The sequence below is a fragment of the Felis catus genome, chromosome D2, assembly GCF_018350175.1.
Source record: "Felis catus isolate Fca126 chromosome D2, F.catus_Fca126_mat1.0, whole genome shotgun sequence".
Classification (NCBI taxonomy): domain Eukaryota; kingdom Metazoa; phylum Chordata; class Mammalia; order Carnivora; family Felidae; genus Felis; species Felis catus.
In genome coordinates this window covers 71,641,849-72,709,802 of record NC_058378.1, presented here as the reverse complement: position 1 = coordinate 72,709,802, position 1,067,954 = coordinate 71,641,849, and the positions used below count along the sequence as shown (strand labels likewise).

The 1,067,954-nt window shown below is 37.6% G+C and overlaps 2 protein-coding genes, 2 long non-coding RNA genes and 1 pseudogene across 11 annotated transcripts; 1 reads left to right on the top strand and 4 right to left on the bottom strand.

Annotated features, from left to right (window-relative positions):
* Positions 1-103,670: 103,670 nt before the first annotated feature.
* ATRNL1 (attractin like 1) lies at positions 103,671-878,524 on the bottom strand. Of its 4 annotated transcripts, none has more exons than XM_023240973.2 (29): positions 878,069-878,524; positions 848,847-848,930; positions 847,317-847,430; positions 841,354-841,482; positions 839,501-839,709; positions 821,405-821,579; positions 816,943-817,030; positions 810,836-811,091; positions 779,135-779,318; positions 751,582-751,736; positions 729,173-729,257; positions 727,642-727,850; positions 725,439-725,557; positions 720,888-721,020; positions 716,307-716,488; positions 710,897-711,110; positions 708,448-708,636; positions 696,849-697,067; positions 667,741-667,878; positions 638,873-638,966; positions 615,752-615,804; positions 589,251-589,345; positions 573,656-573,734; positions 571,192-571,349; positions 526,587-526,648; positions 504,686-504,764; positions 354,594-354,701; positions 215,463-215,577; positions 103,671-108,054 (listed from the first exon to the last, which is right to left on the bottom strand). In XM_023240973.2, the coding sequence occupies exons 1-29, from the start codon at positions 878,377-878,379 to the stop codon at positions 107,930-107,932; spliced, it is 4,161 nt and encodes a 1,386-aa protein (XP_023096741.2). In that variant the 5' UTR covers positions 878,380-878,524; the 3' UTR covers positions 103,671-107,929. The 4 variants fall into 4 exon arrangements, with proteins under 4 accessions (XP_023096741.2, XP_023096742.2, XP_044896659.1 ...); XM_045040724.1 differs by lacking the exon at positions 103,671-108,054 and adding an exon at positions 156,939-157,166; XM_023240974.2 differs by lacking the exon at positions 215,463-215,577.
* Positions 244,967-354,122, bottom strand: LOC102900330 (annotated as a pseudogene).
* On the top strand, positions 522,392-523,261 carry LOC109492711. The gene is made up of 2 exons (XR_002146670.2): positions 522,392-522,860; positions 523,143-523,261. It is a non-coding gene; the product is annotated as an uncharacterized LOC109492711 (long non-coding RNA).
* A 42,561-nt stretch (positions 878,525-921,085) lies between the features above and the next one.
* Positions 921,086-939,727, bottom strand: LOC111556961. 5 transcript variants are annotated; one of them, XR_006587345.1, is made up of 6 exons: positions 939,323-939,486; positions 933,185-933,392; positions 932,397-932,485; positions 927,773-927,916; positions 924,902-925,031; positions 921,086-922,575 (listed from the first exon to the last, which is right to left on the bottom strand). It is a non-coding gene; the product is annotated as an uncharacterized LOC111556961 (long non-coding RNA). The 5 variants fall into 5 exon arrangements; XR_006587344.1 differs by lacking the exon at positions 921,086-922,575 and having other exon boundaries at positions 924,901-925,031; positions 939,323-939,481; XR_006587343.1 differs by lacking the exons at positions 921,086-922,575; positions 924,902-925,031; positions 939,323-939,486 and adding exons at positions 926,564-927,014; positions 939,518-939,727.
* Positions 939,728-971,247: 31,520 nt separating this feature from the next.
* TRUB1 (TruB pseudouridine synthase family member 1) lies at positions 971,248-1,009,068 on the bottom strand. Its single transcript, XM_003994437.6, has 8 exons — positions 1,008,736-1,009,068; positions 1,005,503-1,005,601; positions 997,841-997,896; positions 989,063-989,144; positions 978,255-978,327; positions 976,757-976,896; positions 974,633-974,689; positions 971,248-973,874 (listed from the first exon to the last, which is right to left on the bottom strand). The coding sequence occupies exons 1-8, from the start codon at positions 1,009,016-1,009,018 to the stop codon at positions 973,615-973,617; spliced, it is 1,050 nt and encodes a 349-aa protein (XP_003994486.1). The 5' UTR covers positions 1,009,019-1,009,068; the 3' UTR covers positions 971,248-973,614.
* Between the last annotated feature and the right edge of the window lie 58,886 nt (positions 1,009,069-1,067,954).

Sequence of the window (1,067,954 nt, the reverse complement as noted above, 5' to 3'; positions counted from 1 at the left end):
CTCTTGTTACTATTTACAAAATCGTGGCTTTGGAGGAGCCGTCATTTGGAAAGTACGTTTTCATTCATGTGGTCAGACACGCATGACTTCTCGGAGTCAATAAACTGTAGACCAGAAAAGGGCTGCTTAAGTGAGTTCACATTTTCTGATTCTCTTTCAACACTGTTCTTGATCTCCTGGATTCATACCCCTGTGATCTTTGTTGCTTCTGCTCTTTGATAAAGCAAATGAGACCATGTGAGACCTATCTTTTCAAGAAAGACCAAAAAGCAATGGCAACAGATGGGCGGGAATTACCAACGGCGTGGGCACAGAGATGACAGAAGGCGCGTTTGCCCTGAACTCAGGGAGTTTGGAGAGAGAAAGTACAACGAAGGTGCAACACGAGGCCGAGTGCCATGGGTGAATGGATCACGCGGTCCGCTGGGCTTCCTTACTGGTCCACATAGGAACCTTGTCCTAACAAAATAGCCAGAGTCCCTTGAATTAGACGGCAGCGCCTTTGTGAAAGCAAGCTGGAGCTAATATCTGGATGACATAGAAGTTTCTTTTTAGAAATTCTAAAAATACAAAACAGCTGAGGATTCAGTTTTAAACCCTTAGAAGCTACGTGTTTCTCTTATCCCTAAGATAGGCATCTCATGTATGTATCTGACCCTTCTTGACTTTGACACAGCTCTTCATTCCAAGTGACCGTTTGTTCTAAGCCTGTTGTCGAGAATTTTTCGGGAGGACTATACATATGAACACATTCTCACTGCAGAGGCTTTAGGTCTGTGGGTTTTGCCACTGGCTTCATCCTGGGATGTATTTAGTGGGACATTTCTTTCGTTTCACAAGGAAGGTTGTCTGAAGACCTGGGCTGATTGTGTTCTCTTCCAAGTTGATAACTGATGCCCAGCCCCTCTGTTCTTTATCACTTAAGTATTTAACAGGGTCCCTTCCCATCGATTTTTCATCCTAATCACTCTAAAATTAATCCTACCCAGATTAACTCTTGTTCTGCCAGACTCCCATTTTACATATAACCCTGGCTTTTTAAAGACAGAGGAGCCTCTCTCAGGAGTCAGGTGATCTGATGGTGATGTTAATCCCCAAGTAGGAAGTTCATCCATGCAAGAAGCTCCCTCTTCTTAGCCTTCGGATGTCTCGTCTGCTCATCCTCGCCAGGCATCTCTTTGTTGCTCCAGGGGCTCTCTGATGAGCTTTTCCTCCCCCCCCCCCCCCCCCCGAGGTAGCCTGGGGTCTTTCAGTGAGATGTGCCACCTGCACTTCTGATTGTTCTGGGATCCAGCCTGGGGGGTGGGTGGGAAGACACACAAACCCCATTTCAATAAACTGCCTGCGGAGAACCACAGCCTGCTAACAGTCATTGAGGTCCTAGCCCCCTCAGGTCTCCAGGCTCATTTGACCAGCACAGCTGCGACTTCGGCTGGCTCCCTCTGGCAGGTGCCAACATCAGCGTCTTGTCCCACTGCCACTGGGAGCTTATTTTTGCTCAAGGGCAGCTGCCAAGCCCAGCACCAGCATCAATAAAAGGTTTTCTCTGATTTTCTTCTCTTCATCCGTTCAGGGTTTTCTTACCCATCCCCATTTTCCTTTTGTAGAAAGTGCCAAGAGACTGGCCAGAGACCATCCTCTTCTTCTCTCATTTTAACATCTCTTCCCGCTCGCCTAGCCTTTCCTAACAGAAAGCATGACTCACAGTAGGTACTTAAACAACGCTGCGTGAATGAAAATCTTTGGGGGCATTGAAGGGCTTCATTTTGTAATATGGCAGCAAGAACCAGTCTATCTGCACCGTCTTGCTGTCACTGAGCTGTTGTGCACCAACAGTTAAGGTGTCCTGAGGTTATTGAGGGTGACCTGGAAAGGAAGGGTCCAACAAAGCATTAGAATCAAAGCAGCTTTAGATCTGCCTACTGTGTTTCTTGCTGAGCGATGAAAAATCAGCATTTTTCCCCGGAGGAGCTGAGCTTGACCAGTCAGTCCCAGAAAGGACAGGACCCCTAAATGAGGCGCACTGCGTTCATGGGAAATTAGCTACTGAGTCTGCTGATGTTTTAATCTGTCTCAAGTGCAGGATGGTGGCCAGAAAGGTGGACCATGCCACCAGTCCCAGACCAAGCCCAGGCTCGTGCCAGCATCCTGAGAAGGCAAACGTGAGTGGTCTTCAATTCGCATTTACTGAACCTCTGGTCTAGTTGAGCGAGCCATCGTTCAAGACTGAGCCTCCTCCGTGAGTAGTAACTTGAAAATACAAGGCCCTCTGACTGCAGCTTAGGGAAACACCCATCTTTCCTGGATGGCAGAACCCTTCACTTCGGCATCCTTTGGAGAATCTAAATTGTCTTTATTAATAGTCCAAGAAGCCGTTTTCCAGACTCAGGCTTTAAGAGGTCGTAAGTCCCAGTCAATATGCACACACCAGCCTGCCCAGCCCAAGCAACATGGAGAAGGCAGACACACGTATCCTCACCCCTGATGGGCCGCCACCCAGAACCAGGTGGGGTCATCCCCTGAGGTCTCGGAGGGCTGGGAGCAAGGCCGGGTCACCATGCCAGTGGAAGCATCCCAGCTGTTAGGTACCAGGTACGGTGCAGGCGGGAATAGGAGACACCAGAGCCGCTTTAGCCAAGGAAAGCAGGCGGCCAGCAGTGTTCGCTCGAAAGAGCAAAACTTTGAAAAGACACAAAGACCCTCGATGCCGGCGAGTGTAACACGGATTATAAAACTAAAGTAGGATAAAGAATTGGAGGACCCCGGGGACGTCCTGGGTAGAGACACGCAAAGATGTTTTGAGTGGGTGAAGGTGTGTCACCCGTCACCGGGGCCAGGCAGGACATCTGTCGCAGGTACAGGTGAAGGTCCTCTGGGCCTTCTCAGCACCTAAGGCTCCATCGCTACAGCTCTGCGCCTCTCTGTGTCACAACTCCTACAGGGCTGTGTGATCTAGCATCACCTCTCCTCCTGGTCTGCCAAGCAGGCTTGATCTGGAATCTGGCTTTTTATTCTTTAGTTTGAGCTGAAAGCATTTCTGAAATGTGGGAAAAAGAATGGGAACCGTAGCACCAAATTACAGACTGCCCTGCCTTATTTGGCTGCAGCCTTATAGTGATCAGACTTTTCTGGATTCAGAAACAGTTGATTGTCCTCAGAGGGTTGAGGACATGGTTTCAGAAACCCGAAATCCAGGGACTTCTATTTCTTCTAATTACCTATCTTTTTTCATCTCTCTCTTTCTCCCCTAGGGGAGGAGGGGGAACACTTTTCACCACGGAGTGTTCTTTAAAGAGTTCTCTCATCTCCTGTGCATTATCCCTTAGATATTGAAATTATTTTCTCTTGTTTAATCCGCCTCCTGCTGAGAAGCTGTGTGAGATTCAGGATGTGGGGCTTTGGGATTGTATTCTTTTAGAGGGTGTTTCATTTCTACTCTTAACCCGAGGGTATGTCTCCGCTTCTGCTCCTTCTGTTTCGTGGAGGTTAACAATACAGGTGGAATGGTTTTTTAGGATGGTTTTAGATTTCTGTCCTGGGAGAGGGGGTCGGACACCCAGCCTCGTCAGAGCTGGGGTAAGGGAGATGGTGAGCTTCATTGAAGCCTCCAGTTAGGAGATTTTACGCTGTGTGTTTCCTGAGTTTCCTATTTGTACAAGACAATACATGTATCTCATCGTCTTGTGTATCTGCTTTCCTGCGGAGCCTGTATGTTCTCCAGGGTTATCCCCACACGGCTTCCTCACACAGCTGTTGGCAGTGTGCTTTATCGCCGACACCCATGGAAGAACATCTCCATATAGAAGTACACGTTTTGCTCTTGGGACTTTGGAAGTGGTTTTGTGATGTTTGAATTTTCTGTTGACACACTGCTCAAGCACTACAGAATGTACGTACGTCGTCTGTTCAGCCACCCCCCCACCCCAGAATGTCCTAATAAACATTGTTTTCTTTAAAAAAAAAACAAAACAAAAAAAACATGATTGTGGTGTCTTATTCTTTTCTCTTAACTCAGTGGAAAGTGATCTTGAAATCTGCAAACGCAGAGAGAGCCCCAGTATCAAGATAGGGGGGTTTCTGACAGCGGAGGAGATGAGATTCCTGAGGACTGAATGGGATTGACACAGATGCTTCTAGATTATTCTTTGTTGTGGGGGTAGAAGGGGGTGGTGGCTGGTCTTGTCCGCTGTAGGGTGTTTAGCAGCATCCCTGGCCTTTTCCCACTGGATGGTGGTAGCAACCACCCCCGAGGACATTGTCAAACCCCTTTGAGGGGGCAGCAGGCTCACCCTGATTGAAAGCCACTGTTGGAAACTCACCCTAATAGCTCACATATGCATGCCAGGCGGAATCAGGCTCTGCATAGGGCCATGCCTCATTCTTATTTTACGTCTTCCATATACAATTTCGTATTTGAAGGATAGGATTGGTGGATTCTGTAGATACTATCCTAGGTGTATTGAATGATTTGTGTCAACTTGGAAACAGTAAGTATTTTGATAAAAAGTAAAGACCAGAGTAGGTTCTTTTCTCTATTTCCAGCATCTAGCTCAGTACCTGGCAAGGAAAATTGCCTTTTCACTGCAGGAGGCTGGGTTTTATCCTTGGGCATTATAACATTGTGATCGTGGTTGCTCCCAATAACACTCCCCGGTGTCCCTGGGGACGTTATAATCTCTGGCACCTTATCAGCACCAGGACTTTTTTCATTTTAATTTTTTAACGTTTATTTATTTTTGAGAGACAGAGACAGAGCACAAGCAGGGGTAGGGGGGCAGACAGAGAGGGAGACACAGAATCCAAAGCAGGCTCCAGGCTCTGAGCTGTCAGCACAGAGCCCAACACGGGGCTCGAACCCATGAACCTGACACTGTGACCTGAGCTGAAGTTGGACGCTTAAGAAGCACCCAGACACCCTGTCGCTACCAGGGCTTTTTAAGGCAAGATATTCAAGCACAAAACACAGTAATTAACTTCAACAGGGTGATTTGCTTCGGTCCAACTTGCAGTCCACTGAAGAGCAAGAAAACCTTGCTGCTTAGAGGATAGAAGCCCGGGTTTTGCTGGAGACTCTGCAATTTTGTGATTTTTCATTCAACTGGCTTTTCCTACTCCCTTGTCTCCTGGGCCTACTTTCAGATGACCAGGTTTAGAAGGTTTCCAGCAGGCTCCACAGTTTGGATACAAAGTTTATGAGCATTTGGAGGTGGGCCTGGTGTTTTAGAGGTATGACAAAACCCCAGATTCCAACATTCCCCCTGGCTTTGGCTTTCTCAAGCGCCGAGCAGAAACCCATAGGTTCATTCACAGGGAAAGGAACCTGGCTGGGGCGGGCCTCTGGGGAAGGACAGGACTCAGAGGACCCCTGAATCATAGCAGAAATGGAGAGGGAAATGTGCTCTGGGGACATCAGGTTTCCTTCCCCAGCCGGTTAGTATTCTAATCACCTTCTCAATACAACCAGGTCCCCAGGATGCAGGTGATAGAAATTTTAGGAGCTGGAACAAGAAATGACTAATAAAACCCTGAGAGAAATGCCACGAAAGTGAATAAAAACTGTGACAGGAACAAGATACAAAGCTGCTTGCATTTGGCGATATAAATAAAGCATAAACAAAAACACAGTGATGTGAAAGATACGAGCAGGAGTATCCATAAAAGTCACATAAACTGGCACTGCTGGCTGCTCTGATGGCTTTTATCCCCGTGAAGATTCCCCCATCCAGGCTGCTATGCAAAGAATTCACCATGTTTAAAAGATAAGGGGAGCGTTTGGCCTGAGAACACCTTGGATGGGTATATAAATAGGGGTGATCTTTTTTAGAAAACCATTTGACAACGTGTATCATAATTTAAAATCCATATCCCCTTGGAGCCAACAATTCCACTGAAAGGGATTTGCCCTGCATCCTTACACAACATGCCAAGGTCTATGCAAAAGGATTTCTGTCGCAGAGTAATTTGGAGAGGCAAAATCCTTGAAACAACCTGAACGTCGATCAACAGCGAGCTGGTTAAAGAACTTATGGTGCATCCAGACAAGGGAATATTGAGCAACTGTTTGTAAAAAGTAGATGTACATCCACTGAAATTGGAAGTGGTTTATGGTATATTAAGTGAAAAGGCAAGGAACACAACAAAGAAAAATATGGCACTACTCGTATCCATTTTGGAAATGTAGATTAGATAGATGATAGATAGATAATAGATGAAAGATGATAGATAGATAGATAATTGATAGATGATAGATAGCTAAACACAATAGAAAGATGGGTGAATAGATGGATAAATAGGTGATGGATGGATGGATGGATGGACAGATGGATGAATTCTACCTAGATATAGGTTTTACCATGTTTGTGTACTATTTTTACCGGTTGTTTTTTAAAGAATAAAATATAAAGGAAAGATGAACTGTGTAGCTGTTTGGAACCCCATTCAGGGTTTGGCCCCCGCTCTTTGGAGGAAAGGGGCAGGTGCATCCCTGATTCGGAGCACCCCCAGCACCAGAATTTCTCCCTTCATCCAGCGAAGCCCCACACAGCTTAAGAGGCAGTGAGTGACTGCCCCACAGAACCTCTTCCCAGACGGATTGCTGCAGTTTGGGGAAGAAGTACCTTATAGGCACTGTGCATACCATGTGTGCGGGAGGGTTTTTAATAATTCCTCACTTTGTGTTTAGCGATATGAGGTGAGTTATCTCTGTGTAGACGGGGATAACCCAGCCCAAAGGGAGGCTGGGTCAGCTCTTTTGGTGACAGGAGCGTCAAGGCTTAGCTCGTGGGCAGGTGCCCACGGAAGGCTCGTGGTAACAATGGCCCAGTAATAAACACCACTGGTTACTGAGCGTCCACCATGCACCCCTTCCCCCAGCACCGGGACGGATGGACCCTGTGCACGTGATCTCATTCAGGCCTCACAACCACTCCAAGATGGAATTAATCTAGTTTTGCAACTGAAGAGACTGAAAAGACGGAGACTTGGAGAGAGCGAGTGACTAATGCAAAGTCACATCGCCAAGGGAGGCAGAGTGGGACTCGGGTTCAGTTTCAGGATGCCAGTGTCGCTTGAAGCTGTTCTCTGCCCTCAAGCTTTGTAAGGGGACCATCTTCTGGTCTCTGGGCAGGAAAGCTCACAGGTACTCCCCACATCCCCATTTCATTTCCCTCCAGCCACACTTGGGGCCATGTCATGAGAGCAGCCCAAGCTGACACATTGCGGCAGGAGCTTGTCTTCCAAAGATAATTAGATTACCTCCCTCACCTTAAGGAAAAGAACAGAAGATTAAAGAAGAAATATGACAAGCCATCTGAGCACCCGGACTGCTCCCCCGAGAATCACACTTCCATTTCAGTCCCTCATTCTAGACACGAAACCAATTAAAGTAGTTGTAAGGTACACAGTTAACACCAAGTGACAAAAGCCTGCCTAAATGTTTGAAAGATCTAATTTGCCCACGGACTGTGCCCAGAAAAATATAGCTGGCCTCTTCTTGTCCAACTTTGGAAGTGCCTGGCCCAGTTCCAACTTCAGGGACGCCCAGTCACCCTACTTGGATTCCCCGCCGTGACTTGCTGGGCATCTTCTGTCTTTGGAATGATGACAGCAGATAATGGGAGCTCTGGCCACTGGGGAGGTGGCGGGGGACAAGGGCCAGATCCCTGGCAGGGTGGCTGGCTCAGGGAAATCATTTAGTCCCCGCCTTGCCCTAAATTTTGAACCTTTCCTGCTTCTGCCCAGGCCTAAAAAACATGGAGACATGGGAAGGAGAGCATATGGCCAAGGCAGCCCTCATTTCAGGGTCTCACACCACTGCAAGCAGTTGTGGTCTTATCTCAGACTGGGGCACCTGCTTTTCAGGGAACACAGGCTCCATTCCTTAATTTGCAAGGCTTTCATTCCAGCTTCAGGAACGGATCTTCAGAAAATAGTACCCAAATGGAACAGAAGTGTACAACAGGCAATAAGAAAAAGGTGGTTCCTACCAGACACTTTCTCATCCAAGTTTGGTTCCCTTCTCAGCCCATTAAAAAGGAATCCCTGACACCATCTGTCGTCCGTAAGAACCCAGTATCCGAATAGGAAGGCAACTGCAATTTGATCTAAAGCTTATCCGTTTCTGTTCTTCCAAAATGTTTCTGTCCCTGAAGGATCCGTCCAGTACTCAGCTAACATCTCCTTAACTTAGAAGGTTTCTCAGCTTGCAGGGCACCTACTCCTTTGATGCTGCCCCTGGTGGGTGGAGACCTCGTTGATTATCCCCATTTTGTGGATGCAGCAGGGCAGGCTTGGAAAGAGACCTTTATCCGGTCAGGTCAGCAGCCTGGGAGACGGTACAGCCCTCACTCCAGCTCCCCCAGTGCACCCCCCCCATCACGTGACTTTCTCCCCCAGCTTCCTTTCGGCCTCTTCTGGCATCTCCACTCACTGAGGAATTGCAAACTATTTTAATTGACTATCAGCTTTTGCTGAGTACATCTGTTGACTCGATTCTTCTATTCCACTGAGTTTCTCAAGGCATTTTTTACAGGGTATTAAGTGTTCTTTGAATAACCCCTTCTGTGTTTAGGGGATAGCCAACTTCAGATACTCATCCCTAAGCTGCCGACCGATCTTGCTACATGCAGTTCACTTGCCCATAAGCCTCAGTGTGGGGGATGAACAATGGAGCGCAGAGATGGGATGATGGGAAAATGCTTCCGGGTTGCAAACCAAGGTATGGGGGCAGGGGCAACAAAGGAGGTGTCAGCACTGCCCTCTGGTGGACCAGGTGGCCTCTAGGTGCCTGGTGAGCTGGCCTTGCCTGCCCCGCAGGGAGCCTCACATTCAGCTCGCCTTGCCCATGGGACTCAGAACCCGTAAAGCCCAGCTCACCCAGTCACCATCTGGGGCCTCCAGACCTTCCCAGCCCCCCTCCATTGAGTGTGTTCCTAATGTGGTCCCTGCTTGCTCCTTGCCTTTTCTCATTTCCAGTAGAAAATCTATGCTTCCCCTGGGCCCCTCATTCCTCTGTGTAACACGGAGCATCACTTTCAATCTTCACAGCAGACCAGGAGGCAGGTGCTACTCTCCCAGTTTGGCCAATGAGAAAAGAGACTCACAGGTTAAGTAACTTGGAAAAGCCGCACAGATCAGAGGGGCCCCCAGAATCGGAACCCGGGCAGCCTGACTGGAGGGTGTGCCCTGTCACCTCAGTGTTACCCGGTAACCACATGGTTCCAGAAGGGGCTTCCTGCAAATCACACCCTTTTTCAAAGCCACAGAGGGATTAGATCTTTAAGGAAACCTGAGGTTTTAAATTGGTAATCCTCTTGTAATGCGAAGAACTAAAGTAGGTGTCTGGATTTTTTTTTTTTTTTTCTTAATTTGGGATTTACTGGCAGTGAAACAGAATTGTCCTTGAGGCAATCATCGTTGGCGACATTTTAATGAGTTCTGGTGGCAGATTTTGCCTGTGTGTGTCGCGCATAGGTCCCCGCCCAGGAAGGCTCATTGAGCTTACACAGGAGCCCTAGAGCATTTATGGAGGTAAACAAATAAAGTATGACGGTGACAAGTGCCCTCAGTTTCCTTGTCTGTAAAACAAGGGTGAGAAGGACATCGACCTCACCGGGTGATTCTGAGGGTGACGTCAGCTAATTCAGGTGAGGTGCTTACAGTGCGGGCACACAGCAGAGCCCTAAAGAAATATATGGTGACATTACTCTGGAGTAAATGGGGCGCCATGATGAACGGGACTGGGTTCACCCAGCTTTAATCTGGGTGACCGGAGGAAGTGTCTCCTAGGAGGCCTCCTCAGATATAAAGCCTACATGCTAAGAAGGCACCACCAGTGGGGAGAGAGAGCACTCCAGACAGGAACAGTGATGGGAAGGGGGATGGTGCATTGGAAAGAGAAAAATCGGCCCAGCAGACCAGCACGGAGGGACTGGGGAGAGAGACAGGAGCCTGGAGAGATGCTGGGACCCTGTGGATGCTGTCGGCAGGTGGGCACCATCTCGCATGTGGCAAGCAAAGAGGCAGAGAGAACGCAACCCATGCAAGGGGCAGTGGGGCAGGGTCTGGGGCATCAGACTGTGTGGAGACGAGTGGGAGGGTTGGGGAGGCAGAACCGATGGGGCTCGTTGGTGCCTAGAAGTGAAAGGTGCACAAGCAGGACCCCCAGGCTGGGCTTAAGTAGTCAGGTGAGCAATGACCCCTTTACAGGAGGGAGCAGAGTTTCCAAGGGGGTGGAGAGGAAAAGATCCAAAATTCTCTCCTTAAGCATAGGATGCACACAAACCCCGTCACCAGCCTCCACTCTTGCATTCACATTTCCTTGCCTGTATCCCACTAGCCAGCCGGGCTGTGCCTTCCCTTGTATCCACCTTTCCCCTCTGTTCCTGCTGCCTCCCACCATGGGCTGTCACCTGCCTCGAGCCTCCAGCCTCTTCCCCTTCAGTTCTCCTGAACTCCACTATCACCAGACTCTGCAAGCTACCTCCCAAATTTCTGTCCTACTTTCTCCCCACACGGAGAAGCAGCCCTATTCACTGCCTTCTCTCCACCCACCTCCCACGTTCACCCATTGCCATTGCTTACTCACCTGCAGCTACCCTCTGGGAACCCCTTCCAAGTCACCCCAGCTCACAGTGGGTTCTTTGTCTTTGGGCACGCACAGCTCTCTAGCTCACCTCACTCGCTCCCCTGTTCATACAGGGGAGCCTCCCTGACCTTGCACTGTCACTTTGCGCAAAAGCCTCCCTGACCCAGTAAGGATTTAAATGCCCCCCAAAAGGGAAGACAGTCTCCCCTTCAATCCCCAATGGATGGCAAAAGAAAGAAACTCCAGGGACAAAGTTTCCTGACCTCTCTAAGCCTCTGTTTCCCCAATTGTCAAAGGGTATAAATAATAGAACCTAGCTCAGGGGGTTGCTCTCAAGTTCCTATGTTGGCAACGGCCGCTGCCATTAAAAGAATGACCATACAAACTGATGGTGGCGCTGACTATGAAACTGAATATGGTGCTAGGACCCAGACTTGGTGCATAGTGGGGAACCGAGCCCACACAGCTTGTTTCTGAAAGACTGGATGAACTGAGTTTCCCCCAGGCTCCTTCCCTCCCCTCTAAATAAATTCACTGGAGGCCTGCCATGTGATGGACATGATATTTGGGGAAAAAAAGGAATATAACCCCTGTCCCATGGAAGCTTATGTACTTTTCTTGCTCCCCTCTGCCCAGGTCCTGAAGTTTGCAGACTTCACATGGGCAGGAGGTACCTCATTCACACAAGGGAGGCCAGTCCATTAGATCTGCATTTGGGACACAGAGCAGAGTCTATGGCATCCAAAGGGACACTTAGTTCTTATAAATAGGATTGGGGCGCCTGGGTGGCTCAATCGGTTAAGCATCCGACTTCCGCTCAGGTAATGATCTCACGGTTCCTGAGTTCAAGACCCTCATCAGGTCCTATCCTGACAGCTGGGAGCCTGGAGCCTGCTTCGGATTCTGTGTCTTCCTCTCTCCACCCCCTCCCCCTCTCATGTTCTGTCTCTCTCTCAAAAATAAATAAACATTAAAAAATTTTAAATAATAAAAAAATGAATAGGATTAAAATTCTTCTGGGTTACAATGCCTTCTAACCCCCCACACATGTATCCTTCTAGACCCCCACACGTGTATCTGGTTAGGAAAGAGTAAAGTCTTCAAGGACTTGCAGACTATCTCCCTACCACACACTAAATTGTTTGGAGACAGGCTGCTACCCTACTGACACGTCTGTCTGCCTGTTTACCCAGCCAGTTGGACAACATTCCTCCAGCGCTTGATAGAAAAGAGCCATTTCTGCATCGACTCACATTCTGTCACTTAATTGTCATTGTATAGGAGTTCATTAACGTTCCCTTAATTTGTTGTGAAGCGTTAAAAGGCTTTCAAATCTAGTCAAACTCAAAACTAGTTTATTTGCCTTTTATGATGGTTGAAATGATGTGCACTGTAAAAAACCTTATGTTCAACATTCAGTGATATTAATTTCACTTGACTTCATGACTTAAGGTCAAATGCGTTAATCAAGGCTGCCATCATTAGCACAGTTTCCTTTTCTATTAAGCGATTATGATCACTTACTATTAATGAGTCGTGAAGTTTTAATAAATTTTTGCTGGTGTGAAATTGCAAAACAGTAATTATGACACATACTGTATGGATGGCTTGTTCTACGACGTAAATTTGGCCCAATGTTGGTAAAAATACAAAAGAACATTAAGTAATTAATTAGTTGCCGCCATGGGACCAAAATAAGCCTTTACCATGAAGACAAATGGAGGAAAAATGAAGAGCCTTTGTTGTTCCTAGTGAATTGTTACACAGCAGGAGCAGGCACTCAAAAAGACCTGATCCCCCCAAAATGACATCTTCGCTTAAACCAGAGGACAAATAACTTTGCAAGAATTTTTTGCTTTGAAGTCAATATTTCTGGCGTGGGGCTGATTGCACAATAGCGTGGGGCAAAGGAGGTTTTCGAAATTGAATATTGTTGCAGACAGACTGATGGAAATGGAACCGAAGGATTACTATCTCCAGGTTGAGAGAGGTCCTGTGAGCTTAGGATAGACCTAGAGGCAAAGATTTAACACAGATATCTGGAATTCTCTGTGGGGCATGCATGGATGATCATGTTGAAATGCAGATGCCTGGGTCCTGCCCCCAGAGATGTTGGGTCAGTAGGTCTGAAGTGGGGTGCAGGCATCTGCATACATTCAAGATTATTCTGATAGATGTAGTCGCCAGCCCACACTCTGAGAAATAATGATCTAGAAGCCCCAGGCCACAGCTCTCAAAGCTACACAGGAGTCAAAATGCCAACTGAGCAAATATTCAAGTGTATGAGGCTCCATATTAAGCATTAGAGTGATGTTCTAGATTGTTTATAACCAGGTAAGAAAGGTATGGTATGTATATAGATAACAAATCTATCACCATCTAAGATTTTCTGAACCCTTGCTTATAATATGCCAGGCACAGAGCTGAGTATTTTACATGCACAATTGGATTTGACATCACGGCAACCCCATTTTATAGATATGTGTTGAGAGAAATCATTGAGGAGGCTTGTCGGCTGGTTGGCGTGTGAACTGGACCCGGCAAGTGGAGGGTTGCACCCACTCCCCCGTCTTTGGAATGGGCCTTCCCCTTGCCTTCCTCATTCCCAGAAGCTGCCCCAAGGATACAGCCTGGAAATAGTGGTGGAGTGTTGAGGCCATCTGGTCAGAACCCAGTTAAAACCTCCGTATAAACTTTTAAGAATTGGCAGGCAGGTGTGGAGATAAGTTGCCTTGCAGCTACCCAGAATAATCCTTGTAGGTATGCTGCCTACCCATCTGGAATAGCTTGCCTCTCCTTGGTCTCTCCTTCACCTCTGTGTATGGGGCCAGTTTGTGACACTGAGACACAGAGAGCAAGTAACTTGCCCACTGTCACATGGCCGGCAATGGGACATGGGCTGGGACATGGGCTCCGTTATGCAGGTAGCAGGTAGTGACTGAACACGTTTTGGCAGGGGAAGAACACAGCCAGGGGCAGGCAGCAGGGTTTGGGGGCAAAGCCAGGAGAGCCCTTTAGGAGGTAGTTTCAGTTGTCCAGGGCAGTGACCTTCAAACTGCTCCCTGGAGTGCTGGAGACTTTGGTGAGTTTGGGGTCAATGCCGAAGTAAAGGGATCGGCAGTTCCTTGTCCTGTCACCCTCCCCTCCACGCTCCCCATTCTCATGTACATATAGGCTACTGGAGAATGCTGTCATGTAATAAAATGTTTGAAAATCCCTGGTTGGGGGATGCAGGCAAAGGGGCAGAGGGTAGAAGTGTAGGCTCAGAGACACTCTGAGAAATGTGACCACGTGTTTAACCTGCTGGCAGAGAGTGTTGGTAGCAAAGTACATCTGGAGGTGGGAGATGTATTTGTTTGGAATCACCTGCGGCCAGTGATTCCTCTAGAAGGCAAGGCAGCCAACCAGTCCCCGAGTGTGGTTGAGAAGGACCTGAGGGTTTGCCATGCCAGGGATGGCAAACACCTGTCTCCAGCCCTGGGAGGTGCTCACTGTTGCCCTGCCCACTTCATGGAAGAGGTTCACTGAGTTCGAGTACCGCCACAAGGATCTCAGCTACCCTCATGCAGCACCTACCACACGCCAGATACTAGCCCAGTACTCTCGGTATCTACTCCTCAGGACAGCCCATGAAGAAGGCGTGATTATTTCCCTCATTTTACAGATGAGGCTAATTAATGCATCTTACTCTTAAGTGAGCATCTTGGGAAGTGAGATTCCAAAGCTCGCGTTCTTTCCTCTCTACCTGTGATGACATCGTTAAGACTCAAACCATCTTAGGAACTTAACAACAAAAGATAGGGCAGCATCAGTTACACAGTGTAAACTGGACAGATGGGACCTGCCAGTTATGCTAATTTACAACCCAGCTGGGCCATTCAGGCACTTCTCAAAGCCTGCCACTGCTTGGGGTCACCCCTCTTGCAAGGACAAGCAGGCTGTCTAAACACAAGAATGATGAAAAGGATCCGGAAAACTGAAGTCCAGGGAAGGGATACGGACTCTGGCAGAAAAGGCACAAGGCATTTTCTATTACCACCAAGTATCTTACCACACTGGGTCACTTGCCGAGGAAATGTTTCCTTCCCCTTTACCACTGCATATGCCATTGTGAAGCCATGAATCTTGCAAGAATTTTCTGCAGAGTTCTTCACTAACAAGTCTCAGACCTCACAACCAGGGCCACAGGATCCCTGCCCCTCAGATGCCCATCTGAAAGCTCGTCCAGATTTGCCAAGGACAGTGTGAGAACCAACCCCCAGCTGGCAAACGCTGCTGTCTGTGTTCCTTACAAATAAGGTCATTTCCCTTATTCTTGGCAAGACGGGTGTCATCCGGTCTTTACTTCATTAAGTTTTCTTCAATCTTTAACCCCACAGGAGGCAAAACTGAGAGATGACTTGCAGACAAAATGGTGCCAACATGGAAACAAAAATAATGAGGTTATAATCTACAAATAGCTCCAAGGAAACATATTTGCAAAGAGAGAGGGGCCGAGATGGCCCATTGCCTAAATTCCAGGGTAAGACCATGATGGGAGGGTTACCCCTCTCTGGCAGAGGTCACAGAAAAGCTTGGTTCAAGTGCATAAGAATTCACCACCTATGGGCTACGCTAGAATGGCCCCTGGCTTCACTTTAAATGGCAAAAACGACAGTTAAAAGCTAATTTTTATTGAGCACGAACTATGCACCAAGAACTCATCTAAGGGCTTCTGAAGACGTTTTCTCTAAATAAGAAGAAAACAAGAGGTTGATGTAGGTATCCCCACTTTACAGAATGGCCCAGAAAGGTCATTTCACCCTGTGGACACAAAACAGCAAATGACAGAGCCTGGATCCCAACACAGTCTGACTTCAGGAGCCAGCCTCTTCCTGCCCTGTCACCAGAGGGCTGCTACCAAGGATGTAACCTTTTCAGAAATGAGTGTCCTGACCAGGAAACATCTGAAGGAAGGGAAGGCGGGGAAGCAGCATGCAGGCAGAACAGTCTGCGGTGGAGGCCGAGGCGGGATGCATCTAGGCAGATCAAAATCTTTAGGCTTTGGAGCCCAGGTGACCAGTGAGGCCCAGGTAGATCCATCTTTCTCAGAACCAGACACTGTGCAACTCTCAACCGCATAGCCTCTGTTGGGTTGATCACTTCTGGAAGTCTCCAAGAGTGGCACAACATTAAATAACAATGGTTCTCTTTGGGTGGCAGGACTGTGGGCAATTTCTCTCTCCTTTAATATAAATTTTAAATGTTCAAAGTTGAGCAACTAGTTCATACAATTAAAAGAATATCAAACTCTACTTTAAAAATATATATCAACCTATTAACTTATCAGCTACGATAAAGACACCCTAGGAAGGTAAGACTTTGCTACCAACATGCATTACTGAACAACTTGTGAAAGAGAGTCCCTAGGTAGATCACCCCCACCCCAGCCTGGCACATACATTCAGGAATTTCTGAATTCTCTTTCGCCTACTTTCCTATCCTACTTCTCTACCTACTGTCTTTCTTCCTTCCTTATTTATTTACTTCATGCTTGCTTGGTTCTAAAAAGAACCAAGCTTACATACAATTTAGTCAGATAAAAATTTGAAAATAGTGAGAAAAAAAAGAGGCAACAGGAAACAAAGGTTGGGACAGGGCACTCATGCCATCCAAGTCCTGGCCATTCTCTCAACTGGTCTGTAACACTGACAATAGTAAAGAAAGGAACACTAATTACATGGTTAGCACTCATGAGGTCAAAAGAAACCCAGGAGCACAACCATTCCTGAAACTATGATACAAAAGCATTTGCTCCAGTGTCCCTCAGAAAGATGAGCCTCTGTGATGCCACAGTGATGGGTGTCCTCATCCACGCCACCATGATCCCTCAGCAGTATGGGGATTTCTCCAACAGACACAGTCCAAAGACAGCATCCCAACATGCTTTCTAGAAAATGCAATTCTAGTAGGTCTTGCAAGTAGGTCCAGGACCCCTCCTCACCAATGTCTGAGTTAATCCCAATTTTAGGGTATCATGAGCAGTGGTGGCCAGACCCCAAGGTCCTGAAGGTTGCCTCCAGGGTCTCACCAATGTTTATTTGAAATTTTACTTTTAACGTATTTTAAATATCGTAACTATGGAATCAAACCACCTATAAGCAAATGTGTTGTAAAACAAATTTTAACATTTTGGAAAACGACTGAATGGGTGAGCCATGCTGCTGAGTTGATGTGCTCTACTGCAGTCCTAACAATGAAGTCTTGCCATTCACATTTCATTGAAAAGTGTCCTGAGAAGGCCCGGTAAGCCACCGAAGACACAAATATTTCCAACTGTGCCCACTTATCCGCGTGATTCAAGACACTCTTAAACCCACATGAACACAAACTAATACAGGCACAAATTAGGTGGCGGGGGTAGACGAGTCTTCAACTCTCTCCCAGAACTGCTAATTTCAGTTTGGGATTCATGAAAACAACCTCACTGACTGGGAAGATGCTGTCCATGTGCAGTGTGGTACTCTGGATCATGGAGTAGAAAAAGGACGTTAGTGGAAAACCTGGAGAAATCTAAATCAAGTCTGCAGTTTAATTCGTTGTATTGTAAGAATATTAATTTAATAGTTTTGAAGAACTAACTGTAGTCACATAAGGTACTAACGGAGTAACTGGTTGATAAGCATACTTCTCTATATACTATCTTTGCGTCTCTTTCGCAAACCTAAAATGATGTCAAAATAAAGAGTTTAATTTTTTTTTAATAATCTAAATGTTTTCATGTGTTAACGTTATTAAAAAACATGTTGTACATTTAAGTTAAAATAATTGCATACATATATAAAAATGTCATGTGAATCCATTTTATATATTGATGGTCCATGCAAGATTTCATTTGAAGAAAGGAATCTGTTTATATTAGAGTTTAACATTCTTGTTCCTCTTCCCAAACAGTTTAGTCTAAAAGCTATTATATGGGACTGAACAAGGTGTGTGACCACACCAATGAGGGCGGGAGAGCCACAGTGGTCCAGGACGTGGGCAAGGTGCCAGAGGCCAACAGGAGTAAAGAGGACATCCATGCTGGGGAATGGCTTTGTGCGTGGTGTTGGATGGCCAACAGGGAAGAAAGGTCATGTAACACAGGTGTCAGCACCTGAGAAGAGTGAGCAAGGCTTCATGTGCAGAAGTGGCCCAGCATGGGAACCATTGCTCAAGAGAGGTGAGAAAGGCACAGAAACAAACCCTAATATAGGTGAGATAGGGGGGTGCAACCTGGCATGGGGAAGCAAAACCATGGGGAAGGCTTCAGCACAGGAGATAATTCTGTATTGGGGGTCAGACCCTAAGCAGGATGAGTAGGGCAACCCCACTGGAGGACTTTCCTATACAAGGGCACCACAGCACGGGTGCTGAAGCATCAGCGGGGTGAGGAGGGAGGCCATCTTGGGGGGTGCAGTGGCCAGCAGTGACAAGAGATGTTTATAGTTTACTGGTCAAATTGCTGTATTAAGGATAACATGAGTCACATTTCTCACTGTGAGAGTTACAAATAGAGAAAGGGGGAGATTAGAATGAACTTTGTGGCAGTGAATTGGAATTGGAAGTATTGGTGGGAGCCCATGGTTTTCAACATATAGATACTGAAATAAATATAGGTGTAAGTGGTGTATGTCTGCAAACATATAATCCCTTGATCTGCCCATAAGAAGGACTGGAAACAGTGACATCCCCAAAAGCACTGAACACAGATCCTCGCCAGATATTGGTTTTAAACACGATTCTCTACTAAAAGAAAGCAGCACCTGGGTGGCTCAGTTGGTTAAGTGTCTCACTTCGGCTCAGGTCCTGATCTCATGGTTTGTGGGTTTGAGCCCCTCGTTGGGCTCTGTGTTGACAGCTCAGAGACTGGAGCCTGCTTCGGATTCTGTGTCTCCCTCTCTCTGCTCATGGTCTGTCTCTTTCTGTCTCTCAACAATAAGTAAATGTTAAAAATTCAAAATAAATAAATAAATAAATAAATAAGTAAATAAAAGCAGTGCTCCTTGGATAAATAGCTGATTCTAGACTGTAGACAAGATAAGCCTGGAATAGCTTGTGTCAGAAAGCAAGGAGATACACAAAGAATGATGGAGACGTGTCAAATGAAGGGGAAATTATTGGTCACTCTGGGGAAATTTTTGAATATCGAAATATATAAACTAGAATAAAATAGGAAGCCACGGGTCAATATTGATACAACTGAAAGAACGAATTGAAATTCTGATGAGGAATGGGATGTTTGCATTGTCTCAAAGAACCTCCCATAAAGTACTTATTAATTTGAATGGGTGAAGATGTAACATTGCAGTGAAGAAGCTTGACAGATACAGCCTTAATCTAACGGTTAGAGTTAACATCATCAGAAATGGGATGAGTCAACATTGGAGTGCCACCTGCTAGGAGGGATGGGAAGAACCTGTGGCACTTCTGTGACATTCCTGCTGGAGATGCATAGCCTACAAATCATGAGGAAACATCAGATAAACCCCAATTAAGACATGTTCTACAAAATACCTGCCTTGTGCTTTTCAAAAATTTCATGGTCTTAAAAGTTTAGGAATGCCTAAGGAAAAAGACACCAACAGATAGCACAACAAAAATGCAACATGTGATCCTGAACTGGATCTTTTTGCTACAAGAGAATGATTCATGAAGTTTGAATCAAGTCTGAGGATTAGATGGTAGTGATATAGCAATGCTGACTTCCTGGTTTGGGGGTTGTGTTATAATAATGTGAAATAATACTTCCGATGTGTAGTAAATATACCAAAAAATTATCTAGGGGTGATGAGTATCACATCAGCCACTCACTTTCAAGTACATCTGGACAGAACAAGTTATTCTACAAATAAGTTTGTGCTGGTCAAACTTTTTGGTAGGTTTGAGATTGGTTCACAAATGTTTTGAAAATCACTGGTGTAACAGAATAGAGGGGCCAGATATCAAGGTTCCAGACGCAGAAGACGAGGTCACTTCATCCCCACTCAGAGCCAATCAAAGAGATACTTGCAGAGCCAAGATTTTCCGTGGAGCATACCCTGAAACATCTAGTACAGACAAATAGGGATTGATGCCTACAAGATTCACACCATACAGCATTACTGTATGATGTTATTTTAGAATGTTTTTGAAGAAGGAAAACCAAACACCTACCTCATCCATAAACATGAACCACTGAAAGATCCAGGGGATGCAATGCTAAGCCCCACCTATATGAGCTCGTTACCAAAATTAATGCCAAGATAAGTGAACAAGGTAAGCTGCTGAAGTGGTTTATTAGCTATACAAGAGTTCTTAATCAGTTTTGATTCTGGTGATAATTAAATAGCAGGGCCAGTTGTTCATGAGACTAATTAGATGACATCATCTGGATCGGTTATTCTAGGTAAGTCCCAAGTATGGTGAATGGCATAGAGTAAATACTACTGTTGTCATCCTCATGCTCGTTATGATCATTATTATTGTTGTTCTTGGCCACTCCCAGACCATAAAAGCAAACTACCTCCATAGTATAACTTTCTATTCCTCATTGCAGGCATACTCCAAGCTCATTCAAAAGTGGTATCCATCTAATCACTGAGGAACAACTTAAAAAGGATGTGGATGCCAGAAATTGTTTCACTGATGCTGGGAATTATTAACTGATCAGCTCAGCAACCATTTGTACAGAGACTGTGATTTGCTCAGTGGTATCCCAGTGCATGTTCTGGGCAAGCCTCAATAACCGGGGACTACATTAAGTTCACACATGTCGCTCTATAATTGGTTCCAGACAGAGAGTCAAAGGCAAAGCAAAGGCCTGTAAACAGCAATCTAATAGTGCTCCTGGTTTATTTCTCCATCTGCAACTCCTGCAAAACACTGTCCTAAAAAATTCAGGCTAGCTGCCTATTGTGGATAGAACAGATATAATTTTAAATGGCGTGCCCAATAAACTAATTGATCTGCTACTAGGGAAATAAAAAAAAAAGTTAACTCAATAATTATTGCCAGCAAAATAACAAACTAGGTACCTTGACCAATTTTCCCACTGATAATAGTTAAAGATGTTGGCAAAAATATTTTCTGAACACCTTTTTTTAAAAAAAAGATTTTTCTAATGTTTAGTTTTGAGAGAGTGCAGGTGCACACGAGTGGGGTGGGGCAGAGTGAGAGAGGGAGAGAGAGAATCTGAGGCAGGCTCTGTGCTGCCTGCACAAAGCCCCACTGGGGCTTGAACCCACTAACTGTGAGATCATGACCTAAACTGAAGTTGGACGCTCAACTAAGTGAGCCACCCAGGCACCCCTGTAAGTGCTTCTAAAGTGCACTGATGAACCTGCAGAAAATAAGGATCATGAAGGTAAAAACAAACGAACAAAACTAAAGGTGTAAAGGTATGAGTCAAGCTGCAAACTAAATAGCATTTACCCTGGGAGCATTTGCGAAATCAGCTATATTTCAGTGCTTCACAGGGCACCAAAGACAAATTGCAGGGTCCACCTGGGAGGAAGGGAATCGAACAGAGGACCATAACTAATAAAGCCAGATCCCATGAGTTGAACTTTAAGTGTAAAAGTGAATTAAAATAACTCCACTACTTCCTTACTACCAGTGGGACAACTGTAAATGTTATCTCTCTAGAACGTTGGAACAGAGGGAAAGAGGAAAATATCCCTGAGAATCGATACTCACAAGTTGGCCCTCACTCAGCTTTTCAGCCAGAATCCTTATGGCCTGGAGTCTGAAAATCCTCAAACCTACAATGTAAGTGATCCTAAATTAACAGCGATCCCAGGCATCCAGCAGAAACTAAATGAAATCCTCCCTGGAGAAAGTCACTTTCATCCCAGAGATAAAGAATTCCCACATAGAAAGTTCCAAGGAAATGAGCAACTCATTTGCTGAGCACACAAGGAAATGAGAGAACAAAAGTAAGAATTGGCAAAGACAAAATATCAGTAACAATGACTTCAGATACTGAAATGATCAGAGATGGAACATAAAATGATTATGATTATAGAAATTAAAAATAAGTTCAAATAGAGGCAGAGACATGGAAACTGTAAAAAATGACTAGGAAGATACAGCAGAAGAGAGAGGTAGTGAAGAAATTATTCAAATTACAGACCATAAATAACAAAGACCTCAAGAAATGTATGAACAAGACCTTAAGAAACTGGGAATACAGATTAAAAGGTTTAATATATGTTCAAACTGGTGGGTCTCAACCAGGGGAAGTTTTGACCTCCAGGGGACATTTGGTGACATCTGGAGATACTTTCTGTGGTCACAACTGGCAGAAGACAGAGTGTATGTGCCACTGTCATCTGGTGGGTAGAGGCCAGGGATGCTGCTAAACACCTGCACAACAAAGAATTGTGGTAATAGGACTGAGTTTGAGAAATCTGGGTCTTTGTGAGGTTCTAGAATTAGAATATAGAGGGAATGAGGCAAAAGTAATAAGAGGTAAAAGAAACCAATCCCAATGAATCATCCCCAAAAATGTATAAAAAGAAACGCACAGATATTAAACTTTAATACACCAAAGAGAAAGAGTAAATATTTTAAAAGCCAGAGTACATTAGGGTTCATTATACCATTTTGTATTCTTAGAAATTTTCCAAATTGTCTTAATTCATTTGGTTTGTTGGAACAAAATATCACACACTGGGTGGCTTATAACAACAATAGTTTATTTCTCACAGTTCTGAAGGCTGGAAATCTGAGATCATGGATGCCAGCCTGGTCATGTAAGGGTTCTCTTCCAGCTACAGAGTTTTCCTTGTGCCCTCACATGGTGGAAGGAGTAAGCAGGTTCTCTGGGGCCTCTTTCTAATGGTACTAATCGTGAGGGCTCCACCTTATGACCTAAGCACCTCCCATAGGCCCCGCCTCCTAACACCATCACACTGGGTACTGGGATTTCAACATAGGAGTTTTGAAGGGATGCAAGCATTCAGACCATAGAACATTAAAAAGTGATTTTTTAAAAAAGACAAGCCAGAGATGAGACAAGCCACCTTCAAAAAATTGATAGCTAATTTCTCAATAGAAACAAATGGAAACTAGAAGGCAATGATATGCCATCTTTAATGTGCTGAGAGAAAAATTAGTGTCAACCTAGAATTTTATACTTAGTGAATATATCTTTTAAGAGCAAGGGAAAGTCACTTTCAGATGAACAAAAATTGAGTTTTCTAAATATAGACCTTCAATAAAGGAAACTCTGAAGGATGTACTTGAGGCAGAACAAAAGGGGATTCACATGACACATTTGAGATTAAAGGAGGAATAATGGAAAGAGTGTGTTTGCATTGAAACATTGATTGACCAAGATGATAGTGATGATGATGATGACGATGATGATGAGAGGAGGAGGAGGAAGAGGAGGATTCCTAGAAGGTTAAATTCTAACCAGATGTCTACTGGACGAAAATTGGTATAGTCGTATTATTAGTTGATAAAATAGATTTTGAGACAAAAACATTACTTGGGACCAAGATCTTTAAAATGGTAAAAATAAAACACACAATAGTGATACTGGTTTTAAATTTACATGCGTCATATCCTCACAGTGTGATATAAATATTGGCAGATTACAAGGATAGGTAGATATATTTCTAACCATTTAGAATATTTTGACATATCTTTCAGCACCTGAGAGATTACACAGGCAAACATTCAGCAAGAATAAAGAGTATCTGAACATGATCAACAAATCTGGTCTAATGGCCATATATAGAACACTGCACCAGACCAATGCATAATACTTATTCCTTCCAAATACATATCGAACATTTAATAATGTCACCACGCACTCAGCCATAAATAGGGTGACGTACATTCTGGTTTCGAAGACAACACTCACATATACTTCTTGTCTTAATGTCTATCCAGTTTAGCATTTATCCTAAACAAAATTGTCCCTGTTTGTACATTGAAGTATATGGTCCAATGTATATGGCTAGAATTAGCTGTAAGTCAGGTACCAAACATTTCTAATAACTGTGATCATAGAAAGCATGTTTTTTCCATAAATACATTTAAATTGGAAGAAATCACAAGAGAAATTAGAAAACACTCTAAGATGAATGAAAAGGAAAACACAGCATACCAAAAGTCATGGAATGCAGCTAAAGCAGTGCTTCGAGGACTTTTACAGCTATAAATGTCTACAATTTAAAAAGGAGAACGACCTCAAATCAATAAGCTAATCTTCTACCTTCAGGCACCGAGTGAAGAAGAGCCAAATAAGCAGACAGCAAACACAAGGAAAAAAAATAATTAAGATTAGAGTGAAAATCAATGAAATGCTCTGGAGTTATTTACCTGTTGAAAATATTTCAGTGGCTTCTCAATGTTTTTAGGATGAAACCTGAATTTCTAGGTCATTCAAGCCTCTTCACATCTGACCTTTGCTGACCTCATCAACATCATCTCTTATCACTTTCCATCCTGAGACCCATCCTGACACCCAGTGACTCATAAGCAATTTCCTGATGATGTATGCCATAAGTGTAATAGTTAGGAATAATCTCTGGAGAGGCGTGCCTGGACGGTTCAGTCAGTGAAGCGACCAACTCTTGATTTCAGTTCACAATCATGAGACTGAGCCCCCTGTCGGGCTCCGCACTGAACACGGAGACTGCTTAAGATTCTCTCTTTCCCTGTCTCTCTGCCCCTCCCCCTCTTGTCGCATGCTCTCTCTCTCTCTCTCTCTCTCTCAAAATAAATAAACATTAAAGAAAAAGAATAATCTCTAGAGAAATGGGGAATGATTACCAATGAGTATAGCATTTCTTTTTGCGGTGAGAAAAATGTTCCATAAGTCATTGTGATGATTTTTGCACAACTTTGTTAATATGCTAAGAATCATTGAATTATATACACTATAAATGGGCGAATTGTATATGAGTTCTATCTCCATAAATCTGTCACAATTAAAATTAAATTTAAAAAATACTAAAAGACCCTATTCAGAGAGTAATAAAACAAGTCGCAGAATATTTACATCAAATATAACTGACAAAGAAATAGTGCACAGAATATGAAAAGGATTCCTGGGGCGCCTGGGTGGCACAGTCGGTTAAGCGTCCGACTTCAGCCAGGTCACGATCTCGCGGTCCGGGAGTTCGAGCCCCGCGTCGGGCTCTGGGCTGATGGCTCAGAGCCTGGAGCCTGTTTCTGATTCTGTGTCTCCCTCTCTCTCTGCCCCTCCCCCGTTCATGCTCTGTCTCTCTCTGTCCCAAAAATAAATAAATGTTGAAAAAAAATTAAAAAAAAAAAAAGAAAAGGATTCCTACAAATAGGTAACAAAAAGACAAGAAGTCCAATAGAAAAATATGGGGAAAAAAACCTTTTACAGCAGTAGCCCATAACCACACAAGAAGATGATTAAGTTCATTTGTAATCAGAGAACTTCACAGTAAAAGCCTGGGGAAATATCACTATAACCCACTGGACAGTCAAATATGTGGAAGTTTGACAATACTAAGCCTTGTTAAGGTTGGAGTCCATCAGGACAAAACATATCAGTGGAGACTATAAATATTTTGGAAAATATTTTGGCACGGTCTAATAAAATCAATCAATCTTCATGTTGGATTGACTTTTTTATATTATTCCTCTTATCACTAGTAGCATTTTTTTGTGTGTGGTTCAAAGTCACCTTTTTCTGATATTAGTATAGCAACCGAGGTTTTTTTATTGTTGCTATTTGCATGATATCTCTTTTCCATTTATTTTCAATCTCTTTATATCTTTGAATTTAAAATATATCTCTTACAGATAGCAAATAGTTGGATATATATATATATATATATATATATATACACACACATATATATACATATATACATATATATGTGTATACATATATATGTGTGTGTATATATATATATGTATATATCCATCCTAAGGAATTGCTGCTGTCCAAGTCAGAAGCCATAGGCCACTCATGTGACAGTTGAGCCATGACAGTGGTTGCTCTGAATTGAGACATGCTGTAATTGTGAATTATTCAACAGATTTCAAAGACAAAATATGGGGGAAAGATAACATGAAATATCTCATTAGGAGTGTTTAATTAGCTACATATTGAAATGATAATATTTTGGATATATTGGGTGAACCATTAAGATTAATTTTATCTTTTTGCCTTGTTAATATGGCTGTTAGAAAATTTAAAATTACAGATGTGATCTTATATTTCAATTGGATAGTGCTGCCCTTAGAGACTTTTTTTAAAAGATTTTTTAAAAAGTAATCTCTACACCCAACATAGGCCTTGAACTCACAATCCCAAGATCAAGAGTCACATGTTGTATCTACTGAGTCAGCTGGGTGCCCTTCTTAGAGAAACTCCTGTATATGTCTGTCAAGAGACACGTAAAAGAATATTCATAGTAGCATTATTCCCTCTAGAAAAACAAAGCCATAAAAGCTTGGAATAACCCAAAGACCCTTTGACAATGGAATGAATAAATAAGTTGTAGTATAGTTAAACAGAGGAAGAATATATAGGGGTGAAAATAAAAGATCTATAGCTATGTGCATGAATCTCAAAATCCATTCTAACTGAAAGTAGCAAGTCCCAGAATAATTTAGATCATATATCATATCATATCATATCATAACATATCATATCATATCTAATGATTTCTTTGACTTAAAGGTTCAAAATAAACATAGGTGATAAAACACCTATGCAAACAGGGAGAGACACACTAAGGCAAAGGGAAGTTTCTTAACCCAGGTGATAGCACTCAGGTGTTTTTCATTGTTATTGTTTATCTATTCAAGTTCACACCCTCTTATGAAAGTATAAACTATTTCACAATAAAAAGAAAAGCAGAAAAAACCATTCTCTTCTGTTAAAAAAGTAGTAAGAGCAGCAATATGGCGGACAATACCTGCGAAGTTGGTAAAAGGAAGTGAGAAAGATTTGGAGGGCTACAGACCTTGCTGAGCTCCAGGGCCTAGGAATCTTACCTGGGCATTCTTTTGAACAATTTGCACAATAAAAGGCACTATTACTGGGGGCACCTGGGTGGCTCAGTCAGTTAAGCATCCGACTTTGGCTCAGGTCCTGATCTCATGGGTTCATGCTTGCCTTTGATCCCCTCATCAGGCTCTGTGCTGACAGCTCAGAGCCTGGAGCCTGCTTCAGATTCTGTGTCTTCCTCTCTCTGCCCCTCCCTTGCTCATTCTCTCTCTCTCTCTCTCTCTCTCTCTCTCTCTCCCTCCCTCTCAAAAATAAATAAACATCAAAATTTTTTTAAAAAGGCTGTCACCAATTCTCAAGCAATAAGTGGACTTTGGTTTATAAAGTTACGAACAAGCCTCCCAGGTACCATTCAGGCTCTGGGTCAATACAACTCTGGCAATGGGTTCAAATCATCTGACTGTGCCCCAGAAAGCTCTCTCATGACCAGTTCTGACTGCCAAAGTCAGCCTTCCCGTGAGGGTTAATTTCACCTAAGTTCTTTGAGAGAATGAGAAATAATAAGCTTTGAAGCTTTTGATGAACTTTAAATTTCAATGAGATCCTGATAGCCACCTCTGATTTTTACCTCATTTGTCATAATGGAAACTTGTCACACTTGTTGTGTTTTGTTTCTTTGCTTGTTTTTGTTTTCTGGGCTACTTGAAAATCCTTGTGAAAGTAGATACAAATGAGGGGATGCAGTTTTTCTGGGAAACTTGGCAGAGAGAACTGGTTTTAGATCATCCACTGCCATTGCTACGTGATGACAGAGGCAATCTTTCAAATGTCAGAGATAGTTCTAGATGGTTCTGTACTAGAAACAGGGAAACCATCAAGGGTGAAGGTGCTTGATCGATTCCTTCTCTGTCTCTTATCCTCCTGGTATGCTCTGGTCCAGTTACAGCAAGGATTAAAATGAGAGAAAACAAGCATTTCCAATCCATCCTTTAAATTCCAAGATGGTAGACAGTAAAGGGGGTGTGGTTGACAATAATGTGGAGAGCTCTCCCCTAGAAATTGTCCTACTATAGTGCAAAGAAATGTCATTCATAGAGCACAAAGATATCTACAACAAAACTCATAACATTTTTTTTAAAAAAAGAAACTTGTTTCATAGGAAGCCCAGCAGTATCAGTAATAGAATGATCCACCTCCCCTTGTATTTTGGATATCCCAAGACAAAAGGAGCTGAAACTCCTATCCTCCCCATGTTGTCCAGGAGGAATTTAGACGATAGCTCTAGAAAAGTCTTTTTCTGTCCATGTGCAGTCCCATTAAAATTAAAGCCCAGCCAGGAAGGTGGCAACAATGATTCTAGCAAATGAAGCTATGGTTATTGTTTTTTGCACATTTTAGAAAAAAAAGGTTATACATCATTCCTGTGGAATAAGCCATGGAAACTTTGAAACCAAACAACTTTCAAGGTGCCTTGTTTCAAAAACAAGAGCTTTTCACTGCCCTAATGAAAAACATTCTAGATTATCCGTTTGTCCATTCACCCACGCATCCATCCATCGATCCATCTACCAATCTATCCATTCATCCATACACTCGTCTATCTACCTATATATCTACCCATCCTTCTACCCATCTACTCACCCCAAAAAATATTTATTGAGCACCTAGTGTGCCAATTGAGTTTTAGGTGTTGGGAATACAGTGATGAACAACACAGGTTTTTGACACCTTGGAACTAACATCCCAAAGGGGGAAAGAATGGGTAGGGACACAATCAGATACATGAGTAAACAAACAAAAAAGATAAATAAGACTATGATAAATACTATGTGGAATCTTAAAATAGGGTGTGGTGATAGAGAAATGAGGGGGCTACTTTAGCTCATATGCCTTCCCTGATGAGGTAATATTTAAACTGAGACCAGAGTGACAAGAAGTTCTGGAGGAAGGGTATTCTAGGCAAGCAAAACGACTTGTGCCAAGGTCCAAAGCTTGGCCGTGGTGTGCTCAAGAAACAGAAGGATGGCCAGTGCAGGTGGAGCTGAGTGGGTGGTGGGCTAAATAAAGTCCCAGCCTCCAATCCCTGATCTTTAGAATCTGCACCACGTTCAAGGACTAAAGGAAAGAACCTGCTTCACCTCCTTCTGAGATCCTTTGTGCTTGACCTGGGGCACATGGGGAAGACGGTGGCTGGGCCAGAGTAGAACCACATAGTCCACAGGGATGAGCCAGCAGCACCAGCTGGAGACCCCCAAAGTCTCCTTCTCCTGATCTCAGCAGAGGAGCTAGCCACACAGGGTGCATTTCGGGAAGCATCTGACTCTCCTTTAAGAGGAGGTCCCATTGGGCAGGTTTGGGTTTCCATTGGTGAATCTGTCACCATGGTCAGTTGAAATAATTACCACCATACAGCACAAGGTTAGATTTGAAGATTTCTGGGAAAACTGCCTCCTCTGCACAGCCCTTCCCTGATAACTGTCCTCCCAATGACTAACCATAACTCCCATTTGGGCATGTGCTATGTGCCCCGAACTGCCCTAAGCAACTTACAATATTAACTCATGTAATCCTCAAAACAACCCCAGGAGCTACACACTATTCCTATCCCCATCTACACGTGAGGAAACTGAGGCATGGAGAGGTGAAGTAGCGTGTCCACAGCTAAGGAGTGGTGAATATGACATCTAAACCCCAACACAGTGATATTTTACTATTTCATTTTGCGTTTTTAGATTGTTTTCCCTCGGGCGTTTTGTGTTTGTTTTGTTTTAAACTTAGAGATATTCTTAAAGACTAATATATTACCTTGGTACCTTTGGGGACTGTTGCTTTTTCCCACTCCAGCCAGGGCCGTATCAATCCAGGACGGCCAGGCTGAGTGTAGCAAGGGAGCCCTGGCGGGGTCAGTAGCATCTTGACCTGGACTGAGCCAGAGAATGAGTGTAAAATTCTGTGTTTGCGGGGCAGGCAGAGGCCGTAAGGGTTGTATCGGTTCTGAGCTTCGAAGGCTAAGGGCAGGCGCAGCCTGCGCATAGAGTTTGATGGGGTAGGTTGATTACAGCAATGGCCCCAATTTTCCACGCCTCCCTATACACATTCCCATTGGAAGAAGAGTTTGCAGTAACTCCCTCAAGAAATGCCATCTACTTCTCCACCCTGGAATCGGGACTGACCTTATGACATGCTTTGCCCACAACAGAACACAGGGGGAATGATCTGCCAGGGCGGCCAGTTCTGAGTCCAGGTTTCGGGAGGCCTCGAGCACTTCCCCACTGTCTCGGAACTATGCCACCGCCGTGTGCACAAACGCAACCAGCAGATGAGAGGTCATGTGAGCGGAGCCTCCTTGTCTCAGCTGAGGCCATCCCAGACAGCAAGCCTCAGCTGGTCTGGTAGCTCACTGCGTGCATGAACCAGCCAAGACCAGGAGAGCCATCCAGTTGAGACCAGCCCAAATTACCAACCCCTAGTATTGTGACCCATATAAATGGTGGCTGTTTTCAGCCACCGAGCACGGAGTGGGTCGTAACCCAGCAACAGCTATTTGATATGGTGGGTGAGAAGCAAAGCAGGGAAGTGGATAAACGCAGCAGCATGGCAGGAAGCTCGGGCCAGGCTGAGTGCAAGCAGAAAAGGCATGCGCTGAGGCCCTGGAGGAGACTGGGAAGCCGGACCCTGCTGCTGTGGGTACTGCCGAGGTGCAAGGAAAAACCCCAGGGTCTGGGAGCCACTTGTCTTAACTGGACGGATGGACTTCAGGGACCTGAGAGCCTCTCCGAGATGCACCAAACCAGCTCTTGTGCTGGTCAGTAGCCTTCAGGAAATAGAGCACTTAGGACTGCAAAGGAAGGAGGATATGGACAGGGTGCCCCGAGGGGGAGGTGGTCAGCCTCCCCAGATGTGCCTGTGCAGCTGGCTGAGACTCAACCCCCTGGCCACAGGCTCAGATCAGATCCAAACCCTGGGCAGACGGCCTGCGGAACGTCTCTGCTAAGTGGAGGCTGCAGAGAGCCAGGGACACCACCAGCCACTCATCTGGGGGCACTTTTCCTGCAATTAGTGGAATGAGAAAGTGCTCCTAACAATCAGAGGATCAAGAAAGAGGTTTGCACTTTGCAGGTGCTTTTCTGAAGTGCCATCTGTTGCCGCTGGTCTCCCCTATCAGGGGCTCAGTGTTCCAACCAAAAAGGATTACAAAAAAGAACTGGAATGGAATTGAACTGGTAACATATTTACCATCGAATGCAGGCAGCGGGCTGGGCCTGTCAGGAGCAACAGGAAGAGGCAGTGACCAGGGGTAGCGCTTAGGAGCAGGTGGAAAGACCGCCCTTTTGTTTTTTGGTCCCCGGTGAACAGTTGTCCCCAGTGAACAGTTGCCAGAGGGGTGAGGAGGGCGGGGTTTGCCAGCTTCCCCTGGGAACCAGCCTCAGCATCCCAGTCCTCCAGAATCCCCCGTGGGCAACTAGTCCTGTCGGGGTTCACCCCATCATAACACCACCTCCTCCCAGACATCAAAAACCCAAATCCATCCAGTTGGGGGCAGGGGGGGCAGCACAGAGGAAACTCACCCTGTGTAAGTGCAGCTGTCACTTTCAGCATCGGACCAGTCATGGGACATCTGCTGAGGGCGGTGCTCAGGGTGGGGGAGCATCAGGTGTGGTCCCTGCTTATGAAGGACTCACCTGAATGAAGGCAGGGCTTAGCAGCTGCTGCCCCTGCGATCCTCACTCTCAGAGAGCCCCAGGGAAGAGATGCCTCTACATCCCAGTCTGGCTGCCCCGACTCCAGGAGCAAAGACCAGGCAGAGCCCTCCCAGGGGACTTCTCTTTGTCTTTCTCCTTTACCCCCTCGTGGTCCATCCTCTCAAGATCTGAAAACTGGCACAAGGGTCATCACTTCTTATCAATAAAAAGGCCTGAGTACAACGTACTCATTTCCAGCAAATTACACTCCAGGGAAAGCTGGTCCGGTGACTTCTTCCCTTGGAGAAGCTTCCAGAAACATCCGGAAAACGCCGGGATAAGGCTCTCAGGGTGGACAGAGGCAATGGGTGACTCCAGAGGCCTGGGGAAGTCTGTTACAGTAGCTGCTTCTCAAACCAGGAACCACCTGGCATGCTTGTTAAAATGTAGACTCTGGGGGCGCCTGGGTGGCGCAGTCGGTTAAGCGTCCGACTTCAGCCAGGTCACGATCTCGCGGTCCATGAGTTCGAGCCCCGCGTCGGGCTCTGGGCTGACGGCTCAGAGCCTGGAGCCTGTTTCCGATTCTGTGTCTCCCTCTCTCTCTGCCCCTCCCCCGTTCATGCTCTGTCTCTCTCTGTCCCAAAAATAAATAAACGTTGAAAAAAAAATTAAAAAAAAAAATGTAGACTCTGATCCACTTGGTCTGAGGTGGGGCCTGAGAATCTGCGTCTCTGACAAGCTCTAGGGGAGGCCGGTGCTGCTGCTCTGTGGACCACATTAGGGCAAGTGCTTCTCAGATCTAGGCCACAGATTTGTCTGGGGAACTTCTTTTTTCTTTTTTTTACAAAACAGCTTTATTGAGATATAATTCATATTCTATACAATCCACCCATTGAAAGTGTACAACTCAGTGTTTTTTGGGTATATTCAGAGTTGTGCCACCCTCACGAAAATTAATTTCAGAACATTTTCATAGCTCCAAAAAGAAGCCCCATACCCATTAGCAGTCACGCCCCAGTCTCTCCCCAGTCCTAGGCCACTACTAATCTACCTTCTGTCTCTATAGATTTGCCTTTTCTGGGCATTTTACATAAAAGGAATCGTTCAATGTGAGCCCTTTGTGTCTGGCTTCTTGCATGTGACATGTGCTCAAAGGTCATCCATATGGTAACATGCATCAACGGCTTTCATTTTTATGGCCAGATAATAGTCCATTGTATGGATACACAACATTTTCCTTACCCATTTAGCAGTTTATGGGCATTTGTGTTGTTTCCATTGTTTGGTGATTGTGTGTGTATAATGCTGTTGTGAGCACTCATGTACGTACAAGGTTTTATGTGAATGTGTGTGGTTTTTTTTTTTTTCTTTTTTGAATTGTAACTTAGGACTAGAATTGCTAGAATATGATAATTTCGTGTTTAACATTTTAAGAACTTTCACACTGTTTTCCAAGGTAGCCGCTTATTTTTACATTCCCACCAGCAACAAATGACAATTCCAATTTCTCTACAGCTTTAGCAAAACTTATTATTAATATCTATCTTTTTGATTATAGCCATCCTCGTGGGTATGAGGTATCTCTTTGTTATTTTAACATACATTTCCCTGATGGCTACCTAGGGAGCTTTTAAAAAATACTTATTTATTATCTGGGACACCTGGATGGCTCAGTCGGTTCAGCGTCCGACTTTGGCTTAGGTCTTGATCTCACAGTTCATGTGTTCGAGCCCTGCATCAAATTCTGTGCTGACAGCTCAGAACCTGGAGCCTGTTTCAGATTCGCTCTCTCTCTCTCTCTCTCTCTCTCTCTCTGTCCCTCCCCCACTTGTGCACTCTCTCTGTCAAAAATAAAGAAATAAACATTAAGAAATGCTTATTTATTATTCGTATCCTGACCAATTGAATCAAAACATCTGGTTATGGGGCCCAAGGGAATCAGTATTTTTTTAAACTCCCTAGGTGTTCTCTTGTGGTTCATATTTGAAAATAAATTAGATCTTGGGTTAGGGTTATCCAGAGAAACATACCTAACAAGCTCTATAGAGATAGAAATAGAAATAGAAATAGCTCTATCTGGATGGATGGATACATAGACAGGCATAGAGAGAGATTTATTTTAAAGAATTGGCTCCCACGATTGCAGAGGGTAAATCGGGAAGGGAAGAGTTGAAAATCCAGTTCAAAGGCAGTCTGCTGACAGAATTCACTCTGCTTAGGGAAGATCAGTCTTTTTGTGTTAAGACTTTCAACTGATTGGATAAGGCCCCCCAACATTATGGAAAGTAATGTTTTACTCAAAGTCTACCAATATAAATGCTCATCTCATTCAAAAAAACCTTCACAGACACATCTAGCATCATATTTGGTCAAATATCTGAGCACTATGTCCTCGCCAAGTTGACATATGAAGTTAACCATCTCATTTCTTATTCTGCAATATTGACTAATGACCTCCTGTCAACTGCCCCAGGCCCTGGGGATCCTGAAGTGAAAACACGGTTTCTGCCCATAGGGAGGTCACAGTATAGAACAGGGACACACACACAGTGTCTACCTCATAGGAGGATCGTGAGGTACAAAGGACAAAATGGCACATATGGCCGCCAGCATCGTGTTGCTCAATGCGATAGGCACTGGTGCCCAGGTCAGCGTCTGCACATGAAGACTCAAAGAATAGCAGTACCAGGTGGCATTTTCCTAGGTGTTAGGAATAGTCTTATTTTCAGAGCAATTTCATACACTAAGCCACGGCCACAACCGCCCCCTGGTGCAGTGTAAGAAGCCCTCACCCAAGAGAGATTTACTGCCATAAAAATATTGCCCTGCTGGCCAGGAAAGCCACAGTGCCTGCTGCGCCCATCAGCGACCCGCTGCCCACAGCCACACACACCAATCTAAGCAGGATTATTAAAACATAAATCCCCATCTCTTGTCTCCCTCTCATTGGGCCGAAGCATCACCATGTTCATTAGTGGGAAATGTGAGGTTATATAATCTAATTTTTATAACTCTCCAAGGATAGTGTGGGTCATACATTAGGCTGAGATTTCAACCTTTAAAGATAAGGGGAATGTCATTTTTATTAAAAAGGACCACAAAGCATAATGAGAATGATTACCCCAAATAGGCAAAATAACCCAGAATCCACCGAAAGGAGTGTTTATAATTCTTTCTAATACTCCGGTCTCTGAAGCAGGAGCACAAATTAAGTAGCTCAAGGGCATTTTCCAGGACCGCCCAAACTACCCCCAGTCTGGACACACAGATCAGAGCGGGGCCTGGGGGTGGTCTGGAGCCTTGGATCCTGATGCCTGGCTGGTGGGGGGGGGGCGGCTCACTGCTATCTGCACTCCTTGCCTGGGCATGCATGCATGGCTCTGGAAGGAAGTGGGGCCAGGGAAGGGCAGACAAGCATGGCTGTCCCGACACCCCCGCCCCCACCAGGGAAGACAGGGGCGTGCACCATAGGACATTCAGCATGAGAAGCCTGTGTGATTCTCAAGAGGTGCCTGCTCCAGACCTCCAGGTAGAGGTACTAGCCATTCCCTCCTGCCCCCAGCTACCCCTCTGAGCCCCTATGAGGTGACGGGGCAAATGGCAGTGCTCCCAGGATGAAGGTGCCGTAGGGTCAGAAGTACCCCCATAGACATGGACTCTGAAGCACCAGCAAAAGTCATCAGCATCTGGTCAGTCCGCCCATATGTTTAAGGGATCCCAGAATAGGGTTAATGGCACATTAATTGTGTACAGAAGTGGTAAACCCATCAGTGGCGAGATGTTCTTAACCTACACGGTTCCAAGAGATTGAAGAAAGCACTTAAGAATCAAAAGCTTTTACCTGTGAACGGAATACAGATCACTGGTTTCCCTGGCAATCCCAGCCACGAGGGGCCTCAGGATGGAGTAAGCTCTCATACCTGGGCTGCTTCCCTCTTTGACTTTTCCTGTGCCCAGCCCTCACACCTGCAGGCATGGACTGGGAATTCATGAACTTGAGTCTGGCTATTCCTCCACCATCCCACCGCCCTACCTTCACCTCCGTCTCCTGCCTACCCATCTTTAAAGATGTCTTACCCTGCAGGTGAAGCCTTTTCCTGCATGGTCCTCTTTGCCTGCCCTTCCCCCTCTCTCACTTTCCCCCAGCTCTGCCTGTGGTGTGAGGGTGCTGGGTGCCCACGGCCAGCCTTCATGGCCAGATGCTATGCCACCGAGGGAAGCCACCCAGGCCCCCAGCACGGTGCCCAGCATCCCGGAGCAGGTCTCAGTCATGGTCTGTAGGTTGATTTTCCCAGAATCCATCTCACTTGCATGAAAGAGAAGCAAGGAAATGAGCTAAGCACCATAAAACTCAAGTTCTCGTGTGTCCAACCGTGCCGGAGACAGTAACAACCTGCCTGCTCTACATCTCAGGAAGAAGTTCAAGGCCCAAGGAGAAGGAGAAGCAATGGATGGCTGAGGACAAGTCGGTCTCAGGGTCTACCCCCAACTCCTCTCTCTCATACCCCAGGGTTGCTCAGGCAGGAAGTCCTGCCCCAGCTAATCAAAATCTTTCTTGTTGCAGTTTAAGCCAATTTCCTGGGCAGCGTGATGCACTTTTCATCAAGGACACATGGGTGGCAATTATCTTTGAGAGTGGCTATTACAGGCAGGCTTAGCAGATGACAGCCTTTTAAGTTTTCAGAAGTGTGTGTGTCTTTATTCCATGCCATATGGACTTCCTGCTCTCTTGTTCTGCATATTTAAAACCACATCTTGGAGAATATCTATTTGAAATCTAAGTAATCCATTGGAATGGTCAGGACATCAAGTAAAACCATGTATGCAACTTTGAACAGTGCCCCACCAAGGCTTAAGCAAAGGTGACCTATGCATCACACTCGGAGCAGACCTGACTGGGGCTTTCTCAAGAATGCTGCAGACCTTCACTTCACTTCTCAAATGCCATAAAGCCTAAACTCCAGAGGTTTCTCATGAAATACAGAAACAGAGGTTTATAACCAGGTTATTCTAATTTTGAAAGTATGTTTCCTTCAGCATTTGAATAATAAATCCTTTTTATTAAGTTTATTTATTTATTTTGAGAGAGAGAGAGAGAAATAGAGAGAGAGAGCAAGTGGGCAGAAGAGGGGCAGAGAGAGAGAGGGAGAGAGAATCCCAAGCAGGCTCCATGCAGTCAGCACAGAACCCGACACGGGGCTTGAACCCATGAACCATGAGACTATGACCTGAGCCGAAACCAAGAGTTGGCTTAATCAACTGAGGCACCCAGGGGCCCCTGAATGATAAACTCGAAGTACAATTTAAGAAGTCACCGAAGAGAATGTTGTAGAGGGGATTTTGGTAACTCTTTTTCCCAAGATAGCTCCGGGCCCTGAACCAAGACTCTGTGGAAATAAATATTAATGGAGATTCTGGTGTTAAGCAAAACCTCGTGTTATCTTTGCAAAATATCCACAGTGAAACCAAACATCCAAGAAAAAAAATTCTCAGTGCTTTAACACTGATCTGGATGGAGGACTGAAGCTTAAATTAGAAGTATTTCCTCCATCGCTCATTTGGGTAGGAGACATGTCTTCTGTCTGGGTGGTCTGCTTTAGGATGTCATTAATTTTTTTTTATAATATGTACTTACGGGAACTTCCTCTCTTCCTATCACCCTCCACTTCTCATTAGTGCTGGGTAAGAGTAAAATCCTCAAGTTTTAAGATACCCCTTTGAGGCAGGAGGGACAGAGAGCCCTGCTGATCTCTGTTTACAATTGAAAACAAGAAAGTGTTGACATCTGAAAATAAGTTTTGGGGGTTCACCAGTGCAGGCTTCCCAGGACAAGGTGGTCTCTTGCAAAAGCTGGAGCCCCGGCAGGGAAGATGGCATAGTTGTCACCCAGAGTAAGGGAAGGTCTCCTCAAGGTCAGAGAAAAATGACATGAATTGTCTTGGTGGGGGTGGGGAGTGGCTTTTGGACCTCAGTTCTGGGACTCATGAGTTCTGAATGTTTCCTGAATGAAGAACTGGAAACATCTAACTGCGCTTCCGTGAATGACTGACCTGTTTCCCCAATGGTTTCATGGAACAAAACGCCCATGGAACAGCAGCAGAAAGCAAACCGATCCTGGGCAGGAAACCATTGAGATTCTCAAAGGGGATGGGAGAAAGAACAGAAAGTGGTTATTTTTCTAATGGGGCAAGAAAGTATTTTCCATCCAGTTACGATTATTCAAACAAAACTCCTAATTGTTATTAAAAATCAAAGGAATCATTGATCTCTTGGGAGACACCATGGCCAATTCCAGATCTGAACAAATGGGTTTGGTCTTTGTCAGTTCAATAGATATGTGTTTAATTTTAGTGACAATTTTTTCTAAAAAAAAACTATGTATATTGTCTGGATTTTTCCTTTGAATTTTCAATAAAACTTTTCTCTCTTCTGGATGAGTGGCAAGTCCAGAAATATTAGAAGCAGGAATTCATTTCACACCCTGGACATGGAAAACAAGATATTTTACTTGTGTTCAGGTTTCTAATAGCGAACTCAGTCTGTTAGAACAAATAGAAAAATATTTAAATCAAAATCATTTTATACTAAACTATTCCATTATTCCCTCTCAGCCTCCACCCCCTTTCACTTTACTTTATTGTCTTTATTATAAGAAGCACAAGAAGAAATAAGACGCGGAGGCAAGAAATCCTGGCTCGAGAGAGACAATTGTACTTCCAAGCACAGGAGTTGATCATCCTTTCTTCCTATCATGCTGTTCAAACTCATATTGGTCTTTCTAATTTTAACAGCAAAAGTCAGTCTGGAAAGAATGATCTTCTGCATACTTTCACAATATGTTAACAATTCCAACAGTGAGGAGTCAACCGTTACGGCATACATCATAATCACGGAAACTGCATTAAGAGGAGATAATTATGAATGGAAAATATATATATTATTTGTGTCTATTAGCAGCTCTGGATGATGAGAATAAGGCCCTGCTCATGAGAACACATGTTCGGTAATTGAGATCTCATTTTGAAGATTAATTGTCCAGTGACAGCTGTCTGAGGCACACTCTCTTGTCACTGACAGAAAACGTCTCCTCTGCGTCTGTCCTTCCAGAGTCCTGGGTGATGGGCCAACAAACAGTAGAGCAAAACCTAAGGGCCCAGGATCACAGTTTTTCAGGAGGCTTTGGTCATGGTTCTTCCTCAAATAGAACATTGCTTCCTCAGAAACTTACTTTCCCACCAGGCTCTTAGGGCAGTGTCCCCCACGAAGGTGCCTTGTGATCCCAAGATGGCAGACAAGATCATTTTAAGTGAGACAAATGTGAATTTCATTGTAACATAATCACCATGTTGTTAGTTTCTTGCATATTACTAAAAATACAGTTAGCACATCCAAACGTAATTTCAGACGTAAGATAACTTAGAACAAAGCAAAGTAACAAAAGTCAGTCTATTTAGGTAAATTTGAAGGTCAACAATAAGTACATGATGGCACGGATATTACTGAGACAGAGCAGGAGACGTGAAAGTGGCTTGCCAATGACTAAGGTCTGGAAAAAATTGCTGTGAAATTTTGTTTCTCCCCAGATACACGAGACAGAAGCCCCGACTCCTTTCACTGGGAGAGAGGGCTGGGATGGGAGACGGTGTTTAGACTGCATGTGTCCAATACTCAGATCGAATTCAGATACGTCAGTGGTCTCTTGTGGGCTTAAGAGAACACCCCTTAGCATTTGCAGCATTGCAAACATGCAGCTCTCAGAATTACACCCAGACTTTGGTTTTGGCACAGAGATGAGATTAGGAGAAGCAAAACAATGAGTGGGTCTTTGAATTCTATGCCGTAAAAGTCCCCCGAAGCCCTGCTTCCAGGAATCCTGCTCTCCTGGATCCAGAGACTCGATCTATTATAAGTGCCACGATGTGCAACAACAGCAACAACTGAACTGTAGAGGGTCAAGCCCTGGTTTAAGCCTTTGACCCGGATCACCTCATTCTGACCTCCCTCACTCCTGAGAAGGCATCATTATTCCCACTTTGAAGCTGTAGAAACTGAGGCACAGAAAACTAACCACTTGCACATAGAAGAATCTAGATTTGAACTCAAGTACAAAGCCAGCCTTCTTACCCCTTACAATTGCTACATTGCCTCAAACATGTCTATCACTCAATGCTCGTCCATTGTCAGGTGTCCTGAAATGTGGAAACTCCCAGTGAGGCCCCTGACCAGTCAGCCTCGAACATAGAGGCTGCTGACATACCCCTCGACCGATTGTCCCATCTCCTGAAGGCTTTGTCCCTAGTCGATCAACCACTTTCCAGAAAGAAGTGAAAATACTGTCCAAAAGTGAGATGGTTACAGGCACGCATGGGTGGCTCACGCAGCTGGGCATCTGACTTTGGCTCAGGTCATGATCTCATGGCTCCTCAGTTTGAGTCGAGCTTGAGCCAAGTTCAAGCCCCTCATATGGGCTTCACTGCGGTCAGAGCCTGCTTCAGATCCTCTCTCCCCTTCTCTCTCTGCCCTTCCCCGCCTCAAAAATAAATAAAGGAAAAAAGAACAGCCATTCTCAAAAAAGTGAGATGTTGCAGAAAACAAATAGGTAATTGTTTTCTCTTTTTATTTAAATTTCTTGTAATAAATTTAATGTCGGATAATAGTATAATAAAACAATTCTGACCACTGTGTCTCATCTTGATCAGGGAAACGAAATAACTTTAGCCTTTCCTTTTGTTTTTGTTTTGTGTGTGTGTGTGTGTGTGTGTGTGTGTGTGTGTGTGTTTAAACTTGATCTTCTCCCCCAGGCTCCATCACTTCAAGATCAGATATGCCTTTTGAGAAAACATGATTGAAGAGAGTCTCCACATCATTTCTCAGCTTTCCTCGTCTTTTCCCAGAGAGAGTACCTGTTAGAATGCGCAGAGGTGATTTTTCAAATCTACTGTCAAATTGCCTATGAAAATGACGCTTCTTCTCAAGGTCAAATTAGTCTTTGAAGAATATTTGGGATCACTGAAGGAAAATGACGTTTAGGCATCCTAATGATAGGTGATAGAAAAAGAACTCAAATCCCTTCTTAGAGTTATGAGAATTAATCACATGCTAAACTTAGGTAATGAGAAAAATATGTACTGTGCAGAGAGAGCCACACGCTATCTGAGATGGGCTGGCAGCCGGGCCCTGAGCTGGTTCTGTGCTGGAACCAATGCTGGTTAATGCCAAGTTTATGACATGCACGTGCAGAAGCTGATCGACCAAAGGCCCTGTGTGTGTTTCCAGGTTCCAATAGACCGTGTTAAGGTAGATTGCAGGAAACACACATACACTTACCATGGGAACAAGACAGAAAGCTGTCACAATGAAACACTAGAAGCTCATATGTCCTTCCCCTGGTTTAAACAAAGGCATGAAAGGATCAAAATAAAATCATACTGTCTATGTGCTTCCAACAGCTAGGGAAAGAACTCACCAAAATTCATCTCAAATTTAGCTTGAAATTCATCTAGCTTTTGACATTGGCATTATCTCCCATTTTCTTCCTTGTTCTCTTCCATTCTCTGCATGCCAGATAATCACCAAACAATGGCAACCCCAGAATGACCCCAGTCACCTTGAAATCTGGGTTATGGGAAGCAACCACAAGGATGGGCCCCAGGGAAGGGCACAGCCAAGCTCACGGCTCTGATGCTTTTTATTAAGGCAACTGGCTAACACCCTATAGACCTGTCATTGAAGGCCCCATTCCCATTCAGGACAGTAACAATTGCTGACATCCATATTCTGGAAAATCCATGAACTAAGAATATTTGCAAAGCCTGAACTAACTTCTTATCAAACTGCCTTTCTAGTGGCTAATATGTAATGAGAGCCATCCCATCCACTTCAGTAATAACCTACGTTGACTGAGCATTTACTGTGTGCCCAGTACTGTGCTAAGAACTCTGCTATATTGTCTTATTTCTTCCTTGCAGTGGTAAAGACGTCCATTTCACGGATGAGGAGGTTGAGGGTGAGACTTGCTAGGAGACACGCAGGTGGATCAGGCCTAGGACTCTGCAGGGTAGCGACCTCAGAGCTCACGTTATCAATCCTGGCTAGTTCAAGTCCACCTGAAGCTGGGCCCTGGGGGTGGCCAGAGATAACTACCACTTGCTACATAAATCCTTTCGGAAGGGCCCACACTGAGGACAGATCTGCCCTGAAAAATGCACTTTCCTATTCAAGAGTTCCACAAACATATGAGCATCTCCCATGAACCAGACCCTGTTCCGGACACTCAAGATACAGCAGTGAACAAAAGAGGCAGACTCTATGATACCAAGGAGTTCTAGTGAAAGGCAACAGGCAGACAAATAAGCAAATAATATGTTCAGAGGTGAATGATAAAGAAGAATAAGGCCAAGTGAGGGGTAGTGTTAGTTCACAGAAAGTGGTCAGGGAAGTCCTTTCTGATGAGGTGACCCTAAGCGGGGACCTGAAGGGAGTGAGGGAGGAAAATGTGCAGATAACTGAAAGCAGAACATGCCAGACAATGGGAACAATGACTGTTCCCAATGAGCTTCCGAGAGCAGTGTGCTCGCAGGAACATCCGGGAAGGGAAGGATGCTGGGGCCAGGGAGGCAAGGCAGTGGGATTCTATGACCACTCGCTCACTTAAACGCATGCTGAACACCCACTGTGAGCTTCAGGGCCAGGAGAGAAACACAGACAGGCAATCCTGGCCTTCAAGAGGTCCCAAGCCCATTGGTGACTTAGGACGCAGAAAATTGAAAGAATTATTTTGGGAACAAGAGAGAACAAGTGCAAAATGAACTATAAAGGGAATTAAGAGGAATCAGGAGAGATCCTTGTGGCCCAGGAGCATCTGAGAAGGTCTGAAAAGAAGGGGAAATGTTCCTTGACCTTGACGGGTGGCAGGATTCAGATAGGTAGAGAAAAGGGGGACGTTTTATTCAGCACACAGCACAGTGCCAGGCACGTAGAAGACACTCGGTGACTATCAGTTGCACAGACTGAATAAATTAATGAACGAACAGGGAAGCGGTGAGAGATAAAACAGGAAGGCTAATTGGGGTCAGACTTTAAAGAGACTTGAATGCCACCCTGTGTTCTATAAAGAATTAGGGCATTTCTGTTCATTTCAACCTTAAAAACAATTATTAATACATTGTATAAATTGTAATCTTTTTTCTCATAGTCACCCGTGTCAGAACACATTGTATAGGCAGCTAGAGCTAAAAAGAAATCCAGCACATGAGTTTAAAATTTTTCTTTCAGTGACTTTGGCCCAACTGTCCTTGATAAGACTGGGCTATAAAAGCTTATGATCAGATTGCACTTTCCACAAAAGAAACGGGAGGCCACGCAGCACCCAGATCTTGTGAAAAAGAAACTCAAAAATTCATAGATAATTGCCTCGGTAACCCCAGATTCTTACTAATGTTAGGGATGCATGCCAATATAAATGTAAAGCACTGATAAGCCTGTTTCTTGGGATGCGTCTGCAGTATTTTTAACACAATCCCTTATTGCACCAGAGCACTTGAAGGAGACTAGTAAATTACATCACATTGGTTGGGGGAAAACAATCTTTTTTTTGTTGTGGACAAAGTCTCAGGGTAGGTGAGCTGTTCATTTTCCCCTCAAGAAGCAGGGCAGCACGCAAACTTCAGAAATGGACCATCCACATCCAACTGTCAGGAGAATCAGTTTTGATGTGAAATTGCAATTTGGACTGAAGACCAATATCTTGCATGCCATATTAAATAAAACATCACATAAAGCTTGGAAGCCGTAGGAGAGAGAGAAAAAAAAGTCTGAAAAAATTTAGCAGAGTCACAGATGCCAGTTAAACCTAAGACAGAAGATAACTTCCCAAGATACTGTATTATGGCCTCTTGCCTCTGAAACTGACTGCATAAACAACACAAGGCATTGAGCTACCCTAGAGTTAGGAACTGTTCTAGGAAAAAAAAGGATTTGTTTATTTGATCAACAGAACTCTCTAAAAGCATCGTCTGTGCTGCGAGAGGTAATTCACAATCAACATCCCTTGGCACCGTTGCTGAATTTATTTAAAATGAAAAAAAAAATCGACCACGTTTTGTCAGTTGTTCTGAGAAAACAAGGCCAAGTTCAGCATCTCAGGCTTGCAAGGTGGGGGTGACAATGACACCACGGCGAAAGAAAGGCCAAGTGCAGAACACTAGCTCTCAGCTTTCCCCGTACATGCATCACAGAGCAGTTGCCCCTCCTGCCCTTCCTATAAGTCGAAATGCACACACCACACTTCAACATGGACTTGGATGGGGGAGAGGTGAGAAGGTTTTCTAGCCTCATACCATGTGTACACATCCTTTCGCCTAAGCAGCCACCAAAGGGGTGGGCACCTCTTCCTCCTTGTTCTGCTTCTGCCTCCACCAATGGTAAGAGGTCACCTAGAAGTAAAGATCTCCCAGCTCACAGAAAGCTTGGCCTGCTTTTAGTAGATTCTTTTTTTTTTTTAAAAGTATGCAAAAGGCCAATAAATGAGTGCCTCCCTGAACCTCCTCAGGGCAATGACTCAAGCCCCAAACCTGAAGAGCCAAATTTGATGAATGTTCAGGAGATTAGCGCAGGGACTGCTGTGATCGATCCCCCAGAACCACGCGTCATTTGGGATGGAAATGGGCATGTTTCCTGTGCTCTGATGAGGACTTTATCTTCTCAGGTCCAGGAAGAGGAAGAAAAGCTCGACTGATCTCTCTGGTGACTGCATTATTAAAACTTTCTATCTCCCACCATTCCATTTCTTTCTCACTGTCTAGTGACCTTTTTTATTGGATGGTGACAAGAGAGCCTCGTTGCCTTGAACTTCTGATCCATTGCCTTGATTTAGTATTCTATTTACTCAAAAACATATCTATTGCTCAGAACCTCTGGCAATATGCTGGAAATACATATGGGGAAAATATGACTCTTATCAGCTTAAGTGCTTTGTTTAAAAAATAGCCCAAAGCATTATCTAGCAGAAAATATCAGACATCATACGCAATGTGTTGTATCCCGAGAGAAAAGGTCAAGAAAGTGGGAAGGTGGCCAGGTATGGGGCTGCTGTGTTTCCAAGAACACTGGAAAGCTTCAAATACTATGGGTTCCAGCTTGAAGACAAGGTTCTTGCCAGACATATGGGTAAAGGATATATGGGACGTAAGGATGTCCCAATTCTTCGTCTTTGATACAGCTGCCCCATTTATATATTCGCTTTGATGAATTATAATAATGGCTCTGAATGGTATAAGAGGGCTTGCAACATATATTTATAGCAAGCTAATTTATTCATCAGATGATCTCCAGGGAAGAGGGCTTGACTGATGGTGTATAAATCTGTGCATGTGAGCAAGCAGTTCCCCTCCACCCCCTCTAATGGCAAACAAACATGCCATTTCCATTGCTGATGTATGGAGTCAGAAGTTCCAGGTAGACAAATACATCTTGAAAAGTCCAGCTCTTCATAAGAATGTTTGCTGTGGAACCTAAAACTTGGAAGTGTGTGATTTTTCTAGGCAGTTCTGTTGAACTTCTGGTGACCTCAGAGAGAAAGGCAGTGGGTCAGGATCATCATAACATCTGGGGCTGAGGGAACTGTGATCTTCAGGGGCAGCCAATTAGGAAATGAAACCAAAGAATCAAAACTCCTGGATGTTGTCAAGCCTCTGTTTAACATCAGCTCTGACAAGCATGACTCAAGTCCTTAAATGCCTGTGGTAGGAGGTGCTATGAAAACAGAGCTTCGTGGCTTTTATCCCCGCCCTCTTGGTGATTATAGCGTTAGAGGAAAACCTACTGAGGTTTCCATTGGGGTTTTATTTTTCTCTGAATTAAGATTTGGCAAAGAGCTAGGGAAGGACTTTTTCCAAGATCTTTCTAATCCTAGAAAACCTAAATTTAGCACTTGAAAAATGTTTGCTGGTCAACTATAAAAATCATCTTAAAATTTAAGAAGCAAACACTAGTCAATAAAAAGAAGGACATTTCTGGCAAAAAAGAAAAAGAAAAAAAATAACAACTATTTCCGATTCAAGGCAAGTCCACAAGTCATATATAAGGTCAAAGAAGAAAGAAAGACATTCATTTCAAGCAGCAGGAGTTCTAAAACTGTTGGCATGAAAGCAACAACCACAAGTACAACAAGTAGTACTATGCAAACTGATCATGGTCCAGGGTTTATAGCAAATCTGTGCTCCGTTTAGAGTCCTGGATAACATCTGGGATGTTGACCTGGAATTCCCTGTCTAGGTTGGAAGCCATTGTTGAGGATGTTCCTCTGACAGGTAAGGGTCCCAGAGGAGACGGACCTGAGACCAGAGGTTCTCCTGGCCTTTCCACTGAAGTTGCAGCTAAATCTAAATCAGACAAGTCCTTTCTAGAAAAAGTACACCAGATATAAGGACCTCTTCATAAAGTAGGTGCATTCCAGGTTCTGCACTGAAAGGTAGAGTTCAGTTCCCCTATGCTGAATTCAGGTCCAGCAGAAGACCGTGGAAGTGACATTGGGCCATTTCTGAGCCTAGGCTTTAAGAGGACTGACAGCCCAGATTCTTTCCTCCTGGAATATGTGTTTGGGGGAGACTGAGCTACCAAGCACAGAGTATGGCTACCTTGCTGGAGAGAGCACACGGAGAGACTATTCAGAGAAAGACACTTTCAGACTACATGGAGAGGGAGAGACACTCAGCCATCCCAGCCTTCCAGTTGGCCTTCAGACAAATCCAGTCCCATTTTACGATCACCGTCTGAGAGACTCAAGTAATACCAGCAAAAACTTCCAGGTTGAAGCCACTCAACCCACTGAACTGTGAGATATAATAAAATGCTTGCGGTTTTAAACTGCTACGCTTTGGAGTAATTTGTTACATAACAATGGATAACTGAAACACAAGGGCATCTGAGTGTTGTTATTTTCACCCATTCATTGAACAAGTCATTTGTTTGTCCATTTGACAAATTTGCTGAGAATCTGCAACATAGTAGGCACTCTGCTGGTCGCTGGAGAATCAGCAGGAACATGACGCACCTATTTGCTGCTCCCTTGGAGCCCCCAGTGTAGCAGCAGAGATTTCCAGGGCCATCAAGCTAGCGACGGTCACCATGTTGGGTGCCTTACAGGGTAAAGGCTAGGATGCTGTGGAAGGAGACAAAATATCCAACACCAAATATAAGATCCACAATGTCTGGTATCTAGTCAAAAATTAAAAGCTAGGAAGGAACAACACCCAAAGAAGAGAAAAATCAGTAATAGAAACAAACTTAAGAAGGATACAAATGATAGAATTAATAGGCAAGAATATTAAAACATTTATAACTACATTCCATAACAAGGAGACACATGGAATATATGTTTAAAAAATTTTTTTTCCAATGTTTATTTATTTTTGGGACAGAGAGAGACAGAGCATGAACGGGGGAGGGGCAGAGAGAGAGAGGGAGACACAGAATCAGAAACAGGCTCCAGGCTCCGAGCCATCAGCCCAGGGCCTGACGCGGGGCTCGAACTCCCGGACCGCGAGATCGTGACCTGGCTGAAGTCGGACGCTTAACCGACTGCGCCACCCAGGCGCCCCTGGAATATATGTTTAAAAGAAGACTCGAATCAAGCTTGTAAGGTGTAAAATACAATGAGATGGAAAATACATTGGATGCTACTAATAGAAGGTAAGATAGGGCAAAGAAAAAACCGTAAACTTGAAGACAGAGAAAGAAAAACTAACCAAAATGAATCCGTGAGAGAGAAAAAAGACTAAAAGCAACAAAACAACAACAAAAAAACCACAATGATCCATGGGACAGCATCCAATCCTCTGCATGGGGAGGAGGTAGCAGATAAAATATTTGAAAATATAGCCAATGTTTTTCCAAATTTGATGAAAACTAGAAATCCATGCATCCAAGAAGTTCAAGGAAACTCAAGTACAAGAAATATAAATACTATATATGTGTATATGTATATATGCTTATATCTTATACATATTAATATATATTATATATAATACATTAATATGTATCAGGTTGCTTAAAGTAAGATTGAAACAAAATCTTAAAACGAAATAGAGAAAACCGTGTATGTTATGTATAGAGGAATAGACATAAGAAAGACAGCAAATTGCTTACCAGAAATAATGAAAGCTAGGAAACAGTGGATTGACATCAAGTCTTGGAGAATGGGGGACTGAGAATCTCAACCTAGAATTCTATAGCTAGCAAAAACATCTTTCAAAACCAAAGATAACAAGCTAAGTCAGGTTTTATCTCACAATTTCTGGTTTCAAAACTGTTTTTCTCTTACCAGAGTTGAAAGGAGCTGGAAAAGGCAACCTGTCAATTCTCCTCAAATCGGTCTATAGGTTTCACGCAATCCCATCCAATGAAAATCTCAACAACCTTGTGTTTTTTTGTCCAGAATTGACAGGGTGATTCTAAAATGTATATGGGAAAGCAAAGTACCTAGAAAAGCCAAAACAAATTTGAATAGGAAAAACAAAGTTGGAAGGCTCACACTAAATGATCTTAAGACTTACTTTAAGGCCACAGTGATCACAGCATATGGTGTTGGTGCAAGATAGACATGTAAGTCAATGTAATAGAAGGGTCCAGAAATAGACTTACTTAAGTCTTTTTGACTCTGACCAAGTTTCCAAGGTAATGCAGAAGGTATAATCCTTTAAACAAATGGTGCTAGGAGAGCTGGATTGTTAATAAATAAATAACTGAATAAAGCTAAAAGAGAAAACTTGATTGAAAAAAAAGACCTTAATTCTTACCTCATGCCATACCCCAAAATTAATTTAAAATGGATGAGAGACCACGGGGCACCTGGGTGGCGCAGTCGTTTAAGCCTCCGACTTCAGCCAGGTCACGATCTCACGGTCGGTGAGTTCGAGCCCCGCGTCAGGCTCTGGGCTGATGGCTCGGAGCCTGGAGCCTGTTTCCGATTCTGTGTCTCCCTCTCTCTCTGCCCCTCCCCCATTCATGCTCTCTCTCTGTCCCTAAAATAAATAAAAAACGTTGAAAAAAAAATTTTAAAAAAATGGATGAGAGACCTAAATGCAAATGTTTAAACTATAACAATTTTAGAAGAAAAATTAGAAACAAAACATGTAAGTCATCTTGGATTTTACAAAGATATAAAAATTTCTTTTATTTTTTATTTTAGAGAGAGTGCATGCAAGCAGGGGTGAGGGGCAGAGGGAGAGAGAGAGACTCTTAAGCAAGATCCATACTCAGCGTGGAGTCCAATGCAGGGCTCGATCCCATGACCCTGGAATCATGACCTGAACCGAAATCAAGAGTCAGACGCTCAACTGACTGAGCCACCCAGGCACCCCAAGATTTCTTAAACAGGACTCAAAAAGTACAAACTTGAAAGGAACAAAATAAATAAATTGGACTCCATCAAATCTAAAGTGTCTTTAAAGGACACTATTATGAAATCAAAAATGCAAGCTGCAGCATGGGAGAAAATATTTGTAAAACATATTCTAAACAGAACTTGTTGGTAAATTATATTAAAAACTCTTACAACTTAAAAGTAAGACCAAAACCAAGTTACCTCATCTGAGAATATCTACAGATGGCAAGTAAGCTCACGGAGAGATGCTCAACATCATTAGTCTTTAGGGAAATATAAATTAAAACCATGTCGATAGACCAATGTACAGCAACTGGAATTATTAGAATCACAAAGCCTAACCAAAGCAAGCTGTAGCCAGGATGTGGAGAAACTATAACTCTCACGCTGCCCTTAGGAATGGAAAATAAAATCACACAACCACGTCGGAGAAGAGTTTGGCAGTTTCTTTAAAATTTAAGTATATAGATACCATATAACCCAATCACTCCACTCTTAGGTATTTGCTCAAGAGAAATGGAAGTGTGTATTTCCATAAAGACCTATAAATTAACGTTTATAGCAGCTTTATTTGTAATAGCCAAAAACTAGAAATCAAGCAAACGTCCACCAAAGTTGGGTATATCTATGCAATAGAATAATACCGTTAATAAAGAGGAATGAACTACTGATATACACAAAAACATAGATGAATCTCAAAATAATTTTGCTGATCTAAAGACAAAAATATCAATTACAGGCTAGAGGATTCTACTCATGTAAAATTCTAGAAATGTGTACATTATACCACTACATTCAATCCATGCTGCCTCTTTGGAAAGCAACTTGGCAATACGTATAAAAATTCAAATGCACCTAGTCTTTAACCTGGCAACTCTACAGATAAAAATTTATATTAGAAATAGTATAAAAATATTAGTATACAAACAACCTAATTTAATTTTTTTATTATGTTTATTTACTTTTGGCAGAGAGAGAGACAGAGCATGAGCGAGGGAGGGGCAGAGAGAGCGGGAGACACAGAATCTAAAACAGGCTCCAGGCTCTGAGCTGTCAGCACAGACCCCGACGCGGGGCTCAGACTCACAGACCTCGAGATCATGACCTGAGCTGAAGTCGGACACTCAACCGACTGAGCCACCCAGGCTCCCCAAACAACCTAATTTAAAAATGAGCAAAGACCGGGATGCCTGGCTGGCTCAGTTGGTTGAGCATTTGACTTCAGCTCAGGTCATGATCTCGTGTTCCATGAGTTCAGTTCAAGCCCCATGTCAGGCTCTGTGCTGACAGCTCAGAGTCTGGAGCCTGTTTCAGATTCTGTGTCTCCCTCTCTCTCTCTGCACCTCCCCGCTTGTGCTCTGTCTCTAATATAAATAAACATTAAAAATAAATAAATAAAATAAAATAAAATAAAATAAAATAAAAATGAGCAAAGGCCAAGCTTGGGTAGATACTTATCCGAAGAAGATATACAGAAGGACAATTAGCATATGAAAGGATGCTCCACATCACTAATCATTAGGGAAATGCAAATGAAAACAGCAAGAAGATATGACTTCACTTCCATTAAGATGGCTATTATTAAAAAAAAAAACAAAAAAACTAAAATAGGGGGCACCTGGGTGGCTCAGTTGGTTGCACGTCCAACTCTTGGTTTTGGCTCAGGTCATGATCTTTCAGTTTCATGGGTTCAAGCCCCACATCAGGCTCCCTGACAGTGTGGAACCTGCCTGGGATTCTCTCTCTCTCCCTCTCTCTCTGCCCCTCCCTGCTAACATTGTCTATGTCTCTCTCAAATAAGTAAATAAACTTAAAATAAAATAAATTTTAAAAAATTTAAAAAAACTAAAATAAAACACCAAACAGAAAATAACAAGTATTGGCAAGGATATAGAGAAATTGTAAGCCATGTGCAATCGCTGTGGAAAGTAGCATGGTAGCTCCCCCAAAACAAAACAGAATCGCTAAATGAGTTACCAATTCCATTTCTGGGTATACACCCAAAAGAATGGCAAACAAGGACTCAGACAGATGTTTGTACAGCCGTGTTCAAGGCAGCATTATTCCCAGTAGCCAAAAGGTGGAAACAGCACAACTGTTCATCGATGGATGAATGGATAAACAAAATATGGTTTAAATACGCAATGGAATATTACTGAGCCTTAAAAAGGAAAGAAATGGGGACATATGGTACAACATGAATGAGCCTTGAGGACATTGTTTTAAGAGAAATAAACCAGTCATAGTAAGACAAATACCCTATGATTCCACTTATATGAGGTACCTAAAGTAGTTACATTCATGAAGCCAGAACATAGAGGCGGAAGCTGGAGTGGGGAAAGGGCAATGTTTAATGGGCACAGTGGTTCAGTTTTACAGCAAGAAAAAATTCTGGAGATGGTTGGGGATGATGTTCGCACGACCATGAGAACGTGCTAAATGCCACTGAACTGCACACTTAAAAATGGTTAAACAGTTCTTACACTATCAATATTATCACAATGAGAAAAGAAAAAAAAAATACTAGTGTAAGATATTCTTTGCAGTGTTACGTGTGATAACAAAAGACCAGAAATAACCGAAGTGCCTGTGCATTTGGGGCTGGTAAAAAAAATTATAGCACATTAAAGAAAATGCAGCTGTTAAAAATAATTAGATGGCTCTCTATGTATTGATGGAAAATGATCTCCAAACCTTATTTGTAACATGAAAACAGCAGCAACAACAACAACAGCAACAAGAGAACAGTGTGTGCTCTCAACTGTCTAAATAAAAAAGGGGGCTGGTGTTATAGATGCACACCCAGACACACGTAGTTGCATATGCAATTCTGTATTTCTAGAAGGCTGCATCAGGAACTGGCAGACAGTTGCCTCTGGGAAGGGTGGGGGAAAGACATCTTCATTGTCTGAGTTTTCACCATGCTCCGGCGTAGTTGTTTTTGCTTGTTTGTTTGTTTTGTTTTTTAATTTTTTTTCATAAGGGTTAGTTAAAGAGAAAATCACTTGCGCATTACGTCTCATCCTTGCGCAGATGCAGATCCTGGGAACTGCGCCCCCACACTTAGCTCCTCCCTCTAGTGATTTTCCCCACACGCTCTGCGCCCGCTTTTTCCAGTGCGCCCTCAGAAGACAATAGACCCTTTCCCACCCTCCACAGCTTCTGCTCAGATCTGCCTTCTTCAGAGATCACTTTTCTCTTCTTCCTCTGGCTGCTACACCTCCCGGTGGTGATGGCTGCGGTGTCCACACTTCCCCGCCTGCCAGTCGCTTCTCGGCTTTCAGAAGTCTGGCTTCTGCTCTCTCCATTTCCCCACTCTGTCATCCCTCCAAGCCCCTGGCCTCTGCCGCCTTCTTGCCAAACCCAAAGGCTTTACTCAGGACTCTTTTCCTCACCGACTTCTTGGCAACATACAGTAAAAACCACATCTCTGTTCGTGAAATTATCTTTTTCCCTCACTGGGCTGTATGCACCATGCGTCTGGGAGCTGTTTGGGTTTGGAGTATCTTCATCACCACCCTGTACCTTCAGCACCAGCTCGATGCTTTGCATACAGCAGGCACTCAACTAATACCCTAACACCCGCTGAAGGAACCAAGCCCTCCTCCCCTCTTCCCACTTCTCCACCTGCTCCTTTTCCTCTGGCAGAGCATCGCTAACTGTGGGTGTTCCTCAATGCCCAGGCTGTGCCTTTCTGCCCTTCGCTGTGTCAGCACATCCGCACCGCTTTCCGGTGCAGCCAATGCCATCCCGCCCCACGCGCTGCTCTCCGCCTCCACCTCCAGTGTTTGGTAGAAGCCCCTCCTTGGGTGTCTCCTCTTTGCAGGAATTTTTGATTGTTAATCCTCACTTACTCCTCTATCCGGATGGCTCTGCCTGTAAAAGTTGCTGGCGAGGGTGTCTGGATGGCTCAGTCCCTTAAACATTTAAATATAAATAAATTTATTATATTTAAATAAATTTTAAAAACTTAAAAAAAAAAAGTTGCTGCCTCTTCTTCACCCTCCTTGCCCCGCTCCTGCTTTCCCGAGACCGGCCTCAGCTGCTCAGATCCAGTGTCCTGCCCAGATCTCCAAGTGGCCCCCTCACATCCTTCACAGGGCCATCAGATTCATATTTTAAAACAGACCTCTTTCTCAACCACAGCTAGAAATTAAGCTACTCACTTTAAAATGGTTAGTTTTGGGGCGCCTGGGTGGCTCAGTCGGTTAAGCGTCCGACTTCGGCTCAGGTCATGATCTCACGGTCCGTGGGTTCGAGCCCCGTCGGGCTCTGTGCTGACAGCTCATAGCCTGGATCCTGCTTCAGATTCTGTGTCTCCTTCTCTCTCTGACCCTCCCCCATTCATGCTCTGTCTCTCTCTGTCTCAAAAATAAATAAACATTAAAAAAATTTAAAAAAAATAAAATGGTTAGTTTTACATTATGTCAATTTCACTTCGATTTTAAAAATTCCAATTACTGAACTGGTTGTAATATCTTCCTGGTTCCCTCATTAATTAATGAGTTAAATAAAATCTTCACCACACGTGTATTAAAAAAAAAATTAAGCTATTTTACCCTCGTGTAACCTGCTTAAATACCATAAATGGTTCCCCACAGCTGTCATGAAAAATGTCCATATGAGCTTGGCGTTCAACATCGTGAGATGTCCATTAGAGCTTTCTGCAGTGATGGGAATGCTCTATAACGGCACTGTCCAATACAGCAGCCACTAGACATGGGCGACAGTTGAGCATTGGCAATGTGGCTAGTGCAAGCAAGGAACTAAAATTTTAACTTACTTAGTTTAAATTACTCTGGACTTAAATTTATATGGCCACATATGGCTACTGACTACCACAGTGGACAGCACAGTCCTGGAATCTGGTGGGTGCTGGCCTTTCCATTTCTCCTACTTGCCCCCAGTGTGAAGCCCTTTTTCTAGACAGGTTGGCCTCTTTTGGGTGGGTTATATCACTGAAGATCTCCATTCTGTGTTTATCCCCTTCCTCAGACTGCCCTTCCTACTCTCCTCTATGTTTCAAAGCCTATCCATCACCCTGATCCACTCCTTACTCCACTTCTCTCAGGTTTACTGTCCAGTCAACAGCACTTTCCCTCTTCTTTTTAAAAGTTATTTATTTTGAGAGATAGAGAGAGAGCATGGATGTGCATGGACAGGGGAGGGGCAGAGAGAGAGCATCCCAGGCAGAGCCTGGGAACCTGCCAGCATAAAGCCCTATACAGGGCTTGATCTCATGAACCATAAGATCATGACCTGAGCCAAAATCAAGAGTTGGACACTTAACAGACTGAGCCACCCAGGTGCCTGACAGTCTTCATGTTTCCTTCCAATGAGATATTTTCCTTTTCATTTTAAAGCCCAAAATTTGTTTCACATGCCCCACTGATCATGGCATCGGGCAGGACGCACAAATGACAAACACAACCCAAGGTAAATTTGTGCATCAAGCCTGGAGAGTGAGAAGCCATGCTTGGGGTAATGAGAAATGCAAGCATTTGGGAGGAAAACACAGTCTTCTGTGCACTGGAATTGGTAAGTCTGTGCTTATATTTGAACAAGCTCAAAAGCAGAGACTGAAAGATGCATAGTACAATGAGGTAAAATCTGAGGTACAGGTGGAAAAACATAAGGACAGAGTGATACACACAGAGTCTGAGAATATGGACATGGCCTTGGAAAGCCATCAGACTTCGATCATGAAGTCTGTTCTCTTTTTAACCACTTATGTTGAAAATCTGCTAGTGTTTTAGTGATGAAGAGTTAGAAATTAACTAGGACTTCACTAAATATTACTACCACTACTGTTACCACTACTTACTATTTTTTTATTTTTAATTTACATCCAAGTTAATTAGCATATAGTGCAATAATGATTTCAGGAGTAGAATCCAGGATTCATCTCCTGTATATAAGACCCAGTACTCATCCCAACAAGTGTCCTCCTTTAATGCCCCTTGCCCATTTAGCCCATCTCCCCACCCAACACCCCACCAGCAACCCTCAGTTTGTTCTCTGTATTTGTCTCTTATGTGTTGTCCCCCTCCCTGTTTTTATATTATTTTTGCTCCCCTTCCCTTATGTTCATCTGTTTTGTATTTTAAATTCCACATATGAGTGAAGTCATATGATATTTGTCTTTGCCTGACTGACTTATTTCACTTATCATAGAATATTCTAGTTCCATCATTTGTTGCAAATGGCAAGATTTCATTCTTTTTGATCACTGAGTAATATTCATATTACATATATAATATATATATTCATACATATATATGAACATATATATGAACATATATATATGAACATATATATATTCATATATATTCATATATAATATTCATATATATAATATATATATAATATTCATATATATATATAAACCACATCTTCTTTATCCATTCATCTGTTGATGGACGTTTGGGCTCTTTCCATACTTTGGCTATTGTCGATAGTGCTGCTATAAACATCTGGGTGCATGTGCCCCCTGAAAACAGCACACCTGTATCCTTTGGATAAATACCTACTAGTGCAACTGGTGGGTCATTTGGTAGTTCTATTTTTAACTTTTTGAGCAACCTCCATACTGTTTTCCAAAGAGATTGCACCAGATTGCATTCCTGCCAGCAGTGCAAAAGGGTTTCCCTTTCTCCACATCCTCACCAACATCATTTGTTTCCTGAATTGTTAATTTTAGCTATTCTGTCAGGTGTGAAGTGGTATCTCAATGTAGTTTTGATTTGTATTTCTCTGATGTGTGATGTTGAGCATCTTTTCATGTGTCTGTTAGCGATCTGGATGTCTTCTTTGGAAAAGTGTCAGTTTGTGTCTTCTGCCCATTTCTTCACTGGCGTATTTGTTTTTTGGGTGTTGACTTTGATAAGTTCTTTATAGAGTTTGGATACTAACCCTTTAGCTGATATGTCATTTGCAAATATCTTCTCCTACTCTGTCAGTTGCCCTTTAGTTTTGTTGATTGTTTGCTTCCCTGTGCAGAAGCTTTTTATCTTGATGAGGTCCCAAGGGTTCATTTTTGCTTTTGTCTCCGGAAACATGTTGAGTAAAAAGTTGCTGTGGCCGAGGTCAAAGAGGTTTTTGCCTGCTTTATCCTCTGGAATTTTGATGGCTTCCTGTCTTATATTTAGCTCTTTCATCCATTTGGAGTTTATTTTTGTGGATGGTGTAAGAAAGTGGTCCAGGTTCATTCTTTTACATGTCGCTGTCTAGTTTTCCCGGCACCATTTGATGAAGAGACTGTCTTCATTCCATTGGATATTCTTTCCTGCTTTGTCAAAGATTAGTTGGCCATACGTTTGTGGGTCCATTTCTGGATTCTCTGTTCTGTTCCATTGATCTGAGGGTCTGTTTCTGTGCCAGTACTATATGTCTCGATGATTACAGCTTTGGAATACAGCTTGAAGTCCGGAATTATGATGCCTCCAGCTTTGGTTTTCTTTTTCAGGATCGCTTTAGCTGTCTGGGGTCTTTTCTGCTTCCATACAGAATTTAGGATTGTTTGTTCTAGCTCTGTGACCAATGTTGGTATAATTTTGATAGGGATTGCATTGAATATATGTGGATTTCTTTGGGTAGTATCGACATTTTAACAATATTCTTCCATGAGCATGGAATATTTTTCCATTTTTTTGTGTCTTCCATTTCTTTCATAAGCTTTCTATTGTTTTCAGTGCATACATTTTTCACCTCTTTGGTTAGGTTTATTCCAAGCTATTTTATGGTTTTGGTACAATTGTAAATGGGATCCATTCCTTGATTTCTCTTCCTTCTGCTTCATTATTGGTGTATAGAAATGCAACCGATTTCTGTGCACGGATTTTATATCCTGAGACTTTGCTGAATTCATGGATCAGTTCTAGCAATGTTTTGGTGGACTCTTTTGGGCTTTTCACATACAGTATCATGTCATCTGCAAAGAGTGAAAGTTTGGCTTCCTCCCTGCCAATTTGGATGCCTTTTATTTCTTTGTGTTGTCTGACTGGTGAGGCTAGGACTTTCAACACTATGCTGAGTAACAGTTGTTGCCACTCTACTGTTACTGCTAATAATAATGAGGACAAGGAACAGGAGGAGGAAATACACTGAGAATAGCAGTTGTAGTAAACATCCTAATTGACTATGGTACATGTAGAATTTTTCCTCCACAGTGTGGTCTCGGTTGTTCTCGGCTAATTTGTTGGCTGTCTTTATGAAGTCCCGAGTGAAAGAACATTTCGATGCGCTGTTACAGATAAGTATCTGAACTGAGCAGTCCCTGCCTGACTTTGCAGTCAAAGTTATAGTGCCTGGATCAGATAAAAGCATGAGAGCAGTCAATTCCCCCACAGAACTGTGTCTTAACAAAGCTTATTTCTCTCAGGATAAGTGTAACTCACAGGCTTAGAAGCAAGCGGCCCTGGAGGGTAACGGGTCAGTCTCCTAGTCAGAGATGGAGGAAAAGGGGAAGGGCATAACCGTTTCCACCTTGCACAACTATTATGAGGATTAGAGAAAATGCGTGTAACTGTGTGGCATGTGGTGAAAGCTTAACAAATGGTGGAGATAATGACAATGAAGATTATAGGGATTTGGCAATGGAGTGCTAAGGGCCTTTGTGGCCTGTGTCCCTGCAGAAGTGAGCTCTGGCTTTGAGGAATTTTGCCAAGCCTATCTCATGGACGCAGGGCCACAGTCCTGGGACCAGGGACCAAGCTAGAAAAAAGGAGCATTCAGAGGGAGAGGGGATCCATCCCAACCCTCTTCTCGCCCACGGGTTGCAAGTAGGTGCTGTTGCAGATGGAGACACGGAGGCCAGATCAGGCTTGCGATGCAATTAGAGGCCATACGGGTGAATGGAAAATTAATTCAAAGAAAAACAAAAGGAATGTAAGTACTGTGAAAAATATGACCCCTCAGGGTAGGCTCCTGTTTTAGGGACACACACAGACACACACAGAGTTACATACATATGCACACATATGTATATGTGTATGTTGATTATATCATAATGATTAATCTCAATACTCCTTCCTTCTTCCCCCAAAAAGGAAATTCATTTCTTCTAGCTTGGTTATTGAAGAGCGCAGAGTGACAAAGGGACTGCCTAATCAGAACTGAAGTGACCAGAAATATGGTATGGGTAGAAAATGCATGAGTCTGAAAGGAAGAAAGCTATGCCTCAGCTGAATGTAGCAGTTGGAGCTTTCTTTGCCAACAGCCAACAGGAAGCAGCAGAGCCCCATGTAACCTCCTCCTCCTTCTCTCCTGTCCTTCAGGTCTTGAGAATCATGACCCCTGAGCGGACGTACATCGCACCTGTTAGCACTGCCTGTAGCAGAAACTGATGCTAGACTCCTTTTACACTTCTGACCAACCCAGGAGAGCTACTGCATTGGGGTGCCAGGCTCCGTACCAGGGACTCCTGTCAACTGCCCTATGAGGTGGGTGTCACTGTTGTTTTCATCTTCAAGATGAGGCAGAGGTTCAACCATTGGCCCAAAGGCAGTAGCTGCTGAGTGACACAGCCAGGACAGCTGGCACGGAGGTCCGCACTTGTCCTGCTGTGCTGTGCTACATGAGAGGAGTGCCTCCGAGGGCTGTTGCCGTATGGACTAGGTCCTCTGCCTCACCTTAAATGGCCATACTACCCTCTGGCCGTGCATCCCTGGTCTGCTAGGAAGTTGGCTTAAGGAAGGGGATATGGGAGAGAGAAGGGGAGTGTCCTGCCTCAGTTTCTCTGCCTCTGGAGATGCCAATGCTTCCCAAGCAGTCTACGGGTTCCTCTGTCCTTAGTTACTCTGTGTAACACATTTTGTATCCTGTTGCCTCTGGGAAACTTTCTTAGCAATTCTAGTCCCCAACCACCATCACCCTATGAATCTCTTCCTAGTAATTCAGTACGGGGACGTGGTGTCTACTTCCCATGTTGACTCGGCACAGTCCTCCTTAAACCATCATGTGGCTGTTTCCGAAAAGCTACTGGATACTAAGCGACTAAAAAGCCTGCTGACTTAGACCTGCATCACCTAACATGGTGGCCACCAGAGAGAGATAGTTGGCTGTTGAGCACTTCAAATGTGGCCAGGCTGAATTGAAATGTGCCTTAAGTATCAAACATACTGGATGTCACAGCCTTAGTCCTAAAAAAAGAATATAAAGTTCCTTGTTAGTAATTTGTTTATATCTATTCCACGTGGAAATAATACTTTTAATATCTTGTGCCAAATGAAATACACGATTAAGTATAATTTCACTTATTTCTTTTTTACTGCTTTTCATGTAGCCGCTAAAACATTTATGCAGTTGATCTTTGGACAATACCTGTTTGAACTGCACCAATACAGTACTGTCAATGTATTTTCTCTTCCTTACGATTTTCTTAGTAACATTTTCTTTCCTCTAGCTACTTTACTGTAAGAATACAGCATACAATACACAAAACATACAAAATATGTGTTGATTGTGTGTGTTTTCAGTAAGGTTTCCAATCAGTAGTAGGCAATTAGTCGGTAAGTGCTTGGGGGAGTCAAAAATTACATATAAATTTCCGACCGTGTGAGGGTCGGTGCCCCTCACCCGTGCATTGGTCAAGGGTCAACTGCAATTTCATATGTGGCTTACATTACTTTTCAACTGGACAGCTCTGACTTTAGCCGTGGCATCTCCCGCAGCTCCTGTCGCTCCTATCCACGCCAGACAAGCATCTATCTGAAGACTTGATTCTGTTATCATTGGTGCCCCCCCCCCCCGAATCTTACCCCCAGGGCACAGCCTGCCCTAACCCAAAGCACCTTCCAGGGGCAGCTCCAGGTACACTTGGCTTAGCTGTTTCCCTCTCAGCATAGGAGACCAGAGGGGAGTCAGGAACAGGGTGGCATTGGGTTAAAAAACCCCAGAAGAATCCACAGAACTCTGGTACGAACTTTGCCTCCAAAGGAGTTTTGAATAATGAACAGGGGAAATAAAAACTCAATTTGCAAAAATAAAAAAAAAGGAGAGGGAGAAATTAAACTAAATTGAAAAAAATAACTTCCCGGGGCTGACAAACACCAGAGGAGAATTTTCGAAAACATATTATTTTAGTTTCAGGGGTTTACCAGATAGATTGATTTGGTGATAAGGGGCTCCGAAAGCTATTTTCTTGGCTTCAGCAGAAGTTAACCACCTCAGAATGCCTCAGTATTTAGCTCTGCAGCTGACAGCAAACATGTCGGGGAAAAGCAAGATAAATGAACGAACATACTGGATCAGAGCCCCCAGCAATCTGCACAGCTCTATCCCTCATGGCCCTGATTAACACCAAGGCCAGTTTAGAAATCTCACATTGTTTTTCTGGGAGCAGGACTGCAGCCAAAGTTCAGTGACATGGAACCTGTCGTCAATAGCCCCACAAATGGGCAGGAAAGTTTTAATTGGGTTTTTAGCCAGGCAGACAAAAAGGGAAGGAAGGGTTTGTTTTTTTTTTTTTTTCTTTTTTCTTTCTCTTTTTTTCCCCCCCTAATCTTTTCCTATAAGCTCCTTTCAGCCGCCAGGCCCCAACCCCCAAAACACACATGCTCACGGTTGTCACTCACTTTTGCTCTGGGTAGAAAGCAAAGCAAAATCGTTTATTTATGTTCCTTACCATGAGACCTAGCAAATGACACACTTATAAACATTTGTTCTTGCAGGGAAAAAGAGAAACCTAATTTCTTTTGTGACACTTGTACAACCCCACTGTGTTTGGGTATTTTTCTGAGACGAGCAATAAAAGCTCTGTCTTCAAAGGCGGCTTTGTTCTTGCCTTTTCTTGAAATAAAAGGTGCTCTCGAAAACATGTCTAGAAAATGCTCATGAATTCCAAATGGCACTTAGGTTCTGGCTCCCCTCCCCCTGCCCAGTCTGCCAGGGTAAATTGCTAATTTCCCGTCAGATCCCAAACCCCAGATATGTAATATTGCTTTTCTAGCCATTAGGGAGAGGGAAATGCCTTTTATTAAAGACTGGAAGATCGGAGTGACAGGTTGGAGGGTCTTGACGGGATTCACAAGTCTGAGTGTGTCCCTGGCCCTGGTTGTTTGGCTTGTGCAGTACAGTTATCATTCCGACCTCTGTCGTACTTTGAGAATATATCAGAACAAAATTCCCTCTGCTTACTTCTTCATCAATCAACAAGCCTGTATAGAGGGGGGCTGTGTGCCCTGCTTCTAGAAGAAGACACTGATTAAGCCAGCCAGTTCCTGAGGTGGGCAGGGCTATGGAAAGCTCCACGGCTGGGGCTCAGTGGTTGAACGTGAAAAGCAAGCCTCTGTGGATTCAAGGAACAATGACACTTGGGATAAGGGATGTTGCTGTGTGAAATACTTAAGCGCCATTAGCCCATGGGTGGGCTTTAATCTCTTGTTGAAAATCAAAATACACTCAGTGAGCCATAAATTTGGGAGACAGCAAAACGAAATGGTCACGTGTATAGTGTTTAGAGCCAGAAAGACCTGGGGTCAAATCCCAGCTCTTTCAATTACTGCCCACATGACCTTGAGTCATTTATTAACTTCTCTGTGCCCAACTGTCCTCCCCTGTAAAATGAAAATAATAGCACCTGTGATTATGGTGCTGTGGCATTGATATCCGACAGAAATATACTGAGAGCCCCAAGTTCAAGCCAGGTATGTAATTCAGAATTTTCCAGCAGTAACATACAAAACATAAAAAGGAAACAGGTAAAATTATTTCCTAACTTTAATTATGTCTTTTGTTTTGCTACCCTGAAGCTCAAATTGGTTCCTATGGTCTACCACAAGAATTCTTTATAATATCAGAATTCCTTTTCCAAACAGCTTCATGTAGAATCCCAGTATATGATAGAATCGGGCCCTGAAGCATCAGCCTTGTGCTGTTAGTAGGAACTTCCCCTTAGGTGCCGACCCTCTCCATATTTTTAGCCATAGGAGGGGGAAGAAGGGGGAAGCGGAGATACAGGATTAGGTGAACAACAAATACCAGGATACCCTCCATCATTTTCTCTGAAAGCAGCCCTACACTACTATATCATTGTCCCAGGGCCACCATAATAATGACCACAAACCAAGTGACTTCAACAATATGTTTATTGTCTCATTTCTGAGGCTCAAAGTCTGGAGATCGAGGGCCATCTTCCCCCAGAAAGCTTTAGAGAAGGATCCGCTCCAGTCCTCCCTCCTAGCTTCTGGTAGTTCCTTGGCTTTTGTGGACATAAGAGCCTCCACATGGCTTTCTCTATAAAGAGAGAGTCTATTTCTGTGTCCGTATTCCCCTTTTTTATGAGGACACCAATCACACTGGATTAGGGCCCACCCTACTAACCTCATCTTAACTTGTTTACCTTTTATCTCCAAATTAGGTCAATTCTGAATTCTATAGATTAGGAATCCTACATACCCTTTTTGGGAGACACAGTTTACCCAGAGTATGAACCCAGACGCATCTTTGCTGCGTCCCCCAGCCCCAGCTAACTCCCACCATCGCCAAATTCCTCTGTAGTTTGTAGCTTCATATGGCTCTGGCTTGAATCTCAAATGTTTCCATTGCAGAAGAGGGTCTTGTCTTTATATTTCCATAATTAAAGACCCCAGTTAGATGTTTTTCCCAAAGCAAAGAAGCCATTCACCCCAAAGGAATTTTGACATCACCATTTCTTTCCAGATTATCAGTCTGGGTTTTGAAAAGGCAGGCTGAGTGTTCTTGGTTGCTTCTTAGCTTCAGCCCAATAAGATTTCAAAGATGTTAGGGTCTTCTTTTCCGCTTAGGTAGTCTGCAACATTAATATAAATTTTATTTCATAAGTCCAAATGATTAAACATTTATGAATACAATGAAGTCAGTCAATGAGAATAATGAGGCTGTTTTGACGAACATAAAGATTTGAAATCGGGGTTTATGGAAGAAAATGGCAATCTTCTATCAGCCTCAGCATGTAATTTAGTTCTGTATTTGATTTAAGTTGCATAAAAGGGAGAAAATCTTGATTCATATCAGTAAAACTGACACCATTTGCAGCTTAGAGCACATGTCGCAATCTTAGACGAGTCTTCAATTAAACAGCTACAGTCAGACTTTTATTCAGACCCAGAATTGATTGGGTTAGCACATGTTAACCCACTGGAGGTCGGCAACGTGTGAAAATGTAGCGTAAACCAAATTTGTGTGTGCCGATGTAATTGTATTACCGTTTAGAATATGTAATTTGGAAAATTAAATTTAAATTATTTACAGAGCTCCTGGAGCACTTGTGTAGCACCCTGGGGCTCCTTGGAAGAACATAATTAGGAAATCTCTGACCTCCGTAGCCAGGTCTAAGCTCACTTGCGTTTCACTTTCTCCTCCAACCCTATCTGCCTTTGCTCCCCAAACCGACACTTCCAGCTTTGGGGGCTGATTCCTCGGGGCCCCTAGATAAGGGTTTTTCGGGTGCTCTGTTTAGGCTGCTCTCCTGCTGGAGTCTCAGCTCTCCCCTGACTCGAGTTCTGCCCATTCTTCAGGTTCAAGTCCATCCACTCACCTTGTACCCACCCACCGTTACTTGTTGGGGTCAGGCATCTGCTGGAAACTGCCGAGTACAGCGTGGCTGTAAAGATGAGCAGACCACAAGGCTGTCCACCCTGTGGTGTCCCCAGAAGCATGAGCAGGGAGATGGGAAGAGTAGGCATTGCAATGCAGTAAGGCTGCAGCTTAAGGAGGAAGATACAGGTCCCTGCAGGACCACAGAGGAGCAAGGATCTCGTTCAGAGGACTCCAGCGCCCCTCGATTCTATAGAATAAAACCTCAGGTTGCCTCCAGTTTTTCACTTTGCTGTTTATGAATTTGTTCAGGGTTTTAGCTTTATTTTATCCTCCTATCCCCTCCACCCTAATTTCTTCGGGGACAGAGCTTCAAACTCTTTTGCATGTACAAGGGTAGGCTCAAAAATGTTCAGAAAATACTTGTTGGCTGATGTTGCTGATCAATAGGATAAACAAGAAGATAAGCATGGGTAGGATCAGAGAAGGAGACTATTGTAGGCGAAAGGAATGGCCCTGGGGTGCCCAGAAGGCTCTATGGTATAGAACAGAAGGTCACATTGGCCCTCCCAGTGTGGCATCTTGTAGGGACACATCTGGTAGTGCTTGGAGCCCTGACTCCAGTGATGGTGTACCCTTATTCTGGTAGTTTTTATTCTCTCCCACTTCTTCCTTGAGTTCAAAAATAAGATTTTGTACCCTTATAACAGATGTGGCTGGCCAGCCCAGGGTCAGTGCTGTTCTGGTAGATGATTAACAGAAGCCTGATTTATAGCACTTGCCAATTTCTTTGGTGTAAATGCTCTCGTCGTAATTGGGTTTCCAGCTGCCACTGTGATGTCACTGGACAGGTTGTTGGGAAGAGATGCACACCATCAGCCCATGTGAGCTGGCCCAAGCACAGAACTCTTTGGAGTCAATGGACAGGCAAGGGCTTGCATTCAAGAAAGCTTCTGTAATCAGACAGGACATTCTGTCTTTGATTAATTTCAAGTGCAGTCAAAAATAGAATATGCAAGAGCTTATTCACAGTACAAGACAGAAAGATTGTGTAATGCCTCCCTTCCTTCTGTCTGTTTTGATGAGTAAATAATGACGGACTAGTTTACAGATGAGACAGATCAAAACCAAGAACAAGATGCTGTGCTTTGCAGGACTCTGTGAAGGTCCCGTCTCCCAAGGGTCTCATTACATTTGAATTCCAGAAGCAAAGGCCCTTTTAAGATCCTTTACAATGCAGACCAGCTTGTAGAGCGTGGAGCTTGCACAAGTACAGGTTTCAGCCCCATGCTTAGATCCCAATCCAACAGATCAGCAGTGAGGCCCATGAATGAGCACTAAACTTTAAACCAACGATTCTACAGAAAGACTTTGGGGAGAGGTGTGAGAATGTTCACGCAATAGCCAGCTACGGGCCAGTCTATGTTCTGAGTGTGAGGAAAGAGGGGCAAACAAATCAGATGCAGAATTTAAAATGTATTAGAGGGAAGGTATATTAAAACCTATGGGCTTCCACTTTCCTACTCACCACACACTCACCCCTATTCTAGCCCTATCCCACCCACTCTTATTAGGGGATCCTTCCTCCTCAGACGCCAGCTGAATCTGCCTTTCCAAGGACCAGAGGACTGGCCTTGGCACATGTAACTCATTGGAGTTAAGCCCCAGTCCAGGGATGTGCTCAGCCGATTGGCCCTGCCATCATCTTGCTGCGGGAGTCAGAGAAAACAGGGACCACACATTCCAGATTCCCAGTAGTTTTCAGAGACACACGCCTTGGAAAGGAGTAGGCTTTGTCAATATACAACCATCCATCAGGGAGGAAACTCTCATAGAAAGACACTGTCACATCAATGTCCCAATGTCCCACCTTTGACAAGGCCAGTGCAGCTCTTTTATTAGCCACATCGTTTTCCCTTTTCAAGGTCACCAGTTCCCCCTCACTGAGAGTAGCTTAATGGGGTGAAGAGAAATCAAAGGTGGAAGTCTCCGGTGTATAAAAGCTGCATGTCAATAACAGTTGTTGCTTTGACTGATGAGCCCGCCTCCAAACATAATGATTAAAAGTGACTTCCAGGAAATAGTTATTCAAACTTCTCTTTCAATCCCTGAGCCATTGTCTGCATTGATTTTGAAATGCAGATGGTGGACCGTATTGTTCTGTGTCCAAATATCCTCCTTGGAAAGACTTTCCTGCCATGGAGGAAGAACCAAGCCTCTGAAGTGCGTGCATTTAAAGCCCATCTGCTGGAGTCCTCCTCTGACAGGCACCACAGGCGTAGACACTCCTAATTTGTCTCTGTCTTCACCACCGCGTGCCCCCAAATCCATGAATGGGATTCTTTGCTTGCCTCCTGCAATTAATCTCCGCCTCGTTGGGAGAAAAACTCCAGCCAGCAACAATGCAGTTTGTGTATCTGCAGGTAGCAGACATCACACCTATTACAAGTGGAGGTGCCAATCCACTGTCCCATCACGAACCCCCTCGGGTTTCTAAAACAAGATCCCTGGCTGAGAAAACAACTGAGCCTGCGCCCTGCAACTGGGCCACCAGGGTTAGTGAGCAATGCACCTGGTGACTCTGGACAAAGCGTCGAGTGGCATCTCATGGCTTGTGGAATCTGTCGAAGCCGAACAGATGGGGCGTAGGTAGAGTGAGGGTGGGAACGAGAAGATGGCTTTTCAAAATATGGGTGTTCGTGGCCTGAGGCCAAACACGCACAAACTGGTTTTTGGAGGAAATTTAAAACAGAGCCTTTAGAGAAAGTGTTTACCTCTCTAAAACTCCTCTGGGCCTGCCGCTTTGGGTACCTATTCTACCTCTCTGGAAGCTCCTGCTCAGCCTTTATCTGAAGACTCTTCTATTACTGCTTCAGTAGGGCAGTCTCCTTTAAACCGGATGTACAAACAACGTTCTGTATTGAATTCAGAGTGGGGAAGTCTGTCACTTATGTTGGAGGCTTGCAAGCCCCATTAGCATCTTACACACTCTGGGAGGATCGGTTGACTTCCAGACGTTTATTCTGTGCCTCCAATTCCCTTCAGCCCCAGATGACCGGCTCAAGACAATTATGCTAATTCCGCCCCCCTCCCCTTGCTACTGACTGGTTCAGGAATAGGTTTGCAGCCTCACCCAAACCAACAAAATTTGAGGGAAAGAGAAACATTAGGAAGAAACAGCTTCCTCCATTCAGCAAAGGCATCCAAGCCCTCGCCCAAGTGAACCAAGTTAGCCCTGTTACAGAACCCATCCTCGAGTATGCATTTTCAGTTCTGGTATCTCTCCTGAGCTCCAGCCCCCCATTTCCAGCTGCTTGAGGGAATCCCAGCTTGGTGCCACAGAAAAGCCATGGCTGGCATTCAGGAGGACCATTGTCCCCAACCCTAAAATTGTTCCACAAGACTCATGGTTGGATTCCATTTTTGCCACCAAATTGGACTAACAACACTGAGCCTACAGCCCCTAAAACCGCTAGCTGCTCCTTCTGTCTGTCATCTCTGTTGGTCATTGTCATCACTATTCCTTCAGGAAGGTTCTATAAATCCTTCCAGGAAAAGTTTCCTTCTTTGCAGGCTAGAAACCCAGGGTTTGCTTTCCATTTTTGTTTTTTCCTTTATTCTCCCACATCCAACAAGTTATCCAACCGACACCCTCCCTCATAACCCAGTCATGCTTCTGCCCCTATCTGTGGGCTCTGCTTCCTTGAGAATAAGGAAGACAATTATAACAGCCCCAGATTTGGGGTGTTTGGGGCAATCTCTTTCCTCTGAAATTATTTACTATGTGGATACATTTTCTAAAAGCACTGATCTGACCCCCTCTGTCTGCCATGAAAAGGTAACTCACTGCCTTTGGAATAATTCCAAACTTTGTTCATGGACCTGCATTATCTAGCACTGAACTTAAATTCCAGCTAAGTAACTTGCTCTACTCCCATTTTCCTGATGCAGCCTCTACAGATGGATGCATCCACTCCTCTGGACCGGGTTGAATAGTATCCCTCCAGAATCCATTTTACCAAAAACCTCAGAACGTGACCTTATTTGGAAATAGGGTCTTTGTAGATGTAAGTAGTTAAGATGAAGTCATACTGGATAAGAACGGGCCCCAATCGAATGATCGGTGTCCTTATAAGGCGACGGGAGACACTGATATAGACCAAGGGAAGACAGTCATGTGAAGATGGAGACAGAAACCAGAGCCATGTTGCCACAAGCCACGAGATACCCAGGATTGCTGGTTACCACCAGAAGCTAGAATGAGCAAGGAAGGAGCTTCTCCTGGAGACTTCAGAGGGAGAAGGACCTTGCTGCTCCCTTGATATCAGATTTCTAGCTTCCCGAACTATGAGGCTAGTGTTCCAGGCTAAATTTCTAGTATAAGCCAGTTTGTGGCACTTTCTCACGGCAGCCCTTGGAAAGCAACAGAGAGCCTCTCCACAAACCACTTGGCGTTGTCACACCTGCATGCTTTGGTCCATGTCTCTGGAAAGCCCTTCTCTCCCCTCTTGTCCTTCGACATGTATACGTTTCTCAAGAATCAACTGAAGTATCACCACAAACAGTCATACATGGTCTAGAAGTTCTCTCCCCATTTCCTCATGTATGCCTTGCACAATGGCTTGCCAACTGTCTCCCCACAGACTGGGACCCAGTGCCTCCAACTGGGGGCTCTTCACCACCAGGTATGACAGGTGCATGGCCTGTGGCAGGATCTCAAATGTAAGAGAAAGACAAACAAATGAATGAGGGTCTAATATGCTCCTTGATAAACAGGTTGTGCTGAGCCTCTTTTTGTGGGAAAAGGTAGGAAGGTAGGAAGGGCTATGCCTATCTGGTCACTCATCCAGGTGAACTTTAAGATAATGTTTTCAAACACTTAAAAAAACATACAGGCAGACCTCACAAGAACCCAAGTCTTAACACTATTTGTTCAATTCTCTAAACAGCTTTATTGACGTATAATTGACATATAACAAATTGTGCATGTTTGACATATACAATTCGATGTTATGACATTTGTATACACCCATGACACTATCACCATAGTCAAGACAATGAACATGCATACCACCTCGAAAAGTTTCCTTGTGTCAGTTTTTTAAGTTCTGGTAAAATGCGCCTGACATCCAATTTACCATTTTAACCATTTTTAAGTTTACCGTTTAGTGGCATTAAGTACACTATCATATTGTTTTGCAAATATCATCTCGACGCACATCCAGAATTTTCTCATCTTGTAAAACCGAATCGCTGTATCTATTAAATAACTTCCCATTTTCCTCCTTTCCTAGATCCTGGCATCCACCATTCCACTATCTGTTTGAAACCTGTTCCCACTCTTGGGACCTCATGTCAGTGGAACCATACAGTATTTGTCTTTTGATGACTGGCTTATTACACTTAACATAATGTCCTCAAGGTTCATCCACTTTGTAACAGGTGTCAGGATTTCCTTCCTTCCAAGGCTGCATAATATTTTATTGGATGTATATAGCATCTCACATTGAATCTGTTTTTTAATTTGGGAATAATTGACATTTTAACAATATTGAATCTTCTTCTCTGTTAACAAAATATCTCTCTCCCTATATTTAGAATGTCTTTATTTTCTCTCAGCCATGTCTGGAGTTTCAGGAAAAAGCCTCGCACATCTTTTTGTTAGATTAATCCCTAACTTTCATCTTTTTGATGCTATCTATCATAAATTGCACTTTTGTTTCAATTCTCAATTGTTTCCTTCTAGTAATTAAAACTATAATTGACTTTCTTATATTGATCTTGCCTCTTGCAAACTTACTATACTCACTTATTAGCATAGGTTTTTCTTTTGGTAGATGCCTTATGCAGACAATCATGTTGACTATGAATAAAGAGGGTTCTGTTCATTTATTTTCAATCTGGATATATTTCATTCCTCTTTCTTGCATTATTGCACTGGCTAGGACCTTCCAGTATTGAATAGATGTGATGAGGGCAGATATCTTTGCGTTTGTCCAGATGTTAGAGGCAAATCAATCAGTCTGTCACCATTTAGTATGATGTTAACTGCATGTTTTCCATAGATGCCTTTATCTTCCCAGTTTGCCGACATCTTTTATGAGGAATGAATACTGGATTTTGTCAAATGCTTTTTATTACCTTTTGAGAGGATTATATAGCTGTGCTTTTTTTAGTTTGTTAATATGAATTAAACTGATTGCTTTTCAAATGTTAAACCAATCTTGTATTTCTGGTGTAAGCCCCACTTGTTACGATGCATGGTTCTTTTGATACATTGTTTGACTCTATACACTAAAATTTTGATGAGAATTTTTGCATATGTGTTCATGAGGGGTATTGGTCTGTAGTTCCACTGCAATGTCTTTGGCTAGTTTTAGTATCAAAGTAATGCTGGTCTAGAACGATTTGGGAAGTATTCCTTCCTTTTCCGTTATCTGGAAGTGTTTGGGTAGAATTGATATCATTTGTTCTTTCAATGTTTGGTTATAATTCACCAGTAAAGCCTGGGTCTGGAGTTTTTTGTTTGTTTGTTTGTTGTTTGTTTTTTAAGGAAACATTTAAAATTTATTTAAAATTTAAATAAACTCAATTTAGGGTTATTCAGGCTACCTATTTCTTCTTGAGTGAACTTAGTAATTTTCAACCTTCATGGAATTTGTTTGTTCATCCAAGGTGTTATATTTATTGGCATATGTTTGTTCATATTATACCCTTATTATTCTTGTGATATCTGTAGAATCACAGATATGTGGTAAAATCACATACCTCTCATTAATTAATTATTAATTTAACCAGAGGTTTATTGATTCTACTGATGTTCTCAAAGACCTGGATTTTGGTTTCATTGTCTTTATTATTTGTTTCCTGTGACATTGATTTACACTCTGATCTCTATTATTTCATTCATTTTGCTTATTTTTTGGTTTAATTTGCTTTCTTTCTCTTAATGTGGAAACAGAGGTCATTTAATTTAGGCTTTCTTCTTTTATGGCGTCTAATGCTAAAAATAACCCTATAATACTGTGGTAGCTGCATTCCACAAATTTTGGTGTGTTGTATTTTCTTTTTCATTCAGCTCAAAGCATTTTCTAATTTCCTTTTTGACCTTTTCTTTGACCATATGATATGCAGTAGTGTATTATTTAGTTTTCAAATAGTTGGGGATTTTCAAATATCTTTCTGTAATTGATTTCTAAGTTAATTCCACGGTGGTCAGAGAAATACTTCGTGTGACTTCAATCCTTTTGCATTTATTGAGACTATTTCATAACCAGAATATAATCAATCTTGGTAAATGTTCCATGCATACTTGCAAAGTATGTGCATTTTCTTTTTTTTTCTTTTTTAATTTTTTTTCAACGTTTATTTATTTTTGGGACAGGGAGAGACAGAGCATGAACGGGGGAGGGGCAGAGAGAGAGGGAGACACAGAATCGGAAACAGGCTCCAGGCTCCGAGCCATCAGCCAAGAGCCTGACGCGGGGCTCGAACTCACGGACCGCGAGATCGTGACCTGGCTGAAGTCGGACGCTCAACCGACTGCGCCACCCAGGCGCCCCAAGTATGTGCATTTTCCTGTTTGGGGGTAGAATGTTCTACAAATGCCAATTAAGTCAAGTTGGGTGATACTGTTCAAGTGTTTCATATCCTTATTGATTTTCCTTTCTTCTTCTTCTTTCAATTATTGAGAGAGAGGTCTGATGAAATCTCTGAACATAATTGTGGATGTATCTATTTCTCTCTGTAGTTCTTTGGGGGTATGGGTGTGTGGAGGTCACAAGGTTGAGTACTGCCCTGTCAAGAGTGGAGAATAAAAGACCATGGTTGACCATGGCAGGGAAGGGCAGCAGCTAGAGACACTGTGGGAGTGCAGGGTGCAAAGAGGAGCCACCTCCCAGTGTCAAAGATAGCAGTGATGTTTTAGGAAGAAAGATGCTCAGTTGAGCTAAACTCTGGGCTAAATGCTTTCCTATTCCTCTAACACATCGGTTCCCAGAGGAGGCTATACATCAGAATCGCCTGAGGGCTTATTAACACAGACTTCTGGGCCCCACTAACAGGGTTTCTCACTGTGTAGGCTTGCCGTGAGGCCCAAGAATTTGGATTTCTAACAAGTTCTTCGGTGATGCTCATGGTGCTGGCCCAGACCACAGTTTGGGAAGCACTGATCTAATGCAGCACGCTTTGCCTTCGCTTTGGGCCTTGCACCTGCTCTCCCTTTGCCTTGAGCCCTCCTTTCCCCCCACAGCCTTGCCACCCAGCCCTGGTTACCATTTCATCAGCTTCCCTGAATCTCCACATCCAGATTAGTTGCTTCCTCCAGATGCTCCTAAAACCTCTTGTACATCTCCACATCGCATTATGTAGTGATTGCCTGTAACCTCTCATCTTTTCCTTCCTCTGGACTGCTGGGCCCCTGGAACAAAGTCTCTGCCTGGCTTGTTCACCATTGTCCTTCTAGAGCAGAATGTACACTCAAACATTCACTGGGCAAGTAGTGTCTAATTCCTTGAAGTCTGAGTGGCCACAGTAGCCCCTCACCTGGGCTTTCCAGAAATTCTGTGAACTGAATAGCGATTACAGTGTTGACATTCAAGAGATCTGGAAATGGGACCAGAGTCTCCTGAGATCATTATTCCTTCTTTGGGTGTTGGATTTGGGCAAGGGGTCCATGGAACAAGCTTGGGATGTTGGGGGCAATAGTCTCAAACACACCTGCGCTCTTTGGAACTTCTTCCCTGAATGCACGCATCGCACATCACGGTACGCTGTGGGTCCCTCTCAGAGGAGCTGTTTTTGTCATTTCTTACCCCTCAGGGAAGTGTCTGCTTTGTGTTGGCACCACCTGCCAGTCTAAAGACGGATGATCAAGGTTCACCCTTGATGGATAGCTGCCCCCCGATGAATTGGCACATGATCTGCAGAGGGATCTTCTATAGGAAATGTGACAAATGGTGACAGACGAGAAAGGGGAGCTTCACTTCTGCTTCCAGAGACACCAGCTCTGATGAAACTTTCTGTAGCAGGTGAAAAATAGTCCACCACATGAGATCGAAAGGAAAGAAAATGCCCTGTGCAAATAGCAAAATTAATAACACTATGCACTTGGACGACTTTGCACTTCTCAAAGGTTGCTTCCATTTCCTTTTTATAATTACCAGTAAGATAGAATAGGTACTATCGTTCCCATTTCTCCCATGGGTAAACCAAGGCTAGAAGAGGTTAGATGTCACCCCCAAAATCACATGGTACATTAGGGCGGAGCCAGGGTTACAGCCTGTCTGTCATTTGTTTTCCCATCCTGTTCTCCTTCCGTCCACTAATGGGACAGTGGGGTGGGAAAAATGCAGTCATTTATTTTACTCTAAAGCAGACCAAGAAAAAGGCTGACTGGTAAGAAAGATTTGTTGGTACACATGCTTTAGTCTCAAGGCTGATTTATGGGAGAAAAACATCATGGGAAAGCGTTTGTTTGGCGCTGGGAATTAAAAGGAAGTGTGGTTTTTGTCATTTCAGGTGCACCGCTTGCCCCGTTACCCAGCGAGCCCGAGGTGAGCTGCGTGGTAGGCAGGTAGTCTCCACCGCGTGCCTTTGATGTGGCAAGCACCAAAGCTTTTCTCCTCATGCAAAGGGCCTTGCTGAAGCTGTTCACCCCCTCCCAGACTGCAATGCCACATGCAGCGCTTTAGGGGACAAAGCTGGGGTCCATGTACCAGCCTCAGGCCAATTAAGCCGAAAAGAAATTCTCAGGCTGCCAGAGCAGTGATTATACTTGAAGTGCCATGGGCCCCGACCTGCGGTGGAAAGCCTGCTGGACGCACCCCAGTAATTGGGCTGGTGCACTGGCTCTGTGTCCGAGGCTCTCCTAATGACCAGCGGTGCCGGCTGTTTGCTTGGGAGCATTTGAAACGTGAAAGCACTAGAAAATGCAGTCATTGAGCCCACAAGCCAGGCTCCCCTGGAGGCCGTTTGCTGGGCACACACTCTGGGTTTTTCAACTAGGTTCAGAGATGTAAAGGTCAAAGAAGCCAGAATTATTAAAGCCAGGCCTGAGAAGTCCTCAAATGTGAAGAGTAACTTTAGATTAGGCGGGAAAAAAATCATGGGTTTTTCATCAAGAAAACACAAGCTCAGCACAGAAGAGGAAGCAATTATTCATAAAACCCACAGGTTGCAAATGCATGACCTCTCACCCCACTGGAGAGAGGTTCCAAATGGCTAATAGCTTCAGGGTGATTAACTTGTGTTAGATTAACTTCGCGATAGAAATGGATCAAATCCACACAGTTTAAAGGTTACAGAATCATTCTTTCCCACCAACGTATTTTCATAAGCAGCAGAAGTAAGAAAATGCGACCTAAGAAGAGAACTTCATGTTTTGGATTCCATCAATGTTTCCTGAGTGCCTACTACGTGTTGATGAGGAATGTGCCCACTTCTGGGAAGAAGCAAGTTCCCAGGAGTTACCATCTCAGACCGGAGGTGCCCTGAGCAAGCGTCTTGATGCAGAGACCCTGACAGTCATTATTTTCACCAGTTGGCCTCAACCAAAGGACACGTTAAACTTTGCAGGCGGCTCCTCCCTCTGAGCCTATCAAGTCTGAGGTGGGGACCAGGCAAGTGTGGTGTTAAAAAGCTCCCAGCTGATTCTGCCAGACAACAATCTAGTCTCGTTCGTCCAGAGGTGCAAACTGAAGAAGCCTAGACTGGGGAGGGACATGACTAAACTAGTGCAGCACGGCTGGGGTGTAGATTTCATAGCACCCGGATCCCACACCAATACTCTTTCTCCTGCACCTTACGACCTTTAAACAATATAAGGCAGACTCTGATGCCCACAGAACTGAGCCCCGGTGATAGATGGGGAGAATTCCAGCGGGGCGACCTAGGAAAGTATCTTGGCGGAGGTCAGATCTGAGCTGGGCCTTGATGCATGGGCAGTGGTATTAACAAGGCTGTTACAACTAGCCACACCTGCCCCTCCAGCCCCTGGCGGTACTGTGTGCCTACCAACACTGACTCTGCCAGGCAGCTCCCTTCCCTCCTGCTCTGGTTACAGAGGGCATATCTTCTTAACATAACAGCAACTTCTGGAAGAGAAGGAACAACCATTCAACTGGAAAATGGGCAAAATACATAGCCAGACAGTTCACAGAAAAAGAAATACAAATGACCTGTATACCAATGAGAAGATGCTCAACCTCATGCATAAAAGAAAGAGAAATTAGAATCATGCCAGAGATACTATGTCTTCCCCGAGAGATCAGAAAAAATACAAAACCTTGATAATAGTTGAGAAACCCTGCAGCAAAATGGGCATTCTCAAAATGGGTAGTGCAAAATGGTGTGATCTCTGTGCAGGGCAATCTGGTAACATCTATCAAAATTATAAATGTAACTTTATCAACAATCCCACCTCTGCGTCCATAGCCTTCCTTTACTCCCACACAAAACCACAAAACCACAAAACCAAACTCACATAAATACAGTCAAGGTTGGTTTAGGAAGCATTATCTGTAGTCATAAAAGACTGGAAACGGCTACATAGAGAATAAATAAACAATGGTCCATTCACCCAATGGATCTATCACATGCTAACATAAAATCAAGAACCTGTACTCACATTGGGACATCTCCTCTCCAGGATATATTTTAAGACATCTCCAGGATATACTGTATGAAACAATGTATAAAGTACACTACCTTTTATGCAAAAAAAGGAGACAAATAGAATATTTGTATTTGATTGGATTTGTATGAAGAAAGAATGCATGAATTCTCAATAAATTAATACAAGTGAATGTGGATGTGGCCAGTGAGGTGTGACAGACAAGAATGGCTGTGAGCAAAATTTGCCTGTGTATCCCTCCCATCAGACTTGGGGCACCTGGGTGGCTCAGTTGGTTGAAAGTCCGAATATTTTGGCTCAGGTCATGATCCAAGGGTCGTGGGATGGAGTCCCACATTGGGCTCCATACTGAGCATGGAGACTACTTAAGATTTTCTCTCTCTCCCTCTGCCCTTCTTCCCCCACTCATGCATGCTCACTCTCTCTAAAATTAAAAAAAAATAATAATAATAAAATAAAATAATAACAAGATAAATTGTTTAAAAAAAGGCTTCCTTAGAGCTGTTTCAGGTTCACAGTGCAATTGAAAGGAAGCTATAAAGATATGCATGATACCCCCTGCCCTCACACACGCTTGGCCTCCCCATCATCAACATCCCCCACCAGAGTGGGACATTTGTTACAACTAATGAACCTACATGACACATCATCATCACTCAGAGTTCACAGTTTACCTCAAGGTTCATTCTATAGGTCTTGTGTGTTCTAGGAGTTTGGACAAATGTTATGACATGTATCCATCATTATAGTATTGCACGGAGTAGTTTCACTGCCCCCCAAATCCTCTGTGGTCTGCTTATTCAATCCCACCCCCCTCGCTGGCAATCACTGATCTTTTTACTGTCTTTACAATTTTGCCTTTTCCAGAATGTCTTAGAGTTGCAATCGTATTCTATTTAGCCTTTCCAGATTAGCTTCTTTCATCCAGTTATATGCATTTGAGTTTCCTTTATGTCTTTTCATGGTTTGATAGCTCATTTCTTTTTAGTGCATACTACTATCCCATTGTCTGGATGTGCCACAGTTTATCCATTCACCTACTAACGGATATCTTCATTGCTTCTAAGTTTTGGCAATTATGAACCAACTTGCTATAAATGTTCGTGCGCAGGTTTTTGTGTGGACTTATCTTTTCCTTTTGATTTTTGAATGTGAGTATATTATGGTCTTTAAAAAATGATTTTAAAATGTTTTTTTTTTCTCACATTCAGCCCAAATGTACACCTGTGCCCTGTGATTTCTGTACTTGCCCCAGCTCTGGGCCCAACCACCGCACAAAATTGGCCTTTGAAACCTTGGGGGCAGAGATTGGGAGGGTTGTTTAGATCCCTTTGGAAAGTCTTCACCCTCCCCAACTCAAGGGAAAAAAGCCCTTTCTTTGCCCACTGTGTGTGCTCAGGGGAACCTCAGTGTTCACATCCACTTGCCTTTATAATTCTGCCTTGGAACCCATACCTCGTACTGGTAATTAAAGTGTCACCCTGAAAAAATAAAACACATAAAATAAAATAAAATAAAATAAATATAAAGAAGCACCTTGAGAGCTAACATTTAGGGGCCACTCACAGCATATTATCTTTGCTGCAGTCCTGTGATGCAAGCATCACCCTATTTTAGAAGAGCAGATTGAAGCTGAGAGAGAGCCTTCATTCATCTGAGGATACATAGCCAACTCAGCCCGGACTCGGGGCTCTGGGATGCCGCCTCTCCTCTCACGCGGTAACTTACGGCCATCCTGCGTTGAAATGAACGATAGGAATAAAAAGGAAGAGCAGGCAGCGAGCAAGGGCTGCCATTGACCTTTGCGCTGACCAGCAACACATCTTACTTCATATATTCCTTAGGACAAACGTTAGCAGTAGGCATTGTCTTCTTTGAACAACGGGACACGCAGGATCAGAGAGGTTACGAAACATCCCTGGTGGTCACAGGCTAGTGAGACAGAACTGGAATTCCAGCCGGGGTCTGACTCCAACGCTGCCTGGGCACGAGACCCCGTCTGACCCAGTGCCTGCCATTCCGGGGTTTCTGGTTTCTAACTCCAGCTCACTGTTATGACAATGGGATTATGAACCTTTCTGGAAGCGGCATCCACAGCCCCTGCCTGTGCCACGGTCCCCGCACCTGGTGAATCCTCAGCCTCTGGTGGGCATTCCGGGGTCTTTACCCCTGCCTGCTGCCTCTCAGTTGCCACTTTTTTTCACTACCTCACTGTCAAAGAGGGAGTGAAGGGGGACACCACATCCAGCTATGTATCATGTCTGGGGCAAGGGAAGGCTGGGTTGCAGGTGCCGCTCGCATGTAAACTTCCTCTCCCCTGCATGTGGTAGCAGCAGTGGGACTGGCCCCTTGCCAGGGGAACCCTGGGACAGAACTGGGGGCTCTAGACACTGCAGATGGTCTGTGCCCCCACAGCTGTTGAATGCGACACAAGGTGTCCTTGTTTCATTGTATAAAGTATGCTCGACGTTAACGTGCCTCGTAATGAGAATGCCAGGGCCCCAGGCAGCGCTCATGCAGGCAGAGGGAGCGTTTCTTCTTTTCTCTTCCCATTTACCGCAGATGTTCTAAATCCCCCCGGACACACTAAGGCTGAAAACCAGAGGGGGATAATGCAAGTCTTCCCCCGGCTCAGGGACTGGCAAAGCCGGAGCTACAGAGCAGACTCCAGGCTCACGAGCACAGAAAGAACCTGAGGACAGAGTCAGCTTTAAGAAACCAAGCTCAAGAAAAAGCCCGAGTCGAGTAAAAACTGCATCTGTTAGGAGAATTCATGGGGAAAGAAAAAAACAGTCTTTACAGGAATAAACATGATTTTTTATTAAAACTCAAAACTTGCCGAGCGTGTGGAGCTTGCTGTCTGACTGTCGTCCGTGGGGAATTTGAAGTTCTAGGGGAAAATAACGCACCGAGGAAAAAGTGCTGGATCAGGGAAACGTGGCGCAGAAGCAGCGGAGGCCCAGGAGGCCGGTCATTACCGTTGCAGGAGATGGAAGGTGTCAGGGCTCAGAATATCCGGGGAAGCTCCAGGGGAAAACCTCAGACAGAGAGAAAGATAGCAGGGGATCCCTTCCTCTGCAAGCGCCTCTCCCCTCTGTCCTGCAGTGCTCTGTCTGTAGCTTAGTAGCCGAGTGGGCAAGGGTTCATTCCCCCAGTCAGCACTGTGTGTGATGAGGCCAGCCACGTCCAGGAGCTCACTGTCCCCAGGTGCCCTCGCAGCCGGGGTCAGACTCCATGCTGGACACTCAGTGATCCTGAGCGAGCCCCTGTTTCCTGGGCTCTTAAGATGCTTTGCAAGAAGTCTTTGCTGGGCAGATGAGAAGAGAAAACGTGAAGGCCTTGGGCTTAACACCTGCACATTCCGGAAATTCAGTCTCCATCAATTCACTTGTACATGCGTTCATTGTCAATAACTTAACTGTCTTTATTTCTCCTCTAGATAAAAACAAACAAACAAACAAACAAACAAACTTGGAGTATATCCTGTGCATAGCGTTGCTAAATGACAGAAGTTTAATGAAATAAATGGAACAAACGAAACAAACCGTATACAAAACTGTTCCCGCCAAAACACAACCAAAAGTCTTAGGCAACAGGTGGAGTTGCTCCAAACGTTGCGATTCTGCCCAATTCTTTTGCAATTTCAATCTGCCTTTGTGTGTCCGGTGCTGCCCAATGGGGTCCACACCCTGTGAGTCGCCCCTCTGGTTGTGATGGGGGAAATGCGAAGAGCCTGCTGCATCACCTACCGCTGGGGGAGTGGAGAGCCCAAATCCACAGCCCATTCCCCAGGGGAAAACCTCAGACAGAGAGACAGAGAGATTGCAGGGGCTCCTCTGAGCCTCAGGTCTCTTGGAGCTGTTATCTCATGGGACAAATCCAGGGTGGGGGGTAGGCTCTCCCTCCTTCCCCGTGGCACCTGCTTAACTCATTCTTACCAATCACATCCAGCAGCTGGGCTTTGAACACAGAGAGGGTGAAAGGGATCCCATTGCAAAAGGATCAGAGCCCTGTTAAGTAGCATCTTCAAATCTTTGTTTGCAGATCATTAAATACTTAATCTGGGGTGAAATGGGGGTGTTCTAAGCCACTGCTGATGAAGCAACCATCGGACTTTTTTTTTTTTTAAGAAAATAAATCTGATGCCGTAGTGACAAAATAAAAACCCCTCACAAAGGGAGATGTAGACATTGAAAGTTGTATTCTGTTGTTTGTTTTTATTTATTTTGTTTTTTGATTTAGGGTGGACACCTCTAGGGCCCCGGGGCCTCCCCATCGGGTTTCCTGGGGCTCAGACTCTGGCGAGACCATGGTTGAGCCCCCACTTCATCCCAGTCTAGGCCACCTGCTCTTTTGCTTCTGTGAGTCCAATTTCTGAAACTTGACTTCCAGAAGGTCCGTGAGCTGACGTGCACTCAGAGCCACTTCAGACCAAGGGTTTACAAATCCCTTTTCCCTGGGAGAAGATATCGTCTGAGGAGCTTTCCAAAATTGGCACCATTTGGGACAGTGTGATATTTAGTCTAACAGGCCTCCCTACTCATGAGGCAGTTTCTAAAAGTAGACGAGATTCTGGCTGCCTCTGAGAGTCTGCTCCTGCAGGCTTTCTTTTCCTAGGTTCCATGTTCTTCCACAACAAGCAAGACCCTTAGAAGAACTGCAAGCTGCCAAGCTTTCACCCTGCCCCTCCCGCCAGTTGGCCCAAATTCCCCGACCTTCTCTCTATGTGGGGGAGGAGGGGGTGGCTTAGATGGGGCAGGGGAGCAGGGAGCCAAGAAGGCAGGGAGACCTGAAGAGGAAGAAGGGTGGGTCCCCCTCCCCCAGCAGAGACCAGGAAACATGTCAGATCCCCAGGTCCGACTGCCAAGCACCTCCCTGGGCTGTAATTTCTGACTGACTAGAAGGAAATGGGCCACGGGCTCACACTGAGGGCTGCAGCTTGCTGTCGTTGGTCAACAAACATTTTTGGAGCATCTATTAGCATCGCCCCAGGTACTGGGAATCCACAGGGGCACAGAGACCCTGTCGTGATGGAAGGACACAGTGAATACACAAGCTGGGAAAAGAAAACAAAGACCACCAAGAGAGGCTATTTATTCAGAGTTTGTTACAACAACAAGTCAGCCATGTCACTTGTTTGGCAGGGCCTGGGAGGCCGGCAGAGTGGGACAGCTTTATAGTGGTCAAGGTGGGGGCTTCCTGTGGGCCCTGAATGGAGGCTGCTAGCCTGGAGAAGCTGGAGGCAGCTTACTAGAAGTGGGGCATCCTGTGCGATTGGTTAAGGGAGCATATTCGGCTTTCTTAGGTGGTCCTGAGTTGGGGGGGGGGTGCAGAAATCAGAGAGAACTGCATGCACTGAGCACGTCCAGACCTCATCGGACAGGCTGCTACAGAGGTGGTAGGTCAGAGTCCTACTGTCATATGTGTCTGGCCATTGCGTATGTTCAGTCTCACCAACCACCACGACCCTGTGCGTGGCTGGTGAAAATGTAGAATGGTACAACCTCTCTGGAAAAGGGTTTTCCAGATTCTTACAAAGTTTAAACATACACTTACCACATGACTCAGCAATCCCTCTCCTAGTTTTTTACCCCCACAATGAGAACTTACATGTATACGGACACTTGATCACGAGTGATTAAAGTAGCTGTAATCAATCACATTCACCCCAAACTAGAGAGCATCCAAATAGTCTCAATTGGGAATGGATAAACAAACCGTCATCTAGCCACACAATAGAATGGTAGGCAGCAATAAAAAGGAAATGAACTATGAGATCCGACACCATGAATGAATCTCACATACATTATGCAAAGGGAAAGAAGCCACATGCGACATGATTCTATTTATGCGACATTCTGGAAAAGGCAAGCCTATGAGGACAGAAAACAGAGGGGTGGTGGTGATGGAATTATTCTGTATCTTGATTGTGACTATAAGACTTCCTGTTTTTGTCAACACTCACAGATCTGTATCTGAAAAGGAGGGGGTCCCACTTTCTCTAGATTACATCAGAAAAACAGAAAAATGAGATGTTATCACTGCTATGAAGAAAAACAAAGCAGGGTAAGGGGAGAGAAAGAGGGAGATGTGGGGATACACTTTAGGTGGGCCATCAGGGATGTCAGAGGAGGTGACGTGTTTGGTTTTTTTTTTTTTTTTAATGTTTATTTATGTTTGAGAGAGAGAGAGAGAGAGAGAGAGACAGAGTGTGAGTGGGGGAGGGGCAGAGAAAGAAGGAGACACAGAATCTGAATCAGGCTCCAGGCTCTGAGCTGTCAGCACAGAGCCTGATGTGGGTCTGGAACCCATAAACCATGAGATCATGACCTGAGCCGAAGTTGGACGCTTAACCAGTTGAGCTACCCAGGGGCCCCAAACTTTAGGTTTTAAATAGCCTGGTGAGCATCAGATGGCTTTGAGCCAGACTCACATGATGTCACTTACACGTGCAAAGGTCTGTCCTGGGTATGTTGTGGAGACCAGGGGGCCACACCCAGGAGTGCGGCAGGAACAGCTAGGTGGCGGCAGGTGACAGTGGCTGGGACCAGGCTGGTGACAGTGGAGGGCCTGAGGATGGCTGGATTGGGGGCATCGGGGGCGGCAGAGGCAGGATTTGCTGATTGGTTCTCTGTGGTTTGTGAAGCAATGTGAGAGAAGGAGGGTGTGAGGTGAGGTAATTAAATGGCATGGGAGGGGGGTGGGGAGAGGGGCCTCGTGAGCCCTGATGCCTCAGGGACTTTGCCTGTGGATCTCAGGCTCTGGTGTCTCCAGCCTCAGTCCTTTCAAAGCCACAAAGGAAGCTTCCACCGCTGTCTCAAGGTCTCCACCTGCACCCGCCACCTACCACTCTCTCCCGAGACACGAGAGGGTCTCCCAGCCCTGGACTCGCAGACCACCCTCTGCCAAGTCCACGTCTCCTGTCTTGTCCCCTCAGGGCCGCCGCCCTGGCCTGTTGCTGTCTCCCTCTCCTTCATCCTTCCTGCCTGCATTCTTTCCATTTAAAATGTCCATCTCTCCTTAGGCCGTTCCCGATTCTACCTTGCAAGGTAGATTGCATGTGAAGGGCAGCCCACCCTTCCTCACCCCCCGAAAAGCTCTAGAGTAGCATGAAATTGAGCACCCGGGCACCTCTGGTTGAGAGTCTATCCCTTCCTGTTATTGTCACACCATTTCCTGGGCTCAGGCTCACACCGCTGACCCCCTGGTGCCAGGCTCCTGATGGGTCCTCCCTTCTTTCCTTCTCCACCCCCTCCCCCACTCTATCAGGATACTCTTTGCCACACTTTCACCTACAGTCAGAGCCTTCCTTATAAACCCTGCAGGCCCTTAGCACTTGCAGGATGAGAGGATTGATCTTTCTTTCTGGCCCCGGGGTGACTATGAGATTTATTGTCCAAAACAGGACACTTCTGAGCAGAGGGGATGCTTGGACAACACCAAACACTGGTATCCACAAGCACCTGATTCTGGCCTCATCTGCAGTCGTGTCTTCTCTCCACCCCAGTCACGATCCCCCCAGGGTGGAGGGCACTGGCATCGGACTGGCCAGACCCCAGACCAGTGTAGGGCCTGTGGGTCATGCTTCTTTGGTCTGAAAGGACCTTTCTCCTCCCCAGATAAACTTAACCTTGCTTCTCCTTCCAACCTGGCTGTCCCCTCACATATCTGGGAACGTTGGCTGGAGAGTTGCCGGGGTGCCCTCCAAAACCTACTCCCCCTGGTTCTGCACTAATGAAAGCTCTGGCCCTCGACTCCTGCCGGACAAGGCTGCAACCTTGGACAATTCCTTAAGATTTGACACGTCAGTTTTCACGCCCATAATATGGGTGTAACAATGCCTTCCACATCCGGGCTGTTGAGGGCATCAGATGACATAAGGCACATAGACTATGCAGAGCTGTGTGTAGTGAACAGAGCATGCAGATACTTGTCCTGATTATTTTCTCACAGCACTTTATCACACTGCACTGCAGACATTACATCATAAAAAGTTTAAAGCCTTGGTTTTTCCCTCTCTACAACTCTTGGTACAATCCTGACTCCTTAGTGGGTGCCCAGCAATCATTTGAACGACGGATGACACGGGACCAGGGCAACAGTGAAGACAGGGTTCCTTGCTGGCTGGTTCAGAAGCAGTCGAGTGTCAGGTGGGATAATTGGCTGTTCTTTCTCAAGGGGGTCAGGGAGGAACCAGAATCCCAGGAAGGTCCAAGAGAAGGGGTAGCTTATTAGAAGGAGTCCTGGATAATAACTCCATTTGTAGGGTGACCCCTTGAGCTTCTCTTACAACAGTTGCATTGGGTATGCTGTGAGCTCATTAATTGGACACTCATGTCACTGGTCTTTGATGATTGAATATTTCCCCCATCTTTTAGAGCATCTTCTTTATGTGTTTAAATCCCACCAAATGCCACACTTCACTGCTCTTCATCAGTCTTTTCCAGTAAGCCTGCTCTCGGCAGAAAACGTGCACTTTCCCACCAACCTGCTGCCCATCATCCCCCCCCCCCCCACACACACACACATCCTGTGTTCTAACAGGTTACAAGGGACTTAGTGGATGAGGGCAGAGTCCTCTCCTTACCCATCCCAAGTCTTCACGGACTGCGTGACCCCCTAATCCAAGGGAGGTGAGAAAGGGAGAACATGTAGGACTCTAAAATAGAAGCAAAAGCTGTTTGCTATTTTGCTAAAGCTGGAACAAGGGGGCCTCTTTTGTGGAGGATAAAAGACTAAAAATCAATGACAGGGTTGTCTGAAGATTCAAGTTTCATCTTATCTCAAGAGACAACAACAACAACAACAACAAAACCCACATAGGAAACAGTTATTCCAGTCTTTATCAGATTTAGTTCAAAGATGTCACTCACGTTGGTAGTTAAGTGGTATAGGCTATTTATTTGAAGGTTACTTGATAATCCATTTGTTTATTGATCGAGTTAAGCAAGTGTATATAAACCCTGTCTCCTTGGAAGTAAAAGAGGTCTTACATTATGTGATAGAGAAGCTCTGTATGGGTTAAAAAGAATTCTGTTGATATATAAAAAAGAGAGAAAGCTGAACAAAACCAAGCACTTCCTAAGCTCGCAATCAATTCAGGAGAATCCAGAAATTTATGTCAAAATGATGGTCTGCAAAAAGAGGAAGTCTTTCTCATGAAACGCAGAAGTGGAGAGAAATGAGCCAAAGAGCCTGGAAGCAGGGTGGAGGTGGGGGGAGCTCAAGAGAGATTTCCCCCCATTTTTCCTACTGGATGCCTACAGACATGAATTCCTGTGAGGAGCCTGAATAGCGTTGGAGGCTCCACCATAGAGCAGGCAAAGTAAATGTTATTCTGTGTGAAGGAGGAAGCATGCTGGAGACAAACCACTGGAGCCTTGTAAAGGGTCAGGCATTTTAGCCAACGGTGAATTTCTGGTTGCTTGAAAAACTTTTGGAAAACAAGCTACCCATGGACAAAGTTGTAAGTCGGTTCCTTTGAGACCTGACCAAAGAATCTTATACTCAAGTCTGTGTAACTTTTAATGGCTAGTCACACCACCAAAGGCAGCAGGCTGTCTCAGAAGACAACCATTCAAAAAGCTTTTCTCTAATGTTGCTTTATCTTCCACCACTGGCCATCTGGAGCTTTCTGAAATTTCCCGTTTGGCTCCAATGGTCATAGTAATAGTTACTGCAGCCACCATGCAAAGGAGCAGGGCTTGCACAAGGCATTAAAGCCCAGAAGTTCAACGAGGCAATACCATGGAATGCTTTTCTGGGCCCTCCTGACATGATACCTCTGCTGAGGTGACAAGACAATGCTGGGCTACCAATCACCAGCAAGATCACAGCTCTCTAAGGAGGGACCTTCAAAATATATGCAGACCTCCATCTTTCACCCCCCAGACTGTTCCACCCTGGTCCAAGCAACACCCATACCTCCCAGGCCATCCCCGAAGTCTTCTTCCAGGTTTCTTTGTGTCCACCCTTGCTGTCTTTGAGTCTGTACTTAACACAGCAAGCCGGAGCAATTCCCTTAAAACTTACTTCACAACTGAAACGGACAGTGTAAATCGATAAAGTATAAAACCTTTGAGATAATCATATAACATAAGATTTAAAAATAGTTATGAAGATAACGAAAAATGTAGCCGCTCGTATGCAATGGCTATAGACTATTTGGTGCAAATTTTGAGTGCTTTGAATCTGTATATGTGAAACAAGTAGTTTTTAAATTAAAACAGTTCAGGGTTGTAAAAGAACATTGGCACTGATAGTGTGAGCCAGGATGTCATGGGAAGTGACACAAAAAGAGGGCTGAAAGCTGCCATCAGAGCGGAAGAAGGGTAGAGATAGAAGCAGGGAAGGAAGTTTTCTTTTACAGAAACAACAGTTCCAGCCAAGGAGATGCCAAATAGGTGCTTGATCTGGTGGCCCCTTGCTAGGTGTGTCTCACTTGGTAGCCTTTATGTGAGCCTATCTGAGCTGGATTGGAGCTGAGGACCTGTGCAGAAGCCCCCCTGAGTTTTCCTGAAGTTACTTTAGGTCATTACTATACTAAGATCTCTTCCTATGGGCAAACTGTTCTCCATCTTTGAATATATATGTATGCATACATATGTATATGTATGTTGACATGCTAGCCATTTGCGATTGAACAAAAAGGGCGTATGCCAGCTCCCTGCTCCCACTCCCCTAATATTCAGAATAAAAGCACCCGTGGGAGAGAGTGCTTTGGGAACTATTTCTCCGTCTCCTTAGTTGTGACAAGTAATTAGTTCTTTGCTTTCAATACTTCCTTGGGTCATGTTCAGTTTGATGCACCTTAAATAGCAAATCCCTTGAGTATGGTGACAGTAACACAATTTCTGCATGATTATTTTTTGTATGTGTTTAGTCTTTTTATTCTACATGATCTTTTTCAATGTTTATTTATTCACTTTGAGAGAGAGCGCACATGCGTGCACATGTGTGCAAGTTGGGGAGGGACACAGAGAGAGAGAAAGAGAGAATCCCAATGCAGGGCTCCATCCCATGAACTGTGAGATCATGACCTGAGCTGGAATCAAGACCCGGACGCTTAACAGACTGAGCCACCCAGACGCACCTCTACATAATATTTTTAATGGCAGTTTTTGAGTCCAACTGTTTTACTAGAGTTGATAAATATCACTGATAGAGTGGAAAGCAAGTCATATGGAATCGCTGCTATGTTCAAGACCTTCCAAGGGTTCCGTGTCACTCAGAGTCAAGTCAAAGTGTCACTGGGCCCATTCAGCTTTGCCTGATGTGGCCTGTCTTACTCTCTTGACTATTCACTGTGTTCCACATGCACTGGCCTCCTCCATTAAGCCAGTCACACTTTTACCGTAGGGCCTTTAGGCTGGCTGCTCCTCTTCCTGGACGTTCTTCTTCCAGATTTAGGCAGGCCTTGCTTCCTTACTTTTTTTTGATTTCTGCGTAAATGCTACCTTCTCAGTGAGTCCCTTCTTGCCACCAGCCCTCTCCACTCCCCCATTTGTTTTTCTCTATAGCCCCTGTCACTATTATTACACTATATTAATTACTTATATTTATTGTCTGTCTCCTTCCACTAGAATATAAGCTCTACGAATGAAGAGATTTTTGTCTCTTCTGCTCACTACTATACCCTCAGTTCCTAGGAAAGGACTTGGCACATGGTAGACATTCAATGAACAAGCCTCGCAAGAATGGGTGAAGGGATTGACAGATATTCAGAACACCTTTGAATCCAATATGGCATGCAACAAAGTAGTCACTTGTGTGACATATTTGTCAACAAAACTGGGCTGTAGGAATTCCTCAAGCCAAGTTAGAAACAGATTGGAACTAAAGAAAGGGGGAAGATGTGTATTTCCCTGCATATACCTTGATCTCAGACTCCCAGAGTTCTTATTTTGGGTACCTTAGGTCCCTCCTTCATTCATACAAAACAATATTGGAGTCCCACTATGTGCAAGGCACTGTGATGGGTGCTGAATCCCAGCTAACTGAGCACCTGGATGAAAGACAGTCGCTGATGGATGACGATAATCATTATTAAGGCTTATATACTACTGGCATTATCTCATAACATCATCACAAAAACCATTGGAAAGGCCAGTACCTCCTGATTTTCTATCCTCATTTTACAAAGAGTTATAGAAGGTTAAGTGACCTGCCTACTGTCACATGGCTAGGAAATGGCAGAATAGGAGTTTGAGTCAACCAGCTGGACTCTGGCTTGTCCTTAACTATGACTCCCTGCTCTCTGTGGAGAAAGGTGGCTTCGGCTGAGTTCTGTAAGCCTCTCAAGGAGCTCTGGGGAAGACTGATGTGGACACAGCTGACTGTTGTAGAACAAGGTCAAATCCAATCATGTAGACACACAGACCCAAAAACCAAAGCCTTCGTCATGGAGATATGGTTGGAAGATGCATTGAGGAGGCTTTTGAGGGAACCTCAAAAGACCAACAGCATTTCAGCAGCAGGGCAGGGAAGTCAGGAGGGGTCGGTGCAGAATTAAGGAGGAAAGAGTTTAAGCTGGTAGGACACGTATGTGACAACCCCAGGTGAAAGCAACCCAAGGAGCTTTCCTGACATCAGCCCCCCCCCCCCCAGCATGAGTACAATAATAAAGGCTTTTCCAGAGACTGTGATATTGGTGTGAAAAGGGCCTGGAGCATAGTAGGTATTCAATAAATGTCAACTTTCCTTCTTGACATCCCTTGGGGATGCCCCAAGGTGGGGGAATCAGACAAAGGAAACAGGAATGGAATGTGGTATTTCTCCTAAGCAGTCCTGGCTGATGAATACTTTGGACTGACTGCTTTTATTCAAGGCAAGAGTCACAATTTCTCCTTGTTGAGTGCTATGGTCTGAATGTTCGTGTCCCCTCAAAATTTATATACTGATATCCTAACCCAAAAGATGATGGTGTTAGGAGGTGGGGCCTTTGGGAGGTGATTGGGTCATGAGGGTGAATCCCTTGTGATTGGGATTAGTGTCCTTGTAAAAGATAAGCAAGTTAGAGCAGATAGTGAGCTAGTCCCTCCCACCACATGAAGTCACACTAAAAAGATGACTATCTGGGAAGCCCACCCTCACCACATACTGAATCCACTGGTGCCAGGATCTCGGAATTACCAGCCTCCAGAACTATGAGAAATAAATTTCTGTCGTTTCTAAGATACCCAGTTTATCGTATTTTGTTACAGCAACCAGAACAGACTTTAGCGCAATTAGAGAATAACAGTGTGTAGGAACTAACACCGACCCCTGCTGTCCCCAGTACTCGCATCTTGCAGAGGAGAACATGGGAGGAGAGGTAACTGATCCCTAATCACACAGCTACTTGCTCACCAGAAGTAACTGATTCACAGTCACAGAACTCGCTGCTGGTGCACTGAGGAGCACAGCAAGGCTAGCTCACGGGTGTGAAAATCACGTCCAGCACGGTGAGGGCAAAGTCATTTGAGGAGATGATGAAAGGCAGTCCGGCACCAAAGGATATCTCTAGAGTCAATGCCTCCCCACCTCTTTACCGATGTGGGTTGGGCAGTCAGAGTCCCATGGGACACGTCTGGCCCTTTCACTTGAAAATGGCACTTCATGGGTTTCTAGGTTCTGTGTTGGAAGCTGTGGTTATACTAGATATTACTGTGCATCTCATCCTGGGGGTTTACGATTTTCCGTGTTTCCTCCATTTAGTCAGGCTGTTCGGTGTCCTAGAACGCAGTGTTTCGTGATTATGCCTCATTTCAAATTTATTTCTCAACCGTCATCTACCAGACTGAATCCCAGTCTCTGGAGAGGCAGTCCCGGGGGACGGTGGAGGGTGGGGGAGTGAGGTATATCCAATGTCCCAAGGGTGTCTAGTGTTTCACCTCCTTACATTCACTGTTGTGGGTGACTTTGTTAGCTTTTGCTGAAGCAACATCATGGGGATGGAGATGAGAAGAGCCTGGCTCAGGAGGGGCTTAAGTACCACCAAACAGAAGGAGGGCTTGTCCTGAGCAAAGAAGGTGGAAACGGCTGAGGGAGGAGAAGGCGGTGAAGTACTGAGTGGCTGAGGGCAGTGTCCCTGAAAGATAGGACAAAGAAAGCATTTTGAAAAAAAGATTTAAAAAACAAAGGATAAAGCAGGTGGAGTGGGGGCGGGGGGGACGGGGAGAAGGCCCAAGGCTTTGCCATCAGGCAGACCTGGGTGCGAATCCTGTTCCACTCATTAGCCATTGGCCTTTGAAGTAACTTAACGTGTCAGGGGTTTCATTTTCTTGTTCATACAAAGAAGCCAGTGAGAATGAGTGTCAGCAGAATGAGTGGGTGACCAGGGCCTGTCCGTAGTAGGATCTCCACTGGCTTGACTGCCCCCTCCCTTGTTCAAGTAAAGCGTACCATTTACCACGCTTGAGTCTATCAGGCTGGAAGTCAGATTGCCCAGAAAATGCTTCCGTTCTCTGAAGCCTGTTGAGTAATTATCTCACAGGCTATGTCAGAGCAAATGATTGTTGCCAGTCCCAATTTCCAAAGCTGTAAAACAAGGATGCATTAGAGGTCCCACTTGATGCAAGAAGCCTTCTTACCCTACTAGATATTATAGAATAACAAGTAAACTAGTTTGTGAGTTAGATTCTGAACCAGCTCCCTGGGGAAACTTCCCCAGCTGCTGAGCTGGTGAATCCTGTCAGCTGATCCCAAGACCACTTAATAATAACAGCCAATGCCTTCACAGCGCTAACCATGTGCCAGGCTCTGTCCTAAATACCTTATGCATATTACTCACTCACTCATCTGCAAAATGCCTTGAAGTAGATAGGGTTATTATTTCTGCCTTGCAGATGAAAACACTGAGGCACAGAGGGGTCAAATGATTTTCCCGGGACCAATCCAAGATATGGGTCCAGGCTACTAGGCTCCAGAGCCTATATGTTTAGCCTCTTTGCTATGCTACCTCACTATGCATCAAGAGCACAGGTCAGGTGAGCCAGATTGGATGCATCACCAAGGTCTGCACAGTGCTCCAGATTTCTGTGCCACCTGGGACTGCGAAGGATGCTCCCAATGCCAAGGAACAAGCCACCCAGACCCTCTTCTCTATTCCAGAGAGAATGGTAGTCTGAAACTGATTGCCATTTTCCCTGCTCCCTCCAGGGCCTCTTACCCCGCACCCGCTTCCTCCATAAGCTGTCCCCTTTGCCAAAGCATTTTTATGGCTGTGTTTCCAGAGAAGGAACCTGAGGCAGAGGGAAAATGGTTGGCAAGCCTTAAACTTGTTCTAAGTTGGCACTTCCTGCCTTCTAACTCAGGTCTTTTATGGATCCTATATTCAGTATACTTCTAAGTTTATTTGGCAAGGCAGTTGAGTACAAGCCACACATCCTTGGGTAGACTAGCAAAGCTCCACTTCCTCTTCTGTAAGCTGAGAATAATAGCAGCCACATCACGGGTAATTGGTGGGATTGAATGGAGGAAGGTACTATTCATCACATTTCTGGAACAATGGCATCATAACAAGTACTTAATAAATGTTAGTCCCCTTTGGGTGGCTATTTCCTTGTATCATGAATATTTTTAGGAACACATAAACCACATCCAGTGAGCTCACAGGGTGAATGAAACCACTCAGAGGAAGCCGTCATCTGTGCAGATCAGCTCCACTGGGGAGGACAGAGAAGGAAGTAAAAGCAGATGAAACGCATCCAACCAAATTCTCTCCCAACAGGGAGCTGAAATCTAGAGCTTAAGGTAACTTTTAAGTTCATTGTAGGTGAAATAAACTTACAATATTGGCTATATTACTTCCTAAACCACATCCCTAAATGTGTAAAATGGGTTAACTATTCTTTTCTAGTTCAACATATTTTTTCTCAAGCTTCCATTCCAACTGTGGTAGAATTTTAGGCAAGTTAAGAGAAGGCAGCTACTTGAATTTTCTGTTAGGGTTTCTAGTCATTTCAGTCCCTCATGCCATGTCCGCACTTTTGTGGGGTGGAGTGATGGGTGTGTCTTGTCCATGTGGAAGGTGCTCCCTGTCCCCCACCACCTCTGTATGTGCTGACATCTCTGGTGGTGGCCATCACCACCATAGATGCTTTGACCATCAGCATGTATCCCCACCAGTATCTGCTGAGATAGCTGGTCCTCCACTGGCCTTGGACTTGCATGACCCACAATCTGCTGCCAGTGGCCAAGACCTTCCACATGTGTGAACATGCGCTCCACACCATTTCTTTTAATCTAGAAGGGCAAGGGCTTCAACTCTATGTCTAGTTGTTTCTTCTATAGCTTCTCTCTGTCTTCCAGGTAGGCATCTATCATGGCTTCTCTCCACGGCTAGGGACGGCTAAGGGCAGGGGCCCATTGGCTAAATATTCTGTCAAACCTGTTGAGCACTAGACCCTGGGCCATAGGAGTCTCAAAATCCAGAACTGTATACTAATGTATTTTCTTTTTGCATTTCACTTGATTCTTCTTTCTTTGGGGGCCAAGAGCCAAGGTCTACTTTTCTTGATGATCTGTTTTATTTAGGAAGATGCACCACAAGATGATGCCAACAGAGGGATTTCAAGGACAAAGCCCAGAAAACAAAAACAAAAATGGAACCCCACCCAGTAAATGTCACATATGAGTCCTTTCTATTGATGAAAGTTTATACCATAAGGCTCAGCAATGGCTGCAAGGGGGCCAGCACTGAAAAGTAAGCTGTCTCTTTCCAAACAAAGGAGCCAGACCTGGGGAGAGAGGCTCTGTGCCCAGCAGAACATGCAGTGGACAAGATGGCTCCTGAGCACCACGACTTCCGGCAGTGGAATGGTGGCCAAGGTGGGCCCCGCATTATTAGCGACATTTAGCAGCACAGGGAGTTTGGAAGCAGACAGACTTCAGGGCTGAGAGCTCATTTCTGAGAAAATGCTGTGCTTGCAAGATTGTGACAGCCTCTTCCCCCTCCTTGCCAGCAGTAAAAACAGTGATTCCTCACATTAGTCTGCCTCACTTCAGACCTTCATCCGTCTCCATCCCAATGGCCTGAGATGAACACTGTCCAAAGAGCTTCTTTAAAAGCCTCCCGCAGCACAGACGTGCCAACGCCAGGAGAGGCTCCATCTCCCTGCTGGAGGTCAGGCCCCACCGTCTGCAGGATTGTGGCTGCCCCCACAGGCCTGTGGCCTCTGCCCATCGGGTCCCGGCTCTGCGTGAGACCTCCCTGTCCCTTCCAAGTCTTTTCCAGATCCATCTCATGCATCTGCACGGCTGCTAATGGCCACCCTTTATTCATTTCAGTGGCATGTTTAGTCTCCTCACAGCCTTAGCTTTTGACCTTTCTCAGTCTTTATTGTCCTGTCAAATGGTTTTGGTGGAGACGAGTGCAATTTACTGGGCTCACTATAGAATGGAATGGGCTTTTTTTCTACCCTATGAGCTGCCAAGATGTGTGTGTGTATTGAGGGTGTGGGGGAGAGGGGTGCGGCTAATCTTTGGCCCTCCTTCCCTCTCTTCCTTCCGCCTGCTGCTGGGGGCAAGAGGATGATGGTGACCAAGGACCTGAATCTATGATAGGCAGGTAATTTGCCTCTCTAGGCTTCCTAGAGTCTAATTTCTTATCCTCACCCAACCAGGATCTTATTTTAACAGTATGTGAGTGTGCTGTAAAAATTAATCTGTAATCCCATCTGTAAGCTACATTAAAATACTGAAAAGGTAACATGTCTGGATTTAAAGGGCATGACAGGGGCTGTGAGAGGAGTATCCACTTCCTGTGGCTGCTAGAACAAACTACCACAAACTAGTGGCCTAAAACGGCAGGAGTGTATTTTTTTTTTTACAGCTCTGGAGGCCAGAAGTCCAGAAATGAGTCTTCTAGGGTAAAGTCCAGTTGTTGGCAGTACAGCTTCTTCCCGGACGCTCTAGAGGGGGATCTGTTCCTTGCCTGTCCCTGCTCTGGTGTTTGCTGGTCGTTCTTAGTGAGTAGTGGCATCAGGTCACTCCTTGCTTCTGCTGCCAGGTCACCTTTCTCTGAAGTCAACCCTCCCTTTGCCTTCCTCTTATCAGGACACTTGTGATTACATTTAGGGTCCAGCTGGATAATCCAGATCACCTTCCCATCTCAAAATCCTTGCCTCCATCAAATCTGTAAAGTCTCTTTTGCCCAATAACACATACAGGTTTCAGGGATTAGCACTTGGATCCCTTTGGGAGTCATTATTCAGCCTACCTTGAGACCACTTTGAGCTTGGACCCTACTCAGGAAGTGATCCTTCCTGCCAAAGAGAAGTGGGATGACACATGTACCATTTGCCTGAGGACTCGAGGAGAATATTGACATGATCCAGAAGACAAGGAAGAGAGCTGCAGGGCCACTCCAGTGGACCAACCCATTTGCTGGGTTAGCATGTAACGTTATCAGACAGCATTTTGCAGAGCTTTTTGGAGACAAAGTGGTAGTCACCAAAAAAGTGATGACAATCCCAGTATAAGAGATGAAGGAGTACAAGATTGTGGTAGACATTAATGGTTGCCTACCCAAAAGCCATTCCCACCTTTCTTGCTAGCATAATCCTGATTTTCCTAAGTTGCAACGTACCCAGCTTCAGTGGGGTACCTAGCTTCAATGAATCATCATTGGTCTCAAGTTGGAGCATCTCACAATTCCACGTCCACCTGACCACCAGGGGGGCTCTTGTTAAATGCAGAGTCAGACTCAGGAGGTCTGGGGTGGGTCTGAGACTCTGCAATTCTAACTAGCTCCCCAAAGCTATGGATGTGCTTCCCTTTGGATCCACCTGGAGTAGAGAGGGTCTAAACCAATCACAGCAGTCACATTGTTCCTTGCCAAGGATTGGTTCAGAGTAATTATGTGACCCAATCTTAGCCAGAGAAAGCTAAGAGAAGATGTGCTGAAGGGCAGAGAGAGATAAGAGAATTGTAAAGAGAACACAAAATATTCTGCCTAAAATTGCCCCTTTTCTTCCCATTTCCTGCTGTGTGAAATGCCATATGCTGAGGTGAGGTCCTGAGCTGTAGCAGCTATCTTATGACCAAGAGGGATGCACTTGAAGGTAAAAGCGTATTCACTGAGGAGGGGGAGGAGAGGAACGTCTTTGGGCCATCAAAAGAGACTTGTACTGACAGATTTTCTTGCTACATGAGACATGAACTCCTTATGGTTTAATCCACTGGTATTCAAGTTGTCTATTATTTGTAGTTGAATACACCTGACTGATGTAAAACAAACACAGGATCCTCAGAAGGAACCAACACAACAGGGACAAAGCACAGAGAACTGGAGTCCAGATGCAACCACTAGAAGGAAACTAAGGATCCCCAGTTCTTCATAGTAAGGAGCAACTTTAAATAGCCATCTGAGCCCCACTGCAGGGCACCTTATTGCTGTGCATCTCCGTGCAGACTTCCTATATGGTAAATGTGCCTATTATTCTCAGTCCTGAGTTTGTAACACAGTCTCAAGAATCCTTTCACTATCTTATTTCATTATAAGTCACAAATTCAAAATTCTCTTTAAGTATAATGATACCTGAATTGGGTAAATCCTACCTGTAGCAATTAGGATTCTGATGCTGACACTGAACTGCTAAACCACTTAAGTCTCACTTCCTCCTTTTATCTGAAAGATCTAAAAGCCCTGTTTTAGATACTTCGTGCGTGTCCTTCTCGGTATGCTTAGTCTGGATAACACCACATCTCATGCACACACTTTGCACATCAGCCAGTGCCCCCTTGGCCCCATGCATCACAGCAATCAACCACAGGATTAATTAATCCTGAGTGTGACTTAAGCCACTTTAAAGAAAATCCCAGGCAAAAAGATATAAATACCTATTTTTCCTGTTGAATTGTTTCTATTCCCTCATCGATAGCAGACTTAATTATGCAATACCTTGGAAATACACAAACATCTGCAATTTTATTTCTAAGCGTATATGAAAGACAAAGATATTCATGTCCTGTGTGGTTTCAGGAACATGATGGCTTTTCTTGACTTTGGGGGGGGGGGTGGTGGTGAGAAGGGAGAAAGAATGAAGAAGGAAAAATTAACTCCTTTATTCAGATGATAATGGGACTTGAAATATGTCAAACAACTGAAGGAGAAGACCTGGGACGTTTCATCATGGCGTTTTTAAGTTCTATCCTGATTTTTCTTTTAAGAAACAAACCACCTCGTTCAGGATACGGGTAAAGTATGCCTGTAGCACTGATTAGCTACATAACTTTGAATCTAGAAGGTTACCAATTTGTCTGACAACCCCCCTCCCATCCAACACCGTCCTTCTATTTTCTGAGTCAGCACACTCACTCTTGGAGGAGCCTGCATCTTGCAGAGCTGTCGTTTCTATCAAACACAATGCCCTCAGGGTTTATGCTCATCATTAAAGAAAAGAAAAAAAAAAAACAAACTTGTTAGAGTATTAGCTGGGCCCAGTGCAGCGCCGTTAAATTAATTTTTAGAGATGTATCTAGGTCATACATCTGCATGTTGCATATAAACACTCCAGCTAGTTACCTAGTACTTGCTTCTTTCTAAACTGTTAGGGCCACGCTTGACGGAGAATTTCCATTTATTTTGGCCCTGAATAGAGAATGATAGTTCCCCTTCAATAGAACCATGGGATAATTGCCATGTTCTTTCTGAAAGTCGGCTGCCACAAAAATATTTCCAATGATCTTTTTAGGAGACTTAAAAAAACATTAACATTCCTGTTGCTGTTAACTAGCAGTTCTTTATATAGAACCTTTTGATGCCCAAATAATTTATTAATTCTCTACATTGCATTTTATCTTCTGAGTAGAAAGAATGTATTTCATAAGGTCCCCTTAGAGGCAACGAAGGTTCGACACACAGCTCAAACAGCAAAGTCACAATCCACTGTCCTTTGGGTAGAAATTAAGCTTCAAGGAAAAAATAAGAATTTAGTGTTCGGATGGTGGGGAATAAAGAATATTTGAAGAATGTACGGTTCAAAGGATCTCCATGAGAAAAGATTAAGAAAATGGGCAAGAAGGCTACTGTACCCATTTATCTCAATATGCTACCCTGAGAATTCAAGTGTAACCAAAGCAGTCCAGAATCATCGAATGAAAACTTTGACCCTACAGGGGTCAAATGCCTATGAAGATTTGTGTGCCATTTTAGGACATGTGTTTCTTGTGGAGCTGGGGTAACCTGATGGGTTCTAACCGCCTTTTTCGAGCTGATTTCTTAAAAATCTAAGGCAGAGCAACCCAGGTAAGCACAGTAGCATTGTCACCGGGTAAGAATCAGGGAGAACCAGCCAGCATGTCCTGAGATGGGTCTACACCAGACACATGAGAAACTGAGGCTGAGGAAAAGAGAAGGAACTTGACTAGTCCCATGAACATGCTCCAGTTAAAGAGTGCTGGGTGTCACTTTCTGTTATTGTGGAACCTGTGTGTAAAGAAATTGTGTAAAGAAAAGATTTCCCAACTTAGATTGTACTTATGGTAACAGCACTAGAGATCTAGGAAAGGATTGGAGTGCCCTGTCACGTGATTTGATCTGATGCAAATTGGGATCGCTCATCATAACCTGTGTTTTATTCTACTGGAGCTTAGAATCTCGAACACAGCTTGGTAAACGAGGGTGCAAGACAGAACATTGCACTTAAGATTGCTTCGTAAAAGGTATGGGGGAAGCGGGGGAGAGCGGTGTGCATGACACTGTCCAAATTAAGTAGTAACATGGACAAGACACTGCAAGGGCTCTGACCAACTTTCTGATGACTTTTTGCACTGGGCTTAGAGAAGCATTCCAACTTCAGTCTGGAGATTTATAAGTCCAAGCAAAGTGGGATACTGACAATATGATCACATCAAGATGTAACTTGTAATTGCAAAGTCACTTTCGATTAGATCACTAGCACTTTTGTGACCCAATGATATGACATGATTAGGTCTGAAGCCAGCCCATGAACACGCAGGACGATTGTGTGATTAACTAGGCTGACTCACGGGCACAACAGGTCACGGGCATCTGAAAGTCTGAGATCGCCTGAAGCAGGGTGGAGTAGAGCTCATTTTCTTTACATGGGAGAACCATGATAACTTGAAAAGATTAGATTGCTCATTAGAATAGGAGATATGTCCCTTCAGTTAGAAGTGTTTCTGTCATTAGATAGTATGGTAAGGGAATGATGGCCGGAGTTTCTGACTCCATTCTTCCTGCCATTGTCTTGTTGTGAGTTAGTCCCCCGGCAGGTTTGGGGGAGCAGCACACTGTGCTAGATTCTTTCCCAAATCTGCCACTTGAGCTTAGTCAGGTTGATGCTGTAAGCCTCAGTTTTCTCATCTGTAAAACAGGGATTCCAATATTCTGATTGCAGGAGAATTAAGTAACATGCATCGTGCCTGGTACATAGTAGGTGCTATTAACTATTGGAACTTTCAGAAGATGTATTTCAAAACAGGATCATCTTCAAGCATTAAATTCCATGACCACTAATTAATATAAAGGCAAATGTAAATACAATTAAATAACCATTTATACTTAAACATCAGAAGCTAGTTCCCTACCCCCAAACTGCCTTATGATATGGGGGTCAGAAAAAACCCACAGTATTGACAGAGTCAATGAAAATCGCAATTGAACTTATCACACTATGTCTGGTAATTATACGGCTGAGAGACACATGAGCTAATTCATTTGCCCACCGACACAATTATGGCCCATGTCAGAAACTGCTAAGCAAATGAGGTCAGCCTATGCAGTGGGTGTCCCAGACCGAGGCTTCATGAATGGGCTTCCCTCCAAAGTCTCTATAGACAATTTTAGTAGCACTATGAAAAATAGTTCTAAAGGAGAAGAATTGGGTCTCTAAGTAGAGTTCCCCCAAACTTGTCTGTTGAGTTAATTGGAGCCTTTATTAAAAACACAGATGCCAGACAGAACCCCAGATCACGCTTCTTATCGGCAGGGGTGGAAAACATGGCATCTTGGTCTTTTCACAAGCCGGGTTGGCTTCTGGCATTGCCCATTAGCACAGGTATACTAGATCGTTATTTCCATTCAAAAGTTTGTTTTCAAATGTTTGTAACTCCAGCAAAGCCCTCCAGGGGATTTCCATGAATTAAAATGAATGTCCGAATGTCATTCCCTTGACCAAGTCCAGCACTTAGTCCCTGCCCAACTGGTCTGGAAATTCACCCAGAGGCCACTTCACACACACACACACACACACGAGGCCTGCCTGCTTCCGGGCAGACAACTTGTGAAAAAATACAGGAGGAGTGCATCATTGCTCAGGGCTGCATTCAAACCATAGCCATCTCATTCTGTTTTATTTGTTTATAACCAGAGTTCTCAAAATGGGGTCACCAGCCTCCGCCTCAGCATCACCCAAGAACTTCTTAGAAATGAAAATTCTTGAGCCCCGTTCCAGACCTATTGTATCAGAAGTTCTAGGAGTGGGCCCCAGCAATCCATTTTAACAAGCCCTCCAGGTGATTCTGATTTATTCTAAAGTTTGAGAACCACTAGTTTCCAAAAAAAAAAAAGTTCATTTTCCCACTTATTTCAATACAGTGAACCAATAAGTATTTAACTAGAGAGGCCTCTCGAGCATTTCTTGCGATTTTTTCTATATTCAGTTAGAGGAAGGAGAAAAACCAAACCAACCTCATTTCCACATGATTGACATTCCTGCAAAGTAGCCTTGATTTAAAGACATCAGAATCAGATGATCGGAAACTGATCATTGGGGAAAAAAGTCAGGATTCTGACTTCACCCCTTTGAACATTTACTTTCATAAGAGACGGTCACCTGCTGAAGTCATCTTTTCCACAAACTGAGGTCTAATCATTACTGTAATGCCTTTTCAAGGTGCAACGGCTGCATAGATTATAAGTGTTTCATGTACATGATGCAATTTGATTCAGTAGCTCAGATTATGAATGGCCACTCAGGGTAGTTGTCCAAGAGGTGAAAGGAAAGTCTTAAGCCTGATGCTCATTCATAACATATCTTCCATTGCTCTTTTGGTATAGATATGTAAATATACTCTTACATATACGTAGTCTACATTTACAAGTATATATAATAAATATATATCCATTACACATGCACACACAAATACATATATATTTATAAGGAAAATAGTGACCTGTAATACAACAAACTCCATTTAATAATTCTCTCGCATTGGTTTATAGAATGTAAAAGAACATAGTTAAATGAACAGGAATTGAAAACGCATGATGGATATGTCCCTCATAGCATTTAAATCTCTTCCACTTGATTAAAAATTCCTAGTTCCTCTTCACTGAATTGTTTAGAGTTTTTGAGCAGCCTCTGCCCTGATTAAAACAAATTAGCATCAAAGATCCCCTGTTGAATGAGAAATCATTAATTGAGAAACATGCAATGCTCCTTAATTACCTTTAGAACAGCGAGAGAACAAATAATCTCAGGTTCCAGAGGGGCCTGCCCGCTCGGCGCTGCGGACTCATTTCGTGTAGCTGCTGGAATAAAACTCAAGTTGCAAACACTATTGGGGAATATCAATGCAAGCTTCAGTAAACACACTGTAGATTGTTTATCTAAAATAAAAATGTATAGATAACGACTAAGAGGAAGAGAGGAACATGTTTTAGTTTTTCATTTTGTCGAGAGCTTTAAAAGTGTTCTTACATAGGCCAATATTGATTGAGAAACGATGTGAGCTGTTCTTTCTGATATAAATTTTAATGCTTTGTGTAAAATATTTTATTTACATAATCACCTGATAAAATTTCAGATACTTCCTCTCTACAGATGAGTAGCTTTATCATTTAACACTGGAGCAGAAAGCACCAAAGTATTAAACTTCACAAAATCCAGCTACAAATGGAAATTCAAACCATGATATGGCAGCTTGTTCATTCATTCCTTTGTACACAGATACAACAATGACAATAGTTTCTTCAGGTCAGTGAAATATGATGTATACCTCCAATTTTGAAATCTAGAAACCATTGAGTAATAACCCATGGAAATAGCATTAGGAAATCAAGTGTTATCGTAATGTAGAGAATATTACCAAAGGCGTATACACAGGGCCATGTACACAGTCTTCTGATGTGACAGTGGTTTGTATGGGACTGGATCCAGGCTCTGAAAAGTTTCTCACAAGTGCCCTGGAAGGAAGGAAGCAGTGTCCTCATCTTCCTACATTGGGTAAATAAAGCATGTTGAGGCTTGGTCATTCAGCTAAGGATAGGGTGTTGCTTTTATTCTAGTTTTCCCAGGTCTCCACTTTAACCACTAGATCATATGTCCTCAACAGTCTTTGGAAAAAAAAAATGACAAAATGGATTCAGTTACTTCCATTTCCTTGGATATTTTTGGTTCATTTATAGTTTACACAGACTGGCTCATGTAACATAAAACACAAAACACCCAAACAGTGCTGCCATTTGAGATTGATATCAATGTGGGTAAGACCCAATTTGGGAAATTTGCACTTAATTTTTAGTGACATGAAGTGACTTGTTTTATGACTGAAATAAAACTTTATACCAACAGTCATAATAGGTCTCAAACTTAGTAGAAGTTATTAATCATTATTCTTTGTCCTATACATCAAGATCATAAACTTGACATTGCCATAATTTTTGCAAATATTATAAATAATCCCTTGGAGATTAAATTATAAGGGCAATTATCCAGACTACGTTAAGAATATGTATACAAAGTAATTTGCCTAAGAAGAGGAAGAAAAAAGAAAGAAGAAGAAGAAGAAGAAGAAGACAGCGGAGGAGGAAGGGGAGGAGGAGGAGGAGAGGGAGGAGGAGGAGGAGGAGGAGAGGAAGAAGAAGAAGACTATCATTAACTGTATTAATGCAGTATGGAAGCATATAAATATGGTTGTAACGTTTTGATAAAGTAGGAAAATTGTCATTGTTTTTCCTCAAGGGGTTTTGATGAAGGAATATTCTTTCTTTGGACATTGAACTTTAGGACAAATAGTTCATAATACACTAATGTGCAAAATGTAATTGGTTTATATATATTGCCAAAATAAGAATGACTAATAGAAAGTCTACCCCACACGATCCTCGATATGGTTTAGAAAAGGACAGTCTTGTCACTGAACATTGCACGTTATATGTAAAAACAAACAACACATCCCTATACGCCTTTACGAGTATCTAGTTTGTAGAGCTCATCGTAGGCATTGCCTTCAGAGAAGCAACCTGATGCTCCTGGGTAGCTTTCCTTTACAGGAAGGGAAACAAAGCCAACACTGACTGAATTTTTGCACAAGGTCAAATTGGAGCTGACACTTCAGAAATCAGCAAGGAGTGGACATCTCATACTCAGAATTTGTTCCCTCTTCCAAAGAGTTCATCTGCACGTAAATGTTGGGGAGATCATAATCTTTCATTCCCACAAGGCAACAAGCCTCAGATGGACCCAGGGTTCTGACAGGAGGAGGGAATAGTCTTGATGCGTAGAATATCCTGTTTGCCATTATCTATTTGTGTTGCGAGGCAGTCCATTTTGGGTTGAAATCAAATTGTTTTAAGCTGAGCTGGTCTTTTTATTGGTATCCTTCCAGCCGGCCTTCCTTTTAAGTGCCATCGTATTTCAAACAAGCTGATCTGAAGGAAAAGACGACGGCTGTCAGCGTGTGTCGTCACAAGGGAACAAAGATGCACAAGCTCTATTTTAGGTTATTTATTTATGTTTAAAGCATGGATACAGGTATGAGATGTTCGTTTACTTCTGGGGAAAAAGAGCTGACTAGTCAGTGAAGGGTCAGGAAAAATGTGTCATGGTGGGACAGAAAATCTAACACAATCTGTTAGTATTTGCTTTAGAATTACCATTTAAAGGTGAGGAGGGTAATATGTGAAATACATAGGAGACATTGTAAAAAAAAAGAAAAAAACAAACATCCTGACGCACAAATCTGAATCACCAGGTAACACATACCATACCATACCATCGGATTCTATTGCAATTTGGTTATTTGGGAGCTTTGGCACATATATGTAATTTAGTGTTACCAAAAAGACTGCAAAGGAAAATCATTGCTTGTGACTTTCCTGAATTTAACCTGAACCTTTTCATAGTAAAAGTTGAACACATTTAATTCTGATCTACTTCCATTTCAACATAAACCTATCACAATATCTAGCTGAGGTAGGTGAACAGTTTTATCCCAGTTGACTTCTAAATGGTTTAGACAACTGGCCCAAGGCGTTAAAAAAAAAGAGTAGTGATTTGAGGTTACATTAAAACTCGAATGTGTCCCCGCATGGGACTAAGATAACTCGTAACTGGGAAGCACAAAATTTAAGATATCTCTCAGCGACAGGGGCTATAGATGCACAAAGAACTGTTACAAGAATTTGCTCACTAATGCTATTTTCTAGGCGGATTTTCAGGAGCAGGATCTCCTATCTGACCATACACAGAGCCCGTTTAAAGAAGCTTATGCTTAAACAGCTATCTTGCCTGAGTGAAAATTTCACTTCTGCCAAAAATAAGACTGGTGAAACCGTTTGACGGTTAGTAGAAGACAGAGTCTCTGCAGTGATCTTTGAGAGGTTTGCATTCTTGTTCAGTTAGGACTGCTCTACAACGAATCCTAAAGGAGGCAGAATTATTTCCTCGAGGAAGGATGGGAGCCCCGGGAAGCACAGAGGTCTGAAGGCGACCGGAGTTGGGGGGGGGGTGGGGGCACGATGCAGTTTACAAAAGCTTATCCAAAATTATAACGTGGCCTCATATCTGGAAAGCAAAATAGTAACACTTGCTGTTTTCACTTGTAGGGCTGGACAAAGTCAAGTGCAACAAAAACTTGGCTGCCCTGGTTATGGCAGACACCATAATGCTAAACAAACAGAGAAGTCCATTGGATGTGGAGAGGGAGAAAGGGCTTGGGTTATTGCTGAAAGGGTGCCCGCCCCTTCACTTCAACCACTCACAGGCGACTTCTTACAGGAAACTTCTTCAGGGCAGAGAAAGATCAGTTGTGAGCTGAAATCTTCACGTCTCCTGATAGCCACTGACTTACCATCAAAAAAAAAAAAAAAAAAAAAAAAAAAAAGCTGAAGAAGACCATGCTCAAGGCTCAGCTGTTCAGAGAAGCTGCTACTTTTTGTTGTAAAAGAAAGAAGCTCCAGGGTCCACTCTGTTATACCCACTTTGGGCATATCTTCATCCGGGCCCATATCAAAGCTTCTCTCTTTTTTTCTAAAGCTTCTGGGAGATGCCAGCCAGGTTGGGCATGTTTCTCAGTCCTCTTCCTTGACCTGACTCCTGGGAGGTGTGATGGAGGGCTGCCTGTGAGGAGAACACCATTCCATCCTCTAGGGCACAAGAGGGGCCCGAGACCCTGAGCCCAAGAGGGGTCACAGACCCTGGGTCCAACTGTGGCTGCTGCAGAGAGAGATCCTTGTTGGCAGCCTCTTCTCAGTAACTCCGGACTGAGGTCCAGCAGGGGAGTGGCCCTAATGTAAAGTGAGGACCCAGATGGCAACATGGGGACGAAACCCAAAGCCTGCCAAAGAGCAAGCAGATTTCTTAGAACACTGCTGAGCTAGGCCACAGCTGTACCAGTTTCAGAACCAGGATGGTTACTGTAAGTAAGAACGATTTTTGTAAACACAGAGCACATGGCCGGGGCGGAGACCCACAGTCATAGCTGGAACTCTGGCCACTCGCTCTCACCCTCTTGTGGGTTTTGCTCCCGTTCTCAGCAACATTCAGAGTGTTCCGCATGCCATTCAAAGACGACGTGTAGGAAAGGTCAATGAAAATCAGGAGAAGAGGGGAAAGAGAGAAAAATGTATTTGGAATGGGGAATTCAATAACACAAATTTTATAGCCAAGTCTTAGATGACAGAGGGGCATTTTCAGGTGTTGAGAGCTTTTACCTGTTGTGATTTTGGAAGGGTAAAAATAAAAATAACAAAACCGTAGTTAGCAGTGGGGGTTGGAAGATCCAGTGTTTTTATTTCAGTAATTAAACTCTTGATTCATAATAGCACACTGCAGCATCAAATGTTGACTTTTTAAAGCAGGTTTGAACTTTTACACAATCTGTTTTAATATTGGCATGCACATGTGTATACATATATGCTGATATGGTTATAAGTCTTAATTTTAAAAATTTGATAAAACTACACTGTTAAATGTACACTATACTGAAAACACTGCTGTAACACCAACCAGATGGCTTGTATTCCCTGGAAAATTATTGAAAGCATTTTGAACTAGCGTGATAACTTCATTATTTAAAGAAATTCTTCTAACTGTAGATAAAGGCAACTCTTTGGCCCAGTGCAGTGTTTTCCTAATTCGCCTAATGGTAAGAATCACTGAGGTGCTTATTAAGCATATGAATCTCCAGGGTCTAATCCAGTCCTTCTGAGTCTTGATCTCTTGAGGCAAAAGTAGGAATCTGTATGAACCCGGGTAGTTCTTATGATCAAGTGAGTTCCAAAGTCACTCTAGTAACATGACAAATGGGCTTTGGAAGTGGATTTTTCCTTAAGTGTATGCGGGAGAATTAGTTCATCTGATCCGTTTTCATTTTTCCAAACCTTTTGTATAAAACACTCTTCAAATCATAGTTTTATGTTTAGTGATAAAAAGAGGTACAATGTATGCCAACCAAACGTAAGGATTGGTTTCTTCTTGCCTAATTTGAATGTGAAAGTGACAATGAATGTTCCTGTCTAAATGCTCTATTAAAGCTATATATATTTTGGAAGAGCCAAAGCCTCTAATGATTCAAATATCAAAGTAGTTTTTTTTGGAAATCTATATCCTCGAAATATAGGAACTTGCTCGAGATTTTTATGCAACTTTCACCTGCAAAACCCTACTTGACTTTCAGTTATGGTAAAAAGATGGATGAAAAATTAATAGATGGATTCATAAAACGGTTGAAAACCAGTGGCCTGGTGGCCCCGTGATGGTCCATCCCAGCTACTCAGCGTGGAGGGCCTGCTGTGGGAGTTTGATGCCTATTACCTTCTGGGCTCACAGTGGGTCAGCAAGGTGGGCACCACCTTCCCTCACAGATGGAATGTCTGAGGCTTCCGAAGAGCAAAACTTGCCCAGCACGACACAGCTCAAAGCTGATGCCAGCATCTGTTCTTGGGCCCGTCTGCCAGTCTATACTCTAAATGACTGCAACAGGACACCAGCTGTACAGTCACTTCTATATGACAGAACTTCCCTCCCCCCCCCCCCCAATGAGATATTGGGAAGTACAGCAAGTATTGATTCCACACTGAAATATGTCCTATTGGAAGTCTTCCTACTGAACATAACACAATAGTATGTGGCACACTCTTTCCTTCTCCGTGTATTACTAAAACAAATTTCCATTTAAAAGCAATTAGGAAAACCCAAACCTCTTAAAATTTATTACATCAATCTGTAAGCACATGCATCCCTTTAAACAAGAATTCTCTGGTTGTCCAAATATCGTCCCCAGGTCAATTTTAAAAATGCTGTTCTATTTAACAAAACCTTTTTCCTACTTGGAAGAATAAGAAATCCTAAAATCTAAAGGACCCTTCAAAGTTATTCTAACTGGAAAGGTACCAAATTCCATTAAGATAAAGTTTTGAAGAGAATCAGTTATTTAAGTATAAACTTCTAGAAGAGTATCTGCATATACTTGTGAATTGATTTTAAAAAGTTAAAAAAAAAAAGTAGCATCTAAATGTAAAGTGTTTGGGATGTGGGGACAAAAAAAATGTGACACAAATACAAAGTGATAATCCCTAAGGTCTTTTCAATCCACTTTACCTGAGGGTGAAGAATTTTGCTGCCGGTAAAAAGCTTTGATACGTTGAGAAGATATTGTAAAAGTAGTCACGGAGGTAGCAATATTTGGCCCAGAAAGATATAGTATGACTTTAACTTCACATTGCATTATGTCCCGTAACTCTCTAAAATTCAAATTTTCAAGTTTTAGGAACCCAGTGGGATTGGAGGTGGATACAGCTTGGCAATTCTTTCTTTGTAACACTGTTTGCTTGGCCTCTCTAAATGGACAGCTGAAATAGATTTTATATATGTTTTTGTGTTTTGTTACATAAGCTTTCTTTCATACAACTGTTAGAGAATTAAACAAATCGGGCATTTTATTGTTAAATGATTATATTTTTGTAGTCACCAGTTTTGTCAATTTATTTTTCCAGGAGAAAAAGCAACATTTAAAGGGTCCAAAAAGAAGCTAATAAAATTACTTGATCGTTTTTCTAGGAGACGTTTACAAACTTTCCTTGCCTTTTTTTTTTTTTGAGAGATAAAATATCACAGGGAGGCAAAAACAACCAGCTTCACTGCCACCCCCTCTCCCAAAAAAACCCACAGGCTATAGATAAAATTACTCTAAGAATTAGTCTTATTTTTAACGCATAGAAAATAGCAAAATTATCATGCCAACATAAAGAATATATACTATAATTCATAAGTGTCTAATTATCAAAACAGTGATAGGCATGGTTAGATGCAACCTAGCAATCTTATATACGATGCAACTACCTATTGTATGGTCATTCCTGTTATATATTACATTCGATCCTCATCAAATTAAGCTGACTATGTATAATGGTATTATGAAATAAACATTGAATATCACAATAGGGTCATATTCCGCTACTGTACAACCACAGCATGCAAGTAACTATGCATTAGCTGTAAACAGTAAAGTGTCATTACCTTCCAGAAATCCAAAGAACATGAAAAGTACATATATAGTACTAAACATCAATTATGTGTAAATGGCTTTCATATTGAACAAAACTATGTTGTATAAAGCAGCTTTGGGTCTCTCTGTCACTGCTTTCTACACATATCCTGTAGTCACCCTGACTACAGTTAAGAAACTGTTAATTCCAAACAAGGTCTGGTTAATGCTACTGAGTTCTAGTGAACTATAGTCAAAATTAGGACACAAATAAATCTATGTTCCAGTGTGAAGGCTGTTCTATACCATTTTTGCTTTCTGCCATAACTCACATGTTTGAATCATGAAGAATATGCTAAATGTGGGCATTGATGAACTTAGTTTTTAAACTAGAAACTCGCTCTCATGACACCAATGTGTTTATGTTAGAAATAAGAATACTGTAGATGCTTGCCAACAAATGCTTGTCCCTACTTGTAGTCTAAGTGAATAGTTGGCAAGAAGGACCCTGGATCATGTGAAAACTTTGGAGGGGTCACCTCTAAAATACTTCCATAATATTTGTAAAAGGTAGATAAAATCGAGCAGCTAGGAGAGGAAGGCCAACCAAAGCTGATCCATTCTTACAAAAATGCAGATGAATCATTTAGGTCTGATCCAATGACTCCTAAGCAATTAAAAAAAATTACCATACTAGAGCTGAAGCTTGCACACTGTAAAATAACTATTTCAGCTCTCTTCAGGTTTGGTATTACAGGGTTTTTGGCAGGAGGGAAAAAATTGATTGCTGGACAGGCTTTTCCATGCTCTATCAGCTCTGATAATGAGTGAGGCAGTTGGCGTGGATGACAGGAATGTCCTTTTCACTTGGAATTCTAATAAAACCTCCTGTGAAGTTGCATTTACCATCCATCCAAATGGTCTCATTTTGGTCTGTGTTCCAGTTAGGTGGGAAACTGTCCCATTCTCAAACTGAGTTCGGACATGATATGGTCATGTGGAATATTTAAATACATTACCTACATCCCGCTAAATCAAAATCTTGCTTTTACATTTACAGTGAGATAAAACAGCATTTAAAGCCATTGCGATTTGTTCATTTCCTGTTCATATAGAAGTGATTTAAGCTTGCTTATGAGGCAAAAATTGTACAATTCTCATCACTCAGGCATTATAAAATGTCTTTCTTTAAAGTCCTAGGATATAAACAGTTTGGTTTATAGGAATCACATATTTTCCATCTGCATTAAGAAACAATATACATCTTTTTCTGGAGTATTTAAATGTTATCTATGATAAGCCTAGGAGAGTCGTAAAAACTGACTTTGTCGCCCTTCAGTACTGTTACTTTCATAAAAGTCACGGACATTCTCTGGCCACTTGAGTCATCGCCCATTTGGAGGGAAGTGTACTTGAGCTCTGGAACTATACACAGGTTTGCCTCCATAAAAACTGAGGCCATAGACCAGCATGAATGGAAGTCATTTACAAAATCAAACATGTCGGAATATCCAGGAGTCGTTTCTGTTTCTCAGACACAAGTTCCTTGACGTGTTGAGAGGTGGTGTTTTCGATTTCGGACTCCTGAAGTCTTGTCTTTACTGTCGGAAGGCTTCTGTTGTGAAATATCTATTAGGGCACTGGCAATTGCGAGGCCTGGAAGAAAAGGTGAAAATCAGTCAACTACGTGGCTAGACCTTTCCGGGATAGTGACAGTGGTGTCTTAGCACCCTATTTTCATTGTTTTATATTTAGTCATCAAATATTTAGCTGTTTATTGGAAGTTATTACGTACCGTGCCCTTCACTTAAAATGTTCTTCAACTTAGACACATGAACTTCACACATGAAGAAGAACAAGGATCTAACAAAGTTAACTGACTTTGACTTTGGATAATTAAATTCAGTATGTGACAAAAATATCACAAGCAGCCATGGATGTAACTCCACACCTTAGTTCCTGTGTCTGAACACAAGTTTGTACTAGATGTACAAAGAATTTTCAGTGTTACTGTTGTTTTTGTGTGTGTAGAATAAAAACCATTGTGCTAAGATTTTTTTTTTAATTTTGAGCAGTTTTAGGTTTAAAGAAAAATTGAGCCAGTATTGATACATGACTATCAACCAGTCTATAGTTTACATTAGGATTCACTTTTTGTATTGTACATTCTATGGGGTTTGACAAATGCATAATGTCATGTATTCCCCATTTCAGTATCACACAGAATAATTCCACTACCCAAAAAATCCCCTGTGCTTTACCAGTTTATCTCTCTCTTTCCCCTGAGCCTCTGGTAATCACTAACCTTTTTTAAATGTCTCTATCGTTTTGCCTTTTCTGGGGTATCATACAGTTTCAATCATATCTTTTCTGGTTCAATGGCTCATTTTTTTTTTTATCACTGAATAATATTCATTCATCCATACATTGTATGGATGTACCACGGTTTGTTTACCCAAGATGAAGGACATCTTGACTGCTTCCGATTTTTGGCAAATATAAATAAAGCAGCCATAAATACCTATGTGCAATTTTTTTTTATGTAGAAGTAAGTTAACAATTCATAAATACCTAGGAGCATGATCATTGGATCACATGGTAAGTCTGGCTTGTAGCTTTGAAAGAAACTTCCTGTTTTCCAAAGTGGCTCTGCCATTTTGTATTCCCACCACCAATGAATGAGAGTTCTTATTGTACTACATCTCTGTCAGCATTTGGTGTTGTTGGTGTTTGGGATTTTGGCCATTCTAATAGGTGTAACTGTATCTCATGGTTGTTTTAATTTTCAATTCTGTAAAAACATATGCTGTTAAGCATTTTTTTCATATGTTTATTTGTCAGATGCATATTTTTTTGGTGAGGTATCTGTTCAGATCTTTTGCCCAGTTTTAATTGAGCTTTTTGTTTTCCTATTGTTGAGTTTTAAGATTTCATTTATATTTTAGATAGCAGCAATTCATCATATATGTGTTTTGCAAAGATTTTCTCCAGATCTGTGGCCTGTCGTTCATTCTCTTTTTTTTCAAGTGCTTTTAAGAAGAAAGCACCCAGGCAGAGTTATGTTATGCACAAGCAGACATGGAAGAGACAACTTGATATTTTGTACACATAAGAAAACAATCTTGAGTATGATCAGCAGACTATTAACACAAAAGTAAGTCTCTAGCTATCACAGGTAATTGAAAGAATTCTGTTTTGTGACATCATTTAGTCTCCTGATTGAGGAGAACATTTGGTAATATGTTGATGGATAGTAAATGCCTTCTAAACTTGTAAAAGCAATGGCTCCACCAGATACCCTGGTTTATCATAGCTACGCATGAATCATTTTAGTTTCTGTTGAGTCCCATATAATTCTTGAGTAAAACAAAATGTGCCAAGTCACCATACTAAACCAAGAGAACAGGCTGCTTGTTTTAAAGAGGTCACTAAAGGACTTTTGGTTCATTTTCCTGTCTCCAGGGTCTTGAAGACCTGACACTGAGTAGAGCTGAACCAAACCCTGAGCCCTCACGGACATCTCCTCTATGTGATGCTCTTAGAGAAAGGCCTCACTTTGGATCTTAAGCTATGTAAGATGTCACTGAATTGTTTTACTCCTTGTGGGTCAATCTATTCTAGGTAAGCCTCAACTCTGACCTGGCAAGGATAGAACTCCAGAGGCTTATGAATGGAAAGAAATGCCAAGGGGAACAGACACTGTAAGGGGAGGGTCCACTAGCCTAGGGCAGTATTGTAGAAGTCAAAGGAGGACAGGGTTCAAGGAGTCTGCAGAGGGACCAAATGGGCCAGCAGTGAGGCTGGATGTGGAGTCCATTCGATTTCCTCAAAGAAGATTTTGATGATCTTTGAGTCATGTCCATACCTAACTGAGGAAGGGAGTCCACAAGTTAAGCGGGGAATGGGGTGAGAGGAAATGTGGCAGTGCATGGAAGAGTCCCATGCTCAAGCCATTTGGCAATAAGGGAACTGGTGCACAGGGGAAGCAACAGGTCAGATGAAATCTGTGTGACTACATAGAATTATCTGAGTACATATATATTTTTAAATGTTTATTTATTTTGAGAGAGAGAGCATGCATGCAGGTGGGGGAGGAGAAGAGAGAGAGAGAGAGACAGAGGGAGGGAGGGAGAAAGAATCCCAAGCAGGCTCCACACTGTCAGCATGGAGCCTGATGTGGAGCTCGATCTCATGAACGGTGAGATCATGACCTGAGCCAAAATCAAGAGTCGGATGCTCAACTGACCGAGTCACCCAGGCGCCCCTGCATATATTTTTTAAAGGGAAGAAAGAGTTTTAGGTACTTTCGAAAACAGAAGAGAAGGTATTTGTAGAGAAGGAGAAATTAATGGTGCTGGGGAGGGAAGGGACTAAAAAGTTACAGTAATCACGGGCTAGGCTGACAATCTCAGATATTTAGTTTTTCAGGGTTGCTGTCAAAGAACCTGCTCTTTCAGGATAATAAACAATTACTCAAATTTCTTAGAGGTAATGCAAGTTCAAAGGTTCAAAGTTTAAATAAAAATCGCTTTCTTGACCTTGGAAGAGCACAGATGGACTTCTGAAGTGGCCAACAAAGCCGTTGTAACCACTTATTCTGCTGTAGGAAATAGTTATTTTGTTATTTCTTCAGGAGAGGAAGCTGAAGCACATGTTTTCTTTTTAAAAAAGAATCCCGGAGCAGGGTTGTGCTAACTGAAAGTTCGGTTCAGGCAGACCTGAAGTTTCTGCAGATCTCTTGGCACACTTCGGTCATAATTCACAACCTTCTGTTATTTCATTCCTGGCACCATTTTATCCAGAGACAGCCAAATTTGACAAAGAATGTATGTCTCCTTTAATGTAGACGGAGACCACTTACACTAATTTCAATGATCACAGCGTCTCAATACGAAATCGTGTTATTCATTAAACCACTGCATGGCCCAGTCCAAAAGAGCCCTGAAAAACAATACTTTTCCATTTACACGTGGCTGCAAATGTTGCTTCCTTACAGAAGATACATTCCAGGAGAGAAGTAAACAGTGTGAGTTGCCAAAACAGGAAATTCTATGCTAATCCGAAACTGTCACTGTACCTTTGTATTTCAGGGTATTTGCAGTCCAAAGCCTAATTAAAGTAGTGTCTCTCATAAATATCCTGGGTTTGCTAATGATTTGTAAGCTTGGAAACACATTCAGCTGGAAATAATAAATCATAAGCCATGTTTCAGTCCTTAAGTTACAAATAAAATTGCAAATCATGCTTATTTTTAATTTGACAAATTTTTGTTCTTTCCTATGAAAATGGAACAATCAACTGCATTTACAGATCCTGCATAAATGGCAATGTGCGTGCAAGAAACCTTGGACTCCTGGAGGCAGTGACGTTTGAGCGTCCACCACATGTGCTCACAGAGGACACTCTGAGGGCCACCGCCCAGCTCTCATCCTCCTGATGGGCCAAACGATGTTTTCGTTTAGATGTAAGCTTGAGTCCTTTACAGGACTACACAGCTGTGGCACACCATGAGTTATTTTTCTTTATAATACTGTAATTTAATTCTGAACAGCATAATAATCATAATAACTGCATGCATATATGTTTAAGTGTCGAATTATTGGGGATAGGTGTTTATTACTGATTTTGCATTTCTGCATATTTTAATATATGGAGAACTCTAAAATAACAACCACCACCCAGAAATTGCTATATCCTCAGTCAACCTACAAGAGGCCCTGGACACAAGAATAAACTGTTCCTGAGGTTTCTAGTGTGTGGAAGATGCTTTAAAAGAAGATAAAGTTCTATCATTGCCCTTCAATATACTTTATTGTAGGGAATTTTTTTTTAATGTTTATTTTTGAGAGAGAGAGGGAGACACAGAATCTGAAGCAGGCTCCAGGTTCTGAGCTATCAGCACAGAGTCTGATGCAGGGCTCGAACCCACGGACCGTGAGATCATGACCTGAGAAGTCCGACACTTAACCGGCTGAGCCACCCAGGCTCACCTGTAGGGCGTCTTAATTGATTACAAAAAAAAAAAAAAAAAAAGTTTTCAGTAGCTCTTTAAAAAAAACAAAAACAATATGACTCCTCCCCGCATGTAACATGTACGTGCTGGTGAGAGACTGAACATATAAATAGACAATGGCCAGACCGTAAGATAAAAACAGAACTCTGGCCCTCAAACTGCAGCAACCTACTCGTGCAAGCACACCCTTATCTGCAACAACCGGGCTAGGAAGCCAGCCTGCCGTGTGATGGCAAGTCAGACCCCTATGTCTAGTAACAATCTAGGAAGTCAAACAATTACCCTATAACAACGGGCCCCACCTACCCAACTTGATTAATAACTGACAACTTCCCTAATTTTTGTCCCTGCTTCCAAATAAGGACCAATCAGAAAAAGGCAACTAGGCACCTCTAACCAATCACATAGCACATCCGTTTCCAGTTAACTTGCCTCCGGCTTTCCGGTGCCCGTTGCTTCCCATCAGGGCGCACTTGAAGCCTTCTCTTTTTTCCACCATAAAAGGTTCCCATTTGCCTATTTTTAAGGGTCTGCCAAAATGCAAGCAAGCAATGGTGGATGACTGACTCCCTTCCTGTAGCGAGTTCTGAGTAAATAGCCTCACTTGCTATTTGGTTGGTCTTGGCTTGTTTTCACGCTGGTGATGAAGAGACAAAAAGGTAGCTTGAGATCTTTCCTGAATTTTTTTTTTTTTTTAACGAGCATCAATAAAACAACAACAACTTAAAAATAAGTTATCCATGTTGCCCTTCGAGGCAAACACTTTCTCCCGTTTAGATTCCCCTGGGAATTTTTTCCCCCCCAGGGAGAGGTTTTCTGGTGATGCCCTCTTGCTCCCGGTGCCATAGGAGGAAGCCCTTCCTGCAGTGGGATGCGATGCAGTGGCACAGGCTGCCTGCGGTTTGCGTTCCATTAAAATCAGGTCACTCCAGAAGATCATTTTTCAAAACGTCACACAAATCATCTGATGAAATCCACTTATTGTGTTCTCTAGACCTAGCACAGTTCCTTGTTATCAAAGCAATACAATTAACTGGGGGAACAATTCATTATTTTAGACTGGTGGTCTAAAGGAATTTCATTTACCATGTCAAGATGATGCACAGACACTGCAGGCTAGCAGAATTTACATCAAAATATGCCCATAGACTCAATAAAAATGCTGGGGTTTAAATATTTATTATAAACTTTACCTTTTTGCACTTTGAGTTCTTAAACACCAGACACTATGACATTTAGATTATTTAAATATGAATTATAAACCTCATAAGAAAGAAGGTACCATCTTCTGTTTCCTGTCCCGTTTGCTATGGCCTTGTGGTTTTTCAAACCAGCTCCTGCTAACGTGGAACATCACCCGTGGCTGCTCTGGATGACAGGGCAGGGCAAGCTATGAAGGAGGCAGAATCCTTTGGGGCCATGTAGATTTCCCTCAGAACAGGGGCACAAGTTAGTAGTTACTGATTTGGATGCCAAGAGCTACCACAGATATTTGGTAAATAAGCAGAAGATATACCCAAATCAGACCTTTCCTCGGACTCTCAGAGAAAAACAATAACAACGACCTTTTTTTTCTATAATTAAGAATTAAGGCTCTCAATAAACACGTGCAGACATGCCCTACAAAGAAAGCAATACAAATGACTAACAGCTAAATATTTAAATGGTAAATATATCTTTTCAAACCACTAAATTTGCAATGAAAACCACCAAGGAGAAACATCAGGCAGGAATCGAGTTGTCTTTAGTAAAACTCTAGTTTTTCCTAATGGAAGGGAAATGGTATTAGTAGACTCCAGCAGTAACAATCTAATCATAAAATTACTGATGTGTGTTTTTTTACAATTATGCAGAACAATTAATAAGTACAGTAATAAACTACTGCACATCAAGTGAAATTGCCTTGGAAAGAACATTCTCACTTTATACACAAACATAGCACTTCCATTTTACATTTGAACAAAGCCTCAGAAAAGTCATTCATTTTGAAATGTTCTCCTCCCAAGTCTGTGTAAAAGCAGGCACCACTATATATTTTAATTTTCCAGGAAAACAGCTTCATTAGGCGTGAAAGGTTAATTGCAGGTTTAAGTGGAGCTCAGGGAATGGTGCAAGGTCTGCAGTGAATTGCACAGTCTGCTTCGGGATGACCTAAATGAGTGCTGTAAACTGTTTGCCCTGCTGAAATGTTTTACTACCTCATTTACTATCTGTCTTCTTTTACGGCTTGTATTTGTAGTTCTTCTAAACCTTTAATGGCTACAGTTTTATTTCACTGTAATCAGATTTAAATGGAAATACCATGCTGGGATGTTTAAATGTTTTCCCTCTGATTGTATACAGCTACATGCTACTGATCAGAGTCTTGGCTATCCTTCACATGATTAAGAAAGTGACTTTGGGAAACTTTGATGTTGCATTGACGCTAGCTATTGTGCAGACTTCATTTAACATTCGGCGTGGCCACCCTTGCCAAGATGCAAGTGGGGCTGGATGCATAATTAGAAAATATGCATTTCCACTTTAATTGATCTGTTGGAAGGCCAGTGCAACTGAAGTCATTATTAGGCAAAACTCCAAAGGTTACACTGTTGAACCAAAATTGAAACACTTCAAGTACTGAAAACATTGGAATGACAAATGGACTAGTCATATTTGTCCGAAGAGTTTAAAGAAATGTTTCCCTTCACCTACTAAAAACCAATGGCAACTAGAGATGCCAATACTTAAAGGCAAATTGTTAACTACATTCTGGTTATACGATTTTGTTTGGCCTTTAGCACATCATAATGTTGTAAAATTTCACTTAAAGACACATGGTACAAGTTTTACGAAATGTAATCCTACTGCTAACACCACAGATGCCACCTTCTAGAACATTGCCAAGCATTCCCTAAATTGTTTATGGACTGTTTTCTGATTGGTAAGAGTATGCTGAGTAAATCATGGACGTTATTGTCTCAAGTCATTGTGTAATGCAAATCCTCATGCTTCTCAACAAGTAAAGCTTCTTTTAGATCTTATCAGTTCAAATTTTAATTACCTAGTAAAAATCTTATTAATTCATTTAAAATATTTTGTGATTTTTTTTTTTTAGAGGCACAAACATAAGCATCAGCCTTGCAGCTACCCTTCCACATTGTTAAGTGATGTTAAGTACTTTCCAACTGAGAATTCCCTCTTCTTAAGCCAACTGGGGAAATATTTTCTAGCAATTTCTTCCTTCAATTAAAAAAAATCTGATATATGATAATTCTTAATTTTAAGCCCCAATCATCTTCAAATTAATTAAAGTGCTTACTGATCACTGGAAAAATCAAACTATGGCAGTTTTGTAATAATGGTAATATTTTATTTTCCACTAGGGAGAGACATTGAATTTTAGTGTTTCTAGTAGTAAAATGTCATTGTTTGCTTTAAATTAAATGAGATTGTATGTGAAAATACTTTATAAAGTGTTATAAAAAGATAGTTAATAATTTCAATAGTAAATCAGCTACTACTACTACTAGTAAGAAATCACAATCAAATTGCAAATGTCCAAAAACTCCAAAGTATCAAGAAAGTGAAGAGCAAATCATTTCATTCAACTATAATTTCTTGAGTGCCTATTATATACCAGGCAAAGCTCTGAGTCTCTAAGAATTTAGCAATTGATGAGACAGAAAATACATAAAAGATTCTATATTCCATGGAGCTTCCATTATAGGGGATCAAACTCATGTATTTTTTTTGACTGAGTTATTGCAAAGATGAAATGTGAAGGGCTTAGGAAAGTGCCTGACACATAAGATCTCAAAAATGTCAAGCATCATCATCATCATCATCATCAAGTGAGAAGTTTGAAGTCAACTAGGAAGCAGTTGACAAAACACTGGGAACCCAAGACTTTGTTGGGGTGTCTGGGTGGCTCAGCCGGTTGGGCATTTGACTTGATTTGGACTCAGGTCATGATTTCATGGTTTGGGATGCTCTCTCTCCTTCTTTCTCTGCCCCTCCCTCATTCATGTTTGCTCTCTCTCAAAATAAATAAATAAATAAATATTAAAAAAAAAAAGGCTTTGCCTCTATCCATTAATAGCATTCACTCACTCATTCATTCATTCAACAACTAGTATGTTTACCGTGTGGAATGCCAAATAAAGAACAAAATTTGATGGAAAGGTGGACTCAAAGACTCACAGATACCATCAGTATAGAACAACATTGCCAGTGAGGTGGTACTATGTTTAGTCCTCAAACCAGAATTATTCTGATACCTTGGAAAATAAAATTGAGAATTTGCTCATAGATGTAGAGATGACTTATATCTGTGGCCCATTCATCAGAGAATATGATAACAATTGAAAATGATAATGGCAAAATAGAGGAATGACAACACTGAATAGTGAAAGCATTGTTTACATTAATATTGCTTGTATTATTGGACATACTACTAACAATGAACTTCTCCCTACTTTTTTAGAGTTAATAAATGCTTTTACATTGAGTATCTAGGTTGTTTCTCAAGACTATTCTGCTGAAGTGTGTCCAGAAGCTCTTTGTTTAAAAAAATGTTTATTTATTTTGAGAGAGAGAGAGAGAGCAAGTACATGAACCGAGGAGGGGCAGAGGGAAAGAGAAAGAGAGAGAATCCCAAGCAGGTTCTGCACTGTCAGTGTAGAGCCAGATCATGCCCTGGGCCAAAATCAAGAGTTGGATGCTTAGCCAACTGAGCCACCCAGATGTCCCAGAAACTTCTTTTTATCTATGCTTCCCCAATGGCCCAAATGAGGCACAGAGCGATGAAGTGACTAGTTCAGGCTCACACAGTTAGTGGTAGTAGTGGGACCTGAGACCAAGCCTCCCAATTCTTTGACTTGAATTCTACTCAGTTTATACCATTAGAAGGAAATTTCTACTTTAGTATAAATGAGTAATGGTTTTGAACCAAATGGGGGGAAAAAACCCAATTCAAAAATTGCTAGGGGTGTGAAATCAGTTAAGGTCAAAGGCTTTAATTAATGCTGATGGTAATAAAAATAATAATAAAAAAAACCCTATTCTGTTAACATTGACTGAATGCTTACTCTATGCCAGGCATTGCCCTCAGCACATGATGTGCATTGTTTTACCCATTTATGTAGATAGGAGTGGATGACAACACAGGTTAAATCAATAAACATGGGTTGAGGGTATATTACAGCTAGTGTGGTTGAGGGTGGTTGTTGTCAAAGAGTCATTATCAAACAGCATCAAGCTCCGCAACCATGCAAGAGCTCCCACGTTTGCTAATAATCACACCGAGACAAATTCTATGAAGTAGGCCCAAGGCACGAGGGGAAAAAAGTCAAGAGGAGACTTCCTGGGGGCGGGGTGGGGGGTGGAGATCAAAGATTCCCAGGGGAGGTGGTTTCTGAGCTGAGGTTTGAAAGACAAGAAAGAACTACTCACAAGAAGAGCACAGGCATGAGCAGTGTGGCGTATTCTGGCTGGAGGGAACTAGAACTTCACCAGCATGGAGAGCAAGGGCATTTGCAACTTCAGGACATTTGCTACGAGTGTACCGCAGGTTCAAAAGGGAGACTAGCGAGAAAGAAGGGAGTGGGAAGCATAAGGGGGTCCGTGAGACAGCCCTAGGTACCAAACTTGGAAACAGATGTTTAATCTGCAAGACATAAAAAGCCTTGAAATGATTTTAAGGCGTGGAGAGGCATAGCCAGATCGTTACTTCACAGAGACACCCCTCGCGGTAGCACAGACGGATGGGAGTTGGGGACAAGGCTATGATTATTGAAACCAGACAGGAAAATGGCAGTAGAGAGAGAGATAAAGAATGAACAGGACAGATGTTTTAGGAGAGACTAATATGGGAGATGAAAATAGGGAGGAATCTAGAACAACTCCCAGCTTTCTGGCTTGAGAGAGAGCGTGGCCAGTGCATACTTGAGTGGCCAAGTGCATACCAATTCTACTCACTGGTATATGAAGGAGGAACAGTATATCCAAGGAAGGTGGTGGCTAATTTGTTCAGTTCTAGACATACTGAGATTGGATGACCCGTGGGACACCATAGTGGAGATATCTAGCTAGAAATGCAGGTGGGAAGCTCAGGAATAAAGTCTAGCCCTGAGATACCCAGGGTTTTTACATGGATGGCATCTTAAGACTTTGTTAGTATAGGTAACAGCTGTTACAATAAAGCCTCAAATATCAGCGGGTGAACACGATAGTTCATTTCTCACTATGTAAAATCCAATCCTGAGGTGTCAGGACACATGTGGGGGAAGGAGGAGGTAGTGAATGCAGCATCTGCTCTATGTAGTTACTCAGGGACCAAGGCTGAGGGGATTCTGCCATCTTCAGTCAGGGGTTTCCATGGTTGCCTTGAGCATTGACATCTAGGTGGCAGGTGGGAGACAAGAGGGTAGGAAAGCTCATGACACTCTGCCTCAATGCCATTTGCAAGTACTATTCCCCAGGGAGGGAGATGCAGATCCCTGCCACCGGGGTGGATAAGTCTGCCCTTGGAAGAAAGAACGGGATAAGAAGGAGGGGGGACCGAGAGGAGAGCACTGGCAATGGAGGAGAGGAGCCCATGAGAAGGCAGTATATCCGGAGAGGTAAGAGGAAGGCAGGACAGAGACTGTCCACAGACTCTGTAAGAAAACTAGTCAGAGACTAGTTATAACCTGTGGATGCGGTTTCTGTTTGCAACAAATAGCCAAAAACTTCCATGACAACGATAAGCCAGCTGAGTTTGTGGCTTCCAAGCCTTTCTTGATCTGAAATTCAGAATGTCCCTTGAGAGGTTTCTCTTGGAAGGAAGTTGGAGTAGGTGGCTCCTAAGGTCACTCAGGCTCTACAAATTTATGACTGCAGCTGCCTTTCTTGAGTGGGCCAACATCAAGGACCCAGACACCACTGTGAGCCCCCTCTGTCGTACATGTTCTTGAGTGGCAGCAGAGTAGGATACCACGAGCATCACTGTGAAGTCAGGGGACTGGATGGGTCCAAGGACTTCCTTGCCGGAAACGTGCATCTGTTCTGGCTGGTTAAGGACCTGTGAGGGAGTGGACACACTTCTACCAGAGTGAGAACCACACCAGTACTGGCAGGTATGGTTTGTACTGACCAATGGGTGTGGCTTCTATGATGCCAATAACACTAATCAAGGAACTGGTTCTAAGTTTCATATCAGGGAGGTCAGGAGAATGGGCAGTGTCCAAGACCAGGTGGGATTAACCTGCCCAGAAATCTCTGGGCAACCGAACAGATTTCGTTTTAAATTTAGTTTTTTAACCCTTTATGTTATAATACAATTTTGTATTTTAACCCTGCCTACCTCCAAGACTGGGAGCACCTTAAATATAAGAGCTATGTTTTTACGCATCTTTATATCCCAATGCGTCTAAAATAGGTAATCAATAAATAGGACTTGAATGAGGATTAAAGGATGTCTCGCGGTGCTGTGTGCTGCTAAGGAAGTGAATTCTGATCAGAAGTCTCGGTGTTGTTTTACCTTAAAGGCAGTCAGAAGTATAGGCTGGCCTCTTTAGGTTTCTCCAATCCTTACGCTTAGTCGCAAAGAAGACAGTGAGTGGAGCATGGGTAAAATGCAGGGCAGGGAGGGACCACCGCGGCACCAGTGTAACTATAAATAATCTCTTGTCCGAGAAGGTGACCCAGCGGAGAGTGTCCCGCATGGTGCCACCTTGCTCCCCTTAAGGCCTGACGTGCTTATGCCCAAACAGTGAGAGCCACACCAGTGAGCATCTTGCTCAGTACCTTGGTCAATACTGTCTATAAACGGGCTTTAATATCTGTGGCTGTGGGTACAGTATTGATGAAAAATTGAAACAGCTACCACACTTGCTTGGCAGCAAAGCATCAGCAATTCCTTTCTCCCTGAATGCCTTTGGAGACACTGAGTATTTTTAAATCAACTCTGGAAGTCCTATCCAAAGCTTCTTTCAGGTCTTGAATGAACCACTTCCCAAAAGGAAAAAATCAGTTTACCTTTCATGTTCTGATCTCTCTCTCTCTGGAGATCCGTGCAAAGTCAGAGTCAACACAAAAACACAAATCTTTTTTTTTTTTTTTTTTTTGAGCTCAGATACCTATTTATAAGAAACTAGATTATAATTGTCAATCAAGGTTAAACAGTGTTGGGTGGTGTTGTGAATCACGCTGCTTTCCGTAGCATTTATATAAGAATACATGAGAGTACAGTAGATAGACTCAAATTTAAAATATCACATAACACATATATACCACAATGAGTATTAAAAGACAAGCTATCAACTAAAAACATATGAAGTTTAGTATTGTCCAAGGTGATGTTTCTACTCCTCTAAGTTCACAGCATCAATTTAATGCCTTCTATACAAAACTCTCAGATCATTGCAAAAATGGGAGGGAAAAAACTAGATAAAATTATGCTAATCTCCACTTCTAGCCATTTAGATAAAACGGAAGAGAAAAAATGCTATATAGAATCATGATTTTTCCATTAATATTATTATAAATTGCTCAGACCTTACCAAAAGTTATTACAGATAACTTAATGGCCAAAGGCATTTTAACAAAAACAGATGTGTCGCAGCCAAATTGATCCTTGATAAATCTCTTTTGCTGAAGGAAAAGGCAATGTAGTTGGACAGTGTACTTCCCCAAACAGACTCCAAACCACTCCTCTGGTGTTTGCCAAGTGATCCAAGACCCCAGATAGTGCACATTCTCTCCAGCAATTCAAAACAGGGACTTTGGGGAAGTAGTTTGTTTAAATGACCTCCTTTAATCTATCAGAAGTTAGTATAAAAGAAATCTTCATTCTCTGAAGCAATTTTGAGACTCTGACTGAGCATGTCCCATAAATGCTGACCCTTCTGAGTGAAAAAAAGTGTCATTTTGTCCCACTTTGCCTTTGGAAACAATCAAAGTGTCCTCTGAGCTACTGTAAATTGAGAAGTGTCACAAAGAGTCAGCACTAGTGGGAACCTTTCAAACTCTACAGGCAGGTAAATCATAGAGGGAGCTGACTTGAGAATGATCTGGAACTTTCTGATGATGTATCCAGGGGGATAAACATTTCCCTGCATTCATTCCGAGGTATCTGCAGACACGGAGAGAATTCCCATATATTGTTCCACAATCCCTGACTACAGTTTCCTAAGTGACTTGCCAAGTGTATTTGTGGAAGGGATATCTGCTAACCACAGGTTCTTCGCAGGGTGGCAGTGAAATGGGTTAAGAGATGGATGGAGACAGAAATTCTTACTCATACATGTCATTGAAGAAGGCCCACTAGCAACAGAATCGGAATGTCATTTGTGAGAAGAGATGGAAGGCTTTGCCTTCTTTATTAGGCATATTCACTTTGGATTATATCTCCCTACTTTCAGTAAGTGCCTTAGCTGGCAGGAAGATGAAGAAACTTGCTTTCAGGTCAATAAAGGAAATCTCTTATGATCAATGGTTGATTAGAGCAGGATCTTCTGAGCAGCAGACTCTGGGCTGCATTCTGTAAAGGATTTTCAAATTAGTCTTACTCTGAGGTCTGGGCAAGGGGCCAGTTCACCATCCAGCTGCCGCTGACTTTCAGCCCAGTGGTTGATGAGTTCCCATAATTAGAGGGAAAAAAAGATTTTTAATAAAGAAAAGAAACTTACATTTTAGGGGAATTAAATCTAAGAAAGTATTAAAGTATAGCAGAAGTATGGTACTATGAGGTTTTAAAAAGTATATCTATTTCAAGACACATAGATGAATGGAACAGGATAGAGAGCCCAGAAATAAACCCATGCATATATGGCCAATTAATCTATGACAAAGGAGGCAAGAATATACAATGGGAAAAGACAGTCTCTTTAATTAATGGTGCTGGGAAAACTGGATAGCTACATGTGAAAAATGAAAGTGGACCACTTTCTTACATCATACAAAAAAATAAACTAAAAATGGATTAGACATCTAAATGTTGAGACTTGAAACCATAAAAATCCTAAAAGAAAATATGGGCAGTAATCTCTTGGTCATTGGCCTTAGTAACATATTTATGGCTATGTTTCCTCAGGTAAGGGGAACAAAAGAAAAAAAATATTGGGACTACACCAAAATGAAAAGGTTTTGCCCAGCAAAGGAAACCATCAACAAAACAAAAAGGTAACCTACTGAATGAGAGATGTTTGCAAATGTTATATCTGATATGGGGTAATACCCAAAATACATAAAGAACTCACACAATTCAACACCAAACAAACAAACAAAAACCAACCAACCAAACAAAATCAAATGAAACAAAACAAAACAAAACAAAACAACAAAAACAAATAATCTGAATAAAAATGGGCAAAGGACACGAACAGGCATTTTTCCAAAGAAGATGGCCAACAGACACATGAAAAGACCCTCAATATCACTCATCATCAGGGAAATGCAAATCAAAACCACAATGAGATATCACCTCACACCAATCAGAGCGCTAATATCAAAAGGACAAGAAACAATAAATGTTGGTGAGGATGTGGAGAAAAGGGGATCCTTGTGCACTATTGGTAGGAATGTAAGTTGGTGCAGCTAGTATGGAAAACAGTATGGAGGTTCCTCAAAAAATTAAAAATAGAAATATCATATGCTCCAGCAATCACAATTCTGGGATTATTTACCCAAAGGAAAGTAAAACACTAATCTAAAAATATATATGCACCCCTATGTTTATTGCAGTGTTATTTACAATACTCAAGATATGGAAACAATGTAAGTATTCATTGATAAATAAATGGATAAAGATGATATGAATATATACACTGGACTATTGGAATATAGTGGAAAATTACTGAGCCATAGAAAAAGAATGAGATCTTGCCACTTGTGACAACATGGATGGACCTAGACAGTGGTAATACATTAAGTGAAATAAGTCAGACAGAGAAAGAAAAATACCATATGGTTTCACTTCATGTGGAATCTAAAAAACCAAAACAAACAAACAAACAAACAAACAATACCAGAAACAGACTCATAAAGACAGAGAACAAACCGGTGGTTTCCAGAGGGGGAGGGAATGGTGGGGAGAGGTAAAATAGATGAAGGGGATTAAGAGGTACAATTTTCCAGTTATAAAATAACTGGAAGACACAAGGATGAAAAATACAGCATAGAGAATGTAATAAACATTACTGTAACAATGTTGTACGGTGACAAATGGTAACCACACCTATTGTGGTGAGCACTAATATCTAGAATCATCAAATCACTATGTTGTACACATGAAACTAATACAACATTGTATGCCAACTATATTTTAATAATAAAAATTTTAAAGATATTCACACACACGTGCAGAATATATATATATATATATATATATATATATATATATATATACATACACACATGCATAATCAGATTTGGTTTTATATTCCTTACTCTGAACCCCCACTTATTAAAGTTGGAGAACGCAGGTTATAATTTTCATTTACAATGGTATTCATGACTTGTCCATAAACAATGTAAAGGAGATTTTGAAAGGCCAACTATACATGACTTATTTATAACTGATTAAGTACATTAAATCCCCCCTGCTTTTACAATTTTTATTATTTTTTTGTAGAAGACTATCTTTTAAAAATGTTTATTTATTTATTTTGAGAGAGAGCAAGAGAGCACACACAAGTGGGGGAGGGGCCTAGAGAGAGAGGGACAGAGAGAATCCCAAGCTGACTCAGCACAGGGCCAGATTCAGGGCTCCAGAGGAGTTCTAAGAACTAATCTGGGATGAAGTAGATTATTTAGTTATTTTAACTACTTTGGGAAAAGGCTGGTTTAGAAGAAGGAAATGGCACAGGATGCCACCTGAAGTTATTTATTTATTTATTTATTTATTTATTTATTTATTTATTTAGAGAGCATGCACGGGAGTAAGGGAGGAGGCAGAGGGAGAGAGAGGGAGAATCTGGTTTTTTAAAGCTTATTTATTTATTTTGAGAGAGAGAGAGAGAGAGAGAGAGAGAGAGAGAGAGGGAGAGAACAAGCTGGAGAGAGGCAGAGAGAGAGAAGGGAGAAGGGGACAGAGGATCTGAAGCAAGCTCTGTGCTGACAACAGAGAGCCCAAGACGGGGCTTGAACTCACAAGCCGTGAGATCGTGACCTGAGTCGAAATTGGATGCTAAACTGACTGAGCCACTCAGGAACCCTGAGAGAGAGAGAGAACCTTAAATGGGCTGCATACTCAGTGCAGAGGCTGAGTAGGGCTTGATCCCACGATCCTGAGATCATGACCGGAGCTGAAATCAAGAGTCAGACACTCAACTCACTGAGCCACCCAGGAGCCCTGGATTTGAAGATAATTTTAAAATATGGAGCACTGGTATGAAAGTGTGAAATGGACATAGTTAATTAACCACAGTCACATCCCCTGGATCCAGGTACATGAGGAGATATTTCCTTAACTTCTGAAAATGACCAATATTTTAATACGAAAGGCTCTATCCCATATTCTATGAAAGGATTTTAGAAAATACCACAAACTTCACAAGATACTCCTTTACAGGTTATTTAACCTTCCTCAAACATTTATATTAGACTGACATTTGAAAAGAGAAAAAATGTATTTTTATATACAAAAGCAGTCTGTTCAACTTTCCATCTTTAACATATTGACATGCGTTTTGTTCTCGTATTACTCAAAATTAGCTTTGAGATAAAAGTTCATATTAATTATCCCATAATGTAGTCTAATCACTGCTGACATTTTGAAAGATGTGAAGGCAGCCAAGATATACTTAAGAAGTGGGTGAAAATATTACATGTGTTCATCACAGGAAGCCGATGATGCTTCTCCATGAGTTCATTTCCTCTTAAAGTAAAACCCAATCATGACGGCTAGCGCAAGCTGGGTAAAACGGCGGATGGTCTGACCTACTCAGGCATGGGCTCCTTCCTACTTGGTACTTCTCTGGTTCCTAGATGAGGAGCCAGAAAGATTTTGGATGTATTTCAGCTTTAATCTCAGTGTTCTATCGATTCTTATCACTTCAGTGTGACATAAAAATAAGACAGAATGTGTCCAAGTTTTACGTTTCAGATTTCCCTTTCTCAATGTAAATGACTAGCCCTAGAATTAGTGAACATTAAGTCTAATCTGACACTGCCTTTTGAATTTAGTAAATGTCACAAGCTTTAATATAAAAAAAGGTACTTTGACTATTTCACACAAAATTCCTAAATCCCGGTACAAAATATATGTAATCAAACTTAGCATTAACAAAATTTTCCTTTTTAAAAATGTGAGTATGAATTAGCCCCTATAGTTTATTTAGTCAATTCAAAAGTTGAAATTTCTCCTTGTTGAAGTGAGTGAAAATCAAACACAAATGCAGTTATGATATAAATGCAAAGGAAAATACTGATTTTGATTCTCTCATGTTGTTCTGGTAAGTATTCTACCAAATGGGGCTCCCAGGATAGTTATGTTAAAGAAGAACACAATGATTTAGTAAGTTTGGTGATGCCTTTGCTTCTTAAAATCCTATTGAAGTGAATTTAGACATTGTTTATAATTATGAAAGAGTCAAGCTTACAGGCCATATTTCTAAAATCATTCTTAAAATCTGATCCTACCAGTACAGATGCTTTCCACACACACACACACAAACACAAACATATCTGTATGAAGTTATAGATTAAGTCCAAAGAACCAACAAATTGCAAAATATTGTACTAAATTTATACTGGTACTCTGTATTATCCATATGAACAGAAGCAAAATACTCCCTTATTCTAAAAACGAAAAACAAAACAAAACAAAACACACACACAACTTTTTTACTTCTGCTTTTGATGAGAAATTCAAACAAGGAAAAAGGTAAGACAGTGATCATCAGAAACTGAATTTGGGGCCCTTGGTTTGGGATAATTAACTAATCAATATACAATTCTCCTTCTGGAGGACACATAGGACCAGACATTTATTAAAGAACTTTTCAGAGTTTTATACAAGGTAATTAATACAGGCTTCAATATAGAAAATTACTTTTTAATGACTTTCTGTTCAAGTTACATGAATTTTATGTAAGGAAATCTTATGAAGTCTAAGATTTTCTTTCCACCCAAGTTATTAAAATTTGTATTTGAATATAGTCCCTTTCATTAACATTAAATCAGTTAGATTTAATTTATGAAAAAGGACTGCTAAGTTTCACAATAGTTGGTGAAGCTTTAATTTGCATTCATGAAAAAACACAATAAATTAATTTGCTACTTGGAAAGAATTTGACAAATGCATTAATCATGAAGAAACTGAATTCGGTTTTCTTTACTCTTTCTCACAAAGATAGATGTAAGATAAGAGACTACCGATTTAACCTTCTTTCGGCAAAATGAGATGTAATGATAAAACAGGGATAGTCATAGAACCAGAGAATTTCAGACCTGGAAGGAATCTTAGAAATCCCCTGGTTTAACAACTGGGGAAAGAACAATTCAGTATCCCCAACTATCTGTGGGGCGGAGTAGTGAGGAGGGATTATTTTTGTTTTTTCCATTGGAAACCACCAAAAAGTTCGAGTTATTCAAGGACTAATTTTGCCTTACTGTGGCTTCAGTTTCCCCTGAACCATGCCACTTCTTGTCCCTGTGGTTTTGAGACTGTAGTTTGAACTCAGAGATGATGCTGAATCATAACACGAAACACTTATTACAGAATTTAGATTTTTAAGCAATAGCATGAAAATAGCACTGAAACTATTCCTGACACCTACACGGTGCACTGATTCTTTTGACAAGTCAATGAAATACTGTCAAATACATTTACAAGTTTGTATCACTGTGAAAAGGTTTGTATAAAGAAGCATTCAACAGCAGTATATTGTATTGCAAATATTTCTCTAATTTGGCTATTTGTCTTTTTACTTGGTTGTATGTTTTCTCCTAGCGTCAAACTTGCTTTCATATGTAGTTCAAGTTATAGATCATCTTTATGACTCCTATGGTTTTCAAATGTTTATTTATTTATCTTGGGGGGGAGGCAGAAAGACGGGGAGAGAGAGAATCCCAAGCAGGCTCCGCTCTGTCAGTGCAGAGCCCAACATGTGCTCAGTCTCACAAACCTGGAGATCATGACTTGAGCTGAAATCAAAAGTTGTACGCTCAACTGACTGAGCCACCCAGGCGCCCCTATGACTCCTGTGTTTATGTGCTGCTTGCAAGAGGCTTCCCTACTTAGACCACAATAAGGTATTTCTATGTTGCCTTCTATTGCTTTTTAATTTAAATTTTGGTATTATTAAGAAAATACAAAAGAAGTTACTGAAGGCAACAGCAATCACAATATTCTTAGCAAATGTTGAAACCCCATTAGTCACTTTGAATGAAATGTAATTCTAATTTTTGATCTACTGCATACGTTTTATACATATGGATATATATATATATATATATATATCTGTGTGTATATATATATATATACACAGATATATATACAGATATATATACAGATATATATACAGATATATATGTATATCTGTGTGTGTGTGTATATATATATATATATATATATACAGATATATATATATATCTGTGTGTATACAGATACGTTAATTGCTGGGTTGCATGAAGATGTGCATATAATAATTTAAATAATTTAAATCATGGGACCACTTCACCATCATTAGAAGGATTTCAATCCTTAAGTAAAGGCTCTGAACAAAAAAGACTCCAAGTGCCTACAGAATGATCTTAACAAAATACTGAATAGCTCTTTGTAATTCACATGTTGCGTTGAATTATGGAAATTATTCACATTCTCCCTTTACTGCGGGGTAAAGAAACACAGATTATCTTAAAGATAGGAAGAAAATAACCCACGTGTCCACTTATTACACACGGCTTGTATTCCTTGTGCTAAAATCTCTAAATTAGTTTTACTCTGTTGAGTCTTTGTGTCTGTAGAAGTAAATCTAATTTCTTCTTCTCTTAACTTACAACTTTTTTCTAGATCTTATTCTTCACATGAAGGAGACTGCCTTACTTCTTATTTTCTTATTAATTCTTGAATTTTAAAATCTGTTCTTCATATATTGAAAAAAAAGAAAAAAAATAAATAACATTATATCAAAAGCATACTTTTAAACATCCAAAAATAAATAAAAAAATCTGTTCTTATACTACCACATACGCCAGTGTGGAGAAGAATATTTTTTGCTAGAGATAATCTTTACAGACTATTAAGAAAGAATATTATCTCACCCAGGCTCGTGAGACTGGGTTCGGAGAAGTTTCAGGCTCTCGTCCAGCACCAACTTGACCTACAGCCCTGCGTAGTGAAGTCTGGCGGTAGCTCAATCAGCTAAGCAAATCTGCACCCCTCTACTCTAGGTGAGTCAAAATCACTGGGGTAGGGAAGCCGTCTAGTGTTTAAGAAATACTTTTCATTCAGAAGTTTGAAACACAAAAAGTTTTGGTTAACCCTGAATTTCGACAATATTCATTTAACCTGTTTTTATTTTACAATATGTGAAAATGCAGAGTTATAGAAAGGTTATTACATTTAGGATAATTCCATTTCAAAATGAGGGGATTCGCCAATATATTATGCTGACACCACTTAGGAAATCAGACACTGCATGAAGATTATTCATGTTCTCTTTCTTCTGGTATCGCTACTCGGTACACGTAGGTGGCACTTGTCACTTGGGGCTTTTTAACCATAAGGGACAGCGTCGGCTAGGAGGTAAATGAGGGATGTCTTCTCAAACTGCAATTCAGGGAAACCTGGAAACCTGGTGGGAGGCATGAAAGAACTAAAGATCCTTAACTTAAAACATGTTGTCATTGGAGTCTCTTACCTCATCCTTTAACAAGAAAAGGTTGCTAGTTTCTAAAGTTTTCTTTTTTTATCTTTTAATACATATTAGTTTGCAGATAAACTGTTGAGAAAAAAATACCGCGCAGTTATGATACACACACATCTCCTTTCGGCTGTGTGTCATCATTTTTTCTCTTCTTTTTGTCATGTGCTCTTCTTTCTCTGCTTTTTAAAATAACGCCTTTCATTCCTGGCTTCCATTACCTTAAAAAGCAGGTGGTGTGATGGCTGGTGTTTGACATTCTTGATTAAATAATTGCATTATCTAAACCATCTTCTAAGTTTTCGGGGACCTCCTTTTGTGAAACCACAAAGATGTCTGCTAAAATTTCTCTAAAGCTATCTTATTGTGTGAGCAACTTCGACAGCCATATCATTATGTGATAGTGTGGAACACAGGGAATTTCAGATAGTTTCAATAACCATTTCTGTGATTGTGCTATTCTTCTAGTTTTCGTTCACAGGCAATTTATCTTTAAATATCCCCTGTATATACATCACTTATAGAAAGAAGTACTGATATTTTGATAACTCTTATCATACTCATTTTTTCTCTTAGAACTCTTTTCGGTTGCAATTTTAGTGACATATTCTATAAAATATTGAGTCTATATGACTTCTTTTTATGATATTGACTAAAAGACTTCCCTCTTTTATTAATGCTTTCTTCTAAGGTTACAAAGGTGGTTTTTTTAAAAAGCATAATGATTTTTTGAGGAACCTCCACACTGTTTTCCAGAGCGGCTGCACCAGCTTGCATTCCCACCAACAGTGCAAGAGGGTTCCCGTTTCTCCACATCCTCGCCAGCATCTGTAGTCTCCTGATTTGTTCATTTTAGCCACTCTGACTGGCATGAGGTGGTATCTCAGTGTGGTTTTGATTTGTATTTCCCTGATGAGGAGTGACGTTGAGCATCTTTTCATGTGCCTGGTGGCCATCTGGATGTCTTCTTTAGAGAAGTGTCTGTCCTGTCTTCTGCCCATTTCTTCACTGGATTATTTGTTTTTCGGGTGTGGAGTTTGGTGAGTTTTTATAGATTTTGGATACTAGCCCTTTGTCTGATATGTCATTTGCAAATATCTTTTCCCATTCCGTTGCCTTTTAGTTTTGTTGATTGTTTCCTTTGCAGTGCAGAAGGTTTTTATCTTGATGAGGTCCCAATAGTTCATTTTTGCTTTTAATTCCCTTGCCTTTGGAGATGTGTCAAGTAAGAAATTACTGCAGCTGAGGTCAGAGAGGTTTTTTTCCTGCTTTTTCCTCTGGGGTTTTGATGGTTTCCTGTCTCACATTCAGGTCCTTTATCCATTTTGAGTTTATTTTTGTGAATGGTGTAAGAAAGTGGTCTAGTTTCATTCTTCTGCATATTGCTGTCCAGTTCTCCCAGCACCATTTGTTAAAGAGACTGTTTTTTGTTTTTTTTTTCCATTGGATATTCTTTCCTGCTTGGTCAAAGATTAGTTGGCCATACTTTTGTGGGTCCAATTCTGGAGTCTCTATTCTATTCCACTGGTCTATGTGTTTGTTTTTGTGTCCATACCATGTTGTCTTGATGATTACAGCTTTGTAGTAGAGGCTGAAGTCTGGGATTGTGATGCCTCCCGCTTTGGTCTTCTTCAATATTACTTTGGCTATTCGGCATCTTTTGTGGTTCCATACAAATTTTAGGATTGCTTGTTCTAGCTTCGAGAAGAATGCTGGTGCAATTTTGATTGGGATTGCATTGAATGTGTAGATAGCTTTGGGTAGTATTGACATTTTAACAATATTTATTCTTCCAGTCCATGAGCATGGAATGTTTTCCCATTTCTTTATATCTTCTTCAATTTCCTTCATAAACTTTCTATAGTTTTCAGCATACAGATCTTTTACATCTTTAGTTGGATTTATTCCTAGGTATTTTAAGATTCTTGGTGCAATTGTGAATGGGATCAGTTTCTTTATTTGTCTTTCCGTTGCTTCATTATTAGTGTATAAGAATGCAACTGATTTCTGTACATTAATTTTGTATCCTGTGACTTTGCTGAATTCATGTATCAGTTCTGGCAGACTTTTGGTGGAGTCTGTCGGCTTTTCCATGTATAATATCATGTCATCTGCAAAAAGTGAAAGTTTGACTTCATCTTTGCCAATTTTGATGCCTTTTATTTCATCTTATTGTCTGACTGCTGATGGTAGGACTTCCAACACTATGTTAAACAACAGCGGTGAGAGTGAACATCCCTGTCGTGTTCCTGATCTCAGGGGGAAAGCTCTCAGTTTTTCCTCATTGAGGATGATATTAGCTGTGGGCTTTTCATAAATGGCTTTTATGATGTTTAAGTATGTTCCTTCTATCCCAACTTTCTCGAGGGTTTTTATTAAGAAAGAATGATGAATTTTGTCAAATGCTTTTTCTGCATCAATTGACAGGATCAGATCTACCCTATGACCCAGCAATAGCACTGCTAGGAATTTACCCAAGGGATACAGAAGTGCTGATACATAGGGGCACTTGTACCCCAATGTTTATAGCAGCACTTTCAACAATAGCCAAATTATGGAAAGAGCCTAAATGTCCATCAATTGATGAATGGATAAAGAAATTGTGGTTTATATACACAACAGAATACTACTTGGCAATGAGAAAGAATGAAATATGGCCTTTTGTAACAACGTGGATGGAACTGGAGAGTGTTATGCTAAGTGAAATAAGTCATACAGAGAAAGACAGATACCATATGTTTTCACTCTTATGTGGATCCTGAGAAACTTAACAGAAGACCATGGGGGAGGGGAGGAGGAAAAAAAAGTTAGAGAGGGAGGGAGACAAACCATAAGAGACTCTTAAATACTAAGAACAAACTGAGGGTTGATGGGGGATGGGAGGGAGGGGAGGGTGGGTGATGGGCACTGAGGAGGGCACCTGTTGGGATGAGCACCGGGTGTTGCATGGAAACCAATTTGACAACAAATTTCATATTTTAAAAAAAGCACAATTAAAATGAATCCAGATTTTGGTTAATAATGCGAGATCACTTTAAAGGATGGCTTAAATCCATTCCATGCACTTTGGGGCTGCTCTGTCTCCTTCTAAGGGTTCCCCTTGGGCATCTCTAGCAGATGAATCTCCTGCCAGACCTGGCTAGCTGGGTTCTTGTGTTCCTCTCAGACTCTGGGTGTCTGTAAGGCAGGTAAACAAATAGATGACTCCCCAGCAGGGAATAGCTGGGTGTCTCAGAATTACAGTCTTAATATTACCCCCTCTTGCTCACAGTCTGGTTCTTCCCATTTCTTTGGAGGTGCTTGGGATAACGTCAGCTTTTGCTGGCTTGAGTTCCATGGGCAGCAGCACTGACTGAGGTGAGGGCAGAACACATTTTGGCCCACTTCCACAAGTGTGCTAGAGTCAGAATGAGGCTCTACCCACTAATGAGCACAGAGGAGAGATCAGAAGACAGCATGCACCCACACACACCGACTCTCAACAACTGCAACCCAGTAGTTGTCTCTGCATGGAGAAGAGGGAGGTGGACGGTAGAGTCCATGATGCCTTGGCAAGAAAGTGCAAATCCCAAGGGGCACATGTACCCCAATGTTTCTAGCAGCACTTTCAACAATAGTCAAATTATGGTAAGAGCCTAAATGTCCATCAACTGATGAATGGATAAAGAAATTGTGGTTTATATACACAATGGAATACTACATGGCAATGAGAAAGAATGAAATCTGGCCATTTGAAGCAACGTGGATGGAACTGGAAGGTATTATGCTAAGTGAAATAAGTCAGTCAGAGAAAGACAGATACCACATGTCTTCACACTTATGTGGATCCTGAGAAACTTAGCAGAAGACCATGGGGGAGCGGAAAGGGGGAAAATTGTAGAGAGTGAAGGAGGCCTACCATAACAGACTCTTAAATACTGAGAACAAGCTGAAGGTTGACGGGGGGTGGGGGAGAGGGGAAAGTGGGTGATGAGCATTGAGGAGGGCACCTGTTGGGATGAGCACTGGGTGTTGTATGGAAACCAATTGGAAAATAAATTATACTTAATATATATAAAAAAAGAAAGTGCAAATCCCAGATTCAGGGTCTTTCATTGTAGCTATTTATAACCTGTTGTGGCATGAAGGACAGGTACTCTCCGCATCACAGGTGTAACTGAAAATGCTATTCCATACTGAAAAATCTGGAGATCCCTAAGCTTCCTAATAATTTTAACATACTACTTCCAAGTTCAGAACTGACTGAAGCTTTGTCTCTACTCTTAAGCTAAATGGTACCTTGTATCTCATTGGTTTCTCTGTTATTTTAAATCAGGACTATTGTTAGGTTTCAGAATCAAGCTGGCATCCTATCTCGCAGACCTGAGAGGAAGAAACACACTGATTTGCCTTTATTGAATGGATCAAAACATGCACTATCACCTACCATGACATGTGTCATTATCACACAACCACAATGGGCCAGGTACTATCCTGAACATTCTAAAGCATTAACTCTCACCCTTCCAAAAATCTTCAACACAGTTGTTATTACCTTATTATACAGATGGGAAAACAATCTTGAAAAGAGTAAGAGGCTACTAACTCACAGCAAATGGTAGAATCAGAATGAATCCAGGTCTGTCACCCTCCTCTGCCACACTGTCTCTTAATATGTCTGTAACGATCGAGAACAGTGGTTCTCCACGTGTGAGGCTTGCATATGGCTATGTTATGAGCAGTCAGATACTGTTACCTATTTGTAGAATCACCAAGCATTCTTCAGGTATAAATGTAGACTAATGTGAGTGTCTTATTGGTGACTTAATATATGAAGATCACTGTTGCCATGAGGTGGTTTTGAACACTCTAGAAAGCTTCTAAAGAAAAAAGTATAATCTATCAACTTACACAGTAGTTCTATTTCTGGGAAACTCAGTATATATTAAAAGCATTAAAAATGAGTTCAATGTGAAACAAGTTCTAAGTTCAGAAAGCAGCTTTTTTTCATAAATGACCAGCAAGGCACTCTATGGTGGTAAGGGGGATAGGATGATTCTTCACTGTGTGATACCGTCCCATGCTTCACAGGGCATCTAAAGCCACTGCTAGCTCCTTTAAAGCGGCCCCAATCATTATGAAAACCCAGAAGGTTCTACCGATTTCTGAAAAAAAATTTACAGGATAGTATTGCCCCCGCCGGAATCACTGTTGTTAAGTGCACCTTTGGCTCAGACATGGAAAACACTTGTGGTGGACCAAAGCTGATTCTCCCTTTTCAAGGCCTATCAAACAATGTGGAATTCTCACCTAATTCTTTGTAAGACTTTTTTTATGTCAGGCTAGTACATTACTCTGTTTAGTCATTGTATTAGATATCAATAATATAACAAATTACCCCCCAAAATTATGTTTAAAATAGCAAGCATTTATTCATCTCACAGTTTCTGTGAATCAAAAGTTGGGAGTAGCTTGGATGAGCTCAAAGCATCTCCTGTGGTTGCACCTCTGACGTTGGCCTCAGCGACAATCACCTGAAGGCCTGACTGGGAATTGTGGACCCACTCAAAACTCACGCACGTGGCTATCAGCAGGAGGCCCCAGTTCCTTCTTGGCTGCTGACCAGAGGCCTCTATTTCTCACCACACGGGCCTCCCTATGGCGAGTGTCCTCATGACTGGCAGCTGGCTTTTCTCACAGCAAGTGATCCAAGGCAAAGAATGAGGAGAAGCTGATGTGTCTTTTATACCAGTATGGGAAGCTGCACCCTGTCACTTCTGTTATTATTCTGTTTGTTAGAAGGGAGTCACTGAGTCCAGACCATGCCCAGGGGTAGGAGATTTAGGCTCCGCCTTTTGAAGGGAAGAGTGTCAGAAAGTTTGTGAACATACTTTAAAACCACCATGGTCATCAAAGCAAGGGACAAGCTGTCCCTGCTGGTAATACAAAAAACCTAGAGACTAACAGAATTCCTGGGAATCCAATCTAAGCTGGGCACGGGAGTGACAGGAAACAGTGTGAGAATGGCGGTCAGTGGGTCTAGGTTTGAGGTGACTTAGGAAGGATGGGGTGGCACTGAATGAGAACGGCCTACTGAGGGACACGGGCAGGTGAACAGACTCTTAGGGCAACTGTAAGTTTCATTTGTACATCGCTTCTGTCTCTGTATCTCTATCTCTCATCTATAGCCCAGAACTCCAATACCTGCATCACCATTTTATCTGAAGGAAAATAGACAAAATTCACTGGATCTTTAAGTGTTTGCACTTTTCGATGACAGACTTAGCAGACAATCATTAGACATGTGGAAAGGTTTCAGTATGCCTTCTGTACCTATCACTGGAGCACTTTGAGCTGAGCTCATAATGAGTAGAGCTGTATTAGAACATTCTCCATTCTGCTGCACTTCCTGCAGGCTGAGTGAACCCATCATTTCTTATCAAGTATGTTCTATTTAGCATTTCAGCCAGCTTTCCAATTTAGCTAACTTTCGGGTTCTCTTGTTTACTATTTACTTGTGTTCCCAAGTAGAATCTGAACATCTCATTTGCATAAATGCAATCTGTTGACCCCTTATCTTTCGAAGATCTGCCTGCAAAAACTCAGGGCAATGTTGAATGCCAACTGAAGGGTGGGAATATTTCCTCTTCCCAGGGAGTCACCTCTGTGAAGTTCTGCTGAGGAAGGGGCATTGTAGCCACTCACTGTCAGGTTCCTATGTTTGCTAATTATCAGGAAACATATCATACACTCAAACCGTGAAGGAATTTGCAGATTCCTACTGCAGATCAGAGATATAAAACCCGTAAGGAACATGTTTCCTCTGCCTATCCAAATTCAGTTCATCTATCCCTCAAGACCCAGCCTAAGACCAAGCTCTTCTGGTTTACCATCAACTTCACTAAAATGTCTCTCCTGAACTTCTTATTTCTTTACTTACTTACTTCTACATCTCTCCTGAACTTCTTGAGTACCTGAAGCCGGCATTACATAATTTGATCCCTGATGGTTATATTGTTTATTATTGTTTTATCAGCTAAGGCTGAAGTAGTTCCTGACCCCTAAACCCCATTACACCTCTATGATAGAAATACTCACGTGTTAATTTTTAAAAATCCAGTTATTTCTTAAAATTTATTGGGGGGTAATTGCCTTTACATTATTTAAACTTCTCCTAAGAATTTCATAACTGTATATTCTACAAGGAATGTAGCTAGCCCTACTTGTTGTTCTATAGAACACCTTAGAAGGCAAGAAAAAGACACTGGAAAAGAAATTGCTGTATGCTAGGACAGATGTCACTCAAATCTCAGATTCCGTATTTTATAGCAAGGCAAGAAACATTTTTAAAAAGATTTTAAAATGATAGTAATGATTATTTCTGGAACGTATTATTTACTACTTTAACAATTATTAGAAATAGGATTTCATATAAGAAAAGTCAATCAACCAAAGAATACCTGTTTGTAATAAATATAATAACAGTGATTTTTGTTGCCCCCACTTATTTTGTTGATACTTGTTTTCATGGAGAATACCAGGTGAGCAAACCTGAAATAATAGTCAAGCTCTGCAGAAAATTTTCATTTAAGCATTATTATGAACAGAATATGATTATCATAACTCTTTGGTGAGCTATTTCACAGGGTCTTTGTTCTGTATGAAATAGCACTGGAGAAAAATAAACAGGAGTTTTTTATTTAAAATATTAAACACATATGGACTCTTTACTCCACAGAAAATCTATAATACATTTCAATAACCCTTCTCATTGAAAACAAAACAAAACAAACAGAAAAACGAAAACCACTGTATACTGAGCTGGCTTTTTGCATACTTTATTATCATATCTACTCTACACACACTCTAGAAAGTGGGTATTATGGCCTCACCTTCCAGAAGAAGAAACTTAGCATCCCAGAGACTGCCCAAGGTCTCATAGCTCCTAAGCTTGAAGGCAGACTTAGAACGCATCCTACAATATTCCTTTACCATGCTGCAAGGTGACGGCTTTGCCACATATGGGGTACATATTATCTTCACTTGTGTCGCAGAAGTGCAAACTTGGGAGCTCAATTTCTGTTGCACACCTGGAGACAATTACTGATGGGGACCAGTCCTGACCTTGGTCCTACAAAGCATTATAAATACTTAACCAAAAGGAAAAAAAGGTATTGGAGCATGAAGGCAAGGTATCTTAAAGTGTGGAAGGAATACCTCTCTGGGTCAAAGAAAGAGCAAAGAGAAGATTCTGAGCTCCCAGGGCTATCCACTGTCCTGCATCAAGAAGTCTCTCAAAGACACAGGCTAGCTGGGGAGCTGGGATGTCTGGCAGTCCACATCACCTGGATCTCTCCCCCACAGGAATTTTCAAGTAAGACTTTCATGAGTTCTAATACAAATGGAATTATGGAATGGAGATTGTTAGGGAATAGGATTTGCTTTACAGAAATGTACAACGCAGCCAAATGCTGTACCACACAGTCCATAAGGTTAGGGAGAGCTGAAATCACAATGCTGTGCTCACCGTCTGTGCAAGTTCCGTTGCTTTGAATGTTATATTTGCAACCATTTTTCCTCTTGCACTATGCTGGTGCATGACCAATGGACTGAGACTATTTCAAACAAAAGGTCTCTGAGGGCAGAGGCTGTGCCGACTAACTTGCTGTATGCAGCACTGGTCAGAGCCCAATAGGCATTCTAGGAATTTATAATGTTATTTGGGGTTGGTAATTATGATTAGGCTATAGCTTGAATCTAAAACAATTCAGCAGTAAAATCGGGACTGAAATGTGAGGTCACTGCCTCCCAGCAGTCACATCAAATTACTGGTGCATGAGTTTGACACTGAGATTTTAGGGAAGGAGACCGCCCTTAAAAGGGTCCATTCAAACTGGAAAGCCTTCTGGACAAACGAGGGAGAAGGAACCGACTCACTAATATGCCTGCAAACATTTTAAGACTGTACTTTAAATGATGCTCTGCTTTGAACAGATAATTGGCCCAATTCTTCCCTTTCTCTGTGTCTGTAACTCCCATTGAAATCAATGAGAATTGCATATTCAAAAGGACGGGAGAACAAAGTTGCAGGTTGAATTAATGGGATAAAAGACTGCAGATCTCTTAAAGCTTGTGCAATTAAATTGTGGCCTCACACAATTCTCTAGGGTCACCAGCAATTTGCTGGCCTAGGAAAGCCAGCTGACTTGGTTTTCGGAGGTGTCACAAGTTATAGAATGTGTTTTCTTAGACATCAGCACGTGATCCTTCTCAGCCCAAAATCTACCTCCTCACTCTAATCTCTCTGTAGGACCTGATACCTGGACATGTGGGGTTTCACCCACAGGCCCTAATCACCAGCCAAGATCATCAGTCAATGGGCAAAATATCCAGTTAAAAGTCATGCAAACTAAGCACATGTGGATATCTTATTTTTCTATAAAAATATTTGTCTATGCATTATTTATATCCACGTTCATTATCTGTTGTCTTTCCCAACTAGAATGAAAGCACCAGCTGGCAAGACCTTTTTTCTTATTTATCATTATTTTCTTAGCACTTGACCTGGTTGTAATTGTCAAATATTTTTAATCATCCAAACACTTACAGGCGTATTTGATTAGATACTCATAAAGCCACAAGCACAATGTTTGTCTGTAAACACTGCAATTGTATGAAATGCGGTATTTGTATGTCAACATTTCTCCTTAAAGGGAAAGAAGGTATTTACTAACTGCCTACTCTATGCTAGTTTCTCCACAAATATTCTTTTTTTTTTTTCAATGAATTGTCACGACAGTGGGGCAGGACAGTGGGGCAGGATTTTTGTATTTATGGCATAAACACAGACATGGAAGCTCCGTGAAATTAAGTAATTTTCCAAAGGACACAGAACAAGGACGTGGCAGAGCTGAGGTCTGAATCCTCTTCTGACCCCTCACCTTAGAAGGGCCACACTTACCTCTCCATCTCACATTTTAACATTTGCAAAGTAAGGAAAGGAAAAGTATTTATAAAACGGAAAGGGTCTAAACCAGTCAACAGTAAGAATGGATGATGACCACGTGGCCGCCAGTGTGGAGAAGGACGAGCAGGTGTACAGATAAGCTGATGGAACAAAGGGACAGGGAGGAGAAGACCCAAGACTAGCTGTCCAGCAGAAACCCGTGCCACACCCAAGGCCGTGCCCCTCACTCGCTCGCTCGCTGATGGCATGACCACTCTGGTTGCGTACATGGGTGACACAAACAACATATTTCCATCTGCTTTGACTCATTTGTGGCCTATTTGCCACCATCCTCCCCCCCACCTCCAATCCCTGCTCTTTGGTCACACCACCTCAGAATTCCAGCCCTTCCACCTGTTTTATGGACCATATTTCTTCTTCTCCATCGCATAGCCTGGATCTCCTGACACACCATGAAGGGTTTTCAAATGTTAACCATTCCCAATTTGCCTCAGAACCTACTTCAGAGTATGGGTCCACGGTTTGGGGATCACAGTTTGGGGGTATCCATGAACAGTCTGGACATCCAGAAAGGTTTTGCACCAGTTCCGTAACATCATCTATGCTTTCTGCACAGGCTGACATCGTCCTGGGCTCTGCAGGCTGCTTCGACCCCCCCTTAACCAGGCCACGCTGGAGAGTGGAGCCCTGTTGTGTAAGTGGAAGATGAAAGCTGTCTAGGAGTTAGGGGGGGTAGTAATAATAAAACCGACCATTTACTGTTGATTCTGTGCCAAGTGTTACTTTGGCCAAGCCTGTGACCCGGACTTTTCATTTAATCTCCCCACCACCCCAGGGAGGCAGAGCTGCTGCCCCCATTTGGTGGCTGAGGGAACTGTGGCTTCATAGCAGCCCAGCACCTCGGCTAAGGTTTACAACTGGTATGTGACAAAGCTGGGATTTGAACCAGGTATCCTGACCCCAAGCTGGCGTCCTTCACCCCAGCACCGCCCTGCAAGGCCCTCAGTGAGGTTGCAGCCATCTCTGGGAGCTGGCACAGGAGAGGGTGATCAAAAGATTCAGGACTGTTTGCAGAGGGCATCGCATAATTAGGCAATTAGGATCGTGTTCAAGGTACTGACGACAACTGGGGAAAAAAAGGAAATTAGGAATCAGTTAAAATATCACTTATATGCATACTTCAACTTAGCCTGGAAAGTACTTTCAGTTTATTCTCTGTCCCACTAATAATTTTTTCTCTTGAGTGCCTGTGTTCTGTGCTAACAGGAGCCAGCTGCCTTCCCACCAGGCAGTTTTAATACGGACCGCCTCACAGTTCTCCTGCTGAGGTAGAAGCAGGGGCCGCTGGCAGGAATTGGGGGAGCTGGACAGCCGAGTGACGTTGCCCAGGTGGCATGGCTGAGTCAGTGGCAGCAGCCTGGGCAGCCGGCCCTCTGCCCAGGGTTCTTGCCCTGCAGAGCTCGCTCTCCCAGGTGTGGAGAAGGGCCCTTCACCGTTGCCAGAGTATGAGAACATTTACCTTCTTTCGAGATTTCAGGTGAACGAATTTTGACATTTGACAACCTGACATTTCTCCTGCCATTAAATATTCTTTGCATTATTATGATGTAACACATAGCTATATGATAATTTCTGTAAGTTTTTCTTACTGTTGCTTAAGTTCCTAATTTTCTACTATTATACATAATGTTGGGTTGCCCATCTCTGCTTTCGATTATGTGACCAAATTTCAGATTGCTTGTCTCAAGTAGATTCTTAAAAATGAAATTACTAAATGCAAGAATATGAACCATTTTCAAGCTCTTGGTACATAGTCCCAATTTATTTTATGGCAAGACTTAAACTGCACCTGTGTTTAAAATGTGCTTATTTCATCATATAAACTTACATATTTAATTTTTCACTAATTTGACAGGTGAGGACTGCCATTTTAATATCTTTTTATTAGCTACTAGCCTGTAGCCTTTTCATATATTTTTTTTGTTATTAGTCTCTTTATCAATTGCTTTTTTGTATATTTTGTCCCTTTTTGTATTGATGTTAGGTTTTCCTTATTTGTGTGAGCTTCCCTTATAATAACCAATGTTTTATCATATTTGTTGGTAATATTTCCTTAGGTTCCCCCTTGCTTAGCTGCCGCTTGATGTCTTTATTGACAATAAAAACATCAAGGACTGGGGTGTCACTCTCTCCCATGGTTCCTCTAACCAGGCTCCTTCTGTCACCCCACTGGATGAGAAGCTGTTTAAGTCAGAGACATGGGATTAAATCACGTGATAGTCTTATGGTAGCACATGAGGTGGGTGATAAGAAAAACAGTACATAAAGGAAGAATATCATACAGAAGGTGTTCAGACATAGGAAATGAATCACAGATTATGACTTTCCGGGCTTCAAATTTTCCAACCGAGCATGGAACAGTTGCTGAAATACAGGCAGCTCAACTAAGGAGTAAGGGGGAGAAACACAGGTGGTGTCGGGGGGAAAGCAAGTCAGCAGCGCCTGGAGGGGAACGGTTCCTCATCTACCTGTGTCTCCCGTGTGCTCTTCTTAGCGTTGGGCACCATCCGCTGTCTGCTAAGGGCTCCTTGGAGGGCGTGCAGGTGCATGACCACACCCTCCTCTCCAGACCACCAACCACTGGCTCTGCTACTTTGGACAAGTCCCTTGTCTTTGTTGAGCCTCCCTGTCACCATCTTTACAGTGGGTATTGCACTGGCTGTGGCCAAGATCCAGTGAAATAATTTAAATGAAACAACCTGTGAACTATACAGCAAAAAGGAGCTGTAATTCAGAATTTTCATGGAAGTTTTGTTGTTTTTCAGTATCTTAAAGGAAACATTCATTGACAAGCAATATAAGAAGCCATGTATTTTTTTCAGATGGTAGTTTTGGTTTCTTTTCATTCTTCCTGTCCCTCCTGCTCCCTGCCCCATGATATACGTTTAGATGTCCCTAAAACACAGGCACTAGAGTTACTTATCTTGATTTCTGTGGTTGCCAGCAGAACCCGCTGAACAAAAGGTTTCGCTGAAAAATCTGCAGGAAAATTCTGTCATACACACATGCATCCCATTTAATACACGAAAGGTGAGCATATAATATTAATTAATGACCTTTCTTTGCCGTGTGTGTTGGGGTGTGCTGGTCATTAGGAAGGGCTTCACAAATATGACGCTGACTATGGGCAATGTGCAGGAGCCGCCTGGTGTGCAAGCAGGGAAGGTAAAAGGGTGGTGTGACCAGAAGAGCATGTAGGACATTCTTGGGGTGCGAAAGGGCATGGCGTGGGTCCTGGATGGCTTCTCTGAGAGGCAGAGATGGCTGCTACGGAAAACGACCTGTCAAAAATTCAGCTACCCAGAACCATCAAATTGAGCACTCTTAACATGGCTCTTAAAAGTAAGAGTCTGTGTAAAGGGTATAAGGACAAAGAATGAAGCCGACAATGTAGTAACAACAACCTCTTTCCTCTGTTCGCAAGGTCCTGATCCCTCTGTAGAATATTCCTGCGGTTTAGGCATTCTTCCTCCATGTGAAAGTGACTTGTGGAGGATGAAAAGTCACCTTGGGTTGTCTTTGGCTGCTTTTCTTGCAGGTAAGTGGTGCTAAGGCATAAGGCGAATAAGAAAAAGTATCCTTCAGGAAAACCAAACCCTGCCCAGAGGCGACACCCCTCGCAGTCTCCATCCCCACCCCTCCCCAAATCAGGTTGCAACATCCCAAGAAGAAGCTGCCTTTCCATTTATTTACTTACTTCTAATGCCCAACTGGGTGAAGCAGGAACTCAGTTATTCTAGGTGGTACCATCTACTTGATTTAGGGCAGATAAGACTCAGCAATGCTTAAAACATCTCTCTGGCCAGGAATCACTGACCACCCCCCCCCCCCAGAGTTAGCTCTGATTAGCTGTGCATTCGAAACTGAAACGTACATTTTATCTGAATTTAAACACATTCATTACTCTTCTCTTTTTTCAAGGCGAGATTATCATTGTAATATCTTAGAAAATCCTTCTAACAATGATTGACACTTGCTCTCCCTGACCCCATCTCTTTTCCTATCTATCAAAGTGAAAGAGAGAGAGAGAGAGAGAGAGAGAGAGAGAGAGAACTTCAAGAACATCCTCTCTTTGGCATATTGGGGCATGACAAGCAGATGGGATTTGTGGGAGTGTCGTTGCAGTGGAAGCAATGGAAGTGGAAGCTGTAAAGTGAGGGTGGGATCAGAGTTTCAAGAACCTCTATGCTGAAGTGTTTGGCCTTTATCCTGTAGGCCTTTGTCTTAGGTAGCCTGGTGGCTGGTATAGAAATCAAATGTGTTTTAATCAAAGACCAAGATGAAACACTGGTTCCTGAGTGTGGTTTGAAATGAAAAGGCTGCTGTTCACACTTTATATCTAAGGAAACCGAGGCACAGAGATTAAGGCATTTGCTGAGGATATCACAGCTAGGAGGCAGATCTGACCCTGGCTGCATTGAGTTTTCCTCCCGTGATGCCTCCCATAGTCTGGCTGACAGAAAATCAGGAAAAAGAGGATGGGGGCCAGGGCAAGGAGAGGCAGAGAACAAGCTCACTATTAGTCACATGTACCATCCATTCATACGATGTCTTGAAAGGATTCCTCCCACGGGGCAATTTTCTAAACAACAACAAACATTTCTGAATATGGGAAAGGAAAAATATCAGTATGGATATGCACACGTCTTACACACGAATCTGCCAACACGGCTCCCCGCTGGCCCTTGGCAAGGGTCTGTCTCACCGGGTGGTATTACCAAGAGAATAAAAGGAAAAGAGTGACTCATACAACTTCCCTACCATTCGGTTTAAGGGGAAAGGGATGAGTAGGAAGAGAGGCAGCAGCAACTTTAGAGGTGGGATTAAGGTGCGTTAGGGGAACCATAGCAGGAAAATAGCAAGAGGAACCAGACTAGCCTCTGAGAGTCTCTCAAAGCAGAAAACTAAGTATTTGTTCAGGAAGCATCTACTCACTCAGTTTGCCAAGTGCTTGTGGGGTAGACAGAATAATGTTTCCTCACCCAAGATGCCCACGCCCATGTCTTAATCCCTGCAATCTATCTTACATAGCAAAGGGACTTTATAGATGTGACAAAATTTAGGACTTGGCAGTGGGGTGATAATCCTGGATTATCTGGGTGGCCCAGTATCATCACAAAGTTCCTTCAAAGGGGAAGAGGAAGGCAGAAGAGTTGACCTGAGTGGTGTAATGTGAGAAAGACTCCAGCAGACATTGCTGGCTTTGAAGATAGAGGCAGAAGGCCACACACTGAGGAATGCCAGCAACCTCTATAGAAACTAGAAAAGGCAAGGAAACCGATTCTCCGTCCTAGAATCTCCTGAAGGAATGCAGCCCTTCAGACCCATACTAGACTTCTGACTTCCAAAACTGTAAGATAATAAATCTGTGTCTTGTAGGCCACCTAGTCTGTGGCAGCATTAGGAGGCTAAAGAGTCTCCTACATGCTCAGGACTGTCCTAGGTGCAGGCAGGGAATCATGGGATAGCTAAAATAATGCAAATGAGGGGCGCCTGGGTGGCTCAGTTGGTTAAGCCTCCGACTTCAGCTCAGGTCATGAGCTTGCAGTCTGTGAGTTCAAGCCCCGCGTCGGGCCCTGTGCTGACAGCTCGGAGCCTGGAACTGCTTCGGATTCTGTGTCTCCCTCTCTCTCTCTGCCCCCCGCCCCCCCCTGCTCACACTCTGTCTCTCTTTCTCTCAAAAATAAATAATAAATATTAAAAAAAATTAAATAATGCAAATGGACTCAGGGCTCTGGGATATGGATTCACAGCCTCAGAGTTTTCTGGGCCCCAGATGTGCCATCATCCTCCAGGAGATTATGATCCATGGATGACAAGAGAGTTCGTCGGTCATTCCCAGCTCCCCATCTCCCAACTCAAGCACTTTCCTGTCTTCCAAATAATGCCATTCTCTGCTGTTTCTTTTCTTTAAAAAATTTTTAAAATATTTATTTATTTTTAAGAGAGAGAGAGAGAGAGAGAGAGAGAGAGAGAGAGAGAGAGCATGAGTGGGGAAGGGGGCAGAGAGAGAGGGAGACAGAATCTGAAGCAGGCTCCAGGCTCTGAGCTGTCCCAGGGTTCAAACCTATGAACCACAAGATCATGACCTGAGCTGAAGTCGGAGGCTTAACGGACTGAGCCACCCAGGCGCCCCTCTCTGCTACTTCTTACAGGAAATATTCTCAGAATTACAAATTCAGAAAATGGAAAAGGAGGAAAAATTCAAGCATTTGTACGGTAATAGGAAAAAATAACAATTTTTAAAAAATGGTTTCTTATGAAACTTACAAATAAGGCTGCATGCCTTCTTTGCCTCACTCACTGTGGCTACCTGTATACAGAGAAGCAGGCAGCTTGCTGGGTAGTTTGTCAAAACCTGAAATGAAGTGAGTCATAAAAGGACCACTTGAAAACCTTCATAGACCCTTCTACGGGTCTTATCAAACACAGTAAAATGTACTCACATGAAATATATATTTTTTTACAAAATATTTAAAAGTTTTGCATGATTTTTATTTTTAAAATATTTACTACAAGTACCTTATATAACATATGATTGGCTATGATTATTCAGGAATGATCCTGCTTAGGAATCCTAATGAAATGAGCAAATTAAACCTACAGGTTGTTTGCAAGTACATTGACATATTTATGAGTACTAAATTTAACAATTAATAAAGTTGACATTATACTTTCTTGATATTTCTTTTTTTTTAATTTTTTTAACGCTTATTCATTTTTGAGGGACAGAGAGAGACACAGCATGAGCGGGGAAGGGGCAGAGAGAGGAGACACAGAATCCGAAACAGGCTCCAGGCTCTGAGCTGTCAGCACAGAGCCCGACACGGGGCTCGAACTCACAAACTGAGACCCTGACTTGAGCTGAAGTCCGATGCTCAACTGACTGAGCCACCCAGGCGGCCCTCTTGATATTTCTTAATTTCAGTTTGTAGTTTTCTTGCTTTAGAATAAAATTTTTGTTTTGTTCCTTAAACATTTTCACAGGCCCAAGGCACTGTGCTCATAGCACTAATGGACAAAATGATCCTGAAGATTAACACCACACTTACAACTATAACTGCACCTTTTATTTTTTTAATTAATTTATTTAAATTCAAGTTAGTTAACATATAGTGTACTATTGATTTTGGGAGTAAACCCAATGATTCATCACTTATATAGAATACCCAGTGCACATCTGAACAAGTGCCCTCCTTAATGCCCATCACCTGTTTGGCCCATCCCCCAACCCACCTCCCCTCCGCGACCCTCAGTTTGTTCTCTGTATTTAAGTGTCTCTTATGGTTTGTCTCCCTTGGTTTTTATCTTATATTTCCTTCCCTTCCCCTATGTTCATCTGTTGTGTTTCTTAAATCCCACATACGAGTGAGACCATATGATATTTGTCTTTCTCTGATTTATTTTGCTTAGCATAATACACGCTAGTTCCATCCATGTTGCTGCAAATGGCAAGATTTCATTCGTTTTGATCTCTGAGTAATACTCCATTGTGATATACCACATCTTCCTTATCCATTCATCAGTCGAGGGATAATTCGGCTCTTTGCATAATTTGGATATTGTCGATAGTGCTGCTATAAACATTGGGGGGCATGTGTCCCTTCGACAGCACACCTGTATCCTTTGGATAAATACCTAGCGGTGCAATTTGTGGGTCATTGTGTAGTTCTACTTTTAATTTTTTGAGGAACCTCCATACTGTTTTCCTCAGTGGCTGCACCAGTTTGCATTCCCACCAACAATGTGTAAGGGTTCCATTTTCTCCTCATCCTTGTCAACATCTGTTGTTTCCTGAGTTCTTAATTTTAGCCATTCTGACAGATGTGAGGTGATATCTCGGTGTGATTTTGATTTGTATTTCCTTGACGATGAGTGATGTTGAGCATTTTTTCATACGTCTGTTAGCCATCTAGATGTCTTCTTTGGAAAAGTGTCTATTCATGTCTTCTGCCCATTTCTTCACTGGATTTTTTGGGGGGAGTAGGTTTTTTATAGAGTTTGGATACTAACCCTTTATCTGATATGTCATTTGCAAATATCTTCTCCCATTCTGTCAGTTGCCCTTTAGTTTTGTTGATTGTTTCCTTCACTGTGCAGTAGCTTTTTACCTTGATGAGGTCCCAGTAGTTCATTTTTGCTTTTGTTTCCCTTGCCTCCAGAGACATGTCTAGTAAGTAGCTGCTGTGGCTGAGGTCAAAGAGGTTGCTGCCTGTTTTCTTCTCTAGGATTTTGATGGGTTCACGCCTTATGTTTAGGTCTTTCATCCATTTTGAGTTTATTTTTGTGTATGGTGTGAGAAAGTGGTCCAGGTTCATTCTTCTGCATGTCACTGTCCAGTTCTCCCGGCACCATTTGCTGAAGAGACTGTCTTCATTCCATTGGATATTCTTTCCTGCTTTGTCGAAGGTTAGTTGGCCATACACTTGTGGGTCCATTTCTGGATTCTCTATTCTGTTCCATTGATCTGTGTGTCTGTTTTTGTGCCAGTACTATGTGTCTTGATGATTACAGCTTTGTAATATAGCTTGAAGTCCAGGATTGTGATGCCTCTAGCTTTGGTTTTCTTTTTCAGGATTGCTTTGGCTCTTTGGGGTCTTTTCTGGTTCCATACATATTTTAGGATTATTTGTTCTAGCTCTGTGAGGAGTGCTGGTGTTGTTTTGATAGGGATCGCATTGAATATGTAGATTGCTTTGGGTAGCATCAACAGTTTAACAATATTTGTTCTTCTAATCCAGGGGTGTGGAATGTTTTTCCATTTCTTTGTATCTTCCTCAATATCTGTCATAAGCTTTCTATAGTTTTCAGCATACGGATCTTTTACCTGTTTGGTTAGGTTTATTCCTAGGTATCTTAAGGTTTTTGGTGCAATGGAAATGGGATCGAGTCTTGATTTCTCTTTCTGCTGCTTCATTATTGGTGTATAGAAATGCAACCAATTTCTATACATTGACATTACATCCATGAATGTATCTTTTATAATGTACACACACCAAGCGGCAAGAATTAAGGTTACTATGGAAACTACAATACAAATTCTAGCACTAAATTATTACTAATTCAATCAGCCTACTACTGCAACTCCCTTTTCAGTGATAAGATTTTCATTTTCATTTAGTGGGGGCACCACACTGAAGGATCAAGAGAGTGGACTTTGAAGCCACTCCAGTTCTGGGCTCCAGTTCTGAGCTATCCTGCTTATTTAGCTGTGTGACTTCGGCCAAGTCGCTTAAGCCCGCTAAGCCTCAGATTCCCCATCTGTAAAATGGAGATGATAATAGCAGCTACCTCAGGAGATTCTGAGGATTAAGTGGGTTGATATTTATAAGGCATTTATAAAAAAGACTGGTACCTAATTTCCAAATATGCATTTTTTTCTGAGTTAAAAAAAGGTATTGGGGCACCTGAGTGGCTCAGTCAGTTGAGTGCGCAACTTCAGCTCAGGTCTTGATCTCACTGCTTGTGAGTTCGAGCCCTGTGCTGGCTCTGCGCTGACAGCTCAGAGCCTGGAGACTGTTTCAGATTCTGTGTCTCCGTCTCTCTCTGCTCCTCCCCCACTTGCGCTCTCTCTCTCTCTCTCTCTCTCTCTCTCTCTCTCTCTCAAAAATAAATACATATTTGGGGTGCCTGAGTGGCTCAGTCAGTTGGGCGTCTGACTTCGGGTCAGGTCATGATCTTGCACTCCGTGAGTTCAAGCCCCGCGTCGGGCTCTGCACTAAGCCTGGAGCCTACTTCAGATTCTGTCTCCCTCTCTCTCTGCCCCTCCCCTGCTTGCACTCTGTCTCTCTCTCTCTCAAAAATAAAATAAAAACATTAAAAAAATTTAAAAAAATATTAAAAAAATGTTTAAAAAGGTATTATTCAGAACTTACTCTGTTCAACTGTCCAGCCCCAGTGTGAAGATGAATACTAGGGCACAACCCCTATCCTTTCGGCATTCAATTATATAGTAGGAAGCATGTGCTGGAGAACAGGTATGAACAAAGGAATCTGAAAATTCATAGGAAAGTTGCTATTTTAATAATGAAAACTGTTTTACCCAGTCATAATTGAAATTATTTAAAACAATTTAAGGATCTCCAAATATTGAAGATAAGATTAATCACAACATAATAGTGCTGTCCTATGTAGTCCACTGTCGTTGCTTTGTGTAAAGGCATACAGACTGCCTGCTCTGGCCCAGGGGCTTTTAAGAGTTTCTTATTTAACTCTTTGAACCTCGCACCAAACTTTGAGATGTGTATAATCACTCTCGTTTTACAAAAGAATTACCAGAGTCTCAAATATGCTAAGGCAGAAAGGAATTTGAATCCAGATAAAACTCTCAGGCTCAAAGCCAATTTTACTATTGCTGAATCAGATTTCAAACTTTATTTGTATGAACCTGACTTTAAAAAACTGTACATTGTTGGGGTGCCTGGGTGGCTCAGTCCGACTTTGGCTCAGGTCGTGATATTGCCGGTTCGTGACTTCGGCCCGGTGTCGGACTCTGTGCTGACAGCTCAGAGCCTGGAGCCTGCTTGGGATTCTACCCCCTCTCTCTGCCTCTCCCCCACTCACACCTCCGTCTCTCTCTCTTAAAAGTAAATAAACATTTAAAAAAAATCGCACATTGTTAAATGCATTACTTTACTAGTATAAATTTAAGTTATGCTTATAACTTTTTTAACAGCTATGCTTATAACAGTAAACGTTTACTTGTCATAAAGTCAATCCGTGAAAATAATGTGGCTATCGTGATGAACATAAAAAACTTGAAACGAGAGGTTATGGATGATGGCCACAGTCATACTGGTCTCAGAGTCTGATTTATTTCTGTTTTTCTCTTTGTTGCATAGTTTTTAGAAAATCCTGCATCACATAGTTGTAAATTGGAACAGATTTTTAACAGGTCACCTTGTAACTAGGCTATTCTTCAACTAAGGCAATATAGAAGCTTGAATGACATGAGTGGGAATTAATTTCTATTAAATTCTGTTTTTATTACAATTATTTATCAAGCCCCTTCTATATGTCAGGCATGGTGCTGGATGCCAAGGATTCCATGGTGCACATGACAGACACAGTTCTTGGCCTCAGGATAAGTGCTTTGAATGGGTCAAGAACACTTATTGGAGTGGTACATTTACACAGATGGATTTTTCTCCATAAATATAAATAAATGTATAGGGTCTAATTAACCTCTCATGGAGAGATTTTTCCCAGTAGAATTTATACTGACAGGTCATGGATTCTGGGCATCAGACATGGACTGACTAGCCTCATTGGAGGAGTAAAACCAAGATTTTCTCCATCTACTTTCCTTCACTCACTTACCATTGAATCCCTGCTATGGTTTTGGTGACCCTGAGTATTGGGATAATTACTTTAGGGGCTGGGGACCAGCTCCTTTTCTAGTTTGGGTAGGTGTGAGGCCAGGGTTGTAATAATCTTGAGGTTCCTATGAACTTTTTTGGACTCTTTGAAAATTAGTCTGCAATTTATGAAATACTGAGAAAACTTCACCCACTCCAGTGATGGATGGTCCAGGATGAAGCTGCTAAGGAAACCCTAACTCCCCCTCGGTATCCAGAACACCACTGAGCAGCCACTGAGCAATATAAGAAATTGGAGAGGATAAGCTTTGGACTTAAAAACAAAAAATTAATTCTCTAAGACAAAGAGAACCTAAGATGGCAGACTTTATTTTCTTTGGACTTTAAGTAATTAAATACTCGGACTTAAAATTTTCTCCAGGAATTTCAAAATGGTAGTGGGTTTATATTCCAACTTCAGGCATCTTCATGCTGGCAGTCTATTGTCAAAGTATCTTAAATGTGTTTGATCTCGATGAACCTGTTAATGTGTTCTCTTGGAAACATGGCTATAGGTAATGGATTTTCAGCCTTGGCTACGGCATAGCCTTGGAGCTAGTTTAACTGATATATGGTTCTCATCAACTTCAGGGGGAAAAATCTACACTGTCCATCAGTGATCCCATAATAATTCCCGAAGGAGCAGTTGTTGGCATTGGGAGAATGGCCAGCAGGAACGGAACTGTCCTGATAGTTTGCTGATATCCTCCCCGGAGGGCAATGGCCACACTGCAAGTGAGAAAACCAATATCCGGGTGTGGTGGCCTAGAAAGGTGCTAGTCAGACCTCCTGTGCTGCCTGCCGGCTCCGGCTGCCACCGGCCCCGGGTCCAACACCATGTACATTGATGCCAGATTCTTCCCAGGTTGTTCCCAGCCGGTGCTGAGCACGGTGGGAGCACCAGTGCAGCCCCATTCCTGTCTGATGAGGGACTTCTCTAACAGGTGAAGGGCTTCAGCACTTTCCTGTTGGCCCATCCAAACTTTAGAACTCACACTTCCTCCGTGTATCCTTCACAGGCATTTCCCTCAAAAGAGACCTTGCACATCTAATCCCATCTGGGCGTCACCTCCTCAGAGGACTTGAAGGAACACACTGAGGAATGTTAGGAGATGGAAGGAATTTTTACAGTAAGGTTTATTCATTTATTTTTGAGAGAGAAAGAGCGAGAGAGAGCACCCATGAGTGGGGGAGGGGCAGAGAGCGAGGGAGAGAGAGAGAAAACCCCAAGCAGGTTCTGCGCAGCCAGAACCATGAGATCCCATGAATCGTGAGATCCCACGAACCATGAGATCATGACCTGAGCCGAAATCAAGAGTTGGCCGCTCAATCGACTGAGCCACCCAGGCGCCCCAGAATGAAAGCATTTTTAAAGTGTCACGAAACATCCAAAGAAAATGCTTAGGAGACCTCCCACTTGCCATCGTCACTTCCCCTTGTACCAGGTTCCACTGGATGCGTGACACAAACCGTGTCATGATACCCAGTAAGGAAAATACAGAAACCGTGTCATAATACCAAGAATGGGGAAAAACACGGTTTTGCTGTGAGAAGAAAATAAAGATGATTCTTCAGGGAATTCTGACCAGAGCAGATCAAGGTTGAACTGGATCCCAAGACAAAAGGAAGGACATTAAAGGTGATAAACAGGATGGGGATGCAGTCACATTTTAAGCTAAAAAGGGAGCTCCGGCTAAACAGTTGGATCTCTTGGCTCCAAAGAAAGTTGCAGGTAATGCTCTGCGGCAGGGAATTTGTCACAGTTAAGAAAGGACACAATTAAAGTAGGAAATATCTCAGAAGAATTTTCCAGGTCAGTATGAATAGTAACAATGTTCCGGAGATCGTGCAAGGCAGCCATGGGAAGGGACAGACTGGAGGCAGAAAATACACCGTTGAGCCTGGTTTGTGCAGTAAACGAAAGGCCAGGCCAAGGAAACCGAGGACAGACGGAGACACCAAGGAGGCGGCTGTTACTCAGCGGACTGTTTATATTTTTGAAGCACGTTTTCAAAGGTTAAAATCTAAGCTGCACTCCACATCCACCTGATAAAAAATGAATGCGTTTGTGTTTTTCAAGAAAAGATGTTAGCATGGGGAGCTGATCGCGCTTTAAATAATTTAACTCCTAAACAATTAATCAAAAAATGAAATGATAGAAAGGAAACATTCACAAATTGTGTCAGGTCATGTTAGTCTAATTTAAAACTTTCATAAGGTACGCGAGAGGCCCAAGGGGATCACAGATTCAGAGGCTTCGCTGAAGTCAGAATCAGTTCCCAGATTTTGATAGATTTCAGGCAAGATGTTTCAAAAGATAAGCTTGACACGGACAACCCGTTTCCCTTGAAAATCAAGCTTCTGTGTACAGAGTTCTTCAGGTAACCAATTTCTACTTTCACCTCTGCCTCCAGAAGCAGGTCTCACAGGACTCCACTTCAGCTAAAATCTGTCAAATCCCCCGACTGCTTTTCATTACTGAATTCCTTCTGCAGGTACTGCCATTTGTGTTAAAATAACAAATTCACATCTGATTGATTTGTGAAGGAAGGAACTGCCTCAGAATTATTCACTGATTTTCTTTAATATACAAACAAGCAGAAAGCGTAGGGGGAAAACCCATTTGTGAATTGAGCTGTTTGCTTTTGTAGCTTTTGTAGTGAAAAATATGGAGACGTTCCTTCCAGAGTCTGCTTTTTTTTTTCTCTTTCTAATAAGAGGAGGAGGACGGCAACCGGCCGACAAGCCACTCATCTCCATGCAAGTGTTTCCCTTCCATTAATGTTAATGGAAGTCACTCTTGTGTATCAGGGGGAGAATAGACCCCTTTGTCTTTTTAATTGGTCCTATAAAACAATAAATGAATGCACTGTGTGAGTTCTATCTGGAAATAAATTCTGGCCATCCATACTATGCTGCTTTAAATTTTTTTTTTTTAAGAGAAGATAATATGTAGCTTCCTGGTTGGACACTAGCTAGGAACCAAATACATAAAAAAGTACATCAAGATTAAAGGGATAATAGGTAATTTTGTTCTTTAGGAAGATGATGTTACTGAGTGTGTCTGCAGAGCATGGGGCAGAATACAAAGCACAAAGCGCCTGTTAAGTTGAAGCAATTGCAACCGCAATTTAATGGAGGACAAGAAAGCAATTAACAGTGTAAAGTCATTGATGAGAAGGATAGACCTCGAGATTACAATCTTATTAAAACAAAGGCTGGTACAACTTGATTATAATGAGTTAAGTTGAAAGATCTCCAAAACAATCTCGGCGTGCAGATGTGGAAAAGCAAACATAATTTACCCAATTATTATACTTTGGGCCCATACGCTGCTGATAGTGTTGGGATCTTTCACAGATCAATATCTCAAACAAACTGGACAGAAGTCACCTCCAGGACTCAGTTCTGCGGGACGACGATGAGAGAGGGGCCTTCTCTCTGTCACTACTACCTGGTCGAAAATGATGGTTCAAAGCATGATGGTTTTTAGCAGTGACATTAGGAAGCTTTCTGGAATAGCAAGTTTCTTGAGGGGCAGGAGGTGGCTTTTTTTTCTTTTCTTTTTTTTTAATTCTTTCCCTCTCTGTCCTTTATATAACATTGCAGGTCAGTGTAAAGTAAGCAGTGGTTTGAGATGAACTGAGCTGTAATCTTCTGACACTTCCCTTGCCGATTCAATATTTTAAGATAAATATCGTACAAGAACAGTGAGAAATGAGGCACCAGAATAAATGATGAAAAAAACCCTGCCTAAAATCCTGTGATGGGATTTAAGGCAGGCTGCCCCCAAATATGCTACTTTGACATATTGATTACTTTGAATTAAAGTTACTTAAGAAACAGTGAGAACAAGAAGGACACTCTGACCCTCCTCTGTCCCCTGGAAATCAGGAAATACATTCTCCGTGTGTGGGTACCCTCCCTGCACTTGTAGGGTAGAAGGCATCCTTATCACCAGACACCTAGAAGGCTGTATAAAGAAATCTTGTTACTTCTTCATTAATTTGCTACCCCAAGCCCAAAATTTGTCTTGTCAAATCTTCACAAATTTACTGTTTTTCTAAAAGATATAAAAGCTGCCTGCTTTGGTCACTTCTTTGAGTCTCATATCTTTATGAGCTCCTGTATGTGCGAAATTAAATTTTTCTCCTGTAATCTGTTTTGTGTCAATTTAATTATTATACCAGCCAAAGAACTGAGAAGAGAAGAAAGGAAAAAAATGTCCTCCCCTACACCTGCAATTGATGAAGTTAACATTTTGGTTTGTCAACCCCTCCAAGTTGATACAAAAATCTTTCTTAAGTAGGCTCTGAAGAACAAGTTAAATAGTTCTTTTCACTCAAATATGTCCCATCTTTTTAATTAACATAGACTTGAGTGAGGCTCAAATTTTCCATCAATTTTTAAAGACTAATTTTATATTTTACACGCCATTTAATAAACTCTCTATGCATATTTTATAAATGGAAACATATCTGTTTCTATTTTTAATGGGACCATTCCATGTGTCCATGTTAGACAAACTGTTGTGTCAAATAAAGAAAAATGTAGCCTAGAAAGAGATGATCTTTATTCACAAAACTTTACATAGTAGGACCAAAATATCAATGCACTCTTATTAACTTTAAGTAAAGTCACTTATCAATTTACAGTCCCTCCAGTGTAGGGGAGTCCACTTCCTTGTCGTTATTTACACTGACAAACTTCCTAATTCTTGCCAATCAGGTGGATGTGAAATTGCATTCTTTTGTAGCTCTCATTTGCATTTCATTGATAGCTAGTAAAATTGAGCACTATTCACGCTCAATGTTTGTTCACCATTAATATTTCCTCTTCTGTGACGTGACTGTTAAATCTTTTGACCTTTGTTCAGTGCATTGTCTTTCTGTGGTTGATTTGTAGGTATTCTTTATATATTTTGGATGATCTTCCTTTATTTAATATAGCTAAAGCAGTATAATGCAGTGTTGAAGCAGCTGAAAGAACAGACTTTGGAGCCAGTCGGCCTGGGTTCAAATTCCAGATCTACCACTTACTGTGGGAACTTGAGCAAGTTTCCTAACCTCTCTGTGCCTTGGCACTATCTATAAATGAGGACGATAATACTATTTGTATCACAGGGTAGTTGTGAAAATAAAATTCATTCATATTTGTAAAGTACTGCGTATCGTATCTGGTACACAGTAAGCACTCAAGGATTCCTAAATATCATTATTTGCCAGTTATAGGTTTTTAAAATATCTCCTGTTTGGTAGTTTATATTTTTATATTTCAATGACATCTTTCAATGAACAGAAGTTCTCTAATGTAGATGAATTAATTTCTTTTCATTTTTTGAGCTTTTATTTCAAGCTTTTGTATCTTCCAAACTCATTAAAATCTTTTGTAGGATGTCTTCTAAATGCTTTGTATGGTCTTTTATATTAAAAATTTTAAGACACGTAGCATTGATTTTGAGCTATGATGTGAGGTAGGTGTCCAATTTCATTTTTTATATGGATAGCCAATTTTTCAACACGGTTTATTGGCATCCCCTCCTTTCCCACTTGTCCACAATGCCAACTTTGTCATGAATCAAGTTTCTGGATATGTGTAGACTCGCAGCATTGTTTTAAAATTGGTTCATATACCTGCACTGGGCCAATACCCCATTGTCTTAATTACTATAGCTTCATAATAATTCTTGAAATCCTGAGAAGCAAATCTCTACAGTTTGATTTTCTTTGGGAGTGCCTTAACTAGTTTTGGCTCTACAATCAAAAAAAATTTTCATTGTTTTTTAACATTTATTCATTTTTTAGAGACAGAGGGAGACAGAGCATGAGCAGGGGAGCAGCAGAGAAAGAGGGAGACAAAGAATCCAAAGCAGGCTCCAGGCTCTGAGCTGTTAGAACAGAGCCCGACATGGGGCTCGAATCCATGAATCATGAGATCATGACCTGAGCTGAAGTTGGAAGCCTAACGAACTGAGCCACCCAAGCGCCCACTACAATCAAATTTTTATGAGAACATAGATATTTACATTTGGCGGGAGTGGGGAATTCTCCTAATGGAATTATTGTATAATATTCTATGTGGCATTTGAGTTTTTTCAACCACCAGTCAGGTAAAAATGTGATTTTCTTTTTACAAAAATGATTTGTTTGATAAAAAATACGGGAAAATACAAAAACGAAAGTAAAAATTGTCCTACATCCCACATCTCAGGGTATTCACCATTAACAGTTTTTATATTCCTTCCAGACTTTTCTTTAATACATATACCTATATATGGAGGTATATTTATTTACAATTTTTACATAAAAACGTTTCATCCTATGCATTCTGTTTTGTTGCTTGCTTTTTTTTTTTCACTCAACAACACATTGTAAAGATATTTCCATGTCAATGAAAGTTGTCATACTTTTAAATAGTCAGTTTTGCTGTAATAACATGCCCCACAGTTCAGTGCTTTATAAATAAAAATATTTATTTTTTGTGTACATGGCACGTCTGAGGCTGGGGGTCACCTCCTATGGTTCTGCTTCACATGTTGCCTCATTTCAGGATCCAGGCGGCCCCTATTTAGGACAGAGGCAGAGGGAAAGATCAGGTGAAGACATGTACTGGCGCTTAAAGCCTCTTGCACACAGTGCGTTTGGTCTGAATGAGACATGTGGCTGAGTTTGACATTACTGGGGGAGGGCAGGACACCACTCCCCCAGGAGGCACCGCTAAGCACAGCAGAGGAGGGGCTACAGAGCCCTTTTTCAAAGAAGGGAGAGCAGATGTGGGAACGATCTACCACAATGATGATTATATAGTATTCCATTGTATAAATCAGATGGTGCAAATTGGTTTTATAAGTCAAATTTGGCATGCATACGTATGACCCACATAGTGTTTTCTTTTACAGTTAGATTTAAAATCCAATTTCAAACTCCTCTTTTAGAAAAATTGGAAATCTTGCAGCCTGGCTCAGCATTATTTCATGGCAACAAATAGTTAGAGCTGAGAGTGGCTATCCCCTTGAGTAAATGCTCTTCATTATCCACAGTCCCCATCCCTTTCTATTGTCTTATCTCTGACCCACATCCCTCATTTAACTATTATCATGATCTATCTTAGGCATTTAAGTTTTTTATATTTACCTAGATGAACAATATTCCCTTCTGGTTAACATGTACGATATTTCTAACTTTTCATTATTACATAAAAAGCTGAAATCAACAGTCTTGAATCTACCTTTGAATACTCAAATATCTAATTCTGAAGAGAGATTGATAAAATACATTCTACATTTTGTTAAATGTTGCCAAACTATCCCTCCAACAACGCACGAGCATGCCCCTTTCTTTGAAAACTGCCAAAGACGTTGCCTATGACGTTGTTTCCTCTTTGCTTACCTAATAGGTCGTAAACGATCATTTATTATAGTCACAACTTGCATTGTTTAATTATTAGCAAAGTTGAATATGTTTTAATATTCTCACAGGCTATTCCTAATTCTTTCAGTGGTATGAATGCATGCCAATTGCCTGTTCATTTCCTTCACCTACTTTCCTATTGGCACAATTATTTTTAAAAATTAACTAATCAGGACGCTTTATTTTAGGAATATTGACTCTGTTATAAATGTCCCGAAGTTTGACAGTGGGTTTTAGTTTTTCACTGTGGTTTTGGTTACAGAATTCATGTGTCAATATTACCTTCACAGCCATTAGTCTTTTTCTTTGTGGGTCTTCCGAATTAAGTTTGAAAAATTTTTACTTATATTGTAATATTATGTATATACATGTGTCTTTTCATAGTATGTTATTTTACCCACCTGGAACTTATTTTCATGGGAGGAGTGATAACTCGAATACATATTTTTTCAAATACTACGTAGCCAGCTGTCCTGATACTGTCACTGAAAAATAATCCTTCCTCTACTTATTTGATATTCTTTACTTAACATTGCACTAAATTACCATATATATTTGGGAATATTTCTGTATTCTTTATTCTACTGGTTTCTGTATTCAGTCAAGCCCCATATTGTTTTAATTCATACAGCTTTACGTTTTAATATCTAGAGTAATTTTTCCTTTTCCATTATGATAATCATTACTTTCTCTAGACTTTTACTAGATCTTTTATATCATTATCACTTTAAATAAATGTAGAACCACTTTGTCAAGGTATCCTTTTACTTTGCTTTCTTTGTCATATTTTGCATTAGGGTTATACTTGCTTCAGAAAAAGTTGACTTATTTCTCTATGCTCTGAAATAGTTTAATTAACATTGTTATTGTTTATTTCTTGAAGGCTTAAAACAATGTTCCTATGAAACCATGTGGATCTAGCATATTTTAGGGGTTGTCTTTAAAATAGCTTTCTGAAGTTATTTTGTGATTTTTGGTCAATGTAAGCTTTCCAACTTGTGGGTCACGAGTTTCTCGATAGTTTAAAAGCACAGTACAGGCAGACAATAATCAACAAGTATATGTTACATATTAGGAAGACAATAAACTATCGGGTTCATATATGATGGGCAATATGGCTTTTTTTTTTCAATCCGTTGATGTGTGAGGGGAATGAATTAGGGAAATAGGGTTCAATGACTATGAAAATGACAGTGATGGTGACAACGATACAGGGAAAATGAACTGGGCTCCTAGATGCACCTTATTTTCTCCTTTTATATTCTGTTTCTTGGTTTATGGCATCCTTACTCACCTGGTTGATCGAGTTAGCAAACATCAAGCCATCCTTTCTGCCTTTACTCATGCTCTTTCCTCTGTCTGGTAAGATCTGCCCTTCCTATTTGATCCACCTGACAACTTTCTCACATCTTTCTAGACCTACTTCAAGCAGCAGCTCCTCTTTGAAGGCCTGTATGATCCCTCTTCTGTATATCACCTTTGATTACAAGTAGGTGTTCCTTCTTTTTGTCTGTGTCACTTTGTGGGCAACTCAATTAAGAGTACTTACCATACTTTATGGTAGTTACTTGTCTAAATGTCTGTCTTCTTCACAGGACGTTAACATCTTTGAGCAGAGTCTAGCTCTTATTCACCTTCTATTTGCCTGGTATTTGGCCATGTCTAGTATGTAGTAGATGTTCACTAGGTGTCTGCTGAGTGCACAAAGCAGGGTGGCTTTCCTGGGGTGGGAGTGGGGTGGCAGAGGCAGGAGAGATTTCACTGGGCCTTTCTCAGATGGACGAACCACAGGCCAAAAGGGGGAGGAAGTGACCATTAGCTCTTTCTGGAGTGTCCCAGAGCTGCAAATAATGCATTCACATCAGAACAGAAGGATGAGCACAGACTGTGTGTAACATGCTGCTGGGACAGTAGCGTTTTGGCAGCTGGGAAGGTACTGTGCTAGAGAAATACTGAATTACAACAAGTACCTCCGTGTGATTCAGCTGTATCCCCAGTGGACCAGTGTGGCATTGTTCCTTCAGTACACACAACCACCTTAACCTCTGTGCCTCTTGTTTAATTTCGGGTCATGCAAATTTCTAATCATTTGTGCCAGGGTAATGAAGGTAAAAATGCTCCTTTTATTTCATTTTTTTTCTCAGAAATGATCTTTGGAGGAACCCAGAGAACATTAAGAGTATAACAGCAATTTAAAATAAGAGGCTTCAGATGAAATTGTTTTAATTACGTAGCCCACTTCGGCATACTTCAGTTTTGATCATTATTTTGGATCTCATGCACACGGCAATTTGAGTTTTACTTAAGAAAACAAGTAAACTAGAATTACCACACACAGCTTGTGAGTGAAACCACAGTTACAACTGCGCTATTAGGAGTTGTCTAATTGACCTAGAGGTATAGTAATTAACTACCAGGGGATAAACTAAAAGCTCATTTTGTAGGCTCCAAGTGTTTCTACACAGGCCCCACATGTTATTTCAGTCTGCCAGAAGCAAAAGTCATTATGGTTGCCTTTGTATAAACAGAAGGAGGCGGATAGTTGTGGTGGATTTTAAAAGAAATGATATTGCCACTCTCACTGTCCAGGAGTGTTATGTGGTACGCCAGAGACACCCCACGAATTTGCTGTTAACTTTAACAAAGAGGATAAATATTTCCCTTATAAGACCGCATTCTTAACCATTATAACAATGCAACCGTGGTCAATATGTTGGTAGCTCCCTCAAAAACTAATTTTCCTCGGGGTGTTTTAGAGAGTGCCAGAACATTTATATCACAATCCCAGCATTTTGCAGAGGCCTGGTAAATTCTTTGTAATTTTAGAAAAGGGATAAATATTCCCTCGGTACTACTACCTTACGTCCACTGTACCTGTCTGTAGCCAATTTCAAATCTCTCAGATTTTTGTGGAGGTGAGACCGAAGTACAGCTTACTGGATAAACAGTGACAAGGCCAGCAAGGTCCTGAACAAAGCTCGGTGTGACTTCCCAAAGAACAGCAAGATTAAGGGAAAGCAACATGATGCCAAACTTGTGTTTCAGTCATTAATTTCATGGCCTCTAAAGTAGAGAAAGTCAGCCATCATCTCAGTCCCATTTCTCCAACTACTCGGGACAGTGGGCCATCTACAACTCCTGCTGGTCCATCTTCAAACATTATGCTAATTAGCTTCATTGATTCGGTATCAATTATGTTCAAGGCACGAGGCTTTATATGTAACACAGGAGTCAGCTCGGGGCTTCCTTGCCCCCTAAAGTCTTGTTGAGAGTCCCCTCTATTCTTCTTGCCTCTTTGCTCACCCTGTGGAAGTATACAGTCCTCCCAAAGACTGTGGTTCATTCTTGAATATGAGACTATGGTGGTCTTTTGAATTTCCTTGAATTCTGGCTTCCTTGAGAAACTTTCCTCTGTCCTGTTGACCCAGGCATGGAACAAAGGTCCTTCTTTGATTAACACCAAAAAAAATATCCACATCGAGCATTTGTGATCCAAGAGGCATCACAAATATTAGTTTTGGAGGGGGTTCCTATGGAAAGAGTCACATTTCAAACCATGCCAGCTGCCTGTCCCATTGCTGGCTTTACCCTCCCACCTACCTTCCTGGTTGCTCAGCCCCTGCCTTCTAAATCTCCTGTGGGAGCAGCCAGGTCTCTGTGCTCTAAATGCAGGGCAACTCAGCTCCCTCAGGCCTGTTCCCAAAGCGCTTATGCTAATCCATCAACATGCTCAGCAGAACACTGTCTTCCAATTGGACAGGATTCACCCTTCCCAGAAGAACATTGACATATAAAGAAGAAAAACAACTTTTGCTCTATAATCTACATTTAATTTTTCTACCCAATCATCTTTTAATTAGGTATCATTGTTTCAATTTTATAGAAGGGATAGATAGTTGCTTACGGAGTTAAATATATTGCTAAAAGTCAGAGTTTACAAAGCCAAAAACTAGCTCTTTTCTTCGGCACCACACCCTTTCATGAAGTCATTCCCACCTGTAGACTTCTTTCTCTCCACCTCACCTGGCTGCCGGATGATCCAGATAATCACAGTCACCGTGTCCTATGCCCATCTCCCCCCATCTCATGCTTATCATCTTAAAATTCATCTTCTGCCCTCACCCATATAGTGACACTCTGAATTGCATGTTCAGCAGAGGCTCCTGAGTTGACAAATCAGTGGTCTTTCCATATTCTTCATCCTTCTATTCTTGAGGCATTAGGCACAATTGAGCACATTCTTCTTGAAACCCTTTCTCTTTGGGTTTCCAAGACCTACATGTCCACGTATCCAACAGCAATTTTTTTTCAAGCAACTGGTCTTGATTAAATGTTTCTAAAGCATTAATTTTAATAGAAACCATTTTTTGAGTGAACATTTTATCAGTATAAGGAGAATTTAATTAGATCACTTAATTATAATATAGTACAAATATAATTAGAATTACAATTACAAGCACAAGGGCATAAACTCAATCCCTCTTCTTTCCCAGTTGTACGAGTTTCCTCTAAGTACTTCCCGATCAGGAAAGATTTCTATCAGACTGCAGATCCATTGTAGAATATGCAGTGCTAGGACTTATTAATATGGGTGGCTTGAGGGGGCTTTCAGTCTTCTGTAATTTCTATCTGCTTCCTCCCCAAATAAGTAGACAGTACAGTTTAAATGTTATACTTGCTAAGCCTGCTTTCAAAGAGTTCATAGTCTGACAAGATGGATATCATCAGCATGAAACATTGCTAGCCTAGAATCCAACTATTTTTATTATGAGGCAACAAGAAAAGCAGTATTACTTTGAATGACTCTGTATTACATAAAAGTTTTTAACAGTTTCTGTACATATTGAAATCACTGGTGGCTAAATAGGACAGAAAATGTAATGCTAGATATAAATAGTATGAGGAAAAATTAAGGAATTTTTATATCATGATTTTGGAAACTGTAAACCTCCTCTTATTGGGTAAATCATCTTTTATATGAAGCTAAACCCTACTCCTGCAGGAGGGAATGGTCACTGGCTGTGTTTGCACTGTCAAGCAAGTTCCTTTAAAAAAAAAAAGCCATAAAATTTTGCTTTAGTGAAAACTACCATTGAATGCCTTGCAACTTAAGAAATATGCTTCTGAGAGAAAAAAATGTGCCCCGATTCTAGAACACTCAGGGTAAATATAGCAGAAGAAAACAAACTAACAAAAAACTATTTGATAGGGTTTCAACAGATTCGGTCGACTTGTCCCTATTCACACTCGCATGCGTCGTATTTCCCAGGGTTTTGCTGTCAACCCATATCAGGATGGGGTTGTTTTTCCTACCCTGCCTCAATCCTTCAAGGAGTAAATGTGTGTGCTTCTGCACCACATCTTTGTAATAAGTTGATGAATTAACAATAAGGAATAATAATAAAGTCCCATTTAACTATAGCATACTGTAGACCAGGTAAAACTATCTGATCAACACAACACAGCAGTATAAGTTTTACTAAGAAAAAACAAAGTTCTACTAGCTTACCTAACAAAGTTAAATGAATCTCATTCAGATAACCTAACTGCCAAAACAAAAGAAAACGGAAGCTATCATTTCTCATGATATTTGAAAGATACTGTCTATTCTGAGAACAAAACTTCTCTACAAGGAACTAAGTGAGTTATAGTATTTGGAGGAGATGAATTTGAAAGAGAAGAAAGTGAGGGATAAATATCTAATCCATAGACCCAAGGATAGAGGAGTAACTGGTAAGAGATCCAAGTTAATTCTCTGTGAAACTTAGTCATTTGCTCCAAACATGGCACATAATTCTATGTGCCATTTAATTTGACATACTGTCCACATGAAGATTCTGCATGAAAATAATTACATATCCCCTCATGTATTTGCCGAACTCCACATTTCAGAAGACAGAGACAAAGCCATCAAGCCCAGTCCTAATTCTGTTCTTAGACAAAGTTCACAAGCTCAGGCAGTTTAAAGATAACAACTGGACTTCCCACCTCCCCTGGCTTCCAGGACACCACCCCTTACATTCTTTGCATCATTCCCCTTCTTCTTTTTTTTTTTAAATTAAGTTTATTTATTTATTTTGAGAGAGAGAAAGAGAGTGCGAGCAGAGGGAGGGGCAGAGAGAGGGAAGAGAGAGAATCCCAAGCAGGCTCTATGCTGTCACCATGTGCCCAACATGACATGGGGGCTGACCTCACAATCACGACCTGAGCCAAAATCAAGAGTCAGATGCTTAACTAACGGAGCCACCTAGGCACCCCGGTGAATTTTCCCTTCTATAAATGTCCTATCAATTCTCTTCCTCGCCCACCATATTTTGAATATAAAAAATGGATGCCTGTTTCACATATTGCAAGATTTCATTTACCATTAGAAGAAAATGTTGAAAACACGACGAACGTATGATTGTTTTTAAATTTTTGCCCAGGGAAGGTAGAAGACATTTTCCAAAAGAAAATGCCCATCAACCCCGTGGGCTGGAGGTGCCCTCATGCCCACACATCTTGATTTGCACCTTTAAAGCCAAACAGGATTTTCTCTTGCATTTCATGAGTCCCCAGTTGGCATCAGCAGTAAAGAGTACCATCTGAGAGAAACTGACTGACCTCCAACCTGACAACGATAAATCTAGTATCCAAACTGAATAGTCTCATCAGAAACATCTTTCAACACTAATTTGACACAGAGGCAAATAGGCCATTGAGCAAATCTGTAAACCAAAGGTGTCAGATACTAAAAGGTACCATTAGGCTGATAAAAATATCCCTGCATATGAGTAGGCATATTATGGGGCTATATTTCCTGGCACCTAAAGTTTATTGGCTCCTTCTCCAAACCTGACAGTGTCCTTCACGAACTATCAAACATATCATAACACAAGCTATGAAAGAAAATAAAAAGTGTACATTTCTTTAATCTTTTCCGGTAGCAGGTAAACGTAGCACCTTTGGAAAAAAATAACGTGAAATAACAAGAAACAGCAATTTTCAAAAAGATGACTGACGAAAAAAATCTTATTTTATAGGCACTGTGAGTCACACAAAGACCCTCGATGCACTACCATTACGGGAAATTTTAACAAAGATACCATGAAAATAGGTGATGAATGAGGGTGACAGAGAGAGTCATACTACCAAGTGCTCAATCAGATGTCTTTGTGTTGGTGAAATAGCTTTAAAAATTAACTGTGTTCTGGCTGGTGAAAAATGGAATCCTTCAACTTCCCAACCTGGACGTAATCAGTTTCTACATTCTTCACGCTACACAGGCCGCCACTTTTCCCGTGTGCTTTCGTGGCCACAACCGACAGCGATACGGGAGCAGAAACAATGATAAAAGGGCTGACGAGGGCTTCTCTGGCTCTCCTGTGATGAATACCTTCATGATTCACTGTTCTGACTGTACATAAAGCCAAAAGCTGGTCTTACTTATGCAAACATAGATGAGTGTGCATATCAAAGAAAAAAAGGACAAGACACTTTGTGGCCATGGTCTGTCTCATCTGGAAACCACCGCCACGCCCCCCACCCAAATAAAACAGACACACCAGAAACATACTATCCAAAACACACTGACCAATTATGAGAATATCACCTTGGCTTTAGAATATGTAACTCAAATACAGATACTTACATTCTTTAGAACGTGCCTACAGTCTTGGCAAAATTCTACAAACAATCCCTCAGAATCTACTATCCAAGTTACGTCTGGAGGTTACAATGGGCAGATTAATTCCACTACTTATCGGTACTCCTTCTCAGGGTGGATAAATATTCAGCTATTTCCCAAACTCTGCAGTATGACATCGTGGTTGAGTAGGTTTTGGAGTCAGACACGTCAGGGGCGCCTGAGTGGCTCTGTCAGTCAAGCGTCTGACTTCAGCTCAGGTCATGATCTCACGGTTTGTGGGCTCAAGCCCTGTGTTGGGCTCTGTCCTGACAGCTCAGAGCCTGGAACCTGTTTTGGATTCTGTGTCTCCCTCTTTCTATCTGCCCCTCCCCCAATGACTCTCTCTCTCTCTCTCTCTCTCTCTCTCTCTCTCTCTCTCTCTCTCTCTCTTGCAAAAATAAATAAAAATTTTAAAAAAATTTTAGAGCCAGACACGTCTGAGCTCACCTCTAGAGGCAGTTAATTGTGAGCTATGTGGTCTAGAACAAGACACATCAGCTCAGAGATAAGAATGGCTCCACTGCAGAATTGCTGAAAGAATTACTGTGTGACAGTGTATATAAAGCACCTTGTGCACTCTCTAGCACATAAATATCATCCTGAAAAGTTTCATTTGTATCATCACAGCAGAGGAAGCCACCGTATTTCATAAAAAACTGACTTTTTGTGGGGGGCGAGGGACTCAGGTTGTTGTGCAGGTTAGCTAGCACGGCCCAAATGCGTGTCAGTCCTGGAAACAAAGAGCGATGGGTTACGAAAGAAACGTCTGCTAATTTTGTTCCATATCTGCCGTTCTGCTTCTCTCTCGTTTTATCTATGCCTCCATTTTTATCTTCTGAAATCTTTACTTATTCATTAAATCAACCATTGGTATTCATTTGTATTAATTGCCAAACATGTGAGATATCAAACTCGTCCCTGTTCTGTAAAGGTGGCTAGGACTTAGATCCTGTCCTCTTTGGGGAGTTTATGGCTTGGTAGAGATGACTAGTTTTCACTCACATCTGGTTCTACATATCTTCCTGGCATGTGGGAAGGCTCTACTCCATTGTCCCATCCACTTAGGAGGGGTCACATTACTAGTTCTAATAGAAGTGACATGACATTTCTGGGCTATGACACCCTTGTAAGCCATATGCTAGGAAAATAGCTTAATAAGATGAAGGAAACCTAATCCTCGGGTTACTGGATAGAGAACTGCTTCAGTCAGTTCATTGGATGGGATGTGAGTGAAATTTTATCTGTTATTTATTTTTTGAGCGACTAGTGGTTACTTACACCAATTAGTACACACAGAGAAAAAATGCAGAGCAATTACTGTAGAAGGCAATAAATATCGTATCAGAGCATTTGAAGAGCACTTCAGCTGTGAAGACCACACATAGGAGATGCCATTTTAGTCCAATCTGAAAAACAGGTGTCACTTAGCTATCTGACAACAGGGAAGAAAGGAATTTGACAGAGCAGAACTACTCACGAACCAAGGTGGAGAGGTAAGAACCTACAGGGCTTACTGATTCTCCACCGGGCCATGAGCTAGGCTACAAAGCATGAGAGAACATGCGTGGTCGCTGTCCTAGTGGAGCTGGTGGCCTCATGAGGGAGTCAGACATTCATCAAAGAATTTCAAAAAAATGAATGTTGAGTTACAGCTGTGACAAATAGGCAGACAAATAAGTGGTGTGATGAGATCACAGAATAAGAGGAGCAGATTGAAATAGAGGCTAGAGAAGGTTCCCTGAGGAAGAAGTGATTGAGCTAAGACCTAAGGGAGAACAGGAGTTCACTACATGAATTATGTTGGTGGCAAGAGAGCAAGGTGTGAGGGGACAGGCATCTCAGGGAACCTGGCCTGGGACAAGCGTGGGGAGGCAGGCAGGGGCAGATCTCACGTGACCACATTGTGGATTTTTCACCTTTGTCATGAGAGCAATGGAAAGTCATCGAGATATCTTAAACAAGATGACGATGAAATCCAGCCAGTATGGGTATCCAAAGGATACTCTTCTCCACAAACTAGTGTGGAAAATAAATTGTGAGAGTCAAATCAGGGAAATGAGTTAGGAGGATATTGGGAAATGTTCAGGTAACAGGCAAGGGGCACTTGAGCAAGGACGGTGACAGTGGGGACAGAGGATGGACAGAAGAGGGGGGATGTGAGAGATGGAGAACTTGGTGACAAATTAGATAAGGGGATAACATAGAGGAAGGTTTCTCATTTGCATGATATAGCGGCTGGCGATGCCATTCGTTGAAGTAAGCTAAGGTAGATAAAGAACTAGATTTGGTGAAAAAAGTTATGAGTTCCACCTTGAATAGGTTGAGTTTGAGGTGTCGTGGGGACAGCCAAGAGGAAATGGCAGAGAAACAGCTTGATCTCTGGGCCTGGTTTGTAGAATAGCGCGTCTCAAATCTGGATATGCCCACAGTCACCTGGGGACGTGGTTATAATGCAGATTCTTACTCGGTAGGAGGGGGGTCCGTGATTCTGCATTTTTAACATGTTCACAAGTGATGCCAATGCCACTGATCTACAGATCACACTTCAAGTAGCAAAAGTTGAGGACAAGTCTGGTTGGAGCTAAAACTTATGAAAAACTACAATGAAAGCCTTGGGTGTGGGTGGGAGGGCTTAAAGTCCAGAGTGGTAGGAGATCAGGGTCCAGAAATGAGCCTTAAGTGACACTAACTTTTAATGGCTGGATACAGGTGTATAAGCCTGCAAAGAAGGCAAGTGGGATAGACAGAAAGATAGAGGAAAACCAGAAAATTATACAAGGGAGGTCAAGGTAGGAGAGTATTTTAGGCAAGAGGGAACAAGACTATTTTGGCATAGGATGGGGCCAGAAGGTAGGCTGGAGTGGACATGAGGAGAAGGTAGGGAGATGGGGTCAGGGCGCACAGTAAATTCTTCAGAGAAGCTCGATGTGAAGAGGATAAGAGATGAAGTGGCTGTGGGTGGCAAATGGGGGGTCCTGCGCTTTTTGTTTTGAAAGCCGTACCCTTAAGCAAATTCCCTGTTCTGGAGCTTCCGCTGAATCCCTACTTCATTGCGAGTCCTTCCCTGATTCCCTGCAGACTCAGGCCCTCCTGTCACAGCACACCGTGCATGTACCCATCACATAATAACCCTGCTCCATAGGAGCGGTTCTCAAAGTATGGTCTGCAGACCCCTAGGGTCCTTGAGGCTCTTTGGGGGGCGGGGCAGGGTCACAAGGTGAAAACACTTTTCACAATATTAAGACGTTCTTTGCCAAAATAACACTAAGATATCGTTTGCCTTTTTTGGTCGGGTAACGGTACGAAAGGTATGTTGGGTACACCTGCTGGAGTTTCAGCATGAATCGAGGCAGGGCCACCAAAATGCAACAGCAGCCAGGTGTTCTCCATTTGCGACACTCTCCCAGCAAAAACTAATACCAGTTTGGCATGAAAATGTTTTAATCCATTAAATCTTGACTGTTGTGTATATGTCTTTTAAATATTCCGTGAGACAAAATGCGGAGCACGCGTCAGGCACTCTGTCCCGTACCACAACGTGACAGGCGTCTCAGGGAAAGCACTTCCAAGACTGTTAGAATTGCCAGCTGAACTAGCTGCACTTTCTCTTACGGGAAGCCATTTTTTTCTCTTACACGAAGGACTGACAAATTATGGTTGTTCAGACTCGGGTACATGGCAGACATTTTCTCAGAAATGAACAAAGTAAGGCCGTCACTTCAAGGAAAACAATGGACAGTATGGGTGGCCAGTGATAAAAATATAAGCTTCAAAGTGAAAATAAGAATTATGGCATTTAAAAATGTCTCCATTTTCTAATAGAGCACATAGCAATACTATAACCCATAAAAACAAAAGCTCTCTGGGTCCCTAATCATTTCCAGAAGTGAAAACAAATGTTCGAGAACAGCTGTCCTATGTCATCACCTTCCTTTTAGTGGGCGGGCTCCTGCAGGGCAGAGACAAGTCCTTCCCATCTTTGAAGGCCCAGTGGCAAAGTGTGATGCCTGCACAGAGTGAACACTCAATAAGTCTTTGCAGACTCAAATGAGTGGACTACTGCAGAAAATATTCAAAATGAAGGTGAAACTAACGGGAGAAAAAGTAACTTGAATCTGTACTCAAATTTGACAGAAACCTCAAAAGCCTGAGCATGTTTACAAATTTGACGGTAATTTTATGTCCAGGAAATTTCCCAAAGGAAGTAATTTATTCTAAGGGTACGCATAGAGATGTAGCTATGAGAACAGTACAACCCATACTGAGAAAATATATGGATCCACTTTAAAAGAAAAGTTCTTGGGGCGCCTGGCTGGCTCAGTTGGTTAAGCGGCCAACTTAGGCTCAGGTCATGATCTCGCAGTCCGTGAGTTCAAGCCCCGCGTCGGGCTCTGTGCTGACAGCTCAGAGCCTGGAGCCTGTTTCAGATTCTGTGCCTCCCTCTCTCTGACCCTCCCCCGTTCATGCTCTGTCTCTCTCTGTCTCAAAAAATAAATAAACGTTAAAAAAAAAGTTTTAAAAAAAAAAGTTCTTACAGAACCCCCATGTTAAATTATTTTTACCATGTAACTTAAACATGTGAAAATATGAATTACACAACTCTTTATGCTTATAGCTCTTAAGCTATACCACCCAAACAAATTTAAAACAAATCTGCGCGTTAAATGCAATACATACAAACAAATAAATTTCAAACCAACAGCATTAATTTAGGGTGCCTGATATTTATTTGAACCTGGATTACTGCTTGCTGTGCAAATATGGTATCAACTTTTGGATTTCCTTTTTTAGTTTGATGTATCTGTGCTACTGCCACATGATGACATTCCTGCCACCACTTTCCTCTGTTTGAGCTTCATTTGTTTGGCACAGTATGAAGTCTTTTGGTTTCTCATGGTGGGTCATTTGTGCATGAAGTTGACCTTCACCAGTTCTTATCTGTCCACCATGGCTCCAGTACACTGTGAATACAGAGGCAGACTCAGGCACTGAGATTGTCCCAGGTAATTATTTAGAATAGGTGGTCTAGAATATGCTCGTGGAAACACAACGTTTAAAAATCCTTTTAGAGAACCCTTACATGGGGAAGAGTAAAATAATGATGATTAATGATGAAAAAGTGGAAATAACCCAAATGTCCATTAAAAATAATTAAGTAATTTAGGGTCCATCAATATTACAGAATATTATGGGAACATGGTCAATATGATGAGAAATAATATTTCATTAGAATAGTCATAATACACAGCTTAAAAAAAGCAAGTTATGGAGCGCCTGGGTGGCTCAGCTCGTTAAGCACCTGACTTTGACTCAGGTTATGATCTCACGGTTCGTGAGTTTGAGCCCCATGTCGGGCTCTGTGCTGACAGCTCAGAGCCTGGAGCCTGCTTGGGATTCTGTGTCTCCCTCTCTCTCTGCCCCTCCCCCACTCATGCGCGCGCGCGCGCGCGCCCTCTCTCTCTCTCTTTCTGAAAAGTAAACATTGAAAAAAAGCAGCTTACAATATTTTATATTATTTATATTTTATATCTGGAGGGACAGGGAGGGAGGGAGAAGGAAAGATTCCTCTAGAAAAGAGCCTGGAAGAACAGAAAGTTAATATTAATATGGTATTGTAAGTGATTTCTATTTTCTTCTGTGTATTTTTTCAATGTTCCAAAAACTTGCTACAGTGAATGTGTATTAGCATTTAAAATCAGATACAAAGTGTTACTCTTTAAAAAGAATTCTTATACAAAGCACTTGACACAAAACTACTGGACTTAATAGCTTAGAGACAGGTCATATTTAGTAAGATAACTTGTGAGTACTTGTTATTTGATGTGAACCTAGAAAAAAAAACAAAAAAAACAAAAAACAAAACAGTGAGAATTGATTGGTGCAATTCATCCCTAGTGGTGAAGTGAACTGCAGAGGACGTCTTCCTGAGAGTGGGGCAGTATTATCACTGTCCCACCTCCAAGGAGCTAACAATATTATTATTAATTCTTGTCATACTATACGATCTCTGTGAGAACAATGGAATTTAAAATGAGACGTGATTCTTTGAGTCTGTTTATTATTATTATTTTTTTTGGAGAAGGCACAAATTTTACATAAGTACTCTCTACTTACACAGTCACTGTTCATCATTTAATTATATAGTTAATGCCATGGATTACAATAGTGAGTGCGCAAAGATGTAATTATAGGATAAGTACCTGGTAATTTCTATTCTCTAAAGTGAAGACTGAATGCTAATTAGCTTTAAGCATATTACAGTAGGTGTAATTATCAGGTAATCTTTGGGAATGTGTACCTTTTGGATCAGCACTTATTAAGAAAATCCCATGTAGTTACTGAGGAATGTCATAAAAAGCTGCAGACCTTTGTGCACTGATAAAAAAGAATAATTAGAGACGCCGATTCCACTGTCACCTTATTGGTATTCCTATATCCCCGCTGCTCCCTTGTATTTCGGTCTGTCTAAATGCTCAATTATTCAATATTCCCAGCTACCTGGGAAACCTGGAAAAGCTGAACATGCGATGCACATCTAAGTACAAAAGGCCCGAAGAAGCCAAGTCCAGCAAATAGAGCCCCTCTTCGGCAGTTTTTGCATTTAAATATGAAATCCTAACCAAGTGTCCAGGTGGCGAAAATTTTTGCTTCAGCAGCTGCCGCACCGACTCAGGAATTCAAAAGCAGAAGCCCAACAGATGAACGATTCCCCGTAATATTATCTCTGCAACATGCAATTTGTTCTCAATGATAATTAGATATTTAGAGAGAGCCATAATCAGGAAGAAGCGGCTTAATGCTTTTTGTGGTGGCGGCTGTTTGCAGAGACTCTCCCGACAGCCGGGGGATCCACTGTGGGAGCGACGTGATTCTGTCATTGGAGAGTGCTGGCTCTACAGACAGACGGCCGACACGTTCTGTGCTGTGAAATAAAACCATCCTAAATTCGAACCTTTCTAGAGTTAATTGGTGTGTGTCATAGCTCCCATCCTTGAAAATAGGCCAGGAGTCTGTTTGTAAGTGCTTCATAGCACGGATTATCAAAAGAAATATTGGGCCTGATATAAAAAGCAATGAGGTAAAATACAGTTTCAAACGTGTTTTGGAAGGATGACGGCTAACACAGCCAGGTAAAGGTAAGGTCCAGATGGAAAGTGCTATTTTCTTTTGCTTGTTTATGACGGCTGGTTCCCTTTTGCCTCGGCTCTAGAATTGCCGCTATCAGAGCTCATATCTCAGTGCGCATTGTTTTTCCTGGTATTTTATTTACAGAATCAACTACCAGGTTCCTTTCTACGAACAGAGTGGACACCAAGCTCCTGGAAAATGTCCTTCCTGACACTGACCTCAAATGCCCCACCGCAGGCTGAGTGAAGGGAACAAGAAGATTGTTCTGTACATCTGAAGGGTGCAAGCTATTTCCCAACAGGGCGGAGACCCTTGCCCCAGCGGGATCGTTCATCTCCAGAGTCATAGTTCTCTCTATACCCGAATCCCAGAAGACTCTTTCCTGCTCTCTCCTCTCCAGCGGTAACTACTAAACTGACTCCTATCACCACTGATGAGTTGTCATTAAAAAAGCAACTTGATGTAAATGCAATCACGTAATCCATACTCTGTTCTGGCTGGCTTCTTTCGCTTGACCTTACCTAAGGGAGATTCTTCCGCAGTGCAGCGTGTAGAGATAGTTTATTCCTCTGTTGTGTACTAGTCCTGTGTGGGAATAGACGACACGCTCCTGTTGGTGGCTGTTTGGGCTGTGCTCAGCATTTAGCTACTACAATTACGCTGCTATGAGCATTCATGTTCATGCCCTTTGGTATTCATTTATACCCATTTCTGTTGGGTTTATACCTAAAGATATAATGGGCCTGCTGACTCCTAACAGTTGTAACTCACTCGTACGCATGCGAGCTTTGTTTTTCTAGAAGAGAGTTTTGTTAAGGAGTGGGTCTGAGACGGACTGAGAAGTGAGAAAGGAAACGGCACCTCTTTTTCCTCTAGGGCTTGTGGGCTGGATGTGAGTCCGTGTGCAGGAGGGGTAAAGGGTGCCTGCACATTTCAATGGGTGTGAAGAGAGGCGTCCAGGAACCAGACGGTGCATGACCACCACCGGCACAAAGTGAGCTCAGGTCTTTTGCCTCAGTAGGAGTTTGGGATTATCAAGAGGTTGCAGCCTTGGACAGCTACGGGCATCTGCTCCCCTGATAGGCCATGACATTGGAAGGCATTTAAAGACTTCATGGGCAAGGGACAGGAACAAGGGACAGCTGGAGTCAGAGGGTTCAAACAACACCGAAGTCACATGGTAACTGTGGTTCATTCATTTGGGGACTTCCAGAAATAACTAGCAGCCCACTGGGGGGCGGGAAACATTAATGGCTCTCTATCTGGCAAGGGTTGAAGTATTTGTAGACATCTGGCTAATTACAAAACCAGCCAACACTCAAAGGGCTTAGCGCTATTAGCGGCAAAGACCCAACAGCCAGTGGGGGGATAGATGCCATTCCATCCCCCACTCTGCTTCTCACTCCAGTACAGACCCCTCTCTCCCCAAACTCTCTCTCTCTCCCCCTCTGTGACAAAACCAGCAAGCAGTTTTAACCCTGCCTAGAAGGACTCTGGAAGGCTTCACAGAGGAGACGACAGTGATGCATGGCCCTGAAGAGTGATAGGATTTTTCCAGGTGACAAAATGCCTTATCGGCTGAAGGCACATCAGGGTGAAGGTATACGGCACCTGCTGGGAACGCAGAAAGTTGAAGCGGGAGTCAGAGCCTGAGCGGTGTTTTTCAGCCCACTTATTTAGTTTGTAAACACTGCCCCAGTCTGAATGGGGAGAACCTGAGGGCTAGCTTTATCCCCAGGCTGGCCTCACCTCCAGCTTGTCTGGGCACCCTGCCAGCACTACAGTGTATGTGCGTATTTGCTGAGCTCTGTTTTTATTCAAGGCCTTTGGTGGCTCACGTTTCCCACCTCCTAAGTCCCTTCCCCGGAGACAACACCTGCTTGTGAATGCTAGGTGCTGAGCCTGTATCATCCCCCAGTTTCCGTTTGTGCCCAGGACCTTGGTTGTAGGGGTCTCAATCCAGTGGGGTTGGGGATGGGACCTGAGAGCTGGAAAACGAGTCCGGGAAGAAACCGAGGGCTGCTAGGAGGAGAGGTTTGAATTCTTCCTCATCAGAAATGGCTAGCCCCCAAAGACCTGCAAGTGAGAGGACAGGCTGCATGTGTCTGAGGATGCCACATCTAGCCCCGGTGTGGCAGGGGGACGAGTGAGGCAGGGGGGCCGTGTGGAGGCCTGGAGAAGCTGCTGAGTTGTAGCCCAAGGCCAGGGCAAGGTGATGGGATTTACAGCAGACACACCTGGGGAGCTAGCACTCAGCTGAGGCCAAAATATTTCAGCTGCGTGATCATCAGTTTCCACATGTATACAACAGACGCAACGGATGAGAAAGTTAGCCTGAGTGAGTCAAAGAGTTATCCAGTACCTGGCTTTGGAAACTACAGAAACAGTCTAGGGAATCAGGGGCCAGATCAATACCACCGTTTGACCACATGCAGAGGTTGACGGGGGTTGAGAATGACTCGGATACTTGGGTTAGGCAAACAGAGAGAACACAAGAAAGAAAGATTTGGGAGAGAAAGCTACTGAGTTAAGTGCTGGCCTCAGTGCATCTGAGTCCTGGGCATCGGCACCCAGGCAGAGACCATGCAATCTTCAGGGCGCTGCGAATGTCTGTGCCCGCTGTCCACGGACAAGGACGCCTGGGGAGAGACACCTGGGTGGCTCAGTAGGTTAAGTGTCCAACTTTGGCTCAGGTCACGATCTCACGGTCTGTGACTTCAAGTCCCACGTCAAGCTCCATGCTGACAGCTCAGAGCCTGGAGCCTGCTTCGGATTCTGTGTCTCCCTCTCTGTCTGCCCCTCCCCTGCTCCCTCTGTCTGTTTCTCTCTCTAAAATAAATAAAAGTTAGAAAAAAAACTAATTAAAAAGAACCCTCGGGGAAGTGTGAGCTGAGACACAGCTCATGCTCCGAGGGCCAAGCCCTGAACTCTGGGGCGGATGTGCATTTGCCGAGAGGCAGTATCGGAGCCTGTGGTGGCCCTGGCAAAAGGATACTCCTGTCCACAGGTGAGAAGTGAGAAGGGTAGGCTGCGGGCAGTGCTCAGACATGGGACAGCCCAAGCCTCACACCAGCCAGGCATCACGCTCAGCGCAAAACTCAGGAAGCCCTTGGTAGAGGGAGCCCCTGAAGCTCCTGAAAAGGACAGGCCCTGAGGACACAAGTCCCAGGCAGCCCCACAAACACACGGGTAGGGAGCCCCCGCATCTCTGATTAATAGTCGAGGGGCATCAGGTGATTCAGATACTCAGAGAATATCTGAGTGGGAAGGGGCCTCATAACTACCCATCCAAAACTTGTTCTTTATGTTTCCCCCCAGGGGAAAAAAAAACCAAAAACACCCTCATCTTGTGATTAAGTGCTTGCTGGTCTCTTCTAAGGCAGGCCTTTCACTACTGTGCATAATAAATACTTGGGAGCACAAAGGGCGTCACTACACTCAAGTGCACAAGATAGTTAGGATGAAAATTCAGTACCACTTAGGCTGGTGACAGGGACACAGCTGGCCTCTAGGCATTTTACCACATTAATCACAAGCTTCTGGGTCCTTCCAGGTCCGCGCCCATTTTAATTATCACTGGTCTTCTCTAGTCAGAGCCCGAGGTTCCTCACTTTTCTCCTTAGACCACCCGTTCCCAGCCTGTGTCTCAGATCTCTGGGTCCCTCCAAAAGAGGGCTTTCTAGTGTGAGCTACAGATGTGCCTCCTGGGCTGGTAGTGGCAGCCAGCCTAGGTAAAGCACTCTACTTGAGGACTGGAGCAAGATGATGATCCTGAAATAATTTTGGCTCCTGGTCCAGCATATAAACTGCTTCCTGTCTGAGGCAGTCGGGCAATTATTTGCAGATACTTGTTAGCGTCGCCTCTGGTGTTGCCTTTTACCATCTGGTGAATTTTGATTTGTAGCTTCTGAAGTTTTCTGGCTCCTGAATTCACTTTTTATTGCTCCATTGTGACCTCAGGCTTCTCCACACTATTCTTTCGACCATTTCCTATCCGTCACCCACAGCCTCTTCTTGGCTCTCCAACTTCCACGTGCCCATGAGGGTGTGCAATCTCAGTTTCAGTCTGAAAATGTTCTCCTTGCAGCCCCTTGAACCACAGTTGGGCCAGAATATCTAGTATTCCTCTCAAAAAAACAAACAAAAAAAGCCTCATGGTGATTATTTTTATTTAAAATTTATCTACTATCTATTTCCAGAAACAGATTTAAAGTCGCTAAATAAGGGTGCCTGGGTGGCTCAGTTGGTTAAGCATCCAACTTCTGGCTCAGGTCATGATCTCACAGCTCATGAGTTCGAGCCCTGCATTGGGCTCTGTGCTGACAGCTCAGAGCCTGGAGCCTGGTTCGGATTCTATGTCTCCCTCTCTCTCTCTGTCCTTCCCCCACTTGTTCTCTCTCTCTCTCTCTCTCTCTCAAAAATAAATAAACATTAAGAAAAATAAAAAAAAATAAAGTGGCTAAGTAACTATTATTTTATTCTTAGTTCTAGTCATCACAGTTAGGGTCTTCTGCAGTTACCCGTTTTCTATTCCTTTCAAAGTCCCTAATTTCTTTCCTCTCAATTCTCTGTGCCCTATTATGTAACCTCACTGAGTTCACACCCGCTTTTTTGCTGAAAGAAATCTGCCCTCTGCCTACACCTCCCGCAGAAGGCCCTCCTTGCATTGTGGCTTCGCAGTGTGGTGCTAAGAGCACTGACTTGGTAGCTAGCCTGGGTTCCTGACGCTGTGTGATCTTGGATAAGGTACTTTACCTTGGCTTCCCTATCTATACAACTTCAGCAGTAAGTGTGGGGCTTATCCCGTGGGGTTGCTGTAATGTTGAAGTGAGTATGTGAACACATGTATATGAGCCTTTTTAATGATACCTGGCACAGAATAAGTAACATATATGTGACAGCTATTATAATTTTCTCTTCCTTCTATTATTTTTATGCCTAAAACTCCACATTTTCATGTTCTCTCATCCCTACCACTGGAATCTTCCAATCGTTCCATCAAACGATTAATATCTGCGGAGTTAGAAGAGAAATTTTTCTACATGTGCAGGTCATGTTGTTGTACCAAGCAGCTACCTGTACTACTCATGTATACACAATACAGGGGCACCAGTATTAAACGGAATGGGTATTAGCACAACACATACATTATGCATCAGGGAGCGGAGAATCTAGAAACTGGAGAGCCATAATATAATGTCAAATGGGACCTTCTTACTCTCTGTATAAATGAAGCACATCTTGGACGGTAAAAAAGAAAAGAAAATGGCTTGTAAGGTATAAGTTCCCTGCCCCAGATTGATCTGTCCGAACTGGAGACACACTGATCTAATTATCTGATACTCTGCAAGTTTAGACCCCTTTGGCAGGTTCAAAGCATTTGACTAACATGAGAGAGAGAGAGAGAGAGAGAGAGAGAGAGAGAGAGAGAGAGAGAGAGTGTGTGTGTGTGTATTTCTTATAGTTCTCTATTTCCTGGGAGAAGAGTCTTTAGTGGCACTTTCTCCTGCCTAAACCATGGCAATAAATAAGTTGTGTTTCTCATTGCAAAGATTGAACCGTGGAACATCTGGTTGGTGGGAATGATGGTTTGTGTCTGTGGTGCGTGGCCAGTGCGTTGAGGCCGGCCAGCACCATCTGAAGTAGATTTAGCGGGGATGGTGTCCTGCAGAGCAGACCCTGCCTGTTTTTCTGCACATCTGACCGCAAGTTAAACGATTTTCAGGCTAGGCCGGCAGAGCCCTAAAGAGGTTTGCCAAGAGAGCGGTGAGGAGGAAGGGAAGGGCGGGTTTCTCGCCCTGTTCCATTTCTACCAGACCAGCTCCACTTCCATCTGGTAGGATTCCTCCAAAGATCTCTCTTGGAGAAAGGATACTGTGGCACCATTTGAATCCTATCTTTCAGAGTAGCTGTAAGTATCCGAAATATGGGAATGGGTGTCGATTTTCCTGGCTGCACACCTAGGACCTAGCACAGTACTTAGGATCTTGCCTCTTTTTAGTAAATACTTTCAAGTAAGTAAACAAAATGGTAAAATCTACTTGCCCAGGAAAAATCAGTGCTAAGTCCCCAAGAGGTTGAACGAATAGCACTTTTGCAGATAACGCTGTAATTGGTTGAAATATTTAAGGTTACCATGTAAAAAATTTTTTTTTACTATTTATATTTGGTAGGATTTAAATATTCTCAAACAATGCTTTTATTCCTAACGTCCAAATAAAATAACTTCATCCGGGTATTACTGTAAGGGAACTATTCGAACGCCAGTGCACTTTACTGCCTTGTCACTAACCTAAACCTGACAAAACTGTTCGTACAAATAGGGACCATTTGGATTGGTCCACCCTGTACTCCCAAATTCTGAAGGAAGAGCTGAGGTGGGGGGGGGGGCTTCAGTAACCTCCCCACAGACATTGTTGACTTGAGAAAGTGCACAGTCTTCCCACCGTGATTTCCAGAACGGTTTCTAGGGTCTGACCGGACTGAGGGACGTCTAGGGCTGTACAGGCAGCTTCTTTTCCATGTGTATTGGCTACAGATCTTTTTTTCGGGCTACATTCTGAAAAGAAGTGATCTCTTTATTCACATTAATAGCAAATAAAATGACTACCATTCTGCCTAAAGTGAAGTATAATGCAAGTACCATTCTAGCTTCAATCAGATAGATGCCTTCTTCTCAATTTTGTTCTCATGCTTCTAAGAAAGCCGGAAAAATATTCTATGGTAATAGCAGCTCAGAGCAGCTCTATTACGGTATGCCAGTTACTCATTTTAGTTTGCGATTGCTTATAAAGCACAAAAGTTGTATGGTTCTTGGCGCGGATCCATAAGGCGGAAAATTTACAGTGCTGTGCTTCTAATTGTCTACTACTCCTTTTAAAGGGAATATCATTCTAGATAAATTGTTTAGCTGAAATGCGAGGAATGTTTTAAACAGAAAAAAATGTTTCCTTTCCCGGAACTGTCAGAACAGTTCTCTAATTAAAACATGGTAGGCTTATAGCTAAGAGAATATTCAGAGAGCAAGAGGTTAGAATTCAGTTTACTGATCACTTAAAAACACAAATTACAAAAAAAATGCTTTAAAATTATTTTTTAATGTATACTATCTTTTCAATTAGTTAACTATGCTTATCACCGTCAAATCTCCATAATGATACAGCAATCATTCATTCATACAATCTTAATAGAACACAGACTGAATTGTATCTTTAAATGAGTGAATTTACATACTAATCCCTTGACCCTTCCCCAGTCTGGAGATTTCATTTCTAAGAGCCTCAAAAATATGAAGCATGATTACAAATCAAGAAAAAAGCAGGAAAGAAGAAGATGGCAGAGTAGGAGGATCCTAAGCTCAACCTCATCCCACGAATACAACAAGACTCACGTCAACCCGAAGACCGGCAGAATAAACTCCACAACTACATGTACAGAAGAAGCCACATGGAAGAGGTAGGAAGGGCGGGGATGCAGTTGGCAAGCAAAGGGACTTGTGGGACTGTCTGTGGGAGGGACAGACACTGGGGCACAGAGAGGGGAGAGAAACAGACCCCTACATCCATAAGCCCACACGGGGAGGCTGAATCCTCGTAACGTTTGGCTTTGAAAACCAGAGGGCCTAATTTGGTGAGTTCGTACAACCAGTGGTATTCAAAACCTGGAATTAAAAAAAAATCAGCAGGGTTGGCTCTGAGGGAGCTGGGAGGGCAAGAGGAATTTGAGTCCCTGCCCTCAAGGAGACAGCACAATAAACAGCCCCCAAAGATACAGCACAGAAGCAGCTGTGTGAAAGGAGCCTGGGGCATAAGGGAGGGATGATTATTTACCAAAGGGACAGAAATTGCTAGGGAACTCCTCTGGAAACAAAGGAACTGGCAGGCACCATTTCTGTCCCCTGTGCTGCCGTGTAAACACATAACCGGCGGCAGGAACTTGCGACCTAACTTGCTTGCTGGCACTGCTGCCCTGCTCCCTGTGCTATGCTTCCACCAGTCCATCCAGACAGACGGCCTGCCTCAGGCCAGGTGCCCCTCCCACCGAGGACTGGGGCACACAAAGCCTGCTAGCCCTGCTTCCGGTGGCACCATGCCCTGTGCTGTGCGTTAGCAGGTCCACTCTCGCTAACACTCTCTTGGCCAGAGCCCACACAGGGCAGCCTGGCAGTGAGCAAGCAGCCCCTGTAGTGGCCAGCACCACCCCAAAGTGACTCCTGCACCAGAAACAGGGAAAGATAATGACACACACCAGTCAGTCACAGGCCCCAGTGGGCTGGAGGAGACGAGTGTTCTGACTGCAGGCCCTGCCCACCAAGGAAAGCTTCTCAGGGGACACACAAGGAAGGTCCCCTGAAGTTTGGTGCTACTGCATCTCTGGAAAATGCCTCAAGCCCAAGGCATCTCCAGACTGGCCCAATAACATCACAGGGACCATACACTGCTCACAAAAGGCAAAGAGAGCCATTGCAGATAACTGGACTGAAGGAAAAGGTGGCTCAGCCACAACAGCAGGGTGCACACAACATGCAAAGGAGACATCCCTGAAGCACCAAGTTCTGATGAACAGGAGACACTGTACAGTAGGGCACTACAGGACCTCTTCTTCGTAAGGCCATTACTTTCTTTCTTTTTTTAAATTTTTTTAAAATGTTTATTTATTTTTGACAGAGAGAGAGAGACAGAACATGAGCAGGGGAGGGGCAGAGAGAGAAGGAGACACAGAATCTGAAGCAGGCTCCAGGCTCTGTGCTGACAGCGGGGCTCGAACTCACAGCCTGTGAGATCGTGACCTGAGCCGAAGTCAGACGCTCAACCGACTGAGCCACCCAGGTGCCCCAAGGCCATTACTTTCAAGTGCAGGAGACACAGCTGTCTTTCCTAACACACAGAAACAGACACAGAGAGTTAGACAAAATGGGGAGATAGAGGAATGTGTCTCAAATGAAAGAACAGGACAAAATTACAGCAAGAGACCTAAGTGAAATGGACATAAGTAATATGCCTAATAGAGAATTCAAAGTAATGGTCATAAATATAATCACTGGACTTGAGAAAAGAGTGGAGACATCAGCAAGACCCTTAACAATGAGATAAAAAAGAAACAATCAGAGATGAAGAACACAATAAATGAAATTAAAAATACACTAGCTGGAATAAATACTAGATCAGACAAAGCAAAGGAACAAATTAGTGACCTGGAGGACAGAATAACAGAAAGTAATCAAGCTGAGCAGGTGAGAGAAAAAATAATTATGCAACATGAGAATTTACTTAGGGAACTCAGCAACTCTATCAAGTGTAATAACATTAGCATTATAGAGACTCCAGAAGAAGAGAAAGAATAGGGGTGGAAAGTTTATTTGAAGAAATAATAGCTGAAAACTTCCTAAATCTGGGAAATGAAGCAGAAACCAGGTGCAGGAGGCACAGAGATCTACCAACAAAATGAACTGAAGGAAGTCCACACCCAAGACACATAGTAATTAATAGGGAAAAAAGTAGTGATAAAGAGAGAAATTTAAAAGCATCAACAGAAAAGAAACCAGTTATATACAAAGGAAACCCCATAAGGCTATCAGCTGATTTTTCATCAGAAACTTTCAGGCCAGACAGGAGTGGCATGATTTATTCAAAGTGCTAAAAGGAAAAAAATCTACAGACAGTACTCTATCCATCAAGGTTATCATTCAGAATAGAAGAAGAGATAGAGTTTCCCAGACAAACAAAAGTTAAAGGAATTCATGATCACTAAACGGTCCCCTCAGGAAGGGGACTCTATAAGCGGAATGGAAAGACCATAAGGGAGAGTAAGGAAAGTAGGAAACACAAAAGCAGTAAAAATAATTATATCTGTCAAAATCAGTCAGGAGACTCACACGATAAAAGGATGTAAATTTTAACACCATTTACCTAAAATCAGAGGAGGAGAGGAGTAAAGAATGGGCTCAAATTTAAGTGACCATCAACTTAATATACACTGGTATATACAGAAGACGACATATACAAACTGAATGGTAAACCACAACTCAAAAACCAGAAGTAGATATGCAAAAAATAAACAAAAAGGAATCCAAGTATATCACTAAAGAAAGTCAACTAATCGTGAGAAAAGAGAACAAGAGAAAAAAGGAATGGTGAAAAACTACAAAACAAGTAACAAAATGGCAATAAATACATATCTATCAGCAATTACTCTGAATGTAATTGGACCAAATGCTCCAATCAAAAGACATAGGGTGACAGAACGGATAAAAAAAAAAAAAAGACTCATCTATTTGCTGTCTACAAGAGACTTATTTCACACCTAAAGACACACGCAGATTGAATGTGAAGGTATGGAGAATCATTTATCATGCAAATGGATGTGAAGAGAAAGCTAGGGTAGCAATACTTATATTGGACAAAATAGACTTTAAAATAAAGACTGTAACAATATGGGGCACCTGGGTGGTTCAGTCGGTTAAGCATCCAACTATTGATTTCAGCTCAGGTCATGATCTCACAGTTTTTGAGATTGAGCCCTGCATCAAGCTGTGTGCTGACAATGTGGAGCCTGCTTGGGATTCTCTCTTTCCCTCTCTCTCTGTTCCTCCCTTACTCTTGTGCTCTCTAAATAAATAAATAAACTTTAAAAAAAGACTGTAACAAAGGAAAAAGAAGGACACTACATAATCAAAAGAGGGACAATCCAACAAGAAGATATAACAATTTTAAATATTTATTCACCCAAAATGGAAGCACTCAAATACCTAAAGCAGTTAATAATAAACACAAAAGAAGCAATCGATAATAATAGTAGGGGATTTTGACATCACACTTACATCAATGGATAGATCATCCGACCAGAAAATCAACAAGGAAACAGTGGCTTTGAATGCACACTGGACCAGATGGATTTAACAGATATATTCAGAATATCCATCCTAAAACATCAGTATACACATTCTTTTTAAGTGTACATGTAACATTCTCTAGAATAGATTACATGTTAGGCCACAGAACAAGTCTTAACAAATTCAAAGAGTGGAGCCATACTATGAATCTTTTCTGGCCACAACACTATGAAGCTAGAAATCAACCAAAAGAAAAACCCTAGGAAGAGCACAAATACATGGAGGCTAAATAACATGCTACTAAACAATGAATGGGTCAACCAAGAAATCAAAGAAGAAATAAAAAATACATGGAGGTAAATGAAAATAGAAACACAATGGTCCAAAATCTTTGGGATGCAGCAAAAACTATTCTAAGAGGGAAGTTTACAGCAATATAGCGCTACCTCAAGAAGCGCACGTGTGTGCACGCACACACACACACACACACACACACACACCCAAGAAACACCTCAAATAAACAACCTGGCCTTACATCTAAAGGAACCAGGGAAAAAAGAATAAAACCCCAGGCCACTAGAAGGAAATAAATAATAAAGACTTAGAACAGAAATAAATGAAATAGGAACTACAAAAACAAACAAAACAAAACAAAACAAAAATCAAAACAGTAGAACAGATCGATAAAACCAGGTGCTGCTGATTTGAAAAGGTCAACAAAATTGATAAACCTTTAGCCAGACCCCTTGAAAAAAAGGGAGAGAGGATTTAAACAAAATCAGAAATGAAATAGGAGAAATAATAAATGAATATTACAGAAATACAAAGGATTATAAGAGAATATTAAGAAAAATTATACACCACCAAGTGGGACACCCCAGAAGAAATGATAAATTCCTAGAAGCATACAACAACACAGAACTGAACCAGGGGAAATAGGAAATTTCAACAGATCAATTCCCAGCAATGAAATTGAATCAGAAACAAAAAACAAAAACAAAAAACAAACAAGAAAACCATCTCCCAACACCAAAAGTCCAGAACCAGATGAATTCTACCAAATATTTAAAGAAGGGTTAATACCCATTCTTCTCAAACCATTCCAAAAAAATAGAAGAGGAAGGAACACTTCCACATTCATTCTATAAAGCATGCATTACCTTGATACCAAAACTAGTTAAAGATACTACAAACAAAGAGAACTATTGGCCAATAGCTTTGATGAACATAGACACAAAAATCCTCAACAAAATATTAGTAAACTAAGTCCAACAATACCTTAAAAAAATCTTCACCATGATCAAGTGAGATTTATTTCTGGATACAAGGGTGGTTCAGTATTTGCAAATCAATCATCGTGATACATCACATCCATATAAGAAAGGATAAGCACCATATGATCATTTCAATGGATGCAGAAAAAGCATTTGACAAAGTACAACATCCATTCATGATAAAATCTCTCAACAAAATAGGTTCAGAGGGAACACACCTCAACATAATAAAGGCCATATATGAAAAACCTACCACTGACATCATACTCAATGGGAAAAAAATGAGAACTTTCCCTCTAAGATCAGGAACAAGACACTCTTACCACTTTTATTCAACATAGTAATGGAAGTCCTAGCCACAGCAATCAGACAAGAAAAAGCAATAAAAGACATCCAAACTGGTGAGGAAGAACTAAAACTTTCACTATTTGCAGATGACATGATACTCTATATAGAAAACCCTAAATAACTCAACCAACAAACTACTAGAACTGATAAATGAATTCAGTAAGGTCACAGGATACACACAATATACAGAAATCCATTGTGTTTCTATATGAATAATGAAGCAACAGAAAGAGAAATACGAAAGCAATCCCACTTACAATCACACCAAAAATAATAAAATACCCAGGAATAAACTTAATCAAAGGGGTGAAAGACCTGTACTTTGAAGACTATAAAACACTGATGATAGAAATTGGAGATGACACAAACAAATGGAAAGATATTCCGTGCTCATGGATTGTGAGAACAAATATTGTTCAAATGCCCATACCACCCAAAGCAATCTAAAGATTTAATGCAATCCTTATCAAAATACCAACAGTGTTTTTCACAGAACTAAAACAAATGATCATAAAGTTTATATGGAACCACAAAAGATCCCGAATAGCCAATACAGTCTTGAAAAAGAAAAACAAAGCTGGAGGTATCACAATTCCAGATTTCAAGTTATACTACAGAGCTGTAGTAATCAAAGCAGTATGGTACTGGCACAAACACAGACACATAGATCAACAGAACAGGATAGAAAGTCCAGGAACAAACCCATGATTATATGGTCAATGAATCTTCAATGAGAGGCAAGAATATGCAATGGGAAAAAAAGACAGTCTTTTCAACAAACAGTGTTGGGAAAACTAGGACAGCTACATGCAAAAAAAAAAAAAAAAAGTGGATCATTTTATTACACCATACACAAAAATAAACTCGAAATGGATTAAAGACCTAAATATAAGACCTGAAACCATAAAAATCCTAGAAGAGAACACAGGCAATAATTTCTCTGACATCAGCCATAGCAACATCTTTATAATTAGGTCTCCTGAGGCAAGGAAAATAAAAGTAAAAATAAACTATTGGTACTACATCAACATAAAAAGCTTCTGCACAGTGAAGGAAATAACCAGCCAAACTAAAAGATAACCTACTAAATGGGAGAAGATATTTGCAAATGACATATGCAATAAAGGGCTTGTATCCAAAATATATAAAAAACATCTACAATCAATAGCCAAAAAACAAATAATCCAATTAACAATGGGCAGAAGTCATGAACAGACATTTGTCTAAAGAAGACATACAGATGGCAACAGACACATGAAAATATCTCATCACTCATCAGCAGGAAAATGCAAATCAACACTACAATGGTATATCACCTCATACCTGCCAGAACAGCAAAAATCAAAACCACAGGAAACAAGTGTTGGCAAGGATGTGGAGAAAAGGGACCCTTGTGCCCTGGGGATGGGAATGCAAACTGGTGTAGCCACTGTAGGAAACAGTATGGAGTTTCCTCAAAAATTTACAAGTAGAACTACCATGTGATTGCACATGCACATGTGCAGTAATTCAACAACTAGGTACTTACCCAAAGAGTACAAAAACACTAACTGGAAAGGATACATGCTCCTCCTGTTTATTGCAGCATTATTTACAATGGCCAAATCAAGGAAGTACCCAATTGTCCATCGTTAGATGAATGGATAAAGAAAATGTGGTACGTACACAATGGAACATTATTTCGCCATAAAAAAGAATGAAATTTTGTCATTTGCAACAACATGGATGGGGTTAGAGGCTATAATTCTGAGTGAAATCAGTCAATTATAGAAATACAAATGCCATATGATTTCACTCATATGTGGAATTTAAGAAATAAAACAAGTGAACAAAGGGGAAAAAGGAGAGACCAACCAAGGAACAGACTCGTAAGTAGAAAGAACAAACCGACGGTTACCAGAGGTGAAGTGGATGGGGGGATGGGTGAAATAGGTGACGGGGATTAAAGAATACAATTATCATGAGCACTGAGCAGTGTATGGAATTTTTGAATCACTGTATTGTACACCTGAAATTAACATAACACTGTATGCTAACTATACTGGGATTAAAATCAAAATATAAAATTTCAAAAAAGTGGAAAAGACTCAGATAAGCTTCTGAGTCACAAAGAAAATGTCAGTTATAAATTTCATGCATTTTACTAGGTATGTAGGTATGTTCATGCTTTTAACCAAATAAATAAGAGCCAAAAAAAAAAATAGCAAAAGCATTGGTGAGATCTGAAGGAAGAGTATGTATCACCTGTTAGGCACTGAATTAAGCATGTTATGGACATTATCTCTTTTGAGCCTTACACTATTCCTAAGAAATACTATTATCCCCGTTTTACAGAATAAAAAACTAAATCTAACAAAGGCTAAGTGTCTTTCCAGGCTAAAATACCTAGGAAGTGATCCACCCATATCTGACTACAAATCTGATATTCTGACCATTAAAAACCACACTGCCCTTTCCGTTTAGTTTGTGCCTGTAGGTTCTGGGCTGGGTAATATGAGGACCTCACACATCGCGGTTCACTAGCTTATACTTAACATCTATTGCATTTTACTTTGTATCCAAAATACCCAGTTTTGGTTTTCTACTTTGCCTTTCAGTGTCCCTATGACTTGAATGTTGTGCTAAACCAAGCCCTTGGTCTTTAATGGTTGGTTTTATCGAGGCCTTGAGCTGAGATAAACTCTCCATCAATGAACTCAAGTCTCTTGACTAGATCTCAACTCATGCTGCCACATCTTTGGAATGCCAACAGCCAGCCCTCTAGCCTCCTGTGAATCACTGGCCTCACTTCTGCCCCAAATCTCTTTCTTCCAATCGTTGGCTAATTCCTGGTCACCCTGCAAAGTTTCCACTGCAGTGTCATGTACTCAGGGAGGCCATCTCTGACTGTGAAATCTAAATGAGGAACCCTTATTATGCTCTCTCATACCATTCTGTATTTACTTCAGTGCAATTATCACAATTTTTTAATGTTCAATTATTTATTTTATTATAATGTTCATTAATTGAGGCGGGGCTCGGTCTCACAAACCGTGAGATCATGACCTGACCTGAAATCAAAAATTGCACGCTTAACTGATTGAGCCATCCAGGTGCCCCCAATTATCACAATTTTTAATTAGGTATGCATTTGTGTGGTTATTTTTTTGATGTCTGTCACCCACACCAAACCGTAAGCTCCATAAGAGCAGGGACCATGCCTGTTTGTTTGCCCTGAACAAATACCTAGTAAGTGCTCACTGCTTATAAATGAAACAAACTATGCAAAACTCTTAGCACATAATAGGTGCTCAATACACAGTAGTAATATTGTTTTATGAATGTTTGAAATTTCCTTAGATCCTTGGATATTTACCTTTGTTCCACGTCTTTGTCTCAAGGACTAATATCTTGGTGTAGAGGGATTTCTCTTGAAATCCCTTTCCTGACTGTTCTTAGAAAAACTGACCCTGAACTGGTTCCTCCATTTGTCCCTCAGGATGACCTAACCACAAGATGCTATCTGACCATCTAGTCCCTCTCCCTCCCCAAACTGAGTAATGATAGTAAGTTTCAATCGTACGAATGTTCGACTTATATAGATTACATAATATTTAATGATTCCTTGCTTGCTAGGATCTTCAGAGTAATTCCAACAGCACAACAACTTTATCCAATTGAAAAAGAGTTCTCAAATTGACTTATGTTAAGAACTTTGCTATTAACATAAAAATCTCTTTAATGAGTTCACTAGCAGAGATGTATAATGCTGAGATGTACAAAAAAATAAATGATTTATTAGTCAACATAATTCAATTTTGTCACCAAGTCCTATCAATTCCTATTTTGCAATAACTTTCACATTTACCAGATATTCTCCTTTTCTACCACTATCTGGGCCCTTACTTGCTTGGATTACTGTAATTTTTTCCTAATTGGTCTTCAACTTCTAGTCTTAATTGTGTACATCTGAGTTTGTATAACCTACAGCAAAGCTAATTTTCTTAAAATCCTTCATTTTAATATCAGTCTTTGTTCAGCAACATAATAGTTTTCCAATTCCCACCAGATCAAATTCAAGTGCCTCCGGGGAGTGAGGGCCCTCTGTCCATCTGTCTTAGCAACCTCCAGTTTCACATCACTCTAACGTCTGACTCTTCTTTGCTCATGAGTCCTTTGGCTTAGATGGAACTTCTCCTTCTATATTATCTGCCCAAGTCCTATCCATCACTTGAAGATCTCAAGTTCTTCTGACTCTATTTAACTTTTAGTGTATTAGTCTGCCAAGGCTGCCATAACAAAATATCACAGACTGAGTAGCTTAAAAAACAGAACACGGTTCTGGAGACTAGAAATCCAAGATCACGGTGTCAGCAAATTTGGTTTCTCCTGAGGATTCTCTCCTTGGCTTGCACATAGCTGCCTTCTCGCTGTGTCCTCGTATGGCCTTTCCTCTGTGTGTGTACATTCTGGGTGTCTCTTCCTCTTCTTACAAGGAAACCAGTCCTATACAGTTAAGGTCCCATCCGTGACCTCATTTAACCTTAATTACCTCTTTAAAGGCTCTATCTCTAAAAATAGTCACATTGTGGGGGTCAGAGCTACAACATACGGATTTAGGGGAATATGACTTACTCCATAACATTTAGGAAGTGTTTTTTCTCTCTCATTGTTATCTTTTGTAGAAATGGAAGTTTTGTATATTTATTTATTGTCTGCCCAAGGAAATTGTAGTCTCCTTCAGGAAAGTAATTATCAAAATTTTCATTTCTAAAGTTTGTGCATTAATATTACAGTAATTTCCTTCTCCAATAGTGCCTAGTACTTGAGAAATGGACTCTGCAGAAACACCTGTAAAGCTAAACATCTTTATTTCTTAAGTCAGTAATGGAAGGCAACCTAAAATAAGGCAGGGACCTGAGTGCCAATAGAGAATGCTATCTGCTTCGATTAGTACTGGTCAGTGTGAGAACGGAAACTTCAGCTGAAGGGTAGGTCAATCAGGAAGGTAATCTTCAAAGTGGAAGAACTCAGCCCAGCAAGTACAAGGCGCCTCTGGCTGTGGACCCTGCATTTTAAGAGGCCATAGAGTAAAGAAAGACAAGATGTGGAGGAGGAGGTCACTGACAGGCAGAAGGGCAACAGATGTTCTCCAGCACGTTGTCAGAAAGCAATCACACCTGCCACCAGGTTGAAGAGTGTGGTGAGCCGCGTAGGAGATAAGGAGATGGGAAAGATACGAGAGAGGAGAACGATGGTACCACCTTTGGGCATTATTGTGTGCTCTCATTTTGGTTCTCCCAGACCTATTGCTTCCAGAAATTCCACTACATATTCAGAACCTTTCTTTTAGCTGTTCTAGCAGTTATTTGAATCTGGGTTAATATCCTTAACTGATCAATAGAATTACGGAAGACTTTCTTAAAGAATCCTCAACATCATTTTTTCCTACCTGAACACTAAAATTAATTAATATTGTGAAATAGTCCACAGGTGTTCTGAAACTAGTCTTTGAATAAACGAAAAGTTGCCAGTGTACTTCACTAATGGGTAATCAGTGGCGTAGAACCCGGAAAAAAAGCTTTGGAGCAACAAAGTGTTTTTTTCTTCTGGCTCAAAGGGCCCTCACACTCCTCCTTTTCTCCAACCAGAAACTAGGTTAATTCACAGAATTTCAGACCTGAGTACGTTAGGGGGAGTATCTTATGGGTGGACTAGGGTGGTAATGAGAGAAAGGCCATAGCTCTTAAAGTCATAAAGTATACATTTTCTCACTCTAAACAGGAGCTTTTTTGATCCTACTCAAATTCACCTTGGATGGATTTAGTAGGATAGAAAATACTCCCGGAGACCCCCCTGCCTCATATTTGCTTCTCTGGGATCCAAGTCGAGGTTCCTGGTCATCCTTGGCTTGGCAATAGCTTTCTCTCACTGTGGCATCACCAGTGACTTACAAAACAGTTTCTCTGCTGACAGCACAAACAGTACTGTAGCAAGGTCACAGACAAGCAAACAGGTAGACAGACAAAGGCGTATCTCTCTGAAACCAGCCTTTTTTGGCATGTAGGTCTCAATTGATTATGCTCAGCTGTTACACGGCCATTCTCTCCCATTTCAGGGTACTTATCTTATAATGAGGAAAACAATGAAAGGACACTGTGAAATATGATCGGAAGGATCTCTTTAAATGGCCAATAAATAGTGTGTATAGCTAGATTTTAAGGAAGAGCAGCTAGGCTGTAATCTTCAAAGATTCCCAGAAAATCTAGGCTTCCCAGAAATTTAGCCTGATTTACATAAACAAATCAAGGAAATGTTTTCCTCATGGATTCTTCATTATTTCTCTGACAAATGCTAGAAAAAATTGGCAAGCTGAAGTATCTGCCTGATTCACAGTTGCTCTTTCTCTGGAGCTCCTGCAGTCAGGATATAACAGTATCTCCAGGAAACTGCAAATATTCACTTTATTTCAATTAGTTTTCTCCACACAGTCCACTGCCTCTTCAGCCAGCTCAGAAAACATGACTTTTAGTATTGCTTAAGCTGCTTGACTTGTGAGATAAGCACTGAACTCCTACCTAGTCATTCCCTAGGAAGATTGGGTTCTTTGTGTCTTATCAGTTTACCTGCTGGTATTTATTTAACACCATTTGTGATGAGCTCTCACTTTTTTATGTCCATTTGAATTTTGACTTGATATTAATTTATCTTTATCTTCTGATTAACACAGTTCTACTTTTGTGACCTAGAGTCAAATTTTTCTTTGAACAGGCTCTTCTAAATACGAAACTCAGAATTATATAGCACCCACTTTTGAATAAGACTTTTAAGCTGGCAGAGTCCCTATTAGGCTTTTGAACTTGTAACAAGAGAAAGCTCTGACATCTTTCTGTCAACATTTTCCTGAACCACAAATTGCTCACGCATTAGAAATTCTCTAGAAATGACATAAAAAGGCTATGTAGCAAATGTATTCTTGTAGTGCAGGTCTGCAAGTCAGGGTAATTTCAGAATATACCACATAAGCTGAAAAGATGGCAGATGCAAGAATTGGATTTAACCATAGATGATAACCCAATTTTCTCCATAGGGCTGTAACTCAATAAGTCTTTAATGGCTTCTTAGATAAACAGATGGATGTCATCAAAAGGCACAGGATGATAAATCTGATTGGTGTCTGAATAATTTGCACTGCTTTATCCCCAAAACAAGTAGGAAGAGAAAAATGGGAAAACCCACCCTTAAGCCCCAGCATGGGAGTTTAAATTATTTGATTAGAAACACTTGTATTTTCCCAGTGGCATAATATTGAAAACAACCAGAATGGCAAAGTCTAGGAAGTGCAATATATCTTTTTAATTAGGGCTCTTCTTTTGAAGACTTATACTGTTTAGTTGAGCTGTGTTTATTCTTATTTCGTCGATTCAGTTTATTTTCATACGGATTCCCAAAAATATTCAATTAAAGTCCTTTGAAAGATTATGACTTTCAATTATCTGTGATGGCCTAGAGTTTATATACTTTTAAATCCATGGTCCAATTTCTGCTGGTCAAGCAGTTCCTGATTCTTTGAACAGTCCCCTTACTTGGATGCTTTTCTCATTTAGTTCACTTGTTCATCAGGATCATTCAGTGGAATTAGATTTCAAACGGTTCATGGTTGGAAGCCCAACCCGCGCACGCGTGCACACACGCGCGCGCGCACACACACACACACACACACACACGTCTCTCTCTATATATAGAGTATGTATATATACGTATAGAGTATGTTTGTATACGTATATACACTTTATGTATATATAAAGAATCTGACCGAGAATCTGACAGATATAGATAGATAGATAGATAGATAGATAGATAGATAGATAGATATAAAGAATCTGACCAAGCCTTTCCAGGACTGGGACTGTCAAATTTCTAAACACACATGTATAATCTCTGTGAGATTTGTGCAGAGGAATCTAGGAGAAAGGAAATATGCCTTTTGTTGTCACTGCCATTGTTACATTTGGGCTATGAGATTTTGGGACAATGTCACGGTTTTTAAGAATTATTTTAGGAAACTCTTTACCTTGGACAAGGTAGAAGGCTAAGGACAAGGTAGAAGGACATTTTTAAAATGTCTGATGATAAAGTACACAGTTCCTTTCATGTTAGAAAAGTATCAGATGGGGTGATGATGCTAATGGTTTTTGTCTCTGGTATGAGATACTGCTTTTAATATTTCTGAGAGAGGCAGAAGTTTACTTAGTAGAGTTCCGATTAAAAAAAAAACAACTTTCAAAGACAGAACCAGAATATTCCTGGGAACCTACTTGAAAAAAAATGTTTTCCTTTTATCCACAGAGTCCAAGCAAGTGCTTTAAAATATTTTTATAAACTTCATGTGTTGAAGTTAATTCTTAGCAACTTGAAATAGTAGATTCCTATGTAGCATTTACTATGGGCACTTACTAAGTAGTAAGTTCATAGTACTTTACATGTATTAGCCTATTTACTCTTCATGACAATCCTAAGGGAAAGAACTGTTAGTATCCCCAGTTTAAAGATGAGAAAATTAAGGCACAGATATAGTGAGTAACCAGCCCAGGATCACGCAGCTACCAAATCATAGAGCAAGAATTAAACCTTAGGCAGTCTGGCTCCACAGACTATGTTCTTGACCATCTTAATGTTTTACTGTCTTTCATAAAAACCTTGATTGCTATATAAAGATATTCATGATTATCAGTAATCAAGTAGGGATGGATTGGTCAGGCCTCACTGAATGTGGAGATAATAAGTCTCTGCTTTGGAATCTGATAACTCATGCAAGTTTGGGAGCTCAAAGAGCACTCCACCAGGAACAGTCTCAGATGACCAGTGCTCCCCTTGAATACTTTCAGGATACAGATGGGGTGTAAATTAACAAAACACATACTTCTGAATATACTAGATATATACTGGCAACCTTATTACCACTTCTTCACATGCTAATGGGTGTTCTTGTCTTGATTTCGGACAAGATTATGGATTCTACTATACTTTTCTTCTACTAGGCCTCAGTGGATGCTTCTGGTTTGCTGAGTGCAGGGACCTGTCACTAGTCAATTGTGATTAATCCCTTTTTGTGAAATCTGTCTCCCTATGTCCCATGAGTATTGTCATTAGGGAGGGGATGTGGCCATAATTTACTACAAAGGGTTTTCATGATGTTCAAAATGCCTCAGTTGACTAAATTTAAATTGGTAACATTTTCCTGAGAAGCAACTTAACAATATGTATTGAAAACCTAAAAAAAAAAAAAAGGTTCATAGTTACTTGTTTCAGAGCTGGTATTGTATACTAAGAAGTATCAGAGATGCGGACAAAAGTTTTACATAAGAATCTTTATCACAGCATGATTTACAACACGAAAAACAAGGGGGGGTGGGGAGAAGCAGCAGTCTAGGGACAACATAAATAGCCAAGAAGAGGAGAATAATTAAGTTTATGACACATCCATAAAATGCAATATTATGCAGTCATTAAAATTATGTTTCTGAAGAATTTTTAATGACACAGAGAAATACTCATTATATAACATTCAGCAGAAAAACAGAATACAGAGCTTCCTTTAAAAAATGATGCTTCTTGGGGTGCCTGGGTAGCTCAGTCACTTGAGCCACCGACCTCGGTTCAGGTCATGATCTCGCAGTTCCTGAGTTCAAGCACTGTGTCAGGCTCAGAGCCTGAAGCCTGCTTCGATTCTCTGTCTCCCTCTCTCTGCCCCTACCCTGCTCATGCTAATAAATAAATACACATTTAAAAAATGTAAAAAAACCAAGATGCTCCTTAAGTAATATATATATATATATATATATATATATATATATATATATATATGTATATAATTTTTTTTCCTTTTTTACCTACAAGTCAAAATATACCTAAGTATACCTAAAAAACACCTAAAGTCCTGAGAGGAAATATGTCCTTTGTTAGTTATCTCTGATTTATAAGATTTTGCTTTCTCTTTTCTCAATTTTTTAAAATGGAAATTAATTGTATAATCATAAAACTGGTCAATGAAACAACTACCCAAGAGCTTCAGGGAGAAGAGTTGGCAGACATTTGTGTGTGTGATAGTTGTGAGAGGTGGGAGGAGGTGGGCAGCAGAAGAGAGATGAGGCCTCCCTTTCCGGAAGAAACATCCCAATTCCCCTGCACCTTTCTCCATCTCCCTAGTCCTCAGCACCTGTGTACAAGAGAGTGTGCGTTCATACGTGCACACACATATGCCAACACCTGGGTACCAATCTCAGGTAGCTCTTTCCCACAAAGGTTGGGGAATCCTGGCTACTAGAAATAGAAACAGTCGAATCATCTCAGTGCGTATTTTTAAGCAGATTGCTCTGAAGCCTGACTCTGATAATGCTCCCATAATGGGGCTTTCAATTCTACAGGTTGAAACTAGGCTGGAGTATCCTTAGGCATACCTTCACAGACATTTGCAATGCATTATATAGATTGTGACACTCATTGGCTTTTCCTCTTTTTTTTTTCACTGAACACCAAGTTTCTGTATACCTTCTGCCTCCCATTTAGTGAAATAAAATGATATTAAAATATGGAAACATTGACTCAATAAATGCTCACCTGCTTCCTCCCTCTGCCATGACTACTCAAATCCTTGTTTTGGAAAAAACATGAACCAAGATGAGTAGAATTGGGACTTTGAGGAGTGGAAGAGGAGGGCCATTCTTGTCTGAGGGCACAGTTTAAGCAAAGGCCTACAGAGCTGGGAACATCGGGCTGTGTATGACAAATAGTGAGTATTCTCTTTCTGTGAGTGAAGGGTCTGCAGGTGGTGGTAGGTTAAGAAAGTTGACTTGAGGTCAGATCACAGAGGCTCCTGGTAACATTAGGATGATTCCAAATATCAAAGCTACCACTCAAGAGAATAAAGATTTACCACCAAGTATATTAAAGAGAATATACTATGTGCTTTGAGAGCAATTTGAAAGAAACCAAAACTTATTTTGAGCAGTATCAATAGGGTGTGAAACCAACTAGCCTGGGAGATAGGAGACTTGGGGTCCCATGCTGGTTCTGCCAATAATCAGCTATATGACATTGGGCAAAGCTTACACCTTCTTTAGGGCTTCTGTTTTCATATGTATAAAAATATAGGGATAGAACATATGAATGCATGCATTCATTTACTCAGTATTGACCTGTTGTGTCAGGCACTGTACTGGACCCAGAGAACACTGTGATAAGGAAAGATGGTCTTTGCTTGCATGGAGCTCAAGTCTAGCTAGGGAGGCAGACGGATAAATAATGTTTAGTGTAACGAGTGGTTTAGGAATATATACTCGAATAAGTATATTTAACCTTCTGAGGTAATAGCCTTGAAGGGGGCAGCAAGCAATACAGTGTATAAGCTCTAGTTTGTTTGTATAAAAATCAATCATGCAGTGGCAACATTCCAAATACTAAAAGGAAATTAAGATCTGGAAATTATTACAGTGAGAACCTGTGTAGTCTCATTCTGTGGATATGTTTAAAAATATGAGATGGAGACTGCACAAGACAGGGGGCTGAACAAGATGAACTCTAGTTGTCTGATCCTGTTATGCTAATGATCATGAGACTGAAAGAGAGGAAAGATGGCCAGTGCAGGGAGCAAAAAACAAATCAGGAACCCTAGGCAGCCTACCAGGCTGTCGCTTCCAGTAAGTGGGCTTTGACCTTGTCTCCTACCATTCTTTTGCTAATAAAGATGGTGTGAACAAATGCAAGCTTCCTCTGATTGTAAGACATTAGAGATGTTAATGCTTAAGCAGTTAGCTACTTGCTTGAAATTCCTAGATGTGTTATCAAGATGACTTTAAAGCCAACAGGTGACACGTGGAATTCTGCTGTTCTAAGAAAATGTAACAGTGGGATTTACTTTTATTAAACAGCTAACATTTGCAATTAGAATTTCTGGTGATCTTTATAGCACCAGTTTAATAGGAATAATTTTAAATACACAAATATGTTTTAATTTTTTAAAAGAATATATTTTTAAAGGAAAAAAACATATATATATTTTTTACTATGTGAAAATATAGGGATTTCAGAAAGGCAGTTATATTAATCTTTGTGGTCAGAACTCAGGGTTACTATGGTAAAGGTTTGGATTTATTTTTTTCATTAGCATTTTATCGATTGGACCAATTAGTCCGAGCAAGCCTGAAATTCCCAGGATTTCCCAAACTGACATCTGTGCCTTTCTTAAGCTGCTGGTGACACATATGATGTAAATTTACCAATTACCAGACACAGCGATGGACGCGCATCAGCAGCAGCGAAGCCTTGGGTTTGAATCTGAAGTGCTCTGGGACAAAAGATAAAATAATGTTTGATCTCTGAATCACTCTTTAAAATCCCTTCTTTCTTTTTGCTCTACTTTTATTTCTTTTTCAAATCACAAAATAGAGTAAATTAGATGTAAGCTTAACACATTTCATGTAAGTGCCTTTTTCCCTTCGTACTTTTCCATGCTGTTTCTAATATTTTCCTGCCAGGGAAACATTACAGTATAGGGATTAAAGGCACACACGTTAGAGTCAGAAAAAAAAAAAGTGGTGGTGGTGGGGTGCTGAAATCCTGAATCTATCAGCTATTACAAGTTTTTGAACCTCAGTTTTTCTTGCTTACTAAATACAAATAGTAGGATCTAACTTACAGGGTTATTATAATATTAAATGGGACAATACAAAAATATTATTACAGCAACCGACTCATAGTAAATACCCAATAAATCCTATATTTTGTGAGTGTGTATGTGTGTGTGTGTGTATGTGTAGTAGTAGTGTGTGTGTATCTTTGCTCATTTTTGGACATTTGAACATCCTGCTGAATACATTTTCTAAACTGAGAAACATCAATAAAGAAAATAATATTTCCATTAGGGGCCCACCCCCTACATGTTCAGTACAACATGTCTGGGTCAACATATTTAAGAATATTTTTAACAGAAAGAGCTTCTTAGCTTTTTCATGGTCTTGGGATTATTAATTTCTGTACACATTTTCAAATTTCTAACAAAAAAATATGGTAAAACATTGTCAGTGTAAATAATTAAGTAAATGTGTATCATCTTGTTTTAAGCTTTTATTAGCCTTGCTTTTCAGCTTGTGTTAGAGGCCCTACACTTTCTGGAGTGCCTGGGTAGCTCAGCTGCTTAAATGTCTTGACTTTTGATTTCGGCTCAGGTCATGATCTCATGGTTCATGAGTTCGAGCCCCGCATCGGGTTCCTCGCTGACAATGTGGAGCCTGCTCTGCTCAGGATTCTCTCTCTTCCTCTCTCTCTCTGCCCCTCCCTTGTGTTTGCTCTCCCTCTGTCACAAAATAAACACATAAACTTAAGAAAAAGGAGTCCTACGTTTTCTAATTCGTACACTAAATATGATTTAAAGATGAAAGGCAGAATTAGAAAAAAAATCCACAAACTACAGCATTCCAGTAGACAAAATAAAAATGAACATGTAGTTCAGGAATCAAGGGAGAAATTCAAGAGGATAGCACCAAGGCATTCATAAGATTTGCTCATTTTCAGTGTCTTTAATATGTAAACAAGTGGCCTGGCAGAGGTGGCCACAGAGACTTCGACAATAAAATGGCTCAGCATATGGGTCACAGAGACCAGGATTTAAAATCGCTCTACAACTTGCTTACTCCAAATCCTAAGCAAGTAAAATATTTTCAGCAAGTAAAATAACCTTTCCGAAGCTTGGTTTCTTTAGCTGTAAAACAGAGATAATTTCTCCCATGGGTTATAGTAAGAAAATTAAATGGTTTAATATACATGAAGCACCTGGGATAGTGGCTATACATGGCACATGCTCAGTAAATTGTGGCTATATCTGATGTTGTTATTTTGAGTTAAGATATATGTTCTTATTTATATGTTAACATATCACGTAATAATGGCTGGATGGTTTTTCACCAAGTTTGGAGGCGTGTTTGGGATGGTAGGCCTAAATATATACTAAGGTATATCTAAGGTTTATCTAAGTATATCTAAGTATACCTAAATATAAACTAAGGTATATCTAAGTATATCTCAGTGGTATATTTGAGGTTCACCTTGGAAACTCTGAGGAAGAGCTTCAAAGACTGTGACAGTCATTCCCCTGAGCAGCTGAAACTGAGACACAGAAAGTCCATGTGGTTGCTGACTGTGGGAGACCATGAACACAGAAAACAGTGCTTTCAAAATTTGAGCCCCAAACTCAAGTCACCAGGACAGATATCCAAATTGCAACAGCAGCATGTAATATAGCTTGTAGTCTATGATCCATATGCAGAAGAGTCCTGAAAAATACTTTTTATTAACTTTTCACTTTGAAATAATTTTAGACTTACAGAAAAGTTACAAAGGAGTACAGAGTTCTCATTTGCCTTTTACCTGGCTTCCCCTGATACTATTTTATACCATCACAGTAGAATTAATAAACATTAATATAATACTATTGAGTCATCTACAGGCCTTACTTGAATTTCACAAGTTTTCCCACTAATGTTTTATTTCTGCTCCAGGTTTTAATTCAGGATCTGATTGCATGTAGATGTCATTAGCCTCTAATTAATGTTAATACCTCAGTCCTTCTTTGTCTTTCATGACCTTAACACTTTTGAAGAGTTTTTGTCAGTGTGTTTTGTAGACTGTTCCTCAATTTGGATTTGTTCTGATCTTTTCTTATAATTACATTGGTCTCATGCATTTAACAAGAACAGAAGTGATGTTTGGTCTTCTAGGGCAACATATCAGGGGTGTACAATTCCTTTATGTTTTATTACTGGTGATATTATAACCTTGATCATTTGGATAAGGTCATGTCTGCTACATTTTCTACTGTAAACTTATTATTTCCCCCCTTGTAATTAATAAATGTCTTGTGGGAGGATACTTTGAGGCTTTGCGAATGTGCTATTTTACATTACATTTTCTCCCATTAATTTTAGAGCCCATCAATGGTTCTTGCCTGCAATAATTACTACTGTGGTATTTGTCTAAGATGACTTTTCCATTTCCCTTATTCTTTATATAATCACTAACTAGAATTCTACTGTGAGGAAGAGCTGCCCTTTCTCTGCCACTTATTAATTTATTCAATTTTCTATCTATGTTAGTATGGACTCATAGACATTTCATTCATTCTTTCAGTCGTAGTCCAATATGCTATATGTACTTATATGGATATACATATCCAATATGTATATGTATTTATTCTGTTAATATTGTTCCAGCTTTGGGATATGGTTGCTCCTTCAGGTCGGCTCCTGTGTCTTTTCAACATCTTTTCAAGATTTTTTGAAAATTTACTTTTGAACACAGGAGCCATAAAATGTCCTGAGCTCCTCTTGCATTTTCCTTTCCCCCTTGGAGTCAACCATTTCTCCAAAAATCTCTCATTCTTTTTACTGGAGAACGCTGTTAAGAAACCAAGATATGAGTACTAAGAGTGTTCATTGCTACCGAGGTTACCTTTGCTTCCAGGCCCTCTCAGAGGACATGTACACTAACCAGCCCCACATCTGTATTTCCATATATATCTGCATGTATGTGAATAAGTTCTTGCTTCTAATCCCAGTCTAGGACCATAGAACTCATCCTACTCTGCTCACTTTCCTCATAGGGGTATCTTCTTTTTCTCTGACAATGAGAAACCCAGTTCTCATTATCCACAATGCAGTTTACCTATTTGTTCAACTCTAGCAGAGACGTAAAGTAGTGTCAGCGTTGCTAACCCACGCCCCTCCCATTTCCAAAGACTCAAATGTGCTAACTATAATACGATGTTTACACATAGCTCTGTTTGCTTTTAGCCTTACAGTATACGGTCACAACATTACTTTGCAAAGTTACTTAGGCTGCTTTCTTCTTTCCTATCCATTCAGTGCAGGTATGCTATTCACTTGAAATACATTTAGGTTCAGTTTTTATGGACTGCATTCCATTTTAGGTTCCCCACATTCTGATTTTATTTCTTTATGTATAACCAAATATGGGTATGTGAAACACTACAATGTTTCCAGCAGTATATAAAAAGGTATACTCAAACAAGCATCACTCCCCGCCTCATTCCTGATTCAATTCCCCCATTTTCATATTCCATTTCCACCCCACTCCCTTTAGGTGAGCAATCTCACTTATCTTTCTTGTAATCTTCTGCAAAATTGAGTAGATATCTGTATATATATTTTTTAATTTCCTTATTTCTTATATGAAAGACATATTCTTCTATATTCTAGATATTCCTTTGCACTTTATGTTTCTCACTTATTAATATATCCTGGAAATAATTTCTTACCAGTTCATAGAGATATTCCTCATCTTTTTTCTTAATGTTTATTTACTCACTTTGAGAGAGAGTGTGTGTGCAAGTGAAGGGAGAGGAAGAGAGAGAGGAAGACAGAGAATCCCAAGCAGGCTCTGTGCTGACAGCACAGAGCCCAACGTGAGGCCTGATCCCACAGCTGTTGAGATCTGACCTGAGCCGAAATCAAGTGCTGGACACTCGACTGACTGAGCAACCCAGGTGCCCCCTCATCTTATATTTACAGATGCACTGTACTCCATTTGTGGATAAAACATAATTTATTTTATTACTTCCCTCTGTGTGCTCATTTAAGTTGTCTCCCATATCATGTGATTACAAACAATGCTGAAATGAATAGCCATGCCCATATATTTTCATATTTCTGGAGGTATATTTTAGGGTCTATTCCTATGAGTGGAATCTCTGGGTCAAAAGAGGGCAAGTGTAGTTTTGTTAGGTATTGATTGGCAAATTCCCCTCCAACGGGACTGCTCCAGTTTGCATTGTCACCAGCAATGTGTTGTCATACTTTTTTAATTTTCACCAACATGATAGGTGAGAAATGCTATCTCAGTATGTTTTAATTTGAGTTTCTTAGAAATACTTGTAATGCAGATGGAAAAGGAAGTTGAGGGAGAGCTCAGATGGGCAGAAAAGAGCTGTACGAAGAGCTGAAATGGGACTTTGGAGTGTCCTGACAAGAGCATAAGTCACCTAAGAAGACTACGGAACACGGATGATTCTGATGTGTTGGAGAAAGTGAAAAACACTAACGCAAAGACGAAAGTGACTCCTGGAATATAAAGCGAAGTAGAACATGATCTGGAATGCACTAAGCATAAGACAGGTTACAAAGATTGACTTGTTTTTGCATGTAAGAGAAAAGGCTGGTAACAAATATTAAAATAGAGAGATTCAAAACTTTTGAAAAAAATCTCAATCTTAAACAACAGCTATAAAAGGATGATGGTCTAAGCAGCAGAAGCAAGGTCTGGTGACTCACGCCTAGACCACTAAGACAAGGAGTGCAGACTCAGATCCTGCTTATATCACCCAGAATGAAGAGAACACTTTGAAACACTCATTTTTAAGAAAAGAGAAAAGGATGGTCTCAGAAATGGTCAAACAATGATCTTAGAAATGACCAAATCATCACAGTGATTTTTATGTATGGAAAAAAAATATCAAAAGACCCAAAGAATCCTGTTAAATGTAGAAAAAAAATCACATATTGCAAAATGACTAAAATGACTTGTGACAAATTGTCCTTTAGAATGGGGCTGACACAATAGTCCTAGTCAGCAACGAAGGATCCATTGTTTTAACCTCAGTGCAATTTTTTATTCTATTTCATAAGCCAAAAATTAGGCCAGAGATTAGGGAGGGTTTTTTTTTTCATTTTTAAAAACTGACAAACATATAGAATTAATTTATAGTAAGGTATCTATTAAAAGTACATGGGAAAAATGCAGGTGAAAATATGAAATCACAGCTAGCTTAAGAGCCAGACTCGGGGAAGTTAGCACCAGTAAGGACAGATGAGTAAGAGAAAGGAGTAAAATAATTAAGTACACGTATTGAGTTTCTATTACGTTCTAGGCACCACTTAGGCCCTGGAGATATAACGACAAATAAGGGGGTAAAACCCTTGCCCTTAGCTTCTCTGGGTAAAACAGAGACACTGTAACAAAAATGTGATAGTAGTAAATAAAAACCAAAGGAGTGAACTGAGGATGGAAACAAGTTTCACAGAGGAGGTGACCCCTGAAGTGACATTCTCTTGTTGGAAAGGAAGGTGTAAGTGTTGTGTGTTGGAGGGCAGCCCAGGCAGAGGGACTAGAACATGCATAGGACAGGGGTGTGGTGTGTCCATAATTTCAAAGTGTATTTTAAAAATCACTTCAGAATCCAGCAGTGTGAAGTATTTTATATCTCCCTAAAATCCCATATTTGCAGATAACACAAACAGGGCATAGGGCATGAGAATGGAGCTTACAATAATGGGATAAACTTCAAAAATGACCGTGAAACATCAGAGACATTAACTGAAATGAACTGGTCCCTTTTCTTGTGCAAGAAAAACAGTAGGTATAAATACAAAATGCAGAATGGCAGAAAGGGTCTGAAGAGCCAGAGTCGTCCTATTGAACTGCGTGGGGGAAGTAACCAGCAGGACAGGGCAGCTGGTTTTAAAAGAGATGTCAGCACCGAGACAATGAGACTGAAGCCAGAGAAAGCCCCCTGGGTTCTAGAATGGTGGGCTCCAAGAAGTCTCTTCAGGTGAACCTCAGTTTCCTCATCTTTCAAACAAAGGGACAGAACCACCTTTAGAATCTCTTTCTATTCCATGATTATTGAGTCAATGATACTTGGTTGAAGGTTGAAGTACATTCTCAGAGCCAAGAGGTGACCCAAGCTGGAAGACACAGGCTGGACGGCACAGACAGAAGGACTGGGAGCAGTGTGTTGAACCTGACCTGGGAGGTGATTTCAAAACTGCCTTCTACCACGTGATGGATTATTATAAGGAGCCCTATCAGCTGTTCTCTATTTCTGGAAGGATGAGAACAACAACAAAAAAAGAGAACAGAAGAAAATGGGATCAAATCGCAGTGAAGCCAGTTAAATAACAGAACGAATTAGTCCCAGAAGTTATGGGCATGCCTTTTGGAAAAGTCTTCAGAAACTGTCTGTCCAAGATGTTTGGGGCAGGGTCACCAGCTGTGGCCACAAGCAGTTGGATGAGCCAGATGTCATTTCAGTGCCCTTCCTATCTCTGTGTTTTTGCAATTGTATAATAGTATGCATAAATAGAGTAATACCAAATTACCCCATTTATACATTTTATGTGTCTATTAATATGGACAACAGTTTCCTTTACATTTTACCAGTAAAGTTTTGAATACAAATGTGATGCAACTTCTCCCCATCACAGCTCTACATTCAGGGCTAATTGCCTCCCAGAACACTTAAGGAGTCATTTTTCATTAAGATGGTGAGCAAGGGGGAAGCAGATGGCAGAGTCATGTTATTGATCTGATGATCTTTGCCTGGTTTGTTGAATAAATGGAACTGAATGTATGGTCACTGCACCCAGACTTTTAGGGCCTTCAAGGTTCAGTTCAAATTGTGTCAGACAGCAGGTTCATGGGGCAAGAATTCGCTTATTCCTCCAAGGCTTCTAAGATCATTCTGGGGACCAAGTAGAACTCCTCAAACTCCTTCTTTGGAGTCTTACTCTTAAGGAAGAGGATGAGCTCTCTCTTAAGTTTTGCCAGTGCTTTATCTGCAAGACCATCTGATTGGATGCCCGTTAGTAATGGATGTCCATCAGTTATGGATATAGACCTAACTTACATGGGCTATGTTCATCTGCAAACAATAGTGTGGTTAAAAGGAGGCAAATTATACACTTTTCAGAGGGCCATTAACTCTTTCCCTAAAAGTCCTTAGAGAAAGATGGTTCTGGCCTTAAGTAGTTAATGTTGTTATAATCAGTGTTTACCTTTTATAGAATTACAACACTGCTTCCTTGGGTACTTGCTCCTTCCTGGGCTTTTCATTGAGAATGAAGGATTTTTCACACCCAATGATGCCTTTGGTAGGTTCTGTGACACCATTTTACAGTAAATGGTAGGAGATTAAATAAGCTATCAGTGTAACGTGTAATTTTTATCAAAACTTGAATACACTCCTTCCAAATGGATTTGCTAAGGAACCACTGGCCCTTTGAAGTGGTCACCAGAAAAATGTTTATATGAAAAGAAGAAATTCCCAGGGCCCTTGACCCACATTTTCTTAGCATTTTATCAGTCTGCTGGTAAGCAGACATATTTTCTCAAGCCCTTTAATTTTCCTTTTTGGATCTAGGGAATTCATTTCTGTCTGCCATTTCTGGGCCTTGGTGGCAAAAGGTGTGCAATGCTGCTTCCTGGCAACAAGGGGATTATTATTGTTATCTCTTCTTGTCAGGTTTTACACTGTGGCATAATAAACAGGAGGGAGGGCTAAATTTTCTTCCTCCGTGGGAGATCCATAGACCTTGGTTCCAGTCCCCATTGAACTATGAGCTAGACAAATCTAAGTCCAATTTCTGAAGTTCCAAAAATTCTAAAATTCTCTGACACTCCGGATTACCCATCTATCCTTACTAAAGGCGGGAGGTGACCTTCTGCTAAATTCCCCTACATGTATGTAATAAAGCAGGACTAGTTAATTCATGGCCAATTAAAAGTGAAATATCTTACTAATTGGAAGATTAAATCAGCTATCAGTGTAACATGGTGTCAGCCATCATACTACTAGGGGGCTGATTTAGGCTTTAAATTTTATTCATACCCACAAATTCTTATCTCATTTTGTTGCTTTGAAGACAGCTTACTGATTCCAGACAAATCTTGATTTTTCCCCTTTGGCTTTGTAAGTTGATTTCTTGAGTTGCTTACTTTTTTTCTATTTTTCTCTTTGACCACAGTATTTATTTGCCAATCAATTGTAGAAATACCTGAACAGAGTGGCAGGTGAAGAAAAGAAAAAGCAAAGAAAAATATGTTGGCCACTCTTTCAGTGCTGGAGGTCTCATTTTTCATATCCATAAATTCTGAGTTTTCATGTGAGTTTGTTTCTATCCTGAAAGTGTTTGAGTTAACTTCTAGAGGGAGTGTTTTACTCACTTTACAGTATTTTTAATTAGCCATGTTCACTATTCTTCAAGTTTCTTGTCCTATTTTTTTTTTCTTTGTTGCCTTGGCACATTAGTCAACTTCTCTCTGTTAACAATGGCACAAAGAAAAAAATTAAAATCTCAAATGGAAGGATCGTGGCCATGTCACTTCACAGAGACACTAGGCAGTGAAAGAAAAAGCTTATACTATCCCAAAAAGGACATAGCTAATGGTATTTGACCATAACCACCCCCACTCCTCACTATCCACATGGAAAAAAAAATTGGGGAAGAACCTTATGGTGTGAGATTTTCTGGTTTTAAATTCTGGCTTGGGGCACCTGGGTGGCTCAGTCGGTTAAGTGTCCAACTCTTGATTTTGCCTCAGGTCATGATCTCATGCGGGGATCGCATTGGGCTCTGCACTGACAGCACTGAGGGATTCTCTGTCTCCCTCCTTCTCTGCCCCTCCCCTGCTCATGCTCACCCTCCCTCCCTCCCTCTCAAAAATAAATAAATAAACATTAAAAAAATAAATTCTGGCTCAATAACTTATTGGGTATGTGGTTGTAGGAAGGTGACTTAACCTCCCCCTGCCCCATGAGTTTATTTTTCTCATCTTTGAAAGAAAAGTGATGATATACTTTATTGGGTGATGATAATTCAAAGAATCGTAATGAACATTGAACAGATTCAAAACAAATGGTACGTGTTAATAATAACAACTACAACAGCAATTGATACTTTTTATTTTCCATATACATTTTGTAAGGTTATGTGTCCTAACTATAACTAATATGTAAACAATATTCTATAAGATTCAGAGTTCTTTTTCTGGTCATAAAGGGTGGAACCTAGTTGTGCTCTTTCAAGCTTAAATAAAATGTAAAAATTATTACACAAGAAAGAAATCAACATTCAAATCATAAAAATAGAATGTTTATGATAGGTTTAGTATATGCTACATTGGAAATATAAATTGCCTTATTTTTTGTATCATTTTCCCTAATATTCTGATTTTCCTTGAACCTTAAATCTAAGCAAATAAGTTTTAATATATATTTTTATTTTTTAAGTTTATTTATTTTGAGAGAGAGAGAGAGAGAGAGAGAGAGAGCGAGAGAGCCACCCAGGTGCCCCAAAAGATATTTTCCATCAAAGGTACAATGCTGAGCTTGATTTTAGTCTCTAAGACATGTACTTGAATCCTACATGAATCATAAATACATAAAATCCAGTCTATCAAAAATTATGGGCCTGAAAGTAAAATTATAACCAGTAAATTTTACATTTGTAGGATATATATATATATATATATATATATATATATATACACACATACATATATATATATATATATATATATATATATATATTCTCCACATTTTTTTTGGTGAAGTTCTATCATTTAAAGGTAATTACATTTTATTAATCAGTTAAGTATTTATCAAGCAACTACTAAGTACCAAGAACTTATTAGCTGCTGGGGATTCAAAGACAAAATAAGACATAGCCCCTGCCCACAGAGAGCTTACTACCTGGGGAGAAAGTGAAGAAAAGTTCACAACACCCTAGTGACACCCACTAGGAGGCAGTGAAGAACTGAACCAGGAAATCCTAAGGGATTTCAAGGAGAGTGATGTCATGTTTGCGTGGAGGGAACCGAAGTCTTCATGGAAGAGGAACTGGCTTCTGAACTGGGTTTTAGAAACCGGCAGCTGAGCAGGAGAGGGCATTTCAAGCACAAGGAACAACGGTGAGTGGGACGGACAACATACACGCTCACGGAATCATAGGAAGAAACATACACGTGGAATTACAAGCCTGGCAAAAATCATAAAGACATACCATGTGGTCATCTCCCTTATTTTACAGATGGGAAAACAGAGGGTCCAAGAAGTTAAAAATGACAACTCAAGGGCCCCCGGCTCGCCGGTGGGGCTGTGCAGCTAGGCTCTGGCAAGGTGGAGGAGGACCTCACACCCCAGGGTAAATGTCTGAACTCACTTGAACAGGCAATGAAAAGTCGGCAAAGGTTTACAAGGAAGAGGGTGATGTGATTAGAATCGTGCTCTCTTTTGGCGGGAGTCCATTGAGAGGCGCCAGTGCCCAGAAGTAAACTGGAGACAGGAAGAACGGCCAGAAGGAGACGGATGTTCTATCTGCCATAGGGGCAAAATCTAAAAGAGCTTCATGATTATTTGGATGTAAAATGGGAGAAAGAGACAAGAAGGAAAGCAACTCTGGGATTTCAAACTTGAGCCACTCTGAAGCCAACGAACTTCACAGTAACAGTGGGGGAGTAGGTGGTGGTAACAGGGAGAGGGAGAAGGGGGAGAGCAGCAGATTCAGGTTGCGATGCTAGTGCTCAACAGGTGAGCAGTGTTGGCTGGAGACCCAGGGTCGGTCCCCTCGAGGGACAGGATGGAGCCGGATGAGAAGTTGGCTAAAGGATCAAACCTGGGGGATGCCCACCTATATTTAGAAGCAGATGTGGCAGACCAAGAACAGAGGGGTGCTCTACATCCATTATCTGTAAGTAAATTCTACGTGGGTACCTGAGATAGGCCACAGAACACCAGTGGGGAGCGTTTTCAGAAGCTGAGGAGGCAAGGTGGGGACTATTCAGCTGTCGAGCAGGACAGAGACATGGCGGCATGAGCACCGAGGAAAGAGCGTCTGAATGATCGCCATTTTGTTACTCCCTTACAATGACATTAAGCTTAGCAATTGTAGACCAGTATTATTTCAACTCTCTTTCACAGCACTGTCTCCTGGTCCATAGCACCTAACACAATTTGTAATTATGGATTCATTGGCATGATTGTGTATTTCACATTTATCTCCACATAGGCTGTAACCTTTATGGGGACAGAAATTCTGTTTTGTTCACTACCATAAACCCAGTGCCTGGCATGTAGCAGATACTTCTAAATATTCTCAAATGAATAGAAGATAAAATTATTTCCTATTATTGATTTGTGGGCCTTTTTTTTTTTCAACGTTTTTTTTTTTTTTTTTTATTATTTATTTTTGGGACAGAGAGAGACAGAGCATGAACGGGCGAGGGGCAGAGAGAGAGGGAGACACAGAATCGGAAACAGGCTCCAGGCTCTGAGCCATCAGCCCAGAGCCCGACGCAGGGCTCGAACTCACGGACCGCGAGATCGTGACCTGGCTGAAGTCGGACGCTTAACCGACTGCGCCACCCAGGCGCCCCTGTGGGCCTTTTTAAAAGCAGGTATGTTTTTGACACCGAGTCATATTTATTAACAATAATCTCAGATGTTTAGCTGTTGCCTGGGCTCTCTGCCTAATTTTATAGTTTATTTTGCGATGTAATACCCATTTTTCTGTTTTCTTCTTTACGAAGATATATATGGTGGATATAAATAATACTTGGATTTGAGGTTAAAAGGTAACTACCATGATTTTTGTTTATAATGAAGTCTTGATATGGCTCAGTAATTTTATCTCCTTTCCCAGCCACCAATACCGGAGAGCGTGCTAACATTAGATCAGCAGGTGTGCTTCTACAAGTGTGAAGATACACTGGCGAAGTTATGGAAGGAAAACAGAGAGACTTAAGGGACAGGAAAACCCAGAAGCCTTTGGAAAATGTGAATTAGCTTTAAAAACTGGCTTCAGAGGAAAGAGTACCACACTGAGAACCTGCAGACCTGCAGTCTGTTCCCAAACCATCTCTGGGATGGTAGACGACCTTCTGCCTCTCACTGGTGCTGTGACATCCCTTTTACTCACTTCTACAGTGGGGCAAGAGGAACTATCTCCATCTTCCAAACATGCTGAGAAGATTGAAAACTAGCCTTCATTAATAGAACTATTAAGATATTTTGAAAATTTAAGAATCAGAGAGAATTCTTCTAGTCACAAATAAGAAATATATAGAAATATATAGAAATACAGTTTCTTCACTGGTCCTGAGCAGCTGGAAAGGTAAGTTAAGGTACACGTTATCTGCCCTTCCTACACCAAGCTGGTAGACTTAGCATAATCTGTAGTAGAATTTTATAAGAGGATTGGTGTGGGATGCATCCTAGGAATTTACCTCCATGCCATCATTTTATACACAGGAAAATAGGACCCGGAGACTACTACAAAATTTGCCCCCGGACACACAGCTAGTCGGTGGCAGAGTTGGATCTAGATCTCAGGACTTGTGACTCAAGTCCATAGCTCACATATACGAGCTGAAGTTTTTTTCCGTTAATGGCAAGCCCCTCACTTCTATCACATACACTGAATCACAACAATTTGGCGTGGTATGCACATCGCTGCACTTTACAAAGTTCTGGAGTTAAATCACCAAGAAAGATAAATCTATCCTTCTTCTCTCCTTAAGCTCAATGCTTATAGAAACTGCCAGGTCCTTTCTCTTCAACTCTGTATATAAAGCTTTTCAGGAAAAGGAATATCTGGAGTACTCTTGTATGACTGTCCAGAGAAGCACTGTGATGAGGGAGAGTCCCACATGCTGAGGATGCACTTGGTCCTGGATGTGAGTTCTGGCTCATTCTCTCACTAGATGTAGGACCCAGGACTAGTCATTTGATCTCTTTTGAGTTTCAAGGTTTTTTTTTGTTTGTTTGTTTGGTTTTTTTTTTTGTTTTTTTGTCTGTAAAAGTGGGATAATAATAGCTACTTTTCAGAATCATTAAGAGGGTTAAACTAATGACTGTATGGAAAGCACTTGATATAATGCTCAGAACTACTAGTTTGCTTTCTTCTACCTCTTTTTATTTTTATTTTTTATGTTTATTTATTTTGAGAGAGAGAGAGAGCACAAGTAGGGGAGGGGCAGAGACAGAGAAGAAGAGGGAGAATCCCAAGCAGGCTCTGTGCTGTCAGCACGGAGCCCAATGTGAGGCTCAATCCCACAAACTGTGAGCTCATGACCTGAGCTGAAATCAAGAGTTGGACACTTAAATGACTGAGCCACCCAGGTGCCCCGACCTACCTCTTTTTCATTCAATTAAACCAAGGTCTCTTTTTGTCATCATTACCCATGGCACTGTGAGTTGACTATCATTTTAAACATTATACAATATTTCTAGATTTTTCAAAATAATCTGGTCATTCTGCCAAAAGTTCTAAGCCTAAAGAAAAAAAAAATCAAAACCTTAGATGTTGCACTGTCTTCTTTTTGGTAATGCTAGCCTCCATCAAATATGAGGCAAGTTCAGGGCAAAATTCTACTTTGAGTTGTTGAAACACATAGCTCCTTTTTGGCAGTGGACATCTGTGCCCCTGAGATTTTTTAATCCAGTGAGAAGAGTTAATCTGCTTGTTATTAGTGAGAATCCATAAACGATGAAATCCATAATCTCCCATCACAAAGTGATGGCAATCATTATCACTTTCAATTTATGCTTTTGAAGAGCTGTATTTACTTTGTCCACATTTCATCTTAATGTGCCTCCAAAACTCCTGGGGACCTTGCTGTGTCCAAGGTGACTGGAGTCATGCTTGGTTGTTCAGTGTCATGCAGCATTTACCTGATGTGTCCTGTTTTCATGGGGATGTCAGTGTTTCAACCTCTACTGATGACACTGTGCAAATCTCAACCCCAGAAATCCCACATGAACCCAAAGAGTGTGGCCTGGTTGGCAGCAGTCTCTCTCACACACAAAAAAAATACAGTCATGAAGCAGCAGGTTTACGGGGGTGGGGGAGCTGGGAACCTAATTAGTCCAGCTCCAGGAATGCCAAAAAGCCTATGTAATATCTTTTGCTTTTACTCTTCTAAGCCACCAAGAGGGAGAATTGCTCACAAACACCTAAATTCATTACATTAAAAAATATTTAGTACATGGGGTAAGCTGAAGGATGAATCTGCAGTTTTCCTTTTGACCTCTGTGAAGATGAAAGCCATGGAAAGGACCTCACACATTTTGGATACTTATCACTTGCTAGGAATTACTGACATGCTTTCTGGTGGAAGGAGAATAAAGTCCAATGATAATGCCATATGCTAAAAAAAATTACTAGCTGTTACTTTAAAGAGATGGCTAAAACCTAGCACCTGTGTGTTTCTGAATCATTTATTTGTCAGTACTGAAGTTCAGTTTCGGGGAGAAAACCACCATGCTCCTGGGATGCCTCCACCATCTCCTTGTCCCCAAACTTATCCTTGTCTTAAGTGCCTTCATTCATGGTAAGGAAGAGTGCATTATGAAAAGTGTCACCCAACATTTCAAAAGCTACATGTCAAAAGGGGCTGGTCAAACATTTTGATACTGTACTAAGTACTGCAAGAGAACTTATAATCTAATAAGTAAGACTAATTAGTCATTGAATACATTTGCTAACATTTGGAGACATAAATCTCCCAATAGCCAGGGGAAGGCTCCCGGCGCCCTGTCCTTCACATAGTGGGGATGGGTCGGGAGTCTGTCCATAAAGCTCCCCCTCTACCACTATTCTCGTCAAAGGTACGTACGAACTGCTTTCCACGTGTGCGGCACTGTGACCAGCACGGGTACATAGATGGACTTTCTGTAAAGATATGAGATAAGCCCAACTCTCGGAATGAGATAACCAACGTCACCATTTCCTTTCCAAGAGCCGATATGGTTCCCCAAAAATCATTGGCATGCACATCCTCTCAAATATTGGATTATATTTTGTTACATTTTAATTGGCTGTGTACACACCAAGTATCTTGATGAAGAGTGAAAAAAATAAATCATTCAGTTTGTATATTGGTATCGGTATTTGCTTTGTTCAGGGAAAACTGAGATGTGAACATTAGAAAACCCTCTACAGACACTGACTGTGTTTTTTTTTGGGGGGGGGAGGGGTTTGTTTTGCTTGTTTGTTTGGTTGGTTGGTTGCAGTGAAGTCAGGAGTTTTTATTTTATTGTTTCCCAACATCTTACCATAAAAACTTTCAAACCTATAGCAAAGTGGAAAGAGAGAATTTTAACAACTGTATTCCCACCACCTAGACTCTACCATTCACATTTACTTTCCTTGCTTTATAATGTATCTGTCCATCTATCCATCCTACTACCCACTCATCAATACTATGTTTTTGATGCATTTCAAAGTAGACTGCAGACAGCAGAGAATACTGTATTTTGAAGTAGACTCAGAGTATACCAACTCTTATAAAAATAGCTGGAAAACATTTGTTAGCTTTTTTTTTAAACAAAGAACAAATCCATCCTGAATTATGCACACAGATACCCAACATAGCTCAAACTACAGGCTCTGTAAAAAGTATGGTAAGTTAACTCAAGATTTTGTCTACTGACTGGTTTCAACTCTGCAGACATTTTTAGTACTCCTCAAATGTTGGGCTCTGTGAAGACATGGGCTATGGATTATAGAGAAATAAGTTCTCTGCTACAGATCATCAGGGAAAATTACCTAGAAGGTTAGCAATAAGTATGTTTTGGTTCTTTAGCTTTATACTCTAGTAGTTGCCTAATTATTCCTTGAATGTAGAAATACAGAGATTTCTATATCTCAATTCCCTCATTTACAAAGTGAGTTTTATACGTATTGCATGGGCTTGTCCTGAGGATCAAATGTGAAAAATAAGAACACACTTTGTAAAGCGTAGAGCACTATGCACACCTAAAATGGCATTAGCGTTAGTAATCATAACGCATCTGTAACAGAACACAGCTAAGGAAATGGCCCACACTGCTACCTGGTTCTTTCAAATCAGTCAAAAAGATCTCAAAGGTTAAAAGGACAGAGTATTGGCAGTTGCCTTCCCTCTGCCCGTCAGTACGTCATCTTGTCAAGGATTTAGAAGAACCTTGGTGTATATCACACGAACTTGTTTTCATTAGCAAAGTGTTTGTTTTGGAAATCATCCCAGCCTTAAAACAATGCTTCCATTAGCTGGGCATGGTACCTATAATTATTCATCTTATCTGACCAGTGCCAAACTATTCTACTTCCTGCATCCCATTTACATTTACCATGGCGGTTCTGAAAGAAGTGCAAGACGTTCCCTTGGTGTATGACAAAGTACAGAGAATGCTTATTTCTTTCAATGAACATCTACGAATAAGCTTTGGGTGAAAATCCCTGCAACAAGGTATCATCAGATGCCACAAACGACAATGCTAGAGGTGATGGAAACCCTCTGCCCCCACATGGGAAAATTCTGTTACATGAACATCTGAAGTTTACAAGGTATAAAATAGTATAGCTTCCATTTTTGTGCCAGGGTGGATACAAATCAAGAAAGGAGCAAGGTCAAAGCTAGCCAGGGAACCAAGAAAAGAAAAAATAAGCAGGGAGGTGAGTTCAACATCAATTACTGTTATTGAGACCTTGCCAGATCTCTGGCACTTTATACTTCAGGGGAATTGAAAAGAAAGACTGATTTGAAATTACCCTAACCCTCAAAAAGCATCCATTTCATCAGTGTTGGAGGGAGCAAATAATCAGGAGATTGAAAAATTTCACATTGTAAGTAAATGGAACAGAATATGTAAAAAGAGAGAAATAGCATGGTTTGTTATTTAACCACAAGTTACACTCAACATTCTGCATATTTACAATATGGACAACATCACAGCGATGAGAAGAACTCCCAGAGGACACATACAGTTACCCTCATTTTCAAAATATGCTTTTCATGTAAGAAAAGGAGATTCAGAAGCAAAGGCTGTGCCATCGGATGGGGAGGATTCCCTGGCCCATGAGCTCCAGCTGTCTGGTGTTGATAACAAGAACACATATTCAATGTATGTGATATGAAGCTAGCACCCTCTGACATGGTACACATTCCAAACGTGCAAGTACATTCCTTAATTTGGTTCCATATTTATGAAGCAAACTTCTAATCATGTTTATAACTTTGTATCCTATATGACACACATACTGGGAAAAAAGAAGCTGCCCCAAAGTCAAAAATTTGTTTGCCATGCTAATGAGATTTCTCACTGTAGTTACAACAACAAATTGGGGTGTGTGTGTGTGTGAACACACATGCGTGTATATTACACACAAACATACACATGTATTTTACACGTATTTTTAAGAGAAATCCTGGCAAATCTGAATTTATAGCAATGTAGGTTTCTAGATCTTTTGGAAAAGTTTGTATTCTAATAAATTCGGCCATGCTTTAAATTAGAACCACGTAAATATCCTCACTGTGCTATGTGGTAGTATTGTTTACTTCTTCTGTTTAGTCCGCATGTTTTGCTCAATTGCTGGTGGTTCCACTCATCTTACCTGACTGCCCAGGAGGAGGGGCACCTGATGATCCTCGCGGCAGACAAAGAAACACAGTCAGAACAGCAGCTCTGTTCCCAGCACATGGTTCAATGGCTATCGGTTTAGGTGCCCCCTGAAAAAGAAAACAGAATTTTAAATTTGCCTAATTGATAGGACATTGCTGTTTTACTTTTCTCCTACCTCTATTTCAGTGTTTTAAACTGCACCCTCCTAGTGGATGGGGGTATACAATGTCTCATTTTTTAATAGTCCAACTGAATATTTTATTGTAGTAATACCTAGTGTTTTCATAGTAGTGGTCATTAGCAGTTAGAGGGTATTTTTTCTTGGGGGGGATTAAATATTGGTGCATATTTTTTAAAAGTATTCTTTATTCTATTTTTAGCATGTTATTTTTATTTGCTTTTTTTTTTTGAGAGAGAGAGAGAGCATGTGCACAAGCAGGGGAGGGACAGAGGAAGGTGGGGGGAGAAATTACGAGTTGGATGCTTAACCGACTGAGCCACACAGGCTCCTCTGTTTTTTGTTTTAATTTAATAGACTTCAAAACAATTTTTTTTTAATGTTTTCACTTATTTTTGAAGGAGAGAGAATGACAGAGCATGAGCCAGGGAGGAGCAGAGAGAGAGGGAGACACAGAATCCGAAGCAGGCTCCAGGCTCTAAGCTGTCAGCACACAGCCCATGCGGGGCTTGAACTCACAAACTGTGAGATCATGACCTGAGCTGAAGCCGTATGCTTAACCCACTGAGCCACCCAGGTGCCCCTAATAGACTTTATTATTTAGAGCAGTTCTAGGTTTGCAGTAAAAGTGAGAGGAAGATATAAGATTTCCCATATACACCTTGCCCTAACATATGCATAGCCTCTCCATCATCAACAGCCCCCACCTGAATGGTATATTTGCTATAACTTATGAACCTACATTGACACATCATACTCACCAGGGGTCTATAGTTTATATTAGGGTTCACTGTTGTGTTAGACCATAGTCCATGAGTCTGACATGTATCCGCCATTATGGTATCATACAGAGTATATTCACTGCCTAAAAATCCTCTGTCCTCCACATATTCATCCCTTCCTCTCTACTCCAAACCCTGGAAACCACTGATCTTTTTACTGTATCCATAGTTTTGTCTCTCCCAGAATGTCATATGGTTCAAATCATATAGAATTTAGCCTTTTCAGGTTGACTTCTTTCACTTGGGAATATGCATGTTAAGGTTCTTCCATGTATTTTCATGCCTTGGAAGTTCATACCTTTTTAGTGTCAAATAACATTTCATTGTCTGGATATACTACAGTTTATTTATTCATTCGCCTTCTGAAGGACATCTTGGCTGCTTCCAAATTTCCGAAAATAAAAATTACGCTACTATAAACATCCACGTGGAGGCTTTTGTGTGAACATAAGTTTTCATCTCCACTGGGTAAATATCAAGGAGTGTGACTGCTGGATCAACTAATAGGAACATGATTATTAGTTCTTTAAGAAACCATCAACTGTCTTCCAAAGTGACTGCACCATTTTGTATTATCACCAACAGTGAATGAGAGCTCCTCTTGTTCTATATTTTCACCAGCATTTGGTGGTGTGAGTGTTCTGGATTTTGGCTATTCTAATGGGTGTGCTGTGGCATCTTGTGGCTTTAATTTGAATTTTTTCTGATAATATATGATATGAAACATCTTTTCATATTCTTATTTGCTATCTGTATATCTCCTTTGGCGAGGTATCTGTTAAGGTCTTCACACATTTTTAATTGGGTTATTTGTTTCTTTTTATTGAATGTTAAGAGTTCTTGATATACTTTAGAAATAGACCTTTATCAGATGTCTCTTTTGCAAATATTTTCTTCCAGTCTGTGGTTTATCTTTCCATTCTCTTGATATTATCTTCTGAAGAGCAGAAGTTTTTTACTTTGATGAATTCCAGCTCAGTAATTATTTCTCTCACAGATTGTGATTTTGGTGTTGTATCTAAAACGTCATCGTCATATCCCAGGTCATCCAGGTTTCCTTCTATGTTATCGTTTAGGACTTTTATAGTTTTGCAATTTACATTTAGGTGTATGATCCATTTGGAGTTAACTTCTGTGAAGGGTATAAGGTATGTGTCTTTCTTCAATTTTTTTCTTTTTGCATGTGGATGTCCAGTTGTTCTAGAACCATTTGTTCAAAGGGCTATCTTTACTTCATTGCATTGCATTTGCTCCTTTGATAAAGATCAATTGATTATATTTATGTGGGTCTATTTCTGGATTCTCTTCTGTTCCATTGATATAATTGCCTCTTCTTTCACCAATATTATACTGTTTTGATTACTGTAGGTTTATTGTAAGTCTTGAAGTTGGATAGTGTCAGTCTTCTAACTTCAATACTATTTGGCTATTCTGGGTCTTTTCCTTCTCCATATAAAATTTGGAGTCGGTTTGTATATATTCACAAAATAACCTGCTGGCATTTTGATTGGGATTGCTTTGAATCTACAGATTAGGTTGGGGAGAACTGCCATCTTGGCAATATCGATTATTCATATCCACAAACACAGAATATCTTTACTTTTATTTAGCTTTTTTAATTATTTTGTTCATTAGAGTTCTGTAGTCTTCCTCATGCAGATCTTATATATATTTTGTTAGATTTATATCTAAGTATTTCATTTTGAGAGGCAGTAGCATAAATGCTACTGTCTCTTTAATTTTAAAGTCTATTTGTTCACTACTGGTATGTAGGCAAGGAATTGACATGTATATTAACCTTGTATTTTGCAACCTTGTTATAATTGCTTATCATTCCAGGAGTATTTTTGTTGATTCTTTTGGATTTTCTACATAGGCAATCATGTCATATGAGAATAAAGACAGTTTCATTTCTTTCTTCTCCATATGTATACCTTTAATTTCCTTTTCTTATCATATTGCTTTAGCTACAGCTTCCAGTACAATGTTGAAAAGGAGTGGTGAGAAGGGGACATCCTTGCCTTGTACTTGATCTTAGTGGGAATGCTTCAAGTTTCTCACCATTAAGCATGATGTTAGCTCTATGTTTTTTGTAGATATTCTTCATCAAGTTGAGGAAGCTACCCTCTATTCTTAGTTTACTGAGTTTTTATAGTTCAGATAGGCTAAATACTTGATTATTTCCCCTTATTTATCAATTTTCAGAATAAGTACTTGTTAGCATTCTCCAAACATGACAATTTATATTATCATTATAAATTTATAACTTTTAACATTTCTGATGTGTTTCAATTGATAGCAGTTACAATTTTGTCATTACTAGTTTTGTTAATTGTTCAAATTGTACTATCTTTGAACAATGAGAATGTCTTCAAATTGGTTCCTGAGTTCTGACATGACCACAAATGCCCTTGATAGCTTCCCTGTCTTTTACCTGTCCCAGACCTGCAGTCAGACGTTTGTCTAAGGAACCTTGCTGGGAAATGGTATTAATCCCAGATAAAAGAGGTCTCTATTGCTACTGGGTTGGTTATTGTTCTAGGAAGTTTTGGGCAATAGAGCTCAGTGTCATAAACTGGGTTCCCAAAGAAGCAGATTCCCTGGGAGACAGAGTTAAAAAGCAGAGGTTCTTATGGTTGAAAAAAAAGGTGGAAGGAAAAGGAAGGAAGCCTCATTAGACAGAGGGAAAAGGCTGAACTGAGATGCAGGCCCAGGAGGAGACCTGGAGCTAGAATCTTTCAACAATTGGGTTGGGCCAAGTGGGCCAGGCCTTTATACTCCCCCCCCCCTCCTTCAAAGATTAGTTACTACTTATCATTGCCCATGGGATCATGACCTTGGACAAGGTGTTTCTCTGTGTCATGGTAATCCCAGAAAGGACTGACAGCTGAAGACATCCAACAGAATTCCCAGAAGCTGGGCATCATGTCTTCAGTGAAGGTCGATTTGTGTAAAATATCAATGTGCCCTCCATACTCAGAAATTTTTTTAAAGAGGAAAGATATACCATGGATTCATAATGAAACTTCCAATTCAAATTTAATCTGTTTTATTTAAACTTCTTTGAGTGTTTGTATCTCTTTTCTTTTACGTCGGAAATCTTGGTATCTAATAATATTGGTAATTACTTTTATGCTACAATACAATTTAAATATAGGATTATATATTACATCTGACAATACAATTAATTAAAATTGACTTCTCTGTAGATTTTATTTATTTATTTTGTCTTAAGTGCATATATGCCACATCTCACTAAGGACATACAGTCAAATACTGCATGCTTCAAATCACTTGAAATAGGTCCTCTCTGTGTGGTTTTGCCACTGATTCCATCCCAACTTAGGTAAGTTTGTGAATTCAGAAGTTGAGTTTGGTGGGATTGCCCCCTTTCCATTTTTATTTAATACTGCTTTATACTTTTAAGACATTGATATGGTTCCAGGTTAGATCTGGAAAATAAAATACACTTAGAGAGGTCTACTATCTGCTTTCATTCCCATCATGCTGTTCCCTTTTTAGCAAGTGAGTTTTTGTGTGGATGTAAGTTCTCAAATCCTTGGAGTGTATATCAAGGAGTATGACCGCTGGATTGTATGGTGCCATGTTTCATTTTAACACCGAATCCTGGCACGAAAGAGATGTGCTGCAGGCCTACATTTGAATAAATAAATGCACTTCACTCTATTTGACAGGTAGTCTGTGAGCCACCAAGTTATGCAATTTTTGTTGCTTTCTCACAGTTGTTTCCTGTCACCAATGATGTACTATACCACACAGTTTATCTAATTAAATTATCACAATCCAAAATGTTTTCTTGGCATATCTTTAATATCACTTCAGTGAAATATGTATGTCATAATCACCAGCTGATGCACTTGTATAAATAATATAACCTTAAAGATAGAGTAAATGAATCTATAATGATTATAGTAGTAATAGCCAGTATTGTATTAAGTACTTACTATGGATTAAGTATTCAAAGTTCTTTACACATATTAACTTGTTTAAATCTTACAACTGTGTAAGATGAGAACACGGACGCAAGGTGAAAAACACTTGCTCAAGTGTATGTAACTAGGAAGTAGCAGGGCTCAGATTTATACTCGGGCAGGCTGCCTCCTGAGTCCATCCTTTTAACCACACAGTGTAGTTTATCATATGTGCACATGTACAAACATGTACCCACACACGTGTGTACACACACACGTGCCAGCACACACATATGTGAACACACATACTCCGTGTACACACGTCTAGTGGACACAAGCATGCACGAAGAATTTGGGTTTAAATACAATGTCACCTTTTAAACAGTGAGTATACCAGTTTAGCACGGCAAAGGAGATTTTGGCCATTTCACTGAAAAGAAAATGACAGATGAGACCCTGCTGATACGTCAAAGCAACATCTATGCATAAAGGCAAAATTAGAAGAAAAAAAGTACGACTGGTTTAATTATTAGAACAAGTGATTTGCTTAGTTTTTTGTTGATCACATTTGAAATCTTCAGAAGAAATACAGACATTCACCAAGAATATTTTAGAATACTGCCGTTTTCAGAAAGTTTAACGAGGCATTAAAGATAAAATATGTCCCCTTTCATGTAAAACTTAGACTGAAATTTCTGGTGACAACAGTTTTATGTGGTTATAAAGGATTTCTCCTTTATAGCAACATAAATCTCATGTTTTAAAATTATCCTCATACAGATACATTTTGGGAGGTTTCAATATAAAGGTGAAAGTGGTCCTGATGGCAGAAGTAAAGGGCATAAAAATCTTCCAAGAATATGCTGTAAGCCATGTTGCAATACTTGTATCAAGTTGCATGATCTACGGTTTTACAGTTTAAAGCTTACATTTAATTTAACAGACTTATTTTTGAAAATGTTAAGTCAAAATCAGCATAAGTACATAGATATTCTCCAATGATGCAAATATTTAGAGAATAGGCTTGTCATATTCCAAGGCTAACAGAAAAATACTATGAATGTTTTGAGCCATATTTCCAGGCCTCTGAAATTTATTCTAATTTAATAAATGCAAAGTATATGTAAAGGTCAATTGGTTAAAATATACTAAGAGAAAAAAAATGAATTCAGGTTTAAATAATGGGGACAGATCAGAAATATTAAAATCCCCTTTAACATACACCCCTTTAATATACCTAAGACATAATTTATCCTTTTCTACCATCAGGCAAGGCTTTCTTTTTTGTTTTGTTTTTAAGGTCTCAATGCAATAATTGGAACTATTCAAAATATCCAAATTTATGTTAAAATACTGTATTAAAATATTAGAAGAAAATAATTTTATGATTACAACAAGATAAAACAGCAAACAAAAATAGTTGAGAAACAGCGGCTCTTGGTTTAGGGGATTGAGAAAAACAAGAAACAATTTGAGAGCACATCAATTGATTGTGTTGTCAGGCTACTTTTATACTGGAAGAAAAGGTTTTAACCATCAAGTGCTAATGTGAAATGCGCCAACTGGGAGAAAAATTAGTAAAAAATAAATTTCAGGTGGAAAATGGCTTAATTATTTAACATCAGAGACTCAGCAACAAATAGTGTAGTAAAATATCTTGACCATGGAAAAGGAATTCTGCTTGTATGAAAAGCCTCTTGTGTAAAAGTGTCCTTATAATAATTCCCCACTCTTAATTCTCCTACTGTTGTAGAGAAAACAGTCAGAAATTTCTTTATATTGATAAACTACATGAAAAGAGCTTATAATTCTATTTTCAAATCAAATTGGCTTACAGCTTTTTATTTCTGGCCACAACATTTTCATAAAAGGATAGCAGCAAAAAAACATTAATTATTCATTATATTAAAAATATGAGTGAGTAGCACAGCTCTTTGACACTTCCGCCAAGAATTCACATATCTCCAAAGAATTTGTGACAAATCTCACTCTCAATAAAGAATTTTAAAGGAAAAAAAAAACGCCTTATAGCACTTGAATTTTGCAACAGAAATTAGCAAAACACCACAAATGATATTTCTGATACCTTGAGGTTTGCCAGTTGTTTAGCGATAGATACCTAACCATGAATCAAAATCATTTCACAATGACATAACATGTTTACTGAACTGTGTAATTTATCATGCATTTTCCATGGCTGCCTTTGAAAGAGATAAGGCATGGGTTTGCTTGCCCATAGCACTCAGACACTGTGATTTACTTCCAGACATTTTCATATTTGTTCTACCGCAAGAAGCTGGTTTTAGACCGTGCCAGAAAATATCACTGACAGTTATATAATTAGCAGTCCTTGTTTATTAAGGACACAGCACTTTTAGAGTGAAAAAGACTTGTTTTGTTCACTCTGGTGTTTTTGAAACTATTGTATTCGTATTTTCAAGTTCTTGTTTTTGGAGGCAACAATTCTCTGTTATCTCTTCCCATGTTCCAGCTATGGAAAACAAGCAAGTTACCAGAGAAGCTTCTGGAATCATAAGGATTTTCGAGATGACAGTTCTTAAAATTCACAATGATAGACATGTTCTGTAAGTGAGGCCATTATTTGAACCCAGGAAATAGCCAGGGAAACTGCTGCTCCAAGAATCACTGGATGTTTGGAAGATACCAATGGGCAAAATGGGCTACTTACTTGCTCCTTCCTCCATTGGCGCTCTCAAAGAGTGAGCAAATGAGTGAGTGATTCACTTCTAGACATCACAGTGAAGCTGCATCACTGGAAACCCTAACCCCAGCAGCTGAGGATTTAACAGAATTATTTGAGGTCCGTGGACTAGTCTTTACAAGGTAAGCAGGGTTTGGTCTAATACTCTAGGCCTCAAAAGATTAAAAAAAAAAACAGAAAAGAAAAAATGTGTTATTCCTTTCTCAGAAACGTTCACTAGTTTCAAAGTAAGGTGGCAAACTCAAAATCCTTCAAGGCTCAGGTGGGTAATTTAATAATAGCTAACATTTAAGCGCTCATAATATGCTTTGTGCTAGGCTACATGCTTCCGTGAGTTTAATCCTACCCCTTGAGACAGGAACTATCCCCATTTGAAATTATGAAACTGCAGCTCTGAGTGTAAGGAACATAATGAAGGTGGTAGACCTAAAAAAGACCTAAAAGACGAAACCATGATTTGGAACTAAGTAGCCTATCTTCTGAGCATGTATGCCTAACCACAATGCATAATGCCTATAGTAGGTAAGAAGACTGTCTGAACTTCTAGAATAAGAAAACAAGTAGTGGTGGGTACTAGAGTGAACTAAAAAGTATAAGAGTTGTTTAAAGATGCCAAATCTCAAAATTGTTGCTGTCCAAAGAACACATCTATGGGTCAAAATGGTTTCATGACTTCAGTCGCTCTGTGATTGCTGTAGCATGGAGTCCAAAATGGCATTTTGGGATTACCATGCTCTTGTGTCTACCCACTCATCAAACACCATCTTTTACTCTGCACAAGCTCTGCATTTTTGTCAATGTAAGTGTTCACTGCTTAACAACTGTGCCCAGGGTTTCCAGAATCTGTGCCTTCTGCACTTATAATATCCCTACTCTCTAGGAGATCCTTCCTATATGCCTTTAACTTTTCTGAAATTATTCATCCCTTGAAGCCAACTCATCCATGAGTCTTTCCTTGGTCTGAGGTATTGAGTCTCTCCGTCGTTAGTTCTTTTTTTTTTTTTTAATTTTTTTTCAACGTTTTTATTTATTTTTGGGAGAGAGAGAGACAGAGCATGAATGGGGGAGGGGCAGAGAGAGAGGGAGACACAGAATCGGAAACAGGCTCCAGGCTCTGAGCCATCAGCCCAGGGCCTGACGCGGGGCTCGAACTCACGGACCGCGAGATCGTGACCTGGCTGAAGTCGGACGCCCAACCGACTGCGCCACCCAGGCGCCCCCGTCGTTAGTTCTTTAACGGTACCTTTTCTGGCCCTCTTCATTTTCCATCTTGAATGATGCTTGCGTAAATACCCTGTCATCCCACTGGAACAATCTCTTTGAGGAGAGGCCCAGTTTCTTATTTATCTCTACTGCCTCTGTACTCACTTGCTCTCTTTGAAAGGTGCCTGTGCCACCTTTGGGGACTTAAGTCTCCCAATATTTTACTCTTTTATTGATGTATATACTGTATGTCTCCTTTAGCTTCCTGTTCTAAAAAGCCAGATATCATCTTGGATACCTCTTTACCTTACCTATAGTATCTACTGGAGTACATGTTTCACATGGTGAGTAGAGTGAATCAAACAATAAATGAAATTGCAACATGGTAGGCATGACTCAGTTTCTCTAAATTATGGAGAGCGAAGGGTTAATAAAACACTGAAAAATAATATTAGCTAACATTTGTTGAGTACTCACTAGGTTTCAAGTGCTATGCTAAGCATTTTACATGCACTATTGTGTTATTTTGGTTCATAAGATGAAGAAATTGAAACTCAGAGAGGTCAGATAATATTCTCAGGGCGATACAGTGAGGGAGGGGCAGAGCCAGGATTGAAACTCCCATCTGTCTGATTCTAGTATCTTGGTTTTTAACCACCGCATGATACTGCTAAAAATACAGCCTAAGAAGACAAAGAACTTCTCATTCTTTCAGCTTGGCTATTAATAGTAGGAATGAACTTAAGATATCAGTAATAAAAATTATATGCATATACCTGCCTTGTTCCTGACCAGGGTTCAGAACACTTGAGTTCTTGGACCAACTCTGCTACTATGTAGTTGTGTGCTCCTGGGCATGTTTGAAGTCAATTTCCCCGCGTGACAAATGAACATGTTAGGTTATATGATTTTTAGGGTCCCTTTAACATTCTTCGGCTATGATTTATGGACAATTTCCAGAATGTGTGATGTACCAATATCTAATACTTAGTCTAAGTACAGTGAAATTTGAAATTTCCAATCATTAGTAATTTTTTTTCTTGTTCAGTTACTTTAAATGACACATCTAATTTTTAAAACACATTATTACACCATATGATGAATACATCACATAAGACTAAATGGCCACCACTGCATGCCAAAAAAGCAATTAGAAAATTGAATCAAGGAATTAAGGATTAATGTGGGTATGTTATACCTGTCAGCAGCAATAAGTGTTTTGACAAGGACAGAATAAAGTCTGACAGTATGCACAAATACTGATCTGATATATGAGTGAAATATTAAAAATGCAAACAACTGCACATTAATCACTCGAACATTTCCCTACTAAACCACTTTTAATGCTGTTCTTATCAGAATCCATCTATAAATAAAAATGAGTCTTTTCAACAGCGTGCACAACTTGGTATTTGCAGTTTAATGAGTGTTTATATTGATATGAAATTTAGTTTTTAGTCACTTTAGTAAAATAGAATTAATTTACTGAGCATAGAATTAAGTCAGCCTGGCAGCCTGGCTCACAGCTAATCAAGTGCGTTGATTCCATAGGATCAACAAATACCAAGACTCTAGTTTTGGAGCACAGATTCTCTGATTCCATTGTTTACACTTGGGGAAAATGAAAGTGAAAATCATATTCTTTATTTACTATTTGCTTTGCATGAAATGATAAGGGGAAAACACATTAGCTTGCTTTACTCACTAAGAGAAGAATTCATATTAATAAAAGAAATTAAGTTGATGGACACTGTCAAAACCAGGGTTAAACTGCATTAGAAGCAAATTCAAAGAGAATAAAGTATTACATGTGGGAATAGGGAAAGGAATAAAACATAATATTCACAGAATCAGTATGCTGCTCTTGAGATTCCAAAAGGATTCCAATTGTAAGCTTAATTTTCATACTGTATCAAATACATTTTTTCTTTGTTGAAATGCCTCCATATTCAATCTCTGTTCAAAATCTCTTACTACACACACACACACACACACACACACACACACACACACACACGTTTATATCCATAGTATAATACCTGGTTTAACTGAGTTTTGCTGTTATTTTAATCGTGTGGCACTGACTTGGTGGTGATAGCAGTGGTTTTACTATTTATTTTTAAATAGGTAGTTAGTCCCAGAAAACAAAAATATTATCTCATTTGGAGATCTTATATAATCATGCTTTGCCCTGAGTTAGTCAAGAAATAGGAAGGTTAATAGGAAGTGACTTTAAACATACTATCTTTAAAAAGTTGATTCCTGATAGTATTTTTTAAAAGTTGAAATAGATTGTTTAGTAAATAACTGCCACAATTGGAGTTTAACAACCTGTACTTTTTTCCAGTGCAAAAAGCAACCTACCCACCACACTTCATATATTAATTTCAAATTGGGACCGTTCCTTCAGACCTCAAAAGGTACTAAGTGTGAGAGACAAACATGCCTGCCAAATCAAGTGACTTCCCATCTAGCTTAAGCCCAGCCTTTGTGCCCTGGTTCAGGCCATTCCATCCACCTAGACTGCTCCATCTACCATTTCTGCAAGATCTGACTCAAAACTCATCTGCAGGAAGCCATCCCAGGTCATCCCAAGCCACATCAAGACCTCCTCACTCTACACTATCTCAATAATTACGAGTTAGCCATTTTTTCTATCATAACCATTGAAGGGAAGTATAATGTAGTGGTTAAGAGAACAACCTTAAGCGATCACTGCCTGGCTCAACGTCCTGCTCTCTCATCCATTCAAGTGTGACCTTGATCAACTCACAGCCTCTCTCTGTGCCTCAAGTTTCTCATCTGGAAAATGGAGTTAACTATACCTTCGTAGTGTTGTTATAAAGATTAAAAAAGACAATAGAGCAGAGATAATATGTGTTCCACCTCTATTAATGGTTTGAAATAGATTTATTAAGAAATTCAGTCTAGAAGAGAATTTTATTGATGGCTTATTGGGGGTGGGGGGAGATCTGATCTCAATGACAAACTTCCCATACATGTCATATCAACACTGCTACTGAAAATCTGCCTATTTTTCCCATTTGTGTTCCCTGTTTTTTTTTTTTTTTTCCAAGGTGTCTGATCCGTGAGCATTCTGTGCTTCACAGAGTAGACCTACCCTGGCACCTAAGACTGTGCTGTTCAATAAATATTTCATGGATGGGGCACCTGGGTGGCTCAGTTGGTTGGGTGTCCGACTTTGGCTCAGGTCATGATCTCGCAGTTCAGGAGTTGGAGGCCTACATTGGGCTCTATGCTGATAGCTCAGAGCCTGGAGCCTGCTTTGGATTCTGCGTCTCCCTCTCTCTTTGTCCCTCCTCTCTCTCTCTCTCTCTCTCTCTCTCTCTCTCTCTCTCTCCCAAAAATAAACCAAAAAAAAAAATTAAATAAGTATTTCATGGATAAGTGGGTCTTTGTTTTTTCTTTTCAAATTGTGTACAAGGTAAATCTCTAAATTTAGTGGCAAAAGTTACAAACAGAAGGTCAATCTATAGCAGATAGATATAAACCAGCAGGAAAGTTGGATAATCAAGATCTTAGTATTACCCTACAGGCTGGCCCATTCCCAAACACATTACATCATTAATGGAAAATGTGACCTTAGCCATGCAACTAAGGATCAATTCAATATACAATGTAAACGTGTTAGGCCCCCTACTGGCAAGTGGGGGTAGAGTGCTACAAAGCCCCAGTACCTGCCCTGATGGGGCTTCCTTCAGAGCCATCAAGCTGTCTGCAACTATGACTAAGAGCTAAACCTGCTCACAGAGGTATTCACAAACCCCTGGGGGTGTGAGAGGAGGGAGGGGAGAAGCTCCCAGTAGTTCTCCTGGAGACGGATTTCATCTGGTGGAGGATGACTAAGGAGTGCATTAGGAGAATGAGGAAGGATGGAACTTTCTGGCAGAAGGAAAAACACGAATGCAGAGGTGTAAAGGCACATAGCTCATTTGAGAAATTGCTAGTTTACTCTGAATACTAGGAAATACTAGGTATAAATACTGAATACCTAGGAAATATTAGGTACGTGGAGATGAGAAGACACCAGATAGGAACACTGGGGCCCTCCATGAAACAGGTCCCTCATCAACCCTTTAGCACACTTCCTGGCGGGGAGGACTGAGATCATCACTACTTGCCACGAAAGGCATGCTTGGATGCTCAGATGGAACCTGACATGTGCAGCATGCAGTGGGTCTCCGTGCAACCTTCATTAACATATGGTGCAAATCAACCCAAATGGATACTAGCGAACGTTTCTCCATCAGGAACTCACAGTGCTATTTTATTAAACTATTGGTCAAGTCTGTTTTACTGAGTGAACATTAAATTAAAACATTTATTCCTGAAACTTCAATCATAAAACTAAATCAAGAAGCACTGTGAAAGCTGTCAGCAGAAAGAATAAAAGTGCAGACATAGCAATATTCTTAATGAGGAATCAAATGTTAATAGATCCAGCATAATAAATGACTTTCTACTATGATTATTAAACCAATCACAGCCTATTATAAGTACAAAAGCATGGACAAAATTCTGAATGAAAGAGCTTATTTGACTAGTTACAAAAACATGTATGTAATTACAATACAGTAAAACCTACCTGGATTTCTTAGACAATGAGTCATTCTAGCTGACAGAGTTTTCCCAGAAAGCTGAACATTAACCCTATAAGGATCAAGAGTTTACTATTTTAGGGTATTTTTTTTTGTAAGTGTGAAATTGCTTAAAATAAATATCCATTTCTCTGCTTTTCAACCAGACAAGAATAGACTAAACACAATTTAACATGGTCTTGATGTTCCATGATCACATTTGGAAAGCAGTTTTCACAATATGCTGAAGATACATGGAGTTGCAAATGTATGGATGAATATGTACACCATAGCTACAGCACTAGGGATTTCTTTTCCTCTTCTTTCTTCTCTTTTTTCCTAAAAACTTACCAACACCAGCTTCCTTTTTGCTTATTTGCCTCTACAGAAGAAAATGACTCATTGTCTAAGAAATCCAGGTAGGTTTTACGGTATTGTAATTACATACATGCTTTTATAACAAGTCAATAAGCTCTTTCATTCAGAATTTTGTCCATGATTTTGTTACTTATAATAGGCTGTGACTGGTTTAATAATCATAGTAGAAAGTCATTTATTATGCTGGATCTACCCATCTGCCGGCAAGTAACACAACCACTTTTCTGTAAAACTCATGCATGAGGCAAGCATTGAAGTGAACTTCTTCTCCATGAGTTTTCTCATCCTCACCAATATCTTTTACCCCATTGCTATCTGTGTGCCATGACCAGTCGGGCATTACTCAAGCACTGATGAATTTCTACATCACCAATCCCATGGACATCTTCTTGACAGTTTGTAACAATCCTCCTCTGTCCCTTTTAAGTTTGTGGTCAGAGTAGCCTTTCTAATTTCAATAATTTTAACAATAATGTTCAGGAGTAATCTTAGTATAAAGTCTAGACCTATTCATTAGGCCCAGATGACTTAACCTCATGTAAAGTACACTTGGGTTCAAATCTTATGGGATCTTAGGCAAATGATTTACCTTTCCTATGCCTCAGGTTCTTTATACGGAGAATAGAGTTTATAACACTAATTCTGCAAGGTTACTCTGAGGATTATAAAGGACAATATATGAATAAGGCATTTAGCATAGTACCTAGAAAAAAACAGGTGTTTAAATTTTTATCTTAGGTCAAATCATTTGCAAACACAATTTCTTTTTAAGTCAAATCCAACATAATATCAGCGATGTTATCTGTTCCACCTTAATACCTCCCTTCCCCTCGGTTTTAATGATTCATGGCAGTGTAGTAAGGGAAGTTAATGTGTCCAGATCTGTTCTTATCTTTCCCTGCTGGGCACTTTCATTCGCTCAGACTTAGTATCAAAGTATGGAACCAGTGTCTGTACATTAAAGTTGGAATGAAGCTCCAAGTTTGCAGGGAAGATGATAATTGATCAGCCCAAGTAGTAGAAAATTCAGGGGGGGGGGAAGCTATTAAAAAGATAAATATTACAGTGAAACCTTTTGGCTTATACAGCAAAGAAAAAACTACCTTACAGACAGATAAGTTCCTACATGCGCTTTTTTTGTCTTTCTGTGGCCTGGGAAGCTTCTTTGTCCCCCAGCTCTCTCACCATTATTTGCTAGATTAAAATTCCCTTAATTTTATAATCAAAAGGGCTCAGAGGGGGAAAAATGAAAGTGGAAAGTACTCAGAGGATGCTTTTGGCAGAACCATGGAATACTCAGTCATCCTAGTCATTCTCAGGGTCTCTGGAAACCATGGGACAGGCTGGCTGTCCCGCCTGTGACCTGAGATATGTAGACTCCTTATATGACCAAACTAGATATATTTGTATCACATTCCTTTGGGCCTGTCCTGTAAATGATTTGCTTGTATGAACTCCACTACTTCATCAGAGCTTGCTTTAGAAAACGAAGTGTGTAGAAGTGAATCAAATATCTCTCCAGTCTTTTTTTTCCCCAAAGCTCCTTTTTCAGTATGACTAAAAATTAATGGTCAGAGTCTGTGTAATGATCCTTCCTCTGGTTTTACTCATGCTGCTCCCTCTTGGTCCTACTAATTATCTGATTGATTAAACTTTTGAGGAGCCTTCTGTCACTGGGCGTAGCCCACTGCACACATCTGGCTCACTACGTTTTCTTTATAAAGGACAGCAGGTTAATTAAAAGATTCATAGGACAAATAAAAGTGCCAAGAGGGAAGGAAACCCAGTTTATTTCCTCACATGCCCTCTGTAGCAGGTGGAATGGTATTCCTCAAATGTTGACGCCCACCTAGAACCTCAGCGTGTGACCATATCTGAGAATAGGGCCTTTGCAGATGTAATTAGTTAAGGAGAAGTCATACGGGAGTAGGGTGGGCACAACGTCCTTACAGAAAGAGAAGAGACTATACAGAGGCGAAAACTCCGCGTGGAGACCAGAAGCAGAGATTGGAGTGATACAGCTACAAGCCAGGAGATGCCAAGGTTGGTCGGTAGCCACTGGAAGCAAGAAAGAGTCTTGGAACAGCTTCTCCTTCACGGCCTCTTGAAGCAACCAACCCCTGCCCAAACCTTCACTTCAGACTTCTGGCCTCCAGATCCGTGAGAGGATAAATTTCTGTCATTTTAAGCCACCAGGTTTGTGGTACTTTGTTATGGCGGCAGTAGGGAACAAACAGTCTCCCTGGTCACAATCTGACCTCTAACAGACAGTATGCCATCTTTTTTCTGCTGTTTTAGAAATGATCATGAAGTACAATACTGAAATAGTGACTAATACCAATCCCTCAGGGCACTTCTCCTATTCTGAGGTCATTCAAGCTACTTTCGTTTGACAAATAAGCCACATATCACATAGCATGGCAAGCGTCATTGGGAAAATTCACTTGGTTATGGAAGTTTGTGATCATCATAAAATTGATGACATTCATAAAACTGGAAATACTCATAATATAACTGCTCCTTAGACTGTAGACATAGTATATGTTGTATGTCAGGTTTCCTAGGAAACATATTCTGAGACTCTGAGATTTGTGTGCAGGAAGTGTATTTGGAAGAACCTTCAGGAACATCCGTGTGGGGTGATGGAAGTAGAGATGTGCAGAGGGAGATGTTAATCTGTGATGAGTGGGGTGGTCCTTTAGAGTTGTATCAGATTGAGGCAAGAGGCCAAGTCCTCAAACACCACTATGGATACAGGCTGTCCCCAGGAATGCGGCATAATGCTGGGTGAGGCAGCTCCTTTCTGCAGAGGGCCATTTCTGGAGGGGGACCCTCAGCTGTGAGCTGAGAGAGTAATGGGCTATGTCCCGAAGGGAGGGTCGGGGCAGTACATCTCAGCCTTGACATAGTATTCATTGTTCTAATAAAAAATGTCCTTGTTACCCAAGAAAGTGACTTTGGCCACATCCGCATATAATATGTTATGGTATAGGTAAGGTTATTAGATGCGTACACTTTTGTTTTTCATGGGGTTTTGCAAGCTGCTGTATTACTGTCATCACTAATCTTTCCATAAGAATTCTTGCTCTTCAGGCCCATGGCTTTCCTCTCTAATTTTTCCTATCTTGCCTAGCAACTCTGATGGTTATTTTTCCCTTCAGAAAAGGGCAAAAATTATTATCTCAGTGCTAACTCCATGGCTAGGTCAATAATCTAAAGAACTGAGTAAGCATTGCTCACCCTTCACACTTAGTTTTCAAATGACTCAATGTATCTTATTTTTTGTTAAGTCATGAAGCTTCCAGAGAAAGAGGTCATCCTTATTTTGCATGCAGGCACAGTGGAAGATGAGAAATTAATTAATATTACTGAGGTTTTATAAGGTGTCAAAACGAATGGCAGAGAAAATACCAATTTCTTCTGTTGGCCTGCTAAGTCACATGCTCTTTCAGTAAGCTGAAAATTTATATGGCTTTTCTCTAATAATAATAATAATAATAATAAAAATAATAATAAGGAGGAGGAGGAGGAGAATGACAACTATTATTCCTTGAGCCCTAATTATTTATTGAGACTCTCTTGGGCAGAGGGAGTAGGTGAACTAAAAAGCAGTTACTGGAGATTGTGCTAAATATATGTTCCAAATATTAGCAACGTTACAGATTTTTTGAACCCAGAAAATGATTAAGTCATATTTGGTTGTAAAATCTATTGCTACAAATAAACTAAACCCTTTGGGAGGAATATTTCCATCAATACTTCTATATAAAGGTTGCCTCTATCACAGTAAGTCAAGAGGATACATACCAGGGTAGAATTCCTAAGCTTGAGGATGGATACCTGATAGAAGGAACTAGGGTGAGCTATGAGGTAACAAAACTGTAGTACTACAGTGCAGATATCCAATTAGAGAGAAAATTAAGATGATGCTTCCTAATACATATTCCAAACCTAACACCAGCTACAGGACTGCTGGCAGTCTCATTCTGTTCAGAGCTAGTAGAAATTGATGATATTACATAAGTAGTTGACAGCTTCATTTCTTAGGGTAAAAAAATAAAGAAGCAGATACTCTGCTCTGGTTCTGACTAGTATAGAACTGAATAGTAATGCAACAAGAAATTTCAAGAGCATAACCATGCTCTGTTAGAATTTAAAATACTAGACAAAATAATTCATTCATCCTAAGATCCTTTCTCTTAAAGTTCATTTATTTGTTTTGATAGAGAGAGACAGAGACAGAGTGAGAGTAAGTGAGTTCTGGAGCAGGGGAGGGGAAGAGAGAGGGTGAGAGAGAGAATCCCAAGCAGGCTCCACATTGTCAGCGCAGAGCCTGACACAGGGCTTGATCTCATGAACTGCGACATCATGACCTGTGCCGAAACCAAGAGTCAGATGCTTAACCAACTGAGCCACCCAGAAGTCCCCATCTTACAGATACTTTTTAAGCACATACTTTGAATAGGACTGTTTAAGGCACTAGGCATACAGCAGTGAAGAAGACAGATAGGATTTTTCCCTTCATGGAGTAAATGGATGATTAAAAAACAAATAAATAGGGGTGTCTGTAGATCATAGAGCCTGCTTAAGATTCTCTGTTTCTCCCTCTCCCCTGCTCTCTCTCTCTCTCCCTCTCTCTGTCTCTCTCTCTCTCTGTCTAAGGAAGGCCTCTTAGAGGAGGTGAAATGTAAGTGTGATCTGAATGAAGTTAGGGGTGAAGCTATGTGAAGAGATAAAAGCCAAGGAGAAGTTGCATTAAAGGCAAACGTCCCAGGGCAGAGGGGGAATGGTGCATTCAGGCACCAGCAAGAAGACCAGCAAACAGACATGGGCAATGAAGGATTTGTCAAAGGATTGTGTTCATAATGTTAAAACACAGAGATTTTTGTGGTGGGTTTCCTCCACCCTCTTTTTGCTGCTTGGGTGCAGGACCAGAGTAGACAGAGAACTGGGCAAACTGTCCTTAACCAAGGCTAGAGGAAGGATGAGAGGGTGAGAGGAGATAGGAGAAAGGGAGAGGAGGCAAGGCTGCTCAGTGGATACAAGGAAATATAAGGTAGGGTAAAGAGAAAATTACAATGATGAGGGAGGGTTCACAACCAAAAACGAAGTAAGGTTTATGGACTGGAGGTCCCAGTGGAGATCAAAGACTCTTCAAAATAGAGGTTATAGTAGAGTAAGAGAGCTGGAACTACAGAGGGTAGGGGTCAGAGAACAGGACATAGGAAATCAAGTGTTTGTAGAGAAGCACATGCCCTGCTCTCAGGTCAGGTGGCATCAGGGCCATGAAAACACCAGCTGAGAGAACTGCAGGGGAAGTGGGTTCCTCAGGAAACATCCAGGTTTCCATTAGAGCAAGAATGGAATTATTCCAATTGGTTGAAATATTCCAATTGGTTGAAAAGGCTGAAACTATTGGGGCTTACCTAATGACTCTGTGAGCTCCTGTACACAAAGTGGAGGACTTTGAGGGGCAAGGGAGAAGTGCACAATTAGGTCATAAAACGAGAGGCACTGAGTGTTACAGACTCAGACAAGTATACTCAGGAAAGTGAGTTTCTAAAAGTTCAGGAAAAATATCAGTGTACTCCCAGCACTGAAGATTCTAAAATAATATGGCTCAGGGGACAGGATGGTTTAAGATATGTAATCTGAAATAATAAAAAAAGGATAAAGAAGAAATTTTGTGTAGTTTCTAATGGATGGCAATAAGCCAGTGTCAGACTCAACATGGCATCCAATGTTATCCAATGTCGTCCAGCGTAAGACTCAACAGGCCAATGGGGGAGAAAGTTCTTAGAGTAAGGCATGGAAGGACGGGATAGACAGCGGTCTCCTGACATCCACTGATTTAACTCCAGATAGAAAAAAGGTCACTTACAGGCATATCCATTATGGTGTGTAAGGGAAGTGCTCCCACAGTTGGGGAGGGCACAGACACGAAGGATCGTTTTTATTTGTTTGTTTGTTGAGAGAGAGAGAGAGAGAGAGAGAGCGAGCGAGCAGGGGCAAGGGACAGGAGAGAGAGAGAATCTTACACAGGCTCCACACTCAGCACAAAGCCAGATGTGGGGTTCCGTCCCACAATACTGGAATCATGACCTGGGCTGATATCCAGAGTCGGACATGCAACCAACGGAGCCACCCAGGAGCCCCAAGATCATTTTCTAGGAAATATTTGCTTCCTTGCATTTCTTTACCAAGAATCACCCAGATAATAAATAGAAGTGGTAAAGGGTAGGTCACTGCTGCTAATGAGACAGAATTTTCCCACTACAGCTTTAAATGACAACACATTATAGATAAGAATTCAGAGCAATTGGAACAGAGGAGTAAATGTTAGTAGGCACAGCCTCTGATTCAATGCTACCTAGATTCAATTCTTAACTCTACCCCTTAGTGTGTAAACTTGGGTGCATTTCTTAACTCTCTGCTTAGTTTCCTCATCTGTAAAATGGCAATACGTATTGCCTATTTAACCTACTTCATCAGGTTAACATAAGCTGATACTTTTTTTAACGGTTTTATTTATTTATCTTGAAAACAGGGGAGGAGCAGAGAGAGGGAGAGAGAGAATCCCAAGCAGGCCCCAAGCAGGGGACAGAGCCTGAAATGGGGCTCAATCTCATGAACTGTGAGATCACGACCTGAGTTGAAATCAAGAGTCTTATGCTTAACTGACTGAGCCACCCAGGTGCCCCAAAAAGCTGATACTTTAAAAGCATTTAGGACACTACCTGGCACAGGGCAAGTGTTCAGTAAATGCTAGTATCGTTTTTCTGTTTTGTTACTTTTCAGTGGTCTGTTTAACTTAACCATACATTTTTACTATAAAAATAACTAATTCTTATAGTTCAGCCTAAATTACCCAATTTATTTTATTTTATTTTATTTTATTTTATTTTATTTTATTTTTTTAAAGTTCATGTATTTATTTTTGAGAGAGAGAGAGAGAGAGCGAGCAGGGAAGGGGCAGAGAGAGAGGGAAAGAGAGAGAATCCCAAGCAGGCTTTGTACTATTACCATGGAGCCCAACATAGGGCTCGAACTCATGAACTGTGTGATCATGACCTGAGCCAAAACTAACAGTTGGACGCCCAACCAACTGAGCTACCCAAGTGCTCCGAAATCTTCTAATTTATGATGGAACATTCCAGTGTTATAAGTGGCTCTGTTGTGACACAGACTTTGAGGACCTTCCTGCAGGTACGCTGTACTATGAAAAGCCAAACTGAGTTTGAATTCTTACAGACCATGTGACTTTAGGCCCAAGTGTCTTCAGCTGTAAAAAGGGAGTAATAATAGTGCCAATAACTCACAGGGTTTTTCCACTGAGTAAACGAGATAGCTTATCTTTAAGTACTCGGTATATTGTGTGGCATTAACGTAAGCATTCAATAAATGGAAGCTATATTATTATTGAGCCCTTTTTTTTCTTCTTAATTAGAGGTACCTTTAACTTTCCTGCTTACTATATTCAAATACCATAAATACCTACTTTGCTATTTCTATTCCCTTTTTTTTTTCTCCTTTCCTACATGCCCTGAATTTTTTTTAACGCACTAAAATAAAATACTGCATCATGAAAATACCTGTGATGGTCATTTTCGATTTAGAATGGTAATTTCTTTCTCAACCATAGATCTTTGTCTGTTGAGACTATAATTCATGTTGCTGTCAGAGCTGGGGCAGGGGCAGCCAGGGGTCAGTCAGAGACAAGCTTCAGATGGCATGCATTTAAAGCAAGCAAGGACAGCATAAGTAAAGAGATAGAGGATACATAGTTGGCTAGAAGTGATATACATGATGATGGCAGCCATTTCTGAGTGCTCACAGCTTCTCTTGCCCGTGCAGTGGAAGTGGAAGTGTTGGGACTTGAAACCAGGTCTGTCATGATTCTATTGCCTGGCTCTTTCCCCCTTCTCCATCTCATCTAGAAGTTTAAAGTCCAAGGCTGAGATCCCAGAGCTTCTATGACATTTGAAGAAACGGGACAAGAATAAAAAGAATGTCAAGTTATGAAGAATGTAGAAAGAACCTCCCAACTTCTATCCCTCCGTCGGCACTGTCCTCTGGTTCCTGGTGACAGGAGCCAATCTTCCCAACTGTGTTGGTGGAGGCAAGAAGCCACTGGCAGCCCCTCACCAAGATGAGGCTCATCCGGCAGAAGCCATCAGCACCAACTAATTGTGAGAAAATCCTATATGCTTCTCTATTTTACAATGGCTCACAGACAGCTCTCTGAGTACAGTTTTATTTTCAAAAGGACCATGCCCCCTTTCCACAGAACGTAAACACTTTTAAAAACAGAAATATAAACTAATTTCTCCAATTCTAGCAAACACAGCCCTCCAATTTTCCATGACGTTAGCCTTTTCTCCCTTTATTTGACTCATAAAAGGGAAGTTAGGACCTATTAATCTCCGTAAATAGCTCTATATTTTCTGAGATCACCCCAGAAAAAGACTATTTGAATAAGATGAAATTACTGTTTGTCAGAGAATTTAATCATATTATTTTCTTGGTGTTCCTTGTGAAGTTGCTTAATGCTTTTGGTTAATAGCAGGTGGTTATAGTGATTTCAAAGTGTCTCTTTCCATAACAATCTCTACTCACCCCTTTTTAAGCATCTAATAGTTGACAAAACTCTTTGAAATCTCACTTGACTCTTATAGCTACTCTGTGGGATGGTTAGAGGAGAATTTACTATCCAAAGGGGCTTTGAGAGGTAAGACACATTACGTGGGAGGGTGCAAGCAGTGGACGTGTAAGTAACGTGTCCTGGACTCTTCCTAGTACAGATTCACACCTTCCAAACTGATCTGCTTTCCACACCCTGCTCCACGCCAGCCCAACGTCCTTTCTATTGGAGGAATTTTCTTACGATATCACGTGATCTCTGTGATGCGTCGGCCCATCCATTTGTACTCATCTATGAGATACCTGTTCCTATTTATTAAACAATAGCGACAAATAAAATCTGTTGGAAAAACTGAAGATCTCACGTTCTCTCTCCTCTAACAATTCTGTACCCTATTGTAAATATGAAAGGTGTAATTTTGAGAGGTCGAAGGGAGACACACATAAAGGAAGGAGGGCAAGGAGCCTTAGGAAGGGAGAGGACCACAAACTGGCATCCTTTGTCGTCCCACTTGTTCTCCCGTTGCAGGCAGTTAGTAATGGCACTTACGGAAGCCTCCTAGGGGCTATCCAACCACAGTAAGAAAAGGGAAACAAACAAGCAAACATCAACAAAGAAGCCAATCCGGGTATGTTTCTTAGCGAAAAAAGGGAAAGGTGAGGGTATTTGTTTTAAGAAAATGGCTTTTCTTGATATTTTTCACAAAATATGCATGTGGAAAATCTGTGCGGGGATAAGGGAAGGGAGGGAGCAGCAGACAGACAGAGTATGTGGCCAAGTATGAACTCACAGCCATGGAATAAGAAGGAAGTACTGAACTGTGTTTTACAGTTTCCCATCTGCATATTTTCATACGAATTAGAGAAAAGTCACTCAGGCGGTGAGGACTGATGGACAGAAATTACCTGACATCTTAAGAGCTGTCAAGAAGCCATTTTAGAAACCGTTTTCCATGAAAATGCCCAGGAAGCTCTGGTGGAGGAAAAGTTCAATTCTGGAAGCTTCTCCAGTGTGTTTCCAAGAGCTCCTGGTTCCATCTGAAACCATCACTGTAAAACAGTCCCACCTCGGTAACTTTTATTTGAAAGGCAATAGATTGCCAGATACTGCAATATTTCCTGGGTCTGCACCTATCTTACTTGGAGTTTTGGAATTTGTGAGGACAAACCTGATTTGAACTCTCATCATCACAACTCATTCCACTCAAGCAGATGGTCAGACTAAAATTTCTAACGCTTATTGCTGCAAAGTCTTGGTAACAAGACAGTCATTCAATAAATGTTTATTGAGCATAGCCTATGTGCAAGATACTGTAGCCACGCCAGATTTCTTATTACTCAGTGTGCTGTGCCATATAATGAGAAGGTTGGTCTTGCTGAATTCCTAATGAAGAGATGCCTCAGATCTTACATCAACCACTTCCAACAACATAAGGAGCAAACAAGAATTTATTCTGGTTGTAGCTCTTAGCTCTACACATTCTTAGGCCGTTTGGCCAGATGGATTTGTTTTTGCTAAAAAACCTTTTGCTTGTTCATCTGTATATCCACGTTTCAGATATGTATTGAGAGGGGACAATGCACTGGGCACGACACATGCCCAGCTAGAGCTGCAGGCCTCTGTCAGAATTAGGGCAGGAGAATTCCTCAGTAACAATGGATTATCTTGTTGCAGGCCTACTCATGAAGTTATAGTAGCTAACACTTAACTGCACTTGCTATAAAATAGGGTCAGCCCTTATATTAAGTGTTTTACCCAATGCAGACCAAGATGAATTCCTATCATGTAACTAAAATTATGGAGCATTCATCATGGAAAGTTCAGAAAAAGTGGAGCTGGGGTGGCATCACTGTATGTGGGGAAATGCCTAAGGAACTATTCCCAGGGTAATCTGACAAGAGGCTGAACTATTAACAGTATGTCTTCTAGGGCCATCTAGTGTTGAGTGTTTTTCTGCTTTAGCTCTTAGTCCCCAAAACCAGGAAGGAAAAGGAAATATCCCCTGGTTCTGCATGCCTGAAGGGGAATGTCTTGGTGCCATAAGATATGGGGTCTTGGGACAGGTATCCTATTTTAGCTTGAAAGAATATGCTAGCTCAGGAAGGTGGGCATAATATACACCAGGGAGCACGGTGCTGCTCTGTTCTCATTGCAAGCAGCTGTACTTTCTAAATTGATTTTTTTTTAATTTTTAAAAAGGAAACTCACTGAAATCTCCTGAAGAAGAGACTGCTAATGTGGAAATCAACATAAACTTGATCATATGACATATATAAACCTTCCTAAAACTCTTCTCTATCCACTTGTGTGTGTCTCTTTCTGCTGGTTCCTATTAAATCCCCACCCGGGGTGGTGGCAGGGGGGGACTGATCTCCTCCTGACCCCTCTGATGCCCTCAACTCAGGTCTACCAAAATTTTTCCTTTCTTTCCCCTAGAGGAGGGAAAACATGTAGGGATAAAGTACCATCTCGCTGTAGGTCTGGTCATTCCTTGCATTTTTTTTCCCCTCAAATGCCGTGTGGCACATCACTCTCATGCTCAAAATACTTTATAAATTGTCACCTTTTGCTTCTGGTCCTCACATGGTATTTACGGACAAAAATTCTACAGATAGGAAGCCTGAAGAAAGGATGATTGTAAAATAATGCCATGTGCAGAAGTCAGGACTCCAGTTTTAATCCAAGGTCTTCTCCCCGAAACATGCGGTCAACATGTATCGATCTTGTGGTTTCTAATTACATTAGGAATTTGGACAGGGCCAGTAATGTGACATCACATTTTTTAAAACAAAAATTTAGGAATGCCCTTTTAAATTCATTTGAAATCTCTCCGACGTCTCCAATAGAGACTGATAAGCGCACACGGATTTCACTACTTGCACAGACTGGATTGGGGTGGAGCCTAGCCGCCACTTAATGGCCTAATGTCAAGTTCAGATTTGCAGATAACTCCCCCCACAAACGGACTGGTGAAACAGTAATAAAATTTAGGGAGATAAATATGATGACTACCATCTGAGCTTGTCCAAAGAATGCAGAGATGCAACACATGAATAAAACCCTGAGAAGTTCGAAAGCAGCCTCCGGCGAAAATAGGTAGACAGCTGCCGCCGTGCTCTGCATCAGGGTAGGGGCAAACACCGGAACTGCAGCTACCCAGCTATTCGAACCTTTCACTGCAATTGAAATGTCCTTTGGAGTAAAATAATTGACAAGCCATGAAGAATCTCCGCTTTATTTCCTTGATTTCCATTTTCCACAGCGCCTTTCCACACAGCCTTAACAGCTGCGCACAGTCTGCTGTCCTGAGCTTAGTGTTTCTAAGCTTAGTGTTTCTTGAAGCATTCATTCCATTCCGCCCGTGTTAGGGCCTTTGTTACCATCTCTGCCCTCCACTCCACTGGGGCTGCTGTGGATCTCTGCGGTCCGCTTCTCTCGGGTGCCGAGGGAGAATCGGCTCTGGGGGGTACTGCCTTCGGAGGCAGCCCCATGGGAACATTCTTTAGCCATGATCTCATTGTGACCACTGTTTGAGGCTAGGCTGGGTCTCATGTTTGACCACCTGCATGCTCACTGAATCCAGGGTAGTTCCCTCGTGTCAGGGTCTGACAACTGTCTTTGCTCTTATGTCATCTCTTACCTATGCCAACATGTGGCACATGGAAGCCATTCTGTTGACAAGGGAGCTCTCGTCCCTTCTCTGATTTAATGTCTATCCTAGGCAGCAGTTTGGTACAGCTGTTAGGATGTTGTGAGAATTCTTTTGTCCATAAGAAAAGTGAAACCCACACCACATTGTGCAATATGTTCATGATGTGGTCATTCCTTTGGATAATCGTCAACAATAACATCAACCAATACCCTGCCTCTGACCTCAGCAGGCTCCGGACTGATGCAACAAAACACAGGAACTACAGTCTCTGAGACCGCTTGAGGCCTGCCAGCATTCTTCACTGAACTGGTATGTGTATGCTCAAATAACACATTAATTGTAGGCACTAATCAAGCATATTTTAAATTGTGAAATCCCAGAGCACGGGCCAATGTTACGAGTTTTCTATTCCGAAACAGTTCACAGGAGGGTAGCCTCTACGATCGGCAGCCTGAGCTACAACACTCGATTTTCTCCCTCGTGGGTTTAGTTGTTTACACCTTCAATAAATCAATGCCTTGGAGTCACGCGATCAGATTTTAGACTTTGGGCGTCCGTCTAAGGCAGGGATATTGTCTTGTGGAGCTCTGACTTTGGGCATGTTAACATCCTATCACACAGCACAAGAGTGGGACAGACACGATGCCTACTTCTCTACCCAGTTTCACCAACGAATCTATGGGTATGTTCAGTTTGATAAAGTAGAGCTCCATGATGTATGACACCTGAATAGAGGAAACCAGTGTCCAGCAACTCGAGAGAAATTCGGAAACAAACAGATCTGCAAAAAATGGGATAGTATATTGGTTGATCTGTTTCTCACAATGCGGTGGGGCTACAATCACGGCTAGCATGATCGTCTATGGTCTCCCCAGGAAACAGCAATCCAAGAAGCTAGTTTTTATTAGATGTGTATATTTCATGTTAGTTCAACCTCAAAAACGGCTTCAAGATGTTTAAAAATAAACCGAAAGCTAAATCAATAAAAGTTAAAACCTCATGTTCACAATACTAATTTCTGTGTATAGCCCTTGCTTATTCAGAAAACTTACTTTTTAATGTTTATTTATTTATTCTGAGAGAGAAAGGGAGAACGAGAGAGAGAGATTCCCAAGCAGGCTCCATGCTGTCAGTGCAAAGCCCAATGCAGGGCTCAATCTCACCAACCGTGAGATCATGGCCTGAGCTGAAATCAAGAGTGAGATGCTTAACTGACTGGGCTTAACCAACAGGCGCCCCAAGCAAACTTACCAAACAGTGTTTGTGGCTAGAGAAAGTAACATTTGGCTCGAGGGCTGGGTCTTAATTTATATCAGTGTGTGTGATGCCTGAGAGAGCTAGGTATGAAGCCTGACAGGATTGAAACACAGGAGTCATAAATAAGAAAAAGGTGAGAGAGAAGGTTGGAAAGGCAGAGTGTGGACAGATATCAAAAAGACTTCTATGCCAGTTGTAGGCCAAGGATTTAAAACTTTAAGTAGGTTTTAGGTCCTTGAAACCATGGTTGGGCAGGGCTGGGGGTGAAAGGTAAGGAAGATTTGGGGCACGGGTATACCAGGTTAAGAATGCCAAACATATAGGGGCGCCTGGGTGGCTCAGTCGGTTGGGCGTCCGACTTCGGCTCAGGTCATGATCTTGCGGTTTGTGAGTTCGAGCCCTGCGGCGGGCTCTGTGCTGACAGCTCAGAGCCTGGAGCCTATTTCGGATTCTGTGTCTCCCTCTCTCTCTGCCCCTCCCCCGCTTATGCACCGTCTCTCTCTGTCTCTCAAAAATGAATAAATGTTAAAAAAAAAAAAGAATGCCAAATATATAATATAGAAAGTTTACTATATGCTAGATACATTTCTGAACACATTCCATGTATAACATATTTAATCTCTATGACCACCAATGAGGTAGATGCTTTTCCCCTTAGAAAATGAGGAAACTGGGGCCCAGAGAAGTGAGACAGGGGTGACAAAACTATTACATGGTAGAGCCGGAACGGTGTAACTGCAGAATGCACACTGCTTAGCACAACCCTGCACTGCCTCTCTGAGGAGGCTCTGGAAGATGAGCTCTAGAGACTAAGAATAATCTGCAGAGAGAAAGCACTGAAACCAGAGCTCTTTGCCTCTGACAGACTGCAGTAAGCAGATGTGATATAGTTCAGGCTTATCTGCAATCATTAGGAAAACAAAACAAAACAAAACTTTTAGAAGTCAGTTGTTAACTCAGGAAAATCTAAAGCCTTGACATGTATTGCAGAAACCACTTGGTGGTTTTTTTCCAAAAGATGGCTCTATCTGCTTTCTGGATCCTGATGAAGGAAGCATTATAGGTCTGGGGCGCTCGGGTAATGGGGCTCCCTGTAAGGAACGCTGTGGAAAGATGGAGACGCACACAGCTGGAGGAATCAATCAATATATTCTACGGTAACCAAAACTTACTAACCGGTGCTAGAGTGAATCTGATGGGCATGAAGATGACATTTACTTGATGATTCGTGGAATTTCTGTCATTGTTAAATCCATAGTGATTTTCAGAGTGAGGATCAGAGAGAGACTGTATCTTACCCATGCCCAAAAAGGGATTTACATCAACGAAAACCAGAGTGGCCTCTACTGGGCCTTGTCCTGGAGGCCATCCATACATGTGGATTGGGGCTATAGAATCAGAGTAGAGTTAGGGCATCTTCTGGTTCCATCTCCTTGTAAACAACTTCACCCCCCGTCCCCCGCCCCGCCAAGTCCTATCCCTCCACTTTAATCAGAGGCTGGGATTTTGGGAAATGTATTTCCTGGAAAGAGAATTCCGCCTTACAGATGAAAGAAGAGGAGAAAGCTGTTTCTGAGATGAGGTGTGTGGTGGCAAGGACCAGCGACTCGAGTGGGAGAACGTGACAGAGTCTGCACACCTCAAGCCACTGCATCTGGGCTTGGTATTTTATAAAATAAAATTTGATTTGGCATATAAAGGACATGGGTGTGGCTGCTATTGAGAGAGACAAAGACGGAGACAGAGGGACAAAAACAACGTCTCAGAAGTATAAAAGAAAGGGCTTGAACTAGGTAAAATGTTGTAAAAACGGTGACCAGGGATGAGTTCTAGAGAGGTGCAGGTGGTATAATGTCCAGACCTAAAGAATTACTTGAACAAATTGTTTTAGTGGTGAGGGAGACAGAAGAGTCAAGAAAACCTCTTAATTTACTGAGCACACATTTTGAATGTCTGTATTTATTAAGAACTAGAGATACAGACCTGGGCGGAAAAGTTTTCTGTCCTCATAGTGAAAATATTCTAGGTAGGCAGTGAAAAAGAGTATAATTGGAGAGGGGGGAAAAAGGTCTTAAGAAAAGATATTAAAGCTGATGAGGTCAATTTTCAACGTGTTGAGTTTGAAGTGACACAAAGGCCTGCAGGTGGAGAGGTCAAGCAAGTTGTTGGGCTTGCAGATCAAGGGAACTGACCTCACAGGCAAGTAGAAGGTGGTCGATGTCTAATAAGCAGGTAAGTTTACCTACAGAAAACAGATAGAGAAAAGGGGGACTAGGAAGGGAACCTGAGTAAAAACACCGTTTAACATAAAGGAAGTGCATCCAGCCAAAGATGTGATGGAGAGGTATGAAAAGATCAATAAAACTCGAGACTGAATGAAGTTATGAAATTAAAGAGAAGAAAGTTTTGTTTTCTGTAATTGCTGCTCTCTTTGGATTCTTCACTGGATGATAAAGTCTTCCCAATGACTAGCACAGCATCGGGCCCAAGGATGGTCCTTAAGATCTATTTTTGAGTTAATATCTATTAATAGATGAGTAAGTGGCAACGCAACATGCTTCAGCCATGTCAAGTAAGCCAAGGACTAGGAAGTATCTACTGCGTTTGCCAGTTAGGAGGTTCTTGGCAATGTGAGGAAAGAACAGTTTAAGGAGCTGGAAAGAAAGAAACATAATAAATAACACCATCTTTTAAATTGTTAGAAAAATTGGAGTGCCTGGGTGGCTCAGTTGGTTAAGCATCCAACTTTGGCTCAGGTCATGATCTCACGGTTCATGGGTTTGAGCCCGGAATCGGGTTCCGGGGTGACAGCTCAGAGCCTGGAACCTGCTTCGGATTCTGTGTCTCCCTCTCTCTCTGCCCCTCCCCTGCTCACGCTCTGTCTCTCTCTGTCTCTCAAAACTAAATAAACATTAAAAAATTAAAATAAAAAATAAAATAAAATGTTAGAAAGGTAAAAAACAACCGTTAGGGAGGGTATAGCAAACATAATTTCCAGGCACTAATAGTTTTTTCTTTTTCAAACCACAGTTTAACTAAAATGGAATTGCATTAATTGGCTGATTGCTGGACTGATAGGAAAATAGAATATAAAATAAAATAATTACAATAAAAGTATTAAAAAACACAGGGTGTTCATCAATATAATGAATGATAAATCATACTTACATCCTAAATAACACAATAAAGCAAAGAAGCTCCAATTGTTGCTTAATCTGAAACTAGTTTAGAAACATAACCACCAAGAGTTGCTTATAATGTGGCTTCATGGATCCAATGGACATTTATTCCAGAAAGCTTCAGCAGCTCCATGTCTCTGGTTCCTACCCACAGAAACTGAAACTAATGAGGATTGGCTGATTACCACCACCCCCCCACCTCCCCCCCCCCCCACCAAAAAAAAAGAAAAGAAAGAAAAAAGAATCAAATAAATCCTGGACTTTAGCTTGGTCTTACGAAGATTTGTTTCTAAACAAGCACTTAAAAGCCCTGGAAAGCAATAAAATGAAAGGCAATTTGCACAGACTAATGGAGCAGCTAAAGGAGGAGGGAGTGGAGAATGGGTACTGTGTAATGGAGGAAAAGTTTTGTTTTGAAATTTTGTTGTAAAATAGTCTCTCCCTGATGATAAAACCTTAGCTAATGACATCTAGACTCTTCTGTTGGAGCCACGATAACTTCAAGTTTGTATAACTGAATGCTAAAACAGGAAACAATGTGACATAAAATATAAGTCATATACTAAAATTTTGTATTTGAGCAAGTAGCCTATGTCACAGGGCTAAATATCTCCCAATCAAAACCAAAATAAAACAATAGCAACAACAATAACAACAAAAAAAAACCCACAACACTTTTTATGAGCCATTTAGCTTAGACACTTAACGCTAAGTGCTATTTCAGCTCATGAAACATCTTGACAGTTTTTCTCTTTTCCTTCTTGTTTAAGAGGTGGTTTTATTTTTCTATTTAAACAGAAAAGGTAGAGGAAGAAAACCGAAGATTAATAAGGTCTACCTCAACACGATCACTCTTTGATATTTATCAGTAGGTACACACATGCGGCTAACTCTTTTTTCATATCCTTCTAGCCTAGGTGTACGTGTCTGTCTTTATTAGACTGTAAATAACTTTGAGGTCAAGGGCTGTGTATCACTCACTTTTGCCTGAGCCCTAGCACTATATTTTATACTTAGTGCTTAATAAATACTGGTTAGATAAACAGATGATTATCTTTCAGGTGCCTTCAGATAATTTAGTCTCATGGAATCCACACTAGGAGACTAAATCATGTTTATTATTGCCTCATAAATTATATGTATATATTTATGATAAATATATATTATATTTATAAATTATATATATAATTTTATTTTTTTTCTGAAAATTTATAACATAGTAATAGTCCAGGGTAATTATATTTACTCCTCAATTTGGAGTCAAAGAAAAACCTTATATTTTTGTTTTTTTAAGTTAGACGAGGAGGTGGAACAAGTAGACATTGAAATGAAGACCTGGGTATTCTACAGGTAGTATGATACACAGCATCTAAAAGTGAACTATGAACTCCTCTTTTCCAATCTGACCTGGGATTTGTGTCTAGAGAATCAATTTCCTTGCGAATTATGCAACAATGTAGTAGGTAAAGGAAAAGTTAGTTAAAGGAAAAGAGTTTCTATTTGACGTAACAGGGAAATAAAATTTGGGGAATACCTGCCATAACCTGCATGTAACTCTACACGATTCTATTATAATTGCCAACACAAGAGTTGAGAGATATACTATAAATGGAAGTTGCTCATTTCCCTCCCTCTACTCTTCACATGAGTGTGTATGATGTAGATGAAAGAGAACATACGTTACAGCTAGAAATATCTGGATGTGAAACACTTATTCGTTTATCATTTTTTTATTTAAGGTGTGCAATATGATGATTTGATAGACAGGGTGGAATGATTACTACCATCAAGGTAATTAAGATAATTTATACACGTAGTGAACTTTTTTTTCAGTATGTGTGACGAGAGCACCTGAAATAGACTCTCTTAGGAAATTTCATATTCGATACAGTATTATTACCTACAGCCATCGTGCTGTACATTAGACCGCTTAACTTATTCATCTGCATAACTATAGCTTTTTACACTTTAACCATAATCTTCCCATTTTTTACCACCTCCTCCCCACCCCTGATAACCATCATTCTACAATCTGCTTCCATGCACTTGACTTTTTATTCCAAATAAAAATTCTTACCATGTGTGTCCCAGCATCTGGCATACAGAAGATGCTCACTAAGTATTTGACGAATGACTGGATGAAGGAGTGAATGATAGAATATGTCTGATTCTTACGCCATTGTTTTAATGGATTTCCCACTGTTTATCATCATTCACGTGGGGCAACAGTCAAAAGAACCTAGTGGTGCCATGTAGCCAGGGTTCCCTGGTAGAACAAAGTGGCACATTGTGAGAAACTGCAATTGGCAGATCAGGTTGTGCGACCACACGTACAAAGAATCTGAGCAATTTGGCAGGTAGAGCTAGATGTGAAGTGATTAAATTTTGTGCTCAATGAATTACAGGGATAACAAGAATGTTTCTCGTTTAGGAACCACTGTCACATTGAAGAGGGGTTTCTTTTTGCTTAAAATTGTCTTAGTTAACCCCAAGATTGTAATTCGCTGAACCTACTTCTAGAGACTGTTCCCAGAGAACAGAATTAGTCCCATGCTGCATATGGGACAGTGCTAAAGGTTCATGGAATCAGCTTGGCTTCCTATTTATTCTGCTCTTACCCAGCATCTGAGATTGAAATATGATTTTTTGAAAGAATTGTAAGGCAGGAGGAAATCACTGAGAGATAAAATGTACATCTATTCAGAATGCTACCACTTTCTCATTTTCCAGCCTTTTTGAAATAAATGTGAGTCTAGAGGCTTCTCCCACTATGTTCACTTATTCTTGGCACACATATGTATACACACATTTTTACTTTGCTAAATCCTTCCGGATAGGGGGACAAAGAGAAAAAAATTAGGCTAAAGAAAAAAATCTCTGTTCTGAAATCACCCTCCACTTAAACATATTGACCTAAAGATAGTAGGCTGTTTTGCAACTAAATTACTAAGTCTTTTGGATATTTATCAAGGTTCACATAATCTATAATTTAAGAAAAGCACTAAAGAAAACACAATTAAAAAATCATGAATTCAGAGTACTCTATTAGATGTAGATACATATCATATATACATATATATATACATCTCACATATATACCAGTGAGTGTCTGCATCTGTGGTGAGGTAATTCAATAGCAACTTTATTTTTAGACACTTAAAATGAAAATACACAAACAGTAATTTCATTACTTTCAAGTAATAAAACTGCACTTCTCTACAATTCAGGATTCTCACAATTTAGGAGGAGGTACTCATCCCCCAGTCTCAGCTCATGAGTCTTTATTATATTCAATTTGATGTGAGATTAAGATAAGCCTGAAAGTATAGAAATGGATCACGGATTTCATACTACCAAGGGACTGATATTTTGGCATTTGTGGGTTTGTTTAATGGCTACTGCCTATTAATATCAGAATTATGTACGCAGGTAATTTTGGAAATGTGTTCCTCACATTTTTTTTTATTTGTCATTGTGTTTTCTTTTTTTTTCTTTTTTTTTATATATATGAAATTTATTGACAAATTGGTTTCCATACAACACCCAGTGCTCATCCCAAAAGGTGCCCTCTTCAATACCCATCACCCACCCTCTCCTCCCTCCCACTCCCCATCAACCCTCAGTTTGTTCTCAGTTTTTAACAGTCTCTTATGCTTTGGCTCTCTCCCACTCTAACCTCTTTTTTTTTTTTCCTTCCCCTCCCCCATGGGTTCCTGTTAAGTTTCTCAGGATCCACATAAGAGTGAAACCATAGGGTATCTGTCTTTCTCTGTATGGCTTATTTCACTTAGCATCACACTCTCCAGTTCCATCCACGTTGCTACAAAAGGCCATATTTCATTTTTTCTCATTGCCACGTAATATTCCATTGTGTATATAAACCACAATTTCTTTATCCATTCATCAGTTGATGGACATTTAGGCTCTTTCCATAATTTGGCTATTGTTGAGAGTGCTGCTATGAACATTGGGGTGCAAGTGGCCCTATGCATCAGTACTCCTGTATCCCTTGGATAAATTCCTAGCAGTGCTATTGCTGGGTCATAGGGTAGGTCTATTTTTAATTTTCTGAGGAACCTCCACACTGCTTTCCAGAGCGGCTGCACCAATTTGCATTCCCACCAACAGTGCAAGAGGGTTCCCGTTTCTCCACATCCTCTCCAGCATCTATAGTCTCCTGATTTGTTCATTTTGGCCACTCTGACTGGCGTCACATTTTTTATTCTAACCTGATCATGTAAGTGAATTGTAATTAATATGTGTACCATGGTTTGAATTTGAAATTTTTTCCCCACACGATTATGGGATCTAAATAGCACAATAATTTTTAATAGATTAAGAAATTTAGGCACACAGAGGCTGGAGAGCTCACCTGTGATTTTATATCTACCTGGTGTAAGAGCTAGAACTCACACCTGGGTCTCATGACTAACTCCTGTGTGCTTTCTGACTAAGCTGCACCTTTAGGTGGGCATCGTAAAGATGAGAATAACTTTGTCTAAAACTATGCGAGAGCAGCATCCTTCTCTTCTTTGTGCCTTAAGCTCTTGGCCAAAGCCTTTTCTGAGTCCTGAGGGTTAAGGCTCTGTAGCAATTTCAAGGGCGTTTTAAACAACACTGTGCACAATCACACTGAAGTAAGAAAATACTCAGTCTACCTAGTCTAGATAGTCAATTGCTCTTTTTAACCCTTGAATTTTAACATGACTAGTAGCTCACTATCAAATATGTGGACATCTTGGAATGCTTCTTGCAAAATAGGGACTTATTTTTAAAAATTAAACTCTGTATTTTAATTTTAATAAGATCTTTTGGGGGTGCCAGGGTGGTTCAGTCGATTGAGCATCCAACTTTGGCTCAGGTCATGATCTCACAGTTCGTGGGTTTGAGCCCCATGTCAGGCTCTGTGCTGACAGCACAGAGCCTTGAGCCTGCTATGGGTTCTGTGTCTCCCTCTCTCTCTCCCCCTCTGCCACTCATGCTGTCTCTATCTCTCATAAATAAATAAATATTAAAATACATTTAAAAAAAGATCTTTTCAGTAGATTAAGATAAGTAAAATGGTTAAAATGAGTATAGATAATGTATTTTTTTTTTCATTAAAAAAAGGAACCACTCTAACATTCTGATCTTCAGCCAATGGCAAGTTCTGAAAAATCTCTTTGGAAATAAACTTTTCAAATTAAAAAATATATATATTTGGGGGGAGGTAAGTTACTTACACACTAAATCAACATCATAATATTTTCCCCACTATGGCTGATATTATGATGTCACAAGTAGAATTTTTAAAGGTATTAACTGATTCACTAATTGTACATTCACATTTGCTCCAAAAATTAAGGTATAGGAATATTTAGAAGGCTGAATTAGATCATTCAGTTAATTGATCTTATATTTATGTGCTGTTCAGGGAGTAAGCTGGGTTTTCACCTATTGTATTCAGGTTTTTTTTAATAGGATATAATTTTCTATCTTTTACACAAAATAAAACATAACTTTAGCTTTCCTAATGAAAATGAGATTCACCATTATGGGTCACATGAAAAAAATAAATAACTCTTATAAGATTCTCCTTTACAGATTGCACTTGGTTGTCAAAGAATTTTTTTTTTGGAGGTGCAAGATGTTCTAAGAATGTTTGATTAAAGGTAATTAAGGGAGTAAGAAAAAAAATAAACTTGAAAATGCCTGCTATAATTAGGTTTTCTATAAACAGATAAACCACATTTCTTGTCAATACTTATTACCACAATTTGTCCTGTAGGGAGTTTTTTAAAAAAAACTACATATTGTTCTTGAGACATTTATTATTTAGTACCATTTTACAATTGCTGCTATCTTGATGTATTAATGGTGATGAATTTTGTTGCAGAAATTTGAAAAATCAATTTAGAAAAGGTTATTTAAATGTTTCATAATAATCTAATACAAAAAGAATGCTGTTTCATAAGGGTACCAAGCCTGACCAGCAGCTATCCTATTGCAATAGCATAAAATCAGATTTTGGTGCTTTGCCAGTGATACAATTCAGACCACTATTAGTGAAAAACAACAGCAATGAATTTTCAGCAACTCAGCTGCAGTTTTCTAGACATAATACACGTGCCTTTTTATTTTGATAAAAACAAATTAGCTAAAAGAGAAACTTCCTTCGGCTCTCACTCTCTAAAAAAAACAAAAACAAAAACAAAAACAAAAAAACACACAATGATATAAAAATGCCTAACTACACGGTAGTTAAACAGATTATATGTAAGGAAAAGACATCCTTGCAGAGATGTTAGGGGACCCTCTCATTAGTTTAAATGAGATAGTATTGGGCAGGATGGGCAAAAGAATTCTGTAGAAGTACTCCGAAATGAGATTCCAAGAATATGATAGAATGGCAGTCTAATGGCCATCTGGCTAGGGGGGTTCTCTTTCTGAAGAAGAAGACATTCTCATTCATTCTAGCATACTCCTATACAGAGCTTAAATTAAACCACTAATGCTAACAGAACACAGTCTAGGGTAGATGAAGCAAAGATAAATAGGGTAATGCACTTACCCCAGGCTTGAAATAAAAGAAAAGCTTCTTAGAGGAATACAATCTTTGCTACAGTCTGAAGGATGAGCAAGACTTGGTTAAGAAAGGTTGAGATCTAAACAAGGACCTTGTAAACAAATAAGATAATAGATTTTAACCCAACCACATTGATAATTACATTAAACTTAAGTGGTCTAGATAAATGAATTGAAAGCTGGCACTAGCATCTTGGATTAAAAAAAGCAATACCTAATTGTAGGTGTCTACAAGGAACTCATTTTAAATATAAAAACAAAAGAAAAGGGTTAAAAGTATGCAACCACTAATTAAAAGAAAGCTGGACTGACTATATTAATGGCAGAAAGAGTAAATCTCAGACCAAAAAAAAATTGCCAGGAAAAGGGAATAACATTATATAATGATAAAAATAAATTAATCAAGATAACCTAATAATCCTAAATGTGTACAGGCTTAATAACACAATTTCAAAACACATGAAGCAAAAACGGATAGAATTTAAAGGAGAAATAGACAAGATCATAATAACAGTTGGATATTTTCATACTTCTCTCTGAAAGAACCAGAACAAAGGACAGACCAGTAAGAATATAGAACTAAGAATGTAGAAGACTTGAGTAATATTATCAATGAAGTTAACCTAATTGACAATCTAGAACTCCACACAAGAGAAAAATATACATTCTATTTAAGTGTATATGGATCATTCACCAAGCTAGATGATATTCTGAGCCATAAAAGATATATCAACAAATTTAAGAGGATGGAAATCAAACCAAAATATTCTCTGACCACAGTATTAAACTAGAAATAAATCACAGAAAGATATCTGAAAAATCCCCAAATACTTGAAAATTAAACAACTTTCCTTTAAATACAAAATTCGAAGAGTAATTCACAAGGAAATCTAGAAAGTGTTTTAAATTGAATTAAAATGAAAATACAACATATTACAATTTTTTGCAATGTAGCCAAAGGAGTGTTTAGGGGGAAATTTATACCTTCAGATGTTATACTAAGAAGAAAGTTCTCAAATCAATGAGCCAAACTTCCTTCTCAGACACTAGGACAATAAATAGTAAACCCAATCAGATAGTAAGAAATAATAAAGATACAAGTATCAATAACATACAAAACAGAAAAATGAAAGGAAAAATCCATAAAACTTAAAGCTGTTTCTTGGAAAATATCAATAAATTTGATACATCTGTAGCCAGACTGTTCAGGGAGAAGTGAAAATATATATCAGGAATGAGAAAGAAGATATTATTAGATTCTACAGATACAAAAAAAAAAAGAGAGAGAGAGAATATTGAAAAGATAATATAGGAATGCCAATTAATTTGAAAACTTAGATGAAATGACAAATTCCTAGAAAAACACAAACTATCAAAACTCACTAAAGAAGAACATCCCTATATCTATTAAAGAAATATATTCTATTAAAGAATTAGTTAAAACCATCCACAAAAAAATCCCAGGGATCAGATGGCTATACTTGATCATTTTTAGCAAACATTTGAGGATGATATAATACCAATTAATACAAACTCTTCCATAAAATAGATGAGGAGGAAATGTGTCCTTAATCATTTTTTAAAAGCCCAGCATTACTCTGATATCACACAAAGCCTCGACAGATAATAAAAATTAAAGATCAACATACCTAATGAACATAGAGGCATAAAAAAAAAACCTTTATGAAAAATAGCAAATTGAATTCAGCCATATATAAAAAAGATAGTAAGTCATGACTAAGTGAAGACAATCCCCAAAAGGCAATGTTAGTTTGACACTAGAAAATCAATCAACTTAACTTACCATATCAAAAATCTAAAAAAGCAAAACCATAAGATTATCTTAAAAATTCAGAAAACCATTGTCAAAAGTCAGCATCTAATCCAGACAAAAATTGTCACCAAATAAAGGAGATTTCTTAAGCCTAGTAAAGAACATTTTAGAAAATATAAATTTAACATCATACTTAATGGTTGGTAAAAGACTGAGTATTTTTTTCCTAATACTTGAGATAAAGCAAAGATACTGGCTGGCAACATTTCAACTCAACGGTGTATGAGAAGTCCTAGCCAAAGCAATAAGGCAAGTAAAAGACATAATAGGCATACAGATGGGAGAGGAAGATTTCATATTATTTGTAAATAACAAGACTTTCTACATAGAAAATCCTAAGGAATCTATAAAAAATCTTTTGAGGTTGATAACTTGAGTTTAGCAGTATCATAAAATAAAAGGTCAATACAAAAAAATTAACTGTATTTCAGTATTCAATGGCCACAAACATTTGGGAACTAAGATGAAAAAGTACCATTTACCATAGCATCAAAAAATGAAATAGGTACAAATTTAACAAAATATTTCACTATGAAACATTGCTGACATAAGTTAAAGAAAACTTAAATGAAGAGCTATTACCCTGTTTACAGATTAGAAGACACAAGACTGTTAAGATGTCAATTCTTTCCATATTAATCCATAGATTAAACCCAATTCCAATCATAAGCCCAACTGGTTTTTGGTGTTTTTTGTTTGTTCATTTGTTTTTGTTTTTGAGAAATTGTAAAATTTACTTGGGAGTGCAAAAGACCTAGAATAGTCAAAACAAATTTGAAAAAGAAGTACAGATTTTAGGTTCACTCCACTTTATTCTAAGATTTATTATAAAGCCACAATAATAAAGACATTGATGGTACAGACTAGAATCAATAAATTGAACCACCTTTACAGTCATATATATGTATGTGTGTATATATATATATATATATATATATATATATATATATATAAATTGAACCACATATACATAGTTTGGTGACAAAGCAGCCGCCAATGTAATAAAGTGGGGGGGGGGCAAGGAAAGTGCTGGAATGATTAGGTATCCATATGGAAAATAACAACAACAGACACTTAGGCCCTTACCGCACACTATATGAAGCAAAAACAAAATAAACCCAACAAAACAAAACCTCAAAGTGCAATGGATCTATATATAGGAGCTAAAGCATAACATTTCTAGAAAGAAACACAAGAAAATCTTTGTGACTTTGAGTTAGATAAAGATTTATTTTTTTTAATGTTTATGTATTTATTTTGAGAGAGAGACAGAGACAGAAGCAGAGAGAAAAGAGAGAGAATCCCAAGCTGGCTTCACACTGTTAGTGCAGAGCCAAAATGGGCTCCATTTCACAAACTGTGAGATCATGACCTGAGCCAAAATCAAGAGTCAGACACTGAACCGACTGAGCCACCCAGGGGCCCCAGACGAAGATTTCTTAATTTGATATCAAAAGCATGATCCATCAAAAGAAAAGAAAAGAAACTGCACACCATCAAAATTAAAAACATCTACTCTCCAAAAGACACCTGGCAGTTTCTCAGGAAATTAAATATATATTTATTATATAATCTACCAGTAGAGTATCACTCTTAGGTATATAACCAAGAGAAATGAAAATATGTGTCTACAAAAAAGATCTGCACACAGATGGCCACAGCAGATTTATACATAATAGCTTCAACTGGTAACAAGACAAAAGTCCAGAAACTGATAAACAGATACATTATGAAATGCCCATACTGAGGAATTCTATTTACTTACAACAAAAAGGAAATACTTCTCCCTGGCACTGGTTTAAATGTGCTACACCGAAAGACATCAGTTTGAAGATTTTTGCAAATGTCATTACCAACATGAAAACAACAAATTAGCAACATTTTTCAAACAACGTCCTTCTCAAGTGTAGCCCATTTAAACCAGTGTTAGGAAGAAAAAAAAAAAAAAACAGATGAATGTGTTAGCATATATATTTTAGTCATTTTAACATTTGTTTCAGATACTCATTATTATTACTTCATAAAAAGTAATAGTTTAGGGGCGCTTGGGCGGCTCAGTTGGTTGGGCGGCCAACTTCACTCAGGTCATGATCTCACAGATTGTGGGTTCGAGCCCTGCATCGGGCTCTGTGTTGACAGCTCAGAGCCTGGAGCCTGCTTCGGATTCTGTGTCTCCCTCTCTCTCTGCCCCTTCCCACTCACGTTCTATCTCTCTCCTTCAAGAGTAAATAAACATTAAAATTTTTTTTAAAGTAATAGTTTAATAATTCATAGAACAAAGATAAATCATATAAGATGGGATGATAAAAGGTACTACTCCTCCAACCTCTCCCCTCCCAGAAAAAACCTCAAAACTAGGGAGCCTATAAATGTAAGAGAAACCTTTAATTAACTTGGGAAATTAAAAGCAACTTTTATAAGGCAATCCTAGTAACAAGACATGCTCAGATGAGCACATAAGCACATAATAAAAAAGAACAAGAAGCTATTTCAGGTATGTCATTGACTAGGCATTTACATGCAGTTCAAATGAAGCTCAAACTAAAATTTGTTAATGCTATTAACTAGATAAACAATATAGTCTTAATTCTGAATTTTATTATGTTTTTATTTAAACTACAATACATATTGATTGTAGACTGAGCAGAAGCGTAACTATGAAAAGGCAACCACACTCAGAAAAGCCTGCCGCCCTTACCAATGTGATTGAGTTTCAGTTCTAAATACTGGTAATTAAAGGACCCAGCTGCTGTGTTTCTTTGTGTATTCTGGTCAATTGGCCATATTCTTCCAATTTTTTTTTCAAGAATTTTTGGAATCTCAGCAAGAGGAATTCATTTACTGGAAAAAATTATTAGACACTTTGAATTTGGTACCCATGAAACCGACTTAAGAATTATGTATGAACTACTAGGGACACCCTTTGGATTCCTAGGTGAATCACTTAAAAGCTGGAAAAATTAGCTGAAAGATTTAGAAAAACAAAAAAAACATTGGGAATATTTTAAAAACTTAAAGTTTTCTTCTAAAGATTTGGCTCTAGTAGTTGTAGGAAGAGACAGTTAAATTAAAAGGCGATTTTTAAAAAAATATTCAGTATCGAAGAAAAAAAATGCTAAGTGCAGTCAAATGAAGTGCATACTATGTACCTGGTACCATAAAGATTAACTCATTCAAGACTCACATCAACCCTGTGAAATTTGCTTTCTAAACAAAAAAGAGGTATAGAGAGTTAGGTAAATCACCCACATTATCAATGCTAGAAATGGCAGAGGCAGAATTCAAACTCAGGTAGTCTGTTTCTAGGATCTATGTTCTTAAATATTAACCTATATTATTTAGTACAATTTTATATCTTAATCAATTAAATAATGTCTTTTATATGAAAGTCGACCACTTTTGAATGGCCCTGTTTCTTTGTCAAATTTGCCTTAAGAATTAAGAAACTTCATAGAATTAAACAACAACAACTGTGCAGCTTAATTTATTCTGATGAATTTTAGCGACTTGTAACTGTAGCATGTATTTATTCTTGCTGGCCATCCCCCCCCCCTTTCATTTTATTAATTTCCTACAGGAAATTGCAAGTTAATAGAAAAAGCAGCACTGGAACGGCCTCACATCCTATAGTTATTAATTAAAGCAAAATCTGGTTCAGTAATTTTGGATACTAAAAATATAGAGTTAAACAAAGCTGACTGCCTCTTGAAATGAAATTTCAACTTCAATAGTCTGTCTAAAAAATTTATGCATTAAAATCCACATCTTCCCTTAAAGAAATTCTCCACAAAATTTTTAGTGAATAAAGCAACTCAATCTGACCGTTCCTCTCCAAGACTTCAGAAGTGAAAGGAATCCGAGAAACCCGAAATAAATTATTCAAGTTCAAATAAGTTTCTTTTAAAGGCAGTTAGTCACATCATTCTACTATATTCCCATCTACAGGTTATTACCCACAATCAATAAAGCAAGAAACTGCATAAACTATCTTATTAATTTTATATAATGGTTAGTAAACTTTAAAATACTGTACTATAAAACTTTTAAATGTTTCGGATGGTTTTAGATTACACTGGATAATCTATCGTTTTATGTGGCATAAAGTGTTAGGTAAGTGGATATCATGCTGGGAAAATGCATATAATTTCTGAATGTGAAAATCCATTCCATTGTCGAGTTTTCTTACACAATATAAGGTTATTATTGGGTTGATTTTTAGAATCTAGGTCTTTCAAACCCTCGAACTGACAAACATACCAGCTATGTCTTCAAGCCACAGGTTGCCTGCATGCACATGCACCCCCCTCCTCCTGCTGAAGACACCAGGATCCTGTCCAGTTAAAGTGGGTTGCTGGTTCCATCGGAACAGATTGAAATGAACTCCTTGATAGTCCCTCAACACACCTCTAGCAAAGCACAGGTAAGAAGGCAATGCCGCAGTGGAGGGAAGTAGACGGAAAAACTAGTGAGGAGCAAATGTTTGATTTAGAACGGCTAGAACACGAGTGGTACGTAACTGCAGACTATCTAACCATTGTTTTATGCATTTATGAAAATCAACTTAAGAATCGTAAGTGGTCAACAACAAGAACTGCCCTGTGGAAGTAGGTAACTTCAAGACATAAAGAGAAGAATCATGACGCTGTTAAAAAAATGCATTATCTTGAAACTACTACAAGTTGCTTTCACAGGAGAATGAAGCATCCAAAAATAAGTTCAGATGCCCTCTTCTGGGATTGAGAGAGCTTCCTATAGTCAAAGGACAGACTGACAAGGTTGTACATAAGGCAGATCATCATGGACTGTTGGGCTGAATAACAAAGGAACATCCTTTTCTACCATTTGTGGGAAGATAGGGAATGTCTGAGTGTGGAATGTGTATGTCCTTGAAGAAAAATCCTAGATTTGCACATTTTTTTCCTAAAAGGCATACAGCCCTGACCTCCATATTCACCCACCTGACCCACATATAAACATATGGTTTGCAAATTATTCTTTAAATATAACCTATACTTGGATAGACTGGCCTATAAACTACCCTAGTGTTACACTAACCTTCTTTAATATGAATTCAGATATGTTCTCAAGGAGTTGTGGAAAATAAATTCTTTGCATATTATATAATATTCTCAAGTTGACTCTCCCGTAATTTTAGTATGTTTCTTACTGGCGGGATATGTAGGAGGGAAGAAACCACGTCCACTGCATAATATAACAACACTCAAAAACTCCTGGCTTTCATCTTAGGGTTCCTGTGCCTTTGATGTTTGTAGCATGCATGGATTCAAGTATTTTTTATGTCCTAGGAACATGTTAGTCAGGTGAACAATCAAGACAAATAAGTTTGAAAGACAGTGCATAAAGGAAGAGCCTTATCTAGGGAATAGTAGAGAAACCTGGATTTGAGTCCTAGACACCTTTTAGTTGCTGTGAGTCTTGGACAAGCCATTTAACTTTTTAACCTTAGTATTTTTTGTTTTTGTTTTTGTTCTTACCTTTCTAAAATAATGATAACAATGGTTCCTGTCAGAATTTTAAAAGATAGGGGTGCCTGGGTGGCTCAGTCTGTGAAGGGTCTGACTCTTGATTATGGCTCAGGTCATGATCTCGTGGTCCATGAGATGGAGCCCCATGTTAGGCTGTGAAGACAGAGCGGAGGCTGCTTACGGATTCTCTCTCTCCCTGGCCCTACCCTGCTCGTGCTCTCTCTCACTCTCTCTCTTTCTCTCAAAATAAATAAGCAATAAAAAAGTTTTTAAAGATAATTATGTGACGTGCCATTCTAGTCTTTTCAGGCTGCTACAACAAACTGAATGGCTTAAACAATGGACATTTATTTCTCCAAAAATTCTGGAGGCTAGAAGTCTAAAATCAGCATGGTCAGGTTGTTGGTGAATTTCTCCCCGTGTCTTCACACAGTCCAGAGAGATCATCTCTCTCCTGTCTCTTCCTTTTTTTAAAAGTTTATTTATTTATTTTGAGAGAGAGAGAGAAGGTGTGAGTGGGGGAGGAGCAGAGAGAGAGAGAGAGAGAGAGAGAGACAGAGAGAGAGAGACAGAGAGAATTCCAAGCAGGCTCTACACTGTCAGTGCAGAGCCTGATGTGGGGCTCGAACTCACAAACCGTGAGATGACCTGAGCTAAAGTCACTGGCTTAACCCACTGAGCCACCCAGGCACTCCTCCTGTCTCTTCTTTTAAGAATACTTCACCTTCGTGACCTAATGACTTCCCAAAGGCCCCACCTTCAAATATCATCACAATGGGGATTAGGGCTCCAACTTAAGAATGGATGGGGATGTGCATAAACATTCAGTCCACAGCACATCCTCGCCACAGTACCAGGCATATAATTAAAACAAATTAAATTGCAGCTATATGAACCTGACACTTTCATTTAAAATGCATATCGATTATTAATTAGAAAAAAAGTATTCCACAGTGCATCCACATCTTATTATATTTGTACCTATTGGCAAGGCAGCTACCCTAAGTTCCAAGGAGATGTCCATAACTACAAAGAAACACAAGATATAAAACTGAAGAAAAAGGTCTATACAGAAATCTCCTTGGGATTCAATCTGTAGTAAAGATTGTGCTTAATCAAAAAGATACACAAAAAGCCCATTAATTAAAATGTAAAAAAAACACTAGAAAAAAAAATCATGCCAGAGTAGACCCCCTTCCATACTTGTAATGGAAAGTATACACAAGGGGGAACTAAAAATAGAAGGTGATTCTGTCTGTTCTTATTAACAGTTTACATAGTGATATTTTATCAGCAAGGTCATAGAAAATCGTAAATGTAGTCTGTGTAAAAACGTAGTCCTTGCTCATATTTCAACAATGGGTTAATTTACTTCTTTCTTTAATGACTCTTGGTAGATTCATGTCATTGCAATATATGTATCCTTCGGGGGAAAAATGGTGCACCATTTAAAAATATTAACATATAAATTTCATTGTAAGAGGATTAGGACCCAAGTAATCCTGCCAAATTAATTTAGGTAAGTATACCAGGTAAATAAATCAGCATCTTTTTACTTCTAGAAAGCACTCCAAGCAATTTCAAGTCATTAAAAATACTTTCAGCTGCAACATTTTGCCTTTTAGTGCAGTCTTAATGGTTACATGACAGCATTTCTACCACTGGCTGCATTTTAGAGCACGGCATTTTATAAAACTACAAAGAAAACTAAGATCAGGACTAATTTTTGAAAAAGTCTTCTAAAATTGTTAAATAAAAAATGACATAATAGTTGTAAGCTCCTGTAAATTCTAATTTTATACATTCTTTTTGCTAACCATTCAATGGGAGATGAGCCTTTCCTCAAAAGACTTATACAACTGGCAACAAATTGCAAAAAAGTAAGGAATCCCTGGATAGCATTTTAGAAGAGTTTTACCAATTTTCTGAGTTGCTGATTTATGAACTAGCTTTATAGGCTTGTGACTTAATTTCTCTTAAGTCAACCAATGTCTCATATAGATGAATGTCATTATGTTTCATCTCTATTTAGATTAAAAGCCAAGTCCCACAAGGCAAGAATAGTCAATTATTTTCATTTTATAATGCTATTATGCAATACTGCTGTTTTTTTTAATGTACTTCTGGAGAATGAGACTGGTGCACCAACATATTTTAAAGTGAATTTCAGGTGTCGGAATGCCAGAAAGAAAATAATGTAATCTCAAAATGAAACTTCAAATGAAGTGTATTTACAATGATTTTGTGTCTTCTCTAAGTTTCCTCTAACAAATATGATTAATTCTTTTTTCCCATTTCTGTGCTTACTACTGTAAACTTCTGACAATTAGTTTTTTTTTTTCTTTCAAGAAAAGTATGATGAGTTTATAGATTCCATAGGATAAAGATTAGAAGCTTCTCTTCCTGGACAGAATTAGACCTTTAGTTCCATTTCATAAGTCTGAGAGGAATGGCTTCAAACTTCCATGTTGAATGGTGACTCCCTCAACAAAATTGGCTTTTTAAAAGCCTGTTCGTAAGACAAAGCTGAGTTCACTGCTTACCATCACAAGAGAGACCTCTTCCTTACCATAGTTTTAGATACCTTCCAGAGAGGGGAGGGCAAGTTGGGATATTTAAGAGGTTTTCTTTGGGTGGAGTGAGGGTGCAGGTTCCGGTTTGAGGCAGGTCCTTCATCAGGGGAGGACCTGATTGGGGTTGGCTAATCTAATAATTGACGATAGGTGGACACGCAGGTGAAGGGTTCAAAGTGAATCTTGGAGATTAACCAGTCATCTGATGCTATTTATTGAACGTCGAGGAGTTTAATATTCCTTTAAGTGGATTTTCAAAAAGTTCCTAAAAGGAACAAGAGTGTTATTTGCAAATTTTATCTTTCTGGGCAAGTGTTTCTTGGATGGTAAAATCATGTTGATGAAGACAGAACAGTAAAGTCATATTAATGAAGCAACTGAAAAGTAGTCATATTAATGCAAACACAAAGCTGTGCAGACATAGATATTTTGGTTCTTAACCAGGATAGTCCATGAACAAGATCGTCCATCCACAGGGGCGCCTGGGTGGCTCAGTCGGTTAAGCCTCCGACTTCAGCTCAGGTCACGATCTCGCAGTCTGTGAGTTCGAGCCCCGCGTCGGGCTCTGTGCATACTGCTCGGAACCTGGAGCCTGTTTCGGATTCTATGTCTCCCTCTCTCTCTGACCCTCCCCCGTTCATGCTCTGTCTCTCCCTGTCTCAAAAATAAATAAAAAAGAAAAAGAAAAGATCCCCCATCTACACATTAAATAATTTAAGAGTTTAGAAAGTGAACAGTGGTTAACCACGATTTGCATTTCAAATATAATAATATTCCAACACTCTTATTGCAAATAAAGGGCAGAATGATTTATTAAACACAACTGGAAGTACAATAATAAACTGAAATTTCAGAACCTTCTGCACCCACATTTTATTTCCCTTTTTCTCTTCCTGATCTTTACTCTTGTTCTCTCATTTGTTCTCTTCAAGGTGAAGTACCCTACCTAATCTTAAGGTTTTATAAGTTGCCATAAGGACTGTAGTCCCTAAAGGATGTGTATTTTCTCAAGGTCAAAAGAGGCAATCATTTAAAGTCAGACAAGAATTAACTAGCCTACCATTACCAGAGGTCTGAGACATTAACTAATGGAAAACATGGGCATTAAAACAAGAGAGAAAGGGCTTTCCATCACCAGAAGTAAGGACCAGACTAAGGTGAGATAGATGTTGGAAAGCCTTTGGTTTGGGTGCAGATAATGAGCAGAAAAGCAAAAAGTCTTCCATCTGGATCAAGAGCTGGAAACAGGGGTTGAACTTGCCTCTGAGGCAGGTATGGTTCAGCAAAAGGCCTTTCACTTGCATGAAGAAAATAAAAAGTCATTTTCTTAGTTCAGATGCAATAACAAAATGAAGTAAATGGTTTAAACAATAGACATTTATTTCTCATAGCTCTGAAGGCTGGGAAGTCTGAGATCAGGTGCCAGCATGGTTGGGTTCTGGTGAGAACTTTCTCGTCAGCTTGCAGGAGTTGGCTTGCACTGCTTTCTTGCAGTGTCCTCACATGGAAGGGTACGGAGGGGTAGGCCTCTCTCATCTCTGGTTTCTTCTTCTAAGGGCAGTAATCCCACCATAAGGACCTCACCCTCATGACCTCATCTAAACCTAATTACCTCCCAAAGGTCACACCTACTAATAACATCACATGACAGGTTAGGGTTTCAACAGTGGGGAAACACATTCAGTCCATGACAGTCATGGTAGGAGTCTGGTGTAAGAGATGAACAGAGAAGTAACAGAAATAAAGGACAAAGTTGAAGCTTGTCTTTCCTGAACAGAATCAGACTTCTGGGGCTAAAGAAACAGAGGTGGCAACATATATCATTACTTTTCTTCTTTAAGAATGTCTTTCTCCTTCTTCTCTTTGTCTTCCTTTCTCTACTCCTCCCATCCCCCCCCCCACCCTCCCAGTCTCTTTCCTTCTTTTACCAGTGAAATTATGAAGAATATGGCAAAAGAGTCAGACAGGCTTCGATTCTTACTTAGGTCTGCCACTCACCTAGCTGTACAGTCTTGGGCCAGCTTTTTCTTTCTTCTCTTAGCATCATATTCTTTAACAACAGAATAAAAACATCAGTACCTACTATCTTACAGGTTACTAGAAGGTTTAGAGATAAAGCATGTAACCTGGCTGATACAGTATCTGATTTTAAAAAATGGTAAGCGGGGCACCTGGGTGGCGCAGTCGGTTAAGCGTCCGACATCAGCCAGGTCACGATCTCGCGGTCCGTGAGTTCGAGCCCGGCGTCAGGCTCTGGGCTGATGGCTCAGAGCCTGGAGCCTGTTTCCAATTCTGTGTCTCCCTCTCTCTCTGCCCCTCCCCCGTTCATGCTCTGTCTCTCTCTGTCCCAAAAATAAACGTTGAAAAAAAATTAAAAAAAATAAAAAATGGTAAGCAAGTAGAACCTTGCTTAATACAATCAGTGGTATCTTCTATAGTCTGAATGTATGTGTCTCCCTCCAAATTGATATGTTGAGAGTCCTAACTCCCAATGTGATGATATTAAGATGTGAGGGGTAGAGTCCTCATCATGAGGATTAATGACTTTACAAAGAGACCCCAGAGATCTCTCTTGCTTCTTCTGTCATATGAGAAGATGACTGTCTATGAACCAGGATGTGGGCCCTCACCACATGTGGAATCAGCCTGTGCCTTGATTTTGGACTTCCCAGGTACCAGAATGGTAAGAAATAAATTTCTGTTGTTTATAAGCCATTCAGTCTATGGTATTCTGTTAGAGCTGCCCAAATAAACCAAGAGTGTTCAAAAAACTGAGCTGTGTATAACTTGAGGTTGTGTTTTTACAAGGTCAACTCAATGACCGAGGTGAGCTAGTGCCACAGGTCATCTGGGAGTTCCGTGTCTGCTTGATCAGAATTCCACCTACTCTGGGCTGAAGTTTGGTGCCACCTAGTGGTAATAGCTCTAGCTAAACAATTGATGAGGACAATGGGACTTTCCAGATAGCAGCAGTGACTCCAGGACTCTCCCAGTTAGTTGATACATAATTTATTAGCCTGATGCAGAGAGACTGGACTGGAAGAATACTGGGGACCTACTCCCACCTCCTTGCCTCCTGAGATAGGATCACTAAGTTTTCTCTGTCCAGCATCATCTTAAGACTCCATGTTCCTACTCTTTCCTGGGGATCTTTGAGTAAAGGGATCAGGTAGAGGACAAGAACCACTTACCAATCATCTGGTGTTTGAATTCAAGTTATTCTTATTTGTATTACTGCTAGGTGCATTGTTGCAGGATCACTGCTCTAAAGGTGATAGTAATTGTATTAATATTAAATTAACAAAATGTATTAAACACAAGGTACCTGCAAAGCAAACAGGTATTACATAAAGATGAATAAGACAGAATCTCTGACCTAAAGAAAGCTTACTATCCAGTAGTCAGATAGATATTTGAATTAAATTGAAGCCAGGTAAGTACAGGCATACTTTGGAGATATTGTGGATTTATTTCCAGACCATCATACTGAATACTGCAAAAAAAAAGTGAATATTATAATAAAGTAAATCAAATATATTTTTTTGTTGTTTTCCAGCATATATAAAAGTTATGTTTAGGGGCACCTAGGTGTCTCAGTCAGTTAAGTGTCTGACTTGGTTTCAGCTCAGGTCTTGATCTCACAGTCTGTGGTTTCAAGCCCCTCATCGAGCTCTGTGTTGACAGTGCGGAGTCTGCTTGGGGTTCTCTCTCTCACTTCTCTCTCTGCCCCTACCTGCTCATTCTCTCTCTCTCTCTCTCTCAAAATAAGAAAATTTAAAAAGCTTTAAAAAAAATTATGTTTACAGTGTATTAGAGTCTATTAAGTATGCAATAGCAAAATATCTATACAACAAGGTACATATATTGATTAAAAATACTAATTATTGCCAAAACATGCTAACCATCATCTGAGTCTTCAGAGAGTCATAATCTCATTGCTGGTGGAGAGTCTGGCCTTGATGTTTGATAGTTCATGACTGATCAGGGTGGTTTTATTTGAAGGCTGGGGTGTCTGCAGCAATTTCTTAAGGTAAGACTGCAGTTTGCCACATTGACTCTTTAGGAAGGATTTCTCTGTATGTTGTGATGCTGGTTGATAGCATTATACTCACAGTAGAACTTGTTTCAAAAGTGGGGTCAATCCTCTCAAACCCTGAAGCTGCTTTATCAACTAAGTGGATGTAATATTCTAAATCCTTTGTTTTCATTTCAACAATTTTTACAGAATCTTCACCAGAAGTAGATTCCATTTCAAGAAACTACTTTCTTTGCTCATCCGTAAGATGCAACTCATCAAGCATTAAAGTTTTATCATGATATTTCAGCAATGCAGTCCCATCTTCAGGCTCTACTTCTAATCCTACCTAGTTCTCTTGCTGTTTCCACCACATCTGCAATTACTTTCTCAACTGAAGTTCTCAACCCCTTAAAGTCATCCATGAGGGTTTCAATCAACTTTTACAAATGTCTATTAATGTTGATATTTTGACCTCTTCTCATGAATCATGAATGTCCTCAGTGGTATCTCGAATGGTGAATCCCTTCCAGAAGGTTTTCAATTCACATTGCCCAGATCATCAAAAGAAGCACTGTCTATGGCAGCTATAGACTTATAAAATTTATTTCTTAATGAGACTTGAAAGTTAAAATTATTCGTTTATCCATGGGCTAATACCACTGGATGTTGTGTTAGTAGGCATGAAAACAACATTAATCTCATTGTACATCTCCATCAGAGCTCTTGGTACATTGCCAATTTACATTGGCAATGAACAGTAATATTTTGAATAAATCTATTTTTTTCTGAGCAGTAGGTTTCAGTAGTAGGCTTAAGATACTCAGTAAACCATCTGGTAAACAGATCCAGGCATTGTTGTTCCATTTATAGAGCACAGGGAGAGTATACTTAGCCTAATTCTTAAGGATTGTAGGTTTTAAAATGGTAAATGGGCATTAGCTTTAACTTAAAGTCACCAGGTATATGAGCCCCTACCAAGAAAGTCAGCCTGCCTTTTGAAGATTTGAGGCCAGGCATTGACTTCTCCTCTATAGCTATGAGAGTCCCAGATGGTATCTTCTTCCAATATAAGGCTGTTTAATTTACATAGAAAGTCTATCATTTAGTGTAGGCACCTTCATTAATTATCTTAGCTGGATCTTCTGGAGAACTCGCTGCATTTTCGGCATCAGCGCCTGCTGCTTCACTTTGCATTTTTAGGTTACAGAGATAGCTTCCTTCCTTAAGCTCATGAAGCAACCTCTCCAAGCTTCCAACTTTTCTTCTACATCTTCCTCACCTCTCTGAGCCTTCATAAAATGAGAGAGAGTTAAGTCCTTGCTCTGAATTAGGCTTTGGCTTACCCAAATGTTGGAGCGGATTCGACCTTCTACCCAGACCACTAAAACTTCTATCATATCAGCAATAAGGCTATTTCTCCTTCTCATCATTTATGTGTTCACTGGAGCAGCACTTTTAATTTCCTTCAAGAACTCTTCCTTTGCATTCATAACTTGGCTAACTGTTTGACACAAGAGGCCTAGCTTTGGGCCTGTCTCTGCTTTTGATAGGCTTTCTTCACTAGACTTAATCATTTCTCACTTTTGATTTCAAGTGAGAGACGTGCAAATCTTCCTTTCACTTGAACACTTAGAGGACACAGTTGGGTTATTAACTGGTCTAATTTCAATATTGTTGTGTCTCAGGGAATAGGGAAGTCCAAAGGGAGGGACAGAAATGGGAACAGCCAGTTGATGGAGTTGTCAGAACACACACATTTATCAAGGTTGCCATCTTATATGCATGCAGTTCAAGGCACTCCAAAACAATTATAATGGCTACATCCAAGATCACTGATCAAAGATGATCATAATACAATAAAAAAGTTTGGAATACCGTAAGAGTTACCACAATGTGACACAGAGACACAAATGAGCAAATGCTATTGGAAAAATGGTGCCTATAGTGAAGGGTTGTACATCAAGTCTACAGGCACCATTTTTCCAATAGCATTTGCTCATTTGTGTCTCTGTGTTAGCAGCATCAGCGAAGAATAATAACGTGAAACACAGTAAAACAAGGTATTCCTGTAGTTCATTCTAACTGCATAAGTCAGGAAACATTTCAGGTAGAGGGTAGCATTGGATCTAAGGTTTTAATGATAAGTAAGTTTTCAGTAGTGGAGGCTGAAAGAATATATTCTAGAATGAGTAAAAGCAGGGAGGTGTCAATGTGCAGGTGATGTTCCATACAGGAAATAACCAGATCCTCTTATGGTATTTTTAGAGATAATATATGGTTCCAACTTCCATATTTTGGTATGATGAGTGAAAACCACATGGTTGGGTTTCTGAGAGGACACAGTCAGCTGTGTAAGGAAGATGGGCAGCAAAGTGGGGTAGGCAGAGAGATTTCCAGCAGGGGGGGTTAGATGCCTCTTGGGACAGGTGACAGATGGCAGGAATCTCACCTGGGATAGCTAAGTTCGGAAAGGAGATGGAGTGGATTCCAGAAACAAGGTCAGTGATGTGGAAGAAGGGAAAGGATGAGGGGGAAAAGTGAGAGATGACCTGGAAAAGTTGACTTGATAAATGGAAGTATTTGTAGCATTGACTGAAGAGAATTTGCATCGGCTCTTCCTCCTGCCAGCAGCAGTCCTGCCCCAGATGTCCACATGGCTGGCTCCCTCATGGCCAGGTCTTTGCTTGAGTGCCACCTTACTGGCACTTCCTAACCTCTTTATTTTAAGGTGCGACCCATCTTCCTCCCCTACAATGAATACTTCAAACCCCTTTTTTGTTTTACTTACTTACTGTCATAAGACTTATCACCCTCTAACTGATACTACACACACACACACAGAGACACATTCACATGCATTTTTACTTGAGTCTTCCACTGTGATATAAGTTTCATGCCGCAGGGAATTTTTTGCCTGTTTTGTTCACTCTAGTGTCCCCAGTGTCAGTCCAGTGACTGGTACAGCACATGGTGGCCAAGTGTGTACCCCCTCCTGCCACTAATGTACCTCCTGGAGCCTATAAAGATCTGCATGTGCCTAATGAGTATTCCAAGTGTATGATTAAATAGCAAACACAAAACATCATACATGTCAAAGGAGAGATGACAGAAGAAAGGAAAAGTGTTACATTTTAGTGAGAATGAACAAATGAATGAACAAATTCCCCAGGAATGATACAAACAAATAAAAGCTTGTTCCTGCCAATAGCAAGAACTAAATAAAAGTCAATATTGAAACAGGACTACAAGTCAGAATAAACCATCAGTTTTTGTTATTCCTATGTAATGCTTCATTCCAGACATCATTTATTTCAATTTTCTTTCACTGTGTTGTTTCTTGGATTAGTTGTAAGACTGAGCATATACAGAAGCTAATCCAGTTATCTGTATTATGAAAATGAAGGAAATAGGTATAATTCTGATCGCTTATGACTTGTGCTACTAAATAAGAATAAAGCTGTGTTATCTAACATTGCTGCTGTTAAATGTATGATTTCAAAATAAATCAACAGATATAGTTCAAATTATCGACAAACTGCATATAGAAGTTTCAACCTCTGTGAGAAAAACAAGTTCATTTTGTTGTACTTTTCCAGAAACACCCTTTGGAGGACATGGGCAAAACCACTTAAGATTCACCTTCCTCTCTATAATAATGCTCAGAAGATTTTACTGAGATCATCGATAATGGCTAAAGCCTGGAGTTGTAGAAGTTCTCAGTGTTCAACTTGGATAAGGGTGATTTAACAAGCATTTATTGAGTTCCTACTTCTATGTGTCAGATACTTTGTTAAGAGCAGAGAATTAAAGGATGTAAAAAGTATGGTCCCTTCTCCCACAGACTGTAGTCTAACAGGTGAGAAAGACCTGTCAGGTTAAAATATAATGTGAGCTTTTCCCCTCCCACTTTCTGAACAATTCAATCCTAAAGCCAGTAGGTGGGGGCAGAGCAAGGAAGGTGTCCATAGCAGGGGCACAAAGTAAGTCACAGTGTGCTAGAACAGGCTGTCAGAGCCCCAGCGAAGAGAAGGTGTCTGTGAAGGAGGGCAGATGTGGATGGGAACTTGAGCGTGGTGAGGCGGGCATCCAAGTGAACGTGGCCTAGGCCATCCCAAGCAGAGTGATGAAGGCATGACCACAAAAGATGCAGCCTAGCATGTGGTGTCAGTACCCCCAGAAGGGTGCAGAGGGAATGGCCAAGCATGGGGATTCTGGTCCTGAGTGGGGCGAGAAGTGCGTCCATGGTGGGTAGGGAGGGAGGTCATGGACTTGGAGTCCTGGTACACAGGCAGAGTGAGGACGGAATCCATGTGGGGAAGGGACCAGCCCAGCATGGGGTGCTGGAGACTGTTTTGGGGGAGAAAGGATTCTGCACTAAGAAGGAAATGGCCACTAAGATGGGAGACTGGTCATATAAAAGGGATTGTTATTTGTAAAAAGTAAATATATTAAGGATAATGGAAAACAAGTTCATTGTCTGGTTAGACAAAGGGGTTATAACTATGGAAAGAGCATTAAACCCTATGGTACTGAATTAGAATTACAGCCATTAGTATAAACTCATGGTTTTTAATACGGAGGGAAATGAATACACATGTAAATATATATATATATACATGCACATATTTTTTCTAGTTCTGTCCACCCAGACAAAGAGGTCTGGGAGCAGCAACACCTCAACAACATGGGCATCTCTGATACCAGATCTTGACTTCTACCTACCATTCTCCACCTCAAGGAATGAGGACTTCGTGGAGAAATGACCGGGACACGGAAAGAATAAGATGAGACCAGAACAGCCTGTGCCGGAAGGCAAGGGAGTACTCCAAGAATACGGAGGCCCATCAGAAGAACACAGAAGCCATCCTAAACAGTCTCTTGATGCTCAGATCCCAGGCAATTTGAGCATCAGAATCATCATAGTAATGGGTTATTATTCAGTGAATACAATTGGAAGCTGTGTTACATGAATAAGTAAATAATAAATGGAAAGTCTGATGGAGAATGTGAAATGCATGTAGTTTCAGAGTCCCTTCCATAAAATACTTATTAGTTCTAAAAAGAAAAAGAGTAACTGTATATTGGAGAAGCCCTGGAGATACCACCTTAATAATTAAAGTGAACATCATCAGTAATGGAACAAATTACAATTGTGCACATCTTGATAGGATGCAATGAGAAGAACATGGGATCACTTCTGTAATATTGCTGCTAAAGATTACATTACCTGAATGTAATCATGAATGAGGAAACGTGAGAAAATCCAAATTGAGGGACATTCTATAATCCACTATAAAATAATTCTTCAAAGTGTCAAGCTCATAAGAGTTAGGGGAAGACTGAGAAACTATTTTAGACTGAGAAAGACCAGACACAATATATGATCCTAGACTGGATTCTCTTGCTATAATTTTGCCGTAAACGATGAAGACATTGGTGAAACCCGAATGGGGTCTGAGGATTAGATGCTGCTAATACAGTGATGTGAATTTCTCCATATTGATGACTACACTGTGGTTATGCAGGAAAATGCTCTTTTTTTTTTTTTCAGGAAACATACACTGAAGTATTGAAAGGATTTCAGGTGGCAATTTACTCTCAGGGAGTGCAAGAAAACAGGTTCTTTTGACATGTAAATTTTATTTATTTTATTTATTGATTTATTTTATTTACTTATTACATGTAAATGAATTATTTATTTATTTTTTGCTTTTTAAAGCATAATGTGCCACAGGGCCTGAGCTTTCTTGCACATCCGAAATAGAGCAAACTCTAATCCCAAATTCAAGTGCCCTGCCTTCTTCAGGACTAGCATCATAAACTATTTGTACATACTTGCCTAGTTGGTTAACATTGGCTCTAAGCCAGTATTATAACCAATGTCATTATGATTTTTTTCTTGTCTTCCATCAATAGGGCTTTTTTTTTTCTAATTACCTTTACTGAGATACAATTCACATGCCATAAAACCCACTCTTTCAAAGTGTAAGTGCACAGTTCAGTGGTTTTTAGTATATTCAGAGTTGTGCAACCATCATTACTGTCTAATTTTAGGACATTTTTACCGTGTCTCTCCAAATCCCATGCCCATTAGCAGTCATTCCTCATCTCCACCATTACTATTTTATTTTTAAAAATTAGAAGGGTACTTGTGATGAGCACTGGGTGTTGCAATGTAAGTGATAAATCACTAAATTCTACTTGTGAGACCAATATTATGCTATGTTACCTAACTAGAATTTCAATTCAAAACTTGAAATAAAGATACACAAATAAAACTTATTTCACTTTCTACTTGTGCAGCATATAGTGGTACATAGTAGGTAATCAATAAATATTTGATGAATGAATTGCCAGAAATTCAATACATCTGTTAATGATTGGCATCTTTATAGTTATTTCCCATTTGCTATTTTCGATATTTACTTTTTAAAAAAGTGGTCCTCAAGCATCTTATACTAATATAAATTAAGTTTTCGGGGCACCTGGGTGGCTTAGTCGGTTGAGCGTCTGATTTCGGCTCAGGTCATGATCTCACGGTTTCCGGGTTCAAGCCCCACATCAGGCTCTGTGCTGACAGCTCAGAGCCTGGAACCTGCTTCTGTTTCTGTGTCTCCTCTCTCTCTGTACCTCCTCCACTCACACTCTGTCTCCCTCTCTTTCTCTCTCTCTCTCTCTCTCAGATTAAAAAAAAAATAACATTTAAAATAAATTAATTAAGCTTTTAGCTTCTCCAAAGTTGTTTTACAAAATTCACAGTAGTAGTATTATCTTTATTGCGGTCTAACAGAAACACAGATAATGAGCTACTATGGCATCAATACGCTTTGAAAAGTGTTGAGGTCACTTTAACATAGACACAAATAAATCAGTATCTTGAACTTACAACCTTTGCCAAATTGACAACATACCATCAATTTCTATGATGATGCTATAAAAAAATTCATCAAATGCAGGATAACTTTATTAAACGATACAACTAGAGACACACATATAAAACAAGGTATTTCCTCTGACAACCTTATGACAAAAAAGTAGTGAAACACAGGATATTCATAACCATACAATTAGTTGTTTTATAAACTATGTTTTATTTTCATTGAAGACTCACCAACACCTTCCCTTCATGAACAATTCAGTGTAGAACCCTTGAAAAAGGTCAAATCATTATGTTGTGGTAATGGTGAAAAAATGTTTCAGCCTCCACTTTATAAAATTTTTTTTTTTTCAACGTTTTTTATTTATTTTTGGGACAGAGAGAGACAGAGCATGAACGGGGGAGGGGCAGAGAGAGAGGGAGACACAGAATCGGAAACAGGCTCCAGGCTCTGAGCCATCAGCCCAGAGCCTGACGCGGGGCTCGAACCCACGGACCGCGAGATCGTGACCTGGCTGAAGTCGGACGCTTAACCGACTGCGCCACCCAGGCGCCCCACAGCCTCCACTTTAAAGTAGCTCCTTAAAATTTTAGTACTTATATGGATACAATCATTTATAGAATTGAATTCTTACAAAAACTACTTATTTATAAATGGTTGGCAGTAATATGTCTCTCAAAGATCTGGATTAATCTGCTACAGAAAATAGATACTATCCTTAGAAAGAAATTTCTCAAACTGAAAAAAGACACTTCAATTGTATTATTTGAAGTAAAGTTCTGTGTGTGTGTGTGTGTATGTTTCAGCCTGTTTAAACTTCAGTTTATTAAGCAGAGGTTATAATAATCTCAACCATCCCTTAAAAATCTGTGTTTTGAATGAAGAAAGAAATGCAAAAATACTCAAGCTAATAAAGAAGAAAACTAAACCAAAACATTACATTTTTTTTTCTTATAGAACTTTCAATATTTCTCCTTTACCAAAGAAGCTCCTGGACTTTGTACAGATAATCTATCGCTCCACAACTTTTGTTTCCAGGAATATGCATCCAATGGAGAGAGAAGGCAGAACACTGTAAATGCCTCAAGGAAGTAAATTCAGATGTATACTGTTACACTTACCATATGCTGCTCTGGATAGGTAAAATGGCAATATTCTCAACTGAAGATTTAGATGCTACATGTAATTTATGTTGATAGTGTAGTGATTGCTGAATTTAAGAATTCATTTCAGGGGCCAGTGACACAGTGATTGCTGCTATTGTAGAACTCAGATTACAGATGAGTGATCCATCTAATTCTAACAACATTAAAAGAAAGTGAGCACTGTTCTCTAGACTCTACAGTATACAAAAGAAAGGTGGACATTGTTCAGCTGAAAACTCTGTGAAGAGAATAATGGCCAACTTAAGCAGATGAAGACCAAGGACGCTTGTAAACAGGCAGAGGTCCCAATGGTGATAAAGTTTCATTCCCATCACCTCTGATTACACATTTTGATTGTATACGAAATGATTGGGCACATTATCAAAACAAAATGAGATCATCTGTGAAGCAGTATGCCTGCTAGAATCTTTGGGATACATCGAAATGGAAATTATGGCTTGTACATGTGATAAGCCAAAGCAAAGCAAAATCACTCTGAGGACTGGGCCAGAGAACAAAGAGAACTTGGCTATGAGGAAAAGCCTTGGAATGGGTAACAAATATCAAACTCTATAACTGTTTAAGTTTGTTTCAGGCATGAAAGAAATGAAAGAAATTACATGTCATGTGTCCAATATCTGGCATTTGGAATCCGAGGGGTGAGTTACTTTCAGTAAAATTACATTACTTTGGTCAGTTGATTCTGACCTAAGTCAAAAGGGAATATTGTCCTGTTAAGGGAGTTAGGAAAGAATCTGAAAATCTAGCAAGGGTAAAATATCAGAGGCTGAGATGACTGCTAAGCTAGGGAAGAAAATCTGGGAGGGGGTGGAAGGTTGGGGTGAGGTAGATGAAGCGAAGAAAGCTGGTGAAGAAAGAGGCAGGTTGGTTGGGCTAAGAATGGATCTGAGGGTGCTTCAGAATAGGTCTAGAAATCCATTTGTACAAAGAATGCCAGGGTCTTAATCTATTGTTTTAACTATAATAAATAAGTAAATTATGTATTATTAGGACTAATGCATACAGAGATATAATAATAAAGAAATGAAATCATTGTTGCACTATATGCTAATTTGGATGTAAAAAACAAACAAACAAACAAATAAATAAATAAATAAATAAAGTTGAAAAAATGCCCCATCCTGCAGTGAAATAGAAGATGAAAATTATAAAACCCCTAACTTACTCATAATAAGCACTCAATAAATAGTGGAAATTATTGTGGAAAAAAAAAACGTAAGGGAAGGTTATCAAAAAAGTCGGGATAGTGGCTACCTCCAGGGAGAACACAGGGAGCTTCTCATCTCTCACCTGGGTGGTGGTTTGTTTATCCAGGTGTCTTCTCTAAACTTACATGTGTTTTATACACTCTCCCGTACGAATGACATCCTTCACAAAGGAAACGAGAAAAAGCACACGCAAGATGATGAGTGTTATAGAGAAAAACAAAGCAGGGAGGGGAGGTGATGAGGAGTGTGTGGGCATAAGGAAGGGGAAAATACAATTTTAGGTAGGCAGACTTGGCAAGGTCTCACTGAAAAGGTGACATTTGTGCAAAGCCTGAAGCCGATGAAGGAGTTCACTATGTGGATCTCTGCGGATGGCGAAGGATCTCCAGGAAGAGGCGACGGGAAGTTAAAAGGGCCTGAGACAGGAACATGTCACAACATATTTTCCCTAAAATTACCATGGTTGCTAGTAATCAACTGACAGATTCTTATACTTCATTGATGTCTTTGACTCCTTAGGGTAGCTTCATGTAAATCACACAGAAACGTGTTCCCTTGGGGCATGGCCAGAGTAAGAGAAAATATGTCCAGCTGAAAACCCCCAACACCCCTTCCTTTAACACTAATGAAGTTTCTACATGAAGCATGAAATATATACAGGTGAGAAAGAGCGTAAAGAAAATAGGTGCCTTTTAATTTTTTCCCTATTTTAAGCTTATTAAAATAAAGTAGGAGAAGATAGGGGAAAGAGAATATAGCTAGAAAAGTAAATGAAATATTACCTTAAGCACAAAATTTATAAATACACACCCAGATTAGGTCTCTCTGACACCAACATATTCAGTTAAAAAAAAAAAAAGTCAAGTTACAAGTTTTTACAGCTAAATGAGACATAGTATCTCGTTCTCCCGAGCTCCCTCTTTCCACCCTTACCCCAGTTTGAATAACGTACCTCTGGTTGAATATACCTTTAACTGAGCTATTGTTTTGCCACTGTTTAAGACCAGATAGCTAACAAGACTGTTTTACACCACATTTTAAGCAAGGTCTGCTTATTCTTTATCTGTTGTGTAATTAATGCCTTTAATCCTTCTGTATTATCCTTCAGTCATTGCTAATTTAAAAAAATAACCTCTTGGTTATGAATTATTTTGGATATTCTTTTCCAGATTTTAATCCTCAATTGTGTTGCAGTGTTTAAATTGTTCAACCGTAATAGCGGATTTGCATTTGTTTTGACTTTTACTTCAAGGTAAATTTTCTTCCACCGTCCTAGACATTTTGCCCTGGTTCACAAGGCAGGGAAGTAAAAGGCTGGGACCGGCAAGAGGAATGATGGGAAAATAGAGGGTAGGGCAAAGAAATTTAAAAATAGGAAAAAAAAAAGACAAAGGCATTTTTCCAAGTTAAACCATTAATGCCTGGGGCACACTTGTCTTATTTTTGGAAATGCCGACTTTAGGCTCCTTGGCTCTTTCAGGCAGCTATCTGTGCACAACCCCCAGCGCCAAGGCCTTTTAGCAGTAAGTAGTACCAGGTGCTGTGGGAGGAGCTCCTGATGGTGGTATCACCAGCTTCTCCACTATAATTGGTGCTGGGGCACAAATTACCGTGGAATCGGTTGTTTACAATTGGGTAACAAAGAACAAGGAGTGCAATCAGAAGCTCAATGGGGCATAAAACCCACAGGGATTTCAACAACAAAACCTGCTAACTACAGGAAGCTTTCTGCTCAAGGTGGATTTGCCATAACATTTGACCGAAGTTCTCTCTTAAGTGAAGAGCTGGTCAGGTGCAGTTGAAGAACAACCAAAACCAAAATGATGTCCCTCATAGAACCCTTTATGTTACAACATGTGAAAGCAGATGCTGATAACACATGATCAAAACTCACTGTTCCAGATTGCGTTCACAATATATTGGTTCCAGAAATGAAAGACCTTTGAAGGTCATAGCACGCCTGATACATGTAGGTTCAGGCGCACGTTTTTTGTTTGTTTGTTTGTTTTTTGACAAGTTATTATTGGTAATAGGAAAACTGCCCCAAAGGCAGCCCTTTGCCAGAGGTACAAAGGTTCTGGCAGTCCCTTGGAAAAGGTGGCTTATAGACAGTTCCTGTTTGTTTTACTGTCTCTCATTAAGATACTGCCAGATGCATTAAGTCTCCTATCACTTTCCAGAGACTGGTTTTCTGCCCAGTAGACACTGGTACCATCTTGGTGGGTACAATTTTCATTCTTGTAATTAGTTGTGGGCACTACTAATTGCTTTTCTAATTACCTGCTTGAGAATGCCAATTATCTCCTTGCCCCCACATAAGCATATGCAATTGGCTAATTAGACCTTCAAGTAGGCAACTAGAAATATAATTAGCCATTTGAGAGAATGATTAGTTGTACTCAATTTTGCACCCATGAAGGAAGGAAGCTTTGGTTTAATTTGTAGTTTATAATGTGAAATAAAAACTGAACAGAACTTGAGGCTTTTTAAAGGAATATGAAGGTTTACAGAACAAGGAAATCTGAAATATACTATTCAGATAGGGAAAGATGTGCCTCTTTTTAAAATGTTTTTTTGGGGTGCCTGGGTGGCTCAGTCGGTTAAGCGTCCGACTTCGGCTCAGGTCATGATCTCACAGTTCGTGAGTTCAAGCCCCGTGTCAGGCTCTGTGCTGACAGCTCAGAGCCTGGAGCCTGCTTCAGATTCTGTGTCTCCCTCTCTCTCTGGCCCTTCTCAGCTTGCACTCTGTTTCTCTCTCAAAAATAGATAAACATTAAAAAAATGTAAAAAAAAAAAAAAGAAAGACATCACTGAAATGGTCTCCCAATTTAAGGAACAATTCTATATGGAAGTTCAGAGTTCATTTTGACTGCCAGATCAGGTATCACACCTAAGGTCAAAGGAAAGACACGCTACTCAACACACAGTAGCAACTCAAAGGATGTGCTTACTCCATAGATCTACGGAGAAACATGATTACTATATATAAATCTAGTAAGTAATCCTGCTTTTGATGGGGTATGGTGTTTGTCATATCTTCCAAGGGAAAATGTTATATGCCTGTATTCGTTTTCTGAGGTAGCTGTAACAAGCAACCCAAATTTGATGATTTAAAACAACAGAAATTTATTCTCTCAGAGTTCTGGAGACCAGAAGTCCAAACTCATGAGCTGAAATCAAGGTGTTGGCAAGACTAGGGGCTTTAGGGGAGAATATGCCCCTTCCCTCTCCCAGCTTCTGGCATCCCTTGCCTTGTGTCTGTTTTCCTCCAATGTATGCCTTGGTGGTCACGTTGCCTTTTCCTCCTCTGGTGTCAAATCTCCTTCTCCATTTTCCATTCAGACATGTGATCACATTCAGGGTCCACAAAGATAACCCAGGATACTCTCTCATCCCTAGATCCTGAACCTAATCACTTGTGAAAGGCTCGTTTCCCAAATAAGATTCACAGGTTTCTGGGAGTAGGATGCAAATATTTGGAAGTGGTGGGTAGGGGAATGGTTTTAGCCTACAACAATACCTAAATGAACCAATACCTAAATGTGCCAGAGCACATTTTCATCAAGAACTTCAAGAAACAACACTCTAGTTTATAACTAGTATGAGACAGAATTTCTAAATATAATACCTGTAGTACATGGATTGCTTTGAAGGTAAGACAAGTAAAATCTAACAAGGGTATTAGAGAAAGTTGGGGCTTCCCTAAAACAAAAAGAAGGATATTGTTAAATAGGTTTCAAATGATACAATAGACATATATTTTCTAAGAGCCAAATAAGTGAAGAATAACATTCTTGGAATTAGCCGCATCACGTGAAAATAATTAAAGCTATGAGCATCAGTCTTAGTAGCCTGAATGGGTAAAGCTCACTATATATTGATGCTGTAAATCTCCACTCTCAAGAGCTTAGAAAATACCATGAATTTATAGTCTTAGATATCATTCTTTTCTTAAAGAATGACCTTCAGTTACAAACAAGGTACAAGACTATTGAATACAAAGACACTTTCAAAATCACTAGCAGCTTACACATTGACTTTGCCATTGATTGATACGTTAAAGTAACAAATCCCAGGCTGGGTAACCATGGCAGACCATGTATTAAATATCAACTCATAGAATCAGTTAAAGAACCCTTGATATTTTCAACTTGAACAAGTAACTAACCATGAACAAAAACAAAGATTATTATTTAACCACAATGAGTAGGAGACATATTAATCCAGTGAATTAAAAAGAATGTTTCACCGTTTCTGACCTCGCCTTAGCAAAATTCCCATCTCCAGATAAACATAGTGTTCAGATTTCTGAAGACATTCCCAACAGCTCATCTGTCAGTTTAAAGGTTTAACATTTAAGAAACACAGTGTGAAAAGAAACAGGGGATTAGAATGCAGACAGTAGGTCAGATGAATAAACTGCCACCATAGCAACTTAGTATTAGCATGGCCAACCAAAAGAGAGGAGAATCGGGATCTATTAAGAGCCTGTAATGAGTTGAATAGTGTCCCTCCAAAGTTCACGTCCACCAAGAACCTCAGGATGTGACCTTATTTGGAAAGAGGGTCTTTGCAGATGCAGTTAGTGAAAATGAGTTCATATTGGATTAGGGTGAGATCCAAAACCAATGAATGGTGTTGTTAAGAGCCATATGAAGACACACAGGGAAGAAAGCAGTTCATGTGATGAAATGGAGAAGATTGTTGGAAGCCACCAGAAGCTAGGAGATAAGCAAGAAAGGATTCTTCTCTAGAGCTTTGAGAGGGAGCCTGGTTCTGCTGGCACTTTTATTTTGGACTTCTGGCCTCCAGAATTATGATAAATAAAGATTACATTTCTTTTGTCTTTAGCCATCCAGTCTATGGTAATTCGTATGGCAGCCCTAGGAAACTGATACAGATTTTGGCACCAGGAAGGGAGGTGCTTCTATATAACACACATCTAAAAATCTGCAAATGACTTTGGTATTGCGTAATGGGTAGAAGCTGGAAAAAACTGGGGGCACTTGATATAAAGAGACCAGATTTCCTTGAAAAGACTGTTAGTAGAAATACAGATACTAAGTGTGATTCTCATGAGAGCTCAGAAAGAAGTGAGGGGAGCTTTAGAGGAGGCTTCTATTATCTTAGAGCATAACATATATTGCCATTAACAGAATGTTGCTATAAATCTGAACACTGAATGTGAGGTCTCAGATGGAAATAAGGAATATGTTGTTGGAAACTGGAAGAAAAGCAAAGTGTGGAAGGTATGCCTGTTTCCTTCTTACTGCATACAGTAAAATGGGAGAAGAAAGAGATAAATTGGGGCACAAACTGTGATAAACAAAAAGGAACCAGAACTTAACGATTTGGAAAATTCTCAGCCTATCTGGATAGCAAAAGCTGAGAAAGCATGCTCTGTAGAGAGCACAAATGTTGTAGCTGGACCACATTTTGTTGAAATTCGATGTCTGATTCATGGATCCAATCAACCAATCTTGGCAGAAGCCAGCAGAGACGGGATTGATGGGGCTATCTCGGAAAGATGTGTGGAGGCCCTCCCATGTGATGGGGTGAACTTCCTGTATTGCACAGGAAACTAACAAGATCTTTGAGAAACTTTTACTAGCAGAAACACTGCCAGCTTAGACTGAAAAGTATGGAGATGGGAAGAAATGGAGAATGACTCTGAGGGCAGAGCCCAAAGATGCAGATGCCAGAAGGGGTGACCATGGGTCCCAAAGACAGAGCAGTGAGCCAATGAATATTATTCTCAGGCCTTGAAATCTAGTAGAACTTGGTTTGCTGGATTTCAGATGTTTTTGGACTAATGCTCCATTTATTTCTTCCATTTTCTTCCTTTCAGAATGCGACTACATATTTATGCCTGCCCCCCACCCCCCACTGTATTCTGCAATTAGATAATTTGATTTCTGATTTCACAAATCCACAAGTAGAGAGGAATTTTGCCTTAAGATGGATCATACCCACCTATATCTGATATACATACTGATTTCTGAACCTTTTCAGGTTGATATTTAGATAAGAACTTGGATTTCAAGTTAATGCTGGAATGAGTTAAAACTTTTGGGGATGTTGACATGGGTTGAATGTATATTTCACATAGGATTTTATGAATTTGGGGGGAACCACAGAGTAATTGCACTGGGTTGAACAGTGTCCCCCCAAAACCTCAGAATGTGACTTTAACTTGGAAAGAGGGTCTTTACAGATATACTTAGTTAAGAGGAGATATACTGGGTTAAGATGTGGTCCTTATTAAATCCAGTGACTGGTGTCATTGTAAGAAGGCCATGTGAAGACCAAGGCAGAAACAGAGTGATGTCAAAGAACAACAAACATTCCTGGCAACCACCAGAAGCTAGAAAAAAGGAATTAAATTTTTTCTCTTTCAGAAACCCCAGAAGGAATAAATTCTTCTGGCTTCTAGATCTGTTAGAATACATTTCTGTTGTTTGAAGTCACCTAGTTTGTGGTAATTTGTCATGGTAGTCCTAGGAAACTAACACAGAGCCCATCTTGCAACTGACATATATCTTACTCGTTTGACAATCCTGAGTGTAGGACCGTCTCCTGTAAGAAGTCTTGTCTGAGTCTACTGCTCCATGCACCTTGGGCATACCTTTATCAGAGGACTCACCGTGCTGTGTTGACATTATCTCTTTATATGATATTTCCTCCACAGTGGTCTATGGGTTTGAGGGAAGGGCTCAAGTCTTTCACTATTTGTATCCCCAACATTTCAAACTACACCTGGCACAAATAAAATGCTTAACAATTCTGATAGCTAATAGGTGCTATGTGTTTATATAGTCTCAGAAGTTCCACAACCATTGCCTAAAGTTCCAAACCATTGACTTTACAGAAAAGGAAACTAAGGTTCAGAGAGGTTAATCTCTTGGTTGAGCTCACAAAGCAAATAAATGACAAAACTAGCTCTTCAACACAGTTCTGACTCTAAATCACTGTATACTTCTCTGTCATTATCACCTGAGCTGAGGAATTCCTGCTTCCCACATGTAATTCACTTACAAGACAGAGTAACTGATCTATGAGCTGAAATACATTTGTATCTGAATGTTAAAACCCAAAGATAACCCAAAGGTTGTCTTGATATCTTACATATGTAAGTTCTTTACAATTTATATATATTTTAACATTTATGATTGTATTTAATAATCTGAACAAATTTAGGAATTATTGTCCTATTTTTCAAAATAAGCCTGCTGAGGTGAATGGATGTTAAATCATATGTTCACGGTTATTAAGCTAGTAAGTCTAAGGAACTTGAAACTCTACCTCTGTCTCTAAATCTGAACTCTTTTTATTAGATCACAACTGGACTTCATATCTCTACCAGTCTAATGTAGAACTTTAAGTGCATTTATCTTTCTCTTTATTATATGCCATCCACACACACTTAACCATGTGACTGTGTGTTTGTGTCTGTGTGTCTGTGTGGGTGCATGTGTGCATATTTAGTATCCTAGTGGCAAGGGGAATCCAGAGACTAATTTTCCATCCTATTCATTAAGTATTGACAGGGGCTAACAATGCATTACCATCTCCATGAAGCCGTTACTTTTAGGAGAAATATGAATCCATGCTGAACAATATCAAGCAGATCACCAAACATTTTTGTACCCTCAAATGTAGTATCTTTTTTTTAAAGGACAGGTCCTGTACACTGATTGATAAAATTACCTCTAACAAATATATTTGATCAATTAACATGCCAGAACTCTCCTGAACTCATAATCATTACCCTGTCCATTTAAAACTATGTGTCACAGGGCACTTGGGTAGCTCAGTTGGTTAACTGTCTGACTTCAGTGCAGGTCATGATTTCACAGTATGTGAGTTCAAGCCCCACGTCGGGCTCTGTGCTGACAGCTCCAAGCCTGTAGCTTGCTGCAGATTCTGTGTCTCTCTCTCTCTCAGCTCCCCATCACTTCCCCCTGCTTGCACTCCATTTCCCTCTCTCTCTCTCAAAAATAAATAAACATTAAAACAATAAAACTAACATGTCACAAAAATATTTGCCCCAATAGCAACATCCTGGGAACTCTATATGTAGTTATAGTCCTATTTTTATGGCTACTCTTATGTTAAAAGTCACCATTTAAGAACACTTCATTGTCAAGGGTATTGTTAACTTGTAGGCTGAAAATATGAAGATCAGAGAGGTAGAATGATATTTCTAAAGTGCCTGTAGAATGGCCATGGAATCAGTAATAAGACTTCCAATTTCAACTTCACAGCCCTTTGCTCTTTTCCAAGCACTGAAGAGTCATTCTATAGGATAGGCACAGTCATTTTATAATTGGCCGTGTGAGTGGAATCAGATGCTGTGAGATGACCTCAACAATTAACAAATAGAAAACTGTGACATATCAACATTTCTTTTCACCATTATTGTTTGAACTGGAAAAATAATCACAATATATTAGGGGTAAAATAATGTTAACTGAACCTAAAGGAGTAGTAATTTCCCCGTTTATTCTTTTGATCCAAAATTTAATATGGGCACTTTGAAAATATCCTTTGATGCACCTACTGAAATTCTCTAAGAAGTATGGTTAAATAAACCATAAAGTCTAGATGTTATGTCCAGGTTCTATGGCATATATCTTCCTTACACACCACTGTGTATAAATCAGTATGAGGGCACTTAAACTCAGACATTTGCAGCCCTTCCATTTTTAGAACCAAAGTGATATTAACTCTTTTTTTTAGCCCTTTCTTGGGGTCATGAATCATCATTTGACACACATATCTTAAGTTATCTAAATATATCCATGGATCCATGGAATTGTCATTTAGGGCAGAAAGGCAACAGAATAAAAAAAAATGTTGTGGATAAAGAGTCAGCTATCAGCTGACTATAACTACCAACTTAAATTTGAACAGTGGAAAAAGACTTTTTTTTTTTTTAAGGGAAGGGGCTGTTACTGAAATGTAACATACAGATAGAAAACATATAAAAACATACAGATAGAAAACATACAAAAACTCTTAAATGTATACCATGATTAATTTTCATTAAGTCAACAGACTTATGTGATGATTATACATGTTAATAAAAAAACAAAACAAAACAAAACATTAGCAGCATCTCAGAATCTTGCCTTATTCTCTCTTCTAGCCATTTCCTCCTATCCCCACAAGGGTAACCATTATGCGGATTTGTACTATCACAGATTAGTTTTGCCTGTTACTGACATTTATATATGGAGATACTTATTTAGTGTCTGGCTTCTTTTAGTCAACATTATGTTTCTGAGATTCATCCATATGGTTGCCTCGAGTTGTGACTTGTTCACACTGGTATTCCCTTATGTGAATATACCAAAATTTATTCTAAAATTTTGTGTGTATGAGAGAGTTCTACAAAACACTTAGGAAGTTTCAATTATACACTTAGAAAGTTTCAATTATACAATACAGTGTTACCAACTATAATCACCATGTTTTATTTTAGGTCCTCAGAACTTATTCATCTTATAGACAAAAATTAGTATTCTACCACCAACTTCTCCCTATTTCCCTCACCCCAAAGCTTGTGGCAACCACTTTTTTACTCTCTGTTTCTATGAGTTTGCTTTAAATTTAATTTAATTTAAATTTTAGTTTTTTGATTCCACATATAATTGATACCATGGAGTATTTGTCTTTCTCTTTATGAATTACCATAATGCCCTCAGGGTTCATCCGTGTTCTCTCAAATGGCAAGATTTCCTTCTTTCTCGTGGCTGAAAAATACTCCATTTTATACATATCTCACATCTTTATAGATTTGTTCATTGAAGGACATTTAGATTATTTCTGCATCTTGGCCACCGTAAGGAATGCTGCACTGAATGAGGGCAGGGGGGTAATATGTTGTGCATAAATCAAAAGTTAATGCTTTCTTTTCCTTTGGATCCAGAATTGGGATTATTGGATAATATGGTAGTTCTATTTTTAGTTTTTTTTGGGAAATCTCCATACTGTTTTCCAAAGTGGATGCCCCAGTTTGCATTTCTACCAACAGTACATGAGGATTTCCTTTTCTCCACATCCTTGACGATACATCTTTTATCTCTTTGATGACAGCCATTCTAACAGGCGTGAGATGATACCTCAGTGTAGTTTTGTTTTGCACTCCCTAAGTGCAAATCCCTATGACTAGTGATATTGAACATCATGTACGTGTTAGGCATTTATAAGTCTTCTTTGGAAAAATGTTTATTCAGTTCCTCTTTCCAATTTTTAATCAGATAGGTTTTTTGAGGGGGGAGGAAGGGAGGTTATTTTGCTGTGGAGCTGTGTGAGTTCCTTATATATATTAAGTTTTGTATAGATATTAATTATATAAAAACCCTACTTATCAGATATATGATTTACCAACATTTTCTCCCATTCCATAGGCTCTTTGAATTGACTTTTGTTACGGTGTAAGATAGGAGTCCTGCTCCATTCTTTTGCATGTGGCTGCTCAGGTTTCCCAATATCATTTGTTGAAAAGACTATTCTTTAACAATCAATTTATAATTGCATCTGACAGAATACCTAGGAATAAATTTAGTCAAGGAGGAGAATGATCTGCACACTGAAAACTAAGATATTGATATTGAAGATGACACAAGTAAGTGGAAAAATATTCCATGTTTACAGATTAGAAGAATTAATATTGTTAAATTGTCCATACTACCCAAAGCAATCTATAGATGGAATGCAATCCTTATCAAAATTCCGGTGGTACTTCTCACAGAAATAGGAAAAAAAGTCCTTAAATTCATATGGAACCACAAAAGACCTTAAACAGTGAAAGCAATCTTGATAAAGAACAAAGCTTGAGGCACCACACTTCCTGACTTCAAACTATATTTTAAAGCGATAGTAATCAAAACAGTATGGCAGTGGCATAAAAACATATAGATCAATGGAATACAATAGAGAGCCCAGAAATAAACCCATGTGTATATGGTCAATATATGACAAAGAAGTCAAGATTATCTATTTTAATCTTGATAGACATTTGGCTATCATGAATAGTACTGCCATGAAAAAATCTTGTACATTTTTTGAAAGTTTATATAGGTTTGAGAGAGAGAGAGGGAGAGAGAGAGTGAGAGAGAGAGAGAAGCAGAGATAGAGGGAGAGAAAGAGGTTCCCAAGCGGCTCCCTGTTGACAGTGCAGGGCTCTAGGTCATGAAATGAGATCATGACCTGAACTAAAACCAAAAGTCAGCCGCTTAACCAACTGAGCCACCAGGAGCCCCTTGTTCATATGTTTTTTTTTAATGAACACTTTTTTTGTTGGATTTGTATCTGAGAGGAGAATTTCTTGGTCATAGGGTATGTATATGTTTATATGTTTAAAATATATGACCCATTTTTCAATAACTGTTGTACCAATTTACATTCCCAAAGCAATGTACGAGAGGTATGGTTGTTTTAATATCCTACCCAAGATTTGATGATGCCTGTGTTTAATTTTAGCCATTCATGTGGATAGATAATTGTGTTGCACTGTGGTTTTAATTTGCGTTTACCCAATGACTAATGAAGTTGAGCACCTTTAGATGTGTTTATTGGCCGTTTGGATAGCCTCTTATGAAGTGCCTGTTCAGGTGTTTTGCTTACTGAGTTGACTGCATCCTTTCTTATTAATTTGGAAGAATTCTTTATAAATTATGAAGAATGAATCTTTTTTAGAGATATTTTTGTAGTAAATACCTTCTCCCATCACATGCATTACATTTTCACTCTCTTAACAGTATCGTTTGGTGAAAAAACGTTCTTAATATAGTTTAATATGCCACATTTTCTATCATGGCTACTACTTTTATGTCATGTTTAAGAAATCATTAAATACTCCCAAGTCATGAAGGTATTCTGTTTTCCTTTAAAAAATTGTTTTATTTTCACATTGTAGATCTACAGCCCATTTGATTTTGATTTTTGTGAGATGGGAGTCCCAATAATTTTTTTCTTACATGGATACCCAATTGATCCACCATGATGTATTGAAAAGACCACTCTCGTTCTACTGCAATGCAATGTCACCTTTGTCATGTATCATACTACACTATCCATTGGTCTCTTTGTCTATTCTTGCACCAGTTCCAAGTGTCTTAGTTATTACAGCATTATAAAAGATCTTAATATCTGGTAGCATACAGTTTTCTTCTTGGGATATTCTTTGCCTTTTGATTTCCACAAATACTTTCGAATAAGTCTGTCACTTTCCATAAAAAAATATCTCTAGGATTTTTACTGGGAATACATTGAATCTATTTTCAGCTTGGAGAGAAATGACATCATTATAATACATCATTAAAATTCTTCTTAAACTTAGCTCTCAAACATCAATAATCTTTTTAAAAAATATTTATTTATTTTTGAGAGAGAGAGAGAGAGAGAGAGAGAGAGAGAGACAGAGCATGAGTGGTGAAGGGGCAGAGAGAGAGGGAGACACAGAAGCTGAAGGAGGCTTCAGGCTCCCAGCTACGGAGCCCGACATGAGGCTTGAACTCAGGAACAGTGAGATCATGACGTGAGCCGAAGTCAGATGCTTAACTGACTGAGCCACCCAGGCACCCCTCAAACATCAATAATCTTAACTATAGTATTGGCAGGAGGGAGCTTAGTGAAAGATAAATCAAGATGGAGATTTCTGGCAGACACCCTTGATTGTATGTATTCTGTGTATTATTTGCCTTAAGATCCACATGCCTTAGAGACCAAATATGTAGGTGATATTGTAGATACTTAATTATACATGTCATAGTCCTCAAAGCTTAGGAATTCCACTAGCCTCAGTTGCCACCTCTCAGCAGATGACTTCCCAACCTAGATCTTTACCCTAACTTTTTAGCTGAGCTACATCCGTGCTCACATCTCCAGGGTTGATATTATTATTTGGCCATTCCACCAGTAACTCATATTTAACATGTACAAAATTACACTCATTCTCGAATCTAATCTTTTATCTTCCTAATTTCTATTTCTATTGAAAGAATCCTCAGAACTCCAGGTGTTAATCTGAGATCTTTAATTGCTTCCATCTCATGCAGCGGTATATAGAGGTGGAAAGTGGTGGGGGAACGTGCCCTGGGTGCAGGCAATAAAGGGGGCATTGTCAGAAGAGAATTCAGAACAACAATAATACTGACTAAAAACAGGTAGAGTTTTTATTATCACTAAATTTTTAGGAAATTTACAATTACAATGTGAATCTCCCACCACACCACACTTTGGTACACTCCTCCTGTCCCTGTGCTCCTGAAGTTGAACTGGTTGCAAGATTATGTCCTTTTATCCTTGGAGACAGCTCTTTCTATGTCCCTAGCCTCAGGCTCTCATTGCTTTATGGTCATTTTGCATCTAGAGTTTTCTTCTTCCAATTCATCCTATACAAGCCACCAGGGTAAAAACAAACAAGTTCTGAACATTTCATTCCTCAGCTCATAATCCTTTAATAGCTCTCTATTGCCAACAGAATAAAGTCCAAAACTTAGCTTGTTATTCAAGGCCTTGGTGGCTTCCCTCCCTTTGTACCACCTTTCTCTCCATATGATTTCCAGAAAGAACCATATACCCTATTTCATGTATATGCTCGACTTCTGTGACTTAGTTCACTACTATTCTTCTCCTTACTCTTTCACTGCATCTCTGTCCACATTCTACTCATTCCTCTTCAAAGAGCAACTCACTATTACCTCCTGCATGAGTATCTCCCTTATGTCAACTGCAAGAAAACTCTTCTCTGAGTTTGCCTAGCATTTTGTCTTTCATTTATGGTGTTTGCTATTTTATACTTTGTATATCACGGATTTTTTTTCTTAGCTCTTCTTACAGACTCCAACTAGCCTGGAATACACTTGGCATTTAACAGTTCTACTTATTGTCACTTACAAACTCCTTGGAGTTAGGGCCAAATCTCACTCATATTAGCCATCAGCAACTATCCCAATTCTTTACATGAACTAGACTCTAAATACCTCTTGAAATGAAGGAAGTGTATAGTATTCAGCTACTCATCTTGTGATTGTTGTTGAATACTCTATTCTCGTTTGTCCCTCCTGTTCATAATTCCCTAGGAAAGACCTGCCTGAACAATACTATCTATTCAACTGCATTTAGTCTCCCATCAAAACCACATGTTCTCAAGAAGTTTCCTTCATGTTCCAAAGGGTTTAAATAGGCCCAGAATCCCCAAAATTTTTACTTCAAAGCTATTATGATTTTTTCCCTTTTCTGAATTCTCAGCACATATTGTTTATATTATTCATTCAGTTCTTAATCATATATTTCTTTGTTACATGCCTTATATTTTTAACTCATGCATTGTTCTTTTTCCCAAGGGCTAGATATTTCTTCCTAACCACAATGAAATTCTTTTGTGGATGGGGGACTTGTATTAAGCTCCATTTCCCTCCCCGGCAGCTAACACAGGGCCAATTCCCACCCCCACCCCCACCCCCGAATGAATTGTTTTGCTGCAAACATGTTGGCTAGAACTTTATACTAAATATCTCCTTCCTTCTTGTCAGTAACTACAGTTAAATTTAAGTTTGTTAAAATTAATCTTGAAATACATCAAATACCATGGAGTTTGTGTCAATTAATTTTCCTTAATCTTACAGGATTATTCTGAATTTGGAGATTATAGAAACTAAATTATTTACTTAGCAAGAACTTTACATTTCTTGATATAACATTAAAGTCATAATTCCCCTGCTAAAATTAATCTTTTGAATTTAGAAATATTTTTAAGGGAAATTAGGATATATAAATTATTTTTATTTTGTTATTCAGTTAATAGTAGACATAAAAACTAGTAACAATTTGAAAAAACAATAACTGGTGCTCTTTGTTTACTGGTGTCAGACATTTCATATTTTATTTAATTCCTACACATACAATAGGTGGTATATACATTATACTCTTGTTACAGATGATAAAAATGAGACCTTAGTGTTTCACTTAACATGGCCAGGGTCACATAGACACTATGTGTAAAAATAGGTATTCTACTCTTGGTCCGTCTGACTATAAATCCTGTGTTCAAGTCTGTAGGTTGACTGCCTTTCCAACCAGAAAAAAAGGATCGTTCCCCTTCTCTACTGATAAATGCTTTTCCCGACAACAATTCATTATGCAAATATTCACGCATGCAGAAGGGTTGGAAGGATGGTGTAGTAACCACTATATGTATACCTGTCATTCCAATTCTACAAATCTTAACCTTTTGCTCTATTTGCTTTATCACAACTTTATCACCGATCTGTCCATTTGTCAATCTATCAGTCCATTTCTTCGGAGACATCTCTAATAAGTTACGGACATCAACAGATTTCATTGCTAAAACTTTCAGTATGAATTATTAATCAATGTTCATGCTTATTCTGAGGAGAGTTTTAGTTCAATCAAATGGCACTTAATCAGAGAGGCTTTCAAACACTACTTAGAAACTTTTTTTGGGGTGGCAATTCAAATCTTCAAACTTTCTCTACCATATCGGTCAAAATAGAAATGTGATGTGGAAATGCTGGTTCTCGTGTTTGTTTAAATGAGGCAAGCATTCAACTACCTACATCAATTTTAAGCTGGTAGGCCAAGTTTGAAAATGATAGCCGCTTTATGTTGTCTCTAGTTCCTTTGATATACATACATATTTTTAAAAAAATGTCAGTGATGTCTATGATGTCTCCTGTGGCAGTTATAATTCAAGATGGTAAATAATAAAACAATTCATATGCTCTAAAGTTTTCCTAGCTCTCTGACAATTATGCACATATGCACATTATCCCATAGTTATGACACTGCTGTGATAACTTATTTGCTTGATGATATTTGCCAATGAAGTCATATCACCCTCTTAAGGAATCCTGAGAGTTATCTTGGAGTTTTGTGATGGTGATAAATGAAAGCGATCCACATATTCAGAAAAGTTCATCCTCAGTGCTGACTCCTATCAGGACCTGGGTTTTTGGTAGTATCTATCAGATCATGAAGACAATTGTGCAGGTAGCTATGAGAGATTGGTATTTTTCTAAAATGCTCTTGTTTTGTTGTTGTTGTTGTTGTTGTTGTTGTTGTTGTTCATTAGGATTCCTGGATAACTGACCTGATCCAGAGTTCCTGCTCTGCCACTAATGCCCGCTGGGATGGGGCATTTCCCAGTTGTTATGCTCACTTAAAGTTACAGTGGGCAAGTCCTTAATTACTTTTTCAATAAGATGGACCACAGAAGACAGTCCCATCAGTATTCACTGAGTAGCTCAGATTAGAATGTTCTGAGTTTTGTTCATTCTCCATCCCTAATCTTTCTCTTCTATACTCTTGCCATTTCAGAAAAAGTTACAGAAAACAAAACAAAACAAAGTGTCCTTTAGAGTATTAGTTCTCAGTGATTAGAGATTCTAACAGTGGTTAGAGACTCAACAGCTCTGATTATAGACCAGCTTATTAAACGGAAGAATTCAGGGTCTTCTTGAGATTAGCTAAATGAAAGTGTCAGAGGGGACTGGGCCTGAGAATCTTCATTTTAACAAGCATTTCTCTGGATCTGATACAATTCTAATTTGAGAACCACTGATTAAAACAGACTTCTCCTACTGAGAAAAATCTTCGACGAAAACCCTAGTTATAATGTAATACAAATATAGACAATCGAATGATTTGCTGGTCAAATCTCATTTGAACAAAATCCAGAGGATAGTGAGGCTGTTTGGAAATGTTTGAATTCTGTTCTTCTTGAAATTTCTAGTTTATAGAAAGTGACTTTACCTCTATGGAGTAAATTTTCTTTCTATATCTAAAAGTGCTCTTATTTCAATAGGAGAAACATACCACACTTTCATACATACTTAATTGTTAAAAAAAATTCCTAAAGAGTTGTTTTTGTCACATAGTTATAATGATTTAGTTTAGTTTTGTTTTGCTTTTACTTTTCCTGGTAGGTACCAGAGAAGTTTCTGGCAAAAGCCATCATGAGATGAAAAGGACTACAAACAGTAATTTCTATTTGATGGTAAAAGAAAAAGGCGTAATGTGATCCTTTATTATCTGTAATATAAACAGCATCCAGTCTGGTACCTTCATTAAAAGTGAATATTTGGGGTGCCTGGGTGGTTCAGTTGGTTGAGCATCTGACTTCGACTCAGGTCATGATCTCATGGTTTGTGAGTTCAAGCCCCACATGGGGCTCTGCGCTGACAGCTCAGAGCCTGGAGCCTGCTTCAGATTCTGTGTCTCCCTCTCTCTCTGCCCTCCCCTGCTCATGCTCCATGTCTGTCTGTCTGTCTGTCTGTCTCTCTCTCTCTCTCCCTAAAAAACAAAAAAAAAAGTGAATATTTAATCAGTGGAAAAATTCAACTATTTTGTTCAAAGTACTGCTAGAATCCACGGAGGACTGCACAGAAATGTAAGACTTCTTAACAGCCTTTCAGAGTATTACAGTGTTTTGAGAGAGGTATGATGTGGTTATCAAGAAATATAAAATCAAGAAGTTTATGTGTTCTACCAGTGGTACACAGAAGTGTGGAAGATGGAGTTGCCCTGAATAAGAAAGAATGGGTTCATAAAAGTTTGAACTCGGTCTTTAGAATGAAGACTTTTAGGAGAATAAGAAAAAGTCAAGGCTGAGCAAGAGCATGGCACAGAGGCACATCCAGGTTTAATATGGTTAAGAACAGAGGTTTGGCCTGGAATCGCAGAGGGACATGAGGTTGAACAGAGTAAATGGTACTTGATTTCAGAGGCATTTAAATGCCAGACTAAGGAGTCTGAGTTTTACTAGAATGTTCTGTCAAGATTAACATATGCCTTATATAATTGGCAGCAAGGATCTACCTTGAAGTAAGGTCTTGATATCTGATTTTGGTACTGAACTTCCTAGATAACATACTATTTACTCTTGAACTATCCCATTTATTTTAAAGATGCGTTATCTTGAATTCATGATTAAGCTTGGTAACTGACTCCATCACATACTAATTGCCTATGCCATCAAGGAAGCATAAAGCCTATTAATACTCTTTAAATGTTACCTCTAGGGGCGCCTGGGTGGCTCAGTCGGTTAAGCATCCAACTTCGGCTCAGGTCATGATCTCGCGGTCTGTGGGTTCGAGCACTGCGTCAGGCTCTGTGCTGACAGCTCAGAGCCTGCAGCCTGTTTCAGATTCTGTGTCTCCCTCTTTCTCTGACCCTCCCCTGTTTATGCTCTCTCTCTCTCTGTCTCAAAAATAAATAAATGTTAAAAATTTTTTTTAAATGTTACCTCTAGCATACTAAAGTTCCTTCAGTAAAAGAGTATTTGACTTTTTTTGTAGTTTTACTGTCTCCTCTCTTCTAAGCACTTTGCCTTAAACAAATTATTATACTGATTCTTCCAGATTTCTTATACATTTTGAAGTCTACATACTACATTTGTCTTTTTTAGGTTCAAACATCATAGCTTTTCATATTTTGTTACAGACCCTTGGCCTCACGTTTATTCTGTTATATTGGATTATAACTGGAAGCCTATAAAATCTTTAAAAGCTTCATTTTAGAAAAATAATCCAACACTATAATATGATACTTAGTGTAAACATTTTCTGAGTGAAGAGAAAATATTATCAATACTGTTTCCTAAAGTCAAAGTGACCTATTGGTAGTGGAACACTTTGTATACAATGCACAGAAAAAAAAAAGAGTACACTTTTATATAAGTGTTTTATTTTAAAAAGATAATATAATAATAGTCTTTAAAAAAACCAGTCAAGTATTACAAAGACGATTCAATATTTTTAAACTAAACTATTCACATTCACTTGTTAGTAACTTGACAAGCTATGGTTGTATGTTTTTGAAGGGAAAATTTAGAGAGCAAGTATTTTAGAAGTATGTATTTAGAACTGCCTTAGACATAATGTAGTGACTAAATATTACTTAAAAAGAGTTTTAATGATTAACTCCGATCACAAACAGGATTTACAATTATTTTCTAAATTATAACATTAAAAATTAACAGCAGATTATTCATAACCTCAATGCCATTCATTTCTCAACTCCTGTCTAATGACTATTAGTCAACATTATAAAAATGTCATTATTTCATGTAACATCTTTGATGCCTGTGGGATGGGGCTGGGAGGAATAAAAGAAAGCCTCACATCAAAGAATGGCCTCATTTACTCTAATCACAACTGAGTAAAAGATTAAAAAGTCAGAAGAGTTATCAGTGACACCTGATCTTGAAAAAACAAAATAAGAAAAAAAAGTCCTGGGGCATCCTGTCAGTGGTGGGATTAATGTAATATTAATTATAGTAAAGTGTCAACCAAAGATTAAGAGATAGAACTTAACAGAGGAATCAAAAAGCAGCCTACTGCTGGACTAAATTCAAAATAGATACTAGAAAGGAAAATTGGCTTAGATAGCAGTTTACTGAAAATTGAATAGGAATGTGAAACATATTCTACCAAGAGGTGAAACCATCCCTAGCTTTCATTAATCTCCTTTAGGATTTGGCATAGCCAGGTATCTTTCATGCACATTCCAATCTTAAACCTGGGGCTGGAAAAATGGCTGGATGTTCTACATGAGCGCTTATTTGGGGGATATTCTAGGGAGCAATCCTTGAATTTATGTACTTGGGCGGTTCATGAGTTAGGAATGGTAAATGGGTACTAGGCTCTTGAATCTCAGGCTTACAGGTAAGGGCTGAGGGTCCAAACTTCAAATAATAAGGTAGGAACTCATGAAACCTATACATTCCCAAAGAACGTCAGGCAAATAAGGAAAGATATGGCAGAGAAGATAGGTCAGTCATACAGAATAAAAAGAGTTACACTTAGTGATTTCTAAAGCCACCCATTAGCTTAAAAAGAACTTGGGTAAAATTTTGTATTAGTGTTGAGAATTCACAAGTCAGTATTTGAATATCTTTAATGAAATGTTTTTATGAACCTGGCTTAGAGTTCACCATTTCTACTATTATAATGAATAAAATGAAGACTGACTTCATAGGCACATGGCCTGTGCAGTTACACAGGGCCCTGTGTTTAGGAGGGCCCCAAGCCTGGTTAAATGCTCTGCTGAAATTCTTGAAATTCTCCATCTTGAAATTCTTCATAATTTTGTAGCAAAAGTTTCAGTATATTCATTTTGCACCATATATTACGTACTTGGTGTTAAATACAATCAGTTATGACTGGGTTATATATCAGTACCAAGAGAAAATAAACCAAATACATTTAGCAAAATGGGGTGTTGGCTACAGTAATCCTTTATAAACACTCTTCTCTTCTGATCCCATCTTCCCAAAGTAAATTTCTTGTGTCCTCCTTGTACTACGTTTGGATGGGAAAGTACCTGATATTGGAAGATTTTAACCCTTCTGGGCATATGAATTTTAAAGGGACCTGATGAAAAAGCCTAATGAAGAAATCTAAAAGGAATGAATTGCTAATGATGGACATTTAGGTAAATGTTTTTGGTGATGGATTTTTCTCCGCTTTTCATTTTACACAAAATATGCACTTGATTTACTTTTAACGCCTGAGCAGAGAAAAAGAGCCATTTACTCTACTCTTGCTCTCTACCTTGACTTCATTTCTCATAGTAAAGTCCCCTCTTCTGCTTCCCCACAAAAATTTTCTTTACTAGATCATCCTCAATGTTCTTTGCTAGCTCTTTGTATAAAGGTGGTGGTAGGAAAATGGTGCCTCCTCAGTATAATACCAATTGAAGCTGCCTATTGGTTGTGGCTGGTTTTTACCTCAGTCACAAGCCACAATTTCCAAGACAATTTCCCTTTATGCTCTTTTACACCACCCCCAAATCTCCCCTCTCACAGCATAATGAAGCTCAATGCAGCTGAATCATGCAGGTCTGATTTAGCCTGCAAAAATGTCAGTCAAAGCAAGCAAGATGTACTCTTTGGCCTTGAGTGCTCTAAGCTGCTATGAATCATAGGTTTAGTTTTTGCCAAATGAAAAGCAATTTCACTTGCAAAAAAATATCTGTGGGGATACTTATGGCTTTTAACTCATAGGGAAAATGTATTACAATTGTCTAGGGGAAGAGATTGTGCGTGTGTGTGTGTGTGTGTGTGTGTGTGCGTGCGTGTGTGTATGTGTATGTGTGTGAACCTTTTATGAAACCAGAAAAAAAGAACCAGAATTTACTGCATTTGCTTTCAGTTAAAATCTTCTCATTTTTTCAGCTTCAACTAACAGGTGTTAACCATTAGACTAATAAATTGCTTCTACAAATGGACCATATCAATGAGTTAGATTATTTAATAAGGTTCAATTTTTGTAAGGGAGCAACTCAGATTTTGTTAGGAAGACTTTCTCTGAAATTAATTGCCAAAATATTGAACAGTATGATATTTTCTCTAACTCCTACTTATAATCACCAGGCATTGTATAAAAATGGCTTTGTCAATACTGCATTCTATAACTTGGAATTTCTGTTCTTAGGAAAGAAAAAATTTACAAAAAACATAATTGTTAACCTTCTTTTTCACCTTGGAATCCAATACCATAAATCGCAAGCTCTGTTCTGTTAGTGTGGCACTTCATCTTTAGCCACAGAACACCTATAATGGTCAAAGGAGCCTTCATTTCTTACGAGAACTGTCTATCCTGACTTTTAAAGTGCAACTTAAGACATTGTTCAATATGTTCAGTCTATACTAGCCTTCAGCTAATCCAAGACTCCTCTAAACAATGGTTATCTAGTACGGTGGCAGCCCCATTAAGCTGTCTGAAACATCGCATCTTATTTTTTCCCCCAAGATTGTTCTTGTTATGAACAATTTTTGTGGCACCGAGAAAAAATTGTGAAGGAGTCAGCATTTCAGATAACATTTCAGATTAGGCTATTATAGTAAAATTGAACATCCCAATCAAGTCATTGGGCTTCTAAACTGATTTACTACACCTATGATCTTTTATGGTTTTAACTATTTGGAAGAGACAGAAAACTAGAACTGATTTCTCTCCTGAAAATATACTCAAGGAAGGAAAGTATGGAAAAGGGTAAAGCTGGTATATTAGATTCACAATCTGCTGAAAACATAATAAAAGAGGGCATTTTCTAAAAATGCTGAGAGATGATGTGACCTAAGAAGATTAGGAGACAGACAGTAAGCAAGAAGCCTTTAAATGCTTGTGTTGGTTGTGTCTTTCTTTGGGAAAATTATTTAATCCTGGTTATTCTTATATTTCTTTCTTTGTAAATTGGGGGTGTAGTTTCTCACCACAGTGCTGAAGTAATATATCTGACAAATAATGGATCTTTTCTGCTAATGAATGTAACTTAATTTCTACAAGATCCAGCTACTTAAAAAAGTTAATATCATATGTTCCATAAGATCAAAACGTTGAATTTTTTAAAAGTTTGTTATTTTTTTAGGGGAAACATTTTTAATACACTTTATTTACCTTGCAGTAGATATACACTTTTTAAAGGTAGGGCACATATTTTTAAAACACTTGACTTGTAAATCAAAAACTTTTTCTGAACTGCTTTACATTATATTTTTTTATATTTCATACCTACAAAGCACATAGGCATATTTTTTTATTTTTAAATTTTTTAATGTTAATTTATTTTTTGAGAGACAGAGACAGAGTGTGAGCAGGGGAGGGGCAGAGAGAGAGAGGGAGACACAGAATCCAAAGCAGGCACCAGGCTCTGAGCTGTCATCACAGAGCCCGACACGGGGCTCAAACTCACGGACTGCGAGATCATGACCTGAGCTGAAGTCCGACGCTTAACTAACTGAGCCACCCAGGTGCCCCAAAGCACACAGGCATATTAAGAAAACCCATCAATAAATTCTTTAAAAGACTAAGATTAACAATACAAACTCCAAGACATGTTCAGTGGTTTTATTAATGCTTTATTCAAACTCACTAATTGACGGCACCAGAAAAACCTCTAAGTTTTTTTTTTTTCTCAGATTTTTGAAGCTCACCATTTTAAACAGAAATATATTTTCTGTAGACTGCAGCTTGCTTATTTTTATAATACCAGAGTTTGTTTTATTGACTTCAAATATGTAATTTTCTCAGCTTCAATTATTGCATGTGTGAGTAATAGACATTTAATTGCTAATTTGCTGGAAGATCTATGCCTCAGTATGCTTTTGACATACTTTAACTTGAAGAGGACTGATATTTATTTTAAGTAAGTTTACTCAGTTAACTTTCTCACTGATCTGTTAAAACTATTTTCTTTATGAAAAACAGCTTAGAAAGTATTGAGTATAAAAAATGAGACAATTCCATATCATTGATTACATATCTTCAGCGTTTTACTGCCATGCTCTAGTTACCTCTAATTTTCATTGCTTTTAATATGCCATTTTTACTTGCAGCATCATTTTGAAGATTTTATGAACTTATGGGATTTGGGGTTAAAATGGTAATTTAATATAAATATTGCTATCAATGTGTTCATTAGATGGCATAAATTTTTTAGACTTCCTTATAAAGGTTTTCCTTTAAACATTTTAGTTAAAAAATTAAAAAAAACGGGGCACCTGGGTGGCTCTCAGTCGGCTGAGCGCCCGACTTTGGCTCAGGTCATGATCTTGCGGTTCGTGAGTTCAAGCCCCATGTCGGGCTTTGTACTGACAGCTCAGAGCCTGGAGCCTGCTTCGGATTCTGTGTCTCCCTCTCTCTGTGCTCCTCCCCTGCTCATGCTCTGTCTCTCCCTCTCTCTCAAAAATAAATAAACATTAAAAAATTTAAAAAAATTAAAAAAACACTTTCAGGTCAGTACAACCTAGATCCAGGTTTTGTGGAACCTGAAACTTTTGGAGTTTTGGAAACTCTCTTTAAGAGAAAGAATATAAATGAAGAATACAGTATTAAATGCCAGTCTTTAGAAGGGTCCTCTGCATATGAGGGGCCTTCACGCTTAAGCTTCATTATCTTTGAAGTCAACCCACTTCTGGGGCAATAGCTGTTCGACTCTTCCATATTTTTCTAAGACATACAAAGAAACCTAGAACATCAGATACTATGGTTAGTAGTAAAAATAGGAGTGATAACAGTTACTGCCTAAAAAGTGCTTATAAAATGAACTAGGCAAGGAAAGTCCTTTATATGTACGATCTCATCAAATCCTCAGAACCACCCTGTGACCCTGCTATTTTTTACTTTTGTTTTATTGATGAGGAAACTGAGCTCAGATAAATTTAGTAATTTGGCATAAATCAACCAACCATCAGGTGATAGATCTGGAATATGAAACCAGGTGTGAGTATCTCCAAGTTCAGAGATAATGAAGACTAATTGAACCAGAGAGCCCTTTCTTTCTTTTCTTGTTGTTTGTATGAAATCTGATTAATATCATTCATAAGTCTATTACTTCTAAATCCTTCCACAAAAGAGCATTACAAATCTTCAGTTTACTGCAAACATATCTCTGAAAGAAGAGTGAACCCTAATGTTAAAGCTGTAATACAAATGTTTACTTACTGGCACTATAGTATAAAGCAAAATGAAGAATATCTTATTTTATTTATTTATTTATTTATTTATTTATTTATTTTTTAATTTTAATGTTTATTTATTTATTTTTTTATTTTATATATGAAATTTATTGACAAATTGGTTTCCATACAACACCCAGTGCTCATCCCAAAAGGTGCCCTCCTCAATACCCATCACCCACCCTCTCCTCCCTCCCACCCCCCATCAACCCTCAGTTTGTTCTCAGTTTTTAACAGTCTCTTATGCTTTGGCTCTCTCCCACTCTAACCTCTTTTTTTTATTTCCTTCCCCTCCCCCATGGGTTCCTGTTAAGTTTCTCAGGATCCACATTAAGAGTGAAACCATATGGTATCTGTCTTTCTCTGTATGGCTTATTTCACTTAGCATCACACTCTCCAGTTCCATCCACGTTGCTACAAAAGGCCATATTTCATTTTTTCTCATTACCACATAGTATTCCATTGTGTATATAAACCACAATTTCTTTATCCATTCATCAGTTGATGGACATTTAGGCTCTTTCCGTAATTTGGCTACTGTTGAGAGTGCTGCTATAAACATTGGGGTACAGGTGCCCCTATGCATCAGTACTCCTGTATCCCTTGGATAAATTCCTAGCAGTGCTATTGCTGGGTCATAGGGTAGGTCTATTTTTAATTTTCTGAGGAACCTCCACACTGCTTTCCAGAGCGGCTGCACCAATTTGCATTCCCACCAACAGTGCAAGAGGGTTCCCGTTTCTCCACATCCTCTCCAGCATTTATAGTCTCCTGATTTGTTCATTTTGGCCACTCTGACTGGCATGAGGTGTTACCTGAGTGTGGTTTTGATTTATATTTCCCTGATAAGGAGTGACGCTGAACATCTTTTCATGTGCCTGTTGGCCATCCGGATGTCTTCTTTAGAGAAGTGTCTATTCATGTTTTCTGCCCATTTCTTCACTGGGTTATTTGTTTTTCGGGTGTGGAGTTTGGTGAGTTCTTTATAGATTTTGGATACTAGCCCTTTATCCGATATGTCATTTGCAAATATCTTTTCCCATTCCGTTGGTTGCCTTTTAGTTTTGTTGGTTGTTTCCTTTGCTGTGCAGAAGCTTTTTATCTTCATAAGGTCCCAGTAATTCACTTTTGCTTTTAATTCCCTTGCCTTTGGGGATGTGTCGAGTAAGAGATTGCTACGGCTGAGGTCAGAGAGGTCTTGTCCTGCTTTCTCCTCTAAGGTTTTGATGGTTTCCTGTCTCACATTCAGGTCCTTTATCCATTTTGAGTTTATTTTTGTGAATGGTGTGAGAAAGTGGTCTAGTTTCAACCTTCTGCATGTTGCTGCCCAGTTCTCCCAGCACCATTTGTTAAAGAGGCGAAGAATATCTTATTTAAATAAAACAAGGATTGTTATCTTTGCTTTATCATTATTTTGTTTATTTATTTACTTACTCATTTTATTATTTACTATTTCCTGGAGAATATATTCAACACATTTTTTTCCTGTATATGCGTATAGCCAATTTTATAGGCTCATTTAAAAACAAATGCAAATTAAAAAAATTTTATGTTTATTTATTTTTAAGAATGAGAAAGAGAGTGTGGGGGTGGGGCAGAGAGAAAGGAGGACACAGGATCTGAAGCAGGCTCTAAACTGGCAGCACAGAGCCCTATGTGAGACTGGAACTCACAAACCGTGAAATCATGACCTGACCTGAAGTTGGACACTTAACCAACTAAGCCACCCAGGTAGCCCAATGCAAATTTTTTAAAAATAATGAAAGCTATGTTTTGCTCAGGAATACTAATGTATACATACCATATACATTGTTTTTACAGGAGATACTAGTTTGCCAAACTTCAGTAGCAAAACACCAAGTTGTGAGTTTGGCATTGTCTAGCTCCGCGGTTTCTCGATGCCCTGGTAGTTAGTAATGTTGAGAAACACCTTGTTGCTGCCACTTCTCTTCTTACAGGGGACTCTATTGTGATAGAACATTCAAGTCTTTAAGATGCAAGGCCAGGCAGGGGTGCCTGGGTGGCTCAGTCGGTTAAGCATCTGACCACGGCTCAGGTCATGATCTCACAGTTTATGGGTTCGAGCCATGCAGGGGGCTCTGTGCTGAGAGCTCAGAGCCTGGAGCCTGCTTCAGATTCGGTCTCCGTCTCTCTGCCCCTTCCCCATTCGCGCTCTGTCTCTTTCTCTCTCTCAAAAATAAATAAACATTAAAAAAAAAAGATGCAAGGCCTGGCAAAAAGCCTCCCACAAATCCACTGGATATCACTATGCTCTGTTTGAGGAATTCTGTTGCCTCTTCAATTATATTGTTGATTTCAAGTGCTGTCTTATTTGCTTGTTTCTTAATCTGTCTTTCACTTTGTTTACATCTTTTCAACTCTCTTCCAGTCAGTCTGCATGTAACCCCTGTGACTGGCAACCTAAAGAAGAAGAAAGCTGGCACCTACTGTGGTTGTTGCAAGTTTTCCAACTTTTCTAGAACAAAAATCCCTCACAGCAGCCAGTCAGTCCACCTTTTACAACCTGAGTGGCAACTGAGTATTCTTCTACCATAGGTCCAGAACTGCAGCCAAACATTTGATCCCACCAATTGTGTCTTCTCACAAACTCAGTTAAATAGGACACTTTTTGAGACTCCTCATTGCTTTCATGCTCTTGGTGAGGGGGTTTCCGGTCACCATGATACCTCCGAGGCCAGCTCTGAAGGTGATCCCACCCTCCCCCCTCTCCCCACAACTTTCCTCTTTTCTTTTTTCCCCATAGAAATCCCACTTTAAAGTCCAATATAAATCACAAATAGAAAAATACAGCCTCTTGAGAAGATGCAGTTAGGGTTGTCCCTCTGACCATCTTCTAGAAACAGCATGATACTTTATGACAATGTACTGAGCACTAACTAGGTGTCAGACCCCATGCCAAGTGCATTTTGTCCTTCCAGCAACTGATAACGTGAGTGTCAATATATTCATGTAACAGAGGAGAATCAAACATACATCTGTTTGATCCCTTCAATCTACTGTAAGAAAGACAATCACAAAATTTTTCAAAAGCACTTTCTTCTCAACCCTAAGCCCTTAGTATTGTTGGCATCTGAGTAAATTTCAACTACAAAAAGCTTGGAAACTGAAAATATGCACTGTTTAGCAATGCTGCATCTTCAAATTTGACAAACTTATGGGAAAAACTTGCATGATAACAAAGAAACCTGTGGGGTGCCTGAGTGGCTCAGTCGGTTGAGTGACCAACTTCAGCTCAGGTCCTGATCTCATGGTTGGTGGGTTCGAGCCCCGCGTCAGGCTCTGTGCTGACAGCTCGGAGTCTGGAGCCTGTTTTGGATTCTGTGTCTCCCTCTCTCTCTCAGCCCCTCCCCCACTCATGCTCTGCCTCTGTCTCAGAAATAAATAAACATTAAAAAAAAATTCTATAAAAAACAAAGAAACCCGCACAGTTTCTAGTTCTAGTTCACTAGGGGTTGGCCACCATCATTACTTTGACAACTTTGAAACTGAAAACCAGCATAAATGTCCATGGTTGAAGTAGTTATTTTCCCCATTTAATAGCTCTGAATATTTTCACCTGCATTACAGTTGACAATGTATCACTTTGGTTAATTCCTATGCTATTATTTGCATCTAATTTAATGGAGACAAGTGATTAAATAATACTTGTTTTTTCATACATCTGTATTCTTTACTTAAAAAAGGCAATTTCAATGTTTTCATTAGTAAGAACAGAAAAGGATGAAAAATGACTTAAGACATAGAACTTGATAAAAGTAATTTATGTAACAACCTTCCATGGAAAACAAAATACTCTGTTTTCTTGCTAATTCTCACAAGAGCACAATTTTTATGATGAGTCCAAATTTAATAGAATAATGTTACTACTCCCTAATTTTTTAATTAAATGAAATAATTATAAACTGTACAATAAAAGTTAGCTAAATTAACAAACTAAAATCTTCCTTTAAAGTGCATTTATGAGGAAGAGAGAGCCACTTGATAATGTGAAGAGAACAGGATGTGTATATTTACAATATTTGTGGCTCAGAGTTGCTGCTGACAAGAAAAAAACTGTAGTGGTACATAGTCTACTGTAACCAAGGGAACAGTCAGTGGATGGATGGTCAAAAAAATGGGACACTCATTTGCTCCTTGGAATGAGAAAATGTAATTAAAGGACATAAAAATTGCACAGTAGCTTGCAATAGGGCCTTGATATCCTGTCTTCCTAATTCTAATAGTAATGTAGATAAGCATAACTTATCAAGTCATAAAATAGTAAATCCTAAAGCAAGAAAGATGAAGGGGTTCCCAGCATCTCCAGAAAAACATGGTATAATGTTAATACTAGTCAAAGTGCTTGCTATTTATCAACTATTAGCTATGATTTATATGTATATACATGTTCTCATAACACTTAGAAACATAGATATTATTCTCATGTTACATATGAAGACAAATGAGGCTAAAAGAGAACAGGCAATTTATTTAAGTCATGGAGCCAGAAATTGGCAGAGGTGGGATGAAAATCATAGGCTTTGCAGAAAAGGAATAAGAAACATTTTGATATTCAAAATACCGATCAAATAATTATTAACCATGTACCTTTAGCATTTTTACTGGCACTTAGAACTTTTTGGTTAAGAAGAGAAAAACAAAATAATTATAATATCCACAAGAATGTTTAAGCCACTCAATGTCAAAACTACAATGACTTCAAAGGGTGGTTCTGGGATTAGGTACCAAGATAACAAAATTCTTAGAAAGTGATTCTGATGTGCAGCCAGGATTGAGATCCTCTGCGACATACTAAGTGAAACTGGCCAATAAGAACACGAATTAAATGATAAGAAGATCAGAGGAGGGTGAAATATCAAGGTACAAAAAATATGGAGGAGTAATGATAACGATACAGGCCTTGAAAGATAGGGCTGGTTGGTAGGTGAAAGAACAGATGAAGAAAACTGTAGGGCAGAGAACATGATGAACAAAAGCATAGGTGCAAGAATGGGCCTGGTGCAATGAAAGGAAAAGTAGTTAGGAGATCTAATTGGTGAGGGTAACAAGGAGAGCTAGTAAAAAATAACTTGTGTTTGATGTAGTAGCCAATAGGCAGCTCTCATAAGCTTAAAAATCAGTGGGAGGGAACGGAAAAGGGGTGCTCTATCATAATAAGTCTGCTCATGACATGTGGGATCAGTAAAACGGGGAACAAGCAAGGTAGATGACTACAAAGTTCCAACCCTTAAGACTAGATTAATAACAGCATTGACGAAAATGGAGCTGTTGAAAAGGAAAGTCAGTGGGGGGGAAGATAATGGTGCTTATTTCATGTTCACTGAATGAATCAATGAATGATGAGTCTGTCTGGGACTTGCTCAGTTATGAAGAAAATTGTACTGTAATGATTTAAGACTACAGAGCTGGAGCAAAGGTATGGTAAGGTACAAAGTGCCTATGTTTAATAAATAAATGAGTGAGAACAGTTAGAAGGGATTTACTGAAGCACTGAGAAGTGATAAACTCTCGAGACACTATGAGTCATAAGATAAAGCAGTGGGTCATAAAACCTTCATAATAATTATCCTAAGCCCTTGCAATTGTGAAAAGCTTCACAATCTAAAAAAAAATAATTGTTCAGTGATGTAGAGAGAGCAAATGTTATTACCCACAATTTTCATACAAGTAAATTGCAGCTCAGAGTTTATGTGACTTCCCCAAGGTAATACCACTAGTAATTAGGAAAACCTGCACTCAAGTCCAAGTGTTTTGTCTCCAAATTTTGTTCATTAATTAAGGCCAATTTACATAATTCTAGAGAAGATTCAGTCCATGAAGTCATAATGGTCTGAAAATAAGAAAGGATGTAAAACTTAGATATTTTAATGAAGAAAAATAAGGGCACATAACATTTTTCCCCAATGATTCTAGATTTCATATATTCACTCTCTTTCTCTCAATAATGGAAAATCAAACTTACCTTCATCACTGCAGCATACAACGCCAGGGATTCATTATACCAAAGTTCTATTAAAATGTGACTTAATATGGGAGCTTAAACTATGAGGTAGTAGCTTTCACCATCAGATTTCAAAGAGCAAAATGTTTAGAGTATTGGCAAGGCTGTAGGAAAGAGTCACTGTCATAATTGTTGGTGGGAGTTGCAGATAGTATAACACACGAGAGCAGTGTTTTTAACAAAGAACATTTGCAATGTCTGGAAACATTTTTGGTTGTCACATCTAATGGCAAGTGATGGTTAGAGGCTGGAGATGTTGCTCAACAGTGTACAATGCACAGCCCTCCACAACAAAGAATTATCAGGCTCAAAATGTCAACAATGCTGAGACTGAGATACCCTGCTGTATAAAGATCAATTTGGCAATCTTTGCCAAAATTATAAATGTATATTCCTCTTGGACTAGAAATTTTACTTCTACTATTTTTTCCTACACATACTTACACCTGTGCCAATCCATTCATTCAACAAATATTCATTGAATGCTTCCTCTAGGAACTAGGATTATATTAGGGAACAAACCCAAGAAAAGTCTTTGCTTTTTGGAGCTAGCGTGCTCATGCAGGATGGGTGTGGGAATTGAAGATGAAACAAGTAAGGAAAACACATAGCATCTTGGAGGATGATAAGATCTTTAGGGGAGGCAAAGGAAGGTTAATAAGACCTGCACAATAATATTTACTGCAACATGGTTTCAAATAGCTAAATATTAGGAAAAGCCTAATTGTACATTAGTGGGGGATTAGTTAAATAAATTATGGTGCTATGGAACACTATGCAGCCGTTAAAAAAGTAGTTCCATAAGCATTAATATGTTATTATCTAGCAAAGTGAAGAACACTGCATCTATAAAGAAGGGAGCCCTGATATAAGCACCTGTATGAAATATCTCTATAAAGAAATACAAAAATCCTGGGGCGCCTGGGTGGCTCCATCAATTAAGCGTCTGACTTTGGCTCAGGTCATGATCTCACCATTTGTGAGTTCGAGCCCCCTCTGACAGCTCAGAGCCTGGAGCCTGCTTCAGATTCTGTATCTCCATCTCTCTCTGCCCCTGCCCCGCTCACACTGTGCCTCTCTCTCAAAAATAAAATAAAGACATTAAAAAAAATTTTAAGAAATACAAAAATCCTGAAAATACTTGTTACCTATAGGATGATGAATAGGTAGGTAGCTAGGGGATCAAGGTGGGAGAATGGTTTAATTCTTTTTACTGTATCCTCTTCTGTATCTTTTGATTTTTGAATACGAATGCTATATAATAGGCATTTAATACCTAGCAAAATAATTCACATTTTTTTCTAAAAGTATCTTTATGCTATAGAAGGTTTAAAAAATATACAAACTTATGTATATGTGTATATATAAGTAGAGAGAGAGATAGAGATTCATGCATATATTATCTATCCTTCCATACACACACACACACACACACACACACACACACACACACACTCTACACACGAGTGCATTTTCTTAATTTATTAAAAATACAACATGAATCAAAGGTTTACTTAGAAATCACCTTTGTCCTGGATAAGGGTGGGAAAAGAGTCCCTGAATCCTTTCCTGCCTAGTCTATAAAATTCACAAGCATGGGAATCTTGTCTGTTTTTTTCCGTGTTGAATAACTAGCACCTAGAACAATGCCTGGCATAGATGGAAATCAAATGTTTGCTGACATAATGAATAAATGAATGAATAAATAGGCTTACTTTACGCCTACTTCTTTTTTCATCAACTGATAGACTCCTAATACCTTTCTCTGCTTTCAGTCTTTTTCTTTCAATTTATTCCCCATAATACCACCAGAGGGATTTATCCAGAACACAAATTTGTTGTGCTTTAAAATCTTCTCCAGTTCCCCACTGCCACAGGAGTAAGACTCTCTGTAACATCCACTGCTCCCTTCCCTGCCTCTCACCATCTTTCTTGGAGTCCATTTGCAGCTAGGCTAACTATTCCCTGCTCCCACTTGACTACCTTCTGGAATGTTCTCTCTCCTGTAGGAGAACTCTTACTTTTTTCTTTCCCCCAAGCTCTTGTGTCAAATATTGAGACAATTTTGAAACAAGAACAAGATTAGTTCTCATTGAGACAATTACTCCACTTCTCCTATAATCATAATTAGTTTCTCCTTTCTCTCTGTTCCCACAGAATATGTACATCCCTATATTTTTAAGTCACACAGACAAGTATCTATCTCTCCCTCAACAGACAATGAGTGCCTAAGGGGTGAAGCCTAAATTTTATCCATCCTTGCATAGGCAACCTTATCATAACGGCAGGCCTATGATAATTGTTCAATAAGGATTCTTTAATAATGAATGAACACATTAATTATTGGATAAATCTTAACCTTTGATGCAAACTGCATACAGTAATAGGTTTAAAACATATCCACAAAGCAAAACAAAACAACCTTAATAAGAATTCGAGTACATTGTATTTATTACATTATAATTTTTGTGATAACATGTACAAATTATTTACACTCTCACAATCTACCTGAAATTTTATCCAATTTTACACAAATGCCATAAAAAGAAGTAAAGAGCAGATTTTAATGTAATCCCTATATAATTTAAGCATTAGTGTTTCTATAGACCTAATTTTTATTTAAGTTCAGAAGGAGTATTTTGAGAATTTGAACAAAAGCGGGTAAAGATATTTAAAATTGTTTTTAAATGTTTATTTATTATTAAGACACAGAGAGAGAGACAGAGCATGAGCATGGGAGGGGCAGAGAGAGAAGGAGACACAAAATCCGACACAGGCTCCAGGCTCTGAGCTGTCAGCACAGAGCCTGACGTGGGGCTCAAACTCACAAACTGCAAGATCATGACCTGAGGCGACATCGGACGCTTAAACGACTGACCCACCTAGGTGCCCCAAAAGTGGGTAAAGGTATTTAAACACAATTTGAAAATTACATGCTTATGGATATTTCCACAAGATGGCAAGATAGAAAAATCCTGAACCCACCTCCTTCCACAGACACATCAAATCTCTGCTACAAATAGATCAATTACCTCTGAAAAAGATCTGAAACTAGATGAATGGCTTCTCCAACAACAAAGGATAAAAGACCACACCAACAAGGGAGGAGAGGCAGAGACACAATCTCACCACTTCTTTCTACTCCCCTGCATCTCACCAGCCCCCCCACTTCTCCCAGAGGAGTGAGGGGTGGCTGCCCTACAACAGGAACCCCAACTGCTGGGATCTGCACTGGAGAGACAAGCCCCCAAAACTTCTGGCTTAGAAAACCATCAGGGCTGGGGCGCCTGGGTGGCGCAGTCGGTTGAGCGTCCGACTTCAGCCAGGTCACGATCTCGCGGTCTGTGAGTTCAAGCCCCACGTCGGGCTCTGGGCTGATGGCTCAGAGCCTGGAGCCTGTTTCCGATTCTGTGTCTCCCTCTCTCTCTGCCCCTCGCCCGTTCATGCTCTGTCTCTCTCTGTCCCAAAAATAAATAAACGTTGAAAAAAAAAATTAAAAAAAAAAAAAAAAAAAAAAGAAAACCATCAGGGCTGACATCCAAGGGACCCAAAATATGATCGGAAACTGAAATCTCCCAAGACCCAGGGATTTAATAAGCACCTAGACTAGAGATACCTGGGTGGCTCAGTCGGTTAAGTATCTGACTGTTGATCTGGGCTCAAGTCATGATCATGGTTCATGAGTTCAAGCACTGCCATCAGGCTCTGCACTGACAGTATGGAACCTGCTTGGGATTCTCTCTCTTTCTCTCTCTCTTTCTCTCTCTCTCTCTCTCTCTCTCTCTCTCCCCCCCCCTTACCCCACTTGTGCTCACTGTCAAACAAAATAAATGAAAACTTAAAAAGTAAAACAATTAAAATCAAAAGCACCTACACTAAATATGCAGATTCATCTGCCAATTTAAAAGAATATGCAGGAGGGACAGGGGACAGTTGAATCTCTCCTTGGAGTTGGAAGGGCTGAGAGACAACATTTTTTTTAACTCTTCTACCCTACTGGGGGGTAGCAGAGTGGGCAAGCTCAGATCTGACCCGCCTTGCTAAGGCAAGGGCAGGTGAGAGGTCATGGCACTATTCTGCTGCCTTGCTGAAGCACTCCTGGCTGGGGCTGGCAAGTGCCAATGGTCACAGCACTCTCCTGCTTCCGAGATGAAACTGGTGACCGTGGGCACTTGTGACACTTCTCCACTCCCTGGCTGGGGTTGCTAGCAAGAGCAGTCAGGGCATTCTCCCACTCCCAGCCTAAAGCCAGCACCACACACTGACAAGACACTCTCCCACTGCACTACGGAAGCCCCCGTGTGCCCAGAGTCAAGACATTTTCCTACTGCCTTTCTATAGCTGCTGAGTGGGCCCCACCCCTTATACATTTCAGCTGCCTCGCTAAAACCAGTGGGTGCTCACAATCCATACAGGGGATGCCTCTCGATCACCTAGGCCTGGTGGCTAAGGTGCTGGTGTTCTTGAGCTCCAAAGGGATGTAACAGTTGAAAGAGAGTTCTTGGCATGCACCCCCCTCCCCACCCCGGCACTGCACAGGTTAACAGGCTGAAACACAACCAGTCTTCTTGTGAAAAAAGGCCTATTTACTTAGTCTGGAGCTTCAGCCTAAGGGACAGGCTTCATGTTTTCCACCCATCTACAGGCTAAGGGAGGTGCTTAGTGAGAACATAAACAGAGAGATACCATCCTTAAACATCCCACTGGCCTCATTACAGCTTGACAAAACCTCCCCCAAAAGAAGCTGATACATTCTTCCAGAGGCCAGAATTTTGCAACGGTGACCCAGAAGAGACTTCCAGATCTCCTGGTCTGCAGACCAGCAGGGATTAAAATTGCAGCCCACAGGACTATATATATTTGCATACTTTAAAAGCTGCTGCCTGAGTGTCTGGTTTCCATCAGCCTGAAGCTAGATGCTAATTGAGATTCCTCCCCATGGAAGGACGGACAGGTCTTAGCACACCCTCGACAACAAGAACATATCAAGAATAAATTAGGTAGTTTAGACAATCACAAAGTTTCAAGAGACAACCACGAGCGAAAACAAGGTTGAACCACAAGGTTTATCACCTGCACAAGGCTACTCCTTGAAGACTGAGAGGTAGCTATTTCAACTAATACATAAAAACAAATACAGAGTCCAGCAAAATGAGGAAACAGGAGTATTTTCCAAACAAAATAATAAGACACAATCTCAGAAGAAGGCTTTAATCATATTGAGATAAATAACCTACCTGATAAAGAATCAAAGTAATGGTCATAATGATGCTCACTGAACTCAAGAGAAGAATGGGTGAATATAGTAAAACCTTCAACAAAGAGCCAGAAAATGTAAGTACCAAACAGAACTCACAAAGCTGAATAATACAATAAGTGAACTGAAAAATATATCCAGTAGACTGGATGAAGCAGAACAGATCAGCAAGCTGGAAGACAAAGCAATGGAACCTACTTAGAAAAATAATTTTTAAAAATGAAGATAAGTTATGGCACCTATGGAACAACAAGTAGAATAATATTCATGTTATAGGTGTCCCAGAAGGGGAAAAAGAGTAAAAGGGGCAGGCAACTTATTTGAAGAAATAATGGCTGAAAATGTCTCCAGTCCAGAGAAGCAAACAGATATCTGGGTACAGGAAGCTGAGAGAGTCACAAATAAGGTAAACCTAGAGATTCACACCAAGACACATTATAATTAAAATGGTAAAAGTTAAAAAGAGAATCTTAAAAGCAGCAAAAGGAAAACAAATTGTTACACACAAGGGAAACCCCATAAGACTACCAACAGATTTCTCAGAATAAACTTTACAGTCCAGAAGAGAGTGGCATGACAAATTCAAAAGTACTGAAAAGTAAAAAACTTTGAAACAAGACTACTGTATCCTTAAGGTTATCATGTGTAATTAAAAAGAAGAAAAAGAGTTTTCTAAACAAGCAAAAGTTTATCACTAGTAAACCAACCTCTTACTTCTTGTAAGAACAGTAAAGATGTATCTTTCAGCTGTAAAGAAATGGCACTTCTTAATAATAAGAAAACATAGAAAAGAAATAATCTCACTGAAAAAGGTAAATTTACAGTAAAGGTAGTGGATAGATTATTTATAAATGTACTATAATGATTAAAAGACAAAAGTAGTAAAATTAAATAAAACCATAATGATTAGCTAAGGAATACATAAAATAAAAATATCTAAACTGTGAGATCAAAAACATAAAATGTTAGGGGGTATTTGGAATGTGCTCGACTTTAAGTTGCTATTAACTAAAAATAGACTGTTATAAACATAGCATGATATATGTAAACATCACAGTACCAGAAAGCAAAAACTTATAGTAAATACAGAAGAAAATGAGAAAGGAATCTAAACACAACAATAAAGAGAGTCATCAAACTACAGGGAAGAGAAAAAAAGAAGAAGAAAGAAACAGAGAGGAACTAAAAAAAAATCCCAGAAAACAATCAACAAAATGGCAGTAAGTATATTCCAATCAATAATCTCCTTAAATGTATAGGGTATTAATGCTCCAATCAAAAGGTATAGAGTGGCTAAATGGATAAAAAATACAATACACATCCATATGCTACTTACGAGAGACTCACTTTAGAAGAACACACACAAACTGAGAGTGAAGGGATGAAAAAAGCTATTCCATGCAAATGGAAACATAAACAAAGCTGGTGTTGCTATATTCATATCAATAAAATAGACCTTAAAATAAACACTTTAATAAAAGACAAAGAGGGGCACTATATAATAATAATGGGGTCAATCCAGCAAGACATAATATCTATAAGTAGATATGCATCCAATATAGGAATACCAAATTACACAAAGCAAATATTAATAGATGTAAAGGGAGAAATTAATAGCACTATAATAATATTAGGGGACTTTAGCACCTCACTTACATCTGGATAAATCATTCATCCAGAAAATCAATAAGGAAACACCAGCCTTAAGCAATACATTAGACCAGATGAAGTTAATAGATATATATAGAACATTCCACCCCAAAACAGCACAATACACATTCTTCTCAAGTGCACATGAAACATTCTCCAGGGTAGATCACATTTAGGCAACAAAACAAGTAAGTCTCAATAAATTTAAGAAGACCGAAATCACATCAAACATCTTTTCCAACCACAACCGTATAAAATTAGAAAACAATTACAAGAAAAAAACCCATGAAATAATGACAAATATGTGGAGATCAAATAACATGTTACCGTGCAACTCTAGGGTCAAAAAAATCAAAGGAAAAAATTTAAAATACCTAGAGACAAAAGAAAACACAAACACAACATACCAAAATCTATGGGATGCACCAAACACGGTTCTAAGAGGAAAGCTGATAGCAACACAGGCCTGCCTCAAGAAACAAGAGAAATATCAAATAAACAATTTAACTTTTATGCCTAAAGGAACTAGAAAAAGAAGAATAAGTCCAAAATTAATAGAAGAAAGGAAATAATAAAGATCAAGAGCAAACAAATGAAATAGAGACTAAAAAGATGATAGAAAAGATCAACAAAACTAAGAGCTGGCTGTTTTAAAAGATAAACAAAATTGACAAACTTTTATCTAGTCTCACCAAAAAAAGAGGGTTAAAATAAATAAAATCAGAAATTAAAGAGTAGAAGATACAACTGATACCACAAAAATACAAAAGATTATAAGAGAATACTATGAACAATTTTATACAGTAACAATTTGGACAACCTAGAAGAAATGGATAAATTTCTAGAAACATAATCTTCCAATACTAAATCATGAAGAAGGAAAAGATCTGAATAGGTTGATTACTAATAAAAAAAAATTTGAATCACTAATCAAAAACCTCCCAACAAATGGAAGTCCAGGACCAGATGGCTTCACTGGTGAACCTTACCAGACACTCAAAAAGATTTAATACCTATCCTTTTCAAACCCTTCCTAATAATTGAAGAGAAGGGAATGCTTCCCAACTCATTTTACAAGGCCAGCAATTCCTTGATGTCAAATACAGACAGGGACACCAACAAACAAATAAACAAACAAAACAAAACAAACAAAAAAACCCTATAGGCTCATATCCTTGATGAACATACATGTAAAATTCCTCAACAAAATATTAGCAAACTGAAATCATCAACACATTAAAAGGATATACACCATAATCAAGTGAGATTTATTCCAGGGATGTAAGGATAATTCAAAATCTTCAAATCTATCAACCTGATATACCACATTAACAAAATGAAAAATAAAAATTATGTGATCATCTCAATAGACATTTGAAAAGAAAGCATTTGACAAAATTCAACATACATTTATGATTTAAAACAATAACAAAGTGGGTATAGAGGTAATGTACCTCAACATAATAAAACCATCTATGACAAACCCACAGCTCATATTATACTCAACAGTGAAAAGCTGTAAGCTTTTCCTCTAAGATACATAGTATCTTAAGTCCCAACCAGAGCAATCAGTTAAAAAAAAAAGGCATCCAAATTTAAAGGAAGAAGAAAAATGTCCCTTTTTTTTTTGCAAATGACATGATTCTATGAATACAAAATCATAAAGATTCCATCAAAAATTATTAGAATTAATAAATAAATTCAGTAAAGCTCCAGGATACAAAATTGTTATGCAAAAGTCTGTGGTGTTTCTATACACTAATATGAACTATCAGAAAGAGAAATCAAGAAAACAATCTGGTAAATAATCACACGAAAGAGAAAAATACCTAGGAATAAAAGGCCAAAGAGATAAAAGATCTGGACACTGAAAACTATGACATTAATGAAAGAAATTGAAGATGACACAAATAAGTGGAAAGATATTGTAAGCTAATTGATTATAAGAATCAATATTGCTAAAATATCCAAACTACCCAAAGCAATCTACAGATTCAGTGCAATTCCTGTCAAAATTCCAATGGCATTTCTCACAGAACTAGAAAAAATAATTCTAAAATGTATATAAAACCACCAAAGACCCTGAATGGCCAAAAAAATCTTGAGAAAGAAGAACAAAGCTGTACGTATCACAATTCCTGATTTGAAACTGTATTACAAGGTTATAGTAATCAAAACAGTATGGTATTGTCATAAAAACAGACATATAGATTAATGGGACAGAATAAAGAATCCAGAAATAAACCCACACATATATCATCAATATATGTCAAAAGAGCCAAGAATATATAATGAGGAAAGGGTACTATTTTCAATAAATAGTACTTGGAAAACTGGAGAGGTACATACAAATGAATGAAACTGGACACCGTCTTACACCATATATAAAAATTAACTCAAAATGGGTTAAATCCTTGAATGTAAGGCCTAAAACCATAAAACTCCTAGAAGAAAACATAGGAGGTAAGTTCCTTGACAATGGTGTTAGCAGTGTTTTTTTAGATATGACTTCAAAGGCAAGGGAAACAAAAGCAAAAATAAACAAATGAGAGTACATCAAACTAAAAAGCTTCTGTGGAATGAAAGAAACCATCAACAAAATGAAAAGGCAAGTTACTGATGAGAGAGGATTTTTGGAAAGCATGTATCCAGCAAGGAGTTAATATATCCAAAATGTATAAGGAACTCCTACAGTTCAATAACAAAAAAAAAACAACAACAACAACAACAAAAAAAAAACAAACAATCCAACTTAAAAATGGACAGAGGACTGAAAAAGACATTTTTTCCAAAGACATACAGATAGCCAACAGGCACATGAAAAGATGCTCAATAACACTAATCACCAGGGAAATGAAAATCAAAACCACAATGAGGTATCATTTTATACCTGTCAGAATGGCTATAGTTAAAAAAAGAAAGTGTTGGCGATAATACAGAGAAAAGGAAATCCTTGTACACTGTGGTGAGAATGTAAATTTGAGCAGCCAGTATGGAAAACAGTTTCTCAAAAAAAATTAAAAATAGAACTAGTATATGATCCAGCAATTCTAATGGGTGTCTGTCTGAATAAAACAAAACCACTAAATCAAAAAGATGTATGTACCTTAATATTCACAGCATCATTAGTTACAATAGCCAAGATACGGAAAAAGCCCAAGTGTCCATCAATGGATAAATGGATAAAGAAACTGCCATATTTTATCTATCTATCTAGATATATAGATAGAGAGGTAGATAGATATAATATAGATATATAGATATAGATAGATACACATGTATAGATACAGATATAATTCACACACACACACACACACACACACACACACACACACACACACACATATGCAATTCTTATCCAAAGTCCAATGGAATTTCTCAAAGAACTAGAACAAATAATTCTAAAATTTATATAAAACCATGAAAGACCCCAAATGGCCAAACATTCTCAAGAAAGAAGAACAAACTTGGAAGTATCCCACTCCCTGATTTCATATATATACAAACATATATATGTATGTATTCATATATAACTGAACACTTAACTAATATAAACCTAGAGGGTTTTATGCTATTAAATAAGTCAGATGAAGGCTAATTCTGCATGATTTCATTTCACTTATAGGTGGAATCTGAAAAACTAAAGAAATAAACAAAACAAAATAAGACCCAGACTCATAAAGAAAGAGAACAGAGAACAGATTGGTGGTTGCGAGATGGAGTGGGTTTGTGGGGATGAAATGAGTGAAAGTAATCAAGAAGTACAAACTTCCAGTTATAAAATATATATAGGTCATGGAGATATACAACATGGGGAATATAGTCTATAATATTATAACAGTTTTGTGTAGTGACAGATGATAAGTAGACTTATTTTGGTGATCATTTCACAATGTATACAAATGTCAAATCACTATGCTGTACACCTGTAATAATATTGTATATAAATTATATCTCAAAGCAGTAAAATGGAAGTAGTAAAATATTAGTGTACAGTTTTAAAAAACTGAACATTGATGTAAATACCACCCAATTCAAGAAATAGAACATTGCCAGGATCCCAGAAGATCTCATGTGTCCTTTCCCATCTTAACCTCTTCCCCTTTTTGTTTTTTTAATTTTTTTTAACGTTTATTTATTTTTGAGACAGAGAGAGACAGAGCATGAACGGGGGAGGGGCAGAGAGAGAGGGAGACACAGAATCCCAAGCAGGCTCCAGGCTCTGAGCCATCAGCCCAGAGCCCGATGCGGGGCTCAAACTCACGGACCGGGAGATCGTGACCTGAGCTGAAGTCGAACGCTTAACCGGCTGAGCCACCCAGGCGCCCCCTCTTCCCCTTTTTGATGAGAACACTATCTACTTAGGGAAACAGTTTCTTGCTTTTCTTCATATAATTTTTATAGTTCGTTTATTTTCATTGTTATAAAGTATTCTACCAAATGTTTACACAGGAATATATCCATTCCACTGTTGATAGGTATTTGGGTTGTTTGAATCACTTCCTGTTTAGGACTATTATAAACAAGGCAGTTATGAACATCTCCCTGTGCATGTGAGTACTCATTTCCCTAAATGAAAGTTTCCTAAAATTTGTTAAATTTTTCCAGATCATTCTTTGATGTAGGTGAGGAGGGGACTGTCTTATGTGTTGCAGGATGTTTAAAGCATCCATGGCTTTCACTCACTAGATGCCAGTGGCATGCTCACCATTGTGAAAGCCAAGAATGTCTCCAGATGTTCCCAAATGTTACTTGAGAGGCAAAATTGTCCCAGTTAAGAATCACCATTCCAAGGTAAATAACGAGGAGCAGAATTGCTGGTTTGTGTATTTTTAGATTTGCTACATAGGGCCAAACTGTTCTCCAAAGTACTTGCAGCAGAGGTAACATCAAGGATTTAGCATAATAAGGAGTTCCAAGTATTGGTCCCTTGTAAGACATGGTCTCTCTAGCAAGAATTAAGCTGATAAAAATGGACAGAGTCAACTTTTTTGAAACTCTGGAATCTAATCGAAAACTATGTCTATCAAGGAGTGCTTAATGAAGAAAGAAGCCATTGAAATTGGTAAGAAGCATTGTATGGTTTTTGGTTACCTGACTAGCATTCTCTATTCCTGTGGACAATGGCCCGTGTTCGTGGTGCTAGGAAAAGCAATATAGACCTTGTTCTCAAAAACTGATCAGCTGACTCCCTAAGGAGTCACACAGAGACTGTCAACACAGAGACTGACCTTCATTTTGCCCCTCTATGTGGAATGGTTTCTGGGTGACATCTGATGGAAACATTGAAAGATATATGCTACCCATTGTTGCCTGGGGCATGGAATAAAGGATGAGGCAAACAGCAGACAGACCCAAAAAGCCTAAGTATGAGGAGGCTGAGGAAGGAAGATTCTTGGGAGAACTGTGAAGAGCTCTGAAGTATGCAGGAGAAGCTGGAGTGCAACGTGCATGACTAGGTTTGGACCCATGCTCAGAAAAGATTTTGTCTTTTGAGACAAAATTTAAAAAGCAGGAGGTGAAGGCTAAGGCAGAGTTGTAGGTAGCTTGGCTTCAGCACTGAAAAAGTATCCTAGCTCAGAGCCAATATGCAAAGACCAAGGGGGTTGGTTTTTTGTTTTTTCTCCTTTCTTTCTTTCTTTCTTTCTTTCTTTCTTTCTTTCTTTCTTTCTTTCTTTCTTTCTTTCTTTCTTTCTTTCTTTCTTTCTTTCTTTCTTTCCTTCCTTCCTTCCTTCCTTCCTTCCTTCCTTCCTTCCTTCCTTCCTTCCTTCCTTCTTTCTTTCTTTCTTTCTTTCTTTCTTTCTTTCTTTCATATGTAACTTATTGTCAAATTGGTTTCCATACATCACCCAGTGCTCATCCCAACAGGTGCCCTCCTCAATGCCCATCACCCACTTTCCCCTCCCTCCTATCCCCCGTCAACCCTCAGTTTATTCTCAGTTTTTAAGAGTCTCTTATGGTTTGCCTCCCTCCCTCTCTTTTTTTTTCTTCCCCTCCCCCATGGTCTTCTGTTAAGTTTCTCAGGATCCACATAAGAGTGAAAACATGGTATCTGTCTTTCTCTGTATGACTTATTTCATTTAGCATAACACTCTCCAGTTCCATCCACGTTGCTACAAAAGGCCATATTTTATTCTTTCTCGTTGCCAAGTCGTATTCCATTGTGTATATAAACCACAATTTCTTTATCCATTTAGCAGGTGATGGGACATTTAGGCTCTTTCCATAATTTGGCTATTGTTGAAAGTGCTGCTATAAACATTGGGGTACAAGTGCCCCTATGCATCAGCACTCCTTGGGTAAATTCCTAGCAGTGCTACTGCTTGGTCGTAGGGTAGATCTATCTTTAATTTTTTGAGGAACCTCCACACTGTTTTCAAGAGTGGCTGCACCAGTTTACATTCCCACCAACTGAGTGGTGACTACTGAGATAACAGTACAGAGACTTCAGTGAGCATACATGACAAGGAATAAAAACTGTGTAAAATTAGTTTGGAGAAGCCACTAAACATACGGACAATAGCAGCCCTTAGCAATCAACAACAGAAAGCCCTATGGAGAGAGAGCAAATCTATAGGATAGGGTAGATTAGTGATTATTTAGGGCCAGGGGAGTTGGGGAGGGACCACAAAGATGATAGCTAAAGGGTACAAAGTTTCTTTTTAAGTGGACTAAACGGTCTAAAACTGGCGGTGGTAATGACCACACATACCTGTGAATATCTAAAAACCACTGAACTGCACAGTTTAAATTAGTGAAATGCATGGTGTGTGAATTATATCTCAATAATGCTGTTTTAAAAATAAATGAATAAAAATAAAAATTATAAGCTGTCATTTTCTAAGTCAGTAAAGAAATTAGAAAGTAAAGTGGTTACAGACTGATTTGAATGATTAACTGCTTAAATTTAAATGTTTTCCTGTTGTTAGAACCTGTCAATATAAATTATTGATAGTTACTTTCTACAGTAGGGAGTAATTTTTTAATTATACTTTTATATAGTATTTTTGAGATGCTTGTCTTTAGATGGGATGTAAAAGCACCCTTTTCCCCCAACTCATGTTTTAATCAAGAGAAATTGAGTAAATAGTAAATTTCAGTCCCCCAAGCTGATCCTAAATAAAGAATTTATAAATCCTGACTTGTTTTCTCAGATACTGAGTTCTATACCGCTGTGTCATTTGTTTTCACATTAAGTGACTATCCTATCAATGAATCCTTAACCTTGAACGTTCATTATTACTTACGAAGTACTAGATTTTCTGCAGTTAATATGTCTCATCTATATATTTTCAACGACATCATGGATGAGGTCACACAAATCTTAGCAAATCTGCCAAAGACCAAGCAGACTTTGTGAAGAAGTCAGCAGTGTGGTCTGAGTCAGGTTAAGTACAACTCTCAGACCTAATGATATATCTACTGAGAGTTTTAAAAATAGGAGGGAAGAAGAAAATTGAGGGTTTCTTGTTTTGTTTGTTTTGTTTTTTAAATTCCTTTTTCCGAACCGCAAGGGTCCTTCTTGCTGAGAGGTTGGGGCATTTCAACTGCCAGGTGTCTTACACAAAGTAGGTGCTCAAAAAAAATTTCAGCGAATAAATGAATGCTGCTGATTTCTTCATACAAAACTTGGATACTCTTTCATTACTGTGATCTTACATACTTAAAAGATAATGCTTTGATGGAAGAGAGAGAAAACAGCCTTCTGGGCAAGCTTCCTTGAAATCTCCATCCCCTTAGGAAAGGGAAAACAAGAGGGAAAGAAATGTTCACTATTGAGCTCATTCTTTTTTCTAGGTATTGTGCTAGGTATTTTCCCAATTTTGGCTCATTTAATTATCATGACAATCCTGAGGCAGTCATTCCTGTGTCTGTTTTAGTTTAAGGAAGCAAAGCACAAAGAACTGAATTAACCTACCAACACAAACACAAGAGAAAAGAGGTGGGATTTATAGCAAAGCCTGTCTGACTCCAAAGCTTATTCTAATATGCCACTCTTTTCTTAAAACAAAAACACAACAAGCAGCAAGCAGCAGCAACAACAACACCAAAAACTGTGCTTTCATTTTGTCTATCTCTTTCATTCTAAGTCACTTCAATTCTTTTTTGAAAATCGAACACAAAACAACAACAACAACAACAACAACAACAACAACAACAACAACAACAATTTTGTCAAAAAGGACATTGCTCTTCATTCTCATTAGCCCAAATGAAGAATTGTCAGCAGTATTTAACAGGGTAAAATTATTTATGGGTTTTGTGTTTTGTCAACACACACATCTATATACATACATGCACAGAGGTAGAGATCACCAGGTACTACATCCTTTTTCCTAAGTCAAGTCACATACTATCAATGAATGCATGTTTCTGCTTATCTCACTCAAGTCTGTGTGTCTTCACCAGCCTTCAAATTTTTCTGTTAGGACACGGCAAAAGGTACCCACAAAACAGGCAAACTAACAAAGTATAATTATGGTCTTCTTTAATATATATTTTAATATTACTTGAGGCCAATTTCGAGCACTTCAAATAATCTATTATTATAACAAAGGTTTTTCTAATAAATACAGCCTTTTGCTATCATTTTCAGCTTTCTTTTGATAATGTGAATCGATTTTTTTAAAAGAGCTCCAAACGCACGGTCTTTGAAACTCTATCTCAAATAGGTCAGAGACTTACTTCCCTAGTTGTGCTGTACGGCATGAAAGGCTGCCTGTGTTTTCTCATGATTTTACTCCTTGGGGGACCGCCCATGGATCATTTCTCTTAGTAAAAAAAGAATCCATTGACTGAGCCTATCCTAAAGCTAACAAACTGAGCTTTCCAGGGGGAAACAACAGCAAATTGAGTACAGCTATTGACCAGCCGTCTGTAGTTAAAAATACAACAAACTATACCTTGTCCAATTTATTCTTGAATTACTGGTCATTTTCATGCTCTGCTGGCATTACTTACTACTTGATAACCTTTCAGACAAGTGGAACAAAAAATTCCAGCTACTATCTTCTGTTTTTGTTATCTTCCATCCAATATATAAGGCATGCATTTCCTTTATGCATAGATAGCAAGAAACTGTAATGTTATATATAATAGATACATGTTTTGTTATGAAAGAAAGGTGTTTACAATTGAATAGTTTCATTATACTAATGATGACACAACATTTATATTTATCTTTTTTAATCAAGCGTAATAGGATGACAGAAAATGATATGCACTAAAAAGTAATAAACATAAATTACAAATCATTTTATTTTATTTTATGAGGAGAGAGAGAGAGAGAGAGAGAGAGAGAGAGAGAGAGAGAAAGTGTGGGCAAACAGGGGAGGGACAGAGGGAGAGAGAGAGAATTTTAAGTAGGCTCCACACCCATTGTGGGGCCCAATGCAGTGCTTGATCTCATGACCGTGAGATCATGACCTGGGCCAAAATCAAGAGTCAGACTCTTAACCAAGTGAGCCACCCAGCCTCCTAATTTATTCAGTACTTGAAAAGCTTCTAGACATGTTATTTAGGTATGTTGGAAATTAGTTTGGAATTATTTTAATTTAAAATTCAACATCAAGGGTGCCTCGGTTGGTTAAGCCTCAGGAGTCTTGATTTCGGCTCAGGTCATGATCTCACGGTTCTGAGGTTGAGACCTCCATCTGGCTCTGTGCTGACAGTGTGGAGCCTGCCTGAGGTTCTCTCTCTCCCTCTCTGCCCCTCCCCCACTTGCACATATGCATTCTCTCTCTTTCAAAATAAATAAACATTAAAAAATAAAATTCAGTGGAAAAATATAAAAAATATTTTTCATTCATATACTGCTTTTTAGGAAGAAAATTTCATGTAATTATTTTCAAAAATCTATGAGATGATATTAAATGTACTAGAGCTAAAATAAAAGTAAAGGTTTTTCCTCCAAAAATTTACTTAATATTTGTAAAATAAAAAAAAATGAAAACCAAAACACAAACATATTTAGCACAAATTTGGCTTTTTTTTTGATAAAAAGAATAGGGTGATGAGCAATGTTTGTGGAAAGCATTAACTGAATAAATCATATGTGATAGGTAAATGGAAAACATCTCATATATATTCACATTTATTATGACTAAAATACACATTTTTATTTCTTTAAAGTTTTATCAGAACAATTTCATATGTTCACAATTAGAAAATCCTATTTATGTAAAGTTACTGACTACATCATAAAATACCTTAGAAATCACTCTCTTTACTTTTCGTATATAAAACATAACATACTAATCAGAACATACTAATTAGAACTTTGCTAGGCTAACATTTAGGGCAGTGGTTCTCACTGGTTTTCACTTGGTCTCACTCATTCATTCTTACAAATGTCCTCTGTACCCTGATTCACATTTTCTGCATGTGGATGTCCAGTTGTTCCAGCACCATTTATTGAAAAGACTATCTTTGGGGCGCCTGGGTGGCTCAGTCGGTTGAATGTCTGACTTTGGCTCAGGTCATGATTTCATGGTTCCTGGGTTCGAGCCCCACATTGGGCTCTGTACTGACAGCTCAGAGCCTGGAGCCTGCTTCGGATTCTGTGTCTTCCTCTCTCTCTGTTCCTCCCCTGCTCTCGCTCTGTATCTCTCTCACTCTCTCAAAACTAAAGATTAAAAAAATTTTTTTGAAAAGACTATCTTTGCTGCATTGCATTGCCTTTGCTCCTTTGTTAAAGGTCAATTGACTATATTTATGTGGGTCTATTTCTGGACTCTCTATTACATTCCACTGATACAATTGTGTATTCTTTTGCCAATTATACAATGTTTTCGTTACTGTAGCTTTGTAGTAAGTCTTGGAGTTGGGTAGTTTCAGGCCTCCAACTTTGTTCTTCAATATTCTGTTGGTTATTCTGGGTCTTTTGCCTCTCCACACAAAGAATCAGAATAATCAGTCTGTCAATATCTATAAAATAACCTCCTGGAATTTTGATTGGGATTGCTTTTAACCTACAGATCAAGTCGGGAAGAACTGACATCTTAACATATTGATTCTTCCTATCCATGGACACAGAATATCTTTCCATTTACTTCTTTTTTTTTATTTTGTTCCTCAGAGTTTTATAGTTTCCCTCATGCAGATCTTGTACATATTTTGTTAGATATATACCTAAGTATTTCATTTTGAGCAGTAGTGGTGTAAATAGTATTGTATCTTTTATTTCACATTCCACTTATTCATTGCTGGTATATAGGAAAGCACCTGACTTTTGTACATTAACCTTGCATCTTTAAATCTGGCTATAACTGTTTATCATTCTAGGAATATTTTTGTTGATTCTTTTGGATATTCTGTACAGACAATCATGTCATGTATGAATATAGTTTCATTTCTTTCTTCCCAATCTGTATACCTTTATTTCCTTTTCTTGTCATATTGCATTGCTACAACTTCCAGTACAATGTTGAAAATGAGTAGTGATAAGGGGACCTCCCTATCTTGTACTTATTCTTAGTGGGAATGCTTCAAGTTTCTTACCATTAAGCATTATGTTAGCTGTAGGTTTTTTGCAGTATTCTTCATCAAGTTGACGAAGTTGTTCTTAATTTACTGAGAATTTTTATGTAAGTTGTATAGGTAAAATAGTCTAATGCTTATTTCCCTTTGCTTTCCAATTTCAAAAAATTACTTGCTAGCATTCTCCAAACATGATGATTTTTATTATCCTTATAAATGCATAACTTTTAACATTTCTGATGTGTTTCAATTAGTCATAGTAATAATTTTTGTTAATTTTAGTTAATTTTTCAAATTTTACTCTCTTTGAACTATGAGAATGTCTTCAAATTGGCTCCTCAGTTCTTCCAATGACAAAAAAAGCCTTTGATGGCTTCTTTGTGTTTTGCTTGTCCCAGACCTGTAATCAGACATTTCTCTAAGGATGCCTGATGGGGAATGGTATTTAGAGATCTCATTCTGGATATAAGAGGTGTATATTGCTACTGGGTTGGTCACTGTCCTAGGAAATTTTAGGCAACACAGCTCAGTGTCATAAATTTATTCCCAGAGAGGCAGACTCTCTGGAAGATGGAGTTCTTATAAACTTAAAAAAAAAAAAAAAAAGAAAGGGAAAGTAAGGAATCCTGATTGGATAGAGGGAAAGGGATAAACTGTGATGCAGACCCATGTGGAGATCTGCAGCAAGAATAGTTTTTTCGATAATCAAGTTGGGCCAAAGGGTCAGGTTTTTATACCTCTTCAAGGATCGGTTCCTTTATACTTGTTGCCCTGGGAAGCATCAGGACCTTGGGCAAGGCAGCTCTCTGTTTTTATGGTAATCCCTGAAAAAGCTGATATCTGAGGGTAGTCAACAGCATTCCAAGAAGCAGGGCAACACATCTTCAATAAAGGGGGATCTGTGTAAAATATCAATGCGCCCTCCCTACAGAGAATTTTTTTAAAGATAAAAAATATACCATGAATTCATGGTGATATTACCAACTGAAATTAAGTTTTTTTACTTAACTTCTTTGAGTTTTTTAAAATCTTTTTTCTCTTACATTAAAAATCTTGATACCTAATGACATTGATAATTACTTTTATGCTACAGTATAATTTAAATATAAATTATACATTCTATCTGAAAATACAATTAATAAAAATTTATTTCTTTGTTTTTTTTTTTTTTTTGTCAAAAGAGTATATCCCCACTAAGGATATATAATAAGGCTGTACATTAAAAAAATCACTTGAAATAGTTCTCTCTGTGTGATTTTGCCACTGACTCAATCTCTATTTAAGTCAATGGGGGAGTGGGCTCTTTCTCATTTTTATTTAATTATGCTTTGTAATTTTAAGACATTTTTATGGTTCCAGGGTCAGATCTACAAAACAAAGTACACTTCAGTATACCATCCATCCTTGTTCCCTTCATGCTATTCCCTTTTCATCCCTATCAATAACCAGCAAACATACATACATGCCCTTTAATTTTTAAAAGAAAATATGTGTGTATTTATTTATACTTATATTCTCCTCCTTATTAGCTAAATAGTAAGATACTAAATATACATCTATTCTACCTTGCTACTTGCACTTAACAATACTGCCTGAGATCATTTCATAGGAAAATATGGGAACACTATTTTTAATGACTGAATAGTACAATGTTGTATCACACTTAATTCAACCACTCCACTATTGATGGATATATGGACTGTTACCAGTCATTTTTGCTATTACAAATAGTGCTGCAATAGCTTCCTGCATATTTTTTCATGTTTTTGACAGTGGCAGAGAAGGGTTTGCAGGATCGAAGGTTGTATATACATATACATATAGCAAAATTATCCTCCAAAGCCACTATACAATTTCCATACCCAAAAAGATATGAAAGTGCCTGTTTGCTCACAACCTTCCTCTTAGAGAACTGTATTTTAGTTGGCTATTGATACAGTAACAAGTTACTACAAATGTAGTAGATTAAAATAATATGAAATTATTACCTTATGGTTCTGGAAATCAGAAGTCAAAAAATAAGTCTCACTGGGCTAAAATCAAGATGTCAACAGGACTGTATTCCTTCCAGAGGCTCCAGAGAATTTGTTGCCTTGTCTTTTCCATTTCAAGAACTCTCCACATTCCTTGCTTTGTGGTCTCTTTCTGTTTTGAAAGCCAGAAATCACCTCTCTGACCTTTCTTTCCCTCATCCCATTCCTCTGACTCTGTTGACTCTTCTTTCACTAATAAGGTAAAGATCTTTGTAATTACATTAAGTCTGTTTGGATAATCCAGAGTCATCTTTGAATCTCCTAATCCTCAATTTGATCATATCTACAAAGTCTCTTTTGCCATGTGACGTTGGGAATTATGATGTAGACACCTTTGGGGTCAATATTCTACCTACCACAAGTATGTTGTCAATCTTTTAGATTTTTTACAATCTTACTGACAATCAATGATGATCTCAGTTCATTTTAATAACATTTTTTATTATGAGTAAATTTGAACATATCTTCCCATGTTCTATGCCTTTTGAATTTTTCCCCCTGTGAGCTGTTTATATCTTTTGCCCGTTTTTTGTAGAGTTGTTGGATTTTTATTTCCCTTTCATTTTTTAATTTTTATTTCTGTATTCTGAGAGAAAGGGAGAGGGAACATGTACACATGAGCAGGGAAGGGGCAGAGAGAGAAGGAGAGAGAGAATCTCATGCAGGCTCCAGACTCTCAGAGTAGAGCTTGACGTGGGGTTCAGACTCATGAGCTATAAGATCATGACCTGAGCCAAAATCAAGAGTTGGATGCTTAACTGACTGAGCCAACCAGGAGCCCCTCCCTTTAATTTTAAAAGTTCTTTATGTTCTAGGTATATCAGTCGTCTGTCCATGATATAAACTTCAAATATTTTCACATATTTTATTTTACCTTTTAAGATTGGGGGCCATGGAAAATTTTTAATATTTCTTATAAAGTCACTTTATTAATCTTTTCCCTTGTTGCTTCTATATTTTGAGTCATAGGAAATTTTTGGCCTCTCTGAGGCTATAGAGCAATTCACCTTTGTTTTTTTTCTAGTAATATATGCCATTGACTGAGAAGCCCATTTTTTCTGCACTGATTCATATGCGCCACTTTCTATATGCTAAATTTCCATAGATCTATATCTATATTTTTAATTATATTTTTTATCTTTCTTTTTATTATATCTCTTCCCAATATAATAATTACTTGTACTTGGAAAACAGTCCACCAACAAGTCAATTAAAATCAATGACTGAAATTAGAGTATTTTGTTATGTATTCATATATTTTCCCCACTAGAATTTGAGGTGGTTGGGTAGTATTATTACTCACTTTTATTTCCCTAGTGTCTGTCAGTGTTTCTTGCACCATGACAATAATCAATAAATCATTATTTTAAATGTATAAATGAAAATCTTGGACAGTAAGTCTGTTAGAATACTGTATGTTTGGATAGCCAACATGTTTGAGTTTGCCATCTAGATGCAGCAAACATTATCTGACCCAACAAAAACTGTGAATGATGGGCAGAGAGGGTATTTCTGACCTGTATTATATAAACGAGGAACTTAAAGCTCAGAAACATCTAAGTTACTTTCTGGAGGTCACGTACACATAAGTAAAAAGTAGAACTAAAACTGAAATTAAGTTTTCTGACTTCACACTTAATGTTCTTAGTGTTAGAGGTAAAATGATTACACTATTGGTCTTGATTTCATTCCCCTTTATTTCTCTTTCGATTCTAAAAAAACATTCATCTGAGAGATGTACATGTTACTAAGGTCTAAAACCAATTAATAATGAGCTGAACAAGCTATTCTCCACCAAAAGGAATGCATGAGAGCTGAAATACCATTTTCAAAATCTCAGTCTTAAAACATCATTTTAAGAGGGATAATACTAATTACAAGCCTGAAGGTGATAATTAGGTTTAAAAAAACATAGTTTTTTATTCAACACTGCAACTGTTTATCTGTCTTTTACCATTTCTATACTTCACTTTTTTATTGTGTATGAAGACTAATTTTTATTAGTTTTAAAAATTTATATATGAATCTATATGTTAAGATTGTTTTTAACAGGACAAAAATAAATGAACAAGAAGAAAAACAGCTTTCCTTATTTTGGAATTGTTGGTTCATTGTTTCCAGTGATAAAGAAGGAAATAAAATAAAATAAGTATGATAAAAAACAGATATGAAATATTAAGAATATGGTTGAAATCCACTATGTTCTTACATTTAAAAAGTGTAAGATCTGTTAAGCAAAGTTTCTCCACTAATATGGTACTATATTTTAGTTTGTTACACAACATATTAACTAGCTGATTAATTTAAGAACATCGACTTTGCCTTTGAGATCTGTGGTTCACCTTGAAAGATTTTCTGTAATATTTGTAATTTAAATCAGTTTCATTTTTTATTATATTTAAAATCATCATAGATGCTAATAAATTACCTTATACATTTTATTGTTACTCTATAATTCTATCATTTAAATATGTATTATGTAAGCTAAAATATATTTGCATTTAATAAATGAACATTGTGAATCTAGATGGAATGCTCATTTCCAGAATTAAGGTTCCTAAGGGATAAAATGAAATTTCTGCTTGTGGAAGCTAAACATAATGCTGTATAATCGATTGGTTCACTTAAAGGCATCGGCCATGCTCCCTGTGATGATAGATTAAGTAAATATGAGAGTAGACAGCGCAAACATTATGAGTATTTTACAGCATATTGTAGTAAGGACTATGAAAATTGGTCATGCTCTAGAGCAAGCAATATGGATGGAAATGCTTTATTAGAAATATATTTATAAGGGAATTGAGAAAAAATGCTTATATTAATTATATAATTGGTAAATAAATGGTGATATATGGGGTGAATTAAAACCAAAAGAACCTAGGCTTTTCCAGAAGCAGAAAAGAGTTCCAAACCTCTAAAAATAGCCAAAATTATCATATAGGCTTATTCTTTATGCAAAGAAAAATCTGCATTTGCACATGAAATGTGAAAATTCAAAGTGAACAAGAAGAAACTATAATCCCTAACAATTTACAACAGGAAGACAAAAATGATGCAGCCGATGACTAACACTAAACACTAAGTGGATTATAAATCAGATGAGCAGGATGCCCTCTTATCCTTCTTTAATTGTATAAAACAGCCTTGAAGCTTCAGGATAGGGAACTGTGCTGCCAGGCAGCTTGCCTAGGCATAGGATTCTGTGTTAAACCACACCAGGAGCACCTTGATAACACTGTACTGTTCACAACTCACAGGTCTGACCAACAAAGTTAGTAGGACAGCTAGCATAGGAGTGCTTGCAGGTTTAGGGGCGAGCTATGAGTAAACAGATAAAATAAATAGCTATCAATGGAGACTTTTTTCTTCTGATCTTACTGTTCTTCTGATCTTACTGTATACTGTGTATACAGAGATATGCACAAGTCCCTTCTTTCTCTACCACTGTAAAGTCAAAAACAAGGGCATGTGTAATACAACACATACAATGATACCGCACTTGAGTCATATTTATTACATGTCTTGGTTAAAATCAGACCCCCCCAGTAACCACTGGATGATCTTCAAGTAATCTGAATCTATTCCCAACGTTACCACTGAGTTACTGATCCAGTTTTCACACCTGCAAGACCAACATCTTGATTCTCTTTCTTATGTTAACAAAGATGAGGTAAGAACACGTAAGATGAAATGCTTTCAACTATTTGGAAAAATGAAGCACTACAGAAATGGAAGGTATTCAAACTGCAGCTGAAAGATCCACAGGATCATCATCCGAGTACCAGTCTGGGAAATGAATAAAAATGAATTTGAACCCAAGGCTGTTATCAATGGAGGACGACATGACACAGTAAGAAAAGGCTATAGGCTGTATTTTCTTTCCTTTCTATCTGTGATAACTATGTTCCTTATCAAAGTGAATACCAACTCCTACTTCTCATTAAGGCTGTCATGTTTTTCACAGTCTCATCTGCCTTATAATTGAAATTCTTATTTTAACAGCATTATCTTAATGTTATTGCTAGCTACGGAATGTCTTGTGAAGAGAGCAACATTAAAGTTAATTTGGCCCTACATCTTTGGTAATGGATACTGTCTGGAACATAATAAACTACAGAGACTCATACTTGGACTGAAATATGTCAAGGTTACTTCCCCAATTATTGTAGTTAGTCATAGGTGGTCCCTAACACGGTTGCTTATCATTCCTCACATCTGACTAATCTCACATTGCTCATGGTCTTTTTTGTTAGAGTGGCAAAAATCAGGATTCCTAATGATGTGAAGTTCCTTTTTCTTTTTTATTCTTAATTAAAATGGGTTATGTACTTCATTTGAGAAATGAGGAAATGAGAAAAATTAGATCAGTACTATAATAGGAATTAAGAAAGTATCCTAGGATTATACTCAATGTATAATTTAAAAAATATAATATACTAAGTAAAAAAATACATCAAATGGCCTATATTATTAACTTTAGTAGCACCTTTAATTAAGCAAAATCTTCAGTTGTTTTAATTTGAGGTCTATACAACGCTATTAAAGAAACTACATATACGATATGCCAATGAAACAAAACAATTTCACTTAATGAGTTTTTATTTCTATTCAGGTGTGATGATTTCCCATTGCTTATTGAATAAATGCCTGTAATAATATAATTAGCAAATACTTTACATATAAATAGGTCAAACCAAAAAAAAAAAACTAGTAAAACCTTAGAGATAAATACTAGAAATTAATTTTTAAAATTTAAACATTTTAAACAGTTATTTTTAATGCTAATATGATAAATCAAGAACTCGGAGATTAAATTAAAATTTAATCTTTGGTGCCTGGGATTTGGCTTCAAAATAATCACTGGTGGGGTTTGGGGGAAGAGAGGATAGAGCTCAAACAAGATTGGCCATGAGTCACCACTTGCTAATGCTAAGCGATATGATTCATTTTTCTATTTCTCTGTATGCTTAATTTTTTTATTATAAGTGTTAAAAATTAATCTTTGATATTAATATTTTATTTTGTATTTAATAGAGTTATTTCACTAAAGAGGGCCTCATAGGAAGCTAGAAAAATACAACCATTTTACAAAGCTATTTTTCTCAAAGTCACTTTCTGAATTCTTGTTTTATAGGCACATATTAGATATACCCTGCTTCCTGTCTTTTATTTCAGAATATCCCTCGTTAATGTCTATGCATCTATACGTCTATGGAAAAATAAACATTTACAGATGTGCACCCCTACAAATGGGTAGGCAGGCCTCATCTATATGGAAAGAAATTTAGGTCTCCTTAAAATCAAATACAACAATGACATACCACCACACACCTATTAGAAGAAAAAAAATACAAAATAAAATCAACAATACCTGGTGCTGATAAAGATGCAGAGCATTGGGAACTTTTATATGCTCCTGACAGGAACACAAGTGGTACAGCCCCTTTTGAAAATAATTAAATTTAAATATACTTTTGCCATATGACCCACAATTTTGCTGATATTTACCCAGGAAAAATAAAAACGTATTTCCATAGATAGAGCTGTATGCAAGTGTTAATGATAGCTTTATTCACAATAGCCCCATATTGGAAATAATCTAAATTATTTATAATACAATATAATATAATATAATATAACATAATATAACATAATATAATAATTTAATATAATCACCATCCCTTGGTGATTGGATAAACCAATTGTAGCGCATCCATATAATGGAATGCTACTTGGCAACAGAACAGATTACTGACACCTAAAATGACATGGATAGCTCTTGAAGGCATGTGAAAGAAGCCAGATACCAAAGGCTACATAGTACATGTTTCCATTTATATGACTTTCTGGAAAAGGCAAAACCACAGTAACAAATCAGACCAGTGGTTGGCAGGGCTTTGGGGTAGATCGATGGTACCAACTACAGAAGGGCATGAGGGAACTTTCGGTGGTGGTGAACACATTCTAATTTAGATAGACGTGGTCTTAACATGGCTGTAAACATTTGTTAGAGCTGATGGAGTATGGATGAGGCTTTTTATTTTTATAATATACCTTTCTGTATTTTCCAAAGTTTCCATAATTAGAATTTTTGAATTTTCTAATCAGAAAGAAACTAACATTATTTAAAAAGTAATAATGTGTGTTATGACAACTATACTGCCTTGACGATTCAAGAATACATAGGATAGGATATTCTAGACCACTGACTGTAGCATAAACATTTTCAAGTTGTCTGCAATGTCTCACATTGTGCACTGTGCATTTTCAAAATTTTAAATTATTTATTTTGCTGAATGAATGAGGCCATCAAAATTTAATGTACTTTGTTAAAATGTACTTCATTAACAGTTATATGGAACTGCTTGAAATTCAGTTTATATAAGATAAAATTATTTTATTTTGTAAATGTACTTTCTAAAAATTTCCAAAAGCATACACAAAGAAGTCATAATATATCATTTCAAAAAGAGATTCAAGGGCCACATATATATTACATACCTTAAAAATGCAATAATTTTGAAAAAGTGAATATTATAACAAGAAACTATAAGACAAAAAATTACGTTGTGCTTGTGTAGGGGTACTGGGTAGGCATATGGCAATTCTCTGCGCTGTCCTCTTAATTTTGCTATGAACCCAAAACTGCTCTAAAAATATATTTTTAAAAGTATGTAGGTTTAGTAATACTCAGTATTTATTCACATAGAGTACATAATAATTTACATTTCCTTTTCCCCAGGACAAAAATATGTGTATATAAAATATGGATATGTATACAACATACTGGTTAACATTTTCCACTGTGGTTACCGAAAGATGTTTTGCCTGTTCACTCAAAATCATCTTTTCTTTTTTTTAATTTATTTTTTATTTTTTATTTTATTTTATTTTTTTAATATGAAATTTATTGTCAGATTGGTTTCCATACAACACCCAGTGCTCATCCCAACAGGTGTCCTCCTCAATACAATCACCCACCCATCCCTCCTTCCCACCCCCCATAAACCCTCAGTTTGTTCTCAGTTTTTAGGAGTCTCTTATGTTTTGGCTCCCTCCCTCTCTACCCATTTTTCAAAATCATCATCTTTTCTAAACAAAGTGTTTGATTTTTTTTAAGGGTGGTATATTGTTTGTGTGTTTCTGTGTATTAAAGTAAAAGAAGTTGTAAAACTGAGTATTTAGAACACAGGTCTACCTAATTGAGAACAATGACTAAATAAGGCAAAATCAAGCAGTCCCAACTATTTTACAACTCAAATTTCTTTAAGATCTTAAACACTGAATTACTCCCACACCCCTAATTAAACTGTTATTCACGAGAGTAGAGTCTGTGCTCCTATATTCATTTCTGCATTCTCAAAGCTTGACACAGTAGGAGAAACACAGTAAAGGTTAGATTAGCAAGAAAATAATGAATTAATTAACAAATTAATCTCAGCTCTCTATTCCTTGAGCTATCCATATTGCCAGACACAGAATTTTGCCTTCACCATCACCTTCTTGCTCCCACTCACATCAAATTTAAAAGGGGTTCTCATACTAAAATCCCAGAATCTCTCACAAACTTGATTCTCTATTCACTTTGCCAGTATCTGGCCCTGAGTAAACCCCACCCTTCTTTCCTCACTTCTGATTCTAGCTTTAAGGTCATTATAAGACAAAGTCATTGTCCTTATTGCATATGCTAAGCTCCTTTGGGTTTTTCTTGCTGCTCAGCAATCCTTTATTTCATCTTAAGATACTGTATTTCATTCATTTCTTTCCTTATTCATACATCTCTTCTCTCCCTCCTCCTCCTTCTTTTTCTCTTCCTCCGTCTTCTCCTTCTTTCTCCTTTGCCTCTCTTTCTCCTTCTTCATCTATTTCTTCTCCTCTTCTTTCCCCCTCTCCTCCTCCTTCTTTACACTATTAGAATTAGTCACATTCTACCAAATAGGTAAGTTCTTACAGGATAAGGGAATTACAGAAACAAAAATAAAGGCAAGGATGTTGGGAGGGGATCAGGTTGTTTGGGTGAGATAACAAGAAATGATTGGATAGAAAGGAACAGACTGGATTGCTGTAGGTTATGGTACCTTATGCAAAGGAGTTTGAAGTTTTACTATAAGAGATGATTCCTTGGAGAATTTTGAGCAGGGGGACATAAGCAGATTTGTACCCTAGAAAGATCACTTTGGTAGCACTGTGGAAAAAGGCTGGAAGAGGGAGGCAGAGAAAGGCAGAGAGACCAATAAAGAGAGACACACAATACATTCAGGAAAAAGGTTTTGAAGGTTTGAAATTACAGCGGTAGTAGTAGGATGAAGTGATGATTTAAAATCTATTTTGGGTGTACAACTGACAGGGCTCCATGACTGATAGATGAAGAACAGGGTAGGAGAAATCTTGGATAACTCCCAGTTTTCTGTCTTCACTTGCTATTGAGCCTCTCGTGTAAGTGTTCTAAATCTCTTCTATTATTCTTTTTTTTTTAAATGTTTATTTATTTATTTTTGAGAGAGAGAAAGCAAGCAAGTGGGGGAGGGACAGAAAGAGAGGAAGACTGAGAATCCCAAGCAGGCTCTGCTCTGACATTGCAGAGCCCTATGTGGGGCTCAAGCCCACAAACTGCAAGATATAACCAAGAGTTGGCTGCCCAACTGACTTAGCCACCTGGACACCCCATTATCCTTAAATCTCACACTTATACCCATAGCGTACTCTCTGCAGGTGACCTTACTTCCAATATTACCACACACGCACACAAAAGATCAGCATCAAAGGTAAACTTCTATCACATGAAACTGCTCAAATTCCCTTTAGTCTTTACTCATGATTTTCTTATCTCTCCCAAATAATTCTCTTACTTGTTTCTTTCATCCTCTCTCTGTTTTCACTTCTCCTCTGTGCTAACATACATTTTCCCCCCTTCGATAATTCTCCTAGAGGAACTTTCTCTTGGATCTGCCAGTTTCTTAAATTACCATCTCAACTCCTTCCTTCCTTTCAACATTATCAATGTTAAAATGGTAGTCTAGCCTTGCTGCATATACTTTCTCATCTTCAACCAGCCTTTTTTGTCTGGTTTCTGCCATTCATTTGACCTTCTCAATAGTCACCAATGACTGCATAATTACCAGATTTCACCTCCCCTCCTCAGTTCCCACATTCTTTGACTGCTTATGAAATGGGTGGCATCTTTTCTCACTTCATCCCTTCTGGCATACCTTCTTTTTTCCAATTTGCGTCTTTCTCAAGCTGTCATTTGATACTTTGTTTCCTTCAATATGCCTCCAACATTTTAATTATAGCAATTTTCCTACACTCTGTCTTTGATTCTCTTTTCCCTTCTCACTCCCATTGCTTCAAGTGTGTATGAAGAATTCCCAGCATTCTGACCTTTCCCTTTGTCCCAGTCTCGATTTCCATATTCAATTCATTGTTTAGTTCTATAAATTCTGCATCTTCACAGTTTTCAATATATTTACTTTACATTTTGACAGCAACTAGTTCGGGGCTTAACTTGCCCATGTGTTTCTCGTTCTCAGTCATTCTTCAAAACAAGTGATGCTACAAAATGCTTCCAGTATCATTTCTCTAAAATCAATCAGAAAATTCTGCTCAAAACTCTTGTGTGATCCTTGCCATCTCATTTAAATTGACTTTCATAATATCTTCTATCTCGATTCCCACAATTCCTTCCCCAGCAAGCTAATCCTGCCTTCCTACCGCTGCCCATACATACAACACTCTTTCCTGTGTCTGCCTTCTGCTCTTACTGGTCCTGCAGTGTGGCGGTTCTTTTTGCTCTTCGCATTTCAAACCTACTCTTGTCTCTGTTTATTGACATTGTATCTACTTTCAAAGGCCAAGATCCTCCACCATAATCGCTCATGAAACATTTATCAACGTCCTGAGTTTTGAATTCTTTTTTTCCCTATTCTTTGTGTCTGTTTTTCTTTTGGCATTAATCACACTGTATTTTTTATTAGACACATTTTTACATGTCTTATATTTCCTTTTGGTCTGTAAATTTCTGGAAGAGAGAGACAATGGCTTTCCATATCCATCTCCCTTACTGCTTTGCAGCAGTTAAGTTTGGTCAACATTTGTTGAACCAGCCTTTCACAGAATAGATATTTTCTTTCTAAGATAGATTTTCCATCAGGAAATAGGGAAAAATGAAATAATGTTAATTTTGCTTTTGTTTTCTAAGATGTATTGGAGATAAAAAAAGACCTTAAGAAATAATGACTCCTTCTCCATGAAAAATTGCACATACACCTTACCTATATGATATTTAGTCTGCCCATTTTTATATGACATGAATGGTTAAGCACAACCTTTCTTCATAAACTAAAAATTAAAAGGGGCTCACAATAAACATGAACAAAATTATAAGGTTTAAGTATAAACAAAGGTGTTTTGTATGAATAGTATAGAATTTTGGCCTTGTGTAAAAGGAAAATGTATATTAAGATTTGATGTAAGTTTTCAGATTTAATATCCTAAATTTTTACCTAGTTGCTATTTTATTTTCTAAGAAAGCAAAGTGTGAAAACGTGTACTTGGCCAAAGTATAACATTATTAGTTTCTCTGATTCTACATACAAAGTATCTAGCACTACACTTCTAATATCTGAGATATCACTTTATGAGATTTCCATTTGATTTAACAGCATTTTATAGAGTTCTTACAGTCAGTTATTCCCTTGAGGACATAAACCTCATCAGATTATCTATCAATGGAAAGGAGGAGGAAATAAAGGTTAAATTAGTAACTGATTTTACATGAAATGTAAGCAAAAAATGTATTACAGAAACATAAATTTAACGTAATAAAAACTGTCATGGGGAACTACATCCTAATAAAATATTTAAAGAAAACTAAGAAAATAACCATTGCATACTTCCAGACACAAAAAAGTGCTTGAAGGTGACCTAAAAAGTTAGAATAAGGAGACAAAAGCATTATAATAAGCTTTTTGTTGTTATGAGTAATCAGTATTAAGATATTAATATTAGTTTTATGTTATTCATTAAACATTAATAGTTTAACATATATATTAAAAGTCTTTGACAGTACTCAAAAATTAATAGTTTAACATATATATTATAGTGAGTATTAAAAGTCTTTGACAGTACTCAAAAATACCATACTGTGCATCACAGATTGTGGAATATTTTTGTTTGCAGTGTATGTAATCTGCCCAATCTATTGAGCACATTTTTTTTAATGGGTCCAATGTTTTATGTAAGAGTAGGTGAAGGATGAGAATGGGGTTGGAAATTCAGTCTTTTTTACTCAGAGCTGGAAGACCACCCCCCAAGAATTGCTAAACTGCACTTACAACTTTCTAATAAATTATATTACAGCCTCACTTTGCATAGCCACTTCTAACTTGAACGACTGCTATATATAAATAATTTATGCTAGTATTGCTTCAACTGTGATATGATCATACCCTTGAGTGGTGTATTGCTCTGCTGAATGATAGCTAATATGAATACAGGGGCTCAGGGTTATAAGACTTTGTATTGGCCAATGTTTCTGTTTATCATATAGCCACTAAGAGGTGAAAATGCATTTATCCTTTTGTTGTTGTTGTTCATCTTTACATTCTTCTCCATCATAGTTTATATTCATTTTAAATGATTAAGATGGGGCACCTGGGTGGCTCAGTCAGTTAAGCAGCTGACTTTGGCTCAGGTCATGATCTCGCAGTCTATGAGTTCAAGCTCCGCATTCGGGCTCTGGGCTGACAGCTCGGAGCCTGGAGTCTGCTTTGGATTCTGTGTCTCCCTCTCTCTCTGCCAGCTCACAGTGTCTCTCTCTCTCTCTCTCTCTCTCTCAAAAATAAATAAACATAAAAAATTTTTAAAAATCATTTTAAATGATTAAGAGAAGACAACCATAAAGTTTTAATGTCTCAACAAAAACTTTCATTTACAAATTTTTAATTTTGAAAATATATGAGAAATGTAAATGTATATACATTTAGCTTTGACCTCACTGAATTCTGTATGAAATACACCAGCAGTATTTTACTTATACATAGTTTACCTAGGGCATTTATAAAGCTATTTACTAAAAATTGTAAACAAATAACTTTTTCATGATTAAATAAATTCTGTCTTCTGATCATATTAAATTAGGACCGTGCAGATTCCAATAATTTAAGTGTATATTCATACCATGTTGTTAGGCTCTATTCATATCATGTTAATTCTGAAGAATCACCTTCAAATCTTAATTCATGCTCCATTCATTCATGAAATTCAGGACATTCTGTTATGATTCCAAATCTTGTATTTCTAAAACAATTTTTGAAAACATCATATGCTAAATGGTCTTGGTGATGAAAGGTCTTTCATAATTTTACAATAAAGATATAGGCAATTTGAAAAGACAACTGGGAATCCAGATCCTTCCATACTTTAAGAACCAAAGCTGTGCCTATAAAAATCTCCTATTTATTTTAAATATTTTTCTTGAAATAAGAAATACTCTATCTTCCAAAGCATTTGTTATGAGGAATATGAGAAGGTGTGACCTTAACTCAGTTTCTTTCTATCACGAACTGAAAATCATCTCCCTCTTTAAGGTACGTGGCTCCTGGGACCTATGAGTGACTATGTGCAAATAGGGCTTGTGGCCTGTAGAAGTTTTGGCTCAGGAAACTTGTGCCAGATGTTGCCCTCTTCGGACTGGGAAAGTTCATAGAAACGAGGATAAGGATTTTACAGATGTTTGGTCTGTAAAGATCTATAAAACACCAAGAGGAAAGTCCATATACTTCCTAAAAGAATACGCTTGGATTGTCCGGCCCTCCAAGGACTAAAAAAAATAGCATAATCAGTGGTAGGAGTCCTTCCTGTTCCTGAGCCTTAGAAGTACAAGAAGGTCAATAAGGAATTGGTGGCTTGACTACTTCTATACCACCAGCCCATGAACAAGTAGTGAGACCTCAGAGGTTGACAAAACTGGAGTCTCAAAATCATGACCTTTTAAAATAACAAGCGAATGACAGGGAAACAGCCATCCAAACAAAGAGAACCTCTGTCCGGTAAAACAGAGCTGCTACAGAAGACAAACCGCCATGTTGAGTAAGGTCTTCCCACCCTAAAATAACCAAATTCTTAATACTTTTTAACGCATTCCTGACATTACAGGCAGTAAGGGAGTGGTCCAAGGCAACCAGTCAAAACTGGAAAGGGGAGTAGAAAGCAGCAAGCAAAGGATAAAGCAGGGCGGCCCTGAGGACAAATGCTAATCTAAGTAACCCAAAAGATAAGAAAGCTGAGTTTGAGATTCCTGCACTAGGCCAGGGACCCTGGGAGAAGTGGGTAAAGAATTATGGCAAGCCCTCGGTTTCTGGCAGAAGCAATCTTCTTTGGAGGAAAGCATTCTTTATTTAGGCCAATAGAAAACCCCAGATTAAGATCCAACAAAGAGGAGCTCACAAAGACCGCCAAATACACAAGGAAATATGCCAGAATGGGTGAGAGCCAACAGAAATAAGCAATAGATTTAGGTTTCCAAAGATTTCAGAGAGTGGAATGATCAGATATAAAATAAAAATAATTATGTTTGGAATGACATATGATATAATAAAAACTAGCAAGAAAAGAGACTTTCAAAAACTGCTAAACATCTTCAAAAAAGAACAAAACAGAACTTTTAAAAATGAAAAAAAGAAGGTATTGAAAGTAATACAATGGATAGGGCAGAAAGCAAGTTATATATTGCCCAACAAAAAAATGTGTGAGTTGGAATAAGGCCCTGAGGAAGTAAGTCAAAAGAAACACAGAGAAGGTGATGGAAAACACACCTGAGAGGTTAAGAGATATTGCAGATAGGATGAGAAAGGCCAACACGCATATAATCAGAATCTTGTTGGGAGAACAGAGAAAATGAGGGAGAAGAAAATTCAATAAGTGTGAATTTTTAGAAGTAAACAAAGATTTGAATCCTCAGACATAGAAACACAAAATATGCCAAGTGGCATAAATACAAGTAAATTCATGTTAGGAAAATCATGGTAAAACTGCAGAATACCAGAGACAAAAGCCGTTGGAAAGATGGGCTAGATTAGCTGCAAACGAATGGTAACAATACTGTTAGAAGACTTCTCAGTTGTGACATTGGAAGCCAAATGTGAGAACAATTTTCAAATAAACGAAATGTGCAAGTATGTCCCTCCCATTGCAAATTAACTAGATGCTTGATAAGGTATATTTTTAAAACATTTCTTAGAGTGTAAGTAATTAGGGAAAACTGAAAAGGGGAGCAGTGAGCAGCAAACTAAACGATTTTATTATCAAACGACATGTGGTAAAGGAATTTCTAAAGGCAAGTCATGGGACAAAGCAAACATTTTGGAAGCAAGCTCTGAATGCAAAGAAAAACAGTGAGCAAAGAAATTGTAAATATGTTAGTAAATTTAAACACATATTGATCATGTAAAGCAACAACGTCAATAATAATGTTTAATTCAACTAGTGACAAACTCAGAACTACAAAAAAACTGCGTCACATGAGATTCAAACTGTTTTTAGGTTCTTACGTTGTTTGCAAGGAAGTAGAAGTGTTCATTAATTTCAGACTTTAATTATGCCTGTTAAAAATTGAAGAGAAATTACTATAAAAAGAGCAAGAGTGTATAACATAAAATTGGTTAAAGAAAAAAATTGAGGAGATTTGAGGAGAAAGTTGAGAAATACTGATTTTTTTTTTAAAAAAATCGTCAATTCAAAAGAAGGCCAGCAAAAAAGGGGACATAATAGAAAAGTCAGGACAAACAGGAAACAAGGGTAGTGTCTGAAACTATTACTAAGACAGTCTGATTAATAGAAAAAAATAGAGAAAATATAAAGTTCTAATAGCAATATCAGAAGGGAAAATATTTATAACAGAAAAAATACATTTAATATATTTGGTATAAATAAGAAACAAAGAATGATCCAATACAAAAATGAAGAAAAAACTGAAAGCTCTTCTAACATCTTCAAATTTTCTGTAATTGATATGGAAAATCTTGCATAACCAGAGTACCATCAATAAATGCTATTAAAATAAAGGAATACATGGGGTGCCTGGGTGGCTCAGTCAGTTGAGCATCCAACTTTGACTCAGGTCCTGATCTCACGGTTGGTGGGTTCAAGCCCCACGTTGGGCTCTGTGCTGACAGCTCAGAGCCTGGAGCCAGCTTCGGATTCTGTGTCTCCCTCTCCCTCTACCCCCCCTTCTCAAAAATAAATAAATATAAAAAAATTTTAAAAATAAAGGAGGACAAGGAAATACTGGTGAATGAAATGAATGAGGAAAAATAGAATGGTCAAAGACAATACAAAAATATTCACTCTCACTACTAATAAGATGTCTGATGAAGAAAAGACAACATTTCATGTATCAAAATTAACAAGACTGTTTTTAGAAATGCTTTTAAAATAATTTTTGACACCGGTTCTAGAAAACCAGAATTCTCATAGTTTATTAAAAGTAGGACAAATAGGGGCAATTTTGGAAAGTAAATAAGCAGTGTATCTCAAGATCCACAAAGGGTTATAATTTTTGATCTAATAGGTTTTCTTCTACAGATTAGGATCAAGAATTGTGTACAAGAATTAATTACAGTCTTATTTATAACAGTGTGAAATTGGAATCAAGCTAATTGAAAATGAAATAGGGAAATAAATTATGTTATGCCAGAAAATAATTAATACAACATTTTAAACACAAACCTAGAAGTAAAAAATGTTCACCAAATGAAAAAAACAGAATGTAAAATCAAATATAGAATATACTTTCAATTTTGTAAAAATACGTATGTGCAAAAGGAAAATGTTACTGGGAGGAAATAAAAGTTCTGTCAGTGAGTATTTATGGATAGTGAGATTATGGAAGATTTCAATTTTAACTTTGATTATTTTTGCACTACTTTTTCTACAGTGAGGATTTACTACTTACATAATTAAAGAATCATGGTAAATGTTAACAAAATAATTAAAATTCAAATATCACAAGATGGTTATGACACTTCCAAAAGCGAAAACCCAGGGAAAAGAAAATAAACCACTGACGCCAACCATAGGAACTACTGTCTAGGAAGATGGCGGGCAGGAATGAAATGCCAGAGGGGCTAGCCACTGGCTGTGCCCAACAACTCATGCTTCTCTGTGGTGAAGCCAGCAGTGCTCTTAGCATACAGCGGCTCGTTTGTCTGGCCTGGACAATGTGCCTGTCACCTTGGACAAGAGGTTTCTTACATCGTGTACTAGGCTGAACTGTCTCAATTCTTCATGACTGTCCGAGTCCCTGGAATCAAAGAATACTATAAAAACCTCAAGTAACTCCATGTTTTGCAAGAAAATATTCCACTGATAACGTTAGGGCCTAAGATGTGTTCCCAGCTTGAACTAATATCAGCATGTTTAAAGAATGGGATAAGAGAGAAATTTTTGGGCCAATCTGAGATTCAGATCCCAGTTCTTGCTCTACTGGTGAACGAATATGTGGTTTTGAACAAAGGTCTTAAGCTCACAGAGTCTCAGTTTGCTCAGTTATACCTGATTCTGGTAAACAGAACAAATGAAATTGCTGTGCCTTTTTCCTTAGATTAATGTAAGGCTCAAATAAGGCTGAGAAAGTGTATGTAAACAAATGTTGAAGAACAGAATCTTAAACTCAATTTAAACATTTCAATTTTTCCCATGACCTAGGAAGATCAAGATGAAGCCCCTTACGTTGGCACCATGAATCCTCATTTCTATTGTCTGGAAAGCTCTCTCTAGTACATGCTTGATGAATACCTAAGTGCTAATGTTAGAGAATACACCCACTGGTCATCTACATTATCAAAAATTGAAATGTAGATAAATTAATTACAGTGGGTGAAGAGGTAACAGAGTAGCCCATAATATGTACAATATGAATAGGGTTTTTATTCCCTAAAATGGAAATGATGACCAGAAACATTCATCTTAAATAACTGGCAAAATTTCAAACCTGAATATATGTGAAGTTAGTATGAGTCTAAAAATTGGGAAAAACTAGCCCACATTTTGTACTTCCATTAGACTGATACTTTCATTAATTCCTTGTTAAAAAAAGGGGGGGCAGTGCATGCCATCCGAGAAAGGACAGTACAGAATGCTACGCAAGAAGAACAACTCATATATCCCACCCTGCTAGATATAACTATTATTAAGAATTTACTCTTTTCCATGTTTATCGAAATTAGATCACAATGTATATACTACTGTGTAACATATAATAAGTTAACAAATCCTTTATTGTTGGCCAGGAAGTGGTTTTGTTTTTCAGTGTTATAAGTGGCAGCATGAGAATAATTGGCTAAAAAAATAATTAGAAATAAAAATAGAAACAAAGAATAATATCCCAGCAAAAATTGCCAATTATACTTAAGGACTCATACAAGTTTATACTCCCAGCAAAAAAACCAAAACAAAACAAAACATGAATAAGAAATGTACATCTTTAACATCCTCATCACTTCAGTCAAAGGGTTGTATGTTCACTTGCTGGTCATCCAATTGTTTGCTGTGCTCTTAGTGCGACACCAGAGCTAACAAAGCCAGCCAGTCTAAGTCACTTAAAGGGCGATAGATGATTTTGCCTCCATTTCCCATGGTTTCTATCAGTTGATAAAGAAAGGCACATATTTTGTTGCTTGAGAGACTAAGACAGAATGCCATTATGTATCTCAATGAATAAATACAGCAGCCTCAGAAGTTCTAGAGCGATTACAGTGCCATTTGAAAAGATAAAATAATTTTCTTGTTCTGAAATTTTTTGATGTATAATTGACAAATAACACTATATTAGTTTCAAGTGTAAAATATAATGAGCCAACGTGATGATTTGATATTTGTATATATTGCAAAATGATCACCATAATAAGTCTAGTTAACATCTGTCACCATACGTAGTTATACAATTTTTTTCTTGCGATGAGAACTTTTAAGACTTGTTCTCCTAGCAACCTTCAAACATACAATACAGTATTATTTTTTTAATGTTTATTTATTTTGAGAGAGAGAGAGAGGGATATGAGGGAGAAAGAAAGAGAGAGACAGAGAGACAGAGAGAGAGAGAGACAGAATCCCAAGCAGGGATTCTATCAGCACACAGCCTAATGTGGGGGTCAATCTCATGAACCGTGAGACCATGACATGAGCCCTAGCAAGAGCTTAATCAACTCTGAGCCACCCAGACACCCCAAATATACAATATATTATTACTAACTATGGTCATCATGCTGTACATTGCATTCATATGGCTTATTTATTTTATAACTAGAAGTTTGTATCTTTGATTCCCTTCACCCATTTTGCACAGTCCCTGACCCTTGGCTCTGGCAATCACCAGTCTGTTCTCTGTGTCTTATGAGCTTGCCTTTTCTTTCTTCCTTTTATTTCTTTTTTTCTTTCCTTTCCTTTCCTTTCCTTTCCTTTCCTTTCCTTTCCTTTCCTTTCCTTTCCTTTCCTTTTCTTCCTTCCTTCCTTCGTTTCTTCCCTCCTTTCCTTTCCTTCCCTCTCTCTTTTCTTTCTTTCTTTCTTTCTTTCTTTCTTTCTTTCTTTCTTTCTTTCTTTCTTTCTTTCTTTCTTTCTTTCTTTTCTTTCTTGTTTAGATTCCACCTATACATGAGATCATATGGCATTTGCCTTTCTCTTTTTGACTTATTTCACTTACCATAATGCCCTCAAAGTCCATCCATGTTTTTGCAAATGGCAAAATTTCATTCTTTTTTTAATTTTTAAAAATATTTTTAATGTTATTTATTTTTGAGACAGAGAGAGAGAATGGAGGAGGGGCGGGGGGTGGGGGAGACACAGAATCCAAAGCAGGCTACAGGCTCTGAGCTGTCAGCACAGAATATATATATTCCACATATATATATATATAATTCCATATATATGTAATTCCATGTATGTAATTCCACATATATACAATTTCATATATATATATTCTCACTTCTTATTTATCCATTCATCTATCAATGCACACTTATGTTTCCATATCTTGGCTACTGTAAATAATGTGGTAATAAATATGGAAGTGCAGATATATTTTTGAATTAGTGTTTTCATTTTCCTTTGATAATCTCCCAGAAGGAGAACTGCGGGATCTTATGGTAGTTCTATTTTTAATTTTTTAAAGGAAACTCCATACAGTTCTCCACAATGGCTATACCAATTTACATTCCCACCAACAATCCATAAGAGTTCCTCTCAATACTTATCTTTGCCAACATTTATTATTTCTTATCTTTTTGATAACTGAGCATCTGTTCATATACCTGCTGGCCATCTCTGTGTTTTCTCTAGAAACATCTATTCAGATCCTCTGCCTATGTTTTAATCTGTTTTTTTTCTGTTAAGTTGTATGAGTTCCATATAAACATTGAATATTAACCCCTTATCAGATATATGATTTGCAGTCAGCCTTTAGATGTTTATTTAATTAGAAGCCTGGCCCTCAGGCTGCAGCTATGATGATAAACTAATAGGCCTCTTTCACAGAAGGACTGAGCCCCTGAGTTTGTTGCCTCTTGCTGTGGCCTGGGGATGGTAGCTATTTAAGAAGTCTTTCTCCTTTGGTTACAATCCTGTAGGACTTGTGAATATATGCCCCACTGGTCACCAGAGCCAAGCAATGAAGAGGTGTCCCCTGGTGGCAGCTGCAACACTCAGGGCACCAAACAAGGATATAAACTCCCTTCCAGAAGATACCAGCAAGCTGGAGCAAGGAAAAGAGAGAACGCAAAGATAATGTCCACCAGCCCGCATTACTTGAGAACCTCTGTAGCGGCTGTAAGTGCACCAAGCCAGAAGCCTGCCCCTCAGGCACAGCTCCACGGGTCTTCAAAGCCAGATGCTCTGGGGGCTCATCTCCCAGGAAATGGTCTTAAAAGTTGGTATGCCTGATGTGAAGTACAAACCCTTCACCCCTCAGGGAGAAGCTCTGGGTTTTTAGTTCTCTCCTGAGTGTGAGTGTTGGGGTGGGGTTTATTTTGAGACTGTGTCTTGCCTTTTCCTACCTGCTTCAATGTGGTTTTCCTCCCATTCACTTGATCTAAAGGGGTTGCTCCACCAATTTTTAGGATTTTTTTTTTTTTGAGAAAAGTGTTCCATATATAGATGTGGATTCAGTGTGTCTGTAGGAGGAGGTAGTAAGTGCAGGATCTTTCCACGTTTCCATCTTGAGCCAGAACTGAAAAATCATTTTTTTATCTTTCTATTTAGACTCTACGATCATGTCACTGGAAAGACTTTCAAAATGAGAACATTATACGAATAGCAACCTTAAAAATGTAGTCCAGAAGGTGATCACTTCTGGACTCATCCCTTCAACTGCCACCGCCCTGGTCTTGCCACCATTATGTGTTACTGCTATTAGAGTCCTACAGTAGCCTACTAACAAGCCTCTGTCCTTATATCCTGCCCCAGTAGCAGGAACTATAGGTTGATTTACATCACCCCTCAGTTACTGTGTCAGTTTCCTGAGGGTTGCCAATGTGAAAACCTGCATTTTTTTTTGCCCGAGGGCTTTCTCTGGGCTCCTAAGTAGTCCTCAACCAGTCACTAAAAGGAGTTGGGGAATAAATACTCAGCCCCATTGCATCTGGTGTCCATAGTCTGATGTGTGATTCCCAAGGATATTAACTTCTGGTTGTTCATAGTGGTATTGGCTGCCTTCTATTTCCTTTTTCATGGCTCTATTCCCTACCAACAAATTCTTCAATCCCAGGTGAACAAATTCATCTTGGTGTCTGTTTGTCAGGGAACTGTATGAAGACATCTCTCTCAAACTATTCTCAACCCAAAGGGCAGAGTGATCCTTTTTAAAACCATCAAATTATGTCAGTCTTCTTGCACAACCCTGCGATTGCAAATGGCTCTTCTCTTCACTCAGAACTCAATGTCAAAGTCTTTATAAAGATCCGCAAGGCCCTGTTATCATCTGCCTAGACCCCATGCTTACTGTTCCATGAACCTGACAGGCACGCACCACCTTAGGGTTCTTCCTAAGCCTGGAACACTGTTTTCCCTGGGAAACTGCTGCCTGCTTAACTCCTTCCCCTCTTTCAAGATTGGCTCAGATCTCACCTTCGAAATGAAGTCACCTTGACTGCCACCTTCTTCAATATAGCACACTCTCCTCCATCTCCAAAGCATTCTCAAAACCCTTATCTTGCTTTATTTTTCCTTTTCCCATTGCACTTACCAACTTCTTAACGTATTAAATAAATTTCTATCCCCTGCTATAATATAAACATGAGGACAGAGTTCTTTGTTGTATTCTCTGATGTTTCCCAAGCACTTAGAACAGTGCCCGACACATAGGAAGCGTTCCATTGAAAATCTGCTGACCAATTACCATAAATTTTCATGTTATTGCTGGGTGGAGGAAAAACGACACATGTATACTGTAGGTCACACTATTACTGCAAAAATAATCCTCTTTTTAAGATAAGTTTAAAACCAATTAACACATTGTGTTTCCATAAAAATTAACATCCTAAGTGCATTTATTAAATTTTAACACTGTATTTCAATTTGTCACTATAATATGGCAAAATATAATGATTCATATTTGCTAATAGATAATTTAGAGTGTGATTATTCATGCTACATATATATATTTTCAGGTTTGACACCTAGGGCTTTATACAAAAGTCTTGTAAGGATTCAACACTCCTCACTCATTAAAAATATAATCAATACACATGTAAAAAATTTTAGGAACACATCTACTTCATAGAATAGGCCATTTGGTATACTGTAGTACACAATTACCTGTAGATGTATCAAAAGTAATTTATTTCATATTGTACCTTACATTTTCCCCTGACTCTACAGATGTGGAACTTAGTGGCACATGAGTCAAATTTAATTTAAAAGAAATCCATTTCTTAACTTACTGCATTATGAACACTCAAAAAATATTTACAGAACAGTAATAGCCAGCTAACCTATGGCTTTGTGTTGAGTTTAAATACCAAATTTTAAGAAAACCCAGCAGAGGAATTTTAAAATTACTTTGATTTTTTGGTTTAAATAAAATCCTTAATGTAATTTCAGGGCCTAAGCTTTGGAATTCACTGTGTAAGCAAATCAATAAACCACACAGTACTGTTACACATATATATATAAAAAAAGAGATTTGGAGCAGTTTTCAGTGTACTATAAAAATAGAAAACAAATCTCACATATATATGCATATGTATGTGTATACACTTAAGATAGATAACTTCCAGTTAATAGTAAGTATTACAAAATGCTTAGCAAAGGAGAAAATAAAATAAAATGTTAAACATTCTAATTCTGTTATTATTTTCTAAAGTATGTCAGAGTAAGATATTAATGGCCGTTCAGATTTACTTCTGATGTTTAATTTTTTACAGGAAGAAATAAACAAACAATTTAATTTCTAAAAGAATCTACTTAAAAACAATTTTTTTGGCTTGCAATTTTTTTAGATCTATGTTGCTGATTTGTTTGAGATGGTTAGACATATACAGCTATAGGGAACTTCGAATATCAGAAATCATAATTATTTACCAAGAGGGAAGAAATCTGATTTTGAATTTAGTATTTGAGGCATGGAGCATGAAGGTACTCAATTTACAAAACTACCACCTTAATAAAGTAAATGTTACATATTACATATTCCCCCAAATTGATCTACAGATTCAACACAAGTCCTATCAAAATACTAGTGGGCTTCACTGCAGCAATTGACATACTAATCCTAAAATTAATGTGGAAATTCAAGGGACCCAGAAGAACCAAAACAATAGTCAAAAAGAACAAAGTTGGGAGACTCATATTTTCCAATTCCCAAACTTACTACAAAGCTACAGTAACCAAGATAGTGTGGTACTATCATGTGATAGATCTATCAAACATTGGAATAGTATTGAGTGTCCAGAAACAAATCCCCATATCTTTGTTCAACTGATTTTCAACAAAGGTCCCAAGATCACAAATGGGGGAAAGAAATTCTTTTCAACAAATAATAAAAAATTACCATGTGTTCCAGCAATTCCATTCTTAATTACATACCCAAGAGAAATGAAACTTGCATGTAAACAATCATGATAGAATTTTTCAGAATATCTAAAAAGTGGAAACAACCCAATTATCTATCAACTGATAAATGTATAAACAAAATGTGCTATATCCATACGATAGAATAGTATTTCACAATAAAAAGGAAAGAAGTCCTGATCACATGTCACAACATGAATGAACCTTAAAAGTTTTATGCTAAGGGAAAGAAGCCAGTCCAGGAAAACACATGCTGTTTCCATTTGTATGAAATGAAATGAAAATATAGATTAGGAAAATCTATAAAGACAAAAAGTAGATTAGCGCCTGGGGCTGAGGGAGAGTGCTGGGGGAGATAGGGGAAGTGACTGCTGAACCATACAGGATTTGTCTTGGGGATGATGAAAATATTCTAGAATTGATTTAGTGATAGTTACACAACTCTGTATATACTAAAACCCACCAAGTTGTACAATGTAATGGGATGAATTGTATGGTACATTTCCTTAAAGCTGTTTCCAAAACAAACCAAATAATATTACACATTAATAAGTAACTTCCCAGATACAAAGGGCCTGCAAAATGAGAATTAGCAGGTAAATATTTTTCTTCTCTGACATTTCATTGAAAACAAGTGGTACAAAAGAAATAGAGGCATGCCAATTATTTATATAACTAAGTAATAATATGAGAAAAATAACAAGACTCCCAACATTAGTAGAATGCTTTAAAGGATACAAAGCACTTGCACACATCGTCCTGCAGCCAACAAATCATAAACCAGAATGAGTCACTTGTCTCTTCCCCTGAGTTTAAACACAGTGATCACATATAAGGAATAGGGATGATGCCAGTGGTCAGAACATACTCAGCAATGTTCTTGAAGAAACAGTTGGAAAGGTAGGTGGTTAGGCCTCTCGTGGGAAGTAAATGGTGGCCTGCACTAGGAGAGGCCCCACTATCCGCAGTGTCTGGATAGGTGATGCCTATGTCACCTTTTGGGGGGGGCAGAAAAGCAACAGAAACCAGCCCCGTGTCAGCACAAGGCTGCAAACTAATGATAGAGTAGCTTTAAATTTTTTTTTAATTTTTTTTCAACGTTTATTTATTTTTGGGACAGAGAGAGACAGAGCATGAATGGGGGAGGGTCAGAGAGAGAGGGAGACACAGAATCGGAAACAGGCTCCAGGCTCTGAGCCATCAGCCCAGAGCCCGACGCGGGGCTCGAACTCACGGACCGCGAGATCGTGACCTGGCTGAAGTCGGACGCTTAACCGACTGCGCCACCCAGGTGCCCCTAGAGTAGCTTTAGAGGTCATCTGGGGGCGGGGGGCAGAATCCCAGAGCCATGCATGTTGGAGACGGGACAACCCCTAAGCATTCACTTCTCCCTCTTCAACTGAGTACCTGTGATTACATCAGAGGGAGGCTACCATCTGAGGGGAATAATGCTTGGAAAGGAGGTATTTGAAAGTTCTCTCTTAGTAAAAGGGACATCCATGGCAAATGAGCAGTGGTGACTGAACCCAGGTTATACACTACGGACAGCTGCCTCATACCCAACCACTAAATTGCTTGAAAGAGCACAATGGAGAGTCAAGAATTTTATCCCTCTTCCTAAGTGGATCTTAGTACCTAAAGTAAAACAGGTATACATAGAAAAGAAAAAAGGAGACCTCTGAAGAGTGTAAGCACAAGGAAAGAAGGAACAACATTTAAATAAAATATAACGAATGGTTTCAGAAAGATAAGGGAGGGTAATCGAAATATGAAACATCGACAAGTAGTTATGAAGAAAAAAACAACTGTAGCTATTAACAACAAAATACATCATTGGTGATGAGAAGTCAATGAATGGGCGAAATAGCAGAAAGGGTACATCTAAAGACGATCTGGAATGGCAGGTGGCGGAATGCTCCGAGAGGCATCGAGAAGAAATAAAAGAGAACAAATAATGAGAAAACGTTCAGAAATATAGATGATAGAAGAAGTATCAAGAGCATCTAATAGCAATTCCAGGACAGATTATGGTAAGAAATATTTAAAGAAACAGTAACCAAAGATTAGTCAGAATTATATAAAATTATAGGCCTGCAGATTCAAAGGGGCATAGATTGCCAAACAGGAGAATATGGACACATATCAGAGAGAGATTTAAAAACATTAAGAAACAAGAGAAAATTATGAAAGATTGAAGAAAAGGAAATGGAGACCATTTACAAAGGACAAAGAATCAAACTGACATCAGACTTGGGACAAAAGAGTTATGCCTCTGAAGTTTTGAAGAAGAGAACTTTGAATTTTATATCCAATTAAACTGTTATTTACATGTGGGGACAAAATAAGCATATTGGTAGGCATCTGAAGTCTCAAAGATTATGCCACATAAAATTTCTCTTTAAAGAATCTCTTGGAGGGGGCGCCTGGATGGCTCAGTTGATTGAGCTACCGACTTCGGCTCAGGTCATGATCTCAAGGTTTGTGAGTTCAAGCCCTGCATCGGGCTCTGTGCTGACAGCTCAGAGCCTGGACCCTGCTTCACATTCTGTGTCTCCCTCTCTCTCTGCTCGTCCGCCACTCATGTTCTGTCTCCCTCTGCCTCAGAAATACATAAACATTAAAAAAAATTGTAAATAAATGAAGAATCTCTTGGAGGATTTACTATAGTGAAATATAAAGAAATGTATGAGTAAGCAAGTAGATATACAGAGTAAAGAAGGGTGAAGATCGTTCATCGTTACTTAAACATGCCACACTAAAAAAAGTACACCCAGAATATCTGGATTAAAATTTCCAAACTGTATTAACATAGGTAGGAGGGACAGAGGGAGTTGAGAGCACGCTAATGTATTAATTTTGTTTGAGACAGGCAGGGCAGGAATGTGTATTAATACACTTTTGGCGATAGGGAAAATAACCATCGCTATGAATCTTGGTAAGTAACGGGTCACCATCAGAAACACAGAAATAGAATATGTAACACTCTGTTTAGTGGAAGGAAATCAATTTATCCAAAAGAGACGTGGAAAAAGAGAAGGGTAGCGACAACAAGAACAATGCGTACACACAGACACACAATGGAGTAGCTAAAACAAATGTTGGGAGAACAGTAATTATTTTCAGTGTAAATAGATTCAGGCAGTTAATCAAAAGACAGACTCACAGAATGAGTGGCAAAATAAAAAGTTAATGGTCATTTCTACAAGGGATAGGTAATAAAACAAAAGGAAACAGATTGGAAATAAAAGAATAAAAGAAGGACTAGTAACGAGTCCTCTAGTAACTAGAAGGACTAGCAAACAGGAACTAAAAGAAAGGAGAGGTAGAAATTTTAAATAACATTTAATGCTAAAAAATGACAATGATAAAGAAGGAAATTAAATTTGGAAAAAAATAAAACAAAGAAATGGAATGATTATGAACACACACACCTAACGATACAGGGTTGAGCGCTAGTAAGCAGAAACTGACACACTCTGGTGGCGCATATGTATGTTAATTACATTTATTCTGTAAGTTTGTGTTTTCTGGTTCTTTGATTGGTCCTTTTCCTCTGTGGACTATGTATGTATTATTTATATTCATTTTTCTCTTGTGACTTGTGTTTTAGAATGTTTTTTAATAGATGAGGAGAAAAAGAAGTTGGATTCAAATAGTTGAGGTTTACTATTTGTTAAGAGATCTTGTCCTAAGGTGTGCGAGGCAAAGGGCCAGCATGAAATTAGAGCACTTACTGTAACTTGCGTTTAATCATTCTCTCTTCTAATTTCTGCCCAAGTAACAATGGAAGATACACATATAAATTTCTTAATGTTCTAAGCTTCCATTGCAACATGTGATCTAGAAGAGTAAAAACTCAAGTGCACAACAGCTAAAAAAAAATTTCAGAGAAATGTCCTCTAAAAACCAGCTCTTTGTATAACATCTACAAGGTCTGATTCAGTTGTTTAATTTATTTCCAAAATAACCAAAATGCTATAGACAGAATCAATTATATTTCTACCTGGGTTTTCGGAGGAGTCTATTTTTATATCCCTTGCTTTCCTTGAAGAAAAGCATGATTTGAAAATAGCAACATGAAATTAGTCACATAATGGCACTTTTCAAAAAAGGGAATACAATTTTCAACCCTACGGCGCTTCTTAATGTTCCTGTGTAAACACCTTACCATACGTGAAATATAAATAAAAAATAATCAGCATACAACTCCATTACTAGGCCTCAAAATGCTTTGATTAGTCATTAACCATAAATCATAATCGGTGGATTTTTCCTCTCTGTGGGCTATTATTTTCAGAGAATGTTCCATGCATTATTTCAGGAATCCAGTTCTACATTTACTTGCACATAATGATTTCTCCTTCACCACACTCCATTTCTGCATTTGCAATAAAAGAATATACTAATACCGCCATTGCTACAAATAAAAGCATTCACAATATTCTGCAATTCTCAACACTCAAAAAGGAAACTATGTAATTAAAATGCAACTCAACTCCACCCACCTTTTATAGTCAACTTCATTAATAAAGATAAATGTGAATTGTTAACGAAAAGGCGTTGGGCACTCCAAGGACTAAATATAGGTGCTTTGTTTCTTCCATCATACCTGTATCTTAAATTCCTTCAGCTCCTATCTGTCAGAGAAAGGCTGCCAGGTGAGCAGTCTGTCACTCTTGCCTAAGCTAATAGATTCTCCAGTGGCTTCTGTTACAGCTCGTGTCATACCATTAAAACTATGTGCCTTGGAAGTGGCATAACATATGTAGCTGAATCTTGTCAACTCGACATAATCAGACTGTATTTGGCTGCACAAGCAGATGCAGATTAGAGAAGCGATATAAATATGCAAATCACAGTGGTCTTCTCTGCACCACCGGTCCTACCTCCACTGGCCCTCGCAGATACTCCGTTTGTTCAGCTCCTACTTCCAGTGCTACATCAACAGACGCAAAGGGACGGCTGGCCATCTGCTGTCGTTCTCGAAGCAGTTGCTGGAGGGGGGTAAAAATGATTTGTTTAAAATAGGCTTAAAAATACATGAAATTCAACAATATCTGGTTCCATTTTGAACAAATGGTACTCAAAATTTAGGAATCATCTGATACACAGACCTACAGCTAGATCCCAAAAATGAAAATTTGTTTTCTCCCCAGGGCCTGGGTCATAAATCCGCAGAGGCTTTAAACGTATGGGACCTGCAGAGAGAACTTTCCCCCTGACCTCTCTCCCACAGACCTAATGAAATGTACTCAAAAGCATTTTGAAAACTCCAGCTGAGGGGTTCAGTAAGAAGTGCTACTGTGATGATGGCTATGCCAAGGTTTCCTACTCCAAGTAATGCAGCTTTTGTCTTAGCTGAAAGTAAATAACAGTAAAAATATTTAAGAAAAGATAACAAAAAGTTTCAAAATGCATCAACAGAGATTAAAGAAACATCTTCCTACAAAGGCTAAGTGTGAGAAGTCATCAAGACGCCCCGTCAACTGCAATGGAATCAACACGAATTGCCAATGACAGTATTTATAACTTGATTCAAACCCTCTGTGTTCATTATTTAAAGTGAGGAATGGTTGGCAGTTTGCAAAAATTTTGTGCCAAGGTGTCTAAACCACGCCCAGATATTTGCTTCTTCTTCCTTGTGCCTACTCTGGGCTTTACCCAAAAGCTAAAACCAATAAACTAGTAAGTCCCAGCCAACTACCGAGCTAATTTATATTTCTGCCTTTCCTTGTAATTATAATATTCATTAAGTCATGATAAGAAAAAAATTGATGACCAGCAGCAGATATTGCAAATCTTGCCCTTCTCATTCTACACAGCTAATAAAATTATTATTAAATATTAAAAGTGGATGAGCGATGCAATTAAATACTCTTTCAAATGAGAAGAAAATCCTATCACTGAAAAAGGCAAAATCCTTGAACACAATGAATAGCTTCATTATTCACAGAGATTTTTAAAGATTCACTGGCATTAACTGAAAACATTAACAAATGGCATTTGAATGTAAATGTATGTCGCACTGTGATGCATCATTCATTAAATTCCCTTTAAAAGATGAAGGAACAAAAGCCAATACCTTATGGCAGTTTATTATTTAACATTTTTGTTTTAACACTTATAACCTAGCAGTGACAGTGTTCATGAAATGAGCATCTAAAACATAGGGGGCGCCTTGGTGGCTCAGTAAGTTAAGCATCCAACTTTGGCTCCTGTCATGATCTGGCAGTTCATGAGTTCAAGCCCCGCGTCTGGCTCTGTGCTGACAGCTCAGAGCCTACAGCCTACTCTGGTTTCTGTCTCCCTCTCTCTCTGCCCCTCCCCTGCTGACGCTCTGTCTCTGTCTCTCTCGCAAAATTAAATAAACATTAAAAAATTTTAATAAATAAAGTAAAATACAATTTAAGGCCTTGTTTTGTTATTATTAAAAAGAGAACATCCGCATGCCAATATTGATGGAACAGGAAAAATACAATTATTAGTGAGTAATAATTTATGCTCTTAGAATATACTTAAAATCAATGAAGACAATTAAACATGTACTCAAAGTAAAAAGTAAATGGTCTAAGCTACCGAATTATTCATTTAATATAACCTAAAAAGGTATTATTAAATATGCAGCTGCTGGAAAATAGAGTCTTGTTTGTGCCTCTCGTAGGATTGGCCAATAGATCTGAACATTTTATCTACACAAAATGCAAACATAATACTACTTCAAATGCCAAGGGGCACTAAGTGTAGAAGACACCATGCTCTTTGTCTCGCCGATAAAAATATACACACAGATGCACACAGAGATACGCACATATGCAAATACACAAACTACTTTTCTGATGGTAATGGACAAAAAGCCTTGAGAAAACTGTAAATTTTAGTTTGGGTTTGAACACAATTTTCTTTCTTTATTTCTTTCTCTTTTTTAATGTTTATTTATTTATTTTTGAGAGTGAGAAAGAGAGCATGCACAAGCTGGGGGGGCCGAGAGAAGGGGAGAGAGAGAGAGAGAGAGAGAGAGAGAGAGAGAGAGAGAGAGAATCCCAAGCAGGCTCTGCGCTGTCAGCTCAGAGCCCAACCTGGGGCTTGAACTCACAAACTGTGAGATCATGACCTGAGCCAAAATCAAGAGTCAGGTGCTTAACCGACTGAGCCACCCAGGGACTCCTGAACACAATTTTCTAACTTTGTATTCCAAAGTTTCTTCATTTGTACTAGTTCTCCTCAGAACACAAACCACATGCCATATAATTAAAAGTTTTAAGAAAATGAACAGCTTCTGTTACTTTAGCTTACCTTTTCCCTACTTCTAAAAGTAAAAGGTCTACAAAATATAGTCAATGAATATGTAATACCACAAATTATAATTTAAATCTATAAATATCCCAAATTCACTATCTTTGACAAAGAATAGACTTCTCTGGACTGTAACGTATTGTTGTGACCCCCCAACACTCATACTAAAGAAAAAATCAGTGAGTATTACTTTCGTTCACTTAAAAAAATTAGAATACAAAGGTATTTTTAAAGATTCCAATCTGTCTTCGGAGCTTTGAATTTCCATCACTTTTTAAAAGTTCTGCTTTGCAAAGCAGAAGAAAAACATTGTTCTTGCTCAAGACCGTAACACTATAGTTTGTAAAAGAAGACATGATAAAAAAAAATTAGGAGGCGCCTGGGTAGCTCAGTCGGTTAAGCCCCCAACTTCGGCTCAGGTCATGATCTCACAGTTTGTGAGTTCAAGCTCATGTCGGGCTCTGTGCTGACAGCTCAGAGTGGGGAGTCTGCTTCAGATTCTATGTCTCCCTCTCTCTCTGCCCCTCTTCGCTTCTTTCTCTCTCTCAAAAATAAATACATGTTAAAATTTTTTAAAAAAAATAATCAGGGCACAAAATAGCATAAAGGATACACATAGGGAATTAGCCAAATGAATTCTCTCTGGGCCACTTAGTAGAGGACTAGTTCCAGGACTCTGGTTGACATACTCAGTTTCTGACTTCAGAAAGTGAATGCAAATATTCTGATTGAAACTCAGGAAAGGTAAATCATTGCTCATGAAACACTCTTGCTTGGATGTGATGGCTCTACAATAATGAAGTGGAATAAAGTGAGATTCTCTTTGCTACTAAGCTCTGGTCTCAGCCATACCCTTATCAATGTCCTCCTTCTTGCCAGCTAACGTCTGTATGCATTCCTTCTTGAATTTAGTCCCCTCTGTGTCAGAGCAAAGAAGATGTAAACAGCATGCTCACAACATAAACTTTGTCAAGATTTAGCACAGATGCTGACAGGAAATATAACAGGGCTCTGGAGTTAGAAGGACCTGTGTCTGAATGCCAGCTTTTCCACTTATTAGCTGTTGGAGCTTAACCAAATTATTTAGACCTCTCTAAGCCTCAATTTTGCTCATCTGTATAGCTGGGTTATTAATAGTGCCTATATCTACACTGATACCTCAGAGGACTCGTTTTGAATCCCAGGTTCTCCATCCACAAACTCTTGGACCATAATAAAACTACTCGGACATTTCTAACACTTACTATTTCTCTCCACAAAATGGGAATAACAATCATCTCATAAGGGATAATGCACCAAGGAGCTACCGCACCCGGACCGCTTGACACAGAGGCTGGTACCCTGAGAACGCTCAGTAGGTGTTCATTGGTGCAGTTATTATGTTAAATGTCAAGCGCTGATTTTGTCTTTGAAGAAGGCACACTACCACAGGCGGGTTTTCTTCAGTGCTCATGACACATTCTGCTACGCTCTCCCTTTTAACAAATGTTGCAAATTTATGAGACAGTTGGAAAATGTAAAATGAACTTAGATTTGGGACTACTTTCTGCTATTGTGACAAAGAATGGCAAAAATTCAACCCAAAAGTTAGGAGGAAATGTAGAGTCCTTTCTTAAGAACTTTTGAAAAATAATTTATTTTGTGATTGTGATTTTTATATAAAATGAAGTTTAACATTTTGTACATCAATAAGAAGCCATAAAACAGATGATCTGTTTTATAACTAATCTGCTATCGCCAATTATTCAGCAGAAAGATAAAGCCAAAATAACAAATTGACCATAATACATTAGATTATAATCATGCTGCCATAAACACTGTTGTGAAGAAAATTTAAAAATGAAAGAGATGCTCTTAGTGTCATGTTTGTTGTCTATAATAACTTTTATTATTCAAAATGTCTTATAAAACAAACCATGAAATTAAAAATAATGTGAAAATCCTGGTTTAAATATGGCAGTCAAGAACAGTCCCTGATTCTATCTAATGTAGATCTAATTTTTCCATTCAATACTACTATTTCAAATGCTGCATCATTTTTCAAAGTTCATATTAACCACCTTTCCAACCATTCCAAAGGCATACAACTCTGTAGTTGATTTGAGGATAATAATCTTTAAACACTACACAAACAAAAAAGTAACTGTCCCCAATTGTCTTCGTGTCTCCCTCCTATGTCTAGGTTCTATCTATCTTTTTTCCCCACTTCCAAAAGTCCTTCTACCCTTCCCCAAGTTTGAATTGATCATCCCATCTATGAATTATTTACTATTTTAGTATGTATTATATGTTTAGGCTTTTCTGAAATCTTTTATAAGGAAAAAAAAATCTATTTTTATTTGTTTTTCTATTTCCCACAGCATTTGGTTGGTAGTCAATAGTATTTGATTAATGAACATGAATGAGTAACTTAGAGTATGAAAACATGTATCATCCAAATGTGAGTGAAGGCAAGTTATGATAAAACTAATTTTAATTATGATTAAGACTTTAAAAGCATATGTCCCCTGATATTCTAGAATTTATGCCTTATCCTCCAAAGTAAGTAGATATTTACTTTTTTAGAATGGGACAATTTTGTGGATCCAACAAATAAATACCAGGTTTCATATTTTTACTTTATTGCAAATATGAAAAAATGGCCATAAAGACATCATAATGCATTTATATTTTTAATAGCAGTTCTATCCCTAAGATTTTGGAAAGGCATAAAAGGAGCAGTCAAAATGATTTAATCATTACTCCTGAGCTTATACACTAAAATAACAAAGTATTTGAATTAGAGATTAAGCAACATTTCATGAAAAAGAGCATTTCTGTTATTAATACAAACACATTTAACATAAAGCAATATAAGCGAACAATCAATTTTGTTCTTTTGCTGTTAGAATGGTACAATGCAATAAAGAGAAGTCACAATTTCTTTTTTTATCTTTAAATTAGGAAAGCATGATATTCTTTAATTTTATACAACTGAATCTACAAGGCATAAGCCTCAAACTCTTATTCAGAATATTGGGAATCTTCTGCTTCTAAGTCTTCCAGTCTAAAGTTGGTATGAGCACTTCCTGGGAGTGAGTGGCCTGGCATAACATCTTTGTTCAGGTTACTTCAATTACTTTTTTCTAGGCCTCTCCAATCTTTGACCTACTGGGACTATGTTACTCTTGAAATAGTTGTTTACTTAAAAATAAAAATTTTCTGGGACGCCTGGGTGGCTCAGTCGGTTAAGCATCCAATTTCGGCTCAGGTCATGATCTTGTGGCTTGTGAGTTCCAGCCCTGCGTAGGGCTCTGTGCTAACAGCTCAGAGCCTGGAGCCTGCTTCGGATTCTGTGTCTCGCTCTCTCTATCTGCCCGCCCTTCCCCCCCACCACCATGCTCTGTCTCTCGATAATAAATAAATGTTAAAAAAACTAAAAAAAAATAAGTAAAATTTTTCTAAGAGCTTTTTCATAAGTATTCACCTAGTTTATTCAAAATATTCATTTCCAGTGATTTTTGAAACTTCTTTGTCAGCTGGTATTTTTGCAAATTTGTATTAACTTGCAAAATAAACTTCAGTGACTCTTCAGAAGGGATTTTGTCATTCAGCAGATTCTACTACACCTTAAGTTTATTCAATTTTATTCATTATTTTAAGACAAATATCATCAGTTGTCAAATGGCCATGGCAGATTTTCCAGGTAGGTTGTTTAGGTACACAGGGTTGTTTGGGCAATAATGTGCCAAAAATGAAACCTACCTATCATGAAGCCTGTGACCAGAGGAAGAAGAAAGCAAAAGTGGAAAATGTTTCTAAATCTTCCAAAATATAAAGTTTAATATTACCTCTAAAATGTTAATAGGTTATACGCAAGCTTATAAATATATATTTTATGAATGTCAATGCCTATGTGAAAGTGTATATGTGAATATACATGAGATTATACATATGGTAATTCAAAGTAAATATGTTATAAGTCACATTCAAATTAAAGCTAAAACTCTATATAAAAGGCCAAGATAAGGCTTAAATAATACCAGTAAATGAAGGTCTTTGTTGTCAGTGGATAACACCTAGAATATAATTGGTATGACTGAAGCATAGTCTTCATAGATTCTGAAAAGGACCTTAGATCTGAAAAGGACCTTATGGAGATTCTTCAACCTGTAGACCATAGACTTCTAAAGGATGAGTAGATGAGTACCAGAAAATATGTGCATTAATAGATAATATTTTTCTTCAAAAAAGTTTTTTTTTGTAATTTCAGTTGATTCAATAATTTAACTTACTGCTGTCTTTAGAAGCTAATGGCCCCTCATCCAGAACCAGAATGTAATTCCACTATTTTCTTAAATTCTTTCAACAGACAAATCTCTCAACATTTATTAGTGCTTAAAAATAAAACAGAATAAATACTGAAAGCAAGACTACTTTAGGATTCTCTATGTATCCTTATTTGTTAGATAAGAACTTGAAATATATCCTAAAAGCAGAATGGGTTCAAACATTCAAACAACTATTTCTAACGTTTCCTTTTATTTCTTCATCTAGCATAGTGGTTCTCAAGCTTTGGTGTTTACGAGGTTGTACATGCAACATCACCTATATACTCTGTACTGAATGATTTTGCCTCTACATCAGCCTTACATACTGATTTAAACAGCTTCCATGTAGAATAACTCTCGTGCAACTCTAAAAATTGTCAATATGATCAAGAGCAGAGTGGCACAAAGCATATGGCCCAATAGTATCACCATCATTTGCATATAATAAGGTCTTAAAAGCTCTCTACTGACAGGAATTAAAGAAAATCTATCTCACATTTACAAGTAGCGGCATTTATGTATGGACTGTCTTTATTTAGGTTAATTTAGGCAATGCTAAAGAAAAGAAAGTATAATAGATCTTCCTTATTCTTATGTATTCATGGTTATGCATTCTTAATTAAACATCATGGGAGCCAAAGCTGTATTTCTTACAGGGCACAATTCTTCCCAATTGAAGATGAAGCCAAGAAAATAGAAAGAGTACCTGACAACTGCCTCTCTCTCTCTCTCTCTCTCTCTCTCTCTCCCTCTCTCTCTCTCTACACACACACATACACACACACACACACACACACATATGTCACTGTAAATCTGTAGGGAAAGTAGGTTTAATCTAAAAGGGTTAAACCTTTACAAAATTTTATTTTTTCTTACTACAAAAGCTATATCTTTGTTTAAGTTTATTTATTTATTTGGAAAGAGAGAGACAGAGAGCATGAGCATGGGGGGGGGGGGGGCGGGCAGAAAGACAGACTCGCAAGCAGGCTCCACTCTGTCAGCACAGAGCCTGGTGTGGGGCTCGAACTCAGAAACTGCGAGATCATGACCTGAGCTGAAAGTAAGAGTCTGAGCCTCAACCAACTGAGACACCCAGGCACCCCTATGTCTTAAACATTCACAAGGTTGTTTATCAAGTCAGTTAAGCTTTGTATCATTGGAAAGACCTTGGTAGAATCATTCTGGTTAGAAAGATCAAGCTTGTTTGTGGTATGGAGAAAACAAAGAAAAGCAAAACAATATTTCTATCAAATTACCACATCCACTTCAGAAACTGCTAATATTTCTAACATTTCTTTTAATATTTTGAAATAAGTTAGGATAGAATTGGTAGCTTCCTCATTTCTCTTTTTAAATGAAATGCTAACATGTCCCAGCATAGCCAATCCCTGGTTTTCATCAACGTGTGTGTGCCTGTTGACTGTTAATTATGAACTCCATCTTGTGAACACTTTCTCAAAAGAAAATCATTTGTATCTAGTAATAATAGTTAATTGTCTATGCAAAACTTTGATAATGCAGATGATATACCTGCGTGTATTTCTTTTTATCTTAGAGTTGGCAACATATTTCATTTAATTCACCAATGAAAGAAGAAGTATGACTGCATGTCATCTCTTCATGCATCAGCAATAAGAAAATAATTCTCAGGAAAGTCTTCCTGCCTTGTCAAGAAATTTCATTAAGGAACAAAAGCAGATTCTGAAGTTCTTTTTTACTTGGCATTCCAAAAGATCAATCTTAAAGGATTTAAACTAAATTTGGGGCAGAAATTTTTACTTCCCTCCCCTCCTCTTTCTTTCTCTCTCTGTCCCTTCCTCCCTTCCTCCCTCCCTCCCTCCATTCCTTCCTTCCTTCCTCCTTCCTTTCTTTCTCTCTGTATTTGTAAAAGCTCATTCTTAGAACCATTTGATAGAGCGTTCTTTCATATCTTTATCTACTTGGTGAATAAGTTTGGCTATGATCATTCATTCATTGAAAAAAAATTGTACTGAATTCCTACTGTGTAGCGAACACTTTTTGGGGGAATGGATATATAAGAGGTAACTCTTCCGGTTCTCTTCAGTAAGGTTTTACATGCTATTAAAAAATATTAGGGACTCTTCTAGACCATCTACCAGGAGACTGGTGGCAGACAAATGGGGAACATTCTGATGTTGGATGAAGTACTTATGTAACCTGGATTTAAAAGCCACAAAGTCTCATGTATTTCTTGGTGAGCAAAAACTGTAAGATATGTCAAGATGTTGCAGAATATTGAAGATTACTAAAGGAACTTCTAAAATTCGGATTCTTAATCCTTTCTTTGTGACATGGATGGCATCACTGATTTAGACTTTGCCGAAGATGAGCTCACTTCTGAATGAAAGAAGTCATGCAGAATGTATTTATCTAGAAGAGTCAAAACCTCAGCTATTGCTTGATATCATGCTTATTGCCAAATCTAAAGATTACTCTAAGGGCGCCTGGGTGGCTCAGTCGGTTAAGCATCCGACTTCGGCTCAGGTCACGATCTCACGGTTCGTGGGTTTGAGCCCCGCGTCGGGCTCTGTGCTGACAGCTCGGAGCCTGGAGCCTGCTTCAGATTCTGTGTCTTCCTCTCTCTCTGCTCTTCCCCCACTCAGGTTCTGTTTCTCTGTCTCTCAAAACTAAATAAACATTAAAAAAAATTTTAAAAAAAAGATTACTCTAGGCACTTAAAAATCATTACAGTATGTAGAAGTCTTGTTTGTTCAATAGATACTTAAACAGATAAAAATTACAAAAAAATTCATTGCAGAAAACATACAATGGTAAGGTCAAAGAGAGAGCAGAAGGAGAAAGTGCTTTAGGTAGGGGGACAGGTCTCCTAAGAAATGCCAGTTAACCTGAAACCTTGAATATTCAGTCAGGATACGAATGGATTGCCAAGAGCTCAGTAGTATAAAATAGAAAAGTGTATTTCCTGCTCACACAAAATCCTCTACAGGGATAGGTAACTCCCCATCTGGTAATTCAGCCATATAGACTGATCCAACCTTGAGGTTCTGCATCTCAGCCCAAGGATTCCTGGAGTCTAAGAGACTAGTGAATCCTGTATGCACTTTTCAGTGCCTCAGACCAGAAATGACAGGCATCACTTTCCATAAATAGTCACATGGCCCACCCTCACTACACAGAGGCCAGAGAATGTAGGGGAACAGTGGAGAATTAAGTGAATGGGACAAAGGAAGCCAGAACATATCATTTCAGGCAGAAGGAACAGCAATTGCAAAGTTCCAGAGGCAAGTCTTAATTAAGTTAAGACACAGAAAGAAGGCTGAGCCTTATTTAAGCAAGGTGGCAAGGAGCAGAATGGCCAAAGGATAATTTTGGCTTTATCAAGGTTCAGAGAAATTGAAGGAACATATATAAATCATCAGACACCATAGGATCTAAAGAAATCATATTTATTATGTTTTGAAACATAATTTCTTTTTGTATTGCCCATTCTTATGGTGTTAGCAGTGGCTTAGAACAAACAGGCAAAAAAAAAAAAAAAAGATTTTACCATCCTCAAATATAATTATTTAAGACATAACCCAAAAAACAGAAACAGCAGTTAATCTCAAATACAATGAACCCAGCTCTCCCAATAAGTACCAAAAGGTCAATTTTGTATGTAACCTTCTTTAATACAAAAGGCCAGGTGGTTGTAATTTATCTGAGCAAATCAAAATGAGCAAAAGGATGAGTACTGAAAAGGTCATTTAAAAGCTAGATCCCCAGAATGGATATTTAATACATATTACTCCTCAAAGAGCAAAAATGGGAAACTGGATAATTTCAAATTTTGAAACTTGCGCTAGAAAAAAATCTTCCCCACATAGAAATATCTTCACAGTCATAACTGTGGAATATATTATTTCCCCAAGTTAGAAGTCTAAGTTGTCAGAGAAACGCTTGTCCTGCTTTTCAGAGGAAGAACAAATGAATGCCTCTGACATCCAAGACATGCACAATATGATCAAGTCAACCTTGACAAGTGGAAATATAAAAGCAGCTGATTACAAAAGAAACGACACATTGACTCCGGCCTGTGTGCTGGTAATTTATGACTGGAGGCTCTGGTTACAATAAAGCTCAGATCAATCCTTCAGGAATGTTTCCCCCCTCTTAAGAATTAATTCACTAAAGAAGTAATTTTTCCTCCCTGATTCTGGGAATCAATACAAAGCTCAAGACTCATTTTGGAACCACAACATGTTAGCTTCTGGGTTCAGAAATTCTAAATGCAATGTAATCCAGTTAGCTTTAACATTTAGTGTATAAGGAGTTCATGTTGAACATTTAAGTACTTTGTGACAATAATTTCAAAGTTCTACAAGACACGTAAATCTTCCTGGAGACATAAGTGACTCAAACACTGGCATTTTCCCCTTAATCGATATGTTAAAAATATTTTTTTCTTTTAAGGAAAATGTGATTATTTTGCTATTAGCAAATGGAGCCATTTTCAGAAGTTCAATATTGAGAAACTGTAACAATGACTTTTCTGCGAAATGTTTCTTTGTGAAATAAGACATCTGTTAAATATAATGTTTTATTTTTCTTAAAAAAGTTTTATTAAAAATTTGTTTAATGTGTAATTTTGAGAAAGTGAGAGGGCTGTGGGCGTGTGTGAGCAAGGGAGGGGCAGAGAGAGAGAGAGAGGAAGACAGAGAATCCGAAGCAGGCTCCAAGCTATTAGCACAAAGTTCATCATGGGGCTCAGGAACCGTGAGATCATGACCTGAGCTGAAGCCGGACACTCAGTGTTTTAAATATTGAAAGATACCTATTTTGTTCATGGACTAATCCGTATGATATGATAGGTTGATAGGCAGATACTTGTTTTTAATCTTTTGTGAAAGGGGATATGATATAAATATTTTTAAAAACTAATGTAAATCAATTGAATTTTTCAATGTGAAGGGCAGTTCGATGCAGCACAGATTACTCATGACTGATATAAACTGTCTTTCTTACGTACTTGGAATGGTATGTTAAACCACAAAAATCGAAAGGTAACAAAATCAGTGGTCATAGCAGACTCACTGAAATAACTCATTTTCAGAGTTGGAAGGAATCCTAGAGGTTACCTGGTCCACTATCCCCATGAAAGCAGGGCCAAAAGTGCTTTAACTTTTCTGATAGATGATCAACGAGCATCCTCAAATATATCTAGCAAAAGAATCACTTTTTAGCAAGGCAGTATTTTTCCCCCAAAGGTTTCTAACACAGAAAGTTCATTATACAGAACAAAAACTTAACATTCTTGGGATCTTTTTGGATCATTAAAGTTAAATAGAATACTTTTAATCTCACTAAAATTCCTTTAAATATATATTATATATTTGAAATTTTCTTACATGTTCAAATTAAACAATTCCAATATCTTCAATTTTGCATTCATTATTCATGCAACAAACATTTATGGAAAACTTCGATGTTCTGGGAAGAAGGCCAGGCACTGGCATTTAAGAGATACGAGAAATAGTGCTGTCCTCAAGGAGATTACTCATAGTCTCATAAAAAGGACAAAACTGTTTCTCATTTAACACGGTTTTCAGCATTTCATTTTTCAATCTTCTTCTTAAAATGTAAAATGAACACAATATTTTGGACGTGACCTGACTAGTGGAGAATGTGGTGGAAATACTTTTCTTAGTGTGTTCTAAATTAAAATGCATTTGAAAACATTTTTTTTTGTTTTTTTTAACTTTTTTTTCTTTTTAGAATTGCTCTGTTGTTGGACCCAATCAACAATTTCAGGGCTCCCTCACACGATCTTTGGTTAAAACAAGTGTTCCGACTCACAATTTCTACAAGTGAGTTTTTTAATCTAAATTTAGAACGTCATAGTGTATATCTTTAATCTTTCATGCTTTAGTGCTGCTATTATCATTTTTAACCCATTTTTCCTTGAGCGCAGAATCGTCTTTGATCTTTTGAATGTTCAACTCACATAACTAACAGCTATCCCCATATTACCATTTGTGTTGAGTCTCAACTCGGTTCTCTGAGCAGGTCAGCACGATTTGCTGGCAAAGAGAACAATCAAAACAGTGAGTTGCCTCACTTGCCAGTAATCCAAGGTAAATCATATTGGATTTGATGATTTTATGAGATTTGATTTGATGAGAATGGCTTTCGCTTTTTATGTCCCAGGGTTTCCTCCATATAGGGATGTCAAAAGATAGAACAGATAAGGTGTATGGATTTAGAAACATCTGGTTTATTTTCATAGCCCATATCCACCTATCTACTCTGGGAGAAAATAGACGTATGATACCTAAGAAGCCCCCTAGCTGTAGCACACTCCCTTTTATTTTCAAAGCTTGTGAAATCATCCTCTTCCCACTGTAAAGATTTATCCAAAACATATCCTCCCTTGACCTTCCCATGAAGTACAGCTTTTTGTATCATATGTGGTTGGATCCTAACTTTTGTACTTTGTATACATATTGTGTATGAGGAGTGGGTCCCAAACGTGGGGCACTGAGAGAAGTGCTTGTCTCCTTCAGTCTCAGCCAGTCCCTCACCAAGGATGACTAGCCAGCTCTCTTGGCTCATTCAATCTCATGGTCCAAGGATGCTACCAAGAACGTGATTACTTCTTCCTATATATCTTATCTGCTTCGCCTATTGACTGGTACATCTTTTCCTGAATTTATTGGCTTATGGCATATTCCTACTAATAAAATATAGCTAACCATATAATTATTTTGCCTGTACAAAAGACATTTTAATTCTCACCAAATATATTCTATATACTTAATAACATAAATTCTTTTTATATTTCCTTCTACCAATTTGCTTGTAAATCTCTAAATTTTATAATCATGCTATTTATTTCTTGATTGATGAAAATTTTAAATTGACCAGGGAACATAAATGAACACTTTATTACCTTATTAGGAGTCCTTTCTTTAAAAATGGATACTTATCAGGGCGCCTGGGTGGCTCAGTTGGTTAAGCGGCTGACTTCAGCTCAGATCATGATCTCGCGGTCCGTGAGCTCGAGCCCCGCGTTGGGCTCTGTGCTGACAGCTCAGAGCCTGGAGCCTGTTTCAGATTCTATGTCTCCCTCTCTCTGACCCTCCCCCGTTCATGCTCTGTCTCTCTCTGTCTCAAAAATAAATAAATGTTAAAAAAAAAATTTAAAAAAAGGATACTTATCTAGCATTCGACAAAGAATCTATTCAACTTCTGGGGTCTCTGATAAGGTTTCCCATAAGTAGCCCTTTCTTATCTACTTGGGATTCTAAACAAGTTAAAAAATAAAAAGTGGAAATAAAGGACATAATATCATCTTTATTAATGATGATATTTATTTCACCTAAATTTACATATTAAATAAGTCACTCTGCTTCCTTAAGGGCAGCACAAGTGTTAAGGGAACCAAACAGAAAAAGGTGCAGATCACTGGACTTCAGCTATGGCTAAGGCCTTCAGGTGCAATTTACTATTCAGGTGTGCCTCTCCCTAAGCAGGTGAGGTGAGACAATGATTTAATTGTACAGACAAGAAATGCCTTTAGAAATTGATGGGCAGAAGAATATTTGCTGTTATTAAGCTACAAAGAAGTCAAGTCCCATGTACATATTATAGAACCTAAGTGAGTTTTAAGTGGTTAGTGTTGGGGTGCTTGGGTGGCTCAGTCGGCTAAGCATCCAACTTCAGCTCAGGTCATGATTTCACGGTTTGTGGGTTCAAGCCGCACATCAGGCTCTGTGCTGACCGCTCAGAGCCTGGAGACTGCTTTGGATTCTGTGTCTCCATCTCTCTCTCTGCCCCTGGCTTGCTCACGCTCTCTCTCTCTCTCAAAAATAAATAAATGTTGAAAACAAAAATTAAACAAAATAAAATATATGGCTAATGTTAGGCCTAGGGAGCCAACACTAGTTACTTTGCCTAAAATTCCATTCTGTACTTCTTTCCTAACCATTTCATTTAAAATGTCAGTCACTGACTCACACAGACCCACACCCACCCCCCCAACACACACACACACACACACACACACACACACACACACACACACACTGCTACTACCCCTCTTCCCTGCTTTCTTTTTCTCCACAGCATTCTCTACCGTCTGCCATGCTATGCCTTCTGCTTATTATCTTAGAGATTGTCTCCCCATTGAGAGTACAGTAGGGTTTTATCTATGTTAAAATTTCAGCATCAAAATGTATTTGGTATCTGGCAGATGTTCACTAAATATTTGCTGAATTAAGGAATTAACTTAGGACCAAGGAGGAATCTATGGATGCATCTTAGAGGTATGCAGTATGAATACAGGCTGAAGGTCTCTCTTCAACATGTGGTCTCAGGTTGTCTCTCATAACATAAGAGAGACAAAATTTTCCTCAGAAGCAAGGCCATACTGATCTGCAGTGGCAACAGTCACAATGAAATACGATGACCCGCCTGTTCATCATGCTCACTCGGCATGCCAAAACAGGCATTCTCAGCTTGGTACTGAGGTGAATGGAAGCGAAGAGGTTTTTGAATATACAGTCTGGGGGAAAAAAGGTACTTGAATAAGGTGCTTGGGGCTGATACCATTACAAATTTCCAAACTTTACAAGAAGGCAACACTGTCTCTTTCACGGATGAGTATGCATTAATACCACATTAACATTTGCTTACAGATTTCTTGCACTTAAACTCACAGCTCATGGATTTTCAACAACTTGTATAGACTTTTAAATTCAGATACCAGTGAGTCTCTGCTGTGTTCTGTTTATCTTTTCATTCATTCATTCATGTATTCATTCATTCATTCATTCATTCATTCATTCAGAAAGAGACAGAGACAGCAGGAGAGGGGAGAGAGAAAGGGAGAGAGGGAATCCCAAGCAGGCTCTGTGCTGCTAGCACAGAGCCTGATGTGGGCCTTGAATTCTCAAAACCACAAGTTCCTGACCTGAGCAGAAACCAAGAGTCGGACGCTTAACTGACTCAGCCACCCGGGTGCCCTTCTGCTATGGTTTTTGACATCACTAAGATCTGGGTTTGGGCAACGTAATTTCACTTGAGATAATTTCAGTAGGGTCTGAGGATTGGTCTACTTTCTTAATTTGGTAATTGTGGGGCCAGTGCTGTGAAAATGTTCTGTGTGTTAGTAAGGATTTGTATTCTTTGAAAGTAAGGCCTATGAAAGACTTGCTACTGAGCTAATATGACTGTACTGACTCTGAAGGACAATGCATCCTGGTGAGATACAGACAATCCCAACTCTACCTGTGAATGCAGAATTCTTCTGGCTAAGAGTACAAAGAATATTGAAGGATAGGTTTTGGAGTTTATTTGAAGAATTTTTAACTCACAAAGGCAAAATAATTTTACTTTGGGCTTTACTTATGGTTTTAACTTGAAAACAAATATAATCTTTTAAACTTTAATAATTTTCCCCTAGAAGTTTGGTAAAGTAAGGTTAGTATTCAATTCAGGGCATTTCTACATTGTTGGAATTTTATTACTGATGTACCATTATGCATTTTAGTATTTAACACAATTTAGTATTTAATTTAGTATTTAGTATTTAATGAGTTATTTAATGTGGTCATATAAATAGTTAGACATAATTTGGGATGGAGAATAGACTGCAGACAAGTTTCCAGGACTTCCACTGAAGTTGATTTGATACATATACTGTTCCAACCCATTTCAGAGCTTTCTGGATATGAAATCAAAACTGACCACCATGGGTCCCAGGAGAATACTCAAAGAATCAGTGATTGGAATTGGCACCTTTCTCCTGAAGGTGGGCACAGAGCTGTCTTGACAAATTGCTGATCTATTACCCCAGGGTATATAAACTCTCCCAAGGTTGACCATAATAGTTGAAGTGGCTTATTCTATTGATGAATTGCAGTATGTTCAACTTAAGTCTGCCTCTCTTCCCCTTAGAAACTAATCTGCCTACAGATGATGTGAATTTTACTCTGATTTTTCATCTTATAACTTATTATCTGGGAAGATCCCCATGGGGCAAACCATGCCCTAGTCTAGCATTATCCATGACAGGTGGCTAAATTTGAAGTTCAGAATTAGCAAGCTTACCAGGTTTATATACTTAATGCCATTTAATTGTTCAGTTCATATTTGCTTAGAATCCAGGTAGAGAAGAGAATGCTAATAATTGGTCCCCACCCTAGAAACCACCAACAATAATTACACTATTTCCCAGTGTCCATTTTTCTATCTATTTCCAAAGAATATCTGCTATTGTTAAATTCTTTGCTGAAGTCAAGATACATCATATCTGAAGACTATCATTACTGTATCAGCCAAGTCATCCTAACAGAAAAGAAAAAACAGTTCAGTTTTGAAGTCTTAAGTCTCCTGTAGCTTTAGATTTTCTAACCCTATTGCTTTTACGTAATAAGTGAATGAATAAATATTAATCAGGATATCTTATTTTAGCTTCTCTTGCCATTTGATCAAATATAGCTTTTCTTTAAACATTTTGAAATCTATCTCGCTAAAATGTGAGATATGTATATGCCTACCTCTTGTATTCCTTTTCCTGAATGTTATATAGTCTAAAATGACATGATAAATTTTCTTTTTCTCAGGACTTCCACACTCCCAACATGGTTAGTAGTTTCTTTCACTGTTCTGCCTACCTTCTAAGAGCTGTCAGCAAAGCAACTCAAGAATTGATCATATCTTCAGTTTTCTGAGGCATGTGTCTTTTAGCAGATGTCCAGACGGTTTCTATTCCCCTACAATTACTCTATCTTGATACAGTGCCAGTTTTGTAATCTGTCTTGGGACAAAGACAATTTATCACAGGTCATGCAATTATGACTGCACACACTTTCAGCTCAAGGGATATATTTTGGAATTAATTCAAGTGCAGTACTCATTAGAACCACTATCTCTAAAATGTAAAAATCTTATTCATGTGCCCCTTTTCCATTTACGACCCCCTTTCATTGATACTATCTTGGCTCACAAACACCAACCTTCCATCTCAGATCTATAACAGAACCAAAATAAACAGCTTACTGACAAACTACATGTTTCAAAGCTTCTAAATTTTGCCCAAGTCTTAGAATGCTTTCAATGATATTTTATCTTCTCTCTTAATATTAGGTTATGACTTCCTTTGGTGAAAAAGTGCCAAATCATTTTCAATCATAAGACAACTGGAGAGCTCTCTGCACAATGCAAGACACTTTGCTAAGGGTGTAGAGAATAGCAAGAAAGAGGAGAGAGAGCTTGTTTCTAGATTTATATTATCCTTAGGAAATTGAGATTTAAATAGTGAAATGTTAACTTACAATAGAATATTTTAATGATAAAACAAATCAAAAATGTAAATTGTGATTACTTGTCAAGTGGGTGGCATAAACAAATACTATGATCTCAGAAAAAGACAGTATCTCCATGGACTGGACTGGTACTTAAGGCATCAAGAAGTCTGTGAGGCAAAGCTGATACTTAAAGGGTGTGTATAGAATTTGAATGAACCATATTATGATAATTAAACAATAATTTGGGTCAGAATAATTCATTTCACTATTATGTTGTATGAGGTGAAAGGAGTCTTTTATCCTTCTTCTTCACACTACAAGTCCCTGCATACTATTCCTGCTCATCTGTCAAACACTATGCATTGTTTCTGTTTCCTGCTTTCTTTCTCTTGGAATCTCCCAAACTATGTCAACTTTGATTTCCATAAATCTTTTTCCACCCTGCCTTTTCTATTCCTTTTCAGTTATACGTTCTTTCCCTTCAAGTACATAGGAATAAGTTTGTGATACCAAGATTTGAAAAACATAACTACATTTGCATCAATCATTTCTGTTACATAACTTTCCTCAACATACATTGCAGTACTTAGTACTTGGACAAGCATGGTATTCAAATGTGTGACGTGCCAACAAATACCAATAGAATTCTCCTATTGATTTGAACGTTTTAGGCCTTGTTAATTAAGAAATCACCTTCTTCCATCAACAATTTGAAGGGCAACTTGGTCAAGAGTCAAAGAAATACATAGATTATTGGAGACTAAATGAATTTTTATAAATACTATTAAAATAGACCTCAAGATTTAATTGGTCTCCACAACTTTTCAAACAACTCTTTTCTCCATCAGTAATAAAGGTAACAAAACACAGCAAAAATTATTACTCAATCCTCTGAATGTCATAGTTTTCACAAAACACATGCATGTTTCCTTTCTGAGAATCCAAGTAAAAATTTATAACTTATTTTCCTGTATCATTGTCTACTTGCTTCAAAAAAAGTGAGATCAATTACTAAGCAAATGTTATACCAATGTACGTGTATTGCCCCCCCCCCAAATGAGAGACTAAAACCATATATTAATTCAAGTTAGAAGCTACTGTAAGCTCATCAGTCTAAGTAATATGTACCACAAACATTAGAAAATACAGAGCCCATAAGAGTTTAAATGCTGCCCCTTAGCAATTCTCTTGCTAACATTTCAGCCTGAACTTACAATAACACTTAGGATAATTTACTGTATACTGCTGACTTAAAACATTTAATTGGAAATGATGCAAACATACCTTCAGAGAATAATGTATCAGATTTGGCAAGATCTGCTTTAGTGCAAACAAAAGGAGAGGAAGAACAAGTATAATGTCATTGGATATGATGCCCTCTTTCTATAAAAAGGTCTCTTAGCCCTTTCTAATTAATAGTATCAAAAAGTAAAAAAAAAAGTTTATGAATTTTCAAATGGATTTTTATTATTATCTATTGATATATCTTTTTATTAAAACAATAATTCCCTTTAGAAATACTATACTTTGAAAATAATTGTGTCCTCACGAGAACTTTGCGAGGTCAGGCTCCAATTTTCTCAGGGAACAGTAAGTCACAAAGTATATATAGGACTTGCTAAAAGGGGACAAAACAACTGTAGTTTAGAGTACTACTTCTATTCTCCTTGTCTTTCCACTTCAGTAGTGACAACTGTGATCTATGCAAAATGAGAAGCTAGAGACAGAGAACCCTCAGCAAATTGATAAAAGTATTCTCAATTCTACCCTGTACTCCTTGCCATCTTTAGAAATTACAGTTATCCTACCAAATGTTTGTCTTTCCTCAAAATAGTACAGCATGATGAATGATGACTTTTATACCAATTTTATTATATATATAATCAAAATAATTTGAAGGAAGAAATGCATAAGAACTTGAAAACAATAAAACATCAAGGAATATTTCTAGCTAATTAGCGAGATTAATGAAGAACTTCAGTAATTATATTAAAAGACCGCAATTGGTTGGCTTTTTTGGAAAGCTATTTGCTAATAGATATCAGGAACAGAAAAACTGCATATACCTTTGACTCAGTAATTCCACTTTATGACTCTCTGTTAATGAAATAATCAGAGACACGAGCAAGGTTTACAAAATCCTGCCTAAGTATAGTTTCTAATAATGGAAAATTGGAGACAGTTTGGTTAAATAAACTGGAGTCTCAAAAAGGTAAAATATTACATGACCATTAAAATTATATTTTCAAAGAATTTTTAATGATATTGGAAAATGAGAAGGACATAATCACATGAAAATCAGGATAATATACACACATGTATAAAATCATATGTGAAATTACATATGATTAAAATAAGATTGGGAATATATTTACTTTGGGTTGGGGGATGAAGGGAGATGGAATGAGGGGGAACAATACAAATAGTCTGATATTTTGCATGAGGTACAAAAGGAAAAGATCATTGTAAAGTATAATCCTAATTATATGTATATTCATATCATCTATATCGATGCCCATACCTACATCTTTATGACTAAGAGGAAATACAAGAACGTTTTATCTTTAGGGATGCCTAGGTGGCTCAGTCAGTTAAGTGTCTATTTTTTTTAATGTTTATTTTTGAGAGAGAGACAGTGTGAGCAGGAGAGGGGCAGAGAAGGAGAGGGAGACACAGAATCCGAAGCAGGCTCCAGGCTCTGAGCTGTCAGCATAGAGCCCGAGGCAGGGCTCAAACCCATGAACCGTGAGATCACGACCTGAGCCAAAGTCAGAAGCTTCTGACTCTTGATTTCAGCTCAGTTCATGATCTCAGGGCTTGTGGGATGGAGCACTGTGCTGGGCTCTGCACTGGAAGCATGGAGCTTGCTTGGGATTCTCTCTTTCCCTCTCTCTCTGCCCCTCCCATGCTCTCATTCTCTCTCAGTCTCTCAAAATAAATGAATAAACATTTAAACAACAAAAACAACAGAAAGCTTTATCTTTAGAACATGAATTTTAATTCATTTAAATTTATATTTTCCCAGCTTTTCTATAGAAGCTTCTAAAACAAAGAAAAAGGAGAATATCCATCATTCTTTTTATGCCTCTGAATTGTTTAAACTGTTGCCATAAGTATGTATGATTTGAAAAACAAAACCAACAAAGTAATAAAGTAGTAACTTTCGGTATTTTAGAAAGCTGCTGTATTTGTGCCTATTATTTATTATTCATGTTACAGGACACTACAGGATAAAAGTGGCAAGGATTAGTACTTGCCTGAGATAAAAGTATTAATGAAACAAGTTTTAGGAGAAATCCTGTATGTAAATAATTACAATTAAGATAAATCACCGTCAGGAGCCAATTATTTATCTTAACTGGTACTATATATATGCTTAATAAAATTTAGGAAACTTACAAGGAGTTACTGGAAACTAATAGAGCATTAGAAGAATTTTATGTTAACTGAAAACACAACTGCTGATGTTAGAAGCGGGTAGTAGTTACCGGTCTCAGAAGTCACTGAAGTAGCTCAGAGGACAATTTTTGAAATCTGATTTCTGTGTAGTTACTTTCATCAGAAATGATCTGGATAATAAAAGTTTAATTGATCCAAAGCTGCATGGTAGTATGCCTGATTTTAAGTTGATATATTTAACTATTTAGACTTCAAAATTAGATTAGATTAGGATTAGGAATACCGTGACATAATTTGCCATCTGGTGGTCAGTGAGATACAAATCGGATGCCTTCACTTAATGTTTCGGTGTCAGAATTTTGAAGTGGGCCTAAAATGTGAAGATAATATTGGTACTAAACACATTCATGGATACAACTGAAGTCATGGCAGAGAAAAGATTATTGCGTGATTTGGCAGATAACAGCTGTGGTAGGCTGAGTAATGGCCCCCCATGACATCCAGGTCTGGATCTCTGGAATCTCTGAGGGCTATTATATATGGCAAAAGGGAGTCAGCAGATGTGATTAGATCAAGGATTTTAAGATGGAGATGTTATCCTGGATTAACGAGAAGGAACCTACGTGCAATCACAGTGTTTGTATAAGAGGAAAGCAGATAAACATTTGACTACAGAAGAGGCAAAGACAAGGAAACTTCTCAAGCAAGAGGACACACTGCAGGCTTTGAAGATGGAAGAAAGGGGCCAGGAGCCAAGGAGTGCAAGGCATGTAGCTTTAAAAGTTGGAAAAAGCAAAAACAAAAAAAAAAAAAACCCTTTTCTCCTAGACTCTTTGGAAGGGGTGTGCCCTGACACCTTGATTTTGGCACAGTGAAACTGATTTCCAGCTCTTGACCTCCAGAATTGTATGGGGATAAAAGCATGTTGTTTTCAACAGAGTTGTAGTAATTTGTTGTAGCATTCATTGGAAATCAATACAATAGCCAAGTGGAAGAAGGCCTGAGGTGGAGCATTACAAACCCTTGAAGAAGAGGTATGGGAAATTAACATTCTGCACTGACTGGTCCTAAATATGACCATATCTGTCAATACACAATACATTATTACACAAACTAATTTTTTCAAGCCTTAAAAAGTTGTCAAAATTGTTCAGAAAGAAACCAAATAGAATGCACACAGAAACTCTTTTCTGTCCCTAATCCCTGTGACTTGACTAGGTAAATTAGAACAGAAGAGTAAATGCATTTTATTCTACAGGTGTTTTTAGGCTCTTCCTTAAAGCGTGGCAGAAATCTTAAAATATGTGCACATTTCACTAAACGGTGTAATGTAATATAAAATATTTAAAATGTTAAATATTAACCAAAGCAAGGAGCTACCCTGTGAAGGACAGATTTAGAGTAAAATGAAGCTTGAGATAAAATTCAATAAATTCAACACGATGAAAAGATATCACTGGTCTGACACATAATATGCAGTATATTCCTTTCCTTTATATTTTTATCAATACCTTATGATTTTAACCAATCCTGTTTTCTAGGAAGTAAAGAAGAAAATGTGTACATGTAATGCTAAAAATAAAAACGTCTATTAGTATTTGAATGACAGTAATGTATACTTCCGCTCGAAAAATAGAAGTGTACAGAGTTAGGTTTTTAGTTCTTAGGATTCAGAGGGAAACAGTCTGATGGTCACAGTTATAGTGAAGTACCAGGGAAACACAAATGCATATATTAAAGATCATCGGTTTAGTTCAATAAGTATTTACTGACTACAGACAGATCCTGGGGACTATGCTAGACGGTGGGAAAAGAAAGATATGACTCTATCTTTAGAACATGTAATTTATGCCATGAAAGAGAAATCCATAACCAGCTATGGTAGCAAAAGAGATGGGTCATTTAACTCATACTAGAAGTAAGTGAATGGTGGGCTAGGAAGGCTCCCAGATGAATTTTGAAAACAGAGAAGAAAACAGAGATAGGAGGGTTAAGGGGAGAAGGAAGGAGGATAAAGAGACAGAGAAGAAGAAAGATGAGAACACATTAAGCAGAAAGGCTAAAATAGGAAACATACAGGCAAAGAATAAAATAAAAATAAAATATAAAATGAATAAAATAAAATAAAATAAAATACCATGGAACAGTCAATCCTTTGCTTTCCTTAGAACATAAGGGAATTCAGTGGAAATGAAGTTAGACAGGTAGGCAAGCCTCTGAAGCCCATGTCACAAAAAGTGCTATGTAGGAGATGAAGAATCTAGGTATATTAACTTTTGTTTTTTTAATTTAAAATTTTTAGTGCAAGACACAAAAACTTTATTGTTCATAAGTTATAATATCCTGGCTAATATTTTTTCTTAAAAATTAAATCATGAAGGGTGCCCGGGTGGCTCAGTCACTTAGGCATATGACTTTGGCTCAGGTCATAATCTCACGGTTTGTGAGTTCGGGCACCACGTCGGGCTCTGTGCTGACAGCTCAAAGCCTGGAGCCTGCTTCCAATTCTGTCTCTGTCTCTCTCTGCCCCTCCCCTGCTCGTGCTCTCTCTCTCTCTCTCTCACTCAAATAAACATTAAAAAATAAAGAAAGAAAATAAGTTTATTTTATTTTTTTAATTTTTTTAATGTTTATTTATTTTTGAGACAGAGGGAGAAAAATAAGTTTATTTTAAAATGTCTTGACATATATACAAAGGATGTATGCAAGCATATACCTATACGTATAATATACATATATTGTATATATTACATATACATATATGTAGGATGCATATACATATACAATATTTAAGTATGTTATATACACATGCATGTTTATCTATAAGTTAATGTGTACATTACATATACCCATTAGGTTAATAGCATAATATGATGAACACTCATGAACCCATCACCCAATTCAAGAACTACGCCATTACTAAAACTTCATCCTCCTGTGTGTTCCTTTCCTGTTTCATTCCTTTGCTTCCCCACTCTAAAAGTAACCATCATTGTAAACACGTTTGGTTCTTTTGATGTTTATAAAAATGTCCTCTAGCTATGAATAATACTTTACAGCTTGCTTTTTTCACTGAAGCTTATGTTTCTAGCATTCATCCATGTTGTTGTGTGAGGCTATAAATTATTTATTTATGTATGTATGTATTTATTTATTTATTTATTATTTTAATGTTTATTTATTTTTTGAGAGTGAGACAGAGTGTGAGTAGGGGAGGAGCAGAGAGAGAGGGAGACACAGAATCCAAAGCAGGCTCCAGGCTCTGACATGTCAGCAGAGAGCCCAATGCAGGGTTCGAACCCACGAACCGTGAGATTATGACCTGAGCCGAAGTTGGACTCTTAACTGACTGAGCCATCCAGGTGCCCTGATAATTTATTTATTTTATTCCCAGTGATTTGCACTAATATAGATACTGGCTCTTCTGTATAAATTTTAAAATTATATTTTAGGTTTTATAAAAACCTGTTGCAACGAAAATTTCATTAAATCTATGGATCAATTTGAGTGGAATTGATAACTTCACTACATGGCATTCTTCTATCCATGAAGATATTTCCATTTAGTTGGATCTTCATTAATGTTTCTTAATACAGCTTCATAAAATTGTATTATTTTATAACTTTATATTTTTCTACATAAATATTTACATATCTGTTAAAATTGTTCTTAAAAGGCTATTTTTATTGCTACTGTAAATGATATTTTTAAAAAATCACATTTGCGGGGCGCCTGGGTGGCGCAGTCAGTTAAGTGTCCGACTTCAGCCAGGTCATGATCTCGCGGTCCGTGAGTTCGAGCCCCACGTCAGGCTCTGGGCTGATGGCTCAGAGCCTGGAGCCTGTTTCCGATTCTGTGTCTCCCTCTCTCTCTGCCCCTCCCCCATTCATGCTCTGTCTCTCTCTGTCCCAAAAATAAATAAAAAACGTTGAAAAAAAAATTTTAAAAATCACATTTGCTATTTGTAGCATTTTATATATATAAAATTTTTATTTTGTGTATTTAGTGTACTTCTGATCACTTGCTATCTTTTACAATAATTTACATAATTTAAAATAATTTACAATAATTATTCCATATATTCATTTAGATTTTCAATGTAGACAATTATACAATCTATAAATAATGAAAAATGTATTCATTTGTTTGTGATCTATGTAACTTTTACTTTTTTAGATAATTGCTCTGGCTAAAGGCACGAGTATAGTTTTAAATAGAAGTGGGGATAGAGGGTATCCTTCCCTTGTTTATGATTTTAAAAGGTGTGCTTTGTACATTTCTCCACTGCATTCCATGTTTGCTGTATGCTAGACTTCTATAGATACTTTTTATAAGTTAAAGAAATTTCTTTGTATTCCTAGTTTGCTATTATTTTTTAAATCATGAATGATGTTGAATTTTCTACTGCGATGATCCAATGATTATCTTCTATAAATAAAATAAACACCAATATTCAGAAGCTGGACAGTGGACAAATAATGGGAAGGATTAATCACAAAGGTGGTTAAAGAATGGAGGCTGCATGAAGTTGCAAGCACTAAAGGAGGGACAGCTCTCAAACAGTACGTGTTCAAATGTAGCAGACATATTTTGCTTCTGATTTTGTCTCTGACCTTTAACAGCCCGTTTGACTTGATCACAGTGCTTTTTATTCTTCTTGATATTGTCCTGCCCTGATATCAGCAACATTATTTTTTAATGCATTTGCTTGATTGAGTTCAGGCACCAGTGTTTTTGAACTGAGTTTGGCAAGAGGTTTTCATTTCTTAAGAATTCACTTTACTCCATAATTCTCTTTATTGTCCCTTTAATTTTATTGGCATGAAATTGTTCTTTTTTTTAAGCTTATTTATTCTTTAGAGAGACACACACAGAGACCTCGAACAAAGGAGGGGCAGAGAGAGAGACACATACACAGAATCCGAAGCAGGCTCCAAGCTCTGAGCTGTCAGCACAGAGCCAGATGTGGGGCTCAAACTCAGGAACCGTGAGATTCTGACCTGAGCCGACACAGTGCTTAACCGACTGAGCCACCCAGGTGCCCTGGCATCAAACTGTTCTTATACAGTTGTCCTGATAACCTAGAAGTTAATAGGAAGAATTTGGCTCTCTTCTCTCGATAGTGATCTTTCACAAACAGGAAGCTAAAATTTCATTAGGTTGTAGCTGACTACTGCTCAAGAGATCACTGATCAGCCCATCAATGGCACTGGATGGTCCTTACTGGAAAGCACTCTTCTTGTAGTCCATGTGATTTAAGACCAGTATAATTCTTCATTAACAAGACAAAACAAAACAAAACAAAAATAAAATACAAACAAGCAAACAAAAACCAAAAAGAAGGCAAATACTGCACAAATGAGACTGTGGTTTGGATCTGAAATTCTTTTCACATTGGGCAGCTTGTGTGATATTTTGGTTTGTTATTTTTTTTCGTTAAAATTTTATTTTTTTTATTTTTTTTTAACATTTACTCATCTTTGAGAGACAGAGAGAGGCAGAGCATGAGCGGGGAAGGGGCAGAGAGAGGGAGACACAGAATCTGAAGCAGGCTCCAGGCTCTGAGCTGTCAGCACAGAGCCCGACACGGGGCTTGAACTCATGAACTGCAAGATCATGACCTGAGCCGAAGTCAGACGCTCAACCAACTGAGCCACCCATGCGCCCCTTTTTTTTGGTTAAAATTTTATTTTTAACTCGTCACTGAGTATACCTCAGTCTATCATGAGATTGCCACTATTTGATCAATGATTATGAAAGAGCTTCACTATCTCAATTCAATGCCTTTGAACTGCCAACTTTAATGATTAGCAGCCTTAGTGTAGCCCCTAACACTTCTGCCAAATAGTAAAAGGTATGAGAGTACTGTTTGAGAAAATCTCGATCTTCTTCTTGTTCCTCTCTGTAGCTATCCTACACAGATGGTGTAAGCACAAAGCACTGATCTGTGGATGTGCACTGCTGGTGGTCATTTTCGCATACATTCACCCCTGGAAAAATCACTGAATGGAATAGTGCTAATAATGGTAATTTCTGGATAGTTGCCCTGTTTTGCCTTCTTATGCCGCTACTGGATAGTCAGAAACATCTATAGCACCTTCCCAATTCTACTGAACTCTATCAGCATGCTATATGCTAGGAAGGCTCATCATACTGAGATGCCTATATGATCTCTCCTCTTGTAAATTTTGTCATGTGTTCTGCTTCAAGGGCATTCAGATTCACTAGATCTCATGAAGATCCTGGGAATAGAAGTCCAGTATTTTACTTGGACTTTTTTACTTGATTTATTCCTTAGAGAATAACTTGATTTTCATATGTCACAGCATTTAATTAATCACCTGGGTATTAAGTTGGTAACCTCTACATCTCTCCTCACTCCTCTCTTGGGTAACATTTCTCTTCTCTCTCTCTTTTTTTTTTAAGGATTACTCCAGTAGTATGTCTAAGCTGGGTCCATTTCTCTGATTGTTGTAAAGTATCTGTGGCAGTATCCATAAAGAGTTAATTCTTGTTTCTCTACCACTACAATTAGTTGTTAAACATCAATGTGACAAAGAGCATAAATCAAAACACTTTGTCTGAAAGTTTAAGCTCTACTCAGTGTGTTTCAAAGAGGAAAAGTGGGGCAATTTAGAGTTCATCAATTATATCACATTAAATTAGCCTCTATCATTGACTTGGCTCGACAGCCTTCATCTATTTTAATTTACAACAAAAAGGACAGCCAAGTACAGGATAGTAGCAATGACATGGTCAAAGGGAGGCTTGGTCTTCTTAGTTATAAAAAAAATGCTTTGCTTTGGTACCATTAAAATGTTATTCAAGGTCTTTAACTCAACAAAATTTAAGATAGTATAAAATATGGTGCATCCCATAATACATTCACAAACACTGATTTGTAGTGCAATTCTATAACTAACACACTAAAATTTTTAATTAATTTTTGAAATGTATGATATTCTTACATTCTTATAAAGTACAAACTCCAACTGTGATACGCTGTTAACATGGCAGAATATAACCAGTTCTTTATTCACCATTCTATTCCTTCAGAGATACTTATTTCTCATATAATAGAAACAATATTACGTACATTATTGGTGAGGTATCAACCTACACATGACACCAAACAGGAATACTGAAACATTTTTATTTCAGTTAACTGGAATCGAGGAAAATGTAAAAAAGAGCCAAGGCAGCTTGTGCGGATTTGTCATGAAGTTCTTGCCTTTGAAGTCGAATAATAAAGGCAGATGCATGAGGTGGACATGATCATGTTAACTAATGACTCCCGGAGGTGAAGAAAGAGAATATGGAGCATAGTAAGATGTACCTTTATGCTTGGCAGAAAATAAAACCAGGGAAGGGATAATTACAATCCCAGAAAGACTATAAGATGTTAAGCCTTTGCATATTTAAAAATGGTATACTGATTTAACAAACAGTAATTGAACAACCTATTATACACCTACTACTGTGTTAGGTGCTGGAGCTACAAAGGCAAAAAAGACACAATTCCTGCCTTTTAAGAAATTTTGGAAAATTCTATTGTGACATTCATTCTTCGACTATTATTGTGCTACTACTAGATGCTGGATATATCAGGTCAAGTAATTTCTTCTTTTATGACTTTTCTCACTACCAACACACAAATATGTAAATTTTTAAACTTAATTAAATATCATTAATCTTTTCTTTGTTTATATTATAAAAATTATAGAAATTATGAAATGGGTTTTATATACATATATAGGGTTATCAATACCATATATATGTATTCTACGGAATGTAGATTAAAATACAAATCACATTTATACATTGTGGTTTTATTTAGGTTTTTTTGTTGTTGGTGTTAGTGTTGGGCTTTCTTTTCTTTTTTGCAGCTTATTGAAGTATTATTGACAAAAATTGTATATATTTAAGTAATATGCTTTGATACATGTATACATTGTGAAATGGTTACCACAATCAAGCTAATTAACATATCTATCTATATCTAATTTGCAACAACATGGATGAAATTGTAGGGCATTATGCTAGTGAAGTAAAACCAGACACAGAAAAACAAATAGTAGATGATCTCTCTCACAGGCAGAATCTAAAAAGAAAAAGTCAAAGTCATAGTCACACAGAGTAGAATGGTAGTTACCAGACACTGGAGAAGGTAAAGGGACAAACTTTTAGTTATAAGATGAATAAGTTCTGAAGGCCTAATGTCTCGGCATAGTGACTATTGTTAATAATAATGTAGTGCATACTTGAAATTTGGTAAGAGAATAGATTTCGAGTGTTCTCACTATAAAAAATGGGTTTTACTTTCTTACTGCCTTTCACTTTAAGCAAGATATGTTTAATATTTCCTTCCTAAAAACTTTATCCAAATTAGTTCCACAATGTTAGAACACACAGTGTCTACGAAATTAATTTTATCTATTCAAAATATACTTTCATATATTAAGACATTTTAATCTCTGTATATATCTATAAGAAATTTATTAATATAAATGTGTACATATTTACAAATATAACCAATCATAAGAGAAGGTTCACGTTTGTTGTTGTGTAGACATGACAAATCACTAAACCTACTTTTCAGCTTTGGCTTTTTTGGCTGAAAAATGGAGATCGAATAGAATACTACCCACCTAGGAGTTTTTTATGAAGAGCAAATGAGTTAATGGAGTTTCCCAAATTCATATAATTCCAGCACTGCCTTTGTAATTTTTGTCATTCCCTAATACTACCTGTGCTATTATTTCCCTAGCCTTTGATTTTTCTTTCTTTATTTCGAGAGAGAGAAAGAGAAAGAGAGAGAGCCTGCATCTGGGTGGGGGAGGGGCAGAGAAAGAGGGAGAGAGAAAATCCCAAGCAGACTCTGTGCTGTGAGCAAGGAGCCTGATATGGTGCTCAATTTCAGGAAACAGTGAGATCATGACCTGAGCCTAAATCAAGAGTCACAAGCTTAACCGACTGAGCCACTCAGGTGCCCCTCTCTAGCCTTTTAAAATAAATTTACTCAGCTTTTTACTAAGTAAATTTATTTCAAAATAAAACTAGCACCAAAATGAGGCTTCTCCTTGGGATTTCAAAGATAAAAAAAAAAAAAAACAACTTACAAATGAACATATAATTCAGTATTATTTAATGCCAGGTGTTTTTGTATCACCTAAAACTGTATTGGCCACCACTTAAAATCATATTTCCAATTAGTGGTGGCCTGGTTTCCATACTAGCAATACCTAGCTAATATACTTCAATAATTTAGATTATAAGCACAATACAAATCTAAGACATTACCATTAAGTGGTCAGCCAACTGTATGATATTCATAAAAATATTTAACCAGTCCTACTACTAGAGTTCCATAAAACTTATTCTTTTTTATCTTACAACTGAATATTAATTATTAGGGTGTTAAATATGATGAAGAAGAAACTAAATACATTCGTTGTATATTATTAATAAATATGCTATCTGTTTAACAGATGTATGTCATTTATCAGGGTTTGAGAGAATGAACTCTAAGCTAACTTCAATGGAGAGAAAATAGTTAGGAAAGTTGAGTGTTACACGCTCAGAAAAGTGGCAAAGGCCAAATTCAATTAGGGAGAGATTGTAGAGAGAAGACAGAGTAGTGACGAAGCAAGCATCCTCTTCAACTACTTTAAAATTTTTCTTCTGGGGGTGCCTAGGTGGCTCAGTCAGTTAAGGGTCTGACTTCAGCTCAGGTCATGAACTCATGGTTTGTGGGTTCAAGCCCCACGCCAGGCTCTGTGCTGACAGCTCAGAGCTCAGAGCCTGGAGTCTGCTTCGGATTCTGTGTCTCCCTCTCTCTCTCTCTCTCTGCCCCTCCCTTGCTCCTGCTTTGTCTCTGTGTCTAAAAAATGAATAAACTTAAAAAAAATTTTTTAAAATTTTATTTTTGACCTGATCTTTGACCACCATAGGATGTGTGAGTGTGGGCATGTGTTTCCTGGACTGCACTTTATTGGCAGAGATATGGGGTGGGGGAAATGGGAGGGTTAAAGCTGGCAAGGCTCTCTGCAGGGGAGAGAAAGGCAGGAGTCACGCGGAACCATCGAGAGAGCCCCAGGCCGGTGGTAATCAGGGCAGCTGAGGCCAGCCCCCCACGCGATGGGAATCTCTTCCCAGCCCACGCTCCCACACTTCCAGCAACGTGTGTGCTAGCCCCTTCTCTCTGTTCCCCCTTCCCCCAAATAGCAATTTTTTCTTGTATTTATTTTACATTTAGTTGTGTGAGTAATTTAGTTCAGACAAAGGATACTGAAGCTAACAAAGAATGTGAAAACCAATGTTCTATTGAAAAGCTGTAAACCAGCCATTGGATAAATAGATTTTTCTGGTCCAATAGCTTTGCTAAATCTCAGCCAATGTTCACTCACATGAAATAGTGATTCATTTATAGCTATTAGAGTATTGGTAATAACCTGACTTTAAGTCCACTTTCACTTCTGTCTGTAATAGGACATTAAAAAAGAAATAGGTGTAAAAAACATTTTGAAATAAGTAGTTACCTCTCTGCTACTTAAATAAGTCACAAAAGTATTGCTATATTTCATAAAAAGAAAGGTTGGTGATATACCTTATTTGAATAAAATCTTCCCTTTTTACTCTACTACATATAAAAAAATCCAACTAATTTAAGAAAGAAGTATCCACAGAAATTGCTCCTCAGTACATAAATGTATCAAATTTCAATGGTTTTGCTAAGTGCCTTTTTAAGAATATGGTAGTTTGGAAGCAATAATGTCTATATTTTAAGAGGTACATTGCATTTAAAAGAGGCTACGGAAAAACAAAGACTCGCTTTACTCATAGATTATATCTATGGTCAAATGATAATGGCTTAAGCATTATGCATAAACTGAACAATGAGTCAAAATATTGTTTTCTAAAATATCTGCAACTATTATTTTGTTTCATAACCATCCTTTGAATATTATTTATGATGGATCTCACAAAACTAAAAAATCCATTCTACAAATTTCTTATGAAACTGTTTTTTCAAAGTGTCTTAACAATCTAACATCTGAGGTCAAAGAAAGCCCCCTGAGGCCCATTGGTTCATAAGGGTAATAGAATGGCCTTCACATATCCAGTACGACATGTGCTTAGGGTTCATGGCTCTTGACTACGGCTTTGTGCACTGGCAACACCATATGGTAATTTACTCTGCAAGTTCTTGCACTGTCTTGCTTACTGATAATTACACCTGAACTTCTGGAAAAACAGTTCTGGTTGCAATGAGATTCTTAAAGCAATGAGGTCCCACTGGGCACCTATCAGTTTCACATATTATATTAACAAGTTTTCAGCTGTTATTAGACAAAAGTTTGTTTTACTGTAGTTGAGGGCAATCGTGTTTTCTGTAACTGTTCAGGAATTAGGAACTTAAAATATATTATTTTATTCCACTCTAGGGAAGAGTCTCAGAAAATTATGAACCAAAAAGGCTTCATTAGTGATGTTCAGAATTTCATATATATCATTCAGTAAGATGCTTGGCTAAGTTGTGCTCCATATGTAGAGTTTCTTTCAATTCTGTAGCAGATCCAGTGAAAACTAGAAGATAATTTGGATATCAAGTCTATGAATGTGAAACTGGTTTTAAATGACTCACTTGTAAGTAACTTCACAATTAATCTCATATTGGACATGTGCTGCTTAGGTCACTTGGCTTAAAATATACGCATTTTATAAACATTCATAAAGCACCTACTAAAGTGTCAAGAAAGCATCACAGTAGATACTAAGGATGAGAGGTAAATAAGACAGAGTCCCTGCCATGCATAGTTTTCATCCCAGTAACAAAATTTTGTTATTGCTGCAAAAATACAGATGAGGATTCATGGCATTCCTCCCAAACCCTTCCAATCTCTTATCAGGACAAAGGGCAAAGCTTTCATATTGAGGAAAATGTAACTGAGGTTTCTAATCTGAGATATACCCAGAAACATTCAGACCAGAATGCCCTAAAACAAAGGCTATAAGGGAGCAATGTGTTTGTATAAAGGAACCATTTGTACTACTGTATTTTTCCTCAGTAGGAGATTCTCTGTCTTCATCCATTCAAACAAGCGGTTGTAGGTTTTTTTTAACCTATGGTGTGGCATGACATTAATAACTCAAAATTACCACAATAACACTTTTTTCTGAGAAAACAGAACAAGTGCTATTCAAATTAAAGGAAATGCTAAGGGGCACCTGGTTGGCTCAGTAGTTAAGCATCAGACTTTGGCTCAGGTCATGATCTCATGGTTGGTGAGGTTGAGCCCCGTGTCAGGCTCTCTGCTGTCAGCATGCAGCCCACTTCAGATCCTCTGTCCCCCTCTCCCTCTCTGCCCCTCCCCTGCTTGCTCCTTCTCTCTCAAAAATAAACATTGAAAAAATAATTTAAAAAACAAAGGAAATGCTAAACTTCTTTTAAAAAAGTTACTTAATTATTGTTTTTCTCCTTGTGATGCCTTACAAGAATAGCAGAAAGAGTAAATAATAAACACCATGCCAATTACCCTAAACTCCTGGAAATAAGTAATATAAAGTAACTCAATGTGAAACAAAAAGAAAAATTATCTTCATATTTCACAATTATTTATTTCTATTTGCAACAAAACTCTGTAGACTTTTGTCATTGTGCAATTGGTATATAGAAAAGCTTTGCTCTAAGAAATGTAGAGAAAGTAAGGAAGGAAAACTTGATAATTAAATTAAGTGAAAAATATAATAGTGCCATAAATTGTTTTCTTGGACTGAACAAAAGCTTCAAAAGCCTCATCTAATGTAAAAATAAAAACAGGTCTTTAAAAATAACCAAATAATTATGGTGATGTTCAATGACAGTATTCAATTCATTGCAGAAAATCAGAATATTTTGTATTTACATACAATAGCAATTTTATATGTCTACAAAGACTATCTGACTTTTAGGTACTATATCAGCCACAAACATAAGCTTTCTTTACTTTAAAAGTGATTTTGACATATGATAAATCGTCTAAATTCAGGGTTTCCAGCGGTTTGGATTCAGACCTGTGATAATGATAGTAATTTTAGCTGGTTATGGGATGCTTATTACATTCCAGTACTGTTCTAGGAATCTTGATGTTTTATCTAATTTTGTTTTAATAACAACCCATGAGATGATTATTATTGTGTTATTCCCATTCTACAGATGAGAAAAATGACGCATCAGAGAGGTTGAATGACTTGCCCTAAATCACATAGGCAGTGAATGGCAGAGCTGATATTTGAAATGAAGTTTAAAAGAAGTTTGGGTCACTGACGTAGGTGTTCAAAATTCTTTCTTTTGCTATGAAGGATATTTTTAAAACCCCCAAATATCACTATCTTCACTGTAACTTAATATATCTTAATCACAACATAATTAGAAAGAGCATAAGATTTCACTGGAATTCATTTAGCCTTATGAAAAACTTTAAAAACTATCCTTATTTTTCTAGTTATAGAGTAAAAATATAGTCATAGGACAGTACTCATCTGTGAATTCATGACTGGAAACCACTGATGCACTCCAAGTAAGTAGTCCTATCGATTGATAGTTATCCATTTATCATGTGTTGAAATTATTGTAAAAAAATATCGTAGAATATGCTGTATTCTACAATAGCAGCTACAAATCAATTAAATTACTGAGAAAAAATGAGGAAGAGAACTAAGTACCATTATATGCTAGACACTGACACAAAGAGTATCCAATTTACCCAACAACTCTGAAATGAACATACTGACATTCCCATTTTTATAGATGAGAAAATGAAGATTCAGGGAGGTCAGATCATTAACCCAAGGTCACTGATACAGTACATAGAAGAGTTTTTCTTAGGGAAGTTTTACTCAGAAGTTCATATTTAATTTAAATTATTCTTTCTTATGAATAACACTCAATTCTATTTGAATGAAGGCTAGTAATATTATTATTTCTTCATGTAGATAGACTGGCCCAAAAGATTAAAAAAAATAACCTTGGAGGTATAAAATTGGGGAAAAATGAAAACAAAAGCTATGTAATTTTTTGAAATGTTTACTTGCAGTAGCATTATACACATGCATAGGCAACACAAAATCCTTCCAGTGAGTCATTAGAAAAAGAGAAAACGTTCCCTGCTATGCTTCATATTCAAGTTGTACCATGTCTTTAAAATGCACTGATTTTCAAGGGCCGAAGATAAATTATTTTCTTAGAAATATCTTATTAAGGGGGCGCCTGGGTGGCGCAGTCGGTTAAGCGTCCGACTTCAGCCAGGTCACGATCTCGCGGTCCGGGAGTTCGAGCCCCGCGTCGGGCTCTGGGCTGATGGCTCAGAGCCTGGAGCCTGTTTCCGATTCTGTGTCTCCCTCTCTCTCTGCCCCTCCCCCGTTCATGCTCTGTCTCTCTCTGTCCCAAAAATAAATAAACGTTGAAAAAAAAAGAAATATCTTATTAAGTACATAAATATTTTATAAAATACAGTAAAGAAACAATATATTGCCAAGCAGTAGGAAGTTTAAATTAAAACCCTTTAGTCAATAAAAATATGTTTTACAGCAATTACCAAGTTTCAAAAAACCCTTTCCATTCAATTTAACCATAATGTAAAAATTAATGTAGATTAACAATAATATATAAACAGGGCACAACTATCATGAACAGTATATTGATACTATTCTTGGAATAGTTTTTAACACATTATTAGACAAAAAGTGTGTATCAAATATCTAGTTACCTCTCTCAGAATCTAAGTGGGTTAAGCCACATAGTGGCCAATGAAAATTTTCTTGGGCAAGACTTATTTATATGCTATTTCTATGTTATATGTTTTATCAATGTTTTTGAAATCTATAGTAAGTCTTTTCAGAATATTGCTGCTTATACAAATTTCCACCTAGAAATTTGGTTACTAGGTTTTACAATTCTCTGTGATTCATTTGAATTTCAATTATTTGTAGTCTCTGGATACTGGAGGTAAATCTGAGTTGAATTTTCCAGGATTACCACTTACCCATTGCATAATTTTATTCGAGTATTTTTATTGGTAAATTACCTAATTAGTGGGGTTGTTGTGAGGTTAGATAAGTAAATATGTCAAAGAGTGTTTAATGTATTAGGCATGCAAAAATTGCTAACTCTATTTTTTTCCATATATCTTGCTTCTTTGTAAGGTTCTTTTCAATATGAAAGAACATCCATATTCATTGTCAGAGGATGTTGGCAAAAATTATAGGTATAGGTTGGAAATAAAAATTGCCTATGGATAATGAAGTTAGGTCTCCAAGAGGTTAAAGGACAATAAGTTTGAGACCAGGAAAAGCTTCTTTCTTTTCATAATAATAATTATATAAATGACAGTGCCTTTTCTTTTGCTTTGTCTTCTAGCACAGAGTCAAATCTAACATTTAGTATCTGCACCAATGTTGGTCAGAATTCCATGAAATAATAGGAAAATATTTTAACATGGAATAATGTGTGTGTGGGTAAAGTATGTTTAAAATTTTGTTCATTTATTTCACAGGCACTTAAGTGATGCTAACATGTACCTAATGATAACCCTATGAGAAAAGAACTATGATTGTTTCCGCATTCATTTTTTTACAGATGAGGAAATGGTCTCCTGAGAAGATTCATAACTTGCTAAGGATTACATAGCTAGTAAAAGGCAGAGTAAGGTTTCAAATCTGAGTAATCTCCTTTCAGAGTCTGTGCTTTTGGTCTCTATTCTAATAGTGCCTCTGTTGTGATATTTAAGAAAAAATGTAGTTCCTATTTTATATATTCTTTCAAGAAACAGTGTGACTTAGAAGTCTAAAACTGCCAACTGTTCTGTTCTGTCGATGGAAGATTTCCACTGGTGTAGGCATGAGAACATGAAGGTAGTGAATTAGCTAGCTTGTCTTAGATAATAATAATCTTCACCACTATACCTATTGTTATATATCAAGTGCTTACTATGTAATAGGTACATTTCTAAGCATTTTGCAAGTAACTTCTCGATTCTCACAACAACATATGAAGTACTATTATTCTTTTTCTACTTAACACATTAGGAAACAAAGACATAGAATCATAAAGTAACCTGCCTACATTTACACAGTGATTAACTCATGGAGCTGGTCCTATATTTAATTTATCCGTCTAGCTATCAAAGAGAACAGAAAGAAAAACCTAAGAGTCTTTTATTCTCACAGTTGGAGTAAGAAAGTGTTAGACACAGAGTCTTAGACCTTCTAAAAAATATCATTGCAACAATGAAATGCTGCATACAAAGTTCACACTCTGTCTGGTCATGAATCCTTCAGTCTTAACCAGTGTATTACATTTCAGGACCAATTTATGGTAAGGCTCCCTGAGACCAGAAATACCTATATTTCTTTTAAATGTCACCTTTACCCTTACAAAGGGAAAAGAGTTGCTGATACAAACTAGAGCAGTGGTTCTCAAAGGGGTGGCAGGTAGAGAGGTGATAATAACATAAAAGTTTTTTAAAGGTATATTCACCTAGGTAAACATATTGAACGGGTGACAGGAGGGTAGGGGAAAGAGTAGGAAAAAGGTCTGTGCAACTTGAAAAATTCCCCTTTGTTGACTGTGACATGGCAACCGTTGAATTGAAATCTACCAACAAAAACTCTCAAGATGGTTCAATTCAGTGATCCAATATAAACACCTTCTATCACACAGAGGGAGGCAGTATATGGCAGTAATTGAGAATGTGACCCCTAGACTCAGACTGCTTGGTTAGAATACCAGTCCTGCTCTTGTGTGACCTTGAATCAGTTGCTGAAACTTATTGCCACCATTTTACTACCTCATAGAATTATTACGAGATATAAATGAGATAATGGATGTAAAAATCCTTAGCATGGTACTTCCATGAATAACATTATTATTATAGTTTTTCTAATATTTATTTTGTATTAATACTAATCTATTAACTTTAGGTCTTAGCCTATAACTAACAAATGGCATAAAGGATCAAGCAAATCTAATCTCTTTAATAATCCTATTAACTGACATTCAAAGCTATATACTGAATATTTCAATTCTGTATGTGAGAAAGGTGGATTCATCATAATCCTTTTGCTAGAACTTGTGGAATCTCATTACATGTCTGGAAAGAAGTATATAATGTAAATTTTTATAATTCACAAAGGCTCATCATTCATGGACTGCAATTGAGTCAGAGAACCACACTTGACTTCAAATATGGATATATTAGACGTGTAAATCATTTCTTCTGAAACACACAAAAAAATACTAGCTCAGACAAGTGGTCTCTCTAGGGCAGCATTCAGCCCAATAGACACCCAAAGTATCTGCCTGTTGGAGGTTATGGTATACAAATAACTGCCTTTTGAAGGATACTGAAGTGTATTACCACTTGTTTTCTATAATTTACATTTTATATACAGAGCCACTATTTTGCACACATCTCTTTCTTGAACCTACTTTATAATCTTTGCCCATATCACTCCTTAAAGAGTTTAATAAGTGTATTCTTAACCCACTGAATGAGACTTTATCTGAAAAAATATATTGCAAGGTTACAGAGACCAATTCCTAGTAGCCCTGAAATTACAAATTTGGCAAATGCATGGACCCTTCAATTTACCTACATTTTTCATAACTTCATATACCTTAATAATTTTTATCTATAGGAGAAACTGCAATGCTTACCAAATATCTCATATTCCTTCTATTTCCTAGACATCTTCCAATTAGGCAGGGCCATGTAACTAATTCTAGTGATCTGTGAGTGGAATTGACATCTATTCTGGGCCAAAGCAAAGATGTAAATTCTCCATGCACTCTTTCCACCTGTTCTGATTGACCAGCGAGCCTCTAGAGGTTGATCTGTTAGCCGAGGTCTCTGAGTGACTATGTGGAAGAGAAATCCCTTGCTGATCACCTTCGGACACAACACAGGTTTGAGAAATATGCCTTTGCTGTTTAAAGCCTGAGATTTCAAGGTTAATTTACTATCACGGTAGGATTATAAAGCTTATCTTGACTAATTCAGAAATTGGTACCAGGGGTAGGGCACTGCTGTAGCAAAACCCTAAAATATGTGGCATTGGCTAGTAGTCAGGTTATAAGAAAACTGATACTGGAAGTTGAACAGATAGCAAGCCATGCTATCCAGTGAAAAAACATTTGGTTAGATGTGTCTTTGATAACTTGGGAAATAAATCATGTACCTAGTAAGTTTAAGTTTTAAGGGAAAAAATTAGAATATGGCATTAGTAGAATATGTTGACTTGCATTTGGCTAGGTATTAAAGAAAGCCCTTTAATCAGGAAAGAATTAATCAATTTGCAGAGACATAAAATGCAACAGAGTCCAAAGATTTGAGGCCTTGAAGTATTGGAAAACTAACTGCTGTAGACCTTAAACAGTAAGAAATACAACTGGGAAAGACTGAGTGACAAATGCCCATTAAAGTTAATCTTGTGTCAAAGATCACATTAAAGGCAAAGCGTTGGGCCCATTTTAATACTGAGTTGTTTTTGATATTATTATTGATCGTATATTTGATCATATTATTGAGTTGATTATGATACCTCAAGATAAATTTCAGCTTTGGGTGATGCATCTTAAAATATTTCAGCTAGATAAAATAACTCAAAGCTAAGATCAGACGGAAAACCTTGCCTTTTTACAAAAATCAGATATTCTCAATGCAGCCCACTCAGTCGAGAGAGTGAGATACGGGGAAAGAAAAAAAAAGCAATGTTGCAGATCTGAGAATGATGTCTCTTAAGAAAAACTGTGGGCAGGATTACTGGTACATGGAACTCACTGTAATCAAATAGAGAAGAAGCCCCATGAATTTCAGAGAGAGTTGTACTGCCAGAGGAACCACAAACCTGAAATAAAAACTAACATTACTGCTCAAGACTTAAAATTACGCTTTGGTTTCTAACTTTCTTTAAGAAGGAAGTAGAAAGAAAAAGCTTCATAGCCCCAAGGGTATATTCTATAACCTCTGTTTCAGAGATGGCCAAGGAGTCTAATAGGAAGGGGTACCTTCCTGAGGGTCCATCTAGAGACTATGAGGAACAATGGCCAGGCAGGCTCCCTCACCTTCACAGTCACTACACAGTGAGTTTTCAGAAAGCTTACAGACATGCACCTGCTGCTGGTCTTTTATTCTTTGCATTTTTGGATGGGAGTGTTTACTTTGCTTACCCTGTCTCTCTTCTACTATCTATTGATTATGGAGTACCTGTTAATTCCCTTAATCTATTTCACTCACCCCCTACCTGCCTCACCTCCGTTATTATATTTTATATCATGGCTATTTACTGTTACATAAATGAGCCAAAGATGCTCTCTGTATATGAGCCCCTAGGTTGTTTATTTCTTCACAATTTATTTCTTATTCTCTGTGAGTTTCCTTGTCATCTTGCCCCTCTGGTAGAGGCCCCCACGTGGTAGTTTTTAGACAGTCTCCCATCTTGAGGGACGCCCCCTGCATGCAAACTTGTCACAGCATTACCCAAATAAAGCTTGTGTGTTCTGCTGGCACCTGGTGATCCTATCTTTATCCTTGACAGTCCCTAAATCCCTGGGATTCCCTAGACTTACTTTCATAGCATTTATACCATGAGCCTAATTATGCATATTAATGATCCTTTATCAACTGATTTTATTTTATCCACTCATGCCTAAATGTATTTATTCAACAGGTATTATCCAAATGCCTGCTATATGTAAGACACTCCGCTGGGTTTTGAGACAATGAAGATAAATCGAGCATGATCAAGTCTCATGGAGGCTTATATATGCCAGTAAGGCAGCCACATACAAAAACAACTAACTACAGCAATGGAATAAGTACCACAGAAAAGGTATGTAACAGAAACTAAACAGTTCATTTATCTTTTGTTTCTACTTTCTTTAACTGAAATGTTGGTTATAGATATAATAGAAAAAAAGGCAGGAAGCTGGAAATGAGTTCAGTATGTGCACATATCTGACATGGATATTCTTCATGAGTACCTCCATTCAGCAGTTGCTAAAAGTTATTTAACATCCCACTCTGCTTATCTACCCTTTTTCTTTCCCCCCATTTCCCCTGGTTATCCCTTTTATTAATTCCTTCTCTCTCTTCTATATGTTCCTCTCCCCTTGACTTGTGTTTGCTTTTTCTTTTTTAATCCATTCATTCACATTTATTCAAAAATTTTCTGTCAAGCAGAAGTGGCAAAAAAGGCCCTCCTTCCTAGGAGATTACAATATAGCATATACTGAGTATAGAATATAGAAGCCAACCACATAGTTACAGCATAGAGTGAAAAGGACTTTAACAGAACTACATTCTGGGTCAGGGATGGCAAATAGGTTTCCTATCCTGTACTATCTCTAATCAATGAGTCGCGGCTGCCTGGAGCACTACAGTTGACCCTTGAACGATAACAGGGGTCAAGTGTACCAACCTCCTACACAGTAGAAAATCTACACATAGCTTTTGACTCTCCTAAAATTAACTAGTAATAGACTGCTGCTGACAGGAAGCCTTATCAATAACATAGTTGATTAATACATATTTTGTATGTTTTACATATACATACTGTATTCTTACAATAAAGTGATTTAGAGAAAACTGTCATTAAGAAAATCATAAGGAAGAGAAAATACATTTACAGTAAGGTACTGTAAAAAATCTGCATACAAGTGGGCTCACACAGTTCTAACCCATGTTGTTCAAGGTCAACCATATTTTAATTCAAGTTTGATTAATATACAGTGTTATATGAGTTTCAGGTGTCGAATACGATGATTCAACCATTCTAAACATTACTCAGTGCTCATCACGGTAAGTGTACCTTTAAATCCTCTGCACGTATTTCACTCACATCCCCTCATCCATTTTCCCTCTGGCAACCACCAGTTTGTTCTCTATAGTTAAGACTGTTTTTTGGTGTGTCCCCCTTTCTTCTTTGTTGATTTATTTCCTAAATTCTACATATGAGTGAAATGATAAAGTTTTTCTTTTCTCTGATTGATTTATTTCACTTAGCATTATATCCTCTAGGTCCATCCAGGTTGCTACAAATGGCAAGATGTTATTCATTTTATGACTGAGTAACACTGCAGGGTGTGTGTGTGTGCGCGCATGTGTGTGCGCGCATGTGTGTGCGCACACGCATGTGTGCGTACATGACCTCTTCTTTATCCATTCATCTATGGATGGGCACTTAGCTTCCATATCTTGGCTATTGTAAATAATACTTCAATAAACATATGGGTACATGTATCGTTTTGAATTAGTGTTTGCATTTTCTTTGGGTAACTACTCTGTAGTGTTGGAATTATTAGATCATAAGGTATTTCTATTTTTAACTTTTTTAAGTTTATTTATTTTTGGAATTGAGAGTGCATAAGTAGGGGAAGGGCAGAAAGAGGAGACAGAGAAGCAGGTTCTGTGCTGTCTGCTCAGAGCCTGATGTGGGGCTTGAACTCAGGAACCAGATCATGACCTGAGCTGAAGTCAAGGGTCAGATGTTTAAACTACTGAGCCTCCCAGGTGCCCCTCCATTTTTAATTTTTTGAGGAACCGCCATACTGTTTTCCACAGTGGCTGCACCAGCTTGGATGTTGAGCCTCTTTGAATGTGTCTATTGGCTACCTGTATATCTTCTTTGGAAAAATGTCTATTCAGGTCTCCTGCCCATTTTTTAATTCAATTATTTGTCTTTTATTATTTTTTTGGTGTTGAGTTATATATGTCCTGTATGTATTCTGGATACTAATCCTTTATTGGATACATCATTGGTGAATTTCAAATTCTTCTCCTATTCAGTAGGTTATCTTTCTGTTTTGTTGATGGTTTCCTTCACAGTGCAAATGCTTTTTATTTTGGTATAGCACCAATAGTTTAATTTTGCTTTTATCTCCCTTGCCAAAGAGATATCTAGAAAAATGCTCCTATGGCTGATGTTAAAGAGATTACTGCCTATATCGTCTTCTAGGAATTTCATGGTTTCAGGTCTCATATTAATGTCTTTAATCCCTTTTTAGTTTATTTTTGTGTATGACGTAAGAAAGTGGCCTAGTTCATTCTTATGCGTGTCCAGCTTTCCCAATACCATTTGTTGAAGAGACTCTTTTCTTATCGTGTATTCTTGCCTCCTTTATCATAGATTAATTGACTGTAACAGTGTGGGCTTGTCTTTTTTAATTTTTTTTAATTTTTTTAAGGTTTATTTATTTTTGAGACAGAGAGAGACAGAGCATGAATGGGGGAAGGTCAGAGAGAGAGGGAGACACAGAATCTGAAACAGGCTCCAGGCTCTGAGCCGTCAGCACAGAGCCCGACGCGGGGCTCGAACTCACGGACCGCGAGATCATGACCTGAGCTGAAGTCGCCCGCTTAACCGACTGAGCCACCCAGGCGCCCCTATTTGTCTTTTTAAAAAGACTTTGTTTTTTAGAGAAGCTTTGGGTTCATAGAAAAGTTGAGGGAATGGTACAGAGATTTCATGTAGTCTCTGTCTCCATCATACATATCCTCTTACATTATCAATATCTCCCACCGGAGTGGTACATTTGTTACAACTTACGGACCTACACTGACACATCATAGCACCTTTCCTTTAAAAAATATATCTGACATGATATAAACTAGCACATCATAAGCTAGAACATTCAGGGTCGTGTTCTCATTTTCATGCTTATTGAATTATAAATAGGTGTAAATACAGCTATAGAGAGAGAGAGAGACAGAGACAGACATCTCCATTATTCACTCCAGGTCATATATAATTGATCTATCATACCCTCCTTGTCTGCAAAGTGAAGTTGCAGAAAAAGTAGAATTATTTAGTTAACTTATAAATAATTCTACAGAAATTAGCATAAACTATTAACTCAAACTATTTCTCCATAAATATATACTTCTACAGAAATATTGTTGACTATCTCTTTAATAGATTAACCTGTGTTGTACACAACGTACAGCGCCTTTGAAATGATTTTCTGTTCCAGCCATGATTACTTGGAAAACTTGCTTTCTTTAGCTTTTGCAACAACAGTACATCACAACAACCTTTCTTTATTGTTACTGTGGATGGCTTCCCATGCCAGAGTAAATTTCATCTAAGTTAAGAATTATCCTTAGGAAACTAATTAAATGCTCTGTTAACTTGTTGTTATCGGTTAACAATCACTGAAATGGCTACTACATTTTCTTTCCAGAAAGACTGATTTGAAAAATTTTGCCCCAAGTTATTTGGGAACAACTACTTAGGTTTTAGAATTTCCTTCCTTGCTTAGAACACTGCCAAGGATGCTGGCTCTGGAGACAGATAGCCTGGGATCCTGACTCATAGTTTATCAGCTTACTAGCTTTTTAACCTTGGGCAAGTTATTTAACCCTTCTGTGACAGGGTTTCTTCATCTATAAGATGGTGATAGCACTAACCTATCTCATAAGGTTTTTATGAGAATTAAATCGAGTAGTATATGTAAAGCACTTACAAGGCTGACTGGCATATAGCAAGCACAAGTGTGAGCTAGTACAGCATTATTAATGACATCTAGCCAGGTGTATAACCACAGTAGGTATGGGAATAGAAGTCCTTCGACCTGCATTTTCCCATTCTTAATTTCTGTAATGAAAATATCTGTGGTGAATAAAATGAACAGTGAACCTTGGAAGTTAATATGTCTAGAGTAACATCTGTTAAAAGTACCTTACTGTGTATTTCCAGAGGAACAAGAACATAAGGCAAGATAGAATCTCTTAAACAGTCTGTTTGGCTTAAGCAAATAAATAACATGGCCCAGGACACAAAATGAGACTCTCAGTCTGAAACTAATGAACATTGCATTGTCTTCGGTTCATGCCAAATATCAACATATTTTAATTTCCAAATTTGTTTGAATTTTGAAGTCAGGGTAGAACATCTATGTAGCTAAGTGAATTTTCTCATCACTCTACAAAAATCTATACTTAGAGGTGAAATTTGTTGATTTAAAAGCATTAATATTAAATCATTAAAAATGATTAAATTTATACAATAAGTTTAGATATCTGGATATTATATTTTATAGGATTACTATGTTAGTAAAGCAGGCTGACATTTCGAGACTTTCTTCTGCATTTGGGTAAGAGTTTTCATACTCTAGTCCTCACTTTATAAAAGTAATAATGTTGAGGCACAGTAGCTGGAATCCCTTTTTTGTATACTCTGGTTATATCACATTTTCTCTTACATTTCTAAAATCCATGATGCATTCATGAACACATGACACAGGTAAAGTCAAGGTGCTGTGTTCAACTCCGTTTAACTCAATAAATACTTACTGAATGCTCACTGCATGGAAGATTTCATTCCAAGTGTTATGTAGGATATAGAAATAGATAAGTAGTCCTGTTCTTAAAGAACTTACAGTAGAGCGGGGAGGGAGTACAAAGAAATGGGCACAAATTATCACTGAGGCTTAACAGAAAAATGTATCATATTTGGTGAGGTGGTTAGGAAATATGTCATGAAGATGTAATATTTAAATTAGGCTATAAAGAGTGGGTTGGATTTTGATGAACAGAGGTAATCTTAGGCTATTTTAGGCAAAATTAATAGCATATGCAAAATCCTAACAGTTTAGAAATAGAGGCCACTTTTCAGGAAAATGAGATTTCTGGTGTGGTGGGAATATGTAACAGAAAATAATACAGGTGTGGTAAGTTAAGCTCATATTGCAAAAGCCTTGCATTCCAGGTTAAATGATTGAGGCTTTCAAAGATTTCTTCTGAATAAAGGGTGCAGGAGGCAAGTAAGCTATTAAGTATTTAGAAAAAGTTCACCATAAGACACGAGGCTCCTTGAGAATCAGGACTACGTCTTACTCATCTCTGTATTTCCAGCACTTAGATGGCACATGGTAAAAGCTCAGTAAGTGTAATGAATGAGTGATTAAATAAACTGGAATAATGAGAAATGAAGAAAGTATATTACTCAAGAATAGGTTTGTCTACTCCACACAGTGATTCAAGGATCCAGGCTACTTAAATGTCAACTGATACATCACTGTTTATTCATACCTGATCTTCTCTGCTATGGCCAGGTAATGACATTTATCATTGCTGCTCACAGCCTACGCTTTACGTTTAATAACTTGGCCCTAGTTAACTGTAAGGGGCCTAAGAACTTTGGGAGAACACATGGAATATTTAGTGAACATTACTGTCTCCGCCACAATGCATCATTCTGGTCACCAAATATCACTTTGTTTTCTTCTTTGCACATACAGAATTTCACTCACAGGTACCTGGATCTAGGTTGGAATGACTTGGAACTGGGCTCAGGTTGGTATGTATTTCAACTGGAGTGCCCGAATGTGACTTCTTCATGTGGGCTGGACTTATAACAGCATAGCACCTCCCAAAATGTTTCCAAAAGGAAACACTTGAAAAGAAGCATCCAGACAGCAAGGGTTCCAGGAGAACAGGACACCAAGGAAGAAGCTGCAGGCCTTTTGTGATCTAGCCTTGCAAGGCACACACATCATTTCTACTGCAGTCTCGTGGTAATAAGTTGCTAAGTCCAGTCCACATTGAAGGGAGAAGAATAAGATTCCACCTGTTGATAAGGGCGTAGCAAGGTCAACTGCAAAAGAGCATTGACTTAAGAGATACGGTGGCCACCACTGGAAAATAAAGCCTGTCACAAATGTCAGTGCTGGTTACATTCACTTGGTTTACTTTTACCTTAGCTAGAATAGTTGCATATAGTTCTTGATCTTAACGTAACTATACTTGACTTAAAAACTAGTGGTACATATAAATGGCTCTCCTATCATTCCATTTCCTTTATCACTGTTTCCTAGAAAATGCTGCTGCCACGGAGACTTCCATGCCTGTCTGGGATTGTAGTCCAACAGCCTTTGCATGCCAATGATTACTGTAATTGCTTCTGTTTCTGAGATTCCCAAGAACCACGGGCCAAGAGTGTTCCAGCTCCCACTACTCATTCTGGGGTAAGGAAATGTCATATGCTTTTCAACTTGATTCTTGATATACATTTTTTCCAGGAATATTAGGTTCTAATGAGTCACTAGTACTTACAATTTTTACTCATTTTAAATTATTTAAAATGAAAAGTACAGCATAGGGAATATAGTCAATAATATTGCAATAATGCGTGGTGACAGATGATGACTACACTTATTGTGGAGAGCACTGAGTACTGTGCAAACTTGTTGAATTAGTATTTTGTAGACTAATATAACATTGTATGTTAATTATACATCAAGGGAAATTATGCCAAAAGACATGTTCTTATAAACAAACTCCATTTATACATTTCATCTAAGAAAGATGCATTACAAATTTAAAAACTAAGTTATAATTAAAACTTGGCATCTTGTGTATACTTCTATCATCAACTAGAATATAACTTCTATGAGAGCAGGAAATGTCTATTGCTCATTGCTATATTTCTAGGATCTAGTTCAAAGCTTGGTATATAATGGGAAGCAAAAAATATGTGTTAGAATAAGTGAATCATTGTACTTATTATATGTAACATTCTATATTTCTGGTGGGTTTTAAGTATTTGAGAGAAAGTTTCAATCTCTTAATACTTTTTATTGCTTAGAACAGTTATGTCTTGTGTTAATATTTATTAAAATTATTAAATATCTCAAATGTGATCACATAATGATAAATGTACATGAGAAAGAAACACAAATTAACCTCTAGGTCCCTGTAAGATAAATTAAAGTCAAGCGCATTTGATATGGAGGTGAAAGTGGAGGTGGAAATAGGAAATAAGACATCTGATATTAGTTAAAATACAGCTCATTCATATATATGTGTAGTTTCATCACAAAAAGTTTTGTATCCCTGGAACCAAGAGCTGATATCAAAATTGGAAGGAGAGAAAAAAAAAAAAAAAACGCAGTGAGCTATATGATGTGTCCTATTGTGGGCTTTGCATCCCACAGTTTTAAGTGTCTCAGTTTTAAGTGCCTGGTGTTGAGTGCTTATTTTGAGAAGACTTATGCAAGTTAGGAAGGCAAGTGGACCTAACCTGGGCTCGTTGTGAACAGTACTCAATTGTTGGCTCCTCTATCTTTTTCTCTAAAAGATCTAAGTGCCCCTTTAGTGCAGCCATTGTATTTAATTCTGTTTTTCCAGGCATGACTCAATGTTTAACCCAAGCAGATCTCCAAAGGTATTGGCCAAATGATAAAAACAATGCAAACATATGTACATATCCTTACACAGACACATAGCCTTACAATATAACTCAAGTTATTTATTCAACACATATTTATGGACAAGATACTAATCTACACAAAACAAATGTATACAAAGATAGAATGAGGTTATCATTTATCCATAATTACATAGCTATTAAAATAGAAACTGAATATTCATCCATAATTGTATATAATCATAAAATATGTATTATAAAAATATTTAATTATATGGGAAAATGCTGATAATCTAATCATAAAAATAGCAAAATACTAAATCACACTCATAGCATGATCCTAAATTTGGTAAGGTAAAAAACCATGATATTTACTAGGATCACCGAAAATACTGGCTAAGTGAATAAAAGAATACATATATACATACAAATCCTTACATACTTACCCTTACTAATAACTAAGTTATTCATTTTGTGACAATTAGAATAAAAAGATATGCTCTAAAATTTTAGTACTGGCTGCCTCTGGAACTATGGGTGATGAAGATTTCATTTTTAAACAGTTTTATTTTCTAAATTTTCAAAAATGAATATGTATTACCCTTTTAATCAGGAATAAGTAAATGAAAAAGGTGTTATGGTGTAGAGAGATAAGACATGGTATTCATTCTCAAGGAATATATGATTGAGTAGGGTAATGATATACACATAAAATATTTTACTAATTTTTTTCAATTCAAGTATAATTAACATACTATGTGGTAAGTACCACAAGAGATAGAGGTGTGATTTTTATAGGGGTTTAGGGAAGTGGGATCACTTATTATATTTGGGATGATTAAGAGAGACTTTTTGTATCTAAAACTAATATATGATTATCTGTCAACTATACGTCAATTAAAAAAGAAAGAAAGCCTTCTTGGAAGAGGCAGCATTGTATTCAAACCCTGAAAAATAGATTGTGACAGTACTGTGAGGAGCATAGAAAGTCTTCAAATTCTTCATCAGAATTTTTTAATTTGGGGTATTCATTTGGTTTAACATTTGAAAGACATTTTAGTTTTGGTTTCATAACTATATAAGGACAGCAATTTATATCAAATTTCATGTTTTTATATATAGAAGTAAGAATAAAATAGGAATCTAAGTCAACCACAAGGTTGGTGAGATTTCTTTTTTAAATTACATTTAAAGGTAGGCCGTTATATTACTCAAGTTTGAAACTATTGTTTCAAATAAGCATCTTTCACTCTGACTTTTCATGTACCATCCCAAGTAGCTGCTAGGCATCTCCATTAGAATGTCCCATAACACTTCAATGTCTACATGCTTCACTCAACACTAGGAAACAGTTAACACAAATTTCTGGAGCACCTTTCATTCAGTAAAGAGATCATATTTGCTGGGTTTTTTTCCCCAAATCAGAAAAATAAAATATCAACGGAAAATGGGGGTGAAGTGAAAAGTGGCAGGATTTGGCAATAAAGTAAGTTGCTGAAACTGGGTGTGGTATGAGTAGTCGAAAAAGATACTAAAACATCATAAATTGAACAAATAAGACTACTTCATTTACTATGAACTCAAAACTTCAACATATATGAAGATTCAGAAAGGGATTTCTTTTCTCTTTTTCTGTCTTCTTCCCACCACCCCCTGCTGCAAAAGGAGATAGGAACACTGGATCAAAAATAATTAAACACATAACAAAAATTGGCCAATATAACTAATTCAGTAAGTTGGAGACAATAATAACAAATGACTATTTTTTGTTGTTGTTATTTACCAGTAATCACTGTCTTACATAAAATGAAATCTGCAATAAGAAAAGTTATTGTTTTGGAAATCTAAGAAGTTGAAATTCTTAACTTCTCAATGTTCAGCTTAAAATTTTTTTTTAATTATATCATTGCTCTGGGTTATTTTTATCCTTTAATCATTTTCTTTGTTCCAGTCCAATATGTTCCCTTTTTACATACTATATTCCAAAATGCTATAATTTAAGGTTTGATTTATGAGATTACAAATACAGAATTAATGGGAGATGCTTCTACTAGTAATTACTAAAATAGGCTGTGTTCTTCCCAAAGGAGCATAGTGAGTTGGAAAAAGAATAGGCTTTTGGAGTCAATCTCATCTGAAATTTGAGTTCTGCAACTTTCCGGGCTGTGGTCTGGGGGATATCATGTAACCACTGCACCCCCTTTGCTCGTCTTTAAAATGAGGATATCAGGGGAGCCTGGGCGGCTCAGTCGGTTAAGTGTCCGACTTCAGCTCAGGTCATGATCTCACAGTTTGTGAGCTCAAGCTCCACATCGGGCTCTGTGCTGACAACTCAGAGCCTGGAGCCTGCTTCCGATTCTGTGTCTCCCCTTCTCTCCACCCCTTCCCTGCTCATGCTCTGTGTCTCTCTGTCTCTCAATAATAAATAAATGTTAAAAAAATTGTTTTAAATGAGGATATCAACATTTACCATGTTTCAAGTTATTGTTAACATCAGATGATATAAAAACACCTAGAATAATTACTGGTTGTCACACTCATACATGGTAGTAGTTTTTTTGTTTTTGGCCTATCAAAGGAATAATACATATCATCTAATTATATTGTTTTTGGCCTGTCAATCTTTGACTTGTGTCAATCATTGACTCTAGAGTAGAGGTTGTGACCAATAACACTTATTATTTAAAAACTGTATTTAAAGTTAACATTATGTAAAAATCTAGTGGCATTATGGCATTATTTATGTGTTTTTTAAAAGTAAGTCTGTATGTGAAATTTACTGGACCATCTTGTCCTCTTACCCCTATGGCTACCCTCAGCATAATATCACATCCAAAAATAACTTCAAGTACCCATAAATCCAACTCAAAAAACTTGCAGTAAAGTATAAAAGTTCAGTGACAGTTTCTTTGGGATAAGAAGAAAGAGTTGTATTACTTAAAAACAAACATCATAAATAATTTTCTTTAAACGTTTTGTTCCAAAGGACCACTGTCCCAATCACTCCTTCTCTCCCCACAGAGTCAGTGGTCTTCTGTTCTCTCCGCTCCCCACACTAAACTACCCATGCTCTCATCTTTGTCTTTACCCAACATTCTGATGAGGAAAACAATAGATCTCTTTTAGGTAGCCTGGGAAGCAGAAGTATGAATACTTTCCTTGGTACATAGCTCCACAAGTAGACCAGAAGGATCTTGGGGACAAGGATCATTTTTGTAACTCTATCAAAAGTGTAGCACAATACTTGTCAAAATAATGTGGATATTACTCCTTTTTCTTACATAGCACTCAGTTAATTGCTAATTGATTTATATGATGAGCATCTATCTATCAGATGCTTATCTATTTTTATGATGAGCAACTAACGACTCCACCATGATGAATAAGGATGAGAAGGAGAAATGATTGAAATCTGCTAATTTTGTCATGTATTAATAATTCTTAGAAAAACATTGGATAGGAGATTCCTCAAGAGCTTTTGAACAAAAATAAGGTTTCTAAATAGTCTTTTGGACACCATCAATCTGCCCTCTAGCAGGATTAAGAAACTATCACTCTGCCCAATGCAGCCAGTGCTTTACCATCACACAGTTCTGAGAGTTGCTCTCCCACTCTAAGAATTGGCTAGAAATCATTACTGTCCCTCTCCCTAAGCATGAACATCAGCATGTTCTGCAGTTCCCTAACCTAACTTCTACATAATGGATATTAAAAATTAGTTTAATCCGTAACCTCTTCATCAGGGTAGAGGTAGAGTGGCTTCTAACTAAAATTAACATTAATACTGCTTTTTATTTGCATGATATTTTTAGTATCCAAAATGTTTTTGCACTAATTCTCATATTTGATTTTTACAATAATCACAGAGTTAACTACTATAGAAGCTGTAAATAACAAAGGTAAGAGATTGACTCAGGATCATACACGTGTAAATGGCAGAGCCAGGGCCAGAACTCACATGTTCTGCCTTCTACTTCATTGGTCATTTTATCATGCCTTTTTGACTCACTCCAGAAATGGAAGGGCACTCTTCCTCTCCTTCTTAAAGAAACATATCCTGTTGATAGTACTGCTATAAACATTGGGGTACATGTGTCCCTATGAATCAGCACTCCTGTATCCTTTAGATAAATTCCTAGTTGTGCTATTGCTGGGTCATAGGGTAATTCTATTCTTAACTTTTTTGAGGAACCTCCACACTGTTTTCCAGAGTGGCTGGACCAGTTTGCATTCCCACCAACAGTGCAAGAAGATTACCCTTTCTCCACACCCTCGCTAACATCTGTTACTTCTGAGTTGCTGATTTTAGCCTTTCTGACTGGTGTGAGGTATGGAAAGAGCCCAAATGTCCATTAACTGATGAATGGATAAAGAAGATGTGGTATATATACACGATGAAATACTACTTGGCAATGAGAAAGAATGAAATCCTGCCATTTGCCACAACGTGGATGGAATATGCTAAGTGAAATAAGTCAGCCAGAGAAAGACAGATATCATATGTTTTCACTCATATGTGGAAGTTGAGAAACTTAACAGAAGACCATAGGGGAAGGGAAAGAAAAAAAAAAGTTACAAACAGAGAGGCAGACAAACTATAAGAAACTCTTAAATACAGAGAACAAACAGGGTTGATAGGGGTGGGGAGCGGGCGGCAGGGAAAATGGGTGATGGGCATGAAGAAGGGCACTTGCTGGGATGACCGCTAGGTGTTGTATGTGAGTAAAGAATCATGGGAATCTACTCCCAAAGCCAAGAGCACATTATGGACACTGTATGTTAATTAACTTGACAATATATTATATAAAAGAAAAAGAAAAAAAAAGATATGTACCTTTACAAGGACTTAATTTCTCATCAAGGTAAGAAACAGAAACTATCATCTATTAACATGCTTAAAGAGTAATATATCTATGGCACCCACAAAATGAGGTGATTTTAAAGAGATTGCTTATTAATTATTAGCAAAGACAACACTTTGTTTTCTCTGGTTAGGATGGTGTTAGTCTCTGCAAGTGGAAACATTATTCAAACAAATTACTATTAAATTCCCAATATCTAACACATTGTGAAACAGCATGAGACATTTCATGTACAAACATAAAAAATACAACTTAAAATATCAAATAATGGCAAAGGAATCCACTGAATTATTTTTCACTGTAGGAAAATTGAAATAAATTAACAAAAATGATTGAAACTAATTATGCTCATTGATTGAAGCAAAGTTGTTTTCATTTTTTTCAATAGCAAAATGGTAGCACACACAGAGTTTACTATGTGACATTCACAGTTTTAAGCACTCCACATATATTAACACTTAATCCTCACAAAAACACCATGAGGTTACCCTAGTATTCCAATTTTTAAAGATGAAGAAACTGAAGTATAGAAAGGGGAATAGTCACAAAGTTAAAAAGCAAGTAAGAGTCAGAGCTGAGATTAAAAACCCAGGATGGTTGGCTTCGGAATCTGAGTTTTTAACTTTTATATTAGCATAATCCTTCTCAAACTATTTTTTGCATATGTCAAATATGAAAACTTCCAGGAGTATAATATATTTTTAAGTCAAAGAAAAAGGAGCTGACAAGTTATGAAATCGGAGGACTGTTAACACCTCTAAGTAATAACACCTCTTCTTGTTCTCAGTTTTTATATTCAGCTGGGAATTCAGCTGAAAAACACAACAATGTATACACGAAGTTCAGAAACATAATTATGTATGGAAATTGAATACTTGAAATTTTACCAATGCTGCAGAAGGAAGAGCATTTAATCAAAATCTCCCTACTTGAATATCAATTTTACCTGGTATATCACTGAAATACTTTTGTGCTCCAGGGAAAATATAGATGATCTATTGCTTGGCAGGATGTGTCTGGCCTATTGTTACAAAGTTATGCTTTACTGGAAAGCTTTTGCACTTGTATTATGTCAATAAAAGAGTCACTGTGGTTCACAAGGAAGAGATTCTCTCATGAAAAGAAATGATGGGAATATGTTAGGAACACAATGAACCTGAACACAGAATGTCAGTTACAAAAGTGATACATGTTGCAAAGTTAGCATTTACCTTATGGTAAGTCATAACAAATTTCTTAGAACTGCAATGAAATACCTTGGTGATATGATCTCAATAAAGAAATCTAGTATTCCTTTATCTAGATAGACTCAAATTCGGTTACATCCCCATCAATAAACATCATATTTTCTTCAGACTACTATTACATTCTGCCAGCAGTATGAACAAGAAACAAAAGTTCCGACTTTCAATGACATGACATAAACATCATTAAATAGGTTAGTACAAATGCTTCTTTAACTCTCGGGTAGAGGTCCAATTTAATTAAGGTTGCTTAAGACTTTTTCTGCCTTTAATCAGAATCAAAAACAAATTTTAAAGAAATATAACATCAAATATTTATAAATTAATCATTTGAAAATCCATTTTTAGGTAAATTCAGAAGGGATAGCCTTCTTCCATTATGAATAGGAAGTTAGTTCAAAAGCCTCTAACCCAATTATTACCAAGACATCAGTATGTCTGAGGGAAATATTGAAATTTTTTTGAAACTCCTGGGTTCTTTAAAAAAAATTATTTTTTAATATTTATTTATTTTTGAGAGACAGAGAAAGACAGAGCATGAGCAATGGAGGGGTGGAGAGAGAGGGAGACACGGAATCCGAAGCAGGCTCTAGGCTCTGAGCTGTCAGCACAGAGCCCGATGTGGGGCTTGAACCCGCAAGCCGTGACATCATGACCCAAGCTGAAGTCGGACGCTTAACCGACTGAGCCACCAAGGTGCCCCAACTAATTTTTAATAAATGTGCTGAAACAGGATTGTGAAAGAAAAAGAACTCTCCACTTGGTTAATCTGAATAAAGTTTACAAAAGGAAGTTGGGGGAAAATAAAAAGGACTATTGACTAAGAGGTGGACAGGTGTAAGAAATTCAGAAGGTATCATTTAGTACCTTGGGATTAGTGAGAACTGGGGAGCCACACCACCCCTGGGCTTGGAGAGATAAAGGGAATAAGTGGTTATCGGGAAACAAAGAGAGCCTTTGTAAAAAGTCCCTTGAAAAGATCTGGGACTTGTATGGTGGATATGGGTGCCAGCTCTTACCATCTCTGTGTATGCAGGCTGCTTCTCCAATCCAGAGTTTCCCCTCTGCTTCTCTAATCCAGAGAAACCCCTCAGAGTTTCATAACTTGATTTGACCAATAAGATGCAGTGGTTTTAATGTACTAGTTCCAGACCTTGCCTTAAGAGGTGTAAAAACTTCTGTGTGTGACCTCTTGAGCTCCTGATCCATCATGTAAAGACACCTGACTACCTTACTTGAAAGAGAGGACCAGTTACGCCCAGCTGTTCTAGCCACTACAGCTGAGGTACCAGACATGTTCTGGCTCCAGATGACCTCCCAAGTGAATGCAGTCACATAAGTCATTTCAGCCAACACAACATGGAAAAGAGGAACTTCCCAGAGAGAATCCAGAAAATCCACAGAATCGTGAAAAAAAAATATTGTTTTAAGTCATTAGAATTTGGGATTATTTGTTATACAACAGTAGGTGTCAGATATAGCTTGGGTTGTAGAATACAGTCAGCCTGTAGAACCTTGCAAGGAGGGAACTGGTGACATAAATACCTTGATCTCAGACTTTGCATGAAACCTACTGGAAAAAAAGAGAGCCAGGAATTCCACTGCCACAGTACCTATAAGCCAGCTTTAGGGAAGAGAGCGGGATAGAAAGGGATGAAGAGTGGACCTGAAGGAGCATAAAGAATACATCCAGAACACCCACCAAAATATACATATTCAAATACTCAAAGTATTCATCTCTAGCCCCTCAACTGCATGTATTTAAGATATTGCTCAAAATACTTTTGCACAATGAACTTTCCTGTAGAGCCTACAGCAAAGTTCTTGGAATATCTTTCGTGTTGATAAATATTTTTACCCTTTAATCGTGTATGTGAATATTGCATAGATTTAAAAGCTCTAGAGACAAGACTTGTAAAGAAGGTAGATGGTCAATCTAGGTAAGTACTGTTCAATAGAACTTGCGGTGATGATGGAAATATCCTGCATTTGCACTGTTTAATACAATAGCTACTAATAACATGTGGCTATTGAGCACTTGACATGAGGTTAGTGTGACTAAGAAACTAGCTTTTTAATTCTCTTCAATTTTAATTAAACACAAATTAAGTAGCCTTATGTGACTAGTGGCTACCATATTGGATAGCTGAGATCTCTTTATCTTTTAATGGAAGAAAACATGAAGTATAGCTATAAGCAGCAAGGCTGGTTCTTTATGTAAATCACCAATTATTACTGAAGGTATTTCTAAATAATAAGTTGAGTTATATTTTAATTGCAGAATGACAGAATTTCAGAATTACAGAAATAGAGCTTTCTTTTTTTTTTTTTTAAATTTTTTTTTTCAACGTTTATTTAGTTTTGGGACAGAGAGAGACAGAGCATGAACGGGGGAGAGGCAGAGAGAGAGGGAGGCACAGAATCGGAAACAGGCTCCAGGCTCCGAGCCATCAGCCCAGAGCCTGACGCGGGGCTCGAACTCATGGACCGCGAGATCGTGACCTGGCTGAAGTCGGACGCTTAACCGACTGCGCCACCCAGGCGCCCCAGAAATACAGCTGTCTAAAGCAACCAACACAGCTTTCACTAAACCAGAGTAATGGGAGTTAAGCAAGCCATGAATAATCCAAAAACACAGTAAAAACAGTCTGGTCAAAATTTGGTTTAAAGTGAATTGAATGCAAATTTTATAAACTACTCGTGACATGTAATATGTAGACAGTGTCCAGCTTCCCCAGCTGTGCAGGATGCTACTCAAGAGGCCTTCTTTTTTCTCATTCTACCCAAGTACTGAGGTGATCTATAGAACTAAAGGGATGAGAGAAGCTTGAAACACAGCAGTCAAGTTCACAATTCACAAAAAGAATGCAGATACAACTAAAGATTTAACATACTCCTTCAGGAAACCTGCCCATGAGCCACTGGGGATGCTTCATCTGTGGGTCCGGCCCACTGGCCCACAGATACCACCAGCACTTCGTGTGCCTCTCTTACACAACATCACATGGCTATACCCATGGGTAGCAAGTTCAAACCTTTGCAGATGGATAAGGAGCATATACAGAGCTGGCCCAACACTGCTGGATTGGAAGAAAGTCCCCATTTTAAGCATTTCACAGCAATGCACTAAGGAAAGCACACAGGAGGCTCTGAGCACCAGACCTGACTTTGTAGTATCAAGAGGAAGTACACGATCTTAAGTTTAAGAATTCTTCTCTGCCCCACCCCCATGAGGGAACAGGAAATGTGGAGGGAGGACATCCATAAGAAGGTCCTGAGAAAGCATCATAATCCCTGGTTGGACTGACTGATAAAGGTGTTCCTCTCCAGAAACTAGTCACTAAAGACTAGAGGAGGGGACTATTTCTGCAAACTCAAAGAAAGCAACAAAAGACTGTAAGGAACATGAAATATCAAAGGAGCATGACACCACCAAAGGAACACAATAATTTTCCGGAACTAAATGCAAAAATAAAATGGAGATCTACAAACTGCCTGACAAAGAATTAAAAATAACTATCTTAAGGAAGTCCAGCAAGCTACAAGAGAACACAGATAAATGATATCAAAACAAAACAAAACAAAACAATGTGCAGGCAAAAAGAGAAGTTCAACAGAGAGACAGAAATCATAAAAAAGAACCAAACAGAGGCTTTGGAGCTGAAGAATACATTGAATAAGATAAAAAAAAAATGCAAGAGGGAGAGCATCAATATCAGACTTGGTCAAGGAGAAGGGAGACTCTGTGAATACCAAGAGATACCATCTGAGTCCAGTCAGAAGAGTTTCTGTGGGGGGGGCATCTTCAACTGTTCAGGCTGCTATAACAAAATACCATGAACTTGGTGGCTTATAAACAACAAACTTTTATTTCTCACAGTTCTAGAAGCTGGGACGTGCAAGATCAAGGCTGGCAGATTCAGAGACTAGTGAAAGCCTGGTTCCTAGATCGGATGTTTCTCCCTGTAACTTCATATGGCAGAAAGAAGAGGTAAGCTAGCTCTCTAGGATTTCTTTTATAAGGCCTCTACCCTCATGGCCTAAGTACTTCCCAAAGGCCCCACCTCTTAACGCCAGGAGCACTGATTATGACAATCCAAACTATAACCTGAGGTTACAGGTTACACCCCCTAGGGGTCAAAATCACACCCCCACCCCATTGAGAGCCATTTCTGTAAAGCAAGATATTATATAGGATACATATGTAATAATGTATTATAGTATTAACATACAAATAATAATTATAATATACAATATTATTATAATTATATATATAATACACAAAGGACAAATAATTATTTTTCAAACAAATATTGCTAATTTCACATTGAAAATGTACCTGAATGTAAATTACTGCTCTATGGAAAAACACTGTTTTCTTATGAGTTCCTCAAAAATTATCTAACGGTCAGAGAATAGCCAAAGAGTACAATAGAATTTGACTCTGTATTCCCAATTCAAAATGCTGTATCTAAGAAGCCTAGTTATATGTACTAAAGTTTAATCTATTCTTTTAAAATTATAAACATATATTTTGTATAAAATTTAAAAAAATAAAGTACAGAATGGAGTCATCTTTTTCTCCAAAGGTAACAATGTTAAGAGTTCCTTGTGTATTTTCCTCCAAATGTTGCAGTATATACAAAGGTGTGTGTGTTATGTGTGTGTGTGTGTGTGTGTGTGTACATACACTTTTAAGGCCAAAAAGTACTGGCTGAGAGTAATGAGATGGAGTTCTGGCTTGGTTAATTATTAACTGGTTGGGTACTCTTGGGTAGGTCACCTATTTTCTCCATGCCTGTTCCCTCTAGCAAAATAAGTTTTTACTAGAAGATCTTTAAGTACCCTCACAATTTTAGTAATACATGATGCTGTAATATGTTTCTAATAGAAATAATGCCTCAATTGCTCTTCCCAACTTTGTCCCTCACCCCACATCAGCAGCCATTAGCTTCTTGGTAACTTTTACTTTAATGTTGGCCACCAGAACAGATCTATTATTTCTAGAGATGTTTTCTCATCTGTTCTTCAGATTCAGTCGTCAAATGACTAAGCACACATAACATTTCTGGGATAGTGTCCCTAACCTGAACCAATTTACCCATGGCTTTAAAATTAAATAAACAAAAATGCAGAATTTAGTATCTAATAATAAATATTTTAAAATGCAGAAACAGCTAAGAAGTGGAGTAGCCTGACACAGGGCAAGGTGACCTTGATCCTGGAGTCTTCATCATGCATACGATTACAGTGAGGTAAATAAAAAAGTAAGGAATAAAATACCTGCAAGTAGTTTGGATTCTAATTGTCGAGGTGGAAGGGAGGAAAAAAAACGCGTATCTTTTTCTACATCTAATAATAAGCCTCAAAATGTGAAGAGAACAAAATTTTATATCAAATTTTTCATATGGTAATTTTCATATATTGGAAAGTGATTGTAAACCTTGAAGATAAAAATAGTCTAACTCGAAAAATGCACAACTATTTTATGTCTGAATTTTTTTACTGCAAACATTAAATTGTTTCAAAGCTGTATGCTTATTTATACATGATGACTGGACATAAAAAGTTAATAAGCAAAATAATGACTTACTACCTTGAACAAAAATATTTTTCCGTGTGTGTGTGTGTGCGTGCACGCGTGTGTGTGTTTATTCTCATAGAAAATTAGAAATAGAAATTATCCAAAATCTACATACTATCCTCATAAATTCTAATTGCTCATATCTAATAGCACAGCAAGAAAAATGACATTTGAGATTTTAAATGATGTGAAGATTCACTGTCTTTCTGTGCCATGCCTTTGTCATGGGGAAGCTGTTCCTGCTACTAAAAGACAAGTGCGTGATATTTTTCTCAGTCTTGGGAGACCAGCATGTTACTGACGGTGAGGCTTGCTATAGATTAGTAGTATAGGGAGTCAGCAAGTTAGACACTGGGGCAGTTAGACCCTGAAGGGGGTAAGCACCTAGTCACACCTTCAGTGGAGAACACTGGTAAAGGGACAAGAAAGGGGAGCTTAATGAGAATACAAGCCAGGGAAGGATGCTACGGTAAGAAGACTGCCTTTCGATAGGAATATGGTAGAGGAGATCCTCCAGCATGAAAGTGAGGTAAGGCAGGAGTCGTAGGGAAATGGTATCAGCCAAGCAGAGAGACTGTCAATTAGCCACGACATGTGCCAGGACTCTCAAGAAACTTCCTTGGCGACATCAGAGAAATATATGGGGCCATCGTGTTAAAAGCACCTTCAGAACCAGGAAATGCTTGGTCGTATTCAGTTTTAGAGGAACCTAATCCTAAAGTACATGTACCTCAGCAAGTCCGTTTTGTGTATTCAGATCAATTGAAATATTTTATATCCATTACATGTTTAGTTCTAATTTCCAAAAAGCTCTCCTAAGGACATATGCCACTGAACTCTTTTTTTAAACTCATATAAGTTTTACCCTCTCTAAAAACATATTTTGGTATATTATACCACTATATAATAATATATACCATACAATTTGTTCTATGCCATCACTAATTGTTTTATTTACATATATCACTCTTTTCTAGTTAAACTTAATATTCCTTAAGAGTGGGTAGCTTGTTATACATTTTGAAACCCATAATCCTAGTGCTGTTCTAGGCATAATAATAGGTACTATATAAATATTATTTTAATGCATTTAAAAATTAAATATAGCCAATTATATTATGCATCTATAAATATTATACTTAAAGTATAAGTAAAATGCTACAAGCTGCCAAGATTATAATATTTATAAGACAGCACACCTTGATGGTCAGAAACACTGGTTTTCAAGTCAGACTAACCCAGACCTGAATCATGTTCTGTGTAGTTACTAGCTTACGACTAAATTAAGTTATCTAAACTCTCTGAACCTTAGTCTACTCATTGGTAAAATGTAAATAATAATAGTTTATAGGGTTGTTGTGTAAATTAAAGGAGATAATATATGTAAAACACTTGGCACAGGCCTGACATATACTAACAAGGCAACAAGGAGACAACCAGTTTTAAAAATTACACCATTTTATGTTTACATTATAACAAAAATTTGAATCACTTCCAGAAGAGACAGTATATATTTCTTCACTTAACATTTCCCATGTTTAACATTATTTAATTTAACACAAATTAATCTAATTTTCTTCAGTTAATGTCATGGATATATCAACTGTTTTAATTTTCTCAAAAATAAGATTTTCAGTAAAATGATTTGTCTCATGTACAGCATCCTTTTTTATGATATATGAAGATCAATTTTCCATCAAGTCGACAATTCTACCCTTGGAATGATTACGCAGTTGGAATTTACCTTGTATCATTTAAAAGATAACAATTTTTGATGTTTTGAAACTCTATTAGGAGGGATAACATCTAAATTCATAAAGTAGATTGTATTCCCAAATAAGTGTTTTACCCCAAATCCTCAAAAGATAAAGTATTTTTAAGAGGATGTGATTATTCAACACGGTTCGGAGAATCACAATAAGCTGCATGCAGCTGATCAAAGAATACACATGACACCTGCACCAAGTAACATCCCACTCCCACCAATATAATTAGGGGAGAGTTCATTTTAATTGAGCCATCTAGCCAAGCTCCATGAACTATATTATGATTTATTATTACAGAATCTAGATTACATCTGACCATTTATTAAATTTGAAATTTTAGTATGACAGAAAACCATGTGGCTGGTATACAGTCTAATCTAATGTAAACAGACTTGAGTCTCCTGAAATAGGATCAATCAATAAAAAAGAACAGGTGAGGTACAGGGCCAGGAAAACAAAGGCTGTCTGCACATAATCATCTTACTCTTACTACTGGAGCCTGAATATAGGAAGAAGTCTTGCTCACCTATCTTACAGATATTACTGTAGAAATAATGTAGGTTCTTCAATTTGTATTTTATTAAATTTCACCATATTGATTTAACTCATTTCTCACGTTTATTACTTTTTAAAATTTAGTGCATGGTAGAGGAATGCTAAAATTATATACTTAATGCTAATTCAAAATTATTAAAAACATTACTTAACATCTGAGATAGATAACTTAAAATGTTTCTATACATACAATATACAAGGAACAGAAGTTTGACAATTTTTGAGGGTGGGATATAAAGAAAATTTTGGCACAGAATCTTGGAAGAGTTCCGAGGTAAATTAACTCTTTCAGCAGGCTACAGTTCCTTCTATCCTTCAACTAAAATATAGAAGATTCAGATGCCCGGCTGGCTCAGTCTATTAAGTGTCCAACTTTGGCTCAGGTCATGATTTCGCAGTCAGTTTGAGCTCCTTGTCAGCTTCTGTGATGACAGCTCAGAGCCTGAAGCCAGCTTTGGATTCTGTCTCTCTCTCTCTCTCTGACCCTCCTCTGCTTGTATGTGTGTTCTCTCTCTCTCTCTCTCTCTCTCTCTCTCTCTCTCTCAATTATTTATAAATAAATAAACATTTAAAATAAATAAATAAATAAATACATAAATAAAATATAGAAGATCCTAGTTTCTCTAGGTAATAATTTATGTGCTGACAATACAAAGAAATGTACATAGCTTCTGCCTCTGAACAGCTGGTAGGACAGAACAATAAAAATTACCAATATTGTTCCTCTCCTACCTTCCCATAACCTGAATCTACTGATTATTCTCCTTTCCCTAAATCTACTCTCTAGTGTGTATTTCTATTAGCATTTAAACCTCTTTAAGATACATCCATTAATGTATATACATGCACGCAAACTTATATGTGCCCTTACATATGTACCTGCAAACACATAATCCATGTCCCTGAGTCACCACCATATCCACCAAACTACAGCTGCATCTTCGCCTTTGCAGGGAAAAAAAAAAGGATTTGAAAAATACTTCTCTAGGGGCGCCCGAGTGGCTCATTCAGTTAAGCGCCTGACTCTTGATTTAGGCTCTCAGGTCACCGTCTCACGGTTTGTGAATTTAAGCCCTACATCAGTCGGGCTCTTCACTGATAGCACAGAGCCTGCTTGGGATTCTCTCTCTCTTCTCTCTCTCAAAATAAATAAACATTAAAAAAATGCTTGTCTACCATTTGCAACTACGTGGATGGAACTGGAGGGTATTATGCTAAGTGAAATTAGTCAGAGAAAGACAAAAATCATATGACTTCACTCATATGAGGACTTTAAGAGACAAAACAGATGAACATAAGGGAAGGGAAACAAAAATAATATAAAAACAGGGAGGGGGACAAAACAGAAGAGACTCATAAATATGGAGAACAAACTGAGGGTTACAGGAGGGGTTGTGGCAGGGGGGATGGGCTAAATGGGTAAGGGGCATTAAGGAATCTACTCCTGAAATCATTGTTGTACTATATGCTAACTAATTTGGATGTAAATTAAAAAAAAAAATAAAACAAGTTAAAATTTAAAAAATATTTAAAAAACAAAGAAAAAAGAAATTTAAAAAACAAAGAAAAAAGTAATATAAAAATAAAATGATAGAAAAATTATATAAGGCAATACTGTCAAAAATAAATAGAAATAAAACAAATACTTGTGTATACTTATTCCCTTAACTTTCTCACATCTTACTTCTCTAGTATGGCTTCCATCCCCACCTCTCCACCAAAATCTCCTTAGCCAAAGTTTCTTTGTCAACTTTTTGGTTTCTTTCTCTGAGGCGTTCTCAGTCCCTACTTCATCTTCTCAAAGTACTCTTACAATGTCCTTTCCTTACCATGTGACACAATTTGATGCCCTAATTTGCCTCCTTGGTGGCCCCATCTTAATCTCCTGCACTTCAATGCTCACCTTATATTGAGGACTTCTAAAATCATATTACCAATCCTCATCTCTCCCATAAAATATTATTTTTCCCTAATGGGGTTATAACATAAGTGAATATGTGTAGGTGTGCGTGTTCATATATACATACAACTTGAAAATGAGAAAACCCACATGCAAGGAAGGAATATTTAGCAGTAGGAGGACATATGGTCAGGCTTATCTTCCCACTTAGTGAATGGTCCAAGGAGGAATTTGGGAGGAGTTTTTACAGTAGACAAAGGATAAAATCATAAGGTGAAGGACTTGAGTTATAAATAAAAGAAAATGTAGTAAGTCTGACAACTCAAAGTGTTCTTATTCCTTCTCCTGACATGATCATTATTACAGTAAATAAACTGTGTTTTCATTGTGTTTTCATTAATTCACAGTGCATCATCATTTGAAGTTTTAAGCATTAATATATGGAAAGCGCTCAAGTTGATTTGGATTATTAGCAATTTGCAGCAGTTTGCTGCCTTAATTTGTCTCCCTTTTCTTGCTGCCACCTACGTGGGCTGGACTTGCCCAAACGGTGTAAAATTAAGCCTCAAAATAATAACATGTAAATCAAAGAAAGTATTTACAAAATTCAGAAAACGTAGTTCCTATAGAATTAGATAATCATCTTGGATTCCACTTTATCCCTAAAATTCTGTTAGAGCACCTCAAACTTTCTCCATGCCAATACTTAAAGAAACAAAGCAAAAACTAAATAATTTATTCATTAATAAGTATTTAAAAAATTTGGAAACACGTGGTGGTTACCAGAATGAGAAAAGTAAAACTCATAATCCACTTTTCTTTAAGTTGTATAACAGAGACATTTTCAACACCCCTTAACAGCTTTCAATAAAATAAAACAATAGCCTTGATAATGTATTTTTATACTGATTATTCATGAAGTAGAAACTAAAGGATGTTAGGCTACTACGTCTTGTGTAAAGCTATCATTATGTTCTGATTATCTATTGCAGGTTAACAAATTATACTAATACTTGATTCAGAATTTTTTGAATGACTGGATGGCCAGATGACTCAGTCAGTTAAGTATCAAACTTCGGCTCAAGTCATGATCTCATGGTTTGAGTTCGAGCCCTGCGTTATGCTCTGTGCTGAAGGTTCAGAGTCTGGAGCCTGCTTTGAATTCTGTCTCCCTCTTTCTCTGCCCCTCCCCCGCTTGTGCTCTGTCTCTCTCTGTCTCTGTCTCTCTCTCTCTCTCAAAAATAAATAAACATTAAAAAAATGTTTTTCTCAAAATGGCTTCAGTCATACATCTGGTATCTTAGTGTTTCTTAGTGCCTCTCTAGCTCTCTCCCCCCTTCCTTCATTCCTTTCTTCCTCCCATCTTCCTTTCTCCCAATATCTCCTTTTTTCCTTGTCCCCTCCCCCCCATCCTTTTAACTACATGTTCTGAGCTTCTCACAGCTTGGTGGTCTCAAAGAAGACAGACTTGCTGGCTTACTCTGAGCAAATAGCCTAAGAGTAAGTGTTCTAAGAGATAAGAAGTGAAAGCTGCTAATCTTTTAAGGCCTGGGTCTAGAACCTAGCATAGTGTCACATGCACTATGTACTACTAGGGAAAACCATTGTAGGGTCCACCCAGATTCAAGGGAAGGGCATAAAATGTCACCTTCCTCTTGAGTAATACCAAAGAATTTGTAGTCTTCTAAAATCTATGACACCTTGTTTGAAGCAATAATGAAAATTATTCTATTTCCTGTCAGTAATGCTCATACTCAGCTAACAATGAATACCAACTGCACATAAAGAACTATGCTAAGAGATATGTAAAACAGCCTCTTACTTCAAGGAATTAATATTTTCACTCAAAAAAAAAAAAAGGAAAATGCAAGTAAAAGTAGTTAAATAACTAGTTTCCAGGTAACGTTTTAAACTAGCTAAGGAGAAAAGGAGACTAACGGCAGTGAGAAAAGACTTGTTAGAAATTCACAAATTCTCATTCTGTCTACAACAGCAACACCAATCTCTCCCATGTGTAAATAACTGAAAAACATTCCCTATTTTGACAAAATGTCAATAGTTAATAGAATGTTATTAGCCTGCATATATTATATTCGATTCTGAGGAGACATTTTCAGAGACAAATAGGATGATTTCATTGTCTGCCCCCCCAAAATAACCAGAGATGATCATATTTATTAGGATTCAAGATACAGTACCTAAACCCAGAAATGATGCATATAAAAAGATGTGATCCCAGGCACACATAAGATTGCATTAACAGGTGGACGTCGTGAATGATAATAAATAAACATTTATTGAGTGCCTGCTATGTGCCAAGGCATTATACTGTATTGTTTTGGGGTATAAAGGTTAAAGAAATCATCATCTTTGCAAACAAGGAGCTCAGTTTGGGGGAGAGAGCTGAGTAAACATGCAATTCTGTGACAGTAGGACAAGTCCCACAATGGGGGTAAGGACAGGCTGCTACAGAAGGACGAAGGTGAAATGCTTAGCTCAGAGTGAGGGCTGATATGTCTGGGAAGGCCCTCTGGAGGACAATGATAACTTGCCAGCTGAAAGTCCATCGGAAGGATGATACTGCTGTGACTGTTTGAGAATGAACGAGGCCAGTTCTGAGCAATGAAGGAATTAGCAAACATCTTTAACAGAGAGGCAAAGATGATTAACAGGTATGGAAAAGAAAAATCATGTTGGATTCAGGGCAAAGCAAGCGTGGCTTTTTGAGGGACTTTGGGGAGAATCTGGGCAGAAAGACACAGTGAAAGATAAACCTGGGGGAGAAAACTATGATCACATCTCTTAGTGCCTTTTCTTAGATGCTGAAGAATGTGGAGGGACTCTTGGATAAAATGAATGAACATAATTTCAAAAGGCTACTTACACATGCACAGCCACATATATAAAAGCATATTTGTAAACAGCCAGTAAATATTTGAAAATGCACATATTAGAGCTCAAAAATAAAAGCATGTGAAAGCTTTTAAACATAATGTCATAAATCTGAAGGGTTTTATTTATAAGCCAAATGTGTTTTTTCAATTGCTGGCATTTATTAGACTGCCTGTTGATTTACTGTTTATAGTTTTGGTGTTGTAATTATTTTATGCAGTGACAAGCATGAACTATTACTTAAAGAGTGACTGACTAATACAAAAGATTCTGCCTAATTTTTAACTAGAAACTATATAACTACTCTCTTTCTCTCTCTCTCTCTCTCTCTCTCTCTCTCTCTCTCTCTCTCATAAATAAATAAAGAGACAGCACGCATGAGCGCGGCAGGGGCGGAGGGAGACGGAATCTTAAGCAGGCTCCACACCCGGCATGGGGCTTGATCTTACAACCATGAAATCATGATCTGTGCTTAAATCAAGCATCAGACGTTTAACTGAGGGAGCCACCCAGGAGCCCATAACTACAATATTAAAATTGGGAATAATAGACTTACCATTTTACTAAATGGAAATTTACATGCACTATAAACTTCTAATAATTCATCTATCATAAATGACCAATAATGATTTAGAAAATAAGACATACTCAGAAAAAAGTCCATCTCTATCAAAATAAAATTTAGACAAATAGCAAACATTTCCTAACTAGCAGTTTTTAAAATACTTTTTTAAGTTTATCCATTATTTTTGGGGTGCCTGGGTGGCTCAGTCGGTTAAGCGTCCGACTTTGGCTCAGGTTATGATCTCGTGGTTTATCAGTTCAAGCCCCATGTCAGGCCCTGTGAGCCCGGAGTCTGCTTCAGATTCTGTCTCCCCCTCTCTCTGCCCCTCCCCTGATCACACTCTGTCTCTCTCTCACACAAAAATAAATAAATATTGGGGTCCCTGGGTGGCTGGGCTGAGCATCTGACTTCGGCAAAGGCCATGATCTCGCGGTCCATGAGTTTGAGCCCCATGTCGGGCTCTGTGCTGACAGCTTGGAGCCTGGAGCCTGCTTCAGATCCTGCGTCTCCCTCTCTCTCTGCCCCTCCCCTGCTCATGCTCTGTCTCTCTCTGTCTCAAAAATAAACAATCATTAAAAAATAAATAAATAAAAATTATATAAATAAATAAGATAAAATAAAGTTTATCCATTATTTTTGAGACAGAGAGAGAGACAGAGACAGTGCATGCGAGGAGGGGCACAGAGAGAGGGAGGCATGGAACATGAAGCAGGCTCCAGGCTCTGAGCTCTCAGCAAGCACAGAGCCCAATTCGGGGCTTGAACTCATGAACCGCGAGACCATGACCTGAGCCGAAGTTGGACGCTTAATCTACCAAGCCACCCAGGTGCCCCTCTTAGCTAGTGGTTTTGAAGTTAATAACACAAAATGACATAGTCAGTTATTATATAACAATGTAGCCATTACAAACATTTAATCTTTTATGTGCACTATGCAGAATAGTATGCTCTTAAAATGTATGCAGAATAGTATGCTTTCTATTGAGATGCTTTGAGACTACCTGAGACCCTGAGTATACTGATTCATTAAGGTTTTGCCCTTAAAAAAAATTAATGACATTTTATCATCAATTAACAGGAATGGCTACCAATATATGTGTTTCCATTATTCATGATCTCCTAAAAATTTTCTCTATCCTGCAAGCCCTCTGTCCATGTTCACTTGCACTGGTCGGGTATATTTCACATATCAATGGGAAAAATATGTTACTGAGGTACTACAGAAAAAATGTACATCAGTACCTATTATAATTGGTAGTGTAGGAATTTTCTAGGCGTCTGGCTTTTGGCTCTTATCACATTCAGTCAATTCTTTTCTAGTAATTAAAAGTGATGAATGATTTTACCACTTCAAATATAGAAAGGGAAAAATACAAAACAAAAAGTTCCCACTCTCCTTAAACTGTATTAGTCTAAAGGTAAAACAATGATCTGGTAGGTACTTTTGGATAGAGAAATGCTATCTCTACAGCTATGAAAATATGCAAAAATTATATGAAAGGTTAAACTGCAAAGAGTAATTCTTTCCTAACAGTTATTTAGGATTCTACCATGTGGTATAAATTCATTAAAATCTATAATCAAATTTATTAACAAGATGGCCCTAAGTACGCAGAAAAAATAAATTCCTGTAACTTGTTTTATAAAATCCTTTAAACAAGAAAACCATAGTTTTCTTCATAATAACAATGGGAGATAACTACAGTGTTTATTCTAGTATATATTCTTGGATCATTTGGTTCATCAATGTTAAATTCTACATGAGGTATTTATATACTATTGCCTTATAAGAGGGAGATGATTCAGCATGAACCACCCATTGGTAAATGATGAGAACCAGAAAACTCCTCCAAAGCAAATACAGCAAATTGGTCAAATACAGCAATCATTTTATGAGCCCTAATGGAAGCACATTTAAAAAACCCTAGCAAGATGCTAATGTAAAGGTCTTTCATCTAATTTCTCATAATATTTATTTCATAAAACCTTGGTCATCATTTCAAACATACCTTTTCTTTTCATTCATGCCAACTTTGGGAACATTGATCTTCCCCTAGTTTATAAATTGGAGGGTGGCCCATAGCTGAAGTAAGGGCTTGCGGTTAAGTGTTTTTCCATGGCAAACCAAGAAAACACTTGAACTGACTCTCATTCTGCCTGGAACTAAGTGCACTTACTGAGGCACATGTGGATGTTCTTAGCATAAGTGCCACAAGGTCACGTTAAAATGTATGCAGGGTTATAAAATAGGAGACTTACTAGCAATTGGTCCAAAAGCCTACTGCAGAGAGAAATCATTCAGATTGAAATAGCTAAATAATGGCAGAAATGGGGCCAAGTTAATAAAGAAAAACACATAAAACAGCACTCTATATTAAGCTCTTTTTCTTATGAGGCATCATTCAGAGCTTTTAAGATGGCCAAGTTAAGTATGCTGTTGAATATTTATTGGTAAAAGAAAGAAAAATTGTAGAAAATATTAAAAAGAAAACAAAATAACAATACAATCCTATTATATTATAACTTCCTCTTTGGTTTCTTTAATTTTTTTTTTAAATCCATGTGTTAATTTTTGTATTCAAGCAAATATACATCTGTGTGCATGTATGTGAGCTCTATTTGGAGTCACTTGCTTGTTTTGCTTGCCTATTTCATCAGTATCAAATTGTCTCCCAGACTTGTTACCTCTTTAATCATTAATAATAAATATCTATTAAGTATATTACATTCAAGCAGTAACGTGATTTAAAGAAAATAATCTCGTCATCAATAAAACTTTATTTACATATAAATCATGATAAGGGAAGACAAGACAAAGCCTCCAAGACTAAAACAAAGAGCATATAGACTGAACTACCAAAATGTTTGGACTATAATGTCCAATTGCATTAGCTCTGCATATGCTAAGGTTTCAAAGTCTTTGAACATATTGGGAAGAAGGTCATTGAACTGATTTATTCTGCGTGTGCACAGCTTAAGTACTATAATAATGAAATCACGTTCGCTTGGAAGAAAATTGTCCAGTGTTAAGTTGCCAACGGCCATGTTAATAAGGCTTTGTACCTAACTTGGCTGATAGAAGCTCCCAGCTCAAATGCTATTAATTTATTTAGTAATTCTAAAACTCACAAGTGAAAGGAGGAGAAGAGATACTTTCTAAAGAAACATAGATAATTCAGGTCTATTGTTGTTCTTCATAACAATGGAGCTTTTAGTTCTATTCTCTAATTTACTGTCACTTTATCACTTTTATCTTCCACTTTAAGTCTGTTTCTTTTATTGGACTATCTATTCAGCTGATAATTCATTTAGACTTTTGAAGTTCTATGCCATAAAAATTCCATTTAACTGCTTCCTAAATAGTGGCTAATCTGTACAAATTTTAAATTTGACCTTAATGGAACAGCTTATTCCTGAAGTTATTAGGACATTGGAAAACAGATCATGTCCTTAAAAGTATACTTAAAGTTTTTTAATCATTCACAAAATGAATTTTGCACAGATATTTGCAAAGTGTCTCCTTTTGCAATAAAATGCAGTGTCATTTTCCCATCTGAATTCCCTCCACACAGTTCAGAATCTCACTCAAGCATCAGATGAGGTGTCAAAGTGCTTTGTTAACAAACTTATTTTCCAGATGTGGATAGAGCAGGGACAGACGGCTCAAATGCTCTAACATACCTAACAATTCAATTACAGTTATCTTATGGTGCCATCACATATTTTTCTTCAACAATCAAACAACCTCAGCTGGAAACCTCTAGCAATAACATAAATAAAGGACCATCTGGCTAGAATAATTAAGGAAGGCTGGAAATAAAACATTAATTAGTGCAGTATTTCAAACGACCTTCAGAGGCCTTATTATGAAATTATATCCAAACAGGTAATCATTTATTTCATGTTACTGTTAAATTTAACTAGGCGTGAATAAATACAAATACCAATTTTTACTCTTTCAGTGAGGACTCTTGCCTTAAAATGATGATGACATTATATTTCATTTAAATTCAAGCAATGAATAAACAAGTGAAAAAAATGACACGATGAACTTTAAAAATTTACATAACTCAATTTTCATCAAATTTTAACATCAAAAGGACCTTTGGAGATCATAAGATCTCCTCAATTTACAGGTGAGGAAACACAGGCTCAGAGAGATTAAATGATCTTCCCAAGGTCACACACCTAAAGAAAAGTAGAGACAAGAGGCAAAACCAGACCTGATCCTCCTTTCAGAAATACTCTTTGCGCTGACTATGAGCACTTATATGCAAATACTCAACACAAAGCGTGGTGACTGCTATTTTGCCACTGCACTGAATTAAAACAAAATTTCACAAAATGCACTAATGTACAAAATCGTAAGGCCACACAATGAGACAATATCTAAAGTGATAAATGATCCTGAAAGAGTCCGTGCTGGAGACGATTTGCTGTCCATCAATGGATAACACTACTCTTTTAAGGTAGTTTATTACAATTTCATCCTAATGAAATGCATCAGATGTATATGTGTATCACTTAAAGGCCATGGTTTTTAAGAAGTAGGCGTGCCTCCTCTTGTCTATTTACCATTCTGTGCACTGGAATACCTAGGGAATGAGGGAGTCACAGATGAAAGGGGAAAAGCTCCTTGATCCACACGATGGGGGGAAATAGCTTACTGGCAGGAATAGCTGCATTCAACCGGTCCAGGAGAGAGAAATAAATTCTTTTGGTCACTAAAATTAGCATTACTACGTTATCTAACTAATGAAGGGTCCAACACTGACTAGATGGACACTAATTTTCATGTAACAGCAGCCATTATTATAAAATGCCAAAGTACAGTTTTAAAGGAAGACTAGAAAGAAATAAAGGAACGTGAGAAAAGAATTATACCTACTTCTTAAAATCAGTATAACTTTAAGCCCTTTCAATACAGATCATCCATTTTATATAGTTTTTCCGTAACTTCTGATTTTTTCTTGGCTTCAATGCATATATAATGCAAGTTTTAAAAGTTTGAAAAAAAAAACAAAGAAGGACAGGATGGACTGTAGCATAATCTAGACAAAAGACCATGGGATCTGAAGGCAGAGATCTGGTTTCAAGTGCTAATTTTGCCTTGAGATGCCAAGGACTAAAACATGCCCAGGTATATCTTCACCATCTTCACTCTTGAGCTCTCTACTTCAAACACAGTTGGGTTGGGGTGGCGGGAAATGAGTGGGGCCTCAAGAGCAGTTCAATAACAACACCAGGCGAACGCCACCCTAAATCACTGCCAGAGACGAACAGAGGAAACAAAACCACTAGATAAACATTCAGAGTATGTTTCTAACGTCTGCTGTTGTCAAGCCTCCCAGCAGGCATACTATGGATCCACATGATAGGACGCAGGTCTTTTCATCTCAGTGTCTGTGGCAAGAACCCAGTTTAGTTAAATGCCAAAATTCTTAGCAAATCCTGTGGTGCATGTATGTGCATTTAAAAAGGGAAATCTCTGAAAGGATACGCATGAAACTAATAAAAGTGGAAACTGTTAGGAATGGGGTAGGAAGTGTGGGGGATGAAGTACAGGGGAGAAGGGAAAATTTTCAGCTTTATGTTTTTATGGCTTTCTTCAAGAGAGTGTATTTAAATTGAAAGAATGTCTTGGGGCTCCTGGGTAGCTCAGTAGGTTAAGCGTCTGTTCTTGATTTCGGTGCAGGTCATGATTTCACAGTTGTGGGTTTGAGCCCTCCACCAGGCTCTGCGCTGACAGTGAGAAGCTTGCTTGGGATTCTCTCTCTCTCTCCCTCTCTCTCTGCCCCTCCCCCACTTGCACGCACATGCACACACAGACATGCACACACTCCTCTTGTAAAATAAAGTTTAAAAATATTTTTAAAAATCAAAAGAATGCATTTTTTCCCTCTCATGAGTAAGTCACAGGTTTAAATAGAGAGGTATCCTATATGAAAGTTTTTCATTTATGTCATAAAATCTCGTTTAAGTGTGAATGGACTAGACAAGCTGGATATATACCTTCTTGTTGTTGAACACACACAAAAAAACAGTGATGAAACTCTACTAAGTGCATTTCGGAGTCTCTTAAAAGAATAAACTATTCAGCCCGTCCATTAGGCTTGAGTGATGAGGCAAAATCTTGATATCTCAGATAATGTCCCTGACCATCTATTCTCTAAACTCAATGGAGAAATAATGTCAGAAGTGGTTATATTTGATTCTGTCTTGCAAATGACTAGTTCAGAGAGGTGAGTGCTTCACCAGAAATTTTAGATTAAATTCAAGATATTTGAAATGATTTTAAGCATAAGCCTACTAGCACAAAGTTTCCTCAAATAATCGTGCATGGCAAATGCAGGAATAATAAATATACTTCCCATTTATTTTTTGCTAATAACATGCCAATATGTTGTTTCTAAGCACCTTACACATAATTCTCTAAGTGCCATGAAACCTCTAGTAAGGTACCAGATGAAGAGAGACATTGAGGTGTATTAATAGTTAACATTTATTTCGTATATATCTTGGATTAAATTTTACATTTACTCATTTTTTAAAAAAATTTTTCACAGCATTGTGAAATAGATACTATCCAAATTTCCACTTAACAGCTATCAAATCTTAACAGCAGTAAATGGTTATACAAGAATATGAATCCAGGTCTGTATACATTTCTGTATACCATAGGATGAAAGTATTTAGGTTGGAATAAGGCCTGAATAAGAAGCTTATTAGCTGTGTGACCTTGAGCAAGTTACTTCCTCTCTGGGACTCATTTTCTTCATCTGCAGAAATGAACTGAAAATGCCTACCTACATATTGTTGTGGGAATTAAATGTGAGAATGTAGCAGTGTTTGGTGTAGTGGGTGGCCCATGGGTATATTTAGTTGAGGTATGGTTGCTTGCTGTCACAAAGGGATCAAACAACAGACTGATTTTTTTAAAAATTTATTTATTTATATTTGAGACAGAGGGAGACAGAGCATGAGCAGGAGAGGGGCAGGGAGAGAGGGAGACACAGAATCTGAAGCAGGCTCCAGGCTCTGAGCTGTCAGCACAGAGCCCGATGCAGGCCTCAAACTCATGATGGAGTGTGAGATCATGACCTGAGCTGAAGTCAGAGGCTCAACTGACTGAGCCACCCAGGCTCCCCACAACAGACTGATTAAAGAACAAAGGAGTTTATCTATGTATCATAAAACAATCCTAATGTCATTGATTCAGAGGCAGAGCAGCTCTGCTCCTCCTGGTCAAGCAGGATACCAGTTTCCTTGAAAGTCACTGGTCTTTCACTTTCTAAAGCAATGGTTCTCAAATATTTTGGTGTCAGGACTTTTTCCCTTCTTAAAACATATTGTGGATCCCATGGAGCTTTTGTTTTTGTAGATTATTGCTATCAAAACCTAGCACATTAGAAATAAAAATTGAACATTTGAGAAAATTATAAATTCATTTAGAATAGCAACAGTGCATTTTTATAAAAAATTATACTTAGCAGAACTAAAAATTTGGGAGAAGAGTTGCATGGTTTCATCTGTTTGCAAATCTCTTTAATAGCTGGCTTAACAGAGGCATGAAAAAAATATCTGGCTTAATAGAGGATGACTGAATTCTCATATATGCTTCTGCTTTCATTGTGTTATGGCACACGTTTTGGTTGAAATACGTGAAGAAAATCCAGATGTACATAGATATGCAGTTGGAAATAGGAGTAAGCATATTATTTATTTTTATTTAACAGAAGACATGGATCAGGTTTTACTTTTTAAAAGTTCTGAAGTATAACTTACACATTGTAAAATTCGCCTTTTATTACAGTTTTATGAGTTTTGGATGTGTATATATCACACTTTGTTCATTAACCAGGGGATAAACCTTTGAATTATTTCCAGGTTTTCAAGTTTATGAATAAAGCCACTGTCAATGTTCATATACAACTTCTGTGTGCACATAAGTTCTTGTTTCTTTTGGATAAATATGAAGGACTGGGATTGTTATGACGTATGGTGTATATTTGTTGAACTATGTAAAAGCTGCCTGTGGTTTTCCAAAGTGACGTTACGACTTTATGTTTCCAAAGCGGTGTTTGGAAGTTTCAGTTGTTTTGCATCCTCCTCTGATTTTCTTCTTGATTTTTAGTATGTGTGTGTAGTAAGTCCTAGTAATACAGTAATAGCAGTGGTACCATATTGCTGTTTTAAGTTGCACTAAGACTAATGATAGTGAGAATCTTTCCAAGCACGTGTGGGGCACCTATGCATTGTCCTTGCTGAAATGTATGTTCAAATCTTTTGCATATTTTAAAGTTGTACTGTTTGTTTTCTTGTATGTTGAGGATTTTTTGTATAGATGTAAGATGTAAGTTCTTTTAGATTTTAGTTCTAGATATAAGTTCTTGGTCATATATGTGCTTTGCAATTATTTTCTACGGTTTGTTTTTCATATACATTTAGTAAGTCCAAATTACCAGTGTTTCTTAAATCATAATCTTGACATAATATCTAAAAAATCTTTGCCTAACTTAGATCACAAAGATTTCTCTCTTTTCTTTTATGTATTTTATGAGTTTAGTTTTCAAATTTGAGTTTATAATCAATTTTAAGGGAACTTTTGCATATTAATGCGAAGTATGAATTGAGGTTTAATTTTTTGCATATTGATATCAAATTGTTCCAATACTATTTGATAAAGAAAGGGTCTACTCATTCTGTATTGAAATACTTTTTAATCTTGGTTGAAAACTGACTGACTTGGTTGAAAACATATATCCATATGTTGATATACTTTTTTGTCAGTTATCTACACGATCCTCTCACCAATGATTACTGTATTTTAGAGGAGGATTTTTCAACCTCATCATTATTGATATTTTGGGCTGGATAATTCTTTTGTTTGGGGTTATACGGTGCATTGTAAATGTTTATCAGTATCTCTAGCCTCTATCCTTTCAATGCCACTAGCAGCTTCTTAGTTATTAGAGCCAAAAATGTCCCTAGACTATTGCCAAATGTTCCCGGGAGTGCAAAATAGTCCCCCGTTAAGAACAATCTCTTCAGAATAAGCCTTGAAGCCAAGTGTTGTGAATCCTCCAAATTGGTTCTTTCTCAAAATTGTTTAGGCTATTACAGTTCCTTTGCATTTCATATAAATTTTAAAATCAGCTCTCAATTGATATTGAAAATATACTCAAATTTTTTCCAGGATTATGTTAAAGATCATGATTTTGTCATTTTGTTACAAAGATCAAGATTATGTTATAGATCAATTTGAGGACTACTGAAGCCTTAACAATATTGATTCTTCCCAGCCACGAAAAAAGTGTATTTCTCCATTTACTGAGATCTTCTTTGATTTCTTTCATCAGGTTTCTGGTCTTCAGCACATACTTTGTTAAATATTACCTAAATATTTCATGTTTTTTGGAGATGTTGTCAATGTCACTCATATTTATTTCAACTTCTCATTGTTCATTGACAGTATATAGAAATGCTTATGTTTTTTTGTATTGGTTTTGTATCCTCTGTCCTTGCAAAACTCACTGATATTGAAACCATTAAGTATTATATTATGTAATGTTCTTTTTTGTTTTTTATAAGTTTTTAGTTTTATTGATTTATGATTGATATACAAAAAAGTACACATATTTAATGTATACATTGTGGTGTGTCTGGACATAGGCATATATCCATAATACCATCACCACAATCAAGGTATTCAACATATCCATCATCACTAATAATTTCCTTGTATTTGTGTGTGTGTGTTTTGGTAAGAACACTGCACTTGAGATCTACATATTTTAAAGTGTACAATATCACATTTAAAAATGTGGATACTATGTTGTACAGTACATCCATAGAAATTATTTATCTTGCATAACAGAAACTTTATACTGTTTGAAAAACAATTCCACATTTTTTCCTCTTCCAAGCTCCTAGCAACCACCATTCTATTCTCTTCTTCTATGAGTTTGACAATTTAAGATACTGCATGTAAGTGGAATTATGTAGTATTTGTCATTTTGTAATTGGTGTATTTCACTTAGCATAATGTCCTTTAGTTACCTTCATGTTGTTGTAAATGGCAGAATTTCTTTGTTTTTCTAAAGCTGAATAATATTTCCTTTTATGTGTAATACCACATTTTCTTTATCCATTCATCCATCAGTGGATACTGGGTCACTTCTATATCCTGGCCATTGTGAATAATGCTATAATGAACCTGGGGGTGCAGATATCGCTTTTTCCTTCAGCTATATACCAGAAATGGGAATGTTGTATCATATGGTAGTTCTACTTTTAATTTTTTAAGAAACCTCCATATTGTTTTCCAAAGTGGCTGCATCATTCTACTTCCTCACCAACAGAATACAACGGTTCCCATTTCTTTACCTTCTTGCCAACACTTGTTATCACTTGTCCTTTTGATAACAATCATCTTAACAGATTTGAGGTGGTTATTTTATTGTGGCTTTGATTTGTATTTTCCCGGGGATTAGTGATGGTGAGCAACTTTTCATGTACCTGTTGGCCATCTGGATGTGTTCGTTGGAAAAATGTTTATTCAGGACCTTTGCCCATATTTTAATCAGATATTTTTGGTAATGAATTGTAAGAGTTTCTGATATACTTTAGATATCTACCCCACATCATATAGATATTTTGCAAATAGTTCTTCCTATTCTGTAGGTTATTTTTCATTTTGTTGATTGTTTCCTTTGCTGTGTAGAAACTTTTTAGTTTGATGTACTCTCACTTGTTTTTCATTTTGTTGCTTGTGCTTTAGGTGGCATATCCAAAAATTCATTGCCAAGACCAATGTCAGGGAGTTTTTCTCTCATGTTTGCTTGTAGGACTTTTTATAGGTTCATGTCTTATATTCAAGTCTTAAATCCTTTTTGAACTAATTTTTGTGAGTGTTGTAATATAGGGGTCCAATTTCATTCCTTTTCATGTGGATATCAATTTTTCCAATATCATTCATTAAAGAAACTATTCTTTCTACATTGTGTGTTTGGCATCCTTGTCAAAGATTAGTTGATCCTATACAGCATGAGTTTATTTCTGGGCTGTCTATTCTGCTGACAAGTCTCCAAAATAAGTAAATTCCAGCCTCTGAAATTCCAGCCCAGAAGATAAACACACAGTTTATCAAATGGTTATATGATCAAGTTGAACTCAGATTTCAAAAGGAGCCTGTATGTATCATATGGGCAAAAATTAAAAAAGCTTTATATTCATTTTGTAATTATTCACAGAAAAAATTATCGTTTTTACTGACTTTTCAGTAGATTCTGTTACATTTTAATACACATGTTTCTCAAGTAATTACTTTGGTACATCTTCTAGAACAATGTAAAATAACAACAGTTGTAAGTACAGTTGACTCAACGCAGGTTTGACTTGTGCAGATCCATTTATTTGGAGATTTTTTTTTATAAATGCAGTACTATAAATGTGTTCTCTCTTCTTTACGATTTCCTTAATAAGAATTCCTTTTCTGTAGTTTACTTTACTATAAGAATATAGCACATAATACATATAACATACAAAATATGAGTTGACTCTTTGTGTTACCAGTAAGTCTTCCAGCCAGTAGTAGGCTATTAGTAGTTAACTTTTGGGGAGTCAAATATATACACTGATCTTCTACTGTGCAGGGAGTTGGTACCCCTAACCCCTGAATTGTTTAAAGATCAAGATCAACTGTAACTGCATTTTGTTCCTATCTTTATAAAGCACACTTTTCAGCATTTCATCACATTTCATTGTATGTGAGTATGCTTTAAATAATGTCAATGTGAAACTACAAAGGGGAGTCAGTGAAGAAAGAAATTCAAATTCAATTCTAAAGTCTATGGGAAAACAACCAAACCTAAAGTGTTGAAAATGGAAATCCTTACCATTCTCTTGATCTTACAGGGAAAGCATTCACTCCTTCACCATTAAGTGTGATGCTAACCATAGTTTTTTTTTGCAGATGTTCTTTATTAGGCTGAGGTAATTCCCCTCTATTCCCAAATTACTGATAGTTGTTGGGTTTTTTTTTTACTCAAAATGGGTATTGAATTTTGCGAAATGCTTTTTTTCATCAATTCATATAAATATATGATATTTCTTCTTTAGTAAGTTCAACTGGTAGATTATACAGTTTGATTTTCAAATGATGAACCAGCATTGTATGTCTGCAATAAATCCCATTTCCTCATGGTATATAATTATTTTTATACTGATGAAAACAGTTTTCTAATATTTTGTTACAGATTTTCTAAGTTCATGAGAGGTATGGGTCTGTAATTTTCTTTTTTTGTAATATCTTTGGTTTAATTTGTTAGTTAGAGGAATTGGTCCATTTCATCTAAGTTAAATTTATGGGCATAAAGCTGTCCATTATATTCCCTAAACAGAAACAGAATCTGTAGTGATAACCTCTATTTTATTTCTGATATCATTTGTATCTTCTTGCCATTTTTCCTAGATTCTCTCTTTCATGTTAGATTCTAAAGATTTACTAATTCTATTGATTTTTTAAGAACCAGCTATAATAGATTTTCATTTGTTTTCCTATGTTAAGTTTCCTTGATTTGTTTTCTCTTTACTCTTTGCTTCTTTCTGCCTGATTTGTGTTTATTTTCTTACTCCTTTTTTTCTAGTTTCATTACGTAGGAACTTAGACTGATTTGAGACCCTTCTTTCTAACATAAGCATTTAGTGTTATAAATTTCTCTCTCAACACTGCTTTAGCTACATCCCAAATATTTTGATATGTTGTGCTTTTATTTTCATTCAGTTCTAAGCATTTTTTTTCTTTGAGGCTTCCTCTTTGGCTCACAGATTATTTAAAAGTGTGTAGTGTAATTTCAACATGTTGAAAGAATTTTTTTTCTTTAGTTTTTTCTTGTCTTTCTGTTATTGATTTCTAGTTTGATTTCATTATGGTCAGAATATGTATTCTGTATGATTTCTCTTTAACTTGTTAAGTTATTTTTATGGTCTAGGATAATTTCTATCTTAGTCAATGTCCCATGGGCATTTGAAAAATTGGTGTATTCTGTTGTTGTTGGAAAGAGTATTCTTACACGTTAATTTCCTCTTGTAAATTGATGGTGTTATTCAAACCTTCTATATCCTTGGTGATTTTTATACTAGTAGTTACATCAATTGCTGGGGCAAGGGGGATGTACAAGTCCCCAAGTATAAGTGGAATTTGTTATTTTTCCTTTTAGTTCTATCAGGTTTTGCCTCATGTTATTTGAAGACCTGTTGTTTCATACACACACACTTAGGATTATTATGTCTTCCTGGTGGATTGATCCCTTTATCATTGTATAATGTCCCTCTTTGTCTCTAGTAATTTTCTTTCCTTTCAAGTCTACTTCGTCAGATACTAACATTCTACTGTTTTTGATTAATATTTGCATGACATATTTTTTCTACCCTTTTACTTTCAACCTACTTATGCAGATGAATATGAAGTTGGTTTTTGGCAGGCAGTACAGAGTTTTGTTTTTTCCACTCCGCCAGTCTCCATCCTTTGATTGTTTATATTAATTATTAATGTGTTAGCATTTAAGCCTGAATTCTACTACTTATTTTCTGTTTGCTTTCATTGGTTTTCTTTCCTCTCTTTCTCTTTTCTTGCCTTCCTTTAAGTTACATGAACATATTTAGGGAATCTGGCTTGATTTATTTATGGTGTTTTGAGTATATCTCTTTGTGTAGTCTTCATAGTGGTTGCTCTGGGTATGATTATATACACATGTGACTTAAAAGAGTCCACTGGAGTCAGCATTTTACCACTTGGAGCGAAGTGTGGAACCTCACTTCCAATTTTTACCTTTACCTTCCTCACTTTTAAATATCATTAAATATCCCCACTTTTTAAATATTCAGGCTGCATTATAATTTTAGTTTAAATCATCACAGATATATAAATCTCATGGAAAAACAGATAGTCTATGATGTATGCCTATATTTTGACTCTATCGATCCTTCTTCCTGATGCCCCAAATTTCTTGCCTTTATCATTTCCTTTCAGTCTGAAGAACTTTCATTACACAACTCTTAAATGGAGGTCTGTAGGACACAGATGTTTTAGTTTTCTCTCATCTGAGAATGTCTGATTTCCCCTTCATTACTGAAGGTTAGATTCTCCAAATACAGAATCCACAGTTGAAAGCTCTTTTCTTTCATCACTTAATATTGTGCCACTTCTTTCAGGCTTTCATGGTTTCAGAAGAGAAATTCACTGACACACAAACTGGTATTGTACATGGAGTACAGTATCTCTAACTTCAATTTTCTATGTCTTCATTTTTTAATTAAATTATTATGTTTCTTGGTAGGAATATCTTTCGGTATATCCCACTGGGGTTCAGTTTCCTGGATCTGTAGATCTGTGTCCATTGCCAAGTTTGGTAAGTTCTCAGCTATTATTTCTTCAAATACTACTTCAGCCCACTCTTTCTCAATGCCTCCTGAATCTCAGATGACAGGAATGTTAGCCCGTTAGTTCCACAAGTTCCCAGTGTTCTGCTCGCAGTTTGAGTCCGTTTTCTCTTCTGAAAGAATTCTCTTCTTCTGTCCTCAAGTTCAACAATCCTAGTCTATTATTGAGTCTATCCAGCAAGGGTTTTTAAAAATTTCTGCTACTAAATTTTTAGGTTATATATATATTATATATTATATATATAATATATATATATAATACATGTATATAATACAGTATATAATATATATATTTACTGAAATAACAGTTTTACTAATATATAAGTGACATAAGAAATTCATTCTCTTAAAGTATCAGAATTAGTGGCTTTTAGTTTATTCACAGAGTTTTACAATGATCACTGCTATCGATTCCAGAATGTTTTCATCACCTTCAAAAAATGCCCCCTACTGATTAGCAGTCCTCGCCCATTCCCTATGCCCTCCAGTCTCTGGAAACCACTATTTTCTGTCCTTATGGATTTGCCTATTTGGATATTTCACATAAATGGAATCATACAAGGGCACCTGGGTAGCTCGGTAGGTTAAGCAGCTGACTCTTGGTTTCAGCTCAGGTATGATCTCAGTTTGGGGGATCAAGCCCTGCATCGGGCTCCACAATGATGGTGCAGAAGCTGCTTGGGATTCTTACCTTCTCTCTCTTCCCCTCCCCGGTTCACTTTCTCTCTCTCAGAATAAATAAGTAAACATTAAAATAACAATAAATAAATGGAATTATACACTATGTGGACTCCTGTATCTCACTTCTCTCACTTAGGATAATGTTTTCAAGGTTCATCCATGTTATAGCATTTATTAATACTTCATTTTTTATTACCATCCATTGTATGGATGTACCACATTTTGTTTTTTCATTGCACAATTGAGAGACATTTGGGTTGTTTCCATTTTTTGGCTATTGCAAATAATGTTGCTATGAACATTTGTGAACAAGTTTTGTGTGGGGATATTTAAAAAATTCTCTTGAAGATATATATGTAGGAGTGAAATTGCTTGGTTACACGGTAATTCTATGTTTAACTTTTTCAGGCAAAATCAAACCATTTTCCAAAGATATTTCACAATTTTACATTCCCACAAGCAATTTTTGGAGGTTTAATTGTTCCACATCTTCAGCGAAACTTGTCTGTCTTTTAAAGTAAACTTGTGGGTATGAAATGTCTTACTGTGGTTTTGATTTGCAGTTTTCTAACCACTAAAGATGTTAAGCAACTTTTTAGATACTTATTAGCCATTTATGTGTCTTCTTTGGGAACATATCAGTTCAAATCATTTGCCTATTTTCTGTACTTAATTTTTTTATTATTGAGTTGAATGAACTCTCTGTATTTTGAGTACACATCCCTGATTTATCAGATGTCTGTTTTGCAAATATTTTCTCCCATTCTGCAGGCTGTCTTTTTACTTTCTTCATGGTGTTTCTTGAAGCATGGAAGTTTTTCACTCATGAGGTCCCATTTATGTACTTTTTTTCCTTTATTGTTGTGATTTTTGAGTGATCTATGAAAACACTGCCAAATCCAAGGTCATGAATATCTACCCCTATGTTGTCTTCTAAGAATTTTATAGTAAGCTAGTCATAAAAAGACAAACATCATATGATTTCACTCATATGTGGAATTTAAGAAACAAAACAGATGAACATAGGGGAAAGGAAGGAAAAATAAGGTGAAATAAGAGAGGGAGGCAAACCATAACATAAGAGACTCTTAAATACAGACAAAAAAATGGGGTTGCGCTGAAAGGGAGGTGGGGGGGGGATAGGCTAAATGCGTGATGGGTATTGAGGATGGTACTTGCTGGGATGAGCTATATGTAAGTGATCAATCACTGGGCTCTATTCCTGAAACCAATAACACTGTAGTTAACTAACTAGAATTTAAATAAATTAATTAAAAAAAGTATTTTATAGTTTTGGTTTTTACATGTAAGTGTATGATCTATTTTGAGTTAATTTTTGTCTATGGTATGGGGTAGAGTGTTCAACTTCATAATTTTGCATGCGCACTTCAAGTTATCCCAGCACCATTTGTTAAAAAGACTATTTATGGGGCGCCTGGGTGGCGCAGTCGGTTAAGCGTCCGACTTCAGCCAGGTCACGATCTCGCGGTCCGTGAGTTTGAGCCCCGCGTCAGGCTCTGGGCTGATGGCTCAGAACCTGGAGCCTGTTTCCGATTCTGTGTCTCCCTCTCTCTCTGCCCCTCCCCCGTTCATGCTCTGTCTCTCTCTGTCCCAAAAATAAATAAAAAATTAAAAAAAAAAAAGACTATTTATTCTTTCCTCCACGGAATTGTCTTGGCATCCTTGACAGAAACTGATCAGCCACAACTATTAAGGTTTGTTCTGGACCTTCAATTCTATTCCACTAATCTATATTTACATTTTTTTGTGTGTGCCAGAACCACATTGTCTTTATTGCTGCAGCTTACAATAAATTTTGAAATCAGTAAGTGTGAGTCCTCCAGCTTTGTTCTTTTGAAGAGCGGTTTTGCAATTGTAGGACTCTTGCATTTCCATATGAATTTTAGGGTCATCTTTTTAACATCTATGAGGAAGGCAGCTATGATTTGGATAGGAAATGTATGAAATCTACAGACCAATTGGGGAGTACTGCCATCTAGCAACAGTAAGTCTTCTAATTCATCAACATAAGGCATCTTATCAGTGTATAAGTTTTGCGATTATTTTGTTAAATTTGTTCCTAAGTATTTTATTCTCTTCTATGCTTTTATAAGTGGAATTGCATTTAATTTGTTATAGATTAATCATTCCTAGTGTATAGATATACAATTGGTTTCTGTATACGGATTTTTTGTAACATTTTTTTTTTGCTCAACTTTCCTACTTTTTCAATTCTTAAAAAGAATTTGTACTTCATTGTTGAAAAATTTTATGATGGCTGCTTTAAAGTCCTTATTTGAAAATTCCAACATCTCATTCATCTATGTTGGCATCAGTTGATTATCTTTTTTCATATACATTGTGATTTGCTTGGTTCTTGATAAAAAGGGTGATTTTATTATTGCGTGCTGGACATTTGTTCTATTATGTTAAAAGACTCTGGATTCTATTAAATATCTTATGTTAGCAGACATTAACTCTGTTTAGTTTTAGTACTCAGATCTTACCATACTTTTGTAGGCTATGGTTCTACTAGCAGTTTTTCAGGGCCTTCGCAAACTTATTTCGGTCTGTATGGAAAATTTGGTGCTTCTGAGGCTCCCAGGTAGCTAGTAATTATTAGTGTTACCTGAGGAGGTGGAAGGGATTTCCCAGGCCTGCCCTTAAGATGCCTCTGTTAGATAAGGACAAGGTGAGATCCCACTATTGGTGTCTCTAAGCTGTCTCCATGTCTTTGGCATGAGGGAGGAGAGTCTTAGACCCTAGAGGACAAAGAAGCTTCTACGACTGGTCTCCTTGTTATGACTAAGTCCCTTCTGCTATTCGCCTGACCACACCAAATAAATTTTTTAAATGTTATTGAAGCAGAAAATACAACAAAATCTAAAAGTCATTAAGTATAGAGTTCAATTGGTTTTTAAAAATTAGATATGTCTGTATAAATAGGATCCAGAGTAAGAAATCCTGTTACTAGCAGCATTCTGGGAGGCCCTCTTATACCACTCCCAGTAAATACTACCCCTCACATGCGTAGCTACTAACCTGACATATTGGTTAGTTTTGTATTTTTTAAACTTCAAGTAAACTGAATCAGATAGTATTTATTTTTTTTTATTTCTGGTCTTTTATTTCCCCACTGGTAGCCACTATGCTTCTGAGATTCATCTACATTGTTACATGCAATTGTAGCAGGTCACAGAGTTTCTTTCCTGTGTGTGCCACCTAGGGTATATACCATCATTGACTTTTAAAACATTCCAATTGCTGATGAGCATTTGAATATATCAAGTTCTGGCTATTACTAACAATGCTATTATGAACATTCTTACATGTGTTTTTAGTGACTGATATATGCATTCCTACTGGGTACCTAGGAATAAAATGGATCAGTCATAAGGTAAACATACGCATACGCTTAGTTTGAAGGGATATTGACAAATGGTTATCTAAAGGGGTTCTATCAATTTACAGTCTTTATAGTATTGAATAAGAATTTCAATCACTACACATCTTTGACAACACTTGAAATTGTCTCTTTTTCATTTTAGCATTTAGTAGTGATGCAGTGTTATCTCATTGCAGCTTTATATTGCACTTCTCTAATGACTAATGAATTTGAAATTTTTACATATGCTTATTGGGTATTTGGATGTCCTCTTTTATGAAGTGTCTGTTCAAACCTTTATACTTTTTTTCTACTGGTTTGTCTATCTTCTTTTATTGGTTTGTAAAACTGGTCTTTATTAGTAGGAGTTATTTGCCAGATTTATGCATTGAAACTGTTTATTCCCACTCTGTAGTTCTCTGAAACTAAGAGATTGCATCTACTTCTTGAGCATAATGTTTACTTGCATGTAGTAAAAATATACATATAACTTGAAATCTTTCATATTAAGCATTTCTTCTTTTATTCAAATAGGTAAAGACGACAATTATCTAAAATACAATTTTATCAAATCTTTTGGCATATGTAGCTACATTAGGCTTAATGCATTACTAAATTACATGGATTTTTGACATCTTATTTGCTTCCTGTCTGGTGGTCAATTAAACTCATTGTTCCAGTATGAATTTTATCAGTCATAAAATATGTTACCTTTTACAAGAATCTAAGACTATCAAAATCCAAATATATGTATCACTATTCTTTCAACCATTCTGGAAACAGGTCAGTGGTTAATACATTTCATTGAATTCAAGTGCCATTATATACACTAATGAATTGCTACTGTGTAGCATGAAATGGAAAATTCATTTCATTGTAGTGACTTAGAAAATGGTAAGGATAATTTGCCAAAGATAATAAAAGTGCATAATAATCATGGTGTGTGTGTGTGTGTATGTATGATAATAAAAGTGCATAATAATCATGGTGTGTGTGTATGTGTGTGTATATATATATATATATATATATATATATAAAATATATTTGAAGTGATTTAAAATGTTTTAATGGATAAAATTAATTCAATTGACTTTTTTTCATAGCTACTAATTTTAATTTTCAGATCCTGGTATTATTAATATTTTATTAGCAAGATATTACATATAACACTTAACTTTTCTCCCCTTCTTTTCTCTACTATAGTAATGATGACAGATTTGAGGATAATAAAAAATAAAGATAATAAATATAAATTTATGTATAAGTTAAAAAATCTTTACTCACAGGTAATGCCAAATATGGACTTTGCCTCATGCCTACCATGGGAAATTTAAAAAGTCCCACTTTCTAAGGCATCACTAGTATCAAATTACTTCATAATATCCATGTTTGATTATTTCTAGAAAGTATAAAGGACTTGTTGCTAAAAGTGCTAATGAGTAAAAACAATTATTAACTCATGCTTGCAATATTTACAACTTTTAATATGCATATGTCACACACTCAAATAGGATAGCTTCAGGCACCAATGACAAAGAATCATTATTAATTCTATTTGTCTTGGAAACAATTAGAAACAAATGCAAGTAGCCATGTGTTAGTATTACTGTCTGGACTTATTTTTGAATCAAAATCTGTGGCTAAAACATTTCAACTCATGCCTTTGAAATGACTCTAAACTCTTATACAAGAAAAGAATAAGCTTGTTTCCTTCTAGTATAAATCTACACATCAAATTCAAACACACAGAAAGAAACTGTCACAGGTGAATCCCAGCAACCAAATCTACAAACCTGTAGTGATAAAAAATACTTACATTTGTATAGACAGAACCAAGACTCACACATCTTCTGTATTTCATGACAGAAGTGGTTTTCCCATTAGAGATATGTGCATTTTTGTAATGAATAATGGAGAAGAAGACTATCTCTCAAAAATTTTAGCTTTAGGGCTTAGGATTTATATTTATATTATTGACTCAGGATTTTAAAGCTTGGTTTTATATTATTCATGCATTATGACAAAAAATTGTGTGCATATGTGATAATATCACTCTTTTCTACCTACTAGATTTTCTAGTATGATAAATAACAAATAATGGAGTGTATTCCATCACCAGATGCATATTCTCTTTATATTAGTGGTTGAGAACTCTAATGGTTTTGATACCAAAAAAGCACAACTCAAAGTTGAGTAAAATAAGAGAGAGATGGTTTATGTCCTATGCCAAATAGATTCTTTAAAAATTATAAAACCCTTATGTAAGGAAAAAATCATCATATTTCTGGTCTCTATTTTTACTTTGAATATAATACATAAGGAGTTCTTATTTATAGACAACTTGATTATTCACTGTAGATCATAAAAAAATAACCAAGTATTCATCCTTTTCTTTCTTTCTTATCCTGGTTATAAAGATATTGTGCTTCTTTTGTAGTAACAGTGGATTCACACAATCCTACATTTCTGACCTCATAAGCCTGGTAGTATTATTTATTACTTCACATTTAGATAACTGGATGGTTACTTACCTATATGATCTCCTTACCTCCACCTACTCTCTAAAAGTCTCTTACCCCGTGGGTTTATTTAACACTGTTAACTGGGAACAGTGACTTTTAGACAGATACAAGGCCACATAATTAAAGACTCATTTCCCATCATCTTCTGCAGCTAGTACTTTAAATTTTGAACAGAGTAATGAATGCAACTACCAATACATACTCTTTAAAAATTAATTTGAAAAACTTCTAACTTCTCATTTCTCATGGTCCACATGGGCTAGAATGAAAGATTGTGGCACCTGAGAGCCAGTTTTGGAATATAAATAAGGACAACACTCTAGATCACAGCACGGAATGAAAATGAACCTCAGTTCCTGGATGAGCTTGTGGAACAGAGTTGCCCGACTGCCCTGAGCCACTCACCAGCCCTGGGATACCATGGTAGACATATACCGGTCTACCATATTGTTTATTTGAGGTCTCCATTGCAGCACTTAGCCTTTAATCGAAAATAATATAAATAATCTCAATTATATAAATTATATGTGTATGCTATGAGAAATTAAGATGTGTTTAACTATAGTTTTGTGATATATTTGTATAATACATGATGCATACATTAATGAGACAAATAAAAATTTGTTACAGTTAGTATGTGACTAAGTTAGTATCCGAACCCAGTCAGTCTGGCTCCATAGGACAGAGTCTTAAAATATTTGTAAAGATAAACATAGTAACCAATGGAATATAAATGAGAGTCCAGAGATAAACCCATACCTATGGCCAATTGATTTGGGGACCAGGACCATTCAATGAGGGGAAAAAAATAATATGTCTTTGAGAAATGGTACTAGAGAAACTTGATAAAAATTTTTAAAAAGGAAAAAATAAAAAAGGAGTCAAATCCCTACTTCACACTATATACAAAAATTAACTCACAGTGGATCAATGACTTGAATATAAAAGCTAAGACCATAAAACTCTTAGAAGAAAACATAGGGGTAAAATTTCATCACCTTGGATTTAGCAATAAATTTTCAGATATGACATCCAAAGCACAAAGAACAAAAGGAAAAAAATATGCAAATTAGATTTCATCAAAATTTAACACTTTTATGCATCAAAGATGATTTGCAGAAAGTGAAAAGTCAATATATGGGAGAAAATATTTACAAATAATACATATACTAAGAGTCTAGTATCCTGAATATATTACAACAACAAAAAGACAAATCGCCAAAATGCTTATAAAAAGCATTTTTCATGATTAGGGATGCAAACCCAAATCACAATACCCACTTCATACCCACAAGGATAATTACAAAGTTAAAAAAGTGGGAAAAAAACAAATGGCAAAAATGTGGGAAAACTGGAACCTTTATATTTTGCTGATGAGGATATAAAATGGTTCATTTTGGACTACAGAAAACATGTTGGTGGTTCCTCAAAAAATTAAACATAAAATAAACTATATTAACCAGAAATTCTACTCCTAGGAATATACCCAAAATAATTGAAAACTGGTACTCAAACAAATGAATACACATACACTAATGTTCACAGAAGCACTCTTCACAATAGCCCAAAGGTAGAAAGAGTCCAAATATCCATTAATGGATAAACAATTTTCGGTGTACACGCACCATGGAGGACTGACACGTGCTACACTATGAATAACCTTTAAAATACTGTGCCAGATGCAAAAGGTCACCTGTATGGTCCCATTTATATGAAATATTGATAACAGGTAAATCTATAGAGACCTCTTAGATTGGTTGTTGCCAGGTATCCAGAAGGGGGAGAGGAGCACGGGAGCAACCATGTAATGGATACAGAATTTTATTTTGTGGTGATGAAAAAAGTTTCGGAACTAGGGAAAGGTGATGATTGCACATCACTGTGAACGTTCTAAATGACAATGAACAGTTTACTTTAAAATGTTTAATTTTGTTTTCTGGATTTCACTTCATTCAAAAAATGCTTTACAAAATGGACTTGCTTATTTGCTTAATTATATTTCTATCATCAAACCATAAAATATGGAATTTACATGGGGGCAGGAAACATGTTAAACATAGGATTTGGAAATATTTATATGCCAAGGATTTTCAAGAGTGCCTAATCAAGAGGAAACCATATTTACTAATGATTTCTGATGAGGAAATGACTCTTTCACAGGTGCTGGATGATAGATTCCCTCTTATTCATATGTAAGACCAAAATAATGCCATAAATTAATTTAGAGAAAATATATTTATGTTACATCTATCTATAAGTCAGTAATAAAGTATCTTTCTCTATGACAAATTGCTTATTTTTCTTTCATATTGGACTTAATTTAGTTTGTGTACTATGAGAAACTGATTTGCAAATTTATTACTAATATCAAATACGAATAAGATGAAAAAAAGATGTCTGAAGAACAAGTTAAAATAATTTAATTTGCTGCCTGTCTAAGGGAACATATTAAACACTATCCAAGGACTACTTAGAAAATCTATGGTTTTATCTCATTATTGTAACAGAACCAAAAATGCCAAACATAAACCAGAACATATTGAAACATTACAAAAACTAATTCATGAACAGATGCTTAAGCAATATAGAGACCAAAAATAAATTACTTGAGCCAAATTACTGTTAACTCTAAGTACGATAATTACCAGGACAGCTGATGTTTCAAATGAACCTATGCAGCGTTGGCCAATGGGCAATTTATAAAATATAATTAATCTTAACCATTTTTCCCCACTCTAAAACAACTGACACAGGAAAACAATTTGTCCCATAATTTATAGTTTATATATGTCATCATGTTTAAGAATTTTCTTTAGTTACAATTAACATATTCTTAACAAAACTAGTGTGTGTGTGTGTGTGTGTGTGTGTGTGTGTGTGTGTAAATGATGATATATATCCAACCTATTTAAGAAGGGTTTATTACCATTGGGTATCTTGTTTCAAGTCAGCGTGAGTCTCAGATGGCATAGCCACATACCAACTAGTAGGAATTGTATATAATAAGCTATTTGCTCTGCAGGGTAGACTGGGGAAAATTCAGGAGATAAGACAGAAGGTGTGGGGATCAGTGGAGTAAGGATGCACAGTCAAGCATCATCTTTTTCTTTTTTTTTTTTTTTTTTTTTTTTCTTTTTTTTTTTTCAACGTTTATTTATTTTTGGGACAGAGAGAGACAGAGCATGAATGGGGGAGGGGCAGAGAGAGAGGGAGACACAGAATCAGAAACAGGCTCCAGGCTCTGAGCCATCAGCCCAGAGCCCGACGCGGGGCTCGAACTCACGGACCGCGAGATCGTGACCTGGCTGAAGTCGGACGCTTAACCAACTGCGCCACCCAGGTGCCCCTCAAGCATCATCTTTATACTAACACAGGGGCAAGTTTGGACTGCTTGAGAGGCTTTGATTTAGGGGCACTGAAGTTTCCTCTGGGGAAAGAAGAGACTGTTCATTGAGGTAGAAAATATGTACGGGTAAAGGGTCATCTATCTCTCCCTCAGCACTGTCCTTGATTAAATTGCTCTCAGAAACAAGAATGGAGTCCTGGGAACTAAGGGACATGGCAGTTATCCTCCAGGTTCAATTGTGGTACACAAATCAGAAAATACCACAAATTATAAAGTAAATGAAGAATGTTATAATATTAACCCAATAAGCAAAACTTGCTTAGTTACACGTTGCATAAATGATTACTTCAAGTAGACCCCAAATCCAACATCAGAATGTGCCACTGCCTTTAGATAATGTTACATTTTTGTAAGACTGAATTTTCAGCGGCTGCTACGATAAAAAGCAAGGGATCAATGAAATCACTACATGAAAATCATGGTATCACATAAAAATCAAAACAGAGCAGTGAATGTGTGTAGCACAATCTGATTCCAAGATTTGAGAAGCTGTGTGCTGTCCAGCAGCCACATACATTTTAGTCGTAAGTGACAAAAGTTATAGAAGAATGAAATAAAAGATGATTTTTTCTTTTAATTTGTGTGCCTTTTTTTTTAACATTTTTTTATTTTTGAGACAGAGAGAGAGACAGAGCATGAACGGGGAGAGAGAGGGAGACACAGAATCGGAAGCAGGCTCCAGGCTCTGAGCTGTCAGCACAGAGCCCAGTGCAGGGCTCGAACCCACAGACCGCAAGATCGTGACCTGAGCTGAAAGTCGGACGCTTAACCGACTGAGCCACCCAGGCGCCCCAATTTGTGTGCATTTTTAAAGCAACTAGTAAGCCATTAGGTTACAAATGCTTGTTGAACTGTTTGAATCTAACCATTTAAAATAAAACTGCTAGGTAACGTCTTTGGGCCTCACTGTGAAAAAGTGACTGATACTGTAAAGGTACTAGAACACAAAAAGTTATGGAGCTTTATGTTTGGAAAATGTAGCTCTCCTGAAAGTTTCCTAAAACAAAGAAACAAAAAAAAACTACTAGACAATGAAACCCAGTCAATGAAGAGGGAAATCAAAAGAGTCAGCTGTGGTGAAAAGATTGGTAGTGTGGATCATATCCTAGGAATTCACAGAACAGAGAGTGAATTCAACCCTAGGAATTCATATTCAACCCTAGGAATTCACAGAACAGAAAGTGAATCTTACAAATTAGGACAATCTAAGAAATATATAATTGACAAAATTGGGGGTGGGGAAGGGGAGACATAGAGTGCACATGAAAGCACTAATATTCTCTTTTATCAAAACATGTAATCAAAATATTCTCTAAAGCTAAAAACATTCAGTTTAAAAATCCATTTGCATCTAAATTCTCAGCATGTTTCATGACTTCTATTTTAATCCTAGAGGAATATTTTAGGTATCAATACCTCTTATGGAAATAACTTTTTTTTATATTCAAGAATTATTTTGGTTTAACTTTAGTTTCCATTTCTTCTACTGAATTAAAGTCAAATGAAATAAAATTATTTTCGGGGCGCCTGGGTGGTGCAGTCGGTTAAGTGTCCGACTTCAGCCAGGTCAGGATCTCGCGGTCCGTGGGTTCGAGCCGCGTCAGGCTTTGGGCTGACGGCTCAGAGCCTGGAGCCTGTTTCCGATTCTGTGTCTCCCTCTCTCTCTGCCCCTCCCCCATTCATGCTCTGTCTCTCTCTGTCCCAAAAATAAATAAAAAACGTTGAAAAACATTTTTTAAAATTATTTTCATAAAAGTGGCACCTATATTTACCATCTTTCTTTTTGCCTGTTGTCCTTCCTTCCTTTCATCCCTCATTTTTCTACATATAGAAAATTGCCTGGAAAGTTACTTCCTGTATGTTGTGATGATGACTTCCAGACAGAGATATTTGGATTCTTTTTTCTGTCACTCTTACACTTTTTAAAAAATATCTTCAATAAATATGTATAATTTTTTTAGCAATAATAATGATTTCTCTTAATCAAAAAAAGGGAACAAACTACAAGCAAATATGTCAAGATATTAATCTCACCTCATTCTGGGTGGTGGGAGATTATTTGCTTCTTTGTAATTTATTATATATATATATTTTTAATGGCCAAAACAAAAAATTCAGGCAATTCCAAATTTCTATCAGCTCAAGAAGTTTGTATTGACAATTCCCCTATTTTCAAATTCATCTACACAACTTCTAGCTAAATTCCCATCATCAGTATATGTGGCTACGGAAGGCATTTGGCTTGAAGAACAAAAATGTACTTTTTCAAATATATTAATATCTTTCTCATTAAATGCAATGCCCACTAAAACTAAAATATCACATAGACCAATCTTACGAGTCCCATGATCTTACTAAATTTCTGCCATTTACATTTATGCTGTGATGAGGAAAACAACTATTTTCAGTTGCTGCCCAGGCATTTTACAGTCTAATATCCCTGCTCACACCCCGAGTCTGGACACTCAGACAACGATCTAAGCTTAGAATTCATTCCCACCCCAAGTTCCCACTTTGCTTTTTCCAGGGCACCTTTTAAAAGAACCACTCATAACTGAGCCCATGGAAAGTTAGTAACCTCCACCCCAACCACCCTATAAATAATAGGTACTTGCCACCCTATTCTCCTCATCGATTGTGACCAGGGAAGGAAGACTATCCCTCCCTGGCTCACCGTGGCCCACTCACCCCTTACCCCACCCCCACTGTTTCTGGGATCTACAGTAACAAATCTTGTGCCTTTACTTCCTTTGTGTGGATGTAACTGAAACTGTGCCTTCAGATAAAAATGACCGTGGGATTTTTCACGCCCCCAAAGTAGAAGTTCAGATGCTGGGGGAACCACCTCCCAACCGGCTTATGCCTCCGCATTTCAGCAGGTAACAACCTGCATATTCTTAACTTAATACATCAGCTCTACTTGCTCAATACGTCTGTTTACTGTTATAATTGAATTTATTTTTTTATTTTCTGTTTCTTTCTCCTTTTTAGTCTCATTGGAATTAATAAATTCCTCTCCCTCCCCCCACCCTACAATTTCATTTTTCTCTACTGGTTTAGAAAAAAATGAATTTTATTATTTTATTGGTTAAAATAGGTATTTTGACATGTGCGTTTAAGTTTAATGTAATGGATTTCTTTTTTGCCTTGTGAACTTTGTAAGGCCTCAGAATTCTTTAATATGGGTCAACCTCCCTCCTTGCAAATATATTATTGTTGTCGAGTATTTTAGCTATACTTCTTAAAAAGTATTTTTTTTTAGTTTTAAATGTTTAAGTAATTAATTTAAATTTATATATATTAAAATATTTTTTAATTTTTCATTATAAATTTGAGTTTTAAAACAGGTACATATTCTATGAATTTTAATACATGTATAATACATGTATAGATGAACATACATGTACATAGATACATGTATAGATAGTTTTAACACAATCAAGAATATAGAACATTCTATTCCCTGAAAATACTCCCTGTGCTGCCCCTTTGGGTTCATAGTCTCCCTGACACTTCCCTCAATATTGGTGTGTTCTCCATTACTATAATTTTTTTAACTCATAATAAATGCTTCTGTCATATGTACCAGTAGCTCATTCATTTTCTCCCTTTGAATTATATTTCACTGTGTGGATTTACCAGTTTGTTGATCCATTATCCATTGATTAGTTGAAAGAAACTTGTGTTGTTTCTCATACAGGTAGATTGTGAATAGAGGTCCCATAAACATGCCTTGCATAGGTTTTTGTATAAATATGTTTTCAGTTCTTTAGAGTAAATGCCTAGAAGATTACTAGATAATATGGTAAGTGTATGCTTTGTATAGTTAGTAATTCTTCAGATATACCCACATACTACATTTTTATGCATATCAGACCTTCTCCCTTCTATCTTTTATTTTCCCTCAAGTTTACAACCTTTAGAATTTCAAATGGTGAATAATCTGTTGGTGTCAAACTCTCTCAGACTTTAAATATGTCTACTTCTCTTTCATTTTAGAAAGATATTTTCACTGGGTAAAGAGTTTTAATTTTAAATTAATTTATTTATCAGTTCTACAAGTTCTTTTTGCTTATATTTCATATCTGCTATGTTACTTTTTATAGTTTTCTGTTATTTCCAGATTTTTTCAAACTCCTTTCCATTTCTTTCAATATAGTAAGCATGGCTATCTTGTAGTATATATCCAATCAGTATTTTAAATCTTCAGTTCTGTTCTACTTATCTACCATTTCTTGTGGTTCTTCCTGATGATATTTTACTTACTATGTGTTTGGTAATTTTTGGTTGTGTGCTGTTTATTTGCCTTTAAACAAAAATGTTGGGAAATCTTTTGAAGTTGGATGAGATATGATCCTTCATAGATTTCCTTATTCTCCTGCCAGAAGGTAGTTTTAACTAAACTCAGGGTTCAAAATATTTTGGGATCATGCAGGTAATCAAGGGATAGTTTATGGTCACAAAATGGCAGTGTTGCAGGCTGACTTCCAATTCACACTTACCATGAATGTGCTTCTCTTTGAAGTCCCACTGTAATATGGTGACCATTTTCTATCAGAGTCCCAGTCCTGGGTGGGGCTTTTCTTTGTTCTCTCTTATACTCTGAGGTCAACAAACTAAAAGTCAAGTTCACATTTATGGACAAAGGTCAACAAGGCAAAACTTCTGCAGGACTCCTCTTACTTCTCAATTCTCCCTTTCCCTAGATTTTTGGCTTCTCATTACTATCTATTTGTCAACTTGACTCATTGATGCTTTCAGGAAATTAAAAAAATTTTTTTGAGTGTTTTAGAATCCAGTAAAAAGGCTGATCTTATTAAACTCTCCTTTCAACAGAAGTACCCATGTTACAGGTACTAATTTTTTAGATAAAATATCCTAAATTATAAAATATGATTCAAATAATATTAATCAAACTAATATTAATAAAAACTCTTTATGTCTATATGCATTAGATGATAACTGATGGTATTTTAATATTTCACACTATTTATCTATTTATTTTTGTAAATGTTTATTTTTGAGAGAGAGAGAGAGAGAGAGAGAGAGGAGGAGGGAGAGAGAGAAAGCGAGAGAAAGAGAGAGAGAGAGAGAGAGAGAGAATCCCAAGCAGACTCTGCATTGTCAGCACAAAGCCCCACACGGAGCTTGATCCCATGAGATCATGACCTGAGCTGAAATCAAGAGTCAGATGTTTAACAGATGGAGATACCCAGGTGCCCCACTACTTAGCTATTTAAATTGTGCTTTTTGAAATCAATCAAAGGGATGTTATAAATATGATACTTTTTGCCTAATTACAAAAATATTTACAGTAGAGAGATGCCTTGGTGGCTCAGTTCGTTAAGCATCCAGCTTTGGCTCAGGTCTCATGATCTCACGGTTCATGAGTTCAAACCCCACGTTGGGCTCTGTTCTGACAGCACAGAGCCTGGAGCCTGCTTTGGATTCTGTGTCTCCCTCTCTCTCTTTGCCCCACTCCCATTTGTACTGTCTCTCTTTCTCAATAAACATCAAAAAAATTTTTTAAGACTTTTAAAAATATTTACAGTAGAATACGGAGAATCACTTGAAAGACAATAGACTAAAATCCTTCATGAGTAGACTTAACTTAGTAAGACATAAGCTAAATCTATTGAACTATACAGTCCTAAAAGTAATCATCTATCAATTTATACTTTCTAATATGTCTTCTTCTGTTTAGCTGTAAATGCTTTATTTTGATGATATCTAACAAATAATATATGAATAGAATCTAATGAATTTGATATATATATCAAGTAAAAATTTCTCTCCCAATGTAATGCACATATTTATAAAGCCAAAAATGCTACCTATAATTAGAAATAAAATTATTTTTCAAATGTTCTTATTATTTTCTTTCTTTATGTTACTCATATTAATCTGCTTATTTAACAACTCAATCTCATGGACAATTAAACAATACTCACAGAGGTATACAAATGTCCAATCCAATCAGTTCCACCTTATTAAGCTCTTTTTCATTATTTCATTGTATCATGAAGTAATTAATAAAAAAAGTCCTTTGAAAACTACTGGGTTGTTGCAGAGGATTTACTTTTTGATATATTATCTACATATTTGAAAATTTTAAACAAAGGCAAATTATTATATTTGTTATTATCTTTTCATGGTAATCTCATTAACTCAAACTTTTGTAGTAGAAAGTTTTCATTCTTTCATTTTGAATACTACTTAAGTATATAATCAAAATTGATGATGTTTAGTTGAACTTTGTTAAAAATAGAATTAACCTTGAATTCCATAATTTTGGCATGCCATTCTCTTTAATAATATTTGCTAGTAAAATAACTTATTAGATAAGACAACAACTGTTCTAAGAACTTTACCTGTAGCAATTTATTGTTCACAAGAACCCCATGATGTAGGTGCTTTTATTTTCTTTAATTCACAGATGAGAAAACTGAGGCACAGGGAAGTTTAATAACATGACTCTTACACCCTCCACCTCTGTTCAGTGTAACAAACGTTTGACTATCAGATTGACCCCATTGTGACTTATATTGAGGGTGCCAAAATTCGAGATTCAATCCCTTGCTTTTCTCCAACCCACCCCACTTTGCTCATTTCCCTCTTTTTATGCATTGTGCCAAAAAATGATGAGGATAAACAAAACATTCACTCTCGTGCTTAGTAGGTACAATTAAATATATCTGTGTATACTTCTAAACACAGGAAATAATCTCTCTTTTAAAATGTGAGTTCCTAAAGGACTGACACAATTTTTTTTTTTTTAGGATTGACACAATTTTGATGATGATTATAAAACAGTGATTCACAATACAAAGGTTGATTCAGTTATTTAACTGTCAATTACATTGTTAACTTATAATTATAGCTATATTATGTCAACTCAGAAGTTGGGGTAAGATTACCTGTGGATGCAACTTCTGACAGGTCAGAGAAGAGTTTCTTTGGATTTAACTGTGGTCTGAAACAGCACTCTCTGTAAGACACATTCTGGCCATTCTACTGGCAGATACACTGTGCCCCACATCATATCAACAGGGTGCAAGGAAATTAAGGAAGCAGTGATGCTTGTGGAGAAGACCACCTAATTTTGATAGAGTGAGGCCTTTACAGCCTTATTAAAAGCATATACCTTTTTTTTTAATTTTTTTTTCAACGTTTATTTATTTTTGGGACAGAGAGAGACAGAGCATGAACGGGGGAGGGGCAGAGAGAGAGGGAGACACAGAATCGGAAACAGGCTCCAGGCTCTGAGCCATCAGCCCAGAGCCTGACGCGGGGCTCGAACTCAGGGACCGCGAGATCGTGACCTGGCTGAAGTCGGACGCTTAACCGACTGCGCCACCCAGGCGCCCCAGCATATACCTTTTTAAAATAACTCAGAATTTACACCAAACATAATACATATAAATTGTTATTCCCTTTTAATATCATTAAAATAACATTAATTTAATTTGTATATTTGAATATATCTAATCACAATTTGAGATTTCTATATCAAATAGAAAAACAATCTTGAAAAAGAACAAAGCTGGAGGTATCATAATCCCAGATTTTAAGGTATCCTACAAAGCTGCAGTAATCAAAACAATATGGTACTGGCACAAAAACAGACACACAGATCAATGGAACAGAATACAGAGCCCAGAATAAACCCACAATTTTATGGTCAATTAATCTTTCACAAAGCAGGAAGGAATATCAATGAGAAAAAAAGATAGTTTTTTTTCAGCAAATGGTGTTGCAAAAGAATGAAACTGGACCACTTTCTTATGCCATACACAAAAATAAATTCAAAATTGATGAAAAACCTAAATGTGAGATCTGAAACCAGTAATTTCTCTGACATCAGCTATGTCTCCTGAGGCAAGGGAAACAAAAATAAACATGAACTATTGAGACTACATCAAAATAAAAAGCTTCTGCACAGTGAAGTAAATAATCAACAAAATTAAAGGCATCCTACTGCATAGGAAAAGATATTTGCAAATGACATGTCCAATAAAATATCCCACATATATAAAGAACTGCTACAACACCCAAAAACAAATAATACAATTTAAAAAATGGGCAGAAGACATGAACAAATATTTCTCCAAAGAAGACATACAGATGGCCAACAGACATATGAAAAATGTTCAACATCGCTCATCAAGGAAATGCAAATCAAAACTACAATGAGATATCACCTCACACCTGTCATAATAGCTAAAATCAAAAAACGCAAGAAACAACAAGTATTGACAAGGATGTAGAGAGGAAGGAAACCTTGTACACTGTTGCTGGGAATGCAAACTGGTGCAGCCACTGTTGAAAACAGTATGGAGGTTCCTCAAAAAGTTAAAAATAGAATTACCATATGATCTGGTAATTCCAATACTGAGTTTTTATCCAAAGAGTATAAATTCAAAAAGATATATGCAACCCTATGTTTATTGCAGCATTATTTATAATAGCCAAAATATGGAAGCAGCCCATGTGTTCAATGATAGATGAATGGATAAAAAAAGATATGGTATATATATATATATATATATATATATATATATATATACACACACATACACACACACACACACACACACACACAATGGAATATTATTCGCTCATAAAAAACATGAAACCTTCCCATTAGCAACAATATGGATGGACCTAGAGGGTATTATGCTAAATGAAATAAGTCACTCAGAGAAAGACAAATACTACATGATTTCACTCATATGTGGAATTTAAGACACCAAACAAACAAACAAAGAAGAAAAGAAACAAACAGAAAAACAGACTCTTAAATATAAAGAACAAACTATTGGTTACCAGAAGGGTAAGGTTAGGGATGGTCAAAATAGGTGAAGGGGATTTACACTTACAGTGGTGAGAACTGAATAATGTTTAAAATTGTTGAATCACTATAATTTGCCCCTGAAACTAATATAACTAATTAACTATACTGGAATTAAAAAACAAATGGATATATAGATATACATAGATATATATAAATATATATATACATATATCTACTAGCCATAAATTATGTTATATTAATAATATAAGTACTTATATGCATTTATACATAATCAGTAAACTCAGGTTATACAATTAAAAATTTAAAAATAATACCTAGTAACAATTACCATTTTATGCACAGTGTATCAAACAAAAAGTTGAAGCAATTTTTCAATCTTATTTACTGAGCTTTTAAACTGCTGAGGAACCATTACTGCCAATCAAAAGTTCAAATCATATTCTTTTGAAAGTGAAAGCTGAGAAAAACTAACATGTATAGATTTAACCTGTAGGCATTCTTGCTGAACCTAATTCTTTGAAGAACTTAGGTTTCCACAATAGCAAAATAACTTCAAACTTCCCACAATGGACAGTAGTATATATTTTTGATATAATAACAGTAACAGTAGTATATATTTTTGATATAATATGTATTTGTACTTTATAGACCTTTAATAATTAAGTATTTAGTTACTTCCCATACATCATAATTAAAATGGCTGAAAATTTGAATGCATGCTTTTAGCAATAACTGTGAATCCACTGTCACATATTTGGGCTACTACAGTCTATGTTTATAATAAACTTTTGTCCAAAAGTATCTGCATGAGTACAGAGTGTTCATGATCCTTGTTATTTGACTTAAAGAGAGCTTTCAAAATGAAAACTCTGACACAGAACTTCACAGTTCAGATCTGCTTTTCAAATTGCCTCTGGGAACTATTTCTACTGATCTTGAGGACTTGTGAACAGCAGAGTTCAGATACTGAATTATATGTTTTACTCTCAAAATCATCATTGCAGAAGGGTAGTTACAAGTAATGGAAATTGATTGATGCATTTAACATTGCTAATAATACAGAATTTAAGATTTACAGGGCCCGCTTTGATAAATACCATTGGAAAGTGTAAATTTCAATGTAAACTGAGTCCTCAAAAAGTCTAAAAATGCGATGGGGAAAAATTAAAGACCATTTATGACATACAGGTAGACTGTAATTGGAAAGACAGCTGATGTTAAACCAACAGCATATACTGGTTCCCATTAAACCAGTAAAATGAAACTATTCCAGGCAAACATTTGTAATCAACAAGTAATCTACTCAGGGAAATGAGACCAACTACAGTAAATGAAAATCTACAAACAATGGCATCTCTTATCTGAGCAAATGTTTCCCTTGGAAAATGGTTCTTTGGATATGTGAAGATGGAATAGGGTTGGCAAAGAGTCACTGACGTTTTTTGAGTAAAGAAATGACATTAAAAAAGTGGTGATTAAGAAAGACTAATCCAGAAGCAGTGAATATTTAATTGCAGACGTGGTAACTTTGTAATTCTATAAAAGCACATTGTAATATTTATACCAGTGCTATATGGTCTTCAGATTGTCAATACATATAAACAAATAAGAATGGAATGGAGGGAAGGATACTAAAATTGGATTCAAAAGCTTAACTTTAAGTTTAATCTGTATGAATTTAGTATTAACTGAACTCAACCTGTAATATGGGGGTAATATTTTCTGAAGTATCTACCACATAGAACTGCTATCAGTTTGAAAATAAATGTTGCCTGTGAAGAAAAGATGAAAACTTTAAAGAATTATATGAATAAGGGAGGATTACTGAATAAACAGAATGAACATGTGGCTGTCATATAACAATTATTGTATAACATAACTTTTATATTTTAAAAAAAAATTTTTTTAACGTTTATTTATTTTTGAGACAGAGAGAGACAGAGCATGAATGGGGGAGGGTCACAGAGAGAGGGAGACACAGAATCCGAAGCAGGCTCCAGGCTCTGAGCTGTCAGCACAGAGCCCGACGCGGGGCTCGAACCCACGGACCGTGAGATCATGACCTGAGCCGAAGTCGGACGCTTAACCGACCGAGCCACCCAGGCGCCCCGATAACTTTTATATTTCTTAAAACCACAAACAGGAGAGAATTTCAACAGAGAAATCTAGAAATTTACCAATTCTACCTCCAGTTGTATCTTCATAGAAAGCAACAAAAACAAAAAATGACAATGCTACTTACTTATTTTAAAAGATAAATTGAGAAGTCATAGTTGATTATGTAAAATAAAATTAAAGGTTAAAAATGACAAGTCCTTCTTTAAGTTGTAACATACATTTGCCTCAAAATTTTGAAAGTACCTAATAAACATCAGGAAATAGGCCAAAATGGAAAATACATTGATTAATAAACAAATTGTTACAAAATACAGTTGAATCTCATTATTTTGACCTTGAGTGAGAAGGCACCGGGAAATATCATTACTGCATTAATATATTTAGCAGTGCAGGAAGACAATGTCCCTCACACTTTGTCACGCACCACTGAACTGTAACAATGCTGACAGTTAGAGAGCCTGTCTCCAAACATTATGACACCATCTTAGTGACAGATAAAGAAGAAAGCTGAATACTGTCATTGTTTCATATTTACTACCACAGGCATAGCTAGAAAATATAAAAATAAGTTAATTTAAAGTATTTGGATAAAATCTTTAATTCTGGCACTTTAGGGAAAAAGGAGGTGGATGCATTTGTTTAGTCTTTTACCACCAGCAATTTACCTTCAGGTCTTCTGTATTAATACTATCATAGGCACATCTATTTGAAAAATAGTGTTCAGTAGCCTTGCTCTATTACAAAGCAATTCATGACAAAGGCCTTTTGCAACGGCAATAATATTTGCATAATAATTGCAAGCACAGAGGAAAAAAAAAAGCTTGAAATGCTACAACCATATTCCAGGAGTTTTCTTTTTCATAAATTAAATTTTCCCAAAAGCACTTCAAAAAGTCAATATTTTATTTCTGAAATTCGTTACTTAAACATTCATTTTTAATGGAATGTAACAGACTCTTGTTGTACCTTGAAAATGAAAAGTAGATAAGAACACTTCTTAATGAATTTTTTTGATTGAATATATTGAACAGGAAGGGATATGTTTTCAGTGTAGCACTAAATTAAGCATGCAGTTCCCATTAACAGTTCGGCAGCTGTGCATTTAATTCTATGAGTACCATGCTGAAAATGTACATTCCTAGAATCAAATATGCAAAGCCTAATCTGTATAACTGCTATCTGAACTTTTGCCTCTCAATTAAAGGGTCTGTGAAAAAAATATTTCTGAAAAACACAACATCATACATTTGCAAAACGACAATCAAAATCATCTCTAATACATTTCAATTTATTCCAGAACACTCAATGTTCAGAGAATGGATCTTGGACTTCAACACATGGGGATAAGATAAACTCAGATAAAAATATCGTCAGTTAACTTCTTTTAATCTTTTTTGTTCAAGTCATTATGTATTTAAATTTCTTGCTAGTGTAGTAGAGATCATAACACTCAAATTTTTATTTAGGAAAACTGAGTTATATAATAACTCATTCTGTAGGGATTAAGATAGAAATAACTTAGAAATAGCTACCACAATATAAAAGGACTGAATATTTTGATGAACGAGATCCACTGATATTTTGCCTGTGTATTTTGTACATTTGTGTGAGTATACATATTAAAATACATCATATATATTAAAAGATATCTTTAAAAATGTTTTTAAGTTTATTTATTTTGAAAGAGACAGAGAGAGTGGGAGCAGAGAGGGGCAGAGAGAGAGGGAGAATGCTAATCGGTATCTGTGCCCTGTCAGCACAGAGCCCAACATGGGGCTCAAGCTCACGACATGACCTGAGCCTAAGTCAAGAGTCAGATTAACCAACTAAGACACCCAGACACCCCAAAAGGTACATTTAAAAATATATATATATATATTTATTTTGAGAGAGAGAGAGAGAGAGAGAGAGAGAGAGACAGAGAAAGTGTGAGCAGGGGAAGGGCAATAGAGAGAGGGAGAGAGAGAATTCCAAGCAGGCTCTACCCTATCAGCGCAGAGCCCTGAGGTGAGCTTGACCCTATGAACTGTGAGATCATGACCTGAGCTGAAATCAAGAGTCCGAGGCTTAAATGCCTGACACACCCAGGCACCTCTGTGTTATATCTTTTAAGTCTGGGTGGCTCAGGCTTTTAAGCCTCCCACTCTTGACTTTGGCTCAGGTCATGACCTCATGGTTTGTTGGAGCCTCGTGTCAGGCTCCACAGTGTTAGCATGGAGTCTGCTTGGGATTCTCTCTCTCCCTCTTTCTGCCCTTCCCCTGCTTGCACTCTCTCTTCTCTCTCAAAACAAATAGACATTAAAAAAAAAAAAAAGATCTCTTAATTATTCACTGCTCTACCATTAAAGTTCTTTGAAATGTAAAGCTAAATGTTTTTAATCTATATAAAGGTGCATCATTAAATTATTCTCTTTCTAACTGTAGTTACACAGTGGTGTTCCTATTATTAGTAGTTATATTTGTACATCCCTGTAGAGATAGGCCTAATCCATCATCAAGACCTAGCACATTATTTATAAGTAAGTAAGGCAAATTACTACCATCAAATGGAGACGGAAACCAACAAGCCAGTTTATTTCCAGGGATCAGGCTATGCTTCCTGGTGAATAAAACATGATAGCAATATTCGACCTAGACAATCTCTGGGAGCCAAGACAGTATAAAGAGATAATAACTGTAGTAAATAAACATTTAAATTGATACATGACTATAAAGTTGCATAAAATGGTACTAAATATACATATTTGGTGAATAGTTGTCATGAATACTTAGCCATCCCCTAACATGGAGCCCATATCACATGGAAAATGTTAATTTTTTACAACGTAATATGTTAAAATAGCTCAAAATTTTACATTTCTTTATTACATAGACTCTTTGTACACACAGCTCACAATTTAGGAGAAGTATCTTTGAATCATTTAGAAATCAAATGGAAATACAATAATTTTTTAAATAAATAAATTAAGATTTCCACATCTGGCTTTAATAGAAAACAGATTTATGCTCCTGCCAATAACAATTTGAAAAATGAATAGAATATATGGAAGAATTGCTTCTGCATATTGGAAAATAGGCACAATAGCACTATTATTCCTGGAAAAAAGAGAAGCAAAAAAATACGCCAATATTTGCCGGGTTTTCTGTCTGCCAGCTTCTCTAACCTATGAAGCAGAAAAGATATCCTAAGTGAGAGCTGACCTAGGAGCAAATGCTCCAAGTTCTGAGTGGGACTCCATATATACGACGCATAAAAATGGCTCCAAATATCTCTTTCCATTCCCCCTGAACACCAGAAGGGCTGGGGCCAGGAATGAACTAGAATATTCTGAAGAGTGAAATGGGCACAATTCACCTCTAGTTAATTTGTCATTTTGGATTAAGTCTATGTTCCTATTCTTACCATTTTTTAATACAAGGTGGAAATTTGAATTTTTCTGTAAAGTTTAATTTTTAAAACACTATTTAGGCCAACAAAAAGTGTTTGCAGGCTTATTATAATGTACACACGTCTAGGCTGCAAGTTCAGTTACATGAGTACATTTCATCCTAATACAGAAATTGGAACATAATATTGATGAGGATATCTTTGTTTGGAGAACTTGCACTTGTGATGAGCGCCAGGTGTGTAAGTTAAGTGTTGAATCCCTAAGCTGTACACCTGGAATTAACATTACACTGTCTGTTAACCACTGGAATTTAAAATAAAACAAAAAAAAGAACATGCATAAATAACATGTTTTAGATCATGTTTTCAAAATATTTTTAATATTTTATAACAAAATTTAAACAGGGTTAAACCACATTTGTATTTAATTCCTAGTCTAATTCACATGATAGTTGAGTATATTTTTTAGTAAAACTAAAATACCTTTTCTGAAATTTTGTTATAAAAAGGACAGATAGGTATAAAGATAAAAATCACTATACATTGCACTCACTTCACCTTATTTTTTTTTTTTAATTTTTTTTTTCAACGTTTACTTATTTTTGGGACAGAGAGAGACAGAGCATGAACGGGGGAGGGGCAGAGAGAGAGGGAGACACAGAATCAAAAACAGGCTCCAGGCTCTGAGCCATCAGCCCAGAGCCTGACGCGGGGCTCAAACTCACGGACCGCGAGATCGTGACCTGGCTGAAGTCAGACGCTTAACCGACTGCGCCACCCAGTGCCCCGTCACTTCACCTTATTTTTAAGCCATTCAAAGAAGTAAGAATTCTTATAACTATGGCTATATTAGTATTTAACTAGTTTTGAAATCCATGTTTGAATATTATTTGTGTTCTAGGACTTCTGTGATTCATTAGCTTAATTTTCTAGCAAACACAGAAGAAAACCAGGATCTTATTTTAAAATAATTTAATGATCAGGGCGCCTGGGTGGCTCAGTCGGTTAAGCATCCGACTTCGGCTCAGGTCATGATCTCACAGTTCGTGGGTTCGAGCCCCGCGTCGGGCTCTGTGCTGACAGCTCAGAGCCTGGAGCCTGTTTCAGATTCTGTGTCTCCCTCTCTCTCTGCCCCTTCCCTGCTCACGCTTTGCCTCTGTCTCAAAAATAAATAAACACTTTTTTTTTTACATAATTTAATGATCCTTTAGTAAAATATTTTGATTATATTTACCCCCCAAAATAGACCATTAACTTATTTTCAAAGTAAGATTACATTTGCCTTTGTGTTTGCTGGAAAATTCTTCCTCAATAGAAAAGATGAAATTCTTATTTTCCTTATTTTACCAAAATGACTTAAGGCTCTCAGTTAAGCTAGTGAATCACAGAAGCCCTAAAACATATTATATAAATATATTAACATATTAACCAAATATTTCAATGCTAAATCAACTTAATTACACAGTTTAATTTAGCTTAAAGAGATCATTTATACAGATAATTTAAGCTAAATTAAACTGATTTAGGGTTGAATAGGATATGGTTGTTTTTATAAATTTTTGCTATTGTTGTTCATATTTATTGTCAACTAAATAGACAAATAAATAAATGTAAACATTATATATCAGTTATGGTGTATAATAAATTTAACTTGATTTTAAGATACCAACAGTGTGATCCTATAGACAAAGAATGGTTGATCTGAGATATAGTATTTCAAATATTAAACTTTATTTTTTTATTTTTTAAAAAAATTTTTAACATTATTTTTGAGACAGAGAGAGAGCATGAACAGGGAGGGTCAGAGAAAGAGGGAGACACAGAATCTGAAACAGGCTCCAGGCTCTGAGCCGCCAGCACAGAGCCCGACACAGGGCTCGAACCCACAGACCGTGAGATCATGACCTGAGCCGAAGTCGGACGCTTAACCGACTGAGCCACCTAGGCGCCCCTCAAATATTAAACTTTAGAAATAATATTTTAAACTGATATTAAAAATAAATGGGTTAAGAATAATAACTAAAAATTTCATACTACCTTAAAGCTTGACAAAGTAATTTTTCACATACGATCTTGTTTCTCACGTTAAATGTCAATTCATCTGACATTCACAGGTCTACAGGACTGTCTTAGCTTTAGCTTTTACCCAATTCCAACCAAACCACTCTGCAAAAACATCTTCATGTAAGTCAAGTAAATCTGCCCACTCACTGAACATGATTACTGTTTCTACTCCTTTATATTACCCCATTTTCTCTACTATAAAATGTTCCATGAAATTGCTAAGACAGAAAAAAGCATAAAGACCTTCCTTTCCACTAATTTCTCATTTTATTTATCTGTGAATGTCACTGTGTTTGTAAGCATGAGTTGAAAAGAGTATGTGGATATATATTTAAATGATAACCTATGCTTTTTGACTCCAATAAGAATAACGAGGCAATTCATGTGTGACTCATTTCCAAATACAAACACAATATAAACTATTATCACTGTTACTTATAGCACTTATTACAACTCATAACTGTTTTCTAGTTATAAGATCACAGAGAAAAAAAAAAAGAAGGATGACTTAAAGACAGTGTTATCTTTAGAATTGTGTTGGAGTATTTACGATTGGTGATTGTCACATATTAGTGAAATTCTCAGCCCATTCAAGTAGGTTCACAAAAAATATACTGACATTTTGATTTCAAATTCTAATTATCAATCATTAGTGTTCCATCATAATTAATTATAATCTTTCAACTTGAGGGCAAATTGCAACATTTCAATTGAAGAATAAATCAACTCATAAAATGCTGAGTCATAAAAAATCTGAACAGCTATATTGCTATTTTCATGTCTAAAAAGAATGAAATGAATAAAATGTTATCATGATGGCTGAATCTTAAAGGAAAAATAGCTTTACCTACTTAATAAAATGAGTAGGAGTATAATATATAAATGCTCATGGGGAAAAAAACTGTTTACTTCTTTTTGCATAAAATTGAGCTCTTAACTACTGCTTTAACAATTTTCATAACATATTAACCAAATAACAACTTAAATTCAAAAATGAATAAAATACTGGATGAAAGACAGTATAGCAGTTTTTAATTGCTATTTTGATTAGAAATGTAATACTATATATCACATGGAGTTCTAAATTCAAAGTAAAAACATTTCATTTATACTCGATGTTTTCCAGTTATAAATGATTATTTTATAGATGATGTCAGTGTCTCATAATGACCCCTTTTAAAGTTAAAAAAGAAAAAAAGAAAGAAGGAAGGAAGGAAGAAAGAAAAACGGGAGAAAATTCAACACCCAGAGTAACCATAGATGATTTCAGTGAAAAAATCGGACCAGTCACTGTTTTGTAGCAGATTGTGACTGACAGGGAGCTCTACCCTCTCAGTCTGAGGGGACGTTCCATGGCACTTCTTTGCCCTTCATAAATGTAGATGGAAGTGCTTACACAGGAGTGTTCATTCTGTGAACAAGCTATATGCTTCCAATTTGCTTACTGTTCTGTATACAAACTGTACCTCAACAGAAAGATGAATAAAGAACTAATAAAGAAAGATTTAAAAAGAAAAATCAAAGGAAGAATTGCTAAGCACCCGTTACTAGAGAACTGAAAAGGGGAGATGACTGAAAGACAAATTCTCAGAACTCTGCTCTGATTTGGACCCATAGATCGCCTGGTGACCCCTTCAGGGACCTGGAGGATTTCATAGAAATAGGGTTACTGAAGAATCACTTCCTTATCCTAAAGTCCTTGGTGACAAAATGCAAATTAAGACCCATCCTGATTCACACTACACAAGCCTCTTCATCTAACCCAAAGGTGAAATTTCCCCAGAGGGGAAAATAAAATGGGCTGAAAATCTGCTAAAATTTAGCTTAAAATGTATATAAAAATATATCAGTAAAATAATATGTAACATTTAAGGGTGAATAAGAAATATTAAGTGGGGCGCCTGGGTGGCGCAGTCGGTTAAGCGTCCGACTTCAGCCAGGTCACGATCTCGCGGTCGGTGAGTTCGAGCCCCGCGTCGGGCTCTGGGCTGATGGCTCGGAGCCTGGAGCCTGTTTCCGATTCTGTGTCTCCCTCTCTCTCTGCCCCTCCCCCGTTCATGCTCTGTCTCTCTCTGTCCCAAAAATAAATAAACGTTAAAAAAAATTAAAAAAAAAGAAATATTAAGTAATATTTTATTTATAAGATTTAATTCATATATGATATCATGTAGTATTTAGAATTGTGAAGCATTTATTGCTTTCAAATATCAAGGATGGGCTAAGTGATTTTTCCTCTTCTAGAAAGATTATAAATCATTCATAGTTATATGAAAGTACAAGTTTTATTCCTTCTAAGTCAACAAAAGTAAATATGAATGATATTACAGCTGATATAAATAGATTAAAAACAAAGATATCTGGAATCTTATTGACTAAATTATATGTTTTAGAGTGTATTTCATAGCAAGGTATGAAAACTCATCTCTCGGGTCATTTAAATAGATTAAATTTAATATTTATACAGACATTTTAGCAGCCAAATGTAGTTTGTTTTATGCAAATGCAAGGCAATTAACCCCTTGATTTGAACTATTCATAAATACTCTTATTAGAACTATGAAATAAAGGTTCTGACTCCATTTTTTTCTGTGTAATGTTTGGCTGCTAACGGTTTTTTAATTCATTATTGAAGCATAATTGACATACAGTGTTATATTAGTTTCAGGTTTACAACATATTGATTCAACAATTCTATACATTACTCAATGTTAAGCATAGTAAATATAGTCACCACCTATGACCATACAATGTTATTACAATATTATTGACTATATTCCCTATGCTGTATTTTCATCTTCATGACTAAATTATTTTATAACTGGAAGTTTGTACTTCTTAATCTTCTTCATGTATTTGCCCACTCCCTCCTCCATTCCCCTCCCCTCCATCAACCACCAGTCTGTTCACTGTACTTAAGACTCTGGGTTTTTTGTTTATGTTGTTTTGTTTTGTTTTGTTTTAAATTGTACGTATAAATGAAATCATATGGTACTTGCTTATTTTCTGTTGAATTTATTTCACTTAGCATCATAACCTCCAGGTCAATCCATGTAAGACAACCTAGTGAATGGGAGATGTATGCAAATGATTTATTCGATAAGGAGTTAATATTCAAAATATATGAAGACTTTAACAACTCAACACCAAAAAAAAAAAAAAAATCTAACAAATGGGCAGAGGACCTGAATAGACATTTTGCCAAAGGAAAAAAAAAAAACACTAACTTGAAAAGATATATGTACACCTATGTTTATTGCAGCATTATTTGTAGTAGCCAAGATATAGAAGTAAACTAAAGATCCATCAATAGATAAATGGATAAAGAAGATGCGGTGTGTGTGTGTGTATGTGTATGTATGTATATATACATATACACATATATACATTTTTGCATATATGTATATATATGTGTATGTATGTATATATGTATATGTGTATGTACATATACATATATACATACATACACTATGCAATATAACTCAGCCCTAAAGAAGAATGAAATCTCGCCATTTGTGACAACATGGAAAGTATATATATTTTTTGAGCAAAATAATCACATACTACCTGGAGAAAAGGTAAGACAATAAATTAAATCTTCACTATTAAACAAGATAACAATAATAAGTGTGAGCAAAATATTTATTTTAGAGGACAAAATTACCCATTTAACAACAATCTCAGATTAATATAAAAAAGTGCTAACACCAATTTTGGTTCGATGAAAATTTTAGATATAATTGGTAAAACTCTATCATGAAAATATAGAAGTACTGGGAATGTTTACTATATGTTGTTGATTAAAAAATAATATAAATTTCCACATATACAATGATCCAAACAATACTTTAGATATATATGTAAATAGACATTTGTGGTGAGGTGATAGGATTATGATGATGTGTTTTGTGGTGTTTTCAAATTTTACTTTAATATTCTCTTTTAATAAAAAGTAATTTTAAAATTAGAAAACTGATACGTGGTTTACCATCTTAGTGTAAACAGATATAATACTAAAATAAATCTGTTAGTAATCTGCCAAAATCAAAATTTAGAATCATTTGATTTTATGCAACACTGTCTAGAATAAAAATAAAATTCAGATCAATTTTGTGTCCCCAAACCAAGCTCTTTGCTCAATGAAAGTTATGGACTGGCACACATCCAAATATTTGTAATATTCTAAAATGGCATATGGATGGGTTAAATAGGCAGTGGAGATTAATCAGTATACTTGCTGTGATGAGCACCAAGTGTTGTATGGAAGTGTTGAATCACTACATTGTACATCTGAAACTAACGTCACACTATATGTTAACTGGATAGTATAAATAAATAAACTTACACACTAAATTAATTAATTTTAAAAGTGGCATATGAGTTAATGTTTCTTAATGGCATTCAGACAAATGATAAAATGAAGCCATACTGTGTTTGATTTAGAAGTTAAACAATTTTCAAGAACATTGTTTTTTCAGATCCCAATAATTTAGTCACTTTCAATGTTTGCCATAAATATATCAGCCCATATATGAAATAAACGTTTAACTCCACAATAGAAAAGGGATTACTTTTCCTATAAAACTATCAAATGTAGCAGTAAGCCACACAGATATTCTGAAACAGTTAAAAATCTTTCTTAGATACTGATCATTTTTTTCTTCTTTTTAAAGTTTTCATTTAAATTCCAGTTAGTTAACATATACTGCAATATTAGTTTCAGGTGTACAATATACTGATTCAACACTTCCATACAATGCCCTGTGCTCATCACAAATGCTCTCCTAAATCCCCATTCCTATTTAACCCATCCCTCCACCCATGTCCCCTCTGGTAACCACCAGTTGGTTTTCTATAATTAAACCTCTCTTTTTTTTCCCCCTTTGCTTGTTTGTTTTGTTTCTTAAATTCCACATATGAGTGAAATCATATGGTATTTGTCTTTCTCTGACTGACTTATTTCACTTAGTATGATACTCTCTAGCTCCATCCATATCATAGCAAATGGCAAGATTTTGTTCTTTTTTATGGCCGGGTAGTACTTCATCATGTATATATACCACATCTCCTTTATCCATTCATCAGTTGATGGACATTGATTATTTATTTTCTTAAAAACTGAGAGTTGCTCACTGATACAAAGGAAAAAGGACCATGTTTTCTTTCTTTCAATAGCAGATAGAATTATTGATCATAAATACTCATCTTGCCACCCACTTCTCCCCTCATGTGTCCTAGAAGTCATCTTCCCCTCCTGTTAATTTTGAGCTTGATGATGTTGCTTGCTTTGGTCAGTGAAAGGGTGGTACCATGATATATGTGATGTCCTGATGGAACTTCGAATGCAATTGCATGGTTTGGCTTGACATCTCTGTTCTTACTACCATCTGCCAAAAGAAGCATGTCCTTTCAGATATGTGAGTGCTCCTGTCACAAAAGACTTAGGATGAAAAGAATGTGGAAGAGACCCACACTTAATCTGCAGCCTGGAGCAGGACCCCAGCTAACAGCCATAACCATTATATAACATGAGTGGTTTTTTATAGTTACTATGATTTGAGAGTTGTTACTATTTAAAAAAAAAATGGGGCGCCTGGGTGGCACAGTCGGTTAAGCGTCCGACTTCAGCCAGGTCACGATCTCGAGGTCGGGGAGTTCGAGCTCTGCATCAGGCTCTGGGCTGATGGCTCAGAGCCTGTAGCCTGTTTCCGATTCTGTGTCTCCCTCTCTCTCTGCCCCTCCCCTGTTCATGCTCTGTCTCTCTCTGTCCCAAAAATAAATAAACGTTGAAAAAAATAAATTAAAAAAAAAGAATGATATAAAAAAAGTGGTATCTAGAAGCAGGTGCTGTTACATTAAACTAAAATATGTGGCACTGATTTAAAAGGCTAACAGGTAGATAAGAAGTCAGTATTATTGGAGGCTGGAAATCGGCAATCCTTGTTATACGGTGGAAACAGTTGGTAAATCTGTATCTTTTGCATGGTAACAAACTATTTCTTGTAAAATCAACATGTGGTGGTGGACAACCAGTTTTCAAAGTACAATACTACTAATGTGAACTAGTTTTATTGATAAAAATTATAAGTTAATATAATATAAAATTGAGCTCAGAAAAGAACTGTTTTGTTTTCAGGAAAAGATGAAAGAAAAAATTGAGAGGTCAGAAATTCAGTGACATGGCATGCCTTTATTATAGTCTCTGGTTGGAAAAGATTGTCCCCAGTAAATCCATTCACTTGGACAAAATGTCTAAGGTAAGACAGATCAAAAATATACCAAAGAAAATGCATAAGCTCAAAGAAGTAGCTGTATTTAGATAGATAGATGATAGATAGATAGATAGATAGATAGATAGACAGACAGACAGACAGACAGACATCAGATACTGGCATTTCCTGTAAAGAACTATGAGTAGGCACACGAAGCTGACTGTAATCAAATAAACAGGCAGTAGTAACAATGAAAACAAATGTTTTTGAGGTCTTTGTGCCATCACGAGTACCACCATTCTGGATGAAAAGAGACTATGACTGCTGGAGAAATGAAAAGACCGTATTTAAAATTATTCAACAATAAATAGAAATGAAGTAGTGATATATGCCACAACTTTGATGAATTGTGAAAATACTATGCTAAGGGAAAGACACCAGTCACAAGGACCACATATTGTATGATTTCATTTACATGAAATGTCCAGAATGGGAAAATCCATAGAGATAGATAGTACAGGGGATGCTTAGAACTTGGTAGAAAAAGGAAGTGAGAAAAATGGGGAGTGACTGCTAACGAATATGGTTTTTTGGGGGGAGAGGTGATATAAATGTGCTAAAATTACAGTGACAGCTACATTGTGAATATATAAAAACCACTAAAATCTATGCTTTAATTGGGTAGAATGTATAGTGTATGAATTGTATTTAAAGAAAGTAGTTAGAAAAAAAAGGACCATCTTTGGAGGCCCATCTTCCAGGAAGGCGATAGGCTGAGAAAACTTCTCAATGTCAGGAAACAATGCTCCTTGAATATTTTCATGCATCTGCACAATCAAGGCTTTTGGAAAAAAAAAAAAAAAAACATTACTGGCAACCTTGGTTAAAGGGTGACTGAACACTAAACAAATCTTAGAAGTTAAAAAAGGAGACCTCCAAGAAGATTTAGGAATATCCCCCTCAGAGATCTTCATTTATAATCCAGAGCAAAAGTACCTCTCTCCACATCTAGAGGGGAAGGTCACATGTGCCAGCTGCTCTACAGAAGCTCCAACATTCATAATTTCTCTTGTGTTACAAACCCCACTGCATATGCAAAATACATTGTTTTCTCTGTGTTGCCTTGTGGAAAAATGAGGCATAGGGGGACATGATACAGCATCTGTGTGAACGGTCTGTCTCTGAACCAGGGTGCGTGTGTGTGGGGGCACATATATACAAATATATATGCATGTACATGTATACACATACCTATATACATATGCATGCATATGTGTATATATGTATATATATATGTGTATATATGTATATATATATATGTATATGTATATGTATATAGGTCTGTGAGTATGTATAGGTATATGTGTATCTGTGCAAGTACAGTAACATTAAATCCTTCACAGTTTCAGACTCAATACTCAGGCTCTCAAGAAGGTAGATTCGGCAATACCCTCTTCAGATAAGACCAAGCAAGGTAATGAAAACACAAAGATTTCCCAGAGGATAGAACCAAGGGCTGGGAACAATGAACTAGAGAATTGCTCCCAGAAAACATAAGCAAAGATAGCTTACTCATAGAAAGGGGGATGGTAAAACACTTAACCAATAACAGTTTAGAAATGCTGTGTTCAGGGACTGCTGTTATGACTTCCGTCCTTTCCAGTGGAAGTGCTTATTACGGTTACCTTGTCCCACTTCACCACTGATGGTTGAATGTGGAGGGAGACGGGGCTAGGTAACAGGCATTTTTACTTCAACGTTATTAAACAATTAGATGAGACATTTGAGTTTCTTCCTGGAGGAGGTAGCCGGGCAAGTGAGTGAATTTTATATATAAAAAGAAGGGAAGTTTGTATGTGTGAGAAAATGTACTGTACAAGATTTGATTATCGTTCCCAAATATCCTCTTGTCCTTTCCCCACTCCATTCCCCATTTTTCTTTTTATATCTGCTTACTGACTGGATAGGCAATGAATTTATAACACAGATAATGGAAAGCACAGATAAATAAATAAACAATAATAAGGCAAACAAAGGTGAATACACACAAAGAAAGCAAAGTGCTAAAGCAAAGAACTTAATATCAGGATACAAATAGGGTGAAACTGAAGAGAAAGCCTGTTGGACGTGATGAACAAAAGTACAGTCCATGTGCCAGGAAAAGCCTACTAATCTTGTTAGGATATGCATCCATTTAAGATTACTCTCTGCATCTCTGTCCAAAAGAAGCACTTAGACCTTTTTGATTTTTGTGGCCTATGGCAATAAATGATTGCAGGCGTTTAACAATCAGACCCTTTATAATTCAGATTTATTCTTAAGGCTGGTAGAGTCAATACTTTCAATTTAACTAGCACAACAATGAATTCATTTATTTTGCTACAGTATATTCTCTACCGTGAATTTCACAGTGCTAGAGTAAGCTGCCCCATTAGGGCACTTTTACAGGGAACCAACACTGAGCTGTGTCAGCTATAATTTAGCTTCACACAGAAAATGATAAAAGCAGCAAAGGAGATGGCCTATTGCCAAATGGAGTGTCGGCTAAAACTATTCCTGACTGTGGACTCCTGACCTTCCTGCTGGAAGGTTAACAGGCTCATCGCTCATCAATACCCTCTCTGACATTTTTGATTCAAAAGGCTTTGGGAAAAATTATGTGTTACATAAGCAAATTCAATTCAAAACAATGTCACTCAAATTTAAAATCAAAATTAATGACAGCTGTTAAATCTCTGTCAAAAATATATTGCCAAAAAGATAGCCACAAGTGTGTATAGATTAACTGGGCCCAGGAAATATCTTCTGCTAAACATTCAAATAATAAAGAAGAGAAGGAAACTTCATTTGTCTTTCTGAAAGTATTTGAAAGTGGTCTCCATACAATAAGAATTTAGACCAGCTGTGTGAGGTCTGGAGCTCTTACACAATTACTGTCAAAGGGCTAAATAATGAAATATAGTCCCTACGACAATTCAAAGTGTTTTCTTCATTAAGCAAATGAAAATCCAATGACAAAGCAAGGATATAATGATAAAAGACTGTGAATAAATATGATAATCCCTATACTGGTCTAGGTAGCCCTTGAAAGATGGTTAGGGCTGTTTGCCCAAGATTATTGCTAAAAGAGTAATTGATTTTAAATAGATCATTCAAATATTCCTCCAGCTTCATACAACTAATAACCACTGCACACAATTCCTTGACATTATTAGAAGATTTTAGCTTATACTTTATATAGATCATAAGCATGTTGATAATTTTTAAATATATTTTATTTTTATGTTATAGTCATGGCCTAATTTTATCCTACATTATTCATTTTTCCCAGTATCCAACATCACAACTCTTAGAGTATCTTAGAGATACTTTTTTTTTATTATTTGTCATTTCCCATGACCATTACTGTTCAATTTACTATCAGCTGGAATGATAGAGTCATAATTCCTCAACACTCAATATTAATGGTCTAATCATCTGCAAAAATCCTCTACATGGGAAGTACTAAAAATGTAAGGAAATCAGTTTTAGTGGGTTTAAGCCTACCTGAATTCTACATCTAGGATGTTTGTAAAAATATAGTTGGGGCAATGAGATGTCATTAACACGCAAAAAAGAAAAAAAACAGGTTTCTAACACTTTGAAAAACACTAAGAGGAATTGGAAATGGCTATGTGATCAACAATGAAAAGAGAATAAAACACATTATAAAACATGTGGAAAAACACTCCAGATGTCAAAATGAAACATTCAGACATTCAGATAATAATAAATGCAACAACGTACACAGAATTTGCTTCTCAACTTAATCCTAGGTAGGGCAAAATTCTTAGACTTTTCTCTACTTCACTGCAAATGAACATGAGCATTCTTTAATGCAATGCATTCTGGTTTTAAAGGTTTTACTATACACATAATTGCTCAGATCTCAGTTCTAGCTTAGTAAACAAAATGACTTCAAAGTACATGGCCCATTAACAATATACATTTTCTAAAATGCAACATTAAGTAGAAAAAGATGAGTATATATTATATACTCTGCCTAAATCTCAAAATCTGATGTTTTAAAATAGTATATTTTATAAATTCTTGAGATAAAGTATATTTAAACAATTTTCTTTAAAACAAAGAGTTTATCAGGTTCAAGAAAAAAGCAGCAATGTTTATTATAATTCTATTTTTAAATGGCATCTATAAATTATACTGAATTATTCCCTTTAAAATTAAGCACCAGACCTACAGTGCTATATATTGTTTTGAAATATTATCATAAGTTCCCACAAGTTATGGCCATTTCAAAATGATTTACATCTGCTTATTTAGGAATTTAATTTGGAAATGCTTCTAAGTATCTACAAAAAATAGATTATGTCTAAAATGAATAAGCAAGGAAGAGAGAGATAGACATGTTTGTCTTATCAAGCACCCCGCTATGAGTAGAAAAGTTATTTGTCAAGAACAGGGTTGAGAAACTTTTACTGGCTTTGATGTACGCATGGGCCAGGGAGTTTCTGGGGCTACTGGAAATCTTCATACAAAAATCAATTGAAAAACATTTCATGTCCAAAATAATATAGAATTTAAATGTAATTGAGATAGAAGAACATGAAATAATGCATTTATCAATAATGCATTTATCATGAAATAATGCAATTTCAGCTATATGTTCTGAAAGGTTACAGAAAAAATATAAAAGATTGAGAAGATCTGTTATTAAAATGCTCTTGATAGAAGTTCATAAAAACAATGTAAATTTGAAAGAACTTACATCAGTGAAATAATACTGGTAACTATAAGCATTTTTCCTGAAAAACATAAAGCATGGCATACACATACTGCATGTATACATGGATATTATACACGTATATGGAGGCTATAGTTTCTTATCAAAAGTAGGAGAAATGGCATCATTTTTTGGTCAGGAATAATTCAGATAATATATATTCTTACATATGGCTTTAAATGATTTATCTAATTCTGTTTCCATTTTTCTTCCTTGCCTGTCATAACTTCTATAATCAGACACAAAGTATTTTTTTTCTTCATCTTTCAACTTACACATCCACACTGGATTCTTCAGTATTTTGAAAACAATGGGTACTTTCATATCTTGCAGTATTTTCCAAGGGCGTCTCCTCTACCCATATTGACATTGAAAAGCATCCTAACCAATTTCTCCATTGAATAAATGTGTGCTTCTGGATAGTTCAAATACTACCACTTTGGTCAGGCCTATTTCTAATCTTCCACATGGTGGTGAATTTTAGTACAGTTTGCATGTGCCCACTTCTTTGAGTATATTTCATCACTGAACTGTGAAGTCCCCAAAGACACTGTGACCCTTACTCATAAAACAATTCCTAGCAAACAACATCCAGTCTTAGGTCTTAAGAAGCTTTTTTATGGCAAAGTTTACAAATGTATATATTCAGTCCAGACCTCTCTCTGGAAACCCAGACTTGTATACCCAACTGACTTTCTGTCCAGTTTCCTATATGACCTCTCCCCTTGAATGCCTCTATCAGGTATCTGAAACTTAACAAGACTAATTAGTGTTTTTGATTGCTGCCTAATTTTTTCTGTCCTAGTTGTTATCATTTCAGGTTGTGATATCACCATGTGCCCAGTTGTTGAAGACAAAACCGTAGGTCATTTAGTGAAACCCAGTCTATCTCTTTCCATCACCCATTATATCCAATCTTTCAAGTACTATATACTCTGCCTCTAAAACAAATCCTAAATTTATCTCTGTCTCTCTATCTCCACTACCATCTGCTTAGTTCAAATCATTATCATCTCTTCATGGATTAGTACTCTAGCTACTAAATTGGTCTCCCTACTTCAACTACCCACACAGTAGCCAAAGCTATCTGATTTTCTTTTAACAATTTAACTGCAATACAATCTACATACCATAAAATTCGCCATAATGTAGAGTCCAGTGGATTTTAGTATATTTGGAGAGTTGTGCAACCATCACCACGTCATCTAATATTAGAACATTTCCATTTGCACCAAAAGCAATCTCCTGCCTGTTTGCAGTCAATCTTAATTCCTACATCCAACACTAGGTATCCATTAGATGGATAATAGGATCATTTCCACTTTTTTTTTGACAATTACGAATAGTGCTGCTATAAATATTCACACACACACACACACACACACACACACACACACACACACACATCTTTGTGTGGACATTTTTTTCACTTCCCTTGGGCAGATACCTAGGAATGGAATTTCTGGGTCATGTGGTAACTATGATTAATATTTTCCAAAACAGCCCCACCACTTTAAACTCTCATCAACAAGGCATGAGACTGCCAATTTCTCCACATCTTTTCCAACACTTACTATTTTTTAAAAAGTAATGAGGGGGCAGAGTCAGAGACAGAGGGAGAGAATCCCAAGCATGCTCTGGGCTAGCACTGCAGAGTCTGACACAGGCCTTAAGCCCATCAACTGGAAGATCATGATGTGAGCGGAAATCAAGAGTCGTGCGCTGAACTGACTGAGCCACGCAGGTGCCCCTTATCTGTCTTTTTTATTGTACCATCCCAGTGGTTATGAAATGTCATCTCATAGTGTGGCTGTGTGTACACATTTACTATTTTTTGCATTGTGACAAGATATATACACACCAGAATTTGCCATCGTTAACTATTTTAAGCATATATTTCAATGACAGTAATTACATTCACAATGTTGTGTGACAATCACTCTTTCCAATATTTCTTATCACTCCAAATAGAGGCTCCATACCATTTTAGCAACAAGTTCCACGCCCAGCCCCCAGTCTCATTGTGGTTTCGGCTTGCATTTCCCTAATGGTGTTAATGTGGAGTATCTTTTAAAGTGCTCAGAGGTCATTCATATTTGTTCTTTGGAGAAATGTCCGAATACTTTGCCCATTTCTAAAATGGGTTATTTATCTCATTATTAAGCTACAAAGGTTCTTTATATATTTTAGACACTATATCCTCATCAAATATGAGATTTACAAATATTTTCTTTCATTCTGTGGGTTGCCTTTTTGGTTTCTTGATAGTGTCTTTTAAAGTGCAAAATTTCTTCATTTTGATGGACTCCAATTTATTACTTTTTTTCTTTTGTCACTTGAGCTTTTGGAGATATACCTAAAAAATCACTTACCTAACCCAAGGTAATTAAGATTTATTCTTACATTTTCTTCAAAGAGTTTTACAGTTTTAGCTCTTACATTAATGTCCAAGATGCATTTTTAGTTACATTTTTGCATTGTAAGGATCCAAGTTTATCCTCTTACATCTGGATATGCAGCTGTCCCAGCACAATTTGTTGCAAAGACATTTGTCCACAAATGAATTGTCTTGGCACCTTTGTCAAAACACAACGGACTATAAATGTAAGAGTGTATTTCGCAACTCGCGGTTCTATTCCCCTGATGTATATAGGCCTATATCATTTTATGACAGCACCACACTATTTTGATAACTGTAGCTTAGTAGTAAGTTTTCAAATCAGGCAATTTATGTCCTCGAACTTATCCTTTTCAAGACTATTGTGGTTCCTTTGCATTTTAAGATCAACTTGCCAATTTCTTCAGTAAGCTAGGATTCTGTTATGGATTGTGTTGAATCTATAGATCACTCTGGGGAGTATGAAGCAATCTTTTAAAAGCCTAAATCATATTGTACAATTCATGCATAAAACCTAAAGACTTCCTAGCTTACTGAAAAGGAAACCCAAATTTACTAAATTAATACATTCAATAGGACACTCTAAATTCATCTGGGAGAGTGAGATAAATATTCATTAAGAAAGTGACATTTGAACTGTGATCTGAAAGATGAATAATCATTGACAGGTGAGAAAAAGAAGAAACCAGACTAAGGTCAACATTTCTGGTGAAGAGAACAGCATCTGTAAAGACCTTGAAGACTCCTTGATTAGTCTTCCTTGGGATTTATCAGTTTGGTTAATTTTTTTAAAGAATCAACTTACAGATTCATGGATCTCCTTACTGTATTTTCTTTTTTTTAAGTTTACTTTTATTTATTTTAGAGAGTGAGACAGACAGCATGAGCCGGGGAGGGGCAGAGAGAGAAGGAGAGAAAGAATCCCCAGCAGGCTCCATGCTATCAGTGCAAAGCCCGATGTGGGGCTTGATCTCATGAACCATGAGATCATGACCTGAGCCAAGATCACCCACCAGTCAGAAGCTCAACCAACTGAGTGACCCAGGTGTCCCTTGTATTTTATTTTCCATTTCATTAATTCCTGCTTTTATTTTTATTATTTATTCCATTCCTTCCATTACTTTTTTAATTTCATTCCATCCATTTTACTTGGCTTTAATTTTATCCTTTTCCTAATTTTTGATATGGACACTTCATATCACTGATTTCAGCCTTTTACCTTCTTTTTTAATGTTTATTTATTTATTTTGAGTGAGAGAGTGTGTGGGGGAGGGGCAGAGGAACAGAAAGAGAGAATCCCAAACAGGTTCCATTCTGCCAGTGAGAAGCCCAAACCGGGGCTCGAACTCATGAACTGTTGAAATCATGACCTGAGCTAAAATCAAGAGTTGGACATTTAACCACCCAGGTGCCCCAAACCTTTTATCTCTTCTGATGTAAGCATTTAAAACTACCAATTTCTTGGTAAGCACTCTTTAGCTGCATGGCACAAAATGTTAATATGTTGTATTTTATTTACCATCCGATCCAAAATATTCTTTAATTTTTATTATAATGTTATCTAGGACCCATAGGTTATTTACAGATTCCTTAATTTCTAAATATATAGCAATTCCTATTTAAAGTCCTTTTATTTAGCTCTAGCTTAATTTCACCTTGTAAAATAACAGATTCTTTAGGAGTTTATATGCATATATCATATTATAAAAATAATTTTAATAATCTAGATCACATAGATAATTCTCGCAGATAGAAAATCTAAACTAACAATTTCCACAGAAGTAGTTAACAAAATGTCAGAGTTAGCCCTCTAAAAAGCAAATCCAGTGATTTTCACAAAGAAGTCTACCAAATTTTAAGCAACAGAAATTCCAATGGTATTTACACTACAGTGCAGAAAACTAGGAGGAATACTTCCAAATCTTATTTGTGAAGTGAGAAGCATATTAATACTAAAGGCTGGAAAAGATTACATACACAAAAAGGAAAACTATTGATCAATATCACTTTAGATATTGATGCAAAGCTCTAATTTAAATAGGCAAACAGATTCCAGCAACACATTAATAATTTATTAAGATCATGGGGATTTATTAAAACACTATAGGGATGATTAAATAATAAATATATTATCACTATACAACATATTGCTTGATTTAAGAATAAAATGACATATTTCCCCAGATATTAAAAAGGCATGATGTAAATTCAACATAAATTCTTAATAAAAACATCCAATAGAATGCAAATGTAACTTGCTATCAGGGCGCCTGGGTAGCTCAGTCCATTAAGCATCCCACTCTTGATTTGGGCTCAGGTCATGATCTCACGGTTCATGGGATTGAGCCCCGCCTTGAGCTCTGCACACAGTGTGGGACCGGCTTTAGATTCTCTCTCTCCCTCTCTCTATGCCCCTCCCCTCCTCTCTCTCTCGCTCTCTCTGTCTCTAAAATAAATAAATAAATACAGGGGCGCCTGGGTGGCGCAGTCGGTTAAGCGTCCGACTTCAGCTCAGGTCACGATCTCGCGGTCCCTGAGTTCGAGCCCCGCGTCAGGCTCTGGGCTGATGGCTCAGAGCCTGGAGCCTGTTTCCGATTCTGTGTCTCCCTCTCTCTCTCTGCCCCTCCCCCGTTCATGCTCTGTCTCTCTCTGTCCCAAAAATAAATAAACGTTAAAAAAAATTAATAAAATAAATAAATAAAAATTTTAAAAAAGAAATATAATTTAACTGATTCCATGGATAAATAGATTAATCAATCAAGGCAAAAGCATTTTACTAAATGGGAAATAACTGAAGACATTTCCACCAAAGTAAGAAACAAGACAATGGTGTCCACTATCACCATTACTACTAATAATACTAGCCAGTATAATTAGACACAAGAAATAAATCTGAAGTATAATTATTAGAAGAAGAAGAAATAAACCTATTTATTTAATGTAACTATATGTCTGAAAAATCCATAAATACGAACCAAAATACTATTCCAAACAATAAGAGAATACAGTACAGCATACGGTATGTTAAAGTAATAAATATAAATCAATGATCTTTGTATGTGTGTATGTCTCTGCACTCGATCTTAGCCAAAAGGCTGAGAAGCGATGTGTGTGTATGTCTCTGTATATGTGTGTCTGTGTTTATAAACTTGAAGAAGAATATAAAAAACCTATTTGAAAAAAGCTTGAAAACATTACTTAAAGACACAAAAGTAGATGGTAAGATACTATATTCTTGATTAGGAAGACTGAAAATCAAGGGAGGCAAACCATAAGAGACTCTTAAAACCTGAGAATAAACTGAGCGTTGACGGGGGGGTAGGAGGGAGGGGAAAGTGGGTGATGGGCATTGAGGAGGGCACCTGTTGGGATGAGCACTGGATGTTGTATGGAAACCAATTTGGCAATAAATTTCATATTAAAAAAAAAAAGGAAGACTGAAAATCATAAAGACAATAGTTCTATCTGAATTAATTTATAATTTTAATTCAATGTCAGTATGTACACCATAGTCTTTTATCCTCCAGAATATGACAAACTGATTATAAAATTTATTTCTAAAAATAATTCTGTAAGGATACACAATAAAATTATGAAAACAAAGAATTATAGCTAGCCTACCAGAGTGAAAATGTATTATTTATTACATATAAATTTATACCAAGTGGTAGTGGTGTTTGGACAGACCTATGAAAGCCAACAGAAAGCACAGGAATTATAAGAATTTGAAATGTGGTAACAAGAACATCTCAAAATATGAAGGGAAAAAAGAACTTATCAGCAGATGGTGACAGAATAAGCCTAATGGCCATCAGAGAAAAGATAAATTTAGATAGAATATTTTAATATGTGATAGATTAAAGATGTTCAAAAATTTATCATTTCTTCCATAAAACGGTGGGACAATCTATTTCTTAATACCTTTGAATCTAGGCTGATCCTATCATTGCTTCTGCCCATATAATACAGTGAAGGTGCTGTTGTAGAAATAACAGACCTAGCCTTTAAGAGGAATTGCAGCTGCCACTTCCTCCCTCTCAAAGCTCAGCTACCATACTAGCCACGACAAGGGTCACATGGAGGAAAACTGAATCTCTTAGCCAACAGCCCCTGCTGAGCTCTTAGCCAATGGCCCAGTCTGTCATTAAAGTCTTCTTTTAAGAGGATTCTCCATCCCATGTTGGAGCTGCTTCACCTGATGTGTTATCTTGCTGCTATCTCTCCCTCTCTCTCCCGAGCCCTGCCCAAATTATAAGCAAACAAATGATTTTTCTTATGTTAAGCCACTAAGATTTGAGGTGATGTGAAACGATTTACTGGCTTAAAGCAACAATGCATTATCTCTCACAATTCTTTGTGTTTAGTGGGAAGGTATGCTCAGTGTCCGTTGGTGGGTTAGTGTGCTGAGATGGCTGTAGTCAACTGCAGACTCAACCGAGAGCCCACCTGGGATGGAAGGTCCCAGGATCCCCTTTCTCTTCTGGAGACATCATGGAGACGTGACCACCTCAGTTGAGGCTACCGTCTGCTGGTGCTGGTTCTCCTTGAAATGGGCCTCTCAGCTGGGGCTGCCTTATAACATGGTGGTTGGGTACTCAGGAATGCTTAAATAGTAAGCTTCCAAGATAAAAACTGCCAGTTTAATTACGGACTAGGTCTCAAACTGACAAAGCATCACTTCAAACATATTTCATTAGTCAACAGAGTGAGAGTCCCAGTCCAGAGTCAGTATTGAAAGAGATTAAACAGGGTATGAGTATCTGGATACATGGGACATTGGTGGTTACCAAAGTACAAGTCTACACAAAATGTTTTTTAAAAAGCCATAACATTTCTAGAAGAAAACATGGAAAATCCCTTTATACTCTACGACTCAAATTCTAGAAGCCAAAAAGAGAAATTTGAGCAACCTGACGTTAAAAATGAATAACATCTTCGGGGCGCCTGGGTGGCTCAGTCGGTTAAGCGGCCGACTTCGACTCAGGTCATGATTTCACGGTCTGTGAGTTCGAACCCCGCGTCAGGCTCTGTGCTAACAGCTCAGAACCTGGAGCCTGTTGCAGATTCTGTGTCTCCCTCTCTCTGACCCTCCCCTGTTCATGCTCTGTCTCTCTCTGTCTCAAAAATAAATAAACATTAAAAAAATGAATAACATCTTCATATTTAAAAAAGAAGGTAAAGAATCAATAACAAGCTGAGTAAAAAAAAAGATTCCAACTCATACCAGAGAGAAAAGGCTAATCTCCCTAAGTATAAAGAGTTTCTAGAAATAAATAATAAAAAATGAACAAGCTAATAGAGAACATGAACGGTTTGTGGAAAAAGAAAACCCAATGGCCCTTAAACATAAGAAAATATTCTTGACCTTATTGAAGGAGTACAAGTTAGAACGACTATGAAATACCATTTCTCACTTCTCTACCGGCAAAACTCCAAAGTTTGACAACATACTCTTCATGCAGTTGGTGGGAAATATAGTGGTAAAACCATACTTTCTGGTAAAAGCTATAAAAATTACAAACGTGATTATCATTAAGCCAGCAATCTCTTCTGGAATTTATACTGTAGTTTTGTCTGCAATACATAAAAAATGACCTATGCACAAAGTTGCAAAGACAGGAACATATAGCAAGTATCCATTTATAGGAGCCAAATTAAACCAGGCTACCATCACACTATGAAATCTTATGTATGTACCTGTAAAAAAAAAAAAAAAAGGATAAAGAAGGCCTGCAATTCAAAGACATTCGGGTTATATTGTTAAATGACAAGAGTGATGTGTAGCTGAGAATGCATATCATTTTTCTGTACTCTAAGATAGGAATGTATTCACAACTCACATTTCTAGCATTGTGATGCACTTCATAATCAAGGTCATGTTACATTTTAATTGCGAGAATTTTTTTCTTACTTGGGGATACATTAAAAATGTGTATATTACATTGCAAGATGTCTCAGGTTTTAAAACAATATGAAAATACATTTTGTCCAAGAAATGAGACAAATAGGATGATATATTTGCATTTGTTCATATTTGCATAAAAAAATAGGACCCATAAGAAACAGAGCTCTATGGGAACAGGGGGTAAGTGAGTAGACAAAGTTATAATTAGATGTGAAACTTCTCAATTTATATATTTTCTATTTGTTCTAATTTTTTTTTCAAATGAGACTATATCAGAACCCGTTGTTCCCCACTTCCCCAGGGGTTAACCACAATGTATTGAATATATTATACAAACCTTGACTTTAATTTTACTATTAGGACATAAGAATGAACTTTGTGCATCTCCTAAGTTTGAGCCCATTGGTGTGCTAGAGGACAGGTTTCCACTTTTTTTTAAGTCTTTTAATTCCAGTATAGATAACATACAATGTTATATTAGTTTCAAGTGTACAATATAGTGATTCACAAATTCTATAGATTATCCAGTGCTCATCATAAGAGTACTCTTAATCCCCTTCATCTATTTCAGCCATTCTGCCACCCACCTCCCTTCTGGTAACCATCAGTTTGTTCTCTATAGTTAACAGTCTGTTTTTTGGTTTCTCTCTCCCTCTTTTTTCTTTGCTCATCTGTTTTGCTTCTTAAATTGCACATATGAGTGAAACCATACGGTATTTGTCTTTCTCTGACTTATTTTGTTTAGCATTATACTCTCTAGCTCGATCCAAGTTAGTGCAAATGGCAAAATTTCATTCTGTTTTATGGTTGAATAATATTCCATTTGTATATACATCATACCTTCTTTACCCATTCATCTATCAATGGACATTTAGGCTGCATCCACACTTTGGCTATCATAACTAATGCTGCAATAAACATAGTGGTGCATGTATCCCTTTGAATTAGTGTTTTTATATTTTGGGGGTAAACACCCAGTAGTGCAATTAGTGGATCATAGAGTAGTTTTATTTTTAACTTTTTGAGGAACTTCCATACTTTATTCTACAGTGGTTGCACCAGATTGCATTTCTACCAAGTGCAAGAGGGGTCCTTTTTCACCACAATCTTGCCAACACTTGTTATTTCTTGTGCTTTTGATTTTAGACATCTGACAGGTGTGAGGTGGTATCTCATTGTGGTTTTGATTTGCATTTCCCTGATGATGAGTGATGTTGAGCATATTTTCATGTGTCTGTTGGCCATCTGTATGTCTTCTTTGGAGAAATGTCTGTTCATATCTTCTGCTCATTTTTAAAATGGATTATTTGATATTTGGCTGTTGAGTTTTAGAAGTTCTTTATAAATTTTGGAGATATGTGCTGCATATCTTTATCAGATATCTCATTTGCAAAATCTCCTCCCATGCACTAGGTTGCCTTTTATTTTTGTTTTTTCCTTCACTGTGCAGAAGGTTTTTATTTTGATGTAGTCTCAATAGTTTTGTTTGTTTTTTCTTTTTACATTTATACATATCTAGAAAAACCATGCAATAGCTGATGTCAGAGAAATCACTGTGTTCTCTTCTAGAATTTTTATGGTTTCAGGTCTCATATTTAAGTCTTTAATCCATTTTGAATTCATTTTTGTGTATTGTGTAAGAAAGTGGTCCAGTTTCATTGTTTTGCATGTTGCTGTCCAGTTTTCCCAACACCATTTGTTGAATAGACTTTTTCTCATTGATATTCTTACCTGCTTTGTCAAAGATTAATTGACCATATAATTGTGAGTTTATTTCTGGGTTTTCTATTCTGTTCCATTGATCTATGTGTCTATTTTTGTGGCAGTTCCATACTGTTTTGATTATGACCGCTCTGTAATATACCTTGAATTCTGGAATTGTGATACCTTCAGCTTTTTTTGTTTTGTTTTGTTTTGTTTTGTTTGTTTTCTCTTTGAAGATTGCTTTGGCTATTCAGGGTCTTCGGTGGTTCCACACAAATTTTAGGACTGCTTGTTTTAGTTCTGTGAAAAATGCTGTTGGTATTTAGATTTGGATTGCATTAAATGTGTAGATTGCTTTGGGTGATACAGATGTTTTAGCAATATTTGTTCTTGCAATCCACAAGCATGGAAGGTCTTTTCGTTTCTTTGTGTCATCTCCAATTTCTTCCATCAATGTTTTATACTTTTCAGAGTACAGGCTTTCACCTCTTTGGTTAAGTTTACTCCCAGGTATTTTACTCTTTTGGTGCAATTATAAACGAGATTGTTTTCTTACTTTCTCTTTCTGCTGCTTCATTATTAATACATAGGACTGCAACAGATTTCTGCACACTGATTTTGTATCTTGCAACTTTACTGAATTTATCAGTCTAGTTTTTTGGTGGAGTCTTCCGGGTTTTCAATTATAGTATTGTGTCATCTGCAAATAGTGAAGTTTTACTTCTTCCTCACCAATTTGGATGCCTTTCTTTCTTTCTGTTGTCTGACTGCTGTGGTTAGGACTTCCAGTACTATGTTGAATAAAAGTAATGAGAGTGAACATCCTTGTCTTGTTCCTGACCTTAGTGGAAGAACTCTTGCATTTCCCCATTGAAGATGATAGCTGTGGGATTTTCATATATGGCCTTCATTATGTTGAGGTATATTTCCTCTACACCTATTTGTTGAGGGTTTTTTTTTATCATGTATGTATGTTGCACTTTGTCAAATGCCTTTTCTCCAACTATTGAAATGATCATGTGGTTTTATCCTTTCTATTAATGATGTGATGTTTCATGTGGATTGGTTTATAATACTGAACCACCCCCTGCATCTCAGGAATAAATCCCCCTAGATCACGGTGAATGATTTTTTAAATGTACTGTTGGATTTGATTTGCTAGTATTTTGTTAAGGATTTTTGAATCTATGTTCATCAGAAATATGATGTTCTCTTTTTTTCTGGCGTCTTTATCTGGTTTTGGATCAGGATAATGCTGGCCAACTAGAATTAATTTGGAAGTTTTCCTTCCTTTTCTATTTTTTGGAAAAGTTTGAGAAGAATAGGTATTAACTCCTTTTTATTATTTTTTTAATGTTTATTTATTTTTGAGACAGAGAGAGACAGAGCATGAACGGGGGAGGGGCAGAGAGAGAGGGAGACACAGAACTGGAAGCAGGCTCCAGGCTCTGAGCCATCAGCCCAGAGCCCGATGCGGGGCTCGAACTCACGGACCGTGAGATAGTGACCTGAGCTGAAGTCGGACGCTTAACCGACTGAGCCCAGGCGCCCCAACTCTTTTTTAAATGTTTGGTGGAAATTACCTGTGAAGCCATCTGGTACTGGACTTTTGTTTGGGAGTTTTTAAATTACTGATTCTATTTCATTGCTGGTAATCAGTGTGTGCAAATGTTCTGTTTCTTACTGATTCCATTTTGTGAGGTTATATGTTTCTAGGAATTTATCCTTTTCTTCTCGGTTGTCTAATTTGTTGGCATATGATTTTTCATAATATTCTTTTACAAATGTTTGTACTACTATGGTAATTTTGATTTATTCATGGGTCCATTCATTGTTTAGTAGCCTGTTGTTTAACTTTCACGATTTTGTGCTCTTTCCAGATTTTTTCTTTTGGTCTAGTTTCATAGTATTGTGGTTAGAAAAGATGAGTTATGGTATGACTTCAATCTTTTTTTTTAAATTTTTTTAATGTTTTTATTTTATTTATTTTTGAGACAGAGAGAGACAGATCCTGAGCAGGGGAGGGGCAGAGAGAGAGGGAGACACAGAATCTGAAGCTGTCAGCACAGAGCCCGATGCAGGGCTCGAACTCCTGACTGTGAGATCATGACCTGAGCCGAAGTCGGACGCCTAACTGACTGAGGCACCCAGGCGTCCCTGACTTCAATCTTTTTTAATATGTTGAGATTTGTTTTGTAGCCTAACATGTGATCCATCAGAAGACTGTTCCATGTCCAGTTGAAAAGAATGTGTATTCTACTGTTTTAAGATGGAATGTTCTGAATATATCTGTCAAATCTATCTGGGCCAGTGTGTCATTCAAAGCCATTGTATCCTTGTTGATTTTCTGTTTGGATGATCTGTCCGTTGATGTAAGTGGGGTGTTAAAGTTCCCTATTATTATTGTATTGCTGTCAATTATTTCCTTTACGCTTGTTATTAATTGTTTTATATATTTGGGTGCTTTATGTTGGGTGCATAAATGTTTACAATTATTAGATCTTCTTGTTGGATTGTCCCCTTGTTATATTGTGTCCTTCTTTGTCTCTTTTAACAATCTTTGTTTTAAAGTCTATTTTGTCCAACATAAGTATCGCTACCTCAGCTTTTTTTTGACATCCATTTGCATGTTAAATGTTTCTTGATCCCCTTGCTTTCAATCTGCAAGCATCTTTAGATCTGAAATGAGTCTCTTTCTTATAGGCAGCATATAGATGGGTCTTGTTTTTGTTTGTTTGTTTGTTTGTTTGTTTTTATTCAGTCTGTCACCTTATGTCTTTTGATTGTAGCATTCAGTCCATTTACATTCACAGTAATTACTGATAGATATGTATTTATTACCATTTTGTTTCTTGTTTTGTGGTTGTTTTTGAGTTTTTTTCTCTGACCTTTCTTCTCTTACTGTCTTTCATGGTTTGCCAGCTTTCTTTAGTGTTATAATTAGATTCCCTTCTCTTTATTCTTTGCGTATCTATTACTGGTTTTTGATTTGTGGTTACCATTTGGTTAGCATATAACATCTTCATATAGCAGTCTATATAAAGTTGATGTCCACTTACCACTGAATCTATTCTTTACTCCTCTCCCCCACTCCATGTTTTAGGTATTTAGTGTAATATATATATATATATATATATATATTACACTATATATATATATATATATGTATATATATGTGTGTGTGTGTATGTATACACACACACACACACACACACATACACACACACACTAATGTTTTATTTGTTTTTGAGAGCAGAGCATGAGTGGTGGAGGGGCAAAGAGAGAGGGAGACACAGAATCCAAAGCAGGCTCCAGGCTCCAAGCTGTCAGCACAGAGCCTGATGCGGGACTCAAACTCATGAATGATGAGATCATAACCTGGGCTGAAGTTGGACACTTAACCAACTGAGCCATCCAGGCACCCATGGTGTCATATTTTCTTATCTTCTTATGTTGTGAGTTCCTTGACTGATTTTTACAGATTTATTTATTTTTACTGATTTTGTGTTCCCTACTTTTCCGTGTTAAGAGTCTCACTAATATCCTCCACAATTTTCTCAAGTCCAGTGAGTATCTTTATGATCATTACTTTAAATTCACTCTCAGGCATATTACTTATCTCCATTTTGCTTAGGTCTCTTGCTATGATATTGTTCTTTCATATGAGACATATTCCTCTGTCTCCTCATTTTGCCTATCATGTGTCTGTTTCTGTGTGTTAGGAAAATCAGCTATGTCTCTTCCTGTTTAAAGTAATGGGTGGGGCACACATTTTTAACAAGGTGGCACTGGTCCTCTTCTACAAGGGATGTGCAGCTACTCCCAAGACAGAGACCTGTGTAGTTGAGGTTGCTGCATAAGTGCATGGGCAGGGAATGTAGTTTTAACAAAGTGCATGTGTTCTCAGCAAGAGGTCGGAGACACAGCAAGTTTTTGCTGGTCTTTTGGGGGAGAGTATCTGCAGCACCCAGATGGATACAGACCTGAATGCAGGGGGGTGGAGTGCTATATAAGCAAGTTAGGTAGTGAACGCACTGGTTTTAGCAAGTGGCCACGTGATTATGCTGGGGGGCAGGGGAGAGAAATGGTGCCAGCCAGCTGCCTTTGATCCTGAAGAAGTCCTTCAGGGAACTCTAAGATTAGTAACTAATTCTCCCTCCAGTGCGCCCCAGGCACCTTTCAAACTGCTGCTTCTAAGCTATATTTCTGCAGGCTGTTTGTTGTGCTGCCTCTTTAAAGGGTGGAGACTCAGCTTCCTCTCACTACCTGTCTGCTTCCACTCTGGGCTCTCTCAGAACTGAGCCTGCTGAGTTTTAAAGTTCCTGACTTTAAGTCCCTTGGGTTGTTAGAACTCAGGAAATTCAGCCCCTGATTTTCAAAGCCAAATGCTATGAGGTTTTCTCTTTCACATGCAGGCTCCCCAGTCTGACAGTCTGTTTCTTAGCACTCTCCATGCCTGAGGCTCCCACCCTCCAGTGGACAGTACCGTGGGGATTAGTTCTCCACCCACTCTCTGGTCTCCATAACCTCTTTGATGCAGCTTCTTCTCTACCTATAGTTGTGCAGTTTGTTCTGCCAGTCTTAGAGTCATTTTACTGGGCTATCTGCACTAATGTGAGTATTATCTAGTTATACCCATGGGAGGAGGTAAGTTTAGGGTCCTCCTACTCTGCCATCTTCCCCAGAAATCTATTTTGTTCTATTTTTGAACTATGTGACTGTATTACTTATCTAAAAATTAGATTTAATTAAAAACTTGCACAGTAAAATCAATTTAAAAATATTGTTCAGAAGAGTCTACCTTTGCTTTTTTCCTACCACATCATATTCTTGCTAAGATAAAATCTAAGTTTGGGCCAAATATTCAGAACTTGCTGAGGTCTTTATATTTAAGATCTAAATTCTGGCCAGGAAATTTAGGGTAATATCCAGTCCTTGTAGATATGATCAATGTCTTTATGGTCAATACTAACTGAAAATATTATTACCAAAGTGATATTTCTAGAATTTAAAATCTTTAATACAATAAAAGCTAGAACATGACTTTAGTAACTGGATATCATATATTGAACAGATATGGTTTATTTTGCTCAATGCTCCTGTACTCGGATTGTTAAGTTCACATTCATTATTAAATTTTCGGCATTGAAAAAAAAAAGGTGAAGCTAATTAGAATTTGTTCTATTTCTTGTAAACTTCAATATCAAGAAGGACTTAGCATAATATTCTTTTTCCTCTAGCTGAAATAACACATATCACCAAGATTTAATAGCCTGCAAAAAATATGCCGGCCACTTACTATGTATGACAATAACCTCTGCCAGACGTGAGTCTATGTACCACACACATAAAAAGTTATTCCACTGTTATCATTAACTGCCAGCTTTGAGCATCAAAGTCACCTTCATTTGAAATCAAACATTTATCTTAAGAAAAATAAAAAGTAATTCTAGGCACAATAATGAGGCATATTAAGTAGAGTAACAACTAGATAAAGGATGATAGTACTGAAGCTGGCCACCAAATATTTCACTCGTCAGGTAGCAAGACTGTAAAGGTTTTATAAAGGTTAAACAAAAGGAATCACAGACATTGTGGTTGTTACTTATTATGTATGCATTATTCTCCTTGCAAGAACTTTCTGGAGAATTTACTTGGTTTCACTTCACTAATTAAACTTACTGTTATTAAAATACCTTCTAGTTATTCACTAATGAGCAGGTAATTTGCTAATTAGGGGATGTAAAAAATGAGTAAGTCTTAACAAAATAAGGAAAAACTATGTTCTTACACTGATCTAAAGTTAAACCTTAACATAGAATTTGAATCGGTATATGATTATACTTTTAAATTAAAAATAGGTGAAAACTATCAACAGTGACATCAAAGTGAAATGAATCTTAAAAATTTTTGATGTTTTAATAGGTTATTGGCATGCAAGCCATCCCTGTCTGATTCATCTGATATACACTTTCAATTACTATATATTTTTCTTTATAAAATAGATCCAACAAAATTAAATGGAAAACAAATTTAATTAGACAAATCCTAATTATGAATTAATCTCTAAAACAAAATGAGATGTTTTCATCTGGAAAAATATTACCCCAATACATCTAAAAGATGTATTAAAACACAGTAATCTACTTTACCATAAATACTAAAGAAAAAACAAGGTAGCAGTCTTAAAAAAAAAGCATTAACTCTAATTTGTGAAATATTAAGATTATAAAGCTATGATCCAAGATATTAATATTCTGAACAATCATCATCCACCCACATAAGTTTCTAGCCACCACAAGATTCTACACTCAATGTTAAAAACCTATGAACTTTTCAGTTAAAAAAAAATCTTTTTAATATTTATTTATTTTTGAGAGAGAGACAGAGCACAAGTGGGGGAGGGGCAGAGAGACAGAGGGAGACACAGAATCTAAAGCAGGCTCCAGTCTCTGAGCTGTCAACACAGAGCCCGATGTGGGGCTAGAACTCAGGAGCTATGGGATCATGACCTGAGCTGTCCTCAGACGCTTAATAAACTAAGGCACCCAGGAATCCCAAATTTTTCAGCTGTAAATGGAAGACAACCCAATACTGGGTAGTTGCTAAGCAATATATGTTAAGCAAATAAGGTGTTCTGGGCAAATACATTTTGCACAACCTAGCTGACAGGCAAGTACACGATTTACTGTGTCTTCTCCAAAACTGGATTTCAGCTGCCAGTAATTGGAGTCAGGAACTAGTGTGAATTAATTGGTTAATAATGCACTGAGGCCCTCACTTCTGAGGAAGCCTCCAAGGGTCTATGTTAGAGTCCCTAAGCAGGATCCCTGCACAATCAGCCTTATCTACTTACCTTAGTGTATTTTATGACCTTATTTTTTTAATGTTATACCTTGACATGAACTAGGCTGTTATGGCAAAAAAAATAGCATTATTTCTAAATATAGCATATATATTTACAAATGCAATGCTCTAAACACTTTGATATTTTTTGCTTGTTTCAACTGATTGATAAAATAATCTATAGTAATCCATAAAGGTTAAAATTTAGCTTCCTTGTAAGTTCAATTCAGACTCCTCAAATAGTAGACTCAATGGTATCATTTAGAACACAACTACCCTAAAATAATGGTACATTTTAATTAGATTTTGCATTTCAAAGCATTTTCTATATAGAAAACAATTTTATGTAACTTGTATCAATACTCTTAAGATAAAAGAATAGCCAAAGGTTATATGCAAATTACTAATTATCTAAAGGAAGCAAAACTGATTTACTGCTTAATTCATGTTAGTTCATCTGTTAGGCAAATAACAATTCTGGAAGTAAAAATAAATTGTCTGTTTGAGATAAAGGTTTTATATTTGATGATATAATATACAACCAGCTTCTGAGAATGGTGTATATCTCTCATTTTGAGTAGGAAACTATGGGCCTTATGTAGAATTGTTTAAACAATCATGTATGGTATTTGAAAGTCAAAGACACTATTCTAGTTATAAACCTCACTAGAGTTCACAATGTCAGAACTTCAGGATGTATTAAGAAGAAATACGTTAATATCTTTAGTGAGGCACTTTAAAAGAAATAGACAAAGTATGATCTTGCTAACCCACATTTTACTGAAATTCATGTTCTTTTACAGTAACTTGGCATTTATTTTTTATTTTTTTAATTCCAGTATAATTCATAGACAGTGTTATATTAGCTTCAGGTGTACAATACAGTGATTCAACAATTCAATACATTACTCAGTGCTCATTATAATAAGTGAATTCATAATCCCCTTCAACTATTTTACCCATCCCCTAACCCCCTCCCTTTTGATAACCACCAGTTTGTTCTCTATACTTAAGAATCTAGTTTATTTGACTCTTTATTCATTTATTTACTTGTTTCTTAAATTCTTTATGAGTGAAACCTCTCTAAGATTATGATTTATCTTGCTGTGTCTTAAAATTCTTACTAAAATAGTAATTTTTCATCTAAGACTATTATAAGTTTCAACAAGAGCCATGAGTTTTTGAGAGGCACTCCACTGCAGTGCAGTTTTAAGAATTATTTCGTGGGGCGCTTGAATGGCACAGTTGGTTAAGCGTCCAACTTCAGTCCAGGTCATGATCTCACGGTTCATAGGTTCGAGCCCCGTGTCAGGCTCTGTGCTGACAGCTCAGAGCCTGGAGCGTGCTTCAGATTCTGTGTCTCCTTCTCTCTCTGCCCCTCCCCTGTATGCACTCTGTCTCTTGGTCTCCCCAAAATAAGTAAACATTTAAAAAACATTTTTAAAGATTTCTCAGAATTACATAGCTAAAGTTGTATCCTGGAATTCTTACAAAAATCTCTTTGAAAGAATATTCTAAATGTATGACTGCACTGTGGAAATAAATAGAACAGAAAAAAGATCTAAAAATAGTCAAAATGTGATGTATCATATAAAAGTGAATTTATACATATGAAATATTTAATTACGAATTATAAGAATGTATTAGAGGGGCGCCTGGGTGGCGCAGTCGGTTAAGCGTCCGACTTCAGCCAGGTCACGATCTCGCGGTCCGTGAGTTCGAGCCCCGCGTCAGGCTGATGGCTCGGAGCCTGGAGCCTGTTTCCGATTCTGTGTCTCCCTCTCTCTCTGCCCCTCCCCCGTTCATGCTCTGTCTCTCTCTGTCCCAAAAATAAATAAAATCGTTGAGAAAAAAAAAAAAAAAAGAATGTATTAGACTTTAAAAGTTATGCTAAAATCTGCCAAACAGGGTGTATATAATATGCTCCCACTAGAGGAAGTGATGTGGAAAAAAATGTATGTTCACATTTACTGGTGTATGTTATCAAATAACTTCAAGAGAATACACACACACACACACACACACACAAAACTTGTTAACATTGATTCTAAGGAGTATAAAAATGAGTGTCTAGGTAACAGGGGTACACATTTTAAATTCTGAAACACAGATATGTCATATGTTAAAAATAGATATTAAGACATAATGCAAACAAGTAAAAGGAACAAAATTGATGCTTAATTTGGTAGCAGTCTGCCATGTTTACTTCCAATAGGGTGGAGAATGACTTCTAAAAATCTCTTCCACCACTAGAATAAAATTTTATGATATCAAATTACCTGGGAAATGGAAAACATGTGTCTAGAAAAGGAGGGAAAAAAATCAAGCCTGTCCCTAGCTACTCAAGGAACAGGAACAAACTGGCCACACAAAAATGAGTTTATAGGGGCCATGAGAACAGTAATACTGTTATAACAGTACAACTGTTATAACAGAATTCAGACTCAGAATAATATACTGAAATGACCAACATTTTCAATATTAGATATTCATAAATGAATCCAATACCATGTTCATTCAATATACTCTAATGGTAGTTCACCTTAAATATCACATTTAAAGTATATGAATCATTTCACTGAATAATAAACCAAATTAAACTACAATTATACTGATACCAAAAAAACTTAAAACAATGAATACAAGGTACCACGTGGCAAGAATGCCAGGTAATTTCTAGATAATGATAGTATGTATCAAGTGCCAATTTAAGGTTATGTTCTAGTACAGCTGTGACTCAAGAAGTCACTATGTTCTGCTCACACTTGAGTAGTATTCTAGAGTAGAATACTCTGGAGTAGAATTGAGTAATATTCTCCTTCCATTTATTTATTTATTCAATTACTTGTTTATATTGGTATGGAGTCACTGACATTTATTTTATCCTTTGGGTTATAGTACAATACTACTTGGTTTATTTTATTGCTCAAATTGTTCCAGTTTTGATCACCGGGAGCTGTCTCTAGTGGCTCCTGTGTCCCTTTGACATACGCCCGTCATTGTGGCGTGTGTGTGTGTGTGTGTGTGTGTGCGCGCGCGCATGCACAAACGTGTATGTGTTTGAGGACTCTGTTACATTGTAGCATTACAAAACTCAGCTTATGTAGTTCCTGCTCCAGTTCTACAATCGGCCAGTTCTCCAAATAGCCCTGGTTCCTTTTATTTGAAAGTTGTATTAGAAAGCAAGATTGATGTAAATGATGAACCACTAAATCCTACCCCTCTAACTATATGTTAACCAAATAGAATTTAAATAAAAACTTGAAACAAACAAACAAAATGAGAAAACTCGACTGGGCACTAGATATGCATATTGCAGAGAGGTTGTTGACACACCTAGTGGGAAATTTAAAATTTTCTATGCAATATTTTTGTTTTTTATAGGTCCATTCAGACTTTCTATTTCTTCTTGAATCAGTGGTGACAGTTTACGCATTCTGGGGATTTTCCATTTCATCTAAATTCTTCAGTTTGTTGGGATACAGATGTTCGTAATGTACCCTTAGAATTCCTTTTATTTCTGAAAGGTCAGTAATAATATCTCTTCTTTTATCCTTGATGTTAGTAATTTGAATCTTCTCTCTTTTATTCTTGATCAGCCTATCTATTTTGCCAATTTATTGATCTTGTCAAAGAACCAACTTTTGTTTTCATTGATTTTCTCCGTTGTTTTCCTGTTCTCTCTTTCACTAATTTGTGCTCTAACCTTACTATTTCCTTCCTTTTCTGCTTCCTGTACATTTAATTTGTTCTTTTCCCAGTTTCTTAAGGTGGAAGGTTAGGATAAAGAGTGTATCAGGCTAAATGGAATAAGTCAGTCAGAGAAAGACAAATATCATATGATTTCACTCACATGTGGAGTTTAAGAAACAAAACAAACGAGCCTGGGGGAAAAAGAGAGAAAGGCAAACCAAGAAACAGATTCTTAACTATAGAGTTAGCCATATTGTACACCTGAAACTAATGTTACACTGTATGTTGGCTAACTGGAATTTCAATAAAAACTTAAAACTTAAGGTTAACTTAAAACTTATTGACTTAAGATAATTTTTTTCTTTCTAATAATGTCATGTACAGCTATATATTTACTACTGAACACTCTTTAGCTACATCATATACATTTTGGTGTACTGTGTTTTCATTTTCATTCATCTCTAAGTATTTTTAAATTTCAGCCAGTATTTCTTCAAATATTTTTTTGTTCCTTACTTCTCGCCTTGTGGTCCTCTTATTATGCATATTTTGCTGCACTTATTGGTATTCTGTATTTCTCTGAGGCGCTATTTATTTTCCTTCATTCTTTTTTTCCTCTGGTCTTATTTCATAATCTCTATTGATCTATTTTCAAGCTCGGGAATTCTTTCTTCTGCCAGTTCAAATCTATTATTGAGCCTCTTGAGTAAATTTTTTATTGTGATTTTGTACTTCTCAATTTCTGATTTTCCATTAGCTTCTCCTTTTTTTATAATTTCTATCTCTTTATTGATATTATCTGTTTTTATGAGGTATTTCTATCCTATCTTCCTGTCCTTCTTTAATCATGGTTTCCTTTAGTTCTTTGGGCATATTTACAACAGCTGCTCTGAGGTCTCAGTCTGTTACTTCTGACAGCTAGGTCCTCTCGTAAGTTCTGCTGCATGCTATTTGTCCGTATATGCACCACAGTCCTCTTTCTTTGAATGTTCCATAATTTTGTGTTGAAAAACACATTTTAGGTAATAAACTGGTGACAATTCTGTGTAGTGACTCTCTTCCCTCCCCCACATAAGTTTTGTTTTAATATGCCTTGGTGGGGCTATTTTAGTGAAGTCTATTTTCTCTGCAATGTAGCCTATGATGTTCTTCAGAGGGTGCAGCTTTGGGGATATACACTGTCATGTGGGATGACTGGTTTTTATCAGGGCTCTCTTTGCGAGATCTTTCTATGAAGCCACCTGCCTGCTTTGGTTATCACACCCAGCTGTTCGCCTCAACTGATTACTCTATTGTTTTTGATAATGCTCTGAGGTTTAAATTGCTCCCTAAACTGATTCAATTAATTTTGTGTCCATTGTAGTGGTAATATTTGAAACTAGTGTTTTACATTTTTTACAACCCCAGGAGAGATCTTCTTAACTTTCGCTATCACTGGACTTTTCTGGTAAACTTCTAGCAGATTTATGGTGGGCCTATCAGACTCATCTGCATTGCTTGCCAACACTGTCTCTGTTTTATTCAAGGAAGCCATTAGAGTTGAAGTTCTCCATAGTTTATTTCAAACTTCTTCGCCTGAATAAAATTAAACTCTATTCTCTTTTACGCAGTGTTTCCTCAGCTTCCTGGAGCTCATATTCACTTAGTTTTTCTCCAACTTCACAGTATTCTTTGCTGATTTTGTCTTCTGATTTCTCGAGTATCTTAGCTCATGCTGCTACCACAAAATACCATAAACTGAATGACTCAAATAGGATACATTTATTTCTTACAGTTATAGAGGCTAGGAAGCCCAAGATCGAGGTGATGGCAGATGTGGTTGTTGGAGGCCATATTCCTGGCTTTCTGACAACTGCCATCTTGCTGTGTGCTCATATGAGTATCCTTTGTGTATTGTCATAGAGAAAGAACGCTTTCTCTTTCTTCTTCATAATGGGCACTATTTCTATCTGAGAGTATCAACATCACATAAGTCCAAGTGCCTCCAAGAGGTCTCTCTTCCAAATACTGTAACATTGGGGTTTAGGGCCTCAACATATGAATTTGGGAGAGGACATATTCAATCTATAACATTAAGTTTGAATACCTGAGGGCTTAATCCTCCTTTTTTGGTGTTACCACCAGTCCCATGGCTTTAAGTACCATTGGTGTACTGAAACTCTCAAATTTATCTCTCCTGCTCACACCTTTTCCTCATGCCAGAGCCAACTCCTGATTATTTGACTTATCTAATTGGATGAACAATAAAGGTCTCAAACTTAACAGGTAAAAACTGCATTCCTTTCCCCAAACCAATTTTACTTTCAATCAACTTCATTTCAATTGATGGCATTTTTATATTTACAGTTGTTCAGGGAAAGCCTTCTAGTCATGCTTGGTTTATATTCTTCTGAAGTCATGATTGGTTTAATTCTTCCTCACACCTCCCCATCTAGCCAATCATGTTATCTTCAAAGCATACCCAAAATCTGATCACTTCTTGCTCCATTGCCACCTCTTGATTTGAGCAATCATCATCTCTCATCAGGTAGGCTAGTAACCTCTTTACTAGTTTCCCTATGTCCACAGTTGTTTATCTTAGTCTAGTCTCAACACAACAGCAGAATTATCAGTTTCAAGTCATATCTTTTAAACTCAAATCACTTAACTTCTCTGTTGAAAACCCTTCAAAGGTTTTCCATCTCTCTAAGAGTAAAAGCCAAAGTAGAGTTACAATGCCAATAGTGCATATTAGAATCTATTGTAGACTTTAAAAATAGACTCATAAAGCTGAGCTTTATAGAATTCTGATTTATAGGTCTGGAGGGGGTGAAACAGTGGAGTGGCTCTCAAGGATATATAAATGTAATTTCTTAAGATCAACAGGTGTTTCTAAAGGCCCTACTGAATTGAGAACAACTGTGTTAGAGTGTATGTACATGGAGGAGGAGAAGAATCCAAGATATACAGGAGTTGCTGTTACTAATATTAATGCATAATGTAACATTAATCATTATTTGTATTACATATCAATAACAGCTAACATTTGTTGAGTTCTGGTAAGGAAAAAGGCAGTACGCTGAACACTTAGCATGCATTAACTCAGTTAGTACTAAAAACCTTATAAAGCAGACCCTACCGCATTTTGATTCTAAGACACATTTGTTTTCCCATCTAAGCATCTCTGAAACATGTGTCTTACAGCCAGTGAAATCATATAATCACTACTGGCCAGATGGCAGTTATGATATATATGTCATTGCCTGCACAGACACAAACTTGATTATTCAGTCAATGATACTATATGAAACAAAACATTTTTACCTGAATCAAAAAGCGATTTATATAACAAAATTGAACCATGACTGTAAACAAGTTTTAGTAATACCTCACCAATTTATTTTGCTTCTACTTTCCTTTCAATGTATATATGTGAATGATATGTAATAAAATCTCTAAGTAATTCTATAAGAGCCCTTTCAATAAGTACAAAATAAATGCAGTGAGAGAGTACTGTGTGGTAGTTTAATTGTCACTGTTTTTTCCTTCTAACTGGTACATTAAATAAGGTTGATTGTGTCATATTAGATAATAATAGATGAAATACAGCATATTCCTCCTACAATAAACAGATTCATAGGCTATATTATAAGTGGTCAATTATAACTATCAATGGTGAATCGAACCTGTTCAAACTCAGGCTATCTTTAAAGTTCTTTGCATGGCTCTGAGAGCTTGAGTTTGGAATCTGACAGACTTGATTAAAAATCATAGCTCTTTCATTTACTAGTTATAAGCTTTGATAATAGTACCCAACTCCCCTCAAATTCCTTATACAGCTAAAGGGGAAATAATATATATCTTGTAATGGGAGGATTAAATACTATTTTTGTTAAATGCCCAATTCCAAAATGTTAGATTGTGCCCTCTACTTTCCTGAAATTTATATATTTGTTTGCATACAATTATGAAATAACATAATCATTCTTTTTACCAAATACCAATCCCACAACCTGGAGACAATCTTGGCAATTCTCTCAAAATCTCTATGAACTCAATGCATGTGTGTGTGTTTGTGTGTGTGTGATTTGAAATAGGAACATTATAAAACTATATTAACATTTCCTAGTGAATAGCATATTCTTAAAATCTGTAGCTTTTCAAGAACTGTGACGGTTCTTGTTTGTTTACTGCTATATTCTTCTAAAAATGTGTTTGGAACAAGAGTTGTTGATTCAATAAATATTTGTTGAATGAAGGAATGAGGTTTGATTTTAAACACATACCTATCTACCTCCTTCTTAGTTTTCAGTTACATAATATCCCATTATTAGAAAATAGAATTATTTCAAGAAGCTTTTTGAATGACATGAAATTGCTGATATACAAAAAACCCTCTATAAATATTTTTGTATGAATATAATTTGAAAAAGTAGGCAGGCTTATATTTTTAGAATATATTTCTATAAATCTATTTAACAAATAGATCTAACAAATAGATCTTAACAAGTCAAGAGTTTTTCCTTTAATTTTGAAAGGTAATACCCAAAATAAAAATTATGTATTTTTGTTTGCCCAGGAAAACCCCCACTTGTTTTGAAAACAAATCAACATTTAACTTTGGAGAATTATTTCTCTCTCTCTCTCTCAGTCCATGTGAATCTTGTGACATTAAACCTACCCCTCAAAAAAAAAAAAAAAAAAAACTACTCCTCAGCTCCAGGGTGAGTGTTTGTTTATACTGGAAACAGGGTTGCCAGATTGAGCAAATAAAAACATAGAATGTTCAGTTAAATTTGAATTTTAGAAGAACAATGAATTTTTTTCAGTATAAAATCACATACCTATACATATACATTGGAGACATATATAAACAGATACAAGTGTGTATATTAGATGTATAAGATTTAATGATGAATTAGATTAAAATTTATTGACAGAAATTCAATATTCTTGGCCATTTCTTAATCTGCATAAATAACTGAGTCTAAATTAGGGATAATAACATATAACAAATAAAAATGATAATTTTAGGCAATTTTTGTATTGCATTAATAAATGTATTGTACAATGCTAAAATTTTTTATCTTTTTTTTTAGAAATTAATTATATGTACAGTTCTGCAACAGTTTACACTTAGTTCCATTACTAATCCCACTTCCAGAAAACTGTTTAATAAACCATATCTCCCCCGATGGATGGCACCACAACAAAGTGAAGTGTTCCTCTGAAATTGTGAGATTGTGTACATATATGTGTATCTTACTGAAAATTTGAAAACTATGAATTCCCTAAAAAATAGGGTCTATGACCTTTTCTTTATATCAGCAGTATTTATCAATCTGTCTGGAATATTGCAAGAGATTAATACATCTTTGCTGAACAAAATGAAAGCACTATATCTACAATAAGACTTTTGGCAACAGGTATACAGGGCATGAATCAGTTAACTTTCAAATCATAGGCTCCCATACATATCTGACTTCTCAACTCAAGTTATTTTTATGCAGACTTAGGCTAATTTTTAAACTACGACAATATAAATAGGCATGATGAACATCTGTAATTTCTAGTCTTGTATGATCAAGTAGAAAAAATTAAAACACAGGAATCATTATATTTTGAAATTCAAAAAGAGAAAATGATGAGAAAAAATAAGTTAACGCCAAGGCCATTAAATGAAAAGAAAGACATTTATTTGAGTTCATGATTTATGTTTAAAAAAAAAACCTTGCTTTTTTGATAAAAGAATATGTTTTATGGAATCTTTATCTAGATATTAAAATGTCTAACATTATATAAAATACAGATTCTTAAAGTACTAACAAATTCTGTAAGAAGTAACATATATAACCTAATCAATTAATTTTAATTTCCTCACCCAAAATAACATTTTCTCATTACTCTCCACGTAAACTCAGTTAAGTATAACTTAATGATATTATTATTTCTTCTATTTTTGTGCCCCAAAACAATTAGATATTGAAGGAAAGACAATGCATTTACCTCTTGAAAAGTAGTTTGTTACTCAGAGGTACTAGAATCCCACTTCTGGGTTTTAGTTTATTTTTAACTCAAATTTCAGGTTTATAATGCTAAATTCAAATCTAGGTTTTATGCAGTATGATGAAATGTGAAAGAAAGTAGTACATCATGAACACAAGGTCAGTCACTCAGTGGACAATGTCTTATCCTAGGCAATGTTTTTTATTGATTTTTAAGCATTAGAAGAGCATATTTGACTATGAAAGATAAGCAAATAATGTGGTAAAGCTCCATATCAATATATCTTTAAAACTTTTAAAGAGCTATAAGTTTAAGAGAATTAAAGAAGGAAAGTATTTTTAAAAAAAGAAGGAAAAGTTGCTGATACAGGAAATATCACTCAAATACACAGACCTACCTGTAATGTGAAGTTGATTAGAATTAACTTTACATTTGCCTATGGGATCTATTATTCTATGGATTTTACAGTTAGACTTTAACTGAGGCAAACTACAATTAAGCTACTCACAATACGTTGGAAAAAATATTTCCAACTGAAAAAAAATATTGCAAATATTAAGATATGCAAGATATTTTCACTCATGTTAATCAAATATAAGATTAAATATCTTCTCTTTTTTTAACATTTTTTTAACGTTTATTTATTTTTGAGATGGAGAGAGACAGAGCATGAACGGGGGAGCGTCAGAGGGAGAGGGAGACACAGAATCTGAAACAGGCTCCAGGCTCTGAGCTGTCAGCACAGAGCCCGACGCGGGGCTTGAACTCACAGACTACGAGATCATGACCTGAGCTGAAGTCGGAAGCTTAACTGACAGAGCCACCCAGGCACCCCAAGATTAAATATCTTCAATGCAAGGAGTAATTATAATGTTTTGACAGGTTTCTGCCTTATGATACCTATTAAATACTCAAATTTCACTTTAAAAATGAAGATTATTAAGCATAGCAATATTTCAAGAGACTCCATTTAACATATACTTGTTCCTAATAAATATTTATATAATGTAATGAATATTTATCTAAAACTGAATGTACCATTGAAACTAAATGTTTCAATACCTCTGTAATAAGCATAAGCTATAAAAAACCGAACTCATCCTTCTACTGTATTATAACATTGGCACGGATCAATATCCACTTATTGTTTCTCTTCATTAACATGGCACGCACCCACATAAAAATGTTCATATCCTTAATAAGGTTATCATAGAAATGAATGTGAAGTTGTTAAATGAAAAGATAAATTAAAATGAAGTCCTTTGTAGTTGTGTTTTTGTGTTTTTTAGAGTCCCTGAATTGTCAGGAGTGTTATTCAAAAAGTATTACATTAATAATAAGTTTCTGTTATTGAAATTATACCACAAAAACAGTATAGATGTGTTTATGAGAAGCCAAAGCTTCAAATTGTTTTTTTTTTAAAGCAACATGTCAGGTTGAATTAAACTATATTAAAATAATCCAACGATATTTTGTTTTATTTTTATTTTTTATTTTTTTTAATGTTCATTTATTTTGGGGAGACAGCATGACCAGGGGAGGGGCATATTGAGAGGGAGACAGAGAATCCAAAGAAGGCTCTTAACTGTCAGTGCAAAGCCCAACAAGGGGCTTGAACCCACGAACCATGAGATCATGACCTGAGCCGAAGTTGGATGCTCAACTGACTGAGCCACCCAGGTGCCCCAAGATATTTTCATTTTAAACCACTACTAATATTTTGAAAGGCAAGTAGTGTATAATTCCTCTAACAATATCACAGAAATATTCAGAAGAGAGACTCCTTCAAATAATTTTCATTTACTGTTACAAATAAATTGTCATTGCACTAATTAATCATAGTCCTCTGAGGCTTACAACAGTTGATATCTTAATGTTTCAGAGAAAGTGACATATCCACATACAGGAAACATACTGGGGTCTTTCCCTTTTGAGACGATTAGAATTAACTTAATAGTTAAAACTGAATAAAGAGAGGATCAAATAAAAATACATTTTTAACTTCATCCAAATAAAGTCTATAAATGAGGTTAGAATAGTAGTTACAACTAGTGCAGTTAAAAGTCTTTGGGCCTCTAAGACCAAAATGACAACCTTCTAATAATATAAAATTACTATCTAATAACAGATCTGTTAGTCATCAAAATGATATCTTTGTGCATAAACATGTAAATGGTTTCTATGACATTTAGAATTCTCTATTTAAAGGATCTAATAAGAATTAAATTTGAGAAAACACCTCAATACTTTCAACATATGATATTGTAAACATCACATGACATCTCAACAAGATGAATCTTCTATCTTGGTAGAGGCAGCAATTAAGTTATTATTATAAGACTCACTACCCAGATGAGTTCTAGAAAAAGGGGTATTATATTGAGGGAATATCAAGAGGACAGGATAATATTAAGAAGGACAGATGAGAACTGGCCCAGTGATCTCTAATCTTCCTATTTCTCCCTTGTTCTTTCCATGTGTAATATATATTCTGAAAGATATTGACTGAGGGTTGATGGGGGGGGTGGGAAGGAGGGGAGGGTGGGTGATGGGTATTGAGGAGGACACCTGTTGGGATGAGCACTGGGTGTTGTATGGAAACCAATTTGACAATAAATTTCACATTAAAAAATTAAAAATAAAGAAAAATAAAATTTAAAAAAAAGATCCTTTTCAACTGGATTACTTTTATCATAGGGTCATGCCAAGTATGTTCTCATTGATGTTGCCTTGACCATTTACAGAAAATCAGAGAGACAGAAATGAACAGATGTAGAATTTATTTCTGGGAAGAGGGTTATCAAGTTTGCAAACATATTATAGTTAGGTTCTGAATTTTAATGGATGTTTGAAAACTAAGGAATAATTAAGAAGAATTCATGGCATTGACTAATTATATAACTTAGAATATTCTGGATTAGCTTCAAATCTTCACATATATTATTTTGTATGTGGGGAAAAGATGGTAAGCAATTATACCACTGTATTATATTATGCACAAAATTATACATATAAAAATATACTGACAAATGCAACAAGTACAGCACTAATAAAACTAACAACAGCATACCCATATTAATACTAATAGACTATAACACTAATAGAAAAAGAAACTTGCTTTTTCATTATATAAGTGTAAAACAATAAACCTATTTCACATTTATGCTCCTCAGATTACTATATTTCTTTGTTTCTTTCAACTAATATACACAAAGATAAAAAAACTGTCTAATATATTTGTATCATTAGTTGTTCTGCAAGAGCATTACTGTTTTTATTGATTGTAGGATTACAGGGAACACATATGATTAATTCTGACACAGAAAGTATCAAATTGAGGTACACTTCAAACATACTAGAATTATGAGATAATCATGAAATAGTAAAGATTTGATTCCTTAAAAAAATATATAGGAGATAAAAACCAAAAATATTTATCACTGAGAATTTTCTTTTAAATTGCACCAGAGATCCTTCTAAAAGTAAACAGTTTTTATAACTAAAGAAACTGCAAGTTGCTTAATCAATAGTATATATATATATATATATATATATATATATATATATTCAATATGAATTCTAACACTATTTACAATAACTGTTTATAACTAACCAATATTTCTACAGAGACTGACTTAAAATGAGAGTGGTAAAGTTTGCTGTAAAGCTTAAAAATTGTAGATTGATTTGTTCAATCTTAATAAGTAAAGCTGATTTGAAACTCTGTATTTAAGAGGCATATACTAATTAAGTCACAGTGATTCACATTTACTCAAATCTTTAAACCAAAGATAAGGTAACATTACTGGTACCTCTCTCCGTCGAGAAGCCCAACATGTTTGTTTGATCTTCCATACCACTGCAGCCACCAGCAATAAGGATAAAAAACAACTGGAAAATAAAATACAAATAACTTTGCTTAAAACATTAGAAACATGTAATGAAATACAAAATAATACACAGAGAATTTAAAAGTAAATAGAACTAACCACTCCACGTTGGTAAATAAAGCAAAAGTGGATAAATTAGCAACGTTTAAAATGCTCTCCAGTAAAATCAAAGCATACAGTAATTATTTATATTCCTTGTTATACAGTGTAGTCAATCTTTAAGATTTTTTCTGACAGGAGTATAAATTTATAACTGTTAGTCTTATGAAGCAACAGAAATCAATTTAAAATTGCTATTGAGTCATAAAAGCTGGCAACTTTATAAATTTACATTTCAAACAGGTTCATTCACTGTATCTGTATTAGCAACTATTTTAGATATGAGCATATGCCAGTGGTTTTCAATTGAAGACAATTTTGCTCCCTGTTTACCCCTAGGGCAATCTGGCAACGTCCGGAGACATGTGATAATCACAACATTGATAGGGGTACAACTTGGCATCAGACAAGCAGAGATTTGAATTTGAATACTGCTAAACACCCTGCAATGCACAGAACTGTCTCCAACAGCAAGGAGTTATCCAGTCCAAGTTGTCAGTAGTGCTGAACTTGAGAAATTCTGGCCCATGCTAATGTTTACACTAAGAAATAATTCAGTCACAGTGTTTATACGTATGGCTTATACATATTAGGTACAATACAGCCATAAGCTATGAAAATGTGGGATACTTTGTTAACAGTGGTTTGAGACTGGCAAATCTCAAAATAACAGAATTATGTGAGTCTGATTAATCGGTTCCAACCACGTAGCACTGTTTTCTCTCCCTTTGCTCTGTGATCGAACATTATGCTGTGAAAACACCCAGAGATGAGTAGACCTGGACCACTACAAATTCACTGGTTACAGGTCACTACAAAAAACCTTATCTTCATCCTTAATTGATAATCCTTGTATTCTTCAACTGATTCACTCATAAGCTGTGTAAATCTTAACATTTTCTACTTTTGTTAATTCCATAATATATTTTTTTCTCCCTGTTTCACTTGAAGAGAAGATCTTAGAATATTCTTCAAGGATGATAACAAAGGCAATTCTAGCACCTATCCTTTGAGTGCTGAACACATTTCTGATACTGTGCTAAATACATCACATTGATGCTTGGATTTAGTTTTATAAGAACACTTCTGGATGGAATATATGATTCCTATTTTTAAAAAGAAAACCCCAATGCTCAGAAAGTTCAAAATAAATTACTTATAGTCCCAAAGGAAATAAGTGGTAGAGTCAAAATTCAAATCCACGTATGTACGCCTCAGACTCTCTCCTCCCCATCTGTTAAGGAACTCTGATCTTGTACACAATCTCATAAGAGTTGTATTTCCATTTCCATTCTCTAATCTGTTATCCAGTATCGAATAAAGTGGATAAAAAAAAGAAAAAGAGAAAAAAAGCCTGTGATCCTAATCTTTTTAACCACTGAAGTGCCTTTTGGTCTTAGTAATTATCTTGTCCCTAAAATTTATACCCTCTGTTTCATCTTAATTTTAATTTCCACAAGTGTGCAAGTCCCATATCTCCTGAAAAAAAAAAAACAACTACCCTATTTTATTGACCCTGTCATTTCCTCTAGTTTATTATGTGATCAAGGTAGCCACCTCTATGTCAATTTCCTCATAACCTAGTCTTATTTAACTCCTTGTAATCTGACATCTGCCTTATATACTAATAAAGTCGTTACTATTAATAATGATTAATGTTTATAAAATAGTCAACATTCTAAAGAATACTTTCCTCAAGGTGGCTTTCTAAAAATGAAATAAATAAACTGGTCTTTTCTCTATTAACTGACTTTCACTTCTCAATTGACAACACTAGCCACCCTTTCTTTAAAACTTGTTCTTAATACTTTATTTTCTGTTTTAAAGTTTTTATTTAAATTCCAGTTCCTTAACATACAGTGTAATATTAGTTTCAGGTGTACAATTTATTGATTCAGTACTTACATACAACAGTTGGTGCTCATCACAAGTGCCCTCCTTCATACCCATCACCTATTTAACCCACCCACCCCCACCCCCCTCCCCTCTGGTAACACTCAGTTTGTTCTCCATAGTAAAGTCTGTTTCTTGGTTTGCCTGTCTCTTTTTTCCCCTATGATTATTTGTTTTGTTTCTTAAATTCCACATGAGAGAAATCATATGGTATTTGTCTTTCTCTGAGTTATTTCCTTAGCATAATACAATCTCGCTCCATATATATACTTACACAACATCTTATTTATCCATTCATCTACTCGATGGAAATTCGGGCTCTTTCCATAATTTGGCTATTGTAAATAATGCTGCTACAAATACTGGGGTACATACATGTCTTCAAATTAGTATTTTTGTATTCTTTGGGCAAATACCTAGTAATGCAATTGCTGGATCACGGGGCAGTTCTATTTTCAACTTCCAGTTTGCATTCCCATCAACAGCATAAGAGGATTCCGCTTTCTCCACATCCTCACCAACATCTATTATTTCTTATGTTGTTAATTTTAACTATCCTGACTGGTATGAGGGGGTATTTTGTTGTAGTTTTGATTTGTATTTCCCTGATGATGATCATGTTAAGCATCTTTTCATGTGTCTGTTGGCCATCTGTATATCTTCTTTAGAAAATGTCTATTCATGTCTTCCCATTTTTAATTAGATGTGTTTTTTGGATATTGAATTCTATCAGATCTTTATATATTTTAGATACTCTTTTCCAGATATGTCATTTGCAAATATCTTTTCCCATTCCATAGGTTGCCTTTTAGTTTTATTGATTGTTTCCTTCACTGCACAGAAGCTTCTTATTTTGATAAAGTCCCAACAGTTTATTTTTGCCTTTGTTTCCCTTTCCTAAGGAGACATATCTAGTAAGAAATTGCTATAGCCAATGTCAAAGAGGTTACTGCTGTGTCTTCCTCTAGAACTTTTATGGTTTCCTGTCTCACATTTAGATCTTTCATCCATTTCAAATGTATATTTGTGTTTGTGTGTGAAAGTGGTTCAGTTTCATTTTTCTGCCTGTTGCTGTCCACTTTTCCCAACACTATTTGTTGAAGAGACTCTTTTTTTTTCCCCTCAGATATTCTTTCCTCCTTTGTCAAAGATTAATTGACCATAAAGTTGCAAGTTGATTTTTGGATTTTCTATTCTGTTCCATTGATCTATGTGTCTGTTTTTGTCGCAATACCGTACTATCTTGATCAAACTAGAGCGTTGTAATATAACTTGAATTCCAGAATTGTGATGCCTACAGCTTTGCTTTTCCTTTTCAAGGTTGCTTTGGCTATTCGGGGTCTTTTGTGCTTCCACACAAATTTCAGGATTGTTGTTCTAACTTTGCGAAAAATGCTGTTGGTATTTTGATAGGGATTGCATTAAATATACAGATTGCTTTGGGTAATATAGCCATTTTAACAATATTTGTTCTTCTAATCCATGAGCATGGAATGTTTTCAATTTCTTTGTGTCATCTTAAATTTCTTTCATCAGTGTTTTATAGTTTTCAGAGTATAGGTTTATTACCTCTTTAATTAGGTTTATTCCTAGATATCCTATGGTTTTTGATGCGATTGTAAATAGGATTGATTCCTTCATTTCTCTTTCTGCTGCTTTATTACTGGTATATAGAAATACAACAGATTTCTGCATGTTGATTTTGTATCCTGCAATTTCACTGAATTTATCAGTTCTAGCAATTTTTTGGTGGGGACCTTCAGTTTTTCTACATACAGTATCATGTCATCTGCAAATAGTGAAAGTTTTAATTCTTCCTTGTTGATTAGGATGCTTTTTATTTCTTTTTGTTGTCTGACTGCTGTGGCTAGGACTTACAGTACTATGTTGGATAAAAGTGGCGAAAGTCGATATCTTTGTCTTGTTCCTGACCTTCATGGAAGAACTCTCAGTATTTCCTTGTTGAGGATGATATTAGCTGTGGGCTTTTTATATGTGGCCTTTATTATGTTGAGGTGTGTTCCCTTTAGCCCTACTTTGTTGAAGGATTTCATCAAGAATGGATGCTGTATTTTGTGAAATGCTTTGTCTGCATATTGAAAGGATCATACAGGGTTCTTATCCTTTCTTTTATCAATGCGTTGTATCACACTGATTGATTTGCAAATATCGAACCACCCTTGCAGCCCAGGAATAAATCCTGCTTGATGGTGGTGAATGATTCTTTTAATACACTGTTGGATTCGGTTTGGTAGCATTTTATTGAGAATTTCTGCATCCATTTCATCGGGGATATTAGCCTGTAATTTTATTTTTTAATGGAATCTTTGTCTGGTTTTATATCAAGATAATGTTGGCTTCATAGAATGAATTTGGAAGTTTTCCTTTCTTTTCTATTTTTTGGACTAGTTTGAGAAGAATAGGTATGAGCTCTTCTTTAAATGTTTGGTAAAATTTGCCTGTGAAGCCATCTGGCCTTGACTTTCGTTTGTTGGAAGAGATTTAATTCAATTTTTTTTTTTTTTTTTTTTTGCTGGTTATTGGTCTGTTCAAGTTTTCTATTTCTTCCTGTTTCAATTTTGGTAGTTTATATGTTTCTAGGAATTTATTCTTTTTCTCCAGGTTGTCCAATTTTTTGGCATATAATTTTTCACAATATTCTCTCATAATTGTTTGTATTTCTGTGGTGTTGTTTGTTATTTCTCCTGTCTCATTTGTGAGTTTATTTATTTGGGTCTTTTTTCTTTTTGATAAATCTTGCTAGGGGGTTATCAATTTTATTAATTTTTTTTGAAGAAATTATCTTATTGGTTTCCCTTCATCCTTCCTGACATAGTACAGGGTCAGTGAAAGTTGGCTGCATTCCAGGTTTCCTCTTTTAAATTATGGACATTCCCTAAAAGCCAGTTTACATCATGCTGTTGTTACCTTCTCTTGCTCTCAGAAAGCGCAAACTCAGTTATCCTCATGGCCTCAGCTATAACCTTAATTGGAATGATTTCCAAACCTTTATCATTAGACCTGCCCAAATGAAAGCATCTTGTCACTAAAGGTGAACTAACAGATTTATTTCAGATGCCCTCCCAGGAAAGAAATTCCCAGCAAACTCTGTAATCCAGCCCCTAATCACTCATCAAAGCTGAGAAGCTGCTGACTCACAAGCATCCTATTTTTAGCTAGCTCAAACTAGAAAAATGTTCTTCTATTAAGCTCTTTCTAACTTTTATCAATCAATGCTGCTTCTGCCTTCTGGGTTATATGTTAAAACTTCTTTATATATTTGAAGAAGCCTACAGGATTCCTTCTAGTTCACTAGTTCTCAGTCAGAAAAGTTTTGTAGTCCAGAAGATATTTGGTAGTGTCTGGAGACATTTTGGTTTCACCATTTGGTGGACATCTAGTGGGATGCTGGTAAATGTCTTACAAAACACAAGTCGCCCCCCCTCCCCCATAACAAAGATTTTCCCATCTTAATATTCCAATAGTGCCATGAAACCCTGTTCTAGTCTGAATTATTGCCATTGTTGTATCCCAGATTAACACTGTAACTGTTAAAATGTGGTAGTAAAAAGTAAAGACTAAGAATCCATTTATCTGAATTTGAGTCCTTTAACATGAGATATATCACCTCCAATATACTGTGCCCAATCTGAACTCATGAATAAAATTCATAATAATAAAAGACACAAACATCCATTGAGTAATATGTACCAAGTACGGTTATGTGTTTTACATGGATTATTTAATTACCACAATCACACATGATATACCACGTATACTGTTATGAACTTATTTAAAGATAAGAGAGCTAAGTCATAGAGACTCTAAATAAGTTGCCTAAGTTACAAAAGTCTTAAATTGCAAGTTCTCCCTTTCTCCCAACTTCTTTTGATTCACCATTTCTTTTCAGCTAAAATGTAAAAACACATTTAACTTCAGAATCCCTGTGCCAAGGGGCGTCTGGGTGGCTCAGTCAGTTAAGCCTCCAACTTTGGATCAGATCCTAATCTCACAGCTCAGCCTCTGAGTTCGAGCCCCGCCTCAGGCTCTGTACTGACAGGTCAGAGCCTGGAAACTGCTTAGGATTCTGAGTCTCTGTCTCTCTTTGCACACCCCCACTCCCACCCCCATCCCACTCACACTCTGTGTGTCTCTTTCTCTCTCGAAAATAAACATGAAAAAAATAATAAAACCAAGATGATGTCAACAAATAGGCAAAACAATAAAGTTTTAACAAAATTTTAATAATCTCCAATAAATATTAGAAACCTAGTGAAATATACCTCAGTTCCTGGCCTATAGTAGTTGTCATTAAGTTTTTGTTAAATGAATGAAATTCATTCTTCAATAGATTGAAAAATCTGTAATTGTTTCTGATATTAGACGTCCTATTTGGCATTTTAATCCCTATAGCAAGGAAATATTTACAAATATTTTTTTTTATTTCTAATAAACCAAACTGCAAATAAAAGTTATAGTCCCTTTTTTAAGGGACCATAAAAACAAAGATTCTTGACAGATTTACCCCGCATTGTTGAAAACTCATTCTTTTGTGACTATCAGAAAACCCTAGTCCATACTGACAATCCTGGAAACCTTTAGAATGACAAAATTTCCATCAATCTTCATTACTTGATAGAGCAGTGCCCTGCACACCGCCCTGTTCTTTCCACTGGTTTCCTTATGCCCAATGGATGCTCAGTGAGTGGGAAATAGACTTTTATTAAATCAAGTGACTAAGATTTCTGGGTTTATCAGGTCTAATTAGCTTTTCTCTAATATATCTTTTAACTCAAAGGTCTTAATGGGTAACATCAAGTTTTAGCATCCCTTAATCTACTATGTGGCACTTTGGTCAGAGAAAAACTAGTTTCACTGCTTTCTTTCACATCTTCTTTTTTCTTTCATATTATACAATAGCTCATATTGCTCCTTAGTATAGATATGGGTTGGGGGGGCACACAGGAATAATTGGGCATTCATTTCTTAATAAAGTCTGCTGTATAATAATGCCAGAAGATCTGAAAGGTTCAACACCCTTTAGTAAAATCCTCCTAATGGAAATAGAAAAAAAAAACAGAAATGAAAAGAAATATAAAAAGGCAAGTACATGAGCTACAGGAATAAAAAAGAGAAGCGTAGGAACTTAGGGAGAAATATTTCAATAATTTGATTTTAACCTTCATAAAATGGTCATTATGGAAAGGATTCTTAATATGAAAAACCATGGAACTCATTAGGTATTCTCATTTAGTGAAAATTAAAAAGAATTCAATAAATGTAACACAGTGTGGTATAAGGTTATATTGTAAAGCAGGTTTCTAGTGACAAAGAAATATCCTCTGGTGGTAATCTAGTTGGCCAAATGCAAAAAGAGATAATATTGTCACTATTTTATAGCAATTTGAGGTTAATTGATCATAAAATTCAAGTCTTAAATACATATTTTAAAAGATGGTTTGGGCATATTAATCTTTTATTCCACTGAAAAATGCTACAAACTAGGGAATTGTTTTGAAATATAGAAACATATTATTTTAAAAAGTAATTTACCTCCTAATAACTGCTATTCCAGAAAATATCTTTCAAGGGTTTTAAAAATACCTTCCTAACACTTGAAAGATGTTTTTTTCTTATCAACTAAAATATTAACAAAGTAAATTGCTAACTTAAAATGCAATAAAAACTCCATATTTAAAAAATTATTTGTTTTAGTTATTAGATTGGCAAAGATGAAAAATCAACAAGGTCTAGTGGGTAAAGGTAGAAAAACAATGTGTTCATTGCAATAAATTGTTACGAATTTTCTGAGGATTGTTAAGCAAGAGTTAATTATACCTTAGGATGCATTGTCAGCTAAGATGATTTCAAAGGCAAGAGACAGAAATCTAACACAAAATTGTATAAACAATATCAGGACTAAATGGATTTTATACTTCCTGCTATGAAAATAAATTGTGTTCTCCCAAAATTCCTATGCTGAAGTCCAACATCCAATGTGACTATATTTTAGAGATAAGTAATTTAGGAGGTAATCAGGTTAAATGAGGTCATTAGGGTAGGGTCCTGATTCAACAGTATTTTGTTTTCAATTTTCTTTAAATTAAAAAAAAAATGATGCTTATTTATTTATTTATTTATTTATTTATTTATTTTATGTTTTTAAAGAAAGAGAGAGAGCAAGCCAGGGAGGGGCAGAGAAAGAAAGGGAGAGAGAAATCCCAAGCATGTTCCATGCTGTCAGCCCAGAGCCCCCATGCAGGGCTTGAACCAACAAACTGTGAGATCATGACCTGAGCAGAAATTGAGTTGAATGGTCAACCAACTGAGCCACCCAGGTGCCCCAGGATTAGTGTTCTTATAAGAAGATACCCAGAGAGCTTGCTCTTTCCTTTTTTTGTTCTTCTCTTCTCTTTTCTTTTCCTTTTCTTTTATCTTTCTCTCTCCCCCTCTCTCTCTTCCTCCTTCTCACCCCCCCTCCCAGCCTTCCTCTCCCTCTTCTTCCATTGTGCACACACTGAAGAAAGGCCACGTGAGCACACAGTGAGAAAGTGGCCATTGGTAAGCCAAGAGGAAGCCTACCTCGGAAACCAACCACTGCAGCACCCTGATCTTGGACTCCTCAGCCCCCCGGACTGTGAGATAATAAATTTCTGTGGTTTCAGTCACTAGTCTGTGTAGTATTTTGTATGGCAGCATGAGCAGAGGCAGATTTGGGTACCAGGAAGTGGGTGCTGCTTGTAACAAATGTCTATAAATGTGGAAGCAGCCCTGGAACTGAGTAATGGGTAGAGGCTGGGGGAAATCTGAGGAGCATGCGAGAAAAAGCCTTGATTTCTATGAAGAGACTGTTGGAAGAAATGGATGATGTTAAAAGCGATTCTGGAGAGAGCTCAGAAAGAATCAAGTACAGCTAGAGAGAAGGTCTCTCTTCTTAGAGAATGCATAAATGATCACAAACAGAATGTTGATATACATACATACAGATGTTAAAGACCATTCTGGTAAAGTCTCAGATAGAAAGAAGCAACATGTTAATAGGAACTGGAGGAAAGGCCATCCTTGTTATAAAATGGCAAAGAACTTAGCTGAATTGTGTTCCAGTGTTTTGTGAAAGGTAGAATTTACAAGCTATAAAACTGGATATTAGCAGAGAATACTTCTAAGCAGAGTATTGAAGACAGAGCTTTGGATCTCCTCATGGCTTATAGCTAAATGCAAGAAGAGAGATGAGTTGGAGAAGGAAGTGTCTAGAAAAAAAAAGGAACAAGAACTTGGAGGTTTGGAAAATTCTCAGCTTAAACCATAATGCAAAATCTGAAAAATCATGTTCTGAAGATAACATTAAAGGGTGTAGCTGAGCAACCATTTATAAAAAAGAGATCATGGGTATGATTCAGGGGCTTAATCAGCCATCTCAGCAGAACCAGGAATAGAGATGAGATTTTACCAGCAGAGACACTGTGAGTGTGAACTAAAGGGGGCAGAGAAAACAAAAGGGAATGAAAGAAGGGTGTCAGGCTTCTTGGATTCTATAGATTGGGACCATGGAGATATTTATTCAGTTGGGAATGTGCTTTACCCTTTAAGAAAAGGGAGTGATCCTAAAGTTAAGTAAGAGATCATCAGGGCAAGCCTGGTTGGTTGTTCCTTAATTTTCAAGGGTGGGACCTCTGTGGGGACCAAGATGCCACCATCTAGGGATAAAGGGGGATAAAGCTGCAGCACATGCTGCAGGGGCAGGGCCACCTCACAGTGCTAAGAAGGCGGGGCCACTCCGTAGAGCTGTGTGGTGACACTGCCACCCCAGTGTATCTGGACGAAGGGCACTGAACCAAAGAGGATTATTCTCAAATCTTTAACATTTGGTGGAATTTGCCTTGCTAGGTTTTAGACTTGCTTGGGACCAGTTCCCCCTTTCTTCTTCAGATATCTCCCTTAAGAATTGAGAATGCCAACCCAACCATGGTATTTTGGAATCATATAAATTGTCTGGTTTTACTGGTTCACAGGTAGAGAAAATATTGCCTCAGGATGAATTGTATCCTAAATCTCATCCATATCTGATATAGATGGTATTTACATGAGGCTTCAGACTTTAAAACTTTAGAGCTGATGTAGGAATGAGTTAAGGCTTTTGAGATTGTTGGGATGGAGTGGATGTATTTCGCATGCAAAAAGGACATGATTGTGGGAGGCCACAGGCAGAATATAACGGATGAATTGTATTCCTCCAAAATTCATATGTTGAAACCCTAAACCTGAAAGTGATTACATTTGAAAATAGGGGCTTTGGGTTGTAACTGAGGTTAAATGAGGTCATAAGGGAGGAATCCTGAACCAACAGAATTAGTGTCCTTATAAAAAGAGACCCCAGAGAGCTGGCATTTTCTCTCCATCTCCTTGCATTGAGGAAAAGCGATGTGAACGCACAGCAAGAACACAGCCGTCTGCAAACCAAGAGTTCTCACACCAGAAACCAACAATACTCGCACTCAAATCTTGGACTTCCCAGCCAGCAGGACTGTAGGATTTATAAATTTCTGGTGTTAAAGCCACTCTGTCTGCGGTACGGCAGCCAAGCCGACTAAGACACTCCTCAAGGTCAGAAGGAAAAAAATAACTGCCAGGTTTGGACTGATCGGCACGCTGGCTACATTGCTCTCTGATTCTCCGAACTATACACTCTACTGTGCATCAGCTCTGGCCTCAGGCCCGTTTCCCTCTTAGGAACACAAACGGATGCAGGAATTCCAGGACTCCCATTACATACCATTCATTACACATGGCTACTCTTCACCTATCACATGCCTATTGAAGCTAGGCACTAACTGGCTTTAGGCCACCTGTGAAGCTAGTGAGGGATCAATCCCACTCAAATAAATTCATTGCTGTATACCCATATGGAAGGAGTTAAATGAAGGCTGAGAAATAATCCATAAAATATACTTTAGATATCATTTATGTAAAATTCATAGAAAAATACCCAAATGAACTCCCTCCAAACTGCTAACAGATTTACAAATGTACAGAGCGTCTTTGATAAATCCTTCCTTGAAATAGTTTACATAAGGTAGGGAGAAACAACATCTCGTAAGGAAGATCCTCCGTTACAAATAATCTACCTGGATAATACCTTAATCTCCCAAACTTACAACAGAAATTGATTAATGGTCAATGTATACAAATGCTCTTTTCTACACCCAATTTTTATTTAAAGCATACCTTAATGAAATCATGTGGTTAGGGTAAATGTTTTAATTATAAGATTTCCTTAATATTTTAAAAGTAGGAAATGCTCTTCTTAAAAAAAACTTTTCTAGACCATCAGTTCTAGTTTTCTAGAACATAGCATACACAGAAATATCACAAGCACACAGCTCAGTGAATTATCACAAAGGTAATATACCCATGTAACCAACATCCCAATAAAACAATAGTAATTTACCCATTCCTTCCTCCTCAAAGATAGCTCTCATGCTGATTTTTAATACCGTAGTTTGGTTCTACCTATTTCTGAACTTCATACAAATGAAATCCTACAGTATTTGTTCTTTTGTTTCTGGCTTCCTTTGTTCAACACTATTGTTTGGAGTGACATCTATATTGTTCTTGTAGGATTAGTTTGGTTTTTTTTTTTTTCTGTTACCCCGTATTTTTTACTTTATACGGCTATATTCTCCATTCCATTATTTTTGGGTATTTGAGATATTCTCAGGTTTTGGCTATTTAAAACACATTGCTATAGCTATTTTTGCATGGCTTTTGACGGAATGGATTCCACTTCAGGGTGCAGTGTCAGCTTGTTTTCAGTTGTTGCCCCAGTTCCTAGCCTATCAAAAGTGTGGAGAGTGCCAGCACCCTCCCCAACATTTGGTGCTTGTTCTTGTTTTTGCTTTGCTTTGTTTTTTGTTTGTTTGTTTATTTGTTTGCTTTAGCCACTGTAATAGGTATATGGGAAGTAGAATTATACTATGGTTTTAATTTGTATTCCCTGATGAAAATTAGGTTGAGCAATAAACATTGGCATTCCTTGACTTGCTAACAAAACTTAAGAATGGTCCACTTCTGTCACAGCCCTCTCTACTTGCTGAGTTTGTATTCTACTGGGAATGTTGATACTCCCTATAACAATAATTTGTTTCAGCCCATCTGTAGGCTGTGGTTACAACGCACTGGAAGCTCAGAAGCATTTTCAGGGCTGTTTGAGTCTGTCCTTCAGGTTCAGTCTGGGGCCTAAACCCAGTTCTAACCACCAGCTCAGTCTCAGATTCTTTGGTATGCTAATTAGGATCATAGCCTCATAAGTCCCAGAAATTCATAAACAACTTAGGGGATGGCTTTTTCTTCTTTTTGTTATTTCCCAGATCCTTTCTGGTTCCCTGGGCTCCACTTTTTATCCTCTGCTCAGAAACTGCCCAGTTCTGTGATGGTGCCACATTCTGCGCTAGGAGGACAGAGAAAAGGAAAAAGCAATGGCGTTTGTCTTGGCCCTCTTGTAACCACAACTCTACCTTATATTAAGGAAGATTCCTCTCCCCCTAAGATTTGGCTCTTCCAGCTTCTCATTCCTAGCCATTTTTGCTGCAGCCAATGTTACTCCTGCAAGGCTGCTTGGGATCGGGGGTGAGTGAATTAAGGACAAAGAGGAAAAAATGGAAGGGGGTTCTCCACTACTCACTCTGAGCTTTAAGAGTTTCCTTTGCAGGGGCATCTGGGTGATTCAGTTGGTTAAACATTGGACTCTTGACTTTGCTTCAGGTCATGATCTCACAGTTCTTGGGTTTGAGCCCACGTTGGGGCTGACAGCACAGAGCCTGCTTGGCATCTTCTTTCTCCCTCTCTCTCTGGCCCTCACACCCCCCTCTCAAAATAAATAAATAAACTTAAAAGAGTTTCGTTTTCTACACCATAACTCAGAACTAGGGGGTATTTCCAGAATGTTTCTTGTCTAGATCTCAGTAGTCACTCTGAGTTTTCAGCCTGCATTTAGTTTCAAGTCAGGGGATACCAAAGGAAAGTAACAGTAAATTCCCAAACAGTTCAGGGACACTTTCAATTCTGGTCTTCTCTGATCTTCCTGCTGATACTTACTTTTCAGAATTATCAAATAGCTGCCCCTAGATTTTATCCAGGTTTTACAGTAGAAATCAGTGGGAGATTTAAAAAAAGATGGATATTTACAGCCTTCAACTTAAAGTCACTAGCTATATTAGCCTTAACAAGAGAGTCAGCCTGTCCTTTGAATCTTTGAAGCCAGGCATTGATTAACTTATTCTTTCCAGCTATGAAAGTCCTAGATGGCATCTTCTACCAATCTAAGGCTGTTTCATCTACACTGAAAATCTGTTGTTTAGTGTAGCCATATTTGTTAACTATCTTAGCTAGATCTTCTGGATAATTTGCTGCAGCTTCTAAATCATACTTAGCAGTGAAAGATTAAAAGCTTTTCCACTAAAATCAGGAAGAAGATACCTGCTTCTGCCACTTCTATTCAATGTGGTAGTGGATAGAGCAATTGACAAGAAAAAGAAATAAAAGGCACCCAAACTGGAAAAGAAGAAGTAAAATTATATGTTTGCAAATAATAGGACCTTGTATGTAGGAAACCCTAAAAGTTCCACAAACACAAAAAACTTAGAATTAATAAACAAATGCAGCAAAGTAGCAGGACACAAAGTCAACATAAAAATGTGCTGCAGTTGTATACACTAATTTCTGAAAATAAATTAACTAAACACCTCCATTTACAATAGCATCAAAAAGGATAAAATACTTGGGAATTAATCAAGGAAGTGAAAGACTTGTACAATAAAAACTACAAAATATTGCTGAAAATATATTAAAGACAAGTAAATAGAAAGACATTTCACATTCATGGATTTGAAGACTCAATACCTTCAAGATGTTGACACTATCCAAAGCAATCTACACATACCATTCAATCCCTATCAAAATCCCAACAACTTTTTTTTTCAGAAATGAAAAATTCATCCTAAAATTCATATGGAACCTCAAGGACCATAGATACCAAAGAAAAAAATAGGCAAAAAGAAAAAAAAATCTTGAAAAAAGAACAAAGTTGGAGGAGTCATACTTCTTGACTTCAAAACTTACAACAAAACTATAATAATAAAACCAGTGTGGCACCGGCATAAACATAGACATATAGGCCAATGGAATACAATAAAAAGCTCAGAAATAAACCTCCACATATCAGATAAAATACTCTTGTGACAAGAGCGCAAAGACCATTCTATGAAGATGGGACCATCTTTTCAACAAATAATGCTGAGAAAACTGCACTGAAATCAAATGCAAAAGACGAGTTAGACCCTTACCTAATACCACACACACACACACACACACACACACACACACACACACAAATGAATGCAAAATGGATCAATGACCTGAACACAATAGCTAAAACTATAAAACTCTTAGAAGAAAATATAGGACAAAAGCTGTAAGACATTGGCTTGGCAATGATTGGATATGACACCAAAGACATAGGCAACAATAGAAAAAATAGACAAAATGGACTTCATAATAAAAACTTCTATTCACCAACAGAAACTATCAATAGAGTGAAAAGCAAGATGCGTAGTGGGAGGAAATGATTGAAAATCATGTATCTGATTAATTATCAGAGATTAATATCCAGGATGTATAAAGAGCTCCCACCATTCAAACAAACAACAGCAACAAAATAAACAAAACAAAGAACCTGATTCAAAAATGGGCAAAAGATTTGAATAGACATTTTTTTACAAAGAAGATATACAAATGGCAAGCACACAAAAGCATGCTAAACATTACTAATCATTAGGGAAATGCAAATCAAAACTGCAATAAGATACTACGTCACACACATTAGGATGGCTACCATCAAAAACGAACATAAAAAATTATAAGTGCTGGTAAGAATACAGAAAAATTGGAACCCCTGTGCACTGTTGGTAAGATTTTAAAATGGTACAACTGCTGTGGAAAACGGGAGGAAGGTTCCTCAAAAAATTAAAAACATAAAGGAACAGAAAGCAAAGTCTTGAGTACATGTTTGTACACTCATGATCACAGCAGCATTATTCACAATAGCTAAAAGACAGAAACAGCTCAAGTGTCCATCAACAGATGAATGGTATATACATACAATGGAATATTATTCAGCCTTGTAAAGGAAGGAAATTCTGATAGTTGTTACAATAGGGATGAATCTTGAGAACATAATGCTAAGAGAAATAAACCAGTAACAAAAAGATAAATACTACATGATACCACTTATATAATGTACTAGAGTAGTCAAAAATCACAGAGACAGAAGGCTAAATGGTAACTGTCAGGGGTTGAAGGAAAGGAGATGGGAAATTATTATTTAATGGCATAGAGTTTCAGTTTTGTAAGATAAAAAGAATTCTGGAGATGGAAAATGGTGATAGCTGCATAATAATATGAATGTACTTATTATCACTAAACTGTTCACTTAAAAATGGTTAAGATGGCAAATTTTATGTGTATTTTATCCTAATAAAAAATTGAGAGAAAAACAATAATTCATAAGAAAAAATTAATAATTCTAGTTTGTCTGCCCCTAAAACCATAATATTAAAACGAAAAAATATGAATACAAAGTTGACAAATATGTACAAGTAACAGAGTGAAATAGCACTAAATCTCAGTTAATAATATGTAGATGGAACATGAACATTGAAAAAGAACATATGGGAAAAAATACTAAGTTTTATTCTAATGGGAATCTATAATATACTGACTCCAATGATCTGAAAAACTCCATTATTATCAAGCAGGTGGAACATTTACAAATGTTGATCATATCTTTGACAACAGAAAAAATTGAAGAAATACAGAAGTATCATAAAGGTCTTTCACTGACTGAAGAAAAGCCAGTAAAAAAGACACACTGAAAAAATCCTACACATTTGGAAATTCAAAGACAGACTTCTAAATAATTCATGTGGAAATCATAAAAGAAATTAGAAAATACTTTGAATTACAGTTAATAAAAGTGCTATATATTAAACTCCATGGAATGCAGCTGAAACAGAATATTTTTAAAAAGTGGTACACCTAAATGCATATATTAGAACCATATAACTAGAAATTAATAAGCTTGATTACACGTTTAAATCAAAAATTTGGAAAAATAATACAGCAACTCCATAAAAGTAGAAGAAACATAAGCAGAAAACAATGAAAATAATGAATTAGAAAACAATAAAACATGGAACAAAGCCATGAAATGTGGTTTTTAAAAGGACTCCCCCAACACTGTCAAAGTTCTTAATGGCTTATCAAGAAAAAAATGAAATGTAAAAAGAGGCAAAATTCACAATGAAAAGGGAGACATAATTCTAACATAAGTTCTGGAATATTAATATAGGAAAATATATGCCAATAAATTCTGAAAATAAAGTGGACAATTTCCTTAAACAAAATTATCAACTACGTCAAGAAAAAATAGAAAACCTGAGATGTAAATACTAATGAAATTTCATGAGAAACTGCAAAATCTACCCACAAAAATTCAAAGCATACAAAAACAAATTGAAAAACCTTACCAAAATTCATATGGTTTTACAGGGCAGTTCTACCAAACCTTCAAGTAACAGACAAATCTATTGTGCCAACTATTAAAATGTGCCTCACTGATCCCTGACTACAAAGAGCACAATTAATCAAAGGCCCCCACCATCTTTAGTCAAAGGCTGATACTGGGAGATGCAGAACTCCTCTGATGAGTGATTTGGCTTGCAGAGTACACTGAAATCTCAGGCTCTTTCACTCAACTACCTTTTCTTCCGGTTCCACTTCACAAAGGTCAGTTCAGCATTGTGGTCTAGAAGATCCATCACCTTCTCCCCTGCTCTTTCCTCTGCAGGAGTTTCCCCTAATGCATTTACTGTATATTTAATCCCATCTTGGGTCTGCTTCTCTGAAGATTTATCTGGGTAATCAGGAGGTAAAAAGGGGATTTGGAACTGTCTCCCTTCTTCCTTGGCAGGCTAAAAGAACATCATCAATGTTACTAGGGTGGTTGAAAGAATGCTTCCATTGCTAAAGCTTTCACCAGTGGGGATGTAGGGAAACATCTTCAAAAGAGTGTGGGTTGGCTGATTGCTGCTATGTTGTATTAATATATGCAGTGTGATAATGAGAAACTGAAGGCCATTAACAAATATTAGTAACTAAATATAAAAGCTAGAGAGTTTCTTTTATAGCTTTAAATGAAGCCCTTTTCTTTGACATTGGAAAAGCCAATATGGATGATCAGCAGGATAATGATCTGGTTGTTAGAGTTGCAGAGCCCCAGAGATGATCGAATGTTCAGCCAGAACAGTTATCTCATGCAAAGACAAGGGCCATGGTTAGGAAAACCTAACCCTTAAAATATGGGATAGGAATATTTAGAATGATGTATCTAAATGAGGGCTTCTAAGGAAACTTCTGTTGTTCTACAACTCCCTTCCCTGGTAACAGAGACAATAACCACATCCCTACCAAGCTGCCATCACCTCCTCTCCTGCTTGCCAGACAGATAACTAGAGTATAATGACAGCATAATACATCTTGGCCTGATAAGAAAGGGAAAGTATTATACACTTGAAAGAGCTATAAGAATAACCTAGAATGTACTGGCAGGAACGAGGGGAGCGTGATGGGAACTGGATTTTGGTGGTGTCTAATCAAGAGAGATGGCAGGTAAGACTGGACAAGCAAGAATTCATGAATTTAGGGACATATTCTCAGGACCACAGGAGATATAATACCCCACTGAGGACTCTTGAGGATGGAGTGACTCTTAGAAGCCTGGAAAAAACAATGGCCAATTGAAAGTGTAATGGAAACACCTGAGTTGCCCAAGCGGATGGAAGAGAAAGGAACAAAGAAGTTGACAGAGGAAATGTTCTAGAATGGATATATTATGTAAGAACTACTAGTAGTCTGTGTTCCATAGGGCACATCACTCACCAAGGCTATTACAGAAGGAATATGAAGATGAGAGAGCATCTGCTTCACTAAGAAGTTCAGTGGTGGCTTTCTTCTACAGACTAGAGCTGACATCAGGAGAGGCAGTCTTGGGGTAGGCATTAAGTAATGGGGACCCAAAGTAAAAGGTACCAGGTGTCAGGGAATCCATGGCCCACAATTAGCATAATGGTCAATAAGTCTGTTGGAGCAGCCAAGGGGGTTAGCCCACAAAGAGCTGGGAAGATGATTAAGAATGTATGGTATCCTCAGGGGAAAACTAGGTGGACAGCCAACACTGGTGCTATTTAACATTTAGTTTTATTTTAAGTAAGAATGAAGAAACAACAGGCTAAGAATTGTTGCCCCAATAGAAAAATCATGACCCTCTGCTCAGTTTCCAGATGAGCTAATTTACAAATCCAGAACCCCATGGAGAGAAGAGGTGGCTGGGTCCATAGAAGAAAGGACATCTTGAAACATCTTGAAAAGTGTATAAAATGATCCTCAAAGGGACCTTTGTATGATCTTTCTATTTGTGTATATTTGGGTATACAATTACATACAGGCATATATACATGGTTACATATATAATTCACAAGGAATAAACAGATATTTTGATTACTATCAGACATAGGTTGAGAGATGATACTCTAGATACTCAAGGACTAAAATGTCATGATGGCCCCTTGTTAGATTTGGGGTGTCTTTAGAGGTCATGTAATAAATTCTGGCTAACTTCTGGCTCACAGTGGGCCAACTGTGTCTATGGATCCACCCAGCAATAATTTCCTCAGTTTTAAAATATATAATTAGAACATAGGTTAGAGTAACCTCTACATTGTGTCCCTGGTCTGGGGAGTAGTATCTATCAGAGTGGGAAAGACTGAGTGGCAACCTTTAAAACTACCCTCCATCTGGTTAAGATGGTAAATCAATAGCATTATATCATCCCAGTGGGATAGTGAAAATACGCACCACCATTAAAATTCTAAATGGTACGGGGCAGTATATCAGTATATCAGTATATCTAAATGGTGCAGGGGCCTACTATATCTCCATTGAATTTACCAGGCTTAACTTCTTTTACAATAAATAATTTAGACTTTTCAGATTCACAAAGACTTTTCTCTTTCACATACCAGAAAAAAACATTTATTCTTAAAAAATGCCTTTCAGTTTTCTAATCCTTCATTATGTTATACTACAGACCTGCACAACAACAAAATCCTTTAATTCTATATAAGAAAGGACTGAGATTTCCACCTACTAACTAAGACCTACTTATGATAGTATAGAAAGCTAAGACCAGAGCCAGGCTACGCCTATAAATGATCTCCCTAGTACTTGCCCAATTATACTTACCATCAGAACTATGCCTAACATAAAGGTGAAAACTGACAGAGTTTGAGAACTGGCCTTCATAGAATCATGGCTAAACTGAAAAGCTGGCACATTCCCCTCTGCTATTTCAGTAACTCAGTTAGAAACGGCAATAGCAATAACAGCGGCCTGATTGAAGATTGTCCAGAAATGCTGACCTGTTGAAAGCTCTCTTTTAAAATTTAGCAGTGGCTTTATTTAAAAAAAAAACAAAACCTTTAAAATATTCTGTCCATGTTTTTTCTTAACAATAAGATTTTAAAACTAATTTACATTTCACTACTGAAAGAAATTTAAATGACAAAAAACACATCAAATATATTTTATCTCACACAACAGTTAGCATATTTTATTTCACTGTGCCCATGATGACAACATAATAAATAGGATCATCTCTAAGACACGGTACACATTAACACTAGCCTTATTTTACTTAATAAAAAGGCTATTGAACTTAAATATGCATACAAATTCAAAAGCTTAAAATAAAACCCTAAACACTTAAATAATTTACATATATATTCAACTTTGTGAATTTTTCTACAGAGCTGAACTTTTCTGTATATTTCTATTCACGCCCTTCTGCACGGAAAGAGTTTTATTTTGATGCAGTAAATAATGCTTGTTTGATTATAACTTCTAATACTTTCCCAAAACACACTGTAACTTAGTTAATAGCCCTAAAATCCTTTTATACTCAGAAATACAAAGTCATAAAACATTAAATATATTTAAGACACTTTCTTATTTCATTTTTTAAGGGGAAAATTTTAAGTAGGCACACGTGTTAGTGATAAATATGTTTATACTGTTAAATTCTGGAAATTACAACTTTTAAAGGGACATAGACAAACATGATTGTTTTCAGGGCAAAGTGACCGATGTAGCAAAGGTTTTGACAACAGAACTGGATACATAGGGAATATATAAATTGGAAAAAAGAGTTTAGAAAACTGAAGGGCTATAAATGCAGAAGAGAGATTAGACTTGCTATGTGTTGGACCGTATGGATGAATGAGAAGTGGTATTATGGGGAGACAGATTTCATCTCAATTACAAAGGACAATTAGTTATCTGAAGACAGAAAATGTTATCTCAGGAGATGATGCATTTTCGTCATTAAAGGCATTTGGGCATAAGCTGGATGAGGGGTTGGGCAAATTATGTCCGCAGGCAGAATTCAGCCCACCAGCTGCTTTTGTAATAAAGGTTTATTGGAACAGAGCCACTCCCATTTGTTTCCTTATTGGCTATGTCAGTTTAGTACTGTAGCAGAATGTTTGCATCCATGCAACAGAGACAGTACAGCCCACAAATCCTGAAATATTTACTATCCAGCCCTTCCCTACGGGAAAGGCTTTAGGAATTTAAGTATTGGAGGGGTGTCTGGACAAGATAACCAATAATGGTTACTCTGGCATTTAAGAAAGTGCTTAGCATATCAACCATATCAAGGATCTGGTTGTACAGGTTTCACTGCATAAGGCAGTCCAGCCAACTTGGTGAGTAGAGTCAAAATTCATACTGCACTCGGTAAAGTTGTATGCCATAATGTAGGGCTATGTCTGCCAAAATTGTCTAATTTGCATGAAGGCACCCAGCGCACCAGCACAACCTGTACATATAATAATCATATTAACAAAAGCAATATCCCTTCCTCTACAGATGATCTAAGATGCCATAACACAGATATCCTATCACTGACTCAATTTTTCTCCCAATCCAAGGTTTCTTTATTTACATCCCATGGAATTAATAATAGATGTTCCCCAAAAAGAGTTTTCACATTTTATGAAGTGCTACAAGCTCTACCTTCTTTTTAGAAAGATACGTAGCAAATTAGCACATTAAAATCTCTAAGGAAAAAAAAATTCTTGCAATGTCAGTAGAAGTAATGTCAGTTACAAACTAAAAGAGCCGTATTTTCCAAACTTGTTTAATCATGGAAACGTTTTTATGAACTTACTGTTAATATCTCAAATAACTAATATTTTAGGGATGATGCTCTATTCAAAGTTGTATTTAGTATTTCCAGATTAGAAGCTCATTGAGGACAGAAAATGTACTCTCTACAGATTTTTAGCACATTGCTAAGCACATATGATAATTACCTGACAAATAATTGAATTGACAGTAGGAGATGTACCTAATCAATATGGTGACTATGCTGCTAATTTCATTAATTAAAGTAGGCTTTAATTACTTATGTGACAGGAACACAAAGTTATCTTCTTTCCACTGATTCCATTAGCAATTATATAGTCCAACAGCAAAATAATCTTGAAAAGTACATTTCAAGTATGGTTCTTCTGCTCTGTTATATATTTAAGTATATGAAGCTATTCAAGACACAGCATTGATGTTTTAAGGTTAAAGACTTGATAAATTACCAAACAGGTTGATAGAACATTATCAGAATACAGGTTTAATAAATTTGAAGTCAGTAAAAGCAAATTACCTGAAGAAGGTGACAAAAAACTGCACAAGATCCATGATTGTGTTGTGTTGTGAGAATGCAATCTGCAAGATCAAAATAAAAGAAAGTTTGAAACTTAATCTATGTTGTTCTCCAATATCTGTGGTAAGTTTCATGGCATTTGTAAATATAGTATTTTTAAATCGTCAAAAGATTTGTATCATTATACTATAAATCATATAGGCTGAAATCAAAACTTCATCTAGAACATCTAATAAAGTCAACAACCGACAATGATGGCCTTTACATAGGCTATTACATTAAATGATTTTAGAAAACTATTATGAAATTACTTCAAGAATGTATGCTAAGTTTCATGTGCAATTCTGACATTAAATGTGCGTAACTAAAACATGTAAATGAGTTTCTACATTTAATAATGATCACAGTTTGCATCAGTACAGGTAATAATTGCTTATAAGCCAAAAAAATTAATTTCAACTCTGTTAAGGATATGGAGAATTTATCTTTATGTATATATTTATATGTATATATACATACAAAGACACACACATATATATTTTAAGTTTATTTATTTTGAGAGACAGCACGTAGGGGAGGAGCAGAGAGAGAGGAAGAAAGAAAATCCTAAGCAGGCTCCATGTTCTCAGCACAGAACCTGACATGGGGCTTAAGCTCACATACAGTGAGATCATGACCTGAGCCAAAATCGAGTCGGATACTTAAGCCCCTGAGTCACCCAGGCGCCCCCTCCCATATATTTTTGTCAAGACAAGCTATATGTGTGCATACAACTATTTTATCATATTCTACTCAGAGAATAATATATGTCACTTCATTTTATAATTTCATGTTATTAACAAATGAATTTTGAGGGGTGCCTGGGTGGCTTAGTCAGTTAAGCTTCTGACTCTTGATTTTGGCTCAGATCATGATCTCATAGTTTCGTGACTTCAAGCCTGGAGTTGGGCTCTGTGCTGACAGTGCAGACCCTGCTTGGGATTCTCCCTGTCTCTCTGCCCCTCCCCTGCTTGCACTGTCTCTATCTCTCTTAAACAACTAACATAAAAAAAAAAAAGAAAAAAAAGAAAGAAATGAATTTTGAGAGGTGAAACTAGTCAATAAACTAAAGTTGTTCTACATTTCTGCTAACATAGATTATACTGTAACACAATACTCAGGAAGTACTGTATAGTGTATTAGTCAATAATGCAGTATCTAAATGGAGAATTTCTGATTTTGAAATCTACCTTTCCACTTACTAGGTGTAAATATTTTGGAAAACTAACTTATTTGTGTCTCAGCTGTCCCATATGTGAAAGGTCAAAATAAAAGTACCTACTTCATAGTGCTAGAGGAAAGATTAACTGAATTAATAAAAATAAAATTCTTGCCATAATATCTGCTACATAGCAGGTATAATAAATATTATTATACTTTTACATCATGTATAGAAGAGATGGTCAACATAAATGAATTTTCCAAGACAGCTGAATCTAAACCATCAAGGTACTGAAATCTCTTTTTCCTTTAATAATCTTTTATGAAAATCATTCAAAACCATGGCAGTGAATTTTCACTTCCAGTAAAAATGGAGTAAAAGGGATATCTCTACTTCCTTAAACAACTAGAAAACTATGCAAAGTTTTTGAAAATAAATTTTAGACATTGGACAAAAGGCAGAGGAAGATATAATCCATCAGGTAAAGGAATACAAAAGAGATGAGCCTTACAATTATCCAGCTTTCAGTGCAAAGAAATAACACCAAGGAATTTAAATGGCAATCTAAATAAGGAGTATCAGTATTTCTTATATAAAATAAAGAATTATAGTCAGTTGAGAAGATGGTTAAATTTGTGGTGTATACAAGATGTTTTAAATATAGTGGCATTCATTTCCAAAAAAACTTCTAAGCATTTGAAGAATTACAAAGCACTTATACAGAGACTGAGGAAAGATAATTGCTGTAGGAGATTGGTTATAGGTGAAAATGTCTTAAAAAATTTAAGAAAAAATATTTTTTAATGGAAAAATTGCAAATGAATTTTCTTCCCAGGTGACTGTCCGTAAGAGTAAGTTGGGAACAGATCTTGCCCTTTCTGGGCCTGCATTATTAAGTACCTTGGAACAAAAATATTTTTAAGACAAGTAAACAAGACACTAATACACATGAAAATATCTACAATATTCTACATTTTCCCAAAGAATGTCTGACTAAATAAAGTAGGAGTTAAAGGAAGGACCTACAAGTTATAATCATGAACTAAAGCACTAAAACATTTCAAAACTTCAACTATATTATCTACCTATACCTATTAATATAAAAGAAGAAAAAGCTTTCACAAGAAATATGACTAATATTTTGACTCCAGCTTGTCTGTAGAGGATAATCTGGGATTCCACTAGCAGGGTGATGAGACACCTAGCCTTGCCAAATTAACACATTTCCCAATATGCCAAAACAATAGCTGCATTTCTTCACAAATCAGGTGACAGTGTAATGCTTGAACATGAAGCAAAGTACTGAAGTAAAGACCCTGACCGACTTTTGTTACAGACAACACTCTACCACCTTTCACAATGAGGAGCATAATGATGGGATAAAAAATTGATGGCGGAGGTCTGCGTCAGAAAGTGTATCTGAAATACAAACTGCCTTAAAAACAGAAGCAAGAGAGACCCTAAAGTAACATATCTGGTAACATAAATGCGCCCAAGAGGAAATGCAGACTTGGCAGAAGCAATCTCTGTACTCAGCGTATCATCGGGGTGCTTCTGCCTCAAGTGGAAAGGATCCCGTATTGTCTGTTCAAAAGGGAAGTCAGCATTACCAAGCACTGTGCAAATCTTTCAAAAGGTTGCTCCCCCTGAGACTTTCTACAGGAAATTCTACAGGACACAGCCTATGGAAAACACTGTCAGACAGCTCACACGTAGCCACAGGCTTAAAAATGACATTGGACCGATTCTAGAAATGGAAGGCAGATCCAAGGAGCATTTGATATCATTGGTGAACAAAGCCAAGCAGACTCTAATTCAAGCAGATCCCCTCATACGAGGAGCCAATTTATTCATCCATCGCATATTTCACTTAGTATCTACTACATTCGGAATACCACACCAAGTCCTTGGATGCATCAGTGAAAAATAACATCAAAATTCTTAATGGTGTTGGTGAGGGAGGACAAAAACAGTAATAATAAACTACATAGTGTTTTAGAACTTGGTTAAGTGCTAATGGGGGAAAAAACATTAAAAGTATCCTATATTTTGGTAACATAGCGTGTCAACTATACTTCAGTTTTAAAACGTATCCTATTTTTTATACTAACGTATGTAAGACAAGAAATCACTCCTTGGTGTGTAAAAGTGTGCAAAAGTGCTGGGAAGCGACAGGAGGAAAGGGAGGGGTAGCAGAAAAATGTGAAACACAGCATTAGGTTCAGATGCATCTTGCTGTCCTGGGTTTTTCTCTATCTAGAACAGAATCCAGCAGCTCCAGGATCCTTTCAATGAACCTGGAAGGCCCACAGGGAAAGGAATAAGGATAAACAGAGGGAGAACCATTCTAAGTGAAGTTGAGCAACAGATCTTCATGTGGCTGACTCTGTATCATCCAGATAAGACCCCAAATATCACACTTCTCTCAAACACTCTCTGAAGTAGGTGCTGTCTCCCTTACTCCAGACTCTTGTGTGAACTTATTTCTTCTATACTTCAATCTGAAACTATCTTATTTTACAAGTTATAATCATTAATTAAATCATTAGTTAAAATGTCTTTCTCCACTAAAACGTAAGCTCTGTGAGAACAGCAGCCTTGTTCATGTTGTTCATAACCCTGTTCTAGTACCTAGAACAGCATTTGGTACCTAGCAAGCACTTAATAAAACTTTGCTGAAAAAATGAATACATTTAATAGCAAAATTTAACAAAAGAGTATTCTTAGGACTTCATATAGTCTTAAGATCCATGAGAGGAAGCTGGTACAGATGTTATTTTGAAAAACATTTTTAAAGTTTTTATTCATTTAAATTTCTTTCATAAATCAGTATTCATACAGATTATAATTGCCTACTAATTACAGATCATAAAATATTATTTCTACTTATAAAATTGACATTTATTATAAAGTTCAGGAGTTTTATAAAATGTGATCCTTGTATAAAAATTTTTCTTTATTTTTAATCAAAGAAAAATTTTATAAGATCTACCATTTACAATTTTAGCTACAATATTTTGGAACTGAGATATCAAAAATGATTTCTTGCTATGTATTTTTACCTCAGCTTCTTAATTTCAACAGTAAACATCTTTAACTATTCTTAACTATGTTGGTTTCTATAAATTTCTCTCAGGTGAATTAGATCAGACTACAATCTCCTTATCCAATATAGGTTGCATTACGTGAAACGTTATTTTTTAAACCAAAAAAAAAAAAATTAGACTGCCTTAAAAGAGTGATCATTTAGCCAATTTTATTTAAAAAACACTGAGTCAAATCAATAACAGTAACAACACCCTAAATTTGTAGTGTCCCTGAGAGTATATCTCCTGAGGATACAGAATATTTCTGACCCTAAATTCTATAATGGTCTAATTGGAAAGATTTCTATTGGTTGATGCCATTGCTAGAACATGGCCCTTTGAAGATAATCAATATGTTCTATTTTGGTTCTGTGGTCATTCCCATGAAAAATATGACAAGTTTACTCAAGGTGCATTTAAAGTTAGTTTTAAACTTTAGCCAGCATAAATGCACCACTGAAATTCCTTTTCTATAAGGATGTTATTTAAGATATCTAATAATTATTCAAAGAAATTTATTCAAAATTAAGAGATTAATTATGGGAAAATGGGAAAATCTCATAATATCTTAATTTTTCTCATGTTTTTAAAAAGCCTCCACACAATTTAGTGACATGCTAAGAAACAGAGTTAGCTGAAACTATGGCAACAATGATGATAATATATTTTGGTCATTTGATCTTACATTGCAAATTCATATTGAAAACATGTCTAAAATCTAAAATTTGAATTTAAGATATGCTATATTTTTCATTAACTAATAATAATGATCAACATTTTGAGTTTATGATTTGATGAAGAAAGCTGCATTAAATGCCTTTGGATACAGAAGGAGATTAATAGCTTGATATTTACCACAAATGTCAGAATTTGTAAGAGAGAAAAAAATGTTAACTTGAAGGACAAAATAGTGTGTTTGTGCAAAATGTCAGCCTGCCATAAATAAACTCTGATATAATATGGGATAAACAAAAATGAAAATATAAAGGGATGTGCTGAAATTATCAAGTTCATCTAACAAACTGAAATTAAAAGAGCAGTTCTTCAAACTATTATTTGGATCACAGTCTTTTTTTTTTTTTTAACGTTTATTTATTTTGGAGACAGAGAGAGACAGAGCATGAACGGGGGAGGGTCAGAGAGAGGGGGAGACACAGAATCCAAAAGAGGCTCCAGGCTCTGAGCGGTCAGCCCAGAGCCCGACGCGGGGCCCGAACCCACGGACCGCGAGATCGTGACCTGAGCCGAAGTCGGACGCTTAACCGACTGAGCCACCCAGGTGCCCCTGGATCACAGTCTTTCAAAATGCTGACATAAAAGCATACTTACATAATGGAAGTTAGTCACCTAGTCATGTCAACGACAAGCTACGTTTCAGGCAAGCAATTCAAGATCTTGAGTTTTCATTTAATCAATTTTTTCAAGTAAATAAAAGCAGACTAGGGTTTAAATTAGCTATTACTGGATAAAACCAACTATGACAATGTATTCCAGATCAGCATAAACTTCCTACCGATAATTAGCACGCTCCTTATTAAAATAATATGTACCATTCCTTATAAAGTAATGTTTCAAAATACAGGGCTAAATGTAAAATGAATGTAATAAAACCTATTTCTGGATAAAGATATGTGGGATGAACATACAGACAAGTCTGTCTAAATATTACACATATTGATCTGATTATAAATTCTTGAATATTGTTTATAAAATTTAATGGGTTTAATTCTTTTTAAAGCAAATTAATTATCTTTCCTCCTGGCATTAATGCAAAAACTTACCTGGTTTCTCTGTCTTTACATCATACCCCTCTGGTCACTCCTCACCTAGCTGACAAAATGCTCTTTTTAAAAATGAAAAAGGTTTCTGTAATTCCCCTCTTCACAGTTCCACACTCCCCTAACTAATACTGATATCATTATTAACCACAGTCCATAATGTATTCAGACGTCCTCTCTCTACTCCAGGATCGCATCCAGGATACCAGATAACACTTAGTCATTCGTTATGTCTCCTTTGGCTCCTCTTGGCTATGACAGTTTCTCAGACTTTCTTTCTTTGTTATTATTTTCACAGTTTTGAGGAGTAATAGTAAGGCATTTGGTAGAATGCACATCAAGCAGCATTTGTAAAGTGTTTTTCTTATGATTAGACTGAGGTTATGGGTTTTTGAAACGAAGAGCACAGAGATTAAGTGCAATTTTTGTCATTTCATACCAAAGGTATAGACTATCAGTGTGACTTATTTCTGCTGATGGTAACATTGGTGACCTGGCTGAAACGGTGTTTGTCAAGTTTTGGTTTCTCTCTGTAAAATTACTCTTTTTTACTACTTTCCCATATTGTACTCTTTGGAAAGAAGTTCTCATGTACATTTAAGTGGGAAATTATAGGCTACCTTCTTTGGTACATGCTATCTACATAAACTATTTGGAAACATGGAGTTTGACCATTTATTTATTTAATGATTTATTTATATCACTATGGACTCATGTATATCTATTTTATACTTTGCAGTATGATCCAATATTACCTTACTTTGTTGTTGAAACTGTTCCAGCTTTAGCCATTGTGAGTTCTTTCATTTGGTTCTTGTGTCCTTTTGACATATTCCCATAGTTGTGTGTTTTGTTTTTTGCTTTAATGCTTCCTTACTTTCTAGCAGTACAAGATACTCCAGGATCACCTGTGTATTTGCTACACTAGTCCTTGAATCAACTATTTCCTCCAAGGAGTTTCTTTACATGAGAATGGTATCAGAAACCAAACCCTAGGCAGTAGGTTTGCTCGTTGCTACTATGTTGTCATTGTCTCTAGGCTGAGCCCACAGAACAAGGAAATATGTGTGTGTGTGCTAACCTGTGTATATACACACATATCTATAAATATTTCTATACATATAAGCATCTGTATCCATATGAAGCTAACCATGAGTTCATACTGATGTCTGTACATGTTTTTAAGATGGCTTTCATCAGACAGAGGAATATTCCATATATTCCATATATATTCCATATACAGTAAAACCTTGGATTGCAAGTAACTTGTTCTGTGTTTCGCAAGATGAGAAAACATTTCTAATAAATTTTAACTTGATAAATGAGCCATGTCTTGCAGTATGACTAATACGTGATGCCAAACATCACATGATCACAAGTGAGCCAATGGTACTTCTCTCTCTCTCTCTCTCTCTCTCTCTCTCTCTCATTCACTGCAAGATTATGGGTGATTGTCTCCCATGCTCAGATGCTTGGTCTCAGGCCATGGTGTTTGGCAGAAGTCAGTGATTTTTCAGAACATTGGAAAATGCCCACAACTGGCATTAGTGTATTTTTTGTCACTTCAAAGCACCTACGGACAGGCCTTTGCTTTTCCATACAAGAGTAAGCTTAGGAATGCTTTGCTAAATTGTAGGTCAGGCTGCCCGCAGATATAGACCCTTTCCTCTGCTGCCTTATTGCCAGTTATGTTAAATACAGTATATGACAAGAGTTTATTAATATTGTACTGTAGTCAGTATACAATAGCCCCCAAGCCGAAATGGTTGAAAATAAGCGCAGTAAGAAGAAGGAGATAATTACGGTGGAAGTAAAGAAGGAAATCATCAAGAAGTACCAGTGAGGTATGAGAGTGGCCAAAACTGCAAGATTCTATAAGTCTACGTCTGCATTACGTCTGTGGAGGGGGAAGAGGAAAAGGCAGAAGAATCCCTCACTGCAAATGAGATTATGGAGATGTGTGAAATGTGGGAAACAGTGCAAAATTTTGTAGAAAAGCACACCCCAGTAAGGCTGTGGCAGTGCAAGCAATGAATGTATTTCGTGACAATCCAGTATCACATTTCCATGAAATCCTCAAAAGGAGGCAAAGGCAAGTGTCCTTGGATAGGTTCCTTGTTAAATTCTTCATGAAAAGAAAAAGATTCCACTGAGCCAATAGATAGCAGTGATGCTGATAGTGAAGGTCGTCCTACACAATAACTTCCTCTCTCTTGTCTCCCTCACACCAGCCACAAAGGTTTTCAAAGGTGAATGCAGGTTAATTTGTTTATTTTTCTTTATATTTTGTATTTTCTTTATTATTTTATATTATACTATAGTATTGTAATCATTTTTATATGAATATTTTTAGGTTGTGGAATGAATCATTATTTCTTATGGGGAAATTCGCTTTGATATACAAGTGCTTTGGATTACAAGAATGTTTCCAGAATGAATTATGCTCACAAACCAAGGTTTTACTGTATGTTCCATATATATTATAATATGTTATATTATATATATTACATTAATATATAATTAATAGCATATATACATACATATATACACACACATATACATATACATATATACACAGAGAGAGAGGCTGGTTCTTCTAAAAGATCAATAAAGTTAGTAAGTCTCTAGTCAGATCAAGAAAAAAGAGAGAAGTCACAAATTACCAACATCAGGAATGAAAGATGGGACATTATTATAGACCCTACAGAAAAGGATAATAAGATAATTTGTCAAATAAATTAATGCCCATAAATAAAACATCCTTGACAAAGTGGAAAACATCATTTCAATACATGAAATATCATAGCTCCCTTAAGAAAAAATAAATAACTTAAATAGTATTATAACTAATAAGCATATTAGATTTCTCATTTAAAACCTTGAAACAACAAAACCAAAACACAAAATAATCAACTATAGGGATATGATTTCATTGGAAAATTCTAAATATTTAAGTAAGAAGCAGCATCATATCTACAAATCTTTTAGAACATAGACAAGGAGATAACACTTATTAACATTTATTTTATGAAACCAGCATTACCCTGATAACAAAACCAAACGTAAGAAAAAAATCTAGACAGAACTATCTTTCATTAATCTAATAGCAGAATAAAATCCTCAATAAATATCAGCAAACTGAACCCAGCAATATATAAAAAGGATAATAAATCATTGCCAACTGTGGTATATCCCAGAAATGCAAACCCAGTTCAACATTCAAAATTAATCAGTGTAGTTTACCAAGCCTAAAGACTAAAAGTGAATTACCAAAAAATCATTCTAATAGATGCAGAAAAAGTATCTGAAAGAATTCAACATCAGTCTTAATTAAAAAAAAAAACTCAGTAAAATAAGTGCAGAAGAAAACTACTCTAAAGAACTTTTGAAAACCCTTTAGCTAACACAGTATGTAATGGTGAAGGATGGAATGCTTTCCCTTTGGCATTGGCAACAAAGCAAGAATGTCTGCTTTCACAACTTCTCAATAACACACTGAACCTTTTACCAGTGAGATAAAACATGAAAAAATTTTGGAAAGAACTGTAAAGGAAGAAATAATATTCTATTTTCAGACAGCATGATTTTTAATCCCCCAAACTAATATAAATAATAAACGAATTTAATAACTTCATGGAATACAAAATCTATTGCATTGCTACATACTAAAAATAAACCATTGAAAATAAATGTGAAAAAATTCAATTTATAACAGTATCAAAAACTGTGAAATTACTTAAGTCTGATAAAATATATGCAAAAACATATGTTGAATATTATAAAATACTAACAAAAGAAATCAAATTAGACCTAGATAAATAGAGATATACTGTAGTCATGAATTATAAGACTCAATAGAATTATGATGTCAATTCTGACATATAAATTTCATGCAATCATAATCAAAATCTCAGAAGAATTTCTTACAGAAATTAAAAGAAAAGGAGATTCTAGTATTATATGGAAATGCAAAGAAAGCGGAATAGCCAAAACAATTTTGAAAACAAGAACAAAACTGAAAAACTCACACTATCTGATTCAATAGTTACAAAAAAGCTATTGTAACCAAGGCAATATGAACTGATGAAAAGATAGACACATATCTGAATGGAACAGATAATCTAGAAATAAATTTACACAAACAGAATCAACTGATTTTTGACAAAGGTTCTAAGGCTATTCAACAAAGAAAAGAATACTGTTTAATAAATAGTGCTGAAACTATTAGACATCCAAATATAAAAAGTAAATGTCAGCCCATACATTGAAACATATAAAGCAATTCAAAATGAATCATAGGCCTTAATGTAAAAAATAGTATTATAAAATAAAATCATAAAAATTATAAAATTGCAAGAGAAAAATCCTTTTTAACTGCTTTAGGCAGGGATTTCTTAGATATAACACCAAAAACATGATCCACTTAAAAAGAGAAACTTATAAATTGGATTTTACTAAAATTAAAAATTTCTGTTCTTTGAAAGAGTGTTAAAAGAACAAAAAAAAAAAAACCCAAAAATCAAACAAACAAAAAAAAACACAAGAAATAATCTGGGAAGAAATATTGCAACACATCTGACAAAGGACTTGTATCCAAAATATATAAAGAACTCTCAAAACAGTAAAAACAGTTAACACATTAGTCTTCAGGAAAAATCAAATTAAAAACAAACTACCATTCACATATCTTAGAATAGCTAAAATCAAAACAACAAAATTGACAACACCAGGTACTGTTGAAGATAGAAGCAACTAGAATGCTAATCCATTACTAATGGAAATGCAGAATTGTGCAACAATTTTGGTAAATAGTTTGGCAGTTTCTACAAAAGTAAACATACAATTACAATATGACCTAGCTATCCTACATATAGATAAAATGAGAACATACACTCACAAAAAACACCTGTATGTGAAAATTTATAGTTGTTTCATTAATAATTGCCCCAAACTGGACAGAGCCCCAAAATTCATCAACTGGTGAGTGGATAAATAAATTATTATATATCCATCCATGGTATACTATTCAATGATAAAAAGGAATAAAATGTTTACCCAGACATCAACTTGAGTAATCTCAAATATACTGTAAAACAAATATATGCTATTTAATTCCATGATATGAAGATTAGAGAAAGGCAAATCTATAATGACAGAAAGTAGACCAGTTTCCTACTAGGGTCTGGGGCCACTGAGAAATGATTAACGGAAATGGTATGCAAAGAAACTTTTTGGTTGATGAAACTTTGATATCTTGATTGTAGTGGAGATTACATGATTGTGTATATTTGCCAAATCCATAAAACCATGCACTTCAAATGAATACATTTGACTGTGTGTAAATTATCACTTAATAAAGGCAAAATTTTTAGAAATACTACTGAAATAGGACTATAAGTCTATATACCATGTGATGCAAATTTTATGACATTTTATAAAAGGTAAAAGACCTTAACTAACCTACTCCATGGTATTGTTGCCACAGCATTAATTTGTGGCCAAGTAGCTCATGGGGCCTTAAACTGACATTAGCCCCTCTTGCAAGTGTGAGCTGTACATAAGGGCCGATAGAGTCATAACTAAATGTAAGTTCCTATATGACTTCCTCATTGGCCTTTGTGATAAACAGTCTCCCTCTGCCTCGCAGGACCTTTTCCTTGTACTCCCCTTAGACAAGACCCCCCACAAAACCTTCCAAAACCCTTCTGTATAGTTTTGAGTTGACCAGTCCAGCCTTAGCCTGGGAACCTCAAAGCACTCCACTCATGGACTCTAATAAAGGTCTGTGCCCCAGGTTCTGCTGCTCCTACTGCCTGCATCCTGCCTTGACCTTTGCACATGGCCCCTCGAGGCATGTCATGCATTTACTCCAGGACCTGTACTAAACTTCCCTATTTCAGTTCCCTGATCGTCTTTTTTTGAACTAAGCTCATCATTTTACACTCCAGGGCTCTACTTAATAAATGGTCTTTTAAATAAAGTCATAACACAAAATTATAAGGACAAAATAGATCAGTGGTTTCAAGGTTAGTAGTGACAAGAAAGACTGACTATAAATATGCTCTACGAGGGACATTTGAGGAGTGATGGAAATATTCCATAACTTGCTTGTGGTGATGGTTACATAACCATATGTGTCTAAAACAACTGAAATGGACACCAAAATGATGATATGCAAATTTTAAAAGTGATAAAAATTTTACATAGCCATCTTATATCAAATATTATGTCATATTTTACATCATATTATTAGTTACATCAATAAATGTGAATGTCCTTAACTCGTCTATTTGAGAAAAATATTTCCAAATTGTTCCACAAAGCAGGACCCAACTAAATGCTATAAAAATATATATAATACCTAAAATAAAATGATTTAATATGGCTACAAGTGAAGAGATTAAGAAAAGTTTATCAAACATATGAAAACAATAAAGAAAGCATAGAAAGAGATAATATTAGACAAAGTGTAAGTCAAGCCAAAAAGCACTAAACTTGAAAAAGAAGGGCACTTTTAAATATTAAAACCAGAATTCATAGCGGTATGTAATACTCATATTTGAAGACATGATATTACTAATAATCATAGCAATGGATCAAATAACATAACACTCTATGACGAAACACCACAGGAGAAGAGAGGAAACATAGATAGAAAATACTAATTAAAGAGACCTTAATTCAACAACAATATGGCAGACAATATTCTGATTACAATGCATTGACTTGAAATTACAAATACACAAAACAAAGAGGCTCTGACATATGGAAAAAATTTTTTTAAACTTTCTGGTAGTCAAGTCTAAGTAGAAGAGGGAAAACAAATCAAAATTATATGATTTCTCAAAAATAATGAAAAAACATGAAAATAAAGGAATCTATGATGTATTTAAAGCAGTGATACTGTAATTAGAAAAATTAAAGAGTTAAATAAGTGAAAACCTCAGCTGTAAAAAGTATAAGAGGAACCACAGAGTAAACCAAAAGATAGCCAAGGAAAAATAAAAAGAAATCATAAAGCTAAAACTAAACATTAATGATGCAAAAATAGAACAAGACACCTAATTAAATCAAAATCCTACTTTTGAAAACAACAAAAGGGGAAAACTGTAAGGTAAATTCATCAAAACAAACGGAAAAGGTAAAAATATACAGTAAAATAAATGAAAGGGAAAAAATAACCACTGAAAGAGAAGAATATTAAAAGAATACAGTTTAGGACGCCTGGGTGGCTCAGTAGGCAGGGCATCCGACTTGCAATCAGGTCACGAACTCACAGTTCTTGAGTTCAAGCCCCACATCAGGCTCTGTGTGACAGCTCAGAACCTGGAGCCTGCTTCGGATTCTGTATCTCCTCTCTCTCTAGCCCTTCCCCGCTCACACTCTGTCTCTGTCTCAAAGGTAGATAAACATTAAAGACAGATTTTTAAAAAAAGAATACAGTTTAAATTTTTTTTTCAATGTTTTTATTTATTTTTGGGACAGAGAGAGACAGAGCATGAACGGGGGAGGGGCAGAGAGAGAGGGAGACACAGAATCGGAAACAGGCTCCAGGCTCTGAGCCATCAGCCCAGAGCCGGACGCGGGGCTCGAACTCACCGGCCGCGAGATCATGACCTGGCTGAAGTCGGACGCTTAACCGACTGCGCCACCCAGGTGCCTCAAGAATACAGTTTAATCTGTAGACCTCCAAGCAAAAAAAAATTCAGTATCCTATTAAATATACAGTGCATAACCAGACGAGATTCCATAGAAGAAACAGAAAAAGTGTCAGCACAAATTTACCAAAATAAAATGAATCCATAAAAAAATATTTATCATTATATTATTTTTTAAACTTCAAATTTCCAACAATATACAATGAAAGTACATAATCTAATGAAAAATTATTATAGTATTAAAAATAAGTAAGATTGCAAAGAAAGAAAATTGTTTGCTATACAATATATAAAAATCACAGCAGTTTATAAAATCAAATTTTCTTATGATGACAAATATCTATAAATATCTATGGGGTCATATGGATATTAAAAGAACTACTAAAAGAAATACAATATTAAAAATTAACATTAAATTTTTTAAAGAGTTTAATTAAACTTCAAAGAAAAATTAATGACTTTTTAAAAATAACTTCTATAGGGGTGCCTAGGTGGCTCAGTTGGTTAAGCATCCCACTGGCTCAGGTCATGATCTCACAGTTAGTTCATGGGTTTGACCCCACGTCGGGCTCTGTGCTGACAGCTCAGAGCCTGGAACCTGCCTTGGATTCTGTTTCTCCTTCTCCCTCTGCCCCTCTCCCACTCATGCTCTGTCTGGCTGGCTGTCGCTCTCTCTCTCTCTCTCAGAAATAAATAAACATTAAAAAAATAACTTTTATAAAAAAGTTGAACTTCTTGGATTTATTTTACAAATGGAAAGATTAAAGATTCTTTACAAGTCATTTTCTTTGAAAACCATTATTTTACATTTAAGCCATCTTATCCCATTCAAACAATGTTACTGCTTATAAAGAATAGTATTAGTTGTAATATTTATTTTTTTTAATTGTATTTATTTTGGAAGAGGCAGTGACAGCACGAGTGGGGGAGGGGCAGAGAGCAAGGGAGAGAGAGACTCCCAAGCGGGCTCTGCACAATGTGGGGGCTCAAACCCAGGAAGCCATGAGATCAGGACTTGAGCCAAAACCAAGTCCCACTACTACACAACTGAGACACCCAGGTGCCCCAAAGAGGAATAATTAAAATGAGGAGTTAACTAACTTTTTCTGTAAAGGGACAGATAGTAAATACTTTGAGCTTTGTGAATAATACAGTCACTGTTTTTACTACTCAACTCTGAAATTATAGTGTCAACTTGATATATCTTCCTTCTCCGAACTCCAGAATATCTGTACTTATCACAACCAATTTTATTTTGTAGCTGTTATAAATCTTTCCCTTTCTCTCTATAAAAATATTTCTTAAGTATTATTTTATATATTCCTCAATTTATAATTTCTGATTAGTATAATTAATATATTAGGTAATGAATAAAATTAGTTAACAATTTCCAATACCACTTCTTGAAATTATGCCAACATAGGCTTAACGACAAAGATTTGAAGCTTTAATTTTTTTTTCAACGTTTATTTATTTTTGGGACAGAGAGAGACAAAGCATGAACGGGGGAGGGGCAGAGAGAGAGGGAGACACAGAATCGGAAACAGGCTCCAGGCTCTGAGCCATCAGCCCAGAGCCTGACGCGGGGCTCGAAGTCACGGACCGCGAGATCGTGACCTGGCTGAAGTCGGACGCTTAACCGACTGCGCCACCCAGGCGCCCCAAAGATTTGAAGCTTTAAAAATAGGAAAACATATGTTTGAAAATATGTGTGATAAATTCCTCAAGCCTACAACTATTTGGAAAACAACAACAAATAGCAACAACAACAATAATAATAACAGGAGGAAGAGATATAAAATAATGTGTCCTAGGGGTAATTTGAGAAAAAATTACACGCCTATATCAGCACATTGGTACTATAACCCTTACTTTTCAAACCATATGCATAAAACTTACTCTTTTTCTTTAATATCTACTTATCCAATAGCTTTCCACCTTATGTTTTCAAATGACTAATATTATACGTTCAAAAATGCTAATACACTGTGATAAAAATTTACAGACATCAGCATTAGTATTCTGTTCTTTTCTATTTTGTTCTGTATAAGTTAACCATTATTAGGAAGGGGATATACCTACTCTACTATGGAAATTAGAATTGCAAATTGAAGAATGATTCCTAACATCATTCTCATAAAAAAAAATCAAATCTAAATTATGACATCAGTTTGCAGATTGACTTAATAGTAAATTACCAAATCCCATTTACTCAGAAACAGGTAATTTAGATTCAATCTAATTTAATTTAATTTAAGTGGTGATGTATAAGTGTTGATGAGTAGCACTATTGTAAGAGAATACAAAGTACTTAAGCTCAGTGCACTCTTTTTGTTTTTCAAGTTATTAGCATTGCAGTTATAGTAGTAATTTTTTCCCTTTTTTTATTATCAAGATTCAACTGCATGGCATTACAAGTCATAAAGAAGAACTGTTACCAAAATAAAATCTCACTTAGGAACTGATGCAAATCAACTCAGTAGCATGATTCCTAGCATTTCAAAAGAAAAAAAAATTGTGCTTAATTATTAGATTGTTGATGTATTTATCATATAACATTGCTGCTCTATATGTCACAGTCACAAAATTTTTAAGGATATTTGACCGTTAAAGTGGTTGGCAATCTAAAGTATAAAATACTCTATGGAAGACAATGAAAAAAATTGTTAACACTAGAATGATTTACATTAAATTGAAACAGCCTTCTTAAATATATAAATTAATCAAATAATACATTAAAATGGCAGAGGCTCTCAACGGCCAAATTAAAATCTGAATAACTGTGTACAAATAGTCACCTACTGAAAATTTCCTACTCTGGTAAATGTGTTATGATCTGACAGAAAAAATAAATCATTGTCTTGATTTCTAGAATTCCATAAGTATAAGATGTACAATGTTATAATGGAATTAAACTTTTATAATACATATAACTCAATAATACCATGTAAAAGAAAAAAGTTTGGTACAAAACTTAAGAAAAATAAAAATCCTCAAGAAAAATGTTGAGGACACTTTCATAAACATTAAAGAAAATCACTGGGCTGGTAGATTTTGGCAGTAACAATGTTTTCAGAATGAGAGGTCATAATTTGTCCTTTAACTTAGCAATTATCACATTCTTTCCCCAAATAAAGACTTTATACCACAAGGACTGCTTGTTTGTCATACAATTCACACTAAAATATTTTAAAAAATAATAAAATAATTTATAAAATTTTTAAAAATTTAATGGTATTATTGAGGAAAAGGACAAGAGATGGGTAAAAAACAAAAACACATTTGATATTACAACTTGCAATAAAATATACATTATTAAAAAGAGAAAAGTACAACTATTTTAATAAAAATGTAACACAAATACTATTATTTCACTCAGGATCTTTACATAGTAAAATAAGTTTGTTTTTTTAAATTTATTTATTTATGTTGAGAAAGAGAGATTGAGGAAAAGAGAGAACACCAAGCAGCCTCTACACTGTCAGTGCAGTGCCCAACATGGGGCTTGAGGTAAGGAACAATGATATCATGACCTGAGCCGAAGGTGGACGCCTAACCAACAGATCACAAAGCACCCCTAAAATAAAATCAGTTTAAACAATTCTGTACTTACTTTTATTTTCACCCCATGTCTAAAGATATATCCACATTTATAATAAATATTTTACATAGATATATGTAATATTCCATATTCATTGATAACATCCAGTTCATTAATTGTCAAAAAGAATTTGAAATCATTTACTTCTATATCTTCAAAATGCATTAAACTCTTTTTATTTCATGAATTCTCACTTTCCAAAAAATCTGCCTATTTAAAACAAGTATGCAAGTGACAATAGTTTGAAAGTCCCTAATAAGAAACTTTTCACATAATTACCATTTTGTTGGCATCATTATGGTGAGAACATTAATTACTCTCAGAGCAACTTTCAAGTACATAACAGTGTATTGTTAACTACAGTCACCACCATGTACATTAGATTCCTGGGATTTACTCATCCTACAACTGAAAGTTTATACCCTTTGACCAACATGCCTTCATTTCCAGCACACCTCAACTCCTCAGCCCCTGGCAACCACCACTCTACTCAGTTTCTATGAGTTCAATATTTTTTGACTCTACGTATAAACAAAATCATACATTTGTATTTCTCTGACTGATCCATTTCACTTAGCATAATGCCTTCAAGGTCCTTCCATGTTGTAGCCAATGGCAGAATTTCCTTCTTTGTCATGGTTGGATAGTATTCCATTGTATATACAGGCATACCACAGTTTCTTCATCCATTCCTCTGTAGATGGACACTAGGTGGTTTCCATTTGTTGGCTACTGAAAATGATGCTGCAATGAACATGACAATGCAGCTATCTCTTCAGATATACACCCAGAAAAGAAACTGCTGAATCACTTGGTCATTCTATTTTAAAGTCTGGAGGAACTTCCATACTGTTGTACATGGTAGTTATATTAATTTACATTCCCACCAACAATGCATCCTCACCAGCATTTGTTCTCTCTTATCTTTTTGATAACAGTTGTGAGTTGATATCTCATTATGGCTTTGGTTTGCATTTCCCTGTTGATAAGTGGTAGAGAGTACCAAACAGTTGCCTATTTGTTAGTCTTCTTTGAAAAACTGTCTATTCAGTTCTGAACTCGTTGTTTGGAGTTTTTTTGTCGGTTTGTCTGTTTTTTTGTTTTTACTAGTGCCTTGTAGGAGTATATTTTGGATATTAATCCCTTATCAGATATGTGATTTGCAAATATGTTCTCCATTCTGTAGGTGACCTCTTCACCTCGTTGATGGTTTCTTTTGCTATGCAGAAGCTTTTTAGTTTGATTTTCAGGGGCCCTGGCCGTCAGCTAAGGCTCTCAGTTTTGAAGAAATGTTTCAGATGTGAAAGTTGCTATGAAAGAAATTAATGTTCTCATCATAACAACACTAAAGCGGTAAATATCTGGGGTAAAGAATGTGCTAACTAACCTTGTTTTCGTAAACATTTTGTAATATATACATGTACTAACACATTATACTGTACACTTTAAATTTACACATGTCAATTATATCTTAATAATGCTGGGGATAAAGCTGAAAAACAAGACAAAACAATCCACTTCTCTGTTTTTGTTTGCAAACAAGGTACAGCTACCTTGAGAATAGTGTCTGTTGTTTTGTCCACCACTTTTCCCAAAGTACTAATGGAATCGGATGATAGCCAGAAAAAAATGACATAGAATGGTGTGGTCAGAAAAGAATGCTCTATGTGACAAGCTGAAATGTAAGTCTAACTCATCTCATTTTCTACTCATATGAGAACATTTTAACATTTTAAAATTAGGTAATTTTCAGTGTTTTTATCATTTAAATTCAACCCCCTAAAAAAGAAACTTTTCATAAATCAGACATACATCAGTTACTACATTCTAAAACCTTTTTAATGTTTTATTTATATTTGAGAGGGAGCGAGACAGAATCCAAAAGAGAATCCAAAACAGGCTCCAGACTCTAGCTGTCAAAACAGAGCCCGACGTGGGGCTCAAACCCACGGACTGTGAGATCATGACCTGAGCCGAAGATGGACGCTCAACTGACTGAGCCACCCAGGCGCCCCATTAATTACTTCATCCTAATAATTAAATGGTATAAAAATTTCTTCGTCAATTTAACAATGTAAAATCTTATAGTGCGATTGTAAGACTATTGAATCATTAAGTATTAGAGATAGTCAGAAAGCCACATATATCTTCTTTACAATATTTATGACTATAATAGAGCCTTTACTCAGTTTTGGAAGTCGAATACTCACCATTAAGCCTGGCAAACCATTCTTTGGACAACTCTATTCATCAGAAATTTTGCCTTAAACTGCATTATATTTCTCTATAACATCTACTGATTGATTTTAGTTCTATTTTCTAGGATTCCATAGAAATTCTATTCCATGTAAAAGTTCAATTCATCAATTCTTCTTCATATGATATAATTTCCATCTGTAGTTTACCTTTTCTGGATATATCCTAGTTTATTAATGTCCCTATTACTGTGAGGCAACCAGGACTGGATGTCTTCCATATGCTTACAGTACAATGAAATCAAGCAGGTTTTTGTGACTAGATCACGAACTATATTTTTGGGTATGTTACTGTTTGAAATGCCTATTATATATCAAATGGGCAGATAAGAAAGTTGCTTGTTATGCACATCTAGTGTTTGTAAAAAAAAAAAAAGGCCTGGGTTTAGGTATAAATTTAGAAATAATAGTTATCTAGTGACCTGAAGATTTTCATCTGAGAAATTTTCAACATCGCTCCACCAGAGTCATTTGGTGACCATTTCCCATATCCAGTGCTTTTCAGAACAGCCATCAGCCCTAGGCCTGAATATTTGCCAAGAATTTCAAATTATCTTCCAAAGCTTATTTTAAAATTATAATAGAAATGAGCAATGTCAAAGGAGAATGAAAAAACTCCATTTGGGCTGAGCATTTCATAATGTATATAAATGTCAAATCACAAATCACTATGTTGTGACCCAAAACTAACACAATACTGAATGTCAATTATACATGAATAAGTAAATAAATCACATTTGGCAATAAAAGATATAAAATATAGAATATATAGATATATGAATAGAACAAATTGGCACACTGGAAAACCAGATGGAGGAGGAAGAAGTAGAGAAAAAAAACAGAAAATTTAAAAGAAAAGCTAAGAGATAGGGAGAGGGAAATAAAAATTTGATCTGATATTAATATCAATATTATTAATATATAATATTAAGAATCTCAGAATGGCAAAGAAAAATGGACTGGAAGAAGTATTTGAAAGCACAATGGAGATACATTTCCTTGAATTAAAAAAAAAAGATGAATGGCTGAAAATCTCACATCTAGACATATTAAAGTAAAATGAAAGGAGATCAAATAAAAAAAAGTTAAGTTTATTTATTTTGAGAGAGACGAGAGAGCGCAAGCAGGGCAGAGAGAGAGAGAGAGAGAGAGAGAGAGAGAGAGAGAGAGAGAATCCCAACTAGGCTCTGTGCTATCAGCACAGAATCCGACTTGGGGATCGATATCACTAACCACGAGATCATGACCTGAGCCAAAATCAAGAGTTGGATGTTGAACCAACTGAGCCACCCAGGCACCCCTAAAACAAAAAAATTCTTAAGGGAGAGAAGAGATGAAGTTTCAAAAAGAGAGTATATCACATAGTAATAAGAATCAGAATGACACAGCATTTTCAATATTTAAATCTGAGATGACATCTTATTAATAAAATATATAGCCTATAACCTGGCAAGAAATTACTTTATAACTTCTTCACATGTAAAGGCCTTTTCAGTTTCAGATGACTACTTTTATTGACAATCAAAAGCTTTTCAGGCAAACAGTATTAATTATAGCTAATACCGACTAAGCACTTACTATATATCTTGTATGACATGTATTATCTTTTTAATCTGTGAAACTACCCTAAGACAGCATATTAGGCAGAACTGTATAATGGCCCACAAGATTCCCAGTCTCCAACGTACACGCCCTGTATATCCCTTCCCTGGAACTCATGAAAATGATGGAAAAGGTCACTCCCTTGATGAGAAAAATATAGTGGCCTTCTCCTACTGCTCCTGAACTTTAAAAGTTCCCTTTTCTGCTCTGTAGGCAAGAAGTAGAGATTTCGATTGCAACTCACTTTCTCTGCACCACAGTGCTCACTTCCGGGGTTGGGGCTGTCTTGAGTTCAGGTCAGGGAATTCCAGCGGGGAAAATGGTAATCTCACCAGTTCGGTTGTCTTTAAATTCGAATACTCTTCTTTCATCTGCCTATTGATGATTACTTTTCAGAGACCCCAAATGGCTGACTCATGCATTCTGGCCAGATATTTTGGGTTGCGTTCGGTGGAAGAAAAATGTTGCCATGCGTTTAAACCACCAGACATCTTACCCGAAATAGGAATGCTTCCAAGGACTGGTCCGGTAAACTGCCTTTTATTCGTTTCTATTAAGACTACCCTATGACTAGGTTTTATTAAAAGTTCCTCATGTACTTCAGAACTGTGCCAATTACGTCATTGTTGTATGGTATGTTCTCTCACACGTACATATCGACACACACACACAAATACGTTGTGTTGTGTAGAAACTTTATCTTAGTGAAATGATACTAAGATGGTTTATTCCTCATATTCTATTAACTAGTGAGAGTTAAAATTGGGTAAAATCTCTGCAATGAATTTGTCTATACACACACACACACACACACACACACACACACGCATGCACAAACACAGACAAATGCCATAGATTTCATAGAAATCTTTAAGTCATTGAAGAGGGAAATAGCATGGGATTAAGGATGATTCAAACAACGCAGAAGATAGAACTGCAGACAGAGAAGTATTCATGTTAAGAAAAATTACAGGGAAAGAAGCATTTATAGTGGCTAGAAGAAAGATCACCTGAATAGATTACTAATTTAAATATGAAATTTCCAATACCTTTACATCAATAAAACTGTGGGTGCTATACTGTCTACTAGGCTGAAATCATTTGTATTTCTTTTTTTAATTTTTTTTTAATGTTTTATTTATTTTTGAGAGAGAGGGAGACAGAATGCGAGCAGAGAAAGGGCAGAGAGAGAGGAAGGCACAGAATCCGAAGCAGGCTCCAGGCTCCGAGCTGACAGCACAGAGCCCAATGTGGGGCTCGAACTCACGAACCGAGAGATCATGACCTGAGCTGAAGTCGATGCTTAACCAACTGAGCCACCCAGGCGCCCCAAAGCATTTGTATTTCTATTGGAGAAAATTCATTTGCACTACTGTTGGACAAGAATTTTTTCAATGCTATCATAAGACAAAACTCATTTGCATCTCTACTGGATCTTTTATAGGTATAAATATCAATCATTTAAAAACTATACATTATTTCAAAGAAAAGCAAATCAAAGTTACACACCCTAGAGAGTCAGATAAACCCTTGGGGAATATTCTATATAACACCTCGCATAATACTGATAAGTTAGACAATAATCATTTTTGCCTATTTCCAAGTTTTGTACAATCTTCCCTAAACACCTCCTTTCAAGTCATAAATAATCTCCAGAAAGTATTCTTGGTCCCCAAAGGGTTGATTTCATGGTGTTTTCACAGCAAGAATTGTTAATCAACATAAATACAATCTTGTAGGCTCATCAGCAAATCGAAAGTCCTTTGTTATTAAGCTACTACTAAGTCAAGAAAATTAATTTCTGTAAATCAAAAAGAAAAAGGTCTTCATATATCAATTAGAAAACGGAATATTACAAATACCACAATATTCTCATACAAATAACGCCACACTTTGAATTTTCTCACCAGTTCATGTGGTCCTACATAATTATAATTCCACTGGATTGTGGAACAGTAATGTTTCCATTAGCTTATACATGTTGAAACTACATATTGTACATAAATAGATTAAGGACTGTGTCATCTTCCAGTGGATCCACTACTTCTTTATCATCACACAGCATCCCTCTAGTTCTAATAATGCATCTTGCTTTAAACTTGACTTTGCCTGATTAATAGTGCTCTTTTTTCATAAGGTTTATATAGAACACTTTTGGCATACTTATACTTTCAACCATTTGAATCACTGTATTTAAAGTAAGTCTATTTTAAGCAGGTTTTTTTTTTCAATCCTATGTGACTGTTTTAGGTTCTTACTTGGTAAACATCATCCACAGAAATTTAATGCGATTACTAATGTAGTTGACTTTATACTTCTCATCTATTTACTTTTTGTTTGAACCACCTTTATGTACCTTTTTCTCTTTTCATACTTCTTTGTGAGCTCATGAAGTGTTTTTATTAGTCAATTTAACTCCCTGATCAACTTGTTAGTTCATTCTTTCTTTTATTCTTCTTCAGATTTACACCAGAAATAAAAAAAAATTAAAGATTCTTAAAAATTTACTACTTTTTACCATTTCACTGGTATTGTTAGACTACTTTAGTTATAGTTAGCCCTATTACTGTTTTTTATTGACAAAAATTTTTAATGTTTGTTTATTTTTGAGAGAGAGAGAGAGAGAGACAGAGAAAGAGACATGGAGAGAGGGAGACACAGAATCCAAAGCAGACTCCAGGCTCTGAGCTGTCAGCAAAGAATCTGACGCAGGGCTCAAACTCACAAACCATGAGATCATTACCTGAGCAAAATCGGGCACTTAACCAACTGACCCACCCAGGTGTCTCATAACCCTATTGCTCTTTGAATGATTGTTATCATGTATTTTTTGTTCTACACATATTTTAAACTTTATGAGCTATTTTTATATCAGTATTCACTGAAGTTTACCTATTCTGTTATTCTTCATTTACCATCATATTTCTACATATATATCTGAGATCTCTTTCCTTTGGCCTAAGGTCCTCTATGTGGTACTTCTTTTGGCATCAATCTATTGTCAGTAAAATCCTGAAAATGTCTATATTTGACCTTGACTTGGAAAATATTTTTCTAGTCTATAGCTGGCAGAGATTTTCCTTCAGTGCATTAAAGATGTCATTCATTATCTCCTGGCTAATGGTTTGTTTGTTTATTTATTTATTTATTTATTTATTTATTTTTACATTTATTTATTTTTGAGACAGAGAGAGACAGAGCATAAACGGGGGAGGGTCAGAGAGAGAGGGAGACACAGAATCTGAAACAGGCTCCAGACTCTGAGCTGTCAGCACAGAGCCTGACGCGGGGCTCGAACTCACAGAAAATGGTTTCTATTTAGAAGTCACCTGTCAGTACTGGGACAAGAAGACTGGATTGACCATGACATACTCACAGAGATGGGAGGAGGGAAAGCCGAAACATGCAAGTCCTCTTATGTTCTAGGCACAAAACTCACACACCCTACCTCAGCCTCAATGCAAGAAACTGTAAAATCACACAAAATAAAAAAGGTGTGATTGCCAGAAAAGGTAAAGAATTTTGGGCAATAATGTAATCCACCACAACTACATTCTAATTTCTCTCTTCCTCTGGTCTAATCTGTGAAACCCATATATTAAGAAACTAATTCTGTTGATTTGATTTTTAATCCTTTTTTTCCATTTGATTCTTATTATTAAAGATATATTTCCTTAATGAAATTCTCATTTTTGGTAACATTTTTTTCCCCAAAGATATTAATCATAGATATTTGAAAACTGATGAACTCTTGTTCACCATTATTAATCATAGATATTTGAAAACTGATGAACTCTTGTTCACCATTGGGATCTTTTTCTCTAGTCTTTTCTTTTTACTCTTGGACTTGACCTTTTATTCCCATCTCTCCTAATGACCAGGAACTTTTAATCCTTCACTTGACACCGTACATCAAAAATGGCAGATGCAGTGGATGTTAGTTACTTTCAGAAAGATTCTTCTCTTTTTCAGAAAAGTAAGGAAGGACTGATTACCTTGACCAAATCAGGGAATGAAATAATTTGAGGCTATCTGCTGTGACCTTACTTAGAGGACTCAGCACATAAGGTGACACAACTCAAAGCTTAGAGCCTCTGCCAGTGTCTCGTCATTCACCTCAGCAGGAAGAAGAGGATTGGGTTTGCAATCCAATTCTCACCTCCCAGCACCAGGAGGAGCCTGCTACTTGTGCATTGCCCCATCCCTGCGGAATTCACATTCCCGTGTATGACAGAATCTTCTTATACCAGGTAAATGTATCTACAACGGACAGCTTTCTCTGGCCATGGAATTGTGTTCAGCTGATACATACACATAGCAAAAAGATACAGCAAATTGTGGTATAAAAACATCATTAATGCTTATTCATAGAAAAGTGAACCAAAATCCTAATAGATGTTTACATTTGCCTAAGTTTGCCCTTTTTGAAACATCAACTCCTTGACATTTACCACGTTTTTCAGTATAATCTTTTTCATGTTTACTTATTTTTGAGAGAAAGAGACAGAGCACGAGAGGGGTAGAGGCAGAAAGAGAGGGAGACACAGAATCCGAAGCAGGCTCCAGGCTCTGAGCTGTCAGCACAGAGCCTGATGTGGAGTTCAAACTCAAACTGTTAGATCATGACCTGAGCTGAAGTCGGACGTTTCACCGACTGAGCCCCACCCAGGTGCCTCTATACAGTATAATCTTTACCTGAAATTTTTATTGACATATTTATAGATTCACTTGCTGTTGTAAGAAATAATACAGGGAAAGGCCTTCTACATTTTGCTCAGTTTGCCCTCAAAGTAAAAAAATTTTTTTTAAATAATAAAATAAAATTCATACCTCCCTCTCTCCCACCCATGCTTCATCTCCCACCACAGTCCTACTGCTAGGCATCCATTGGCTTGTTCTCCATTCCTAAAGTATTGTCATTTAAAAATATTAACTAAATAGTATCATACAATATGTAACTTACTGTGACTGGCTTTTTATCACTCAGCAAAATTTCTGATTCACCCAGAGTGTTACATGAATCAATAGTTTGGTCCTTTTTATTGCTGAGAAGTATTTATTACATGGGATATATGTACCATGGGTTGCTTGACTATTCTGCTGACAGATGACTGCATTTTTGGGCTATTACAAATAAACGTGCTGTGAACATTTGTGTACAGGTGTGTAAACGTTAAGTTTTCATTTCTTGGGGATAAACGTCCAAGAGTACAATGGCTATAGTATTAAAATTCCATATTTAGTTTTATGAGAAACTAACGCATTATCTTCCCGAGAAACTCTCCATCTTATATTGCCATAAGCAAGGTAAGAGTGATCAACTTTCTCCATACCCTTGAATGCATTTGGTAAATCACGTTTTTTCTTTTTTTTAATTTTAGCTGTTCTCATTAATTAGTGTAGTATAAACCTACTGATATTTAATCGTGCTTTTAATTTTCATTTCCCTGATAGTTAATGATTTTGAACCTCTCTTAATATGTCCATTTGGCAAGTTTATCTCATTGCTTCATGTTTTTGCCAATTTTCAAATCAGCATGTTTGGTTCCTTTAAGGCTGAATACTGAGACTTCCTCATATATTCCACATAGAAGTCTCTTCTTGGAAATGTGATTTATAAATATATTTTCCCAGTGTATAGTTTCTATTTTAATCTTGATATGGGCCATTGCAGGGCAAGTTTATAATATTAATGAACTCCAATTTATCATGCTTTCCTTGAATAAATCAGGCTTTTGGTGTCAAGTCTAAGAATCCTTTGCTCAGCCCTACATCCTGAAGACTGTTCTCTTATTTTTTTCTAGAATTTGTGTAGCTCTGAGTTTACATTTTGGTATATGCTTCATTTAGAGTTGACTTTTGTACAAGGTGTAAGGTTTGGGTTCTGCTGCATTGTTTGCCTATATATATGTTCAGTTGTTCCACTACCATTTGCTGAAAAGACTACCCTTTTCCATTGAAATACTTTTGCCTCGTTGTAAAAAATCCGTCAAATATATTTTTGTGGATCTATTTCTGGGTCCATCAATCCTATACTCTCTCGATTGCTGTACTATGTAATAAGACAATATAAGAAAGATAATTTCTATGATTATTATACTTATGTAGTAAGACAATATGAGAAAGAGTAATTCTTCCCTCTTTATTTTTCTTTGTCAAATTTTATTAGCTATTCTATGGCCTGTACCCTTCCATATAAATTTTAGAATAAGCTTGCTATATCTACAAAATATCTCCCAAGGATTTTGATGTAATTTCATTGCACCTATAATCAATTTGGAAAGAATTAGTGTAGTTGTTATGATGAATCTTCCAATCCATAAATATCTCTCTGTTTATTCAGGTCTTCCTTGATATCTTTCAACATTTTATAATTTTCAGCATGCAGATCCTGTGCATGTTTTATTAAATGTATACTCAATTTCTTTTTCTCTCCTTCTCTTCGAAGCAACTATAAATAGTACTGTTTTTAATTTGAATTTCCAGATATTCATTGACAACATATAAAGATATACTATTAGAGTGTTTTCTTTATCAAGTTGAGGAAATTCCCCTCTATACCAAACTTGCTGGGAGAGTTCTTTGTATCTTTTTTTCAGATTCTTTTAATTAAGAGCAACATGTTACAAAACAGGCCAGCAGGTTCATCAGAGAGAACACAGGAAAAAGAGATAATAAAAGCCTACCTGAGTTTGAGAAAAAATAACAACTAGCCCCCAAACTACCAAACTACTCAGGCCTAAATGTAATTGGATCAGAACTGTGGAGCAATTAATGCCCTGGGGTACCGCTGAACACAACAGAGTAATCAGGGGAAAATTAGGGCTGATTAGCAGATGGTTGTGATACCAAGTGTAGCACAGAGCTTAACAGAGAGATCAGGGAGGGAGACAATCAAAGAGAACAATGTTAAACCTCATGGGGACTGTGCCAATGCCAAAGGCTATGCCCTTTGGGGAATATCGCCACAGGCTTCCCATTGCAGAATAGACTTCACTAAGATAGTCTAGCAAAGTCAAATAAATAAACACACAACAAAGGAAAATCAGTAATGAAAGCTGACACAATAAATATCCTAAAATGTACAGCATTCAACAAAAACAACAAAGTACAAAACATGTAAAGAAACAGAAAAGTGTAACCCATACACAGAATAAAAAACAGGAAATAAAAGCTGCTTATGAGAGGGCTCAGATATTGGTTTTAACAAAAATATCAGAGACGTTATTATAAATATAAGCAAATAGCTAAAGAAGGCCATAGTGAAAGAGGTTAAAAAAAAAAAAAAGATGTGACGACAATTTTTCATGAAATAAAGACTACCAATAGATAGAAGTTATATAAAAAGAATATAATGGCAATTCTAAAGTTAAAAATAAAATAAATGAAAATTTCACCAACGAAGTTCAACAGTAGATTTGAACAAAAAAATAATAAAAAATAAAAAACGAACTCCCAACATGTAGTTCAATAGATATTATGCAATGTTAAGTACAGAAAGAAAATAATGAAGGAAAATGGAAGGAACTTCAGAAAAATGTAGAATATTATTAAGTATACCAACACAAGTATGATGGGTTACCAGAAAGACAGGAGAGAGAAAGCAGCAGAAAAAAATATTTGAAGAATAATGGCTGAAAACTTCCCAAATTTGATGAAATATGTTAATATATATATATATATATACATACACACCCAAGAAGTGTATATATATATACACACACACACACACCCAAGAAGTTCAATTAAACTCCAAGGGGGATAAACACAAAGAGAATCTCAATAGGAAACATTACAGTAAACATTCTGAAAGACAGAGACAAAAGTCTTGAAAGCAGCAAGAGAAATATGTGTTGGAATAAGGGAGCTTAATAAGATTAACATACGACTTCATATCCAAAACAATGGAGGCCATAAGACAGTGGGATGCCAAGTTTAGAATACTTAAAGGAAAAAATAGTCAACCAAGAATCTTGTATCTAGTCAACTTTTTTTTTTTTTAATGAAGGCAAAATAGACATTCTTAGATACATGAAAACGTAGAGAGGGTGTTGCTAGCAGACCCACTTTACAAGAAATACTAAAGTAATTTCTTCAGGTTAAAAGAAATTGACTCCAGCCAGCAATTCAAATGAAAAAACAAAAAGCACCAGTAAAGGGAATTATGTATGTAAGTATATATAAAATACAGTATAGCTAAATATTTCTCCTGTCTTCTCTTAAGTGATTTAAAAAGCAATTGTATAAGACTATGTATATAATTATAATGTTATGCCTATAACTTATGGAAATGTAATTTATTTGACAATACAAGAAAATGGGTGAAAATCTGTATTGGAGTAAGAAAACGATATCAGATGGTAACTCGAATCCTCAAGAATAAAGAAAACCAGAAATAAGAAGGTTAACATAAGAAACTCTATAAGCATACACTTGTTCTCCTTTCATGGCTCAGCTTTTTTAAGAGACAAAATTATATAAAGTAATAACTATAACAACATACTGGGTCTGTAACATACACGAATGATATAATATGCATAATAATTATAGCAGAAAAGGAGGGAATATGGAATAGAGCCATATAACAATAGAATTTCTATACCTCACTGGAATTAAGTTAATTCAAATCTGAGGTAGGTCTGGCAAGTTAAGATATGTATGGTAAGCCCTAAAACAACAACTCAAAAATAAAAAATTTACTGACAAAACAATTAAGGGAATCAAAATGCTACAAAAGAAAATAGTGACTTAATGCAAAAGAAAACAGTAAAGGAGAAACAGAGGAAAAAAAATGGTGAGACATACAAAACAACAGTAAGTGAAATGGTAGACATAAATTCAACACATCACAACCTTAAATATCCATTCAAAAGGCAGAGATTTCAGGCACCTGGGTGGCTCATTCAGTTAAGCGCCCAACTTCAGCTCAGGTCATGATCTCCTGGTTCATGAGTTCGAGCCTGTGCTGACAGCTCAGAACCTGGAGCCTGCTTCGGGTTCTGTGTCTCCCTCTCTCTCTGCCCCTTCCCCACTCATGCTCTGTCTCTGTCTCTCAAAAATAAATCAGTGTTAAAAACATTTTAAAGAAAAAAAAAGGCAGAGATTGCAAGGCTTTCTCTGGTGGCTCAGTGGGTTCAGCATCTGACCCTTGGTTTTGGCTCAGGTCACAATCTCACACCTTCATGGGTTCAAGTCCCATATCAGGCTCTGCACTGGCACCATGGAGCCTACTTGGGTTTCTCTCTCTCCCCCTCTCTGTCTTCTCCTCCCCAACTTGCAATGCCTGTGTCTCCCTGAAAATAAATAAATAAACTTAAAAAAAAAAGGCAGAGATTGTGAGACTGGATTTGAAAAACAAAAATATACAAAACAAACTGTGACTCTGACTAAATGCTGCCTACATGAGATACACTGTAGATCAAACAAATATAAAAGGTTGAAAGTAAAAACAAAAACAGGTAAAGACGTATCATGCAAAAAACAATTTCACAGGAGCTGAATGGATATACTAAATAATCGACAAAGAGCAAAGAAATAATATCTTGTTACATGGCTTACTAACAAGAGAAACTTCTGTGTGGGAAAAATATTCCAAGAATTATTTTATATACCAAGTAATGCATTCTAAATCACTACAATACATCTCTTTTGACACTGGTCACCATTATAATCAAATACTATTAGATGAAATGCAGGAGAACAGGTGTTCCCTAAATTTCAATTTGATAGAGACTTTCATATTGGTATTCCTAAAATAGAACAAAGGAAAAAGTGAGCCAGAGACTTCATAATCCTCAACATTCTAGCTTAAAGGGAAGGATAGCAGAAGAACACTTCATTAGACGTTTAATAAAAATACACTACACAGTATGTAAGGTGACTTGGATTAGTTTTCAGCAACTAAAACTACGGCTCCCTTTGGCCGTGACTGGAATATATTTTCCCACCATGTATACTGGGTGCGGCCTCTCTGACTTGCTTTGGCCAATGTAGTATATGGATCGATATTTAAAAGTTTTTGCCCTGTTTATCTGGTCTTATGTGATCCACTCTTAGGAGACCACTTCCTCAGGACCCACTACCTCTTCATCTGGGCACCAGAATGAACATGCACAGAGTAGACACAAACCCAAGCCACAGTCTTAAACTTGAATCAGAGCCATCCAGTGGAGCTAAACCTAAATCAGATGTACTACAGTCTAATTGCAGACTCAGAAGGATAAAAATAAATGCATATTACAAGCTGAGAAAGAAAGAGAAGTATAAATCAAGTTGATAAAAACTGAGAAGAAACTGAGGGTTGTTGGGGGGTGGGAGGGAGGGGAAAGTGGGTGATGGGCATTGAGGAGGGCACCTGTTGGGATGAGCACTGGGTGTTGTATGGAAACCAATTTGACAATAAATTTCATATTTAAAAAAATCAAGTTGAAAAGGAAAACAAAAGAAAGCACAGATTAAAGCTTAGAGGAGAGAAAAAGCATAATACTTTCAAAGAATTGAAGGAATTATAGTATTACTAGATTGTGGAACTCAGAGGCAAGTCTGGTAAGATGTGGCTAAACACATGGACAGGACTAACTTTTGCAGCTGCTTAGAAGCCATTTTAAGCAGCTTGAACGTGATCATAGGGTTATGAGATGCCTTTGAAGGTTTTAGAAGTAGGTATAAACTGATTCAATTTGCATATTAGAAATATAATACTGGTTACAGCATGATATATACAATCAATGTAATATAATGATTGAAGGAAAACAATATTTAGGACAAGAGAAATAGGCACTGCCTTTAAGGGAGTCACTGGACATTTCAAAGAAAAAATTGGAATACTTTCAATGCAATTAGTTCAATGTGTGTGTTGTATGTCTGTACACTAAAGAACAGATTGAGGCCAACAATCCAAACCCAAGTCTGTGGTTCAAGCAAAAGGGGGTGGGTGTCTGAGACAAGCAGCAATGGATAATAAGATGTACGAGATATACTGGAACATACATGCAATGCCTGAACTGGTAACACTGATATATAAACAATCTGTACATAAGTGACCATTGAGACTATATGGTAAATGAAACCAAAACAGAAGATTTGTTGTCTAAGAGCAGAATATCTCAAATGTCACCCTAAGGAACACAGGGATCTAAGGGATGATAGAAGGAAATTCTTAAAAAATAAATAAAATTGGGTGAGAAAGGAGGAAGGAAAATTAGGAGAATGTAGTGCCATGGAAAGAAAGAAGAGACAGTGTTCTAAAAACAAGATCAAATAATGCTGCTGACAGGTCAATTAAGACTGGAGCAAGAAGGGATACCTGGGTGGCTCAGTCGGTTAAGCATTCAACTTTGGCTCAGACCATGATCTCATGGTCCATGAGTTCGAGCCCTGTGTTGGACCCTGTGCTGACAGCTCAGAGCCTGGAGCCTGCTTTGGATTCTGTGTCTCCCTCTCTCTCTACCCCTCCCCCACTTGCACTCTGTCTCTCTCTCACACACAAATAAATAAACATTAAAAAAAAAAAAAGACTGAAGCAAGAAGCTGAAAATTTAGGTCTATAAGTTTTCTATGTCCTATGCCTCAGTAGTTTCAAAGGAGCAATATGAGTAGAAATCAGATCACAGTACAGTTAGAAATAAATTTTAAATTACAAATTGACAATGTGGATTGCAATAATACATTTCTTCCTAATATGTAGTATAGTGCCTCAACATACTAGGCATACAATTAATATTTATTGACTTAAATAAAAGTAAAGAAAGAAAAACAGACATTTTATTATTTCTTTCCCTTTTTTCAAGTTTTTATTTAAATTCCAGTTAGTTAACATACAGTGTCATATTACTTTCAGGTATATAATTTAGTGAATCAATACTTATATACAACACCCTGTGCTCATCACAAGAGCCCTTCTTAATCCCCATCACCTTTTTAACTCATCCTCCCACCGACCTCCCCTCCGGTCACCATCAGATTGTTCTCTATAGTTAAGACTTTGTTTCTTGGTTTTCTTCTCTTTTGAAAAACATTTCAATTCAGAAATACTCCTAGGAAAATATTTCCTCTCTTTGGTAGGCATTTTGAAATGCTTTGGATTATTTAAACAGATCTACCAAATTATGTGCAAAATAACAAAAAACTGAAGTTGAAACATCCTCTTTGGGAATAGGTCAATAGTGATCTTGAGGATGATAGTCTTATTAATTATTTTGGCTGGCAATTCAGAATATACAAAATTCCTTTTTTAAATGTCAGATTTAAAAAAATAAATAAAAATTATAATAAATACAACTTAGATTTAATTTTCAGAAAAATTCTTCACAGTCCAAGGCTTCAGCCAGATGATCATCAGAATTTTCTAAAATGCACATTTCATAATTAACTCTGCAAATACTTTATCATTTTGTTCCAAGAAAATTTTTCTGCCACATTTCGTCTGTACTAACAACCACACTTGTATACCCAACACCACCACCTTGATCACTGAACACCATCACGTTGCTATCATACAACCTGTTTTCCAACCATTAAAAATCAATGTGCTCCCTGATGAAAATTATTTAATCATAACTTTGAAAACCCATTCTTCTTATCTAGAATTCCCTCTCATGTAATATCCCTTTTCTGAACTCCTAGTTATCCTTCAAAACCTTGCTTCAACATAACTCTTACTAAGAACTTTTCCTGCTTTAATATCATCTCTGTAAAAATCACAGAGAAGGAAATATAATCTAGAACTCTCCAACTCATAAATATTTTTCACATCCATATCAGTGACAAATGGCTGATACAACAAATGGCTCAGAGAACATTTTATGACCTAAACAAAACCAAAATATGCCCCTGGACTCTATATAAAGATACTAAGAGAGTCTTTTCCCTTTCATCTCTGGGATAGCTAAATTTGGATGCTATAAATGCAACTAAAATAGAATACAACACAGTCAACATACATTGTGAAACTCAGTCAATTCAATAATTATTTATATAACACAGTATAAAGGATGCCAAGGGATATAGTTTTATATATAGTATCGTCATCTACAAATAGTGAAAGCTTTACTTCTTCTTTGCCGATTTAGATGCCTTTTACTTCTTTCTATTGTCTGGTTGCTGTGGCTTGGACTTTCAATACTATGTTGGGTAACAGTGATGAAAGTAAACATCCTTGTCTTGTTCCTGACCTTAGGGGGAAAGCTCTCAGTTTTTTCCCATTAAGGATAAGGGTAGCTATGGGCTTTTCGTGTATGGCCGTTATTATATTGAGGAACATTCCCTCCAAACCTACTTTGTTGAGAGTATTTATCATGAATGGATGTTAAGAGATGCAGTTTTGGGAAATACAGTCAGAGGTGAAATTGGGTTCCTGGAAGTTCCCAAAGGCATTTCCTCTGGATGCCCTGGTTTTCTAAGCCTACAATGTCCCTTGTTTTACTTTAAAGGTAATTTAAAGCTGTATTTCGATATCTACAACTGAAAGAATGCTTATTAATATATTCTGTGAACTACATAAGGGTAGAGACTACATTGTATTCTATTCTATTCACTAGCAAAATGTCTTATATATGATTGAAACTTAGAAATGGCTTGAAAGTGTAGCCAAAATTTTATACAAATGTTCAACAGCTGCCATTTCTGTAAGTACTACTTTATAAGTTTTTCACTTATAAAGTTAAATAAATTTTTATGTTTTTCAATGACTCAAAACACAGAAGCTACTTTAATAAGCAACAACCATTACTATGTCTTTTTATTTTGTTCATTATAGAGTCCATAACATATAGAGTTCTATTATCATACAAGTAAGTTTCATCCTTTAATAACAAGATTAGACTCAAGTTGGATCAACCTAAATGAAGTATTTTTCTACTTTCCTGCATATCATTAAAAACTTCTCCTTATTCAAGTATTACCTTTTAAATTGATCTGTTCAATCTATTCAAATATATGTGCAAACATTACTACTGAAAGTGCTTAAAAGAACTGTGATGGAAAAAACTGCCACATAAAATTATGAAAATACTATTGATATTAATTCATGCAAAATCTATGTGAAATGTTTGACTTACATGAAAAGATATTTTGTTATGCAAACAACAAATAATTAAATATTAAACTCTTCATACATCTTTTATGTTTTAGCATGTAAGAATGCAAAGAATTAAATTATAGACAGAAAGGCTAAAGTAACCTGAAGTGCTTTCTTTTAACTATATTCACAATGTTCTCTCCCTATACAGTAACCCTATTGATACAAGTATTAAAATAAATTAAGTAAAAGTGATCATAAAAGTTAAGTGTTACTTTATCTCAAAAATAATGTTTGCTTGTTAGAAATATCACTGATACAATTCTGTGAAAAGAAAACAGTGATATTTATTTTTAGAAATTTCTTGGTATCTCATGGTTATATGGATATTTTTCAATAGAAATTAGTTTTTTTGCACTTTTTTTATTTCAGCCACCTTTCAAAATAACTGCTTCCATTGAGTGTAGTTTGTAAATATTTATGAACAATTTTATCTACGGATTGTAAATTTTCTCATAATTTGCAGCTTGGAATCCACAGTAGTATGTACTTTTGAAATTTAAAATACATAGACATATGTCTACAACCTGACTATCATTTACCTACAGTTACTTGGAAGCTTAAATCTAAGGTACTAAATAAAACACATTACAAACAAAAACATAAAACCACATATACAGTAACTATATATAGTCATAGTAATATATATAGTTATATATGTTATATATATAGTGACTATATAGAATTATAATAACATATATAGTTACTATATATGTGGTTCACTCATTTGGTGAACAAACCTATGGACAGCATATTTATTCATATTTACATAATTTATTCATAATTTATTCATAATTACATGTAGAATATCTACCTCCTTCCAAAATGGAGGGAATAAATTTATCCTTCTGCAAAAACAACAAGTAAAATAGATAAAACATATGAAACACCTGTTTTCAGAAATGGGATATCAAGCAGTATAGGACAGTAATTCCTGAGTGGAGAAAAAAATGAGGTGAGCATTTAAATGTCACAGATTATTGTGATTTTGAGGCTGCATCAAAAGGACAGCGAACACATATGTATCCCAGAAATTTTCTGGAGTTGAGGAGATAAAACTGACAATCTGCAGAGGCCAAGGTAGCTACAGTTTATAGGAAAGTATACTAGGGAAGACAGAACTTCCTAGAGTGCTATGGAGATTTTCTGAGGATCCCCTTGAGTCGTCAGGTGAAGATTACTTACTGACAAAGAAACTATCCAACATTGGGGAAAAATCCATCTGAAAGGAACAGAGGAAATAATTTTCAAAACTCACACAGAGTTGGGAATATTTCATGGTCCTGAGAGTCAGAGTGGAAAACTTATAATTCATACATCATAAAATATAGTACCCAAAAGAACAGAGCCTCAGTGATGAAAAATTAACACCAGGTTAAGTGCTGCTTTGTTCCTACCTAACAAAACAAAAGTAAGCCTTGTAAAGATCATTTTTTACAAGAAAATTAGCTCCATCCCAAAACAAAGCTAAAATTTATTTAACAAAATAGAAACATATCTACCACCCAAAAAGGTAAAATTCAGAATGTTTCGTATCTAATCAAAATATGACCCATAAGGAGCAGAAAAATAAAACAACAGAAAAGAAACTCAGAAGAGATACAAATTATAGAATTTGTAGATAATTTATAGAAGAGTTATAATAACCATATTCCATATATTAAATAAGGCAGAAAAAGAACAGAGTATGTTAAATAGAGGCATGGAAGATATTTTCTAAAAAACCTTATCAGAATTCTCAAGCTAAAAAATATAATATCTGAGATGAAATATACACTGAATGTGATTAATATGAAATTAGACACTATAAAAAAGATTAATAAATTTCAATTACAGGAAAAGAAAATATCCCAAATGAAACACAAGGAGAAAAAAAAAGAATGAATAAAATACAGAAACAGAGCATTAGGAAGCCAATGAACAATTTCAAGCAGTCTGATATACATACAATTGCAATTCCCAAAGGAGAAGAAAGGCGTAGGGGAAAAAACAATTGAGAAATATGGTTTTCCAAATCTGGTGATGAGTATAATTTTATTTGTATATAAAGTTCAGTAAAACCCATCCACAAGTAACAAGAAGAAACCAACTTCTGTACACCATTATCAAATTGGCCAAAAAGAGTGAAAAAGAGAAAAAAACGCAGAGAGAGAGGAAAAAAACCATCACATACAAAGAATAAGGTTAAGAGCAGATTTCTCATTAAGAACAATGCAAGCCAAAAGACACTGGAGGAACATTTTGAAAGGAAAGAAAGAAAAAAGCTACAATTTAGAATTCTTCAACTCCCCCCAAAAGTGAAATAAAGACATTTTCAGAGTACACAATGATATAATTCATTGCCAGCAGATCTACACTGAGTGTGTAAGTCCTTGAGTCCCTTAGACACTAGGAAAATGAGACTAGAGAGAAATCAGATTCTACAAAAAGGAAAGAGGAAAGATGAATTTTTTTATTGTTTTTTTAATTTTTTTTAATGTTTATTTTTGAGAGAGAGGGCACACACGCACAAAAGGGGGAGGGGCAGAAAGAGAGGAGGACAGAGGATCCAAAATGGGCTCTGTGACCACAGTGAGCCCAAAGCAGGGCTTGAGCTCAAGAACTGAGAGATTGTGACCTGAGCCGAAGTTGGATGCTCACACGACTGAGCCACCCAGGCACCCCTTAAGTTTAATACATTTAAAAAATTGAGTGATGTAACACTACCTGTAAGTAAACAATGAAAAATTTAAGAAGTACGGTAAAACCTTGGATTGTAAGTAACTTGTTTTGCAAGTGCTCCGCAAGACAGACAAACATTTCTAATAAATTTCAACTTGATAAATGAGTGATGTCTTACAATATGAATAGTACGTGATGCTGAACATCATATGATCATAACTATGCCAATGGTTATGAAATCTGCTTTGATACATGAGTGCTTTGGATTACAAGCATGTTTCTGAAATGAATTATGCTCACAAACCAAGGTTTTACAGTATATGAATAACACAATATGGAACTGTAGCTATAAGCCAACAGACAGAATAAAATGAAATCATAAAAAAATGCTCAATTTAAAAAGGCAGAAAAAGAACAAGGAATAAAGACCAAAAGAAAAATAATAAACAAATAATAAGATTTAAATCAAAAGATATAAATATAAGTATGTCACATGTACATGGTTTAAGATTGGATAAACTCCATGCTGTCTAAAAGACACCCACTTTAAATATAAAAGCAAAAATAGATTAAAATAAAAGGATGAAAAATGATACAGCATGCTATAGCTTACTAGAGAGGGAGTCGAGAGGGAGTCAAGAGGGAGGAGTAGTAGGACGATGCTATGCTTGCTTCATCCCTTGAACACAGCTAGATAAATATCAAATCATTCTGAACACCCAAGAAATCGATCTTAGGACTAAGAAAAAAAAATGGAAGTATGAGATGTGAAGATGTGATCTGGGGCCCACAAGAATCATGTGTGCTATGGAAGAGAAGGAGCCCTGATCACAGAGAGAGGAGAGAGGGCGAGAGACAGCAGAGTACAGGGGACTGCACAAGAAAAATACTTTCCCAAAACCACCGACCAGGAAAACAAGAGGAGCTAATTATCATGAATTTTTAAAACCAGTGAAACTCAAAGACTGAAGTTTTAGAAGCCCATGCCATGGCCGGTGTGGAGCCTGGCAGGCACAGCAGCGCTCCTGTGGAGGAGGGCAGAGGCCCTGGTGGGGACAGAGCAGTCTGAGGATCCCCTGGGTCACACCTGGAGAGATGGTTTCCCTTCCTGGAGTGCATTTGGGAGAGGTAACACTAACTCTCAGAAGACAAAAGAGCCATTGGGCAATACTGCACTGCCCCATTCCTTAGCATAGGAGAAGAGACACCTGCTGAGGGCTGTTAGCCTGGACACCAGCCTGGTCTGACCCTTCCCCCGAGGAACAGTGTGGGTCACCAACACACCAGATCCCTAGAATTTGGAGTTTGGAAACTCAGCCAGTGTGGCTGTGGTAAACACAGGTGCACTGCACTGCTGGGCAGGCAGACAGCCGAACACAGGGTGAAAGCGGGAATCTAAGGGAGGCATGGGACACACGAGGGGAGATTGTTCATTGTTCTGAGGACTTCCTGGACAGTGGCAGATGCAAACTCCCCTTTCCAATGACGAGCACACAGGCTGGCGACATTTTTCTCCCTTGCCCATTACTACAAACTGACTTTAGTGAGCAGAACAGTGCCCACAGCAGAGGCCTAAGCTGCTTAGCCCAAGTCCCACCCTGCTGTGCTCTGCAGGTACGTCTATACTAGGACAAACGTGCCTGAGAGCCAGAAGAGAAGTGGGTCCCTGCCCCAGAAGACCCGCAAAAACCTCCAGCGTGGACCAAGTCTACTGACCATACAGTGCTGAAAAGCTTCAGCTCTAGTGGAAATACAATCAGGCCTATTTTAAAAAGCAGACTAATAGACACCTAGTTAAAATTCAACACACTGGTCAAGGTCCAAACATTCCCCACTCCAGACAAAGAGAAACTCTGCAGAGGACTGGCCTAACCGAAAGAGCAGCCAAAACACAACAGCAGAGCACACACAGCATACACCAAAAACTTCCTGAAGCACCAGACCTGGAAAGCATATGACCTAATAAAGTCATTACTCTCAGAAACAAAAAACATATGAGGCTTTCCTGACACAAAGAAGACAGAGACCTAGACAAAACGCCAAGATGGAGGAATTCATCCTAAAAGGAAGAACAAGAAAAGGTCACAGCCAGGAATCTAATTGAAATAGATGTAAGTAATATCCCTGATCAAGAATTTATTTTTTTATTATTTTTTTGAAATGTTTATTTTTGAGAGAGAAAGAGCACCAGTGGAGGAGGGGCAGAGGGAGGTAGAGAGAGAATCTGAGGCAGGCTTTGCACTGTCAGCGCAAAGCCTGACTTGGGGTTCGAATGAACAAATCATGAGATCATGACCTAAGCTGAAGTCAAACACTCAACCAACTGAGCAATCCAGGTGCCCCCTGATCAGGAATTTAAAACAACAATCATAAGGATTCTAGTTGGACTTAAGAAAAGCATAGAAGACATCAGGCAGTCCCTTACACAGAGATAAAAGACCTAACAGCTAGTCTTGCTGAAAATAAAAAATGTTGTAACCAAGAGGCAAAACCAATTGGTTCTAATGAACACAAGGGCAGAAGAATTTATAAATATCATAGAAGGTAAAATTATAGAAAATAATGAGCTGAAAAGAAGAGGGAAAGAAAAATATTGGATCACAAAAGTAGACATAGGGAACTCAACAAATATAAAGCATAATAACATTCATATCATAAGAGTCTCAGAGAAAAAGAGAAGGGGAAAGGGGGCAGAAGGTTTATTTGAGCAGTACAAAAAGACTGAGATCATACCATGCATATTTTCAGACTCCAACACTCTGAAATTTGAAGTCAACCAGAAAAAAGCCTGCTTGATATTCTCTCTCCCTCTCTGCCCCCACCCCACTGGCTTGTCTCTCTCTTTTTCTTTCTCTCTCAAAATAATAAACTTAAAAAAAAGGAAATTAGACAGTTTTCACCTTAAGAAACAAGAAAAGAGGAACAATTTACTCAAAGTAAGCAAAAGAAAGGGAATAAAGAGTAGAAATTAATGAAATTAAAAAAATAGAAAAAATAAATGAAACCATCTGTTTCTTAAGAAAAAAAATCAATGAAAGTGACAACTCTCTAGCCATACTGACAAAGGGGAAAAAAATAGAGAGAAGAGAAACAAATTATGAATATCGGAAATGAGAGTGATGACATCACTAAATAACATGTGAATATTATTAATCTTTTGCCAATAAATTCTACAAATTAAATCAAATGGGAGAAATACAACTGGGAGACACGAATCGATAGAGCTCACTCCAAAAGAAATAACCAGAAAAGCTCTAAATCTATTACAGAAATTGGATTTTTAGTTAAAACCTTCCCACAAAGAAAGGTGTATTAGTCCAAATACATTGTGTTGAATTCTACCACAAATTTAAGAAAAAATAATAATAACAATTACACACAGATATTTCAGTAAATTACAGAGGAAGTAATATTTCCCATTCATTTTATAAGACCAGCAGTACAATGATACAAAGTCAAACAACATTACAAGAATAGAAAGCTATAGACTAATAGCCCTCATAAATATAGGTATAAAAATTCTTAACAAAATTTTAAAAAAGCAAATACAATGATGCATGACAAAATAAATAACCAAGCGGAGCTTACCACTATATAACAAGATTGATTAAACATTCAAAAGTGGATTGGATTCAAAAGTGGATTTCAATTCTATTAGCAAATATATACTAAATAAAATAATCTTACTATTTTATATTTACTAATTAAAGTTTATTATAGTCCCAAAAAACACACATACTCATATGCTTTAATATGACATATTCCTCAGAACTAATGCAATGACTTTAATCATAGAGTAGGAATTCAGCTCTACTCATTTTGACCATCACAACTGGACTCTAAATTTTATTACTTAGGGAGAGTGGAATATTTCAACTTTATTACACATTCAGGTTTGGCTCCTAGAATATATTACTAGTATGTTCTCAAATGAAAATCCAATTTAAAAAGTTAATATTTAGTCATTAAATATTCATTAAAATTCTATGGTAACTATGTAATTTGCTTAAAAATGAAATAATTAGATAACCAAGACATGAAAAACATAAAAAAAATTAAAAATGTAACAATTGTATCAATTTTAATTACTACTTAATAAGGTTAATAGATGAGCCCTTTGGTTGCCTTTGAACATAATTTCAATTGGCCAAGGGAAATCTGATGCATATTTCTGTATAAATCTTAGAAAATAAAATGATATATCTAACATCATCAATGTCAAAATTTTTAAAAACTATATGGAAATATTTCCAGCATTTTTGGACTATAACAGTGTGGAAATAAATCACCATACAATGAAGAAATAAGTTTATCAAATAATTCCCATTACTGAGTAGTAATTTATAATATTTCTTAAATAATATAATATTTCTTAATTTCTTTAATTTAGATGTTAAATTAGCCTTAAAAGTAAAGACAATTTTCTCATAAATATATGACTTTTAAAAATACTGTGTTCCCACAAATCACATAGAAAATAATATTAAAAAATAATAATAATCCAGGTAAGAAATGGGCAGAAGACATGAGTAGATATTTTTCCAAAGAAGACATACAGATGGCCAACACACACATGAAAAGTTGTTCAACATCACTCATCATCAGGGATATATAAGTTAAAACCGTGATGAGATAACCTCCTCACACCTGTCAGAATGGCTAAAATTAACAACACAGGAAACAACAAATGTTGGTTAGGATGCAGAGAAAGGGGGAACCCATTAACACTGTTGGTGGGAATGCAAACTAATGCAGCCAATCTGGAGAACAATATGGAGGCTCCTCAAATAGTTAAAAAATAGAACTACCCTATGATACATCAATTCACTATTGGTATTTATCAAAAGGATACAAAAATACCGATTCAAAGGGACACATGTACTCTGATGTTTATAGCAGCATTTTCAATAATAGCCAAAGTATGGAAAGAGCCCAAATGTCCATCAACTGATGAATGGATAAATAAGATGTAGTATATATGTATGTATGTACACACACACACACACACACACACACACACACACACACACAGGAATATTACTCAGCCATCAAAATGAAAGAAATCTTGCTATTTGCAACAACATGGATGGAGCTAGAGTGTATTATGCTAAGCAAAGTAAGTCAGTCAGAGAAAAGATAAATACCATATTATTTCACTCATATGGAATATAATAGATGAAAAGATGTACATGGGTGGGGGAGAAGAAAAGAGAGAGGCAGACCATAAAACAGACTCTTAATTATACAGAACTGAGGGTTGATGGAGGGAGGTGGGTGGGCTACATGAGTGATGGGTATTAAGGAGGGCACTCGTGACGAATCACTAGATTCTACTCCTGAAGCCAGTATTATACTGTATATTAACTAACTAGAATTTGAATAAAAACTTGAAACCTAAAACTAAAACCCGTACAAACATTTTCAGTCACAGATCATAAACTGTCATTAATATAAAAGGGGAAAGAATAATCTATAATTTTTTGAGAGAAGAATATGTGTGGATGTGTGCATGTATGTGAACAGGGGAGGGACAGAAGGAGAGGGAGAGAGAGAATCTTAAGCAGGTTCCACGCCCAGCACAGAGCCTGACATGGGGCTCGATCTCACCACCATGAAATCATGACCTGAGCTGAAATCAGGAGTTGGACACTTAACCGAGTTACCCAGGTACACCATGTAAATTTTAAAAGATTTTAAAACATAATAACCTAGCACAGAGCTTGATATGTATGAGATATTCCAAAAAATAATCTGAATTCCATCTAATCAAATAACCAGTCATAAAAGAATGAGTATATGAACAAATTCCAACATTACGACATACAGGCTTTTCTTTCATAAAAGCATAAATTAAGAGCACAAACCCTGAATATTTCAAGATAGAAAGAACTTCCTAAATGTTTTCCTAGCAATAAATCTAAAGCCTTTTGCAGCCTATCACTGAACACAATAAAAACTGAAATATACAAAGTGAAAGATAAAAAGATAGAAAGAAATATGTACATATATAGCATTAAGAAACCAATAGTGAGAGGCAGTGGATCTTAAAGAACTGTTAAGTTGCTTACCTTAAATTTTTAATGAAAGTTTAATGTTCAGTATATAATAAAGCAAAAATGAGATTCTAAACACAGCAAATAATTTTAAGTAGAGTTGTAGGAAGAGAGTATCTAACCCTCAGGTGAAATACACAATTAATCAAAAAACCCAATCTAATTATTTCAAGTTTTGATGCATTTTTTAAAATATTTATTCATTTATGAGAGAGAGAGAAAAGAGCGTGAGGGGGGAGGGGTAGAGACAGAGGGAGACACAGAGTCTGAAGCAGGCTCCAGGCTCTGAGTTGTCAGCACAGAGCGCCACACAGGGCTTGAACCCATGAATCCGTTAGATCATGACTCGAGCTGAAGTTGGACGCTTAACTGACTGAGCCACCGAGGCGACCCTTGATACATTTGCAAAATATGATTTCACTGAAAAATTTGTACACCAATTGATTCAATATCATAAGTATGAATTATTTTTATAAACATTCAATGTACCCTTTTTTTATCAAGGTTACATACATTTTTCATGTTTTTCGAGAAATAAAAATCTTATCCATATCATTACTTTGAACAAAAGTAGCACTGTTTTTGTGAAAAAAATATTCAATGGTCATTATGTTAAATACTATTAACACTTACCTGTATTTTAATAGGCCAGGAAAAGTTGCTGACATACACATAGAATGTAATGTTAGGATTGCTTCTGAAGTTAAATTTTTCATAGGAAAAACTATCTCTGTATTCCTTTATATTAGTCTTGGACACTATAGGAGTCTCCTCCCCAGATATTGTTCCAGCTAAAATGTAAATAATAAAAACCAACTGTAAATTTTCATATTAGGAAAAAAGGATATTTTAACTTAAAAATAGATATTTACCTAATTTTTATAACTATACTTATAAAAACAATTATCAAAATAAACTTCTTTAGTATTTAGAGTGACAAAGGAGAAATAAGATTAATCATAAATGTAGTGGAAACAGTATAAAATTATTTTTTTTAATGATACCACTGATTAAGTAAGTGCTATGGACTAGGCACTGGTGAAGAAACTTTATATTCTTCTCTAATAACAATTTTACCCCCAAGGTATTCCATCTCTTTTTTCAAATTTAAACCTGAGCCTCAGAAAGATTAGAACACTTGCCTTAATTTTATAGCTACTGAATGGTAAATTTCTCTTTGGAACTCAGGTATCCATTAGCTCCAGACACTGAATTCTTTCTATTCACTACTCCACAGAGCCTCTCAAAACAAATCAGGACATATTTCACATGTCTCAATCCAATTAAAACATAGAAAAGAAATCAATTTATTTATCTTAACCACAAATTGAACCATCACTACTTTGAATAAATTGAAACGAGGCTATAATTTAAAACATGAGATAAATGTTCAATTAGTTAAACACATATTGCATACTCAATAAATATTTACTGAAATTAACCAAATGGAACAAAGCATTTCCAACAATCTTACCAAGCCCTCTACTTTAACAAACAGTAAAAATATTTAGAATTAGTATACTGGGCAACTGAATTAATTTCTAACTCATCACCTATTCCAAAAGCACCTGGGTTGCTGTTTTAAAAAGCAGGTTTCATGAACCCATCTCCCAATCTGATAAATCAAAATTTCTGAGATTTGGTTTTGGGAATCTGAAAGTTACAAGTAATTTCTTGCATGCTAAAATCATCATTCTAATCTAATTGTAGAGGTTTTGTATATTTTTGTTGACAGATTTTAGAACACTTCTGGAGTCAGTTTATTATGCCAAAGTAATTTTCAAATTAGTAGTACAAGTTTTCATGAATTCTTAATTAATGAAGCTCACAGTCCCAAGATTTTACTATAAGGTGGACACCATTGTAGCAAAATGTGTATATATTTGCCCAAACTTCTCATTTTTTTAACACATGTAATATAGGTTCTAGAATTGCAAAGACTATCTCACTCTTGAATTCTATGTCTCCATGATTCTACATATTAAAAGAGCATAATGACCTAAGAATACATATATTTTCTTTTCTTTCTTTCTGTTTTTAGTAGGCTCCGTGCACAGTGTGGAGCCATAGTATGGGGCTAGAACTCACCACCCTGAGATCAAGAGCCCAAGAGCTGAATGCCCAACAGTCTGGACACCCAGGCACCCCAGAATCCACATGTTTTCCTTAAAGAGGATTCCAACACATTGTGCAACAGTATAGCTTTGATACAGAAAATAAAAATCAATAGAATTTCTTACTATGTAAATACAAAAAAAAGTGAGCATACTTTTTCATAATCCAACAGACAGTTTGTATTTCATCTTGTTCTATTTTTTATTATTTTTTTTAAATTTTTTTTCCAACGTTTATTTATTTTTGGGACAGAGAGAGACAGAGCATGAATGGGGAAGGGGCAGAGAGAGAGGGAGACACAGAATCAGAAACAGGCTCCAGGCTCTGAGCCATCAGCCCAGAGCCTGACTCGGGGCTCGAACTCACGGACCGCGAGATCGTGACCTGGCTGAAGTCGGACGCTTAACCGACTGCGCCACCCAGGCGCCCCAGGTTCTATTTTTTAAAAGTCAAAATTTTCAAGTTCTAAAACTTAGTACAGAAGACATATTAAGGAGAGGGGTTTTTTTTTTAACCCTTTCTCAGCACCAAAGCTGACAAAGGTGTTGGTATATTTCTAAGTTTGAAAGGAATAAAAACCTATTAATTTATCAACATGCACAGAACTTGTCTTATATCAATATTAAGGTTAATAATTAAATTTATAGCTTTATGATAGTGAGTCAAATAATTGAAATCACAGTCCCAATCATTAAAGAAGTACTCTATCTTAATTAAAATCATAGCAATTCATAGCAATGTCTTTTTAAAAAATTAAGTGGTGTATAATATTTGTTACCCATCTGATTTAATTGAATAAGGACAAAGTTAAAATAATGAAACTTTATTAATAATGCTACTTATTACTTGTACCTGAACCAGCACAATTATTATGACATATATATTTTAGTTTCAATTTTTTGAATTAACAAAAAAAAGATCATGTTAGAACATCTTCCATATACAAACAAATGTAAAAGATGTGACAACAAAATTCTCTTACCTGTTGAACCAACTGACCATGTAATGTTGAGATTAAAGTTGTTTGATGCATTAATCGAAATATCCAAATTTTTGTTTGACTACCAAGAAAGAAAATATTAGGGTTACAAAAATCAAACTACACTAAATAATGTTTTATGTTTTAATTATGCCCATGCTACAGTTCACAGACTGGATACATTTTGTCAGTATTCAACCAAGTGTAGATGTCAATTACACCATTTTAATGAAAAAATATAGGTGATAAATTCAAAGGTAGTTTAAAGTTTCCATTTATCTTCTCTACTATAATCTAGCCTTCTGTCTGTAAGCCAGGGGAGCTGTGATTCATTGTTTGTATTTTGATTCTCTGGCTTACCTGTAGTTAATATGTAAACGGTACAGGATTTAATTAGTCCAAAGTAATTTTACACCAATGTAAGATTGTTGTTTTATTGAAAAACTTTTTCTTAGTTTTTTACACATTAGTTTTTTTACACTTTTTTTGTTTATTTTCTTTTTGAAAGAGAGAGAGACAGAGTGTGAGTGGGGTAGGAGCAGAGAGAGAGGGAGACACAAAATCTGAAACAGGCTCCAGGCTCTGAGCTGTCAGCACAGAGCCTGTCATGGGGCTAGAACTCATGAGCCATGAGATCATGACCTGGGCCAAGGTTGGACACTCAACCAACTAAGCCACCCAGGCGTCCCTTATACACACCTTTTGTAGTGAAAAAAACAAAAAACAAAAAAACATAAATTACATAAACTAGAACTCTCAGGTAAAAATGGATTAAATTAAATCTGTTTTCAAAATGTAGGAAATGCATCAATAATTAACGCATCTATTTATTATTATCTTTTATTTAGGATAAGTAGGAAGCCCTGACCACATATTAATTTCACTAACTGTTCCAAGTTGAGTATATCTTTAACTATGAATTATATTTATAAAATTACGTATAATGATATTACAAGCATTCTTAGAGGCAACTCTCATGCTTAGTTTAGCATCCTACAGTTTCAAAGAAAATGTGTCCGAGCTATTGGCTTCAACTAGACAAGACAGTAGATATAAAACAGAAAGCTGTGACATTTGGAACCAGTTGATATTTTCAGGAAACTGAAAAAGGAGAGGATGGTCAAGAGAGAAGCAAACTAAAATTATGCCTAATCTGGACCTACACTTGTGATACTATGGATAATATTGTGGAAAAATGGTATTCACATTCCAGATGTTCCAAGTGTAATAAAATTTCTCATGTCTTCAAAGAAGTACGTAAGTTTGTAATCACTATTAAACATTCAAGAGGCCAATGGTAAAAAATGAAATTCTGATGCACACTACAACATGGCTGAACCTTGGAAACATTAGGCTAAGTGAAATAAGCCAGACACAAAAGGACAGATATTGTATGGTTGTACATGTGAGGTACTTAGAATATACAAATTCAGAGACAGAAAGTAGAATAAAGGGGCTGCGGCGAAGGGAAGAAATGAGGAATTATTGCTTAATGGAGACAGAAATTCTGTTTGGAATGATAAAAAAAAATTGGTGATAGATAGTGGTGATGGGTTGCACAACACTGTAATTGTACTTAATGCCACCGAATGGTATACCTAAAAATGATTAAAATTATAAATTTCATTTTATGTATATTTTACAATGAAAGAGAAGTCAATGGTGATTACGGTGCATTTATAAAGTCTTTCTTATTACAGTGAACAATGGGGTTTCTGACATTTCTAATGTCTTGGTTAAAAAAAACACAATATAAGTAAAAAGAGGGTTATACTTAAAACATTATACTTTAAAATTCTTATTTAAAAGTCAAAACGTTAAATGTATTCCAAAGAATATAGACACTTCTTAAAATCTAAAGAATAAGGCATAACATTAAATGAACTGTTCTACTTTTTGAGAAGAGACCCTACTTTACTGTAAAAGAAAAATTTAAGAAATTATATTATTTGTTTGGCAAGTCCAATAAAATACTTTAGAGAAGCTAGCAAATGGCAAGATATATTTTGAGGTTTCATCTATTAAAAAAACGATTAAAATATATGATATGGACTTAAAAGATAGATTAAGATATAATTAAAAAACAGCAAAAGAAAGTGACATTAGTAAGATGGTGAAATAGGAAGTCACAGCCCTTATCCTCCATAAAAACACTGATTTAACAATGTTGTATGGGCCAAAATAACTTTATGAAAGAATGAAAATCTAGTTAAAAAGTTCCAGTACCAAAGATTAATATAAAATGAAGAAGAGCCACATTATAATCAGTAAGAAGAACAATTTCACTTTACCCATTTCAGCCTCTGCCCCAAGGCAGCACTCAGCATTACAGAGAACACCTTGCCTTTGACTTCTCCCACAGGGAAGAGAGAGAATGTAGCATATATCCAACATCCCTGGACTTTCATTGCACTGCCTAAAGGATCTGTTTCTGATTTACCTCACCCAGAGCACTAAGAGAACAAGCATAGTTTGGACATCTGACAGTAGCTAAAAATAAAGAAAGTAAGTGGGTGGCTTACTGCTGCTGGCATGGCTCCGCAAGATTAGGAGAAGGTGCACAACCTTGAGACTTCTCCTCCAGGAAGGAAGAGAATGGAATGTGCATCCAACACCATGAATTTTCTGTGTACCGCCCAAGGGGAAAAAGGCAGGCAGCTCACTACAGCCAGAATTCCTCTGTGAAACTGAGAGAAGGCGTGTAACCCTAAGACTACTCCCCTTCGAAGAAAAGGAAAAGTTGTGGAACATGATTAATCACAGAAAAGGTTTCTGATGCTCCCATTATCTTCTAGCTGGGCTAACTGATGGTCTTTCCCTTTGAAGCCAGTCAATAAAGACTGGAAAAAGTAGTTGCTTCTTCAAAAGCACAGACATCAGTGCAAAACTACAAGGGAAATTAAGTATGAGAGAAATACGACATAACCAAAGGAACAAAATAAATCTCCAGTAACTGACCCTAAAGAAATGGAGATTTAGAATTGTCTGCCAAATGATTCAAAATAATTGTATTAAAGAAGTAATAACGAAGGAATAAGAGACCAAAGAAAGATAATTAAATGAAACCAAGGAAACAATATATGAACAAAATGTCAATGCAACAGACAGGGACAGAACTATAAAAAGGAACCACAGAAATTCTGGAGCAGAAGAATACAATAAATTAACTGAAAAATTCAATATATAGTTTTAATGACAAACTTGACCAAGTAGAAGAAAGAATCTATGAACTCAAATCATCTGAAGTTAACTAGCCAAAGGAGCAAAAAGAAAAGAGAAAGAAAAAGAGTGAAGAAAGCCTAATGGACTTATGGAATACAATCAAGGAAAAAAAATTATATATATATATATAGATATATAGATATATATATATATATATAAAACATATATAATATAACTAATATGTATATATTAGTTAGTTATAATTAATATATATATAATATATATAAATATAATATATTATATATATAATATATATAAATATAATATATATATTATATATATATAATATAATATATAACTAATATATATATATTAGTTATAACTATATATATATATTAGTTATATATATATAGTTATATATATATAGTTATAACTATATATATAATATATATATAATATATAATATATATTATATATATTATATAATATATAATATAACTAATATATATATTATAACTATATATATATAACTAATATATATATATATTAGTTATAACTATATATATATATATTAGTTATATATATATAGTTATATATATATAGTTATAACTATATATATAATATATATATAGTATATAATATATATATATTATATATATAATATAATATATAATATAACTAATATATATATTATAACTATATATATATTATAACTATATATATAGTTATATATATATATAACTATATATATATATAATATATATATATATAACTAACTAATATATATATATTAGTTATATATATATATAACTAACTAATAATATATAATAACTAACTAATATATAACTAACTAATATATAATAACTAACTAACTAATATAATAATATATTAATATATTATATAATATATTATATATTATATAATATATATATATTATAATATATTATATTATATATATAATATATTATAATATATATTATATTATATTATATTATATTATATATATTATAATATAATTATATAATTATATAATATATATATAATTATATATATTATATATTATATATATTATATATATTATATATATATAATATATATATTATATTAATATATTATATATATATATTATATATAGTTATATAATATATATAGTTATAATATATATATATTAGTTAGTTATAATATATATATATTAGTTATATATATATAATATAGATCTTAGAGAAGAGAAAGAGGCAGAAATTTATTTATTTAAAGCAATAATGGCCTAAAATGTCCCAAATCTAAGAAGTACAAACATCTAGATTCATGAAGCTGAAGAAAGAAAAAGGAAGATGAACATAAAGAAACAAATAAAATTGTTAAAAGTCAAAGACAGGATTTTGAAAGCAAGAAAGAGTAAAGTTACTTATCATATACAAAGAAGCCCTATTAAAAGTTTTGAAAGAAAAAATGTACCAAAGAGGAATACTATTCCTGGTAACACTGTCCTTAAAAAAACTTGAGACATGAAGACTTTCCTAGACAAACAGAAATTGAGGGAGCTCATCATAACTAGATCTGATTTATAAAAAAAATGTTAATTGTTATAAGATCAATAACAGAGTGGAGAGAGGGGATAGACAGTTTAAGAGTATAGAGTTTTGGCATGTGGTTGAAGTTAAGTTTCATCAGCTTAAAACACTGTTTTTATTTATTTATTTGTTTTTTAGGTTTTATTTTTTCATATTGGAGAGAGGGAGAAAGAGAAAGAGAGACAGAGACAGAGTATGAGTAGGGGAGGAGCAGAGAGAAAGACACACAGAATCTGAAGCAGGCTCCAGGATCTGAGCTGTCAGCACAGAGCCCAACATGGGGCTTGAACTTATGAGCAGCGAAATCATGACCTGAGCTGAAGTCGGATGCCTATCTGACTGAGCCGCCCAGCCACCCTAAAACAGTTATAACTATAGGTAAAATTCATGATAACTACAAAGAAAATGCATACATAAGATGCACAAAAGAAAAGGAGCAAGAAGTCAAAGCATACAAAGCGTATCACTACAAAAAAAAAATCAATAAAAAACAAAGCCTTCAAGAGTGAAAAAAGGAACAACAACAACAACAACACACACACATACACACACACACACAAACTATAAGACAGACAACAATTAACAAAATGGAAATAGTAAGTCCTCTCCTATCAATAATTACTTTAAACATAAATCTATTAAACTCCCCAATCAAAAGATATAGGTGATAGGTGGATTAAAAAAAAAAACAGTACCCAACACTATGCTGTCTAAAAGAGACTCATTTCAGATTTATAGACACTTACAGACTAAAAGTGAGGGGATGGGAAAGGATATTCCATGCAAATAAGAAACAAAAGAGGGAAGAGGTAGCTATACTTATATAAGACAAAACAGACTATAAGTAAAAAACTTTAACAAGAGACAAACAAGGACACTGTATAATGATAAATGGGTCAATTCATCAGGAAGGTATAACTATAATAAATTACACACACACACACACACACACACACACACACACACACACACACACATATACCCACTATGATAGCACCTAAATATAGAAGCGAACATAGATACAACTTAAAGGGACAACAGATGGAACAGAATAATAGTAAGAGGCTCCAATAACATCCTTTCAACAGTGGATAGAAAGAGAAAATCAGTAAGGAGAAAGTGGAGTCAAACAACACTCAGAACATGTACTTAACAGAGACAGAAATATAATTCCACAAAGAGCAGCAGAATACATATTCTGTTCATGTATACATGGGATAGTCTCCAAAATATATCACATTAGGTCACAAAAAAACTCTTAACAAATCTAAGATGACTGAAAATGTATCAATTATCATTTCTGACCACAAGGGAATTAAACTAGGAATCAATAGCAGGAGAAAAACTGGTAGTTCAAAAACATGTAGAAATTAAATAAAACATTTCTGAACTAATGGATCAAAAAAAGAAATCAAAATGCAGTGTGTGTGTGTGTGTGTGTGTGTATACATATATACAAATGTGTTTGTATATATATATATACACACACACATATATGTGTGTGTGTAAACATTATATATATATAATGGGGTATTACATGGCAATCAAAAAGAACGAAACCTTGCCATTTGCAAGTACATGGATAGAACTAGAGGTTACTATGCAAAGCGAAATCAGAGAAAGACACATATCATATGATTTCACTCATATGTGTAATTTAAGATACAAAACAGGTGAACATAAGGGAAGGGAAGCAAAAGTAATATAAAAACAGGTAGGGGACAAAACATAAGAAATTCATTTAAATATAGAGAACTGAGGGTTGCTGGAGGGGTTGTGGGTGGGGGGAGATGGGCTTAAATGGGTAAGTGGCATTAAGCAAGACACTTGTTGGGATGAGCACTGGATATTATACATAGGGGATGAATCATTGGAATCTACTCCCTATATGCTAACTACCTGGATGTAAATTAAAAAATGAAAAATAAATAAAAATAAAAATAAAAACAATTAAAAAAATAAATTTATATAGAATCATAAAAGACCCCCAAAGCTAAAACAGTCCTGAGAAAGAAGAACAAAGCTGTAAGCATTAAGTATCCTGATTTCAAAATATATTAGAAAGCTATGGTAATTAAAAATAGGGTACTGGCATAAAAACAGACATATGGTCCAACATAATAAATAGAAAGCCCAGAAATACACCCACACATACATGGTAAAGTAATCATCAACGAGGATGCCAAAAATATACAATGAGGAAAAGGACAGTCTCTTCAACAAATGGTGTTGGGAAAACTGGATATCCCCATAGAGAGAATGAAATTGTATCCTAACTATCTTAGTGCACTAGGGCTGTGATAACAAAAATACCACAGACTAGCACATGGGCAATGACTACAAACAAAAGAATTATATTTCTCACACAAGTGGAGGCTGGGAATCCCAAGATAAAGGTGCTGGAAAAGTTGGTGTCTGTTGAGGCCAACTTCATAGTACATAGACAACCCTCTTCTCACTGTGCCCTCACATGGCAAAAGGAGGTGAGGGAACTCTTTAGGGCCTCTTTTGTGAGGGTACCAATCCCATTTATGAGGGCTCCACCCTCATGACCTAGTTACCTCCCACATGTCTCATTTCTAAATAGCATTACATTGAGCATTAGGATTTAACACATGATTTGGGGGCTGGAGGGGGGGAGGGGACACAAACATTCAGTCTAGAGCACTTATCTTACACCATATACAGAAAACAACTCAAAGTAGATTAAAGAGACTACGTAGGAAAATGATGTCAGATAGGAGGACCCTAGGCTTGTTTCTTCCCATGAACACAACTAGATAACTATCAAATCATCATAAATAGCCCAGAAATCAACCTGAAGACTGACATAACAAACGTCCCAACAAAAGGGAGAGAAGAGGTCACATCAAAGAAAGTAGGAAGTGTGGAGACGTGGTTTAGGGGAGAAAGGGATAGCAGGTGCTATAGAGGGGAGGAAGCTGTGGTCATGGAGAAGAGTGAGAGAGAGAGAGGAGCATGCAGGAGAACACACAAGGAGAACATTTCTACAAAGCTATTGCCTTGGAAAATGAGAGAGGCTGAATTACATGAGTTCTTGCAACTACTGGGGCTTAAAGTCTAGAGTTTTAAAGGTCACTGGGCTTGGTGGGGATGGGCCCAAAGGCCACTGGGCTGCTCCTTGAGAGAAAGCAGGCAAACAATCCAGGGAAAGTCAGCATAGAAACAGTGATCTGAAGAACACCTGGGGAATACAGCAGGAGGATTATTCTGTCTTCATGGATCTCATCTCTAACAGGCAGTGTTTATGGAGACACTTCTCCAGGAACAAAGGAACTGGCCATTTCCCTTCATTGCCCCTCAGCAGAATCACAGAGCAACCTGAGGGAAGCACCCACCCTGGCTGTCTAACTTGCTTATACCAAGTCCCACACTCCTACACTCTGACAGGACTGACCTTCTCAGTCAAGCTTGCCTCAGTCCCAGTGAAGCAGGCCCCTTCTCGAAGACCAGCACAAACCCCCTACCCACACCATGTCTCCTGATTAGAGTTCTGCAGGGCCTCAGTTCTGGTGGAGATGGTGTCAGGTCTCATTTCACCTAGCTAAAACTTGCCACATTCAGACCAGGGACCAAATACTTTCCACAGCAGGCAACAAGAGCCTCTACAAAAACGACTGGCCTAAAGGATATAACAGCCAAAACACAATAGCAGAGCACATTCAGCACACATCAGAAAAACTTCCTGAAGCCTCACACTCTGGACACTACATGACCTGTTATTCATAAGCCATTACTTTAAGGAGGAAGAGACCTAACTGTCTTTCTAACACAGAGAAGAAGGCAGAGACTTATACAAAATGCCAAGATGGAGGAATTCATCGCAAATGAAAAAACAAGATAAGGTCATGGGCAGAGATCCAAGTGAAACAGGTATAAGTAACATGCTTGATGGAAACTTTAAAGCAATAATCATAAGGACACTCATTGGGATTGAGAAAAGTATAGAAGACATTAGTGAGACCCTTACCACAGAGATAAAAGAGTTAAAAAAAAGAATCAATCTGAGATGGAGAGATTGGTAACAGGCTTGATGCAATGAATAGCAGATTGGAAGAAACAGAAGAATGTTTAGTGACCTAGAAGACAAAATATTAGAAAATGCAGCTGAACAAAAGAAAGAAGTATGCAACATGAAAGTAGACTTAAGGAACTCAGTAACTGCATCAAACATATTAACATTAGTGTTACATAAGTTCCAAACAAGAAGAGAGAGAAAAGGGGGGCAGAAAAGTTACTTGAAGAAATAATTGCTCAAACTTCCCTAATCTGAGGAAGGAAACAGACATCCAGATCCAGGAAGCACAGAGAACTTCCATAAAAATCAACAAAAGCAGGCCGTACAAGACATACAAGACATACTGTAATTAATTTTACAAAATATAGTGATAAATAAAAATCTTAACAGCAGCAAGACAAAAGACGTCCTTAACTTAGAAGGGAAGATCCATAAGGCTGGCTGGAAATTTCTCAACAGAAACTTGGCAAGACAGAAGGGAGTGGCATGATATGTTCAAAGTGCTGAATGGGAGAAATCTACAGGCAAGAATTCTCTAGGTCGTAAGGCTTTCACTTAAAATAGAAGAAAAGATAAGGAGTTTCCAAGATGAAAACTAAAGGAGTTAGTAACCACTAAACAAGCCCTGCAAGAAATATTAAAGGGGCCTCTATGAATGGAAAGGAAAGACCAAGAGTGACAAAGACAAGAAAGAGTTAGAGAAAATCTCCAGAAACAACAACGAAAAAAGTAATAAAATGGCAATAAATACATTTCTGTGAATAATCATTTTGAATGTAAATGGAAAAGATATTGATGGATATTATTTTTTTATTCATTCTGCTGCCTAGAGGGGACTAATTTTAGACCTAAAGACACATGCAGATTTAAAGTGAGGGGTTGGAGAAACATTTATCACGGAAGAAGGTGTCAAAGGAAAGCCAGAGTAGCAATACTTATATTGCACAAACTAGACATTACAACAAAGACTGTAACAAGAGACAATGAAGGACACCATACAACCATAAAGAGGAGAATCCAACAAGAAAATATAACAACTTTAAATATTTATGCACCCAACATGAAAGCACCCAAATATTAAAAAAACTATTAATAACAAATATAAAGGAAATAGTATATAATAATACAATAATATTATGGGACTTTAACACCCCACTTATACCAATGGACAAATCATCTAAACAGAAAATCAACAAGGAAAAAATGGCTTCGAATGACACACAAAACAGAACATTCCATCATAAAACAACAAAACATACATTCTTTTCAAGTGCACATGGAACATTCTCCAGAATAGATCACATACACAGGCCTCAACAAATATAAAAAGACTGAAATCATACCATGTATCTTTCCTGAACATAATGCTATGAAGCTAGAAGTCAACCCTAAGAAAAAAATTGAAAAAAAGCACAAATACATGGAGATTAAACAACATGCTACCAAACAATGAATGGGTCAAAGAAGAAATCAAAGGAGAAGTTTTAAAATACATGGAAACAAATGAAAATGAAAACAGAATGGTCTAAAACCTTTGGAATGCAGCAAAAGTGGTCCTAAGAGGTAAGTCTATAGCAATACAGGCCTACCTCAAGGAGAAAGTAAAATCTCAAATAAAAAACCTAACCTTATACCTAAAGGAGGCAGAAAAGGCACAAATGAAGGTGAAGCAGCAGCAGAAGGGAAATAATAAAGATTAGAGCAGAAATAAATGATATAGAAACTAAAAACCAATAGAACATATCCATGAAACTAGGAGCTGGTTCTTTGAAAGAATTAATAAAATTGGTAAATCCCTAGTGAGATATATCAAAAAGAAAAGAGAAAAAAACCCAAATAAATAAATCACAAATGAGAGAAAAGAAATAACAACCAACACCACAGAAATTCAAACAATTATAAGATAATAATATGAAAAACAAATTGGACAAACTAAGAAACTGATAAAATCCAGAAACATATAAACTATCAAAACTCAAGCAGAAAGGAATAGAAAATGTGAAGAGACCAACAATCAGCAAAGAAACTAAGTCAGTAATCAAATACCTCCCATCAAATAAAAGTCCAAGAACAGATGGTGAAGTCTACTAAACACTTAAAAGAGTTAATACCTACTCTTCAAAAAATATTCCAAAAAATAGAAAAGGAGGAAAACCTTCCAAATTCATTTTATGAGGCCAGCATTACCCTGATACCAAAACCAGATAAAGACAAAAGAGAGAACAACAGGCCAATATCTCTAATGAACAGAGATGCAAAAAATCTCAATAAAATACTAGAAAACTGAATCCAACAATACATTCAAACAATCATTCACCATGATAACATGGGATTTACTCCTGGGTTTCAAGGGTGGTTGAATATTTGCAAATCAATCAATGTGATACAATACATTAATAAAGCAAAGGATAAAAATCATATGATTATTTCAATAGATGCAGAAAAAAACATTTGACGAAGTATAATATCCATTCATTATAAAAAGCCCTCAAAAAGTATGTTTAAATGGAATATACCTCAACATAATAAAGGCTACATATGAAAAATCCACAGCTAATATCCTCCTCAATGGAGAAAAACTGAGGCCTTTTCCTCTACAGTCAGGAACAAGACATAGGTACATCTCACCACTCTTTTTTAACAAAGAACTCAAAGTCCTAGCCACAGCAATCAGACAACAAAGAATTAAAAGTTACCCAAATCAGCAAGGAAGAAGTAAAACTCACAATTGGCAGATGACATGATACTGTACATAGAAAGCCTGTAAGATTCCACCAAAAAAATTGCTAGAACTGATAAATTCAGTAAAGTTGCAGGATACAAAATCAATATACAGAAATCTGTTGTATTTCTATACATCAATAAGGAAGCAAGCAGAAAGAGAAATCAAGGAATTGATCCCATTTACAAATGCACCAAAACCATAAAATACCTAGGAATAAACCTAAGCAAAGAAGTAAAAGGTTTGTACTCCAAAAACTATAGAACACTTATGAAAGAAACTAAAGATGACACAAAGAAATGGAGACACACTCCATGCTGATGGATTAGAAGAACAATTGTTGTTGAAACGTCTATACTACCCAAACCAGTATACACATTTAATGCAATCCTTATCAAAATGCCACCAGCGTTTTTCACAGAACTAGAACAATCCTAAAATGTGTATGGAACCACAAAGACCCCTAAAAATTTTGAAAAAGCAAAGCAAAGCTGGAGGCATCACAATTCCACACTTCAAGTTATATTACAAAGCTGTAATCATCAAGACAGTATGGTACTGGCACAAAAACAGAAACACAGATAAATGAAACAAAATAGAAAACTCAGAAATGAACTCACACGTATATGGTCAACTATTCTTCGACAAAGCAGGAAAGATTATCCAATGGAAAAAATCTCTTCAGCAAATGGTGAAGGGAAAACTGGATAGGATGGTCACATGCAGAAGAACGAAATTGGACCACTTTTCTACACCATATACAAAAATAAGTTCAAAATGGATAAAAGACCTAAATCTGAGACAGGGAACTATCACAATCCTAGAGGAGAGCACAGGAAGTATTCTCTTTGACATCAGCACTAGCAACTTTTACTAGATATGTCTCCTTACGAAAGGGAAACAAAAGCAAAAACAAACTATTGGGACTTCATCAAGATAAAAAGCTTCCGCACAGCAAAGGAAAGAATCAACAAAACTAAAAGGCAACCTACTGCAATGGGAGAAGATATTTGGAAATGACACATCTGATAAAGGATTAGAATCCAAAACTTATAAAGAACTTATCAGAGTCGACACTCCAAAATTAATAATCCAAATGATTAGACATTTTTCCAAAGAAGACATAGATGACCAACAGACACCCAAAAAAATGCTCAGCATCATTCACCATCAGGGAAATACAAGTCAAAACCATGATGAGATACCTCCTCACACCTGTCAGAATGGCTAACATTAACAACACAGGAAAGAACAGATGTTTGTGAGGCTCCAGAGAAACGGGAACTCTTACAATCTTGGTAGGAATTCAAACTGATACAGCCACTCTGGAAAACAGGATGGAGGTTTCTCAAAAAGTTAAAAATAGAACTACCTTATGATCGAGCAATTGCACTACTAGGTATTTACCAAAAGGATACAAAAATTCCGATTCAAAGGGATACATGAACCCTGATGTTTATAGCAGCATTATCAATAATAGCCAAAGTATGGAAAAGCCTAGATGTCCACTGACTGATGAAGGGATAAGGTAGATGTGGTATACCTATACAATGAAATATCACTCAGTCATCAAAAAGAATGAAATCTTGCCATTTGCAACAACATGGATGGAGCTATAGTGTATTATGCAAAATAAAATAACTCAGAGAAAGACAAACACCATATGATTTCACTCATGTGGAATTTGAAAACAAAACAGATAAACATGGAGGGGAGAAGAGAGAGAGGCAAACCAGAAAACAGACTCTTAATTATGGAGAACAATCTGAGGGTTGCTGTAGGGGAGGTGGGTAGGGGGATGGCTTAAATGGTGGTGGGTATTAAAGAGGGCACTTATTGTCATGAGCACTGGGCGTTGTATTTGAGTGATGAATTGCTAAATTCAAGTCTGAAACTAACATTACACTGTATGTTAACTAATTGGAATTTAAATAAAAATGAAAATGGACACAGGAACTGAATAGACTTTTAAAAAATTTTGGGGGTATAGCTGACAAACAATGTTACATTAGTGTCTGTGTATAAACGTGCATATACTGTTTCATCATCTCTATGCTAACCACAAGTGCGGCTACCATCTGTCACCATACAACATTATTACAATGTCATTGACTGTATTCCCCCTGTTGTACCTTTTATTCCTGTGACTTATTCTAATGAAGACATACTGATGACCACAGAAGGTGCCCAACATCACTATTTATCACAGAAATGCTAATCAAAACCATAATGAGATGTCATCTCATACTGGTTCAAATGACTATTACCAAGAAGACAAGAAATAACAAGTGTTGGCAAGGTTGTGGCAAAAAGGAGACTCTTATGCACTGTTGGTGCAAATGTAAATTAGTGCAGACACTATGGAAAAGAATATGGAAGTTCCTGAAAACATTAAAAATAAAACTACCATATGATCCATCAATTCCACTTTTGAGTATTTATCTAAAAAGAAAACAAAAATTTATCTAAAGGAAATTAAAAAAAAAAGAAAAACAAAAAAAGTACCCCATCTTCATTGCAGTATGATTTATAATACCCAATTTATGGAATGTATATAAGTGTCCATCAATGGATGAATGGACAAAAAAGTTGTGCTATAAATACACGAGAGAATAGTATTTTGCGATAAAAAATATTTTGCTATTTGCATCATGAATGGACCTGGAGAGTATTATGCTAGATGAAATAAGTCAGAGAAAGACAAATAGCGTAAGATCTCACTTATATGTGTGATCTAAACAAAACAAAACCAAACCCTGATCTTAGAGATACAGAGAAGAGACTGGTGATTGCCTGAGGTGGGGTGGAAGGGTGGGTGGGGGAATAAGGAATTACTATTCAACAGATGAAAGTTTCAGTTATGGAAGAAGAATACGTTCTACTTCTGTACAACATAGCATCTATAGTTTACATTACTGTACGTGAACTCTTAAAAACTTTTAGGAGAGTAGATCTCATGTTAATGTTCTAACCACATGAAATAAAAAAGAATGATTCAAATATTTCACCAACATCTTCACTTTTCTAACATCTTCATTTGAAAGAGTTATTTCAGTTTCAAAAGAACGAAAACTCCACTAAAATGAACCAAATGGCTGATATTCCCATTCCTTTGACTTTTTAACTATATTAGGTCTCAGATGGATGGGAATGTATGTGTTACTTTCAAACAAACTTAGAGCCTTTTCCTGTGATTACCGATGATTATTCTTTCATAAAGTTAAACTTCATCAAGTTTTAAAATTATAACACTGATGCAGTAAATTGATTGAAAAAACAAGTACTCCATTATGCTAAGTGAGATAAGTCCAACAGAGAAAGACAAATACTTGTAAGAATATCATTTATATGTGTAATCTAGAAAAGTCAAACTCATAAAACCCCTTGGGGCTAGGGCTTGGGGAAATTGGGCAGATGTTGTTTAAGGATAAAAACTTATAACCAGTAGATGAGTAAGTCCTGGAGATCAAATGCACTGCATAGTTATTACGGACAATATAATATACTTCAAAGTTACTAAAATTAAATTTGAATTAGTCCCACCACAAAAAAAGAAATGATAATTATGTAACATAATAGAGGTGTTAGCTAATGCTATTATGGTAATATTGCACTATATAAAGGTATCAAAGCAACATATTATACACTTTAAACTTATACAATGTAGTATGTCAACTGCATCTCAATAAAAATGATAAAAATGAAGCCAGTATGCATCTAACTTAGATAAACCAGTAGATTTATAAGAAAAGGAACATATTTAATATAACATGTTTTTAATGTCTGGGCTTTATTTTCAAAGAAGGCTACCCTGAGTTTGAGAGCATAATTACATGCACAAACACTGCTGTAAGACTGAAAAAAATAATAAAAATGTATAATTTAAATTGTAGGACTTTGCAGAAGCTGAAATATTAAACTCCCTAGATTACAAGGATACGTAAGTTTTATGAAAAGAAAAAATTAACAGGATAAGTCTTTCTTCAAAAGCCCTGTAGTAAGATAATTCTGAGAAGCAGTTAAAATTACAATAAAAATGACAAAAAATTTATAGCCCTAGATAGTAATTTAATAATTATAAAAGTTAAATTATTTTCTCACCTGTTCTGGGTTCGCTATGAAGTTTATGGCAGTATGGTGGCGATCATCTTCCTGTAATAAGCTGAAGGTAAACTGATAGTCAATCAAAAGGCTGTCTGTGGGGAAAAAAATACAATCCTGATACGCACTTGTACCAACTACTTGATAAACAAAAGTTAGGGGAAAACATACGGCATATCAGTATTAAAAATTATTCTCATTAATTATTAGTGGCCCACTCAAGATTGACAAAATATAATTATTTGTCATCGAGCAACAAAAAGCAAAATACAGATATGGAAGAAGTCCTAATTCCTTAAAAATTATATGTATTACTTCTGTTGTCATTACAAAAGTTCTACAAACACAACAGACATTCTGGAAACTACACAAAAGTAAAAAATAAACTAAAAGTCAACCATAACCTTACAACTAGAGAAAAATACAGGCAACATTTTGGTGCATTTTATTCCATTTAAAATTTTATAGATAGAAAAACAGACAGGAAGACATTTTGGTACCCTACTTTCAGAAAGTCAAAATTTTTTGAAAACATGAACTTTAAATGATAAATAATATTTCATCACATACTAAAATGCATTTATTTGTTCCTTTATTATTATGGTAATTTTTATCTTTAGCATTTTTAAAATGTCCCTATGATAAACATCATTCTACAGAACTGACTCATTAACAATTGACAAAAAGATATCGGAGTAAATAATTATTAATTTTGTTCATATATAATGTTGAAACCAAGGTGAAACATTTGAATGTTCTAATATATATCATGAGTAGCTTCATAGGCTATATAGGAGTAAAGAATTACTCATTAATGTTAAACTGCCACCTTTACGAAAACATTTCAAATTATTTTACAGATGACTTCTATGTTCTGGATATATATCTTTCACGTTATGCCCTCAGCCATTACACACTATTAAAATAAAAAGTAAAGACAGGTATAATATCGCTGAAATTATTGTTAAAATTATCAAGGCATCATTCTTCATGTTGTTTACTATACACTTTATAAGGTCCACCTCATGTATTTCCTGTACAATTTACTGTAAGGCAACCCTTCGTCCTTCTCAGAATTTATATGAGATAATGAGAATTATGCAAAAGGTCATATTTCCAATTTTCACCTGACTGCCAGAAACTATAGCAGCAAATTCAATAGGCCAGTGTGTTCTAGGCACAGGGAACACAACAATAAATAAAAATTTCTGCCCTCGTGAAACTTACATATTTTATTGGATGGACATTAGAAGTCAGTAAATAACCTAAGTATATAGTATAACAGATGCCAATGAGTGTTTGCAAGAAAAACAAACTAGCACAAAGGAAAGAAATTGCTGTTCGGGTAGGGGTATGGTTGCAATTTTGAGAAGGAACACTTAAAGATCGAAGATAGTAGGAATATAAGCCATGGAGTTTACTGACGGAAATACAATCCAGACACAGGAAATAAATACAAAAACCTAACAATAACAACAACAAACCCCAGAAGCCTTAATTAGGATTCTTGTAAAGAAGCTGTGGCAAGACGCAGCCAAGAAGTGATGGTGGCGAGGGTGACAGCAGTGGAGGTCACAAGAAGAGGTCAGTCACTAGGAATGTATTTGGTAGGTACAACACACAGGTTTAGTTGAATAATCAGAGGTAGCATTTGAAAAAAAGAAAGGTAAAGTTTTTTGATCCAAGAGCATACAAAATGAGAGCATTAACTGAGACGAGTAAGAAGACTAGGTTTTATTTTGGGGGAGTCGGAGGAAAAATATGAGCTTAGTTTTGAAAATGGGAAGGTTGAGATACTTACTGAATTTCTAAGTGATCAGCTGAATTGAGCTCAACAGTTTGTTTCAGAGAGGACAAGTTGGAAATCATCAATATTTTAGATGAGATTTGATACAATGAAGCCAGGAAATCAACAGTTAAAGAGCAGAATTGCAAGGGATAAGCCCTGAGGCACACCAATGCAACTAATCAGATCCTCAGGAGGAGCCAACAAAGGAGGCTGAGAGAGCAAGCTATGAGATAGGAATAAAACCAGAACTTAGTGTCTTTTTGTTTAAAAAAGAGAATAGTGTTCACCCCGGTCAGTTGCAGTGGGCAGGGGCTGAGAGAACTGCAATATTGAGGACAGGTAATATCTATTCAAAATGAAGGAAAAATACGACTGAGGAAATGTAAACACTTCAAAACTAATTTCAAGAATTTGCATAATTATGCACGTGTGTGTGTGTGTGTGTGTGTGTGTGTGTGTGTGTGTGTGTAATTTTTTGGGGGGGGAGGCCTTGAAACTAAGTATTGAGAAGTCAAGAGTAGATAACTCCTTGGAAGTAAGGATTGGGGCACTGGACACCTACGTAGCTATAAGCAGAGGCTTAAATGCCCCAAGCGCACAGACTTTCTTCTGCTTTTATAGACTCTAGCCTGTGCCACAATCGTGTCCAATCGAATTCTTTGCCAGGCATTCAACTTTGATTTTACTATTCTCATTTATTGGAGTTGGAAGTACAAGGCAAGTATAATGTATATTATATATGGTAATGATCATTCCTAATGTCAGCTGGGCTAAAAAAATAAGTCTGAATCCTGGAACGAACCTAGTAGGAGTATCACTCAATTCAAGTGACTAATAAGAGTACCTATCAGTGAATGATAATTACTAATTTTTTAAAAAAATTTTTAAGTAGGCTTCATGCCCAGCACAGAGCCCAAGACAGAACTTGAACTCACGACCCTGAGATCAAGACCTGAGCTGAGATCAAGACTCGGACACTTAACCGACTGAGCCACCTAGGTGCTCCCAAAATGTTTCCTTTTAAAGCTGCTTAAACCAAAGTCTTCCAGAAACCAAGTGTGCAATTTTCTACTTAACTAGGAGATGACCTACTTCTACCCCCACCAGTTTTAGTCATTTTGCTGGTATATTTTTAGGGGGGGGTTACAAATGAGTAATTACCTGGCACTTAAAACACGTATCTTAATGCTGAAATTTACTCTGAAATTCTTACCTAAATACAGTACAGGACATAAAACACTAACATTTAAAATGTGTACCACGTTTATGCAAATGTACATAATCTGAAAAGAAGTTTTTATATTGCTTTAATGAACCACTTCATTATGGTATACAAAATAAGAAGTCCCCTTCCCTTTCTTTCCCTTCCTTGCCCTTCCCTTATTCTTGAACTACTATGCAAAGGGCTGCATTCTGGTAATTCTTTCCTTCAGGTTTATTTTTATTTTAATATATATTTTTAAGTGAAAAAAAGGAAGTCCTGTTTGATTATGAATCAACTCAATTTATTGCATTATTAATAGATACAGAGTAATGACGAACTAGCAGGAGGGCTAAGTGTGAACAAGAGAGGTGAGAGAATTACTTTTTTTTTTTAACCCAATATAGTTAACATACAGTGTTAAATTAGTTTCAGGTGTACAATACAGTGATTCAAAAGTTCTACACATTCTCAGTGCTCCCCAAGTTAAGTGTACTGTTAATGCCCTTAACCTATTCCATCCATCCCCCCCACCCACCTCCCCTTGTTCTCTATAGTTAAGAGTCTGGTTTTTGGTTTGTCTCCTTTTTTTTTTAGTCTCTTTTTATTTTTCCTTTGTTCATTTGTTTTGCTTTGTTTTCTCCAATTCCATATATGAGTGAAATCATATGGCATTTGTCTTCCTCTGGCTGACTTATTTCACTTAGCATTATACTCTCTGGATCCATTCATGTTATTGCAAAAGGCAAGATTTCTTTCGTTTTTATGGCTGAATTAATATTCCAGTGTATACATATACCACATTGTCTTTATCCATTCATCTATTGATGGACACTTGGGCTGCTTCCATACTTTGGCTATTGTAAGTAATACTGCAGTAAACATAGGAGTGCATATATCTTTTTTTAATTAGTGTTTTCATATTCTTTGGCTAAATACCCAGAAGTGGAATTACTGGATCATATGGTAGTTCTATTTTTATTTTTTTGATGAACCTCCATACTGTTTTCCACATTGGCTAACACTTTGCATTCCCACCAACAGTGTTAAGAGGGTTCCCCTTTCTCTACATCGTTGACAACACCTGTTGTTTATTGTGCTGTTGATTTTAGCCGTTCTGAAGGGTGTGAGGTGATATCTCACTGTGGTTTTGATTGGCATTTCTCTGCTCATGAATGATGTTAAGCATCATTTCATGTGTCTATCGGCCATCTGTATGTCTTCCTTATAGAAATGTCTGTTCATGTCTTCTGCCCTTTTTAAATTAGATTATTTGCTTTTTAGGTGTTGAGTTGTAAAAGTTCTTTATATACTTCGCTTCTCCCATTCACTAGGTTGTCTTTTAGGGAGAACAACTTTTTAAATTAGGAGAAATTGCATGTTTTTATACTGATTGGCATAAATACAAATTTATAAGAAAGGGAAAAATTGATGAGACAGGAGAGAGAGGAGAAAGTTTAGAATGATGTCCTTGGGTAGGTAAAAGGCAATGAGCTCAGAACTCATGGCCCAGTGGTGCATTCCCTAGGTTTGTGGAGTATGGTTTGTTTGCTGTTTTTGCTTCCTATACATCCCCACCTCAGTGCTAGAGCATCTGCAATCTGGAAACATCAACAAACCGTATATATATGTGTGTGTATATATACATATACACACACATATATATATGGTTTTATAAATATATATAAATATTATATATTATATAATATATATTTTACAAGTATATATAAATATAAATCTATAAATAATATATATAAATATATAAACATATATTTATAAATATAAAATATATAATATATAAATTATATATTATATAATATATTATTATATAATATATTGTATAATATATTATATAATATATTATATAATGTATTATATAATATATTATTATATAATATAATATATTATATATAAATATATAAATATAATATATATTTATAAACCATATTCATCCTGCACTAAGGTGAGCAGAGTTGGAGCCTGTATTGCTGCAAGAAATATAGCAAAGAGTTAAGTTTTACTAAACCTCAGTAGCATTCACAACTTTCAAATGATATTATATATACTGTGAAAGTATATATAATATATATACATTAAAGCACGTGCACTATACTTTGAAGTGTAATTGAAATTTCATAATTAAAAAATATAAACTGCATACTGCATGTTCAAATATATTACTGATTAGAAACAATTATCTGAAAACTTTGTGGACTGAAAAAACAAGAGGGATATATTTCACAACTTTAAGAAATCATACACACTGTATAAATCAATCCTGATTTCACAGACTGAACCCTGAAGTTTGGAACACCTATAAAGAATACAGCTAGCTTTTAAATATCTTGGCTAACAAGCAGCAATCTGTGATAATTCCAGGAAAATCAGAAGTTCTCAATTAATTTCCCAATTGTATCTAAAAATGAAGTCTACAAACAGGAGTAAAACAGATGCAAAAACAGTCACTCTTCTTTATATCTCTTTCACTTTTTGTATAAACTTGATAGGCCTTAAAGTGAATATGATCCTAACTGTATAGATAAGGAAGTGAAAACAAAGAGAAAAAAGTTGACATCTTTGATTTTGTTAGTTTGACTAGCATAGTGAGAAGAGAAAAACATCATTTTATCACTATAGATTAAGTATATATAATAATTTAACATGAGTAGCTGTCCAGTCATTTAAAATATCTATTCAGTCTGCATCAAAAAAAGGGAAAATCTAAAAAAATGCAACAAATGACAGATGGAGGAAATAACAATGAAGACTACAATAAAAAGGAGCTAAAAAATTAAAACTGTAAAATAAAACAATAAAGTAATAAAATAATGGTAAAATTAAACAGAATAATAGAATCAGAAGATAAAATAATTAAAATAACATAAAACTGTATCAGTGCCATATAGGTCAAATCTGAAAAAGCCTCCCAGAGAAGAGATGAAAATCACTCAAAAAAAATAATAGGCATAGAAATTTTGAATATATGCATGACTAATGTTGTTAAAGCAGACATCGTAACAAATTGGAAAAAGCATAAATAATATACACATATTATATACATATATATTAAATATACGATAGAAAAGACCTGTTGAAGACTAAAACCTAAATATTGAAATACCTTACATAAAAGATAAAAAGAATCCAGCATTATTCATAACAGCCCCAAAATAAAAAGAAAACCCAAATGTCCCTCAGTTGGTGAATGGTAATCAAAATGAATTATGTCCATGCAAAGAAATACTATTTTGCCATAAAAAGGAATGAAGTAGTGATCCTTGTTTAACGTGAATGAATATGATAAAAATAAAAGATGCCAGTCACAAAAGGCCACATATTCCACAATATCATTTATATATATAACATATATATATAATATATATAATATATATAATATATATAATATATATATATTTGTTTACTCTGATATATATAATATATATTATATACATATAATAACAATCCATAGAGATAGAAAACAAATCCATAGAGATAGAAAGATTTGTTAGGGTTTGGGGGAAGGAAGAATGAGGAGTGACTGTTAATAGGTACTGGGTTTCTCTTAGGAGTGGTGAAAATGTTCTAAAATTAGATCATGGTGATGGTCACACAACTTTCTGAATATACTAAAAACCACTTTAGTGTACACCTTAAAAAGAATAAGAGTTGAGTATCTGAATTATATCTCAATAAAGCTGTTATTTAAAAAATACTACTGACATGTGGGCACATCCCTGTGGGCATGTGCACACGTTATACATACACACACATTCACACAGACAAATGAGTTATTTACAAAGGATGATAAGTTAAGATGCCAAGTTTTCTAAAGTAACAATATATGTCAAAAGACAACAAACTGGACCAGTTATTTATAGAATATGTATATTCAACCATGCTGTCTACACAGAAAAGCAACATAGTGATAAATTTCAGGCAAGCAAATGTCCTAAAAGTACATGATCTATGTATTATTCTCCTGAAAAAAAAATTACTCCTGCCCATTCTAAAACTAAGAGACAAATACAAATAAGCAGCATAACAAAAAGGTCTGGCAGTGAATAGATGACCAATTTCAAGTTAGAATAAAAGAAGAAAACAAAATTATCTTTTTATGGCTAAGATCAGACTGTTTACCAGGAAATATAAAACAATTATAACTATAAGTTTAACATGTGGCCAGATATAATATAAAAATATAAGCACCTACAACTCTTATTTGGGGGCTATTTTAGTAGATTATGCCTACCTCTCCACCAAAAAAACAAAAAACAAAACAAAACAAAAAACACACTGCATTAACAATTACACAATTAGCTTAATATCTAAGATCTCCAGACTTTTTTAAAATCCTTAATTTTGCTTGTAACAAAGCTGTCCTGGGAGTATAGTGTTTACATCCTATAAGTCTTTTTGAAAATTGAACACAAAAAACCTAATACATAATTAAAGTACATATGGAAATTGAATTCTAGAATCATGTCATGAGGGATAATAACAGAAAGACAATGAGGCAGGTGAAAATGTAGTAAGTGGATAAAATATTAAATGGAGTGCACAAGATTTCCGTGAAAGGCAGCAACAAGGAGAGGTGGAATACTGCTCCAGAGGAGATGAAATTCTTGGACAGGTAAAGAAAAGCAATTATTTGTCAATGTCAAAGGGACCAAGGCAGATACTATTCCCATGCCTAATCAACATTACGAAAGAAAAAACATTCAGATCTTCCCTTGGAGAACAGCAAGGTTTCAGGGCACAGTAAGTTTCAATTAAAGCAAGACAGTGGAGTTCCATAATACTCTCTAGAGTACTATGCTAAGCTAAAGAACTCAGAGAAAAACAAACACCATATGATTTTATTTGTACGTGCAATTTAAAACACAAAACTCATGACCAAAGTAAAAAAAAGAGAGGCAAACCAAGAAACAGACTCTTCACTACAGAGAACTATAGTTACCAGAAGGGAGGTGGGTGGGAGGATGGGTTAAATAGGTGACAGGAATTAAGGAGTACACTTGTGATGAGCACCAGGTGTTGTACAGAAGTGCTGAATCACTATATTGCACACCTGAAACCAGTATTACACTGTATGTTAACTAACTGGAATTTAAATAAAAGCTTTAAAAATAAGATAGTATATATATATATATATATATATATATATATATATATATATATGTGTGTGTGTGTGTGTGTGTGTATATATATATATATACATACACACACACACACACACACACACACACACACACACACACATATACACACATACACTTGGTGACTTAATTTAAGAAATACTTTTTTAAAAAAGGAAAGAAAGAACAACACCCCAGAACCAAATGAGCATATGTAGCTCCCATATTTTGGTTTCTAAATACCATTCTCCAATATAAAAAACCATGGCTTCCTGGAAAAATAGTTGATTCCAGGGAAAGGGCAGGAAAAGCACAAGGTGAGTCTGAAATATCTTGCAGTGCAAGAAAATAAGAAAGCACTCAGAAAACGATGGAGTCGCGCCAGAAGGAAGCAGGAGACAATGTGAAGTATTCCCAATAGCCAAATCTAGGAAACAGCTATAAAATAATAGTAATTTGTTATAAGCCATAAAATACATATCCATAAGGCAATACTGATATAAACAAATAACTGAATAAACAAATAACTGAGAGAAAAGGAACAGCTCTTCCTTATTGCAGAAGAAATAAACGCAGAAGAAATAACACAACAGAAAATCACCATTTGGCAAGCACATTGATGATAATTCTTTCAGGTAAGAATTGTCAATGTATGGTAAAAATAGTGGGTGATAGCATAATGAGAAATAGGATATTTACCTAATTTCAAAAAATTTCCTCATAAATTACTCATTAAATACGAAAAAACAAAAACCAGTAGCTCTAGAGTGAACAAAGTGGTACAAAGTTGATTAACAACTGATCAAAGATAACAGCATCAGTGATGGCAAAAACTGGTATCATAAGCTTCCTGATAGGATTCACTGAGAAAGACACATCACTTCTGTGCTATCCTTAGTAAAAATGCATAACCTGAATTTAATCATGAAAAAACATCAAATACTATAAATATGTGTCCAACACTTTCCAAGGGTCAAGATCATAAAGAAGTATTTGCAAATATTTGTAAACCTGTAATTATTTCACATTAAAAATTTAAAAGAACTTTTTAAAAAGCTGCATATATGTCTCAAGTTTCATCCATGACACATATTTCAGGATTTCCATTCATCTGTCAATGGAAATTTAAGCTGTTTTTATGTGTTGGCTATTCTGAATAGTGGTGCGATGAACACTAGAGTGCTATTATCTCTTTGAGATCCTGGTTTTAATTCTTTTAGATAAACACCCAGAAGTAAAGCTGCTGGAGTTAAATGAAATAAACCAATTACAGGAGGATAAATACTGCATAATTCTATTTGTATAATGTATCTAAAATAGTCAAACTTATAAATCAGAGAGTAGCGCGGTGGTTGCCAGGAACCAAAGGAGGGGGACAGCAAAGAATGGCTAAATAAAAGACATAAAGTGTCAAATACACAAGGTAAAAAAGTTCTAGAGATTTGCTCTGCAGCATTGTCCCTACAATTACCAGTACTGTGTTGTACACTTAAATTATTTTTAGAGGGTAGACTTCATGTTAAAAATAAAACATAAAATTTAATTTTTAAACTGTCAATACAAAAAAAAAGAATAAAATTATCTGAAAACTATGGTACACTGATAGTTACAAGAGAGCAAAAAAATGGCATAAAGATATTATAAGGATAAATTAAAAATTAATGAATAATAAAGAATAATTTTGAGAAATATTTCCTTTGTGATCTGATGTTTGGAGAAGAAATAAATACACAAAATGTGTGTATTAGTTTCTTACTGCTGCTGTAACAAATAACAACAAATTCAGTGACTTAATGTGAATTTATTCTCATAGTTCTGGAAGTCTGAAGTCCAAATGAAACTTACACAGTAAAACAAAGTTAGGAGTGGTTTGTTCTGGAAGCACTCAAAAAAAATTCACTTCCTTGCTTTTTCCAGCTTCTAAAAATTGTTCATTCCTTAGCTCATGGCTCTGTCCTCTTTCCAACCTCTTTTTTTCCCATGATTCCGTCTCCCAGTGCTGTAGTCAAATCTCCCTCTGCCTCGCTCTCCTAAGAATGCTTGTAATTACACTGGGTCCACAAGAATGCTCTCCCCATATCAAGATTGTCAAGTTAATCAAATCTGCAAATTCAAGTTTACCATTTAAAGTAAAATATTCATAAATTTTAGGGATTAGGATATGTACATCTTTGGGGAAGGAAGGCTGAATAATGCCTTCCTTTATTTACTTATCTATGTACATAAATAAATGGGGAAATATCCAATGCGATGTTAGCAATAACTTTCTCTGGGTAAAAGAATTATTAGCAATTTTAATTTGTCTTGTTTCTTTTCTAGAATGAACATGCATTACTACCATAATTGGGCCAAAAAAAAGGAGATTTTTAAAAGTGGTGCTCAGAGGACATTTTTCTTTTGATCTTTGATCTTTAACATGTTTTTCAAATGATTTACACTTAAGGATTAGGTAATTAGATTTATATGGCTATATATCTGTCTAAAAATGGCATATCTCATTTCTAATTCACTTCGTAGGTATAGGACAAAAAAACATGTAAAATAATCTATCTCTCTTGCTAATCTTCTATGACTAGAGCAAACCAAGGGTTGAATTCCAACATGCAGTAGCCAATTTTTTTAGATAGTTCAGTCAGTACTGGACTAGCAGTCATGGACCAAAAAAAAAAAAAAAATGGCTGCTATTCACTGGGAAAAATTAATAACATGTTACATACAAAATTAAGGTCATGAATAAAGCACAGCATCAAAAAAAGGAGTTATGCAAACAGAATATCAAGAGGAAAGCCTTGAATATGTACAAAATACTTAAAGAGGTCAGATATTACAGCAAATTAATGATTAATTGGAAACGATGACTAAAAATTTAAATGCTGCAACAAAAGATCTTTTGAAAGAGATCTTGAACTATAAAGAAAGCTTCTGAGGACATCACATATGTGAGGCGTTGAAAAGCAAATAGTGAGTATTTGTTTTAGTTTTTCAACAAAAGCTGCATGAACTATTGTATTTTCTGAGAAGATAATAACCAGTGGAAAAATCATCAAAATGTATATTAGAAATATCTATATAATCTGAGATGCAGGAAGGCAGACATCAGGTTCACAAATGAAAGTGATCTTGACTTGTGTATATCGATGATACTGTTCATACAAATTTCAGCTCAGAATAATTATTATATAAATGTTGAATTGTTTCAGAAATTTTTAATTTGGATATTTTGAGAAAGAAACTGAAGCGTTATTATTTGCTTTTTCATCAATTCATATTGTGTTTCACTTTTAATGGAGCATTCTCCACAGTATCTGAGGAGACGTGAACTGCAATCACCCATTCACCAACTGGGTTATGTTATGTAGGTTAACTAACCTTAGTGAAATATGATGCTGCACTAGGTATATAAAACTGCCTATCTTATAAGATTATTCTGTGGGTTAAACATAGTTATGCTAGTGTGTATTTGGCTTAGAAAAGACCATCTCATAAAATGAAGGCATTCAATCAATGTTATTTCTATTTCCTTATTCACCATATTGGCTCTGAATGAATTCTAAAAACTTCCAAAATATCAAACAGATTCTCATATGTATATTTATATATAACTACATATTTGTTCATAAATATGAGTTCATGATCTTATATATTTGGTTCTATGTAGTTTCACTGTAAGCATCTTTGCCACAATCATATTTGTTGCATAATTGGCCATAACGCAGATTTGCCATAAAAGATAAAAAAAAATAACAGGTGACAGTTTGGTTTGACAGTCTTTTTCTTTTCTTTTTTTTTGGTTTTCTCACCTGGTGACAGTTTCGTTTCATTTCTCCATTGATTCAGTGCTCCCATTTTAAATCTTAGCCCTCATAATGGTCTATACATTGAGCCTGCGATTTCCACAGGACATGGGAAAACTATCAACGGATATGTGACAAGACAGCAAGAACAAATAACAGTGTAGAACACTTTCACAACACAATATAAAGCCCAGTTACCAATGTGCATCCCAGTATTTAGAAACTGATATCTCTCTTAATGAAGGAAAAAATTTTAGCAAAAAAAGATGTGATACTAAATGAGGAAACAAATCAACAAGCAAAAAAAAAAGTATGAAAAGCATGAACAAAAGACTTTGAAAACAAGTACTTAAGGACAACCAGCAAAATAAAATCTGTTATTTGTACAGTATCGCCATGAATCTGCATACATTTTAAATGTGTTCAAATATTTTATGTTTCACAATAATTTTTAATTTTCTTAACAATTTTCATGTTTCATTATGACCTTTTTAATTAATGTCCTTCTTGTATTTTTTGTGATTTTGCCTTTTATAACAAAATTGACTTACAGCCAATTAGTTACATGGTGAAAATGTTTGCAGCAAAGATGCTTATGATGAAAATATTGGACACATACATTTAGCCACCCTGAGGGTTTGATAAAGGGATGCACCTAGACTTTGACAAAAATATCAAGGATCCAAATATGAGTTTTTTAAATGTTTATTTATTTATTTTGAGAGTATGTGAGTGGAGGAGGGGTTAAGAGAGAGACAGAGAGAGAGAGAGAGAGAGAGAGAGAGAGAGAGAATCCAAGCAAGCTCCACACACAGCCCAGAGCCCGACATGGGGCTCGATCTCATGACCATGAGATCATGACCTAAACCAAAATCAAGAGTTGGACTCGACCGACTAAGCCACCCAGGCACCTCGAACATCCAAATACATTTTAAACAGTATCATTTGTATAAATACCTGTATTTGACAACTTTGACAACTATTTAGTAAATGATAAAATTTGTGTCAATATAAGTTCAAATATATTCACAGTCTCAGTGGTTCATACTTTACATGTAGCACCAGAAACAGGCCTCAGAAAACGAACTAAAATGGCTTCTTTCATGTGCTATTGCCCTCATCAAGCTGACACATTGCAAGCAGACTGATTATCTTAAAATTAAAATTTAATATTTTAGTCTCCTCCTAACACCCTGCAATGGCTCCCATTTTTCTTACAATAAAGGTCCAAATCCTCTCATGTTCTATATAGCACCACATAATTTAGATCCTGCAAATCTCACATACTTCATCTCCTGCCTCTCTTCACCTAGTTCGATGTGTTTCTCACAGGCCGTGTTCTTTCCAGCCACAGCCTTTGTGCTTGCTGCTCCACTGATTCCACATCCCCCACCTCCCAACCCCACATTCGCACATCCACACCACCCTTCTATGCAGTCATCTTCACATCAAAGCTCCATCATGCTCTTGCCTGACCCAGTCCTATTCCCTGTCCCACAAATTAGGTCAGGTTCTCTTATAATCCTGAAGCCTCTAGAATTCTCATTCAGAGTTCTTATGACAATCACATATCTAGGCAATTGTATAACAGGTATAAGACCTATTTTCCCTACAGCTTTATAAGCATCAATGGAGCAGAACCCATTTTGTTCACCATAATATCCCCAGAGTCCACCAAAGTACTCAATAAATATATGTTCAATTAACAAACAAAACTGAGTCAATTCCAATAATGAACTCTCTCACCAAGCTCTAACAGTGTAACTCTTCAGTAAATAAATTAAGGAGAAAAAAAAATGTCACTCTTGTGAATATTAAATGAAATAATTAATATTAAATTGTTCTCTACAAGAAAAACATTCAATAAATACTAGTTTTTCTTTGCTTGCTGAACAGTACTATCCATGCTTAAAATTATTAAGATTTTCTATTGAGCTTGGAACATTTAGAATAATTCCAAAGGTAAAATCTGAAAGTTGAACATTTGCTAGATATGAGAGAAAAAAACACAGATACTTTGTTGTTACTCACAGTCTGAAAATGACTGATTCTGTGGCCCTGAATATACACTTAAACTCATTAGGTCTTATTTTTTTTCATTAATGAAAAAAGAAGATTGATGATGATTACCAATGCTTATACATCACTGATTCTAATGTAGGGGCCTTCCTATAATGTGGCACGACTTCTTCAGAAGCCAACTTTCTTTGCTTCATAGTATCTTTAAGCAGCTGAACTATTATTCATTACTCTGTAATGACATATGGGAATCTGCGTAGATTTTATTTGAGGCAAACGTTCCATAGACTATGAGGAAAAACAAATCTTGAGACTCATTTTTATTCAAACGAATGCCTGATGCTTAAAGTTGTTTAATATAGATTTGTACTACTTTATGTAAATACATTTAAAAATTAATGTAAATTAGGGACACCTGGGGGGCTCGGTTGGTTAAAGCGTCTGACTCTTGACTTCAGCTCACATCATGATCTCACAGCTGGTGGGATTGAGCCCTGTGTCAGGCTCTGTGCTCTCAGCACAGAGCCTGCTTAGGATTCTCTCTCTCTCTCTTCCCCTCCTGGCTCACTCGAGCTGTGCACACACTTTATCTCTCTCTCTCAAAGTAAATAAATAAACTTAAAAACTAAAAAAGTCAATAAATAAATGTAAAGCCACTTTTACTTGATTACCTATAACATGATCTTCAAACATTTTTGGTCAAATAAAAATAGTTGCCTATATAGCCACAATATATGCATATTCACTTATGTGTTGATAATTTATATGTGTTCTATCATTATGTATTTAGTTAAAGCCTGCCTAAAAGATACAGAGTTTCATAAGTATGGGTTCCAACAAGAGAAGGTCCTAAGCCCACACACTTACATTCTATTGAATAAAAAAAACCTATGTTTACATAAACAATTAAACAAGTGAGATAATTTCATACTGTGTGTTAGGATGAGGGGAAAAATGGTTATTGTGAGTCCATCTTAGGTAGGAGTGGAATAGTGGCTAAAGTATCTGAGGCAGAAAAATGGTAAATGCAAAAGCCATGATCTAAGGTTTAGGATGATCTAAAGTTTAGGATAGTTAAAAACAAACAGATTGAGCCATTAAGAACTTTTATAAAAATAACATTACTGCCATAAAAACTGCACAATGTTCAGGAATCTAATCCTGGACTCTACTTTGTTCACCGATTTCTATGCCAATACGGGAACCAGTACTGTTAAAGTTACATTATGTCTGGAACTATCAAGTGGGCATTTCTCACTATTTTTCTTTTTCATAATTTCACTGTGTATTCTAAAAGTGTATTATTTAAAATAAAATTTAAGGTAATTAATTTTAATGCATATCCTTCAAAAAACTGAACTGAATAAAATTCTAATTGGAAATTCATAGTTAACCAAAATCAATTTGGCTAAATATGATATTTTCAAATGAATACTTCTTATTTAAAAAGACAGTACAGATTTTTAAATTTTTAGATCCTCTTTTTATTTCCTTCAATAGATTGTTCTATTTTATTCATATAAAAACGTGAGATAATTTTATTACTAATTTTCGTCACTCTAGTTTTATTACCTGTGATCAAGAGTATGGACTATACAGCACTCTCAACAATAGCCAAATTATGGAAAGAGCCTAAATGTCCATCAACTGATGAATGGATAAAGAAATTGTGGTTTATATACACAATGGAATACTACATGGCAATGAGAAAGAATGAAATATGGCCTTTTGTAGCAACGTGGATGGAACTGGAGAGTGTGATGCTAAGTGAAATAAGCCATACAGAGAAAGACAGATACCATATGGTTTCACTCTTATGTGGATCCTAAGAAACTTAACAGAAACCCATGGGGGAAGGGAAGGAAAAAAAAAAAAGAGGTTAGAGTGGGAGAGAGCCAAAACATAAGAGACTGTTAAAAACTGAGAACAAACTGAGGGTTGATGGGGGGTGGGAGGGAGGGGAGGGTGGGTGATGGGTATTGAGGAGGGCACCTTTTGGGATGAGCACTGGGTGTTGTATGGAAACCAATTTGACAATAAATTTCATATATTAAAAAATAAATAAATAAATAAAAATAATAAAATAAAAAAAAAGACAGTATGGACTATAGACCCAGAATGCTGGATGGAAACTGGCTTTGTCATTTCCTGGCTCTGCAATTTTATGAAAATAAACTCTCTCTACCTCTGTTCCCTCAAACAAAAAATGTTGATAACTAGCATACCCTTCTCATTTGAAGATTAAAAAAGCTAATAAATATAAAAAGCTTACACTAGCCTGGCACAGTAAATGCTTAATAAATGTTAACTGGTGATATCATTATTTTAAAGTCAGGTGGTTGTTTTCCAGTTTGGACAAAAACTGTTTTATTTAATAAATAATGCTAAATAATGAGGTAGATATCAGTGAGAAAAAAGTTGTTTGCCATAATACTATATACATTATAAGCTTTTATGTACATTCTCATGACATGATGTATTTAGAAAGGCATGCAGTGCCTTCATTTGCCCATTCAGCATCTTTATAAATAAGGAGCTATTAACCCTTGCTTAAGGCAGACAGAGCCCCACACCGGGTTATATGGCTTAGTAAGAAAGATAAGTACAGGATATCAGCGCCCACTCTCTCTTGTAGCTAGGAACCTTTGCGGAGGGCACAGGCTGCACAACTCCCCTTGGGAGCGCTGGTGGCAGCTTTTCAGGCATTTTTATTGATTCCTTAAACTTTAATTATTTCTACAGTGAGTCTGTATTATTTACATAACTAGAATAATTTAACAGTTTCATTACAAAATATTTGCCAGATACATTTTTCATCTCTCTTCTAGATTAATTGAATAGAAAATTTTCTCATCAGCTATTTTTAACTTTTTCATAATTGTGCTATACTGCACTTCATTTTAAAATACGTTAAAATATTAAATAATTCTGAAATAAACATCTAAAAATTACTGGGATATAAGCTTAAAGAAATTTAACAGAAACACTGATGAATCACAGAATAAAGGTTAAAATTCAACCATGTGGTTAATTTATGTTTTCTCTGATAATCCTCAATCCATCATGCCTTCAATCTGTGAAATGAAAGAATTTAGATTCTCTGTGTTTATCTAGGTCACTTCCCTATTTGCAGATGGACCAGCTAGATCCTACTGAAATAGCTGTTTGATGTATTGATCTATTGATCAATGGCTAAACAGTTATAGAAAACACTAACAAAATACATTACATTTAATTTAAAATGGGAAAATTCCTTTATTCCCATTTTAGAACAAAACACAAAATAATCATGTTAAGTATAAGGTTAATTCAAGATTTAATTTCATTGTTTGTATGACATAGCATTTTAGAAAATTAAATTGAGATTGATACTCATAATTTAAAGCTATACTAACATTTATTAGAAATATCTCTCATATATCAAACAAAAGAAAAAATTCAAATCCTTAAATAATATGCTTATAACTAATCTTTCAGTACAAAACATAAACACTAATAAACACTAAATATATCAATAATAACCTACAGAGTTTACAGTGGTATAAATGGATACATATTTATTTTTTTTAGTAATATAAACTAATGTAAGATGTGATGAGTGGCAGAAGCAAGCACTGAATGTGACAGTAATTAAATTCCTTACTCCTTTTAAAAGAGAGAATGTATTATATCATCACAAAATTGTATCCTGAACTCTAAAGAGCAACAGAATTGAAAATAAAACAGTAATTTTTCAAAAATTAAAAGGTGAAATAAGCCAAAATATTTTTCGTTTTAAACTGAACTTAAAAAAAACAAAAAAACAAAAAAAACTAAGGTCTTCCTCCTTAGTAGAGTGGCAAATATCCACACCTGTCACATGGGAGACCGGGGTTGAGCACCTGAGTGGCTCAGTCGATTAAGTGTCCAACTCTAGATTTCCCACTCAGGTCATGATCTCATGGCCGTGATATCCAGCCACATGTGGAGCTCCCCACTGGGCATGGAGCCTGCTTGGGATTCTCTCAGTCCCTCACTCTTTACCTCTCCCTTACTTACATATATGCGCACCTGCTCTCTCTTGCTCTCTCTCTCTCTCTCAAAAATAAAGTGTTAAAAAAAAAGACTACTAAGAGCAGAGGCACCCAGGTGGCTCAGTCAGTTGAGCATCCTACTCTTGATTTCAGCTCAGGTCAAGATCTCATGGGGAGATCGAGCCCCAGTGATGGGCATTGCGCAGAAAGCACAGATCCTGCTTCGGATTCTCTCTCTCCACCTCTGTCTGCCCCACTCCTGTTCATATTCTCTCTCTCTCTCTCTCTCTCTCTCTCTCTCTCTCTCTCTCTGTCAAAAATAAACTTTAAATAAATAAATAAATAAATAAATAAACAAACAAACAAACCTACTAAGACTGTCTAAAGGATACAACTGCTGGTATATTACTTTCAATTAAGTTAACACCACATTGCACTCAATTGCTTTAAGCCACAGTGTGGGCCTGCATTTTAAATTTCACTCTGATCTTTAAAATCAGTATAGTTTCCATTAACACTATTACAAGAACTACTGACCTTTTCTTTAAACACTATTTCTTTCAAATGTTATTAAGCTTTAAGGGTCTTCTAACAAGTGACAAGACTGCCATCTAGTGCTTTATGACTATTCCTTTTACATTTTTAAGAAAGTTAGAATCCTACATAACCTAAAGATGAGCTATCCAATACTTGGTGACCACTATTCACATGTGGCTATTGAGTAATTGAAATGTGACTGATTTGGGGCACCTGGGTGGCGCAGTCGGTTAAGCGTCCGACTTCAGCCAGGTCACGATCTCGCGGTCCGTGAGTTCGAGCCCCGCGTCGGGCTCTGGGCTGATGGCTCGGAGCCTGGAGCCTGTTTCCGATTCTGTGTCTCCCTCTCTCTCTGCCCCTCCCCCGTTCATGCTCTGTCTCTCTCTGTCCCAAAAATAAATAAACGTTGAAAAAAAATTTTTTTTTAAAAAGAAATGTGACTGATTTGAATTGAGACTGCTGTAATTATAGAATTCAAATTGTATTTCAGACGTAGTTTGAAAAAAACACTAAAGACAAAAACCTCATTGATGATTTTTATACTGGTACATGTTAAACTGACATCTCAGATATGTTGAGTTAAATAAAGTAGACTATTAAAATTCATTTTACCTGGGGGTGCCTCAGTGACTCTGTTGGTTAAGCATCCTACTCTTGATTTCGGCTCAGGTCATAGTCTCGTGGTTGGTGAGAGTGAGCCCCGAGTGGGGCTCTGAACTGACAGCACAGAGCCTGCTTGGGATTCTCTCTCCCCTCTCTCTCTCTGCTCGTCCAACACATGCATACTCTCTCTCAAAATGAATAAACTTAAAAAAATTAATTTCACCTGTTTCCTTTTTTTTAATGTAGCTACTAGAAAATTTAAGGGGCTCCTGGGTGGCTCAGTCAATTAAGAGACTGACTTCAGCTCAGGTCATGATCTTCCAGTTAGTGAGTTTGAGCTCCACATCGGCCCCTTTTTAGTCAGCACAGAGCCCTCTTTGGATCTTCTGTCTCCCTCTCTCCCTGCCCCTCCCCTGCCTTGCACACACACACTCTCTCAAAATAAATAAGCATTAATTTTTTTTAAATTACATATATGGCTCATATTGTATTTATACTGGATAGCATTGATCTAGAAGAAAAATTATCTTAGTCATAAAAACCAATTTGAGCATCAGTAAGGTTAATAATTGAAAATGGATTTAAACATATTAAATATGTATGAGTCCATAAGTTTATCATGAAAAGAAACCTCGTCGTGTTTGAGAGATACTGAATAATTCTTTACTTTGAAAACTGGTAAGTAAAAACAACTAATATTACATTTATCATGCATTTCCTATATGAACTGTATCAATATGTAACCAAATAACTGATGAGAGGAAATTTATTTTTAGAGAAGTTTTCTAATCAAGAAATAAAGAAAGTATTGAAATATCACTTTTGCAACACCTAATCAATTACAGTCTAAACACTGATAATCAGTGTCTGCTAAGAACTATGTGGAAAATAATGTTAGTAAGAAACAATAACAATTAGGGGCACCTGGGTGGCTCAATCAGTTGAGTGGCTGACTTCAGCTCAGGTCATGATCTCAGAGTTCACGAGTTCGGGCCCCGTGTCAGGCTCTGTGCTGACAGCTCGGAGCCTGGAGCCTGCTTCGGATTCTGTGTCTCCCTCTCTCTTTGCCACCCCTCCCGGCTCTCTTTCTCTCTCTCTCAAATAAATAAATGAACATTAAGAACTTTTTAAAGAAACAATAACAATTAAAAAGTATATAAAAAGGAAATTACTAAATGACCAGACCCCAAAAATTACACAATACGAAAATGGAAGATAAAAACTAAAACCTTACAGTCAAACATTTCATTAGAAAAAAAAAGTACAATGATGGTCTGTATTCATTTATACTGAAAATAATCCTAAATAGAATATGAACAACTAATATTTAGCAGTGTTCCAAAAAACAATATTCCATGCCTATGTTTGGTTTATCCCAGAATTAAAAGATATTTAACATTAGGAAATTTACTAATACAACTTTACACATAATAAGGTAAAGGAAAAAGTCATTCATAATAAAATCTTATAGAACACTAACGTGGATAACTTTTTTAACTTGCTAAAGGAAATGTTCCATAAATTATGTCAAACTCTCTACTTGATGGTCCTGTCTACTACCATCACTTTGACTCAGCACTTAGAGATCACAAGTGTCCCAGTAAGGGGTTAAAAAAAACTTTAAAGGGGCGCCTGGGTGGTGCAGTCGGTTGAGCGTCCGACTTCAGCCAGGTCACGATCTCGCGGTCCGTGAGTTCGAGCCCCGCGTCGGGCTCTGGGCTGATGGCTCAGAGCCTGGAGCCTGTTTCCGATTCTGTGTCTCCCTCTCTCTCTGCCCCTCCCCCGTTCATGCTCTGTCTCTCTCTATCCCAAAAATAAATAAAAAACGTTGAAAAAAAAATTAAAAAAAAAAACTTTAAAGATATAAGTATTGTCAGCGGAGCTTTCTTTTGCTTACATTTTCATTGTAAATGTTTTTCCACCCCTTCACATTCAATTTTTATGTGTCTTTAGGTCTGAATTAAGTCTCTTGTAAGCAACATAAAGATGGGCCTTTCTTTTTTATCCATTTAGTCACCCTATGTCTTGACTGGAGCATTTAGTCCATTTCCATTTAAAGTAATTATTAATAAGTATGTACTTATTGCCAATTTGTTACTTGTTTTATGATTGTTTTTGTCTTCTTCTCTGTTCACCTCTTGTCTTACTCTCTTCCCTATGGTTTAAAGTTTTCTTTAGTGTTATGCTTGGATTCCTTTCCCTTTACTTTCTGTGTATCTCTTATAGGTTTTGACTTGTGGTTACCATTAAGGTCACATGTAACATCTTATGCATACAGCAGTCTATATTAAGTTGATGGTTGCTTAAGTTTGAACCTATTCTAAAAACACTAAATTTTTACTACCCTCCCCACGTTTTATGTTTATGGTATCATACTTTACATCTTTTTCTTTCGTGAATCCCTTGACTGGTTTTTGTAAATATAATTGATTTTTCAGTTCCTGTGCTTTCATATCCATATTGGTTTCATAAGTGATTGATCTACTACATTTATTATAGGTTTATATTTACCTGTAAAATTTTCTTTCATAATCTTACTCTAGATTATGACCTTTTCCTTCCACTTGAAGAATATCCTTTAATATTTCTTGTAAGGATGGTTTAGAGGGGATGAACTCCTTTAGCTTTTCTTAGAGAAACTCTTATTTGCTTTTGTTTGTTTTGTTTTTTGTTTTTGTTTAGAAAAATTTCTTTCTACTCTGAATGACAGCTTTGATAGATAGAGCATTCTTGGTTGCAGCTTTTCTCCTTTCAACATTTAGACTATACCATGCTACTCCCTCTGGGCTGCAAAGTTTCTGCTGAAAAACCAGCTGATAGCCGTATGGGGTTTCCCCTGTACGTACGTAGCTGTTCTTTCTTGCTGTTTTTAAATCTTTTTGTCACTTAATCATTATGCATTTTACTTTGGACCTCTGTGGGTTAATTTTGGGGGTAAGACTATCTATGTTGAACAAAACAGACTTTAAACAAATACTAACAAGAGAGAAAGAAGGACACTACATACTCATAGAGAGAACAATCCAAAAAGAGGATATACCAATTGTAAATATCTACACACCCAACATGGGAGCACTTAAATACATAAAGCAAATATTCACAGAAATAAAGGAAGAAATTAATAGTAACATAATAATAGTGGGGGGATTTTAACACCCTACTCACACCAATGGATGGGTCATCAAGACAGAAAATCAGTAACAGTGGCTTTGAATGATTGATTGAACCATAAAGACCTAATAGATATATTCAGAACACTCCATCCAAAAACAAAAACAAAAACAAAAAGAGTACACATTGTTTTCAAGTGTACATGGAATATTATCCAGAATAGATCACATATTAGACCACAAAACAAGTGTCAATAAATCAAAAAATATTGAAATCACATCATGCATCTTTCCAAACACAAGGGTATGAGACTAGAAATTAATCACAAGAAAAAATCTGGATAGAAAAGAAATACATGGAGGCTAAACAACATTCAACTAAACAATGAATGGATCAACCAAGAAGTCAAATAGGAAATAAAAAATACAAAGAGACAAATAAAAATGAAAATACAATGATCCAAAACCTTGGGATACAGCAAAAGCTGTTCTAAGAGGGAAGTTTATAGTAATACAGGCTAACTTCAAGAAAAAAAAAATCTCAAATAAGCAACCTAACTTTGCTAGAAAAAGAACAAACAAAACTAAACCAGAAGGAAGGAAATGAAATGATTAGAGCAGAAATAAATTTAAAAAGGCTAAACAACAGAAAATATCAATGAAAAACCAGGAGCTGGTTCTTTGAAAAGGTAAACAAAATTAATAAACCTTTAGTAGACTCATCAAGGCACATAAATAAAATCAGAAAAGAGAAAGAGGAGAAATAACAACCAATACCACAGAAATACAAAGGATTATAACAGAATATTATGAAAAATTATAGCCAATAAATTGGACAACCTGGAAGAAATACATTCCTAGAAACATAACCTTCCAAAACTGAATCAAGAAGAAATAGAAAATTTGAATAGAGCGATTACTAGCAAAGAAATTGAGTCAGTAATCAAAAAACTCTGAAGAAATCTTGATAGAGGGAATAAAACTGTCTTTATTTGCATATAATATAATTAACTGCATTAAAAACCAAACAAATCTGTAAACAATAAGAACTAATAACGAGTTCATTAAAGTTTATGAATATTAGATTAGTGTATTAAAATGAATTTAATGTTTATATATCAACTATAAGTAGACAATGTAATTTTACTTATTATTTATTTATTTATTTTGAGAAAGGGAGAGAGAGAGAGAGAATGGGAGGGGAAGAGAGGGAATCCAAGCAGGCTCTGTACTGTCAGCGCAGAGCCCAATGCTGGGCTCAAACTCACAAAAAGCAAGATCATGACCCGAGCCGAAATCAAGAGTTGGACACTTAACTGTCTGAGCCACCCAGATGTCCTGAAAATGTAATTTTAAAAGATACTATTTAAATGGCAACAAAATTATTAGGAAACTTAGTATTTTACACATCTAACAAAACATGTTCAAGACAAGGACACAGGAAATTGAGCTCAACATTATCAGTCATAAGAGAAATACAAATTAAATATACAAGATACTACTACATATACTCTACAATAGCTATAATCAAAACAACAGTATTAAGTGTTGAGGATATGGAATCACTGAAGCATTTATAAATTTCGGGAAGTTAAAATTGTATAGCCATACTGTAAAATCATTTGGCAGTTACTTAAAAAGTCAAACATAAGTTTATCACATGACCCAGCAATTTCACTTATAGGAATCTACCCAAGGATAATAAAATTACATATCTACACAAAGACTGTGTGAATTATATCAACATTTTTCATAACAGTCAAAGGCTAGACACAATCCCAATGCCCATCTACTGATAAACAACAAAAAAAATGGTATATCTACATGTTGTAGCATTTATTCCTTTTACAAACTAAAACTGCTATATTAACAAAGTAAAATACAAGGGGCGACTGAGTGGCTCAGTCGGTGAAGCATCCAGCTTCAGCTCAGGTCATGATCTCGCAGTTTGTGGGTTCGAGCCCCACATCAGGCTCTGTGCTGACAGCTCAGAGCCTGGAGCCTGCTTCGGATTCTATGTCTCCCTCTCTCTCTCTGCCCCTCCCCTGCTCATGCTCTGTCTCTCTTTCTCTCAAAAAGTAAATAATAAAATATTTAAAAAAATATATTTTTAAGTAAAATACAAATACCTTGTGATCATCTCAATTGATGCAGAAAAAATATATGACATAAACAAAACACCCATTCCTAACAATAGTCCTCAGCAGAGCAGGACTAGAAGAGAACTTCCTCTAGCTGATAAAGGCATCTAGGAAAAACCTCCATCATACTTAATAGTGAAAGACTGAATCTTTTCTCTCTGAAATCAACAACACAACTAGAATATTCCCATGTTCATCACATCTTGTCACATGGCACCAGACATAATAGTCAATGCAATAATGCAAAAAATAAAAAAAAAAAAATTAAAAAATAATTAATTAATTAAAGGTAGCCAGAAAGAAAAAGAAATCAAATTCTATTAATTACAAAGCACATTACAGTCTGCATCAAAATATAATGGAATCTACCAAAAAGGCTCTAGAACTAACAGGGAAGTTTAGCAAAGCTGAAGGATAAAAATCACCACAAAAATCAATTGTAGTTGTATACATCAGACACAATTAAAAATCACATTTTAAAAAAACAATATTTACAGCAGCATTATAAATTATACAGCAGCAAGTATAAAATATGTAGGGATAAATCTGACAAAAACCATGACAGATCTGCACAGTGAAAAATAACAAATATTGCTGAGAATAAATTAAAAAATAACTAAGTTTAAAAAAGAGATATACTAGGTTCATGGGTCAGAAGACTCACTATAGTTAAGAATGGATTCTCCCCAAACTGATCTATAAGCCAAACACAATCTCAATCCAAATTCTAGTATGTGTTTTGGCAAAATTTACCAAGCAGATTCTAAAATTCACATGTAACCACAAAAGAAATGGAGTCAAGTCTGAAATAGGTTTGAAATAGAAGGATGAAGTCGGAAAATAAATGATACATAATTTCAAGACTTATTATGAAACTACAGTAGTTGTAACAGTACTATTTTGGCACAAAAGCAGGCAAATTAATTAACAGAACACAATAGAGATTCCAGAAATAGTCTTTAAAGTCTTATCCACATATATGGGCAACTGATTTTAAACAAAGTTTAAACAAAAACAAAATTGCAAAAGCAATTAATTGGTTAAAATAAAGTCTTTAAAGAAACAGTGCTAGAACATTTAGATATCCACATGAAGAAAAAAAAATCCATCTCTTGATATATATACAAATATTAACTCAAAATAGACTGTATCTTAAGTAGAAAACATAAAAATACAAAACTTCTAGAAGAAAAAGGAGAAAATCTTTGTGATCTTAGGTCAAGCTAAGATTTCTCAAAAGAACAAACTGATAAATTGAAGTTTATCATTATTAAAAATCATCTTCAAAAAAAAATAAACTTCTCTTCAAAAAAAACACTTCTAATAGAGTGAAAAAACAAGGCACAAACTAAAAAAAATAATTTGTAAATCATATATCAAATAAAATATTTGCATCTGGAATACATAAAGTACTCTGAAAACTCGATATAACAATCCAATTTTTAAAAGAGGACAACAGATTTAAACACACTTCACCAAATAAAATATACATATGGCAAATAATCATATGAAAAAATGCTTAATATCATCACTCATTAAAGAAATGTAAATAAAATGAGAATTAGATACTCTTGCACACCTGTTGGAACAACTAAAACTAAAAAGACTAACTATATGAAATATTGAAAGATTTGAAGAACTGAAATGAAATTCTTACACTGCTGGTGGAAATGCAAAAAGGTACAATCATCTGAAAAACTCTTTGCTTTCTACTTAAAAAGTTAAACATACATCCACCACGTAATCACTACCCAGTGATAGTATCATTTAGTAAAAAATCAGCACAGCTTTTTAGTGATGACCAAAAACGCCCCCTAAAAAAATCTATCACAAAATTCTATTTGTTCAAAATTTAATCAAATTGAAAACATTACATTAAATCCAGCTCAATTTACTCAAGTCCTATGTTTGTTTCCATTTTCAGAATAAGATCTATTGCTATGTTACTCTTCAAATGTAGAAAAAAAAATGCACCAAACACAAAGGCAAAAAGACTGCCTTTCCTAGCAATATATAAGGAGTTGTACTATATTTAAGAAACAGAAATGGTAACATATTAATGACAACATCGGAACGCAAGGTGAATTTTATTATCTGCAAAATCACCTAAAACTAATTTTATAAATTATTTAAAAATGAAAAAAAATACAGATACTTACAATAACATGTGCCTCTAAGTGGATTACCAACATAGCGATTTTCAGAATCACACCTGTAGGAACAATAAACTCATTTACTACTGATCCACAAATTCAAAAGCTCTGTATCTTTCTTCCAGCAAGAAAGTAATTAAACTCCACATTAAAACATCTTTAAAAACTATTCCATTAATCGAAGTCTTAACAACAAATCTTCACAGTAAATAATGCAGAAAGCCAATATTTGAGCATGAGTCAAGAGAAGAAACAGTGAAGACAAATAAATACCCATGCAAGATGAGAAAAGGGAATGTCACACAAGGCAGATGGGTTAAGACTAGAGTTTGGGGATATGTAATCTTCCTTAATAATGAGAAGAAACTGAAAGTATTGATAAAGATATGGTGACAATTTTAGGTAAAGGAAGAAAATTGTGGAAATTCATAAATCTACACCATTTTCTTACTTTTGGTATTCTTGGAAATTAATATATTTTCCCCCAATTTCTACATAATGAATCTGTATTTTAAAACAGATCTCCTCAATTGTGTATCAAAGAAAAGGTTTTTTTTCTAAATCATCCAACCCTAAATTAAGAAGCTCAAACTCTGAACTTACGTAAACATATTATAAAAAATGGAAGAACATAAGAGCATTCTGAATCATGAATTCTAATTTAAATTCTTCACAATTATGGTTAATTACAGCAGTGGGGGAAGATCATAAGTATTTTCAAAATTTCTGAAGTTCACATTTTTATATCCCTGTTTCTAGAATTCAGTAAAAATGACAGTTAGTGCCTAACAGAGATACACCTTGATTTTATATAATGTTTCTTCTTGAAACAGCCTCCAAAATAAATTATTATAAAATGGTATATACACCAGGCTAACTGAAATCAGTGACTTAATATTTAAAGTATATATAAAAGTTTAAAAGATGAGAAAGATATTTTCAAAATATCTTTAGTTCTTTTTTTAAATGTTTATTTATTTTTGAGAGGGAGAGTGCACACACACAAGTGCAGTAAAGGGCAGAGAGAGGGAGAAAGAATCCCAAGCCGCATCCACACTGTCAGCACAAAGCCAGATGCGGGGGCTCGATCTCAGGAACCAGATCATGACCTGAGTCAAAATCAAGAGTAGGATTTTTAATTGACTGAGCCACCCAGGCACCCCCAAAAAATGTCTTTAGTTTTAATAGTTAATCAGAGCAGAGGAATAATTTTAATACATACTTTTTAATTAATGAAAGGCCAACAATTGAGAATAATAAGCTAAATAATCAAGTTACATTCTGAATGCATTTTTCACCCATGTGTCACTAGTTTTTTTATTTATACATAGAACTGAGTAAAAGAGTAAATCTTTATTTACACTGACTACAAAATTAAAGTAGAAATATAATAGTCCTATATACCACTCACTTTATTCTCTGTGAAACCAAGAAAGTTTGGGGGTTAGGTTTCCTTTGACTTCCCCAAAAGCAATTTCAAAATGTGTGATATATAGTAGTTTTCCAGCAAGAAAATGATCACACTCGTTGTTGCTGGGTTAAGCACTTCAGGTTCTCTACTATTTCTATACTCTTGTTCCCTCCTTTAGGCTCACCTCCATAAATTCCACCACTTTGTACCCAGTGTATACATATACTAAAGGATTGATTTACAATACTGTTATAATTCTTTTGTCTGTCACAAAAAAATAAATTTGACTTGCTGCAAATGTTCTCAATACTACGTTCAGAACAGGAATATATTCAATATAATAGTGTCTGCATTGCTAGGCATGATATTCCCTCTGCATCTCATTTGTTTAAATAGATGGCTTTCAAAGTACCACAGCAACCTAAAATAACTAACTTTAACAAATGTAAGGATTTCAGGTACTTTTTAATTGATCTATATGTTGACTTTAAGAGCTCCAGATACAAACCTATCTTCCCATATGGAAGTTTATGGTTTTTATTTTTTCAATAATACTGTTATTCAAATTATTTAACCTTCAACATAATATAATTTTTATAAAGGAATGGTTAAAATTTTATTTTCTCCAAACCATAAATTTTCTCAAGAGAATGAAATTACATGCTCTTCTTTAGGAAGTGATTTTTGCTAGCTTTCATTTTCTCAAATGAAGAGTTTTAACATAAATAAGGAATTAGCACCACCTCATTAAAAATTAAGCCTAGAGGCTTTATAGAGTTCTTGAAGGTATCTAATATAAGAATTATATTCTCTTTTAAGTTTTCAAACTCAAAAAAGCAAAATAGAATCACATATTGTCTTACATTCTTTATATTAATAAGTACTGAATTTTGATCGTATTAAAAGTATTTTTGAAATGTGTAATTATGAGTTGAATTTAAACAACAATTTTTGAAAGTTTGATTTCAGCTGTCATTTAAAAAAACTACAAATGGCTACAAATAACTAAGGAAATCAATAGTTCCAAAGGAAACATAATGGAACTTTTGGCATAAAACTCAGTCTGCAAAACACAAAAGCAGGCACAAATATATGCAAACGCATTCTTTAATTTTCATAGGGACATCTCAACATCATCAGAATGGCAGTTAATTTGAAAGATAATGTTCAATTTTATCTAATAAAAATTCCAATAAGCTTTAAAGGAGCCAGAAAAATTGATCTTAATGTTCACATGCATAAGTAAATATATAATAGCCCAAGTAATCATTGATAGATGAATGGATAAAAATATGGTATATACAATAGAATGTTATTCAGCCATAAAGAATGAAATCTTGCCATTGTCAACAACATGGATACCTACAGAGTATAATATTAAGTGAGATAAATCAGTCAGAAAAAGACAAATACCATATAATTCACCCATAAGTGGAATTTAAAAAAAAAACAAACAAGCAAAGGAAAATAAGAGAGAGAGAGAGAGAGAGAGAGAGAGAGAAACCAAGAAATAGACTCTTCAACTATAGAGAACAAACTGATGGTTACCAGAGGGTAAGTGAGTGGGGGGATGGGTGAAATAAGTCATGGGAAGTAAAGAGCAAATTTATCATAATGAGCACTGAGTAATATATAGAATGGTTGAATTGCTGCATCATGTACCTGAAACTAATATAACACTGTATGTTAACTATCCTGGAATTAAATTTTAAAACAATAAAAAAAGAAAAAAAGAAAATAAATGAAGAGCTTTTAGGGAAACTAGACTTCAAAGATACTAAAATATATTCAAGGTCTGTACAATTCAAATAGCGTAGTATCACTGCATCAGTAGAAAGACCAAAGGTACAAAATAGAAATTCAGAAATAGGCTCAACTATTATATACTAAAAATCTAGTATATGATAAAAGTGGTATTTTAAATTATTGGGGTAAGCTCTTTTTAATAAATGGTATTCAGATAACTGGATAGCCATTTGGAAAAATACAAAATCAGATTCAATCCTCACACCCTACCCATAAAAAAAAAACAACTCTAAATGGATCAGACATCTGAGCATATAAAATAAACTTTAAACATATTAGAAGACAAGACTGCATGGTAACATACGTATGCTGAAAGGTGTGGTAAAAATAAATGCCATTAGTAAACTCAAAAGATGTAATAAATTGGGAGAAAATACTGACAACATATGTGACATAAAAGGGCTAAAATCCCTAATTTATAAAAAAAAAAAAAAACAACTCTTTAAAAAAGGGAAGAACTAACAATCCCATAGAAAAACTGGCAACATACATAAATAGGCAACTCACAAAAAGTGCTATAAAAATGGTTCTTAACTATATGAAAAGATGTTCAACTTCACTTATAATCAGGGAAATATGAGCTAAAGCTAGAACAAGATGCCATTTCTCCTCGATCAGATTGTCAAAATTTCAAAAGCATAACCATATGCTCTGCTTAGGAGACTGGGCCAACAGTGCTCCCTTACACTTATGACCTGCTGGGAATACAAAATGAATAAATCCCTATGGAAGAGAAGTTAGCAATACCTAACAAATCTACATGAGTATTTATTCTTCAACCCAGAAATCCCACTTATAGGAACTTTGGAAGTAAACATCCAGAAATATGAAAATATATGGGCGAAAGTTTATTCACTACATCATTTATAATCACAAAATATTGGAAATTATCTAAACATCCTTGTGCACAAGATTTGTTAAAGAAACCACAGTACATAAACCCAATGGAACACTATACATCTGTAAACAAAACCAAACAAAAAAATGATGAAGACTTTAATGATATAATACAGATACATATCTACAGTATGTACCCTTTTGTGTAAGAAGGAAAAGAAAGAATGTCTATGCCTGTGTGTGTGTGTGTGTGTGTATACACACAGATATACATACATGAAATATATATATGTATATCATAGGGAGCATAAACTGGAAAACAATGAAGTTGTTTACCAGAGGAGAAAAGAGGAAATGGGAACTAATCTCTTTATTTTTAAATACTTTTCTCTTTTGAAAGAATGTCAATGTTCAACATATTCCAAAATATATATATTAAAACAATAAGAATGGGAAGGTGGAAAAAAACAACAACAACCACCTAAAACAGAAAGTAAACTAAAAGAAATGAACCTAATAAATTTCAAGTGAATACTACAAAACCATCCTGAAGGGAAAAGGAGGAGGGGAAGGAGGAAAATAGGAGGAGAGAGATGTGGAGGAACAGAAAACAAAGAAGAAAGAAAAGAGACCATTCCAAATAACTTGTTAACACAGTATCTGACTATATATTCTCAATCCTGAGCAGAGTAAGGTGGAAACTTCAAACTTTTAAATCTATTCAGGTTTGGTTATTAAAGTGATATAGACAAATCAATTCTGAAAGTATTTCTTGAATTACAGAATTGAGCAAATAAGGAATGTGTTAATGTCATTGGAAGCCACTGTTTTCACTAACGGAGGAGACATACGATTATGAAACTGGAGAAGGTCCAAAAGAACACTGGAGGGATGTACTGGAATTGGAAGCTTGGGTATGAAGTAATGCTTTCTAAAGTATGTACATGTGTGTGTGTGTGTGTATGCATGCACATGTACACATGTATATGTATATATGTATTTATGTGTATTTATTTGTATATATAAATAAATTACTATTTCCCAGTTCTGTTCATTGAACAGGTCACTACGTTAAGGCACCTCAGTAGCAAAGAGCATATCTAGCACTGAGAGCTCTACAAAAATATTTTTTAAATGGCTGATCCAAGGCAGAACAGGTGTAAGATGAGCCTGGAACATCTTCTTATAACAGAAAGTAAGGAAGTATTCACAAAATGATGATGGGTATGTGTCACAAAAACACAAGTGAGCTTGAAGTAGCTCCCACTGGCCAAATCTGGAACAATATGAATGCTAAATAATTAGGTATAACAATGAATTATAAACCACTGAGGAAAACAGGAACTCATGAGTTCATGCCAATAATAAATAGATAAATAATTGGTGGAAAAGGAAGAGCTCTTGCTAATAGAATTGTAGAAGCAGACTGGTAAGTGTAGAGGAAGTATGAGATTTGTTTGTAATCATCATAGTAAAGACAGAGACCAGGCATGAATAAACCATTTTTCCTTAAAAGTATGTCATATCCTATAAGACGAATCTGTCTCATGTCTAACTCACTCAAAAAAAGACAAAGGAAAGAAAAAGGAAAAAATTCAGGTCTACTTGTCATATCTCTAATCAAAATCCAAGATTCTGCATTCTAATAGCACAATCAACACTCATGGAAAAATATATTCATTATAAGGGATGAAATGAATAAAATCTCAAACAAATATATAAATGTATACATGTATAAATTTATAAATGTATGTATAAATGTATCACTTATGCCCAATGCTGAGCTATGCAAATGATGATCTTCCCATCTCATTTCCCACATATCAAAATCAGTTGGTATAACCATTGATATGAATCTCTTGTAAATATAATCAGCTGATACATTAAAATGTTTGGCACAGCCATTATAGATTTTCATGTAACCTGTATAATAATGTGATTAAGAATCAAGATTATCATAATCTATCTACTGCATTGCAGACCTCATACATAAATGTAATTAAAAAATCAGAATGGAGTACCTCACAATTATTTTTTTAATATAATTTACTGTCAAATTGGCCAACATACAGTGTGTAAAGTGTGCTCTTGGTTTCAACAAAAAGAGAGGGAAATATTACAAAGAAAATTCTCAATTCTTTCTTCCTAAAATTTTATATATATGAATGTGAAATAATCAGATTAAGAAAAATGTTTTAAACTATGTTTTATTCTGTAACAAACCATTGTGTTACATAACACCATCTTTTTTTCAGGAAAGTCTTAATTTGCATTGTTGAAATTATTTTACTCCTTCAAGAAAGTGTCTTTTCTCATCTCAAAGATTGAGATGCCCTTCATAGTTTGAAAACACTAAAAGTGTGTAATGTGTGTATTATATATTTAATACACAAATATATAATTCAAGTACATTACATAAAAGCACAATTGTTTATATTTGCACTAGTTATCTATTGCTAAGTAGCAAATCACAAAACTTTACTTTAATCAGCACATATTTATTATTTCACAGTTTCTGTGGGTCAGAAGTCTGAACATAGAGCATAGTTGGGCTCTCTGATTCTGAGACTAAATTGTAGGGAGATGGGGTTCACTGTATAGCTGGGGTTTGCTAGGGTTTGTTTGCTAGGGTTGGGTTCTCATCAGAAGTTTGAGTGGGCTTGGGCTTGCTTCTAAGCTTCCTCAGGTGGTTGGCAGAATTTATTTCTTTGTGGCTATAGAACTAAAGGCCTTGGTTTCTTGATTATTGGGTGGAGACCAGTGGCTATGGCCCTACAGCTCCTAGATGATGCCTTCAACTGCCCTTACTTCTTCAAAGCCAGCCAAGAAGGGAGAAACTCTCTAGAGAAAAACTTCTGGTAGGACACAGACTTAAAGCATATGCATAGAAGTGACCCACCATAATTACCAAAGTGATATACCCTTACCCTTGCCATATTTTATGGTTTAGAAGTCACAGATCCTGTCCATACTCAAGGAAAAGGGATTAAATAATAGTTTGACTACCAGAAGGCAGAGATCATTGACAGTCATCTTACACATAAAATTGATTACTACAAAGTGTTTCAATATATTTATTTGAGATTTGAAAATGTACTAATCTACTTCACATAATATATAGAGAAATTAAATGATTTGATCAAGTTCTAATTCAGATTATAGGAGGTAAAATGAATGTGAAAGGAAAAGTATAGATATAAATAATAATTCTTAAACATATTACATTTCACTATATAAATTATATTAATATTTCTAATATGTAGGCTGAGTAATATTTTTAAAAGTCAGAATCTTTCTGTATAAAGATTAGACACAAATATTGAAAGCCTTCAGAAGTATTCTGAACGGTTTAATTAAAAACATAACTTCAAAGTATTCTGTGTCTGAAGCAAAGGAATAATCATCCTCTATTCCCAGGAAGCAAACTAAGCAAATGGCAAGACCTTTTAAGAAAACAGTTTCAGGCTGAAATCTTCATTAGGACTTTGAAAGGGCAAATATTGTCACTACATGTCACCTAAATATTGGCTACCATTTTGTGAATTATCACACAATATTATAAATATAGCCTTTTTAAAAACAAAATATAAAATAATTCCACATTTCTAAGTGTTAAAATATAGCATTTCATTTTGTTGATTTAAATACTTAACTACACATACATATACATCTTACCAAAGAGATATACTCTTTCTACTCAGGAACTAAAAACACAGAAGAGGAACATCTAATTGCCACAATTCTGAAATATCACAACAGATGATTTAAAACAGCTGGGAATCTGATAATAAATTTGCATTTTCATGAGAAATTATAAAAAGTACACATAAGATAAAACACACTTGCTTTTGTTTTGTTTTTCCTCTAAAAAATCGATAAAATGACATAAATATGAACAAAAATATGATAAAAGGGAGTATCATAGTATCAACATTAATAACATATTTCTAAGACAATTTATCTTTAAAAAAATCAGAAATAGAGTTAGGGTAAATCCTTAAATAGTACAGGTTCTAAAGTTATAGTTTCTAAAGTTATAAGGCTGTTTATGTATTTCAGAGGCCAATAATGATAAACAGAATCAGGTAAGTTGAAGATAACTACAAAAGGTAGATTTTACTTCTTAATGTCTAAAACATTGGAAAGCAAAAGAGTGAAAACTTGCCAGGCCTGGATACAGAGAATAATAGAATCCCAGGATCATTTGGTGACAGTATTTTGTCCTTGATTATGGACGGGGACAGTATTTCAAAGGAAAAGGGGTCAGAGTCTAGGCCCACCAAAAGCTGCTGAGCTAATCCCAAAGAGTAACCTTAGGAATTTGAGCAATGTAAGGCCTTCCAGAGACTTCAGATCTACCTTGAATCAACCTTATCTCTGAAAATAATTAAGGTTCTACCGCCCTCATGCACATAGCAGAATTAAATTCTCATGGGAAAAGATTTCATCCAAGTTCTCAATCTATGATTAGATTCTGCAAATATGGCATCAAGGACAAAATTTAAACTAACCAGGCACTGAAACAGCTAAGAAAATAAGAAGAGGAGCGACCAAAAACAAATGATGATGACACAGAGATATGGAAATTGAGATGTTATCAGGGAAAAGACACAGGTCTTAAAATAATTATCTTTATTATAATGGAAGAGATAACAGAAAAGATTAGAAATTTGCAGAAAAAAATGGAAACTATAAAAGACAATTAGAAACTATAATAGATAGTTTTAAGAATTTAGTCTGAAAAAGTGGGAACTATAAAATGAAAATGCAATAACCAAAATTAAGAGCTGAATGGATAAGATTAACAGCAAATTGGACACAGTAGAAAAGAGAAAAGTGAACTGAAAAACAGGTCAGGAGACAGAGGAAAAACATGAAAGAGACATAAAAGATATGGTGTTACTAGACTCCAAAAACAGAAGGTAGAAAAGAGAGAAGAAGCAAGATTTAAGAGTTCTGGTTGAACTTTCTAAAACTACTGAAATGATAAATGAAATATATATATATATAGATATAGATATGAAGAATTAATTATATCATAGTGAGACTGATAAAAAGGGAATTTTTTTAGAAACCAAAGAAAATTAGACATAAGAAGAATTCAGAAATCTGAATAGGTTACATTCTTTTAAAAATGAATAGATTATATCATATTTTAAAGAAATAATTAAAACCTTTCCACATAGAAAAATCTAGGGCCAACTGACCACCTCAGGAATATTACCTAATAATGGAGAAGACAAGGAGGTTTTAAATAGTACTCCCCCAAATCACTGACAAAATGGAGAAGTTTGATGTTTCAGATTATATTAAAATTAAGAACTTCTCTTCATAAAAGACATAAAAAAAGTGTGAAAATCCAAACCATAAAGTGGTATTTGCCACACATACCGCCAACAAAAGACATGCATCCAGAATGTATAAAATATTATTACAAATTATTAAGAAAAAGAATCCAGTAGAAAAACAAAAATCACAAGAAATTTGAAAGACCACAATTTCATAAAAGAGAAAATTCAATTGGTGATTATACATAAAATATTTTAAAGATTAAACACATAAATCTTTGAGAACTAAAGAACCTTTTTAGTTCTTACGAAAATCCAAATTCAGACCGCCACAACAGAAACCTAAAAACTAAAATGTCTTATAATATCAAGTACTGTCAAAAGTGTAGACATTAAGAAAACTTATACAGCCCTAGAAGGAGTATAATTTGATGAAACAATTTTACAAAAGAGTTAATTCTCTAAAATTGAAAAATCCTCTAAAATCCTCTAAACTTGCCTACAACAAAATTGTATGCAGTTGTGAACCAGGAGATATATATGAGGATACTAAGTGCATTAGAGGTTTTGGGGTTTTTTTAAGGTTTATTTATTTATTTTTTGAGAGAGAGAGAGAACAAGGGAGGGGCAGACAAAGAGAGACAGACAGACAGACAGACAGAGGCTTCGATGTGGGGCTCAAACTCACGAAAGGTGAGATCATATCCTGAGCTGAAATCAAGAGCTGATTGCTTAACCGACCAAGCCACCCAGGTGCCCCCTAAGTGTATTAGTTTTAATGGTTAAAAACAAAACAAAACAAAACAAAAACCATATTATTAAAGAAGAGATAAGAGAATGAGTAAATAAAGTGTGGTATAATAATGCAACAAAATACTCTACCACATTGAAATGGATCAAATTACCGCTACATGGATGCAACAACTTGGATGACTATCAAAACGTGTTGAGTGAAAGACATGACACAAAACAAGACATGGATGCAGACATTGAAGAAAATATTTGCAAAAGATATATCTGATAAAGTATTGTTATCCAAAATATATGAAGAACTGCTAAAACTCAACAATAAGAAAACAACCTAATTAAAAAACGGGCCAAATATACCTCACCAAAAAATGATATCCAAATAAGATATAGCAAATAAGCATACAAAAACATTCTGCACATCATATGTAATCAGGGAAATTCAAACTAACACAAGATACCACTACACGCCAGTTAGAATGGGCAAAATCCAGAACATTGACAGTAACAGATGCTCACAGGTATGACGATGTGGAGCAACAGGAACCTTCAGTCATTGCTGATGGAAATGTAAAATGGTACTGCCACTTTCAGAGACGTTTTGGCAGCTTCTTACAAACTTAACATACTGACAACATAGAATCCAGCCATGGTTCTCCTTGGTAGTGACCCAAAGAAACTGAGAACTTATGTCCAGACAAAAGTGCACATGAATGTTTACAGAGACTGTACTCATAATTTCCAAAATTTGGAGGCAATTAAGATATCCTTCAGTAGACTGAGTGGACAAATAGTGTGGTACATTTAAAGAAATATTATTCAGTGCTGAAAAGACAAGAGTTACCATGCCATCAAAAGACATGGAAGAAACTTAAATGCATATCACACCAAGTGAAAGAAGCCAATCTGAAAGGTTACACACTGTATGATCCCATCTGCATAACGTTCTGTAAAAGACAAAACTATGGAGACGGTAAAAAGATCAGTGTATGCCAGGAGTTAGGGGAAAGAGTTGAATAAGAGAGAGAGGCACAGGGAATTTTTAGGGCAATGAAACTACTCTGTTTGATACTATAGTAGTGGATGCAAGTCATTTATACATTTGCCAAAGTCCACAGAATGTGCAAGACCAAGAGTGAACCCTAATGTATGTAAACTCTGGACTTTGGGTTTTAATGTGTTAATGTAGGTTCATAAACTATATCAAATGTACCACTCTGGTGAAAAGTATTGATAATGGAGAAAGCTATGCATGTATGAGGTAATGGGTATATAGGAAATGTTTACACTTTCTGTTCAATATTTTGGGAACCAAAACTGCTCTAAAAACTAAAGTCCATTAAAAAAAATCCAGATTTACAAGTCAATGAAAAGATTTTTTAAAAAATACAAATTCAATGTCTTTAAAATTAAGAAAAAAAAAACTGAAAATAATTACTGGATCAAAATAAAATAAAAATTACTGATAAATTAGAAAGCATTTCACATCGGGGCATCTGGGTGGCTCCGTGGGTTAAGTGTCCCACTTCAGCTCAGGTCATGATCTCACGATCTGTGAGTTCGAGCCCCATATCCCTGCTTTGGATTCTTTGTCTCCCCCTCTCTCTATCCCTACCCCACTCATGCTCGCTCTCTCGCTCTCGCTCTCTCAAAAATACATACACATTTAAAACAATTTTTTTAAAGAAACTATTTCACATTAAAAATATATAAACTGAAGAGTGATTAATCTGAAACTTAGTACAGTCAGAGTACAAGTTTCTTCAGAATAAAATCAATCTCTACATTATGTAATTCTTTTCCTAAAAGAAAAACAGTATTAATAATTTTTGTTATCTGAAGAACAAGTTTAATTAACTACTACATATTTTACATTAAAACTGGAATTTAAAAAGTAGAATAACGTATAGCTCACAAATACTTATTATACATTTTCCAACAAATTCTCAATAGAAGAAATAATTTTTTTTCAATCCAGAAATAGTGTCTCAAATCTCATTTGCCAATCATCCTTAATAAAAAAAAAAAAAGATGTGTATACAATAGGTAAAGAGCACTGGCTTTTTAGTTATAAAACCTAGATGGAAATTCTATTCTAACACGGATTAAATTGTGACTTTGGACAAACTAACTTTTGTGAGTTTCTGTGTCCTTAATAGTAAAATTGGGATAATAATATTATCTACTTTACAGAATTATTGGAAGAATTAAATACAAGTACCTAGCCCAGAGACAGTTCAATATATGTTAACTGCAATGACGATGACAGCAATGACAGCAATGAAGAGTAAAACATTTTAAAAAATTAACAGATATTATATTTGCACCTACAAACATCAAAGCAAGACAGAAAGATAATTATCTGAGATAGAGATTACACTGAAATATTTTCAATCATCTATCTTTTTTCCTAGAAGTAAGAATGCTAGATTGGGGCCACCAGAAATGAATCAAACGGACATAGCAGTGTAGAGCAGCAATTCATCATTTTTTTAATATATGTATTTATTTATTTTGAGAGCAAGAGAGAAAGAGAGAGAGAGCAGGGGAGGGGCAGAGAAAGAGAGAGAGAGGGAGAGAGAATCCCAAGCAGGCTCCACACTGTCCGTGCAAAGCCCTACACAGGGCTCAATCTCAAGAACTGTGAGAAATCATGACCTGAGCCAAAATCAAGGGTTGGATGCCTAACCAACTGAACCACCAAGGCATTCCTAGCAGTAATTCTTCATCTTAAAGCATACATGCATTTGAAATGCATCCATATTTTGATAAAACATCTACATATACACCAGATATATTCTCCACATTAAAATGTGGAAATTTACTGTAATTAATTTCTTCATAGAAGGTTAAGTTGAAACATACTAGAAGGTATTCATTTCATTCTCTGATATTTTGAGATAATTTTTAATAATAAATATAGAAGACTGACCAAAATAAATTGAAAGTTTATAGTGTATTTTCTTTCTTTGGTATTTGTTTCTTTTTGTAATTGTTTCCAATTTATAATTAGTATATCCTACACCTTAATTTGATACTCTGCTCCTACTGCACACTTCTTTTATACCAACATCCCAACAATACTGTATGTATTGAGCCCTATTTTGACCATCTAGAATTAAAACCACTTAACTTTTCTATGCCTTATGTCAATGCAAAAATCAAACTCGAGATCAAGGACTATGCTGAAGTCTTCTAAGAGACAGCCTTCAATGAGAATAACTCCTATAAAAGGGATGGAAGAGTGTACAAAAGCTTTAAGAGATGAACAGGGATAAGCAAATTAACCCAAACACCTCACAGACAATTCACTAAACTAATACCACAAGTCACACTTAATGAATAGGTCATTGAAGGTAATTCAATTGAAAGTGCTGTAATTAAGGATGCTAAGCAAGATGCCAAGGGAATAGTAATTACTCATGGAAGGGTATGCTTACTCCTATAAAAAACTACCTTAAAATCTCAGTAATTTTACACAATAAAACTCTGATTGTAGCTTAAGGCACAATCCAGTGTAGAAGGGGTGCAGTTGGGGAAGATGTCTGGCTGCAGGGAGTCTTCCAGGACCAGCACTATTCCTGCACTCTGCCATCGTTCGGGTCCTCGTCTTCCTCTCTCCACTGAACTACTGGACAGGGAAAAGAGGATGCATGACACAAGAGCTTCTTAGGGGTGAGGACTGGAGTAATGGACACTGGTCAAATGTTTATTGGTCAGAACCCAATTACATGACCTCCAGCCTAACCAATAGTAACTAGGAAACAGAACCTAGTTGTGTTTAGATTGACAACTAAATGAAATTCTATCTAGTACAATTCTGGGGGCTTAGAAAGGACTTAATGGCAAAGATAATAGATTTGAAAGTATGTCCCTAAAAATCAGAAGTTTTAAATTCAGGAAGACAAACTCCAGAAAAACTCAAACATTTTCATGACGTAGAGTTGTTTTTACTCAAGTTGGACTTTTTACCAGGAGAGCACCTTCCTGGGGAGCTGGAAGGTGAATAATACCAAATCTGTCTTCACATTGGGCAAGCTTAAACTGAATTGGTAACCTGCTTTCTCAACTGATATTCTGAGATTTATGCCCTTACGGTCTCTCACTCGAATAAATGTTTTTGGAATAAAGCAAGCATAGGTGTTCCTCAAATATCTTACATCTTAGATATCAAGGCTGCTTGGTTCATCAGCACAAATAAACCATTAGCCCTATCAGTAGTTGTGACTACAGTGGGCAAAAATGAGTGAGAAAAATTTAATGATATTTAGTGTTAGTATTTGAAGATTATATTCATCAGATGTTTATCCACTTGTGTTTATGAAGCTGGTAACCATATGCAAATTAGATACAGTGCAACACAGTACAAAAAGGTAGGTTGTACAGCAAATGATTCCTTTAATGTATATTAGGGCACAGTGATGAAACAGGTATTATATTTCCCCATTCCCAATATAGAAGACTTTTAAAAATGACAAGAGAAATTGGAGAAAACAAAAGTCCTAACTTATATTCATTTATATTTGTTTTTAAAGTCCCTGCTTTGTGCTAGAAATTAGTTTAGCATAGAAGGTACAAGTTTGTGATCTTCCTAAAATGGAAAAGGCATTGGCATTATCCTCTGCCTACCTCCCATTAAAAAAAAAAGAAAGAAAAGAAAAGAAAAGAAAAGAAAAGAAAAGAAAAGAAAAGAAAAGAAAAGAAAAGAAAAGACCAGATAAAATGAAACAGAAACAAAATGGAAAAATGGTTCATAATCTTAGGTATTCCTGGCCTAAAGGTAAACTAGGGAGGAAAAAAAGTACTCAGGAAGACTATCCTCCTAACGCCATATATGTCAAAGTGCATCAAGGACTACTATTTCACAGTCACCTATAATACTTGCAATAAAGCAAATTTTTGGTCCTCAGCCTAGAATGTAAATCACCATATTCCTGAAGATTTCTTTTTCACACTAATTTTGAGAACCAGTGTCATCAGCCTAACATCAGCTGCTATGAAAAAGCTATAATCAGCAAAGAGAAAAGACTATAAGGAAAAAAGATATTCATTTATTAATTAATTTACTAAATTAAAAGATTTTGTTTAGTAATAGTGTCATTATCTCAGATAATTATAATCCCAAATGTCTTTGAGAAATTTAATCTTCAGTTTATTGTGGATAAAAAGTAAAATATGATTCTGGATCAACGCATCAATTTTGATTACTCTAACAACACAACATTTAACAGCACTATCATATGTATAATTATATAATAACAGTACTAATATATATAATTTTCTCCAGAAGTCAGCAAATTGCTCTAAGATCTTATGTGCAATAAATGAAACAACAAAAGTTCTTTGGCTAAAGAAAAACACAAATTGATTAGGTAAGTGGTTCTCAATGGAGGTAAATGTAAGGGTAGCAATTATTTATCTCCATAATTATGGATTCTAATGGAACTTACTAAAAGGGCCAAAAGGGATGCCAAAGATAGTAGACATACTGAATGTACACGGCAACTCCATAAAACAACAAAATATAATTGATCCAAATCCCACATACCTTTTGAACAACATGGCAAATGAACAAGTTTTTGTTCATAATTATCTGAGCCTAGAACTTAAGTCCATTTTACATATAAACTCAGAGTAGCTTTTTTATGTTTACAACATACACTGAATCTTCTAGAAATGCAACTACCGCGTAAGTTGAAAACACATGCTATACAATTCTGATCAGAATTTAACAAAAATGTGTTCATGAGTTCAGAAAACTTCATCACCAATAGCTATGCTGTATATGGCAACCACAACACGCATCTCTGAGCACACCATGTGTCTACAGAGTATCTGAGACTCCTTTTAATAGACTAACAACTACATATTACTATATCAACTTATTAACAGCCCTGTAATTCATTAACAAAGTTATTAAAATTATATTATTTATATCATATATATATATATTCTTAAAAATCTGTAGAACTACAATACAATATCTTTGTGGTAGAAATTACATATTAAAATTATTTACCCATGAGTTGTCAATTATTTTTCAGTGCTTAAAATGTTCCCAGATGCCTACAGTCCAATTCTTCTGGCTCTTATATTACTGTATCTATTTCCATCCTATCATGTATTTCCTATTATCTATGAAATGATCTGGTTTCCAAACTCTTTTAAAATATCAAAAACTGAATGTATGCCTTAACATGCGGTGGTGTTTCAAGACAGAAAATACATTTCCTAAGACATTTCATCATAATTTTGTCGATATTTTAACCACTCAAAGATCCAGCTCCTATTTGAAATATAATACTTCCTCATTATTTCCATTTTATGTTTTAGCATGAGATCTCTAATTTCTGATTTAGCATCTTCATTGGGACCAGAGTGGATGAAAGGAGTTTCAGGGACTTCCCCCACATGGCCGTGTCTAATTTAATGGCTCTTTTTCCACAGGTCAGAAAGCTAATATGAGGGGTCCACAAGAGGCTACATATATCCATCCAATTATGCACTAGGGACAGGGAAAATGATCAGAGTCTGCAGACCTAATATAATCAATTAAACAGATTTATACCAAAATTCCATTTTTAACCTAGTCTCCATAAGTTTCCACTTTAACAAAGGACCTGTGACTCTTCATCTCTAAATGCCAGGAGCACTCCCTAATTTTCAAGATAATTAATTATGAAAATACATAACCTTCTGAAGAATATTATTTCATTACCATTGAGAATCATTGACCTAATAAATTAATGTTTTCCTTTGCCCAGCCAAAATACTCTGAGCTTCACATTTACTGTGTACAAGACTTAAGAACAATTTATTGACTTGTTAGAATTTAGATATTTCCTGGTAATTGGAAGTAGATTAGAAGTATAATTTAGGGTCAGTCCAGAAATGTGTTTTTTGTTTTTTTTTTTCTTCGTATATAGTTAAGATGAAATTTGTCAATGGTGTCTTCGGATATATTAACATGACTTCGTAAGATACATAGTAACAATACTGAAAAGATTTTTAAGTGAATAAATTAATGATATGTTGGCAATCACTATGAGTTCAAATACCTTATTCAAAAGCCCTTCAGAAGTATCTGTATTCCCTTTTCCAGTGACCAATAATCTACTAAATGGCTTGAGGTGCCATTGGAGAAACTGGAGGAATATTTATTGTGTATATTGATGAGATGGTATGGGTGCTTTCTCAACTTTATTTGATGGGTGCTGGGAACCAGAGATTCAGATCTGAATCATAAAAAAAGGGTGAAGAATCACAATTTTCCATTGAACAGCTGACATCAACTTTCTGCTTATTGGTTCATGGTTTGTTTGGTTTCCTTCTGTTAATGTAAGTCAAACAATAATCTAGTTGGCTGTCAATTTAGCTCATCCGTCAGAACTCACTTGGGCAATACCACAAATTCCTGCCAACCAACATGCCCTGTTGGCCTCTTGGTCTTGTTAACTGTTAAGGTAATTATATCTACATTTAAGGAAAGGTGCAACCACCTGGCCTTTATTATTCTGGATTCCTGACATACCCACTGACACTAGGGAGCCCAGCTGACTGGAAACATTTTCTATTTTCTACTATGGCCTACAGAGAACAGCTACCACTGAGTTTCACAGACTCCAGAGCTTCCCTTACTCTTTATTGTCTTCATGAAGGAAGTGTTCTGGACGAGCTCCAAGAAAATAAAATCCATTAATGGGCTATCTGATATATGTAATTTATGTATTCCAATGCATCCAACTTACTGAGTTTTCTGACTCCAATACTCAAAATTTCTTCAAGATAGTTCTAGCATCCCCCAACCTATGGTCTACAGGCAATCAGCATGCCCACATTTTAAAGAGCCATCAGCAACTACCCGTATATCAAGAAGACATGAAATCCGGAATCATAGGAGCACATCAGTAAATTCTCCCTTCTCCCGTCTTATATTTCATGCCCCTTGGTCTAATACCCTCCAGGTCCACTCTCATTCATATATGCACTGCTGATTACTGCCTCTGCATATTTCTCAGGCTCTGCAACTTTTTCAGTAAATATCTCTTACCTATCTACAGCAGAGAATGTGTCTTCCCAGTCATGCTACTTTGAGACTTGACACTTCTTCCTGATTTGGAGACAATAAGTGGAGGCAGGGTGCACTCTGGATGAGGTCAAACAACTTTTTATAAAGCATAAATATCAGGTCAGGTGAAATCTTTGCATTGTTGGCAGGGAGAGGGAAGCTACCCTACTCTAACAAATGACAGAGGATGACTTCTAGCCAGGAGTCTTCAAGGGAATGAATCTAGGATTCAGGGTTCTGAGGTCATACTTATAAGTGTCCCTGATGTACACCTGAAACTCCCACTCCTTGTCATCAGGCAGTGACTGGCATGGATGAACTGTCACAGTTGACCTTTCAGTTTCATTTACAGCCAGCCAACCTTATAATTAAATCCTGGGCATAAGTTTCAACATACTCTGTTCTCTAGCTGTAGAAGGTAAGGGTCTTTAAATGTTGTCATGAAGGCCTTCTGATGTTCGCAGTATGCCCTGAGTTGATGGAAGGCTTCTTCTTTAAGGCTTTATTGCAGTTGACAAGAGCCAGCCAAGTCCACAGTCATAGTTAGCTATCCCCCCATAACTTCCTGGTGTTAAAGTTTCTGCACAAACTCACACTTCTTCAACCTATACCTTATCCTATCAAACACAGTTAATATTCTCAATAATTATATTATAGCACAATAGGATAACCACTATCCCACTTACCATTATTAGCATTACAGTGCTTATTGCCATCTGGTAAGTCACCCAACTACAACATCCCATGCTGAAGGTCTGTTGCCAGGAGCCACTTCCAGAGCAACTGCCTTAGTTGGAATTACCTCAGTAGCAGATGCTGAAGATAAGAGCTTGGATATGGGTGTTGGCCAGTTATCTGAGGAAGCATTGGTGACATAGTGGGAAATGTAGAACAAACTCTCTCCCCTCACTGGTTGAGGATGACACGTATTGGCATAAACTGCCTTACCCTTCCTGGTTGCACTGGGCAGAAATGAGTAGCTTTGGAACTAAAAGAGGAACAAAGACTCTCATACTTTAGTGGAATACCGGAAAAGTACAGGAAACTGTCCACTATAGCTTTGATGAAACCATGACAGCCAAGGGAGGTGGCAAGATACATCATAAGTATCTGCCACAACATTTTATCAAAACTTCTTTCACTTATTTTTATTTTATTAAAGAATATTATTTCCCACTGAAGAACACCAATTTCTTTCACAAGAGATTTTTAGAAGGCTGAAGAAATAAAACAAGTTTACTACTGACTTCTTTACACTATTACATTGAAAAGTGAGAATTTCACAGTATCAAGTTGTATTTCACAGAATGAAATATGTGTTACCTTCACATGTAAAACTGAGAAATTTTTCAAAAATAATATGTTGTGTTTTCTTTGAAGTCTGCATGTTGCTCCTCAAAAGTACACAATTTTCATAGAGAATACCACCTCACTCATTACATATTTATCTTATAGTTCATATCTCCATTATACTCATGTTATAAGTTACCATTTCTCAGTTCCAAAGTGGTTTTTAGGTCAGAGCCAGAATGAGAACTTACATTACCCTGTCAAGATAAATAATGCCGTGCCCCTTTAAATGAGTGTTTTGACCTCATTACTGTAGCCCTGGCAACTGTGTCTGCCACTCCCTTTCCCCCAGCTTACACCACAGGAAATGCATTCTTAAAATTTTCTCCATTTTGTTCCTTTAGCAACTGGTGGGCTTCACTGGGGGAGAGGGGATACTCTAAAAAGGGTTTGGACCCCTATCAATTCCTGTGGCCCGCAGGAGCTCTGCTCTCCAACAGTGCAAACCTGAACAGCCATTTATCAACTACCTCAGCTCAGCTCAGCTCTCCTAAGTTTCCAGTTGGTTTCACTCCAGGTAACCCAGTGTTCCAGTCCCCTCTCTCCCTGAAAGCTCCTGTTTCTCTCTACTTTTTTGGCCATTTGGTTACCCTGTGATCTCAGTTCTCCAATGATTTCCAGCAAGCTCATGGATTTTCAGTTTGCCCAGCTCTTTTTTCTTTCACTGTAAAGGTGGGACTGAGGGGTACTATTTCCAGCTCTCTATGTCCTTAAGCAAAAATCGAAGTGCTATAATCACTTCCATTTTCACTTCTTTCTTTGCTTTGCTGATGTAGTTTCCCCTTCTGTTCACTGTATTCTATACCCAGAACATTCTACCTCCTCCTTCAAGTTTCAGCTCAAGTATCCTCTTCTCAAACTTACCTAATCCCTCCAGGGTGAATTAATCCCTCCCTTTTCAGTACTCCTTCAACACTTTCTTCATTCCATTCCATTAAATAAGCTTACTGAACCCTTACAGTGTGGTACTGATGATATGGTCCCCAAAGAATGTCATTCTAGCAAAGGATACAGGCAAGTACACAGATAATGCAAGGAAAAAATTAGCACATAGCAAAAGAACCAATTTCAGTTTGAGGAGGTTATGAAAAATACACAAGAAGATGTGATGTCCAACTACATACTTAGAGCCAAAAACAAATTATCCTGTGAAGAGGGAGAGGTTCACAAGCACTTCAAATCACTAATACAATAAATTAGTATATTATATTTTGGCTAGTGTCTCCATTGTTAGCCCGAAACATACTTTAAGCAAAAACTGTGTTATTCATCTTCATTAATAGTACAAGCACTCATTTAATAATTATTTAGTGATTTGAATGGCTAGCTTAGCTTCCTAACAGGAGTCTCATTTTCAATATATGCACACTGTAGAAAATAATTGCTTTAAGAATGATGATCCTATTTTCATTGCCCCACACTCCAAAGCCAAATAAATAAAATGAAGAAAAAATAATGAATATAATTCTATCTACAAAGACCATCTAAAAAATACTATACTAATTAACATTCCAATTTTTCCCTGCTTATAAAAATCATAAATAATAACTAGGGCAAAATGTACTTTCATCATTCAGAACTATATAATTTATTGTTTTACTATTTCATACATATGCCAAACCCTGTAACTCTGTATTTCTAAGCTTATAATCCCATGAGTTCCATGAATTACAACACTGCTCTCTCTAATCTGGAAACAAAAGTATCTTACTACAGTACCACATCACACAAGAGATAATTATTATAAATGATTGTACCATTTATACAAAACTACAGTACAAATTTAAATTGTCAGTTTTAATTGATGGAATACTGGAATCTCAGAACAAAAATAAAATATTTATTGTTTGTGACCAGAACCTGATATATATTTCATGGAGGGGGAGAGTGAAACAAGAAGCAATGCAAAATAAAAATATAAGGCTCTTGTTAAAATTTTATTAAGAATTTCAAGATGGTGAAAGCAATGCATTAACCCAAGCATGATGCCCTTCTAAGCATGAAGCCCTGTGCAAATGCACAGACCAAGAAGGTGGCCTGCCTATGAACACTAATATTCAGCAAAATATTAGAAGTATCTGCTATATTAGAACACAGAACTCTGACTTAATTTCCAATGGTACTGAGACCAAAACAGCCTTCCTTAATAGGAATTTCCCTAAGATCTTATACTTTCACCTCCTTTTTAAGAGACTGTGGAGAAGGAATAAAATATGGTTGTGCTCACCTTCTCTGAACTTAAAAACCTATGATACCCAAATGCCTAGTCAAAGACATGATCATCTACCTTGAAATGTTTAAAATAATTCTACAGCAAATAGCATATTTGTTTTAAATAAAAACAAACAAAATGATCATTTTCCATGGTTAACAGGTCTTTGGATATATAAGTTTTAGAAAATCTTTTATTAGTTTTTTCATAATTCTATACTTATTAGAGTTTATGATTTGTGTCAAATACATTTATATCTAATATAAGTAAGTATATACAATTCAGAACCATAAAAATTATTTTAATATTATATTATATATTTAAATAAGAAAAAGAGAATGTTTAAATAACATCAAACAGCTGCTTTTCAGGGTTAATTTTGGGCAAGGGGAGGATAAATCTTGAGAATAACAACTAAATGATAATATATGTACTGCTGAAATGAGCACTAACAACTAAATTATAAAAAGACAAAAATCATTCATAAAACTACTAAAAGCAGAGTAACAAGAGTGGGTTCATGTCTAGTAAAACGGAAAAAGAAAAGTATAAGAACAACTTGAAAGTCTTAAATGACTACAATTTTAATTAACAATGACAAGATTCAAAAGAAAGGCAAAAAACATTTGATTGGAGTTACTTATTTAATAAGATATGGAGGAAAATTATAAAAATAAAATTCAAATTTGATATATGTGTTTTCCAAAAATTTAAGAGTATTTCTTTTTTTTTAGAAAGATACTAAGGACAGAGGCAGCTGGGTGGCTTGTCAGTTAAGCGTCCAACTTCAGCTCTGGTCATGATCTCACAATCCATGAGTTTGAGCCCAACGTCAGGCTCTGTACTGACAGCTCAGAGCCTGGAACCTGCTTCAGATTCTGTCTCCCTCTCTCTCTGCCCCTCCCCCACTCACACTCTGTCTCTCAAAAATAAATAAATGTTAAAAAAAAAAAAAAGAAAGATACCAAAGGCAAACATATTCTATGGGTTCTATTTTAAAGGCTCTACAAAACAGCCACCTTAAAAGGCTTAATTTTGGGGGTGCCTGGGTGGTTCAGTTAGTTGAGCATCTGACTTCATCCCAGGTCATGATCTCACAGCTTGTGAGTTCCAGCCCCGCATCAGGCTCTGTGCAGACAGCTCAGAGCCTGGAGCCTGCTTCGGATTCCATGTCTCCCTCTCTTTCTGCCCCTCCCCTGTTCACACTCTGTGTCTCTCAAAACAAAAACATTAAAAAAATTTAAAAGCTTAATTTTTCATGAGAATTGATAAAATGCAACTGAACTTAGTTTACAATAATATTGGCTGCTTAACTAGTGTAACACTAAACTTAAAAAAGAAAACCTAAACAATTAGTTTACAGCAAAAATTCAATCCACAAAAGTTTTAAAAATTCATTTTTACTTACAATTGACACTGATCACCTTTTATTCCTTTAGTTGTGCAGAAACATTTTCCTGTGTGCATATGACAAATGTTGGCATGGCCACTGCATGTACAAGCTGTAAGTCAAAACAAAAATAACACTTAATATTCTCCATCAAAAACTTGTATCACATTTCCGGGTATTATTTTTATCTTATTTTTATACTGTGTATTTTCTCCCTGCCACCCAAAAACTAGGGTTACCACATAAGTTATCTTTAACTAAAGGCAAGTAAATTCACTTATTTAAAAATTTTGTGAAACTCTTTAAAGTTTTTGGGGCATCCTCAAGTTTAGTATGGATACACATATTATTGTATTCTTCTTTGGGTTCCTTTCCACTTCTGATTTGCTACATCTATTTGATGAAATGAATTTCAAAGAGTACAAGAGTTTTGGAGTCAAACAGCTTGGCATTAAAATATACATCTATAATCACCAGCTATGTGACCTTGGACAATTTATTTAACTTCTCTATGCTTCAGTTGCTTCATCTGCAAAAAAAAAATGATAGTAATCCTTAGTTCTTAATTGGATGTTATATGTAAGTGATGGATCACTAAATTCTACTATATATTATACAGTATACTATATGTTAACTAACTAGAATTTGTAATAAAAAATTGAAACAATAAGTAAATAAATAAATAAAAATACTTAGCTCTTAGGGATGTGAAAATTAAATGAGATCTTGTGTTTTTATTTTTATTTTTTTTAATATGAAATTTATTGTCAAATTCATTTCCATAGAACACCCAGTGCTCATCCCAACAGGAGCCCTCCTTAATACCCATCACCCACCATCCCCTCCTTCCCATCCCCCATCAACCCTCATTTTATTCTCAGTTTTTAAGAGTCTCTTATGGTTTGGCTCCCTCCCTCTCTTTTTTTTTTTCCTTCCCCTCCCCCCATGGTCTTCTGTTAAGTTTCTCAGGATCCACGTGTGTTTTTAAATATCTAACACAAATCAAGCACCTAATATATGCAGCTATTACTTCTACTGCTATTATCACTGCCAATGATATAATAAAAATAGCTCTATACCATGTCAAAAAAGCATGCCTGTTTATTGCCCCCAAACCATCTTAATAAGCTTCTCAGATCATTGTCAGTTTTAGTATTCCAGAATATTAACTGAAACATTCCAAGGTGTAATAGTTACACAGTCAATTTGGCTCAGGTGAACTCATTTCATCTTACTCTGCATTCCTTATTAAAGAGTAGCATTCCCATTATTTGGAACACCAACTTCATATTTAATTGTGCCTAACATCCAATTGATTGGTAGGTTCTAGTTTCTGCATGCACAATCCCTCTTGTATCTAATCCCTCCTTTTCATTGTGATAGCCACTAATTGGTAGAATAGTATTGTCATTCACCTTCTCTTACTGACACCAATACAATCCCATATCTGATCTTTCTACCTGGGCTACAACTCATTGCCAATCCTAAAATATAGTCTAAAGAGACAAGGCCAACCAAGTCACTAGCCCTTTCAAAGACTTTCCATGAGAACTACGCTGTTCCTACACACCTCCATCTAGTTACATCACTCTCTTGATGAAAATGAAACAATGTGGTCTTTTCCTGATTCAGATATACATATATAAATCAGTTAATCAGTCACTGGTTTTGATCAAAGTATAAAATATTCTAGAACACTATGCACCTTTCTAATTGCTTATGATTATGTGCTTTCATGATTAATATAAAGTAAATACACCCAACCCTACCCTAGTTTTGGTACTAGGTAGATTTTTAAGAACTTGGGGTTGTTTTTGTTGCTTGTTTTTTTTTTGCTAGAAGAGATTTCCACAGAAAAGCATGATTGCTTCCTCTTAAAGAACATTTAAATAAATCAGCATAATTTTCCTTTAAGTTTGTAGAATTAACTATGGAAACACAACATGTGAGAATTACAAAAAAATGAATGACAATGGATAGTATTGCAAGGAATAAAGAAAACTATCAACAAGCAATAATGGGTCCCTAAGATGTATTGATTACATCTAACTTCAGAAATAGTAAATGAATGTACCATGATATCTTAGTATTAACTTGCAGAGTTTCATATTGTTTTATATTCAGAACTTTACTAAAAACAATGATACACATTAATATTTTAAAACTCAGATAAACCTTTTATTTACCCTTTATGGCAGAACTGGATAAGAGTTATGTTTGCAGAGTTTCTTAAAAGAATTATCATTGTATAGTAGCTTTAATAATTCCTGAGACCAAAAAAAAAAAAAATTGTGTTAAAGTACCTTTTAATGTAAGCTCATTTTGAGAGAATTCCCTTGTGGTTCTGTACTTCAGGCTAAAATGGCACAAATGTATTCTAAATTCAATTTTTTAAGATTTATACTTCATGACACTGTTGAAATTATTCTGTTGTCAGCGTTTGAGGTTATCTTTTTATGCTGAATAAGCACCTATGAAACCATCATACGGTGGCCTTTTGTTTGGCAAATTTTATATGATGATGATTTTATAGCCTAGACATACACTAGAGGGACATTATGTGATCACATGTTATTTCTCTTCCTCTACAGTATAAAGCTGAAATATCAACTTATAAGCAAAACTGAACAATAAGAATAGAAGAAAAAGATGTGATATGGGTTATTCCAACAAGTTGTACATGAGGAATATACTTTTTTTTTAAATTTTTTTTAACGTTTATTTATTTTTGAGATAGAGAGAGAGACAGAGCATGAATGGGGGAGGGTCAGAGAGAGGGAGACATCTGAAACAGGCACCAGGCTCTGAGCTGTCAGCACAGAGCCCGACGCAGGGCTCGAACTCACGGACCGCGAGATCATGACCTGAGCTGAAGTCGGACGCTTAGCTGACTGAGCCACCCAGGCGCCCCTATACTTTGAAACATGAAACCAAAAAGCAGTCATTGGCAGTACTTGTTGCAAAGTCAGTTCATGTGCCTAAGTAACTTTCATGGTTCTATCGTTACTATCTGTGGAATACCTATAGTAATAATTTATGGAAGTTTGGAAATAATGCCCATTTAATATCCTTTGTATACTTCCAGCATATTATACTTGATTTTTAGTACATATGCTATATATTTGATTTTAAAGTAGTAAGAATTCTGGCAAAGGCAAACATTCAAATAGCTAACCTAAAGTTCTATTCTTCAAACTTACATTTTTATTTACAACAACAAACTTATGTATGAAAAGGGAAAACAGGGGCGCCTGGGTGGCGCAGTCGGTTAAGCGTCCGACTTCAGCCAGGTCACAATCTCGCAGTCCGGGAGTTCGAGCCCCGCGTCAGGCTCTGGACTGATGGCTCAGAGCCTGGAGCCTGTTTCCGATTCTGTGTCTCCCTCTCTCTCTGCCCCTCCCCCGTTCATGCTCTGTCTCTCTCTGTCCCAAAAATAAATAAACGTTGAAAAAAAATTTTTTTTTAAAAAGAAAAGGGAAAACAGAATATAGTGGTTTCTTTTTGATATAAACATGAAATGTTGACACCAATAATACCGTAGCAATCTGATTTTCTCACCAAAAATGCAAGAATTACAACTTTGCCATGTACCTGTTGTTGAGACAGTGTGATCAGTGTGATTTTTTTTTTTACTGAAATAATGAAAGGTCTCATTTTTTAAATTTTTTTATGTTTATTTATTTTTGAGAGAGAGACAGAGCATGAACAGGGAGGGGGCAGACAGCAAGAGAGACACAGAATCCAAAGCAGGCTCTAGGCTCTGAGCTGTCAGCACAGAGCCCGACGCAGGGCTTGAACTCATGGACTGCGAGATCATGACCTGAGCCGCAGTCGGACACTTAACCGACTGAGCCACGCAGGTGCCCCTAGATAGATCTCATAATTAAAAACAGACCATCTAACTTACAGAAATGACTTTGTTTGGTTAGGATATTTGACATCTGTACTTGCCTAAATAAAAAGTAGTAAAACTCAGTTATTTAGTCCTAGATCCAATATTTACTAAATGCTCTTGGGTGTAAGGCATTGCTCTAGAACTGTAATTGGATGGGAAACAAGAATCTAGAACTAAGTAACTGGAACCTTCAGGCAAATGGCACTGTATCAAGGATTTCAGTTACAGATTGGAAAGTCATAAAGTGCCAGGCTGTAAGATTTTTATTTTATATTCCAAAGCTAACATTTTCAAAAATGGAAAGAGAAATGCTAACAGTCTATTCTAACTGTATCCCTGAGGCCCATTTCCAATTCTGTATGGGCCATAAGCTAAGACTGTGTTTTACATTTTTAAAAGATTATGAAGAGAAGGAGGTGAAGGTGGTGATAAAGGAGGGAAGGAGGAGGAAAAGGAGGAGGCAACAACAGCAGCAACCGTATCTGGTCTACAAAAAATAAAATTTACTATTTAACACTTTAGAGAAAGAAAAAAAAAAAGCCAATCCCTAATCTACACAGTCTGGACTCACATAATTTGTCAGTTTTCCCGAAACCACATTTAAAACCACTTGGTTTTGTTTTCCTAATAGAAGAGAACCCTCTCCTATTTAAAACAATTAAAATTTTTCACCAAAATGAATTTTAACTCAACTCTTCTGGAATTGCATTCTCAATACCCTGTGTTTAGTTTTAAAAAAGAATAACTTTAGTCTTGTTTCATTTTCTTTGATAAAAGAAAATGAGTCATACTTTATTTTCTTACTCTAGCCGGCTATATTTCTTGACCATTGCTAATGACTGCTTAAAGTATTTAAACCCTTTGTAATTGATTTCTTATATTTTATTTATTTAATCTAGTTTTTATTCAACTAAAAAATGAACAAATGGGCTATAAACGAGGCAAGAATGACACATTAGAACATATTCACAAAGCAAACATCAATATCAAAAGAAATACCAGTTTTGCTCCCTCATTGTCCTACCACCAAAAATTACTACTTGCCTCAAGTTCAAATTCTTAAATTCCAATTGACTGAATTTTTAAAAAATATCTCTTTTGGGGGGTGCCTGCACGGCTTAGTCAGTTAAGTGTCTGACTCTTGGTTTCAGCTCAGGTCAAGATTTCATGGTTTCATGGGTTCGAGCCCCGCGTCAGGCTCTGTACTGACAGTGCGGAGCCTACTTGGGATTCTCCCTCTCTCCCTCTCTCTGCCCCTCTCTTACTCACACTGTCTCTCTCTCAAAAGTGATCAAAAATTTTTTTTAAATATATCTTTTTGAATCTGTATTGTTTTCAATGAAGTTACTTTAAAAGATGCTTTGACTACTTATTAATTGATGAATCACATAATCTGAAAAAACATTAAGTATTCATTATGTTATAAATATAAAACATGAAGTAGGTTAATAACAATACCAATATTTTGTATCTATACATGACTATACTGTTTCTGAGGTACTTTCACACATATTACCTCTTTAATCTTTCACCATTCGTGTTATTATACACATTTGACATAGGAACGGCTTCAAGGAAAAAACAAAACAAACAAACAAAAACATAGCCATGCTTATACATCTAGTAAGTAGCAAAGTTAAGAATTATATTCTGGGATTCCTTAAACCTCTTATCAGAAAATATATGTTTGTGTGTGATGAATTTATGTACATATAGACAACATGTAGCCTACTGACCACATATGTTGTTAATTTCAAATATGATTTACAATGTACTTTTTAAAGTTCAAAAGCTTAAATCACTATATTGTACACTTGAAACTTATTTAATACTGTAAGATAACTGTACTTAAAATAAAATAAAATGTAATAGAAATAAAAAGTGTTTAAAGCTGAAACTAACCACACATATTTTACACACACAAACCAACCGTCACACAATCAATAATTGCCTGCAGTAAATACACACTAAACCTATTAGTTTTACAAGGTTGACTCATCATTTGCAGATTAATTAATATACATATTAATAAATCTAAAGAGAAAAAAATATTGTCACTCTAGACACTAAAAATTCTGACAAAAATAAATGTTCATTCCTGATAAAATATTAAAGAAAACAGGAATGAGATGATACTTCTTAGATAACTATATACATCTACAGACATTATATACAAAAATAATCAATATCTTGCGTCATAAGGAAACAATGGAAGCATTTTTTTCTGCTAAGAACAGGAACAAAGCAAGACTACCCAATAACTCTTTTACTACTAATATTGTACTAGAGATATTAGCCAGTGTAATTATACAAGAAAAATTAATTGATACTTAAGAACTAGAAAGAAAAAGTTAAACTATCTCCATCTGGAAATGATACAGTAGTATGCCTGGGAATCAATCCCAGAGAAGCAGTAGCAACACAAACTAAAACATTAAACAATCCAGTAAGGTAACATAATTAAATAACATACTGAAATCAATAACCTTCTAATATTAAAAACAGGTAACAGATAGAAAATTAGTTTATAATTGGAATGAAGAAGATAAAATATTTGGGAATAAATTTTAAAAAGATATATGCAAAATCCATTGTAGGCATAAAAGTAGTTGTGAATAAATAAAAAAAAATTGTTGCTCTTGAAAAAAAAAAGCAACCAACATCACAAAGATGTCAGTTCTGTTTGAATTAATTCATGAATCTTACATCTCAATAAAAATGCCACATTTTGATGGGAATTAATTGATAATAATCATCATATAAAAAATAAACATGCAAGAATAGCCAGGAAAACACTAAAAAAGCTTAAAAAAAAACAGCCTACTAGACATTAAAACATTTATAAGCTCTCTATAATTAAAACACTGAGATAATGGCACATCAATGGAGAAACAGCTCAGCAGAGTACAATAGAAAATCCGTAAATAGAAGCAAATACATATGAAACTTTAGTATATAAAAAGTGTGTATATTAAATCATGGATCAAAATGAATTTTTAAAAATAAATGTCACTGGGACAATGGATAGAAAAAGGTTACATTATATTTTTTTAATTTTTAAAATTTATTTATTAATTTTGAGAGAGAGAGAGCACAAGCAGGGGAAAGGCAGAGACCGAGGGAGAGAAAACCCCAAGCAGGCTCTGCACTGTCGACATGGAGCCTCACGGGACAAACCGTGAGATTATGACCTGAGCTGAAATCAAGAGTCGGTAGCTTAACTGACTGAGCCACCCCGGGCACCCCCAAAAAAAGGTAACCTTAGATCCACACTTCACACCATACACAAAATTAAACTCCAAAAGCATCAGTGACCTAAATGTAAAAAAGTAAAACTATACAAGTAAGCCAAGAATATACAGGTAACTTAGATAACTAGGATGTAAAAAAAAAAAAAAAAAAGCATTCTAACTCTAATTCTAAGAGTGATAATTTTGGGGCACCTGGGTGGCTCAGTCGGTTGAGCATCCAACTTCAGCTCAGGTCATGATCTCAAGGTTTATGGGTTTGAGCCCCATGTCGGGCTCTGTGCTGACAGCTTGGAGCCTGGAGCTTGCTTCAGATGCTGTGTCTCCCTCTCTCTCTGTGCCCCTTCCCCACTTGGGTTCTCTCTCTCTCTCTCTCTCTCTCTCTAAAATAAACATTCAAAAAAACATTAAAATAAAATAAGTGATAATTTTGATGACATTAAAATATAAAGACTTCAGCATGGCAAAATAATAATCACCATAAGCAAGGTCAAAAGACAGACCAACTTAGAGAAAATTATTCAACAGATAGATAATACCCCTAATAAGTAAAGAACTCTTGTAAAATTGAGGAAAAAATATGAAAATATCCCCAAAGAGAATTGAACAAATACACAGACAATTAACATAAAATATAAAAATGGTCCTTAGATACATAAAGAGAAGTTTAACTTCACCCATAAGAGAACTAAAAATTAAAACACTGATTTACTAATTTTCACCTATCAGACAAAAGTTGAAAAGTATAAAAATATATTCGGTTCACAAATCTATGTGGAAATAGGTACTCTTATACACTGCTAGTGGGAATGCAGACTGGTACAATCATTGCTAGGAATACTGTGTATGTTTTTATCTAACTTAGCATGCTCCCTTTGAGGAATTTATCCTGATGAAACACCTCTTATAGTACAGAAATATCTATGCACACAAAAGTTTCCGCTACCATTACTGACATTTGAAATTATTGGAATCCGCCTAAATATTCAGAGTTAGGAGAACAGTTGAATAAACTGTAGTATATTCTCAAAATGCAGTACTAGGTAGCTATAAAAAGAACGAGGAAGATCTCTGTAAGTAACATGGAATGATTTCCAAATTATGTTATTATATGACAAAAAAAGTACAATAGACATGTTACCCTTTGTGTAAAAAAATAAGAAAATGTGCATGTTTCTGCATATTTAATTTAAAAAACATAGGGAGGATAAACCAGAGAATGGTTTGAGACAGGTTGCTTACAAGGCATGAATAAGAATGTCATGGAAAGAATTGGGGGCGGGGGGGAGGAGGTAGGGAGGAAAATGACTTTTTGTACATTCCTGACTTTGGGGACCATGTACATGTTTCACACACTCAAAAAAGAAAATAACATCAATGATACTGATGGGGTCCAGGCTAACGCTAACTAAACACAGATATAAATGAATGACCCTTACTCAGATGATTAACGACCACACTGAAGGAGGGAAAAACAATGAACACAAGTACTTTTTTTTTTTAACATTTACTTGTTTTTGTGACAGAGAGCACACATTGCAGGGGAGGGGCAGAAAAAGAAGGGACAGAGGATCTGAAGCAAGGCTCCACACTGACAGTAGTGAGCCATTTCAGGGCTCAAACCCACAAACTGTGATATTATGACCTGAGTTGAAGTCGGACACTCAATAGCCTGAGCCACCCAGGTGCCCCAAACACAAGTAATTTTTAAACACAGTTAGAGATTATATGTCCTCACACTGGAGACAAAATAAATAAATAAATAAATGCTAACCTCTAATTAATATTCTTCCTTTTCACAGAGGTATGGGTTACAACTCTGGAAATACCTTCTGTACATTCTAAGACTGAAGAAATTAAAAAAATATATGCTGTGGATAATGAAAGTCGGATTAAAAATTTGGAAAGTACGAAGAATAGAATGAACCCTGTAGTAAGGGACAGAAAATTAGGTATTAGTGTAAACTCATGGATTTTAATATAAAATACAAATAGAGGTAAAAATGTGTACCAGTGTGTATAGTTATGTATAAGAATATATATATGTCTATGGGTAGACACACATATATGCACGTATGTACACAGATATTTATTCTCTAGTTCTGTCTGTTGAGATGATCCAAAAATAAAGATGTCTTTGTAGCAAAGAGCCCACTAACAGAAACAGGGCAGCTTAAGAAATGCCAGTTGCCAGTCAGGGCAGGAATATTACAAGACAGTACCTAAAACACAAGAAAATGCTCAAAGAATGATAAAGTGTTCACTGATAGATATATGAAAAATAGATAATGATATAAAGAGATAGATAGATCATAGATAGATACATAGATAAGATATACAAACTAAAGAAGAGAAAGTTTTTCACTGTAAAATCAAGCCAAATAATCAGTACAGAAAACTGATGAATGAGAAAATCATTTGGTAAAAATCATAAAACTAGTAGGTGAAAGTTTAAGAACTAATACAATACTCACAGTCTCAAAGTATCTCCCAAAAGATAGTTTTTTCATGACAGGATAAAAAGGTAACTTTACAGTGCATAAATCTAGCAGACAACACTTTATCCAAACGTTCATACTGAACATTACCATTAACGGAACGATGATAGCATGTGGCTCATGATATGGTGAAAACAATTTAGCATAACTTCAGTGGTATCCCTTCCCAAAGTGTGTAATCAGAATATAATCATAAAGACGTGTCAAACAAAGCCATACTGTAGCACATTCTATATATACACACACACTACTAGGCTGTATTCCTAAACAATGTCAACATCACTAGATAAAAAGAAAGGCTCAAAAAATGTTCCAGATTCAAGAAGTGTAAAGAGACATATAAATGAATACAACCAGTAATCTTGGATTTTCTTTTTCTCTAAAGAACAATGCTGGGTAGCACCTGGGTGGCTCAGTCGGTGACGCGTCCGACTTCGGCTCAGGTCATGATCTCACGGTCCGTGAGTTCGAGCCCCGCGTGGGACTCTGTGCTGACAGCTCAGAGCCTGGAGCCTGTTTCAGATTCTGTGCCTCCCTCTCTCTCTGGCCCTCCCCTGTTCATGCTCTGTCTCTCTCTGTCTCAAAAATAAATAAATGTTAAAAAAAATTTAAAAAAAAAGAACAATGCTGGGACAAATGGTGGAATCTAAGTAAGGTCTACATTTAATAACAATATGCACCAGTGTTCATTTCCTGATTTCTGTAACTATAAGGTTACAGAATTTCTAGTTTTTAGAAAGTATCACTAAAGTATTTAAGGGATAAAGGCCTATCAAGTCTTCAATGATTAACTGAGACACCAAGAAGAAGGAAGAGACTGTGTATTTACTTGCAACTTTTGTATTAAATTATGTCAAAACAAAAAAAGTTAAATAGACCTTTTCAATTTTGAAAAGATTAAACATTTATACACCTCCCAAAAATAAAATACAGGCTTATGCTTTTGACCTGTAGGTAAATAACAACATTATGTTTAATAACTTTGAGGTGTTCTTGTTTCTCTACAAGTTATTAAGGGTTTTTTGTTTTGTTTTGTTTTGTTTCCATTTTGAGAAGGGATGCTGTTAGCAATATGTGAAATAAGCCATTTCATTTCTCAAGAAAACACTAGACCTTACCATTTCAAGAAAAAAAAATCTTCCTCTGTGGATAATTCCCCAAATGTCTTCTATTACCGATAATATACCCAAATGCTTTCTTTTACTGAATGAAAGAACTAGCTGTTGACAGATAGAAGAATATGAAAAATATACTTTTAAAATACAAATTATATGATAAAGTGAAATAGATAATATTTGGAAGTTAGCTGCTAACATTTATAGGACAATACATTCTGTTAAAATGACCTGAAAATTAATACATCAGTGAGGAGAAATGTGGTCGGTAAGTTTGAAAAGTGAAACACAGAGATTCTATTTATCTTTTCTAGAAAAACTAGAAATAGAAGAAAATTATATATATATTGCACTTTCTTCCTTACCTAAACTTTATATAACTTCTTTTTTCAGTACTTAACAAAAAAACTTATATATAAAATATTGACTTACTGCTCAATAAGTTATGAGTAAAGAATAAAACATCATCTAAAATTATTAAAACCAATCTTCATTCCCAGCAAAATAAAATATACATGTGGAACCAAAATTGCTTCACTGTTCCCTCTATTAATGAAAAACAAAAGAGCTTTCTTTTTTTTTTAGGTTTATTTATTTTTGAGAGAGAGACAGAGTGTGAGTGGGGGAGGCACAGAGAGAGAGAGACAGAGAGACAGAGAGAGAGAGAGACAGACAGACAGACTCTAAAGCAGGCTCCAAGCTCTGAGCTGTCAGCACAGAGCCCAACGCAGGACTCGAACTCACGGACTGCAAGATCATGATCTGAGATGAAGTCAGATGCTTAACCAACGGAGCCCCCCAGGCATCTCTATAGCTTTCTTTCTTTTTTTTTTTTTAAAGAAAAATCAGCTTGCAAACAACAGTAAGCTACTTTTTTACCTCTTGCTCTAATGAAAATATTGGTTGAAACTAGAAAATTACTTAGCTAGGAAATTTGAATTATTTTTCTTACAGATTATGTGCAAATGAGTAAAACAGAAAACACAAATATTGTATTTTCCTAGTAACACTCATATAACAAAATGCTAACTTTAAACCAAGCACAGTACTACCACCTATGGAATGAGGATACAAACATAATATAAAAAATTAAAAACATATGTGACAAACTTTTCTCAAGTCTGCATACTACTTAGAAAAACAAGTTAACGGTGTTACAAAAACACTGATGCCTATCACCATGGAGGTACCAACACTGCCTGAAGCTAGGAGAAATATTACAAAACATTTTCAGGCTGAAATTTCCAGAGATGAGATCTGGAAAATGACTTAGGGAGTTCAGAGGTACAGCGATGTCCAGGGAAGTAAACGTAGCTCAAATGGGTAAAGAGCTGGGTTTGAATGAACGAGTGGCTGGGCCTGAGGTAAAAAGTTACAATATTATGAATGTCCTGGCCATAAAATAAAAGAATAATCAAAAGAGGGGCACCTGAGTGGCTCAGTCAGCTGAACATCCAACTCTTGATTTTAGCTCAGGTCATGATCTCAGGATTCCTGGGTTTGAGCCCTGCTTGGGGCTCTGGCCTGACACCACAAAGCCTGCTCGTGATTCTCTCTCCCCCTTTCTCTCTGCCCCTCCCCTGCTCGCTCTCTCTCTCTCTCTCTCTCTCTCTCTCTCTCTCTCTCAAATAAATAAATAAATAAATAAGAAAAGAATAATTAAAAGAAAGAGAGGCTGATCTGTTGGGAAACTATTAGAATAGCCTAGGCTAAAATACGGACACAACTGGATATTACTGTGGCTTTGAAATGGATAAGACTTGACCACTGATTACAGCTAAGATTCAAAAAGATATGAGAGCATACAGGTTTGGAGTAGAAGAATGAGGTAGTTCACATTTGAATTCTGGTTCTAGCACCTGTAGGCATAACCTTTAACATGGTACTTAGGCCTATATTCTTGGTCTACTCACCTGAAAAATGAATATAATAGTATATACTTTATAAAATGCTTAGGATGAAACATAAAAATTTAGGCAAAGTTCCTAGCAATATTTCTGGCATAAATAAACTATTAACTATTATTTATATATATTATGGACTATTATTATATATTTATTAATAGATTATTATACATTATAATTTATTAATACATTTATTGTATTAACTATTATATACTTTTAACGTAATGCTTGGAGTTTAACTGACAAAGAAAATTTTAGTGTCATTAACTAAAATGTGGAAATACAAAAAAGAGAAGTAAAGATGTGAGGGAATATGAGAAACAAGATAGAATGTGAAACAAGAAAAATTATTTTAGGGCACAGCATAAAAGGCATTGTAAGTCTTACTAAGTAGTTTTTAATTTATTTCTCACTTTGTATGCAATGAAAGATTTATGAAATGGTAATAAAATTACTGAATGTTCTTAGGACGAAAATTATGTCTTTGCTTCCCTTCTTATAAAGGAAATATAAAGGTAGATTACAAATGGAGACACTGTATGGAGGGCATAGAAATTGTTGAGAGGGTATTCATTCATTCATTCATTCATTCATTCATTCATTCAGCAAACATTTAATAAGAAGTTATTCCATTTCAGCTAACCTGTAACATCCAACAGCAAAAGAAGAGAGGAATCGTGTGGGCCTAATGGGTATTATCAACAAGTAAGATGGGGATGAAGGGAGAATAGTTTTAAATAACAAAGTCACTGAATTCAGTTTTTTGAATGAATTAATATGAACAGTAGTGGCCTTGTACAGAACGTTTAACAGGAAACCAAAAAACACGTTAAAATTGTTTATTAAAATAAATACACAATAAAATGTTTATATACTTCTTTAAATCCTAAAAATACAGATTATTATTCTTATAAAATCAGTAGATAAGCCCGCAGAGAGAAAGCAAGATAAAAGGTATAGATAAAATTATTTGCAATTAAGAGAAAAGCAAATATTTGCATCCATATTCTATGGTATATAAAAATGGACCTTGAGAGAAAAGGCGGGCCTTGTTAATAATATATTAGAAGGATTTTAATATGGTTATGAAATACTTACAGAAAACACTTATGCTGATGCCTTCCTACACCTGTTCTAGGCATTTCTAATATATAATTAACTTGTCCACCATCACTAACTAGTGTTTGTGCATTATCTGAGCAATGAAAAAGTATGTATCCAAATGGGCATTTAGTGTCATTTTGCTTTTTAACACATCCATAAAAATCAGAATAAAGCCAAATACATGCTTAGAGTTTCTTAGAGTAACCTCTAATTTTCTAGAGTATACTAAATAAATGGTTGGCGTTTTAGAATAGGAGGAATACGCTCCATTTTAAATCTACCTTTTAGTGTTCACCCTAGGCCTGCCATTTGAAGCAAGTAAGAATTCCTTAACATTTGTATGATAGTATAAGGGCCATTTTTACTGTTAAATTAAATTATAATATCTAACATCACTTTTTAAACAACCAAAGAGTACCAGGTCCTCATAACACAAAATCTCATGCTTGATAAGGGGGGTAAGGATTACATCGCATGAAATTAAAGAGAAATATTATACACTTAAAATAAAATAACGGCTTCTACCTAGTCGCAAATAGATAAGTGTTGTACTTGTAAATTTAAAATCATTAAGTAGTTTTTAAAATTCCATGAGATACATTAGTGACACATTAGTGACACCTTAGTGATACATTAGTGATACATTCGTGCCAATGAAAAGAAAGCATGCAAGTGACACACTTCATTACTAAAAACATGTAACTAGAGGTGGAAATATTCTATATCATCAGGCCTAGAACCTTAAATAACACTACCAAATGCCAGAAGCTGACATGAAGATTAAGTTTAAGTTAGGATAGGTGGAAAGGAGAAGTTTGTGCAAATAAAAAATAGGAAAGGAGATCTTGAGGAAAGGGGGTAAGTTTAATAAAGGTACAAAAGTAAGCCAAGCAAAAGTTCCTCAACACTCAAAAGTTCAGTGACTATGCCTCCAGCAGTTTCATGAGGCTCAGCCCACAGACATCTATTTGAAAAAGGCATCTGGGGCACCTGGGTGGCTCAGTCTGTTGAATATGTGATTCTTGACTTTGGCTCAGGTCATGATCTCATGATTCATGAGATTCAGCTTTGTGTCTGGCTCTGTGCTGACAGCACGGAGCCTGCTTGGGATTCTCTCTCTCTGCCCCTCCTCTGCCCTGCACCTGTTCATGCAGTAGCACACACACGCATGTGTTCTCTTTCATTCTCATTCTCATTCTCTCTCTCTCTCTCTCTCTCTCTCTCTCTCTCTCTCTCTCTCTCTCTCTCTCCCTCCCTCCCTCCCTCCCTCCCTCCTTACCTCCCTCTCTCAAGTAAATAAACTTTAAAGAAAAGGCATCTAACAGAAGGAAGTAGTAAGCTGCACCTTCTACTAACCCACAATCAAGGTCATTCTGAAATTACCTGACTTAATGTCGGGTCTAACTACTTTTCGTGTACTCAGTTCTTGCCCTTTTGATTCCTTTTATGAGGATATATAAAAAGAGCTCAGAATGATGAAGTACATAAAAGAGTTATGAGTATCTGAAGTTAGAGGAAAACTTTGACCAGAAAAACAAAACATTTCAAAATAATTAGTAGAGAAAGAAGACAAACTAGCTAAAATATTGTAGAAGCTATGATATAAAGGTTCTTTTTAATCATTCAATTTAAACAGGTAGCTCCGCATAGTTTAAAAAGCCTTTCTTGGTTTTCTTGATGTGTTTAAAGTTATCTAAAAAACGTTATTCTGAAGAAAATATTAAAAAAAAATTTAATGTTTATTTTTGTGACAGAGAAAGAGTGTGAGGGGGTAAGGGGCAGAAAGAGGGAGACACAGAATCTGAAGCAGGCTCCAGGCTCCGAGCTGTCAGCACAGAGCCCGACACGGGGCTTGAACTCACAAAGCATGAGATCATGACCTGAGCTGAAGTCGGATACCCAACTGACTGAGCCAGCCAGGTGCTCCACTGAAGAAAATATTTAATCAAAGTAAAACCTCATACCTATACCATATACTAAATATCTACATCTAATTCTATAATTATTCATTTAATGACCTCTCTTTGGGATATTTAAGTCTCAGGTTGGCCTTTATAATCATGTATACTAAGAAAATACAAAGTTTTGCCTTTTTTGTGTCAAAATAATTAACAGAAATAAGATTTACATGTCAAGCGATTTTCATTTATCTGCAGTTTTAGATTATTCAGGTAAATGTTCCCAGTTTGAGAGTATTAAACTTCTTACACTTATTTCAAGAAACGCTCAAATTCATTTGGTTATAAACTTTCAGCTCCTATAAACACCTGTAATATGTGAGAAGGGTTTGAAATTAAAAAATCTCCCATCATACTCAAGAGAAGGAAGAGTTCATTCATATTCCTTTTTACTACCCTCTAGGCTCAGAGGATAGTTGTGTCATAGTACAGTGTATTTATTGAAATATTAGATACTTCTGTAAGAGTCAGTTATGGGCAGATATCCACAATCTACCACAAAGAAAAACAGAAGTTGTATTCATAAGAAACAAAGGTAAAAACGGAACTGTCACTATGTTGACAGAACTCTTTTTTTTTTCCAAAACTGGAAAATAATAAGAGTTTCTTTATCACATTAAAAATAAAAACATATGGGGGCGCCTGGGTGGCGCAGTCGGTTAAGCGTCCGACTTCAGCCAGGTCACGATCTCGCGGTCCGTGAGTTCGAGCCCCGCGTCAGGCTCTGGGCTGATGGCTCAGAGCCTGGAGCCTGTTTCCGATTCTGTGTCTCCCTCTCTCTCTGCCCCTCCCCCGTTCATGCTCTGTCTCTCTCTGTCCCAAAAAAAAAAAAAAAAAAAAAGTTGAAAAACAAAAATAAAAACATATGTAGGAAGAAAAATAAATCAGAAGTGTTTATTATTCAAAAGCCTATGAAAAGAACAACAAATGAACTAAAAGACATAATTTAATAAATATTAGACTTTGCCAAAACCAATTATGAATGCAATGATAAATAATCTTTTTTTTTTTTTTTTTTTTTTTTTTCAACATTTATTTATTTTTGGGACAGAGAGAGACAGAACATGAACGGGAGAGGGGCAGAGAGAGAGGGAGACACAGCATCGGAAACAGGCTCCAGGCTCCGAGCCATCAGCCCAGAGCCCGACGCGGGGCTCGAACTCACGGACCGCGAGATCGTGACCTGGCTGAAGTCGGACGCTTAACCGACTGCGCCACCCAGGCGCCCCAAATAATCTTATTGATAATACCAATTCCATTAAACATCCTGCAAAAAATTAACCAAAAACAGTAAAACCTAGATGAAGAAAACTCTTGATCATACATGATTGCAACTTTTAAAATGCTTACATTTCATGATTTGGAGAGGATTTTTTGTCCTTATAATACATCTTTTTATGAATACTCAAAACAAGTACACATAAATATTTTAAAACATTTTAGGGATTGACAGCATTATAGTTCAGTTGTCTCATATTGAGAACAAGGTATAATGAAAGCATGCAACTAATGATAAAACACGTAACCTTGAAATTTATAAACTGAACTCAGCTCCAAAGGGCCTACCCAGATCCTTCCGACAGAATTAGTCTTTTTCTCCCTGTTTCTATCATTCAAACTCTTCATAACACTATTATAGCACCCACACGATGTATAGAAATTTAAGTCCTCACACAGGGTTTTGCGTATAGTTAAGTACTCAATAATAGTATGTGAATTCAGGGGTAATCCCTCATTGGAAAGTAATTCAGTGTGTTAAGTGTTGAGCCATTGTAGTATACTGAGCCATCCTATTCAATGAAGCATTCACTTATTTTCATTTACTAAAATTTATGAGTCAGATTGGAGATTATATGACAAAAATAATACTGTTCCAAAAGTCTAAATTATACATTCTTCTCAACATACTTAAGCCTACTGGTGTTATCAACTGTAATAATAAAAATAATAGTAATAATTGCAATAATAGCATTCTAGAGTTAACATTTGCCAGAAACACATATTATTTCCTATGTAAAGTATCTCATTTAATCCTCACAATAAATTAAATTAGTCACACTATTTTTAGGTGAAGAAACTGAGACAATAAAAGGTTAAATAAGTATCCAAGATACAGTGGCATTGCCTGGATATGGACCCAAGTAGTAGGATTCCAAAGCCCAAGCTCTTTACAATATCACACACTTCCATAGTTACAAAGACTGACAGATGATAGATAAATGATAGATAGATCACACACACATACACACATACAAACATACATAGATGAAAGGAAAGAAAGAAGGATGGAAGTAAATGGCAGGCAGTCCTAGAGCAAATTTGCATCAGAGAATCTTCCTGGACATCGATGAGAAACAAAGTAATTTTAATAAACCATTTTTAAAGTGTTTTGGTTTATTTCAAGCTTTTATTTAATTTCCATTTAGTTAACATAGTTAACATAGAAAGTAATAGTACTTTCAGAAGTAGAATAAAGTGATTCATCACTTACATATGATACCGAGTGCTCACCCCAACAAATGCCCTCCCTAATACCCACCACCCATTTAGCCCATCCCCCACCCAGCTCCCCTCCAGTAACCCTCAGTTTGTTTCTATAGTTAAGAGTCTTTATTATGGTCTGCCTCTCTATTTCCTTTTTCATCCCTATGTACATCTGTTCCATTTCTTAAATTTCACATATGAGTGAAATAATATGGTATTTGTGTCTTTCTCTGATTTATCTCACTTATCATAGTTCTCTCTAGCTCCATCCATGTTGTGACAAATGGCAAGATTTCATCCTTTTTTTGAAATTTTTTAATGTTTATTTATTTTTGAGAGAGAGAACGAGGGAGGAAGGGGCAGAGAGAAAGGGAGACACAGAATCCAAAGCAGGCTCCAGGCTCTGAGCTTTCAGCACAGAGCCCGACACGGGGCTCAAACTCACGAATCCCAAGATCATGACCTGAGCTGAAGTAGGACAATTTTTTTTTTATATATGAAATTTATTGACAAATTGGTTTCCATACAACACCCAGTGCTCATCCCAAAAGGTGCCCTCCTCAATACCCATCACCCACCCTCTCCTCCCTCCCACCCCCCATCAACCCTCAGTTTGTTCTCAGTTTTTAACAGTCTCTTATGCTTTGGCTCTCTCCCACTCTCACCTCTTTTTTTTTTTCCTTCCCCTCCCCCATGGGTTCCTGTTAAGTTTCTCAGGATCCACATAAGAGTGAAACCATATGGTATCTGTCTTTCTCTGTATGGCTTATTTCACTTACCATCACACTCTCCAGTTCCATCCACGTTGCTACAAAAGGCCGTATTTCATTTTTTCTCATTGCCACGTAATATTCCATTGTGTATATAAACCACAATTTCTTTATCCATTCATCAGTTGATGGACATTTAGGCTCTTTCCATAATTTGGCTATTGTTGAGAGTGCTGCTATGAACATTGGGGTGCAAGTGGCCCTATGCATCAGTACTCCTGTATCCCTTGGATAAATTCCTAGCAGTGCTATTGCTGGGTCATAGGGTAGGTCTATTTTTAATTTTCTGAAGAACCTCCACACTGCTTTCCAGAGCGGCTGCACCAATTTGCATTCCCACCAACAGTGCAAGAGGGTTCCTGTTTCTCCACATCCTCTCCAGCATCTATAGTCTCCTGATTTGTTCATTTTGGCCACTCTGACTGGCGTGAGGTGATACCTGAGTGTGGTTTTGATTTGTATTTCCCTGATAAGGAGCGACACTGAACATCTTTTCATGTGCCTGTTGGCCATCCGGATGTCTTCTTTAGAGAAGTGTCTATTCATGTTTTCTGCCCATTTCTTCACTGGGTTATTTGTTTTTCGGGTGTGGAGTTTGGTGAGCTCTTTATAGATTTTGGATACTAGCCCTTTGTCCGATATGTCATTTGCGAATATCTTTTCCCATTCCGTTGGTTGCCTTTTAGTTTTGTTGGTTGTTTCCTTTGCTGTGCAGAAGCTTTTTATCTTCATAAGGTCCCAGTAATTCACTTTTGCTTTTAATTCCCTTGCCTTTGGGGATGTGTCGAGTAAGAGATTGCTACGGCTGAGGTCAGAGAGGTCTTTTCCTGCTTTCTCCTCTAAGGTTTTGATGGTTTCCTGTCTCACATTTAGGTCCTTTATCCATTTTGAGTTTATTTTTGTGAATGGTGTGAGAAAGTGGTCTAGTTTCAACCTTCTGCATGTTGCTGTCCAGTTCTCCCAGCACCATTTGTTAAAGAGGCTGTCTTTTTTCCATTGGATGTTCTTTCCTGCTTTGTCAAAGATGAGTTGGCTATACGTTTGTGGGTCTAGTTCTGGGGTTTCTATTCTATTCCATTGGTCTATGTGTCTGTTTTTGTGCCAATACCATGCTGTCTTGATGATGACAGCTTTGTAGTAGAGGCTAAAGTCTGGGATTGTGATGCCTCCTGCTTTGGTCTTCTTCTTCAAAATTCCTTTGGCTATTCGGGGCCTTTTGTGGTTCCATATCAATTTAAGGATTGCTTGTTCTAGCTTCGAGAAGAATGCTGGTGCAATTTTGATTGGGATTGCATTGAATGTGTAGATAGCTTTGGGTAGTATTGACATTTTGACAATATTTATTTTTCCAATCCACGAGCAGGGAATGTCTTTCCATTTCTTTAAATCTTCTTCAATTTCCTTCATAAGCTTTCTATAGTTTTCAGCATACAGATCCTTTACATCTTTGGTTAGATTTATTCCTAGGTATTTTATGCTTCTTGGTGCAATTGTGAATGGGATCAGTTTCTTTGTCTTTCTGTTGCTTCATTGTTAGTGTATAAGAATGCAACTGATTTCTGTACATTGATTTTGTATCCTGCAACTTTGCTGAATTCCTGTATCAGTTCTAGCAGACTTTTGGTGGAGTCTATCAGATTTTCCATGTATAATATCATGTCATCTGCAAAAAGCGAAAGCTTGACTTCATCTTTGCCAATTTTGATGCCTTTGATTTCCTTTTGTTGTCTGATTGCTGATGCTAGAACTTCCAGCACTATGTTAAACAGCAGCGGTGAGAGTGGGCATCCTTGTCGTGTTCCTGATCTCAGGGAAAAAGCTCTCAGTTTTTCCCCGTTGAGGATGATGTTAGCTGTGGGCTTTTCATAAATGGCTTTTATGATCTTTAAGTATGTTCCTTCTATCCCGACTTTCTCAAGGGTTTTTATTAAGAAAGGGTGCTGGATTTTGTCAAAGGCCTTTTCTGCATCGATTGACAGGATCATATGGTTCTTCTCTTTTTTTCTGTTAATGTGATGTATCACGTTGATTGATTTGCGAATGTTGAACCAGCCCTGCATCCCAGGAATGAATCCCACTTGACCATGGTGAATAATTCTTTTTATATGCCGTTGAATTCGATTTGCTAGTATCTTATTGAGATTTTTTGCATCCATATTCATCAGGGATATTGGCCTGTAGTTCTCTTTTTTTACTGGGTCTCTGTCTGGTTTAGGAATCAAAGTAATACTGGCTTCATAGAATGAGTCTGGAAGTTTTCCTTCCCTTTCTATTTCTTGGAATAGCTTGAGAAGGATAGGTATTATCTCTGCTTTAAACGTCTGGTAGAACTCCCCTGGGAAGCCATCTGGTCCTGGACTCTTATTTGTTGGGAGATTTTTGATAACCGATTCAATTTCTTCGCTGGTTATGGGTCTGTTCAAGCTTTCTATTTCCTCCTGATTGAGTTTTGGAAGAGTGTGGGTGTTCAGGAATTTGTCCATTTCTTCCAGGTTGTCCAATTTGTTGGCATATAATTTTTCATAGTATTCCCTGGTAATTGTTTGTATCTCTGAGGGATTGGTTGTCATAATTCCATTTTCATTCATGATTTTATCTATTTGGGTCATCTCCCTTTTCTTTTTGAGAAGCCTGGCTAGAGGTTTGTCAATTTTGTTTATTTTTTCAAAAAACCAACTCTTGGTTTCGTTGATCTGCTCTACAGTTTTTTTTAGATTCTATATTGTTTATTTCTGCTCTGATCTTTATTATCTCTCTTCTTCTGCTCGGTTTAGGCTGCCTTTGCTGTTCTGCTTCTAGTTCCTTTAGGTGTGCTGTTAGATTTTGTATTTGGGATTTTTCTTGTTTCTTGACATAGGCCTGGATTGCAATGTATTTTCCTCTCAGGACTGCCTTCGCTGCGTCCCAAAGCGTTTGGATTGTTGTATTTTCATTTTCGTTTGTTTCCATATATTTTTTAATTTCTTTTCTAATTGCCTGGTTGACCCACTCATTCGTTAGTAGGGTGTTCTTTAACCTCCATGCTTTTGGAGGTTTTCCAGACTTTTTTCTGTGGTTGATTTCAAGCTTCATAGCATTGTGGTCTGAAAGTATGCATGGTATAATTTCAATTCTTGTAAACTTATGAAGGGCTGTTTTGTGACCCAGTATATGATCTATCTTGGAGAATGTTCCATGTGCACTCGAGAAGAAAGTATATTCTGTTGCTTTGGGATGTAGAGTTCTAAATATATCTGTCAAGTCCATCTGATCCAATGTCTCATTCAGGGCCCTTGTTTCTTTATTGACCGTGTGTCTAGATGATCTATCTATTTCTGTAAGTGGGGTGTTAAAGTCCCCTGCAATTACCACATTCTTATCAATAAGGTTGCTTATGTTTATGAGTAATTGTTTTATATATTTGGGGGCTCCGGTATTCGGCGCATAGACATTTATAATTGTTAGCTCTTCCTGATGGATAGACCCTGTAACTATTATATAATGTCCTTCTTCATCTCTTGTTACAGCCTTTAATTTAAAGTCTAGTTTGTCTGATATAAGTATGGCTACTCCAGCTTTCTTTTGGCTTCCAGTCGCATGATAAATAGTTCTCCATCCCCTCACTCTCAATCTAAAGGTGTCCTCAGTAGGGCTGGTTTAGTGGTGACAAATTCCTTCAGTTTTTGTTTGTTTGGGAAGACCTTTATCTCTCCTTCTATTCTAAATGACAGACTTGCTGGATAAAGGATTCTTGGCTGCATATTTTTTCTGTCTAGCACCCTGAAAATCTCGTGCCAATTCTTTCTGGCCTGCCAAGTTTCAAAAGAGAGATCAGTCCGAGTCTTATAGGTCTCCCTTTATATGTGAGGGCACGTTTACCCCTTGCTGCTTTCAGAATTTTCTCTTTATCCTTGTATTTTGCAGTTTCACTATGATATGTCGTGCAGAAGATCGATTCAAGTTACGTCTGAAGGGAGTTCTCTGTGCCTCTTGGATTTCAATGCCTTTTTCCTTCCCCAGTTCAGGGAAGTTCTCAGCTATTATTTCTTCAAGTACCCCTTCAGCACCTTTCCCTCTCTCTTCCTCCTCTGGGATACCAATTATGCGTATATTATTTCTTTTTAGTGTATCACTTAGTTCTCTAATTTTCCCCTCATACTCCTGGATTTTTTTCTCTCTCTTTTTCTCAGCTTCCTCTTTTTCCATAACTTTATCTTCTAGTTCACCTATTCTCTCCTCTGCCTCTTCAAGCCGAGCTGTGGTGGTTTCCATTTTGTTATGCATTTCGTTTAAAGCGTTTTTCAGCTCCTCGTGACTGTTCCTTAGTCCCTTGATCTCTGTAGCAAAAGATTCTCTGCTGTCCTGTATACTGTTTTCAAGCCCAGCGATTAATTTTATAACTATTATTCTAAATTCACTTTCTGTTATATTATTTAAATCCTTTTTGATCAGCTCATTAGCTGTTGTTATTTCCTGGAGATTCTTCTGAGGGGAATTCTTCCGCTTGGTCATTTTGGATAGTCCCTGGCATGGTGAGGACCTGCAGGGCACTTCCCCTGTGCTGTGGTGTATAACTGGAGTTGGTGGGCGGGGCCGCAGTCAGACCTGATGTCTGCCTGCAGCCCACCGCTGGGGCCACAGTCAGACTGGTGTGTGCCTTCTCTTCCCCTCTCCTAGGGGCGGGATTCACTGTGGGGTGGTGTGGCCCGTCTGGGCTACTTGCACACTGCCAGGCTTGTGATGCTGGGGATCTGGCGTATTAGCTGGGGTGGGTAGGCAAGGTGCACAGGGGCAGGAGGGGCAGGCTTAGATAGCTTCTCCTTAGGTGATCCACTTCAGGAGGGGCCCTGTGGCAGTGGGAGGGAGTCAGATCTGCTGCCGGAGGTTTGGCTCTGCAGAAGCACAGAGTTGGGTGTTTGCGCGGGGCAAGCAAGTTCCCTGGCAGGAACTGGTTCTCTTTGGGATTTTGGCTGGGGGATGGGCGGGGGAGATGGTGCTGGTGAGCGCCTTTGTTCCCCACCAAACTGAGCTCTGTCGTCAGGGGGCTCAGCAGCTCTCCCTCCCTTTGTCCTCCAGCCTTCCCGCTTTCCAAGCAGAGCTGTTAACTTGTGACCTCCCAGACGCTAAGTCGCGCTTGCTGTCGGAACACAGTCCGTCAGGCCCCTCCGCTTTTGCAAGCCAGACTCGGGGGCTCTGCTTGGCCGGCGAGCCGCCCCTCCGCCCCGGCTCCCTCCCGCCAGTCCGTGGAGTGCGCACCGCCTCGCTGCCCTTCCTACCCTCTTCCGTGGGCCTCTCGTCTGCGTTTGGCTCCAGCGACTCCGTTCTGCTGATCCTCTGGCGGTTTTCTGGGTTATTTAGGCAGGTGTAGGTGGAATCTAAGTGATCAGCAGGACGTGCAGTGAGCCCAGCATCCTCCTAAGCCGCCATCTTGCAAAACCAGTCTCTGAAGTCAGACACTTAACCAGTTGAGCCATCCAGGTCTTCCAAGATTTCATTATTTTGATGACTGAGTAATATTCCATTGTGCATACACACCATCTCTTCTTTATCCACTCATCAGTCAATGGACATTTGGGTTCTTTCCCTACCTTCACTATTGTTGATAATGCTTCTGTAAACATCAGGGTGCATGTGTCCCTTTGAATCAGTATTTTTGTATCATCTGGGTAAATACCTAGTAGTGTAATTGCTGGATTGTAGCGTAGTTCTATTTTTAACTTTTTGAGGCAACTCCATACTGTTCTCCAGAGTGACTGCACCAGTTTGCATTCCCATCAGCAGTACAAGAGGGTTCCCCTTCATCCACATCCTCACCAACACCTGTCGTTTCTCGTGTTGTTAATGTTGGCCATTCTGGCCAGTATTAATAAAACCACTTTGAAGAGTTAATTATAATAAAAGAATAGCTATAAATGTGCCATAGGCTAAAAGCAATCTGAGGAAAATCTACAAGTACATTTATATAATATTGGCAACAATGTTAAATTGACTTTAGTAGACTGAATTTAAAAAATAATATCTGAATCTGCAGTACTTCTAAAGCCTTACCATTCAAACATAAATCTACTTCCTTCTTTCTCTTAATGTCATCAGAACTTTGAATTTTAATAAATGCATCTACTAATGAAAAATGAACTTTTTCAATAAGGTGAATAGAGAAATAGCAATAAATTTACACTTCCCATTTTTTTATAAATTGATTTTAGCCATGGCTGCATTAAAAATAATTCACCAGATGTGACATATTGTTGATTTAGTTTGATAGCTAATGTGGCCCTAAAAAATAAAAATGACTTTCATATATTACATCACCATAGAGAAGTCATAGACAGCAAAATATTATCTTGCCAACTTTAAGAAACAAGGAAACTATAAGGAATTATTTACAGCTTCATAAACTATCAAAGAATGTGCAATAGTGAATAAGATAGGCATTTATCTTTCATTCCCTTTAATTTTCCACTGCATTGTGCCTCAGCTTGCCAGATGTGTAATGTCAGTAACGAAAATTAACACAGAATAACTGAACTTAGTCTTAAACCTAGCACAGAAGTATCATCCCCAAAGGGGAACATACTTGTAAAAGCACTTAGGCCTACTGGAGTGATAAAACTTGCCATTCTCATTTAAAATATTTTGTAGCTAATACAGTTATTCAAATGCTCCTTTTGCCTATGTTGGCAAAAAACTAATACTTTGGTAATCCTCATGACATTGCATGGGCCAATGAATTCTTAGAAATGCACCCAAAACACAAGCAACAAAAAAATAAAGATATAAACTGGACTTCATCAAAATTGAAAACTTTTGTGTTCCAGAGGACACTATAAAGAAAGTACAAAGACAACCCGCTGAATGGAAGAACATATTTGCAAATCATGTATCTGATAAGGGCTTCATATCTAGAATATACAAAAAACCTTTATAATTCAATGATAACATCAAACAACCCAAATAAAAAAGGGCAAAGGACTTGAACAGACATTTCTTCAAAGCTACAGAAATGGCCTATAAGCACATGAAAAGACACAGGATTTTGAACAAGTTTTGTATACCTATGTTCATCCCAGCATTCATCACAATACCAAAGGGTGGAAGCAACTCAGGGGTCCATCAGTGGATGAAGGGATAAACACAATGCATGTATGCGCACAACAGAGTATCATTAGGCCTTGAGGAGAAAGGATATTGTGACACATGCTACAGCATGGAATACTGTGGATGCCACGTATTTCAAACTACCTGCGGCGCTCAAATTCATAGTGACAAAAAGTAAAATGGTGCCAAAAGCTGGCGTGAGGGTAATGGAGAATTATTATTTAATAATTATAGATTTCCATTTTGCAAGATGAAAAAAGTTCTGGAGTTGGACGGTAATGACTATCTTAAAACAACATAAATGCACTTATTGCCTCTGTGCTACAAACACAAAAATGGTAAAATGGTAAATTTTATGTTATGTGTATTTTACCACAATTTAAAAAATAAATTGTTCTTAAACGGGCAAAGGACCTGAATAGAAATTTTCCAGAGAAAATCTACAATGACTATCAACCACATGAAAAGATAGTTAACATCACTAGTCATTAAGGAAATGCAAACCAAAACTATAAAGGGATATCATTTCATACCTACTAGAAGGATCAAATTTTTTTTAAATATGGAAAATAACAAGTGTTGGCATGGATGTGGAGAAATTGGAATCTTTGACATTTCTGGTGAAAATACAGAATGATGCAGCCACTATGAAAAACAACTTGAACAATTTGGCACTTTTACAAAAAGTTAAACATAGAATTACCACGTGACCCCACAATTCCTCTCCTAGTTTATACACAAAAGAATTGAAAACCAGTATTCAACAAAGACTCGGCAATAAGGTTCACAGCAGCATTATTCGCAATACACAAGCAGTGTTAAAACTTCTAAAGAGTCTTCAACTTTCCACAGCCAATAATGGAGGCTTTTCTGTGGGTGCTTTATGGGCAATCTCCATTAGAAATAATGGATTAAAAATGTAAGGGACAAGGACCAATCTAGATATAAAAAAGGATTACGGGGCGCCTGGGTGGCGCAGTCGGTTAAGCGTCCGACTTCAGCCAGGTCACGATCTCGCGGTCCGTGAGGTCGAGCCCCAGGTCGGGCTCTGGGCTGATGTCTCAGAGCCTGGAGCCTGTTTCCGATTCTGTGTCTCCCTCTCTCTCTGCCCCTCCCCCGTTCATGCTCTGTCTCTCTCTGTCCCAAAAATTAAAAAAATAAAAAAAATAAAAAGTTGAAAAAAAAATTAAAAAAAAAAAAAGGATTACTATGGGGGCACCTGGGTGGCTCAGTCGGTTGAGCATCCAACTTCGGCTAAGGTCATGATCTCACCATTCCCGAGTTTGAGCTCTGTGGTGACAGCTCAGAGCCTGGAGTCCGTTTCAGATTCTGTGTCTCCCTCTCTGTCTCTGCCCCTCCTCCATTCATATTTTAATAAAAAAAAAGATTACTATAAAATTATAATTTAGTAGGAAACTTAAAAGAACACTTAAAAATTCTCTGGCATGGGGTGCTTGGGTGGCTCAGTCAGTTGAGCGTACAACTTCGGCTCAGGTCATGATCTCACCATTCCCGAGTTTGAGCTCTGTGGTGACAGCTCAGAGCCTGGAGTCCGTTTCAGATTCTGTGTCTCCCTCTCTGTCTCTGCCCCTCCTCCACTCATATTTTAATAAAAAAAAAGGATTACTATAAAATTATAATTTAATAGGAAACTTAAAAGAACACTTAAAAATTCTCTGGCATGGGGTGCTTGGGTGGCTCAGTCAGTTGAGCATCCAACGTAGGCTCAGGTCATGATCTCATGGCTCGTGGGTTTGAGCCCCACATTGGGCTCCATGCGACAGCCCAGAGCCTAGAGCCTGCTTGGAATTCTGTGTCTCCTTCTCTCTCTGCCCCTCCCCTTCTTGCTGTCTCTCTCTCACTCTCAAAAATAAACATTAAATTTTTTTTTAATTCTCTGCAAAATAAGAGGAAAAAGCAGCAGGATAGAGGGGAAGATAGAGAAAAGTAGAGTTTAGCAAACAACAAAAAATGTGATGAGAATAGCACTTAAAATGCTCCTTTAATGTGCTTCAATTCCTATTACATGACCTCTATTACATGTGATCTCATTCGATCTTTATCATCTGCCTTTTGCATACGAAAAAAAGGAGGCACTAAGGTTAAGTGGCCACGGCCAAACACGTAAACAGTGGCAGAGAGGGATTTCGGCCCAGGATTGACTACAAACACAAAAATCTTACCTGATGTAAGGCATACACAAAACCTTTAATTGTTTCTTATTTCTAAAGTCAAAACAATAATTTACTATTATTAAAAAACAATCAGGGACGCCTGGGTGACTCAGTTGGTTAAGCATCCGACTTCGGCTCCGGTCACAATCTTGTGGTTCTTGAGTTCCAGCCCCGCATCAGGCTCTGTGCTGACAGCTCAGAGCCTGGAGCCTGCTTCGGATTCTGTGTCTCCCTCTCTCTCTGCCCCTCCCCCACTCACACTCTGTCTCTGTCTCTCTCTCTTTCTCTCTCCCAAACATAAATAAATATTTAAAAAATAAAAATAGATATAGAAAACAATCAGCAGTGATTATTTGTGAATAGTGAGATTATAGGTGATTTTTAATGTATCTGCATTTGCTAAATTTCCTATAATAAACATGCATTCATTTTGAAATAAGAAAAAGACTTTTTAAAGTAAGTATACCACAAAACTGTTATAGCTCACATCATCTCTAATGAATAAATACTACTTTCCAAAAATATTTAAGCTTCACGGGAAAAATTTTCCTTAATAAAATGTATTTTCCACAATAAGATAGTATGTTCCACAAGAGGTTCATCTTTCTCAACTTTCATTCCTGTAGTACAAATACACAGGTAAGGGAAAAACTACTTACCTGTGCACTGTCCTCCGTTAGTCGGATCTCCGTAATAACCTGGCATGCAGTCTTGACACTGGTTTCCTGTGGTGAGATTTTTACACTGTTCACACACGTTATTATTGACGCAAGTGCTATGTCCATTACACTGGCAAGCTAAAGAAAAGAGTAAAAATATTACAAATATCTGCATAACAATAGCAAGTATAATAGCTATCAAGACAAAGAATTTATTTTACAAATTTGAGTGATAGCAAAGTCCAAAGGACATTTCCCAAGTTTTATTTTTATTATGTATAACATATGTGGCTCAAATATTAAAGCAGGACAATTTATACAGTAAATTCCGTGTTAAAATTTTGTCTAATGCTCTATAATATGTTGGGGCAAGCAATAGAGTAAAACATAAAAATTATAGCCAAAAAGAATACTTTTTAAGTATTCCGTAAAGATTCATGTGAGTATTATGTGTATTAAGTTATATAAACACGACTGAATAATACAGCTTTGGTAAAGAATATTAAAAATGCATCTTATTATATTTACACATAACAACAAAGGATCAATAAATACAGAAAACTTTGAGACTATACACGTCCTTACTTGAAAAAAATACGTGTAGAATTATCAAAAAATAGCACTTTTAAATTAATATACACAAATGTTTCTCTTCTTTGGATAAGAAAAGCTTCAAGGCTTAATAAAAATTCTATTTGTGAGCTAAAAAGAATCACATTTAAAGCCTGACTTTTTATGTCTTCATAATATAAAATTTAATAGGTTTTGATATTAATTCTACAACAGAATCCAAAAATTTCAGATGAGAGATCAAGTTCATATATGAAAGCTCACACCTTTGGTGCTTATTTGGGGCATAATGACTTGGTTTGGTAACTGCTTGCCCAAACACCATCATCACTGCCACCCTCATAATCATCTTCATCATTATTACAACTAAGATAACATTTATTTGAGGTTTCCCTTACTTTGACCAGGGAGCCAATGTTCAGTCAACCAACTGTTTGTGGCTAGCATCTATTCTAGTTGGTCAGTGCACATACTAGATCTATTTTAAAATATATAAATACCACCCCATTGCCACATAGTATACCGGGTGGTTTACATGAATTACATCATTTAATCCTCACAACGATTCTATGTGGAAAGTACTACATCAGAGGACCATTTCTAAGATAAGCAAGCCTGGGTAAAGCAACTACCCAAAGTCACGCAGATAATTAATGCCAGAAACAAACACACAATCAGGAAGTATGAATCAAAAGACCAGACATTAAATACCACCTCTTGCGTGTAGAAAATTTGAAAGTGAGAGGGAAATCCTGAGAGACTAGCATAAGGTTATCAACAAGTGTTAACCTCAAAGGATAAAGAAATGTACTGGTAAAACCAGTGAAAACCAAATACCTATACCTTACAGAAATTTTCAGAAGCATAACTCTACTACAACACAGGATAGAAATAACACAAAGTCATCATGGGAAAATGCTAAATAATCATCATCCTCTTTATAAAATTGAGGAAAGGATAAGTTTTCACATTTTCCATTACATTATGAAACAATGACAAGGAAATTTAGAAAAAAAAGTTCATCATAATTTAAGTGCAATCAAAACACAAAACATTATGTTTAGAATGCTCAAAATTTTGTTTTAAAATGTATAAATATGCCTATGGAAAAATTAATTGTGGTTATTTTAATTTAATAAGATTTTTCTGCATCATCAATTTTCTATAATAAATTCCTATTACTTCTATAATAAGAAACAATGTTAAGAACTTTAACTTTTAACATTTGTTTTAAAAGATAAGTTGTTTCATAGAAAGTTTATTATGTGACACTACTAATTAATTCACTCAGGTAAAAACAAAATTTATTGAGTGCCTACTACATGCAAAGCATTACCTAAAAAAGTTAAAATGAGAAATGGGTTACTATAAGTATTTTATGAATCTCCTGGCTGCATTTTTTCATGAGAAAAACAAATGCTTTAACTTCTGAATAAGATGTTTAAATTCAGCAATCACATCTAACATCCTCCCTTCAGATTACCACTAATATAATAAGGAAACTTGACAGCAATGACAGGAATTTGGGTATTGTGACAATGACACAAATAAAACCAGGAAGTAGTAAACTACAATACCTCTGGAAATTAAAAGGGGACCCCTGGTGTAATGCTACTCACTGTCCCTTCTTGAAAATGAGCATTTCAGAAGGTAGTTCTGGGGCAATCATGAAGCATATCAGTGGCATGATGCCATACAGCTGGTAGAAAAGTGTGATACAGGAAAATCTAATGTTTTAGGTAATGAATACACCACCCCCCCATAGAAAGCTGGTTCAATTTAGACCTAACGGCTGGCAAAATTTCCAAGAGAGGGGACGGGGAAGGAATGGTCATTGTTACAGCTTATACTAGCACAGTAGCAATGGCAAAAGAGAAAGCATGTTACGGAAAGCAGAATCCAGGCACAATGGCTGTATCAAACATAGACAAGAAAAGGATACACAATAAGCCTATGATTATGTTTTATTCCCACTAGCATCAGGGTGCTGGAACAGTGAGTAATATAAGCTTACATCTAACAGTTCTTCCAGGATACATTGTTACTTGAAAGGTTCTAATAACAACCTGCTTGTGGAACATGAATAAAACTAAAGAGAAGCTATCCACACTGTTTTGTCTAAATTTTAAAACAAACCCAGATGGTTCTGTATCTATTGATAAGCAAACACACACACAAAAAAATGAAAATAAAACATTATGGAAAAGTCAGCATTTGATATGCAAATAAAGTACATAGTTTTGAAAAATATGTGCTATAAAACAGATGTACAACATTTAAAATATCTGCTTGACATTCTCAATAAAATTCAAAAGATATATACACAGAAAATCAAGGCTAAAATTTACTGAAACATTTTTTAACACATATCCTATCTTAAACCAAAAGGGATTATCAGATGCTAGAAATAAAGCTGAGATTCAAACAAGATCCAAAGAAAGAATTTTGAGGTAGCAACTGAATTTCACTATACATAGAATAGACAAGCAAGAATAAGGAGGCATGGGTTTGAAAACCCAGCATGGCCAGGTGATACAATCTTGCATCCTCAAGGAAGAGAGTGAAACTGAACCATGGGTCATGATTTTGCAGTTCGTGGGTTCGAGCCTTTCAACAGGCTCTGTGCTGACAGCTCAGAGCCTGGAGCCTACTTTGCATTCTGTGTCTCCCTCTCTCTGGCCCTCCCCCAGCTCACAAAAATAATAAACTTTAAAAAAAAGAATGATAAACTTTTTCAGAAAAAGAAAAAAGAAAAGAAAAACCTTTAAGGGGTGCCTGGGTGGCTCAATCAGTCAAGCATCCGACTTTTGGCTCAGGTCATGATCATGGTTCGTGGTATCGAGCTGTGGCATTGTACTGACAGCATGGAGCCTGCTTGGGATTCTCGCACCCACTCTCTCTGCTCCTCCTCCACTCACTCACAGTTAAATACATGTTCTCTCTCCCTCTCTCTCCCTGTCTCTCTCCTAAAATAAATGAATAAACTTTAAAAAAAGAAAATCAGGAAGGAAGAGGTGATATACCACTGACAAATGGTAGGAAAGAAGAATTATAAGGGAACATTATAAACAACTGTATGCCAATCAATTAGAAAACCTAGATAAAATGGATAACTTTTTGGAATGATACTAACAACAAGACTGACTTAAGAAGAAGTAGAAAATATGCATAAACTCTAACAATGAAGAGAATGAGTGAGGTACAGGCTTGTAGTCACAGAATGAATAAGTCACAAGGATGAGAGGTGCAGCATAGAGAATACATTCAATGGTGCTGTATGACAGCCAATGGCAGCTACACTCCTGGGAAACACAGCATAACGTACAGAGTTGTTGAGTCACTATACTGTGCACCTGAAGCTACTGTAACATTTTATGTCAACTACACTCCAGTAAAAACAAACAAACAAACAAGTCAGCAATCAACAAAGTACCAGCAAAATATAGCTCACGATCAGCTGGCTTCACTCGTGAATTCTACCAAATGGTTAAAGAATAATTAATATTAATTATTCAAGAATAGTTCCACAATAGAGAAGCAAAGAAAAAACGTCCTGTTTCTATGAGACCACTACTAACCCAATACAAAGACCAAAGTCATCACAAAAAAGATGACAGTCCAACAGCACTTATGTTTATAGGTGTAAAATCCTTAAGACACAGTAGCAAAATGAGTCCACTAGCATATGAAAAGGATTATTTATCATGACAAAGCAGAACTTATCCCAGGATTGGGATAAACCCGTTTGTTTAAACAACTAGGAAACAATCAAGTATACACCATACTAATGGAGAAAGAGGAGAAAAAAAAACCCAACATGATCATCTCAATACATGGAAAATACTCAACAAACTAGGAAAAGAAAGGAATTACGTCAAACTGCAAAGAACAAAAATGAAACGTACATAGCTAACATCATATTTAATGGTGAAAGACTGAAAGCTTTCCTTTTAAGATCAGGAACAAGACAAAAATGCACTCTTTTGTCACTTCTATTCAACATTGTCCTGGAGGTTCTGGAAAGGGCAATTAGGCAGAAAAAGAAACGAAAGGCATTTAGATTTTAAGAAAATGTTTACAACTAACTCAATTTGCAGGTGACATGATCTTACATATAGCAAACTAAGAGGGATCCACACAAAAAATATTTGAGCTAATAAACAAATTCAGCAATATTGTAGAATAAAAGATCAATTATAGGGAAATCAGCTTCATTGTATTTTTATACACTTACAATGAACAACCCAAAAATAAAATTAAGAAAACAATTCTACTGACAATAGCACTAGGAAGAATAAAGTACTTAGGAGTATACTTAAATACAAAAATAGAGGACTTGTACTTTGAAAACTACAAAACATTGTTGAAAGAAATTAACAGAAAGACTTCTAGTCACAGATTTTAGGCTTAATATTAAGATAGCAAATCATCCAATTGATTTACAAACTAAATGCAGCATCTATCAAATTCCAAACACATTTTTTATAGGAAGAGACAAGAAGATCCTAAAATTTGTAGGAGTTACAACAAATACCAACTAGCCAAAATGATCTTGAGAAAAAAAAAAAAAGAACCAAGTTAGAGGACTGCTTACTCTTCCCAATTTCAAGACATACTACAGAGTTACAGCAATCAAACCAGTGTAGTATTAGCATAAGGAGAGACACAGCAATAGATAAAATAGAATTAGGTCCACAAACAATCCCATACATCTATAATTTACTGATTTTCAACAAGGGTGACAAGACCATTAAATGGAGAAAGAACAGTCTTTTCAACCAATGATGTTGGGATAACTTGATAACAGCATGCAAAAGATAAAATTTGGACTTGTACCTCATACCATGTATAAAAATTAACTCTAGGGGCACCTGGGTGGCTCAGTCTGTTAAGCGTCTGGTTGTCAATTTCAGTTCAGTTCATGATCTCAGGGTACATGAGATCAAACACTGCATCAGGCTCTGTGCTGATGGTATAGAGCCTGCTTGGGATTTTCTTTCTCCCTCACTCTCTGTCCCTCCCCCGCTTGTGCTCACTCACTCTCTCTCTCAAAATAAATAAATAAATAAATATTTTTTTAAAAAAAATTAACTCGAAATGGATCAAAGATCTGAGTGTAAGAGCTAAAATGATAAAAATGTTATAAGAAAATATGTGTAGGGGCGCCTGGGTGGCGCAGTCGGTTAAGCGTCCGACTTCAGCCAGGTCACGATCTCGCGGTCCGGGAGTTCGAGCCCCGCGTCAGGCTCTGGGCTGATGGCTCAGAGCCTGGAGCCTGTTTCCGATTCTGTGTCTCCCTCTCTCTCTGCCCCTCCCCCGTTCATGCTCTGTCTCTCTCTGTCCCAAAAATAAATAAACGTTGAAAAAAAAATTAAAAAGAAAATATGTGTAATTCTTCATGATTTTGAATTAGACAAGAGTTCTTTACATATGAGACCAAAAGCAGGAGTAACCAATAGAAAAAAAGCAGATATATTGGATATTGTCAAAATAAGAAACCTTCGTCCCTTAAAAAACACCATCAAGAAAGTGAAGAGACAGGGGCACCTGGGTGGCTCAGTCCGTTAAGCCTCTGGCTTCAGCTCAGGTCATGATCTCACAGTTCATGAGTTAGAGCCCCACATTTGGCTCTGTGCTGACAGTTCAGAGTCTGGAGCCCCTTCGGATTCTATGCCTCCCTCTCTCTCTATGCTTCCCCCATTAATGCTCTGTGTCTCCTCCTTCAAAAATAAATATTTTTTAAAAAAATTTTAAGTGAAGAGACATTCTACAGAATAGGAAAAAATATTTAAGAATCATATCTCCAATAATCCTGAACACATAAATAACTCTAAAAATACTATTATTTAAGATATCACCTCATGCCAGTCAGAGTGGCTAAAATGAACAAATCAGGAGACTATAGGTCCTGGAGAGGATGTGGAGAAATGGAAACCCTCTTGCACTGTTGGTGGGAATGCAAACTGGTGCAGCCACTCTGGAAAACAGTGTGGAGGTTCCTCAAAATATTAAAAATAGGTCTACCCTATGACCCAGCAATAACACTGCTAGGAATTTACCCAAGGGATACAGGAGTGCTGATGCATAGGGGCACTTGTACCCCAATGTTTATAGCAATGCTTTCAACAATAGTCCAAGTATGGAAAGAGCCTAAATGTCCATCAACTGATGAATGGATAAAGAAACTGTGGTTTATACACACAATGGAATACTACTTGGCAATGAGAAAGAATGAAACATGGCCTATTGTAGCAATGTGGATGGAAGTGGAGAGTGTTATGCTAAGTGAAATAAGTCATACAAAGAAAGACAAAAACCATATGTTTTCACTCTTATGTGGATCCTAAGAAACTTAACAGAAGACCATGGGGGAGGGGAAGGGGGAAAAAGTTACAGACAGGGAAGGAGGCAAACCATAATAGACTCTTAAAAACTGATAATAAACTGAGGGTTGATGGGGGGTGGAAGGGAGGAGAAAGTGTGTGATGGGCATTGAGGAGGGCACCTGTTGGAATGAGCACTGGGTGTTGTAGGGAAACTAATTTGACAATAAATTTCATATTAAAAAAAATTAAAATGGGCAAAGTATTTGGGTAGATAGTTTCCAAAGAAGATAAATGAATGCTAATGAGCAAATGAAAAGAGCATCATTAGTCATAAGGGAAATGCAAATCAAACCCACAATGAGGGGCTTGGTTGGTCAAGTTGTCAGACTCTTGATTTCAGCTCAGGTCATGATCTCATGGTTCCGAGTTTGAGCCCTGCATTGGGCTCTGCAGTGACAGTGCTGAGACTGCTTGGGATCTTCTCTCTCTGCCCTTGCCACACTCACACTCTATCTCTATCTCTATCAAAAAATAAATAAACTTAAAAAAAAACACAATGAGCTATCACTTAATATCCACTAGGATAGTAATAATCAAAATAATGGACAAAAACCAGTGTTGGTGAGGATAAAATAATTAGAACCCACAAATATTGCTGGTGGTAATGTAAAAATCTGGTGCAGTATCTCTAGAAAATAGCCTGGCAGTTCCTCAAGTTTAAATACAGATTTATCATATGACTAAACATTCCACTCCCACATATATACCAAAAAAAATTAAAACATGCCTATATGAAAATATTCACATCATTATTCATAACAGCAGAAGATTGGAAATAAGCCAAAGATCCATCAACTGATGAATGTACAAACGTGTGGTATGCATAACTGAGTATTATTCAGCCATAAATAGAAGCAAAGGACTAACAATATATGCTACCATATGAATGAACCTTAAAAACATGCTAAGTCAGAGAAGCCAGTCTCAAACGCCCAAGGATTGTATGACTGCATTTAAGTATCCAGAATAGACAAATTCATAGAGAAATAAAGTGTATTAGTGGCTTTTGGGTGCTGGGGGAAGGGAGAATAGGAAGAAACTATTAAAGGGTATGGGGTTTTGTTTTGGGGTAAATTATTCTGGAACTATATGATGATAATAGATACACACCTACTGATTATACTACAAACCATTTAACATGAAGGATTTTATGCCATATGAGTTATATTTTAAGAAACAAACAAACATACAGGGGCGCCTGAGTGGCTCAGCTGGCTAAGCATCTGACTTCAGCTCAGGTCATGGTCTCACAGTTCATGAGTTCAAGCCCTGCATCAAGCTCTGTGCTAACAAACAGCTCAGAGCCTGCAGCCTGCTTCAGATTCTGTATCTCCCTCCGTATCTCCCCCCACCTCCCCTGCTCATGCTTTGTCTCCCTTTGTCTCTCAAAAATAAATAAATGTTTAAAAAAATTTTTTAAAGAAACAAATATACATAAAAGTTAGAACTAATTAGATGAGATGAAAAATAACTGACAAAAATTCTTCTCATGTTTGTATGTGCAAACCTCATAACATTACTTTATCCTTGCTCTTATCAAAAAAAAAAGTGGGATTTTTCCCAACCTTTGATCATGCATTAGCATCAAGACTTCCTTAAAACAACAGAATGTAGAAGTGATGGTATACAAATTCTAAGCTTAGGCCTCAAGAGACATACAAACTCTGCACTCTCCTTCTTAGAATTCTAAGAATACCACGTACAGAAGCAGTGTACAAAACTGGAAGATGACAGGACAGCAGAGAAAGTCGTTCATAGCTGATGACCCCTAGACCAACCAGCCAGCTCAGACTCCTAGCGATGTGAGGGAAACATTTTGAAAACATCCAAAACAAATCAGGTGGTCAGATAAGTGTAGTCACATTAAACACACACACATACACACACATACACAAACACACGCACAAACACACATACACAACCAGAAGAGACTGACAGAAGAACTGCCTAGCAGAATTCAACAAGAAAATAAGATGCAAAACCATGAATAAAATGGTTTAATTTTATTTAATACTGTGAGCTTGGGGTATTATGTTAAATAATAATAAATAATTAAAACATAAGCTGAACAGAAAAATGGAAACATCTAAACAAAGAATTAGTGAATTGAAACACAGGTCAAAGGAGACACAAGAATATAAAATACAGAGAACACATTAAGAAAAATTATGGACATAGTGAAAAAGCCTAACATAAGTAAAGCAAACTCCTGGAAATAGAAGACAGAGTGACACAATGGGACAGGTGGCAATATTTGAAGAGATAATGGCTGAAAACTTTACAAAAACGATGGAAAAAAATCAAGCTAGGAATAAGTAACCCATATAATTCGCAATCACAATGAAAAATAAAATTGATACTTAGATACATCATATTAAAATTACTGACATTCAAAAACTAAGAAAAAAATCTATTTTACAAAGCCAGAGATAGGGGAAAAAACATACTGTTTTCAAAAGGGAAACAATAAGACTAATAGAGGAATTCTTAAGAGAAACAGTGGAAGCCAGAAGAAAAGGAAATTACACTTTCAAATTATTGAAAAAAAATTCTGTCAACTTAGAATGTTATTTCCAATAAAAATATCCTTCATATATAAAGACATGCAATTACACAATAAAAACGTTTTCAGGCATATGAAAACCAACATATTTTATAGCGACAATTGAGAAACATAGTATTTATAAATGTTAAATAAAGTTCATCAAGCTAAAGAAATATTATAGCAGAAGTCAAGTCAGATCTATAGGAAAAAAAGATGAGAGAAAATGAACACTACATGGGTAAGTAAAAGAATTTTTTTCTTGTCATGATTTCTTTATAAGAAAATCATCTGTTTAAAGCCAAAAATAATGTATTGTGTGGTTAATAACGTAAATAGAAGTAAAATATATGGCAATAATTACACAAAGGACAGGAAAAGAGCAAATGGAATTACACTATTGTAATATTCTTACCTTATACATGAAGTAGTATAATATTGATTCAAGGTAGACTGTGATAAGATAAAGATGACTATTACAATCACTACAGCAGTCACTAAAAAAAACACAAAAGAAGTATAGCTAAAAATCCAATAAAAGTGATAAAAGTGGACTTTAAAAACACTCAATTAATCCAAAAAAAGGCAAAGGGAAGAACAACAGAAGAAAAAATAAAGGAAATTTTAAAAACAAATACCATGACGGTAAGACTTAAACTCAATTATACCAGTATTATGTTAAATATAAATGGACTAAATACTCTGATAAAAGGCAGAGATCTTCAGTCTACATTTTTAAAAAAACAAAAGAGCAAGACCTATATGTTGTTTATCAGAGATTCATTATTGTAAATAAAAACAGACAGATAGAAGACTTCCACTTCTGCCCATGAAGCATTAACCATTCTAGGAATTGACCTCCAGTTGTAAACAACAAGAAAATGAAACAATATATGAAACAACTACTTTCAAATAACAGGCAGCTCAGGAATGGCATCTGAGCCTATGAGTCTATGACTCCCCTGGCTTGACACCTGGAGGCAGATTTAAGGATGCAGCCCAGGGAAGCAAATGCAAACAAAGCCCAGAGAGCTCATTTGGTGGAGAAAACAGAGGTCAAACTTTGGGGAGGCCATGTAAGAATTTGGGTGACAAAATATGAGAGAAAAGAGAGCTACACACATCAATCTACTGAGGGGTTTCTTAAATTTTTGCCTGAATAATGACTGAACACAGACTGTGAAATTCCATGACGCTAGAGAAAGAATAACCAGAAAACAATAAGTCAAATAATGCCAGTAGTTCATGTAGGACTGGAATAGTTTGTATTCCAAACAGTTAGAGTGGAGAGACCTTATGATACAAAGAGCACTCTACAGAGACCACAGAAAGGCACTTAGTAGTGGAAATAAATTAACACTGAACTTAGGGTTGCTATATACAGGACCTTACAAATACCTTAAAGACAATTTTTGAACTGATCGTACAGATCTTAAATAACATAACTGCATGCCAGAATAAACTATAACACATTAAAAGAAATAAAACAAAATCAAATAATAAAACTGTAAAAATTCAGTGTCTAGAATACCACAAAAAATTACCAAGCTGAGACATCTGTTCCATAGTCAGAAAAAAAAATTAATACAACAAACAAGAAAACATCGCACACCATAGAATGAACAGAGAATGATTTTTAGAACAGCTATTAAAAGTATGCTTTACGTGCTCAAGAATATAGAGGAAAACATGAACATAAAAAAGGAGAGAAATGGAAAATATAAAAATGACAAACACAATTTTACAAGATGGAAAATAAAATATGCAAAATAAAAAATAAATTCAATGAAAAAAAAATCTTTCAACAATTGGTGCTGGGACCCCTGGATAGACACATGCTAAAGAATTAAGTTGGATCCCTATCTCCTATCTCATACCACACACAAAAATTAACTCAAAGTGGGTCAAAAACCTAAATGTAATAACTAAAACTATTAAATTCTTAGAAGAAAACCTTTGAGATCTTATATAATGCATGGTTTCCCAGATATGACACCAAAGGCAAAAAAAAAGAAACAAAATAGAGAGTACATCATCAAAATTTAAAATTTTTGTACAACAAAGGACACTCTCAAGGAAATGAAAGGACAACTCACAGAGTAGAAAATATATCTGCAAATCAATCTTTGATAAGGGACTTGTATTCACGGTATATAAAGAACTCTTACAGTTCAATAATAAAAAGATAAATAGCCCAATTAAGCAATGAGCAGAGAATACTATAGACATTTCTCAGAAGAAGAAACAGAAGTGGCCAATAGGCACATGAAAAGATGTTCAAGAGCATATCACACTAAGTAACTGCATATCAAAACTGCAATGAGATACCACTTCACACACACCAGGATCATCATAATTAAAATGACATGAAATAACCAGTGTTGGCAAAGATATGGAGTAAATGGAATTCCTCATCCACTGTTGTGGGAATGTAAAATAATGCAGCAGCTTCAAAACAGTCTGGAAGTTCCTCAAAAGGTTAGTTGTAGTCACTGTTCAACCCAAAGTAGTTGAATCTAGTAAAGATATTCCATTCCCAAAGTAATGAAAATAGGTTCACACATAAATTTTTACATTAATATTCATAGAAGCATTATTCAAAAATCCCCTAATTGTAAACACACAAATGTCCATCAAGTGATAATTAGATAAACAAAATTTTACCAAATATTATGTGGTAATACAAAGAAATAAAGTACCGCTACAAGCTGCAACATGGATAAACCTTCAAAACATTTCACATTATGGAATGGGAAAGAAACCAGTCACAAAAGACTACAACTGTATGGCTCAATTTATTTAAACTGTCCAGAATAGGCAAATTCAAAGAGATATAAAGAGTAGTGGTTGCTTACAACTGACAAGAGTAGATGGGGTTTAACAGTCAGTGACTGCTAATAAGTAATAAGGTTTCTTTTGAAGATGACAAAATTCCTTTTAAATTGATTTGTGGTGATGACTGAGTAACTCTGTGAATATACTAAAAAACCACTGAGTTATACTCTTTAAATGGATAAACTGTATGGTATACTGGATAATCTTAGGTGTCAGTGAAGCTAGGTTACAGAACCCAGTATTTAATCACACTAATGGCTCCCTCTTGAGTGTGGTAGAGACCTGTACATATGATGGAGCAGTCATGAATTTAATCTGATTAGGTTATGTTACGTGGCACAGGTGACTTCAAGAAAGGAAAATCATCCTGGATAATCCCAATCAGAAGATCCCTTAAAAGGAATTGGTCTCTACTTGAAAGGATTCAAAGTGAGAGATACCATTTGAGCTTGTGAGACTCTACATTGCTAGTTTGGGAAAGGGAGGGGGACATGTGGGAAAGAATGTGAGCATTCATTAGAAGCTGAAGTGGTTACTAGCCACTGAAAAAACTGGCACGTTAGTTATACAACTGCAAGGAACTGAATTTCAAGAAGAACCTGAATGAGGTTGGAAGCAAATTCTTCTCTATGGCTTCCAAAAAAAGACTCAGCCTGACCCACACCTTGATTTCAGCCTTCGAGACCTCAAGCAGAGAAGCCAGCCAGGCTATGTCCAGCACCTGACATATAGAAGTGTGAGCTACAACAGGATATTGTTTAAGCCTCTATGTTTGTGGTAATTTGTTATGCTGCAATACAAAACTAATACACTCTCCCAAAAAAATGCAATGAGAGAAAAAAGAACAAACTGAGAGTGTGGCAGCTGCTTCTGTCAAAGTAGAAAGTGGTAACCTACAGTATCTGAAAATTCAAAGAGCCTTGTCATACATTGCTGAACTTTCATCTATTTGAAAGTCTGTTATAAGGTGGAAATGTTTAGGAATGTTATGTCCTCTTGATGAATTCAACTTTTTATCTTTATGAAGTGATCCTTATTCTAGGTAATATTTTTTGCTTTAAAATCTATTTGTCTCCAGGGTGCCTGGGTGGCTCAGTCAGTTAAGTCTCCAACTTCAGCTCAGGTCATGATCTCACCGTCTAAGAGTTCAGGTCCCACGTCAGGCTCTGGGCTGACAGCTCAGAGCCTAGAGCCTGCTTCGGATTCTGTCTCTCTCTCTCTCTCTCTCTCTCTCTCTCTCTCTCGATCTGCCCCTTCCCATTCGTGCTCTGCCTTTCTCTCTCAAAAACAGAATAAAAACATAAAAAAATGTTTTTAACCTATTTTTCTGATATTGTAGCCAACTCAGCTTTCTCTTGATTTGTGTTAGCATACTATTTCTATTTCCATTCTTTAACTTTTAAAATAACTGTGTCTTTGTATTTTAAATACAAAGTGAAACAACATAGCATATAGTTGGGTCTTGCTTTTTTAGCTAATACGAAAATCCTAGCCTTTTTATTGAAGTAATTGGATCATTTATATTTAGCATGATTACTGAAATGACTGAGGTTAAATCTATCATTTTGCCATTAGTTAACTATTTGTCCTACCTATTATGCATAGCTCTTTTTCCTTGTTTTGCTTTCTTTTGGATTATTCCATCTACTTTCTCGGCTTACTGGCTATGATTCTCTGTGTCATTTTAGTAGTTGTTTGAGGGTTTCGAATATACATCTACAAATTATCACAGTCTATATTCAAGCAATATACCACTTCACATATCGTATAAAAATTCTACAACAGGATACGTCCATTCTTCTTCTGTTGGCCTTTAAGCTATTACAGTCATAATTTTCTTATACATAAAAATTAAACTCCTAATACACTGTTGCCATTTTTGCCTTAAAATTTTTATTGCCTTTTTTAGATATGGAAATTTTAAGAAAAAAAAGTCTTTACCCATATTATTACCACGTCCTTTGTTCCTCATTCCTTTGTGTCAATCAGACTTATATCTGGAAGTTATCCTTCTGGCTGAAGGACTTGATTTAACATTTCTTATACACCAAGTTAATTGGTAATAAATTCTTATAATTTTTGTAATTTTGAAATAATTTTTATTTTACCCTCATTTTTGAAAGATATTATCATTAAGTAAACAATTCTAAGTTTTTTCTTTTGCTATTTTAAAAATGTTCCACTTCTCTTGCTCCACTGTTTTTTGTTTGTTTGTCCTTCTGATGAAAAATACGATATCAGACTTACTTTGTTCCTTTCCTCTGTCCGTACTGAATCATATTTCTCTGGGCTGCTTTAATCTTTTTATCACTGGTTTTAAGCAGTTTTATTATTATGGTTATTGGTATAGATTTACCCACATTTTCTGTGTTTAACATTTATTGACATTCTTGCCTCTTTGGATTTAGTTTTTATCAAATTTGGAAAAATTATGGCCATTATTTCTTGTGATTTTTCTAAGCCCTCTCTCTCTCCCCTCCTTCAGAGGATCCAATTATTGGGCCTAATATGACAACAATATTAGGCCTCTTGATCCAGGGCTCAGTGATGTGCTGTTCATTTTATTTCAGTTATTCTTCCTTCTGTGCTTCGTTTTGGGTACTTCCTCTTGCTTGTCTTTGCATATACCAATCTTAACTTTCACACATCTAATCTGGTATCAATCGCATTCATTTTTCATCTCAGTATTTTTTATCTCTATAAATTCTACGTTTTTGTTTTTGTTTTCTGTGACTCTAACATGCACAAAATTTCAGTTTTTAGAGGTGCTTGGGTGGCTCATTCGATTAAGCATCTGACTTTGCTTTCGGCACAGGTCACGAACTCACATTTTGTGGGTTTGTGCCCTGCATCAGGCTCTGCACTGACTGTGCAAGGCCTGCTTGGAATTCTCCCTCTCCTCTCTCTCTGCCCCTCCCCTGCTCATGTGCAATCTCTCTCCCTCTCTCTCTCTCTCTCTCTCTCTCAAATAAACAAACTTTAAAAATTTTAGTTTTTAATATATGAAATATCTTTATAATCATTGTTTCAATATCCTTGTCTACTCTTAGCATATATTTAACTTCTATGTTGGTTTCAATTGAGTGATTTTTCCTCCTCATTGTGAGTCAAGGTTATCCTGATTCTCTGCATACATGCATATTGGAAGCCTGACATTGTGAATTTTAAGTATTACATTTTGGGTGCTGGAAACTTTTTGTATTCCTAAAATATTCTTCAGCTTTGTTCTGGAATTTGGCTAAGTTAATTGAAAACAGTTTGATCCTCCTGGCTATGTTACACAAGACCATAGCAAGATTTAGTCTTGTGCTAATTTTGCCGTATTAAGTTAAGCAAAATCCTTCTAAGTACTCTACCTGATGCCCAGTGATTAATGCCCAATCAATTCCCTGCCCTGTGTGTGATTTGGTGACTATTCCATTCAAGTAATTCTTTCTGCAGACTCAAGTAGTTTTCTACAGTGTCGCACTTATTTTTTAGCTTGATATTCAGGGAGTATCCTTCTGCAGTTTTCCACAGTTCTCCCTCCCTCTCTCTCTTTCTCTTTCTCTCTCTCTCTGCAGGTCTCTCTTCTTTGGTTCTCTTCCCAGGAAATCTAGCCACCGTGGCCTTCCCTCCCCACATTCCCAGCCCCATTTCTCCAACTCACGGTAACCACCAAACTCTACCTGTGTCCCCTGACTGCACTGCTTCATGCAAACTTTCTTCAGGCACTAACCAAGGATAAGTGGGGCTCACCTGATGTGTTTTCTCTCTGAGGGATCACTGGCTTTTGCTGCTTGTCCAGTATCTTCATAAGTGTTCTTCATCCATTTTGTCCCATTTCTTAATTGTTTCAGGTGGGGGCAGTTAAATTGAGTCATCTTTAGAGTAACTAATCTTCCCACTTTGCTAAAGACTGTCCTGGTATTAGTACTGAAAGTCCCATATCTTAGGAAAGCCCTCAGTCCTGGATACATATCAGAACTGCTGGTCACCCTACTCACTGTTACTCCATTTCTGCTTGATGATAAAGTTTCTTTTTTATTTTAAAACCATATTTAAAAAACGACTTGACACTTAAAAAAAAGTCACAGTAGTATACTATGTAGCTTATAACATATTTAAAAGTGATAAGGCTCTTACACTACTGAGAAGTAGAGTATCATTCAAATGAATACTGTGACAAGTTAAAGATTAATAGAAAACCTAGAGCAAACATAAAAAGAAGATAATCTAGTCAACAGACCAATAAATAAAACAAAGCATAAAATATGTTCAATTAATTTAAAGGAAGGCAGAAAAGAGGTAAACAGAACCTAAGAACAGATGGGAATAGAAAAAACAAGTAACCAGATGGAAATTTAAGATAAAAACATTTAATTTCAAGGGTCCAAACACAGTAATTTAACAGCAGAAACTATCAAATTGTACTAAAAATAAAGAGCCTAACAATGTGTTGTCCATAAGAAACATACTGTAAATATACATACATAAAGTAAAAATATGAAAATAAAGTATCACAAAAACACTACTCAAAACTAGTTTTTAGAGAAAATTTTATAACATCAAATGCTTGTATTAGGGAAAAAACATCAACTCAATTATTTAAGCTTCAACTTTATATAACTGGAAGAAAAGCAACATAAACTATGAGTATGCAAAAAGAAGGAAAAATTAAGGAAGACCAGAAATTAATGAATTCTTAAATGGACAACAGAGGAAAATCAAAATAACAAAAAGCTATTTGTAGGATCAATGAAAACTGACAAACCTCAAGACAGACTGATCAAGAGAGAAAACACAAATTATCAATATTTAGAACTAAAGAGGCTATCATTAAAGATCCTCTAGAGTAAAAAGATAATAATTATTATGAACATCTTTCTGTCAATAACATCTTAAATGAAATGAATAAATTCCTTGAAAGACAGACTACTAAACGCACTCAAGAAAAGTTACTGAACCTGAAAAGCCTCATACCTACTTAAAAAAAAAAGAATTTGTAGTTAAAATTCCTCTCCCAAAGAAAACTCCAGGCCCAGATGTCCACCAAATATTTAAGAAATAATGCCAGTCAGTTCTACATAAACTCTTCCAGAAAACAGAAGAGGAAAAAGTATTTCTCAGCTCTCGAGACTGATACCAAACCAGACACTACGAAAACTACAGGCAAATGTTGTCATCAATATTAATGAAAAAATGCTTAACAAAATTTAAACAAATTGAACCCAGCAATATAGTAAAAGGATAACACACCGTAAGTGGAGTTTATCCCAAAAATGCAAGATTGGCTTGGCATTTGAAACTCAATCAGTATGATCAATGATGTTAACAACTAAAACAAAAAATAATTATATGATCATCTCACAGATGCATGCCTTTGGAAGAATTACACATCACTTCATGATTTATTTTTTTTTAATTTTTTTAATGTTTACTTATTTTTGAGAGAGAGAGAGAGAGAGAGAGAGAGAGCATGAACAGGGAAGGGGGCAGAGAAAGAGACACACACAGAATCCGAAGCAGGCTCCAGGCTCTGAGCTGTCAGCACAGAGCCCAATGCAGGGCTCGAACTCACAGACCATGAGGTCATGACCTGAACTGAAGTCGGACGCTCAACTGACTGAACCACCCAGGTGCCCCCACATCAGTTCATGATGAAGGAAGGAAGGAAGGAAGGAAGGAAGGAAGGAAGGAAGGAAGGAAGGAAACCTCAACTAACTAGGAATAGAAGGGAAGCTTCTCAATTTGGTAAAGACATTTATAAAGAAAACCTCAACTAACTAGGAATAGAAGGGAAGCTTCTCAATTTGGTAAAGACATTTATAAAATGTCAATAGCTAACATTATACTTAAAGGCTAAGTACACTGCAATTGAGACAACTGTCCACTCTCACTAATTCAATCTCATGTTGCACTGTAGGGCCTAGACAGTGCAATAAGGAAAGAACAAAAATAATATGCATGATTTGGAAAGGAAAAAAAAGAATACTGTGTTTATTAAAAAGCAACTCAAAGAAAATCCTAAAGAATCTATATGAAGAGTACCAGAATGAACAAAAGAAGTCATCAAGGTCACATAGTACAGGGGCAACATAGCACCCAAAAAAATGCATTTCTATAAAATTGCAAAATCATTAGAAAATTCTGCGTATTAAATTCCATTTTATCCACCATGAAGAAACAATGTAGAACTTTTGGTAACTGAAAACAATGAAGGCTGCCTAGGTCTATGTCTCCTAATACATCCTTCCGGAAAAAAAAAAAAAAAAGTACAAGCAGTGAAAAAAAAATCCAAAAACTACACCTTGATCATAATCTGACAATAGAAAAAAAAATCCATGGAAGCAATCTCATATGCTCCCATCCAATTGCAAGATTTTGTGGTGAGAAAGTACTCACCAAGATAAAAAAGAAGAGAGAAGATGAAAGCTTGAAACAAGTTTAAAGTTGATATAAAATCTCCCTTGGAAAGATTAAGTCTATCCTAAGTATGAAAATACCAAGACAGTGTCACTGTAAATGAGCACCATACATAAAAAAGGACCCAGGGACACTAGGCTCACTCAGTTGGTAGAATGTGCAACTCTTGATCTAAAGGATATAGGTTAAAGCCCCACGTTGTGTGTAGAGATTACTTAAAAGAAAAAAATCTTAAAAAAAAAAAAAAGTACTTAAAAAGCAGGGATAATTTGAAGTAGGAGTCTTGAGTATAACTTCAGGGAGAAAAAGGGTAGTAAATAAAAGATGTGCCTTTTGGCAACCAGGTGGTTAAGGGATAAATAAAGTGGAAAAGTTAACTTCTTTCAAGACAAAAAAAAGCCACAAATTCAGGACATACAATTCTTACCTTGGCCACCAAAAATTTGCTTTTCTAACAGAAGAGAGCTCCATAAAACTAGAAATCTTATAAACTATGCCAATGCCAGAAAAATGAAGAAAATATTAATGAATCTATGCAGTTACTATTAAAAACACAGAAAACAAAACAAAAATCAGAAAACCAGATCCAACATACATTAACTACTGAAAATTCCCCTGAAAAATATAACCAGGAAGCAGGAAACCATGACAGCTCTCCAAACAGAATAAATATAGTCAAAGCAGCATTTATTTTAAGAGTAGCAAAAACTACCTTAAATCAGAAATTCAATGAAGAATTGACATGAGCATAAAGAAGGAAGAAATGAAATAAGAGTTGACTCAACTAAGGAAAAGAATAAAAACAAACAAACTCAGAAGTAGGCACTGAATTATAAGATGCCCAAGGGAAAACAACAACGAAGAAAGTGAAAAGGTGATTGAGAGAGAAATTAAGAGGGTCAGAAATGAAGAACTGGACACCTGCATGGCTCAGTCAGCTGGGCAGCAAACTCTTGATTTTAGCTTAGGTCATGATCTCACAGTCTTGGGATAAGGCCCACAGTTGGGATCTTAACTGAGCACAGAGGCTGTTTGGGATTCTCTCCCTTCTTCTCTCTCTGCCCCTCCCCTATTCACACGCTCATGTGTGCTCTCTTCCTCTCTCAAAATACATAAATAACCTTTAAAAAATGGAGAATATTTAAAACTATAATCCAAGAAAATTTTCTAGAAATAAAATAATTCCTTAGTGCCTCCTTCAAGTCACTCGCTGCTGTCCCCAAAAGTAACCACTTCCCTGATCTCTCATAAAATAACTTTGCCTCTTTTTGAATGTTACATAAACTAAGATAGAGTGTCTTGTTTTGTGTCTGGCTTCTTTCTCTCCACACCATATATGTGAGAGCCGCCATAGTGTCCCATGTGGTTACACGTAAATCATTCTCAGGCTGTATGCTCCATTGTGCATAATATCAATTTCTTTATTCATACAGCTGCTGATGAACATTTGGATGAGTTCCAGGTTGGAACTATTAAAACTATGCTGTGTGAACATTCCTATGAGTATCTTGCAAGTGAACATTTGCTTTATATTGGGTTACTGAGCCTAAACCAGGGGTCAGCAAACATTTTCTGTAAAGGACCAAATAGTATTTTAGACAGTGTGGGCACATATAGACTCTGGCAGAGATTCATCCCTTTTTTCTTTTGTTTCTTCCCTTCCTACATTCCTTCATTACTTACTTACTTCCTCTTCCTCAGTCTCCTTCTCTTTTTCAACCTTTTATAAAGGTGAAATCATTCTTGTTCACAGGCTATGTAGAAACAAGCCACAGGCTAAATTTGGCAGTATTTGGTAAACTCTGGTAAATCTGGTAAACTATAGTTTACCAGCCACTGGCCTACACACAGAACCCTTGATTCATTGGGAATGCATTTATTCAGCTTTGACAGATATTTCCAAAGTGTTTTCCAAGTGTTAAGCCATTTAGACTTTCAAAAAGCAGTATATAAGATTTCCATTTGTTCTATATCATTGTTAACAATTGAAATTATATATATTTTTTATTTTATACATTCTGGTGGATAATTAGTGGTATCATTTTGTGGTTTTCATTTGCATTCCCCTCAAGACCAAAAAGGTTAAACACCTTTCCCATTGTTTATTGGTATTTTAAATATCCTCTTTTGTGATGTTCAACTATCTTGCCCATTTTTTGTTTGTACTGTTTCTTTTTGTTACTGATTTATAATAAATCTCAATTTGAGATAAGAGGTTTTATTAGATAATTAGACTTATAAATAACTTCAATTCAGAGGCTTCCATTCCTCAATTTCTAAGGGTTTTATTATGAATGGAATTTCTTAATATAGTACAATTTATCTTATTTCCTTCTTTGGTTAATCTTTTGAGTCCTGTATCCTGTTTAAGAAGTGACTATTTGGGGGGATTACCATGGCAGAGTAGTTGTAGAACCCTATGCTTGCTTCGTCCCTCAAATACAGCTAGATAAACATTAAATCACTCTGAACACCCAAGAAATCGATCTAAAGACAGAGAACAAACCAGACAGCCAGGAGAGGGAGAGAGGAGGTCACATTGTGGAAGGTAGGAGGTATAGACATGTGACTTTGGGGAGAACAGAGTCATGGGTGCTGTGGAAGGGAAGTAGTCCAGATCACAGAGAAAGGGGAAAGAGAGAGAGAGAGAGAGAGAGAGAGAGAGAGAGAGAGAGAAAACGCACAGTGCACAGAAGATCACAAGAACACTTCCCAAAAAGCACTGACTGGGAAAATGAGAGGGGATGATTATTGTGAGTTTTTACAACCAGCAGAGCTCAAAGACTGAAGTTTTAGAAGACTGCACCATGACTGGTGTGGAGTCCCGCAGGCGCAGCAGTATTCCCATGGAGAAGGAGGGGAGAGGCCCAGGAGCAGACAGCATGATCTGAGGATTCCCTGGGCCACATTGGGAGACACAGTTCCTCTTACTGGAGTTCAACTGGGAGAGGTGGCACTACCTCTGGGGAAACAAGAGAGTCAGCAGGCTCCCACTGCACTATTCTCTTCTTTACCATAGGGGCAGAGATGCTTGCTGAGGGCAGCTAAACTGGATCTTGATCTTTGCTGCACCTTACTCTAAACTCCAAGCTCCTGTGGATTCGTGCAACTCCCATCTGGGACAAACCCTCCCCCAGGATCAGCCCGAGTCGGCACTGTGCTGGATCCCTAAAGTGTGGAGTTTTGAAACTCAGCTGGCGTGCCTGAGATAAAACACAGGCGCACTGTGTGGCCAGGCAAGCAAACAGGTGGGATGCAGACAGGGTGAAGGCAGGGATCTGACAAAAGCCTGGGGCACAGGAGGGGAGTTTCTTTCCTCTTCTGTGAGGGCTTCCCTGACAGCAGCAGGCGCAAACTCCTCTATGCAGGTATGAGAGAGAGGGCTGGTGCCTTTCTTCTCCCCTGCCCATCAGCAAGAACAGATGTCAGTGAGCTGCACAGCACCCTCAGTGGAGGGCTGAGCCGCTTACACTTAGCCCGCCCCACCATGCTCTGCAGGTGCTTCTTTACTAAAGGGCAAGTGTGCCTGAGACTCAGAGCATCAGGGCCCTGGCCAAGACCAAAACTCTCCACATGCACCAAGTGTACTGACCATACAGTGCTATAATGCTTCAGCTCTGGTGGAAATAAGATCAGGGCCCTTTTAACAAGCAGACCAAAGCACACCTAGTTAAAACTCACCATACCTAGACAAAGTCCAAATGCTACCCACAGCAAGTTAAGGAGAAACTCTGCAGAGGGATGACCTTAAGGAAAGGGCAACTTTTATCTTTATTATTTATTCCATTCCAGCCTTTATTTTTTAATTTCACTCCATCTATTTTATTTGGCTTTAATTTTATGCTTTTCCTAACCTTTGATATGGATACTTACATCACAGTATTCAGCCTTTCATCTTTTGTGATGTAAGCATTTAAAACTACCAATTTCTTGGTAAGCGCTGCTTCAGCTGCATGGCACAAAATTTTAATATATTACATTATTTTAATTATCACTCAATCCAAAATATTTTTTAATTTTTATTATGTTATCTAGGACCCATGGGTTATTAGAACAGATTCCTTAATTTCTAAATATATAGAAATTCCTATTTATACTCCTGTTATTTAGCTCTAAGTCAATTTCACTTTGGTAGGACCACAAATTATTTATGAGTTTCTACACACTTATCATATTATGCAAAGAATTTTAATGATCTAGACAGTATAGAGAATTCTCATAGATGCCAGTTTAACATAATAATTTCCAAAGAAGTAGTTAAGAAATTATAGCCATATTTATATGACTATCTAGATTTCAAACCAAAGACTGTAACAAGAGATGAAAAAGGGCACTATATAATAATAAAGGAACTATCCAACAAGAAGACCTAATAATTGTATATATGCGCCCAACTTGATAGCACCCAAATATATAAATTAATGGAAAACATGAAGAAATTCATTGATAATAATACAATAATAGGTGGGGGCTTTAACACCACAGAAACAGCAATGGACATTATCTAAGCAGAAAATCAACAAGGAAACAATGGCTTTCAATGACACCCTGGACCAGATGGACTTAACAGATATATTCAGGACATCTCATCCTAAAGCAGCAGAATATGCATTTTTTGAGTGCACATGGGACCCTGTCCAGAAAAGATCACATACTGGGTCACAAATCAGGCCTCAAAAAATAGAAAAAGACTGAGATCGTACCATGCATATTTTTACACCACAACGCTATGAAACTTGAAGTCAACCACAAAAAAAAAAAAAAAAATTGGAAAGCCCTCAAATAAATGGAGGTTAAAGAACATCATACTAAAGAACGAATGGGTTAACCAGGAAATTATAGAGGAAATCTTTTAAGAAATGGAAACAAATGAAAACACGATGGTTCAAAACCTTTGGGATGCAGCAAAGGCAGCCATAAGAGGGAAGTATATAGGATACAGCACTACTTCAAAAAGAAAAATCTCAACTATACAACCTAACTTTACACCTAAAGGAGCTATAAAGAGAACAGCAAATGAAGCCTAAAGCCAGCAGAAGAAGGGAAACAATAAAGATACAGAAAATAATAAAGATATAGAATAAATGAGATAGAAACAAAATAAAAACAAAACAAAAAAACAGATCAATGAAAGTACAAGTTGGTTCTTTGAAAGAATTAATGAAATTGGCAAACCTCTAGCCAGACTTATCAAAAAGAAAAGAGAAAGAACCCAAATAGATAAAATCACGAATGAGAGGAGAGATCAAAACCAAAACCACAGAAATATAAACACATAGGTAATTTATGAAAAATTATATGGTAATAAATTGGGTAATCTTGAAGAAATGGATAAATTCCTAGAAACAACATATAAACTACCAAAACTGGAACAGACCAATAATCAGCAAACAAACTGAATAATCAAAATCTCCCAACAAGGGGCGCCTGGGTGGCGCAGTCGGTTAAGCGTCCGACTTCAGCCAGGTCACGATCTCGCGGTCCGTGAGTTCGAGCCCTGCGGTCCGTGAGTTCGAGCCCCGCGGTCCGTGAGTTCGAGCCCCGCGTCGGGCTCTGGGCTGATGGCTCAGAGCCTGGAGCCTGTTTCCGATTCTGTGTCTCCCTCTCTCTCTGCCCCTCCCCCGTTCATGCTCTGTCTCTCTCTATCCCAAAAATAAATAAAAAACGTTGAAAAAAAAATGAAAAAAAAAAAGAAAAAAAAAAATCTCCCAACAAACAAAAGTCCAGGGCCAGATGTCTTCCTAGGAGAATTTTACCAAACATTTAAAGAAGAGTTAATACCTATTCTTAACAAACTGTTCCAAATAATAGCAATGGAAGGAAACTTCCAAACTCATTCTCGAGGCCAGCACTATCTTGATTCCAAAACCAGACAAAGACCCCACTAAAAAAGAGAATTACAGGCCAATAGACCTGATAAACATGGATGCATAAATTCTCAACAACATACTAGCAAATCAAATCCAACAGTACATTAAAAGAATTATTCACCACAATCAAATAGGATTTTATGCCTGTGCTGCAGGGAGGGTTCAATAGTCATAAATCAACCAATGTGCTACACCACATAATAAAAGAAAGGATCAGAACCATATGATCCTTTCAATAAATGCAGGAAAAGCATTTGACAAAGTACACTTTCCAATTTTGATAAAAATCGTCAACAAAGTAGGGATCGAGGGTACATACCTCAATATCATAAAGACCATATATTAAAGTCCCATAGCTAATATGCTGAATGAGGAGAAACTGAGAGCTTTTCCTCTAAGGTCAGGAACAAGACGGGGATGTCAACTCTCAGCGTTATTTAACACAGTACTAGACAGCCATGGCAACTTCTTACTAGACATGTTTCCAGAGACAAGGAAAACAAAAGCAAAGGCAAACTACTGGGATTTCAAGATAAAAAAGGTTCTTTACAGAGAAGGAAACAATAAACAAAACTAAAAGGCAACCAATGGAAGGGGAAAAGAAACTTTCAAATGATATATCAGATAAAGGATTAGTATCCAAAATCTATAAAGAACTTACAAACAACACCCAAGAAACAAATAATCCAGTGAAGAAATGGGCAGAGGACATGAATAGATACTTTTCCAAAGAAGACATACAGATGGCTAATAGACACATGCAAAAATGCTCAAATCACTCATCATCAGAGAAATACAAATCAAAATCACAATGAAATACCACCTCATCCCTGTCAGAATGGCTAAAATTAACAACGCCAGAAACAACAGACATTGGCAAGGATGAGGAGAAAGGGGAACCCTCTTACACTGTTTTTGGGAATGCAAACTAATGCAGCCTCTCTGGAAAACAGTATGGACGTTCCTCAAAAAGTTAAAAATAGAACTACCTTGTGACCCAGCAACTGTACTACTAAGTATTTATCCAAAGGAAACAAAAATATTGATTCAAAGGGGCACATGTACCCAGATATTTATAACAGCACTATCAACAATAGCCTAACTATGGAAAGAGCCCAAATGTCCACTGACTGATGAATGGATAAAGATGTAATACACACACACACACACACACACACACACACACACACAATAGAATATCACTCAGGCATCAGAAAGAATGAAATCTTGCCATTTGCAATGACATGGATGGAGCTAGAGTGTATTATGCTAAGTGAAATAAGTCAATCAGAGAAAGACAAAGATCATGATTTCACTCATATGTGGAATTTAAGAAACAAAATAGAAGGGGAAGGGAAGAAAAAATAAAATAAGATATAAACATAGAGGGAGGCAAACCATAAGAGACACTTAAAGATAGAGAACAAACTGAGGTTTGATGGAGGGTGGTGGGTGGCTGAATGGGCATTAGAGAGGGCACTTGTTAGAATGAACACTGTTCTTGTGTGTAGGGGATGAATCATTAAATTCTGTTCCTGAAACAAATATTACCCTGTATGTTAGCTAACTACAATTTAAATAAAAACGTGAAACACTATGAAAAAAAAAAAAAACGAGAAGTGACTACCAAAGCTTTAAAGCTACACAAATACCCTGTTTCTCCGTATCGTTTTACTCCCAAATTTCAACATAAGTGGATTATCTTACAGCTAGTATTACTGTGGGTTTCTAATAGTGATTTTTTTTTAATTTTTCTCACTCCTTCTACATTTATTATTTATAATTCTTCTGTAAGGAATTTTGTTCATTTTCACCCATTTATTACTTATTAAATCAATTTACATCAGTTTAGATTAATGGATATTATTCTGTTGAGTTGTAACCCAATACAATCATTACTTTTTGTTCAAACTTCATTCCCCTGAGAATTCTTTTAGGTTGGTACTGTGTCTCTTTGGCATGATCATGATCCCCTCTTCTTTTTTTTTTTAAGCTCTTTCTTACTTTGGGGCACCAAACAATGCTCTAGGATCATCATGTATTCTCCCAATCCAGGCCCTAGAATTAACCATTTCTCCATAGAGCCCTGGTTCCTCTCATTGGAAAACAGTATTTATTTATTTATTTTCAGGGTTTTTTTAATTTTTTTAATATGAAATTTACTGTCAAATTGGTTTCCATACAACACCCAGTGCTCATCCCAACAGGTGCCCTCCTCAATACCCACCACCCGCCCTCCCCACCCTCCCACCACCCATCAACCCTCAGTTTGTTCTCAGTTTTTAAGAGTCTCTTACTGGAAAACAGTATTTAAAAACCAAGATATAGGCACTATATGTGTTTTTGCTTCTGGGATGTCATGGCTTCTAGACCGTCTTGACAAACAGAACTAGAAAATACATGTATACCCTAAACTATGTATACACACATATATCTATATTTACCTCTTTGTGTGTGTGTATATATGTACCTCTTTGTGTATATATTAAAATAAACATGAATTCATGCTGTTAGCTCAGACCCTAATCCAATACCACAGGGTTCTTTGTAGTCTTCACTCCTTGCTTATTTTTAATTTCTTTTTCTGACAGTGGAAAACTTGGCTTACATTAAAATACAATTTATTTTCCAAACCTAGTAAACACATAAAGTATTGTTAGAATTGTTAACCTATACCACATGATAAGCAAATTTACTAATCAGATTACAATTTTATGTACAGTTTTTTTTTCTTTAGCTTTATGGTATTAAGTCAAAACACTGTTTTCCAAAGTTACTTAGGTCAGCCCTTTTTTTTTTTCCTATTTTTGATAATGTTATGGCTTTTGTAATATAGTTAAATTTACTTGTCACAATTTTACTTTACACCCTAGGGTCTCCTGACATTCTAGGTGACTTTTCTTTTTAATTTGCATTCAGGAAAGTTCACTCTTTGTGGTGTAAAACATGGGTTTTGACAAATGCATGGATTCATGTATCAACCTACACAGTGTCAGAAAGAACAGTTCTATAACACAAAAACTCCACTTTGAGGCCCCCTTGAAATTAATCCTTACCTTTACTACTTCTGGCAAATAACTGATCTGTTTTCCATCCCCACAGTTCTGCCTGTTCCAGATCATTTTATAAATGAAATTACACAACTTGTAGCCTTTGGGTCTGGTTTCTTTCACTAAGCAAAAAGCATTTAAGATTTAATCATGTTGTTTTACAAACCAATATTTGTTCTTTTTTGCTTTTCATATATTTCAAAGTTTATGCAGCAGGTATTGTTGCACTCTGCACCACATTCCCTCAGTCCATCTGGTTTCAGTACAGCACGCTGTGGGTGACTCACCCAAAGCAAGTTCTGCAATATCTCTACTTTTCACTAGCCAGGGCAAGCTAGTAACCAGACTGTTGGCACAGCTCCGAAGCACAGTACCTCCAAAGGCATCACCCAACCAATGAAGGATGAGAAGCCACAGATAAGTGCACCACCTTCCAGTCCCTCAGCAGGTTAACTGTGAGGAGCATTCTACATGGTCCTCGTAGGTCCCTAGTGGGTGTGAGTCCAAATTTCCGAGTATAGTATCCGGATTAGTAATTATTGGTATTATTAGTATTATTAGTATTATTGGTTTTTCTCCCTTCTTTAAAACTCTCTCTTCCCTCAACTGTGCTTCCTAGGTTCACTTCCCAAATAAACTATTTCTCTTATCCTTGTGTTAGAATGTCACCTGTTCTAAGACACTTTCCCCAGATATCCCTATGACTCATTCTCTCATCTATATGAAGTATTTATTGTTACTTCTCCGTGAGCTCTTCTCTCACCACCTTCTTAAATTGCAAGCCTTATTCCCCTTCCTTACTTTAGTTAATAGCATTTTATTTATTTAACAGCACTTAACCTCATATACGCATGTGTATAGAATTAATTTTATTAATTTCAACTAGGCTCTGTGAATGGAATAATTTTAGTCTAATTTGTTAATAATTGTGTCTCTAGCACTTAAAATGCCCCTTGGAACATAGTAGGCACTCAATAAAAATATATTGAATAAGTAATCTTTCAAGAAGTTTGTTTTTATTTAGCATAAGAGACTTCCTATGGAAAAAAACCTGAAAACTATTAACTTTCAAAATCGTATGGTATTCATAATGAGGCCAGCTGATTCCATCACAAATGTTATTTAAAACATTCTCACACTTAGCACAAAGTTTGCCTGGATCTTCTGAGTTGCCTCTGAATTCTAAGATACCGTAAAACTATGAACAATAAAAGACTATATACTACAAGGTAGAAAACGGGCATGAGTCCAGTTTTCATATGAAGCCAAATATATTGTGCCAAACATAGTGTGTAGAATGCCATCTATACAACAGCGATGGATATAGGGAAGAATATTTTTTTATCGGTGAAATTTGAGTCCCATTATGTTTTTCTAAGTATTTATTATAAGAAAGAGAAAATCATTCTTGGTTTCCAAACTGAAATTATATTGATCACATTTTTATTACCTGGACATTGGATAAAGGACCACTCATAGTTCTTTTCTTTAGGACAAAGACTGGAATCAAGAACCATCTCACTACTGTGCATTCCAACAAGCTTCATTGGTCCTCGCGAAGATCCTTCAATGCAGTGTCCTCTTCCTGTGTTACTAGGATCATTGCACCAGCCACAGCCAGGCTGTTCCAAACAATGCCCACAGGTTCTCAATCCGGAACAATTTTGAGCTGCATGACAGGAACATTAACAAATATGTTATATGACTTTATATTCAAATAGAATTTTAAGCTAATGGAAAAATAAGTATGATCTGAAATAAAGAATATAAAAAGTTGTCTGTAGCTAATATAAACACTTTTTGTAATAATACCAAAGAGTCAGCAGTTACTTAAAGCAAATAAAACATACATCATGAACAAAGAGGAGATAAATGAACAAATAGGTGGAAAAGGGTGTGTGGTAACCATGACATGGAGAAAAATGAAGTCAGCACTTCAAGATTCCTGAGAACTTTGCCTCAAAGCGGATCCAGGGGCCTACAGACCACATGTCTGTGATGTAGAGCCATGTTAGCTGTTCTTGTTGTGCCTAGTAAAGGCCTTCAAGGAAAAACTCTGCATCTGCCTGTGACTGTCCAGTGTAAAGGCTGCCTGCCCATTCCCTGAGATAGCTGAGCCCCATTTGTACTGCCTTTCACTGACGATGTTCTTCCCAAGCGTCCAAGATACTAGCATTTACCTAATCAATCTCACCTAAAGAGTCAAACTGGATGGGAACATGGCCACCAGATCCCTACCTCAGCCAGGCAACAAGCAAAGGCTTTACTGATTTTCAGGGCTGCAGAATATCCCTCCAAGATTCAAAAGTTGAGCTGAAGCTCAAACTTTTTGTTTAAATTATGAATAATCTATAATATTCAGCAATGTTATGAATATTGTGATATCTTTTCCAAGGATGAACATATTATAGTTTGCCATTATATATACCATAGCTACTATGTGATGTTTTAAAATTTTAATTCACAGAGTATCCTATATTGGGCTGAGACTTTCTTTCATTACTTTTATTGACATTTTGCTAGAAAAGGCATTCTTTGTCCTGGGAATTATGTACCTATAGACAATGGTGACAGAGGTACAAGACATCATGAATGATGTTTCTTCTAGCCACATGCTAGAAAAAAACTAGAGGGGGGAAGTGGTAATTTCTCATAAACCAAATTCCATTGTTAAGGAATTAATAACTTAATTTCCACTCAGTGTTTTGTTATTACTGGAAACGAAAAATGTTCCTCAGATTGCTGCAAACAAGAAAGGCACAAGCTTCTCAGTGAACATCAATACAGTGAACTGCGTAGGGATAATAGAATATTGGTTAAAGAATTCATCAATTATAATATGATTTGTTATTAAGAATTTTTGGCATGCTGAGCATTTCAGATTGGAAAATAAGTACTGTGTCCTCTATTTCTTTAATAATAATTTAAAAAGGAAGAACACTGAACCATTGACTAAAACTGGATATTGTTATTTTTGTAAACAAATAATCCATTAGCATGAACATGCTTCCTTTTAAAATTTACATTTTTTTCGGCAACACACAATGCTAAATGGTACATCGCTTAAAGATCCTTAGATAACTGAACATTTCATATAGTACCATACCCCTTTAGCTTTCATGCGTTGAAATATTTCTCTTATATATATGATTGTAGCTACCCCACAGTATTGTTGACTGGGTTATTCTAATTGTCTTCTGGTTTCTAAGTGTCTTATATAAAGTTGCTACAAAACCAATAGGAAATAATGAAAAATATAAAATTGGGTATGTTATCTTGACATTCCAATTATTTACTATCATGTGATGATTTGAAGTGGATCTCTACTAGGTTTCACCCAGAATAAATCTAGTTTTATATTTATGGTCTATGGAAAGTAAATTTTATTTTAGGACTCTCTTTTTAAGGATATATAACCAACAAAATGGCTTGAAGAAGCATTACACACAAAGTAAATCTAAACTATTCTCAAATACAACATTCCTGTTAATGCTTTCCAAACAGCTGGGGAAATCTTAGATGAAAGAAGGCTCAGTTTCTTGTACTGACTGATTGACAAACTAGTAATCTTCTAATTCCGTTTATTTATTTGATTTTAGGCTTTAATAACAGGTTACAAAATGTCATGCTCAGAGCAACATTTTATTCTCTTAGATTTTATTTTACATATGAAACTAGTGCATAAGGTAATGTCGGTTTTCCTTTTACTCAAGAGTACAACAAAGCAACAGGCATTGCTGAAAGATTAACAGGAAAATCCATCTCTAGTATTTAATAATGATTCAAATACTGACAAAAACTAATGTTTTTTAGACAATAATACAGGAAAGATTTTGTAGGCTATGCTATTTTTCTAAGTTATGAGTAGTAGCGAGACTGTGTGTAAACTACAAGTAATTAGAGCAATCATTTTTATTTTATTTATTTTGGGCTTTTTGAAAAATTAAGTTGTAAAACATTCAATATGGTTTTTGCAATGTGTAAGAATTTTAAAAATCAATCTGTAAGAAATTATGCCATCAGATGATTACTGGAGACTTCTGGTTTCTGATCCTGCATGTCATGGGTTCAGAAGTTACCACTCCATCCAAACAAAAAGTAAAAAGCAGCACAAAATGAAAAGTCAACAACTCGTCTTAGATCTGCCAGAGGAGGTCACAGGGAAAATCACTGCGGAAAATTGGAGAGACAGAGAGGAGGATACAGAGAATTGTAATATACCAAATTTGAAACTTCTACGGGAACAGTGCCAGGGGAAGGAACTACGGAAGCTCACTGTGGGCAACTCTGAGAGTTAAAATTCCCAGAAGGACCCAGTCATGGGGCATTCACACACTTCTGTGAGTTTTACCTCCAAGAGCTCCCAGTGAACATCAAAGAAAAACCTTCTTCTACTTCCAGCAGGCGAAGATATTTTGAAATATGCCAGAGTTTTCTGTTCTTCTTAACAAGGCCAGGAAAAACTATGTAACAGAGCCTAAACTACTGAGGTTTTTATCAGAGCCTAACTGACCTGTTAAAGAGAAATATCCAACTCTAGCCTGCTCTGGCCTTGCACGTGCGAAAAGAGATACACAAATACAGCTCCCTCTGACCATCATGTGCCACCTGAGGAAGGGGAAAAAACTGAGATGCACTGGTGAAGTCCACAATATGAGGCACAATTTCACAAGAAAACTAAGACCTAATCATATATAGAACACTTCTGCTCCTTCCATACTCTACAACTGCAATGCTAAAAGCCTATCCATTTACAGCAGTTTCTTCTATCCATAAATCATATCTGGCTATCAAGAAAAAAATTACAAGCATACCAAAAGACAAAAAAACAATGTGAAGGGGTGCCTTCATGACTTAGTCAGTTAAACGTCCGACTTCGACTCAAGTCATGATCTCACAACTATGGGTTCGAGCCCCACATAGGATTCTGTGCCGACAGCTCGGAGCCTGGAGTCTGCTTTGGATTCTGTGTCTCCCTCTCTCTCTGCCCCTACCCTGCTCATGCTCTCTTTCTCAAAAATAAATAAACATTAAAACAAAAATGTGAGAAGACAGAACAAGCATCAGATCAGATATGGCAGGAATGTTGGAATTACCAGGCCAGGAATTTAAAACAACTATGATTAATATGCTAAAGGTTCTAATGGATAAAGTATCCATTATGCAAGAACAGATGAGCATTGTAAGCAAAACTATAAACCTCCCAGAAATAATATACAAGATCAAGATGACCTTGAGTTTGGTGATATTTTAGTTATGACACCAAAGGCACAATCCATGAAAAAAAAATTGATAAACTAGACTCCATTAAAATTTAAACTCAAATTTAAAATTTCTGCTTTGCAAAGATATTGTCAAGAGAATGAAAGTACAAGCTATACACTGTAAGAAAATATTTAGAAAAGACACATCTAATAAAGGACTGTTATCTAAAATACACAAAGAACTCTTAAAACTCAATAATAAGAAAATAAACAACCCAAGTTGAAAATGGACAAAAGACCTAAACAGACCCCTTCACCAAAGATACAGAGGCAAGAATGAAAAAATGCTCCACATCATATGTCAAGAGAAATGCAAACTAAAACAATGAGATACCACTGCATACCTATTAGAATGGCCAAAATCCAAAACACTGACAACACCAAATGCTGGTAAATATGTAGAATGCAAAGGAACGGAAACATCCATTACTGGTGGGAATGCAAAATACAACCCCTTTGAAAGTCAGTTTGATGGTTTCTTACAAAACTAAACATTTTAACATACAGTTCAGCAATAACACTTTTCCGATGTTTACCCAAATGAACTGAAAATTTATGTCCACATAAAAACCTGCACATGGATGTTTATTGCAGCTTTGTTCACAATTGTCAAAACTTTCCAAAAGCAACCAAGATTTCTTTTAGTAGTGAGTAGACAAACTGTGGTACAACCAGACAATGAATACTAGTCAATACGCTACCAAGCCATGAAAAGACATGAAGGAAATTTAAATGCATATTACTAAGTGAAAGAAACTAATCTGAGAAGCTACATACTGTATGATTCCAACCATATGACATTCTGGAAAAGGCAAAACTATGGGGACAGTAAAATATTAGTGATTTCCAGGTGTTAGGGTAGACAGAAGGATGACTAGGCAGAGCTCAGAGGATTTTTAGGCAGTGAAACTGCTGTATATGATACTATAGTGATGGATACATGCCATTATACAACTGTCAAACCCCACAGAATGTAGCACACCAAGAATGGAGCCTAATGTAAACTCTGGACTTTGAGTAACAGTGATGTGCCAATGTAGGCTCATCACCTGCAGCAAATGTACAGCTCTGGTGGGGGATGTTGTCAGTGGGGGAATTAAGCACATGTGGGGGCAGAGGACATATGGGAACTCTCTATATCTTCCTCTCAAAATTTCTGTGAACCTAAAACTGATCTAAAAAATAAATTGTAATCAATTTTTAAAAGATTACTTTCCCTAACTTCCATGAAAAAAAAAAGTTTAAATTGAACATGTATATAAACCTGCCAAATACTGAAAGAAATACAGATTTGTCAGATGTGTACTATATTCTCATGTTTCCTATTATTCCATTTTCACTGTATCAATTTAATTACATTTTATTTGAACATTTATATATTAAGAACTAAATCTTCTATTATTGCTTTAAATAATCTCCTTGAAGTTCATTTTCACAAATAGAATAACAAATATTTTAAGATAAATATATCAATTATTAATAATTGCAGTTATTAACAAAGCTTTCTCAGAAAACATTAGGCAAAATGTGTCTGAAGACACATATTTCTTTCTTCAAACTGTGAATTTTAAGTAATAATATGACAATATTATAACTGAAAAACACTAGGGAATATTATAAAACCCATATTTGTTTCTCATTAGGAAAGAACAGTTTCCTTCAAGTTCCATTTACTAGGAAACCTCAAATACCACTGAAACAAATTTCTGAAAGCAACATAAAATTTATACCATTTCTAATATAGTTTTATTTATAACTATAAGAATGCTTTTACTACTGTTAAATGTTTAGTGAAGGACTAGACAAATGTACTAAAAACCAATAATATAAATCCATTACATATAATACTAAAAAGATATAAAGTTAAATGTAAAAATATGACAAAAACATTGCCCATAAGCTGACATATTTGCAAAACAATAACACTCAGCTACTTTTAGCACTCAGATTTTGAGCAAGGATCTGTATTCCCAATCTCTATTTTATTTCCTGGCATTTCCTCATTGTTCATTAAACGTCTGCTGGTTAAAACCAGGGAAAAGAAAGACATAATAGAGAAGGAGTTTGTTTCTCACAAGGAGTAGATTACTACAACGTCCAAAAGATACAGGGTCTCCTTGAAGCAAAGTACAATGCCCTTCTTCCCACATGAATAAAGGGCATATAATTTACAGGGCTGTGGAACAAACATAACTGTTACTGGACATCAGCTGCACAAATGGGTTTCGGATGGCCAAACAGAAGGCAAGGCTGACAACAGACCCAACAGTGAAAGACAAGACCCAAGGAAAAGAAAATTCCAGCAGGCTAGACTGCTCAAGAACAAGTACAAAAAGTTGAAAATAAATTCTCAACAAATCAAAATCAAGAAAACAAAGAGTCAAAAACAAAAGATATAAAAGCAGAACTTGACACTGATCTAACACCCCTAGCGGACAACCCTACCAACAGCAGTTATTGTAATCAAGTTCATCAGTGGTGAAGGTGCAATTCATTACCTGTGTTTAAGTAGTTAATCATGTTTTATTTACCTTCTCAAAAAATGCAGTTACAGTTTTTATAGTGGAACTACAAGGTTCTCAAAAGCATTACTTTAAATAAATACAAATCCCCAAAGAAAAAACCAGGAAGAAGAATCTGAATCATAACAAACAAAGAGATGGAAAAAACAAGTGAATTTAAGACATACTGAGATTTATCTAGAAATTCCAACAACTGTTTTAAGATTTCTAAAAAGAGTAAATAGGAAAAAAACAATCTAATGATTAAAAACCATTTTTAGCACATAAAGAAAGTACTCATCAGATTCAAAGAGCCAATGGGAATCTATTTTTAAAATCCAACTCAATTAATGGAAAACTGAATTGAAATGAGTTGCAAAATTTGGAATGCCAAGGATAAAGAGAAAAAAAAATCTTAAAATCTTATATTTCTCAAAGAATTTCTTTAAAAAGAGGCTCCAAAAATTAATGAAAATCAAATTCACATGAGAATTCTCACTCACAACACCAAATGCTACAAGGTCTAAGGAAAGTATTACTTAGAACTACATATCCAGCCACTTTATCATTCACACGAACATAAAAAATACACTTTAGACATGAAAAAACTCAAAAACATTACTAGCCATAAATTTATTTGGAAAGAATTACTGAAGACTGTTCTCTAAAAGGTAAATAAATGAGAAAGAAGATATGGAATACAAGAAAGATTTGTGAGCAAAGAAGACAACTTAGATTTTTTTTTCCTTTTTTTAATTTAAACATTAGTTAACATACAATGCAGTATTGGTTTCAGGAGTAAAATTCAGTCATTCACCACTTTCGTACAAAACCCAGTGCTCATCACCACAAGTGCACTCCTTGGTACCTCTTACCCATCTAATCCATCTCCCACTCACCTCCCTCCTTCAACCCATAGTTTGTTCTCTATAATTAAGAGGCCCTCGTGGTTTGTTTCCCTCTCTTCTCTCCACCCCCTTCCCATATATTCATTTGTTTATTAAATTCCATATATGAATGAAATCATATGCTATTTGTCTTTCTCTGACTGACTTATTTCACTTAGCATAATACATTCTAGCCCCATCTACATCATTGCAAATGGCAAGATTTCATTCTTCTTGATTACTGAGTAATATTCCTGTGTGTGTGTGTGTGTATATATATATTATATATATATAACATATATATACATTATGTGTATGTATGTGTGTGTGTGTGTATACACACACACACACACACACACACACACACACACACACACACTTCTTTATCCATTCATAGTCAGTGGACATTTGGGATCTCTCCATAACTTGGCTATTGTTGACAATGCTGCTGTAAACATTGGGTTGCATGTACCCCTTTTGAATCTGTATTTTTGTATCCTGTGGGTAAATACCTAAGAGTACAATTGCTGGACCATAGGGAAGTCCTATTCTTAGTTTTTTTGAGGAACCTCCATACTGTTCTCCAGAATAGATATACCAGTTTGCATTCCCAACTACAGTGCAGGAGAACTCTCCTTTCTCTGCATCCTTGCCAACACCTGTTGTTTTTTGTATTGCTAATTTTAGCCATTCTACCAGGTGTGAGGTGGTATCTGATTGTGGTTTTGATTTGTATTTCTCTAACGATGAGTGATGTTGAGCATCTTTTCATGTGTCTGTTGACCATCTGGATGTTGGCCATGTGTCTGTTGGCCGTCTTCTTTGGAAAAGTGTCTCTTCATGTCTTCTGCCCATTTCTTAACTGATTATTTGTTTTTTGGATGTTGAGTTTAAGAAGTTCTTTATAGATTTGGGGTACTAATCCTAAATTATCAGATATGTCATTTGCAAATATCTTCTACCATTCTGTAGGCTGCCTTTTAGTTTTATTGTTTCCTTTGCTGTGCAGAAGCTTCTTATCTTGATGAAGTCCCAATAGTTCATGTCTTTTGTTTCCCTTGCCTTCAGTGACATGTCTAAGTAAGAAGTTGCTCCAGCCATGGTCAAAGAGGTTACTGCCTGTGTTCTCATCCAGGATTTTTATGGCTTCCTGTCTCACATTTAAGTCTTTCATACATATTGAATTTATCTTTGTGAATGGTGTAAGAGAGTGGTCCAGTTTTTCCAACACAATTTGTTGAAGAGAAGATCTTTTTTCCATTGGATATTCTTTCCTGCTTTGTTGAAGATTAGTTAACCATAACGTTGTGGGTCCATCTCTAGGTTTTCTATTCTGTTCCATTTATCTATGTGCCTTTTTTTTTTAATTTTTTAATGTTTATTTTGTTTTTGAGAGAGAGAGAGAGAGACAGAGCATGAGCAGGGGAAGGGCAGAGACAGAGGGAGAGACAGAATCTGAAACAGGCTTCAGGCAATGAGCTGTCAGCACAGAGCCCGACACAGGGCTTGAACCCACAAAATGCAAGATCATGACCTGAGATGAAGTCAGATGCTAAACCGACTGAGCCACCCAGGAGCTCCTCTATGTGTCTATTTGTGTGTCAATACCACATTGTCTTCATGACTACAGCTTTGTAACACAGCTTGAAATCCAGATTCATGATCCCTCTAGTTTTCTTTTTTTTTTTTCAGGACTACTTTGGCTATTTGGGGTCTTTTGTAGTGATATACATATTTTAAGACTGTTTACTCTAGCTCTGTGGAAAATGCCGTTGGTATTTTGATAGGGATTGGATTAAATGTGTAGATTGCTTTGGGTAGTACAGACATTTTAACAATGTCTGTTCTTCTAGTCCATGAGCATGGAATGCTTTTCGATTTCTTAGTACCCTCTCAATTTCTTCCATAAGTGTTCTATAGTTTTCAGAGTATAGATCTTTTACCTCCTTAGTTAGGTTTATTCCTAGGTATCTTATTGTTTTTGGTACAATTACAAATGGAACTGATTCCTTGATTTCTTTTTCTGCTGCTTCATTATTAGTATATACAAATGCAACAGATTTTTGCATTTTGATTTTATATCCTGCGACTGCTGGATTCACGTATTAGTTTTAGCCATATTTGGGTGGAATCTTTTGGGTTTTCTACATATAGCATCACGTCCTCTGCAAATAGTGAAAGTCGGACTTCTTCTTGGCCTATTTGGATGCCTTTATTTCTTTTTGTTGTCTAATTTCCAAGGCTAAGACTTCCAGTACTATGTTAAATAGTAACAGTGAGAGTGGACATCCTTGTCTTGTTCCTGACCATAGGGAAAGGCTCTCAGTTTTTCCCCACTGAGAATATTATAATTCATATATGGCCTTTATGATGTTGAGGTATATTCTACCTCTCCCTACTTTGTTGAGGATTTTTATCAAAATTAGATGCTGTACGTTATCAAAGGCTTTTTCTGCATCTATTGAGAGGATCATATGGTTCTTATCCTTTCTTTTACTAATGTGATGTGTCATGTTGATTTATTTGTGAATATTGAACCACCTGTGCAGCCTAAGAATGAATTTCACTTGATCATGGTGAATAATTCTTTTAAGGTACTGTTGAATTTGATTTGCTAATAGCTTGTTGAGAATTTTGCATCAATATTCATCAGGGATATTGGCCTTTAATTCTTTGTAGTGAGATCTTTGTCTGGTTTGGAATCAAGGTAATGTTGGCTTCGTAGAATGAGTTTGGAAGTCTTCCTTCTATTTCTATGTTTTGGAACAGTTTGAGAAGAATAGGTATTAACTCCCCTTTAAATGTTTGCTAGACTTTCCCTCTGAAGCCATCTGGTCCATGACCCTTGTTTATTGGGAGATTTTTGATTACTGATGCAATTTCTTTGCTGGTTATGGGTCTGTTCCAGTTTTCTATTTTTTCCTGTTTCAGTTTTAGTACTGTGTGTTTCTAGGAATTTATCCATTTCTTCCAAATTGCCCAGTTTGTTGGCATGTAATTTTTCGTAATATTTGCTTATAACTGTTTATATTTCTGTGGTGTTGATTTTGATCTCTCCTCTTTCATTTGTGATTTTATCTATTTGGGTCCCTTCTCTTTTCTTTTTGAGAAGTCTGGCTAGGGGTTTATCAATTTGGTTAATTCTTTCAAAGAACCAGCTCTTACATTCATTGATTTTTTTAAATAAAGGATTTCCGGATGAATATACACTTGAACTCCAACTTTTTTAAGGTGATTCTGCAACTAACTGTGGTTGTGGAATGGGGACTCGTGGGCACCTGCAGAGCATATTATTCTCGAAAAAAATTATAAAGTCTGGATCAGTCACAGGAGGTACAGACCCCAATTAGTAGGGCATGAATGAATGGATTCAACATTGAAAAGCAGGTGGAAGCAATGGAAGTAAAAATAATCCTTCCTACCTTCTTATTACAAATCTGAACAGACTAATTAATTCATGTCCCTGTTGGAAAGGCATTTTTTGATGAGCTCCAGTTTCAGAGGTAGACTGTGGAAAGATAAACCATATTTTTTGCTAGCAAAGAGCTGAGACCAGTAGCTTCTACATCTTCCCAAGCCAAAAAAAAAAAAAAAAACAAACAAACAGACAAACAAAAAAACAAAAGTTGCATGTGACCTCAGATGCCTAGAAGGACACCAAGTGCTATCAGTAATGTTGTGCAATCCCCTAGGCAGCAGCATCCTGATGAAATTTTGTCTTTGCAAGAAAGGCCGCTCATAACCACACAGTACCCATATCATACATTCAGTCAAGTGCATCCTCCCCCTACAGTCCTTACAAAACATGAGACCAGCAAGGGGCAAGATCTTCTCCTGAAGTAAACCCACAACAAGTCCAGCACTGCCCTGCTGACATGACTCTCCATGTGATGCCAAGACTGCATCCTTCATTTATAGTAGATGTACTACCCCTGATATGCTTGATACTCTGGCCAAAAAATGCTTAACTTAAATCTAATCACGAGAAAAGAAATTAGACAAATCCAAGTTGGGCCACTTACAAAACAACTGCTATAGATTCTTTAAAACTATCACAGTCGTGTAAGCCATGGGAACTGTACTAGATTAACGGACACTACAGAAGCACAAGAAAGCAGTATGTGATCCTTGAAGTAGCAAGCACTTCCGAGAAGTGTTACGCTATCTGCAACACAGACTCAGAGTAAGGGAGACCACAAACAAGGCAAAATGTAAATACATACGATAAAATAATTAGTAGATTTCAAAATGACAGTATAACTTAAGTGTGGGGTTTAGACCACCAATAGGTTTGAAAACAGTTAACTGTAACACTTTTTCGCATCTTTCGAAAACTTCTTCAAATGTTCAATTTATGATGTCTTTAAATGAAAAAGTCACTCTGGATAAATACTTACGAGAGCAGGTGGCAGTTTGCCACTCCAGACACTGTCCGTATGGGAAAGAAATGATATAAGCATTGGAGTCAACACATCGTCTCGTGCTACTGCACCACATACACTCCATGCCATTGCTTGTACAGTTGGAGCAGGACGTCCTTAGAGAACATGGCTTTTTGCATGGCCTTGCATTTTGATTTGGACTAACTGGAATAAATCAGCAAATATAATTAGTTTATTTGTTAACTGTATTTTAACACAAGTAGATGGGTTTCATTTGTTTTGCTGTCTAGGGAATGTTTCAAGTAAGCCAAGTGTGGGATAAAAATTATAGCCAAAAATACATGATAAGGTGAATGAAAATAAAGATGAGACGTCATCTCATCTACTTAGTAAATTTATTATCGAATTTGAACATTGTAGTTCTTTGGGAAATTTCAATCCTTTATTAAGTACATAAAATTATATAATTTAAAACCTTATAATCAGAAATGTAGCACATGACCTGGTTTTCCAGCTTTGGCTAAACACAACATACACTATCATTACTTACTTTCTTCTCACAATTTTTTTCCATAAACATTTCATATCTTATCAAAACAAATGCCCTGTCAGTGAACATGTCTCTGATATAAACACACAATTAAAATAAAACAATATACTATAAAATCTTTACATGAAATACAATATACCTATTAGGATAAATATTTTTTTAATATTACCAAGGATGTGAAGGAACTAGAAGCCTGTACATTGCTGGTGGGAATGTAAAATGATACAACTTTTATGACAAATGGTACGGCAAGTCCTCAAAAAATTAAGCACAGAATTACCATATGATATAGCAATTCCACCTCTGGCTATATGCCCAGAAGATGTGAAACTGGAACTGGAAAAGATATGTGAACACCCATGGCCACGGCATCAGTACTCACAACAGCAGAAGTAAAAGTAACTCAAGTTTATGCTGACAGATGAGTGAATAAACAAAATTTGTATGTACATAGAATGGATAATTATTCGCCCTAAAAATGGAATGAAATTCTAACACATGCTACAATATGGATGAACCTTGAAGACATTATGCTAAGGAACGTAAGCTAGCCATAAAAGTTCATACACTTTATGATTCCACTTATATGAGGTACCTAGATTAGTCAAACTCATAGAAACAGAAAATAGAAGGTGGTTGTCAGGGGCTGAGGGAGGGAGGTACGGAGAGGTATTTTTTAATAGATATGGAGTTTGGGAAGATGAGAAAGTTCTGCAGATGCTTGGTGTTAACTGAGGCACTTACCAACACTGAACTCTACATTTAAAAATGGTAAAAATGGTAAATTTTATGTTATGTATATTTTACACAATAAAAATATTTAAAAAGAGAAAACAATATTCCTTTCTCACTTAACAAAAAATCCATTCCATGACAAATACCATATGATTTCACTCATGTGTAGAATTTAAGAAACAAAACAAATAAGCAAAGGGAGAAAGAGAGAGAGAGATGCAAATCAAAAAACAGTCTTTAATTATGGAGAACAAATGGATGGTTACCAGAGGAAATGGGGGTGGGGGATGGGTTCAATAGGTGATGGGGATTAAGGAGCGCACTTGTGATGAGCACAGGGTGATGTATGGAACTATTGAATCACTATATTGTACATTTGAAACTAATGTAACACTGCACGTTAACTAACTGGAATTAAAATAAGAAAAAAATAATGTACACTTCTAGCATTTTATACTGGCTAATAAACCAAATAAAAACTTATAACACAATTAGTACAGGTTTGGAGTTTAAATTCCATAGCCAATATAAAAAAAATTAAAGGTCAATCACCACAAAATAACATATAATGCAAAAAAAAAACCCATATAACAGAAAAGTTCCTTTTTACTTGCCAAATGAAATAGATCTGTAAGATGAAAATAATTTGAAATAGTTGTTATTCTTAAAAACAAAACTTTCTTCCAAACACTATTATTATAATAGACATAAACAAAATTATAATAGATTCTTACTAGACTGCAAGTAACTATAACCATAAATTCATAATCTCCCTATTTCAACCAAGAAATAAAAATTGTATAAAATAATAAAATTTTGTTATTTCCACCAGTTAATGCTGAGGTCACTAAGACTATATGGGGAATGTGGATCAAGATAAAATTTACCGAAAAATCAGGAAATCAACATCATAAAAAGATGGTGAGGGGCACCTGGGTGGCTCAGTCGATTAAGTGTCCAACTGGGCTCACAGGTCATGATCTCACAGTTCATAAGTACGAGCCCCACTTTAGGCTCAGATCCTCTGTCTCCCTCTCTCTACCCCTCCCCTTCTCAAAAATAAGTAAACATTAAAAAAAATTAAAGATGGTGAAAGTTACTTCAGGCCTCTAGGCTATTACACATGGAAGAGGAGTTAGAAACATAATATTTTTAAAGAAATATTAGTTTACCACTTACCAACAGGCTTTTCACAAACAAGGCCATCTGCCATAGATGTACAAGGATTAGCTTTTAGGCCTGCCACTGCAGCCTTTTCTAGATAGGCACAGAACCCAGAATCATTTGGTTCACCAGGAAGCCACTGTAATGTTGTGTTTGTAAAAGGAGACATGTCTTCCCATCCCCAGTAGGATATATTGATCTTGCGCAAGCCTACCCAAGGTGATACTTTCTGTAAACAACAACAAAAAGAACATTAAAAAACAAGTTGCATATAAAAATGCCACCATTTTCCGCAGCAAATGGTTCATCATCATTAAAAATTACATCTAAAAACATATAGAACTGCTTTTCTAATGACCAGGGGTAATTAACAATTCCAGCACATTTTGGAGAAAGATATAGAAAGAACCCCATTTTTAAAACATAGATTTTGTGCTCAAACTACATGACTAGGGCCAATTATTTAGCCCTTGTGAACCTCAGTTTCCTCTTCTACAAAGTGAAAAAATACATGTCTGATATAAATACCTACCTGATAAGGCAAGATCACTACAAAGTTAACATACTGCTGCAGCTACTGCTGTTACTGCTACTGCTGCCATTACTGCTCCTACTGTTGCCAATTTAATCAGTCATGGAGGTAAGAACCTAAAGCGAAGTTGCCATTACATGCACAGTGAGAAAACGGGAAACAAAACTAACAAACTACATGTAGAGGTGAATGGAAACTTCGTAACATGTTCACAAAAGAACTCAGAAGAATAACCGCCTCTCTCCTGGCTTAGATTCTACTGGTACATCAGGACTTTCATGTAATTTTAGATGAAGTTATGGGTCAGTAGGAACCAACCAGGCACTGGGGTTCACTACAGCAGACTTGGAGCTAGGGTCAGCAGCAAAGTCATGTGCTCACTTCACTCTCCTTCCCCTTTGCAGAAGTTATCTCTCACCATGCTTCACTGCCCTGCATAGGCTTGGGGGCGGGATGATGAAGGTAATGTGAAACTGTCCTTTCTGATTTCTGTGCTTCTCCCAAGTGCTAGAATCTCTTACCTAGATTCCCTAGTTCTTGTAAAGGTATTTTTGTATATGAATGGTTCAAACCAATGTTCTATGGGGGAACAAGTGCTGGGAATTTCCATTCTGTCATCTTGCTGACATTATTCCTAAACACTTATACCTTAATATACATAATATATTTATTTTCTAAGTTACTAAGTTAATAATATTATATTACAGTGTGAGGTGACTTCAAAACTCCACATCATCCTTTTTACAGTGTGGACCGTCAGGGTAGATAAAAATATGTATCTGCATTTGAGTGTTTAACAATATGCAAATAAGATGTAGATATATAGGTATAGATAGATATAAATATATAGATATCTCTCGTGTTTACTCTAAATATGCTGTATAAATGGTCCTAGAGAACTTATAAAGATAGCTACAGACCTAGAAACTTTCAAAGCGTATAAACATAATAAATTTCACATAGTAAATACTCAACAAATTATTTCTCAGATACAATTAAAATATCCTATGCATATTCATTATGACAGTCGATCTCCTACCACCTAGTAGAGTACTCCACACATAGTAGGTAGCCAATAAATTTTGTTAACCAAAGTTCATCAGAACAGGTATGGTTATTTTCCACCATCCAATTGCTGAGACAGAGATAGTGTTTAATAAATGTTTCCAATTATAAAAATACACATGCTACTTTGTCTTGCGATCACCATAGATTTCACACATTATTCTGAAAGATATTTTGATAACAAAAAAGCTATGACATTTTTACAGTTCTTGATAATAACAGCAGGAGTCAATCCAGCATAGATATTTCAGATTAATGATTGTGCTTCACGTTACAGCGACTCTGTCTACGTTTCCAACTATCTGTAGGAAAGACAAGTCATTTAAAGTAAAATATTACTCCCTAACTCATCATGATAAGAATCTGAGAGGAAGAGGAAAGAAACAGAAAAATGAAGCCGTTGATAAAACATTGAAAGTAACTATTACCCAGTAAATGAACTGGACAGGCAGTTGAAAATAGAAGACAAATTATAACATTATGAAAATTTACTAAAGCACATCATAAATCACTGCAACATTTCATTAGCCATTTCCGATAAGTAAATGATTATTTGACCCAGAATATTTCTTTCAATTGCCTGAATTTGTCTGTCTTTATTTGCCAAGGGAGGGTTATCTAAGTGTATACAAGTGGAATGACTCAGGATATAACTCATTTTACATAAAGGTATGCTTAATGGAATGTCAACTTGCAGAAGCTTCTACCTTTGCAACGCTGCTAAAGCTCAGCTTTCTAATGAAACAAAACCTTCTTCTATTCTAGAGTGCACTAGTCCACAAACTCTCAAATCTATGTTCACCACACAGCCAAAGTAACTGTTAGTACAATCTTTATGATTTATAGCAACAAGCAAGAAAATTGAGGAACACAAGAAACCTTGAAATGCGCAACTTCTGAACTTACACATTTCAAGATTGTAGTGTAAAAACTAAAAATATTACATTTTAAACAAGGAAAAAAAGCAACAGAGTTCTAATGCGGAATACTAGGACTTTCTAAAACTCAAAGACTGTGGATCTACCACTAATAAGCTCTTTATAAGCGACAGAATACAGAACTAATTTCCAAACGTTATTTGTAATTGTCCCCCAATTTTGTGATTAAAGAAATAAAGCCCCTGGTATCACAAGAATATAACAGATCTTAATTTATGTTATATGCTCCATACAATTAAAAAAAATTTACACATATACCTTTTCACATTTTTCTAAAAATTTTTTTTAACTAATTGGTGTCTCTCTTACACGAAACCACATACATCTTACCTTCAGGATGTTAGGCTGGTAGCTCTTAAAACAAAGAAAAGAAAAAAAAAAAACCATAGGTGTTTCTCTTGCCTCCTTAGAAATATCTTCATGTGCTGGCCAACTCAACATCCTCCAGAAGTCAGCTAGGGCATTACTCTAGGAAACTCCTTAAGACCACATCACTAATTAGATATACACTCTCTTTCTTCATATATCCCATTTGCAACTATCATTATAATTATCACAATACAGTATAATTGTGTTTGTCTTCCTCACCAGTAAAATCTTTGAGAACAGTGATGGTCTTTTAATTTCTATTCTCAGCAAGCCGTAGATTGCCAAATACATTGAAGGTGCTCAATAAACATGTACTAAATGAATGAATACTGGCCCATTCTTCACAGAAAAACAGCTACAATTCACACAAAAATGATTTCACATATCAATCTGCATACAAATTTGGTAAGTTTTTTCTTTATTCTATTACTATCAAGCATATGATAAATGACAGCTAACAAATATACTGTGATATCCATTTCAAAATTTTGAATATTTATAAAAACCAGTGATACAATTAATTTAACCATTTTATTAAAGCGTGGAGCAGGGCTTTGGCTCAACAATTAGAAACTCACATTAATAAGTTAAATCATCTGGTATTGATACTCATAAGAAGTATACATTCTGATATCACCAAAAATGTAGGCAGTAACAGTGAAGTGATGTCCATAAAAAAATTTCAAAGGTGAGTGTCGTTAGGTCCCCTTAATTTTTGTAACATTTATGAAAACTGTTCTTATATCATGCTTTAAACACCAGATATATATTCCTCTGTTATGAGTAAAAATAAAATCAGTTACCCATTCTTCATCATAAATCAGGAATGATCTGAAGAGATTAAAGGTCTTAATACAACTATCCAGGGCGGTGGGGCCAGCATGGCAAGGAGAATTTATCATTCACCATGGAAAAATTAAAATACTCTGGGGCATATCCTTTTCCACAATTAATATAAGTATTAACTATTCATCGAATAAACTCATTTAGATACCTACGAATTCTAAATAATGATTTCTAGAAATAGTAGTAACAGCAGCAGTCCAAACAGTGATACCAAAATAACAACCCTTAAAATGCAAACAATAATGATAATTACTGCAAACACTCAATTAAATTTATACTCTTTACATGCATTATCTCACTTTTTTTTTCACAATAAACATGCAAAGTAGCTATGATTATTACCCCTGTTACAGGGCTGGAGAGATTAACTTGCTACTAAGCTTTAAAGATAAGCAGTATGTCCAATTCCATGCTCTACATCACTTTGATAATACTGTCCTCAATGCTTCTTTAAAATCAGCTATACTAAGAAAACATTATGTATTTCTATGGCAAGTAATTGGTAACATTTGCTCTAAAATAGTTTCAAGCCAAAATTGTCTCCTCTGTCCTCTCTGGAGTGGAGTTCTGGAGTATCAATAAGGTATTTGTCCAAATAAAAGCCATAATTGAAGGTCAAAATAAAGCTGTTGAAATCTGGTGTAATACAGTTTCACACATTCGTGAGTAACAGATGTATTAGAGACACACATCCATTATTTGTATAGAAATTATGCCACTTTGTGCATTATTTACCATAGGGTGTGTATGTATATGTATGTATATATTTATCTTCAACAGTAGGCCAAAACTAATACAAGTTTCAGATTTAAGGTATATATTATTGTTTAGTCTTATCACTTACTTGATCTCTTTTGAGTTGTAATTTTATTTTTGAAACAAAATGCAGAAAGCTTCTATGATGCTATGACAGTTTATATTAGTATATTTCAATTAAGCACATGAACTAAATAAAGTTTCTCATAACTAGATTTAGTAAATTATTTCCAAATCTCCTTACATAATCTACTCTTCCCAAGAGTAGAAAATAAATACTGTAAATTCCTATTAGAAATGTCTTATAAAATAATATCTTGATACAATTTTCAAAGAAATACTCAATTTTTTACAGAAATATCCTCCATAAAACTCCCTGAAATATTGAAACTGTTTCTAAGTGTTGTATGTTCCAATATCTTCCACATACTTTACAAACTGGTTTTTGTCCTGCTAACCTTTATTGCATTATTTCAAGCAAATCTACACCTAGAAAATCGCATAATTCAAAAACCCAACTCACAACACACATACACATTCACAGAAAAATACATATAACCAATGTGTTGGGTCTAGTGTTTTAATTATAAGGGACATCTCAAATTATGAAGTAATTACACTTCAAAACAAATTCTTAAATTTTATGCACATGTATTTTAAGTATATTTATTCATATGAAATGACTTCTTGGTAAGAAATGCAGTGGTTTACTGTGTAAAACCAAGATGTGTAATTTAGAAAACTTTATTCCCAAATACATATACAGAATAAGTCCACTGCTAATTGATTTTTTCAGTCAGTTCCACTTTTACTTCCAAGATTTAGTAAAAATAATTTATTTAGAAGCAAAAAGAATGAACCATTGCTAGTAAGTATAGGACTTTCTGCATATTTCCATAATATAAACAAGAGTTATTACCTGTTGTGTATACTTCTGTATTTCATCCAGAACAAATTCTACTTCTTTTGAGGTTGTTAATGAAGCAAGATTTCCACTAAGATTATAGCAATAAAGTTTTGCATTGTCATAGCTTTCTCTACTGGAATTGATTCTAAGACAAGCATCACCAATATGATTCCATCCTTCTCCACAAAGATGAGCTAGTCAAAAAAAATTATATCTTATTTTTAGATTATCAAAAAGCATTTATATTTTTCAGTTATTTTAGAATTCTAAATACAATTTCTATATTTGTTTAAACAACTTTTAATGATAAAAATTTTAAATATATCAATATAATTTAGAAAACAAAACTTATCTAATAGTTTGGTGGAAAAGAAGAACAGAATTAGGAAATTTTTTTCTTTAATTCTTAAGCACAATATAAGCTATAGCTCTATAATATCTGTTAAAATGTGTTGACTGTTTGCAGGGTTTTTTAGTGTACTGGCATACGGTATGTTAACTAGTAAAATCACTACTGTATTTACATCCCCGGGCCCAGCTTACGTTATACAAGATCACTTTAAAGAAAAATAACCAGCATATAACAAGCAAATTCAAAGTTATTCCTCTTTTCCAAATCTAATTTCCACAGTTCAGGTATACTATTTTAATATAAGTTGGGTTCTTTGATTCTTTAATTATAAGTGTGGAGAGAGAAGTATCATTTATGTTTAATAAAGAAGCTATAATCTTTGCTTTTTATTTATTTATTTTTAATGTTTATTTATTTTTGACAGAGAGAGACAGAATGTGAGCAAGCAAAGGGCAGAGAAAGAGGGAGACACAGAATCCGAAGCAGGCTCCATGCTCTGAGCTGTCAGCACAGATCCCAACACGGGGCTCGAACTCAAACCGCGAGATTGTGACCTGAGCTGAAGTCAGATGCTTGACTGACTGAGCCACCCAGGCATCCCATAATCTTTGCTTTTCGATGTTTATTTTTAAACAGGTATGCAGGTCTTTCTAACATTTAAACACACTATTCAATAATAGTGGTTGATCCTTATAATACAAGTTGAACTTAAAAGAGTGCCTATTGTCTAAACCGTATTTATAAACACATTATAAAGTTATGCTCTGGCATAACTAATTAAGACTGAAGTGCTTCATTAAAACACTGATCTATAAAGTTTGACTACATTTTAGTTTCCATACCATATTACATATATCAGTGCCTTCCGCCCTTTCAGCTTTAGATGGATTAGTACAAATTTTATGGAATTGTTCTAAAGCTGCAATTCTCAAACATTTGGTCTCAAGACCCCCCCTTTTTTTCTTAAAAATTATTGAGGACCTCACAGATCTTTTCTGTAGGGATTTTTTTATCTATTGGCTTTGATCATATTAAAAATTAAAACTGACCATTTAAAAATATATTTATCTATTCACCTAAAATTGGAATTTAAAAATGCATTACAAACATAGTCTTCCATCTCTTGGGGTGTTTTTGCCTTTATGCTATATACAGGCCCAAAGGACATGTATCATCAAATTCTCTCCCTGAGGGACAGCAGCCGACAGTTTAGGACAATGGCATGAAAAAAATTAAGATGGCCTGATGAATGAATAGAGGGATGGATAGACAGAACAGGGATAGAGCAGAGCAAAATGTTCATTGTAGAATCTAGGGTAAGGGTAATGGGTCGGTGTCCTCTTACCATTCTTTCCAGTTTTCTATATGTTTGAAGATTTTCATAATAAAATATTGGGAGAGAATCATTTCAACTTAAAATAAATAGTGTATTTTATTTTACAAGAATTACAGTATCCAAAACAAACAAAAATTAAAAATAGTGTAGCTGCTGTATATTTTTGCAAATCTCTTTAATGTTGGTTTAATACAAGACAATTGTATTCTCATATCTACTTCTCCAATCTATTAGATTCATGCCTTTAGAAAACTCCAGAGTAAACCCATGACAGAATGAGAATTTAAAAAGCAAATAATATTTTAGTATTACTAGTTTTGACCTCATGGACCCTCTCAAAGAGTCCATAAACAGGGGCCTCCTGTTCTTTAATAACTGCTGTCTTACTGAATTGGGTACCATGGACAGTACCTAGAACACAGTAATCTCTCAATAAACTATAACTGTCATTTAATAAGATTGTTTATAATACTTTTATTTTCTTTTTCAGGCTACACCTATAGCAATCTACCTTGTCTTCTGGAATCCAAAGTACCTAATTACTTCAAGGAAGCAATGCAAAAGCTTTGTTCAGTTATGGCTTTTTTTTTTTTTTTTAACCTTACTGAATCAAGGAAGGATTTAAATTTCTTTTGCATGTCTCCTTTTGTGACAAATACCTAGGTGAAAAATCATACAAATGCACACAAATACATGTGTCTTTGAGACTAAACTAAAGTATAGGGCTGACCCAAATGTTTTTATGGTTTAGGCTTTTATAGTATTGAGCATCAACTCAGCTTCAGAGTTAAATGAGAAGCAGTAAATTTTTAAAATGCGTTTAGTGAGATAAATACAAATTTCCGAGTTTATATGAGATCAATGAAAAAATGCAATTCACAAATGTTCCTAGAAAAGTGCAACAGGGGGCGCCTGGGCGGCTCAGTCAGTTAAATGTCCGACTTTGGCTCAGGTCATGATCTCACAGTCGAGTTCAAGCCCCATGTCGGGCTCTGTGCTGACAGCTCAGAGCCTGGAGCCTGCTGCAAATTCTGTGTACTCTCTCGCTCTGCCCTTCCCCCACTCATCCCTGTCTCTGTCTCTCAAGAATAAATAAACGTTTAAAAAAAATTTTTTTGGGGCGCCTGGGTGGCGCAGTCGGTTAAGCCGCCGACTTCAGCCAGGTCACGATCTCGCGGTCCGTGAGTTCGAGCCCCACGTTGGGCTCTGGGCTGATGGCTCAGAGCCTGGAGCCTGTTTCCGATTCTGTGTCTCCCTCTCTCTCTGCCCCTCTCCCGTTCATGCTCTGTCTCTCTCTGTCCCAAAAATAAATAAATGTTAAAAAAAAAAAATTTTAAAAAAAAATTTTTTTAAGTGCAACAGTATAGACAGCATCCTCTATTTACAGCATTCACTTCCTTGAGACCAGCATAGGGAAAAACAAACTATACCTAGTTGGTTGCTTAGTAAATATGAATGTAGAACACAGGAAATTAGTTTATAATGCATTTTATATTGTATTTGTTGTATGGTATTTATTATTCTCCACAGAAATAGCCTGGCCAAGTGGAGCCCTTACACCAAATCAAAACTCTTTCCTGGGCAATGTATAGATAACCACTTATTTTTCCAAACTTCCACTGGCAATCAAATTCTCTTCTTCTTAAAGCAATATTCCTTTAAACATATACATTTATCTGTGTTGTCAGCACAGAGACCAAGATGGGGCTTGAACTCACGAACCGTGATTATGACCTGACCAAAATCAAGAGTCAGACACTTAACTGACTAAGTCACCCAGTTGCCCCTTGTGTCCAAGATTTTTAAAACAACATTGTAAGCATTTTTACTGATCTACATGTTGATTTTAGCATTTAACACTCAGATATCAATGCTACTTTCAAGTTTCGTATCACCTCACTATTGCTTCTCAAAACCTGGCAGTTCATTAATATTCTCTAATTTTTTCAAAGTGAACACACACATGCATGTATCCTGTTTAAAAACTTTAAATGTCAGTATATAAACAAAACCTAAAATTTACATAAACATTCTAGAATCTTAATGGTACTTTTGAAGGCAATCTATTTTTTATTTTATTACATAAACTTCCAAGCATGACATAAATCCTATGATGGAATTTTCAAGGACGTTTTAGAATTACGTAAGTTAGAAATTTTTCTCTGAAAAATATAACAAAACAATCAAAAACCATGGAATACAGAAAAGCAAAACACTGAACTGAAATAAAACACCCAGTTAATAGTTACATCTGCCATTTACAAACCATGCAACTTTGAACAAGTCCCTAAACAATATATGTCTCACTTACCTGTATAACAAGAAGATGGAACTGGTTTAAGTATCTATATTACTTTTTGATTTTCTAATTTTATCTTTTATATTTAAAAGGAAGAGTACTCAGTGTTTACTAAGAAGAATGATATGTGTAAAAAATAAATTAAAATTGCTTTTTTTAATGGACTTTGTTCTGGTTTACATAACTTAGATTCTCATTAAATCATACAAAACTTATTATAAATGTTATAATTTATAATAAAAAGTAGTAAAAATAGTTCCCAGAATTTCAAAGATAAGAAGCAAATCAAATAGATCAAATGTTAACATTTATTAAAATCTGGATATTAGCCTGAGTGCTTATTATTTTCTATATTTTTAAGACAGAATTTTTTAAAATTAAAAAAAAGATTCTGATCAAGTCAATAGTATTATTATAATAAATAGAGAAATCATGAACATCTTAAAGAACTGGAAGGAAACATACAAATTATTTTTATGGAAACAATGCTATTATTACTCCAATATCATCATTTATTTGAAACTGGAATGTCTTAGTAAATGCTCTTTACTGTAATGGTATTCATCTGTAGGCTATAAAATTCATTTACCGAACTGAAATCTTTACCTGGTAAAGCCTGGCATTCTTGCTGTCGCTGATCCCACTGGCAATTCAAGTTGAGCGAACAGCTTTTACAGCTGGTAAGTTTGTTACAAATCTGCTCATTTCTCACATGACATTTGGTATAGTTTTTCACGGACTAGAAAGTTAAGAGATAAAGCATGTTATTTTTTACCTCTGTATAGCAATGATTTTTAAATGTCAATGTATATATAAATCACCACGTGAATTTTAAAGTTCAGATTTCTGGGGTGCCTGGGTGGCTCAGTGGGTTGAGAGTCTGGCTTCGGCTCAGGTCATGATCTCGCGGTCTGTGAGTTCGAGCCCCGCGTCCGGCTCTGTGCTGACGGCTCAGAGCCTGGAGCCTGCTTTGGATTCTGTCTCCCTCGCTCTCTGCCCCTCCCCCGCTCATGCTCTGTCTCTGTCTCTCTCAAAAATAAATAAACATTAAAAAAATAAAAATTTTAATTTCAGATTTCTAACCCCAAATCCAATTCTACTGAATCAGAATCTCTCTTACTCATTTCTTTAAACTATAACTGCTGGAACTAGAATATATGCTTATTGGAAATAATTTACAATTTCCACAATCTGAAACAAAAACCATCAAATGAAAACCTACTCTATTAAATCTGATAACAAGCTTCCAATTCAATAAATAAGGTCAATGCAGAGTCATTTTTCTTAATGATCACATGGAACAAAATTCTAGTTGTAATAAAACTATCATGCAATAAGTAGAAATGATAAGTAGTAAAAATTGAAGAGATGATAAACATAAATTATTTTCTCAATAACTCAAACTAATGTTACTCTCACAGACACTAAATAATAATTTTGGTCAACTGACATTTCTCCTGTATCTGTCATGTTTCTTTTATGGTGACCGCAAAGAAGCTCAAGTTACACTTTGATCAATCCTACTATACAGCGTAATCATATGTCAACTAAATTCCAGTATGAAGAGATTAAAGATTAAAGGTCAAAAAAGAAAAAAATGGGCAACATAGGAACTCTGCAGGTAGTTCCCTACACACAACAAGGTTCAGATACTTCATATGATAGTATTAATATGATAAAAATTTTTGGCTCAATTCTTTCCATGACTCTTGAGAAAAACCACAAGGGACTTTAATGCTGCATCTGTGCTCCACTTCAATCTTCATACATACATACACACACACACACACACACACACACACACACACACACACACACAAATACCTCAAGCTTTCTAACAGAGCTAAATATTTCTTTTCAGTCAATAAAGTTAACAGTTAAAATTTACTTATAACTATCCCACATATAAAAAATGGTTAAAGCAGGGTGCCTGGGTGGTGTAGTCTGTTAAGGGTCAGCCTCTTTTGCTTTCGGCTCAGGTCATGATCTCATAGGTTCATGAGATCCAGCCCTGTACTAGGCTCTGTACTGACAGCACAGAGCCTGCTTGGGATTCTCTCTCCCTCTTTCTCTGCCTCTCCCCAGCTCATTCTCATTTTCTCTCTCTCTTTCTCTCTCTCTCTCTCTCTCTCTCTCTCTCTCTCTCTCTCTCTCTGTCTCTCTCTCTCTCTGTCTGTCTCTCAAACAAATAAACTTTAAAAATGTTTGAAGCAACTTTTATCATCTTAGACAATTTAAATGTCACCCACCAAACATTTATTTATAAACTAGGGTCATTTCCCATGTAAAATACATTGCAGTCACCTCCATTCCAGAGGTGTTAATTTCTGTAGAGCAAATTACATATACTATAAGGTAACAGATAAAAAGTAACTAAGTAGTAATTAATGTTCAGCTTTATTCGTCCTAAGAAAATCAGAGAAGCTATTTTTTATGTTTTTAATGTTTTTATTTATTTTTGAGAGAGTCTGAGTGGAGGAGGGGCAGAGAGAGAGGGAGACAGAGGATCTGAAGCGGGATCCGGCACCCAGGGCAGCAAGGCCAATGTGGGGCTCTAACTCACGAACCAGGAGATCATGACCCAAAGTGAAGTCCAATACTCAACTGACTGAGCCACCCAGGTGCCCATATTTTTTTTAAATCTCAAATTATTTAACCACCACATTTTCATTCAGAACATATATACTTTTTATTGTTACTTTTTCTAATTCGTAGCTTTGTTTTCATACGGAATATAAATCTTAGCACTATTCTATATGATAGAATATAGTCTGAAACATTTTTCAGCTAACTGAAAAGAAAAACAATTACTTGAATCATCTGGTAAATAGAATAACCTATAAAAATGACAGAATGACAGAACAACTGAATAAAAGGAAGAATAACTATTTCATGCCGGTCTTCAGACTAACAATGGCATCGTTAGAGTCACCTTCCAAATAACTGTACTGCTCTTCATTACAAACAGTATATTCATTTGCTGGCACTGAACCAATATAATAGATGAAATCACACACAGGGCCAATTTAATCAATGATGAAAGAAAGCTGACTGTTATTCTGAAACATGGCTGGTATTTTTTGGCCTAACAAACCAGATAAACAATCAGGATATTTGAGCTGTTAGTGCACAAAGTATGCAAGATGAAGTAAATATGACTAAATAATGAAATGGGGTATCAATGGACATCATTACACTAAAATCTCACAGACCTTTCTGTAACCATTAGCATTTGGTTTAGCTTAATCACCAGACATCTTTATAAAACCGTCTAAAAGGCATTACATCAAAGTCTAAATTACAAGTGAGTACCATCTGCTCGCTTATACTATCACACCCAGTGCTTTCCTTATTAACATAGCATTCTAAAAAATAAAATATAAACTAACAGGTCACTTTATGAAAAGACTACTTGATAGCAATTTGCATAACACAATTTTTGAGATCGTGTATTTTCATTTAGCGTAAATGTCTAAACACAATGTCCAAACCCAGGGCCGTCCAACAAAGCTTGAAACACAATATGCTTGCAATTTTTATTTAATAACATTCTCTTTTATTCCCTTATGCCCATACTTTATTTTACTTAACTCCTATATCCACATTACTCACTAAAATAACCCCCATTAGATGAATATTAATACAAATATAAAAAAATAATTCAAATTTTCAAAGCAGAGTCATACCATACTAACATTAAAACTCAAATAAAATTGAAGTATATCTGTTATCAAACCAACTCATATTCCTGGTAAGTATATACCAACACAATATGTATGAAAAAAAGGTTTCAGTCAGGTAAGTCAATAACTGAAAAGTTTCCTCCATTTTAATTTTTGAATGTTATTTTAGAATAGAATCATAAAGCAAATATTTTGAAATATGACTATATACTGAGGAAAATTTTTTGATGATACGATAAAAATTTGTCACTTAGTTTTCAAACTCCCTTTTCTTTACCTTTTACGTCTGCATGCTATCTTAAAAAACAGGTCAATACTTTTGGTGATTAATAAAAATTCAGAAAAAGAAGTATGTTATATTTAGTTGAAAATTTGTAAGCACATTATATAGTTATTTTAGCTGTATCCCAGTAAGAGAATCTTTAGTCCTACTACACACAGTTTTTAATCCCTTAATCTTATACTTGTTAATAATTTTTAAAATTTTTCTTTCAATTTGTTGACGTCTTCTTCAAAACTTGGGACATTTTGATTCTACCCCCTTAAAAGGTTAATTTTTGCTGCTTTTAATCCATTTTCATCTACCAAAAACGTTAATTTTATAATTTTTTCCAGTTGTCTACCAAAGTACGGTTTCTCAAACTCATCACTATTGACACTTTGAGCCAGATAATTGTTTTTGGTGGGAGAGTTCATGCATTACAGAATGTTAACAGCAACCCTTGACTCTATTAGATGCCACTTGTGACAACCAAAAATGTCTACACACGTTGCCAAATATCGCTTAAGGCACAAACTGCCTCTGGTTGAGGACCACTGACCTAAAGACAGATAAAAGGCAACTACCCTTGTCAACCTCAGGTTAAACTTAAATACAAAGCATGTAAACAAAACATCAGACCACACCACTCTTGTGCATGTGCATGTCTGACAAGAATCCTATGGAAATAATTTTTATACTCATATACTTATTTTTATACTTATTACCTATACAATCCTACGTCGATCAACACAGAAGACTACATTTATAATTACAGTCTTTTTTTAATTTTTATTTATTTTGCGGGGGGGGGGGGCGGAGAGAGATGGAAACAAAGGATCTGAGGCGGGCTCTGTGCTGACAGCAGAGAGCCCAACACGGGGCTCAAACCCACAAACCATGATCATGACCTGAGCTGAAGTCGGACGCTTCACCGACTGAGCCACACAGGTGCCCCTATAGTTTATTTTTAAAAGACATAGGAGGAAGTAAAAGTTCCTGAAATCAAAACAGAATCTGACAAATTTTAGCAAGAAACTAGAGTCAATTTACAACACAACACAGCAGTGATTCCCTACACACTTCCTAAGTGTGTTGATGCGCAAAGTGCTTTCGGTACCAAATGGTAGGCTAATGATTAGAAATTAGAAATGGTAAGAAATGATTAGAAAGCAGCCATGTTAGCTACATCACCATTTACCCATAAATACTAACCACACTGCAGTTACTGTTTGCTGAAATACACTTCTTCTCGTCACACCACTGGCACCCGTTTGTATTGGCAGTGCAGCTGGCACAATCCGCGTATCTGTAACATCGGTCATCAGGAGCAGCTGCGACGCAAATGGGAGACAAACACATCAGGATGAGAAAGGAAATGTCACACTTCTCAATTCACACATTTTTAATGTTTAAGAATCACTAAGACTTTTTACAACATAAATATGGCCATCACCATCAAAATAACTTCTTCAACATGAAGGTAACTTTGTAGTTTAATTGTATTTACAAGTTTTGAGATACCTGCCACTCTCATTTTAATTATTCAATCCACCAAGATCCTACAGCCATTTAAAATTTATCCATTATGGAGGAGGAAAAAGACTTACAGGTATTTTACTAGAAAAAAGCATTACTAACATTTAAAAGAAACATTATAATAAATACACATTGTTTATCATTCTTCATAAAGATATTTAGAGACATCTGAGTTATCACAGACTAACAAAACTTTCTAATGTATTAGAAAATACATTGCTAATTATAGCATGAAAAAATGCATAAAACCCCACCCATCTGAAGAAAACTGGACAATTTTTATCCAAATCATTTATTCATAAATATTTACTAGTAATGTTTTGCATTTTATTTATTTATTCAATAGTTTATAAAAAGTATTAAACTAAAACATTAGTCATCAAAATTCTAGAAAATCTTTGAGACCTGTGGTTGGCTTGGCAATATTAAAGAAGAAAAAAACTACCAAATACAGAATAAATTATTTCACTTTATTTCTTAGAAACACAGTATTTTGATTTTTTTAAAATGTTTGTTCATTTTTTGAGACAGAGAGAGCATAAGAGGAGGAGGGGCAGAAAGAGAGGGAGACACAGAATCTGAAGCAGGCTCCAGGCTCTGAGCTGTCAACACAGAGCCCGACACAGGGCTTGAACCCAGAAACTATGAGATCATGACCTGAGCTGAAGTCAGACGCTTAACCGACTGAGCTACCTAGGCACCCCAATAACACAATATTTCTTAGAGTATACTTTATTTATTTTTTAATGTTTATTTATTTTTGAGAAAGAGAGAAAGAGAGAGAGACAGATCATGAGCAGGGGAGGGTCAGAGAGAAATGGAGACACAGAATCTGAAGTAGGCTCTAAGCTCTGAGCTGTCAGCACAGAGCCAGACATGGGGCTCGAACTCACAACTGCAAGATCATGACCTGAGCCAAAGTCAAGAGCCAGATGCTTAACTGGTTGGAGCTACCCAGGCACCCCAGTTTTCAGCATTTTAAGGCACATGAACTCGACAAGAAGCATGGTGGGGAAGATGGGCACCTATGTAACTCCAACACTAGCCTGAGAGCTGTGTTAAGGCAGCAATGTAAAGGAAGTCCAGGTGGGCAAAGGGAAGGGAAATGTTTATCCCACTGAAACAATTCATGAAGGAGGTTGACATTTTTTTTAATATTTATTCATCTTTGAAAGACAGAGACAGAGCATGAGTGGGGGAGCAGCAGAGAAAGAAGGAGACACAGAATCCAAAGCAGGCTCCAGGCTCTGAGCTGTCGGCACAGAGCCCGACCCGGGGCTTGAGCTCACGAACTGTGAGATCATGACCTGAGCCAAAGTTGGACGTTTAACTGACTGAGCCAGCCAGGTGCCCCAGAAAGAGTATACTTTAAAATATTTTTTACTTATATAGTTAAATAGTACATACACATATATGACCAGGTTACTCATAAAATTTTATATGTGTAATAATACATATAGAATTAAAAAGAGAAATCTAAAAAGGGCTAATAAAAAAAATTAAATTATTAAGCATTGCTACATTCAAACATGAAAATTCTTAATTAAAGGATTATGAATTTTTAATTTCTAAAAGCTATAGGTAATTTTTTTGGAAATAGAAATTATCTTTTGTTTGTTTGTTTGTATAATTTATTTTATTTTTTTAAATTTACATCCAAGTTAGCATATAGTGCAACAATGATTTCAGGAGTAGATTCCTTAATGCCCCTTACCCATTTAGCCCATCTGGTTGTTCTCTATATTTAAGAGTCTCTTATGTTTCCAACCCCCTCTCCATTTTAAGTTATAAGTAATGCTTATAAGCAAAATGGATTACAACTTCTAGCCAAGTAAAGAAGCTTTATGCCAGAGGGGAGGGAAAAAAAAAAAAACTTTACCTGTTTTAGGAGGGCATTTTGCTCTAAGGATATTATTAGTATTCCCAGATTCCCAAGATTCACAGTGATTTTTATTCCAAATACATTTTATTCCTGGACCAGCATTCTTACAAAGTTCTTCATCTCTGAAAGCCTTGCAGTTTGGAGGCTTGTAAACAAGGATATCATTAAGGAGTACACTAGAAAATCCTCCAAATATATACATGGACCTATTAAAAAAACAGAATATTAAAGAAACAATATTAAGAAAACTCTAATGAATTAGTTTCAAAAATAAATTTAAGTATACATTTTGCATTTCATCAAGGAAGCAATTATTTTAGAAATAGAAAGTGCTATTCATGGATAGATACACTTTAGAACTGCTATCTAGAATTATAATTTTTGAATTCTGACAGTGAATTTAGATATTAGGTACAGAGTCTTTCTTACAGTATTTTACCATCCTCTTATAAAATAGTAGGACCAAGAGTAAAATAATCAAAAATATATTCAAAATTTTAATTTGGAAAGGAAAATCCAGACAATTATTAAATTAATTCAACTACCAGTGACAAAGAAGTTTGACATGCCTTCAAAAGAGCATCATTTTAACTTCAATTAATTTAATTTCAATATTATTAACATAATAAATGGAAAAAGATCAGAAAATACTTCAGTAGTATCTTTTATTACTTAGAAAGTAAAATAAAAGTCAATATAACACAATATTTCAACAAAGAAGGGTGGGGTGTTATGTGTAAACTCTGAATTTCATTTGTTACTATTTTGAAAGCCAACTGATACCAATTACAGAGTTTCATTGTGGTTAACTTCTACCTGCTTTTAGTATCATATTGAAGAAGTTTTACAAAATTAGAGTAAGGTGGTGATAAAATGAACTTACAAGAATGTCATTATGAATTACAAATTTTAAGCTAATGAATGAGCTGGTATAGTTTCCTGCCACATGACCAAATTTTGCTATAGAAATAGAAAAATAATACTAACCTAAAGGAAGAAAGTAACTTAATGCTCGTCCCATCCCAAATCTCAAGGGATATAAAGATAGTAAATCCCAGAGAGGTAAAGGGACTTGTCAAAAATCATGCATTTAATGACAGAACTAAAATGAGAATCTAATTCTTCTCCCTTTCCTTGTCAAAAGTCATGCATTTAATGACAGAACTAAAATGAGAACCTAATTCTTCACCCTTTCCTTGCTCTCCTTGTTAGAAATATGGGGCTATCCTTTCTATCATTTTAGTTTGATCTTTTTAAAAGAAGTCATTCACTGTCTGATCTCTACTAAAAGGAAAGAAGGCAGGATGAATTTTTTAAAAGTATCTGAAGTTTTATCTCAGCACTCTTTCTTCGTGCCCCTTTCCCTTAAATATATTTGAACACAAAAGAATAAAGGATATGGTTAACAAACCAAAATGTACTCCATGGTAGACTAGGGATACCTAATGCCATTAAGTACAAATAATATTTCCTTTCAAATAGTAACAGAATATGTGGATAGTATGACTGATAAATATATGCCTTTTACCCATTAATGACAACTGCAGAGTGTCCAAATCTGTTGACATCTCTATGAAGATTTGGTTTCGGTAATATTTTCCATTCATCACAAGCTAGAAAAAAAGAGAATGGCAAAAAAAAATGAAATAAAACAATAAATTAAGACAAATATTATAAAATAATCATTGGTCAAATTAAAGACACAATAATTACAATTAGGAAGCCTTTCATTAATTTGCCATGACCTACAATTTAGTATCATAACTCAACTAACATCATTCCTTAAGTAAAAATAACTTCTACATAAAATTCCCACAAATAAATTTAAGTGTATGAGAACAGCAAAAATGAAAGGAAAGAATGAGGTTAACTTTACATTGGAGGATAATTCCAAAGACATATCTTCATTAAACAAACCGAGGTTCATATAGTAAATTACATGAATTGTCAATACTAAATAAACCTATTAGAAAGTTAAATTACTAAGTCAAATTGTATATGCATGCTTATTACAAAATTAAATGAAATATATAATATTCAGTGAAATCCCTAAAAACAGAATCATCAAAAGAAAATATTTAAATCATTTCAACCATCTGATATTTCAAAATAATAGTGTTCATTTTATGTAAAATAAAGTAACTTCTGTTGTAAAAAAGAATAGGAAAAAAAACCTAAATAATTCATGAGCTACATAAAAAAATATGGGAAAATGGTTAAAGAAAACTGTGTATTATTGCAATATAACCTAGCCTCAAGCTAACATAGCTTTTGAGATGTTAAGTGATTTCGTTTTCAGTGACATTCTCGGGACAGTGTTTTAGATTTCATCTTCTTAGACATGACATATCTAAAGGCAGACATTGATATTTAATAAAAGTACATACATGTAAAAAGCTTTTAAAAACAAATTTTATTTTTAGGTAGTATAGAAGCCTTTTTGGAACGAGAAAATAAAATACAGTTAGTTGTAAAAGTTAAAGTTGTAATAAATTGTTTTCCTATTTATGTAATTATGTCTATAACACTAGGAATAAAAGAATAATTTGGTTTTATTTTAATGTTACTACTAATTAAGATCAAAGAAGTTAGAAAAAACAAAATCAAAGTTTAGAAAATGAAACTAGAAGACTAAGAGCAATAACCTACATCTTGAATTGTATGTCCCAAAGTCTATTCCAAAGAACATAAATCCTCCCCACAAAAGAGGGTATTCTTTAGTTTGTATAATCTGTCTATAGTTCACAAAATACATCTGCTTATTATATACTCTCAAAAGACAAAGTAGACATAGAGAAGTCTAACTATACCTAACACAGTGTTTTCCCAATATTATATCCACAGAAGCACTTTTCATGTAATACTTTTCACATTAATATTCCCAAGAGCCAATGCTCCCAATATCACATTTTGGGAAATACTATTAAAGAGGCCTATATATAGGATTAATATTCTGCCAATTTTACATGTTCATTTAAGAAGGATGCTTACATGTGTATAGTACTATAAAACTTCCAAAGTGCATTCATGTACATAATTTAAAATTATCTTTATAAGAATCCAGTGAAGTTGACTGAGCAAGTATTATAAGTTGGAAATGAAAAATTAGATCTAGGAAAAGTTAAGCAATTTGCTTAAGGCCCAGTTGATTACCTCTGATTTTCTATAAATTATGTCTACAAATACTTGATATTTAAAAGTGTACTTGTAGCAAATTCTGAAAGATTGCTCCCATTTGGAAAGAAAGGGTGACCTGTAAAATGCACAGGCTTTGAGAAAGAAAGAGATGGAAATGTTAGAGACAGCTAATAAGTTAGGACAGATAGATTTCAATAATTCCACCCAACCCCAACACTCGCGCACACACACACAGACACACATACACACACAGCAAGTGATTTACAAATTGTATTATTTGTAGAATTCCAACAACAGAATTAGAAACCTGAATATGCTTCAAAGAAATGAAACAAAAAAGAGTCAGATCAAAGAGAAAGACTGCCAGATACTAGTTTGTAACAAAAATCTTCAAAGAAGAATCTTTAAGATCATTTGGAAGCATCTGGAGTGTAGAAAATAAAGTGACCCAACAATCTGAGCTTACCTATATCTAAAGGATAAGTAGGGGCACCTATGTGGCTCGGTTGGTTAAGCATCTGACTTTGGCTCAAGTCATGATCTCGTGGTTGTGAGTTCAAGCCCCCTGTGGGGGCTCTGCGCTGACACCTCAGAGCCTGGAGCCTGCTTCAGATTCTGTGTCTCCCTCTGTTTCTGCCTCTCCCTCCCTCCCTCCTTCCTCCTTCTTCTTCTTCATTTTAACCATGCCATGGCATTCCATATTATGATTATACCAAAACACATTTGTCCTTTTAAAGGTCATATAGACTTTTTCTTTTTCAGATTTTTTCCTACCACAAGTCATGTTGGTTTTGGCTCATTGTTACACACGTTTTCTTTTGCACGTTTTGAGAGTTTCTCCAGGTAGACTTCTAAAAGGAAAATTACTAAGTTTAAACAAAGACACAAGTGCAATTTTACTAGGTTTTGCCAATTTACTCCCCAAAGTAGGTGCACTGACTCAAATTCACACCAGCAGTGCATGGTGGCTCTTCTTATCACATTTTTTCCGTTATTTATCTCTCTCAGACTTTTAAATTTTTACCAATCAGATAATGGTTTCATTTTTTTTTTCTAGTTACTGGTGAGATGGAGCATCTTTTCTTTCACATTAATAGGTCATTTGTTTTCACTCTTCTATAAAATCACTGTTCAAGCCTTTGCCCATTTTTCTATTTGAGTTTTGTTCTGGGTTTTTTAATAAATATTTTATTTTTAAATAATCTCTATACCCAGCATGGGGCTCGAGCTTATAACCCCAAGATCAAGAGATGCATGCTCTTCCAACTGAGCCAGTTCAGGTGCCCCAAGATTTTTGTTTTTTAAATAATTTTAACAATTCTTTATTAAATGTCCTAAATATAAATCCTTTGTTGATTATATGCACTAATATATACTCTCCTCTGGCTGTGATTCGCCTTTCCATGTAGTTTATGGAGTCTGATTTTACAAAAGTTTATATATAAACTAGGTCAAATTTACCATTTCTTCATGATTTACTTTTTATTCTTAACTCAAGATTTTACAGATAATCTCCAATTTTCTTCTAAAGGTTGGATGCACAGTTTCTCTTTTACCATTTTGATCTTCAATCCATTTGGAATTTATTTTCGAATATATTCCAGGGATCTAGTTCAATTTTTCCCACATATCATATTTCCCAGATCTTTCTATGTATTAACATATACCAATCTTCCCAGAACCATTATTTTAACATTTACGCCTGACCCACTAATTTGTGACTTACCTAGTTTCTGTACTGCTGTGTTATGTTCTTATTTTGCTTGTTTTTAACCAAACATATGAATACGCAAACGATAAAGGTCAAATAATCCCACAAGGTTTATCACAAAAACTCTCATGCTCATATCTTCCCAATGTCTACTCCTGAATCACAGAGGTAAGCACTTTGAAGTCTAAATAAAAAACTAGACAATATGTTTTTATATTTATCTTCTTATTCTAAGTGGCATACTTAGTTCTTAATTTCAGATAAACTGACTTTCTTCTTAGAAAGATGAAGATTTAACTCTTATGCAGACAAATACATACATACATCCCACTCCCTCCAACCTCCTCGCATACTTACGATTTTATTTAGACCAATATTCAGGATTTATTGCATATTATTCACAGATGAGCCATACACCATATTATAATTACATTTTATTCTTAAACAACCTTTTATTTTCCCTGCAAATTATTTTTTTGGCTTAGGTTTCTATATATCTGCCGCTAATTCATCCTCAACTCTTTCCTAGATGTGTATACGTTTTTGCAATATTTCCTAATACACCAAGCTACCTAGCAGTTTCATTTACTTTTTGAAGACATCCCTACTAAAACTCCATCTTTCTTCTCCATTTCAAACTTATCTACAGGGCTGCTGCATCATCCTAATGATTCTCTGTACATTTCCTCTCTATTAACTCTATTTCTTGAATTTGAATTTTTATCAATTTTTATGTTTGTGTAATCAAATTCATCAATAGGAGACATCATTCTATAGCTTCCAGTGAAAGTGTACATCGGAAATAAATTTTTGAGATGCTATAATTCTGAAAGTGATTTTATTCCACTGTAGTACTTATATGATTATTTGATTGTGCTTGGAACTCTAACTTGGAAAGCATTTTCAGATATTGAAGGTATTATTCTCCTATCATTGGGCTTCTGGTTTTGCTTTGGTAAGACCCTATACCACTGAGTCCCACAACTTATTAGGACTATTTCTTTTCTCTGTATATAAGCTTTTAGGATCTTCTTTCAATCTCCACTTTTTATGATGGGTTTTGCTGTCAGTCTGTTCTGGGGCTTCATGAAATCTTTCATTCTGAAAACTCATGGACTTGGAGCCTGGATATTTTTCTTGAATTATTCATTTGATAATTTCCTTCTCATCTAAAATTTTCTGTTTTTTATTTTTGCCACCCCAATTAATCAGACGGCAAGTTTTCTGGAATAATCATTTAAATTTTTTATCTTTTATCCTATCTTACATCTGTCCTTTGTTCATAATACTTTTGGAACACTCTCCATTTTATCTTAAAATCTGTAAATTTGTTATACTAATTTTAATTTCAAAAGTCCATTTTTTGTTTTCTGAATGATCTATTTTTAAAAGTCACATTTTTACTTCATAAATGTAACATCTTCTGTCCATAAAGATTGAAGTTATAATCTCCTTCCAGTATTGTATCAATTTCCTTTAATTTACTTTGTCCTATTTGTTTGATATTTTCATCAGATTTAACAGCTTTTTGCAAATGTCTAAATGATAACTCACTGCCCTTCCAAATTTAAGAATGAAGCAAAACAAAACTGTTTGGAAATTTTGTGCTTGGCCAAGACATATTGTTGACTGCTGGAATACTTTTTGTTTGTTTATTGACATATAACTGATATACAACACTAAGTTTACAGTGTACAACATAATGACTTGACATATGTGTATATATAGAGAGAGATAGAGTGAAATGATTAAGCAGTTAGTTTATTAAACATCTATCATCTCACATAGATACCAAAAAAAAGGTATTTTCTTTCCTTAAGAACTCTTAAGATTTACTCTCTTAACAACTTTCATATATGAAAAAGGACTTGCATATATATATATATATATATATATATATATATATATATATATATGGACTTTGCACAAGTGGGACCATTTCAGTTGAATACCTCCAAAGGTCAGTTTTTGTACATGATTTCTCTTGGCTTGACAGACTCTTTAAGGTAAATCCTGCAATTTCCTGCCCAGAAACTATAAACCTGGCTAACAGTGTTCTGGGCCTAAGTAGAAGAAAGAAACTAGAGGTTTCATTCATAAGCATGTATATTTTCACTTAATCCCACTGTTTGCAAAATAGTACTGACACCTTTAGCTATGGTCTGGTACTGGGATCAACATCCACAGAAAGTAATACCTTCTCTTTCAGCAGAGTAGAGGAGGAGCAGATACCCATCTGCACAAGTTGAGGAAGAGGATCTGGGGATTTAACAGCCAGTTGTATAGGTTTTTTGGGTTTGGGGGTCTTTTTTTTATGTTTATTTATTTTTGAGAGAGAGACAGAGAGTGAGCAGGGGAGGGGCAGAGAGAGAGGGAGACACAGAATCCGAAGCAGGCTCCAGGCTCTGAGTTGTCAGCACAAGCCCGAGGAGGGATCGAACCCCCCAACCTCAAGATCATTAGGAAGCAAAGTAAGATGCTCAACCAGTTGAGCCACCCAGGCACCCCGTATAGGTTTTTAATCAAACTTTCTGTTTCAGGCCCACAAGCATACCCCATTTTCAAAAACATTGAAAACTAAAAAAAAAAAAAAAAAAGACATAGCATATGAGAGATAAACAACTCCAACTCCAATCCCAAAGAAATGGAAAGAGTACTGGGAGCTTGTCCAAGACTATGAAACAGTGCGATTTAACTGACCAGACCACATATCTACTGATCAAATCACAGAAATGGGCAAGGTTCAAAACTCAAAAGCATGTGGCTTCCAGTTTTATCCACTGAATTTCTTCTTATTAAGGTAATACTTGCTTGCATATTTAAAAAGTGAATATCTCAATTTACTAACCATGCTAAAGATTAGGGAGTTGTCTTCTGACTGTTCTCTAAACCATATTTTTTTTCATAAGAGTGTATCTTGAAAAAAAGAACCAAGAGTAAAAGATTAATTAACTTGGGTATTTCAATCTAAAGGAAGGAAGACGAAGAATTCATCAAATGCTCTTAACTAAGAATAGAAAAAATATGTAAAATTTGGGTTAATTGATTTAGATAAGACTGAGGAAAAAGGATCATCACTAGTTTAAGAAATCCAACTTAGATGTAATGAAGACCCAATAACACAACAACAAATATATAAATAATATAATATATAAATAAGTATATAGAAATAAATACATAATAATATAAATATATTAATAATAAATATATATAATAAATATGTTATATTTATTATATATATTTATTTATAATATGAATAATAAATATATTATAATATAAAATATATATATAAATATATATAAATATGGATATAAAACTGAATAAGACTGAATTCCTGCCCTCAAAGAATAACAATAGGACATGATAAGTATTAACAGACATATATAAAGAGTGCCAAGGGAGCCCCCTCCAAAGAAAAGAAAAGCACATAGTTGCTTCTAATAGTTAACTGTTTTTAAAAGTGACTATGATAACATTATATAAAATTCACTGAAGAATACATAAAACCTTTATAGTGTTTTTAAATGGGTAAAATTTCATACAATAAATGGTCAAGACCTTTTACTTAATAAAAATAATATGCTAAATGCTTATCAAAGCTATGTAATATTTAATTCTGAAAACAACTCTTAGGAGTAAATATTTTTGTCATCATGTCATAAAGAAACAGTCTGTAGATTTGGTAACTTCCTTAAAGTCATTAAATGGCAAAGTCAGTATTCAAAACCAGATCTTAATTACTGCATTATACTGCCTCACTACATCATCAAAATATCCTTTTTAATATAAACATTACTTTCATTAAAGTAAAATAAAACAATAGTTTTAAAGTACACAAGTCCCTGCAGAAGAGAACCAATACAGTACAGTATTAATATTTTAATTATACATGAGAATAATTAAATCAGACTAATAATAATGAAACATAATTCTACTTGGAGAAGTTTGTTGCCTTTTAGCATCTATGGTAGTAAAAGGTGAAGGCTTTATTTATTACTATCTGCAAGACATCACTTTGAATTATACCAAAAGTTATATACATTGGTGTTATTTAACAAATCCAGTACTCTTCCTTCAGGCCCATTGTAAAATTAAAGTCCCACATTTCCTAGAAGTTGGATGTGATAATATGACTTGCCTTAGCCAACAAAATGCAAGTTAAAGTGACACTTTTATTTCTGGATGGAACCACTGAATTACGAATGAAAGACAAATCAGTTTCATCCTGGATCCCTAAGTGATGACAATAAGCTAATCTCTCCTGCCAACCAACACTAGCCACGTATCATGAGTGAAAAATTAACTTTCATTGGTCTTAATCTTCTGAAAGTTACAGATCTATGGCGGGCATGGATATGAGATATCTAGATCATTCAAGGAAGGAACTCTTATCTGTGTTGCTGGGACTGCTGTCAGTGAACAGTCGTCAGCTGCAAGCTACTTCAGCAATTGCCTTAGCTACCTTTGGGCCACTTCACTCAAGACCTCATCAATTCAAGGATGACCCACATGCAATTGATGATCAACGTGGGTCTTTAAAAGGTCCTGTCACTTCATCCCAACATACAACAACTACGACCAACAATTTTACTTCCAGAGATCCTTGTGTGGTTGACTAAGGTTATCTGTCTAGCATCAAAACTCAACTTTATTCTTTGTCAAATCCTGCCTTCTCCCCCTACCTCTTCCAAAGGCATTGACCTTAAGGGTTCTCTCAATGAACACCATGAATACTAAACTCTATCTCAGAGTCTGCTTCCCAGAGAACCCAAACTATGATAGTTGGTACCTGGAGTGATGTAAGAAAAGCAGAAAATAAAATGGAGTTTATGAGCTAAATCACATACTAACAGGCTACCAATGAAAAACCCATCACCGGTGATAGGTGTAACACAAAAAGCCATTGGCACAAGATGGCCATACCATAATTTACCATACCAGTGGTAAATAAGGAAGGTATGCCAAAGAAAAGAATACTCTAGCAAGTGTGAAGTATTAGATGTTTGAAAACAGTTAACTACTAATACACTAAAATTGCATGTCTACTGCTTAGCCCTGCTGAGCTCTAGAAAGAGATCACAAAAGGCTGGGAAAGCCAGAGGGCCTCCTTAGTACTATATACCATTTACAGAGGCTGCCAAATATAGAAGGTCTGCAAATTAAAGAAGGTTTAATTTCAAAGTCAAGGCCCTGCTAGGAAAAGAATAAGGCCCTGACTCATGGGATGGGGACATCTGAATTGACACTCCTGAGAATCTACCCAAATTTTAATTTCCTGAATCATCTGAGACTTCAAATGTGGTCCACTCTACCCTACGTTCATAGATAGTACTCAGCCTTGCTTGAACACAATGCAGGCTTCTCTCCAGCAAGAAGTGTGCTCCAGCTCAGAATCTGTTCACACCTTCCCTATTGGTCACTGAGCCAATAATATTGGCTTAGCATAATTCAGCCAAGTACATGCTGCAACTGCTATGGAAAGAAAGGGACTATGCCCCAAAGTATCTGTAAGACCTAGACAGCAAATATTGGCCGAAGTTGGGGAAATACACACACTACTAGGTAATAAGTGGAGATCGATCAAAGAGGCCAGAACCTTATATTGGATTAGGGAGAGTTTACTGATTTAAAAGCACTCTCCCAAGATGCAGGATTTATGACTTAACAAGGACCCTAGGAGATGGTGTGAGCTTACCATTAAAATAACCCTTGAAAGGCAGCCTACAGAATCATTATATATCTGACCATATATCTTATCATATATCTGATAAGGTATTAACATACAAAAATATACAAAGAATTCATAGAACTCAGTAGCAAAAAGAAACCTGATTTAAAAAATGGACAGAGTAACTCAACAGATATTTTTCCAAAGAAGACATTCAAATGGCCAACAAGTACATGAAAAGGTGCCCAATATCACTGATTATCAGGGAAAAGCAAATCAGAACCGCAATAAGCTATCATGTCACACATGTTAGAATGGCTGTCACCAAAAAGACTAAAGATATCACATGTTGATAAGAACATGAAGAAAAAGAGACCCTGTGCATTGTTGGTGGGGATGTTAATTTGTACTGTCACTGTTCCTGAAACAGGAAGTTCCTCAAAATATTAAAAATAAAACTACCATATGATCCAGGAATCCACTTATGAGTATATCCAAAGAAAAAACAGGATCTCAAAGAGATATCTGCACTCCCATGTTCACTGAAGCATTATTCACAGTAGCCAAGTATGGAAACAATAAAAGTATTCATGAATGGATAAAGAAGATGTGGCATATCTATACATTTATGTATGTGTGTGTATATATATGTGTGTCTGTGTGTATGTGTATATATATATATATATATATATATATATATATATATATATATTTGCATATGTGTGTATACACATACAAAATGTGTATTCTATACAAAATGGAATACTATTCTGCCATAAGAAAGAAATTCTGCCCTGAAATTGTGCTAAATGAAATAAGTCAGATAAAGACAAATACTACATGGTATTTTTCTTTACATGTGGAATCTAAAAAAAAAAAAAAAGTCAAGCTCATGAAAACAGAGTTAAAAAGTGTCTGCCAAGGTGCCAAGGACTGGGGGATAGGAGAAATGAGGAAAGGTTGGTAATAGGATATAAATTTTCAGTTATAAAATGAACCAAGTATGAGGATTTGATGTATAACATGGTTACTATAGTTGATAGCACAGTATTATATAACTGAAATTTGCTGAAAGAATAAAACTTACTCTATAAAGTATGCCAAATTAAAAAAATAAAAAGAAAAGAAAAAAATCTGTGAGCTTCTGAATGCACTAATTAAACTATATAGGAGGATTGGCATTGAGGAGGGCACCTGTTGGGATAAGCACTGAGTGCTGTATGGAAACCAATTTGACAATAAATTATATACAAAAATAAATATATAAATATAAATATAAATTCATAGTTTGGGGAAAAAAACAAGAACTCATTTTTAAAAAATAAACAAAATGTGAAATTAAAAAAAAAAACTACCTAGGAGGAATCCTTTCAAATGTATATGTATACCAAATCATTACAGTGTACACGTTGTATATCTTACAATTTTATTTGCCAATTATATCTCAAAAATGCTAAAGAAGAAAAAGAAGATTCCTAGAAACATGAAAAAATACAGCCCTTGCTAAGTAAAATCAAAATGCTAGAACTACCATAGAAATGAGTAAAGGCAAGGGATAAAAAGTCCATAAACGTGGGCATTCTTAGTCCATATACTAAGTCATGCCAGAAAATCTACCAAGTCATTATATTTATGGAAAGAGACAGCAGGTATGTCATTTGCCAAAGCCATGAAGAATGGAATGGAGAAAGGGACACTAGAATCAGTAAGAATGTGCTGGCTCTCCTCCACAGGCCAAAGCTGATGGTAGGAGAAACCACAACAGAAATGAACTCACTGATGGAGACAGTAGGACAATAGAGCCCAACCGGTGACACTTAACCATCAAAATCCAATCCAAGTAGAGGGCAATATTTGTAGTAAGCAGCAAAGTTGGGAGTGTCAGTCAAGACTAACTTATTGAAAATTAGGAAGATATTTAATAGAATGCAGCATCCCTAGAAGCAAAATAGGCAGCCAGACAGTCGGACACTACTACCTAACTTATATCAACAGAAGAAATCAAGGATGGATGATCAGGAGGCTCATGGTAGATGCTGCAATAAAATGTCACAACTTATTGCTAAGTTTCTGGAGTTGAGCTATTTTTGAAGTCCAGATTTGATATATTTAAAATCCTGGTACCTAAAAGGAACAACCCTATGATACCACAGCAAGTGTTCATGGTAATAATTCCCCTATTTCTTCATCAAAGGCACCCATGGTCATTTCTTTGAGTAAACTTAACCTAGGGGAAAAGGCAACACAAACATTTCAAGTACTTTAGGACACAGGTCTGAGTTAGCACTGACACCCATAGATACAAAGTGTCATCAGGGCCTCTCTTTATAATAGGGATATATGGCAATGAGATAATTAATGATATACTGGCCAAGGTCCTGTTCAAAATGAGTCACTACATCTGCAGACCTATGCAGTGGTCATGCCCTGCATGTTTCTGGCAAATGGCACAACACTGACATTGGGTCCTTGATTATCACAGTGGAAAAGATCAAGTGGAAACTTCTGAAACAACTACCCCCTGGATAATATATCTTAAACTAATGTTACATTCCAGGGAGTGTGGGTGGCAGGAATTAGTATTACCCTAAAGAATCTAAAGAATGCAGGGATAATGGACTCCATCAAATCTCCATTCAAATCACCAGTCTAGGCTCCACAAACTAAACAAAGCCTGGAAGATGACAAGAGCCTACTAGTAAGTAGTAGCCCAAATTGCAGGCACTATGCAAAATGCGTCTCTTTGCAAAATGGCCATTTTTAGCAAATGTGTTCTTTGCTAACACTATCAAAAAAAGGATTAAAAACAGTTTGCCTTTATATGGAATAGAAAATAGTATACATTCACAATTTTGCCTCAGGATCAGTCTCCCTCCTTTTGTCATAACACGGTCAGAATACATTTGGTCCTATTGGACATCTTGCAGAACGTTACATTGTTCCACTACCTTAATGACATCATTCTAACTGTGCCAGATGAGTAGGAATGACTAAGACAATGGAGACCTTGTTAAGACATATATGCTTCAAGGGGTGGGAGATAAAATCTATAAAGATTCAGATTTCATACTAGTAAAATATTTAGGGATCCAGTGGTCAAGAACATTCTAAGACAGCTCATCTGAACTGAAAGACCAATTACTACATCTTGCAACTCCCGAGAAAGGCAGAAAACAAACCACCTGGTAGGTCTCTTTGGATTCTGAAGGTAGCGTATTTCAGTCCTGGAAATACTACTCCAACCCACATACTGAACAACATGAAAGGCTGCCAGCTGTGAGTACATACTAGGGTAGGGAACAGCTCTGCTACAGGTTCACCTACACAGGTACACAGCCCTGAAGTTAAGGTTGCATGACCCAATACAATTATGGCTATTGGTGGTGGCACTGTTGGAAAAAGTAGCACATGAAAATACAGAAAGTTCCAGTGAGCAAATCCCAATGCAGACCCCATACACATGTCAAAGGCCATGCCATCCATGGTGGAAAAGTTTATACTCTTATTTCTGCCACATTATTTGGCCCTGGTAGAGATGGAGTTGGTGACATGGGTTATCAAGTGACCATGTGTTCAGAGTTTCATATCATGAGCTGGCTCTTTTACCAAGAATAGTAAGAACATAAAAATGGAAGTGGCACCCAAGATCAAGCATGAGCAAAATCACGATGCACAAACAATGTGCATGAACCCGTAGCTCAGACCCCATTTTACCTACAAGTGTTACACCAACACCTGTTATCTTACAACCGTGGTCATATGAAGAATCCTCTATGCCCAGATACCAAGAGGAGAAAAATGCAAATATTTCAGCCTGATATGTGAGCACAAGTCAAAAGTAGACATCACATAGACAGCCTCACTTCGGAGTGGCCTTGAAAAACAGTGAAAAAGGAAAAAACCTCCCAAGTGGGCAGGCTTTTGAGATAGTGTGTTCATCCACACCATATCCAAAGAGAAATGGCCCAAAAGCAGTAAACAGTGGCCTAGCTGACAGGTCAGCAGCCCAGAAAAAAATATCGAAAGATCAGAAAGAAGGAGGGTCTGGAGTGAACATGAGCATGGATATATTTGAATGAGCACAAAATGTAAAGAACTCTGTGACATAAATTAAAGGCATCAGAGAGCATCTAACATGGAAGAGACAATAAACAATAGACAAACAACTAATACAGCTAACATCAGTTAGTCTCCGTTACAGAACACCTCAGTGCTAGCATACTAGCATGAATACACTAGCCATGGCAGAGAGATGGAGGTCATGTAGAAAGGCAATTGCCTGGGCTCCTCTAAACAAAGCTGATCTTGCATACGTTACTGGCAAATATCCATCCTGACAGCAAGATATCAACTCTGGGCTCTAGATAAAACCATTCCCCAAGAACACCAACTATATATATACTTAGCGACAAGTTGACTACATTGGGACCCTTCCACCCTAGTTGAACCAACAATTCATTATGACAAGAAGAGATAAATATTCTGAGTATCAGTTTGCTTTCCCAACCACATGGTCTTAACCTGAAAATTATGAAGTGTTTGATCAAGCAGCATGGGATCCTATGTTATCAGGAGACACACTACAGCAAACAAAGTACAGGAATGAGGTCATAACCATGTGATACATGGTCATACAACACAATGTGATGGGTTTTTGGATAGGCACAATTGAAGCACCAGAATGCAGGATAAACCTTGGAATTAAGCAACTTTAAATGGTCCTCTGTCCCCAGTAGGAAGAATACACAGGTCCAGGAACCCAAAGAGTGAAAGCCACTCCTAGTGGCCTCATTTTCAGTGATACAGATGAGTAGCTTGTGCTTCTTATTCTGGAAATCTGGACTCTGCAGGATTAGAGATTTTATTCCCCAAAAGAGAAATACTCTGGCAGGGGCCACAGCAATATCCCATTGAACTACAAGCTATAGTGCCACTTTGGTATTTCAGGGTCCTTGTGTCAAGGGACCAGAAAGCAGGCAAAAAAGGAGTCATCATATTGGCAAGGATAATTGGCTTTGATTGTCAAAGGGAAGTAGGACCGAGGTTACAAAATGAGGGCAGGGGAATAGGTTTCCTACACAGGTGATCCACTTAGGTGTTTTGCGGTATCCTCTCACCAAGGGTGATGGTAAATGGGCAAGTTCAATACCCACAGTAGAAGATATATGATGATCAAGGACTCAAATACCCAAGGGTAAGGGTCCGGGTCAAGACACAGATCAGAAGAGATTCCAACTGAGGAGAAGGGATATTTAGAAAGAATACTGGAGGGGGACATGACGAGTATCAATTGCAGCCCTGAGACCAGCTGCAGAAGCCAAAGTAATAATCTAAGTTTCCCTGTTAAGAATGGGTCACTGAAATGGTAGAGGAGCTCAAGGAATGAAATATATATTGGCAAATATATTTGAAAGTAAACTGAGTAGCTCAAAGAATGAACTGTGATGAAAAGTCCTAACAAAGGACAACTCTGATGGACATTTCAACTCCAGAATTCCCCTGGGATTGGATGTGGCCTTCCCTTAAAGTCTGCTTGACTTTTCCTTCTGTCTAATCCTGCTTCAGCCTCCTCCTTTTCATAGCTGTTCATCCCAATGACCTAATAAGCACCCTGAACACTAAACTCAGTCTCCGAATGTGCTTTCCAGAGAACCCAAACTGACAGGACTGTTTGTTGCCACAGTATAACCTAACCTATACTGACTGATACAATACAATAAATGTGAGGTTTCCTCTGCCGTTTCTTAAAATTGCTGGCAAGTCGTTTTAATTCATAAAACCATGTAGGAATAACCGAATTTAACTTTCAAGCTTATGAAAAGCTTGTTGAGGTAAGCAACTTTCGCACTTATAGACATTTTCATGTTTGCTGATGTTTGCCCAACACGCCAGGACTTGTCAAGAGAATGAGAAAAGAAACAGATAGAAGCAGTTGTTACAAACAGACTCTCTACTTATCCCTTCCAGCTTCCTCAATAACTACAAAACAGAATGTTCAGGTGTATGAATTCTGTTGCTGATTTTTCACATTCTTGATCAGGATTCACAATAAAACACATATTGGTTTTCTTGTAAGATGTAGAAGTTCTCAAATGCCTTAAAGCTCAATGTTTAATTAATATAATTTGTTTACACGTACTCTATTCCCATTCTTACACTGTAAAGTCTGTTATATTATTAATCTGACTACAATCTATAACTGTTATGTCATACCAAGACAGTGTATTTCCAGAGCACTCAGGTCATTATCACTTTATAAACAGTTCAAGTCTACACAAATGAAAGCAAAATCCACATGGCTACTAACATCATGAAAACTGACAGAAATACTATTCCATGCCAACAGAGAAGCCATACAGGACTAACAACCAAAGTAAAATATACTCTCTAGAATATAGATATAAAAAAACTTATACTGCAAGGTACTAAATATTTATTTACAAACTATACCCTCAATACACAGAAGATCAAGAAATTAGAGTTATCAGTCTCTCAAACCCGCATTTCAGCAGTCAGAACACTGTACTACTGGAATTATCTACCTATGAGAGGCCACATACTTACATTAAGAACTTATGCTGAAATTCAGAGACTGGTTTATTTTATCAATGATGCATAATATATTACAGGTGGAAAATGAATATTCATTGGCTAATTCTCCTATATATATTCATGCTTTTCATGAAAATATGTATCTGTAATACTTTAAGAACACATCTTAAAGATTCTTCTAATAATCCACTTGAAATGCCAGTTGAAAAGTCAGTATTCATATTACTAAAAAGAACACACAGATTGTGTATACAAGACTCAAAACTAGATGGATACGCGGTAAAACTTCTATTAATGGTTTGTATACTTTTATAATAGAAAATATTGTAGAAAAATTATAATAGAAAATATTGCCAAAAATGTTTTCCCACCTGCCCCTTAAACGATGGTGCTTCACTGGGTTTTTCCCCCATTAGGTCAAAACTCCTCTTAATGTTGTAAAAGGTGCACACTTTTCCTAGGTTATCTAATTCATACCCACAGTTTCACTCAGGATTTCGTCCCCTGACATTCACTCAATAACCATGTATTTAGTTTCTTATTCTCTGTCAGGAAAAGTGCGTATCACTATTTGACTCTCAATCTTAATTGAAATGATTTTATGGGGCGCCTGGGTGGCGCAGTCGGTTAAGCGTCCGACTTCAGCCAGGTCACGATCTCGCGCTCCATGAGTTCGAGCCCCGCGTCGGGCTCTGGCCTGATGGCTCAGAGCCTGGAGCCTGTTTCCGATTCTATGTCTCCCTCTCTCTCTGCCCCTCCCCTGCTCATGCTCTGTCTCTCTCTGTCCCAAAAATAAATAAACGTTGAAAAAAAAATTAAAAAAAAAAAAAGAAATGATTTTATGGTTTTAATATACATTAATATTTCCTGTTGGCTTCCATAAATAGTCTTGATGTAATAAATGATATTTATAGATTCCTTGATAATGAATCATACATGAATTCCTAGAATAACTACTACTTGGTCATAATTTAATACACTTTTGAAACACTGTTGAGTTCTATTTGCTAACAATTTCTTTTAAATTTTGATTCTATATTCATGACTGCTTTCCCCTGCCTTTCTTCCCCTGGGATTTTGTTAAGGCATTTGAAAACTTCTGTTCAACTTTATATTACAAGAATCTTTATTCAGCAATTTTTGCATTTAAAACAATCTCTCAGAATGCTGATAGATCTGGTAAGAGAAATGGAGATTTATTTTTCATTATTCCTTTCTTTCTTCTTGATTTTCTATCCAGAGGTCGCTACTTTCTGATTAATTTGTTGGAGAGGGGAGGCACAATAAAATTCAAATAGACTTTACAAATCTGATTAGCTCTAAATCTCCTAATAAAACTAATTCTGAGTGTCTTGCTACATTAGCAAATATTATATGCCTTTTTCCCAATTAAAGATCATTCAGATTTTTTTCTTGTTAAATCAGGGGAAAAGTCAGTATCAAATTATAGGGTAGATTCAAAAGAAATCTGAGCTTAGGCTTGGGTTCAAATTCTGAATATACAATCTTATGACCTATGTGAGTTTGGGTTTAAACATGCTAAATTAGTTTCTTCTCTATCAGTGAACACAGTAATAGATACTACACAGATGTTATTAGGTGTTATCAGCATTATATTATAAAGCATTTGTTAAGTGCCAAGCACCATAGGAAACATTTGACAAATATTCTCCCTTTTCTCAAAATGAAGTCACTTCTTCCTTTACTTACTGGACTCTTTCTTAAAAAGAAGACGCTACTATTTCCTCTATGTAATAGTGAATTATACAAAGAAAAAGAACCCCTTGAGCAAAAAATACAGTAAAGTTAAATACAGTAGTTGGCTAAATTCAGTGAAAAAAATGTGTGAAAAATTCTAAGAGGTTTTCTGATGGACAAAGAGAGTTCTTTCAGGTGGCCAGGCAAAGCATGCTGCTTTCACCAAGAAGAGCCCTAAGAACTTAACAAATGCCATAGAGAGATGTTGATTAACAAAGATATGAATAAATAACTTCCAGAAAATGAAAATAGCTTTAAACATAAAGAGCAAGCAAGTTGGAATTTTTATCGTTTTGCTGAAGTGTTCAAAAAATTAAATAATTAGAGGGGCGCCTGGGTGGCTCAGTCGGTTAAGCATCCGACTTCAGCTCACGTCATGATCTCACGGTTGGTGAGTTCGAGCCCTATGTCGGGCTCTGTGCTGACAGCTCAGAGCCTGGAGCCTCCTTCAGATTCTGTGTCTCCCTCTCTCTCTGCTCCTACCCCACTCACACTCTGTCTCTCAAAGATGAATAAATGTTTAAAAAAATTTTTTAATAGATGTTTTAAGTATGATTTTTAATGAAATTATAGGTCTTATAAAATTATACCCATTGTACACTCACATACACACGCACACACACTCTACAGGGGTGTACAAAAATATGCATGCTATGCTGTGTAAACTAGTCAAGTGTTTTTTTTTTTTTTAATTTTTTTTTCAACGTTTATTTATTTTTGGGACAGAGAGAGACAGAGCATGAACGGGGGAGGGGCAGAGAGAGAGGGAGACACAGAATCGGAAACAGGCTCCAGGCTCCGAGCCATCAGCCCAGAGCCCGACGCGGGGCTCGAACTCACAGACCGCCAGATCGTGACCTGGCTGAAGTCCAACGCTTAACCGACTGCGCCACCCAGGCGCCCCAAGTCAAGTGATTTTTAAGTGTACAGTGAATTATAACTTTAGTGTCCTTTAACTATGTGGTTAACTATATACATTTTCACACATTACCAATTAAAATATTACTTCTGCAAATATGAAATTACTTTTCAGTTTTGTTTACTGAGTTTGTTTTTAAATAATTATGTACAAAGAAATTAACATCATAAGTGAAACTGCCACGCTCAAAATAATTATTTTTAAAACTCTTATTATTGGAGCACCTGGCTGGCTTACTCAGTAGAGCACACGACTCCTGATCTCAGGGTTGTGAGTTCAAGCCACACACTGGATGTAGAGCTTACTTAAAAAAAAATAAATAAAATTTTGAAAACTCTTATTATTTTAATCTGATTTAAAGTTTCAGCTTCAGTTTCAGTATATCTGCTTTCTGCAAGATATATTTCTAATAGAAATCCTACTCCCTCTCCTATTCTGAAGTAATCTAACCTAGGAAATCACATTTTTATGTTTCTACTATCTTTTTGAGAAGAAAAGATGATCAGTGTATCTCTGAGTTGTCCTTCATCTTGTTTCAGAATTCTATACATTTTCTTAACCGCTGGGTAAATTTTCTTATTGAAGAATAACAACTACCATTTGTAATTAAAAGCATCACAATTATATGTTAGGCCTACCAAAAATTCTTGTAATAGCTATTCATATGATGATTCTGAAATATTATCTCAAAATCCAGTTCGATTTCAAGGTATGTTTCAAGTCATGACAATCTCCCACTTACAAGTGTTGAAATCCCCAGTCAAACCACCTACTGACACTTTACAGATGTGAAAAACAAACTAACAAACAGCCTGATGCCTTTTTCCTACTGACCCTAGAAGACTAACTAGTAGGATAATGTGGACTTTGTACAGCCAAAGAGTTTCAAAGTATAAATGTCTAGTAACATGAGATCAACATAAGGCATGTTTTTCTATTACATCTTTAGCAGAAGGTTATCTTTACCACAAAGATCATTTTTATCTTGAATAAGGTGTCATGGTGGCTTTCTGAAAGCAATAATAATACCACTAACAATAATAAAAAAAAAAGTTATCTGACTTCAAGCTACATTTACAGACTAGAACATTAGGTAATATTATCATTCTACATGTTATATAATTAATTCAGTCCCATTCATCAGCCCTGGGTCTATTCCCAGTTGCACTTGGGTTACTTATTTTTAAAATATAGATGCCCAGTGCCTGATCTAAGAGAGCCTGATTATAGAGATCTAGGGTTTTTTTTTTCCCTACAGCCTTCAAAGGGGATGCCAAGGTACAGCCATCTTAAAAAGTTAGTGTCGGGCGCCTGGGTGGCGCAGTCGGTTAAGCGTCCGACTTCAGCCAGGTCACGATCTCGCGGTCCGGGAGTTTGAGCCCCGCGTCAGGCTCTGGGCTGATGGCTCGGAGCCTGGAGCCTGTTTCCGAGTCTGTGTCTCCCTCTCTCTCTGCCCCTCCCCCGTTCATGCTCTGTCTCTCTCTGTCCCAAAAACGTTGAAAAATAAAAACGTTGAAAAAAAAAATTAAAAAAAAAAAAAGTTAGTGTCATGTGCCTTCCATATCTATCGTCTATAATATAACGAGAACTGTAAAGGCAAGGTTATATCCTCAAAGATGAACAATATTCACTTTATAAAAATTACTATGGCAGTAAGATTGAAATAGTACTTTTTGGAGCAATGAAAAATTAAATGGCACAAATATTCCTATTTATTTAAACATCACAAAATACAAAGCAATCAATTAGCTCCTCGAGGCATTCTAGGTAAATATGACATAAAAGTCCAAGGGTAATATGCTAAAGAGAAAATTTAGGAACATGACTTTTTTTCAAAACACATCTATTTTCCAGCTGGTTCATTACACAATGGTTGTATTTTATTTCCACAAAAAAATATATAAGGAAAAACAATTGTTCTGGAATACATTTTCTGAAATATAAAAGAATATTTTTTCCAGGAAAATATTTCAGGCTTTGATGCCACAAACCCAAGAGAATAATAACAGATTTGTGGGGAGAACTTTACTGGGAACTGCACAAAAATAATCAAATGAGATAAAACAAAATACTTTTGTCCTATGTTGAATTATATGGTTGCTTTACATTTTTGTTGTTAATGTTGTTAATGCTTTGTTAATTGTTACTGTTATGTTAAAATATAATACTGTTTAAAATGTTGTTCTTCCTTCCATTTGAACAATTTGCTTGAAAATGAAACTGATATCTGCTTCTATCATTCTACAGCATTAAGAAATATTATTAAACATAGGTGTCTGATAATTTGTTGCCAAAATTAAGAGCATACAATGGACCAAAAAAAAAAAAAAAAAACAGCATCATGTGGTAGTCAAGCGGTAAGACAACAGCAAGTTACAAAAGCTATACATACCACTTGCTGCCTGCATGGCTTTGGGTAAATTCCCTTTTCTCTCATCTGCTTAATATTCTGGAAACCAACATATTAACATCTTGTTACAAAGTTACTAGAGAAGTTAAGATGTTGTGTGCAAAGCTCTTAGCATAGTATCTAATTCTGAGAAACACTTAACAAATAATTAGAATAATGATAATCTGATCTCTCTCTCTCTCCCCCTCTCTCCTTTTGTCTCTCCCGCCTCTCTGAAACTAACACCTCTAATGTTTTTCACCTAGGTAAGCTGTTTTGATACATAAAATCTAAAATATAATAATCTTGAACAATATGGAAGAAATAAAAATAATTTCTCAATACGTCAGCTACAAAATAGCTCAACATTAATTTCTTCATTAAAGTAGAGACATTAGGTGGAAATTCCCTAAAGAATCTTCTTGAAAGTTTCAAAATGTCAATTCATAGATTTTAACAATAACAACAAAACTCTACACTTTTCTAGGATTTTTATTCGTAAAAGGGAAACAAACCATCTACTTCCAAGGAAATAAGCTTGCTGTCTCATCACCACAGCCGAAACAATATGTAGACGGTCCCAGCCTGGCAATGACAGATCATAATAAGGAGCCTAGATTCACTACGTCATTTAATCCATTTTTCGGGATCTCAGCACTGATTTACAAGCCTTCTAAAAGCCAAGACGATCCAATTTTGATCATAAATCATCACTTCAAATTATTAGTCCAAAAAGGTAAATATTTAATTATTTAGAATCTAAAAATCCTAAAGGCAGTGGATTCTTTTTAATAATTAATCACAGAAAGATACACACATAGTTAAGAGTTAAAAAGCATGTTTATTTTTATCAGTAGGAATATCCTTCCAAATGCATAGTATAAAATCAAATCTCATATTAATAGGTATAACTTCTTTATATGCCACCACTTGAAATAATTTTTCAAAGTAGACTATGTGTCTTTATGATCTTCAAGAGCAAAAGAAACCTCTTAAATCTATAAAATGTGTTATTCTTTGGTCTCTTAATTCATCAGAATGTTTCTTAATAGCTTAAAATTGGTTTATTACATTACACCACCAATTAAAAGAGCTCTGAACTACTGCTAAACATATTTTAAATATCAACTAGGCTTTATCTATAAAATGATACACAGAAAAGAAATGTTTTCACTATAATAGTCTATGGGTAGCTAAATTTAGTATTTCAAAAAATACATTCATTTAATATTTAGAAATTGATAGGACTACAGATAGCATAATTAAAATCAAGTGAACTGTAAAAATGCACTGTATTTCTGGTTCTCTGGAAAAGATTCTTATTTAGATACTTTACTTTCATTCCTAGGTATGTTCTGGGTTTCCATCTTGTCCCCAGATCTTACTTCTTTAGCTCTATTGTGTCTATACTTCTATGGTCTTCCTACACCAAGTAACTATGTGTGTAAACTGGTGTGTTTGATTTAAATGCATCTTTGCTCATACCCACTAACTCTAAAATGCTTGCATTCCTACTATTTGTAATTTATATAACTTGATAGTGCTCCATTATCTACCTATTATCAAACCTAATATGGCAACAATCAAACTCAACAGACTGATAAATTGCTCACATAGGGATACATTACACAAAAGCCTTCAAAAAGGACATTCAAACCTAGAATGTCTGTTCTCCTGGAATTTATCTCTGAATTTATCTCTAAAATGACATATACACATGCTGTTGATTAATATTATTTGAGAATCTCTACATGACAAATTGCTGATATTTCCTACTATGTACAATCCTCACAGATACATACCTATGTCATATGCCAGGAAATCGGCAGAAAAACATTTTGCACCGTTACTCAAGGAAGTGTCATTATGGGTATTTCCTCCAAAAATAAGCATAGCTCCATTGATAAGAACAGCTGAATGAAGATATCTGGCAAACCCACTTTCTTTCAAAATAGTCCTACAGGATAAAATTTAAAAATGTATTACACAGGATAAAAAGACCTCCCTGATTATATATATTATATAAAGGGTCTAACTTGCATATAGAATTTTCCTTAGAATTGTGAAAATAACATGCTTTATTTTTTAATAACTCATAAATGGCTTCTAAATTTCAATATTTTTGAAGTATTTTGAGATGCACAGTATCTTAAAATGCTTTGAGGAAACAACAATATTAAACATAATTGTTCATCATTTTATAATAATGTATATTATGAACTTTTATTTCATTTATAAAAGTAGGAAACAAGTGTCCTTAAAACTAGAGGACCAAAGTACCACCAATTTTAAATACCAAAGTAAATAGAATGTTGAATATAGTAAATTTACTCTCAATTGTATTCAGTTAAAACTAGTAATTCATATGGATCTCATAATATCTAAGTTCTTAAATATAACATGCATAAAAGTGCACATATGTCTAAAATTCAATGAATTTTCACAAGATGAACACAACTAAGTAAACACTACTGAGATATATTTTTAAGAGAATATTACCACTATTCTGATTCTTCTGTGGCTCCACACAAATTTTAGGATTGTCTGTTATATTTGTATTTTTTTCTTTGTACTTTATAAAGTAAAATCATATACCTAGTACTCATTTGTGTGTACATTCCTTTGCTCAAGATTGTTTTTGAGATATATCCATATTGTCGTGTAACATCACGTGTATTTTTAGAAACATTAAATTAATATAAATGTTCAAGGAAAAATTAACTAAGAGAAAGTACTATAAACATATGCTCACAATTATATTTCACTTTAATGTATCGCTGTATAATAAAGCTGCATGACATATGAGTCAATACTTGGTAAGTTTTCTAAAATAAAAAGCACTAGTACTAAAAAAGAATCAGATTGTAAACCTAGTACATATAGCATAGTAAGTAAGGTATAAATACTATATGTATCTCAAAAACCTATAGCAATTAATGGCTAAAGAATATGGAGCTGACTTCCAGAATGGCAACATGAGAAGTTCCACAAACCGTATCGGAAAAGAACTATAATCGGCAAAAGTTACAAAAACGAGGGGCGCCTGGGTGGCGCAGTTGGTTAAGCGTCCAACTTCAGCCAGGTCACGATCTCGCGGTCCGTGAGTTCGAGCCCCGCGTCAGGCTCTGGGCTGATGGCTCAGAGCCTGGAGCCTGTTTCCGATTCTGTGTCTCCCTCTCTCTCTGCCCCTCCCCTGTTCATGCTCTGTCTCTCTCTGTCCCAAAAATAAATAAACGTTGAAAAAAAATTTTAAAAAAAAAAAAAAAAAAAAAAAAAAAAAAGTTACAAAAACGACATTTAAGTTCTCAGAAAAATTTAGCAAAAAGCAAAACAATTTTTTTTTTAGTTTATTTATTAGGCAATCTGTATACCCAACATGGCGCTTGAACTCACAACCCTGAGATCGAGCTGCATGCTCTTCCATTGGGTGAGCCAGGCACCCTACAGCCAATAAATATTTACTCAATTTCAGTATCTACTAAATTTCAGTAAGAACGGCAGCAGTCCATGATATTTGACCCGTTATCTGCTGTCATCCTTCCTTGTGTCTGCACCCTCCCTCTGCAGTTCAACGATAAATAAGTTGAACCCCAGGTGGGTAAAGATAATAACAGAGAGAGCTCCTTCTCCAGGCCATGGATATCTAACCAGGAACAGCAGGCAGACAATACTGCTCATGGCCCCCAGCTCTGGTGGTAGAAACTCCATTCAAGGAGAAAGCAGGAGAGGTCTGAATGCTCATCCTCTTCCTAGCCCTCATTCGTTAGTGCAAGCTATACATCAGGCCTAGGAGGCTAAGAGGGCCAGTAACTCTTCACCCCACATCAGTCACAGGGCAGAAGTTACATGAAAGCTGAGAAGAGCAAAGGCCACCATCCCCATCCAGTGCCCTGCACATAACACAGTGTTATCACTCCAGAAAGGACAAGCCACTGACCCACCTACAATTCGAAAGTACTGGCACTGAGTCTCACCCTGCCCCACACCAGGGAGAGGCAGACTAAGAAAAAGAGTGCCACAGCTCTCCCAAGGGAACTGAGTTTATTTATAACAAAAGGGGGGAAACTCCGAGCCTAAAGGGCACTCAAAAAAACAACGAAGGTTTTGGTCGTAAGCAACTGAGACAGCCAAACATAGAACAGACAGAAGTTCACCAGAGAGAAGCAGGGAAAAAGACAGCTAACAAGAGCCCTATGAGAGTCAGAATCCCTAAGACTGGCCTCATAAAGACTGCCCCTGAAAAGGGATGGACACTGGATTCAAACAGACTATGAAGCAATTAATGCCCCAGAGCATTGTTGAGAATACTACAGCCATCAGTCAACAGTTAGTGGTGACTAGCAGGTGGGTGTAATACACTCAGCTCACCAGAGAGGTCAGAAGGAAAAGTCCAAGAGAACCCTGCTAAAACTACCATCACCCAGGGGTGATTTGGGGCACCCCAGGCTGCCTCCTGGGAGGAGCAGCATCAGAGGATCCACTGAAGGAAGAAAAAGACTTCACTGAAACAGTTCAGCAAAGTCACTGAACAAACAACAGTTCCAGAAAAGGAGAAAAATCAGGACCCACAGTTGCTATATTATGTAAAATGTTCAGCTTTCAGGAGAAATTATAACATGCGATGAAATAAGAAAGAGTAACCTATACACACAGAAAGATCAGGCAACAGAATTGCTTTTGAGGCCCCAGAAGTCCGATGAAGCAAAAAGTCTTCAAGGCAGCTATTACAAGTATGTTCAGTCTTAAAGACATCAAGATTTAAAGAAGTAAGGGAAAACATGGCAATGCCTTATCAAATATAAAACAACAAAGATACAGAAATCACCAAAAAGTTAAAAAGTGTAATAATTAAAATTTTTAAATTCATGGGAGAGGTAAATAGTAAATTTCAGCAAGCAGAAGAAAAACAAAATCACTGAGGTAGAAAGCAGGAAAAAGAGACTCAGCAAACTGAAGAACAGAGATGAAAGTGAAGGGCCTGTAAGAAATGTGGAGTGCCATTAATGGCCACAGCGTGCATTTACTGAGAACACTAATGCAGAGGAGAGAGTGGTAAAAATTTTTGAGAAATAATGTCTGACAACTTCCTAAATGTGATGAAAACCACTAACATACACATCCAAAACACTCAATGAAATCCAAGTAGGAAAAAAACACAGAAAGAACCACACTCAGACATAAAACAGTAAAAATGCTGAAGACCACAAAGAAAGAGAAAATCATAAAAGCAGCGAGAGGAAGATGATGCTTTTGCACACAAGAGAAACCCAACAGGACATACAGCCAACCTGGGATTGGAAACGATAACATATGCAAACATACGCAGTGGGCTGAATGAAAAAAATGTGAAAAAACAGGACCTACGTACGATGATGGAATAAGAGTTTTCTGACCTCATCCTCCCACAAAAACAGATTTTTATCAGCTCATGTAGAGACAAGAGCACCTTTGTGGGAGCCCAGAAGTCCAGAGAGAAGTCTCAGGACCACTTAGAGCAAAACTTCCAAGAATAGGAGGACGAAAGAGAGTAAGAACAGTTTCACATTACCACACCCCCCCCCCCACCTCAAGGCAAAAACAGCACTCCCAAGAGAAACCCCTTCAACTTACAATTACTCCCACAGGGGCAATGACAGCATAGTATGTGTCTAGCTGCCACAGCCAAGTGGGATTATGTCCAACAAGACCACTTCTTTCTCACCCCATCCAGAACTATGAGAGGACTGGCAGAGGAAGAAAACGGGCACTCAGTGACTAGGGCACAAAACTCAGCAAAGAGCTAAGGTTTCTACTAATCACCTCATGAACTCTACCAAGAGGCCCATCCATGAACTTCTTATGATACATCACCTGCAAACATACCTCAAATAGCACAGACATGTCCCCAGTGATCCATAATTCCCTCCCCCACGTGCACACTTGAGCTTCTGCAGATGGCTCATGAGTACACACAGCTGGCTCAACCCTGTTGCACGGGAAGAAGATGCATAACCCTGAACACTTCAAGCACTGCCTAAGGGGAAAAAAATGGGAGGCCCTCAACACTGGGCTTAGTTTTGCAGAATGGAGAAAATATAATATCCAAAATATATAAAAACTCATATAACTCAACAGAAAAAAAAGAACAATCCAATTAAACAATAGACAAATGATGTTGAATAGACATTTTTCCAAAGAAGACACACAGACTGCCATCACATAAATGAAAAAGTGCTCAACATCCCTAATCATCATGGAAATGCAAATAAAGCCAAAATGAGATATCACTTCACACCTATTAGAATGGCTACAATCAAAAGATAAGAAATAATTGTTGCTGAGGCTGTGGAGTAAAAGGTGGGAAAGTAAATTGAAATAATCAACTGGAAAACTGTATAGAGCTTCCTCAAACAGTTAAAACCAGAACTACCAAGAGCTACCATATAATCCAGAATTCCCACTTCAGGGTGTATGTCCAAAGGAAATGAAATCAGTATCTCAAAGATATAGCTGCATTCTCATGGTCACTGAAGCATTATTCATAGTAGCCAAGATATGGAAATAACCTAAGTGTCCACCAGTAAGTAAATGAAGAAAATGTAGTGTGTGTATATATATATATACACACACACACACATACATAATGTTATTCAGCAATGAAAATGTATACATATATTCAGCCTTTTAAAAGCAGGAAATCCTGCCATTTACAACAACATGGATGAATCTGGAGAATACTTTTTAATGTTTATTTATTTTTTGAGAGAGATAGAGAATATGAGCAGGAGAGGGCAGAGGGAAAGGAGACAGTGGCTTCAAAGTAGGCTCTGCACAGACAGCAGAGATCCTGATGTGGGGCTTGAATTCTCAAACCACAGGATCATGACCTGAGCTGAAATGGGACACTTAACCAACTGAGCCACCCAGGTGCCCCTGAATCTGGAGAGTATTATGCCAGGTGAAATAAAGACAAATACTGCATGATCTCACCTATATGTGGAATCTAAAAAGAAGTCAAGCTCAAAAAAGCAGAGTAGACTGGTGGTTTACAAGAGCTGGGGGACCCGGGGGGGGGGGGGGGGCAGGGAGGGTCAAGATATAGGTCAAAGCATTCACTATTTCAGTTATGCAAGATAAATAAGCTCCGAAGATCTAATATACAGCATGGTTACTATAGTTAATAAGACTATATTGTATGCTTGAAATTTGCTAAGACAGTGCATTGTAAGCATTCTTACCATACACACAAAAAACAGGAACTATGTAAGATGATGGTATGTTAATTAGCTTGACTATGATAATCATTTCACATGTATATATATCTAAACATCACATATACACAATACATGATTTTTATCTGCCAATTATACCTCAAGAAATCTGGAAAACAATGTCAACCAAGAATCTTATATTTATAAAATTACCTCTCAAAAATGAACAGAATGAAGACATTACAAGATGAACAAAAATTAACACATTTTTGGGGAGAAAATCCTCCTTACAATATACTAAAGGAAGTTGTTCAGTTTTGGATCAGGTATATCAATCCAGAGTGCTAGAAAGGAAAAACAATCATTATAAAACAACACATATACAAGTGCATTGCTGGACCTAAAACATATAGAAATGTAATATATTTGACAATAACAGCAAAGTGACAGAGGGAAGCAAAACTCTGTTGAAGAAAATGATGCCAAATAGTAATATAAATCAACAAGAACAAATGAAAAAGAAACACAAAAAAGTATTTAATAGCAAGTTTACATAAGAAATATATACTTGCTCTTCCTTATACTCTATCTCTGAGATACAAAAGTATATAAAATTAGTACAATAACAATATATTGTTGAGTTTGTAACATATATAGATTAAATATATATACATATACACATATATGTAGTTATCATACCACAAAAAAAAGATGAAAAAGAGAATAGAGTTCTAAAAGAGAAACATTTTTATATTTCCCTGCAGTTGAGTTAGTAGAAGTCTGAAGTATATTCTGTTAAGATATATATGATAAGCCCTAAACCAACACTAAACAAGTAACTAAAATAATTATTTTAAAAACCATTAAAGAATTAAAATGTTACACTAGAAAATATTTAATAGGAAGAGCAATAAAAAAGAGTAACAAAAAGCATTATTATCTACACTAACAAATGAGATATTTAAGAAAGAGTAAAATGGCAGATAATTCAAATATATCAAAAATAACATTAAATTGAAGCTATTAAAATATACAAATAAAAGGCAGAGATTGTGAGACAAGATTAAAAAAAAAAAAACAGGAACCAACTATATGCTCTCCAAGAGACATACTTTAGATTGAAAGGTGCAAATATATTGAAAGAAAAAGGATAGAAAAATATTCTATGCAGATAATAAACATAAGAAAGCTGTAGTAGCTACAACATCAAACAAAACAGACATTAAAACAAAAACGTTCCTAGACTTTAATAGCAATATTTCATAGTGATAAAAGGACCATTCCATCACAAAGGTCTAGCAATTATGAACACATATGACTTTACAACAGAACACCACCAAAATGGGGCAAAATGGACATAACAGAAGAAACAGGTAAGTCAATAATAACAGTAGCAACCTTCAATACTAACTTTCAAAAATGAATTGAACTATATGATAAACAAGGAAATACATCTGACTAGTACGAACCTTACAGACATATGAGGAACACCACAGCCAACACCACCAATATACACAGTTTTTGCAAGTACACATGTAACATTCTCTAAGACAGACTATATACTAGGTCATAAAATAACCTCAATAAATTTAAAAAGATTAATATACAAAGTATGCCCTCTGACTACAATGGAATGAAATTAAAAATAAGTATTAGAAAGTTATTTGAGACACAATGACCAAATTATGGAAGTAGCACAAGTGTCCATTAACTGAAGAATGAATAAAGAAGATGTGGGGTGTAGTTGTGTGCATGCGTGCGTGCATGTGTGTGTGTGTGCGTATGATGGACTATTATTCAGCCATAGAAAAGAATGAAACCTTGCCATTTGCAATGACATGGATGGAGCTTGAAAGTATAATGCTAAGTGAAATAAGTCAGTCAGAAAAAGGAAAATACCATATGATTTCACTCATATGTGGAATTTAAGAAACAAAACAAGCAGGGCACCTGGGTGGCTCAGTCAGTTGAATGTGCAACTTCAGCTGACATGACCTCACGGTTCGCGAGTGCGTCTGACTCTGTGCTGATAGCTCGGAGCCTGAAGCCTGCTTCAGAGTCTGTGTCTCCCTCTCTCTCTGCCCCTCCCTTATTCGTGCTGTCTCTCTCTGTCTCTCTCTGTCTCTCTCTCTTTCTCTCAAAAATAAACACTTAAAACATTAAAAAAAAAAACAAGCAAAGGAAAAAAAGAGAAACAAACCAAGAAAGACTCATTCTTTTTAATGTTTATTTGTCCATTTTGAAAGAGAGAATGTGAAAGCAGAGAAGAGGCAGAGAGAGGAGAGAGACAATCCCAACCAGGCTCCGTGCTGCTAACTGCAGCCCCAACGTGGGCTCAACCTCACAAACTAGGAGATCATGACCCAAGCCCAAACCAAGAGTTGGACACCTAACCAACTGAGCCACCAAGGTGCCCCAAGAAACAGACTATTAACTATAGAGAACAAACTTAGAACATACAGAGAATAAACAAACCAGAGGGGAGATGGATGGGGGGATGAGTGAAATAGGTGATGGGGATGAAGGGGTGCACTTGTGATGAGCAGTGGGTGACGTATGTAAGTTTTGAATCACTGTATTGTACACCTGAAACTAAAATTACACTGTATGTTAACTATAATGGAATTAAAATAGTTAAAACAAAAAGAAAGTTATTTGAGAAAAATCATAAATATGTGGAAATGAAACACTCCAAAATAATAAGTGGGTCAAAGAAAAATTCATAAGCATATTAGAAAATACTTTGAGATGAATGAGAATGAAGACAAGACAAACATAGAAGACACCAAAAGCAATACTTTAGAGGGAAATCTATATTTGTAGACACATGTATTTAAAGAAAAAATGAGAATTCAATAGTTAAACTTATACCCTAAGAGACTGGATAAAAGGGCAAACCAAAAGCCCATAGCAAAAAAGAATTAAAAAACCAAATAAAGATTGGAACAGGAAAGAATATAATGTAGACTGGAAACACAATAGAGAGAATCAATGAAGCGAAAAGTTTTTTCTTTTAAAAGATCAAAAAATTTACAAACTCTTAGGTATACTAAACAAGAATAAAAAGAGAAAAACTCAAATTATTAAAACCAAGATAGTAAGAAGGCACATATCAATCTGACAGAAATAAGTCAGCCTATAATCCAATACTAAACAACTACATACAAACAACAATATGAAATAAACAAAGTCCTAGGAAGATAGAAACTACCCAAACTGAGATAAGAAACAGAAAATCTGAATAGACTTGTAACAAATAAAGAGACCAAGGAAATTTGAAAAAAAAAAAAAAAGGTGGGGGAAGGCCTGATGGCTTCACTGGTGAATTCTAGCAAGTATTTAAAGAAGAATAATGTGAATTGTTCATAAATTTTTCAAAAATATAAAATAGGATGGTACACTACTCATCTCATTCTATGAGAAAGTAGGAATCTTATACCTAAACCAACAATATCACAATAAAACTACAGACTAATATTCTTTTAGAAAAGAGACACAAAAATCCTAAACAAAATACTAGCAAATCAAAACCAGTAACATATAAAAAGAATTATACACCATGACCAAGTGGAGATTATCCCAAGAGTGCATAATTGGCTTGACATCTGAAAATCAATGTAACACACAATATTAATAGAATACAGAAAAAAAACTAAATGATAATCTCAAAAGATACAGGAGAAGTTATTTACAAAATCTAACAGGCATGCATGATAACAGCAGCCAACAAAACAGGGATAGAAGGGAAATTCCTCAACCTGATAAAGACCAAATGTTATTCCACCCCAAAAGATATATCCACGTTTTAATCCTTAGAACGTATGAATGTTACCTTATTTGGAGAAAGTGTCTTTGCAAATGTATTAAATAAAGCATCTTGAGCAGAGGAGATCATTCCAGATTATGCAGCTAACCTTAATCCAATGACGTGTCCTTATAAAAGACACACAAAAAAAGAGGAGGAGGTAATACAACTTGGAGGCAGACAATGGAACAATTCCTCCACAACTCCAGAAATACAGCTACCAAAAACTGAAAGAGAAAAGGAATTTCCCTAGCACCTCTTGAGGGCGCATGCTTCTGTTCACACTTTCTGGCCTCCAGATCCATGAAAGAATACGTGTGTGTGTGTGTGTGTGTGTATGCGTGCGCGTGTGTGTGTGTGCTAATTTGTTATAGCAACCATAGAAATCTAATATAAATGATATCTATTAAAAAAAAAAAAAGTAAGAGCAGCTGACATGATACTTAATGGTTAAAGGCTAAAATTTTCCCCCTAAGATCAGGAACAAGACAAAGACGTCTGTTCTTGCCAATTCTATTCAACATTCTACTACACATTATAGAAAGGGAAATAGGCAAGAAAGTGAAATAAAAGGTATCCAAACTAGAAAGGAAGAAGTAAAGCTCTTGCTAGTTGCAGATGACATGATCTTGTATACAGAAGTTTTAATGAGTCCACAAAAAATTGTTAGAAATAATAAATGAGTTTAACAAATTTTTAGGGTAAAGGAAAAATATACAAAACTCAATTGAATTTCTGCACACTAGGAATGAAAAATTGTAAAATAAAAATAATCAAAACTCAGTTTACCATGATATCAAAAAGAATAAAATATTTAGGAATAAATTTAACAAAGTATAACACCTATACTGTAAAAACTAAAAACCAAAAACCTCTTTGATCTTGCCTGCAGCAACTTCTTACTCAACACGTCTGCAGAGGCAAGAGAAACAAAAGCAAAAATGAACTACTGGGACCTCATCAAAATAAAAAGCTTCTGCACAGCAAAGGAAACAATCAGCAAAACTAAAAGGCAACCGACAGAATGGCAGAAGATATTTGCAAACAACATATCAGATAAAGGGTCAGTATCCAAAATCTATAAAGAACTTATCAAACTCAACACCCAAAAAACAAAGAATCCAGTGAAGAAATGGGCAAAAGACATGAATAGACACTTCTCCAAGGAAGACATCCAGATGGCCAACCAACACATGAAAAAATGCTCAACATGACTCATCATCAGGGAAATACAAATCAAAACCACAATGAGATACAACCTTACACCTGTCAGAATGGCTAACATTAACAACTCAGGCAACAACAGATGTTGGCGAGGATGCAGGGAAAGAGGATCTCTTTTGCATTGTTGGTGGCAATGCAAGCTGGTGCTGCCACTCTGGAAAACAGTATGGAGGTTCCTCAAAAAACTAAAAATAGAACCACCCGACAACCCACCAATTGCACTACTAGGCATTTATCTACGGGACACATGCATCCCATGTTTATAGCAGCACTATCCAGAATAGCCCAAGTATCGGAAGAGCCCAAATGTCTATCGATGGATGAATGGATAAAGAAGAGGTGGTATATATATACAATGGAGTATATATACTCCAACAATGAGTATTACTCGGCAATCAAAAAGAATGAAACCTTGCCATTTGCAACTATGTGGATAGAACTGGAGGGTATTATGCTAAGTGAAATTAGAGAGAGACAAAAATCATGTGACTTCACTCACGTAAGACTTTAAGAGACAAAACAGATGAACATAAGGTAAGGGGAGCAAAAATAATATAAAAACAGGGAGGGGGACAAAACAGAAGAGACTCATAAATATGAAGAACAAACTGAGGGTTACTAGAGGAGTTGTGGGAGGGGGGATGGGCTAAATGGGTAAGGGGCATTAAGGAATCCCCTGAAATCAATGTTTCACTATATGCTAACTAATTTGGATGTAAATTTTAAAAAATAAAAAAATAAAATTAAAATATAAATAAATAAAAATTAAAAAATGTTGAGGAAGGAAATTAAAGATGGCCTAAATAAATGGAAGGATAGCCTGTTTTCATGAATTGGAAAAAAATATATTGTTATGATAGCCATACTCTCCAAACTGGTCTACAAATTCATCTCACTCCCTATAAAAATCCCAGCTGGAGTTTTTATTTTTTTTTTTGTTTAAAATTGACAGACTGATCTTAAAATTCATATGGAAATTCAAGGAACCATAATAGCCAATTGAAAGAGAAGGAAATTCAAATAAAGGAAAGAATACTCTTTCAATTAGTGCTGGGACAAGTGGACATCTACAAGGAGAAAAAAAAAAAGCTCCTCTCTCACAATATAGACAATAATTACCTCAGGATGGATAAAAGGCCTAAATGTAAGAACTCAAATATAAAACTCTTAGAAGAAAACACAGAAGTAATTATTCCTGGAGTTGGGTTAGACAACAGATTCTTAGACATGACACCAAAAGTGTAAGTGACAAAATACACAATAAACTGGATGTCATGAAAATTAAAAAATTTTTGAGTTTCAAAGGACACTGTAAACTAAGTGAAAAATAACACACATAATGGGAGAAGTATTTTCAATTCACATATTTAATAAAGGACTTACATGTAGAAAATATAAAGACTTCCTAACACAAAGTAAGTAATGGGAAAGGATCCTAATAGTCATTTCTCCAAGAGAGAAATGTAAATAGCCAATGAGCACATGAAAAGATGCTCAATATGAATAGCTATTATAGCAACACAAATCAAAACTATGAGATACTACTACCCACAAGAGTAGCAGTAATCAAAATGCTTGACAATAACGAGTGTTGACAAGGATGAGGAGAAACTGGAATCCTCATACACTTCTGATGGGAATGTAAAACGGTGCACCCACTTTGGAAAATAGTCTGGCAGTTCCTCAAAAGTTTAAACATAGAGTAACTATAGAGCTCACAAATGCACTCCTAGATATATACCCAAGAGAAATGAAAAACCTCTCCACAAAAACTTGTACACAAAGGTTCACAGAAGTATTATTAACAATAGCTAAAAAGCAGAAACAACCCAAATTTCCAACAGCTGATATATATACATAAATAAAATGTGGTATATCCATACAATGGAAAATATTTTGACAGAGAAAAGGAATTAAATACTTATTCATGTTACCTTATGAATAAACCTTGAGATCATGCTTTTTCTTATGCTTAAAGAAGTCCATTATAAAAAAAAAAAAAAAACAACTCACACACACATTTTGTGTCATCTCATTTATAGGCCCAGAAGACAAATTTATAGAAACAAAAAGAAGAATAGCACTTACCTAAAGCTGTGATTTTGAAAGGAAATGAGGAGTCCCTGATAATATGTATAGGGTTTCCTTTTGCAGGTATAAAATGGTTCTAAAATTGTGACGATTGGTCAACTCAGTGAATACAATAAAAGCCACTGAATTGTATACTTTATTTTTTTATGTTTATTTATTTAATTTGAGAGAGGGAGAGAGAGAGAGAGAGCATGAGCAGGGTGAGGACCAGAGAGGAGAGAGAGAATCCCAAGCAGGCTCTGCACTGCCAGTGCAGAGCCCAATATGGGGCTCAATCCCATGAAATCATGACTTAAGCCGAAATCATAAGTCAGACACTCAACTGACTGAGCCACCCAGGTGCCCCCAAATCATTGAACTGTTTACTTTAAATGGGTGGATTTTATGGTATATGAATTACATCTCACTAAGGCTATATTAAAAGAAAATATTGGGGTTTTGTAATAAGTTACCAAAGATGGCTTCACCTAGAAATTTTGACTCCGATTCTCTCCTAAGCCTTTCTGGTTATAAAAGACATCTATAGATTTAAAATTATACCACTGTCAAATATAGAGGACTTTAAAGTTGAATGTTTTAAACAAATAGAGCATATTTTCCTTTTAAAAACTAGTGGTCTATCATTGCTTTTTACAAAATAAATATTATATAGTAAATAATAAAGGAAATACATGGATCAAGGAAAAAATATTCAGCTACCAGAGAGAAACTTAAGCTGAAAATAGTTTTAATGTAATGATTAAGCAGATAGGATTTATCCACATATGCAAGGATGATTAAATATTTGAAGGTCAAGTGATGTAATCTATCCCATCAGTAGGATAAAGAATAATAATCCTTTGTTCATATCAACAGATACAGAAAAATAATTTGACGAAATCCAACATCGATTCATGATAAAAACTTTCAGCAAACTAAGAATAGAGGGGAACTTCCTCATCTTGATAGCGAACATCTACAAAAAAAAATCATTCTTAATGGTGAGAAACTAGATTCTTTCCTTCTAAGAAAAGTAACAAGACAAAACCTCCCCTATTCAACACTGCACTGAAAGTTCTAGCCAATGCAATAAGATAAGAAAAGGAAATTAAAGATATACAAAATGGAAACAAATAAGACAGTCTGCTCACTGGTGACGTAATTATCTATGTAGAAAATCCCAAAGAATCAACAAGAAAATTCCTGGTATAGCAAGGTTGAGGATACAAAGTTAACAAATCAAAATCCATTACTTTCTTATATACCAGCAATGAACAATGAATACTTGATATTAAAGACACACATTATTCATACTAGCACCAACAAAATAAAATAGGTATAAATCTAACAATATATATATAAGAGCTATATGAGAAAAATTACAAAATTCCAATGAAAGAAATCAGAGTTATCTTTTGATCTAGGTTTCTCATTGTCAGAAGGGATCTACAAATATGAAAGAGAGGAAAGCAAGAATAATGTTTTGTTGTATAGCATCATTATGCAGTTTAGACAGACAGATGCATAGAGATACAGATGTACACATATTTATATAAATAGATACAAATATGCGCATTTGCATATTTCCTGGCTCTATCTTCTGAGATGATCTGTAAATACATCAAAAAACAATAAACAAGCTAGTGTCCTAATGTTGGCTTCTAAACAATATTCTTCACTAAAAAATGTGGATTCCTTGAGGAAATTACTTATTCCAGCAAGGAATTAACAAGATGTGCATGGAATTTTTTTGCATGTGTGCCAGAAAGTGGATGAGTGCACAAAGAACAATGGGGACATGTCTAAATGGGGACAGTAGCCACACTAAAAGAAGCTCATACGGCCCAAATCTGGGACAGTTTGAGCAACAAAATAGAGAAGAAGAGCAATAGATTATAAAACATTGGATAAAATAAAAATTGGTCAATTCATACAATTCTTTAGGTGAAGAAAAAATCAGGGGGAATTTAGAAGGAATAATAAAACTAGATAATCACCATTCAGTAACCATGATAGTAATAACTTTCACACACGAATGTTCAGTGGATGCTAAAATTATTAGGTAAAAGTTTTTAATAAAAAACAGAATACTTACATAATCTAAAAGTATCTCTCCACAGGTGTTTATTAATTTACAAAGGAAAAACTGTGTCTTTACAGTTGAGAAAACTGGAACCATTTTAACCACTTTAACCAATATATAAAATTACCCTCTACAGGAATGTTCATAGCAGCCTCATTCATGATATCCTAAAGTGAAAACAACCCAAATGTACATCAACTCATGAGTGGATAAACAATATGTGCTATATTCATGCAATGAAATATTATTCAGCTATACAAAAGAGTGCAGTATTCAAACATATCACAGCATGGAGGAACTCTGAAAACATTATGCAAAGTAAAATAAACCAGACACAAAAAGCCACATATTGTATATTACCTTTATATGAATATCACAAATAGGCAAATCTAGAGACAGAAAGTAGATCAATGGTTTCGAAGAGATGAAAAGAGAGTGTTTACGGAGGTATGTGATTTCTTCTGAGGTGACAGAAATACTCTGGTATTAGTAATGATGGTTGCAAAACATGAATACACCAAAAGCCCTTAATTGTACATTTTTAAAATGGTTAAAATGGAAAATTTTATGGTATACAAATTATATCTCAATAAAAATTATTTTTCAAAAAAACCCTTAGAATGACACATTTTGGTGCCTGAAACTAATCCTAAGGAATCATCCCAAATTGGGTACATTCTTCAAAATAAAAACTGAAATTGTCCCAGATTTAAAAAGACTACAAAGGCATTACAACTAAACTCTGTGTTGGATATTGGATATGATCCTAAGTCAGGAAAGGATACCCAAACCTGGCAAAAAAGAACATCAAAATCTAAAAAGGACAGTATAAGAAGGGAAAACCACAGACAATTTCACATATGAACATAAATGCAAAATTTATTAAGAAAGCAAATTCAGCAATAACAAAGTGCTATCTTTTTAATAAAAGATAATAGGTCAATTAGAAATGTTAAATAAAATCTACAAGTTAGATTAGTAAATTCCATTAATTTTATTTCCTTGTTTTTCAAGGAATGTCCTTGTTTTTCAGTAAATACATATAAAAATATTTAGGTTTAAAGTGGCATCATGTCAGCAACTCACTCTTAGTTAAGAAAAAATAATAAATGATAGATAAATAGATGGATAGGTAGATAGCTGTAGACAGTGGTTAAAAATAATTAAAAGAAACATATTTACAGATGCTGCTGATATTAGAGAGTCTAAGAGAACATAATGAACACCATTATAACAATTTAACTGAAGACACTGAATTCTTGGATTAATTCCTGAAAATATATCTCATCAAAACATATTCAAGAATAAAAACTTATTCAAGAATAAAAATACCATCTAAATAGGTTTATAACCATTACATATACTGAATTTTGTAGTTAAAATTATACACGCAAAATTGTTTTTGAACACTTGACTTATAGATTATTACCATAAAATATTAAGGAAAAAATAGTTCCAGCCTTATAAATACTGTTTCAAAGTATTAAAAGGAACACTACTCAAATCATTTTACGAGCCCCACATAACCTTACCACAAAGAGCTGACAAGAATATTCAAGAAAATCACAAGCTAATCTCACACATTAACATCAATAAAAAAATACTTATCAACATATTAGCAAACCAAAAAACAAGTAACACATTTTGACTAAATGAGACTTAACCCAAATTTGGGGTTAATTTTAGGTTAATAATAACATAATTAAAATAACTTCCCACAGTAAATTATTTAGTAGAAAAATCAGATAATCATCCCAAAAAAATACCTTTGATAAATATCCATCCATTCATGACAAAATAAACCCTTAGCAAACCAGAAAAAAAAAGGGATCGTTCTTAAAAACATCTACAAAACCCACAGTGAACATCATCCTTACTGAGAAACACCGAAAGTATTTCATCAAAGCTGAGAACTAATATTGGATGCTTGTTAATTTCTATTCAACACTGAACTAGAGGTTGCTGCTGAAATAAGGTAAGAAAAATAAAAAGCTGTAAGACCCAGAAAGGAAGAAACAAAACTACCATTATTTGTATATGATCTGGTCATTATAAAAAACTAAAAAAATCTATATATAAGTTATTAAAATACAGCAAGTTGTTAGACATAAAAGTAATATAAAAAACTGCATCTCCATATATCAGCCCAAAAAGAAATGAAGAGATAATGTCCTGGTTGAATAGCGCCCCCTCAAAATTCATGTCCACATTGAACCTCGGAATGAGAACTTACTTGGAAATAGGGTCTTTGTAGATGTAATTATCTAAGTAAAATGAGTTCTCACAAGATTAGAGGGGGCCCTAAATCCAATGATTGATGTCCTTATAAGAAGGCCATGTGAAAACACATACACACACACACAGGAAGAAGGTAATGTGAAGACAGAGGCAGAAATTAGACTGATGAGAGCAGTTACCACTAAAGAACACTTAAGATCGCCCATAGTTACCAGATTCTGGAAAAGGCAAGAAAGGATTCTTCCTCAGAATCTTTGGAGGAAGTATGGCCCAGCTGGCCCCTTGATTTCAGACTTCTAGCCTATAGAATTGTGAGAGGATAAATTTCTGTTGTTGTTAGCCATCAAATTTGTGGTAATTTGTTATGCCAGCCTTAGAAAACTAACAGATATCATATAAAAAAAGTATAAAAAATATCAAACACCTAACAATAATTCTATAAAAAAGTTATTACTATTACAGACCATTAAAGGAATGGACTTTTCATTTCTGGGACAACTGAATATCCCTATTTTTTAAAAATGGATCACTACCCAGTTGGATTAAAAACTAAATATGAGAGGCAAAACTACAAAATGTTGGTAGGAAATACAGACAAATTGAAGTAGGAAAGCATTTGTGCAAGACACAAAATACAACCCATAAAAGATTAATCATTTCCATATTAAAATTAAAATTTCTATTCATCAAACAACATCATAAAAAGAGCAGAATGAGAATCCACCATCTGGGAGAGAACAGGTTTGCAAAGTATACTGCTAACAAAGGATTAATAGCAAGAAGAAGGATACACAAAACAACTAAAATGAAAAAATGGGCAGAAGAGTATATGGACAATAAACATGAAAAGATGTTCCACCTTATTAGTAATTAGGGAAATGCAAATTAAAACTAAGTGGGGACATCATGCCATACCCATCATATTTACCAAGTTTGTTTTAAAAATCAAACAACACCGGGGCGCCTGGGTGGCTCAGTTGGTTGAGCGTCCGACTTCAGCTCAGGTCATGATATCACGGTTCGTGGGTTCGAGCCCCGCATCCGGCTCTGTGCTGACAGCCTGGAGCCTGCCTCAGAGCCTGGAGCCTGCTTGGGATTCTGTGTCTCCCTCTCTCTCTGCCCCACCCCCACTCGTGCTCTCTGTCTCTGTCTCTCAAAAATAAATAAATGTTAAAAATAAATTTTAGAAAAAAAAATCAAACAACACCAAATTTTGGAGAGACTGTAGAGGACTAGATATTTCCTTTCACGACTAGTGGGAATATAAATTAGTAAAATGATGCTGGGGTATAGTTGGGTAAAATCGAATATGATACTGCCTATGACCAAGCATTTATAATACTAAGGAATTAGCTCAGAAAACCTATATATGAAACAAGAGAAGACTAAATAAGAACATATATAATTGTTCATAATACCAAAACTTGGTATATTCCAAATGCCATCCACAGAACAGAAAATGTAAAAAGGATCTACATATATCTAGCACTGCGCTTCTAATCTTCCTCTACACCAAACCTACTCCTCCTCCAAAATTCATCATCTCCATTAATGACAACTCCATGCTTGCAGGTTGAGGCCAAAAGTCTAATTCATCTTTCACTTGTTCTCTCTTCCACTCTATTTCCAATCCCTTTGTCTATCCAATCTCTCTTGGCTCTACCTTGAAAATATATTCAGAATCCAACCAGCCCTCAAAACTAGGCTCCTTCATCCCAGATGCTATCACCTATTTCTTAGATTATTCTTAAATTATTCACTGTTCCCAATTACCACTTGAAGGTCATCATCACTTCACCCAACCCATTCTAAAATTACCCAGTCCAGCTATTCCAAATGATAAGCATATACCCATTTCAGGGTTTTTAAACTAGCTTTCAACTTGTTCCTCAGATTCTGGCATGGTTCCCTCCCTAACCTCTTTCAGGTCTGTACTCACATACGGTCTTTGTGATGTCTTCTCTTACTACCCTATTTAAATTCAGCAACCTAAAACTCCTTATCCTCTTTCATCATGCTTTCTGTTTCCTCCATAGCACTTATTACCATTTAAATACATTTTATTTCCATTTTTATTATCTACTCCCCCCTATTAAAATACATATCCAACACATTTGATTTTTTAAAAGGTGTCTGAGGAAAGCTTACAATGCTTAACAATAGATGCAAAATTCAAAAACAGACAAACCAAATGAATGGTTTGCTTGCCAACACATATTTTTAAAAAAACACATATTTAAAAAAAAGTGGAAAGCAAGGAAACAATTAACACAATATTATGAATAATGGTTATTGCTTTCAGGGATAATGAAAGGAATGCTATCATGGTGACACACACGAGGTCTTCTGGGAGTACTGCAATGTCGTCTTAGCTCAGGTAGACAAGATGTTTACTTCATCATTGTTCTAAAACTATCTGTGAATGCTTTCCAATAGTCTTTTGTCCATATGCAGTCTTTCCCAGTTTTTCAAAGAGCACTAGGAAAAAGATAAGTACTACACATCCCAAAATTACCTTAAAAAGTAGAGCTATAGAGATAAGTATTTCTTCAAATTATCCATATGAGATTTTAACCATATTTTCCAAAATTCCAGATCCCATAACATATCATGATGTTTATAAAAACAATAATCTTTTTTGCCTACATATTTTGTTCATTTCAATAAATCTGCTCTATTACTTCTTTACACATCTGTGTATTTCCATCACTTCCCACATATTCACGAACCATAAAATTTTAAAATATCTGTCTTCCATCTTAAAATTATTCCCAACACAGTACTTGATACAGAGTCAACAATTTTTGTTGAAAAGATTTCAGACACTCATCGTGCAGAGAAATAAGCCAGGATGAAGACCATGAATATCATGTTTGTCGGTATTTACTAACATGTGTTAACTAACAACGTATTTATAAAATTGTCCTGCATCACTTTCCAAAACTTCTGATGGCTAAAATTTTAGACAAATCACAAAAACTCAATAATAAAATAGCTTTGAATACTTCAATGTAAAAATAACTCCCATTATATCAAATTTAAGAAGCTAAAAGAACTCATTTTATATAACAAGATGTAGCATCATTATAAAAACACATTTTAAGTAAATGTAATTTCAAAGATTTTTTAAAGTACAGAATTAATATAGTACCACAGAAGCATTATCATTAGACTCACTACTTAAATTTATAATTTTTCTAGAAGTATAACTGAAATCTGTTTTCTTTCACTTGAAAAAAAATTACTTAGAGGATAGTTACAACTATAAATTGTAAATGATAATGTTTAATATGTGCCTATGTGTTAAAACTTATTGTGCCTTTTCACAGGTTAAAAGAACACAGCAGTAGAGGAAAGAACCTAAATAAAAGTCAAGAAAATCTGAGGCTTCCGCTATCACAAAAAAACCTCCTACTGTAAGCTCTACAAACATGTAAGTGCAAAGAATGTTACGAGATCTCTTATTTAACAAGGCTAAGAAATCAAGACCACAAGGGCTCTGGTACCCAAAATCATGGCAGCAAAGTTGAAATCTCTTAAATGATAATACCAATTAATAAAACACCCCAACACTATAAAAGGAGTCTTTTTTGAGAAATGGGAATTCCTATAAATACAGGATGCTTGTTTTCTTATCCTTTAAATGTAAAAAAAAAAAAAAAAAAAAGATTCAACTAGTCCTGAAGTAGGTGGGTAGCAGCAATGGCCTTGGGTGTCTCTGAACTTTTACGTCTCAATCCTTTTCTAACAATGGCAAAATAATGTATTTTGGTAACTATACATTAAAACTCACCCTTCTTTCATTATTACAAATTATCATAAACCATTAGATTATAATAGTAAACCTGTGAGGTCAAATCACAGATTTCTATTTTTAAATAAACTTTTATTAAGCGCAAAATATATATATATCATACATATTATATATATTACACAAATTGTAAGGATATAGTTCAATGACTTATCACAAAGTGAACACATACGTGTAACCACTTTAGAAGCTTCCCTGTTGCTCATCCCAATCACTACTCCATTCTGCTTAGCCTAGACAAGACAATCCCTATCATAACTTCTAAAACAATAGATTAGTATTTCCTGGTGCTAAACTTCACTTAAATGGAAACATATCATATTCTTTTGATTCTGACTTCTTTTAGTCAACATTATTTTGGTGAGATACAACTGCATGGATGCATAGAGATGATTCTTTCATTTTCATTATTGCATAGCATTCCATTGTAAGAATATATCTTCTCCATTGGAAATGATGACAGTTCACTCGTTTCCGATTATTGATTATTACAAATAATGCTGTCATGAGTATCCTATATGACTATAGTGCAAACACATATGCATTTGTCGGATATATAACTAGAATAACTATTTCAACAGATTCATACATTCTATACATGAGTGTGAATGTATTGAAATTTAGCATAAACTGTCAAAAGTTAGTGCCTCTACCAGTTTCGACACGCTTGATATTAGCAGCTTTATAAATTTCAGCCACTTAAGCAGATATGTGGTGGTACTTCAATGTTGTCTTGAATTGTTCTAGTGACTAATAAGGTTGAGCAAAATATGTATTTTGGCCATTTGAATATCCATTTTCGTGAAGTACCCACTCAAGACTCTTACACATTTTCTATTATCTGACATTTTATTGATTCTTAGTACTCATCTACTTCTCTGACTTCTCTTTCAAGGAGCCAGTCCTTTTTGTTTGGCTTTATGTGTTGCAAATACCTCCCCCAATGCAACCTGCCTTTTCACCTTATTTTTAGATATTTTTAGATGTATATAGTTCAGTTTATCATTTCTCATTTACTAACAGTATCTAATTGTATCTTAAAAGTCTTTTTTGTCAATGATATAAAGATATTTGCCCATGTCATCTTCTATAATCCTTATCATTTCACCTTCCATATTTAGATCTACCACTGATGTCAAACTGATTTTTGTGTCTGCTATAAAGTAGGGCCTGTTACTCATTTTTTCAATTGTATATCTTATTGGCCCACAATAATTTACCATAAAAACATCTCTGTAGTTCAACTTTCTTATAAATTAAATGTCCATAAATGTGTAGGTCTGCCTGTGGAATTCCTACTTGCCACATCGGTCTACTTCTTTATCTTTGCAACAACATTTAAATATTATAGCTTCAAAATCAAGAGATTTGGTAGAGAAGTCTTCTAGCTCTGTCCTTCTTAGTTTGTTTCAGCTGTGGTTGGTTGTTTGCATTTTCAGATAAATTTTAGAATATGCATGTCTATTTCTAAATATATATATATATATATATATATATATACATATATATATATATGTATATATATATATATATATATATGGCTGTAATTTTGTTTGGGATTACATTAAATTTACATATCAATTTGAGAAAACAGACATATCTACAATATTCAATTTTTCAATCAATTATAATATATCCTTTATTTATTTAAGTCTTATTATTTCTCACAATAAGGTTTTATAATTTTTGTGTAAAGTTCCTGAATACATTTCATTGCATTTATTCTGTAGGTGTTAACGCTCTTATGGTAACATAAATTGTACTGCTTTTAAGTTACTGTTTTCAAATAATCAACTTCGTTCATTTTTTAGCTATACAGATCATCTTCATCACATGTTTCTTTTCTATTTCATTAATTTATATTCTTATCTCATATTCTCTTCCTTTTTCCTATATTTATTTACTTTATCCTTCTTTTGGGATTAATCTGTCCTTTTTCAATTTCTCAAGATTATGTTTACAACACTGATTTTCAGGCTTTTAAAAAATATTTTCTAATAAATGCATTTAAAGTTATAAATGTGCCTCTTGGTGACACCATACACATTTTGATCTGTCATCATTCAGTACAAAATATTTTCTAATTTTTAGTATAGTTTCTTTAACCAATTAGTTTTAATAAATTTATTAGGGGTTTCTTAGTAACTTTTGTGTTCATTTCAATTACTTTGTAGGGTCTGAATTTTTTTAAATTTGTTGAGACTTACATTAAAACCCACCATATGGTATATTTTGGAAAATGTTCCATATGTACTTGAAAAACACTGTATATTCTGCAGTCATAAGATAATATGCTCTCAAATATCAAAGAACACAAATGTATTCATTCAGCTGTTGAAATCATATATATCCTTACTGTTTTTTGTGTTTTTGTTTTTTGTCTCCTTATGCTGAGTTACCAAGGTAAAGGCATTAAAAATATCTCAGTATGACTTGTCCCTTTTATTCTGTCAAATTTTGCTTTATTTAACACAGTATTATAAAGTACATACAATTCACTGTTATATCTTCCAGGTAAATGCCTGATTTAAATTCTTATCTGTCTGATATTAATAAAGCTACACCAACTTTCTTTTGTTTACCACTTGTGTGTCTTTTTTTCCATTCTTTTACTTGCAATTTTTCTAAATATTTGTATACTTTGTATCTTTTCTATGCAGCGTGGGCTAGGTTTTGTTTTATACCAAGTCCAAAAATCCTTACCTTCTGGTTGAAATATTTAGTCTCTCACATTTAGTATAATTTGCAATATTTATTTCCTTACACTTAGTGTAATTACTGACTTGCATTTAGTATAATATATAGAGTTAAATACATCATCCTCTTACTTCCTTTGTATGTGTCTCAACTGTACTTTGTTTTTTTCCATTCTTTTTTTGTCTTCTTCCAAATCCAGTAATTAGTATCCTCATTTTCCCTTCTATTAGTTTGTTAAATATGAAGTTTTACTCTTATTTTTGTTACCTAATGATTACAACATAAATCTTTAGTTATTGTCTACTATAAATTAGTTCTTTTATCCATTCCCACTTATTACAAAAACCTCAATACTTTGAACACCACTTACCCTTCTCCCTCACTTATGTTTTGTTATTTTCATGCATTTAAGTTTTTATATCCATTTAAGCCTCTATTTTGATTATAGTTTAATTTAAAGAATAACCACTTCGATTTACTCTTAATTTCTCTATTCCTTCTAGTATCTGGGATCATTTTTCTTCTACTTCAATATCATTTCCTTTATTTAGTATTTCCTTTATTGCAGGAATATACTGTCAAGTTCTTTTGATTCTTGTTTTTCTGAAAATATCCTTATTTTGCTTTCATTTTTCAAGGAAATTTTACTGGGTGCAAAATTTTAGGCTGATGATTATCTTCTTTCAGCAATTTGAAGACACTGTGTCTTCTAGATTTCATTTTTTGAGTTAAGAAATCAGTTGTCAGTCTTAATATTGTTCCTTTAAAGAGAATATGAGGTTTTTTTCCCCTTAGACTGCTTTTAAATTTTTCTCTTTATGTTTGGATTTTCATCAGTTTTACCGTGATATTTCTAAATATAAATTTCTTTGTAGCTATTCCCCTTAGTACTCATAGAATTTTTTCTATTTGTGGCTTGATGTTCTTTATCACTTTTGAAAATTCTCAGTCATTAAGACTTTAAATAGTGCTACACATTATTTTCTCTTTTTCTTCCTCTTGACTCCAATTACATACATGTTAGATCATTTCTACAGGTCCCTTAAATTTCCTTCCTTATTTTATTTTTCATTCTTCTCTTTCTTTATTTCAGCATGAGTATTTCTTTCCAACCTATCTTCCATTTCATTAATTCTCTCCTCAGCTGTATCTAAGCTGTTGTCAAACCCATCTAAGGAATTCTTCATTCATTTAATATATTATTCACTTCTATAAACCCCATGTGATTCTTTAGTAAAAGTTTCTACTTGTCTCCTAATGTTTTCTACCTTTTATTTTAAAGTTTCTGTCTGAAAACAGTATTATCCTCTAGCTATGATACTAATGGCTGTTTCATATCTCGTCTTTTTCTAAACCTTATCATTATTTTTTATTTTGTCAGATATTGCATGTTGTTTTAAGAAATAATTTGAGGCTCTATACAATATTATCTTCCTCAAGAAAGGATTTACTTTTGTTCTGTCAGCTACTTAGTCTCTAGACAGGTCACCATAATCTAATGATTTAAAGTGGACTTATCCACTCTAGTAGGTTTAGAATTTCAGGGACTAAACCAAGTCTTTAAGTATGTAGTAGAGCCCATCTTCCTTAGCACATTTGGAAATCCAATTTTGGTCCTCCATATTAATTGGCAAAAGCTCTGCTCAGTTTCTTAGACAGCTTTCCAAAGAGACAATAGATGCACAAAATCCCAATCTTACCTCCCTTGACATAGATGTTGACCCACAAATTCTCACTGCCTTGATAATTCTCAGATGCCAAAAAGATGTAATTCCTAATTTTTCTCAGTGGAAATAATATTCCAAAATAATCCATTTCACCAATGAAAAAGAACTCCAAACACACATTTACCATCACTTCAACAAAGCAGCCTATCTACTAAACCATATCCACTAAAAAATGACACCAGTTCTGGGTGATAAAAACTTAAAATCAATCTGTACAATGCACATATTTGCTCTCACATATATACACTAAAGTATGTATCAGGCTTATTCATCAATGATATAATTTAAAAAATATTTTAGATATATAATGACAAATAAACCTGATATATACTTTAATCAATATATGAGGGCAAATTTAAAATTAATCTAACAAGTATCAAAACTTTAAGAATGCTAAAAACATTAAGAATAACAGAAAAATATTTTAGCGCTCACCAATATTTTTTAAAAACAAAGAATAAAAGTAAAACATTAAAGTATTGTGTGTATCTATAATATATTTATAATAAGGTGTTGAAAATAATTTACAAATTATTTTAGTAAATTCTCTTAAAGGTACTCAATGTTATTTGTGCATATACTAATATTGCCAAGATTGATAATTACATTCTTCCATGTAGAAGTTCATTATGGAAATTTTCAGGAAGGGAAACATGTAAAAATCTGAGCAAACTCCATTTGAGTGGTGAGCAGCAAGTAACACTCATTTGACTTCATTCAAAGAATACCCATGGCTCACTTTTCTATTTACATCTATTAATATGCTTTGCTGAACATTGCTATAGCCATTATTATTACTGTAAATTATGATGCCTCTTTCTGCAGAAGCAGTTATCTTTTCCTGTTTGATAAGATACAATGGCTGGAACATATGCAAAAATATGTTAAGCAGATTGATAATGCCTTAATCACTAAATCACAATTCCTCTTGCTATCAGAGCAAAAATACAAAGAGGAAAAGTTGGTAATGTTAAAATAGAAAGTAAAATGCAATGTATAACTTATATAAAAGAAAAAAGTGATTTATTGGTTTTATTATTCATAAAAATATAAAGAATAACAATGTATTGATTAGACAAAAAATAATAAAAATTAATAAAATAATCCAAAGGAAGTCTTACCTTTTTTTTTTTTAATTCCACCTTTCTTTTTCAAAAGAAAAAAATTAGAATATATGTTTGAAAGTGAAGGGGGTAGAAAACAAGTCAAAATTTGGTGAAAAATTATATTTCATTCAAATACATATGTAATTTCACGATGAAAGTTTAAATGAATGTGTAGTGTCTAAAAACAACAGAGTCATTTCCCAGGTTTTACAAAGGTAAATATTTGAAAACAACAAAAGTCCTTTTTTTTTTTTTTTCATGTTTGTTTATCACTGAGAGAGAAACAGAGCCTGGGGGAGGGACAGAGAGCGAGGGAGACACAGAACCCAAAGTAGGCTGCAGGCTCCCAGCTGTCAGCACAGATGCGGAGCTCGGACTCAGGAACCATGAGATCATGACCCGAGACAAGTCGGATGCTCAACCCGAGCCACCCTAGCGCCCCAAAAATTCTATTTTAAAACTCATATACATAGAAAAAATAATAACTGAAAAATGAATGAACAGTATTTCCAACATAAAGAGAACATTATGGTTATAAACAGACAATACACTAAACAGGAAACTCAAGTGGCAAATGAACACATAAAAAGATGCTTAGTCACTGTAGTAATCTGGGTATGCACAATAAGTATCCATGAGATAGCATTCACATCCATTGCATGTGCAAAAGAAAAATCGTCTCACAATTACCAAATGTTGGTGGTGATATGAAGAAACAGGTACATTCACACCTTGCTGGTGAAAGTATCCATTAACACAGTGACTTGGAGTGCAATTAGGCAACATTTGGTAAAGTTGCTGTGAATATGCTCAGACTCAACAATTTCACTTTTAACTATCTATACACACACACACACACACACACACACACACACACACACACACACACCCTACAGAAACTCTTGCATATCTGCATAATAAAACCAGTATAAGATGTACAATGTAACACTGTTTATAACAATCTACCTAAATGCACAAGCTCTGCATGTCATAGGAAATTAGATGATGAAACTGAAGAAATGCTTTTAAAATTTGCAAATGACATTAAAATATGAATGCAAAGAAGAAAAAAATCACAGGGCAGATATCAAAGCTCAACGTTACATTGGTAAGCAAACTTGCTCATCTGAATTGAACATATCAGTCCTTGTAAGTAATGCATACAGAATTAGCATATCTATGTAATCAGGAAACATTTTAAAGTCAGTCGTTTAAAGTGATAATGACTACATAGAAAATGTGTTATTTCATACCTTTGCTATACAAGAGAATTTCATTAGTTGAAATAAACAGGGAAAAAGAACAAGAATGCTTCCCTGAAAATATTTAATAAACGCTACTACTATACAAATATAAAATGTAACAGTGACAAAGTTTCTCACCACTTTTACCCAATCTACTCACCAAGTCTTAGTGTTAACTTCATACTTATAAAGATCATCCACCAATCCATATTTATTGCCTGGTAATGCTTTATAGCCTCCGTGAACATAAATGGATTTTGTTATTTCATCATACACACTGGTATGGCCATATCCACCTTGAACAATAGCTCCTTTAGTTTCTGGGACAAGCCACGTGTTTGATGCTGTAAGAGAATGAAGGTAAATCATGAACTTCAAGGAGTATTTAAAAATATAACTACTATATCACCAAACTACCACGTAAATTCTAATACCACATTTTTATAAGTAAGTTAAATATAACCAAATATTCATTTACTCCAAAAACAATTATTAAACATATGCTAGTTACTATGTTAAGCACTGGAGATCAAGTTGAGTAAGGCTGGTCTTTCTGTAGAAGAAACTCTGAAATATTGAAAATGCCAAATTTTTGGATGTACAATAGAAAAAGGAAAACTATTAGCACATTTATTTCTGTATTTGTAAATAACCCTGAGAAAAAGACTAACAGTTTATGAAAGCCTACTATGTGACAAGCTCTGAATTAGTCACTGATGTAACAAAAATTTAAAAAGATACGATCCCCACCCTTAAACGATTTTTAGCTATGTGATGGTCCACCATGTCTTGGTTATGAGCCCCACCCTCCCTTCTACAGACTCTTCTGTATTGCTGATGAAAACCTAAACAATAAATTTCCAAGACGTCCTTGATAGCTGTATTAACTGATAGGGTCCACCAAGCAGCGTACTGGTGAGAGATTAGAAGGCAAAAATAACAAAGACATACTGCCTTCATCCGTAACAGCAGGAACAGGCAGATGACTACAGGGGATAACGGCAGTGGTGACTTTATAGCCATAGCAGCAGGGGTAGTTCCTGCTCAAGGGCAGCGGTGACGCCTAGAGTAGCTTAGTGACAAATGTGGTAGGTATGTAGCAGCTTCCAGATTTTGGATGATCCCCCTCCCTTTGGTGTCTCTAATACTCTTGTAATTAACTCACCGTATTAAATCCTATTCTGCTTGCTATATCTAAAAGGCACTTATTTCTAACTGCAAATTCACTGATGCAAGCATCAATCATACATGCAAGGCATGCTTTTAAGAATATGCAGATAAACAAAACACAGATCCTTGGCCTTAGATAATTTTAGATTACAAAGAGCAACTATATAGAAATCTGTCATTGGTCTTTAGGTATTCACCCAGACCACACTTCTATCTTCCCTCTAACTGGCCATCTAAACTTTGGCATTATAGGGGCGCCTGAGTGGCTCTGTCGGATAAGCTTCCGACTTCAGCTCAGGTCATGATCTCGCAGTTCACACGTTGGAGCCCCACATCCGGCTCTGTGCTGACAGTCAGAGCTTGGAGCCTCCTTTGGATTCTGTGACTCCTTCTCTCTGCCCCTCCCTGACTCACATTCTAACTCTCTCTCTCTCTCTCAAAAGTAAATAAACATTAAAAAAAAAATTTTTGTAACTTTGGCACTGTAGACAGCTCAACTGAAAATACTCAAATCAAGTAATATAAAATAAAGATGATCTTAAAAATCATTCACTTTTACATAATTCTAAGGTAGTGAAGAAAGTGATATTTCAATGGTCATAAAATATAGAAATATCAAAAAGGAGTCACTAAGCCAATTTTAATTGATAAAACAAAACATGTAAAAAAAATCAGAGTATATTTGTAACTAATGAGTATTACATTTTGGAGGTAATTTCAAAAATATGACATTAATAATAACTTATCCAAAATAACTTGAAAAATACTCTTTAACCACTATTAAAGCTCTACTCCTATAGTCCAATTGAAGGTTTCCATATTTTTATTCATTCTCTTTTTAATAAAGATAAACATTCTTCTTACCAAAAAATAATGTAGAAATAGAGGTCTTTAATGTAAAAGTGAATATGACCTTCTCTCCCAGCCTATCTAGAGATATTTTTCACAATTTGTTATATTCAGACCACTTTCAGACTGTAATTCTAAATATTTTATTACACTCATACAAAACACATTTAAATTACAAATATGTGTATACAGACCTATAAATACTTGTACCAAAAAAATCATGCTATTTTACAACTATTTTTTCAACTATTTTTTCACTTAAAGCAACTGGCGCAATTCTTCTATGACCCATTTATTATTTTTCAACAGTTAAATTCCACTCTATTAATGATACACAACTTATTTAAATAACTCTACACTATGACTCATTTGGGTTTCAATTTGTTCCTAGAAACAATAATGCAATAAACAACCCTGCAATCAACTGGAGCATCGTTATCTAATAAAACACATACTCTGTCTCAAGAAGTACCTCATTATTTCATGTAATAATAACCCTTTGAAAGGTTTATTATTGCTTTCTCTTCTTTACAGCTGAGGAATTTTAGAGTTAGAAAAACTAAGTACCACACCCCACTAAGTACAACAAGCAGACTCTGGAAACAGTGCACAAGACAACCAAAGGAGAAATCTGAGAAGTGTAAAGGTAGACTGGTTAGGGACTCCAGGACTAGAAGACAAGTGTCTCCTCACCCGTCAACAGAAGAAGGCTATGCAGGCCCCACATTTCTCAATTCCCCAACCTAGCAATAAAAAGGTGACTCAGGTAGGCTTATTCCTCCTCAAAACTGAGGTTTTTGAGGAGGAAAATCCTAGACGACCCTAGCAGCAACAGCAAGAGGGACCCAACAAACACTGTTTAAAATAAGCAAACAGAGAAAGAGTTCCTTTTCCCCACCAGATCGAGACTGGAAAGGGAGATCCCACAAGACCTGAAGGATAAACCTAAACAGAGTGACTGCCTGCTAAAACAGAAAGATTTAAATGGGACCCAAAGACTCCCAATATAATAGCAAAATATCCAGGATACAATAATAAAAAAAAAATCACTTGTCATACTGAGGACCAATAAAATCACAACTTTAATGAAAAAAAAAAAAAAACAAGTGACAGTAACACTGAGATGTTGAAATTACTTGACAAGAATTTTTAAGTAGCCATGATAAAAACATTCCAACAAGCAATACATGTTCTTTTGAAACAAACAACAAATCTCAGCAGAAGAAAGAATAGAAAGAATAGAAAGACTAGAAAGAAGAAAGAAAGAAAGAAAGAAAGAAAGAAAGAAAGAAAGAAAGAAAGAAAGAAAGAAAGAAAGAAAAAAGAAAGAAACTTAAAGGAAAAAGAGAAAAATGCAGTAACAAACAGAAACGCTATGTACAGGCTCAATATTAAAGTGGAGCTAACAGACAGGGGATCCGTAAATTTGAGGACAAATCAATGAAAGAAATCTGAATAAAAGAGAAAATAGACTGAAAAAAAGTTAACAAAATCTCAGAAACATTTTTGGAACAATAACAATTGATTCAACATTCACATCACTGGAATCCCAAAAGAGGAAAAGAGAACATAACTGAAAGAGTATTTAAAGAAACAATAACCAAAAACATCTAAATTTTGTACAAGACATGAACGTACAGATTCAAGAACCTTAGAGAAGTCCAAATAAATACAAGAAACCCACACCACGGCACATCATAAGAAAACTTATAAAAACTAAAGATGAAGAAAAAAAGATCTTAAAAGCAGCCAGAGAGAAATGACACATTACTTACAGGGGTACATCAATGAGAATAACTCTGGATTTTTCATCTGAAACTATAAAGGCCTGAAGGGAGCAGCACATTTTTCAAATGCTGAAAAATAAGAACTGTCAGGCATGAATTCTATTTCAGCAAAATTATTCTTCAGGAATTAAATGGAAAAAAATACTCTATGAAAAGAAGGAAAACTAAAAATTGTTAAAATGTGGCCCTCTCCTTAAAGGATGGTTAAAGGAAAAATTTTTAAACAGGAATGAAATAATAAAAGAAGGAACGTCAGAGCATCAGGAAAGAAAAATAGAGCAGAAATATGATTACACACAATAGACTATGCTTCTCCTCTACAAGGTTTATAAATCATGCCTGATAAAGGAAAAAACTATAACATTATCTAATATGAAAGGCAATGATGCTTAAAAGTGGAGAAGGTAAGGGGATGTGAAAGCGAACAAGGTTTCCACACTTCAAGTGAAGTGGTAAAATGTTGATACTAGTACTAGACTCTGATAAGTCACATATGCATTGTTTAACACCCAGATCAACCCCTAAGAAAACTACACAAAGAAATACATTCAAGAATACTATAAGTAAATCAAGGGGGCACCTGGGTGGCTCAGTTGGTTAAGCTTCCGACTCTTGATCTTGGCTCAGGTCATGATCTCATGGTTCGTGGGATGGAGCCCTGCATCAGGCTCTATGCTAACAACACAGAGCCTGCTTGGGATTCTCTCTCTCCCTCTCTCTCTCTCTCTGCCCCTCCCCACTCATGCTTGCTCACTCGCTGTCTCAAAATACATAAATTAACTTCAAAAAAAAAAGAATACTATAAATAAATCAAGATGGAATTCTAAAAATTTTTCAAGTAATCCATTAGAAACAAGAGAAACAGAGGCATAAGAAACAGCAGAGAGAAAATAAACAATAACAAAGACCGAGGCACTAATGTATCAAAATTACCTTAAATGTAAATGATCCATTTATATAAAATCCTAGAAGTAACCTAATTATAGAAATGGAGGGCAGATCAGTGATTATCAAGGGTTAGAGACGGGAAGGGAGTGGGGGTGGAAGAGTTGTGGGTATGGCTCAAAAGGGCAATGTGAGGGGCACTTGGGTGACTCAGCTGAGTGACCCACTCTCAATTTTGGCTCAGGTCATGATCCCAGGGTCCTGGCACTGAGCCCCTCCTAGCTGAATATGGAGCCTGCCTGGGATTCTCTCTCTCTCCCTCTCCCCCAACCTCCTCTGCTCATACGCGCTCTCTATATAAAATAAGAAATAAAATTAAAAGCGCAATGTGAAGGAGTCTTGTGTGATACAGCTATTCTACACCTTGACTGCAGTGGTGGATACGTGAAACAATGTGCAATAAGACTGCACAGAACTAAACCCATACCCACACAGGCACGCACAAATAAATACAAATGAAACGGGAAATCTGGAATAAGATCAGTGAATTGTATCAGTGTCAATATTCAGTTTGCAATATTGTAATACATTTTTTAAAATGTTCCCACTTTGGAAAACTCAATGAAGGGTACATTGGATCACTCTTATTTCTTGTAAGTGTATGTGAATCTACAGTGATCTCAAAATAAAAAGTTTAATTAAAAAATTTTTATTCCCCTTATGAGTAATGGGAAGTTCATCATGAAATACAGTATTTCACTCAACTACTTGTTAAACACTTTTTTAAAAAATTAAAAGTGTGGAGCGCCTGGGTGGTTCAGTCGGTTAAGCGTCTGACTTCGGCTCAGGTCATGATCTTGCAGTCACTGGGTTCGAGCCCCATGTCAGGCTCTGTGCTGACAGCTCGGAGCCTGGAGCCTGCTTCGGATCCTGTATCTCCCCCTCTCTCTCTGCCCCTCTCCCACTCATGCTCTGTTTCTGTCTCAAAAATGAATAAACATAAAATAAATTTTTTAAAAAATTAATAGTGTAACACCTATGATACAGGTCTAACACCAAAATCTGTATTCTAAATATTACGGCAGTTTTTCTCAAGGTTTGGTCACTAGCAATTCAATTAAGGAACCTACAGGTGGTATGGTAGTTTCAAATGAAAAATTAAGGAAATAATTTTTTCTTGTACTCGAAATGTAAAATTAACTATGATTCACATTTTCATTATATTTGTATTATTTTTGCATTTGGAAATGTGCACATACTCAGGGAACCAATTTTTCTTAGTAAAGATTCCAAGTAAAAATACTGGTCATCTCAGAAAAAGTATTTTCTTATCATTTGTATGTTATTATTTGTATATGCATGAATTTTGCTTTTAACTTAGTAACGTGCTCCACCATATTCCCAATTTATAAAGAGTAGTTCATTAAAGAGAAAAGATAATGATGAAAACAGGTATGTGAATAAATGAAATAACTCCTAATAATACTATAAATACCAGAAGCAAAAATGAATTTGTAGGTGAGGTAGCTACACATAGAGAAGGCTAAACAAATCTGCAGAAAGATTCCCTCAAATCCTAAACTGAGTACTGATCTGCATATGCATAAAAGAAAACTACTTAAAGCCCATGTAAAGAACAACAACAACAAAAGACTAGCAGGCTGAATAACTCTTGGGTTCTCACACAGGGCTGGGAACAGTTGTGTTAGCAGACAGAAGAAAGACCTCACACAACAGGAGGCATTAGGTAGAGTACAAAAAGGGCTGTAATACTGGAATAAGTTAGTCATAAACTCAAAGTTGCTCGGGGTCCTAACAAACCTCAGAAGCAATCCCCCAAAATGCCCATACTATACCAGATAACTGCATGTCAGTACAAAATCCAACATTCTTTAAAGCCACAACAAAATCCAGCAGCCAATGTGATAAAAATATACCAGGTTTGGAATACATTTTTTTTTAATTTTTTTTTAACGTTTATTTATTTTTGAGACAGAGAGAGACAGAGCATGAACGGGGGAGGGGCAGAGAGAGAGGGAGACACAGAATCGGAAGCAGGCTCCAGGCTCTGAGCCATTAGCCCAGAGCCCGACGCGGGGCTCAAACCCACAGACCTCGAGATCATGACCTGAGCTGAAGTCGGACGCTTAACCAACTGAGCCACCCAGGCGCCCCAAGAATACATTTTATTTTTTTATTTTTAAAATTTTTTTTCAACGTTTATTTATTTTTGGGACAGAGAGAGCCAGAGCATGAACGGGGGAGGGGCAGAGAGAGAGGGAGACACAGAATCGGAAACAGGCTCCAGGCTCTGAGCCATCAGCCCAGAGCCCGACGCGGGGCTCGAACTCGCGGACTGCGAGATCATGACCTGGCTGAAGTCGGACGCTTAACCGACTGCGCCACCCAAGCGCCCCAGGAATACATTTTAAAATTAACAAGCATACAGGGCAAAGAAAATATGACCCACGACGAGAAGAAAAATCAGTCAATAGAAGGTGACCTAGAAATAGCACAGAAGATAAAATCAGCAGAAACAAATGTTTTAAAAGCCATTGTAAATACATTCAAATATGTTCAGTAATGTTACAGAAAACATGAACATGGTAAGAAAGAAATGGTAGATAAAAAAAGACTCAAACAGAACTCCTGAAAATGGAAAAGATAATATCTGAATGAAAAATACATTGAGTAGAATTAACACAAGATTTGACGCTTTAGGAGAAAAGAACAGTGAACTTAAGATACAGAAACAAGAGCTATCCAAAATGAAACAACATGAACAAACAAAACACCCTAAAAAACAATGAATGGACTATCAGGGACCTTCTGAAAATATTAAAGAAGTCTAATCTAAGTGCAATAAGAGTTCCAGAAACGTGGTAGGTGGTGGGTGGACAGAAATAAAATTTAAATAAATAATTTCTCAAATTCAATTAAATCCATAAATCCACAAAACCAAGAACATTAATGAAATACAAAGAAAGAAAGAAAGAAAGAAAGAAAGAAAGAAAGAAAGAAAGAAAGAAAGAAAGAAAAAAAAAAGAAAGAAAGAAAGAAAAGAAAAGAAAAGAAAAGAAACCTACACCAAGGACTGGCATGAATAAAGATGAACAAGCTAAAGAACAAAAATAAGAATTACAACTGACCTCTTATCAGAAAGAATGTTAAGTCAGAAGACAATCAAGTTGCAGATTTTTAAACTAAGAAGGAAAAAAAAGCCTGTCAATGTAGAATTCTCTACCAAAACCAAAAATAACTATCAAAGTCGAATTCTCTACCCAACAAAATATTTTCCAAAAATGAAACTGAAACAAAACTTTCTCAGACAAAAAAAAAAAAAAAGAGGCAGAAGTGTAACACCACAGACCTGCCCATGATATGACAAAGGAAATTCTTTAAGCTGGATGACAATAACAGCTCATCCCAGACAGAATCTGGATTTACATAGATGGACGTAGAGTGTAGGAAAGCTGGAGATGTAGATAAGTACAAGACATAATTTCTCATTTCTTGTCTCCCTAAAATGATAACTTACTTACAAAAAAAAAGCACAATTTACTATGCTGTTCATAATATATGAGATATAATATTAGCACAAAGGAAAAGAGGAGAAATGCAGGAAATCCTGAGGTTCTAACACTAAATATGAAGTGGAAGAATATTAAAGGTAGAATCTGATAAGCTAAAGACATGTACTATAGATCAATCCCAACAAAAATAAAACAAAAAGTGTACAGTTAACAAATTGATAGTCCTACAGATTCAAGAAGTTGAGCAAATCACAAACAAAATTGAAAGAAACCCACACCTAAACACATCACAATTAGGTTGCTGAAAACTGAAGATAAACAAAACACCTCAGAAGAGGTTAAAGAAAAACAAGTTCAAGCAACTGTGATTTTTACCCGAAAAAATGACGGAGGCCAGAAAGAAGAGCCCAACACTTTCTAAAGTGCTGACAAATAACTGTAACTCAGAATTCTATGACAGGCAAAACTATCTTTCAGGGATGACTGTGAAATACAGAGATTCTCAGATATAGAAAAACCATGATAATCTATATCCAGCAGGCCTGCTCTAAAAAAAAATGTTAAAAGAAGCTGTTAACAGAAGACAACTTGGAATGAAGGCAGATAATGTATTACAGGGATCTAAAAATTATAATTGTAAAAATTATGACCAATAACAAAACATTTAAATGTATGAAGCAAAAACTGATAGAACTAAAAAATTAAATAGTTAAATCCACAATCATAAATGGAGATTTCTACATTAGTCTTTCAGTAACTAAGGAAAATTACTAAGACTTGAACAACTCCACCCACCATCACAAAACTGGCATTTATAGAACACCCCGACCACTGCAGCAAAATACACACACATCCTTTTTAATTGACACTTAACATTCACCAAGACGGACCATATTCTCAGCCAGAAGATAAGACTCACAAAAATGTTAATAGCAAAATATACAGTCTCTGACAAGAACTATATTAAACAAAAAATAATGACAAGAAATATACCTGAAAAATCTTCATGTATTTGGGTTAAACTAAATACTACTAATCAACCCAAAGAGAAGCCAAAGAAAAAAATCACACAAAAAAATCAGAAAGCACTTTGAATTAAGTGGAAACAAAAATACTTTTGAAAATATGCAGGATACTGCTTAAGCAGTCAGTCCTTCTCATGGGTGGTTCCTTGACAACAGCAAATGGAACTACCTAGAAACCTTTTAAAAATGGAAGTCTGCTGGCACCAATCCTCACACAATGAATAAGAAAATTAGGGGTTAGGAGAGAGCAATCTATTGTAACAACCATCCAAGTGATTCTTACGTATATTAAAGTTTGAAACTATTGGATAAAAAAGAAATTTATAGCAATAAACACATATATTTAAAAGGAAGAAAAAAAGTCTTTATCAATTCAATGCTCTAATCTTCCACCTTAAAAAGGTAGTAAAACAGAGGGAATAAAACCCAAAAAAGAAAAGAAATATAAAAATAAAGCAGTAATCAATAAAAATAGAAAACAGGAAAGAAAAGCTACTTCTTTGAAAAGATCAATAAAGTTGTTTAACTTATTAATCTTTAGTCAACCTGACAAGAGAAGACACAAATTATTCATATCAGATATAAGAAAGATATCACTACACAGTTTACAAATATTAAAAAGAATAATAAGAATATAAATTAATGACTTTATGCCAACAAATTTACCATCTCAATGATATGGACAAACTTCCAAAATAAACTACCAAGGCTCATTCACAAAGAAATGGGTAACTTGAGTATCTCTAACATTTATTAAAGAAAATAAATGTTATAGTCAAAATCTTTCTGACAAAGAAGGCTCATGAGCCAGACAGTTTCACTGGTGAGTTCCATCAAACATTTGAGAAAGAAATAATACCAATTCTACACAAACTCTTATTATAGAAAATAGAATGGAACGAAACACTCCCCAAATCACTATCATTACCCAGACTGCAAAATCAGACAAAGACATTATAAAAACAGAAAACTAGTCCAATATCTCTGATGAGCATAAACATAAAAATCCTTAATATTTTTAGCAAATCAATTCTAGCAATATATGAAAAGGATAATATATTATGACCAATAGGGTTTGCCCACAAATGCAATAGTTGTTTAACATCTGAAAGTCAGTGTTATTCACTATATTAAGAGATAAAAAAATATATAATAAAAGGACAAATGATCTTCCCAACAGATGCAGAAAAATTATTTGACAAAATTTAACATCATCAATGAAATAGACTCGGCAAACTAGATTTCCTTGACCTGATAAGAAGCATCTAGAAAGCATACCACTAACATAATAATTAAAAGACTGGAACTTTCCCTCCTAAAATAGGAAAAAAGGCAGGATTATCTGCTTCCACTACTCCTACTCAGCACTGTACCAGAGGTACTGCCACTGAAAAAATACAAAGAAAATAAGTAAAAGGTATACAAGTTGAAAAGGAAGAATTTACTAGCATGATCTTAACACATGATTCTCTATGCAGATAATAAAAAAAGCTACCAGGATTAATAAATGCGTTAAGCAAAGTTGCAAAATACCAGTTCAATATGAAAAATCAATTGCTTTTCTATATACTAGCAATCAACAATTATAAGTTGAAATTTTAAATGCCATTTACAGGCAAACATGATAATCACTACACTACACAAATACCTGCAAAATGCCATTTACAATAACATAAATATATTAAATACTTACATATAAATTTAGCAAACTGTGTGCAACACGCTGAAAATCATAATACATTGCTGAAAATGTTAAAGACCTAAATAATACTGAAATACACTGTGTCCATGACTTAGAAGAATCAATACTGTTAGACTCAATTTTCCCCTCTATATGTAACTCAACCTCAATTAAAATCCCTACAATCTTTTTTTAAAAGAAATTGACAAGTCGATTCTAAATTGTATAATGGTAATGTAGAGTACATAGAATAGACCAAACTTTTTGAAAATAGAAAAAAAGGACAGAGGATTTATACTGCCTGATTTATAAATCTACCATAATCAATAAAGTGTGTTTGTGGAGTAAATATAATGTGCATCACTGGATCAAAAAAGAGTCCAAAATTAAAACATACATACAAATGACATTAACCAAGGTAATTCAATGGAGAAAGGAAAATCTTTTCAACAAATGTTATTGGAGAATTAGGATATTAAAAAAAAACTCAGTCCTTACTTCATATATGAAAATTAATTCAAACAGATGAAAGATCTGAGGATAAGAGCCAAAACTATAAACAGCTAATAGAAAGTGCAAGAGAAAAACCTTTGTGACCTTGACAAAGATCTATTAGCTAGAACACAAAAACCACAAACCATAAAAAATTGACAATTATATTTTATCCAAATTTAAAATCTCTGCTTTTTAAAAGACACTATAAAGAAGAAATGCATATATTTTTAAAAAACAACTTTAAAAAAGGAAAACCTGAAAGACAATGAATTATACACATCAATATAAAGAAGGGAAAAAGCTTAACAAATCAAAATATATTAAAAGGAAATCATAAAAAAAAATAAGAACTGAATGAATATGCAAAACAAATCAACCTCAAAAGCTGGTACTCTGAAAAGTATTAAGATTCATTATCCTCTGCAGAATCTACTCAAGACAAAAAGAAAGAAGGCTGAAATAAGCCAATATTAGTAATTTAAAGGAGGCATAGCTATAAAATAGTCTAAACTTCACTAACAGCATATTATGAACAACTTTAGGTCAATACACTTGAAGATTTAGATAAAATAGACAAATTCTGAGACAATAATCGAATGCTAATTCTGACAAGAAGAGAGAAAAAAACCTGAGTAGATTTATAACTATTAGATTAATTGAATATCTTGTTTTAAAACCTGGCCACAAGGGAGTTAAAAGCAAAAATGAACTACTGGGACCTTATGAAGATAAAAAGCTTCTGCACAGCAAAGGAAACAACCAACAAAACTAAAAGGCAACCAACGGAATGGGAAAAGATATTTGCAAATGATATATCGGACAAAGAGCTAGTATCCAAAATCTATAAAGAGCTCACCAAACTCCACACCCGAAAAACAAATAACCCAGTGAAAAAATGGGCAGAAAACATGAATAGACACTTCTCTAAAGAAGACACCCGGATGGCCAACAGGCACATAAAAAGATGCTCAACGTCACTCCTCATCAGGGAAATGCAAATCAAAACCACACTCAGATATCACCTCATGCCAGTCAGAGTGGCCAAAATGAACAAATCAGGAGACTATAGATGCTGGAGAGGATGTGGAGAAACGGGAACCCTCTTGCACTGTTGGTGGGAATGCAAATTGGTGCAGCCACTCTGGAAAACAGTGTGGAGGTTCCTCAAAAAATTAAAAATAGACCTATCCTATGACCCAGCAATAGCACTGCTAGGAATTTATCCAAGGGATACAGGAGTACTGATGCATAGGGGCACCTGTACCCCAATGTTTATAGCAGCACTCTCAACAGTAGCCAAATTACGGAAAGAGCCTAAATGTCCATCAACTGATGAATGGATAAAGAAATTGTGGTTTATATACACAATGGAATACTACGTGGCAATGAGAAAGAATGAAATATGGCCCTTTGTAGCAACGTGGACGGAACTGGAAAGAGTTATGCTAAGTGAAATAAGCCATACAGAGAAAGACAGATACCATATGTTTTCACTCTTATGTGGATCCTGAGAAACTTAACAGAAACCCATGGTGGAGGGGAAGGGAAAAAAAAAAAGAAGAGGTTAGAGTGGAAGAGAGCCAAAGCATAAGAGACTCTTAAAAACTGAGAACAAACTGAGGGTTGATGGGGGGTGGGAGGGAGGGGAGGGTGGGTGATGGGTATTGAGGAGGGCACCTTTTGGGATGAGCACTGGGTGTTGTAGGAAACCAATTTGACAATAAACTTCATATATTGAAAAGAAAAAAATAATAAAAATAAATAAATAAAACCTTGCCACAAAGAAAACTCCAGACCCAGATGACTTCACCAATTTCTACCAAACATTTTTGGGAAAAGTAGTAACAACTGAAAGTCTTCCAGATAATAGAAACAAAATTATACACCAGGCAGCAAATCCAGCAAAACAGAAACGGTTTCTCAAAAAGTTACCTGTAGATGAGATTACATACAGCTTTACTCTAAAACCCTAGAGGTCTGCACTGCAATTCTCAAAAAAATAAAAACAAAACCAGATAATTAATAATTATCTAACATGAGGAAGTTTCCAGTCAGTGTTCAAATTCCTACTTATTTTATAAGCTTTTTTTAAGTTTGGAAGCAGGATCCAAATGAGATCCATACACTTCAGTTGTCTGATATGTCTATTAAATCTCTTTTAATCTGCACAGTCTCCATCTTTTTTTTTAATTGCGAATGGTTTACTCTTCCACATTTTTTGTAAATTTCTAGGATGAAGGCAAAGAAGTTGTACTTTAATATTAAATGACCACTGACCCAATAAAAGGACAAGATAAGTTAAGTCTTTAAATACCAGAATTATGAATCAATAGTAATGATGGGCTGAAACTCTTTTAATAATAAATGTCAGGCCCTTCAGAGTTACCACCGTTAAATAAACAAGTATAGGATGGAGCATACCTCCCTTCACAGTAATTGTATAAAAAACAAAAAAAAAAATAATGAACTAAGTAAAAGTTTTGTTTTCTTTAGGCTGTTAAGTCATCACAGTAATATCAGTATAAAATAAAATATATCTAGGGAAAGTAATAGTCTCACATTAGATAAGACACCATGCTCTGTAAGCTCTATTAACTCTGAATAGGTTATTACAAAGTGTAATTTGTCCAGAGAGAACGCTAAAGATAACAAAAGGTCAACCAAGATACTGTGTATTTTATAATTATATAATCCAATCTCCCCGTTTACTAGCTGGGTATGCACTGGCCACTTGTGTGATACATCTGTGCCTCAGTTCCCTTACTTAGAGAACTTGAAAAGAATAGTTTATATTTACATGTTCACTTTGAGTTAACATGTGTAGTTACCGCCACCACCTAGCAGAGTACAGCCTCAGAAAACATTAGCCGCTATTCTCATTACTACAAAATAGTCTTTAAATCATTAATATCTGTGTTCATTTAAGGCATTAACAAAAGATATGAATGGAAACCCTGTTCACCTTCAGGGAAGACCGAAGGAAGTTGAGATGCTTGTCTGAAGAATAGAAGGTAAGTGGAAAGTAAGATATCTCAAAACATCTGCAGGGCCAATATGTGGAAGCATGAGTAATTTCACCTGTACAGTTCTATACAGTCATGAAAAATCAAGTACAAATTTATAAGATGTGCATATATCTTCTAAATATAAATAGAATTTTTAAAAAATATACAATACAGTGGCTGCCTTGTAAGGGACCAAGATCTCCATCAGTGAAAGAACGTTAAACAGAAAAAGACCTGAATTTTCTGAGTCTTGAATACACATGTAGTGAAATTTTTTAATGTAACCAATGCATATTTTAAGATACAGAATATTCATATAGCTTTTAAACGGTTTTAAAAACATATGATGTAATAATTTCACTTACCAAAACTGAGTCTTTTTATTGTGATATATTCTGAAACATTTAGAAAACATGAAAATATATATATAATCTGAACAGCAGCCTCTGTCATAGACTAAGCAATTTATTAAAGCAATATTTTACTTATTACATTGAAACTATTTCACTTTATCTAATTAGTCCTGAAAAGTTCTTCACAAATGAAATTCTGTATCAAATGCCAAACCTAATTTAAGACAGTAAAAGTACACATTTTATGATTCCTATGATTGAATTATTTTTAAAGGAGAGATTTCCTCTATTAAAAATCCCTAATTTCCACCACCTGATACATCTGTTCTATAGATCTGTATTTTCAGACACTAGTGTGCTGAAAAGCAATATCCAATTTACACGACCAAATTTTGAAAAACACGTGATGTTAAGAGCTGAAAAGAAAGTAACATATCACTATCCTTACAGAGAAAAAAAAACTAAAAATATCATATCTCTTGGTTTTTAAATCAAAAGGAAAAAAGTTAAGATAAAATGGCATTAATAATGGCTTCCCAACTACACCTTCCCAATTCTAAAAGCATGAAAAATACTAAAGCAAAACATTAATATTATACTAACCTTGAGATTCACATTGAGATTCTTAGAAAGTTTATGAGGTATTGCTAACCTAAAGTGAAATAAATTTCCCTCAGGACTAACCCAGAATAGCTTTATGGTCCAAGTTAGTAAAACCATCCACATAAGTCCCCTCTGAGATTTACAGATTCCCTAAAAGCCATAATTCTAAGCATAGCAGAAAGGACAAACTGACGTTTCCTTCACTGCCAGAGGAAGTTCAAAGGAACTCTTTGTAATCATCACTTCAAATACATACCCTATATAAACAAATATGAAAAAATACACATCCACTCCTTGTAGCCTATTTTTAGCATTTTATTTGGAAATAATTTCAAGGGTACAAACAAGTTCCAAGAGTAGTCGAAGATTACCCATATACCCATATACCCATTTCTCAGATTCATTAATTGTTCATGCTTTGTTCCATTTTATTATTCTCCTTCTCCCTCCCTCTCTCCACACACACACACACACACACACACACACACACACACACACACACACACATTCGGGCACACACAAGCACAATAACTGTATACATCATTCCTCTTACCCCTATATATTTTGGTGTATATTTTAATAACAAAGACTTTCTTTTTACATAACCATATTACAGCTATTAATATCAAGAAATTCAATATTTATAGAATGCTTTAATACACATAAATATTTCAGTTTGTAAATTGAGCCAATAATGCCCTTCATAGCATTTTTTCATCCAACACAAAGATACAGTCAGAAGTCACCTACCATATTCAGTTGTCATGTTTCTGTTTTTTTTTTAGAGAGAGAGAGAGAGAGAGAGAGTGCATGTATGTGAGTGGCAGGAGAGAGGGGCAGAAGGAGAGAGAATCCAAAGCAGGCTTCACACCCAGCGTGGAGCCTGCTGCGGGATTTGATTCTGTGACCCTGGGATCATGACCTGAGCTGAAACCAGAATTGAACACTCAACTGACTGAGACACCCAGGCACCCCAGTTGCCATGTTTCTTAAGCCTCCTTTACTCTGGAACAATTTTTCAGCCTTTGTCTCTCGTGACATCGACATTTTTGAAGAATAAAACTCTTCCCCTTTTTAAAGACAAAGTTCCTCATTTGAGGTTTGTATGATACTGCTTAATGATTAGACTCAGGTTTGCAGTCCTCGGTAGGAAACCTGTGACCCATAGACCAAATAATAGCTAGCGGCTCATATTTGTAAATAAATATTTTTGGTACACAGGCATATTTATTCATTTACATATTATCTATGGCTTGCTTTCAAATTTCACTGGCAGAACTGAGTGGATGAAACAGAGACTGTATAATCTACAAAGCCCAAAATATTTACTGTCTGAACCTGCACAGATGAAGTTTGCCAAGCCTTACTATAAGTGATGTTGCTCTCAGCAGCTATCATATCCAGAGGGACACAATGTGCGATTTCCCATGGTTTGTGATGTGAATTTTGATCACTCAGACAAAGTACTATTCTTTCCTGTAACCTATAAACAATCTGTGGGAAAGACATTTTAATATCATGCATATCTCATCAAAAATCTGTCCCTACCCCCACAGACTTAACAACTGAGGATTCTTTCCCAAACCAATTTTTACTACAGTTACGCAAAATGATGATTTCTCAATTCCAGCAATGCCAGTCAGCATTCTGTGTAAGAAACAGGTTTCGACCCCTCCTCTGTCCGTTGGTCTGTCCATTATCTGTATAAGTTCACAAATTCCTATTGTTTCAAGTTTATAATTTACTACTTTCCTAAATTATTTTGATGCTCAAAGTACCCAGATTTTACCAAACCCCTTCAAGCTGATTCCTATGTTCTTTTGACAGGACGTATCATTTTCGTGAGCACTTCCTTAATTTGATATAATAAGATATACCAAGTTCATCTTTTTTTTTCCTGCCACAACCCTAGAAAGAGCCATTTCTCCAAGGAGCCCTGCTTTCTCTTCTTGGTAATGTTATTAGAAACTGGATCTGAGAATATGGATGATCATTGTGCTCACTACCACGGGGGTGTCTTGGCTTCGAGGCCCCTTCAGAAGAACCTACATCTGGAACTGTGAGCCTGCCTGCCCGTTTGTCTGTCTGTCTACCTACCTAATCACAAGCTCGCACTGATACCTCCAATTCCAATCCACCAGGCAGGATTATTCCTTGCCTTCTCCATTTCATATTTGTACCTCCTGCTTTCTACCTTGAGAACTTTAGCTCACATTTTCTCATTTTTTTTCAACCTGGCAATACACCGAAAATAATGTAGAGCTACTTCACCCAAACCTTCAAAGAACAAACCTAAAAAACCTGCTTGCACTTCTTCCCAAATAATGAGGACGCGTAACCAGATGCTGTGTTAAAAAGGCACATGGATTAGTTCTGCTCTCCTGCCTTCAGTGTGATTGTGTTATTCATCTGAAACATGGTTGAGTTTTGTTTCAGTTTGCATTGTTCTGGAGTTTTCTTCCTTGTTGATTTTTTTAAGCAGATGATCAATATGCTTCTAAAAATCAAAACTACTGAGGATACTTTCATTCCCTACCCTTCCCACACCACTCTCCCCCATCTTCTGTAGGTAACCAACATCACTGTGTTCTAGTTTATCCTTCCAGTGTTCATTTCTGCTCATACAGGCAGGCATAAAAATATTTTCTGGAGGCGCCTGGGTGGCTCAGTCGGTTAAGTGTCCGAATCTTGCTTTCAGTTCAGGTCATGATCTCACGGTTTCGTGAGTTAGAGCCCCACATCTGGCTCTGGGCTGGCAGCACGGAGACTGCTTGGGATTCTCTCTCCCCCCTTCTCTCCCCCACTTGCGCTCTCTCTCTCTCTCAAAATAAAGAGATAAAGGATATTTTCTGATTTCCCCTACATTTCTCCACAAAAAGTAGCATGTGATATACACTTTTTTGCACTTGGTCACTTAACATATCCTGTAAATAAATCACTCCATATGATTTCAAAGAGTTCTTCATTCTTTTCTGCAACTGCATAGTATACCACAAATGTGGATGCACCATGCTTTCTTTATATGCCACTCTGTTATGTTTGCACTGAAGGAGTTTCCAAATAATGTCACAAGGAATAACTTTGTCCATACCAAATTTTTTTTAAATGTATTTTTGCATTTCTGGAGATATAACTGAAGCATGAATTCCTTGAAATGGAATTGGTATGCATTTTTGTTAAATAGGTGGGGGTTTGTTCCTACATTAGTGACTTTCAAGAATGGTTTATAGTTTTCTCTAAAGAAAGTTGAACATTTCTTGTCAAAAAAAAATATATACCTAAGTGATTTAGCTTCATTTTAGCTATTCCAAATGTATTTTCTCTTCCGTAGGTCTTCTAATTGCCTATTGTGTACAGCATACATGAAGGATATTGATTTTTGCATATTAATTTTATAACCTGTTACCTTGCTGAATTCTTTCATTGTTTTATTATTTCAGTCAGTCCTATTACTGTGTAAGGTTTTTCAGGAATTCTATTATCACCTGCAAATAGTTTAAGTTCTCCTTATCGAATTCCTATTCCTCTAATTGTTTCTTCTACTACCTCCAGAAAAATGTTCAATAGTTATTAAGATTTTGCGCACCCTTGTTTTGGTCTGGACCTTAACACAAATGCCTTTTTCTCCATATCAGATGCTGGCTTTGGGATTGAAATAGATAACATTTATTGTGTTCAAACATCCACTTCAATTTGTCATGGGTTTTAATTAGGAATGGGATTGTTTAGCATGGTCACTAGACCTACATTGTGAATTTTATTAATGCATTTCTCAAAAGTGAGTCATCCTTGGAATCCTAATTATATATTCCACTCGATTATGGTATATTATTTTCTTGGTGTGCAATGAAGTTCATTCATTTTAAGATTTTTGTAGTGATATCTAAGAGAAAGCATTTTAATTCATTCTGCGTCATATAGGTCTATAATCTTCTATTTCTAAGATAACTGTATCAGGTTAAGTGGCGATGTTAAATTTCCTTTCTACAACAATCCTTCCTTTTCTAGTGCCTAAAACAATTTATGAGCGCTGCTAAACTTAATCTATAACATCATCTAGGCCTGTTGATTTCTCTATTTTTTTCCTATGGAAATTCATCTATATAAACTTTCTATCTCTACTGGGTTCAATTTTAGAAACGTTATTTTCTAAGAAATTATCCATTTCTTCTAAATTTTCAAATTTATTTGCATAGATGTAAACAGTAGTCCTCTTTTTTTTTTTTTAATTTCCTCTTGGGGCACTAAGGTGGCTCAGAGGTCCACTAAGTACCCAACTCTTGATTTGGGCTCAGGTCATTATCTTGCATTTCCTGAGCTCCAGCCCTGGGTCAGGCTCTGTGTTGACAGTGCGGACCCAGCTTGGAATCCACTCTCTGTCTGCCCCCTCCCTGCTCTCTCTCTCAAAATAAATAAATAAACTTAAAAAAAAATCTTCACCAATATCATTTTCCCCTCGTCATTTCTTATTTTGTATATTTGCGGTTTCTCCCTAGTGGTTTATTTAATTATTTTTAAAAATAGAATTATAATCTATTAAATTGATTTATTGTCTTTCGGTTCTTACATCAATAATTTCTGATTTTATTTTTATTATTTGCTTCCTTGTATGTGTGTGTGTGTGTGTGTGTGTGTGTGTGTGTGTGTGTGCAGTTTGTTCTATTTTCTGCTTTTTGAGTTGGGACTGTGGTTCACCTATTTTCATTCATATTAATAGAGTTGTTTAATGCTATAAATATTCCTCTGATAACTGTATAAATTTATCTCATGCTCCTATATGTATTGATTTTACTGCCATTATTTTTCAGCAATTTTGTAACTAAAGCTTGTATCTCCCCTTTCAACCATTAGAAAGGTTTTATTTAATATTCCCACTTTTGGGAATCTACTCATTTTCTTTTCATCCTAATATATGATCAACTTGTTTTTTGTGAGTTTTCCAAAAGCACTTGAGAAGATAACATCGTCCATAATCAGGCTGTGTTTTTTGACATATAATCTTAACACCGTTTTACTGATTATGTTGTTTTGATTTTTTTTTTCACCTTGTCTTACTTTCTGTCTTGTCATAAAAAGTAATGTTTGAACTGTTTTGTAAAGACATTGGTGCTATCTACTTCTCTTTGCATTGCCTGTAGTTTCTGTTTTAAATAGCTGGCTGCTGGGCTATTGGGTACATAGATATTCTTCTATTACATATTATATCTTCATGTTGAATTGTGGTTTTTAATATAAGGTATTCTTGACTCATATAATATTTTGATGGCCTGAATTCTACTTCCTCTGACATTAGGATCACAACCCTGCTATCTCATTGAATCCAATTATTGTGTTCAATAAAAGCTAAGAGCAGGATCCAATGATGGTGCCTCCAGTTTTCTTTTATGCCTTCTTTATATGTAATAAAACACTCTGGGCACTGCAATAAGAAAGCTGAAAGTGACCGTACATTTCATCCTAGCATCTCCCTTCCAAGCAACTTGTTTTCTTATTAGTTTTTTTTAGCATGGTTGGTAATAACTGATGAGCAATTAATTAATTTCTAGGATGATGAAACAGCAAAGTGTTTCAAAATGTAATAAAAATAAACACTAAGATCCTATAGTATATCTTAGATTTGTAAAAGCATCCAATAGATCCATCTGGTAATTGCACACAGAATATTTTATTCTATATTTTTTAAGTAAGTAAATGTTCTCTTTGTTCTCCCGAAGACTTCTAAAAAGAATGGCATTTACGAAATAACAGTCTTCACAGAATGTTGGGTCTGCCCAAAAAAACAAAATTGGGACCAATCAACCTAAATGCAGACCAAGTTAAACAGCATCCTTTGACTCTTATAGGAGTCTAGGTTCTTTCTCTGCTTTCCCTTTTGTCTCACCCTCCTCCCATTCTTAGTTGCATTCCTTCTCGTTGGAAGGAAGACATAATATCAGCGTATTAGTTGTCGCCTGACACCCCTACTGTGTTTCAGTCTTAGCTCTAAAATTAAATACATGAAACTTTCTCCACCAGTCTTTTACCTGAAGTGTTCCCATTCATCTCTTTGTTAGATGAAGCTTATTCTCTAGGAGAGGGGTTGACAAATTACAGTCCACAGGCTAAATCCAGCCCAACAACTGTTTCTGTAAATCAAGTTTTATTGGAATACAGCCACACTCATTCATTTATGTATGTTACACCACTGCATGCGTACAGCTTCAATAGCAGAATGGAGAAGCGACAACAGAGATTGTGTGGCATACAAAGCCTAAATTGTTTACAATCTATATACCTTTACAAAAAAGTCTGCACATTTCTACTCTACTACATTTCTCAGGTAAGGGCACATATACACAGAATCACCTGAGTTTTTCCATGTTCAAACAGTTTTTTCTATAACCTTCACACTTGAAGGACAGTTTGGCAAGATATAAAACCCTTAACCTACACTTATTTCCTTGACTTTCTTGAAAAATTTGCTCCTTGGTTGCCTTGATTTGTATGTTGCTTTTGAAAAATCTAATACTAAGCTAATCTCTTATCCTTGTAAGATATTTTATCTTTGTGCCTGAAAATCCTGAGGATTTATCTTTTAAAATATGGTATTTTTATCAAGGTGTCTCAAAATTGTTGCTGTGGATGAATTTAACCAGATACCCAACCCAAAAGCTCATAAACAGGAGAATAGATAAAGGAATGATGATAGAGTCATATAATGAAATACAGTAATGCAAAGGCATTAAGTACAGTAATACGCAACAACATAGATGAATCTTGGTAATACAGTGGTGAATGAAATAGAAGAAAGCCTCAAAAAACTGTATAAATATTATTTCTTTTTTTTTAAAGAAATAAGGACTCTCTTTTTTTCATTTTTTTTAATGTTTATTTATTTACTTTTGAGAGGCAGAGACAGAGCACAAGCTGGGGAGGGACAGAGAGAGAGGGAGACACAGAATCCTTAGCAGGCTCCAAGCTCCAGCACAGAGCCGGACGCGGGGCTCAAACCCACAGATCATGAGATCATGACCCGAGCCGAGGTCGGACACCCAACCGACTGAGCCACCCAGGCACCCCAAAATATTATTTCCTTTTTATAAAACTCTAAACCAAGGAAGCAAAACAATATGCAATATAAGTATACATGTATAAAAAACTATTTTTAAGAACAAATCCATAAAAAGAAATTCTAGATTTTGGAATAGTGGAGAAGCAGAAAACTTTTTAAAAATTCAGTAATTTTTTAAGGAATATGATTATAATGTGAAAACTTGAAGGACTATAAGAAATGGTTATGTTTTTTAATAAATATCCTCTTATTGGGGCACCTGGGTGGCTCGGTTGGCTAAGCGTCCGACTTCAGCTCAGGTCACGATCTCACAGTTCGTGAGTTCGAGCCCCATGTTGGGCTCTGTGCTGCCACCTGAAACCCTGGAGCCTCCTTCGGATTCTGTGTCTCCCTCTCTCTCTGCCCCTCCCCTGCTCATGCTCTGTCTCTCTCTGTCTCAAAAATAAATAAAAACATTAAAAAATTTTTTTTTAAACTTGGCTAATAGACTTTAAATAACAGTAAGGAAATACATAGATACAACTTTTAAAGAATATGTGTTCAAAACCCTATTCATTCATCCAAATACTTACCAAGCACTTAATACCTGGCACTGTACTGGAAAGGACACATAAAGAGAGGCGTACGGCAGGATTCCTGCTCTAAAATTAACTTCTCAGAAGCATGTAAGTACAAATATAAAGCAGTATATATGTCACATTCATTTATAAACAAAGAGAGGAATTTAGAGGAAAATTAAACCACTTCCAAAAAATGAAAAATGCAGTGAATATAGCTGTAAGAGTCTTTTCACCATTATACATATATAAAGGCCACCTTCACATTGTTACTTAAAAGTCTAGGGAGCATTTACTGCAAGCCAATCTCTTCATTACGCATTTTCCTGACTTTTCCAATAATTCTGTGCATAAAGCTTGTTGGTTACTGTCACTGTCACTCCTGACAGCTCAACATCACTTTTAGAAGCTGTGCTCCAGGGCGTCCTCATGGAAAATTTTCTGCCAGATCTATTTGTGTGTGGCCCACATAAGCTATTTTCTCAAGTATTCTGTTGTTATACATCTATGCACAATTTTCATATAAAAGACACCACCCTGAGTGAAACGTATCTTCAGCTAAAGGGTGGATTGTTTTTGGAGACACAAACCACAGGACTCATCAACTAACAAGAAGTTTAAAAGTTAAAGAAGGAAATTTCAAAGATGAAGTGTTAATTTGAAAACTCCACCACTCCTGTGGTTTTTGGCTTTATTAGTGGACACTTTCATGGACACCTTCTCATACTGGCATTACTTCTCAACTCCTCAAACAGTGTTACTTGCGTTTTCCCAAATAAAACTCGTTCACCTGAATCCTTGTTTAACAGTCTGCTTCCGGGAAAACCCAAGTGTAAAAAGATCCTGTATTTCCTGCCTTCCTGCTAACTTCTTTGCTCCCCTTTACAAGTAAATTTCCTTGAAAGAGTTGACTTCGCCTATTGCTTCCAGTTCCACTCTCTCTCCCTCCTAAACCCAATCCAGTCAGGCTTTTACTACCCTCCCCTCACTGCATAAAAAGTGTTCTTGACAAAATCACCTATCACCTGCACAGTACTAAAGTTAATGGCCAATCCTTAGAAATCATTTTCCTTGAGCCATCAGCAGAGTAACATTTGGCAAGGTTGATTACTTTTCTGTAATAATCTTCTTGGCTTCTAGTTCACAACACCATTTTTCCTTGCTCATTTTCTTCTCCTTCTTAGGGAATACCGTAGGGCCCAATCCTTTTCTTCTTTCTATCTATACCCATTTCCTTAGTGATCTGATCCAGTCTCGTGCCTTTAAATACCATCTACATTCTACGAGTTCCCAACTTCACATCTCCAGCCCAGATCTCTCTGTAGTCTACTTTAATGTCTAATGGATATCTCACTTATATATAACATATCCAAACTAAACTCCTGACCTTCAAACCACCTTCACCTCAAACCTGCTTCACAATCTTCTACATTCATTATGGCATTCATCTTTCCAGCTGCTCAGACCAAAAACATTGGAATCATCCTTGTCTCCTTCCTCTCTTTGATCTCAGACTTTACATCCAAACCCTCAGCAAATACTATTATTTCTACTTTTAAAACATATAGATCAAATTGACTAATTCTCATCATCTCCAATACTACCACCCTGATCTAAGCCACCTCACTGCTCACATTACTGTAACAACTCCCTCACTGGCCTCCTTGCTTCTGTCTTTCCTCCCTAGAGTTTATTTTCAACACAGACAAAATGATGCAAGACAAAATGATGCATTTAAAAATATGTCATTGGGGCGCCTGGGTGGCGCAGTCGGTTAAGCGTCCGACTTCAGCCAGGTCACGATCTCACGGTCCGGGAGTTCGAGCCCCGCGTCGGGCTCTGGGCTGATGGCTCAGAGCCTGGAGCCTGTTTCCGATTCTGTGTCTCCCTCTCTCTCTGCCCCTCCCCCGTTCATGCTCTGTCTCTCTCTGTCCCAAAAATAAATAAACGTTGAAAAAAAAATTAAAAAAAAAAATATGTCATTGCTCTGCTCAAAATCTTGCAATGTCTCTCCATTTAACTCAAGAAAAAAACAAAGGCAAGGCAAAAACCCAAAGATCTTGCTTCCTAATTACTTCTCTAACCTCCTCTGTTCATTTTCACTTTCTATACTCTCTTCTCCAGTCTCTTTACTGTCCCTTAGACGTGCTCTGCATGTTCTTGCCTTTACACTAGCTGCTCCCGCTTCCAGAGAACACTCTTCCCCCAGATATCCACATAGCAAAATCCTTCACTTCCTTCAATTCTTTGCTTAAAACTCATGTTTTCAGTGAGATCTACCCTGGCCTTCCTATTTTGTAACCACCTCCCACCCTCAGTATCCTCAATCCCCTGATCCTGCTCTATTTTTATAAAACTTACTATCTTCAAACACATCATAAGCATCCATGCCTATAGTATTTACTTTTTATTGTCTGCATCATCCTGCTCGAAATAAGTTCAAGCAGAGGTAAGGGAAAATACCTGATTCATCACTTGTTGATATGCATTATTGCATATGTCTGAAACCAAGTAGAAACAAAATCTGCTCCTATAAACTACAACATCAACCCAATGTCTAGAGGTGTTCCTTAGCTCAAAATTCTAAAAAAGTTTTAAAACAGCAGTGATAATACCTACAGTCTCAGCAGTTTAAAAATATTCTCTAGTATCTTAGATTTTTTAATGCTAATCTATAACGATCCAATTTAGATAATTAAAGATAAATTAAGTAAATGGTCTCTTTGTTCTAAATTATATTACAAAACTCTCAAAGAAGAGTCACAGTACTAAGCACAAAACCAGAAATTATGTTGCAATCATTTGCAATATTATTAAAACTTGAATAAGGGTCATTCTGAAGTATGTTAATTGGGAGTTTTTTCTGTTTTTAAAATTTCTACATAAAGATGAGATTAAAATGCTTAAAAGTATATTTCAGGGGCACCTGGATAACCCGGTCAGTTAAGCATCCAACTTCAGCTCAGATCATGATCTCACAGTTCGTAGGTTTGAGCCCTGCATCAGGTTCTGTGCTGACAGCTCAGAGCCTGGAGCCTGCTTCAGATTCTGTGTCTTTCTCTCTCTCTCTGCCCCTCTCAAAAATAAATAAATTAAAAAAAATTGAGGGGCACCTAGGTGGCTCAGTCAGTTAAGCGTCCAACTTCAGCTCAGGCCATGATCTCGTGGTTCGTGAGTTTAAGCCCCACATCGGGCTCTGTGCTGACAGCTCGGAGCCTGAAGCCTGCTTCGGATTCTGTGTCTCCCTCGCTCTCTGCCCCTCCCCCACTCACATTCTGTCTCTGTCTCTCTCTCTCAAAAATAAACATTAAAAATTTTTTTAATTTAAAGACAGTATATTTCTGAGCAAATTTTTATCTAGCAAAATACCCTCTTTTTGGTAATTACTCTGCTTAATGTCAGCTTTGTTTTCAGTTACCCTCACCACAATGCTGGTTAAAGAGATAGTCCCATCTTTAATACAAAAATATTTTTTTTCCTTGGTTTTCTAGAAGCTTTAAATTTGTAAGGAGAGTCAGAGAAAATCCAACCTACATTTGGGTACCTGATGCCATTAAAATCAGTCGGGAAAACAGAGCCTAAACTGACATCACAGTAGTAGTAATTCCCACTAAGATCTGAAAAAAGCAAAAATAAAAATAAACATTCTCTCTGTGGAAATAAGTATTCACTTGTAACTAAGATGATGAATTATCCCATTACTTATGTTCAAAGCAGCCATACTTTAATACAGTATCACTCCCTAAAGTAGCACTTTTCTATGATATATAGAACAATTATTCTAACATCTTTAAACTAAATTTACCCATTGTTTTTATATTCATTTATTTGTAAGTACTTTTCAAAGTGAAAGTACTTAGATTATTTTTTGGTGCCACATACTTTCAATAAGCAATGAATTCAAAATGCATAGGGTAAAGTAATACATTAATTTTATTGTTATTATTAATTTTTACAGAAAAGTTGATGAGTTTTACTTTCTACTTAATTCACAGAACTGCTCATAATTCACCTATTATTCTTATAATACTCATAAATCATGTATTCCTCCCATATCCATCTTATACTATATTTATAAGTGTGCCTGACAGGTAATGCAATTAATAAAACAAAAATCAAGCCAAAAGTACCCTGTGGAAAAATTTACTTATAAATAGTATTTTTGTTATAGACTAAACCAAAAGAACCCTAATTAAAATTTTACCAAAACTACAAGTGAAATTTTTATCAAACTCTTCCAAATGAAAACAAAAACCTACCGGCCAATGAATTTATCCATTAACAACCTGCATCAACATTTACCACACACAGAAGATTAGAATAAATCTGACGTGCCTTCTTACTTACCTCCCTGGAAAGTATAATCACCACTATGTCTCATAGCTGAATGAATTTATTGTTAAATAAAGGGAAGTATGAAAAAAATAATGTATTCTATGAACTGCAAAGTACACTCAGTAGGGAGGCAGAGTACAGAAGACATGTACCAACTGGGTAATCTAGAAATTTGGTTTTAATGGCTGATACTAAAGGTAAGCCCAGGTAATTACCGAATCAGAGCTTCTACATAAAATCAGGGTTATATCCTCAATGAAAAGAGATCTTTCAGATCTCTGAAAGAGAGATTTAAAAAAAAGTTGACAGGGGCACCCAGGAGGCTCATTTGGCTCATTAAGCATCCAGCTCTTGACTTTGGCTCAGGTCATGATCTCATAGTTCATCAGTTCGAGCCCCGCATCGGGCTCTGAGCTGACGGTGCAGAACCTGTAGGAATTCTCTCTCTCTTTCTGCCCCTCCCCTACTTGTGTGCTCTGTCTCTATCTCTCTCAAAATAAATAAACTAAAAAAAAAAAGTTTTTAATTAAAAAAATTAATTTTAAAAAGTGGGATTTTTTTAAATGTTTTTATTTATTTTTGAGATAGAGCGTGAGTGGGGGAGGAAAGAGAAGGAGACATAGAATCCAAAGCAAGGTCCAGGCTCTGAGCTGTCAGCACAGAGCCCAACAAAGGGCTCGAACCCGCAAACCATGAGATCATGACCTGAGCCGAAGTCGGACGCTTAACTGACTGAGCCACCCAGGCGCCCCAAAAAAGTGTTTTTTTTTAAATCTGCTCTGCAGAGGCAGCCAGAAAATGTCTATTTCAGCCTTGACTCTGTGTGAAAAATAAAAACAGCTTCCCTTGGACACTTTTGGTCCGAAACTAGACATCGTGTCACTCTGGGCATGAATTCACCCTACACATAAGGTCCCAAAAAAAGTGCATGCCAAAATTTTAATTTAATTTGGACCAAGGTCAATAGGTCCCCAGAAGCACACATTCTCTCTAGAGCAGGGGTGGGCAATCTAAGACCCAAGGGAGCCCAATCTGGAACAAAGCCGTGCTCCTTTGTGTATGTATTGTCTGCGGCTGCTTTCATGCTTTAACAGAATTGCCTAGTTGTGATAAAGACCATATGGCCCACAAGCCTAAAATATTTACTATCTGGCCCTTTACAGAAAAGACTAAGACCCTAGTATAAGATACTGATAGTAAGGTCAAATGTATTTAAAACAAAACAAGATGAATTAAAACAGTGGAAAACAGTAGCCTGTAAACTGGAGGTTGATCAAAGGGTAAAAGTACTGGTTAACTTCAGATTCATTTTTTGAAACTTTAAAACTCAAAAACCTCTGGATCAAGTAGAAGTACAGTGATAGTTTAATTCTGAAACTTCCCATTGTCCTCAGAGAAGGCGTATAAAAAAATAAGGAAAACATGAAAGTGAAAGAAAAAGAAAATTAAAAATCCAGAGAAGCTATGAATGAAAGAAAGAAAACTACAAATCAGGCGTGAATATGCAAACAGCAAGTGACACCAAGAGAGTCACACAGAAGAGGTCACAGGCATGCAGAAGAGAAACACAGGGTGTGGACGAAGCCTACTGGTGGCAGACCTCAAAAATTACCGCGCTCCTTCCCACCAAAAATTGCCTTGACTCTCCCTAAACATAAAAAGAGCCATAACTAAAAACAAGAAGACAACAGAGTGACACAAAATGTACAAAAACCAGATGGAATCACAAAGCAAAATCCAACTTTTTCTCGTACACAAGAGATACATTTAAAACAAAGTGGTTCTGAAAGGTTAACAAGAACGAAAGGGAGGGCAAAAGTTTACCAGGAAAAGGCTAAAGCCCTTCCCGCAAAAAACAAGAGTCATGAAATTAATATCACACAAGGTAGAAACCAAGTCAAAAACAGTAAACAAGCGATTTATAATATTACAAGATACAACTTGCAACTTTCATAAAGCATAAATTCCAGAATATATAAGGAGAAATAGGCAAAAATAAACTAACATTTTTAGACTTTAATTCAATTTTCAGAGCATGACAGATAAAAAGTACAAAAAAAAGAAGGAAGGAATCTAAGTTCCAAACATATAAATGATATAGATTAGATACAGACATAGATATATCAAATACCATACCTTGATATTATAAGATTTACCTCCTTTTCAAGTGCCTATAAAATTTGAAAACTAGCCCACAAAAAAAAAAATCTCAATAAATTACAAAAAGTAGAAACAATACTTAACAACATTCCCTGAATACCATAATGAAACCAAAAGTTAATAACAAAATCAAAAACCAAAACAAGCTTTCTACATAGAAAATTTGTAACTCTTGCTTAAACAACTCTTAGGCTCCTCTAAAAAATGCAATGATAGCACATCCGTTTCAATGCCACCATGAGCTGTTATGGCAATAATGTGTTACACAGCAGTTTATTCAATGCAGCATTGCTTATTAACCATTACACTCCAAAATGTTCCCATCAGCAGACATTCTCTTTAGATTTCTCCTATTTTCACAGTAAAATAAGAAGTAAAGTCATCAGCTGAGGCTAATCATGGAGAAGGGAGTGGCTGGAAGTTTGAAGAGAGGAAAATGTATGACATAGTCAACTTGGAGAGTTGGAGGAGAGACTGGTGATTATGAACTTAAAGCTGGGTAAGGTTAGAAGTACAGGTAAGAGGGTGATAGTGAAAATCTGATAGGTTTGATGGACTAAAGGCTCTATTAAGGCTGGAGAATTGTCAGACTTTGGGTACTAGAAGGAGTAAGCTGGAAAGATCAGTGGCATTTTAGAGTAAGATATCTAAAATGGAAATTATGGGATTCACTGAGGTATAGGTCAAGAGTACAAAGGGAGAGTGCAACTCAACCAGGATAGAAAACAAGATTTCTGAAAGATAGATTTAAAAAAAAAAAAAAAGTTGACAGGGGCACCCAGGAGGCTCATTTGGTTCATTAAGCATCCGGCTCTTGACTTTGGCTCAGGTCATGATCTCACAGTTCATCAGTTCGAGCCCCGCATCGGGCTCTGAGCTGACAGTGTGGAACCTGCTAGGAATTCTCTGTCTCTCTCCATCTCTTTCTGCCCCTCCCCTACTTGTGTGCTCTGTCTCTCTCTCTCAAAATAAATAAATAAACTTAAAAAAATTTTTTTAATTAATTAAAAAATTATTTTTAAAACTGGGAGTCTAAGTATTAGAAGTATTTAAGTGGATACTGAAATCAGAAAAATATTTGGCTAGGGGCACCTGAGTGGCTCAGTCAGTTAAGCATTCCACTTCGGCTCAGATCATGATCTCCCAGTTCATTAGTTCGAGCCCTGCATTGGAGCCTGCTTCAGATTCTGTGTCTCCCCTCTGCCCCTCTCCTGCGCGCTCTCTCTCTCTCTCCTCTCAAAAATAAATAAAAACATTAAAAAATTTTAAAATAAAAAGAAAATTATTTGGCTAATGTATGCAGGACGTAATGATAATGAGCCACAAGCTGTATTTTTTGAGGAATACAACACACCGATCTGAGGAGTGAACAGAGAGTGAAGAAGAAGTAACAGGTGGCACAGTCTGATGCGAAGCTGAGTGGTTTAGAAGAGGAAGGAGTTTAAAGAGAGTAAAATGGCACCAAGGAGTAAGAAGGATACATAATCATTCTCCACCCAACTGCAGTGGGGGACATATAAACAGATCACCTGAGAGAGGACTGCAGGGGAGAGACAAGAGTATTTGCAAAGGGAGGCTTCTTCTGAGCACATTAAGGGCTCTCTTGTTGATCTGCAAGCGAGATTTCTCATTAACATTACACAAGGACGCTAAATAGTCGGATATAGTTGTCTATAGACAAAAGAGCCAAAAACTTGAGTTCATAATACTGACCAGAGCTAGAAATGGAATATGTTCTTCAAACAGGGATCAAAAAGTATTTGTAGGCAATTTTTTTAATCTTATAAGTGTTTGAAAATGTCATAGAGAATTCAAAAAAATAATAAAGTACCAGAAAAACAAAGGAGAGTACAAAAAGTCATATGTAGATCACTTCAGTCACCTTCACCTACCAGATAATGATCTCTTATAAAAGCCAACAGATTATCCTCGGGAAGCTTACTTTAAAAGAATAATACACAGATAGAGATATTGCAGTAAGATTAGAAACAGAACTCTGAAAAATAAAAATCCTGAAATCATGGACCGAATAGTAAAGAGACTAGGTTAGTTTTAGTTCTTACTCATAAGTAAAATCCAAAGAAATAGCACCATCTGTTGGAACTTCTCATATTTATAAATATTCTCAATTCTTGAAAAATGTGTGACTGGTATGTAACATTTCTCCACTTTTGGCTAAGAAGATAAATATTAAAAAACCAAAGCTAACACAAAATGAAAAGGTTTATATTAAAAAGTTTTCAATCTTAGCTAATAATTCTGATTTCAAATAACTCACTATTTGGCTAAATTCATATGAAGATTTTATTAAAGATAAAAATATTGCCAACTAATAAAGAAAAGTATATAGTTGCATTTTCAAAGTAACTCACAGATATGGTATTCCTGTATGCTGCTTGTATAACCATATATTGCAGAATATCCAAATATTACGATCATGACAACATCTCTACTATCCAGCTCCATAATGTGAGCCGAATGTCCCTCCACAGCGTACTGCTGACCGTGTCCAAGAACAGTAGGGGTTTTTGTACTCCATGACTGACTGTGTATGTTAAAAACCCATAATTCATCTGTGACATTGCCATCATTTGTTTCAATTCTGCCTCCATACATAAAGATGTTTTCCTGTAAATTAAAAAAACATGTATTAATAAACAAAATAGTCATACCTCAGCAACATATATTAATTAAAAATAAAGGCTCAACTTAAACTTTAGTAATCCTAACTCACAACACGTATAAAGTACAGTTCTTATTTTATAAAAAGTCAAATGAGAATCAGTGTTTTTATTTACAAGAAGAAGGGGCAATGCTTTTACGTACAAGAAGGAGGAGAAAAAAACCTATGTTTTCAAAAAGTTACCTTAAGATACTTTATTTAAAACAGCTATATTATGTAGTTAAATTAACCATGTATAATTATCTTAGTTGTTGAGTCCCTAGTTCTTCAAATTTTACCATCTATGTGTATTGCTTTGTGCTATTGTCATTCACTGTTTTCATCAAGTACTGTCCGAAAAGGAAGATCACACTATGATCTGGTAGGTCCACTATGTGGAGCCCATTATTGTTACTTCTCATGGCTATGGACAGATACTTTATAGCACTTATAAATTATACAAATAAATTCAACCACCTATGATTGAAATGAGTGATGCACAAATGATATACAACATTACTATTTCCATAACCTAGGAACATAAAGGAATTTCATCAACCTAATAAAGAGCATCTAAGAAAAACACACAGCTAATATTAATACTTAATGGTGAAAGACTGATGCTTTCCCACTAAGGTCAGGAACAAGACAAAGATGCCCAATTTGCCACTTATATTCAACACTGCAGTGGAGGTTTTAGCCAAAGCAAAGAAACAAAAAAAAATGAACACAGGCATCCACATTGGAAAAGAAGTAAAATATTTCTGTTCATACATTATATGAACTTGTATACAGATAATCCTAAGAAATAAAAAATAATAATTAGAAAAAATATTAGAGCTAATAAATGAATTTAGTAACACTGCAGAATACAAAATCAACGTACAAAAAAAATCTATTATATTTATATACACTTTAAATGAACAATCCAGGGGCGCCTGGGTGGCTCGGTCGGTTAAGCAACCAACTTCAGCTCAGGTCATTATGTCACGGTTTACAAGTTCAAGCCCTGGTTGGGCTCTGTGCTGACAGCTCAGAGCCTGGAGCCTGCTTCAGTTTCTGTGTCTCCCTCTCTCTGTGTTCCCCCTCCCCCCATTCATGTTCTGTCTCTCTGTCAAAAATAAAATATAAAAAAAATAAAAAAACATTAAAAATATTTTTTTAGGGGCGCCTGGGTGGCGCAGTCGGTTAAGCGTCCAACTTCAGCCAGGTCACGATCTCGTGGTCCGGGAGTTCGAGCCCCGCGTCAGGCTCTGGGCTGATGGCTCAGAGCCTGGAGCCTGTTTCCGATTCTGTGTCTCCCTCTCTCTCTGCCCCTCCCCTGTTCATGCTCTGTCTCTCTCTGTCCCAAAAATAAATAAACGTTGAAAAAAAAATATTTTTTTAAAAATTGTGATTGATAAAAATTTGTCTTAGTAAATAAATCATAAACATTTTTAAAAAATGAACAATCCAGAACTGAAACTATGTAAACAATTCCATTTACAAAAGCATCAAAAAGAAAATACTTAGAAATAAATTTAACAAAAGAAATTACAAACTTATTTTTACAGATTTTATCTTGAAGTAATCTCTATACCCAGTGTGGGGCTCGAACTCACAACCCAAAGATCAAGAGTCACACACTCCACTGACTGAGCCAGGCAGGCACCTTAAAACAAATTACAAATTTAAACTCTGAGGGGTGCCTGGGTAGCTCAGTTGGTTGAATGATCGACTTCGGCTCAGGTCATAATCTCACGGTCCGTGAGTTTGAGCCCCGCGTCGGGCTCTGTGCTGCCAGCTCGGAGCCTGGAGCCTGCTTCTGATTCTGTGTCTCCCTCTCTCTCTGTCCCTCCCCAACGCATGCTCTGTCTCTGTCTCAGAAAATAAACATTAAAAAAAATTTTTTTAAAGGAAAAAAAAAACAAATTTAAACTCTGAAAGCTACAAAGCATTGTTGAAAATAATCTTTAAAGATCTAAATGAATGGAAAGATATCTCATGTTCATAGATCAAAAACTTAATGTTGTTAAGATGGCAATCTACACATTCAGTGCAATCTTTACCGAAATCCTGGAGGGCTTCTTTGTAGAAACTGACAAGTTGATTCCAAAAGTCACATGCAATTGCAAAGAACCCAAAATATCCAAACAATCTTAAAAAAGAAGGGGTGCCTCGGTTAAGCGTCTGACTTCAGCTCAGGTCATGATCTCACAGCTAGTGGGTTCAAGCCCTGCACCAGGCTCTGAGCTGTCAGCATCTCCCTCTCTCTCTGATCCTGTCTCTCCCTCTCTCTCTCTCTCTCTCTCTCTCTCTCTCTCTACTCCTCCCCTACTTGCACTCTCTCTCAAAAAATGAATAAACGTTAAAAAAAACTTTTTTAAAGAATATAATTGGAGGACTCACACTTTTTGATTTCAAAACTTACTATGAAGGAAAAGTAATCAAGACAGTATGCTACAGGCATAAAGTCAGGCATATAAGTCAACAGAAATGAGAGTCCAGAAATAAATCCATACATCTAAAGTCAAGTGATGCTTGGCAAGAGGGCCAATACCATTCAGGGAGAAAGAATAGCCTCTTCAACAAATGGTATAAAGAGAAATAGTCAACATGAAAAAGAGCGAACTTGAACCCTTACTGCATACCATGTACAAAACCTAACTCAAAATGGATCAAAAAAAAAAAAAAAGACATAAATGTAAGCGTCAAACCATAAAACTCTTGAAAGAAACATGAGGTAAATCTTCATAACCTTGGATTTGGTAAATGGATTCTTAAATATAACAACAAAACACAAGCAACCAAAGAAAAACAATAATAAATTGGATTTCATCAAAATTAAAATATTTTAGGTTTCAAAAGACACTGCTCACAAAGGAAAAATATCTGCAAATGATGTATCTGATAAGGAACTTGTACCTAGAATATATAAATAACCCTCACTTCTCAATAATAAAAAGACAAATAACCCAATTAAAAATGGGCAAAGGACCTGAATATACATTTCTCCACAGACCACACAAATAGGCAATAAGCACACGAAAAGATGACCCACATCATTAGTCAACAGAGAAACAAATCAAAACAAAACGAGACACCACTTCACAATGACGAGGATGGCCATGATCAAAATGGTATCAAATAACCAGTGTTATAGCACGGATGTAGAATAACTGGAACCTTTATAGATGGCTAGTAGCAACGTAAAATGATACAGCCACGTTGGAAAACAGTTTGGCAATTCCTCAAAAAATTAAATAGAGAGTTATTATTTGGCCCAGCAATTCCCAAACCTATGTATATACCCAAGAGAGATACAAGCATATGTCCACACAAAAACTTATCCATGACTATTCACAGCAGCATTATCATAACAGCCACAAAAGGTGAAAACAACCCAAATGCCCATCAATCGATAAATGAAAAACCCAAATGTAGTATATTCATAAAACAGAATATTATTTAGCCATAAAAATGAAATATGGATACGTGCTACAACATGCTTGTCATAAACCATATAGTATACAATTTCATTTATATGCAATGTGCAGAACACACAAACTTATAGAGACAGGAAGTAAATTCATGATTGCTTAAAGCTGGGAAGATAAGGAGGTTTGGGGTGATAGCTAAAGATTACAAGTTTCTTTGTAAGGTAATGAAAATGTTCTAAAACAGAAGATACAACTTTACAATTTTATGCATATCTGCAAAAGATTGTTGTGTAACTCTGAATAGACTAAAAACCATTCAACTATATACTTTAGATGAGCGAACTGTATGGTATATCAATTATATCTCAAAAGCTGTTACCAAAAATATGAAATAAATCAAAAACTAAAATTAAAAACCAAAATTAAAAGAAAAAAGCATTTATATTACACACATATATATACACTTAGTTTTTATTTTATCTTTAAAACATGCACATGCAAAAAAAAAAAAAAAGAGTAGCAGTAACAGAAAATAGGTCAGTTCTCATTTGAAAGTCCTAGTCACACACCACAAAATACATGAATCTTTTTTTGTTCAAAACAAAAACCAGTTAAGTAGCCTATCATTTTAATCATACTAAATTCATGAATTACACAAATACATAAAATAACTGAGTACGATGCAATCCCTATCAAAATCTCAATGACATTTTTGGAGAAATAGAATAATCTAAAAATTCATATGGAATCTTAAGTGACCCTGAAGAAGCAAAACAAACATGCAAAACAAGACCAAACGTGGAGGTCTCATACTTCCTCATTTCAAAACTTACTACAAAACTACAGTAGTTAAAATAGTGTAATATTGGCAAAAACACAGACACAAATCAAAAGAATAGAGAGGCCAAAAATACACCCTTGCACATATGATGAAATGATTCTCAACAAAAGTAGGTGCCAAGACCATTCAGTGAGGAAAAGATAGTCAGTCTTTTTAACAAATGGAGCTGGGAAAACAGAATATTTACATACAAAAGAATGAAAGTGAACTCTTACCTAACACTACAAACAACTCAAAATCGATTAAAGACCTAAATATAAAAACTAAAACTTTAGAAACTCTTAAAAGATAACATAGGGAAAAGTCTTCCTGACATTGGATTTGACAATGATTTCTTGGATATGACACCAAAAGCCCAGAGAACAAAAGAAATAGATTGAAACTGAACTATGCTAAATTAATTGAACTATTCTAAAATTAAAAACTTTTGTGTATCAAAGAACATACCAACAAAATGAAGACTGCCCACAGAATGGGAGAAAATATTTGCAAATCATTGTTCTGAGGAAGGAGTTGATATCTAGAATATATAAAGAACACCTACAGCAACACTTCACATTTTGATGACTACTATCAAAAAAACAAAACAAAACAAATAACAAGTGTGACAAGGATGTGGAGGAATTAGAATCCTGTGCACTGCTGGTGAAAATGTAAAGTGGTGAAGCTGCTATGGAAAACAATATGGCAATTTCCTCAAAAAATTTAAAATACAATTATAATATAGTTCAGCAACTCCTCTTCTGGCTATCTACCAAAAGAATTTAAAGCAGGAACTTAAACAGTTATACATCCATGTTCACAGCAGCACTGTTCACAAGAGGCAAAAAGGTGAAAGCAACCTAAGGGTCTATCAATGGATGAATGGATAAACAAAATGTGGTATATCCATGCAATGGAATATTATTTAGGCTTAAAAAAGAAGGATATTCTAACAAATACTACATGGATGAACCTTGAGGACATTATGCTAAGTGAAATAAGCCAGTCAAAAGACAAACACTGTATGATTCCACTTACATGAGGTACCTAGAATAGTCAAATTCACAAAGACAAAAGATAGAACAGTGGTTGCCAAGGGCTGGGGAAGAAGGAGATGGGGAGTAACTATTTAATGAGTATTATAGTATCAGTTTTGCAAGATGAAAAAAGGTCTGGAAATAATGGTGATAATGATTGTACAACAATTTGAACGTACTTAATACCACCGAAACATTTTTAAATGGCTAAAATGGTAAATTTTATATTATGTGTACTTTACTACAATTTTTAAAAAGTGATTAACATGATGACTAGGTATAAAGCAACATACAAAAACTCAACCTTCATTTCTTCTCATGTTTAATAAAGAATTGTACTAAAGTCTATTTTTTTACTAAAATACTGTATGAGTTTGAGACACTGCAAGTCACTGTGATCCACGATCCATTGTTCTCATTAAGTATTTGAAATAAACGTGAGATTTAGTAATTTTTTTCTCTAAGGTGAACTCTAAAAACAAAACAAAACAACAACAAAAAAAAGGAATGGTTAGAATTTAAAAAGCAGGATCCTTACCTGATGTAAAGCAAGAGAGTGTCCGTATCTCTGGAGAGGACCCCTTGACAGACTTCCTACATTCCATATACTACTTTCTAAATTGTAACTAAAAGTGAAAAAAGAAAATTATTTTATAAGCTAAGATTCATTTCTGGTTTTTTAATTTGCATATGTTTTTCTCACTTATATTCAAGTATTCATTAAATTCAAAAACAATTATAACTAATAAACTTATAATTTCATGTACCATATTAGAAATTTTTAATAAAGACTCATTCAAGATATACATATGGTAAATTAGAATTCAATCACCTAAATGTGTAATATACATTAACTTGACTAAGCTATTTATTACTGGAATTAATTTGTTCAGTTACCTTTAACAGTTTCAACCAACTGATTAGCCTAAACAATAAGTGAGCTATTCTGCATTTTTAATTTGTTTTTAAAGCCAGCTTTTTCTTTTGAAAATAAAAGAAAATTCTCTCCATATATACAATGGCCATTTGCTTTATTCATTTTTATTCTTTCACACACTCTAAGCTTAGCATTATATAAATTAAGAAGTATTATTTCTATGCCAAAAATAACTTGTTCACAGATCACTTTTTGAAATATAATGAATCTAGTAAGATAGAAGCTTCTCTAAAAATAAGGTACTTATTGGATTACAGGATACAAAAAGAAAATTAATTATTTATGCTACTGGTCTAAAAATATAGATATGAAAAGTGGCATTCCAAACTATGAATCTTAAATGCTTATCTAACAGAACTCCAGTTGTCATCATCATGCTTTACACTATTTCCTCAATTTGCCAAAATGTAAAAAACAAAGCACCCAGCTAAGAAGTGACTAGAACAATGTTTAAGAAGCTCCCTGTCAATTATTATTTCCCCTCTTCTCTGTCTTCCTTCAACTCATCAGAAAAGGTTAAGGGAGCTCCCTTCACAAAAAAAAAATAAATAAAGTCAACCAAAAATTGTCTTCAGAATTATGTTTAACTTATATCCTACCTTGGAGTTATATAACACATGTGTATGGCATGAATGAGGAAATCGATCAGAACGTAATCTTCCACAGACTCCTACCTACATCTACCTACCTACTATATCTGCACCCAACGCACTTGTTTTCCACTAAGTTACCATAAATTAGGGCTCAGCAAACTATTTAGATGAAGGGCCAGATGGTAAATATTTTAGGCTTGTGTACCCCACTACATTCGTCTTCCTTTCTTTTCTATAGCTCCTTACCAATGCAAAAACCATTGTTAGCATCTAGGTCCTACGCCCCTACTTGGCAGTCGGCTGGTACCTGCTATCAACAAACTAAATTTGTGTTTCTGGGGCACTAGATCCCACAACACTCTAGTAGTTCTCCCATCTCTTTCCTATATCACCACTTTCTGGTCTTACTAGATAATTCCCATCAATATAAAAACATGGTGTTACTTTTCCCCACTTATAAAAAAAAATTTTTCTCTTGAAAAGAGAAAAGAGAAAGACTACCCTGTCAGGCTATCACTCCATTTCTTTACTGCCCCATTTCTTCCTTGTCCCTCCCTACAACTCTCTCTACTCTCTCTTCAACTAACTCCAATCAAGCTTTTAAAAACACTGCTCCAGCAAAACCGTTTTTGTTAAAATCAACTTCCTCATGCCAAATCCCTGCCCACTTCTCAGTCTTCCATTTTCCTGGACCCAGTTAATCATTAGCATTTGACACTGTTAATCAAACCTTCCTCTTCATCTACTGTCTTCAAAGACATCACACCATTGGTTTTCCTACCTCACTGGCCACTCGTTTCAGTCTCCTCTGATGCTTTCTCCTCTTTTCCCCTGACCTCCTAGTGATATGGTGCCTCAGGCTCAGTTCTTGGTCCTCTTCTCCACCTAAAATTCATTCCCTTGATGATTTCATCCTAACTCAAGCTCCGTTCCTACTCTTCTTCCCAATTCCAGTATATTCATGACTAGACACAGTGACTCTTAAATATAAGTCAAAGCATGCTCATACATTCCCATGACTCCCCAAAAGATCTACAATACCCTACATAATCTCTCCCCCCCCCTCCATTATCCCTGTAATTTCATGCTTCCCTCTCATGCACTCGGTGAAAGTCAAATGGGCCTCCTTGCTGCTGCTTGAACTAAGTAGCTCCCACATTAAGGCTTTTGTCTGGCTCTTTCCCTGCCTCCAGATAACTGCACTGACAATGCCTAACCTCCTTCAAGTCTGTTCAATTATCACCTTTCCCGTGATGCCTACCTTGACAACTACATTTATAACTCTCTCCTCTTAGGCACTCGTGATTTGCTTATCCTATTTATCTTGCCATCTCTACATATGTGCATACATATAATTTACTTACAGTGTACTTACCTATTATGGTAATTATATATTTTTTCTAATTGCTTGTCATTCCTCACTAACTCCATAAAGATAAGGACATTTATTACGTCCACTGATTTATCCCAAGTATCAAGCAAAGAGTAAATATTAAAAAGTTTGCTATGCCCATAAATACATGTCAGTTCTCACAAATGTCAATGTATATACATTCTATAAAACATTCTAATTTAATACACTAATATAGAACTTTTATATTACTGAACAATTTCATCTTAAAATGTAACATCTATATCTCAATTAAATTCTACAGGAGATAAATCGACTTACAACTGACATTATCACTTCTAAAAACTAACCTACCTACCTACCTACCTACTTACGACTGACATTATCACTTCAAAAACTTACCTACCTACTCCCCTACTTTTTTATAAGTGGGGAAAAATCCTTACCTACAATTGAACTACATTCAGAATAATAAAAATATCCTCAAACTTATGAAAACAGTGATAAGGTCACTTCTAATCTAACACCTCACAGCTTAGTACAAAACTAAACACTGTTAGCAAAAGAGCCAGGTTACAGACAAAATAAAAAGTTAAACTATCTGATTCAAATGGGAAATATGTAAGTTTAGGAGAGTATAAAGCAATATTCATCACCTAACTTTAAATATGCTATTAAACTTGTACAGAACACAAACTCTTAAGAATCCCATGTTTCCTTGACAATTATACTCTGTGTTCACAACTCTCCTTTGCAAATATCACAATTTAATTCAAAGTTTTACTTTATTTTCATAGGCTTTTTCTTTTCATTAATCATAGTTAATTTACTCCTCGTTTCCACATTTAAATCTTACTATTTCTTCAGGTTCTTTGCATACCTTAACAACTCATTTAATCCCACCAACTCTCCTTCAATTCTTTCTATAATATTTTATCCTTCATATATTGTGATACATAATTCTAATTCTTCACTTAAATATTTACCTATAACTCTTCCTTTCTTTTCTCTCCAGAATATACTTTATGTTACACTTTAATTTCAATCATAGTCAATCATAGTTTTAAAGCAGTGTCCTCCTAAACTCAGACTTTTTTATAACCCCCAAATTAACAAGGTTAATATTTTCAGTGCCTAGGACTGCCAGATAAAATATAGGATGCTCAGTTAAATCTGAATTTCAGATAAGCAACCAACAATTTTTTAGTATGACTCATGCAATATTTGGAACAAAAACAAAAATACATATTTTAAAAATTATATATATATTGCATATTGCAAAGGGCCTACATATAATAACAAATTATTCATTGTTTATCTGAAATTCAAGTTTAACTAGGTGTCCTGTATATTTCTCTGCTGAATCTGGCAACCCAACTGGGTACACACTACTATGCTATACTGCCCAAGGTCAGTTTGATTGACTGGTTGATGCCCAAGTTGTACCAGTTGTAACTATTACAAGTATCACCCTTGAAAACATTGATAATCAAATTATTCTATTTCCTCTTTTATTCTATTAATAGATGGTCAATAAAATATAATCACCAGCTGAAAGAAATCAGATAAACCTGCCATCATATGATTCCTCATATCATCTAATCATGCAGAGGATAATCTCTATTGAGCCAACAGTAAATGAATGATATACTTTATAATACTGGCACTGTTTTTCCCAAAAGCTTCTAAGGTAAATGCAAAGTAAAAGTTCAGGTAAATTAAAATTTACAGAACACACTGAAAGCATTTTTATACAAGCAATTACACTTCATTCTCAAAAAATAAAAGGTGGCAGGATTCATAATATCTAATACAGGCATGGTCCCCTACTTATTTGAAGTTAATATTTTCATACTCAGAATTTGTTAAAAGGACTCTCTAGAGAGGTAATGAAATTTCAATACAAATAATTAACTATATGCACAATGGCAAATAATTAACTATGGATATATTGAGTTCATATATTCTCAAATCAGTCCCATGTAGCAAACAGATACTTAGCACTAATATAACCACTTATAAATTTGGACAGCAATAAAATATTTAGGATAGGCCTTATTACCAAAAAGAACTGGCTTAAAAAAAACAGATTATGAACATTTGAAAAAAAAAAACTTACTTCAGGACCATTTGAAAAGAACTGTAGTTAAAAGTATATCCACCAATCACCCACATAAATTTCCCATATAAAACTGCTTTATGGGAAGCCCGACCTACAGAAGGACTGAAGGGTTTAACATTTGGTAGAATCCAGTAAGATTCAGTAGAAGGAACATTCAAAGAACAATCAGGACCTATTAAAAAAAATCAAACACAATGCATTAAACAAAGACCTTAGATTATAGAAACAAAATATATGGATTAAGAGAATTTAAGAAATCAATGCTCATGATACTGATAAATATAATGTGCATGACAAATGGTCTGAAATATAAGTTACAGGAAAAATTCTAAGAGCAAATGTAATGCCTACAGGTGAAAAAAATTCACATACCAGACATACATACCATAGCCTGAATGAATGATTTAAATACTATAAAATCTCATATTTACTTTATTTTTGCTAGTAGAATATTAGACTGCAAAACAATGTACTCAAATCCCAGTTTGGTCACTGACTGCAAGTGTGACCTTGGACAGGTCTGTTTACCTCTCCTGTCATCAATCCTTCATCTATAAAGATGAAACAGAAATAACAGTCTATTCCCTAAAGGTTATTATACATATCTAATTTTTTAAAAGACTGTAGAAATGAAAGCATTTATAATGTGTAAACCATTAGACAAACATAAAAATAAAAATTATATTTTCTTTGTATTTTTATTAAGAACAACCAAAATTTGTATCAGGGAGACTTAATGTCCTCAAACAGAAAAAAATATTATGCATAGTAAAATAAAAACTATTAATAAGTGCAGGGTAAATTAAATACTTTAAGTTGAAAATACTGCCTTTACCTATCCATATTCATGATATTACTCATGAGTCTTAATTTCCTCATCTGTAAAATGTAGACTAGACTAGATCAGGTTTCCCAAACTTAAGTAATGGAAGGAATGCTCCTAAAGGAAATATATTTTCACCAAACTTAGAGGAGCTCATAAATCATTTTAATTCTAATAAAACTAAAATACACTCAAACAAAACTAGATATAAACTCTATTTGAAGTTCTTTTGTAAATATAAAACCAACAAAAATTTATAAATTATATACAAAAAAATTTATAAAACCAATAAAATTTATGTCTACCTAATAAGATGGGTGACACTGTTTTGCTCAAAGTAAATCATCGGTCCCAAGTTGAAAATGATATAATTATAGCACCTTTTTTTAAAAATGTTTGTTTATTTTTGAGAGAGCACAAGCGGGGGAGATACAGAGAGATGGGAGACAGAGGGTCCTCCGAAACAGACTGTACTGACAGCGGGGAGCACGACATGGGGTTCAAACTCATGAACCATGAGATCATGACCTGAGCTGAAGTCAGACACTCAACTGACAGAGCCACCCAGGCGCCCCTATTACAGTACCTTTTTAACATAACTGTAGCATACCTGTATTATTTTGACATAATTCTCCCATCACTTTTTTTCCTTTACCTTTTATAAATCTTAAGTTCATACAATATGGCATTTTATCATGGTCACAAAAGCATCAAAACCCTCCAGCGATATTCTTTTTAGCCTATAATAAGTGATACTACTTGGTCCCCATCAGTAGTCCACAGGAATGCTGACACTGCAATCAAGTGACATTTTTACTCACTTATGAGATCAATCTCTTGCCTTAAATTTGTTAATACCAAAAAGTTTTAGGTTATCTTGAACCACAAATTTTTTAAACTTCCAAACAGAACCTGATTTGAGAAACATTAAGCCTATACAGTTTCCTATTTGTGCACTCACCCCATGCATTCATTTATTCATCTTCAAAGCCCTTTTCATTTTTTAAGATTTTGGTTTTTGTTTTTATTTATTTATTTTGGGAAAGAGAGAACGCGTGAGAGGGGCAGAAACAGAGAGAGAGAAAGAGAAAGAATCCCAAGCAGGTTCCACACTGTCAGTGCAGAGCCCCATGCAGGGCTCAAACTCATGAACTGTGAGATCATGACCTGAGCCCAAACCAAGAATTAGAAGCTTAACCAACTGAGCCACTCCAGCGCCCCTCATCTTCAAAGTACTTTTCAATGCTCACGTGCTAGGAGTGTATTTTTCAGGTACAAACTAAGTAGCAGTCTAGATTATCTCTTTGATAATGACATAATCTTTTAATGAGATACAGAAAACATTACTATTTCTGAGTGCAAAGACCATGAACTATTCCTTGGTAATTCAAGAAATTTAAGGAACACACTGCCATCAAAGACATTTTTTAAGTCCAATTCTAAATCACTTAGAATTCATTTAATTCAGGTTGGCAAACAACAACCTGTGAGCAAAATCCAGCCCCATACTGTTTTTGAAAATAAAGTTTTATTAGAACATATCATGCTCAGGGCTCCTGCATGGCTCAGCTGGTTGGGTGACCGACTCTTGATAGCGGCTCAGGTCATGTTCTCACACCGTCTGGGTCCGTGTGCATAAGCCCGGCATCAGGCTCCGCACTGACAGCACACAGCCTGTTTGAGATTCTCTTTCCTTCTCTCTCTGTCCCTCCCCCACCCACTCTCTCTCTCAAGAAAATAAATGAACTTAGAAAAAAAAAAAAAAAGACCATAGCATGCTCATCCATTTAAGTGTCATCTATGACGGCTTTTGCACTAGTAAAGTTGAGTACTTACAACACAGATCATGTGGCCTGCAAAGCTAAAAACTGCAGAAAAGGTTGCCAGTCTCTAATGAGATCATATGGACATTATATATCAATAATGTATCCACTGGTATGAATTTTTATATCTTGTTTTCTCAAAAAGGAAACATAATTTTTTAAAAATCATGTAAGTCAGAAATAATAAAGCAAATAGGGTAAAATGTTAACAATAGATGAATTTGGGAAAAGGGCACTTGGACGCTTTTTTGTATTATTCTTATTCTTGCAACTTTTCCATGAATGTGAAATTCTTTCTAAATAAAAACTTAAAAACAGTCTCTACCACCTAAAGGCACAGAGTTGGGAGCAGCAAATAATACCCAGGTATTACTTGGCAAAGGGTCTGATAAAGAATAACAGCAGGTAAAATTCTTAAGAGAGTCAGGAATACATTTAAAGCAGTCATATGTTTATGAAAACTGCACTAAAGCAAAATATTTCAGAGCAGGTTTGTGGCAAGCTGACTAATGGCCCCTAAAGATATCGAGGTCCTAATCACTGGAACCACTGGAATGTTCCCTTATCTGGCAAAAGGGACTTGGAAGCTATGATTAAATTAGGAATCTTGAGCTAGGCAGTTTGTCCTGGATTATCTAAGCAGGCTCTAAATATAATCACAAGTGTCCTTACAAGACAGAAGCTCTGAATACAGAAGAAGAGAGCAATGTGACCACTGAAGCCAGATGCTGTGCTGCGAGCTTTGAAGATGGAGGAAGGGAGCTGGAAAAGTCCAGGATACAGACCTTTTCCTAGAGCCTCTAGGAGGTATGTGACCCTGTCAACGCAGAGACTTTAGCCCAGTGAAACTGATTCCAGGCTTCTTCCCTCAGAACGGCAGGAGATTAATAAATGTGCATTATTTTAAGACATGAGGTTTATGGTAATTTGTTACAGCAGGTACATGAAACTAATACCAATAACTTTATTTATTTATTTATTTATTTATTTATTTATTTAATATAGAAAAGAGCTTTTAATTTTACTCAGTTATCTAAAATATCTGATTTTCTACACAAAATAGCAGTCAAAATTCTTCCTATCTTTGTTACTACCATATCTTATGTAACTTCTAGCAATTATTGGAAGTAATGGCCCATAGCCAAATTCTATTGATTATTTTGATCTAAATGAGTAAGCTTATAAATAGAACGAGATTTATGAATATGGCTTAAAAGTTTAAGGAAAGTTAGATGTCTTAATTTGTAGCTTTCTGCATTCGATAGTAAAATGATTTATGAATACTAATTTAAAACACAAATAACTATGAAGAAACACAAATAACAAATAACTTTATACACACAAACGGCTTCACCGTCCATTAAAAATCTAATGGTGATATTTACAATTTAAGGCCCTCCAAGACTCCCTTTTTTATAAAAATATATCCATAAAAAATTCTCTATCTACCACTTCCCAATGTGATCCCTTATGCAACCTCACTGCATCAACCCTCCCTGCCTAACCCGTCTCTATCAATATGGGAATCTCCTCGAGGTAAACACATCTCAGCTGTCTTGAAAAGAAAGTAATAAACTAATTCACATTACAGTAGGGATTTTATAAAGATTTAATATGCTACCACTCCTCCAGGTTATATGTCATTTAATAATCCATAGAGCATAAGTGAATTTCTAATGCCGTAACTTTAGCCATCAGTAGCAGGCTGCTGAGAGATTTTTGAGGGGGAAAGGCTATTCTGTAACCATAGGGGGTAGACTTATACTCTGATCCCTCCCAAATGTGTATCTCCAGCCCCACAATTTCCTCTTGAATCCCAGACTCTAAGGCAAACTCCCTCCATGACATCTTCACTTGGATGTCTAATAATCCTCTCAAACTTAACATGTCCAAAATTCATTCTTCCCTTTCAAATCGGGTCCTTCACCAGCATTTTACCATCTTAGTAAACGGCACTCCCACTTACCGCCCTGCTCAGGGCAAACACCATGGAGCTATTCTTGAGTTCTCTCTTCCCCCCACACTCCATATCCATCCATCGACAAATCCTGGACTGACTCCACCAGGTGTGCAGGTGTACAGCCTTTCCAATTAGTATAATATGGAGATGTTTCAATCTAAGTAGATTCTGCCTCAAGTACCCAGCCTTCCCTTCGCGTTCCCCTAGCCCCTGTGCTGAGATGATCAACACTTCTCTACTTAACGACTAAAGGAATGATGCTTGGCACAGCATGGCTCATCCAGGATCTTGCTTCAGACCCAAAAGCAATACCATTTTGACTGGCTGGTGTCTAAGTGTCTGTACACCTCACCAGTTATAAATGTCTTTAAATTCTGTCACTCCGCCTACAGACCAACCACCAGTTCCTTCATTTGCAACTACCGTCCTAGTCCGAGCCCCTGTGTGCTCACCTGGACTATTTGGAACAGCAGTCTCCAAATCGGTCTCCTTATTTCCATTCTGGTTCCCTTCCTACACATTCAACTCTCCACAGCACAACCAGAATGATTAAAATATAAATCCACTTCTATCATTTTCCTACTCAAAATCCTTCAATGGTTTCCCATCATACCTCAAATAAAATAAAAAGTCCCTAACATGGCCTAGAACCCCTATATGACTGGCCTCAGTATACACTTACTGAATGAATGAATGAAAATAACCTAAGAGCTAAAAAAAAAAAAAAAAAAAAGATTAAAAGCATGAGCTATGGGGCACCTGGGTGGCTCAGTGGGTTAAGCATCCAACTCTCGGTTTCGGCTTAGGTCATCATCTCACAATTCATGGGTTCAAGCCTCATATCAAGCTCCACATTGTCAGTGCCTGTATGGGATTCTCTCCCACTCCCTTTCTCTTTGCCACTCCCCTGCTCTCTCTCTCAAAATAAACTGAAAATATTAAAGATTAAAAAAAAGCATGAGCTATGAAGTATAACTTAGCTTTCCAACTTATTAGGTATAAAACCCTGGACAAGTTACTTAACTTCTTCAAGCTTCAGTTTAACCAGGGAGACTATACCTGAAAGAGCCTGGGTTTCTGAGAAAATAAAGAGAGATTATACTTGATATTCAATAGTACACTAGAAGCATCCTAATAGCAATCCTATTCTTATTAAGTCAATCCCCTCATTCTATTAAGAAAACAAGTATAATTCAGGCAAATCAAGTTAATGAAGCCTAGTGTTATTAGATACTATAAATATATGTGTCAAAAAAAAGGAAAATTACAAGTAAAAAGTCCCTATAATCCCAAGTAAATCAAACAGAGAAATAATTACAAAAACAAAACCTAGAATAAAGAACTACAAGGTTTTTAAAGTTTTTCCAAAGTATTCCATACTACCAAATTATATTCTTTCTTCCTTTCCAAAGTATTTGAATTATTTTGCACTGGAAAACTTTTTCTAAAGGAATCTATCTCTGATTTTATAGTGGAAACCAATACAAAAAATATATATTTGTTTTACACAAATGAATTTTATAAAATAACTTTGTTTCCACAAAGAAAGATAAAATTTTAAAGTCTTCAGGTGCATGAAACAGCAACTCCCCAAAGATCACCCAAATTTATGAACAGAATTATATACTATTTTTTAGGGGCGCCTGGGTGGCGCAGTCGGTTAAGCGTCCGACTTCAGCCAGGTCACGATCTCGCGGTCCAGGAGTTCGAGCCCCGCGTCCGGCTCTGGGCTGATGGCTCAGAGCCTGGAGCCTGTTTCTGATTCTGTGTCTCCCTCTCTCTCTGCCCCTCCCCCGTTCATGCTCTGTCTCTCTCTGTCCCAAAAATAAATAAAAACGTTGAAAAAAAAAAAAGAATTATATACTATTTTTGACATCACTAGAAAACTTGTAATTATTATGTACAAAGATTCAGAAAGAAAAACATAACAGTAAAATTTACCTCCCCCGGTAAGGAGGGAGATGAGTTGTTCCTTACTGATTAATAACTTAATAGCACTCTTTGATTTCTAAAAACAAGAATTACTTTGAGTAGAGATTCTCTATATCATTTAAGTCCAGAAAGGAAACCAAAAAGTCATAAAGTAAGGGATTTTCAGGGGAAAAAGTAGTCTTGCTCTAGAATTTTGGGCTTCTTCTTGATATACTTTTAGCTCATACTTTTAATTCATATTTAATCTAAGCCATCATGAAAAAAACATTTTACCATTAAGGCGATACATATTTAAAGGGCCAAATTATATTTCTTTTCTTTTTTCAGTTCTCAATTAAAAACATTAAATAAATGCTGCTAACTTTGAACTATATCAAATGCAGATTAAGCCAAATTTCTATCAATAACTACATTGCAAATACCACTTTCGGCATTTTAAATAAAGCTAATAATAGAAATATTGTATACAAATATATATAATGCCCTTTAAAAGTATCTCTAGTGTAGTATATCAACTAAATTTCTTTAGTTATAAGCCAAAGAAACTAGTGTTGGCTAGCTTGAGGAAAATGGGAATTACTGGAGAAATTCAGAAAATTTCAAAATGAAGCTAAAAAATCAAGTTTAGAATAGGCAGGTATCCGGATTTATCATCCCATGAAGACTACTCTCACTAAATGAAAGGCAATTTCTCAAAAAGAAATTGGATTGCTAATAGAAAAGGGAAAATATGCTGAGAAGGGAGATTTTAAGAGAGGTGTATGTAACTTACTGTAATCATTCCAGAAATAATTTTATGACTTAGTATGTGTACTGAATCTGAAGTTTCTCCAACAAAAGGCAAAACAAGATAACAACAGTGCAAGAGTCCACTCTTCCAACATCACTGAAAAATCTGATTTTGTTTCAGTACACAAAGTATTCTAAACATTTTCTAGACCCATAAAACCGATCTCCAAAGGCCAGGCATGAATTTTAGGGCATTTTAAATGTCTACAAGCTGTTCTGACAATATTTTAATTTTGTGGGACAATTAATCGTGTGAGTGGTAATCATTACATTACTGTGGTTCCAAGAATATCTGGTTTTCACAATTTAGGTCAATGATGCTATTATAATATAGAAAGGAACCGTCCTGTTAACAAAGAACAGTGAGGAGCGGGGTGGGGGAGAGGGGAAAATGGGAGATGTGCATTGAGGAGGGCACTTACTGGGATGAGCATGGGGTGTTGTACATAAGCGATGAATCACGGGAATCTATCCCCAAAACCAAGAGCACACTGTATACACTGAATATTAGCCAACTTGACAATAAGTTATATTTAAAAATGAATAAATAAATAAAAATTAAAATTAAAAAAACAAAGAACAGTAGTTTCCAACTTATTATTTTGAGTTGTGGAAGGCCTAAAACAAAGTTTTACAGACTTTGGTTCTGAGCAGTTGAAAATGACTAATACAGAATTAGCTAGCATTGAAAACAGGACTTGTTTATTCTACTGTCTAAGTCACAGACAATAACATAAGTGGATGTAAGTTTTTCAACATCAGGTAAACTTCTATAAGGAAGAAACCTATATGTTTAGCACAGAATATCCCATGAACTGTGTTGTGACTCATAGCTCAGTCTGTTCTATTCTCTTTCATACTCATCTTCCTGGTGATCTCATCTGATTTCATGGCTTTAAGTATCATCAATAGTTTCCAATTTACTATTTTAAGCCCCAAATTTATAGCTACAGTACAGACCTCCTCCCCAAACCCCAACTGCCTCTTCAACATCTTCCCATAGATGCCTAAAAGACACCTCAAACTCCACATACAAAATCAAACTAATTTTCCTCCTAAAATCTTCTTCATAGCAGTTGATGACAACTCCACCTTACTCTACGGTCAAAAAAATCTTAAAGTCACTCTGACTCTTTTCATTCTTTTACCCCCTCCCATATCCAATTCATCAGCAAATCTTATTAACCCTGCTTTAAAATTACATTCAGTATTCATGCCATTCTTATCCCCTCCACTGCCTGCCCCCAGTACTATCACCTCTCATCTATATTATAATTATAATAGTAACCTATTAACTGGTACTCTGCAAAAGTCAAAATCCTTACAATGCCTCTCAACGCTAAGACATAGCTGATCTGGCTCCATTCTTCACATATCTCCATCACTCCAACAACCCCTGAGCCCCATATCCCCAAGTCATCTCCCTTTGTTCTGTAATTTCTCTAAGCTCATATCTGACTGATCTCTCCCTCAGTAATTCAATTCCAGGCACACCGGCCTTTTTGCTGGTCCTCAAACCCAATGAGCATGTTAAGTTAGAAACTTAGCGCCTTTGTACTGACTACTCCCTCTGACTGGAATGTTCTTCTAAATATCTATGTAGCTAATTCCCTCATTTTTATCAAGTCTTTGCTCAAATGTGACCTTCTCAGTAAAGCCTAACCTGACCACTCTACTTTAAATTGCAATTCCCATTCCAAAACCAGAGACCCCACTAAAAAGAACTACAGACCAATTTCCCTGATGAACATGGATGCAAAAATCCTCAACAAGATATTAGCCAACCGGATCCAACAATACATTAAAAAAATTATTCACCACGACCAAGTGGGATTTATACCTGGGAGGCAGGGCTGGTTCAATATCCGCAAAACAATTAATGTGATTGAACACATCAATAAAAGAAAGGACAAGAACCATAGGATCGTCTCAACAGATGCAGAGAAAGCATATCTGACAAAATACAGCATCGTTTCTTCATAAAAACCCTCAAGAAAGTAGGGATAGAAGGAGCATACCTTGAGATCATAAAAGCTATGTATGAACAACCCAACACTAATATCATCTTCAATGGGGAAAAACTGAAAGCTTTCCCCTTAAGGTCAGGAACAAGACAGGGATATCCACTCTCGCCACTGTTATTCTACACAGTATTGGAAGTCTTAGCCTCTGCAGTCAGACAACACAAAAAAATAAAAGGCATCCAAATCGGCCAGGAGGAGGTCAAACTTTCACTCTTCGCAGATGACACGATACTCTATATGGAAAACCCAAAAGATTCCACCAAAAAACTGCTAGAACTGATTCATGAATTCAGCAAAGTTGCAGGATATAAAATCAACGCACAGATATCAGTTGCATTCCTATATGCCAACAATGAAGCGTCAAAAAGAGAAATCAAGGAATCAATCCCATTTACAGTTGCACCAAAAACCACAAAATACCTAGGAATAAATCTAACCAAAGAGGTGAAAAATCTACATGCTGAAAAGTATAGAAAGCTTATGAAAGAAATTGAAGAAGACACAAAAAAATGGAAAAAGATTCCATGCTCTTGGATAGGAAAAACAAATATTGTTAAAATGTCGATAGTACCCAAAGCAATCTACATATTCAATGAGACCCCTATCAAAATAACACCAACATTCTTCACAGAGCTAGAACAAATAATCCTAAAATTTGTATGGAACCAGAAAAGACCCCGAACAGCCAGAGCAATCTTGAAAAAGAAAACCAAAGCTGGAGGCATCACAATCCCGGACTTCAAGCTATACTACAAAGCTGTAATCATCAAGACAATATGGTACTGGCACAAAAACAGACACTCAGATCAGTGGAACAGAATAGAGAACCTAGAAATGGACCCACAAACATATGCCCAATTAATCTTTGACAAAGCAGGAAAGAATATCCAATGGAATAAAGACAGTCTCTTCAGCAAGTGGTACTGGGAAAACTGGACAGCAACATGCAGAAGAATGAACCTGGACCACTTTCTTACACCGCACACAAAAATAAACTCAAAATGGATGAAAGACCTAAATGTAAGACAAGAGCCATCAAAATCCTCAAGGAGAAAGCAGGCAGGCAAAACCTCTTTGATCTTGCCTGCAGCAACTTCTTACTCAACTGGGACCTCATCAAAATAAAAAGCTTCTGCACACCAAAGGAAACAATCAGCAAAACTAAAAGGCAACTGACAGAATGGGAGAAGATATTTGCAAACAACATATCAGATAAAGGGTTAGTATCCAAAATCTATAAAGAACTTACCAAACTCAACACCCAAAAAAACAAATAATCCAGTGAAGAAATGGGCAAAGACATGAGTAGACACTTCTCTGAAGAAGACATCCAGATGGCCAACCGACACATGAAAAAATGCTCAACATCACTCATCATCAGGGAAATACAAATCAAAACCACAATGAGATACCACCTTACACCTGTCAGAATGGCTAACATTAACAACTCAGGCAACAACAGATGTTGTCGAGGATGTGGAGAAAGAGGATCTCTTTTGCACTGTTGGTGGCAATGCAAGCTGGTGCAGCCACTCTGGATCACTCTGTAATCTGTCTCTCCTAGCTTGAAATGTCAGCTCCACAAGGATCCTTGTCTTCTTTGTTCCACGACATATCCTTAAGACATAGAATAGTGCCTAGCACTTAGAAGCTCAAAAAAAATTTGTTACATAAATGAATTAGTTAATAAATCTTGTTATATATACATTCTCAGTGCTACCTTTGCTTTTATTGACTTGCAAAAAATAGAATCTGTTGATTTTGCAAGTGGGAAGAATGAACTAAAAGAATTTAATCTAGTACACTATCACTAAAGTTAAATAAAGTAGAGAGATCATGTTTATTATTATTAAATTTAAAGGCAAATGTAAGCTATCCTGTGAATTTCTTCAAGGTGCAACCTATACTCTCATATTACTCATATACTATCCTAAAGTGACTGAGCATATCCTAGTATATTACATGACTAACCCAGAAAAAAAAAACTCCACAATAAAATGTTCATAAGTTTAAAATATTTTATATTTTTCTAAAACAAAATTATCAAATTTTCACAAGTTGAACAAAGCCATGTAGTTTAAGCGTATGTTCTGGTAGTCAATACTGCCACCCACTGGCAAATGTTAAAATCTAAAGCCAAAGGATTGCAGTAAATAGAATCCAAGAACCACATGCTCAAATTCAGTTGTTGTTAATGTTTAAAATTACTTTTTATAAATCAAGTAAATTACATAACTTATTGTAGTCCTAGTCTTCTAAAACATTCATACTTGAATGTCCACATATCATTAAACTAGCAAACTAATACATTTCTAATTCATTCATTCAGCCAACAACAAAAAACTTGAATGCCTACTACATGTCAAGCTCTATAATATGTACTGGGGGACACGCAAAGGTGATCTAAACATAATCATTTTCCACTTCATGGAGCTTACACTCCAATAGGAAAGAAAATCAAAACATCACACAAACATAAATGAGATAAATACTATAAATTAAAAAGGTAGAGTTCTATGAAAACATATAACAGGAGTATCTGACCTGGTCTTAGAAGGTTAATGGGGTGAGGTGTTCTAGCATGAAGTTCTAAAATAAGAAAGGCCTTGAAATACTAAGGGACAAAGAAGCATGAAAGAAACTGAAAGAAGTCCAAATAGAGTATGACTTTAAATAAAGAATCAGAGGCATTATAAAAAACTATCAAATTACATGATTTATATATTTAGATATTATCTTTTAATCAAAAATTTAAAGGCTTAAAACAACAAACTCCAATCCTTACATTAGAACTATGTCTTGGGGCGCCTGGGTGGCGCAGTCGGTTAAGCGTCCGACTTCAGCCAGGTCACAATCTCGCGGTCTGTGAGTTCGAGCCCCGCGTCAGGCTCTGGGCTGATGGCTCAGAGCCTGGAGCCTGTTTCAGATTCTGTGTCTCCCTCTCTCTCTGCCCCTTCCCCGTTCATGCTCTGTCTCTCTCTGTCCCAAAAATAAATAAACGTTGGAAAAAAAAAATTAAAAAAAAAAAAAAAAAGAACTATGTCTGAACTGAACTGAAAAAGAATATTGAAAACATAAAGAATATCCTAAAAAACATTTAAAAGGCTGGAACAATAGGATTAAGGAGGACATTGTGGAATAGGAAAGGAACATCACAGGCACATTTTTTTAAATTTTTTTTTTACGTTTATTTATTTTTGAGGGGCGCCTGGGTGGCTCAGTCAATTAAGCAGCCAACTTCGGCTCAGGTCATGATATCACAGTCCGTGAGTTCGAGCCCCGCGTCGGGCTCTGTGCTGACAGCTCAGAGCCTGGAGCCTGTTTCAGATTCTGCGTCTCCCTCTCTCTCTGACCCTCCCCCGTTCATGCTCTGTCTCTCTCTGTCTCAAAAATAAATAAACGTTAAAAAAAAAATATTTATTTTTGAGAGGCAACAGAGACAGAGCAGGAGCTGGGGAGAAGCAGAGAGAGAGGGAGGCACAGAATCTGAAGCAGGCTCCAGGTTCTGAGCTGTCAGCACAGAACCGGACACAGGGCTCGAACCCACAAACCACAAGATCATGACCTGAGCTGAAGTCAGACGCTTAACCAACTGAGCCATCCAAGCACCCCAGTTGTTTTTTTTAATGCTTATTTATTTTTCAGAGAGAGTGCGCAGGGGTGCAGGGGAGAGGGAGGGACACAGAGTGCAGGGTGGGGACAGAGGATCTGAAGCGGGCTCCTACTGATAGCAGAGAGCCCAATGTGAGGCTCAAACTCACAAACCATGATATCATGACCTGAGCGAAGCTGAACACTCAACCGACTGAGCCACCCAGGCACCCTGGGAACAACTTTTAAATGGTTAAGTAATGGTCTTATATACAAAGATGGTGACCTATTTTTCATCTCTATGAAACAGGGGGGAAAATGTCTTGCGTAGTGTATTAGGAAAAAAAGATGCTAAAGCCTGCGGGTTTATCTTTTTAACCTGTCTACTCCCACCATCTATTCCACGTTGCAAAGCTTTTCTGAACACACATAAGAGAACAACTTAGCACACTCCTTGTCACTTATGGCAACAATCTACACTTAAAAACATTTTACTTGGGCTTTTTATTTGTTTGAGAGACTCAATCATTTCAACCCCCCCCCCCTTCCTGTTTGGGGAAATGTTTCATTGCGTGAATTTTGTTCAGACACAGGATCCCTTCACACTACACAAATCAGAAAAGTTAAATTCTCTATTTATGTATCTCCAGGTAGCCAAGGTATGAGTAAGACCCAGCATTAGCCAAACAGATGCTAATAAACAGGACTTGAAATCTTCACAAGTGATACAAAGATGTGAGAACAATTTAGAATTCTTTCTATCCATGCCTGAAGCATGTAGCGTCCACAGTAAGTATGCCAGTGGTGGTATCCCAGGGTCCAGTGGAGCGACAGGAATATCTTAAACTTTCCTGCAGCTTCAACTTCCAGGTTGCTGTGAACCTACCCACCTAGTCTTCCGCTGTACCTACCTCTTTCCAACCAAGGTTTTTCTAGCCTTTCATCCTTTTTCAGACCTATTCAGTATCCATCTGTATTAGTTAGGGCACGGAATAGGAAAACCAAAAATAAGTTGCTTAAATAAGCTGAAAGTTACGGGCACCTGGGTGACTCATTCAGTTAAGCATCCACCTTCCGCTCAGGTCATGATCTCACGGTTTGTGGGTTCAGGCCCTGCATCGGGCTCTGTGCTGACAGCTCAGAGCCTGGAGTCTGCTTCAGATTCTGTATCTCCCTTTCTCTCTGACCCTCCCCTGCTCACGCTCTGTCTGTCTCTCTGTCTCTCAAAAATAAACATTAAAAGAAATTTAAAAAATAAAATAAAATAAGCTGAAAGTTAATTTCTCCCTCACGAAATACTCCAGAGGCAAATGGGCAAGTAATGCTGGTTACTAAACTCATTGCCACCCACCACCATTTGAAAAGACCTCAATAATCTAAAAGTTCCACACACACTTCCACTTCCGTCCTACTGTCCTGAACTTAGTACAACAGCCATACTAGCTGCAAGGAAGGCTGAGAAATGTGGTAGCTGGAAGACCATGGGCTGAGCTAAAAACTTGGTGAATCCCATTACTAAAAAGAATGGAAGAATGAATTCTGGGAGACTTGGTCTCTGCCATAACTTTCCAGTAACTGCCTTTTCTGCTGGAGTAAGCCAGAACTGTTTCTGCTTACAATCAAAGACTTCCAGTGATCCAGATTTTGTTTAATTTATGGAAAAGAGAGAAATCTGGAGCCACTCTAATGAGGGAGTTGATGGACTGGGGGGAGGGGGGAGCTCAGGAACACCACACCTTGGAGACTGCCTTGAAAATTAACGTTCTACTGCATTCTCTACATATGAACATACACTCAATTTGTTGTATCATGATTTTGATGTCTTTTAAAAATTCCTCATTTGTCCCAATGTTTGGAAACCATCTTAAAAGAAAACTGCTTTTTAAAGTTGCCTTTTCCTCTACTGTAAGACTTAAACATACATTTTATTAAGTGAAAATCGTCACAAAAGCAGGTGAGCCCTCAGAGGCCCCTACCCCTTAAGTAATCTATTTAATATGTACATATCACCTTTGACAACCATGTATTATGACAAAATTACGCAATACACCACAAACTTGTGTGCTCTTCAACATGCTACCTAGCATTTTCTATATTCTTCATTATTTGAGCTTTTGGTTTTTAGAAGTGCCTTCTACAGGAAAGGGGGCGGGGGGGGGGCGGGGGGGGGACAGTTGACACTGACAGCGCCATCTACTGTTAAAACAGACTCTGTGTAGGGGCACCTGGGTGGCTCAGTTGGTTAGGCGACCAACTTCAACTCAGGTCATGATCTCACAGTTCATGAGTTCGAGCCCTGTGGGCTCTGTGCTGACAGCTCAGAGCCTGGAGCCTGCTTCAGATTCTGTGTCTCCCCCTCTCTCTACCCCTCCCCTGCTCACACTCTGTGTCACTCTGTCTCTCAATAATAAATAAATATGTTAAAAAATAAAAAAAAAGACTCTATTTGGAAAAATTCCTCAAAAAGTAAAAAGATTATAGCAGATGATTGAGAAAGTTAAGGGAAGGAAAAGTATGGTGACAGCTCAGCAGAAAAGCCTTAGGAGGTGCACATAAAAAACTAAGTTAGAAAATAAGGAGCCATGAAGACCAAGTGGGACAAGCACTAAAGAAATGTTAGGAAGGGAATCAAAGACTTGACATACGCTGGGCTTTCCCTCTGCATTTTTCCTCTTTATAAAATCTGTTTCTAAACCAACATTTTTTTTTGTATACTAGCACAGAACCGAATAGTAAAATTAACCAACATAAAAGGATAAAATGGGGGTAGCGATAATCTGTTATTTTTATCCCAAAGAATTCCAACTACAAATTGCAAAAAAACTGCCAGAGTTTGAATCTCACGGGTTGCCTCCTCAGCTCTCATTTTTAAATTTCACATTCTTTGATCATTACCCAGATGTCCTAGAAACAAATCTCTCTCTCTCTCTCTCATTTTCCCCTCAACGATTCCTCCCCTTTCTATATATCTGAAATAGAAACAATACTTTTCCCCACACAGTTTCTGGTATTAATCGCAGATACTTTAAGCTATGCTTCCTTAAATACAGAATCAAGGATCAGGTCTGACACTCAAAGGAACCAATCTGCACATCATCTGTCTTGAAAAAAGGCCAATATCGGGGCGGTTGGGTGGCTCAGTCGGTTGGGCATCTGACTTCGGCTCAGGTCATGATCTCATAGTTTGTGAGTTCGAGCCCTGCGTCGGGCTCTGTGCTGACAGGCTGTAGCCTGGGGCCTGCTTTGGATTCTGTGTCTCCTACTCTCTTTGCTCCCCCACTCATGCTCTGTCTCTGTCTCAAAAATAAACATTTAAAAAATTTAGAAAAAAAAAGAAAAAAAGCACAGTATCACTTTCACTAAGCACTCTACCCTCAAAACATTCACATCAGTTCAGAGATTGATTCACTATTAAGGACAGTGGTATAAAAATGTATCTGATTTCTGCAAATTTTATAATTATAAAAAAAGGCACATATAAAAACATATGTGTGTATGTGTATATACACACATACACTATTCATATTATAACTTTGCTTTAAAAGTGAAAATGCCCAGTATGTGCTACCCCATTTCATTTGCTCACAGACATATGTTAAGAGGCAGGGATGTTTTTTGACTTGAGGCACTACTGACAAGAATATGCGAAATGCCAACAAAAGCCAGAAAAGTAAAAGATAACATTAGAACCAGATATTACACACCCCCAGAAAACATTTTAAAGGACTGATAAAAAAAAAGTAAAGAATAAAAAAAGGACAGAGATGTTCACAGAGAATAGTGCACAAATGCATTCCTCTTTTGCTTTCAATACTGTTGAAAGGAGATGGAGACTGACAGCAGTTGAAGGTCACTGTGACAAATCATATGTGTCTAAGCTATTCTTATTCTAGATTTCTCAGGCCTTAATTTAAATATATTCCTGATGTACCATTCTCTCCACAGAAATGTACATTATTTTACTTTCAAGATTAAAATTTTTAAAAAATGGTGTACCAAGACAATTTTAGGACAAGAAAGATCACAGATTATTAAAAGAGCCATTTAATAAAGTACATGCTCCATGATTACAGGACAGAGAGAAATCTGTATCTGTCACAATAATCAAATTCGATTCAATAAGAAATCACTGGTATTTTGTGCCAGAGTAATTTTTTTAATGAGATAACATAGGTTTAAGATGGGCATGATTTAATAAGAATTCCTCTAAATGAGGACTCAGAATACTCAGTAACATTTTTCGAAAAATTCATCTAAATACTGATGAATACAACTATATAAGGAGCACGTTCTCTCCGGCTTTTCACTTAGATCTGACAGGAATTGCTGCTACACCAGGCTGTAACAACACATGATCCCGTGACTGGATTACTTATTTGAGTCAAAGTTATCTCAATCAACAGGATTAATATGCTGGAACAAAGTAAATACAATTAGTACAAAGTAAGCTCTGGACAGGTCAATGTATGGATAACTGGACGTATCTCTTCTTTTAATTTCACAATGACAAAATTTATGATTTTATACCCCAATATTTAAGTAAGCTAAAACACTTCAATGTAGTCTAAAATTAGTATTTAATCACAGCTATTTATAAAAACTATTTAGAAATTCTTCCCCCAGGAATCTTACTTTTACAATAAGCAGTTGAAACCCTTCATCTTCTTTTAAACAATTTTTAAAAATATCGTTCTTTTAGAAAAACAGCCACAAGAGGTCAGTCTTTCCTAAGAAATAAGTTAAGCCGTAATACCAGGCAAGATGCACAGGTTTGCAGTACACTGTGTTTACCCATCAGAAGTCAAATTTGAATGCCCACACATTTAATGCAGTCAGGTCACCAAATCTTTCCGGATTCAACAAAAAATTACGGAAGATGGTACTGATCACACACCCACAATTTAAAAAGCTCGCCATGTATAACTTCATTTGATTCTCAAAACAGGGTGTAGACAAAATCTTTACCAATGCTACTTGTGAAGAAACAAACTTACTAAGAAGTTGATCGCTCATTTGAGAATTCTAAAAATAAATACGTGAGATCTGGGTGTGCCAACTACAGTAAAACAAACAAATGTAAAATCTCTTTTCACCTTATTAGATAGATACGTGAGTCAATGTTTCAAAAGCCATCACACCACACGTGCTTACCTTGCCAGCTATCATTGCAGACACACAGCTTTTCTCCTGTTAGGTCACAGTAACCATGATCCGGACTGCCGCAGTTGGCTTTACAGTAAGGAATGTCACAGGCTTCACCCTTCCAGTATTTGTCGCATTCACAGTACACTTGACTCGGAACAGAGACACTAGTGGTACACTTCCCGTGACCAGAGCAATTGTTAGGACAAGAATTGATTCTGTAAAATATAATTCATATATATTCAAATTCAAGGTAATTTAAATATAATTTTGGTTGATACTTTGTAAACTTTTTCCATTTAACGCAATTATGCTCTATTACTCTCTTTAATGCTCCATTGAACACAATTTCACCATGTGACTTCAGTTCTTTACTCTGTACCCTTTTATCCTTAATGCAATTCAGTTCATATTTCTTTGCAATTGGGGCGCCTGAGTGGCTCAGTCGGTTAAGCATCCAACCAGCTCAGGTCATGATCTCACAGTTCATGAGTTCAAGCCCTCCATCAGCCTCTGTGCTGACAGCTCTCGGAGCCTGAAGCCTGCTTCGGATTCTGTGCCTCCCCCTTTCTCTGCCCCTCCCTGCTAGCATGCACTCACTCTCACTCTCTCTCTCTCTCTCTCTCTCAAAAAATAAATAATAAACATTTTTTGAAAATTTAAATATTTATTTGCAATTTGCATTAATTAATTCAATGAGTTTACTTTGCTACTAAGACTCCAAACTTCCAAGGACTACATACTCAACATTTGCAGAATCTATACAGTTCCAAGCGCAATGTTTTATAAAGTATGAAATATTTTGAATATACAATTTTACAGAAAAAATTAAATTCAGGAATACCTGAAACTACATGAAAAGCCAAGATATAACTGGTTATATAATAATATTTAAATAGCATGCTATCACCTATACACTGTCATAAAAAAAAGGATGTTAATAAAATTTTATTTTCAAGCCCTTTAACCAATTATATCCTACTCTATATTTATTCTTCCTTGCATACATACTTGAGACAAATGAATCCTGCAACAACTTGCTGATTTTAAATTTTAACATTCTGAAGACATTTAGAGTATCTTATTCATGGTAAAATTCTCTGGCTATATTCTACATTCCTAAAGAAAAGGGGTTAAAAAGTCTATGAAGTTCCCCTATGGCCATTCCTGTGAAAGCATCTGGAAGCATCTCTGGCTCCTTCACTTCACCCCTGGGACTTCCAGATGTAAAAACTTATAAAGTGTCAGCCACATAATAGATTCTTAATACAAATTACTTTTCTATTTAAATGACGAGACAGTGGTATTATCCACTTACCTTATCTTAAGCCTCAATTTCCTCACACATAAAATGGGGAAAATACCCATTTCGCGGAATTGTTGTAAAGAGAATCAAAAAACATAACGTACATAAAGTATCCAGTACAGCCCTGGAAAGCAGAAGGGCTACACAAACTTAGTTTACAAACCCATCTTCGAATTAGCAGTAAAATTCCTTCAAGCACAGACATGGATGAAGACTCCCTCTAATCCCACATGCCTACTGCTACAAGTAAAGTTACACTTGTTTGTAGTTGTTTACTTAATCATTTACCAACAATTTTAAATTTCATAAATAACTGTCAACCAAACTTACCACTGTAATGTCCTGAGACTCAGAAATTATCCTAATATGAGCTTAGACAGTACTTTGAGGCATATTAAGATTTTATGTCACTTAGGAAGAGATCTCGCAATTCTGAAATTTAACATACTAGCCTGCTCCTCATATAGAAGACATAATAAATTCATATAAACAATAAATTCTTGGAAGTTGAATTATAACAACCATTATGATGTGAAATTTTTTAAAAAATACTTACGAATAAAAAATGTTGAAACCAGTTAGATTATATGCAGCATCACTAAAAAAATGTAACAGTGCATAGCCAGATGTTGTAACGACTTCAGGCACAGTTTCATTTCCCCTGATTTCAGGGACTATCAAACCACTGTAAGAGAGCAAAATTGAACGCTGTATATATTAATATACATAGGGCTACTAACCACATAAAACTTACTCAAAAATATTCTTGTTATCACCACTAAATATCTGTAACAGGATAAGCAACTAGAAAAAGGGTTAAGTCGAAAACAAGGTGCTATTTTTCACCCATTTAGCCCTCCTACTGCTGCCAGTGAATGAACATTGCTTTCATACCATCATACTCCTTTTCTTCCTTCACACCATTTGGACGGCAATGGCCCATTGCTCCCTTTTATCCTGCTGTCCATCCAACTGTTACAGTACTAGAGGGTGGTCTCTTAACTCATGTATAAACCTTCACTTAATTCGCCTCTGCTTTTTCCCTCTGGTTGCAAATTCTGATGAAGCCAGAAGGAACACTCCACACTAGTTAAGTGATTACAATGACATTCTCATTAAACTTGTATACTTCCAGTATACTAACCTAGGTATTTTAGGTCATCTAAAAATACACACTATTTATATTTTTTCAAAATTTGCATACTTATCAAATTATATTAATATTCCAAAAGACACTTAAGCTCATATGCACACAAAAGAAAACAGTGGGGGCAGGGGAGGAGGGTGGTGCAGCAGATATAAATGTGTAAGAGTTCTGAGTTAGTAACCAGGTAGTAATTGGTACTTTTCCCTTTTTAAATCTCCTCGTGGAAGACGAAAAATTACATATCTTCATTTACTTACACCATGCTACCCTCTTAAATCTGTGAAAACATACAATATGAGAAAAGAAGCTACTAACAACAAGTGACACTACTCGAAAAAGCCCATTCTTTTAGGCACTGTTAAATTTATGTGTAGGCATCACCCAGGACCTGAACTACTCATTCAAATCATATTTGACAGAACAAAGTGATATAGAATAGTGAAATCATTTATTTTATATACTCTCCAAGCAAACAAAAAGTAATCAAATCTTAATGCTTTTCTAATTATTACTGCATCTACTAACTAATGTTTATGAAGAAACAAAACCTTTTTAAAGCCGCCTGGGTGGCTCAGTCAGTTAAGCGTCCGACTTCGGCTCAGGTCATGATCTCACGGTCTGTGAGTTCGAGCCCCGCGTCGGGCTCTGTGCTGACAGCTCAGAGCCTCGTGCCTGTTTCAGATTCTGTGTCTCCCTCTCTCTGACCCTCCCCCGTTCATGCTCTGTCTCTCTCTGTCTCAAAAATAAATAAACGTTAAAAAAAAATTTTTTTAATAAAAAAAAATAAAAGACTGTCAAAAGATTTCAAATTCTGTAATACCAGTCTTACATATATTTTTCAATATAGTGAGATTACATCAAAGTGAGTACATTACTAGAAATAATATTAACAGATATAATTAATCTCTCTGAAACAAGGAACAGAATTGTTTACTTGGTTACTTATTTATAAGTCCTTTTTTTTAAAAAAAAGAATTATTTAAAGAATAAAAGTACTTTATATAAAGTCTTTATTTTTAAAAATAAACTGTAAAAAAGAGCGTTTCCACATCATGCATGACACACCAGGAAATTTGGACCAACTAACCCTCTCACTGAAGTCATCTAGAAAAATGACAACATACAAACAAAAATATGTTTGAAGGTACTGGAGAACTAAGAAGATGGTGAGCCCAGTTATCGGGGCCATTTCTCCTTAAGGGCATTTGCTGATTTCAAAGTCAGAGATGAGGTTTGAATGGCTAAAAAAACTGGGTTGCTTTAGACAAATAAGAAAACAAAAAGTGGAACCCAGGGTCCTCGCTCTGACCTGGGGCCCCAAAGACTATGAGTAAAAGTGAACTAGTAAAAGATAGGCCCTCCAGGGCTTGCCAGTGTTCCCATGCACACTCTACAGGAATATATTATCTTTCTAGGCCCCAAATTACTACTACATGTGATTTTACAAACATGACATCCAGTGCACAATAAAAAATAACACTTCTCTATTACAATCCACTCTCCACATTCTAAAAAGTCGTGCCTATAGAATAAAGTGCAGTTTCCTTACTGTGGTATACAAAAAAGCATTACAGTGATTAAGGGATTATAAAACCTGAGTTTATATTCTGACTATATTACTTACTAGCTAGGCAACTTTGAGGCACTCAGTGAATCTCTTTGTGCCCCAATTTCGCATTTATAAATGGAGAACTTATGAACTCCATGGCAATAATAATCCCTAACTAAAGGGTTATTATGAGGATTAAATGAGTAAATATATACAAAGAACTCTTGCATACTGCCTGGCACATGATAAGCATTCAGTAGATGTACCAATTACTGTTCATTGGGTAATCTGGCTCCTACCAATCCCTTCTCATTTCCTATGATCAAATTACTCATAATTGCTTATATTAGCCCAAAATACAATGCTCTTTAATAAGTCTATGCCTTTGTACATGTTTTTCTCTACCAAGAACGTCCTATCATACCCCCATACTTTGCCTGCCATTCTTGTACTCATGATGAAATTCACCATGAAGAATTAGTTACTTCTTCTAAAATCATACAGCACTCTTTTCATAACCTGATTATAATGCTCTTTGTGTCGGTAAAAAAAAAAAAAAATCTGTGTGCATGCCACCACCAGTGCCTAACTGCTGTGTACTGCGGTAGCCTCCAAATCCTTGGAATTTCCCATGTGATAGGAGCAGTTCTGTTATGCATGGGGAACTCTGCTCATTTATGCTAATGAGTGACTCAGGATGGGAGCTGGCCACACCATAAAGACTAACCATGCAATTAAAGTGTTGGGGCCTTGAGCCACAATAAATCAATCAAACTTCCAGAGAGAGGAGGGGGACTAGAGACACAGTTCGACCCTGTGGCCAATGATTCAATCAATCATGCCTGCATAATGAAACCCCAACAAAAACTCTGGATACCTGTAGCTCAGGTGATCTTCCTGGATAGTGATGGGAAGGTAACATATCCCAAAGACAAAGTTGTGTTTATGATCCTCTCAGACCTCATTCTGTACATCTCTTCATTTGGCTGGTCCTGATTTTTATCCTTTATCATAAAACTATAATAGATACAGTGTTTTCCTGAGTTCTGTGAGTCATTCTACTCAATTATTGAACCTGAAGAAGTGATGGGCACCCTTAAATCTGTAGCCAGCTGGTCAGAAGTGCGCATGACCTGGGGACCTCTGAACCTGCAGCTCGTATCTCAACTAAGGACAGTTCTATGAAGGTCTATGCACTCAATCTATGAGGTCTGGCCCAACTCCAGGTACCTGGTATGTGAAGTCACTGCAATAACCTAATCTTAATCCTTACTATATCCTCCAGGCTTATGATAGTCTCTGGAATTAAGTTATCAAATGTTTATTGAATAATATATACTTATGAAATTAGAATAATTCAAACACTTAGACTCTGTGTTACAGGCTTTTAGGTCAGGAGATGGTCATGTTCTAATCCTGCCTCCACCATCTATTAGAAGTAAAACAACTTCTCTGAGTCTCAATTTTCTCAACTATAAAATGGGGATATTAGTACCTCTTCCACAGATCCTTGTGAGAATTTGATGACATTTAAACTGCCTAGTACATTGATTAGCATCAAGTGGATACTCAATAAATATCTTGCAACATCTTTCAATCTCCTTCAAGATAGCCAATAGGAACACTTGCCAATGAAAAGTCAATGGCTCCATCTTCAAAGTCATAGAGTAAATCCCAACCTGCTAATTAGCTTACAAAAGTTTCCTTTAGTATCAAAAAAACATTGGTAAGAGTGTTAATGGATCACTGTCAATTAATGCAAAGTCATTATAACTACTAGGAAAACAAATGCAAAGGCACACATCTAAATGATGGTCAGTCTACAATGACATAAAAATAATGATAGCTGACTAAAACCTAAATTTATAAAAATTAATGTATTAACCCAGAATCTTATCTAATTGTTACAATAAATTATCCTACAATAGAATTACTCACATGACTACTCCATTTTCTTTTTTTATGTATCTCTTTCTCTTTATTGGAGAAACTGTGTATCAAATGAATGGTTGTTGTTTTTTTTTTTTTAAATATAATTTATGGTCAAATTGGCTTCCATTCAACACGCAGTGCTCATCCCAACAAGTGCCCTCCTCAATACCCACTTTCCCCTCTCCCCCAGCCCCCATCAACCCTCGGTTTGTTCTCGGTATTTAAGAGTTTCTTATGGTTTGCCTCTCTCCTTCTCTGTTTGTAACGTTTTTTTCCCCCTTCCCTTCCCCCATGGTCTTCTGTTAAGTTTCTCAAGATCCACATATGAGTGAAAACATATGTTATCTCTTTCTCTGAACTCCATTTTCTATGTATTGTCCTTGGACGAAAGGGCTACTTATGGCAACCCTTTAAATAACTTTCAAACAACTGAAAAATTAAATTCTGAAAGCGTTTAGAGCAAAAGCAGTATTACAGACTGTATCTACGACCCTAAAGCGTCACTGTAAAATATTCATTCAGAAATACAAGTGCTTACATGTCTATGCAAAAAATAATAGTTCACATTCCTAGCAAACAGAATATTTGCAACATAAATAGTAAAAATAAAATTTTTAAAAATTTGAAGGGAACAGGGGCGCCTGGGTGGCACAGTCGGTTAAGCGTCCGACTTCAGCCAGGTCACGATCTCGCGGTCCAGGAGTTCGAGCCCCGCGTCAGGCTCTGGGCTGATGGCTCAGAGCCTGGAGCCTGTTTCCGATTCTGTGTCTCCCTCTCTCTCTGCCCCTCCCCCGTTCATGCTCTGTCTCTCTCTGTCCCAAAAATAAATAAACGTTGAAAAAAAAAATTAAAAAAAAAATTTGAAGGGAACAATAAGCTTGTATAATTTATTTAAAATTTTTCAAATGACAGATCATGTAAGCAATACTATGGAAATAACCAATACAAGGAATAACATAATCAGCAATTGTGGTCAACAATCATGTTAGTTAAATTACACACAAAAGCAACATTACATGATCCTAATTTTTCCTGTGCCTAATATATTTTCTCCTATTCATAAAACATTTTAGAATAATTCGTACATACATATATAGAAAAGACTTTTAAATCGATATTGAAAATGCTGTAACTTTAAAATTAAGCCTGACTACCTAACAATAAATATTTTGGAACCATCAAAATTCCCAAATTTTGGGGCTCCTGGGTGGCGGTTAAGCGTCCGACTTCGGCTCAAGTCATGATCTCACAGTCCGTGAGTTCGAGCCCCACGCCGGGCTCTGTGCTGACAGCTCAGAGCCTGGAGCCTGCTTCACATTCTGTGTCTCCCTCTCTCTCTCTGCCCCTTTCCTGCTCATGCTCTGTCTCTCTCTGTCTCAAAAATAAACATTAAAAAAATTTTTTTTTTAAATTCCCAAATTTTGAGAAATGAAAGAAACACACTTTTTATTAAAACATTCCATAAAGTATAATTTGACCTTCTGTACAGAATTGAAAATTTCTCATTTCACTATAATAAATAGACAACTATAAAAAATACATACATTTGTCTATTATTTCTTTGTTAACTAGAACTCACATTAATCTCTACAACAGGTAGTTCTGAAAACATATTCAAATTGCTTTAAAAGAATAAACTATATGTAGGAGAATAAAGGATACTTAACAAGAATTTCTGAGAGTACTTATTGATCTTTCCTAAATCAGCATTTATACTGTTATATACATCTAAGTTGACACAGTATGCAACATTGTATTATAATCACCTTTGAAATTTAGCAATCAATATCTCTGCTGGACTTTTTAAAGCACAGAGCAGTATATTTAAAATTCAAAAATTTTAGTTACTTTTCTACAACTATAGGCTCATCAATTAAACAGAATTACTCACCTAAGAACAGCTATCAAAGGTGCATATATTGAATCTCCATCGTAAACATACATATGATCCCAGCTACATTCTGTTGCAAAATGATTGAATCTTAATCTTAACACTGCATTTGGACTGAAAAAAAATTATTAAAATATGTTTAAATTAATATGCAATATTCAAAGCACAGTCCGAAAAAATTTTTAACAGAATACTGTAAAAGAAAACCTATTTACAGAAAATTTTCTATGCATTCTTAAGTCACCAGTGTCAAAAAAGACTGATAGTCATATCTACATTGTAAAAATGAGGGCCACCTGGCTGGCTCAGTCAAAAGAGCATGTGACTCTTGATCTCAGGGTCATGAGTTCGAGCCCCATGTGGGGTGTAGAGATTATGAATAAATAAATAAATAGATAAATAAATAGCAAAAATGACATACAACTTCAAAATCTATTAATAGGCTGTATATATAAATCACCATTTTCTGAAAATTTAGTCAGCAGTAAATGTTCTATGTCTTGATTAAAGTGGACATTACATAGATTACATTATTGAAACTTTATTGAACTGTACACTTAATATACATTTTATTGTATGCAAATTACAGTTAAATAAAGTTGATTTCTAAAATTCAACACTCAAAAAGTAGCAACTCATTTCTACACAGTCCTTATTAACTAAAGGCCCCAACCAATATGGTCTTGAAATTTTAATCAAAAGGTCTTGATATACTATTAACAAATGAACAAAATGAAAAGAGAAGGGCGGGGGGGGGGGGGTGCCTGTCTGACTCAGTTAGTAGAGCATGTGACCCTTGAGTTTGGGGTAATGAGTTCAAGCCCAACACTGGGCTAACTTAAAAAACAAAAAACAAACAAGTAAAACACAAACAAAATGAGAGCACAGATGCACAGAGAATAACTTTTAAGTTCTAAAAACTTTCTAAGTAACCCTCCCCCCAAAAAAACATTTTCTAAATCATAAAATGGTTCAAAAATAACTTCTATCAATTCATTTATGATCTATTCACAGTATGTTTAAATAGATCAATTCAATCTCAAGCCCAATTACTGAAAAATACTGTAAAAGGATAATTAACTCTCTCCTACAAAATGTTCTTTTTTTATCTTCTATTTAAAACATATATATAACTATTTTATAACTAAAATGCTGACTAGTATGAACCAATGGCACAATTCAGCATGGAATATTTTTATACTTTCTATGGCATCTTCAAACTCCGTAAGATGTTTAAAGCAAGCCAAAATGCCTACTCAATTTACTGCCACACTAACATAACTCAAAAATAAAATATATGTAACAAACTACTATCACAAGTAAAGGGGTACTATAATTTATATTAAATGTGATATCTAGTAGTTGTAAATCTCATTTAAAAATATCATGAATAATGACTGAATAAACTATAAGCAATCGCATGAACTATAGAACTACAAAATTACACTATAAGATAATGCTTTAACATTTATATGATCACCTTCTTTATCATTTAAGAATAAAATAAATTAATTCAAATTATATACTTACTAGCCTTCAATTAGCCATGTACATTTAGTTTTATATTTATAGTTAATTGGACCATCTGTTAAATATCCAGAAGGTTCGGTTAACCTAGAAAACAAAATCATGAAAACAAGTACCTTAAAGTAACTTTAAGACATATAGTAGCATAAGAAAATTAAAAAGACATCAAATCAAAGAAACAGGATATAGCATTTTCTAACAGGGAAAAATTATTTACAAATTAGGAAAATTTCCAAATTGCCATACATCTCTCTACATCTTGAAAGAATTTATTTTGTATTTCTTTAAACCGTGACATACTTGGTTTTATTTTACACGGTAAAAACACACCTGAGCCTGGGCGGCTTGTCACTTAAATGTCCAACTTCAGCTCAGGTCATGATCTCACAGTTTGTGAGTTCAAGCCCCACATGAGGCTCTCTGCTGTCAGCGCAGAGCCCGCTTCAGATCCTCTGTCCCCCTCTCTGCCCCCCCCCACTCAGATTCTCTCTCTCCAAAATAAATATTTTTTAAAAAACACACACACTGCAAGACTGAATATTGTGCTGATGGGTTTAATCTGGATGCAAAATAGATGAAGTTAAATTGCATCTGTACACAAAAAAGGTGGAGGCAAAAGACCTTGGAAGGTCAAACACACTTTAAAAGATGCAGTTCAATGAACCAGAGCAATTGTGTTTTGTACACACCAGCTTCAGAGTCCCACTGTTAGCTGTATTTGCTTTTGGCTTTTGTTTTTGTAGTTCTCACTCATTCTCAAGTAGTAAGTTACTTATTTATTTATCTATTCTAATCTAAGTAAACACACAATATTATACTAGTTTCAGGTGTACAAATCAGTGATTTAAAAAGTCTATACACTATGCTATGTTCACCATAAGAATAGCTACCATCTGTCACTGAATTTGTTTCCCACGTACCAGGACTGCTGATGTAACTATCTTCTATTTATAATTATCCTCTATTTAAAACATAAAAAAGAAAAAGACCATTAGAAACATGTCCATTTTCGGGGCACCTGGGTGGCTCAGTGGGCTGAGTGTCCCAACTCTTGATTTCAGCTCAAGTCATGGTCCCAGGGTTGTGGGATGGAGACCCATGTTGGGCTCCACACCAAGCATGGAGCCTGCCTAAGATTCTCACTCTCTCTCCCTCTGTCCTTCTCTGCCTCTGCCTCTTTCCCCAATTCATACTCTCTGCCTAAAAATTTTTTTTAATTTTAAGAAAAATTTCAGTTTTCAGAATTTAAAAATATTTAAAACAAGATCTCAGTTCTACTTCATTGGTACCTCCTTAGCTCCAATCCAATTGTTTCACCCACAAAAGACCATATTTTAAATAATTAAGATATCTTCCCATTTAGCCTTTATATATTTATATGTACAAACATATACATATACACACAAGGGCTTATCAGTCTTTATATATCACTTATATATAAACACATATATCACATATGCACACATATGCACATAGATCTCAGGGTCATTATCTAGTTTTAGATAAATTAAATTCTCCTTACAGTATAAAGTCTCAAATACACTAGGGGAAAAAACAAAAACAAAAACAAAAAGCTTCATTTACCTAAATCATGGTTGACAGAAATGTCAGTCAAAAAAGAATGTTATTTGTAAGTCTTTCATAATCCCTGCAAATTACTTTAGGTAATAAAGGGGCTATTTTATACTTGGAAAAGGTTTTCAAGAACAAATTCCAATATTCTCAAATTAATGTAATAATAAATTGAGCCATTTATTGACACGTTTCCATGTGTCAGGATCTACTGTAAGTGCCTAATGTGCTACCTCATTTAAAAATCTCAAAAACCTTATGAGGTTGTAATTATTAATCCCATACTACAGATGAGAAAACTGAGGCGAAATTTAAAGAACAGGTTAAAAAACTTGTCCTAATTTTTCACTTTCAACAATACCAGATAAGGTAATTCAGACAAACCCTGTATTGTAAACAGCTTTAAAAAGCTAAGGAATAATTTTAAAATCTTAAAAGCGTCTTATAAGTAGCAAAATGGTAGCATCTACCAACCCAAGACCCAAAAGTTGCAAATTCTTTAAAAGGAGGCAAGCATTCAGAGCTGTTTTTGCTCTGGAGAGACTTGTCTATCAAGAAGACAGCATCAGGACGTTGAGTGCTTTTGGCAGCCTGATAGAGGGAGGGAGATAAAATTGAAGGCAAAGGCTCACAAAAGGTAGAGGCTCAAACAATATGGCACTTGGAATTGAGACACAATGACCTGTTACTAGGGTAAGAGTGTATCAGAAATAAACCAGCCACAACATGGACTGCAGCCTAGCTATGAGTCAACTGGGTGTTAGGAAACCCCAAGGCTTACAATTGGCTTCAGGTGATACTGGAACTGCCAGTATGTCAAAGCTCCTAACAGAAGATACAAAATTACTCTCCAAAGAAAGGTAACATTATTCTAGGCCTCACATTATTCCTTCCAATAATTTTTCAAATAAAATGTCCAGCATGATTAAAGATAATACAACATATGAAGACGCAAGACAGCAAAATAAGAACCAACAGACAACAGGAAGAGACCCGAAGATATTTCAATTACAGAGATGATCAGATGTGTCCTATAAAACAAATACGCTTTACCAAATTCAAAAAGACAAAAGGACAAGATTTAAAATTTTGGCAGTTAATTGAAAACTATAAAAAGTAATTCTGATGCACAGGTTTACAGCACATTCAAACACAGCTAAAACAGGGTGAGAGATCTACAAGACAGGCCCAGAAAAAATATCTAAACTACAGCAGGACGACTGAGAATTCAACCCACTGGCTTTGTGTCATTCCACCAGGTGAAACTCCCAACATGTTGAGATTCTAGGTGAGAGCAGGGGAAACAAAAATAAGGACTGGAAGAACAAAACCACAGATATCAATTATCATCTTGTAACAAATCATAGAAACAAAGATCATAACAGCTTTACATAGTTTCTATTTGCTTGTCATGTGCAGATCTTCTCTCCTTCCCATGTTTATTTTACATACAAGTTGTAAGTTAACTTGACAATTTAGACTTTAGATAATGGCATATTCAGTATGACTATGACCAGATATGAAGAGTAATTAATACAACCAATCATAGATCGTAGATACAATGGTTCTTGGAACTGTGTATTGCCTCATTTGGAACAAAGGGTGAGAACTTCAGTTGAAGACGTGTATCTTCTTAAAAATACAGTGTTGCTTGGTTGTTGGAGAATTCATATATGTTTAAAAAAATTTTTTTAACATTTATTCATTTGTGAGAGACAGAGAAAGAGCATGAGCAGGGAAGGGGTAGAGAAAGGGAGACACAGAATCTGAAACAGGCTCCAGGCTCTGAGCTGTCAGCAGAGCCCGATGCAGGGCTCGAACTCACAAACTGCGAGATCCTGACCTGAGCCGAAGTCGGACGCTCAACTGACTGATCCACCCAGGCGCCCCAATGTTTAGAAGGAAGGATAAAGAAGATGAATAATCAAAGGGTAGACTGTTCAATTATCCATTGCCTCTCACCTCAAAATCCACACTGCCTATGTGAAAATGGATCTGGGTCCTTTAAATATCTTTTCTTTGTCAGATGGCATGATGTTAAGTTGGCATACTTTGTCAACAGAGTGCACTAGAGAGATCACAGGAGGAAAGAGTTTTGCTTGGTGGTTCCAATGTACTTCCTCACCAAGCTCCTGCAGCTTGGTTTCTCCGGAACTAGGCTCCTATAGTATGCAATGGCCAGCAACCCAGCCACCAACAGCCTCTCCCAGCACCTCCCCTCAGACAATTCTGCAGCAGAGTGCCTTCAGTGAGACACTGCCCCGTAAACAGCACACCCCATCTTCCAATAAGATAAACATAGCAAATTCCCAAGGGCAGATAACAAGTAATTTCTACCAGGGCAGCATTACAGCAACTGCACCATTCAGTGAGCCATAGCCATGCCCTCCCAACAAGGTCTGGATCTCAGGCCAGGAGGGGGGGCGCTCTTAAGTGTTCCTTATCAACCATAAGGACAGTAGTGGCTGCTCCTTATATCCACTATTTCTACATTCTTTCGAATTCCCATTACTTCTTACTAGCCAATCTCTCATTATTCCAATCCCTATTACAGTCAAAGATTCTTTTCATTAAACTTCTCCTGTTAAAATTACTGTGATTCTCTTTTCTGATTAGACCCAAACCAATCAACCAAAATAATATTTACACCCAAAATAATATTTAGACCCAAAATAATCAAGGATAGGCAAAATAAAATCCCAGTATCACACCACTATGCACACAACAAAATGGCCGAAATTAAAAAGAATAATACCAAATATTGGCAAAGATGTGGAAAAAAAAGAGTTGTCATGGGAATAAATTACAATTGCACAAAGTCAGTTGGTATTATGTTGCATAGTTTAAAACAGACACACCTTATGAAGTAGCTGACAGTGTCTGTGCTACCCCCATATCCTCTCAGACCCCCTCACTATTTCCACACATTCCAACCTAACTTCCTCAGATGAGCACCTGCATCTTTGCTGGAGGCTCCCCTCTGGCTGCAGGAACCCACACTTCCTCTGCATATGCTGAGCTGAAAGTGCCTATCTATAAATCAGCATCCTCCGAGGGGTAGCCCCTAGCCAATGAATGATTTGGTAAGGGTACCCCCAAGCTTCCTTACCTCTTTGTTGGGATAATACTGAAGGACATTCCCCCCTCCCCCAGTACTTCCTTGTGGGATTAAATGCTAGTCACCCACTGTGGTAGCTGACTTGGTAACATACTTCTAACTGGCTACTTTTCTCCTCTATACTACTCTGTATCTCTGCATCTCCCAAGTATACTACATGTGCTTGATTCTCAGTGTAAAAGCAGATACTTCTGCTTCAGGGTGGCGGAGGGGAGGGTGACCAAACTAACAGTTACCACCAGGAAGCAGATCTTCAGGACCGGATTCTGGGGTTGGATCACTCACTGGGCAGATGGTAGACAGAGTAGCAACAACTCCTGGCAAGCTACAGCATCACAATGACTGAGACTTCCACTTGTTCAGTGGAAGGTTATGCACCGACAACAGGCTAATGCAACAGCTCTAATATTTGAGAAGTACAGTAGCAAGGGTAATCACAAGGACTGTGGCATTAGGTGATTGCTATAAAAGGTCACTGATGTGCGAAAGGAAGTCAATTGCAGCAGAGTGCCTCTAGTGAGACACCTGGCAATGAACAGTTTTCCCAGCATCGGGTAAGGCTCAGTTCATCATCCACCAATCCAGCTCTAGGTAGAGTGTAAAAGCCAGGAGACTCTCATATTTAAAGGCAATTTCTACTCCTGAAGCCAGAAAGATGATCAAGCTGAAAAGCAGGCCCAGGATCAGATTGTGAGACGAGCAGAATTACAGAAAAAGTCTAATTCGCTGCCATGGCAAAACTCCAGTGTTAGGAGAGTGCCCCTGAGAGGAAGAAAAACCCTAAGACCTAGGAAGGTGTCATATGGGTAGATGCGCATGAGAACCTTGAGCCTGCAAAAATCCTTCCGAAGCCAGAGTTGACAGTAAGAAAAATAAATTCCCACCTTCTTCGTATGACCACTTGTTCTTAAGCCATGCCAACAAGTAACACCAGAATTGAATTAAATCAATTTAATCAATAACAACTGGCTACAGTAATCACGCATCCAAAAACCATAAAATTAGCAGCAGTCCCATAGAGTGACCACACAAAAAAAAGATAAATTAAAAGCCCCAAATAGTTGCAAATTAAGTAACAGGCCTCTCAGTCAACAAGACAATTAGAAAATATTTTTAGTTGAATAATATTAAAACCACAACATGTCAAATTTTATGAGATGAAGCTAAGCCAGCATTTAGAGAGAAATTTTAGCTCTTGATGTGCATATTAGAAAACTGAAAATCAATTATCCAAGGTTACACAGCTCAAGAAGCTAGAAAAAGAACAGTAAATTAAACCAAAAGAAAGTATGAAGTACGGCTCAGTTGGTTAAGTGTCCAACTTGGGTTCAGGTCATAATCTCACTGCTTGTGAGTTTGAGCCCCGAGTCAGGCTCTGTGCTCACAGCTCAGAGCCTGTAGTCCACTTTGGATTCTGTGTCTCCCTCTCTCTCTCTGCCCCTCCCAGCTCATGTTCTGGCTCTCTCTCTCCTTCAAAGATAAATAAACAGGAAAGGAAAGGAAAGGAAAGGAAAGGAAAGGAGAGGAGAGGAGAGGAGAGGAGAGGAGAGGAGAGGAGAGGAGAGGAGAGGAGAGGAGAGGAGAGGGGAGGGGAGGGGAGGGGAGGGGAGGGGAGGGGAGGGGGAGGGGGAGGGGAGGGGAGGGGAGGGGAGGGGGACGGGGAGGGAGAAAGAACAAAAAAGAAAAGAGAAAAGAAAGGAAATATGAAGAGGAGAATAATAACAGAAATCTCTTAAATAGAAAAGTCATATAATAAAGAAAATTAACATAACTAAAAGCTGGCTTCATGAAGGCTAATAAAATTAATAACCCCCTAGCAAAAGTTACCAAGAAAAAAATATGAATTACATGATCAAAAAGGAAAAGAGAAACATCACTACTGATGCTACTAAATAAACAAGACTTTAAGAACAACTCCTACCAATACATTTAACATTTTAGATGAAAGGAATAATTCCTTAAATAGTACAACTTGACAAAACCAACAGAAGAAGAAATTAAAATTACAAATATCCTTCATGCAAAAAACCCAAACAAAATATGACCAAATTTAATCTAGCACTATATAGTAAGAATAAATTTAACAGTACTGCCAACAGAAGCATGTGTAAAAATTTGGAGGCTCATGAAACAGCACTGCTATGTTGGGGAGCTGAAAGTCATTCAGTGAATCAGTGGGGAATGTCTGATGCTGAGACTGTACAGGGTGATCCAGATGACAGTGGTATAACAATAGAGAGGATAGACTTAACAGTTACTATGATTGGTTCAAGGAGAGAAAGTATAAATTTAATTGCATTTTTCCCTTGAGCAGCTAAGTTTACCTAACATTTTTGCATTTAATTCACAAAATCATTTGCTGATACAGTAGGAAAATCATCCCATGCCTAGCATGAAACCCTTTCAGAGCAAAACAAACAAACAAAAACAAAAAGACAGCTATACAGAAGGCAATCCTCAAAAACACTGAAAGGCAAATATGACAACCCCTGCTGCATTAGGCAAAAGTTTACAGAGGAAGCAAACAACAGATCTACAAAGAGCCTGGAAGGAAAATCTGGAGAGAGATTCTTTGAACAATTAGGATATTGAAAAACTATCCAGTATGTGGGCCTAAACGGGAATCTGGGAAGCCACATGCATCCCCAGGGAAAACTACATGCTCAAAAAAGACCTAAGAAGACTCTACATTATCACCTCTGGCTACTTTTTAGACTGAAAGCCAGAAGGAAATGAAGGCTAAGGCAGAGGCATAAACAATGGAGCTAAGCACTGGAGGAATGCCCCACAAGAGTTAATCTGCAAAGACTAGGAGAGTTATTTATTTTGCCTTTGGCTTCATGCATTCAGGGAAATCTTTGTCACTAGATGACCACAAACTAAAAGAACAAAATCTTTAGAGAGCATACCCAACAAAGAATACAGTCATAACAGAAGTAGTTTAGAAAAATCCCTAACTACAACCCACATAAGCAAAAGAAAAAACAAACCCTGAGAGAGAAGACTCTGATTTCCACAATTATCACATTACAATAATAAAAAATTACCAAGCATGCAAAGAAATAAAGTATGGCCATTCACAGAGGTTAGCAGAAATTGTTTCCCCATGGAAACAGACACTGAACTTGCTATTTCTAATGTTTCTACAATACATTCTAAGTTTGAAACAACTAACTTATTTTTTAAAACTTTGTGGCATGACTCTTCTTGAATTCAGTGCCATACTGACATGTTAATCTAGATCAGAGCTCCACACACTACTGGCCTATTGTCTGTTTGTGTAAGTGAAGATTTACTGGAATTCAGCTACACCCATGTGCTCACATATGTCTAAGACTGCTAACATGTTGCAAGAGCAGGGTTGAGTATCGGCAACAGAAACCATCTAGCCTGCAAAGCCTAAAATATCTATTATCTGGCCTTTTACAGAAAAAAGATTGCCAATAGCGGTCTAGATGCCTGTCACATGCCCATATGCCTTCAAATGTCTCATCTAGCTACAACTGCCCAATCTACAGTCCCTGATCAAATAAACATGCTGTGCTATTTAAAATACAGGAATGCCCACTACTGAGTGCAGGAAAGCCAGCACCAACAAACATTAAACAAAACTAAAATTGAATCAATTGGAATTATTGTCCTCTATCCTGGCTGTGAATACAAAATTTGATCAAAACATTATAAAAATAAGAGAAATTCAGTAGTTGTAATACTACAAAGTCTGAGACAATAAATCCTGTTTAATTAAAAAAATGGTTTCAGTGCTGGCAACAACCACTAAAGGAATAAGGAATAGTCAAATACACTTGGGGAGTCTATATGCAGAGTCACCTTTGCAAGCCATCCTTTTTTAGTTTTTTTATATTTCTGTGTTTGTTTGTTTATTTTGAGACAGAGAGAGCATGAGTGAGTGTGGGAGGATCAGAGACAGAGAGGGAGAGAGAGAATCCCAAGCAGGCTCCACACTATCACAGCACAGAGCCTAACATGGGGCCCGATTCCATAAATTGTAAGATCATGACCTGAGGCGAAATCAAGAGTCCAACACTTAACTGAGCCACCCAGGCACCCCTGGAAGTTTTTTATAAAACAATGTTTTTAGTTAAAATACTGTTTAACAGTTTATTAATTCCTTTTTAAGCAAAATGAAGAGTGGGCTCCTGGTGGCTTTTTAATCTCACGGTTTGTGAGATTGAGCCCCACACTGGGCTCTGTGCTGACAGCACAAAGCCTGCTTGGCATGTTCTCTCTCTGTCCCTCTGCCCCTCTCCACCCCCACTCCTGCTCATTCACACCTTCTCTCTCTGCCCCTGCCCCACTCGTGCACACTCTCTCTCAAAATAAATAAACATGAAAAAAAGAATTGAAAAACAATGTTTTAAACAAAATAAAGAGTACTTCTAGGTTATATTCATTGGTATTAGCTCTTTTCCTTTCCGCATGGTGATACATTATTGTATTACACAGCTGAGCTTGTATGTGTTGTAGTTTCCTCACCAGTGCACTGTGCACCCTCCACTCTTAAGTCTGTATTCTCCATCCACCTGACTCCTAATAAAAAGGCAGGTGACCTCATCTGCTAGACCAGTAGTCTTCATACCTTAATTACATGCTCCCTTGTCAGTAAAAATTTTTATTACATAACTCAAATATATGTATATTTACATTTAAATAAACACGCACGATTTAAAATATTGTGTACTATAAAGTATAAATTTTAAAACTCGAAATTAAAAATAACACCATTAGAAGTCCTAATATTTTCTTCCCACACTCCAGTAAGTCGTCTTAAGAGACCACCCCACTTTAGAGAACGCTGATTTGAATAAACCGTATTCTGGCCACATAAGTATTCCACCATAGAAGTGCACTAACCAAGCCAACTATAATAGTTGACTGGCATCAGCACGCGCTAACTAAAATTCCTCTACAGACTGGCCTCAGTGATAACAAACAGTATATCTTAGATGTGCTTAGCTCTCACATCTGATAGGACAGAACTACCCATAATACACTCTCTGCATGATTTGAGGTGAAAAATAATTGACTTCTGGTAGAATGCCACTGTTAAGACCATCACCATGTCTCCTCCAGCAAATAAAACCTTTTACTATGATCCTTCAAAATAACTGTATTCCCATTGCAAATCTTTCCCAGTCTCAACCAGGATTCAAATAGTTGCCAAGGCAAAACAGTGCCTTTAGGATGAATCTTACTAAGACCACATCAAAATAGCTTTCAGTGTTTTAACCTTTTAGCTATTGTGTGTCAATACTCATCTGTAGATAAGTTGTACTGGAATTGACAGAAGCCATTCTGGGTACTCAAAAGTCTTTCATTCAAATACTTAAACATCTGTGGGCCAAATACAATAATTAGGCATTTACTTCAAGATTTCTGGCCATGTTAAATATGGCTAATGTCAAGTTGACTTCATGCATACTGAGCACGGAAGCTACACAAATGAGAACAAGAAATTAAGTTACCAGGCAAGATACTTCATTTTTGAAAAGATCTGATTCAGTTGTACTCATTTATTTTCTACTGATTGTAAGAGAGAGAATGTATTATTCACTCCTCATGTTTCCATGCGGAGGGATTTTAATTAGAGTGAAACTCCTGGCCTCTCTGCCCACACTCACTCCTTCCTTCCTCCTCAGTGGAGAAGACATGGCTTCTGACTGGAAAAGTAAGAAGAAAAAACTGAGTATGAAAGGCTGAGTCAACTCCAGGCTGAGAGGGTGCATTATGCCTACTTTCTTCCGTGCAATATAAGGGTCTTGCCCAGAAACATGGACCCTCAGTTACTGAACTCTGCCTGTGGGTAAATTTAATTTTGAAGTGAACTATTAGATAATCCATTATGGCCATACATGAAATTCATGTTCTCCATATCTGCACTGATAAAGCTGATATTTTAACCATTATCTATCTGACTTTTCAGCCTATCTCTCAACAAATTCTGAACTCTAAAATTTTAATAATTATATTCCCAAATATGAGAATTCTAGCTCATCAATGCATTTTTCCTCAGCACTGCCTTAAGTCACTGAGATGACTATACAGTGCAAGCATTTTTTAGTCATAGTCTCTTCCACATAGTATTATTCTTTTCAGATTCATCTACTATCTATAATAAGGACAACCTCTTCCCCTTCTGGCTAAACTGACTTCACGTCTGCTAATTACTCTGAAATCTTAAGCTGTCTATATTTTTCCTATTCACTTTTAGGGAGCATATGGTTGAGGTAAAGGTAAAGTAGTATTATCTTACTATTGGCTCAAGTAGTATTTCAGAATGAAATGAATGGTATGAATAGAATCGTGTAGGTCAAATAGAGCCAAGTGGATCAGACAGCTAAAATTTCACAGCATCTTCTTTTCAAGGATCCAAATATTAATTAGTACTTATGCCAACCATTCAGAGTGTTAATTCCCATCATTCATGGCAGACCAAAGACAAGGAGGAAAGGGAAGTACACAAAGTATGAATCAACCTGCATTATTATTGTTGTTAAAAATAATAAAACTCAATAGACCACCATACTTAAGGAATTAATTTAATTTTCTGGTTAACTGAACACTATGATTAACTGAAACTCAATCAGAATACCTTTTTCAATGATTTGTTGCTAAATATGTTCCTGAATTTTTTTTTAATTGCTGTGTTAACAAATTACCACAAACTTAGAAACCTCAAAAACATCCATTTATTACTTCACAGGTCAGAAGCCCCTGTTGACTCAGATGAATACTAGCTGAGCTGGGCTCTTATTGGAAGCTTTTGAGAAGAATCCACTTCTAAATGCATTCGGCTTGTTGACAGAATTCAGTTCCTTGAGGTTATAGGGCTGAGATTCCCATTTCCTTGACAACTGTTGGCCAGAGGGTACTCTTAGCTCCTAGAGACTCCTCTCCAGTCATTTAGACATGGTCCCCTCCATCTTCCAACCAGAAGGGTATGTCAAATCGTCCTTGTGCCTCCAATCTTTGACTTCCCCTTCTACCAGCAACCTGAGAAAACTGCTTTTAAGGGGTTCATGTGACTTGATTAAAACTACTCAAATAATCTCCCTTTTGCCATATAACATAAATTGTGACAGTAACACCAGGGGGCAAAGGTCATCTTAAAATTATGCCTACCAAACTTCCTATATTATTAAATTTTTGGAAACATAACTGCTTTCATAACTCAGGATGGTTAAATACCTCAGAAACCTCATTATGAAAGTTAATTTTTATACATCCAAAGTTTAAGATTAGTTTGATTTAATCCTGACTACATAAGACACCCTGGAAATTATTTTTTTAAGTCACAGATAAAAATTTATTTACATCGTTTGACTTTCTCCCCAAGTGGACTGAAGAAAAATATATACACATAGTCATTCACTGATTCAAAACTATTTATTGAATGTGGCAATATTCTTGGCATGGGGGATAAAACAGTGAACTGAAAAGGTTCCTAGAAAGTAGATTAGTGGTGATCTAGTGCTGGGGAGTGGGGAAGAGAATGGGGAGTGACTGCTCTTGGGTACAGGTTTATTTTATGGAATAATAAAATGTTCTAAAATTACTATTATAGTTTCACAACTGTAAGTATAGTTTAAAAACCATTAAATCATGTACTTTAAACTGGCAAAGTTTGTAGTATATAAGTTATATCTTGATAAAGCTGTTAATATAAAAAGTGAAAAAAACACAGGGAAAATTCTGTCTCTGCCCTTCTGGACCTTACATTCCAGGACAACGCTGTCCAGCAGGACTTCCTGCAATGATAGAAAAATTCTACATATTTACCATTCAACACAGTAGCCACTCAGCACATGTGGCTATCGAGCACTTGAAATATAGTCAGTGCAACAAAGGAACTGAACCTTTAAAATTTAATTTTAACTAATGGCTATATGTGGCTAGTAACTTCCATAGTGGACATGATTACAGAAAGAGGAAAGACAATACACAAATAGCAAATAAATGTGTAAAGTGATAAAACACAGAGTGGGGAAGAAGACAGCACTCTCCAGCACTCTGATATAGATCTACAGAAATATGTCAGGTGTATATATGTATATAAACATACATGAACATAGTGTCTCTATGTGTCTACATGTGATATACATGTAAATACTTAGATATGAGCAATTAAAAGTAGGAAGAATTTTCTATCCTTCTATAATCTTCCTAAGTTATTGTAAAAAATAAATTTAAAAACTGCTTTCGAGATCATTCCACAAGTTGAAAAAAATACTTTTTAAATTGTACATATACAGCATTATTGAGTTTCTTTCCTATAATAGTGATTCTTACCATTTTGAGATCTGAGATCACTTTTGAGAGTCTTGTAAAAGCTAACCACACCCTGACTACAAAAATTCATATAAATAATATTTTGTATAAAAATCTGAGGATTCACCAACCACTCACAGCCCATCTGAGAACCAGACATCAAAAGCTCCTATTACTATACACATTCAAATAATCAACAAGCTTGGAGACAAAATATTATTACATCATAGAGAACTGTTTGATAAGCTTAGACTTTTCTTTTGGCATCCCTGTCTACTATAAAACACACCCATTCATATTAACTTTGTAAAGAACAAGTTAAGAACTATGTATAACATTCTCTTTTCACTGAAAAAGGAAAAAGACATGACTGAGAAACTAAAAGAAATAGGCAAAACTTTAGAAAAGCTACAAGAATTTCAACTTAGTCCTGTAAAGAGTATGTAACTCAACCTCCCTAAGCCTCAGTTTCCTTGTGTGTAAAACAGTTATAACAATACTACTTATTTCACAAAATTGTTTTAAAAATGCAATGACATAAAATTTATCAAGTGTCCAGTAAAGCAGCAAGACAAATCCATGTAAATTTCATGGCACACTGGCAGAAATAGGTCTCAAACACATTATCAGTTTGGTACCACTCATGATCTTAGGTAACCGCTATGCTACCCAGAAATTCAGAAGATCATGAGTTTATAATTAAGGAGAAACTTACTGAATTGTAAAAGATGACTTGATATGGATAAAGAGCCAGACAGACATGATTTGGCAATTCACCTGTCACTTAGTAGCTATCAGACTTTGCATACATAATTACTTCAGGTCTTTCATTCTCTGTTCCCACTGTAAAATGAGAACAGCAGTATCTACCTCACAGGATTTTCATCAGCCATAACACACACACACACACACACATATATACATATATATAAAGGTTTTCCATCACATTATAGTACTTTTCCCCTAAACTCATAATTTAAGCTTGAAATGCTAGTTTAATTGCTGTCAATATTATTCTTATATGAAATAAAATAAATTGAATTCTCTTGAAAAAATTCATTATTAGCACAATTATATTGTCAAAAAGTCCAAATGAAGCCTGACATTAAACTTAACATATCACAACATGGAAAATGCTCTTAAATGTTCTGTTTTTTTATGGACACAGAGAATCAACTTGAATGTTTCTAATTTACACAGTGCTTTTTTTTAAAAAAACACGCTTATATTTTACCTATAAAAATAGTAAGTACCTTCCCCTCCCCACTGGGAGAGAAAGCGGAGGTGGGGTCCCTTCAGTGAGACCTGCCCTGCACTAAACCAATACCAGCAAAGAGGCAGCACCCCTGCACCTCATCACTGGAGTTTGGACCATCCCCGCCCTGCACTAAGCAAATGCTGGGAGAGTTGGCACCCCCCACCCTCCTAAATAGAAAACAGAAACAGATTACAAAGATGAAGATGGTGAAAAAGGAGATCTTTCAAATCTTCTGTATGAAGTCCTGGGTACACCCTCAGGCAGCCCATACGTGAAACAGATCTGAATCAACAAAACAAAAACTTTTAGAATTTAACCATGGTATGGAATATCATCTGTATCTCGGAATGGCAGCAGATGACTAAGGCAGAACAGAATAGTACAACCAAGGCTCTGGAAACTAAACTGGCATTCAAATCTCAGCACAAAAATGGATATCACACTCCTAGGTACATACTCAAGAGAAATAAAAACACATGTCCACACAAAAATTTGGTACAAAAAATTCATGGCAGCATTATTCATAATGGTCAAAAGGTAGAAACAACTCAAATGTCCAACAACTGATGACTGGATTAACAAAATGTAGAATGTCAATACAATGGAGTATTATTCAGCAATAAAAAAAAATGGACACATGCTACATGAATGAAACTTCAAAACATGCTAAGTGAAAAAAGCCCGTGACAAAAGACTGGAATCACTACATTGATTCCATTTATACAACATGTCCACAGTAGGCAAGTTCACAGAGACAGAAAGTAAATTAGTGGCTATCCAGATTAGTGGAGTTGCCAGGAAGGGGAAATATGGAGTGAGTGCTGATGAAAATGGGGTTTCTTTAAGGGGTGATATAAAAAAGTTCTAAAATTAGATAATGGTAATAGTTGCATCACTCTCCAAATATCCTAAAAACAAATGAACCATTTAAAAATATGAATAGTGTGGCATATAAATTACAACTCAATAATTGTTATATAAATAATAAAAAGTGAAGGTCATGTATGCTGAACCAAAATACGTTGATGGCCTCCTACAACAGAACATTTAGTGTATGCAGAATCTCATGCACAATACTCAAAATATCCAGGATATAATCCAAACTTACTTGCCATACCAAGAAACAAGAAAATCTCAACTCATTTGAAAAAAAGATGATCAGAGGTACCATCACTGATATGGCAAAGATGCTGAAAATTGTCTGTGAAGAATCTTAAAGCAGGTATCAGAAAAATGGCACAAGCAGCTGCAGACACTTTCAAAACAAATATGAAAATAAAAGTCTCAAGCAAAGAAACAGAAGACATAAAGAATGAAATGGAAAATGTAATCGTTGGGGGCGGGGGGGGGGGGGGGTGCAGCCCCTGGGTGACTCAGTCAGTTAAGTGTCCAACTCTTGATTTCAGCTCAGGTCATGATCTCACAGTTCCCGAGATCAAGCCCTGCATTTGGCTCTGCACTGATGGCACGAAGCCTGCTTGGGATTCTGTCTCTCTCTCTTTGCCCTTCCCCTGCTTGTGCATGTCTCTCAAAATAAATAAATAAATTTTTAGAAAAAGAAAATATAATAAATGAAACTTTCTATACCAACTCACAAGATGGGCCCAACAGCAGAATGAAGAGGATAGAGGAAAAAATCAGGGAACGTACAGATAAATAAAAGTTATGCAACCTGAACAGAAAGGAAACAGTCTGAACAGAACTTCAATGACCAAGAAGTCAATAAGAAAAGATGTAACATCTGTTTCTCTGGCGTCACAGGAAAGAAGAAAGAGTGTGGAAATGAAAAAAATACTTGAAGAAATAACAAAAATTTTACAAATCCTGAAAAATATATAAAGATACAGAGCAAGAAGCAGAGCAAATAACAAGATAAACTTAAAAAATTTGATAACCCATACACATCATAATCAAATTTCTGAAAACTGAAGAGGAAAAAAGAAAGCCAGAGGAAAATTACACATTAGCTGCAGAACAACCATTTGAATGACAACAGATTCCTCATCAGAAACCTTAGAGTCACTGTTTTAAATACTTTAGCTCTCAAAAAAGAGATATGACCATATTTGTGTTCTATAAAGCAAACTCTGCAGCAATAAAGAAGAGATTAGCAAGGGAAAAATTAGAAGCAAAGAGATCAGTTAAAGAGCTACTGTAACAACCAAGTAGAGAAAAATTCAGGATTTAACTAAAACAATGGCCATTGAGATGAAAAGGATGACAAAGCTTGAGAATGGCAGCATCACATACGTGTACAGATGGACTTACAGAAAAAACTGTCTTTGCGGCACCTGGGTGGCTCAGTCGATTGGGTATCCGACTTTGGCTCAGGTGATGATCTCACAGTTTGTGAGTTTGAGCCCCACGTCGGGCTCTGTGCTGATAGCTCAGAGCCTGGAGCCTGCTTCCAATTCTGTGTGTGTGTCTCTCTCTGCCCACCCCCCCCCCCCCCGCTTGTGTTCTGTCTCTCAAAAATAAATAAATGTAAAAAAAAATTTTTTTTAATAAACTGTCTTTCCAGCAAGAATGACTGGGTGGTGCCCCTGCAAACCAGAGTGTGGAAGCTGTCACAAGGTAGAGAAAGCTGAAGACAGAAATACCCTAATTCTGTGTATGAACCCACACAAGATTCAGGCTTAATCTGAGCAGCTCATATGAGGAACAGACCCAACAGCAGCTTACTAAAGTTTCTCAGAACTGAATTAAAACTTAAAACACTGCACAAGTCTCAGACTAATCCATGAATGCCATGTGTACATTCAGATCCAAAAGCTTTGAAAACAGAACTGAGATTAGAACAACTGCCCTCAGAATGCATGACAAAGAATTAGCTATTAGAACCCTATGGCTTAATAAAATTAACAAGTAAATAGATCATAAATCAACATTCCCCAGAACATAACAAGATCCATAACCTATACAGCATAATATTCACGATGCCAAGAATAAATCCAAAAATCACTGAGCATGCAAAGAACTAGGAAAATGTAAACAATTCTCAAGGGAAAAGATAATGGATGTCAATCCTGAGACGATCCAAACATTTGCATCATCACACAGACATTAACTATTATAACTAGACTCCACAAGGCAAAAGTAAGGGCACTAAAAATGAAAAGAGAAAAATTCTCAACGGGGAAATATAAATCATAAAAAAGAACAAAATGGAAATGCTAAGACTGAAAAATACATCTTAAGTTTTTAAAAGTGACTGGATGGGTTCAAAAGCAAAATGGAGATGAGAGAAGCAACAGTCAGTGAAGTTAATAATAGTTCAAAAGAAATAATACAATCTGAAAAAAGAGAAAAGTTTAAAAAAAAAAATCAGAACCTCAACAAACTGTGGAGCTAAATCAAAAACCTAACATTGGTGTCACTGAGGTCCCAGAAAAAGAAACAAGATTACTGAAAATATATGTTAAAAAAATAATTTTTTAAAATCCCATTTTGGTGAAACACATAAATATAAATTTAAGAAGCTGAACAAACCCTACCCACAGTAAATTTAAAGAAAGCTACATTGAGATACATCATAATCTGAACTACTTAAAACAAAAAATGTAGAAAAATCTTGAAAGCAGCTAGAGAAAAATGACATTATACATAAAACAAAAGCAATTAGAACCACTGCAGACTTCCCACCAGAAAACATGGAAGGCCAGAAAAGAATTGAGCAACGTATTTAAAGAGGGGCGCTTGGCTGGCTCAGTCAGTAGAGCATGCAACTCTTGATCTCGGGGTGGTGAGTTTGAGCCCCATGTTAGCTGTGGACATTACTTAAAAATAAAAAATCTTTAAAATAAATAAAAAATAAAATGCTGAAAGGAAAGAACTGACCACCTAGAATTCTATACCTGCAAAAGCATCCCTCACAAAAGAGGTCAATATAAAGGTATTATTTTAGGCCAAAAAAATTTTTAAGAAAATACATAAGCAACAGTCATGTTTGAAAAGAAATACAAACAAGAAAAAAGAAAAAGAAAAAGAAAAAAAAAAAAAAAGAAAAGGAAAGGAAAAGAAAAGAAAGAAAAGTGATTCATACTAAAGGAAAATGACCCTAAGAGGAAATTTCTATCTAGAGATAAGCAAAAAGCAAAAGAGTGAGCAGATATCCAAGAAAATATAAAGGACAACATTTCCCCTCAAGTTCTTTATAATATGTATATTGCTGAAAGCAAAATTTACAATTTTATCTAATGAGGTTTGCCATACAAGCACATTTGATGTATATGACAATTATAGCAAAGGTGAGTGGGGATGGATAAGTGGACAAACATGGTTCTAAAACTTAATTTTAGGGGCGCCTGGGTGGCGCAGTCGGTTAAGCGTCCGACTTCAGCCAGGTCACGATCTCGCGGTCCGGGAGTTCGAGCCCCGCATCGGGCTCTGGGCTGATGGCTCAGAGCCTGGAGCCTGTTTCCGATTCTGTGTCTCCCTCTCTCTCTGCCCCTCCCCCGTTCATGCTCTGTCTCTCTCTGTCCCAAAAATAAATAAACGTTGAAAAAAAAAAAAAACCAAAGGAAGCAGCATTCAATGAAACTGAAAACAACAAAAGAAAAAAATAGTGGAAATCAATGAAACCAAACATATTCTTTGAAAAGATCATTAACATCAATAATTATATAGACAGACTAAGCAAGAAAAAAGAAAATGTAAACTACCAGTATCAGAAATAGAAGAAATATTACTAAAGACTCCACAGACTCTAAAAGGATAATAAGGGAGTTTTATACACAATTTTAAGCCCACAAATTTGAAAACTTAGATGAAATGGTCAATCTAAGACAACCTACTAAAACTCATTCAAAAAGAAATCAATGAAATGAATGTCCCTACATCTATTTTAAAAATCTCAATTCAGGGGTGCCTGGGTGGCTCAGTTGGTTAGGCATCCGACTCTTGATTTCATCTCAGGTCATGATCTGACAGTTCACGAATTCAAGCCCGAAGACAGGCTCTGGACTGATAGTGCTGAACCTTCTTGGGATTCTCTCTCCCTCTCTGTCCCTCCCCCCTTCTGTCTCTCTCTCAAAAATCAATAAATAAACTTTTTAAAAAATTGAAATCATAGTTGCAAGCCTTTCCACAGAAAATCTCAGGTCCAGCTGGCATCACTGATGAATTTTACCAACATTTGAGAAAAAAGTAATACCAGTCCTACATAAATTCTTCCAGAAAACAGAAGAGGGGGCAATTTCTAATTCATTTTATAGGGCTACCATTATCATAAGAAAAGCCATTAAAGAAAATTACAAAGCAGTATCTTTTGAGAATACAGAAGCAAAAATCCTCAACAAAACAGCAAATCAAATACACCAATATACAAAAATTACAATATATTGTGACCAAGTGGGGTTTATCCCATAAATTATATTTATATAATTATAAAGGAAGAAGTAAAATGGTCTCCATGCACAGATAACCTAATTGTCTATGTAGAAAATTCCAAGGAATCTATATAAGAAAAGCTACTAAAACTAAGTGGGTTTAGCAACATTGCAGGATACAAAGTCAACATCATTCATCATCAGAGACACACAAATCAAAACCACAATGAGATACCACCTCACACCTGTCAGAACGGCTAAAATTAACAATTCAGGAAAAAACAGGTGTTGGCAAGGATGCAGAGAAAAAGGAGTCCTTTTGTACTGTTGGTGGGAATGCAAACTGGTGCAGCCACTCCGGAAAACAGTATGGAGATTTCTCAAAAAATTAAAAATAGAAATACACTAAGGACTAGCAATTGCACTACTAGATATTTACACAAAGGATAGAAAAATGCTAATTCAATGGGGCACATGAACCCCAATGTTTATACCAGTGCTATCAACAATAGCCAAATTGGGACACCTGGGTGGCTCAGTCAGTTAAGCATCCAACTTCGGCTCAGGTCATGATCTCAGTTCATGAGTTCAAGCCCGGCATCAGGCTCTCTGCTGTCAGTACTTTGCCCACTTCAGATCCTCTGTCTCCCTCTCTCTCTCTCTGCTTCTGCCTCTCTTTCTCTCTCTCAAAAAATAAATAAACATTTACAAAACAGCCAAATTATAGAAAATGCCCAATGTCCATCAATCGATGAATGAAGAAGATATGGTAAGTATGTATGTATGTATGTATGTATATATGTGTGTGTACACATACACTAGGGAATACTACTCGGCAATCAAAAAGAATGAAATCCTGCCATTTGCAACAACATGGATCAAACTAGAGTGTATTATGCTAAGTGAAATAAGTCAGGCAGAGAAAGACAACTATCATATGATTTCACTCATATGTGGAATTTAAGAAACACAGATAAACATAGGGGAAGAGAAGGAAAAATAAGATAAAAACAGAGAGGGAGGCAAACCATAAGAGACCCTTAAATACAGAGAAACAAACTGAGGGTTGCTGGAGGGATGTTGAGTGGGGGGATGGCTAAATGGGTGATGGGCATTAAGGAGGGCACTTGTTGGGATAAACAATGGGTGTTAAATGTAAGTGATGAATCACTGGGTCCTACTACTGAAACCAATATTATACTGTATGTTAAGTAACTTGAATTTAAATAAAATTTTAAAAACTCAATTGTATTCCCACATAATAAAAATGATCAAATGGAAACAAACTGAAAGAAATAACATCAATTACAATAGCATCAAAGAACACAAACTATTTGGGTATAAATCTAACAAAATACATGTAGGATCTATACCTAATAACTACAAAACAGTGATGCAAGAAATAAATGAACACCTAAATAAATGAAGAAATATATCATGTTGGTGGACTGGAGAAGTCAGTATTGTTTAGATGTCAGTTCTTCCCAAAATGATCCCAAGTCAACAAAATCCCACTCAGTAGGATTTTTTTTTTTGAATTGACAAACTGATTCTAATATGTGGAAAAGCAAATAACTGAAAAAGCTAGATGAGTTTTCAAAAATAAAAAGTTATAGGAATCTCATTATCTAATTTCAAGAATTACTGTAAAGCAACAATAGTCAAAAAAAGAGAGAGACTCTCAAAAGGACAGACACACACACATGGATCAAAGGAACAGAACATAGTCAAGAAACAGATACAGACATAGAGATACCCAATTGATTTTTAACAAAGGTACAAAGACATCAATGAAAAAAGGATCATCTTTTCAACAGTCATCTCATAATGAAAAAGGGGTCAATTTATCAAAAGGAATTTTATGCACTTAATAACCGAGTTTCAAAATACATGAAGCAAAACAGATAAGACTGCAGGGGTAAAAAAGATAAATGCAAAATTATAACTGAAGATTTTAATACCACTCTCCCAATAACTGATAGAAATAGGCAGAAAATCAAAGGTTTCAGAAAACTTGAACAAAACTGTGAATCAACTCAATCTCCTGAAATGTATAGAACGTTCCACCCACGATACACATTCTTTTCACATGCACAAGGAATGTTTACCATGATGGACAATATTCTGGAAAATAAATCTTAACAAATTCTAGTTATACAGTCATATATATACATATATTACTTAAATTGAACTTGTAGTTATATATGTTAAATCAAATGAAGGCAACATCAAATTAAAGCAATATAATTCATAATATCAACAAATAGAAAAATGGTATGATCACCTCAATAGATGCAGAAAAAGTATTCAACGCAATCCAATATCCATCCCAATAAAAACTCTCAGCAAACTAGGAACAGAAAAAAGCATCCTCAATGCAATAAAAGAGATTTACAAAAAAATTTGCAGATAACATCGTATTTTTTTTTTCAACTTTTATTTATTTTTGGGACAGAGAGAGACAGAGCATGAACGGGGGAGGGGCAGAGAGAGAGGGAGACACAGAACCGGAAACAGGCTCCAGGCTCCGAGCCATCAGCCCAAAGCCTGATGCGGGGCTCGAACTCACGGACCGCAAGATCGTGACCTGGCTGAAGTCAGACGCTTAACCGACTGCGCCACCCAGGCACCCCAGATAACATCATATTAATGGTTACAGATTAAATATTGTCCCCCTAAATCAGGAATGACATACAGTTGACCCCTGCCACCACATGTATAGATCACTGCAATGGAGATTCTAGGCAGTGAAATAAGGCAAGAAAATAAAAGGCATCCAGATTGCAAATGAAGGAGTAAAGGTATCTTTGTTTGCAAACAACATAATCATCTATTCAAAATATCATAAGGAATCTATAGAAATCTACTACAACTAATGAGCTTAGTAAGAATGAAAGACACAAGATTAACTTAAAAAAAAACAGTTGTATTTCCATATAATAGCAACAATCAGAAATTAAAAGTAAAAATATGTATAGTTTATAACAGCATCCAAAAATGTGAAATATTCAGGGAAAAACTGACAAGTGTTGTAAGAACCGTTCAGTAAAAATTTTTAAATTTTGCTGAGAGATTAAAGAAGACCTAAATAAAAGGAGAGATATACCATGTTCATGAGTCAGAAAAAATATTAATAGGAGGTCAATTGTCCCCCCCAAACTGGTCTGTAACTTCAACACAATCCCAAGTAAAATCTCTGCAGACTTTTTTGAAGAAATTGGCAAGATGATTCTGAAATTCATAAGGAAATTAAAAGAACCTGGAATAGCCAAAATAATTGAAAAAAGGGCAAAATTGAAGGACTTAATATTTGCTGAGTTCAAGACTTATAAAGCTACAATAACCAAAATATTATTGTCCTGACATACAAACAGACAAAGAGATCAATGGAACAGAGTAGAATCCACAAATAAACACACAAATATATGAACAACTGGTTTTGGCAAAGATATAAAGCTACTTATCAGAGAAAGGATAGTCTTCTTAAAATGGTCCCGGAACAACTGAATTTCTATATGTAAAAAAAGAAAGAAAGAAAGAATTGAGATCCCCACCTCTCACCATATGCAGAAATTAACTCAAACTGTAAAACTAAATGTAAAGTCTAAAACTACAAAACTTCTAGAAAAAAATTCAAGAGGAATTATAAGCTAGGCAAAGGTCTCGGAGATACACCACCAAAAATGTAACGCCTAAAAGAAAGAAATGAATTCATCAAATTTAAAGCTTGTGTTCTTTGGGGCACCTGGGTGGCTCAGTCAGTTAAGCGTCTGACTTTGGCTAAGGTCATGATCTCATGGCTCGTGGGTTTGAGCCCCTCATCAGGCTCTGCACTAACAGCTCAGAGTCTGGAGCCTGCTTCAGATTGTGTCTCTCCTCCCCAACTTGTGTTTTCTCTCTCTTTTTCTCTCTCCCTCTCCCTCTCTCCCCCCTCAAAAATAAATAAGTTAACAATTTTTTAAAAAATGGTTAACACTTGTGTTCTTTGAAAACAAATTCTCTGTTCAGAGAATAAAAAGACAAGCCCCAGCCAAGAAAAAAACATTTGCAAATGATGTATCTGATATGGAACTAATATCCAGAATGTGTAAAAAAACTCATAAAAATCAGTAACAAAAATGTTTTTAAATGTGCAAGTTTTGAACAGATACCTCTCCAAAGAAGATATACAGATGGCAAGTAAGCACATGACAAGATGCTCAACACCATTAGTCATTAGAAAAATGCAAATTAAACCACAATGACATATCACTACATACAAATTAGAACTGCCAAAATTTAAAAGACTGACCACACCAAGTGTTGGTGAGAATGTGAATTAAATAGAAGATTCCTACACTGCTGGTGGGAATGTAAATAATAGAACCACTCTGGAAAACAGTTTTGTCAGTTTGTTGAAAAGGTAAACATGTATCTGCTATGTGAACCGGTCATTCCATTCTTCAGTGTTTACCCAAGACAAATGAAAGCATATGTCCGTATAAAGACTTCTGCATAAAAGATTATACCAACTTTATACAGAATAGCCAAAAACTAGAAACAACCTACATGCCCTTCTGTGGGTGAAAAACAAATTGTGGTATATCCATACATCGGAATACTACTCAGCAATTAAAAGGAATAAACTTCTGATACACCATTAATGAATCTCAAAATTAATAAGCTGTGTGAATGAAGCCAGACAAAAAGAAGTAATACACAATGTATAATTTCACTTACATAAAATTCTAAAAAATCCAACAAGTCTATAGTGACAGAAAGCAGCTCAGTAATTGCCTAGGGATAGGGAGAAGCAGCAGGAAGGAGAGGGAAGGATTACGAAGGGGCACATGGAACTTTTGGGTGTGAAGGATATTTTTATGATTAGGATTATGGTGATAGTTTCAGAGACAAAACTTTTTACATTTTATAATTTATTGCATGTCAACTATACCTCAATAAAGGTCTTAAAAATAATGAAAAAACTTATAATTCCAATTAAATAATTCCTTTTGAAAGTAATAAAAAGGAAAAAGACTGCTGTAAGAGTGTATAATAAGGGGGCACAGTTTGACAAGTCAGAAAAGCCTCCTTTAGGTACTAGTGTAAGCTAAGATTTAAAAGATGTCTAGTTGGGGCGCCTGGGTGGCGCAGTCGGTTAAGCGTCCGACTTCAGCCAGGTCACGATCTCGCGGTCCGTGAGTTCGAGCCCCGCGTCGGGCTCTGGGCTGATGGCTCAGAGCCTGGAGCCTGTTTCCGATTCTGTGTCTCCCTCTCTCTCTGCCCCTCCCCCGTTCATGCTCTGTCTCTCTCTGTCCCAAAAATAAATAAACGTTGAAAAAAAAAATTTTTTTTTAAATAAAAAAAAAAATAAAAAATAAAAAAAAATAAAAGAAGTCTAGTAATCAGCCAACCAAATACCAGACAGGAAAGAGAATAAAGACAAGTACAGAAAGAAAGAAAGAAAAAAAAAAAAAACCAGGAGCAGAGTCAAATCTGCAGACAGGTGGTCTTGAAAACCATGCTACTACAAATAACTTACTTTATCAATTTAGGATCTTAGAAATATTCTGTTTAGACTGTTTTAAATTATACTGTGTAACTGTATGTTTTAATAATATAAAGAACCCATGTATATAAATTACATATTATAATCTTAGTTTAAAATAAAGAAGACTGTTACCAGAAAGGAAGGGGGGTTGGGCTGGGAATTAAGGAGTACACTTACTGCAATGTGCACTGGGTGTTATATGAAGTGTTGAATCACTATATTGTATACCTGAAACTATTATTACACTGTATGGTAACTAACTGCAACTTAAATAAAAACTTAAAAAAAAACTTACGGGTGAAAGCATTAAAAAATTAAAGGAAGGAAGGAAAGGAAAGAAGGAGGGAGAAAGAGGTCAGAGAGTATTGGGTGCACCTTCAGTGTTACTGACGGTTTCTCTACTATTAATAAAAAAGATTCCAAATATGTGTTTAAAAGTAGTTAAGAAAACATATTTACATAATTAACCCTGCCCCTTTCTGTTCATAACAGCAAAGAAATTCTTAACAGTATATCTTCATTTTGCTGTCACCAGAAATAGAATACTTCTATTATAAATATGAGAATTTCAGTATCCACATTTGACTAACCTAAGAGTTTTAAAAAACAATCTATGTACAGTGGCCACCTGGGTGGCTCAGTCAGTTAAGCATCCAAATCTTGATTTCGACTCAGGTAATGATCTCACAATTCGTGAGATCAAGCCCCATGTCGGGCTCTGCACTGACAGCACAGAGCCTGCTTGGGATTCTCTCTCTCTCTCTCTCTCTCTCTCTCTCTCTCTCTCTCTCTCTCCCCTCTCCCTCTCTCTCTGTCCCTTCCCCTCGCTCACTCTGTCTCCCTCCCTTTCCTAAAAGAAATAAAAATTTTCTATAAATATGTACACATTAAAGATTTAATAGATTTTAGAAAAATACCCAATAAATGTGTTTTAATAAATTTACATTTAGAAATTGTTCTTAATATAATGAAATATTTTCCAATCTCAGAGCATTAATTTAGGTTTTATATAGAAATTAGAAGTCATAGGCCCCTAAGTCACATTAACAAGAAAATGTCCAAGTCTGATCACAAAATATAAATTTATATAAATATAAATCTCAACTATTCTACAGAAATAATTCCAAAGAACTGGTTTCTAAAAGAGAATGCCATTCATTTTGGTAAAGTTTGCAACAAATTGTTTTCTGAACTAATGTTCTACTAAGCTACTCAAGTAACTATTACTCAAATTAGCATATATCATATCCTTATGTTTCAAATTGGCACTGTCCTGATTCTCAGTCCTAAACATTTCAGCCTAGCTTTAGTCAAAGATCAGTATTCATTTCATTATACCTCTGTGAGAAATCGCCTGTAATTCTATGTGTTTATTCTATTCAAATGGAAACAGATAAAAGACTACAATCAATACTTAAAGAACTAAAGTAGCACTTTTGATACATTTGCTTCTGCACTCCACCCCCTCCCCCAACATTAATCTTTCATTCTAAAGAACCATTTGAGGAATACTCTCTCAGTAAAATCCCTACAGTAGGAAAAAAACAAAAAAACAAAAAACAAAAAAAAAAACACCTAAGTTATCATGAAACCAGCCAATTAATTTTGACACCTGCTTACCAAGATTGATCATTTGTGATATGTTTTCTAGGTTGCTATCCTTCAGTTTAGTAAAAGATTTTCAAGATAATTAATGAAGTGAGAATTTCCAGTTAAAGTCTTTCCCACTACATTATTACTTCAAATGCTGAATAAAATAAGCCACCAAACTTCAAACAAACCTTTCTTAGCTTAGCATATACTCTACCAGGAAGAATTCCCGTCTTCTAAATTGATTCTTCCCTTTAACATTAACTACCACGTTTTACCCCTAAGAGTATACATAAAACACAGAGTAGTGCCAGTTGTATTTATCTAATTAATAGCTTGCATTCCACAGAGAAATGAAAAAGTACTTACCAATACAGTACAATGAATCATATAACGACTTCCAAAGAATTTATTTATATTCAATGATTAGTTCAGGGTTTGTTAATTAAGTGTATTAAAGAAACTATTCCTTACTCACTAACATATTAGGTTTATGAACATCATCTCCCCATGTTATTTAAGCTGGTTTAACTTGATCTGTGACCTTGCCTACTAACTGGGACAACATCTGCTAGCAAGGTTACAGGCTACGGACCTAGCTGGTTAACAAGTTCCACTACTATAAAATGTATATAGAAGCTTCTCAGCACTACAGCAATCTTTGTCCTCTTTAGGTAAATGGAGCAAATCCACCCACACAAAGGCCAAAATCCCTAAATCACATATGAATCAAGCAATCTTCCTATTAATAGAAAGATGTAAAAAATTGATGCAGCTTTTTTCATTTTTGGCTGCCAGTTTATATGTTCAAGATTCTTGGTTGATAAAAAGGCTGGCTGAAATTGTCATAGCCCAAGTTTAAAAACACTTAAGTTAAAAAAAAATGCTATGAACAAGCACAATTCAATAAGACATCTTTCCCTATCTTGAAACACTTTTTAAAACTTTTAATTAGCACCACTTCCCAATCAAAAAAGTACCACACAAAACTATACTATTATACTAATTTGTGAAAGTAAGAAGTGAGAAAACATTTCAACCTATTGCCACAAATGAACGTCATAAAGCTTCATTTTGAGATTTCACTTCCAAAAGCCTGCTGTAAATTTAAATAGGATCTACCTAAAATTAAAGTGTCCTTTAAAAAAAAATAGTTTCACAAGAGCTTTAAGGAACACTGTTTTAACTAGCAACAGTTAAAAAAAAAAAAAAAGGAAAATATGCTATATTTAAAACTCCCAGGACATTTTCCTAATAAAATAAAATAAAACAAAACTCCCAGGGCATTTTCCTATAACACATTAATAAGGTGGACAATATTCCTAGCTCTGCCTTAGAGACGGAGACATTTCACTTAGATTTTGCTATCATCCTGACAATAAATATCAGTAATCTACCCAGTGTTGTTTCAGAGCCACAAAACAGCCAGCAAACTTCACAGTAACCATCTAAGAAGTTGCCTTACTTAATGACTGTTACCTGCAGATTGTCAGGTGGCTACCCTAATGGCCTCAAGTATCTTGCTACTCCCCCGCACTCACCCATTTCTTTCCCTATCAGGCAGGAACGTAAAATGTATCCACCAATAGGGGGAATGTGTCTTTACTATTGTAACGCAAACTCCTTAGGGCCTTGAGCTTCAGGAAAAAAGACGATGATGCTCTCACACGGCAGCTGATAGTGAAACAAACAGTTGGAAAAATCCATTACCTTCCCTATATTAAAGAGTCCAGATATTTCACCATTTTATGTAACCCAAAGTCACTCTTGTATTCTCAATTAAACCTGTCCTAGCAAATTCAACATAATATATTGGCTATAAGTAAACATTCTAGAGTTAAACTAGCTGATTCGGAATCATAATTCGGCCCTCACTACTGTGCAATCCTGGGCAAATTACTTAAACCCGTTGCCTCCAGTTATCTCTGTGAATCCGGCATAATAATTCTAGCAACTCACAGAGTTGTTGTGAGGAACAAACGAGATAATCCACGTCAGGCGCTTAACAGTGTTTGGCACAGAGTAACCCCATCATAAACTCTTTATTACTAATAAACTAAAATGTTATCAACGGCTACCTCTAGAGAGAGCAGTAGGATGGGAGTAGAGGGACGTACTGCTAGACCATAACTTTTAACCTTTACATTTCTGCATTGATTGATTGTTTTGGATCGTCCAAGTATTTCAGGAGTCACTTGAACATTTTTCCATTAAAAACTAGTGACCTAACAAAATGGTGTTTGGCACCATAACTGAGTACGGAAATGCTGATGAGCAGGGGACCAGAAGTCGCTGCGGACATCTGGACCACGGAGAGAGCTTCGAGTGCCCAGAGGTCGGGGCTCCGCGCGGAGCCCAGCGCCCCGGGGGCTCCAGGGCTGCAGAGGGAGGCGAGGACCCCGCTCGCGGCGCGCGCCGCGGGTGGCGCCCAGCCGGGGGACCCGAGGCCGCCTGAGAACACGGGGAGGGGGGCGAAGGATGGGAGGGGGCGCGACCGGTGCGGGGCAGGGCTGAGATGCGGAGTCCGGCGAAGGCACTTACTTGAACCTGCCCTGGCAGTGCTGGCACTGGTCCCCCACCCAGCCCGGGTCGCAGAGGCAGGTGGAGTTGACACAGCGGCCCGAGAAGCAGGAGCCGGTCCTCTCGCACGGCTTGGACTGGGACACCTGCGCGTAGAGGGCCAGGTAGAGGAAGCCATAGCACAGCAGCCAGCTGTTCCCGTCCAGCAGCCAGGAGGAGGCGCCACCACCACCGCCGCCGCCGCCGCCGCCGCCGCCCGCCGGCCGAGCCCTCCACAGCCCCGGGGCCGCCGGCTGCGGGGGGCCAATGCGGCCCCGGCCCCCTGGCTCCATCTTCCCCGGGGCCCCTGCCCGGCGGGGCTGCGCTCGCGGGCGCGGACAGCGATGCTCCAGGAGGGGAAATCCGGCCGGAGAAAACCGCGCCGCCGCCGCCGCCGCTTCTCCTCCTCCCCCTCACCGGCGCCTGCCCCAGTCCCGCTCCCCGGTCAGGAGGGACAGATCCCAGTCGCTGTCGCCTCCGTTCGGCTCCCTCCAGTCGCACTGGAGCATCGCCTCTCGGTCTCCTGACCTTGTCCTCGGCGAGCCAAGCCCACTGCCGCGGCGCCCCGGGCCGGGCCGGAGGCGGAGAGCGGGCGGCGCGGGCGGCGAGGAGCGCTCCGGAGGGGACCTGCGGGAGGGGGAGGGGACCCCGCGCGCGGCCCCGCCTCGCCCGCGGCTCGCGCCAACTGCCTCGGCTCCAGCCCCGCGCGCCCGGTAGGGCGGGGGCCCGCGGGAGCCCCGAGGTGGGCGCGCCCAACGCGGGAGGGGGATCCGGGCAGCGGGGCTCAGCGCCGCACCGCCGGGCCGGCGGCCGGCGGCCCCCCAGCAGCCATCTTCTCCCCCCGTGCCGTCAGCCGGCCACCGGGGCTGCGGCTGGAGCCCGCGGTGCGTTGGACCGCCCGCCCCCGCTCGCGCGTGCCCACGCTCCCCCCCCCCCACGGACCCAGAGCTGTGGTCTCGCCCCGCCCTGACAGGGACCGGGGACTCCCCCGCGCGCGCCCACCCGGCGCTGCCCGCGAGCTGCGGGGAGACTGGCCCCCCAGGTGCGGCCCGCGTGCCCGCGGTGCCCTTCCCCTCCGTGCACTAGGGGGACGGGGGGTGGGGGGGACCCGGCCCCACTCGCGCCACGCGCGCCCTGAGCCCCAGGAACGAAAAAGCAGCTCGGCCGGCTTCGCAGCTTCAGCAAAAAGAAGCCCTTCCCGTCGGCCGGCTACAGCTGCAAAAGTGCAGCGCTCTTCCCCCCGCGTTTCCCCTTCCTCCGCCCCATCCTCCTGCCTATTTCTTCTTTTTTTCTTAGAAAAACTCCCAACAACACACAAAGAGCTGAGCATGTGCAGCAGGCAGAAGGCTTAAAGGCACCGCAGTCCCACGCGCTGTGGGGTCCGCAGGAACTGGGAGGGGCGGGGGCGAGGGGCCGGCGAGGGTCGCGGAGCCCCTGCCGCGAAGGGACTTCTCAGAGGGGGAGCCATTTCTTCCACGGACACGGTGACTCCCCCGCCCCCAACAAAGAGCGGCGAGGCTCTGAGCCCTGGGCGCGCCACCCCTGCCCCGTGCTGCCTCGGAACCCCAGGTATCTCCTTTTCTGCTTGTCAGTGTTTCCTCCTCCATCTGGGACAATACTGTGCCTTGAAAAATATTGCAACATCGGGGCTTTCCCCCCCCCCCCCCTTCAGAAGGGAACAGATGATGCCCAGAAAAGAGCCGTTTTCCTCTCTCAGCGACCGTCTTTCCTCGTTTAGGTGACTTTCCAAGATTTGATAGCATATGCTGAAATTTTTGCTTTGTACTTTCGTGCCTTCTCTAAACAGCCTATTTCAAACCCTTGAGAAAGGAAGCCGAACCCAAAATTGCAGCCATGTATATTCGAGTTACAAGCAATGAAAAGGGATCCCCACCAACGCAGAGTAGACAGTATGAAAAAGAATTTGCAATCTACCAAAGGCATTTCTGACAGCAAAAGGAGAAAAAGTTTTAGTTTGGAACCACACAGTCATATTGTTAAAATTCAACTCATGTTTATTTCGGGCGTAATGTACCCACATCATCTCTTTTAATCTTTTATCCCCACTGCGCAGAGGAAATCCTCCATTAACCCCATTTTGCGGATGAGGATAGAGAGTGACTCAGAAAGGTTGAAAGATTTGTCAATGGCAGGTTGGGGGTAAGTAATGAATGGAGCTTTAAATGCAAGGCCTCTGATTTCCATCAGTCCTGTGTCTTTTTTCCACTAGTTACCGGGCTATTTCTATTAGCAAATGCTTTGTTCTACTTTGGTGAATAAAATGCAAGTGTTGGCTTGGTTTACAAATACCTCAGCAGTGACTTAAGAAGGGAAAACGAAGGTCCAGAAAAAGGTGACTCTCTTTAAAGGAAAAAAGGAAAACCATGACTTTCATGAATGCAACAGACAAATCACAATTCCCCCATAATATCAGTACTAGAAATGTCATCCTCAAACCTGAAGACGAGGACAGCCCCTTCTTCCTTTCACATCTTTTCTATATCAGGATGCTCCTTAGAGACTACTTGAAATGAAGGCAGAAGGGGGTAGAACATTCTGGAAAAAAAAAAAATTTGAAAGGAGGATATCGTCCGGATCACACCTTTTAAATTCCATGACTGTAAAATCCAGAACTCTTTCTAGTAGTGGCCATACATGAACAATCTCTGCTGCCTTCTCCATTCTTCTCTCATGCCAGCCAAAGTTTAAAGGGAGCCACATCTTTCTCACAGCTAATGTAGAGTAGCTTTCAGAAATGTGGAAGGTGGCCAAGTTTTTAAAACAGTCAGTGAGTGCGAAGGTAATTGAAAAGGTACACTGGAGAGCCCCTTTAACAAGAGACATCACTGCTCAGCCACATACTGACTGTGGCCTATATTTGAGCAAAGGATTTGCCCATTAAAAATATGTATCTTTTAATCTTGTAACCACTGTAATCATCTCAGTACCTCAGGTTAACACTGAAGAACCTTCAGCCCCACAGGCTTCCTCTCAACTTTGCCTTTAGAATCAAGCTGAATATACTAAATCTATATAAAATTACTGTCACAAGGATTTCACAGGATCACCACTTGTCCTATATCCTTTTTTTTTCCTTTCATGCTGTTTTTGTCAACATTTACTGAGTAACTACTACGAATTTAAGGAAGAGAAAACAAAGATGAATAAACCATGAGGTCTACCCCTGGACAAGCTTATCTGTTATCTGTTAGGCTCAGTAGATTAGGAGTTCCTTATACAGGGGAGGGTCACATATTTTACAAATAACAGACACAGAATACTTAAATGATTTACAACAGTCACACAAAAAGTCAGTGATAAAGCTTGCCTAGAATCTAGACTAATGTTTCAGTGTCTTCTGTGATCAAGAAATTTTAAAATTCCAACATGATGTTACATCTTTTTTCTAAAAGGGTAGAGTCAGCATCCTAGTAGTGCTATCCGACACTATAATAATTCATGGTATTGGTAATAGCAGTCATAAATCCAGCAGAAAGGTGAAAATTTCCTCCAAAGAGGTAGTGGAGGGAAAATCAGTTTTACTGAAGTAGGATGAAACTGTTAAGATTGGAATTATCTATTACAATTTCTCCAAGGGAAAAGATAAGAAAAATATATTTGTTTTCTCCACAATTAACCTTATACCAGTACCTTTAGATATTCGGGGAATGTGTGTCATTTCCATCCATACTATTTAACAATAGTACCATAAGGTGATGGGCAAAAAGCTAAGACTTCACACTGCTAACCTGAAAGAAATTCAAACGATTTTTTAAGAACAAGAGAAATGACAGTTCCACTGATCTTTTGATTGCGACTCAAAAAGTGAAAGATCCTATTTGGACTAATGAACCAAAGCAGCGCCTTCTCGGTTGCTTGACGAAAGAATGATCTCTATTGTTCACCGTTTGGCCCATCCCAGGCTTCTGAAGGCAGCCAAGATAATGAGAGCTACATCAAGATAGCCGAGCCTCAAGAGGCAGAAGTGCATTTGCTCAAAGGGACCCTTAATGTCATTGGAACAGTATTTTTAAGACACTGATAGAGCATGCGTGGTCTGTGGCCCTAGACAGTAAAGGAAAAATCAACCTCAGGTACTCACTAAAAAAGTATTGACGGTATTAAAAATATTTGCGTGACTATGTGCCACAAACCCACCCTCATCCCCACCAAAATCTAACACTCGGCTTTTTTTCTTGGATTCTGTCAGTTTCTTTTGCTGTCACACTTGCAAACACACACATACACTCTGATCCTGCCAATTTTTTCTACTTAACACATTTCAAACATATTGTTATAAGTAAATCCAAGGAAATAATTCCAAAGAATCTAAATTGACAATGCTGGGCTGATACATTTTTTTTAACTAGGAAATAAAATGAACGTACTCCAAATTTCATCCTAAATATTCAGACTTATTGCCCCCAAAAAAGTTTAATGCAGTAGTCAGTTGCACAAATTTGCCTTTCATGAAATTTAATTCAATAAAAATATGGGCTAGGACTCCCTGTTAAACATAGTAGACTATGTGGATTTATCTCTGCTCCAAACTCTACCAACTTGACAAAAAAAATTTTTTAAAGAATTTTAAAGGTATAAACTCAATAACAGAGAAAAGGAGAGAAGAACCAATTAGTTGACATGTCGATGCATTTGGAAATGTTATGCACTGGAAAGAGGAAAGGGAATGGAGAAGTGATAACTATAACATTTATACTTACTGAGATAAATAACAAAAATAAAATAAAAATAAAAATAAGCCTGGAGAGCCCAGGACTCATAGACAAGAAGTACTATGGAAGGTCAAGGTGGGGCTCAAGGATAAAAACACGGAGAATAGTTGAGGACAATATAAGGACCCATGGTCCCCTTCCTCACCCCAAGCTGCCAAAGACATTCCCAGACCAACCCTGACAGGAAGTTAAATCTCTTAAGAAAGTGGATCTCAGAGGATCTAGACTTAGAGCACCAGCCATCATGGAAGGAGAGAGTGAGGTACACAGATGAAAATGGAGAGATTAGGTGAAATCTGTACAATGAATAGTGGATTTCCCTACCATCTTTTCCTACCTGTTCTCAGAACAATTGAATAACCCCCAGGCAGAAAATTGAAAGATACTTATTTGCAGAAATTGAATAGTCCTAGAGAAAATATACTTTATTTATTTTTTTTTTAATTTTTTTTTCAACGTTTTTTATTTATTTTGGGGACAGAGAGAGAGACAGAGCATGAGTGGGGGAGGGGCAGAGAGAGAGGGAGACACAGAATCGGAAGCAGGCTCCAGGCTCCGAGCCATCAGCCCAGAGCCTGATGCGGGGCTCGAACTCACGGACCGTGAGATCGTGACCTGGCTGAAGTCGGACGCTTAACCGACTGCGCCACCCAGGCGCCCGAGAAAATATACTTTAATTTGGGATCTCTAAACCAAATGGTCCCCAGCCAATGAAGAGTCAATTTTTCATGGCTCTCTCTTAAATACAGACAGTAAGAATTCATTAGACATAAAAGATAGAAACCAAAACAAACAGAAAAGGAAATTAAAGGAACACAGTCAAATGATAAGGGAAGATTTATGCAATCATAAAATCAGAACTGGATCCTCTTTAATAAGCAAAAGGACATTCCAGAACAAAAAATTCAAAAAAATTAAAATGCAATAAAAATCTTGGAAAATAAAGTCTAGGAAATCTCCTAGAAATTAGAATAAAAAGACAAAGTTTCTCTTCTTATCAAGGAGGAAAAAACTAAGGGAAAAGGGGATTCGTTAATGATTATGCTCAACAGACACTATCTTTAATTAGGAATTTATAATACTGTACATTTATTAATGTGATAGTACATTAATGCACAACTCCTTGTAGAAGGTAAAATTGTTTTTTTTTTATTTCTTTTGATGTTTATTTATTTTTGAAGGAGAGAGAGACAGAGTGTGAATGGGGGAGGGGCAGAGAGAGAGGGAGACACAGAACCTAAAGCAGGCTCCAGGCTCTGAGCTGTCAGCACAGAACCTGACACAGGGCTCAAACTCACAAACAATGAGATCATGACCTGAGCCAAAGTTGGACGCTTAACCACTGAGCCACCCAGGCACCCCGAAGATAAAATTTGTTTGTATCAACTTCTTCAACATAAGATTTCCCAGAACTGAACTTAACCTCCATATGAAAAACCCACCGTAGCCTAAAACATTGAATTTAAAAGACTCACAAATGGAAAAAAAGTTAAAAAAAAAAAAAAAGGCAAAGGCAATGGATTGAAAGTAAAAATAGCATTGAAATTCTCAACAGCAACACTAGATGCTAAAAGTAAGTAGAGATAGAAGGGAAATTACTGTCAACCTAGAATTCTATACCCAGCCAAACTATAGATCAAGTATAAGGACGAAGACATTTTCAGACATGCAGAGCCTTGTAAAATATATCTTGTAGGGTACCCTTCTTTAGAAAACTCCTGGAGAGGGGCGCCTGGGTGGCGCAGTCGGTTAAGCATCCGACTTCAGCCAGGTCACGATCTCGCGGTCCGTGAGTTCGAGCCCCGCGTCGGGCTCTGGGCTGATGGCTCGGAGCCTGGAGCCTGTTTCCGATTCTGTGTCTCCCTCTCTCTCTGCCCCTCCTCCGTTCATGCTCTGTCTCTCTCTGTCCCAAAAATAAATAAACGTTGAGAAAACTCCTGGAGAATGGTGTAAAGGGAGAAGAGACTGAACATAAGAGAATTGTAAGGAGTCATCCTGGAATGAATGGCAGCTGTGCCCCAAGCCAACAGAGCAACCAGTCCAACCTGGAACAGAGGGCTGGGGAGGGAGGTATCTAGGAAAATAATAGATGTGACTGCTCGGAATTGTTTGAGCTTTTGGAAAAAACACTAGTAATATGTGATGGATTTTGGAGTATTTGGGAGAAAAATGGAATAAGCACACAGAAAACCAAGTAAATGAACAAAATGAAGCAATTGTCAACTAAGGAAAAAAAGGAAACCTGTACAAGATAGTTTATCAGTAAATAATATTTACATAGTCATAATTATATAAACACTATTGATTTGCCAAGAATGTATAATATGTCTATATTAAAAAGGTGGGAGAAGGGTAAAGATGGGTGGGGCTAAATCCTTAATGACTTAATAAGAAATAATTCCATGTCCAAAATTAATAAATCTAGAAATAGTAGTGTAAGTATACTACACTGATGAGTGAACGCTGCTTTGTCTTAGGAAATAAGGAACAGGGGCAAGAGATGAAACATTTTATTAAAAGGCTTTTAGTACTCTTTGAAAATTAAAATTTACTTCTAAAAAAATAATAAGTTAAAATGTGGGTTCATAAAAAATCTCACAGATAGCATATGGCCCAAGACAAGAACCTGGGTTTCATTTCTAATTCTGCCTCCTATATACTGATTACTCCTGCATTACCCATTAACCTCTATGCCTCAGTTTCCCCACCTATAACATGGGAAAATCTAAGTACCCATCAGTGTCCATTTCAAAGTGCAGATGAGGGTCTGAAAAGAAACTATGAAAGGACATGATAAATGGCAAAGCACTATACAAATTTTCATATTTAATGTTCATCAAAAATTACTCTTAGAAACAGAATTAATTCTAATTCCATGTGAGAGAAAGGATTATTGAAAGAGATTTAGGCTGCTACAACACACAAATACAAAAACACAAACAGGCAGAGTATTAGAAAGCCTTATTATTTTGAAGATGGATCTAGTCCATTTTACAAATGAGATGCAGGTATCCAGAAAATTGAAGTGTCTTATCCAAACTCACACAGTGGTAGAGCTGAGTCTAAAACCTTAGCTCTTCTGAAATGCAGTGCATTTTTCTAGTTTTATTTGTCCTATACCCCATAGTTCAGGCTAATAGGAGACATATAGAGGTTAATTTATCATCCATGCTTAGCTCCAGGAAGGTCTTCCAAAGCTCTGTAAAGTGACTTGTCCAACATCACACAAGTTAGTGACAGCAGAAGCAAATCTAACCCAAACAAAGGACAGACAGCCAAAAAATGAACCCTGGACCCAAAACTTGGACCAAATGAAAGTTTACTAGCAGAGCTAAAGGTATGCATTGAAAGCTCGGAGTCTGCAATATAAAAATTATCAATTAATATCCGTTAGCTGGCTGAATAAAGTTCCTGCCTGAGTATGGAGAAAAAAGCTAAAAAGAAAATAGGCATAGTTTAAAAAAAAAAATGCCATTAGACAAGCCAAGCCAGGAGCAAAATTCCTCTTGAAAATGGAAATGTAAGAATTTGATGTACTGAATGGGAGGAGAATGTAAGAAAGAAGAAAACAGAGGAAAGAAAGGCATGGCCCATGACTGAAGGCATGACAACCTGTGTCATGAAGGGATGCCTACGTTTGGAACTCTCCAACCTGTTGCAAGACACCGACTAGGCTCCCTATCCTCTCCTCACTGGGGTATCATTGAAAGGAATGAGGGGATCTAGAAGATAAAAAGATCAGGGACCTTTTCTCTACTCTATCCCAAGGAAATCATTGGCTGTCACTTTCCTTCATGAGAAGAGAGAACAAAACTCTTTTTAAAATACAGTTCCGTCAATAAAAATGAACAAAAGTCCAACTTGAATCAGGTAACAAAAAAGAAAATAAATATCACACTCTTATTTTCAGAAGTCATGATTTTTCCCCAATAGATAAGTCTACTGTCTCAAGATGACTCTAATATTAGTAATCACTGTACTATGCTGTAGCATGCATCGTACATCCAAACAAACCAACTTTAAATGGGGTCATGTACCCAAAAAAAGTGTCATTGAACATAGAGAGGTACATGTGATTGTGAGTAGCAGAAAGGATTCTTCTAGTTGTGAAAAAATACAGCTGCTATAATCACACTCCTAAGGCATTGCCCACAGATAGATAAACCAGATAGAATTTCTCTAAACCTTTAGTGAAGTTAAGGTTTGTTTCATGTTCCCTCTTTTTGAAGAAAAAGTAAGTCACAGTAAGAAAAACAGGAAGTACTCAAAAAACAAAAGCTCCCAAGCAAAATAAACAATTCATAAGAATAACATACTAGCTTTTTAGAAAGCTGCTTGGGGTCCTGACACAGGAAAATATGTTTATGTTTACAAGGAAAAGAGCATGAAAGAGAATTATGAACCGTCTGATCAGGAGAGACGAGGCCACCAGGATGCAGCTAGGGCTTCCTGAATAGAGCTCAGAGACAAAGAATTGCACAACAGCACACATATAAAAAAAGAAAAGTATCTGACAAATGATAGCCAGGCCCCACAAATCCCGATAACATGACATTCTACTTATTAAAAACATCAGTCTGGGAAGACTCCAGGCACAGTCATTTTGAAAATGTACACAAGTAAATTAAAACCAGCCTTACGATTCTTCTTATTGTAAGTCCCTCTCCCATGTCCCTCTGCGAAGCTGATGTGAAATTTTAAATGAAATGAAAAAAAAGTCAACATGAACATCACTGATTTTAAGCAAGACCCCCAAGTTTTCCATTTCTTAAATTAGAATGTAGTCTGAAAGTCTTTCTGCACATGAAGAGGACATATGTTTTTCTAGGAAAGCTGGTTCTTCAGTAAACAGCAAAAATGTTATATCCACAACTAGAAAGCATGTGCAAGAGTTTTGTTTATTAAATTATCTAAACCACTTGATAGCAGACATTTTTTAAAATACTTTATGGCCATGTTCTTTCTCACTGGACACAGTCTTTTTGTTTAGGAAGATAGTACAAGACAGTCCCAGCAGAACAGGACACAGAGCCAGGAGACCCAGTCTCCACAACTAAACAATATATGCCTCACTCACCCTCGGTTCCTTCTTTTGTAAAATAGCAAGAATTGCCCCCCCCCCACAAATGTTGGGGGAAGAATTATAATTCCATATGAGGTAAATGTTAAAGTTATTTTTCAAACTGTGAAGCTCTACTTGACGGTCCCTGCTTCTATTCGATGGTACCTGTTCCTGAAGAACACTGCTGTAGGACCAAGTAGGGTCATGTGATGCTCGGACCAAGTAGGAGCCACAGAACAAGCTTAGTAATTCCTCCGCACCTTGATGCCCGTTACCAGTTGGTCAGGTGGCAACAACTTCACGGCCCATTGCCTTAGGCACGATGAGGTAAGTGACCAATGTGTGGGGTGACCGCAGCAACCACTGGAAACTCAAGAGAATGAAATACACAACCCTCGCACTCTGAATAAAACTTGGAACTCCAGCTCAGAGGATTTGTCCTTTAACTTAAGGATTTGGGGCCACTTGTTATATTGCAAATGCCTGAGAAGGGCTAACATTTAATTTGTACCAGTCATTAACACCTTAACATGAATGACTTTGTATCTATTTCCTGAGAATAGTTTTGATAGATAAGGAATATAAGAAAAGCATAAAGATATATCACCTTCGGGGAGCCTGGGTGTGAGCCCAGGTTAAGCATCCAACTTTGGCCCAGGTCATGATCTCACGGTTTGTGGGTTCAGGCCCCACGTCTGGCTCTGGGCTGACAGCTCAGAGCCTGGAGCCTGCTTTGGATTCTTTGTCTCCCTCTCTCTCTCTCTGCCCCTCCCCCGCTGGCACTCTGTCTTTCTCTCTCTCTCTCTTTCAAAAATGAATAACATTACAGGGGCGCCTGGGTGGCTCAGTCGGTTCAGCGTCTGACTTCAACTCAGGTCACGATCTCGCGGTCGGTGAGTTCGAGCCCTGAGTCGGGCTCTGGGCTGACGGCTCGGAGCCTGGAGCCTGCTTTGGATTCTGTGTCTCCCTCTCTCTCTGCCCCTCCCCCGTTCATGCTCTGTCTCTCTCTGTCTCAAAAATAAATAAACGTTAAAAAAAATTTTAAAAAATGAATAACATTACAAAAAACATCTTTATCTTTTTTTCTTTTTTTTTAATTTTTTTCAACGTTTTTTATTTATTTTTGGGACAGAGAGAGACAGAGCATGAACGGGGGAGGGGCAGAGAGAGAGGGAGACACAGAATCGGAAACAGGCTCCAGGCTCCGAGCCATCAGCCCAGAGCCCGACGCGGGGCTCGAACTCACGGACCGCGAGATCGTGACCTGGCTGAAGTCGGACGCTTAACCGACTGCGCCACCCAGGTGCCCCAAAACATCTTTAAATAAATAAATAAAGATATATCACCTCCATTGCCATCCCCATCAACCTCTTCCCCCTAACCAAAGCACACACAGCACACACATAATATGAACATTCTTTGACTACTCCCTGGCCTGTTTAAAGGAAAATGAATCTGAGAAGTCCTAACGCTCTTTAATGATTATAGTAGAGTATAATGTCCATGGAGAAAATGTTTATATTTTTCAAAGAAGGCCAACAAGGGAACAAACACAAAGGAATTAAAACTGATGGTGGGATTTTAGAGCAGCTGTAGGATGAAAGATTCGACATGTACCTCAAGTCAATCATGGTGGACAGCTTGCAAGTGGAGATTGGACTACACTGGGATTTTAGCATCTCTGACTATATAATGAATAAATTTAAGGGTAGAATTAGAATGAAAAGTCAGGTCTTCCCTCGGAAACACCCTCCCCAAACTCCCGTCTGGCAGGAATCATGAGCAACAGTCCCGACAATTTTTAATGGCTAAGAGGATGCTGAAGGAAATGTCTATCTCTGAGATTACCCCAAGTCTCTTCTGCATAAAAATTAACATCATTACTGACAGATGCTTGGCTCAACTGATCTTCTTTTAAACATGCAGACTAGTCAAAACGAAATACTTATTAGAGAAAGATTGGAAAGTGTGAAACTGGAAATGATCACTCAAAATAAAAAAAAAAATCAACCTCATTAAAAGGGAAAAAAATATGGGTGATTCTGAGCTAGCCAGACACCAAAAATATGTACGAATAAACAGCAAAGCAGCAATATTGTGTTGGTATTGATGCCTTTGAGGGTGCAGTAACTCAAGGGAAACCACCAAAGAAATCAGTGCCAACCCTTTACATGCTCGCAAGGCTTGTAGATGCCCAACAGTCCCAGCGGGTCTACAGTGTTATATCAGGTGGGAACATTTCCTCCGGCTTATGATCAGTGTATGCCCTAAAGCCTCAGGACTTCCTAGTGTTCATTATTTTTATTCTAACTCTGTTGCTGTAACCGCTAGCCTCATTCATATGAATGCCTAATCTTTCTGAATCATCTTAAACTATCTGTAGCAATTATCCCATGATTAAGTTTCTAAAGTTAATCGTTAGGTTAAAAAAAAAAGACTCATTAGTTTAAATTTTTTCAGCTTTTTCATTTTATCAAGTGTCCTCTCAGTCCTGAATTATTAGAAAATATAAATTAAAACGTTCAATTATCTTTCTCTTTAACCTTTATTATTTTATAGCTCTTATCAGATTTCTGTTATTTTTTTCCCCGACTAAAAAGTCATTCACCCCTGGGTTTAGCTTACTACACTGGCTATAATTATTTTAGCTGACTTTGTCTAAATTATTTCTTATCCAGCTCAGTCATTTTTTAGATGAAGAAGATAAATGGAACAGGCCATTCAAAATTAGAATTTGCACTTTGTAAAAAAAAAAAAAAAAGAACATAAATTTATCACAATATTTTCTACAAACCTTTTTATCCAGGATAGTTTCTTATTATCAGTTGTCACTGCTCTTTAAGCTGTATTCTTTGAACTATTTGCGATGGTGTCTACATATTTTCCAAAGGGTTAGACCTAACTCAATACCTATGAATATATTGTTTAAATTATTTCTTTCTGCAATGCATTAGAATCATAGAATCTCAAGGTAAATTTCTCCCTTTGGTATGTTCATCTATATGGTTAAGTAAAATGTCTAGGTGCTTACACATTTCCATGATTGTGGATTTTAAATAATCCACTATCCTTTTCCATCCACACTAGATAATTATGAGAGATAAGCCCTTAACTCCTTCTGAGAAAATTACCCTCTCCATATCCTCCACTGATAAAGCCTACTTAGGCAGCAATGTTTTGTGCACATGGTTCTGCTCTCCTCTGCCACAGATAATTAGCACAGAGGCACATGCCAACCTGGGGACAGCCAATCCTTAGGCTCACCACAGATATACAAGGTGACTTGGCACAAAAGCTCTAATCAAACAGGGATGAGCTGGGGCATTCAAATTCTCACTTTTGGGAATTTGAATTAGGAAATATAGAAAGAATTAAGCAATCAAGAGCAGGAACTAAAGTTGAAAATTTGAGATTGTGAGATGACTGAAGAGCAAAGGAGCCAAAAAGGTAGAACCCAATTTGTGAGAAGGTTGAAATTATGAGGAAGGAAAAAACCATAAATGGCAACTGTGACAAAGGGAAATGATAAGAATATACGATGAAGAGGAAAAAGGTAGTTTACTTGTGGCATAACAGATTTTGATTCCTTTTCATGGATTTTTAAAACGTCAGAATTTTGCGTGGAAACTCCTGGATGAGCAAATGATATCTTGAGCTTAGAAAGAATATTTCAAGGGGCACCTGGGTACCTCAGTCATTAAGCCTCCGACTTCAGCTCAGGTCATAATCTCATGTTTCCTGAGTTCAAGTGCTGCATCAGTCTCTCTGCAGTCAGTGCAGAGCCCGCTTTGGATCCTCTGTCTCCCTCTCTCTCTGCCCCTCCCCCCCTTTCAAAAATAAATAACCATTAAAAAATTTTTTTTTAAAAAGAAAGAAAGAAAGACTATTTCAAGGGGTTGCCTGGGTTGCTGAGTCAGTTGAGCATCTGACTCTTGATCCGGTTCAAGATCCCATTGGGCTCTGCATTGATAGCATGGAACCTACTTAGGATTCTCTTTTCTCTTCCTCCTTTTCTCTCTCTCTCTCTCTCTCTCTCTCTCTCTCTCTCTCTCTCCCTTTCTCTCTCTCTGCCACTCTCCCCCACTTGCTCTCTCTGTCTCTAAAATAATAAAAAAAAGAAAGAATATTTCAATTTTTTGCAATTTGATTTTACACAGGTGAGTATTTAGTCATGCCAGGGTCCTTTTCCATACATTCTACCTAATAGTTCTAATTTTTTATGCCATATAAAAACATGTTTGCCAAAAATGCCTAGTATAAGTAGCATTCTTTAAATGCAACTTAAGTCCATGCATTTTAGGGTATTAATAAACACAGTGTGCTTACCAGTGATTCTTTAATTTTGCTACTTACCTTCAGCTCTTTGCTTCTTGGTCACACCGCTAGTGAGGGGCATTCGATATAATTTAGAAAGAATATTTGAGTATCTGGCCGATTGATAGTCCATTTTGGCCTCAGTATCGAAGATCTCTGCTTCTTTGTCCACACAGAGAACATCGTCCAGCCATGTAGAAGCTGTGTCAGGACTTGCCTAAAGGTAACATTTTAGATCAAATTCAACAAACAAGAATCTTTTTGTTATGTTAAAAATAGAGATAACCGGAACTTTTCCAATAAATTGTATAAAAATCTCCAGATGTGAACTTCACTTCAGAAGACAGTCTGTTCCTAATTTTAAGGGATTTGATTTGTTTTGCTTGTTTTACCGCAGAAACAAATTTCCCCTGGCAATCAGGGCTGATATTTCCTTAAACTATTTTTTTCTTAATTTTTCCTGTGAAGGGAAAACTATTTTAATTGGCATTTATCACAAGACAGAATAAGAATCATTTCAGTTCTAAAATTTTGGAAGAAACATTTCCCATCTGTTTCAATAACCCAACCGGCTAATTATATTGCCAAGAATAATTTGTCACAAACAGAAAGACCATTCTTTGGAGAAAAAGTCTTACCGTTCTATCTTACATCACATACTGATTGATGAGCAATTTATAGAAAACTTATGATACTAACTGATGGCATGGATTTATATCATGAATTAGATTCCAAAAGGAATCACAGAAGGCTGGTTAATAATGTACATTGCTTTAAAAATGGGATGGAGTCTCTTGGTTAGTTCAAATTATATCAGAGAAGTTGCATATATTAGCCATATCCTGCTTTTAAAGTGTCGTCCTCTGGAATATGAATGGATTAACCTAACAAGGAGGAGGTAGAATGCCAGCAGTATGTCTGCAATACCATCACCTCCATGATTTCAACACTGCAAATGGGCATAGTGTGTGGCCGTGAAGATTGTGGGCTGTATGCTAGATGGCCTATGCTTGAATACCAGCTTGAGCACTAACTTGCTTGGCAAATTATTGGTGCCTTGATTTGCTCGTCTCTAAGATGGGCATATTAATAATAGTAGTAACTATCTCATCGAGCTGTTGAGAACTAAATTAACTAAAATTTAAAGCTCAATGAATAATAGCTATTAATGTTAACATTATTACTATTACTGTTGGTTACTGTGAATAGTGTTATTATATCCCTTTGGGTATTAAGAGTTTCCTGGTCTCCGAGATTTCCAAGAAAAGTAAATTCTCCCTGGAAAGAGCCACTCCTTGAGCTTTAATTCTCAGGGTGGTTTGCAGCTCTGACTGCACATTAGAATCACCTGGAAACTTAAGGGGCGGGGGGGGGGGGGGGGGGGAATGCCCAGAATTCACCAGGAAGAGATTCAAAGTTAACAGGTCTTGAATACGGCCCATGCACCATTTTTTCAAGTTCCCCAGGAGCTTCCTAATGTACATCCAGGGTTGGGGACAACTGGCTTCTTGACCTTAGCAAGCACACCTAAAGGTGAGCAGGTAGTAAACCTTAGGAAAAAGCAGCCCAGTACCAGAAAGGCAAACAGGAAGGAAGTGCTGAGGACCAGCAGAGCAAGAGCAAAGAGCAGTTGAAGAGAGAGGCCCTCTCAGTGTTGCCCAGGAGAAGCCATGCTAAAGGGCTTGCCTCTTAGAGCTCATCCTAGCCTAGCAATTTCTTGAGGTGACCCTAAGGTTAGCCTTAACAACCAAATCTCCTGCTGACCTCTACCCCTCCCTCTGCCTCCAACTGCACACCTGACTTTCACCTTTTGGTGCCCCCACCTAAAAATTATCAGAACAATTTGTAAATCCCAACAAGGAGCCCCATTTATTTAGTGATAACTTATACCTCAGACAGATGGAGTGTAGTTTCTCCGATGAATGGTTTCAGCTCAAAGGACTCTTAACCACTAAATAGATGTGTTTATTTTTTTTTAATTTTTTTTTTAATCTTTAATTTTGAGAGAGAGAGAAAGAGAAAGTGTGAGTGGGGGAGAGACAGAGAGAGAGGGAGACACAGCATCTGAAGCAGGCTCCAGGCTCTGAGCTGTCAGCACAGAGCCTGACGTGGGGCTTGAACTCACAAACTGTGAGATCATGACCTGAGCCAAAGTCTGATGCTTAACCGACTGAGCCACCCAGGCACCCCTAGATGTGTTTATTCTTTTGAAAGAATGAGAGGCTCCAAACCTTGGGGATGAGCTAGGTTGTTGTTGTTCTTCTTGTTTTGTAATAGCCTCAAAAGCTTACTTACTTTACTCTGAACCTAAAAGAGACCAGGAGGGGAGGACGATAAGCATAATACCCACATTCAAGGAGTCAGAGAAATGGGCCAGGCAGAAGGAGTAGGGAAAAAGTCTCACATTTCTGATGCCTTATAAAATCCTGAAATTCTGAGGGACCTTACCCTTTAATTTCTGCCTTCACGTTCATTACAGAAACATTGCACATGTTCCTTAGAGAAAATTTCAAAACACAGCAAAAGTGCAAAAAATGATTCCTGATACTCTTTTCTTTCCTTTAAGTTCTGCATGTAAAGAGTGAAAGTCTACCCTCCTCCCTCTCTCCAAAGATAAACTCTTACCCAAAATGTTTTATATTTATGTGCTTCCTGAACACGTCTTAGCATTATCTTACGTTTCCGTGACTGTCCTCAGCACTTTATGGGAATTCTCTCATGTAATCCCTACAATACACCTCAGAGGTAGATACTCTTAGTATCTCCCTCCCCCTACCTACATTTTAGAGATGAGAAAACCAAGCTTCAGAGAATTTGCACAAATTCATCTCTCATTTATTGACTCAAGAACTATTTGAGTCCCTACTCAGTGCCAAGCTTTATACCTAGGAATAGGGGATATAGCAGTGAACCAGCCAGACATACCCATAATGCACCTCTTATCTCCTCTGCTGGTGACATCCAAGTGTAAACCACCATCATCTCTCTCCTACATTGTTGTAATAGCTTCTTACAGTCTTCCCACTTGTACCTTTGTTCCTTTGCAGTGTATTCTAAGCACAGTGATTATGTCATTCCCCACTCAAACACCTTTGGTGACTGTCCATGTCACTCAGAATAAAAACTGAAGCCCTTACCATAGTCAGTGAGACTCTAAGTGATCAGTGCCTCCCATCACCTCTTCTGCCACCTCTTCCCTGTGTGGTCTGCTCTACTTACCTTGCTCCTTTCTCAGGGCTTCCAGGGCCTTTGCACTCCCAGTTCCCTCAGCTCCAGGCTTACCCTTACCCTGCACACCCACATGGCTTACTTCCACACCCCCTTAAAGACTTGGCTCAAGTACCACCTATTCAATGGAACCTTCAATGATCAACATATTTATAACTTAAATACCTGGTCCACCCCATGCTTCTCCATTTTGTTTTTCCTTTATATGTACACCATATAATTTTATTTTGCTTCTTTTTTCTCTTTAAAGACAAGTTTTATGAAAGTGGGCATTTTTTTTCCTGTTTCCAGCATTGCTGTATGTAGAAAGGCTATTCGGCTCTTTGTAACATTTATTTATTTAACACACACTTAGTGTTTAATACGGACCAGGCACTGTTCTAACAAAGCCAATTCATTAATATTCTTCTACAAATATCGGTTCATTGAATAATCACAATGATTCTCTATAAGGTAGGCATTATTATGATCTCTTTTATTTCCCCTTGTATGATTCTTTTTTTAAACGTGTGTGTGTTTGTTTTAGAGAGAGAGAGAGAGAGAGCACATGTGAGCAGGGGAGAGGGGAAGAGGGAGAGAGAGAGAAACAATTTTTTGAGAGAGAGAAGAGAGAGAGAGAGAGAGCAAGGGAGGGGCAGAGAGAGAGGAAGAGAGAATTCCAAGCAGGCTCTGTACTGTCTGGGCAGAGCCTGATGCAGGATTCAAACTCACAAACTGTGAGATCATGATCTGAGCTGAAACCAAAGTCAGATGCTCAACTGACTGAGCCCCCCAGGCGCCCCTAAGTGTTTATTTAAATTCCAGTTAGTTAGCATATAGTGTAATATTAGTTTCAGGTATACAATTTAGTAATTCAACACTTACATACAACACCCAGGGCTCATCACAACAAGTGCTCTATCTAATGCCCACCACCTATTTAATGAATAGCCTGATCCACTTCCCCTCTGGTCACTATCAGTTTATTCTCTATAGCTAAGAGTCAGTTTCTTGGTTTTCCTTGCTCTCTTTTCCCTTTGCTCATTTGTTTTATTTTTTAGATTCCACATATAAGTGAAATCACATTGTATTTGTTTTTCTCTGACTAAATTCACTTAGCATAATACTCTAATACTCTAGATCTATCCACACCTCATTGCAAATGGCAAGATTTTATTCTTTTTTATGGCTGAGTAATATGCATTGTGTGTGTGTGTGTGTGTGTGTGTGTATAAACATCTTCTTTATCCATTCATCAGTTGATGGACATTGAGCTTTTTCCATAATTTGGTTATTGCTGGCAATGCTGCTATAAACATAGGGGTGTATGTATCCCTTCGAATTAGTATTTTTGTATTTATCGGGTAAATATCTAGTAGTGCAATTGGTGGGTCATAGAGTAGTTCTATTTTTAACTTTTTGAGGAACCTCCATACCGTTTTCCAGAGTGGCTGTCCCAGTTTGCATTCCGACCAACAGTGCAAGAGAGTTCCCCTTTCTCCATATCCTTGACAACATCTATTGTTTCTTGAGTTGTTAGCCATTCTGAAAGGTATGAGGTGACATCTCGTTGTGGTTTTGATTTGTATTTCCCTGATGATGAGTGATGTTGAGCATCTTCTCATGTGTCTGTGGACCATCAGAATGTCTTCTTTGGAAAAATGTCTATTCATGTCTTCTGCCCATTTTTTAACTGGACTATATGCTTTTTGAGTGTTGAGTTCTGTAAGTTCTTTATCTATTTTGGATATTAACCCTTTATCAGATATGTCATTTGCAAATATCTTCTCCCATTCTGCACGTCGCCTTTTAATTTTGTTGATTGTTTCCTTCACTGTGCAGAAGCATTTTATTTTGACAGCCCAGTAGATTATTTAAACTATCTCTATCTTAAAGATGAGGAATCAGTGGCTCAGAAAATTTACTTTAACTTGCTTAAGGTCACACAGAGAGAAGAGCCAGGATGAGGATTTGAATCCATGTGGTCTGGTGTCAGGGTCCATGCCGTTACCCACTCTACCGTGCTGCCTCATCTTCAGACCCTCTCTAGAGCACACCAGTTGTCATTGATGACATTGAGACACGGATGATTTCCCTCATCGCTACAGTGACTCTGTTCTCTGAACTCAAAATATGAATTTACAACTCCCTCTGTTAAACCTAAAGGATAATTAATGAGCAAATGAAAATACATATAACACCTTAACTTTTTCTGAAGAGTGCATTAAATGAAATACAGATTATTTTTTTATACTTGCAGGTAAGGTTACAGGATGGATGGGATTTCCTTTTTCACCAACAACTCTCGTTTCTGAAGCAAAGTAAACTTAGGTTCATAACTTTAAGTGTTTATGCTTTATGTCCAATGTAAAAAGTACAGCATTAGGCTTCAGCAGTTGCCTTCACAATGAAGTTGGAAGCAGTGTTCAGTGATATGGGGCAGGAACGGAAGATTACACTTCATGCCCAAGAACTGAATGAAGCACTTCAGTGATGATACAGATTGTTCCAAGAGCTTTCTATTTAAGCAACATGGCACTGTTCAGGAGATACATACTGGATCATATTTCACTTCCTGTAATATTTTGAGATAAGCCAAGGCTAATGAGCATATGAACAAGGTTTAGGTCCATCAGCTGTGAAATCTTCCTTCATTGCTACCAGATACTTTTCTTTTTAATAGAGAACTTTCAGTTGCTGATTGTGATAAAAAATACATTTAAGAAATATACAATAAATTGGCAGCACAAGACAAATTGATATACTGCTTTTCTTCCGAAGTTTCATTTGTTATAGAAGCTATATTAACATATATAAAAGGAAACTGTTAAAAAATTTTTTTTAAAAAATCACCCATCACCAAGTAATATTCCATTATATATATATATATATATATATATATATATACACATTATATATAATATTTTTATTATCCATTCATCAGTCAGTAGACACTTGGGCTCTTTGTCTAATTTGGCTATTGATAATACTGCTATAAACATTGGGGTCATATGCCCCTTTGAATCACATTTTATATCCTTTACTTGACAATCAAAAAGAATTAAATCTTACCATTTGCAACAACATAGATGGAACTAGAATGTATTATGCTAACTAGGTCAAAGAAAAACAAATATCTTATGATTTCACTCATATTTGGGGTTTAAGAAACAAAACAGATGAACATAAGTTAAAGGAGGGAAAGACAAGATAAAAACAGAGGAGGCAAACCATAAAAGACTCTTAAGTACAGAGAACAAACTGAGGGTTGCTGGAGGGGTGTTGAGTGGGGGAATGGGCTAAATGGGCGATGGGCTTTAAGGAGGGCACTTGTTGGGATGAGCATTGGGTGTTATATGTAATTGATGAATCACTAAATTCAACTCCTGAACTCATTATTATACTACACGTTAACTAACTTGGATTTACATAAAATTTTTAAAAAACCATCCATAACCATACTATCAAAGCATAATAGTTCTCATTTTAATCTATTTCTGTCTAGTCTTTGTATAGGCTCACTCTTTAAAAAATTTCAACAAATTTTGATTTCAAGGAAAAATTGGATCACTCATTATAGTTCAGTTACGTTGCATTCTTTGTAGGAACCCTTTTAAATAGAGAAAACTTGATATGCTGAAATCACGCATGGTGGAACTGGAAGGAGCCTTGGAGATGATGTGGTTCAGCCCTTGCATCTTAGCTGTATTGTGGCTGTATGATTAGTTTTGACAGTCTTAATAGTTAGTTATAATAGATGCTGCCTAATGTTCAACATTAGGAATGTGTGCTAGGTACATCCCATTGCTTCTGTCCTTCCTGGCCATTGCACAAAGGAGAGGGTAGAAATAGTTTGTGTTTGAATCCTGTAATATGGAAACAACGATAGCACTAAGCTCCTAGGGTTATAGAAAGGATTAATTGACGTAGCCTATATAAATCACTCGGCACAGCATCTAGCTATTTTCATCATCCTCACCTATTTTTCACATGAAGAAACCAAGGCTCAGAAAGGTTAAATGACTTGGTCATACGTTTTGTGTGCTTTTTTCTCACACAGCTGCCTGAGTGGCACCAAGGATAGTGTTTCATAAGTATTCATACTTCAAAATCACCTACTGTCCATGACAGAAATTCACTCTCCTGGGCCCTTCCCCAAACTGACTCAACTAGATGCTGGCTGTAGAGAACAGGAACGTGCATTTTAGAAGCTCACTTGGTACTTCTGTGCACTAAATTTTAAAACTTCTGATGCTCAACTTTTCAAACTCATCAGCCAAGTTTCTGGGCTCTAACCCAAGTTTCCCAACCTGTGAAATGGGAATAACATTACTCCCCCCCCAAACCTGGTTGGGAGAATTAAAATAGCATATTTTATAGGAGAGTGCTTTGTAAACTGCAAAAGCATGATTGTTTCTCTTCATCTCAGTCAGGCCCTTGCCAAATAAGGAAGAACAATGTCCAACATTTCCAAATTAAGAGCACCATTACAGATACAGTTTGTGCTTGGCTTAATCAGATAGTCAATGAAATTGTACTCCATTTGTTTTTTCTCATTATTTAACCTTAGCCCTAAACATATATACACTGTTCTGAAGATTTCATGTCATCCCCTTCCATCCCCCACTGTCATGGTCTTCTCAAACAAAAATTGGAAGTTGCCACAATTGATGTTTAATACTATTCACTCTGTTCTTTCCTTGCCTGCTCTGGTAGGATTACAGTTCCAGTTACGAGAAAGCCTGCAGTTTGCTTTGTGCTCCTTGTTTTATATCCTGAGCTATTAAAGTGTGTCTGACATTTTCTTTTCCAGGTCTGTGATTATGAGTTAAATCAGCACATAATCAAACCAGCCCATTTGGCTAATCTCCCTCTTAATAGAGTAGCTTTTAGGGAAAAGAATATGAGCAGCATGTAAAGGAAAAAGAAAAAGCCCCGAAGCCACGAGAATATAGACTAATGTGTGAGTTGTGGGAAGGACCCGAATCAAGTGGCAATAAGGATGAGCCCCAGTGAGAAACAGCATGAGTTGTTTCCTTCCTCCTCTGTCCCATGGAGCCAGCCTCTCCATGGAAACTCCTCACAAAGAGAATGGAAAAATTTTAGCTAGAAGAATATGGGGTTTCATCTGCCTGAAAGAAAATGTTCAGGCCATCTAGTCTCAGGATGTCTGCTTTCCCAGATCCATATACTATAATATCAGTGGACACCTGCTGTGTTCTGTTTGACTAGTTTCTACTTTGCTCCATTCCTGTGAGTCTTGTGCAGAGACCAATCCTAGTTCTGAATTTCTTGATGAGAAGACCAGGAGTAGACATGTAACTCAGGTATAGCCAATACAAGTTCTGCCCTGGGATTCTGTTTAAAATTTGAAGCTGGAGGGGAAGAAGCTTTGCGTGTTTGGTCACAAAGCTGCAAAGAGGAGACTCAAGAGATAATGTTAGTTATTATCACTACCATGGAGAGAAAGTTTGTTTGTAGAAAGAGAGAATAAGGTCTTGTAGAATTCAAGCAAATTGGGAGTGAGAGGGTCCACCCTGCTTCCTGGTCTCTGCAGTTCCCCGGTACCCTTCTGAAAAGTTATTTTATGGCTTAAACTAGTCTAAGTTAGCTTTCTGTTCCTTGCAAACCAAAGAGTTTTCACTAAACGCTACTGTGCCTTGCCCCAGTTCCTTCTTATCTTCTCACACAGCACCTGAATACACAGCATTCCTCATTTCCAGAATCCAAATCTGTAGGGAGTCATCTCTACAAGTTTCTCATCTCAGTGAACCATTCTTTTGGGAAGTAGCACAAAAATGCTAGTAAACTAATTCCCTTGAGATAGTTCATGACTAATCCTGGCTTAATGTGCTACTTTTCCCACATTATCAAGCATCTTAATGCTATTACTACCACTGCTAATAATTACAACAACAATAACTACTATCCATTGTGTTGGGTACTGTGCTAAGCACATATGTGTGTTAACTCATTTGATACTTACAACAACTCTAAATATTGATTTTATAGGTAAGGAAACTGGAATGTTGAAAGGGCAGTGGGAAAGGAAAAGGAGGAGACTCTTAACAACAACAAAAAATAATAATCCCCAATAGCATAATTTCAGTAACTATAGTTAGGGATTATCTGCCTACCCATCCTTAAACCTATGTGACCACCCAATATTCTGTAGCATAACCAGTCAGGGGTACAGAAGAGGCAGAGCTGGGCAAGGAGCCCCATATTTTATTTTTATTTAGAGACCTAATGCCTAAAAGAGGCCAGAGTTCAGCATTTACTGGACAGAAAAAAAGGGTATGTACTATCTGTTCAAAACAAGCAAGGAACAGGCTGGAAGCCAAGGAACCCTGGCCAGAAGAGACCAGAGCAAGAGAATATTCGTCATAAACTATCATCCACACAGTGAACACATGGTTGAATAATTCCCCAGAGGAAAGGGATCAATGACATTGGGAATGTGGTTCAGAAAGTTAAGCCAGTGTTTTCCAGCCAAGACCCTTACAAAATTGAACCTTGCCAAGCTTAGGAGCAGGACAAGCTCTACCCAAAAGTTTCTTTTACCCCATTCCTCCCTTCCTCCTCTCACACTCTCTCCCTCGCTTCCTCCCTCCCTCCCTCTCTTTTTTCCTTTCCGTCCTTTGTGAGACAGAAAGGCAGCTTGTCTTTCCTTTCTTTAATAGACACTTAGTGAGCCTCTACCCATATTACAAGATTCCTGCCTTTGGGGAAATTATAATTCACAGGAAAACCAGACAACAAAACTAGCAGTAACAAAAGAACATGGAACGTGTGGTGATATAGTAGAAAGAACATAGATTTAGCTCAGAATTAGGACTCTGCCTCCCACTGTAGGTATGATCTTGGGCCAGTTATTTCACTGTATGTGCCTGCATTTCCACATCTGTGAAATGAGGATAAGAATCATATTTATTTAGGGACACCTGGTGGCTCAGTTGGTTAAGCCTCCAGCTCTTGGTTTCAGCTCAGGTCATGATCTCACAGCCCAGGAGTTCGAGCCCTGCACCGGGCACCACGCTGACAGTGCAGAGGCTGCTTGGGACCTTGCTCTCCCTCTCTCTCTGCCCCTTCTCTGCTTGCTCCGTCTCTCAAAATAAATAAATAAACTTAAAAATTTTTTAAATAATCACATCTATTTAATGTGGTCGTTGGGGTGATTAAATGAGTTATATAGTCCATGTAAAACACTTGGCATGGTATCTGGCAAATACTAAATATTCAATATATGTTTCTGCTACTTCTTTGCAAATGTTTGTCTTGAAAACTCGAGCTGATGAGGCAACCTCCCCTTGTTTCTGATTTCATTCAACAAGCGTTATTAACAGCCTACTCAGAATACAGCATCTTGGTAGGCAATTTAGGAAATGAAAAAAATAAAGAATATAAGACCCAGTCCCTGTCATCAAGCAATTTGTAAACTAGCAAAATAACAAATAGATGCATAGGAAACTGTGTATATTTAAATGTCAACATGTGTGATTCAAACAATAAATATCCCTAGAGAACTAGAGTGGTCAGGAAATGTTCCATGGGAGGAGTGGACCTAGAACTGGGCTTTGAAAGAGAGATGATATGTGGTGAGCAGAATGAAGGTATCTAAGGTGGGAGAGATAGCATGCGTGAGTACTGTTCTGGGGAGGTGGAACAACCGGGCTAGGGTCTTCTTCCCTTTGGGAACCAGTAAATCCGAAGGTTGGAAAGGTTTATGAGGTTTTGTACACCAGGCTGGGGAGTGGAACTTAATCCTGAATTCAGTGAGTAGCATGAAGGTTTTTATGCTGGAGAAAGGTACAAGTTGAGAGCTGTTTTAGGAGTATGAGTGGCTCCATGTATGCTGAGTAGATTGCTGGGGACCAATTTCCAAGGGAATGGAAGTAGGAAGACCAGTTTGGTAACCACAACTGTCTACACTTGGGGCAATGGAACCTGAATAGGGCAATGGAACCTATAGGAAGTTGACTGTAACAGTCACTTTTCTAACTATTCCTTTTTAAAATTGTGGTAAAACACATACCACATACATTTACCATCTTAAGCATTTTTAAGCATATAGTTTAGTAGTGTTAAAAACATTCACATTGGTGTACAGCCAATCTCCAGAACTTTTTCAACTTGAAAAACAGAAACTATACCCATTAAACAACTCCCCATTGCCCCCTCCCCACAGCCTTTGGAAACCACCAGTTTACTTTCTGTATGACAGCCATTTATATCACTTAGAACCCTTTTGGTTTCAAGAGCAAAAGACCTTAAGCTAACATGCAAAAGGGCAGGAAGGGATTTATTATAGATTTACAAAAGAAGATCATAATGCTCCTGGACAGGAATGCATCTGGGTCTCTGAACTGACTGGAATCTAACCAGAAAGGTGTCAGGCTTCTCTAAATTCATGTCTGCTTCCCTCTGCTATTCCATTCTCTCTGTGCAGGCTGGCTGCCTCTGCATCTCTCTCCACTTGGTAGAATATTGCCTCCCTACAGCCTGAATTCATATGTTACAGTTCTAGCCACACACAGAGACTAAAATGGCTGTTTCTGAATCTCAATTTGAAATTCCAGAGAGACGGAGAGAAGGAGATAAAGAGAGAGAATTTGATTGGCCCAGTAGTAGCAATTGTCTATCACTGTTCCAATCAGTTACTACCTCTGAAAGAGTTGTATCATACAAATATGGCTGCTAGAGCTGATTTCAAGAGAGGACAGTGGTCTTTGGGAACTGGGCAGACACTCTGAAAGGTGTCTATTATACATGTCAAAAAAAATAATTTAAATGGCTTGGCAACTGATTGTTGGAATTTTGTGGCATAGGAGTGGCTGGGGAGATTGGGCAGGAGTAAAAGAGTTGCTGCCTTAAGGAGCTCACAACTTTATTGGGCGGACAAGTTGCATAAGGAACATTCAACCCAGAGCTAACTGCAAAAAAGTCACCCATTTTGTAAAGTAGCCACTGTTGCTGCCCCTTCCAGAAGTACTGATATAATCTCATACATTGAACATTACTGGACTAGGAAAGGAAGCTAAAGTTTATAATTTACATATAAATTAATATAATTTACATCCTTCCACAAGAAACAGGAGAGAGAGCACCTTTGTCTCTGGGGTTATTGCGAAAGGAGGGTGGACACATCTGAGGCTACAGCCTAAAGGTTGAGAGTCATTAGTACTGATGAGACTGCCTCCAAGGTCAGAGTAGTTTCCTTGGCCTTTTTGTAGCCAGGCTTCCTGGGGAGATTTCTGCAAAGACACAATATGTTCTTAACACCAAGGAGAAAAAAGACAAAAATGAGAAGGCGGAGTTCAGAGAAGACCCAAAATTAAAAATAAAATTCAAATCAAATCAGTCTCTGATACATCCCGAGAACCTCCCACAAACCATTCCAGACTTCATTATCAGCAGATTGGTGACTCCAGCTGCACTTAAATGCAATAAACAGAACTAAACACAGGATTCAAAAGGATAAAATGATTTAGTCACAAAGCTACTGGAGGTTTCCTTTCTTCAAAATATTTAAGCTCTAGCTTCTTTAAATTTAATTTTACCTGAAAATTTCAAGAGACCAGTTGAATTCTCAGAGATTACATATTCTGTTTTAGATGAAAGCTGAGTAGTTCAGTGAATTATATTTCAACTCATTTCTCTAGACATCAGTTACCAGAAACCCTTTTAATGAAAGCTTTGAGGACTGTCTGTCCATTATGCTGCTAAGGAGCCTGAGTCAGCAAGCTCATTCAGATTTAAAAATTTAACTGGCCCTCATCCAACCTTTAATCAAAAGCTAATGCACTTTTCTAACCTAAGTCTTCTGCATTCACTGTCTAGAGAGGATGTTGGATAAAACCAGTCTAGGGAAATAGGCGCTTCAGTATGTAAAGTGCAATCACAGTTGTTTTGTAGTAATATTGTGTGAATGTGTGCACATGTGTGTAGTTGTTCTTAAAAGGAATGACCTAGAGAAGTCCTGACTGTCATCGAGTGTTAATGTGCCTTTCTCATGCCACACGTTTTTTCTCCTGCACAGGGAATGGAGGAGGACACACACCTTCCTCATGCCTGTTTCCCAGAATCTGTGGACAGAATTAACAATTGAATGGACTTGAGTAATGTCAGGAAGGATATAGACCCTGCAAAAATCTAAGTTCCTTTCCTAGAACATCTTTGCAATAAGGCTGAGCATTGCCTGAAGGGCAAGAAGTTGAATATGTAATTCCCCGAGCTGAAACTGATCACAAATGAGAGAAAAATTAGCAGTGTTGGGGCCTTGGACAGCTTTAAATGAACTGGAAAATGTAACTACTAGATCGAACCCTGGCAGAATGACTTCCCCCCAAATGGAAGAGGTGTTCTAACAGAGGGATTGTTTTTTATTCCCTTTCATTCACTGAAAGACTAAAACACAATCTAGATTGCTTTTAAGAGCAAGCTTGTGCCTTTCTCTCAGGATCTGTGCCAGGTGAGATTTTTATGGCCATGTCACCATTCTACGTAGACACAAAAGGCCAAAGAAGTCATCACTGCCCACTTGAGTCAAGACAGCGCTCACCATAGAGAAAAAAAAAACATTTTATAATAGACTCTTGAGACCTGATTGAAGAAATACTGTCTTTTGTCTTATTTTTATATTGGGCAAAGTCAGTCTGTTTTTTTAATTGCATGGATCGTATTTTTTTTTGTTCCTTAGCTAATGACTTCTCTGTTAACAAGTGTGTATAGAAACTGACAGATGAGTTTATTTCAGCCAATCCAGTGAATTCTTTACATATGTAGATAAAAGATCTTGGTATCATAGTACTCAATATCCCTTCAAATGTAAGCCAAGAGCCATAACACATACAAAGCATTTGCACTTGAGAAGCACAGCTCTCGTTAATAGATATGTATTAACAAAGCCAAGTGTTGCATGAGAGGGAATTGTGTGTGAATGACTTATAGGAAAATTGTACAAATTATCAGTGGATTCAAAATAATTAGGGGCCTTGTAAAAAGCAAGGTTTATCTGAAGAGCTCAGCTTTCTCATTTCTCTCTCATCCTCTATCACAAGCTTTGGGGCTCCAGCAGTAGATGCTTTCTGGGACTGTCAGACACAGCCTTTCCTGGGGAGAATCAGCAGAAAACACAGCTGACTTCTGAGGGAAGGAAGGCTGGCCACACAAAAGAGCTGGCTTCACTTCTGAGGCTGCATTCCATGAGATCAACTCCACGGACATGATAGACCTGGTGGTGTTAATTTCAGTGCTGTGCCCTAAGCAAACCTTCTGGAGAATACATTAAGTGCCCCAAATACAGCTCTCTAGAACATCCCGTATTTGGACCTCCTTACATTCCAGGGGCGGCCTGGCTGGTGTTGGTTTCAGTGGGAAAACGCTTTAGTTCCAAGGTGTGAATAAATTTTGCGACATGTCAAAAACAATCTATTTCTAGAATGTCTATTGTGAACCATACCTTTTCGTTTCTAGGAGTGTTTGACCCAAGCTAGGGCGACAGGGCACCAGGAAAATGGCCCGTTTGGAGGAGGGGAATATTGGCCCAGTGGCTACAGTTGATCAGGTTTAGGATAATCTGAAGACTTTGTCCTCCAGGATGAAAACAAAAGCAAAGTTAGGTTGCCCATGCAAAAAAAGCCATCAGTCACAGGGGTCAGGAAAGGAGGGAGATCACTGGAATGAAGGAACAGGGAAGGAACGGAACCACATGAGGAGACCAGCTTGAGAACAACCTTGTGGAAGCTTTTCACGGGGCATCTGTAGCCTCAGGTACACCCAGTGAGTGAGCTGTTCAAGGTAAGCACCAGGCTCATGATACAAGCATAGCACTCACTTGTATAGTCTCCATGTTCTTTTCCCCACTGCTTGAAAGCATTTGCAAAATTTAGAAAGACATCAAAGGAAACCATTTTTTAAATGGTTGGTGGTCTTATCTTTACCTGCTCGGCCCTCCTCCCACCCTAACACACACCCCTTCCTCTAATAAGACCTCTGAGGCAGGCAGTCAACTCAGACTGGATTAATTCTAGTATCCCATTCCCTTGTTCCTGAGGGTCCACCTACCCTGCCATATTTGTGATAAGGTTTCATAAGCCAGTGTATTTTCCTTTTTGACTCTGGTTGGTTTGCAGTCAAAGAATTCTGAATAACATACATGACAATCTAGTTTTTACTCTTCTTTGTTTTCTCTCCTACAAAGAAAGATGTGCTTATCATGAATACACACCAGAATACTCTATATTTATACCGGTATTATTTAATAAAATAATGGTTTTTATCTAATCTGACCCCTTTACTCCTTTACTATAGGGACTTAGTCCCCATGGAAAGCGTGGAGTGGGTACTCAGGGAAAGGAGCTAATCAAGCAATAACCCTCCCTCCACATACACTCTGCTCTTTGCCATAGGCCATCAGAAGGCCGAGGATGTGATACCAGGACAGGATTGCATTTGCCTCCCTGGGTCCTCTTATAGTTGCTGTGGGGATAGAACCATAGCTGCAGGTAAAGCAAAATGCTTTCTATGGTACCCCCGTGGAGACATTTGATGTGACTGGGAAGTAGCTGGAGGTAAAGAAGAAGACAATGGAGTAATCACCCAATCAGTATCTACTGTGGACTTCCATTGTGAAAGGCACCACTAGGTACTGTATGGCATCGATAAGTGGAGATAACATGGTCCAATACCCTTAAGAAGACTAGATTCCATTTGGGGAGACAAGACATACACACAAATAACAATTACCCAATAAAAGGAAACAGCTACTAGAAATCAGTAGGTAGATTAGACAGGAAAAGCTGGAGAAGTTCGGAAGCAAGGCAGATCGTTGCAAGCTGGTGTTTTATTAGTCCTCCAGTTACAAGGAGACTTTGGCCAACTCAAGCCAAAATAGGAATATAGTGAAAGGGCAATTCACAGGACTGAAGAAAGAGCTGACCCACAGACCTCTGAAAAGACAGGAACTAGCAAAGCCCCAGAAAACCTCCTTCGTGGTCATCATAATGGTGTAGATGAGGGATAAGGGCCTGGACCAGCAGGGAGGCAGTAAGAAGGAAAAGGCGACAAGGAGGAAGACGTTTAAAAGGCCTATCCTCTAAACCTGATAGAATATGTACTTATCACTCTTGGAGACTGGAAAGAGACAGTTGATCAGATATAAGATTCAGGGATCTGAGAAACTGGGGAAAGATTTGTGTATATGAAGAGCAAAAATATCATAGCAGAATCTCAGCCATAACTAACGATTCTCCAGACTTGGACTTTAACCACTTAAGAACCAAGACTAAATTTATAAAATCAACTGTCTGGAAAGTGCTTCTGCACAGAGAAATCCGACTCAGCAATCAGTATGCAGAAGGAAATGTTTGGCCTCATGGCTTTATTGAGCACTATTGACAGGACCAGGCATCCATGACAGCTGATCACAAAATTCCAATTAGCTCTTTTCTCCTAATGCCCTTCTATGGGGCTTCTGCCCAAATGAGGCTGGCACACACTAGGACCTGGAGGGAACGCCCCAGAGACACAGTGACCAAGTGGTCGAAGTGGTAGGAAAGGGTTACATCAGACAGCAAACAGTGCAAGAGTGCTGACAATGAATTGTATTTTATAGAAGAGGAAACACATTTTATTTTTTAAATGAATAATATGAAGGGAGTCTTATGGCCACATGGTGATAAATTAAGGAGTGGGTGTGGAATTACAAAGTTGACAAAATTGTATGTAGCAGCCACAGATGGCTCCCTTCAGCTCAGCCACGTGGGAGGCAGATAGAATTGAGGAACAACTCCCCATGGTCTTTGTTTTCCTATTACCAATAAAGATTCTTCACTACTCAGGGAAACCTTATTCTCCCAAACCTCACATTTCCATACCCCTGTAAAGATTCCCAGGAGAGTAAACCTTGGGGGTCTTGCCCTCTTTTCGTCACACCACCTCACTACCTTTTCTAGGACAAACGATATGATTATTTACTTAGGAAGGAGGACCTGACCATGTGGGCTCAGTGCCATTCATGCTTGCGTTTTGGAGTAGCCTGTCTTCAGCCAACTTTCTCCTCCACTGCCAGCCACTAAGAGTTTGCTCTATGGGAGAGATGTGAAGGGTCCAGCTCAGATGGCGAGGGGTGAGTAAATCTATCTCCTGATTCAGTCATGAAGTATTAGGAAGCCCATTGTGGCCACACACTTAAATCACACCTCCAATCCAGCTGACATTTCATCCTCATCTGTTGGGCTTGGGTGTGTATCTCAAGTGCTCTAGAACTCAGGCAGAAAGAGAGGAATGGGTATCCCAAAGCCCCAGTATTCTTTATGACCTCTAAACAGAGATCAGAGATATTTATCCATAGGGTTCACTACTCTAAGTCATCATGCTAATACTTTGCATTTGTATGGCATTGTTCTCACATTATCTCTATGTGTTTCATAAAGTCCTATGAGGTAGGTAGAGTAGGTATTATTATTTTAGTTTTATAGTTTAGAAAACTAATTTTCAAGCAAGTTGAGTGGATTTTCCAAGGGTATCCACTTACTATGTCTTGGGGTCAGGAGTCCAACTTGACTTTCTGACCCCAAGTTCTATAGGAACAGATGGCTAGATGCAGTTTTATAACATAGGGTTAAGGGCCACATGGATTTGGGTCCTAGCCTCAGTACAACCTCTGGGGAAGTTAATCAAGTTCTCAAAGTCTTCTTTTCCTTACCTACAAGATAGGGATAAGAGTAGGGTCATTTTGAGGATTTTGTGGAATAATGCAAAGCCACTAGCAAAGTGTATATTAAATATTCAGTGAAAGTCAGCTTTTTATTACCGATTTAAGACAACTGAACACACAATCTGTTGACTAGCCTAGGTTTGGTATAAATTAACCTCTAAATGACTATTTGTCCATAACTCCATAAGATCTTATGAACAACCAGTGAAATTATTTTAAAGTTAAAATGAAGTTATTTCAAAGTTAAAGCACTCTGTTCCTATATCAAGTACTTTCAACATATCATCTATTACAAGGTCCTTCTGAACGGAGAAGCAGGTTTTTAGTAATGCTTTCTGTAATATATAAAATGTAAATTCACATAATCCTCTTAAAAACATTTGAGCAATTTATATTAAGAATCAGAAAAATGTTCATATCTTTGACTAAGTAATTACACTTCTGGGAAATTATTTAAAATATACAAAACCCCATTATACACACATGAGCACACACACACAAAGATGTTTATCACAGAAATATCCAGAATGGTAAAAATAACCAAAATGTCTAGCAACAAGTCTATCATTTAGAGTTCCTTGGTTGCAAAAAAACAGATGCAATTCTGTCTCCATCAAAAGAGAACATTGGAAAGATTGGGTAGTTCCTCAAATCAATAGCATCAGGAAAGATGGGAACCAGGATAACTCCAGGAATCTTAGTGGAATGGTCTCATGGACAGTCTTTCTTGGGGGTACTGTATTTGAATGAGCCAGCATCAATCACTTTCTGCTTATCAACCAAACTTTGAGTGGGGTAATGCCATGCTTAGGACTCTGTCTTAAGCAGAGGATATGGAAGTCATGTCTGACTGGCCTGACTTGAGTCATCTGCTTGTCCCTTAGTGAGACAAAATGCAAAGTGCAAACACTGTGATCAGCAGTCTCATCCAGATCCCTTACTAAGGGGGAGTGGCATTTCCTGAAAGGAAAGACTGATGCTGAGCTGGAAGAACAACAGATGTCTTCTATTATGGCAGAATGGCCAAATAAATTATTATGTACCAATTGGAGAGTGTTCTATTATCTTAAAAATATAACTACAGAGATGATATAAAATGTTTACAATGTAGTTTTAAAGAAAAAGGAGATTTAAATACATGAGTAGATGTACTGTGGTAACTACAAAGGAAAAAAATGTTGGAAAAAGATCAGAAGGAAATTTACCAATGTCCCTGTGAATGGCTATGTTTTCTGTCTGATCTAGACCCACCATAGGGCTAAACCATCTGAGAGGGAAGGAGGAACATTAGCCATTCACCCTGAGAAACCGAATCAGGTCATAGCACTTGAACCAGAAACAAAGCCAAGAGTCAAGGGCTGAGAACAAGCTGAAGGTGAGGCAGCAGGAGGGTCAGTGGCTTTGGTCTGATTAGTGCTGAGCTGCCTAGACTTCCCTCTTGTGGGGGGTCTTGATGCAAGGAAAAGGCACAGATGTGAAGGAGATAGGGAGAATGGAAGTAGGTGATTTTCTGCCCCCTCCTTCTTTTAAACCTCTTATGATGATTTAAAATTTGTATGTGAGGGGAGCTCGGGTGGTTCAGTTGGTTGAGCATCCAACTTTGGCTCAGGTCATGATCTCATGGTTCGTGAGTTTGGGCCCCGCATTGGGCTCTGTGCTGACAGCTCAGAGCCTAGAGCCTGCCTCCAATTCTGTGTCTCCCTCTTTCTCAGCTCCTCCCCCGCTGGTGCTCTCTCTCTCTTTCTCAAAAATAAATAAATAAACATGAAAAAAATAAAAAAATAATAAAATTTTTATGTGAATGAGAATGAATAAAAAACACATTTTAGTTTTAAATTGTTGACTCGTTCTATTTATTCTCTTCTTAAATACCTACTGTGGCAGTACCTCTATTAGCCTAGTGAAGGAAGCCTTAAATTTGGAATGTGCAAAGTCTATTATACTCAACTGTTGTCAATATTCCTGAATTGTAAAATTTTAGTTGTTTGACTTATGAGTTACCTAGCTTTATCGGAATCTCAAAATGTAATCTCTCTATTCTTCTATAACTTAATGATCCAAGAGGAAATTTTGCTTATGCTTAAATGTAATGACTTCACAATTGTTTCTCTTGTAGGTTTGGTAATATGTTTGTTTTTATAACTCCCCAAAGATTCAGGGATAAAAACATTGCCTAGAGCTTTCTTTAAATCTACAATTTTTCCCTTGATAATATGAGGACAAGGAAACTGTGAATAACAAATTACTTTTCTTAAAGAGAATGGCTTCTTTGCAAAACAAAGTAAAAACTAGGGGGCTTTAGAATTTCACATGCCTGGTTGGGGATATGGCAACCCCCTTTCATCTCTATATAATGACAATAACAATAATAATAATAATAAGGCATTGGTCCTGGTGTCATGCAAAGAAATTTCAAAGTTTCTGAGAGCAAAAACTACTGAGGAGAGAAGCTATTCATAGCTAGGTACAGGTTTTTGAGGACCTTGAAAAAGAAGTTAAAAAAATATATACACATATATATTATATACATGTATTGTATACATGTATATACCATTTTCTGGCTGCTGATGTTCATATTTTGAAATACACATTCTGCAGGGCAGGAGAAAAGAGCCCTGAATTTTGCAGAAAGATTGCCAACCTTATCATACAGAGCTATTTAACACTTGCATGAGAAAAGGATGCACCATAAGTCAAATGAGATACTGAAGTCATATCATGAAACTTCCTTTGATTTAAAACTGTAACCTCTATTCTTTGAAATGTCCTTCAGCCACAGATTTTTTTTTCTTCAAAAAAAAAAAATTCAGAATGTAAGGAGAATATCAAGAAACACAGGTTATGGGAGAGGAAGGAAGCCTGAGTATGCACAGAATCTTTGGCAGGGCTGAGAACATCTTGAGAAGAACCACACACTTTAATCTTCAAGGCTGTCATCTTTTCATGATGAAAGCTTAAAATCTTAAAATCCAAACCAAAAGGTTCCAAGGAAAATTAATTTGTTAAATTAGAAGGAAAAAAAACCCCACAGCTTGTCATTTGAAATAATGAATGCCATAATTCAGTGCTTACACGATGTGTCTTAGACTTGAATATGCAAATATACCCATTGGGTTTTGAATTGGGCTTTTATGCTGGCTGAGCTCTCCTCTCTAAAAAGGAATGGAAAAAATATGAGACAGCCTTTTTTTCACCCCTCTGCACAAGCTATGGTGCACAAGCCTGCATATGGAACCGCTGCATTAAACAAGTCCACAAAGGCTCTGGCTACCCTTTTAAAATCTGCTCTAGGACCTCATTCTTCCGCTGTCACTGCATGAACACTCAGGCAAGCCCCTGTCTTTTCTGGACGCTCTTAGTAATGAAAAGAATTCTCGGGGCACTTGTGTGGCTCAGTCAGTTAAGCACCTGATTTTGCTCAGGTCATGATCTCGCGGTTTGTGGGTTCGAGCCCCATAACGGGCTCTGTGCTGACAACTGGGAGCCTGAAGCCTCTTTGGATTCTGTGTCTCCCTCTCTCTCTGACCATCACCCACTCATGCTCTATGTCTCTCTCTCTCTCTCAAAAATAAATAAACATTAAAAAAATTTTTTAATAAAAAAAAAAAGAATTCTCACCTCAAGCTACAAAACATGGTCCCAGTTTAATAATTAAATATCCAGTCCCAATATATAAGTGCTTTCAAATGAAATAACACTATATTTCAATTTAAAAGGAACACTTCCTTTCCTCCCCTAGCTCGGGCCTGTGGCAAGGGAGAACCTGCCGTTGCAGAAGGAGGGGAAACTTCTGGACTTGTTTCCCACCCAGGGTTTTTTCTCCTCTCTAGCCCATCTGGCCGTCCCCAGGGCTAGAGGACAAGAAGGAAGAGGTAAGGGGAGGAAAGTTCTTACTTGCCAGATATCCTGGAGGGATTTCATATCTAAGTTTTCTAAAACTCGGCATGTGTTTAAAGCTGACTGCTGTTGTGTGTATATGGGGTGGAGGGTTGTCATTGATAGAGACTCCCCCACTCCCCATCACTGGGAATCTCTCCCATGTCCTTCTCCTCACGAGGAGAATGAATCCAGGTTCCCAACTGGTTGCTTACACTTCCTTCAGCACTGAAGCGACCTCCGTTTTCTCTGATTTCTTCCAGGGGCACCTCTCAGGCAAGACCTAAAGCAACACTGTGCAGGCAACCTGACTCCACCATCAAAGCAGCCAGCCAAACTGTCTCTCCCCCATTTGCTGAGAGTCAGAGTCTAGAGGATGATGCCCCCCAGGCAACAGTTTTCCAACCATGGGCTCTGGAAGTGGTTTTCCTGAGGACCCTGGCCAACTGTGTGTAAAGGGAAAGGCAGTCCTCCCCTAGCCTACCTCCATCAGGGGAGGGGCAGGATTGATTCATAGCAAACCAACACCCCTCTCCAAAAATGTTCTTCGTGACTTCCAACTTCCACCCTCGCATATTCTTATCAAGGGTGAATTACCTCAGAACTGTAAAACTGATTTTCCCCACCTCTCCCCAAACCCTCCCCACACCTCTTTTTAAGTCCTGTATGGTGGCCTGTCATTCATTTGAAATCAGGTATATACTTATTGTCTTCAATCAACAAAACTCCTCTTTTAACATCTTCTATCAACGTTCACAAGAATGTTCTAGTCCAATCCTAAGATTTGCAGAGAATGAAGATATGTGTCAGGCATTAGAGGCTCCAGATTTTCATAAAAGTTACAGATTCTCAGTGTAACCCAAAGGTAATACAAACGTGAGTGATTATAAATTCAAGAACGGAAAGAAACATATCAGAAAGGCAATGCCCACAGCTACTTATGTTTCTGTTATTGTCCTGTTAAGCAAATCAGTATCAAAGAAAATATGTTGAGAACACATTAGCTGCAGAAATTATTTACTTTTATCAAATAGCCATTGTGTTCATGCCTGTTCATCTTCTTAACACTATATTTGCCGCCTCCCCAGGGACAGCCTAGTCAATTACATGGTCTTCCTTTCACACTTACGTCAAGGCCAAGAGTAAACTGTTCCAAGCACAATGCAACAGCCTGTTTCTTTTGAAGCAAATAAAATAGGGCCATCATTTTCAATCTTGTCTTTTTTTTTTTTTTCCTGAAATGTGACAGGATAAGAATTAGGCTAAAGAGAGAAGCATGAAGAAACATTTTCTTCCAAGAGCCTGAACAGCACTATCTTAACAATACACTTCCTGATGGGTAAGCAGTGAGTTCTTTTGTTTACTAAAATACCTCAATCAATTTTTCTTTTAATGACTTTCATCACCACTACCTACATAGTGCTGAAGGACGTTTCAGTCCTGAATCGTATCTTTCTTCATGTTCTTTATTGTTCAGAACAAGCACACATCCGTGGTCATGTGATATTCCTTATTAGCTGTAACTGAAGCTTAACGGATATAATTAATGGATTATTGCAACCCTCTCTTTAATTCCTTGGTTCCTTTTATTCTTAAAGAGATGAATTCTAATAGTGGCATTATCAGATTCTAAATACAGTAGAGACAGATTAGAAGTAGGAAATGCCCCTTATGACTTACCATGTGGCTTATTGTAGTAATAGAATAAATGTCCGTCCAGAGGGACATTGTTAAATTTTAGCACTTCCCCCTTGAATATCCTTGGAAACTAGAAATCTTGTTTCCAATATCCTCCTAAGCCCCTTCCTAGCTGTGTGAGATTGGCTACTCACTTGTTCTCTCAATAATGTCATCTGCAAAATTACCCCAGCAAGAAATGTCCAGCCTAGATAATTTCTTAAGTCAATTATGCCTCTCCAGACTTTAACCTTTAATACTACATTGTATTCGTACCCTTCATCTAGGGCTTAACAAAATGTATGGTACAATTATGGGTGATTTTTATTTTATTTCTTTATTTAGCTACTATTTTCTAAGGTTTCCATAATGAACAGGAATTATAATTATAATAAGAAAAAAAGTTATTAAAAAAGAAAAATTAAAAATTGACAAATAAACATTTGGGTGTCTTATAAACCCCTAAACCTCACCCAGTTGTATTTTAAAATTCAAAACAGGGGTGCTTGGCTGTCTCCGTCGGTGGAGCATCCAACTCTCGATTTTGGGGTCGTGAGTTCAAGCCCCACGTTGGGTGTAGCGATTATTTAAAAAATAAAATAATTAATTAAAAGCAATAAAATAAAATTCAAAACAACTTGATGTGTAAAGATTACCAAGATTTATTTAAGAAATGTAATCACAAGAGTCCAGATATAGCACTGTATCAGACTTTAATAACATTTGTGGAATTTCTATACATGGAAAAGGCACATGAGCAAAAAACAAACAAAAAGGGAAGACAAATCACATACTATCCTGGTTCCTGGCACACCAGACTGTGATGAGCAAATCCGGGCTCCACTCAGTTTGATTTAACCAACATTTATTGAGTCCAAGGCATTGTAAAATGAAGAGGAATGAGAAGACTACGGTACAGTAGAAGGGATAGATGTTTAAACAACTCCCAAACTAGTCAAACTGGCAAATATGCTAAGCAGAGACAGAAATGAGACCCTAGAAAATACTAGTTAATTCTGACTCGGATCAAAGGCTTTGTATGCTCTGCTAAGGAGTTTATATTCTAGGGTGGTCTGTGCTCTGTGTTCTTGAACAAATTATTTAGCCTCTCTGGCCATCTGTTTTCCCAGATGAAAACTAAAAAAAAATTGGATTTTTAAATTTCTAGTCATATCAGTTGTAAAATTCCAGGAGTCCGCGATTTTATGGTATGACAATGATGAGGATCCTTTAGCTTTTGCTATCTGCTTCTTTTACCTTCTTTTTCTATTTCCCTGACGACTCACTGCTGTCGTCATGCTCTGTAACTAAATCCAGTCTGGGGTTATACATCTTCCTCTCTTTGCATTTCTTCGTGCCTAGTAAACTATGGAAGCGCCCCAGTTGCAGACAGAAAATGCAGTGTTTGACTTGGGTGTGTACAATCAAGCAAATCTGGATCATAGCTCCCCCTTCTTCATTATTTCTCTTTTTTTTTTTTAATTTTTTTTTCCCAACGTTTATTTATTTTTGGGACAGAGAGAGACAGAGCATGAACGGGGGAGGGGCAGAGAGAGAGGGAGACACAGAATCGGAAACAGGCTCCAGGCTCTGACCCATCAGCCCAGAGCCTGACGCGGGGCTCGAACTCCCGGACCGCGAGATCGTGACCTGGCTGAAGTCGGACGCTTAACCGACTGCGCCACCCAGGCGCCCCTTCATTATTTCTCTTTAAGGATTATTGATTAAGTATTAGATGGGGCATGAGGCAAATTTAAAAACTTGTGAAATTGGCTGCTTTTATAATTAACTAGCTTTGGCTATCATTCTAATTTAAAGGCATACAGAGTGCTCATACTTTTCTTTTTAGTCATAGTGATTTTTCAAGTTTCTGTGAATTTTACATGTTAACCTTGAAGCCACATGCTTTTCTGACATTCTTTGAATTCCTTAAATAGATCTGGGGGGTTGGATTCAGGGCTGGCTTTTATGAGTATTACACTCTCAGCAAATAACAGCCACTTTGCTTTCTTTTTTAAAGAGCATTATTATTGGATCCATTCAAAGGGAAAAAAAGCATGTAGCCTGCATTTGATGATCCACTGAAGACAAATATAAGAACAAGTTATATATGTATATGAAGCCATCTTCCTGTTATTTATCAAAACACATGTAAAAGTAATGTTTTAACTTATTCATCCATTTAATTAAAAAAATATGTATCAAGCTTCTGCTAGGTGAAAGGCAAAACATCATTAAACAAAATGACCCATCCTTTCATGTGAATTGATTCTTTTCTTGTGACATTAAAATGACTCAGTCCTTTAAGAATTCTCCAGAAACTGCTGGGACACGAAGCTGTTGGATGAATCCTAAAGCTGAAGGGACAACAACCGACCAGAATGTAAAAGAGAAAAGGAAACATGAGCAAGATTTCTCAACTTCGAACTATCGGCATCCAGGCCTGGAGAATTCTTTGTGGTTGGGGACTGTCCCGCACTTTGTAAGATGTTTAACAGCATCCCTGGCTTCCACCTACTGGATGCCGGTAGCACGGCCCTCCCACCCCCATCCCAGTTGTGGCCATCAGAAATGTTTCCAAACATTGCCTCTGTTGCCTGGAGTCACATTCAGTGGTTAAGAACCACAGAGCTAGAATGATGCTCTCTGATAATGTGCTACTCACAAAAATTTATTTCTTTTGCTTCTTAGAGATAATAGCAAAACCCATGCGCCTCCATCTATGTGTATATTTAGATTTCACATAAGGCAAATTCCATTCCTGCACCTCTGACTCTGTCACCAAAGGTAATAATAATGGGAAGGCCCTTAATGGAAGGGACTGAAAGGGTGGCTACTGGCCCGAAAGTCAGGATTGGAACTTAGTTTTCCTCAATGGGAGTGAATTTCTACCAGTATAGCCACACTGTCTGGTGTAGTATCTCCCATGACTATCGTGGGATGAGTGGCATAGGGGACTACCATGTGGTGCCCCCGGCAACGTAAAGCTACAAGTGTCTTGGGAGTTAAATTCAGAAATTAGTATTTTTTTTTATTTTTTTTAAGGTTTATTTATTTTTGAGACAGAGAGAGAGAGACAGAGCATGAACGGGGAAGGGTCAGAGACAGGGAGACACAGAATATGAAGCAGGCTCCAGGCTCTGAGCTGTCAGCACAGAGCCCGACGCGGGGCTCGAACTCACGAACCGCGAAATCACGACCTGAGCCGAAGTCGGCCGCTTAACCGACTGAGCCACCCGGGCGCCCCCAGAAATTAGTATTTTTATGTGTTGAGTGGAGATGTGCAAAGAAACTTCAAGGAGTGGTTGTCACACTTGCAGTGTGTACAGAAATCGCCAGTAGCTCGGTGAAAATACAGACTCCTGTGCCCCACTGGCTGAGAATCTGACGTAGTGGATGTAGGGAAGGTCTCCGTATCTGCATTTTCAAGACACGTCCAAATGATCCTGATGCACACAGTAACCTGAGTGGAGGCACTGCCTGTGTTAAGAAAGGGCAAGTTCATCATGCCAAGAAAGGAGAGGCCCTGGGCAAAGTGGACAGTGCCCACGTAAGGTCCAAAGGAGAGGATGACCCTGCCAAGGACTCAGCTTGTCCCGCCCTTAAGGCAGCCAGTGTCCCAGTTGTGGAGAAGGATGTTCTGTGTCATCTTGGCCTAATGTCATTAAACATTCAAAATGCATAACGAGCTCCTCTTGCCCTCCCTGGGGTATGTCCCTAGGGTATGTGGCAATTCTCGTTGCTATAAATTAATAAATGAATATTCTGATTGTGTGTGTGTGTGTGTGTGTGTGTGTGTGTGTGTAAACACAGTCTGTAAACCTGGGTAATAAGAGTTCTTCCCAGAGAAATGGTTCTATTGACATGCTGACAAATCTGTTTCTAAGTCTGGAGTCAAAACTTGAACTTGTAAATTAACAAAGGTAAGACCAGTGGTATGTTGGTAAATTTTTGACAGATGGATCTCCAGAAAAAGGAAAACAGAAAACAGAAAAGAAAGCCTGGATTTGTAGCATTGGGCCGTCTCCATGGTGTAAATACACGTCCACCATGAGTGATTTCGAGCTACTGGCCCAATGTCAGTCTATGTGGAGTTGAGGAGACAGCACAGAATTTAAAAGTATTATTGCCATACGTATGCAAGAAGTGTGAATAATCTCAAGGTAGAGACAGCAAAATAACTATGAAAGGAAGAGTGTGGAATCACTATTACCTTTGTTTTTAGTTTATTTAATAATGTTGTAAGTTTATTTATATACATTAATTTTAAATAAGGGTTGTTTTTAACAACCAATTTACAAAGTTCCCAAAGGCTTAACCATTGGCCTTCATGAGCTGGTACAGGCTGGCTCCAGAAAAGGGCCGGGAGACCAATCTGTGTGGACTAGTTTGGGTGAACAGATCACCCTCCCTGGATGGCAACCCAGGACCATTCCTCTCTCCGATGTGTCTAATCCTTTTATAGTGTACAAAGAGCTGTCACACACATAATTTCAACTGGTTTTTGCTACCACTTTGTGAACGAAGCAGAACGGATATTTCCCTCATTTTACAAACGAAGAAACTACGTGGAGAACAGCTTAATCACTTGCTCACACTTAACCAGCCGGCATATGGAGGAGCAGAGAAACAAGGAAACTACGATTTTATCGAATGTCAGCCTCAGACCGGACATCAACACCTTATTTAATCCTCCAAGCAAACCTATAATGGAGACATCAGTGGGCAGATTTTAAACATGAGAAAATTGAACTCAGTGAAATTATGGAACTTATTCAAGGTCGCATCTCTAGTAAGTCTAAGTCAGGACCAACTACACAGTACTTCTTGAACTCTACTGCACATCAGAATCCCATGAGAGCCTGCAGATCTCATGGCCCATATTCAGGGATTCTGATTCAGTAGGTTTAGGGTCAGACCCAAGAATTTGTATTTCTAGCAAGCTCCCTGGGAAGATACCCATGATACCAGGCTGGACTGCTGTTGGAATAGCCCTAAGCTGTTCCGTGAGCCAATTAAGTGCTTCCAAGGAACCCAGGTGTCCTGACTCCTACTCCTGTCTTCTGTCCACTGCCATCCATTGCAATAGTTTCTTCTAACCTCTAAACTAGCCGAAGGATGATACTGTGTATATATTTGTAAATATTATTACATATAATAATGTTCTCATTTATAATAATTAACATATTTTCTCCAAATCAATAGAGAAACATGTAGTGGTTCCGAGCTTTTGTATAGACTGATTACATAGAAAAAAATTTTTTTAATTTAATATTTATTTTTGAGAGAGAGAGAGAAGAGAGAGTGTGAGTGGGGGAGGGACAGAGAGACAGGGAGACACAGAATCCAAAGCAGGCTCCAGGCTCCGAGCTGTCAGCACAGAGCCCAACGCGGGGCTCAAACCCACGAACTGTGAAATCATGACCTGAGCTGAAGTCAGACGCTTAACTGACTGAGCCACCCAGGCACCCCTAGAAAATTTAATGGTCATGAAAACTGTTGTATGAAAATATTTTAGCTTTTGTAAAGACTGATTATATAGAAACTTTAATGCTCATGAAAACTGTTGTATGAAAATATTTTAGAAATCTTCCATGGGGGTTTATTACTAAGGTTCTGGACAATCCTAAAAATACAAAAAATTAAGTCAAAATTTGTCAATAGTCCATGTAAGAAAAAAATGACACCTGTATGGCAGAACCGCTCGAATCCTATATGGCAAAATATAGGATTGTTGCATTTTCAAATTTCCATTTTGCATCAGGGAAAACTGACTTCTTCGCTGATCTTTATACTTGGAAGATCTGCAGCAAAGCAATACTTAATGATAACATTAATTATAATATTTATAAGACATCTTTCCATAAGGCTCTCAAATAACTGCAGTCATGTCATCTTTTTCTCAGTGTGGGCTCAAGATAGAGACGGGATTATCACTCCATCTTTGAGATGATAAGCCAGCAGTTCTCCACAGACCTTCGGTGTCTTGCTGAAGGTCATCCACAGACTTAGCAGCAAAGAGACAATCAGAACCTAGGCCCTGGGAATCCCAGCTCAGGATAGTCCCAGTTATACAACCACTTTTTCATTTAACAGATGAAAAGTGCCTGCACAGAGGGTCAGGGAAAGGGTAAGCACCCAACAGTGAAACTCAAGCCAACCAGCCCGGTTACTTGGTAACAGCCTAGGTAAAAGGACAGGAGGGAAGGAGTCAAACTATTGTCTAAAATTAAACTATTGGTTTGAATCACTCAGTTCTCTTTATTTCCCATTACCATAGAAAAATATGAGTTGGCATTTATTCTTCATAGCTTATCAAATCTGACCTGGGAGAACCTCTTATAGCTTCTGAAAATTGATGTTTTATTAAAATAGCTTCAGTTCAATGTATTATATTTGTACATGAACAGTTAGGAGGCAATTCATTTTCAAATAATAAGGGACCCATGAGCGCTTACACAATTAACATTATAATTTAATTATCTTCTATTGCAATAGATGAGTGGGGGAAATCTATTTAAGTTTTTATCCCACTCCCACTATTCTTTCCTTTGCCATCCTCTTAAAATACCAAATATTCCTGGTGAACATTCATTTTGCCCTGCTCAAGGGTGGTGCATCAACTTACTGTATCTCCCCAGAATGTTCATTTCACGGATGACTGAAAATAGTGACAGTGCTTTACCCCTTCCAAATGATGAGCGGCTTTATGAGTTGAGGAACTTGAATTCTTTTTATGGTTCAGATCTTCGTTGTTATTAGAAAGCATGAATAACATCCAGAGCGTTCCAAAGTCCAGACTTGACTTGGGGGCGAGTCTTCCCTATTTATCAGGAGCCCAGGCCAGTCTCTGTAGGCCCAGGAAGAGGCTGGAATCACACCCACAGGTGCAGCATTGGATCTGAATTTGGGAGGAGGCAGAGTTCTCTGGCTACAGTGAAAATCTTATTTCTTCCCCCTCCTCTCATCCCCTTGACACTGAATTAGTTCAGGCCCCTCTCATATTTAAAACATGCCACATGCCTCGTACATTCCGGGGCCATCAACTTCTCTCAAATGTGATTGTTCTTGCTAGTGCGTGCAGTCTTTTAAAACCACTGAGCTTCTCTCCTATCTAACCAACTTCCCTCTGCTCCAACACAGATGTCTCCAGGGTTCTACCCTGCTTAAAAGCCTTCGATGACTCTCTCCTAGTTCCATGGATGCTTCCCAAAGTGCATTAGAATCACCTGGGTTGCTTTTTAGACAATTGCTGATTAGCAGGCTCCACCTGAAACCTAATGTATCAGACCCTTTAGGAGCCAGGCCTGAGCATTTGAATGAGAACAAGCTATACAGGACAAGCTCATCCACTCTATTAATGATTTGAGACTTACCTGTGGGATAAAGTCCATACCTTGCATGATTTTTAATACCCTTCTCAAACTTGGCTCATCTATCTTTCCAGTCTCACTTCCTGCCACACAGATTCATTGATACTCCCTTATGAGGAAAAAAAAACCGTGCAAGACTTTGAAATGAGAAAAAAATCCGGGGCGTCTTGTCTAGCCTAGTCTCTGGGTTAGCTGTACCTCTCATTGTCTTTGAGCTATTTTACAACTCTGTTTGTTGTGTGAAATTGACAATAATGCAAATAATTCCTGCCCATAGAAATGCAACTGAATTGTGTCAGAAGAATATAGCTGATGATCACTCTATGGATAAACCAGTTTTGCATCTATCTGTAAGCTCATTTCAACATTTCTCGTTGCCTATTGGCACGGCTCTTTGAATCTTCATTCGAACCGGTTGTCACATCTCCCTGTTTCCTTCATTACTTGAATAAAATCTCTGACATGTATTCATTTCGTGTTTGCACAAGGTCATGATTTTACCTTTAAAAGAATTATCCTTTAATATCCTAAACATGCTATAGTATCTCCAGTGTCTCTGTGGTGTTTTTTTGTTTCCTCTGTGCCTCCCCTACCACTCTCCTCCCTACCCGTGAGTTTCTCGAGTGAAGTCCCTCTCACCCTTCAAGGCTTCACAAAAGTGGTCAAGCATCAGTGTCTCTATCAAATGTTCATCCATCTCCAACGGGGCAAATGAGTTCAGCTCCTTGTTCCCACCTTGTTAGAGCATTTCTCACATCAGATTCCAGGTGATACTTGTAGGAACTGCTCAAAGACCAAGGGCAGTTACGCCCACTCCTCTACTCAACCCCTCTGGACTTCAGTTGCCTTATCCAAGAAATGGGGATAATAACAGCACTGACTTCACAGGACCGTTGTCAGGATTAAATGAGTTGATCCATGGAAACGCTTAGAGTGCTACCTGGTATATTGTCAGTTTTGAACAAATGTTAGTTATCACCTTTTGTATACTTTTCTAATTAATTGCTTTAGATCCCTCTTGTCTTAGGTGGCAGAAACTGCTCACTGTCCACAAAATCTGCTTCCTGGGACTACATTTCTCAGCCCCCTATTCTAGGTATCAGATATGGCATATGTACATGTCACGTGTGTGTGGCCCACAAAAATTCCCACGTGCTCCTCCAAGCCATCCTCTTTCACGTGGGCTGCAGTCGAGACATCAATGACCAGAATAACCTTGGAAACCACATGTTAAAAATGCACGTGTGCTGTCAGCTGGGTTCCTGAATGACTGCCTGAAGCGGCACTCGCCCTTCCTCTCTCCATCATCAACACCCCCCAGAGAGTGTAATACATTCCTCTGTAAGCTTTCCTTCTCCCAAGAGCTTTTGGGCTTTGCTGAGCCCGAAGACGGCTCTATCTTCTTCCAACACCAAATGAAAATGAAGGCTATTTGGGCCACCACTTCCCCAAGATGTCACAGTCCTTCTCCTGATGCCCTTTTATTGTTCTGCTCATGCCTTTTCTAGCCTAGAGGAAAGCACAAATGCAATGGTTTTCTACCGGAGGAGAGCCCTTTCTGTCAGGGCCAACCTCAGCCAAGGATATGCTGCACTTGTTCCAAAGTTACAGCTCTTAGTGATTAGCTCTTGCGGTTCATGCACAGAGCCAGGGGCATCTGGGCTCCAAGGGTGGATGTCATTTCAGTGTCTGCCACCTGCCAGAACCAGATATACTGGGTCTCCTTTACCTGGATAACCTTTACCGGGCACCCTTTACTGGAAGAGTGAGGCAGTTTTTGGAAGCCCAGAAAATACATCTCTTTACACTTTTCTTGAGGCCTACTCATTTATATAAGGAAGAGTAGCCAATTACCTGGCTTGTCCTTGAACCAAGCAATCTTTCTTCTTGGATGATGGAGAAGCTGGGATTTTTGGTTCAGCCTTCGGTGAGCACTGTGGTTGGAAGCTGTCGTCACCAGCAGCCTATTATATCATTACTGTCTCTTAAGCAATAGAAGCGATGCATAGGGTTTGGAGAAGAAAACACAATTACTGTGTTTACAAGGGCCCAAAGAGCGTAGCTATCCCTCTACTCTTTTACTGGTTTTTGCTTCCTACCCACTCCCTTATGATAATTGTGAGGACTAGATGTGATTACACAGTAAAGCCCTTTGATCATCCCCTGGACCCATGGTGAACACTCAGGAGATGTCACCTTCCATCATGGTCCTGGGAGTATAGCCATGACCTACAGTCCCTCTCTTCACCATCGTCAGAACGAGAACACTGACCAATGTGCAGGGGACATTCTCAAAAGTCTGTGCAGAAAGAAATGTCTTAGCCTTCAGGGGTTCCTCTATTCCCTGCAATAGGTCCCTGTGGACGTTCCCCAAGTTATCGCAGAGAAGTTACCAAGGGGGTAAAGCACTTACTAAGGGAGAGATCCTTTCTGTGAGGGTCACTGCAGCTAGCCTGACCTCCACCTCCAGTTTCCCCCTCTTCCCTTCGGGCGGCCCTGCCCATGGGTGCTCTTCACCCCACCTTCCTCTCTCCCTCAGAAGCTGTGAGTGTGGGGGAGAGGAGAGAAGGCTGCGCTCCTGCCAGCCCTTGGCAGGAATCTTTCTATTTTGTTCCATTTGGAGCACTGTTTCCACCAGGCCCTTGGGCTATGCAAAGATAAAGGCATAAAGCGTCGTCTCCACAATTTAGAGCAAGGTCGGTCAGCACGGTTTTCATCAGAATGAAGTTTCTTTCCAAGAGGTAAGGAAGCAACTCTATTATTGTTGGCAGTGACCGTGTGTGTGTGGGCGCATGTGTGTGCGTGCGATGGAGAGACTGAGGCAGGCAGGTGTGGGGGGAGGGAAGGAATACACGAGTGCTCCCTGCAATGAATGCAGAAAATTTAAGCACACTTCCACGATCCAGTTCTAGACCTAAACACCCTGTGCTGAGAAGTCAGACTTTCTGTGTTGTGGCTTTTTTTTCTCCCCCCTCGGTGAGCATTTTATTTCCTCAGTCTGCTGGGCAGTTACTTAGAGAGCACTTTCCAAAGAGGGTGAGGCAACACAGTAAACACCCCAAGGGACTGCTCTGTTCAAACCTAAATCAAAAGTCATTAACACTGTCTGAAGGCCCTTTGGCCGTCTTGCTGAAAGCTGTTCAGAGCCAGAGCGACCCCCTCCTAGGCTGCTGGCAGCTCCGGGCCGTATTGACCCTGGACTGTGTAACTGCCATTCTAGGTGGCCAGGTAGATCCTGTGTCACACTGCCACCCCCGGAGAGCCACAGATTCAGAGACCACCCAGTCTGGAGAGGACCCAAGGCCTGACGTGCCCACGCTGGGAGAGTGCAACGGAAGAGTTGGCTATTCCGGAATATAAGATTGCCCGGTCATCACGCATATTGGGCCCCCAAAACGTCGACTTGAAATCTTTCTTCGATGCAGCAATAGGTAAGGATAAGTGAACAAATACCCTTGCTCTCTGCATGAGGTCATACAGTTAAAATAAATGTAGCAACTCAGAATGGACCAAAAATGATCTCTCTGGAGGAACAGGTCTACTCTCGACTGAGTTAGGACCAGAGAAAAGGCCTCCAGGTGGCTGGCACATGGTAATCAGGAGAAGGGGGATAAGACAGAAGGGGAACACAGGCAGAGACATAAGGGAGAGATAGGGGGAGCCGGGGCAAGCGAGGTCCCGGCCACGGCAAGAATGGACTGAAGGTACACGAGCACCATGTAGAGAAGAACTTTCCAACAGTTGGAGCCGTCCACATGGCACGGGGCTGCTCTGGCAGAGAAGAGCCCGGCCACCACGGTGCATGTCCGCTGGTCTCAAAATGTGGTGCTCAGTCCCTCCCTCTAGCCTGAGTGGCTCTTTTCAGATCACCACGCCTCCGATGTTCTCCTCTGGAGGCCGTGGAGGAAAAAGGTGGCTAGAACAGGGCTGCAGACAGAGCCACCCCCGGCTGGCCGCTGAGACTGCCCTGTAGCAGAGGGGAGAAGTTTCCAGAGGGGATGTAACATAGAAGGTTCCAGCATTAGACAGGAAGATGACCTTTACTACCTCTGCTATTCCTGACAGAGTTCATGAGATCTGTGTGAACGCATTACAAAGTATAACACGTCCTGGCAATAGTGGGCATTTAGGGGAACCTGTCTTCAGGAAGATTCAGGATGTGGATAAGAGGGAAAGCAAATTTATTTTTTTCTGGTAGTATTTAAGCAAGATATTTTTATTGTAATTTATCTATCTTTCTTTTTACGCCAACAAAATATCTCTGAGAAGCGTTCGGAATGCCTGGTATCTTTTTTTAAAATTTATTTATTTATTTTGAGAGACAGAGACCGACCATGGGCAAGAGAGGGGCAGAGAGAGAAGGAGAGGGAGAGAATCCCAAGCAGCCTCCACACTACCGTGCAGAGCCCCATGAGGGATTTGAACTCATGAACCACGAGATCGAGACCTGAGCCAAAACCAAGAGTCAGACACTTAACCGACTGAGCCACCCAGGCACCCAGGCTTAGTATCTCTTTAACCATTGCTTCGGCATTTTGGACCCTGGGAGATGTTATGAAATATCTGAGGCCATCCACCCATTCATCATCTAAGGAGAGGAGGTGTGATAACCACTATGCCGTGAGTCCCTTTTCAACCCAGAAATAGTTTTCACTTTTGCTACCATTACAATTCCTATCTAGGAAAGCTAGCCTTTCAGAACGAGCATTTTGAAGAACCACTCACCTTAAGCACCGACACCCCGCAGAATTCTTTTTGGCAAACGCAGAGCCTCTAGTCGCAGGTCGATTTTTGCGGGCAAATCCATCTTGGTCCCCACTGCTGTGAACCACCGGAGCTGAGCGCATCTGGCTTTGGTAACTTGTTCCCCTAAGTGTAGATGGGTATGATTTTGTTTCCTTATTTATAGAATTAAAGAAATGACATTCATCTCATAATAAAAATATTAAAGTTTTTTTTTAATCCCATCTCCTAAAAATACGGAAGAGTTAGAGAAGGAAGCCGCTAGTGGCCCCATCTGACCATACAGCACAGACACAGTGCTGCTTTGGAGACTGTCCTTGCACCTTTCCGGGTTCTCACTGCCTATTCCAGAAGAGGCTCTCGTAAGCAGAAATCCCAGGAAGAGACCTTTCGACACAAGGCCTTAGAATCCCCTTCTTCTCTCATGTTAGATATGCCAGGTAAGAGATGGGATGTGGTCAGAGTCATTCTATGTGATGATGTTCAAAGCCTGGTCCACAGATCACCTGCATCAGAATCATAGCAGGTGGCGTTGGGGAGATGCTTATTTGAAGGGAAGATTCCTGGACTCTAGTCCAATGTGGAAAGTGAGAATCTCTGAGGATGGAACCCAAGAATTCGCTTTATTCGATAAGTTATGCATGTGATTTTTAGATATACTAAAGATTGAGAAACATTGGTATTGCTTTTCTTGGATGGGCTTTTAATCTATTTTTAGTCAAGAAATTAAAATAATGGCAGACAGTGCTTACTCTGTGTTCATCATTGTTCTAAATACTTCTAGTTATATAAATATTAACTTGACCCTTACAAAACTTTGTGGCACAAGTCTATTATAATCCCCATTTTATAAGAATGGACTGAAGCACAGAGAGGTTAAGTAACTTGCTCAGTATCACACAGCCAGGATTCAAGCCCAGGCAGAGTCTGGTTTCAGAGTCCACACTTTTAACTCTAGACCAGGCTATTTTATACCTTGGTTTCCTATAATATGACCGCATCCCCCCCCCCCCCATGTCCCATCCATCTGGAAAACACCTCTTCTTTCAAAACTAACTTAACATTTTTGCCTTTGGGAATCGTCTCCTCATCCCCTTGAGGCAGAGAACTTCCTTGCACCGTGTGCGAAAGGACAGATGGGGGCACAGGCAAGTAGCAAAGAGGCAATCTTGCCTCTGGGCCTTACCCCTGACGTGTGACATTACTCCTTGTAAGTATTGGCATTAAAGCCACAGTTTTTAGGTTGTTAAAAGTGACCCTACCTCACAACATTCACTGGCACTGAGTTGGCCTGTGAACAAAACTGTGAAACCCATGCCAGATTTCCTAGGCCTGAAGTGAAAATTCCCTTCATTTACTGATCAGAGCAGCTCGGTATGAAAGGCTGACTTGTGTGTGTTGAATGAATGAATGAATGAATGAATGAGTGAATGGCTGCATGCATGCTGTATGACCATGTGTCATTTTCTGGTATCTCATCAGTGCCCTGGGGGAACAAGTCTCCTGTCCTTATCACACCTCCTTTCCCTCCAAACCCGAGGTCTTGCTTTGCTATGGAGGGTCATGACCTTTCCTTGGCAATTAGAAACGTGCTGATCCACATAACAATGCCTCATATGATCTAGTGCTTTAACCTGGAGTAGACTGCAAATCCTTCTGAATTGTCTGATCCATCCCACAAGAGCTGGGACTCGGGTATTATTATCATTGTCATTGCGTATGCGGAAGCAGAACTGCGGGGAGGTTAATGACTCACCCCAGGTCACCACACATGAGCCGCTCAGCCAACCTCAGAAGCACCTTCTTAACCCACAGCCTTGCCCTTCCATCCACGGTCCTTCCCGCGCTCTTTGACTCCTGCCATTTGCTTCGCAAACACCTGCAAGCTCTGGTCACTTGTGCGTTTCCTGGTATCTGCTACCCTCTCACTCCCAACAAGTCCATTTGCAGTGTGACAATCACTCCATCAGCCACTCAAAGCAGGAGCCTTTGAAAGGAGGGCCGCTATTTTCCATGAGTACAATTATTTATGTGCACAAATAATCGTGCACATAATTGGCTAATGGAGAGTGCGATCGGCCACATGTGGGCATAATTAGCCACTTGCCCCTCATTTGGAGGGTATAATTATCAAAGCAGGCAATTTTATATCTGTGGGTAATTGTACATGCAGAAGAGAATGGCGGATAGGAAATCCGTTCCTTAATTACTTTGCCTGTCGCTATTTCCAGAAAAGCATTCTAAGATAAAGGTAACTTTCTGCTTTCAATTGCCTGTTGGGATCAACTGTCAGATCTCGTTGTGACGAGGAGGCAGAGAGCAGGGCATAGGAAAGAATAAGCCAGGATTTTGTGTACCAAGCTGAAGTCTGAAGCTTCCTCGCCAGAAAAACCCCAGCAGCCAATTACCCTGGACATTACACTGAGGCCCACCTAGTGGTCAGCCATCTGCCTACGCAGACAATACAGCTCAGTTTTTATCCTTCTCCATTATTGTGTATCATTTTTGCTTTAGCAGTTTTAATGTTTTCCTCACTCTGTGGTTTTATCATCTCAGAAACGCCAGTTGGCTTGGCACAGTAAGTGATTTTGTTCGCTGCTGGAAGTGGGTCATTTAAAAATGCTTTAACAATACCTTTAACTAGTCATTCATCTGGGGATGTACATAGAATAATAAATTGAGAACACGTCTCTTTGTGGTTTTTCCAAGACGTTAGATGACAGAGATTTTAAAGTCTCTGCTGTGCCCCCTGCATTCTGGTTTCAACAGCTCTGCAAAACTTTCCCACTCTCCCACTCAATCACACAAAAATACACTTGCTAACAGCAGATCCTAAAAATACATGTCACATGCAAGCACAAGGGAAATTATTTCTTAACATGAATTGACTCTTTAGGAATATGCAAGCTGAGGGATTTTTGAAAAAGAAACTCCAAATCTCCTACCACAGTATATCTTTCATCTCCGTCAGAGTGTTATCTTCCAGGGGGAGGGGGCTGGTAGGCACTGAGATTGGGGGACAGGCTTTTTGGCGTTAGAGGGACGTGGGTTCCAAGCATGGCTCTTGCCACTTGCCAGATACATGGACTTGGATAAATTATTTAAAATTTCTGACTCTATGTCCTCATCTGTAAAGTGGGTTGTTCTGAATATTAAAAAGAATGCAGGTAAAGTACTTAACGTAATTCTGGGCACGCTGTAAGGGCTCAAGTAAGTGCCATCGACTATGACTGTTAAGAGCCTCATCTTTTAATCTATAACAACATCCCTTGTCTGTACCAGTAACACGACACTATATTTCCTGTGCACAGGCCTTATCTCCCTGCCAAATGGATGGGAACGCTGTCTTATACACCTTTTTTTAAAATGTTTATTTATTTTTAGACAAAGAGAGACAGCACATGTGTGAGCAGGAGAGGGGCAGGGAGAGAGGGAGAGAGAGAATCCCAAGCAGCCTCCTGTCACACAGAGCCCAACAGGGGGCTGGATGTCACAAACTGGGAGATGGTGACCCGAGCTGACATCAAGAGTTGGACGCTTAACCGACTGAGCCACCCAGGTGCCCTTCTACACCCTTATAATCCACACAGCATCATGCCCGTGGTAGATGCTCAATGACTAGCAATGGAGGATGGCCCATAACATCTCACTCTGACCTCCACTGACCTTGAGCACAATGCCACACTGCCTTTTACGGCTTCGGGACCTAGATCATAAACTCTATCCTCCGCCCCTTTCTCCACAGTCACCCTCCTTAGACGGAGGGCTCCTTCTAATCTCTGTGTTCACCTCTTCAGCTGCATGACCTCTGCTGTCACTCTACGTTAGACACTCTTTAGACTTCATTATCCCTTAGACCTGGTACACCCCAGCATCTTGAGTTTCCTTTGACCTTGTTGATTTCACCTTCCCTACCTTCTACCTCGTGGGGCCCAAGTGTGCACATTTCCATGCCTTCACGTTGATAGCTTGAAACCAGTTGCTGTGGGAATATTCATACCACATAATAAGCAGATGCTACAAATCACGGTTTCCCCCCACCCCAGGAGAGCCAGTGGTTAACCAGCGCACAGTATAACATTGCATATGCTTACATGTATCTACACTATAACCTCTAAGCCCTCCTCACCATTGTCCATCACCCCCCATTGCTTACCTTCCTACCTCGTACTCCAGAGTCACCTCTTCTGATCCACATAACACTGCCCTTCCATGCCAAGTTCTCTGATGGTCTGCTCATTCCCTTTCTAGACTCTACTTGTGGGCAGCTCAAATGTTCTCCTCTGATCCCATTCATTCCTCTGGTTACCCACCTCTCATTAACTCCTAATGTGCTCCCCTCGGCTGACATTCTTAACCTTCAGCTCCTGATGCCTGTACAATAGGCAGTGTTTTAAATATGGTAGACACTGTATTTATTGTCCTGACATGCACATTATCTCCTTAAGAGAGGAGAGAAACACAGAGAAAGACCGAGAGAGGTCACCCGCAGGTCCTTTAATGGCTGGCCCATTGGCCCCTTTAGAATTTTTTAACCCAGCCTTAGCACTAATGTAACCCTTCAGGCAGGGACTTTCATGTGGCATTTGATGCTTTTTTCACTCACTTCAGAATGGAGTCCTTACTTTTGCATCATCGCACATCCCGAACGTGTGTCAGCCTTGAAGTGTTTACCAAAACAGACACAGCTCTTCCCTGAAAGAGGAAAATCATCAATATTGCCTTTTTTAAAGACTACAAATCTACAGGGAGGCCCTTACCCCCAGAGTAGTGTTGCTCAAGCTTGTTGATACTGAGCCCACAACTGATGCTCAGTGTTCCTCCAGAACATTCACTGAACCCGGGCCTGGGCCAGAGGTGGGGGTGGGGAGAAGAAAGGTTATGGAGAGGTGGGAGGAAGAAAGATAGGGCATGAGAAAGAATTATTACGAAGGGCATCGTGCCCTGCTCTCTGGGACTGCTCCACACATGGCTAAGTGAGGGAACAAACTGAGCTGGGTCCATTTGGCCGGCACAGTCCTTTTGAGGGATTTTATACAAAAATCGAGATTGCCGGCTTTTCCTGAGAAATCTTCAGTGTTGCCTCTGCCAGTCCTGCATTTCTGCACGGGGACACAATTGGCTGGGAATGAGTAGCAGCTGCCCCTTTAAAACAAGCGTGTGCTCGCCAGCTGGAAACTGCCCACAGCCCCCACCTGCCCACCCACCCACCCACCCACCCCAAATTGTTTTACATCCAGCCAAAATCACTCATTTCTGTGGTCAGCTGGGCCTCTGCAGGCACTTGAGTTTGTGATTTCTAGCCTAAAGAAAGCCCTGGAGCTTCCCTATGTTCTAAAAATTTCCCAAAGTGATGTTTTATAGGCTATGGTAGAATCTTAGTATTTTACTCACCTCTGAACCTCCACGGTGCCTTATCCAAAGTAGATGCTCAGTTAACTAGAATGAAGTACTCACTGAGTTAAATAGATTGAACATCTAGACAGCCTTGCTGGAACTCAGGCTGCTGGGGCATGAGCTACACAATGTCACTGGTAACCGTTTAGGCTTTGGTCTCCAGGCAGTGAAGTCCCCTCCGGATGTTTGTAGAGGATACACAGGCCTGTTGAAGAACAGAAGTTAGAACCAGCTGAGGAAGCTCCTTTTATTGGACAAAGTTATTATTGGATCAAGGTTTCAGTGCTTAATAAAAGGACCAGAGCACTAATCAGCCATTTAATCCTTAGCTTGCCACGTGGGCCTCTGTTTCCTCTCTAGAGAAGCAGGACTTGGTGGTAAACAGGCTACATGATTCCATCCTGGCTTCTTCCAGAAGAGGCGGCCGCAAACTAGAGTTAATCCCAGCACCTTCACAGCCAATGTCTTTATCATTAGACTTGTTATGGACTTTTAGATAATTTTTTTAAATCTCTAAATTCCAATGAAAATAATCAACTTTGCATCCCTGATGGGGAAGAAGCGACAGACTGTGAACCCAATGTTTTCTCACTCTCCTGACCTGTTCTTGATAACACCTGGCTTGGGTTGCCCTGCGCTCGATGACTACTCATCTTCCTGAGCCCTTCCCCGCAGCCCAGACATGGTGGAAGCGGGGGGGAAAAAAAAACCCCAAAAAACAAAAACAAAAAAACAACTCCCGCAAGAAATTAACAAAGACCTCTGTTACCCTGCCCCTGAAGCATCTGCCTGTCCTCAAGGTCACGCACTAGCTCTCCTTCTAATCAGAGCGGAACAAAATGGGTACCTTTCCTTTTTGGAAGAAAATTAAAAACCAAGAAACTGTTTCTCTCCCTTTTGATGGAACCTGACACCACGGTGCCTATGAACCATCTCCTGTACCGAAATGAAGGAAAAAGAAAACACCAAGGCGCTAATTGAATTCAAACCCCCTCCTCTCCCCGAAGCCACAAAAACAGAACTAACAAAGCAGTTTCAGTTTGGAGCATCTAAATAACCCAAATGGACCCCTTCTCAAACGAAGCTCCTTTTTATACATCTGACAGTGCTGGCCATCAAACTTGATGCTCTGTGTTTCTACAGAGGAATTTCTCCAAAAAGGAAGCAAGAATATTATTTTCACAAATAATTTAGCATAGTACCACGGATTAAAATCTGTGAGGGCTTAATTACAATTGCCAGAAACACATCAAGTCAAAATAGGTGAACACAGACGACATTCTTAGATGAAGACAGGTGTGACACATTTCAAAGCTCTTGAATCACAAAGAAAACCTGTGCCTGAGTTTAAATTCATTAAATAGTTGTAATAGAAAATGATAACTCTTAAATAAATCTTCACTTGCAGCTACTCCTTGTCAAGTACCTATTCCAAACCAGATGCTATTCCTGACATTTTTTGGAAGTTTATTCCTCGCTGCAAGCCGTCAGCATTCCACCGTATACACGGAGAAACCCACTGAGGCAAAGTCATTAAAGGTCATTCGGCAAGCGGCAGCACTGGGAGTTGGATCAGGTCTAACTAATCCTAAAACTTATGCTTTAAATGATAGAAAGCATTTATAATGATGAATTTGGGCAAAGGAGCACAGCTTTGACCACATCCCACAAATTTCAAAGTTTTCTGTTCTTGTTACTTTCTAAATTGTCTGTTAAAGATTTTGCTTCTCCCTTTTCCGACATATGTTTTAAAGTCTTCACTTTTTCTTCAATGTATGGCTAAAAGTTGTTACGCTGTCAGATCATTAGCTTATTTTGTTGACCATATCTGTCTTGATGCTTTCCTCCTACTTGTGAATACTGCCTGTCAAAAATCTACCCTCCTTAGACATTCTGTCATTTTTGTTTCATTTGGGACCAGAGAATTAATGGATGGGACTAACTAATTAAGAGATGGTGAAAGGGTGTGAGGTTTAAACAGACGAAGCAATGAAGAGAACAGGTGTTTGTGAGAGTACGGAGTGTGCAAAATAAAATAAGCGATTTTAGAGGAAGTAGCAAGGCAAAGTTTTAAGAGTTTCCAGGCTTTCTGGTAGCCCTTAACCGCTGTTTATAAAAATACCAATGCATCCTATTTATTTATTCATTCATGTGCCTAATTGTGCAAAACAATATCATACTTCTCCAATTGAAAGAACAATTGATTAAATAAAGTCAATGATCTTTATTTCCATGACCATTGATAAGAACGCTATTGCTGAATTGTACTTTCTCTATATATTCTCTTTGTATTTGTATGTTCACTTCTCTGTCTCTCTGCTTACCCAGTGAGCAACTTAAGGAAAGCTACTGTGTTTACCTATCTTCGTGTCTCCTGAGCCTACCACAATGCCTGACGCAGAGTTGACACTCAGTAACTTCTCATTGAATGAATATAGGCATTGCCCGGAAATCCCTAGGGACCACTGGACTGGATCCCAGGAACTAGTTTTGGCTCAGGTCCAGCACAAGTTTTCCAAGCCCTCTGAATACCAAGTATAAAGCTGCAATATTCCCCAGCCTGGAGATGGGTCAATTTCCCTAGCCCTGGACAACCCACTTCCAGCTTCCTCCTCTTCCCCACGATGTCCTCGCAAGCCCCAGGTACAAAGAGTATGAATTATGATACCAACTATTCAGCTACCCTGAAGACATCCTAGTTGAAGGGATGCTTGGACACGGAATAGGTTACAAAGTGAGACACGTGAAGGGAAAACTGCAGAGGTAGATGGGGCAGTCAATTAAAAAAAGCAAATTCCCTTTGATTTGCCAATGAGCTTGGAGGTCACAGGCAAAACTTTGCCATATAATTTAGGAGATGAGAAAATGGAGACGGAGGGCACACAGATTTACTAAAAAACTTTGGTACAAAGGACACGTGTAAAATAGGATAGTAACTAGTGGCAAAACCTGGGTCAAGGAAGATTTTGGTGTTTTGGCTTTTGTTTTTTGTGTTTTTTTTTAATTTTTTTTTTCAACGTTTATTTATTTTTGGGACAGAGAGAGACAGAGCATGAACGGGGGAGGGGCAGAGAGAGAGGGAGACACAGAATCGGAAACAGGCTCCATTGGCTTTTGTTTTTAATGTTTACTTACTTTTGAGGGGGGAAGGGGGACAGGTAGAGAGACAGGGACAAGCATCCGAAGTGGGCTCTGTGCTGACAGCAGAGAGCCTGACATAGGGCTTGAACACAGGGGACCCTGAGATCATGACCTGAGCCGAAGTCTGATGCTTAACCAACTGAGCCACCCAGGGGCCCTTGGCTTTTGTTTTAAACGCTTGGTGATAATGCAGTAGACAAAATCTGGAGCAAAGCGTAGAGCCCCTCACCCTCAGAACCCACACTGAAGGGAGACCATAATAATTTAAAAAGTGATCTGAAGTCAGCCATGACACAACCTTCAAAGATTACAAGAAACCAGGAGGAGAAGCAAGGGCCTTGGAGAATGTGACTGTACAGCTAAATGTCATTTTGACAGCTTCTTTCTTGGAGGTACTCTTAAGATTATTTGAGTTGTCATTTTCTCTAGGAAGACTTCACTTTAATTATACAAATATTGAATATTTTTCAAGATGAAAATGGTAAAGAATTTGCTTTGAAGTCTTTAGCCTTCAAACACTATTACATGAAACCCTCATTGGAAAAACAGTGAGGAATATGGAAATAAGTGCAATCCAGCCTCATAAATGAGGAACTGTGAATGTTAATGGTGCAGTTTTAGCACGAACCTTTTAAAGGGCCAACAACGGAGAGGCTTTGTTATTTCAAATATCACAGATCTGAGGGCTCCCTAAGGGAGGTAGTGATAAATATTGGTAAAATGCCTATAAAGACAGCAGGGTGAAAATAAGCCAGAAGTTTGAGTTGGCCATTTATAAAAGCTGCATAACCTTTCGTTTAATTGCCTCTTCGCAGCAAACCAGAAATAAAATCTGAATGCACAATGTGCTGGTTACCCCGGGTTTTAAAGTCTGATTGCTTTGTTCTCAGCCTGGGGACAAATTAAACCGTGGTCTGCGAGGGGCAGTGTGTCTGTGTGCAGGGCTGGGGGTACAGGGTGGAGGGGAGTCCAGAGAGGGGCAGCCTGAATGGGGAGCAGTCTGGAATCGTGGCAAAAGCAAGACACGCGTAGAAAACCAAGCTCTTCCAGTTTGCAGCTGAGGATCCTGCGCAAGTTACCAAACCTTCCTGAGCCTCACTTTCCACATCTGTAAAATGGTTGCATTACTATCTGAATTTGAGATCTATAGTTATTAGGAATAAAAGACACAATTCACGAATTCAACAAGTACTTATTGAATAACATGGGTCAGGTTCCGGTCTAGGCTCTGGAACACAGCAGTGAACCAACGAGGGTGACATTTTAGTGCAGGAAGAGAGACAGCATAGAAAATAAAAGTCAGGTAAGTGGCATGTGAGGTGAGGAAGGGGTAAAGGAGGGTTGAATTGATCAGACATGCCTCAACAGTATCTCCCGTCCCATAGGCTCTTGTTACAGCGTGACTTTGACCCTTATCCAATTTAGAGATGGGTTCTTTGTTTCCTTCCCATGAAACTAGAGAGCTTTGCGATTTCCACCAATAGAACATGCGGTCGCGACGCTGTGTCAGTTCCAAGCCTAGATCTTAGGAGACCTAGCTCCCGTCTCACTTGCTGGAATGCTCACCTGTGAGGCCTCAGCCACCATATAAACAGCCCACTGCCCTGAGGCCACCAAGCTGAGAGGTAGTTCAAATGAGCCCACATGGAGAGTTCATAGGGAGGGACCCGAGACCATGAAGAAAGACAAGATCAGCCCCAGATGCTTGAACCCCGCATTGTTCCAGGTCTAGCCACCAGCTGACTACAACCAGACGAGAGAGAGATCCAGAAGCCAGAAGCCCTTGCAGAATTCCTGAACCTCAGAGACCATGAAAAATAAAATGTTTGTTGAGGTTTTCACCCACTAAGTTTTGGGGGAGATTTGTCACACAGCAACAAGGTCAGCGGAGCCGTGGAGAAGCAGAACAGAACAATTTTACACAAGGGAGAGAGAAGACTTCACTGAGACGTTGGATCGGTGAATTAGGGGAGTGAGGGAGTGAACTAAGATATCTGGGGTGCCCGTGTGCCTGGTGTCTTCAAGGAACAGCAAGCGACCTGATGGTCACTGGAGCAAGGAAGGGGAGGAGCCGGGACCAGCAGTCGCGGTCAAAGACCAGATGGTCTCGGGTCTTGCAGGCCATTGTGAAGGCCAGTTTTTACTGTAAGTTCAGAAGCTCTTGGATGGTTTTGAGGAGAGCAATGACAGGATATGATTTATGTCTTAATAGAAACGCCCTAGATGCTCTGCTAAAATTAGTACCTTGATTATTACTTTCATTACAACATCTCTATAAAAAGCAAAGGTCGGCTCAGTAAGGTGAAGTAATTTATCCTAAGTCACTAAGCTACGAGTGGCAGAGATGGGATGCAAACCCACATGGTCTTTTTCAAGAGACCTCTTCCTAAGGGAATGAGTCGTACAAAACAACACCTACCGCCACTTCAGGGCTGGAAGGTGCCGTTTCCCTGGTGCTTCTTACGCCTGTGCCTCTTTTAGTGGAGGATGTAAAGCGTGATAGTTAAGAACTTGGGACCCTGGAGCCACATGGAGTTCAAGTTCTGCCTTTACCACTTGTCAGCTATGTGGCATTGGGTGTGTCACAACTTTCCGTGCCTCAATTTCCCCATCTATAAAATGAGGACGACGCACCGTAATGTTAACTAACTGGAATTTCACTAAACACTGAAAAAAGAAAAAATTAAAGGAGGACCCACCTGAAGAGTTCGGGCAAGGGTTAGCAGACAAGCATGCCAGGTGCTTTGCCCAGTGTCTGGCATAAAAGTGCTTAACCGTGTCTCACTGGCCATAAGCACAGGCATCCAGAGGCTCCCCAAGTTCTGCCTCCCTCTACCTTAGAAAATCACCATCCCGCCCTCAAATCCCCGTCTCCCACCCCCCACTCCCCACATTCTCCTTCCTTATTGGCTCAACAACACCTTCCCTCACATTATGTTTGGTAGCACTTCCAACCTCATGCTCTATGTCTGTGGGGAAGTAGGTTCTACTTACATAAATGGGTCTGAAACAAAGCTTAGGGTGGAAAGCCTCCACCGCAGGGCGAAAACGCCCGAGGGGAGCTAGCGAGATAGTGGAAGGGGATCACGAGCAACTTGTGATACCACCGGCAGGAAATTACTTTCCATCTGACGCCAATATCACAAACTCCACTCGCCCCCCGCCCCTCCCGGACCCTTTGCTTCTTACACACACAAGCTGATGATTACTATCTGATGGTTTTCCCCACGTTCACGTGTGTAAGATCTCGTTTTCTTCGCGTTCACCACGTGGGTAATATCTTTTGAGCCCGATAAATACGGAGGCGAAAGGCCTGCTCGGGGCTCTTGCCTCCTTCCGGCCGTTAGGCTCTCTCGTGTCATAGTCCTGCGTCCACTCGCTCAGTGGACAAGAGAGAGCTCCAGACTCCTAGTCTGGGACATACGTCCTGAGGAGTTTTACTTTTTCAAATACTGTGGTTTTTGACTCCTCTCTGTTACCGCTCTCTCAAGGTCCCTGTGGGGGAAGAAGACTTTAGGGGAACTCGCTTTTCTCTACCCCCTCCAAGCTCTGCTTCCACTTCTGTTTTGGGGTAACAACCGCTCTTGGGCGTCCTACCCATCCCCCACTCTCCTCTGCTTCTGGAACCTCTTCTCCTCTTCCTGGGTGATTCTAGACCCTGGCTCCTGGCCTCTGCCCCTGGTGGTACTCTGGAGGATTTCCGAGAGCCCTGCTAATCGTCTTCCCCCCACTTTGGCTCCTAGCGGGCCCAGCTCTCCACTTTTCACCACTTTTCTCTTGGCCTCCTGCCAGTTACTTCACCGCCACGATGATCCTATTGTTCTCGTTGCTTCTCAGAGCTGCTTCATCTCTGTGACTATGCTAGTCTGTTCCAGCTGTTGTAACAACACCTACGCTGGATGGCTTCTATGCAAAAGAAACTTCTTTCTCCCCGTTCTGGAGGCCAAAAAGTCTAAGATCAAGGTACCTGCAACTCTCATGCCAGATGAGAGGCCCCTTCCTGGTTCATGGAAGATGGTCTTCCTGCTGTGGCCTTATGTGGCGGGAGGGGTGTTCTCTTAGTGTTCTGTAAGGTGCTAATCTACTCATGAAGGCTCTTCCCTCCTGTCCTAACCACCTCTCCAGTGTCCCACCCCCAAATACCACCACTCTGGGGATTAGATTTCAGCATCTGAATTTGGGAGGGACGTAGTCTATAGCAACTATCCCTGGGGTGGAGGGAGGAACACTGGCATTGTTGCCTACGGACTTGAGCAGCTCACTTGCCCTTTCTGAGCCTTCCCTGAACAGACAGGAGCCAGGACGTTTTTCGGGGAGCTTAGGTCCTAGCTCAACGTCTGACCTTGAGCAAACCATCTACGCTTTCTGAGCTTTATTCATCTTTAAATTGCAGTGGCGGGAGGAGAAGGGTCTCGGATGGTTCCTACAACCATGAAAACTTTACGTTCTCTAGGATTGAAATTCTTTGATTCCTGCTCCTCCTTCCTGGTCTCCTACTTCCTCACCCTGACTGGAGTAGTTTTGATTTTTTTTCTCATCACGGCTGACAGTTTTCACCTTTGGTCTTTCGACGTGCTCCCTATTCCCTGTGCTGAACCCTTGTTAGCCCACTTAAAATTACCCTTTCCCCAGCTGCTTTTGTTCTTGTTATGACCTTAATGGCTAAAACCCTCAGCCGTTTCTCCTCCAACACAGCTCTGAATGCTCCTTTACAATCTAGCTCAAGGGTACCTCACTGGAAGCCGCTCTGGACCCCCTTCTCCCACTACCTTCTTTCCATCTCTGTCCCTTCCTCTGTTTTATCTCCATCATTGCTCTCATGCCAGGAGATCGTCTATAATAACTTTGAAACCCAGGATGCTGTAGTCCGTTCTGAGTCCCAGCTCCTTGGTGAATGGCTATTCCTTGAATGAAGAGATCCCAGCACAAGAGAGATACAAGAGTACATGTGCCATTAGGACCGGCGCTGCTAGGATTGCATTCTAAAGAAAGACCAAACTTAGAATCTCAGTCCCCTCATTTTTTCTTCAAGCTTATTTTGAGAGAGAGAGGGAAGGAAGGGCAGAAAGAGTGAGACAAGGCCAAGCAGGCTTTGTGCTGTCAGCGTGGAGCCACATGCGGGGCTTGAACTCCCAAACTACAAGATCATGACCTGAGCCAAAATCAAGGGTCAGGTGCTCAACTGACTGAGTACCCAGGCACCCCATCTCAATCCTCACCTTGTAAAAGGCCCATTAATGGGACCTCTCCTTTAGAACACCTAACCAGGGGATCATGCTCTGTATTTCTAGTGTTGAATTCACCCTCGCTCCTAGATGAGCCCCTTTTGTGACTCTTATTTTTCAGGAAGTGTTCTCTTCTGAAGGCTCGTACCTGGGAACCAGCTTTGCCTGCTGTCCCTGTCTTTGTCTCATGTTGTGTCCTCCCTCCTGGACTTCCCTACTGGATTTCTACTGGGTCCCTGATTCTCCTCACACCTGAATACACCTTACAGATTAATCTTCCGAAAGTTCAGTCCTGATTGTGTCACTTTTCTTCTTAAGTCTTTGCTGCCTGATAAATGATCCTTAAACTCCTCTGACTCTCATTTAAGCCTTGCATGATCTCATTCTAGTCTCCCTTTCTTAGATCGATGGTCCATCAGTGGAAGGAAAAAAATACTATCTTCAAAGTTGTGGGTCTTCAGCTGACTCTTAAAAGATGGCTAGAATTCAGCTTGGTCTGGTGGTCAGAGCTACGACATAGATGTGAAGATTTTTTTTTTCTAAAGAAAAATATTTTTGAGTGCAAACAAGGGGCAGAGAGGGAGACCCAGAATCCAAAGCAGGTTCCAGGCTCCACGCTGTGAGCACAGAGCCCAAAGTGGGGCTCGAGCCCACGAGCTGTAAGACCATGACCTGACCTGAAGTCGGACGCCTAACCCACTGAGCCACCCAGGAGCCCCTAGATGTGAAGATTCTTTTTTAAAAAAATTTTTTTTCAGCGTTTATTTTGGGGACAGAGAGAGAGACAGAGCATGAATGGGGGAGGGGCAGAGAGAGAGGGAGACACAGAATCAGAAACAGGCTCCAGGCTCTGAGCCATCAGCCCAGAGCCTGACGCGGGGCTCGAACTCACCAACCACGAGATCGTGACCTGGCTCAAGTCAGACGCTTAACCGACTGCGCCGCCCAGGCGCCCCTAGATGTGAAGATTCTTAATCACGTTTCTGTCATTTACCGTTTGAGTAAACTGGACAGCCACTTCATGTCTCTAAATCTTAATTTTCTTAATTAAAAACCAGAGTTCTGACAATTCTCCTAGATTCTTTTGGAACCGAAAAGCAGAGAAAAGTTCCCATGTGATATGGGAGCACAAAGTCCTTGCCTTCATGTAGCTAATCTATTTGGTCAACAAAATCTAGTATGATCTACTTTGTTCACTTTTTTTTTTTGTCTTAGAGATTCTGTACAGGAAGTAACGATCTCCTTGGAGAAGATCTTTTTGTCTTGTTAATGAGTTTCCTGGGTGGTTCTGTAGCTTACAAAACTGCAGGCAAGTAGGGGCCTGTTATCTTAGGCTAAGGTTTTATAACCTGGTATTTTGCCTCTCGTTACAAGAGTTGCCTCCAGCTATGCAGGACTTTGGGAAGGGGAGGTGTACTTATTTGCGAACAAGTAAAGGATCTGCTATGGGGGTACACGGTGTCCCTCCCAAAGAGGTGTTCAAGTCCTAACTCCCAGAACCTCGGAATGAGAGTTTACTTGGAAATCCGGTCATGGCAGATGTAATTAGTTAAGAGGTGGCCATCCTGGAGTATGGTGGGCCTTCAATCAAATGTGTCTGGTGTCCTTCTAAGACCCAAGGGAAGACCGTCATGAGATGGAGGCAGAGGTTGAAGTATTACAATCCAAGGGGTTCTAAGGATTTCCAGCAACCACCAGAAGCTAGGACGAGGCAAGGACAATTCTTCTCTACAGATTTCAGAGAGAGCATAGCCCTGCCAACACCTGGTTTTGGACTTCAGCCTCCAGAATTGTGGGAGAATAAATGTCCGTGTTTGAAGCCACCCAGTTCTTGGTATTTTGTTATAGCAAACCTGGGAAATTAATACAGGGACGGACCTTCTAAAAGTAAAAACTTCACCTCTGCTCCCCAAGATTTTCTGTAGTTAATAAAAGTAAAAATATCCCTGAAATAAAATACGGTGAAGAAGGGTGTCAAGAACTGTGGTCCACCATCCCACTGGCCTGGAGGAGGGCTCTGGTGCCACATGTGGTCTAGGCTGGAAACTCCTATAGTTTCAGCCACTTCTGTGTAGTGTGGGTACTTTGGGGGGGGGGGGACAAGTGCTGACCATGGTTATGGGAACTAAAAAGGACTGTTTCCCAGGAATAACCATCAACTAGTGTTCTCTAGAACTCTACCAGATACTGATGGCTAGAATTCATTCTAATTGTTCGATGCCCATGCTTTACCAATACTTAAATATCTGGATATCCTACTTACTGTAACTAGTAAGTTAAACATGGGACACAAATGCAGTCTGAGCAAGAAACTGGCTTGGCCAGGGTACCCCTATAGAGTGCACAACGGTCCACAGATTGACCCAGAAGGAGTTTGTGGAAGTGACCTCCTGCAGATGACGACAGTTCCAATCTTTCTCTCCCTGATATTTGGAAATACGATTGACACCATACACACCAAGTAATCAATCTCCTGGGTTGGGAAAAGGCAGTTCTGAAGAAGACACTGCACTTCCTACTGATGAGGGAAAGTGGAATTTAAGCAATTAATTAGAAATATAAAAGGGATTTTAGTCTACCTGTTCTGCAAGTTGAAAAAGTAGGTCATAATGGCAAACACAGAATACAGTGAACAACAAAACTATCTACTCGCTTGGCTCTGAAGGATGAAGTGTTCCAGGAATAACAGAAGAGAAGGTCTATTATTGGAAGGTTTAAAAGCGATTATTTTTCTGAGACCTGTAGTCCAGTTTGTTGAACCAAATCTCTGAATGGACTTCAAACAAAATCTCTCTTCGACAGAAGTGAAGCTATTACTCAAAATCAACCAACAGCAAAAGAGTCGCATTACAGCAATGGAAATTGGTCAGCTGTTTCCATGCAGAACTGAATTCAGAAAAATACTCATTTTCTCAGCAATAGCTTGTCATTAGCTGTAAGTTCTGCTTGGAAAAAGTCAAGTGATGCTACCAGTGCCACACGACATGGATATAAAATGCAGTAACCACTCCTCCGCAAGCGAAAGAGACAAGCCAGCAAAAAGTGATTGAAAGAATCATTTGCATCCCCCCGAGTACTCAAGATTGGCATGACGGCGCTTAGCTCTTCGTGCCACCTGCTTCAGCTGGGTTGCTGGTGGCATCTGCGGAGAGTATTAGCATTGTGGGTTTTCTGTGTTAAAGTGGGAGCTGTGTGTGTACATAATGATGTACACTCAGTAAGTGCTGAAAGGACACTAACTGTTGATGTTATGGAGTGTACAAAAGGGGCTTGAAAGCAGCTATTATAATGCTAAGGATGGTAGGGAACAAAGATGATTGTCCTAGGCACAAAAAGAAGATTATAACTTTGGGGAGAGTGACAAAACACGAAGAGTCACAAGCTGGGAATCAGAATCCTATAACGAGCAGCTCACGGTTTATGCTGTATTTCTGTGCCATGTATCCTGTTGACGTCGTTGACGATCTGTGTTTCCATGTGTTTCCTTCTATCTCCAGGGATACTGGAAGGGTTAACAAGTTCATGTCTCCTTGGAAACTCGTCAAAACTAAGGTGCAAAGAAAGTGAACTAAACACGAAGCGAAGGGTTGTTACTTACCCTTTTTACCTTCTTGGGGAGTACTGAATAAGTAAGAAAGCATGCTTTTCCTACGTATGTGTCCTTCTCATCATTCTTGTCTCCTTGTCCCTTTTACGTGGATACTCCCAAAAAACTGTATATTTTTTTTCTCCTTTTCGATAGGAACTCCTAGATCCTTTTAGGGCAAGACTGTAGGAAACCAGATTTGTTCATCTATTCAACAAATGCCTACCCATTGCTTTCTATACATAAGGTACTATGTTAGCTACTGTGGCAGATAGAAAGTTGTTCAGAACATCCTCAATAAATTAAAAAACTTCAAAAAAAAAAAATACATTGGGGATGGCTGGGTGGCTCAGTTGGTTAAGCGTTTGACTTTGGCTCAGGTCATGATCTCGCAGTTCGTGAGTTCCAGCCTCGTGTCGGGCTGTCTGCTGACAGCTCAGAGCCTGGAGCCTGCTTTGGATTCTGTCTCCCTCTGTCTCTACCCCTTACCCACTCACACTGTGTCTCTGTCTCTCAAAAATAAACACTAAAATTTTAGAACATCCTCTTTGTCTTCAAGAGGCAAAACCCCTTCGGGGCGTATAAGGCATGAATACAAATAACGAAATCAAGCAAGTATTGTACTAAGAGCCCAGAAGATTCATGCAACCAAGTTCATAGACTTTCAGAAAAAGGAAAGCTCTTGAAATTTGAGCTAGCTTTTAAAAGTTGACTATAGATATCGACCTAAAAAGATGAGTCCATAGGAAGATTCTACCTTTTGCAGAAAAACATAATGGCATGAGCAAAGACTTGGAGGGGATGGGGTACTTGATTTTCTAGTGGTGACAGCCAGTAGTCTAGTCTGGTTAAAAAGTGGGTTGCCTGTAGTTGGCAAGTAGCATATTAGGTGGGAAAGACATTTAAAGTTTGCTAGAAGAGGGCATTAGGTGTAAGGCCAAGCCTGAAACAGTACTTTTAAAACCTATTTTTTACTGGGGTGTGTGAGTAGCTCAGTTGGGTAAGGGCCGACTTCGGCCCAGGTCACAATCTCACGGTTCACGAGTTCGAGCCCCATGCCCGCTGTGTGCCGACAGCTCAGGGCCTCTAGCCTGCTTCAGATTCTGTGCCTCCCCCCCTCCCTCCTCAGCCACTCACGTGCTCACTCTCAAAAAAAAACACTATATTTTACAAAATTATTATGAAATGATAGCCAAGCTACTCTGGCTGAAGGGTTTCCTTTCACTACACTCTCACAAGTAGGTGCCTTTAAAGAGCTTCATGGAACCCATAGGGCTCTACAGAGTGCCCTGTATTTTCTAGCAGGCCAAGGACAGCTATTAAATGTTTGCAAACACAGAGATGACACAATTAGAATAGAATGTTCTGAATAGATACCTGGCACACTTTCGAATTAATTGGCAGGGTCACACAAGACAACAAAAGAAAAACGTGCTGGCAGAATGGCATATAGTAAGCACTCAATAAACACTTGCTGAATGAATGAGTGATAATAGCAGAGAAAGACCTATAGAGAGAGATTGTTTGTCAAGGAATAATTGATAGCATTTGCTGATTGTTTAGCGAGACCAGGGAGAAGTCAGAGGTGAGGCAGGCAGATTCTGGGAAACAATGACATTTAGGGGATGGGAGGAAAGAGAGAAACTAAAGATAATGCAGTGGTTAAAGAGGAAAGGATCATTTTTATATCCTAAAAACCAAGTGAGAGGCTTTAAAGGAGGAAATGACCAACACAGTCAAATGCGCTCCAAGAGCAGAAGATGAACCCGGGAAAGGTCACTGTACTTGGTGACCCCGAGAGAAGTTTTAAATAGTCTGATTATCCTGGATTAAGGAATAAAAGGATGGGGAAGAAGTGGAAATAATGACCGAGGCCAGGCCTTCGAGAATTCCAGCAATGAATGGAATAAGGGAATCCGACAGTAACTAGACAGTAAGAAGCTATGTTCTTTGCTTTTCAAAGCCTGGGAGAATCCTGAGCATGTTTATAGGCAAAGAGGAAAGAGTTGATGGAGGGGAAACTGATGATGAAGAACATCGTAGTCATGTTAAATTTTCTGAGTGATTGAAGCCGTACTTTTCAAAGTTGGAGATACAGTTAGTGAAAACAGAGTGGCTGCAATGTGAACGTAAGTCTTATAATTGGACAATTATTGCATATGAGGCTGCAGCTTAAGAAATCCCATGAAATATGCTTTACCTGGAAGAACGCTCCTGTGCACCCAATTAGTCCTCTGGCAGGAGAGTAAGCAGCAGATCTTCCGGTTGGCACAGAAAACAGAGATGTTTACTACCTTGAAGCGCTGTTATGAGCCATCATAACATTAGGCTGTTCGTACAGGCGCCTGACAACATTGAGCTGTAACGCTTCAAGGAAACCATGCTAACGTCCTCAGACTCTGCACAGAGCGGATTGAAACTCAGTCCTAGCCAAAGAGGAGCCTAACAGACATGAAAATCGAACGTAACATGGGGTCTTGTGGCTTCCTGGAGCAGAAAAAGGTTAGGTTAAAAACGAAGAAAATCCAAGTAAAAGATATGCTTTAATTAATAATCGTGTGTCGGAATTGGTTCATTAATTGTAACAAATGTACCACACTAATAAGCTAATAATGGTGGACCTTGGGTGTGGGGCATATGGGAACTCTCTGTACTGTTTTCTCAATTTTTCTGTAACTCTAAAACTGTTCTTTAAAAAAAAAAATCTTAAAAAAGAAAAAGAACTTCAGTCCTAACTGCAGAACCTAGAAATCACACCTTAACTCTTTTTATTCTGTAAGACACTAGAACATAAATGCACAAGCCTCCTGGAGAATGAGTGAAGTTTTATTACACGTAAATACATGTGACCAAAGTATGTTCGTCTTTCTCTGCCTTGAGGTTTTCTTATTAAAATGAGATCTGATCACACTTTCTGGCTTGGCTATTGCAAAGCACAGAGTCGGATTTGTGGCCCACCTTTGCCAACACTGATGGCACATGTATGCACTTATTAGTGCGGAGACTGAGAACATGGACTCCGGTTCAATGCTTAGGTTCAAATCCCACCTCCACCATATTTTCGCTAGGAAATCAGGCCGGTTGGCTCAGCCTTTCTGGGTCTGTTCCTCATCTGTAAAAATGACATGATAATAGTCAGGAGGGGTGGGAGGAAGGGGGGAGGGGGGTACAAATTGAAACTTTTTTTTAAAGAATCAAACTGTGTTACAGACCTAGGATACAATTTCATTGAAGGGAGTAAGGGAAATTGGCCCATGTAACTTAGATGCGAGTAGATTCCCTAAGACTAAGGACTACAGGAGCTCACAGAAGCACTGGACTGTAGTTAATAAAGTTGTTTCCCATGAGCGTACAGGTTATTCTGATACCACTTACCTGTGTACTGGGATTGAGCAAAAAAGCAAATAGATGATGGGTAGTGGTAAAAAAAAAAAAAAAAAATATATATATATATATATATATATATATATATATATATATATATATATATATATATAGAAACAAGTACAACTTGAGTCCTTCCTTCATCCTATGTCCAAAACAGAAGAGGAAACAAGATCTGGTTGTTCCAATGTCACATTCTGCTATAATTTGTTTTCATATTTGATCTTCTCTCCCTGCATGTAGTATTCTCTGCTTAATCTACTGAATTAATTCGTACTCCTCAAAAACAAAAAAATACTGCCTGCCTCAGAGGTTGCTATGAGGGGTAAAAGAGGTAAGATATGTAAAGTGCTTAGGACAGGTACTTGGTAAGAGCTCAGCAAATGTTAACCATTAACTTGTGATATTTTGTGGATTAGTCTTCTGCTTTGCTTTATGTGTTTCCCAGCCCTCATTTTGCCTGTGCCCCAATGTCCTCATTTATTTACTCTTCATTCCTTTTATTCTATCCTTTTGTATATATTTCACTAGGCCTCTTTGAGTCTTTAACCATGTTAATCTTCCCTCAGTTAATTGATCATCGATTGTGGAACTATTGATACTTTGCTCATTAGTGATTTTTACCCAGTATTTTTATTCAGGTAAAATAGACATGACATAAAATGTGCTTAATCACTTCCATCTGTACAGCTCAGTGGTCATGAGTCCATTCATACTGCTGTGCAATCAATGCCATTTCTAGAAGGCATTCAGCCGTAAAGCCGCAACTCATACCTGATAAATAACACCCTATTCTCCTCTTCCCTTGGCCCCTGGCAACCACCATTCTACTTTCTGTCTCTGATTTTGACGATTCTAAGTTCCTCAAGTAAGTAGAATCCCACAGTATTTGTCTTTTGTGACTGGCTGATTTCACTGGCTCACGTCATCAAGTTTCGGTCACGTCAAATGTCAGAATGGTCTTATTTTTGAAGGCTGAATAGTATTCCATTTAAAGTATAACCACGTTTCCTTCATCTCTTCATCTGTCAGTGGGCCCTTGGATTGCTTTCACGTTTTAGCTACTGTGAATAATGGTGCTACAAATGTGGGTATGCAGATGCGTATAATAGTTCTATTTTCAGTTTTGGGGGGGAATCCCGTACTGTTTTCCATAGCAGCTCTACCATTTTACATTCCCATCGATAGTGAAGAGCTCGGATTCCTTTTTTCTTCACTTTTTTAATTTAATTTTTCAAATATAAATTTTTGTCAAACTGGCTAACATACAGTGTGCTCTTGGTTTTGGGGGTAAATTCCTGTGACTCATTGCTTCCATACAACACCCAGTGCTCATCCCAACAAGTGTCCTCCTCCATGCCCATCACCCATTTTCCCCTCTTCCCCCCCCTCTTCCCCCCCCTCTTCCCCCCCCTCTTCCCCCCCCTCTTCCCCCCCCTCTTCCCCCCCCTCTTCCCCCCCTCTTCCCCCCCCTCTTCCCCCCCCTCTTCCCCCCCCTCTTCCCCCCCCTCTTCCCCCCCCTCTTCCCCCCCCTCTTCCCCCCCCTCTTCCCCCCCCTCTTCCCCCTCCCCTCCGGAAGTTTGTTCTCTGTATTTCAGAGTCTCCTATGGTTTGCCTCCCTCCCTCTCTGTAACTTTTCTCCTTCCCCTCCCCCATGGTCTTCTGTTAAGTTTCTCAAGTTCCACATATGAGTGAAGACATGAGATCTGTCTTTCTCCGACAAGAGAACCAATTTCTGCATGTCCTCACCCACACTTCTTATTTTCTGCTTTTGCTTTTTCTTATAGTATACATCCTAATTCGTACGTGATTAGTATCTCATTGCAGTTATGATTTGCTTTTCCCAAATGAGGAGTCCTGGTGAGCATCACGTCATATGCATACTGACCATTTGTATGCCTTCTTTGGAGAAATGTCTGGTCCTTCCTTTACTCATTTTTGAATTGGGTTACTTGGTTTTTTGTTGTTGACTTTTAGGAGTTCTCTATATATTCTAGATGTTAATCCCTTATTAAACACCTGATTTGCAAACATTTTCTTTCATTCTGTGGGTTGACTTCTTAATCTGTTGATAGTCTTTCGAGGCACAAAACTTTTAAATTCTCATGAAGTCCAGTTTTTCTCTTGTTGCCTGTGCCTGTGTTGTCATGTCTAAGAAATCATTATCAAATTACTAGTAGTAATTTTTTTGAGATTTTATTTTTAAGTAATCTCTACACCAAACATGGGGCTCAAACTCACAACCCTGAGATCCAGAGTTGCACATGTCACCGACTGAGCCAGCCAGGTGCCTCTAAATAGCAATTTTTGAAACACAAAAGTACAAATGTTACATATATGACTGGTGTTAGGATATAGTCTTGTGCCTTGACATTTAGGACTGAATTCTAATATAACTTGAAAATGTGTATGTACACATTTTTTTTCTAAGAAACTAAAATCAGTCTGTTGAATAAAATAGTTGACTTCAATCAAAATTCCCAATATAAACCACATCTGTTGGTTCAATAAATAAATTTAATCACAAAAGTCTCCAAGAAGGTGTACTTCTACTAACTTTGTGCTCATGGATGCCAGAATTGGCTCAACTTTAACTGCTCAACTTTAACTTTCTCTGCTATGCAAAGAACTACCAATCTCTTGATGCTTTAGATGTAAGGTTTAGTTTTCATGGACCAAAAGGACAGGTCCACTTACTTTTTTTTTTAAATCTGAAGGGCTCCTACATTGAATGGAAGGGTTGAGTTAATCATTTGATAAGCCAAGTCCCAAAGTAATGCTTCAGGGAGTCCATGCAGAATTTATTAAAAATAAAATTACTTAAAAAATATGCTGTGGAAAAGTGGGTCTGTTTGACAGTTCTGCATCTCATTTTTTAAGTTTATTTTGAGAGAAAGAGCGTGCATGCAAGGAAGGGGGGAAAGGGGGGTGTGGAGAGAGAATCCCAAGCAGGCTTCATGTTGTCAGTGCAGAGCCCGAGTCGGGATTCAAACCCATGAACCGTGAGACCATAACCTGAGCCAAAATTAAGAGTCAACGGGGCGCCTGGGTGGCGCAGTCGGTTAAGCGTCCGACTTCAGCCAGGTCACGATCTCGCGGTCTGTGAGTTCGAGCCCCGCGTCAGGCTCTGGGGATGGCTCGGAGCCTGGAGCCTGCTTCCGATTCTGTGTCTCCCTCTCTCTCTGCCCCTCCCCCGTTCATGCTCTGTCTCTCTCTGTCCCAAAAATAAATAAAAAAATGTTGAAAAAAAAAATTCAAAATTAAGAGTCAAATGCTTAGCCAACTGAACCACCCAAGCATCTTGACAGTTCTGCATCTTTATTTGGTTAGTGGCATGGTTGATTCCAGCAAATATTCTAAAAAATTGTTTTCAATATATTTAGTAAAATCAGAAATCTTTTATCCATCTCTATTTAGTATAAGAACTGAGGCAGGGAATAAGCTTATTTCCCAGTGACCAGCTGATTATCTCAATACCAATTAGTGCATGATCAATTTTCCCCCACTGGGTTTGCCATGCTACCTTTATTTTACATTAAATTACTTTATGCATATGAGTCTGTTCCTGGACTTGATGTCTGCCTCACTGGTCTGTTGGCATACTTCACCAGTTCTGATTTAATTACTGTTGCTTCATAATATGCTTTAATATTTTGTAGTTTCCATTACAGAAATTTGATTTAATGTTTCTTAGGATTTGGGTCCTTTGGTGTATAACACTGGGAAGGATTTAGAAGGGTGGAGAAGGTTCAGGAATACATTTTAAACTTATTATTTTTTTTAATTTTTAATGTTTATTTTTGAGAGACACAGGATGTGAGCAGGAGAGGGGCAGAGAGAGAGGGAGACACAGGATCTGAAGCAGGCTCCAGGCTCTGAGTTGTCAACCCAGAGCCCAACGTGGGGCTCCAACTCATGACCTGAGATCATGACCTGAGTTGGTCAGATGCTTAACCAAACGAGCCCCCCAGATGCCCCCATTTTAAACTTCTTATAGCACAAAGCATCTCCTTAATAGAGTGGTTTTATTTTATTTTTTTAATAAGACAGTGTGATTTTGGAGAATAAGTGGTAAGAAATCCTGAGTGTTCTACCAGTGAACTGCCTGCTTGCTCTTTTTCTATTTCTGTCTTCATAGTGTCTTGATTATATTAAAGTTGAACCTAAAACTCTTAATACTTTGGAGGAGATGGGCAGCCACTCCAGGTGGGTTCAGCACCTGCCCTGGTTTTATATATCTTTGAATCTCCCCTTAACTGTATTCACAGCTCTGATTAGTCAGAAAGGATCAGAGGAGATCTCTCTGTAAATTTTATTCCATATAAATATACATGAATACAAACAATACCTATTTTCTCTGATGTTGCTTTTCAAAAAATGTCCTCTACATATTGTTTCCCTCTTTCCTCTTTTCCCCCCTTTATTCTCCCTGTCTGTTTTTAATTAAGAACTAGGTATCTTGGGGCACCTGGGTGGCTCAGTCGGTTAAGCGTCCAACTCTTGCTTTCAGCTCAGGTCATGATCTCATGGTTTGTGAGATCGAACCCTGTGTTGGGCTCTGTGCTGACCACGTACAGCCTGCTTGAGATTCTCTCACCCCCCTCCCCTCTTTCTCTGTCCTTCCCCACTCATGCTTGTGCACGTGCTCTCTCTCTCTCTCTCTCTCTCTCAAAATAAACTTAAAAAAAAGAACCTAGGTATCTTTTCATTGCTGTTAGTATCTACCTAATTTCATTAATTTTTATGATCAATTTTTAGCTTTTACTTCATACAGTAAAAGGTAAGTGGTTTCCATGACTTTCCGTTTCTGACAGAGAAGAGGGAGAGGCAGAAATCCTAGCATAATCAAGATAGGCTCTGAAGGTACAGACCCCAAAAAGAGGGGAGGGAGGGAGGGGGGGAAGGAAGGAATGAAAGAAGGAAAGTAGGTACTTATGCCTTTCCTGTTAAGCTGGTTGCCAGGAGAGGTGTCAAATCGTTTCAGGTGTCAGAGTCTATCTGCCGCAGAAAGAAGACGAATTTTCCATCTGCTGTCTCCCTTTTGCTAGGAAAGATCTTTGTCTTAAGGATGACTTTCCGGTATACTTCGTGCTCCAAACTGTGATTGTAAGAAAGAGAAGGAGAAAAGTAGGCTGGCAAAGATGGAAACATCCATGGGCCCCTGGAGTCAGAAGGCCTTCTCAAGAAAACTGTCCTGTTGTAGCCCATGGGTCCTTCCAATGATCCAGTCTCTGAGTAGGTGATGGGGACTAGTCCTTTCCTAGGAGCCCAGTTCCATGTTGGTGTAACTGCTCTGCAGAGAAGATCTGACAACTGTAGGTCACTAAAGGGGGTGAGGCTGCAACGTCAATGAGCGGATGGGGAAGAGCTGCTTAGAGAACCAGAGGATCTCGCCTAGGGTTTTTCCACCAGCCGGTAGCTCAAAGACCGCTTTCTACAGCAAGGTTCCTCCATCCCCATGTGCATCAAGCTTCAGCAGGCACGTCTTCTCCATCTGTCCTGTGTTTCATGGGCACGGCTACGTCTGTTTCGCCTCAGGACCTTTTGGAACCTGGATCCAGTGACTCTCTCATCCATTTCTCAGGTCCACCGGGGCCCCTTTCCCATCCAAGTACTAACCACACCTGACCCTGCTTAGCTTCCAAGATCAGACGAAGTCTGGCATGCTCAGGGTGGTGTGGCCAGAGACCGGGGCCTCTCTCCTAATTTTTGCTGGTTGGGTACATGCTATCTTACTGCGCTGTATACAGTGCATTGCCTTCAGCAAGAGAGGAGTAGTCAGCCTGCAGTGTAAAGTATTATAAAAGATCAAAACCGTTAACAGTTCGTTACTGGCATGCAGCCAAAAGAGAAGACCTATTAGAAAAAGAATCCGTTAGAAGCGTTCTATTAGACCAGCCAATTAGACCTACAAGGTAAGAAGAGACCAGAAGCTTGATGACAAGAAGTGAAGACTAGTCGATACGAATTAAACATTCTAAATCCTGAGTTAGAAAAGTGAATAATTTGAAAGAAACACAATATCGGCTGTACTGAATGTTTTTTGCAGAAATAAAAAAGGAACCAGAGAATGTTCCAAAGATAGGCCATTGTTGAAAATCTTACTTAACTGTACTACTTGGAAAATGAATAAATAGAAATGGAGGCTTGAGACACAAAATTAGAAGATCTGAGAAAACCTAATCCAATGCTTCTCTAAAGGAAACGTCAACACCGAAGCAAAACAAAAACAAAAAACTCTCCTTGTAATGGGTCTTGGAACGTGTTCATGGAGTATGATTTAGGAGTTTCACTGGCTACAGTACTATGAGTGCAACTGTTGCCAAAAAAAAGTTCTAAAAGGAACAAGAGCAGATTTACTCTACCAGATTCCTGCAGGCATAGAGACACACAGGCCAGCCCATATCCACACAGAATAGAAAAGGAATCAACGTTTGCATATTTGTGACCCATTGAGCTCCCAGCCTCTCTGGTTTGGTTAGGCAGCGCTCCCTGACACAGCCCAGCGTCTCTCCATCCCCCCTGGGCTGCTGAAGATGTGGCTTCTGCCCTGAAGCTCAGTTTCTCTAAATTCCTGTTGGAACCAGGAAGCTGGGGCCTGGGCGGAGCACACAATGTTCAAGAGGCACCAAAGCCACACTCGGTCTTCCAGAAAATTTTGCTTCCAAGAGAAGGGACCTAGATGCCCACTGCCGTGGAACTCCCTGGTCTTTGGGTACTAGCTGATTGCAAAGAATCATTTGCTCTTTGACCCAAAGGAGCATGACTGAATAAAGACAAAGATCTATAACCGCACTATTATGTAGATAATACAAGTTTACACAATTCATAAGACTACGTGGAAATAAATAAATACACAAGTGTTGGACCAGTTACCTGGCGGGGGACAAGGTGGCAAGGGGAACAGACAGTGGGAGGACAGGAATGAGGAATAAACGTGTGAAACCAGACCAGGGACTGGAAAACCTAACGATGTAAAACGTGCCATGAACTGAGGAGTGCAATTAACTCAACTTCCTGCATCTGAGGTTAAAAATAAAAAGATAATAATAGTTATTAATACTCCTAGATCTTCCACATCCTTTCAACTGTGAAATATTGGAATACCCTTCAGATGGCACCCTTCTTGAACTTGCTCAGGCAGGGGAGCATTTCCCTCCGGCTTTCTGGGTGATTTAACACATCGGGGGACGAGTAGATCAAAAGGCACGGTGCTCTCCTGTGTAGCCATTCTGGACTTCAGAGCTAAATTGCGAAGTCGGTTCTGCACATGTGATTTCATCTATGAAATTAGGGCAAGGTGGGAAACTGACACAGAAAAATGATTTATTATATTGTTACTATCCCTCATGAGTAGAGGGTCACGTGCCTCTTTTTTTTGCCCATTAGTTTAAGGCACAATCAACTTAACGTGGCTATTATCACATCCCTTCAAAAGCCCCCCCTCTGGTCCAGGGTCTGTGGGAGCCGCGAGCCTCGCCCACCTGCAGGGACAGCGCGAGTGACCGTGGCATCTTGACGCTGCAAACTTTTGCAGTTAGCTAGCTCCGTGCTGACACAGCAGAAGGCCACGCATCGAGAAATGTTTGGATTTCAAAGGTAACGGAAAGAGGCTGGAAAACAACTACTGGCCAAGCCTGAGAGGTTTGGTGGAGGCGGGTGCTGCGCTCCACTTTTCTGCTGCCAGCTGAAAATGAGCCTGCCTTCAGGGCAGCGTTCTCTCTTCCTTCCTCAAGGTTACCTGCATGTCTAACGATGGGCTCTCTCGGGAAAGCAAGAGAATGGATACGGGGGTTTAGGTGCGTTGTTGTTCCATCATGCGTTGTGGGACTGAAAATATATCCCGCCGCCACCACCACCACCACCAAGTTTTCTGCTTATAAGTTTTCCTGGCACTGCACCAGACCCTCTGGTACTGGTACTGAGCTGAACAGGCACTTGGCAGCTCCCGGAGGGATCCTGCTCTGCTGCATCCGACACGAGGGCCGCGCTCTCCTTGGACCAGACCTCTCCCCTCCAGCGCTTTGCCTACGAAGTCCTGTCCCCATTTGTCTCTCTCCATCTCTGCCAGCCGCTGCCTTTAACAGCTCATTCTGTTCAACTTTCTCCTCCTATCGGCCGCATCACAGATACTCGTGTGTGTGTGTGTGTGTGTGTGTGTGTGTGTGTGTGTGGTCCGTCTGTGTATACAGACATGTCAGAATCTGAGAGAGGGCGTACAATTTGAAACCAAAGCAGCACTTTGTCCCATGGCCTTGATTTCAGTCACAATATTTAATGACTTAGATTAGAAAGAACATTCAAGGGAGGATATAAAGTCTTGTGCTCATCAAAGGGGATGCAAATTTTTAAGAAAGTCTAAGAAACCTGTGTCTAATCTGTATATAATAATTGTAAGGGTTTAGCCCCCCTCCAGGGATAAGCTCCCCGCCTCTGCTATTGGTGTTTCTCCGTGTCTCCTGCACTCTTCCTTTCTGATTTCACCTGCTCGGACTGCTTTCATTTTTACTTCCATGTGAACACATCCTAATTCTCTGGTCCAGACGTGTGCACACTCTCTCTGCTGGCAGATGCCATGGTCCTCTGTGAGCATCGGTCTCCTAATTAAGAGCATGGGCTCTGGAGTCACACGGTGTGGGGTTTGAATCGTAGCTCTGCACTAGTCAGCTGGTGTAACCTTAGGCAAACGGCTCCATTTCTGGGCCTCAGTGTCCTCCTCTGTAAGATGGGGATGATGGTACTGAACTTACAGGGTTTCTCTGAAACTTAAATGGGAGTAACACTGTGCCAGACATGTAGGAACTACCCACTAAGGATTTGTTGTTGTTTTTTTTTTTTTAACTTAATGTTTTATTTGAGAGAGAGCGTGTGCATGTGCACAAGTGGGGGAGGGGGGCTGAGAAAGAGAATCTCAAGTAGCCTCCATGCTTACCATGGAGCTGGATGCAGGGCTCGATCCCACAACTCTAGGATCACGACCTGAGCCCAAAATCAAGAGTTGGATGCTCAACTGACTGAGCCACCCAGGTGCCCCAGATTTGTTGGTTTTCTGGTCTCTTTTGTGCACACCCAACAAATATTGCAAATAACTTTGGGGGTTTTCAAGATTACTAACAAACTCCAGCTCTCCAGGACCAATGACTGCCTCTCTGCTGGTCTTACTCGTTCCCTCAGCAGCACTGACCGGTCCCTCCTTGAAGTACTTTACCCCTCGATCCTTGAGATCCCATGGTCGCTGGCTTTCCTCCTACTACATTGGACTGACGTGGAATGACTAAGGACTCCAAAGCTGTCTAGCTTCTCCATCTATGCATGGAGATGACCTAGATGCTGACCTGATCCCATCCCTTGGTTGTAAACACCTGTCATACACAAGAATCTCAGCGCTTCCACCCCCATATCTCTCTTGACAGGAGTCAGAGGAGTCTGACTATCAAGTCGTGAATATCTAACGCTTCACTTCTCAAGCAAGCATATGCACAACAGTGTCTCACTCTCCTCTGCACTTTCACGCCTGTTTCTCCCCCGGTCCCTCCTCTGCCAGTTGTGCAGAGAACAGACTTGTGCAAGAGAGAGAAGGGAACCCACGGCAGGCGTGCAGTCAAGACAGGTGTGGAGCTTGGACTGAGTTGTGCCATGGAAAGATGACCAACAGGAATGTCCCCAGATCGTCCCAGCAGGTGACGGAGCCAGCAGGAAGGTCGCCCTGGAGCCGGGTGCCAAAACTCAATGCCCGTGACACAGGCAAGGTTAAGAGAGAAAGGCAGAGCACATGAAAGACTGTTAAGACAAAACAACAGGGAAGGTCCTGGGCATCCAAAAGAACATGTGTTTGGCTGCCTACCGTTGAATAGGTGTGTGAGAAAGCAGTCTCTTTTCATAAGGAGATTTTAGAGAAGCCACGTTACAGTGAACGTGAATAGAATACAGCAGGAAAAGTCCTCACAGATCCTTACAGCCAGATGTGATTTCCCACGTCTCTAAACTCCATGGTACCACATACATACAGATCCCTCTTAAGCTGTTTCTTTTTTTTCTTTCATTTCTTTCCTTGTAGTAATCTCTATACCCAACATGGGGCTTGAACTCAAGAGATTGACTCACGTGCTCTTCCAAATGAGTCAAGCAGGTGTCCGCAAAATGTTTTGAAATTATAAGATATTTCAAACATGCAGAAAGTTATTATAGACTAATGTTATAAATGTTTATTCCTACACCCACCTTTAATGTATGTCCTTTGTTAATGGTACGTTCTACGTCCTAATCGTGTTTTTCTTTATTCACCTTATTTCCTTGTATTATAGAAAAAATACTGTGAGGGAAGGGGTCACTCTCCCCTTTGTATCTTAGAAGCATCTTACATCGTGACTTACAGTAGGTCCCCTTAATATTTGCTGAACTGAAAGATTCCATGTGTTCTGGCAAGATCTCAGAAACCTTCAGGAAAAAGGAACGTGTGGCAAGCAGCATATCCCATTCTTACGGATTTGAGGAGCTGCAGCTATTTTAAGGTATATTAATTCAGAAGGAATTACTGTAAGTGAAAACGGGACAGGAGCTGCATCTCGTGGCAAAGAACAGTGAAAACCTACTTCATTTGCGGACATCCTTGGCTAATGTTTCTGACTCTGGCATCAAAGCCATAGGCAACCCAAATCCCAGCTCTCCCAGTGGGCAGTCAATTTCTGTGCCCTCGTACATACTAAGTGCATTTTATTTATTAAGAAAGATGTTTAGCCGATAACCATAATCTACCATCAGCTGGAGCAGGTTTCTCAGACAATGTTTACACCCTCTGTTAAGTCCCAGTTGCTTTGTCTTCTGTCCTAACATGCCTCTTACCTGCCACAAATCCGGAAAGCATAGCATTGCCTGATGTATTAGAATTCCCACCAGATCAGAGGCTCCTGGGTGGTTCAGTCCGTTAAGCATCTGACTTTGGCTCAGGTCATGATCTCACAGCTTGTGAGTTCAAGCCCCACGTCAGGCTCTGTGCTGACGGCTCAGAGCCTGGAGCCTGCTTGGGATTCTGTGTCTCCATCTCTCTCTCTCTCTCTCTCTCTCTCTCTCTCTCTCTCTCTCAAAAATAAACGTGAAGAAATTTTTAACTAAAAAATAAATATATAAAAATAAAGAATTCCTACCATATCAGTCTTTGAAACAGAGCTACATCAGTGACAATGGCATCCAGTTTGTCCTGGATGGTCCCAGTTTATCCTGGATGGTCCCAGTTTATGCCTGTTGTAGATCAAGTAACATCTCCTAATTATCTAGTGTTCCCCTCTCAATCTCTGGGTTTAGATGATAAGGTATACGGTCATCCTATTAATCTCCCCACCTAAATTTTTCACATCACCTGACTGCCCCATGTGGATGGACTTCCTTTTTTTTTTTTTTCATTGATCCAATGTCCTGACGAATGGATTAAATAAAATCCTTTGCTTTGTTATAGAGAGCCACGCTAGACCTCACAAACAAGTCTCTGTTTTTGACAAGCTTTCTGAACATAACACGAACTAAAATAAATCCATTCACCCAGCTGTTACCATCCCAAATTGTGCTGATAACACAGCTGCCTTTCCATGGGGAGAGAGTAAACCGTCAAAAACAATGGGGACTAAAACTTAAATTACATAGTAAAAATGTTCAACATTTAAAGTCAAGGACTCTGCTTACTGAATTTAAGTCAAAACCAGCTTAAATTTTAAAAACAACAAAAATCCAGGATGGCTTTTTATTAGACACAAGCTCTCTCCCTCTTATTTCATTGGCATCAGTTCTGAAAAAGGAAAAAGGATGATACAACATTAGAATAACATGTAGTTATAACTATATCTTCAGCCCAGCAATTTCAGTCCAATTTCCAGCAGTAATGTTCATTAGAATCAAACATTTCCTAGCTGGTTTAAAAACACAATGAATATCTGGCACTTTGGGAGCTTATGTGAATACAGCTTTAACTTATTTTCAAAGAAAAATGAGATTTAACATTAAGAAAAAAAAATAAAGCAATGTCCCCAAAGCTTCTTTAAAAAAAAAAAAATAAAAGGAAACTCAACTTGCTGTACACATTAAATAATTCAAATCAATGATCCTTTTAAGCCCTTAGCAATGCATGAACCAATGGGGGCAAGCAATCTAATACTTCATGCATTTAGGGGATTGCATTAGAAAGACTTTTAGTCTGTCTCTGCTTTTATAAATGCAAATGTATGCAGAGCAGACAGACGGGGATCTGTACAATTTAGCAATGATCAAAACTTGTAATTTTTGAAAATGGGACAGATGTCCAGACTAGTTTTATTAAGATGCTTCTTATTGAAGAAGAAACCAAACAAACAATCCAATTCCGCCGCCTCCTTAAAAAGGAAACAAACAAACGATGCTACCACAAATTAGAATAAGTTACATATCATCTTGTTTCTTTCATACTACAGACAGGAAAGCAGCCTGCATAAGAAGTAAACAGTCAGTATATATGTGCTGAATAAATAAATGCCTCTTTATTCACTCAAACTTGTTGAGTGCCCACCATCTTCTCCTAGGTGGAACATACTAGCTCCCAAGGTTTATCTGATGATAATGAGCACCTAGACTGTATCAGGCACTGGAGAAATAGAGATGAAAACATAGCATGTGCTCTCAAAAGGCCCACTTGGGGCTGGGGGGACAGGAAAATGTATGATTAAAATGGGGTGCTAAGTATAGTAATGAACGTATATAGGAGGTGCCATGGGAACCGAGATGCGGATCGGTTAATTCGGACTGGATGGTCAAAAAAGACTTCATTACGATAAACTCTAACTTGAGTCTTAAAAAATTGCTGGGTGGACAAGGGAAATAGCCATGTTCTGGGCAGAAGTTAAGTACAAAGACACGGAGAGGCGACTGGGAGCGGGGGAGGCGTTGAGGCTGCAGGCATTTAATCAGCCCTTCATCGAAGAATGTCTACAGGCCAGGCAAGGTATGCGGTACCTGGGAAATAGTAAAAAAAATAAAATAAGATACAGTCCTTGTCCTGCTTTATTCTGTGAGTGCTAAGAGTTTAAACAGAGGAATGACCCAATCAGCTGTGTTTCAGAACCACCACTCTGGGGGGAAGGTGGAGGATAAAGGCATAAGAGACTGGAGCTGAGGAAACCCAATGATAGCTACTTCAATAGCTCCAGGAAGAAATGATAAGGGCCCCGGCCAAGATAATGACCTTGGGATGCAGAAAGGATGTCTGGTCATGGGATAGACTCTACCAAATACGTCTGCCATTCAGCCTCTGCTTCATTTTCAGACAGCCCCAGTGGTTACAGGGTCCATGTTTACACCGAGCTGGAATCAGCCTCACTCCAACTGCCATTTGTTGGCCTACTTGTGCACTCTGGAAAAATTCCGACATGACAGGTCCTCAAATACTGGGTCTGTGTTCATGCTTGATTGCCACCAGTGAAATTCAGATAAAATATTTATATTCCTCTACAAACAAAAGAGCAGAGTGAGGGCACACATTCCAAAAGCATCCTAAATCTCTGGCCCTAAACATTCATATCTGCCTAGAGAAGCCACAGGAGAGAAGATGGTTTTTTTAAATCTTTTTTTTTTTTTAATTTCCATTTCATAGATGATTGGTTTTGAAATATTTCACTTTACCTTATGAATTACCCCTCTTTTTGTTTTTCAAATTCAACAAACGAAAGGCAAAGTATTTCTTCATTCAGGAGGATAAGATTTGGTCATCCCAAGGCATGCAGACCTCTACTCAATAGCCAGTATTTTCTGTGAACAAGAGACAGAAGAGGTCGGTTGCTAATGGTTCAACAATCCAGCTCTCTGTTCTTGCATCTTAGAAATTCTACCTCCTGAAGCTACAACCAGAGGCCTACAATTCTAATAATTTTCTTGGATTTACTATCTACAGTTTTAGAGTCCTTCAGTCCACTCAGTCCGCAAGGCCAGAGCAAGATGGTGGACACACTTACCCCTGCGTTGCAGGCCTTGGTCAACCAGAAGTCTGCCTGCCTGTGTGGCAGGAAGGCCTTTCTATTAAAGGAGGCCAGGGGTTCCTACACTACCAAGTTTTGTTCAGAAAAACAGAATTAAACATTTTTATTATGAAAGTTTTCAAACATACGTAAAAGCAAAGAAAAAAGTAAAATGAACTCACCCATTGCCTTCCTTCAGATTCAACATTATCAGCACTTTGACCTACTTGCTGCACCGACTCTTTTCCTTTGATCTTTCTCCCTCCCTCTCTTCCTTTTCTTTCTTCCTCCCTCGTTTCCTTGATGTGTTTTTTTTTTTTTTACATTTATTTATTTTTGAGACAGAGAGAGACAGAGCATGAACGAGGGAGGGTCAGAGAGAGGGAGACACAGAATCTGAAACAGGCTCCAGGCTCTGAGCTGTCAGCACAGAGCCCGACGCGGGGCTTGAACTCACGGGCTGCGAGATCATGACCTGAGCTGAAGTCGGCCGCTTAACCAACTGAGCCACCCAGGCGCCCCTCCTTGATGTTTTTAAGCAAATCTCTCCCATCATATTATTCTCCTATATTTCAGAATAACTCTAAAAAATGCCATTTTCTGATATTACTACTATTGCTGTGATTATACAATAGTACTACACCTGACTAAATGAACAACGATCCTCTGACGTCATGTAATAGCTAGAAGAAGTCCTAAGACTTGAGATTTCTATTGCTTCTCTATGGAAAGGCTATGCCACAGATAGTCTTCATCGATTATCAAACAATTTTCCTTTATACTTTGCTTAAATCTTCATCCTATTGCATATCACACTCATGTATCACGCTAAATAATCTTCCTTTTTAATGTTTACACACTTCAGATATTTGTATACATTTAGCTTGTTTTGCCTTCGTCTTTGCTTGGCTGAGCTATACATATCTAATGCTTTTAGTCTTTCCTTATTAATCAATGCCATCAGCCTCTTAATCATTTCAGAGCTTGGCTTTGAACTTCGTCCAGCTGGTTTCCATAAGCCTAGTAATGAGTAGCCCAGAACCAGATGCAGCGTTCCAAGGGCAGTGTCACCCAAATCAAACCACTCCCCATTTCTTCTCTGAATGCTCAGTCCCAAACCACAAGGGCCTTATTTTCTGTCATATTAGAACAGAAACAAATGTCTTATTTTCTGCTTTTGTGCCCAGTTATTTTTTGGCATTACTGCATGTGTTTCATTCCTCCCACTAAACATCTGTGCTTCAGATCACTTTTCTCCAGATGTAATAGAAACAGTATTTTGGAACCAGAAGAGTACAGAGACCCAGCTCTGCCACGCTGGCGATGTGACCCTTGGCAAGTCACCTAGTGCTCAACGCAACTCCAAGTTCTTCACCTAAATGACAAGTAAAGACTGAGCCTTCCTACTTCACAGGACTGTTGGAGGGTCACATATGACGACAGAAATGCAAAAGATTTATTGACTTTAATGGCATGTATGTTTGTGTGTGTATGTGTGTGTAGATATATCTACACATATTTAGTATGCTTTAGTACACTTAATATACAAGAGGTAAACATCTACATTCTCTAACAACTTTTTCTACTTGCACCAATGGCCTATTGCACCATTTAATAATCTGTGTTGCCAGGAGTTCTTTGTTTCAACTCCGTCCTTCCTATCAAAACAATATCTTATAAAGCATGGTTGAAATGTATACTTTGAACCATATGCCATGAGAAGTTCAGGTTTATCCTTCTCTTACGTATCAATCAGGTATATGGCATTTGCTTCTGTTTTCTATTTACTAAGTTCTAAGAGTCATACTAAACACTTAACCTGAATGACCCAATTGAGACTTCACAAGTCTACGAAGCAGACACTATTAATATCCCCACTTTACAAATGAGGCAACGGGAGCTCAGAGAAGTTAATTAACTTGCCTAAGGTTAATAGTTGGTGAAAAGCAGTAGAGCTTGGAAGAGCTACAACATCAGAGCCCATGTTCCCTACCATGAGCATGACTTAATATTTCAAATAATAATTGGGAATCTTTAACCATAGATTAAATTCAACAAACCTACTATGTGCCAGACACTGGAGAGAAGTGAGGAGGCGTGGTTCTTTCTAGGAGGCTCTTTGGTTAGGGGAGAACTATTAGTGGTTTCAAAAGGAACAAAGCACGATAGCTGTTGTTAGCATAGACGCCTCTACCGATTACCCGGCACCCAAGAAAATGCTACTCTTCGACAAAAATTCAGATTCGTTCCCTTTAGATACAGTATTTGATGGCTATTGCTAATCATCTTGTCCTCCAATTCCCTAGCCCTCAACTACCTAATAAGTCACTGAATAAGGTCAATTTTCCTTTAAACTGTCCCTTTGAACATAGATGAGCTGATGATACTCTAGTTTGGAGTTTTTTGTCTCAGTCCTGAATCCGTGCACCCAATTCTGTTCAAACTGGGCTGTCTGCTTCCTGTTTCAACCTCTTCAGCTCTTGCCCCACATCACTACCAGAGTAATCTCCTTAAAATAAAGCACCCATGTAAACCAGTCCCTCCTCGAGCTTTACTCATTTCTGGCTTCCAAGGTTCCAAATGACCTAATGCCAGTCTGCCTTTCCGACCACATCTTAATGCAACTGCTCTTCTCCACCTGGACCTTCTCTTTCCTGACTGAATAGGCCTGGTACACTGCCCTCTTGGCTGGAACTACTCCCCCCTCCTTTCTTAATGCTTTGAATATTATCTACTGTTCAAGGCCCTCCTCCTCGATGCACCTATCGTCATCACTAGATAGGTGATCTCCCTCCTCTGTTCTCATTTGGAGATCAACAGATGTTTGCAAAACTAATCATTGCTCCATGAAACATCATTAGCACTTTTTGGCAAATACCAATACTCATGGGTATCAGTATTGGACCATACTCCTCTTTTTATATGTAGGAAGTAAGTGAACTAAGTGAGTGAAAACCTCTTAAAGGCTCGGACTATATCTTCAAGACTTCTTTTGTATGTTATATATGGTTTTCCCATGCAAAAGTAGTCATGAATATTTGACAATTGACATATTTAAACTGTATAAAATAAAATCACCTATTCATCAACTTTAGGTTCATATGGTCAATTCTGTGAGCCAAAAGATTATTAATGACTTAAGATACCTGGTCTCTAAGTTCTGTTCTGACTAATGCATTAATTTGGAGTTGAGAAAAGTTACTTTTCTAAGCTCTAATTTTCTCACCTATACTGGAAGAATCAAAAGTCATATGATTTCAAAGCACCTTAAACACATGAATGCTAATTTATGACATGCTCTGCCATGAGTCAATGGATCAACATATTTTCTAAGGATATAAAATTAACTACAACATTAGAGTTTTGCAACTCAGGTAAACTCATCAAAGCAGGTAAGAGGAAAACAGCTGAGATTGTAATAAATTCTTGAAGGCCAAGAATGACAACTTAGGAATTTGGAGAGTTCCAGACAGAAAGGAAGTCTCTTTCTAGTTCTTTTCCATGGGTCTCCACTTGGTGCATGTAAGAAAGATTGAGGGCAGGGCAGGAGTCCTGAGAGAGACCTTGTGGGTAGCACACAGGCACGAAACCCACCCACTACATGAACCCTTCCCTTATAAGAAGAAAAACCATAAACTTTGAGGGGAGAAAAAAGAGGCCCAAGCAAAGATCCATTGCCTTTGGTAGAAGGGCAGAAGCAAAAGCTGCCTGACACTGCAGGAAGGGTAAAAAATGAGCTTGGCTCAGGATCCTGCACTGAGACAAAGTGGAGATCTGTTACTACTGGGAAAGGGCAGAGTTGCTAAACAACAACAACACACACACAAACAAAAACAAAAACCAAGAAACAAAACCCCCAAAAAACCCACTCCTGAAGTCCAAGAGCACAAGACTGAGGCTGGAGTGAGAGAACCAAGAAATCCCTCCTTGAAGCCCACCGAGTAGCCAGCAACAGCAGTTCACCCCTGGGAGAGGTGAAAAAGCATAGGTCACACTCCTTCTGTGGCATAGGTATGAAGGACTTGTTGAAATGTGAGCATGCAGGGAAACACTGAGAAAAATCATCCCACAGTTCACGACTCCACTAAACACAGTGGCAGCAGCTTACTCACTTCTATAGCAATTAGAAGTCTGGTACATTAATGGTAAGAATAACAACAAACCCAAACCTATTTCAACCATTGATTAGACTGCCCTAATGTCACACGCTAATGGCTGGATAGAGGATGTGTGCCCATTTCCAGATGTAAATACTATTTACCTCAGTCCACTTTATGCACAGTACTTGGCATTGAATCAAGAACTATGAAACACACACACACACAAGAAAAGAAAAAGACTTTGACGAAACAATCAGCAGAACTAGACTAAGGTATGACCCAGATGGTAGCACTATCAGGCAAAGACTTTAAAATAACTGTAATATGTTAATGGACTCAGTGGAAAAGGTAGACAACGTGTATGAACAGAAAGGGAATTTTGGTAGAGAGATAAAAACCAGAAAAAAAGGAACTGAATCAAAATGTTAGAATTAAAAACACGCTATCAGAGATGAATTTAATAGGTGTATCTATACACTGGACTGAGGAAAGAATCAGTGAACTTCAAGACAGGTCACTAGAAGTTACCCAAACTGAAATCTAAATTAAAAAAAACAACAACAATAGAGCATCCAATAGCAGCATGCCAATCTTACTTAAATGGTTGAATATAATAATAGTTTGAGTCCCAGGAGAAAAAAGAGAGCATGGAGTAGAATAAATATCTGAAAAGAAAATGGCTGAGAATTTTCCAAAACTGACGAAAGAAAACAAATTAAAATGCAAGAAATTCAGAAGCCCCCAAAAGGGCAAATACAAAGAAAAATACACCTAGATACATCAGGGTCAAACTGCTAAAAATAAAAAATAAAACCTTATAGACAACAGAGAAACTATACAATTCAGAAGATCATTAAATGACACCATTTAAGTGCTGAATGAAAAAAATGTTAACCAACCCAGATTTATATACCCAGCAAAAATCTTTCAAAAATGAAGATGAAATAAACATTTTTCAGACAAAAGCTGAGAGAATTCATTGCTCTTAGACCTGTGCTAAAAATATATTAAAGGAATTTACTCAGGAGGAAGGAGTATGATAGCAGAAAGAAATTTGGTTCTGCATAAGAAAAATGAAGAACACCAGGACATAGATAAATATACTTTTTTTTTTTTACAATTTTTTTTTTCAACGTTTATTTATTTTTGGGACAGAGAGAGACAGAGCATGAACGGGGGAGGGGCAGAGAGAGAGGGAGACACAGAATCGGAAACAGGCTCCAGGCTCGAGCCATCAGCCCAGAGCCCGACGCGGGGCTCGAACTCACGGACCGTGAGATCGTGACCTGGCTGAAGTGGATGCTTAACCGACTGCGCCACCCAGGCGCCCCTACAATTTTTAATCTTAAAGATAACTGTCAGACTAAAGCAGTGGTCAGCAAGCTACAGTATGAGGGTAAATATATTTTATTGGAACATAATTCATTTATGTGTATTGTCTGTGGCTGCTTTCGCGCTAGTGGCAAAGGTGAATAGCTGCAAGAGAGAGAAACCATATGCCTGCAAACTCTAAAATATTTACAATTGACTTTTACAGAAAAGGTTTGCTGAACCATGGTCTAAAGAGATAAAGTAAAAACAAAGAACAACAAATCCCAACATATTATAGGGTTTATATGTTAAAGTAAGATATATGAAAACAGCACAGAAGACTGGAGATAAGAAATGGAAATATACTATTATAAGGTGTCTACATGATAGATGAGGTGGTACAATGAAGGGAATTTGTGATAAGTTGAAGACGTGTATCATAAATCCTACGTCAAACACTAAGACATCTTTTAAAGAGGCAGAAGTAGCAAGCCAAAATTGAGATAGAATGAGTAAGATATAATGGAATACTAAAAAAAAAAAATACCCAAAGCTGAAAGCTAATAAAGTGCCCATCATTCAGTACAATGAATAAAGGATGGTATATTCACACAATGGAATACTAAACAATAAGGAGAATAAATAGCCTACAACCATAGGCAACCAGATGGCAGAATCTCACAAATGTAATTTTGAGCAAAAGAAGCCAGACATCAGGTGTGAATGCAAACTGGTGCAGCCACTCTGGAAAATAGTGTGGAGGGTCCCCAAAAAATTAAAAATAGAACTACCCTACAACCCACCAATTGCACTACTAGGTATTTATCCAAAGGATACAGGTGTACTGTTTTGAAGGGGCACAAGCACCCCAATGTTTATAGCAGTGCTATCAGCAATAGCCAAAGTATGGAAAGAGCCCAAATGTCCATCAATGGATGAATGGATAAAGAAGATGTGGTATCTATATACAATGGAGCATTACTTGGCAAGCAAAAAGAATGAAATCTTGCCATTTGCAACAACATGGATGGAACTAGAGTGTATTATGCTAAGCAAAATAAGTCAGAGAAAGACAAGTACATGACTTCACTCATATGAGGAATTTAAGATACAAAACAGATGAACGTAAGGGAAGGGAAGCAAAAATAATACAAAAACGGAGGGGGACAAAACAGAAGAGACTCTTAAATATAGAGAACAAACAGAGGGTTTCTGGAGGGGTTGTGGGAGGGGGTATGGGCTAAAATGGGTAAAGGGCATTACGGAATCTACTCCTGAAATCATTGTTGCACAATATGCTAACTTGGAAGTAAATTAAAAAATACATATAAAAAGCCAGACATCAGAGTATATATTGCATGCTTCTGTATATATAGAGCACAAAAGAAAATTAATAATTAATAATGTGAGAAGTGATTACCCTTGGTGGTAGGGTGGGGGTCAGTGGCTAGTGACTGGAAGAGAACTTCAGGCGGCTTCTGGTGGGCTAGTAATGTTCAGTTTCTTGACTTGGTCGCCGGTTACACGTGTGTTTGCCTTGTGAAAATTCATCAGGCTATACATTTACGATATGTGCAATTTTCTGTATAGACATTTTCAGCAAAAGTAAAAAAAAAATACCTATTTAAGCTGTACTTAAATATATATATTTAAACTAAAATCTGATGAAAGAACAAGACGGCACACAAGAGGGATTTTGAAAAAAAAGATATTCTAGAAATTTTCTAAAAATACAATGATCCTTAAAATGAATATATTGTTAAGCAGTAAACTGAAATAGCAGAAGGGATTCATTACGTGCAAAAGATTCAAGAAAATTCCCCATGCTACAGCACGGAGGGCAGAGAGAGAAAATATGAACGAGTAATTAGACACATAAAACAAAATGAGAAGATGGGACGTAAATCTAATACAACTGGATGGAAGAGATGCACTATTCAAAGTGACAAAGGAAGAGAATTTAATGAACAACACAAATTCAGGTTATGAGTTTCTGAACAGAAGAAATACACATTTATTTTGTACTCAGAAGCCTACTATTTTAGAGATGGAAAAGTTCTTAGAGATGGACTGGTCCGCCCCCTTTGTTTCAAAGATAAGAAAACTGGGGCCCTGAAAGATTGATTTGCCTGGATCAAAACGCTGATTAATAGTGGAGACAGAAACTATCTTAATGTTATATTTTAAGAGTCATAGGTAAGAAGAACAAAATAGTAAATTCTGACTTCAACTTTCCTGCTGGTATCACCATTTCTAACAGCAATCTGAAATATTCCTGTTCATCAAGAGAATTGAACTCAAGTTGAAAATATGAGGCATCATTGATTCAAATGCCATGTAGTAAGTGTTTAACAAATGATACTTAATGATTAGGCCAGGCTAGGGCTGCCCACACATACTGTAAGGAAATAGTGTCGGGACAAGTCTTCTAAAGATTTGACTACAAGGCCATCATAATGATTTCAATACATAAGCTATCTATTATATTCCTCTCTTTAAATTCTTTTCAACATTTTAGAGTGCCTCTTCAATGACATTTTCTCTATTATATACATAATGACAGAAGGTAAATTACTTTTTTCCTTTGAAATAGAACTCACAATCTAAATGAACCTCTAAGTGCCCATTTTAAGTCTGACACAAATTTCAAACTGGTCAGAGAAGTATAAAATGCACTGAAGACCTGATATATAAAGCACTATTTTTTTTTTTTTACAAAATTAATCATTTCTGATGATGGATCAGTAGCTTGTATTAACTCAAGTATTTAAGAGGAAAAGATCTAGTCAGCATAAGAAAATGTGAGCTTAGCCCTTATTCAAATTTTATGATTTTGAATTAGAAAATCTGTATTTTTAATGCTCATAAATTTCAAAATCATACATAAAATAATCCTATGACCACCTGTGATGACTTTTAAGATGAAAATATTTTTCAGAAATACAAAAAAATCTAAAGTGTAGACAGTAATTTGGTATGTTCCAGGTTGAAACATTTTCAGGAAGAAGTTCTTACAAGTAAAACAACTTTACCATGTCATTAAATTTAGGCCTAGAACTACATAATGAAAAAAAACAAAACAATCAGTACTTAAATTCATTTTCTCCTGAGAGTCTAGTATTTATCGATGAGTTTGGAACTTTTCAGAGCATTTTGATCAGTTTCAGCTGTGTATGAGTATTTAAGAATACTTTAAAGTTAAAATAATTTTAACTATTCATATATTCATATATTCATAAATCTGACCACTATAAGAGGGGAACAGTTATTAACATTCGTAAATCTAGTTAGCAAAAATGAAAAATGAAATGAAAATTAAAAAGACAACAGGCCACGAAAATACTTGCTACCAAGTATTTACTGCAGAAATAACTCATACAAATGTATAAAGAAACCATTAAGACATTTACTTATATAAATGAACAAAGTATATGAAAAAGTCACACAAAAGCAAATTAAGAGCAGTTTTGAACTCTTATACTTACTACCTTAGCAACAACATATAAAACATCCACCCAAAGCTGTAAACTTTTAATGAACGGAGATACTTAAATGGTGCCAGTGTAAAAAGTTATAACTCTTTGGGAAGCAATAAGGCAAACATACGAAGAGCCATAAAAGTGTTCTTATTCTGCCAATAATCCCACTCCCAGGAATTGATCCTAGTAAAACTGAAAATAACTTCAGAGTTCAAGAATTACGATAATGGTTTAAGTAAACTGAATATGAAGTAATATGATTAAAATAATTATCAAAAGTAAATACAAAGCATCTCAGAACATGAAATGAAAAAATAGTCGATTAGAAAATATAGGTGTCTTAAGACTGTAATTATGTAAACCAAAAAAGGGAAAATGGTAATACAAAATTAAAGTTCTTAAGTCCCTGCATCAGGATGGTGAGGATTGTGGGTAATTTTTCTATTTGGCAAAATTTTCTTCAATGTTTTCAATATTAAGAAAAAGATATATAATCTCTACTCTTCTCCACCAGTAAATTTATACATGGCAATTTTTAAGTTGAGAAATAGAGCAGAAATGCCCCAACTGTTTCCTAAAACCTAAATTTTCCTCTATTTGGACCTTAACTGGCAATGCCTGACTACCTATCACCTGGGCCACCCCAGCAGACAGAGGCGGACTCCACTTCTGAGTGGGACAAACTGCGGGGCACAAGATAAGTAAAGTTGTAAACTTACAAATTTGTAAGTTTGGTAATTTGTGTTTGGCATTTTATGTTAATGCATTGAGATAGCAAACTCTTTTCCTTACAGTTTTGTGTGTCAGAATTACTTTTAATATTTTCATTTAAGATACCTTGCCAATGTGATAAAACGCTCCATATATAAAAAGCTATATGTGCTTTATAAATTTTCGTACTGAATTTATATTCAGTTAACTAGAAATAAAATCCCATGATTTTACAGATTTGAAATTTTTGGAGATTGCAAACAGGCAACTACTTTTAAAAGAGAGGCAATCCATAAAAATCTAGAAACATCTGATTTATGAAATTTTAAACTATTCTTCCTTGAGAAACTATATTTATCTGAATAAACGAAGCAGAATTTGGACATTTCTAAAGACTGGCCACATAATATATTGCTTTCCCATAATAAAAATACGAAGGACTCGTTATATGTGAAATGTACCATTTTGTGACTACATTTTCAAAATTATGTTAAAAAAGGGTTAGGGTTAGGGAACTTTCAGTAAGCTATTTGAATGAAAATGTTGGAGAATAACTTTTAAAATATTTAGAGCAGAAGGGATTAGCTAGACATGTATGGCAGCTATCTCGACGTCTATAAATATAATTTGAAAGAGCAAACTAAAGAAAAAAAAACAGTATCACAGGGATTAATGCCCTGTAGAGGTATAAATAAATACTAAAAAATAGACAAAAGAAATTTTAAACTGAAGACACATTCCTTGGCTTACTTTTTAAAAAATTATGCTATTTAGTAACTTGGTACAGGGCGGTTGATTGTATGGATGAAGTCATCAGGAAAAGATCACATAGCTGCCAAATATAAGCCACGGGGCTGTTCTTTGCACTCATGGTAGACATGAATTTAACTAAATATTTAGTCTTCTTACATTCTGTTAGTGGTAGCAGCAACAATTTGGTTTATTTACAAATATTTATTATAAAAGTTTATTCGTTTCCAAGAACTAAACAAACATAGCTATTACCAGGTTAAGTACAAGTCTTGTCAAATAAATGTTAATAACTGTAAACTCCAAAATGTTAAGTTAAATAATGGTCTTTTCAAACATAAGAACTTCAATATAATAGAGCCACTAGGAAGCCAAAATAAAGTCAAAGTCAAAGTTACATTCAGTCTTGTGACACCAAAGAAACATATAGCTTGTATTTCTTTTTCTTTGATTAGAAAAAGACTCTGAAGAAAGATCAAAATCAGAAGGTTGATTTTCCTGAATCCAACTGAACAACATAATAACATCCTAAAACAACATTTCACAGTGAGGCAAAGAACTGAATAAGTCACTGCAAAGCTATTTATAATGTAGAGCAGATAAATTGTACACCACAGAAACTGTCAATGATGGACATTTTTCTTCATGCGAAAAAAAAATCATGCGGGAAGAAAAAAAGAAAGTTGTTCATCTCTTGCATGTAGCTTGCCATTCTGTACACAGGACTCAGACGTCAACCAAGAAATGACGACAACCCCAAGCCAATCTTAAGAGGCCTTAATTATATCCTCTTCTCCCTTTGTCTCATTTAGGGTTATATATTCACAGCTCAAAACTTGTTCATTAGACTCCTCAGGTTTTGACTTTTTAAGTGCCAGCTCTGCCGGGAGAAGAGACGAGCAATGTTCCAGAGACTGGGCGATGTCATCAATTGTCCACTTGTCTTCAGGAAGGGCATGCTCTTCTAGTGTAAATGGCCCCTGCTTGGTTCGGGTCAGCTCTAGGACGTTGGCACAGGAAGACAGTTCTACGGCAACAAAAGGCGAAAAGAAAATCCACAGGGTCAACGATTCAGTAGTCCACAGTCATCATAATTTTTCAAATGACAGAACACCTCGGATTCAAACCTCTCAAAACCACCCCAAATGTAAAACTGTAATAAGCTAATCTAAGAACCAAGAGCCTTGACAAATGACGAAGTAGCAAAATGGTATTTAGCAACTCACCTCATAAACTGCTTCAAAGGCCACAAGGAACTTACACAGACTTTTCTTACTTAACCGTGAAGCAAGCCCAGGAGGGAACTATTAATCTCATCTGCAGATGAGGTAACCTGACCTGTCCGGTGCCACAACCGCCAGGAAATGGCAGGGCCAGGACTGCAACTTTCTAGCTGTTTGTAGGACTATGCCTTCCAGTTTCTAAAAAAAATGTTACTTGCATCAATGAAAGTAACTTTTAGACGGATCCATCTTTTTATCTTATCCCACTTGAGTTAAAATCTTTCATACTTGCAATTATGTTGGCTCTTGCCTTCATTATTCCCATCTTCATTTTCTGCTCCTCTCTCTCTCTTTGTCTCCTGTTGTTACAAGCATCTCACTGCAGCTGCTGATGCTGATAATTGTATGCCATAAACCTACAATGCTTTTGAAGCTGAAGGCAGCAAGGGTACGGTTCCCTAAGGCCGGCACTCAGAGATATGAAAAATAGAAAGTTCCCTCTTCCCATCAAAAGCGAGTATTACTCTCTAAATGATAATTCATAATTCATCTTTATGCTTACCTTTGCCAATGTCACTGACCAAGCTTCTGATATAAAAACCTCCTCCACATTCAACATCTGGAATGTTAACAGTGACATGGTAAATTGCTAACCTCCCATGAAATCCACTTTACATAGAAATGATGCCCCTAAACAAATGTAAAAATGCACTATGCAAACAATCGAGTGATAAAATATTTATGTGCTAAAACATAAATTATTCATCCAATAGCATATGTGTTTGTGAGATTGAAAAGTCAGAGTGTGGAGAGAGCAAACAGCAGAAACTCATGAACACATTTTTAGAAAACTGGCAAGTCACACCACGTAATTCCTTTAGCCTTGTTCCTTTAATAGGTTTTAAATAGTGAGGAGTTTCAGCTTTGATATCATGAGCTGGACGCTTAAAAAAAACATTTTCAGATTTTTACACCTTTTCCATTTTGTCGGTTTTAAATAGGTGGGACATCTCAGCTTCGCTATCAGAAACCGTAGATTTTTAAGATATTGTCAGATGGGTACACCAAAAAAATACAACAAAAACCCCGTTATCAGGGATGGTAATTATGTTTGGGAAAATATACTACATGGAGAGCTCAGTCTATGTAAATATTCTCTTGGAAATATTCCTGAAGAAGTCATAAAATAACTAAAACTACACAATGTTCCAGAGTGACTGCTTATGTAAACATCTTCACAGTAGATTATGTGCTTATTGGTTAAGAGCAGGGCTCCAGATTATTTTCATTCATCCACAAGACATCCTGAATTTCCACACAAAGAACTACATTCCTGGTGCTTATAGTCTTATCCTACAAAGAAAGCCACTTGAGGGAATTAATCAAAACTCACTACCTGGGGATTTTCTTTCTTCTTCCCCATCGGCTCAAGGTTGGGGACCACAGCTGAGATTAAAAAACGAGCACGAGGATCAAAGTAGGTATATAATCACTCTTGCACTATATTTGACATTGGTGAAAAGACAACTCTTTTGGCCTATTACAAAATAAGTGAGCATAATAACTATTTACAACTAAAACGCAATCAGAAAAATTCAAGCTTCTCCTCCTTTCATAGATAATATCGACCGTGCCGACCCAGCCGCTTTGTTTTCATGGAAGGAGGTATTTTTTAGTATGTTTTTCTCATTATTTGTCAAATATTTTAGAATCAGGAAGCTAAAGAAGTGACTTCATTTTTTTAACTGTACAAAAACCACATTCTATAGGAACTTAATACACCTTAAATAGTATGTCAAAGCAATAGAATATAGGGGAAAAAAAGTTTGGGGAAATTATTTCTCAAGGGAATCCTAGTTAGTAGTCACTGTGAAATTAAGAAAGAGCAGGATCAGTTTAAGGAAGCCTGAGAATTCAGAAGAACCACAGCTTTCAATTCTTCACAGCTCGTAGATGTTCGTGGCTTCAGCTACTACTTTCTGCAACTAAGAGATCATCAAATTCCCAAACAATAGAGACAAACGTTTTGGTTTTTAAATTTATTTCAAATATAAATTGTAGATACATTCAAATTGATAACCTGAATTAAAATGTACCCCATGTGTAAGTAAACACTTGTGCCTTACCCATTGTCTCCATATTGTCAAGATCTTTAGCAGTAACTTGCAGGTAACAAAGAAGGGGGAGAAATAATGACTCTATCCTTAGAATTTCTTGTCCCAAAACTAAAAACGCTTTGTTTTAAAAGGACAAATTAAATTTTAAAGCTGAATGTAAACTACCAGGAACTAGCCAAAATGGGGGAACAACCATCCATAATAGAGTAAAAACACAAGATATAAAATTTTGAAAGTGTATATCCCTTACCTACTCTTTGCCATTAGAGATCGAAGGTATGTTTATTTCCAACTTTATAATGGGTATATTACAATGTAGAGGTATTTATATTATATATAAGATAATAAGAAAAGCATTTAGAAAAGCATTTCTGAACTTCCATGTAGCTATCAGTATGTTCGTCAAATGTGTTTTCGAAAAGGTATTAACAAATCCTAACCTTACCTAAATTCAAGTTTAAAAAAATCTCCAATATCCTAGGGATCCATTAAACTACACGAAAGCAGCCGAATGCAAGATACAAGTACATGTAACTAACTACACATCATTTCAAGTCTTTCCACCTTACCTAATGTGAAAAATGGTGGCTGGAATTTCTGAAGGGAGAGACTGTACACCGTAACTGGCCTGGCAGGTTTCGCTTCTACTATTTCACCTCTCTTCATCAAGGTTGAAAGTCTCTGTCCGTCTTTCTTTAATGCAGAATAGCTTGCAAGATGAGGGAGAGAGACAGAGACGGTGTGAAGGAGAGAGAAAAGGTTAAGAAAGAATGAGAGAGCATAACTCCAGATTACAGCATGGAAAGAAAGGATGACGAGCGGCACTTAAATGGAAAATCTCTCTAACAGGCGGACTCCTTTTTTCCTTCCAATCTGTTCCGTGATGGTGCCAGGGATGGAATTCCTAAATATCTTCGAAGCGAAAGCTTAATCTGGTACCCAATGAGCAATATTGTCAATTTTACCCTTCCACCTCCTCTGTGGAGGTGGTCTATACAAATGTTTGTTCATTGGTCCGGGTTCTAGGTCAAGGACACCGTGACAAGGCCTCTGGTCACAATGGTCTCAACTATGTTTCCTTGAAACAATTTCCATTACAATAATATTCATTTTCACATACGAGTTGTCAAAACATTTCAAAATGCAAAGAAGCAGATAATCTACTTAACAGATCTTAGCTTTGTGTGATAAAATTTTATTAGACTACGAAATCCTTGGAATAGTCCCGGGAAGAAATTTCTAAAACTGCTCTTAAATTAAACATACTTATATTTTATTTATAACAATAATGATCAAAAATAACATTTATCCATATCCTACAAAATTTTTAAAACTTTCATTTGAAGCAAAATTATGAAGACCCATTTCCCTGTTAGATATTTCAGCGTTCTTGAAAAAAATCAAGATTTTAAAATAAAAAGTACTAAATGCTAAAAGAACTGTCAGTAACTTTGCCTGACACATAACGATACAGCCATTTTTTAAAATAAAAAGCAATTTGCTTGAAATGGTAATGTGCACAAAAAATATGGTTAAGTGGTAAATCAATATTCTTATACTTTTAATAAATTGTAACTTTCATCTGTCTCATTTGTTGCTGAGAATTGTGAAGCATAAGATTCTGGGCCCACAGGAAATGGTCCCGATGCCTGAACAAAAGTAGCCACTGCACTACGAATCACAGCTCTGACAGCAGCACTGGACAGGACCGGGCCCCTCGCAGCAGTTCGGGGAAAACTGACCTCTCTGCGCTCCAGACCTGCCCTGAGGCGTGTGGGTGCAAATCACAGAAGCCCATCAGCACTGGAACGGCACGGATGTCAGGCCGTGGCAGCGTCCAGGGCCAGAGGAGACGGCATCGCGCCGCCCCAGAGAGTGCCGGAAGCTCTGCAAGCTGCCTAAGTCAGGCCCACCTCTACTGGAGCAGACGCTGTGTCGGATCAAAACGTGCTTCACCATACACAGAAGGAAGCCGTTTTGTTTGTTTGGTTTTTTTCTCATTAAAGTGATGTTAAACACTGAAAAATAAAAATTAAACATTTCTTCAAATTCAGTAAGTGAACTTACAGGGGAGGTACCTGCATTATATTCCCAGTAAATTTCTGCAGAATGCCTTCAATATCTTCTTGTGTTATTTTATCTGCCAAAAAATGAAAAAGGTAACAAACAACTACAGAATATGTGCTATTTTCACAGCATTGAACGCTCTGAAATTTCAATTAATTTTTTAAAAAATTTTTTTAATGTTTATTTTTGAGAGAGAGACAGAGCACGAGCAGGGAAGGGGCAGAGAGAGGGGGAGACACAGAATCCGAAGCAGGCTCCAGGCTCTGAGCTGTCAGCACAGAGCCCGACGCAGCTCAAACCCACAAGCTGTGAGCTTATAAGCTGAGCCGAAGTCAGGTGCTTAACTGAGCCACTCAGGAGCCCCTCAATTAAAAATTTTCTATCAACACATATTTGTAGGCCAAATTCTACCTTGTTGAGATGAATAAAATGCACATTAATGAGATAAGAGGGGGAGAAAGTCTTATACTGTCTAATATTAAGACTAAATTTCCTTTGCTTCAATTTTTTCTCCAATAAATGACTCCATCATCTTATATGCATTTAGCTGGTGCTTACTACAGCCTTTAGAAAAGCTGAGAAAAATGGCGCATTAGCTATAGAAAAGGTACCACAGCATTAAAAAGTGAGGGGATCAGAAAACAAGTAGAAAAATTCATATGTTTTTTTTTTAAAATAACTGAAGTATAATTGGCATACAATGCTAATATTAGCTTCAGGTGTGCAATGCAGCGATCTGACATATACATTACACAGTGCTCACCACGGCAAGTGGTAATGAGCAAAATAGGTGAAGGGTATTAAGAAATACAAGCTTCCAGTTATGAAATAAGTAAATTACAGGAATGAAATGTACAGCATAGAGAATATAGTCAATAATACTGTGGTAACTTCGTATCATGACAGATGGTAAGCATTGTTGTGCACCTGAAACTAATGTAACACTGAATGTCAACTAAAAAATCAATTTAAAAGTTTAATTTCAAAATTAAAAAAAAATATGCTTAAGTTATCTAAGTTTCTCCAGGCATCAAATACTGTAAATAATGTACACAGTATTGAAGATTATTTTTTTCAAGATTTAAAAAAAAATTTTTAATGTTTATTTTTGAGAGAGAGAGAGACAGAGACAGCATGAGTGGGGGAGGGGCAGAGAGAGAGAGGGAGAACACAGAATCGGAAACAGGCTTCAGGCTCTGCGCTGTCAGCACAGAGCCCGAAGCGGGGCTCGAACCCAAGAACTGCAAGATCATGATCTGAGCTGAAGTCGGATGCTTAATGGACTGAGTCACCCAGGTGCCCCCAGCATTGAAGATTATTAAGTAGCAACCACATCAAAAACTTTACCTGCTAGTTCTACGGTGGCTAAAACTGACACACTTACATTCAGTTCTGTCCCCAAGAAAACTTGTATTTGTCTCCTTCCCTCCTTTCACTGTTTTGGGAATTTCTCTGTTTTTTTTCATCAAACACTCTTAGGAGTCTGACTTTTGCCTCAAAATAAGCCAGTGCGAAAAGACAATATACACAGCAAGGATACCATGATTATTAAGCATTTTTTAACAATGATTTTAGAAAATCTGAAAGAAGACATACAAGTTTTCAGTATGTTACTTAATCATGTTTCCAGCCTTTAATACTCTTTCACACAAAATATCAACTGTATTAACTATAAAATATTATTACTATAATATTAAAGTATAGTTCTATAATTTTAACAAATGAAAACTATAACACATTGAAACTCAGTGTTTAGGATTTTCATATTTATAGATGACTATGTATATTTCATATTCAATAATTATAGAAAATAGTCTATAACTTGTTTAGGTCACAGTCAATGTAAAGAAATTACAGCGTTTCTTTTTCACATTGTAGGACATTTATTTCAACTTTTTATTCTAATACATAGTTACATTTGATTTTACGAAATAACATTAAGCAAAACCTAATTAATGTGCCTTGAATTATCACTGTTATCACCGGAAAAAAAATTAAACAACAGCATGGAATACTGTGTCCAGGTTTCAATATCAACACAGCGAGACAGTCTTAACCTCGGTGTGACCTTGAGTCTCAAGTTAAACAAAAGACCAGAACCTACTAGACTCAAACAGAGAAGAGCCACAGAACTCAATTTCTCCAACACCTGACAGTCCAAAAAGACAGTTCTCAGATGGGTATTCTGTTCATACTGTTTTTCAAACAGATGTAGCTCATGATAGGGTAAGGATTTTTCCATGAGAAATTTTTGCTCTACCGCAACATTAAAACAATTACTGGTGCCACCTTAGTGATGCAACGCTTTCAAGTCTAGGCGGCCAATGCTACCACCAAGCACGGATGCTGAAGAAATGTCACTGCTGATACCACTGCAGAGCAATTGCAACGTACTGTTAAGTTCATGGCTTAGCCACACATTTTCAAAATAAGACTAAATGAAACTGAAACGGCTCTCTACTTCTGCTAGGCTGGCCTCTTTCCTAACATTCCTGTGAATGTATACTCCTTTTCCTGCCTCAGCTGTTGTCTTTTACTCATACTCCCCAACATAAGATGACAAGACGTGTTCTTTGCCATTACTTCTGCCAGGGTCTCTTTCTCTGACTTAACATCTCAGGCATTTTAGGTTTGTGCTGTTCATTCTGCAATTAACCATACACAATTTGTAAATGCTACCTACTATACATAGGCAGGTATTATCTCACCAATTAAATTCCAAGGCCCTTAAAGGCAAAGGCAGCTTTTCTTCTTATATAAGGTACACAACTACAGTGGCACTCAAGACATTCTTGCTGAATCAGCTGAGGAATAATAGAATCTCAAGGCCAAAAGGACATTTAAAAGTCACCCAGGCCAATGATTCTTCTGAAGTTTCAATCACCAGACAGAACGTCTATGCGGCAAGTTGTTTTACAATAAAGGTGAATATACTATTTTAGAATAAAATGAGTATTTTTTTATCATATGATTATTATGTTCACTACGTGAGTATGTAGCGAAGCATGCTGGCTACCTCTAAATCTTGCCATTAGTCCAATCCAAATAATAATTATTAAGAATAAAGACTCTACCTCCAAAGGATTTAAAAAGAAATGGAGAATAAAATCTCTGAAGCAATTATATCCAATAACTATCCAAGAAATACATTTGGTAAAAGAAGATGGGTATGATAAAAGTGTCATAGGACTTGGGTAGTTATTCTTTGTTTAGAATCATCAATGTGCCAGCAGTATTCATTTGAAATTAATATATTATTTTTAATGTTTATTTTCGAGAGAGATACAGAGCATGAGCAGGAGAGGGGCAGAGAGAGGGAGACACTGAATCCGAAGCAGGCACCAGGCTCCGAGCTGTCAGCACAGAGCCTTGAAGCAGGGCTCAAACTCACAAACTGTGAGATCATGACCTGAGCTGATGTCCGACACTTAATCAAGTGAGCCACTTACGTACCCCTGAAATTAATATTTTTTTTGAGAGAGAGATAGTGAGCAAGTGGGGGAGGGGCAGAGAGAGAATCCCAAGCAGGCTCCACGCTGGGCATGAAGCCCGATGTCGGGCTTGATCCCACCATTGTGAGATCATGATCATGAGCCAATATCAAGAGTCAGACACTTAAACAACCTAGCCACCCAGGTGCCCCTGAAATTAATTTTAAAAAGTCATTCTCATAAAATGAATATATGTAAGATCATATCACATATTATTTGCTTAAAATCGGTTGACTCTACCCGTGAACTTACAACATAATAGTTGATACTTAACTGAACTATGGATTTAAAAACAATATTCAACCATGACAGAGTAACTGTTACTGGATAAGTCCTACCACTATAAACTGTTTAATTGGGAAAATACACAATACACAATTGTTTTCAAACCTTAGACAACAGACAGCTGGGACTATCATCCCTGAGAGAAGAGAAAGAAACAGGCAGGGCCTTTCTGAGGATCACTTGTTTTGCTTGGAGGTACTTTCTGAACTGTGATGTAAGGAAGGGAATCCCAAAAGAGCACTGTAATCTTGCTACTGGAGGCAGCTAGACAGACCTGAGCAGGAGGGGAGAAAGGAGGATGGCAGGCAGGAAACTGCCAGGGACTACCCAGTCTCCGCCCAGACACCGCATCGTCTCGCGTAGACCAAGCTCTTTGGCTACCTTTCTGGAGTGTACTCTCCGTTTGCTAAATAAAACCTTTGTTTAATTCTCTACGGAGTCTCTCGACTGAATTCTTTCCTTCAAGAAGACAAGAACCAAGGAATTTTACAATCCACCAGCCAGTAACAATCTCACTGAATAAAAATCAGAATTTGGGGAAGCAGCAGCAGCTGGAATTTGGGAGAACCAACAGAGAAGGAGATGTCTACAGGGGTCCACTTGAGCCCAGCTCAATTCCAAGCTGCACATAAGACAGACGCCAGAAAATTAACCAAAGAACTGCCACCAAAGCTCTTGCAAGCTCTTATAAGGTTGGATGAATTCCAACCATCCAGAAGGAAGAAACTTGGCTGAACCACAGGGAATGTGACAGGGACCCCAGAGAAGCCGTGTCTGAGGAGTAGAACTAATGGAGACCTGGAAAAATGTACTTTAGATCCACACTAACAAGGAATCTACACAAAAGTGACTCAAATTAGTGAGGTTAGCAAGGGCAAATGACATAAGACCAATATTTAAAAATTAACTCCATTTCTCTATACTAAGAATGAACTATCAGGGGCGCCTGGGTGGCTCAGTCGGTTGGGCGGCCGACTTCGGCTCAGGTCATAATCTCGCGGTCCGTGAGTTCGAGCCCCGCGGTCGGGCTCTGTGCTGACAGCTCAGAGCCTGGAACCTGTTTCAGATTCTGTGTCTCCCTCTCGCTGACCCTCCCCTGTTCATGCTCTGTCTCTCTCTGTCTCAAAAATAAATAAAACGTTAAAAAAAAATTTAAAAAAGAATGAACTATCAGAAACTGAAATTTTTAAATTTCAACTTATAATAGCATTCAAAAATATGGAGTATTTAGGGATTTCATATACAAAAGAAGTGAAAGATCTACATACTAAAAACTACAAAAATATGTCTGATATCATTTCAAAATAAAAAGGTCATAAAGGAATGTTACAAACAACTCTATGCCAATAAGTTTGAAAATTTAGGTGAAATGGACAAATTCCTAGGGAAAACATTATCTAGAATGACACAAGAAATAAAAAAATACTAAATTTTATATTTAGAAAAGAAATCCAATCCATGATTAAAACCTTCCTAACAAAGAAAACCCCAGATGTCTACCAATAAATTCTACCAAACGTCTGAAAAAGAAATGATGCCAACCTTATACAAATTCTAGAGAATAAGAGAATACCACCCCCACCCAACCTATTTTATGAAGTTAGCATAACTCTGAAATTAAAACCAGTCAAGGACATTAACAGGAAGGAAAAACAGAAGGTAATCTCATTCATAGACAAAAATGCAAAAATCCTAAGCTAAATATTAGCAAACTAAATCCAACAATTTATATAAAGGATAACAGATCATGATCAATTTGGGCTTACTCTAGAAATGTAAAGTTAGTTTAATATTTGAGTAAGGAGAAAAATCAACAGCTAAAGAAAAAGTATTTGATAAAATTCAATGTGTGCTCATGATATAAAAAAAAAAATAAATAAAACAGTTGGGGTGCCTAACTGGCTCAGTCAGCAGAGCATGTGACTCTTGATCTCAGGATTGCTGAGTTCAGGCCTCACACTGGACATAGAGCTTATTTAAAACAAACAGAAGCACTTGGGTGGCTCAGTCGGCTAAGCATCCGGCTTCGGCTCAGGTCATAATCTCATGATTGGTGGGTTCGATCCCTGCGTCCAGCTCTGTGCTGACAGCTCGGAGCCTAGAGCCTGCTTCAGATTCTGTGTCTCCCTCTCTCTCTGCCCTTCCCCCTCTGGAGCTCTAGCTCTCTCTCTCTCAAAAGTAAATAAAACCTTAAAAAAACTGTTTAAATAAAAAAATAAACAAAAAACAGTAAGTTGGGTACAGAAAGCAACTTTCTTACTTTGAGAAGAAAGCTATAAAAAACCTATAGGGAAAATCTATAAAAAATCAGATAGACTTGCTCTTTCAGATATCAAGATCTAGTCTAAAACCATAGTAATTAAGATAGTTCAGTGTTAGCACAAGAATAGACGGACCCGTGTGACAAAATGGATTCCAAACAAACCCATTATCTATAAAGTGCCTGACGGTGACCAAAGAGGCAATGCAGTAGGGAAAAGTGCTGGGCCATACAGGAATATGCATACACGAGGGGGGAAAAAGGTGGATTACAGATGTAATGTGAAAGGCGAAACAATAAAGCTTCTGGAATACAGAAAAATATCTTCATGCTTTTGGGGGAGGATTTTTTTTTTTTTAAGTGGGTACCAAAAGGACTGGACTAATCACAAAGGGAAAGACTTAATAAAGTAAACTACACTTAAGCTAAAAACTTCTGTTTTCCATGACACAATCAAGAGAGGTAGAAAATATGCCACAGGGTAGGAAAAAGACACGTAACAAAAGAAGAACACATACCCAGAGTATACAAAGATCTCATACAAATTACAATTTTTAAAAAGGCAACTCAATACAGAAAGAAAAAAAAAAAACCCAAAAAGCAAATGGGCAAGAGACCTGAACAATACACAAAAGAATATGGCTAAGAAGCCAAAACACATGATAAAGTGCTGAATCCCATTAGTAATCAAATTAATACCACAATGAAATAAAACTACACACTCATCAGAATGGCCAACATTAAAAACACTGTTAATGCCATGTGTTGCCCAGGATGTAGAGCAAGTGAAACTCCATTTATTGGTGGTAAAAATCCAAAGTTACACAATTACTTTGAAAATTGTTGATAATTTCCAGTACAGGAGGATTGCCCTATGACCCAGCAATTCCACTTGGGTGTATTTCCAAGAGAAATGAGTACGAGTCCACCAACAAACAGGTACAAAATACACATAGCAGCTTTATTCATAAAGTCCAAATGTCAACAGAAGAATGTTATATATGGAATGCGGCTCGAAAGGAGTTTCTAGGAATCTTCTATTTCTTGACTGGTAGCTGCATTGAAGTTTGCTTCGTGATAGTTCACTGAGCTGTAAATTTAAGTTTCGCTCACTTTTCTTTATTTGTGTAATATTTTGTAATAAAAAGGTTTAAATACAAATAAAAGGCACCACAAGATGACTGATACCTATCTACACAGCAGCCGTACTAGAGCGTGTGCCCTAGTTGTTCAAGTTGCAATCTGAGATCCAATTCAACTCCTCAGCTTCCTCCAGGAAGTGTGGGCAGCAAACCACAGTCCGAGAGGAGCCACTCCCATGAGATACATTAGCTACACCCACTGGAAAAGACCTTGTAACATCTTATCTTGGGACCTAGGGGTTGCAGTGTTTAGAACAGAGGATTAGCATGAGATACCACTTTCCTTTCACCTTTCTTGCCTCCCAATAAAAAAGCCACAAGAGAGAGAAACCTATTCTTCTCACAGGAGCAGTCAGGCCTTCCCAGAAGCTTGGCTCACATCTAAGATAGCCTGGGAAGCCACAGTCCTCACGCCCCGAGCTCACTGAAAAGCAGATCAACACAATGAAGCCAAGTGTCCGCAGGCCAGCAATTGTGCCCAAGACTCAATACCTGGATGGGGATAAGAAAAGAGCAGCACAAGGCAGGAGGATGCTCTGCCTTTTGTGCGACTCGGCTGCCGTCTTGCCGTCCTCTATTGCCTGCCTTATTTATCCGTACACTGTGCTTTATTCTATATGCCACACGTTGTCCTAGACACTAAGAATATAGTGAGGACCAAGAGAGAGGTCTCAGCCCCACAGTTTCGGGATTAACACGCAAATGTGTATTTACAAACAGTCAAAAGCTATTTAGGGATAAAGGAAGGTGCGTGAAAGAACAGAAGGGCCCTATTATTATGGTTTGAGCTTTGAGTCTACTGAGCCACACTTGTTTTCTTATTCTTCTGAGCGAACTTTCAGGTATCTGAAACAACAGCTAAACATAGCATTTGTCTAGATAGAACAAAAATGACTTAAGAGCATTCATTTGCCATTTACTGCATACTGCCTTAGTTACCTGACCTATATGTCAGCTGTTCTCAAAAGTCAATTAAAAACTGCATTTTTATTGTTACAGTGATGTGGGAGGGTGGCAACATCAGCAGCATTTAATATTCGAGGACCAGGGATGCTGGATGTCTCACAACATGCAGGACAGGTAGCACGATGAATTGTTCTGTGTACTACATCACTTCTGGACGTCTGCCAGATAGTCATGTGGGTGAAAACCTGTTTAGAATCGCCTGAGGCTAGAATCTAAGACCATTTTCCATTTAAACACAAAAGTTCTCCATAGGACACAAGTTCCTAAAGGACACAGGCTAGGTCTCATTTACCTTCCCCTTGGTACCTGTTTAAGTTTAAGTAGATGACAAACATTTGCTAATTTATTTAAATCACAAAGAAAACTCATGTCAATAAGCAAACCCGATGAGCTGTCATTTTTTCTGGGACTACAAATACTATTCAATAAACTACAGGGAGGTCTCCCTTTCAGGGCCTGAAGAAAGTTACTTAGTTTTTCCATGACTTAGTTCAACATATATTCAGATGATTTTAACAAACTAAGTTTTCTTTAAAGTAAGTAAGGTTACAAACTGCACAAGACAAAGAAGAGGTTTTTTTAACTCCAAAATGCTTAAGGGCAGGAAGAAAGAAAGGGTACGTTTAAGTACAGCTAACTCTTGAACAACACAGGGGTTAGGGTTATGGAACCTGCATGAAGTAAAAAACCTATGTATAACTTCTGACTCCCCCAAAACTTAGCTACTAATAGCCTGTTGACTGAAAGCCTTGCCAATAATATAAACAAATGATTAACATATATTTTGTATATTATATATTATATTATATATAGCTTATAGTAAGCTAGAATGTTTCTAAGGAAATCATAATGAAAACATGTACAGTACTGTATTGCATTTATTTTAAAAAACCATTTATGGGGCGCCTGGGTGCCTCAGCTGTTTGAGCATCCAACTCTTGATTTCAGCTCAGGTCATGATCCTGAAGGATTGTGGGATTGAGCCCCACATCAGACTCTGTGCTGAGTGTAGAGCTTGCTTAAGATTCTCTCTCTCCCTCTATCCTGCTCTTACAGTTTCTCTCTCTCTCTCTCTCTCTCAAATACATAAATATATATCTATGTATGAGTGGACCCACACAAGACAAACCTGTGCTATTCAAGGGTCAACTGTATTTTCATCACCTTGGTCCTATTCTAGTATCCCCTACTCAATGAACTGCTCCATCACATGACCAGCTTTAAAACCTAGAAACCTAGGTCATGGTTGACAACATCCTCCCCTTCACTATCCCATCCCATCAAGAAGTCTTATCAATTTTACCTTCTCACCATTTTTATGATTATATAGGTACTTTATATACTCTGGAAATCTCTGACATCATCCTATTGCCCTGTGCTTTTTTAAAAGCTTTCTGGTTGAAAATTATGGTTGGGTTTCCATTAAGTGAGGGTCTGCTATTTCCTAATAATTTCAAGGAGAATTCAACATCTGTTTCTTTAAAAAATCAACATAAATCAGTGATTTGTCTTTTGATTATGTTGCTTGATTTATCAAGTAGGATCCTAAGTTATATATAAATCTTATCAGGACAAGTGAAGCTACTATGACCAAGGAGAAGGTTGGCCTAAGTACTGGGACAATACATAATATATAGTAAGTGCATTCGACACAAAACACAGGACAGCCAGATGGCTAAATTAAGAAGGGGTAACATTAAACACAAGCAGAAAACAAAACAAAAAAAAACCAAACAAACCCAACACAGCAGAAAGCCTACAAATAATTCACGACTGATGACATTATAATGTAGGTGAACGGACTGTACAAAACGTCAAGGGCTGCACTCTGAGAGTTGCTAGGAAACCTCACTTATCTATCCTTACGTAAAGGAGGAAAAGAAGGAATGGTAGAAAAATTAAGGTGGGCCCCAGTGAGTTGTGTTTTACTTCCAGAGAAATAGCTTTCCCTCTGTCATATTGTCTTATATGCTGCAAAAGCACAGGAACATAATTAGTTGTAAAGCACTAAACTTGGTGCATTTCGAAAGCTAAGAAATAACTGCAAAATAAATAAATAAGCCGTGGGAAGGCACAGGTAAAATCTAACAAGATAGTCTCTCCGCTTTTTCGTTTACTAGGGAAAATGTCCTAATTCCTAGCTATAAATCGTTTTTTGGCAAGAGAATTATTTGGAAGAATTCTGAACACTAAAGGAAACTGATTATAGGAAAAGAGGCAATTATGACAAATGATAAATCTTTAGAAACAAACCCATACCAAATAAGCAACAATGTGATCAAAACTGTCAATTTTATTAACCCAAAGAAATGTACTAAAAGCTATCATAATCGCTGGTAATCTCAGGTAAGAGATGTATTTTTAAAACTCTGAATTCACAGGGGCACCTGGGTGGCTCAGTCGGTTAAGTGTCTGACTTCGGCTCAGGTCATGATCTCATGCTTTGTGAGTTCGAGCCCCGCATCGGGCTCTGTGCTGACAGCTCAGAGCCTGGAGCCTGCTTTGGACTCTGTGTCTCTCTCTCTCTGCCCCTACCCTGCTCACACACTGTATCTCTCTCTCTTAAAAATAAACATTAAAAAAAAAAAATTCTGGATTCACAGAAACAGAAACTTTGTCTAAACGTGAACGAACAAAGAGGACTAGGTTAGACGAACATCATACCGTAAGGCTTTTCTTCTGTTACTTTGCCGGTGGAATCTAGCGTGTCAGTAGCTTTCCCCAGCTCCCCAATGGCCGTGTACCTCTAGAGGAAAACAAGCAGCAAGGGAGAAAAATAGGTCATCAGGTAAAGAAAAACTTACGCATGTCTTAAAGCTTTATACAGAATTTTACTAATCCTACCAACTTGAGACAAAATAAAGGCAAAAATTAGCGACTGCAGCTGTTTTGTTAATTTGTGACATGTGGGAAGCACTTATGTAAACTGAGGAGCGCTCACGAACTTCCCACACCAGCCCACACGACACAGAAGAGCCGGATTTTACTGACAATTATGGCTCATAAACATACGCTTGTTACAAACCAATTTCTAAGACCAGTTCTGGGAACTGGGAAGTTTTGATTCTGGAAGAAAAATTTCAGATAGACCTATGAGTAGAGAGAACGGTACAATGGTGTGGCCAATGGTATGTGGCCATCAGAAGACTCAACAATTTTACCACAAATACAATTAAAATTAATTTTAAAATATATCCATTTACTACTTCTTACAGGAAATACTAAGACTAATCTTAGCAGCTTCGTTAGATGTTTAAACAAAAGCTAAATATGCAGAAAGTGAGCCAAACTACTACAGCAGAGCTGGTGTCCTTAATATTACATGCGTTTTCTTAATAAAGAGAAATAGCTACTTCTCGAGCTCTCTGAAAGGAAAAAAGTCACATCTAAGAACTGATCATTCACAGTTAACTGAGGACTATTTTCCTTCTCACCTCAGGGCACATCTGTATTACATACTGTTTATACTACTTTCTTTTGGTCAAATTCAAGTTTTATTTGGAACATCTCATGAAGCAGTGAGAAAAATGCCAGGAATATAATTCCCACTGAAAAGATTCTGTAGTTATGTGGACAGCTGTTTAAAGAGGAAGCTCAAAACACTTTGTAGAAATATAAGTTTATTAATGACAAGTTTATTATGTTAGCAAAGGAACCAGAGACAAAAATGAGAAAAATATTAGAACTTCAAATTCCCAGGAACAAGCATTTTATACCAGTCTAAGTTGCCCGTGGATGAAATCGCCTTCTATTACATAGCTCAAAATAATTTTTTTCAAACAATGTAATATAGGGGGAATGTTCTAATGCATTTGAATTAACTTTTTAAAAATTTCAGAGAAAGACAAATACCCTGTGATTTCACTCATATGTGAAAACAAAACAAATAAACACAGGGGAAAAAAAAGAGACAAACTAAAAAACAGACCCTTAAATATAGAGAACAAACTGGTGGTTACCAGAGGGAAGGTGGGGGCGGGCATGGGAGAAACAGATAAAGGGCATCAAGAGTACATTTATCATGATGAGCAGAGAGATGTACAGAATTGTTGAATCACTGTGTTGTATACCTGAAACTAATATAACACTGGATGCTAACCACACTAGAATTAAAATAAAATTTTAAAAGTTCAAAAAAATTTTTTCATTAGTATCGACAAAAATTAGTTTCTTGTAACTAAACAAACAGTCTCATCACCCGAGATGCTCCACTCCTGCTTCCATATTTTGCAACAGTCAACCTGGATTAAGCAAACCATGGAGAGAAGTATATACAGCAGGGTGAATGGGAAGAGTGTGGACTCAAAGGGTTGAATCCTGATGCCATCACAAAAAGTAGATTAAGTGAGCCTTTCATGCTGGAGCCTTGTTTTCCTGATCTTAGAATGGAGATGATAATAGTACCTCAGGAGGGCCGAGTTTAGAACAGTACCTGGCCACAGTAAGCAACAGAAAACAATACTATTATCATCATTATTATTTAAAAAAGAAAAAGCGAGAGATACAAAATGATTCACAGTAACAGTGGTTTGAGTGACTCATCTGGTTACAGTGAGTTCCCATAAGAAACAGGAAAGCAAGAAAATGCTCTGATTTTTGCCTCAATCATCTGGTTGCATAAGAAAAACAGTGCAATCTATATACATCACTAGAAATCATCGCTGTTTTCTGGTTTTCCTTGAACCTTGAAACTTTTTGCATTATTCTATGTAACAAGTTTTAACCAGGCACTTTTTAATTCTGGAACATGCTTTCCAAGTATGCAATGCTCATTCTAGTCTCTGAGCTCCAGGGGTTCTTGGCACATGCAATTTCCCTAGCCTTGAGCTTCCTCTCTTCTTCAGCAATCAAACCCTAAACCCTGTTATCTTTCAAAGCCACTCTATTAATTTATCTCAACTTCTAATAGCTCACCTGGCAGCAGAGCTATGAGTAGGTGTTCAATACATAAGAATGGAGGCCTATATCAAGCCCACATTGTGTATTCATTCATTCACTAGTGTATTCATTCAGTCAATCATGTTTAAGGATTGTGAATGTACCAAATATTCTCCTAAGTGCCTGTGAGAGATGCAAAGATATATATTGATCCTTATCTTCCCCAATTACAAACTGTTAGCTTGGATTTTGCAATGCTGTTCTATTGTGTTTCTCACTAGATGGAAACATGGTAGCAGCTTAATAAAAAAGTTGTTGACAGAATTATATACATGCTGGAGAAGTTCTTATCTGTGCAATTCACATTTCACCACAGTTTTGCACATCCACATGGTACCTGCCAAGTTTCAAACCCTTTCAGGTTCTGCAGTTACACTGAATCTGGCTACATGTTGGATTCTTCTAAAGGGAAATATTACTTAAACCAGTAATTCTCAAACACTGTGGTTTTAGAACCCTTTTAAATACTTGGAAGTTACTGAGAAACCCTGGTGCAAGTGTTTTTTTTTCATATGAGTTCTATCTGTTGATACTGACTGTGTTAGAAATTAAAGCTCAACAATGTTTAAAACACTAAAATACATGCACACATTCCATTAACTATCAGACCCATGCTACCATCAGGTAACCTCTGAAAAACCACAATATACCTGTGTGATGGCAAAGCTATGAGAACGGTTTTGACTTCAACAGACCACCCCCTTCAGAAGTCCCCGGAACACAGATGGTGAACTGCTCATCTAAATCATAGGTGTTTTCTAGTTTTCCCTTGTCTTGGTGTCTAGTGATAATTATCTTTTAATTCTAGTCAATGGTCCACAAGCTACTTAGTAAAATCCACCCGGACAGTTAAGCCTCCTAGTGAAACAAAACCTTACCACCAAGAAGATATGGGTTAAAAGAAAAAAAAAAACAAAAACAAAACATGGCAAGGTAGATCTATAATGCTACCATTTTATCCTGTGGGATCTAAAGTATATCTATTCACTGGCCTAAATTCGACACAGACACAGGATGCATACCTGGGAATTCTGAAATCTGTTAATGGATACGTTACAACATAATTTGACTACACGAAAATGGAGGTCCTGTGGAATTTTTAAAGAGGTTTCCACTGAACTGTGTGCTCTTTGAGATTCATGGTTTCTCACTGATACTAGCACTACTCTCCTCTCTCCTTCACCCCTCTTCAAGCTCCCTGAACCCCCCAGCAAGACACTAGCTAGACAGCTTAAGAGCTAACCGGCTTCTGTACTCTTCAGAAGAAAGGAAACTGTTTTTGTATTACAGAAAGATAATCATTTCCATCTCAACTGGGCAACTGCTTTTTTTGAGGCTTATTTTGAAAGCTTGTGATTCGAAGTTTCATGAACAAACAAAGGAATATTATTTACGATGAGGAAGAACATTTTTTTTTTAAATCTACCAAACCAACAACATGTGACTTTGAATGTCTTCATTAAAAAGGAGTAGCTCTTCATAGATCCTAAGTGGAAGCCCTTCAAATTTTCAATATAGTACTTATGGAATATATGAATATTAATAGACTGTAAAGACAAGGTACAAATTGGACCATGCTCTGGAGAAAATGAGGGACATGCACAAGTCCTGGAAAGTTGGCTTATGTTCCATAGGAGCAATAGTGACATCACAGTTCAGAGTTAACATTGATTGGTTAACCTAAAAAATGCCACTGTATACTTGGGGAAAGTTACTATCCTTTGAACACATCCAGGGTGGAAAAGTTTGGATAACCCAATAATAATACTTGTTTAATTGTTGGAGGGATACAAAGCTGCTTTCTGAGGAAACACTGGCTTTGCCTACAGGTACCACTTCAGTTTATCTCCACAGTGATAGGAAAACAGTCTTACCTCTGGATAATGCCAGTTAGTCTTTAAATGGCACCAGTGATTTCAAAATAGGACAGCAACCTTCCACCTGCTCATGTGGTTTCTAAAGCACATATATAAGTAACTGACTTTAATTAGCAATACAGGATGCTAATAAAGGTAATACTGCAAAACCTCATCAAAGTCCCTTACTTCAAAGTACATCTGCTACCCAGCTTCTGCTCAATGATTGGCTCAAAGAAAGTATAATTTAGGGAAGCTAGCAGAGGGACATGCACGCGGCCTTCTAGGCACTTAGATCAAGTGAGGCCAAAAGGACACATGAGTCTAACCTCTCTCAGAATCATTTTACCTAAGTTACATTTTATATAGATCCACTTCTACATCTGTTGTAAAACTATATTTGAGAACCACGGTCTATCATGCGATACCCCTCACAGTAAGAAATTTCTTTCTCACTTTAATGCCCAGAGCTGGAAGCTGATGCTGCGTCTTTCTGATGAGTGCCACGTTTTGCCTAGGCTACCAGAAATCAAAGATAAGGAAAAGGAATGAAATTAACTGTACTCAAGGTCTCCAACAGAACTTGCTCAGATAAAATAAATGTCAGTGTCTATGGGACATATAGTTAGAAATCCAACAGGCCTGGAACTCAGGAGAGAGATTTGGGGATTCGTGAAATACTTGGGAATAGTAATATTAATGACCCTTGAATAACAAGGGTTTGAACTGCATGGGTCCACTTACATGCAATTTTTCACAATACAGTTCTGTAATGTGTTTTCTCTCCCTTATGGATTTCTCAATACCATTTTCTTTTCTCTAGCTTACTTTGTATATGTATTTTATACTGTATTATTAAAGTATGTATTAATCAACTGTTTATGACATCACTAATGCTTATTAATAGGTTAAAATTTTAGGAAGTCAAAGTTATATGGTGATTTCTGACTGTGTATGGGATCAGTGCCCCTAACCCCCACATTTTTCAAGGGCCAACTATATTAGGATTTATCGATCAACTTCTGTATGCAATGCATTATTTGGAAAACCTACAGGCTCTGTATACACACTAGACATGTAATCCAAAAGAGCATGCAGTGAAAACAAAAAAGGACTCAAGAGAAACATGATCATTGGCAAAGCATCTTTGCCACCATAAGATAGGAGAGGAAGCAATGAAGAACACAGAGAGGGACCCTTAAATCTTACACTGATCTGAACTGGAAGGAATGCAAGAAAGAAACTGGGTGGTCTGAATGGTCTCTGGTCTTCAAAGAATGGGAGCAAAATAATCTGATGGCACAGAGATTTTATTTAAAAGGTCAGCACTCCACCCATTAAATGAGAGTAGCTGTATGAAGTGGCACTATGTTGAAATGGATTCGAAGGACGTGCCTCGGTTCAGCAGGGAAGAGTGTTAGGCCACGTTCACTTAACAGTATCTCTGATCATGACTGGATGGCGAGGGAAGGATGTACTGTGATACGGCTGTCATGTGAACATCGAGTATCTGCCATCCAAGAACCAAGTAATTCTACTCTTGAGGTAACTCCACCCTACCCCTACCAGAAGTCTAATTTTTCTAGTAGCGTTGTGATGTGAATAAAATTCATCGTAAAAGTAGGAAGTGGAGAAAGAGAAAGCATTGGGTCAAACTGTAGGTCCGTGCCTAGCTAGGCACAATCTGCAGGCACCAATTATTTTTAATGAAGTAGAAGGACAAATATCAAGAGGACATATCATACATAGAGTTATGGCTGTTGGATGAAACTTTTGTTTTTTATACATGTATGTGTATAGAGGGCCACAATGTAGAATGAATTTCTTACTATGGGTCTTGGGAAAAAAAAGTTTAAAAGCCATCTCTGGAATTGCTTCCAGTGATACAGACAAAATCTATTTTTAAAAAATTTATTCATGGAGCACCTGGGTGGCTCAGCCGGTTGGGCTTCCGACTTCGGCTCAGGTCATGATCTCACAGCTTGTGAGTTCAAGCCCCGCGTCAGGCTCTGTGCTGACAGCTCAGAGTCTGGAGCCTGCTTTGGATTCTATGTCTCCCTCTCTCTTTGCCCCTACCCCGCTTGTGCACTCTCTATCCCTCTCTCTCTCTCAAATAAACATTAAAAAAAGTTTTAATTTATTAACAATTTTTAACTACTTTTGATAAAAAATGTAATATTGCACATAATTAAATTTAAATGACTTATCTTTTAACAGATACATAACCTAAAATTAAAAGTATAAAAAAACAAATGGCTAATAAGATAATAATGCCTACTTTTGAAATGTGAGGCACACAAGAGCTAGGTTTCTGTAATAAGATGCACCTGGGATTTTCTATTTGGGATACAGTCATCTGAGGATCAGCGATTTCACTGTATGACATTCTGCTTTCTAAGCTGAATACCAAAATGCTTTGTGATAAATAAAGCTTAAACCAGAGCCAATGATGTATTTATATTTCCGGTCATATTTCTAGAAATATGCCTGGAATTTATATGTAAAACCTTTCAATACTGTGTTGTATTTGTAGTTTCCAGAGGAGGGGAGAGGTGAATAATGAATATTCGAAAAAGAACAAATCCTCAATGCAAACATATCTTTTTTGTTATTATTATAAAAGTGACTTCTTCATTGTAAAGATTTGGGAAAATACTAAATAAAGTGAAAAAAGAAAAGAAAAATCATCCATAATCCTGTATCAAAGTAACCACTTAGATATTGAAGAAACAAATATTAAGCAAACGGCAAAACCCTGTATCAGAAACAAATTCTAGACTTCACGTGGAGATATTTAAGCACAAAGGTACAAATTTAGCAAAACAGTCAAACTCTGCCATTGCAACACAATTTTGGTATTCTGTGATTTTTCAACACCAACATTTTAAAGGTTACACAGCAAGCCACACTGCAATGTTTACACTTATCTGAGGTATTAAGATCCTTTCCAACTGAAAGATACAGGTTTCTATTCCAGTTGATAACTAAAAAGGGGCTATCAAAGACCGTGTGTTCTCCAGGGCTTTTATTTTAAGAAAAGCTTACTTAGGCCGCTGCCACTCAAAGTGTGTCTACGATGAGGTGAGTTCAGAAAACGAGGCTGCTGAGAAACGTACTTCGCAATCTGACGTTGCTATAACATTTAAATTATATTTTACAAAAGTCATCAATTAGTCTGCAACAAACTGGAAGCTTTTTTTTTTAAAACAGTCTTTGACCATTATAGATATCTTAAGAAGCAATTGTGACAAATTCACCTTACCAACTATTAAATAAAAAGTTAGTCTAGGGACTTGCCGAAATTCTTCTCCACCTAGCAGTTTATTAATCTTCCCTCCAAAGGCATTTTCACTGGTCCTCAGCCCCAATTATTATAACCAGCACCTCACTGCTAATTAGGACACAGATACTATTGTCTCTTTTAGAGCTGGAAGAGACATGTAGAGGGGATCAAATCATTCTTCCTAATGAAAAACTGACAGGCTCTGAGAGGTTAATCCCTTTGACACGTTGACTCCTGTTTCGATGCTCCTTCTGCCCTGAGGTTTTGGGTTTTGCGTGAGGATTCTCACTGAATGCCTGAAGCGGCACACAGATTAAAGCTTTTCCTGCCCCTGCATAACGCTTCCTCTCTCTCCCATCAAATGCCTCAAAATGTGCTTTTGGATTTAGTCAAGGTAACTCGCACAGATGAATGATGTAACTTATCATCCTAAAGAAGCCTCACTTTTCTTTAGTAAAACATTTTCTAACCATTAAACAAAGCAAGTCTTTTGTTGAAAAGTGCATGGGAGGGGCGCCTGGATGGTTCAGTCGGTTAAGCATCCGACTTCGGCTCAGGTCATGATCTCACAGTCCGTGAGTTCGAGCCCCGCATCGGGCTCTGTGCTGACAGCTCGGAGCCTGGAGCTCGCTTAGGATTCTGTGTCTCCCTTTCTCTCTGCCCCTCCCCTGCTCATGCTCTGTCTCTCTCTGTCTCAAAAATAATTAAAAACATTAAAAAAAAAAAAAAGTGCATGGGTTACAAAGTGGGATTGTTTCTATAAAAATTCCAAGGTTAAAAAAAAAAAACCCTGCCAATAGAAGTTAGGATCTGTAAGTTCTCTTGCATCTAAGAAACAGATTTATATAAAAAGTATAATTTTTAAAATTTATAGGCACTGCAGAATTTTTGCTTCTATAAATCAATTTGCTTTTCAATTAAGAACTTCCAATTTATAGGGGTGCCTGGGTGGCTCGGTTGGTTAGGCATCCAACTTCAGCTCAAGTCATGATCTCATAGTTTGTGAGTTCAAGCCCCACATTGGGCTCTGTGCTGACAGCTCGGAGCCTAGAGCCTGCTTTGGATTCTGTGTCTCCCTCTCTCTCTGCCGCCTCTGCCCCCACACCGCCTCTGCCCCCACCCCACCCCTGCCTCGCTCGCACTCTGTCTCTCTCTCAAAAAATATACAAACATTGAAAAAAAAACAAGAATTTCCAATTTATAGTCTCAACATTTCGAATCTCATATATCACGACATGTAATTAATGTTCAGGAATGACACCTATAAATGCACACAGTTTATTTTTTAATTGATCAAAATCCAAAACATAGGTCATTAAAAACATTCAAGAAAAAAGAAAAACAAAAGTTTTCCAGTATTCTTACCTTGGACCCTGACAACATACTGGTCAACATTTTTGTTCCCCTTCCGATTCCAACCACTATAAACCAAAGAAAGAAATATTAGGACACTCTATTCTGAAAACTAGGTTTTTTAAATATCTATATATTTTGGTCATAATTTCTTGGCACGTATAATAAATAAATAAATTTAGCATAATTAGAGGGCTCCTCTTACTCCAATCAGTTTAACCTGTCATGCAACTTAGAAATTCTGAAGACACTATGGGAGACACACGTTTTTCCTCTCAAAGTGTTAAACGTGAGAGAAGACTCAACCTAGACAATTAGATAATGAAGTTTTAGAAGAATCTCCAAAGACTCACTGGAATTTTATATGGGCATCAGTGAAAAATACATGGCACAATTTAACCACGATATATAAAAGCCTTTTGACAGAGTTCATTACCAAGCAAACCAAAAGCCATCATCATAGCTAATGAACCATTTAGAGATGATTCGTGTCCAGTAGTATACAATCAAGAAAACAGAAACATAACACATCAACCAAACACAAAAGAGAATACAGGGTAAAATGAGAGCTTGCAGAACGTATACTCATATAGACCATCTATTAAGTACAACAATGGCCCACCTATCTCTTCAATTTCAAACATTATTTACCCTCGTGACAACACATTTCACCAGGTGAGAATGGGAGTTTACGATGATTTCTGCACTTAAGAGCAAGAAGCTTTTGTAAGAATTGAAGTATTTCTCAGGGCGCCTGGGTGGCGCAGTCGGTTAAGCGTCCGACTTCAGCCAGGTCACGATCTCGCGGTCCGTGAGTTCGAGCCCCGCGTCGGGCTCTGGGCTGATGGCTCAGAGCCTGGAGCCTGTTTCCGATTCTGTGTCTCCCTCTCTCTCTGCCCCTCCCCCGTTCATGCTCTGTCTCTCTCTGTCCCAAAAATAAATAAACGTTGAAAAAAAAATTGTTTTAAAAAAAAGAAGTATTTCTCATTAATGGATGTGATTTTGTAAAAGAACACAATATAAACACCACAATTCAGAATTACAAGAAAAAACAAGGAGAAATGCCTGGCAAGCTGAAAGAATTATTATGAATATTTACAGTGGATATCATTCATTGAGTTTACCATGTATCAAATTCCACTCTAAACGCTTCCATTTGTTAGCTCATTTAATCCTTATAACAATGCTAAAAAATAATACAATTATCCCTATTTTATAGATGAGGAAACTGAGAGACTCTAAGAACGTTGCCTAGAATCTCACAACTAGTAAATAGTAGAGTTAAAATTCGGATCAGACTCTCTAACAGCGGACCCCCTTCCTTTTCATCCTTCTGCTACCTGACTCATCTAGACTTTCTTCCCACTGTCATGAGCCTGAATTAGCCTAAACCAATACCAGTCTGTTCTACATTCTAGCCCTTTCTCTTCCAATTCATACCATTTCATAACCACTTCCGATAACCTGTACTGCACACTACAAAGCCCCCCCAAAAATACTCAATTGGGTCCCAACGTCTACGGTACCAACACTTTTTTATTCAAAATTCATCCTTCGAAACCTAGCTCAAATCTCAACCCCTATACAAAATCATCCCAAACCCTCTCTAAGCTTCTACGGTAGAATCATACTAGTTCAAAGACTAAGATAAAAAACTGTATGCCTTTAGTATCTTCTGTTGAGCACAGTGCTCTCCAGATGACAGCTGCTGCCGTCCAGGCACAAACTTTGTAAAATAACAACAAAGACCCAGCGCACCGGGGTGGCTCAGTTGGTTAAGCGTCCAACTTCGGCTCAGGTCATGATCTCAGGGCTCTTGAGTACGAGCCCCACATCGGGCTTTCTGCTGTCGACAGAGCCCACTTCTGATCCTCAGTCCCCCTCTCTCTGCCCCTCCCCCACTCACTCTCTCTCAAAAATAAATAAACATTAATAATAGTAACAACAAAGATCCAATCCAATTTTGTTCCATTCAAGAATCCCCAGTCAATATTTCTGGGGCAGCTACTATGTACTATGTACACAGTCCCAAGAACAACACTTTGATGAAACAGAACATTTCCTGACTTTGAAAGAGTTTATAGCCTTATAGGGAAAATAAAATACAGATAAGAGAAATTGCAAGTGCTCAAAAAAATGGTGCATAATGAGTGAATAACACTAAACAGCAGTATGATAATATATGATTAAGAGTCAAAATGAACGCAGCATAACTGCTGTAGAAGGTCAAGGAAGGGAATACTTTGAACTGCTAAAGAGGCCAGATAATGCTTCTTTCAAGCATTTCAAACAGAGTTTGAGTTGCCTTAAAGGATGTTTAGAATTTGAACATACAGAGAAGAGAGAAGTACATTCTAAAAAAAGGAACTGCACACATTCTCAGACACAAGGATGAGCACAGTGGCTTTATCAACCACAGTGCAGGTGTCTCAGCGTAGGCTGACATGTTTGACTTTACCATGGTTGAAACGCTGATGTCTCTGCTAGTTCAGTGATCCAGAATGATAGAATTTGAAACAAGAAGGCATCTTAGAGTTATCCAGCTTAACCTTCTTCTCATATTATACCCAAGAAAACCAAGGTCCACAAGACCTTTGTGATTACACTGGGTCCACCTGGATATTCCAAGATAATCTCTTTACCTTAAAGTTAGCTCATTAGCAACATTAATTCCATCTGCAATTTTCATGCTCCCTTGTGACAGAACCTAACATATTCATAGATTCTGAAGATTATGACATGGGCATATTTAGGGAGTCATTATTCTATTTACCACAGGATTTTTGAGAATCTTGCAAGCCTTCTTTATAGAATTATGTGTCATATATACCATATATAACATAGGTAAACAGAATTATAAACCTAAATTTCAGGTTATATCTTAAATTGTCAGCTAAATTCTTAAATCTGTACCATTAATATTACAAAGGAAAAAAAACAGCAAAAAACAGTCTTTATGTTGAAAGTAAAAGTACATTTTTTCACACAGGTTCAGTTTTGTTTAAAAAACCTTTTATAAAGCACTTTACAGAGTACAGCATATATCATTATGTTATGAATATTTTGTATGGTATTTCCATAAATCTGCTGAGAGTTATGGTAGATGTTACCCCTTTCAAGAGACAAACAAATGGAGATTTAGAGAGATTATAGGTTTTCCCGGGGTATGTGTACTTAGTAAATAAAGCAGCTAGTTCACAGACTCATGATTAGAACCCAGTGTTTATTCTACCATATAACAAAAATCAACTTCTAACAGTCTCCAGAACTACTAGTTTAGACAATGAATATCCTTTATTCTGTGACTAAATACCTACATTTTTTAAACTTCATTCCTCATTGGGAACTACAGGCATTAGAAGAAAAATTAATACATTTGACACATGCACAGATTATATCATCATATAAACCCCTGGATGATCAAATATAAATTAAGCCTCCAGACAGGAAATTAATTCCAATGCAACTTCTTCCACTCACACAAATCTCAGCCAAATACCTGTCCTTCATAATTCTAAAATGGAAATTTCAACAAGATCCCTTAGCTTAGGGTAAAAACTAAACTTATTTATTCACTGCCTTGAATGTCATCATCTTCTGCATACCAATGAGTAAAAACCACCAGAAACTAATACAATTGGTCCATTCGTAAATACACAGCAGACCTTATCCTGTCTCTTCTTATATTTTGGTGCTGTGCCTTGGAAAACAATAGAACAGAATCGTTACAGCAAACAGGCTTCAATTCATGGAGTGCTGAACTGATCAAGAACGGAGAAGCCAGTTGTAGGACCAATCGCTAAGAATGCGGTCACTGATCAGTAATCCTGCAACAGGATGGGAGAAGGAGGGCCAGCCAGGTATCTGCCATGCCGGGTTAGGGCAGAAGCTTTGGAGCTGAGCACATCTGAGTCGAAATCCTGACTCTGCCAAAAACTATGACCATGTATGACTTCTCTGTGTTTTCATTTCTTCTTCTGTAAAATGACAAATAATAACATCTACCTTATAGGACTACAATAGGATTAAAGTATATAATTTATGAATGTCCTAAGCTGAAGACTTTACACATAGTAAGTTGTTCAATAAATGATTATTATTAGTTATGGCAAGAAACAATAACTGTCAGAATTTACCTATTCAAGTTCTCTAATTCAGGAAAATGGATTTCCTAGTTTTAAAGATCTATTTAAACCTTCAGTAAAGATATTTTTGCCAATGTGAATGAAATAAAAACTGTAAGTTTTGAAAGTGCAAACTCCTACATTGTTTCTAACTTTCTTGAAAAATAGAATTTTCTTCGCCAATTTTATTCTTTTCTCCTAAATAAGCATTCATTTCCTTTGGATAGCTTAGATTGGGTTTATTGTTTGTATCTAATTTTTTAGCTCTAATAAAATGGATTGGACACCGTAGCACAGTATTTTATAAACCAGTAGGCACAACCCATTAGTGTATTGTGAAATCAATGTAGTGGATTACCAACATTTTAAAAAATGAAACAATATGGCACAAAAACAGATACTCAGATCAATGGAACAGAGTAGAGAACCCAGAAATGGACCCACAAACGTATGGCCACCTAATCTTTGACAAACCAGGAAAGAATATCCAACAGAATAAAGACAGTCTCTTCAGCAAATCGTGCTGGGAAAACTGGACAGCGACATGCAGAAGAATGAACCTGGACCACTTTCTTACACCGCACACAAAAATAAACCCAAAATGGATGACACACCTAAATGTAAGACAGGAAGCCATCAAATCCTCGAGGAGAAAGCAGGCAAAAACCTCTTTGATCTTGGCTGCAGCAACTTCTTACTCAACACGTCTCCGGAGGCAAGGGAAACAAAAGCAAAAATGAACTATTGGGACCTCATCAAAATAAAAAGCTTCTGCACAGCAAAGGAAACAATCAGCAAAACTAAAAGGCAACCGACAGAATGGGAGAAGATATTTGCAAACGACATATCAGATAAAGGGTTAGTATCCAAAATCTATAAAGAACTTATCAAACTCAACACCCCAAAAACAAATAATCCAGGGAAGAAATGGGCAAAAGACATGGATAGGCACTTTTCCAAAGAAGACATCCAGATGGCCAACCAACACGTGAAAAAAATGTTCAACATCACTCATCATCAGGGAAATACAAATCAAAAACCGCAATGAGATACCACCTTACCCCTGTCAGAATGGCTAACATCAACAACTCAGGCAACAACAGATGTTGGCAAGAATGTGGAGAAAGGGGAACTCTTCCGCATTGCTGGTGGGAATGCAAGCTGGTGCAGCCACTCTGGAAAACAGTATGGAGGTTCCTCAAAAAATTAAAACTAGAACTACCCTACGACCCAGCAATTGCACTGCTAGGTATTTACCCAAGGGATACAGGTATGCTGTTTCGAAGGGACACACGCATCCCAATGTTTATAGCAGCACTATCAACAATAGCCAAAGTATGGAAAGGGCCCAAATGTCCATTGATGGATGAATGGATAAAGAAGATGTGGTATGTGCGTGTGTGTGTCTACACACACACACACACACACACACACACACACACACACTGGAGTATTACTCGGCAAGCAAAAAGAATGAAATCTTGCCATTTGCAACTACATGGATGAAACTAGAAGGTATTATGCTAAGTGCAATTAGTCAGAGAAAGACAAATATCATATGACTTCACTCACATGAGGACTTTAAGACACAGAACAGATGAACATAAGGGAAGGGAAGCAAAAACAATATAAAAACAGGGAGGGGGACAAAACATAAGGGACTCTCAAATATGGAGAACAGAGGGTTACTGGAGGGGTTGTGGGAGGGGGAATGGGCTAAATGGGTAAGGGGCATTAAGGAATCTACTCCTGAAATCATTATTGCACTATATGCTAATTTTGATGTAAATTTTAAAAATAAAATTAAAATATGGGGCGCCTGGTGGCTCAGTCGGTTGAGCGTCCGACTTCAGCTCAGGTCACGATCTCGCGGTCCGTGAGTTCGAGCCCCGTGTCGGGCTCTGGGCTGATGGCTCAGAGCCTGGAGCCTGCTTCCATTCTGTGTCTCCCCCTCTCTCTGCCCCTCCCCCATTCATGCTCTGTCTCTCTCTGTCTCAAAAATAAATAAAACGTTAAAAAAAAATTCTTTTTTAAAAAAATAAAATTAAAATAAACAGATTCAACAACCTCAAAAAAAAAAAAGAAACAATAAAATACAAAACACGAGACCATGTAAAAAGTAAGTACTGTCCTACTGAAGTTTTTTTGTAGGATGTAGGGATAGGAATCCTAACTCATGTATTTTTGTGACTATGGACATAGTTATACAAAAAGTTTGTACCACATAAACTATGTGGATACACACTTTAGCAGTCCATGAAGGTAAACTTTAGAACCTCTACCAGAGGCATAATAAATAAATAAATAAATAAATAAATAAATAAATAGGGATAAATTATTTTTCTCCCGTTAATCAATTCTACCAATCTGCCTCAACAAACAATAAAATGCTCACTATATCTCCAAAAGAAAGTGTGACTTCCTCTCAGGAACCATAAGGCTCACTTTCTCAAGACAGCTGTACTCTGAGATTAAATGTGATATAGGCAGAAAAAAGAGCCAAATGTCTTATCAGGAATCCCCATGACCACACTCCATGTTGGAAGATCCATACATGGCTAAGACTTACAATGTAACATAGTAACGTTACACGGCAGGATCAAATGGGAAACGGACACCAGAGAAATTCATGCATCGGTTTCCTTATTCTCTCTTCCTCCTATGAGCGGGACACTTGAGCATGCTCCTTCCTCCAAAATGTAAACAGCAGTAACATGTGTGCGATGTTCCCACTCAGGGAAGCCTGCTGGAAACTCAGCACCCAAAGTTCTTATTGGAGGGGATGAGAGGGATGGTTACTCAGGCACATCTGCCTGAGTGGAAGGACAAAATTCCAGACTCCTAAAAGGAAAGCAGGTGTTCAACATAAACCACACTGTTCACACCAACAGCCGAGGGACAGCAAGCACCCTTATCAAATAGAGAAGGGAGGGAACATTCCCAAAATCCAAGTTCCCAGATGCCTTCCAAGGGCAAGCCTTGTGAGCAGGCCTTTCTAAACACAGCGATTTCAGACCTGCTATGTTACATGTTAGCTCTTCTTCACAGATACAACACCCTTTTTCAAAGTCCCATCCACACACAAAAGTGGCTATTTCTAAAAGTTTCTAACAGTTTGTACCAGTTCAGAGCTTCTTTCGAAGACGGCATTATAAATCCAGTAGATCTAAAATACTCCAAAGCAGACTGGAAATGGCACAGCTTTAGTCAATCTTATCTGTTCTCAATCAATATTTCCTTCTTCCTTTTTTCTTTAAGTTTATTTATGAGAGAGAGAGAGAGAGAGAGAGAGAGAGAGAGAGAGAGAGAGAGAGAGAGAGAAAGCACATGTGTACACGAGAAGGGGCAGAGAGGGAGAGAAAGAATCACAAGCAGGTCCCATACTGTCAGCGCAGAGCCCACACGGAGGCTTGGTCTCATGAACCATGAGATTATAACCTGAGCTGAAAATCGAGAGTTGGATGCTTAACTGACGGAGCCATCCAGGCACTCCAATATTTCTTTCTATAATAAGTGATAGTTACATCAAACTTCCATTCACATCTCTTACCCAGAACTCCTCGGGCAGCACTGTCTAGTGTCCCTCCATGTCCAATTTTCAAAGTCTGCTTTTTCCTTTTGGCCCATTCTGGAGAAGGCATTCCAGCTTCTATGAAAGTAATTGAGATGAGAAATAGCAATTAGCAAGAAAAATGAAATAGAATCTCTATCACAAGGGGTGAGGGTAGATGGAATACTCAAAACAAAAGTACTACAGAAACTTAACAGATTAAGATGATAACATTACTAGCAAAGAACATACTTAAAAATGTACAGACACTCCCTAAATTACAAAGAAATAGTATCCCAAAATTAGTTGTTTAGAATCTAGAATTCATTTTGGAAGGGAAAAAAAATTTTTTAAACATGAGCAAAGATCCAGGCTAACGCTGAAACACCTAGTAAATTCCTAGTAATAGTGAGCTGTTGGAGAATGATGAAAAGAAGTTAGTTTTTACATAGGCAGCTAGTTTTACAGGTCCTCAATTTCATTTCTAATTCTCTCTTGTTTCCTGGTATTCTTTGCTGGTGCCCCCAGTTACCTAATGTCGGGAGTACCTCTCACACGGCTACTTCTAAGAATGCTAAGTTCCCAAAGTATCTTCATTGCCCTTTGCTCCAAATCAAAATCCTCACTATTCCTTCAAGAAGCTAATCTCAACAAAAGGTTATGTGGGAAGTGGGTAACAGTTAGGTTGCCTCTCAACCTCTGAAGCATTGAGACTTAAGAAAATGCCAACCCGGCCCCTCTCATCCTCCTAGTGTAAAGATACACTGAAATCATGTTATCTGACAGTGCTTTGGAAACCACAAGACATTCTGACAATAAATTATTATTATTTTCAGCAGTATTATTGTTATATATATCAACATATTGATAGAATATTGGCTACTAAAGTTCAAATGAGAAAGGGCAGGAGCAGAACAGCTCGATTGATCTCCATCTCCCAAACTCATCAAACTTCCCTTATAACCACTGACACCAAGAAGATAAAAAAGAGAGCCAAAGAAAATGGAAAGAGGGAACAGAGAAAGGAAAAGAAGGGAAGCTGAACAACAATGGAGAAGCCAGATTCGATGGCCAAAAGATGTGCTGGGCTGCTCAGCCTGACCACGTAATTACAGAACACAGTGTGTTAGAACACAGTCCTAAGGCCCCTCTCTGATTATATCACCATGTTTGGAAAGGCATGGCTGCTGCTGTAACACAAACCCATAAGCCTAGGTCCAGGTTTCGAACCCTTCACCTTTCACTCGTAATGCATTATGGATTTCTCATCTATAAGTTTATAGAAAACTTTTGGAGAACTCTTTGGATTTTTCAACTTGACACTCCTTCGAGTAAGAAGGCCCCCAAGTTTGCTTCTTCCCTTTGTGTCCAAATTTGCCTCTTTCAAGTTCAAAGACACACCACCTCTATTGGAATTTTGTTCACCTTATTGGTAACATTTATGGAAGAATATTTGTTAAGGTCTTTCCCAATGTTTTGGGCCTTGAAGGATTCAGATAGACAAAGAAGAGGAAGGACTTTAGCATAATATGAATCACTATAGGGAAAGGCCAGAAATGTTAATAGAGGCTATTTCCATTAACGGTGGTCTAAATGAGCGGGTGTCAAACCTGGCTAGCATCAGAATGTGGTGCCTTGGAATCTGTGTCTTTTAGAATCTTACCAGGTAATTCTGACAGCCAGTTACAATGGCATTTGGGAAAGCCTGGTCTAGCTAACATAAATACAGAATAGACCAATCAAAGCAATATAGAAATGGAGTAATGAGAATATCTGCACCCGAGGGACAGGCTTCTGGAAGATAGCCTAGCCGCAGTCTTGAAACAATGTTTTAACCAAGTTTCAACAAGAAACTTCAGTGGCTTGGAGGCAGATTCACCAGAAGGCAGGGGTATGGCTTTGATCATATGAAAATCTGTCTGAGTCACAGTGTAGCTAACAAATCAGGCCAAATGAAAGCAATTCTATGAGGGAAACAACCCTATGATGACACCACAAAGCTTGCTCTGGATGCATTTCCTTCCTTCAACATTCCCTGTTGTAAGACCCATTCTTACAGGTAACAAAGTGCAAGGAAAGTGGAACAAAAGAACGAGTAGATAGAACACGGCAATTAAACATCCGCAAGAGTGTACCTACTGCCATTAAACATCTGAATCTGGATTGTGTCCATTTTAATTAACAAATTCCTATAAGAATAATGTTTTTGCATCAAAAAAAAAAAAGTATAATAAACTTTGCCAAGGGACTCCAAACAATGTTAAGAAGAAAGTTTCCCGTGTGGAAAGACAGGCCAGAGACAAATTCAGGACAGCCTTGAATTTGCCAAATAGCTTTATCACCAAAGGCTGCAGGAATGTCTATGCTTTGAGCACAGCTAAGAGAAAAGACAGTATCTTTCACCTTCACTTCTCTATAGGCTAGCATAGATCTGGCTTAATGTAGGTGTCCAATAAACCTAAGGTTCCTGGATGCCACTGTCTGAAATAATCTACTGGGCTGATGAACTGAGAGATCCTGCAGGCTTTTCTGATATTCCCTCAGTGCGCGTGAAGAAACAAAAAGAATGCTCTTAAGTTATGGTGTTCCTCAAAACGTGTCCGCAGACTACCTACAACAGAATCACCTGGAACAACACTTTAAAAATGGTCTCCTAAAAATACCCCAGAACCTCAAAATCACAACCTCTGGGTTTCAGGAATCTGCATTTGTACAAGGGACTCCAAATAATTCCTATGCCCACTATGTGAAAACCACTGCATTAAAGCCTTGGTTAATTAAGTGATATATGCATATCCAAACTATTTTTAAGGATGCAACTTTGGCAACTTTGGGGGGTAGAGAGCCAGTTCTGCCTTCAGGAGAGGTTCATCAACGTGAACCAAAGAAAAGGCTCCTGGGCGATCAGATTACAGAATATTGGCCGGCCTGCCCAAGGGAAGAGATGTGTTTGTGTAAGTGTGGGGTTTTTGTGTTTTGTTTGTTGTTCTTCCCTTGAGAACGACAACTGCCAACCGGGCTACAGGAGTTCACGTCAGGGCAAGTCCAAGCTCGAGATGCCCCAGATGTCTGTCCAGGGCTAATTCAGTGGTCATCCTACCCTTTACCCTCCTTTTATTTCTTGAGGCACAAACGCGCAAAAAAAAAAAAAAAAAAAAAAAGCCCATTGGCTCTCTACGGCTTCCGCTCTCGCGACGACCGCCTCAGCCTGGTCCCCACCCGGGCTGCGGTACCTGCTAGCAGCTTCTCCTTCAGCCGATTCAGCAGCTCGGCTGAAGTGGGCCCTTTGGGCTTGTGCACGGCGAACACGCCGCTCAGGGACAGCAGCTTAGTAGCCAAAGCGGCCTTGGAGGCCGTGGCTTCGGATCCGGTCCTGGCGGCGGCCGCAACCGCCGCGGCTGCAGCCGTCGCTGATGAGGTGGCGGCCGTTGCTGCGGCTGTTCCTGCAGTTCCAGGGACCCGGGCCGTGTCTGTTTCCAAAGATGACGATACCACGGCCGCCTCAGCAGCTGCCATACTTTTTCAACCCAGACCAGTTTTGTAGCTGGAGTCGCACGCTAATGACGCAACAGGAGTGCGCCCGACGTCCCTCCATCTTTCCCATACTTCGAAGCTGTGCTGACGGGAGGGGCAGTCGCAAGGGCATGTGGGAATTGTAGTCCATGGCCTTTTGCTGCAGGCTGGGGGTAGCTGCGCCTTCCCGGGGCTCTCATGGAGTATTTTTTCTCCTGTACTCCTATGTGTCTCTTAGGTCGGGTTAGTTCAGAGCTGCAGGTGTGATTTGGAGTTCCAGTCCCAAACTGCTGAGCCCAAACACAAAGTCTGTGTATATATTCGGCGGGCAATCTCTTTGCATCCCACCTGCCCAGAACTAGTAAGAGGACCCAGCTTCCAAGAATAGAAATCTTAAAATACTGTTTTTGCTGCAGTTTGTGAAGAATCATGGCTCCTTGGGATCACTGCTTCATTCGATGTATGGTGCTCTAGGATTCACGATTCAGAATTAAAATACACCTAAATGTAAGCTGTATTAAAGAAAGGAAAACTATTCACCTGTTCACTGTTGTATCCCCAGTGCCTCACACAGAGTAGGCACTTAACTAAATTTTCGTGAATGAATAAATGGATACGAGTTCTTCAAATTCCCAAAAGAAACTTCTAGGCCAAGCCAGTGCTAAATCACTTGGGCTTATTTTGGTGCCCTCCTGTCCACCTTGCCCCTTATCACCCCCACTGTAATTCGTAATAATTTTAAGATTTTTAATACTAACTCTTCTGTGGATTGCATCCCTTAGTAATACACTGCTTAGATATCACAAGGCATTATGGCAATTCATAAAATTAAACTTTACTTTTGATTTGAGACTTTCTCTCTGAAAGTTATTTACATATCCATCAAAATGCAGGAACGTTGTTCTGATCCTGGCACAAGGCAGAGTGGAGAAAAATTCTTCATGCTACTTCTGCTTCAGATACATTAAATGGTATTATGAGTATTGTGAAACAGATAAAATTTGGCTCTGTTGTTTCCCCAAGTTTCACATTAATTTTCTTTAGTTTCTCCAAGTTTCTTTACAGCCACCCTTTCTCCTCATCATCCTGTTATACCATAAAACCTAGTATACTGGGGTCACATGGGTGGCTCAGTCAGTTAAGCATCTGACTTTGGCTCAGGTCATGATCTCACGATTTGAGAGTTTGAGCCCCGTGTCAGGCTTTGTGCTGACAGCTCAGAGCCTGGAGCCTGCTTTGGATTCTGTGTCTCCCTCTCTCTCTCTGCCCCTCCCCCACTCATGTTCTCTCTCCCCCCCCCACCTCTCTTAAAAATAAATAAGAACCTAGTATACTAATAATGCCTTGTTGCTACTGAAAATTAGCAATTATGGAACTTGCCCCATTCACTCAACAAGTAATGAAAGAACAATGTTTCAAATAAAGTATTTATTTCTATTGTCATCCTTCCCCATTTCAATCACCAGAATCTCTTAAATCTTTGGGGTGCACAACAATGCAAATGTACTCAATGCCGCAGAAATGTACACTTACAAATGGTTAAAGTGGGAAAGTTTCTGTTATGTATGTTATGCCACAAATGGAAAGGCCAAAAAGATCTTTGGGGAGTTTTTGCAAGGTGGAAAGCTGAATTGGAAGCGGGAGTCACTCTTATGGTCTATTCAAAAGCCTAAACTGCATGAAAACATGCCCGGGGGTGCCTTGGAGGCCCGAAGAGAATAGAGAGAAACTGAATGCTTTACAGGTCCCATGATTACCCGACTGGATACTTGAGCCTGCTTCAAGAGTTTTCCTTTTCCAGAAAGATACCACAACTTCAGAAGGGTTAACTACACCCAGGGAGCGAAGCTTCCTTTAACCTCAGCACAGATTTCTGTACTCTCCTCTTGGCAAGAAGCAGAGAGTCAGGGACTTTAAGAGAAAGTATAAAGCAGAATTGAACAATAACAACTTGGAGATTACAGAGCCTTTCCCCAGTGGCCTAGACATGAGTAAGCTTCCCTAATTCTTTTGTGCCTCCAGGGTGGAGAGAGTGGAGGGAGGACAGAAACAGAGGTGAAAAATAATGCTTCCATTGGAATTTTCCACAATGCCAGTGCAGAATCAGAGTTAATTTGATTAAAGGAAAACAGAAAAGTGGACATTTCTTGCACATTTTATTTCTGGAAGGCTAGGGAACAGCACAATTAATTCTATTCTGCTATCAACTCTGTGTCCTTGTCATCAGAAGCATCGAGCTCTAATCTTCCGAGGTAACCAACATCTCCCACATTGGGGAAGCCTTGAATTTACAAGTTATGCTACTTAATATGGGTGTGAGTTAGGATCCTTTAGGTGGGAGAGACAGAAACTGATCCAGTTTAAAATTTATCAAAAGGCTTTTAGAAAAAGGATTTATAGTCTACAGGGACATTACGCAGAACCTGAAAAGTTCTCTCTCGGGTTCTCTCTCTCCACCCACATTCTCTTTTTCTGCCACTCTCTTGTGTCTTCATGCTTCTTTTCGCTTCTAAGAGGCTTTGGGTTTTTTCTACTCCTCATTCCACAGTCTTAGTTTAAACCATCCTGTTTTTATCTAATTCCAAAAACTTCCTGGATAAAGTCCCTCCTGACCACCTACAGAACATAGTGCTTCTCTCACTCTGTGCCTTACTCTTTCCTTGTTCACGTTCCTGCTTAATTTTTCTCATAGCACGTTTTATGCGACATACCAAATATTTACTTATTGTGTTTAATGTCTTATTTCCTCCATCAGAACGTAAGCTCCATGAGGAATTTTTTGTATATTTTTTTCATTGCTATGTCTCCAGAGCCTGGAATAGTGTCACATATGGCACTCAGTAAGTAGTTGTTGAATAACTGAATGAATAATCGTGGTAGCTCCAGCAGAAACCATGTAGATACAGGGGAGTGAGCGCCAGTTTCCAGAAAAGTAGAGTGTTGAACACATAAAATAGCTTACTTACCTCGAGTGTAAAACAAGTGTAGCTTACCTCAATGCTTTTATCTCCATTTTTGCGTGTGTATGGAACTGATGCAAAGAGAGAATACAATCACTTCATGCTATTTCATAAGACCCTAACTTTCTAAACCAGCTTCTATGCTGCCCTCAACCCAGTCACCTCTCCAAGGATTGTTAAATAATGGGACTTAAAAATTGGTAACACTTTCAGGTTCGATTCTAAACCTCCCGCGGGCTCCACCACGGTTGCCTTCTTGGGACACTTCTTCGCTCCTTACCATATGCATGTATGCCTGGGAAGGCTGTTCTTTACAAAGACTTCTCCAATTGTTCACCTGTACAAGTTCCTGTAGATAGCAGAATCCTAGAAAAATAGTGCTTGATGAGAACTTATAGACCATATAGTGCAAGACCCTCATTAAAAAACTGAAACACAGGGGCGCCTGGGTGGTTCAGTCGGTTAAGCGTCCGACTTCGGCCCGGGTCACGATCTCATGGTCCGTGAGTTCGAGCCCCACGTCGGGCTCTGTGCTGACAGCTCAGAGCCTGGAGCCTGCTTCGGATTCTGTGTCTCCCTCTCTCTCTCTGCTCCTCCCCTGTTCATGCTCTGTCTCTCTCTGTCTCAAAAATAAATAAACATTTAAAATAAAAAAATAAAATAAAAAAATAAAATAAAATAAAGTAAAATAAAATAAAATAAAATAAAATAAAATAAAATAAAATAAAATAAAATAAAAAAACTGAAACACAGGGGCGCCTGGGTGGCTCAGTCAGTTGAGCGTCCGACTTTGGCTCAGGTCATGATCTCACAGTTCGTGGGTTTGAGCCCCACATCAGGTTCTGTGCTGCCGCTTGCTCAGAGCCTGGAGCGTGTTTCAGATTCTGTGTCTCCCTCTCTCTCTGCCCCTCCCCCACTCACACTTTGTCTCACTCTGTTTCTCAAAAATAAGTCAATGTAAAAAAAAAAAATTAAAAACTGAAACACAAAAGGGTGTTCCTGGTAACCAAAAAGAGAAACCAGAGATGCTCCAATCCGTATCATGGCCTTGAGAAAGGCATATTTTTTTTTAAAGTTCAGGAAACAGATGGGCATGTCTCATAGCATGAGATTTGAGAGACCTGGAAAACTCACCAAACACACACACACACACACACACACACACACACACACACACACACCTTCTGCCATTTCAAATTATCCTACTAGAGAAGAAAATTATCCTAATAAGGAAGGTAATTAAAGAAACCAGTGGTTGATTGGACTCTGCTGTGAACTGAGGTATCTAAAGGAAATATATTTGTGGTTTCTTTAGAGGCAGAATTCTAAAACACAGTTTTATTTTCTAAAATATTTTCATAAATATTTTAATGTTTTAATTTTGATCATAAGTTTCTTTAATAATTAAGGAAAATAGTAGTAATAATTTGAAATTTTTAATTAAGCAAAGAATTTTTTTAAAGAAGGAACAGATAATAAAAGACTAATACTAGACAGTATCAAAAACGTGCAGGAAGGAGTAAGACCAGAAAAGTCCAAATGATTTGGGAAGAGAAGGAAGGAAGGAAGGAAGGAAGGAAGGAAGGAAGGAAGGAAGGAAGGAAGGAAGATTGAAAGAAAACAAGCTTTTAGAGAAGATCAAGAAAGTTGCATGAAAATGGGAGAAGTCAGCAACTGATAAGAGGAGAATGATGTTTCTGAGAGCTGAAGAGTTTGGAAGAAGACATTTCCACACTAGTTGAGGTTAGATCTCCTAGTCCAGAAATTATATCTTGGGGTCAGTTTGCGAAAGAGATTGCTTAAGAGAACTAACTTTTGTTGACTATACTTATGCTATGGGCTGGCACTTTACATTTTCCTGGAATTTCTATACTACTTCTTAAGGGATGCTTATGGAGAAAATAGAGTACTGATGAGGAAAATAAAACTAAGTGAGGTTAAATCATTTGACCAAGGGTATATAGCTAGTATAGCATAAATAAATGTGTGTGTGTGTTGGGTGGGGGGGGGGTCCCTAAGACCAACCTCAGAATGGATTCTCTGGAAGGACTCACAGAATTCAGGAAAACTGTGATACTCATGGCCATGGTTTATTACAGTGAAAGGATATAGATCAAAATCAGCAAAAGTAAAAGACACTTAAGATGAAGTCACCAGGAGAAACCAGGCACAAGCTTCTAGTTATCATCTCCTAGTAGGGGCACAAGGACAACACTTAATTCTCCCAGTAATAAAATGTGACAACATGTGTAAAGTGTTGCCCCTCGGGGAAATTCCTCTGAGCCTTTGTATCCAGGGTTTTAATTGGGGATCTGTCATATAGACATATAGTACCTGCATGACAGACCTCAGCTACACAGTCTCCAAGCCCCCAGAAATCCAACTGATACCATGTGGCCCAGGGCCTCAGGCATACAAGAATAGGCGATCACCCTAAGTTGTCTTGTTAGCATAAACAATCTTGTCCAACTGGTGTGGTGTAGTCCAAGACCTCAGGCATACTAAAATATTCTTATCAGGCTGGATATGCCAAGGGTGAGGGGTTATCTCCCTGGAACCAGTCAAGGACTAGTTTTTTCTTTGGAATGTGCAGAATTAGCATAATAATTCACGTAACCCAGATGGAACTCATGTAATGACTCTGAGACTATGAGGTGATTGAGGCTCAAAAAGAGTAAGCAGTTTGCCAAGGTTCCAATAACCAATAAGTGTCAGTTAGAGTTAGTAGAATCCAGGTTTGCCTGACTCCAAAGTTCATAATCTTAACCAGTATTCAGTAACCACTAACCAGTCTATAGAGGCTGGAGAACTGAGCTGAATTTAAATGATTTTTATAGAGGTGAACATTAAATTCTAGATGTTAAAAACTAATTTTCAGGGACAGGTCAGAGAACACATGGCTTTGAATCAACCTGAATGAACAAATTTGGGAAATTTCTGTCCACACTGAGTCTTACATGAGTGCAATATAAACTTCACATGGATATAAAATAGCCATGTAAGACACACAATCTTGGAAGCAATAACAGAATTATTATGTCTAGAATGACGGAGGTGTCATGGGTCCTGATAACATGGCCAACTCTGGGCAACACTTCATACTCCAGATCTTTCCCTGTCTCAGAGGTTTCTTGTCCTCTCTCTTCTCAGTTCCGTAACAAGGTAATCTGATGAACTATCCCTAGGAAGGTCTGATGTTGAATCAAATAAAAGTACCACTTACGTAGGTGAAAACATTTAACTGTCAGAAACTTTAATCTAATATTCACACTTGATAATTGTTAATTATTTGCATTTCAGCAAAGGAATCCGAGAGACAACAGTCTAGGTTAGGAAAGGGAGAAACTCACAAACATGAAACATTCTTGATGTTTGCCAATCACACCATACCCAACCTACATTTTCCTGACAGCTTGTTCCATTAAGCTATACCAATACCTCTTTGTAGCATTGTCAACTCATGTCCATTCAAATAAACTAATGTTCCCATCTCAGCTGACTCACTTGGCAGTAAAAGCTAGTTCACCTGCCAGTGCATTAGCTGGCTCATAGGACCTCTCCATCAAGAAAGTATATTTTCACAGGAATAAGCAAAGGAAAACGGCAGGCCCCCTCTCCCCCAGTGTAGCAGTTCAAGTTAAACAATTGTGAAAAAATTTAAGGGCAAAGAGATGAAAAAGAGGGGACATGATACAGAAAGACTCAAGATGATAGGAATATTTTACAATGTTTAAAATAAAAGTACTTGACTTGTGTGTGTGTGTGTGTGTGTGTGTGTGTGTGTGTGTGTGTGCTTTTTAGGTCCATAAAGAGATCCCTATAATTACTCCTGAACTCTCAGAACATTCACTCAAGGGACATAATTGATTCCTACAATGTACACAATGTCATCAAGGTACATTAAGGATATTTAATAAATTCTAAATTAAACCAATATACACAATTATAAATATTGAATTTGTATTAAATGGCATTAAAATATAAATATTTCTAGTCTAATGTAAACAAAATATATGTGATTATACATGTTAGGTAAATTACAAACACAATAGAATAGGCTACTCTAGGATCGGCCAAATGCTATCTTTAATGCTGCCAAAGTAACATAGTAGATTTGATCATTTTTATGTTTCTTCACCTTCATGTGTTCATCCATTTGTAAAACAAATGTTTGTTATGCATTTGCTCTGTGATAGGCACGTGAAATAACGTTCATATTGACCACTGGTGCAAATAAAGTCATTTATAAACACATGGAGAAAGTATTATCAGTATCAGCTTTTAAGTAGGCTCTGAGGATTTGGAATATTTAAAACCATTCTATATTCACATTCCAAAGATAATGTACAAATTGTCTTCATTGATTAATCTGTGCTATCAGAAGCTGGGGAAATGTCATTCTGTAATTTCAGTTTTCCTTAAACATTTAATAATGGTCTCCACTTGAGGACGATTTTAAGGCTGAACTCAGAGGTGATGGATGTTTCCCATTAACAGGTTGAATGAAGAACCGCTTATTTAGCCTGGACTATGCTTAGAAGCTATCAGAGGAAGAAGGATTTATGCCCCCCGCCCCCCGTCATTTGTTATCTGAAAACTCCCGAAGGCTTCAACCTTTCCTATTACTACTTAATTGAATTTAGAAAATCATAATCTTCCTTTTAAATATTTTACAGGTTTTTAAATGTATGATTGATTTTTTTTTTTTTTTTTTTTGCCTGAAGAATGTTTGGATATATTCCTCCTAATCTGTGATTAACATCTATTCCACAATTTAAAAAACATCTGAATGTTTTGGCTAAGTTAGAAAATAAAAATATGTTCTCCTTTTGGAGCCAAGGCATATCTGTCTAAGTTTCTTGGTTATGCAGATATGCTTTGGCTCCAGAAATTTCTTGATTCTTGTGGTTAGTCTTAGGTAGGGGCAAACATTTCAGAAAAAGTAAAACTTCAGTAGGAAATTCTAAAAGTACTTTTACTATTTGACATTGGATTACATATAATATACTAGGCATTCATTACTCCATCAACTTTATCATAGGCATCTCAAGGGGCGCCTGGGTGGCTCAGTCGGTTAAGCGGCCGACCTCGGCTCAGGTCATGATCTCACGGTCCGTGAGTTCGAGCCCCGCGTCGGGCTCTGTGCTGACGGCTCAGAGCCTGGAGCCTGTTTCAGATTCTGTGTCTCCCTCTCTCTGACCCTTCCCCGTTCATGCTCTGTCTCTCTCTGTCTCAAAAATAAATAAACGTTAGAAAAAAAATTTTTTTAAATAAAAAATAAAAAAATTACAAAAAAGGAACCTCAAGAATAAGTTCTGACCTTCATCTACATCTTAAACCAACAATAAATGTTATTTTTTTTCTTATTTTTTTTTCTATTCTACCTCCCTACTTTGAACGAGTACTAATTAACCATGAACACCCTGGTCATTCTCTCCAAAAATAAAATTTACTTCTACTTTTAAACATTTCTGAAAGGAAAGAAGACAATTCTTTCTCAGTTCAGTTAAGGTCATACTCAATGTTGCTGGGCTTTGATCTGTTTCTTAAGCTGTAACGTGGGAACCCAGTTAATGCCTGGTCTGTGAATTGACCATGACACCTTGTCAGTGGTTGAATTGACTCAGTTTAGCTTATCCTGCTAAAGGTTATATCCCACCTGTAGGGGAGGAAAAAGTTTTCCTTGATCCTATAGGGTTCCTGGCTGGATCTGAAAATTAAACTGACAGAGTAACAGGAAAAAAGCTTACAAATGGTACTGAATTTTTACATTACACAGGGATCTTCACCAGAGAAGGAATACCTGAAGAAGTGGTCATAGCAGGAAGCTTTTATACCTTTTAGACAAAGAAACAATAACTTTGTGAAAAATTGACAAGACAAAGGGATTTGGTAGCGGTAGTAAATAATGAAGAAATAACTAGAAAGATAAGGCTTAGTTTAAGAGGGTTTGTTTGTACAGATTTCTCAGCCCCAAATTCTCTGTCTCTAGTGATAAGAATGTCTTCCTTCCTCTTGGTTCAGTGAGGGTACTTTTCACATGGGAGATTTATCTCTGGCTTTCAGGGAAAGAGAATGAACAGGGGAAGGTCAGAGTGACCTTTCTGCAGCTGCCATTTTCTCAAATTTCTTCAGCTTCAGATATTCAATATGCCAAGGTGCCATATTTTGGGGTAGCATATCCTGCACCCCATCGTAGCCAACAAATTTATCTTTGATAATAAATAACTATTCCAGGGGGAACATCTCCCCCTCCCCCTCCTCCTCCCTATATGTATGTGTGTGTGTGTGTGTGTGTATACATATATACATGTCATTTGAAAAAATGAATTGAAATAATGAAATCCTCCTATCTATAGTATACAATACATATTCCATGTTTCATCAGGAAGCTGGGGTACTTACAGTGTTCGTAAAGTTGCCAGTCTGCGTGATTCATCAAACAGATGACCAAACTCATATATGAAATTGTAGCCTTGCTTCATTTCAGAGTCTGAAACAAGCCAGTTTGTTTTATTAAACGTATGTATCTAATATTTACATATATCCTAAACGTAAATTCTATTTTCTGAAATTCCTATGAAGGCATACTTAGTAGACACTGTAGCGTATGACAGATGGGGGTGCCAGGTAAGAATTTTTAGATATGGTGTCATTTTATTAAGAGATACTTTCTCTTTTGATAAATGGCACTGAAAGCTGCTGTGAGACTTTTCCTTTCCTCATCTCCCCCACCGCACGGAGCTTGTCAGTGCACCTTTGTAACCTGCCTGAAGAGAATTCTAATCTGCACTGTGACTTTGCCTGCCATTACTCTTCCTCCCATTGTAGGGGTCTGAAAGGAGAAATCCCTAGAGCCTGTTTTCCCCTGGCCCCTGAGTCATCCCGTTAGCTTCCTTAGTCACGGATAAAAGAGCAGTCTTGGGCGCTCACTGCTGGTCTCTGGGGGCAGGGAAGCCACGCAACAACTCCATAGCTCAGATTTTTCCATGAAGGATTCATGCGTGTCGCCGGCCAGCGGAAAATCAACCCTATCGACTTCGGTTAAGGTGTCACTAGACGCAGAAGATGTTTTCATGGCCAGGACACTGCTCTGAAAATAAGGAAGTGACACGTGCAATTGAAGTCCTCAATATATTATCATTCGGGGCGTGGGGAGAGATTTCTTTTAAAAGCTTTCATAAAATAACACTTTCTGCCAGCAGCAGCATTTTATCACCAGTTGCAATAACCAAATCCTTAAATGCATGACTTCCCTTCAAAGTCATGAATAAGCCAATTCTGGTCCCTGGGTACATAAATTGTCCAGGATGTCCCTTCCAAGTACCAAATTATAGGTCTATATTCTGCCCACGGAAGAGCCCTGAGATCATCTTACAGCCTTGTATTATTCCCTGAAATACTCCACCGACGTGGGATGAAGAACACAACTGTGAACCCACCTAGTATGTCAATGGTACCACTTCAATGCGTCCTCCATGTCTGTCACTAAGTCCCCTGCTCCAAATTGCTGGAAGGTTCACCGATATGTCCACACTTAATTCTTTTTTCCCCAAGAAATAGGAGTTAAAACTCAGAAGAGACTTTTTACCTCATAGGTCACTGGTCACTCATTGTTCCAGTCAACATTCATCAAGCAGCTCCTGAAAACCCCCTTGGTTCCAGGCGCCTGCGAGAGGAGTTTGGGGACAGACATGCTCCTGAGTGGCCTGATCCTGCCAGATGCCACAACGACAGGTCCAGTAGTCAGCTAGCGGTTTACAGTGCAGGAAGGAGAAAAGGTCTATTCTGGGCTTCCTAGTGGTATGTCTGGAAAATCACACTGATAGGTTATTGATGGCACTTAAATTTTACTTACTTATATTCACAGTGACCTAACCCAGTGCTTCTCAAACTATGTGTGGTGAAGGACCAGTTTTTTTTTAATGGCCAATTGATGCAGAATAAGACTTTGTTAAAATACAATAAAAATGCAGTACTAGAAGAGATAAATGTTTTTTTAAAAATCCCAAAATAGAATGCTACATTGTATTATCATCATCCTCATTACTGTATATTACTATGTCTTATTATATAATTATTAGTAGTACTCTCTCAAGTTGCTATAAAACTTCCTAAACGCTTACTCCCAATTTCTGTATTTATCTCATCACAGACTGATAATACATAGTTCACCTGCCGGTGCTGGTCTGTAAGTCAGGCTTTTAAGTAGCACTGATCTAAATCATAGCCTTTGTGCTTTAAATATCCTTACACACTTTCGGTGTATGCCTTTACGAATTGTAATCAAACTGTGATGCACACATTTTCAGAGAAATCTTTCTGCAGAAGAGGGAAGATCACATACTTGTTAGTGCAGTGGTAAATATCCCCCAACCCCCTCCCTAGGAAGAGAATATTATTGTGCAATAAACATTGGCCTTGGATCTGAACAGACCCGGTTTGAATCCCAGATCGGTCATGTACTAGCTGTGTGAACTTGGCGAGCTAATTAACCATGCTGAGCTTTTGTTCCTATCTGTAAAATGGGATTGCCAAATGACTCCCTCTCAAGATGGTGGTGAAGATTACATGCAGGGATATATAAAACACACCTGGAATGAAGTAAATGTGCCATACAGGGAGTTATCATTATTACGAATGGTAGCCCACGAAACCGGGAGCTCCTTTAAGCAGGTTGTGGGGGGAAAAGAAAAACACATCTCTTCTTTGTATATGCCTCAGTAGCTATCTCAATACCCGACAATAAATGCTTATGGGCGTAAATAAAAAGGAAGAAGAGGAGGTGAGTATAAAGGAAGGAAGGAAAAGAAGAAAACAGAAAGCAAAGGAGTAAGACACCGTCAGCAGTAGCAGATCAAGATTTCTCTCCCTTTAATGAGTTTCAGAAGGTGCTTTATTATAACTTGCAGAAATTGGAATGGATGAGACATAAATTCCTTGGTTTGCAGCCAGTGAGGGTTCAAAGGAGGGTCACTATCTTTCATTTGGCATCAGATACCCACTCCGGCTAATCCACAGTGCAATCATTGAGCAATCTATCAGTCAGTGGGTACTTACTGAGCAACGTACCCAGCATTACGCTAGGCATGCAGAACAGGAAGGGGAGTGACTTTGGAACACATCTACTTAATTGGGGAGAAAAAGACGATATAACTCGGTATCATCTTGAAAACTGGAAATTAACCATAGCTTCAAAAAGAGACCTACTTCGCCCCTTTGTGTGTGTGAACAAATACAAAGAAGGTGTATCAGTGGTTTCTAAGGTGTAACTGGAGGTGCGTGTCATTATTCAGAAGGCTGATCTAGTGGCGGAGAGCCTGCTTCACAGACAGAAATGGCAGTGTGGGCTAAGTGAAGTTATTTATAACTGCCACGGTTCAGGATTGCTGATGGAGACTGCAGAGTACTATTTCTTTTTGCAGATGACGTCACTTATTTTGGTGTGTGTTCTTGGAACGTGGTCTTTTCTAAATGGTTGTTAACTGGCCGCAGCTGTTATAGGAAATGATATTGGTCTTTGGCCTTTTGTGATTACAGTAATAAAACCTGTAACTGGGTATTAGTGTTCAGTGATTTATTTTAAGACTACAGCCTTTTCTTTGCTCCTCTTTTGTAGGGAGAACTACATTTTAGTCTTCCCGAGAAGGAACCACCATTTTCAATAGTCCCTAGAATTATATAACACAATGTCTTTTTTTTTCTTGCACTTCACACACACACACGTACACACACACGCACACACATTTCCGTGATTGTTTTAACTACTTAACGTGGTACGTCGAGTAAGAATAAGATTTTAGTTTTTACCGAAGCTAACGTAAAATATTCACCTGTCATCAATACTGCCATGTTCTATGCTGTAAGAATACTTAATACGGTATTTACTTCTCTGGATAGAATTGATAATGGCCTCTTTTCTCTGAAGTGATTCTCTTTTATTTCAAGGGATGGGTAAAGGGAAATACACAGGCTTGCCAGGTCACTAAAGAATTCGTCTCCATTCCTACAAGAAATTCTCATTTTCATCCTGTTGAGTTTAGGAAGTTCTTTAGTTGCCTTAGACTTTGATTTTTAAAACGTGAATTCTTCAATTGAATAAATTTTTCTCAATTAAATCCGAGAGGGTAAGTCCTAGAAGATGATAAGTGAAATAAAGGCCTTAATAAAGGTCTTTTCCCCTTCAATGAATTAAACGTCTGTAAGCATCAAAATTCTGTGTGTATAATTAGTAATGTACAATGTAATGCCTCATCTTGAATATCCACATCCTTCAAGCCCGTTACAACGAGAGAACAGGCAGAGCCTGACTCTAGAAGAATCAGATTGCCCAGGGGAAAATGATGAAATACATTTTACAGCCTTTTGATTTCTTCCTAACTCAGTGGGTCTTTGATTCCTGGTTTAAATTTATAAGATTTATTATCATTCTACTTGCAATAAAAATATGTTCCTTTTTCAAGTGGCAATAGTCTAATTAAGAGTTGAGGAAGAAATTACTGTAACACAATGGAATCTGGAGCTTTAAGGGCTTTCAAAAAATTACCCGTATAAACAACTGGCTAGTTAAGGTCGATGATGGATCTTCTTTTGTTCTGGCAAGATATGAGGGAGAAAAATGATTCCTATAGTTATCTTCCTTTGTCAGTGATAAACAAAGATGGAGATTAAGACCTATCCTGGCATGTATACGCACCATTCATAGTGAGAGTCATTTATGCGAACCCTGGAGCAGGACCTAGCTGCGAGTTGAAGCTGTGATGATCCCCAGCTAGGTCCCTTAAATCACCTAAGGAAGCAGTGTTTAACACTGTCTCCCAGTTTTTAATGAGATCTGGAGACACCCAGATCACACCCTCTGGATTTGTCTCCAGTGACCCTCTCCTGACTTTCGGTCCTGATTTAAGTCTTCAAAAATGAGAGGCACTCAAGTTGATTTCATATTGTGTGTCAGAAGATGCAAGCTATTTCTCTTTATTGCCTTCTACCTCTCTGAGACAAGGGCCTGGTTGTTTCATTGTCTCAATAAGTTGAATACTTAAAGGGTATATTTTCATGTATATTTTTAAGTTTGTTTATTTTTTTGAAAGAGAGAGAGAATGCATGAACGGGGCGGGGCGGAGGGAGATGGAGAAACAGAGAATCCCAGGCAGGCTCTGTTGTGTCAGTGAGGATCCTGACACGGGGCTTGATCTGATGAACTGTGAGATCATGACCTGAGCTGAAATCAAGACACTTGACTGACCGGGCCACCCAGGTGCACCTCTCTTCATACATTTTGTTTCTTTATAAGCTCAGTGCAAGGCCCTGGAGAATGGAGGAGCTGAAGGCTTTTGAGTTTGTCTCCACTGCAGCCTGCCCCTTGGCCCTTCGGGGTTAGGTCCCCTTGCTCTTGAACGTCTCCTCATTCCCTATCAAACTTTTCTTTGGATCCTCATGTATACTAAGGTTCACATTACTGTTAACAACCTAAAGCGATGGTTCTTAACCCACAGGGCACATCAGCATCACATGGGGAGGAAAAAGTCATGTGGCTGGTTCTATTCCAGACTTAGTAAATCAGTATTGCTAGGAATGGAAACAGAAATTTTTATTTTTTAAAAGACTCTAAGTATTCCTGATTAAGAATTACTGACCTTCCACTGAATCTGCATTTTAATAGGTTCAAAACCTGCAACTAAAGCCACTCTGATCGACTAGAGAATTTTAAGCAGCCATGGAAAGGAAATGCAGAAAGCCGAGAATTCCCAGGACATATGGGTGGAGGACATTGGCTCCAAATTCCTTGTTTATAACAACTACATTTTTTGAACAATAAAAATGTTTTTATGAAGTCTTTTTTCTGACTAAAAACTGCATGTTTTTTTTTTATAAGAAACATGAAAAGATTATAAGGAAGAAAATTAAAACTGTAAGACAGAAAACTTTTAACATTTTGGCTTATTTCCTTCCATTTTTCGGCAATTATTTGTATTTTTTGTTTAATTATTTATTTATTTTAGAGAGAGTGAGCTGGGGAGAGGGGCAGAGGGAGAGACAGAATCTTCAGCAGGCTCCAAACTCAGTTCGGAGCCTAATGCGGGGCTGGATCCTGCCTGAGCTGAAATCCAGAGGTGAATGCTTAACCTACTGAGCCACCCAGGCACGCTCTCTATTTTTTTATTTTTATTTTTTTTTAATCGGCCTTAGCTTTTTCATTTTCTTTCCTGCCAGTAAGCATTCATTTTGATCTATGAATATAGAGTCTATATCTGATCATTTCTCTCTCTTTACTCTCTCTCTCTCTCTCTTTCTCTCTCTCTCTCTCTCTCTCTCTCTCTCTCTCGCACACACACACACACACACACACACACACACACACACACACAGTGCCTAACATCGTGTCTCTACTGTTTTATGCACTCGATAAATACGTTTGGACTGAATGTATTTGGTGACCCAGTTTTGGACTCCTTTCTGGGCATTCACAGAAACATAGTAACAAGTATTATAAGGATCTATCTCTATTCCTTGCTTTCTCAATTAGCTCCAAAAGAAAATGTTTTTTTACGATAGTTGTGTAAAAAATATATAATCAAATTATTAAATTCAATTTGAGTGGCTCTTTGATCTTTCAAAATAACTGGCAATTTCTTAATTTGAAAAAAATCTGTCTGCCAAAAAAACCCATTCTGCTTCTCAATTTCTTTCAGAAAAGTTTCACTTTTAACGCCATCCAGCAGCTGCAACATTAGGATTAGGTTTGGTTGCATATTCGTAATCCCAAATAATAATGGGTTAAACAAAAAATCCAAAGCTAAATAGTCCAATACCAGCATGGCATTTCTGTGGTCAGTTTCTTCCTTCTCCTCTATCATTTGTATGTGTCTTGCATCCTTAAATAGTCTACCCAGGCAAGAGGGGGCACCTGGGTGGCTCAGTCCGTTGAGCATCAGGCTTCGGCTTAGGTCATGATCTTGCGGTTCGTGAGTTCAAGCCCCGCATTGGGGCTTGCTGCTGTCCAGCATAGAGCCCGCTTCTGATCCTCTGTTACCCTCTCTCTGCCTCTCCCCCGCTTGTGCTCTCTCAAAAATAAATAAACATTAAAAAAAATTTTACCCGGTCAAGTTTGGCTATTAGAGCACTACCCTTTACATCCATATTCCTGGCAAGGAGTAAAGGGGAAAAGAGAGCATCTGGACTGAGTTAGTGCCCGTTAGGGAGCAATCCTAGAAGACACACCCATCAACTTCAGTTTACATCTCAGATAAGCCCTAGCTTCAAGGGAAGCTGGGAAATGTGGTCAGCTGCTACTACGAATACAATCCCAGTTCTGTTAATAAGAAACAATGGACAGCAGATATTGTATAAGCAGCTAGCCCATAAGAGACCACAGCAAACTCTTTTTATGCCATTCAACAGTCAAGGTGCAAATCACAAAACACCTGTCAAGAAGGAACCTACACAGTAAATGGTAACCTACAAATTTAGGATGGTTCAGAGTTGTTGCAGAAGCTCAAGGATGTTATCAAGGTCTGGGCACCTTCCAACTTTCTGCTATGCCATTCAAAAAGATATCAACAATGTCTTTCTCTCTGTGGCCAAAAAAAACGGCTGCATTGTGTCTTCACATTACAACATCCAAACCCTTGAAAAGGCAAGTTTTCATCTGTGTCCCTTCAGGGAAGAAACCTCCCAGCTAACTAGGCATCACATGCCCATGTTTACACCAATCATTAGCGGGAGTAATAAAATTACAGCAGGCTTACAGTAATGAATCAGTGATTCCCTCCTGGGGCTGAGTATGCGGGAAGGTAAATATTTGAACAAAACCAGGGCTCAGCTACCAAGGAAGAAAGGAAGTAGTCAAGGTGGTAGGGAGACTGGCTTTTGGAGAGATAACTATTCATGTCTGCCACACTTATTCTATGTTTTATAAAACACAGATTTACAACTATTCTGAGTAGTACATACCTAGGAAATTCCATGATACCTCATTTATTACTTAATTAGCGTTTCCTTTCAAAAGGGCAAAACACAAGCCTGAGATCAGACAATGAGTCATTAAACATTAACACACAGGCACAGATTTCTCTTTCTATAGTTGGATAAAAATAAAAGGAAAGGTACCTTTTGATGGGTAGTATCAGGACTCAGTTAAGTGTTATACTTTTAGCATTGCAATGGCACTGGGGAAAAGAAAAAAGTCCCAATTATTCTACACTTCAAATAATCATCAAATGATTTGCATTTCTCCCACACAGATGAAAAAATATTTTTGTTGGATGTTCCACTTAAACTGCTAAGGACATTAACTGATCAATGTAAAATTTTCCTTTATTTTCCCCCCAAATAATAGCATTGTTTGTGTGCTCCCGTGTATGTGTCCCCACCTCTACTGTTCCAAAAAGAAACCCAGGCTTGTATGTTGACAGTTTGAATTTCCTTAGCTCTAGCTCTAAAAGGAAATATTTGACTTGAATTCTCGAAACGTAGGCCCATAACTGCTATGTTCCTGGGGGGCAATGGTACCTGCCTCTCACACGTGTGGCCAATGAGAGTAAAAATAACTCACTGAGAAACACTTTGAAAAAAGTTCCTTTGCTCTTTGGGCCTTCTGTTCTGCTGGGAATGAGGAAATTATCCAAGTCATCTTTTAACCTGGAAGTTGGAAGCCACTCACTGAAGATTGCAGAGCAGAAATAAAGGAGGTGCTTCGGTTCCTGGGAACTCCCTGGAGCATCCATGCCAGCTCTGGGCTGCCTCCATCTAAAATTCTACGTGAGAAATTAATCTTTATCTTTTAACATTGTGTTTGGGTCCCTGATGTCGGCAAAAGCATTAACACGTCTTAATAACGGTCACCACCACTTTGTAAGTATTATTATGACTGATCTCACCTTTTTTTCATGATGAGGGACTGATACATCACGGGCTCAAAATTAAAACACAGTTTTGTCTGGTTCTAAAGTACATACGTTCTGGTCAACCAAGCTAAGATGGTCTATCAGTTTAGGCAGGGATGGAGTGGGGGAGGTGCGGTCGAAAACACCAGGGAAAGAACCGGGTCACCAGAAATCAGAGGAAAGAATCCTTGAGGGTGGATGTGTGTGTGCACGGTAGTAACAAGGCCCAAGAAATATACTCATGCTGATGAGCTCTGCCTCATCTGCTTTTTAGTCCTGATCATTGCACTGGAGGTATTTCTGGGCCAGAAACCTGAAGTCAAAATAAAACATATACCGAACAGTGAGATCCCTAACTGAGTTAATGTAGACGCCGATCCTGATGAGTCAAATCCCGGAGAAGAAATTTTGATCTGAATTAAGTAGTTTAATTGTCTGTGAAATCAAAGTTGACCAAATAATTGCAAGTCAATCCTCTCATTTAATGCTGTGTGGAACCTCCCACTCTGATTGGAAAGGTGCTATTCGTCTGCTTAGAGTTCGCTGCCTGTATGCAACAGGTGTGCCTCCTCTCACTAGTTTGGGGGACGAATGCCAGGGGACATTTGGCAATGTCTGGAGTCATTTTTGGTTGTCGCAAACGAGCGATGTTACTGGCATCTAGTGGAGAGAGGTCAGGAATGCTGCTAAACATCAAGTCTCAGGACTGCGCCCTACCACAGAGAATTATCCAAGCCAAAATGTCAATAGCGTTGCCCTTGAGAAACCACGCTGTAGTCAAACAATACTTAGTGAGGGGAGAACTAGGCACTTAGACCTGTTAATGACAGTCCAATCAGTGATTTCTGGCTCCAAAGTAATATTTAAACCTGGCCTCTTGATTCATCAAATTAAGCAGGTAATTGATCATACTCTATTGCGTGTTTCCCATTGTAGATGCAGCCAAAAAGTGTAGCTGATAGGCTCCTAAAACCCTTCATCCTTTATGTTTCAAGTCTTCGTGTTTACTGGAAGGTCATTAAGTTGCTTTGCTTTTGAAGTCCATTTATTACTTCTAAATCTAGTGCGGTCTATTTAGTCTTTCTTAATGCTGTCTAGTGAAACATTAATGAGGAACTCAGGCATAGTCATAGAATTTGTCTGATTACCTCATTTATTTTTAATGAGCTTGCTGCTTACACTTCAGGATAACCTAACAGAAATTGGATAATGTAATTCTCTCTAGGTGGAGTGGCCCTAAATTTGGCTCTAAATTATTAATCATGTACGCTGAGGACATTAAAGAGTCTTTTGCCCATAAATTTACCTAAACCTTTGACTACGTAATTCTATCAATATATTCTCTTCCCAGAAATGTCATTTAGCCAATTATTGTGGCTGAAAACATTCAATTTCCTTCAAAGCGAAGCCCTCGGAATTCAAAATCTGAGAAATTGAACTTCATCGTGAGGTCCAAACTTGAGCCCACTGTTAAGCATTATAATCACATCAGTTTCTTAAGAAGAAAAGTGAATCGGTATTTTAAATATCAATTTGTGGCTCCTAGCATTGAAGTAATATCTTTAATTCAAGATCATCTAAGCTTGTTATACGTGGTTTTAAAATTCTCAACTTATGGATTTGGGCACAAAGTTTCATTAATTTTCTACCAGCCTTACATCTATTGAGTAATCTAAGTCCCATGGTAGCAATGGTTATAAGATTACTCAGCCAGTAAAAGTTTATTTGATAACTGGAGACATCTCAGTACAAAATAGATGAAATCAGTTGTCCCTATCAATAAACCCAAAACTTCTGTATCCCAGCCCTTTTCTAAGAACGGTACTAACTATTTCTTTCCAACAGAGCAAGAGTAATAATGAAAATCAGACTGCAAATGTTACAAAGACCCCTACCTGTATAATCCTCTCTACCCATCCTAACTACCCCATCCTGAAACAATTTGTGGGAGCTAGAAATCAATTCAGGCTGTGTTCATGTGTTTATCCTAGAATCCTTACAAAACATGACAAAAGAAACCTTCTACTGAATGAATCAACCTCAGCTCATCAACACGAGAGTACAGTGAGGGTGACAAACCCTTCCCACCAACCCTTCCTCTCAGCCCAAACCACTTGGTTTGACTGAGAGCTGCAGGGATAATGTTGTGGCGAGTGCATCGACCCTGCAGCGTGACTTTAGTGGAAACACCACAAATAGGGCAGTCATGCCGGTCATTTTGATCATGAAGATTAAAGTGTTAGGGCTCCAGCGGGCTAATTGGTCTTATTCTTTTGCTGAATCGGTTCAGAAATTTACCCAGAAGTCAAATGAAGATCAAAATATGAAATTTACTGCTAGTAAAGCTGGGCCAAAATAAGCTGCTTGCACCTATGACAAAGTCAGACTTCCCGTTCTTTCCTGAGCTGCACACTGAGGGAGGACCCTCTGCAAGGCAAGGTTTGTCATCTGAGGTTACGAGTGCACGTCACTGGGGCTCCTGGCTGGCTCAGCCAGTTGGGCATGTGACTCTTGATCTCAGGGTTATGGGTTCGAGCCCCACATTGGAAGTACCTATCTTTAGACAGGCTAGTTGAGAAAAGATGGCTGTCCATAGCTCAACACTCTTCTACAGATCCCTCTGTGGAAAGAGCCAGAAAAAGAAGGAAGACAGAAGCTTCTATCCAAAACTTCCGTGAGCCATGGCTGGAAAGCCAGGACAAGGAGAAAATGATCCCCAACTACCCAAAAATCCATTGCTTTGCAAAAACGAGGGGCTGAATTTTTCAGGTTTTTGTAGTCTTTAGGTATAGAATCAGAAATTGTCTTTATCCTTAAAACAGACTCCGCTTTTAAGATCATGAAGTACACTATTCAATTCATGGCTTAGACAGTGTTGGATGAAACATTTCATTTCATCACCCAGTGCATCTTTGTGTGTGGAGATGACCAGATTATATTAACTTCAATTATTGAGTAAATCCCCAGTGTCTCTTTGATGATAAGGTTTAGATACTTACAGTGTGGGGGCGCCTGGGTGGCGCAGTCGGTTAAGCGTCCGACTTCAGCCGGGTCACAATCTCGCGGTCCGTGAGTTCGAGCCCCGCGTCAGGCTCTGGGCTGATGGCTCAGAGCCTGGAGCCTGTTTCTGATTCTGTGTCTCCCTCTCTCTCTGCCCCTCCCCCGTTCATGCTCTGTCTCTCTCTGTCCCAAAAATAAATAAACGTTGAAAAAAAAAATTAAAAAAAAAAAAAGATACTTACAGTGTGGTCCCCGTCACAAGAAAAAACATTTTGTAGCTATGTATGGTGATGGATGTTTAGTAGACTATTGTGGTGACCACTTTGTAACATATACAAATATTGAATCACTATGTTGTACACCTGAAACTAATAAAATGCTGGATGTTAACTGCACCTCAATTTAAAAAAAAAGCTTGGTAAAGAAAGCTTGGAAATAATTTTGAACAGTGGGTTTTTCTTATTAATTTTTTAATGTTCATTTATTTTTGAGAGAAAGAGCGAGAACAAGAGCGAGAGCATGAGCAGGGAAGGGGCAGAGAGAGAGGGAGACACAGAATCCCAAGCAGGCTCCAGGCTCTGAGCTGTCAGCACAGAGCCTGACGCAGGGCTCGAACTCACCGACCGTGAGACCGTGGCCTGAGCCAAAGTCAGACGCTTCACCGACCGAGCCACCCAGGTGCCCCATGAACTCACGTTGCACTTTAGAATCACCTGGTGAATGTTAAAAGGCAAACATGAATGGCAGTCCCCATTCCCAGAGGTTTTCATCAAATTGGTCTAAGGTGTGGCTCAGACATCAGTATTCGAAAGTCCCCAGCAGGGTCTCCAAATCTGTAAAGGACTCTGTCCTGGCAGATGCCATCCCAAGCCAGGTGTCCAGGGTTGGCTCAGGCTGTGTTCTCTATCCCAACCCCTCAGCAGGGTATTTTTTGATCAGTATAAAACTGCCTGAGCATTCACGCTGGCCCTGCTCCCGAGGCCCTCCCTGCTCCATAGATGCGGAATGTAGAACCCTGAGTTGAGTATGTCTGGAAACGGAAAGGGAACTGAACTGAGTACAGCCATAAAGACCCTGGATGAGAAGCAGCAAATCCGGGGAGCTGGCCTGAGTCTGTTCACTTACAAACTCTTTAACCTCAGAGACTTCTGCTCTCTGGGATTCTGTGCCCTCCCTTGTGATGAAGTATAACATGACTATGTTGAGTCTCTGTTTCAGCTATGGGAACTCTAGAGCTGGTTTTGTTCAATCTAATGCAAGTACTCATATAGGGACTGTATTAGATCAACAACTAGCTTTCTAACTCCAAAAGAGGGGCTCAAAGCAACCCTTCCCCTGAAATTAGTGGCTTTTTACCCAGAGACACAGAGTTCACAGAGCAAGGGTAAATAAAGCAAAGCAAACTTTATCACTGACTCTCATCCTTCCGAACCCAGTGAGGAAGAAAGGAGAGGATCCCCGACCAAATATGGAGGTTTAAGGGGTACAGAATCTCACCACTCCTGGCAGGACTGGGGGGCATGCCCACGGTGGAGAAGCGAACGTGGGGGCTGTTCTACTGAGTCAGGATCCACGGGGAGACTAGCTCCTTTGCTCAAGAAGGGAACTTCCTTCCTTTGGTAGATCTCAGTAAACATAGAACTGGTAACCAGGCTTTCAGCTTTAGCCACCAGGTCTCAAAACTTAGCATGTGTCAGAATGACTTAGAGAAAGCGCTAAAACCCAGATCACAGGTCTCTGCGCTACCCCGTGCCTTCCCCGAGAGTTTCTGATTTATTAGGTCTGAGATGGGGCTTACGAATTTACTGCTTCTGCTGGTCTGGGGAGCACACTCCGAGAACCACTGCTTCAGGCCCTCTAAGAGCCACGAGGCTCTCATTTCTACAAGGCAGTTCCAATGCCTCTGGGCCACTGTTACCCTCTGAAAACTTCTGAATCCACTTGTGGTTTGGTTTTGGTTTGGTTTTTGGTGTGTGTGTGTGTGTGTGTGTGTGTGTGTGTGTGTGGTATTTCCAAACTTGAGATTTCATCAGGATTTTTGTATAATATTCTTGTTAACCACAGACAAATCTGTTACTCTCTGAGGCTACAAATACAAAATATTACCCCCCACACACACCACTTGACCTTTTATTTGACAGATTAATATCACCGATAAAGATCACATGGAGATTTGCCTCTACATATCTTTTTTGATAGTTTTAAAAGTTCCATATGGTGACTATTAGTAAATATACCCTTTTCTCCACCTGTAGCCAAGAGACTATTTAACTTTTTTTTTTTTTACTATTACAAATAATCCAGAATTTTGGATTGCAAATACAGCTACTGTCCTACTGAGCGGAACTATCCTTCATGCACTGTATTAGCCTGGGTTCTCCGGAGAAACAGAACCAATAGGATATAAAGGGAGATTTAGGAAGAGGAAATGGTACATGCAATTATGGAGACTGAGAAGTCCCGCCATCTGCCATCTGTAAGCTGCAGACCCAGGAAAGCCGGAGCGGTAATTCAATCTGAGTTTGAAGGCTTGAGAATTAGGGGAGCTGATGATGTAAATCCCAGGCAGAGGATGAGATGAGATGAGATGTCTCAGCTGCAGAAATGAGGCAGAAAAAAAAGGGGGGGGGGGATCCTCCTTCCTCTGACTTTTGTTATTTTCAGGTCTTCCCCAGACTGGATGATCCCCAGTCACATTAGGGAGGCCATCTACTTTACTGAGTCTACCAATTCAAATACTAATCTCATCCAGAAACACTCTTATAAACATGTCCAGAGATAATGTTTAACCAGGTATCTGGGCATCCTCTGATCCAGTCACATAGACACAAAATTAACTACCATATTCACATTAAAAAAAAAAATTCCTCAGGGCTCCTGGGTGGCTCAGTCAGTGAAATGTCTGACTTCAGCTCAGGTCATGGTCTCGTGGTTCGTGAGTTCGAGTCCCACATCGGGCTCCACTCTGACAGCTCAGAGCCTGGAGCCTGCTTTGGATTCTGTGTCTCCCTCTCTCTCGGCAACTCCCCTGGTCATATTCTGTCTCTCTCTCTCAAAAATAAATAATAAACATTAAAGAAAAAAAGCCTCTTCCCAGAAAATTGTTCTAACTATCCCCTCAACTTCCAGTCCTGGGGCCTTTTTGGATCACAGCTGTACTAAGTATTCATTCAAACAATAGTTATTGGACACAAACTCTAGTTTTGTGCCAGATGCTGGAGATATAGTGGTAAACAGGACTGATTATGGTCTCTAATTTTATGGAGCTTACATTTTTGAGAGAGACAAAGAAGAGAGAGGTGTATGGGTATGGAGGAGGGGAGATAGCAAGTAATTGCAAGTTCTAGTACCTACTGTGAAAGAAAACATGAGGAGCTAAGATGATGATTAATAGACACGAGTGGTCACCAAGAAAGGCCTCTGCAAGCTAGGTACTAGCTAGCCATGTTACTGTAGGCAGAAGATTCCAGCTTAAAAAAAATTGCAAGTGCAAAGGCCCTGTGGTGGGAAAGAGTTCTAGGTAGAGAAACTGAAAGGAGAACAGTGCGGATAGAACCAAGCAACAGTAGGGCGCCTGGGTGGCGCAGTCGGTTAAGCGTCCGACTTCAGCCAGGTCACGATCTCGCGGTCTGTGAGTTCGAGCCCCGCATCAGGCTCTGGGCTGATGGCTCGGAGCCTAGAGCCTGCTTCCGAATCTGTGTCTCCTTCTCTCTCTGCCCCTCCCCCATTCATGCTCTGTCTCTCTCTGTCTCAAAAATAAATAAATGTTAAAAAAAAAAATTAAAAAAAAAAAAAAAGAACCAAGCAACAGTGAGCAGAGAGAGGCAGGATACAATAGTAAAAATTTGGTAAGCCATTGTAAATATTGGGGTTTTATTCTCAGCGAATGGATGGTTTTAAGCAGGGGAATTATAAAATCAGTTTTTTGTTTTAAGAAGATCAGCTTTGCAGGTGGATCAATCAGTTAAGTGTCTGACTTTGGCTCGGGTCATAATCTCACAGCTCATGAGTTCGAGCCCCACACTGGGCTCTGTGCTGACAGCTTGAAGCCTGGGGCCTGCTTCAGATTCTCTGTCTCCCCCTCTCTCTCTGCCGCTCCCCCACTCATGCTCTGCCTCTCTCTCTCAAAAATAAGCAAACATAAAAAATTTTTTTTTAAAAGATCACTTTTACTATTGAGTGAAGAACAGATCAGAGAAGGAAGACTGAAAGTGGGGAGACCAATTAGAAGGTTGTTGTGTTGTCCAGGCAAATGATGGTGCATTGGAACTGGTGAATAAAGGACAGAGATGTGGTAAAGGAAAGGTATTTGGTGCTAATCGATCCAGGATTTCCTAATACGTGAAGATGAGAAAGTGAACAAAAGGGAAAAATGGAGGACAATACCTAGATTTCTGGCTTAAGAAATGGAGTAGTTTTGTGAGTTCCAGCTCTGGGTAAGACTTGAGCAGTGAGGACAAGGTTGCCCATGAGGCAAGTGAAGGGATGATTCCTGTGTGGTTTTCCAGGAGGCCTTCTCAGGAAGCAGGCAAGGGGGAGACCGTGAGACCATACCCTGCTTTCTCTCTCAGATTTCTTTCCTTTGGAACTCTTCTCCCCAAACCAGGCTACAGGATGCAACGGCCTTCCCAGTTGCTTGAATCTCAGGCCCACAGCTCCTCCCACTTACTCTTTCTTGCTACTTTGTGGCTCTTAAAGATTTCCCTGCTAATCACACACACACACAACAGAGATCTTAAGAACTTTTTTTTTTTAATTTTTTTTTCAACGTTTTTAATTTATTTTTGGGACAGAGAGAGACAGAGCATGAACGGGGGAGGGGCAGAGAGAGAGGGAGACACAGAAGGAAACAGGCTCCAGGCTCCCAGCCATCAGCCCAGAGCCCGACGCGGGGCTCGAACTCACGGACCGCGAGATCATGACCTGGCTGAAGTCGGACGCTTAACCGACTGCGCCACCCAGGCGCCCCTCTTAAGAACTTTTAAATTCCAATTCCTGGTTCCCTTTTTCCAGCCAGTCTTGGTAAATGGAAGCCCAGATGGGTTCCTTGCTCTGAGATTTTACTTCTCAGAGAGGACTTCACCAACTTCTCCTCTTGTCCTCAAAGTTCTCCTGGGACCCAGCCCTGGGTTTGATAGACTGTTTCCTCCTGGCATGCTTCACTTCATACACCATGGGCTTCTGAAGCCATTAGTGTCTGGTTCTTAAACGTGCATATTATTTCCTAGGACTGCCATAGCAAGTTACCACAAATGGGGTGGCATTACAACAAGGAAACTTCCTCTCTGATGGTTCTAGAAGTTCAAAATCAAGGTGTCAGCAGGGCAGTGTTCCCTCTGAAGTTTCTGGGGAGGGATCCTTCTTTGTGTCTTCCAGCTCCCGATGTTCCTTGCTTGTGATAACATCACTGCAGTTTTTGCCTCAGTATTCACATGGAAGTCTTCCCTCTGCATCCGAATGCCTGTGTCCAAATTCTCCTCTACTTCTAAGAACGCCAGCCATGTTGGATTAAGGGACCACCCTATTCCAATACTGCCTCATTTTAACTTCATATCTGCAATGACCCTATTTCCAACTAAGATCACATTTTGAGGTACTGGGGGGGGGGTAGGGCTTCAACGTATCTTGGGGGGGGCACAATTCAACCCATAACAGGGTGCAACTTATGTTTCTTATGGTCACAGACTGCGTGACATCTATCTCTAGAATTTTCCTACCTGCTACTCATGGCAAACCACCGTGGGCTATCCCATTGAGGCATTTCTTCCATACAAGCCTGATAGTGTCGGAAACCACATGGATATCCAGAAGTGACGTGCCCGTATCGCTGGCTCCACACTATCATATAATCAGGGCACCTGCTTCTACATTTTTAATATGAACAATAATCATTAGACATGCCGATTGTTTTGTCGGCCTGATCAATGCATCCTTCCCCATGTATGCAAGCTGCTGCATGGGAAATTGAGTCATCACACACTTTTTGGAAACAATGGAATAAGCTGGATGGTGGAGGTTGGGAGGCAGAATTTACAATTTGCATATATGGTGGCATCCACCCGGGACTACAATAAGGCAATTAGGAGGGCTCCATCTACAATCAGTGCTTTAGATGACACAGCTAGTCTTACCTCTGACAAGTGACTTCTACTTCCTTGGCTGACAAAACCCTCCCCTGTCCCCATTATTTAAATACATATTAATATTTTCTGTATGATTAATGTCCATTCTTACTGCCTTGGGAACCATTTGGTCCCCAGTTAAGATACTCACTAATCTCTCCACTGATCCATTAGGAGTTCATTTATAGTTTCACTGTGAGAAGGCAACTTTATTCCCAAGGTTGTAAGGGACACGGTGACAGTCACACTAAAGAGATTTTGCTTTTCTTCCGTGTCTTTGCCTTCACAAGAGCAGGGAACGTATACTCAGATGCGGCAGAGGGAAGGAAGGCAAAGGGCCCAGCAAAGGAGCTACCTTGTACAACATACTGCAAACCCTCAGGAATGGGGGGGGCTAAAAGGAAGACTCTAAGGAAATGAGAGGCAAGGAAGAGTGAGACGAGAGTGGAGGCAGACGTCAACTTTGCAACTTTCCCGTAGAGCAAATTCTGACAGTATCTTCCCACCCTTTACAAAGAGCAACCAGTGAAAACTGAAATGACAACAGTATGGATTGTTTTTTTTTTTTTCCTTGTAAGGCCAGGATCAGTTTGAGATGGAATATTAATGGCAAAAGGCTCAATATCTCATTACCAATCCCCATGGGCTTATAGTCCCCAGAAAAGATAAATATTTGAATAGATGATAATAATGTGTATGATAATTTGTAGCCAGCTTGCCACATGCATTTTCATTGAGTCTTTTATTTTAAACTAGTGGTTCTGAGTGAGATTTGCAATAATTAAAATCATATATATTCTGAATTCTGAGCTCAAGATTTGATGATCATGAAGCCCACACCAGCTTTCAAAAAGAGCAGCCTTCATATTGATTTACCCAGGACAGACAACACAATGTCTAGATTCTTTCCCTTTTTTCTTTCAGTTCATTGAGTAAAAATAGATTGAGGCTTACACCGGTTTCCTCAAAATTTTGTTTGAAGGCGAACCTGAGGTCACCTTAATAGCTATCAAAACCCTTCTTATTGTCAAGCTTGGGAAACTTTCCTCAATTTTCTGTTTGAAATTCTGTCTTTGGGAGAACTTTAACCTCCTTCTGACTTCTCATTAGCTTGTCTTCAATGACAAGAGTTCAGTGGGAAGTGAAAACAGTCGGGAGAGGTTGCCTGGGGCACACAGGTTGCAAAAGTAATGGGACTCCTTTCAAGTCCTCTCCTGAAGCAATTCCAAGGATTAATATTGTTGTCTTTAAAGTAGGCTTTGGAACCAAGTCTCCCAAAGAAGGTATTGATATATACAAGCAGACACAATCCCCAGATGAGCCATTGGTTGATTTATGCTGATCCATGCATCTACACTGTCACAGATTTGTTTTCAATGACAACTCTTACAAGATGAGTCATTCTTCCATGGGCTCTTCATAGACAGCCTATTACAGATCCTTCCAAATCCCTGCAGTTAGTGCATTCAAGAGTCAAGTACTTTTCCATGAGGTGGGGAAATGGTTCTCAAGTCGAAAGGAAATCTTCCATTCATTTGGACATGAGTACGGATGGTTGGCCAAAGATGCTTTGTCTCAAAAGTCTCCACTGCAAAAGTTCTTTGCTCTATTTTCACATTACTAAAAGACCCAGCCAATTGATTATTTTTTAAACAAAAAAGAACTCTGTTCTCAAATATAAATGTATTTATCCTTTGACTCATTCAACAAATATTTACATTGTACCTACTATGTGTCAAGAAAAGGTGCTAGGTTTAAAGTAGGTTTAAAGATACAAACAAGCCCGGTCATTTCCAATAGTGATAGGTTTTGTAGAAAAAAAGAAATGAGTAGGATAATTGGATGTTAACTGGGAAAAGAAGCTTTATATAGAGTGATCATAGAAGGCCTCCCTGGGGAGGTGACATTTTGCCAAAACCTGAAAGATGAGAAGGAGACGGTCATGAGAAGTGAGAGAAAACTATTCCAGGCAGTGGGACCGTCAAGAACAAAGATCATGAAGCCAGAAAGAAGTGAAACTTTCAGAACATAAAGGAGTCAGCCTGCCTGGCTGAAGGTTAGTGAGGATTGAGAATTCTGGGAACTGACAGTGGGAGACCTAGTAGAGTATGGTCAAGACTGTGGAGTTTTGTAAGGCAATGAGGAGCCATTGGACAGATTTCAATCATGTGAGTCATGGGGTCTGATTGATAGGTGACCCATTCAATAAATTTACCCATTGACCAAAACCTTGTTTTAAAAAATTATTTATAGGGGGCCCCTGGGTGGCTCAGTTGGTGAAGCATCCAACTTCGGCTCAGGTCACGATCTCACAGTTTGTGGGGTCGAGCCCCGCGTCGGGCTGTATGCTGACAGCTCAGAGCCTGGAGCCTGCTTCCAATTCTGTGTCTCCCTCTCTCTGCTCTTCCCGCGCTCATGCTCTGTCTTTCTCTCTCGCTCCTTCAAAAATAAATAAACATTAAACAAAATAAAAAATTATTTATAAAAATTAGAGCAATACATAGTGGAATTTATCAGCCCAGTTTTGCAGCATCTCAAATTGGATGTGATAGTTTTAACAGTTTTTAAAGATTTCTTGAAGTGTTGGTTGACTGGTTCTGTTTTGTCTCCATAGCAACATGTTACAGAATGGTCAGCTGGTCAACCACTCCTGATGTATACAGTGGTTTAGTGTTCAAGAATCCATTTAATATCAAAAATTACCCGTAGCTGACTTTTCAACATTGTTTTATGCTTACATTGATTTCTAGTTCTTTTTAATGTCATTTTCAAAGTATAATTTTGTTTTTCTAATGTTTGCACTTTTAAGATACTTTCTCCATTATTTCAAGTAACAGATCAGTGTTTGGTAAATTCAACTATTTGTAGCTTGAAATTATTATGTTATGTGATTGCTGTTGTCACTTCCTGGTTTATTTCTCATTTTTAGACTTTTTAGGATTTGTAACCCCTTTTTAAATTCTTCCTTTACAACTTCAGGTTTATTTTTAAGGTAACTCAAGTTTGAAGTATTAATCATACAGTACATTATGCTAACTCCTTCTAGGCATTCTTTCCGCTTAGTTAAATAATTTTCCTTTTACCACATTGAGTCTTTCCGCAACTGCCACCAAGTCAATGTATATAATACCTTGTGGCTAGAAATAAAACTTTGAGCATTTAATATATGACACGATTGTATCATCCACTTCTAATTCATTTGGAATACACTTTAATTTTTTTTAATTTTTTTAATGTTTATTTTTGAGAGAGAGAGAGAGAGAGAGAGGGAGAGAGAGAGAGAAACAGAGTGCGAGCAAGGGAGGGAGGGCAAAGGGAAAGGGAGACACAGAATCTGAAGCAGGCTCCAGGCTCTGAGCTGTCAGCACAGAACCCGATGCAGGACTCAAACCCACAAACCGTGAGATCTTGACCTGGGCGACATCAGACACTTAACTGAGCCACCTAGGAGCCCCTGGAATACACTTTAATCTAATGTTAATTTGATCTTTGAGAAGTAAGAAATAATGTTGAAAAAAATTTTTTTATAATGTTAAGATATTATTAACAATGTGTAATGTGTTATCATTGCTATCTTTGTTTTTTTATTTTCAAGTTTATTTATTTGAAAGAGAGAGAGGACAGGGGAGGGGCAGAAAGAGGGAGAAAGAGAATCCCAAGCAGGCTCTGAGCAGCACAGAGCCCAATGTGGGGCTCTAACTCACAAACTGTGAGATCATGACCTGAGCTGAAAGCAAGAGTTGGGCACAACCAAATGAGCCACCCAGGTGCCCCAATATTGAAAAATTGTTAAGTTTTTTTGATCAGTAAATTCAATACATTTAGAGGTGTTTATTTGGTAAATTGTCATTGAGCGTATTGGATTTCTGTGAACCAGCATTTGGCAAATGGATTTTCAGATAATTCACCCAGAAGTGGTTCAATTTCCATTAAAGAAGAAAGAACACTGACATAAATGTTGAAAATGTATATTGAATTCAAGCCTCTGCCTTTTGAGAAAAATACAACCTGCTTAGAGAAATAAATGGGTAATTTTTAAAGCTTCCAATGACCAAAGTTGCAAAAACTTTTGAAGTCCACTCCCAGCCAGGCATCTTTTATGTATGGTTTTAAGCATTTATAAAATGTCGTGTTTTCCACTAGACTTTCAGGGCAGACTTTTCAAATGCTCACCTTTCACGAAGAATCCTTTTCTGGTGTGAAAACTCAATTACTAAGGACAAGAGATGGCTCCAGTCCAACAGAGACATGCATTTATGAGTGCTTCTCGTGAAATGTCTTCCTGGATTTTTTTTCTCCAACAAAGTTCCTGGTATACTGCCGGATGATTACCCAAAATGCTGTTACAATTGTGGTATTTTATGATTTAAAAGTAATTTAAAAATCAATCCTCTTTGCCATTTACTTTAGGAGACACTCACTTACTTTGTATTGTTTTGAAATGTGGTCAAACGAAAGAAGCTCTCCCTGGCCCTCGGCGCCCTCTGAGTCGGAGGTTATTCTTCCCTCTCACTTAAGTTCCGTTTTAGGAGAATGGCAAATATTTTTGGTATGTCTTTGCTTTTTTCCCTTTCTTCCCTCCCTTTCTGAAGCGGTGCGGAGAAGCTGCTTCTGAAGTTTTGTCTGCCTTCTATTCTGCATCTTGCTCAAATCTTTCTCTCTTTTCTTGTGCTTTATTTTACTTTTCCACACTGCTCAAAGGGCCGTGTACAACTTAAAGTGAGTATATTTTAAGAGAAGAATGAGCACTATCAGTTCTGCAGAAGAAGCAAATGTGCCTCAAATCTTAGCATCCTTCCTCCCCCCCAGGAAAAAACAGAATGACAAACATCTGAGTTAGAGATACTTCTGCTTGGAAGACAAACATTTCCATTAAACGGGTAACTTCAAAATTTTTTAAGTGAATGAGGACACTGGTCCAGTGGTAACCTGAATAATGGCCTCCCTAAAGGTGTCCATGTTCTAATCCCTGGAATCTGTGAATTTGAACCTTACATAGCAAAGGGATCTTGCGGGTGTGACGAAGTTAAGAAGTTGGAGATGGGGAAGTTACCCTGGAATAATCTGGGGAAGCCCAACGCTCACAAGTGTCCTTAGAAAAGGGAGGTCAAAGTCAAAGGAGATATGGGGGTGTCTGGCTGGCTTAGTTGGTAGAGCATGTGACACTTGATCTCGGGGTCATGAGTTTGAGCCCCATGTTAGGTGTAGAGCTTACTCAAGGGAGGAGCTATGATGATGAAAGGAGAGGCTGGAGTGATGACATTTCTGGAAAGGGGTCGTGAGCCAAGGACTGTGGGTGGATTTTAGTAAATGGAAGAGGCGAGGAAGCAGATTCTCCTCCTAGAGCCTCCAGATGGAGGTAGCCCTTTACCCTCAGGAAGAGCCTCAGATGGTCAGGATTCTCTACCTGATGAAATTCTATCTTCATTCTATCAGAGTCTGAGACCTCAATATGCCTGCTTTTTGTTAGTTTGGTTCTATAGTTTTCCATTAACCTTTACTACCGAGCATGGAAGTATCGAGAGGAATTCGAGAGAATCTTCTGGGTTCCAGACAGTCCTCCTCACCCACACTGCGTAGCAGCAACCCAATTTCCCCTTGGCAATTGGGGTCAGTCATTCAGCCAGTGGAGCGATGTGTCTATCCACTATTTGGCCCAGTGACATACAGAGACCTGAGAGGCTAGGAGGCAGTCTCATCTTCCAGCATGGCAGTGAAGGGCGGACTTGGAGCTGAGAGATAATAACAAATTGACAAATGGCATGATTATCTCTGTTTTTCAAATGAGAGAAGGTTTGATTGATGTGCCCCATGTCACCTGCTAATAAAAGGCAGGGTCCCAGGTCCTCAGACCTCAGTTCTGAATGTTCCTTTCTGCTGTGCTCTTTTAGGTGTGGTCGTTCAGGCAGACTGGATCAAACACCAGACCTAGGTCTGAATCCTAACACTTTCTCACTGTGAGACCTTGGGCAACTCACTTACATATTCAGAGCCTCTGTTTTCTCAGCTGTAAAGCCAGGATAACGGTCCCCAACTCACAGTATTAGAAGGAGAATTGAATGAGTTAACGGTCTGTGAAAGCACTATGTAAATTCTGGCAGATTTTACAAAGGTAGAGTATCCTTATAAGGCATTGTACAGACTCTCCGTTTACGGCTCACCCTCTGAAGATTTTGATTAATTCCATAGCACTTCATAGTTTATGAAGAATGACCTCTGTTACGGGGAGTTCCTGCCACCCTGGCAGCAAATTGGGGGTAAATTCTAAAATCAGCAGGAAACCTAGAGCAAGTGGGCATAGTCTGGTGTGGAAGAAACTGAGAGAGTTCTTTGTACTAGTGGTCTCTGAATCTCAATTATTTTTGCCAAATATTTCTTTCAAGTCATTTGGGGAAGCGGCTCACTGCCTTTTCCTATTTTATTAAACCTAAGAACCTCATTAAGTCAAACTATCAGTGATGCATTGTCAGCAGGAAGAAAATGGGGAAAGTCCTCTTTCAGTGTTTGATCATGGAAACCTTTCTAACAAACCCAAGACAAACACATTCTCCTCCTACTGCCTATTCATACGAGATTAACTATTGTGCCTGTTCACAATATTCAATCATCATTTCTTACCCATTTAAGAGCTGCTTGCATGAATTAGGAGATGGAGACCAGCAGGCTCTGGCGAATCTTTCCACATTCTCAGCACCAGACATATGGCTTAATTAAATGCAATTAGGACATTGACACAGTTTTTATTAAGAAGCTAAAGCTCTCTTCCTCCAAAAATAAAGAAAAAGATAGCAGGAGAAATTACAATTTATTTTGCACTCCCTAATATTGCTGCCTTTTTTTTAAATTGTTCCACATTTCATTGATTATGATCCCCAGTCCTGTGTCTAACAAACCCTTACACTTCTCTTCTTGCCTTCACTTGCTTCAGTGATGGTCCACACTAATAACAAGGGGCTGAACGTGTCTAAAGGGAAAAGCATTATTTCAGATGCTAGTGCAATTTATGAAAATGTCCCTTACCCAGTGGCTTTCAGGGAAGGGTTACATCATTAAAGTGGGACACTCTCTTAGTACCTGAGTGCCTAATTTGGGGTCCAGTGCAGAAGCATATAATGCATATTTGTTGAATGTAGGCCTTTATATTCATAACATGGCTTGCTTCCTCAATGAAAGAATCTTATCAAAAGGACTCACAAGGAGGTCCTAAACTTTCCAGATGGCGTTTAAAATTAACTGCTTTAGTGCTAAACCAAGATGTTATTTCTGAAACAATCTTCCTCCCTCACTGTGAAAAGTGGTAAAAGGTCATTGTAGATTTTTTGGACAATAAAAGAAAAAACAGAAAGAAGATAAAAATTACCCATAGTCTCACGACACAGATATAATCACTTTTAATATTTTGGTGTGTTTTCTTTCTAGCTCTTCTCTCTCTCTCCCTCTCTGTCCCTCTGATTGGAACCATACAATACACAGTTTTATATTCAGCTTTTCCGCATAATATATTTTGAACAGTTTTATTTGCCATCATAGAGTCTTTGAAAATAAAATTTGTAATGAATGCATTAAGCATGGAATAACATTCCATCATCTGTTTGTGTGTGTGTGTGTGTGTGTGTGTGTGTGTGCTCCCTCAGTGTGAATATACACACAGACACGCATGTGCATGTGCACACACATACACACAGTTAAATTGACTACTATAGTAAGGTACACACACACAAAACACGGCACAATACAAAGCTGAATTTGTTGCCTACTGCAGTAAGGGACAAACGTGCTGGCCAGCCACAATCTCGAGGATCATAACAGACTGACGACTTCATACAGGGTTTCGGGGGAAATGTGGAGTTCAGGGATTGGCAGATTTTCAGGAGCATAAATAGGGCGACATCAACTCCAGAAAGTGACTATTCTAGGGAGACTACTGTTGATTGGTTGGTAATAAGAAACATAGTTATTGACCTAACGTCGTTCCTGATTGGCTGACTGGGATGCAAGAGACGGTTGCTTATTGGTTGGTTTGCCAGAGCACGTTCGTCTAACAGGTTGCGTTGAATCATAGGAGGGATTTAAAATAGGGTGTAGCAGTACTTGTTACCATGCGTACAGAACAGTAAGCACTTTCCTAGGGATATGAGATATATTTGTATTCTCAATACCGTAATTTGTTTAATCATTTTCTTATCGTGGAATACTTGTGATAACTGTATGATTTACAATTTTCTTACTCTTATAAATAACGCTGCAGTGACCACCCTAACCAGTCTTTGAGCACACCTCTGGTTATTGTCTTCGAAAAGATTCCTAGAAGTGGATTGTTGATTCCACAGAAGATTTTTTTAAAAACAATCTTAATATTTATTTATTTTTGAGAGCAAGAGAGACAGAGCGTGAGTAGGGGAGAGAGAGAGAGAGAGAGAGAGAGAGAGAGAGAGAGACAGAGACAGAGAGACAGAGAGAGAGAGAGAATCTGAAGCAGACTCCAGGCTCCCATCTGTCAAGGTGCCGAACTGTCAGGGCATAGCCCCAGGCAGGGCTCGAACTCACAAACCTCGAGATCATGACCTGAGCCGAAGTCCAAGGCTTAACCGACTGAGCCACCTAGGCACCTCAGCAGAAGATTTTTTTTTTTTTTAATTTATGGGGCACCTGGGTGGCTCAGTTGGTTAAGCAGGAGACTTCAGCTCAGGTCATGATCTCCCGGTCTGTGGGTTCGAGCTCCGGGTCAGTCTCTGTGCTGACAGCTCAGAGCCTGGACCCTGCTTCCGATTCTGTGTCTCCCTCTGTCTCTCTGCCCCACCCCCTGCTTGTGCTCTGTCTCTCTTGCTCCCAAAAATAAATAAACATAATTTTTTTTAATTTTTATAATAGTAACACAGGCTCATTATAGAACATTTAGAAAATATAAATGCATAAAAAGAAGCAAATTAAAATCATCTGTAAGCCACCCACCTCCCCACCATATCATCACTGTTTAATGTTTAGTGCTTACCCTTCTAGTCCATTTTCTGTGCTTCTGTAGAAGTATACAAACAAACACAAATAAGAATCCTGGTAGTTTCTTTCAGTTTCTTTCTTCACCTAATTAGTTGTCCTGGATATCTTTCCTTGCCATCCATACTAGAGTCTGATTTAATAGCCAAAAAATACTGTGTGTATCTGTATCTGTATGTAGTACAATTTCTTTACCTTTTATTTATTGTTGTATACTCAGGTCTCCGTTTCTCTTTCTTGGTGTTCATACCTGCCTGCCTATCTTCCTGCTTTTCTTTTTATTTTATTATAATTAATATTATGGTGTATACTTTAATGCTATGACTTACTGCACGTATTTGTAACAAAATGTTTGCATGTATCTCTGTGTATTGTCTTAAGATAGAGTCATAGAAGTTGAATTTCTTTTTTTTTTTTTTTTATGTATTTTGAGAGAGAGAGAGAAAGAGAGAGCACAGGCAGAGGAAGGGGAGAGAGAGAGAATCCCAAGCAGACTCCACACCCTCAATGCAGAGCCCGACTCAGAACTTGAAGTCACAAACCACAAGATCACGACCTGAGCCAAAACCAAGAGTCGGACGCTTAGCCAACTGAGCCACCTAGGCACCTTATAGAAGTTGAATTTCTGAGTCAAGTAGTAGGGCAAAGTTTTAAGCCTTTGAATAAACATGTCACCGTCCCTGGGGAGTGGGGCACACACAATCGATAGCAGCTCGGTTACTAAAGATTTCAACTGTGGTGACCTGGAAAAATGTCCTGGTAGAAGGAACGAATTTTGAGGGTGACTGATGAGGTGACTGGTTTGGAGGCACTTTCTCAGCACGTGGGATTTAACGCCCGTGCAAGGTGTTTTATTTTTCTCTCACAACTGCTGTGATGCTCACAACACTTCTGACACTAGGTGTGTAGGTTTTCGGCACAAAGCGATTCTGTGACACCAGCTGGGTGTCCTATAAGTCAATGCGGTTCTGACGCTATCTACCTGGAGTTAGCATCAGATCCCACAAGACTGCCCCCCTTCGGACAGCAACCACCAGGTCAAAGGTTGTCACAGATACTTCTGACTGATTGGCAATCACTTAGAGTTCCCGTGACCTTTTCCTGGGTTCAATAATTTGCTGGGCTGGCTCACAGCACTCAAGGAAATACTTACATCTACTGGTTTAGTATATAATAAAAGGTATGATAAAGGATACAGATGAACAGACAGATAAAGAGATACATCGGGCAAGGTTTGGAAGCTTCCTGAGCACAGGAACTTATGTCCCTGGGGTGTTGGAATGTCCCTTCCAGCACGTAGATGTGTGCTGGAAGCTCTCTGAAGCCAGTGCTTTTGGGATTTTATGGAGGCTTCAGCATGTAGGCATGATCGATCATTTATTCAATCTCCAGCCTCTCTCCCCTTCCTGGAGGATGGGGCCGGGGGTGGGGGGGAAGGCAGGCGGGGGACAGGGGGCTCCAAGTTCCAAGCTAGTCATGGCTTGAATTTTCTGGTGACCAGCCCCCTCAAGTTATTCAGGAACCCAACATGAGTTGCCTCATTATAACAAAAGATGCTCCTACCCCCCAGGAAATTCCAAGGGACTTAGGCACTCTATGCCAGGAACCGAAGATAAAGACCAAATACTGGGATGAAAGATGTTCCTAATGCTGTTATTACTTAGGAAATTCCAAGGGTTTGAGGAGCTCTGCCAGGAGCTGAGGGCGGAGACCAATATATATATTTTCCTATTATTTCACGACACCTAGCAAGAACCTCAGGGGATGGGGCAAACCCAGGGACGGGTGGTTCTCGGAAGCCTGGCAAAAGCAATGACCAGCACTGAGAATGTGGAAATGCCAGAGCTGCCCTGACCAATGCTTGAGGAAGGAAGGAATGCTAAGGGACAGAGGCTAAGAGAAGAAGGCATGGCAGAATGGCTGCTAAGTGTAAGGCTAGCGGACCCACCTGCCGAGTGTAATCCTCAGAGGGCCAGAGGACATGCCATTTACCCAGAGAGCCAGAGGACGTCCCATTTACCAAACCCGTTGGGAATGTGCCAATGAGGGGACATGAGCATTGCTAACAAGTTCAGTGGTGGTGCTTCTCAGATGGTGGAAAAGATGGTCTCCAAGTTGGGCTTATAATATCCATAGGGGTGATGGGGCCCCTGGAGCTATTTAGGCTAAGTGGTAGCACTTATCCACCGGAAACTACGCCATAATTACTGTCATGACTAGTGATGTAGAAGGGGCGGCCAAGGTGGCTGGAATGTAAGGAATTGTGGAAATAACTAATAGGGCATGGCGTCTATAGGCATTTTATTTAAAATAAACAGGAAGCCAACGAGGGTGGTGTTTAACATCCATAACCAAAAAAAAAAAAAAAAAAAAAGCAAGAAGAGGGGGATAGTGTAAGACAGTAGAAGAAAGGATCTATCTCCTGTCTCCTCATCAGAACTCAGTATTATTTTTAAATGGTATTTGCCAATAATTCAGGTGTGTTTTACTAAGGATTATGCAAAAAAAAAGGCAGAGAGCAAGGCTTCTTCTGTAACATTGAGCATCGATTGCCCCTTTTTCCTCAGAGCTCTCCTTTGCTGATTCTTCGTGTCCAAATCATTCGTCCGAAATGAGCTTTGTTGGTCTCATCCATTATCCACGCCCACAGCTCTGTATCAGCAGTGGTATGTGTGGCCTCATAAATTTTGGAATCTGACAGAGCAATCCAAAATCTATGGCCAGATTACCCCCATGCTCTCCATGCCACCAGTCTCAGCACTTCATCTCCCTCAGCTTCCCCAAACACAATTCCAGAACTTCTGGTAAGTCATAGAGATTTTACTGAATGCTTTGTAAGGAAATGCAAGGAACGGTTACATGACAAACCATCGAGCAAAATGTCATCAGAGTCCCAGCCTTCATGATTTGAAACCTGCTTATGTAGGCTTAATTTCTTCTGCTCTCCATCCTGAACGGTGTCTTGGAGCCACTTGTGGTTTTTTGGAGCGTCTACACTCTAGCTTTCTTCTCTTCCCTCTTGCTATGCCCTCCTTTTCCAATCTGGATAATTCCTACTTGTCCTTTAGAAGTCATCTTAGGGGCACCTGGGTGGTTCAGTTGGTTAAGCGTTCCGACTTTGGCTCAGGTCATGATCTCACAGTTCATGAGTTTGAACCCTGCATCAGGCTCTATGTTGTCAGCACAGAGCCCGCTTCAGAACCTCCGTCGCTCGCTCTCTCTGCCCCACCCCAGCTTTTTCGCTCTCTCTCTCTCAAAAATAAATAAACGTTAAAAATAAATAAATAAAATAATCCTCTAAAAAAAAGAAGTCATCTTAGATTTTACTTCTTCTGCGGAGCCTCCCTCTCCCTCTGAGTCTAGGTTAGGTACCTTTCTGTATGTTCCTCCCACAATATCCTCTGCTCACACCCGGTATCAGTCAGATTCCCTGCAGGAAACAAATGTACACTTGAAGAGCTAAGGAATCCAACAAGGGATGATAAAGCCACCCGTAAGCTCCTCCCCTTCAGCCTGAAGGAGAAAAGGGAGGAAATGGTGTCACAGGTGCCCCGGCAAGAGCTGGGCCATGGGAGAGTAGTCACCCAACAGAAGTTACAGCCACAGAGGGTCCTAACACTGCCAGAACTGAGGTCAGGCAGTGCTGGGTGGCTGGAGAATAAATATACTATCTTCTGTCTCCTTCCATAAGCTGTACCTAAAAAGAAGTCAGAGGGCCACAAAGCCTGGGTCCGTTTCCTGGGACATTGGGTTTGACGGAGAGGTATAGAGAATAGGTGGGAAATAGGTAACAGCCAAATAGTGCTGCTATTGTTCCCCATCGCATGTTGTTGTATTTGCTGAGTTGCTGATTTTAGCTCCTTGAAGTCAGGTGTTGCATTCCCAGGTCCTAGTACTCTGCCCCATATATGTAAATGCTCAATAAATACTTAGCTCATTCAGTACACTTATTAGATCACGCACTACACGTGATTCATTCTCATATTAATCTCCATCGCCTAAAGTATGGAGAGAGGAATGAAACTACCATTTCTGAGATAATTAATGAGAGGCAGTGTAGGGCACGGCTGAGAGCCCAGACTTTGGAGGCACACCGCCTGGGTTCAGGTCTGGCTTCTGCGTTGTAACTGGGCAGACTTGGGCAAGTTTTCTGCCTTTTGGTGCCTCAGTTTCCATTATAGAAATGGAAGTACTATTAGACCTACTTCATAGGTTTTTTTTTTTTAATCCCTTCACAGGGATTAAATGATTTAATACACGTGAAATACTTGGAACAGTATCAGTAAGCAAGCAGATGCGCATAGTAAGCATCGTGAAAATGTAAGGTGCTGATTAGTAAGGAAATTATAATGCAAACATGTAACATGTTGTAATTATTGGTATTGTTTTCTATGGCTGTAATTGTGGTCCATCTTGAAAAGGAACTGCTTTTCTAGTATTGAGGTGCTTCTGGATCTTTTGGCCGGTGTTTACACAGTCTAGTAATAGTGGCAATGTGCATATATATAAAAGTATCTATCTAAGCTCGTGTCCTCGAAAGGACAGTGCTGTGAAAAGTTTACAGAAAATGGCTCCATGGTTTCCATCTGTGAGGCAAAGCCAGCAGCTGCAGGAAATGCATGGAATTATGGCCTTTGGGCCAGACAGCCTTATGAGTATTCAAAGCCCATCCCCACCTTCCCTACTAGCTATATAATCTTAAGAACATCCTTTCCTTCTCTGGTCCTTGGTGTCCAATGGACGTAGAATAGCAAATAGCAGCGTCGCTACTTTGTAGAGTTACTCAAAGACAAAGCGAGATAAAGTTAACACGTTTTGCCATATTCGATCTATGACAGATAATAAATATTTCCTTTCTTTCTTTATGAGAAAATGGTAAAGGACAGTTTACAGATAAAAAGAAAATAAAAAATAAGAATAATCCGTCAATAAGTATCTCCTAAATGTCTGCTGTCACGGATTCAAAGTGTGCCGCTGGGGTTGGAAAGCCAGGACTGCCATTGCAAAAGCTGGGTGGCCTTCGGTGAGCTACTCAACCTCTCTGTGTTTCAGTTTCCTCATCTGTACTGTGGGGATAATAACAGTATCCGTGTCATAGAGCTGTTTTGAAATGTAAACAATTTATAATATGCAAAGTGAGTAGAATAATGCCTAGCATCCCTAAGCACTTAGTAAGTGTTGTCTGTTCCTTCTATTATTGTTGTTGTTATTATTTGATCAAAGTGCTAAATTAATCACTAGAGGAGATACTAAGACAATATCACTGGTAATCAAGAAGATTATTGTCTTTGACCTGAGAAGCCCCTCTCGTGGAACCACGTCCATGCTCCCTTTCATGTTGCCAGGAAGGTTTTCTTTGACAACTACTAATGACAGGTAAACTACCAGGATAAACAAAGCCCTGAGATACCCCATGCACCATGGTAGCAAAACCTGATGCCTTCTCTACACTCTTTTTTGCCACAGGCTGTATGCAGGCCATAGTTGAGGGAGAGATTGGGTCTTGCAATCCCCACGGCTATAGAAGAGAAAAATGGGGGAGGATTATTCCTGAAGGGGCTTCCGAAAGTGCATCAACACCATCAGTGTAAGGGCAACACAACAGGGCTAATTAAGTGGCATGAACAACATGGGGAATATGAACAAAGTGCACAGTGATTACATCTGAGACAAGATGGCAGCACAGCTGTTTGATTCTACCTTGGCTTCGTTGGCATAAAAATGTTTTGTGTCAAAGAGCTGGCACAACAACACCAACATCATTAATTAATATTGACTAAGCGTCCAGAGGCTGTTAGGTATTGCACAGCAAGAACAATTCCTGGCGTTAAGGTGAAAAGAGAATAGAGAAAGGTCACCATCATGTCATGTCGACTTCTCCCAGGAAGGTGGGCAGTATGGGAAGCCAATGGACTCATTTAGGGGTGTTCTTACAGGGAAATGGAAACAAACATCAAAAAGATGATAACCACAGCAACATTTATTGAGCTCTTGCCATGTGTCAACTGCCCTAACACTTTCCACACACCGAGTCATTTAATCAGGTGGCTAATCCTCATTTCCTAATGAACAGAGAAATGGCACTAACATCTATTACGCTCAGTAAGTCTCTGGCACTGTGCTAGGTTTTTTTATTTTTTTATTTTATTTTTTTTTAATTTTTTTTTCAACGTTTATTTATTTTTGGGACAGAGAGAGACAGAGCATGAATGGGGGAGGGGCAGAGAGAGAGGGAGACACAGAATCGGAAACAGGCTCCAGGCTCTGAGCCATCAGTCCAGAGCCTGACACGGGGCTCGAACTCACGGACCGCGAGATCGTGACCTGGCTGAAGTCGGACGCTTAACCGACTGCGCCACCCAGGCGCCCCTTTTTTTTTTTTTTAATTTTTTTTTTCTGTGCTAGGTTTTTTTAAATACACTCTCACTAAATCTTTAAATGGTCTTTTTTCCTTTTCAGCTGAAGAAAAGCACGTCTAGAGAGTTTATATTATTTGCTAAGGTCTCAGCACTAATAAGTAACAGATTAGTGGTTCAAATTCAGTTGTGTCTGACCCCAAAGAGTCATGCTCTTCCTTACCACACTGTGTTCTTCTGATAACATTATGGAACAAGCCCCAAAGTTTAAACAGTAGACCCCTATAGTTGACATTAACTTTTTTTGTCTAGAGAATACGTCCTTTTTCCTGAGAAGGGCTCGTTCTAACCGTGTGGGAGTCACCATCTTTATTCAGAGCCTACCTTCTTGGCCTTCCTCATCATACCAGGAATCTTCCTGCAAATTGGCGTTTTTCTTAGGGGAACTCAAGTTGAGTTTCTGACACTCGCAACCTAATGTATTCCAATTCCTTCCCCACTGCAATTTTAATGATGGGGTAGGGCATTAATTCATTCTCGGAATATTACACACTAAGATGAACGTTATTAATCCTGTACATGATACAACCATAATCAGATAGATCTCTGTGTGTGAAGGAAACCAATCTTTACACTATATAGTCACACGTTTCAGGGGGAAGTATAAGTGGACCTGTAGAATAAGAAAATCTATTGTGTAATCCGTCAAGCTGGGATGGAATATTCCTTTTATTTTTATCCAGTTCAGACCAATCAGATGCCTTATCTTTACTACTCACAAAGAGAGGCATAATCAACAATTGCTTACACAGAGAGTAAATCCCTAGGGCTGTAGGGGGTGCATTTTGGGGGGAGAATGTTCTAAAGAGCATGACGTCTTTGAAGCCAAGGCATTACACCGTAGATAAGAAGATAAGATACACAGATATGAAAAGATGAGAACGGGCACAATTAGTAGAGACACCCTACAGCTTAGCAATTGGTTGGCGGTGTTCCAACTGTCCCTGGGGAAATAAACTGTGTGAAATTTGGACTATTTCCCCATAGGAAGAATGTTAAAGAAGGTCCTGCTGTTTCCAGTAGCATCTGCAAAAAAATGATTTAACCCTGTAATATCACAAAATGATCCCAAATCCTTAGCTTCCAAGGCCTTCCCCAGTCTGGATCCTGCTCTCCCTTCCAATCTCTCGGCTCTCTCCCTTACTTTGTCCACCAAGTACATCACGCTGACCTTCTTCGTGCCTCCAATGCTCTTCTCTGCTACAAGCTTCACGCTCCCAAGTCCTTCCCTTGGATCGTTCCTTCCTGCCCCATCTTTATCTCACACCTTCCTTATCCCTTAGTCATCCTTCTGAATCTAGCTATAAATGTGACTTTGACCTTCAGACCGAACCTTCCCTGTAAATACTACTGCAGCACCCCCGGCATGTCTTTTGTACTCCTCACTGCACGAGTAGGAATTTATTTCGTGTCTGTGTCCTCTCGCAGAGCCCGCATCCTCATCTGTATGATGGAAGTGTGTGTCGTGTGAGGTTGGTAAGAGGATAGAAGGAAATAAGGCAAGTGAAGAGTGTGGCACATGGTAGGCTCTCCCACCCCGTGAGCTCCTCCTGTCCGGTGAAAGGAACAGCAACGCGGAAGCTGGGTTCTGTCTCCCCCTTTGCTGAGAGGTGCGTGGCTGAGTGGCTGCTGGAGCTTTCCTGGCTCCCTGAAGCTGGTGAGCGATTGCTACCCGGCTGAGGCTGCTCAGAAAAAGCCCACGAGCATCCCTTCTGTTCACGGGTGGGCAGACATGTGCACACAGCAGTGCGCAGTGCTGATTCCAGCCGGCGAGGCCTGGCTCACTGCTTACGTTCGGGCCAGACAGGAAGAGCCGTTAAACAGCCTCAGTAAGCCAAAAGACGTTACAAACAAATACACAAAAATACACACCCAGACACACACACGTGTGTGCTCACAAATACGATTCAATGACTAGGTCTTGACTGTTTCGGAAACTGACTGGCCACTAGGCTTTTAAGTAAACCTACAAATAAAACAGGTCATGTTTGGTTTTTCCAGGAGACAGAGAGAGAAAGAGAGAGAGGATGTGACCGTCTCTGTGTGTGTACATGTGTATGTATGTGTGTATCCGGCTGTGTGTATGTATGTGTCTGTTTCTCTGTGTGTGTGTGTGTGTGTGTGTGTGTGTGTGTGTGTCTAGCAGAGCTGTGAGATGCATCTGGAGAGGACCACTGGGCTGTATCTGGGCATCTGGGGAGGACCACTGGGCTGGCCATTCTCGAAATCTACTGATCTTCCTCCTTCTTCCTGCTGAAGCTCTGTGGAGCACAAGGCGCTGCCAGGTTAATTAGTGGCTCTGTAAACCCAGCCTCCGTGGCTAAACAGCTGGGACAAAAATCTTTGAAGTCTCCTACATCCTGGCAGGCTTCTCTATAATATTTATGGGAGGGAGGCAACATGGGAAGCCCACAGGCTTGCAGATCTGGGACGAAAGCCGAGGAGGAGGCTACCGCTGGCCAACTGGATAATGTTGGGCAAATCTCTTAACTTCTCCAACTCTCCTTTCTTCATCCATAGAAAATAGCTTAAAAATCCCTATCAAGCTCATAAGATGATGGTGAGGAGCCACGATAGGATAGGTGTCTCAGCCCCTGGGAGAGTGAGAGACGAGCGACAGGAATTATTTTGCAAGTACTGTTCCAGTTTATCTTCCTTACCCTCGAAGGCTTCTGGAAAGCTCTTTAGAGGCTGTGACCTAGTAATCAACTGTATTTATTTGTTGGGAAGCTTCTGTAAGTCAGAGTCATAAAAAGGGACTCAGCTAAGGAAGCATTTCCGCTCACTGGGAGAATGAGGTTCAGGCCCAGGAAGGGGCTCTGGGAGGCTAAGGGGAAATTTCAGGCACCTTAAGCTCCCTAAACACTCACATCAGTTCAGGCACAATGATTGTTTGAAGTCCCTAAGCCACCCTCCAGCAAATCCGTAACATTCAGCGGGTCAGCAGTTTGCAATTGTTTCCAGGGATTTCTGTTATTTTTATACTTGAAAGTTTCCTCTGGTCTCCGGAAGAATGGAATTTCCATATAGTAATTGAGGTGGCCTCGTACAGTCGTCAGGTCCCTGTTGCAGGGACTGCAAAGAAAGAAAGACAGATTGACAAAGGGGAGTGTAGGAGCAAAGGAAGCTTTTGTCTGGTCTCTGAAACGGAACCTCTTATAGTGATTCCCTAATGCCTGATGCCCCACATGCAGAATCACCGGAGAACTTAAAACACAGGTACCTGGACCCCTTGCAGGATACACTGAATCCGAGAATGGGCCCAGGATTCTGTGTTCTTAACAAGCCCTTCAGGTGATTCAATTGCCCAGTAGGGCCAAAAAAACAGCAGGTGAGAGCTTTCCCTTGGATGTTTTGTGCTCGAAGGACCCTTGGCGACTGCTTGGGGTAATCCAGGGCTAGATCCACAGGGGTCCCGGCAAGATGAGTGTTTGGCCTCCTTCAAGCCAATGTTTTAAAAATATTGCATTCAACACCTGATTAGAGGAGAGACGCCTGTTGTTAAGTGGAGAAGACTTTCCCCTGCTGCCTGTAGCAAATCTGCTCTTGTCCCAAACTGGCAAATTTTGCTCAGCAACCACATATTGTATGTTTCCTTTTTTATGAAGTGTCCAGAATAGACAAATCCATACAGACAGGAAGTAGATTTGTGACTGCCTAGGGCTAGGGGTTGGGGTTAGGGGAGTTGGGGGTGATGGCTAAGGGAAGTGGGGTTTCTTTCCGGGATAATGAAAATGTTATAAAGCTGTGGAAATGGACTCACAGCCCTGTGACCATACTGAAAGTCACTGAATTATATCCTTTAAGTGGGTGAACTACATCTTGAGAAAACTATTGAAAAACAAACAAAATTTTGCTCAGAGAGACCAAAACCCCACAAGTTAACCATGCCTCCTGCTCCTTGCAAGGCAGGTGAGCAACCATCTCTGGATATTGGGGGGAGGGGGGGAGGCTCCATTCCAGAGTTTCAGTAAATCTCCTGTGGGGTCCAGATATCTGGGCAACTGCGTCTGATGATTCTCATGTAGGGAGTGTACCCACAAGTATTTGGGAATCACTACCAAATGCTCTAACTCAGAGATGTATTTTCCCATATCATTACCTTTCTAGAAAAGTGTTAGTGCTCCAGTGTGTCTGTGTGTTGTGTGTGTGTGTGTGTGTGTGTGTGTGTTACCATTCCATAAACAGTCACCTATGCTTTAGTCTGGAGCTAGTCTTTTACAGATGAGGTCAGTTCGCCTCTATAACATGATTTGGGGGTTTGCCTAAGCCAAATCCCGGGGAAGGAGATAAGATGGGAATGAAGAACAGGTCGCTACATAATTATGAGCTACTTGAAATTTCCTGGCATTATGGAAATCATGAGAGCATTGGCTGTCTGGCTTAAAATTCTGGTCCACACTTCTCTAAAGAAGACATCCGGATGGCCAACAGGCACATGAAAAGATGCTCAACGTCGCTCCTCATCAGGGAAATACAAATCAAAACCACACTCAGATATCACCTCACGCCAGTCAGAATGGCCAAAGTGAACAAATCAGGAGACTACAGATGCTGGAGAGGATGTGGAGAAACGGGAACCCTCTTGCACTGCTGGTAGGAATGCAAATTGGTGCAGCCACTCTGGAAAACAGTGTGGAGGTTCCTCAAAAAATTAAAAATAGATCTACCCTATGACCCAGCAATAGCACTGCTAGGAATTTACCCAAGGGATACAGGAGTACTGATGCACAGGGGCACTTGTACCCCAATGTTTATAGCAGCACTCTCAACAATAGCCAAATTATGGAAAGAGCCTAAATGTCCATCAACTGATGAATGGATAAAGAAATTGTGGTTTATATACACAATGGAGTACTACGTGGCAATGAGAAAGAATGAAATATGGCCCTTTGTAGCAACATGGACGGAACTGGAGAGAGTTATGCTAAGTGAAATAAGCCATACAGAGAAAGACAGATACCATATGTTTTCACTCTTATGTGGATCCTGAGAAACTTAACAGAAACCCATGGTGGAGGGGAAGGGAAAAAAAAAGAAGAGGTTAGAGTGGAAGAGAGCCAAAGCATAAGAGACTCTTAAAAACTGAGAACAAACTGAGGGTTGATGGGGGGTGGGAGGGAGGGGAGGGTGGGTGATGGGTATTGAGGAGGGCACCTTTTGGGATGAGCACTGGGTGTTGTATGGAAACCAATTTGACAATAAATTTCATATATTGAAAAAATAAATTAAAAAATAAATAAATAAATAAATAAATAAATAAATAAATAAAATTCTGGTCTACCTTTAATAACTGTTACCTCTCTCAACCAAGAGGTTTGGAATATTGGTGCCTTGCCCATAGAATGATTCTGAAGAGGGGTGCCCGGGTGGTGCAGTTGGTTAAGCATCTGACTCTTGATCTCGGTTCAGGTCACGATCTCACAGTTCGCGAGTCCAGGCCCGCATTGGGCTCTGTGCTGTTGATGCAGAGCCTGCTTGGGGATTCTGTCTCTCCTTCTCTCTGCCCCTCCCCTGCCCGTTCTCTCTCTCTCTCTCTCTCTCTCTCTCTCTCTCTCTCTCTGTCTTAAAATAAATAAATAAACTTAAAAAAATTCAAATGATTCTGAAGAGCAAATGACATAATAAATGTATATAACAGGCACAAAATATCCAGTAAAAAGTAGCAAATGTTACTGTTTCTTAACTTCTCATTTCATACACCTTATGTTTCCTTATTTGGATTCTAACTCCTTTGAGGATAGTCCTTTGATCCCCACATAGTTCCTATTATAGTTTACATAGTTCCTATATAAACCTAATATATAGTTTTATATATTCCTATTATGAGCAAAAGACAAGAGAGTCAAGGAGGAAGGACAGGTTATAGAGGACACCCCTGAGCCACTTGTCCCGGCTCTCCTTTCCGAAGGGTTACCCTGACCGCATCATCCATCTGGAAGGTTATAGAAGTGGGTTTCCAGCAGCTCTCATAACAGTGTGACCCCCTCCCCCCCTGCCCCCCCCCCCACCAACCACCAACTGTAATTGGTTGGACTAAGTGGGGACACTCAATCCACACTTGGCCAATGAGTCCCTGTCCTGGGAATTTGCAACTGGGACCAAAGGACTCCAGTCAGTGTCTCTGGGGAAGAGAATATGTAAACCTATGATAGTAGGCAGCTATTTTCTGCTAGAAGCATAAAAACAAGGTATGGGCATAACACAGACACTCTCGCCTTCCACCGCAATTGCGTGATTTGCCGTGTCTTCATCCATACAGTGTGATTCCGGGCAACAATTCACAATGCTTGGAAAGAATTTTTTAAAGCGTGGGAACATGTTTATATTATAATGTAAAGGTGAAAAAGGATAAAACTAAATTTCGTAGCCCTCACAGCTTTAAAAAATAATACATGTGCGTAAAATACTGGAAATACCTACAAACGTCCATAGGGAGAGTGGGGTTCTGAATGATTTTATTTATTTAATACTTCCTGACGTTTCAGGTTAAGTCTACATCATAGAGGGGAAGAGCGAATGTCAATTCTTCTTCCCCTTTCTCTTTAAAAAACTTAAGCTCTTCTGGCCTCATTTCTATCAGAATCCTAGCTTTTGTGGTAGCTGGTAAACTAATTTGCACATAGGTGTTAATAACTTATTAGCTCTCTAAGGGTGCTATTGAAAATGGCCTTCCAGGGGGTACCCGGGTGACTCAGTCGGTTGAGAGTCTTGACTTCATTCAGCTCAGGTCATGATCTCATGGTTCTTGAGTTCCAGCCCCACGTTGGGATCACTGGTGTCAGCACAGAGCCTATTTTGGATCCCTTGTCCTCCTCTCTCTGCCCCTCTCTGACTCACGCTTGCTCGCTCTCTGTCAAAAAATGAATAAACTTATATTAAAAAAAAGAAAAAGAAAATGGGCTTCCAGAGGCAAGAGGACTTCATACAGAAGTTCTCAACCAACGGTTCCTTCCAGGGCTCGGCTAAGCAGGTCTACCTCTAAAGTCAAATATCAGTAGTGATTTCCTAATGTGTGGAAGGAAACATGACAATTTTCTAAAGTTAAAATTTTTTCCCATAGTTTCCCGCGATGCCTACTACCAATGTCTCAACCAGAATCTCTTAGAACGAACAGGAGAATGACTGAGGATTTAAAATATGCAAATGCCCTTGCTCCATCTTTCAGAGATTCTGATTTAATTGGCCTTTTGTGGGCTCCAGATAGCTATGTTTTAAAACCTTTTTAGGAGATTCTAATCGTCAGGCAGGTTTGGGAACCGCTAACGGAATATCTAGTTGAATGCAAAATTTTATATTCAATTGTTTCGCTGTCTGAAACTTCATATATCCATATTTGTTAGGGTGTCAGAAGAAGCTTCATGGTTTTCAAACGCCCTACTAACTGAATGAATTGGGAACTCAGGCTGGAACCCACCCCCTGGGCTGCGCCTTTCCTGGTGGTGAGAGACTGTTTGGAGACATCGCCCTCCAGTGGCAGCACTTGGTAACTGTTTAGCCAGGCCTGGGTTCACCCTTCCTTCCCATTGATTCTATCTCCAGGAACAGGCCCAAAGGTGGCTCTGAACCTTGCCTGGCACAGCCTCCCATCAGGTCTACGTCCCTTTCAGCCCATGACTGGCGGGGTGGGGGCCTGCCTTTTGCAAGCTCCCTTGAGTTAGTAATATGTTTTCCTCTTTCTGACATGTCAGCCCCAGACTTGGAACCATAAAACCTGGGACAAAATTTCCAGACTGGTCCTTAAGGGTCGGGATTAGCAGTTGCAGAATAAAGCTGCAGAGTTGCTCTATGCAGAGCTGAGCTAGAACTATTCCTGTAACTTTATAGGAAAAAAAATCACATCAACAGTTGTAGGGCATGGGAAGGAGGAAAAATGTAAATATTTAACAAAACGAACTCTTTAGAATGTTCAGTTTAGTTCTTTCCCTAGCGTGGGCTGGAAATGCAAGGTTGTTGGGGTGCACTGGGGGGAGGGGACAGCTGAGGAGAAGAAGTGTCACCACGATGGACAAGGACAATGGTCCAGGTTGCACACCTGGGTCCCGAAGCTAGCATGGGGGGGGGGGGGAATTAACCTGTGTGACAAAAACTTTATTACTAGAATCGCCCAGGAAGCTTGTCCAGAAGGCTTCTGAAAGGTCCATGCCTCCAGTTATGACTCCATTGGCCTAGGGATCTAAGGGGACTTTGAGAAGCAGTAGAGGGTTCCAGGCCTGGTGCCACAACGTTACTCCCTCACTAAGTCCTTACAACAACCCTCGGAGGTAGATGGTACCATTCCCATTTTATAGATGAGGATGCTGAGGCCCAGGGAGGTGGCATTAGGTGCCTGAAGCCTCCTAGCTGGGGCAGCGATGAAGCCAGGACGGGGTTGGGAGCGGGAGGAAGCAGATTACAGGAAGGAGTCACAAGAACAAGCCAAATCCTTAACTACTAGACCTCGTGCCAAATGTTAGCGCAGGACCAAGGTGCGACCTGCAAGCTGGGGGCCACAGAACTCCTTGGGGACTTTCTACTTTCCTTGAGGACAGGCCTGAGGCCTGGGGTGAGGCCACCCCTAGGTTGGTGGGGAAGAAAAAGCTGGGGTTGAGTTGGGGATGGGGGAGGGAGGAGCAGAAGGTAGAGAGGAAGGGGAGGAGGCAGGGCCCAGAAACCAGGTACTGCAGAAATAACCTGGGGAGACCAAGCTCTGGCAAGCTGAGAGGAGGGGGCCTGGGGTCTCCCCTGCCTTCTCCCGCAGTCCTCTCTCCTCCAGCTCCTCAGCTCCCTTCTTTCTTCCGGATCTTTTCATGTTCCTTTCTTCTCCCACATCCTTTCTTCTTGGTTCTTCTCTTCCCCACAGAGGAGGGGTTTTATCTTCCCTCACAGATCCAAGGCATGTCCGCACAGCGTGTCCTCACAGGATGTAAGGGGAGAACAGTCAATCGTTTAAGTAAAGAAAAACATCAAAATCAGTGCTGTCTGCATTCAAAGCCTGCACCTGCCTTCCTTCCCCTGGTGTGCCCAGCCTCGGCCTGGCCCCAGGCCCCCTCAGGCGGCGCCCTCCCCCCCAGAACTGAGATCATCGTGGCCTCCAAGAGCTGCCTACAATTCCCTGCGGCAACAGCACTTATCAGTGTCTCATGTTTAATGCAAGGGAGCTTCTGAGACAGAAAAGCTTTCAAGATACAGTTTAAGATACATAAATGCTGCCCTTTCCCGAACAAACACAAGTATACAAACCGAGGTGGGTTTTCCTATTTTACAATAATTGCGTTCTCATCTGTACAGATTTAAGCAAACCGGTTCTGTCAGAACAATGGAAAAAATCCATATACACATGAGCCCCTGTGGCCTAGAGAGGCCGCGGTCGCTTCCGTTTTTTTTGTCTCCCAGAAGTTTTAAAATGAAGGAATGCCAAGAGAAGGTCGTAAAAATTGTAGTGGGTTGTGAACGATTATCATTAGCAGTTTAATGGTTTTAACACAAAAGATATCAGGTAATCTAACTGGCGTGGTTACAGGCCACTTGCAGGATTTGTATAAAGTAATAATTCACAGTGCGCCACAGGAAATGGGATACAGGTGTAAAGTTGTATTTTGAAAAACTTCCTTTGATCCTGTCAGTTTAGGATTCCTTTGGAAACAACCTAAGTCTAAAATCGACATCTTTTGTCGCAGCCATGTTTGCGCTGATAATGTCGGTGACTGTGGGGGTGTCCGTGCGCTTAACATAAATAAACACTCTCGTCCCTGAAAATTCTGCTCTTCTCACTGTGTCGCCCATTCTGAACAGTTCTGTCAGTATATCAATGTCCTCTAGCCTGTCTTAAGAATGTTCGGGTTGGAAGGGCTTTACAAATACCACACAACCAGTCCCACAGACTTTCTTAGGCTATTTGGCCCCAGGGCACCATGGCACGTCAGTGCAATTGCTGTAGAACCCAATTTTTTTAATGGCCCTGGTGCTCCTTGCAGAAACTGCTGATTCCAGGATTGGGGCAGGAAACGCATGAGATGAGCTTGGGGCCCCTTGCAGTGCCAGGAAGTAAGGACATGTTCAAAGACAAACAGAGGAGGGGCGCCTGGGTGGCTCCGTGGGTTGAGCATCTGACTTCAGCTCCGGTCATGATTTCACGGTTCAAGAGTCCGAGCCTCACCTCACATGGGGCTGGCTGTTGTCAGTGCAGAGCCCGCTTGGGATCCTCTGTCCCCCCTCTCTCTCTGCTCCTCCCCTGCTCATTCTCACTCACTCTCTCTCTCTCGAAAATAAATAAACATTAAAACAAACAAACAGAGGGATGCCTGAGTGGCTCAGTCAGTTGAGTCTCTGATTCTTGATTTCTGCCAGTTTATGATCTCCGGGTCGTGGGATTCAGCCCAGTGTCAGGCTCTGGGCTGAGCACGGAGCTTGCTTGGGATTCTCTCTTTCTTTCTCTCTCCGTCCCTCCTCTGCTCATGTGCTCTCTCTCTCTCTCTCTCTTAAAAAGAAACAAACCAAAAAACAAACAGAAGCCCTTTCTTTGTTGGGATATGTCAAAGGGGTATAGAAGCCAACTGAAAAAGCTCCCAGTGGCCAGTCTGGAACAATTTAGGCCACAAAACCAATGAAGCTGTATTGGATTATAACCCGAAGTATAAACTAAATATCCAAGAGTTGATGTTGGTATAAACACTTGAATAAATAAATGGAAGATGGGGATACAAATTTTCCTTAGGGAAGAATTCCAAATCATTTATAACAGCCTCTCCAGGCTCAAGAAGATAGAGTATAACTCCCTAGTTCTTAAGTATGGGCTCTGGGGGCACCTGGCTGGCTCAATCAGTGGAACACAGCACTCTTGATCTCGGGGTCATGAGTTCGAGCCCTACATTGGGGGGTAGAGTTTACTTTAAAAAAGAAAAGTATGGGCTCTGCATAGTGACTTGCTTCCAAAGAGGACAGTATGGGATGAGGTGGGGTGTAACTTTACTGGGAACTTTACTGGGAGTCCAACGAAGATAAAATAGAACATTCAATCAGACCAAATGTACGGACTTGGATATACTTATCTGAATTTGGATTTAATGCGTTAGTTCGCCTGGTTGGAAGTGGCCCTGGGGGTTTTCTTGGTTGATTCAATGAAATATATACTCATGAGTGGCCTACAGCCAATGAGTTGAGATGCCATAGTTTCCTGGTATAATGAAGAGAACGACTACAAAGATGTAGGGAGATAAGAATGTGGATTTATGTGGGGCATGACTACCCAACCATATCTCCTGATAGGGTCCAGGTCACAATGTCCTCACCAAAGGATTAAGAAAGATATTAATGAGGGATCCTTGAAAGTTCTGTGGAGACTATCCTCCCTAGGCTGGGGTTAAAAATGGAAGAAGCTTCCACTGAGATGGGTCCTGTCAGGAAAATAGAAACTATGTCATAGGCATTTCATCAGAGGGAATTTATTTTTTTTTTTATTTTTTCTAATGTTTATTTTTTGAGAAAGAGAGAGAGACAGAGATAGAGCGTGAGAGGGGGAAGGGCAGAGAGAGAGGGAGACACAGAATCTGAAGCGGGCTCCAGGCTCTGAGCTCTCAGCACAGAGCCCTACACGGGGTTGGAACTCACAAACCGTGAGATCATGACCTGAGCTGAATTCAGATGCTTAACAGACTGAGCCACCCAGGCCCAGGGTCATTTACTGAGTTCACCCAGAAATACTAACCCACGAAGCAGGAACCCGGGGCTGAGAGAGCAAAAGGAAGAATCAGGGGTTACAGACCTGAAAGTGTGAAGGAAGCTCTGGCAAGCTGGGGCCCAGGCCCCTCACCAGAGGGTTGCCATGCTGCCTCTGGGAGCGCTTAAAGACTACACAGGCTTGGGGGCGCCTGGGGGGGTGCCTGGGTGGCACAACCGGTTAAGCGTCTGACTCTTGATCTCAGCTCAGGTCTTGATCTCACAGTTCATGGGTTCGAGTCCCACATTGGGCTCTGAGTTGATGACACAGAGCCTGCTTGGGATTCTGTCTCTTCTTCTCTCTGCCTCTTCCCTGCTTGTGCGTGCTCTCTCTCAAAATAAATAAATACACTTTAAAAAACTTAAAAAAAGGGGCGCCTGGGTAGCTTAGTCGGTTGAGCATCTGACTTCGGCTCAGGTCATGATCTCTCAGTCTGTGAGTTCAAGCCCCACATTGGGCTCTGTGCTGACAGCTCGGAGCCTGGAGCCTGCTTCGGATTCTGTGTCTCCCTCTCTCTCTGCCCCTCCCTCGTTCATGCTCTGTCTCTCTGTCAAAAATAAATAAACATTAAACAAAATTTTTTTTAACTTAAAAAACTAAAAAAGAATACAGAGGCTGAGACCAGCTGCTCCAAACCTAGTGCTGAGGAGACAGGTGAAAAGCAGCAAGCCAACTCAAAGAAAGAATTTCCTCCTCCCCTCCTCCTGTGTCCCCTTCTCACTATAGAAACTCCTAGCAACCAAACCTAGTAGAAAGCCAGCTAGTAAAGGAGAAATCTGGCTTGATGGATCCTAGCCCAGCATCATAAAACAGAATTTAGAAGAGTCGATTTGGAACTGGGGGGCGATGGCTCAATAACCCGCACAGAAGTTGCCTTATCCCCTCTACTTTAAAAAACAATCCTCTCAAAGAGAGGTGCTTTCTTGAAATTCCCCCCTCTTGCCGTAGCCAGACAGGATTTTAATAAACACCGGTTGAGTTTCACGGATGATGTTACTGTAATCCTGGGACAAACAATCCATTTTGGACCTCAGACCTCAACATTTATGAACATAGTACTCGATGAATGTTTTCTGTGTCTAGCTAGAAAGTTTTTTCCACTCGAAGCAGGATCGTTTGGGAAAGTCAGGAGGGCAGAGCTCTGTGTTTGTGTAAGTGGAGTAGTTCTTGCTGTCCGTGGCCTGATGAATATGAGTAATGCCTGTGAAATACTTTCTTCTTTTTTAATCATGGTAACAGGCAGGGATCAGCTTCCATGGTGATGTGGGGATTTCTGAAGCGTTTGCAGATAAAAAAAAAATATGGTACAGAATCTGAGAAACTTGGAAGGTCTTTCCAAATATAATCTGGAAACCGGTAGAAAAAGTCAGCATTTACAGCTGTCCAACATCTTTCTTAACCAAAAAAAGGCGAATAGTGAGGATCTCTGTTCTAAGGAGGTAATGGCTTTAACCGAATGCGTGATCACATAGTTCACTGGAAGAAAGACCGAAATACAATGTTCTTATATCAGAAAGCATAGCAGTGGCACACTGTATGAGGACAAAGAATGGCCTCAAAATGGTGTTGATAGTGAAATGCTCAGCCCAGAATTATCTGTGTCAAATTAATTACATTTCCCTCATCTTTTTCTTTCTATTGAAATAAAAAATGATAATAAATGAGCAACACTACTTGGCAAGATATATATCAGCTTTTTCTTTGAAATACTCAACTCAATGAATATCAATTATGTTATACGCTATGCATGAAAAGTCTCCAGCCATTAAGAACTGCAAAATTATTTTTATTTCAATGTCAAATTCCCAAGAAAAACATCCCGAAATTCCTACACACATTTGCATTTACAGCTCTTATTATTTTTAGGATGTGGTTTTGAACCCAAGTTCCAATGAGTCATGTGCTTTTGTGAACAGTATTCTCAGGGAAAGATATACTTATAGCTGCACCACATTGGATCATTTTAGGGAAAATGTAAGTCTTTATAAAATGGAAGCTCTTTGTTGTCAAGGATCCCAAAGGTACCTGGACTATTGGGTTAATATTTATATCCTAAAAGTAGATGTTGTCTCCTCAACTGCCATTTCTGTTGGAGCCCACTACCGATTCAACTGAAATAAAAGATGATCTATTGTCTAATAGTTTCTAAAACAGAACGGAAATAAAGATTGTAGGGCACTCAAATAATTGAAGCAGGCAACAAAGATTTCAGAGCCATAAAATGCTCTGTGACTTGCTACCTTGTTGATAGGAGGAACAGGAAAAAGAGATTTAAGAAGGAAAGCATATTTTAAACACGGAAGAATAATGTTTAAGGAATGGCTAATTTGTTTCCCTCTAGAAATCTTCAGTACATGGTTCTCTGGGGAAGTCTAATCAATTAAAACCCAACATGCTATTCCATTTGTGAGGGGCATGAGAAATACATTTCTCGTGTTATTACATAAATGAATCTCATCTTCAGGGCTTTGAAATACAACTTCATCCAGACCGTAGTGAATTTGTATGCCATCTCATCTGTCTGCATTACAGTGAAATTGATTTTATGATTCCTTACTCATAAATTACAGGCCTAAGGCAGTCACAGACTTGGAAATGCCTTTGCTTTGTCTTTCCTAGTCTCACAGGCTGGGCGTGTCACTTGCTTTTTTTCTGAACTACGTCTAACTCTTCCAGCTTGCAATTCAGGTTAGAGTTCTCAACCTCAAAAATGTGTTTCGAGAAACAGTGGTCTGCTAGACCCAGAATGTGTTCTTGCCTTGTTTGGATCCTCTAACCTAAATGTTATCCCTGAAGGCTTTGGCACCTTATTGGAATTAAACCTTTTCTTAAGAATTAATGGAATGACCACCCTGCCATGCGAATGGCAGGCACCTAACAACATGGTGCCTAACATGAACGCACCTAACAACATGGGTACCGTTATGAAACTAACAGCTACAGACGTCCAAGGATGTCTTCCTTCTTTCCTTGCCTTCATCTCCTCGACTGAGAGCAAAGTACCCCATGGTGGTGCTTGAGTTTCTGGCAGTCCCCCTGGGTCCTACTTTCATGTCAGGATCTTGTTAGTCATCAAGAGTCAAGAGAATTATTACCTAATGCCCCCTCCCCTACCTTTTTTAAAAGAGAATTTCTGTGGGTTCCTTGATATACTGACTAGTCTAGCTAGAGTGAAGAATAAGATCATACTATAAAACTATGAAGCATGCTGTATTTCCTTCAATTCCTCAGATTCACCCTTGGGAGATCAGGCTACCTCATGAACACTGAGATGGGACCTGTTGCCACAGGTCAGGGCTCTTCATGTTGCTCCCCGGCAGGTACGACCCCTAGGTTGTCCTGCCTTGCAGCCTGACCTCAGGCTTGAATGTCAGGATTGGAAGGGAGTATTGAACTGAGAACCAGTGAGGGTTTACGCATTCTGTCTCTTCACACATATCCAGCATGTGACTTCTGAATTCACCTGTCCTGTGCCCATCATCCCCAACTGCTTCTCAATGGGATATGTAGCCACCTTGTGCCCAGTAAAGAATGGGGATCAAGGGAGCAGTGTGATCAAGCAAGGAGAAGAGTGTGGTTTTTTTACTCAACCAAATCTTACGCCTCATGTCCGGGTCATTTTTTTAAGCCTACTTAAATCTTTTGGTTTTAATATTTCAATGGACTTTTTGCCTTCTCTGTCTAGAATAGTTCTGGAAAGAGATCATTTAAATCAGAACAGTTTATTACTGGTCATCACCTGAGAAATTACGGGCCCGAAAGCACAATTGTGTGGGCTGGTGCTGTATACCAATCTCAAAATAAGAAAGGTAAGGCGAAACAGCTAATGGCGGTAAACATCACAGGAAACCGACCCATGTTTCGTTTCTTGCTGACTTGACTTTATGGTCATGAGTTCTCAGAATATCCAGCACATCTCTAGGTCCAAGTAAGAATATAATTCGGTCAAGACTTGAGTTTTAGATTTTCCCTTTAGATGATCTGCAACACTACAGTCGACCCTTGAACAACACAGGCTTGAACAGCACAATGTTCACTTACATGCGGATTTTTTTTTTTTGATATAGTGCAGTACTGAAAACGTACTCTCTCTTCTTTATGATTTTCTCAGTAATTTTCTTTTCTCTAGCCTACTTGATTGTGACAAGACAGTATATCACACACATAACATACCAAATACATGTTGTTGACAATTTTCGTTATTGGTAAGGCCTTTCAGTCCACAGTAGGCTATTAGTAGTTAAGTTTTGGGGGGGAGTCAAACATTATATACAAAGTTTTGACTGTGTGTTGGGCGGGGGCGGGGGTGGTGGTGGAGATCAGCATCCCTAACACTCTGGTGTCGTTCAAGAGTTAACACTACGTCCTTCTCCCCGTGCTCTCACAAGAGTTGGGTACTATTTCTCTGACGGCCTTCACCCATGGGTGTTGGAATTTATCTGTTGAAGCACAACGAGCCCTCATCTGAGACTGTGACTTCCTAAGGGCAGAAATTGCTTCTTGTTTTCCTGACACCTTACAACCTGGCTCATGACACGCTCTCAACAAATATGTGTCGAATAAACCAAATTATCGTTTTGGTCTTGATGACATCACATCTCTGATACCTGTTTAGAAATGCTGTTATAAAAAACCCCCAGCGCACACAACAGTCAAACCGTACGAGGAGTGTAGGTAAAACAGACTTAGGTGAGTGTCCCTGATATGGATAGTGGGGTATAGATCAAGTAAAATCAAAAGCCAGCTTCCTAAGAGCGAGGGCCATGAGAAACCACGTCCCCGCAACTAAAAGTTCTTCCATTTCTTCCATCCATGGCTCCTTCGGCATCAAACTTTCATGCATTGGCTGCTTCTACCTGCTCAT

Excerpts from the sequence above, each read along its gene's own strand:
- TRUB1 (XM_003994437.6), bottom strand. The coding sequence starts at position 1,009,018 with ATGGCAGCTGCTGAGGCGGCCGTGGTATCGTCATCTTTGGAAACAGAC. Across the intron at positions 1,005,602-1,008,735 it reads GAAGGAGAAGCTGCTAGCAG|AAGCTGGAATGCCTTCTCCA; the intron begins GTACCGCAGCCC and ends TTACTTTCATAG. Across the intron at positions 997,897-1,005,502 it reads TGCTGCCCGAGGAGTTCTGG|TGGTTGGAATCGGAAGGGGA; the intron begins GTAAGAGATGTG and ends TTTGGTTTATAG.
- ATRNL1 (XM_023240973.2), bottom strand. The coding sequence starts at position 878,379 with ATGGAGCCAGGGGGCCGGGGCCGCATTGGCCCCCCGCAGCCGGCGGCC. Across the intron at positions 817,031-821,404 it reads TCTTTTCAAATGGTCCTGAA|TTACAATTTAGAAAGTAGTA; the intron begins GTAAGTTTTTTT and ends TTTCACTTTTAG. Across the intron at positions 638,967-667,740 it reads TAACGGAGGACAGTGCACAG|CTTGTACATGCAGTGGCCAT; the intron begins GTAAGTAGTTTT and ends TTTGACTTACAG.